The 950000-nt window shown below is 43.9% G+C and overlaps 5 protein-coding genes, 1 long non-coding RNA gene and 1 pseudogene across 11 annotated transcripts in view; 5 read left to right on the forward strand and 2 right to left on the reverse strand.

The window, feature by feature from the left end:
- Nucleotides 1–75311, forward strand: part of NEK6 (NIMA related kinase 6) — a 91288-nt gene extending 15977 nt beyond the window's left edge. Inside the window, exons 3-10 of the mRNA XM_088471087.1 lie at nt 17518–17658; nt 30283–30345; nt 34719–34829; nt 39589–39697; nt 43384–43491; nt 47475–47569; nt 55348–55461; nt 74077–75311. Of these exons, the coding sequence (XP_088327213.1) occupies nt 17518–17658; nt 30283–30345; nt 34719–34829; nt 39589–39697; nt 43384–43491; nt 47475–47569; nt 55348–55461; nt 74077–74187 (852 nt within the window). The 3' untranslated portion in view covers nt 74188–75311. The remainder of the gene's footprint in view (nt 1–17517; nt 17659–30282; nt 30346–34718; nt 34830–39588; nt 39698–43383; nt 43492–47474; nt 47570–55347; nt 55462–74076) is intronic.
- Nucleotides 75312–76020: 709 nt separating this feature from the next.
- Nucleotides 76021–124290, reverse strand: PSMB7 (proteasome 20S subunit beta 7). The gene is made up of 8 exons (XM_088471088.1): nt 124171–124290; nt 121734–121827; nt 118805–118902; nt 115090–115230; nt 111391–111506; nt 91727–91785; nt 76540–76691; nt 76021–76256 (listed from the first exon to the last, which is right to left on the reverse strand). Exons 1-8 carry the CDS (start codon nt 124230–124232, stop codon nt 76145–76147), a joined length of 834 nt encoding a protein of 277 aa, XP_088327214.1. The 5' UTR covers nt 124233–124290; the 3' UTR covers nt 76021–76144.
- Nucleotides 124291–160199: 35909 nt separating this feature from the next.
- LOC148525162 (kinesin-like protein KIF14) lies at nt 160200–256094 on the forward strand. Its single transcript, XM_088471089.1, has 30 exons — nt 160200–160302; nt 174148–174986; nt 181817–182071; nt 185044–185131; nt 185861–185956; nt 188183–188235; nt 200352–200382; nt 204982–205089; nt 206251–206367; nt 209121–209248; nt 210990–211162; nt 211299–211446; nt 217819–217882; nt 218009–218193; nt 218753–218855; nt 223732–223892; nt 228471–228618; nt 232444–232542; nt 234530–234650; nt 235711–235804; nt 236361–236496; nt 236568–236653; nt 244402–244451; nt 245992–246171; nt 247725–247909; nt 248419–248577; nt 252083–252217; nt 254105–254185; nt 254780–254927; nt 255526–256094. Exons 2-30 carry the CDS (start codon nt 174151–174153, stop codon nt 255927–255929), a joined length of 4572 nt encoding a protein of 1523 aa, XP_088327215.1. The 5' UTR covers nt 160200–160302; nt 174148–174150; the 3' UTR covers nt 255930–256094.
- A 13610-nt stretch (nt 256095–269704) lies between these two features.
- ADGRD2 (adhesion G protein-coupled receptor D2) lies at nt 269705–644067 on the forward strand. 6 transcript variants are annotated; one of them, XM_088471096.1, is made up of 27 exons: nt 269705–269950; nt 275198–275242; nt 337042–337108; nt 342783–342840; nt 351754–351945; nt 359431–360066; nt 364376–364474; nt 369237–369325; nt 375402–375674; nt 376862–376973; nt 377080–377199; nt 381929–382049; nt 391757–391871; nt 394335–394393; nt 396550–396676; nt 400024–400127; nt 401566–401668; nt 414030–414183; nt 417090–417223; nt 425757–425872; nt 430461–430581; nt 462182–462223; nt 466443–466496; nt 469962–470100; nt 474470–474528; nt 495717–495765; nt 640835–644067. In XM_088471096.1, exons 2-26 carry the CDS (start codon nt 275211–275213, stop codon nt 495720–495722), a joined length of 3132 nt encoding a protein of 1043 aa, XP_088327222.1. In that variant the 5' UTR covers nt 269705–269950; nt 275198–275210; the 3' UTR covers nt 495723–495765; nt 640835–644067. The 6 variants fall into 6 exon arrangements, with proteins under 6 accessions (XP_088327222.1, XP_088327219.1, XP_088327218.1 ...); XM_088471093.1 differs by lacking the exon at nt 495717–495765 and adding an exon at nt 535253–535283; XM_088471092.1 differs by lacking the exons at nt 495717–495765; nt 640835–644067 and adding exons at nt 535253–535283; nt 551175–551198.
- On the forward strand, nt 271836–271954 carry LOC148525164 (5S ribosomal RNA; annotated as a pseudogene).
- Nucleotides 644068–649900: 5833 nt separating the features above from the next.
- Nucleotides 649901–670328, forward strand: LOC148525165 (uncharacterized). Its single transcript, XR_015878300.1, has 6 exons — nt 649901–649964; nt 664068–664106; nt 665414–665473; nt 667792–667844; nt 668831–668979; nt 670005–670328. It is a non-coding gene; the product is annotated as an uncharacterized LOC148525165 (long non-coding RNA).
- A 97481-nt stretch (nt 670329–767809) lies between these two features.
- NR5A1 (nuclear receptor subfamily 5 group A member 1) overlaps nt 767810–950000 on the reverse strand; it is a 184826-nt gene continuing 2635 nt past the window's right edge. Inside the window, exons 3-7 of the mRNA XM_088471140.1 lie at nt 941393–941534; nt 916433–917079; nt 856464–856583; nt 815584–815731; nt 767810–768471 (exon numbers count right to left, since the gene is read on the reverse strand). Of these exons, the coding sequence (XP_088327266.1) occupies nt 768224–768471; nt 815584–815731; nt 856464–856583; nt 916433–917079; nt 941393–941534 (1305 nt within the window). The 3' untranslated portion in view covers nt 767810–768223. The remainder of the gene's footprint in view (nt 768472–815583; nt 815732–856463; nt 856584–916432; nt 917080–941392; nt 941535–950000) is intronic.

Genomic DNA, 950000 nt, shown 5'->3' on the forward strand with positions numbered 1-950000 from the left:
ACTCGGGGGTTGGCACTCTCTCACCACCGCTGCGGGGTGTCTGGACCTCCCAGCTCACCTTGCGTCTCTCTTATGAACTCCGGCAGGATCAGTATAATAGACAGTGCCGGTGTCATGCTATGTCTGCCCCCTGTTTGGGTCTGTTAATTAGGGAGTGTCCAGCTCGCCTGCTTTCTGGGGGCAGGTTATTGCGATCCAGGGAGAGTGGAGCTCTGACATATGCCCAGGTGATGGCAAAGGTCCTTTTTGTGGCACCTGCAGCCCCTTAAGCCCTTTTCCTCCCCCCGCAGCGTGGGTGCGTCAACAGTGCCTATATCGCCCCCAGATTTTACCTCATTGGCAGTACGTTACCTGTGCCCATTTCTACCTTTATGACTGCCATGGCTACTGCGGTGGCCCCTTTGTTAGCAGGATCCCAGATGGTGCCCTAGGTAGATTTGCAGCAGCTGGAGGCTCAGCTTGCCTTGCTTGCTGTGCAATTTATGCAGATTTTGGCATATGTTTTGGGGCCCCAGGGGGTGTCTCATCCCTACTGCAGATGCGGTTTTGGCTGTTCATGATGGGGGCCCTGGAGCTGCTTTGAGGGGACAGTGCAGGGTCTACAGTAACTGGTCCTGTTCCTCCATTGGTTTATGTTTCTCCATCAGATGCTGCGGTTCCAGAGACTGGCGTTCCAGCTGGGAATGGAGATGAGACTGTTGGGTCTGTAAATGGAGAGCAGATGGCCCGTTCTGGTGAGTCAGTGTCCACATCTGATACGGAGTGGGTTGTGGACATGGCGTCCTCCTATGGGGTCTTGTAGATCCAGGTTGGGGTCATCAGGTTCAGCATTGGTGGCCTCCAGTCACATGTCTGGGGAGGGGTTGTGAAGGCATAGGCATAAAAAGCGCAGCTCTGGAAAGGGTTGGAGAGGAGGGTTGCTCTCAGGCTTCCGGGAGTTGTCGTCTGTGTCATCAGTTGATGAACAGGTGGCCTCGAAGTGGCGCCGAAGGAGACTGTCTAGTAACCTTAGCTCTTTCCACTTGGAGGCCCCTGATGAGGCTGTGCATTGGGCTAACACTGCTGTCCTCAGGGGTCTCCGTCCTCGGATCAGGGAGTGAATTTGTGTTGGTCAATACGTAGATACGTAGATGTGTTTGCCTTATTGTCTAAAGCTGGCAAAGCATTAGCGGTGTCTAAAAAGGAAAGAGCTTGTAAATCTTACACGAACTGACTTAGCAGGTTTTGTGTGTTAATTTCGTGTTACGTGCATATGCGCCCGGATTAGAACATGAATATGTGCCTGATCCACAGCCTGTATTGGAAGGCTAAGGGTCATGTGTGGCGGATATACGAAGAGGAATTCATTGTAAGCGACACGGCTGGGCTGTTGTGAAATTCATCTCTAAAGTCGTGGAGATTTGGCTCGACATGACTCAGTCCCAATGGGTTGGTTCGGAGGCAGTTGGATGCTAAGCATGCACAACCGACGGGTCTTCCCTTGCGGAATCAAAGCTGTCATGGCCAAGATCGGTGTGGAGTACGCCTTTCGATTATTGCCATAGCATCCGGCCTATTTTCGTTGGCTTTCGGCTGGAGGACGCCATCCCATGGGTTGCTCGATCTCCTGTATTTTGAAAAATTCAGCACATTTTTCTACTGGTGTGTCATGGTTCAGATGTGGGAGTGGCCCATTATTTGGATGTTTTCTTTATGGTGTGTCCGCCTTACTCCTGACATTGTTCTTGCCTGTTAATGGGGGTCCTTTAATATTTGTGGAGCGGCAGGTTATTAAGCCGGCATGGAAGGGCTAGCTCATCAGTCCTTAGCTCTTGTGATCTTATCAGGCCACTTGGTTGGAACGGCAACATTTTGTGGCGTGCAGGGTGAAGACCAGTTGATAGCTTTTTCTTGCTTTTGTGTGGGGCTTGTATGAATCAGGCAGGTCCAGGTCTGTGCGTCAAAGATATTAGCAGGCTTGTCCCATTTTTTCAGGGTAAAGGACTTGGAGGACCTTTTCAAATATTTTTTTCATCAAGAATGATGGCCCCTGTTCCTCCTGACGCTCTGTATCCTATCAATTTGCGTCTTGCGCGATTTTTGCGGGTTTTGCCAGTGGTTAATTTTTTCGGGTTTTGAGGTTCAGTTGTTTGGTAATGGCCTCTGTGTTTTCTAGTTGGGAGCGCCTGTTAACCGTGGACTTTGATCAGATAAAGGCCATGGGCGGATGGAGGTCTAGTGCTTATAAAACTTACATTAGACTTTGGTAAATTGGTTTTGAGGAGTTTTGTTTTACCACCATTTTTTAACTTAGGCTGCATGTCCTCCTTGGATTGTGGAAAATTTTTCTGTTTTGGGCCGTCTGGTCCAGTTTTGCACATTGTTGGAATTTATTTCCGGTGTTGGAGCAAGTGAGATGGTTGGGAGTTCGAGGCATGCACTGGGATTCTCTCTTTGATTTGTTTAGATCGGTTAGATCCTTTTGTTTTCCCTTGGTCCTGGTGGGCTAACGACTTGATGGCCCGTATGACGTTGGATTTGAGGTTTTCCATTTCGGCTGATTTGGAGATGATCATGGCGCTATGGCCCTTTTGTAGGATTTTGAGGTCGGATATCATACCACAACTGGTTTGGAGAGATGGTTTTTCTCCTTGGGCTCTGGATGTAGCCAGAAGACTGATCAACTTGGTGATTTGTTGCAGTGTCCAGGGTTTTGGAGGTGTGGTCATATCACTTCCTTTGATTAGGTTCAGGGATTTTCATCTTTTCAGGACAGATGGTGTGCATTTTAATAGCGAGGGTTGCTTTATATTTATTGAAGATTTAGTTAGATTCAAAGTGTGGTAGATTAGTGTATGGCGGCGATGCGGTTCTTGGCTGAGAACCGCTGTTGATGGGAAATAAAGGTTACAGTCGCTATCTGTCTTTGAAGCTAGAGGTGCTCTCTCTTCCATCACATGGCTTAGGCTGATTCTACCCTACTGGGGTCAGCAGCACCACCGGTGCAGGTGGGCCTCATGTTGTGTTATTTGGGTGGGAGGTGGATACCTTGGGTATGCTAATGGGCGGGCAACTCGCCTCCTATTTAGAAGGTCTGCGTGAGTATGCAGATGATGATATTGCTTAGTGGGGCCGTTCTTTCTGCGCCACCATACTTTGTCTGTCCTTTTCATCTCCATTTATTTATTTAGTTTGGGAAAACTTAAATAGTAAAAAGTAGTTTAAAATGTAAATAAAGCTGACCTTCCTTTCCCCTAATACAAGTCTCTGTGTCGTTATTTCATTATGGTTAGAGGTTTTACCTTACACTGGTAGGAGGGGGCACGTATCAGGTGATGGGGAGTGTATAGGAAAATTCTGTTTGTTTTTTTCTTTTAACATACCTCCTGTCTTTAGATCAAGAGCCCTTTTTTCCAGATGTAATACAGTTTAAGATTAAAGGACTTGATAAATAAGAAAAAAGTTAGTTGGGCATTTTAAATAGCATAAAGTATCGCATCACAGCGATGTGATTAACTATTTTTAATTCAATTACTAATCAGTTATGCTGCATACACACGGGAAGATTTTCCTGAACGATAATGATATTGTTGAACGATACATCGTTCATATAGTTTATTTTTAGGCAGTGAACGATCGACCAACGATGCGCGTGGACAATAAAAATATCTTTCATCGTCCAAGCATGCGGGCCAACTTGGACGTTATTTGCCTATTCAGAGATGTGGCAGGATGACTCACTGAAAGATAACTTTGAAAGATCTTTGAACGATCTTTAAACAATGTCTATGAACGATATATTTGAAAGATATCTCTCAAGTCGTTGGTGGTACAGATCGTACCATGTGTATGCACCTTAATACACCCTTCCTGCGATATCCCCCGATAACTAAACTCCTCCCTCAAATCAGCCAGCCAGTGCAGTGTGTAAAATACCTTGATTGGTGACCAGCGATCCTGAGCATGCACAGGCAGTGTCTTGCGCACCAGCATCTGCTCAAATTACAGGGTGAACGCTGGACACAAGGGGTGGCCCAACGGGTGATGACGGACCAGAAGCAGTGAACATCACTGCTCTTCTTCTCCCAAAGAGGTATGTTTCAGGCCATAAACTCCATCTCCAGATGGCGAAATTAAATTGAGGGTGAAATGGAAACAAATCCTGACTATTGTATGGGGAAGCAAAAAATTGCAGCACTTGCAGAGGCCGCACTGCTCTTTGAATTGATCTATGCGGTGGAAAGCCCCTTCTATGACAGATCAAGAGGTTTTCACTACTTCATGAATGGAAACCGAATTCTGTTGACATTGCTCAAAGATGTTATAAGGCACTATGAATATCAACCAGTCAGACCTTTGCTTTCAATGTCTACCCCAGAGTAGTGCAAACTGTGGGTTGGGACCCTAAAAGGCATCCATTAAGTTGTTTTTTTGAGGGATCTCTTGATTGAGAATATGTTTTGAATGAAGCATATGTAAGTAACTTTGTTTTACTTTTACAATGTTTTGAAATAGGAACTGTATGCTGAATATCATTCTAATATGTACAAATTATGGACATATTTTCTATGGTGAATTGGGATCAAGATTTTATTAGACCGTTTTGGGGAATATTGGTTTTATTGCATTGTTTATGTTGCTTATGCATAAATGTCTCCTCATTGCCTCTTAGTACAAAAGGACAGTCATAAAATATCACATATATCAGAGGTTCCCAAACGCCGCCATAACAGCCCATCTTTTAAGGATGTCCATGCTTGAACCAAGATGATTAAATCAAATTGACTGAGGTGCTAATTAAGTCACCTGTGCTCAAGCATGAATATCCTTAAAACCTGCCATGTAACTATTGCAGAACTGCAGATTCATGGTTTTTAATATCATAATGTAAATGTTGGCCATCAATTACAACGGTCTGTTTTGTTTCTGTCTGGATTTCTTCACAGTGACAAGACTGATGTCACTAGGAGTTTCCTTATGGTTGGTAGACCTGCATCTTTTCTTGGGATAGTGGAATCAGTGTTCCTATGCAAGTTATTACTATTAGATGTTATGCTAACATGGATCTGACAGAAATTGCTATCATAGTTGTATCTATGTCTAGCTTGCAATGGTTATAGGCAGGGTTGTCTTAACAGCAGTGTGGGCCCTGGGCAAAGCGATGCACTCATTCACAGGAAAAAAATGTAAATGGTCAATAAAATTAAACCCTCCTGCATGCCCATCAGACCTCCCATACATGCAGAGAGACTCTGTCTGACTGGTCTGAAGCCGGTGGATGAAGTGAAACTGGGACTGAGGTGAGTACTCATCACCAGGGGGTTGGGGTGGGGGAGGCTAGATCAGAATACAGTGCACCCACGGCCAGCTTATAAAAATATCACAAATATACCAACTGGCCGCAGCTGCAGGGGGGCCCCTACAAGCTTCGGGGAAATGCCCAACAAGCCCAATGGAAGAGATGGCCCTCTCTTTCTCTCCCCCTCTCTCTCTCCCCTTCTCTCTCTCTCTCTCTCCTTCTCTCTCTCTCTCTCTCCTCTCTCTCTCTCCTTCTCTCTCTCTCCTCTCTCTCTCCTTCTCTCTCTCCTCTCTCTCTCTCCTTCTCTCTCTCTCCTCTCTCTCTCCTTCTCTCTCTCCTCTCTCCTCTCTCTCTCCTTCTCTCTCTCTCTCTCTCCTCTCTCTCTCCTTCTCTCTCTCTCCTCTCTCTCTCTCCTTCTCTCTCTCTCTCTCTCCTTCTCTCTCCTTCTCTCTCTCTCTCTCCTCTCTCTCTCTCTCCTTCTCTCTCTCTCCTTCTCTCTCTCTCTCTCTCTTTCCTTCTCTCTCCTCTCTCTCTCTCCTCGCGCTCTCTCTCTCCTCTCTCTCTCCTCGTGCTCTCTCTCTCTCCTCTCTCTCTCCTCGTGCTCTCTCTCTCCTCTCTCTCTCTCCTCGCTCTCCTCGCGCTCTCTCTCTCTCCCCTTCTCTCTCCCCCCCCCCCCTATTTGGCTCCTTTACTCAAGAGAACTAGACACACAGATCCAGGAACAAGTTTGCCAGGACATCCCCCCAACAATCTAGGCTAGACTTACGACTTCGCCAGCCAATCTGGAGCCTTCTGCATATATGCCTTCCTATTCGCGCTTACACCTTGTAACTAGAAGCCCGGACATGGGCTTCCAGTTCCACTTTCATAGAATTGAAATGGATAAGTAAAAACAAAACATGTATTTTTTTCTTTTAACTGTAACCTGCCAGCTGGGGGAGCTTGTTTAATAGGCAGAAGCCCTATCTCCAGCGAAAATACCCCTCTTCTCCAGGTGTAGTGCTTTTCTGCAGAACATAAATAGACCCCTAAGTTCTACAATATATTATTAAACATAACTTCAGAAGCTTGCTAATATAGAACTTTCCCGTTATTGCCTTATAACAGGGGTGGGCCATAAGCACCCATGAGTGTACAGATATTATGTTTGCGGTGCCTGTGTACCATGTACTACAAGCTGAAGTAGTCTGATACAAAACTTAAATGCGTCTATTTAAGATGTTTTTTTTGCGGTGTATTCTGGTTTTGAGTTCTGTTCTACCTGCTAAATTTATGTCATAAACCACTTCAGACTTTGTCCTATTTTACTTGTGTTTAAGTTCTTCAAGTCACATTTGACTGTATTTTTTCGCCTCTTTAGGTTCCGCCGTCGGGGGAAGGGAAATTATATGTGTAGAATATATTGTTTTAATCAAGTAGAAGGATGCTTGTTATAGCCTGACAAGCCATGAACATGCACAGGCCCTGTCTATGGCCCCTCATCCCCTCTTCCCACTTAAGGCTGTATGAAAGCCTCCATTACTTTAATTAGGTCTGATGGGTTGTGATAGCGAATGCTAATCTAGGTCATTGCATATGTAAATGTGCAGCTGTACTCTTGGAGCATGCCAAAGCATATCAGCTGAGGTGTCCAGTCATCACCAGGCATCAAGCCCAGCATAGCGGGGATAACTGCATATGATCAGCCCATCCTCAGGTCATTGGGCTCTCTAATAGTATCAGCAGTTTATATTGTCACACAGAGTTCTGCACTGGCCAGGGTTATACTTAACACCTACAGACTCCTAGTACACTGTATGGATTTTCTATATAGATCAGATAAAGGGATGATAGATATATGCACATTATTATTATTGGCACGTTCCCTTCTAGGCTGCTGTAATATGCAGAAGCTCCAAATTCGTGCGTCTTAACCTCTCTTTGCTTGGGACTCTTATTCTGGGAAAACAGTGCTTTAATGAATAATATTTAATTTGCAACACTTTACTAATGGCTGCACTAATTAGGGTAACTGGAGGAAAGTAAATTGGTTAATTGTCCAGAGTGGCTCTTTTCTTTGTATACAGAAATTGGCATAATAGTCTGCTTTATAAATCTAAATTCCTTTAGCATTGGGAGGGGGGGTCTTTACACAGCCCTCTGAAAAGGGTTAGCACCCACAGTAGTGCCATCTGCCCAGAGGGAAGACTTTCAGTTTAAAATATTTAAAAAGCTTACTAAGGTGGGCAGGTATTTTTTTTTTAATAGTTGGTAGGGAACAATAGTTTTGTAGTAGGAGGTTCATGGGTTTATGGCCCTCTAAAATCTCAGTAAATTCTAGTAGTTCTTAGTAAATAACTAATTCTTCTGTTTAATCTGTGTAACAAAAATCAATCTATATATTTCTAAAGGAGGAGCCAACTTTTTGGCAAATCGCCCCTTAACCTAATCGCCCCTAGTAGCAATTTCCCCTGTGAGAGGCCCATCAACTCTGTAGTGCAGCTGCAGCCCACAGGTAAGTATTACTGCCTGTCCAATCCTCATCAATGGTTTGTCGGAGTGTATCTTATAACAAAGTGGTGCCACTTGTCTTGATGGAAATGGAGATTTCAGGGTTGCCCTACCCTTATTTATTACACTGGGAAAAGGTAGATGTATTACAGGGGTTGGCCAAAGTATACAGCCCCCCTTTAACCCTCTACCCGAGACAGAATGTGTTAGTGAGAAATGCATTGTAATTATTGTACTTTGCATTGATGCACACATTTACAAGAGAAACGCGTGGGTGGAAAGCAATCTTTTTCGTTTGCCGCATCTGGGCATTAAATAGAATGTGTGCAGCTTCTTTCTTAAGCTGGGTACACACTAAATGATCTGTGTACCCAGTGTTGCGCCGGACGGGTGAAGGCGCCGACATATCAGGCGGCCGGTGCACATTAGACGATCCGGTGCCCGACCGCTCGATATATCTGAACCAGCCGCATTTCGCTGAATGCGGTTGTCAGTCGTATTGTCAGATTGAGCCGCATGTAGGGCCAACCTGACGATGCGACTGATGACCAATCGGGAGTCCGCATGGCCCGACATAGTGGGTACACATTAGGCGGTTTTGACGATATGTCGGGCTGATCCGATCAATAGCTGCAATTTGCAATATTATACTGTACTGTTAATTTTACATGTTCATAGTAACTTCAATGTTTGTGTGTTCATGTTAGTAAATTGACAAAGGGCCTGATTCAGTAAGAAACGCAGTTACTTATATTCACGCAATAGGCAGATTAATTAGTGCGTGTGCGTGAACAACACACAGTGATTGGGACTGCGATAGCAGAGGCTACGCACACCCGTGGCATGATTAACAGGAAGTGGCGTTTGTGGGTGGTGACGGGGGGGGGGGGTCGTGTGAACGCTGGCGTGCAAGTGAGACTCAACGTCGTTGCAGGGGCGTGCATAAATTAGCCACTGCGATACCAGACGCTGCCTGAGATCTCATAGCGTGCGCTGAAGTAAGCAATTCCTGGGTGAGGTCTGACCTGCACCAACTGTGCGTATGGGTCCGATGTTACCAATTGTTTCGCTATGTTGGCCAAGTATATGGATATGAGTAAGGGGAAGAGGGCGTCCTTATATCAGGTTGCGATCGCAATGCGAATGCAAATATTTACACATCACCGCTGATATTAGCAACTGTGTTGCGTGAGTATAAGCAGAATAGCGATTCACGCTGAATCAGGCCGTAAATCCAGTTCTTTACTAATGCAGTGCTTGTTTAAACCCCCCCCCCCCCTGCTTTAAATAATTAGTTTACCGCTAGGGCAAGTATCCAATTATCACCGATATTATGCCGGTGGCGAAAAACAGTGATTTTTCGCCGATAATCCACAATTTTCACCAATGTTTTTTTTTCCCCATATCCTCTTATTTCGAATGATAGAAATAGGATATTTCTCCCGAAAACACAAAGGATCCATGATAAGCTCACGGATCTATGTGTTTTCAGCAGTGATAAAACTGCACTTTTCGCGAATTATTTTTCGTGACACTTCAGGTCCCGAAAAAAATCCACGATAAGTGCCGGCGTCAGGCAGCACTTTGGGGCTAATTGGATCGCCCCGCAATGATCTATTACCAGCGATATTTTAGCGCTGTTAATTGGATACCGCCCAATGTTGGTTTTTACTGTACGTTGCAACTTGAGCTCCTTCAGGGGTTGATTCTAAGTCGCACACAAAGTGGCTGTAGTTACTGGCAGTCGCAAAGGCCAGATCTACTGTATTATGCTAATGCTAGATTCCGTGGGACTAATGCGAGGGAACGTGCGTCTGTTTTTATGCAAACCGCCACAACGTCATCATTGGTATCTGCACTTGTACCAGCCCCAATGCTACAGGTGCAAGAGATCTGTCAGTAATGCGCTTCCCTTCCCCGTACGCAGGAATCGCACAGAGCTTTTGATACACGAGCATGACACACCCACAAGTTGAGGCGTTTTCATGCGGTCTCATTGGTGCTGCACAGTTCACGTCCCCGAGACGCCCAAATTCACAGAAAGGCAGATCTGGTCAAGTTCTGTACGACGCAGAATATGTCAGACAAACGCAGAATATACGTAAATTCACATCTGCGCTTCTGCAAAAAACACCTGAGTGAGCAATAGACATCGGCTTTCTGAGCACCGGCTGCCGGTTAATGTCATCAACATCCTCACTACAGGTATCCTAAATACTTCCGTCGTCTTAGTATTTTGTTACAAAACTTTTATCTCAAGAAGATCCTTTAAGTTTGGCTCATCTCCACCACGTACATGCTTTAGTCATTTTGATGCAGTCACAAAATTGCAAGTAGATCATAAAGGAATGTTCTGAACATCCCCGATCCACCAATCACCCACAGCACAGTACCTAGAATAAGACCTTCGCCGTACGTCTTTCTGGCTCATAATAGTCATTCTCTCACTACTGTATTTTTCTGTTATGAACACGAAACCTGAAGAACTAGGATGCTTCTCCTGCGTGTCACATTCCTCTGGTAAAATACAAGATATCTTAGACAGCCCCCTAGTGATCAAGCGTCACAAGCACCGTTCTGCACAGCGGGTTCTCTCCTTTATTAAGTAGCAGATACATGTGGGTAGAAATGGAATCAAGCTGCGCAGTTTTAACCAGTTCAGTGTTTCACATTCAGCAGCCTTTACTAGTTGTGAATGTCTGTGGTTTTTTTTGGTCTTTTTGACTTTGTTTATAGGTACTGTACGGATCTAAATAGTTTTCTTAATTTATATTCTGGATAAGGTCTCCAGACTGGACCCTTGATTCGCTGAAATGCTGTCATCGTCATTCTACAAATCGCATCCTTTTATTTTACAAAGATCAGTCGCAGATCTTTAAGCTATTGTTGTGTCGTAGTGGAGTGTTAATGTTGTGTTTGGGCTGAATACCTGGGATCAGGGTAGGAAATATACCTCTAAAGGTGAGACAGGGACAGTTCTTTTTTTTTTTTGTCAGTGTTTTATTTTTATTTCAGTTCTGACTTAAATTTTTGTTGTAAGACTAATAAGGGCGTATTCTGTTGTATTGTCCTCTGATTTTATTTGGATTCTAAAATGCAGTTAGTTACATTGTATTTTAAATTCAAATATTCTGCATATTCACTTCCCTCCCCTATGAACTGTAAAGTGCATGATAAAAATAGAATAATAGAGCAAGTGCTAATTTTTTCTGCAGAGAGCAGGGCGCACAGTCTGGTTATTAGTGGCGCAGGGTGGTAGTGCCAATTGGGCTAGTATCAAGTAGTGTGAAGTCTTCCGCGGTAGTGAGAGTGATCTGTATCCCCACTGCGTCTGCCCTGGTTGGTCACTTGCAACAGGCTTGTGAAAAGGAGGAAAAGCCTGGAGATATGTGACTACATTCATTAGCGGACTGTGACAGATCTGTGTGACATTGTGACATTTTATTCTTGGCTGGAGCTGCTAATTATCCATATTTATAATTGTGTGTGCCACTTTTCAAAGATTACTCTAGTTTTTAATAGCCATTTAACCCTTTCACTTCACTTCAGGGGCCTGAAAAGCAATGCAGGCTTAATGTGAGGAAGTGATAATGAAACTCAGAAAAGCCTGGCCATCTCCAGCAGAAATTGTTTAAGGCATTCCCAGATCTCATTATAAAAGTCCTATATATTCCGGCTTTGGATTTATGTAAGCTCGCATTTACTATTGACCTATAAATACGTCTAAATTGTATTTTTATATGAATTAAATTATGTATTTACTTTATTTTACTTGTGTATTCACTTGTTATGGTTTATCAAAGGCTTTTCAACGTGTTCCCTAGTGTCAGGCTGGATCATATGATCATAACAACATTTCGGTATTTCGGGGATTGCCGTGAAGAAGTCTTATCTGCGATGCATATTGTATGTCCAGATTTAAACAATTCTAATCTACCGCTCAGTACATGGGTCTACAGCAGCAGACCTTACATGCAAATTTATGGCCAAACTAGAGAAAACACTAGAAGAAAAAAAAACATTAATAATGAACTTTTGGCTCATAGTCAAATGAAAGTACTTGTATATAGCAACACAGGTCACTTTTACACACAAGCTGGAGATCAAGGCGATATCTTGTAATATCTCCCAAAGAGCTTCCTACTTCTGAAGTTCCAATAAAACAGAAAATGTAATCTCTCATTTGTCTAAGGGTTTTTCAGCACACCTATTGTGGATGGAACGGATCCCCATGGAAGCTTGCATGAAATGGCTAGAAAAGTAGTCAACACTTTATAAGCGCATTATGAAACTCTTTACAGCAGTCCTAACATATGGGTCTATGGGCCTCATTGAGCTTGGATCGCAAGTCTGCAATCGCACGCACCCGCACGTTGCGAAAATATGCAAATGAATGCGATCGCAGCACTATACCAGGACGCCCACCACCTTATAAAGCCGCCCACTTCCCATTACATACATCCGCAAGTCAGCGTAAACATCAGTAACATCGGACCCATATGCACAGTTGTGGTTGAGCTTGACATGTCTCACAACCTGCAAAACTTTGTCGCCATGTAGACCTCTGACTGCGTATGCTGTTGCTGGGGCTTAATTATGCACGCCCCTGTAACGGCGTTCAAATATACAGGCACGCCTGTGTTCCTTCGACCACCTTCCCCCTCCACTCCCAAACAGCACTTCCTGTCAATCATTTCTCAGTGTCTCTGCGTGTCTGCTGCATTCGCGATCCCAGCGGCGGTTCTCGCACACGTACGCATGTGCAGAGTGCAAACATCGACCGGGTGTGTGCGAACGCAAACTTGCGAACCAAGCTGAATGAGGTCCTACAGGAAGCCGTGAAGAGAGATAGCAAGTACCAACCAATCGGCTCCTAACTGTCACATTACATACAGGCTGTGTTTGAAGAATGCCAGGAGCTGATTGGTTGGTACTTTATCTCCTTCCAACATTCATATCATCCAGTGTGTATGCAGTGAATGATCAATGATGCACGCTCCCACGGGTCATTAACGATATCCCTAGTCGGCTGAACATGCAACTCAATCTGGGGATATCGGTAATGATGCCATGCTGCCGAATGCAGCATGGCCCTGCTCTCCCCATCGTTCATCGTGTATACACTTACCGATGTCTGCACCCCCGCCGAGCCCGCCGCGTCCAATATCGCTCATCACACATCGTCTAGTGTGTATGAGCCTTAAGCCCTAGAGAAATGCACATCATTATTTCTAAAAAGGTATCCCCACCCTGTACGCTCAACTCTTCTGTAACCTTAATGCTAGAAGTCTCCCATCCAGTGGCGGCTCCAGAGGTGGGACTGCAGCAATCCAAAATTCAAATGGTGGAGCCACACCAACTGCAAAGGAGTCCTGGCTGGTGGTGATTGGCAGCGTTTCTGATGGCTCCTCTGTTAGAATTTTGAACTGCGCTACACCCTACCTCTGGAGCCGCCACTGCTCCCATCCATATCTTGCTTCTGAAGAGGTAAAGCAGACGGACCAAATAGCCTATCTGCTTCCTTCTACAAGGTAGTACCCACAGGAGCTGATTGGTTGGTACTTTAGCTCTCTCCAAGGCTTAGTACATCTACCCCTAAAAGAGAAAGCATTTCACTATCATTGAGAAAGAGAACACACAGAATGGTGAAGGCAGGACATCCTGAACAGAGAAAGCACATAGGGGGAGATGTACTAAACCTTGGAGAGAGATAAAGGGGTCTATTTACTTAGCAGTGTTAGGAGACAGAGTGAAAAGTGATAAGAAAGTGATAAGGTACCAGTCAGTCAGCTCCCAACTGTCATTTTTCAAACACAGCCTGTGAGATGGCAGTTGGGAGCTGATTGGCTGGAACCTTATCACTTTCTTATCACTTTTCACTCTGTCTCCTAACACTGCTTAGTAAATAGACCCCATAGTACTAACCAATCATCTCCTAACTGTCACTTTACAGGCTGTGTTTGAAAAATGGCAGTAAGGAGCTGATTATAGTTGGTACTTTATCTCTCTCTACTTTATCTCTCCACGGCGTAGTACATCTTCCACAGAGACTAAAAAGATACCCAAGGGGTAGATGTACTAAGCCTTGGAGAGAGATAAAGTTCCAGCCAATCAGCTCCTAACTCACTTTACAGGCTGTTTGAAAAGTGACAGTTAGCAGCTAATTGGGTTGGTACTTTTTCTCTCCCCAAGGTTTAGTACATCTCCCTCTAAAGAAGAAATCACTGACGGGGGATTTGGTTTGATATACGTATTGACATTCTATACGTCAACATCAGAATGTCGGCAGCTAACATGTCAACTTTCACAATGTTGACAGGTTTTTTTTTTTTTTGCAGCCTAACCCTAATTACAACCTAACTTAAACCCTAAACTTAAGTGTATATGTCGACATTCCAACTGTTTACATTCACAATGTCGACGATGACGTCATCTTTCAACATTCTGAACATGTTGATATTCACAGTGCTGACATGTTGGTGTTGACACTTTGGTTGTTTACATTCTTAATGTCAACATACTGACTAGAACCCATGATAGGCAGTGGGGGGGATAAAATGTGAGAAAGGTAAAAGAATTTGAGAGAGTGAAATGGGTGCGAGACAGACACAGGGAAAGAGACCGGCTATCTACTTATCTACTTCATTACCAACCATCTGTGACGCAATAAAATCTTTAATATTTGAAATTAACATGTCTAACTCAGAGTTAATATAGCAGGCCATCGTCTGACTGACCGCATAGATTGCTAAGGTATTTCCTTGACCTCCAAACAATTAGATACCTGCATATCTTTTTTTATTATTATTATCCTTTATTTATATGGCGCCACAAGGGTTCCGCAGCGCCTCACAAAGTACTTTAACAAATGGGCAAACTCTTAAAACAGCGACTTACAGTACAAGACAATACAGAATAAGAACATGGTATATAAACATTGCTGAAGCGATCATAACACTCAAAAAAGCAGCAGGGCGTCAGCTACCAAGTGTTAAGTGCCCTTGTGGAGAGTTTTGAGTAGATGATCGTATGAGTGAGGGAATGAAAAGCATATGAGGGAAGAGGGCCCTGCTCATGAGAGCTTACATTCTATAGGGGGGTGGGGGGGAGACAACGGGGGTGACACAGATAGGGTAGACAGTCAGGAAGAAGCATGTGAGCAGCAGGTTAGGATGAAAGCTGGAAGTAGTGAGTCTTGAGAGAAATCCCTAGAATCTCCCTGGATATCTTACACTGCACTACTATTTTAATAAGTAGAGATGTGTGAAGATCCCACACCCCCCTGTGCTTTGATTTGTGGTTGTGTTTTTGTTTTGACAAAGTCACCCTCAACTGTTTTTGGTTTTGGATTTGGATTTCTTTAAAGAAAAATTGTGTAACCTGGACCTGTGTTTATTCCTATAGTAGTATTAACATCAATAACCATTCAATTATGACCACCTCACATCTCGTGAAATCACTAGGGAGGGACTTAAGAGATCCAGTGTTTAGATCCGAGTTCCGTACTTGACGCGAGGATCCGAGTCTGGACTCTGCTGTACTTGGAACACCAAAGTGATTCGAGCCGGGACTCTGTTTGACTCAGGACCCCAATTTGGGTGTGTTTGGATTTCAGCAAAACCAAACAGTTCATTACTAATAAAAAGTCTATTCTTAAAAACCAATCTAAAAAAAAATAATTCCCGACTGTCATATCCCGGCAAGGGTCTAAAGACAGGCGTCGATAAGGGACGCCGAGTGCCGATAGTTGTGGGGGGGGGGAGGGTTAGGTTTAGGGTTCCAGGGCGGGACCTAGGGTTAGGCACCCCCCCGGGAGGTTAGGTTCAGGCGGCGGGGAAGGGGGGGTTAGGTTTAGGCACTTAGAGGGGGGATTAGGGTTGGGCACTGGGGGTGGAAGGTTAGGGTTAGGCACCTCTAACGGAGGGTTAGGGGGTAGAATAGGTTAGAGAATACTTACCTTTGACGATCGGGATTTCCTCCTCTGCCGGGATGCCGCTGTCGGGATTCCAACCGCTTGGCATGGGTCCGGCGGTAAATCATACCGATTCTGTTGCAACTACTGTACTCGTAGTAAAACACAAATATATTAAAATTATCACATTTGGATGAACAACACAAATATGAAAATGCATCTAGCAGTCTATACTGGTGGAACTGCTATCAGTGATAGCGAAATAATCTATCTACTGTATCACCAACAAACAGATAAAGGAAGCTACCAGGTGCAAAACTGCTAGGGTGGGAAGAAGGGGAGCAAGGAGGGAGGCATTGGATGGGGACAAGGATGACAGACGATGGTCAAACATTCCAGGATGGAATGGCGGGCATATATTGCAGTACTAAGCCCATTCATCCCCAGAGGTGTAACATATTTTCCCCTGGGTCTTCCAAACATTGTAACCCAGAGGTTTTACACAAACCATGTACAATGATAGAAAAATGTGTGTCTTTTCATATTAGTGTGTTGTGACTGTTGTCTCCATTAATGGGTTTAGCGCTATCGCCCTTGGCTACAAAAACTTGGATGGTTACACTTTGCCAGCTGCCAGGTACTGCATGAAGTACAATCTTCCCACACATCACATCTGTTCAATGTGTTCTTGCACAGAGGGCCTCTCTCAGGACTAGACTGACTAACAAATATCTTCCGATCATAGATGTGTGGAACCTGCTGATTTTAGGCTACAGTCCAAATAAGTCACTGTCTTTGTCAAATTTGTGAACAAAACGTTAATGATTTTAATGGTTTAAAAGCGTGATATTCAGCTCTGCAGTCAGGGAATTAATGTGGATTAAAATGATTGAGGGGATGATTCAGCTTAGGACAGAATTGCAAACCTGCAGCTTTGCAATTCCGTCCTTGCTAATATGTAAATGCAGCAGGAGGTGTGTGACGCCCCCTGCTGCATTTGTGATCCCAGCAAAGTGACCGGGATCACCATCGCAACCATCGAGGCTAGGAAACTGCGTTTGTGGCCCCTGTCCTTGTCTCTCCAGGAAAACGGGGCGGGCATGCCCCCGTTTCCAGGAATGTCGGCCATCCCTGAGCCCTGCACCGCCCCTTAAGTGACTGTTAATCAGGCAGAGGCATAAAAGGGGCTGCATGCAATCACATTTGCAGAACGTGTCCTGCACAAGCGCAGATTCCCGATAATCGGGAATCTGCTTCAGCGTGCAATGCTGAATCAGATCCATAACTTTCCCTTTCCTTCCTTCTACTTTTTGGTTGTCGTAATTTTTAATTACTGTCAATTTACATTATGGTCATAAAAAAACACGTTCTTGATTTTTTTTTTTTTGCTTTTTAAGTTTAGCTTCTGCAATTTTGTAAAGCTAATACAATGTTAAGAATAAATGTATATGTGTGTGTATACGTGTGTCTGTGTGATATATATATATATTATATAGATAATGTGCCTATTTAGAATATCCAGTATATTGTATGATGGTTACTTAGTGCATGCTAAGCTGGATAACAAGTGGCAATTGAACAGAAGTCTACAATATGTAGGGAAGTGTACAGTGTGATGTATCGGTTGCATGCCCCTGGAGCTGGTCACCATATATTTGTATGGAAGTGTACCGTCTTCAGTTATGGCTATGTGCTTTGCTATAAATGCTAATTATATATGCTCACCTTTCCCCCATTGCAAGTAAGAACTTTTTGTATATGCACTTATGATATAATAAAATGTAATAAATTGGTTTTCAACCGACAGATTTAATTTACCACTTTATTCTGTGTACAGAGACACATGACTTCCTACCCCTACCGGTGCACATTGGCAGACTTTAAAATAGATAAGAAGATAGGACGGGGGCAATTCAGCGAAGTGTACAGAGCAAGCTGTCATCTGGACAGGAAGCCAGTTGCCCTGAAAAAAGTCCAGGTAAGAGTAAAATTAGGGGCATCCATCCCATAAGATATACTAGTATCCAACATGCTTTCTCACATTCAGACATGTGATAAGAATTCAAAGTTCTGGGACCTTATAATAATGTAAGATATATTGGATGTGAGTGTGTGTTGTTCCTGTGTGCGAAGCCTGTTGTTCCTGTGCTAAAATGAACACACCCCCTTCAAGTTGGTCATCTACTGGTGTAATATTGCATCCAAAGGCAAAGTATCTAATGACAGATATATTAGGTTCTATAATGATATGAAAACATTTATCTATAGAGAGTGATGTGTGTATTATTTTATTTACATTTTATTGCACGTATCTAGCAATGGCTACATATATACAAGTTGCTTTTAACTCATCTGTAGACATCTTTTATTTAAATATTTTGTACAGAAGTACTGGCAAGCTCATCTGCCCACGCCAAGCTCCTCTCCACAGTCCTAGGGCTAGATTTACTAAAATTTCTAAAAATGATAAGTGGAGGTGTTTCCCATAACAACCAATCATATTCTAGCCATCATTTCTCTATTGCGTTGTATAAAATGATGGACAGAATCTGGTTGCTATGGGTAACACCACCACCACGTGCTTATTTTAGAAGCTTTAGTAAATCTACCCCCTAGTCCTATTCTGTACATGCTGTACTGCATCGTATTACTACAGATGTGCCCACATAAATTTTAGCTCAAACTGTGCTAAATATCACTTTTTGGCACAACGCAAACTTTGCGACTTAGCCGCACCCAATGAAATAAAAGTACAATGTTTTACACAGACAAATGGGACTGGCATGTCACGTACATCTGTGTACATTTAACTAGGGATGAGCGGGTTCTGATTTCTTAAATCCCAACCCCTCCGAGCCCCCCCCCCCCGATCCGAGCCAGGTTCGAGTTTTCCCGCCTGACTCTGATCTGAAATCAAGGCAAAACGTAATCATCTCACTGTCTGATTCTCCGGGTTTTGGATTCAAGAAAAGGTCTCCGCGTCGGTGCCATTTTTCACTCCGGCTGTGGACAGTGAAGAGGGAGGGTGGGAGTTGTGCTGCTGTTGTCGTCCATAGGGGCTGTGTCCACTCCAAAGTCCATAGGGGCTGGCTGGGTTGTGTTGTGCAGTCTGTTGTCCATAGGCGCTGTGTCCACTCCAAAGTCCATACGGGCTGGCTGGGCTATGTTATGCAGTCTGTTGTCCATAGGGGCTTGCCTGGCTGTGTTGTGCGGTGTCCCATAAAGGCTGTAGTCCTAAAGGGGTGCTGTAGTGTTGTCCAGGGGGTGCTCTGTCCATCAGGGGTGCTCCCCCCAAGTGCACAAAAAAAATATTTTTCTGTTTGTGTGCGCTGTAGCCGCATGTGCATCAACAAAGTAGCGCCAAGCGTGCCCCTGTGTCATAACTAAAGGGCCAGCTGGCTCGTCTGTTGAAGGGTGGTGTAACCCCAAAGTGCGCTATAAAAAAAATATTTTTCTGAGTTTGTGTGCGCCTTAGCCGCACGTGCATCAATATCACATAAATGGAGGACAAAAATTTGTCCGATAAAAATAAAATTGGGAAAGGTCAAGAACCATTTCCTCCTAATGCTGAAACTGCTGCCACTAGTCATGACATAGACGATGAAATGCTGTCTGCCAAGGCCGATGCCCAATGTCATAGTAGAGGGCATATAATATCCCAAATGGCAAAGTTCAGGAAAATGACCTTCAAAAATGTATTCAAATCGTCTGAGGAGAAACGTAAACTTGCCAATATGCTATTTACGACACGGAGTGGCAAGGAACGGCTAAGGTCCTCCCCTATGTTCATGACTAGTGGTTCAGCTTCACATGACGATGGAAGCCCTCCTCCCGCTACAAAAATCAAACGCGTTAAGCTGGCAAAAGCACAGCAAAGAACTGCTTTCTATGCTTTATAATTCCAAGAAGAGATCACAAATCCCCATGGAGAGTCCAAGTGTGGTGACGGTTGCAATGCCTGACCTTCTCAACACTGGACGGGAAGAGGTGGCTCCTTCCACCATTTGCCTGCCCTCTGCAAGTGCTGGAAGGAGCACCCACAGTCCACTTGCTGATATTCAAATTTGAAGATGTCACTGTTGAAATACAACAGGATGAGAATATTGGTGTAACTGGTGCTGAGGACGAAGTTGACGAGGAGGATTCTGATGATGAGGTGATTTGTTTAATTCAGGCACCGGGGGAGACAGTTGTTGTCCGTGGGATGAAAAAGTCCATCACGGTCTTGGCTGGGCAGAAGACCAAACATTCCACCTCTTTGGTCTGGAAATATTTCTATCCAAATCCGGACAACAACTGTCCTGCCACATGTACCATATGTAGAGTGGAATAAGTAGGGGTAGGGACATTAACCACCTAGGAACATCCTCCCTTATACGTCAACTGCAGCGTGTTCATAGAAAGTTACTGGCTAAGACCGTAAGCAGTCCAGGGACACCCAAATCCCTTTGTCCTGTTGTATCCAAGCGCCTGCAAACCACACCGTCAGCTCCCTCCTCATCAATTTCCTCCTCAGTCAGGATCGGAAGTAGTCCTGCAGGCCATGTCACTGGCATGACTGACTCTTCTATCCGGGATTCCTCGGAAGGATCCTGCATTGCTACGCCTACTGCTGTTGCTGCTGGGAGTCGTTCATCATCCCAGAGAGGAAGTAGGAACACCACTACTTCTTTTACTAAGCAATTGACCCTCCAACAGTCCTTAGCGAGGAGGATGAAGTATGACAGCAGTCATCCTGAAGCAAAGCGGATAGCTGAGGCCTTGACAGCTATGTTGGACGTGCGTCCGGTATCCGCCATTAGTGCAGTGGGATTTAGACAATTGATGGAGGTAGTGTGTCCCCGGTACCAAATCCCATCTAGAATCCACTTCACTAGGCAGGTGATACCGAGAATGTACAGAGACATCAGAAAAAGTGTCCTCAGTGTCCTAAAAAATGCGGTTGTAACCAATGTCTACTTAACTACGGACATGTGGAACAGGGCAGACTAAGGACTATATGACTGTGACAGCCCACTGGGTAGATGTATCACCTTATGCAGCAACAACAGCAGCGTCACCAGTAGCAGCATCTCAGAAACGGCAGCTCGTTCCAAGGCAGGCTATGCTGTGTATCACCGGTTTCAGTAAGAGGCACACCGCCGACAATCTCTTAGAGAAACTGAGGGAAATCATCGCCCAATGGTTTACCCCACTTAAACTCTCCTGGGGATTTGTGATATCTGACAACGCTACCAATATTGTGCGGGCATTACATCTGGGCAAATTCCAGCATGTCCCATGTTTTGCTCACACAATAAATATGGTGGTGCAGAATTTTCTGAAAAACGACAGGGGTGTGCAGGAGACTCTTTGGGTGGCCCGAAAAATTTCTGCCCACTTTCGCCATTCAGCGACTGCGTGCCGAAGACTGGAGTGCCAGCAAACACTCTTGAACCTGCCCTGCCATCACCTGAAGCAAGAGGTTGTGACGCGGTGGAACTCAACCCTCTATTTGCTTCAGAGGATGGAGGAGCAGCAAAAGGCCATTCAAGCCTATACATCCACCTATGACATAGGCAAAGGAGGGGCTATGCACCTGACTCAAGCACAGTTGAGAATGATTTCCGTGTTGTGCAAGGATCTCTAGCCCTTGGAACTTGCCACAATTGAAGTCAGTTCAGACACTTCCAGCTTGAGGCAGGTCATTCAACTCATCAGGCTTTTGCAGAATCAGCTGGAGAAAGTGCAGGAGCTAAGAAGGGGCGATACCGCTCGGTATGTGGGACTTGCGGATTAATCCCTTCATTCGCTTTGCCAGGATTCGTAGGTGGTCAATCTGGTGAAATCAGACCACTACATTTTGGCCACCGTGCTCGATCCTAGGTTTAAAGCTTACGTGGTGTCTCTCTTTCCGGCCTACACAAGCCTGCAGAGGTGCAAAGACCTGCTCGTAAAAACACTGTCAGCTGATGCGGAACATGACACATCAACAGCTCCTTCATTTTCTCCCGCAACTGGGGCTGCCAGGAAACAACTTGGGTATCCTAAGCAACTCGCTGGCGGTGATGCAGGACAGACAGGACCAAGTTTTGACATCTGGTCCGGACTGAAGGACCTGGCAACAATTTCTGACATGTCTACTGTCACTGCATATGATACTGTCACCATTGACAGAATGGCGGAAGATTACATCGGTGACAGCATCCAAGTAGGCATGTCAGACAGTCTGTACCTGTACTGGCAGGAAAAAAAGGCAATTTGGAGGCCCCTGTACAAACTGGCTCTATTTTACCTAAGTTGCCCCCCTTCCAGTGTGTACTCCGAAAGAGTGTTTAGTGTAGCCGGGAACCTTGTCAGCGAAAGGTGTAGGAGGATGTTTCCACAAATGTGGAGAAGATGATGTTCATCAATTCTTCCAGGGAGACCAGCCTCCAGAAAGTACAGAGGGACCTGTGGTGGTGGATTCCAGCGGGGACAAATTAATACTCTGTGAGGATGAGTATGTACACAACACTGAAGAGGGTGAGGAATCGGAGGATGAGTAAGACATCTTGCCTCCGTAGAACCAGTTTGTGCAGGGACAGATTAATTGCCATCTTGTTTTGTGGAGGCCCAAACGAACCAATCATTTCAGCCACAGTCGTGTGGCAGACCCTGGCGCTGAAATGATTGGTTTGTTAAAGTGTGCATGTCCTGTTTATACAACATAAGGGTGGGTGGGAAGGACAATTCCATCTTGCACCTATTTTTTTTTTCTTTGCATTATGTACTGTTTGGGGCCTAGTTTTTCAAACTGCCATCCTGTCTGCCACTGCAGTGCCACTCCTAGATGGGCCATGGGTTTGTGCCGCCCACTTGTGTCGCTTAGCATAGTCATCCAGCTACCTCGGTGCAACCTTTTGGCCTAAAAACAATATTGTGAGGTAAAACAGCTAAAATCACAGAATAGACTGGAAATGATTGTAAATTAATGTTTATTGAATTAATAATAGCATAGGAACAGAAAAGCCCACAAATTATGTGATTTTAGCTGTTTTTATGCTTTTTTCCAAACAAAATACAGATCCAAAACCCAGAACCCAAAACACGGAAGGGTGGTTTTGGCAAAACCAATCCAGATCCAAAACACGAAGAAAGATCCAGATCCAAAACACAAAACAGGAATAGTGGCCGGTGCACACCCCTACATATAACGCTCATATCTGGGTAAAAAGGCAAAACACAGAATTACTATATGAGTGGCCGCGCTATGTCTCCCGCCACGTATCGTTATGCTTAATCTGCGGCATTATACACACTTTATTCCAATTCCTTTGGTACAAAAGTACTAATCCACAATGTACCCAGGGGCGTAATAAGAGAGGATGGGGGGGAACCTTGTGCAGTCTCCGTCCAGGGCCCCCTCCTCTCTACCTGGCGGCCAGCAGCGCCAGAGCCTACTGCACAGGTGACCTGGAAAATGGCGCTGCAGCCATTTACCCGTAGATTTCCCTACAGCGCATGCACGAAATGCTGGTAATTTGGCCGCCGCTCCATTTTACCAGTGATTTCTTCAGTGCTGCTACCACCGACGTGGGACTTCGGAGAGGTAAGTGTTGAAGAAATGGGGGCAGGCTGTGCGCTGTAGGCCTTGTGTGCACTGCACACCCTGCACCCATTTAATATCCGCCACTGAATATACCTGTCCTTGGTACATTGTGAGCGCCTCGTTATGCGGGGGAGCGCCTCTGTATGCGGGGGAGCGCCTCTGTACGCAGTCCTGATGCAAAAATCCCGGAAATGCTTCAGTGTTCAGTCTATAGCAAGAAGGCGTTTTTGGTGAATACCAAAGATAGATCTTTAAATTGTTAAATTCATTATAATATATTGTTACAATATTCACTATAATATATTGTTACAATATTCACTATAATATATTGTTACAATATTTATTTTAGTTCAATGGATACTTTCCTTGGTTAACCTAAAGATAACAAACAAAGCAGGGACTACAAATTTTCACTGGTTCATCCGATAATCCCATATGAGGAGTTTACAGGCTGTTTTCACCTCTTGATAGTGATTGTAAACTGAGATCTGGTTTAAAAGTGGTCTGCTGACCCCTGGTAAATGTGATCACATCTCCACTTGTAATAAGGTAGACTTTGTGAGGGGAAAAGGAGCCGTAGTGGTTCATTAAGTGAGGCCGGTTTTACAGAAAGCAAAGTTCCGCAGACAGAGTGAATGGTGCTGTTTAATGCCACTCCGTGACTAGTGAGAGACACTGAAAACACCACATTCATCTCAATGCAGCATGGCTAAAATGGCTTTCTCCTTACCAGACTTGTTTGTTACTTGGCTGCATAGGTAATTACAGATAAATGCAGGTTTTTTTTATAGTCCTTCAGTGAAAATTTTCTAGTAAGAAATTGTAAAACACAAATCCGTAATTCTAGAAATGATCATAAAACCATAAATTGCACCTTATTTAAACTTGGGAAAAGTCAAATAATCAAATATGCTGATTCTTCTGTGGTGTTAATTCGGAACAGATTTCCTCATTTATTCCATATGGAAATGTCAAATAGGTGAATTAACAGGTGTTTTGTTTTGGTTTATAAATATGAAAACCACCAACTTGGAAGTTGGTGGTATTCCTAACAAAGCAAAATAAAGAACACAGCTATGGGTGCTGCTAGCCATAGGGGCACATGCCCAAGGTCTCCAGCAGTGTCCCAAGTCAGGCCCGGAACAGTTCAGTGTTATTGTCTATTGACTACTCAGTGCAGAGTCTGTAAATGTTAAATAGTAGTAATATCATTACCTAGTAGAGTGCATATAAATATATAAATGGTAGAACTATAGCAAAATAATGTAATCATCAAACTTACCATTATGGTGAAAATAGACAGGATTTTGTCTGGCCGTACTGTATATTGACTGCTGTGCACAGCCAGCAGCCATGTAAAAAGCACAGCCTCTCTTCTCCAGCTTTAGACCACTTTCTCTTAACAGGTCAGCAGCACGGTAATCTACCATTTGCCGCAAACTATATTGTTTTTTATTATCCTGCACAATACATACATATCCAGAAAAAGACTGATAAGCTGTTTCTTAGAATGTTGGATATATATATATATATATATATACATATATATATATATATAAAATAATTGCCCGCGATGGCTTGTAGCTCTCGGATTAAGCGTCCAAGGCTATTCAATTGCAGCCTGCGGTGTCGCATATAAAATTAATCAGCACAGTCTCCATTGTGCTTCCTAGTCGCAAGGCGTTGCTGATGAAAGTGTATTTATGAAAATGTCCTGATGAAAATGTATTAAAAATAGGGGTGAGCGGGTTCGGATTTCTGAAATCCGAACCCCCCCGAGCCCCCCCGATCCGAGTCCGATCCGAATCAGGCTCGACTTTTCCCGCCTGACTCGGATCTGAAATCGAGGCAAAACGTCATCATCCCGCCTTCCGAGTCTCGCGGGTTTTGGATCCTATATAAGGTACCCACGTCGGCGCCATTTTCTCACTCGGCTGTGGACAGTGAAGAGGGAGGGTGGGAGTTAGGGCTGTGTAGTGTAGTGTAGTGTAGTGCTGCTGTTGTCCACTACTTCAAAGTCCATAGGGGCTGGCTGTGTTGTGCTGTGCTGCTGTTGTTAATAGGGGCTGTGTCCACTACTTCAAAGTCCATAGGGGCTGGCTGGACTGTGTTGTGCAGTCAGTTCTCCATAGGGGCTGTGTCCACTCCAAAGTCCTGTGCAGTGTCCCAGTCCTAAAGGAGTGCTGCAGTGTTGTCCAGGGGGTGCTCTGTCCATCAGGGGTGCTCCCCCCAAGTGCTAAAAAAATAATATATTTTCTGTGTTTGTGAATTGTGTGCGCAGTAGCCGCACGTGCATCAACAAAGTAGTGCCAAGCGTGCGCCTGTGTCATAAGTAAAGGGCCGGCTGGCTTGACCGTTAAGGGTGCTGTAACCCCCGAAAGTACACTCCAGTCCAAACCAAAAAAAAAATTATTTTCTGTGTTTGTGAATTGTGTGCGCAGTAGCCGCACGTGCATCAACAAAGTAGTGCCAAGCGTGCGCCTGTGTCATAAGTAAAGGGCCGGCTGGCTTGACCGTTAAGGGTGCTGTAACCCCCGAAAGTACACTCCAGTCCAGACCAAAAAAAAAATATTTTCTGTGTTTGTGAATTGTGTGCGCAGTAGCCGCACGTGCATCAACAAAGTAGTGCCAAGCGTGCGCCTGTGTCATAAGTAAAGGGCCGGCTGGCTTGACCGTTAAGGGTGCTGTAACCCCCGAAAGTACACTCCAGTCCAAACCAAAAAAAAAATTATTTTCTGTGTTTGTGAATTGTGTGCGCAGTAGCCGCACGTGCATCAACAAAGTAGTGCCAAGCGTGCGCCTGTGTCATAAGTAAAGGGCCGGCTGGCTTGACCGTTAAGGGTGCTGTAACCCCCGAAAGTACACTCCAGTCCAAACCAAAAAAAAAATTATTTTCTGTGTTTGTGAATTGTGTGCGCAGTAGCCGCACGTGCATCAACAAAGTAGTGCCAAGCGTGCGCCTGTGTCATAAGTAAAGGGCCGGCTGGCTTGACCGTTAAGGGTGCTGTAACCCCCGAAAGTACACTCCAGTCCAAACCAAAAAAAAAATTATTTTCTGTGTTTGTGAATTGTGTGCGCAGTAGCCGCACGTGCATCAACAAAGTAGTGCCAAGCGTGCGCCTGTGTCATAAGTAAAGGGCCGGCTGGCTTGACCGTTAAGGGTGCTGTAACCCCCGAAAGTACACTCCAGTCCAAACCAAAAAAAAAATTATTTTCTGTGTTTGTGAATTGTGTGCGCAGTAGCCGCACGTGCATCAACAAAGTAGTGCCAAGCGTGCGCCTGTGTCATAAGTAAAGGGCCGGCTGGCTTGACCGTTAAGGGTGCTGTAACCCCCGAAAGTACACTCCAGTCCAAACCAAAAAAAAAATTATTTTCTGTGTTTGTGAATTGTGTGCGCAGTAGCCGCACGTGCATCAACAAAGTAGTGCCAAGCGTGCGCCTGTGTCATAAGTAAAGGGCCGGCTGGCTTGACCGTTAAGGGTGCTGTAACCCCCGAAAGTACACTCCAGTCCAAACCAAAAAAAAATTTATTTTCTGTGTTTGTGAATTGTGTGCACTGTGGCTGCACGTGCATCAACAAAGGAGTAGCGCCAAGCGTGCGCCTGTGTCCCATAAGTAAAGAGCCGGCTGGCTCATTTCTTAAAGGGTGGTGTAACCCACAAAGTGCACTACTCTCCAGCAAAAATAAAATAATATTTTCTGTGTTTGTGTGCGCTTTAGTCGCACGTATATATATCAATATAACATAAATGGAGGACCAAACTTTCTCCGATAAAAATAAAATAGGGAAAGATCAAGAACCACTTCCTCCTAGTGCTGTTGCTGCTGCTGGGAGTTGTTCATCATCCCAGAGAGGAAGTAGGAACATCACTACTTTTACTAAACAATTGACCCTCCAACAGTCCCTAGCGATGAGGATGAAGTACGACAGCAGTCATCCTGAAGCAAAACGTATAACTGAGGCCTTGACTGCTATGTTGGTGTTAGACGTGCGTCCGGTATCCGACATTAGTGCAGTGGGATTTAGACAATTGATGGAGGTAGTGTGTCCTCGGTTCCAAATCCCGTCTAGATTCCACCTGCATCCTCAAAGCAGCAGCGACAAGCGTGCGTCTGTCTGTTAAAGGGTGGTGACACCCTCAAAGTGTGCTACACAAACAATTAAAATATTGTTCTTTTTTTTTCTGTCTTTGTGAATTGTGTGGGCTGTAGCCGCACCTGCATCCTTAAAGCAGCAGCAACAAGCGTGCGTCTGTCTGTTAAAGGGTGGTGACACCCTCAAAGTGTGCTACACAAACAATTAAAATATTGTTCTTTTTTTTTGGTCTTTGTGAAATGTGTGGGCTGTAGCCGCACCTGCATCCTTAAAGCAGCAGCGACAAGCGTGCGTCTGTCTGTTAAAGGGTGGTGACACCCTCAAAGTGTGCTACACAAACAATTAAAATATTGTTCTTTTTTTTTTGGTCTTTGTGAAATGTGTGGGCTGTAGCCGCACCTGCATCCTTAAAGCAGCAGCGACAAGCGTGCGTTTGTCTGTTAAAGGGTGGTGACACCCTCAAAGTGTTCTACACAAACAATTAAAATATTGTTCTTTTTTTTTCGGTCTTTGTGAAATGTGTGGGCTGTAGCCGCACCTGCATCCTTAAAGCAGCAGCGACAAGCGTGCGTCTGTCTGTTAAAGGGTGGTGACACCCTCAAAGTGTTCTACACAAACAATTAAAATATTGTTCTTTTTTTTTCTGTCTATGTGAATTGTGTGGGCTGTAGCCGCACCTGCATCCTTAAAGCAGCAGCGACAAGCGTGCGTCTGTCTGTTAAAGGGTGGTGACACCTCAAAGTGTTCTACACAAACAATTAAAATATTGTTCTTTTTTTTTTTGGTCTTTGTGAAATGTGTGGGCTGTAGCCGCACCTGCATCCTTAAAGCAGCAGCGACAAGCGTGCGTCTGTCTGTTAAAGGGTGGTGACACCTCAAAGTGTTCTACACAAACAATTAAAATATTCTTCTTCTTTTTTCTGTCTTTGTGAATTGTGTGGGCTGTAGCCGCACTTGCATCCTCAAAGCAGCAGCGACAAGCGTGCGTCTGTCTGTTAAAGGGTGGTGTAACCCTCAAAGTGTGCTCCACAAACAATAAAAATATTCTTTTTTTTTTCTGTCTTTGTGAATTGTGTGGGCTGTAGCCGCACTTGAATCCTCAAAGCAGCAGCGACAAGCGTGCGTCTGTCTGTTAAAGGATTACATCGGTGACAGCATCCAAGTAGGCATGTCAGACAGTCCGTACCTGTACTGGCAGGAAAAAGAAGCAATTTGGAGGTCCCTGTACAAACTGGCTCTATTTTACCTGAGTTGCCCCCCCTCCAGTGTGTACTCCGAAAGAGTGTTTAGTGCAGCCGGGAACCTTGTCAGCGAAAGGCGTAGGAGGTTGCTTCCACAAAATGTGGAGAAGATGATGTTCATAAAATGAATTATCAACTCTTCCAGGGAGACCAGCCTCCAGAACGTACAGAGGGACCTGTGGTTCCAGCAGGGACGAATTAATACTCTGTGAGGATGAGGATGTACACACTGAAGAGGGTGAGGAATCGGTGGATGAGGAGGATGAGGATGACATCTTGCCTCCGTAGAGCCAGTTTGTGCAGGGACAGATAAATTGCCAGCTTGTTTTGTGGGGGCCCAAACGAACCAATCATTTCAGCCACAGTTGTGTGGCAGACCCTGGCGCTGAAATGATTGGTTTGTTAAAGTGTGCATGTCCTGTTTATACAACATAAGGGTGGGTGGGAGGGCCCAAGGACAATTCCATCTTGCACCTCTTTTTTTTCTTTGCATTATGTACAGTTTGGGGCCTAGTTTTTCAATGCCATCCTGTCTGCCACTGCAGTTTCACGCCTAGATGGGTCACGTGTTTGTGCCGCCCACTTGTGTCGCTTAGCATAGTCATCCAGCTACCTCGGTGCAACCTTTTGGACATAAAAACACTATTGTGAGGTGTGAGGTATTCAGAATAGACTGGAAATGAGTGGAAATTAAGGTTATTGAGGTTAATAATAGCATAGGAGCAGAAAAACCTACAAATTCTGTGATTTTAGCTGTTTTTATGCTTTTTTTCAAAAAAATACAGATCCAAAACACGCAAGGGTGGTTTTGGCAAAACCAATCCAGATCCAAAACACGAAGAAAGATCCAGATCCAAAACCAAAACACAAAACACGAAAAGTGGCCGGTGCACACCCCTAATTAAAAACAGTGAAACGTTGACTCATAAGATGCCCCATGGAGTGGAATTGTTTGCCCAGAATGCCGCACCTATACATATATATATATATATATATAAGGAAGGCAGAATCAACCACCAACTATTGTTATTGATAATCGTGATATAGCACCCATCACACTGTGTAATAAAACAAAAATCCAAACACCATTGCTGATCAAAATATGTAAAATATTGATATTTGTTTTGAGGTATTTGCATGTTATGTCACCATGGTTGCAGTTTGTCCTATACCTTACAGTAAGTCAGATAGGAGACCACTCCCCCTCACCATTCCAATGTCGTGGTTGTCTTTCACCCATTACGGTACCACTTCTAAGAAGTGTCTTTCTCTTGTCCGTTGACAATTTCTGTACTTGACCTGCTGGTTATGTTATATATGTGAGTTAGCGGCCTGGGGCCTTAATAAGTTATGTCACAGTGGATATCTTTGCACATGGCTCAAATTAATGTGTTTACATTTTGACCTGTTGAGATAGGTTATTAAAATAGTTATAGTAGTATACCCATGTTTACTGTGGTAAATATAGACTCCTCTCTTTTTCTCATGTAGTCTATTCATCAACACAGATTGCATCAGCAGATTTTAGTTTTTTTTTTCAATTTATTTATCTGTGTGTGTGTGTGTGTGTGTGTGTGTGTGTGTGTGTGTGTGTGTGTATAGCTGCAAACTGCACAGGTCTGGAAATATCCTTCGTGTACATAAACTCCCTGCATTGTTTTTGTTGTCCAATAAAACCACTCTGGCCCTTACAGATATTTGAAATGATGGATGCCAAAGCCAGACAAGACTGTATTAAAGAAATTGATCTTTTAAAGGTAAGATATTGTATTCTGTGATGAACACCTGCAGATATTCACACATTATTTCCTGTAGTTTCTCCAGTACTTGTTATCTGACAATGGTATCTACACTTAACCCATAAATTGCAGCCTACAAACGAGGTTTGTACATGAGCATCTTTTATACCTGTAAATTTGTTTACAGTTTTAAAATGTATGGTTATTCAATACCAGCAGTGGACAAGAGGGGAGGCCCATACTGCACTGCAGTCCGGAGAGGTGGAGGAGGAGACAGTCTTGGGGTGGCCGGGCTCTGGCTCCTGCGCAATGGATCTGTCAGGCTCCGGGACTGCTCATGCACAAAACACCAGCTTCTAGGGACTGCATCTACTGTAGCCCCTAGAAGCCGGGTAGGGCTGCCCGAAAGCAGAGCAGTGGCTTCCTATTGGAAGTACTCTTTGTTAATCACAGCCTGGACTGGCAGTCCCTGTCCTGAGTGTGATTGGCTGGTAGCTCTTCCAATGGAGAGAAACTATCAGTGAAGGCTGTTTACGGACTCACTGGGGGTGGCGGATTTTTTTGATGGCATCCCCTAGGTAAAATCCGCCACTGTAAATATTATTTACAGCTAATTAAGTAATAATTGGTATATAAAATTCAATGGAGAAGTGCTGTATTCTTGTTTGTTAACTGCAGTTATAAAGCAATGCTTTCATTTGCAGACCGTAATTTAAACACCTTACTTTATAATATCAAAAGTAATTGGTCATCTTATTTAGTTACATTCATAGACTAGCATACCAAAGAGATTTTTCACAGGGTGGCATCCATCGCTGTTGCCTGCTCCCATGACACAGTGAAAGCAGCATGAAAAGTCTTAATTAATAGCCGAATGGGCTAAAAATGCTCTTTGACACTGTTTGAAATGCAGGAATAACCATGAACAGTGTGTATTGCTTCTGTGGCCTAGCCACACGCTCTGCAGTCAGCAGACAATGACAATATAGACGAGACGGTAAAATTTGACATTCTGGTGTCGACACTATGACTGTGTCGACACGTGCACCATGTCATCACACTTAAAATGTTGACATACGACATGTCTACATAGCCATAATGTTAGGGTTGAAAGTAGGTATCGAAAATCCAAACATGTTGAATTTGTCAAAGTCGACTTGTACTCTGTTAACATGCAGTACCAGTCTACAAAATGTAGTCGACAGTATGATTGTCGACGTTTTTAACATCAACAAATCATAATGGACCCGGCCACACTACTGTGCAATGGTAGCAGCAGTATGTGGAGTATTTATTTGAGTTGGTTCTCTCAATGGGGCTGAAGCATAGTCGAACACAAGTCGGCTGTAATTGCTCCTGTGTAAATGCTTATATTGCACCAATTTCTGCGGCCTTGCCACTCCTATACGTCCAATTGGTTTAATAGCCACCGTTATCAATGTGCCCTTGCACCAGCCCTATACTAGTTGCAAAATATCTGTCTAGAAATATTTACGCATACGCACAACTCTGCGCAACCCGCAATTTCATTTACATGCCCTCACCGAACGCCACATTACAGCCCAGTTCCTTGGTCACAAGTGGGGGTGCATATAGCTTGTATGCCACTCTGCCATCGCCCGTAGCTGCACAAGCTTGGTCCCAGAGCATGCGCAGAGCGAAAACACACAAGATGCGCTCCATAAAGACACTTGCGTTCAACTGTGCATCAGACCAGATGTGTGTTTGCTTTTATTAATTGTCATAAAATTCACCACAAAAACATCATTTTCCCAATGAGTCATGAGAAACAGCGACCGGAGCCTGGAAGTGGTGTTGTAGGTCTCCTAGCAGGCTATACTGAACTTCTAATATGTATTTGTGAACCTGTCAAACCCTTTGTTAGCCCAGTACTTTGTCACGGTGCTGGCCACGCCTCACCTGCACGTGGTTTTTGTGTGGTGATTTTGGTGTAGAGAATATATACTTCTCTCTAGCTCAGTGTGAGAAAGTTTCGTCATAAGCTCTTATTTGTTTTTAACTCCCATGGTTCTGGATAAAATCTGATATGCACTATGTGCATTTCTAGGATCCAGCTGGTTTAAAACACATTTGATATAATAGGCTGGAATTTCCCAAATCTTCCTAATATTTTATGGGCAATAATCTCACAAAGACGTTTAGCTGCCTGTGGGCATTGCTTTGCTGAATATATATATTTTTTAAACATTTCACACTTCAAAATTTGCAAGTATGCTCAAAGCCAGGATCCCTGCGGAGAGAAAAATTGCAGTTTAAACACTGAAATCACAGCATCAAACAGCTCGAAAATCTGGCGAGTCAGTCTGAGCAGTCACATTGCGTTGCGAATGAGCAGCGCGTGGCTCTGTTTTACTGCCTGTAGGGCATTCATTTCTAATATGTCCGCATTTATAAATTATGTCTGATACAAACCCAGAGCGCACGGAAGTCAGCTTACTCGTAGCTCAACAAATCAAAAGTAACAATAATGTAAGCTTTAAGTGCGTTCCCGAGAAACCGTTTAATGCAATACAAGGTCAGCAGTTTGTGGGAGAACAGAGCAGGTGGATGGCCCCTTGCTTCATGCTTTAACACATAATGGTTCAAGGTTTAATGATCTATATACTTGAGAGAAGGGGGGTGGTGAGAGCAGCTTCGGTGTATCTGTCAGCATCCCCGCTTAGTGCTTGAGAGAAAATAACTTGTCAAAGTGATATGTTCAGCTCCACTTCTGTTAATTGACGGATCCCATCTTGACTATTTTTTTTTTTTTTATTCAGCTTTATAGAGATGTTGACATGAACAAATGTGTTAAAAACCCCTATTTTATGAATGACGACTAATTAGCAAAAGGAATGGTTTTGTTTTGCGTTACATGAACAATAAAAAAAATGGTGATACACTTATAGTACAGGTATAGTATTAGCATTTTGCAATCAAGCTTCACTGCAAAGAATATGCAGATATAAAACAACCCACACGAAAAATGTTACCGAAAATAACAATGCTATGCAATAGTCAGATAATAGTAAGCTGTATAACATTCATTGGACAGAACCCTAATCGCGGGCTTACCGCAGGCGGTAACTGCATAGCTCCAGGTAGTAATTGAATAGCTCCAGCACTTAACCTGGGAGGTAAAACCCTGCAGTAAGTCCCGCAGCTATTTGATTCTGCCCCTATATATTACAGGCAGAGCCCCTATTTAATGCAAACCACGCATTGCAAAACGATAACCTCTGAGCCTCTAGACTTACTGAAGAATTTTACCATTAACAAAAAAAGTTCCAAATTCCAAGTTCATATGTGGTTGGAGGGCAGATAGAGCATAACTTGAACTCTCTGAGACCATTCTTAGACAAAATGTTATTAACCTGCAGCTTGGATGCTACCAACATTGTGCATTGAATGCCCCAAATTACTAGCTACATGTTACATGAAGTCCTCAGCTGCCTCCACCTTGTTGTCCAGACCTCCCTCGCTGGTCCTAAACAGAAGTAATGTAAGATACATCTGGGGCTCGTAGGCCACACTTGCTTTCAATGGCCTGCGTTCAGAACCCTTTTTTGTCCAATGAACAGAGTTGTTGTACCGACAGTCATTTCAGTCTGTGGTGTCATGTGGTTGGGACACTTAAGACCAAATTGCAAAACTTAACAGCCATATGTGGCATCATGGGTGTTTCTATTTGCAACTTGTTTTTTTTTTTAATTATTATTTAACCACTATAACTTTACTGTAGTTTTCAGTGGGATTGGGGATTGCTGTGAGAAACGCATTGTTTTGGTAAATCACAATTGAAAATGCACTATGCGCAAATGCTCTAGAAATCTCCAAGTGAATTATGCTGGCCACACACATGGCGATGTGCTCACGATCAGCCGATATGTACGATTTCCGTTGAAACTCTCCCCGGCAGCTCTGCACACGATTTGGTGTCCAATCTTTCACAGTGCATCGTGTCCTAGATTGTCAGATCTGCCCTACGGCACGGCAGATCTGACGATGCGATGTGCGACCAGTGGGGACGCACATCACATCGTGATCGTGAGTGGGGACTCACGATTTACTCAGGATTTGGCCATATTTTACACGATCTGTCGTTCCAATGTGTCGGAATCGGCCAGATCGGGTAAAATATCGCTGTGTGTGTGGCCAGCATAAGCCCTTTTAGTAGATATATACGTGCAGTATATACAGACACGCTGATAAATAGTAGCACTTTGTGCTTTAGAGCTAGTCATAATAAACTGAGAGATGAAATAGTAATACCGTTAGTCAGGAGTCATGCACAGTTCTCTCATACCATATCCCTGTAACGTTGTCTCTTGCCGTCATGTTCTGCTGCTCCTGTTCATCATCCGTCTCTGGGTTTGTGTTTTGTCCTGCAGCAATTGAACCACCCCAACGTTATTAAGTATCTGGACTCGTTTATTGAAAACAATGAGTTGAACATAGTCCTGGAGCTGGCAGATGCTGGAGATCTCTCTCAAATGATTAAAGTAAGGACCATAAGGCTGAGGTTTTTTTGTTTTTCTTTTACAGATGTGGAATTTGTGTTCTAAGTGTTCTATATGGGTTTATGACAAAGTATATAGATAAATAGAAAAGCACTTTTGTTAGTTTCCTACCTTTGTGTGAACTTAGAGGATAAAAGATGTAATCCCGACATATTCCACTGTACGATCATCATGTTGAAGAATTGCCTCAACTTGCACTTTAACAGTTGAGATACCATTCACTTAAAGACTGACAATAGGTACTTCTAGCTCGGCAGGGAAATTTGTTTTTAAGCATGAACATCCTGTTTTCAAGTGCTGATTCTAATGAACTGCAATTGCTCACATCTTTCCTGCATGCCTTGGAAGATGTGCAGATCTTACAGTGACTAATGGCAATGCTACCTGAGGCATAAGGAACGTGCTGTGATAGCAGAGAGCCTACTGTACTTTGTTGATAGATGTATTCAACCATTATGAGACCTTTAAGAACTAATCATGTTGCATTGCATATGGTAATATCGACTCAGAAATGCAGTCTGCAATGGATTCTAGTCCAGCGTACATACTGCCGGGATGGTAACTACATCCCCATATTTCTTATGAGTCCAATTCTGTATGTTTGACCTTGTAAACTAAAAGGAAAGCCTCATTGTCAGTGTGTGATTCTATGGTAAACGATCTGAACACACTCATGTGGCACACACTGCCATCTATTGCATATGATCCCTGCTGCCGCTACATCCTGGCCTCCCAAGCTTTATGTACGTTCCCCTGATTGCACAGATAACATGGCATCCTCCTTTAAGTGACATTTCTCACTCCAGCAGTCACTAGATTGAGGCACTTGTTCAGTCTAAAGGTGGCCATACACTGCACCGTTATCTAGCCCAATTATCCACTTATCGGGCCGATCATTGCACAGTGCATGGCCGCAGCCCAGCACCAATTATCGGTCTGTAGGGCATGAAAAAACTTTCAGCATGCCCGATAGTTGCGAAGATTTGGGCAAAGTCAGATAATTGGTCTGACTGCCTGATGGTGAGTTTGATCTGACAGTATATGGCCAGCATAAGATGTGAATGGCGAAAATACGTTTGGTTGATCACTTTTGTGGCGCATGGTACGAATTACCTGAAAGTATATACTCAATGCAACCCTAGAGTATGGATTTTTAATAAATGTACTTACATTCTGCATACCAGTAGTATGTCCTATTACGCTTGCCGTGACTTGGCCATGGTATTAATATAATGAAATCCACCCGTCCTTGAAAATTTTGAGTAACTATACAGTCAGGTGCATAAATATTGGGACATTGACAGAATTTTCATATTTTGGCCTCTATTCACCACCACAATGGCTTTGAAATGAAACAAACAAGATGTGCTTTAACTGCAGACTTTCAGATTTAATTTGAGGGTAATTACATCCAAATCAGGTGAACGGTGTAGGAATTACTACGATTTCTATATGTGCCTCCCACTTTTTAAGGGGCCAAAAGTAACGGGACAAACTAAACAATCCTAAATCTAACTTTCACTTTTTAATACTTTGTTGCAAATCCTTTGCAGGCAATTACAGCCTGAAGTCTGGAATGCATAGATATCACCAGACGCTGGGTTTCATCCATGGTGATGCTCTGCCAGGCCTCTACTGCAAATGTCTTCAGTTCCTGCTTGTTCTTGGGCATTTTCCCTTCAGTTTTGTCTTCATCAAGTGAAATGCATGCTCAATCGTATTCAGGTCAGGGGATTGACTTGGCCATTGCATAACATTCCACTTTTTAGCCTTAAAAATCTCTTTGGTTGCTATTGCAGAATGCCTCGGGTCATTGTCCATCTGCACTGTGAAGCGCCGTCCAATGAGTTCTGAAGCATTTGACTGAATATGAGTATATAATATTGCCCGAAACACTTCAGAACTCATTCTGCTGCTTTTGTCAGCAGTCACATCATCAATAAATACAAGGGAACCAGTTCCATTGGCAGCCATACATGCCCACACCATGACACTACCACCACCATGCTTCACTGATGAGGTGGTATGTTTTGGATCATGAGCAGTTCCTTTCCTTCTCCATACTCTTCTCTTCCCATCACTCTGGTACAAGTTGATCTTTGTCTCATCTGTCCATAGGATGTTGTTCCAGAACTGTAATGGCTTTTTTAGATGTTGTTTAGCAAACTCTAATATGGTCTTCCTGTTTTTGTGGCTCACCATGGTTTACATCTTGTGGTGAACCCTCTATATTCACTCTTGTGAAGTCTTCTCTTGATTGTTGACTTTGACACATATACACCTACCTCCTGGAGAGTGTTCTTGATTTGGCCAAATGTTATGAAGGGGTTTTTCTTCACCAGGGAAATAATTCTTCTGTCATCCACCACAGTTGTTTTCCGTGGTCTTCCGGGTCGTTTGGTGTTGCTGAGCTCTTCGGTGCATTCTTTCTTTTTAAGAATGTTCCAAACAGTTGATTTGGCCACACCTAATGTTTTTGCTTTCTCTCTGATGGGTTTGTTTTGATTTTTCAGCCTAATGATGGCTTGCTTCACTGATAGTGACAGCTCTTTGGATCTCATATTGAGAGTCGACAGCAACAGATTCCAAATGCAAATGTCACACCTAGAATCAACTCCAGACCTTTTACCTGCTTAATTGATAATGAAATAACGAGGGAATAGCCCACACCTGTCCATGAAATAGCTTTTGCGTTGATAGTCCCATTACTTTTGGCCCCTTAAAAAGTGGGAGGCACATATAGAAACCGTTGTAATTCCTACACCGTTCACCTGATTTGGATGTAATTACCCTCAAATTAAATCTGAAAGTCTGCAGTTAAAGCACATCTTGTTTGTTTCATTTCAAAGCCATTGTGGTGGTGAATAGAGTCCAAAATATGAAAATTCTGTCAATGTCCCAATATTTATGCACCTGACTGTATATAGATTAGTGTTCATTCTAGGTCCAGCAACGGGCAGGGCGCCAAACCTAGAAAGGAGTACTCATGGGGGCGTGGCCATGAGAACTCCTCACTCTTGGGGGTGTGCCTGGCACTTGCTGACATGCCAGGCTGCCCCCAAGCGCTCCTATCTCAGTGAATAGATGCCGGACGCATTCACCTGGCATCCATTCACCAGAGGGGATCGCTGCACTGCTATTTACCCACTCGCCGGGCACTGCGGCCTGCAGGTGTTGACGGCACCCGCAGGATGTTTTAGCGGGGCGCCGCCAAGAGGGGCAGGGCACATTCTGCACTTTAGAGAATCGGGCAGGACGCGGAGCCCCGCCAAAACAGCCTAGCAGGAACGCTATAGATTATGGGGCCCATACACCAGCAATCAGGAAAAAATTATTCAACAATTCTTTTTTTTTTTCCCCTTGAATACACTATTCCTCAATCCACTAATCTGCACCCATACCTTACAGATAGTTTCCAGTGATTTGCAGAACATTTTCACCAAAGAAAGGAATCTGCCAATCGAGAGAGGCTCCTCATCTTACTAGTAGAGGTCAGCTGATCATTACCTTATACTAAGGGGTAAATGTACTAAAGTGAGAGTTTCTGGAAGTTGAGATGTTGCCCATAGCACCCAATCATATTCTACTTAACAGTTAACTAGAACCTTCTAGAAGATATCTAGAATCTGATTGGTTGCTATGGGCAACATCTCCATTTCTAAAAACTCTTACTATAGTAAATTTACCCCCTAGCAATCCACAGCTCTGACAGGTCGGTGAAATCCAACACGTTGACCCTGATTTACTGATTCCAATCACTTTTTGAACAGAATCTGCAACTGGCGAACCCCATACGCACAGTGTCATCTGCACAATACTGAATTGCCCCAATCTATCTCAGATGTATGGGCCCCATCACTTCTCACTGCAGCAGATAACTCGTGTATGTATGTAGTGATACACAATAACTTGTGAAGTACAGAGAATACCTTTTCAGCAGCTCTAGCGAGCTCTTCCATTTCTATACAAGTTCAGAGTATGTTTAAAGAAGCTGTTCCAGAGTTTGCTTCAGGCAAATGCTCCATTTGTCACAGTTTGTGGTTCTGAGGCGTTAAATATGTTGTTCAAGGTAATTAAGACAAGAGATGTTCATTACAATGAGACGGAATCTCCACCTGTCAGACCCAGTTTTGTTCCGCAACATCAAATCAATGAGTGTGGGAAATGAGCTCCGCTACATCAGAACATAAAACTAAGGAATATTGATTGTCCCCTCCCCCCCTCCTCCTTTATTCTTCTGTATTCTGTGACTTTCCTTCATCTTTCCTTTGTATCCTGTCTCTTCTTAATCATTCATTTCTTTCCAATATGTATTTGCGGTCTTCCTTCTCTTTCTGTACTGCGCCCTACCTTATGTTCTTCCTACATTACTGGTGTCTGTATCTCCAGGTGTATTTAGGACCTCACACAATGAGTTTAAACATTACAAAACAATATGAATGGAATCCATATAAATCTTATTATCCATTATGCTTATTCACACCCTGTACAGTGTGAATGCTTTATACTCTTCCTGTCCTGTAATATTTATCCCTTCATTCATCTGTACACACCCAAACATGTTGCTACCTTTACAAAGCCCAACATTGCCTTGTTTTGTCCTCTAACATTTGCATAATTCCCTCTTTCACGCTGTATACCGGCTATATTGTGTTACTTTTCACATTTGCACCCCAAATTTCCACACACCCACCTCCCTCCCTCCTGGTAACATTGGTTTCTTTTTGTCTTCTCGTCACAGTACTTTAAGAAACAGAAGCGTTTAATACCAGAGAGGACGGTATGGAAGTACTTTGTGCAGTTGTGCAGTGCTGTGGAACATATGCATTCCCGCCGGATCATGCACAGAGGTAATCTTACCATCCAGCCATGGCCTGTGTGTCCCATAGGGTACATTCAGCGACCCTCCCCTGGTTACTGTATACAGCTGCTGATCACAAATCATATCAGAAGCTAATTTGACACAGATACATGTGTGCATATGGGATGAGTAAGTATGTTTTCAAGATTGTTTGGTTGGGAGTAAATGACATATTTATAGTAGATGATATAAGAGAGCTCTGGCAGACGTGCCGGAGAAGCAGAGGTTCTCTCTATTTCAGCGCTATATGGTCTGGGTCATAAAACTTAATCTACAACCAAATAAAGTTGCTGGGGCAGAATAAACTTGTTGATGCACATGGACGGTTTATTGTAGTGATTTTTGTTGCACAACAGTACAATAATGTCAGCACTCAGAACAGGGTCCCGTAATGCCGACCTGTTAATATTTTAACAGTGTAGAGTTTGCAACTTCAAACATGACTGAATAAGCATTATGTTTATAGTAATAAAGCAGGCATTGTTAAAATGCTTTAAATCTCATTATTAACAGGTCAGTGGTATGGACTCAATCGCCCACCGTCCCTGTTCTGAGTGTCAACATTTTGGCTGTGGAACTGGTAACTGCATTCCTCCCATTCTGCAAGCAGTTCTTCACTCATATTGGAAAGTCCAAAATCTACTGTTATTGCAGAAGTGTTTTCTGGTCATAGTATAGCGTGCGCTATAGTAGCTCTGTAGTCATCTCATATCTCTGTCCATCTGTCACCATGAAAAATTTTAATTTTGTACCCGGGTGACTGGAACACGTCCGCGCCTACCGGGATCACGTCTTTCCCTCTATGGTGGAAGAGGCTGTGCTTGAAAGCCTCCACTCCAGTGCTTTTCTTGGTGACATTTACTGCTGATTCCTTATGTACTGTTAAATTAGTGAGAGGGCATTGGCTGGCAGTGTGTGTGATGGGAGGGCACCGTCTGACAGTGTGTGATGGGAGGGCGCAGGCTGGCAATGTTTGTGGAGGGCAGGCTGGCTGTGTGGTGGAGGGCACAGGCTGGCAATGTGTGTGGTGAAGGGCACGGCCTGGCAATGTGTTTGATAGGCACAGGCTGGCAATGTGTGTGGTGAAGGGCACAGCCTGGCAATGTGTGTGGTGAAGGGCACAGGCTGACAATGTGTGTGATGGGAGGGCACAGTCTGGCAGTGTGTGCGATGGGAGGGCACAGTCTGGCAGTGTGTGTGGTGGGAGGGCGCAGGCTGGCAATGTGTGTGGAGGGTAGGCTGGCAATGTGTGTGGTGAAGGGCACAGGCTGGCAATGTGTGTGGTGAAGGGCACAGGCTGGCAATGTGTGTGGTGAAGGGCACAGGCTGGCAATGTGTGTGGTGAAGGACACAGGCTGGCAATGTGTGTGGTGAAGGGCACATCTAGTACACAATCAGGTATTTGCTTCTAGGGTGACATGCAGCTTTCTATTGTTCAAATTTATGAATTTTACCCCCTTGGCGCCTTCTGGACATGTTGGATGTCATATGACTATTCAGATCTATTCCTTACAGGAGGTCTGTCTGCAGGTGCTGCCTATTTTATTGTGATTATTGTGTATTCATACTTGTGTTTCAAAATGAGTGCAAAGAAAGTGTGTTATAGATAAATATACTTATTTGAGTCACGTTGAAACTAAAAAGTTTTATTCCCCCACCACCTTCTCCAATGCAAGATGAACTTCTAACCATCACAGTGTTTCATGATGCTTAGATCCCAAGCTGTAAACTAATGTACCATGTTGCACATTGACAGCACTGAGCTGGTTAAGCAATATCTTCCTCCGTGGTTTTTTTTCCTCTCCCTTACTCCTCATCCTGTTACCTCTGAACATTTTGTTTCATCCGTCCTTTGAAGCCTGGCTCTGATTGGACCTGATGAAACTGTCAGAGGGTGATGTTGTTTTGATTCTTTTATAAAAGTCTTGGCACATCACAGCTGTGAAGTGTTGAATACAAAGGCATCGATCAGAGTTTTTTTGTTTTGCTTGTGTTTAGGGCATTGGGACACATGGCTTCATGGAGATGTACGTGTTTTCTGTGAAAGTTATCTAAGCCAGCTTCTAATGTACAGGAACCAGAGTAATATAGTACCAAAAGTCTTCCCTTACAACAGTGGAGGGAAACAGGTGGTCTTCTCAACCGGTGCACTTTCCCTCCCTGTGGTCCTCTTCCTAGTAATTCTGATCTCAGCCATAGGTTTACGTATCTGGTTTGCATTAACACATCATTGCGCTGGTCACATAATGCGATCTGATGCTCCTCTGCACATTGCGTGCTGCACAGACCTCTACAGTCAGATATACATGTTACAGAAGAAGTAACCGTATCAATGTAAAGCAGAGGGGCCCCTATAAGTACAGTAGAAAAACATAAATGCTTAAAATTGGTGTAATTATAGAATCCAGGAATGTATGCTGGTTTACCCCTATTCTCTATTTTTGCTATGCAAAATATTTGTATGCAAAATATTTAACTGGTGTTCACAAATTCACAGTGACTACTAACATAGTGGTAATGCACGACTGTAACAGATTCACTGAATTTAGAACCCAGAAGGAATTCTAGTGTGAGTGTTATGGAATGAACCAGCATCCCATCACATGAATGTCATGAGTTTTCAGTTAACACGGAATGAGAGGAAAGCCTTATGCATGGGAAGCAGAGCTTTTCATATCACTCTGTGGGTCACGGTGAGGAGAAAATGCAGACACCTAAGTTGAGTGAATGGCCTGCAGTCTACTAGGTAAAAGAAATGCTGTGCACTGATTGGTGGATATGGGCAGGGAGGCTTGGCCAAGATGTCATTTTAGCGTATGAATGGGAGTAACCGATGTGCAGTGCCTTGGTGTGTGTTCTGTATCAGACGCATTTAAGCCAGTTGTGGGGCCAGACCGTTGGGGCCATCAAGCTTTCGTTCCAAACACAGTGCACTGAACTTAATGTTAGAAGACTGGCCATTGTTTGTACTTTTTGTTTGTTTTATTGCTTTAGCATAATGTGTCCATAATATGGACTCCATATAGTGTTGGACTGTGGAGGGCCAGTAATGGAACTGAAGCCACTGTGGTTTACAGTTGGCAGTTTGTGAGAAAAGAGCAAACGTGGTCATATTTTTAGCAGCAAACAAGTTGTGTTTGAGGATTTTTTTTATTTTTTTAGCGTTTAGTTGTTATTTAAGAAACTTTTTACATGACCTTTTGGAAGAGAAATGCCAAAAAGCTGACTGATGCAGATAACAGTATTAATGTATTTACTGTATTAAGATTGTCAGAAGTGTGTACTGAATCTATATATTCTGTTGAATCACGTGTCTTTAGAATGCAGAAGTTGCATTGTATATTGACATCTGTAACAGCGAGATCTGGTAGAACAGATAATTAACCATGAGACTAATCTAGTATTTTTATTCATATGTTGTTCCCGCTTATTTATGACCAACTTGTAGAGGGTTCCTCCCAAATTCTGTAGCGTCAGAAATGTAATTGCATAGCTACTAGTACGAGGAGATCTTCATGGTCTGCCTTCCGTTTGGCGCAGTAAGTCGCCTTTCCCCAGTATCTAGGCTACAGGCGCACATCTTGATCAGCCCAGTATGTGATGCTGTACATGATGCTAACCTTTGACAATTCATGCCTAAAGTAAAGTGTATAAATAGTATTTGTTCTTCCACAGATATAAAACCTGCAAATGTCTTTATAACGGCCACCGGAGTCGTGAAATTAGGAGACCTTGGCCTTGGCCGATTCTTCAGCTCCAAAACCACCGCGGCACATTCCTTGGGTACGGTATTTTGTCTTCTCTCTGCTTGTTTTGCAGAAATCTCATATGAAACCGGCTATACAGATCTCATAAGATGTAAAACCACTGAGGAACACTGGCTGGCTATCTAGATTAAAGATCAACATTGTCTAGATAGACACTCAATAGGTTGACAACAGACGGACGACAGTAACAAAAAGTCCCTGTTGACAGATAGTCGCCAGGGACAAATGGTTGATTGACAAATGGTAGACATATGTTTTTAACTTTTTTATGGTTGGGCACTTCCTGGGGGGTAAGGGCTAGGCTGCGGAAGGGGAGGGTTAGACACCAGGGGGAGGGTTAGGCACCAGGGGGAGGGTTAGGGTTAGGCACCAGGGGGAGGGTTAGGCACCCGGGGGGGGGAATCGGGAGGGTATAGGCACCAGCGGGAGGGTTAGGGTTAAGGCACTAGGGGGAGGGTTAGGCACCAGGGGGAGGGTTAGGCACTAGTGGGAGGGTTAGGCACCAGCGGGAGGGTTAGGGTTAAGGCACTAGGGGGAGGGTTAGGCACCAGGGGGAGGGTTAGGGTTAGGCACTAGTGGGAGGGTTAGGCACCAGCGGGAGGGTTAGGGTTAAGGCACCAGGGGGAGGGTTAGGCACCAGGGGGAGGGTTAGGCGCTAGTGGGAGGGTTAGGTTGAAGATTAGGTTTAAATAAAAAAAATAAAGTGTTGACATTTGTCCCTTTTCGACCTTTTTCCCTGTCGACCTATTGTCTGTCTACCATCTGTTGATGTATTGAGTGTCTATCTAGACACTGTCGATCTTCTATACCACACCCCACTGATATCCGCCTTACAGTACTGATTTTTGTATTGGCCATCTCTCCACCCACATAACTCATCAAGTATGTGGAGGATAGTATGCAGCTGGTGGACATTCATAATGTATTCCCTCATTCTTTGAATAGTCACAGCCCTGAAACAGTATACCATCTCACAAGGCACCCTAACAGTTCAGGTTTTAAGAATATCCATGCTTAAGCACAGGTGATGTAATACAGTAGCTCATTAATTTTGATTTAGATATCTGTGCTCAAACTTGGATATCCATAACACCTGGACTGTCAGGGTGCCTTGAGGACCGAGTTTGGGGACAGCTGTGCTACCCTAATCTTCTGTATGAGAGCAGGTAAAGTGTATCCTTAAGAATATTCCTCACTGGTTACAGGAAAATAATAATTTTCCCGTATTTCCGTATATATATACCGTACATGTATAAGTGTCTGACCGGAATATATGTCTGTCCAGCTGATCACTACTAAGCAGGTTTGACGTCTCAGTCCTCCAGTTTGTTAAATAAACTCTTTGCTGTCTCAGTTAACTAAATGAAACCAGCCCGAGAAAATGATTGACAAACTAATACACCCGTGTCAATGACCATTTCTCCAGATAACTGCATTTGGTTAGAATATTTAATTTACGTAATCTTATATTCACATTGTTACTTTTGTTGCCTGGGTCTGGTCTTACAAATAGCAGTATTATTAGGGTTAGAACGTGACTATATCTAGGTGATGCGTGGTCTTTTTTCTCTTTCTCAGTCAGTTCCTATTGTCTGTAGAGCTGTAGGTCACTCAATAATCACGCTTTTCACTAGAGGCATTGTTCTTCCAGCTTCTATATGTATATGTGTTTTTAGAGGCTTTCTTTTTGGATGTCGGTGCAGGTTTTGGATAAATATATCTATATATTTGTAAAAAAAAAAAACCCACATCAGGCCCTATTAAGATCATGTCAGGCAGAATGAGCCCAAAATATGATAGTGTCCACTTAATGATGAGATATTCTGCGACAGCTGCACTTATTATATTAATGAGGAAAAACTGGGATTCCACAAGTCACTGTCCTTGTATCCCAAGCATGTCAGTCAGAGGAGCAGGCCAGACCGATATATAAAAGGGTAACTCATTTGATGACAGCAACGCACATATTAAGCTGCATGTAGTTTTTCTTTTTTTTACTTTTTTTTCTTTTTAGAAAATGTGGTGCAGAAACACTTTAAGGTGTACATGCAATAATGACATTTACATCTCATCTTTCAGTGATATCACTGAAACACGAATCATAAAATATATATTATTCTTTTTTTTTCTTCATTTTTCGCAGACGCACACTGCAAGCAAAGATAATACCCGCTGTTGCATGTAGCACACACATACTGGGCAACTGTATTTTCACACTGCTTTTTAGAGTTATGCTAGGGAGTGCAGCCCTGACAAATGTAATGAGTCTATTTATCAGTAGAATTATATATTCTTATTGTCATTTTGTGTATATGTTTGTCTATGTGTATGTAATAAATTGTGATTGACTTCTTTTTGATATATTTGTGGTATTATACAAAACATTTTTTATAATTGAGAGCCAAGCGCTGTTGTATGTTTTTTCTTTGCTATTTATCATTGGTGGCAATGGAGGTCCTGAAAATAATATCATCATCCTCATCATAGCATTAAGGAATGATTTTTACCCCAGTTTTTAAATGAATTGTTTCTCATTGTTATTGGCTAACTCGCGTATTAATTTTCTCCTGACAAGAATCAAAGACTGTGCTTTCAATTTGTAGCGTTCATACAGCAAGTCTCAAATGTTGTCGGGGTCCGTGTGGTGTAACACAGAGCCGTAGTGTATTGAATACCTCACCAGTCCACGGGCAGGGTTAGGGGCAGCTTGTTGCTGCGCTATAGAATATACTGTAATAAAATAAGCAATGCAGAATTGTGCTTTCCTGATTTATCAGCCTTACTGGTAGTCTCCCTTTTGTTTTTGCGATTTGTACTATTAGGTTCCTGTTCCGGAGAGATCTGTTTTATAGGAGTCCTATATTTTATGAATACTTGTTAACTTCATTATCGGAGACTTTTTAATAGCTACAGATTGCCGTTTGGTTTAGATGCAATAACACAAAGCTCCTGAGCTTCCATGTTATCAACATCTAGTAGAAGCACATTCATCACTTAGTAAAAGGCAATAAGGCACTTCAGTATGTGGCTCATAGACCTTTAATTGCCCCAGGAAAGATCATAATGCCCCATAGGGAGTAATTAGTTGCTGGTAAACTGTGCGCCACTGCAAGGACATGGGGATATACGTGTTGTATCATCAGTGCAGTGTCGTCTGGTGGCATGTTCTGCAGCAGTAGCGTTCAGACATTTGTCCATCACATGTGCTAATCCCTCTCATAAATATGGATGTGATTGGACTGATCAGCCGGAGTCTGCTCAGAGTTTTCCCTGTCACCGATCCCACACACATTCCAGGAAGACTGGGATCAGTGACTGCAGAGTCCCCCTTTATATTCACCTCCCATGGGTTCTTGATCTCCCCAGACGTTCTCCTGCATGTCCTGTAAATAAGGCTTGTTCTGGTACAGCAGGCTGTATGCTTTGACCACTACAATTTGCCTGGTTACATTTACATGTAAGAACAGCCAATTTGTCTTTGTTTAAAATGTATGTTGCAGGAGGCCGAATAACAGTTCTTAGTTGACATAATATAAAGATACCCAAAATATATTCCATATAATGATTTACATTGGCTTAAGAGAGGAGCAGGATATGAAATATAATTAGATCATGTTCCTTAGTACAGCTCAGTGCTTAGAGTACAATAGTCCTTCCATTGTAGTATTTCTTTGTTAAGGTAATCCTCCAATATCTGTACCTGGTCTGTGACTGTACTTTATTTCTGCGTTACATAGACTTTATATGGCCGTGCTTTCACTGGTTATCTCTACACAGCCATCCACAGCATAGAAATGACCGTACTATAGAAAAAAGTGTGAAGAAATTATGCTTAAAGCTTAACATAGAAGTTGTGTATAAACTGTGTATTGCTCAGGTTTTCGACATCTACTGTTACTGCTTCACCCAGTAGTTGTATCAGTGATTGTCATTCCATGCAGTAGCAGATCGCAGGTAAATGTTTGTTGTTGTGTAGACTGATATCTGTCTTTGCTGCAGTGGGAACACCTTATTACATGTCCCCGGAGAGAATACACGAAAACGGCTACAATTTCAAGTCGGATATTTGGTCCTTGGGATGCCTGTTGTATGAAGTGAGTATTATTGACCTTATCATGGATTTGTTTCCTTAAAGGCTTCAAATGAAAATATTTTCCAAAGCCATTTTATCCTAATTACAACCCTGCGATACCAGCCTTGCCCTCTTATGCCCAATATTCTACCACTGTGCTGCAATGTCACCCGGACAGATATTTTTGTCTCTCGCTTTCCCCCCAGCCTCTTTTACCCTATATCTCTTGTATCCTGCATGATGACTGTACTCTGTGATATTATCAGCCTTTGTAGTAATGACAGTCAGCGTCAGCTTACAGTCACTGACACCTAGCATACAACCAGCATGAAATGACATGTACCACTACACCATAGGGGCCAGATACTGTAACAGAGCATATGCACACTTCTAATCCCTCTGTGTTGGCAGAGAGTTCCTATATTAGGCTGATAAATGCTATATGGCTGTAAGACAAATCCAGATGGCGGTACACAAGCCATACAGCTGTTACCCTTGTAGTATTAATTGCACATAACACATATCCTGATTAATCTGTTTGTATAACAAATAAGTCCCCACCTATGAAGAATTCTCATTCATCGCGAATGGGGAAGCAAAACGTGTGCTTTGCACGTACTCAGAGGCTGAATTAGTTATTGATGTTCTCTTATATGTATATTTGAATGCGCTTACGGAGAGGTTAAATGCTCGGACAATTCATGGCAAGCTAAGAGTGGTTTCATATGCCGGTCTCAGCAATTATTGTGAATTTAAATTCTTGTTCAGTAGTCGGGAGATGTTTTAGACCGTACGAATGGGGGGGAAGGGTGATACAAGACGGATTCGTTTGATATAAAAAAAAAAAGACAAAAAAACAAGGTCCTTGGTCTACAAGTATACAAGTACACTACTACTTTAAAGGCTTAACCCCAATGACTCTTCAGAAATTTCTCATCGTCTATAAAGAATCCTGCTTGTGAGTTTGATTTTTTTATCAGCATCTTTTATATTCCTTATATCGGTGGTTCCCAAACTCCTTCCTCAAAGCTCCCTAACTTTCCAGGTTTTATGGATACCCAGGCTTGAGCACAGGTGGCTTAATTAGTACTGCTTTTAATTTGATTTAACCACCGGTGCTCAAGCATGGATATGCTTAAAACCTGAATGTTAGGGTGCCTTGGGGGCTGAGGGCCTGATTCAGACACGCTCGCGAGCGCACAGCGCTCGCAAGCGGGTCGATGGTCATCCAGTGCGCATGTGCGGCGTGCGCGAGCCCCGGAGCGAGTGAGAACTTCACTCGCTCCAGGGCTAGCTACAAAACGGGGCGGCTGTCGATGTTGATCGACAGCTCGCCACGTTTTGTGGGAGGGGGGGTGGCTGGACAAACGGAGGCGTTCCCGAAGGTACACCTGCCGTTTGTGGGCGGCCCTACTGACATCGTTGGAGATGTCAGTAGTGAACTTCCTGCTCTATTAGAGCTGGAAGTTCACTCGGACTTGCGGGAACTGAGACCCTACCACAAGGGTCTCGTCGCAAGCCCGTTGGTCGTGATAATCGCAAGACCGCCTGCAAAAGCTTTTTAAAAATCCGCCCTGATTCAGAGCGTGCGTTCGCGAATAGCGAGCGCCTCTGAATCAGGCCCTGAGTTTGGGAACCACAGCCTTATATTATTTTAGACTAATTTTTTGTGGTAAAAGATGTTGCTGAAACCAATGTCCGTAATTGAGTTCACTTCTCAGGACAATATTTTGGTTTTCAGACTGCATTGATTGCAACTACAGGGTTAACTTCCATATCATCGTTAATGTCTGAGCCAAGCAATGTTTCCTTAGACGCTACTTCACTTTAATATACATTATTACATTTCCCTGTCATTTCCACAAACTCCACAGCCAGTCGCAAATTTTAATAGACCCCCCTCCTCCGCTTATATCTCTCTGTGGCATGACATGTTCGCTGAGATTTGGGGGAGTCTGTCATCTAGATGAATCAGAGGAGATAAAAATAAGTTTTCCCCTGTCTAGCTACAAGCAATGCCTTTATCGGCCTTAACAAGACGGGCAATTTAGGCAAAAACACAGCAATTCCCAATTTCCCTAAACCAGCCGGGCGAGTGGTGGGCCCATTTATGTAAGGGTATCTGGCCGTTCAGCTGTAATTGTTCTAATCAAAATGTCAAAATGTAGCTTAAACCCTGCATCAGAAACTCTTATTAGGGACCCACACAATGCCTGAAGTCTCTCTGCTCCGTTCCAAACTCTTGGTTATTCAAGTCAGAATTTATGAGGCTTTCTATTTGAGGTTTAGGTCACTACGTTCAGCCGTATCAAAGTAAATGTAATAAGGACTATTTGTGACTGGAGTTTGTCTTGCAGTCTTGTTAATGCAGTGCAAGCACAACAGCTGATAATGGGGTAATTGAGGTAGTTTCCATTTCAAGTTAGCTGATGTAATGCTACTTAACCCATAGGCTCCCAGAGTTAGGTCATTTATTTCTATTTGGGGAAAGACTGTGTTAGAAGGTCGGGGATGAAAGGCACAATTAGCAGAAATGAATGTGAGCTTTGTGTTTAGGGGCATATACTGGGTGCTGCTTGCACAGAGAACAGTGTTGGGCTGAGAAGAGATGACAGCCTATGTTGTGCCTCAGTCTCCCACATTAGTGAGCCCACAGACCTGCAAATAGACAATGAGATGGCATCTGGAAGCCGCATATCCCACCCAGTCCTGCCTGTTCCTACTTCTATCAATCTGTGTAGGCCTGTTAGGGTCAGATACTGTATACAGCTTAGCAGCGGTTAATTCCATTCTGTAAATGTCCATATTATGTTGAATAAAATCATGGTGTCGTTAAACCCCCCCCCCCCCAGAAAGATAGTGGGCCTGATTCAAAGGTGGCCGCAAATCCTGTCCCCCGATGCGATCTCGTACGCAGCGGTTGTGTGAAAATATGTGAATGTCACAGCTGCTGGGATTTGTATTGAGACTTTCACTAGCGGCTTCTCAAATCCTCCGCTTGCATACAAAGACGCACCATCGCTCCTCTGAGAAACCCGATGGTCGCCGCTCAGAATGTGCGTCAGAAGTAAGCCGCCAGAGCCTTTACAACTGCGTATGAATTGGCAGTCACAGACTGAGCTACGCCCCCAAAACGGTGGTGACACACCTGCGTTTGACTCGCCACCCACTGCTACCTCCCACCAATGATCACTGACTGTCAATCACTCTGCGTCCAAATCCTCACTGCGACTGCTATCTCTCAGCCATTGCGATACATGCACAGTATAGATACATCACTCAGCTGCACAAACATCAGCATTACGTCATCTGAATCAGGGCCAATGTATCCAAAAGTTACTGCTTGGTAGTTGTATAAAGTATTATGTAACTGTTCATGGTAATGTGGCAACCAATGTCACTGTTCCATTTGTGCCATTTATATATCCATATTTCACATTCATTGTCACTGCTAGCGGATATGGCAGATTGCGCTTAAAGTAACCAATGCAGTGAAGGACAGTGACAAGGAGCTCTCCAATCACATAGTGGTTTAATAAGCAGCTGGGACACAGATAAATATAGTACAGTTTGAGTCTCCCATATCCAAATATTCCAAAATACAGAATATTTTTAGCATGACTGAGAAAGTGAAACCTTTGCTTTCTGATGGTTCAGTGTACACAAACTTTGTTTTTAAAGCACAAAATTATCAAAATATAGTATAAAATAACCTTCAGGCTGTATATAAAACAAATGAATCTCATGTGTGTACACAAACTTTTATTGATGCACAAAATTATAAAAAAGTATTAGGCAGAATAATGTTTCCTGTGTGTTTTTACCTGGAAAGATGAAAGTGAACACTACTTGCGTTAGTGTCCATGTACTGTAGATGTTTTATAGACACAGCTAGGTCATGTTAATGTGGCTATGTTCATAAAAAGTATTAATGATAACATTTAAATGATCACCTCCATAGACCAGGGCCTGCTTGATTTTAAATTTATATAACAGTCCATACAATTTATTTAAAACATGCATACAGGTCATTTATCAAATCATAAGTCTATAAAGATAGTGTATTTTAATAGTCTATACTGGATCTTCTTCCAAAGCACTGTAGGGACAGTTTAGTGGAAGGACACTATATCGCCCTCTTATGTGTAAAGTTTGGTACTGCAACAGCTACAGTTTTGCTATCTGGACAGGCTGGAATTTGTTTGCAGTTGGACTTATGACATAAGCTGCATACACACACAACGATTTAGTTAATGAACGATTTTAATAAACGATTTTTTCCCTTGAAAAAATTAACTAAAATCGTTTACTAAAGTTGTTCATTTACTAAATGTAATGAACGATTTTTATGAACTACAAACGATTTTTGCATATTAACTTAATGAAAATCATTGAGTTGACAAGTCTGACTGAACTACAAACTACAAATGTGAACGCGCATGAACAATAATCGTTCATCGTTTGACTCAGAAAGTGAACGATTTTTTCAAACGATTATCGTTTAACGATAATCATTCAAAAAATCGTTGTGTGTGTGTATGCACCTATAGAATTAGTATTGGAGGCAATGGTCCAAATGTAATAATAGCCTGTGGGTTGCAGGAATCGGTGCTATTGCGTCAATTTAGCTTGTAGATTTAAAGCCGCAATCATTTAAAAGGATAAACCAGGTGGTTGTTTTTTTTGCCTTCTATCGTTGCTTTAAATCTGCGGGATAAATCATCGGATTTGCGTTGGGCCAATATTTCTTTCCTCCACCCGAACGATCACTGCTTTTGGGGCGAATTCTAATTTTTCCAGCAATTTAATTGTTGTATTGCATTAAAATGACCCAAATTTAAATCTTAACATTGCTCAAATGCGCTGAATGTTTTGTAGATTGTTAATAATTCAGTAGCCCATATAGTGACATTGCATTAAGCCAGTGCCACAAAGGGGGCAGAGACTGTTTTACTGACAGCGTTTCTGGTGGAGATCTTTTCTTTCTTTATTCTGCTGTTGTCACAATGGGGGTTTAATGTCTGTCATGGAAGGACAGTCATTCTACATTGGATCCCTGTCACAATGCATAGTAATGAACACAATATCTAACCTAAGGACGTAAGGGCAGAATAATTATCAAATAATCCCTTATTAAAATCCTAACGAGAAGCATTAAACATCAGCCAAGAAAAGGCCCCGAAACAAGCTGAGCAGCGCACGCTGCTCACAGCAAAACAGGATAATATCAACAATTACTCAGTATAAGCTCATTAAGAAGGGGCCTGAAAATGGCTCTGTGCTGGGGGGGTGACAGTGAAGGACAGTGACAAGGAGCTCTCCAATCACATAATGGTTTAATAAGCAGCTGGGACACAGTGAGGGGTTGTACACAGTGGGAACATGCTGCTGCTTACGGAACCTGGGGATTAACCCCTACAGTGCATTGGTGGTCAGGAAAGGAGACCACATAGATTATGCGGGCAAATGGGTTACTTCAATTTATATTATATACAATTCTACAGAATATATAACACTGCATTACTAGTGGTGGTTGCGGTAATTGTAAGATTTTGTGTTATTCAGTTGTAATATGTGGCGTGCGTAGCACAAAATGGTTGGAAATAAAATAACACTTGGATTTAATTAGATTACCGTGTGTATTTTATTCTGAACGCAGTTGGCAGAACGCTCATTGTTGGTAGATTCAGGAGCATCTCTAGCTTTTTTTTTTTTTTTGTCTTCCATAATAAAATGAAAGCTATTGCTGTGACTTCAGCTATCCTCCGATGCCTCTACAGTACATGCCTCATGTAATCAGACAGACTGTGGGCCTCATTTAGATTTAGGGGTACATTCAACTAGGGGGTGTCATTATGCACCCTGGAAAAAAACAAATTGTACTGCGAAGGTTGGGGCATTTTGTAATGTCAGGTTAGGGGGCACTTACATTTTTGGCGTTGTGCCTCCAGAAGAGTTGTAAAGGTGCTTAGCTTATTTTTCCTCCCTGCCCAAGGAGGTGCGCCGAAAAATTACTGTTCCTCACCGTAATGAGTGGTAGTGTGCGCAGCCGGACATACAGATGTGCCCCCATATTCCTGGCCTGAATACGCCATGCAGCGCGAGATTCCTGGAGCGAGTGAGCCGCCAGACCCAATGCGACTCGGCTTGTGCCGAGCGTCTTTTTCGTGTCTGATTCATTTAATATGCGACACTTGTATATCTGTCTGCATCTGCAAATGAAGCACGACGACACCTGGCGTGAAAAAAAGCCACGTCCGCTGCATTGTAGCACATTGTATACAGATTCAGACTCAGTCGCACACAGATATACAAGTGTCACATATTAAATTAATCCGTGCAGTCTCCTGGTGCGTCCTAGTCACATCACATTGCGACTAAGACGCATTTTCGGGCAAAACAGATGCTCGGCACAAGCATCGTCGCACGGGAGCTGGCACGCCGAGCAGGGCTGTGAAATGCGACTCCAGCGATGGTGTATGAGGACACATCTGTAATGGTGATCCCCAGCAGCATGTTGTGGAGATGTGAATCACCTCCTTATAGTGTAGAGAGGAGTTTCCTAGGTGAACTGTAAATCGCTGTATAAACATAAAGCTGCCCAGTATGTCTGTGCTGTATGTAAAGCAGCCAGTATTTATCTGCATAGAAAAAAATAAGTTAATAATTTTAATAATAATAATTACATTTGAACCACGTGCATTACAACATGGTTTAGTTGGATGTGGTCCTAATTTTAAACGCTGCTTCTGGTATTTTATACACACAGATATAATGCCCAAGTGTTTTTCTGACCAGTAGCATTTGTGTTCCCTGAGCAAATGAACAAATACACTTGATAGACCCCAAGATTGTTTAAAACTATGTACTAATCCTTGGAGAGAGATAAAGTGCACAGTGATAGTCATTTTTCAAACACAGCTTGTGATATGGCAGTTAGGAGCTGTTTGGTTGGGACTCCTTCCAAGGCTTAGTAAATAGACCCCTTTATCCTTAAACAGCTAGCTATGGAATGTTAGGAGCTGTAATCAAACTGTCGTTACCAGGCAGGTACAACCCCAGCTAGGGGAGATACTAATCCAGGATTTTTTGTTGTGTTGTTATGGGTATATCTTTAATTCTATAGTATAAAGACACAAAATAAGTTTAAGTAAGATTTATTAACTAGGGTTTTATTTTAAGCTTTAAGTAAAGCATGGAGACGCATGTTATTCAGCACTTATTTTTCTTTCGCCAGAATAAAGAATTAAAATATTTTAAAAAATAAAATAATAAAAGAGGGCCATCTGGTGGGCACATTATCATGAAGAATACTTACAGTACATTGCATTAGAAAGCAACAGCTTCCCGATCTAAAAAGAATTATTTGCATGATGATTCAAATAAATACACGACTGGTATGTATAGGGTACACGTTATTAAATCACGGCACCACACTACTACAACTTTTCTGTGACAGCCTAGTGCAGTTTACATTCATTTTAATGGGCCTGGATTTCAATATGGTATTGTCTAGTGAAAGTGCTACATGTAGCTATTCTACCAGCAAGGAGCAGATCCCATAGACTTTAGTGATCTGAATTAACAGCAGATACTGTACCTGCTGCTTATTACTGACAAATAAAACCCAGCTTCCAAGTGCAGGTGTGACACCAGCCTTACAGACTCATCACACACTTATTACTACTGAACACGATTTATTTTTTGGAGGGGTATTGTTATCACTTTACTTTTGTATCGTATAGTGTTCTTGCAAAGCTTTTATATGTTTTAATTAGAGTTTCACCTTACTTTGTGCAGATGGCAGCCCTTCAGAGTCCTTTCTATGGAGACAAAATGAACTTGTTTTCTCTGTGTCAGAAGATAGAACAGTGTGAATACCCTCCCCTGCCCACAGAACACTACTCAGAGAAGGTAAGTTAGTTCTCTCCTTTTATCACTGTGACTCTGGGCCTGACAGTCACACCTGGGTGTCAGTGTATGTGCTTTTGCGTCTATTGCTCATACGTGTAGTTGTAGCATTGTCTATGTATGCATGCCATGCATTTGGCTTTGAAATGAACGGTAAGGTAACGTAAAAGGGATGTGCCCGCTATACGGAAGCGTTCTGCAGCATAAAACAACACGGTGGACCCTTGGCGTTGGGTGCCCTAGTGAGTGAGACCCTTTCGCCTAATGTCTCATTGTAGGCACCTGTATTGCGATCAGTGTATGTTCAATTTGACAGCAGAACAGGTTGTAGTTATTGGAATAAGATATAATACATATTCCAATGGATATTTAAAACAAAAGGGCAATAATACATGTGCATGTATGTTTAAACCTACCTTCCCAAATGACACTATCTGTAGCTTTAAATATCTCTCTAGCATGCAGGGGATGTGTGTATGTGATGTGTTCTATGCTCCTGTGACACACAGCTCAGTATTTGCCTGTTGGCTTCTGGAATTAGTGTAAGTTGACAGATGTGTTTCCTGTCTGTACAATTACTGTCTGTCCACCTCCCTCTGGCAGTGCTAAAGAGCACATGTAAGTACAGTGATACAGCTGAGGGTGCGAAGGAGTCTTTAAGGCTCCAAAGCACCAGCTCGGGCAGAGCCAGGCTCCAGATGGTGTGCAGGCACTATTAGCACAGCGCCAGAGTGAGAGTGCGTAGGGCGAGCCCTTTGGCTCTGGTTTAGCTGTCTGTACATGCTGCTTCTGCCAGGAAAAGTAGCACGTTTTCTTTTTTTTTTCGGTAAGAGATTTGGTTCTGCGTGAGATAATCTTCTCTATAGAGAACACTGAGCAGCACGTAGATTACAACCCATAGCCAGATCCTAGCTGACCCTTCTACCTGCCGATCCTTGGCCTTAATTTATATTCTGTATTGTGCTATGTCTATCCAAAGCTCTCTCAGGGGGCTGCTCATGTATCCACCATGGTTTATGAACCATAATCCTTCTTGAAATTACCCCAGAGTGTGCTATGTTCCAGCTTTAAAAACGTAACCTCTTGCTGTGGCACATTGTACTGTACCGTATTGTGAATTTTTATCTGTGTACAACTGTGCATGAGCTAAATAAATATACAGTGTGTGTGTATATATATATATATATATATATATATATATATAGACAGATATATATAAGCACAAAGAGTCCAGCACTCCCTAAATTGAAACAATACTTGCCCGGGTGCCTGAATAGAATAACTCATGTAGAATATAAAGGCAATCGGCACTCCTGGTACAGATGACAAGGGTTAAACAGCGTATGTAGTCAGCGTTTCAAAGCCTTTATGGCTTTTTCATCAGGACTGATGAAAAAGCCATAAATAAATGCTTTGAAACGTTGACTACATACGCTGTTTAACCCTTGTCATCTGTACCAGGAGTGCCGATTGCCTTTGTTTTATATATATGTGTGTGTATGTATATATATATATATATATATATGTGTGTGTGTATATATATATATATATGTGTGTGTGTGTGTATATAGATATATATATATGATATTATAGATAGACAGACTATGCAGACTGACTGCTAAATAGGTATGATTACAGAGGGAAGATAATAGATTGTATATACTTGTTTTTTTTTTTGTTCAATTAAAGTGAAAAAAAACCCCACAGCACTACTGTAGTTGTATAATGCATAAACTGACATTATCACACAGCTGACTATAAATATCTTCTCAGAATTCAATGAAGACCAATAGGTTGTCAGTAAACAGTCTTTTAAAATGATATCCGGTCTATGTCCCTTTTCCATTCAGCATGGGCACAGGCGCCTGTGACTGCTCTGTACCCAGACAGCGTGTTTTCCTGTTCTTGGGCATCCAATAAACACAGTGCTCAGTCTGGATCTTGTTTCCCCATTGTCGGAATTGCACCACTTTAAATTCATTTTGGAGGTTGTGACGCATAGCAGGATGGCCTACCTACTGCCAAAGGGGGCACAATGGGTGCAGGAAAGACGTGACCCATGTTTTACAAATTATCTAAGAGATTATCTGTAGTTGGACAGGACTCTTAATAGGGTCCCCTTGTAACTCTCCTACTTACATGAGCCACATCCCACCTTACCCTGGTCTCCCTCCGTTCTGCTTTGGTTTTGGAACTACACACACAAACAAAAGTAGGCGTTGGGCTATATCCACCTCAGTGGACCAGGGGATAGATGAGGAGTGTACTGAGGAACAGGGGATTAATTAATATAAAGCAGCCGTCATAAAAGTGGAGGAATCTGGACCCTCCCAACAATTGCCAAAAAAAATCGAAAATACAGACTGACAGGCGCTAAAAATATTAATATTTAATAATTATGTAAGAAGACCACAATAATATGATTAAAATAAACACACAAAAAAAGGAACTTAAATTAAAATAAAAATAAAATATAAATAAGAGATCCTAAAACATTGTAAATAAATAATATAGAGAAATTAGATAAATGATGCTGAGACAGTAATGTAAATCAATATAAAATTGAAATGAGCAATTCTCAATCTAAATACATAAAATCTGTGCTAGGCAGAAAAGATGGACCTGCAAGATGTTTAGTGGAATAAGTAGCAATAAAGACAATTTACAATGGTATTTTTATATGCACAATCACAAATAACATTAAAAGTGATGACGTTGATACGTAGCTCTTAGGTGATCCGTGTATACATAAATATATACCAATGACTCTCGCACATCTGAGACTATAGGAGAGTGTTACTTAGTACACCATGGTAAAGGTATTCCAGCCTGTATGGCGCAATATGGATTTTAAAGGGGGACTGTCGATGTCCAGTATTATTCTGAATAGAATTACAGTATATAATATAGATTAAGCCCTTAGAACTGGGCTTGTTGATTGTTCATTTTGGAGCGTATGGCTGTTTCTAGCGTTTAGAGCCACTCCTGATACGTGTAGACCGCACAGCCGCAGATAACTCTGTTTAATGTATCAGAGAATTAATTAAAAAAAATTTTTTAAAAATGTGCACATTTAAGCATGCATGCTTTATAGCAGGGGTCTTCAAACTTGGCCCTCCAGATGCTGTGGAACTACACATCCCAGCATGCACTGCACATAGTTTTAGCATGCTGTTATATCAAAAAGGTGGCAGTGCATGCTGGGATGTGTAGTTCCACAGCAGCTGGAGGGCCAAGTTTGAAGACCCCTGCTTTATAGGGTTTGTCACTCACGATCCGGTTGTGACCATGTATTCCACCGTGATCCTCACTTAGCTCTCACGTGATCCTCACTTAGCTCTCACACGCAGTAGCCTCGCAGCAATCCAAGGAGGAGAAAAATCAGCTCCGGTGCAATCACCCGTCGGTGAGCAGCGTGCAGCGTTGTTGTTCGTCCTCCGTATACATTGGTCAGTGACTCACTCGCCCGGCTTGCGGTCTCACGTCCCGTCCTTCTCTCTACGCGTTTCTCCGCCTTATGGATATCGGCGGCTTCCTCCTGTGCTTCTGCCTAGCACAGATTTTATGTATTTAGATTGAGAATTGCTCATTTCAATTTTCTATTGATTTACATTACTGTCTCAGCATCATTTATCTAATTTCTCTATATTATTTATTGACAATGTTTTAGGATCTCTTATTTATATTTTATTTTAATTTAAGTTCCTTTGTTTTGTGTGTTTATTTTAATCATATTATTGTGGTCTTCTTACATCATTATTAAATATTAATATTTTTAGCGCCTGTCAGTCTGTATTTTCGATTTTGTGGTTTTGGAACTAGCTGGTGGGATAAATATCAAGAATTGTCAATGGTAGTGATTCCCAAACTCGGCCCTCAAGGTACCCTAGCGGTCCAGGTTTTAAGGATATCCATGGTTGAGCAACGATGGTTAAATTAAAAGCTTGAGGTACTTTATAAAGCTACCTGTGCTCAAGCATGGTCATCCTTAAAACCTGGACCTTTAGGGTGTCTTAAGGACCAGGTTTGGGAACCTCTGGACTAGGGGGTAAATTTACTAAAGGGCGATTTTGATATATTTTAAACAGGTCTAAATTTATGATGTGTTTCAGGGGCTAAATCGCACATTTACTAGTAGATGGTTTTTTATATTGATTTTTAAATGTTAGTAAATGTGCAATTTAACCCCTGAAACACAACATCGATTTAGATCGATTTAAAATCGCTCAAAATTTATCAAAATCGACATCTAGTAAATTTACCATAGGAGTCTATACTATAAAAACTATACTAATTTTTAAAGTGTTTCTGCATTAAAATGGCAAAGTGCAAAATAGTTATTTGCCGTGATAATTGGCAGCAATCTCAGAATCCTCGTGCCAAGCGCTAACGGAAATTCTAGGCTGACTGAGTTTTAACTCTGCCCAACGAGCTCACATGGCCCAGTATATACTTTGTGTAAATGTGCGCACATGACAAAACTGAGATGAAGGCCACTCAGAGCAATGATCTGACATACTCTATTCAGGTAAGTTTTGTGTACCTGCAGATGCGTCCTCATACACCATTGCTGCTGTCAGGCCAAACAGCCCTCTGCGCGCCAGGTCCCATGAGACTCCGCTTGCTGCAAGCATCTTTTTCGCTGAAACGTGCCTCTTAATTGCAAGGCGGTGAGACAAAACCGCTTCACGAGACTGCACCGATTAATGTGATATGTGACACTTGCATATCTGTGTGCGACTGAGTCCGATTCTCTATACGAAGTGTTGCAATGCAGCAGCCATAACTTTTTTTATGCCACGTTCCATTCTACAGATTCAACTCAGTTGCACACAGATATACAAGTGTTGTATACTATGGTAACTGAACATCTCTGATTTTCCTGCACACCTCTATGGGCTGCAAGGCAGAATCGTCTATGCCGTTGGCCACAATGTTCTGTTTTGGAACGCGTGTTGCGGCCATTGCATTGAATTGCCCCCTCGCAGTGTGTGAAGAATGCAGGTGGCACCACTGTTAAAAGTAACTGAGAATCTTAGCTGGGTTGAAAGCCCACAGTTGGTGTTTTGAAGTGTATATAGGAGTGCAGGACTGTATAGCGGCCAAACAGGACAATTGTGCTTTATCTTGGCACCTTACATGATTTATAGCATGTTTTCCAGGAACAATAAGTGTGGAGCTGACGGACAGGCCCTTTAAAAGTTTCCTAATAAAGGTGCAACAGAGAGGCTCCTAGAATAGTGTTGTTATCCTAAGCAGCCTTTCAGCCACCATTGATCGAAAATAGGACATTCGATACAAAGCGAAAATAAGAATTAGATTGTATAGATAAAAATAGGCCTATATGCAAAACGGGGATCTGATACAGAGTAGCTTTTTATAAGTCAGTACAATGTTTTATGTGCATTGCCATTGTATTTCTGTTTCCTGAATACTGAATCTGATTGTCAGCACGCCAGCCTGGTTGCACAGCTATATCGATCATAATAAAAATCATTGACGAGGGACTGAACCGTGTGCCCTTCGGATGTCCCCTTTCAACGCCAGGCTGCTTTGGCAGCCTTTTATAAGCCAACAACACATTCCACAGTAATTGACAGGGTTATTGAATGTCACCGAAACCTGTCCACATAAACTCTGCCCCACCATTCATCTCTCTGTTCCCTGTGTTCTAAATCTCTCCGAGCTGTGAATCGATATCTCAATCAATTATCAAACCATTGCTATCATGGGGCTCAATGGACGATGTTTTGTCCTGTAACAGACACCAACAATCCAGGGAAATATTATGTGTCTCAGCTTGTTTTTTTCCAGCTCACGGTGAATACATTCGATTGATCATGTTTGGATGTTGGTTTGTTTTTTTCCCTCATCTCTATCCATCCCCTTGAGAGAGCCGAGCAGAGCAGTGCGTTACTGATCAGCTCAGTCATTCCCCGGAGTCCTGATCCTGTGCAACCTCATAAAGATCCTGACTAAAGCGGCTTCTTTACTCCTGGCTCACTCCACCAGTGATTCTGTTCTCATGCACACCGATCATGTTCATTATGTGTAATGAAATATTAAATGCTGCCAGTGTACAAACTGGGGTACAACAGAATTAAATAGCTCTTTTAGCTGCGTAGTCATTTATTGGGCCCCTTTCTACAGAAATCAAGTGAAATAATAAAAGGCAGTAATCTTGGGGGAATAACTATGCTAGAGATGTGCGCCGACCCCTGTGTTTTTGTTTTGTATCTGGATTAACTTTATGGTGCATTCACACGGTCAGATTTTTCATCAGATTTGAACGATAACGATTTTAAAAATCGTTCAAATCTGATGGAAAAATCGTTCATGTGTACAAGCATGGACGATGAACGATGCGCGTTCACGTTTGTTAGAGAACGATATCTGACATGTTTGCAGTCAGATTTGTCAGATATCGTTCTTTTTCTTCAGATATCGTTCAAATCGTTGAGTAAATCGTTTGAAAAAAAAAATCGTTCAAATGATATCGTTCACAAGAAAAATCTGACCGTGTGTATGCTCCATTAGTGTTTTGGTTTTGATTCTGTTTTGCAAAACCGCCCTCACGTTTTTTTAATTGATAAAAACTGCTAAAACCACATAATTTGGCCCTTTTTTTGTTCCCAAATTAACCTCAATAACATTCATTTCCAGTAAATTTTGACAACCTCACAGCTCACAATATTGTTCACCAACATAGGACAAAGGCTGGCCGGCTAAACTAAGCAACAGAGCAGCACCACAAACACACGGCAGTTATTTATGTTTAAAAATGTTTTGCAAAGCAGTAATGTATTAGAAATAATAACCAATAAAACTAACTCGCAAGTACTTTCAATAGAACACAATACAACAATTTACTAAAAATCGTGCATGGAATATCCTTGCTGAAAACAAAATTAGTCATAGTTTAACAAGTAGCAAAAAAAAAAAACCTAAAGATGTGTATATAGCAACAGCAGATGTAAATGCCCCCTACACAAGTGCACATGCCCCCAGCACATGCCTATTCTCAGTGCCCAATCTGTATTTTCCTCCTGGGGGTGCTGGGCCACTGCTGACTGGCACTTTGTGCCCACGTAAAGCCCCATCAATCAGCCTTATTGTTAAGCAGTTCCCCAAAATCTCCCCAACCATAAAAACAGAGTTCCGTACCTGCGGGTCGGTTACAGTTTGGGTCAGATACAGTGCAGTTTATAGTGCAGGTCGGACACAGTTCGGGTTGGATACAGTGCAGGTCAGATACATTACAGGATACAGTGTGGGTTAAATACATTGTGCGTTGGATACAGTGCAGGTCAGATACATTACGGGATACAGTGTGGGTTAAATACATTGTGGGTTGGATACAGTGCAGGTCAGATACATTATGGGATACATTGTTGTTTGTCCAACCCACACTGTATCCACAGTGCGAGGGGGTTACTATGAGGGATACAGTGTTGGTCAGATACAGTGTTGGTTGGATACAGTGCAGGTCAGATACAGTGTGGGTTGGACACAGTGCGCGGCGGTTACTATGAGGGATACAGTGTGGGTTAAATACATTGTGGGTTGGATACAGTGCAGGTCAGATACATTACGGGATACAGTGTGGGTTAAATACATTGTGGGTTGGATACAGTGCAGGTCAGATACATTATGGGATACATTGTTGTTTGTCCAACCCACACTGTATCCACAGTGCGAGGGGGTTACTATGAGGGATACAGTGTGGGTCAGATACAGTGTTGGTTGGATACAGTGCAGGTCAGATACAGTGTGGGTTGGACACAGTGCGCGGCGGTTACTATGAGGGATACAGTGTGTGTTAAATACATTGTGGGTTGGATATAGTGCAGGTCAGATACATTACGGGATACAGTGTGGGTTAAATACATTGTGCGTTGGATACAGTGCAGGTCAGATACATTACGGGATACAGTGTGGGTTAAATACATTGTGGGTTGGATACAGTGCAGGTCAGATACATTACGGGATACATTGTTGATTGTCCAACCCACACTGTATCTGACCTGCACTGTATCCACAGTGCGAGGGGGTTACTATGAGGGATACAGTGTGGGTTAGATACAGTGTTGGTTGGATACAGTGCAGGTCAGATACAGTGTGGGTTGGACACAGTGCGCGGCGGTTACTATGAGGGATACAGTGTGGGTTAAATACATTGTGCGTTGGATACAGTGCAGGTCAGATACATTACGGGATACAGTGTGGGTTAAATACATTGTGGGTTGGATACAGTGCAGGTCAGATACATTACGGGATACATTGTTGATTGTCCAACCCACACTGTATCTGACCTGCACTGTATCCACAGTGCGAGGGGGTTACTATGAGGGATACAGTGTGGGTTTGATACAGTGTTGGTTGGATACAGTGCAGGTCAGATACAGTGTGGGTTGGACACAGTGCGCGGCGGTTACTATGAGGGATACAGTGTGGGTTAAATACATTGTGCGTTGGATACAGTGCAGGTCAGATACATTACGGGATAGAGTGTGGGTTAAATACATTGTGGGTTGGATACAGTGCAGGTCAGATACATTACGGGATACATTGTTGATTGTCCAACCCACACTGTATCTGACCTGCACTGTATCCACAGTGCGAGGGGGTTACTATGAGGGATACAGTGCAGGTCAGATACAGTGTGGGTTGGACACAGTGCGAGGCGGTTACTATGAGGGATACAGTGTGGGTTAAATACATTGTGCGTTGGATACAGTGCAGGTCAGATACATTACGGGATACAGTGTTGTTTGGATACAGTGCAGGTCAGATACAGTGTTGGTTGGATACAGTGCAGGTCAGATACAGTGTGGGTTGGACACTGCGAGGCGGTTACTATGAGGGATATAGTGTGGGTCAGATACAGTGCAGGTTTGATACAGTGTAGGTTGGATACAGTATAAGTGTGGGTTGGATACAGCAATAGTGCCGGCAAGTGTCCTCAGCTCGAGAGGTGCTTATTGGCTGAGAGCCGTGACAGACAGCTCTTTCAGTCAATCAGCAGCAAGCCCTTTGACTTCAATGGGACTTTGAAAATTGGCAGCCGACAGCGGGATCTCAAGGTTTTGCCTGGCATAGGGATCTGGGGCAGGCGGCTAGATCCAAGCTGTGTCTCAGATCCCACCTCCCTATCCTCTTTACTGACTTTCCAAACATTTGTTTTGATAAAGTTTGTTACAAAATAATAATATAAACAATACAAGATATATAGAAATACAGTATTGTGTTACAGGAACTGTAACTAATATAAGCACTACTAGAGGATGCTGTTATTTGATCGCATATAGACCCCATGGGAAGACCATCGGGGTATGTCCTATCTGCAATTAGCTGGCCTTATTTATATAGATCCACAATGCTGATTTGGTAACTTCATTACTTGTGTTTATGTCATAAGGACACACGAATATTCTGCCCATGTTGCCCAACTTAATAGTGCAAGATGCATCAATGTTATGTCGAGCAGTGTCCCAACAGCCATTCTAATCTTTCAACAGTTATGGAGTGTTACACAGCTTTGGGGTGGAGGGATGGGGGGGATGATCAGGCAATGTGTGCTGAATGCCCAGTTGCACCCTAAAGGTCATAGACCAGTGGTTCTCAACCCTCAGGTATCCCCGACAGGTCATGTTTTGAGGATTTCTGTCTATGGAAACAAGTGAGATAATTACTGAGCCAGCAAAATAGATTAACTCATCTGTGCATGATTGGATATATCCACAAAACATGACCTGTTGGTGGTACATGGGGACTGGAGCTGAGAACCACCGACATAGACCGTTACACAAGCCTAGACATTGGAATGTAATTTGGATAAGGATCTGTACATGGGGAAGTCTCTTCTATACCACCACCACTTCCACCATAGGGTATATATGGGAAATACAAGTATTTTGCTGTTATGTCACACCCCCCCTCCCCCCCCCCAGCCTCTGCAGCAAGCGTACGGGCTGTCAGCTGATCGCCCATACACACAACACGATGCCCCAATATACCTTCAGATATATTAGGCATCGGCTGTGCAGCACAGCCAACGCGATATGTCGGTGAACGATGACGTTCACAGACCTATATCGCTGGTACACACTGGCCGATGCACAAGAAATATTAGCCGATCAATTGACCGACCAATATACAGTACTGTGCAAAAGTTTTAGGCAGGTGTGGAATAAATGCTGCAATGTAAGAATGCTTTTAAAAATAGAAATGTTAATAGTTTATTTTTTATCAATTAACAAAATGCAAAGTGAATGAACAGAAGAGAAATCTAAATCAAATCAATATTTGGTGTGACCACCCTTTGCCTTCAAAACAGCATCAATTCTTCTAGGTACACTTGCAGAGTTTTTTGAAGGAACTCGGCAGTGAGGTTGTTCCAAACCTCTTGGAGAACACAACACAGATCTTCTGTGGATGTAGGCTTGCTCAAATTCTTCTGTCTCTTCATGTAATCCCACACAGACTCGATGATGTTGAGATCAGGGCTCTGTAGGGGCCATATATAATCACTTCCAGGACTCCTTGTTCTTCTTAACGTTGAAGAGAGCGTTCTTAATGACATTGGCTGTATATTTGGGGTCGTTGTCCTGCTGCAGAATAAATTTGGAGCCAGTCAGACGCCTCCCTGATCGTATTGCATGATGGATAAGTATCTGCCTATATTTCTCAGCATTGAGGACACCATTAATCCTGACCAAATCTCCAACTCCATTTGCTGAAATGCAGCCCCAAACTTGCAAGGAAACTCCACCATGCTTCACTTTTGCCTGCAGACACTCATTATTGTACCGCTCTCCAGCCCTTCGGCTCAGAACTGGCAGAAACCAGTGGGACCTAGGTACACCCATCTACTGTTCGGAGAAGTCTGGCCAAAAGTAGTCTTGATGGAAGAATTGTTGCCAAAAAAGCCATACCTTCTATGTGGAAACAAGGCCAAGCGACTCAACTATGCACGAAAACATAGGAACTGGGGTGCAGAAAAATGGCAGCAGGTGCTCTGGACTGATGAGTCCAAACTTTAAATATTTGGCTGTAACAGAAGGCAGCTTGTTCACCGAAGGGCTGGAGAGTTGTACAATAATGAGTGTCTGCAGGCAACAAATTGATTTGATTTAATTTCTCTTCTGTTCATTTACTTAGATGCATTTTGTTAATTGATAACAATAAACACTTCTATTTTTGAAAGCATTCTTACTTTGCAGATTTTTTTCCACACCTGCCTAAAACTTTTGCACAGTACTGGACCTGCCAGTGTGTACCCAGCATTAGAACGCTCCTTGCAACCACTGAAAGGGACATACTTCTGGATGAGCATAAAATTCTGTCCAGTGAAATTTCACACAGTCTATTCCTTTTTACACAATTTCAATGCTTTCTATTAGAAAATATCTGTTTACTTTCTCTTGTGTATAGTTATGAAGTTATGCTGGATACACAATGATGTGTGTACCCAGCGATGCGCCCCTCCCCATTTGGGCAAACATTTCGGGTAGACGTTCCGGTGCCCGACCACCCAATATATTTGCCTCTGCCGCATCACGCTGTATGGGGTCGTCAGACGCATGTAGGGCCAACATGACTATGTGGCTGACAACTCAATGGGAGCTCGCACCGGACGACACAAAGCGTACACACTAGACAATTTTGAACTATTTGCCATTCGGGCATATCGTTCTAAAAACAGTCTAGTGTGTACACACCCTTAGAGCAACTTTCCATTTTTCTATCCTTAGGATCCATCAGTGGCCCCTCCTTCTTCTAATAGGATAGTTGTCCTTATAAACAAGATGGTCACACCTGCATTCATTTTAGCCTCTGAATAACCCCTTTGAAGATTCCTCATCCTGTAATGACTACATAGGTTAGATCTGCCGTTTGTCCATGTGTTCGCATTCTTTAAAATTGAGAACAATTTTACAACTTGGGTATACGCTAAACACTCAGCTTTTTTTTCCCCTCTGCTGATACCTAAAGACAGGATCCTAGAGAAAAGCTTTTTCGTGCCACACTACTTCATGACCAATCTGCTTCCACAAGAATTCGGCCCAATTTGTGAGAATTTCGGCAAGTAATCTCTAAAGCACAAGTACCTTTCAACTCATCTTCAGCAAATCGTTCTCTTTATGAAATGATTGACTCGGTTTCCCAGCTATCCATCATCGTACCAGGATGTTTTTTTAAAAAATTTAGATTGCAGATAATCTGCACATATGCCTTCACTTTTCTCTGAGGTTGCGCTCTGACACCGTTTATTGTCTGGAATTACCTGGTAATCGTGAAGCATTTTGACTCCTAAAAGCAGACACGTGCCCCATAAGTGACGTTTGTCACTAAAGTTCACAGTAAAGAATTGGGTTCCAAACCGATCATTGAAAAATAATGAAGATTGGAAAAAAGATGGTTGGATGAATCTTATTTTCTATTCACACTGATTGGATGCCAAGTTATTGGACCATCCTGACTATTATCAGCTTGGGGTGGATGTGTTTTGGGGGTGTGGTATATTTTGTCAACATTGGTCATGGTGACAAAATATACCACAATTAGAATATTGACAAAACGTCCCTGGTGGTCTAGTTCTGACCAACCTCGTATGGCGGTGATGTCAAAATGAAGGCCAATGGATTGCGCGCGGCTTCCCTTGTGAGTATTCCTAATCCCTAACCAGGTCCATGCAGAATGTCAGCATTTCACGTCGTCATTGTCATAACTACATCCTGTGTTTTTGTGGTGCACATCGGATCTTTTGACACAAGTAGTGGTTGAATTCCACAGTAAATTCAAACAGATGTGTCCATAGTCACTTGATCCATTTTGATGATACTTAGATGTTGCAAGAGATGTATCGTATCGTCTTTCTTTAAATTTGACATTGCAGATGCAGGGAAACACCATTCAGTGCCCTAGAGACACTGAGTGCGACTTTAACCGCAGAGGAATTAGTTCTAAACATGTACAAAGTCGCAGATGAAGCACAACGGAACTTGGCTTGTGAAAAACCCGTGGCTGCTGCAGCATCGTAGCACTTGTACAGATTCAGACTCGCACACACCTGTACAAATTTTACAATGCAGTTTCAGAGTAGTCTTGTCGCTCCGTTTTATTTATGCAAATAAGATGCGCAACCAAGTTGCCTGGGACCTGGCGCTTAGATAAATTCTCCATGCCACAAGGAAAGATATATCCTGCAATGGTTCTAAGAACATGGGCCTAGTCACCAGGTTTCCATCTGCTCCTAATTTATTAGAGAGTTGGAATATATATAATTTTTTTTTTCTGAACATAGTGTAAAAGAAATTATGTAAAATTAATGTATTTGAGGTTACAGGTACCTAATATATGGGACAATATACCTTAGTGCAAATAACTAGCCACCTCATACAGGACCACCTTGTATGGTCATAGATCTTTTGAATGACTTGTAATACATTAATAATTTACCCTGGAGACCTGTTACATGTGAAATGACATTCCTATTTCTGCATTCAAAGAGCCACAAATTAGATTGCATTTATAGCCTGATGAAATTACTATTTTGTCCAATTTACTGGAATCCAGGCACAGAAGTGAATTACACAGTAATGCAAGAATAGGACATGCCTAAAAAACACTTGTGTACGAAGCATGAGTTGTCTCTTTTAAGATCTACCAGAGCTGTCATGAAGCATTTGAGATTACATGTATTTTTCTTTCTATTTATAATAGTTTTGGGCACTGTTCCGGCAGTATACTGTGTGTGCAAAGACCGCACGCTCTGTGTCCATTGTGTGTGTATATATATATATATATATATATATATATATATATATATAATATGTGTGTTACCGATGTGAGGATAGAGGATACAGCGTCTGATACAATATTATAGTATTCACTGTAACTGCTGTAGGTAACCTGTGGCCCTCCAGCTGCTGTGAAACTGCACAGCCCAAGATGCCCTGTCACAGTTTTGCTATTAGGACATGCTAAAAACTGTGGCAAGGCATGGTGGGAAGTGTAGTTTCACACCCCTGCTGTAGACAAAGTGAGGTTATGGAAGGAAGGAGATCAGTTTTATGGATGGTTGACTATACCAGCATAAGAAACGATCTAATGTATTTGAAAACAATGGGATATTCTTTTAGTGAGAAATAGTGACTGTGTTTTGAATTACAGCCCACATCACAGACCAATATATGCTGACAGTGTAAACCCATAGTCCTGCTTTATTGCATCGAATTTGGTTAAGATGCAGCATATTTACCAGACTCAAAATAGCAGATGTGATGTCCCATAAGCACGTCACATAACTACACCACTAGCAGTCTAATTTATGCTTTGTTCCCATTCCATGGCCAAGCATTGTCCTGTGAGACACGCACTAAGGGGGTGGGGGGGAATTTAACTAGAGGAGATAAGCAGTGTGTGTATAAGTGGTTATCGCCCAATTTTATTGTAGGTGACGTAACACCTGATAATTCTCCATAGCGATTAACGCATTTTATTTCTCACCACCTCCTGAGCGGGTGATAGGTTGGGGGAAAATCCCTATTTTAGGGTAAAAATGTCAGGACTTGGTTCAGAATCACCAAATGACTAAATAGGTACAATTAATCTTTTAATTAGCTTAATTTGGCTGATAACGTAATTTTTGGGGTGAAAATGTGCAAAGTATACGGAAAATGGGTTAATTGATGTGGGTGAGGTATATGGGGGCTGCATGAGTGGGCTAAATATATGGGGGGGGGCTGCATGAGTGGGCTAAATATATGGGGGGGCTGCATGAGTGGGATAAAGATATGGGGGGGGCTGCATGAGTGGGATAAATATATGGGGGGGCTGCATGAGTGGGATAAATATATGGGGGGGCTGCATGAGTGGGACAGGTGTTAAGATTGCAGGTGGGTGGTAGAAGTGTATTTTAGTTTTTTTTAAAGTGACACAAATATATATAGAAGCATTTTGATGCCCCCGTGTAATGTAAGTAGAGCATTATGATACAGAAAAACGCTTGTTTTCTATCATTTTTTCACTGTTTGAGAAAAATACATAACGGCATTTTGACACAGTTTAGGAACTCCAGATACTTTTATTATGGCCCTAATAAGACTTCTATACTGTTATACAATATTAGTTTCTTTTTTGGGGGTACAGACAGATTTCCCTATTTTCAAATATACTTAACCAGTGTATAACCAGCAAGAATGGTCAGGTGATCCTCTCATCAGCCATTTTCTAATTGGATTGCGCAATAAGTGAACTCCCGTATACATGTGTTAAGTGAAATGATCAGGTGATATGTAAAGTGTATGACTTTCATCTCTAATTGAATTCCCCTTAAATGTGCTCGCTCCAAAACCAACCACAGGTACCACAGCCAGTAAGTGATCAACCATATTTTATATAGATAAGTTTCATTTGTTTTCTTGAATAACCTTTTATTGTAGTAATAAGATAGGACTGGACTCGCACCTCTTATCATGATATCATCTATAGATAGGTGGGGAACCTTTATATATATATATATATAAAGCTGTAAGGGCAGTGGTGTGACAGTCTGAAGCGTCCTAAGGACACTATGCAGCAGTGCCGCCTGGAGATTCTGGCTGCAGGGTGCCATTTTAGGCACCCTGCTAGCCAGATGAGGTTAGCAGAAAAAGAGTTCAGAGGGCCCGACCAAATGTTCCTGCGGGCCTTATACGGCCCCCAGGCCTGAAGTTCCCCATCCCTGCTATAGATAATTGTTAGCTTGAGGCTGTGTCCCAAGACCTGACTGGGACATAGGGGGATTTAGGCACACATACGTCAGGAAAGCCAAATGAGAGCAGAGGTTTAGTGAACCTGTTAAAAAGTTCAACATTCACTTGTCATTTAATACATAGTAACTGGCACACTATAATATAGGTGTAATAGAGGATTCAGCAATGCCCCTATTCAGAGGAGCAGGCTGTCCACAAGCAAGAAGACTTGTTCTGCTTTAGTGGGCAGTGTGCCTTTACTTTCATACTCCTTCCACTTCTGTACAGCTTTGTGTCTCCACCTGTTTAGAATGGGTTTTTTGTGTGCAAATTTACAATTTCTGCATCAATACTAATTTCTTATACTGGGCATACACTGCCAGATAACATGTCTATCGATCTAACAGGCATGTTATCTGGCAACCTGACTCCCAGCAGATATCACGGACAGGCGGGTATCCACTACTAGATAAACAAACGAGAGCACGATTACGACATTGCAATTGTGCTCTCGTTTGTATATCTAGTGATGTGTCTAGAACTCGTTCAGTCCAGGCACATCCATCATCCCCGCACATGCTGAACCTGACGGGATTGTCAGGTTGACCAGCATGTACGGGCGTTGATAGATGTCGGAAGCAACCATCGTGCACGCGCATCGCTGGTGGCTCCTGAACAAAACATGCCCGGTTATCGTGCAATCGCTTGCTAAAATCGCCTCGTGGATACCCCCGTTAAGATATCTCAGTGTATTTTCTCAGAAATTAGTACTCTTCCCATAGAGAGGAGACATTTCCCTGTCCATCCCTGTGAAGGTACAGGGAAAATGTCTGCCAGTCAGATACGGCTGGGTATACACTGCCCAATGCGGCCGACTTAACCTATAAAATATTGCATCAGCCGGAAATTATGGATGATCTGGTATGCCTGACCGATCAATATTTTAGTATCAGTCGGCCACATACACAGTACATATGCAGATAATGGCCCGATAATTGTATAGTGTTTGCCCAGCATTAGTCAACACACTGTGTGACTTGAGGTAATGCTTTGTTCTTGTATACTTATTATTCTGAAAAGTACAAGGTGTATGAATACATTATTGACAAAACTTTGGAATGCATACAAAAACTTGTCACGGTCGTAATGTTAAAGTTTGTCGGCATTATAACTTTAAAGTTATAATGCAGACACTTAAAATGCTTTAAACAACATTACAACTGTGTCGACATTTGGACTGTCTTCAGCAGAGATTCCCAACCTCAGTCCTCAAGGCACACTAATGGGGGGTATCCACTTAGCGATTTAAACAAGCGATTGCACGATAACGATGTCGTTATCGTGCAATCACTTGCAAATCGCGCATGTATCGGGCATATGTTGGACGGAAGCGATCCGCGTGCCTGCGGGTCACATCAGACATCGCCCGTACATGCAGGTCAACCTGACAGTCTCATCAGGTTCTGCATGTGCGGGGATGAGGGATGTGCCGGGACTGAACGAATGAACGTTCAGTCTAGGCACATCACTAGCTATACAAATGCAATGTCGCAATTGTGCTCTTGTTTGTATATCGCTAAGTGGATACCCCCCATAACAGTCCTGGTTTTAGTGATATCCATGATTGTGCACAGATGGTTAAATCAAAATAACTGAGGTACTAATTAAGTCACTTGTGCTCAAGTATGGCTATCCCCAAAACCTGGACTGTTATACCCCTTTTACACCAGAGCAAAAACCTGGGTTTTTGCTGGGTCTACCCAGGTCGCAGGTCAGTGTAAATGGGTCCCTGAAAAATAACCTGGGTCAAGTGACCCTGCAATCCAACCCAGGTAGCTACCAGGGTTGGACCCAGGATGGACCCGGCTAATGGTGCAGGGTAAACGGTGCAACCCGGGTTATCTGACCTGGATCATGCCTAAAATGAGCTGATTGGTGGCTGTGGAGCAGTCACCTCCCACTTTTAATGACCTCACAGGTTTAGCAGGGCTGACCTGGGAGTAACCCAGATGAAAGGTGTAGTGTAAATGGGTCTGACCAGGGTTGGAACCATGTCCAAAAACCCAGGTCGCACCTGGGTTTTTGGTGGAAAAGAGGTATTAGTGTGCCTTGAGGACAGTGGTTGGGAACCCCTGGTCCTAGTCATTTATGACTACTTATACCCCTTTTAGACAGAGCTAAAAATCCACCAAGCTAAAAATGCCAGGTTGATGCGCATCAATCTGGGATTTTTGTCGGTGTAAAGGGATCCACCTGGGTGCAGGGTTGACAGTTCCCGTGCCACCTTGCAGTGTAAACTGGGTCACAATGACCCGGATTGTTCCGCATGCCGGCTTCAGTGGCGCTTGGAGATGATGTCATCTCCAAGCGTTCACTTCAACGCTGGAAGAGCCAGGTCACTGCAGGCACGGCTCCGGCGTGAACGGCGCAGACTCTGTAATATCCTGGTTTGGAGCCGGGGAAGTTCCGGGTCTGATCCGGATTGGAACTCTATTCCAACCTCCGAGTCAGACCCAGAACTTCGGTATAAAAACGGTATTAGTAACTATTACCTGTAACGTCAGTATATTTTTACTAATTTGTACAAATGCTTTGGAATATTTTATTTTAATTTGACATGGTGCCAGATCATTAGCGGATCAGTGCCGCCAAATTCAGTCTGTTTTAAAAATGAGACACTGGTAGCAAAATGTACTGGGGCTGAAGCATTTTTCAGTCTACGCATCTACTTCTAGATATTTGTATGCCATTATTTCCTTTATAATGCCACTTTGGTATGTGCTTAAAACTAGCGTTATATAGAGTACTATTGATAACATTTTAGCAATATAATGTATTGTTGAATTTCCCAGATTTTTTTTCTTCTCTCTCTCTCCTGTAGTTACGAGAATTGGTCAGCATGTGCATTTACCCAGATCCAGACCAAAGGCCGGATATTGGCTACGTCCATCAGATAGCAAAACAGATGCACGTGTGGACGTCTAGCACATGAAACAAATAGGGGCCCACCCCACCAAGGAAGACCCTATCTCTCAGCCTTACTTGAATACTTCTTCCAAGAAGCAGAGGCCCCCAGGAGTTTCAGCAAGAGCAGAGTCTTTTCCATACTGCGGCCTAGCTCTACAAGGATTTGTAGGCCATGTTTTCAGGTGACACTCCCGGGAGACAACACATTTTTAAACGGATTGCAGATATAAATCCTATCTAAGGAGTTGTGTGTGATTTAGGTTAGGACAGAATGAAAAGGGTGTATTCAAGGAATCACCGAATCGTAATTTTAATGTGAACATTGAAATAATTCCTCCAGTGAACTTGTTCTAGGGTTTATAGAAACCTTTTCTAGATTATGTAGTTTAAGATGCCCGTCCGCTGCAGCTCCCTGTCAGTAGCCGGGCTGACCTGCTTTACTTATAAATCTCTTCTTTCTGCAAAATATTCAGTGAATAACGTTAGCTGTAAATTTTTATGTGTTTGTGAAATTTTAAAAAAGAAAGAAAAAAAGCTTTTTATATATTTGTTTTGTGGGGGAAAAACGAAACCACAGAAGAGGAGATTGCTTATCTAACCATTGTGCCATTATTGATTTTCCATTGCATACCGGAGCACTGTGTCTAGATGTCACAAGAGCTCCGACTGCTTTTTATTTTTTTTAGGTAACTTTTGTTTATTGCTAAGAAACTTTTGATGGATATTTGTCAAACTTCAGTATGATACTAATAAAAGCAGTGTTATCCCTGCCGTAGGCACTCCAGTAGGAAATATAAATATATATATACTTTGACTGACGTAACTGTGAATGCACAATGTTCTGCAGTTTGAAGGCATCCCTCATACGTTTTTATAGTATGCTAAGAGGTCTCCAAACAAGGTCACGTTTATGCTATCAAGTGGTTGTTGAACTGCAACGCCCAGCGGGCATGACCAGCCAGCAGAGAATCACAGGCTACTTATCCCTGCTGCAGAACAAAGGACGCCATACTGGAAGGCTGCTATAGAGGCATGTAAAGACTGGCTGTTACATTATCTGCTCCAATGTTTATAACATAATGGCTCTCTCCAAAAGTTGTTTTGTGGTTGAAAAAAATAAAACCTTTGCTAATAAACCAATTAAATTCACCAGATTTGTAATTTTTTATTTTTTTTGTAAAGATTGATCAGAGCTATTATAAGGAGACAAATATACCTGGAAAAGCATCTACTAGACATGTTTAAACATTTGGACACTGATGACTAATGATCATATTGGTAGTGTGTTATTTGCTAGGCAATCAGGTTATCTATATTCGTAATGTGCTGCAATGAGCTAATCAGCTACAATGGTCAATTTAATTTAAGAATTGTGGATGAGCTGGATCTTCTGGTTGGTATCACATTACGAGCTAGTAAATATCTTATAAATGGAGCCATTTGAGTAGATGTATGAAGCCTTGGAGAGAGAAAATGACAGGAGCTAATTGGTTGGTTCTCTCTCTCCAAGGCTTAGTACATCTACCGCCCCCCCCCTAACTCCTTAACAGCCACCTCCCAAAATGGGGGTGACTAATATTTTCTATGAATGATGCTCTTTTAAAACATGTGCATGCTATAATAAGTGACATCTCTCTGATTTCCTGGCAAAATCCATATCACCAACAAGGAGTGAAGTGATGACTGTTCAAAAAGTTTCCATGCTTGAATGTTCCACTTCTAAGCTGGATACACAGTATGGGATTGGGGGCCGTACAGCCCCCGATGATTAAGTATCCACCTCTTTACATCATATAGTGTCTCCCCAGCTTAAGGCAACATATACTTTTACCTATAAACCACTCTACAAACACATTAATTCAAGTGAAAAGACGTCACATTTTATTCCTTTACGAATCAACTCAGCCAGGATAAAAGCTTAACACATGTTGAAATTTACTACAAATACAGAGATGCGGCAATACCACAGCAGGAGCAGAACATTAGGAAATGTCCATAGTTTGCACATTTTCTTCCATCACATCCAGGCTGAAATGGGTGATCTTTTCCGTCAGAACGCCTGTCGTACCTTTCTTGTACTTGTAGTTGCCGGTCCTGTAAAACAGAAGCCGTTGGGGTTGAGAGTGAACCGCTGCTAAATGTGTAGATATAAGACTTAGGGGCATATGTACCAAAGCTTGATGTGAGATATATATCACCAACCAATCAGCTTGTAACTTTCATTTCTTAAACACAGCCTGCAAAATGTTAGTTTGGAGCTGATTGGTTGGTGATATATATGTCACAATTTTATCTCACGTCAAGCTTGGATACATATGCCCCCAGGTGTCTGTAGCTTGCCTGGGGCAGGGCAGTAAGTAGGATTTAGTACACTCACCTCACTCCCTTCTTGTTGGCTACATCATGAGGACGGATGTAATCCACTTTGTTCTTTGTGATCACGCACAGATCGATGTTGCTTCCCGAGCCCAAGTCATTAAAGATCCCAGAAGCAATAGCATCGCGCACTAACTCTTTGGCTGCTTCCTCCTGCAAGTACAAAAACACACGTCTCCAGCTCACTGTCCGAGCACATCCCAGTACAGTGCCATTACTCTCTCAGGTCACTTGTTTAACCAATGACTGAACTATTGGGCAATGTTTAGCGGTTACTGATCTATTAGCGTCTGCATTCTCCATAATGTGCAATAACACAGAACAACCGACATCTCCCCCATACATCCTATAATAATTATGTTGCATATTTTAGGTGCCCTAATCGGTTATTTGTAGACAACAAACGTATGTGAATCATTCTTCAACTTATTTTGTGTAGCTACACGGTTGCAAAGTCTGGAGCGCCAGATGTGATCATTACTGTCAGGCGATGGTATTGATCCACTAGGAAGTAACATTACTCTTCATGAATTCTGTCGCTATGTGTATGAAACACTGCTGTGCTTTTATTATTGGAACACCATCCACCCTTTGAGAGAATTTATTTTGCTAGTGTCTGTAGTCGAAATTTATCTTTTAAATGTCACACACTTGGGAGGCGTTTCCTGTTTGTTACTTCCTGGTTCAAGAACATGGACTACCTTAAGGCGTATATCCACTAGGCGATTAAAATGAGCGATAACGTCATCGTTAACAAAATCGGGCATTAAAATGTCAACCGACCAGCAATGCGCGCTCCCGCTAGTCGTTTTCGACATCGATCATCGACTGAGCATGCTGGTCAATCTGCCGATAACGACAGATTGGGCAGGTTCAGAGATGATGGAGTGTGCCTGCACTGACTGACATGTCGTTCAGTGTAGGCACTACAGGGGATGAGGAACAACTGTACGATTACAATGTTGTAATCGTACGGTCGTTCCTCTATCGCCTAGTGGATACGCGGTATTAGTGTTACATTCCGTGCCATCACACCTAGAGTAAACATCGGCCACAGGTGGACAAGCCTTCTAAATGAGACATTTTATCTTTTAAACCACTGCACCCAATATATAAATGTACGTGGCTACTGAAAGCCTCAACAGAGCTGTCATTACCATATAGGCCAGGCATAGGTCTAAGCAGCGCTGTTCAAGCTGCAGTACTAGAGTTTAATTCCGTTTTTAAGGTTGCACAATTATTAACTTACTGCATAGTCGCTTCCAGCACCAATAGCAACATGACTTATAATATACAGTCGTTATATAAACAGCATATTTATCAAGATCATTTTTCTTTGGCATAAACTACATTTGATACAGTTGCAGAGGTTTGTTTTAAAAAAAATAAATAAATGAATTCTATCTGGCACCAGATTGTAGCGATATCTAGCCAGCGAGTCTATCTGCATACAGGTAAGGTTTGTGCACAAGTAAAAAGCTGCCGGCACATCGCTATTCCTCACCTTTTATAGACAAATGGCATGCATGTAACTAAAGAGAAGAAACTTTTGAAGAAAATAACTGGGCCTGTGAGTAGTTTACAGCTGCAAAGTCCAAAGTACCAGGGAATATGTCCCCCTTGGGTCTGTGCTGCTTCTTAAATGAGATTACAATAAGAGTGATGTACGGTAAGACGAGTCAGCTGTGACAAGCAGCTCTTTATAGAGCTATGTGTTTGCTTCCATCACTGCATCACACAATGTGTCCCTGGGCTCCTATGTGCGCAGCCATTTACCAGCCGATGACAAATGGCCGGCACTTGGAGGAGGCAGGAGAGAGGTCCAGATCAGTCACCGCAGCTGTGGCATGCGGCTGGTGGTGGCCCGAACAGCCCCAGAGTTCATTAAACTGACCGCTAATGGTTCTCTCAAGAAGTGCCAAAGGAGTACTCCGGTAAGGGCAAAAATAAACATGTCAGGCTGGATGGGCAATCCGAAATGGTGTTTGATAAATTATTTATAACGCACACAATTGTCTGCATTTAATATCGGAGCTGCTAGCCGCATCTTTAAAAGATGATTTATGTGCCGTAATGCTATTAAACTTTATATGGGCCCTCGGCTGGCCATAAAGTCTGCAGAGATTTAGAGAATGAGCTTTAAACTGTCGAGGCCTGCTTGATGGCAGACGTGGGGCTGTATTAAATCTTCGCTTTAAGCCGGCTGTCACGAGTGTTGGCGGTTTTGTGCAGGATCGGGTGCTGATGGATTACCTTGATGGGCCTTTTACGATTCAGCGATTGAAGGAGGGCTGTTGTGCTTCTAGCACAGGCAGGCTAGAAACATTTGCAGAGGCCAGTATATACTGGAGAACGCGGAGAATACCTTCTGCCAGGTGGCCGTGCAGTAATTCGGCAGCAGCATTCATCTTAAGCATGGTTTATATGATACAGAAAGACAGAAAATGTAAAAGTAAATAGAAACAAAAAAGTTTTGGTGGCCGACCTAGAGGGTTGACCACTTGGGTAGTCTGGAAGCTAAAGACCCCGATCATGGATTGCCACCTTATCCCTTCATAAAGATTATTTTATTACGTGGTACGTTGCAGGATTAAATATAGAGGAAATTAGGTACTTTGACTAATGTGACACTGATGCTGCTGAGAAAGACCCAGAATGAACTGCACAACGATGCAGTGAAGCGATTATATAACCAGAAAGGGGTTAATCAGCTTCTGTAGGTGTGCAGTAAGAAAATAAACTGCTTTTAGCAGACTGAAACCTGGTAATTATAACAGGGACCAAGTGACAGGACACAGGGCTATGTCAGGATGATAATAAATGGCTTGTGTTTGCCAAATGACCACTTACAGCTGCGGATCAGCTTGGTTTCTATCCGAGGGCAATTAAGTTTACACAGGGGGATGTGGAGAGCTGTGTTCTAGCTGACATGATACAGAAGGGAAGACATGTCCCTCCTATGTACTGGATGCCTTTAGTCTGCTCAATATTACATATTTTAAAGGGGGTCGGAGGACCCATGAAAAATGTTAATACATATAAATCACCGTAAACCAAAACAGAACACGATGCAACATAAATACAGCCAACCAAAGCATCTATAACCACAATACTGCACGACTGCAATCCGTCTGTTTACAGACTGTGGTTACAACTCCATGTGAGAGAGTGGGGATATCTCACTCCACGCAGGCAGACACCCACTTCCCCAAAAGCACCTCACACATCCAATGAAACATGTTAATATTTCACTGCGGCACAGAAGATGCCGGGGTATAAATTCAGCATCTGTTGTCTGCAGGGTGACGGCTCCCCGTAGAGAAGCGCTCACTTTGTAATTGAGTTCTATACTGAATTAATCAGCAGTTTATCTTTCCTAGTAAAAGAATGTAAATCCGGGTTAGTGTCGCAGACATTAACTATTCATTTATGCCAAATAACCTGCCAAGATAAAACATATAGGACTGTAAACTACTAGCTGGACTGAAAGCGGTGTGTAAGTTACTGGGCTCTCCCTGAGATGGGCAGGTGGTCACCCCCAGTCTCATCATCACCGCACTAGCTGCATTCGGAAAATAAATTGGCTCTTTCCAGGGATTCACTAAGAAATTCATGGGCTAGTGCAGCGTTAAACATACGCCTGTGTACAAAGCGTGTCTTCCGTGTTATCCCACAGTACACACGCAAGTCCTGTGTGCACACAAATACAGGAGATGCACTGCTGTGTTCATTTTAATCACATCCCCACTTATGCCTGGAGATGGGCAGCGGAGCATTCTCACGTACCGATGTGCCCTCGTACACTATCGCTGATGTTGCGCCAAACAGCCCTTCTCAGCCCACCTGACACTGCTTGCCCCCAGCGTCTTTTTCACCACTAAGGGCCGGATTCAATTATGTGCGATAAGTGGCTTTTTATTACGAAAAATTATTGCACCCACGAAAATGTAATAGTGAGAAACAGGTGAAAAGTTTTCACCACCTCAGACAATGTGGAAAAAATAAGAGCAAAATCCCTACTTTTGCCCAAAAATGTGGGGATTTCTTTCAGAACCCTTTACCAGTTTTTAAAAGTGCGCTTTTACAACAAGAAAATATACTTGCACCCATTTTAGCATACCCTCAATTCATGTGGAACAGTAATTTCACGTACGCAAAATACTACCAACCGCTGCAATTTAAGTACCCTAAATACTTTAATTACGGCCAATAATACACTTCTAAATTAATTTCCGATGTTAGTTGGCCATTTTTTGGGGGTACAGACATAATTTCCTGCATGTCCTGATTTTTTTTTTTTTTAACCTATTTTCGACTGTTTTTTTTTTTTTTTCTTTCAAAAACAGGAGCACGCATGCGAAAATCGGGCGACTTCACCAGCAAAATAGTCCTATTTTAATCGCCATCTATAAAATCGGGCAATCAGTCCCCCAAAGGTAAACGGTCAAAAAAAGTAATAAAAAAAAATCCATTAGAACACCCCCAAAAAGTACTTTCATTTTGGGGCAAAAAAGCGCAAAGTTGGGGAACAAACATAAAAACTAGCGAAATAAACTTCAGGGGGTCCCCAAGTATGCCCCAGGTGTTTTTTTTCTTTGCAGGTGTTTGCGGCAGGTGGTTTTTCCATGATTTTTAAAACTTCACTTTAGCAACTTTTAAATATGCTAGCCCCCATTTTCAGGTACCCCAAATTTGCTGAACAAATATTGCTAAATGCTATTCTTCGCCCCATATGCAAAAACGCTAAATAGTATCTATTGAGACCATTTAAGTAACCCAAATATCTTCAGCAGGGCTATTCAGGGGTATCCATAGTGAGCCCAGGGACTAAAATTAGACGTCTAAATCTCGAAGCCTCTCTTTAGCCCCACGCCGAAGTCCTGACGCCCGGCATCCTGAACGAAGGTAAGTGGTACGCTCTAGCTGTTGGCCGCCTTTGGGGGGGGGGGGGAAGGGGGGTTTACGGTTAGGCACCACTAAGGGAGAGTTAGGGAGGGGAGGTCAGGGTACATACCAGCCCCAGTCGGGATCTTCACTGTTCGGGCTTCTGGCGTCAGTATTTGGTCCGCCGGGAATAGATCCGGCGGCATTACATACAGATTTCGTATGTGGACGTGACAAGGTAACTGTAGGCTACGCTGAGTAAGTGTAGATGCACCAGTTTACAGGTCTATTTTTTCACCTAGCTGGTGCTAGTGTGCCATGCTGACTGGTAGAAAACCAACAGACGTGGGGGGCACCGCAAGCAGCATAAAACTCTGCGCGCAGGAGGGAGCTGCCATCCTGTCCAGCTAGAATGCAATATCTATTGTTCCCATTCCCATGGAAAATTGTAGAATACTTTCTAAGCTTTCACGCAACAGTATTTGCACTAAACAGAAGTTGGAACTGAAAGGACCAGAGGAACTCTCCAACATACTTCACCGTCCAAGCAATGCCCCCTTTCATTAGTATAGGAATGTATTAACATTTATTTATATATCACTGATATTCCATTACGCCTTACAATTGTGAAATTAATCTGCATCAGTCCATGAGAAATTTATTTTCAATATTTAATTAATTTATTTTTTTCTTTTAGAGGTTTTTTTTTTAAGCATTTAATTATTACCGTGAAGTTATTAGATAGTAATATTGCTGGATTTTTCATTAGCACAGTCCAGGCCCTGAACAAAATACAGCCAATGGTGCCAAGTCATTACCCACACATCATCACAGCAATATAAAATAAGATAGATAACTCTGTGCTCCTGCGACACTCCCCTAGATCATATAGCAACACCCTATGAATTCTGTTTCATTAAATATGGGAGGAATAAATGGGGCGTCATTGGTAACTACAAAATAGGACTATTCATATACACTATACACCAACATGATGCAGGCATAACAGGGACTTCCCAGTCAGAACTGGCTCAGTCTCGCAAACACACAGCACCAGCTCATGTACACCTTGTTACCCACGTACACTAGGAACGTGCATTCTGTGGCATTCAGGTTATAAACTCAAATAGCTATAACAAGGCTGTCTCAGTGACATCAGTAGCTCGTAATGAGTTTACGGTTAGTAGGTTATCGGTAACCCATATCAAGTAATGTTATGCTGTACTGTATAGCATCATTGCTCTAGGACAGTGGTTCTCAACCTAAGGTCCTAGGTACCCCCTTGGGCAGACCTGGCCAATCTGTGGCTCTCCAGCTGTGAAACTACAAGTCCCAGCATACCCTCCTACTGGTCGGCTGGTAAAGCATGCTGAGACTTGTAGGTTCACAGAAGCTGGAGAGCCGCAGGTTGGCCTGGCCTGCCCTAGGGGTAATTGGGATGCATCCTGGTAATAATTAGGGAATGTAGGCAGGATACTGGCAGCCAAATCCAGACACTAAAAGCCTGACATGGGACTAAAGATTGGCATCGTAATCCCGACAGGTTGTGTTAGCTTTAGGAACCCCCGGGGGGACAGGGTTAGGCACGCTCAGAGCGAGGTTAGGGTGCGGGAAGGGGTCTGGGGAGATTAGGTTTAGGCACCACTAAGGGAGGATTAGGGGGAAGGAAGGGGGTTAGGATACTTACCACCTCCTGTCAGGATTTTGAACCGGTGGTATTCAGCTGCTGGCATTAAATACTGATTGAAATAATTAGATATATAGGAAAATCAGTGGCCTAGGGATCTTCACCCCTATGCATCATCGTATGTTCTGATGACAAAAGTCTATCCCAGTAACAGAAAAGAAAGCATATGTAGACTATAGTTGTATTGTATTTTTATATATTGTAATGTGAGAAATATATATATTTTTAATTCATTCTATTCCTGTCTATTTTTTTATTTTATTTTTTTTATTAAACCTGGTTTATAGTACAATTGTTGCTTTTATATATCGCGTCTCCTACACATTCATTACAAATGTTTTGCTTTGCAAATTTTGGGGGAACAAAACGCAAACTGGCTTCCAGGGGTTACCCAGGTGAATAATGAGCCAGAGCCTCCATCTCTGACCAGCATATGATGGTGTTATATACATCTGCTAAGATGATGCATTTTGCCAGGAAGCCTAATTTTCCTAGAAACTTGGAAAAGGTTCCTGGAACTTGAAGAAAAATAGTCCGGCACCAAGTCCTCCACTGACAATTCCAAGCTGATAGCAAGAGTCGATATGAAGATGTACACCGGCTGCGCGCAGGCCGGGCTGGGAGTCTTTCCTCAGGTTAGATCTATAGCTGCCCACATGACAAATGAATGCAGCTCTGCAGTGGATGTCATGGCTTCAGAGGCTTTCAAAAAGACTGCAAGGCCTTCAGAACTGAAGCAGCGCCGGTCTTTGGCAATCCATAAGTGTTTCTCCAGAGGCTGCAGCTCGCTTCTCTGCGAAATATGACTCCATAAATCAGTCTGGAAAAGTGGCACTCGTGCACTTCGCCATCTATCATTGCAGTGAAAGCTTCCAGGCAGGGCCAATATAGAGGAAAGCTCGTCACATTTGGCATTGACAAAGTACGTGCTACTTACATATGAGATGTGCTAAAACTACAGAGCAAAAGAAAAGGTCTTAAAAGAAAAAAAAAAGAAAAACACTTCCTGCTGGTGTTAGCACGCTTCAGGCGGTGGCAGGAGCTGTAGCAGCTCATCTTCAAAAAGGCATAAAGCCAAAGCTTTTGCAACCTGCAGAAATTGGCTAAGCCCGTAGCCCTCAGCTCCTTTAAGTTGAAACATCTTCAAAGTCTTGCTATCTAACTGAGGGGCACAGCAGCTGCCACCCCATATTTCATTCCATCGGCTCTTGGCAGCTCTCTATTCTGGGAATATGAACAGAAAAGGAAGATGGAGAGAGCACAGGGGGAGAGCGCAAGTACACATGGAAAATAGAATGCACGACAGAGTTAGACAACTTGGGGGGGGGGGGGGTCTTAAATAATAAAAAAAAATACAAAGGCCTAAGAAAGAGCAATGAGAAAAGGCAAGCTAGTGACAGATGTATGAAAATGAATGAATAACAGAATTGGGATTGCACGTGGTGCTAAATGGAGAGGGATCTGCAGGAAAGCTAGCTTAGGACTGGGACAGGACAGGACAGGACGGACAAATTACAAGTGAGCGATGGGACGGTGAGAACCTGGGTAGGGGGGGAAGGTTAATAGGATACAAAAATGGCGCACATATGCGAGTAACAGGGAGGGGTGGGTGAATGATTAGATATATGGAGCTGTGTACAGTTTGTGGCACCATATAAGTAAAAGTAACAATATTTAAAAGTCAATATGTAAAAAACCAACATTGCGTACGAGTTACAAAAAAAAAAAAAGGGGGGGGGGTTGTATAGGTCTAGCGACTGTCTAGAAGTGTATATACGAGTGAGGAGCCCAAACCCCTACAAATAACTAAACAGAAGTACATATGTGCGATGGGAATTTGGAGTGAGAGGTGGGGGCTCGTACGACAACTAGTGAGAGCAGGTAAGTGCACAACGTGGCTATGGAGAGACAAAGATGAGCCAGAGAAGCGTAATACTACTACTGTAAAACATTGCCTAAAGCCCTGTAATATAACACTGCAGCTATGTATCCTTCCATTACATGCAAATATAAGACAGAATAAAAGAATAACAGCACTTCTATACAGGATACAAAGGTTGGCAGACCATGCATGTAAAAGAAAGCCCCTTGAAGTTCCCATACAGTTGTACGATGTAAATACTGACACTGTCCACGGTACTGTTCAGACAATGAAATATGTCAGTGATTAAAATACATATGTATATACCACAAAGGCACTGGGTGTGCAGCACAGGACTTATCACAGAGTGGGAAAATGATTGTCTTTTTTTTTTTTTTTTAATTCTTCAGCAGTATTCAAATGCTCCTTTCATTAAGCTTGTTTAATTAGAATCCAGCTGCTAATTTGCAAGTGGATACCAGAGGCTGCAGGACAGCTATCCTTTGAATACTGTCCCTGTGATCTACTGTGCGCACACACTGCCATTCTTCAGTAGCCTCCGCGAGCTTTTCTGACAATTAGTGCAGGAGAAGCTGTATTGATCTTGACAGGGAAAATATTAATCTTCTTCCCATTTTAATGAACCATACTCTTCAAGGGGGTTTAGTCTCTTCCTCGCTGTGGCAACTCACGACAATGGGTAATCTCGGCCACATGCCGCATAACAACCGAATGCAAATAGGGAACGCGTCTGTCTTAGAAGATACCACTTTGCCCTTCGTGGAGGATATCACAAAAAGATATACAAGTTACCCCTTGTGAAGAGCAGCAGCAGCAGCTATTCTTACGTGGTTTAGCAGCCTGACACAGGAGCAGTAAGGGTTTCATCGCATTCATATGCTGCTTCTGGATCAACACTTACATGAATCATCTTCATTACAGTTTTATTAGTCTCAATCAATTTGCTGAGGCTGACAGCGAAGCCCTGTTTAATTAAGCTGCTTCTCATTACTATTCCAATGCTGACATGTGACAGAGATATAGTTTAGGTTCAGTGTTTTGTTTTTATTTAAAGGCAGTTCTACAGAATAATAAATACCTTTCCGCTTTGGGCAACTGCATGTCCAAATGGAATCATAATTCCTGAGCATGTGACTGAAAGTGATGCAAGGCTTGTACAGAATGCTGTGAAACAGGGGTCTATTTACTAAGCAGTGTTAGGAGACAGAGGTGCCAGCCAATCAGCTCCCAACTGTCATCTCACAGGCTGTGTTTGAAAAATGACAGTTGAGAGCTGATTGGCTGACACCTCATCACTATTCACTCTGGCCCTGATTCAGAGCCGGACGCTCTGACAGAGCGCTCGCTTTGAATCAGGGCCGTCCTTCTGAATTTTTAGAGAGGCCTCCTGGCCGCTCGTATAGCTGTGGGTGACCACCCACAGCCATAGCGAGCGGCCAGGAAGATGGTTGCGATGGTCAAGACCATCGGGCTGGCGACGAGACCCTTGTGGTAGGGTCTCGTTGCCGCAAGCCCTGGAGTGATTTTGGCTCTATCAGAGCCGAAAGCACTCCCACTGACATGAGGTCAGTGGGGCCGGCCCAAGACGGTAGGGGTTCGCATGGGAACGCCTCCGTCTGGCCAGCCATGCCCCCGGCACGCCCACAAAAGGGCACCATCACCATCGACAACGCGCCCCCTTTGTAGCGATACCCATAGCGATGGCTTGCCCGTCGCTATCTGGGTTTCGTGCATGCGCACGACGGAGCCAGGTCCGTCGTGCGCATGTGCACAGGGCCAACATCGACCCGCTTGCGAGCAGGTCTGAATTAGGTCCTCTGTCTACTAACACTGCTTAGTAAATAGACCCCACAGTCTCTGTAAATTCACTTAAGTCAGCCATGTCAAGCACGGGTCCTCTCCGGGGCCACTTTAAGGATCATAAAAAGTTTAGAGGGCCACTCAGCATCCGTGTTTAGCCCTGTTTATCTCGTATACAAAGCAATATGTATGGGGAAGACTGCGCTAATGAAAGGCACCAAAGTTTACTGCCTTTAGGTTTAACGGCGGCTGGAAAATTAGCCAGCACTCTGGTGCAGAAATGACTGAATGCAGCAGAATGAGCTTATTTACCCATCCCCAAGTTCTTCTAGGTCTCTTCTAACTGGCAGCCAGCAAAACACCAGCGGTAGAAAAGGGAGGTGGGTAAGTGGGCAGAAGTTGAAAAAGGGGGAGGTGAGAAAAAAGTGCAGTGCAAGAGGAACAATACTGACAGCGGCATCCCGACAGATTTTGGGAAGTATTCTAACCTCGATCCTAACCATAGAGGATCTTTGAAACATGAAGTGGGCAGCACAGACTGTGTAATGGTTAGCATTACTGCCTCACAGCACAGAGGTTGTGGGTTCAATACCCACTACGGCCCTGTGTGGAGTTTGTATAGTCTCCCTGTGCTTGCATGGGTTTCCTCCCACACTCCGAAAATTATACTGGTAGGTTAATTGGCTCCCAACAAAAATTAACCCTCATGTGTATGTGTGTGAGCATGTGTGGCAGGGTATATAGACTGTAAGCTCTATTGGTGCAGGGACTGATGTAAATGGGCAAATATGCTCTGTAAAGCTCGGCGGAATATGTGTGCGCGATATAAATAACTGGTAATAAATAATAATAATGAAGTGGATGGGCTACAGGAAAAGACAACCACATCAGCTTCCAGCTCCTGTCAGCTAAGTACAGGAAACAAATGACAGGATCACAATCACTGGACAGATGAAGATTGTAAAACCATCACCTGGTCTGAGGAGTCTGGACATCTGCTGAGAAATGCATGTGGTAGAGTCAGAATTTATAGTAATCACCACAAATCCATGGATCCAGCCTGCCGTGAGTCAATGGATCAGACTGGTGGGGTTATGTTGGGGGGAAATATTTCTTGGCACACATTAGGCCCCTTAAAACAAATCAAACATTGTTTAAATGCCACAGCCTACGCAAGTATACTTGCGGACCATGGGTATCCCTTTATAGACAAAGTCTAACACATCCCCTAATGGCTACTTTCACATACAGATGTACACACACCTTACCTCCGTGCGTTACATAACGCGCGAGTGTCGTGCGACTCGGTAGCGCCAAGTTTCTTTTCATGCAACTTTTTACCTTCAAATGCACCTTATTAGCAAAGCGATGTGAACAGAACACATGAACGGCTTCTGCTGATTAAAATGATATGCTGTGTGCAACTGCGGGCGGGTGTGTCTGCATGCAAAACGCTACGTTACCGTGTCAGCGGCTGTGACACTAACGTAGAACTTCGTACAGTAGTTAAATGGCCCTCACCTAACATGAAGGCAGGATACCCAAGGTTGAGATACACAGCATGATATATTGCTTGCCAGACACAAATCCTGTCTCGCTAATTACACTGGAACTCCACTTATACATCCATCATGCTACTTTCTCCATCCTACTGCATGCAGACCGACAATCTGACATGAACGGTATTGTTTAATATATCATGCCGGTTACCAATACTAGCACTTTTCTCTGGCAAACAGCACAGCAGTATTACACACAGCTGTCCATTATATATTATATTGGTGCCAGCTGAAACCTGGACTGTGCCAACAGGGATCGAGTTATCAATATCAAGTGCTGAGCGGATGATGCGGACCGAATGCCCCACTTCCATACAAAAGAAAATGGAACGGCAGAGGAGCATAGCCTATATGCCAAGGGGCACTTATGCAATTATAACAGGAATGCCCGTCCAGTCCTAAGCCCCTATTCCTTTACAGAACCTTTCCATACACACACACGCCACTCAGACATCTAGGGGGTATATTACTAAAGGTAAATTTTACATTGATTGCAAATTGATCAATATCAATGTTGTGTTTTTGGGGCTAAATCACAAATTGACTAACAGACATTTTTTTTTTTTTAAGTGTTAGTAAATATGTGATTTAGCCCCAGCAATACAACAGCGATGTTGATTGATTTAGAATTAAAATCGACCTTTAGTAAATATACCCCCTAGCACCCCATGAACGTTCTACCATTGCATCATGCGCTTTCCATTCAGACCAGTAAATAGCAGGTGGTGTCACTGGTTCTCGTGTAGCCATGGGTTTTCGCAGTTAAAAATCATTTCTGATAGCACAAAGGGAAAGTGCCAGGCGACTTATTGCAGGATGCCTGTTTGAAGAGCTGCTCAATTGTGTTGTACAAGGCAAACACCTGAGAACTGGGTGCAGGAAAGAGAATATGTAGGAGCGCAGAGTCTTCAGAAATGAACAAGGCGATCCGCTGCCCATTACAGCTAAGTCCCCCTGCAACCTTCACACTGGAGGCATAACGCTATTGATTCGTATGGATTACTTCTAGTATGTGTGACAGCTTGTCTTCATGATGCGACTTAACTGAGCAGTAACCATGGCTCACAAGACTACTAATTTATGTGGTCAATAGAAGATGGGATCTCAGCGAGGCAGATATGCAATATCATTTCAATTCTCCGCTGGCATATCGAACAGGTTCTATTAATAATTTTACTAACCAAGGATCCAAGGATTGGATTTCTAAGGCAGAAATACTTTGCGTCACCCTTTCGCTGCCAGAAAACATTTTGTATTATGTTTTTCTGTACATGAACACACTGGCATTGTTCACTATTCACGCTCCTATAAATTGTGTCCAATTGCAGTACTAAGCCATTGGTATGATTACACTCAGACAGGACTCAAATACATGATCCATCACCCCTCAGTTTATTTTGGGATCACCAAAAAATGTGACCGGTTACTGTGACCAGCTTGAAACACCTCAGAGTAGACCCTAGTGTTCCCGCTAGGCTGTTTTAGCAGGGTGCTGCACCCTGCCCTCCTTCTGCAGGGCAAAAAGCGCCCTTACCCTCACCGTTCAGCGCCCCGCTAAGACAGCCTGTCAGCATTGCTTGGTGGCTGCCCGGCGTGTCCGTAAGTGCCGGGCATGCCCCCAAGAGCGACTGAAAAATGGGACGTGTCTATAAGACTCGTCTACGTTTTAATGACCACGCCCCCTTTTTGGGTGCACGCACGGAAGTGCCCTCTCTACCTCTAGTGCCCTGCCTGCCACCGGAGCTAGAGTGAACACTAGATCCACCTTATATGTAATATGTCTTTGCAAAACATTCATAATAAGGTCCAGCCTATCGCTAAAGGGAGAGTGATACAAACACTTAACTATTTATACATTTTGGTTGTACACAGTAATGTTGATTAACATGCATGAAAGACCACTACAATATAAAGTTTCTGTGAGGTCTGTAAATGTACATTGGGCCGGATTCAGCAAGGATCGCAATTGTAAAGCTGCACGCAGGCATTTATTATTATTACCAGTTATTTATATAGCATACACATATTCCATAGCGCTTTTACAGAGAATATTTGGCCATTCACATCAGTCCCTGCCCCAGTGGAGCTTACAATCTATATTCTCTATCACATGCGCGCACACATACACACTAGGGTTCTTTTGTGTTGGGAGCCAACTAACCTACCAGTATATTTTTGGAGTAAGGGAGGAAACCAGAGTACCCGGAGGAAACCCACACAAGCACAGGGAGAATATACAAACTCCGCACTGTTTAGGACGCGGTGGGAATCAAACCCACGTCCTCAGTGTGGTGAGGCTGTAATGCTAACCATTACACCATCTGTGCTGCCCATATACTGTAGTGCACACAGGCAGCTTTATCCTTGGAATCATGCAAATGCAGCAGGAGGTGTATGACGCCCCCTGCTGCATTTGCGATCCCAGCACTGCAACGGAGGTCGCAGGCTCTGATCACCATCGTGACCATCAGTGGTCGATGGTCGCGATGGTGGACGGCGGACAGCCGGACAGATGGGTAAGCCTCAGCTTACTCAGGCTGGCCGGCTTGCGAGCCCAGAAGGCTGCGTACGTCCATGCAGTCTCTGGGCTGGCCACTCCCTGAAAACTGGGCGGTCACACCCCGTTTCCGGGAACGCCGGCCGACCCCGCCCCTTAAATGCCTCTGCCTGTCAATCAAGCAGAGGAATTCAAGGGCTTGTCTGCATTTGAGCAGGACCCATTTCTGCACACTCACAGAATGGGTCCTGTGCACGTGCAGATTCCCGATAATCGGGAATCAAGTCCATTGTCTGTAGTAATGGGATCCTGATTCCTTCTTTTACATGAACTAATGCTATGTAAATGATTGGTATCATTCTTCTTCTAAGAATACTAGACCTCATCCTGTTACACTATTCATATATACTGTGTGTATTATATATATTAATATTACAATATATATACACACACACATATATACTTATACACACACGTACACATTCATATACAGCACTCACATTTTATATACACACACACATGTAACATATTATATACACACACATTACACTTATACATAAAGCAAGGAGTAATCCACTAGCTGTATATAAAGATGACCCAATATAAACTATATATACTATGCATTGGCGTTACCAGCTCTTGGCCTGATGTTGCGCATCTCTGTACTAAATATATAAATATGCAACCGCAGAACCCATGATAAAGCTGCTGCTACTCGTCAAAGTCAATCAAATGAAGGTGGTTAAGGTGCTAGTATTGATCCTGGTTTCAGTCAAGGTGACCTATTGATCCCAGAGACTGGACGAGTGTTCAAGAAAAAGAAATGACACATGCACTGAAATCAAATTCAAAATGATAAATACATATTCCTTCATGTACCTCCATGTCTGGTGTGTAGCGGTCTTCAAACACTGCCATTGCGGCCAGGGAGCCGGAGCCTGCAAAACATTTACACGGTCACTGACTGCATTACATGGCCAACACTTTCCACAAAGCTGCTCAAACATCTTACAGTAAACTCTCGCCGAGAAGGATTTCATCCTCATATCAGTGCCCTTTATCAGATCACACGATTTTCTGCACACAGAAGGACAATTAGCAAATTCTTTTATTGATTTTTGTTGCAAAAGTTGTAGTTTTCCATGTGAGCTTCTTGTGATGTTGGACAAGTTGGTCTTCCTTTGCCGCAGATCATTAACTCACTGGCGGTGGCAGAAACCAGTGTATGAGAAGAACATTAGACTCTATTAGAGGGAAATAGTGCATTAAACTGCATCATGCCAAAAAGACTTAATGCGTCAAGAGTTTGTAATTCACTACTTTAAGCTATAGGATTAAGGGGGAGCTGTATCAAACTCTGAGTGGAAAAGTTACCTATAGCTACCTATCATTTTAAAGAATGCATTTAATAAATGCTACCTAGAAGCCGATTGGTTTGCTATGGTAACTTCTCTACTTGTCCACATTCAGCAGATTTGATACATTCACCCCTTCGGGTAGTGGGCACTTCTCACACTACAGCTTTTCCAGCTTTTTGGGTCACTCGTACCTAATATTTATAGTATGTTATTGTGGCCAGAAAAGTGCTCACAGCTTATATTATGTGATGGGGTCTTCTGAGATATGGGAACTTTCATTGTAGACCGTTTCAATGATACTCTTAGCACCTATTCATAATGCTGCTTTCAGTGATATAAAACCCGCCCTGGCAATTAAAGCACTTGTGTAAATCTGGTATTTTATCTAGCAAGGACACCCTTTATAGATTTTACATTGGTTCAAACCCCCGCCCCACATTTCAAGGTCCTGTATCAAGGTAAATTTGGAGAAGATCTGTGCATCTCCCCTCCTGCACCTTCCTGGCCTGCTGAAGGCTGAATCGTGTGTAGGTGGAGCGACTGGGGGTGGAGTTGGGGCAAAGTAGAGGAGATTAATAATTTCCAAGAGTAGTGTGGTGCAGAACCCACCCCTGCTACCTGTACCGAAAACCTACATGACCTCCGCTTTTATGTAATAAAACCCAATTTTACATATATTGCTGCTCTGTGGGTTCTATGATGTTGAGACGATTTACCACTGGAGATCCAATCACTCAAATGCACCTGAGTTTTCCCCCACGTTTCCTGTGCATAAATATAAATGAACCATAACGGCAATACACAACACTATACAGCTACAGCTCTGACAATTAAATACAGGTTGAGTCTCCCATAACCGAATATTCCGAAATCCAGATTTCTTTTTAGCATGCCTGAGATAGTGACACCTTTGCATCTTGAGGGTTCAATGTACAGAAACTTTGTTTAGGGCACAAAATTATTGAAAATATTGTATAAAATGACCTGCAGGCTGTGTGTATAAGGTGTATATATAAAACAAATGCATTCTGTGGTTAGATTTGGGTCCTATTCCAATGACATTTCATTATAGTATGCAAATATTCCAAAATACGGAATAATTCAATATCCAGGCTGGCCGGCTTGCGAGCCCAACATCTTGGATATGGGAGACTCAACATGTAGTACAAAAACTGCTGCTTTTGCATACAACATCTCGCCAAACAGATATAATCACAGAATACAACAATGTACAGTAAACTTCCATAATATTGATGCGCCCTTTCAAAGATCTGCCCCGAACACACCGTTTCAACTTTATATGAACCGGTACCCAATTACTGTAGCATACTTGCCGCTTGTCCCAGGACAGGTTTGGGTTTTTGTTTCTTTTTTGTATAACCAAACCCTTTTCCCTCTACCTGCCAAATGCCAGTGCCATCAGTGTGTATACAAGGGAAGGGTGACCGTTAGCAGGCACTCTAACAATGTAAGGATCCCTAACTCTATGAAATATGAAAAGAAAGTTACAAGAAAAATGTAAATAGGTTATAACGTATTATCACTGTGGAATCTTGTGTGCATATTAATGTAGGTCACTTACTGTGTTTCACCTTTGCTTTCCAGGCATCTCAGCTCACCCCCTTTCATGCTCACATCCCACAATCACTGATTAAGGTGGGTCTGTCAGAGAGTGGTCACTTCTTACCAGACTCCATAATGTCCCTTCATATAACGTACAGCATGCACTCCTCACCCAGTACATCACCATATGATCTTTCGATATGCTGGCCTCTCCACCAATTACCAGCGAGCTCTGTCCTTCCTAAACATCTCTCATACGTGTGCGGCCAAGGAGAGAGCAAACGTGACTGGTGGAGAGATTCCCTTTGATATGAAGGAGGTGCTGTGTGACCACAGAATGCCTGACAGCTCTGACATGGACATAACCCAACAGGCCATTCCGTGGATTAACAGAAAGGTCCTAAATAAAAGTTAATAAAATTAAAGACAGGCAAAGCACGAAAGAGTAATTAAGCACAAACCATAATATACACACACTGTATATTACAGCCACAAACCTAGTGCTACGTACAAGTTCTTCCAGCTGATGTGTTATACTATCTTTATAGATTTGCTTTCAACAATGCTTAAAACCACTCATATGAACAACTAAGCCCATGATGGGTAAACGGCCAGCCCTCAAGTTTCAGCTGCTCCCTGTATACCTCGATTCCAAGAAGTGGTGCATTAAAGCATAGTGCATAAACACGATATAGTATACCCAAAATATATGGAGGCAAGAGACATCTGCAAGCCCAGAACTCAGAACGACCACCCAGGCTCAGGTAAACAAAGTACGTTGTGTGAGCACTTAGGACAGCGTGGCGAGACCATAATATGGAGGATATCCGTCACTTATAGATGTTACAGATATCACAAAGCCCATCTTTACATGTGATAATAGACTCTACCAAATGGAGCTATTGCATTATTTGGTTACCTTCCTGTCCAAACCTATACAGAAAGACTCAGAACTCTGAGCGATCGCTGTATAATTTATGCAAGATCATCAAGACTCAACAAAAATTGTACAACCCCAGCAAATCAATGGAAATTCTTATTTGAATTAAGCATTTCTCCAGAACAGGTGACAGGACTATTACTTAGGGGCTTTAAATGCCCATTAGTAGAAAATAAAAGTGTGAATATATTTTCCCCATGTGCGAGATTACAACAAGTAAAACGCAGAACGAGCGTTATCAACACAACCCCACCTTCAAAAAGCAAAAGAAATAAACATTTCTTATGTGTAAGCGAGAGCAGAAAAAAAAAAAATAAGCAATTCAGCACTATCAGATATTTCCAGCTTGCCTTGTTAATCCTTTTATACGAAGTGGGGGGGGGGGGAATAAGAAAACAATAAAAAATCATTTCAGACACGGTGGCAATGTGCCGGAATGCAGCTGCATTGGCGAGAAAATAAAGTTGCGTCTAATTTTTTATTCCAATTAAAAGATCCCTCTGGCATTTATTACTTTTTAACTTGTTTTGCATAGCTCTATCTATTTAGCTGGGTCACAGAGAGAGCTATATTTTCCATTTAGGATGATTTGTGTGCATCGCTTGACCACCTCAATGGTTTAACGCGAGGATAGAGGAGGCGATTAAACTGTTTCAAATGAGGAGTCCTGCTGATTCCATCAAATCTGCAGAATGTATAATGGGAGGAGAGAGGCTTGCCTGTGACAGCGCTCCGAGGATATACAGACTAGCCTGGTCTGAACCATTTAAGGAGGCCCAATTAGAGATCAAATTTAAAGGGTAGGGACTGCGGATTTACAGACACAAATCAATGAGCGTGGTAATCCCGATGAATATGACAGATACTGCCGTTACAGGATATCGCTGCGGTTTAGGATCATTACCCTTACATAGGCTCATACATCACCGCTTGAGCCAATGCCGGCTTTAACTGGGTACCAGGCGATGGCTTGTCCTACATGCAGTGGGCAATGAGAGTCTATTATAGGTGGTGTTATTTATTCTGTGCATGACTGAGGGAGGCTTTGGGGAATTTAAATGCAGGTCCAGCAAAATTTATATCAACAAACTACACTTAACTTCTTGTCTGCCAGAGGGCTGGAACAGATGCAGCCAAGGATTTGTCTATTCATTTTAGTGTACAGCTAATCAATGTACAAGGTAAAGGTTCGTTAATAATTCAGCGCGGTGTCCTAATTGATAAAAGGAATGTTGGTTTCCTTTCCTGTGTAAAGCTCCCCCTACTGGTCTGTTTACAGAATACTACAAGGAAAGAAAAAAAAGACATTAACCGTAGCGAATACCTGAATGCAATACCACATACCTGTGCGGACAACGCTGTGCGGTCGTTACATTGCCAGCGTTACAAATATAAAATGAATTTCACCCAACCTTCTCTTTCTAAGCCATTGAATCTCTGCTGCCTTGCATTTCTAGTAATGATTAGCACTTATTTCAGTATTTGCTGTGTATATTATCCTGCTGGCATATAATACTACCGGCCAGCAGTCCTGGTTTCCTCCAAAGCTAGCCACACAAATGGCAACTCATGAAGACATCATTACAATATGGGTAAGTTGGGAAGATGTAGCCTTAGATGTAACCTAAGGGTAATTCAATTGTTTGAGATCATCATCTCCAATCTTAAGTGAACGCATTCTCACACCTTAACGTACAGGAGTAGCCACGCTAAGCGGCTTCTCTCATGCCAAGTGATGGGCGCGTTGCAGTGAAGGCACTCCCGGCACTCGCGACCAGCCCCAAACCCTGTCTTTATGTGGATTTCTGCTCGTACCACAGGAGGGTGCAAGAAGGATTCCGCCGTAAGTACAGCCTCGGGGGTTGGTTGCCCAAAACAAGTGAATTAGCTCACGGCTGCATTAGACGGAAGCTAATTCTCTCAAACAATTCATCGTCCCCTTAGTGCCCATGTTACCTGCCAAACGTGACCACGCTAACAGCCCACTGTTCTTGTCGGCAGCCATGATTCTTACTGCAACAAATCAATTGCTTTAGAACAGGAGTTCCCAACTCCAGTATCATCACAGGTCATGTTTTGTGGAGGTCTTCAATCATAGGCGAGTGAATGTGTTTTGCTGGGTCAGAAATGATCCCACCGGCTTCCACAGATCGAAATCCTCAAAACGTGACCTGTTGGGAATACTTGAAGTTTGTGGGCGAGAACAATCTTGTTTTGATCTTCTAGGGCAATCATTTAGTAGGTCCATATGCGTTCCAATTGAGACAAGGGGTTTACGTAACAGGTCCTAATCTGCTGTAACCAGAGCAATTTCAGTGATATAGCAGCTAAATTTAAACCAACCTAGCTTTGCCTTAAAACAAATTGCAGCTTAAAAATTTAGTGGCTACACTGGTTCCAACATATTAGGATCTACCAAATATACCCTAAGATCTCTTAATGCATGTGAAAGACAAATTTAATAAATGGTCTACTCAGTATATTCTATATATGCCTCCAACATATGGGGTGGGAAACAAGAATGTAAGATCTTACGAGCAGGGCCCTCTACCCTCTTCTACTTCACTTTCATTTACTTCTTACTCCCCACTAGGGCACCTAACACTTGGTTGTTTAAGCTCTGCTACTTATGTGGGAGTTATGGTCGCTAATGTATATTATCCATGTCCTTGTATTGTATTGTATTGTACTGTACGAGCTATTTCACACACTCCGGTTTTGACCGGGCGGCAAAAAGCCGCCCGTTTTCAGCCTGGTGTAAAATCTAGTACATGCAGGAGTTCAGCGGGTTCTTTCACGCGGCAAGGCTACGGCACGGTCGCCGTGTTATAGCCGGAAAAAACTACTATGCAGGACCGTGCCTGCACGCCAGTAGTGTGAAGGAAACCATGTTTCCTTTCACACACGCTGGCTTATGCCGGCCGGGCTTGTGCAGCTTCTGCCCAATAGGATAAAAAGAATAAATAAATAAAAGCGGCTCACTGCTTGTGAAAGGCACAGAGTGCCTGAAAAACCCCGGCCAGCTACCGCCCGGTTCTTGCCTGGCCGGCCAGAACCGGAGTGTGTGACATAGCTCTATGTCTTTGGTCAACTATTTGTTTATGTACTTTGTAAGGCGCAGGGGAACACTTGTGGCGCCATATAAATAAATAATAATAGTCCTCCCATTGCAGGTGTAATCCGTGTGATATGACAGCAATAAAAGACAGATGTAGAGGATGCAGAAGTGACTGCAGTTACATAAACTCCAAGCACTGAGCAACACACAAGTCACCTGGTTTCTAATGCTGCCATACAATGCAAAATACTCCTTACACAGATTATTTCAAATATGCAGCAGTTTATCTTAGTTCATGAAGCCACACAGTGGGCGGTATTCAATTGTCTTCGCGGTCCGGATCTTCTGTCTAAAGTGACGGGAGATCGCGGGTGGCGCTATTCAATTGTTGGTGATTTTCGCACTGATTGCGCCCATAGTGGACGTGTTTAGCCACGTAAAACGGCTACCCCCGACGAAAGTGCTGGGCGCAATCGAGAAAAGTGCTGTTTTGGCGCCAAAACAGGTCACTTTTCGCCCATTTCAGCTCGCACCCCCCTGGGACTGCGAGCTGAAATGGTGCGCCGGCAGCTGATCGTGGCCGACAGGAGCAGCAATTGAATAGCTCCTATCAGGCGCCACTGGGAACAAGGCCACAGAAGTGCACTGATGGAAATAGATCTTAGATTACACATATACACTTCTCTCTATCCATCTATCGGCTATTTCTATCTCTACATACATCTAAACACTGCAGATAACAAAAATATTTATGCCATTTAATTATACATTTTTATTTAGGCCTATATACAGCATTTTGGATATAAAATCATGGCGACCCAATGTATGTGTTTTGTTAGAGGTTTGCTTCCACCCCTTGACCCATTACTTCTAATTACCCATTATAATACAGCACATTCATCAGATTCAGTAGCCAGAGCTGAGGGAACAGTGATATCTAGCGCTCGGCCCCTGAGCTGGGGATTTCTGTGTGTTACACTCTGTAGCACCAGGGACAATATAGTCGCACAGGCCACTTTACTTGCTCCTTGCACTAAATACAAGCTGAAATAAGCCACCCACTTGCTGAATGCAAGGATGGAGGCTGCAGAGGTTGTATGCAACACACATGCACCTCATAAGATTGCTAATTACCCATTATAACTAGCGTGTAGAACGCCACAACTAACATGGCCTCTCCGTGTACCGTTATAGTGATGCCTATCACGCTCAGTGATTAAGCCAATAAAGGTAGAAAGAGTAAAGTATCATTGGGGAGTTCCCTTTAAACTAAATACCTGCCGGAATGATCTACTCCACTGGGGACATTGGTGAGACTCCATATTATATATGAGCTATGGAACCTTCGGTCTCCAGATATAGTGGATGCATCCATTGTCAATGGTTCCTCGGTACAACCAGCTTGCTGATTTGAACAATGGGCTACTATACTTCATTATGTTGGTTGTTTGTTTAATGTATTCCATTTATTCAGTTTCTCTTGGGTTTACGTCTTTAGCTTTTGTTCTTCTCCTCCAGCCTGCATTTAGATTCACTTTTATTATGTACATGCCCTCCTTTATTGCATAAGACTGTCCAGGCTAACAATCTAGGATACCAGTCATTGAATGTATGCTGGGCTCGCTACATCCACAAAGGAACTATAAGTGCTTTACAAAGGGAACATTGTGCCTTTCACTATTATCTGACCATCATTTGGTGCTGTGGACTGTTCATGTCACCAGCGGAGCCACTGGAGCACTAAGGAACACAGACCAGATTTTTTATTTTACAAGTAGAAGGGCACACTATGCATAGGTTTTCACATATTTTTAAATGACACTAATGCTGGGTACACACTGTCAGATATATTGGCCGATCAATGTATTGGCCAATATATCTTGTGTGCGTCAGCCAGTGTGTACCAGCGATGTCTGAACAACGTTGTTCACAGACATATCGCACCGGCCGTGTTGCACAGCCGATGCCGAATATATCTGCAGCTGACCGCACTGTACACTTGCAGCGGAGGCCACGGGGAGGGGGGTACGACACGCCCCCCTGGCCAGAGGGACCCGTAGCCAGACGACAGATGGTTGTTCAGTGTGTATGTACAACCATCATCAGCAGATTATTCGATCTGCAGATATATCCGTTAGATGTGGACCTAGCTTAATGCTTTTCAGTCCAACAATATAACTGTTTTATGACCTGATCTGTTTCTTATGCTGGCCATACACGCTACAATTATCGGGACGATCCGCCCGATATCGTCGGATCGCCGCGATAATTGTAGCGTGTGGGGAGGGGGGCGACCAAGGCTTAAATATTTCTCGGTCGGGCATGATGGATTGTCCAGCATGCCCGTCCGATGCGATATTTCCCGGTAAACTGTCGGACGTATCGGGCAGTGTATGCCCAGCGCAGCCGACAGACAGACATTTCCTGTGTTCCTTCCTACAGAAGGAACAGGGAAATGTCTCCACCCCCAGGGGCGGAGCGCGGATATCTGCCGAATACACTGAGAGAAATCTCACAGTGTATGCCGGCGACTTCTGCGGCTGGCAGCCGGCCAGCTAAAATGTCTGTCGGTCTAACAGACATTTTATCTGGTAGTGTATGCCCAGCATAAGTTTATCTTTATTAAACATTGTTATTTTGATACAAAAGTTGGATTTTTGAATTACAGAACTGGTTAAGGCGCCACTCATTTTGCTTTACCAACTGGTGTCTTGAGGGACAAATATACCCAATATATTGTGGCAAGGCACTGCAATTCTGGCAGCTTTTTCTCCCTGCAGGACATTTTATTATTTGTAAAGCTCCTACTAAAGGAGGAGTGGTAGAAAAAAACCAAACAGTATGGAGCTGCAATGCCAACAGAATCCCGATCCCCCAGGAGATGCTTCCATTACCTTCGTACAGACAGCTTGCTAGTGCCCCTGCTGGCTAACGTGGGAGGTGGACATGCTAAGTTACCTCTCGGAGTTGGAGTGGTCTGATCTGGAAAGTAGTATTTTGGTTCCCCTCTTCTACTATACACAAAGTCATTAAGAATCTTAATAAATTGGAAAACAAAAAAAATATATATTTACTGCTAAAAATGAATGTGTGGTTAGCAAGCAAGTGGGGATCTCTGTGCTTTTCACATTTGGTGATGTCCACCATTTGGATAGTGGTCGTAGGCGATAGAATTGCACCGCAACCCTTAAAGAAACAAATAAGGCTTTCCTGTGCTTGCCCCCAGACACATTGCATGGGTTCCCTCAAAGGATATTGCCTTGATTATCATTAACTGGACTATTGGGAGGAGAGAACTCTCCGCATAGCAGAACGGAGGAGTATCTCATAGATCATGCATTTGGGTTTGCACTAGCTTGGTTACCTTGTACTAGATGTTAGGCCTTCTTCCCTGCTGTTGGAGCTGGTGAGTGGCTGTGTACCTGCATATACGCTTGTAAGGTTCCTCTCTAAGGCACAGATGGAGATGGTCTCTACACCCCTGTAATAATTCCCCATCCGCTTTCTTGTGTTATGTGTTTTGTTCAACTTTGACCCTCATCTTATCTCCATAATATATTTATGCATTTCAGCAACCTAACACATGCAACCTACTTTTAATTATCTGTTATTTAATAGTTACATTTTAAAACCTACTTTACTTCATACAAACGCTATTCCACAGCAGAATGCCATATAGTTATTTTCTGTCAGCTACAGTATTTATATCATTGTTATCCACATACTCGTCACCTATGCGATATTTGTACTTCCATCTAATTAGAAAATTCAATATTTTGGAAGAACTTACTGCTTGATACCGTAATAAACTAATACAAATCTAAAAAAAACAAAAACAAATACAAAATCTAAAAAAGCAAAAACAAACAAAAAAAAAAGATAAAAAAAGTGATTATCGCATTAGTCTCAGGAGAGGAACCTCTCTATTTTATGGTCTGATCTTAAATTTAAGGCAGAAGGCATTCTCATAGGCTTACACATGAAGGAAGATGTATAGTCCGCTGCCTAAAAGCCATCATTTTCTAGCAAGCAGGACCTCTTAGCCACAGTGCAGGGGGGGAGCTCCATCTCTGAACCCTCTCATCAGTCAGTGTCAGATCTCCTGACAAGGTGCTTATTCACAAACTCTCATTGCTATTCAATTTGCTGCTTTTTCCAGCAATAATTCCGGGAGCCCCCATCAAGTGGGATCATTTTTCACTTCTGTTCTTGGCTGCAAGGCCTGGTCTCCCGGTGCTCCTACCTACTCTGCGGGACCTGTGCTGCCAATGTCTGAAGAGCTGATTTATGAATATGAAACGGAGCTAGTGTCCGGGGAACGGCTGCAGTCGCTGGAGACTGACGGAACACATCCTCCAGTTGCACGCTCAAAGTGGCTTTAATTGTATGCATGCATTTCATTACGAGGCCAGGCCGGGCTGCTCCTGCAGACAGGCACAGCAATCACACAATCTTGCATCGTTTGCTCAAAATCCAAAATTTCTCCTTTGTCAGCACAAACAGTTTAATTTGATGTTTTCACTCCTGAGTAAGCACGGAGCACCTCTTAAACCCCTTGCGAGACGTAAGAAAGCTTTCCATCAGCAAATGGACTCTGGTGTCAGTTATTATTTCATAATAACATACAAAACTGTTTTTTTTTTTTTGCAAAACCTGCTCACTCACCATTCATTTTCTGGTCGGGTCTGTGGAGCGGGACCATCCTTTTGAAACAAGGCAGGCAAATCCATCAATTATTTACAGTGTATGTAAAAGGACTTAGAAGAGCAGTTTGAGATTGGCACTAATCCATGGTAGCAGGAATGCGCGCTATGAATATTAATGCTGCTAGAGCCTGGAGAGGCCTGCAATATTTCGCAGCGGACATGGCGGAGAAAAGGTTAAAGACTACAACCTGGAAATACTAAAAAAATAAAAAATCCTGCTCATTGGATTTTATTGTGCATTTGTAATGGTCTACCTGCTGCCCAAATATCACCATTTAATAGCTTTTAAGCAACTGACTTATTCCAAGGAAGAAGCAGATATTGTACCTGGTATATAGTAACCGATGAAAAAACTGGAAGACACAACACGACTAACAAATGCTTAAAAAGACAAAATAGGAAGATCAAATGCATGAAAGGGGTCCCTAGGATCAATTATAAACGAATATATGTTCTATAACTACAGCAAGCTCTTTTCTGGCTAAACACATCACAACTTTTAAAAAAGGTCTTATACGACCTTAGCTAAAATTCTGCAGTTAAAAGACAAAAAAAAGTAATGGAAGTACATAAGCCATTACAAACTGTACTGTCACATTGCCAAGTTAACATTACTGTGTATTTTGCATATTAATATTTCAGATGACAGCCGAGAAGTCTGCTGAACTGTAATGCAATAAATGCTCTTTTAGGTAGCGAATATTAAAGTGCAGTGATGACCCAAAAAAAAAAAAGTTAAAATAGTTCAAACATCTATTTTCCTCATACAATGGCTCCAGGAATGTTTGTGCTTCCTCATTAACAGAGCAGCAGCGCCTCCTCTGGTCACATCATGAAATGATCTTTAGGGTTACAGTAGAGACTGCAACTTACTAATACATGAAAGGTTCTGCTTACAGTAGCCTCAATGCGTAGTGTGTTTAATGAAAGTGATATAATGGAGTCATAACGCTGGGACGTCCAAGGTTCCTACTCAACTAATCACTAATTGTCAGTATTCTGTCAATATAAGGCACGCTAGCAAAATGTCAGCTGCTACCACAGTGAGTAAGCAACAAGTGCACTTTAATGTACATCTGGTGTGCTAGCTGTATTATGTAGGTATACCCAGTACAATAGATTAGGTTAATTTGTTGTGGAAAAAGGTAATTTTGTCCTTAAGTTCAGTGTAACCTAGGACACAGATTCATCAAGAAATGACATCCGAAAGCATGTAAGCTGTGGCCACATCACACTACACTACTTCTGTACAGGGATAGAGATTTATCAAAGTTTGAAGAGAGATAAAGTACCAGCCAACCAGTGGTCATTTTACAGGGTGTGCTTGAAAAATGTCAGTTAGTAGCTGATTGGTTGGTACTGTGAAGCTTTGATAAATCTCCCCCACAATGTAATGTTATACAATACATAAATGTTACACCAGAGGCTCCCAAACTCTGCCATTACAGTCCACGTTTTAAGGATATCCATGCTTGAACACAGGTGACTTAATTAGAATCTCAGTCAATTTGATTTAGCCATCTGGACTCAAGCATAGATGTCTTTAAACCAGGACTGTAATGACGGAGTGTGGGAACCTCTGTCATATACAATAAAAAGAAAAACCTTTGCCCAGGACTGTTACCAAATTCCTGCTTTCAACCAAGTTAACCATTTCAAATAAAAGTATAAATATTCCTTAGCGTGAGAAGTATTTATGGTCTTCTTCATTTCTTTAAGTGCCAGGCAGGGAACTGGTGAACTCACATTTTCTGATTTTATATATCTGGTGTATTTTACTGTATTCTGTTACTTTGTTATTTACCAAAGTTATTCTTATACTGTAATGAGAGTTACAGAAATACAGAGAGCAATCCTATCAACCTTTGAGCTTTTCAGACCTCACACCATGAGAAAATCTCTTAAAACTACGTAATAGCTATGCGCAAGAATAAAAACAACCCCGAAAACTGATGCTACGCTTTGGTGATAAGTGCAAATGTCGCATTAACACTGTCCAAGCAGCAATTCTGTGCACTAACCCATAGTCCCTGACAATGCACCAAGAACCATGGCCTTGTTAATATATTACCCCTAGCTGCCTCTGTAACGTCACTGGGTACTGTCGTGTGGATTGTACTCTAGAGGTGCGTATCCACTACCCAATTACACAGAGCTATTGAACAATAACGACATCGTTATCGTTCAGTCGCTCGTTAATCGGGCACAAATCGGGCAGCAAAATGTCTGCAACAACCAGCGATGCGCATTCACGTTGGTTGTTGCAGACATCGCTCATCGCCCGAACATGCTGGCCAACCGGACGATATCGTCATGTTGACCACGTTCAGGGATGAGGGAGGGTGTCTGCACTTACCGAAATATCGTTCAGTGTGGGCACTGCGCAGTGTAGTGAACGAATGGACGATAACGTTATCATTCGGTCTATTCACCGTCGGGTAGTGGATACCCGCCTTGAAGAATGCAGCTCAGACAACTAAATGGGCAACTTTACCATGTGGGGGTAACGGAAGTGCTATATAAAGTGAGATACTCCTTTCATGCATAGGATGGACCTGACCTTTTCTCTATTGATTAATCTATAGCTATCTCCACATGTATTATATATCGCACAGGTGGAGAATAAAAATGTACAGCTCTCTACTTTACCCTACGTAAAGCGCTGCTGCTCCAGTAATTACAGAAGCAGTTTGTGATAACTAACACTGGGCGACCTTAGACAACCAATAAACTGAGGTGTCTTAAAACAACCAATAAGAGGCAATAAACTGCTTATAAACTACCACAATACCCAAGATATTCCTAAATGTCCAGCATCACTGTTTCTTGGTGTATACGATCCTAATTACCTGCCACCCTTGCCTCAGCCAGCGCGCCTTCAGACTACAGGATCTTCGTTGACATATTCCGACAATACTGCAGATATTAGCAAATATTTTTCCGTCGAAGCAAACTTTATAATTGATCACAAAGATGGAGATAGAATCAGAGAAGTGCCAGGGTGCGGCGTGATTAAAAAAGCATCCAGAAAACTAATTAGAATTCCTAACTCATTAATGACGAGACACCTTGCTGTCATCAGCATTTTATAAGGTGCCATGTCCTTCCATCAGCTCAGCACCTTACACAGCAGATCTACTATGCCCACACAGCCTAATTATCTGTTTAACCAAGTTACAGCCTGGGAGAGACACTGTGTATTGCTGCATGGAACAGCCTCTATTCATGCCTCTGAAATCTGAGGGTTATGACACGAGACATTACAGGCATTGCGGCCTAGGATGACCACCACACTTCCAGTTAAAAACATCCATCTAATCTGCACAAAAATCAGTGGAAAAGTGTCGCTAAATTTCTGCTTGGAAACGTCAGAAGGAAAGTCAATTTATAAACGTTGTTCTTAAGCAATTTACAAATAAACTAATGCGGACAATTTGGGTACCTATACCAGAGATTGAGAGGTCTTCAAAAGCTATTTAGAGTGTTGTGATGAGGAGGGGGATAAGGAGAGGTAAACAAAATAATTAGGGTGGTAATAAAGAGGTGACAAACTGTAGAGCTGGAAATACAGAACAGCTTATTCATAATACTATAGAGGTAAAAGAGGATTATCAATTATGTTTGACAGTACATTGGATGTCTCCTGAGAGGACTACCCACACATTGAGCAATAAATAAAAGGAAAGAAAAAAATACAGCCTTTATATAATTAAGAGAAAATGATACACTTGAAAAAAATACAATGGGGGGAATTCAATTCAAAGTGAATTGAAGAGCGCCGGGAGGGAGCTCCCGGAGATATTAAATTCAGTGCGCGGTTATGTTGGAGAATACCGGGTCTCGCGACTTAACAAGGGTGTTAAGGCACGAGAACCGGCCTTCTCTGACTAAAGTGCCGGGCGAGCGGCTGTTAGCGCTGCGCTAAGCAGTAAATCATCTGTGCGCCCGGCACTTTTCTCGGATTTCTCCTCGCATCCCCAGGGGGGTGCGAGAAGAAATCCTTTGCCTGCCCAAACAGCGCGGTGTATTGTATAGCTGCGGGAGCTCCCTCCATTCAACATCGCGCTGAATTGAATTCACCTCATTGAATCTTATTCTGCTTCTTTACCTCCACTGTGGTGTAATACTACTTTGTATGGCAATTATCCTCCTCACTAACCATGTTCATTACTAGAAGGGATTTTGAATGTCAACCCCTCATTTACACACAAGAATGATGCCTATCAATTTATTAGGGACTAGTGAGGTATCAATGTCATCACCAGAATATACACTGGGGGCAGCCCATAAAATGACGGCTTTCAATATTATATCTATACACACACACACACACATATATATATATCTATACACACATATACGTTTGTCTCCACTCCAGGAGTCACAAGGCATGACCAATGTCAGTACGGCACGGATTCAATGCCCTCCTCCAACCGTTACAGAGGCACTAGTGAGGAGAGTACATGACTGGACGCTGGATCTTTGGTTGTTAGTTAAGAATATGGTACTACTGTAAATAGGTCTCTCAGTCACTGGCACATTCTAGGAGCAAAGCCATTTTTGGGGGGATTCAAATGATTGCACTCATCCTCCAATACAATAAATGAGGAAGGGGTTATTTCTAACATTACTGAGGAACAAAAGAATGCCATTCGCACAGTCAGTCACTAGGGTCTATGGCTAGAGAGGTCAGGTGCTTGGTGCTCAGGTTTTCAGAAAAGGGAAGATCAGCACAAAACGGTCACCTCTACACTTAGAGCTGCCAATCAGATACTGTCCTTAAATACCAGTGTCCCCGCTTTTATGAGAATGAACGAAGGGAATGAGTCATTTGAAGTTTAAAAGTTAAATAAAAGGAAGAAGAAAACTGCAACCTCTCCAAATATCAGTGTATGAAAGGAATGTTTCTTAAAAATTTAATTGTGCACAAGAGTGTAGGATGGGGGCTTTCACTGACGACACATCGCAGATACCATCAAACTAAAGTCTCACATCCACTAGGCGACTGTGAAACGAGAGCACGATTAGGACAGTCTGTGATGTGCCTACACTAAACGATCAGTCGTCGGTGTAGGCACATCAATCATCCCCGAAACATGGTCAACCTGACGACGTCGTCAGGTTGACCAGCATGTTCGGGCAATGATATATGTCATTGCACTGCCCGATTTGCGGCCGATTAACAAGCGATTGAACAATAAAGTTATCGTTTAATCCCGTAGTGGATACGATACATAAGGACTGGAAGAGGCAATACTATTAAATACAAGTCACAGCTGGTTTTGCATTTAATATTATTGCCGTGGCCCTTAGTAAATAAATCCCAAGAGCCTTGGCATATAAGGGCCATGCTTTCCAGAAGACTAAGGGCCAGATTCAATTAGCCGCGAAAAGTCACGTTTTGGCGAAGTGTTCGCAAATGCCAACTTTTCATACAACACTGCGTATCATGCAATCCTATTGCCAGAGTTTTCACATGAGCGAAAACTCCATAGACGAAAACTGGCAAACTGTTTTTACCATCTCAGAGCAGGTTAAAAACAATAAACATTTTTTTTATTATTTAACTTAATTCCCCCTAATAATGACATGTCATTTTTGGGGGTCGGAATGTAAAAAGTGTTTGAAAATGGGTTTAAAGTAGTGGGTCAGGTATTTGGGGGGCTGTGTGAATGGGAAATATGTTTTGAACATTGCAGGTGCCTCCACCAGGTGTATTTAATTTTGTTTTGCTTTTTTAAAGTGCACTTTTAAGACCCAAAAATATACTTGCACACATTCTAAATGTAACCCCAATTCAACTGCAGCAATTATTTTCTCCAAATATATTGCTTTTTATCATTTTTTCACACTTCTACAAACATTCATATAACAGCCATTTGACACAATTTAAAAACCCAAATACTTTTATTAGGTCCACTAATATACTTCTATATAGATTACCAACATCAGTTGGGGTACTGGCTGATTTCCCCAAAATGTGCTGTACATTTCGCTGGTTTCACCATGCACAGTTTTTGCACTAATGCGTTATCGCGTCTTTTGTAATAGGATAGTGTGAAATGCCCATGCAGACAAAAGACACAAAGATCGCACAAAAACACGCAAATTGTGCGAAAACTTCTCAGACGTTAAGTTTTCGTTTTTTCGCGGCTAATTGAATCCGGTTATGTAATAGGGTGCTTTCTAGTGCTGCTGCGGGAACTCCTGAGAGCCTTCCCATATTTTTAAAGCGGCAATCATTTTAAAGGCAAAACCAGTTTGCTTTTGCCTCTAAAATGATTGCCGCTTTAAAAATACAGGAAGACACTCAGGAATCCCTGCAGTGGCACCAGATCGCACTCTATCACATAAACTCCTAATACTTATATACATGTACTGGGAGAGACCTGGCTGGTGAGATGCAAGCAATTTGGAACTCCTTAAAACGTTGTTGCACTCACGGCACATATAATAAGGAAATATTTGTCACTGACCCCCCACCCCACCCCCACACAATCATACATGTGATTTCATCTAATTTCTTATCTAACAAAAGATTATGTCGCTTTATAAAGAACAAAAGGTAAACAGAAGTGACCTACTTTACTACCGTTAATTGCATCTGTCTTTTACAAAGTTGTGTTGTATTAGAATCATGCTTGTGCCATTAACCATATGTGTATGGGAACATTCCACAGGCAGCTATTACCCAGCAATAGGGCAGCGCTTGTTATGGGAGGGGCTTGACATTCATTCCCGTAATTAACTTGGACAATCAATGCAATGGCACTATGGAACCCTCCAACGGAAGCATTTCTGGAGCAATCAGCAAGCCTGATATATAGGTAGTTTTTATTTATTATTGACTCATAAAATGCCATCTTACACTGACAAGTAGGCTTGGAACATATGCCAACCTGTGCGCGCCACAAAGCAATGTCATAATAAACCAAATAAACCTCATCTAGACACTCGCTAATCGGCACCAATCATGTTAATCAGTGACAGGGATATTGTAAGAAAGCAATAATAATAATAATAAATACAAAGCTGCTATTAGTGGAAATATTTGTAAGTTGAAATAGAATATCACAATACATATTTAGGAAACAGTAATTAGAACACAACAACAAACTATAAGGACGTGCTATGCAGATATGTTGTGCAACTGCACCACCTAGTGGACAAATTATGCAATACAACAAAGTCAGAGCAACAATCCAATAAAGGAAAATGTAAATGCCTATAGCAGTTTAATGAACTACCATAATCGGAGCATTACTTGCTCACCTACTTATACACACAAAAACATCTCTCTATCTAATACATGACTATCTACAGCAGGGGCATCCATACTTTTTTCCTGGAGTGCAGTATTGAGGAAGAGACTTTGAATGAAGGGACACAAATGTTTTTCTCTCAGTTAGCCTCCCAGCAATTAGGTAAGGGTTATTTTCTGAGTAAATCTTATTGAAATAAACATTTCTCCATTTCTCATATTTAGATAGCAATTTTACTCACTGTGAGAATATGTTGTATTAATGTAAATGAGTTGTGACTGACTGTGAGCGAGAGTCCCTGGTCTAAAGTCTCCTCAGATACTGTTCCTCAGATAATGACAGTGGTCTATAATGGTATCTTTCCTTCTCAGATACAGTTCCTGGTCCCTATTCCCCTCAGATAATGCCCCTGGGCTTCTCTCTCTCCTTAGAGTATGCCTTCTGCCAACATCATCCAGGATCCTCTTCATATACAATCCACAGTGCCTGTCCTCCAACAGATAATTGCCCCAATGCCTATCTTGACTATCCTCCTCATGGCATGATCTCCATTCTCCTCAGATGTTGCCTCCAGTTCTTGTCCAGCCCGCGTCTGACTGCAGGTGGCTGGCAGGCCTGGGGACATCCTAAGGGCGGGAAACCTAGATAGGCGGCTGCTTCCACTCAGTGGCATCCCCTCAGCTCGGTCTACCTCTCAAGCAGGGTAGTCATAGCTCTCATCACTCACCGGGTGGAGGTGCCGAGGAGTAGTGGCGGAACCACGTTTCCAAACTGCGGTCCGTTTTTTGGGCCGGATTGGAGCAGAGGATGGGCCGAGTCAGTTGGGATGCTCCTGATCTACAGCCATCTACCAGTCTGTCTCATGGCCATCTATAGGTGTCAAAATACAGCTGCAGACACTCATGGGTCTCCTCCTCCTCCTCCCCCTCCCCTCCCCCCCATGAAGAGCAAGGTAGTGTTCAGAAATCTCTCTAATGTGACGTCACCCACTAACAACCCTTTGGCTGTGAAGAGTGACCGTAAACATCCCTGCCAGATTCGTGCCCCAGAATGCTGTGTGTACGGCACTCTGGGGCGCATGTGCCGATAGAAAGTGCGAGGAGGGGAACATAGTCCCCCTCTGAGGAACTCCCTGCCCAGTGCTCTGCCCTGCTAATTTGTGGGTGTGGAGCATCTTTTGGGCCTTGGGGAGGAGGGGGGATTATGCTGGCTAATAAAAAAAATTTTTGGCAGGGGGGTCGGGGTTATCTAAAAAGAAAATGTAACTTATATAGTGACATGGGGCGGGCAACTAAATTGGGCACCCACTGTCCCTGGAGGGAAGGGTGGGGGCTCTGCCACAGGTACCTATCATAACTAGGAGGGGGGGGGGGGGTTGTCTAATTATTTTTTTTAAGTACCTTTTAAACTTAATTACATTTTATTTTTTTAAATTACAATTTCTGTGCGGTTGTGACAAAAAAAAAAATAGTTAAGTGGTTAAAAGACAAACTTTTCTACAACACGACACAAGTGCTATAGACCATAGTATAGTCAATAAACCTGCTCCACCATAATCTGAATATGTAATAATTGTAAATTACCTCATATAATTACACATATGTGGTTTTAAAATGTATAAACTGTTGCCATTTGCACAAGGAGAACATCACTCACCCATGGTAACATACGGCAGCTTGTCTGTAGATCCGTGAGGATAAATGCTGTATAGATGTGGCCCAGTACAGTCAACGCCTCCTAGCACAAGCGCAGCGCCAATGTAACCTTGGTATCTGCGGGTAGCGGGAGAAACAGCAAAGGTAAGTAACGACATGGTGACCAACATTGTCATACTACATATTTCATGGTAAGAGACCCCCACCATTTGGAGATCCCCCTTCCCTCATGGTATTGTTAAATATCTTGTATAAGTTGGAAAAAGTTGCCCAATGCAAGAGTTAGCTTTATGCAAACACATAGAACCATAGCATCATTCAGGATAGATTTAGATCTAAACTTAAAATCTCAGTTTTGCAGATTGGTCCGTATTTCCCCAAATTAACACTACGGCCTTCGGCAGAAATGTTGACCCACTAACTAATTAAACTACAACCCCCCACAGGACTTACAGCTGAATCACTACAGGGAGAAACAACCTCTTACAACCATGAACAATTTTACTGAAACCCAACTAGCTCGCGCCTCCCCGCTGACAGCTGGAGCGTTAAACCGAGTATAAGGATGCACGCCGACAAGGAACTCGCTGACTAAATGAGACAGCAGCTTTATCTTCATAAAACCGATTCCTCATCTGTGTAAATGATACAAAGCTCCCTTTTATTTGACACCTTTTACAAACTTGCTAAAACCAAAGTAGTATCATGTAATTGATTTGCGAAAAAGTCTGACGCTTGACACTAAGCCAAAGGCAGATACCCAGATCTCCTTTCCTTAAAACTTTAAAATGATGTACACTCTCCTATTTGCTTTCACGCAGTGATGTATGGTGTCTGCCTAGAGCTGCTGAAAATTCCTTGCAGAATTAAACTGTTCCGCTGCTACGCTTGGTATAAATATTTCATGGTGGAGCTGCCATGCAGAGCCTCTCTCCTGCTTGCTTTTTTTCCTTGTCAGACAAATGAACACCGCGAGAAGCAATTCAATCTCAAACGCAGACAACTCTTCACATTCCTGTAAAGTAAAGCTTCAGAACAATGGCTGACGAGACGGAACCCAGAGAATTGGGAACGTTATGATTTGTCAACACAGTTTGAATATTGTCTTCTCTTCGGTGGGGTTTTAACTTTCTCCCCACTGACTGTCAACAAGCTGATTTATGTAGAGGTACGTGCACATTCGCTCAGTAGGCTGACATTATTAGGTACGGCTTGGCCCATGGAGTTTGCCGTTTAGCCGCCTGCTGTAAGGCACAACAGTCCTCTTGGATGTTGACCTGAGCAACAGATGACATTGGTTTTATTTCCAGACAAAAGTACCAAAAACTGTAAAAGAAAAACAGAGCAAGTGCCTAACTACACCAGACCAAGCCATTTTTCTTTTTTTTGCCCTCCAATTATTCATTTCAAAGTGGGGTTACAGTATTATCGGGGGAAGCGCATGAGTCCTTTTTTACCATATGGCCCCCGACTCTCGTCTTTTTCATACACTCTGAGCAGAGGCTCCGGATCAGGAGCAATGCTGGATTTTGTTCAATCGCTGAATTAAGGATTCTGAAAATGTGTCTGTTTCACTCCAATGCACCACACTCTGATTGGTGTAAGACATCACTACAGTAAACACCTATTTTTGCAAAAAAGGCAATTTAATTTTTCAATCCCAAGCTCTGCCATTACAGTCCAGGTTTTAAAAATATCCATGCTTGAGCCCAGCTGGTCAAATCCAGTGTTCTCCCCAGAAATTTTTTCCAGCCGGGTGGCATCCAAAAGTAGCCGGGTGGGGACCTTCGCAATTATGCGTGCGCTGGGAAAAGGGGTATCTCCCTTACCAATCCAGCCCAACATGTCTCAGGCTGCTCCCCCACTGGCTCTCAGTCAAAAGTGCCCATTATACAGTGCCCCCTGTAGTTTTTCCCCATTATGCATTGCCCCCTATAGTTTAACTTTGCCCTTATGCATTGCCCCCTGGCTGAAGTAGTGCCCCCATACTGGTCCCTTATGTAGTGCCCCCAGGCTTAAATAGTGCCCCCAGGTTTAATAGTGTCCCTTTATTCAGTGCCCCCAGGCTGGCCCCTTATGCAGTGCCCCCAGGTTTAATAGTGTCCCTTATTCAGTGCCCCCAGGCTGGCCCCTTATGCAATGCCCCCAGGTTTAATAGTGTCCCTTATGCAGTGCCCCCAGACTTAAATAGTGCCCAGACTGGTCCTGGCCCCAGCCCAGCACTTACCTTTACTTGCTGGCCTCTCCCACTGCCTCGCGATGACGGGATCTAACTAGATCCAGCAGGCATGCGCGGCAGGCTCATGTCGCGGGTAACGTCACCAGCACAGTGCATCACTGGGAACACTGGCCTCTAAAGCAATCTGAGGCTTCTTTAGCCTCCGGTCACATCAGAGGCCAGCGTTCCACAGCGGGAGTCGGCGGGGAAAAGTGCCGGGCGGGCTGTTTCTGCCGGGCGATGCGCCCACAGAAAACAGCCAGGGGAGAACACTGAAATCAATTTGATTGAGGTACTAATTAAGTCACCTGTGCGCAATCATGGATATCCTTAAAACCTGTACTGTAATGGCAGAGTTTCAGAACCTCTGCTATATACTTATATCACTTTAGACGGGAGATAGTATGCGATAAAACACTTAAATAGCTCCCTAATAAGGATATGATAAAGTTTTAACTCTCAGCAGCCATAACAGAGTTGATCAATGCTCCGGTACCAGGAACTTGGTATTTACACTGGCTTTTGTGTACACTGACTTAAATATGTATGTACCTAAAGTGTGCCATTAGCCGAAGCTTGTGATCAGTAGATCTGCCAAAGAAGGGCGATTCTCATGAAGGTGCTGGTGAGTAATACAAAGCTATCACATTAGGAGGTTTTGGACGGAAACCACAGAGATTTAATCGGGTGACAGACTTACACACACAGCTCCCCTCGCTAGCACAGTGACTGGTATGGGACTGGATGTTGAATACTTGGGTAAGGCCCCAACCAAAATAGAACTTTGTTTGGTGTAGCCTTCAACAGCAAACTTCCCAGGTCTCACAGACAAATGTATGGTTTATTACTCACCTCACAGCCAAAAGCCATATATACATTAAAAAAAAAAAAGTGAATCTTATTGAATTGTTGAATCAATTGTGTAGCATGCACACACTAATATACAATAAGCCATGTGCTAAAAGCACAAAGAGACCATCACAGGATTTTCTCTAGATCAGCTGTTGTAGTTTCACAAGTCCCAGCATGCCTTGCCAGAGTTTTAGCATTCCCTAATAGCAAAACTGTGGCAAGGCATGCTGGGACTTGTAGTTTCACAACAGCTGGAGAGCCACAGGTTAGCCAGGCCTGCTCTAGATGATTAGCAAGCAAGGGAGCTTGATAATGGTGATTTGGGATGACTGAAACATCCCAGTATTAGTTTATGACCAACAGAACATTCTGTGGGTGCCTTCTTGTCCGCTGTTAATTCAACACCACAAATTCCTATATCATGCGGTCCCCTACTCTAGACAAAGCCCTATTATGTTCCTGTTTCAAAATCATACAAAATACAAATATGAATCAACAATATAGATCTTGGAAACAAAAACAGCTCAAGCAAAGCCTGATCAAAAAGGGCATTAAGCCTTACCAAAGTCCATTTAAGTTATTAAACAAACAAAAACTAAATTGTCCCTCAGCACTTGAAAGCAATGTTACCTGAACAGCATCTGCTTCAGCATGCGGTTGGCAGTGGCTACTCTGGGCATCCGTCCCGTGGATAGAGAGTGCAGCTCCATGTTGGAAGAGATCATCTGGGTTGTCATTTCTGTGTCGGCAGCTGTTCCAGCACCGCAGCAACTATAGAACAAGTCCAGAACAGCAAAGAGTCAAAGAAAAGAGTAATATAATAAGTCCGTAGCACTAAGTACTGGAATTGAAACTCTGTAACCAATATAAAGTTACACTTTATTAAAAGCAATAGGAACATTCGCCTACTGTTTAAACAACATGGAGGTAGAACAAACAACGATGAGAGCGCAGCTTATTAGTGTATTAGAATCAAGAACAGTCCTGGCTAACCTGTGGCTCTCCAACTGTTGTGAAACTACAAGTTCCAGCATGCCGTGGCTCAGTTTTAGCATTCCCTAATAGCAAATCTGTGGCAGGGCATGCTGGGACATTTGCAGTTTTTCAACAACTGGTGAGCCACAGGTTGGCCAAGCCTCATCTAGAACATCACTGAGGAAGCAAGACATTTAATGGGAAAAAGGTTTATAAATAGCCAATTTATTCACTACAAACCAATGACATTACTGGTTCCTAACAGACACCTCAGCGCGGCAGGCTGGTCTATAGGCGCGTTTACAAACGGATAGAGTTTTTAGCGTTTACTGTATGCCAGGAGTGAGTATATTTTGCCATAATGCCAATGTGCGTCTGGAAGACTTTCTGTTGTACAACTATTTGCCCCACTATCATAGGTATGTGGCAATAAATGGATTAGGGCAGCTTGCCTTTTCCTCTGCCTGTGCCCTTGAAAGGGGTACATGTCAGCAGCTGGAATACTTGTTATTGTTAGAAAGTTTAGGCTTTAATAAGTGGCATGAGGGGTAAAAGGCATCCTCACATGATTGGGAATGCCAGGAGAGAGGCTGCTTAGTAGCATACCCAATGTGCTCAATAGTCAGCTGGCTAGCGCCATCTCCATGGATGCTAACGGATTCTGCCCTGTAAAAGTGGATGTAGTCAGTCTACCCGTGGCCGGAATCCAGACACTGAAAGCCCGACATGGGACTAAAGTTAGGGTGTTGAAATCCTGTCGCCCATCATTAGCCCCATGACGAAATCCCCGGCATACCGAACGAAGGCAAGCTGGGCATCTTAGGTTGTAGCCAAGGGGGTGGAGGTTACATTTAGAAACCCCCAGGGGAATTTAGGGTTAGGCACCACTAGGGAGAGGTCAGGATTAGGATTATCCCCCCCCTTCCCAGGAGGTTAGGCGTAGAGTGCGGGAAGGGGGTTTAGGCACCAACGGTGGGAGGTTAGGGTTAGGCACCACTAAGGGGGGGGGGTTGTTAGGGTAGGGAGGGTTAGGCTGCTTACCAGCCCCAGTCGGTATTTTGATCTGTCAGTCTTCCACTGTCGGTATTTGATCCGGCGGCTATTTAGCCACCAGGATTACATACCGATTCCCTGAAAAAGAACTGAGGGCTTATGCAGTAGCCTACAAGATGCTGGCACAGGCGTAATTTTGGCGAGTTAGTCTGTATTTTTAAATCCGCAATCATTTTAAAAGGCACCTTTCATCAGTGTTGGGGACATGCCCAGCACTGACAGAGATGCTGGGCTGCCCCCAAGCGCTCCCTGCATGCGCACAGCATCTCTCTTCACTCGCCGGTGATTGTTTCACGGGAACTCTTACCCAGCCTGCGAGACACTGCAGATGTTTCAGCGGGGCATTGCCATAAAGGCAGGGCGCATTTCAGCACTTCCAAATCGGGCAGGGCCCTGCTAAGACAGCCTGGCAGGAACACTACAAATAAGACATATGCAAAACACTGCTAAGCTTATTTTTATTTGGAAAAAATTCTCCCATAGCCTTATAAACTGCCTAAAGATATTAAACTCTCCGAGTGTGTGGTAGAGCTGGATTTACTTTGTCATCCACAGGCAAATTGTGTCATTTGTGGGTAGTAACTACCAAAGGTAACTCCCCACATTCATAAGGAGAAATTCTCAAATTACAAGTAACAATTAAACTAGGCTGTGCTCAGTGTAAGCACTGTTAATGCAGACAACATTTAGAGGAATGATCTGAACGATGTTCCCTAACACCTAAAAAACAAGACACTTGTTCCTAAACCAGGTGCTGTGGGGCCATGGGGTACCGCAGAGCACATGCCGGACTGCCGCAGGTCGGTGGTCCAGGTCCACATCAAATTATTTATGGTGAATCTGACAGGCAATACTAGTTCTGGAGACTGACAATCATAAAATATGTGGACAAACAGCAGCACAACCCTGTGCACCACCACATAACTGAACCGAAGGATGACATATAAGCACAATTTATTTAATTTAATATTCTTTTCTGAATTTCTCAATAAGAAACTTTTGGCCTAAAGGTGCTGTGAAAAAAAATGCTAAAACACTCCAGGGAACCGTGATTCAAAAAATTTGAGAACCGCTGCACTAAGATGTCGCAGTGCAATGTGTGTTTAATAGCATACTTAAAGCACTGAGATGTGATCAAGCACTGAGGTTATGATGGGCTTCTGTGTGTTATAAATTTACCATAATATGAATAATTCTGAATTAACCCCAAAAAAATGTCAAACTTCCAGGGCCAGAAGAATTGCAGACCAGGTAACATTTTTTACAGCAATGCAGTACAGTTGTGTAATTCAACAAACGTAACTGCAAACCTGTACTGTTAGTTTCTGATGCCACATGTTGCTCCTCAGTGCGGTAGTGCAAGTCTAGGAGTATCCTGTCTATTTTGTCAGTTTAACGTAAACTCATCAAACGTAAAACACCAAAAAACTATAAATCCCCTAATAAATTCCCAAATGTATTTAGATTTGCAGAATTCACACTATTTTCACAATGACAGCTTTTAATGACATCAATCAATAAAACCTACAACAATGACTAAGACTAAATGCTGGGTACACACCTGGGCAATGGATCGGACAACCAATTCAAAACGATTTGTTAAGTTGTATGCACAAACCATATTGTGCATGCACACTTACCAATACTCCGCCTGGTATGTCTGCCCACAGGAACTGGTAGTGATGTCATTGTCGGCGGTACATGGGACAGCATACCAGTTGATCAGTGGGTCGGCCGTGCAGCCAGCCAGATGATATGCAAGATATATCGGTATCGGCTGTGCTGCAGGGCCGATGTGATGTCTGAACGACGTTGTTCACAGACATATCTTCTGTACACATAAACAGATGCACTATGCGATGTGTCGTACGTTGGCTACTTGAACCTACCAATTGCCATAATCTGTTGCTGACCAAAATCTCACATTCATCTATCCAACATCTCTATTTTAAGGACATTTATTAGACATCAGGCAATAGAGTTGCCTGCTGACCCTTCCCATCAGGTCACACCATGACCTTCTCATCCACAGACTGCACACACTTCAATAAATACCACGGCTAAGCTCATTGTTTGCCCAATCACAGAGACTCCGGAGCCTCATTTACACAGACTCCAATAACCACCAAGGATAAAATTACGACGCTTATGCATTACTGTTGATGTGACCCATTTTAGATCGTAATATATAATGGAAGTTCATGTAAGACGATATCTGATTAATTCAGAGATGTGATCAATTTATCAGGACCCTCATCTATCTAGTAATAAACTACTTATTTCCACAACCTGTACCGAATATCATATGGATACTTACTAGACATTGGGGGAAATATAATGGATCTTGGAACAGTTCTTGTCAGCTACAATCATCCCTTCGGTGGCTCTTGTATCAGCACCAAGTATAACCCCATCCTAGGATAAACAGAAAAACTCATCAGAATAGCCCAAAACAGGTTCTGGTGATTCTCACATGAGGGCTGGGTGTACACACCTGGTGATTCTCACATGAGGGCTGGGTGTACACACCTGGTGATTCTCACATGAGGGCTGGGTGTACACACCTGGTGATTCTCACATGAGGGCTGGGTGTACACACCTGGTGATTCTCACATGAGGGCTGGGTGTACACACCTGGTGATTCTCACATGAGGGCTGGGTGTACACACCTGGTGATTCTCACATGAGGGCTGGGTGTACACACCTGGTGATTCTCACATGAGGGCTGGGTGTACACACCTGGTGATTCTCACATGAGGGCTGGGTGTACACACCTGGTGATTCTCACATGAGGGCTGGGTGTACACACCTGGTGATTCTCACATGAGGGCTGGGTGTACACACCTGGTGATTCTCACATGAGGGCTGGGTGTACACACCTGGTGATTCTCACATGAGGGCTGGGTGTACACACATGGTGATTCTCACATGAGGGCTGGGTGTACACACATGGTGATTCTCACATGAGGGCTGGGTGTACACATGGTGATTCTCTCATGAGGGCTGGGTGTACACATGGTGATTATCATGAGGGCTGGGTGTACACATGGTGATTATCACATGAGGGCTGGGTGTACACACATGGTGATTCTCACACGAGGGTCTGCATGTACACACATGGTGATTATCACATGAGGGCTGGGTGTACACATGGTGATTATCACACTGCAGTGCACAAAGCTTCAGTTGCTTAGACTGAACGTCAAATTGTCCTCTAAGAAGAATGAAGTATGTGTTTTCCTCCTTACTGTAAGGAGCCTTTGTAGAGATGGAGTCCCCAACGCTTAAATAGATAATAGTAAATTACCACTGCTAATTAGGGCTATCCAACTAACCCCAAGGGTCCAGCACTTATCGGGGATTCTTTTTTCAGTACCTGATGTCCCGAAAAGTGCAGTGTTTTGATCGGCGCAATGGCGAAAACACATAGGTCCATAAACTTATCATGGATCCTATGTGTTTTTGGCAGAATTATCCTATTTGTTAGCCTTAACAAATAGGATAGAGTGATGATAAAAAAAAAAAACAACCCACACCTCTAAATAAGAGAATAATCGGAATGCGGAAAGTTTTTCACCCCCAAAAATATATATCTGGGCTAATTGGATATCTGCATTATTTTATATAGCATATACACTAAACCTTTTTTCCAGTTGCACATGAACTACACGTTTTACATTGAGGTCTGTGAAGCTAAATCAGTTTACATGGGAGAATATTATTTTTTTTTTTTTTGAGTAGTATGTGACAGCCAATGTAATTATTACAGTGATGACTCAGGAATGAAGCTGGCCATGAACTGCACTATTAGCCTTCTAACTTGCCAACCAGACATCTAGGTGAAACAATAATCATGCAGTGTAAGGGTGCAAGTGATAATTGACTGCTAGTGTGAAAACCCCCAAAAAACTAGTGAAAAAGGTCAGATCAACTGGTTGGTTAAATAAAACAGGTTTGATTTAACTAACCCAACCAGCCGATTATCGTTCCAATTTAGGGAACAATTTGCAACGATTCTCAGCAGAAGTGAGCGTACGCTGGCCCTCATTCAGAGACGGTCGCAAGAAGCGATCACTTTCTCTGAATGAGGGCGGCCGCTTCACTTTTCAAGTGCGGCCTCCTGGTCGTTAGCTAAGCTGTGGGTTAACACCCACAGCTTTAGCGACCGACCAGGGTGATGGTCGCGATGGTCAAGACCATCGCGACCATCGGGGCTTGCGTCGAGACCCTAAGGTTGGGTCTCGGCAACCGCAAGCCCCAGGGAGCTTCCTGCTCTGATCGAGCAGGAAGCTCCCCACTGACATCACTGCTGATGTCAGTGGGGCCGCCCACAAAACGGCAGGCAAACGCCTCCGTTTGTGAAACCACCCCCCCGCCATACCTACAAAACAGGGCGAGCTGTCGATCGACCGACAGCCGCCCCTTTTGTAGAGAGCTCTGCAGCAAGAGAAATTCTCTCGCTCTAGGATTGCGCACGCGCCGTGCTGCCGCTGCGCGTGTGTAGAGTCAAAACATCGACCCGGTTGCGAGCACTCAGCGTTTGCGACTGGGTCTGAATGAGACCCACTGTCCTCTTACTGCTATATGTAGCAAAGAAAAGAGAAAAAACTGCATGGGAAAAAACTGTTGTGGGGTCCCCCTGATTTCAGTACAGGTTGAGTCTCCCATATCCAAAATGCTTGGGACCAGGGGTATTATGGATAACGGAATATTCTGTATTTTGGAATATTTGCATATCATAATGAAATATCTTGGGAAAGGGAGCCAAATCTAAACACGGAATGCATTTATGTGTTATATACACCCAGCCTGAAGGTAATTTTATACAATATTTTTAATAATTTGTGCCTTAGCCAAAGTTTGTGTACATTAAACCATCAAAAATCAAAAGGTTTCATTATCTCAGTCATGCCAAAATTATTCTGTATTTCAGAATATTTGGATATGGGAGACTCAACCTGTGTAACCATTCTGAGGTTGTAATCCGTATACCCTTTCCAAATCATCTCTCCTACTTTACTACCTGCAAATATGGATCATATTAATGTACTTCTACAATTTGATTTATTGTTATTTGGATACATTTCACATTATTTGCTTTTTGTTTTACCAATTTACAGCTGTATTATTAGTATATGTTATAAATTACTGTTGTTTATTATGTACATTGATCTTCTTATTGAGTAATGAGAGCTAAACTTATAAAAAGGAAACCTTTGAAAAGTACTAAAGACTCAGATACATACCTTGAACACAATTCCGACAATTGTGGTCCCTGTTTTGCGAGCAGCGGGGAGCGTACGTCCTTTCTGCACAAACTCTTTTTCCAGAAGTGCGTTCCTGTGGATTAATAAACACTATTAAAATGAGTAATATTTACAAAGCTTGGCATTATCTATAGATTCAAAGCATGACTACGCTGTATTTTGAATAAACAAAATAGTACAATACTCAATGTATACTCTTAAAACAGAAACAAAACTTGCACAGCTGTCACTTTATTACATTTTAAAATGTATTTTCTTGAAATAAAGCGGAAGTCCAGTGGCTGCTCCATGCAACCATTTCTCAGGGCTCCGGCGCCCATCTGAACGTTTGGACCGTGAGGCGCTATGCAGGAGGAAGTATCTGGCAGCATGAACTAAGACAAAGGGGGATATTTACTAAAGGTCGATTTTAATAGATTTAAAATTGATCAACATCGATGTGATTCTGGGGATAAATCACACATTTACTAACAGACAATTTTTGATTTAGTTTTTTTAAGTACTAGTAAATGTGTGATTTAGCCCCAGAAACAACATCAATGTTAATAGATTTAGATCGATTTTAAATCGATTAAAATCATCCTTTAGTACTAAATATACACCGAAGACTCAAGCTTGCAGATTCTTATTAGCCCTCCAGCTCACACCTATTTCACACCCATTCTAAAAAGATGAACGATATCAACACGTCTGAGTGTGCAGCATTCAGCAACCATATATTCTGAATCCTTTATGTAGTCGATTAGTCTAATTTGTTAGGAGTGTAGATCTTCCATCCAATGTTCTTAGAATTATAATTCTTTAGGCTTTTAACAATAAATTGACTTATGGCATTTATTTTCAATAAGGACTCAAAGACAATGGGCGACATTGACTTTCCAATAAAATCTATCGGAGGTTTCGGCATCACTTTAGGATCCGCCATATATATGAACAGGGGCCGCAGCCGATATCGGATATATACTGCGGTCCACATAGGTTTCTAAGGGGGTGCGATTTTGCAGGAAGTATCAAGCTCCAGAAAGCATAACTTTCTAGATGGTATTAGTCATTGTAGGCTATTGGTAACTCTTCGCTTTTTTTATTCCTTTGGATCCCTCTTCAGTAGATGCTGCTTGCACATGTGCAGACCCACGGCTGCGCATATGTAATACAACTGCCGGGTTTGGACATTGGGGAGCTGTCACGTATAATGAATTCCGATGGACACAAATGCTGGTAAGTATACGATCGTAGTTACAAATAAGTGTCCTCTATATGACTGCCACTGTCTACATTCACAAAGCGGCAAATCTCTTAGGGTGGGTGCTGGAGACCTGGATGGCCATGTGGAGAGGTTTGGGTGGTTTACACTTACATCCCTCTTGCACCCATGTTTCTATGAGGCAGATGTACTAAGCTCTGGAAAGTGATAAACTACAAACCAATCAGCTCCTGTCATTTTTCAAACACAGCCTGTAACATGAGTATTAGGTGCCAATTGATTGGTACATTATCACTTTCCATAGCTTAGTACATCTGCCCCATTGTGTTTATTTTATTTGCAACAAACACATTTGATACTAGTCATGATTTAAACCTCTAACCTCTACAGCTGAAATAATTTCCCTTGCGGTTTATGAAATGTTGCCAAATCAAGCACAATATAGCATAATAAATTCCCTTGCAACTTCAATGGAACGTTCTCAAACAGCCAATCACAAGTGGTTAACTAGTGCTGGCGACCGTCATCACCCGCTACTTGCAACTGACACCCCACTACCCACTAATTATATATAGGCATGTATATATGCTCACAAATTTGATCACATCCATTTGATTTACTCAGCAGACACAAGTGCTCCTACCCTGACTATCCAGGCTCAAGGAGGTGTAAGTGGCAGAATCTGCATGGGCGCATACATATGTGCCAGCTAGTTAGGGAATGCACAAAGTGAATTCACGCCATAATGGCGCGGTACTCACACTGCATCAGCTGCTTATATCCACAGAGTGCGCATTATTAAGGATGGACATTGGAATCAGATAGTTGGCGACCATCGATGGTCCTGATTCAGCGTTAATGTGTTTTCCATTCAATATGGGTGTACAATTCTTGCCAACATTGTAACAGAGCATCGTGCATGGTTATCCATCACCTAGTTCCCTAGCGATGGCTACTACATGCCACTATCCCATGGCCATCCCTATACAATATCATCAGGTTATCCTCACTATACAGGCTGCCCATTGAAGCATAACATTACTCCTGGCTGGCATCCTCTCCATCAGCACATAGTGATACAGCCTGTCCCTGGCACAAAGCTCGTATGGCTGAGTCACGCCGCCGCCCGGTCTCTCACCATGCATTGCCACCCTCACTACTACCCCTACTCACTGATACCCTCCCGCTGGCACCTCGCCCCTCTCATCTCACCTCCTGCAGTTCCCGAACCCAAACCCGCCGACAGGAGCAGAGCGCACAGTCACAGCTGCCATCTTTCCTGAGAACAGCAGAACTTCCGGCGCCGGGAGAGAAAGACCGGACAACTTCCGCCCCTACTGTGTCTCTATGTGTCAATAAAGTTATCGTAAATGCAAAGTCACATTAGGCGGATGTCTATCTGACATAGGACTACAACTACCATGATCCCCTGCGAACGCGTCATCGTCCACAATGCCCTATACGGCTCATCGGAATTGTAGTCACTATCACTACTACTCACTACTAGCTGATTGATGCAAATAGATAGATAGATAGATAGATAGATAGATAGATAGATAGATAGATAGATAGATAGATAGATAGATAGATAGATAGATAGATAGATAGGTAGGTAGGTAGATAGATAGATAGATAGATAGATCTCAGGGGGGGGGTCGTATGTATATATAACCCCCCTGCATGTGCAAATAAATATATATATAGTGTGTGTATACAGATGTATATATATATCTATATACTAGGGATGTGCGCCGGACCATTTTTGCCGGATTTGGATTTGGTTCTAATTCGTCGTCCGGCTTTGGATTTGGATTTGGATTTGCCAAACTGCGGTGACTGGCTTTGGATTTGGATTTGGATTTGGATTTTTTTACAAAAATTGACAAAAAAAGCTAAAATCACATAAATTGGTCTTTTTTTTCTTCCTAGAGTATTATTAACCTCAATAACATTAATTTCCAGTCAATTTAGACCATATCACAGCTTATAATATTGTTTTCAACATTATTGGCCAAAGGTTGCAGTGAGCTGACTGGTTACTAAGCGACAAAGCAGCGGCACAACGACACAGACACCACAGTATAAAGCACATCTATGACACATTGCCACACAGCAGTGGCAGAAATGAAAAGTAGTGCACCCACCCAGTGGGGTACGGCCAGCAGAGTCACAGTACTTGTTTACAAAGTGGGCTACGGCCCTAGGAGTCACAGTGCACAATCTTATTAGCATTACACCGCACATAGGGCCTGATTCACATTACACCATAAAGTAGTGTCTCTTATTTATGTTACGACACACAGTAGTGCCCCTTTTACACAATGCCCACAGTAGTGACCCTTTTACACAATGCCCACAGTAGCGGTGTCCCTTACACAATGTCCCCCAGCAGTGGTGCCCCCTATGCAGTCCCCTTAGTAGTACGGTCCACTATGCAGTGCCCCCAGTTGAATGCTCCCCAGTAGTATGCCCCCCATTAGCAGGCCCCCCCAGTAGTATGTCCCCCATTAGCAGGCCCCCCCAGTAGTATGCCCCCCATTAGCATGCCACCCAGTAGTATGCCCCCCCAGTAGTATGGCTCCCCCAGTAGTAGGCTGCCCCAGTAGCAGGCCCCCCCAGTAGTAGGCTGCTCCAGTAGTAGCCCCCCCTGTAGTATGGGCCCCCCCCCCTGTAGTATGGCCCCCCCTGTAGTAGGCCCCCCCAGTAGTATGGCCCCCCCAGTAGCAGGCCCCTCAGTAGTATGGCCCCCCCAGTAGCAGACCCCCCCCAGTAGTATAGCCCCCCCAGTAGCAGGCCCCTCTGTAGTATGGCCCCCCCAGTAGTATAGCCCTGCCCAGTAGCAGACCCCCCCAGTAGTGCAGACCCCCCCAGTAGTATAGCCCCCCCCCAGTAGCAGGCCCCTCTGTAGTATGGCCCCCCAATAGTGCAGATCCCCCCCAGTAGCAGACCCCCCCCCAGTAGTATAGCCCCCCCCAGTAGCAGGCCCCTCTGTAGTATGGCCCCCCCAGTAGTATTGCCTCCCCCAGTAGCAGACCCCCCCCAGTAGTGCAGACCCCCCCCCAGTAGTATAGCCCCCCCAGTAGCAGGCCCCTCTGTAGTATGGCCCCCCCAGTAGTATAGCCCCCCAGTAGTGCAGACCCCCCCCCCCCAGTAGCGCCCCCGGACCTTTGACAAGTAAAAAAATAAAAAAAATAAAACTTACCTGTATCCCCGCTCCCGCGCCGTCCGCTCTGTCACACGCTGAGGAGGGAGCCGGAAGATGGAGCTCATGTGTGAGCTCCAGCCGGCTCCCTCCGTGCAGCAGCCAATGAGAGTCTGTGTGACTCTCATTGGCTGCTGTAACAAACACACAGCTGCCGCTGGCGGCTGTGTGTCTGTGTCTGTGTAGGGCAGAGCGCTATCACTGCGCTCTGCCCTACACGCGAGGAGACCTGATGTCGGATTCTCTAGTGAGAATCCGACATCAGGCGGCCGCCGTTCGGCCCCGAACGGGGATCCGAGTCAGGCGGTGAACACCCGAACAGGGTTCGGGTGGACTCGGATCCCCAATGTTCGGAGCGGTTCGGATTCCACAGAATCCGAACCGCTCATCTCTACTATATACACACATACATAGATGCAAATACACAAACACGCTTATATACAAATACATATTCCATACACAAAAAAACCTTACGGTTTCACATGTCCCAATAAGGATTCTTAGACATGATCTGACATTTCATAAAACCTACTGAATTTCTGCCACTCAAAAGACGTGTTCCTTGCGCAATACAGATATGGTATGCCATCGCACCCTGTGGTTAACTGCAGATTCAGCACTCTAACAGAGTGAGATTGCTGTTACTCACAAAATGGTGGTGCTGCTAATTCACAGAATTGTGTGCTCATTTGAATACACACATGCAGTCTATGCAACTGAAGTCTGAGCAGAAGACAGAGCTGCGCAGATGAGACAAGAAGACAGAGCAGTTAACTACAGGGTGTGATGGCATACCATATCTGTACTGCGCAAGGAACACGTCCATTAAGACGGCAGCCAATTTCATTGCTTTTTTAAGTTTGAGTGGCAGAATTCAGTAGGTTTTGTGAAATGTCAGATCATGTCTAAGAAGCCTTAATGGGACATGTGAAACGATACGGTTTTCTGTCTATGGAATTTCATTATTGTTTTTTATTTATTAACCATCAGGGATGGGAGCAGCAAACCGGGCCACCTGCAGGGGAGAAGAACAACAAAATGGTACAATAGCGCTGGTGTTCGAGGGGAACAGCACACAGTAGGTGTTTCAGGGGTGCAGAGGGAGAGGCGACCGCGGGGGCAGGCGTGCGGGGCAGTGCACAGGGACAGCAGTGGGGGTGCGGAGCAGTGGCAGCAGCAGTGCAGAGGGATTCACTGCCGCTGATGGTCCCAGCCCTGAATTGCTTCTTAAGGCCCCTACACACGGAATGATGTGCTCACGATGCGATACTGTGAACGATTTCCCGTGAACTCTCCCAGGCAATCCAGGACATGATATGGTGCTTAAACAGCACATTTTGACATAAGAACTGTAGTTCTAAGTTCTAAAGATAGCTGACTGCATGCACTGATCAGTGAGATACGTGATGCAGGTATCTGTGTAAAATAAATTATTCAGAGATGCACGTACGGATCAGTGCGATCCGTGCCACTTGCATTTGAGATAAAAAAAATCAATAAGACACAGATGCATGGATGAATCAATGAGATACGTCCATGCATCTGTGTTAGAAAAAATTAAAACAAGTGAAATTTTTTTAAAAAAAATTTGTTTTCCCTCCCTAAAGCACAACCAGCCCCGGGATTTGCACAGCCGGTCCTGGTTGTGAAAATACAGGGAACAAACGACATAGGGGGTACCCTATATTTAGCACAACCAGCAACCGGCTTTCAGAACCAGTCCTGGTTGCCAAAATACCGTGGACAAAAGACATAGGGGTCCCTGAATTTAGCGCAACCAGCACTGGGCTCAGTTGAGATGGTCCTGGTTTTGGAAATAAAGGGGACAAAAAGTGTAGGGGTCCCTTGTATTACCATAACAGGCACCGGACAATTACTAGCCGGGGGTTAATGCCACAGCCAGGGGAACCCTTTCACTGGATCACCCGGCCAAAGCATTACCCCTGACCGCTAGTCAGCCCAGACCAGGGATCCCTGGTCTGGGCTGACTAGCCTCCCCAGGGCACCCCAGGCCGGGACTGATAGCCCAGGGCTATCCCCGGTACCCCTGCTCTGGTGGGTGCCGGGTTCATTATGTAGTGTAATAGTGATAATAGTAAAAAATTAGGGATGTGCACCGGAGCATTTTTGCTGGATTTGGATTTGGTTCTGATTCGTCGTCCGAATTTGGATTTGCCAAACCTGTTGTGTCTGGTTTTGGATTTGGATTTTTTTTTACAAAAAAAACTAAAATCAAATAATTTGGGCTTTTATTGTTCCTCAATAACATTAATTTCCAGTCATTTACAGTTAATTTAGACCACCTCACAGCTCAAAATATTGTTTTCACCATTATTAGCCAAAGGGTGCAGTGAGCTGGCTGGTTAGCGACAAAGCAGCGGCAAAGACACCGCAGTTTAAATCACATCTATGAAACATTGCCACTCACTGCCACTCACTACTGAGTCACAGTACCATACCTCCCAACATTTCAATGAATGAAGGAGGGACAGGGGGGTGCCCAGAAAGGGGGCGTGGCTTCCGGGGAAAGGTGCGGAATCAATTGAAAATGGGGCTGAGTCTCGTGGCTTCCCCCGTTTTCGTCACTTTGGGAGCGTGCCCAGCACTCTCCGAGACGCTGGGCAGCCCCCAGGCTCTCCCTACACGAGTGAACAGATGCCGTGCGCATGCGCACTGCATCTGGTCTCTTCCTGCACACCCGCTGCTCTGCTATGCAGGGCAGCGGTTTGTGTTTCCCCAACTCCCACCCCCCACCGCGGGACACTGCGGCCCGCGGGCGGGACAGCGAGACAGTCCCACAAGAATGGGAGGTATGCAGTACTTATGTGTTTTGGACACACAGATGGTTAAGGCCCAAGGAGTCATGGTGCTTGTATACACAGATTGCTATTGCCCAAGGAGTCACAGGTCACAGTGCTTATACACACAGAGGGCTATTGCCCAAGGAGTCATGGTGCTTATAGCCTTATACACACAGAGGGCTACTGCCCAAGGAGTCATGGTGCTCATACACAGAGAGGGCTATTGCCCAAGGAGTCACGGTGCTTATACACACAGAGGGCTATTGCTCAATTAAGTCACGGTGCTTATACACACAGAGGGCTATTGCTCAAGGTGTCACAGTGCTTATACACACAGAGGGCTATTGCTCAAGGTGTCACAGTGCTTATACACACAGAGGGCTATTGCCCAAGGAGAGACGGTGCTTATACACACAGAAGACTATTGCTCAAGGAGTCACGGTGCTTATAGCCTTATACACACAGCAGGCTACTGCCCAAGGAGTCACGGTGCATATACACACAGAGGGCTACTGCTCAAGGAGTCACGGTGCTGCTTATACACAGAGGCCTACTGCCCATTTAGTCACATTGCTTATACAGACAGAGGGCTATTGTTCAAGGAGTCACGGTGCTTATACACACAGAGGGCTACTGCTAATTATATAAAGCCTGGTGTTTAAACTCTTTAGTTACAATGCCACGATTAAAACTTTTTCACGTTTGCTGGATCATGATGTAAAGAGTTCTGTATTTGCCACTAATTTCTAATTGGAATAATTTGTTGAGTGGTGAGCTTCAGGCTTTAAAGAATCTGGCTTTATACTCTGATATAATAATTGTTATTCAAGACCTCACAGTCTATAAAGCTGAGATTGAACGCCAGTTACAGGATGTTAATGTGTAGAGATGTTTACCTGAAGATCCTACAGCAGCGTTTTTCAACCGCTGTGCCGCGGCACACTAGTGTGCCGCGAGCGGTTGTTAAGTGTGCCAAGCGGTCAGGTCTGACCGTCAGAGCTGTCGGTCAGATCTGCCGTACTGCAGACCGGGCAGCACTGAGCTCTTCTGGGAGTCTCAGGCGTGCCCGGGCCACCACTTACAGTATGCAGACGCAGCAGCGTGACATCGCATGTCACACATGCCGCATTTCCAGTCAGCCCACTCGCCCGTGTGACCTACACCAATGAAGTGCCAGCTTTACATATCCGAACCAACCAAATACCAAATGTCTGACTATGGCACATGTTTGAATCCCATGCAGGATGAGCTCTGTTGTATGTATGTTAATACAGAGCATTATGTATACTTGTATGTTGTTCTATTATTAATTATATGTGTAAAAGCATAGACTAAGAAGTGGGAGGAGTCAGGAATAGTAAGGGGAGGAGTCTATTCCAGGAGCCAGATTTTTATGCCAAGGTGGGCCTGTGTGTTCTTTAAATGCCAGGGCCTATTTTTAGTCCCAGTCCGGCCCTGGACAGAGGGCTACTGCTCAAGGAGTCACAGTGCTTATACACACAGAGGGCTACTGCCCAAGTAGTCACAGTGCTTATACACACAGAGGGCTACTGCCCAAGGAGTCACGGTGCTTATACACACAGCGGGCTATTGCCCAAGGAGTCACGGTGCTTATAGCCTTATACAAACAGATGGCTATTGCCCAAGGAGCCACGGTGCTTATACACATAGATGGCTATTGCCCAAGGAGTCACGGTGCTACTGCTTATACACAGAGAGGGCTATTGCCCAAGGAGTCACGGTAACAGTACACAGTAGGATACAGCACAAGATTTTTTGTTTTTACTTATATCAAATATTTTTCCTTTTTTTATACTTTTTAAAAAAAAATTATTATTATTTTTTTTTACACTGGAGCAGATGGGCAGTACTTTAATCAGCAGCATACATCAGCACAGCCAATGGAATCTGGACACAGGCTACAACAGCCACTTTAATTAGCAGAGTAGCGCAGTATACATCAGCGTGCAGTCTTCCCCCCACCCTACAGTCACTTAACAGCACAGCCAATGGAGTCTCTGGAGTGTTTTGATTACTTTGCAGAGCTCTGCGCAGCATGCGTGCAGACTAACAAATGGCGCCAAGTCCCGGGCGCGGCACTTTATATAGAGGCCGAACATCATCCAAGTCTTGCGAGAATCCGACGTCGGGAGGATGACATTCGGCCTCCAAGTGGGATCCGAGTCAGGCGGGAACACCTGAGCAGCTGGACTCGGATCCCTGCTGTTTGGAGCGGTTCGGATTCCACAGAATCCGAACCGCTCATCCCTAGTAAAAATATTGTCTTTTGCTGTGGAACTACAGGTCCCAGCAAGCCTCCCCCACATGCTGGTAGTTGGAGAACCACAAGTACCAGCATGTGGGGCATTATGGGCACACTGGTACCTGTAGTTCCACTGCATAAGATATATAAAAAAACATTACACACACACACCGTGAAAGTACATTTTTATTAACACATACATGCACACTCACTATCTAAAATACTCACCTAGTATCCCTGCATGCATCAAAACACAGATGACCGCATGGTTTAGTGAGATCCATGTGGCAAGCACCTGTGATAAAAGACACAGATACACGGAGTGAGATCCGTCCGTGCAGCTGTGTTAAAAAAAAAGAAAAAAAAACTATGCAATGCCCCCCCCACCCCTCCAGCTCAACCAGCCCCAGGCTTTGGAGACCCAGTACTGGTTGTGCTAAATACAGGGGACAAAAGATGTAGGGGCCCTTGTATTAAGCGCAACCAGCACTGGGCTCTGAGCCGGTCCTGGTTCTGGAAATACAGGGAAAAAATGTGTAGGAATCCCATGTATTTACCAGAACCAGCACCAGACCCTTTCTAGCGGTGGGGTAATGCCACAGCCAGGGGAGCCTTTCACTGGGTTCCTGAAATGTAGCATCACCCCGGACCACTAGTCAACCAAGGCCAGGGATTCCTGGGGAGCTGGGGACCGCCCCAAAAAGGGATCCCCCTCTCCAGGGCACCCCAGGCCCAGTGTGATAGTCCGGGGCTACCCCCGGCACCCCTGGCCGGTTGGTGTTTTTCAGTTGATTGTGTATAATGTGGTGCATATCAAAGTTTAAATATTGTCTTTTGCAGTAGGACTACAGGTCCCAGCAAGCCCCACCCGCATGCAAGTACTTGGAGAACCACAAGTACCAGCAAAAGGAGCATTAAGGGCCCTCTGGTACCTATAGTACCCCTGTAAAAGAAATATTGAAATAAAAAAAGAACACCATTTGTTTTAATAATTTATTTTCCATGGCTGCCACCTCCCCCCAGGAGTACTGTCCTTAGAGTCCGCTGGTCCGTGTACTGTTATTGCCAAGCCCAGGGATGTTACATGGAACGTAGAGGACCTGATCCACACACATAGGAGGAGGTGAGTATGGATTTTGGTGAGTATGGATTTTTTTATTACAGATACCATATGGATTATCTACTTGGACAAGTGGACGTGATGGCTTCAGGGTTACATAGGTGAGTATGTGAGATAGTGTGTGTGCACATGTGTGTACATGTTTTAATAACATTTTACTTTCAATGGTGTGTGTCTTGTGATTATTTGAATATTTATTTTGCTGTGGAACTACAGGTACCAGTGGGCCCATAATGCCCCACATGCTGGTACTTGTGGTTCTCCAAGTACCAGCATATGGGGGAGGCTTGCTGGGTCCTGCAGTTCCACAGCAAAAGACAATATTTTTACTATCAACAAATGCACCACACTATTTACAACCCGGCACCTACCGCCAGGGGTGTCCTGGTGAGGGGGGACCCCTTAATTGGGGGTCCCCAATTCCCCAGGGATCCCCAGCCTTGGCTGACTAGCGGTTAGGGTTGATGCTTTGGCTGGGGGACCCGTTGAAAGGGCTCCCCTGGCTGTGGCATTAGCGCCCCCAGCTAGAAAAAGTCCAGTGCTGGTTCTGGATAATACAGGGGACCCTACACATTTTTTTACCCTGTATTTCCAGAACCAGGACCGGCTCAGAGCCCAGTGCTGTTTGCACTGAATACGGGGGACCCCTACGTCGTTTGTCCCCGGTATTTTGGCAACCAAGACTGGTTCTGAATAACCCAGTGCTGGTTGTGCTTAATACGGGGGACCCCTACGTCATTTGTCCCATGCATTTAGCACCATCGGGACTGGGTCTGCAATTTTTTTTAATTTTACACTTTCATTTTTTTTAAGCACAGCAGCACAGACGGATCTCACTGAGGGCCTAATTCAGACCCGCTCGTGAGCGCTGAGCGCTCGCTAGCGGGTCGATGTTGCCCAAGTGCGCATGCACATGACGGAGGCTGCTCCGTCGTGCGCATGCGCGACATCTGAATAACGACTGCCAAGCTGTCGTTATGGGTCTTGCACCAAAGGGGGCGTGCTGTCGATGGTGATTGACAGCACGCCCCCTTTGGTGGGCGTGCCGGGGGCGTGGCTGCCCAGACGGAAGCGTTCCCATGGGAACGCCTACCGTCTGGGGCCGGCCCCACTGACATCACTAGTGATGTCAGTGGGAGTGCTTTTGGCTCTGATAGAGCCAAAAGCACTCCGGGGCTTGCGGCAGCAAGACCCTACCACAGGGGTCTCGTCGCAAGCCGATGGTCACGATGGTCTTGACCATTGTGACAATCATTGAGGCCGCTTCAAAAAAGAGCAGGGACGGCCCTGATTCAGAGCGAGCGCTCTGTCAGAGCATCCGGCTCTGAATCAGGGCCTGAGCTCATCTGTGTATTTGTGTTTATTTTTATCACACACAGATGCAGGCATCACGGATCTCCATGCATGCTGTATCTGTCTGCCGGATTCGCCCACTATCCCCCCCCCCCGGTCCTGGCTGCAGATAACGGTTGCTTCTTTCCCCCTTGTCCCACCGCTGCTACTGCCCGCACTGGCCAGCCATCTTGGTGCATCCAAGTGAAGCCACAGTGAGTACACCTGCTGAGGCTGCGCAACAAATTGAAGCTTCCTATTGCTATAATGGCGCAAATGTGAGGTAATAGTTTAAAAACTGTAACTTTTTTAATTACCTAAACCCCAAAAGGCCCTTCCCTGGAACAATAGATAACAAATAAAACAAACTATAAGTCTAAATTCGCCCCCTATCCTAAGTTATGCCTTCTCAAAAATCCCCCATAGAGAACAGCAGAAAAGTGGTCCTAACTGAGAGCGTCAGAAAAAACTGACAGTTGGAAGTTTAGATTACTCACAAATCCTCAATTTTTATTTATTTTTGCCCTTAGTTTTGTCATGCAGCACTGAGCAACAGTTCTACCCGCCCATGCCAAACTTCAGCTCTGTACCTCCAATAGCTTTTGAGGTGTAGCCCCTTAAACACCATGTCCCCTCTCCGGAATCCTCTAAGGAGAATTAATTTTTTTTCGATTCAGCCTTAATAAAAGAGCATGACTGTGCCCTTATAATACACACACATACAAATATATACACGTACAGGTACATATACACACATACTGTCGCAAACTCTCAGATGGATAGTGGACGCAACCCGTATTCAGGGAATTGACTAGACCCATTCCTGAGGCGCAGAGTCTAATGTGCCGGCGATATTCACCAGGGACCCTCGCAAGAAGGTATGGACTTAGCTGCGTCCGACACACAGGTCATGGCCCTCAGGTTAGGTTTCTCTGTACAGGTGATGGTGACTAGTAGAGTGTAGGGAACTTGTAGCGTAGTAGACTTGCCAGGTCAGAACCAAACAGACGAGATGGTACCAAGGAGCAGACATAAACGGGTCACAGGGAATAGCCGAGGCCAGAACCAAATATCAAACACAGAACCAGGGGTCAGGCAGAATCGGAGTCATGAACAGGCCAAGGTCAGAACCAATAGTCAGGATATACACAGGAATGCTGGAGTATGGTAATGGAGCCTATACTCTGGCACCGCAGTGCTCCCAGGAACTACCTTTTATAGGTCAGAGTTCAAACTAGCCCCAATCAGCGCTTCCTATTTTGAGTGCCTGTCACTTTAAATCTTTAGCAGAGCGGCGCGTGCGCTCCTAAGGAAGCCACGGCCGCCTGCACACAGCTGCCGGGGAAGGAGAGGAACAGCTGACAGCGGGTCCTGGGGATCTCCCGCCCGCTGTCCCACGCCAGCCAGGACTCCAGCGTTGCCAGACCAGGTAAGACCTGGATTCAGCGGCGCCGTGACACATACAGTCATGGCCAAAAGTTTTGAGAATGACACAAGTATTGGTTTTCACAAAATTTGCTGCTTCAATGTTTTTAGACCTTTTTGTCCAATGTTAATATGGTATACTGAAGGAAAATTACAAGCATTTCATAAGTGTCAAAGACTTTTATTGACAATTACATTAAGTTTATGCAAAGAGTCAATATTTGCAGTGTTGACTCTTCTTTTTCAAGACCTGGCATGCTGTCAATCAACTTCTGGGCCACATACTGACTGATGGCCACCTATTCTTGCCTAATCAATGCTTGGAGTTTGTCAGAATTTGTGGGTTTTGTTTGTCCATCCTCCTCTTGAGGATTGACCACAAGTTCTCAATGGGATTAAGGTCTGGGGAGTTTCCTGGCCATTGACCCAAAATTTCAATCTTTTGTTCCCTGAACCACTTAGTTACCAAAACATCCTCCAAGAGCAACTTCTCCCAACCATCCAAGGACAGTTTAGTGATGAACAATGCCTTTTCCAGCACAATGGAGCACCTTGCCATAAGGCATAAGTGATAACTAAGTGTCTCGGGGGAACACAGCATTGAAATTTTGGGAGACCACACAGCAGTAGAGATTGGGGAAGCTATAGCAGCCTGGAGGTGTATAGGGGAAGAAAGTGTACATGCATAGAAAGAGTATGATATATTTAGCAATTAGGGAGCTGAATGTGTATACTGAATAAGATGGATGTATGGAGAGAGGATGTTGGAACCCAGTGAGATTGTTGTGGTGATCCAATAGGAAGATTGTGGGCACTGAGTGGGATGTAGGAGCCGAATAACTGCTCAGACCTCCATTGCATAGACTGCATGTGTGTATTCCAATGAGCACACAATTCTGTGAATTAGCTGCACCACCATTTTGTGAGTGACAGCAATATCACTCTGTGAGAGTGCTGAATCTGCAGTTAACCACAGGGTGTGATGGCATACCATATCTGTATTTTGCAAGGAACACGTCCATTAAGGCATCAGCCTTAATGATCGGAATTTCATTGCTTTTTGAGTGGCAGAAATTCAGTAGGTTTTGTGATCGCACTCACAAATGGATTTGTATTGTAAAGTGATTGACAGGAAGGAATCGTTTGAGGGAGGTAGCAGAGTGGCAGCAAAAATGCAGGTGTGTCATGGCCGTTTTTGGGGCATGTATTTGTTGTCAGCTGCGATCGTGTAAGAAGTGAAAAATGGCACCTGCATCTGCAAAGCCATAGTGCTACCGTAGCATCAATGTTCCTCGTTCTTGCGCATAGTCTGTGTATGTGTACGCAGTTGCACATGAGTTTACAATGTCTCCGTTGGTCGTTTATCTTCTTTTCTAGGTGGCAGCTTCATCTGCTAAGATTTGCAGTTCCAAAGCCTATGAAATCGCAATTGCAAATGCAATTACGTTCAAATATAAATTAGGGCCAGAATACCATATTGCTAAACTTTTACATTTCTCCAAGGCTTGTTTCTGCAAGCAATTAAAAAAAAAGGTAAAAAGATGTTACACTTAATTTAATGTAAATGCCTACAAGTTACACCTACATTATCAAGGGGTATAATTCCTAAAGTGAGAGTTTGTAGAAGTGGAGATGTTGCCCATAGCAACCAATCAGATTCTAGCTATTAGGAATTAGGTCAAAGGGGCAATCCCAATCCCTTTGATGAGGTATGGTATCATGTTTGCTGAAAACATCAACAAAGTTTTTGAAGAGTATAGGAAGATGTTCGGGCTTTAGATCATTTGTGCAACAAAGTGGAATTACATGTTGAAGAAAGGACTTAAACAGGAAGGTCCCCAAGAGATGATCTGTGATGTTGACCAATCTAACTGAGGACTATGTTTCTGCAGCCACGGAAAGCCAAGGACTATGAAATGAGAGGCTTTGGGAAGAATTAAGAATTTCAAATGTTCTGAATGTAATGCTCCCACTTGAATTTTCAAAGGAAGGGTCTGATGTGTAATGACTCCATCCTGGATACGACTGCCATTGTATCGGTAGGCGAGTGTTATGACTCTACAGTGTGATGCAAGATAAACCCACAGAGTCACTAAGTGAGATCTTCCGCCTATAACACCAACCCATTGTTCCCTTAGTGACTGAATATGCACACCGATACTTAGGCTGCCGCCAGGACATGCTTTCGGCACAGTGTAGGCTTATCTTACTAATATCTGAAGGTCGGAGATGGTATGCAGTTGGGACATACCTGAGCTGGCAATCTCGATCTGGGTGGAGGCTGAATCTAAATACTGGACTTTGCGAGGACTGATACGCCAGCAGGTGGAAAACAAGTAAGGCAGTTCCCTGTTGTCAGTTTTGATGGTAATTCCGCAGATAGGATCGCACAAAACAGTGCGAGTGGACCACAGGAAGTGATGGAGATATGCTGTGGTAGGGATGCACTAGATTGTAAGAGTTACAGCTATGAATGGAAACTGTTAATTTGTACACAACTGAGCCATAGGAAGGAACAGCGGTTGGCTACAAATGGTGCAGCTGAACTGTAGACTGATGTGGATTATTTATAATGCGGCTAAGCTGCAGGCTGGCAACACAGCTGGGCCGCAGGCTAGTAATGCGGCTGGTCCGCAGGCTGGTAACACGATCACAGCAGACTGGGAGATACTCGACCAGGAACACAGATGAACTAGCACAGGTAAATGGTTCTGACAAGACAGGAGACTGGGACCAGGACGGGACCAAACAGACTGACACTAGGAATATACTGTCACCGGCAGGGAATGCTGGGACTGACTGCAATTTAACAGGAAGAGGAACCAATGCAAGCCAGATTCCTCGATTGGAGACTAATTTACAGCTGAGCTGCACATACACACTGAGAGCTTGATCACAGACTGGCTGCAGCTGAATGCTTGCACAATACTGACAGCTTCCCTGCTACCTAGCAACAGCCAGGACTGGAAACTGCTAAGGCTGTCAGAAATCCTGGCAACGGATTGTAACAGCGTAATAGATCATGACAAAGATTCTGTAGGTAGTTGAAACTTTTGAACATAATCAGAGGTAAAAATATTTCCGGCAGCTCCAGGGTATAATAGAGCAGTGAGGCATGCTTTTTGGGGCATGTTCTAAAATCACTGTGAGATTGCAATCAGATTTACGTAGAGAATCATGGACTGCTCCTAACTCAACTTCTCCAAAGGTTAGGATCAAATGTTTCCATGACATAAGGGCCAAGACTTTGCTGGTTGTCCAGGAGCTGCACCATAGAGACATACATTTTTTTGACGACTCCTCTGACCTTCTTAAGGAGTTAGTTGAGCGGTTTATTTGCATAGGTTCTACACTTGAAAGCAATTGCGGATGAGTATGAGTTACTGGATGAGGCCTGAAATAACCGTTCCTAGTTTTTTCCAGAGTACGCTCTCTATAGCATAAGTCTACCCTAGTGCAAAGTGAGATTACATCTTCAAGCTTTGTGGGAAGATCACGAGTGGCAAGGTCATCTTTAATTGTTTCAGACAGACCACTCAAGAAAGCAGCTACCAAGGCCCCTTCATTCAATTTAAATTCTGAAGCCAATTTTTTAAACTGTACCACGTATTGACCTACTGTACAGTTCTTGATCCCTGACGAAGCTGTAGGATATCAGCAGCATCAGAGGTTTTTCTACCATGCTCATCAAACATTCTGCGAAATGCGGAAATAAAGTCTGTGTAAAATTGCAATATTTTTACAATAAATACACTTTGGAGGGTCTGTGTGATTGTACTGTAAGTGTGTAAGGTGGGGGGTCAGATCAAAATAATCAAAATAAGTAATTTTCAAGACAGAGTGATCTGTTTTTAGCAATGTGCTAATAAAATTGGCATACACACAATTGTTTAAGGAGACTAGTAAAAAATAATTTACACGTCAGTTCCTCTATGTTTGCCAACATTAACTTTTTGATAGCATTTAGGGCCATAACTAGGGATGCGCGAGTGGTATAGTACAGTGTCGCTGCCCACAGCCCTTGCTTCTGGCTGTCAGGATGCCTGTTTCATCACCCTGAAGTGTGGATCGTTGCTGCAGTACAGTACGGAGCATCATTAGGACGCTCCAGAAATGCTCACTGCAGTCTTCACACACTCCGGGCTGTTACAAGATGCCAGTGCACCGTGTTACTTACTTGTACTCTGGGTGTCTCTCCTCTTGGTCGCCAGTCACTCTCCCAAAATCTTGCTCTTGGATAATGTACACGCCATACTGCGACGGCATCTTCAGTTGCTAGGGGATTGGAACGTTGGTCTGCGGCTCATGATACTGGATGACGCCTCCTTCTCACCTGTAGATTCCATTAATCACTTGCCTCGCATCCATTGATTCAGCACCTTTCTTAAGCCTATTGGTTCATCGCTGGCTCGCCGGTTATAGTGTGTTTGTATGTGTTCTTCTTGTTCCTGAAAGTTGTAGTCCTGCTCATCTGTGCTTGTTTTGCTGAGCTCGAGTACCCTATCCCACACTCTCACTCTGTCATTTAGAGTGTTCAATTGGTGCTGCCTGCGGTGTTCTGGAATGTGCTGCACCTGTGGTCTCATCACTCGTTATACTCAGCTATAACCATCTCAGCCTGTTACCATCTAGGTACTCATAGCCACATCCCGGCAATCAGATGCACCTCGGCCCACTAGGTCGCACCTCAGCCTGTTACCATCTAGGCTCTCAAAGCCACATACCGGCTGTCTAGCCGCACCTTACCCTACAAGGCCGAACCTTGCTCTGTCACCATCTTGGCTCTCTAAGCAGCATCCCAGCAATCTAGCCACACCTCGACCCACTATGCCGCAACTAAGTCTGTAACCATCTCGGCTCTCAAAGCCTCATCCCGGCTATCTAGCCGCACCTTGGCACACAAGGCTGCACCTCAGTCTGTTACCACCTCTGCTCTCAAAGCTGTATCCCGGCTGTCTAGCCACACCTCGGCCCACAAGGCTGCACCTCAGTCTGTTACCACCTCTGCTCTCAAAGCTGTATCCCGGCTGTCTAGCCGCACCTTGGCCCACTAGGCTGCAACTCAGGCCCTGATTCAGAGCCGGACGCTCTGACAGAGTGCTCGCTCTGTATCAGGACCGTCCCTCCTGGCCGCTCGCATAGCTGTGGGTGACCACCCACAGCTATAGCGAGCGGCCAAAATGATGGTCACTATGGTCAAGACCATCGCGACCATCGGGCTTGCGACGAGACCCTGCAGTAGGGCCTCGCTGCTGCAAGCCCCGGAGTGCTTTTGGCTCTATCAGAACCAAAAGCACTCCCACTGACATCACTAGTGATGTCAGTGGGGCCGGACCTAGACAGTAGGCGTTCCCATGGGAATGCCTCCGTCTGGGCAGCCACGCTCCCGGCACGCCCACCAAAGGGGGCATGCTGTCAATCACCATCGACAGCACACCCCCTTTGGTGCGAGACCCTTAACGACGGTTTGGGCGTCATTATTCGGGTCTCGCGCATGCGCACGACAGAGCCGCCTCCGTCATGCGCATGCGCACTTGGGCACCATCGACCCGCTTGCGAGCGTTCAGCGCTCGCGAGCGGGTCAGAATCAGGCCCTCAGTCTGTTACCATCTCGGCTCTCAAAGCCGCATCCCGGCTATCTAGCCGCACCTCATCCCACAAGGCCGCACCTCAGTCTGTTATCACCTCAGCTCTCATAGCCATATCCCGGCTGTCTAGCTGCACCTTGGCCTCTAAGGTCGCATCTTAGTCTGTACCACCACGGCTCTCAAAGCTGTATCGCCATCAGTCACATAACTTCTAGTGGCCCTAGGTTAGCCGTGCAAGCCTCTTCAATCTCGAGTTAAGTCCAGGCAGCCACCTAAGTACTGGTGAACGTTTCCAGTTCTATGGGAACAGGGCGCAGTACTGGCTAGTTACGCATTGGTAGCAAATAATACACAATTACTCCAATTCTGTAAACAAACTGCATAACTCAAAAAAATATACTGTGAGTCTGCAGGAACTGCCACAAACAACCTGTGCTATGGGCAAAATCTCCACTTCTAAAAACCCAGCACTTTAGTAAATATGCCTCTTAGTGTAGACCTATTAATTTGCACCCATCAGTATAAATTAGTGACTTTAGATGGAACACAAGTAAAGGAAGTCTGCTCATAGTAACAATGGTGAAATATGAAATATTGTTATATTGACATTGACAAATGGGCATATTGGCATCCAGTTGACCCACACAAATTGAAACCCATACAATTGAAGCAGGATTGATGTAGCACGCTTAAGTTATTTATTGCTTATCTTCCAGTAGTTTTAAAATAACATTTCGTAGTTTCCGTCTTACTGCAAGTGGGCTTTGATGTTAAACAGATTTTGTGTTTATCAAAACTGCAAAGTTGTACAAAGTTGTTCTAGAACACGTCCTTCACTATCTGCATCTGAAGGTTTCTGCTGCAACTTTTGCTGTCCACCGGTAGTTTAAGCTATCAGCAGCAAAGCTGTTCTCACAGCAATTGTCACAAAAGATTCTGTTATTCTGGTAGGTAGATCCCTTGAGAGTCCTTTAATGGTCCCTACTAAACTATTGCCTTTAGCAAGAAAACAGTAGCTACAAGCTCCCTGGTTTTCTGTGTGTGCAAATGCCATATTGTGACATTATACTTGCTCAGATTCTTTAGCTTTTTCTTTTTTTAACTTAAAGTTACAAGGTAAGGCCTTAATCACATCAATGTTTAAAAGTGTCATCTATTATATAAAGAGGTAAACTACAGATATGCTGTAATGTTGACTATTCCCAGCCAATGAAGGATAATTAAACTTTAATTTTAAGTAATAATTTAGTATGTATGTGAAAGCAAATAAGATATCCTGTATATTTTCTGTGTCACAGTCTGAGAATATGTATAAAGGTGCGTACACACTTGCTGATATTTTGAACTACTGAACGATATCGTTATCTTTCACTATATCAGCCAGTGTGTACACTAAAACAATAAACGATAACGTCGAACGACCAACGATGCACGCTCCCGCAGGTCGTTAGTCATTGTCGTTCATCGCCCCAACATGCAGGCCAACCTGACGATATTGGGGAGGGTGCCCGGCACTGAGCGATATCGTTCAGTGTGTTTGCTCAATGTCGTTAGCGACACTGAGCATACCCCTGCCGGGGACACACTAGACGATATCACTCATGGAGCGAATCGTCTAGTGTGTACACACCTTTAGTTATGCCTGCTTTTTACCATTTTTGTAATACATTGGAAATTGGGAGAGATATTTGTTTTGTATAGGTTCTGGCATTATTGCCTTTCTGAGCACTTGCCATATGTCAGTAAAGTTACTGACAGTAGGTAAAAAATTAAACCAACATTTTGTCATTTGTCCACCAGAACACACAGCATAACAGTAATTGGATCATTAGCAGGAGTGTGATTGTGAACCCCTTTTATCTCCCGATGACCCATTTTTTTTATTAACCCTAGTGCATCCTGTAGATGCTCAGATTCATGGATAGCCATGACAGATGAAGGTGGGACAAGTCAACGGACATAAAGTTTAAGAGAGGAGCCACGGAACTGTACACTGTGCATTGAGAAAATAATAATATAGGTATAATTATATAAAGTAGGTATCGACACAGTGAATGTGTCTTTTAATGGACTGTGCTTCTGTATTTCCTTAGACAACAGTGAGTAGCATTTAGCATTTAGCGGGGCGCGGCGCCCTGCCCTCCTTCTGGAGGGCAAAAAGCACCCTGCCCTCCAGGAGGAGGGCAAAAAGTGCCCTGTCCTCACAGCCTGCGGGTGCCGTCTTCACCCGTGGGACGCAGTGTCCCGCGGGTGGAGAAACGTGCGGTGACCCGGTCACCGCCAGAGAATAGACCCTGGGCATCTATTCTCCTTACTCTACCTTCATCTACTTCTTACTCTCTACTAGGGCACCTAACACTTGGTTGCTTTGCATTGTTGCTTATCTGGGTGTTATGGTCGCGAATGTAGCAATGTATATTATCCATTGCCCTGTAATGTATTGTATTGTATTGTATTGTACTGTAAGTCACTGTAAATCTATTTATGTACTTTGTAAGGCGCTGCGGAACACTTGTGGCGCCATATAAATAAACGATAATAATAATATTGGTGAAAGGGGCTATTTTCATGGGTGCAGTTGTCGGTTTCTTGTGTTCTTCATCTTCCTTTATGCATTCCATTTGGGTATTGTGCTAGTGCACAGACCCATAGCATCAAATAAACTCCTTCTGACACTAATAGAGATGATTTAAGTTTCGGGCCTCTCTGGATGGGGTAGCAGATTCTGTTACAAGAAGAGCTGCCTTTTATTAGACACCCCATGGAGTAGAGGGATATTTTCAGGTCCCTCCCTGCTGTTGCTGCTACTCCACCTACTGTCCTTCTCTATCCTCGTCTGGCTCACAACAAAGGAGGCTTTTGGCAGAGAGAATCCATTGAAGTGGACACCAGAATTGGACTGCAACAATACCATGTGCCCCTTATATTTGTATTTATAATTATATGTTAATATTTGTAATTTTATTTATATTAGTGGACACTTGCCTTTGCACGCATGCCTGAACTAAACTTGATGCATGCATACAATGCATCCGGAAAGTATTCACAGCGCTTCACTTTTTCCACATTTTGTTATGTTACAGCCTTATTCCAAAATGGAATAAATTAATTTTTGTCCTCAAAATTCTACACACAATACCCCATAATGACAACGTGTAAAAAGTTTTTTGAGATTTTTGCAAATTTAATAAAAAAAAAACTAAGAAATCACATGTACATACGTAAGTATTCACAGCCTTTGCTCAATACTTTGTTGATGCACCTTTGGCAGCAATTACAGCCTCAAGTCTTTTTGAATATGATGCCACAAGCTTGGCACACCTATCTTTGGGCAGTTTCGCCCATTCCTCTTTGCAGCACCTCTCAATTTCCATCCGTTTGGATGGAAAGCGTTGGTGCACAGCCATTTTCAGATCTCTCCAGAGATGTTCAATCGGATTCAAGTCTGGGCTCTGGCTGGGCCACTCAAGGACTTTCACAGAGTTGTCCTGAAGCCACTCCTTTGATATCTTGGCTGTGTACTTGGGGTCGTTGTCCTGCTGAAAGATGAACCGTCGCCCTAGTCTGAGGTCAAGAGCGCTCTGGAGCAGGATTTCATCCAGGATGTTCCTATACATTGCTGCATTCATCTTTCCCTCTATCCTGACTAGTCTCCCAGTTCCTACCGCTGAAAAACATCCCCACAGCTTGATGCTGCCACCAGCATGCTTCACTATAGGGATGGTATTGGCTTGGTGATGAGCAGTGCCTGGTTTCCTCCAAACATAACGCCTGACATAGACGCCAAAGAGTTCAATCTTTGTCTCATCAGACCAGAGAATTTTGTTTCTCATGGTCTGAGAGTCCTTCAGATGCATTTTGGCATACTCCAGGTGGGCTGCCATGTGCTTTTTACTAAGGAGTGGCTACCGTCTGGCCACTCTACCATACAGGCCTGATTGGTGGACTGCTGCAGAGATGGTTGTGCTTCTGGAAGGTTGTCGTCTCTCCACAGAGGAATGCTGTAGCTCTGACAGAGTGACCATCGGGTTCTTATTCTTAGTAACCTCCCTGACTAGGGCCCTTCTCCCCCGATCGCTCAGTTTAGATGACCGGCCAACTCTAGGAAGAGTCCTGGTGGTTCCGGACTTCTTCCATTTATGGATGATGGAGGCCACTGTGCTCATTGGGACCTTCAAAGCAGCAGATATTTTTCTGTACCCTTCCCCATATTTGTGCTTTGAGACAATCCTGTCTTGGAGGTCTACAGACAATTCCTTGGACTTCATGCTTGGTTTGTGCTCTGACATGCACTGTCAAGTGTGGGACCTTATATAGACAGGTGTATGCCTATCAAAATCATGTCAAATCAACTGAATTTACCACAGGTGGACTCCAAGTAAGCTGTAGGAGCATCTCTAGGATGATCAGTGGAAACAGGATGCATCTGAGCTCAATTTTGAGCTCATGGCAAAGGCTGTGAATACTTATGTGATTTCTTAGTTTTATTTGTTTTTTATTAAATTTGCAGAAATCTAAAAAAAAATTTACACGTTGTCATTATGGGGTATTGTGTGTAGAATTTTTGAGGACAAAAATGAATTTATTCCATTTTGGAATAAGGCTGTAACATAACAAAATGTGGAAAAAGTGAAGCGCTGTGAATACTTTCAGGATTCACTGTATACTGAGGAGTCTTTCTCACCTGAAAACAGGTGAGATGCATAAGGCAACTCAAAAGTACTTATTCGCTGGGATAGCAGGTTTTTGCAAGTACTGTCCCGACATTCTATCAATGATAAATAGCTACAAAAACTATTTTAATCTAGTTGGCTAAGGGCTCCCGTGCCCACTTTCACTCAGGTGTAGCAATTCCAGAATAAACACTCCAAATGCACCAATCTTTCTCTTTACAATTGTTTTATGGACCGGAGTGTATTCCTTCCTGCAGAAAACTGAGTTATTTTGCTTGACCTTGACGCATTTCAGCGCATAATGTGCTTTCATCAGAAATGTGTTTTTGAGAAGGACGATCCAAGATGTTGTATGTTTTATTCGTTATCATTTGTATTTAATTTGTTCTGTATCCTTTTTTTTCTGAAAATAAAAAATTAAAATAAATAATTGTCTTTAAAGCTATCACTATTCCAATTGTGCCTAATTTCAATGTTGCAACTGCACAAAAATATTTTTCTGTAGGAACTGTTTTTGACCAAATGTCTGGGTGGCTATTGCTATCTGTTGAATATTTTACAATTTGTGTGGATGGATAAATGTCTCTCATTCAGATCTATAGAACTGATGTTAATAAATAAGCTATGCTCACATGAATTTAATGTGAATTTTAGGGGAGTAAATAGAATATACTGTAATTCCCTTTATTTTATAATTGTTTTGCTATAGAGCTATCCCTAAATATACTTGCAGACGTCCATATTAACCACTCTACAAAAAATGAGATTGCAGTTTTCCTATTCAGAAATCAAGTCATTAACACATCACATTTCCCTGTAATAATTTGGACTCCTTCTGTCTGTAACAAGTTATCCACATTGCATTATCACCTTTGCATTGCACATAACCTAGGGATATGAATAAGGATCCTAAATGTATTTTGTCTATTTTCAATGACATATCACTGAAACCTCACATTGATCACTCTGTAGAGACTGCAAATTGCATTTCAAGAATCTTGCTATTGTTAAGACGCTTTTGTGTACTGCATGTCATGGCTCTTATATCACTGAATAAAGGATGGTACACACATTCAAGAACACAAGGTCTATTTGGCAGCTGGTAAATAGGTGTCCATGTTTTCTGCAGGGCCTGTGGCCTACTTTTTCTGCACTTCTGCAGATTTCAATGAAACTTTAGCTAGAAAGTAGTTGTTTCAAAGTTGCAACTAATGAAGTGGGACCATCTGTAATGCTGGCCATACACGCTACAATTATCGGGGCGATCCGTCTGATATCGACAGATCGCCCCGATAATTGTAGCGTGTGGGGGGGCGACCGAGGGTTGAAAATTGCTCCCCATGGGAACGCTTCCGTTTGGGCTGCCACCCCCACGGCCCGCCTTCCAAACGGGGCGAGCTGTCAATCAACATCGACAGCTCGCCCCCTTTGGAAAGAGACCCGCCACGACCGGCGCTGTCGGTCGTAGCGGGTCTCACGCATGCGCACAAAGGAACCAGCTCCCTCGTGCGCATGCGCACTGGACAAACATCGAGGCGGCCGTGCGGTCGTAGACCGTATGGCCGCCTCTGAATAAAGCCCATAATGTGTACCCACTGGTGAGCACACTGCTACATCTGATTTAAAGGATCATCCTCGCTCTGCACATAAGCTCTCTGTGTTGTCTTCCCGAAGCTCCGCTTTACATCGCTAGACCACTACACACTGTACAGCAAAGACAACTTCACTCTCCGTTCTAACCTTGGAGAATCATAATTTACTATCACCAGGACTCAAGTCCATACATCAGACTCCTGCCACTTGATAGGTGAGATACTTACACATCTGGGAGACTTTGTATTATTTTGCACAAAATCCGTGGAGTGACCTGTGTCCCGGAATCTACTTGGGATTACCTTAAATAAATTACCTTTTTATGCTGCTATTATTCAATCATCGTTTATTCAGGTTGGCAACTATTACAGCAAATTGGACCATATTGCAACAATCTTATTGTTTTGTTTTTAGCTTTTTATGTGTTTTCAATAAATTGTTATTATTTGTATATTGTCTATTAGTGCTATCTATTCTTTCTCTAGTGTACATTTTACAGCTGGTTGCAGTTCCCATTTAGTATAGCTGCTCAAATAGACAATAGAGTAACCCTGAACCCAGGGGCGCCGAGAGGGGGGGGAACGGATACTAATTACCCTGACCCGGGCTTGCTGGAGGGGCCCGGCGGGGGCCCGTCACCGCTCCCCCTTCTGCTGCTGTGTGCTGGGCTGAACTGGGAGACTGTTCGCGGCTGCTAAGAAGCAGCCACAGCAGTCTTCTATGCCTGTGGGGGGAGCGATGAAACTGATCGCGCCCTCCACTGGTTATGCGCCGGGCTGAGGGGGCTCACTGCGCCCCCCTCACCAGCGCTCAGTGCCGCAAAGAGCGGCGCTGCTAAACTTTTTTTTTACCTAAGGGGCGTGGCGACACCTCCCACAATTAGGCCACGCCCCCTTTTTATACCGGGCCCGACGCGGCTCTTGGCGGGCCAGCCTGAACCCAGATCTGTGCACCTGTTTCATTTTATTAATGTGTACCCAGCCTATGATTGCCCGTGATTATTCTCACTGAAAGTAGTGGCTAAGGGCCTGTTTCACTACCGATTGTATCTGCGATTGCAATAGCGATTACACACTCAGTTCAACTGCGATAGTATGCTAATCCATTGCGATCGCTATGCCGTCGCAGCTCAACATAAGGATGCCAACTTTACCATACACACATCCATAATGTTCAGCTAGACTGCAAAACCATTGGTACAATGGAGTACCTTCGCAGCCTCACGCACACTTGCACAAGCTCTGACCTTACTTAGGAATGGCTAACCTCATTGCACTCTATGAATACTTAAGCTGCGTAAGGCATTGCAGTGGATAATTTATGCACGCCCATGCAACGGCGTTGAAACGCACTGACACGCCTGCGTTTCACCGAACACCCCTTGGTCACCACCCACAAACGGCACTTCCTGTCAATCACTATGCGATCGGTCTGCGCAATCACTGCAATCGCAGTCCCGCTCGCAGAGGCCGGTTCGCGCATGCGCACTGCGATGCATATGCATGCACAGTACGCAACAATCGGCCAATTGTGGGCGTAATCGCAGTTGCGGTCTGTAGTGAATCAGGCCCTAAGTTCTCATTACAATCACCTCCAACATAGTGCAAAAGATCTGGCTATTTGGGGCGTCTAAGGGGTATATTTACTAAGCAGTGTTAGGAGACAGAGTTAAAAGTGATAAAGTGCCAGCCAATCAGCTTCCAACTGTCATCTCACAGGCTGTTTGAAAAATGACAGTTAGGAGCTGATTGGCTGGCACCTTATCACTTTCACTTTGTCTCCTAACTCAGCTTAGTAAATAGACCCCTAAATACCTTCCCACTAAACCAGGAACACCTTACAAATGATGTATTTTAAAATGCCATATATAGCACAAAATTATTTTGCATTGTGTCCATAATGAAGGTGCATTGTTGTGGTGCCCCTGTTCAACCGCACTGGCCGAACGCCCCAAGAGCCGGTCCTGTTGCACAAGGAGGGCTACAGGAACACACAGCAGAACCAGGAACTTAGGGTTGCAAAAACAGTAAAGCAGGAGCTCAGATAGCAGGGCCAGGAATTCAGGATAGCAAGAACAGGGTTAGGATTGAATCACAGGCAGGGCCGCCATCAGGGGGGGACAGTCGGGACTAGTCCCGGGCCCAGTCACTTCGACAGAAAAGGGGGGCCCGGCCCGCTCCTACCTCCCGCCCACCATCACTACTGCTAAATGGTGAAAGGTGCTTCCAGAGCCGGCCCTAGCCAAATTAGTGCCCTAGGCAAGATTTTGGGTGGTGCCCCCTTTCCCGTGCGATCCTGAAAAGGGGTGTGGCCTCATGGAAGGGGCTCTCACCCAGCACAGCAACCCCTTATCCCAGCAAGGCACGATATCAGCACCCACCTTCACTCACCACCCCTATCCCAGCAGAGCACCCCTCTCCCATCAGTGAGCACCACAGCACCTGGGCCCTTTCCCAGTTTTAAACTTACTTTACTTGATCGCAGCCTGCAGAGTTGTCCGACTAAAGGTAAAGCAAGCCGCTGGCGATGGACCGATTTTCCCCTTCTCAGGCTGGCAGGCCGCAGCTGTGTGTGATGATTGCTGGAGGCAGAGCCCAGAGCCATAAGGTGTGACTCACTACTCCGAGCTCCGCAAAGGCCCATGGTGCAGCAGCCCTCCCTTGACCATTACTCAAGGGCTTGAATAAGCCTCTACCCATGTGCAGAAGCTCATTCTGATTGTGTGACGCCTCAGAGCTGGCCCGGGGATAACCATTAGCCGCCGGCCAGGTGCTCTGACCCCTCAAAATGCCACCAGCTGCTCTGCCACTGCCCGCTCACTGTTTGCTGCTGCCAGGTTCGATCGGAGGTGTTAGCTGAGCTCCGATCATGGATGCTGTGCAGCGGCAGTAGCCACTGCCAGAGTCTCTGCCCAATCAATAGCAGGTGCCCCGGCCATGCCTGCACCAAACCTCCACCGGCCCTAGGCGGCTTGGATGCCTCTAGGCATTTGCTTAGTTTGTCTATGCCTAGGGCCGGCTCTGGGTGCTTCTACTATAATGTTAAAGGGGCCCTCCGTTTGCTGAGAGCTACTGCCTCGCCCTCGAGGTGAAAGGAGCCCGCTGTCAAAGAGGTTCTGTCCCTGCTGACTATCGCCGACTTCCCTCGCCCTCTGTCATGACGTCACCGGGCGCCACTGAAGGTGAAAGAGGAGCCCCGGCATGATCTGAGGAGCAGCAGTCAGGCACAGAAGAAGATGGGTAAGAAGATTCATAGGCAGAATGGGGCTGGAAACATCAGAGTGCTGGAGAGACAGAACATAACTTTATTACTCACATAGACCTATTAGAAACAATATACATCTACCAACAGCCTGTTTTACAGATATTCCTCATGTGCAGCAATCCCTCTATATCCCCCCTTTTCAGCTTTCACTTTAGTGTACAGGGCTGTCCCTGCTTTCATACATACTTGCAGAAGTTTTGATCAAATCTTGCCAGAGCACCAAATTCCTGTAACACCAACTACATTTCACCAGCTTGCTACTGAACATACAGTATATGGGCCCCAATGTAATAGCCTGCTATTTTCAGACACTGGTCTTCCTTTAAAATTAATTGTCACTTTTCATCTAGAAATTACTGCACGCCGCTAAAATAGCGCTGTTCCTGTATATCACTATATATATTGTATATATATATATATAATATATATATATATATATATATATATATATGTCCACAATCCGGCATTCACAGGAAAAAATCGTGTCCTCTGCCGGGTGCCCTCCAAAGTGAACCTATACCCTCCCCCCCGCGGCTGTCCGCTCGCGGCGCCCGGCATCACTACAATCGGAATGCCGGGCACCGGTCTCCCGGCGTCGGGGAAATGCGGGCATCTACATCTAGACGCCCGGCATTTCACCCTTGCCGGGATATGACAGTTGGGAAGCTGGCTGCCGGTATTTAGGCAGTCGGCTTCCCGATTGCATACCCACGCAATCAGTGCTATGGCTGCTTATGGCAAAACAGTGAATAAATTATGCACGCTCCTGCAACAGCGTTGCAATGCCCTGGCGCGCCTGCGTTTGCCTGACCACCCCCCCCGTCACCACACACAAATGCCACTTCCTGTCAATCACTCTGCTCTGGGTCTGCATAGCCTCTGCAATCTCAATTCCCTTTTCAACTTCTAGTTTGCGCACGTGCACTGAGATGTGTTCACATGCGCATAATGCAACGATCGACCAATTTTGTGCGTATTAGCAACTGCGTTCCGTAGTGAATCAGGCTCTCTGACAGGCAGGGCAGGACCCCTGATTTGACTGAATTTCCTATGAGAAAAGATCACACAAAAGTGCAGGGACTTCCTATGAAGAAACAGCTCTGTGCTGATATCCCTCAGGCTCACCCCCAACATCCCTGAAAGATTGGTGTTGGAGTAATATATGTAAAATGTTTCAAAATAGTATGTGGCACTACATTTCCCAGCACCCCCTGACAAGTATTAGCTACCTAATGGCTGCCAGAGCATACACAAGCACTTGTGGATCTGGCATCCAGTGCCTGCTAGCATCTCTAAAATGTGAGAAATGCACTGTGATTGCGTAATAGCGCACAGACCTGTGTGAGATATGAATTAACTTCATTTATACAGAAAATGGACTTGTACTGCCACAATATAGTTTATCTTCTGTTCTTAGGAAACAATGCAGATTGAAATGCTACATTATATGAGTTGGGCATTTTTACCTATGTTTAAAGAGTTACATATATATATATATATATATATATATATATATATTTATTCATCGATTTTTTAAAAAAAATTTTATTAGTGGAATTTTAAGTACAAATCAATTCCGCTGAGCATACTGTAAATATATCTACAGAGGTTGGCCCAGTGAAATTCTGCAGCAATATCAGATTTATTTTATAATTGTCTATTTATCATATTGTGCAGCACTGTACAGATAGATTTGTAGGTGCGATTGAGTATAGCAATACATTTACTTCGATAATACAATTTAAGGCACTTGTTAATTATGCGGACACCACTTGTCTTTGCCCATAGTCATTTCATTTAGCACCCATATAATTATCAAGGACTTAATTTAGGTACAATATTACTGTGAGAACAAGTGGAATAATTAATAGCCAAGTCAATTTGAAATTATTTATTAAAATAAAGTGCATAATTGCTGTAAACTATACCAGTGGTTCTCAAACTCGATCCTCAGGATCCCACACAGTTCACATTTTGCAGGTCGCCCAGCAGATGCACAGGTGTAATCATTACTCAATGACACATTTTAAAAGATCCACAGGTGGAGCTAATTATTTCTCTTGATTCAGTGTAGAGACATGGAACACATGCACTGTTTGGGGTCCTGAGGACCGAGTTTGAGAACCTGTGAACTATACCAACCAACAAACTAGAAAATGGTTACTATGAGTTACGACTAGGGGTGAGCGGGTTCGGATTTCTGAAATCCGAACCCCCCCGAGCCCCCCCGATCCGAGTCCGATCCGAGTCAGGCTCGACTTTTCCCGCCTGACTCGGATCTGACATCGAGGCAAAACGTCATCATCCCGCCTTCCGAGTCTCGCGGGTTTTGGATCCTATATAAGGTACCCGCGTCGGCGCCATTTTCTCACTCGGCTGTGGACAGTGAAGAGGGAGGGTGGGAGTTAGTGCTGTGTAGTGTAGTGTAGTGTAGTGCTGCTGTTGTCCACTACTTCAAAGTCCATAGGGGCTGGCTGTGTTGTGCTGTGCTGCTGTTGTTAATAGGGGCTGTGTCCACTACTTCAAAGTCCATAGGGGCTGGCTGGACTGTGTTGTGCAGTCAGTTCTCCATAGGGGCTGTGTCCACTCCAAAGTCCTGTGCAGTGTCCCAGTCCTAAAGGGGTGCTGTAGTGTTGTCCAGGGGGTGCTCTGTCCATCAGGGGTGCTCCCCCCAAGTGCTAAAAAAATAATATATTTTCTGTGTTTGTGAATTGTGTGCGCAGTAGCCGCACGTGCATCAACAAAGTAGTGCCAAGCGTGCGCCTGTGTCATAAGTAAAGGGCCGGCTGGCTTGACCGTTAAGGGTGCTGTAACCCCCGAAAGTACACTCCAGTCCAAACCAAAAAAAAAATTATTTTCTGTGTTTGTGAATTGTGTGCGCAGTAGCCGCACGTGCATCAACAAAGTAGTGCCAAGCGTGCGCCTGTGTCATAAGTAAAGGGCCGGCTGGCTTGACCGTTAAGGGTGCTGTAACCCCCGAAAGTACACTCCAGTCCAAACCAAAAAAAAAATTATTTTCTGTGTTTGTGAATTGTGTGCGCAGTAGCCGCACGTGCATCAACAAAGTAGTGCCAAGCGTGCGCCTGTGTCATAAGTAAAGGGCCGGCTGGCTTGACCGTTAAGGGTGCTGTAACCCCCGAAAGTACACTCCAGTCCAAACCTAAAAAAAATTTATTTTCTGTGTTTGTGAATTGTGTGCGCAGTAGCCGCACGTGCATCAACAAAGTAGTGCCAAGCGTGCGCCTGTGTCATAAGTAAAGGGCCGGCTGGCTTGACCGTTAAAGGGTGCTGTAACCCCCGAAAGTACACTCCAGTCCAAACCAAAAAAAAATTATTTTCTGTGTTTGTGAATTGTGTGCGCAGTAGCCGCACGTGCATCAACAAAGTAGTGCCAAGCGTGCGCCTGTGTCATAAGTAAAGGGCCGGCTGGCTTGACCGTTAAGGGTGCTGTAACCCCCGAAAGTACACTCCAGTCCAAACCTAAAAAAAAATTATTTTCTGTGTTTGTGAATTGTGTGCGCAGTAGCCGCACGTGCATCAACAAAGTAGTGCCAAGAGTGCCCCTGTGTCATAAGTAAAGGGCCGGCTGGCTTGACCGTTAAAGGGTGCTGTAACCCCCGAAAGTACACTCCAGTCCAAACCAAAAAAAAATTATTTTCTGTGTTTGTGAATTGTGTGCGCAGTAGCCGCACGTGCATCAACAAAGTAGTGCCAAGCGTGCGCCTGTGTCATAAGTAAAGGGCCGGCTGGCTTGACCGTTAAAGGGTGCTGTAACCCCTGAAAGTACACTCCAGTCCAAACCAAAAAAAAATTATTTTCTGTGTTTGTGAATTGTGTGCGCAGTAGCCGCACGTGCATCAACAAAGTAGTGTCAAGCGTTCGCCTGTGTCATAAGTAAAGGGCCGGCTGGCTTGACCGTTAAGGGTGCTGTAACCCCCGAAAGTACACTCCAGTCCAAACCAAAAAAAAAATTATTTTCTGTGTTTGTGAATTGTGTGCGCAGTAGCCGCACGTGCATCAACAAAGTAGTGCCAAGCGTGCGCCTGTGTCATAAGTAAAGGGCCGGCTGGCTTGACCGTTAAGGGTGCTGTAACCCCCGAAAGTACACTCCAGTCCAAACCAAAAAAAAAATTATTTTCTGTGTTTGTGAATTGTGTGCGCAGTAGCCGCACGTGCATCAACAAAGTAGTGCCAAGCGTGCGCCTGTGTCATAAGTAAAGGGCCGGCTGGCTTGACCGTTAAGGGTGCTGTAACCCCCGAAAGTACACTCCAGTCCAAACCTAAAAAAAAATTATTTTCTGTGTTTGTGAATTGTGTGCGCAGTAGCCGCACGTGCATCAACAAAGTAGTGCCAAGCGTGCGCCTGTGTCATAAGTAAAGGGCCGGCTGGCTTGACCGTTAAAGGGTGCTGTAACCCCCGAAAGTACACTCCAGTCCAAACCAAAAAAAAATTATTTTCTGTGTTTGTGAATTGTGTGCGCAGTAGCCGCACGTGCATCAACAAAGTAGTGCCAAGCGTGCGCCTGTGTCATAAGTAAAGGGCCGGCTGGCTTGACCGTTAAGGGTGCTGTAACCCCCGAAAGTACACTCCAGTCCAAACCTAAAAAAAAATTATTTTCTGTGTTTGTGAATTGTGTGCGCAGTAGCCGCACGTGCATCAACAAAGTAGTGCCAAGAGTGCGCCTGTGTCATAAGTAAAGGGCCGGCTGGCTTGACCGTTAAAGGGTGCTGTAACCCCTGAAAGTACACTCCAGTCCAAACCAAAAAAAAATTATTTTCTGTGTTTGTGAATTGTGTGCGCAGTAGCCGCACGTGCATCAACAAAGTAGTGTCAAGCGTGCGCCTGTGTCATAAGTAAAGGGCCGGCTGGCTTGACCGTTAAGGGTGCTGTAACCCCCGAAAGTACACTCCAGTCCAAACCAAAAAAAAAATTATTTTCTGTGTTTGTGAATTGTGTGCGCAGTAGCCGCACGTGCATCAACAAAGTAGTGCCAAGCGTGCGCCTGTGTCATAAGTAAAGGGCCGGCTGGCTTGACCGTTAAGGGTGCTGTAACCCCCGAAAGTACACTCCAGTCCAAACCAAAAAAAAAATTATTTTCTGTGTTTGTGAATTGTGTGCGCAGTAGCCGCACGTGCATCAACAAAGTAGTGCCAAGCGTGCGCCTGTGTCATAAGTAAAGGGCCGGCTGGCTTGACCGTTAAGGGTGCTGTAACCCCCGAAAGTACACTCCAGTCCAAACCTAAAAAAAAATTATTTTCTGTGTTTGTGAATTGTGTGCGCAGTAGCCGCACGTGCATCAACAAAGTAGTGCCAAGCGTGCGCCTGTGTCATAAGTAAAGGGCCGGCTGGCTTGACCGTTAAAGGGTGCTGTAACCCCCGAAAGTACACTCCAGTCCAAACCAAAAAAAAATTATTTTCTGTGTTTGTGAATTGTGTGCGCAGTAGCCGCACGTGCATCAACAAAGTAGTGCCAAGCGTGCGCCTGTGTCATAAGTAAAGGGCCGGCTGGCTTGACCGTTAAGGGTGCTGTAACCCCCGAAAGTACACTCCAGTCCAAACCAAAAAAAAATTATTTTCTGTGTTTGTGAATTGTGTGCGCAGTAGCCGCACGTGCATCAACAAAGTAGTGCCAAGCGTGCGCCTGTGTCATAAGTAAAGGGCCGGCTGGCTTGACCGTTAAAGGGTGCTGTAACCCCCAAAGTACACTCCAGTCCAAACCAAAAAAAAATTATTTTCTGTGTTTGTGAATTGTGTGCGCAGTAGCCGCACGTGCATCAACAAAGTAGTGCCAAGAGTGCGCCTGTGTCATAAGTAAAGGGCCGGCTGGCTTGACCGTTAAAGGGTGCTGTAACCCACAAAGTACACTCCAGTCCGAACCAAAAAAAAATTTATTTTCTGTGTTTAGCCGCACGTATATATCAAATCGATATAACATAAATGGAGGACCAAACTTTCTCCGATAAAAATAAAATAGAGAAAGATCAAGAACCACTTCCTCCTAGTGCTGAAGCTGCTGCCACTAGTCATGACATAGACGATAACATGCCATCAACGTCGTCTGCCAAGGCCGATGCCCAATGTCATAGTAGAGGGCACATACAATCCCAAATGGCAAAGTTCAGGAAAATGACCTTGAAAAAGACATTTAAATCAGCTGAAGAGAAACGTAAACTTGCCAATATGCCATTTACGACACGGAGTGGCAAGGAACGGCTAAGGTCGATCCCTAGTATGTTCATGACTAGTGGTTCAGCTTCACATGACGATGGAAGCACTCCTCCCACTAAAAAAATCAAAAGAGTTAAGCTGGCAAAAGCACAGCGAAGAACTGTGCTTTCTAAGAAGATATCACAAATCCCCAAAGAGAGTCCAAGTGTGGTGGTGGTTGCGATGCCTGACCTTCCCAGCACTGGACGGGAAGAGGTGGCTCTTTCCACCATTTGCACGCCCCCTGCAAGTGCTGAAAGGAGCACCCACAGTCCACTTGCTGATATGCAAATTGAAGATGTCACTGTTGAAGTACAACAGGATGAGGATACTGGTGTAGCTGGCGCTGAGGAGGAAGTTGGCGAGGAGGATTCTGATGGTGATGTGGTTTGTTTAAATCAGGCTCCGGGGGAGACAGTTGTTGTCCGTGGGATGAAAAAGCCCATCACGGTCATGCCTGGGCAGAAGACCAAACATTCCACCTCTTTGGTCTGGCAATATTTCTATCCAAATCCGGACAACAACTGTCTTGCCATATGTACCATATGTAAAGGTGAAATAAGTAGGGGTAGGGACGTCAACCACCTAGGAACATCCTCCCTTATACGGCACCTGCAGCGCGTTCATAAAAAGTTACTGTCAAGTTCAGAAACTTTGGCTCAGACCGTAAGCAGTCCAGGGACACCTAAATCCCGTTGTCCTGTTGTATCCAAGCGCCTGCAAACCACACCGTCAACTCCCTCCTCGTCAATTTCCTCCTTAGTCAGGATCGGAAGTAGTCCTGCAGGCCATATCACTGGCATGACTGACTCTCCTATCCGGGATTCCTCCGGAGGATCCTGCATTGCTACGCCTACTGCTGCCGCTGCTGCTGTTGCTGCTGCTGCTGGGAGTCGTTCATCATCCCAGAGAGGAAGTAGGAACACCACTACTTTTACTAAACAATTGACCCTCCAACAGTCCTTAGCGAGGAGGATGAAGTACGACAGCAGTCATCCTGAAGCAAAACGTATAACTGAGGCCTTGACTGCTATGTTGGTGTTAGACGTGCGTCCGGTATCCGCCATTAGTGCAGTGGGATTTAGACAATTGATGGAGGTAGTGTGTCCCCGGTTCCAAATCCCGTCTAGATTCCACTTCACTAGGCAGGCGATACCGAGACTGTACAGAAACGTCAGAAAAAGTGTCCTCAGTGTCCTGAAAAATGCCGTTGTACACAATGTCCACTTAACCACGGACATGTGGACAAGTGGAACAGGGCAGACTAAGGACTATATGACTGTGACAGCCCACTGGGTAGATGTATCACCTTACGCAGCAACAGCAGCAGCGTCACCAGTAGCAGCATCTCAGAAACGCCAGCTCGTTACAAGGCAGGCTACGCTGTGTATCACCGGTTTCAGTAAGAGGCACACCGCCGACAACCTCTTAGAGAAACTGAGGGAAATCATCGCCCAGTGGCTTACCCCACTTAGACTCTCCTGGGGATTTGTGATATCTGACAACGCCACCAATATTGTGCGGGCATTACATCTGGGCAAATTCCAGCACGTCCCATGTTTTGCTCACACAATAAACTTGGTGGTGCAGAATTTTCTGAAAAGCGACAGGGGCGTGCAGGAGACGCTTTGGGTGGCCCGAAAAATTTCTGGCCACTTTCGCCATTCAGCGACTGCGTGCCGAAGACTGGAGCGCCAGCAAACACTCTTGAACCTGCCCCGCCATCACCTGAAGCAAGAGGTTGTGACGCGGTGGAACTCAACCCTCTATATGCTTCAGAGGATGGAGGAGCAGCAAAAGGCCATACAAGCCTATACATCCACCTATGACATAGGCAAAGGAGGGGGTATGCACCTGACTCAAGCGCAGTGGAGAATGATTTCCGTGTTGTGCAAGGTTCTTCAGCCCTTCGAACTTGCCACACGTGAAGTCAGTTCAGACACTGCCAGCTTGAGTCAGGTCATTCCCCTCATCAGGCTTTTGCAGAAGCAGCTGGAGAAAGTGAAGGAGGAGCTAAGACGGAGCGATTCCGCTCGGCATGTGGGACTTGTGGATGAAGCCCTTCATTCGCTTTGCCAGGATTCCAGGGTGGTCAATCTGTTGAAATCAGACCACTACATTTTGGCCACCGTGCTCGATCCTAGGTTTAAAGCCTATGTGGTGTCTCTCTTTCCGGCCGACACAAGCCTGCAGAGGTGCAAAGACCTGCTGGTGAACACACTGTCAGCTGAAGCGGAACGTGACACGTCAACGGCTCCTTCTTCATTTTCTCCCGCAACTGGGGCTGCCAGGAAAAAACTTAGGTATCCTAAGCAACCCGCTGGCGGTGATGCAGGGCAGGCAGGACCAAGTTTGGACATCTGGTCCGGACTGAAGGACCTGGCAACAATTTCTGACATGTCTACTGTCACTGCATATGATACTGTCACCATTGACAGAATGGTGGAGGATTACATCGGTGACAGCATCCAAGTAGGCATGTCAGACAGTCCATACCTGTACTGGCAGGAAAAAGAGGCAATTTGGAGGCCCCTGTACAAACTGGCTCTATTTTACCTGAGTTGCCCCCCCTCCAGTGTGTACTCCGAAAGAGTGTTTAGTGCAGCCGGGAACCTTGTCAGCGAAAGGCGTAGGAGGTTGCTTCCACAGAATGTGGAGAAGATGATGTTCATCAAAATGAATTATCAGCTCTTCCAGGGAGACCAGCCTCCAGAAGGTACAGAGGGACCTGTGGTGGTGGATTCAAGTGGGGACGAGTTAATACTTTGTGAGGATGAGGATGTACACACTGAAGAGGGTGAGGAATCGGTGGATGAGGAGGATGAGGATGACATCTTGCCTCCGTAGAGCCAGTTTGTGCAGGGACACATTAATTGCCAGCTTGTTTTGTGGGGGCCCAAACGAACCAATCATTTCAGCCACAGTTGTGTGGCAGACCCTGGCGCTGAAATGATTGATTTGTTAAAGTGTGCATGTCCTGTTTATACAACATAAGGGTGGGTGGGAGGGCCCAAGGACAATTCCATCTTGCACCTCTTTTTTTCTTTGCATTATGTACAGTTTGGGGCCTAGTTTTTCTAACTGCCATCCTGCCTGCCACTGCAGTGTCACTCCTAGATGGGTCACGTGTTTGTGCCGCCCACTCGTGTCGCTTAGCATAGTCATCCAGCTACCTCGGTGCAACCTTTTGGACATAAAAACACTATTGTGAGGTGTGAGGTGTTCAGAATAGACTGGAAATGAGTGGAAATTAAGGTTATTGAGGTTAATAATAGCATAGGAGCAGAAAAACCTACAAATTCTGTGATTTTAGCTGTTTTTATGCTTTTTTTCAAAAAAATACAGATCCAAAACACAAAACCCAGAACCCAAAACACGGAAGGGTGGTTTTGGCAAAACCAATCCAGATCCAAAACACGAAGAAAGATCCAGATCCAAAACCAAAACACAAAACACGAAAAGTGGCCGGTGCACACCCCTAGTTACGACACACTAGTATTTTGCTAGTTAATAGCCCTGGTTTTATCTGTGCAGCGAGGGATGTGAGTTATTGAACATTCAGTCTATTGGACTTTTCACCCATAATAACTAACTGTAATAACCAACATCTCATGCGGCAATTTATTTAATGTGAGTGTGACTATATGAATATAAGATCAATTTGGCATCTTTGTTTTTGATTATGAGTGTTGGGGGTTAATGTCTCCTTAAATCAACATTAATTAAGACACTAATGAGAGGCACACTATCTCACTTGGGAGCTTATATAGGGTGGAATGGAAGATTTGGGACTAGTCTTTGTATGTAAAAGTATGTTGGTGGCTATTTTTCTTATGCTGGGTTTTACTGTTTAATAAACCTCTTGGTCATTAAAGGTAAGTCACCATTTATGTTTTATTACATGCTCTTATGGTGAATCTGACCGCAAAGCACAAGTAAAATAATGTAATGTAGAGGATGCATAGTATAGAATTAACTGACTTCCATCATAATACAAAGTATAGAGGATTTACCATCACTCATTAACAGATGATGTTTCGGTCAATCTGAATGGTCCGATTATATTGTTAAAATTGCCTAATGTATATCCTCTATGTTGAGCCATACGCGCTCCCGTTTGGTCGTCGGTTGCTTCGTCCGGTCGGCCCTGCATACAGCTCAAACTGACAATGTGCTTGACGACCCCATGCAGTGGGGTGAGACTGGTCCGGAGATTTTGGGTGGTCGAGCACCAGATCGTCTAATGTATACTGGCTGCTCAATATGTCAGCCTGTCGCATTACTGAGTACACATCGTCTGTGTACCCAGTTTTAGGTAGGAACAGACCCTTTTTACTCCTTTATGACTGCTGCAATGTGTTTAAGTGGACTGTGCGGTGTCCGCCATTAGGTCATATTATAAGGGATCATGGGGGAGATGTATTGAAGGCAAAAATGCGGTAAAACCCCCGAAAATGCAGTTTTCGGGGGATTTACCGCATTCCCCATATGTAGTAAGCAGCAGAATGCGCTCCATTCTGCTGCTTTGCGTCGCTAGGTAACGCCACCTTCAGATGGAGTTACCCAATAGAAGCCTATGGGTTTCTTAACGCGATATTCGGGGCTGGGAGGGATCCGACCGGATCCCTCCCATGAGCTCCCGCGGCATTCTGCGCATGCGCAGAAGGACTTCTGGGTGTTCAACCCGGAAGTCCCTCTGCCTGGCAACATCGCAAAGGACAGTTCTCATCGAGAGAGCTGTTCTTTGCGAAATCCTTGGTACATACTGCGGTAATGTACCGCGGTATGTACGCAAAGTCAAGGGGGATGTACTGCATCGGCGATGTCGCCGTTAATACATCTCCCCCCATGTTTTTTCATGCACAATCCATTTCACACTGCTTTCTGTCACCCAAGGATGTGTTTGATTTGGAGGTAATCATGACAGTTTAGAGTCCTAAATTATGTAGCATATTGTGTGATTAAACTTTAGTCCAAAATCAGTAGTCACAGAAGTGCTATTAGTGTTTAACGCCTATGAACTTGTCCCCACGATGAATGCTCACCCAGCGAGGTGAAGGTGTGCATCTCTTCCCATGTGACCTTTGCCGTTTGTCCCCGCTATCACTGATTTATACTGAGCCTTTTAGAAACTTTAAGTAAAGGTAGTTATTAGGTGCTTTCTGAGTGTTCGTGCAATTATGTATTGGCTTATAAAAAAATTTTTGTTACTGTTTAATTTTTATATATATTTGACTATTGAAAAAAGGAATCTATTTACTCTTGCGTCTGTGGGAAAATGATAAAGAGATCAGCTTTTTCTATGGTAAAATACTTCCTACTATACACTTAAAGGTCTTTTAAGGAAGGCTTTGCTGTCTAAGCTAGGAAGTCTTATCTTTTAATTAAATATTGTTTTTGTTTTTAAAGCACAATATGGTGCTTGTGTTTTTTTTTTGTTTTTTTTTATAAAACATAATCGGCCTAGGGGCAAATGTTAAGTATGAATCCTCAATACATTTCTACTGGCCCAGTGGGAATAGAAGAAGGTTAAAGGGACGATGTATTTCTAACTCTGTATCCCACTGAGGGCACTGGTGCAATCCTAATTTCCCAGGCTCCTTGCCATCACAGGGACTGTGGGAGTGCAAAGTCAACATGTAGCAGTCATTTCTGCAGCAAGATAGACATGTCTGGTGTGTCGCCACAGAGAGGTTTGCAAAGGAATTGCCCTGAGCTGGCGTGTGGCAAGGAGCATGGTGGACTATAATTAGAGGAAGGAGCTTTCTTTATTGGCCCTGCGCTCAGGTTCCTCCCTAGGTGATAACCCTCAGAGCACCTTGAACACTGCCTTCAGCGTAAGAGAGATTCATCCCACATGTTGTCTGCCAACACAATCAATGCTCTCCCCAAGAAATCTATTAAAAGTGACAAACGGACAGCAGCAAAGAGGGGAGAAGTCAGAGGGAACACAGCTGCTCTTATGATGTATTTTGTATAAGAATCCGCTACCTGTTTGCTTTTACTTGTCATATGCATTGGCTCTTTGGGAGTGCAGTTCATTGCATTTCATTTATTTATGAGGAAGACAAAGACTGAAATCAGAGCCGTATTCGAGAAGGATTTCAAAGTTGAAACAAATGTTCTCTAGCACACTGGCTAGAGTGGCTTTAATAAAGTCATAAATAGTGTAACTCACTCTAAAGGTTAGAGCACAGGTTTCCAAACCCAGTCTTCAAGGCACCTTAATGGTCCATGTTTTAAGGATAACCATGCTTGAGCACAGGTGACTCTGGGCTCTATTTATTAACATTATTTTTACTAAAATAAAGTGAAAAAGGGTGTTTTCACACCCTTTTCACATTATTTTAGTATCACCTGTAGTTATTACAGGGCAATTGGAGTAGAATTAGTACAATTCTACTCCAACCCCCAGTATCACTTATTTTTAGTAAAGCAGATCGCATTTCCCATAATTGTAATGGGAAATGTGATCCGACCAGTTACTAAAAATAAATTGTAAAAAAATACCGGGGGAAGCCCTGTGATAATAACGCCACCTTGAGGTGGCGTTATCCAGGGTCTCCCCCGGTTACCGGGCTCCCACTCTGCTCTAACGGGGAGAGCAGAGGCGGGAGCCAGTACCAGTAATCAGCTGTGTGGTCTAAGCAGACCGCAAGCTGATTGCTGTAAAAAAAAAAAAGAAAAAAATTAAACATTTTTTTTTTTACTTACCTGACTCCAGGGACCGGTGATCGGGCCTCCGGTGATGGCTCCTCTCCGGTCAGCTGGTCTCCCATAGTACACTGGGGCCCGGTCATCAGGTGATCGGGCCCCAGTGCAGTATGGGAGATCACCTGATCGAGAAGCCCGGAGAAGATCAACGGAGGCCAGGAGGATGCAGGCAAGTGTAATGAAGGGAGGGGGGGGCTGCAGGGGGGGGAGGGGTGGTCGCGGGGGCGGGGTTTAGCGCTGGGGGTGGGGCTTAGCGTCGGTGGGGGGGTAGTAGCGGTGGTCGGTCGGCGCATGCGCGGGCTCTTAGTCACGGTATTTTTTCCGAAAATACCGCGACTAGATTGCGGATGAGATCCGCAGGGACAAAGCTTTAGCGCAAGCTCTGTCCCTGCAAGGGATTTATAGTAAATCCCTGTGATATTGCCTGAATTTGCATTCAATATACGGATTGTAGTAAATAGAGCCCTTAGTACCACAGTCAATTTGATTTAAGTCTGTGCTCAGTCATGGATATCCTTAAAATCTGGACTGTTACGGTGCATACACACGGTCAGATTTTTCTTTCAGATCTGAACGATAACTATTTAAAAATTGTTCAGTCGTTCATATCTGATGGAAAATCTGACATATCTGACATGCCTGGACGATGGACACTGAACGATGCGCGTTCCCGTTTGTCAGATAACGACATCTGACATCTGATGTGTTTGCAGTCAGACTTGGACGATTCCATTCATTTTAATGCAGTCAAAAATCGTTCAATCGTTCACATCGTTCAAAACTTTGGTAAAATCGTTTAAATCGTTCATCTGACAAATCTGACCATGTGTATGCTCCATTAAACTGCATACAAATTATTTTCTGTCAGATTTTCTGTCGTGTAATGAACGATTTTTTTTTAACTACAAACGATTTTTGCATATTCCCTTAATGAAAATCGTTCAGTTGACAAGTCTGACTGAACTATAAACTACAAACGTGAACGCGCATGAACGATTATCGTTCATCGTTTGACTCAGAAAGTGAATGATTTTTTCTAACGATTATCGTTAAACGATATCGTTTAACGATAATCGTTCAAAAAATCGTTGTGTATATGCAGCTTTAGAATAACTTTAGGAATCAAATGGCTTATAGCAATGGTTCCCAAACTTTACGTTTACTGAGAAATTCTGAAATAAGCAAAATTTACTTAATTACTTTGTCATCCTAAGGTTCAGTTAAGGGGTGATGGACAGGGTTGGACTTTTGTTTGAAGGGATGCAGCGGGGGGGGGGGGGCGGTACTGGGGGCCCGGCACCGCCCCCCCTCCCTCTTAAATCAGAGCAGCCCAGCACACACTGCTGTGTGCTGGACTGCAGTGGGAGACTGCTAGCGGGGGGGGCGGCGCCCCCTCCTAGCTTTGCACCAGGGCATTTTTTTATCCTAAGGGGTGTGTCCACGCCTCCTGCAATTAGACAATGCTCCCTTGGCCCGGCCGGCCTCTGTACACGCCTTTGTTTGTGCACACATTTATTGACAGGCAAAACCAGTGCTTGTGGCTGCCAATTGCCATGATCGTAAATAATTTGATTTGGTCCCAGACCACCAACCCAAGGCATCTCTACGTGTGCTTTGAGGCTCCCCAGGGTGCCACGGCACCCAGTTTGGGAACCCCTGGGCTATAGTATTAGGCTTTGATCTTGATAAGTGTTTGGCCACTGACAAAAGAGTAATACGTGACTCGTTTAGGGGAATGTTTACTAAGCAGTGAATTTACGAAACCCTTGAGTTGCACATATTTTGTCTGCCAGATTAAAAAGGACAATAATGCTTAATGCAAAACAAGCCTGATTTTTGCATTTACTATTGCCCTTTTAAATGTGGGAAGCCGGTGGCCTGTTTTTGTTTTTTTTTTCTTTTGATTTTTAATTTTTTTTAAATTTATTTGCATGGGTGGGAGAGAGCTTGGCAGCGTGGCAGGGGAGGATGAGCAGGGAGTGAGCTGTCACTGTGAAGCAGTGTATTTTGAGGCTGCCTGACTCTGAATGGGGTCCTCCAATGCAGTGTGTTGTGGGAGTTGAGACAGGAAGTGTCTGATCTGAGGAGTGATGCTGCCGAATTGCACTGACTATCACAACTAAAGGTAAGTAAGGGGGGGAGACATGGAGGGGGGCAAATAGGGAGAGTCAGAGGGGTAATGGGTTAGAATAGTACAGGGTTTTTTTTTATTTTGACCCAACTACTTAAAAAATGGGGCTGCTCTGTAATTATATTTGCTTAGGGGTGCCTTTAAAACATTATGGAGATGCTAAGGGTGCCTTGAACTGAGTTTGGGAACCACTGACCTAAGTTATCTTTCTCCTTTGGGCAAACATATTTTACACCATCTTGTGCCTGACGTATGACTGTCCTGAACACTTAGTCAAGTATACAAAAAACTATAACACCATAATGTGGTGGTGCCAAAATAAAAATTCAACTGTTAATCCTTCTACCATGAAGAGACTGCTCTCTGACACGTGGGCTCTTTTGTGGAGTTAATAGATAATTTCTTCCATGGTTGCAAAGTCTCATTTTTATTTTGCTAAATGAATAGGGTAAGTGTGAGAGGTTTATTCCATCTTGTTGTGCATAGGCAGGTAACTAACTACCTGCGGCTAGAATGGTGCTAATGTTTTCCTAGAGATTTCTAGGTCTTGGGGGAGATATAATTTTACATAGACCCAAGGGTCCTTTACTACCAGATCTTAAAAAAGACTGTTCAGAATTGCCTGTACTTTTATGCCAAGCACAACCATTGGCACCACATATATAAACCATGGTGCCCCTGTGGTTGCAGTTATCATGCAATCGCTTACAAATCGCACATGCGATGTGCGTGCCCGCTGGTCTTTTCCGACATCAATCGTCGCCTGTACATGCTGATCAACCTGATGGGATCGTCCGGTTGACCAGCATGTGCGGGGATGATGGATGTGCCTCCACTGAACGACTGAACGTTGTTGTAATCATGCTGTTGTTTCCATGTCTACTAGTGGATACGCAGCTTTAGGTTTAGTACATAGACCCCAGAATGCTTTGAAAAAAGTATGTACCTTGAGTGAATGAAGTTTAACAAATCACTTCATAATGGCAATATCTAAAATAACAATGGTGGGTGTATTTGCTTAAAGCTTTTGGGAGTCACAGTATGCATCTTAAAGATCTGTGACTTCCCATGAGTATTTCGGTGTTCTATAGACCACAAGGAGAGGAGGGATTAAAGAACCTGATCTGAGTTGCAGGAAAAGTGATTTTTTTTCTTACTTGGGGGTAAATTTACCAAGATGGGAGTTCTATTTAATAAGTGATGTTGCCCATAGCAACAAATCAGATTCCAGGTATTCTCTTCTAGAAGATGCTAGATAAATGAGAAGTAGAATCTGGTTGCTATGGGCAACATCACTTCTTAAATAGAACTCCCATCTTGGTAAATTTACCCCTTGGTGTCTTTGGGGCATATTAAAAGTGAATGTGAAAAATATTTTCACTCAAATTCGCAATGTGAAAGTTTATATTTTCACACAAATTCGCTAAAATCCTGTTTGCCAAGAGGCAGGCTCCAATAAGGGCCGACTTGCCGAAGAGCAGGAAACGGCATAACGCAGTCGCATAGCTTCCTGATTTGGGTTCCCGGCAACCATGTATGGGCCTCGGACTCCCTCTGGAAAATATTGCGAATTAGTAGCCCATCGACTACCATAGTTGAACGCGCCTGCATTCTGGAGCTTGGTAAATCCGACAGCAAGGCAGCTCCCATCTATGGGCGCTACATTTGCCGACGAACATGTATGGACTACCGCATATATCGGAGATATCTATTGCGATCCCTCCATGACAGATACTTAAAATCTGACATACTTAAAATTTGCGCTTTCTCCCGCCCCCCCCCCCCCCCCAAAAAAAGCGTCTTTTTGGGGATATCCTGCAAATATTTAATGCTAAATAGGCCCCATTATGTGAGTGTGTAAAAAAGGTATTATAGCTATTGTCTATAATTAGTTTTGGCATCCCTCCCAACTGTCCCACCCATGAGCCGCAGTGTCCTGGGGTGGGGGGGGGTTGGGGGAAATGATCTCTGCTGAGCAGCGGGTGAATAGATGCTGTGTGTGGGTGCACAGCATCTATTCACTGTGTGGGGAGGGCCTGGGGGCAGCACAGCATCTCTAGGGATGCAGGGCTTGCCCCTGGAGTGATGAAAAGGGGAATGTACAGTTAGGCCACGCCCTTTCACTGCAAGGCCACGTCCCTTTTAGGACACCCCCCTATGGCATGCAGGAGTCCCGATCCTCATCTGTACAAAGGTGGGAGGTATGGTTTTGGTGCAGTGCTGGGAAGCACATCTTAGCTATTTTTATCTCTTGAAGTTAAATATTGGCCTTTTAGTAATAAGGGCTCATTGTTGAGAATGATCTATTTTTATATATACAGTGTATGACCATACATACATGATGAGTCTAGATATATTGAGGAGAAGCTATGTTGAATTACCCAGTCTAGTACTGTATGTCCCCAGAATCAAGAGGTCTGTGTGTGTTTGGAGCAATTTTGAATGGTTTTACTACCAGTCTTGATATGTAGTTTTTCTCCAGCATTGCCTGGTTTTACGTTGTTACGATGCAGTAAAGAAGTGAGCATAATGTATTGCATGCAGGGCAAAGTGGGCAAAAATGTTCTGATTTTAAAATGGTATTATGGTTGGTGAAACTTTAGTACCTTTTTTTTAATTTTTAAAAAAAATGGAAAATATATGCTCATTGTATTAATATGGATTTGATGTGGGTCTGTAGCTAATCAACAAGTTTGATAAATGCAGTGATTTTGATTACCTCTAGAAAAATTTAGCAAGTGTCACTGTAGCATTTAAAAAAAAAAAATTAAATCTGTATTTACCAAGAAAAGAAAATGGGTTTCAAAGTGAATGATGGTTCTACATTTGGTGCCTTGGCACATCCAGCCAATTGACCTTGATCAAACTCACATTTAAGACCGCTTAGAGCAGTGTTTCCCAACCTCTGTCCTCAAGGCTCACTAATGCCCCTTTTACACCTAAATTCCAGGTCTGACCCGGAGTTGGAACAAAGTTCCTATCCGGATCAGACCCGGAATTTTGCCGGCGCTGACTCGGGATATTCCCAAGTCAGCGCCGCTCACACCGCAGTCAGGTCTGCATAGACCCGGCTTTTGCGGAGTGAAAGTGGACGCTTGGAGATGACGTCATCTCCAAGCGCCACTGAAGCCGGGCCAATCGGCCGGCTAGCAGCGCACTCCAGGTCTTCGTGACCCGGAGTGCGCTGTTCCCATAGCAGGGTTTCATGGACTACGCCCGTGTTAAACACTGCTAGTTACCTGGGTTGGATTGCCGGGTCACTCGACCCGGCGATCCAACCCTCTCCCCTTTTACACCAGGGAGCTGCCCGGGTTAACCCTTCAAAAACCCGGGTTTTAGCTCCGGTGTAAAAGGGGTATAACAGTCCATGTTTTAGTGATATTCATGCTTGAGCGCAGATGGTTAAATCAAAATAACTGAAATGCTAATTGACACCTGTACTCAATATGACTAACCTTAACTGTTAGTGCGCCTTGAGGACCATGGTTGGAACCCATTGTTTAGAGAGTAGATGAGTCTAGAAATCAATGAACTTTGGTATTTGTACTGTTAGTGAGGAGGGTAGCATGGATAAAAACCATGCCTTTGATGGAATACATACCATATAGAGACTTTGGTCATCGTTATGGATGTGTAAAGTGTAAGAATCTACTGTGGGAGTAGTGGCAAAGTTGTGTCTTATGGGGAAGGCAGTAGGCTTAGTACTTGAATGTAAGAGTCCACAAATTGTGTATGCATTTGGAGAAATAATGACCCTGCAGTTGATATGACTGGACCAACAAATTTGTAGTTTGCATCTGTGTGTTATACAGGATGAGTGGCATTTACAAAAAACAGTTTAGTTTTTACTCAAATGCGAAGACCGCCATAACCAATGAGTTAATCCCGTTAGGCAGCTGAGCAGCGACTGGAAAAGAGACCCACCCATATAGGTATATTGGACCTTATTCAGAGTCTGTCGCAAGTGCTGATGCGCTCGTAACCGACTTGATGGTTTGTCCTGCGCACACGCAGTGGCCGCACTGCGCGTGCGCAAGCCCCGGAGCGACAGAGAAACTGACGCTCCGGAGCTTGCTACCAAAGGGGCGGCTGTTGATGTTGATTGACAGCTTGCCCCGTTTGGTAGGCGGGCCAGGGGGGTGGTTTCCAAAACAGAGGCGTTCCTTAACGAACGCCTATCATTTTGTGAGCGGCCGCACTGCCATCATGAGTGATGTCCATCAGAGCAGAAAGCTCCCTGGGGCTTAAGAGTGCCCAGACCCAACCTTAGGGTCTGGTCGTAAGTTGCGATGGTGATCACCATCGCGGCCATCAACCTGGTCGGTCATTAAGCTGTGGGTGGTAACCCACAGCTTAACGATCGACAAGGAGGTGGTCGTTCAGGATGCAAGCGGCCGCCCTGATTCAGAGCGACCGCTTGCAACTATCGACCGCCTCTGAATGAGGTCCATAGTGCGGTTCCTTCGCCTAGTGTCTTGTGGTCATTTTTTTCTTTTAGTTTTAATCAAGATTGCTGACCTGTTCCCAATGAGTGAGGAGGACTCCAGAAAAGCAGCTCCATGAGTGCAAGTAGAGACATCGGTCCTTGGGCATGTTAGTTAATTTCAGTAGCAAATGTGGAGTTGGAGACTTGGCTTTCCTTTACTATGTAAGGTCTGCAGGCTAAGCTGGTGCCACTGTGCACAACTACACACCCTGGATGTGGTCAGGGCAATGTTTGCCTACCTCTCCAGGATGTTTGGGTCAAGCTCTGTGTAGACTGCTGGTGAAACGGTGTACAGTGTATTAAGCTGCTGGAGGGAATGGATAATTTTAAAGCCTAACAAAGGATCCTGATTGTAACCCCAAAAGATGGAGAGACCCATTTATGGAAAGGATCTACCTAATGGGGCACATCCACTAGACGATCTACTCCCTGTCCAATCTCTAAACGATTTTCCTTTGATTTTTTTTCCCTTGAAACTTTATCTTTCAGTCTGAACGAATTACAAACTATTTGCAAACGATTTGCAGAAATTGACCTGCATGTTCAGTCGACTGACGAGACGATCAAACGACCAGTGGGAGCGTGCATCATTGATAGTTAATGACCAAACACTGCACGATTTATAAACTATTTTTAAACAATTGAACGATAACAACGTTATCGTTCAATTGCCTGCTAAAATCCTGTAGTGGATGCCCCTCACACAGGTGCTTTCTTAAGTGTTGTGTAGCGAATGCTTTTCCTTTTTGGTACACTTTCAGAGCTTGCTGAAGGAAAGAGCAGTTTGTCTCCTAATTGGGAGACAATTAGACCTAATATAAATTCTCATGTGGCACCTTGTGATTTTAGAGATCTATTTATCAAAATTTTATTGATCTATTTATCAAAAAACATTTATAAAAACAAATAATCTTGTGAAATTGGAAAGCTTTAGCAGGATTTGGGACTTCCGTCTATTTATCAAGGCCCACAGGTCTGATAAGTTGCCATGTAAAACACAGGGGTGCTTCATTTTAATTGAATCTGCACCTGAAAACCTAACACCAGGCTCCAGGTGCAAAGCACAGGTGACCCAACAATCCTGAGTCACATATGAGTATATGATAGTGGTGTGGCAAGCCACAGCTTACTGCTGCTGGCCTGCATCAACGTGGAGCTAAGCTATGTTTCTGCTCAATAGCCCCAACTAATGAAAAAAATCACAGCTGTACAGCTGTTCTGCAGTTTTAGAAGTAAATTAAATTTTGAAAGTTGATGCAAACCATTCCTACAAGTGTTCGAACGTCTATTGATTGCAAACCCCGTCTGTATAAAAGCAGTTCAGAGCGGTATTACACCCTCTAAAGCATTATTTGAACAATGCTGCACTGCAGTATGTTGTGATCATAATAGCTAGAAAAGGCAATTAACAAAGGGAGGTAGTACATTATAACCCTTACAAGTGTAGGTCTTTCCTTTAGAGAAATTGTTAAAAAAAAAAAAAAAAAAAAAGCCAAGGTGTCAGTAGTTTCCTACAACATCAAAATGCATTTGGAAAATGAGATGAAGAAACCCTGGCAGACCCAATGCTACAACAGCGGCTGAAGACATGTCCCTGTGTCAACAGCTGATGTGATAGGCAGCTCGCAGGACAAGATAATCAAGCACAGCTTAACACTGGTAAGCTAGTCTTAAGATGGGCACACGTTAGACGGTGTACCTAGCACGACCTCGCTGGCAACGGGACCCTGATGTGGCAAATACACACTTGCCAATGCCGGGTCAGACGGTGGGGAGGGACACGATATGCTGCATTCTGCAGCATGACGTCATTAGCAACATATCCCCGTCGGCCCTGCTGTAGTGCCGACGGGCAATGCCGCTAACGACCCGCGGGAGTGCGCATATAATGGGTACACACTAGACTATATACCAGAAGACTCAGGCTGCAGGGTAGACAGGTCAAGTGGCAGTAATATAGCCATGGGGCATATCTATAATGGGTGCAGGGTGTGTGGTGCACCTGGGTCCAGGAGAAGGCCCACACCGCACATCCTGCACCCATGTGTTTTAATATGTACCCTTCCGAAGTCCCACGTCGGGCTGTAGCGCTGGACAAAACACCTGAAAAATGGCTGCCTCTGTGAGAGGAGGGGGCCTGTGTGTATTCCCCATCCGGGGTCCTCTTTCTTCGGTAGCCGGCCGAGTAACTGCAGCAGTAAACTCTGGGCACTAGAGTGTGCCCAGAGTCTACTGGTCATGCATGTCTCTTAAGATTCCTCTGATATAGCCGTATACTAAAATGACAAAAAGAGGCTTGCTTGGGCTATGATGGACTGCCAGTGGACTACTGAAGACTGGGGTAAGGTCTTATGGACTAATGAATAAAAATTTAAAATCTTTGATTAATAAGCAGGGTTTTGTTCACTGTAAAGTGAAGGGATGGGTTCCTCAGTGTGTGCCACCAACTGTCAAAGAAGGAGGAGGTAGTGTAATGGTCTGGGACTCTTTTGCTTGATCCTGAGTGAGCGACTTGCACCCTGACTGAAAAGGAAAAACATTTTGGTGCACTAGGCACTGGTATCTATGCCTAATTGGTCAAGGGCTCATTTTACATCAAAACATTTAACAAAAACCTACCTCCAGGCTAGGTCAGACCTTTCTGGACCCAACCCCAACAAGTTGGTTTAGGATGAACTGGACAGAAGGGTTAGTAATCTACAAGTGCAGCACATTTCTGGGAACTTCAGCAAACGTGTTGAGTAAAACTTCCTGATCATTATTTGCCATAAGTGAGTTCAGCGGTTATATCTGCAAAAGGTGGCTACTTTGACTGAAATTTAGATTAAATTTTGTTAGTAAAAAAAAAAACATACTAGAACTATTTTTTTTTTATTTTTTTTTGTTTTATACTTATTTGGAGAGTACAATGAGACCTTCAACTGTGTAAATTTCAATACTAAATGGAAAAATAGGGATGTTCTGAAACTTTTGACTTGTAATGTACAAGGGGAACAGACATGGTGTGTCTGATATTCTAAGGACACATTCTGCAAGGGTGGTGGCAACCCTCATTAGTACATACCTTCAAGGGGGTTGTGTTTTCCCGTCACTACTTGGCGGGCTAAGTAGTTAACACATTAGTTATGGCTGCCATCTAGTATTTCAAGGAAACGATATGTAGAAATTATCTAACTTTGTCAATAATGGCAGAAGAAAATGAATTGATAAGAACTCAAATCAATTGTATTATATAAATGATCATGGGTTATTTGAGAATTTTAAACTGGCAGGACTAGAATTTGCACAGAGTTTGTAGTCAAATGTTCAGATGAAGTTGCGATCATCTTGGTGAATGAAGGTTTCATTCCCATTTGATTTTTCATTTTGTTTATGTGAATGTTTTCCACCTGTTATGCTGTTAGATTGTCAGACTCTGGTGTAGAATTGTACACATACATGTTATTTTTAGAACAGTCTGCTATGTTGCTTTCTTTATGACAATAGGGCTGAATGACTACTGTGCTTTTCTATGATAATATAAGCACTGTAAGGGCTGTTCCATTGTTCTGATTTTATATTGGTAAATATGTAGAGATTAGACTTTGTGCAGAACGACATAATCCAATATGTTACTAGTATATAGAAAATGCCTACTGGAATGTAAACAGCCTTTCTCTGGAAATCTCCCCCACCTAATGAACTAGGGTTTTGCCACATTGGCCCTTGCAAACCAGACACACATCTGCATATCGACAGCAAAAAAAGAATGCATACTAATAGTCACAAGCATTATGTGCACTTTAATTTGCTATTGAGAAATCTATAAATCTTACATGATGGTGTGGAACTGATAAAAATATAAAATTTTTACATAAGGATTATTTTTTAAATTACTCTTTAGGAAGTGGAGGTATTTTCTATAAATCTACTCGCTCAGGTTTTTATTGTGATCAGTGGTACGTACTGTTTCTTTATAAATTAAGAATAGTCTGGACAGGCCTGGCCAACCCGTAACACTCCAGCTGTTGTGAAACTACAAGGCCCAGCATGCTTGACCAGCTGGTAAATGTGGGAATGTATGCTGGAACTTCAGCTGGCGAGCGACAGGTTGGCCAGGCCTGGTATTTTTTTATAATCTTGGTGTATTCATTGCCGGGTCTAGTTGAGTAAGGCCATAATTATTTAATCTGCATAAAGCCAGATACTGATGGCTAATGTTGAGATACTGGTTTCAATGGTAAACTTAGTACTGTATGGGTCAAGTTTCATCGAAACAGGGCAAAGGACAATACGTTTATTTAGGACTGGAGGGTTCTTTCATATAGACAGTCCTACTTCAAATACAAACTTAAAGTACACTAGAATATTGTGATCTAAAATGTTTTCTCATTTCTTCTTTTTCCCTAGAAAATGTGCGACATTCCTTCTCCAATCCATGATGTGGGTGGTAACACCATATCTTTCATTCCAGAAACAGGCAAGACTTTCTCTGTTTGTTCATTCACCATGACACCCCTACATAGCTCCACCATATATGAAAAAGATCTGGAAACTAATTCTGCTAAAACCCTTACAAATACTGCCACCGAGGAAAATACTCAAACCAAGCTGCAAGCTCTTGGTGCAATGGTTTCAAAGGCATTTAATACTAGCCGGTGGAGAGGAATGGATGATGGTCATGGGATCCAAGACAATAAGCCTTCTATTTTGCAGGCAGGAAAGTCTGTACAGAAAAGGAACTCACCTTTTGATGTTAATACAAACTGTCCTGTCTCCCGCAAGCAGGAAAAGACATATCAAGGACAGGAAACTGCATTCCATGTAGTGGATACTGGGTCCAAACTGGGAAAAAGCAGATTGCCGCTTCTTAGAAAACACACAGACTCTCTACCTATTGAAGAGGACAGGTGTGTACAGGTGAGAAAAAGCATCACCAGAGATGCCAACAATGGCAGATCTTCTATGGATTGGGAAATTAACAGTCCGGAAATGCATTTAAAAGATGGTAAAAGTCCTAGAGTCCTAAAGCTTGAAGAACCCACCAGTAGGATTGGTTGCAAAATTCCTGCTCCTCGCTACAGCTGTGGAAGTACAGATGATACCTTTCCCAGTAACATGGGCGTTTTGTCAGAAACAAGCCGGTTGAAACCCAGAAAAAGCCTTGCAGTTGTGGATCAACTGGAAGATGGTGTCCAAGAGAATGCAGCTGTAACGGTGGCTATACGTGTCCGACCTCTAAATGAAAGGTAATATTTATGAGAACATAGCCAAACAAAAGTGGTAAGGCAAGTTATCACTATTTTTGGTAAGGGCCCAGGGAAAATATTATTTGGTTTTCTCATTAAAGCAAACAAACTATATTTCAGCACTGGGACAAATAATGAAAAAGAAATTTCCAGTTCTATTGTTTTCGAATGATGATGATGACTCGTTATGTCTACAGTTTTTGTAGACCAGCTATTGGACGCCACAAGTCAACACAAGAAGCACTACACCACAGGTTCTCAAACTCTGTCCTCAGGACCCCAAACAGTGCATGCTTTCCAGGTCTCCTCACTGATCACAAGTGAAATAATTATCTCCACCTGTGGATCTTTTAAAGTGTCAGTGAGTAATGATTACACATGTGCACCTGCTGGGTGACCTACAAAACGTGAACTGTGTAGGGTCCTGAGGACTGAGTTTGAGAACCTCTGCACTACACTGATATTAAGGGTCAAACTGGACCAATCTATGCTCATAATAGTGGTGGAAGCCTCCAATGTATTTTCCTCCTGAAGTATCAAAAATTAGTCTCTTATGAAGAGTAACTACAGTGACTGAAGTATGCATGGCCCTTGAAGGATACTAATGGGCCACTAACTAGCAGGCTGCGGGAGAGTTGTATGACCAGACTGTGAAAGGAGTAACCTAGTGCTTGACTAGTCACCCTCCATCCAACTCTCTCTAGCCAGAGAGTTAGATATATAAATATAAAAAATACAAGTTTTCATAGATATTGAGATAGTTTGTTCAAGTTATTGTTGGGTACAGATTCACTATCTTTTGGCCACAGGGGGCAGTGTTGAAATGTATGTAAGTAGTCCAGTCAAATTTGGGGTACTAGAAAATGGGTGCTAGCATATTTTTAAGTCTCTAAAGTGAACTTTTAAAAAAAAAAGTCACACACCTGCAGCATGCACCTGCAATCCTAAAAACACCTGTTCCATCCTTGCAGACACCCAAGAAGTCTATTTCGCTAGTTTTTATGCTTGTCCCCCATTTTTTACTTTTTTGCCCCAATCGAATACTTTTTTTGGGGGTGTTCTGAGGTAATTTTCTAAATTTTTTTTTTTTTTTTTTTTTTGGTTGATTTGTCCTTTAGGGGGCTGTCCCAAAGGTTCTGAGTAGTTTACCCATGTTTGCACCCCAAAATAACTATATTGCACTCCTTTTCTCCTGCTATTCATAGGAGAGACTTTTCTGCCTATGGCATTGAGTTTCTGTTTAGGTGAAATTGTCCTGGAATTGAATATGAAGATACTTTGAAAACAGGCAGAAAGTCCGATTTCGCTGAAACTTTTCGCCAAATGGCACTTTTAGCCTCTAATTGAATACGGCCCTTAGTTGTTTTCAGCTATGTCTTGGAGATCTCTTACCCATCTGTTGGAGAGATGGCATCCACTGACTTAGGCCTTATAAATATTTACAAGTGCAATACTTTTTGGTGTAATGGATAAATAACTTGGACCTTTCTCTGTCTCAACACTTATTACTATAACCCTATCAGAAAACCCAGATGCTCTCCTTATCCTTAAACACGGGGGGGAGACAAGGATGAGAGACATAGGACTACTCCTTGGTGAAGATGGTTGGCAAAAAAAAATTAGAAATAATGTTGCCACTTTAATAAAGAATAATCCTTGTAAGCTTATAACAAATGGTATTTTAGTACCTACTTGATCTAACAAAATGTTTATTTGTAGTATACTGGTGGACAGAGGGGATTTTTGTTTTTATCCTCATAGTTACTAACCACAAATCCTAAATGTATGTCAGAGTAGGTTCTTTATTCCTCATTGCCTTTATCCCTTTCCACATTATCTCCACATTCCTTTACATTTTCTAGTTGCTTTTCCATCTAATAGACCATTCATATCCCTGTTAGACTTGTTTGCATGTTTGAGCCCAATAAATAATTATTTAAATATATCTGGGAATTGTATTTATAATTTTGAACTAAGATTTGGTTTTTTGTTTAATTCTGTGGGTAGAAACAAAGATACCTTCAAACACTCTAATAAATTATACAGAAGGACTGTGTCACAGAAGACTTTCTGTGTAGGATACATCCAGGGGAATGGAGACTGGATTGAAGTTTTCATTAGATAGCCAAATCCCCAAATGGTGGTCAGAAGGGCAAATACAAAGGTAGCCTGATTCTTCACAAGGAAAAAAGTGAACAGGAGCTGAGGGTGTTTGTGCTGTGGGCTCTCGAAGCTCACAATGAACTGGCTGAAGGGTTATCTTTCTGGCCAATAATAGCCGTTTACTCAGTCCACTAAATATTGTGATAACATTTTCATTTTAGTTTCCCGTCTCTGACTAGTAGGGTTAATGGTTATTTTGTGACCCTTGTCTAGCATTTATTTGATGTAAGCTTGCAGATGGTTTTGTAATTAGGACAAGAGTATCTTGTTTTAATGTTTTTCAAATCTGTGCAGGGTGTTTAGTGACATGTGCAGATAGGTTGTTATTGGAGGTAAAAATGTCAATGAAGTGGTTCAAAAGACAGTGGCCTTGGCATATTTCTTTAATGTAAACACCCCAGTTAAAATGTAGTGTTCATGATTGAGGCAATACTGACCTCTATTCCTAATAAAAGCAGGGTAATAAGGTATTTTTTTCTGGGGAGATACCCCCGTCCCCCCCCTAATTTCAAGGTGATAAAAGGAATATTGGAGACACGCTAGCCCTTTGTGACTGAAGCCAATGTGGATAGATGGATCCACATGCTTCAAACTGGGTGATTTAAGACAAAAGGGATTCCCCAGGGATTGTTGAAGTTGAGGCATTGAATATATAAACTGTAGCTTAGTAAGTCTTTAATGTTTCTATGTACTGTATATACCTTATATACTTATACCTATATATCTTTTGTTTATTGATGAACTGTTTTTATACAATCTTTTAAACTGGATTCTGTGTCTTAAATCAGTTGCAACCTATTTTCAAGCATAGCAAGTAGGAACCCAGTGTTGTCAAAGATTCAACTTATTACACTGTCCAACATCTTTTAAAAAGTCGGGAAAGTCACTCATAACCCCTGAATCTGGGTATATGGAGGATGAAAGGGAAGAATTATAAAGAGTCTCTCAGACTTCATCACTGATACATTCCTAAAAGCTAGCAAGGCCAGCACCTCCATATGTTATAAAAGGATCTGGGAATGTTTTGTAGTCCTTTCTAGAGAGGAATATGCTCTAGATTAGCAGTTTAGGCATTAGAATATTTTTAGTTTATTTTACAAGATACTGGTATATCAGATATTGGCTTGGTGCTTATTTGAGGTTTCTCCACTATTTGTCCTTCCGAGAAGTGAAGCTGGCATGGGATATTTTATAGGTCAGAAGCTCTCTGACACAGGTGAACCAAGAATGACAAATATATACGTGTGTATATATAGTGTATGCTGCATAAAATAATGGATTTCATTTGTTAGGATTTTACTCTTCTAGGTGAGATTTCACAATTATGGATTAGCACTTTTCTCCAATGTGTTATATGTGAGATTTTTCAAATGTGGTTGAACACTACTTTCTAGTGTGAGATCCTGGTTATTATGCCAGCAATGAATAAACAGTATTCCATGGATTAATATTTAATTTCTCAATTTTAATTGTTCAAACAAGTTAAACAAATTGTAACTCTAAATAACCAGAGGAAACTAGTCCTGTGATTAAGTGGATTCCTTGCATAAACAAATTTCCAATTTTGGTTTCTCTGGTAATGGTAAAACAGCAAATTTTTGGTTTTGATGGAAAAAAAAATTCCAATAGAACCACTGTTTACGAGAGCTCTGCCCATGTCCTTTAGAAGAGTGCTAAATATTTGGAAATTCTCACAAATATATAGGATCTGCCAGTGTTACAGGAATGTGACTGCCTGTGTGATCTGCCACATCAGCTCTGTTCCATTTTGTTAAATGTATGTGACCCATGGTTCTTTGGTAGAGAATCCATCTGAAACACCACAGGACATTTTCCTTTGTGGACAAGCCTCTGCTTTTTCTGGTGCCAATCTAATAAACTAGCAAGATATGCTAGCTTCATGTCAAAAGACTTAAAATATTTAAGATTCATTTTATAGAAATTGGAACCATTTCCTTCTTACAGCCAGTGGTCAAAGTGGCCCAAAACAGGGCAGTACTGCGTTCCATCAGTTTTTTGGAGACTTAACCAGTTCCGCCTCCTCCAGTCCACTTTGCCCTGCGCCAAAGGGAGTTGCCGGTTGCCTGCTTCCCTACAGCTGGATGTTTAAAAGGGGTCATTACTCCTGTGGGCCATAACATGAATAAGGGACACTACTATGTGGTGTAATGTGAATTGGGGATACTATTGTGTGGCACATGCTGTCCCTTGTCATTAAGATAATGCCGAGGGTGGGGGACGAGCTCCACCATGTTCTTAGGACCACTTTAAGCACTGCCTACTGCAATTACAATGCACAACTCCCTTTCATACTTACTTTATCTTTTTAAGCTTCTGATATTTCCAAATATACCCACAAGCTGATAACATTGAAGTGCAACTGTCCAATAGCTTTATAATGGAAAAAACACAATTCCACTTTCCTTGCCCTCAATTATAAATAGAATTATGCAGATTGATCATTTAGAATTTCTCTAATAGTATTCATGATGCTCCAAATCAGTTCTCGTATGCTGTACTTGGAGCCCATGGAACGCCCTCCCTCTCTAAAATGGAGTTTAAACTACTCCTTAATATCCTCCCCTGGTCTTATGGTCTTTCACTCACCTCACATTCCCTTCCCTTACTTATCTTTACTGAACCCTTTTAATTTTCCCTTTATCTTTATAGGTGCTTTAAATGTTTTTCTTAAATACAGTAAATCCTTTGTTGCCCATTTGCTCCTCTATGTAGATTATTATTGTCTACCCTATGTGTTATACATTTTGTATTGTTTACTAGACATATTTATTAAATCTATTTCCCCTCTCACTTTCTTTTTGTACCTCCCATATTATTTTTTATTAATTTTGTACTATTTAAGCAAAAATGAGACCATGCCAATGAACAAGAGTATCCCATTTCAAAAAATAGCTTGTCTGTATATACTGTATCACTGGCTGTTCTATACCAAGCGTGTTAGATGTGGTTTCCTCCAGTTCTACAAGAGCCTTAAATGTTTAAAAACCGTTTTTATTAACTAAATTGCACTAATTGGAGTCACAGCGCTCCAGTGAAGCCACTATATGTATCCATATGAATGTCCTGCAATGTGGCTAGGGGTGGTTTTAGGTGAGGTCAGATTGCTCCTTTAGGGTGCCTCTTTCCGTACAGCATGGTCTACCTACGTCTTCTAAAACCAGATAGTCCCCTGTATGGTTGAACGTTCTGTATAAGTCAATGTCCTTCCTACACCTTGGTTGCAGGTTACAAAAGTAGACTTCTTTTTAGGGTGTCTCTTTCCGTATAGCACTTTGTGCCTACGTCTACCTTTTACCACTAGTGACAGCCTCACTGATATATGATTAAATAATGTCTCATAAGAATCCCCACTAATGCTGTAGTGAGCTGCTGGGAAATGGGTGAATGCAGGTACCGTCCCCCTTCCACTACAGTCCTGTTACTCCTCACAACGGCATGCTCTGCTTTTAATTCAGTGCAGGGTGTCTATCTGCCCTTGCTAAGGGGTGACCTACCGTATGTATAGCTGATATACTTCCCCCTCACTGTAATGCTTGGACAGTGGTGCAAGTGGGTATAGCGAATGCGCTGTAGCAGGGGTGGCGTCCTGTACTCCAATTTTTACTGGTTGGTGTCTTCTGACTTTGTGTCACACTTTGTCCCGTCTCCGACTGTGGCATCAAACTTCTCCACTCAGATTCCCTCAGGTCTGTCAGTGTGTGACAGTCAGAAAGCTTGCGTGTCCAGCAGCTTCCAACACGAAGGTAGGACTACTGAATTGCTAGTGTACTGGAATTCCAGAGAATCCACATTTAATGAAGCACATTGTTTGAATGCAGAATTTCTCCTCTTTCAAAAAAGGGTGCCCCATGTGTCTAGGGCACAATGTGCCCTCCCCTATATTTGGAAAATTATTTTTTTTCACAGGCAATAGCTAAGGGGCGATATCCTTTGAAATAAGACTTCCCTCTTTTAGGATTTATTGTTTGAGTATACAAAGTCAAGGGGAGCCAGCAGCCATGTACTCAGAGCCCACTCTTCAAAGGCCATAGCTTTCCCATGGGTAAAAATGGTTCCTTCAAGGTCAGAGAAACTATATGAAACAGCCATATATTCTTGATGAACACTGTATTTTTGACTGCTTTGACATGATCTTGATCTTTAAAAGCTGTAGTTATCCCATTCCAGGAGTGATTTAAGCAGCGTTGGCACTAGATGTAATTGGTTACTGCTGCCATTAGTTCCATTTCCACTAGTTCCTACACGGCACCTTACTTTCTGCACTGTTGTTCCTCTGTGGTGGTGGTGGTGGTTACTTTTTGGTGGTTTTTACAGTTGTGTTGGTGGCTGTTACTATTGCTTTTGTTACTGTTAGGCAAGTTTGATATATATATGTTGTGATGTGTAAGTCAGACACTGGAGGAAGGAGGGTGTACCTTATACACTTCAATTGCAAATGTCATTTTTGTCTAGCCTCTGCCAGCTTGTCCTTGTCGTTGCTATGGAGAGACCTAAGGGAATTGGTTAATTTTATTTATTGCAGGGGTGTATTATCTTTATAAAATATCAGTTTTAGATTTTACCTTTTAGAGTGTGAAAATGTAATACAAGGATTGTTTGGCATCGCTACTTTCTAAATTTATTTTAATTTTGTGCTTTCTCCATAGAGAAACAGCAAGTGGATACAAAAGTGTGGTGTCTGTTACAGGACAAACAGTACATGTTGTTCGTCCCCAGAGCAACCAAAAGTACTCCTTCCAGTATGACTTCTGCTTTTCAGTCTCGTGTCCTGAAGATGAAATATACTGTTCTCAAGAGGAGATTTACAAACAGCTGGCCCGGCCTCTGCTGGGCAGGGTCTTTCAAGGGTACAACACATGTCTGTTTGCATATGGTCAAACTGGATCTGGGAAGTCCTACACGTAAGCTCATCCCATGTTTAAAAAGTACTAGCAGGGAAGAATAATTTTGTACTGGGTATCGGACATAGTAATTTAATTTACTGTAGATTGTGGTGACTAGTATTGTCTGGTTGATGGAGTATAACGTTCAAGTTAGTGTGAAAGTGAATATTAATATCATGTTGCATCTCTTCCATGTACAGTACTTGGAATTCCAATATTTTAATGAGAATTCTGGACTTATACCCTAACTGTTTAACCACTTAACTGACATTTTTTTCCCGAAAGGTCAGAATTGTAATTTTTTTTAAAAAAATGTAAGAATGTATTTTTAAAAGTATATCTAAGATCCCCAGCAGTATCAACCCCACCCCCTAATGGTAACAGATCCCAGTTGCAGAGCCCCTATTCCCAGTCAATGGGCCTTCACTGTATTCATTGTAAACTTCCCCCTCCCCCCTCCCCCTCCCCTCATGTGTATTTTTTTTTATATGTTAAATATACCCCCCAGCCCAAAAAAAATGTAGCAAACTCCGTGGAGTCCAGTACTCTTCCTGATTGCCCCTTCCCCCATTATGTAGCGGTTATATACTTGGGGAGGGGGGAAAGAAATCTGAGAGATACTGTATACATTCTAATGGGATCATCAATGCTATTTCCCTGCATTGGTTATAAGGCACAATGATCCCTATGGCTGCAGGCATGTTCATATAAGTTTTTTTTTCTTTTGTAAAACACTGTACATGAGGAAGCCCTATGAAGTATCCGTGTATTTTAATTAATAAATAGATCTTACTGCTTTGGAGCTTGTTTACATTTGGATGGAAGCCCATTTTATGGCACGCCTCTCCGATGTAGCAGTACACGTCCACTTTGCTTTCACAATCTCCCTGAAATGCTTTTTCAAAAGTAGGCAAGTACGGTTTTCCGGGAAAGATTCCTGGACTGCACACCCTGAATATATATAATTGGAGGTGCTACCTGATGAGACTAATTGCAGGCACAGAAACAGACAAATCTCAGGTGCACAACTCCAAATTTTTGAGTATATATTATACATGCAATAAAATTTTGCAATCAATAGAGGTTTTTAGCATAATCATGGCCAAGGATATGGGCCTACCCACCATATCCAGGTAACCGCTTTAGGGTAGGTCCCTAACATACTAGGGTTCAAATCCGGAGCGCCGGACACCCCTAAATCAGCGCAGCCTAGCCACCCCAGGGCACCGCCATACTAAGAAAAGTGCAGTATAAAAGAGATGGTTAAGAGCAGCCGCAGCTGCATATAAAGAATGGAAATAAAGTGAAGTACATGTATAATAAACAAGTACGGTTTTCCCCCAGGTCCCAAATGAACAGCCCCCTCCTTATTGTAGAGCACAGTGGAGCATAGGCGCGGAGCATAGGAACTGATCAGTCTCCACTGCTACAGCTAATCTCTGCACACAGAGATCAGCACATTAGTGCTGGGAGAGGAACTACGGTCCACCCTTCCATGTTTGATTTGGGCACATGAGTCCCATTGCTGTTAGCACAACATTCTGGGGCTTAATATTACAACCTGCTGAATAACTGCTGGGGGGCTGGATCAGGAGGAGGTAATCCATTCTGCACATGTGCAGAACCATTTTCCTTATTACTAGCACTGAGGACGGCACGGTCGTATGGGTTACCTCATACTTGCCAACTCTCCCTGATTGCTACTATTTCAGGGAGTCTCCCTAACAATCTCCATTATTGTATCTTACCCTCAATAAACTGTATATAACATTCAAATGGGTTAATTAGTATAATTTATCTGCACTGGTTACAAGGTACAATGATCCCTATGGCTACTTGTTGATGAAAATACAAATTGCTTTGGGGCTCATTTAGATGCAAGTACATTTCATGACCCGCCTCTCAGATGTAGCAGCACACGCCCACTTTACCACTGTAGTCATAGGTGCTGCTTTTACAAGCTCACAGAAATGCTTTTTCAAAAGTAGGCAAGTATCTGTTACCTGGCTGCAGTGGTATCCTATATGACCACACCAGGTAAGCGGGTAAAGTGTGTTTATTTTTTTATTTATTTATGGCAGTATGGATTTATTATGAGTATGACGGATGGACGATTAAGCTCAAATATTGATGAGTGCAGCCATGGACAAGATTCCTATGCGCTGCAGCTAGTAATTATTACTGTACAACTGCTATCCAGTAGCATGTGTTTGCATGAATTTTAGTCCAGCCCACAAAATGGCTGACTCAGCATTGTATAGGTCACAGCTACGTCTGAAATTCTGTATTGTTACCATGACCAATTTTTATACCATAATGCACAATAAAAAATGAGGCAAGGGAAACTACTAGATAAATTTAAAATGCTCAGGGGTCTATTTACTAAGCAGTATTAGGAAAAGCGATAAGGTGCCAGCCAATCAGCTTCCAACTGTCATTTTTCAAACACAGCCTGTGAGATGGCAGTTAAGAGCTGATTGGCTGGCCCCTTATCACTTTTCACTCTTAACTTTTCACTTCTCCTAACACTGCTTAGTAAATAGACCCCTATATCATGTACAACATACAACTCTGCCCAGCTTCATTGTTGCTCATAACGCAGCGAATCGCGCTATGAGGGGTACGAGATGCCCTCCCGTGATCGGGGACGTGCAATAGCGTGTCTATTCAATCTTATGGAAATGCACTCCTGCGATTGAGGGCGCGCAATAGTCTTCATAGCATTGAATGGAAACTCACTCCCGCGAACGCGTCGTAGTGTGGCGCATAGCGACAATTTGCGGGTATGTTTGTGCTGCATTCGGCAACAATGAACCTGGGCGCAACTGTAAGTGGTCTTGGACGTATGTCGACAAGAATTATGGTAGCTTTGCAGTACCCATCACATCCATTGTGGACACCAAAGGTTGCATCCTTAATTTATTTCCGAATAGAATTATCTCAGGTAGACCTTTTTTAAGTGTTAACTCCTAAATTCTTCTATTGTCTAGGATGATGGGTTATAATACAGATGTTGGAATTATTCCAAGGTTTTGCCAGGAGCTTTTTCAGAACATAAACCTCATTGACCAGAAAGAGGTGAGCAAGTAAACCTTGCACTGTCGAAACTTTATTGTATACTCACCAGCAGGATTATAATATTTTTTTAAAACTTTTTTTTGTAAGTTTTTTTATTCATTCAAAATAATGACTCGTTTCACATCCAGAAAAAGTTAATACAATATTCCTATGAAGACACCAATTGTGTTGTGTTCTGTTTATATTTTGGTTACTGTATTGTAATGTAATGTTCTGTTCCCTTTACTGTATGTACGGCGCTGCAGACCACTTGTGGCGCCCTATAAATAAAATGTAATAGTGTATCAAAGGCAAATTCACAATAGAACATTAGATCAGAGTAAGTAAATGATTCAATAAACATGTGACTATAAATGTTTGCATATATGATTAATCGAATCACAATCAACAATCCCAAATGGCAAAAGAACAATGCAATTAAACATGTAATAGGCACTTAGGGGCTCATTTATCAACGAGTTTTATCGTAAAAAGTGTTAAAACTCATTGCGTACGATAATGGTGCTCCAGCCAATCAGCTCCTAACTGTTATCTGTTTGAAAAAATGACAGTTGGGAGCGGATTGGCTGGAGCACCATATTCCTACACAATGCGTATTAACACTGTGTACTGTATATGGTAAAACTTGTTGCTAAATGAGCCCCTTAGTATCAATTAGCAAAAAGTATTAATAAAGACCAGAAAATGGAACTTCATTTATCGATGTAATTTTTTTTTTTTTTTTTACAGGTTAACTATCATGTGGAAATTAGTTATTTTGAAATTTACAATGAGAAAATTCACGATTTGCTGACTTCACACAGGGACGTGGGTCCTAAGATAGCTGTAAGTGGCCCTTCTGAATTAATTTGTGAGCTGTCTTGCTTTACTGAAATTTGATATTTCTGTAAGATAATGGGATACAAACAGGAGTTAGCCTAACTCAGTGGTTCTCAAACTCTGTCCTCAAAACCCCACACAGTTCACTTTTTCCAGGTCACTGAGTAAGTGCACAGGTGTATTACTCCCTGACACATTTGAAAAGATCCACCGGTGGAGCTAATTATTTCACTTATGGTTCTGTGAGGAGACCTGGAAAACATGCACCGTTTGAGGACCAAGTTTGAGAACCTGTGGCCTAAAGCTGGCCACACACTAGACCGTTGGATGAAAGTTGGTCTAGTGTATGGCCAGCTTAACTCTTCTGCCTGAGACACCAAAGTGACACCTTTCTTATGCCTAAAAAGTAAACCATTTTTTGTTCTACAAGTAACCACTAAAAGGAATACTAACTATTTATCAAAGGGGGAAAAGCCCTATTGCTGGTGAAAAATTGGCTGTTTTAATTGCCGATTTATAAGTACTCGTACATGTACCACAGCAATACTTATTCTGTTTAGCAAATGGCAATTACAGAAAAAAAAATATATATATATATATTGTATCATTTTACCAGTGTCGGAAGATTTACATTTTTTTTCATACAATCTTTACTATTTATTACTGGAATGTGCATACATGAGTTGTATGTTCGTATACACATGTCCCCTGAGTCTGGCCCCGGTTCAGCTACCCTGGTAATATTTTGTTAAACTACATTATGTTAAGTGATTCTTTTATCGACACAATAGAAAACAAAATACTGCACATCTCTCCATTTTGTAAATGGCAGCATTTGTGGTGTTTAAATTTAAGACAACGAAAAATTTTTTTTTCTTTATATGGTCTGTATAGAATCTTTCAAAAGGATATCGCCACATAAAGATGTCTTTGGTAATACAATTTATATCTATGGTCCAAGATGTGGTCAGATACCGAATTAAGGTTTTGAGGGGCCTGGCATACCCATATGGTCCTAAAATATATTCTTAAACCCAGTGCTCATGTATGGAAGGTGCCCTCCTTTAATCCTGCCCTAGGCGATGTGGTATAAGTGTATCTGCTTACAATCTACCCCTGGATCAGTTTCTCTTGTGCTCGCTTGGTTCTCCCCCATCTCGGGCTCTGTTGAATTTAAAGTGAAGTGGTTCCCTTGGCATTCAGGATAATTGAATTACTGACACAGGTGTAGTAGCGCGTAGTAGTCAGTTAAGTAATGTGTGCTAGACTGTCTCTATTGAAGAAATAATGCTGCACATTATTACATCTGTGTCTCTCTCCTGCACATTTCTTTAAATGACACGTGGCAGTAGCACACAGTTCGTCTTAAGCAGACACTATTTGGCCTGTTTCTGCACCATTCAGTCAAAGTTGGTGTAAAGCTGCTATAGAAAAGTGATGTGGTCCCATTTACAGCTCTTCTGAGTACTTGCTGTAGTAATAAAACAAAATCGCATTTTATGTGGAGGGACCCTTTTAAGTGTGTGTGGAGTGGGACTCCAATTTTCTACATATATAAGCTTTATTGTACCAGAAACTGGACATTGCTCACTTAAGGGTAAATGTAATAGCCTCAGAGTTCACAGCATGTCTGACCAATGTTTTAAAGGGGCAATAATTTAAAAAACAAAACTGACCTGATTTTGCCTTTTTAAATGATTACCTCTTTAAAACATCGGGCAGACGCTCCGAGATCTTGGCAATGTCTACTCCTTGTATGTGATCTTGCACTAAATGCCAAAGAACCATGGCCCAGGTTTATCAACGAGTGATAATCTCGCTCTTTACTAATCTTAAATGGTGCTGCAACCAAACCGCTCCTAACTGTCATGTGTTTGACAGGAGCTGATTGGTTGGAGCATCATTTAAGATTAGTAACGAATGATGACCAGTATATCACTCGTTAATAAAATTGGGCCCATGTATTATACTGTAGCCATGAATTAAGAATAATTGGCTACAGTATTTGATCTATAATACAGAAGAATTTTGTATAATCAGTTATAGTGAAACATTTATGAAATCTTGTTTTCAATTACAAAAATTAGCTGTGAATGCTTACTATCAGGTTTTGTATTATAGCCTCTTGAATATTAGCTACATTGATATGCATTTATATAAAATAGGTTCTATAGTTTTGGCTTGTGAAGTGACAATTGAGTCCTCTTATTAATCGGGTCCATTTTTCTGCAGCTAAAAGTACGAGAACACCCTACATATGGGCCTTATGTGGATGGTCTTTCTACGTAAGTTTGCATCAGTGGAACCTGTATGTTTTATCTGCCAGTAGATCTTTGCCTTTGAGTTATTTCCTGCTCTCCTATGCTTCCGCTAACATCATGCTTCTTGCCCCGCTTCCACTCTTGCTCCAACCTCCGCTGCTTTAATAATAAATGTTTTCCCCTCCATAGAACTGTTGTAATGTCTAGGAAGGAGCTTTTTTTTTATTTTCTTTGGTTTCTTAAAAATACTTATTAATTTGGAAGCACAAATCTTGGTATGTCCTTCAATCTACTTTTACATCTTCATTAGACTACTTCTAAGTTGCCATTATCTTCCCTAAAGTAAACTCTAGCTCTTCCCACCCCTGTGTACTATCTATAACCCTTTTATTCTGAGTTTTTAATGAACCCTTTCTAGTCCTACGGATATTCTGAATTAATCTGCTCCATATTCAGGATATTATCAACTAGTGACTTGGGCGCCATTTCATGTGATGAAATGGGACATTTGGATACATTTTAAAATGAAGTCCCATTCCATGAATAAGGTTGAATAATTAATCTAGAAGTTTTTCTTTTATCCTAAATTGAAGCTTGAAGTTGATTCTAGTAAAATAAAAGTTAACTTGTTGCAAAAAAAAAAATTACAATGCACTTGTGATGGAATGGAACTCAAACAAAATCCTTCCGTGGTAATATAACACTAAACTTAGACCAAGCTGGGCTCTGATTTTTCCTGTGCAGGGTAAGCAGACCCAATGGCTTAAAAATATATTAATCTAAATATTTGCATTTGTTCTTCATGTAAAAAAAAATGTTTTGGTGACTGAGTGGAACATCCAGTGTGATAGAAAGGGACATGCATTTCTACTTCGGGTACCATAGAAGGTTCACAGGTAACCTTGGGGTATAGGTGATGCAGGGTTTGGTGCAAACAGCGCTGAAGTTCATTATATGCAGTAATGCAGACAGTCCAGTGGAAGTTCACACTACTGCTTCTTCACACAGCTGGTGCTGGGTCGCCGGTACTGATCCGTGCTTCGCAGCGGGCCTCTGAGGTTTTAGCTGGCAGATACCTCGGAGGTTCCCTAGACTGCGGCTGGACAATGGGGACGCAGGTAAGCGACACGCGCTGCAGTGGTGCGTGCCGATTCGGTCTTTTTTCTCCAGGGCTGCAGACTCCCTGGGGTTGACAGTAAGTGTGGCCAGGCACTGAATCCTGCGACCACACTAAGCCACCTGGGACAGTGGGCTCGAGTTTTCGGTTATACTCCAGCATCCTGGGGGTTAAACGCTGGTCAAGGGAGGTTGCTTTCCCTGTCTTACAGGCTGCTCCTCCCCGCTGTACAGAAAGTCTTTCCATTGTGGTCTGCCTAAAACTGTGACAGCTTCCTCCTTCCAGCACCACCCCTAACGAGTGCTTCTCCTTGTGTTGCAGATCTCAGAGGGCAGTGTGGAGCACGGGTCCCCCTCCATACAGTACCTCTCCTGTGGGTGGTTAGTGTATGTAGCACTTTGTCCTATTAGACGCATAAAAAAGTCTTTATAGATGACCAGTAAGTGATTTTTCTGCTATCCCTGTACTTTTTCCTATTTTGAGCCATAGGCACTGGTGTTGGGTGGATGTGGTTAGAATCACATGGGTGTGGCCCTTTTTCAATCACAACTATTGAGTGGTAATCCTCTTCACTATGTCTGGTAGTGAGTGATATATCAATTCGACTTCCTAATAGACTGCTGCGCAGGAAATGTGCAGCTTTGTCTGTGGCTTCTGAAGCACAGCATCCTCAGCCAGGGAACTATGAGGGACTAACTACTAGACTGCTTTGCAGGAAACGTGCAGCAGTTTTAAAGACGGGAGACAGAGGATCTCATTCAGAGTCGGTCGTTGCGGTCGTACGCCACCAATGTTCGCTAAACTGCACATGCGTAAAGTTCGCAATGCGCGTGCGCAAACTAGCTGCTACGATCAGAAATTTCTCTCCTTGGACACAGCCAGGTCAGTAGTTTGAGTGACAGAATGAGGCGTTTGTGGGTGGTAACAGGGGAAGGTGCTTGAAAACGGGGGAGTGGAGATCCGAACGCAGGAATGCCTAATTATGCGAACAGCGTTTTATGGGAGTGCATTATTAACAAAGTAGTGACATGGGTGGTTTGTACACTGACCAGATCGTAGAGCTTAAGAGAGGGTATGGTCAACCTTAAGCTCTACAGTTCCGATGGTTACCGATGGTCTCGATTAATCCTTATATGGCCGGAGATGACGTGTAATGCGTACGAGAAGGGGGCGTATTTTTTGTCTTACGGCCGCATCCTCCCCTTGGTCGGCCAGCTAACGATCCGATCTTAAGGACGCAACTTGCGAGTGCATCATTTGCATATCCGGCCCCTTTTCCCGTACGGCCGCAACGACCGACTCTGAATGAGGTCCAGAATCTCTGAGGAGGTATGTCTGCGGCGTTATGCACCCCCGGTTTTGTTGCGGCTTCTGACACACGGCAGCGGCAGCCAGGAAACTGTTTCAGGGGGGACAGACAACTAATAGACTGCTTTGCAAGAAATGTACAGCAGTTTTAAGAATAGGAGACCAAACCTCTGAATAGTTATGTATGCAATGTTATAACCCTCCAGCTTCCTCTGCAACTCTTGCCGCAAAACAGCCGCTACCAGGGGACTATGTTTCAGGCATACTGTCAAAGATGGCAGAACGTCTTTTGCCAGCCCAGGTCTTGCTGCAGATATGTACCCACACAGGTACTACACCCACAGTGGATTAATATAGTTCCTGCGGCATTACAAGGTACGACCAAGGTGTTGCAGGTTAACGCACCTAGCACTAGACGTAGGAAAAGGGTCAGGTGGCCCTCACAGGCCAATGTATATGAGGATGTAACATCAGATGAGTGTCTACTCCCTGATGATTCTGATGTTGAATCCCCCTCAGAAAGTGGAGGTCAAGTTTAAATATTGCTGGGTTAATACAGGCTGTTAAAGCAGTCCTGATTTGGTGGAGGATGAGCCTCCCACGCCTAAATCTAGACATGCATATTTTATGGAAGAAAAGACTATTGAACATGTATTCCTGTTGTCTGATCAACTAGTGAATCACTTTGAAAATGCGTGGAAGACACCAAGGAAGAGTTATCAGCCACAGAGGTATCTGGCCCTCAACGTACCCATTTGCTGACCATTATTTCTCCAAATGGGAAACTCCACCGGTTGTGAATTCGCATATTACACGCTTAGTAAAGAGCTCTTCTCTTCCGATACCTTCCATGTCGTCTCTAAAGGATCCTACAGATAAGAGAATAGAGATCTGCCTTAAATCTGCCTATTCCCTTTTGGAGGCTGCGTGCAGACCAGCTATGGCTATTTGCTGGGTGGCTCCAGCCATGGAGGTTTAGGCTAACTGTCTGGAAGAATCCTTAGCCTCTAATGCTACCAGGGAACAGCTGTATTTAGTGGGGAATCTTCGAGATTCCACTAAATATATAAATAAGGCAGCCTTAGACATTGGTTTGCTACAGGCCAGGGTTTCTACAGCAGCTCGACAATTCCTGTGGCTCCGTTCTTGTACAATGGATGCTGAATCCAAGAAGGGATTGAAGGGTTTACCTTATGATGGGAAGCTCTTGTTTGGCTCTGAGTTAGATAAAATTGTCAGTAACTTGGCTCCAGCCAGAACAGCTTGTCTACCTGTAGCTCCAACCACTTCAGGAACTTGGACTCAGTCTCTTAGAAACTTTCGGACGTCGGACAGAGCCAGGACTCAGACCTTTCCCAGGCCATCTAATACCAGAAGGGTGGCCGAAGCTGGTAGGCAAGCTCAGAGTGCCAAGTGTCCAGCTCCCAAGCCTGATGACAAGCCCTCTGCCTGACGGGGTTGGGCCTCATCCTGGGGGGTCCCAGGGTGGGAGGTGACCTTTTCTGTTCACCCAGGGCTACCATGCATGCCTGGGTGAGAGGTAGTGTCTCTGGGGAATGCCCTTTCTTTCCATAAAGATGGTTTCCTCATCATATTCTTTGTATAAAGACTTATAAGGCTGATACTTCACGGAGGGTCTGAAGTCAGTCAGACAACGCGATAACAGTGGCTTATCTAGCTAGTAACCCTAAGTCGAGTAGCAATGACAGAGGTGTCTTGCACTCTGACATAGGATCATCGACTAGGAAATTGGGGTGGAGTTCATACTAGGAGGCTGAATGGTTAGACTGATTCTTCAGCCATCAGAACATACATTCCGGTGAATAGTCTCTTCACCTGGTAGTGTTTCAGCTTCTAGTGGACAGGTAGGGTCTGCCAGAGGTGGACCTCATTTGTCTAGGATCATTATGGCCCTTTAGGGCTCTCCATTTGAACCACAGGATTAGTGGATTTCAAATGGCTTACTGACCGCGGGGACAGGGCAGTTTTGTAAACTTGCCCTGGGTTCCTTTCTAAGGTAGTCTTTAATTTTAATGCAGAAATTATTGTGACTAATTTGTTTTAGGATGTACCCCCCAGGATTCATGGGGATCGTATCAGTTCTCTCTCTGAAATTCAGACTTTTTTTTTTCTTTTTTAGTTTGCATAAGAGAGAATGGCCAGTTAAGCTACATTTAAGCCATACAGCTTGGTAAAGATGGCCACATGGTTTGTTATTCAGACCTCTGGTTTGCCACTCAGGATGCTCCCCTTGGGCGGTGGATTCTCTATGTACAGGAGTGTCCCTCACCCCTGTGGATAACTGCTTTGGAAATCCCCAAGGTTACCTGTGGACCTCCTATGGAACCCGAAGTAGAAAATAAGAGATAGTAAGAGCTTACCCTCGTTATGTCGATTTCTACCAGGTCCACAGGGCGCCCGCCCTGATGCACCTGTGCTTCACATGGGCTTCGCTCTGGTCACCGGTTTCTCCATCTCCTTCTGTGTGAGAATGTGTTCCAGACTTCCTTCCCCCTCTCTCCTCCTCCTGGCCCATGGCTTGTTACGTAACGAGGAGCTCCTGACCTGGGGGCGGGGTATAGGGAAGCCCCCAGTGCATTCTGGGAGAAGAATTTCACTGTGTGGTGCCCAGATGACCCTGCATCACCTATACCCCAAGGTTACCTATGGACCTCGTAGAATTAGAGATTACGAGGGTAACTTCTCCCCATATCTCCTGTTTTTTGTGGTCTAATGTAACATGACTAAGTTATTTACTTTAATACATTTACTAATATATATAAATTGTGTACAAAAAGCTAGTCATACATCTATTAATCTTCCTTTTGAAATACTGCTATTCACATGCACTTGTTTTCAATAGTAGCTATTTTCAGGATTGACGTATCCCTTCACCAGTTCAGGAGACTGATATTTTGTAGACCAAATTTACCTTGAAAACAGCGATTTTGCAAAAAAATTTCAGTTTGGTTTTACTTTCTATGGAATGGCCCTTGTATAATTTTTTTATAATGTGTATTTATTGTTTTCATGCATCACAGTCTATTTTTGCCTTTGCAGCTGCTACCTGGCACTGTGCATTTATTTCATTTTGGTTCTCCCAGATATATTCATTTCCATTCAAAAATAGTATAGTGTTAAAAAACACAATTAAGCACTGATGATCATTAAATGAGTAATATGTTTGTTTCAGACTCCTGGTTTCTGATGAAACCGGATGTTTGAAACCTGGAGAAACGCGTTAAGGGCTGTGGGACACTTGCCACTAGCTGTACTTTTCATCTATTGACTTCACTGTGCAACATCTTTGCATTTACACTAGGGATGTTCGCCGACCCCTGTGTTTTGGTTTTGGATCTAGATTTGGTTTTGAAAACCACCCTTAAGTGTTTTCGATCTGGATTTTTTAAATAAAAAAAAGTTTTATAAACCGCTAAAACATGTAATTTATGCAATCCAAAACCCGAAATTCGTATTTAAAATCCGAATTCAGAACAGTGACCCGGATCTCCTTAGGAGATTAGAACCGTGACTCAGATTTACCTGGAATCATGGAATTCGGATTTCTGGAGAAGTGAACCTCACATCTATAATTCACACACACCATTGATTGCAAACACCACTACGCTCACTAAGCTCAGATCAAGGGGTCTATGTACTAAGCCTTGGAGAGAGGTAATGTACCAACCAATCCGCTCCTACTGTAACTGTCAGTATACACGCTGTTAGAAAAAGGACCAACCAATCAGCTCATTTAATTTTTCAGACTACTTTTGCTCTCCAAGACTTTAGACCCCAAAAGGTGAGGTTCTATTGCTTGGGGGATTCTATCATAAGTTTTGGACATATATCCTTGGAGGGACACTTTGTCCTGGAATGAATTTTTGATTGTCCAAATTTTATTTTATCACCATATATTAACTGTTATAGGTATTTTAAATTATACATTGATGAAAAGGCTGTGGCAATAATAAAACAAATTTATATTGTATTTGTACATGTTTTTAAATGAACTTGTATATTAAGACCTCTTTTTACTCATTTACTATCAGGGGTTCATTGTTTTTTGTTAACCATTTCAGTGGTTGCAGTTCCCACTTTGTAAGCTGCTATATAGACAGTACTAACTCTGCAGCAGAGACCAGCGCACCAGTATATTTTCTATAGTTCTAATAACTGCTGCAACAATCAACATTTCGTTTCATATGTCCTGTTGGCTAGTTTACTACAGTGTATTTACTGTATCGTCTTAAGCTGGGTAAACCCTGAGCGATGTGTACCCAGCCGATAGTTCTGCCTGATGGGTTGACATCAGATCCTGGGTACACATCAGAACAAGGTAATGAAACGATACCTTGCACAGTCATTCGTTATCTGCAATGGGGCTGCTTGCGATATTCGGTTGGACGTGCAGCACGGCTGACTGGACGATGTCGCAAGCAGCCGCGGGAGCGTGCATATTGGCCGTAAACACTGAGCGATGCGTCCGATATGTAATTCCAATGGAAATTACATTGTGCCAACATCTGCGTGTATCCAGCTTAAGTCGATCTACTGCAAGCTGAGATTCTGTTTTAATTACTTTGCGTAGTGTGGTGTCATTAGTAACTTTCTATACTGATGACCGTGTAATGTTATAAAAAGGTCAAATAAAGATCGGTACCAATACTGACCTTTGCGGCACGCCACAGTAACTTTAGCCCAGTCTGATTCTCTTCGGTAAAACCTCTGCTGGCCATTACCAAAAGATAGGTATGATTTTCAGTCACCTGCGATATGCTGCAGCTTTCTGCTGATGTGTATGAACCCTCTTTCTTTTTGCCACTAACTTCATCTGATAATGGGTGAGATCACAGTACTGGAGGTGTGATAATTGTATGATGGAAGACTGCACCAGTCTATGTATTACAACCCCCCACTCCCTTTCCATCCTGTCTTGTCAGACCAGAGCATTACCTCGCAAAGTAAGTTGCTATTCTCTGTTTGTTCTATCTGAGTAAGCACAGCGCTAATGCACACATAGAAGACTTGGGTCACGGTTTCCGTACAAAGCACCACACTTTACCCAACTGTTCATCAACCAACTTTAAAAAGGCATATATTCAATCATACATTTGAGATTGACAGAAAGCAAAATGGTGATTTTCTGCCGTCACTGTATGTGATTGATGCAGCGGTGCTGGTTTTCTGTCTGATCCATCTTGTTAGAAAATATTCTAAGGACTTCTACAATGCAGCATGTTTCGATTAATGTTTCTTCTATTAAGGGGTCTATTCACTTATAATCGTGGTACTGCCGCGATTATTATCTATTTATCTCGCAGGGGATATTTTAATTTTTAATAAAATGATCTTCGTTATGTACCAAGGGGAACTTGCAGGGGGGAGAGATTGAAAGATCTCTCTCCTGCCCCTGGAGCCTCCATAGGCTTACAGCAGTTTACACTATCTGAGGATGGTTTAAACTACAGGGGATAAACTCTGAAAAGCTTTGCTTTTTGGAGTATAGTAAATAGGGCTGAGATCGTAACCCCCATTTGAGATTTCTGTGAAATCATCATTGTCTGATTATTATGAGGCGGTTGGCTGTGCTCACAGTAATAGAATACTAGGTACTCGGTAAGGGATTCAATTAGCGAGTGTTAATTAAGCAGATTCTTTTTTTGGGCACTTTTTTTTTTTTTGTACTTAAACAAATTGATGGTTTGGAATTTGTTTAAAACTTGCTCTCACCTCTTCAAAATACAGGGGTATCCAGACTACGTAGATAATAGATTTGCCCCTAAATAGTTTTTATTCAGGTACATATCAAAATATTAAACAATTAAAAGTAGAGCTAATTATATCCTATCAAGACCATTAATGTCTAACTGCAAAGTCTAAACTTTCGATCGCCCAGTACATCCACGCTCATTCACACCACTTATCTAAAGAAATAAAAACATGGACAACTGAGATTGCGGTGAAAATGGTTCAGTTTTTTATTGAAAGGATTTTCACCTAACGATTTAAACTCTAACTAAAGTATGGTGGTGGGGTAAAGAACAGCCTAGCTAATGCTAACTTTTAGCCATAACTTAACACAGGGCCAGCTGCCCTCAAGCAGGGATGCGACCTTCTGCCTCAAGCCGTGCCTGAACAACTCCCAAGGGAAGGACCAACTGACCAACCCCTGCAGGGACAATACCAGTGTTGTTTTTGCCATCTGCCCACATCATCCTTACCCAATTGAGAGCAGACCAACCACGGCAAAGACAAAGGGCCCACCAGGCCTAGTGGTAACCCTTGAACGAGCTGACATGCACGCCTAAGCTCCGCCATAATTGGACTTGCCCCCAGTAAAAACCAACCATAAAAACGCAAATAACATCCGTTCTGAACCGGCCACCAAGAAAACAAGCTGACACCCGAAAACTAAAAACCCTATAGAAGAAAACCACAGGCAGGGAGGGAGGGCAAATAAACAGGAACAAAGAGGCCTGAACCATAGACTAAACCCAAACTCAAAGCAAGCCCATCCATCATATTGGCTCCAGCCAATCCTGTAAAACATACCACTAGGACAAAAATCCCTCCCCCAAACAGCTTAACTCTTGCGTGTCCATGCTGAGTGCGGATGTACAGTCCTAGAGGTTTAATGTCGCTCCAGTGACATGCTTGACTTGCGTGTTTCTACTCTATAAAAAAAATATATAGGTGTGGGCAATGGAGAAATTTTAGTGCTTCATATTGTAAACCATCCAAAGCTATTAATATCAATCTGCACCAGGAAACGCTTGTTTTGTGCATAAATTCAACATTAATATCTTACAACCTCTCCATAAACGTCAATAATCTTGGCTAGCCTTTTAGTAATAAAATCACATGTACGAAGACTGATATTAGTCAGTAGATATCGCTGCCTTGACAACTGTGTTCTAATGAGAATAGACCACCAGTATAATAATCATACTTCACTATTTCCTGACAACTAGATGTCCTTCCCCTGAGCAATGTTCTACCTAAATACAGCAGTTTCCGAGCCCAAGGATGTCACCTGTTAGAAACAGCATGTCATGTCTTATGTAGGCCGCATCCTCAGGCTAAACTATTTCTACAGTCCAAACGAGAGCATCGGGGACAGCAGCAATTAGCTTTGCGTTGCTCTTAGCAGCAACAAAGATAACAGGTGATGGTGAGAAAGGACTTGATTAAACTGTCATTGTCATAAACTCAGTCATTCTGACTCTGTAAATGAGTATGTGCTATTTTGCCTAAATCTGGATCTACATATTAGGTTACTTTTGTACTTCAGAAAATGTATTGCTTGTGTTCTATATTATAACAGATACAGTATTTCAAATCGCTCCAGAGTTCTGTGACCTGTATAAAAACATGAGTATAGGTCATAGGCAAACGCAGGGTCTCAGTATCACGAATTAAATAATTAGCACCAACTGTAGATATTTTATCATGTTGGCCATTAATGAATAACACCTATGCACCAACTAAGAGATCTGGAAAACATGCACTGCTGTAGACCATCAATAGGGTTAATTAATACTGTACAATACACTATCCAGTGCATAGGGAGACCTGTGTATATATGTTAAGGGCAATGCTAGGTTCTTCTGCTGCACCCCCAGATTCCTGGACTTGCTCCAATGCTCTGAAATGGTGCCCACAAGTGAAAAAAAAAAAATACAGCTCAGGCAGGATGGCCATACTGGAACATCTAATGGCTTACTGTGATTGCTGGTCCTGTATAGGCTGGGATTATGACACACAATGCACTTTGTATGAAGCATATTAAAGCTGGATATGTGCTAATTATGCCCTCTTCATGGACTGCCCACACTCACTCTAAAATCAAGCATTTGGAAACCCCCCATCTAGAAATCCTGCGTTTGCCACTGCAGGTCATTAGTAACCTCTAATATTTGTCATTTACAGAAGGTACATTATGCCATATAAAGAGGACCAGGTATTAATAGCAGAACTGTCGCAATAAGGTTCCATATCGCGGTGGATATTTTCATTCTTAATGTAAATGTCCCTGCTATGTACAAAGGGAAACACTGTCCCTGCGAGTTATATTCCCAGCATTTTGTAGAAGTCTCACAGGGGTAAGCTGATACTGTGAATATGCACAGTGTCAGTCTCCGCCGGAGGCTGCTGGAGAGAGTTCGGAAGATCCATTTCCTGCCGGTAAGCCTCCATAGACTTAAAGCAGTTTATACCATCTGAAGATGGTACAATAACTAGGCCAAATTCTGAAAAGCTTTGCTATTTGGAGTTTGGTACATAGGTCTGCGATCGTAGTTCCCATTGATGATAATGGGGACTACGATCTGCAATGCTAATTAGCGCTCTGCTGGCAATTTCAGTGACCTTTCCTACACTGTGCTATTAGTAAATATCAATAATTCATAAAATTATGCAGAAACTGCAGTTTCTACATAATTTTATGAAAAAATAGCTTGATATATAGACCCCATAAATTTGTAAATGTCTAGATCAGTGGTTCCCAAACTTTTTCAAATCACAGTGCCCTAGAGTATATTGGCATTTATTCCACAGCACCCATAGGCCACAAGTTTAGGAAATTAAGCAAAAATTAAGTAAATTGTGCTTATGTCACCCTTAGGATCAGTTATGTTGTGGTTGACCGGATTGGACTTTGTTTTTTTTCCACATTTTTTGATTGGCAGCCATTAGCAGTGGTTTTGCATAAGTGACTAAAATTCCTCCTGAGGCACCCCTGGACATGCCCGGAGGCAGTTTGGGTACCACTAGTCTATATAATTGAGTTCTGCGGGTGTTTGAGTTGGGATGTTACCAGTTCAGTCCTTATTAGGAAAAATTTGTGTATTCAATTTCTAACAAATATATCGCCTTACACCCTTCGATGGTCACCGCTGCGGTGGGCAGCAGGCCAATCAAAAACAGGGGCGTGGCTTAGTGGGCACCAGGGGTGGGGCTAAGCTCCATCCTGTCCGGGAAAAGGAAAGGCTCCCACTTGTCCATCGATGGCAGAGAACCACTGGCTATCTGCCGTCAATGGAAAAAGTATTTGACATAAAGCATTGATTTCGAGTCATCGATAGTTGATGTGCCATCCCTACCATCTTACATTTTTGTCCTAAAGCACCTTGTCTGCAGGATGTCATGTTTGTGGAGCTCTGGTGACTTCTATTATCCATATAATAGTGGGGATGATATTAAGCCCTAGTATATTTGGTGTATAACAAAATACGTTTTAAATTGACACTTTGCAAGTGAATCTCAAAGGTAAAATAACTAGTTTCTCATTTAGTTAGGGACTCCTAATACCACTTATCACAGAAAGCTGTGATAAGGTGCCTTGTAATACAATGTTTTACATTGATATATGTTGGTGTTCTGTGCCTGTTCCTCCAGTTCACTCCACCTGATAAACACAATCTCCTCTTAACAGATGCTCTTTTTTTTTTTTTTTTTTCTTCTTGTAACACAGTTGTTTCTCTATACTTGATAAAGTTTAAAATAAACAGGTCCCGAGGTGGATTGCAGGCATTACAATTGGATTGGCATCTAAACAGTGGAGCAGTTGGTGCCTTGGCGCCAGGGGACAGAAAACAGCAGGTTTTTGCTGGAGGGGACAACTACGTTATTTCCCTCTTGGTCCGATACAACTAAGCAGATGTCCTAGAATTATTATTTTACCTTCTAGTAATTTTGCCTCTTATCCTCACAGGTATGTGATTGCTTCGTTCACAGATGTGAAGGTACGTTTGTCTGATCCTGTGTCACTAGCGCCATCTGCTGCTCATATACAATGCTGCGATTTTTCCCTAAAAATTTCTGCTGATTGCAATTGAAAGGCCCATCTAATGTCTCCTGTTCAGAAACAGATTTTTTTTTTTTATGCAACTCCATTTATATAGGGAATATAAATTACTTTTTCTTAATTATCCTAAAAAACCTATTACAGGTTAAACCTCAAGTACATTGTTCCTAAAGAGGGGTGAATGATATTGACTTATGGTGCATACACACGGTCAGATTTGTCAGATGAACGATTTGTTTAACTATTTGACCGATTTTAACGATTTGAACTATGAACGATTTTTTACTGCATTAAAATGACTGACATCGTCCAAAACTGACTGCAAACACATCAGATGTCAGCTATCGTTCTCTGACCATCGGGAACGCTCATCTTTCAAACATATCAGATATGTCAGAATTTTCTTCAGATATAAACTATTTTTAAAATAGTTATCGTTCAGCTCTGAAGAAAAATCTGACCATGTATGCACCATAAAACATTAAGGAAAGTGGTGACATACTTTGCTTGCAATATAATTGTGTAAATCTTGTGTGCTGGGTTCTGCCTCCCCCATTCATTTGAATGAAACAATAGGAATATGAATGCAAGGGATGTAGCTTAGCTGTATGTTAAATATGAATTATCCGTGGACTGTAATAGTGTGCTTTTAAGTTCACACTGGCATTCGCTTCAATGACCATTAAAATACCTCGTACTATAATAGTTAGGCATCTAGGGTCCTGAAATCCCTTTAAGCGAAACTTCTAGCATTAGTTTTGGCATAATCAGGGTTGTGCCCTAGTATCTCTGAAGCAGGACCGAGTTTGTCCTACTGATGACGTCTATGTACTTAAGCCTTGGAAAGAGGTGGATGGAGTTTGCTGATAACTGTCACTTTACAGGCTGTTTGAAAAATGAGTTAGGAGCTGATTGGTACTTTATCTCATCCACTTTATCTCTTTCCAAGGCTTAGTACATAGACCACTATTTCTGGACCGTTGGGAGTTATGCCTTAAGGCTGCAACTTGCCAGGCCAGCAGCCTGTTGTAGTACTGTGGAACATGGTACATCCCAAATGTTCACTTCTTGTTCAGTGAGTCTTCCAAATTTTATATTTTACTGGATATAAAAATAAGTTAGATGGATTTCCTAAAGATTTTAGTTTCACTCAAAATCATTCACAAGTCAGGATTCGGCTGTGACAAGTGCCTGTCTGTATAATGTTTTATGATTGTAGTAATCTTGGAAACCTTCTCAAGAGTCTCATTAAATCACATTTGAAGGTTGATGGTTCTGGGTTCACCTTTCAGTTTTTCAGCTTCTAAAATAGCTCTGCTACCCATCATTCTGCTCACAGGCCAGGCCCTCTCCTCTTTCAAACCTCCCCGTCTTGGCAGGCTTTTATATACCTACAAAATGTTACTGGGCAGGTGAACCCATGACTGGCATCAGCAGACTTTCTCTACACATGGCTTTTGAAAGACCTGATTGGAGGCACTGCCAACCAAAACCAAATCTGCCTTCACTAGTCCTTTAGCTAACAGTTAGTAGTGAGGAGAGTATCCCACAGGACACATGTTCACACTTTCACAGAACATAATTTTGAGGTTGCAGTATTGTAACTTTTTACTATATTATTAATTTAGGAATCATACAATGGCTTGTGCACATTTTTATTAAATTGTGTTGAATGAACAGGGTTTTGATTATCCTGTTACCAATCAAAAGTTCCCCTGCTCTTTTGTTGAACTTCACACTCTTCATTTTATGCTGAATGACAGCCACGAACCAGGACTCCCAAGTTACTAAAAAATGTAGCCACAGGCATCCCTACAGCAGCACCCCATAATGCATTGGACTGACCGTCACACACAGCTGCAGGGAGGAAGGAGGGTGAACTCTTTAAAAAGTTTCACAGCTAGGAGGAAAAAGCTTGTATGACAGGTCCCTGCGGCAACAAGTTTAACACCTTGTGTGCCAGGGAAGCTAAATATTCCTTCATCTGCAATGCTTCTTGTAAGATGCCTCCAGCCTTACTGAATCAGTAGGTCTCAATAATGTATATCCACTGGTGTATTTGTACTTTTTCTGTATAAATAGATAGCGCTGCAAAATTCTATTTCTCAAATGGCATAATACACTGCTATAAGGCCTTTAAGTCTGACATAGCTTTGCTATTTAGACTATTTTTAAAAAAAATAAATGAATAACAATATAGCTAAAAGCACAAATGTATTTCTTAGAAGTAATTGTTTTGTAAATTTAGCTGCCATGGTGTAATCACTGATATTACAGACCAGGTGTTATGGTAGTGCATTACTCGCAATGGAATATAGTCGTTCGTTATTCACAATGCCGACTGTTAATGTTAACATTGTGTTAACATTCTCAATATCAATATTTGAAATATTATCATTCTCAGAATGTCGACATTAGGGTTAAGCTGCAGATGGGTTGGTTAGGGTTATGCTGTGGCAGGGGGAGAGCGGTGGGGGGGTCGGGTTAAGCTGCTGGGAGACTGGTCACTTGAACAGTATACTGGTTTGTCTGATGCATTTTTCCAAAAACATTTTGGTTGGCACTGTCCCTGGTTACACTGTTCTGTATATTTACAAATATATGTGGATCCAAAAAGGTGCAGAATCTTTTGCACAAGACTACTTAGAAGGCAACCTTCTGTTGAAGTGTTTCATAACTGCTTTTTTTTTAAATTCAAATATGCGTTCCTTGCTGTAAATCCATTGGCTTGTGTTTCGGATATCTTCAGTAACACATTTTTGTCTTCCACAAGCTGTAAAGTATTCAAATCAGACTGTCATTGAATGAAACTTAATCATGAATTGTCAATTAAAATAAATGTGCGTTATCTCGGGTCCCAATAAAAACAAATATTCATATATAAATCTTATTAGAGATGGCCGATGTTTACACAATTGATCTGATAGCTGCTTTCACTGACGCAGCAGTGGATCTCAGAAGTCAACAGGAGGAGTCTATGTATTTACACGTTGCTTCTCCTGCGGCTTTATCATATTTTAACAACCCTTTTGTATCCAAAGACTCGGCAACAATGCTGAAAGCGTGTAACTCACAATCCGAGCTTATGGTTCTTGCTTAAATGTTAACTTTTGTTCCCCAACACAACTCTGTGACCTAATAAACACATTTTAGAACCATTACCATTTCCTTTCATAAAGAAGCCATGCTCCCACTCCTGTTATATTTAGCATTTTATGCTCTTTGAATCCTCACATGACATTCTGTACTCTGAAGTAATGATGGGGGAGATGCATCAAACCTAAAGTGGACAGATATTTGCAGTTGCCCTTAGCCATGGGCGCCGAGAGGGGGGGAGCGGGTACAGTTTGCCCGGGCTTGCTCGAGCAGCACGGTGGGGGCCCGGGTCCGGCGTCGCTCCCCCCTCCCCCACAGCAGCTCAGCACACAACTCGTGCTGGGCTGCTGTGAGACTGCTCGCGGCTGCTGCAGCAGCCGGAGAAGTCTCCTATGGCTGTGGGGGGGAGCAATCATACTGATCGCGCCCCCCCTGCTTAGCACCGGGCTGGGGGGGGGCTTACAGAAAGACTAACTAACAAATTATTTTTTTCAAGAGAGGGTGTGACCATGACTCCCGCAATTAGGCCATGCCCCCTCCATTACCCGGGCCCGGCCAGGCTCTCAACGGCCCTGCCCTTAGCAACCAATTATCTCCTACCTCTCAGTTTACAGACTGTACTAGATGAATTGGTTGCTATGGGCAACTTCTTGAATTGTCCTCTTTAAGAGGTTTGATACACCTCCCCCCATAGCCCCTTAAATCACTAATTCACAAACACAACTGTAGAAGCAGGACTAAATAAGATTGCGCAGTACACCCCATTACTGACCAGCTAAAGGTAACGACTGAATCAGCTCTTGGAGAACACCAACCACTAGTGGTGACTTTGACTAGAGCTGTGCAACACCGTTCTGTCCCCTCCCAAGCCATCAATCTAGTCTCTATCCACTTACTGAGAACATTTCTGTAACGAAGGGCATGACTCGCCTACACCATTGGACTAACCCGGCTGTGCAGTAACTTTGAATGAAATATAGACCTAAAATAAATAACGCCACATAAATTATGGGCTTCAGTCATTTTTATAGACTCGATAAAGGAAAGCTAGAAGCTGATTGTGAAAGCAAAATTCTGCTATTCCCCCCCCCCCCCCCACACACACTTCCCCTCTCCAAGTTTTGATACATCTCCCGTTGATGACTTACTAAGGCCTCCCTCTGGATGCACTTTTTCCAAAGAATATTTCTCAAAGAATAAATGTAATAAAACCTACAGTATGCAATTCTCTGCCACAGTTTACATAGTGATATGTACAAACATAAATTGCTTTAAACCTGGAAAGGCAAACTCATTCAAATGCCCAATGTGTGTGAATTGTGTTTTACCTGGTTTGTTTGTTTTTTAAGCGTTTTGACTTTATATTTGGACATTTTATACCGTGTTTGCTCCTCTTTATCATGAAAAAAACTAGTGTTGGATTTTTGTGCTGTACTTCCAGACGTGGCTAGAGTTCGGCAACAAACAAAGAGCCACGGCAGCCACAGGAATGAACGACAAGAGCTCACGGTCACATTCAGTGTTCATACTATCTGTAACCCAAACAATGGTAAGATCACATGTTAATGTTATCCTTTGGAGCAAGTAAGGCTTAATTCCATTTGCATTTCATTCCATGTTATCGCTAGTAAAGTGCATGCAAATGGGTCTTGCAATGGGACATGTGGTATCATTACCATATAACCATTGTTAAAAGCATTTGGTTGAATTGGCAATGCTGTTCTGTTTGTCTGTTTACGCAGTGGCGTAACTAGGGTTTTCGGAGCTCAGGGCTAGTTTAAGATTGGCGACCCCCCCCCCCACAATATAGCAAAACATATTTTGCGCGCCGAAGGCATGTGCCAAAAAAATGGGCATGGTCACATACCGGAAGGGTCATGGCTACTGAAAATGGGGTGTGCGAACATGACACGTCACCCATTTCTTGTCACTCTGGGAATTTTTCATTCCATATGCATCTTTCCTATACAGTGGTTTCTCACAATGTGGAACCTCTGAAGAAATATATCCTTCCCTGGGATGACTGTGGCTTCAGTCTGTATTCAATATTCATGTAGGTCACATCATCCGGAAGATGCCTGTTTGTTTAGGAATATTAACAAGGAACATCATATGACAGTGACACCATCGCCTCCCCCCCACCTCCTCTCTCTGCACACCATCATGGCCCCCCATGTGTCATCTCTCAGCACTCCACCTCCCCTGTGTCAACTCTCAGCCACACCATCATCCCCCCCTGCTTCAACTGTCATGCGATAAGCTCCCCCTGCATCTCTCAATCACATGATCAGCTCCCCCTGCCTTGTCTCAGCCACGCCATCGTTTTCCACGCCTTGTCTCTGAGCACACCATCACCGCCCCCTGCGTCTACTCTCAGCGCACACACACTGACAGATAGACATATATATATATTTATATATATATATATATACATACATATACATACACACACTGAAAGCCTATACACACACACACACACACACACACTCTCTAACTACTTTCACACAAATATAGCCAGCAGCCCTCCTCCCCTGGCACCACACATGAAAAATTACCCCCCCGTTCCCGAGACAGCTTAGCCATCCACCTCCCCTCCCGTGGCAGCTTTTATTTTGGACATTGGATTGTCTTTCTTTTATTGATTTATCAAACATGATCATATTACTTTTAATTTAAAAAAATTATAAATGGTTATGTGGATGTTTTCTAGACTGAACTTTTGGAAGGAGAAGTTCATGACCACACAAGAACTAGCAGAGTCAACTTGGTGGACTTGGCAGGAAGTGAACGCTGTAGCTCGGCACAGACCAGTGGCATTAGAATGAAAGTAAGTAGCAATTTTGTTTGCCAGCTTATCTGTGCTTAAACATCTAACCATTCTATTTTAAAAGCTATATATTAAAAGATGTGCGCTGACCCCTGTGTTTTGGATCGTGATCTACTTTCGTGTTGTGGTTTTGCAAAACTGCCCTCACATGTTTTGATCTGTACTATCTTAAAAAATTGCTAAAAACAGCTAAAATCAAATTTTTTATATTTTCCTACAGTACTATTAATCTCAATAGCATTCATTTCCAGTAATTTTTGTTCAGCTCAAAATATTGGTCACCAACATACGCCAAAGGCTGACTAAATTAAGTAACCAACAGCAGCGGCACAAACGCACAACAGTTATTTCTGATTACAAATGTTTAGCAAATTAGTAAAGTATTAGCAATAACTAATCAAACTAACTCGCAAGTACGTTCAATAGAAAACAATGCAACAAAGAAATTTACTGAATCGTTAGTAGAATATCCTTGCTCAAAACAAGGAGTCATAGCAAGCAGCAAACAAAAAAAATAAATAAATCTTGTGTAAATAGCAGCAGCAGACATGAATGCCCCCTACACAAGTCCACATGCCTATTCTCCATGCCCAATCTGTATTTCCCTCCTGGGGGTGCTGGGCCACTGATGACTGCCACTTTGTGCCCATGTAAAGCCCCATCAATCAGCCTTCTTGTTGAGCAGTTCCCCCAAAATCTCCCCAACCATAGAAAGTGTTCTGTACCTGCGGGCTAGATACAGTGCTAGTGCACTAAAGGTGGGTACACACCTGACAGATATATCTCCAGATGAAGGCCATTCAGTGTGTATGAATGACCATCATATGCTCTTGCCCTCGGGTCCCGGGGGGCATGTCAGGAGTGTCCTGCCCCCTCCTCGCGGCTGCAGCTGTGTGTGTGCGGGCGGTCTGCAGACTGACAGATATGTCCGTCTGCAGATATGGACAGATGTCTGCAGACATCTGTCCATCGGCTATGCAGCACAGCCAATGTGATATGTCTGTGAACGGCGACATTCGCCGACATATCACGGGCACACGCTGACAGACAGCAGATACATTGGCCGATTAATTTATTGCCCAATGTATCTGTCAGTGTGTACCCAGCATTACTGTGACGGGGTGTCACGGTAAGTAAAATGTAAACAAAATAAATGCAGAACTGAAAAAAAAGGTCCTGCTCATGAGAGTTTACAATCTAACTAAAGAGGGCACAGCTGAGGTAAAAGGAGAGGTGAGTTGTGGCCCCCATACATCAGCAAGTTTGTGGCAATTCTGCATTTTGCAGATGATTGTATAACAAAATCTGCAATGTATGAGGATCGCAGATTGCAACCAAAAAATTATTGGAATTGTAGTGTAAGTACTGATGGGGGATGTATGATATTCATGCATTAAACATGACCATTTTAGGTCAATGTGTGGAGTGCAGCTGAGTACATGAACGCAGGTCTTCGACGCATGTAATCATGAATGCGTAAAAAGCACTTAAAACAAGTTCATGTATAGTGCAGGACACCTGTTGCGTTGAGTGGTTAGTGGCTGCCTCCACAGATCTTCCCTCTGGGTATTTACTTTGTGGCAAATGTATCTAATTGAAGTAAAATGTAAGTACTTGGTGACAGCTGCATTTTAAATTGGAATCAAAACTTTTTTGCTCTTGGGGAGGATTTCACATTAAAACCTTAATTAAATTTAACAAAAGTAAATGGAATTGTATAGACAGCTCTGAAACCATCCTATTTTCAGAGGCTGCTCTTCCCTAGCTGTACATCCGGTTGTTTTCCCGGGTGCACAATTTAAATTTTTCTATCTAATTTAAGTGAAAGAGAAACATCTGTGACAAAAACATTAGGAAATAGACATATTTTTTTTCTATTATGTTAATCTGTAATTATTTTAATTTACTTAACTGTGAAATGTTTTGGCCTCTTGTGAATTTTTATGAACCTGTAAACACAGATATAGTTGCCGATTGCAGTAGATTTCAAGCTAGAATTACTTGTATGGAATTTAAAAAAGAAAGAAAAAAAATTAGTGTAAGGCTATCACTACTTAGTTATTGCCTAACATTCATACAGCACCAGCATATTGCGTAGCACATTACAATTAGGAACAGAGATAAGAGAACCCTGCTGGTAAGTTTACATTATATAAGGAGGCAGGTGTTTAATAGGAGGATAAAGGCATTGCACATTGTGTATAGGTCCTGCCAGATTACAAGGGTAATAGTGCTTGGTGGGCTGTATAATCCAGCCCCACTGCAAAATTGGTTTTGTCAGGTGTGTGTGTGTAGAAATTACACATGTGAACTGTTTACAGGCGTGCTAGTAGAATAGTTTAGTGAGTTTAAGTGGTTTTGTAATTTGATAAATCTGTCCGAAGAGGTGATTTTCCAGGGAACATTTGAAGGTTTAGAGGCAATATATAAGTTTAGTTGAGCAAGGAAGGGCTGTGTCGAACAGGTAGATATTTTGACATAATTGTGAGCAGAGCGCTAAGGACACTTCTCACTATAGCATTCCAGATCATAGACCTCCTACTGTGGTCTATAACTTCAGTGGATGAATCAAGGTATCATTCCGCTTTTGGTTTGTTTGTAGACCTTCTCATTCTTGTAGACTCTCTAGGCTGAGTATCAGGCTATGGACCCAAACACCTCTTGCTAATTCTGATAATCCAGAAATCTGAAAGAAATTAATTCTATTCCAAGCATCGCCATGAGAAGCTGATCTTTTCCAAACTGTCTTTCAGGAAGGTGCCAGCATCAATAAATCACTGCTTACTTTGGGGAAAGTGATATCTGCTCTTGCAGAGATTGCGGAGATATTGGACATCCAGAGGAGACATTTTATACCCTACAGAGAATCTCTGCTTACTTGGTATGTCACCTGTCACTCTTGCGCATGTACAATGTTTACTTGGGCCATACCTCAGAATTCATGGGTTCTCTTGGTAGTGAATAATTTTTTTTTTTTACATTTAAAGTACAGTAATTGGTTATCTCCAACATCTATTTCTGGTTCGCTCCTGCTGTACTAGTGAGCAGTTTGCAGGAGTTAGAAAGAATCCACAGTGGTTTAGGAGGAAGTCACGCTGTAAAGAAATCATTGGTTTATGCAGCAGTGGAATGCAGCCCATAAGGAGATTATGGTGCACCCCTCCTGAGATGACCTCTTGTAGCTCAGAAAAGCAGAGTGGGGGGCTAGGTTACCTAACATGGCTGTAGCTGTTGTGGTAGTTCCAGCAATCGGTTTGTGTATTTCAACCATTAGTTATGGGGGAAGGCAATCTGTCACAACATGCCCTGCCACAGTTTAAGCATGCCCTAACCGCAAAACTGTGGTAGGGCAGACTGGGAGGTGTAGTTACACAGCATCTAGAGTACCACAGAATGCCTAGCCCTGAGGCATAGCAATGTCCCTTTAAGCTGGGTACACACTGGACTGTTTTTTTTTTTTTTTTTTTGAGCGATTTTTGCCCCATTCCAACGGATTGGAAAGTCAAAGCCTCAAAATAGTCTAATGTGTACCCGCTATTTTTGGGTGGTGCGTGCTCCCGTGGGGTCGTCAACTGCATTGTCTGGTCGGCTCTACATTCAACTCAACCTGAAGATGTGGCTGGCCACATGCGGTGGGATGTGGCAGGTGCCGACATATTGGGTGGTCTTGCAATGGATCATCTAATTCAGTGGTTCACATACTGTCCTCAAGGCACCCTAATAGTCCAGGTTTTAAGTAAATTAAGGGGGGGGGATTGCTGGGTACACACAGTTCAGTGTGTACCCAGCTTTAAGTACTTACATGTAACCACTGACCCTTTTTTAATCTCATTTTCTTTTTTTAACATTGTTATATTGTACTTTAAATTATAATACAGTGCCTTTAAAAAAAATATATAAATAAATAAACTTCAGCTATATGCATTGATAGATATTCTGCTGTCTCACAATACCACCCAAAATATCTGATGCAAAACAGTGGAGTGATGGTGGTCACGGCATTTCATTTAATCTCCTCCATGTTCTTAGTTATAGGGGCATGACCAAGCAACCAAGTGCCACCAAAGGAATTGAGGCATACAGTGGGTGCAGGTTGCATACCAAGGGTCGTATAAGTCTTGCCTACATCAACTGGCCACCTGACCCTGTGCTCTGGTGAAAATTAAAAAACTGAGGGTGTGATAAGTGGCATGGGCGAGAACCCTTTAAGAACCAGCAGAGCAACAGTCCCAAAGATCCACCCAAAATGTAATTAAACGCCCATCCCTCTCAAATCCTAAGTGGAGAGCACCTTTCCTTATCTGCTGCACGTGACCTAACTCTCCAGACTGCCCCGTGGCTGCTTTTCTTAACTAGCCTATGTTACTAGTTTATAAGCTGTGCATGTTCCTCTAGCTCTCCCTTCTTGGGGATATTTCATCTTCCACCTTAACCATTGTGATTTCCCCTGCCTGTAGAACAACAAAAGGGGCCCTGTGACCGGTTCAGTTACTGCGGTCATGACTGACTCCTTAGTGATCTAATTACATACAATAAAAAATAAAATGGAAAATAAAAGTACACTGGAATTACTATTTGTGTTTCTAGAATTAAGTTTTTTGTTTTCCTTAATTTTTCTTAAGGCTGCTGAAGGAAAGCTTAGGTGGCAATTCCAAGACTGCCATGATTGCCACCATCAGCCCCTCGTCTGTGAACCTAGAGGAGAGTCTTAGTACTATGCGTTATGCCAGTCAGGCCCGGAACATAATCAATGTGGCCAGGGTAAATGAAGACTCAAATGCTGCTCTGATTAGAGGTACATGGTTGCTTTCAATTTAAATTGTACGTTTCTTGTTTTATTTTATTTTTTTGTCAGAATAATGGTTAATGTAACTATCCCCTTGTCATTCTATGTGGATACATACTGTTTTAATGCTCTTTACTATTTTCAGAGCTGAAATCTGAGATTGCGAAGCTGAAAGCCGCTCAGCAGTGTGTGCAGGGTGTGGACCAGGCCGTGTACGAGTCCAGCTTGCAGGAGATTTGCTGTTTGCGAGAACGACTTTTATCCCAGGAGAGGGTGCTGATGGAGACCCAGAAGTAAGCAAGAATAATACACTCGCACAAACCATTGGGATGTTTGGACAATTCAAAGGCTCAATTTCTACTTCAGGGTCCATAGGGTATCCACAGGATACCTTGGGGGTATAGGTGATGACGTCAGTCTTCAGGCACCACAGAGTTAGTTTTCAGCCTCCCAGGATGCATCTGGGTCCCTCTCCTATACCCCGCCCCCGGGCCAAGGCATCTGTTTAGTCGGTGCCTGGCCGGAGTCGGAGGCACTGTGCAGAGGGGGGCTATGAAGAGCCCCTGAAGTTTCTTTTAAAGGCAGCGCTGGCTGCACATCTGGGAGTACAGCATGGACAGTCAGTACTGACGTCCATGCTTTCTCCCCTACACCCCGCCGGTACCAGAACGCCGGTACTGATCTGGGGATGCTGGTAGACATCTGGGGTCATGGCTAGCGGTGCCCCCAGATGTCTTGGACCATGGCCGGATCCCAGGGGATAGCAGGTAAGCAGCGGGGTCCCGCGGTGGGTCCCCGCTGGTCACTTGGTCCTGAGTCCCCAGACAGGGGGCTACCTGGGGACTGGCTGCAGCGTGGAGCCAGGCGACCAACCTGCGCTTCCACTACCCCCTGGGACAGCGGGCAGCTGCTGAGCGGCATGTGCTGCGGTGTCCCAGGGGTTAAATGCATGCCAGGGGAGCACGTTTTCCCTGTCTCACAGCCGGCGCCTCCCCTGCTGCACACAGCCTCTCTGCTCTGTCTGATTGGCCATAGAGTGTCAGCGCTCCTCCCCCAGGCCGGCCTCCTTCATCCTCTGCTCCTCGGTGGCAATCTTTGAAGCATGGTGAACGCTGCTGGAAGCCTGTGAGCGGTGGCATTGCGGTCTGGGTCCCCCAGCATACCTCTCCTCTGTTTGTCACAGGTCAGTGTATGCAGCGCTAAGTCCTACCAGCCTGAGGACCAGTGCAGGGATTTTTCTTCTGCATTGTATGTGACTAATCTGCTAGCCTGCTGTCTGTACTTTCACTTTCTACTGTCAGCCTTATTACTGTCCCTGATCTTGCTCTGCTCAAAACCCTTGCGGTGTGCAGGGTGTTATTCACACTATACCAATACGTATAGGTGTGAGTGTCACATACTTACCATCATGTCTGAGACTGACTTTCCTCTCCAGCTCATGTGTACTAAATGTAAGGTACCAATAGCGGAGGGGGAGGGTAACGCAGAAGGGTTATGTCCCCAGTGCCTGGCACTGTCACGGCCGATTATGGTCACGGTCCCGGTACAGGAACCTCCCTGGGCTTGTTTCGCTAAGGCGCTTACAACCCTTGTGGGCCAGCTAGCTCCACCACCTGCGTTTACTCAGACGGGTTTGTCCCAGCGGTCAGTGGTGTAGTCACCCATGCGGGAGTTCCCGAGACAATTGATGGTACCCCACAGTCTCCCTCTCCCTTCCCAGGTTTCTTCTTAGCCTGCGTGGGTTAATACTCTACATCGGTTCAGCATTTGTCCGATGTTTACAGGGGGAGTCTGTTGCAGCCTCATAAACGGCCGGTGGCGTCTTTATCTGCTCCTTATGGGGATGACGATGAGACGTCAGAGGATGGGGAGATTCTGGATCTATCTGACCAAGAACCTCTCTGTACCAAAGAGTCGGAAGTCAAAGGTGTATATCCCTGGTCTTATTAGAGCGGTCCGCTCGGCTTTAGTTATTGAGGATATTGATCCTTCGGTGGCCACATTCATATATGCCTTTTTAAGGATATTAAGGGTGAGGCTACGATGTTCCCTCTTTCTGATCAATTAGTGGATCATTTAGAGGAGGCGTAGAAAAGTCCAGATAAACGGTTCAGCCCCAGAGGCGCTTAGCCGTGGCTTATCCGTTTGCGGTCAATTATTTTTCTAAGTGGGAATCCCCTATGCAAGTGTATTCACATGTCACACGCCTAGTCAAGTGCCACGCTGCCTATGCCTTTGATGTCATCCTTGAAGGATGTCACTGACCGCAAGGTGGAGATCTACCTCAAATCCATTTATTCCCTTACAGGGAAGCATCCAGACCGGCTCTGGCCGTGTTGGATAGCCAGAGCTATTGAGCGCTGGGCGGATAATTTGGAGGCGTCTTTGGACTCTGACTGTTCGGCTGAACAGACAGAGTTGGTGGGCAATCTCCGAGACTCGGCCACTTACATTAATGAAGCGGCATTAGATATTTGTATGCTCACCTCTAGGATCTCCTCTGCAGCCGTGGCTGCTCGTCGCACCTTATGGTTGCGTTCTTGGAAAGCGGACGCGGATTCCAAAAAGGGATTAGAAGGTCTGGACAGGTACTATTTGGTCCAGATCTGGACAAAATAGTAGCTACGTTGGCAGCAGCAAAATCTGCATGTCTTCCGTCTGCTACGATTCCTTCTAGTGCTGGTGGGTCATCCTTTCGGCCTCACAGGGCCCAAGGTAGGCCTAAAGTACAGTCCTTTCAATGGCAGGCTGGGACCAAGAAATTGTCCAAGCCCAAGAAACAGGTCTGGAGTACCAGGCGTCCGGTTCCTAGGTCAGATAACAAACCTGCGGCCTGACGGTCCAGGCCTCCCTTTGGGGGACCCCAAAGTGGGGGGCGCCTGCTTCAGTTCGCCCAGTGCTGGTCGAGGACTACGACAGACACTTGGGTTCAGGAGGTGGTCTCTCACGGGTATGCCCTCTCCTTTCGGCACAGGCCTTCATCCCGGTTCTTTACCACAGGCCTTCCGCTAGACCGAAGCAAAGCCTCGGAACTGCGGAAGGATTTGCACACTATGCTCCAGGCCGGAGTTTCAGTGCATGTTCCAATTTCCCAGAGGGGCCTGGGTTTCTATTACATTCTATTTTTGGTGTGGAAACCCAATGGGTCTTACCGTTCAATACTCCTAAAAGGCCCTCAAGTCCTTGAGGGTGCCTCTGTTTCAGATGGAGACCCTGCGGTCCATTATTCTGGCACTGGAACCTGGGGACTACATGGTGTCATTGGACATCCAGGATGCTTACCTGTATGTCCCTATTCTTTTGCGCCATCAGCAGTTCCTCAGATTGGCAATCTGCAACGAACATTTCCAGTTCCGGGCACTGCCTTTTGGCCTGGTGACTGCTCCACGGGTATTCACCAAGGTCATGGCGGCTCTCCTGCGGATGCAGGGAGTCCGACTGTTGCCTTATATGGACGACCTCCTGTTGATAGCGGGGTCTCCAGAGCTTCTTTTACACCATCTGGATCTGACAATTGCGGTACTGCAACGTCACGGCTGGTTGACAAACTGGCAGAGGTCCACTCTCACCCCGTCTCAGAGGATCCTGCACCTCGGGGTCTTATTGGACTCCAGGCAGCAGTGGATCTTTGTGACGGAGGAAAAGTTCCTTGCTTTGTAGTTGAGGGTGCGCAGTTGTCTGCGGTGTCGTCGAGAGTCGATACACTCGGCAATGAGGTTATTGGGCTCAATGGTGTCGGTATTCGACATGGTGGATTACGCCCAATTTCTCTCCAGACCTCTGCTGCTATTGATCCAGTCCTGATGGAATGGATTGCCTCAGTGTCTCAAGTCCCAGACGATGGGGCTCACTTCGGACGTTCGCCTGTCTCTAACCTGGTGTTTGCAGACGACCCACCTCAATCTCCCAGCATTATCAGCAGTGTTCATCCCGGGAGTCCTCAACTGGGAAGCGGATTTTCTCAGCAGGCAGGACGTGCATCTGGGGGAGAGTGGTTGTTACACCAGGACATCTTTCAGAGTCTGGTGGACAAGTGGGGTCTTCCAGAGATAGACCTCATGGCGTCCCGGCACAACAAGTTTCCGGTGTACGGGTCTGGAACAAGAGACGAAAAGGCGTCTCTGGTGTATGCCCTGTCCGTCCAGTAGACGTTCCAGTTTGCCTACCTTTTCTCTCTGTTTTCCCTTCTTCTGCGGGTAATACGGAAATTCAAATCCAGAAGGAGGTACGCTACTGTTGATAGCTCCCGAGTGGCCCAGATGGCACTGGTTCTCCGACCTCCAGAGTCTGTCAGTAGACGTTCCTCTGAGGTTACCATTACGACCGAATCTGCTGTCACAGGGTCCTTGTCTTCACCCGCACCTGACTCGGTGTGGCTGTTGAAACGGTCATGCTAAGGTCCAGAGGGTTTTTCTGGCTCCGTGGTGCAAACCATACTAAGAGCTCGTAAACCTTCCTCGGCAAGAATCTACCATCGTGTGGCATACTTTCTTCTGATGGTGTAGACCTAGAGGGTATTCCCTTAGGGAGTTCCGCCTCTCTAGGGTGTTTGCTTTCCTACTGGCTGGACTGGATCATGGGCTTCACCTGGCTTCTCTGAAAGTGCAGGTCAGTCTGGTTTCATCGTAGGATTGCTGTGCTCTGATGTGCACACCTTTATGCGAGGTGTTCTTCGCATTCAGCCACCTTTTGTTCCACCGGTGGCACCTTGGAATTGGACTGTGGTCCTGAGAGTTCTCCAGGGACTGCCGTTTGAACCACTGGACTCAGTGGACTTTAAATAGCTTACAGCTAAAACCATATTCCTTCTAGCCATTGCCTCGGCCAGAAGGGTTTCGGATTTAGGGGTTCTCTCTTGTAGACCCCCTTTTCTGATTTTTCATAGGAATAGAGTGGTGCTTCGCACTCGTCCGGGGTTCCTTCCCTAAGTGGTATCCAGTTTTCACATCAATGAAGAAATTGTTGTGCCGGCTTTCAATTCACCTGGACTTTCAGTGGGTGACGCCACTTGGGATGTTGTGCGGGCATTGAGAATTTATGTTGACCGCACTTCTTCTTTTAGGAAGTCGGACGCCTTGTTTGTCCTCTATGGCTTCCGTAAAAAGGGTTGGCCTGCTTCAAAGTAGACTTTGGCAGGCTGGATTCGTATGGCGATTTCAGAAGCTTACCTTCATGAAGGTCTTCCAGTTCCCTCCTTGGTGAGGGCTCATTCCACTAGGTCTCTGTGGGTCCTTCGTGGGCAGCTAGACGTGGTGCCTCTGCAGTTCAGTTCTGCAAGGCTGCTACGTAGTCTTCTGTCCATACCTTTGTGAGGTGTTACGCTTTTGACACCTTTGCCTCTCAGGATGCTTCCTTCGGGCGGCGGAGTCTCCTCTCAGCACAGGAGCGTCCCCACCCTTAAAGGATACTGCTTTGGGACGTCCCCAAGGTATCCTGTGGATACCCTATGGACCTTGAAGTAGAAAATGAGATATGGTAAGAATTTACCCTTGTTGTTTCTATTTCTACGGAGTCCATAGGGTTCCACAGGACTCCCGCCCTGTCGCACCTGTACTGCAGATGGGCTTTATTCTGGTCACCGATTTTTCCGTCTCCCTATGGTGAGAATGTGATCTTGTGAGTGTCCAGATTTTTTCTTCTCTCTTTCTTCTCCTCCTCCGGCCTATGGCTTGTGATGTAACTGAGATGCCTTGGGGCGGGGTATAGAAGAGGGACCCAGATGCATCCTGGGAGGCTGAAAACTTTAACTCTGTGGTGCCTGAAGACTGACGTCATCACCTATACCCCCAAGGTATCCTGTGGAACCCTATGGACTTCATAGAAATAGAGATAACAAGGGTAAGTTCTTACCATATCTCATATTTTTCTATGGCTTGCCACCAAGCAAGATCCATTTAGATAATTGGGAAGGTGCATCAGAAGAGCCTCAAAAGCGATGCTCTATTTTTAATTATTAAAAGCAGCAATTTCACCATCTCACTACCTTGGATGCTAAGGCATATTCTAGTGGATGTAGTAGATGAACAGAATCCCCTAAATTAAGAGCCGTTCAACCCGAAGTCTGATCATTTCTGGACAAGTGAACCTGCTTGAGGTATGAGGTCGGATATTACCAGTTATCATGGGCTACCAGTTACTATGGGCAATACTTTCTGTAGGCAATATGTTGCACATGTACGTTTTGCATTTGTTTTCTATGTGCACATGCATTTGCTTTGAGTTCTAGGACAGAGCAAGCTCAGGGATGACTAAAGACAGACTTCAATCTGTAGACAAGTGACACAGGCCACGTTTTGATGAACATACCACTAATACAGGCACCACTGATGCAGTGAAAATGAATGAAGCAGGTGTTAATGTGTGTGTGGTGCCCGGATCAGATCATATGTTGTCCATGATCTGTACCACTTACAATTATTTCCAATAAGTAAAGGGGATAAGTTGCTACAGCATTACTTGATGCCAACAGAGCAGGTTTATCCTTTGTTTTAAGACCGTTTAAGTATGTAGGATGGAATGGTCTCCACTCAACACTGACCATACATTGAGAGCTGAGGTTTTCTTTTGAGAACCAAAGATCACACCTGTAAGTACAATTAACCTGCAGCAGTAATGAGATCTTTTTCCTTGTAATGTCTGGCTGCAATTTTCACAATTGATTTTAGATCTTTGGAGGAAAAACTCAATCTTGCCCAACAACAAAAAATTGATGAAGCAAAGGAGCTGCAGGTATGTTTTTACCCTCGGTGTAAACTATACATATTCGGTTTAGGGAGCGTCACTAGTATTAGGTGTTTCCTTATGTTTTATGCTTTAATAGTTTATTTCTCTCCATCTCTCCTGCCTTGTACACAGAGAGCGGATGTCTGCTTTAAAGTTGACAACAAATTTCCCAATCTAGTCAATCTAAATGAGGACCCTCAGCTTTCTGAAGTGCTTATTTACCTAATAAAGGAGGGTCAGACCAAAGTGGGTAAGCAGCACCCAGGCTCGGACCATGAGATCCAGCTAACAGGAGCCCTCATAGCCATAGATCACTGGTATGTAGTGCAATACGCTTCAATTGGTTGCGGGTTTTCTGTATGTTCATATGATTGCATATATAGTGAAATATTTTAGTAAAAAAGGAACAAGAGTTCAGTATTTGGTAAAATAGTCTGTAGTTGTGTATTTTCCCATTAAATGAATACAATACTAATCAGACAGCCTTTATTACTATTAGTATTACTATTAGTACTATTATTAGTACTAATAGTATTAGTAGTATTAGTATTTTTATTTTAATTAAAATGTATTTTTAATTTAATATTTGTTCCTGTGAAATGAACAAGAGTTGCCAAATTTTCTCTGCAAACTGATGCAGAAGTCTTATTATTTGCAGCCTTTAATAGAGCAAAAGATCTTTGAAAAACCCCTTTGTGTTTAGAAAGCGCTTTTTGAACTCCATGGTGTTTAATGTTAATGACTATGCTCTAGGATGTGGTTGTATTTTTAGAACGGCCACACAAATAGGCAATGATACTTGTGTTTGACCATTTTTTTTTTTAAACTCCTTGTTTATATTATAAATGCTTATTTAGTGCCACTGTTCTCTCGCAGCGTTCTCATTAATAAATGCGGAAAAGTGACTCTAACTCCAGTGCCTGGAGCAAAGACGTTTGTTAATGGAAACCTGGTACAAGAATCGTTGGCTCTCTATCATGTAAGAACTTAATTATCTTCAAATTAGTCCTCCTAAATTTATTCTTCAGATTTTGTTGGTAAAAAGGATGTACAGTGAAGTATTGTTTAGTGTATAGCACCTTCCAAAAACACTGTACATCCCCAACATAAGCAGACCAAAATAATGTGGCAGGATGTATATTATGGGCATGTGACTGATATATTATGATGCCTAACTAACTGTTCTTGCCCTGACTCCATAAAACTGATACCACTACAAAGACAATGTGGGTGGTGCTGACATAGTACGTTCTACATTGACCATCCTTCCCACTGCTAAAAGTAACCTCTAAAAAGATGACCTAATTGAATGTAAATTCATGGTTAGTGCTAAGGTTACGGCTCTACAATAAAGAACACTAGCTCTGTTTATATATAAAAAGGGCCCTGTGTTCGGCTCCTGGAGAGAATATCTAGCAGTGTATTAAGCTGTGGTTGCTGAAAGCTTTGTGAAATGGCCCTAAGCTGTGCAACATTGTGGAACACTGAGTCAACAGGTCTGCTGTGATCAGTTTCTGAATCTGAAGCCTTTATGATGGGCACAATAGTTTAAGGCAGGGGTGGGGAACCTTTTTTCTGATATATATATAACATTATTCACGGGCCTGGTGCAGGCCACGCCCCTGTGTGATGTCACTGTAATAATCGCCGGTGATTACAGCAATGCCCGGAGCATCATGAGGATGATCCGGGGAGCTGTAAGGGCAGCGCTGTGACCGTCTGAAGCATCCTATGGACGCTACAGGCGGGCCTGCTGCATAGAATCTGGCTGCAGGGTGCCATTCTAGGCACCTTGCAAGCCAAATGAGGCTAGCAGAAAAAAGCTCTGAGGGCCAGACAAAATGATTCCGGGGGCCTTATACGGCCCCCAGGCCTGAGGTTCCCCATCCCTGGTTTAAGGAAACAAAGCTGGGAGACGTGAGCCTTTAGTATCAAAGGATCTTAATCTACAGAAAAGTAACCTACTGCATGATGGCACAAAGGATATAGTTCATTGTTTGTCATTGTTTTTGTGTTCGGTACATCCCTACTGAAAATGCAGAAATATGTTGGCAATGCATTGCATCTAATCGCAAAACCAAGGTAGTTAGGGCCAGCAAATGTTAACCTGCATAAGATGTATATTTTAGATACTGTAGAAACCTTATTTGTAATTAGGGAAGGGACCTCCTTTAGATGTAGCTACAGTACATGGTGGTCTTTCAGAAGCTATAAAATGTTGTGACCACAGACATGTTTATATAAGCAAGAAGCCTAGTCATGTCAACTATTTGACTGTAGAATCTGGGAAACTTAAAAGTACAACTAGCCGGTGATATGTCCTTCTGCAAACGTGTGACAACTCTTTGGTTTTCAAAACATTGTCTTGATTTGTGAGTGTCTTCCCTGGAAGTTTGTTGCTTTCAAGACAACATTTATTGTTATCGCTCTGGTGACTGATGTAGGACATCTTTTCCCCTATGTTTTGTAATGTCATATGTGCCCCATTAGTTACAGTAGCCCTTTCTTGGTTTCTTCACATTAGCAGAAGACTTGCATCATTGGCCAGGGCTCTGGATACACAATGTATTCTTTTTTTGTACCTACACCACTGTTACAGGCAACGTCAATGCCTGACGTCTTATCCTGTTAGACTTTTTAACCTTCTGTTGCTAATTTTGGGGTAGATGTACTAAGCCTTGGAGAGAGAAAGTGGACAGAGATAAAGTACCAACCAATCAGCTCCTGTCACTTTACAGGCTGTGTTTGAAAAATTACAGTTAGGAGCTGATTGGTACTGGAGAGGCCAATTGCGGGATCCCGGTATTTTGGCCTAAAATTGTCGTGATTACAATCTTGGGATTTCGGGACTAATGTTTGCATGAACTATTTAATATTTTTTGTATGCTGGGCAGTGCTGAGCACCTACAGCACTTACTCAGATGCTGCCCGAGCCCCCACTGCGCACACCATGACGTGATGTCAGAGGCCACCTTGCGCAGCCCACATGCCGGCCCGCCCCTTCAGCCATGCCCGCCTCATTAACTCTGACTCCTGGGATTGAGAGTTTTCAATCCCTAATCCTGGGATTGAAAAAAAACACACCTGAGATTGGCCTCCCTGGTTGGTACTTTATCTCTCTCAAAGGCTTAGTACATAGACCTCTATGCTACTTAAAGCAGTTCATTCCAGATTTCAAAATTCTCCAGTTTTTTTCAGACAGCCTGAATGCAAATACAATCAGTCACTGAGCAAAGTTCACAAATGTCACTCCCTTTCTTGAAGCCCACAAATGAAGACCTTGGCAGTAATAGAGGCATTCTTTGATTCAGATTGTGACTAATGTTCCCAGTCTGACTGAAGCCCCAATATTGTTGCCCACTCAGAGCAATGGCCTGAAGGAGTGGAGGGATCATGGAGTGGACATCTGGGATTGTCACAAGCTAGCTACTATGCCACTACAAAGTTGATTAAAGGGTATCTGAGGATGTCTGAGTTGCTAGCGGTGCAGATTTATTTGGCTAGAAATTTATAATGAAGTGTTCTTACTGACCTTTAGCACAAAACTGCAATTTATTCCATAGAATTCCTATATTGCATAAGCTTTCTTTATCCATCCAGCTTAATAGATTCATGATATCAATAGGATAAACCCCTGCAAGCAACAGTGAAGCCTAATATTTTGCATGCATGACCTGCTGCAATCTGCTGACGGGTAGTAGTCAGGGCCAGATTAACAACGGGGCTGATGGAGCTCCAGCTCCAGGCCTCCACATAAACATAGGCCCATCAACATGACATCATGATTACCAGCTGCTTAACTGGCCATAAATTGTAACTAAATAGTTTTTGTAGTCCACAAGAACACCCCCCCCCCCCCAAAAAAAAATGCAATTCTTCTATGTAGTTAGTGTTCATAGTGCAGGGGGTGTACACACCAAAGCTCACACAGCACCGATCACAGCTCTTCCCCTTCTCACTATGGGCCTTTGAACGTTTTTAGCTCCAGGTCCATGTGGGCCTTAATACGGCTCTGGTAGCAGTGACGTGTGCTGAGGTAAATGGCTGGGGAGGAACTGGTTACTTTCAGACCCAGATTTACAGATACATATATGAGCCCGAGAGTTCACGTGGGCATTATACGAATGTGCAGCAGTTAATAGTGCTGGAAATTTGGTGTCTTGATCAGTGCGGAAAAGGTAGACAGGGGAGGCAGTGTCTCACAGCCATACACTTCTTTTTACTCCAGAGTTTTGACTATAAAAATGATTAGAATAATACAAAGAGATTTAGAATATTTTCTTTCATTTTTTTCTTATTTGTATAATCAAAAATTTGGGAGTATACCCAAGTATGATAGGAAAGGCTCTGCTAACCTGCCTCACCTGACCACACATCACTGATGGGTAGATAATTGTTGGTCAAAGGGAGGGACAAGGGGCAAAAGCACAGTATGGGTCAGTGTTTGTATACACTTCTACTTGCTATATGAGGCACTGTATTTATGTGCTGCAGGGTTGCGAGTAATAGGAGTTGGTAATATGCATTAAGCGTGTGGCATGAATATATGTAAAAATGTCTTATATTAGGTGTGTCAGCAGGCAGTACAGTTTGGTGAAACTAGGCAGTTGCCCTAATGTCTCATCCAGTGTTAATGTCCCCACATAATGGCAGTCACTTCATCCATGTGAAGCCCTATGCTGCTAAACCTCAATGTTGATTATGGGCTGGAAAGTGGGACCAGGACTATGCTATTTTTTACCACTCTCCAGTCTGTCAATGTAAGAAGCTGTAAAGCTGCATACACACACGATTTTTGTAATGATTATCGTTAAACGATATCGTTTAACGATAATCGTTTGAAACAATCGTTCACTTTCTAACTCAAATGATGCGCGTTCACGTTTGTAGTTTGTAGTTTATTTATTTATTACCAGTTATTTATATAGCGCACACATATTCCGCTTTACAGAGAATATTTGGCCATTCACATCAGTCCCTGCCCCAGTGGAGCTTACACTCTATATTCCGTATCACACACACACACACACACACACACACACACACACATATACACACTAGGGGTAATTTTGCTAGGAGCCAATTAACCTACCAGTATATTTTTGGAGTGTGGGAGGAAACCGGAGTACCCGAAGGAAACCCACGCAAGCACAGGGAGAATATACAAACTCCACACAGTTAGGGCCGTAGTGGGTATCGAACCAACGACCTCAGTGCTGTGAAGCAGTAACGCTAACCATTACACAGTCTGTGCTGTAGTTCAGTCAGACTTGTCAACTGAACGATTTTCATTAAGGGAATATGCAAAAATCGTTTATAGTTCATAAAAATCGTTCATTACACTTTAGAAAATCTGACGGAAAATCGTTGTGTGTATGCAGCTTTAGAGATAGATAGGTGGGGCAATATAATTCTGAGTCCTGTAGCTGCCTTGAGCTTTTGTACAGACTCTAGACTCCTGATAACTTTGTCAGCATTTAGACACTATTACCATTATGCTGCAGGCTCTGTGTGGGTGGGAGTTCAGACCCTCAGCAACATGTGCTCAAATGTCAGTTTCTAGTATTGGTTTAAATATCCTTTTCATTAGAGATGTGAGGCTCGGTTTTACTCGGATATGTTCCGATCTCAAAAACAGCATCATATTGACTATCCGGCTGTCACGTGTTTTGGATAGCCAATAAGAGAAATCCGAACTTGGCGATAAGAACCGAATAAAACGGAACCCGCACAGCTCTACTTTTAAGCTGAGCCTTCAAATCATTAATTCTGGAATGTTTTCAGTTATAATTTGTGTTATGTGAAACATTACTTACCTTTTTTTTTTTTTTTTTTTAATTTATTTTATTTTTTAGGGTGATTCTGTAATTCTAGGTGGAAATCACTATTTCCGATTCAACAACCCTATTGAGGTTCAGAGCGATCGTCAGACTTTGTCTGTACCTGGTGTAGGCCAAGAAAGGCTCAAAGACTATGAGTTTGCAAAAAATGAGCTCATCGATGCCCAGAAGCAGAGGTAATGTTCCAAATGTAAAACAGAGCGAATATGTGCTCCGCAAAGCTCCTGCTAATATTTAATTTTTTTTAGATACTTGGTTTATTTACTAAGCCTTGGAAGGAGATAGTGAATGGAGATCACTTACCAGCCAACCAGCTCCTAACTGTCAGTTTACATGCTGTTTGAAAAATTACAGGAGCTGATTGGTTGGTCCTTTATCTCCTTCCACTTTATCTCTGTTCACTTTATCTCTATCCAAGACTTAGTACATAGACCCCAAAAGGTGAGATTCTACTGCTTTGGACATAAGTTTTGGACATATATCCTTGGGGGGACACTTTATCCTGGAATGAATTTGGGATTGTCCTGATTTTATTTAATCACCATATGATTAACTGTTACAGGCATTTTAAATTATACATTGATGAAAAGTTTGTGGCAAAAGCCAAAGCAGAATTGATGCTGCAGCAGCCATCCAATTAGAGCTCTTGACACAAGTGTCCTAGGGGTCTATGTACTAAGCAGTGAAAAGTGATAAGTCTGTGATAAGGTGCCAGCCAGTCAGTTTCCCAACTGTCATTTTTCAAACACAGCCTGTGAGATGGCAGTTGGGAGCTGATTGGCTGGCACCTTATCACTTATCACTTTTCACTCTTATCACTGCTTAGTACATAGACCCCCTAGTGTGATACTCTAATAGTGCCTATTGGTGTATCGGTATCACTTACTCTGAACAAGTGTTACGGTATCTGTCCCATTCACTCTACGGTCCGAGTAGGTTGAAGAGGTAAAGAAGTGGAACCAATTCGGAGGACTACTATGGCTTCAGTTATGATTCAATTTATTAGATCCAACAATTTGCAGTTCAGAAGTTAAAATTGAACTAGTAACAGGACATTCTGTAGTACATGCAATCTTAACTTACTATAGTATTACCCGTTAAATGCAAAAATAATTATTTATTGCACTGGAACTGGGTAGGAGAACTTTGATATCCCGGTAAACATCGAACACCTGTGAGACCAGGAATACATCCTCCTAGATCTGCAATTATCTCTACCAATTTCTGACTAAACGATAGTCCTATCTCTACTACCTTAGTTTGCATTACACACTAAACATGTTATACATAGATACTTATATAATACTAAATAATGCAAAGCAAGATAACACCCCTATAGCAAATACTTTACTCAGTCCCCTAGTATACATGCTACCAGCTACCAACAATGAATGTAGTTTGTTCTTTACAGATGGTGCACATAGGAGATGTTAATATGAAGCTCCTCCCTCTGTAGAAGTTACCCATGTGTGGATTCAATTGGTTAAAGGGACTTTCCTAAGAAGCTCCACTATTTAGTCCTCCTTACAGAGTAAGAGTATCTGCAGAGAATGGATTTCTGTAACTTTGTACTAGAATGACACTTGTATCACTGACGTTTCAATTTTCAGTCTCTGCAATCTACAATGTAGCTTTCATGACTTGTTAGAGAATTAAATGTCCTGGTCTCACTGTGCGCTGTGATCCCTGTAGGCTGTCTGAGATTTATATAACTCCTGCTGAATGAATTAAGACTGCGTTCTGGATTAGAAACTTATGACTAGGCTCACTGTAGTACATCAGTGAGGAATTTAGGGCTAGTCTCTGCTGACCACTGTTGCCCAGTGCTTCATTTCCTGACTATCCTGTGGATTGGAGTCTGATACCTCAACTAATAATTGTGATGGCCACTATGGTTGCCACCTGCATTGTTCACTTCCCCCTGCGATGTCTACTGCCTCAGTGTGGTGGATACTACTGTATGTAGTCTGTAATGCAGAATTGAATTACCAACCTCTCCAGACAATGGACTTTGCTGCCTCATGGGAGGGAAAAGATAACGTCCTTTTTATAATCAGATGGCGTCCAGCCTCCACTGGTGATGAGGTCAGTGTCAACTGCGCACAGGGCTGTATCTAGGGGTCTGAGCGCCCCAGGCAAAGTAATGGAATGGCGCCCCTTCCCCCCTATATTTTATGAATGACGTTCTGTATTTATAATGTTCCTCCCCGCCTTCTGTATCTCCAGCCCCTGCCCCCAAGCCCCCGGAGTTCACATATACTTGCCATGTCTTCTGGCTGCAACTGTGGCTGACGTCACGCATACCTTGTCTCAAAAAAAAGCAAATTTTATTAATTTGTTGCATCAGGCAGCCACCGGCAAGTGTCAGCGGCTACCCGGACCTTGACATCTACCATGGGTAGAAGCAGTGCCAGATTAAGGTCCACATGGACCTGGAGCTGACATTTAAGAAGGGCCTATTTTGTGCTGTCGAAGGAGGTGTAACTAGTGATGTGGGACTGGGGGTGTGTCTAGTGATGTGGGGGTCAATGCTATGGGGGTGTGGTCAGCACCATGGAGTGCATAGCTACCGCCTATCTTCAACAACTTCAATCTCCCTCCTCTCTTTGCTTATATGAAGCATACACCACCTGTTATATTATTGAGCAAAATAATTGAATACAAAAATATATATACAAAATGAACCCTTATATCGCATGTACACTGGTTCAGCTGCACCAATTAGGTGGACCTCTACTAGTAGAGGACCTAAAAATAGAAATGGAAGAGAAGGGGTACCTTTGGTGTGCTACAACTTTGAGTATTAATTGAACAGAAGAAATTTCCACCACTTAGGGGGATTTATTGCAATATTAGCTGTTGGTCAAACACAACCCTCTAGTCTTCAAATCACCATAAGTTTATCTTTTGGATATTGTTCATAAAATAAAAACCCTATGGTAGCCCATAATTCTTATACCTGAATATTTTATTCCTGGTATATCAACAGAGGTAAAAATATAAACAATTTACAATACAAATAAATACATAAATCGCATAAAACAACTTTTAGTAAACCTGCCCCAGTACAGAAGGATAGATGTTATCTGCCACCTACACCTTTACAGGTGTGAGCTCTTAGGTGGACTTCTTATGTGGTTGGTGCAGGTTTTTCAACGGGATGACCCTACGTGTTTCGTCCACCTACGGGACTTCATCAGGGGTAAACACAAAAATGGAACTGGTCTGAACAAACACTTGATATGGAACTGGTTAGAACACTCAGTAGTATAAGCTTATTTTCTGTCCCTTGATGGGGAGAAATTCCTAGAAAGGCTTATAAAAGCCAGACTCCTTAACAGCAATTTAAATATGAAGATGCATCATATACTCCCAGTGTGTAAAAATGATGAGACCCAGTGCCAAGCAAGTGGTAAAACACTATTCAGTCCAATGAAGTCTCTCTCTCTCTCTCTCTCTCTCTCTCTCTCTCTCTCTCTCTCTCTCTCTCTCTCTCATATATTTATATATATATATATATATATATATATATATATTCATATATATATATATAATCTCCTCAGCAGCATCCAGGCTGGCAGTCAGGAGGATGGACACTTCACCTCAGGAGGCCGCCTTCACGGATCTGCCTGCGTTTTGCTGTGCTGCTGCTCCTTTCGGGGCACAGTGATGGTGGGGTGGAATCTTAGCAATGTCACATGTCCTGACATCATGTGGGGCAGAGGAGGCGCCGGGTCACTGCGTGTGGGTGTGCAGCGCAGTGAGCGCTAGTGAAGCCTACCATTGCACCCCCATTTTTATCCAATTTAAGATCCACAGGTGCCATGGCTGGGGGCTGGGAGCGGGGGGTCGCGGCTGGGGGGCGGGGCCTGAAACATCCACTGAGGCTGCTGTAGCAGGATTTATTTTATCTGTGTACAGCAGCAGAAACATTAGAGCAGTTGCTGTGGGCCTATTCTGAAGGGAGGCCTGGAGCTGAAGCTCCATCCGCCACATGGTTAATCCGGCCCTGAGTAGAAGACAGGTGTAGTCCTGGAAGTCCTATCCTGGTTCTACACCCTGGCTGCGGGTGGAATTGCAGACGGCGGCCCTGGTGAGTGCCATCCTGGCCAAGGGGTACATACGCCCCTGGCTGCTCACCCTGGTTGCAGCGTCGGAGAGAGGCCAGTCTTTATCAGTAAGGCCACAGAATCTTCACCGTACGTCCGGCCTCCGATGTCTGAGGTTGACAGCTAGCCGCACCTTCAGTCGATCGCTGCTCTATGCATACCGCTATCAGCACAGTCCAAGGTCTCTTCACTCCACTGTAGCTCTGGGGGGTAATGGCGATCTCCCCCTCTTTGCAAAGGCTCTCCAACTGTCATTCTGCCCCTGTGGCTTTTCAACTGCAGACAGGACTCTCCTTATTTTAATCAAGTGGGAGACTCCTTGCCTAGTCCTTTTGTGTTTATATTGGTGGGGCCAAGCACCAAAGTCTGAACAAGGGGGGGGATGTGATGCACATACTTACAATTGTTTAACCATTTACTAATATATATATAGCACATCTCTACTGTACATTCACACCTTTATAGCTCATGCAATTACATTAACATAACGGTTATCAAGCCCTTAAGGTCACCATGCTTGATGTGGTACCCCCAGATTCTGGTGTACCACACTAGCAAATAGGGGCAGAAATGATTTCCATCACTGAGTTACTGGCTGTAGCTGAGGCAATGTCACATCTATTATCAATGAATTTTACTTTCCAGGATTGAAAGTGAGATTGAAGATGCAAGGCTGCAGGCACAGGTCGAAATGATGCAGGAACTGCAGGCAGCTAAAGCATTGGCTCAGTTGGAGCTGATTGAGCAGAAGAAGCTGTATGAGAATCAGATCAAACAGCTGGAGAGGAAGCAGGTTGGTGAATAGATTAATGCGTAACTATACGTTTCCATAAGCTGTAGCCAGTCACCACTCTACTTGTCATCAAAATTTCTTTTGGATTGACTTAGAATTCCATTTAAATATTTCTAGATAAATCTTACAATTTTGGTTACATTGAATGTAAGTGTTTGAGACTCTTTAGCTTCTGACACAGCAGGGCCCTAGTGTGTGTGTCTAGGGAGATTGGAATGAAGGGGTCCCATGTTCTCTATGAAGTGCTATGTAATATGTTGGTGCTATTCAAATGATAAATAGCCCTATGATCTCCTGGACGCCTATGTTTTTCCAAATTCAACCATGCACCAAATGGCAGTGGGGATGTTCTTATAGCTAACACAACTTGCTGTCTAGTTGGTACCTAATTATTGTATGTAAACTGCAGTGAGATAATCACGTCAGTGTCCCAATGTAAGAAAATTACGTTCACTTGGGAGCAGAATGTCCCAGTAGATGGAGCTAGTGGATAGCCAGTGTGTCTCAATCCTTCTACTGGTGACATCGTCCATTCACTAGTTTTAATTTTGTATTGTGAAATTATTTATCTCAAGAGACTTTTATTTAGGTATATTACTTGTGTTTCCTTTTAAGTTCATTTAAGCGTGATGCTGTTGCCTCCATCCCTCCTATGGATCAGTCCTTCCATGTTTGACTCATTGTTGAACAGGATACATTCATGTGTAGCCCTCGTTTGAAAAATGTTTCAACAGAACATCAGGCCTATGCAGCTTAATGGATACAAATTTTGAATTGAATATACACTTTATTTGCATTTGGTATATAAAGCAGACATAAGGAAATAACATTCAAGTGTATGGTGTCACAGCCCAGCAAAGCATATTACCCTATGAAGGCTTTATCAGTTATAATTTCTAGTATAATACAGGGCATATTGTTTACCATGTGACGTTCTACACTATGTACATGTACTGCACATTTTAGTTATACAATACTATATTTCCAAGAAAGATCATTGGGGTAGATGTATTATAGCAGCAGCCCGGAACTGGCAGTCACTGCAGGAGGGACAGTACTGTCCCTGCTGTGGTGATAGGGCAGAACGGTCAGTGGCACTGACCGTTCTTAAATAGCCCAGCACATTGGTGCTGCTATGTTGTAGATACCAGTGCCGATGATGAAGGGGTGACATGCACTGTCATTTGAAACCGAGCCCCACTTTAATACATGGAGGACAAGTGGTACCAGCGCACATAACATGCGCTTATACCACTCCTCCCATATCACAGGGTAATACATCTACCCCAATAGTTGTAATTGGAATAAGGAAAGTAGGTGTGGGGGGTTTACATGCCTGAAGCATTATTTAAAAACAGAAAGCTATGGGAAAAGGGTTTCATAATAATCTTCCTTAGAAATGTGTTAAACACTGTAGGACCCCGAGACCACATGTTGCCACAGTTCCACCCACTCTGGTGATGTGTGGGGGGCTCCTGGATGACCACCCCTTGCTGGCCTGTTCTAGCACTATCCCCATTACAGACAGGGATAGAGTAGTGCCTTTTTTTTACTTTGTAAATTAGTCTGTGACCATCTTTGAGGTATATCCTCTTTCTTTTCTGTATGACCTGATTCCTGGCAAACCACTGTGTGTTAAGAGTTCATAAGTTGCTGGTATGGGTGCAAGAAATAGTATATTAAGTACAGAGTGGTATGAAATGCTGTTCCTGGGCATGCTGCCTGTCATGTTTCAGTACCTACCATTATGTGCCTGCAGGGGAACTGGCCCAGAAGAGGTGCACCAGGCGCAGAGAGTCCCTGCTACCTGCACCGGTTACAAGAGTGCCTGAATGTCCTGAGACAGACACCCATTTTTAGCCATAGTCTGTATGTTTTAGCATTCTGCACTGCATGTTACGATCCTTTATGTAATGGAAGGACTTCCTGAGTATGGCAAGGCTAATCCTGCAGCTTGGAATGTCTCAGGTCTGGTCCAGATGAACAAACAGTCCAATGACTGTTTTCAGTAGGCTAGAACCTTGGTGCAGATCTTGAAGTCCACATTCAGACCGGAGATGAGATACCAATATCTAAGGTCACATTCTCTCCCCCTGCTGTCATAAAAGGTTGTAATTATTCGCTACCTCAGTAATAGAGGCACCCTGTCCTCCACCATTATTTTTATGCATCTCTAGCGGATCCAGGCGAATGGGCTCCTACGGGACTTCATAGAGCTCTGCTGGAAGGCTATTGATGCAGTGTGTCCTGCCTGGCCTAAGGGTCTGTACCCATTATAGATTATGCCTTTGGGTAGCTATAGTAGTTGCTGAAAACTCCCATGAAGCCCCATTTCCACTTCCTGGCAATGCTGGTCTCCTCACAGACTAGGGTGTGTGAACAGTGTGGAGTTTTATGAAAAAAGCTATATTTCTCAGCCGCCTTCAGCATCTGGATTCCTCCTGAAAGAGCCTTTTCTGGGCCTGTAGTCATCAGCACAGGAACCGCAGTTGTCCGTGCACCTTTTAGCACAACATATTCCCACCAGTCACTCTTATGTTGAAAATAACATTTGTCATTTTCCCATGTGATGTAAGCATCCTTCAGTTTATCAATTCTTCTCCCTTTCTGGAAAAGCACAGGTAAACTTCCATGAGTCCAGTTCAGGAGAGAGACCAGACATCGCCTTTCTACTATTGTGTTTTTTCTCTTTCTTCCTCCTGACAGTCCTTTAAGACTAAACATACTGGTATTATTCTGAAACTTTAAGCTCAATTACTGTAGTTAGTTTTTTGGGGGGTTGAAGTGTAATAATTTTTTTCTATTGTTTTCTAATAACAATAGAGGTAGCCCAGTTCATTCAGTTGGGCAGATAATCTCCAAACAGAAAGAGGCACAAAAGATACACAAGGCCTCTGAAAGACTTTACCACAAATAGTTTTACGCAATAAGCACAATTATATTGCACACTCTGTCTTGACAGTATTACATAGCATTTTCCCTGTCTGGTTACTGGTCACAGATATTGCAATGCTGGATTTTGGAAGACTTTACACAACTATACACCTACTTGTATCACACAAAGGAAGAACTTTGTATTCACAAATCAAAGATTTCTTACACAAACCTTTTTTGCATATTGATCAAGATGGGGTGTAGTTTCAACCCCGCCTGCGGGATGCCGATGGTCTTAATACCGGGGCTGAAATCCCGACAGTTGGCATCCCGAAGGTAAGTATCGTGGTGCAGGGGAAGGGTAGCGTTAGCTAGCAGGGGTTAGGGTTAGGCACTAGGGGGAGGGTTAGGGTTAGGCCCCGGGGACTGTTAGGATTAGGGTGCGGGGAGGTTAGGGTTAGGCATCGGGGACGGGGTGTTAGGTTTAGGTGGAGGGGGAGCTTAGGTTTAGGCACTAGGAAGGGTGGGTTAGGTTTAGGCACTGAGGAGGGTGGGTTAGGGTAAGGGATAGAGAAGTACTCACCCTTAGGTTCTATAAGTGTCGGGATGATATACCCAACCCGGTCAAGAAAGTAACTAAGGACAGTAAGACATCTAACAATCAATACTTCCAATTTATTGAGAGCATTGCATTAGGCATATTTAATCTGGAATTGATTACCTATGAGACAGTTACATATGATTTCGAACATATGTATATGGTAATTTTAATGCAATTATCCACATGCAGTACATCTAACATCTGAGTATTTTGTTTTTCATCTCTTGTAAACTGCCACATTTGGAGCCAATGGTTATACTAAAATGCAGGGTGAAAATGTTAGATGTACCTTTTAGGGCAACCATTCCTATGGAGGTCATTATGAAAACATGCTATGTTTTATTGAGCAGGAAGAAGAACTAGCTAAGAGGAGCAGCTTAAAGAGGTGCCACAAGGACAAAGCCACAAGCAATAGAGAGCATCTGCTTCCATTGAATTTATCTAGCCAGGTCTGTGTGTATTTTTGTGTGTATATATCCCATTTTCTGCTACTTAAGGGGCTGACTTAAACCTTTGAAACTGTAAAGACTATTCTCCAGCATTTAGGATTTAGAATGCTACGAATTGGTTTCTATATTTAAATGTGAATGCCACAACATTGCATGTAGTTGAATTATAATCATTGTCATATTTGTTCCTGAGTGTCTAGTGTTTAGCTTCTTCTTCACTATTGGTTGTGTGCTCAAACTACTAGGTTTTGGCTTTGCTTTTGATGATCCAGTAGTCATTTTCTTAGGTAGTGGGCCCTAACACCATTGTTTCCATAACTCTGACCAGTAATCTATTCATATGCCATCTTTACCCCTGCAAAAGTGAGGCGTTGTGTAATAGAACATGTCATTTTAGTATAATACCCCTCAAATCCATTGTTTAGTGATTGGTTATTATGACAGGTGGTTGCACTTGTCGTTAACATTGGATTACTTAAATTTATACTTTTTTTGTGGGCTGTAGTAAGGCTTGTGGGAGGATTGAAATTAATGCCTGCTCTGTCCAATGAGTGTTACTGTCAAATTTGGTCAAACATCTGACCAAACGTGGTGATTCTTGGTCCATGGGTGCTCTGGCCAAGCTTCCAGAATAGTTCTGGTTCCCCAACTGCCTGACTACACACAGGCCTTTGGTAGATGTAGCTTGGGTGGGTTAGAGTTCTTCTGACGTGGAAGTTACCAAGTGATGCATCTTATGGAGCCCATACTGTACATCAGAAATCTGATTTCATGATTCCCCAATCTACCAATATGCACCCATACGTGGCAGTTTTCAGTGATTTGCAGATAATTTTCAGTAAACAGATTTGCCAATTGTGTAAGGCTCATCATTTTACTAGTAATGGTCGGCAAATCGGCTGATCATTACCATACACTAGCAATATACAGCCCCGATCGGTCAGTCAAATCCAACCTGTTGGACAACCTGACTTACCGATTTCAAATCCATTTTGATAAGAATCAGCAATCTGTGAACACCATACATTGCAGATATTTTTACACAATCCTTTACAAAACAGAGAATTGCCCCAATTGACTGATGTATGGGCCCCATTACAGTAGGTATTGCATACTCCTGTATTTTTAGTAATTTGGGTTGTCTATAGCCAGAAATGCAGTGAATAAGTGGGTGTGTTATAATATGGGTTCATGAAAACTTGTTTGTTCTATAGCTCTAAAGTATAAGTTCCCAAATGTGGTCCAAGGCAACCCAACGGTTTAAGTTTTAATGATTTTCATGGTTGAGCACAGGTGACTTAATTGGTGCAGATGTGTCCTGCTACATATTTGCTACGTACACGGCAAATCACATGAGGCATGTGCCCGCAAGCGGATATGCACACTGCATTCACACCTGTGACTCCAAAGGATTGCATGGTGCGATCGTAGTGCATGCCATACATAGCATAGCATACGCTGTTGTGGGTAATCGCATGGTGCGATGCGTTCGCACTTCTGTAGAGTGATCAGCAAGGATGTAAGAAGACACATCAATTCCTCAGTTTGATTTAACCACTTGTGCTCAACCATGGATATCTCTAAAACCTGAACTGTTGTGTTGCCTTGAGGACCGCGTTTCGGAACCTCTGCTCTAAGGGACATAGATCTATAAGTAGCGGAAGCAAAATGTAGAGGGGAAAGAAGTGACTTCCCATGTTAGAATTCACATTTAGAGCATTTTCTATTTTAAAGGGGCAGTCAGACTAGGTTTTCCATTAGGAACACTTGAACTACAGTGTGTAAGAGAAACCTTGTTTTCCCTTTTATCAGCAGGGAATAATGGTTTAACTAATGCAAATTCAGGATACATATGTTTGGGGGAGCGAATGTGCATTGACAAATAGTTATGGACATTTGTTATATATAATTTTATTTGGCACCTCAATCCACAGAATATATAGGCAGATGGCTGATACTGAATGTCCCGTAATCTAAATTCTTGCAGAGTTGTGAAATGGGTATACCCCACAGTAAACTCATAAAGGTGCTGGAACTGGAGAAGGACAATCTCTCTAGACAGGTGGAAAATATACAACAAAGAGGAAAAAGAAGCATATCGGCAGAAAGTAAGTGACTAAGAAGATACACAAGGCATTTATATACCATCTGTAACTGCATTTATTTGGATGCAAAGGAACTAGAACTGTAGCAACACATATTGGTGTGGCAAGTCCTCCATGTGATCAGAGCCATCCGTTGGTGCACACACCGTAAGCTAGCTTTGTTCCAGGATGGTAACAAATGTTTGCGGTGACTTATTATTCTTGGTTGGCATAAAATAGATATGTTGACTATAAGGCTTGAAGAGAACTAATTTATCCATTTATACAATATCTATGGAACTTTGATTAGTTGAATAATCCACAGCTACATAATCCATCCTGATCGCAAACTCACCCTTGGAAGGAATCTTATTTTTTACGCTAAGTATTTAACACCATTCGCAGTGGGCTACTCTCCCTTGAGAGATTCAATGATACTCAATGGTGTCTACACCAATGGACAGCTCTGATCAGGAGTAAGGAGGTCTCCATGGCATGAGGTGCACGTAAGCAGAACCTAGGGACTCATCTGCAGGATGAGCAGCAGTAGGGAAATAATTTGGGGGGCTACCAGAGGGACCAGGAAGCTGATCTTCTGGCATGTAATAAGTACGTGCAGGGCAGCTCTCTCCGGCAGATCTGCCAGGTGCTGTTCCAGGCATCCTGCAAGCCAAATACAGGTGCCACAGGACAGTGACTGTGCCACCCCCTCAGCCTTGCACCCTGGGTGACTGGTTTGTTTGCACAACCCAAGTTACAGACCAGTTTGCAGCCCAGTGTCACATATTGACTTTACTGATAATATAATCTGGGTGGTATAATAGACTTTGCTAGCATACCATGTTACATCAGACCCCAGAAGTCCTTTTCAGTTTCGCTCTGTTTTACGTTTGGTTGTGATAAATAAATTAAATATATTATATATACACAAACACCACAAAGTATTTTATTACTTGTTGGTTTATAGCGCCCTACATTTTTCCCTAAGTTAAACTAGCCATTCAATAAATTGTGGTTACACAATTTTTGCTACTGACCCTATTGTGCACAGTGAAATTGCTTCTAAAACTCATTGTATCTTCAGAACAGGAACAGTGGACAGCTCTGCAACTTTCCATCACTTTGCAAGAAGCAAATACAATCAGTAAAAGCATGAACAAGCAGACTGCGTTTTCCAGGTGAGATCTTAACTTTGAAAACTCCTTTTATTCTTTGCAATGTCCCCTAAATGTGTCTAGAAAGCTTCCATTCATCTTCAAACTGGTAGACCCTATCATAGATCATTAACTTTCTGCTCTGCCTTGACAGTGTATGCATTACTGTAATAGTTGTGCACCATAAAAAATACATTCAGTTGTGTTATATATTGGATAATAATAGCTCTGGCTTTACAGATGTGTCCTCTTACATCTTTGCTGATCGTGCTACAAACGTGCGCACACATCACGCCATGTTATTACCGGCAGCAGCGTATGCTGCGCTATGGCACACACTACAATTGCACCATGCAATCCTATGGAGTTTCAGGTGCGAAAAGGTATTCGCAAAGGTTGGTTGAGTCCAATATCTGAGCAGGAGTTGCTGTGGTCCTTTTTAAGAGTACAAGACCAGGTTTAATGTCTCAAACTGGAAACCTCTTCTACAATAACCTCCTCATACAAGCTCCCACAATGGTTTCTGTGATTTTTTTTGTAGCGCTGTCTTCTGATTGAATATTGATAAATTGCTTCTCAGGTATGATCCACCAGCTCTGAATGGTGAGGAGAAAGCTGTGTACATCAAAGTCTCCAACACACACTTGGGTATAGCCACTTTGTGGAGTCTAGAAAAATTTGAAGAGAAACTGGCATGCATGAGGGAGCTCTACCAAGTAAGTTTGCTGGGTGGTGGTAAAAGTTTGCACTTGGCACAATGCAGATAACATGACACTTATATCCACAGGGCTGCTTTGACAACAGTGGAGATGAACTTTTTTATGACCCTACTGATACGTGGGAGGTAGAGTCCAAACAACCGTCTCCTAAAAGGCAAGTCTTCTATTTAATCACTGAACATCTGAGCATAAAGCTTTACTACATTACATCACACTACACACTGATTGTTTAGGAAAAAATCCTCAACCAAGGTTTTAGTTTTTAGATACTCAGTTTTATGTAAAAACTATTTCCTGTATTCCTAGTTGACCTTTGTAAGGGGCTCAGTAGTTTTGCATTTGAGTAGCATGCCACTGGTACTAAGGTACAACTTGTCTGCAAATTAGATAATGAAAACCGAATTTAAACAAATTAAAGTATCTCTATAAACAGAATAGCTTTACATGTAGGTAGTTAATAATATGCATGCTTGACTGTAATTTAAAAAGGAACTGATGAAACAAGAAGTCACATGCTTGGGGCAGCACAAATGGTGTAATGGTTAGCATTACTGCCTCGCAGCACTTAGGTCGTGGATTTAATTTCCAACACAGCCCTAACTGTACGGAGTTTGTATATTCTCCCTGTGCTTGCGTGGGTTTCCTCCGGGTGCTCATGTTTCCTCCCACACTTCAAAAATATACTGGTAGATTAATTGGCTTCCAACAAAAATTAAGCCTATTTTTTATTTGAGTGCGCATGTACATGTTGTAAGGAATATAGATTGCAAGCTCCACTGGGGCAGGGACTGATGTGATTGGCCAAATATGCTCTGTAAAGTGCTGCGGAATGTGCGCGCTATAAAAATAACTGGTAATAAATAAATAAGAAATAACATGAAAATCTTTTGCATAATCCAAATGTTTCTTTTGTAAATTTGTAGTTCTGACTGGTTTTATTGTAAATGCTATCCTTAACTTTTATACACAAGTCTCAACAGGTTTGATCGAGGTCACTTTGGCTTTTCCAGCAAGTGATGAAATGGCAAACCTCACAAGTTTATGCCCCATTATCTAGCACAGTAGGCTCTATTTGAGTGCTGTGTCTTTGTGATACTGGTGACACAATGCACCTGTCAGAGCATGCTATTAACCAGTGATTTGGGCAGTGTATAGAGGGCACAATGAGGACAGTCTGCAAGGGTGAGATTAGAGGTTATTGTAACGGTGGATGAGTCTGACTGTCTTCAGCTGACAATATAGAAACACTTCATATACTCAGAATATTACCGTGTGAAGTCAGATTTTCATTTTATATTGTGATTTGTCATTTTTTTTGTTTTTGTTTTAAATTAAACAGCCATTATTTAAAATTTTCAAAATGGCACACAGCATTTTGTTTTTTACATTGATAACCAGATTGCTTAGTGGAACTGGGGTCCACTTAGATTCCCTCTTGCATAAATATTGCTGTCAAAAGCAGGTGTGTACATGACATTAAGTTATGGATTTAACATAAAATATTCTCTAAAATATAGCAGTTACACACAATGGCAACTTACAATCCTGTTGCAGCTACACTTTTGTGACATATATCATAAACATAAAGATTATAAATTACTTTGTGTAAGAATGTGGAAACCAATCTAAAACAGAATATTAATCAAACTAAACCACAAGAATAAAATTCCTGTGTACTGTATGCCAGTTAAAGAATGCAGAGTAAGGCATTTAAAACTGAGACGTACAGTATGGCCAGTACACCTATATTATGATTACCTTGTAGATCAGCACTGTAACTGGGTGTAGCAGCGCCCTATGCCGGCCACGCCCCTGAGCGCATAACGCCATGCCAAGGGGGATGTGGCTGCCAGCACCCGGAAGAACAGCAGTGTGAGGAGCATCCTGATGATGCTCCAGGGGGCAATCTAGAGTGCAGTGACCATGTCTGGAGCATCCAAAGGGTGCAGGGACTGCGGGGCAGTGACAGTGCCACCCACAGGGTCCTGGGCTGTGTGGTGGCACTGCTCAGTAGCAGATGCTTACTAGGTAAATGTGAAACACAAAGAATGGAGTGGAATTATCTACTAGGCTACGAGGGCCAATGGATACTGTGGAACTAATGGGGTATCCAAGAGAAACAGTGTATCGAGGCAGACATTACAGCCAGGCCCGTCAAGAGCCGAGCCGGGCCCTGGTAAAAAAAAGGGGTCATGGCCTTATCGGGGGAGGCATGGCCACGCCCCCTTAGGTAAAAAATAAAATGAAAATTTGCAGCGCAGTGAGCCCCCTCAGCCAGGTGCTTAACCAGTGGGGAGCACAATCTGCTTGATTGCTCTCCCCACAGGCAAACTGTAGGAGACTGCTGTGGCTGCTGTGTGATGTAAGAGGGGGGAGCGGTGCTGGGCCCCTCCAGCAGGCACGGGTAATTTGTACCCGCTCCCCCCCTCCCTCCCCTCTCTGCACCCCTGATTACAGCTCTCCCTAAATCTTGAAAAGTCTGGCAAAGATGTACTGTCTTGGAAAAGAGACAAAGGCCCTGATTCAGAGCCGGACGCTCTGACCAGAGCGCTCGCTCTGAATCAGGGCCCACCTCCATTAATTTGGAGCGTCCTCCTGGACGGTCGTATAGCTGTGGGTCACCACCCACAGCATATACGAGCGTGCAGGATGATGGTCACGATGGTCTTGACCATCGCGACCATCGAAACTGTGAGCAAAAGCCTGCGGTTGAGTTTTTCAACCGCAAGGCCAGGAGTGATTTTGGCTCTCAGAGCCAAAATCACTCCCACTGACATCAGTAGTGATGTCAGTGGGGCCGGCTTCAGACGGTAGGTGTTCCCTTGGGAACGCCTCCGTCTGGCAGGCACGCCCCCGGCACGCCCACCAAAGGGGGCGTGCTGTCAGTCACCATCGACAGCACGCCCCCTTTGATGAGACACTCCGAGCGAAGGAAAGTCCTTCGCTCGTCGGGTCTCGAGCATGCGCACGACGGAGCTCCCTCCGTCGTGCGCATGCGCAGTGGGGACCATTGACCCACTTGCGAGCGGACAGCCGCTCGCGAGTGGGTCTGAATGAGGGCCAAAGTACCAACTAATCGGCTAACTGCCATTTTTCAAACTGTAAAGTAACAATTAGGGGCTGATTGGTTGGTACTTCGAGCCTTATTTATCAACGAGTTTTATCAAACGCAACAAGTGACGAAATTCATTGCTCATGATGGTGCTCCAGCCAATCAGCTCCCAACATTCATCTGTTTGAAAAAAGACAGTTGGGAGTTGATTGGCTGAAGCACCATATCATATGCAACGAGTTTGATCACTTGAGTTTGATTAAAACATGTTGCTAATTAAGGTTCTGTTTACACTTTATCACACTCCAAGCCTTAGTACATCTCCCCCATAGTCTGGATATTGCCTCTTTGGAGTGCAGGCTCCTTTTGGTAGGTGAATGGAGGTATTACAGCTATTAGTATTGTCAATGTCTTAAGTCAGTCTTTTAGAAAAGTCGCCATTTATTTAGGCCAGGATCACTTGCGTCTCAAAATGTTGCCCAAAATGCTCATACAACAGCTTCCCTCATTGCCTTACACCACAGGTTCTCAAACTGGGTCCTCGGGACCCCAAACAGTGCATGTTTTCCAGGTCTCCTCACAGAATCAAAAGTAATATAATTATGTCCACCTGTAGATCTTTTAAATGTTAGTGAGTAATGACTACACCTGTGCAGCTGCTGGGTAACCTGCAAAACGTGAACTGTGTGGGGTTCTGAGGACCGAGTTTGAGAACCTCTGCGTTATACAGATCAACTAAATAAATATGCAAACACTTCAGAGGCTGCGCCTTCCAATTATTACATATCATTGAACAATACCCACATGGACAGCTCATGTTTTACATATGATATCCTTATGTTTGTTACACAGCACCCAGGCAGACAGATGAGAATTCTACCTGAAACTGAAACCTTTCGTTGACCACATTCCTTGCTAACATCCTAAAGTAACCCTTTATAGTGTGATACGTGGCAATACAAAAGGCTCAGGGCGGCATGTATCCAGCATCACATATTGAATGCAATACATTCTGCCTCTTACTGCGTGCCTAGCGGCATTTATCAACATCGTATGCATGTAGATTAGTGATTTATTATGGGGTCTATGTACTGAGAGAGTCGATGGAGAAAGAACCAACCAATCAGCTCCTAACTGTAATTTTACAGGCTGTTTGGAAAATGACAGGAGCTGAAGATGTGCTGAAATTGCACAAAATAGGCAAATTTGCAACCCAAAGAAACCAGTCTCCAGGTCCCCATGGATCATGCACCCAATATCCTTAAGCTAAACCTCTTCCTGGATGCATGAATGAGGACTGTTCAACTAACATAGGGACTGTTCAGAAGTTTGTGCAAATGGATGTTTTACACCTATAGATTTAGCTTGTGCCTTTGTGTCATTATGTGGCTGAGCATAAGAATTTATCTACTAACAATCTTTATACCTATACTGCCACTGATTTCGGGGTGGCAGCATGTGGTGACTGGTACCTGCTACTAAGGACTTTAGAGAGGGGCAACCTTTATAAAATAAGTTACATTCCCTATATTTGTAAAGAGATCAAAACAAAGATATACTGTATCTTTATATAGTAAAAGGGTGTCTAGGCTAATATAGTTGGTATAAATAGATCCGAGATCCATAAAAAAACATTTGCCTCGGCCAGAAATTGGACTGTGAAAGGTGACAATGTATCCTTCCCGTTAGAACATTTCACCATCGCTCGTACTATATCCAAGGACAAGGTAGTGATGGATTATTCAAAATGGATCAGATGCCTTTTTTACAAAAATTTACAACTTTTTAAAATAAGATATAGGGCTAGAGATTTAATCAGATTTCTGGAGCATGATTTAATGGGATCTTGTTTTGCTTTAGTCTAGATCACAGGTTCTCAAACTCTGTCCTCAGGACCAAAACCACTTGTGACCAGGGTTGAAATGCTGGGTCACTCGACCCGGCTTATTCAACCCTGCCCTTTCACACAGCAAAATAACTTGGGTTGCTGGGCGCTCATGTGCAAAAACCTGGGTTATTGCTGGCAGTGGAAAAGGGGTAAAAGTGTTTCTTAAAATGGGGGGTGTATAACGAAGATGACCTTGTCTGGTTTCACTATGGATCACAGGTTCTCAAACTCTGTCCTCAGGACCCCAAACAGTGCATGTTTTCCAGGTCTCCTCACAGAATCACAAGTGAAATAATTAGCTCCACCTGTGGATCTTTTAAAATGTCAGTGAGTAATGAATACACCTGTGCACCTGCTGGGTGACCTGGAAAATGTGAACCGTGTGGGGTTCTGAGGACAGAGTTTGAGAACCACTGGTCTAGATCAACAATACTAGTCCATAAAAGAATAGTTTACACTTGATGGACTTTTTGGCAACCGCAGCCCTAATTTATGGTATGCTTCTAGGGCTGCCTCATAGACAGTACAGCACAGTGCACAGTATTTAACACTATGGACAAATGTGTAAAGATGGGTGTGAAAGGGTTACAGTAATTTTGGCTCCAGTGGGATGTTCAAGGTACAAGCGTAACTAATACGTGAACCATCAAACCTTAGCAACTATCATTTGATTTTTTTTTTTTTCATGTGTTGTAGGAAACTGTCCAAAATTTTATCTGTGCGCACTCAGCAAATTCACTCTACAGTATAGCCACAATTGTGTAAATATGATTAGGGGACTATACGCTGGGTGGTTGTTTCTGTCTTATTCCACTATTGTAGGTCTTTGTTTAACTACTAGATACAGCACTCTCATCTGCCAATGGATCCATCTTTCCCGTGGCTACTGGTTTTATGGTCTGATGACCCGAAAACTCTTCTTGGCAGAATTAAACTGCTGCTTTACATAGCACAAAGGGTTAGTAGGACAGAATTTGACAGTGGCGGGAACAGTCCTAGTAGGTGTATAGGAACTAAAGTCCTGAATGGTTACCAAAGTCTGCAGCACTTAGTGGTTGGCAGATGGATGAACCAATCGGAATGGAGTTTTCACATCTGTTCCCAAATACATTCTGTAATATATTTTGTAGCTTGTCCCTAAATTTTGATAAACTTCATATTAACGTCCTTTCCAGCTGTTTAGTAGAGTAAGTGACAAATTGACTTATACCCCTTTCACACTGCCAACCCGGGTTGCACCCGGGATTTTGTACACTGGTCCACCCCGGCTGAGACCCCTTTTTAGACTGAAAGCCCAACATTTTTTATTGCCCAGTAGATGACATCACCGCCATCACATGCTGTGCCCGTGCTTTGTAATGAGAGAATCTCTAAGCGGCAGCTCTTCCTATACTCTGAATGGGGCCCAGGTTGCATCGATCCGGGTTACCCGTTCAGTGCACTGTGAGCCAGGTTAAACTAGTGTTCAATGCTGCTATTTACCCGGACTGAAATGCTCGACCCGGGTTATATCAACTGGGTCCTTTCACACTGCACAATAACCCGGGTTGCTGCGCATTCACGTGCAGTAAGCTGGCTTATTGCTGCCAGTGTGAAAGGGGTATAAGTAGTGATTGTGGCAAGTTCTAAACAAACCACTTTCTCTCTCTCCATGGTTTAACACATCTTCCCCTAAAAGTGTAGTGCAATAAAGTACCAACCACTCTGCTGCTAACTGTCACTCTGGCTGTGTTTGAAAAAAATGACAGGAACCGAGTGGTTGCTACTTTATATTGTCCACTTTCTCCAGTGCTTAGTATATTGACTCCTTAAGCTGGATACACAGACTGTCTGCACCATATGTGGTTTCCGACTGAATCGTAATGACATATTGACTGCATCGCTCAGTGTGTATGGCCAATATGCGAGCTGTCACATGAGGTATTGCCCGGTCGGCCATGCTGCACGATATCGCATGCGGCCCCGTTGCTGGTAATTAAGGACAGAATGAGATTATTCAGTTATTCATGACCTTGTTCTAATGTGTACCTGAGGTACAACATGTCGGCCCGACATATAGTACTGGCACACATCGCTCAGTTTGTACCCGGTTTTAGTCTGTTGCCTAAGGTTGCCTGTCAGACTGCTAATAAAGTAGAAATAAACCCCAAGTGGTCTGAATTTTGTGTACAGTATATCTGCTTGACATTGTCCATTAGTACCTAGTGCAACTTGCCAACTGGATGAAAGGGCAAAATACTGCAACCTACAAGATTCTGTCTGCTCCCAGGTGGCATCAGCCGCTGATGGATTATGAACATGGGCCATGGAGGATAAAGAAAAAATCAAATGGGAAGTTATATTTACAATGCACATTTGTCTAAATCTTAATGTATTTAAAAATATGTGAATATATATATATATATATATATATATATATATATATATATATAATACACAGTCATACATACAGATTAGGCTGTTAAGCAGTTGAACATTAATGACTGCTGTCACTGTGAGTGGTTCATTTTGGAAAGAAAACTAGTTGAACAGTGAATTGTACTGGCAGGAAGTGATGCTTCTTCATGAGCTGGCCAGTCTACTCACTGTTTGCTGTGCTGGATTCTGAAGTGGCTACTAAGGTAAGTCCTGATCACTTATTTGAGGAGTGGTGTCAGGTCATTTTGAGTCATGAACTAATTTTGTCATTTCTTTAAATTTTTCTGCCAGAAATGTATATTTCTGTCAGCGAGGCAGTGATGTGCTGCTTTTCAGTGAGCAGTGTCTGAGAGATGTTATTGTTTACATTTATTGATAACAGCTGTGGCTTTGATGGGGTAAGGATAACAAAGGAAAACTAAACCAGGCATGAAGTGTGCGGTCATTGGGAAATAATGCACGTTCATGTGATGTAGGGTGTCCAATCATGTGGGTGTTTTTCTCAATAAACTACACCATTTAATCATTCTTATTTTCTTCCCAGAGGAAGGAGTTCACTTTCCAGACAGACTTCTGGGCTCCTAATAGGAAAAGGTATTTATCATTTATGTGCACTTAAAGCAACCCACTTTTAAAACCAAGGAGCCTGCGTTAATAAACCAGCAATGATTAGTAGAAATTAACACTGTAAAACAAATATATAAATTTGAGTTGACTCAGTTCAAAACAGCACCACTGTAATACAAGTTGATCGGGACCCGTACAGAGTCTCCTGGTGAGGAGGACAAGTCCTCCTAGGGTGCCAAAAAGGTGGGCGACTGCTCCGGAAGCAAAGTATACTTGGAAAATCCGAAGTGTCCCGTAAGTGTACTGCAAGGCTCCACAATAATCCGTGACTGTCATAACAGTATATTTAATCAGTGCAACTCTGACTGTATTATCTTAGAAGGGCTTGCATTAAATTTATAGACTATCTGGATGATTCTATTTAGGAACTAGTTATAGTGTAATACTGCATATACAGTATACTAATGAGATGCTTTCCATTTGTTAATATTATGAAATGTATGTATAGATTATTTTATAAAAAAATTATGCGAATACATAAAATATAGTACAAACTTTGAACTGCGTCAACTGAGATTTATAGATTTGTTTAACAGTGGTAATTTTTACTCATTTTATTTGGCGTGAATACCGGTTTGTGAGTGCAGACTCCATGGTTTCCATAGTTTTACATGAGATGACTTTGATCTCAAACTCGCTTGCTGCTTTAAACTTGTATATATGATTTGAACTTTATTTGAATTTATATTTGTGAGTGACCTAATTTAGTCTACTGCAAAAATCTATTCGTTTTTGGAGATTAATAGTTAGTGACTTCTATTTGTGTGATTGTGAATAGGTGATATTGCACCAAGGGGATATAAAACCTCTTTCTAAAACAAAAAACTGGAAACTGAAGGCCTGTCTCAGAGTTGCAGTTGAGTGATTAATGGCCAATCTGCACATTTGTCTAAGACACAATATGCATGCTTTAAGATTACCCATAATCACTTGCAGCGACTACAATATTTGTGTGATTGACCGATGGGCAGCATTTGGGGGAAGTGATTGAGTGGTGGCAAAGAACGCAGGTGTGTCACGACTGCTCCGGGGGCACATCATACTCTGCATCTGCGATCCTGTATGCCCGAAATATGGCTCCGGCGTCATTCCCATGGCCATTATGCGGGACCATGGGCTCACTCAGGACTGTGATAATTGAAGGATCTGTGATTGATGCCCTATCTTTGCACGCAGATGCTGCAACTTTTTACTCAGCCTCTTGGGTTTGCAAAGTTGCAAGTGGACGTCTCCATCAATCTCCCGGCATCTACATATATATTTGCACAGCAGCTGCATACAGACGCAGCAGTGGCGGCATTAGCGTACAACACTGAATCAGGCCTTGAGTCAACTTTCGTTTGCACAATCTGGGTGTCCTTGGTACGCTCTGCCTTGTCCACCTGCTTATCACTCCTCCTCTTTCTGAATGAAAGCTAAGCATGCCTACATAAGTCATAGAGCATGCCACTGAGAACCCTTACTGATACATTGTTCTACCAGTGTCCTTTTTGTTTTTGTCTTGCAGCTCCCACTGACACATTTGTCCCTAATACCATCTTTGCTTCAGTCTGCAAGCAACTGGTAACTTCTAAGATCGAGGTATTGGGCAAAGAGCAATGTTCTCCAGACTTCTTTCTTCAACTGCTAACTTACCTTCATGAAATCTCCACATCAAGCAACGTTATTCAAACCTATGAGCAGCCGGGTAAGCCAATGTTGCCATGAGGTTCTTATGTATGTACAGTATTCTGCAGTTGGGCAGAATGAATGCACCCTGGTTCCTACCGCTCTAATTTCAAATACTAAAATTCAGGGATCTGTTTGTCCAGTCAGCTACAATCATTCTCTGTATATTAGGCCAGTTTGATGTCAACAATTGAAACTTGCCATAATCACTTGGGCATTACATGAGTGGAGCTTAGGGTAGGGGGTAAATTTTGATTGGGACGGGGCATTCCCCTAACCATGGAGAGATCGGTCATTACACCATTGTGATTTGGAGAAAATTGAACCTGGGTGGTTTTTCTTAAATTATATAAATAGGTTTGTATTGATAAAAATAACAAATATACATCATAATTCCAAAATACAGTACAGTGACTACAATGCATGAAAACCATATTAAATTGATTCTAATGCTTGCTAAAGCATGCAATCTAAAAGGTGAAATGTGAGTAAAGTGTAAGTAACCTGCTAGCTACAGTAGATCAGACACTGGCAGATTGGGGACTTAACATGGTCGTGGAATAAGTTCTGAAAGCGGCCTCATATACTAGGAGTAAAGCCAGCTGTAGGTGGGGACAACATAAATGTAGACTGGGTTAGCACGTGTTTAGCCCTAGCCACATCTATCAACACACAGTGGTAGATGGATTCACAACAATGATATGCAGAGTCTGACAAGTAGATGGAGCGCTCTCACAATTTGACAAAGCATTCTCCAGCAGCATTGAATTCTTAAGTTTAGAGATGTGATCTCTTTACTGTACAACTCTATTAAACAAAATACAAAGCCATACATTGCGCACCCTCAGTGGACTCTTGTCATCTTCCTGTACTGGTGGAGTGTACGTACTATATAGCTGTCAAAGGGGTACTTTCTGTATTGTATGGTGGTTGCAGAGATGCTTTCTGTAATTGTCGGTGGCTGGGGTGCTTTTCAATATTATGTAGCAGTCCTAGGGTGCTCTCTATTGTAGGGACACTACTCTATACTGATGGACATTTTTATCATGGAATTTCCTGTTTCTTTTAGATGTGCACAAAATGCAACACTTATGACTAACAAGTTTGAAGTGCAAGGGAGATTAGACTAGTAGCAAAATCTCAGGTTATTGCACTTGAACGCTCAGCAACCTGGGATTTTGCTTAGTTCTGGAAAAAAAAAAAGTGCAGTGTAAATGGTTACCTTGGTCATGTGACAGCACAGGAAGAGATTTGGACAGATTAGGCATTTTTTTTTTTGTAAATTGATATCAGACTTTGACCTTGTGATCACCCTTAGTGGAGAGCCCACCCCCAACACCTGCCATTTAGGTAACCACATCGCTCTACCATGGTAGGATTAGAGTTCACACTCACTCTAATAAAAATAAGTTCAAGGATAACCAATGCACAGTACTTGAATAGAAAAGTATAACCATTAATAGTGTAGCCAGAGGATGGGTATGTAGGCCGCCAATGTTAATTTTGGTAAAATATTCTAAAGTCAACTAAATATTCCGTTCTGATTTCATGTCCTGTTTTTCTCTATTGAAGAATTTGGGGATGTGGGTATCCAGCATCATCTTATCTGCATATTCTCTGCTTTCAACCGTATGGCTGAATCTGTCCAGCTGCTTCATGTCTTCCTGAGTGCTCCAGAATCCCAGTCATCCTACCTCAAGCAGCAGCTGGTTGCTGAAGTAAAGAAACTGGGGGGCGGTGTGGCATTTCTGCTCCATGTAAGTCTCCTTCCACCCCCCCCCCCCTGTATTTGCAGGCGGCATCTGTGGGCAAAGTATTTTTGGTTTCCATGGCTCTGAAAGAAGTAGTTTGATAGCCAGTAATAAAACTAAAAGGACATTTAAGAAAAAAGCTCATAAACTTGACATGCTGTGAATTATAAATAAGCAGCATTTAGTTTTAACAAGCCTCACAGTGCGATGTTATAGCAACTTCAGTGTTTTCTTTTGCATTGTCTCAAGTTTGTAAAAATCTCACAATTCCGGGATTTACTATGGTGAGTCTCATTTGTCAAACATTGTAGGGTGTTGGCAAGCGGAACATATTGTACAGTTTTTAAGTATAATTAGATGTTATGTACATAGAACAGAGGGAGCGGTCATTAATATGGGCATTTTTGCGGGTTTTTTTTTTTTTTTTGCTTTTAATCATGAATGCCTCAGTTGCAGTCCGAATCAATTATAGATGTCGTCTAATTCTATGCCAACTATCCTTTTTGTTTGAACAGGGTTGTGAATGTGACATTACATCAATGTTGAAAAAGTCCAAGAAACAGATAGACCAATCTGTCACCGTCATTGCTGGTTTGCTGGGCCAAATCTCCATCACTAGGCAACCCAACTTCAATCAGATTTTGGAGGAAAAATTTGGCTTGGAGCAGGCAGAGGTAACGTAAATGGGGCACCAGTAAATCACAGAAGTTGTATACTATAGTTGGCAGTGTTTGATTTCAATTTGTAGGGCCAACTTACTGCTGGATGTGTCATGAGTGCAATAAGCAGACATATTTTGGGATGAAAACACAAAAAAAGGGGAAGAAAGAGTGCTAATAAAGTAAAGCTCTTTACTGAAATATAAAATGACAATTTTAATAACAATCATAAGGCAACATAAATCATTAGAGAAATGGCCAGTAGAGCATACATCAATAACTAAAAGTAATACCATACACCAGCTAGATGGCGATTGGAATAATAGCCAATGGAAAAAACATAGTCCGAATTAATAAGAAAAAATACTTCATAAGGAGTATATACTGTAGTTCCCACTCTTCAATAGTTAGATTATACTCCCATTTGTCATCGATCCAGATCAGGGAAAGATACAGTGGGAATTCAATGTTCCGGAGGTAAAGATTTTCCTTAGATTAATTATTAGTCACCGATTTACTCACTCAAACAGCTCAGTGATAGTGTTGGAAAGTACAAATCCGAGGAGACTGCTGGGAGAATTGGAGTTCCACTCCTCACCGGTTAGATCACCTTGCTTGCTCACAGCATCAGCCTAACAGCGGTGAACTGGACTGTGTAGCCGAAGTTTAATGGCTTGGCAGGTACTCACAGCTCACATACTGCCCAGATTTCTGTGTCTCACGGATGTATCAATCAACAGATTTCTCAATCAGCTGTTTAGAAGGCAAATTAGCCGGTATAGATGGTTGAGTCCTTAACGCGTTTCTCCGTTCTTTAGCAGTACTAACTGTTTCATCAGAAGGTATTTTGGGAATGACATGACCTCCAAACATTATCAATGCACTACTAACAAGAACAGGAATAAGTGTGGCATCATATGTACAGCAACATGGTCACTATCTATGACTAATATATAAGGTTACTCAGCAGTACATTAAAAGGAGTAAGTGACAAACTAATGCACGCTACCTCTGTTTGGACACTCTCCATGCTGCCATAAGTGGTTCTAAAGCAGAACCTTTCAGTACAGCCCTTTCCAAGATACTGATTCCAAATGCTACAAACTTTATTTTTCTACTGCAGTTACCTTTATTGAACTGATGTACTGTGAAACACTATTCTCGTCAATAAGTACATCACAGGTAACTTATATCATAAGGTGGAAGGTTCAAGAGCAGCACATGTTGCATGTGATTGAAGTGCCACATTAAAAGATCTGCTAAGCTGCAGCCCTTCTGATAATTTCTATAAATTACCGTATATATTAATAGGATTGAGACGTGCATATCAAAAGCATACATGTCACATAAAAAATGTTTTTTAATTTGTTTTAAATAGTTCTATAAAATGTACAACAATATTTCAGGGTTGATATGGGGTTTACAGAAATGGCAAAATTTTAAAATGCCACACAGTTAAAATTTTTGTCACACGATACCGATCAAATGAGCTGTGAATGTGTACAGTTGTGTAGAACTAGCAAGCATTAATTACACAGGTCTGCAATGAAAAGGCTTTTTTAACAAATTTATGATACTTATTTTCATGTTCAGAAGCCAAAAATCTGACTCCCAATTTTGCATATCACATTTTTTCTGCAAAACGTGTATTTATGAAGACGTCATTTTTTCATATTCTGTAAAGTCATGTATTCTGCTTACATTTATTATAAAATATGGTCTCATATAAATTCAGTCGGTAGTATAGAACGTTGCAATTCAGTTCTCGTCATAGAACTGCCCAGTGCCAGATTAAGGTCCACAAGGGCCTGGAGCTGAAATTCACAAAGGCCCTAAACCCCATACTGTCTAAAGGAACATTGCACACACAACTACTACAAGGTGAGCTGGCGAAGGTGGAACTAAATACAACAGATGCAAAGCAGTTTTGCCCTGTGCTGGCTCATTTTAGCCCCTGCTTAACACGCACGTACTATACATATACAGTACACACTACACGTACCACACACACAGTACAGTATACACTAATTGATGCTATTCATCAAGTAGCCATCATAAACTAAACTGCAGGAAGGCATTTTTACAGGCCCTGACATTAGAAAGTTAATAAAAGATGAACATTTCGGGCGTGTAATGAATATTGTGGAACTTTCGGTGTGGACATTGATTTTAACATTTTTAAATCACTTGTTTGAACAATGTCAGGGCAATGCTTAATAGTTGCAGAAACCTTGGCTGCAATAGGTAAATTTTTTGAATTTCCGTATTGAGCATTTCCCGAATAATCTTTGAGACTACAGTGAAGAACACTGAAAGGTTCCACCAAGACATTAAAGATATAAAAAGATACCAGGGTCGTTGGGACGTCAGCATGATGGCTGACTACTGTTGGATGATACAGACGACACAGAAAAATCTTATAAGCGAATAAAAGCAACAAAATGAACTTTGAAGACAAAATTAAGATATTAATGATTTTTTCAGTAATTATGGTTTTTTCTATTTGATTTTTATTATTTTATTATGTAATTAAGACAAAAATACAGTGATCTTATCTACACTTCTTCGTATTTCACAACAAATGTCAAAAACAATTAAACTTGTCTTTTCTTAAAATTATATATGTAACCCCCCTTATAGGTAAATGTAATGTGGTAATTTTTTTTAATAAACCATTTCTTGATGTACACCCAAGTATAATTAAGAATATAAAAGTGTTATTTTCACAGACCTTTGTTATAAGCTATTACACCTGTAACTGATGCTTTATTTATCTCCTTAATATTCCGGTTGGGGCAGGAGCAGTAAAGGTCTAATAATGTCAGAGCATATTTATCTACTCTTCCAGAATGGCTGGGAGGATCCTCAAAATCAGGTGGTATTCCCAGCCGCCCAGAAGAGTAGGAAAGTGCCTTTGTCGACACTGTATAGCGAGACTGGGCACGATGTGATCACGGTGCCTCACCCCCTTTAAGTTGATGCCATGCCACCTGCTGTGATGAGTTAGCAGACCTGGCTGCTCCATCCTGGTAGGGGCAATCAAAGTCTGCAAATATGTGTAAGGGTGAGCAAATATTTGGGAGTAATGAGACCTATGTGTAGATTAAAGCTCAAAATTAAGTGGTGTTGCCCATAGTAACCACATTCTAGCTATTACTCTGTTGCATCCTAGAAAATGATAAACCTAATCTGGTTACAGTAGTTGCTATGGGTAACACAGCCACTATTAATTTTTAGAAGGTTTATTAAATCTACCCCAAGGCAGAACGAGTTATTTAAAAGTACACGTAATTCCTGCAATGTTGGCCAAATTTCTAGTAGTCATGGACAAGAGTTTATTGTAGCGTCGTAGTCTTTCCCTTGAGTTATTTAAAATGTATTCTTAAAAATCAGGAAGTAAAGTAAATTTTTTTCATTGTAATGACTGTATATATTTTAAAGTAAAACCTAATAACTTTTTTAATCTTAAGTATGTGCTGCATATTTCTCCGATTTATTGTGGATCCATTTTGTTCACCAGTTTATCTCTCCCAACATAAAAGAGCGTTTTCTCTGGGAAACAGAAAATTCACTTCTAGCACAGATTGATTTCCTCCTAGATGAGGTGCAGAGTTTGGAGGGGCTGTACCAGAAAGCTTGGTTGGAGAGCCACAAGGTATTAAATCCTATTTTTGTGTCTTTCCATCTGTTTCATTGTTTACTGTAGATTGTTACAGGGGACAATTCTGTAGAGATTTGTATTAGATTATAAAATCATGATACGAAGTTAAAAATATAATTGTTATAAAGTGATCTTATCATATGTATTTGGCAGACTCAAAGGTTGAACATTTAATTTATGAATTCTATGTAACTGTTAAATTTTTACATTTCTTAATGGCCCTAGGCTCTTGGAAAAATAGCCGCACATAATTTAAAATATGAAATGAAAAAACCTAGCAACACTACTCCTTCTACCAAAACATTTAATTAGCAGTGAGTTGGGCAAAAATTGCTTAACCCTGGGTTAAAAACCTGTGGTCAACTTTTTGCTGTTCAGTTAAAAACCCACATTAGGTTAACACAGGTGTCAGTAGGAAATGATGCAGATTTTTTTTTGCAGCTCCAGACTAGGTAAAAAGTAGGAAAATTCTTTATTTTAATCCATGAATTTAGCATTACCGCATGGACAATAACTATACTGTATCTATGGTCATCCGTACATGCAGGCCAACTTGGATGATTTCATGACGATTTGCATATTAAGAGATGTGGCAGGATGACTTCACTGAAAGATATCTATCATAGATATTTTTCAGTGAGTACACCCAATATAGTTTGTCCTGTTCTACAGAAAAGTTCAAGGGAAATTGCTTGGCGATATAGTTGGTTGTGCAGATCGTACCGTGTGTATCCAGCTTAACAGTCTGCGTTTTAAGAATAAACATGGTTGAGCACAGATGGTTAAGCCAAATTTACTAAGGAGCTAATTAAATCACCTGTGCTCAAGCATGGATGGCATTAAAACCTGGACAAAGTTTGGAAAATGATGTGGAACATGAATGTTGAGGTGTTGTATTTACAGGCAAGAGGTTTTTGAACTTGCAGGTAGTTTTTTTTTACAAACTAGCATATACACACACTTAAATAGCACTATAGAGACCCTTTAATGTGCACTAAAATACTCGGTACTTGTGTATCTCTGCGGCCCCCTGGTTACACTACTTGCGTATCTTCACTATTCAGTGAAGATGCGTAAGTAGCGTTAACTTGAGGAAATACCATTCGGCCCCTTGCGGGCTCTCTTCGCTCATCACGCTGCGGGCACGGTGGCTCACTTCGCTCGCAACATGGATTTATTCCCCCTCCATGCCCACTTGGATGGTAGGGAATTATGGACATTAGCGGAAATATGAGCCAGTGTCCAACGTCGTTCCCTACTATCCAACTGGGCATGGAGGGGGAATCCATGTGGCGAGCGAAGCGAGCCACCATGCCAGCAGCGTGGCGAGCGCAGCATGCCTGCAAAGGGCCGAAAAGTATTTCCAGTGGGCCGCAAAGATACGGAAGTACCAAATACTCTAAACAACTGTTTTTGCTTAAATACAGTCGCTGGCTATCCCTTTTTAAATCAAGTTGTTAATCAACCATTTGACACCATGGAACTGCCTCTTATACTTTTGCTTAAGGCCACCTTACAGCCTTTTACATTATTGTGAAGGTTTATTTGCCACTTTTTGGGGTACAGGGTTATTTCCCCACTCTTTCATGTAGATCTCGCACTTTAGAGTTAAAGTGCTCAACTTGCCATTTTCTAATTGAATTGCAAGGGACCAAGGGAGTGCACTACCTGCAAAATGCGCGTAGTGTTAACCCATGAACACAGTGTGGGGAGAAGCAGAAGTTACAGGAACTTTTTGGTGCAGATCCATTGGGCGAGTGTTTTTTACATGTTAAATGATTTTTGTGTGAAATTAGCCTTCAGCTAATTTTTTTTAATTTGATTTATACACAACAATATGTTACAAACTGACCAAATTTTCTGTGCTGACTGTTTTGTTAGCTGGCAGAGGACGTGCGGAAATGCTTGCTTCCCGTTGGACAGTCTTTGCAGTGTTATCTGAACAAGTGCAGACAATTTTGGGTAAATATCTCCTACTTTGTATTGAATAGTGGAATGTCCATAAACACTACCTGTATTTAAGACTTGGTGCAAACAGCTATTTATTTGCTTTAGATCATAGTAGCCAACAACCTAACTTGCTAATATCAGTTACGGGCTGTAACCCATCGGAACATTCTTCTTCTTGGAATATTTTATTAAACAAGACCCTTAAAATGATTTAGGTCATCTCTACCTTTTGCAAATGTTCTGTTGTCGTGGTTCCCAACTTTCTTACTGTGGTGTTCTTGCTTATTTCTTTTTTTTTTTTCTTTTTTTTTTTTATGTGACTCAGACACAAGTTGAAATTAAGTAGCTACATTAGCACAGGATGGGGTGACTGTAATTCAATTATTTATGGAGTATTTTGTGTACCGAGGCTGTTCTGGACAACTAGTCTATACTGAATGATGTATTGGGCTTAAACTGGACTACTGTATGTAGGTACTGTATGTATCTCTATCTTTGAGTTGTAGTACTCATACCAATATTGACCTTGCTCTGTGTTTACACACTGTAGAGATATTAAGTCCTAATGAACATTTACTTCCACTTGGTTTATACAAACCTTTTCAGATACAATTCCAATCCAGCAGAGACCAAAAAACAAATTACTCCCAGGATCTCTCTCTCCATGAGTTTTACAAGAGGATCACCTGCCACCTCAGCTGCATGGTTATGGAGTGGAAGGACATCGCTGCCAAAAGTGTGCAATATATGACAGGTACTGTAGTTCGTGTCTCTCTTTCTGGCAATTACAGCATAGTCATTGAAGAAACCAATAGAATTAGTTGACTATTGCATAAAAAGTGTTTTTGGTTGCTGGCTTGCTGGAACATGTTGGATATTTGATCACATGTAATGGGCATGGAGTGTGTGTGGGACTGAAACTGTGGGTCCTTTATTGCTCTTCGCCCCATCTGTCCCTATTTGGGGAAATAGTATTATTGGACAACAGTTTTTGGATTATTCAATTACCTACAGACCTTTTTTATTGAAATTAAAACTTGGATATACTTTTTTGCCAGCATAACTAAAGAAAATATATTAACAATTGAACAGTGAATGAAGTGGATTCTCAGGTTTTAAATTTGTAGCTACAGTACACAGGTACCAGATCAAGAACATGTTCTATTGCTAGTGACTTTTAGGCTGTTCAGTTTGACCCAAAAACCTGGACAATTCTATGGGAAAAATGCAAAAAAAAATGTATTTTGGATAAAATATAGTATCTTTGGACACCATGTCACTCTGTGACTACTGGTGCAAGTGTTAAATCAGACACTTCCACCATATGAGAGTAACAAAGTTTTGGTTTGCAGATGGAGCAGTGGACTTTGCAACAGTGAAGCAAGATGTAGAGCGGCTTTTCAAAAGTGCCTCTCTATCGGCCAAAGCATTCTCCTCTCTGTGCAGTGAGACTGATCACCATCGTGCCTGTGACCTCTCACCAGTGACAAAGGATATTGAGGCAGCTGTCCCTGAACTGCATACTTCAGCAAAAGATTTATTACGGCTAATTAAAGTGCTGGGAGATGTTAATTGCCTTAATTCCGGGATGTTCCTCTCGCCCAACAATAGACCGTTGCCTGAGGGCCCCAGGGCTGACCTGGACTTCCACATATGGGGGAGAAGCAGAGACTCCGTCAGAGTGGCTATAGCCAAATGGAACTATGAAGCGCTGCTGAGGGAAAACAAGGGCCCTGATAGAAAAAGAACTGTGTAATTTATTGGAGCTTCATTTAACACTTATTTGACCTTCATGTTTTGGTATATTTATCTTCACTTAGAACCCCGTTGAGTTAAAGTATTTAAGATGTGTGCACTTTATTAAAGATCTTCATTCTATGTTGTAACAAAAGATAATGTACAAAATATTTTGATAATATTTAAGCATAAATACAAATAAACTTTAATATGATAAAAATTTCTCCTGTTTTTTTTTTTTTTATCTAAGAATGGGCAAGGGAGAAGAAAATATCAGAGGGAGGAATTGTTATAATGGAATGCTACACATTATAATACTGTGTTTTGAAAGGGAATCAGTGTTTCTCTTATGAGGTTGATTTGGATTAAATATTGTGTATTGGTTTTTGGTTATCTTTTATATGATGTCCAAGATGGATGGTATGTCTGCAAATATTGGAAGGATTGGAGTACCCCAAGATTGGGTAATGAACTGTCCTTGAAGCATTAAGGATCAGGTAACATAAGAGTTGTTTTGACTCTTATCTACTTTACTCTGTATTGTCAGTGTTCCGCAAAATGTTATTGCAACACATGAAAACTCATAATTCAAATTTCCACCATGAACGCCCCATAGGAAACTGGATTGAGAATCGATGTTAAAATTATTTTACATTTGGAATGAGGGCAGGACATTTCAAGACATTTTAATGGCATAAAACCATCTGCACATATAGGGTTTCCATTTAACTGAGACAAGGGAGACTTGTTTAATGTTATTTAGATAAATTTGAACAAAGCAAAGCGTTAGTTCTAATGACTAATGTTTCAGGTTCTTCATGTATACAAATTATGGTACTTGTGTACTTTACGGACTCATTGCAGAGAGAACCCAAGTGTTCTTCACTCCAATCATATTACTGTCTAAATCCCCTTTACGGAGAGGACCCTGACATCATCAGCCAGTGTCCAGCGTCATTTCCTACCATCCAATGGGCATAGAGGGGGAATATAACCTTGTAGCGAGCCACCGAGCCCAAAGCGTGGCGAGCACAGGTGGGGACAACTTTCAATACTAGTGTACGTAAAGTACACAAGTGCCTTTTAAAACATTCAGTGGGTTCTCTGCAATGAGTCTAAAGGACACAAGTACCAAAATTATTTGCATTTCATGAGGGAATTATAAAAATTTGATTGGCATACAAGTGTTTTGCAAAGAATGTTAAAAATCTGATTGTAGAAAAGGGGAGCAACTTGTTTGAAAAATTATCCATCTACAAGTAATATTTTCAAAACTTACTATAAGAGTTGTAAATCCCTAAAGTAAAAGCATTAAATCGTTTTTGGATCCTTGTTTATGCAAAAAGGTTAGTGAAAAGGTTTTGGAGCTCAGTTGACCTGTAATGTACAGGGAGTAATAAGGACCGGAATGGCTGTGTTTTGAGTAGTGGATTTGGGCCTTGGTCTGAGCTTTGGGGTATAGTAATGAATTGCTCAAATTATTAACTGAGAGCTAATTAATTTGTATTCTTTTGGAGTTTATTTTTCTGGGGTGGGGTTGATATGAATTTCACAAACCTCTAAATTTGGATCAGAATGACTGCACCAAGATGGGCTTGTAGGTCTGAAGCAGACAAACATGTCTGTTAAGGTGGCCATACAGGGTGAGATTCAAAAGTGGGTAAGATCAGTTGTACGATTTCACTGGAAATTATTCCCTTAAGATCCTGGACAATTTGTCTTGAAAATGCAACGACTTCACTGCCGACTTCACTGCCGACTTCACTGCCGACTTCACTGCCGACTTCACTGCCGACTTCACTGCCTGAGGTTTCTCTGCAAAACCATCTGATCTGCGATCCAACTAGACGGCGGGGACGCGCATCGGGGTCACAGAAGACTAAAAATACTACTATTTTCATAAGATTGGTCTGTATAACCTGTAAAAACAGCCCAAATTGTGTGATCAATAGTCCCGTGTATGGCCAGCAAAGCTGGACAAAGCTATGGCTTGTTTTTCCACAGTATGTTATTACAGAGCTTTTGAGCCATGTGAAAATATTAGGTCTGTGATTGTTTCATATGAGTAAATTATTTGTAGAGAATTGCACAAGTTTGCCTAAATATTTCATGCAATCAGAATTCCAAATTAAATGAAACCTTTAATTTATACGGAGAGTCTAGAGTGGAATGTTTTACTCATCTGGTCTAAAGGTGATATCATTCTACAGGTTGTGCAGTATGGCATTTATCACTGTTCTAGTGTTTTTGTTTCAGATTTAGATCTATATTAAACTATCAATGAGCTGGTCCACAGTGCTTTTTTTTGTGGGGTTTTTAATGTCTGTTTTTAGGAATGTCTGTGGATGATTGCATACCTGTGCAATAGCAACCACACCACAATTTAAGCTGGGCGCTAATTTAAAAAGAAAAATATCAAAATAATAGTACCTGTAGGTTTGTGTAGACCTACTAAAAAAAGACTACCCAAAGATAGTCATATTAAACTGTAATACACTTGGAGTGGTGTTGCGCTAATAATCAAATAGAATAAAAACTGTTTATATACCTTGACATGACAAATAAAAACAAAGACGCCAATTAGAATATGTTCAAAATACACTTTATATATAAAACACTAACAATATTACTATAATTCATATATTTATAAAATATTATAGTAATATATAATCATACATAAGATACAGTATAAAGACCACAAAAGAAATCCTTGTATAGCTGTATAAATAGAGCACTGAATCAACAGTGCAAGGGGTTTCCTCACAGGGCATCAATTTTAAGTTGAAATTTTGTATCAGTTATACTTCTCACTGGACTTGTATATAAAGTCTTTTAGTCCTCATAAATCAGACCTCTAGATCTGTAGGAGGCTCGCTATAAACAGCAGTGCTTGAGGTATATGCAATAGTAAGTCCCATTTTTAGGGCATAGATAGCCCAATGATCCCGGCTTCCGTGGCTTTGAAGGCAGAAATTAAGTCAGCTTGTGACAGTCTTTATCCAGCCGCCGTAGTGATCCAAATATTAAGGGTTTCGTCACCACATGTAGATGCACAGCTCCCGCTCCATAAAGTAAGACTTCAAACTAGAGTCAAATAGTCAGTCAAGGTAAATAGCAATATCAGTAACAGATATCTTCTGTTTTAGGGAGCTTTATCAAAGAGCATGGATACCTTTAGGCTTCAGGTCTCTCATTTATACCTGACTTCCCTAATTGTGTCTGGAAAAAGGATTAACACCTGTAACGACGGGTGTCTCAAATGGTCATTAATTTTTATAAGCATGAGTAGAATCAGCATTTTAAAACAACTTTAACATTATAAAACCTTAATATATTGGCTTCATGGTTAACAAACATAATGTATCTTCTAAATTACATATTCTAAATCAAGATATAGCCTGTAAAATATGCATAAATAATGATAATAGAACCTATATAAAAAATTATATCTATACTGGGATTTAAACCCCGGTCTTGGAAGGCTCAAATATCCAAAATCATGTCATTACCTCTATTCTATCTATCCCACTGGTGGTACTTAAGGAAAAAAAAATGTCCTATGAATATCACATCTAGATTACAAATCTGTTTTAATAGGTGTCTTCAACAAACTGTGGTGACTAATGGGTCTCCCTCCCTATACTGGATATTACTTACAATTATCATATATCAGATCATCAAATAGAGAACCTTAAAGAGACTAGATTGTAAATCTAACCACATTAGATATACAGATGAGTATAATAGATACAAAAATAAAGAATAAACAAAACAAATAAAACTAAATGAACAGATAATTCGAGGTTTAAACCCCCGTTTCTCAGAATGTAAATACCAGGAACCTCAGTATAACCTCTACACCAACCTTCCCACCGGTGATGGCAAACTAACCTTATTAAGCTTACTGCTCTAGATCACCCCAACCTCTAAACAACATGGGATACAGTTAAGGTGTGTAAATAGACTAATCTCTCGCCTAGATCTAGACCTAAAACTTCAGTTATGAGTCAGTCCACAGTGCTTTATTTGTGGGGTTTTTAATGTATGTTTTTAGGAATGTCTGTGGATGATTGCATACCTGGGAAATAGGTCTTAATATACTCTAGTCTTAAATACAAGTTAGGAAAGTATATCAATGACATCATTTTTTATAGTTAAACAGTGTATGGAATCTTTGGAAGAAGCAATTAGGGCAATCCTTAATTTCATAGATACTCCATAAAGTACATAATGAAAATACTAATGGGGATAAGAGACAGTCTTGGCAAGTGATATAATTACATAGAGGGATGTCCCTGACGGGTTGGTGCAAGGTAATGCTTCACCCTACTGCCCCTGCTCCCCCCAAAAATTTTTGCAGAGAGCAGTCGCAGGCCTGGGTACTGAGGGGGGCATTTCCAAAGCTGGGGAGACATAGCCAAGCACCCCTTAAAGTAATGCAGCACCGGCAGCAACACAGATGGTACCACCCTGTGCAAGGACATTTAGGGCCGTATTCAATTAGTTTCGCCTTGGTAAAGTTCTGCCTGCCCGACTTTTTGCCTACATCGCGTGCTTTGGACGCAAAAACTCATTGTGTGTGCGCATCCCTGCTTTGTGCCCTATTCAATTACTAACCAGGCAAGTGGCGAATGCAGAATAGGGGAAATCGGTCTGAAGCCCCCAAAAAGACTCCCTAACATTGGGGATCAATGTAGAAGTGTTCCAAAAGCCCTAATAAAACTATTTGGGGTACTGAAGTAGTTTAAAATCCTTGTTATTAGCGTCCTTGTAAAAGTGGTGAAGAATAGCATAGAGCAGTATTTGTGGGAGAAAAAAAGTAGTCTTGTCAAATTTGGGGTACTTGAAAATGGGTGCTAGCATCTTTTAAAGTCTCTAAAGTGAAAAACCACGCTCATTCCTAAAAACACCTGACCCATTCTTGCAGACCCCTTAGACTATTTTGCTAGTTTTTATGCTTGTCCCCCCAGTTTGTACATTTTCACCCCCAAAATGAAAGTACTTTTATGGGGTGTTGTTTTTCCCCGGATTTTTTGACAGTTGTCCTTTGGGGGGCTGTCCTTTCCCCACATTTGCACCCCAAAAATAAAATTTTTGCACTTTTCACCTGCTATTCTTAGGCGAATCTGTTTCGCATATTGCATTGACTTTCCGTGTAGGTAAAAACCCTCTGGAATTGAATTTGGACAGAAGTTCCGACCACGCGAAAAGCCGCGGTCTGCGATACTTTTCTGCGGAAAATGGCTTTTCGCTTCTAATCAAATATGTCCCTTAGCTGGGAACTGTGTATATTCTGTTAGCAAAGAACAAAGGAAACTTTAACATGTCCAGCCAATAAAACAAGGACTAGAGAAGGCTATAAAACTATGGCATTGGACTCACAAAAGTTTGAAGATGCTGAACGTTTGTTTCCCTAGCTTCAGCCATCAAAATCAATCATTTCCACCTTCTTTGATAGACTATGGGCACATAAGAAAAACTAAAGTCTGATCTCCAGTGTTTCAGATATGTCTGACCATCTTGGTGAAAAACCTTCAGCATAATGTGCCATATTGGATGGCCCAGCACATGATACCTCCTGGAGATGCCATTTGATGACTATACAAATTTGTCAACTAATACCCATTTTCCACTAGTTTTCCAGGTCACACCTGGGATGATGTTCACGCGCCCATCCCGCGGGAGCGACCCGGCAGAGACCCCCGTCAGACAGGCGACCCGGCACGAATGCCGGGTCGATGACTCCACCGGCATACCCGTTCACACTGCTTCATGAGCCGGGTTGAACCCGCGTTCAAAACCACTTGTGACCAGGGTTGAAATGCCGGGTCACTCGACCCGGCTTATTCAACCCTGCCCTTTCACACAGCAAAATAACTTGGGTTGCTGGGCGCTCATGTGCAAAAACCTGGGTTATTGCTGGCAGTGGAAAAGGGGTTAAAGTGTTTCTTAAAATGGGGGGTGTAGAACGAGATGACCTTGTCTGGTTTCACTATGGATCACGGGTTCTCAAACTCTGTCCTCAGGACCCCAAACGGTGCATGTTTTCCATGTCTCCACACTGAATCAAGTGAAATAATTAGCTCCACCTGTGGACCTTTTAAAATGTCAGTGAGTAATGATTACACCTGTGCACCTGCTGGGTGACCTGCAAAACGTGACCTGAGTGGGGTCCTGAGGACCGAGTTTGAGAACCACTGCTATAGAAAATGACAGTTTTGAAATGAGAGCATCAAAAGAAAAACAGTGGTCTGGTGAATAGGTAAAGTAAATAAAAAATATATATATTAAATTCTATTTGTCAAAACTATACAAAAATGGTGAAATATTTTTTAAATATAAAATGTCGGGGACTACTTAATGAGTAAAACAGAGGGGTCAGAAAAAATGGTGTCCTATGCCAGTCTTTGTATTTGTATGTACTTTAGCACTACACACCTTAATTCTGCTCTGTGTGTTCTATTCACATTATATTATGTACATACTGGCAACTGTTGCAAAACACTGCAAGACTTATATAATGTAGCAAAATCCTTATACCATTTTTCACTGTGTCCTTTCTAAAATGACACCTAGCTAGTATAAATCATATTACAACACCTCAGCCAATTAATTTAGCTTTACCTGTTCCTGTGCTATCTTTAAAACTACAAAAAGTGTGCGTAATTTCCTATACAGTTTGAATATAACTATATAATCAATATATGCGTATTCTGTGTCCTTTATTAAACATGTCTATATGTTGAAACCATTTCTAAAGTAATCACTTCTCGATCATTTTATTTACGGTATCCTGCTAAAATTCCATTTGTGCCAGTGACTTGTGTTAGTGACTGCTCCAGGTATATACCTGGTTTCAAGATGCAGTGATTATAACTGAGTTTTATGTATTTTATATCACAGACCGTTCACTGAATATAGGTATGACTGCTGGCATGTTTAAGCCTAAAAGTAAGCAGTATCGGATGTCCATTGATGAATTGTTTAAAGTTATGTTCCTTGCATTCACTAAATACTGACTAATATGTGTGTCCCAGAATAATCAGTCTCAGAAATCCGTTAGGTATGTATCATGATAGCTGCAATATTTTAATTGGCAGCAGCTTGGAAACGCATTTGTTGGTTTTGTATATTCAAACTCGTTATGGATGAGTACTTATGCCTAGAGTAGTGTGGGATGGCTATTGACAGAATTGTCTAAGGGTAAACCGCTCTAGAAATTATTATATTCAGAAATTCCTGCTGGCTGATACGAAGTCAGTATTTAGCGGCTTGAGTATAAATCGGAGACTAGAATGTTCAGAGGTGCTGGCAGAGGGTGAATAGTGTTTAGTAACACCAGTTCACAGAAACTGGAACTTTTCGGAAGGGGAGCATCCGCATACAGTGGTGTGGCAGGCTCAATGCAGGACTTAAAAGGGGGAGACACAAGGACACAGACATATGGAAGGATGAGACTAGAAAAAAAACACATGGGAAGCATAATGTAAGGAGAATATATTTTATGATGGTAATAGTATAGATCAGTGGTAGCCAACCCTGGTCCTCAAGAGCTACCAACAGTGCATGTTTTGCAGGTCTCCTCAGAGAATCACAAGTGATATAATTAGCGCCACCTGTGGATCTTTTCAAATGTGTTAGTAATGAATACACCTGTGCACCTGCTAGGTGATCTGGAAAACGTGAAATGTTGGTAGCTCACGAGGACTGAGGTTGGCTACCCCTGGTATAGATTAGATGCTATAAAAAAAAAAAATCTTCAAGAAAAATGGGGACTCCTAAACATTGACATACCAATGCAAATATAATTTATATTCTATTGGGATGTAGTCAAAAGGTTGGCAATGATAATGTTGACATTCATAATGTTGACATCAGTGTCGGCAGTTATAATGTTGACATGCAATTTGTTGACATTCTCTGTGCTGACCAATGAAAGGTTGACATTGTCAGAATGAATGAGGCTGCTGGGGCTGATTGGGAGGGGGGCGGGATAGGGATTGGGGAGAAATACTCTCTCAAATGCTAAAGGATCGGAGGTCTGACCTGGAAGCCTGTCACATGACTTCCGGGACCCAGAAGATGCCACAGCAGCCATTGAGAGCAGGCTGGATGAAACACAACGGAACATTGCATGAAAAAAACTGCTGCATCGTAGGATTTTGTATACAGATTAACAATATCATTCAAATCTGTCATTTAAATCATTCCTACCAACTCGACATCAACCAGTAATGCGCGGCCACGTATGGACAAAAACGATATTGTGCATTAGCCGTGCATGCCGGTCAACTTGCTCGATATCGAGCAAGTTACTATAGTGACTCGCGAACGTTGATCGCGGGTCACTATAGTCGTCGGTGAGTAGGTGGTGTGCTGGATGATTGCTACGTGTGTATGCACCATAAGACTCATTAGTACACAGATGAAATCAGTGTTGTATAATAAATTAAGCAGTGCAGTCTCGTTTTAGTGGTTTTGTTGCATTGCATTGTGACTCAGGCGCATATTCTAGCAGAAAAGATGCTCTGCACAAGCCAAGTCGCACGGCACAGAGAAGGGCTATGGTATCAGCAGTAGTTTATTAGGACACATCTGTATACAGTATATGCAGAAGAGCTTATACTGGCTCCCTTATTGTTCAGGTGAAGTTTGGTGAGAGTAAAGTAGCTGGCAAGAGAGGATCCGGCGCTTGGCAAGCTGAGGACCAACACTTACGTCTGCAGGGAAGGGATATTGCAGAGGGTACCACCAGGGGAGTAGCGAGGGTGGTTCCAGTAGAGCATGCGCTTCGGGCGCCAAAATGGACAGAGGGCGCCATCCAGGGTTCTGGAATTCATGAGTGCTACTCAGTATGACACATCCGAGGTAAAGTCCTAAACTTCAATTATAAGGTATGAGATTAAACATTATATGGTGGTCATTGTGATGCTCTGTGCATTATATGGCAGTCACTGTGACACACTGCATTATATGGAGATCACTGTGACACATTTTGCATTATATTGTAGTCCCTGCTATGCTCTCTGATTTATATGTAGTCCCTGCTATGATCTCTGCATTACATGCATTCCCTGCTATGCTATCTGGTGGTCACTGATGCTCCCTGAATTATATGTTGGTCATTACAATGCTCTGTGGGGTTGAGGTAGTGCAGTACAGGCAACAATACTTAGTCATTGAGTCTTGAGACAGTAGAGTCTGCAAGCTCCATTTAAAAGTATACCCCCGAACATATATATAAAATCACTGCGCTGGTGTACTCAATTCAGGTTAGTTTATGATAAATTTCACAGTAATGATGTGCTCCTGAAAAACAGAGTAAGGTTCAATTGTAGAATAATGCACAATTTATTAGTTGCAATAATAATACCCCTTTCAGACATATCAAAATCCTATTTTTTTGCCAGGGCTCGGTCAAACTACCCGGGACTTGCTTATGTCTGAAAGGTACCAACCCAGGATCATAGTCCTGGGTCTGCACCCCTGCTTTTGACCAGGGTCTTTTCCGTGACATTTGTCCCAGGTAGACAACCTGGGTAAAGTCTGGTGATTTTACTCCCAGGTCGCACCTAGAAGCCTCTGATTGGCCGTTCAGAGCTGCCCGGAGGGGGCGGGGTATCCTACTCCAGTAGCAAACTAAGTGACCGTGCTGGATCTTTCGAGAGAATCAGTGGTTTGACAGCCCTTATAAGAAGAGGTGAAGACATAGTACCTGATGGATTGGAAAGAGGTGTCCGGTCCGTACTGCAGTATGTAAGAGCAGCCAATGCCGAGGGGGGGGGCAGGTACTAATTACCTAGGCCCAGGCTTGTTGGAGGGGCCTGGTGGGTGCCTGAGTCCGACGCCGCCTCCCCCTCCCTCTTACCTGTCAGCAGCTGTATGCTGCGCTGCAGTGGGAGTCTCCTCTCCTCTGCCTGTGGGGGAAAACTATCACACTGATCGTGCCCCCCTCCCCCAGATTTGTGCCGGGCTGAGGGGCTCACAAAGCCCCCCTCCCCAGTGCGCAGTGCTGCTTCGTGGCGTTGCAAATAGTGCTTTTTTGTTTTTTCTAAGGGGACATCACCCCCTCCCCCCAGCATGGACTGGCGCACACTAGCTACAGAGAGACTGCCAGTTATTGTGAGGTCTGGTGGCTGGAGAAGGGGTGTGTGATTGCATAAGAGTGTGACGTGTGTATGACATGTACAGTATGTTTGTGTATGAGCATGACGTGAGAGCAGTCTGGCAGTCCTGGCTGAATGCCAGGGCAGACCCGGCTTATGTCTGAAAGAGGATTCCCAGTTGAAGTGTGAAAGTGGTGCTTGAGCAAAAGCCCGGGTTTTTGCTGAGGTGAAATACCAGGGTCTGAGCAGCAAAACTCCCGGGTCGTAGGTCTGAAAGTGGTATAGACAAATAGTACTACACCAGTGGTTCTCAAACTCTGTGCCTGATTCAGTACAGATCACAACTGCGATTGCAATAGCCATTACCCATGCAGTCCCACTGTGAAGATATGCTAATGTCTGCGATTGCAATGCCATAAGAACACCCACTTTACTTTACACATATTCATAATACTTAGCAAACAAAGAATAGAACATTCAGTGCTAAACCTTTTGTATATATGGTTTGCAACCATAGAATGATGGGATAATAGCAACAGACTGTGATAGTAAGTACAAATATAGTTTTATATAATAAGTGCTTAAAAACAGTACAATTTAGTTGCAGACATAAACTTAAACCACAACATTTGAAAACATGTACAGAAATTGGAACAGTGAGTGCTAATGTGTACTGTCAGGTTTTATATCAAAAACCATTGAATACACACACTAAGTCAATTGCACTGAATCCCTTGTTATGGAATATAATGATCATGTCAATGTTGGTGATAGAGCGTGGGGGGGGGGAGGGGGGAGAGAGAATAGCGGTGTCCCACTGTCTTACAGTGCATGCAATAAGGATGTTCATATTTAGCAAGCCTAGTATAGGTGGTGGCTTGTCCTTGTGTATTGCCGTTGGTGGCTGAAGATGTCTTCTGGTCAGGTAGGAGGAGACCACTCGGACTAGGGGTGTAGGGGCTTCGGACTGAGATTGTAATAGCTAAAAGCCTGAGTGAGCGATACGTCTAACTAAAAACTGTCCTGCACTCTGGCTAACGGCCTTACAGTCCCCTGTTTGGGGAGGGGAACCGCTGGTCGTGACTACTCACGCTCTCAGCCTGCTTCCCCCTCCATTACAGAGACTCGCCTGTCTTCCTGGCACTGTTTGTGGCTGGATTCCCCCTCCTTCCGTCTGTGTTCCGTGTCCTCTGGTCAGCGGATGCGGGTACTCTGCGACAGCGTCCTGGACTTCTGTTCCTTCTGGGTCATGGGATCGAGGCCGATCACGTGGTGCATCTGTATGAGATCTCAAACTGCAGTGCCTTAGTACGGGGACTAGCGGGGAGAAGATTGCAATGTTGACGTGGGTGTGCCGCCAACGCGTTTTGACCCACATAGGGTCTTCCTCTGGGAGTTGTGGTGGTAATACTTAGCAAGACTGCAAAACCATCAGTAACATCGAGTACAATCGCAGCCTCATGCACACTTGCAGAAGGTCTGACCTTGTTGCGTGTAGTTGCTGATTTATGCATGCCCCTGTAACGGCCTTCAAATGTACTGGCACATCTGCGTTGCTCTGGTCAGCCCTGTCACCACAAACAGTACTTCCTGTTAACCACTCTGTGATGGTCTGCATAGTTACTGCGATCGCTGTCCCGATTTGCAGTGGTGTTTCGCACACGCACTGTGATGCATGCGCAGTACGCAACAATTGGCCAATTGCATGCGTAATTGCAGTTGCGATCGCTACTGAATTAGGTCCCCACACCCGGTTCCAGAGAACCTAGCAGGTGCACATGTGTATTTATTATGCACTGACACATTTGGTGGAGCTAACTATTTCAGTTGTGGTTCTGTGACGAGACCTGGAAAACATGCATTGTTTGGGGTTCCGAGGACAGAGTGAGAACCTGTGTACTGCACAATTCATTTAAATAAAGTCAAAAACAAAACCTTAGATGTGCACTGATTATAAGTAGAGGGGGACTACCAGGACTGGAGTCCCGAGCCCGGACAGAGAGGGGGGCCCATCTGCCCGCCCATCGCCGTGCAATACAGATTTTTTTTGGGAGATCCAATGCCATGCCATTACACCACGTCACGTGAGGAGCTGGATTCTGAGCAACAAGAATAGGGTAAGTTTGGGGGCTGGCTGTGGCTGAAGATACGGGGGGGGGGGGGCTGGAGACACAAAAGGGATGTTGGCTGGAGACACAGAAGGGGGGTTGGCAGAGCAGACAGAAGGGGTGCTAGCTGAAACTGAAGAGACACTGCAGGGCTGGAGTTGCAGAAACATGTGGGGCTGCCTAATTTGTCAGTCTCGGGCAGGGGTGTAGAGAGCGCTGCTGGGCCCCCGGTAAAGGAGGTGTGGCCTAATTGAGGGAGGCATGGCCACGCCCCCTTGAAAAAACAACAAAAAACATACTTTTGCTGCGGGGAAGGGGCGCTGTGAGCCCCTCAGCCCGGCGCAAAGCCAGGGGGGCACGATCAGTGTGATCGCTCCCCCCCTCAGGCGTAGGAGATTGCTCGCGGCTGCTATGCAGCAGCCACCGCAATCTCTCACTGCATGCCAGCACACACGTGTGCTGGGCTACTGCAGAGGAAGGGAGGGGGGGCGGTGCCGGACCCAGGCACCTCTGGAAGCCCGGACCGGGCAAATTGTACCCGCTCCTTCCCCCCCTATCTGCGCCTCAGGTCTCGGGCCCCACAATTTCTGATGGCAGCCCTGATTATAAGTAATAGATGTCTGAGCAGGGGGTGGGGCTACACAGCACTGTACAATCAATGCCTGCCCTGCAGCATGGGTGAGAGGAGGAGACCTCACTATCCAGCAGCCAGCTTGTAATGGTAAGATAGCTCAGGGAAGGGGCGCTTATGTATTTAAAATAACTGTGATTATGTACAGTATGTGTGACTATATATGCATATATATGTGACTGTGTGCATGTGTGTGACTATGGATTTGTATAGTTGTGACTATGTATGTGTATGTGTTTGACTATATATGTATGAAAGTCTCTGTGTATTAGCGTGTGATTTTATGTATGTGGTTGCATTTATGAATGTGACTGTACGTCTGCATGCATGTGACTGTATGTATATGTGTGTGACCGCATGTGTATGACTGTGACTATGTATACTTATCCCGATTTTGGTGGCACAGTCCTGCTTTTCAAATCCTGCTGCCCCCCCCCTCCCCTTTCCTACTTGGGCTGCAATGTCCTGCGGAGAGGAAAGATATGGAGTAAACTTTCACCTGCTGTGCGCGCAAGGTAGGGGGCAGCCCAACGGCGAAGGAAGCGATATACACGCACCCAGCATTACATGAATTGGGGGTGTGATGTTTGATCATGCTCCCTTTCATGTACGTGCCAAAGCATTAATCTAGCTCTGGCTCAATCTGCGTAAATATCGGCATTGTGTTCTATCTCTGAATTGCGCCCATAGGTGATTGTGGTTACTGCATGAAAGTAAAGATTACTGTAAACCTATACAATAACTATGTATTTCAAAATGCTTCAAACTTTTGAACTGGATATTTCTTCTTCGGGGTCCATGGGGTCCACAGCCATTACGTTGGGGTATGAATCCCGGTCACCAAACAGTTAACACAAATGAGCTCTCTGCTCCCAGAATGCATCGGGGTTCCTCCTCATATACCCCACCCCCTGCCTCAGGTAGCCAGTTCTTCCTGTTTGGTGTGTTCACCACATAGACAGTGGGACTGCTGGAGCAGTCCTACAGACGAGTACAAAAAAAAGCGTTTTACTCTCTATCTCAGCGGGTGGTCTGAGCTGTCCTGGAAGCAGCCTCGTGCCTGATTGGAGGCGCACCGGCCACGCGCTGCAACTACCTCCTCGGGCGCCGCACCGCTAGCCTTGGCAGGTCCATGGCTAGGGCTTCGGCAGGGGCTCTCATGCCCTGGACCGCACCCGGATCAAGGGGATGGCAGGTAAGCAGGTGGTTGCGGCGGCCGCTGATGCCGGGACCACGTGGCGGTCCGGCCTCCGACAGTGAGACTGGTCGGAGGCACACTGCAGTCAGGTGGCATACGGCTTGTTTTCCTACACTAGACCGCCGGGATATGATGTTCCAGACCAGCCGGGCTTGTGGCGGCGGCCAGGTCAGTTTACCGGGCAGGTCCAAGCAGCATAGGGGAGGTACGCTTCCCCGGCGGCCCCTCCCCCAATCCACACGCTAGTTCAGTCCTCTGGCGCAGTGATTGTGGTTTGCTGCTCCCAGCCTCCATAGGGCAGCCAGAGTGTATGTCAGTTGCTCTCTGAATGCTGCTCCTGCAGGACGCTGGGCAGTCTCCCTGTATACCTTTCCTACTGCTGGTTCAGGTGTTTACAGGGCTCTATCCTACCTAAGCTTAGGCTGATTGTGGTAGTGAGAGCTTATATGCATATGACTCGCAGAGTGTTTATGCATGACATGTGATTGTTGTTTTTATGGATACTGTTTCTTATGTAAAAAGAACTGACTCCTGTAAACTATCACTGTCTTTTCCCTTAACCCTTTCCTATGGGTGTGTGGGTAGTTAGGGTGAAACAAAATCACACATGTACTCAGAACTTGTCATTATTATGTCTCAGAGTCTGAAGGACAGGCGGCTAAGGTCCCTGTGCTGGGGGGGTTTTCCCCACAGGATTTCATACAATCTGAATTATGTGGTTACTGTGTTAAGTAGACTAACCTTCCAGCTTCTGGATAGGAACTCCCTTGGGTTTCCTTTCCCAGATTATGGACCAAAATACCTTGCTTAGTGGCACATTGAACAGGCTCAAATATCCTACTAAGCTGGTGTGCTTTTTGATTAAGAGCCTATGGCAAATATACTGCTTAAATGCATTAAGTTTTGCTGAGTTATGTTGGCTTTGTTTCTGAAAAGACTGTGTGAAGATGAGTATATTACATTGGCCCCAGCTGTAGGCTATATGGGCTAAATTGTAATTCACATATACTGGTAGGGCTGGGTTGCCCATCCCCCCTCTCTCCTAATTAGGAACTCTCAGTTGAGTTGAGTACTGATTGGGGAGGGAAGTTGGCTATCCCTGAGTATGCCTTGTTCCCAGGAAAGTGCATAACATTGGAATCCTACCAACTGTTGTTGCTTGGACTCAGTACCGATTGATGCATATCTACAGGTAGATCTTGCAAAACTGGTCAGTTAGAAATGAATGTGCTACTGTTCAAAATTTTACTTTCCTTAAACCCCTAAACTGCGGTTAGGGGTTAGAGAGTGCTTCACATGTATGTTTCTGTAAACCAACGCTTGTTGTGGGTTACTTGCAAATGTTCTCAGGAGATTTGTTTCATCTTCCTGAGTGCCTCTCTGTGGATGGCCAGGTTATACAGAGCTTGATGTCCTACTTAGCCTTGTCGGCTGTTCGTAGTTGACTAAAAATTTGTTGCATGTACGTATATATGCCTCCACTGCGGTGATAAGGTCATACAGAGCACTGGGTCCTACCTGGCGTTTTGGTAGTCGGCCAGAGAGCTTAGTGTGTATGAACAGTGGATATGCGTGTGTATATATATATATAATCTATCTATCATGTGCATTACATGTGACTTATGGAATCTGCTGTATTATGCTGCCTTGTCAGCATAAGTCTATCACTGCTGTTTCTCCTCATGTAACCCGCTACAAAGATACGTGGGTGCATTGGATGTAAAATGATGGTCACATTAATACTAGACATTGGATAAACCTTGTATGTCCAATGAAAAGGTAAGACAGATGGCTGGAGCCCCCTGAGTTGGTGTCATGTGTGACCTGTAGCAGCAGCCCCTATGGTTATGCCCTCTATATTTCCATCATGAATGGACATTTGACCTACAGCCATACCACACTGGACATGCCCAATCTCATCTGACTTTGGAAGCTATGCCGTGTTGGTCCTGGTTAGTACTTCGATGGGAAACCACCTGGGAATACCAGGTGCTGTAGGCAGTGGTTGAGGCAGGGCATCATCTTTAGTAGCCATTCAACAATTACTACAGGCTGCTAGGTCTTTGCAGCCAAAGACCAGATGGTGTCGGCCCCTCACGCGGGCCAGGCCACAGAGAGGGGCGATGGGGGTGTTATCACTGGACTTAATATAAATGGGTTGTGGTGGTCACTGTTCTAAAGAGTCACCACAGTAGTCAAATCTACCAGATCATAGCGCAGGTTGTGGACAGGTTGGCGACTCCTGCGCCAACCCTGATATTAAGGTATCTTCAGCAGCTGCAACCTACCATGTTTAGGCTTCCTAGGCATCTGTCCTGTAGGGACATGTGTGCTCACTCGGGTTAAAAGGTGACTTCATCCATAGCAGTTTTACAGCAATTATGGCAAGCAGCTAGGCTAGTACAGCCAAAAGAATCAGAAGGCGGTCGGTCTCACACTCCGTCCAGCCCTCAGACTCTGGTACGTCTTCTGGTGTTTAGGGGGACACACGGGTCTCCTCCTAGGAGTCACTCTCAAGAGAGGAAGACCGTCTTCCAACAGTACGTCTCCTCCCTGATCAGAGGGGTCAAAGTTATGCTTCTGGAGCTGGTATAAGGAGAGGCTCCAGTGTTCTAATGTGTTCAGAGGTTGTAGGGAACGTAGTATGGAGTTTCTCCGGGCAGAAAAGTCCATATTACCAGAAAGGTTGAGGCCTTATATCCCTTTCCAGTACCATTGGCATTCGCCTTTAAATGTTCCACTGATAAGAGATTTGAAGCCGGTTTCAGGGCAGTCTTTCTCTGTGAGGAGCTGTTATTTGCCCGGCCAAGGTACGGCCGGGGTTCCAAATAAAAGCACAGACTATCTGTCTCTTGCCAGTAGAGTGACTATCCATTAAAGACGTTTGTCGCAACAAGGGTCGCCCGTTCTGGACCTGGATGATACCAGCCTCCGCGGGTGGGGAGCAGTGACAGGTCAACACACGTTTCAAGGAAAATGGAGGACAATGGAAAGCAGTCTCTCCGTAGAACGTCCTGGAATTAAGGGCAGTATTCAGGAGCACTTTTCAAGCTCAGGAAATACTAAAGGGGCAGGCTGGTCTAGGTGCAATCTAACAACGCCACCGCAGTAGACTGCCTCATCCATCAGGGGTCAGAATGTCATTTTCCAATGAGATCAGTTGTGTTTATACCAGGAGTCCTTAATTTGGAAGTGGACTTCCTAGGCCAGCAGGATATATGCGCCAGAGAGTGTGGGCTCTTCATCCACAGGTATTTCAGAGCCTTGTGGATGGATGGGTCTTCCAGAGGTAGACCTCATGGCCTTGAGTCACAAGCACAGGGTCCCCAGGTACGGGCACAGAGTTTGTGGATGCTCTGCAAGTAGAGTAGAACTTCAAACTAGCGTATTTGCTTCACCTGCTATCCCTCTCTCTAAGGGTTAACGGGAATATGCAACAGTAATACTGATAGCCCCCAGATGCTGCTGGTTCGCCAACCTGCAAAGTCACTCCATAGACACTCTGTGGCCTCTTCTGCTAAGGTCGGACCTGTTAATACAAGATCCCTTCCTGTATCTAGACCTGACTCGTCCATCTTGGACGGCATGGTTCTTCAGACCTCCATCTTGTAGAAAGGATGTTCTGTAATTCAGAGGACAAGAAACTTACTTCTGGCTGCATTTATTACAAAACTTTGTATGTTCTCCGGGGTGAACTGTGAAAATGTGGCCCTAGGGAGTTAGGTTTTCTCGAGAGTGTTCTTTTCGTCAGACTGGAGGGTCTCTGATCTAGCAGCACTTTCTTCCCGCTTCCCTGTTTTAATAAGTCATCGGGAGAGAGCGGTACTTCATACTATGGTGGAATACCTTCCAAGAGTGGTATTCTGGTTCTATATGAATGTAGAGATTGTGGTCCCAACTTTCAGACTACAAGCCTCTCAGTAGGTGAGGCTTCCTTGGATGTTGGCCGTGCGCTACATAATTATGTGGATCGCGCCAACAAGAATGAGGAAGTAGGTTTCCTTTTTGTACTGTGTGACAGTCATAAGGCTGGCCAGCCGATAAGCGGACGCTGGTCAGATGGATTCATATGACGATTTCTCAGGTATACACACAGACTAGTCTGGTGGTGCTAGACTCAGTTAAGGTACATCCACACGTTCAGTGGGGCCTTCGTGGGCGGCTTGCTGGGGTGCCTCTGCTGAATAGTTCTGCAGGGCAGCCACTTGGTCTTCCTTCCACACCTTTTTAAAATTTTTATGCCTTTGATAACTTTGCCTCTCAGGATGCCTCCTTCGGGCGTAGGGTTCTCCTCTCTTCCGAGAGTCAGGAGCGTCCCCACCTGTAGGTTTAGTGCTTTGGGATATACCCAACTTAATGGCTGTGGACCCCATGGACCCCGAAGAAGAAAATAAGTTATGGTATGACATACCTTTGTTAACTCTTTCTTCAAGGTCCATGGGGTCCACAGGATACCCACCCAGACTCACCTGTAGTTCTGGGGGAGGTTTCCGTAATTATTTTCTCTTTAAAGTCTGGACTCATGAGTATGGGTTTCTTTTTTCTTACCCTTTGTCTCCGCCTGCTTGAGCTTGATAACGAACTGGCTACCTGAGGCAGGGGGTGGGGTATATGAGGAGGAACCCCAGTGCATCCTGGGAGCAGAGAGCTCGTTTGTGTTAACTGTTTGGTGACCGGGATTCATATCCCAACGTAATGGCTGATGGACCTCGAAGAAAGAGTTAACAAAGGTATGTTATACCATAACTCTTATTTTTCCTGTGTGCACTCAAAGGTAGACTCTATATTGCATCTGCTATGCTATAACAGTTGCAGTTAAAAAGTGTAAATGCCTCCATTCATATTTGCTACTGCTACAAACCCTGTACTGTACATTTGATAGAGTAAAACAGATTCCTGCTTTAAAAAACAAAATACAATTCTTTTTAATTATACAAAAGTGGATATTAGTTCAACATTTAAGTGTGAAAACCCCTTTTGATGACCCCTGACCTGCATTGTGCAGCCTACTTTATCTTTGACACAGAGAGATGTCACATTTACAAGGGCAGGGTCTTGGTGGGAAGCAGACTGCTGCCTTTCATGCTCACTCTGTGCTGGCTGCTTACTGATCTGTAGAATTACTTCTATTTGCATCACAAATTACATGCTCAGAAGTCAGAGGGGAACTATAGCATACAGATGGCTGTCCACAGTTCTGCAGGATGCAGGGCACCTAGCTAACACTTTCATATCTTCTTTCAGTGTGATGGAATAAATGACAGTAACTTGCAATAACCAAGACCCAAGGTAAGTGTACTGTATCTTTGATATTATTTTGCAAAGTCTTAACCAGTTAGCAATTGTTGGTGATAAGATTCTACATGATGAGGTTTAATTGCTTTCTAGAGGTTTAGCAAACTGTACAATAGTTTACTTTAAGCAGTGACCCAGGAGTCTGCAGCATAGCGGATAACAAAACAAGCGTTACTTTCATTTCTGTTCTGAAATACTGTTCTGTGTGTGTATGTATGTATGTATGTATGTATGTGTATGTATGTGTGTATATATATATATATCTATATATATCTATCTTCATTTTGAGCTAAAAATCAGTGATGTGTTTTATATTTTCCCTGATGGAATGAGGAATGCTCCTGGTTTGTGATGCTTGTTGTGAATTATAGTATTTATATAGTTACTTGAATTTAGATAATTTCATGGTAATTTTACAGTAATACAATCTCTGCATACTTTGCATAACCTGTTTAGATCAGGATATTTATTTATTTTTTTTACTTAAAAGTACATTAATTAGCGTTTCCTAGCCTGACAAATCATAGCAGATCACCGCTAGAGGGGCCTCATTCAGATGACTACCTTACCATCAGAAATATGCAAAACACTATGTAGTTCTAATGCTGGGCATACACTATACAATTATCTGTCCAATCTGGCTGGTTGGAATGAAAACCTGGTAATGTATGGGAGCAAAGGACAATCGATCATTATCTCACAAACACTGGAAAACAGACAAAAATGGTCGTTCAGACAAATTGGTTAAAACACGCAAATTTCACCAATTTGAACAATTGTTTTTTTGTCCGTTTTCCAGTGTATAAAATAGGGGTGAGCGGGTTCGGATTTCTGAAATCCGAACCCCCCCGAGCCCCCCCGATCCGAGTCCGATCCGAGTCAGGCTCGACTTTTCCCGCCTGACTCGGATCTGAAATCGAGGCAAAACGTCATCATCCCGCCTTCCGAGTCTCGCGGGTTTTGGATCCTATATAAGGTACCCGCGTCGGCGCCATTTTCTCACTCGGCTGTGGACAGTGAAGAGGGAGGGTGGGAGTTAGGGCTGTGTAGTGTAGTGTAGTGTAGTGCTGCTGTTGTCCACTACTTCAAAGTCCATAGGGGCTGGCTGTGTTGTGCTGCTGTTGTTAATAGGGGCTGTGTCCACTACTTCAAAGTCCATAGGGGCTGGCTGGACTGTGTTGTGCAGTCAGTTCTCCATAGGGGCTGTGTCCACTCCAAAGTCCTGTGCAGTGTCCCAGTCCTAAAGGAGTGCTGTAGTGTTGTCCAGGGGGTGCTCTGTCCATCAGGGGTGCTCCCCCCAAGTGCTAAAAAAATAATATATTTTCTGTGTTTGTGAATTGTGTGCGCAGTAGCCGCACGTGCATCAACAAAGTAGTGCCAAGCGTGCGCCTGTGTCATAAGTAAAGGGCCGGCTGGCTTGACCGTTAAAGGGTGCTGTAACCCCCGAAAGTACACTCCAGTCCAAACCAAAAAAAAATTATTTTCTGTGTTTGTGAATTGTGTGCGCAGTAGCCGCACGTGCATCAACAAAGTAGTGCCAAGCGTGCGCCTGTGTCATAAGTAAAGGGCCGGCTGGCTTGACTGTTAAGGGTGCTGTAACCCCCGAAAGTACACTCCAGTCCAAACCAAAAAAAAAATTATTTTCTGTGTTTGTGAATTGTGTGCGCAGTAGCCGCACGTGCATCAACAAAGTAGTGCCAAGCGTGCGCCTGTGTCATAAGTAAAGGGCCGGCTGGCTTGACCGTTAAGGGTGCTGTAACCCCCGAAAGTACACTCCAGTCCAAACCAAAAAAAAAATTATTTTCTGTGTTTGTGAATTGTGTGCGCAGTAGCCGCACGTGCATCAACAAAGTAGTGCCAAGCGTGCACCTGTGTCATAAGTAAAGGGCCGGCTGGCTTGACCGTTAAGGGTGCTGTAACCCCCGAAAGTACACTCCAGTCCAAACCAAAAAAAAAATTATTTTCTGTGTTTGTGAATTGTGTGCGCAGTAGCCGCACGTGCATCAACAAAGTAGTGCCAAGCGTGCGCCTGTGTCATAAATAAAGGGCCGGCTGGCTGGACCGTTAAAGGGTGCTGTAACCCCCGAAAGTACACTCCAGTCCAAACCAAAAAAAAATTATTTTCTGTGTTTGTGAATTGTGTGCGCAGTAGCCGCACGTGCATCAACAAAGTAGTGCCAAGCGTGCGCCTGTGTCATAAGTAAAGGGCCGGCTGGCTTGACCGTTAAGGGTGCTGTAACCCCCGAAAGTACACTCCAGTCCAAACCAAAAAAAAAATTATTTTCTGTGTTTGTGAATTGTGTGCGCAGTAGCCGCACGTGCATCAACAAAGTAGTGCCAAGCGTGCGCCTGTGTCATAAGTAAAGGGCCGGCTGGCTTGACCATTAAAGGGTGCTGTAACCCCCAAAGTACACTCCAGTCCAAACCAAAAAAAAATTATTTTCTGTGTTTGTGAATTGTGTGCGCAGTAGCCGCACGTGCATCAACAAAGTAGTGCCAAGCGTGCGCCTGTGTCATAAGTAAAGGGCCGGCTGGCTTGACCGTTAAAGGGTGCTGTAACCCCCGAAAGTACACTCCAGTCCAAACCAAAAAAAAATTATTTTCTGTGTTTGTGAATTGTGTGCGCAGTAGCCGCACGTGCATCAACAAAGTAGTGCCAAGCGTGCACCTGTGTCATAAGTAAAGGGCCGGCTGGCTTGACCGTTAAGGGTGCTGTAACCCCCGAAAGTACACTCCAGTCCAAACCCAAAAAAAAATTATTTTCTGTGTTTGTGAATTGTGTGCGCAGTAGCCGCACGTGCATCAACAAAGTAGTGCCAAGCGTGCGCCTGTGTCATAAGTAAAGGGCCGGCTGGCTTGACCGTTAAAGGGTGCTGTAACCCCCGAAAGTACACTCCAGTCCAAACCAAAAAAAAATTATTTTCTGTGTTTGTGAATTGTGTGCGCAGTAGCCGCACGTGCATCAACAAAGTAGTGCCAAGCGTGCACCTGTGTCATAAGTAAAGGGCCGGCTGGCTTGACCGTTAAGGGTGCTGTAACCCCCGAAAGTACACTCCAGTCCAAACCAAAAAATAAATTATTTTCTGTGTTTGTGAATTGTGTGCGCAGTAGCCGCACGTGCATCAACAAAGTAGTGCCAAGCGTGCGCCTGTGTCATAAGTCAAGGGCCGGCTGGCTTGACCGTTAAAGGGTGCTGTAACCCCCGAAAGTACACTCCAGTCCAAACCAAAAAAAAAATTATTTTCTGTGTTTGTGAATTGTGTGCGCAGTAGCCGCACGTGCATCAACAAAGTAGTGCCAAGCGTGCACCTGTGTCATAAGTAAAGGGCCGGCTGGCTTGACCGTTAAGGGTGCTGTAACCCCCGAAAGTACACTCCAGTCCAAACCAAAAAAAAAATTATTTTCTGTGTTTGTGAATTGTGTGCGCAGTAGCCGCACGTGCATCAACAAAGTAGTGCCAAGCGTGCACCTGTGTCATAAGTAAAGGGCCGGCTGGCTTGACCGTTAAAGGGTGCTGTAACCCCCGAAAGTACACTCCAGTCCAAACCAAAAAAAAATTATTTTCTGTGTTTGTGAATTGTGTGCGCAGTAGCCGCACGTGCATCAACAAAGTAGTGCCAAGCGTGCACCTGTGTCATAAGTAAAGGGCCGGCTGGCTTGACCGTTAAGGGTGCTGTAACCCCCGAAAGTACACTCCAGTCCAAACCAAAAAAAAAATTATTTTCTGTGTTTGTGAATTGTGTGCGCAGTAGCCACACGTGCATCAACAAAGTAGTGCCAAGCGTGCGCCTGTGTCATAAGTAAAGGGCTGGCTGGCTTGACCATTAAAGGGTGCTGTAACCCCCGAAAGTACACTCCAGTCCAAACCAAAAAAAAATTATTTTCTGTGTTTGTGAATTGTGTGCGCAGTAGCCGCACGTGCATCAACAAAGTAGTGCCAAGCGTGCGCCTGTGTCATAAGTAAAGGGCCGGCTGGCTTGACCGTTAAAGGGTGCTGTAACCCACAAAGTACACTCCAGTCCAAACCAAAAAAAAAATTATTTTCTGTGTTTAGCCGCACGTATATATCAAATCGATATAACATAAATGGAGGACCAAACTTTCTCCGATAAAAATAAAATAGAGAAAGATCAAGAACCACTTCCTCCTAGTGCTGAAGCTGCTGCCACTAGTCATGACATAGACGATAACATGCCATCAACGTCGTCTGCCAAGGCCGATGCCCAATGTCATAGTAGAGGGCACATACAATCCCAAATGGCAAAGTTCAGGAAAATGACCTTGAAAAAGACATTTAAATCAGCTGAAGAGAAACGTAAACTTGCCAATATGCCATTTACGACACGGAGTGGCAAGGAACGGCTAAGGTCGATCCCTAGTATGTTCATGACTAGTGGTTCAGCTTCACATGACGATGGAAGCCCTCCTCCCACTAAAAAAATCAAAAGAGTTAAGCTGGCAAAAGCACAGCGAAGAACTGTGCTTTCTAAGAAGATATCACAAATCCCCAAGGAGAGTCCAAGTGTGGTGGTGGTTGCGATGCCTGACCTTCCCAGCACTGGACGGGAAGAGGTGGCTCTTTCCACCATTTGCACGCCCCCTGCAAGTGCTGAAAGGAGCACCCACAGTCCACTTGCTGATATGCAAATTGAAGATGTCACTGTTGAAGTACAACAGGATGAGGATACTGGTGTAGCTGGCGCTGAGGAGGAAGTTGGCGAGGAGGATTCTGATGGTGATGTGGTTTGTTTAAATCAGGCTCCGGGGGAGACAGTTGTTGTCCGTGGGATGAAAAAGCCCATCACGGTCATGCCTGGGCAGAAGACCAAACATTCCACCTCTTTGGTCTGGCAATATTTCTATCCAAATCCGGACAACAACTGTCTTGCCATATGTACCATATGTAAAGGTGAAATAAGTATGGGTAGGGACGTCAACCACCTAGGAACATCCTCCCTTATACGGCACCTGCAGCGCGTTCATAAAAAGTTACTGTCAAGTTCAGAAACTTTGGCTAAGACCGTAAGCAGTCCAGGGACACCTAAATCCCGTTGTCCTGTTGTATCCAAGCGCCTGCAAACCACACCGTCAACTCCCTCCTCGTCAATTTCCTCCTTAGTCAGGATCGGAAGTAGTCCTGCAGGCCATGTCACTGGCATGACTGACTCTCCTATCCGGGATTCCTCTGGAGGATCCTGCATTGCTACGCCTACTGCTGCCGCTGCTGCTGTTGCTGCTGCTGGGAGTCGTTCATCATCCCAGAGAGGAAGTAGGAACACCACTACTTTTACTAAACAATTGACCCTCCAACAGTCCTTAGCGAGGAGGATGAAGTACGACAGCAGTCATCCTGAAGCAAAACGTATAACTGAGGCCTTGACCGCTATGTTGGTGTTAGACGTGCGTCCGGTATCCGCCATTAGTGCAGTGGGATTTAGACAATTGATGGAGTTAGTGTGTCCCCGGTTCCAAATCCCGTCTAGATTCCACTTCACTAGGCAGGCGATACCGAGACTGTACAGAAACGTCAGAAAAAGTGTCCTCAGTGTCCTGAAAAATGCCGTTGTACACAATGTCCACTTAACCACGGACATGTGGACAAGTGGAACAGGGCAGACTAAGGACTATATGACTGTGACAGCCCACTGGGTAGATGTATCACCTTACGCAGCAACAGCAGCAGCGTCACCAGTAGCAGCATCTCAGAAATGCCAGCTCGTTACAAGGCAGGCTACGCTGTGTATCACCGGTTTCAGTAAGAGGCACACCGCCGACAACCTCTTAGAGAAACTGAGGGAAATCATCGCCCAGTGGCTTACCCCACTTAGACTCTCCTGGGGATTTGTGATATCTGACAACGCCACCAATATTGTGCGGGCATTACATCTGGGCAAATTCCAGCACGTCCCATGTTTTGCTCACACAATAAACTTGGTGGTGCAGAATTTTCTGAAAAGCGACAGGGGCGTGCAGGAGATGCTTTGGGTGGCCCGAAAAATTTCTGGCCACTTTCGCCATTCAGCGACTGCGTGCCGAAGACTGGAGCGCCAGCAAACACTCTTGAACCTGCCCCGCCATCACCTGAAGCAAGAGGTTGTGACGCGGTGGAACTCAACCCTCTATATGCTTCAGAGGATGGAGGAGCAGCAAAAGGCCATACAAGCCTATACATCCACCTATGACATAGGCAAAGGAGGGGGTATGCACCTGACTCAAGCGCAGTGGAGAATGATTTCCGTGTTGTGCAAGGTTCTCCAGCCCTTCGAACTTGCCACACGTGAAGTCAGTTCAGACACTGCCAGCTTGAGTCAGGTCATTCCCCTCATCAGGCTTTTGCAGAAGCAGCTGGAGAAAGTGAAGGAGGAGCTAAGACGGAGCGATTCCGCTCGGCATGTGGGACTTGTGGATGAAGCCCTTCATTCGCTTTGCCAGGATTCCAGGGTGGTCAATCTGTTGAAATCAGACCACTACGTTTTGGCCACCGTGCTCGATCCTAGGTTTAAAGCGTATGTGGTGTCTCTCTTTCCGGCCGACACAAGCCTGCAGAGGTGCAAAGACCTGCTGGTGAACACACTGTCAGCTGAAGCGGAACGTGACACGTCAACGGCTCCTTCTTCATTTTCTCCTGCAACTGGGGCTGCCAGGAAAAAACTTAGGTATCCTAAGCAACCCACTGGCGGTGATGCAGGGCAGGCAGGACCAAGTTTGGACATCTGGTCCGGACTGAAGGACCTGGCAACAATTTCTGACATGTCTACTGTCACTGCATATGATACTGTCACCATTGACAGAATGGTGGAGGATTACATCGGTGACAGCATCCAAGTAGGCATGGCAGACAGTCCATACCTGTACTGGCAGGAAAAAGAGGCAATTTGGAGGCCCCTGTACAAACTGGCTCTATTTTACCTGAGTTGCCCCCCCTCCAGTGTGTACTCCGAAAGAGTGTTTAGTGCAGCCGGGAACCTTGTCAGCGAAAGGCGTAGGAGGTTGCTTCCACAGAATGTGGAGAAGATGATGTTCATCAAAATGAATTATCAGCTCTTCCAGGGAGACCAGCCTCCAGAAGGTACAGAGGGACCTGTGGTGGTGGATTCAAGTGGGGACGAGTTAATACTTTGTGAGGATGAGGATGTACACACTGAAGAGGGTGAGGAATCGGTGGATGAGGAGGATGAGGATGACATCTTGCCTCCATAGAGCCAGTTTGTGCAGGGACACATTAATTGCCAGCTTGTTTTGTGGGGGCCCAAACGAACCAATCATTTCAGCCACAGTTGTGTGGCAGACCCTGGCGCTGAAATGATTGGTTTGTTAAAGTGTGCATGTCCTGTTTATACAACATAAGGGTGGGTGGGAGGGCCCAAGGACAATTCCATCTTGCACCTCTTTTTTTTCTTTGCATTATGTACAGTTTGGGGCCTAGTTTTTCAAACTGCCATCCTGTCTGCCACTGCAGTTTCACGCCTAGATGGGTCACGTGTTTGTGCCGCCCACTCGTGTCGCTTAGCATAGTCATCCAGCTACCTCGGTGCAACGTTTTGGACATAAAAACACTATTGTGAGGTGTGAGGTGTTCAGAATAGACTGGAAATGAGTGGAAATTAAGGTTATTGAGGTTAATAATAGCATAGGAGCAGAAAAACCTACAAATTCTGTGATTTTAGCTGTTTTTATGCTTTTTTAAAAAAAAATACAGATCCAAAACACAAAACCCAGAACCCAAAACACGGAAGGGTGGTTTTGGCAAAACCAATCCAGATCCAAAACACGAAGAAAGATCCAGATCCAAAACCAAAACACAAAACACGAAAAGTGGCCGGTGCACACCCCTAGTATAAAATCATATTATCGACTGTCATTTGCTCCCATACATTACCAGGTTTTCATTCCAACCAGCCAGATTGGACAGAGATCTGACACATAATTGTATAGTGTATGCCCAGCATAAGATGCAATATTCCAATAATCACTGTCCATCAATGGATTTAGGATTACTTTATACACTTGGTTAGTTATGAAAAAAAAAAGTAACAGTCTGTTCACAAATTCATATTTAATCCTGCGATAATTTTCACAATCATAATCTGGTTTTATCTTTCTAGGTTGTTTTATAATTTGCAACATTAGAAGGGGCGATTCAATGGTTTGAGAGATTTAGCTCCAGTCTAAACTTGTCAAATGTTTTTGGGGTCACCATTCCTGAGTCTGCACTTATCACGGATTTCTGCTTGAACCCTCCAGAGGTGCAAGCAGAAATCTGTGTAAAGGGTTTTGGGGGCGGTCGCAATTGCCAGCCTCGTCTTAACTGCAGCTCATCCGGCACTTAGCATGGAAGAAGTCGCTTGACGCGGCTAATCCTGTGCAATAGGGTGCAAGAATGTGACCATCGCAACAAACGCTGGACTGGTCACGCAAACAATTGAATTAGCTTCTGGCCACTATAAGTGGGTGTTAATTCTCTCAGACATTTGAATCGCCCCACTAAGTGTCCGTACTGTAGTTTATTATTAGAAACCAGGGCTTAGAATTTGATATTGAGAACCAAGGTCTCCTGCAAGTCTCTAAAGCAATGTCAATATTATTGATGGGTGCATTTAATCACTGATCCACCCCATCTTTACTACAATTTTGTCACATTAAGAAAAAAAATGCTGCAGTGTTAAGCGCTTGTCATGATGAACACGTTTTCATCTTTGCCATTTCATACAGTAGTGTTGCCTAGTGCTTTGTGTTGTTTGTACACCGTGCACTCAGTGTACCCGCATCTCGTGGGGTAGATGTACCAAGCCTTGGAGAGAGATAAAATGGAGAAGGATAAAGTACCAACCAATCAGCTCCGCTGTCATTTTACAGGCTGTTTGAAAAATGACAATTAGGAGCTGATTGGTTGGTACTTTGGACCTCATGGAGACCTGCTCGCTAGATGCGATCGCTCCATCCAGCGTATGCAAATTTGTCAAAGTGACGTCATGTGTATGCAGACACCCTTTAGCGAATGTTGAGACGCCCACTAGCGCACGTCATCTCCAGGAAGTGTATTAAAACATTGGTACATGGAGCACCATCGGTAGCCATCACAGCACTTGTGGTTGCCTTACCCTGCCTCAAGCACTGCGAGGACAGTGTAAAAAACAGGCATGTGACGTGTACTATGACTCAGCCTATTAATTATGCACGCCTTAAAAACAGCGTTGAAACACAGAGGCATGCCTGCGTTCACACCTCCACACCACCGTTATTAGTGTCCTGCCCCTGTTACCACCCACAAACGGCCTCTCCTGTCACTCATTTCACTGGGCTGTCTTTGCTGGGCGAGCGAGCGGGCTGCAATCGCACAGAGTAGTTCGCGCACGTGCAGAACGAAGCGTGCACCTGCGAGTTAGCAAACCATCGGGCTGCTTGCGAGCGCACAGCGCTAGCGAGCGGGTCTGAATGAGGTCCTTTATTTCTTTCTTTTCCCAAGGCTAAGTATATCTCCCCTATAATTGCTGGTATGTTATCTGCACCTACACCTGTAATAAAACCTATGTATAACTATATCATATGCACCACGAGTTGAACGTTTAAGAATCATGACTGTGCCCCAATTAGTGAAAGTGTGTATTATATTGCTCAGCAAAATAACAGTATCATTTTGGTCATCTCCTTTGTGAGGAAAGTGCTCATATTATCACTAGACTAGACCACATCTTTTGTTGCCCTGTAAAAGGAAAGGCATCTGGTTGCTGGGAGATAGGACTGTCCAGCAGAACATGCAGAATGACAGCAAGCGAAGATTTATTGAGCAACAGCCAGCGCGTTACGACATCTCTTACATGGCTGCAGATAATATGCCATAGTCTGATTGTGTTGCTTCTCCTATTTAACAATCAGTTCGTTATTAAATCTATTCTTTTAAATTGGGAAATATACCCAGTGGCGCACGCAGGGGGGTTCTGAGTACCCAGAAACCCCCTCTGATTGGCAACATTTTTGTTTTCCTGAGACACTTGTCTCTCTCTTCACTGCGGCATCCTGCAATCTGAGCCCTTCCCCGACGCTGCATTTTTAGGGATCTATGTGGAGGGGGCAAGGCCAGAATCATGTGACTTTATGAGATAAATCCGCAAATCATGGCATTATCCTATGAAGGGGTGCGGCTTGATGATGCAAAGTGCCTGGCTCCACCCCTATAAGTGACCTGCTGGCTGTTGTGTTGTTTCCCATGAATATCAGAAAGTATGGTGGTTGGGCGAGTGTGTTATTCACAGTGAACCTCCCATTACAAATCCTGTGTTTGCCACTGATACCCTGGTCGACAATAAAGTTAAATCAATATGTCAGGTGCAGTTTTGCACCTTTGTAAAGGTTTTACTACAGGGGAAGGGACAAATTTAAAATGCGTAGACAGATTCAGAGGAGAGAGGAGCAGCATCCTAGTTCTAATTAGGGGTGTGCACCGGCCACTTTTCGTGTTTTGGTTTTGGATCTGGATCTTTCTTCGTGTTTTGGATCTGGATTGGTTTTGCCAAAACCACCCTTCCGTGTTTTGGGTTCTGGGTTTTGTGTTTTGGATCTGTATTTTTTTTTAAAAAAAGCATAAAAACAGCTAAAATCACAGAATTTGTGTGTTTTTCTGCTCCTATGCTATTATTAACCTCAATAACCTTAATTTCCACTCATTTCAAGTCTATTCTGAACACCTCACACCTCACAATAGTGTTTTTATATCCAAAAGGTTGCACCGAGGTAGCTGGATGACTATGCTAAGAGATACGAGTGGGCGGCACAAACACGTGGTCCATCTAGGAGTGACACTGCAGTGGCATACAGGATGGCAGTTTGAAAAACTAGGCCCCAAACAGTACATAATGCAAAGAAAAAAAAGAGGTGCAAGATGGAATTGTCCTTGGGCCCTCCCACCCACCCTTATGTTGTATAAACAGGACATGCACACTTTAACAAACCAATCATTCAGCGCCAGGGTCTGCCACACGACTGTGGCTGAAATGATTGGTTCGTTTGGGCCCCCACAAAACAAGCTGGCAATTAATCTGTCCCTGCACAAACTGGCTCTACGGAGGCAAGATGTCGTCCTCATCCACCGATTCCTCACCCTCTTCAGTGTTGTGTACATCCTCATCCTCACAGAGTATTAATTCGTCCCTGCTGGAATCCACAACCACAGGTCCCTCTGTACGTTCTGGAGGCTGGTCTTCCTGGAAGAGTTGATAATTCATTTTATGAACATCATCTTCTCCACATTTTGTGGAAGCAACCTCCTACGCCTTTCGCTGACAAGGTTCCTGGCTGCACTGAACACTCTTTCGGAGTACACACTGGAGGGGGGGCAACTCAGATAAAATAGAGCCAGTTTGTACAGGGACCTCCAAATTGCTTCTTTTTCCTGCCAGTACAGGTACGGACTGTCTGACATGCCTACTTGGATGCTGTCACCGATGTAATCCTTTAACAGACAGACGCACGCTTGTCGCTGCTGCTTTAAGGATGCAGGTGCGGCTACAGCCCACACATTTCACAAAGAGAAAAAAAAAGAAGAATTTTTTTTATTGTTTGTGGAGCGCACTTTGAGGGTTACACCACCCTTTAACAGACAGACGCACGCTTGTCGCTGCTGCTTTGAGGACAGTATCATATGCAGTTACAGTAGACTTGTCAGAAATTGTTGGCACGTCCTTCAGTCCGGACCAGATGTCCAAACCGGCCCTTGACTTATGACACAGGCGCACGCTTGGCACTACTTTATTGATGCATGTGCGGCTACTGCGCACACAATTCACAAACACAGAAAATATTTTGTTATTTGGTTTGGAGTGTACTTTGGGGGTTACAGCACCCTTTAACGGTCAAGCCAGCCGGCCCTTTACTTATGACACAGGCACACGCTTGGCACTACTTTGTTGATGCACGTGCGGCTACTGCGCACACAATTCACAAACACAGAAAAAATATCTTTTTTTTTCAGCACTTAGGGGGAGCACCCCTGACGGACAGAGCACCCCCTGGACAACACTACAGCACCCCTTTAGGACTGGGACACTGCACAGGACTTTGGAGTGGACACAGACCCTATGGACAACTGACTGCACAACACAGTCCAGCCAGCCCCTATGGACTTTGAAGTAGTGGACACAGCCCCTATTAACAACAGCAGCACAGCACAACACAGCACAGTACCTATGGACTTTGAAGTAGTGGACACAGCCCCTATGGACAACAGCAGCACAGCGCAGCACAGCACAGCACAACACTACACTACACAGCCCAGCCAGCCCTAACTTCCACCCTCCCTCTTCACTGTCCACAGCCGAGTGAGAAAATGGCGCCGACGCGGGTACCTTTATATAGGATCCAAAACCTGCGAGACTCGGAAGGCGGGATGATGACGTTTTGCCTCGATTTCAGAATCCGAGTCAGGCGGGAAAAGTCGAGCCTGACTCGGATCTGCCTCGGATCGGGGGGGCTCGGGGGGGTTCGGATTTCTGAAATCCGAACCCGCTCACCCCTAGTTCTAATGTAAATCACATTGTACAAATAAAGTTAACCAATAGCAAAAGCAGCCAGCATTTTCCTTGCATGTTAAAAGAAAAAAAAAAAAAAAAAAAGTGCTTTGCCAATCTGCATCGCAACATGGTTTGTCTAGCTGGATTTGTTCCTAACTCTAAATCATAGTCGCCAACTTTTTTTTATTTTCTATATTCTTCCTTCAGGGAGAGTCCTTGGAAGAGTGATACGGGTGAGCACTATGATAGGCAGGGTGAATACCATGGCTTCGCCAAAATGGCGCAATGGTAGTCATTGTGGGATTATGCAAAGGGTCAGGGCTGTGATGACATGATTTACTGAGACTCTGGGGTATATTTACTAAGGTGCAGGTTTTTAGAAGTGGTTTTGTTGCCCATAGCAACCAATCAGATTCTACTTAACATTTATCTAGCACCTTCTATAAGGTAATAGCTAGAATCTGGTTGCTATGGGCAACAAAACCACTTCTAAAAACCCACACCTTAGTAAATATACCCCTTTGCATCATCACAACATCAAATATGTGGGTTGCTGGAGGGAAGTATGGTCTAAGTTATGTATACTATATTATATGTGTATGTAGCAATATAAATATTCTGATTAAGACAATTAAGTTTATGAACATCAAGTAGACTCAGGATTCTAATATTATACAAACACAAATGAGCAAAAATTCTTGTTTATAACCAAAATATCTTTTAGGAGTCAATTTAATATTTAACGGTTAGATTTAGTCATACTGTATATAGGGGGAATTCAATTAGCCGTGATAATGCAGTAATTTTTCCTGCACTAAGTTTTTGCACCCTTTGCGTGCCAATTCCTCTTATCTCATCTATGTGCACACCCATTTTTTTGCGCAATTCAATTTCAAAAGTCGCAAGGCGGCATTGGCTCGAAAATTATTCCTGGTTTTACTGGCAATAAGTATAGGTAAAAATGGTGAAATCTGCTTGTACCAGTGACATGCAGTGAGGTCAATGGCTGGGGAGGCACACATGTATAAAAACACAGTTTTTATATCAAAACTCAGAAGCATGACAGATAGTATGATAGGGGAGGGAGTATAACAGGGGAGGCTCAGCCTCCCTGGATTGTACCCCCCTAAAAAAGGCAAAGTGATATAGGATAACAATATAGAAGTTTTAGTGTCCCTAATAAAAGTATTTGGGGTCCTTAAATTGTGTGAAATAGTTGTTTTATGCATATTTAAAAAAGTCAAATAATGACAGAAAACAAGTGTTTCTTTTGTCAAAATGTGCTTTGGGATGCATAAAAATGCCTGCACTACTGGGCAATGGCTGTGACACTGTAACCTAGAATTTCACATGCAGATACACCCGCAGTCGCACACAGAACATAGGCATACTGCATATCGTTTTAATCAGCAGAAGCTGCTTGTTCTACTTATTAACATCGCTGTGCGAATAAGATGCATTTGAAGGTAAAAAGTCACACAAAAAGACTTTAGGCGCTACCGAGTCACGCAATGGTATGGCACGACTAGAAGGGCTGTTTCACATGCAAGGAGGCTAGATGTACAATTAGCTCGATTAGTACGAATTCACATGATAAGCTGCTTTTCTCAAAAAATCGGTGGCTAATTGAATTCCCCCCACAAACTATTGACAGAGCATGACGGGATTAATGATAATTGAATATAGTATTTTATTAATCAATTATCAAAGGAAAGAATGATTAATAAACCTCTGCACGTGATCCATATTGTCTCATAGTTCAACAACAAAGTGGTAGCACAGTCCAAATAAGATGTATTGATAGAAGTTGCTCCTTTAATTATTTCCAATTCGAAATATAGTTAACAAATATTTTCCATCTCAATCAATTCTATTTAAAATAACTAATTGAATGGCAAAAAATAATCCAAAACGGTTTTATGTAATGTCACTGACTGTCCAAAACGGGTAGGGAACAGATAAACTTCACTACATGACAAACAAAATAGTGGTGGATGATGCACTATAACAAGCAGAAACTACAACAGTGACAATATAAGACACAGTCACCTAGGGGTAAATTTACTAAAGTTCGATTAGAGATTCATTCGATTAGAGATTCATTTTTATGAATCCTAAAAGCTCCTGAGATTGAATTGAACTTGAACAGCAAAATCCGTCAGCAAATCTCAAATTTACTAATAATGGATTTTACTTTTGATTTTCAACTCAAATTCGATCTTGTTCCAAATTGAACAGCAAATCCCACTTCAAAACAAACTTCAAAGCCCCAAATGAATCGAACGGCTTAATGCTTTCATTTTCAGCATGAGCAGTTAGTTGTGACAAAGATACATGCATACATCAGTGAGATGCATGCATGTATCTTACTGTAACAAGCTTGTAACGAGTTACTGTTAAAAAAAAAAGTGATGTGGGGGTTTTCCCCTAAATACACAACCAGCCCCGGACTTTGCATAGCCAGTCCTGGTTGTGTAGGTACGGAAAGAAAATTGCATAGGGTTCCCCCTGTACTTAGCACAACCAGTACCAGGCTCTGATCCAGTCCTGGTTCTGGAATTACAGGGGAAAAAATATCTAGGGTTCCCCTCTAATTTCTACAACCAGCACTGGACCCTTTCTAGTGGGGGGGTAATATCACAGCCAGGGAATCCCTATCACTGGGTTCCCCAGTCGAAACATTACCCCTGACCGCTAGTCAGCACAGGCCGGGGATCCCCCTCTCCAGGGCACCCCAGGCCTGACTGATAGCCCGAGGCTATCCCCACCACCACTGGGCGGTGGGTGGCAGGTTGATAGTGTAAGTGTAGTGTAAAAATAGATAAGTGTAAACATTGTCTTTACAGTAGAACTGCAGGTCCCAACAAGCCTCCCCCGCATGCTGGTACTTGGAGAACCACAATTCCAGCATGTGGGGCATTAAGGGCCCGCTGCTACCTGTAGTTCACCTGTAAAGAAATGTTTAAATCCAATCTGATCCCTTCCAGCTTCCCCAGTGGCACATGTGTCCTTTTGCGGATGCGCAGAAGGAAGCTAGAGGTACCAAACCTGGAAGTCCCTCTATCCGAGGTTATTGCAAAGGACAGCTCTTATCAGAAGAGCTGGAGTAATTAACCACGGTATGTACCTGATAAGAGGCGGGTTGTACCGCATTGCGGATGCGATGCTTAGTACATCCCGCCCAAAATCTTATAAGCTGTTGCAAACATGGGAAGCAGGGAAGGCATATGTTACTGTTCACACATTAATAGAACTAAATAGTTCTCTTTAAGGGGCCTGTTCATTAAGTATTACTCTCGCTGTGAGGGATACTTAAGTATCCAAATTGCAGCGGGGGATAGTTTGCACACGGAGCAATTAATCTTTGCTCTAGTTCGGGGACAGCTGCTCTGAAAAGCAGCTGTCCCCTCGGTTAGTTTCGCAGCTACAGATGTAGCTGCGTTACTTACCTCCACCCCGTTGACCCAGGGAATCATTGAGAAGGCGGCGGAGGAATCGGCTCGGATCCCTCTTCGCATTCCCGGAACTCCTTCCCATAGGAAGGAGCGGGGCTACGAGAGCAAGCGCCATCTGAAGATGGTGCTTGTTCTAGTGAGCAAACTCCATAAACTTTCAGTTTTCGGAGTTTGCTGAATATCGGGTCCCTGACGATGAATGTCCCGGTAACTAAAATATGCGGAAACTAGTGTTTCCACATGGTTACCGGGCCATTTATCAATGTTAAATAGGTTCCGATAATTAACATTCTAACTCGTCGCGGATTACGGAGCAATTCATCATTGCTCCAGCACGGTGACAGCTGATCCAAAAATCAGCTGTCTCGCGAGTGGCTTCACTGCTTCTTTCGAAGCAGTGAATCTTCTCCGATGTCCGGTGGAATGAGCCGGACAGGGGCACAGAGATCCGAAAGGATCCCTCTTCGCGACCCGAGACTCCTTCCCGTAGGGAAGGAGCGGGTATCAAGAGCATTTGCCATCTGAAGATGGGGAATGTTCCCGCACTCAAGCTCCGAAAATATAATATTTTCGGAGCTTGATGAATTCTGTCCCCATAGAAGTGTATGGGGACAGCGGGCCATTCCGCGAGAGGAAGGTAAGAAGGATATATCTGTGATATCTCCTGCATTACCTTCGTGATGAATGGCCCGATAACTTACATTTTTACAATTGCAGGTGAAAATGTTAATTTTCACCTGCTTTCGTTATAATGAAGTGATGATGAATAGGCCCCTTAGAGGGCTTGTACAGGTGACCATAGAGATTACAGTAGTATGTAAACTTATTATGTAAACAGCCTCTCTTGGTGCGCCAGTTCCTATATGACTTGAGCCAAGTGTCTTGCATCTTTTCTGCCCGAAAATGTGTCTTAGTTGCAATGCGATGTGACTAAGAGCTTAATTCAGGAAGGAACACAGTTGCGTATACGCACGCAATCGGTCGATTAATTCGCACTGCGTATGTATCGCAGTGCTTGTGGGTGAACTAGCAATTGCGATGGGAACTGCATCTGCAGAGGCTACACAGACCCAGAGCAGAGCAATTGACGAAGTGCCGTTTGTGGGGGGTGGCCGGGCGAACGCAGGCGTGCCAGTGCATTTGAACGCTGTTGCATATATTACCCACTGTGTTATCTGACGCTTCCTGAGGTCTCATAGCGTGCGCAGAAGTTAACAATTCCTGACTGAGGTCTGGACTTTCTTGACTGTGCCCTTGGGTCCTATGTTACTCGATGTTACCGATTGTTTCGCTATGTTGCCCTAGTATACAGATGTCGGTAGGGGGAAGTGGGCGTCCTTATGTCAGGCTGCGTACGCAATGTGAATGCACAAATTTAAATAGCACCGCAGATATTCACAATGCAGTTGCGTGCGTTTAAGCAGAATTGCGATCCTTGCTGAATCTGGCGACACACCAGGAGACTGCACTGATTAATTTGATATAGGGCACTTGTATATCTATGTGCAACTGAGTCTGAATCTGTAATGATGCAGGTTTATTTCCACGCCAAGTTCCATTGTGCTTCAAAACACACCTGGTTTTGCACTTAATAGTACTGTTGTTTTATATTCTGTCGGCATAACGCAGATAATCGGCAGCTTTGAAAGAAAGGGTCTGCTCATAAGAGAGCTTACATTGTAATTGGAAGTGGCACAGAAAAAGTAGGAGTGAGTATGGCTCAGCGGTATAGGTTGGAGTAGGGTTAGCTCCAATAAAGAGAGAGGTTTTCAGAGAGATTTTACATGTTTGAAAGCCATGGAAGAGTCAATTGGGTATGGTGGGTATTGGGAATATCCTTACGGGAGAAGTGATGTAGGTGAGGTGCATGTCAGTAGTAAAGGGAGAGTATCTTGAGTTGAGATTTTAGGTGTCTGAAGGAATGGTGGTGGCCAGGGCTTTCTAAGTGTGGGTGAGAAATGTCAGTGGATTCTAGAGAACATGTGCAGAGATTTCAAAAGTGGTGTTATATGAGACTGAGGGGTCTAGTTACTAAGCAATGTTAGGAGACAGAGTGAAAGGTGATAAGAAAGCTCCCAACTGTCATCTCACAGGCTGTGTTTGAAAAATGACAGTTGGGAGCTGATTGGCTGGCACCTTATCACAGACTTATCACTTTTCACTCTGTCACCTAACACTGCTTAGTAAATAGACCCCTAAAGGCCGAAGTAGCAAATTCGTTCCCCAAGTGATGAGATGTGCACTGAGAAACAGAGCCAACACCAGATAGTAGGATTGGAGGAGTAAATTTGCCAGTGGTACAGACTGGTTTGAAATGAAGGAAGAGAAACTAGGATTTAACTGTCATAAAGGTCAATATATTAGAATAGAATAGTATTTCCTGTAGAGGGGGTGTGATGGTAGTGAAGCAATGTCTCTAAATTTGTTAGAATGTGCTTCACCAACTTATATCATTTAAACATATGATTAAAAAATGTTTTATATACAGAGTACATCGTGTGTGAATATACTGCCCAAGTCCTGTATGATATGTTTCTCATATAATATAAATATAAATACAGATGTGTCCTCACTCATCTTTGCTGCAGTCACGTCAAACAGCCCCTCTCTGCGAGATTGGTCGCAGGAGCCTCTGCTAGCTCCAGGCATCTTTTTGCTCCGAAAATGCGTCTGTCACACTGCCATGTGACTAGGACGCACCAGGAGACTGTGATGATTAGTTTGATATGTGACGCTTGTATATCCATGTGCGACTTGAGGCCGTATTCAATTTGAGGCGAAAAAGTCCGGATTCGCGATACTTTTTTGCCAGTGACGTCATTTTCACCTGTTTTGAGTTTCCTCCATATTCAATTTGGAAGACTTTTCGCCTAGGCAGAAAGTCAATGCTATGTAATAGGCGAAAAAGTTTCGCCTATGAATAGCAGGCGAAAAAAAGTGCAGAATTGTGGTGTTTGGGTACAGCATTGCGAGAACCCCCGTGCAGCCTTAAGACAGTCCCCTAAAGGTAAACTGCTTCAAAAAAAGTTTAAAAATATTCGGGACACCCCAAAAAAATTGTTTTAATTTTGAGGGTAAAAAAAAAAAAACCGGAACAAAGTGCCAAACTATTTAAATTAATTCAGGTCGGGTCCCCATGTATGCAGCAGGTGTTTTCTTCACTGCGGGGACAAGCGGCAGGTGCAATTTTGCAGATTTGCAAAAATAACTTTAAGGACTACCCCCATTTTCATGTACCCCGAATTTGATAGGTTATTTGATAGTGCTATTCTTTACCACTTCTTCATAGCCACAAAATTGCACCTTGCGCGGCTATTACAAACCCCGACTTCCCTTCAGCAGGCAAAAATGGGGGTACCCATGTCTGGACATCTTTAGGGGGGTCCCAGACATATTACCCGAAAATTCCCGTATTTTTTCGTAAATGGGGTGAAAGGTCATTTAAACAAAACAGGGATAATTTTTTAATTACATATAGCAGGTGAAAAAAAGTGCAGATTTGGGGTTTAGGGGTGCAGGCTTAAAAAAAATAGCCTGCACCCTTGGGAATGCCCCCTTAAAATGAAATGTGCCCAAAAAAAAAAAAATTGGGACACCCCAAAAAATTATTTTACATTTTGTGGTGAAAAAAAAAAAAGCCAAACTAACGAAATTAATTCTAGTGGGGTCCCCAAGTGGCAGGTGTTTTTTTCATTGCGCATAGAAGCAGCAGGTGTATTTTTGAAGAATTTTAAACATTACCTTTAGGGTCTTAATAATATGCTTACCCCCATTTTCATGTACCCCAAATTTGATGGGACCACTTTAAAAAAAAAAAAAAACCTAAGTGCTCTTCTGCATCACTTCTTCAATGTTGGGAAAAATAACCACCTGCTGCATCTATTTAAAAAGCCGACTTTTTCTGCAGGCAAAAACGGGGTACCCATAGTGATCCAGAGGTCTGGACATCTTTAGGGGGGTCCTACAATTATTTCCCGAAAATTCCTGTATTTCTTCGACCGATCCAAGTTTCGCCTGTTCCCTATTTCGCATACATTGGAATTGAATACGGGGAATAGCGGGCACGCGCGCGATACTTTTCCGCCTGGAAAACAGGCGAAGGAGGCGAAAAGTCCTGCAACTTTTCGCCTCAAATTGAATACGGGCCTTAGTATCTCAATCAGCATGCTAAGTGCTATTCAGCAGCGGCCACAGCTTTTTTTCACGCCAAGTGCCATTTACATTCTCAGTCGCACACATATATACAAGTGGAGATATATATATGTAGAAGAAAAACAGTGGCACTCACTGGGCTTAAAATCTAGAAGACTCGTTACACACCTGTTCCACGTTTCAGTCGGTGAAGACTTTTATCTAGATAAGTCTTCACCGACTGAAACGTCGAACAAGTACACTGGTGTCGTCTTGATTTCAAGCCCCGTGAGTGCCACTGTTTTTCTTCCATGCACGTAAGGTTACGTACATGGAAGGCACCAGGGCAAGTATGTGTTAAACCGTGGAGTGCCGGTTGAATTTGACATATATATATATATATATATATATATATATATATATAATTAATGTGTGTGTATATACTGTATATGTGTGTAAATAAATAGCATGTGGTTGTGGAATGCTTTGCTGCAGTGTTATAGTGGTAGGAATTGCTGTAGTCTAATAATGGCATGCATTAGTGGTAGGTATTGCTATAGTGTAGTAATGGCATGCAGTAGTGGTATTTATTGTTGTAGTGTAATAATGGCATGTATTAGTGGTAGGTATTGCTATAGTGTAGTAATGGCATGCAGAAGTGGTAGCTATTGCTGTAGTGTAATAATGGCATGCATTAGTGGCAGCTATTGCTGTAGTGTAATAATGGCATGCAGTAGTGATAGCTATTGCTGTAGTGTAGTAATGGCATGCAGTAGTGATAGCTAATGCTGTAGTGTAGTAATGGTCTGCAGTAGTGATAGCTATTGCTGTAGTGTAGTAATGGCATGTAGTGTAGTGATAGCTATTGCCAGGGCCGGACTGGCCATCTGGCTATTCTGGCAAATGCCAGAAGGGCCGATGGCCACATGGGCCGGTGTGGCCGAGCGCACGCTCACCCATCAGCGCCTTCTGGGTGGCGCCATGCTCGGCGGGTGGTTTTGTTTGGCCGCACCATGATGTCACAACGTGCCGTGTATGAGAAATGCAGTGGGATGGGGGGAATCCCGACGGATGTCATTCTGAATGCTGCTTTGCGCTAGAGTGCAGGGCTGCCCAGCAGCACCGCCTCCTAGACGGCACTGTGCTCAGGTTGGGGTCATGTGCAGCAGCATCATGATGTGATGACGCGGCCCGATGGTCTGGTATGGGAAGCGTGGTAAGGGAGGAGTGGCGCATAGCTACCTGGCAGCACTGAGGTATCTTTGGATCTTCTAGCTCTCCCAGTGTGGGTGGCATCAAGCACGAACAGGGCCCGGGCTGGAAGCAGGTAAATTGCCTGGGGGGGGGGCATTGTGTTTTTATTGGTTAATACAGTGGTCAATACTGTGTGGCAATGTTTTTGGGGCATTACTGTCTGTGATTACTCTTTGGCATGATGTCTTACTGGGAGGGGGGGGGGGGTTATTTACTTTTTGGCATGATGTCTTCTGGGAGGCATTGTATTGCATGATGTCTTCTGGGGGCATCACAGTGTGGCATGATGTCTTCTAAGAGGCATTTCTGCATTTCATAACATGAATTAGGGGCAATACTACTGTGTGGTGTAATTTGCATTTGGGGTACTATTGTGTGGTCGTGCCCCTTCTCAGCGAGACCACATGTTTTTCTCAGTGCGAGCTTACCCTGCTTAGGGCAGGGTTGCCTACCTTTAATATTCTCTTCCTGGGAGAAGTCCGGGTAAGAGAAGCAGCAGGGGGCCGACGGGGCGGGGCTTGACTATTTGCGTCATTAAGCCCCGCCCCCTCACGGTAAAATTGCCACGATTGGGCACAATTTACATAGGGGGCGGGGCCAAATGCTGTGATTCATGCAGAATCACAGCTTAAGCCCCGCCCCCTTCACGGAGACCCGCGATTGCCGCGGGTATTCTCCTAATTCTGCCCACTTCACTAGGAAGTGGGCAGAATGCGGGAGAAATGCCTACCCTTCTGGGGGTGCGGGGGGTTACCCGAAAAATCGTGAGCCTCCCCGCGAAAACCGGGAGGGTAGGCATGTATGGCTTAGGGTCTGGGGGGCAGTACTTCGTGCTATGATGTCTTCTCAGGGGCATTACTGCATTTCATAATGTGAATTAGGGGCATTACTACTGTGTGGCATAATTTGCATTCGGGGTACTATTGTGTGGTCGTGCCCCTTCCCAGCGAGACCACATGCTTTTTTTCGGGTGCGCGCCTCAGTTGCTCGCTCTCCCTTCTTTGCTTGTGGATGGGGGCACCAATGCTCTTTATGTACACATGGCACAACAATGTGGTGACAGCTCTCATTTGGTGTGCACGGATGTGTCCTCCTCTGCGTTCAGTACCCTACCCTAAAAAAATCCTACTGTGAACACTATCTAATCCTCAACAATTTCTAAGCTAGGGCTTGGTCAATTGGTGCCTTTTCTTTGTGTGTGTGACCTTGACCATTGTAGTGCCAGGTTTACCTGACAGAACCAACCAAATACCAAATGTCTGATTATGGCACATGCATCAATCCCCTACAGGATGAGCTCTGTAGTGTGAGTATTTTAATACAGAGAATGATGTACACTTTTTTGTTCTAAGATTATATTTGTATAGACTAAAGTCTGAGGAGTCAGAAATAGTAAGGGGAGGAGTCTGTGCCTGGAGCCAGGTGTTGACGCGAGGTGGGCCTGTGTGCTGTAAATGCCAGGGCCTATTTTTAGTCTCAGTCCGGCCCTGGCTATTGCTGTAGTATGTAGTAATAGTATGCAGTAGTAATAGCTATTGCTGTAGTGTAGTAATGGTATGCAGTAGTGATAGCTATTGCTGTAGTGTAGTAATGGTATACAGTAGTGATAGCTATTGCTGTAATGTAGTAATGGCATGCAGTAGTGATAGGTATTGCTGTAGTGTAGTAATGGTATACAGTAGTGATAGCTATTGCTGTAGTGTAGTAATGGTATGCAGTAGTAATAGCTATTGCTGTAGTGTAGTAATGGTATACAGTAGTGATAGCTATTGCTGTAGTGTAGTAATGGTATGCAGTAGTGATAGCTATTGCTGTAGTGTAGTAATGGTATGCAGTAGTAATAGCTATTGCTGTAGTGTAGTAATGGTATGCAGTAGTGATAGCTATTGCTGTAGTGTAGTAATGGTATGCAGTAGTAATAGCTATTGCTGTAGTGTAGTAATGGTATGCAGTAGTAATAGCTATTGCTGTAGTGTAGTAATGGTATATACAGTAGTGATAGCTATTGCTGTAGTGTAGTAATGGTATATACAGTAGTGATAGCTATTGCTGTAGTGTAGTAATGGTATACAGTAGTGATAGCTATTGCTGTAGTGTAGTAATGGTATGCAGTAGTGATAGCTATTGCTGTAGTGTAGTAATGGTATGCAGTAGTGATAGCTATTGCTGTAGTGTAGTAATGGTATGCAGTAGTGATAGCTATTGCTGTAGTGTAGTAATGGTATGCAGTAGTGGTAGCTATTGCTGTAGTGTAGTAATGGTATGCAGTAGTGGTAGGTATTGCTGTAGTATAGTAATGGTATGCAGTAGTAGTAGCTATTGCTGTAGTGTAGTAATGGTATGCAGTAGTAGTAGCTATTGCTGTAGTGTAGTAATGGTATGCAGTAGTGGTAGGTATTGCTGTAGTGTAGTAATGGTATGCAGTAGTAGCTATTGCTGTAGTGTAGTAATGGTATGCAGTAGTGGTAGCTATTGCTGTAGTGTAGTAATGGTATGCAGTAGTAGTAGCTATTGCTGTAGTGTAGTAATGGTATGCAGTAGTGGTAGGTATTGCTGTAGTGTAGTAATGGTATGCAGTAGTGGTAGGTATTGCTGTAGTGTAGTAATGGTATGCAGTAGTGGTAGCTATTGCTGTAGTGTAGTAATGGTATGCAGTAGTGGTAGCTATTGCTGTAGTGTAGTAATGGTATGCAGTAGTGGTAGGTATTGCTGTAGTATAGTAATGGTATGCAGTAGTAGTAGCTATTGCTGTAGTGTAGTAATGGTATGCAGTAGTGGTAGGTATTGCTGTAGTATAGTAATGGTATGCAGTAGTGGTAGGTATTGCTGTAGTATAGTAATGGTATGCAGTAGTGGTAGGTATTGCTGTAGTATAGTAATGGTATGCAGTAGTAGTAGCTATTGCTGTAGTGTAGTAATGGTATGCAGTAGTGGTAGGTATTGCTGTAGTGTAGTAATGGTATGCAGTAGTGTTAGGTATTGCTGTAGTGTAGTAATGGTATGCAGTAGTGGTAGCTATTGCTGTAGTGTAGTAATGGCATGCAGTAGTGATAGCTATTGCTGTATTATAGTAATGGCATGGAGTAGTGATAATTATTGCTGTAGTGTAGTAATGGTATGCAGTAGGTGATAGGTATTGCTGTAGTGTAGTAATGGTATGCATATGCAGTAGTGATAGCTATTGCTGTAGTGTAGTAATGGTATGCAGTAGTGGTAGCTATTGCTGTAGTGTAGTAATGGTATGCAGTAGTGATAGATATTGCTGTAATGTAATAATGGTATGCAGTAGTGATAGCTATTGCTGTAGTGTAGTAATGGTATGCACTATGCAGTAGTGATAGGTATTGCTGTAGTGTAGTAATGGTCTGCTGTAGTGATAGCTATTGCTGTAGTGTAGTAATGGCATGGAGTAGTGATAATTATTGCTGTAGTGTAGTAATGGTATGCAGTAGTGATAGGTATTGCTGTAGTGTAGTAATGGTATGCAACTATGCAGTAGTGATAGCTATTGCTGTAGTGTAGTAATGGTATGCAGTAGTGATAGGTATTGCTGTAGTATAGTAATGGTATGCAGTGGTATTGCTGTAATGTAATGGTATGCTGTAGTGGAGTAATGGAATGTAGTAGTGATAGGTATTGCTGTAGTGTAGTAATGGAATGACATGCTGCAGTAGTGGTAGGTATTGCTGTAGTGTAGCAACGGCATGCAGTAGTATTGCTGTACTGTAATTTTATGCTGTAGTGGAGTAATGGAATGTAGTAGTGATAGGTATTGCTGTAGTGTAGTAATGGAATGGCATGCTGCAGTAGTGGTAGGTATTGCTGTAGTGTAGTAGTAAGTGATAGAAGCAAGATTACTTTCATCTGCGAGATAGAGGTCAATTTCTGGAAGACATTTCTGTTACTCATCATGTGACTTGTTATTCTGTAACCTATGCACCAGCAATGGGACAGATGAACTTCTGTTACTTTAAAAGTTCCACCCCACAGATTAGTGTATTTGTCATTGAAGGAGAGATGTATCAAGCCTTGGAGAGAGTTAAAGTGAAGTTGGCTAAACTAACCAATTAGCGTCTAAGTGTCATTTATCTAGCACAGGCTACCAAATGACACAAATGACAAATAGGAGTTGATGGTTGCTATGGGCAACTTCTCCAGTTTGTCTCTCTTTGATACACCTCCCCCTGTGTGTGGTTTAAAACTACTGCGTGGACGCTTTCACTGTTTCTTTGCTTTTCATACTGAACAATCATTCTTGGGTGTTTCTTGCATTTAAAACATGCTTGTTTCCTTATTGTGTGTATATCCTCGACCAGTGGCGTAACTATAAATTTTGCTCCCCCCTGCCAAAAATGTTTCTGCCACCCCCCCAAAGAAAACGTTTTTCTGCATCTGATACGTGCACTCCCGAAAAAGGTGTGTGGTTTCGAGATACAATAATACCCCTTATACATTATACCACATCGTAATGCCCTTAAAACACATTATGCCACACCGTAATGCTCCTATAACACATTATACCACACAGTAATGCCCCTTACAACACATTATGGCACACCATAATGCCTCTTACAATACAGTATGCCAAACAGTAATGCTCCTTATAATACATTATGCCACACAGTAATAACCCTTACACATTATGCCACACAATGATGCCCCTTATAACACATTTTGCTAAATAGTAATGCCCTTTATAACACATTATGCCACACTAAGTAATACCCCTTATAGCACATTGTGCCACACAGTAATACCCCTTACATATTATTACACATAGTAATGCCCATTACATCCCACCCTGAAAGATCTACCACACCAACCATCCTCTCCAATCCTGCCAGTCTGTCACCTCAGTTCATGACAGGTTGCACAATTTCTATGTCCGTGTTGCACCAGATTATTGGGAGTATAGGCTATAACCTGTAAACTCTGCGTGTATCAGGTTAGTGCCCATTTTGCAGTGCCCCCTGCAGTTGTGCCCCTGATACCCCTTTCACACTGAAAATTAAAATCCTGGGTAATTGACTTTTACCCGGTAATTTGTTAAACAACCCAGGTGTTTCCCTTTGTGAAAAGGGTGATCTCGGGACTAAATTCCCGGGTCTCCAACCCTGGTTTTTTGCAGGATCGTAGACCCGGGAATTAAGTCCCGAGTTGACCCTTTCGCACAGGGAAAAATCCTGAGTTGTTCTGCAAATTACCTGGTAAAAGTGAATTACCCAGGATTTTCATTTTCCTTTGTGAAAGGGGTATCAGATAGAAAATGGCAAAAAACCTGGCACGCAAAATGCTAGGTAAAAGCTGGGTTTTTTGCCATTTTCTGTCTGAAAGTGGTATTATCCAGTGCTTCTTGTAGTAGTGTCTTAAACCTTCTATCGGATGAGGTGTTGTCATGTGTGCAAACCACTTATCATACTAAGATAAAATAAAGACACTGAGACGTGGATTTGGCAGATAACTTGATGGCGATTTATTGGAGCAATAATAATTATTATTTATTTATTATTTATTTAAGGATGTATGGTGGCAAAGAAAGGACGGCCAGAAATCAGCCAGATCTGCTATGCCCACACACAAACAACAAAAGGCATAGCAGGCGTAGATCGCCCAGAGTGCATACACATAACCATGTAAATCATGTCAACAACAAAAGTTAACGCTCACCCCCATCTTGACTTCCCACCCGTTTAGGTGGTGATACTGCCCCCCGTTAGGTTGGTACAGCCAACTACCAGTCAACGAAGGTAGCGCCCTTAAATCATAATTGCACCCGGACTGGCGACCTGCCGTTCTTTCCCGCCACCCAAAACCAAACCCACCACATACAAAATTTATAGGGGAGGGAGGGTGGGGAATCTGGAACAAAGAGGCTTTGGCCCACACTTTTAGCCGACTATATAATGTTCCTGTTACAAACCCGCCCCTGCTTGCCATAGGCTAACTCCCACAAGTAATTTGCAAACATGCCTGCCCCCATCCTAGAGGTTTAAAACACCTCTTTTCTTATGCAATCTTTCGGTTTCTCTAAACCTTCTATCGGATGAGGTGTTGTCATGTGTGCAAACCACTTATCATACTAAGATAAAATAAAGACACTGAGACGTGGATTTGGCAGATAACTTGATGGCGATTTATTGGAGCAATAATAATTATTATTTATTTATTATTTATTTAAGGATGTATGGTGGCAAAGAAAGGACGGCCAGAAATCAGCCAGATCTGCTATGCCCACACACAAACAACAAAAGGCATAGCAGGCGTAGATCGCCCAGAGTGCATACACATAACCATGTAAATCATGTCAACAACAAAAGGTAACGCTCACCCCCATCTTGACTTCCCACCCGTTTAGGTGGTGATACTGCCCCCCGTTAGGTTGGTACAGCCAACTACCAGTCAACGAAGGTAGCGCCCTTAAATCATAATTGCACCCGGACTGGCGACCTGCCGTTCTTTCCCGCCACAGCAAGGTTCTGCTTATAGAACCGCCGCACCGCCACCATACCAAGTACTACCCCAATAACGCCAACTCCTCAAAAAGATCCCCAATAAACAATGACAAACCCTCCTCTGTTAAATGAACTCCATCAGGTCTATACATATAACTAAATCTACCCCACCAAATCATTGACAATATCAACTCGTAATTCTACAGTAGACCTCTGCCCTAAGTCGTTGCCTCTTAAATAAGCCACCAAAATACGTGGCCTACCAAAAAGCCTTGCATAGTCTAACAGTTTAGGACAAAAGGAATGCCATCTCATACCTCTGGAAACTATCCAATGGACCCTAGCTGAATATTCAAAAATTTGAGCTTGATCTGAACTCATAAACCTAGCAGCCCAAAAATATATGAGTGGCCTATCACCCAAATGTCCTGCGTGTCAAAGAGCAATCCTAAAGGTGGAGGAAAGCAGTAAATAAAAAATTAGTAATTGTCATAAAACAATAAAATTTTATGGTGTATTAGTGGGATCTGATAGAACATAAGTGAGTATCTGCCAAAAAGAAAAATTTCTATTGGTCGCCGACTTTACTATTTAAAGTGGCTTTGACAAACAGAAGACACAAAGGGGAAGAATGGGTGGGGGGGAATTGGGAAAAAACAGGTGAACTCGGCAAGAGGTAAAATAAAAACCTGCTGAGGGATGGACTATGGCCTAATTAAATGATTGAGAATAGCCGAATTGAATCCGTCAGTTCAGGTAAAAATTGTAAAATCCCTCAAGACTCCCATTGCCAGCAATGGCGAGTAGCTAATCCCGAGTAGGACGGACAGGGGTAACAGACAAGACAGGACAGTACATGAGACAAGACAAAAACCAGGCAAGCATAAAATATAAACGTAACCGGAACAGACTGTGAAATGACTTTAAAACAAAGGGCCTTCACGCCTAGGTCGAATGTAACCTTTATAACTATCCGATTTCCAACTTCCTAGGGCCTTAATTTCTGATGCCGAGAAACCCGCAGCTGCCGCCGAAGTTGCGGCTCCGATCAGAAACGAGTGTGTACCAAAATCTTGAGGCGGGAGGCCTAAAACTGATACACACCTCTTCAAAAACCAACCAAACTGGTATTTGGTAAGCGGAGTCCTGTCCATATGCATGAGTCATGAACCAGGAACATCCGGCCGCAATAACTCATACCGCATAGCTAGTGCCACGGGGCAGATCTGTTCGTACCTAGATGGACCCAACGAGATCCACCCACCCCTACCAGTCTGGTCGGTCTTTGACCGCCGAATCCTACAGAGAACAGACCTCTCACTGACCAGGATATCCGAGAGGAGCATGGCGGCATCAACCCATTTGGATGATGCCACCAGCTCCGATACCCTCAAGGTGCCGTGAAAAGCCTCTGAAAACACCACTTGAATCAGGACCGCCTCATACGCAGTAAGAGCCACTCCGAGAACCGCCCCTAATACTGCCGGAAGCAGATGAGCGTCCACAGGTCTCCTAAGGTCAGCTACTGGCCGGGAGACCCGTGCCCAACCCTTTAAAGCCTTCACAATCAGAAAACTTTTAGTAAAGTCAGGTTGGCCCTTCAATTTACAATAAAATGCAATGCCCCCCAAAGAGCGCGCAACAGAAGCCCTGGATCTGCCAGCCAAATGGAGACTCCAAATAAAAGAAAGCATCGAACGATGCTGACTCTTACCTGCCTGTTTGCTGCTACGGGAATAATCTTCCCATTCATTCCATGCCTGCCGATATGCTCGCAACGTGGAGGGGGCTAAAGACTGTTCTGCTAAGCCCTCCATGCCGGCTCGATCACCTGCCAAACATAAGAGGGGCAAAGCACAACGTCAGCACCAGGGGCCACAGATCGGGACCTAGCCCACTGGAAACGTGATAACGCATCGTCTATCTCATTCTCCACCCCAGGAACGTGTCTTGCCTTAAACATGATGTTACAGCGCAAACATGTGAGCACAGCTGCGCTAGCAAGCGCAAAACCAGCAGGGAAGCCGCATGTTGCTGATTGTATCGCATGGACCACGCCCAGGTTGTCACACCTGATAATGATGCTGCGATTGCGTAACCATTCCCCCCAGATTTCCAAGGAAACCATTATGGGAAAGAGTTTGAGAAGGAGTAAGTCCTTAGTCAAACCCTTTCCCACCCATTCTTCCAGCCAACGGCCAACGCACCAGGAGCCATCAAGGTAACATCCGAACCCTGTGGTGCCTGCTGCGTCGGTGAACAGCTGCAGCTGCAAATTGTCAGCGGCTGGAGACATCCACAACCGAACGCCATTAAAATCCCGAAGAAACGAGACCCAGACAGAGAGGTCCTGCTTAATCTCTGAGGATAAACGTAGCAAATGTCTCGGTTAGTGACACCGGCCGTGGCCCTTTCCAATTTACGTGAAAAAGCTCTGCCCATTGGAATTACTTTACAGGCCCAGGAGGGATTGCGCCTGCCGCAGGGTAATTCTACTGGAAGCCGTGCATTCCGCTATGGCATTACGCAACTTGACAGGCTTATCGAGAGGAATGCGACAAGAACCCGCTGAGGTACAGATCTCGATACCCAGGAATGACAAGGGGAAGGGCCCTCCGTTTTGTCCGCAGCAACGGGAACTCCAAATGAAAAAACAGCGCTCGTAAAGAAAACAAAAGATAACTGCATCTGCCTGAACCGGAAGGGCCGACACACAGAAAGTCATCGAGATAGTGGGCTATTCCATGACTACCGCAAAAATTAAATAAATAAATTCCGCGCACCAGTGTAGGAAGGTGCTAAAATGCTCGAAAAACGCACAGGACACAGAACACCCCATAGGCAAGCATTTGTCTATGCAATATCCGTTGTCCAAGCTAAAAACCCATAAACTGGAATGACTCTGGGTGCAAAGGAAGTAGACGAAAAGCTGACTCAACATCTATCTTAGCCATCAGTGCGCCCGGACCATAACACCTAATGACATCCAAAGCATCGTCAAAAGACTGGTACACCACCGAGGAAACCTCAACTGGTATGGCAAAATTTACTGACGAGCCTGGCGGATAAGACAGATGTTGCATGAGCCTGTATTTTCCTGGAATTTTCTTGGGAACCACTCCCACCGGGGAATTCACAAGATCCCTAATGGGGGTTCTGCAAAAGACCCTGCAATGCGCCTGACGCTAACCTCGCCAGCCACTTTTTCCCTAAGAATGTGAGGCAATTCAAAGGCAGACTTCAAATTTCTAGGCGAATATGTGTCGACATCCCTGCAAATAGGTAAACGAAAACCAAAACTGAAGCCTTTTAACGAAAATTCTGCGTCCTGCAGAACCGGGTACCAACTCAACCATTTTGCTATCGCTGTGACACGGACAGGGGATGGAACTTTACTTAGCACTTGTGCCTTTTGCTGGCTGTGCAGGCTGCTGCTGGGCACCCCCCTTGAAACACTTGGCAACTGGGTGATTGCCACCACATCGCAAGCAGAGGTGACGAAAATGACATTTTCGTCCCTGCGTACAGGTGGAATTATTAAAGGCGAAGCATTTTCCCCAGACGCCTGCTGTTAGCCCTGACGAACTGAACTAGCTGCTTTGCTCGCGTTGTACCCCTCATAGGTAGGACGCGAAGGCTGCGTGACCTCCAGCAATGTATATTTGTCGAAGTAGGAGCATAGCTGAGAATGGAGCTTCCCGGTGATAGCTGCTTGGGGCAGTGATTGCAATAATAAGCTGTGCACCCTGTAGAAATTCACTGTAGCACATGTATTCTGTCTATTTTGTAAGTTAAATGCTCAGAATACAGTATATAATACAATCTCCTCTATTGACTGATAATATGATTCAAAGGAGATAAAAGCTAGATCTAAGGTGCCATACATAAATAAAGCAGTGTCAAAGCCATTACCCCTTACTGTCAGATAACGCATCACTAAAGCATTCTATTCCCCCAATGATACCTCAATGCCCAGCATAATACTGACACTGTTTGCTGCAACTGTTTTCTACCATTAAGAGGGCATAATCAGCACAGACCAGCTATAAAATACATCATACGAATGTACTGAATGATATAATTCTGGCATATACAGGACCAGCAAACACAGTAAGCAATTATATGTAGAAGTAGAGCCATCCTGTCTGAGCTGAATCTTTTTATTTCATGTGCAGGCTCCTTTACAGATCATATGAGCAAGTTGGGGAATCTGGGAGAGGGCAGAAAAAGAAACCATGCACTGTCCTGGACATAGATGCACAGATTGGTCCCCCTATGTACTGGATGGTGTATTATCCAGTATTAATAATTGATCCAATAGGTGATCCATATCAGTGCACCCCGTACAGTGCATGTTTTCCAGATCTAGTTGGTGCACAACAATATTCATTACTGGCTTTTAACTTTTTCTACTGGCTGACACATTTAAAAGATCAACAGGGACTGTAGTGCTAGTTATTTCATTTGTGACACTGAGGGGATCCTAAAAAACATGCAACTTTAGTATTATATGCTATTTCTATTGTAGTCATCATGGTGTGTGCTGAGGGGGGGTTCAGGCAAGGCACTCATAAACCCCTCCTGCATTTGCCTATGGTGCTGGCCACTGCAGCCACAAAGATGATATTGACCAGGGGCATTAAGGACTGAAGGGAAGCACCCCTCCCCCGCACTGGCACACCTTCCACAAAGCTGCTGCAGCAGCCTGAGGGGGGATAGAACTATCAATAGGGGAACCACACCTGCAGCTCCTAATAACATGGGGGCACTGTGGAGCCAGGGACCAGGGTCTGGGGAGGCTCATTACTAGGCAGGACATAGCTACACCCACCCCCAGCAGAACAAGAAATCAGAAAAGACAGTGATTGAGGACAGAAAGGAAAAGTAAAAGCAATGATATGAAGTAAATGAAAAGAATGACTAAATACAATAAGGAAAAGGAGGAGAGAAGAAGGAGAAGCACTAAGAGAGTTTTATTAAGGAAAATGACAACTGACAAAATGCACTTCCCTGTCCTGGAGGAATCTGGAACAAAGAGGCTTTGGCCCACACTTTTAGCCGACTATATAATGTTCCTGTTACAAACCCGCCCCTGCTTGCCATAGGCTAACTCCCACAAGTAATTTGCAAACATGCCTGCCCCCATCCTAGAGGTTTAAAACACCTCTTTTCTTATGCAATCTTTCGGTTTCTCTTTTAGCAGTGACCCCTGTAGTTGTGCCCCTTTTGCAGTGCTTCCTGTAGAAGTGCCCCTTATGCAGTGCCCTATGTAGTATTGCCCCTTATGCAGTGCCCTATGTAGTATTGCCCCTTATGCAGTGCCCCCTGTAGTAGTGCCCCTTATGCAGTGCCCCCTGTAGTAGTGCCCATTATGCAGTGTCCCCTGTAGTTGTGCCCCTTATAGTAGTGCTTTTTATGCAGTGCTTCCAGTACTAGTGCCAGCCCCCAGTGGGCCCCCACACCCCTTTGCAGTACTTACCTTATCACGCTGGGCACCGCTGGCTCCACGCTGCCAGGGCTCCCACTGTCGCTGACGCTGACTGGATCTAACTGGATGAAAATCAGCTGTCTCCCCAAATCTTTTCATTGCTCCTTTCAGGGCACTGAAACTAGTGCGAATGCGTGACCTAGAGTTCATACAGGCACACAAAAGCCCCGGCATCCGTCGGGAGAAACCGGACCTGGGCGCAGGGATCCGAAGGGATCCCTCTTTGCAATCCGGGACTCCTTCCCATATGGAAAGAGCGGGTTTGCGAGAGCATATGCCATCTGAAGATGGCAAATGCTCTCGCAGTAAAGCTCAGAAAATATAGTATTTTCCTCGCTTGATGAAGTCCTGTCCCCTGTCAGGGCTCTGCCAGGGATCAGCGCAGCCTTACCTCCTCGCCGGCTTCCTTTGATCTCCCGGGCGGTCGGGCATCTGGTGCGGCGGCTGAGAGGACGCTGAGCATTCTCCCCGTGCGTAGGGGACTGCGGGCGGTCCGGTGTCTGGACTCGTGGTTCCCGGCATGGGCGCCGCCATGTCAGTCGGCCCATGTGACTGTACTTCTGGCCTGGGATAGGTGAGCGTCAGCTGATCGCTGTGCACCTATCAAAGGGTTCTGTGCTTCCACCTTTCTGCAAACTGCCTGAACAACGGTTGTCTCCTAGTCCCTAGTTGAGTTCCGGTCCAGGTTCCTGGCGTTCTATTTCCTCTACAGTGTGTTCCATCTCTGCCTGTGTGCCAAGACGTTACTGTGATCCCTGTGCAACAGTGAGTTACCATCTGCCTGTGTGCTAAACGTGTCTCTAGTGAACTTCTTGCAACAGTGTATTACCATCTGCCTGTGTGCTAAACGTGTCTCTAGTGAACCTTGTGCAACAGTGAATTACCATCTGCCTGTGTGCTAAAACGTGTCTCTAGTGAACCTTGTGCAACAGTGAATTACCATCTGCCTGTGTGCTAAACGTGTCTCTAGTGAACTTCATGCAACAGTGTATTACCATCTGCCTGTGTGCTAAACGTGTCTCTAGTGAACCTTGTGCAACAGTGAATTACCATCTGCCTGTGTGCTAAAACGTGTCTCTAGTGAACCTTGTGCAACAGTGAATTACTATCTGCCCGTGTGCTAAACGTGTCTCTAGTGAACTTCATGCAACAGTGTATTACCATCTGCCTGTGTGCTAAACAAGTCTCTAGTGAACCAGGTGCAACAGTTAATTACCAGCTGCCTGTGTGCTAATGAGCCTCTAGTGAACTTCATACAACAGTGAATTACCATATCTGCCTGTGTGTTAAACGTGTCACTAGTGAACTTTGTGCTACAGTATTGCCAGACTTCTTTACGTTGTTTGTGGATCACTCCACAGTGCCTTAAACCTTAGGCATCTCTTATTAGGGCCACGGTTATTTGTGTCTCCAATTCCCACTGAGCTCGGGTACCTGGTCAAAGGACCGCCACCTGCTCACAGGGTGCAGCTAAGCCCAAATCCCGATTGGAGGGGTCACTGGCGAACACCATCCTGTGGGTTAGACTCCGCACCATTGCCTAGGTCTCGTCAACACTCGAGAGCTGTGGATGAGGAGAACATATATCCAGGCCCCTCGCCTTCGTTTCCTCCCGCAACCCGGACCCAGAGTTTCCACTCCCCCAGCGCCAAGCGTGACATCCCCATATTAATGTATAGGGACAACGGGCCATTTAGGGAGAGAAAGGTAAGCTGGAGATATCTGTGATATCTCCTACATTACTTTTTTGTTGAATGGCACGAAAACTTAATGTCTACAAAAGCTGGTGATGTTCATTTTCACCTGCTTTTGTAGAAATTAAGTGATAATTAATAGAGCCCAAAGTGTGGTATTAATTTCATTTCTGGTTTGTTTCCAGGGTGTTTATCAGAGTACTGTGGTAGACTAGCACGTGGTTACACTTTACACAGTCAGACTGGGGCATGAAGTTCCCACCAGAGGAATGTAAAGGTAGGGGCCCATTGGCAGTGTGGTGGTGCACCATGGGATATCATGGCAAGTCACATACAGGTGTGTGCCCATCTGCCAGAGGTGTGGAAAGAAATAAAAATAACTGCCCTGATCACATCAGAATGGGATTGAAATTCCGGCGGCTCAAATCCCGACAGTGACAGGCCGACAGGTGAAGATCCCGACAACCGGTGGTAAGTATGCCCCCCCTAACCCTCGCTTAGTGGCACCTAACCCTAACCTCCCTCCCTACTGCCTAACCCTAACCTCCCCCCATGGGTGCCTAAATCTAACCCTCCCCCCGCACCCTAAACCTAACCCTCCCGGGGGGTGAGGGGTGCCTAACAGTGTATAAAATAATAAAAAGCTAATAATAGAATTGATAAAAAAATATATTTTTTTGTGCTGTACCCCAGTGTACTATATTATAATTTTTTACTGTGACACTGCTGGTTAGATCGCAGTGTAATATTCATACACATATTGTTTGTGACACTGTTAGTGGTAGCGCAGTGTATAATAAATATTGTCACACTGTAAGTGGAAAACGCAGTGTATTCATTAAAAATATTGTGACACTGTAAGTGGAAATCAGTGTATTCGTAAAAAATATTGACACTGTTAGTGGAAACAGTGTATTTGTAAATAATATTGTGTCACTTGGTGGAAACGCAATGTATTCGTTAAAAGTATTGTGACACTGTGTGGGAAAATAGTGTATTCGTAAAAAATATTGACACTGTTAATGGAAACACAGTGTATTCGTTAAAAATATTGTGACACTAAGTGGAAAACAGTGTATTCATAAAAAGTATTGTGACACTGCTAGTGGAAATGCAGTGTATTTGTAAAAAATATTGTGACACTGTTAGTAGAAACGCAGTGTATTCGTAAAAATATTGTGACCACTTTTAGTGGAAAACAGTGTAGTCTTAAAAAATATTGTCACACTGTTAGTGGAAATGCAGTGTATTCATACAAAATATTGTCACACTGTAAGTGGAAAATGCAGTGTATTCATTAAAAATATTATGACACTAAGTGGAAATCAGTGTATTTGCAAAAAATATTGACACTGTTAGTGGAAACGCAGTGTATTCGTAAATAATATTGTGTCACTTGGAGGAAACGCAGTGTATTTGTTAAAAGTATTGTGACACTGTAAGTGGAAAACAGTGTATTCGTAAAAAATATTGTGACACTGTTAATGGAAACACAGTGTATTCGTTAAAAATATTGTGACACTAAGTGGAAAACACAGTGTATTCATAAAAAGTATTATGACACTGTTAGTGGAAATGCAGTGTATTTGTAAATATTATTGTGACACTGTTAATGGAAACACAGTGTATTCATTAAAAATATTGTGACACTGTAAGTGGAAAACAGTGTATTTATAAAAAGTATTGTGACACTGTTAGTGGAAAACACAGTGTATTCATAAAAAATATTATGACCACTGTTAGTGGAAAACAGTGTATTCTTAAAAAATATTGTCACACTGTTAGTGGAAATGCAGTGTATTCATAAAAAGTATTGTGACACTGTTAGTGGAAACGCAGTGTATTCGTAAAAAATATTGTGACACTAAGTGGAAAATGTAGTGTATTCGTTAAAAATATTGTGACACTAAGTGGTAGCACAGTGTGTTATTCTTATTCATAAATAATCTTGTGACACTGTACAGTAATTGGCTGCGCAGTGTTATTCTTTTCTTATTCATAAAAAAATCTTGTGACAGTGTAGGTCATTGATACGGCAGTGTAATATTTAAAATTGGTACAAATTGACGTGTGTGCTGTACCCACTTCATTCGTGTTTGTTGACATGGAGAACAATCAGTTGAGAGGAGAGAAGGAATCACATACTAGTGCTGGAGCTGCTGCCAGTGCCATCAGTTATGACCATACCAGTCCATCTACATCATGGGTCTTCAACCTTTGGCACTCCAGTTGCTGTGGAACTACACATCCCAGCATGCCTTGCCACCATTTTGATATAACAGCATGCTAAAACTGTGGCAGGGCATCCTGGGATCTGTAGTTCCACTGCAGTTTTACAGTGGTAAAGAAAAAAACATCAAAGGGAAAGTTAGCTGCAGAAAGACATACAATTGGCAATATGTCTTTCACCACATGAAGTGGTGAGGAAAGGTTAAGGCCTTGGCCTTTATTTATGACTGGTGGTTCTGCCTCTTATGATGATGTAAGCACAAGCGAACATGCTGAAATAGAAATTGAGGCTGCTTCTGTGGAAGTGCATCAGGATGAGCAGGATATTTGTGTAGCTGACACTAATAAGGATGTTGTTGATAAGGATGTTGTTTGCGTTTATCAGGCACCAGTGTAAGAAACAGATATTACCCATGATGAGGAAAAGCCCATTTTCATGCCTGGGCACAAGACAAAAAAATCCACTTCTTGAGTGTGGAATTATTTCTACCCAAATCCAGACAACAATTGTCAATCATCTGTACCCTTTGTAAAGCCAGAGTAAGTAGAGGTAGGAACCTTAACCATCTAGGAATCTCTTCTCTGTTATGTCATTTGCAGCGCATCCATCCAAAAAGTTTTTTTGGAAATTTACCAGTGGGTATTTTGGGAAAGTTTATTTTTTTCTCGGCAGATGCACTTGCTGGAGAAACTGAAGGAGAAGCCATCGCTGCATAACGTGCCACTTGAGCTGACAATTTGCTTACCAACAGTTCTTTGCATCTCTTCAGATCTGTGTCCGTTAGGAAGAAAGACACAATGTCTGACTTAAACCTTGTATCTTAAATCTTGTGTTTACTCTGTTCCATTTGTCCACATACAGTATCTGTGGTTAAGTGGACAGTGGGTACAATGGCATTTTGGAGGCCAATAATTACATTTTTTTTAATGTCCCTGTACAGGTTGGGAGTTGCTTTTCTAGTGAAGTGGAATCATGATGGGATTTGGTAGCAGGGACACAGGACCTCAATTAACTGTCTAAAACCCACTGAATTATTGGTGGATATTGGATGCACATCTAATACCAGCATAGATGTTATCGCTTCAGTGATCTGCTATACAATTGGGTAAATGCTGTCATACTTGCTCCCCCTTACAAAGGATTGTTTAACAGTCAATTGTATTTTAAAGTTCTACTAGTAGTCTTCCTGGTCCCCTTCTGGGATTAAAATCCACTCCCAGCAGCAGCAGCAGGCATAGCACTCAAGGTTTCTTCTGGGGCCAGGACTGAAGCGAATGATTTAAATATTTTTTGTAAATGCCTCCCCTCCTCCCTCATAAATTTGCTTTGGAATAAAAAATAAAAATTAAATTTACTACTAATCAAATCTTCCTTTCCCTGCCTTTAACTACATACATACTCCAACTCCCTCAGGCCACTTGAATAATAAAAACATTAGTTTCCTTTTCTGATGTGCAATGTTGGAACTGGAAGTTGAACTGCCACTGCTGCTGCAATCTTTCACATGCAGTTGCTGAATGCCAAAAATGTCCAGAAATGTTTATGGCCACAGTTAGCATCTCCTGCATGCCCCTTTAATTTTAAAAAAATATTCTGAACCACCAAGTTGATTTTGTGAGCAAAACATGGGACATATTGTTCACCCATGCTCTCCCCTCCTCCCTCATAAATTAGCTTCGGAATCCAAAAATTAATTTCAATTTACTACCAATCAACCCTTCCTGTCCCTGCCTTCAACTACATACATACGCCAACTCCCTCAGGCCTCTTGATTAATGAAAAAAAATTATTATTTATTTATTACCAGTTATTTATATAGCGCACACATATTAAGCAGCGCTGTACATAGAATATTCGGCCATTCACATTAGTCCCTGCCCCAGTGGAGCTTACACATCGCATCGCATCGATTCCTACCTATCTATACACCCTAAATGTCGCTATTTAGCGTTATAAGTCGCACAAGAAATAATTGGTTTCCAGACTTTGATTGTGTTACCAAAGCACGAAAACATATTATTCACCAAAAAGCAGATAGTTACACGCTGTGATCTAAATACAGTTAGCGCAAAAGATTATACATAAACAACCACATGCTCACATACACACATGCTCACATACACACACATACATACTAGGGGTAATTTTTGTTAGGAGCCAATTAACCTACCAGTATATTTTTGGAGTGTGGGAGGAAACCGGAGCACCCGGAGGAAACCCACGCAAGCACAGGGAGAATATACAAACTCTACACAGTTAGGGCCGTAGTGGGTATCGAACCAACGACCTCAGTGCTGTGAGGCAGTAATGCTAACCATTACACCTTATGTGCCATGTTGGAAGTTTAACTGCCACGTGTTTGTGCCACCCACTGCTGCCATTTAGCTTAGTCAGCCAGCTAGCTTGGTGCAATTTTTGGGCTTATACCGGATGAAAACAATATTGTGAGGTGGTCAAAATTTACCGGAAATGAGTGGAAATTAATGCTATTGAGGTTAATATACTGTAGGAACAAAAAAAACTCCAAATGATGTGATTTTAGCAGTTATTAAAAAAAAAAATTCAGAACCAAAACACGCAAGGGGCGGTTTTGGCAAAACCAAATCCAGATCCAAAACACGAGGAGATACAGATCCATAACCAAAACCAAAACACAGGGGTTGGTGCACATACCTATTTAAAACCAATGTAAAACCCCACTCTACCAAGCCACTGTTACTTCCTCATCTTTCTGTCCCTTTAAAGCTACATGTAATATCCCCACACCTCATAGGCCAGTATAATCGGTGGCATCACTGGGGTCAGTTTGGCGTGCGCCCTCGAAAGAGGAGCTTGGTCTCGCTGGGAAGGGATGTGGCCTCACTGCACACCCCCGGATTGATCACTCTTGTGGTGTGCTCAGCTCTCCTGGAGATGTCGGGCTGCCCATACTATCCACGGGGCAGCTCACGGTCACTGAGGAGGAACCTGCATTTTGGTATCACCCAAACTGAGGGTGACACCCAGTTTGTTCTGCACCCACCACACTCCTCTAGTGACACCATTGAGTATTATGTCCATGCCCTGAGGCCACTATAATATCACTAACTACCAAAAAGATACTATTTCAAAATATGTCAGCCTGCAAATAATATAATATTTTATTAATACTGAGCATCACTCTGATTCACTCTAGTCTGCCCTCCATCCTTTACAGTTCTCACTGCGTAATTTGTCACTTCCTTTGCTGTATTTAGGGTCCTCTGAAATATAGGGGTTTTCCTAAATGAAGCAGCAAAATTAACGGAACAAATAACAAACTAGATGTTTTTGCTTTACCGATAGATATTGTATAATGTAAATTGACTTCCAGTGTGGCAAGGGCTCCACTATATTTGTAGTATCCATTGTCTTCTATGTTTCTTTAGTTATTTTTCTCATACCTGCATTCCCTTACCTCATGGTTACACTCTAATCTTTCCCCTCCCCTGTGCACTTCAACCAAGCCTTCCCTGCTCTCTTACATCCTACATCCTGCCCCACATTATCTCTTCTGTACAGTGGCCCTTCCCTCATATGTGCCCATCCTTTGTCTCCCCTGCTCCAATGTCTCCTACGTATATGTCTTCTCTGTGAACTACAGTACCCCATTACCAGTCTTAAGTCTCAAAATTTTCTTTATAGTCTGTTTTGTTTAATCTATTCCATTCCATATATTATGTTTCTATCTCCCCATTACACATGATAACAATAGGAGTCTGCCCTTCTTTTCGGGCTAGATCATTCTAATGCTGTTGGAATCAGATTTTTATTGCTATTTATCTCTAATAACTACCACAAAATAATGCACAGCTAGCTCTACATTGATGTCATTCCTCTTCCTGTAACTTAAACTGTCTCAAGCCAGTAAGACATCTATCACATGTTACTAGCTATATCGGGACAGGACTAACCTATGCCAGGTCTGTCTCCAGGGGCAGATTGAGATGGAAAGCCAGACCGGGAAATTTTTGAAGCAGCCCTAAATGTGGGAGGTGAAGTCTGTGGAGGGGGCTGGATCTGCTGGCATATCTAGATGGGTCTGATATTATATAAGAGGCAGGTGGAAGAGTATGATGGCATATAAGGTAGGCATGAGCGGGTCCGGTTCCCTGAGAATCGCATCGATTCCTACCTATCTATACACCCTAAATGTCGCTATTTAGCGTTATAAGTCGCACAAGAAATAATTGGTTTCCAGACTTTGATTGTGTTACCAAAGCACGAAAACATATTATTCACCAAAAAGCAGATAGTTACACGCTGTGATCTAAAAACAGTTAGCGCAAAAGATTATACATAAACAAGGTACAGTCAATACATTACGCAGGCGCTCTGGATCCAGATTTCCGGCATCAAAGGTGAAGCCTCCGTCAACAGAAAGAATATGATGACTAACTAACAGGTCCAGGGTGCTTGCATATAAACCCTTGCAGAGATTAGGCTATACAATAGAAATGAGTTGGCATAATCCTATTGGTTCTTCTTCTTGGTTCTTCTGTCATAGGTCAGTTGGTACAATGGTAGTTCAGCCCTCCAATGGCTCTTTGTGTGTGTTTTAACTAATCAATAGACACTATATACAAAGTACATTCTGACACACAATTCTATATAATCCATAACTTGCAGGCGCATGTTGCAATCTCCTTGCCAATGGAACCAGAGATCTGCAAAAAAAATGTGGTTTAGAATAGCACCAAGCACGATGTGGCTACTACATACTAAACCTTAGATATCAAATACATGTGTTTTATAACATTATACAATAACGAAAAAACCTTCTAATTAGGGGTGAGCGGGTTCGGATTTCTGAAATCCGAACCCCCCCGAGCCCCCCCGATCCGAGTCCGATCCGAGTCAGGCTCGACTTTTCCCGCCTGACTCGGATCTGACATCGAGGCAAAACGTCATCATCCCGCCTTCCGAGTCTCGCGGGTTTTGGATCCTATATAAGGTACCCGCGTCGGCGCCATTTTCTCACTCGGCTGTGGACAGTGAAGAGGGAGGGTGGGAGTTAGTGCTGTGTAGTGTAGTGTAGTGTAGTGCTGCTGTTGTCCACTACTTCAAAGTCCATAGGGGCTGGCTGTGTTGTGCTGTGCTGCTGTTGTTAATAGGGGCTGTGTCCACTACTTCAAAGTCCATAGGGGCTGGCTGGACTGTGTTGTGCAGTCAGTTCCAAAGTCCTGTGCAGTGTCCCAGTCCTAAAGGGGTGCTGTAGTGTTGTCCAGGGGGTGCTCTGTCCATCAGGGGTGCTCCCCCCAAGTGCTAAAAAAATAATATATTTTCTGTGTTTGTGAATTGTGTGCGCAGTAGCCGCACGTGCATCAACAAAGTAGTGCCAAGCGTGCGCCTGTGTCATAAGTAAAGGGCCGGCTGGCTTGACCGTTAAGGGTGCTGTAACCCCCGAAAGTACACTCCAGTCCAAACCTAAAAAAAAATTATTTTCTGTGTTTGTGAATTGTGTGCGCAGTAGCCGCACGTGCATCAACAAAGTAGTGCCAAGCGTGCGCCTGTGTCATAAGTAAAGGGCCGGCTGGCTTGACCGTTAAAGGGTGCTGTAACCCCCGAAAGTACACTCCAGTCCAAACCAAAAAAAAATTATTTTCTGTGTTTGTGAATTGTGTGCGCAGTAGCCGCACGTGCATCAACAAAGTAGTGCCAAGCCTGCGCCTGTGTCATAAGTAAAGGGCCGGCTGGCTTGACCGTTAAAGGGTGCTGTAACCCCTGAAAGTACACTCCAGTCCAAACCAAAAAAAAATTATTTTCTGTGTTTGTGAATTGTGTGCGCAGTAGCCGCACGTGCATCAACAAAGTAGTGCCAAGCGTGCGCCTGTGTCATAAGTAAAGGGCCGGCTGGCTTGACCGTTAAGGGTGCTGTAACTCCCGAAAGTACACTCCAGTCCAAACCAAAAAAAAAATTATTTTCTGTGTTTGTGAATTGTGTGCGCAGTAGCCGCACGTGCATCAACAAAGTAGTGCCAAGCGTGCGCCTGTGTCATAAGTAAAGGGCCGGCTGGCTTGACCATTAAGGGTGCTGTAACCCCCGAAAGTACACTCCAGTCCAAACCTAAAAAAAAATTATTTTCTGTGTTTGTGAATTGTGTGCGCAGTAGCCGCACGTGCATCAACAAAGTAGTGCCAAGCGTGCGCCTGTGTCATAAGTAAAGGGCCGGCTGGCTTGACCGTTAAAGGGTGCTGTAACCCCCGAAAGTACACTCCAGTCCAAACCAAAAAAAAATTATTTTCTGTGTTTGTGAATTGTGTGCGCAGTAGCCGCACGTGCATCAACAAAGTAGTGCCAAGCGTGCGCCTGTGTCATAAGTAAAGGGCCGGCTGGCTTGACCGTTAAAGGGTGCTGTAACCCCCAAAGTACACTCCAGTCCAAACCAAAAAAAAATTATTTTCTGTGTTTAGCCGCACGTATATATCAAATCGATATAACATAAATGGAGGACCAAACTTTCTCCGATAAAAATAAAATAGAGAAAGATCAAGAACCACTTCCTCCTAGTGCTGAAGCTGCTGCCACTAGTCATGACATAGACGATAACATGCCATCAACGTCGTCTGCCAAGGCCGATGCCCAATGTCATAGTAGAGGGCACATACAATCCCAAATGGCAAAGTTCAGGAAAATGACCTTGAAAAAGACATTTAAATCAGCTGAAGAGAAACGTAAACTTGCCAATATGCCATTTACGACACGGAGTGGCAAGGAACGGCTAAGGTCGATCCCTAGTATGTTCATGACTAGTGGTTCAGCTTCACATGACGATGGAAGCCCTCCTCCCACTAAAAAAATCAAAAGAGTTAAGCTGGCAAAAGCACAGCGAAGAACTGTGCTTTCTAAGAAGATATCACAAATCCCCAAGGAGAGTCCAAGTGTGGTGGTGGTTGCGATGCCTGACCTTCCCAGCACTGGACGGGAAGAGGTGGCTCTTTCCACCATTTGCACGCCCCCTGCAAGTGCTGAAAGGAGCACCCACAGTCCACTTGCTGATATGCAAATTGAAGATGTCACTGTTGAAGTACAACAGGATGAGGATACTGGTGTAGCTGGCGCTGAGGAGGAAGTTGGCGAGGAGGATTCTGATGGTGATGTGGTTTGTTTAAATCAGGCTCCGGGGGAGACAGTTGTTGTCCGTGGGATGAAAAAGCCCATCACGGTCATGCCTGGGCAGAAGACCAAACATTCCACCTCTTTGGTCTGGCAATATTTCTATCCAAATCTGGACAACAACTGTCTTGCCATATGTACCATATGTAAAGGTGAAATAAGTAGGGGTAGGGACGTCAACCACCTAGGAACATCCTCCCTTATACGGCACCTGCAGCGCGTTCATAAAAAGTTACTGTCAAGTTCAGAAACTTTGGCTAAGACCGTAAGCAGTCCAGGGACACCTAAATCCCGTTGTCCTGTTGTATCCAAGCGCCTGCAAACCACACCGTCAACTCCCTCCTCGTCAATTTCCTCCTTAGTCAGGATCGGAAGTAGTCCTGCAGGCCATGTCACTGGCATGACTGACTCTCCTATCCGGGATTCCTCTGGAGGATCCTGCATTGCTACACCTACTGCTGCCGCTGCTGCTGTTGCTGCTGCTGGGAGTCGTTCATCATCCCAGAGAGGAAGTAGGAACACCACTACTTTTACTAAACAATTGACCCTCCAACAGTCCTTAGCGAGGAGGATGAAGTACGACAGCAGTCATCCTGAAGCAAAACGTATAACTGAGGCCTTGACTGCTATGTTGGTGTTAGACGTGCGTCCGGTATCCGCCATTAGTGCAGTGGGATTTAGACAATTGATGGAGGTAGTGTGTCCCTGGTTCCAAATCCCGTCTAGATTCCACTTCACTAGGCAGGCGATACCGAGACTGTACAGAAACGTCAGAAAAAGTGTCCTCAGTGTCCTGAAAAATGCCGTTGTACACAATGTCCACTTAACCACGGACATGTGGACAAGTGGAACAGGGCAGACTAAGGACTATATGACTGTGACAGCCCACTGGGTAGATGTATCACCTTACGCAGCAACAGCAGCAGCGTCACCAGTAGCAGCATCTCAGAAATGCCAGCTCGTTACAAGGCAGGCTACGCTGTGTATCACCGGTTTCAGTAAGAGGCACACCGCCGACAACCTCTTAGAGAAACTGAGGGAAATCATCGCCCAGTGGCTTACCCCACTTAGACTCTCCTGGGGATTTGTGATATCTGACAACGCCACCAATATTGTGCGGGCATTACATCTGGGCAAATTCCAGCACGTCCCATGTTTTGCTCACACAATAAACTTGGTGGTGCAGAATTTTCTGAAAAGCGACAGGGGCGTGCAGGAGACTCTTTGGGTGGCCCGAAAAATTTCTGGCCACTTTTGCCATTCAGCGACTGCGTGCCGAAGACTGGAGCGCCAGCAAACACTCTTGAACCTGCCCCGCCATCACCTGAAGCAAGAGGTTGTGACGCGGTGGAACTCAACCCTCTATATGCTTCAGAGGATGGAGGAGCAGCAAAAGGCCATACAAGCCTATACATCCACCTATGACATAGGCAAAGGAAGGGGTATGCACCTGACTCAAGCGCAGTGGAGAATGATTTCCGTGTTGTGCAAGGTTCTCCAGCCCTTCGAACTTGCCACACGTGAAGTCAGTTCAGACACAGCCAGCTTGAGTCAGGTCATTCCCCTCATCAGGCTTTTGCAGAAGCAGCTGGAGAAAGTGAAGGAGGAGCTAAGACGGAGCGATTCCGCTCGGCATGTGGGACTTGTGGATGAAGCCCTTCATTCGCTTTGCCAGGATTCCAGGGTGGTCAATCTGTTGAAATCAGACCACTACATTTTGGCCACCGTGCTTGATCCTAGGTTTAAAGCCTATGTGGTGTCTCTCTTTCCGGCCGACACAAGCCTGCAGAGGTGCAAAGACCTGCTGGTGAACACACTGTCAGCTGAAGCGGAACGTGACACGTCAACGGCTCCTTCTTCATTTTCTCCCGCAACTGGGGCTGCCAGGAAAAAACTTAGGTATCCTAAGCAACCCGCTGGCGGTGATGCAGGGCAGGCAGGACCAAGTTTGGACATCTGGTCCGGACTGAAGGACCTGGCAACAATTTCTGACATGTCTACTGTCACTGCATATGATACTGTCACCATTGACAGAATGGTGGAGGATTACATCGGTGACAGCATCCAAGTAGGCATGTCAGACAGTCCATACCTGTACTGGCAGGAAAAAGAGGCAATTTGGAGGCCCCTGTACAAGCTGGCTCTATTTTACCTGAGTTGCCCCCCCTCCAGTGTGTACTCCGAAAGAGTGTTTAGTGCAGCCGGGAACCTTGTCAGCGAAAGGCGTAGGAGGTTGCTTCCACAGAATGTGGAGAAGATGATGTTCATCAAAATGAATTATCAGCTCTTCCAGGGAGACCAGCCTCCAGAAGGTACAGAGGGACCTGTGGTGGTGGATTCAAGTGGGGACGAGTTAATACTTTGTGAGGATGAGGATGTACACACTGAAGAGGGTGAGGAATCGGTGGATGAGGAGGATGAGGATGACATCTTGCCTCCGTAGAGCCAGTTTGTGCAGGGACACATTAATTGCCAGCTTGTTTTGTGGGGGCCCAAACGAACCAATCATTTCAGCCACAGTTGTGTGGCAGACCCTGGCGCTGAAATGATTGATTTGTTAAAGTGTGCATGTCCTGTTTATACAACATAAGGGTGGGTGGGAGGGCCCAAGGACAATTCCATCTTGCACTTCTTTTTTTTCTTTGCATTATGTACAGTTTGGGGCCTAGTTTTTCTAACTGCCATCCTGTCTGCCACTGCAGTGTCACTCCTAGATGGGTCACGTGTTTGTGCCGCCCACTCGTGTCGCTTAGCATAGTCATCCAGCTACCTCGGTGCAACCTTTTGGACATGAAAACACTATTGTGAGGTGTGAGGTGTTCAGAATAGACTGGAAATGAGTGGAAATTAAGGTTATTGAGGTTAATAATAGCATAGGAGCAGAGAAACCAACAAATTCTGTGATTTTAGCTGTTTTTATGCTTTTTAAAAAAAAAATACAGATCCAAAACACAAAACCCAGAACCCAAAACACGGAAGGGTGGTTTTGGCAAAACCAATCCAGATCCAAAACACGAAGAAAGATCCAGATCCAAAACCAAAACACAAAACACGAAAAGTGGCCGGTGCACACCCCTACTTCTAATATTATCCTTTATACTAAGGAACCTTTTAGGAAATTTGTGTAAGTGTAAGAGAATCTTGCGTAAAAGTTGCTAATATGCATGGTGCCTTTATGGGTAGAGTGCTTGTGATAAACAGCGCAACTGTGCGTAATGTGCAGTGTTTATGCATGTAAGTCTATGTGTGTGTTTTATGCATGTAAGTCTGTGTGTTATGCAATTCAGTGTATTTATGATGGATTTAATAAATATATATATATATATTATATATATATATATATATATATATATATATATATATAATCCCTTTCTAACATATTTTAAAACTACAGTGCAAGGTGTTACAAGCAGTGAGGTTCACTTTCAAGCAGGGTGGAGACCCCAGCTGACTGCCGTTGCCACTTCCTCTGATAGCTAATTCAAAGGTTTTCCTCTGCCTACTTAGAATACACTTGTCAGTACTTCTTAAGCAATCCTCCGACCATTGTTTCTAACTTCTCATTCAGACAAATTCAATTGTGCATATCAGTGTCTGGGTTATATTTCAATTGCCACAGACATACTTGTCTGTATTCAGGGCTTCTCAATTTATATGTAAAACACACAGTATCCTGGTGTATATATTTTTTAATTACTTTTCTCAGACATGTATACAGAAGCTGTTTCTCATTACTAACTAAACCCTGCAAAAATATTGTGTTTGTCAGTGTGAGAGTGTTGTATATTATTCGCTATTTAATGTTGTGCAAATGTGTGGATACGTGCGTACGCAATGGTGCGTCATGGATTGTACCAACATAAATCGGACAGTGGACAACCAAATTGTCCGATAACAGTTGAATTGCGGACGCATGCAATTATTCAACTTTGACAACCGGACCCACCCGAACTTCGGGTCCGTAGTGATCCAAGGCGCCCCTCGGATCTCTCCTCATGCCCCGGGATCGCTAATTGAGGCAAAACCTTGCAATCCTCTTGTTGGATTGCAAAGTTTTGCCTTGAGCGGCCATTTTTAAAAATGCCTTTGCCTTCAATGGGCAAAGCACTGATTGACTGTAACGGCACTCAGCCAATAAGCGTTATGGTGACCCATCTGTGCTGCCGCTATAAAAAAAATAAATAACCTGTGTAAAAAAAAAAGAGAAAAATGGTGTGCCACCTCCCCCATTCCCCCCCCAATAGAGCAACCAGTCCCGGGCTTTAGTGACCCAGTGCTGGGTGTGCTTAAATACAGGGGACAAACTACGTAGGGGTCCCCTGTACTATTAAGCACAACCAGCACCAGGCTAGTCAGAACCAGCCCTGGTTGCCAAAATATGGTCCACAAACGACGTAGGGGTCCCCCGTATTCTGGGCAACCAGCACTGGGCTCTGATGTGGTCCTGGTTCTGGAAATACAGGGGAAAAAATGAGTAGGGTTCCTCAGTATCTTCCAGAAGCAGCACCAAACTTTTTCTAATGGGGGGCTGATGCCACAGCCAGGGGAGCCCTTTCAACAGGCCCCCCAGCCACAGCATCAGCCCTGACCACTAGTCAGCCCAGGCCAGGGATCTCTGGGGAGCTCCCCTGACTGTGGCATCAGCCCCCTGCTAGAAAAAGTTTGGTGCTGGTTCTGGAAAATACAGGGGAACCCTACTCATTTTTTCTCTTGTATTTCCAGAACCAGGACCAGATCAATGCACAGTGCTGGTTGCACAGAATACGAGGGACCCTACGTCGTTTGTGGGCCGTATTTTGGCAACCAGGGCCGGTTCTGACTAGCCCGGTGCTGGTTGTGCTTAAGTACGGGGGACCCCTACGTAGTTTGTCCCCTGTATTTAAGCACACCCAGCACTGGGTCACTAAAGCCCGCGGCTGGTTGTTCTTTTTTGGGGGTGGCTTGCCATTTTTGTATTTTTTTTTACACAGGTATTTTTTTTTACAGCGGCAGCACAGACTGGTCTCACGGACCCATCAGTGCTCTGTGTCAATGACACAGATGCAAGTAGCATGTATCTCCTGGTCTTTGCGTGCATCTGTGTCATTGAAATACACAGCAGCACAGACGGGTCTCACTGACCCGTCTATGCTCTGTGTCAATCACACAGATGCATGTAGCATGGATCTCCCGGGTCCGTGCTACATTCAAATGGGCACCATAATGCTGATTGGCTTCCTGTCTGCCACTGCAGTGCCACTGCTAGATGGGCCACGTGTTTGTGCCACCCACTTGTGTCGCTTAGCATAGTCATCCAGCTACCTCGGTGCAACCGTTTGGCCTAAAAATAATATTGTGAGGTGTTCAGAATAGACAGGAAATGGGTGGAAATGAATGTTATTGAGGGTTAATAATAGCGTAGGAACAAAAATATCCAACAAATTCTGTGATTTTAGCTATTTTTATGCTTTTTTCCCAAAAAATACAAATCCAAAATCAAAACACAAAACCCAGAAGGGTGGTTTTGGCAAAACCGATCCAGATCCAAAACCAAAACACACAACACGAAAAGTTCACACCTCTAATATAGGCTCCATCCTCTTCTTCATCACCTTTCTCCTTCCCTCACACCCTGGCTCCATCCTCTCTTCCCTCACCCTCCTCCTTCACACACAGCCCGTCCTATCCTCTCCTCCCTCACCATTTTCCTTCGCACACAGCCTGTCCATATCCTATCCTCCATCACTCTCACTCTTCCCTCACACCCCATCTTCTCGTTCATCATCCTTCTCCATCCTATTCTATCCTATGTATCACTACAAAAACAAATGTTTTTTTATAAAGTGTTCTGGCATTTACTGTGCTTTTAGAAAAACATTTGTCACTTATGTCTACATGCACAACAGCATAATGGATATATTATGAATTGCATTCCACCTAAACACCACCGAGCAGACTATTGCTTTCTTTCCCATCAAAGGGAAGTCCTCACTTATTAAAGGTAGCACTAAACAGTTTGTTTACATAATAAATATAAATAAAGGGCCACAATTTAGTGTACAGTATTTATTAGGGGTGTGCACCGGCCACTTTTCGTGTTTTGGTTTTGGATCTGGATCTTTCTTCGTGTTTTGGATCTGGATTGGTTTTGCCAAAACCACCCTTCCGTGTTTTGGGTTCTGGGTTTTGTGTTTTGGATCTGTATTTTTTTGAAAAAAAGCATAAAAACAGCTAAAATCACAGAATTTGTAGGTTTTTCTGCTCCTATGCTATTATTAACCTCAATAACCTTAATTTCCACTCATTTCCAGTCTATTCTGAATATCTCAAACCTCACAATAGTGTTTTTATGTCCAAAAGGTTGCACCGAGGTAGCTGGATGACTATGCTAAGCGACACGAGTGGGCGGCACAAACACGTGACCCATCTAGGCGTGAAACTGCAGTGGCAGACAGGATGGCATTGAAAAACTAGGCCCCAAACTGTACATAATGCAAAGAAAAAAAAGAGGTGCAAGATGGAATTGTCCTTGGGCCCTCCCACCCACCCTTATGTTGTATAAACCGGACATGCACACTTTAACAAACCAATCATTTCAGCGCCAGGGTCTGCCACATAACTGTGGCTGAAATGATTGGTTCGTTTGGGCCCCCACAAAACAAGCTGGCAATTTATCTGTCCCTGCACAAACTGGCTCTACGGAGGCAAGATGTCATCCTCATCCTCCTCATCCACCGATTCCTCACCCTCTTCAGTGTGTACATCCTCATCCTCACAGAGTATTAATTCGTCCCTGCTGGAACCACAGGTCCCTCTGTACGTTCTGGAGGCTGGTCTCCCTGGAAGAGTTGATAATTCATTTTATGAATATCATCTTCTCCACATTTTGTGGAAGCAACCTCCTACGCCTTTCGCTGACAAGGTTCCCGGCTGCACTAAACACTCTTTCGGAGTACACACTGGAGGGGTGGCAACTCAGGTAAAATAGAGCCAGTTTGTACAGGGACCTCCAAATTGCTTCTTTTTCCTGCCAGTACAGGTACGGACTGTCTGACATGCCTACTTGGATGCTGTCACCGATGTAATCCTTTAACAGACAGACGCACGCTTGTCGCGCTGCTTTGAGGATGCAAGTGCGGCTACAGCCCACACAATTCACAAAGACAGAAAAAAGAAGAAGAATATTTTTATTGTTTGTGTAGCACACTTTGAGGGTGTCACCACCCTTTAACAGACAGACGCACGCTTGTCGCTGCTGCTTTGAGGATGCAAGTGCGGCTACATCGCACACAAGTCACAAACACATTAAAAAAATAGTTTTTTATTTTTTGGAGCACTTTGAGAGTTACACCACCCTTTAAAAGACAGACGCACGCTTGTCGCTGCTGCTTTAAGGATGCAGGTGCGGCTACAGCCCACACATTTCACAAAGACAGAAAAAAGAAGAAGAATATTTTTATTGTTTGTGTAGCACACTTTGAGGGTGTCACCACCCTTTAACAGACAGACGCACGCTTGTCGCTGCTGCTTTAAGGATGCAGGTGCGGCTACAGCCCACACAATTCACATAGACAGAAAAAAGAAGAAGAATATTTTTATTGTTTGTGTAGCACACTTTGAGGGTGTCACCACCCTTTAACAGACAGACGCACGCTTGTCGCTGCTGCTTTAAGGATGCAGGTGCGGCTACAGCCCACACAATTCACAAAGACAGAAAAAAGAACAATATTTTTATTGTTTGTGTAGCACACTTTGAGGGTGTCACCACCCTTTAACAGACAGACGCACGCTTGTCGCTGCTGCTTTGAGGATGCAGGTGGAATCTAGACGGGATTTGGAACCGAGGACACACTACCGCCATCAATTGTCTAAATCCCACTGCACTAATGTCGGATACCGGACGCACGTCTAACACCAACATAGCAGTCAAGGCCTCAGTTATACGTTTTGCTTCAGGATGACTGCTGTCGTACTTCATCCTCATCGCTAGGGACTGTTGGAGGGTCAATTGTTTAGTAAAAGTAGTGATGTTCCTACTTCCTCTCTGGGATGATGAACAACTCCCAGCAGCAGCAACAGCACTAGGAGGAAGTGGTTCTTGATCTTTCCCTATTTTATTTTTATCGGAGAAAGTTTGGTCCTCCATTTATGTTATATTGATATATATACGTGCGGCTAAAGCGCACACAAACACAGAAAATATTTTTTTATTTTTGCTGGAGAGTAGTGCACTTTGTGGGTTACACCACCCTTTAAGAAATGAGCCAGCCAGCTCTTTACTTATGGGACACAGGTGCACGCTTGGCGCTGCTCCTTTGTTGATGCACGTGCAGCCACAGTGCACACAAGTCACAAACACAGAAAATATATATTTTTTTGGTTTGGAGTGTACTTTGGGGGTTACAGAACCCTTTAACGGTCAAGCCAGCCGGCCCTTTACTTATGACACAGGCGCACGCTTGGCACTACTTTGTTGATGCACGTGCGGCTACTGCGCACACAATTCACAAACACAGAAAATAATTTTTTTTTTGGTTTGGACTGGAGAGTACTTTCGGGGGTTACAGCACCCTTTAACGGTCTAGCCAGCCGGCCCTTTACTTATGACACAGGCGCACGCTTGGCACTACTTTGTTGATGCACGTGCGGCTACTGCGCACACAATTCACAAACACAGAAAATAATTTTTTTTTTGGTTTGGACTGGAGTGTACTTTGGGGGTTACAGCACCCTTTAACGGTCAAGCCAGCCGGCCCTTTACTTATGACACAGGCGCACGCTTGGCACTACTTTGTTGATGCACATGCGGCTACTGCGCACACAATTCACAAACACAGAAAATAATTTTTTTTTTGGTTTGCACTGGAGTGTACTTTGGGGGTTACAGCACCCTTTAACGGTCAAGCCAGCCGGCCCTTTACTTATGACACAGGCGCACGCTTGGCACTACTTTGTTGATGCACGTGCGGCTACTGCGCACACAATTCACAAACACAGAAAATAATTTTTTTTTTGTTTGGACTGGAGTGTACTTTCGGGGGTTACAGCACCCTTAACGGTCAAGCCAGTCGGCCCTTTACTTATGACACAGGCGCTCGCTTGGCACTACTTTGTTGATGCACGTGCGGCTACTGCGCACACAATTCACAAACACAGAAAATTATTTTTTTTTTGGTTTGGACTGGAGTGTACTTTGGGGGTTACAGCACCCTTTAACGGTCAAGCCAGCCGGCCCTTTACTTATGACACAGGCGCACGCTTGGCACTACTTTGTTGATGCACGTGCGGCTACTGCGCACACAATTCACAAACACAGAAAATTATTTTTTTTTTGGTTTGGACTGGAGTGTACTTTCGGGGGTTACAGCACCCTTAACGGTCAAGCCAGCCGGCCCTTTACTTATGACACAGGCGCACGCTTGGCACTACTTTGTTGATGCACGTGCGGCTACTGCGCACACAATTCACAAACACAGAAAATAATTTTTTTTTTGGTTTGGACTGGAGTGTACTTTCGGGGGTTACAGCACCCTTAACGGTCAAGCCAGCTGGCCCTTTACTTATGACACAGGCCCCACGCTTGGCACTACTTTGTTGATGCACGTGCGGCTACTGCGCACACAATTCACAAACACAGAAAATAATTTTTTTTTTGGTTTGGACTGGAGTGTACTTTCGGGGGTTACAGCACCCTTAACGGTCAAGCCAGCTGGCCCTTTACTTATGACACAGGCGCACGCTTGGCACTACTTTGTTGATGCACGTGCGGCTACTGCGCACACAATTCACAAACACAGAAAATATATTATTTTTTTAGCACTTGGGGGGAGCACCCCTGATGGACAGAGCACCCCCTGGACAACACTACAGCACCCCTTTAGGACTGGGACACTGCACAGGACTTTGGAGTGGACACAGCCCCTATGGAGAACTGACTGCACAACACAGTCCAGCCAGCCCCTATGGACTTTGAAGTAGTGGACACAGCCCCTATTAACAACAGCAGCACAGCACAACACAGCCAGCCCCTATGGACTTTGAAGTAGTGGACAACAGCAGCACTACACTACACTACACTACACAGCCCTAACTCCCACCCTCCCTCTTCACTGTCCACAGCCGAGTGAGAAAATGGCGCCGACGCGGGTACCTTATATAGGATCCAAAACCCGCGAGACTCGGAAGGCGGGATGATGACGTTTTGCCTCGATTTCAGATCCGAGTCAGGCGGGAAAAGTCGAGCCTGATTCGGATCGGACTCGGATCGGGGGGGTTCGGATTTCAGAAATCCGAACCCGCTCACCCCTAGTATTTATACCATCAGGCAGAGCTTATTGCCATTAACCTGTGATACAACACAGGTCACATGTGTTCCCTTTGCCAGATATAACTTTATCCAAATAACAGCAAACACCTGAATAAATCCAATTGCTACAAAAACATCTCAGAAGGCATTAGATATACCTATCAATGTGGTACAGTAAAGCCAAAAGGTTTCACTGGATTCCCAGCAGGTTAAAACACTGACTTGTGCACAGTTCACTGTAACATCGTGCCTGCAGCATCTCAAATGTGTGGGGAGGTTTTCACCAGGGCTCCCAGAGCCCCTCATTGATAAATAGCAGCACTAGAGCATATATAGTTGTCATGTGTCAACTACTTTTGTAGTTAATCAATAAATCTAAAAATAATATGTTGTTTTTCTTGGTTCTGCACCTTATACGAGGGTCAGCTCAGCAGTGTACATATCTAGCCTGAATCGAGACAAGCAGCAGTGAGCTCCAGCCAGGTTTGTAACTGGTCTCTGTAGACTCCGCCTCGACCGAACACACTTTTGCAGCCATAGTTCCTGCTGCTGCTGCTGCTCTGGAATCCACTCAGTGGCTGACCCACTTCCAGCTGGACTGCAGTGCTACTACTGTACTTCCTGAAGGTGGTCACCTCTCTTATCCCAGCCTAGGGATGGCCATCGTTGTGGTTACCATCGATGGTGATATAGCAAGTGGTCATTGATGGATACTAACTATGCAATTGATGATCATCGATGGTTTCACTAACTGATTGTCATTCCTGTTCTTTGACTGACTGGCCTGTGGGCCTATCAGAACCTGGGGGCAGGGCTTCGCGGGTGCCGAGGTGGAGCTTTGCTCTGTATCCTGGCACTTTGTAAAAAAAACAAAAAACATTTGGTTATGCTGTGCCATCGATGGAGAGAAACCTTTTGGTTCTCCCCCATCGATGGTAAAAGCATTCGAAATCTGCCATAAACCATCAAAGATTATGAGTTATTGATGGTCGATGGCCTTCCCTATCCCAGCGGCCAGCCCCACAATCTAAAGTGCCAAGCGGTATGTATACTGCCGGAATATCGGCCACTCTGCCATCTGTCCGCTGCTGCGCAGGAGAATTGCCTACTTTCTCGTTAGTGTAACATTCCAGGAGGGTAAGCAACTCGGTCGCAGCTGGCTGCTGGTGAAAGAGAGAGGGACCGGCCCAGCGGAAAGTGGCCTGATCTCCCTGTGACCCCTGTCTGTCTCCATCCTTCTTCTTGACCCTCCTGCAGAGTTCTGATTAGCTCTGCCGCTGGATGAGACAGATTCTGAAGAAAACACTGAGGTTCTTCCACGTTCCACTTCCAGAGTACGGCCATGCATGCTGGTGTGTGCGTGCGTGTGCAGCAGGCAGACAGATTATCTGTCACAGATATCGTCAAGGTACCACAGTTTAGGGTGGGTTTTGAGTCAGTGGGACCCACCGGGGTTTTGCCCTGGCCCACTGCTGGGCCAGGGCAGGACCCTGCGTTCTCACACAATTACTGCAATTATGCTACTACAATGTCTCTAAAATGAAGAATCTCAGTATCCATCTAATTTACTTAGCGTTCTGAAAAGATGACCACAGCCAACATCTCCCCTGGTGCTTTTATTTCCAAGCAATCTTTTGAAATACTAAAACTAATGCAGAAGTCCTGTAACCATGTGAAGGAGCTTATAGTGTGTGTGTATTTCTCCATATGGTTGTGCTGCTCCATCATACAGATACAGTGTCGTAAATTCATCCCAGACGCCCAGAGGCAAGTTATAATTTGGTGCCCCCCTATCACAGCCGCTGACATTGTAATGCTGTACGTGTCACACTGACATATTCTGAGGAGCAGTGACACCAATGAGTAGGGACAGGCTATAGATAGACAGAGGCGGCAGCTGATGGTCTGACATGGAGCTCTCCACTAGTGTATGGTGGCTTCTCAGGTGCCGGGAAGAGGTGCCATGTCTTGGGCGGCTGTGACGGTACACTCCGGGTACATAGTGACAGCCCTAAGTGGGGTGAATATATTGTGGACAATGGAGGAGGTGCCCCTTCAGTGCTGGTGCCCGGCGGCAGGCGCCTCCATTGTCTTCCATAGTTCTGCCCCTGTACAGATATGTCTTCATACACCTAACATCACTACGCCATTTTAAACAAGTACAAAGTTGCAGATGAAGCACAACAGAACTTGGCGTGAGAAAAAGCTGCGGTCGCTGCATAGCACCACAGATTCAGACTCCGTAACACACAGGTATATAAACGTTGCACATCAAAAACTTGATCGGTGCAAATTAGAATTCATGCCAGAGCCGTAACTAGGTGTCACGTCTGAGGCTGGAATATGAGACGTGGTGGGCCTAGGTTGTGGGAGGAAGTGGAGACGAGGGGTCTGGATATATGTTCTCCTCATCCACAGGTCTTGAGTGTTGGCGAGACCTGGGCAAAGGTGCGGAATCTAACCCACAGGATGGTGTACACTGCTGCACGGATTTTCACCAGAGACGGGAGGCACACAGGTAGAGATAGTATACACTGCTGCATGGATATTCCCCAGAGACGAGAGGCACACAGGTAGAGATGGTATACACTGTTGCACGGATATTCACCAGAGACGGGAGGCACACAGGTAGAGATGGTATACACTGCTGCACGGATATTCACCAGAGACGGGAGGCACACAGGTGGAGATGGTTTACACTGCTGCACGGATATTCACCTGAGACAAGAGGCACACAGGTAGAGAATGGTATACACTGCTGCACGGATATTCACCAGAGATGGGAGGCACACAGATAGAGATAGTAACACGGCTGCTGTAAGGAAGGTTAGGAACCTGGACCGGGAACTCAACTAAGGCACGCTAGGAGACAACCGTTGTTCAGGCAACTTCCTGTAACCTGTGGAACAGTTATATACCCAGGGAAACCCTTTGATAGATGCATAGCGTCAGCTGATCACTCACCTATCCTGGGAAGGAGATACTGTCACATGGGCCGACTGTCATGGCGGCGCCCATGTCCGGAATTGCGATGCCAGACACAAGCCCAACAGGAAGCCACTGCATGCGGGGAGAATGCTCAGCTTTTCCCCCGCCGCCATGCCAGCTGCCCGACCACCCAGGATGACAGCGGAAGCCGGCGGCGCGGTAAGCGGAAGCCGATCCCCGGCTGAGCCCTGACAGTACCCCCCCCTTTCAGGGTGGGCACTGAACACCCATCAGTCTTATCTGGAAATCTCCTATGAAAACTGGATTAGTCCCAGAGCGTGCACATCAGAGGCTTTGATCCAGGCCCTTTCCTCGGGGCCGTAGCCCTTCCAATCAATGAGATATTGAAGGGTGTTAAATCTGTGCCGGGAATCTAGGATCCTCTCCACCTCAAATTCAGTGCCTTGTAACGTCTTAACTTGAGGTAATTTAGGAGGACAACTCTGAAAACGATTGAGCACCAGAGGTTGTAAGAGAGAAATGTGAAAAGTGTTTGTAATCTTCATTTGAGGGGGAAGTTCCAATTTATAAGTTACTGGACTGATTACCTTGAGGACACGATATGGGCCAATAAAACATGGGGCGAGTTTCATAGACTGTACTCTTAACCGAATATTCTTGGAGGACAACGATACCCTGTCCCCAACTCTCAAAAGTGGAACAGCCAAACGTCTCCTGTCCGCAAATTTCTTGTAATTTTTTGAAGATTGCTTTAATGATTTATGAATTTTACTCCACAAAAGTGAAAAAGATTGGATATCTTGGTTTACAGCCGGAACATCCATAGATGGGAGCTCTTGGAAATCTGGAACTCGTGGGTGTCTTCCAAAAACCGTAAAAAAAGGAGTGGATTTAGAGGAAGAATGGTACTTATAATTATGAGAAAACTCTGCCCAGGGTAGGAGGTCCACCCAATCATCCTGGGAGGATGACACAAAGAGCCTAATGAAGGTCTCCAGTTCTTGATTGACCCTTTCCGTTTGACCATTCGACTGTGGGTGGTAGGCCGAGGAAAACTTCAATTTGATTCCACATGTATTACATAGGGCTCTCCAGAACTTGGCTATAAATTGAACACCTCGATCAGAGACTATTTCCTTTGGGAGACCGTGTAATCTGAAGATGTCTCGAATAAAAATTTTTGCTAATTGAGGGGCTGAAGGAAGGCCAACCAGCGGGATAAAGTGTGCCATTTTAGAAAAGCGATCCACGACCACCCATACCGTGTTATGCCCCTTGCACCGAGGTATTTCAGAAATAAAATCCATTGAGATGTGGGTCCATTGAGCAGCTGGGATTGATAAGGGACGTAGAGGACCAACCATCTTTCTACGTGGAGTCTTATGTTGGGCGCATTTAATACAGGACAGGACAAACTCCCTGACATCCTTCTGCATGGTAGGCCACCAGTAAGATTGAAGTAAGAACTGGTAGGTCTTGGTGATTCCAGTGTGACCTGCGAACAAGGATGCATGAGCCCAAACCAGTAGTTTTTTGCGTAAATTAGGAGGTACAACATTTTTTCCAGGTGGTAGAGACACTACTTGAGTAGGAGCAAACACAATTGGGTCCAAAATGGAACGAACTTGAGAACACTCCTCCTCCTCCAACTTAGTCATAAAAGAGTGAGATAATGCATCAGCTTTTTTGTTCAACACACCTGGACGAAACTGAAGTTTTAAATTAAACCTAGAAAAAAAAAGTGACCATCGTGCCTGCCTGGCGTTCAACCGGTGTGCAGTTTGAAGATAGATCAGATTCTTATGGTCTGTAATAATCGTGACAGGAAATTTAGCCCCTTCAAGAAGATACCGCCATTAGAATTAAAATAGATAGTGAAACCTGTTAAGGATATTATATCCCCATGAAATATGAAAACCAGGTCATCAATATAACAGCCATAGAGGACGATCTGCCTGCTGCGTTCGTGATCCCAAATGTGTGCATCTTCATATGCGTCCATGTAGAGATTCGCAAAACTCGGCTCAAATTTCGTCCCCATGGCCGTTCCAAGAGTCTGGAGAAAGAAACCGTGATTGAATATAAAGTAATTATGTTATAGGATGAATTGCATAGTTTCCAAGATAGACATGCAGACTCTGAGATCTCCGTAGAATTCATCAAGTGTTGTTTAATCACACGTACACCCTTTTCATGTGGGATGTTTGAGTATAAAGAATATACATCACATGTCACAATTTTATTTTATCTTTCCATTGAATCCTATCAATCATATTACGGAAAGCTGTAGTATAATGATGTGAGATCTTTATTGCTACATGGATTGGTTGTATTAACAGCTGCTGTTACAATGTTTCATGAATCGCACTTGTCTTCAGCCAGTATGTTTTTGATTGGTTTATAATTAAATTTTGTATGCCTTAGATTAACGATTAATACTCCCTTTTATCTTGGTAGAAGCATCTTACTACTAATTGCTCCCAAGCGCCGCCTGTTTATATTTTTTTCTAATGAGAAGTAGAATCTGATTGGTTGCTATGGGCAACAGCTCCATCCTAAAAACCCGCATTTTAGTAAATATACACTTAAGAGTGGAGGGGAGGATGTGCAAGAGGTACAGGTACTAAAGGAGCAGTTCGATAATAGGAAGAAAGTTAACCAAGAAATAATTGTGACATGAAGGTTTGTGGAGTATAATAGAAAAAACTGCTTTGTAATAGAGTTAAGTGATGCCTCAGAAATTGTGAGGCTATGGTGTCTATTTACTAAAGTGCAGGTTTTTAAAAGTGGAGATGTTGCCCATAGCAACCAACCAGATTCTAGCTATTATCTTCTAGAAGGTTCTAAATAAATAAGTAGAATCTGATTGGTTGCTATGAGCAACAATTCCACTTCTAAAAATCTGCACATTAAGTACAGTAAATATACCTCTGTCTCCATAAACTGCAAATGCAACTTATTGTGCAATACTGTCAACTGTTTGGTCCCTTTACATTTTTCTTAAAAATAGGCTGACATTACTTTTCTTTGCTTCATCACCTCTAGTACACGTGTGTGCGCGCGCCATACCTCCCTATATTCCAGATTTCATGGGGACAGTTCCTATTCGAAGGCGCTATTGCATTGTCATGATTTGCACTGAATTGTCATGATTGCTGGGGTGGTGGTGGTGGTGGGGGTATGCACGTTCACTGCTTCTCTGTATTAGGTTGTAAATGTATTTGAACTGAAGTTCATGTCCCACAAACATAGGCTCACTTCTACTATAGTTCAGTGTTATAATACATATTGCACACATCCAGAAATGCCATACAGATGAAAAAAAACACCGATGGTAAGTACTAGGTTTAGGGGGAGCGTTAGGTTTAGGGTTAGCGTTAGGCATTAGGTGGAGGAATAGGGTGCGGGTTAGGGTTAGGCTGCAGAGGGGAGAGGGTTAGGTTTCGGCTGCGGGGGGGAGGGATGGGTTTAGGGGTAGAGTTAGTGTTGGGATACTTATCTGCAGGTGTCTGCATTCTCACCTAGGGGTATATTTACTAAAGTGTGGGTTTTAAGAAGTGGAGATGTTGCCCATAGCAACCAATCAGAGTCTAGGTATTATCTTCTCGAAGGTGCTAGATAAATGTTAAGTAGAATCTGATTGGTTGTTATTGCAACATCTCCACTCTAATAAATATACCCCATAGTCGGGATTCCGACAGTGGGATCCTGAATGCTGGCATGCCATACCCAACACAGAGAGCATTGATGGGACCTTTTATATGTACTGGTGCTAATGTAAGGCGCCTCCAGTGCATTGTAAATAAAGTCCCCTATGACAGAGAGATTGCTTCTATGTACTGTTTTTGTAGCATCTTTCTATGCATGGTAAAAGAGCATCCAGAGCGGACCCTGGCTTTCCGTGGGCCTTTCTGGGAGGTAACAGGGGTATGGTTAGGCAGACTCAGGCATGTCGCTGACCACACCTCGCAGGCTGATTACATATCCCCTCAGTTTTACTATGTTCAGTTTTTCATGCCGGCAAATTGCATGAAATCCAGTTGGAGGTGTGATTTTTTTATTTTTTTTTCGTTTGGAAAGGCCGGATAATAATAATGTTCATGAAGCAGTTCAGTGAATCTGTAAAGACCAGTACTGTATATACTTTTTATGAGCGGTAAGCAACTATATTACTTCTAGCTCTCATAACACTTTTCTATTTTGTTTCCTTCAAGTATGAGATCACGAAGCTTAACTGGTACCATTTTCACCATTGTGGAGACTCTACTCAACATATTGCTGGTAAGTTAGAATCGTCACATTTTTTGTACAAAGAAACAATGGTGGAATATAATGTCCATCATCCGGCTCCACCCCCAATGTGACAAAAATCTCCGGACACGCCCCCGCTGTTAGCTGACAATCAGCTCCCTCCGGAAGAAGTCAGATCATTGCTTACTGGTCTATAGAAACTTTCAACCTGATTCAGAGTTCCACGTAAGTCAGGAAGCTCGAACTAGTGTTGTGAATCTCACTGTGTGGATAATGATAGCCACTCAGCAGAACCTAGGGTGCAGGGTTATTCACCAATAGAAGCCTCCTTTCCTTTAATTACAATTGTTCACTGGTACATAGATGCCCAGTGGTCTTAGATCCCAGTAGTGCAGAGTTGCTAACCAATCCGTGAGATATGGGACGTGTGACACACTAACACAATGGAGCAACACACAGGGGGAGATGTACTAAGCCTTGGAGAGAGAGAGTGGAGCGAGATAAAGTACCAACCACTCAGCTCCTAACTGTCATCTTTCAAACACAGCCTGTAAAGTGATAGTTAGGAGCTGATTGACTGGTACTTTCTCTCTCTCCACTTTCTCTTTTCAAGGCTTCGTACATCTCCCTCACTGACTGGAATGGTCGGGGACGGGCCGGATCACTGGGCAAAAGAAGGCAGCAAGGTCAGGATTCAGGCACTGGGTCTTGGCAGGTAGATATTCAAAAAGGTCCAAGACATGGACAGAGGTCATACATAGCAAAGAAGCATGGCATGGCACACCTAACTGGGAGGAAAACCTAACACCAGCAAAGCTGAGTGTATTTATGTAGGCTTTACCTGATCAGCTGCAGGGGTAGAGTCGGGTGATCATCTACATGAAAACCGTGCGCGATTGATCAGCAGTGAAGCAGATACCATGAGACCTGTTAAATCAGGGCAGGTGCTCCCTAATTAATGGCTAAGAACTGCTGAGCTGTAGAAACCAGGGCAGTTCCCTTGCAAGCTCATTACACAGAAAAGAAAAATATTGGAAAAAGGCAGATTCAGAACCGCAAAACATAACATTGGTGTCAAAATACAACTGTGTGATGACATCATATGATGTCATGAATAAGTAAATGTTGAAAAACAGGTTATCGACACAGTGAATTAAAATAAGTGAAGACAAAGACACAGTAGACTCATTCCCAGGGCTGCCATCAGAAATTGTGGGGCCCGGTACTAACAAAACAGGCAGGGTCCCCCCCTGGGGTATGGGGCAGAGGTAGGTGGAGCTGTCGATGTGGGTGGAGGGACAGGGAGGGCTTGACCTATTGGGGTCACAGGGATGACTAGATGTGGGGGGTGGCACAGGGGGTGCAGGAAAAGCTGGACAAGGGGGCAAGGGTACTGGGCTGGACTAGGAGGGCGCAGGGAAGGCTGGTATATTATTATTATTATGTCATTAATTTTTTTTTTTTTTTAGTCATATTTGAGATCTGCAGAAATAGGAAAAAAAAAAATACTTTCAAGCACTGTGTTATCTAACTGACCTTCTAAATGTTGGTAGACACCGGCAGCCAGAGAGAGAGAGCATGGGCTGCATTTCCGGAGCGAGGTAGCAGAGGTGTGGAATGCAGTGATGTGCAGTACCGTAGCCAGAGAAGAAGAGAAGAGTTTCGGTGGCATTTAAAACATGGAGCCGTCCGCGAGCCAATCACAGCTCACAGAACGGCAGCCAATCAGCAGTTGGCGCTGCTGATTGGCAGGCTGCTGTTCCACGAGCTGTGATTGGCTCGCATCCGGCTCCATATTCTAAACAAAGTTCCGTATTGAACACAATGTATTAGTGGATAGTTGAACAATGAACAAAACTGTAGGTAGCACGACCATTACAGCAACACTCGGTTACTACGGTAACAACATAAATAGTAATGAAATGTATAGCGCAAGCAAGGCATGAACCACAATTACAGTAAATCCTGTTAGAATCTAAAGGGATTATTAGATCATTCACTAAGAGACACCACATCTGGCAACTTTCTAGGAGGAAACAAACAAGGCAAGTTGTTTTATATGCATCATATGTTTAACCCATCAGTCTATGATGCATCATAGACACAAACGTCCCTTCCACATCAAATATTGTCTATGGCTGCATTTTATAGTATCAGGGTGGTTTAATAAGGGATACTGCAGCACATAGAGGCCCTGATTCATTACTGTTCGCAACTGTGATTACGCACGCATTGGTCCGTTTGTTGCGTTCTGCGCATGCGTATGCATCGCAGTGCGTGAGCCGGGCACCTGCGATCGCAGTGACTATTCAGACCCATCGCAGACTGATTGACAGGCAGTGCTGTTTGTGGGTGGTGACGAGGGGGTGGTCAGGGAAACGCAGGCATGCCAGTGCGTTTGAACGCCATTGCAGGGGTGTGCATAAATTAGCCACTGCGATGCCTGAGGCCTGATAGCGTGTGATGATGATAGCAATTTCTGAGTAAGGTCAGAGCCTGTGCAAGTGTGCGTGAGGCTGTGATGGTACTCGATTGTACCGATGGTTTCGCAGTCTTGCTAAACTTTACGGATGTGTGTAAGGTAAAGTGGGCGTCTTTGTGTAGTGTTGCGGCGGCATGGTGATCACAATGAATTAGCATATTATCGCCCTGAATTACTATTGCACTGCGTGCATAATCGCTATTGCATTCGCAGCTGCGATCGGTAGTGAATCAGGCCCAGAGATATCTGCGGATACTGCAAAAGTGGGCAATTTTTCAGGCTCTGAAAACCTTAGTTTTTTGGAACTTAACCCTGAAAGTTAATTCAATCTTCAGATGACATTAGCTGTTGTAGACTATAGATTATAGTGTTGCAAATTTTTGCTGCGAGTGGTCAATCAGATCTCTCTGCACCAGCCTATACTTCCATGTGAGCAGCTGGGTGAGGTGATCCATTGTGGATCATAATAAATCAGGCCAAAAAACTTACATTGTACATTCTGGTACATGCCTAGGCTTTGATAAGATGGAACCGAGGTTTGGTGGTAGGGGGTTCAATCTAAATTACGTTCCTCATGAAGGTGGCTATGGAGAGGAAGGGCTTCGTCTAGCAGAGTGTTTAGAATGCTTGCTGGTGTGATTGGTTCACTACTACTGCTCAGATAGACTCCCAATAGGATAGGGCAGTGGTTCCCAAACTTTCTCAGTTCAAGGCGCCCTTAGGGTCTTCAAGGCACCCCTACGCCAAAATAATTACTGGGCAGTCCTGTTTTTTAAGTAGTTGGGTCAAAATAACGTAATAAGTTTTTAAAAAAGAAAGAGGAAAACTGTGCTATTCTTATCTATTGCCCCTCCATCTCTCTCCCATTGCCTCCTCCATCTCTCTCCCATTGCCTCCTCCATCTCTCTTCCATTACTTCCTCCATCTCTCTCCCATTGTCCCCTCCATCTCTCTCCCATTGTCCCCTCCATCTCTCTCCCATTGTCCCCTCCATCTCTCTTCCATTGCCTCCTCCATCTCTCTCCCATTGCCTCCTCCATCTCTCTCCCATTGCCTCCTCCATCTCTCTCCCATTGCCTCCTCCATCTCTCTCCCATTGCCCCCTTCATCTCTCTCCCATTGCCCCCTTCATCTCTCTCCCATTGCCCTCTTCATCTCTCTCCCATTGCCCCCTTCATCTCTCTCCCATTGCCCCCTTCATCTCTCTTCCATTGCCCCCTCCATCTCTCTTCCATTGCCTCCTCCATCTCTCTCCCATTGCCTCCTCCATCTCTCTCCCATTGCTTCCTTCATCTCTCTCCCATTGCCCCCTCCATCTCTCTCCCATTGCCCCCTCCATCTCTCTTCCATTGCCTCCTCCATCTCTCTCCCATTGCCTCCTCCATCTCTCTCCCATTGCCTCCTCCATCTCTCTCCCATTGCCTCCTCCATCTCTCTCCCATTGCCTCCTCCATCTCTCTTCCATTACTTCCTCCATCTCTCTTCCATTACTTCCTCCATCTCTCTCCCATTGCCCCCTTCATCTCTCTCCCATTGTCCCCTCCATCTCTCTCCCATTGTCCCCTCCATCTCTCTCCCATTGTCCCCTCCATCTCTCTTCCATTGCCTCCTCCATCTCTCTCCCATTGCCTCCTCCATCTCTCTCCCATTGCCTCCTCCATCTCTCTCCCATTGCCTCCTCCATCTCTCTCCCATTGCCCCCTTCATCTCTCTTCCATTGCCCCCTCCATCTCTCTTCCATTGCTCCCTCCATCTCTCTTCCATTGCCCCCTCCATCTCTCTCCCATTGCCTCCTCCATCTCTCTCCCATTGCCTCCTCCATCTCTCTCCCATTGCCTCCTCCATCTCTCTCCCATTGCCCCCTCCATCTCTCTCCCATTGCCCCCTCCATCTCTCTTCCATTGCCCCCTCCATCTCTCTTCCATTGCCTCCTCCATCTCTCTCCCATTGCCTCCTCCATCTCTCTCCCATTGCCTCCTCCATCTCTCTCCCATTGCCTCCTCCATCTCTCTCCCATTGCCTCCTCCATCTCTCTCCCATTACTTCCTCCATCTCTCTCCCATTGCCTCCTCCATCTCTCTTCCATTACTTCCTCCATCTCTCTCCCATTGCCCCCTCCATCTCTCTCCCATTGCCCCCTCCATCTCTCTCCCATTGTCCCCTCCATCTCTCTCCCATTGCCTCCTCCATCTCTCTCCCATTGCCTCCTCCATCTCTCTCCCATTGCCTCCTCCATCTCTCTCCCATTGCCCCCTTCATCTCTCTTCCATTGCCCCCTCCATCTCTCTTCCATTGCTCCCTCCATCTCTCTTCCATTGCCCCCTCCATCTCTCTCCCATTGCCCCCTCCATCTCTCTCCCATTGCCTCCTCCATCTCTCTCCCATTGCCTCCTCCATCTCTCTCCCATTGCCTCCTCCATCTCTCTCCCATTGCCCCCTTCATCTCTCTTCCATTGCCCCCTCCATCTCTCTTCCATTGCTCCCTCCATCTCTCTTCCATTGCCCCCTCCATCTCTCTCCCATTGCTCCCTCCATCTCTCTTCCATTGCCCCCTCCATCTCTCTTCCATTGCCCCCTCCATCTCTCTTCCATTGCTCCCTCCATCTCTCTTCCATTGCCCCCTCCATGTCTCTCCCTTTGATCCCTCCATGTCTCTCCCTTTGATCCCTCCATGTCTCTCCCTTTGATCCCTCCATGTCTCTCCCTTTGATCCCTCCATGTCTCTCCCTTTGATCCCTCCATGTCTCTCCCTTTGCCCATCTCCATGTCCCCCCTTACTTATCTTTAGTTGTGATCATTCTGTAGCATCACTCCTCACGTCAGAAACTTCCTGTCTGATCACCCACAATGCACTGTGTTGTAGGACCCCATTCAGCAACAGGCAGCCTCAGGATTCACTGCTTCACAGTGACAGCTTTCTCCCTGCTCATCGCAACCCCCACTCTGCTCTACTCCACGCCACAAACTCCTCTCCCACCTCAGCCACCTGGCCACCACCCACGCTGCGGCGTACAGTTTGGGAACCACTGGGATAGAGTATTATTTTTGTTTTCTAACACTAAAATATGGCATGCTCCCATGTATGTTTGGTTAGTACTTTTACATATCCTGTGGGAGTCATTCAATTTACTGGTGACTGGTTGTTCCTTACCGGCAAAAATGATATACCACATTGTATTGAGTCAAATAATGATTGAAGTCTATGCTCTTTGTTTGCTGCAGGTGTGTGGTGTATGCAGCTGCTGGAGAAAGCCCGAGACAAGTCAGGTGCATCTAATAGGTAGGTAATAATTACTAGAGATAAATGAGTCTTCACATTCATACAGACTTCAGTAGGGATAACGCTACTCAATACCCTATTACTTTCATAGTGCCCATGCATCCAGTGTCCGTGCTCAGACAGTCACAGTTGTGACTTAGACGCACAGTCTCAGAAATGTCTTGAAAATGTATTTGGCGTTCCTGGGCAGTGACTGGGAGGTGAGAGGAAGGTGGTTATGAGGATGCAAGGAGATGGTCCGTCTTATGGGGCTGGTGCAGGACGGCGCCACCATCAGGCAGACTTAGGCAGCTGCGCTGCCTATTGGCACCGGCAACTAGGGGCAACGCAGCCTGTTGCTGATTCTGTTTTGCAAAGTGGCTGATGTTTTGCCTATGGTGTCAGGAAACCTTACAACATTCTCAAAGTGGGCATCTGTCCTTGTACACCAGGGAGGGGCTTATAGCAGTGTTTGCATATAGTCACAGATGTGCAAAAGCGCAGACAGGGACGCCACTTTGTGCGACATAGAATCAGGCCCATTGTGAGGAGTCCAGGACTTGCTGCTTACTGATTGCTGCAATAATACCTATGTGACCTGATAATAGGTATCTTGGAGTTGCAGATGTGCATCTGATCAGTGGTGTCCCTCCCCGCGGTGACACCCGGTGCGGGGAGGGATGACGCCAAAAAAGGGGGCGTGGCCTTGCGGCCTGAATATTAATTCTTAAAACCTCAAAATTCCAGCATATTTGAATATGAAGGATAAGCAAAATGCACAAATAACTAAGTGTGGCAGACAGATGTTGGTGTCTCCAAATGCACTGTGTACTCAGGCAGGTATCGCAGTTTTCACTCCCCCACTCCAGCAGATGAGATGTACCTGCGTCACCTCGGTAAAGAGGCGAAGCAGGAAGAATTATAGGGTTACGATCCGTGCCACTATAATACATTAACCCCAGAGGGCTTTGTGGGAAATAAATGCTAGAAGAGAGTCGATAGCAGTTTTTGTTATTGACTGTTTTCCCTTTGGATGTATATCATACATACTTGGTAGGCTCCTTCAGTGTAATATGTAGTTAATATGAGAAACAAAAAAAAAACAAATACAACTGAGCACTATTCTTAATAGACAATGAATTGTTTGAAATGGAAAAACTTCAGAATGAAGGAGCTGCTATGTATAGGAACTAGCACTGTTTGACCAGATCAAATGTTTTATAAATGAGCATTAAAATTATTAATTTTATATGCACTTAAAAACCATATACAGCATATAATAATACATAAAAATACTGTATATATAAAATCTCACAAAAATATTAACTATAACCGCATAATGGTATTATAATAATGTCCATTAATAATGCATTAAACTCACTAACGTGTATTCTCGTGTTACCATATAACAACCTTCTTAAATACAATGTAACTTAACTTCTAAAAATAAAGACACAGACAACTGTGTTGGCGTTTAAATATTTTTTAAAATTTATTTTTGACAAGTCATAAAATTTTAGACTATAAGTTAATTCTAATAATGGTGACGACACAAAAGGAACGCACAGGACTATAACAACCAAACAGCTAAAAAAAAACACACACACAAGCCAAGCATTGGTGATCAACTCTCCTTTACCTTCAACCACCGGTCCAGGTGGTATAGCCATTTCCCATCCAGGACAATTGGCTGTCGCCTTACTCCGCTTTAATGAGAGCGCACACACTAAGCCTAACTATTAACATAAAGTAACTCCAAGTGTCGTTCTTTTCCGCCAAGCAAGGCCTAAACCGATGCGCCGCCACCACAACTCAACCCTGTAACAAGAAGCACCTAAACCAGCAGAAAAATTAGCCAATCCTGCAGGACTAAAAATGTACGCCATCTCCACGAAACAAATGTGCATTGCGGAACTGAAGAAACACCTGCTCTACTATACCACCACCATTCTCCACTACACCACCACCATTCTCCAACATGTACCTCACCACTGCAGTATTTACCTTCCTCCTAGCAACATCCAACCAGGCACGAAAACCAGAACACCACCAAACACTCCTGTAGACAATGAAAGACCACAACACTGGCAGGAAGGCAGAGCTTCTGCTATCAACTGGAGCTAATGACAATAGAGCGCCAATCCAATGTAGTTCGCTGACCTAAATCATTCCCAATATGGGTAGAGAGGGAAAGAGTTGTCTGCAATGGATGCACAGAATTAAAATAGAAGTATTATTCTTTAAAATATGTATATCATGATATAGTCCATGAAATATTAAGAGAAAGAAATTAAAGTGTTATATAGGTAAGAAAAAAATGTAATTGAGATAGATTCTCGCTACCAATACAGGTGTGTTTTTAATGTTTTCTGACATATATGGTAGTATCCTAGATATCTATATATTATTTATTTAACCTATTGCAATAAAAATTATGTAAACCAAATGCCATTCTGTCAGTATTATTTCAAACATTAATTATAGCACTGCGTTAAATGGAGTACATATATGTCCACATATCACAACATAAGTAGATATGTTCATTCACACACAGATGCAGCACCTATAATACGGAGAGAAAAAACACAAACCAAGCAGTTGAACCACAGACACACGACAACAGCAAGGCATGGAAACTTCAACAAAGAGGGGGGAAGGGGAAGAACGTAGCTAACCCGACTTGAGGCAAAAAACCTAAAAAAAACCCTGGAGTAAACCAACAGTCACGCCATATCATATAATTCAGAAGCCAATTGGGCCCCCGGGGGAAAATAAAAAAATCCTCATAGACTCCCGCAGTAGGTCAGTGAGTGGTTAGGCCTCCGTTGAGCTACGTTGGAGCAAAATAGCTAAACCCCGATGAATATAACGTCGGAACGCCACCGACCAAAGGATTGCATATCTCCATCGGATAAGCCAGCAGAAGCTGCAGATGAAGCAGCTCCTGTTCTAAATGAGTGAGTACCGAACTAGCCCGGCTTGAGCTCTGAAAAAAGCCATACAATGCTGCAAAAAAATGACAAAACTGGTATTTCGTAACCGGGAGAAATCCTCGTGCATCAACCATGCCCCATTCCATCACCATGCATCTGCTCAAAGGCACGCCAGCGCCCCCGGACATACTGCAGGAATGGGATATGGTTGTAGTGAAGCCAGCGCCTTCTACCAGCCTGGTCCGCACTGGAGCGCTGTATAAGGCCTAGCATTGCTTCCAGGCATACAAATTACGTCCCCAGTAGTGAGTGGTCGGTCAGCCCTTTTAAAGGAGAGGGGCAACTAATTCACAGACCCAAAATACGCCACATGAATCGTCATGGTAAAAACCTAATTGAAACAGCAAGCATTCAAAGCTGAAAATAAAAACAAACTGAAGGGACCGCAGCGAGCAAGTAAAGCAACATGGACATATCAGTGGGACACCTGCAGTTAATTGCTTTTAGGGGTCGACCTGGACCAACCCCCGCAGGCCCTCAAAATTATCAAGGACTTGCAGGGGCCGGGCCCATCATACAACACAAAGAAAATAGACATGACTGCTAAAATATGCCGTACCACAGCGAGCAAGCGCCCTGGCGAATACAGATCCCAAATAAATGTCAGCATGACTCTCTGCAAGCTCTTAAGTGCCCGAGCCACCGAAACCAGATATAATGTTCCCATTCCAGCCAACCCACCTGCTAACAGTGCAAAGTCTTGGGGACAGTGCATCCGCAATCCCAATCTGTGTATCCGGCACATGCCTGGCAACAAATGGACATTAAGCAGCAGGCAACACAGAACAATTCATCCTAGCAAACGAACAACCGGAAGAGAGGACGAACTCTGAGGTCAAGCGCATGCAACGCACCCAGGATGTCACAACAAAATCATACTCATGTTACCCAAGTGGTCCCCCAAGAGTTCTAGAGCAACCACAGTGGGGGACAGCTCAAGCAACAGCATGTTCTCAGTGAACCCCTACGCAACCCACGTCAACGGCCAAGGTAAAGCGGACCAAGGAGTACTCAGCCACCTCCCTATGGGGATATAGCTGTAGCCATCGCCACATATGACCAAGGTGTATAGGGGATGCAGACTTAAGGAGATCCGCCGTTGTCAGCTGGACGGCTGGGGGCGATACCAGATTCGGCATGGAAGCAAGCCTTTTTTGGGTGACGCCCCAAAGTTCCTGAGGACAGGTTTCAGGGGAGCACGCTGCATATATATTGAAAAAAAACACCTGCCAATTAATGTAGGAGCAATAGGCCTACTCACCCGTGCCCCCCAGCACAGCAAGCGCTGGCCAGCCTGACTGATCAATTGATGGCCCAGGCGTGGAAGACTGGGATGCTAGCAAAGGGGTCAAAAACGTTGGCCTGGGATGACCGCATATGGAGGGAGGCCATAGCAGCAGCTGGATTAGAGGGGGGGCGCCACGGGAGACAGTGTAACAAAACCAGGGGAGTAGCGAGGGTGGTTCCAGTGGAGAATGAAATGGACAGAGGGCGTCATACAGAGTTCCAGAATTCATGGGGTGCTACATAGTATAAGGGCTGCCTGTTATTTATTTATTTTTATTTTATTTTTTTGGTTAGTTTCCACTATAACCTAAGGAAGTTACAGATATTTATTTATTGTCATTTATTATTTATTTATTAGGAGACCTGAAATAATAATAATGATGGTAGACAGAACATGACATGGTTAGTAGTACTCACATTAATATAATGCAATGTATATTTGCGAAGTAGGAGCATAGCTGAGAACGGAGCTTCCCATAGGTATTCCAACTACAGTGGAAGCTGCTTGGGGCAGTAATTGCAGTCATAAGCTGTGCACCCTGTGGAATTTCTCTGTTTCACTGTAGCACATGTATTCTGTCAATTTAAATTAAATGCCCAGAATAAATAATACAACCTCCTCTATCAATGATTCAAAGGGATCACATTTAGATCCCAGGTGCTATACTTAAATAAGGCAGTGTCAAAGCAGCTACCCCTTAATGTCAGATATTGCATCACTAAAGCATTCTATTCCACCAATAGGACCTCAATGCCCAGCAGAGAAAACTGCCACTGTTTGCTGTTTTTACTCCTCACTCCAGTATTCCCCCACAGGCTGGCCATACACCACTAGCTCAGTTCAGTACAGAGAGTGTGTGTGTTGGGGGGGGGGCTGCGCTAAGACATACACTTTCTCCGGGCGCCATTGTCCCACATCCGGTAATAACTGACGCAGCGTTGGGCAGCCGACCAGGCGGAGCCAGGATTGCCTAGCTCTATGCATGGGAGACTAAATAACTGCTGGCGTAACTGCGTACTGCGGTAGTGGAGAGCCCACCGCTACTGGACACACACGTGACCTCTGCGATATATAGGAGGGGTCTGCCTGTGCCTCTCGCTTGGGCAATCCTAACAACCCTTGTTGTAAAGGGGACAGGGCTCAGTGACAAATGTGGAATTTCTACAGAGGGGTTCCCAAATGCTTGATTTTAACATGTTACCATTAAGAGGGCATAATCAGCACATGAACAGGAAGGGACATGCTCAGCAGCAAGATTATAAAACAAAGGGGGGGGGGGAAGGTTAAAGTAAGAAAGGAAGGAAGAGAAAAGAAAAAACGGAGTGAATGAAGATGAAGGACAGATAAGGGGGGGGGGGCGAGGAGCTATAAGAATGAAAGATAAAGTAAGAAAGCTGCAAATATGAGAATTACAGCTGCATGTACTTCTCTGACCTGAAAAACTTGAACAAAGAGGCATTACTCTTCATTGGCTGCATAAGACCAGCTAAACTTAAAGGGGCAATATCCAACATGTTATTAAACTGGCAACACTCAAAACACTTGTGGTTTAATGTCCCTCATGTTTACATGTCATCCTTCAGGCTTACATATGGCTGTAATCCTTGGATTGCCAGAAATATATTTATCAGTTGTTCGTATAATAATAGGTGTTAAAAGAATCCATAGTTTTTAGTGCTGGTTAGTAAGTCCAACATTTAAACAGTTAGTAAACAATCAATTAGCAATAAATATTTGAATCCAAATAGGTAATTAGTTGTTAATAGATCCAGTTAATTTCTATATGCACTTAGCATCTTATTCGGAGGCGGCCGTACGGTCTACGACCGCACGGCCGCCTCGATGTTTTGCCAGTGCGCATGCGCACGAGGAAGCCGGCTCCCTCGTGCGCATGCGTGAGACCCTCTACGACCGACAGTGCTGGTCGTAGCGGGTCTCTTTCCAAAGGGGGCGAGCTGTCGATGTTGATTGACAGCTCGCCCCGTTTGGAAGGCGGGCCGGGGGGGTGGCAGCCCAAACGGAGGCGTTCCCATGGGAACGCCTGCCATTTGGGGGAGGCCCCACTGACATCACTAGTGATGTCAGTGGAGAGCTTCCGGCTCTGACAAAGCCAGAAGCTCTCCGGGGCTTACGACAAGTGAGACCCTACCCTATGGTCTCGTCGTAAGCCCCGATGGTCGCCATGGTCTCTGACCATGGCGACCATCACCCGAGCGGTCATTAGAGCTGTGGGTGTTAACCCACAGCCTAACGACTGCAACAGAGGCGGGTGGTCAGGATGCAAGTGGCCGCCCAGTTTCTGAGCGACTACTTGCATCCTCCGACCGCCTCTAAATGAGGCCCTTAATCTGCTTCACTTTGCTACATGCCAGTCCAGCTTCACATAAGCGGATTTAATATTATTTAAGTCCTCTTACTTCCCGGCTGCTGGTTAGCCCTATTTTGCAGCTCAATTAGGAAGAATATGGATCCTGTTTGTCGAAGCTGGTTTAGTGGCTGAGACAGAATCAGTGTAAAATTAGCTTGGAGCAACGCCATCTTGTGAATGGCAACCAGACTCCATCTTAAAAATAAGAATCTGCAAGACACCATTTTGCGTCTGATCTCCCGGTGCCATTTTAAGTTACAACTCACGAGCTAAGTACAGATAGCAGTGTTTTTGGTACTGGGGACAACCTTGCATAGAAAAAATATCAAAACAACTAGAAAAACAGAAAAGTAATTAAAAAAGACAATACACCAGGAACTGTGGGTGTTTTTGCATGTAAATGGAGAGACCCCACATGTGGACTGGTGTAGCTGTGGCAATTGTAATATGGCCCAGACACTTGAATTTGACTGAATAAACAATGGTAAGAAATCTGCATGAAAAGAACTGTTTAAATTCAGTGTCAGACAATATGGCACAGCAATTGGCCTGGGGGTCTCCACCCTGTTTAAGAGTGATTCTCATTACTAATACCACATTGCATTGCAGTTTAAAAATGTTAGTAAGGAATGATATATATATATATATATATATATATTTAAATCCATCATAAATAGACTCCCATGCATAAACACAACACATTATGCACAGTTGCGCTGTTAACATAACGCACATTAGCGAATGCATAAGATCCTGTATGAAAACGCTGTTTATTAGCTTAGTGCGCACGCATCTGCCCCAAGTTAACTAGCGTCTTTTCTCAGACCCCGAATACTTACACACTGCACATACACATAAAAGGTTCCATAGCTTTAAAGCATAAGATTCAAGTTTTATTCATTTATTATAAATGCTGTGAAATAAAGGCTATTTGGTATCTAAGATTTAATACGTGATAAGTAAGCCATGTTTGGTATTGTACTGATCTGCTCTTTCTCAGCAGCTTTCCGGTATCATCGGTGTGAAGATCGCAACATGCATTCTCAACTTATGGACCGTAGAGAGTTAAAACACCAAAATGTACTTTGTAAAATTAACAGCCTAGATTTGCATGCAGGGGGAAAATGGAGGCAAAGGCTGTTGGAGGCTGGTCTGTGTCCATTTGAATCAACCTGTTAAATGCCCTGTAACAGAACCACCGTGATGGGGAACCAATGGGATCGCAACGAGCCTCTCTGTTGTGTAGCCTATTTCTGTGGGGGTATAAATATGTGTGTTCTGACCCCAGTCTTCAGTCTTCAGTCTTCATGCTGATGCCGTTGATGGAGGTTTCTTGCTGATGCTGCAATCTGGTCCCAGAGCGCGTGCGTATGTATAACTGTATCTTGGGTCTGTATAATTTCTTTGCACTAAATTGTACTTAGATCACAGCGTGTAACTGACTGTACTTTACTTGAATAGTACTTTGTGCTTTGGAAACACATGTCTAAGGTCTGAAGTCTTTATTTTACTGTATTACTGCATATGCAAATAGCGTGAATTTTAGAAGGTATAGACAGGTTTTTAGAAGGTATAGGTAGGAGCATACAGAGGTTTAAATTCAATATCCTTATGTTGAATAGTAACAAAAAAATAGTAACAAAAATCCGCAAAAAAAAATTGCCCAGAGGCTGTGGGTAAAAGAGAATGGGAGAGATATGATGCACACAGAAATAGGCAACTTTCAGGACAACAGTGCAAGCCCACCGCTTGTACTGTGTGTGCTCCTGCACATATTCAAGTCGTCTTGTTCTCCAGTGAGGCTTCTTGCCCTGTTCCAAGATGGCTGGCGTGATCATGTGCAGAGGCCATATTGTCTTTACTGTGTAGAGTGACATTTTAGGAGACAGAAGTCTTCTACTTAGCTCCTAAAATGAACCTGGTTCATACCTGCATTTAAAAATGTTCCAGCATCCTGGCACTGCTACACATTTGAAGCATACACTCAGTCTGGTGAGCTGTATAGCACTTCACTTCATCACCAATATACAAGTAACAGTGAGTACAGCTGTTTCAATAAACCAACACCACTGGTTAAGTAACTGAGCTATTTATTGTTTCAATCATCTGCTGGTGCACATTAGTTCCAACATAATTATGGATGGGTTTTTTACCAAACCCATTTTACCAAGATGTTTATATTTGTTGTATCAAGATCTTGATACCTTTAGGAACCTTCAGCTTTGTTGTTTGCGGTATTCACCTTGCAAATTGTTATTTACAAATCACATATATATGTTTCTCAGGTTCCTATAACTTCACTGAAACCCATCACGGTGGCTATGAGTATGTTAGCAAGCCTACTACCCATCAGCAAGCTGAAAAGTACTGCAGGTATAAGTTTGCATCTCTATTCACTGGCATAAGAGGAATCCAGAATCTGCAAAGAGGTTTTATACAATACCCCATTTGGCTAAATGAGGAAACCACTAATACAAGTAAGTTCTCAATGACCGATAAATTTTCACATGTAAAAAAAGTCACAAGTAAGATCACTCGTCTTTACATACTAACAGCAGAGCAGTTATCAAATAGGAGACCAGAATGTCAATTGAGATGCTTGCTGGGGGGATTCTAAACCGTTGATGATGTGAATGGATAATTAGTATAATTATCATCTAAACCACCAGATTTAGAGAAAATATATTTTTTTTTAATTCTTCAAACGGCTAATGGGCAATTCTTTTTCCTGAATCTGAAAGAGGGTTAATGCTTGAGCATTGCCAAGAATCACCCAAACTCTTCAATCATTTGTACAGCAAGAAAAGGAAAATGTCACAGAAGAAACACGTCAGTGTGTTCATAGCAACCTCTTATCAGTGGTAATGAATGTTCCCTGCTTAGTACAAGGTTGGTGCACTGAAGTGTCTAGATTTGGTGAGTAAGACAAAAACAAGATTTCATTGTTTGGAGTGATATTAATGTAAGAAGATAAAGGGTAGGTACATAAACATTTCTACTCGGTTACAGGACTTTGCCCAAGAAGAGTATAACACACTAAAATGTACTACATGTTATGAAGACAGAGGCAATTTCCCATAATACCTCTTTCAGACCGACGGACCAGTAAGTACACAGGTCTGGTTCAAAGCAGGATCGCGGACTCGGGACTCCGACCCGGGTCGGCCCCTTTCGCACATAGGGCATGATTCTGAGCAATTGTTTACCATCACACATGCGTATAAGCCGCACTGCACGTGCGCAGCATTCGCATTGCGATTACGGACGTACAAAGGAATCTATCGCAAAGTGATTATCAAGTGGATAGCATTTACCGGTGGTAACAGAGAGGTGGTCAGAAAAATGCAGGTGGGTTTTAGCGTTTAAACGCCTTTACATGGACGTGCATAAATTAGCCTTTGTGATCACCTACGCGGCATGAAAGCCCTCTGTGTGTCAGGAGAGCAGCCGAGTCTGCAGCAAGTCAGACCTGCCAAAAGGGCAAAATGGCAGCTCACTGTGCATCGATGCTACCGATATATACACAGGTAAGCGACATCATATGCATGTAAGAAGGCAGCAGTGGGCGTCCTTATTGCGGCCGTGCTTTAGCATGCATTCGCATATGCAGTTGAGTATGAAACTGCAGCTGAGATCGCATTAGCGGCGTCCTTTCTGAATCAGGCCCATAGTCTAGGCCTGGGTCGGTGCGCATGCACAGGCAAAAACCCAAGTATTTAGGCTATGTGTGAAAGGGGCATAATTCTCATGGTTTTCTTTTAAATCAGAAAAGGGACTAAAATTACCAGTATTAGGATTAAACTAGAAAGTCTTACTTCAAGAAAGGATGGTTGGAAAATGATAGGAGGTTGAACTTTTGATATGTTTATATACTTTTGCCCACGGCACCTCAATATTTGACTTTATAAGGTGTGCGGATCATGGTTTCTCCCAAGAATAAGGAGTAGGTCCGCACCTTGAAGGCGACACCGTAAAATCAAGATGTTTTAAATTTGTAGGCGGCATACACTTTAAAAAGCCAAATCATCATGAGTAATAGATGATCTGTCCATTTAGGCAATTGGTTGTACTGTGGGCCTGATTCAGAGCCGGACGCCATTTGCGGACGGTCGTTCCAAAAAAGGGGCCGGCTATTTAAATTGAGCGCTCGCTCTTTGCGGATTGATGACGCCTCTATGTCTGAGCCTGCGAACGAAAAATGCGCTCGCTGTTTTGTAAAGACGCCCCTTTGCCATTCGCATCACACTTCATCTCCGGTATTTATTAGATTAATCGGGTACATCGAAAGGTATCTGAACTGCTCGCAGTGCTTGTGGTAGGTTTTTCTTACCGCAATCACTGCGAGCAGTTCAGGCTAAAAGACAACCAAGTGAGGTGGTCGATGACGCTCCTTTACTAATTATGCACTCCCATTAAACGCCCTTTTGACCGTTTGGCACGCCTGCGTTCGGATCTCCACTGCCCTGTTTTCAAGCACCTTCCCCTGTTACCACCCACAAACGGTACATTCTGTCAATCAAATTAGCAGCCCCTCGCTGTTATGCGAGCGCACGATTTCCGACCGCAATGACTGGTTTGCACATGCGCATTATGACCCATACGCATGCGCAGTTGTGCGAACATCGCTCAGAGCGAACGAGCGGCCGCTTAAGAGCGGCTCTGAATCAGGCCCTGTGTCTGAACTCAGAATCATGTTGCACTTATTATCAGGGGCTGGCTGGCAACTTTTAGCCTGGGGGGCAAATGCATGCAGGCGGCCCTGGCAGAGGAGTAGCGTGTAGCCAGGGTGCCCGAAAAACGTGCGTGCTACGGCGCCGCCCCCCCTCCCCTCATGTGTTCCAGGGAGGGGGCGGGTCCATATGGGACTAATGTAAGGCAAAAATAAAGATTAGGGGCAGCCCCCTGTCGTAGTGCCCATATGCAGTGCCCCCGTGTGCCACAGGAGAGAACACCCTTATGCAGGCCTACAGTGCCCCCCAGTAGTGATCCCCACTATGCCCCTTATATAGTGCCCCCGGTAGTGGTCCCCCCTGTGCAGTGCCCCTTGTGCCCCCAGTAGTAAGCCCCTTATATAGTGCCCCCAATAGTGGTACCCCCTATGCAGTGCCCCTTATATAGTGCCCCCAGTAGCAGTCCACCCCCCATGCAGTGCCCCCAATAGTGGTAACCCTTATGCAATGCCCCTTAAATAGTGGCCCCAGTTGTAGTCTCCCCCCTATGCAGTACCCCCAGTATTGCCCTTTAATAGAGCCCCCAGCAGTGGTCCCTCGATGCAGTGCCCCCAGGCGTAGTCCCCTCCCCCTATGCAGTGCCCCTAGTAGTAGTCCCCTCCCTCCTATGAAGTACCCCTAGTAGTTGTCCCCTCCCCCCTATGCAGTGCCCCTAGTAGTAGTCCCCTCACCTTGTAGTGCCCCCAGTAGTAGTAGTCCCCCCTTGTAGTGCCCCCAGTAGTAGTAGTACATCCCTTGTAGTTCCCCCAGTAGTAGTAGTCCCCCACCCCCCTTGTAGTGCCCCCAGTAGTAGTATCCCCCCCCTTGTAGTGCCCCCAGTAGTAGTCCCCCCCCTTGTAGGGCCCCCAGAAGTAGTAGTCCCCCACCCCCCTTGTAGTGCCCCCAGTAGTAGTAGTCCCCCCCTTTGTAGTGCCCCCAGTAGAGGTCTCCTCATTGTAGTGCCAGACCCCTCCCCCCAGTAGACACATGTAATATAAAAAACAAAATAAAAAAAACCACTTACCTGAATCCCTGCTCCCGCCGCCGCCTGCTCCTCTGTCTGTCCTCCCGGGCCGGGCCGCTCTGCATTATGGGAGAGACGTCATATGACAATGACGCCTCTCCCATTGCCCACTGTGGGAGCCGGAAGATGGAGCGGCTCCTGCGCTGGGGGCAGCAGCAGCTAATGAGAGTCTGTCTGACTCTCATCAGCTGATCAAAACAAACACACAGCTGCCGGAGCCGGCGGCTGTGAGTTTGTCACTTGTGTAGCGCTGACCGAACTCCGTCCGGTCAGCGCTATACACGCGGTGCAGTCTGTGTCACAGTGACACAGACTGCCCGCGGCCCGCATGACGCTGCGGCCCGGGGGGCACATGGCACCCTGCCACCCGGCCCAGCCCGCCACTGCTTATTATTGTACTTTTTAAACAGCAGCACCAGTGCTTAAAGTGGTCCTAGAGAAGTGGTAGAACTCACCGCCCCCCCTTGGTGCTTTTTCAATAAAGAGACAGCGCGCACCTGCGGCGCATGCTGAAAGAAAGGGCGTGATCTCAAGAGAAAGGGGCGTGGTCACACAATAGTATTTCCAATTCAAAGTATGCCACACAGTAGCAAAATCTTGATTCACATTGCACCATATAGTAGTGTCTCTTATTCATGAATGACACACAGCAGTGCCCCTTTTACACAATGCCCACATTTGTGCACCTTATACACAATGCCCACAGTAGTAGTGCCTCTTATACAATGCCCACAGCAGTAGTGCCCCTTACACATAATGCCCACTGTAGTGGTGCCACTTATGCAGTGCCCACAGTGGTAGTGCTCCTTATTCAGTGCCCCCAGTAGTGGTATTCTGCCTTATTTAGTGCCCCCAGTAGTGGTAGTGCCCCTTATTCAGTGCCTCAGTAGTGGTAGTGCCCCTGCAGTGCCCACAGTGGCAGTGCCCCTTATGCAGAGCCCACAGTAGTGGTGCCCCTAATGCAGTGCCTCCATTAGTAATCCTCCTGTAATAGTGCCCCCAATAGTAGTGCAACTAGTAGTAATGCTCCCTGTAGTAGTGCCCCAAGTAGTAGTGCCCCAAGTAGTAATGCCCCCAAGAGTAATGCCAGCTATCAGTAATGCCCCCAATAGTAGTGCCCCCTGAATAATGACCCCCAATAGTAATGCCCCCAGTAATAGTGCCCCCTGAGTAATGCCCCAATAGTAATGCCCCCAGTAGTAATGCCCCCTGACTAATGCCCCCAGTAGTAGTCCCCCTGAGTAATGCCCCCAGTAGTAGTGCCCCCTGAGTAATGCCCGCAATAGTACTGCCCCCTGAATAATGCCCCCAATAGTAATGCCTCCAGTAATAGTACCCCCTGAGTAATGCCCTCAGTAGTAGTGACCCCTGAATAATGCCCCCAATAGTAATGCCCCCAGTAGTAATGCCCCCTGAGTAATGCCTCCAGTAGTAGTGACCCCTGAATAATGCCCCCAATAGTAATTCCCCCAGTAGTAGTGCCCCCTGAGTAGTTTCCCCAGTAGTAATGCCCTCTATAATGAAGCCGCTTAATTAAAAAAGAAAAAAAACCTAATACTCATCTTAAGCCCCGCTCCCGCATCCGTTTGGCTGCTCCTCTAACTATGGGAGAGACGTCATGACTTCTCTCCCATAGTGCACTGCAGGAGCCGGAAGCCGGAGCTCAGGGGTGAGCTCCAGCCTTCGGCTGGTGCTGGGGGAAGGGAGCCGGGCGCCCGGCAAATGGAGCCTCCATGCTGCGGTGGGCTAAGGTGGGTCAGAGGAGGCGGAACTGGTTTCGTCTCCAAATAGAAGTGATGGAACACAGTTCCGCCCCGTTCCGGCCCACTTTAACCCCTGAGCAGCACAATGTTGAGTGTAATATAAATGGCGGCTACAGAGGTGTGGCTGCAGAGCCAGTGGCATATCTATAATGGGTGCAGTGGGGCACCGCACACACTGCACCCATATTATTTTAAACTTACCGTGGTCCCGCGTCGGGTGTCAGTGCTGCGGCCATTTTTCCGGTGTTCTGCGCATGCGCAGTAGACTCCGGGTACACTCCAGGAGTCTACTAAGGCTCTGGTGGCTGGCTAGTCGCGTCAGTTGGCTGCTGGCCTCCGGGGTGAGAGGAGGGGGCCCCACATGGGGAGTACACACGCACCCCCTCCTCAGAGCAGTCCAAAATTCAAATAAGGGAGTCACACCAACTGCCCTTCCAAACATTGTCGGCCAGGACTCACTGGCAGTTGGTGTGGCTCCCCTAATTTGAATTTTTGACTGCGCTGCAGCCCCACCTCTGGAGCCGCCACTGCATATGATGTATCACTGAAAACGAATGATTTCCCTAAAATGGACATGTCTGTTTCTAATGTTTAACTGATAAAGGGGTCTACTTGATAAGCCTTGGATGGAGATAAAGTGAACGAAGATAAAGTACCAGCCAATCAGCTACTAAGGGCCATGTCACATCCTGTGTTTGAAAAATGACAGTTTGGAGCTGGTTGGTTGGTACTTTATCTCCATTCACTTTATCTCCATCCAAGGCTTAGTACATAGACCCCTATTTCTGACAAATGATGCGTGTTATTGTAATGTTTGAGCCTGAGAATTGGTGATGTCATAAAACACAGTATAACCAAGATCACTTGGGGGAAATGTACTAAGAGAGCGGAGTGAGATAAAGTACCAACCAATCGTCTCCTAACTGTCATGTTACAGGCTGTGCTTGAGAAATGACAGTTAGGAGTTGATTGGTTGATACTTTATCTCTCTACACTTTATCTCTCTCCAAGGCTTAGTACATCTACCCCCAAGTTCCTTACTCGCTCTCCATTGACTTTCTGCTGTTGGCATCACTTCAGTTTGTGTTTTATTGATGTTTGTTATTAGAACCATCATTTGCTTCTCGAGCTCAGGGGCGTATCGCTAATGGGTGCGGGGAACACGGGCCCCTGGGTCCATGGGGGCCCCGCACCGCACACCCTGCAGCCATAATATTACTTACCTCTCCGGAGTCCCACGTCAGCACGGGCATCCGGTTCTGTAAAACGACTGGAAAATGGCATTTTCCCATCCTTTGCGCATGCGCAGTACAGGTAAAATGGCCGTCGCGGCCATTTTCCTGGTGGTCTGTGCATACACTATAGACTCTGGGCACACTCTAGTGCCCAGAGTCTATAACTCCAGCGCTGGCAGTGCACAGCTCAGTGCGCTGCCAGTCACCGGGCGAAGAGGAGGGGGCCCGTGTCGGAGACTGCACACAGGCCCCCTCCTCTCTAGAAACGCCCCTGCTCGAGCTCATTTCTGTATCCCATTCATCAAGAACAGATCTAAGTGGTCTTGAAAGCCTGCAACTAGTACAAATTACAAATAATGGCTATCACCGTAAGTACCTTTTCTTTCCCCGCATGTGTGAATGATTTTCATGGTACATTGCTTTGATGCTTAAAGCAGCAATTCCATGTAGGTTTTTTCTTTGACCCCTTTTCTGTTGAGGAGTTTCTATCCCCTATGCTGAGTCTATTCTGTCAATTTTTGGATACCCATGTATCTCTAGGTGCCATGATGGGAAATATCTGACCATTTAGTGTTTCTCCCATCCACTGGCTCTTCAGATATTTCAGTAGTGTAGGGGACTGAGCACAGTGTGGTGCGATTAATATGTTATCATTCTCTGACCCTTCCCCTGGCATGCCTGGCAAGACATAATTATTATTTTTACATAGCACCTCAGGAGTGCAAGCAGGGCTACATATGGAAGTTGAGTTCCACTAGACATTAGCACTGAATGGTTTAATTGTCAAGATAATACTTTTAAGCCTTTTTCCTTTGCTGTCCTTCTATAAATCATTATTTCCTTTTAAAAACATCTTGAAAGGTTGCAAAATACTGTATGTCTGTCATTTATACTGGCATGTGAATACTTTTATTGTTCACAGACCAGACAGAACTCAGAGGGACATTTCAAAGCCCCTCCTCTCTACTGTCAATAATATTAAATGCAAAACCAGGCATGTTATGATTTTAATATTATTGTGGTTTTACATATTAAGGTCAAACCCACTGAGAATCGGCCTATTACAAATGCTTCTGCATAGTAAATTTAGCCCCTGGTCTAAGACAGAGTTTTATTTTCATACTTCCATTTTAAAGTCTTTATTGTATGGATCTATTACAGTATATAACTATATTTACATTAGTCTTTATAATCACACTAAGGACATTTGTTTTTTTCAATCTACCTTTAGAGTTCCAGCCACTCACTGTTTTGGTTTTTGAGGACAAAACGGACACTAAATATGCAAAATTAATGACACACTTCCCATCAATGGCAGAAGTTACAGTCTGTGCACATATCCAGTGGGACAATACAAATACAGACTGTGCAACAGTTTTTTCTTATGCCGTGCCAAACTTTATTAATGAATTTCAGCTGCGGGGAATGAGCGATAAAAATGGCTTTGTCAAGTTTGCCATTGTGGTCCACGGCAAGCATTCAGGGTTCTCTCCCGTGTTTCCCAATGACGAACAGTGGCATCATGTCTGTGTAACCTGGCAAAAGTGGAACAGAACCATGACTTTCTATGCTGATGGCAAATGGAAAGACTCCTCTGAACTCTCTGCATCTGAAGATATTATCATGGATGGAATCTTTATCATTGGGCAAGATCAGGACTCCTATGGAGGTACATTCAAAAAGAAGGAGTCATTTAGTGGTAATATCACAGACTTGAACATGTGGACAAAAGTTCTCAGTCAAGACCAGATAAAACGAGTTGCCATGTGCAGTACACTGGAAAAGGATGTTGCGTTTAGATGGGGGATCCACCATCTGGAGATTGAGCCTACGGTGAAAAGAATGAAGGTGGAGTCTGTCTGTTCAGGTAAAATTTTCAACAACTAAGTTACTGGGTAAAGAGATACAGAGGAGTCTTCATACACCTGGCCTCAATACCCCTTGTGCTAAACGCCTGACGCGAATGAGCCGCGTGGAGCAGTTTTGCGGCTTATCCGCCCAAGTGTGCGACAAATCCGCTTCACACGACTGCACTGATCACTTTGATATGTGACAAATGTATATCTGTGTGCGACTGAGTCTGAATCTGTACAACGGAACTTCACACGAATTAAAGCTGCGTCCGCTCCATCGTAGCACTTTGTATATCGGTTCAGACTCGCAAATAAATATGCAACTGTAGCATTAATCTGTGTAGTCTTGTGAAACGATTTGTTGCATCATATTGCGACTAAGATGCACATTCGAGCAAAAACCGCTCGACGCGTAGTCAAGTTGCACGGGACCTGGCGAGCTGAGAAGGGCGAGACTGCGGCAATAGTGTACGAGGACACATCTGTAGATGAAAAACTTTTTTTTTAGGAATTTTGGGGCTTCAAATGAAATGATGGCTGCAGAAATTGGATCTGGTTTGATTTTCTTTGACCCCCACCCAGAGGCTGTGGAGATACCGAACATCAATCTACACAGAAAATCAGTGGGTAGGACACTGACTCAATGGGGTATATATACTAAAGTGAGAGTTTTTAGAAGAGGAGATGTTGCCCATAGTAACCAATCAAATTCTACTTAACATTTAACTAGCACCTTCTAGAAGATAATAGCTAGAATCTGATTGGTTGCTATAGGCAACATCTCCACTTCTAAAAATTCTCAATTTAGTAAATATACCCAGTGTGTTAAAATGTAAATGGTATTACCCAGAATCCTAATTTCTTCTTTTTAGTGAGACATACCCACCGATTTTCGGGAGCCACCCGGCTGTTCCGGGAGAGTAGGGAGGTATGAATGAGAGTTATTCACACATATACAACCAGATTGAAAAATAAATGTACAGTACATCTGCTGACAGAAGTATTGTGCTTATAGCTAGCGCTCTGAGGTAGTGCAGAGCTGCCCTAAATTAGAAAAACACAATGTGCAGGAATAAGTGGTAAAGTGGTATGTACCTTAGCCCTATTTGTTATTCTTTTTGTGCTAAAAAAAAATGTGAAAAATTGTGTTTTCACACCCTTTTCACATTATTTTAGTATCACAAAAATGTATTAAAGGTCTTTTGGAGCAGTTTTCATAAAAACTACTCCAAGCCCTTCAATTCATTTATTTTTAGTAAGCAAATCACATTTCTCATACTTGCAATGGGAAATGTGATCTGCTCAGATTTACTAAAAATGAATTGTAAAAAAATACAGTGGAGAGTCCTGTGATAATAATGCTAGACGGCATTATGCAGGCTTTCCCCCGTTTCCCCGAATCTCTTGATCTGCTCTAACAGGAAGAGCAGAGCTGGGAGACTGCCCCTGAGATCAGCTTTTTGTGTCTAAATAGACAAGCCGATCACTTAAAAAAAAAAATAGTTAAAAAACCCCAACACCACTTACCTGCAACCAGGGGCTGGCGATCAGTGATCCGGGGAGTTCCTCTGAGAATTCCGGTCAGCTGGTCTCCGGGCTCCTGCACTGTGGCCCCAATCAGCTGCTCTGTGCCGGCTTCTCAGTTTACAGCATAGAGTAGCATGCTTAGTAAATTATCTCCATTGAAAACTGGTTTAGATTTCTTTTACCAGTGATTAAATTAGTTCCTTAATGTGGGCTCTATTCAGCAATAGTGTCGATATAACTGAGAAATGGATCTATAAGATATATATTTATATTGAATCAGTATGTTTACCTGCCAGTTCAAATCCCGACATGAGAAGCCCGACAGCAGGAGATCCCGACATCGGCTGGTAAGTGCCCTGGTAAGCAACCCTCCCTTAGGGGTGTCTAACCCTAAAACTCCCAGGGTGGTGCCTAACCCTAAGTCCCTCTACCGGGGTTGCCTAAACTTAACCCCCTCCCCACATCCTAAACTTAACCTTTCCGGGGGGGGGGGGGAGTTCCTAACCTACTCCCGGGGGTGCCTAACCCTAACCTTCCCCCCAAAACCTAACCCTGCTACACTCCCTAAACCTAACCCCCCCCACTGCGGCTAACGCTATGGACACTCCATGACTTACCTCCTTCGGGCTGTCGTAATTTGGCATTCCGGTGTCGGGATTCAGATAGGTAATAGTATTTTGACTCCTTTCTGAAGTCTCGTGTCGGGATATTGACCGGCGACATTTAGTCCGCCGGTCTATAAATTGCATCCCATTTATATCAACACATTTATTACAATAAATAAATAAATAAATATAATAAAAATGAAACTATTCCATAATGACATAAAAGGATCTCAATACATAGTCCAGTATTACAAATCAACTGCTAGGAGGACTCCTGGATATGTTTGTAACAATAAGCGATAATTAGGACTTGCTCTCAAGAAAGTCACTTAATTTCATAAGCAGCAAATATTTACCAAGTGGTTTTAGTAGAAAGAAACGTTAGCGAGGAATCTGCAGATGATAGGGCTGAGTAGGCAATCCACTTGTAGCTGTATGTTGAAATCAAATAAAGCAATGACACATAAATTAAAAGTCCCCAATAGTGCAGGAGTCACATACAATGTTATGCAGTGATGGTAAATAAGTACAAACCGCTTAACGCGTTTCACTGGATAAAAGAAGCTGTATGTGTTTTATCCAGCAAAACCGCTTATTGTTACAAACGTATCCAGGAGTCGTCCTAGCAATTGATTTGTAATACTGTATTGAGTTTCTTTTATGTCATTATAAAATAGTTTCATTTTTCTTATATTTATTTTTTTATTGTAATAAATGTGTTGATATATACATATATCTTATACATCCGTTTCTCAGTTATTAAGTAATTATATCATACTTGCCTACTATTTTGGGGGGGTTTAAGTCAAACAGAGTCCCGATCCGGTTCTGCAGTTAGTTCGGATGTCAGATTTAAAAGAAGAACTCGGGTTTTGAAATGCATGTAAACAAGTGGAAACATATCCAAATTACATGATTGTAGCTGTTTTTTTAAAATCACAGATCCAAAACCAAAACACGAAGATGAATCTGGATCCAAAACTAAAACACGGGGGTTGGTGCACATTTCTAGTATATAGACAATGGTGATGAAAGAAGAAATGTAGATTTTTAAATCCTGAATTTTCAGGTAGCCTCCCTCTCCCGGTAGAGTAGGCACTCCTACCGCATCCTGCCCACTTCCTAGTGAAGTGGCCAGAATGGGGAAAATCTTACCATGATCCATCGGGAGGGGCGGGACTTAATGAGGCTTTTCTATGATAATTTTGTCATTTGGCTCCGCCCCATATTCAAATGTCCGTGATTCCCAGCATTTTAGGGTGCAGGGTCTAACGACTCAATAGTCTGGCCCCACCCCATCACTGCCCACCTGCATCTAGGGTTCAAGCAGGGGCGTATCTATAATGGGTGCAGGGTGTGCGGTACGCACCGCACACCCTGCACCCATATTATCTAATACTTACCTTTCTGAGGTCCGGCGTTAGATGTCTCAGCCCTACCCCTTCTCTCTTAATACGCCTCTGGGATGGAGTCTTCTCCCGGAGAGCAGACTTCATATGTCAGTAAGTATGGGAAAAGTAGAAGCCCTGTCTCCAGTCAAAACAATAACTGTAGGTAGGGTTGTCACTCCGCACCTTCGGCACCCTACTTCCCCACTGTCTGCACTTAATTACAGTAACCACGGGGCTCTGGGCCGCAAGGCCACGCCCCTTTCCTGTGTGTATCCGCCCCCTGCCCACGAGGCCACGCCCCCTTTAAGACTACGCAAAGCATCCCTCCCTGCACCAGGTGACACCGCAGGGAGGGACGCCACTGACTTTGTGCATACACTATATGTAACGCATTGCGCCGTAAGGGTTTTCAGCACTTTTCCCGCATGCGCAATGGCAAATAATCACTTAACTGCATGAATATTGCCATTGTTTAGAATTGCATGCACTTCTGAAACAGGCCCATAACCTGCTTGATAGTTAAATCAATCAATAATATGTTACCAAACACTGATGTACTTTGGATCAAATTAATATTTTATAATGGCTTTCATTTATCATTGTTGTCTACAGTACTTGCAGCTATTTGGGAAGCTTTTGTACTGATAACTGTATTTGGATTGTGCTGTACAGTGACACCCTGCTTGTGATAAAGTCCCTCATGTTGCGCTCACTGTTTTGAGCAGATTTTAATTCGTTTTTTTTCTTGTCATCTTACTCACAATTTTTTTATTATTATATTTTTGTTTTGCTTTCTTTAGGCCATTCTGAAAAATGTCAATTTCTGCAAAACAGTGATGGCGAGATGAACTACACGCGTTGCTCAGCTGAATTACCTTTTGTTTGCTACTACACACAAGGTAAAATGACAACCTGCATAAAATGCATTTTTGATGCCATTTAAACCACTTTGATTACTGGGTGTTAAAAAATTAATTCATTGACCAGTGCTAGCTTAAAGTACTGCCTTTCTTAGCAGCGTGCGGTCTGTGTTTAGTGCGGACTAAACAATGGTTACTGAAATTTGAAACATGTAGTGTTCATTCCATACTTGCCGACATTCAGCTCCCTCCTTCCGGGAGGGGGCTGAATGTGAGCTCACAGCGGGGGGCGTGGCCGCACTATAACGCCGTTGCGGGGGCGTGGCCAGTGCGGGCCGGGGGTGTGGCCGCGAGATCGCGTCATCGTGGCTCCGCCCCCTCATCACAATTCCGGAGTAAATGGCATTGTAAAGCGGGGCGGGGCCACGATGACGCGATTCAGCGCGAATCGCGTCACCGTGCCTCCTGCTGTGGGGGTTTCCCTAGTAACTCTGCAGGGGGGTAGGGAGGAATGGTGGCTTGCGGGAGGCTTGCCTGCCATCCCGGGGAGCCGGGAGCGGCACCCGAAAATCGGGAGGCTCCTGGCCAAATCGGGAGGGTAGGCAAGCCTGGTTTGTTCTAGCACCCTGCATCTGTCACAACCTGTACAGTTCCTCTTTCCTGTCGGGTGGGGGGCGCTCTCCGCTCTGGTGCTTCTAGCACACTCAGCTGATGCAACAAACTGCTGAGATACAGACCAGTGTGTGCTAGAAGCACGAGAGCTAAGAGCGTGCTAGAATGTACTAAACATGTTTTACATGACAAGTGCCAAATGTTTCTATCCAATCAGCTTTGCCTACCAGATGCACTGCAATGATCATGAAGCGATGTAACTTCTTCATAGTGTCATGCCACAGAAAAGGAGATTATAGTGATTCCTCAGAAACTGAAAGGGACCCTGAACATGGAACCCTATAGTTCTACTACTTTTTAGGAGTGTTGATCCTTAATAAAATTTTTTTTAAATAAGCTGGGGTATAGTGAAACCTGGAAAGAGCTGTACTCAGTTTATGCATTAATTATTTATAATATACAAGTGATGGCAATATATGTATAATATCTTTGAAATAATGTATATATAATTACTGTAGTTCTCATGACATCCCTTATACAGGGTACATTTCTAATGTCAGGTCTTCAATTTGCATTAGAAAGAAATGTGTGTTGCAGTACAAGGAATAATTGCTCACTAGTGTAAATTATTACATACATTAGAGAAATCAAGCTCATGCTGGGTACACGCTGGGTGATATATAGGCCGATCAATCAAACGGCCGATTTATCACTTTGCGTCAGCTGGTGTGTACTCCCAATATGTCTGTGAACCGCGTCGTTCACAGACATATCTCGTCGGCTGTGCAGCACTGCCGATGGCCGATATATCTGCAGATATGTACGTGTGTGGGGGCGATTCAAATGCGAATTCAAATGCCCTTGACATTGCAACGACATATTGAGTGGTCCATCGGCAAGGGTGTATACTTACCTGAATTCACCGCTCTGTCACCGCGACGGCCAGTCAGTTGTCAAGTCGACCTAGTGTGTAGTGTACCCAGCTTAACACTCTTCTACACTCTATAAATGGTCACAAAACTTCTCAGCGACTTCTAATAAGTTTTAATGTAAAGTATGGGATACCTTATCGGGATATGTAGTATTCTCTTATATTGCTCCTATATCGTCTATATACTGCAGTGAGTAGCACTGTGTTTTCTATGCTTGCATACTTACCTACTCAATGCCACACACTTCCTATTGAAATGGCAGGGATGAGGAGGAGCATAATGTTGTGAATTGCAGGTCCATCTGGAGGGGATGAGTACTGTCTCCCCCTCCCCACATTAATTTCCATCAGCATCTTCCCCCCAGGCTCCTTCATTCAGGATGGGAAGACACTAAAGCTGGGTACACACGTAAAGATTTTCTGTCCAACCATCCAACTAGTTGATTGGTTGGAATGAAAATCTGATAAGGGATGAAAGCAAATGACAATCAGCAGTTGGCTCCCAAACGCCGGAAAATGGACAAAAACTGTTGTTTGAACAAATTGTTTAGAGCAAACATTTACAAACTTGTCTGACGACCATTTTCATCTGTCTTCTGGCATTTAGGAGCAAATTGCTGATCATCAGTTACTCCCATGCGTTACCAGATTTTCATTCCAACCAATCAACTAGTTGGATGGTGTTGGACAGAAAATCTTTACATGTGTACCCAGCTTTAGGCAGTTGTTCCCAAACTTGGCCCTCAAGGCAAACAGTCCAGGTTTTCAAGATATCCATGCTTAAGCACAGGTGACTTAATAAGAACCTCAGTCAGTTTGTTAGGGTGCAAGTTTTTGAACCCCTGCACTAAGGGGACTATCTATCACTATGGCCCAAAAATTTAAGATAATATATCAATGAAAAAGCACCACCAGTACTTGTACCCCTTGGCAAATGGAACAGCTATCATTGTGTCAGGACCAGGATAGTCAGGCTGCAACAGAGGTCCCGGTCAGCTGCGCTCCACATATCTAAATTCAGGTGCACTCTCCGGCATGCCCACTCTCCTCGCAACTGTGAGCGGCATCTGCCACATGGAACCATCTAACACTGCCAGACAGTCTAGCGTCCAGTCCTGCTACCCAGTGGTTCTCACTCACCTGCTGTGGCGCTGCTCCGCTGTATCCATGAGGGCTTCTCCGGTCCATGGACGCGACCATCTTGGTTTGATCATGTGTTCCTGCAATTGCCAAATCCTGTTCACTCCTGGGATCAGCTGTTAGTGTGTGGTCAACCATCAGCAGGCACAGGGTATATATTATAAACCTTCCTGGACACTCAGTCAGTGTCTGTGCATCGTCTCCTAAAGGTTTCCTTTTGGCTCCTGCCAGATCTACGTTTGTTCCTAACTCAGTACACTTACTAGCGCTAAGAACTTTTGCTATTTACTGAGCATAGCTCAGCACCGTGCTCCAAGAACTTTTGCTATTTACTGAGCACAGTTCAGCACCTGGCTCCAAGAACTCTTGCTAATTACTGAGCATAGCTCAGCACTTTGCTCCTAGAACTCTGGACCACATTCAGACCCGGTCGCAAGCGCTGAGCGCTCGCAACCAGGTCAATGTTAAGGCCCTCCGGAGCTCACTACAAAAGGGCCGGCTGTCGTTGTTGGTCGACAGCTAGGCCCATTTTGTAGGTGGGGCGGGGTGGTGGTTTTCACAAATGGAGGCATTTTGTGGGCGGCCGCACTGACATCAACAGTGATGTCAGTGGGGAGGTTCCTGCTTGATCAGGAAGCTCCCTGGGGCTTGGGGCTGCCGAGATCCAACCTTAGGGTCTCATCGCAAGCACTGATGGTCAAGACCATCGCGACCATCACCCTGGTCGGTCGCTAAGCTGTGGGTGGTAATCCACAGCTTAGCTAGCAACCAGGAGGCCGCACTAAAAAAAAGAAGCGGCTGCCCTCATTCAGAGAGAGCAATCGCTTCTTGCGACCGCCTCTGAATGAGGGCCTCTGTCTTTTACCTGAGCTCAACCCAATGCTTCAGCATACAGTCTTCAGTCTCCAAGAATCATTCACGGATCGGTTCAAGCATCTGTCTAGTGGAATATTACTACGTATTACCAAGACTGGTTGTGTGCTTATACCACTGTTTCCTCCAACCATTCTTGTTATCATTAAAGTTCTATTCTTCTGATCAGCTCGTGTCCAGTGCCAGCTTCTATACAGTTCTCCCAGTCTTGTGCTGTCATATGAGGAAAACATATCTAAGGCCACCTCAGTTTGTGCTGCTGGTATCACTGCCTGCAAAGCCTGTTCCATCATTGGAGGCCAATTTCCCCAGAGCCGTGGCACACTGAAGAAGGATAACACTGGCTGTGTCGGACTAAGGCATGAAGGGTCCACCAGGAAATGTAGTGGATCCAGAGAGACTTGGCCAATCATTACAGAGGACATGCAAAGGACGTGTGTCAGGACCACCTACTTTGATTGGCAGGAGGGCTAATCTTGGTGTAGTTTCATAGATATAAACAAAGGGGTTTATGTATCAAGCAGGGAAAAGCGTGGAGAAGTGGACCAGTGGAGAAGTTGCCCATCGCAATCAATCAGCTCCTTCCTATTATTTTATAGACTGCACTTGATAAATGCTACCTCAAAGCAGATTGGTTGCTATGGGCAACTTCTCCACTGGTCCACTTCTCCATGCTTTTCACTGCTTGATACATAAACCCTCTAGCACCTAAGTTCATCCATGATCCTGCTCCACCCCTAGAGGAAGTGAGTGGGGCCCACCGGGGATTTCCCCAGTACACCTCTGGGCCATTCCGACCCTTAACACTGGTGAATCTTTCACCACAAGAAAAAAGACAAGATTTTGATTCAGTGCACTGAGTAGCTCAGGACTGCTCCTTCAAGTTTTCTTCTCTGTAGTAATATAAAAATTAACTTTTATTTATATATATTTAAAATGTAGTGTTCAGAAGGTAAGGTGAAATATAGAATAAAATCATAGAAAAAGTGTGTTTGTTTTGTGTATCGAATAAGTGATTAAACCTTCTTCCAGCAAATTATATCTTGCCTACAGCCACCACCACTGATAGCCTTTGGTGAATAGTGAATAGCCCTTTCTCAATCACCAGTGATAGGGTTTTTAAGTACTTGATAAATAGGCCGCTATAAGTTTAGATGATATAGGCAGTTCATAAATCTCTTTAAATAAGAAATGTGGTACCCTTTAATGTTATTTGTACTATTATTGATTTTGTATTATTTTCAGAGGTCTATCAGAAATTGAAATATATCGAAACAATGAATCGAGATCGAACATTTTCTGACATAGTCAACATGATGGCAAATCGTACTTTGGTGAGTTCCAATGTTTTTTTGGCAAGCATCACAACCCAACAACCCAACTTTCTAATATTCCTTCCCTGCACCTTGCCTCTCGGGGAACTAAATGGACACCGCGTGCATAAACGCGGAATCCATTCACGGGATGATGGGACAGTGCCTGAAAAGCTGGACTGTCCTGACAAAATTGGGACAATTGGGGGGGGTGGTTGTAGTGGTGAGTTTTATTCTGTGGTTTCTTCAGTTCTGTTAAAATGATTTAACAAAATATTGATATAAATATTATGGTATCTGGTCATTAGAGCTACATTGTCTAGATCAGGGGTCTTCAACCTTGGCCCTCCATCTGCTGTGGAACGACACATCCCAGCATGCACTGCCACCTTTTTGATATAACAGCATGCTAAAACTATGGCAGTGCATGCTGGGATTTATAGTTCCACAGCAGCTGGAGGGCCAAGGTTGAAGACCCCTGGTCTAGATAGACAATGTTTGGGTAGACAATGGAAGATAGACAGACAATAGGTCGACAGGGACTGACGGTCGACACACTAAAGGTTGACTAGTAACAAGGTCGACAGGTACTGAAGGTCGACAGGTACTGAAGGTCGACATGGTCATTAGGTCGACTGTCAAATGGTCGACACATGTTGTTGTTTTTTTTGTCAGGGTTAGGCACTTACCCCGACGGTTAGGGTTAGGCGCTTACCCTGACGGGTAGGCGCTTACTCTGCTGTTGTCGGCCCACCAAGCCACATGGAGCCTACCCCCCCTCCCCCTCCACACGAAGCCTACCCCTACCTCTCCTGATTACTTACCTTCTGGCTCTGTGTTGTGAATACAGCAGCACAGTCAGCGTTGCTGCATAGAGCACAGAGCGGCTCCTAAAGTCCGTCATCAGTGATCAGCGTCACGGACATGATGTGTCACGTGATGCTGATGAGGGGACTCGGGAGCCGCTCTGCGCTCTATGCAGCAGCGCTGACTGTGCTGCTGCATTCAGAACACAGATCAGCGGCAGCTCAGCTCCCATCCGGGAACAGGGTCCACATACACATACTGTATATACACATAAACACATGCATATATATATATATATATATATATATATACACAAAAACACATATATAAACAATATATATACACAAAAACACATAAACACAAACACATACATACATACATACACATAAACACATACATACACATAAACACAAACACATACATACACATATATACACAACATGTATACACATAAACACATACATACACATATATAAACAATAAAACAGTACACATTCACTTACATTTTATGCTGCTGCTGTTCCCTTCATTAGGCTCCACCCCCTCGTGCCTTAGTCCCGCAATTCGCGGATCATGTGGGCAGGGTTTACTGTATTGGTTCCGACCCCACTTCGGCCATGATAGCAGCACTGCTGCAGCAGGGGAAGTTGCTCCGTCAGCGTGAGCTAGTGGTGGGGGCCCTCTGTGTGTGGGGGCCCCTGGACGACCGCCCCTGTCGCCCCCCCCTTAATCCGGCCCTGTATGTAGGACAAACTAGAAGAAAAGTAGGTTTACAGAACACAAGAGTATAATAAGAAAATATAGGAGTATAAAAGTAAGGGTAAATATGAAATTTGAGGACTGTGGGGTTTATTTACGAAGAGTCCGGTTCTAAAACCCAGTGCTTTCGGTTGTGTTTATGCCTGGAATTGAAAAGGGCAATGATTTTACTAGGATTATTTTGTTAGTAAAATCATTGCCCTTTTAAATTTTGGCATTAACACGATTGGAAGTGCTAGGTTTTAGAACCAATGCTTAGTAACAAACCCTTGTACAAATAATTCAAGTGAAGGGAAACCTTTAAGAGGAGGAGGTACAAATAAATTTCTAACAGCATGTGGCATAATGGATTCATACTTTACAAACATTATTTAGAGATGTCAGCAGATCAATGTGTTTTGGTTCTAAATTTTCATCGTGTTTTTAAATTTTGCAAAATTACTCTCAAATGTTTTTGGATTTCTTTAAAAATGTACAAAAATAGCTACAGTCATGAAATTTGGACCTGTTTTTGTTCCTACAGTATTATTAATAACATTAATATCTGGTCATTTTCAGTCAATTTTGACCACTTTACATGTCATAATATAGTTTTCACCAATATTGGCCAAAAGCTGTAGCGAGGTGGCTGGCTAAAGTAAGCAGCAGAACAGCTGCACAAACACATGGCAGTGTAAAAAATATATATAGCACATCTATGAAACATGGTGGCATAGCTGTGGATGACAGGATAGAAGTTTAATCTATACTGTACATACAGCAAAAGAAGTTTGTTGTTTGTTTGTTGGTGAATATCTTCCACAGCTCTCAAGGTAAAGCTGCCAAATCTTATATAGTTTATTTAGTATCAACAAAGTAAGCTATTAGACCGCATAGTAACAAAGTGACAGAGCGACAAATCTTGTATATAAAATGTATTGGTCTGTTTGCTTGTTTGTATGTCTGGTTATGCATTCGGACACCCCTACACCAAAAAACCAACGTGAGGTATTCCAGTTGGATCCTAGCCATGCTTTAGGGGGATTAGGGGCCCGGCCGGACCTCCCGTTGGTATATGCTGGGCAGAACTATTACTCGGGGAGCCTGTTCTGAGTCTTCCATTGGATGGATTTGGACAAAAACTTCACAGAGTGGTAACATTGGATCCCATAAGACATACTAGGGGGTTGAGGTCCCAGTCACACCTCCCGTTGGTGTACGCTGGGCAGAACTTTGACCCGGTGAGACTGCTCTGGGCCTTCCGCTGGATGGATTTGGAATAACACTTCACAGAGGAGTGGCAATTGGTCTGGGATGCCTAAGGAGGGGTTGGGGTCCTGATCGGACCTCAAGGCGGAGTGCACCGGGCAGAACTTAGACCCAGGGACCCTGTTCTGGGCCTTCCACTGGTTGGATTTGGATGACATCACATAATAAAACTTAACTTGAAGATTGAAACCCGGGCACCGCAAGGTACTTCAGCTAGTAAACTATACAACCCTATAGAATGTTTTAATTAATCAAGAATTAGATCAGAGGCCTAAGGCCAGCACAAGTAAATGAAGGTGGAGTTTTTTGTGGAAGCCAGGTAAAGTTTTGAAACAAGATTCAAAAATCCAATGAGATTTTTAAAATGGAAACTGAATCCAAACAGCAAATCACAGGCCTGAGGAGAATACAAGAGATTCAAAGCAGAGTACCAGCCTAATTGAAGTTAATAACTATATGATTTGATAATGCTACTCTGTATCTGTGGAGAAGCTCCTGCAGTGATCGCGCTGAGCAGCAAAATATGTGGGTCCCAGGGACCCACCACTTAAAAAAAAAATTGGGTCCTACCTAACCATTTCTAGGTCCCATTATAATTTATGCTTTAGAGCTTCCCATATACCCCTCAGACCACCCACATGCCACCATACCCCCAATATCATCAGTTTTGACAATAATGGGGACTGCAGTCTTCTGTAAAATCTTGTGCATTAGACTGTACTTACATAATGGTGACACATAAAAGTATGCAGAAACTGTAGTTTCTGCATAATTTTTTGAAAATCCACGAACTGATAGATACATTTTAAAAACATACTAAAAAGATTTTGTTCTCTTACCTTTCGAAACAGAAATGTTCAAATAATTATATGCTTCTAGCTGTATACTCTTCTGTCCTTTTATTCTGCGTGAGCTAGATGGGGGGCGACTGCGCTCATGCTGCAGGTCCTTATGGCTCCTCATCATCTTAATATGTGGGAGGCGGAGTTGGGGAGAGGAGGAGTAGGAGGCAGGAAGCTGGAGACAGTTGTATGAGGTGGGGAGTCGGGAACAGGAGTAGGAGGTGGGGAGCCGGGAACATGAGTAGGAGGTGGGGAGCTGGAAACAGAAGAATTCGGGGAGTTAGAGATTATAGGTGAGGAGAGCTGGGGACAGGAGGAGTAGGCAGGGACAGAAGAGGCTGAATGCCAGGTATTAGATGTGGAGGAAAGCCATGTACAGGAGGAGGAGAGGGGTAGCTAGGGACAGGAGGAGTAGGCAGGGAAAGGAGAAGGGTCTGGGTGCCACCGGGTATTAGAGGGAGAGAGGAGCTGCAGACAGGAAGAGGTGGAGCGGTAGGCATTGACAGGAGAAGGGGCTGGGTGCCACTGGGTGTTAGAGGGGGAGAACAGCCACTGACAGGATGAGGTGGAGGGGAGCTGGGGACGAGTAAGCAGGGATAGGGGCTGGTTGCTACCAGGTATCAGAGGTGGAGGGGAGGCAGGGATTAGAGGCAGAATGCTGGGGACTGCTGGGGCCAGGTGCACTGCTGTTCTCTACTTCCAGAAACTGACTGAATTAATGGCCATGGCTGTGCTGTTCTCAGAAAGCAGGCACTTCTAGCTGGACAGCAGCAGACCAGCCAGCGGTACTCATCCCCCCCCCCCAGCCCACACCACACCAAGCCCCCCACAGCGCTACCTGCTTTAGGGTGTTGTCTTCAAGCCGTGGCCGGGCCGCAGTCTTCTTTATGCCGGGGGAGGGCCACAGTCTTCACGCTGGTGGAAGGGGGGCAGTCTGCAGTCTTTTTCATGCCGGGGGAGGAGGGGTGGTCCGCAGTCGTCTTCATGCCGGGATAGGGGGGGCTGCAGTCTTCTTCACGCCGGGGCAGTCCATTGACTGCTGAGTAAACTGCAGCATCAAGGGGTGTGTAACAGCTGACCCTACCTCCTTTTTGATGTCTTCCCTGCAGCCGGGCCAGGGGAGACATCAATAATGTAACCAGGAGCCAGAAATTGTCCGGCAGCAGAGCGCTTCCCAGGGGACCCACCCATTTTGAAAAAGTGAGTCCCCGGTCCTCATTTATGGGTAAAATACACATTATAGCGTTTATTTGCGATCACTGTCCTGGATGAAATGCTGGTTATGGATGAAATTGCAAGATACAAAAGAACATGAATGCCCCAGTATAGAACAGTAATATACAACAATGGCTTCAGTAGATTGCATAAAACCAAGAAAATTCTAAACTGTGTTGGACTGTGCAGTGTGACCCTTTTCTAATGTTTGACTATGGAGATTGCATGGATGTATGCATACTCTTGTTAGCAATGGGTGTGGCTGAAATGGTCAAATTATTAGAAGGGGTGTCCATATACTTTTGGCCATGTAGTGTATTTAAGCTTTACATACTTTCGTCTACAATCTGAACACAATATTCAATCTACAACAGTTTTCTTTAGCATAATTATATAGTAAGGACTATTCAGAATTGTTTAGCTTTTATCCAGCAGCGGCTCCTCCTGCATGAGAAAACATCTCCCACTGGGACTGCCTGTACTGTGTGGGACTGGCAGGTAGCGCTTCCAATGGGAAGTCACTGCCAGTCACAGTGTAGCCAGTGCAGTCACAAACTGCAACTGCCTGACTGAAGTGGCAGATAAAGCATGATTCAGATTCATTTTGGGAAGGGTAATGTTGCTGATATGTTTACTAGTGTGGACTTTAACAGATGTACAACATTTTTATATTTGTCTTTTCTTTTAATGGGCTCCATGCAATTTGGGTACTTATGTACACTTTCCAGCCATTGTGTTTTTGCCCATGTTTTATACTCTCACAAGTGAAGCCACTTGTCATATTCCCGGTGCATCTGCTCCCGCTATTTGCAGGGGGAGGTAGGAGCATTTGCTAACTGTGCACAGTTGGGTCACATCTCACGTTTGCAGCCAACTCTGCATACAGTAGGTAGCAAAAGGCAAAGTTTTTCCCGAGAACATTTTACGTTTGTGCTTAGACGCTAATTGCAGCATCCGATCAGCTTCGGTAATGTAGACTGTGCTTGAATGATAGCTTGGAGCTAATTGGTTGACTTCTCTACTTTATCTATCTGAAAAAGGTAAACATCTTCCCTTGTATGAGGGTCCTATATTTTCAAAGTAACAACATATAACCATGTATAATTGCAATCATCACAACCATATTTTGCAAGATAACATCATATTTAGCTTTTTATATAATAATAATAATAATAATAATATTAATAAATAATAATATGCAAATTATATGTTCGATTTTGTTGTAGATTTCTGACAACCCTCTTGCTATTGGATTCAACCAGCTTAGTCCATCGGAGGTTGTGACGTGCCTACAGGCCTTTGAGAAGGGGTTGGAGATAGAGGAACATCCTGTAGACTCTGTAGATGTTCTTGGTGTCATCCGGTTTCTGAAAGAAGTGGCTGACATGGATTTAAACAACAGCAGTGAGACGTTAGAAGAACTGAGTCACCATTTTGTTTACGTCACAGGAGAACTTCTTGAACAAAATGACCCAGACATGTGGTCTGAAGTTAATCCGGTATATACTGTTTTTTTTGGGACCGTGTGGATGCTGTTTAAACCCATTTACCAATGTATGACAACAATTAAAACAACAATTGGCCAAAATTATGGGGGAGATTTATTAAACTGTTTTCGTTCAGGTGGTTTGAAAACCGTACAATTTGCTAAAGGTCAGTCTGCTGGGAAGTTTCCATCAGAGTGACCTTTAGCAAATCGTACTGTTTTCAAAACTTCCCGTTTTACAAAACACAACTTTTAAAATCGCCACCGTCTTTTTTTATTCACAAAATAGCCAGAAATAGGGGGGCGGAGCAATGTGTGAGTGTTTGTGGGGGAGGTGGAGGGGGGCGGGGCGCTGAGGCGACTCTACATATGCTGGGTTCATTACACTAGTTTATTAATAGTATATTAATATAGAATACATTAGTGCTGCCCCATAAGATAATTATTAATGATTTTTGCTTCCATAATCAATACTTACTGATTTCCCTAATAATAAGCGTATCGTACTGCCTCATGTGCACATTGGCCAGATAGTTTTTCTGTGGTGATTCTTCTGGAGTTTTGTTGCATTTTTTATTCCTAGCAATTTTACCTAACCCTCTGGTGGTTTTGCCATTTAAAAACCGTTGCTCATCGCCAGTGGTTTAAGTATCACCCTCTAAATTTCTGAATTGTAAATTCAGCGGCTTTGAGGTGAAGACCACCAGCAATGTGTGGCAGTTTCAGAAAGCTGCACAAATTGATTTTACATAAATCTCCCCTTGCCATTATAACTAGAGATGTGCGGGTTCAGTTTTATTCGATTCTTATCACCAAATTATCACAAGTTCGGATTTCTCTTATTGGCTATCCGAAACACGTGACAGATGGATAGCCAGTATGATGCCGTTTTTGAGATCCAAACATATCCGAGTAAAACCAAACCGCACATCTCTAATTATTACTTCAATTAAGACATTGAAATTAGAACTAAAATACTTTCAGCTGACAAAACAAAATGTACAATTTGATGCAAACTCGGTCCTCAGGACCCCAAGCAGCTCATGTTTTCCAGATCACGTGTGGATCTTTAAAATGTGACAGTTGGTAATACACCTGTACACATGCTAGGTGATTTGGAAAATGTGAACGGTTAGTGGTCCTAAGAACTGGGGCCGAGAAACACTGGAGACTAGACCTATTTTTTCTTTTTTGCCTTAGATTATCAAAGGACCTATGACAATCATTCAGACAGTGGAGAAAATGGCTTCTAACCTTGTCCAGCTTCTGTCTGATGAGAGAGATGACCTCTTCATCCATCACAAGAACATTGGTTAGTGCATACTATAAATGAAACCAGATTGGGAATATGAATGACTTGGTTGGGCACACTCAATATTTGTAACATTCATAAAAGTAAGCATAATTCTCTTTCTTAGAAATTGGTGTCAGTCAAGTGGATGTAAATGACGACCGACACATTTACAAAGTGCAGAGCACCAATAGGGTGGATGAAATTGAAGTTCCTGGTCCTGACCTCAAGAGAATTATAGAGGAAGGTAAGGCCCACAATTCTCTGGAAAGAGAAGTGGTAACGGCAGTCTCATCATAGCCAAGTCCTTTAGCATGCAGTACATAGTTTTCCACCAATGTTTTATTATTTATGTGTATATATATATATATATATATATATATAATATGTAAAAATGTTACATTTCTTCCTAAGCTCCATTACTATAGACTGAATGGCTCTCTAGTAAAATGCAATGACCGATCGATAATTGGTTCAAATAGACGGGGCTGAATTTTTTTAAAACAAAAATCAAGTTGCAGCCCTAATGTGGCCTTGTGCTGGGGGATTTTATCATGAATTGCCCTTGTGCATTGGGGCCTGCCTAACAAAATAACAACTAGCCTAGTGCTGGGGCCCCAACTCTAGGGGTAATGTATCAAGCAGTGAAAAGAGTGGAAGATTGGACCAGTGGAGAAGTTGCTCATTCATTTCCAATCAGTTTCTGACTATCATTTTATAAAATGTACTTGATGAATGCTACTTGAAGCTAATTGGTTGCTGTGGTCAATTTCACCATGGGTCCACTTCACTCTTTTCACAATTTGATACATCATCCCTTCTGTCTCCATCTCGAGTGGTGTGTGGTTAGAGTGATAACAAGGCTTTATTATGTCCATTATCGCTGCAATCACATGTTGCTGTGCCCACTCATACCAGTCTTACTTTCTCCTATGGGCCGTATTCAATTAGCGTCGAAAATGGACGTTTTCTTTAAAAAAAAAAAAAAGACTGCTAAATTTCTGCAAAAATAAATGAAAATGGCAAACAGGCGAAAATGGAGAAAAAAAACTGGAGAAAAGTTTTCTTCATCCCAGACCAGGAGAAAAAAAAATTTAAATCCCTATTTTTGGCTAAAAATGTGGGGATTTCTTTCAGAACTCTTTGGACACCCCCCTAATGATAAATTAGTCCCATTTTTTGGAAAAACAACCGCGCAAATTTTGGGTGAAAAAAAAATTAGTTGAAAATGGTTTTAACATATTGGGTATGATTTTTTTTTGGGGGGGGGGGGCAGTTTCAGATTCAGGAGAGTTTGTAATTAATAACAATTTATATGGAAGATGCAACTTTTGCATTTATTACCGGTAATAATGATCAGGACACATTCTCTCTGTGTATTGAACACTTCATTACATTATCATGTTATGTACAAATAGAGTAATATAACTACAGCCTTTACTACTAACAGTCATGTAGTATTTCTAGGCTATTATAAGTCATAAGTATTCACACCTGGTGCAAATATAATGGAGGGAACATGACCTAAAGGGTGAGATACCTAATACCTGAACTGTCCCATGGGCCTAATGCCTAACCATCAGTGGCGTAACTAGGGCAGGGCGAGCAGGCTGCTTGCCCTGGGCGCCGTGGAACCGGCGGCGTGGGGGGGCGCCGCCGGCCACGGTACCGGCCCGCCCGCCCTAGTTAGCCAGTGTAGCGCCGACCGCAATGAGTGCGGTCAGCGCTACACATTTACACAGGACCGGCGCTAGGCTTCCAGCGCCGGTCCTGTGCTGCACACCTGAGCCCGTTCCCTCCCCCTGAGCGCTTGCCCAATAGCGCCAGGAGGCGGGCTCAGGCTGTGCATAACACACGCATCGCCGCCAGTGCTGGCGGCGATCCGTGTGTCAAACAGCAGCCAATGAGAGTCAGATAGACTCTCATTGACTGCTGCAGCACCCACTGCAAGAGCCGGACTTCAGTCCGGCTCCTGCAGTGGGTAATGGGACAGACGTCATGACGTCTGTCCCATTATGCTGAGCGCGCCAGCCCGGGAGGACTGGCGGGCGGCGGCGGTGGGAGCGGCATCGCGGACTGGAGGAGCAACAGCAGCAGCAGCGTGGATTCAGGTAAGTAAGTTTTTATATATGTATTTTTAAATACCTGTCAGCACAACGGGGGTGGCTACCACTGGGGGGATCTCTACTGGGGTGTGGGCACAATGGGGGGGTGGTGGCTACTACTGGGGGCACCATTATTAGGAGGACCTCTACTGGGGGGGGCTATTACTGGGTGCACCATTATTGGGAGGACCTCTACTGGTGGAAGGGGCTATTACTGGGGGCACCATTATTAGGAGGACCTCTACTGGGGGGGGCTATTACTGGGGGCACCATTATTAGGAGGACCTCTACTGGGGGGGGGGCTATTACTGGGGGCACCATTATTAGGAGGACCTCTACTGGGGGGGCTATTACTGGGGGCACCATTATTGGGAGGACCTCTACTGGGGGGGGGCTATTACAGGGGGCACTTAATCGGGAGGGGGAACCTCTGCTGGGGACCACTACTTGGGGGGGGGGAACTACTACTGGGGGCATTATAAAAGGGGCCTACTGCTAGGGGCACTGCACTGGGGGGACCACAACTGGGGGCAATAACAGGAAGGACCACTACAGGGACCACTGGATAGGGGGGGGTCACTACTGGGAGCCTGCATCACCACTACTGGGGGCACTGCATGGGAGGGGGGGGACTACTGCTGGAGGCACTATATAAGGGGCTTATTGCTAGGGGCACTGCGGGGACCACTACAGAGGGCACTAGATAGGGGGGATCACTACTGGGTGTCTGCATAAGGGGGACCACTACTGGAAAATCTGCATGGGGGGGACTACTGCTGGGGGCACTATATAAAGGGCACTGCATACGGGGGGGACTACTACTGGGGGCACTATATAAAGGGCACTGCATAAGGGAATACCACTACTGGGTGCACTGCATTGTGGGGACTGCTACTGGGGGCACTGCATAAGGGGGAACACTGCATAGGGCACTGCATTTGGGGGGACCACTACTGGGGGCACTGAGTAAGGGGAACTAATTGGGGGCTGTATAAGGGGGACCACTACTGGGGATACTGTATAAGGGGCACTACTATGGGCCTGCATAGGAGGGACCACAACTGCATACTGGGGGTACTGTATAAGGGGTACTACTGGAGTTAAGGTGCATATGGATAGGAATGTTCAGCGCAAAAATAAAGGGGTGTGTCATGTTGACACGCCCCATTTTTAAGTGACCACGCCCATTTTTTGGCGTGCGCACATATCGTGTTTGGGGGGGGCTCCATTTTCAAATTTGCCCTGGGCTCCAAATACCCTAGTTACGCCACTGCTGACCATAACTCCTAGGACACTCCAGGCTAGAGCCTGAATTCTGTAGGGTACCAATCTACTGTCTGAGTGAGATCTGGAGCCACAGTGCTGAGATCAGGAATGAAACTGGAGGCCAAGGCCAGTGCCAGGCAATAAAGTGTGCCATAGGCCCAGTGCACAACTATTTAGTGGATCATTAGCTTAGTGTCTCGCAATCTGGTGGCCGCGGGCAAAGTGCCCGATAAACACAGAGGGACCTACCTTGTCCGGGCACTGTCCTGCTCCAAGTGTTAGACTGTCAAACACAGGGAAAAAAGTGATATAGCTCTTTTTCTCCTGTGGTGCTTCACCAGCCAGTCCTTAACTTAATTGCAGCATCTTTCTTTATTTGTGGCATCTTCTTATCTGGAACTCTTTATCTCTTGATGTCTGCCGTTGGATGGAGTCAACCCTTTTGTGACAGCCAATATAAGGGAGCTGTCATTCATACTGTCCGTGGTAAGCTTCTATTGACTTGCCACGACAGCCTCTGATTGGACTATTACAAACCTCCTTAGATTCACTTAGGCCAGAAGAATGGATTCACTAAATATTCACCTGACACCAGGGAACTTTCCACACAAAACCACTTTTTTTCAGTTTACATTTTGAGATACATTTGACTGAACAATACATAAGTTGACTTCTTCTGCGTATGATCAGAGTGCAAATGCGTCTAAAGGAGCATACACACTAGATGATATGCTCCCTGAGCGATATCGTCTAGTGTGTCCCTGGCAGGGTGTGCTCAATGTCGTTCATGACATTGAGCACACCCGCTGAACGATATCATTAACGATATCGTTCAGTGCCGGGCTCTCTTCCCCCATTCACCAACATGCAGCAACCTGACAATATCGTCAGGTTGGCCTGCATGTCTGCCCGAATAACGATAAAGACGAACGACCTGCGGGAACGCGCATCGTTCGTCGTTCATCGTTATCGTTCATCATTTAGGTAAAAAAATGGACGATAAAGTGAACGACAACGATATCGTTATCGTTTAGTTGTCCACTTTAATCGTCCAGTGTGTATGCACCTTAACTGTGTGCAATTTTGTATTGTATTTTTCATGCAATAGCTAGCAATCAGAAGGCAGCTAGAGACAGCTGCTTTTTAGATCAGCTCTGCATCCGATCTACCACATAATCATTTTCTTAAAATTATAAAACAGTTACAAAATGTTTGACGGTAGAGTGAAATCACAGAGTGGTGACAGTGAGCCAAGGATGTTTTGAAGATCTACTAAAATACAGCTGCCGGATCCTGTAAATCCAGTTGTCACTGCTGTTGTCGTGTCTTCTCACAGTTTGATGAGCTCTGTGGCCAGAACCATAACGAGGGGTATGTGACCGATGCCTCCAGTCATGGTGGATGGTGACTCGCAAGCCACAGTCAAGAGCCATTAACACAGCTCCACCTACAGAACCGAAGAACCCCAGGAGAAATGGCTGAATGTAGCAGCCACTGGGGCTTTGTCTGTGGAGAGGTCACTTTAGGAAATTACTTTCCTAGCTGGGAGTGCAGCCTTGGGAGTGTTTGATTTGTTTCCATTAAAATTGTGTTTCTTTGCTTCAGGTCACTCAGAAGTCGCCGTGGTGAACACGTGGTTCAGTTCAAACTCCTTTGACCATTTATTGGGTGGCAGCAATCAGAACTTTGTACACAGAGAGGCAGCCATTTCAGATGGAGGATACAAGTGAGTTTTTAATAAATTATGTGATTGTGAGAAGTCTTCAATGGTCCTTGAAATGTAATGTCCTGCAAAGCTAGCATGGGAATATGATGTTGTATCTCTCAATTGACCAGCAGATCTAATTACGAGGCACAAACACAATTTTTATATCAGTAACTTTGTTGAATAGAATAATTAGTTCTACTGTCTTACAAATACAGCTACACAAACCTTCTACCTTATGTTTAAAAAACAAAACAAAAAAACAAACAAAAAAAACACCCTGCCTCACCCTCTTTCTTTCCACTCCTATGGTTGGTTGAGGACTAGTGCATCATAGAACACAGGGAGTAATTCAGTTGCTGTTAGGATAGTACAATGGACACTGATTGGTCCACTTCCACAACCAATTATGTGCTGTCTGCATTGAAATGCCTGATTCTTGAAGTTCATCCCACTCTGCTGATGGTCTTGCATCTCGAAGGTTGTAAAAGTCTGCAATGCAATGTGTTTATTAAAATGTGTCAGAACAAAAGCAAGAAAGCGGTTGCAAGTAACTGCAAAACAAAGCACAAAGCAGGTAAATATGCAAGCCCCTCCCCTGCCCAATACTTTACCTTCAATTTGTACTTGCAGAGCACGGATGACCAGAGCATCAATGGGGAGGCAGTATTGTAAATGCCCCCTTGGATAATCAGGATTATGGTGTAATCAGGACAATTAGGAAAATAATATACAAATGTTGTCATGAAACCTCCCAAAGATACGTCGTCATGTCTCCCAAAGATTTGAGTTATTTTAAATAATGTTTAATCACAAGAATGTATCACATATTGCGTAAAGGGACAGAGCTTGAGAGAAAGCTCTGTCCCTATGAATCTTCTCCACACAGTTTTCAGGGCATTTGTCGCAAAAAATAGCCAGAGAGTGTGACCGCGCATGTGCTGCTCTATACTGTATACTGAGATGCCGATATAGAGAAGCTGATCCGGGATCACAGTGCAGGAGCCCGGAGACCCACTGACCAAAGTCCCAGAGGACCTCACCGGAGCACTGATCACTGATCCCTTTTTTTGTGGTCTGTTTAGATACACAAAGCTGATCACACGGGCCAACCCCCCAGCTCTGCTCTGCCTTATTACCACAGGGCTTTCCCCAGTATTTTTTTTTTATTCATTTTTAGTAAATCTGAGCAGATTACATATCCCATTTCAAGTATGGGGAATGTGATATGCTTACTAAAAATAAGCAAATTGAAGGGCTTAGAGACTCAGTGAAGGCTCCAGAGGTGGGGCTGCAGTGCAGTCCAAAATTCAAATAGGGGAGCCTCATCAACTGCCACCCCAAACGCTGCCAAACATCGCAAGCCAGGACTCACTGACAGTTGGTGTGACTCACCTATTTGAATTTTGGACTGTGCTGCAGCCCCACCTCTGGAGCCGCCACTGCATGGAGGTGGTTTTTAATGAAAACTGCTCCAAAAGCCCTTTATTACATTTAAATGAGACTAAAATAATGTAAACACATCCTTTTTCAAATGTAAAAAAAAGACAAATAGGGCTGTTCTGTCTATTCGATTCATGAATGGAAAAGTATCCCCTGTCGCTGGGAGTTCAATTCAATCCTTGTATTGGAGGCATTCATCATGCCTCCTCTACTAATCACTTCCGAAAAGCTGCTCCTTTTACCGAGACAGCTTTTTGGAAAAAGAGGACATTTCTCCTGCTTCACTGTCTCTTTGCAGCCTGTCTTGAAGACAGGCTGCGAAGAGACAGCGAAGCAGCAGGGGAGAAGCCGGAGGAGTCCAGCCCCCCTCCCCCACTCGCTCCGGTGCACCTCCCAGCCAACCCCACTGATGGTGTCCCCTGACCCCCCCACTGCCGCAGAGCTGCAGCCGCCGCAGGAGTCTGTGACTCCCGCTGAGATATTACACACCCGCGGTGCCAGTCCCCCGCTGCCGTTGCTGTGTTGTCTCCCACCCCAGCTCAGTGGAGGAGAACTCTGGGATCTGGGAGGGGGCGTCAGGCAGGTTGAGAACACAGCAGGGAGGGATCTTTTCAGATGCCTCTGCTGTATCGGATACTGTACGCCATCTCAGGGTGGTGTACAGTATCACTGTCGAGATCCGAAAAATATGCTTTTTTAGAACTTGATGAAATTCATAATTACCACATCCCATTACTATAGTATGGGGACTGTGCAAACTATCGGGGGACAATTGTAACCAGGAGATATCAGGGATTTCTCCTGCGTTACATGAATGATGAATTACCCTGGCACTTAATTTTTACAAAAGTCGGTGAAATTTAAGATTTTCACTTGTTTTTGTAGAAATTTAGTGATGATGAATAGGCCCCTTAGTGTGAGAGAGTTATAGAGATTTTAGTCATTTTTAGACTGATGTGAATTGTTTACTTATTGGCTGTGTAGAAATGTACAGAGAAATGGTAAATATTAAACAGTAAAAGCTGACTAGTAAATGATATGGAACAGAAGATATTGGCTGTGTGTAAGCCAGCACAGAGATGTGGAAAGGCTAAATAAACCAGCAGAATAGAGCATCTTATTTGTAGGGGTAACAGCCTGCATCTGGTTTCATTGCATCCTGACATGTTTTAATATGTACTTGACAAAGATTAATGCACCTTTTTATGCACCTTAGTGTTATAATTCTTCATCTTCTGCACATCTTTGGGCACCAAGTTTTCAGTTCAGTGGTGGACAGAACACCATTTAGCCAATCAGATCATTAAGATTCTCACAGTGATACAGAGTATTTCAGGAGATAATGTGTTTTGCTGTTGTGGGCCTCTCAGGGATCTGTCCAGGCATGTACTTGTGTAATGGCAGGACTGCATGTGGCAATGTGGGGACTGGGGCTTTGTTAACGGCAGAGCCGTAACTAGACATTTTGATGGCCTGTGCCAGAAAGAGCATTGTTGCCTCCCCTCCCCATATTTTAAAAGGGACAGCTCGCACCCAAAAAAGGGGCATGGTCTTGTGGGAAAGGGGCGTGGTCTCACAATAGTACCCCCAGTTCAAATTAGCCATACAGTAGTGCAACCTTATTCACATGACACCGCACAGTAGTGTCCCTTATTCTCATTACACCATAAAATAGAGCCTCTTATACACATTATGCCATAGAGTTGTGCCCCTTATATATTATACCACACATTACTAGTGCCCTTAAACACATTATGCCACACATTAGTAGTGCCCTTATACATATTATGCCACAGTAATGCCCCTTACACATCATGCCACACAGTAATGCCCCTTACACATTATTCCACACAGTAATGCCCTTTACACATTATGCCACAAATGATCACTTCCCCAATCCCCTCCCTATGCCCCTATTAACTCATGATTTCATTCATTCCAGCCCAGTCCCCACTGTCACTTCCAGTTCCAGCCCCCAGTGGCACATCCAGCCCCAGCGTCTCTTCTAGCCCCAGCCCAGTGTTGGTGTCTCTTCCAGCCCGCATCACTTACCTTCCTCTGGCTACCAGTCTGACGGTACGTGGCTCCTCTGCTGGAGAGATTTAACGTCATGATGTCACTCCCTGCAGACACTGCGGGAGACAAAGTGCAGAAGACAGTCACTGCTCGCTCCAATGTATTTTAATAGTGGTGCACCCAGCAGTGAAGAAGCTAGGCGCACTGCTACTAATATGCAATGCAGCGGGCGTTAGGCAGTTTTGGCACTTACAGATAACGATGGTGGCGGTCAGCTCCGCCCACGGGGCATCTGCGCTCTGTGCGGCAGCACCAGCTGCACCACCCTAGTTACGGCCCTGGTGAACGGTATGCTAATGCACAACCCCCTCTGCTGTGTTTGTAAGAGCAGCCGTCATCACTATCATCGGCACTTGACCTACCCCATACTACCGTAGATGTAGCAGATCCCTCTGAATGTAGCATCCATGATGCATATGAATTATTCAGAATAGTAACTGTGGCTACACATTCACGACACATCCTGACACGCCTATGAAACCATTCTCTTGCGCGCACTTGCATTGTCGATAAACAGTTGTCACCCAAAAACACCCATTTAGCAGCTACAGAGAAACTGGGTACACACTGGAGTGATATCGGCTCAATAGGTAGTTTCCGGCCGGATTGAAACAACATATCGTCCGGATTGTTCAGTGTGTGTAGGGCAATCTGCGCGCTCCCGTGGTCATTAGCGATATCTTCCCGTCGGCCATGCAGTACGGCCAACTGGATGATATCGCATGCGGCACCGTGCAAGGTAATGAAGGATGGAAGTGGGATCGTTCTGTCCTTCATGACATCGTTCTGATGTGTACCGCGGATACGGTATGTTGGCCACCACTTCGCTCCAGTGTGTACCCAACTTAAGTTTGAGCAAGGCAACCAGGTTAATATGTATAAGCTTAACTAGAAACATTGCAGAACAAGCACTACTGTATGCTGTTTCTATTAACTATGCTTTTGCTCCAATTAATTGTGCTGTTCTGCTGCTTTGTAATCAACTCTGTAGAGAGTTCAGTCAGTGGTTCCCAAACTGGGTGCCACGGTTTGGTGGTCCAGGACAGAATCAAATTATTTATTGTCAATGTGATAGGCAAAATCCAGTTCTGGTGGCTGCCAATCATAAAATATGTGGTCAAACAGAAGCACAGCCCTGTCCACAACCACATAACTTACCCTAAGGATGATAAGTAAGCACAATATATTTCATTTAATATTTATTTTCTGAATTTCAATAATAACATTTTGGCCATGAAAAAAACCGCTAATACTCTAGGGCAGAGGTTCCCAAACGCGGTCCTCAAGGCTCCCCAACAGTTCAGGTTTTAGAGAGATCCATGGTTTAGCACAGGTGACATAATTAGTACCTCAGTCAATTTGATTTAACCACCTGTGCTCAATCATGGATATCTCTAAAACCTGAACTGTTGGGGAGCCTTGAGGACTTAGTTTGGGAACTTCTGCTATAGGGTGCTGTGAGTCAAGAAAGTTTGGCAACCACTGGTCTAAGTGACATTACCATGCAGATTGTTCACTCTGTGTAATATACACTATGAACACTGGGGGGCACTATGACTCCACATGTTATACAAAACTGGCCTATTTACAGATTAGATATGCGATCTCAGCCATGTTTTATCTTAAAAGTGTTATATGTTGTGCTGTGAGCAGATCAATTCTACAACAATGCAGGAGGAAATACATCCAGGTTAACAACCTCTAAATACTTTTTCGTGTTATGAAAAAAAAAAATTCTTTCTACAAACTGAATGAAATAAGGTCACAGTAAGAGCTGTTATTGATCCATAAATCAATAGTGTACTTCAGCTACCTGTTGTTTTTCTTTATACCATTTTCTGAATATGAAAAGTGCTGTATCATGTATCATGCCATTTATAGAGCATGCTGCCAGTAAGGTCAGCAATTATTTTTATAGCAGTATAGCTGCACTGTGGCACAGAGGTTAGCAATGCAGTCTCACAACTCTGGGGTCATAGGTTCGATTCCAAACAGTGCACTTTTTGTCTGGAGCAAGGTCGAAACAGGTCTTTTTGCCCCCTAAAACCGTGAAGTCGTGACATCACGCTGAGGGGGAAGGCAGACGGCTCTAAGGAATAAGAACACTGCCGCACTCTGGGCAGCTCGTCAGCAGGGGCGCCGAGAGAGGGGTGGAGAGGGTACTAATTACCCAAGCCCATGTTTGTTGGAAAGGCCCGGTGTGGGCCCGGCTCTGAAGCCGCCCCCCCTCCCTCATACCTGTCAGCAGCCCAGCACACGGTGCTGTGTGCTGGGCTTCAGTGGGAGTCCAGGGAGACTGCTGGCAGTGCTGAGCAGCAGTCTTCTCTCCTCTGCCTGTGGGGGGTAGCAGGCACACTGATTGTGCCCCCTCCTGGATTTGCACCGGATTGAGGGGCAGGGTCCCTTGGATGCTTCGGGAGGCACTGCAGCAGTGCTACTTACAGCAGGTTGCCATGTATGTGTGGTAGGGAATATTGATTATAAGCTACAGGAACTGATGTCAATGATCAAATCTCTATAATTTGAAGGTGCTGTATTAAAAAGATTTGCCCAATCGCTCTGTGGAGCCCAGAATACCAGCTACCAGCCTGTGCAGAATTGCTTGATTCTGGCATTTACAAACACTAAAAATATTAATGTAGCCAAATGAACATGCACACCAGCGTACAGGGCCATAACTAGGGCAGTACGAGTAGCGCCACAGCCCAGAGCGCCAGGGTGCCTGGAGTGGCACTCTGCAGCTTGCAAATCCACCCAACAGTAACCATGCACATCCTTAGAATATGTTGGAAGCTTAGCTTTTTGGACTTAGTGGCAGCCTCGGTCCCTCTTCCTAATGTCATGACAGCACAAGCCCCTCCACATGCTCCTTATGTGCCTGCAGATACTGTACCTCCACATATCGCTTCCCTTTTATGCCACCAGACAACTCCACATGCCCCTTTTATGCTGTCAGACCCCACTGCATGTTCCTTTATGCCATCAGCTCCTCCTCATGCTCCTTATATGCCAGCAAATGCCTTAACATATCTCTTATATCAGACCCATCCATATGCCCTTTTTATGCCCTCAGACCCCTCCATATGCCCATATATATGTTATCATACCCATCCACATGCACCTTATATGCCATCAATTCCCTCCATGTGTCCATATGTACCTTATATGGCATCAGACCCATCCTCATGTCCTTTATATGCCATGTGTCCCCTTCTCATGACTCTTATATGCCATCATTCCACCCCCACATGCACCTTAAATACCATAAGATATCCTACAAATATATGCCATTATACCCTCACATGCCCTTTTTTTGCTATAATACTCCTCCATATGCCCATATAATGTCATCAAACTTCTCCACATGCACCGTATATGCCATATGACACCTATGCATGACTATTAAATGCCATCAGGTAGCCCACATATTCCCTTATATATCAGAGAGGTAGTACAACGCACTTTTCTCCTCTGGCTTTCACTAGAATGCAGTGACTGTGACCTCCTCGCGTTGTGCAGAGGAAGCGCTCACATCATGTGCCCACAGGTCACCAGAGCAAGTGGAATTGGTTAAGGTGACCAGGTGGCAGCGGCTGTTCAGCATGACACTTACAACTATTCCACTTGTTTAGCAATTTCTATCACTGGCCTGCATACGCAACTGAGAGCAAATATGGACCATCCAGAGCCTCACACATCTCAGATGCAACTCCACATGTGGCTGTAACTGGGCGCTCACATGTAGGATAAGCATGCTGTAAGCATGCAGACGGAATTGTGGGCTACTCAGTGTTGTGCGTAGGCAGAGATTTGTCTGATTTCAGAGCTTGCACAAGGGACAGGGCTGGTACAAGTTGGCACTGATAGTGATGACAGATACATTTATGAGGTGATGTATGGGGGTGGTACAGAGGCACAGATCTGGCTAACTGATTACAGCAACATATTGGCATTAATTTCTCATCACGTAATGCGGCCAATCTGAATCAGAGCCATTGTGCTTTCTTTACTTGTTCCTGTTTCTCACATGATAACTGGCGTCTCTTCACAGGAAGCCTGTCCTCGCTAATATATACTCCTAAATTGGGATGTAGTCAGGACACTGGTGGCCGCTATCCCGGCCGCCGAAATCCCGACACTGGAAGCCTGACAAGGGACTAAAGATAGCCGTCAAAATCCTGACGCCTATAATTAGCCCCACAACGAAATGCCAACACCCGGCATACCGAACGAAGGTTAGCCGGGTGTCTTAGGTTCTAGCCACAGTGGGGAAGATTAACTTTAGGAACCCCCAGGGGGACTTAGGGTTAGGCACCACCCGAGTGGGTTAGGTTAGGGTGTGGGAAGGGGAGGAAAGCTTTAGGCACCAACCGGGGATGGTTAGGGTTAGGCACTAAGGGGGGAGAATAGGGTTAGGCACCACTAAGGGAGGGTTACGGTAGGGTGAGGGGAGGGTTAGGGTACATAGGGCCGTAGCTAGGATAGTGCGGCCGGTGCCATCGCACAGGGCACTACAGGTCAGGGGGCGTTGATTGGGCCTGTCAAATTTCTGTTTATTATCATTCTCACTTGTAGCTTCCTCTTATTTCATCCCCAGCATCTCCTGGCCTCTCCTATCTCTTCCCTGGTCCTTCCCCATGAGGCCATTCCCCTTTTTTGGGTGCATCATGTCCCTTTGAAAAATGAGGGGGGCGCCAATGCTCTTTCTGGCACAGGGCACCAAAAAGTCTAGTTACGGCTCTGAGGGTACTTACCACACCCAGTCAGGATTTCGAACCATCGGTATTTGAACCGAATAGCTGCCGGCATTACATAGCGATTCCCCTAAATGACCATTAATATATTTGCAAAGTAAGTATCATGGGACACAGCCTAAACGATGAGATTAGATTGTTTTTCCAGGATGACTTTACTTGCTCATAGTAAGTTGCCATAATTCTGTCATATACTTTACACCATCCCTAGTCACTGGATAAATAAATTGCTTGATTGCAGCAATATGAAGCACTATACACAATACAAATGTTTATTTTATCTCTTTTACCTGTATATAAAGTATATATCATTGGACAACAAATTTAATTTGAATGGAATTGAAGCATTCCTGTAAACATGAAATTAGTTTGGTGTTATTGCCTTCTGGCACTTAAATTGCCCCATTATCTGCATGTTCCTAGGTATTTGTGCGCCTGGCATTCCTCCTACCCACCAATGTTCAGGCGGCAATATTGCCTATTGGAACTCAAGCTATTCTATATAGAGAGCTCAAGAAAATCTGCATCATAAAAATGTGTTACAAAGATTAGATACAGTAAGCGGGTGATTACAGGCCATTCAGCTCAGCTGATGATCAGTGCTATGGCCTGCGGATTGGGCGAACCAGTGCGATTTTGACGCTATAGCCGATAGGTTTAAAGAGGTAATTAGTTTTAAGGAAAAACCAACCTGTTGCCTGTAGATTGCAGGCTATTACATTTGGGCCTATGAAGTAGATGTACTAAGACCGAGATGTACTAAAGGAAAAATGCGGTAAAAACCCAGTTTTCGGGGTTTTTACCGAATTTCCATATGTACTAAGGCCCGGCCGCACTTTTATTGGTGCAGAGGGTAATGCCAGAAAAACCTGGCGTTACCCTATAGAAGCCTATGGGCTTCTTACCGCACTCTGCTCCCAACGATTCGCCGCCACCCTGCCGTTGCCCTGTGCTAGCCCCCACTCACCTGCTGTCCATGGTTGCCAGCCCGCGCTGCTCCTGGTACCTCCGCCACCACCTCCTCCTAATCTTCTTCCGGGTGCAGGGAGGAAGAGGAGCCCGGGGCTTCCTGCACATGTGACCAGCAGGAAGCTCCCGGGGCTCGGAGGGGGCGGTGTCCCAAGGAGACCCCATCACCCGGCGTGGGCTGCTTCGCAAAGGGCAGCTCTTATCGCAAGAGCTGCCCTTTGCGATACTAATCGCATATGTTAGTACATATGTGTTCAGTAAGGTTGCGGTGACTGGCGGACTGGTCACTGAAACCTTAGTACATCCCGGCCTAAGACTAGAAAAGAGATAAGGTGCCAACCGATCAGCTCCTGTAATTTTTCAAAGACAGCCTGTAAAAATGACAGATAAAAGCTGAACGTTCTCTCTATCCACTTTATTTCCAAGTTTTGATAACTCTCCCTCTGTGCATTTATTTATCAGATCTATATCATTTTTGTCTTGTAGTAGGTACGTGGGCACCTACCTGGGATCAGCTGTTATATCTTCTACCTTATTAGGTGGGGAGAAAGAAATCAGCACATCTGTGCAATATAATCTGTGGCACAAAAATGCTATACAAGTGAGTATTAATGCACAGGTTATAACATAGCACAAATGTGTTGTACATGCCATGCGTTCTTTAAACAAGTTGGTCGCTAACCCTTTTGCTGTATGAATTGGTACCTAAAGGAAGGCCAGTACTATATAACATGGGTGAAGCAGTAGCAAGACAACAGGGGTTAGGATTTTTATGCGTCACTTTTATTAAAGGCAAAACAATTCTCCAATTTTGACAAATCGCAGCTCATTAAATAAACCCTGGTAGCCGTCTAAACCAGGGATGGGCAATAAACAGCCCTCCAGTTGCTGTGGAACTACATATCCCAGCATGCCCTGCCACAGTTTTGCTGTCAGGGCATGCTAAAACTGTGGCAAGGCATGCTGGGATCTGTAGTTGCCTACCCCTGCTCTAAACACGTACTGGTTTATTTCTTTTCTTTTCTTCAAATTGACGTAAAATATTAGTTTAATGTAAAACAAACACAGTACCCAGCGTACAATTTGCTACACTACATATCCCTCCACCCATCCACTTTTATCGTTCTTCTGGATTCTATACTACCTTACACAAACATTATCTTCTCTATAGTTCATTGATGCTTTAACTATTCAATGTATTTGCCACCTTAGTCCTGCTGCCACAGCCTGTTTTATTATGATGTAGGAACTTTCTTTGTCTCCTAACTATGGGGGTCATTCAGACCCACTCACGAGCGGCAGTACGCTCGCAAGTGGGTCGATGGTCCCCACTGCGCATGCGCACGACGGAGGGAGCTCCGTCCTGCACATGCGCGAGACCCGACGAGCGAAGGACTTTCCTTCGCTCGGAGTGTCTCATCAAAGGGGGCGTGCTGTCGATGGTGACTGACAGCACGCCCCCTTTGGTGGGCGTGCCGAGGGCGTGCCTGCCAGACGGAGGCGTTCCCAAGGGAACGCTTACCGTCTGAAGCCGGCCCCACTGACATCACTAGTGATGTCAGTGGGAGTGATTTTGGCTCTGATAGAGCCAAAATCACTCCTGGCCTTGCGGTTGAGAAACCCAACCGCAGGCTTTTACTCGCAGTTCCGATGGTCGCGATGGTCAAGACCATCGCGACCATCATTTTGCACGCTCGTATATGCTGTGGGTGGTGACCCACAGCTATACGAGCGTCCAGGAGGACGCTCCATATTAATGGAGGTGGGCCCTGATTCAGAGCGAGCGCTCCGGTCAGAGCGTCCGGCTCTGAATCAGGGTCTATATATTCTGAAACGTTGTTTGTGAACAATTTTTCCTTGCGAATGCAATAGCGATTAAACATGCAGTTCAACTGCGATAGTATGCTAATTCATTGTATCGCTATGCCTCCGCAGCACTGCATAAGGACGCCCAGTTTATTTTACACACATCTGTAATGTTTAGCAAGACTGCGAAACCATCGGGACAATCGAGTACCATCACAGCCTCGCGCACAAGCTCTGACTTTACTCAGAAATTGCTAACTTCAGCGCACGCTATGTTTCCTCAGGCTGCATAGGGCATCGCAGTGGATAATTTATGCACGCCCCTGCAACAACGTTGAAAAGAACTGGCATGCCTGCGTTCAGTCTACCCCCCCCCCACCCCGTCACCACTTCCTGCCAATCACTCTGCGATGGGTCTGCGTAGTCACTGCGATCGCAGTCCCAATCGCAATGGTGAGTTCGCGCACGCGTGCTGCAATCCATACAATCCATACGCATGCACAGTATGCAACAATCAGCCGATTGTGGGGGTCATTCAGACCCGTTCGCGAGCAAAGGACGCTCGCAAACGGGTCGATGTTGCCCCACTGCGCATGCGCACGACGGAGGGAGCTCCGTCGTGCGCATGCGCGAGACCCGGATAGCGATTGTCTCTCCGTCGCTCCGTGTCTCGCACCAAAGGGGGCGTGCTGTCGATGTTGATTGACAGCACGCCCCCTTTGGTGGGCGTGCCGGGGGCGTGACTGCCAGACGGAGGCGTTCCCATGGGAACGCCTACCGTCTGAGTCTGGCCCCACTGACATCAGTAATGATGTCAGTGGGAGTGATTTTGGCTCTGATAGAGCCAAAATCACTCCCGGGCTTGCGGAAGCGAGACCCTACCGCAGGGTCTCTTCGCAAGCCCGATGGTTGCGATGGTCTTTGACCATCGCGACCATCTTTTTGGCCGCTCGCATAAGCTGTGGGTGGTCACCCACAGCTATGCGAGCGGCCAGGAGGCCGCTCCAAATGTAGCTGGGACGGCCCTGATTCAGAGCGTTCTGCTCTGAATCAGGCCCTGTGTGTGTACAGTATTAGCAACTGCGTTCCTTGCTGAATCAAACCCATTGTCCTCAGCAGATTTCACAAAAATTTGTATTTTGTTTCTTTAAATAGCTTGTGTAATGCGGGATTTCATGGTTTTATTATATGATGGCAACAGTTTGGTATTTGAATGTCAGTATTAAGGTAACTAATTCCTCTCTATGTTGCTTGGCAGCATGAATCAGACAAGCTCGAACACATTCCAGTCTGTGTCTTTTGGGATCTCAGCATCAGGTGAGTGAAATACTACTTACTGAAGCTTCAGTTGTTACTGTCAGGGCACTTTGGACCTCATTCAGAGTCGATCGCTTGCTGCAAGCGATCGCTCTGAATGAGGGCGGCCACTTACTTTTTTAAGTGCCGCCTTCTGGTCAATCGCTAGGCTGTGGGTTACCACCCTCAGCTCTAGCGACCGACCAGGGTGATGGTCGCGATGGTAATCACCATCGCGACCATCGGGGCTTACGACCAGACCCTAAGGTTGGGCTCTCGTAAGCCCCAGGGAACTTCCTGCTCTGTTTGAGTAGGAAGTTCCCCACTGACATCATCAATGATGTCAGTGGGGCCGCCCACAAACGGCAAGCCCCTGGCCCGCCCAGCAAACGGGGCCAGCTGTCACTCAACATCGACAGCTCGCCCCGTCTGCTACGAGACCCCTAGCAATGGAGCGCCCGTCGCTAGCCGGGTCTCGCGCATGCACACGACAGAGCCGGCTCCGTCGTGCGCATGCTCTGTGGGGACCATCGACCCGGTTGCGAGTGCATCGGCGCTTGTGACAGAGTCTGAATGAGACCCTTTGTTATTAATGTGTTATCATTTTAATTATAACTATCATTTTTATATTTTAATTGATGGTTTATGCATTCATACAAATATGGGTTGTGCAAAAGGCACCTGTCAGGATTCAGCCTGGGATCGGCCGTTACTCACCGTGGCGCCTGGCTTCCCTTGACTAGCCACGAGGTCAGACGCCAGGTGCGGCTGAGTATTATCCCCAGGGCCCTGTTGACTTCCACACAATTCTCCATATCGGAGTTCCCACGGCGGCGGTCCATATTGTCTGTCTCACCTGACGGACCCTCCACCAATGGTACCCAGGCCATCTCTCAGCTGACTCTCTCGTCCAATGGACAGCTACCTAAGGGTATAAAGATGGACTCCAGGAAACAGGAAGTTGCCTAAACAACTTCTCTTCTCCAATAGCTGCTAGTTTTGGATCGCTGTTCCAGGTTCCACGCTGTTGTTTCCTCAGTGCACCCCACCAGTCTCTCTGATATTCTCCATTGTTATTCAGCATCAGTCACTAATGATATTCTTCAGTGATATTTAACATCAGTCACTCAGTGATATTCAACATCAGTCAATACCGATATTCTCCAGTGATTTTCAGCATCAGTCACTATCGATATTCAACATCAGTCACTATCGATATTCTCCAGTGATATTCAACATTGGTCACTACCGATATACTCCAGTGATACTCATCATGGGGTACTATCGATATACCCTAATGATAATATCCAACCACTCCGTTGTCTTCCTTACCTACCTGTCAGTTGCCAATTCCTGGGTCCCTGTCCAGGGGGCCGCTACCTGATCTTCGGGCGCAGATAAACCCGCAGCCCATTTGGAGGGGTCACTGGTGAAAACACCAATGAGTTAGTCTCCGTGCCTCTGGTCAGGTCTTGTCAACACCCAAAATTAGCCGATGAGGAAATCGTATTTGCTTCCTCCTCGTCTACTGCTGCCTCCCCACCTAGTCACCCCGACTCCCAGTCCTCTAACTGGAAACCTCAAGGGCCAGGTTATGACTTCACCCCTTTAACTATACTGGGAGCTTACAATCTAAACATGTTCATTTGTGCCTCAAAGGAATAGGGCCGCTGTCAGTGGGTGTCTGAGTAGGCCGAGAATCCATTGTGGCTTCCAAGCCTGCATATGACTCCAAGGGGTCTAGTTACTAAGCAGTGTTAGGAGACAGAATGAAAAGTGATAAGTCTGTGATAAGGTGCCAGCCAATCAGCTCCCAACTGTCATTTTTCAAACACAGCCTGTGAGATGACAGTTGGGAGCTGATTGGCTGGCACCTTATCACAGACTTATCACTTTTCACTCTGTCTCCTAACACTGCTTAGTAACTAGACCCCCAAGTGTGCATATTCTTCATCATACTTGCCTACTCCCCCAGAACAGCAGCTCCCGAAAATCGGATGGCACCCGGAAATGTGGTCAAATCTCCCTGTGTGTACATTTTTTAACACATGCATGTCCAACTCCACCTGAGCCCCTTTGTTTTCAAAATTATTCTATATATATAGTATTGCATAATTTTTGGAATGAATTCAAAGCCCTTCTGCATTCTATAAATAATACTGTACTGTATTTTCTAGGCCAGAAAATGGAGGCAGCTGGTCTACTGCCGGATGTTACATGAAGAATGCCCTCAATGATGCAACCGTTTGTTTCTGTAATCACACCACCACTTTTGCTGTCCTATTGCAAGTTTATGATGTCCAGGTAATGAAGGTTACGCTGAGTAAAAATATACTGAATTCATAAATAGGATATCATTTAAAAAAAAAATAATTGACAGCATAAAAATATGTAGGCATACATTATTCTCCCCAGAACAGCAAATTGATTTTTATTAAAGGGCAACAATGGCAAAACTATTTGTATCTAAACATTGTAATATTGCCCAAATGGTGCATCATTGTAAACGGACGAATGCTCCCGCAGTCAAGGTCTGAAAATATTGTATTTTTGGAGCTTGACGAATTTCTTTCCCCATACTAGTATATGGGGGCAGCGGGCCACATTGGGAAAGAAGGGTAAGCAGCTTTACCTTTTTGATGAAAGGCCAGAAAACGTAATTACTACAAAAGCAGGTGAAAATGCAAATTTTCACCTGCTTTTGTAGAAATTAAGTAATAATGAATAGACTGAGAGTTATCAATGGCAGCTTGCATGTAATCAAATCCTGCACTCGAAATACATAGCAGTGCAGCGGTACTCTCCCCTTCACTTTGTGCCTTAATTATCCCCACTCCTCGGTAGGGATGTGTGCCGACCCCCGTGTTTTGGTTTTGGATCTGTATCTTTTTCGTGTTTTGGATCTGGATTTGGTTTTGCTAAAACTGCCCTTGCGTGTTTTGGTTTTGGGGCTGTATTTTTTTTCAAAAATGTATCAAATCTGATAAAATCACATCATTTGGGCATTTGTTTTGTTCCTACAGTATTATTAACCTTAATAACATTTATTTCCACTTGTTTCCAGTCAATTTTGACCACCTCACAGGTCTCAGTATTGTTTTCATCTGGTTTAGGCCCAAAATTTGCACCAAGCTAGCTGGCTGACTAAGCTAAGCGGCAGCAGTGGGCGGCACAAACATGTGGCAGTTCAACTTCCAATATGGCACATAAGAAAACATATGTTTTCATTAAGCAAGAGGCCTGAGGAAGATGGAGTATGTATGTAGTGGAAGGCAGGGAAATGAAGGGTTGATTGGTAGTAAATTTTATAAAAAAAAATTTTCTCGAAGCAAATTTGTGACGGAGGAGGGAAGAGATTTACAAAAAATATTTAAATCATTCACACCAGTCCTTGCCCAAGAAGAATCCTTGAGTGCTATGCCTGCTGTTGCTGGGAGTGGATTTTCATCCCAGAAGGGGACCAGGAAGACTACTAGTAGTACTTTAAAAAACAATTGACTGTTAAACAATCCTTTGCAAGGGGGAGCAAGTATGACAGCAGTCACCCAGTTGCACCAAATCCCATCTAGATTCCACTTCACTAGAAAAGCAATTTCCAACCTAGATTCCACTTCACTAGAAAAGCAATTCCCAACCTGGCAGCAGTCCCTTGATGAACAACACAGCACCCATTTATGGACAACAAAGCACCCCTGTGGCATGCGGATGGACCACCTGCAGAGTCACAAATACGTGGATGATAAACTGCGGTCTGGCCAGCAGTGTCACCAGACAATAATAGTGTAGCTACTAGCTGCAGTAGCACACACACAAAAAAAGCAAAACAGATCTTTTTTTTTGTGGAATGATTTTATTTAACTTAAATTTTTTTAACACTGGAGAAGAGCACCCCTGGATTGACAGAACACCCCTTTATGTTCTGTAGCCCTAGCCCCTTGATGGACAGATCAACACAGCAGCACCCCTTTATGTACTGCAGGCCCAGCCCCTGTATGGACAACACAGCAGCACCCCTTTATGTACTGCATCCCCAGCCAGACAACACTGCACCTCTGAACAACAGCAGCACAGACCTCCAGCCCGACAACACTGCACCCTTGAACAACAGCAGCACAGACCCCCAGCCCAACAACACTGCACCCTTGAACAACAGCAACACAGACAGATCACGTCTGTTCTGCACGCTCTCTAAAGCCGGAGTGAAAACAGCAATGATCACCGGGACCTTTATAGAATTCAAAACTCGCGAGAATCCGACAGCCTTGTTTTAGTCTTGGATCTGACTCTGAATTGCAAAGTTCGGGTGGGTCTGCGTCTCGGGAAACCGGACTTGCTCATCTCTACTCCTCAGGGGAACTGAGAACAGAGCATTTAAATGAGTTTTACATGTACCATATAAAATACACCACACAGCAGAGGTTTCCAAACGCGGTCCTCAGGGCTCCCCAACAAACTGACTACAGGTGCGTACACACGGTGCGATATCTATGAACGATATGAATGATAACTCGTTCATATTGCTCATTTTTATGCAGCAAACGACCAACGAACGCCCAATGATGCGCGTTCCCGCATGGACGATAACGATATCTATGGTCGTCCGTACATGCAGGCCAACTTGGACGATTTCATCACGATTTGCATGTTCAGAGATGTGGCAGGATGACTTCACTGAAAGATATCTATCATAGATATCTGTCAGTGTGTACACCCAATATAGTTTGTCCTGCACTACAGAAAGTTCAAGGGAAATTGTTCAGCGATATCGTTGGTTGTGCAGATCGTACCGTGTGTACCCAGCTTAAGGTACTAATTAAGTCACCTATGCTCAGTCATGGATTTCTCTAAAACCTGAACTGTTGGGGAGCCTTGAGGACCGCGTTTGGGAACCTCTGCCCTACAGTGTTTGTCTCTGTAAATGGGGCTAGGATGCAGCCCATGGCACTAGGCAGCTACCTTATTACAGAGTGGATGGATTTATGCTGTACATGTATGTTTTTATAATAAATAAATTGTCAAAAATACATACAATATATAAAAGTATATAGCTTGGTGCTTCAGAACTATAATTCCAAAGAATATTATCTGTAATTGGTAGAGACCCCGGTAAACGTTAGTGGTGTAGTATTTTAAAAGCACATATTTTAATATACAAAGCTAAATACATACAATATTCTGAATAGAACTTGTCATGATTGGTTTGAGAATGATCCAGCAGAACAGGCATTCAATTTCAGAGACTTGGATAAATGGAGACGATAGCTGCTCCCTAGCCGGTGTCTGATGTCACCTCTGTTCAGTTTAGGGAAGTCATATCTTTGTGTATTGTACTGTATGTCTCTGTACCTTGTTCCTTTATTCTGTGAATAAAATGTATACCCAAAAGCAACAATTGATCTATCAACCTCTTGCAAGCAATGTATTGTTAGAAAGAATGGAATATCAATCTACCATGACAAATATATAAAAATATATATCCATATAGTAAGGCTAGTTGTATTGTTAAAGAAACTGCTGTTCTATTCTCCAATGCACATATTGTACTTTTACTGAACAATGCATTGGCGTGATCTGAGAAGAGTTGTGGATTGTTTACAGTTAGGTTTTTCTGAAGCCTCGGACGTGCTGTTAAACATTTTATTTCTGTGCAGAGAACTATGGAAGAAGAGTGGATGCTGAGAACCTTGACGTTTATCGGCTGTGGAGTATCACTGTGCGCCCTCGTTGTCACTTTTATTCTCTTCCTCGTTGTTGGGTAAGTACTCACTTTGTTGCAGCTCTAATAATATTGTGATCATTGTACCAGTACATCAGACTTGTACAATGTTATGTGACAAAACAAAAGGAACTAAAGCACAATGGTGGCTCTAATAAGGATGATGTGTACGGAGGCTGCCGGAGATCCATCCTATTCCATTACAACGTTTTAGGGTACTGATGCAGAGTTGGCAGCCATTCCACCCATGTCACAGGCATAAATTGTATTAATTAAAAAAAGTTGCAATTGTTTGTGTAAAATTGCAAAGTTGCAACTATATTGGTAAACTATGCACCCAGCTTACGTCAGACATATGTTACATACTCTTCCGCTCCCATGAAGTTTACGATTTGTTTTGCTTATGAATTACACCTTGCCTATTGTGCTTAAATTATAGTCCAAAAACCACTCTAGTACAGCAGGTTCCATTCTTCATCGAAAAAACAAGATGTGTGTTGATAAAACAAGCACACAGAAAAACTAATATATGCACGAACAACAAAGAAAGCATCTATCCGCGACAACGGTGCATTTGTAATGAGCAAAATCAGAGGTTTTCAAACTCTGCCATTGCAGTCCAGGTTTTAAGGATATCCATGATTGAGCATAGGTGACTTAATTAGTACCTCAGTCAATTTGAATTAACCATCTGGACTTGACCATGAATATTCTTAAAACCTGGACTGTAATTACGGAGTTTGGGAAACTTTAAATTAGTAGTGGTTCCTAGAGCCAGTGATCTACATTAGTGTTACCATCATGATTGTGCATTTGCACTCGCCCTCAACCAACCACAAATATTATGCAGCCACCCTCCCCAACCCGCCTACAAAACGGGACGAGCTGTCGATCAACATCGACACCCATCCCGTTTTGCTGCGAGTCCCGAGCAAATGAAGTGCCCGGCCATCGACCCGCTTGCGAGTGCTGTGCAATCGCGAGTGGGTCTGAATCAGGCCCTTAGTCTTAATTCTAGCACCCTGCACCTTACTTCAGAACCCATGCAGTTCCTCTACCCTGCCCTGGGGTGTCACTCTCTGCTGTGGTGCTTCTAGCACAATCAGCTAATGCAACAACCTGCTGAGATACAGACCACAGTGTGCTAGAATCACCAGAGTAGAGAGCGACACCCCAGGCAGGATAGAGCAACTGCACAGGTTTTAACAGGTGCAGGGTGCTAGAATGAACACTAAGATTCAAAATTAAGTCCTGTTTGTACAGCTCTCTATAACATGTTGTTGATATATAAATAGTAATAATAATAATAATAATAATAATAATAATCTTTATACACATATTCTGCTGGCTATGAAAAAGAATATATACATTACTATGTTTTTGACTACGATTATTCGCCTGATTGCTGTATGTGTTTCCTATGTTTGTTTTCTTTATTTTTTTCTTTTAATTGCCTCCAAATCTTCTTTTATTTCAGTGTTCCCAAATCAGAGAGGACAACTGTTCACAAGAACCTAATATTTGCTCTGGCCGCGGCTGAGGCTTTGCTCATGTTCAGTGAATTGGCGAAAACAAATGAGGTTAGCTCCTGGTTAGGAAATTAGAAAAATAGGGTTCTGACACTGATAACACCTTTCTTGCCTATAATATATATTATAAATACTGTATGTACATATAGAGGAGCCATTAAAATCTCTGTAATTAACTCCAAATTTTTCCCAAGAAGTCCCGACATCTGTTGATTTGGGGCATCTCAGGGTCCAGGCTCTTTGTCATGGGAGGGCTGGATGTCACCTAATAATGGAAGGATTCCATACAGTGATGTTCTGTTTAAACTAAGCTCCGGTTTATTGAACAATTACAGTATAGATTTCAAGATGGCAAAAAATATGACACTGTCTTATCTCTCAAACTCTATGTAGTGACTCCCAAAGGGGTTCAGGCCCACGCTAATAAGAAAAGCAGAGGAAGCGCCATTTTTATATGTAAAGGATTACCCAGCAATGTTACCACATGGTATCTGAATACACTAGCCACTAGCCAGAAGACTAATCTGGGCCAACATAGGAGCTATGCATGAGCTCCAATTTGTTTGATATCGCCACCATCACAGTCCATCACCTTGATGCACTTTGTTTTTGGTCTTCTTGATTAATAGATGTGAATCATTCGAGGAAAAAGTGAAAGTACTTTATGCCAGCAGTGGATCCATCAAGTGTTCCTGCCTATAGAACAATTAGGCTGGCCTGTAGTTTAGGGCTATGTGAGAACTCTTATGATATCATAGCCATGGTGAGCTCCATCTGACCAAAATGCCCTTATAGAAGAATAGAATGTGACTCAGATCATCAGCAAATAGAGATTCTCAGCAGCATCAATTTTAGGCTTAGCTGAGAACTGGCATTAGCGAGGAGGCAGAGATAACAGAGACCGAGGTTGATCTTGAGGAATCGGAGCTGTCTGTATCAAAGCAAGGACAGATCTGTTTACTTTAAGGTCTACTCTCTGTTATATATAAGATGTAGCCAAGATGATGTGATCTGACATATTGGTGTCTACATGGAATGTGGGATATCTGGAAATACTTGAGTAGCAAGGGCTGTGGATTGGGTCAGATGCTCCGATCTGGAACTGAAAGTTTATACACTGTGCATATTCTGGCTCTGAAATCTGTGTAGCTGGTTCACCAGCATCTTCAGACCCACCTCACCACTGGAACCCAAAGCAGCTATATAAGCTTCAACCACTGCATTGGCTATATTTGGAGATGGTGCTGTTTCAGCAACATTTTGTGTCACACGAAGAGGCCAGTTATTTACACTGTCTTGAAAGATAACTATAACCAATACTTGGTCACTACTTTCAGTAAGAAGTTTTGCACAGTTTTGTTGCATTTTGTAGACAAAGTGCATTAATATTGCATTAATATTTGATAAATCAATGTAATAGAAAATGGAATATTTAAAATGTGTTATACTTAACCACACTGGTGAAGTCCCTGGATTTTATGAATTACTGTACACAACATACACATGGAACATTGGAACTTTACAGTATTTTAGGAGAATAATGGTGCATGCACACGGTCAGATTTGCTAGATCAACGATGAACGATTTTACCAATGATCTCATGAACGATGAACGATTTCTGACAGTATTTAAATGAATGATATCGTCTGCAAACACAGTCGATTTCAGATATCATTATCGTGCCGAGCATCGTTCGTCGATGCATGCCAACGATCTAACGATTTTTATAATTGTTATCGTTCATATCTTCCGGAAAATCTGACCGTATGTACCCTCCATAAAAGTTCCCATTATTTCAATATTTGTTATTGAAACGGGATGTGGTGTGCGGGTGTGTAGTTGTGCCACCAGGGGGCCTAGTTGAATCATATTTATATCACGACTACTGAGGGTGCACTTGTTGCCTCTTATGTTCTAAACTGCTCACAACCTCCTCCTCCCCTTTGAAAATAATACCCCTTCATTGCTGCACACACCAGTGGCAGGTGGGTGCAGCACCCTCTCATTGCTGCTCTGCTGTGAGTGGATCATTCCTCCCAGCGGTCTGGACAAACATCCTGGTACAGTACACTGTGTGCACATTTATGTTTTATTTAATGTTGCAAAGGTCTCCTTATCTGCCTGCTAAAATGTTTCATTATTACACATCTTCAGAGATCACAAGAAAGATCTGACATGTGCTATCAATTGATGCCTTTTTTCAACCTCCAAGGGCTTTAATTAGACACAATTTAACTTCATGAAAGCATTCAAACATACAATAGTTACACGTTTAGTAAATACAGTACATATGTCAGGGATGGATTCAGTATGATATACCGCCGGCCGCATGGCAGCAGCATCCCGGCAGGAGCGAAGATCCCGACGTCCTAAGGTAAGTATAAACTAACCTAATCCCTCCCCCCCCTAACCCTTCCTTAGGGGTGCCTAACCATAACCTTCCCCCCAAGTGCCTAACCCTGATCCCCCCACTAAGTGGCTAAACCTAACCCCCCCTTTCCTGCCGCCTTAACCTAAGTCCCCCTGGGGGTGCCTAACCCTAACCCCCCCTTCCCCTGGCCTAACCCCTAAGTCCCCCCCTGGAGCCCTAAACATAACCCCCCCCCCCCCGCGATCGGGATGCCAGGCACCGGTCTCCCGGCGTAGGTAAAATGGCAGGAGTCCTCCATCTGCTGTGGAACTACATATCCCCAGCATGCCTTGCCACAGTTTGTGCATGCCCTAATAGCAAAACTGTGGCAGGGCATGCTGCAATTTGTAGTTCCATAGCTGCTGGTGGGCCATTAGTTGAATATTCCTGCCCTATATCCTCCCTTATGATTAATAAAACATACACACTTCTGGGGTTTGCAGCATTTTGCAGAAGGGCCCAGGGGGCAGAGCTGTAATGATGTAATTCCCCATGAATCATGGCATAATGCCCCACCATTTCAATGGAGAAATGGGCAGGATTTGGTCCTGCTTTCCTAGAACTTCCCTGAAATTCATAGGCAAATATGTACTAATAAAGGCAAGCAGAGTAAATGGGTCTCTTACTAGCGTTTTTTTTAAATCAAATAAAAAGGAAAAGTTGAATTAATTTGTTAGATGGTCTTACAGCAGAGACTTATCTATAATGGGTGCAGGGTGTGCCCCAGGGTCCAGGGGGGGCCTGCACCTCACGCCCTGCACCCATATTACCCAAAACTTACCTCTCCGAGGTCCTGCATCGGGTGTCTCAGCGCTACTCATTTTCCAGCATTTTGCACATGCGCTGTGAGGTAATTGCTGAGAAAATGGCGGCCGCTTCATTTCCCCGGCAATCTGCACATGCGCAGTAGACTCTCGGCACACTCTAGTGCCCAGAATCTACTGATGCTGCGGTGGCCGGCCAGCTGCATCAGTGTGCTGCCGGCCGCCGGCGAGAGAGGACGGGGGCCCCGGACTGGGAATGCACACGGGCCCCTTCCTCTCTTAAGATGCCCCTGTTTTACAGTATCATTATGCCGGGCTTTCAAGTGATATATTATTTTTCTACAGATGTGTTCTCTTCCATCTTTGCCGCTTTCATGGCAAACGTGCGCACGCATCGCGCCATTCGATTTTCCACGCACATGTGTATGCCACTGTACTCCAGGTCGCGGCATCGTTCACACCATGCAATCCCATGGATCCCAGGTGCAAATGCACCCCGCGCACCCGGTTGTTGGTGCGCGACCCGCGCCATATGTTGCACGATTTGCCGCATCAGCTATATACAAGAGGACACGCCTGTATAACCATTATGTGCATTTCCTTTTGGACCTGCGATCTAACAACTAATGGTTTTCATGAGGCAGTCCCATAATCTGGATGGTGAGTGTTGCCCATTCTATGCCCAAGGATTATAAGTAGGTGCATATGTAATGCTAGGTGCATTTTGCCCCCTCCCCCCCCCCCCAGTTCATATAGAGCCTCTCTGAGTTTTCTATATGCCTTACTTACTCTCTGAAAGATGAGGTTGTAGAAGTAGGTGCATGTAAATGTATGACACATAAACACTCCTGCTGTAGGTCAGAGCTGCAGGTGTAAATGATACATAAAACAAGAACAGTTTGGTTCCTCAGAAGCTGCTATTATACAGAGACTCCCAGCTGGCTATTGGAGAGCAGCTTATTTCATAAAGCATAAAACATAACCTTTCCTAAGACCTGTTCCTGTTGTGTATTTGTTGATCTCTCATCTCATTCAGCATGTGAACGTTTTTTTCATCTCAATTGCTGTTCTCTCGGCTTTATCTGCTGTGACAAATATAATGTGACATATTGAGGAAGGTCTTTTTAAATGTTCCGCAAATGAAACTGTGAACTAAAATTTGTTACAGTTCACGAAACTTAGCTAGCTACCTTTGCATTACCGTTGTCCGGTGACAATAGGAAAACCATATAGGAGATGATGTGTTGCATAAGAGTAACTGATTGAGTTATAATAGTTCTTCCATTAATGGTTTGTTTTTTCCAAAATGTATTCTACAGTTTGACATACAAATTAATACAGAAATGTCAAGGTTATAGCATAAGAATGCACTGCACTTTATTTAATGTCATTAAATTTCTGCTTAATGTGAGATATTGGGGAAGGTCTTTTTAAATGTTCTGCAAATTAAATTGGGAACTAAATTTTATTAGAGTTCACGAAATGTAGCTACTTTTGCATTCCGGTTCTCCGGTGACAATAGGAAAATCATATTGGAGATGATGTTTTGCATAAGAGTAACTGATTGAGTTACAATAGTTCTTCCATTAATGGTTTGTTTTTTCCAAAATGTATTCTACAGTTTGATATACAAATGAATTCAGAAATGTCAAGGTTATTGCATAAGAATGTACTGTACTTTATTTATATATTTAATGTCATTAAATTTATGCTTTAAACGATAAACAAATCCCAAATCAAATCTTTGGGACATATTTATAAAAAATATTCCCCGCCTGTTTAAGAACAGAACTAAGGACCTGTTTAAAGGTAGACACAATGGCAATGTTTGTGCACTTGAGCTTTTTTGCTACTGAAATGTCTTGAAAGGCCTTACTCCGCTCGCATGAACCAAGATGTAGAATGGCAAATGCAGCTGCGTACAACATCGCTATTACTTGAGACGGCACCTGCGTTCCCTGGGCATTTCAGGGAGCAGACTGGGTGGAGACCTAAAGTCATCTCAGAAAGAGGAGGCTTCAATGGTGTGTGATGGGCGTATTATGGGAGTATCATGGGCGTATGATGGGAGTGTCATGTGCGTGTTTCGGCAAGGGGCTGCAGGGCCGCAAAGAGCAGCATGTGCTGAGCTGGGGAGACACAGGCTGCTGCCGCTGACAGAGAGGGGAGCGGACAGTGGGCCCCTCCATCAAGCCTGAGCCCATGTAATTAGTACCTGCTCCTCCCCCGTCTCAGTGCCCCTGTGCAGCTGTGTTCTCTTTCATGCACCACAGCCTCAGTGGTCATATTTTAAGAAAATTTTAAGGGAGACTCTGCACCAGACAGGGGCTGCTCAAGTAGTTCTTGTTGTGACCAATGGTGCGTCGATGGTGGAGAGATTAGAACCACCAGTGCACGTATTTCAGTATTACTCAGATATGCTAGGTGGGCATCGCAGGGTTTGCTTGGTCTGGCGCACGGAAGAACAGAAGATAAATGCTTAAACTGGCATTTGCATATTTTCTCACTTGAAATTCCGTAAGATATCGCATCCGCGCACGACCTGCATGCGCCTCTGCATCAAGCCCTAAGTTTCACTAGTATTTAACAAGTTAAGTTGGAGATATCTCCTGCTGAGTGATCACTCATAGGATAATGACGTCAGCATTAAATGAGCTATGTATCAAGCTCTAAAATGGTTAGCTTTTTGGAAATTTTCTGTGTTGGCTAATGCCCTCTTCAGGTGACATTTCCCCACTCGCCTCGCTGGAGCTGATCACTGTGCACATCGCAACTTTTTTGCACTGTTGCACGGCTTGTTCCCACAATGATTGTGACTGAAGGATGATAAAATATTACCTATTGCTGCAATATTGCAATTCATTAAATAAATTTGAAAGGTAACATTTACAAATAGATATATAAAATCTTTAGGACCCTCTAAGAACTGGCAATATTGTAAGTAAAATTGTGGCTATTTTTCTATGCACAGCCAATTTTCTGACAGTAATTTTGCCACCTTTTAAAGAAAATGTCTGATAGGTTTGTGATAATATGCATATGAGTGCAATTTGGTGCTTGTTCTTCTATCAGTTATTATTAGAACTTATATTGACAAGATCTTCAACCTATAGCAATCTCTGTTCCCATGGAACCCAATATGTTCACCGGTACTTGGTTGTCCCCAAGAGTAGTGATAACTTAACAGTTGAAGGTTGGCTCGATGGAATCCTGGGTTGAATGATAGACTGAATTGAAGGTACCTCTCCAAGGTCCCATGACATGGGCACATTAAATATTGCCAAGAGAATCCTGGCAGTATTTTTAAGGTAGAAGAGACAGTTGAGAATGGGAAGAAGTAGATGTGGGTGTCACAAGCCTAGAGAAGGGGTTAAAAAGGATGAATGAACAAATTAGTTTGCCAAGAGAAGAGTGATACAGTGAGAAATAGACACGAAGAGTCTTGGCAACCCCACCAGATCGTGGGAGTGCATAAGACAGTGTGAATAGTAGCAGAAGTAGAGGGAATAAGGGGGCAGTTTGGAAGGTGGGTAGTGATCCAAGAAAGAACCATGTCAAAAAGGCCAGTGAAATGAAGGGTGTGCAGGGAAGAGGGTGATAAACAGTGTAGAAAGCAGCAGATAGATCCAGCATGATGTGTATAGAGAAATACATTTTAGACTTTGCTTTTGGTAGATCATTGATTACTTTTTGGAGTGCAGTCTCAGTTGAGTGTTGGGCACGGAAGACTCATTGCAGAAGTCACAAATGAAGTGAGAGGGGAAAGCGTGAGATAGGTGTTTGTACACAAGTTGCTCAAGTAGATTGGGGGCAAAGGAGAGGAGAGAAATGGAGTAGTAGTTGGAGAGAGAGGCTGGGTTAAGAGATGGCTTTTTTGGAATTGGTGATATAAGTGCATGTTTAACGGAGGATGGAAAAGAGCCAATGTTGAGAGGCAGAATGAAGAGGTGAGCTAGAGGTGGGCAGGCAGTTAAGGAGATGAGGCGGAGAAGCTGGGAATGAACAGGGTCAAGGAGGCAGATTGTAGGGAGAGATGGTGAGATGAGTACAGAGACTTTGGCTTTGGTTGCTTGGAAAATGTACTGAAGGTTGACTGAGGACTATAGGAGAAGCGATGGAGTGTGTTGGCTTTGTCTATGTAATGAGTTGTTTTATACTCTTACTTTTCTGTGTGAGTCAATACGACATGACGCAGCTCATTTCCTTTATGTTCTCAACTGATTTTCTACTCAGTGCAGCAACATTGTTATTTCTTATCTGTGGCTCCATCTAACAGAAGCCATTTTCACAAACAGAAAAAAAATGGGACCTGATTCCGAGACGGACACAAAGGCGAATATGCAATAGAATAATTGCTTGCCATGGCACATGCCTGTAAGCCGCACTGCACATGTGCAGCAATCCCACTGCGATTACAAATGCACGTAGGGATCCATCACAAAGTGAGTGACAGGTAGTCAGCGTTTGGGGGTGGTAACAGCGAGTGGTCAGAAAGACGCAGGAGTACCTGTCCATTTCTACGCTGTTACATGGGCATGCATAAATTAGCCACTGTGAGTGCATATGCAGCTCTGCATGTCAGAAGAGCTTCCAAGGCTGCGGCAGGTCAGACCTGCTGCAAGGGTAAGATGGGCGCCGATGTGCGTTAATGTTACCGATATTTACACAGGTATGTGTCATCACACGCAGGTAAGAAGCAGTGGGCGTCTTTATGCTCATGTGATCTTTGCAAACATTAGCATATTTTCGCAGCTGCAATCATAATCGCACCATGTCTCAGAATCAGGCTCATTGCCTGTACATTCTCCTTCCCCCAAATAAATGTATTAGTGCTAAATGTATCTCGTAAAAACATGACCTACATGGACATAGGAGGAATTCATATCATTTCCGATATGGTGCAAGTTTTCAACTTAAACTTAATGCCATTGCCTGTCTAATGTGAGACCTTTGCGTCTCATTCACTTATTAATGAACTTGAAATGTCATACATGTAGCTCTTTAGTAAATATAATTTTGAGCAGTGGCGGTTCCAGAGGTGGGGCTGCAGCGCAGTCCAAATTTCAAATAGGGGAGTCACACCAACTGCCATTCCAAATACTGACAAACATCACCAGCCAGGACTCACTGGCAGTTGGTGTGGCTCCCCGATTTGAATTTTGGACTGTGCTGCAGCCCAACCTCTGGAGCAGCCACTGGTTACACTGGGGAACAGTCAATCTGTTGCCAGGGATTTAAGAGTGGATTTTGATTAATTTTGTGCTCCTGATCATGAATATGCCATGCTTATTTTTCATTTGGCTCTAGTTTTTGAGATATGCATTAATATTTATGAAAAATGTAATTAAACATAGTTAAAAAGATTTTTTATTTTTTATTCTGATTAAATGTGATTCGTAAAATGTTATAAAAAGACACAGGATAATTACATACATAAGTGTTAGGAAGCTATGAGAACCGTTTTTTGTAGGATTTTCTTTTGTATTCTTTTTGCAGGCAGTCCCTCTGCAGACTCCAACAGTAATCGTCCATCATCTGACGATCCCACCTTCCTTGATATCTTTCTTCCATTACCTGAATATCCTGATGGAACCATTCACCCTGTTCTTCGCTTAAATCTCCTATATTGGACGGGAAGTGATCTAAATGGCTGTACAAAAAAATTACTTTAATACTCATGTTGGCACCTACTTTCTCGAACCATTTTAGCATGTTGTGGACTAATTCATGATAGTTGTCTGCCTTGTGATTGCCTAAAAATCACATAACTCAGCCATGCTTCAGATTCAGTTTTCAGGCAAAATTTGGATCCTTCACCAGTTTCCGTATCTGTGGGCCGTCAAAAATTCCTGCCTTTTAATTTTTCAATACTAAGAGATGGAAATGTTCGACAAATATACGTGAAACAATCACCTGACTTGTCCAATGCTTTTACAAATGGTTTCATTAAACCCAGTTTGATATGGAGTGGTGGCAGTATGAGTTTTTTCCTGTCAATTAAGGGCTCATGAATGATGTTGGCTTCTCCTACAGTTATAACTTCTTTTGGAGGCCATACGGTTTGCTGCCAGTGCTTTTGTTTTGCTCGACTATACCATAAGCATACTGTATGTGACAAGGATACTTAGTATATCCACTTTGCTGCCCAAGAAGAAAGTTTACCATTTTTAAATCAACACAAACAGACCACTGATGCTGAGAATAAGCAATTTTTTCTAAGACTAACTTGATATTTTGATACTGTTCTTTAAGTTTTGTTGATTGACCAATAGGAATCGATGCAAATTTAGGGCCTGATTCAGAGCCACTCGTAAGCGGCCGCTCGTTCGTTCCGAGCGATGTTCGCACAACTGCGCATGCGTACGGATTTTAATACGCATGCGCGAACCAGTCAGTGCGCCCGAAAATCGTGTGCTCGCTAAATAGCGAATGCCTGCTATTTTGAGTGACAGGAGGAGGCGTATGTGGGTGGTAACAGGGGAAGGTGCATTAAAACGGGGAGTGGAGATCCGAACGCAGGCGTGCCAAACGGTCAAAACGGGCGTTTTAAGGGTGTGCATAATTACTAAAGCAGCGTCATCGACCACATCACTTGGTTGTTTTATATTCAGAACTGCTCGCATGATTGCGGTAGGAAAAACCAACCACAAGAATAGCGAGCAGTTCATACGCCGTCCGATGTACTCGATTAATCTAATAAATAGCGGACATGACGTATGATGCGAGCGGCCAGGGGGCGTTTTTTTCAAAATTACATTCGCATGTTTTGTTCGCTCATTCATACATAGAGGCGTGAACAGACCGCAAAGAGCGAACAGGTAATTTAAATAGCCAGCCCCTTTTTCTGGACGAGCGAGCGCAAATAGCGTCCGGCTCTGAATCAGGCCCTTATTCCCATTGTGCAGTAATACGCATTTTAAGCTCCTTTTAAAACTATCCTAAAAGAGCCACCAGTCTTCTGTTCGATATTCTGGTAAACTCATCATCTAGAGAAGTTCTGGAATATTGTTGCAATACACGATTGTTATCTTGGCTAAAGAACGGCAGTATGACTTGCTCTCTATTTTGATATGATGTTATAGTAACATCCGGCTCAAGACAGTGCTTTTCTTGAAGCCTGGATGATAAAAGCTCAGCTCCTTTTTTCAATAAATTCAAGTCACAAATTAAATCGTTTAGTTCCTTTTGAGAAAATTTGTTTGGAGTAGAGGAACTTTCTTCAAACTCACTTTCATCTGTGTTGTCACTTGCACTGGATGAAATGAACATTTCCTCATCATCACATTCAACTTCGCACAAAGAACTGAATGATGGTACAGGTAAATCTTTGCTTTGCGGTATCGGTCGTTTTGCAGAATTCATACATGGGTATTCCCATTTGCGTTTCTTAAATTGATTCATACCCTTCATATTTACAGCACAAAAATAGCAGTCAGTCAAGTGATCTTTTGGCTCACACCACATCATAGGTTTGCCGAAATTAAGTCCTTTTCGACCATCTTTAGTCCAATTGCGGAGTGATTCCACGCAGGTTTTACAAACTTCGTGAGGCACCCAAATCTTGTCTTGATGGCCTATGTGACGTCCAAAATAAGCCTGATTTGCTTGTTTTACGAATACAGTTATATTTTTTCTTTCTTTTGCAATACTATACTTGACACAAATATAACAAAAAACATCATGGTTGTTAGTACACCATCTCCAAGAAGGACTAATTTTTACGACAAAAATGTTTTGTTTCACACATTCAGTGCTAACTCCCAACAAAAGCAGAGGACGTACTGAACAAAACAAGCCCAAATGGCGGGAAATTGGTTGTGGGTGGGACAGAGAGAGGGCACAGGAGGTGTGCTAACTGCGTCACTCGGTCCTCTCCGTTGCTCCTCTCTGTATGCTGGGAGGAGGCGTGGCTGTGGTCTGAGGATGTCCTAGCAGGCAAAGCAGTGCACTCCCACGCCTCCTCCCAGCATTAGTGAGGAGATATGAATGTGTTATATGTTGCTCCTCCCTGTATGCTGGGAGGAGGCGTGGCTGTGGTCTGAGGATGTCCTAGCAGGCAAAGCAGTGCACTCCCACGCCTCCTCCCAGCATTAGTGAGGAGATATGAATGTGTTATATGTTGCTCCTCCCTGTATGCTGGGAGGAGGCGTGGCTGTGGTCTGAGGATGTCCTAGCAGGCAAAGCAGTGCACTGCCACGCCTCCTCCCAGCTTTAGTGAGGAGATATGAATGTGTTATGTGTTGCTCCTCTCTGTATGCTGGGAGGAGGCGTGGCTGTGGTCTGAGGATGGCCTAGCAGGCCCAGCAGTGCACTGCCACGCCTCCTCCCAGCATTAGTGAGGAGATATGAATGTGTTATATGTTGCTCCTCCCTGTATGCTGGGAGGAGGCGTGGCTGTGGTCTGAGGATGTCCTAGCAGGCAAAGCAGTGCACTCCCACGCCTCCTCCCAGCATTAGTGAGGAGATATGAATGTGTTATGTGTTGCTCCTCCCTGTATGCTGGGAGGAGGCGTGGCTGTGGTGTGAGGATGTCCCAGCAGGCAAAGCAGTGCACTGCCACGCCTCCTCCCAGCATTAGCGAGGAGATATGAATGTGTTATGTGTTGCTCCTCCCTGTATGCTGGGAGGAGGCGTGGCTGTGGTCTGAGGATGGCCTAGCAGGCCCAGCAGTGCACTGCCACGCCTCCTCCCAGCATTAGCGAGGAGATATGAATGTGTTATATGTTGCTCCTCCTTGTATGCTGGGAGGAGGTGTGGCTGTGGTCTGAGGATGTCCCAGCAGGCTCAGCAGTGCACTGCCACACCTCCTCCCAGCGTTAGTGAGAAGATTTGAATGTGTTATGAACGTGACTACTAGCTACATTATCACAAATAAAAAAATTCTTGTTATTGTTGAAAGAGGGTAGTTGTTAAAAAAGCAACACTAAGTCGATTCTGTTAAGTAAAGCAGGCCTAGACTAGTAAGGTACTTCAAATGGAGAAAATAATTGAATTTTATAATTTTTCATTAATTTGAAAACTGGAGCCAATTCAGCTATAGCGAATATCTAATGTGAAAATAGGACCTGTGAGTACTCTCAAACCGATCTTAAATCCATGGCAAAAAAAATAAATATTTTTTTGTTCCCCAGTGTTATGAGGAAATGCTGTGTTATGGGATAGAAGATTAGTAAGCTAACACCTTCCTATGTGATATTTTTTATGTTCTTATAGGTGTTTCCCTAATGTCTTTATTAGGTTGTCTGCATCACAGTCACAGCTTGTCTCCATCTCTTCTTCATGGCGGCCTTTGCATGGATGTTGGTGGAAGGCTTACTGTTGTGGAGCAAAGTTGTTGCAGTCAACATGAGCGAGGATAGAAGAATGAAATTTTATTACATTACTGGATGGGGTGAGTGGGTGCTACTTTACCTTGGGCAGAGGCAAATTTGTTTGAAGTCATATGAGAGATCTGTAAAATCTTGAAGAGAGTTAATGTACCATCCAATTATTCCAACTATCACTTTCTTAGCACAGTGTAAAATGACAGAAGCTGATTGGTTGGTACTTAGGGGGAGAGAGATAAAGTGCCAACCAATAAGCTTCTAATTGTTATTTTCGACCACAGTGTGTAAATTGACTGTTAGGGGCGGCTTGCAGTGGCGTAACTAGGGTATTTGGAGCCAAGGGCAAATTGTCCTATATGTGCTGCAAAAAATGGGTGTGGTCACTTAAAAATGGGGCATGTCAACATGATACACACCCCTTTATCGTAACTCTGAACATTCCTTTCCATATGCACCTTAACCCCAGTAGTGCCCCTTATACAGTACCCCCAGTATGCAATGTCCCCAGTTGTGGTCCCTCTTATACAGTACCCCCAGTAGTGGTCCCCCTTATGCAGCCCCTCATTAGTTCACCTTATTTAGTGCCCCCAGTAGTGGTCTCCCTTATGCAGTGCCCCATGTAGTGGTCCCCTTATGAAGTGCCCCCAGTAGTGGTCCCACTTATAAAGGGTCCCAGTAGTGGTCCCTCTTATATAGTACCCTCAGTAGCAGTCCCCACAATGCAGTGCCCCCAGTAATGGTACCCCCTTATGAAGTGCCCCATGTAGTGGTCCCCTCTATGAAGTGCCGCCAGTAGTGGTCCCCCTTATAAAGGGCCCCAGTAGTGGTCCCCCTTATATAGTGCCCCCAGTAGCAGTCCCCCCAGTAGTGGTACCCCCTTATGCAGTGCCCTTTATATAGTGCCCCCAGTAGTAGTTCCCCCTATGCAGTGGCCCCAGTAGTGGTACCCCCTATGCAGTGACCTTTATATAGTGCCCCCAGCAGTAGTCCCTGCCATGCAGTGCCCCCAGTAGTGGTCCCCCTTATGCAGGCCCCCAGCAGGGATCCCCCCTATCCAGTGCACCCTTATACAGTGCCCCCTGTAATGGTCCTCCCTATATAGTGCCCCCAGTAGTGGTCCCCTTAGTGCAGTGCCCCTAGTAGTTATCCCCTTATATAGTGCCCACAGCAGTAGTCTTCCCCCCCCCCATGCAGTGCCTCCAGTAGAGGTGCCCCTTATGCAGGCCCTCAGTAGTGATCTCCCCTCTCCAGTGCCCCCTGTAGTTGTCCTCCCTCTTTAGTGCCCCCAGTAGTGGTCCCCTAGTAGCAAGCCCCTTATATAGTGTCCCTAGTAGCAGTTTCCCTTGTGCCCCTAGTAGTAAGCCCCTTACTGTAAGCCCCCCCTAGTTGTAGTCCCCAGTAGTGCCCAACCCCCAGTTGTAGTCCCCAGTAGTGCAGACACACAAGTAAAAAAAAAAAAAAAAAACCTTAATCCACGCTCCGGCCACTGCTCCTGCCGCTGCATGTCAGTCCTCCTGGGCTGGCGCACTCTGAATTATGGGAGAGACGTCATGATGTCTCTCCCATTACCCACTGCAAGAGCCGGAAGGCAGAGCTCATGAGTGAGCTCCAGCCCGGCTCTTGCAGTGGGCGCTGCAGCAGTCAATGAGAGTCTGTCTGACTCTCATTGGCTGCTGGCTAACACACACATCACCGCCACGCTGGCGTTGATGTGTGTGCAGCAGCCAATGAGTCTGTCTGACTCTCATTGGCTGCTGGTTAACACACACTCGCTGGCGGCGATGTGTGTGTTAAACTGCACAGCCAGAGCCTGCCTCCTGGCGCTATTGGGTAAGTGCTCAGGGGGAGGGAAGGGACTCGGCTGTGCAGCACAGGACCGGCCCTGGGCGCAGAGAAGCTTAGCGCTGGTCCTGTGTAAATGTGTAGCGCTGACCGCACACACTGCTGTCGGCGCTACACTACCTAATATACCATGCGGGTTCAGCCCTGTTAAGTTTTACATGAGTTAGCTTGTTCACAAAGGGGTTAATGAAGAGTCGTATAGCCTGTAAGTCAGCCACAAATGCACCTGGGTTGAGGGCATGGATAAAAATCAGCATTTTTGCCCATATGCAGAGTTATACGCATCTATGCGACCGCTCTGCCCTATCCATACGCTTAGTTTCATAGTCATCATCGTTACCAGTGTGTACTTGCACTAGCCCTATCCTTTGTAAAAGAGGTCCATCTGAGAACAGACGGATCCATACTTGCCTACTCTCCCAGAACGTCAGTGAGGCTTCCGAATCTCGGGTGGCTCTCCAGGATAACTAGCAGAATAGTCTCCCGGAGCCGGCCTGTGGCCACCCTCTTCCTGAGTGGAGTGAGTGGTCCGGGGGCAGCAGATGATGCATTTCACACTGAATTGTATCATTGTGGCCTACTCCCTGTCTTACAATGCCTATAATCGCATTGTATAGTGGGGGCGGAGCCATGATGATGCAATCATGCCATCATGCACCCACTCCGCCCACTTCTGCTGCACAACATCCCCTACCTTGCCAACATGGCTGCCCCATCAATGCAGACCAGTAGTTGGCAAGTATGGACGGGTCTCTGAAGTCGCACAACTCTAAATAGCCCGCAATTCCATTACCACGCCCTAGCTAAACTAAAAGTGAGTGCACACTGGGCGATTAAAGTGGACGACTGAACGATAACGATATCGTTATCGTTCAGTCGTCCATTTTATCGTCCATTTTTAACACCAAAACAATGAATGATAACGATGATGCGCTTTGCTGCGGGTCGTTACTTATTATCGTCCATAGGGTAAACATGCAGGCCAACCTGACGATATTGTCAGGTTGCTGCATGTCAGGGAATGGGGGAGAGAGCCCGGCGCTGAACGATATCGTTAATGATAATGAAAATAGTAAATACAGAGGGACATTTCTGTATGTTACTGTTAAATCTGTCATTTCTTTCTCAGGCCTGCCTATCATTATTGTAAGCGTGACCTTGGCAACCTCTTTTAATAATTACGTGGCAGATGGTCACTGTTGGCTGAATGTTCACACTGACATAATCTGGGCGTTTGTGGGGCCTGTTCTCTTCATACTAACGGTACGTAATTGCTATTCAACATCTACTAGTCAATAAGTATACAATTTATGTCCAAGCACTGATTTACAATAAAAGTTTTTATTATTGGGACCTAGTGAGTTGATGCAGAGCTCGCAATGAAGCGATTGCTCGTAGCTGACCGATATTTGCAATCTGCGCATGCGTATGTATCCCAATTGCCTTGTGCGAACCACTGCGAAAGATCGGGAAGTGTTCGCTCGCTCAGCATAGACAGGCCCAGCTGCATGAGTGACAGGAGAGGCCGTTTGTGGGTGGTAACAGGGGCAGGCCACTAGAAACGGGGGCGTGGAGGTGCGAACGCAGGCGTGCCTGAGTGTTTCAACGCCGTTTCAGAGGCATGCATAATTAACAGGCAGCGTCATTGTACACGTCACCTGGTTGTATTTCACACTGAAGTGATCGCAGTGCTTGCGGCAAGGTATAGTCTACCTCAAGCGCTGCAAGCACATCCGATGGTGCGCGATGTAACAATGGTTTCATGCACTTCCAGGAGATGACGTGCGCAAGCGGGCGTCTTATAAATGGCTGGTGGGCATCTGCATACACAAAGTGATCGCATGCCAAGGCATAGTGGGCATGCTATTGCCTTGCCATGCTATCGTCTGCCTTGCTGGGCGTGCGCTGGATTTGCATACGCTGGGAGCGAGTGAACGCATCTAGCGATCAGGTCTGAATGAGCTCCATAGTCCACAAAACCTTATCCATAACCTCAAATAGCTTTGGACTGCAAGCATAGTTTTTTTCATCTATTTTTGTTACTTAGGCACAATTTGCTGTAAATATCATTAGCGCTTCCATATTGTGGCTATTTACTTCTTATTTTTGGATGTGCAATTCAGCCTCTATTGGTGCAGCAAATTTTATTATTTCTGTTTTTTAGAGGTTTTGCATGCTAGTAATATGATTAATATAACAAATAACACTTGAAGAAGCAATGCAAAATATAGAGCAGGAGCTCATACTGTACCTTTCATTGACACTCACTGTGTCGATAGTGAATAAGTTCAAAGCAGAATGCCGGCAGCATCTTGATTAAAGTCATAAAGCAAACAGTTGAAATGATTAAGCTATCATTACATCTAGAGATGTGCGCTGCCCCCCATGTGTTGTTTTTGGAATTTTTTTTTTAATTGATAAAAAGTTTTTAAAAACAACTAAAATCATGTAATTTTTGCAATCCAAAACCTGAAATTCTACTTTTGACATGTTCACTGTCGACAAAGTGACGGTATATCATAGAGCATTCACTTATAAGGAATGAGTTATTCATTAAAAGAGTGTTACATAGCAGAGGTACCTAGATTTTTAAACACAATTTCTTCCCTTTTCAGAGTCTTTACAAATGTTTTATCTGTATTGCTGGCACAAGAATTTATTGCAGTGCTTTTTTTAAATCAAATTAATAAATGTCAAATTGATCAATTTATCAAAAAGATTTGCGCCCCATTCAAGATGAGTCTCGACTTTGGCTCTTTTGTGTAATCTATACAAATTATAGAGATTATTTATGGTGGCATCCGCGGGACCTTGTTTAAACTCCAGTTCACAAAATCTGATAATATATAATTGAGTCAGGGAGGAGAAAATAATTTCATATAATTATTTAGTGAATAAGTGATTTTTTATTTGAAAAGCTTGTTAGAAAGGCATGTAGTCATAAGGTCGACATTAACAATGTCGGCACTGTAATGTCGACAAGTATGATGTTGACATTTATTAAAATGTCAATAGGCAACATGCGTACATTCTCAGAATGGCGGCATTAGGGTTAGCCTGTGGGAAGGGAGGGTTGGGCACTAGGGAGAGGTTAGGGTTAGGCAATAAGGAGAGGCTAGGGTTAGGCTATGGGGGGGTGTAGAGTTAGGCACTAGAGGGAGAGTTAGGGGTAGATATTAGAGGTAGGCAAAGGGGGAGAACAGTTACCAGAATGCCACTCTATCAGATGACTGCATCTGAAGTCACACTCACATGATTAGCCTTTCCCCCATTACCAGCCCCAAGAGTAAACCAATAGGTTTCACATATAATATATAGACTAGCTCATATCAATCATCTCTTACATGAAACTACTGTATTAGTATATAATTGAACCTCTTTAGTGATGAGAATATTTCTAAAGTGCTAAGGACGAGTCCCACTCATCCTCATCACTGAGTAAATAAAAGCAATAAAAAAACATACTTACAAATTCCTCCCGCGGTAGGTTCTACCAGTGGGGGCAGTGAGGAAGTAATCACACACAGCTACATAGAACCAGGGCATGGTGGATGGGCAATAAAAGTACCCAACATTTCCCATCCTGTCACCTACACATTTAGCTGCACCCTTGTTTGAAAGCGGGGATCCACTATTTCAAATGTGGTGCCTCCTTAGTAGTTATTGTCTGGTGATTGTCAGACAATTACACACTTCACCACAAAATACTAGGAGGGCCCAGGAATGGGTAAGGGCACCTGCACACTTTTTCAAATGAAGTGCCAATGTGGTAGTTGTTTTCTGGTGATCACCAGACATTAATATTCTACACTATAGAAAGTGTTAATAAGTTCAAAGATGATGGGGGCTTATAATGCCCAAATATCTTCATACTGGCTTCATTATACTCTGTGGTCTTCTAATTTGTTACAATAGTTTGTCTAGTTTTAAAGATGGGCATGCCTTGTTGGGCTACCATATTATTCCTACATATTATGCATATAATTTAAGTCCATGTAAATTATATGTTTCTTCTTTGGGTTTCATAGGGTCCACAGGGATACCATGGGGTATGTAGTTGGAGTAATCCATTGCACCAAACAGCTTTCAAGCTCCCAGCATGCACAGGACCTCCTCCCTATATACCCCGCCCCCAGCCACAGGCATTCAGTTTTTTTGTTTGGTGCTCGGCAAGTATCCAGATGCATCGGTTATAACAGTGGGACTGGGTTTTTTTTTGGATGGGGGTTAAGCTACTTCTACCTCCGCTGATGTCAAAACACCAGTAACGTTATATGCTCTGGGGATTTCGGCTGGGTCACAGCGAAGCTTAGCTAGCAGCGATGCTAGGGCCCGGACTGCAATCTGATTCAAGGAGATGGTAAGGTAAGGCGACTCCTCGTTTTCAGGGAATCGTGTGCTGCAGTCCTGGCTTCCGGTGTAGGAGACGCGCCGGAGGCTGCTGCTAGTGAGGGCCCATGAGCCGCGTCCTCACTAAGACCACCGGGGCCTTATCGTCTGACGATGGGTAGTAGACACACTAGCAGCGCACTAGTAGTGTCTACTACTGTGAATCCAGCATAACTGTGCCGTTAAGAAGCTTAGAGGAGATAAGTACCCCCCCGCTGCTCCTCCCCCAACCCAGACACAAATTCCTGTGTGGGTTCCCGCGTCTGTTTTTTTATTTCTGACCACCTCGTGTAGTGAGACACTCACAGTCCACCTATGGTGCTCTTCTGAAAGTGGTTGGTTCTGCCCCTCTATCTATCTATCTAATTTCTATCTATCGCTCTATGTATTTATCTATCTATCTATCTATCTATCTATCTATCTATCTATCTATCTATCTATCGCTCTATCATCAGGTGTGTTTCTAGAGAGGAGGGGGCCCTTGTGCAGTCCACGACACAGGCCCCCTCCTCTCTGTCCTGTCCTGTCATATATCTATCTATCTATCGCTCTGTCTGTCATCTATCTATCTATCATATATAATTATATATCTATCGCTCTATCATCTATCTATCTATCTATCTATCTATCTATCTATCTATCTATCTATCTATCTATCTATCATATATCTATCTATCATATATCTATTTAATCTCTATCGCTATATCTATCTATCGCTCTATCTATCTAATCTCTATCTATCGCTCTATCTGTCTATCTATTTATCTAATCTCTATCTATTGCTCTATCTAATCTCTATCGCTCTATCTATCTCTCTATCGCTCTGTCTATCATCAGGGGTGTTTCTAGAGAGGAGGGGGCCCTTGTGCAGTCTCTGACACAGCCCCCCTCCTCTCTGTCCTGTCCTGTCATATATCTATCTATCTATCTGTTCTCTATCGCTCTGTCATCTATCTATCTATCATATATAATTATATATCTATCTATCGCTCTTTCTCTCTCTATCATCAATCTATCTATCTATCTATCTATCTATCATATATCTATCTAATCTCTATCATATATCTATCTAATCTCTAAATATCTATCTATCTATCTACTGTATCTATCTATTTATCTATCTATCTATTGCTCTATCTATCATCAGGTGCGTTTCTAGAAAGCAGGGAGCCCTTGTGAAGTCTCCGACACAGGCCCCCTCCTCTCTGTCCGGCGGCCGGCAGCGCACTGAGCTGTGCGCGGCCAGTGCTGGAGATATAGAGCACCAGACTGCACCCAGAGTCTATAGAGTGTGTGCAGGTCACCGGGAAAATGGCTACGGTGGCCATTTCCCCTGTAGTGCGCATGCACAAATGACGAGAAAATGGGCACGGCGTCCATTTTTCAGTCGTTTTTACAGCGCTGTACCCCCGCACTGATGGTGGGACTCCTGAGAGGTAAGTAATAATATGGGTGCAGGGTGTGCGGGGCCCCCCTGGACCAAGGGGCCCATGTGCCCCACACACCCTGCATCCATTATAGATAACCCCCTGTCTATCATATATCTATATATCTATCTATCATATATCTATCTATCTATACTGTAGCTCTATCTATCATATATCTATCTATCTGGAATGGGTATGAAATACCGCCGGCCTCATGGGTATCTACTAACCTAACCTAACCCCCCTAACCCTCCTTAGGGGTGCCTAACCCTAACCACCCCTTCCCCGCTGCCTAAACCTAAGTCCCCCAGGGGGGGTGCCTAGCCCTAAGTCCCCCCCGGGAGCCCTAAACCTAACCTTCCCCCCCCCCCCGCGGCTGTCCGCTCGCGGTGCCCGGCATCACTACGATCGGGATGCCGGGCGCCGGTCTCCCGGCGTCGGGGAAATGCGGGCGTCTACATCTAGACGCCCGGCATTTCACCCTTGCCGGGATATGACAGTCGGGAAGCCGGCTGCCGGTATTTAGGCAGTCGGCTTCCCGATTGCATACCATCTATCTATCTATCGCTCTATCTATCATATAGCTATCTATCTATCGCTCTATCATATATCTATCTATCTATTTATCTTTCACTCTATCTATCATAAATCTATATCTATATTTCTATCTATCCTATCGCTCTATCTATCATATAGCTATCTATGTATCGCTCTATCTATCCTATATCTATCTATCATATATCTATCGCTCTATCTATACTGTAGCTCTATCTATCATATATCTATCTATCATATAGCTATCTATCTATCTATCGCTCTATCACTCTATCATATATCTATCTATATATCTATCTATCATATAGCTATCTATGTATCGCTCTATCTATCATATATCTATCTATCATATATTTATCGCTCGATCTATCATATATCTATCTTTCGCTCTATCATATATATCTATCATATATCTATCTCTATCTATCTATCTATCTATCTATCTATCTATCTATCTTTCTATCTATCTGTCATATACAGTCAGGTGCATAAATATTGGGACATTGACAGAATTTTCATATTTTGGCCTCTTTTCACCACCACAATGGCTTTGAAATGAAACAAACAAGATGCACTTTAACTGAAGACTTTCAGATTTAATTTGAGGGTAATTACATCCAAATCAGGTGAACGGTGTAGGAATTACAACGGTTTCTATATGTGCCTCCCACTTTTTAAGGGGCCAAAAGTAATGGGACCATCAACTCAAAAGCTATTTCATGGACAGGTGTGGGCTATTCCCTCATTATTTCATTATCAATTAAGCAGGTAAAAGGTCTGGAGTTGATTCTAGGTGTGACATTTGCATTTGGAATCAGTTGCTGTCGACTCTCAATATGAGATCCAAAGAGCTGTCACTATCAGTGAAGCAAGCTATCATTAGGCTGAAAAATCAAAACAAACCCATCAGAGAGATAGCAAAAACATTAGGTGTGGCCAAATCAACTGTTTGGAACATTCTTAAAAAGAAAGAACACACCGGAGAGCTCAGTAACACCAAAAGACCCGGAAGCCCATGGAAAACAACTGTGGTGGATGACCGGAGAATTATTTCCCTGGTGAAGAAAAACCCCTTCACAACAGTTGGCCAAATCAAGAACAGTCTCCAGGAGGTAGGTGTATATTTGTCAAAGTCAAGAATCAAGAGAAGACTTCACAAGAGTGAATATAGAGGGTTCACCACAAGATGTAAACCATTGGTGAGCCACAAAAACAGGAAGACCAGATTAGAGTTTGCCAAACCAAATCTAAAAAAGTCATTTCAGCTCTGGAACAACATCCTATGGACAGATGAGACAAAGATCAACTTGTACCAGAGTGATGGGAAGAGAAGAGTATGGAGAAGGAAAGGAACTGCTCATGATCCAAAACATACCACCTCATCAGTGAAGCATGGTGGTGATAGTGTCATGGCGTGGGCATGTATGGCTGCCAATGGAACTGGTTCCCTTGTATTTATTGATGATGTGACTGCTGACAAAAGCAGCAGAATGAATTCTGAAGTGCTTCGGGCAATATTATATGCTCATATTCAGTCAAATGCTTCAGAACTCATTGGACGGTGCTTCACAGTGCAGATGGACAATGACCCAAAGCATACTGCAAAAGCAACCAAAGAGTTTTTTAAGGCTAAAAAGTGGAATGTTATGCAATGGCCAAGTCAATCCCCTGACCTGAATCCGATTGAGCATGCATTTCACTTGATGAAGACAAAACTGAAGGGAAAATGCCCCAAGAACAAGCAGGAACTGAAGACATTTGCAGTAGAGGCCTGGCAGAGCATCACCAGGGATGAAATCCAGCGTCTGGTGATGTCTATGCATTCCAGACTTCAGGCTGTATTTGCCTGCAAAGGATTTGCAACAAAGTATTAAAAAGTGAAAGTTAGATTTAGGATTGTTTAGTTTGTCCCATTACTTTTGGCCCCTTAAAAAGTGGGAGGCACATATAGAAATTGTAATTCCTACACCATTCTCTTGATTTGGATGTAATTACCCTCAAATTAAATCTGAAAGTCTGCAGTTAAAGCACATCTTGTTTCTTTCATTTCAAAGCCATTGTGGTGGTGAAAAGAGGCCAAAATATGAAAATTCTATCAATGTCCCAATATTTATGCACCTGACTGTATCTATCTATCTATCTATCTATCATATATCTATCTATTGCTATATCATATATCTATCTATTGCTCTATCATATATCTATCATCTATCTATCGCTCTATCATATATCTATCATATATCTATCGCTCTAACGATCATATATCTATCTATTGTTCTATCTATCGCTCTATCGATCATATATCTATCTATCGCTCTATCATATATCTATATATCATATATCTATCTACCTATCTATCGCTCTATCATATATATCTATATATCTATCTATCGCTCTATCATATATCTATCTATCGCTCTATTATCTATCTATCTATCTATCTATCTATCTTTCTTACATATTCTTAGAGCATATAATATTTGATTAAATTATTATATTTAGGGAACAACAGACAAAATGGGAAGAAAAGATGTATCAGTGATTCTTCCAATAGCTGCTGGTAATTGATAGAAGTTGGTAGAAGTTCAGATTACTTCACCTATTAAATTAAATCTTGTTTGAAAATAAATTTCAATTCAGTTGGTGTCATTTATTTTAAAATACATAAAATTCTGCCTGTCCACATGTTCTTTGCTCCAGCTGACCTCCAGTTCAACCTCATCTCTGCTTAGCTACACTATATAGTCAGTCTTGCCTGCATAGAACCCATTCTTTTATGGTACAACAGTGTGTTGTGATCACCATGCAGTTCACATACTGTTATGTCTACAATGCTTTGTGTGTCTGATGATTACTGGTTGGTGTCAGTACATTGCTTGTTTGACAGCACAAAGCTGTGGACTAGAGCATATGTATCCTTGACCCTGAAGTATGATGTGACCTAATTTTATCTGTTGCACGGATTCCTGCACCTTTATTTTCTGCAGTAGTAAATACAGAGCCATCATTATACTAGTTATTAACATAAAACAGGTTTTACACAGTGGGTTTAGTTTGGTGTTATAGTTAATGTCCAAGCGAAATGATGAAAGGTTTCTGGGCATTTCTTCAACGAAGACTCTAATACATATGGTTGATATGTACTAAGCCTTGGAAAGTGATAAAGTGGAGAGAGAGAGAAAGTACCAACCAGTCAGCTCCTAACTGTCATTTTATTGGCTGTGTTTCAGAAAATGCCAGTTAGGATCTGATCGGTTGGTACTTTATCTGCCTCCATGATACGCACATCATGGGCTTGTATCAAAGTAAAGTGCACTGCAAATGTGTATACTGGGACCTTGCTTTCCTAAAATAATCCAGTGATTAAGGTTGAATGTACAAAAAACTTACAAAGTCTAATTTGCTCACTTACTTCTTTCTTATAGGTGAACACATTTGTCCTATTTCGAGTAGTGATGGTCACAATCTCTAGCGCCCGCAGACGCTCCAAAATGCTGACGCCCAACTGTAGCTTAGAAAAGCAGATTGGCGTCCAGGTCTGGTAAGTCGTTATACTTCAAAGAAAATGATAACAGTGAAGCTAAATATCAGGGAGCATATTTCTGGGTAACATGAAAATGCATCTCAGGCATAACGCAGAAATTTTGTTGAAAAGTATGTTTGCAATTGCCAGTTTATCATATTCATCTAATACGTACATGTATGTAATAAGTTATCTATGGGCCTGATTCAGAGCTGCTCGCTAGATGCGATCTCTCGCACGATGTGTATGCAAATTGCGTAAGCAGTGCTGTCACACAGCAATGCATTAGCACGCCCAGTATTTCTTAGGGAGCGATCACATAGTGTATGCAGACACCCACCAGCCTGTTTTAAGACGCCCGCTTGTGCACGTCATGTCCAGGAAGTGTATGCATCCATCTGTACATCGGGTAACATCGGATGCTATCGCAGTGACCATACCCTGCTGCAAACACTGTGAGCACTTCAGTGTAAAAACAAGCCAGGTGACGTGTACTATGATGCTGTATTTTAATTATGCACACCACTAAAACGCCATTGAGATGCTCAGGCACGCCTGCATTTGCACCTCCATTCCCCTGTAATTAATGGCCAGCCCCTGTTACCACCTACACACGGCCTCCCCTGTCACTCACTCTGCTGGGCTATCTATGCACAGCGAGCGAACGCATTGTGAACTTTTGCTAAGGTATGCACATGCGCACTGCGATGCATACACATGCGCACAATGCATACACATGCGCACAACGCATACCATCAGCAGCCATAAGAGTATGCATCTTAGCGAGCAGGTCTGAATGAGCTCCTAGGATCATAAAGACATTTTAGAAAAAATATTCTGCTAGCCTAGGGGCTGATTGTGAGTGTCGCGGATCTCTCTTCACTGATGCAAATGGCGAGTTTTTGCACATAGCGCATACACAGAATTTTTGCGTATATCCGTTCTGTTCTGGGCTAGACACAACTTTAACGCATTTGAAATTGGGCATTTCGGAGTACGAAGTGGGTGGTGGCACAGCGATCACATGGAACCATCCTGACGTGGGCATGTATCAAAAGCTCTGTGCAACGGGGTAGGGAAGTCAGCTTCTGATGAATCTCTTGCTCCTAGCATGGGGCTGGTGCAAATGTTGATTTTAATGACGACGGTTGTGGCCACCGGCGTAAAATCAATTAATGTGTCGGCACAGGTTTCTGCTTGCACACACACAAACAACCACATTAGTTGAACAGATACTTGCATTAGCATAATGTAACAAAACAGGGTTCCGCGGCTGGCTGCAACTACAGCCACTTCACATGCCCCCTAGTGGCAAAATATTAATGAAGAGGCGAGTAGATGAAGGTGTAACAATTTTCTAAAAAATTACTTGTTTTTAATGGATGAAGGTGTTATGACTTAGGGATCATAATAACAATGTTATTTTAAACTAGCTGGGATACTCGGCGTTGCCCGGTTTGAAGACTGGACCAAAGTACACCTGTAGCCTTTTTTTACATTGTCCCTCATCCATTAATCCCATTCCATTGATCCTGAAAAGGACCCCACTGTTTGCTAACATGCATGCAAACAGTGGCATAACTACCGTGTCTGTACATGTCTGCCAGTGCCTGTTGGTGTGCCAGCTGTAATTAGCTGGTGGCCTAGCCCCAAATCCACACCTGCTGTCTGCTGATGGCACACAGGTGAGGTGAGAGGCTGCTGGAGGGACATGGGGAAGTGAATTGCTAGGGGGGCATAATGTGTAAAGGGCACTACTATTGTGTGGAATAATGTGTTATATGGGGCCCTACTACTATGTGGCATAATCTGTAAAGGGCATTACTGTGTGGCATACTGCACTACTACTGTGTGGCATAATGTGTATAAGGGGTACTACCGTGTGGCATAACCTGAATGGGGTCTGTGTTTGGAAAATGTATTTGTTTTTTTTTACCTCTGGGGGGCCCTTTTGAAATTTTGATATGTGGCCCACAAAGTTCTGATACGCCCTTGCATGGAAACACAGAGGCTCTGGATTTAAAATGAACTTGCATGAGTCCTCAAGTTTGCTCTGACTAAGGTTAAAAGGATACTTTTGTAGTTTTCTCACAGGTTTTTGGAAGACTGCAAATTGCCACTGGAACCAGCTCTGAAACCTGTGGAATTTAGGGGTGTCCCCATTTTTAGGGATTATGTGACAGTTTGTGGCTCTGATGAAGTTCAAACCTAGGCAAAAACCTCATCTTTGTCAAACTTCACCCCAATGGCAAATTTGGTGGAGCAAGGTCCAAAACTCTGGCCATGCATAAAGGACAAAAAGATGGACAGGCAGATAGACAGATACGCTTTCTCGCTTATTATATTGATGTTGGTAGTCTATTTACTGATATATATTGTGGATAAAAGTTATGTCCAATTTGTGTCAAATGTATGTATGTACAGTATAGCTGTAAATATCTGTTTCTTCTAAATGTAACATAACAACTTCATCCACTCGCCTCTTCAAATAATTCAAATCTGGAGTAAGTCAATTCCAAAATGTAGATAGTGCTATGATGTTAATGTAAGTCAACATGAGTTTGTCCATTTTAATTTGTGGGGTAGATGGTACTAAGCCTTGGAGAGCGCTAAATTTGAGAGAGATAAAGTACCAACCAATCAGCTCCTAACTGCCATTTTTCAAACACAGCCTGTAAAGTGAGTTAGGAGCTGATTGGTTGGTACTTTATCTCTCTCCACTTTATTACTCTCCAAGGTTTAGTACATTTCCCTCTGAATAATTTACATCTTATCAACTCTTCTATGTATATAACAAAGCTGCTATCTAGACTTGGGAAATATTATCATGTTCTGTCTTACTTTGCCTGTCAAGTTCATTAAATCTGAGTAGATACAGTATATTATTCTTTGTAGCAGGATAGTAGGACATTAACTTGACATAAGTCCAGAAGTGCCACTTCTTGGTTAGAAGCATAAACATAGGATTGGCAACAACTATGAAACAGAAAAAAATAGAATTCCAGCCGTCAACTGCTATCATCAAAAATGTATATAATCAAACCAGGGGCAGTTTAAGGGAGGAGGGCCCATGTCCAGCTTCCGTGCTGGTCCCCTCCTCTCCGGCGGTGCAATAGACACCACATTATAGAGACGCCATACATCACTCTACCCATCCCCCTCCTAACCCCAAACACATAGGTATCCTGTTTCCACAGCATGAAACTTACTGTACAGTAAGTTCCTGCAGACACAAATGGAGGCTGGACTGGATGGGTGGGTGCGCGCTGTTCACTTCAGGCCACATCTGCATCCGCTAGATGACAGTGCGGTGCGTAGTGGTGGTAATTGATGAAGAACAGCACCGGGCCCATGGAGGAGATGGGTTACTGTGTACAATGCATGGATACCCTGGACACTGGTGCTGGCATTGCATGCAGTAGCTGTGCAGGGCTGCAATCAGAAATTTTGGGGCCCGGCACTAAAAAAATAGGCCCCTACCGCCTGGCTCCCAGCTCACTCTATCCTACGCGCTTAGACCAAACACTCCCACTCCAGTACTAGCCAGGCAGTCTGCACTCTGGGCATCTGCTTGACGTGCTGTAGACTTACCTCATTGAAGGAGGCTCCTTCTTCTCCCAGGACGGTAGGCTGGCGTGGCATGCCGACCATAAAAAAAAAAAAACCATTACTCCTTGTCAGTTGTCCCCTGTAAATCAATCAGGGCTGACGCGGCGCGCCAGTCAGAGAGAGTGCACATTTCACTCAAGGAGGCAGTGTAGTAGGTGGTAGGAGCAGATGGACCCCCTCCTTTCTGACAAGTGTCTGAGCCTGGGACTATAGTCCCAGCAGGGGGCTGAGGCTGAACTCCGCTGCGCAGCATAAACTTTTTTTCTTAATATATTTTTTATGGAGTGTGGCCATGCCTATTGACATTAAGCTAAATGACTGGGGCCTGGCAAGACTCACTATGGCACTGGCTGTATACCGCCCAAGTGTGATAAACTCAAGACTGCAATTGAATGGGATGTAATATTGCAAGTTGTGCATATTATGAAGCAAGTGAAAGATTTGTTAATATTCGTGAAATGCAAGGTGGTGTGATTAGTTAGTTCTTATAGCTGTATTATATAGTTTGTATACATTTTTTGTTTGATACATTTATTTTACTAAAATGATTCTAATATTACCTGGGAGATATTGTCAGTGCATCCTGTTGCTTTTCTCTTCTATTTACTCTTTGCCATGTGGTATTGTTGCCATTAAACGCCCCTTTGTTTTTTTGTTTGTTTCTTTTTGTGTTCAATAAATTTGAGCTGTTTTTTTTTTTCTTTTAATGTTTTTAATATTCAAAGAAAGCATATAAAGCAATATTTGTAACTTTCTTAGCTGCATTATGTTATACATAGCTGAATACTGTGAATATTTTGTCTGTTTTTTGTATGATATTGGTTTAAGAAAAACTAGAAGCACATTGCGAAAAAAGAAAATATGTAAAATTTGGAATTAAATATTTAGTTCGTCATAAAATTAGTCTGTCACCAAATTACTTGTGATCCTTATAGGTTTAAACTATTGGATAGTCCATTGCACTTACTTAAACTATTTACCTGTGTGCTTTTTGCAGGGCCACTGCAAAACCTATCATCGTTCTCCTCCCTGTTCTGGGACTGACCTGGCTGTGTGGTGTTTTGGTGCATTTAAGTGTCATCTGGGCATACACTTTCATTTTTCTAAATGCGTTCCAGGTATGATCTACAACATCTAACATATTTGGCTTTTATTTATGAGGCTGATTTATTTTATTTTAATAGTCAATGATATTAATGCTCCAAAGAAATTTTGAGTATAAAATAGTAACCCTCACTGAGGATGACCTCTAGTAAATTTGGAATGCTACAATAAACAGAGAATATAATTAATATAGCTAATGTCAAATGTAGAATGTATAAAAAAACATTATTATAGAACTAATGCTGCGTATAAAATAGTTGCTTCACCAACTGCTATTTTTGCATTAGATGATTGCACATGACTTATAGTGCACTTGTTGCCAACACAGGGCCTAATTCAGACTTGGAGATTGAGTAAGTAAGAGAAGGTAACTATGGGGTCTATGTACTAATCCTTGGCGAGAGGTAAAGTAGCAACCAATCAGCTCCTAACTGTCATTTTTCAAACAGTCTTTAACATGACAGAGCTGATTGGTACTTTATCTCCATCCAGTTTATCTCTCTCCAAGTCCTAGTACATAGACAACTATGTATCTGGACAAACCATGTTTAAAAGCAAATATACCTCCCAACTGTCCCGCATTCAACGGGACAGTACAGTTCTTCTGGGACTGTCCCACTGTCCCACCCGCGGGCTGCAGTGTCCGGTGGTGGGGGGAAAGTTGGGGGGAGCACATACCGCTGCTCTGCATAGCAGAGCAGCGGGTAAGCAGAAGGAGAACAGATGCTGTGCACGGCATCTGTTCACCAGTGTACGGAGAGCTTGGGGGCTGCCCAGCATCTCAGAGAGTGCTGGGCATGCCCCCTATAGTGACATAAATGGGAGGAGCTGTGATGCACCGCCCTGTTTCAAGAGGCCCCGCCCATTTCCCCACGAAGTCCCACTCCCTTTTCGGAGAACCTAAAAGTTGGGAGGTATGTGCAAGGGGTTCAAATTCATACCTTTTATGCATGTTGGGTAAATACTGGCTGCTTTTGGATGTAGCCCATAAATACTGCACAGCTTTATTTCTACACTGCAATTTAGATTTCAGTTTGGACACACTCCTCCCAAATCTAAAGCTATCTGCACATTGTACATCTGCCCCACCTGCAGTGCAACATGGTTTTACTAAGATGCACAGTTACTTGCTCTATCTTACTCTATTCCTAAACCTGAATCAGGCCCATAGACAGTAAAGGTCAGTTCCGAAAATGCTAAATATGTGGAGAGCTTCACTGTTAACGCACCTACAGATGTGTCCTCTTACATCTAGCCCAATACGACACGCAGTGCAGTCTGCTGGTGCGTCCTTGTATCATCGCATTGCGAGACAGATGCATTTTTGGCAAAGAACTACTCGGGTTATCCAACCTGTAACTCAGTAAACACTGCTGATTGGATGTTCCTGGGTCTCACTTGATGATGTCAGCAGCCAGAGCCCAAGACACACTGCAGACAACAGCAGAGGCAGCATTCCGGCAGTCTGAAGGGGGTTAATACCACTACAGTTACTCAGCGCCGGATTAAGACCCACATGGCCCTGGAGCTGAAAATGTTCAAGGGCCTATACTGTGATAGGTGCTGTGTGGGTGTAGTCAGTCACCCTGGTTTATACACCCCCTAAACTATGAACCCAATTTCTCCCTAACTACATAGAAATAGAAAAATTGCATAATTTATTTATTTTTGGAAGGAGGGGGGGGACTAGAAAAACTATTTAAATACTTAAAATGTATGGCCAGTTAGGCAGCTGGTAATCATGCTGTCATGTTGATGGGCCTATTTTTGTGTGAAGGCCTGGAGCTGTATCTCCATCCGCCCCATTGTTAATCTGACCCTGCAGTTACTACAGTGATGGCTAATTGTAGTGATGAAGTAGTGAACTGTAGACTATGCTGCCAGAAGCTGCATCATGCTCTCACTGGCTGAATCCAAGAGCAGTAAAGCACAAACACTCATGAGCTAAGGGCTACACAGTGGTGATCCGTTGGCCATGATTGCTGCAATGCTGTGAGCAGTCCCCATCACTCTCTTTTGTTCCCTTTTGTGACCTCATCTTTGTGAGCCTCAAAAAGTCATTTTTTAATGACATCCATAGGGTTTTACAGGGCTGACTCTGTGTTAGTGTGAATGGGGCCAACCCAGGAATAAACGGGGTTGAATGTGCAGTGTGAAAGGGGTCTGACCCGGGTAGCAGCCAAGTTGGACCCATGTCCAAAATCCCAGGTCTGACCCGGGTTTGTGATGTGAAAGCGGTTTTACAGGGAACATCCACAAAGCGCTTTTATCACCCCTTCATACATTACTGAACGGCTGATTTTTCAATATTGAAAATAAATACAATAATTTAATAGAAAGAGAATTCTCACCCACAATGTGACCATGTAATTATAACAGACGCATAGAGCCCACATTATATGAAATTACATGAAAATTGTTCTCCTCCTGCAGTATGGTCAGAGTTTTCCCTAGAACGTGTGTTCTAGAAAAAAAACAAAACCATAAATAAATAAGTATATACTGTATATAGTTATTATTATTTTTTTTTTTGTCGGGCAACTCCCCTGCCAGATGCCCAGCAGCTGTGACTCCCCTTCCCTTAATGTCCTACATCGTGGAGAACTTGGCAGATATTCCAGAAAAGAGCAGTGTGGGAGTGACTAGTGTTTCTTTTGAAGGACTGGGCTTTTTGCAGTTCTGAATATTACTCTGCATGCCTACTAGGAAGGGCACCGTGTAGTGTTGATGAGATGCATTGCTTTCTGAGGTACAGCTGATTTATTTGGCAAGGAGAGTAAAAAGGTACATTGTAAATCAGGCAGAGAGGAGAGACAGTTTGCCTTTCAAAATATAATTAATCTGTGATGCATGGCCGAGTTCTGACCTGAGCAGGCCTTTGTGTGTGCCCTCCTCCTCAGACTAATTTTCTCTTAGTTTTAAGCAGCTGTTAGCCAAATATTTGTTCAGATAAACAATTCAAATCGTCTGTGTGAAAATGAATTAACAAGGCGCAGTAGAGTTGGCCAGTCTGTGCCTTCTTCATACGTTGCAGTTATTTTTGCATTTGCGTCAGCAAAGTTCCTAAACTTCAAAATAATTGTGATTATTATTATTTTACACAGGCTCCCTTCACTATTGTAACTTACATCATACTTACCTACGCTTCCGGAACATCCGTGAGACTCCAAAATCTTGGAGGGTACTCCTGGACACCCGGAAAAGTAGGCAAGTCATACACAGGCCCTTTAGTGCATCCTGCTACGGCCCACTTACCGGGTCACTCCTTAGAAATGAACGAGGAAGCGTTGATTGGCTGAAAGCGTGGGAGCTGCCACTCTCAGCCAATCAGCACTTCCACATTCATTTCTATGGAATGATCGGTAGTAACTGGTGACAGTGTGGGTTTTCTTGTTTAGAAAAGAATCATGGATGCTACATGGTTCGAAGAGAACGTGACCCCTTCAGTTTGTAAGTAATAGAGTGGTGAAACAGGGTGTGTGTAGGAGTGTTTTTTTATATAAATATATACAACATGCGGTGTGTGTGTCTCTTGTGTGTATTTTATTTTTTTTAAAGGCGGACTACAAGCTCCAGCAGGATTTTAATGTCCTGGCATGCTGGTACTTGTTGTACTACAAGTGCCATCATTCCAGGGCAGGCTTGCTGGGACCTGTAGTCTGCCTGTAAAGAACAATATTATTAACTATTTTTTTTTACCGTTAACTCTGCACCCACTACCCAGGGAATAGCCCTGGGCTTTCAGGTCAGAGTTGGTTGTTCCTAATGAGGGTGCCCCATTTTATCTTTGGGATCCCAATGTCATGAGGAATTATTGGCTTGGGCTGACCAGTTTGGGGCTGGTTGCCTTTATGACAGGGGGACCCCACTCTGTTTGTCTCCCTGCTATAGTGTCAGCCCCCCGACTGATGCAGCCTGTTGCTGGTTATTGGAAAAACAGGATTTTGGTACTTACCGTTAAATCCATTTATCCGATTCCACAGAGGACACTGGAGCTTCATGACAGTTGGGTATAGACAGTGGGTTGAGTTGAGCCTGGCAGTTTAATAATCTAAAAGTGTGACTGGCTCCTCCTCCTCTATGCCCCATCAGCCCCAGTTTTAAGAACTGAGCCCGAGAGGAGATGTAGAACAGACAGAACATCAGAGAAGGAGAGCAGGAAAAAGAATCTCAGTCCAACACACTGACACACTGCAGGAACACAACAGGCTGCAGAAATAAAACACAACTAGAACCAGCGGCGGATTGGGCCGCCGGGACGCCGGGCTAGTTCCCGCTGAGCCGGTCACCTTGGTGGCCGCCGGCCACCCGGCTTGCACCCTTTAATGACCCAGCTCCGGTACTCCCATATCGCGCTGCGTGATCACTTCCGATTGGGCAGCTGGACTTCAACATGGCGGCCGCCCGGCCCTTCCACATTCTAACCCCGGCCCCACATCCCGTGCAGACTCCTCTCCCCAGCCGTCTTGCTGCCGCGATCGGAGTTCAGTTCCGATCGGGCAGCTAAACAGCACAGTGGCCTCCCGGCCCTGTCTAACCACACCTACCACGCAGTCACTCCTTCACCTTCTGTCCCGCTGCCGCGATCGGAGCTAGGCTCCGATCGGGCAGCTGCACTGTGCACCTTCTGCGCAAGTGCAGAAGCCTTCAAGCCAGTGTGACTGGCTTTTGCAAAAAAAAAAATATATATGGCCGACGGGGGAGCTGCTGCGCATGCCCAGCCGCAGCAGCTCCTCCCATAAGCCTTTGCGGACCCCGGGGACGTCAGTCAATTCTGTCGGCCCCACCTCCAGCCACAAGGAGTCAGGGACACAGGCAGCAGACGCAGCTGCTGCACAAAAGCAGGCGAGGAGGTGGTGGCGACTGGGCTGGGCTGGAACTAATTGAGCTTCGTCACCAGCAGGAAAAGAATATTTTTTAAAGTAAGTTTATATTTTAGATTCACGATATACTGTGTGTGTGTGTGTGTATATATATATATATATATATATATATATATATATATATACACGATTGTTCTCACCTTTTGTTTTCTATATATATATATATATATATATATATATGTGTGTGTGTGTGTGTGTGTGTGTGTGTGTATGTATATATATATATATATATATATATATATATATATATATATATATACACATTTATATATATATATATATACATATATAAGATCCAATCCAAAGATTCCTGACGACGGTTGAAATATACCGAAACGTTGAAACAGATTGGGCTGTTGTCCTCATTACTTTAAAACCGTGAGTGCCGCCGATACTTGGCTCATATATATATATATATATATATATATATATATTCAGAACGGAACCGAGTAGAACCGAATCCGCTCACCCTATATATATATATATATATATATATATATATATATATATAGTATATATACACACACACACACATACATATACATGTCTGTCTATCTGTCTATATATATATATATATATATATATATTATATATGATAACTATATATGATATTAATATCTATATAGAGTCTGAGATATATATATATATATATATATATACAATCTCAGATATAACACATATATATCTATATATATATATATATATATATATATAAATAGTTATATATATATATGAAAAGTAATATATAATCTGTCATATATATATATATATTACACACATACACACACACACTGTACAGGGGCGGATTGGGCCGCCCGGAAACCGGGCTGGCTCCCACTGGGCTGGCGGCCAGCCAGCACTTGCCCACCCCCCGCTGCCGCAGCTACAATCGGGCAACGATATAGTTCTTCAACACATGCACAAACGCTGCTGAGCTGATGGGGAAGGGGGGGTAAGGCTGACTGGGGAGCTGCTGTACAGCCGCAGCAACTCCTCCCACAAGCCTTTGCGGAGCCTGTCAGTCACCACTGACGGCTCCTCCTCCGTTCAGCCCTTTTGCGGCCCGGCTCCCCACCTCCAAGCAGCAGCCTGCACAGCAGCACAGTGACGCCGTGCGACTGAGTCAAGCTGCCGGCAGACATAGGAGCTGTCTGTAAGTAAGTGGCGGTGGTGGCTGAATGGGGGAATGGGGTGGGGGCAAGGTTAAGAGAATACTGGGGTTGTTGGGAATGAGCCTGACACATGGGCTGGGGCACACAGGGACTGCTGAGACACACATGGGCTGGGGGGAATGAGACTGAGACACACTGGGGCTGACACACACACACTGAGGCTGGGTGGAATGGGACTGAGACACACACATAGGGGATGGGGGAAATAAGGCTGACACACTGCGGATGAGACCAACACTGGGGCTGAGACACACACATAGGGGCTGGGGGAAATAAGGCTGACACACTGGGGCTGAGACGCACACTGGGGCTGAGACACACACAGGGGCTGGGGGAAATAAGGCTGACACACTGGGGCTGAGACGCACACTGGGGCTGAGACACACACAGGGGCTGGGGGAAATAAGGCTGACACACTGGGGCTGAGACACACACATAGGGGCTGGGGGAAATAAGGCTGACACACTCAGGCTGAGACGCACACTGGGACTGAGACGCACGGGCTGCGGGGAATGAGGCTGAGAGCTACAGGTGGGCCTGGGTATGGGGAGGCGCAGGGGTCCTGAGAGACATATGGGGTCCTGGAGAGAGACATGGAGGCCTAGAGATGGAGAGACACATGGGGCCTGAGGATGGAGAGACGTAAGGGGGTCTGGAGTAACACTGGGGCCTGGAAAGACACAAATTGTTTGATCAGGGAAATTCATGTTTTTCCCTGCACAAGAACTTCTGTTACTATACATTATCTGGTTATGATGATGACATTGGTTAAATGTCTATGTAAACAGGCATCTTCCAGACAGTGTGATCTACATGAATAGTGAATACCGGCTGAAGACGCTGCCCAGAGAGGCTCAATTTCGTCAGAGTTTCCCAGTTGCAGAGAAACCACAATATAGGTAAGAAAAGAGACTTCCAAACTGATTGGCCTGTACCTAGTTCAGAGGGATGGGGGTCCCCAAAAAGAATGCATCATTCACCAAGATTTCTGTTGCCGACCCTGCAACCCTCAGTGGCATGCAAAAGCCCCTCCAGGCCCTAAGATCCTGCCCTCCTCCAAAGACACCGCCCCCTCGACAGACCCGCCCCCATAAGGGCTGCTTCCAGAAATTTCCCGGGCTGATTTTCCATCCCAATCTTCCCCTGACTAGAACAGACCAAAACTGCAACAGAACTGAAGCAGAACAAGGATCTGGTAAGCAGGCAAGAAGCACTGGGCAGGCGTCCAGTGTCTCCTGTGGAATCTGAGCAATGGATTTAACGGTAAGTACCAAAATCCTGTTTTCTCCTCCATCCACTAGGGGGCACTGGAGCTTCATGACAGTGGGGATGTTCCAAAGCCACCCTCCTGGGGGGGAGAGCGCTGAACGCCTTGCAAGACACTGTGACCAAAACTCGAAGCAGAAGCCGCAAGTGTGTCAAATCTGTAGAAACGTACAAAAGTATGTACCGAAGACCACGGAGTTGCTCTGCAAAGCTGCGAAGCTGAGGCACCCCTACATGCTGCCCAAGAAGTACCCACAGAGCACGTAGAATGTGCAGAGATGGATACAGGCGGAGGTCGAGCAGAAGCAACATATGCCTGACGAATAGTCAGACGAATCCACCTGGCCAAAGTCTGCTTAGATGCAGGCCAGCCACGCCGATTGGCGTCATAAAGGATGAACATAGCCTCTGATTTACATAGTCCTTCAGTACGGGCCACATAAATTCGAAGTGCCCGAACAACATCCAAGGAGTGAGAAACCCCGGAAGAGTCCGACAAGGCTGGCACCACAATCGGCTGGTTCAGGTGAAAAGCAGAGACCACCTTGGGCAAAAAGGTAGGGCGGGTACGTAGTTCTGTCCGATCATCGTGAAAAATGAAGTAAGGGGAACAGCAGGACAAAGCTCCAAGTTCTGACACTTACCTAACCGAAGCCAGGGTCAATAAAAGGATCATCTTCCAAGTTAAATACTTCAATTCCACGTCCTGCAAAGGCTCGAACGTGGACGACTGTCAGGAGAGGTGTGCATACTCACGTGCTGTTGCGGCCAGAGTGCTGGGCAGGGAGGGGGGAGCGGGGACCCGGACACAAGCCAGTTTCAACTGTGGCGCGCTGAGTCTGTGGACTCAGACTTGGACTGGGCTGCCGGGGATTCGGGGAAATCCCCGGTGGGCCCCGATGATTTGTGGCCACGCCCTCTATTTCGGGAAGGCGTGACCTAGCCACTGTAACCTGTACCCTTGCACATGAGGTGGCCGGCTTCTTCTCACACCACTGATTCCGGAAAAAGGAATCAGCGGTGACGCCATGGGGGAGGAGTTTACCACAGGCTCCTCGCTACTGTAGACGCTCACTTCAAAAGATCTGCTGTACTTGTGACTGTCCTGGCTGGGGGAATGGCATTGATGCGATTGGGCAGGCAGCGAGCTTCACATTAACAAACTGGTGTACAGCAGCAGCTGCAGTACACTGTTCCAGCGCCGCGTTGACGTCATCGGGGGGCGGGGCTGAGAGGAGTGGGCTGACCTCAAGTGATAGAGAGCAGCTGCTGCACATTACACTAATCCCAGCGTGGCGACAGCGGGGGGAGGAACCCACACACAGAGGAGCCTGGAAAAGAACATGGATTCATCGAGCCTCATCATCTGCACCCGGCAGCCTGAATAGCCTTAAGCCAATAAGGTAAGTGATTATGGGAATAAAGAATGGACTCAGGAGGAAATATTTGATTTTAAATTTATTTGGCTAGTTACAAAAATGAAAAGGCAGTGGCTGCCTTAACGGTCTGTGCCCTCTCATCTAGTCTTCTCCCTCTCATCCAGTCTACCCCTCTCATTCCAGCCTGTCACCTCTCATTCCAGCATGCCCCCTTTCATTCCAGCATGCCCCCTTTCATTCCAGCCTGCCCCCTCTCATTCCAGCCTGCCCCCTCTCATTCCAGCCTGCCCCCTCTCATTCCAGCCTGCCCCCCTCTCATTCCAGCCTGCCCCCCTCTCATTCCAGCCTGCCCCCCTCTCAATCCAGCCTGCCCCCTCTCAATCCAGCCTGCCCCCCTCTCATCCAGTCTTCTCCCTCTCATTCCAGCCTGCCACCTCTCATTCCAGCCTGCCCCCTCTCATTCCAGCCTGCCCCCTCTCATTCCAGCCTGCCCCCTCTCATTCCAGCCTGCCACCTCTCATTCCAGCCTGCCACCTCTCATTCCAGCCTGCCACCTCTCATTCCAGCCTGCCACCTCTCATTCCAGCATGCCCCCTCTCATTCAGTCTGCCCCCTCTACTTGTGCAACACATCCTCACTACTTGTTTAGTCCACTCCCACTCTTCATCCAGCAGCCCCCACTTGGCAAAATATACATTACAGCTAGCACTGTCCTGTGTATATTTGAAAGTATGTTTCATGTTAATGGGAGGCACCGACAACATGTTAAAATTGTGTGCTATAAATGTGCACTTGCAGGGGGACCCAGAGAACAGGGTCTGTGCTTTCTGTGTCCGTCTCTTATACTGGGTACACACCTAGTGATGTGTACCTGGACAAAATATATATATCATACCGCAGATAATAAACTGTGCAGGACGGCCGACCAGACAATATCGCATGTGACCACAGGAGCGAGCAGCTAGTATGTACACACTGGACGATCCAGCCAATATGTTGTTCTGATTCGGCCAGAAACAACATATCGGGCCGACATCGTCCTAGTGTGTACCCAGCCTAAATCTGGCTCTTGGTCTGTTGATATCGTAAGTAAACGGCTCTTCTCTATTTGCACATTAATAACAATAAATAGATGATTGTGATAAGATTATTTTCTAGAAATATGAAGGGCCATCTGAAGCGTGACTGCAACTTAGGAGCGTCTTAAGAGAGGAGGGGGCCCGTGTATACTCCCCGTGCGGGGCCCACTCCTCTCTACCCCCCGGTGGCCGGCAGCCGACTGATGCAGCTGGCCAGCTACCGGAGCATTAGTAGCCTCCGGGTACTAGAATGTGCCCGGAGTCTACTGCGCATGCGCAGAACGCCGAAAAAATGGCAGCTGCACCCATTTTCCGGCGTTCTGTGCATGTGCAGTAGACTCCGGGCACACTCTAGTGCCCGGAGTCTACTAATGCTCCGGTGGCTGGCCACCCGCGTCAGTTGGCGGCGTTCTGAGCAGTGTTCTGAGCAGCGCTGACACCAGACGCAGGACCACGGACAGGTGAGTTTAAAATAATATGGGTGCAGGGTGTGCGGTGCGGGGCCCCCCTGGACCCATTATAGATACGCCACTGCTGCAACTGTATAAAAATATATTCTGCACCAGCCAGGTTACGGAATACAAACTGTTATCAGTGAAACTGAAGGGTTTGGGGCCGTTACAGTGCTAGAAGTTAAGAGGCCTCTGGAAAAGTCGCTGTCCCCAAGCCCACCCCCAAGGTCGCCACTACCCCTGTGTCTTCATCATTGCTTTGTGACCTGACTGTGACAATACTGTTCTGCCCATGCACACTGTGTATCCCCACACTGTTGGGGATAGAGATAAGAGGAATTATGTAATCTATATAAGTGCTGAACGCATTATGTCAGAGCTTGTGCGTGTATGTTAGACCTAACATGCAGATGGCCTGATTCAGCGTTTTACGCTATGCTTATGTTTTCGCAAATGCAGTGATTTTTTTTTGCAACTGTTCATGCGTCTTAGTGGTACTGTTTATGCGTCTGTGTGGTACTGTTCATGCGTCTTAGTGGTACTGTTTATGCGTCTGTGTGGTACTGTTCATGCGTCTGTGTGGTACTGTTTATGCGTCTGTGTGGTACTGTTTATGCGTCTGTGTGGTACTGTTCATGCGTCTGTGTGGTACTGTTCATGCGTCTGCGTGGTACTGTTCATGCGTCTGTGTGGTACTGTGCATGCGTTTGAGTGGTACTGTTTATGCTTTATGCGTCTGTGTGGTACTGTTCATGCGTCTGAGTGGTACTGTTTATGCGTCTGATTGGTAATGTTTATGCGTCTGAGTGGTAATGTTTATGCGTCGGAATGGTACTGTTTATGCGTCTGTGTGGTACTGTTTATGCGTCTGTGTGGTACTGTTCATGCGTCTGTGTGGTACTGTTTATGCGTCTGTGTGGTACTGTTTATGCGTCTGTGTGGTACTGTTCATGCGTCTGTGTGGTACTGTTCATGCGTCTGCGTGGTACTGTTCATGCGTCTGTGTGGTACTGTGCATGCGTTTGAGTGGTACTGTTTATGCTTTATGCGTCTGTGTGGTACTGTTCATGCGTCTGAGTGGTACTGTTTATGCGTCTGATTGGTAATGTTTATGCGTCTGAGTGGTAATGTTTATGCGTCGGAATGGTACTGTTTATGCGTCTGTGTGGTACTGTTTATGCGTCTGTGTGGTACTGTTTATGCGTCTGTGTGGTACTGTTCATGCGTCTGTGTGGTACTGTTTATGCGTCTGTGTGGTACTGTTCATGCGTCTGAGTGGTACTGTTTATGCGTCTGAATGGTCATGTTTATGCGTCGGAATGGTAATGTTTATGCGTCGGAATGGTACTGTTCATGCGCCTGAGTGGCACTGTGCATGTGCCTGAGTGGCACTGTGCATGCGTCGCACACGGTGAGTATTTATCTGCAATGTGAGTGACAGGCAGGAAGCTTTTGGGGGAGGCAACGCGTAGTGTCAGATAAAAACGAAGGCGTGTCTTGACCATTTCAGGGGCATCACCATAGACTTACTGGACTGGAGGAGTCAATGTTTGCATTATCTGCGTCCGATATGTGTACGTAGTTGAAGACAGACTGCCATGACTCAATTGGGCTTCTCAGTACAAGTCCCAGCCCCTGTTGCATTTGCATATCTACAGCTACGAAAATTGCAGCAGCAATAGCGTACAACTCTGAATCAGGCCCCTGGTGCGAACTCGCCTATATACTGTAGGATCCAGACTCCAGTAAAAAAAAGAAATACAAAATGCTTCCTTGCTCCTATACTGCTCAAACCAGTGAGTCTCTCCTACAAGCCCCTGACCAAGTTATCCATTGAGGGGCAGGGGAGACTGTCAGAGAAAGTTGCAGAAAAAGGTTGAAAAACATGGAGATGGGGGGCTTATGTTATAGGTTGTGAAGTGCAGCTGCTTCGGAACTCCTGCGAGTTTTCCCGTATTATAAAAGCGGCAATCATTTTAAGTGCACGATCAGCTTGGTTTTGTCTTTAAAAGGATTTCCGCTTTAAAAATATGGGAAGACTCGCAGGAGAAGAGAAAGGGAGACACTGGAGAGAGGAGGAGGGAGAATAAAAGGAAAGACAGAGGGGACAAAAAGCCAGAAACCACCTTTAGTTTCTTTATATTTGTGACTCAACAATTTATAGAGATATTATGTTGGACAGAACGGACATGTAATAAGAGGAAATGGATGCCTTCATTTCAGTTCATGTAATGTGCTAGTGGCAGGGAAAATAGATTGTAATCTCTACTGGGTTAGGAAATGATGTGTCTGAATTATGACACTCAATGAAATTTTAAAAATGAGCAGTACAAATAGCTGACCAGGACCATGTATTGTGTTGCAGCTGATTAAAAGGCCACAAATCAAGTGGCTACATTTTTATTTTTGAGCTCCCGTCAAAGGCCATAATATTGTAAAGGAAGTATAGTGAAAACAGAGAAAGGCAGAACAGTCCAGACAGGCTCAGGTCTGCCCACCGGGTTACCAGCGGGTCCTCTCGCATATGGGCAGGGTCAGACTAACACAGAGATGTACAAAGGAAATTCTGTGTGGGACTCACACTCTCGTTTAGTGATCAGGTTCCAGATTGTGCACTTAATTTATACATTGTCACTCTGTTAGATGGGTAGGTACCTGGTGGAGCCTGCAAATGAAAGTCGGGGATTTAAACAGCTGCGGCAGGTGCTTTTTTCCCGACATTGAAAAAGTGTTGCAGAAGAGCACTTAGGTTATTTTTTTCGTTTTTTTTAAGTGGTCCCATCAAATTTGGGGTACATGAAAATGGGTACTAGCATATTTTGATGTCCCTAAAGTAAGTTTTTAAAAATTCTGCATTTGTGCACCTGCCGCTAATAATCTATTCTAGAAAACACCTGCTGCATACATGCAGAATAGCCCTGAACCTATTTCCCTAGTTTTAAACAATTTTTTCCCATTTTTTTTTTTTTACCCCAGTTTTTAAATAAATTGTTTGGGGTGTCCCTATTTTTTTCCCCACTTTTTTTGACACAGTTATTTTTTAAATGTCACTCCCAGGGGTGCAGGCTATTTTTTTTAAGCCTGCACCCCTAAACCCCAATTCTGCACTTTTTTTCGATACCTATTCAATGGTGAAAAGTTATCCCCGTTTTTTATCAAAGACTTTTCAAACCTGCGAAAAGTCTTTGAAATTGAAAACTAAAACCTGCGATAATGACGTCATAGGTGCGAAATTAACGCAAAAACTTTTTTTCGCTCCATATTGAATTCCCCTATATGAATGAAGGTGTAAAAACAACACATTCATCCTAGTAGTAATAACTTCAATTGTTAAACCATTGTATACTGACATGTATTTGGCCTTTACTAATGCAGTTCTTATTGAGTTTTAGACACTGGCTGGTGCAGAGCCGTAACTAGACTCTTTGGTGCCCTGTGCCAGAAAGAGCATTGGTGCCCCGCTCATTTTTCAAAGGGACATAATGCACCCAAAAAAGGGCCATGGCTTCATGGGGAAGGGCCATGGCTTCATGGGGAAGGGATAGGGGAGGCCAGGAGATGCTGGGGAAGAAATAAGAGTAAGCTGCAAGCAAGAATGATAATAAACAGAAATTTGACAGGCCCAAACAGCGCCCCCTGACCTGTGGTGCCCTGTGCGATGGCACTGGCCGCACTACCCTAGCTACGGCCCTGGGCTGGTGTATACGATGGTCTCCTGTAATATATAGTGTGTGTTAATGTGGTATATATAGAGAGGATTACCAGCACAAGCTTTATTATTATACATATTTTACATTATACAGCTTTCCCAGGACTATGGTATATTTACGCTAGTGCATAATCTGGTACATTATCATGCATACACTATCAGTATTTACTACATATATTTATAAATGGGGCCTAGACCATGCACTGTAGTATTCATGTTGTCTGTAGGCTTTGTCCTTTCTAATGGTTGGCAAGGCTCTGTAGTGATTGGCCACACCCCCTGCGGTGGCTGGCCATACCCGATAATGTTGGGCCCCTACCACTGCATTCCCTGGTGGGCCCTTAATGCCCCAGTCCGACACTGTGTGGACTCTTTGTAGGGAACCCCTCCATAGGGTGACCGGACACAGGCTGCAGTAGGGGTGGTTGTTCCCTCCCTGGCGGCTCACACGATACAGGCAGACTGTCACAGCCAACATTCTGCCTGTCCTCAATCTTTATATTTCTTTTAATTATCTTTTTTACTATTATTAGGGCTGGAGAAAGCCCCATGTGCCCTGGCTCTACTCGGGCACATTCTAAAAACTGGGGCTGATGGGGCATAGAGAAGAAGGAGCCAGTCACACTTTTAGATTTTTAAGGTGCCAGGCTCAACTTAACCCACCATTTATACCCCACTATCATGAAGCTCTAGTGTCCCCTAGTGGATTAATGAGAAATAGGGGGAACCCCACACCCCCCTACCTATTTTCCAATACCAGTTCAGGCTCAGAGGTTCAGGTATGGTTATTGTTTAGGGGGATCCCATGCTTTTTTTTTTTAAATGTAACTTTTTTTTATTTTGCTGCTACTAGGAATGTGCACTGACCCCCGTGTTTTGGTTTTGAGCAAATACAAGATTTAAGATATAAGTCATATGTGGTGTCTTTCTTCCCAATGGACACAGATCTGAAGAGATGCAAAGAGCTGTTGGTAAGCAAATTGTCAGCTCAAGTGGCACGTGTTGCAGCGATGACTTCTCCCTCAATTTCTCCAACAAGTGCATTTGCTGAGAAAAAAGTTAACTGTCCCAAAAGACCTACTAGTGATGCAGATGAGTAAACCCAAAACACAAAAACTTTTTGGATGGATGCGCTGCAGATGACGTTACAGGGAGGAGATTCCTAGATGGTTAAGGTTCCTACCTCTACTTACTCTGGCTTTACAAAGGGTACAGATGACTTGACAATTGTTGTCCTGATTTGGGTAGAAATAATTCCACACATAAGAAGTGGATTTTTTTGTCTTGTGCCTAGGCATGAAAATGGGCTTTTCCTTATCATGAGCAAATACCTGTTTCTTCAACTGGTGCCTGATTTGCACAAACAACATCCTCATCAACAACATCCTTATTAGCGTCAGCTACACAAATATCCTGCTCATCCTGGTGCAATTCCCCAGAAGCATCCTCGATTTCTATGTCAGTAGTTCACTTGTTCTTACATCAGTGGTGTAACTATAAATTTTGCTCCCCCCTGCCAAAAATATTGCTGACACCCCCCCCCCATGACATTTTGGTAAAATAATTACAGGGCCATTTATACGCAATTTAGCTCCCAGTGCAAAAGTTACAAATGTGCCCCATATCCCTAGACAGTTTGCAGTATTTTTTCTCCTTGTAGTAATGCCCCTTATACATTATATCACACACCATAATGCCCCCATTATGCCGCACAATGGAATGCCTATTACCAAAGTGCCACTTACATATTTGCCCCCTGACACCATTTTATACCCCACAGTAAGACTTCTAATTACTTTTAAAATACCTGCTCATTGTCAGGGGTCTTATACAGTGCCCCCAGTAGTGGCCCCCCTATGCAGTGCCCCTTATATAGTGCCCCAGGTAGTGGTCCCCCTATGCAGTACCCCTTATATAATTCCCCCAGTAGTAGTCCCACCAGTGCAGTGCCCCCAGTAGTAGTCCCACCAGTGCAGTACCCCCAGTAGTAGCCCCCCCAGCAATGCCCCCAGTAGTAGTCCCCCCAGCAGTGCCCCCAGGAGCAGTCCCCCCCAGCAGTGCACCCAGTAGTAGTCCCCCCAGCAGTACCCCTAGTAGCAGTCCCACCCAGCAGTGCACCCAGTAGTAGTCCTCCCAGCTGTACTCCTAGCGGCAGTCCCACCCAGCAGTGCCCCCAGTAGTCCCCCCCAGCAGTGCCTCCCAGTAGTAATCCCCTCTCAGCAGTACCAGTAACCCCCCCAGCAGTACCCATAGTAGTAACCCCCCCAGAAATGCCCCCAGTAGTCCCTCCCAGCAGTATCAGTAGTAGTAACCCCCCCAGCAATGCCCCCAGTAGTCCCTCCCGGCAGTACCAGTAGCAGTAACCCCCCCAGCAATGCCCCCCAGTAGTCCCCCTCAGCAGTACCAGTAGTAGTAACCCCCTCAGCAATGCCCCCCAGTAGTCCCCCCCAGCAGTACCAGTAGTAGTAACCCCCCCAGCAATGCCCCCAGTAGTCCCTCCCAGCAGTATCAGTAGTAGTAACCCCCCCAGCAATGCCCCCAGTAGTCCCTCCCAGCAGTACCAGTAGCAGTAACCCCCCCAGCAATGCCCCCCAGTAGTCCCCCTCAGCAGTACCAGTAGTAGTAACCCCCCCAGCAATGCCCCCAAGTAGTCCCCCCCAGCAGTACCAGTAGTAGTAACCCCCCCAGCAATGCCCCCAGTAGTCCCTCCCAGCAGTATCAGTAGTAGTAACCCCCCCAGCAATGCCCCCCAGTAGTCCCCCTCAGCAGCACCAGTAGTAGTAACCCCCCCAGCAATGCCCCCCAGTAGTCCCCCCCAGCAGTACCAGTAGTAGTAACCCCCCCAGCAATGCCCCCAGTAGTCCCCCCAGCAATGCCCCCCAGTAGTCCCCACCAGCAGTGCCAGTAGTAGTAACCGCCGCAGCAATGCCCCCGGTAGTCCTCCCCAGCAGTATCAGTAGTAGTAACCCCCCCCAGCAATACCCCCAGTAGTCCTCCCCAGCAGTACAAGACCATTGCGACCATCAGGCTTGCAACGAGACCCTTGTGGTAGGGTCTCGTGGCCGCAAGCCCCAGAGAGATTTCAGCTCTAACAGAGATGGAATCTCTCCACTGACATCACTCGTGTCACTCAACATCGACAGCTCGTCCCCTTTGGTGCGAGATCCGGAGCGACGGATTGCCCGTCGCTAGCCGGGTCTCGCGCATGCGCACGACGGAGCCGACTCCATCGTGCACATGCGCTGTGGGCCACCATCGACCCGGTTGCGAGCGCTCAGTGCTTGCAACCGGGTCTGAATCAGGCCCTTAGTGTCACAAGATTATTTATGAATAAGAATAACACACTGCGATACCACTTACAGTGTTACAAGATTTTTTCTGAATAAGAAAAGAATAACACACTGCGCTGCCACTTACAGTGATGTCATTATGTATTATATATACAGTAATGTTATTTAGCATTTTGTTGTGGTCTTGTAGTCGGCGTGTAGACTAATCATTTATTCACGATTGATGAAAGAAGTGAAAAGTTGAATATTAGACTGCGCTACCACTTAGTGTCACAAGATTTTTTATTAGTAAAACCCTGCGCTGCCACTTAGTGTCACAATATTTTTATGAATAAGAATAACACACTGCGCTATGACTTATAGTGTCACAATACGTGGACAATAAACTGCGGTCTGGCCGGCAGTGTCACCAAACAATAATAGCGCAGCTAAGTTGCTAATGCACACACACAAATCTAAAAATTAAAAAAGTACTTTTATTTTTTATTACACTGGGGAAGAGCACCCCTAATTTTCAGAGCACCCCCCTGGACAATGCAGCACCCCTTTATGTACTGCAGCCCTAGCCTGATGGACAGGACAACAACACAGCAGCAGCCACAGTTAATTGACAGGACAAGTGACACAGCAGCTGCAGCACCCACTGAAGGAGGCCCCCTTTATATACTGCTGCCTAAGCCCCTTTATGGACAACCCAGCAGCAGCCTTCAGCCCAAGACCCCGACTGGACACACACACTGAGTGACTGACAGTGACTGACTACATGTCTGCTAGCTTCTCTCTCCACAGCCGGAGTGAAAATGGTGCCGATCGTGGGAACCTTTATATAATCCAAAACCCATGAGAATCCGACAGCGGGAGGATGATGTTTTGCCTCGTTTAGAGATCCGAGTCACGCGAGAAACCACGAGCCATGTTCGGACCTCTGTCAGATCTCAAAGTTCGGGTGGGTCCGGTTCTTGGAGAACCGGACCCGCTCATCTCTAGCTGCTACCAGTAGCATCTAAACTAGCAGTTTTGGAGAAGTGTCTTGGTAATACATTTTCTACTAGGCTTTTAGGGTTAGCTCATCTCTACTGTAGTTCTGAGTTGAATTGAGTCCTGGCTCGGATCACTTTTGGAGTTCCGAAATCAGATTTAAAAAACAAATCTTGGTTTTGAATTGCATGTAGACAGGTCCAAATTACATGATTTTAGCTGTTTTTTATCAATTTTAAAGACATCCAAAACCGTATCTAAACCAAAACTCTTCAGGATGGTTTTTTCTAAAGCCACAACATTTGAGGGTAGTTTTGCTAAAACCAACACACGGGGGTCATGCACATCTCTAATTAGTTCTTGACTAATGAAGACATTCTATAGGGTCATATAGTTTATTAAATTGCCATCCTGTGTGCCACTGCTGTGCGACTATGTTTCATAGATGTGCTGTATTCTTTTAAACTACCATGAGTTTGTGCCGTGGTTCTGTTGCTTAACCTGGATACACACCATTGAATGGGCGATATATCTGTAGTGCATAAGCGGGTGTGTACACCCGATATGTCTTTGAACTACGTCATTCACAGACATATCTGATCAGCCCGGCAGCAGAGCAGATGACAACATATCTAGCAGATATATATCGTTTCATCTGGCTGCCTGTATGGCCAATCTGCCGACAGCCCAACATTTCTGCAGCAGAAGACATTGAAAATTACATCACCAGTGGACAGTCCTATTCAAACAGCTCTGCTGGCAGACATATCTCCCGAAAAGATTGGTAAATGTATATGCACTTAACAGTCATTAGATAGGTTGGCGAGTGTGTACCCAGCTTTAATGAAAGGAAATTAATGTTATTGATGGTAAGAATTCTGTAGAGGATGATGTGCAGGAATTGTCACTCAATTTACTATAGCTTGTTTGTAATATAGCTGATCCTCCTATAACCCCTTCATGCAATAGCTACACTTTTATTTTCCAACAAAGCCCTAAAGATCGCCAGAAAGATAGGACTAAAAGAAAGAATCATACAGTCGGGATGCAGTCAGAAAGCCGATGGTTGAAATGCCGACTGCCGGTTTTCGGACTGTGCAATCATGACAGGGGACTAATGACAGGTTTTGAAATCCCGACGCCTGTCATTAGACCTACACCAGGAGCCCCACATCCGGCATACCGAACGAATGTAAGCCGGGCACCAGGTGCGGACAGCTGCTCGGGGGAGGGCTAGGTTAAGGGCTCCTGGGGGGGACTTAGGGTTAGGCACCCCCCAGGGAGGGTTAGGGTTAGGCTAGGGGAAGGGGGGGTTTGGGTTAGGCACCCCCGGGGGGAAGGTTAGGGTTAGGCTGCGGGAAAGGGGGGGTTAGGTTTAGGCACTTACAGGGGGGGTTAGGGTTAGGCACTTACAGGGGGAGGTTAGAGTTAGGCATCCCTAAGGGATGGTTAGGGTTACCGTGGGGAATACGGTTAGTAATACTTAAAAAACTCACCTGTCGGGATCTTCTCTTGCCGGTCTTCCAGCATCGGGATCTTCTCTTGGCGTGCGTCCGGCGGTATTTCATACCGATCCCAAACAGTCATACATTAACATTAAAGGTAAACACGAAGGCAAAAAGAGTGGGAATGCAGTTTCACCAAATGGATTTAGAGAAAAGTAGTAGTCTTATAGATCAAGTAGTTGTGCATTGATAATTAACTGACAGTGATGTAGTCCTGTCTGGACACAAGCTGCCAAAAGCCATCAATAACGGAAAGCCGAAGTTTGACCAAGCAACCTTAAACCTAGAACAACTGGAGAGATTTTAACTTAGTAACACTTTGCTATCCAAGCAATGATGAAAAGCAGATCCATCAACCTTCTCCTCTTGTTGAAGAGCCATCATGGAGGACAGACCAAAAGGAATTCCTCTAAGAAGATTACAAAAGGTTCAAAGAAGAGCTAGAGTTCATGACAGATCCCGGATATAGCAGTGGAATAAAACTGATCAGAAAATAAGTCTTCAGCCGTTGCCAAGACCATAAGTAAAAGAAGGCTCAGCAATGAACCTAGATTCTACATATCCTGGGTTTCAGGAAAAACTGATCTACATTACCAACCCTGAGATTCGCAATTAGAGAAAAATCTGCAATGGGACAGGAAGGATGCAGATCCCACCTGAAATAAGATGTTTCCTAATTTGTTGTAAACCCATGATCACAAGGTCTTTAGAGTACTCAAGTATACTCGCTCTCAACCAAATTCCTTATCATGCTGTTCACCAGTAAAGTAGCATCTGGAGCAAGAATGAGGTAAATTAGAAAGGGAGAGCAAGAAGAGCCTACAGCCCGGCCAGACTCCCAATATTACACAAATCCATAATTAGGCTGCTAAGTCAGAGCTCTCTACTATCTTTATTATTTAACATTCTCCATACGACAACCATATTTCCCATCCAGATATGACCTTGAGAAACTTAAGGAAAGAAATAGTTTCTTAAATCTTGAAAAACTTGTCAAGTTGTATGGAAATCCCTATAATTGCCAATAACTTTCTATTAAAGGAAGACTGTCTGGTCCTTTAAAACCATCTGAAGGGAATATAAGGCTCAAAACCATGGTGATAAATACAACTCAACCTAACCCAGTCTAGACTTGAAATGGAAAACTTAGGGTCAGAGTCACTTAGATTCAGTCCTGGAGAGACTCTGATCCTATCAGGTTTTGCACCACCTAGGCTCTGACCACCGCTGGGTAGAAAGTGACTCCTGATGAGGATACACATCTGTGGGAAGGATAACAATAAATCTGTTGCTTACTTCCCTAGAACATGTAACTATCTGTGCCTACTAACTTGGGATGATAAGGCAACATCAGCCTCCTAGTGCAACTGAATTTAGCAGGGTGTTCCTTCCAGGGGCTTACGTCGTCCAGCTGACAATGTAGCCCTAAATAAGGGTGACAAAAAAATAGCTGTGGAACATAAGAAGTGAATGTATAGAGATTGAGATGCATTTATTAAGTTATCTATAGAGTGCACACATATTACCCAGCGCTTTACAGAGAATATTTCAATGATTCACATTAGTCCCTACCCTAGTGGAGTTTACAGTCTATGGGGCTAACTCAGCATTGCACGCATGCGCACCACCCATTCTGCGAATGTCCCTGATTGACAGGTAGAGGCATTTAAGAAGCCGTGCTGGGGCGGGGTCAGCTGGCGTGTCTGCCCCGTTTTCCAGGAGTGGCAAGGCCAGGGGCTGCGTCCACGGATGCAGTTCCCTGGCCTTGCAAGATGGCTGAGGCTTACCCAGCTGGCCGATGGTTGCGATGGTTATCCCAGCCTGCGACCACGGTCACAGTGCAGGGGTCGCAAATGCAGCAGGGGGGTGTCCAACACCTCCTGCTGCATCTGCATATTTACAAGGACGGTAACTGCTTGCGTGCAGCTTTGCAATTCCGTCCCAAGCTGAATCACCCCCTGTATTCCCTACCACATGTACACACACACATACACACAATGGATAGATTTTGTTGTGACTGCAAATTGAACTCATGACCTCAGTGCTGTGATGCAGTAATGCTAACCACTACACCAGCCGTGACGTGAATGATAATATTGAGAAATTATGAACTTGCTCTGTACAGCGCTGCATAATATGTATGCGCTATATAAATAACATCTAATAAATAATAAATATCAATTGCATTAAGTATAGGGTATAGTGTGGTATGTTAAATCAACAGTTATCATGTCAAAATGAGAATGTCGGCATGGTCAAAATGTTTCCATACAGCATGTCAACAGCGACCATGTCGGCATTCATCATGCCTACACGGATGACATGTCAACACGATAGCATGTCGACATAACTTACCTAGTGGGTCATTTAGCTGGTACCAATGGCTGCAGCACCTCCAGCATCATCTTCCAGTTTCTGGTGGTCATGTGACCGTCGCTTCCTGTGCAGACGTCTGATGGAACGGCAGTTTTGGGGAGTATTTTCTGCCTATGCCTAATCACTACAAGTAACCCTAGTGCCAACCCCCCCCCCCACCCCCACACACACAACCTAACCTAGTGCATAACCCTAACCCTCCCATCGGCGCCTAAACCTAACCGTTGGCATTCTTGAGATTGTCGACATGTCACACGGCAAGTCGGCAACATTTCAGATGTTGACATTGTGAACATATCGGCATTCTGAGGATGTTGACATGGTGCCTGTTGACATGTTCAACCAGGGCCGTAACTAGGGTAGTGCGACCAGTGCCATGGCACAGGGCACCACAGGGCAGGGGGCGCTGTTTGTGCCTGTCAATTTTTATTATCATTCTCACTTGTAGCTTCCTCTTCTCTTATCCCCAGCATCTCCTGTCCTCCCCTGTCTCTTCTCTGGCCCTTCCCCATGAAGCCATAGCCTCCTTTCAGGTGCACTATCTTATGTCTCTATTTAAAATATGGGGGGTTTTGGATCTGGATTTGGTTTTGCAAACCACTTTCAAGTGTTTTGGATCTGGATTTTTAAATAAAAAAATATAATAAAAAAAAAAAATCATGTAATTTATGCAATCCAAAACTCGATATTCTAATTTAAAATCCAAATTCACAGCAAAAAGATCAGAGCCCGGAAATTAAATCTCCTCAGGAGATTAGAACCGTGACTCCGATTTACCCAGATTCACGAAATTCGGGTGGATTCGGATTTCTGGAGAACCGAACATCTCTAATTTTCTGTACCTGCATTAAAATTCTTGTTATCCGACCATAATACATTCTTTTAATACAGGATCATACAGTATTAGGTAGTTTTGTTCTAATTTATTATAGGGATGAGCGGGTTCGGTTCCCTGAGAACCGAACCCACCCGAACTTCGGGGATCCGGGGCGATCCGAGCCCAAGCTCGGATCTCCCTGTCTGCCCCGGATCCCTCTCCCGAGGCAAAACCTCGAGATCTGCTGTCGGATCTCGAGGTTTTGCCTCGAGCGCCATTTAAAAAAAAATGCCTTTGCCTTTAATGGGCAAAGTGCTGATTGGCTGACAGAGCCGTCTGTCACGGCTCTCAGCCAATCAGCATTATGGTGCTCATTTGCATGTAGCACGGACTCGTGAGATCCGTGCTACATGCATCTGTGTGATTGACAGTGACACAGAGCACAGATGGGTCAGTGAGACCCGTCTGTGCTGCTGTGTATTTCAATGACACAGATGCACGCACGGACCAGGAGATCCGTGCTACTTGCATCTGTGTCATTGACACAGAGCACTAACGGGTCCGTGAGACCCGTCTGTGCTGCTGTGGTAAATAAAAAAAAAAAAACCTGTGTAAAAAGAGAAAAAAATGGCGTCCCCCCCCCCAAAAAAAGAGCAACCAGCCCCGGGCATTAGTGACCCAGTGCTGGGTGTGCTTAAATACAGGGGACAAACGACATAGGGGTCCCCTGTACTTAAACACAACCAGCACCGGGCTAGTCAGAACCAGAGCTGGTTGCCAAAATACGGGGGACAAACGACGTAGGGGTCCCCCGTATTCTGCGCAACCAGCTCTGGGCTCTGATCCGGTCCTGGTTCTGGAAATACAGGGGAAAAAAATGAGTAGGGTTCCCCTGTATGTTCCAGAACCAGCACTGGACTTTTTCTAGCGGGGGGCTGATGCCACAGCCAGGGGAGCCCTTTCACCGGGCCCCCCAGCCGCAGCATCAGCCCTGACCGCTAGTCAGCCCAGGCCGGGGATCCCTGGAGAGCTGGGGACCCCCCCAATAAAGGGGTCACCCTCTCCAGGGCACCCCAGGCCCAGGCTGATAGCCCGGGGCTATCCCCGCCACCCCTGGTGGCGGTGGGTGGCGGGTTGATTGTGTGGTGTGGTGTAAATAAAGAATATCAAACATTGTCTTTACAAGTAGAACTGCAAGTCCCAGCAAGCCTGCCCCGCATGCTGGTACTTGGAGAACCACAAGTACCAGCATGCAGGGCATTAAGGGCCCACTAGTACCTGTAGTTCACCTGTAAAAAAATGTTTAAAAAAAACACAGGACACACACACCGTGACAGTATAAGTTTATTAAACATACATACACACACACACACACACACACACACATGTACACATACTCACCTATGTAACCCTGTAGCATCGGTCCACTTGTCCGGTAAAGTATCCATAGGGGACCTGTGAAAAAAAACATACTCACCATCTCCTATGCGAGGTTCTGTCCTCTTCGTTCCAAAGTAGGCATCCCCGGACTTGGCAAAAAAAAAAAAACGAAAACGCGATCCACGAACTTAGTACCGTTCTATAGAACGGTACTTCCCGAATGAGAGCTTAGCGGCGGGGTATCACCATGGAAACCCCGCTGCTAAGCGTTCATTGGCTGAGAGAGGCCATCTCCCGTCTCTCTCAGCCAATGAACGGCTCCCTCCATTGTAGTCAATGCTGGGAGCCGCAAGGTTATTAAAGTTTACCCTGCGGTTCCCACCATTGACTACAATGGAGGGAGCCGTTCATTGGCTGAGAGACGGGAGATGACCTCTCTCAGCCAATGAACGCTTAGCAGCGGGGTTTCCATGGTGATACCCCGCCGCTAAGCTCTCATTCGGGAAGTACCGTTCTATAGAACGGTACTAAGTTCGTGGATCGCGTTTTCGTTTTTTTTTTTTTGCCAAGTCCGGGGATGACTACTTTGGAACGAAGAGGACAGAACCTCGCATAGGAGATGGTGAGTATGTTTTTTTTCACAGGTCCCCTAGGGATACTTTACCGGACAAGTGGACCGATGCTACAGGTTACATAGGTGAGTATGTGTACATGTGTGTGTGTGTATGTATGTTTAATAAACTTATACTGTCACGGTGTGTGTGTCCTGTGTTTTTTTAAACATTTTTTTTACAGGTGAACTACAGGTACTAGTGGGCCCTTAATGCCCTGCATGCTGGTACTTGTGGTTCTCCAAGTACCAGCATGCGGGGCAGGCTAGCTGGGACTTGCAGTTCTACTTGTAAAGACAATGTTTGATATTCTTTATTTACACCACACCACACAATCAACCCGCCACCCACCGCCACCAGGGGTGGCGGGGATAGCCCCGGGCTATCAGCCTGGGCCTGGGGTGCCCTGGAGAGGGTGACCCCTTTATTGGGGGGGTCCCCAGCTCTCCAGGGATCCCCGGCCTGGGCTGACTAGCGGTCAGGGTTGATGCTGCGGCTGGGGGGCCCGGTGAAAGGGCTCCCCTGGCTGTGGCATCAGCCCCCCGCTAGAAAAAGTCCAGTGCTGGTTCTGGAACATACAGGGGAACCCTACTCATTTTTTGTCCCCTATATTTCCAGAACCAGGACCGGATCAGAGCCCAGAGCTGGTTGCGCAGAATACAGGGGACCCCTACGTCGTTTGTCCCCCGTATTTTGGCAACCAGCGCTGGTTCTGACTAGCCCGGTGCTGGTTGTGCTTAAGTACAGGGGACCCCTACGTCGTTTGTCCCCTGTATTTAAGCACACCCAGCACTGGGTTACTAATGCCCGGGGCTGGTTGCTCTTTTTTGGGGGGGTGCACGCCATTTTTTTCTTTTTTTACACAGGTTTTTTTTTTTTTTTTTACCACAGCAGCACAGACGGGTCTCACGGACCTGTCATTGCTCTGTGCCAATCACACAGATGCATGTAGCACGGATCTCCCGGGTTCGTGCTACATGCAAATGGGCACCATAACGCTGATTGGCTTCCTGTCTGCCACTGCAGTGCCACTCCTAGATGGGCCACGTGTTTGTGCCGCCCCCTTGTGTCGCTTAGCATAGTCATCCAGCTTCCTCGGTACAACCTTTTGGCCTAAAAACAATATTGTGAGGTGTGAGGTGTTCAGAATAGAGTGGAAATGAGTGGAAATTAATGTTATTGGGGTTATTAATAGCGTAGGAACAAAAAAAGGCCCATTTATGTGATTTTAGCGGGTTTTTTTTATTTTTTAAGAAAAAATCCAGATCCAAAACACAAAACCCAGAACCCAAAACACGGAAGGGTGGTTTTGGCAAAACCAATCCAGATCCAAAACACGAAGAAAGATCCAGATCCAAAACCAAAACACAAAACACGAAAAGTGTCCGGTGCACACCCCTAATTTATTATTGAGTCACCAAAAATGTGCTCCAAATGAAGATGATAACTCTTCATACTCATTTGGATGCCCAATACTGTTACAAAACAACGCAAACTAAAAACAAAAGGTCAAAAAACAGAGCAACCATCTACTTTAAACATCGCATTAAACAATCTGCTTCTAAAATAAATCCGCATAAAAAAGGTCAACCCACATAGTTCTAAGCAGAGAGCGACAAACCAAAGCTTGAAGTAAAAAACGAAATAGAGAGAGGTTATTTCTGAAATGAATGTAAAAGCTCGCAATATTCATTAACCTCTAACTTCACCAGTTTTTGGAGTAGATACAATAATGAACACAAAAACAGCGTGTTGTTTATATATTTCTTCTGATTGGCAGATTATATATTATAAACATGAAAATATATTTTCTTATCTGCACTTTGCTCATAAAATGCATAGCACAAGAGCAAGATTGTCGAGAGTACTTGAGATTGATAAAAAGATGATAGGTGAATGTTTAAGGTCAATTGCATTAGCTATATTTCTGTAAACTGTTTTAATTTATATTGCTGCTTTGTATTGCATTAGTCAATGCTGCCTGAGAATTTTTCTAAAAGAGGCCTTGATATGTGAAACACTACATGGCTATTAAAAAGCGAGGTCTTCGTACAGTCTGCGGGAAGGTGTCTGAAGAACTGAGGGCTGCAAAAAAACATTGGAGGGCCACATGGTGTTACTTCAGTTGGATAGATCTGGAGTCATTATTCTTATTTCTGTCTCTGATTATCTTAAAGCCGGTTTCCCACTGTCGTTAAAAAGTATGCTTTTCCTAGTACTTTTCAGTCAGCAAAAACTGTTAGGCCCAATGATCTGATACCGACTTCCACCAGAGACAAGGGGCAGTGGCTGCATGCAGGCCCGATGAGAGCATCGGCGGGCCCGGGTAAAAGGGGGCGTGGCATAATCGAGGGAGGCGTGGCCACGCCCCCTTCCCGGAAAAGGAAAAGAAATGCGCTGGGGAGGGTTGCGCTCTGTGCCCACCTCAGCCCTGCTCAAAGCCAGGGGGGGGCGCGATCAGTGTGATCGCTCCCCCCCACAGGCATAGGAGACTGCTGTGGCTGCTGCTCAGCAGCCACGAGCAGTCTCCACTGCAGCTCAGCACACACTGTGTGCTGGGCTGCTGTGAGGGAGGGGGAGCGTCGCCGGACCCGGGTCCCCCGCCGGGACCCTCAGGAAACCCGGGCCCCGGTAATCTGTACCCGCTCCCCCCCCTCTCGGCGCCCCTGGCTGCATGGCAGCAACTTTTGGATCCCTAATATTCACTGCAAGGAAACCCCTAATGCCCCACCAAGTTATGGGGGTAGCACTTGTTGCTCACACACTTCAAATGCAATCCTGTGTGATGTCACAGTGCTTTTCCTGAGAAGGTACCACCCTTAGCTGCTAAAGATGTTTTTTTTTTTTTCCAGAAAGCAAAAATCAGACAGGCAGATTATGTTCATAAGATGCAGTTTCTGTCATGGACTTTCTCTGTGGTGTGTGCTTGTGGAGTGGAGAACTTACTGCCTATCAATCTTGTTGTGTAACCTTTTTTTTATAGTTATTTTTCACAAACTTGTTAGTTGGACCCATTAGTGTAAAAATTAGAATTGTGCAGGTGGACCATGGTTGTGAAGATGTGATTTACACACCCTGCCACTGGTACTGTCTAGTGCAGGGGTTCCCAACCACGGTCCTCAAGGCACACTAACAGTCCAGGTTTTAGGGATAGCCATACTTGAAGACAAGTGACTTAATTGGTAGCTCAGTTACTTTGATTTAACCATCTGTGCAAAATCATGGATATAACTAAAACCAGAACTGTTAGTGTGCCTTGAGGACCGAGGTTGGGAATCACTGGTCTAGTGGGTATGGTGACATTAAAAACAATGGCCCTGATTCAGACCCACTCGCAAGTGGCTGTCCGCTCGCAAGTGGGTCGATGTTGTGCACTGCGCATGCGCACGACGACGGGAGCTCCGTCGTGCGCATGCGCCAGACGCGACGAGCGAAGGACTTTCCTTCGCTCGTTGTGCCTGATCAAAGGGGGCGTGCTGTCGATGTTGATTGACAGCACGCCCCCTTTGGTGGGCGTACCGGGGGCGTGCCTCCCTGATGGGGGCGTTCCCAAGGGAACGCCTACCGTCAGAAGCCGGCCCACTGACATCACTAGTGATGTCAGTGGGAGTGATTTTGGCTCTGATAGAGCCAAAATCACTCCGGGCCTTGTGGTTGAAAACCTCAACCGCAGGCTCCGGCTCGCAGTGTCGATGGTCGCGATGGTCAAGACCATGGCGGCCATCAAACTGCACGCTCGTATAGGCTGTGGGTGGTGACCCACAGCTATACGAGCGTCCAGGAGGACGCTCCATAATTATGGAGGGCGGCCCTCATTCAGAGCGTGCGCTCTGCTCAGAGCGTACGGCTCTGAATGAGGGCCAATATTTCTTAATGTCAAGTCCGTTTACTGCTTGACCTAGCACTAAAAATTATAGCAAAATCCATGTAAAATAATTTGCTCATTGGCTGGGTCATAAAAAAGTGAAACACCTCTAGACATTGCAAATCGAGATATATACACGTTTTATACTTTAGTTGTGACTGTTGAACTATCTTGACTGACAAAGACCAGCAGAAAGCAGCAGATCATATTATTATAGTCAGCAAGGAGGTGAATGAAGACTTTTCATGCATGATATTATCTAGTGTTGCCAACCTCGACCCTCAACTTCACTGTAATAAACAAGTAAAGGAATCTGGATATCATATTTTATGACGTGTCAGAAAAAGTTTACCTATTCACGTAATGCGAGTGCCTCTTTTGAACTCAGGACCTGATTCAAACACGCTCGCTAGATGCGTTCGCAAGGCATTAGCACGCTCACTATGTCTTAGCGTGCGATTGCATTTTGTATGCAGAAGCCCACCAGCCTGTCTTAAGACGTCCACTTGCGCACGTCATGTCCAGGAAGTGTATGCAACCATCGGTAACATTGAGTACCATCGGATGCGATCGCAGCACTTGTGGTTGACCATACCCTGCCCCAAGCACTGCGAGTGCTTCAGTGGGAAATACAACCAGGTGACGTGTACTATGATGCTGCCTCTTAATTATGCACGCCTCTGAAACGGCATTAAGACGCTCAGGCACGCCTGTATTCGCATCTCCGCTCCCCAGTTTCTAGCGGCCAGCCCCTGTCACCACCCACAAATGGCCTCTCCTGTCACTCATTCTGCCGGGCAGTCTATGCGCAGTGAGCGAAAGCTTCCCGATCGCTCGCACTGGTTCACACGTGCATTGCGATGCGTGCGCATGCACAGAATGCCAACAATCGGCTGTGTGCGAACACATCCGAGCGAGCGGGTCTGAATCAGGCCTCAAGCTCCTATAGCCTCCTCCTAAAATATATTACAATGGCTAAATCTTACTTTCCAGGGTTACATAAAGCATTACCTATATATAATATAATGATAACCAAAGTCCTTTCATTCTACTGGTGACACTATGGAGGAGCTTTCAGTAATGATGGGAAAGTTACTACTACCACTGTAGACTTAAGCTGGCCACACACTAGACCAACTTACATCCAACCAGCCAACTTGTTGATTGGTTGGAATGAAAATCTGGTAAGGAATGGGAGTAACTGATGATCAGCAATTTGCTCCTAAATACCAGAAAACAGATGAAAATGGTCGTCAGACAAGTTTGTTAAATGTTTGATCTAAACTATTTGTTCAAACAACAGTTTTGGTCCATTTTCCAGCATTTGGGAGCAAATTGCTGATTGTATGCCTTACCAGATTTTCATTCCAACCAGGCAACTAGTTGGCTGGTTGGACAGATAATCTTTAGATGTGTGGCCAGCTTTAGAGAAATAAATTAAATGGTGTACATACTGTAGTTTATTTTTCTTCTTAAATGGCGTTCTAGTTGATATATATTTTTCACACCTATTTTAAACCTCTCTACTAGAATTACGGTTGCCCCCTACCCCAAGACACTGGTCAGTCGGGATCTACTCAACGCCCAGCATTGTCCTCAACTAACAGCCTGACAAATTTTCAAATGGGGGTGAAGCTGAGGCAGGGTGACAACCGATGAGACAATCTAACAGGTGTCTAATTAGTTCTCGTCAAAACCCTGAGTCAGCCCTGCAGATAGGAGGGATGAGTGTCTGGTAAAATTCTCTTCTCTGAAGAGCTTGGGTGGATATTCTGGTTCGTTGTAATAAAGGAAGGAGAGTTATTAGATCTATGTGGGCACTATAGCAACATTTTGTAAAGGCTTCATGTAATGTTCCACCTAGTGGTGAAAAAGTTACCTACTGTAATGTATACACATTTTTGCTGGGAATGCAAAAACAATAGCTGGATATTTTAGGATCAGGCACCGCTGACTGTCTTTTCCATTATACCCCCAGCCCACGGGTCTCTCCAGCAGCTTCCTCCGCCTATCATCACCTACATGGGTTCTCAGTACTTTACTTACCCTTGGGCTTCTCTCAGATTTTGTTCTTCTGTGTGATTCTCTTCTGGCTCCTCTACACTGACAGTGTCTCAACATCAGTAGTTCGTATCAGTGATTCTTTTACAGTAGTTTGACATCTTTCTGCATTGTTTCGGCACTGTTTGGGAATATGTGCCACTAAATGTATATTTTGGAGGATGTGCCAATGGCAAACAACTGTGTCGCCCCATCAGCATTGCTCATTATTTTAACTTTTATTACTTTCAGTTACTTATATAGCGTCAGCATATTCCATTGTGCTTTACAATAGGGAACAAGCAGTAATAGAACAAGGCTGGGTAATAACAGACAGACATTGAGGTACGAGGGCCCTGCTCGTAAGCTTACATTCTGTAGGGAAATAGGCATTCATACACAATTATAGGTGCTACCTATTGCATACTGGCCCAGCCAGATTGCAGAGGTTCTTGATGGGCTGTATGATCCAGTCACTAATGCCCTGCATCTGTACTCCATGCTACTATGGTAGCTGAACCTTTGAGTCCTTGGTATAACAGCAATTATGGTTTATTGATTTTTATTTCAATTTAAAACGTATTCAAAAAAATATCCAGATGTTTTTACGCAAGACAAATAAGATTCAGGTTTTGCCAGACTTGATCCAACTTTATGACCAATAATTCTGTTGGGCTTTTAAATAATGATCTGCATGTTACTATACTTGGCATAACGCAAAGGCCACTAACATAAGCAGTTTATAATTTTACATGTAAGGAATTCTTGGTAAAAAAATGTATCTAAAGTAATGTTTTTTTTCTCTCTTGCAGGGTCTTTATATATTCTTAATCTATGCCATTTATAATACAGAGGTGAGAAATTTATGATCAATACATTTATTGTTGATTTCTGGTATGAAGTTTTTTTGAAACGTGAGTGCCTTTGGGAGGTGAATCATTCAAACAATAAGTATAACAAAACATAAGCATAGTAATAACTCTTATAACCCGCAGAGCTCATAGTGAGATCCAGGTCGGAGAGAGCCAGGGGCGTATCTATAATGGGTGCATAGTGGGGCCCACACCGCACACCCTGCACCCATATTTTTAATACGTATGACTCCGCCGCTGGAGTCCCATGTCTGCGCTGGTTTCAGCGCTGTCTAAATAGCCTGGAAAATGGCCACCGCATTTACCCGGTGTTTTGCGCATGCACAGTAGGGAAAACGCTGGGAAAATGGCCGCAGCGCCATTTTCCTGGTGACCGGCGCATGCACTGTAGAATCTAGGCATACTCCAGTGCGTAGCTGGCTGCCAGAGAGAGAAGAGGGGGCCCCCGGGCAGAGACTTCACATGGGCCCCCTCCTCTCTTGACATGCCCCTGGAGAGAGCTCCAGATGTTGCTTTAAAAAAATGATCTTTAGTAAATATATGACCTGACTCAGAGATGTACGTTCATCTGATGATGAACGTACATCCCCGATGGTTAGGGGTCTGAGCCTGCGCATGTGCAGAACGGGTCCAGCAATTATGCTTGAAGATTCCCCCAAGCTGCAGCATGATTCACATGATGCAGCATTTGGGGGGGTGGAGTGGGGTCGTGGCTGGTCACTGTTCCTGGAAACAGGGGCAGCTCCCGCAGCCTGACCAAAGGAGCAGCCAGTCGCTGGCAAATGCAGCAAGGAGGTGCCTGACATCTCCTTCTACATGTGCATTAAAATAGATGGAATTGCAAAGCTGCTTGTACAATTCCGTCCATCCCTGCATCAAGTCCATAGCCCCAAGGTCCAATAATCACCAGACCACTGGATCTTCCTGCTTTTAAATTTGTTAAAACAATTAACTCTCATGATTTATGATATTACCCAAATAATTTATCAGGTTTTTATAAAAAATTTTCAATTCCAGATAAAAAATAAATCTCAATTTATAATATACTGCCATCTCCATTGTATAAGACAATTAATGAAATCAATTTATGGATAAAACAAATTGACAAATTTTTGAAAAAATGTTTACATTTTTTTAAAATATTTTTTGTATATAAGTGAATTATAGTGCAAAATCATAATTTTTTCACAAATTCCTGTAAACATAAATGTCTTAAAATATAATTTTTTTGAGATCCTAACTTGAAACTTGGCATATACAATCTTAAAACATCAAGGAATAAACACAAGGTTTTTGAAAATTTTGAACCATACAGTATGTTTTTGGAAATCTAATATTAAATTATTTAGTCTGTGACTACTTAAACCTACTCATGTGGTGTAGCAAATTAAAGCCTGTTATGTCCTGTTTTTCTTGTAAATGATTAATCTAGGCCTGAGAAAATTAGGTTTAAGATGCCAAAATGTGTAGGTTTTTGGGTATGCGGTCATAATGTCGACAACAACATTGCAGACAATGGGGCTAAGGGTTGGTTACGGGATGCCGGCGCTCAGGATCCCGACGGTCAGGATCCCGGTACCAGCATCCCGACAGGGTTAGGGTATTGATACCTGTCTAACTATCCTAACCCTCCCTCCCTGCACCCTAAACCTAACCTCCCCCCTAGTGCCTAAATCTAAACCTCCCCCCTAGTGCCTTACACTGATTCCACAATGGACACCATAAGCACAGCAGGAGCAGATCTTGCCTAGGTGGTGTGAGTTTGGGTAAGGGAAGAAAAACTTGAGGGAAGGAGCAGGTCAAAGGAGAGATTCAGACCATCAACAGAGCTTTGCACAATAGACTGTGGGAAAACAGTAGGCACTTAAACCAAACAATAAAATATAAATAATGAAAACTTAATATCTATATACTGTATATAAAATCAAATTTCCTGACTACTGACTCATCAATGCCCAGCCCAAACCCCTGGATCTAGAAACATGAAAATCGGGGAGTATACGATTTCCATGACGTAAATGCCCACTAAGAAGGGATTTCTCGAAATTTGACTTCTAAGGAGGTGAAAAATACTAAAATGTTTGCTCCCTCTGTGCAATGTCCTGCCTGACTGACACATCGTGGCTGTAGCACAGTTCAAAATTCAAACACCAGCTGTTATCCCAAGTGCTGCTAAACATCACTGGCAGTTGGTGTGGCTCCCATATTGGAATAGTGAGGGAAGGGAATGTGTTACTACAGAGGTGAGAGAGGGAAATGTGTTAATACACAGATGAGGGAGGGGAATGTGTTACTATAGAGATTAGGGAAGGGAATATGTTTAATATACAGGTATGGGAGGGGAATGTTTTACTACACAACTAAATGAGGGGAATGTGTTTATTACACAGGTGAGGGAGGGGAATGTGTTACTATGCAGATGAGGGAGGGGATTTCCAAATGTCTTACCAAAGTGCGATGGAGGGCAACGTGTTACTACAGGGGTTAGCGGGGTAATGTGTTACTACAGAAGTGAGGAAGGGGAATGTGTTACTACTGAGGTGAGAGGGATTAATGTTCTACTACAGAGGTGAGGGAAAATAATGTGTTACTCTAGAGGTGAGGGAGGGATAGTATTTCTACACAGGTGAGGGAGGGGAATGTCGAGTGTGTTACAACACAGGTGAGGGAGGAAAATGTGTTACTACAGGGGTGATCAAGAATAATGTGTTACTTTAGAGGTGAGGGAGTGGAATGCGTTAGTACACAGGTGAGGGAGGGTAATGTCTTACTATAGCAGTGATGCATTACTATAGAGGTGAAGGATTAATGTGTTACTGGAGTGGTGAGATGGAAATGGAAACTGTAAATATCTAAGGTCTGTCCTGGTGAAAATGGTTACGTCATCGCCATTCCTTGACAAAGAGCCCAGTATGCTTGAAATGCATTGGTTAAAACAGTGCTGGGGAGGATCTTGAAGCCAGCTACCCACTACCAGAGGAAGGGAGGAAAGAGGAGGCATACTGAGCCTCCATCTTCACCTATTACTACACTAATTAACATCTGAACTGTGGTAGATGGCTGGACTATCCATACACCCCATATTGTATAGTTTGTCCTAGAACTGTGAATGTTGATAAAGTGTGTAAACTTTTAAGTTATCATACTATCATTCTTCATTCTTTCATAATTTTATGTATGAAAATATATATGAGTAGCATTCCCACTTAAGGAGAAAAGAAGTATCCATTCCTGATTCAAGACTCTCTCATTCAGGGTCCCAAGGGAAGTACCTTGTTCACGATTTATATTTATTTATTTATTTTTTGTTTGGTTTAAGAGCCTACTGTTTTCCCACAATTTATTGTGTTCAGTACTATTTTGATTGTAGGTGTAAAACCAGGGTTAACTTTGGTTGCTATAACCTTGAATTGCTTGTTGTCAGTTACATCAAATCAGAGCTTTGCACAATTATTCAGTCGATCAGAGTGCCAAGGGAAGAGGGATCTAAGAATGGGTGCTGCCCAGCTCCCAGATCTTAGAAGAACGATGTAACAGAATGGTTAATGATACACGTGGTGTATCCAAATTGATGTTGGGAGCTTATGTTAAGTTCCGATCAGCTGCTAGCTGGCCAATGGCAACCAGTGTAATGTGACATATCCATTTGTTCTGGGGTTGAGACACTGTCGGTAACAAGAGTATATTTTACTAATGTTTTTTCATAGCAAGTAAAATCATGTAGCATGCACTTAGGTATAGAAGTGGAACCAATTAGTTCCAGATACCACATTCCTAGTAGCTTTTGTACCGGCCGTTGGAAGCTTTTGCATTGTGTCACCGTTCTCTGAATACTGCATGTTACATTTATTCAAATTCACTGCAAGTGAATGTACTGGGGGTAAACGGCATGGAGCCAACCTCAAGTGCTTCTTACCGCTTCTTGTCAAATGTGATTGTGTTCAGCATGTTACTGTATGTCACTGTCATTGGATTAGCAGCCTAGAATGTGCTGCCATTATTAATCTCTATCATACATTGCAGGAATAAATTAACTGCCGTTATACACTTGAATACTAATGAGAAATAATGAGAAATAGAAATAGAACAATGCCATAAGAGAAGGAGAATTGTAACAATGCAATAAGAGAGGGAGAATTGAATAAGAGACATATACCTTCAATGAACACATAGTTATATCATTATATTTTTCTGCTTCTAGGTGAGAAGTGCCATTCAGAGGATGAAGGAGAAGAAAAAGGCTCTTTCGTTCACAGTGAGTCGTGATAAAAAAATTTGAAGTAACATCTAATATTACTTGTACTATTGAGATAAGAATTTCCACATGAGTAACAGGAATAACTAATATTTCAATGTAAATTATACAGAGTGGTTGTGGGAGAAGGGGGTGTGGTATGTTAGGTCGAGAGTTATCATATTGACAGACATGCATTTGGTCGACATGAGAATGTCGACTTGGTTGCAATGTGGACATGCAGCTTATCGACAGTCATCGTGTTAATATTCAGCATATCAACATGATAGAATGTCAACCTAATGTTCATGGTGGCTCAGTGGTCACTTACCTGATCCCGGCAGCTGCATTGGCTCCAGTGCCTTCTTCCGGGATCCTGGTGATCATGTGCCTATTACTTCCATCATAGACCTCTGTCACTACCCCTAAACCCCTAAATCTCCCCCTGGTGCCTAACCCTAACCACGCCCCCCCACCCACCCACATGCAGTTTAATCCCAAACAGCATTCTGTGTCAACATTTATCCACATTATGTCAACATTTCACATGGCGATATTTCAGATGTCGACATTGCGGACATGTCGATATTCTGAGGGCGTCGACCTGGTGCCTGTCGGCATGTTAAGCCATGTTGACATACTAATGTCTTAATTATGATTGTCGACATGGTAGTTGTTGAAAATGTAACTGGATCCTCAGGAAGTAAATAGATTTCATTACTTTGTTACAGATATGCAATAGAAGTACAATAAGTATTGCTTATGCAGAACTTTGTAAGATTATTAGTGTATCTTCCCTCAAAGGGACAACATCTTATGTAAGGAAATTGATCAGGTGTATCTTGTTAGTTTCACTGTGGAAACAGTGGGCCCGATTCAGACCCACTCGCTAGATGCGTTCACACGGCAAGGCAGTAGCATGCCCACTATGTCTTGGCGTGTGATCGCGGTGTGTATGCAGATGCCCACCAGCCTGTCTTAAGATGCCCACTTATGCATGTCATCTCCAGGATGTGTATGCAACCATCAGTAACATTGGGTACCATTGGAAGCGAACGCAGCACTTGTGGTTGACCATACCCTACCATAAGCACTGCGAGTGCTTCAGTGTGTAAAACAACCATGTGACGTGTACTATGACGCTGCGTCTTACTTATGCACGCCTCTGAAATGGCGTTAAGATGCTCTGGCACGCCTGCATTTGCACCACCACTCCCCCGTTTCCAGCGACAAACCCCTGTCACCACCCACAAACGGCTTCTTCTGTCACTCATTTTAGCGAGGTGGCTATGCGCAGCGAGCGAGCACCGCGTTCACATGGACTGGTTCGTGCACTACGATGCGTACGCATGTGCAGAATGCAAACATCGGCAGGCTGCATGCGAACGCATCCTAGTGAGCAGGTCTGAATCGGGCCCAGTGGTCGAAGGGGAAATTTAGAAGTGGGGGTTATGAAAAATTTAGAACACATTAGCCAGGACAATAATAAAACACACATTAGTTTCCCCAGACCACCAGAAAAGACTGGCAGTAGTGGACGTGTCACAACACGTTTCATCCTTTCTAAGAACGTTTTAAGGGGTTGTGTATAGTAGTGGGGTGCTACCTGTAGTTATCAGCTTGTGGATGGTCCAGGGAAATATCCAGCTCTCCAGCAGATACCATTGCTCGCAGTACCCATAGGCAGTAGCTGCTGCTAGAGGCCAATCTGTACTCTCTTGCTGCAGTCTCAATGAACATGTGTGCCGATTGCCCGTAGGTATGGTACTGTAAGTCTGTGCTGGTGGTGATCTAATTGTATGCTAGCAGTGATTTGATTAGTGCCATCCATACCTCTGCTGCTATGCAGTGGCCATGTTTTAGGGGTGGTGGGGATCCTGAATATGGGTTATAGTCGGGCGACGGTTATCTTTTTAATTTTGATGTGTATGGCCATTTTGTTGGTGGCTGCAGCCATTTTTATTGGTTTGTAAACTGGTGGTGTGGCTAACAGCAGAAGTTGTGTTCAAGGTACTGCAAGGACAGTGGAAATGCTGGTACAGTATATCATACCATCTCATACTGATACACTTAGACCACTGTGTGGAAACAGATCAAATTAAACCCACCTATAAATTTGTAATGGTGGTAACAGACCACTTGACCTACATCTGTCTTAGGGTATTGAAAGTACGTTTGCTTTACGGAGCATATCTCATATGTTTTCGAATTCCCCTGGCACCATGGGTATGTAAGTATGGGCAATGTAGAGTCACTCATCTCAAGTGCATCTCTGCTTGCAGCTGAATGGGAGTAACTGTGATGTAATGGAGTTTTCACAACTAGGCAATGTTGAGACAGGGCGTGTTGACAGAATTGCAAGCTATGCCGAGTTATCTGGAATCATAGACATGCCTGGTGTCAGTTGGATCTTTAAAATCAAGGATGGGGCTGGTGCAAATGCGCCCTGACGATGACGATGATGATGATGACTATCAAACCAATTGTATAAATACCTTCCATCTGCCCACAAAGATTTATAAAACTACAACTGACTTTTATTGATCTCTGCCTCGGCCCCTTAGTGTTTGAGAGCACAGTGTCAGTATTGGTCTAAATTATAGTATGCCTTTCAATTTATTATCAAAAAGTGATTAGAAGTGCCCTACATAATTGTTAATGTATTTTATGGCTTGTTCTTCCATATGTACTCCATTATTTTTAGTATACATTATATTACTTTAATTACTTAAAATGTTTTACCTTAAATCTACTATGTATTCCCCAGTAATGGGAACAGGGCATCTGAGAAATGCCTCATTGCTAGAGAATTGAGCATGGCATGGCATGGAGGTATGGCCACAACCACTCAGATAGAGTTCAATGCAATATGGGGGGGGGGGGGGGGCATTTCTCTGCTACCATGGCTAGCCTGGGCTATCCAAATGAGCTTGTACCCGGGTAATTAGTACCCACTCATCACCTCTATCGGCACCTCTGATGGGAACATTACTATTTGTACACATTTCACTTGATTTGTCTCAAGTTTTAATATATCTAACATATTTAATTATATTAGAACTTTTTTTTTCCCTTGCTACTACATTTATAGCACATTTGGCCTACCAAGTTAAAAATGTGTGAAACAGATCTCATTGATTATTGAATGTTCCTCTTTTGATCTTAGAAAACTCCTTATATTTGAAAAGAAAAACAACATTTAAATAAAACAAAACAGAATTTAAATAAACTAAAAAGTGTTAGAAAAAAAAAAATAAGATATGGACAGTTTTTTTGTAAAAAAAATTGTCAGAGGATGATATAAAGTGAAAGAAGTGTCTAAACAGTAAAATACAAAAATGTGAAATACCTACAGAAAGATCTACTATTGTCTGATTAAATATATTTCATATTTGTAAGGCATTTGTTCCTGTAACATACAAGACCCCACCAGCATTTTATTAGGGTACTAAAGATGTCATGTAACAATGTTTTTTTTTGTTTCAGAACTGCTCCCAACCAACAAACTACTTATCAAGCCCGAGGAATACGACATGGGACATTAATAAACCAAGTCTCACCCCACCTAAAGGGAATTTCTCAGAAGCACCTTTGAAGAACGTCATTAACAAGGATAAGATTGTTGGTGAGGGTTTTTTTTTTTGTGATCATGTAAATAACTGTAAATGAATCGGTCACTTTGCAGAATTTTGAAGGGATATTTTCTTTAACCCTAAACAGTATCAATGCAAGAGACATATGGCATTTACCAACATGACAGATTTTGTTAATATAGAGTAAGTCTAAGTTAGGGTCACAAGGAATCAGAAGGATTAATCAGCTTTTTGGGGGGAGGGGCGGGGGGGGGGGGCTGTGTTGCTGGGCTACATGTATTTGCTAATTTAGGATCAGAAGTAAAACCAACTAGAAGGTGCAATTTTGCATGTTAGAAAAACAAAAACATTTTGTGCTGCAAGGGAGGAGAACATTTTACTTCTTTTAATAAACTTTATTCTTCATCTTAAAACAAGTATGCTTTTAAACATTCTTTTGGGTACAATATTTCTCATTTCAACTATTTGTTTCAAAAACATTTTCAAAAGCATTTTCAGACATATATATATATATATATATATATATATTTTTTTTTTTTAAAGCACTTTCAAGAGTATGGTCGTCACCCTTAACAGGCTTTAAGGAATACAATCTATGCATCATCAGTTTGAACCTCATCCAACATTGATTTCGTTTCGTACCACTGTGTAGTGTGGGTAGCATTTATATATCTTATTTTTCATATCATCAGAAAGTGATTCAGTAAACCCATCCCATATTGAAAATACATTTTCTGTTAGTTTCTCCTTATATATAGATGCCTCCATCCAATCCATATGGAAGGCATAATATAATTTAGCCAGAAACAAGGTAAATGTTGGGTGCTCATCTTTCTTCCACATCTGTAGAATACATTTCCAGGCCACCAATGAAATAATCATCAGCATTTTTATACTATTTTTTGTTAGTTTACTATCTCTGGGAGTAATCCCCAAAACTGCCCATTCAGGAGAAAGTGGTAAATAATAAAAAATATATGTCATAGAGAATCTTTGAACCTGACGCCAAAAATATAGTATAGCAGGACAATACCACATACAGGACCTCATTCAGAGCCGCTCACAAAATGCGAGCGCTCGCTCTGAATGAGGGCGGCCGCTTCTATGTACAGAGCCGACCTCCTGGCCGCTTCCTAGGCTGTGGGTGACCACCCACAGCTTTAGCGAGTGGCCGGTTGAATGTCGCGATGATCACGACCATCGCTACCATCGGGGCTTGCGGCGAGACCCATGTGGTAGGGTCTCGTCTGCTTCAAGCCCCAGTGAGCTTTCGGCTCTATTAGAGACGGAAGCTCACCACTGACATCACGAGTGATGTCAGTGGGGCTGCCCCCAAACTGCAGGCATTCCGTCGGGAATGCCTCCGTTTGTGTAGCCACCCCCCCACCCCGCCTACAAAATGGGGCGAGTTGTCGATCACCATCGACAGCCGCCCCTTTTGTAGTGAGTCCCGGGGCGAGAGAATTTCTCTCTGGCTCCGGGGCTTGCGCAGTGCAGCCGCTGCAGGTGCGCAGGGCCTCAACATCGACGTGATTGCGAGCGCATAGGCGCTTGTGAGCGGGTCTGAATGAGCCCCACAGTGCATAAAATTTGCTTCCTGTATTCCACATCTTCTACATAATCCTGAATCTATTAATCCCATCTGAAAACTTCTATAAGGTGAAAAATATCCATTGTGAAAAATCTAATAATACATTTCTCTATACATTGAGGAAGACATAACGTGTTGAATATTCAAATGTGTCTAATATTGTGTTAATAGACACGTGAGGAAAAATTTGTGTACATGTAGATATCCCTCTTATATTTTTCATCAACTCTAAAGGGGTGTGTAAAACTTTATAGTGGAGTGAAATAGCTTTTTTTCCCTATCATAGGGCTTGTTAATACTCTAAAGGGTTGTCCCATTCATTTAAAGAAAATGTTTTAACTACTGTATAAACATAATTTTGTGCTTGATATACTGCAAAATTTGTGATTGTGGTATGGAATATTTTTCTAATATTTTTTGTATACTTAAGACAGTTCTTCGTGGTATGTCCACCATTGTTTTTATATTTGTGATACCTTTAGTATGCCAGGTTTGAAAAGGCTCTCTAGCTTTACCATTTTGAAAATCCAATTTTTTAATAAATGGAATTAATAATGACTGTTGGCTGTTTTAAATGTGCCGGCATGCTCACAGTTGTGAGATGAGGACATCCTAGTTCAACTCTAAATCACAGTACAAGATAAATATGCCCAGTATTACTTTCTCTGCTTGCAAAAATAGTTGCAATCTTACAAGTGTTGTAACAGGAGCTCTGAGCGCCCTATGCCGATCCCAACACTTTTGTGCATGACATTATGACGTTGAGTATAGGGGGGCGTGGCTGCTGGCACTCGGAACTGCAGCAGTGCCTGGAGTGTCTAGAAGACACTCCGGGTAGATGTAATTATGGCAGCTTGCCTGTCTGTAGCATCCAAAGGCTGCTACAGGTGTGATTGCCACAGCGATACCTGCTGCATGGTGTCATTCCAGGCACCCTGTTTACCAGAAGCAAGGCCCATAGGGCAGTGACGGTGCCGCCCCACAGAGCCCTGTGGTCTGTCTGGCTGCACCCATCGCACACCCATAGTTACAGAATTATACCCCTTTTATGGCAACATTGTAAGCCCCACTGGGGAAGAGACTGACATGCAGGACCTTAGATTTGATTTATTCACATATAGGGCCTGATTCAGAGGTGGATGCTAATGTAGCTGCGCCTGTGTCTTTTTCAGCAGCGTGACTGCGTTTTTATGCTAATAAAATAAGTAGGTTTGATTGGCACCAGAGGTTATCCTATTACTGCAGCCTAAAGAGAAATCAGGGTTTCCCAGACCCTTAAGGGTAGATATAAAATGGAGGATTCTCCGGGGCGCTGGAAGAGGGTAAAGTCCAAATATTTAACTTTAAATTAATCGTGTCTATGACACTATACTGTGATTAGACCTACAGTTACCCACCCATATATTGAGAGCTATTGGGAGAGGTTAAAGTAATTACCAGAGCTAATTGGGTAACACATTAAAACTATTAATAAAGCATTAATTCAATAATGGATGGATATCCCTTTAGGTTCAAATAACAATTATTATACATTTATAAGTGGCATTAAAAGTACAAAAAAGTTTCTATCATGGACAAACAAAATCTTAAAACATATAAAACTGTTTTGCTATTTACAGACAGTAAATTGATAATAAAAAATAAATGAATATTTTAAATATATTTTACAAATAATATTTAAAAATACATAATAAATTAATATTTACAAAATGCATGGGAAATTAATATAAAAATATTTTTAAAATATTAACATTTAAATTAAAATATTTTGATCTTATCCTCTTCCAGCACCGCAGAATCCTTCTTTTTATGTCTTTATGCTAATGCCACAGCCAATGGAATTGGTGCAGAGACTGCAACCGGCTGTGGCGCTAATCTGCCACTTTGCATAAGACGCACCATCAGCCGCACATCGGTCACACCATCGAACATTGCTCCAGCCTTATGGAGGCTCAGAATGTCCGTCTGAACATGGTCGCCGAAATCGGTGCAACTGTGGCAAAAGCTACAGTCACTGACTGCGACACTCCTGCATCTGGCTAACTAACCCTGTCACCATCCAGGAACACCCACGGAAATTATGCCTCTCCTACTGGCCTCTGATAGTGCCGGGGAAGTCCTGGAGTGCTCTACCATTAGAGCAGAGCTGGCAAATAACCCATGTCTGCTACCTTGTTTCAGACAAATTTCAGCCTGGTAGTGTTAAATATATGCATTGAAGGTAACCATTGTACCGGCATTGTTGGATGAAGAGCAGGTACTGGTTACTGGTCTGGCTAACACTAGACTGTAGAAGGGACACCCATAGCATTTCAGTTATTCCTGTTGGCTGACCTCTTTCCAGGGAAGAGTTGAATATCCTACTACTTACAGCATGGAATAACCTGTCCTGTCTGATTCACTGATTCATCAATCTGTCAGCCTAATGAAGGATCTTTTTTCTTTCTTTTTTTTTTTATAAGTTGTTTTCCATCTATTTGACTTAATTGCATTCCTCTGGCATGCTCTTCATGCCCTGACACAGGGGAAAACGTATAAAACCCTTCTAAAGAGTGGAGATGTGCTCTAAAACAATCGATCATCTTCTAGCTAGCATTTATCAAGTACATTCTATATAATGATTTGTAGAAGCTGATTGATTGCTATAGGCAATCTCTTCACTTGTCCGCTTCTGAACTCTTTATAAGCTTTGATACCTCTCCCCCTAATTCACTTGGCATTCTACCTTGGCAAATGAAACCTAACTGACAGACTCAAGAGCAGAGAACATATGTAGATCATTGATTTTTATGTCATCTTATATTTTTCAGGAAACGTAGTGGCCAAGCACCCTGTAAATATATATTCTATATTTCCAACGGACAACACAGTGAGTAGTTAATCTTTAATAATTGAATTCTTAGTTTATTATGTGATGCCACATAGCTGATGCCAGGGCCTATTAATAATTACATGGCAGCACTTTGCTACCTTTACAAGGATGTTACATATTGGTGAGTTGCTTGTTTAGAAAACAATAAGGTTGTCCGTGTATGCAGCATATGAGGGCTATCATTCTGACTGTGGGCCTGATTCAGAGCCGGGCGCGCTGACCAGAGCGCTAGCTCTGAATCAGGGCCCTCCTACCTAAACTTAGAGCGGCCTCTTGGACGCTCGCATAGCTGTGGGTTACCACCCACAGCTTATGCGAGCGTCCATGATGATGGTCGCGATGGTCAAGACCATTGCGACCATCGGGCTTGCGACGAGACCCTGCGGTAGGGTCTCGCTGCCGCAAGGCCAGGAGTGATTTTGGCTCTATCAGAGCCAAAATCACTCCCACTGACATCACTAGTGATGTCAGTGGGGCCGGACCCAGACGGTAGGCGTTCCCATGGGAACGCCTCCGGCACGCCCACCAAAGGTGGCGTGCTGTCACTCACCATCGACAGCACGCCCCCTTTGGTGCGAGACCCGGAGCGACAGCTTGGCTGTCGCTATCTGGGTCTCGCGCATGCGCACGACGGAGCTCCCTCCGTCGCGCGCATGCGCATTTGGGTACCATCGACCCGCTTGCGAGCGTCCTGCGCTCGCGAGCGGGTCTGAATGAGACCCAGTGCTCTATCACTGCTCTGATAGCACATACAACTCCATGAATTTGTATACTAATAGGGCACAGTAATACCCATTTGTATTTCATTTGTGGTCAATAGTGTTGTCCAAATTTCTTATTTGTGTGCAATACAATGAAGGTCGTTTTCAAAGTGCAGCCAATCCACACTATAAAATAAACTAATTCTGCTCTAATTCATGTGGATAGTCTGTGAGTTGATGTCGAGTTGCACAGCTACCCTCTGCTATCAGGGGATTTATTACTATATGTGCTATAGCTGCTACGTACTGGATTTTACTGTGCATGGCCAATATGCATTTAATTGTGTTAAGTAGCCAGTAGCCAGATTATCTGTGTGTTTGTCTAGTCCCACTATTAGTAGAAAGAGAAGTTAGGGTCAAAATGTAGAGTTTCTGGGAAAAGTCAACTATACATGGGGTAATTAACCTTCTTTTCAACCAACTCTACAACAGGGAGGCGCTGAGGGTCAAACCGTATTCCTTGTTTAATTTAGTGGGTTTCAGGGACCACATATAATAGGCTATACCTTTAAGACTTTACTTTTACGTGTGGGGAAATTCTCTAAAGGTTTTCCATGAGTTTTCCCTTGGCGACTTACCAAAGTCCGCCTCCCAGCTAGTCTCATCTTTCAGAATTGAGGGTTCTTTTGCTATCAGTAATGGATTAGAAAGGCTACATATCATATTTCTCATTTGAGGTAGAAAAACAATCTAAACAATGTCAATGATCTTGTGATGTCAAAAATTTGGAAGGGATTTGATAAATCTACCCCGGAGATATTCAAAATCTTTAGCCTTTGTAAGGTTACAGTGTGCTAAGTAATGAGCATGAGTATTCTTATATGACATCTACCACCATTTGGCACCCTTAATAAACCAGGTTAGAAAGTTTGTCAGGGAATGTCTAGATGGAAATCCAGAATTGAAAAAAGGGATGAAGGAAAAGTATAATTCTTGAATTAGTTTGCTGTAATCCCAGACATGAGTAATGATAACTAAATGTTATATGGGATAAAAAAGGTCTATTTTTAGAGGCATTACCAAGTATTCAAGATCAAGGGGTCTATGTGCTAAGCCTTGGAGAGAGAGAAAGTGGATGGATATAAAGTACCAACCAATCAGCTCCTGTCATTTTACAGGCTGTGTTTGAAAAATGACAAGGAGGAGATGATTGGTTTGCACTTTATCTCTATCCACTTTCTCTCTCTCCAAGGCTTAGTACATAAGAGAACATTTAACGAAAGGTTGTATGTGTCTATTGACAAACTGAGTTACCACCTGATTCAAGTCATATGCCAATAATATAGTCTGACATTTAGGAAGTATGTAAATGAGCCGATGTTGATTCAGGCACACCTCCTGGCAAGTAGAGAAATTGCAGCAGCAGATTCACTTTGATTGCTACAATCCAACCTAAACTAAGATAGGTCGACAGGTACAAAAGGTTGACACGGTGAAAAGGTCGACATGGTCAAAAGGTCGACACATTTTTATTTATTTTTTTGCGTTAGGCTCTAGAAGTGACAGTTAGGGTTAGGCACTTGGAGGGATGGTTAGGGTTAGGCACCAGGAGAGAGGATTAGGGTTAGAAAAAAACATGTGTCTATCATTTGTGTGTTGAACTTTTGTACCTGTCACCCTTTTGTACCTGTTGACCTATTGCCCGTCTACCAGTTGGGGTCTACCTAGACACTGTCGATCTTATTACTTTAGATCTTTAAATCCACCCCCTGTGGGGAAACAAAGGACCACTGTTTTGGATTAAATAGCCTGCCATCTGTCAAAATAATTTTATGTAGGTTTGACAGCAAATTATGGGGGGAGACTAATGTGGACAGGATATCATCAGCAAACAAAAAAAGCATGTTGAGATCCTAGGTTTCTTTGCCAACATGCCTGCCATAGGAAGGTAATTTTTTGGGGCAGTAGTGTGGCAGCTCTGTGGCTGGTGCAAAGCCAGCTGCTCAGTAAATCCGGGCCTACTATAATTTTAATGGGAAAAAATCAGTATAGTAATTTTTCCTCTAAACTATGCTTTCACTGCAGTTTTTGGCCTTAGTAAGCAATTATATCAAGGGGACCAAAATATGGGCAGGGAAATTATAGACTTATAAACCTGACATCAATTGTGAGTCAAATATCTGAGAATATTCTAAGGAGTGTATCGATTCCTACCTATCTATACACTCTAAAATTGTCGCTATTTAGCATTATGAGTCGCACAATAGAAATAATTATCAGACTTTGATTGTGGTTCCAAAGCACAAAAAGTTATTATTCAACATAAAACAGATGGTTACACGCTGTGATCTAAATACAATTAGCGCAAATAAATTATACAGACCCAAGGTACAGTCGTTACATACGCATTCACTCTGGATCCAGATCCCGGCATCAAAGATGAAACCTCCGTCAACAGCAAAGCAAGAAGACTGAGATCCAGTTTCAGAGAGCCCACATATATACCCTTACAGAGATAGGCAATACAATAGAACAGGTTAGCATGATTCCATTGGTTCTTCTTCCTGGTTCTTCTGTTACAGTATAGTTCATAGGTCAGTTTGTATGGTCACAATCCAGCCTCCAACAGCTCTTTGTGTCCATTTTCCAGCTGCATAATAAATCTCAGCTGGCTACATTACAGAGTACATTTTAATGTTTAACTCTCTATGATCTATAGTTTGCAGACACATGTTGCGATCTCCTCACCGATGATACCGGAAATCTGCAAAGACACAATGGTTTAGAATGACACCAAACACGGTCTGCTTACCATGTACTAAACCTTAGATATCAAATAACATTTATTTCACAACATTACTAATACTGAATAAACCTTGAATATTACACTTTAATGCTAGGGAACCTTTTTATGTAAGTGTGCAGTGTGTAAGTATTGGGGTATTGGGAAAAGACGCTAGTTAGCGTTGTGTGACTACGTGTTTGTGGAGTTCACCATGGTACGTGTTTTGCAGGGTTGATTATTTTATATGTTTTAGTGACTGTCTATATTTATTTAATGAGGACTGCGTGGGAATCGCACAACGCTAAATTATAGCATCGCCATATGTACTTATGTGTGAGATTCGCTAAAATGGAGTTGGACGGCCAGTCGCTAAACGGCGTCTCAATGCCATTCGCAAAATGGCGTCGTGCAGATTTAATTTTAAACCGATTCTGTCTCAGCCAATTATCCGGCTTCGACAAGTGTTATTCAGAAATATGTAATTTATAACAAACTCAAAACACAATGTCAGCATAAATTAAAGAGGGTCTGACTGTGACTGACCAATCTGAATAGTTTTTTGAGGAGGCTATTTGTAGACTGGTAATGCAGAGGATGTGATATAAGGCATTTGGTCTGTCTCATATAACAGATTACAATGTTTAGAGATAGGACTTCCTTAGTGAGATTGATGTACAGTATTTGTAGACAACTAGTTTCTGAATAGAACATAGAGCCGTGTATTGTTATAAATGGGACATATTCAGACTGACTTAGTTATTAGTGATGTGCCAAAAGGCTCATTTTGGGGCTCTGTCCGATTTATATTTTTGTAAATGACCTTGTTAGATGGCCTAGAATTTAGGGTGTCTGTGGGCCTGATTAGATATGGACACAATATCGATATTTACGTAATTGAGTGACTATCGGTCAACTGCGCACGCATCACAGACGCATTGCACAGGCACCAAGGTACCTTTGGGATGCAGCTCGTAGTAAGAATGTAATCGCAAAGTTATTGACATTCTGGGATTGTTTGGGGGCAGTTAATGGCGGCAAAAGTGCAAGCATGTCATGATTGCTTTCGGGGCGTGTATATGGTTATATCTGCAATCTCGTACGAGGAAAATATGGCACCAGCATCTCGGCTCCCTCGGCTATGCTGCACAACCATAGGGTTACTCAGATGGGCGATTGAACGATTTGCAACCGCCTCGCATATTTGTACGCAGTTGCTTGGATCTGCAGCGCCGCCAGTGGGAGTCTCAGTACACTTCCATGTGACTACAGCATTAGCATATTTCCGCACAGCAGTTCCGTTTGGGATCACAGCTGTGATTGCATTAGTGTCCACATCTGAATCACGCTTTGTGTTCGCAGAGGACAGGGCCAGTCCTGGGGCTGAAAATGAGCAAGGGCCTATTGTGAGAAGTGGAGGAGGTGCGGCCAGTGCTGTGTGGGTGTGGCCTGTGCCATATGGGCATGTACACCCCCTACACTATCATCCCCAATGTCTCCCTAAATATATAAAAGTTGGAAAATTGCATAATTTTGTGAGAAAATACTTACATTCTTTAATACTTATATTATATCGCTGGGTGGCTGGTCGTTATGATGTTAGGACTATTTTTATGTGGAGCCCTGGAGCTGGCTAGTTTGTAGCTCGGGATGTCCTAAATTGACTGTGTCTTGATTTTATTAACTAGACTTGCAGTCCAATAGTGTTCATTCTAGCACCCTGCACCTGTCACAAAAGCAGAGTGTGCTAGAAGTACCAGAGCAGAGAGCGACACCTCCAGGCAGGAAAGGTGTGGGGTACTAGAATAAACACTAGTCCGATTTTGAGTCGTTGCACAGACAGGGCTTTCTGAACAAGTTGTGGCCACTGTATGTGGGTTTTTATTTTCACTACCCATTGGATTACGGTGACATGTATAGTTAGCATTTGTCAACAAATTACTTTCATCACAGTCATGGGGGTATATTTACTATAGTGCAGATTTTTAGAAGTGGAGATGTTGCCCATAGCAACCAATCAGATTCTAGCTATTATCTTCTAGAAGGTGTTATGGTGCATACACACAGGGCCGGCGCTACCATTAGGCAGCTTTAGACAGCTGCCTGTGGGCGCCGGCCACTAGAGGGCGCCACTGAATCAGCCTACCACTAGAATGAAAAATGTCTCTGATCGAGACATCCTCCATCTATCTACAGTACATCATGCTGATAGAAACTGCTCTCCCCTGTCTCACTAGGCTGGGCTGCCAGGCTGCCTGTCACTCTTCACACAGACAGCGGCAGCCAGACATTGTACAGCACAGCTCCTGTCCCCTGCAGTTTTCTCCCCTTCCCTCACTAACAGGCAGCCAGGCACAGAGTAGCTCTGCCCCCTAAAAGAGACAGACTGAGACGACGAGGAGCCTGTGCTGGGATGAGAGCTGCAATCGTTATCGTTCATATCTGATAAGAAATCTGACCGTGTGTATGCAGCATTAGATAAATGTTAAATAGAATCTGATTGGTTGCTATGGGCAACATCTCCACTTCTAAAAACCTGCACTTAAGTAAATATACCCCTAGGACTGTCTATCATGTATAAATGGGTATCAGCCAACAACCAGTTAAGCATGTGGCTTCTATTGGCTGTATCAGCTCTTGGAAGAACCTTGAAGGTTAGAATTATCATTTATTTATTTTTTTACTTTAATAAAACATTTTCTTTATTTGGCCCATTTGAAAATAAGTATAACGATGATATTCAGGAAGACCAAGGTTCTGTCTGACAAACACATTTAGTTGTTAGGGCCTTGGTCTTCCGTAGTAAGTGTGTTCTTTCTGATTACACAAAAGAAAAAAATTTGTTTTTTTTTATTAATTCAAAGTCTTAAAGATTCTTGAGTGAGTTGATACAGCTAACAGATAACTTAACACCGCATAGATTAATTCTCCCAAACTACAGCTTCATTTCATATAGGTGTTGTGGGCAGGGCCGGCGCAAGGTTTCTTGGCACCCTAGGCATAGCTTCAACCTAGTGCCCCCCCCATTTCCTCGGATAGCTACACAAGCCCTTATACAGTGCCCACAGTAGTGGTCCCCCCTAAGCAGTGCTCCCAGTAGTGGTCCCCCTATGCAGTGCACCCAGTAGTGGTCCCCTTATACAGTGTGCCTTATACAGTGCCCCCAGTAGTGGTCCCCCCTATGCAGTGCCCCAGTAGTGGTCCTTAAGCCGTGCCCCCAGTAGTGGTCCCCCTTATGCAGTGCCCCCAGAAGTGCCCCTTAAACAGTATCCCCATTTGCACCCCTTCTATAGTGCCCCTTATACAGTGTCCCCAGCAGTGGTCCCCCCTATGCAGTGCCCCTTATACAGTGCCCCCAGTAGTGGTCTCCCCTATGCAGTGCCCCTTATGCATTGCCCCCCAGTAGTGGTCCCCCCTATGCAGTGCCCCAGTAGTGGTCTCCCCTATGCAGTGCCCCTTATACAGTACCCCCAGTAGTGGTCTCCCCTATGCAGTGTCCCCATTAGTGGTCCCCCCTATGCAATGCCCCTTATACAGTGCCCCCAGTAGTGGTCTCCACTTTGCAGTGCCTCCAGTAGTGGTCTCCCCTTTGCAGTGCCCCAGTAGTGGTCTCCCCTATGCAGTGCCCCTTACACACAGACAACAACAAACGATACATAACTTACCTGAATCCCGGCTCCTGTGCCTGCCGCTGTCCACTCCTCCATCCTCCCTCTCGGCACTACGGGAGAGACGTCATGACGTCTCTCACATCACCCACTGCGGGAGCCAGAAGACAGAGCTCATGAGTGAGCTCCAGCCCGTCTCCACTAGTGGGTGCAGCAGCCAATGAGAGTCTGTCTGACTTTCAATTGGCTGCTAAAACAAACACACCGCCGCTGGGTAGTACGAGTGTACTATGCAGCGCCGGTGTTTGTTACTGTGTAGTGCAGACCACATCTACACTGACTGGGACCCAGCAGTGCCCTCCAGTGGCCGGTGCTGTAGGCAGCTGCCTAATGGTAGCGTCGGCCCTGGTTGTGGGGATTTCTTAAAATATTGGCGATCAGGGAATCAAGTCATATTTCTACTTCCTTTCTTGTTTTCCCTCTGTTAGCTCCATCGAATATCTAATTATTAAAATATATAATTATTTTTATATATTTGCATGTCCCTTGTGTTTATATTGGTGTATATATTATTTATACTGGTGTATATTATTTATATTGGTGTATATTACATTTATTGTTATTCTAATGTTTTGTAATACTTGTTTTTCAGTTCTTTCCTTTTCATTTGTTACGGATTACCTTCTATTTTTACGTTTGTTTTATTGCTCATTTTTATTTCTATTTTCTAATGCTTTATATATTAACTAACACAGATATATATTACCTTTATTTATTTATTTATTTAACGTTTTGGTGTCCATTTAAGTTGAAGTTCAAAGTGTAGATAAATCTGACCAGTTGTTACACCTGAATCATACTTCTAATTAGAGGGTCTTTATAATCTGCAACTTTGTAACTAGCGGCATATGTCTCTGACGAAGCCGTGGGTGGAGCCAGGCACTGCCGCTCAGTCTATGAACATCGCAAGAGTTACCACATCATCACTTTTGCCGCTGGACACGGAGCTCACTGTCGGCTTGCCTGTTTGGTGACCGCACTCCAATACTTTCCTTTGCTGGATACGAAGCTCATTGCGGACATACACTACCCGGTGACCACGCACACTGATTTTATACCGTGGGCCACGTCCGGATCATTGTCTACCAACTGTGCTGCTATTCTGTTGTAGCTGATCGCTGGCGTGCACATCCACTGGATTGCTTCAGCTGAACATACCAATACAGCCGCTTGGAGATTTTCAGCTTCTTTCACCCTTCGGGGCTCACAACCCATGGCGAGAGCTCTATTAAGAGCAACAATACATATATCTAATGCATCTCCTATGAGACATTGTGGCTTTTTTCATCATTTTACCAGCTCACTAAATTGGGACTTGTCCTATATTATTCAAGCTTAATAGGAGACCTTCTTTACGGGGGGCAATACAAACAATCTCCAGCTTTACTCAGGACTGATCCCTTCACCCGTCCTGGTTACCTAACTGCAATTTAGTGTGTCCTTTTTTGCGGCTTCAGCTTCATTTATGTGATTTAACTATATTGCTGTTCATATGTTTTACATGTGTTTTTACTAATAGGGTTATAATAAATATATATACATTTCTAATCAGAATCATTAGTACAGATATTGATTTTTTTATATTTTTTGCGCTGTGTACTATTATATATTTCTCTTATTTAGTATTTGATATACTTTTAGGAGGTTTGACAACCTCCTACACAGCTGCGATATATTTATTCTTAATCATTAATTATCATTAGCGCCTATTGAAGGCAATTTTTGTCATATTTCTACTTCCGGCTGATATCTTAATGAGGTATACAAAAATCCAATATCCTTCTCTAAAGACATAGAATAAAGCTTTTTTTGGGGTAACTCAATTAACAGTGTGACCATGAGTGCCAAGGGGGGGTTGGGATACAAAGAATTCTCTGAGAGAAGATTGGGCCTCCATGCCCCTCTTGTGCAGTGGTCACTTGTGCAGAGGGCAACTGATGGTATATGGCCACACCCCCACACAGTCATGCCCCTAATTCCAAGGCCTAACAAATCTTTTGCCAATCCTGAGTATGAGGTTTGCTCAAATTTATTTTTGATATTTGTTGATTTCAGTAAACTGAGCATATAGTACCTTTAAGGTGACTACATGCTTCTTTACTTTTGCTTCAAGCAGGTGTCATGCTAGAGTCTAGTGAACACTAGATTAGCCATCAAAGAAACCTTAGTACTTAGTCAAATAAGATTATGACTAATATAAATAATGAGAGAAAATTAAAGTAAGCAGAACATTAACAGCAACAAAAATGAATCAACAAACTGTTTATGTATTACTCAATGGGAATCAGGGCCTAATTCAGACCCGCTCATGAGTGCTCGCAAGCGGGTCGATGGTGCCCTAATGCGCATGTGCACGACGGAGGGAGCCACGCCGCCGGGTCTCGCACCAAAGGGGGCATGCTGTCGATGGTGACTGACAGCACGCCCCCTTTGGTGGGCATGCCGGGGGCGTGGCTGCCAGACGGAGGCGTTCCCATGGGAACGCCTACCGTCTGGGTCCGGCCCCACTGACATCACTAGTGATGTCAGTGGGAGTGATTTTGGCTCTGATAGAGCCAAAATCACTCCAGGGCTTGCGGCCACGAGACCCTACCACAGGGTCCATCATCATGGACGCTCATGGACCATCATCATGGACGCTCGCATAAGCTGTGGGTGGTAACCCACAGCTATGCGAGCGTCCATGAGGCCGCTCCATTTTTAGGTAGGAGGGCCCTGATTCAGAACGAGCACTCTGGTCAGAGCATCCGGCTCTGAATCAGACCCTCATTTCACTTGTTTTGCCACTAGCAGTAACTTCCTTGGTGGGTTCAATGAGCATGAATGGATGGGATGTGTATAGTGAGAAAATCCTGTCATATTAATTATTATTACTATTATGAGATTATGGCAGTCATAAAGTAATAGTGAAAATCTCATGTAATAAGGGTGAGAATTAAGAAGATGCCAATAACACAATTGGAGTAGCTGTGAAATAAAAATAGAAGTAAATATAATAGGAAACAAAGAAACAGAAAAAAAACAGAAGATTTAATATATAAATAGAAGTGAAAATAATTATCTAAAAATAAAAATGTAATAAAATGAAAGGTTGAAATAGAAAATAATATTGATATAATTTAAAAAACAGAATATAAATAATTATAAAAATAAAATTGAAATAATAATAATAATAAAAGAAAAGATACAAATAATAATAATGTCAATAATTTTAGGAATGGATGTTATTTGTTGATAAAAACTCCAAAAGTCTAAGTCTGTGGTTAGACCATTGTTGAGCATTTTAAGTTTGTTGAACCACTTTTGTTTGAATGCCACTTGATTAAGCAGTTGATAGTGTCTATTCCTATGATGTTGATATTGTTAATGTTGATATTGTTAATGTTGATTTTGTTAATTGAGTTTTTTTAAATGTTCAACTGGGTTTGCATCAAGTTTTTGTTTTTGCATAGTGCATTCTTCTATTTAGTGGTCCTATAATGTAGTGTCCAGGGGCAGGTAAAAACTATTCAACAAAATGTAAAAAAAGCTCTTCATCTGGCATATGAACATGTGTTTTTGCCTAATTTAGTGATGCTGAATTCAGTGGAAAAAATAGATTTTCTCTATCTCGTCACATTTATTAGATACACACAAATAACAAAAGTGGTAATAGCTATTTCTGAAAAAGTAAAATATGTAACAATTTCAATTATTCTCTACAGAATTTAAATATTTTCATTATACTAATTTAAAAAATACTAATAAAATTACAGAAATGCTTAAAATCTGCAGAAACTAAACTTCAGAAACTCGTAACAATTCAAATTAACCATAATGTAATATATTAGATATGTGTACCGACCACCGTGTTTTGGCTTATGGCTCTAACTCATTGTTGGGTTTTGGTTTTGCTAAAACCACCCTCGCGTGTTTTAGATCTGCAATTTTTGTTAAAACATTTATAAAACAGCTAAAATCACATAATTTGGGCCTATTTTTGTTCCTACAGTATTATTAACCTTAATAACATTCCTTTCCAGTCATTTCCAGTCAATTTTGACCATCTCACAATATTGTTTTCACTTTTCACCAATAAAGGCCAAAGGCTGCAGCGACCTGGCTGGCTAAACTAAGTGACAGATCAGCGGCACAAACGCACGGCAGTTTTAAAGAATATAGGACATCTATGAAGTGTTGATGAACCATTGCGCAGCTTCGGGAAACAAGTTAAAAAAAAAAAAGGACTTGTGAGCTGTTTGGATTACTGACCTCCAGAATTTATCCCATCAAAGCACCCTAACTGGCTACAGTTATTGGACCATTAAGCGGATATACCACTTAGAGACCTGCTGACACTAAGGCTGGCTTATAGCAGGTGAGAGCCGTGAATACTACACTTACACGAGCTGCCACTGCATTTGGCTGACAGCAAAAGTGAATTACAGCCAGATAAAACAGACATTCAGCAAACACAAACTCAGCATATAGCGTGTGCTCCTGCTGGATGTACCATACTGTATATTGGATGTTTTGACCAAGATTATTGGCCTCTGGCAGCTGAGAGCTGCATAGGATTGCCATGAGACTGTAAATTATGTCTGCATTCAGTAAGCAGGAGCTGTATAATACCACTGAGAGCAGATTTGGCTATTAATGAGTGCAAGTCCACTGACTGAAAAAAATCACCAGACTGGCAGTTTGTAAATCAGTCTGCTAGACCCAGTACAGATATATGGGAATTAGGGATAGTAAAAGAGGCAGTAATTTAGGGCCTAATTCAGCTGTGCACGTTAGTGCACTGCTGAACACAGATTCACAATGTTCTGGAATCTGAGCTGGTGCCAGACCTCTTCTGCACATGTACAGAACAGGTCTGCGAGCCCGCACGTAAACTGGCAGCAGACTGTCAGTGATTGACAGTCTGCTGCCGTTTGGTGGCGGGGAAGGGGCGGCGATGGCCTTTGTTTTCTGAAACGGAGGCACGTCATCGCCATTGGGGGGGGGGAGAGAAGAGGCCAGTATCTCCGTCGGCTGACGGAGATTTCCTGACCTCTTTCTCGCAGCTGTGATACCTGGCTGCATGACTCCATGGGTCACCATAGCCGGCCGATGGTCTGCAGAGTATATGATGCTGCGTGATGCCTCCTGCTGCATTACCATATCGGCACAGACGGAATAGCTAAGCTGCTTGCGAGCTATTCTGTCTGAAGCTGAATCAGGCCCTTAATCCTTTCATGAAATCTGATATTTAAGTCTGGATCCTATTTTAAACCAGAATCTACAGAAATACTGGTATCTGACCAGCTGGACTATACTAATATATCCTAATAACTCGCAGGAAGAATAAAACATTTTATTAACTCAGAAGATGCATTATGAAAAGTACTGATGGTGATTCTGTATAATTATGCAAGCTTGTTAGTTACTTTAATGTTGTAGAAGTTTGTACTGTATGTAAACAATAAATGTTTTTAATTTTATCCATTTGACTCCATAAATCTTATAGTGGCTGGCTTGCGCTACCTGACTTTCTGTTTTTTTGTTCTATTGGTTTTTTTGGCGGTGCCACAGACACCTCCTAGTTGGGAGTGCTGCAAACCTACCTCTGATAATTATTTAGAATATTTGTATGGGATTGGCGCTTATTGATCTAATTTTTATCTGTAGGGACTGCCACTTGTGGCTGAAGTGATTGGTTTGTTTGGGTTGCTACAAAACAAGCTACCAATTGGCAGCTAGAATTGCTGGCAATGATCTGTAGAGATTGGCTCTACAGAGGAAAGATGTAATCGCCATTATCATTCTCACCCTCACCAGTGTGTACTGTACATTGTCTTCACACAATATAAAATTTTCCCCGCTGGACCCACCATTACAGGTGCCTCTGTACTTTGACATAATTGCCGGTAAAGTTCTTCCTGGTGGAATTTGTAGTTCATTTTGATACTACTCTGATTACTCACAAGATTCCTGGTTGTGCTGAAAATGCTTTCTGAGTACACATTGGAGGGTGGGCATCTTAAGTAAAGCAAAGCCAGCATGTACAAGGGCCTCCAAATTGCCTTTTTTTCCTGCCAGTAGTCAAAGGGACTGTTTGACATGCCTATTTGGATGCTGTCATTAAAATAATCCTCCACCCTTCTTTGGATGGTGACCATATCAGATAGAGTTGAAGTAGAGGTGTCACTAATTTTAGGCAATTATTTTAGACCTGACCAAATGTCAAAATGTTTTGTTGACTCATCTGCATCACCAGTGAGTCTCTTGGTAAAGCTGATTTTTTTCCAGGCAGCCGCAATTGCCTGAGAAACTGAAGGAGGAGACGTTGTGTCATGTGCCGCTTGAGCTGACAACTTGTTCTCTTAAGATCTGTATCCATTGGAAAGAAAGACACAACATGCAACTTAAACCAAGGATCAAGCACAGTTACCAAAATGTATTGATCTGGTTTCATGATGCTGACAATCCTTGGATCATGGCGAAGTGAATAAAGGACAAGTCCAACATACTTAGCAGATTCTTTTCATTTCATCTCCCCTTTTAGTTTCTCGGCTTGTTTTTCCAAAAGTCTAATTAGGGGAATCACTTGACTCAAGCTGGCAGTGTCTGAATTCACTTCACAGGTGACTACTTCGAAGGGTTTCAGCACCTTGCACAACATGGAAAGTATTTTCCACTGCACAGGAGTAAGGTATATTATCTCTGTCATGACTCATATACAGTAGAGTTGGATGGAACAACATTTCTCAGCCAACGGACAGCATTTCCTGCACACCCATGTGATTTTAAAAAAAATTGTGTACCTCCAAATTGATTGTGTGAGCAAAACATGGGACATGTTCTAAATCTCCCACTGTATTGCTCTCGCAATATTTGTGGCTTTATCAGAAATCACAAATCCCGAGGAGAGTCCCAGCGGGGCAAGCCATTTTGCAATGACATCCCTGAGTTTGTCTAAGAGGTTGACACTGGTGTGCCTCTTTGTGAAGCCGGTGATACAGAGAGTAGCCTTCCTCTGAATGAGTTGGCATTTGAATGATTCTACTGCTGTTCATGCTGCTAAAGGCACTACACCCAGCCAGTAGGCTGTCATAGTCATGTCATCTTTAGTTTGTCCTGTTCTGCTTGTCCACATATCTGTGGTTAAGTTGACAGTGGGTACAATGGCATTTTGTTGGCCAATAATTACATTTTTTTTAACATCCATGTATAAGCAGGGAATTGCTTTTCCAGTAAAATGGAATCTAGATGGTATTTGGTAGTGAGGACACAGGACCTCAATTAACTGATTAAAACCCACTGCATTAATATCGGATATTGGATGCATATCAAATAGTAGCATAGCCGTCACGGCGTCAGTGATTCACTGTGCAACTGGGTGACAGCTGTCATACGTGCTTCCTCTAGCAAAAGATTGTTTAACAGTCAATTGTTTTTTGAGACTACTACTAGAAGTTTTCTCTGTCCCCTTCAGGGATGAAGATCCACCCCCAGCAGAAGCAGTAGGCCTAGCACTCAAGGAGAATCCTGGATAGAGGTGCAGTTAGTTAGCTTTATCAAACTGGATGCAGGACTACTTATGATCATTATTGGGGATATTGATGATGAAGGTGTTGGTGGTGGAGATTGCAGGTGCTTTGATCTAGCAGAGAGAAGGGAGATAACTGATGCTGGACTGCTTGTTGTTACTTTTTTAGCATGTTTCTTGCTGCAAATGATGTAACAGGGGGGAGGATCCTAGATGGTTACAGAACCCTACCTCTACTTACGTTTGGCTTTACAAATGCTACAGATGGCAAGACAATTGTTGCCAGGATATGGGTAAAAATAATTCCACACATAAGAGGTGGATTTTTTTTTCATCTTATGCCCAGACATGTCAATGGCCCTCTTCTTAAGATGGATATGTACTGCTTAAACTGGTGTCTCACTTACAAACAACATCCTTTTCATCAACATCCTCATTAGCACCGGCTTTAGCTACACAATTTAGCAATTGTAGAACCACCACCCATAAACACAGGTCAAGGCCTTTCCTTGTCGCTGCTTGTGGTGTATGTCATGTTGGCAATTTTATGATTTTCTGCAGGAAACTTTCCCATTATTAAGTGTTTTTTTTTTTCTTTAGCAATATACATTTTAATTTTTTGGATGCCTCTTTTTATTCTTGAGCATTGGCTTTAGCACATGACATTGAAGCGGTATCATCATGACTGGTGATGGCAAAGGCTGCAGCGCTAGTGCTTGGTTGCTGCTACTGCTGTTGTACTGATTGATTGTTGTGTTCTATATCGACGCCTGAAGTTTTTTCAACCAGAAAAAACACTTTTTTTTTTTTTACAAAAAAATCCTAAAACAAATTGCCCACCAACTGCGACACACTGCGCAGATAATATTAAGGCAGTGGCCCTTGACCTACTGACCATTACTGTTAATATCACAATATTTAAGTTTTTTTAACAATAAATAACACTTTTTTAAACCACACACAACTGTAATTATTTTATTACTATAATTACTATTACTATAATGATGTTCCTGCACTATAAAAAACAATGATTTGCTGACTGCCTATTCATAAAACTATCTCGATCAGTATTACCTAGGGGACTGATGTTGGTGGCACTGCCCATCAAAGACAGTGTCACTGAACATGAACTGTCTCTGTCTAACTTTCTTCAGTCTCCTAACTAACTAACCTAAGCTCATTCCCCTCTGGCATTCCTGAGACAAATGATGTCGAATCACCACCATGTCCCATATATCAGATGAAACACACAAGATATATATACAGTATTCGCACCCCTTGCATTGCAACATGATTTGTCCAGGTGTACAATTTCTCCTTTTGGTTTTTTTGCATTGAATAAGCCTCTACATATCCTTCATACAGTTCATCTTTAATTCATATGTTTGTCAGGTTTGATATTTATTATTTACTTTACACTGTTCATAGCGGATCCATAGAGATGATATTTTTGCAAGTACTGTATAGTTGGCATGTCCATGTTTCCATTATATTTTCTAAATAGATTATCTTCTAAACTGCAGGAAAAAAAATTTGAATATTGTTTTATAGTTATAGATAAAATATTAAATGGCCACAAATTATTTTGTGAGATACTAGTTTCAAGATAAAGACATATAAACAACTGGTGCAAACTAGAAGTGAGGAAAAGATGTCCTACTAACCTGGCCCATCCATAGTACAAGGGAAAGTTGCACAGTGAAAGGTGGGTGGGTCAAATAAGTAAATAAGTATTTTAATTGATTTGTAGCAACTTAATATTTAAACTGTTGCATACATCAACAACCAGTTTAGCAATAAGAAATTTTTTTTTTTCTTTTATAAGTGTAACTGTGTGTGAGAATTGTAGGAAATATTACAAATGTGATAAACTTAGTTGTGGTGTTGTCTTTTGCCTTTTGACATTCTAGTCATTTCCATGATAGCAAATTATCTAAGAAATTGTGATTTTAAAATATTCAAATATGGAGAATAATGTGCAAAAACTAACGTGAAAATATCTATATCTAGATATTAAAGTACTTTTACAATCTTGCCTTTTAGTGACTGTCACTTATAGTTTACATTTTATACAGTATGTGTAGTAGGTGACTGCATTCAATTTTCAGTGAACTCATTAGGATTAAGAAACAATAAAGTTCTTGATATAAATTGATTAGAGGGATTTTAAACAGAGCTTCTGTACATGATTATTTTAATCTCCTCTGATCCATTCCTGCCACCTACTGCTAACTTACTCGCACTGAACATTTGAGAGTGACTTAAGAGCTTACAAGAAGACCAATGTTTTATAGAGTTAACAATCTCTAAAATATAAAACTCCGCCTGTTCAAATGCCAAGGACGCTGATTTTCCTGGTAAGATGAAGATAAAACTAAAAGAGTCATTGGCTTCAAAATGCATTATTTATATCTTTACTGCTTACAATAATTGTATTGAAATCTTATCAAAAGCCATTGAAATGGTAAAAAAAATATGGTGTGGAAAAGAATAGGTAATGAGAAAATGATACAACACTTTTTCCTTTAAAACAGTATGCCGTGAATTTCATTATTTATATACTCAATTAACTGTTAAAAAGTTCAATTTACTTAGAAATATAAACATGTTTTATAAATTGTTATTGATGTACAATTATCAAAAACTATTGTAGTCACATGAAAGCTGTCTGTTCTGCTTATTATGAGGTTGGCTGCACTTAAAAAGTAAGATTTACTTAACCATATTGAAGCTGATGCAGAAGATTACTTATTCCCTTGAAATTCTTTGTAGTGTCCATGACATCTGAGTATCTTTGGATGAATTTAAGTGCTGTCATTGATTCATCATAGTATGTCATTACAAGCAAGAGGGTGATGTACTATTGAATACAAGGTTTTCATGTAACCTTTTATGCATTTTTTTACAAGTATACAGCATATACTTACTGTACTTTGCTTAAACAGATTAGTGCACTGGATTCAAAAAATTAGTTTAGTCTCCCAAAGGGTTTTCTATGAAATTAAACTCAAGGGAAAATGGAATTAAAAAGATTTCTCTATCTAAGAATTACACCATGTTCTAGAAAAAGAATAATGATTTATTAGTTGGCATTTAATAAAATCGGTGGTTATCAGAAACTTTAAAAATCATTTCCAGTCTGGGCATGGCCACGATGACAATGGAGTAGATTGCTACACACTGGAGCTCTCTAGTCCACTAACCTGCTAATCTATCCTGTGCCTTGGGAACAGGCATCCCAGCGGCGGTGAGGCTTTTCTACCTTGCGCTGCTCCTCCTGAGCAATTGGAAAATAGATACAGGTGTGTGGTGAGTCTGGATGGCGCCTTTCTTTTCTCCCCTGTGAGGGACTGGTACTCGATGCTGCTTGACCCGGACAACTGCCTGGTGAGGCTCAGTTACTTTCTATAGTGGAGGTCTGCTTCCTCCTTTCTGCCATTCTGCTCCTGGCTGTCTAGGCTGCTAGAATATATCATGTGGAAATCTGGCCACGTTGCTGCAGCAGTTCAGTTGGAACACTTTGTCTGCTCCTTTACCCCGCAACTACCCTATGGATGTGCTGCACAAGATGCTCCTTTACCTCCTGCCTCTACTTCACCTCCCTCTTCCAGTACCTCTTGGCTGCATGTTCCACCTGAGGTTGCCCTGAAGCTAGTCCTGGAGTCTGTCACATCCAGTGGAAATAGGCTTTCTGATAAGCTGGAGAAGGTGCAGATGGATCTGTCCCTAATACATGAAGAAGGGTTCCTATCATCACCCTTATCCTGGTATTTTACCGTGGACTTCATGGGGTACACTGCTGCTGATATTGAATTGGGAGGACATACCAGCCTCTTATCTACACAGGCTGTGACGGAGGATGACCCCTTGAGTTTCCCTGATTCATTAGTGTTGAAGGTTCCCATTATCCCTGAGGGGTCGTGTACTTCAACAAAGGTGACCCTGCAGCAAGTGCTCGAGCCTGTGAATCATAGTAAAGAATGGGTCATGGAAAACCTAGAGATAATATCATCTGCTCTGGCCCTTTTGCATTGTGATTCGCCTCGGATCCAAGTATTGGTTGTCCCAATGTCCTTGTGTCTGGTCAAGCAAAATATTCGTAACCAGGGGGAAGATAATGCAGCAGTTGTTCTTCATCTACATGTATCCACTACAGATGATGTAGTTCTTGCACATTCTTTCCTATCTACTGGTTCTGCTTCCCTGATGTCGGCTGGTCTGCGGGGTCTTTCGGATGCCGAACAGTCTGCTCCAAAGCTTATTGAGAACAGAGCTTATTACCCTCCTATCCATAGACTTCCACCAGACGGGAATTTAATGGCATCTATGGTGCTATTCCCCTCCCTTAAAGAGCCTGCTGCTGTTTTGCCCCTTAAAAAACTTGAGAATTTCGTTCTCTATAGAAGACTTCCGCGGCTGCGTGATTTGCTGTCTCTTCGTGGCATGGTGTTCCCGACCTTGCTGTGTGTGGAGCCTGGAGGCCACATTCATCTTTCTGATACACTCCGCGCGATTGCTATCTGGTGGGGCTATATGATTCCCTGGGGGACTCATTGTCCTGATTGTCTTTGGAATTTGTGTATATCGATATGGCCTCTCTAATTGCTGATGTTAGTGCTGTATATTATTTTTGCTATGTGTTTTAGGTTATTTGTGTACCGTGTTCTTATATTTTTAGTCCAATTTTTCCTAAATATACGATTATTTTACTTGGATTTATCTCCTATATTCTAATAATCATTTATCCAGTTATTTGTGTTGCTCTATGCACAGTAGTTGCCTTGATATATCCTGATCTGCCTATATAGGCCTGCTTAGTCCTGCTGCTCTGTTACTTTTTCTTTAAGGTATATTGTATTACTGTCCCGGCTGGGCTTGGTGATACTTGTCTGGGAACTCTGACTTTCTGATTTTCTGTTGTATGGTCTAACACTTTTATTTTTAGGTCAATTGCTTTTATTGGGTTCCTGTATAGCAGGAGGATCCCTTATTATACTGCATGTCCGGTGGAAATACTTCTATTTGCATTACCCTTTCTGAAAGTGTCCTTTGTTTATAGTTTTCCTTTAGTTCTATTTTTTTATATGTATGTGTTTTAGTTGTTAGAGGGGGGGTTAGGAGTGGTTTGTGGATGGATTTGCCAAGGTAGAGAAGAGAGGTTGGCTGTTTAGGGATTGTAATGTATGCCACAGTTGGGTATAGGTATACAGGATGGGGATGGGTTTACCTCGGTTGTTATGTATGTCTTTTCTATATTTGGTTTATTTATTTATTTTTATGGTACAGCATTTGTACTGGGTGTATTAGTGTTTAGGTTGTCATATGTAGTGTACCCTGAGGTTGGATGTTTGTCTCAGATATTGCTTCCTTTCTTTTGGTGGGTTATCAGACCTTTCCCTCATGTTCTTGGAGGTACTTTGGGGTATAACTTCTAGTTATAATTGTAGGACAGACAAATGGTTAGCATTGCTGCCTCACAGCACTGAGATCGTGGGTTTCGATTCCCACCATGGCCCTAACTGTGTGGAGTTTGTATATTCTCCCTGTGCTTGCGTGGGTTTCTTCCGGGTACTCCTGTTTCCTCCCACAATCCAAAAAATATACTGGTAGGTTATTTGGCTCCCAACAAATTAACCCTAGTGTGTATTTGTGTGAGCATGTGGTAGGGAACATAGATTGTACACTCCACTGGGGCAGGGACTGATGTGAATGGCCAAATATTCTCTGTAAAGTGCTGTGGAATATGAGTGCGCTATATAAATAACTGATAATAAATAATAGTTCTGATGTGATCCTCCTGTGTGCTGCTAATATTTTTGGATGTATCCTAGACCCAGTTTGAGTGGCGTGGGCTAGAATGGCGGCTTCGGGCCCTCACCTTAATACTCATAATTCTCTGCTTTGTTAGTGCCGCTGGTCATGGGTGTTTGCACACTTTTTCAGATATATTTTTTCTGCTCTTGTTTTATAGATGTATGTTGGTCTCTGTATTAGCCACTAGAGTGTCCAACATTGGGTAGTATATCTCTTCAATGCATGTTGATGACATTAATGTTTATTGCTATTATAATAGTTTTGTTTGTGTATATTATGTGATTTTATACTGTCATAAGTGCTGTGCATTTTTATAATTTTATATGTATGTGTTGTGAGTAAAAATTTGAATTCAATAAATAACACTCTAACCATAAGGTTATTTGTGTAACATGTGTTCTTATAGTTTTAATCCAATTTTTCGTAAAAATAGGATTATTTTACTTGGATCTATCTCCTATGTACTATGTTCTAGTGTTAATTTATCCGGTTATTTGTGTTGCTCTATGCACAGTAGTTGCCTTAATATATGCCGTGGGTCATGGGTGTTTGCACGCTTTTCCAGTCAATGTTCGAAAAATTTAGCGATTTTAGTGAAAGCATATTTTTTGTGGAGATTAACTTTAAAACGTCATAATTTTTTTGTGTTTTTTTTATTTTTGCATTTGTTGGCTGGGTGGGTATACTAAACATAAAATTCTTCTTTTCAGACATGACCTGGGAGAAACAGAATTCTGAAAAACAACACAAAGATCAACAGTTAAATCAATTAAAAAACTTTTAAAACTGATTTATCATTTTTCTTTTATAATTTAGTTTTTTTGTCCTTTTGCTTCAAAAATATTCTCTGCACATTTTCTTTCATCTTTTTACATTTTGTACTAGAAAAAAAACTGGAAACACCATTTCACTCTGGGATATACTGTATATAGATTTTGTACCTCTGCTCTGATAACTCAGTTGTCCATTTGCAAAATTTACAGTGGGATGGAAGATGTAAGACTATCTTTGCAACTCATTTGTATATGGGCATGTAGCTCATTCTTTAAAGGAAGGGAAATTATAAAATCAATATTACAACAAAATCTCTGTATACCATACCCTCAGTTCACCCAAACCTTAATCTACCCAAACATTTTCATGTTTTTGTATATCTTGGTAGTTACAGGCTAGGTGATTGTCGTAGATACCATTTGATTACCACCATTTGTCACCTGCATACAGTATTGTTAGAACCTGTGTCTCTCCATTTTAATAATTCTTGGGTCTATTCAGAGCAGGGATGCAAGTAGGATGAGGCAGACAGGCATGTGCCATGAGTGAGGGGGTGTTTCACAGGGGATCCAGAGTTGCAGCCATGCCCTTGTCTCCTTGTCCCCTTCCCCTCCTCAGTGTGATCATCCTTTAATGGGACCTCCCTGACAGGCTGCAGCTTCCCTGAACGCTGCTCTGTGGCTGCACCAGGAGAAATAGGTGACATCACCGACTGGTAAGTTACAATGTAGAGGGAGAAGGGAACATATAGTTTATGGTAGGTAATACTGATATTAAGAGTAATGGAGCGTACACACGGTCAGATTTGTCAGACTTGTCAGATTTGTCAGATGAACGACTGAACGACTAAACGATGTGAACGATTTGAACGATTTGACCAAAGTTTTGAACGATTTGAACGATTGAACGATTTTTGACTGCATTAAAATGAATGGAATCGTCCAAGTCTGACAGCAAACCCATCAGATGTCAGATATCGTTATCTGACAAACGGGAAGGCGCATCATTGATCGTCCATCGTTCAGGCATGTCAGATATGAACGATTTTCCTTCAGATATGAACGACTGAACGATTTTTAAATCGTTATCGTCCATATCTGAAGAAAAAATCTGATCGTGTGTATGCACCATAAGGGGTAAGAGGGTAATGCTTTAATGTTTTTTTTTCTATGATACATTTTTTTAATGAGACTTAGGGATTATGCGGTTCATTTTCATAAATGTAATTATTTGATGAAGCTGGGGTTAATGAAGGGGTAATTATTGTAAATTGGTTATGAAGGTAATTATTGGAAATGGGTTTATTATATTAATTACATTGAATGGGATTGTTATGATGATACTGAAGTAGTTAATATTTTATTTTTGAAGAATGGTTAATCATTGATGAGTGAATTATATTGTAAGACGATCAAAAATATTCTTTGTATTTTATGGTGGTCAAACTTCTCTTTATTACATGTTTGCTAAAACCCTATGTATTATATGGTAGTCACTTATGCTCTCTGCATTATATGGTGGTCACTGATGCTCTTTGTGTTTGGCTGTCACTGTTGCTCTCTGTATTATATGGTGGCTACTGTTATGTTCTCTTAATTACATGGCCATCACTGTGATGTTCTTTACATTATATTGTGGTCACGGCAATGTTCTATATATTGTATGGTGGTCACTGTGATGTTCTCTGTATTATATGCCAGTCTTATAGATAGATGGTGACTACTCTCTACTGGGGAAAGGGGATTGGGCACTGAGATGAGTCTTGCCCTGTGTGACAGAAAGCCCCATTCCACCCCTGGCAGGAAAGGTTCTATAGCTGACTGCAAATGAAAGACAATTGCTGCATGGCAATACATTTTAATGTTGAAACCCCTTTTAAACCAGGACACATTGTCAAGTACAAAAATGAGATTGTGGAATTTAGGAATTTTTTTAGTAAGAAAATGTCTTGTGTTAGTTTTATGCTATCATATATCCATTAATTGTTTCTCAAGTGAAGTAAAAAAACAAACTAATCCAGTGGTTCCCAAACGGTGTGCAGTGGCACCCTGGGGTGCCTCAGGACACTTGCAGGGGTGCCTCATGTTGGTGGTCCAGCAACAAATCAAATTTTTATCTGTTTAAGTACAAGCTCTAAGTCCTATGGAGAAAATAAAAAACAAACACAGGAGAGAGCTCCTGATACTACTCATAAACACAACAAACAATAGCCATAAAACATTTGAATAATGATAATTATTCTGGAATTAACTTGCTTAGTCATTGAGATTTTACTACTACTAAAAGAGTTTAGCAAGACCAGAATCACCTTTTCATAATCTCTTGCCTTTAGTAGGTAACACCCCATTTATACAAACTCTGAGGTAGAGATATCTTTAAGGACATAAACCTGCACCTTTAATAATATGAGGATGCACCCGAATTCCTGTCAATATTTAATAATATATAAATCAAGTATATGTCTGGTATTCCAAAGAGTTGAATAATTTCCTTATTAATTAACACCATTAAGATCATTGACCCCTTCACCATCATAATGAAACCCAATCATCATTACTTATTACTAACCAGGGCCTAAGTATTCATAAGGCTGACTAGGCTGAAGCCTAGTGACCCCGCAAGCAGAAGTTGCAAGGCACACTCTGTCAGCTGAAGTTTGCTTTGAGACAATGGGGGGGAGGGGGGCAAGACAGTGGATCTGTAGTGCACTGACATCAGGGTTGTTACACCTCCATGAGAGGACACATGACCAATGTTGTCACCTCTGCTACCTGGAGGAAGTTCTCTCTTCTCCAGACCTCATACACAGGGACAGGAGATTCTACAGGACTTGCAGGGATTCTAGATGCCCACTAGAGAACCACTACTGAGTACAGAGCAAGGATACCACAGCATTGGGGTTGAGCCAACTGGATTGAAGAGATGGAGTGCACACACCAGGACCGACGCTGCAGCCTACTGGTACTGTAAGTGCGGGACACCACCATGACGCAAACACAAAAACATCCACACTAAAAACTCTGATGATCACCTTCAGGGTGAGGGAGACATATTGGTAGAGCCCGCCCCCAGCAGCTGTCATCTTGCACATCTCATTCCCACAGTAGACGCTACACTGCAGACATGCCACAGGGAGATATCACAACTATTTGGAATATGTACAGTGGAACACTCTAAAGGGGCCAGCTTATCTCTAATACAACATTATTGATAATTTAATGTACATTTTATTGGAATTGTCTGGAGCGCGGTGTCTCCATTTTTAGCAATCTAATAAACAGAAACTCACTCTATACTGAATCAAATCACTTCATTATTGCCTGAGATACCATACACACGATTTACCTATGTAGTACTTGCCATACCAGAGTCAGACTGTCAGTTGTAGTGGGGTGACAGATTGAAGTGCCGGAGGGGGCCCAAAATACCTAAAAGACTAGGGGCCCGGCCATGGGTTAATACTGCCCTGATATTAACTTTACGAAATTATAACCATTGCTCCCTCCTTCCCTACTCACCTGTTTGATGATCTAATCTTTCTCTCTGAGCTGCATCAATACAATAGGCTACTTTGGAGTAAGTTGTTACTGTCTCAACGTGGGAGGAAAGTGGCTTTCAGAGAGGAGGCAATAGGCAACAGGGCCCCTACAAAGGGAGGGATGGATTACTTTAACTGACTTACCCAATTTGCTGTAAAGTAATTATGGGCTTGATTCAAACCGATGGTTTACGTACATCTCCAGTGCTGCCTGTGAAAATTTGAGTTTCCAATTTTAGAAGTTGGGACACAAGTTTTGGTTGTCAGATTGGGGAGGGAATCTATTTACTTTTTCTATTTTATCCTTTAAATAATTTTATGCCTTTCAATTATGCTAGTGATTGACAAAAACAATTACATTCAGTACTTGAATTTTTACTCACCAAGTTGGTTTTAAATAGGAATGTGAGCTGATATTTAATTCAAAATATATGTTTTAGATATTGTGACACACAAGCAGTATGATTTCCAGTGCACTCTTTGTAAAAACAAAAAACATTTTATTTAATCATGATAACCAGAAGGATTTCATCAGTGAATCTTTTGATGATTCAGTTAATCTCACCAGATCCATTCATTCCCTTTATTGCTCTGCTACAAATAGTGAAGATGTGAAATGGCATTAAAGGCTTAAAAAAAGTCCAATGCATTGCAGAGTTTGAAATCCCTAAAATATAGAGTTCTGGCCATGTAAATGCCAAGGACAACATTTATCATGGTAGCATGGAGACCAAAAAAAAAAATATATATTTTGAATTTTCCTTATTTCTACATTTCATAATACACAAAAGGTAAAAAAAAATTGTTTAGATTCTTGTGTGTTGCACACATAGGATAAAATGTTAGTACTTTCTAAATTCTGCATATTAATAAAATAATAATAATATATTATTATTATTATTATTATTATTATTATTATTATGATCACAGGAAATAGAGGGATAGCATATGTGACATAAATATAGAGGTTGTAAAGACTGATTCAGTAATAATAGAAATTATATAATGTTACATAAAAATAAAAACAGAAAATGTAATTAAAATGTATCATATAATGTTACTTGTGTAACTTATTAAAATATGTAATCAGTTCAATGTATCAAGTGGCAGTTCGCAACATACAGAGAAAATTATGCAAATTTTTTAGATGTGGCTCTCATTGGAGACATTGTTTAAATTTAATACATTTTAATCATGGTGCCTATACAATGGTGCAAAAGATATCCGCAGAAATACATTTAGATGCACATATTGTGATATGCAGAACTTGTAAGCGGCCGCTCGTTCGTTCCGACCGATGTTCGCACAACTGCGCATGCGTACGGATTTTAATACGCATGCGCGAACCAGTCAGTGCGGACGAAAATCGTTTGTTCGCTAAATAGCGAATGCCTGCTTTTTTGAGTGACAGGAGGAGGCGTATGTGGGTGGTAACAGGGGAAGGTGCTTGAAAACTGGGAGTGGAAATCAGAACGCAGGCGTGCTTAAAGGTCAAAATGGGCGTTTTATGGGTGTGCATAATTAATACAGGAGCTTCATTAACCACGTCACTTGGTTGATTTGTAGTCAGAACTGCTCGCAAGATTGTGGTAGGAAAAACCAACCACAAGAATAGCGAGCAGTTCATACGCTGTTCGATGTACTCAATTAATCTCTTAAATAGCGGACATGACGTATGGTGCGAGCGGCCAGGGGGCGTCTTTTTCAAAATTACGACCGCAAGTTTTGTTCGTTCGTTAAGACATAGAGGCGTGAACAGACCGCAAAGTGCGAACGATTCATTTGAATAGCCACCCCTTTTTAATGAACGAGCGAGCGCAAAAAGCGTCCGTCTCTGAATCAGGCCCTTAGGCCTAACCTAGATGAAAAACACAATATCATGAGTTGTGAGGTGGTCAAAATTGACTGCAAATGACTGGGAATAAATGTTATTAATGTTAATAATACTGTAGGAACAAAAACAGGCCCTAATTATGTGGTTTTACCTGTTTTTATAATTTTTTGAAAAAAGATCCAAAACCAAAACACGCAAGGGTGGTTTTGCAAAACAAGATCCAGATCCAAAACACGAAGGAGATACAGATCCAAAACCAAAACACGGGGGTTGGCGCACATCCCTAATGATTACAATGCCGTAATCGTGCAGTATTTTGCCTGTCCTCTAGTGGATGGACAAATTCACTCTACAACATATGTCACAAGTTGCCCAGCGTGACTGAGACAATCTGAGAGGTGTATCGTGCCGCAAATCACCACTTAAAGTGTACTAGAAACTCTGGGCATATGACTTTAACCACTCAGGAATGAAACGCATACAAAGTCGCAGATGAAGCACAATGAAACTTGGTGTGAGATAAAGCCATGGTCGCTGCATCGTAGCACTTCATACACAGATTCAGATTCACAAGCACAAATGTTGCACATAAAAATGATCAGTGCAATCTAGCAAACTCGTTTTGTCGCTGCCAGATGTTCACAATGTGCATCTTCTTTGCATAACTAAAACAAGAGAGATGTCACCCAGGTGGCTGAGTCATCCAGAACCTGGTGTGCCCAAAGGGGCTGTTTGGCACGGCTGAGGACATGTATGAGGACAAATCTGTACTTCAAAGTTGACTACTGACCGATAAACCTATACAGACCCGATGAAGAGGATATGGGGAGATAGTTGAGACTCAAGTCATCATAGGAAGTGCTTAGGGGCTGAGAAGGGTGCGGGTGCCACCTGTAACTGAAAAATGTGAGGATCGTTTGCATTCCGAAGATAGGTGGAAGAGCAACATCAACACTGACAACTGTACATACATTTACATTTTCACTTCAGCACTTAGCTAAAGGTCGTTAATTAGCACGAAGAGATTCCACTGTTAATCAGCCTTTGGAAGACCCTTATTCTTACTTTGTAAAATTGGAATTGAATTTCTCTGTTGTTGCTTCAGAGAGTCTAGTCTTGTTTGACAGTTTGTTGACTTCATCTTTGTCTCTCAGGATTCCAACTGCTCCAACCCATTGGCTGCTTGTGATGTGTCTACATAACCTAAACAAGCCTAGTGTCTCTCCCAGGACAGTGACATATTGCTCATCTTAGCTGATTGCTTCCAGATGCCTATGCAGCTAGGGGGAGTTTTTTGCAGAGAACAAGGGCACTTTCTTCACGTTGCTTTCTGTTATTTAAACTGTCCGATAACCTCTCTCTTGGGCGACTTGCTCTGAGACCTTCTTGGTTTCTGGAACTTTCAATGATTTGGACTCCTTCTGCAAGGTTAAATTACCCTGGGTTCTGAAGCTCAATCTGATGGATATAGTCACTATCCCGGCTGTCCCAATAACTATTATCACACAATTTTTCAGCACAAATCTAGAATTGGAGAAGCTCTCCAATGTGCTCTATTGGCTGGTGTCCAGAGGGATAAAGCCAAACCAAAATTTCAAGGGGTTCAGCAACTAGACAGTTTAGCTGAAAATTCTCAATTGCTAGTCTTATTCAGGATCAATTTATACAGAGCTGGTTCTAGCAACGTCAAGGCCGATGCACTCTCCTAATAGTACTCTACTGAATAATCCATCATGGTGAACTAAGCCATTATTGCTCCAATCTTGATTCCAGGAGCAACTACTGTACCTCTTCAGAGTTGCTGCTCCTCTTGAATACACTCAAATGCATACTGAGATCACAGTAAATACACAGTACTGTAAATGTACGGTATGTGCAAAGAATGTGATGCATTCCTTATGTCTCCTCAAAAGAAAATCATATATGCTTAAACTTAACCTGAATAAAACAAAGTTGCATGCATTTAGCCTTAAGCTGGCCACACATCTAAAGATTATCTGTCCAACCAGTCAACTAGTTGATTGGTTGGAATGAAAATCTGGTAACGTATGGGAGTAAATGATGATCAGCAATTTGCTCCTAAATGCCAGAAAACAGATGAAAATGGTCGTTAGACAAGTTTGTTAAATGTTTGATCTAAACAATTTGTTCTAACAACAGTTTTTTGTCCATTTTCCGGCATTTGGGAGCAAATTGCTGATTGTCATTTGCTTTCATTCCTTACCAGATTTTCATTCCAACCAAACAACTAGTTGGACAGATAATCTTTAGATGTGTGGTCAGCTTTAGGTTTTAACCCGAGCTATTATTGTTTTGACATTTGATGGTACCCACACCCAATGTACTTTGAACAGAAAGTGGATCTGATTTAGAGACGGCTGCAAATATGCAAACAAAACAAAACATAGGTGTAAACTAATTGTTTTAACTTTTTTTTTTTTTAGTTGCATGTATCTAAAACACATACAACTTAATATACTGCATATAGATGTGGCTGGATCTAAGATACAATTTGGCATATAGATGTGACCAAAGTAAAGATACAGCCACCAACTTAATGATACTACCTGCTGTATTGTTATTGTTTTAAAATGTATATAAATATACTGTATATATACTTTAAAATGGATTTTAGCACCTCCCCCCCTCCCCAACACCAGATATGAATAACCAGAAAAAATTAATTGCTACTCATGAAAAGTAGTACAATGTGGCCTTAGAACTGATTGTAAACAGTGTTCATGTAGTCAATTTAGATATTAAATAATGGTAAAGTATTACAGCTGCAATCTTATACTGTTAGAGGGTTTCAATCACGTGATGCGGTGATCCAGAGATGCCGGGTCAGCGGTTCGGTGAAATCCAACATATTATCGTGATTGGTGAAATTTAACATGTAGAATTACACCGATCCTGCGACGGATCGCGGAACATCGATGTCCGCCAGTCGGCATTTCCGACCGATCACAGTAATCCATCTCTGATGTATAGGGGCCTTTACTCACACCAATCAGCTCAGATTTGTTCTCCTGCACCCTTGTCTTCAGTCTGTAGGATAGAGAGGGCATTACTAAGCTGATGTCTGCAGTATTTCCTACATTTGAAAAGAAAATAGAAAATCTAGAATTTACTACAAAGCTGACTAATGTCATTGATAAATGGGTTGGGGAAACAGCTGTAAAAACAATAGTGGGACTGAAACAGCTTTGTATGAATGTCTTCTTTGAATATTATACCCAGGATGTAAGAGAATAAATATTGATAGATACCCACAAACAGCCAATTTGGCGTCAGTTTTATCCTGAAATTTGATTAATCTATCAAGAAGAGTAAGGTATCCAGGTTAAAAAAAATCCCAATTCCCCCCCCCAAAAAAATGTAACAAATAAAATAGCAGTATGGCTTACTGTATGTTTGCCAAGTCGCCACTGAACAAAACACAAGGCTTCAGGTATAATGTCCTCTGGACACACAGGCTTTAAATAGAGTGCACATCACTGTTTAATGAAAAAATAACATTATATGTTATAAGTCACTGATACCAACTGTCAAGCTCAGTAGCAGAGATATGATGGTTTTGCATATTTTTGTAGCCATAGGATTGCTACCGTATATCTGAAATTGTATGAGTGCACCATGTACTCAGAACTGTTGTATGAAAGAATCTCACATACAGTGCAGAACTGATTTCCTGCTGCTGGCCCAGCCCCCTGGTAGTGATGTAGCAGTCTGTAACCACCGACATCACTGCCAGGTTTGCGCCCCAGAATGCCCCGGACATAAAGTTAAAATTAGAGACGAGCGGGTTCTAATTTTCCCGACAAATTCATATTTTTCCCGCCAAAAATCGGGTCTCAGAAAGAGGCAAAACGTCATCTTTCATGGTCAAACATCATCATTCCTGGACAAAAGTCCAGGAATAATGATGTTTGTCCATGAAAGATGACGTTTTGGCGGGAAAAATCCAAATTTGGCGGGAAAATCCAAACTAATCTGAACCCGCTCATCTCTAGTTAAAATATGTTGCCAAAGAGGGAACTGAGCTTGCAAAAATACAATTTAAAATTAATTATAATAAAAGTATTTAATAAGCTGATCTCTGTACTCTGACTGGTGACGTATTCATTCCGGGATGTAGCTAATTCCCGATGGCTGAAGCCTGACAAGGGACTTCACATAGGCATCAAAATACTGATGCCTATCTTAATCCTGACGCCGAAAGACAGAAGGATGCCTCTAAGTAGGTCTGGGACATCCTTAGTGTTAGCCGTGGTGGGGAGGGTTAAGTTTAGGTTACATAGCGGGATTAGCGTTAGGTTTTTGGGGGAGGGGGGGTTAGGGTTAGGCACCACTGGGGGAGGGTTAGGTTTAGGCACGAAGGAGGGAGACTTGGGTTTAGGCACGAACAGGGAGGGTTAGGGTGCGGAGTGGGGAGGGTTAGGGTTAGGCTACAAGAAGGGACTGTTAGTGGGGGAAGGGGGGAGCTTAAGTATACTTACCTGTCCTCTGTCGGGATACCAACCATTATGATGCTGCTGTCGGTATTGTGACAGGAGGCATCCCGACAGCCAGCATTACATACCGATTCCCTCATTCCACTGTGCTATGCATGAGGCAAGGGGTTAGTACACTGTAGAAGCGCATCTATATCCACAGGGGATCAATAGTCACTGGGGTGATTGATGGTTAATGCCCCAAGGCGGTTTATTGCGACAGGGAGAGTGGGGGGTTCTATTGAAATGGGAGTTCCAGCTACTGGCTACACTAAGGGAGTGTGGGCAAAGCCACTGTGGGATCTTTTGCCTTTGGGAATATATTGCAACTCAGGGGGTTGGGAGTATTGTTGCAATGGGAACCTATGGACACTGGGAAGGGTGCTAAATCAACCTCCCCTAGGTGTATGATCCCTAAAATATTTAAATATGCTTTTGAAAAGATGTTATTAACATAAGTAAATAAACAAATATAATTTTGTCATTTTTAAAAAAAAAACATAATTGTAAGTTAAGTGGTTACTCATAACCATGTTATTTATCACATCTCCACACATGATAACCTTCACTAGAATTTCCCACACAACCACAGTCTTATTTCATGCCCCAACCTTACTGTTTATCTCTCCTCCCATCTCTCATCATCTCTCCTATCCTTCTTTAACCCCGTATCACTCTCCATTCCTCCTAAACTTCACTTACCTTAATCACACATTGGGAATGGTGGTTAGAAGAAGCCTCTTCCTTTTCTCCTCTTTGGATACGTTAATCGGTCCACGCTGTCCCGTCCCCTCCCTGCCACTGTGGAAGAGCTGGATCCTTTCTTTACTTTTAGTGCTCGACACAGATCCTGTCATTATAAATCTCTTCCTCCTCCTATAGGTAAACAATATATTGTGACTCTTTATCCAATTTGTTTCTTTGTTCTTCATCAACTTTATCACTTCACCCATAAAGTTCACTTGGACATATTCCTCAGATTTCTAAATTGTTCAGAAAATTGACAGGCACAAAATGAAGTACACTTACTTTGTTAAATGAATTAACACAAGCAACTGTTCTTACCATAACAATGGTCTATCTCCTGTTCTCTAACGTGGACATGGTATCGTTCGTGGCAAGAGAATATGAGAACAATACTTTTATTAGAGATTAATGACCTCACACAAGCAAATGTTCCTGTCATAACAATGGTCTTTCTCCTCTTCTCTACCATGGACAAATTACTGTTAGTGGCAAGAATATACGAGAACAATATTTTGTATTAGAGATTAAAGACCTCTTGCAATAGTGTAGTTCACTCCAAACAAACTGATATAGTGAAGAGCCTATTTTTCTGCAATACTCGATCTCCTTATACTGCAATTATTCTACTGTTGAATTTTTTATAAGTGTACAAGTCAGGAAGTAAAAATCCTTGAACATATCAATAGCAGTTTTGTACGGCCTACCTGATAGACATTGACTATCATTTAATGTTGTCTAGGGTTCATTTCAATAATGAGAATATAAGTATTTATTCATTCTTTTGTGGCTTCAAATTTGCTTAAGCATGACATTCATCTGGTATGTACAGAAGCAGAAGAATAATGTTTCTACTAAAGTGTTTGAACATTTCATAGTTCCAGCATTAGTTCAAAAACACTGTTTTTGTTACTGCTAGAATAAATCATTATTATCAGATGCCCTTGATGAAAAATAATCACCTCTACATATCTTGAAAAGAAAACAATTAGGCATATATTATATATAAATTCTATTTACAAAGTCAAACTGGCATAGATTATATATAGAGTATATGAGAAAATCAATTTAATTGTGATTTCTGGAAAATTACTGTACATCCAACATTGTTTGCAGAAGTACGTAAAATGTCATATACAGTATGTTTTATAATTTCATGTCAAGGTTATTTTTTTTGTTCATTTAAAATGTCAAGTGGGCTATATATTATAGGTTTGTAACTTTGTATAAGTTTAATAAAATATAAAGTCATATGAGTTTTGGCCCTTAGAGGAAAAATTTTGTTACTCTATCTCCTCAGGTTCTTTTTAACCTTGGGGGAGGGGGGAGGGGCGGCGAGAGCAAAGCACAGGCCCATTGACAGCCCATTCTTTAATAAAACAGCTCTATACCTAAAACCACTTTAAAGAGAAAAAAAGCCTTTTTAGTGTAGAGATGTGCGCCGACCCTCGTGTTTTGGTTTTGGATCTGAATCTGGTTTGGGATTTTTTTCCTTGGTGTTTTTTTTTCGTGTTTTGGTTTTGGATCTGGATTTTTCTCTTAAAAAAATAAAAAAAACAGCTAAAATCACATAAAATGTGCCTTTTTTGTTCCTACAGTATTAATAGCCTCAATAACATTTATTTCCACTCGTTTCCAGTCAATTTTGGTTACCTCACAGCTCACAATATTGGTTTTTTTTTCATCTAGTTAAAGGGCCAAATGGTCGCATCCAGCTTGCTTGCTCAAAACTGATTGATATAATTATTAATAGAGTTGAGGACTGTGCAAAGATGATGGTTGGGATACCCTTGAGGATTGAAGACATGGGCCTTCATAGAGGACAAGGAAGTTGGCGACCTTGCATTATCATGATGACTGCTGGCGGCAGCTACAACATGTGGTTCTTGGCCTTGCTCTCCTGTCATGCGACAGCCCTCCATATTTTCTGCGGTCTTGAAGCAGTGTCACAAGCACCAAGAGTGTAGCCAAGGTGCGGCTACAAAATTCACACACGTGCAGTCGTGTGCACACAGAAAACAAATATACAAAAGACACTTTTTTTTTTCGGGTCCAGAACTTGGGCCCAGAGCACAGATTGGCGACGACTGGAGTCGGACAGCACTAGGTTGCGTTGCTGTATCTTTTGTGGCTAAGCCTAACACACACACACACAGAAATTAAATAGACAAAAGACACTATTTTTTGTTTTGTGGGGGGTGGGTTCGGGTCCAGAACTTGGGCCCAGAGCACAGATTGATGACGACTGGAGTCGGGCAACACTAGGTTGTTTTGCCGACTTGCTACATCTTGTGCGGCTAAGCCTAACACGCACAGACACACAGACAATTCATAGAAGAAAAGACAATTGATTTTTTTTTTATGCTCCAGAACTTGGACCCAGAGCAAGTGGTGTTGGTGTGTCCCGCTGCTGCAGTAGCGGGGCACACTAGTCTGAATCCGACGCGCGTTTCGCCTGTCTCTGGCTTGGTCACGGAGATCAGCAGGTTCAGTAACACCGTTCACCCCCCCTCTAATTGCACACACGGAGCTGGCATCAGGGAAACCCCTATTAGGTGCCCGGCAAACATTGGTTGTGGGACACCTGAGCGTCAGACCATACGGCGCTGCTTACCTTTCATGTTCCACATGCGGACATTATTTTGGATAGTTACTTAGTGCTACCATTCAAATTGCAGTCATAGATTTTGGATCTAGGTGCCCCGCGACTGTACGGTGCGAAACGCCCTGATGTGAGGTCTATCTGCATCATTTATGAGTTACGTCTGACCTATGGAACTTACATTGTTATAGTCTTCTTATGTTATCCTATTTTTAAGGTGTTCCTGACTGACTCTAATCTACATCTATCATTATTTGACAAGGAATTTCACATTTTTGTGAAATGATTGTAATGTATAACACTTTCTAATTCACACGTCTAAGTAATATATCTTTCTCTAAGTAATTAACTGATGTCACATATGTTCCTCATGTGCTAATTACGTAATTCTTATTTTTATCTATGTTACCTGCGTTTTCATTATATTGATAATTTATATATTGATGGAGATATAATGACTGGTTACCCAGTTATGAATTGATGGTCGCTATTCACTTGCATTACATTGACTGTTTATACAACGATGGAGATATAATGACTGTTTATCCAATTATGAATTGATGGTCGCTATTTCCTTGCAAAAGGGTTAATTCTCATAGTGTTACAAAACCTTCCCTTAAAGTGACCGTCTTCTTCTTTTTTCTTTCTTAGCTTCCTTTTTGTCAACAATGAATCACATTTCTTGCAGCTAATTTATCCTGTTACTTAAAACTAACGCTCCTTATATTATCCAATTAAGAGCTCCTGGATATATATAACTTCAGATATTTCCTCACACAGAGGATGCGAGTGTTATTCTTGTATTTATTGATTAACCTATTCTGTATAATCTTTTGCAGATGAACCATACTTTATCTGCTGTCTTTATATTTAATTTTTTCCTCTTTTTTCTAAATGGCGCCATATTGACCCCATAAAACCTCCCTGTTACTGTCCAATACCATTTGGCAAGACGTTAATAGGTAGAGATTTTGGTCTATATAGCTAACCACTGTTTATATAAATATTTTTTCAATGGAATAACTGTACATGGGAGATCTCTCACTTCTTCTCCTCTACAGTACATGAGAGGAAGCAGCAGAGCCTGTGTTTGAGAATCTTCATTCCAGACTTTTGTCTATATCTCTTCAGAAATCTCTGATTCTCACAAACTAATCTTTTTCCCAGGAACTCGCATACCGAGCTTATGATCCTCTCATTGGTCATCCAATGCATACTGTATAATAACCAACAGCAGAGATTGGGTTTGATGTAGTGGTTCACTGTTGACTTTTTTCAAAGGATGCTCGCACTGGCAGATCTCTCATTCTCTCTCCTCTACACTGTATGAGAGAAGATAGTAGAGCCCAGTTGCAGATTCGGATACATCCCACTTACCATTGCTTTCTCTCTTTAATTCTCACTTTTTTCCAATTCACGCAGATATAATAGTGACGGTGGTCTTCATTTGTCTTACAAAGAGGACTAATTATTTAATCTTTCTGTACCTTGTGCTTTTTACAGTATATTTTTAGATTCCTTATGAGATTTTCCTTACTCTTTAATGAAGTTTATATATTTCGCCTATTATGTATCCATAATGACTGAAGTGATTTTCATAACTTCAGCTTCCATTCTGTATAGGTGTATATAGTATTTGTTTTGTGTGTCTGTGAGTCCTTTTTATTATGTAATACTTGACACCCATTAAAGGTTAAATTTTATAAAGGTGAGGTATTGCAGATTTGAGTGCTCTCATTATAGAGTCCATTTGTGGATGACTAGATCATCCACTACTTTCTTTTCTCATGTTATTTTACTCTGAGAAGCACCTCCACAGCAGAATATATACCCTTACGGGTTTAATGCTCTAGATAGTGGTTATAGCAATACTTCTACACCATTTTTTCTTTTATTGATTCATTCATACAATAGGTAATATTTAAACCTGTGCGGTGATACCCCATTCTTCCCCATTCTTCCCTTCCCTAAGGACACAGCACTAGCCCTGATGTATCTACAGTTCTGCACCAGCCCAGATGGAAACAGCAGACATGAAAAACACCAGCCCAGGACACAGCAGACAGCACAGACAGCCCAGATGGATCAGCAACAGCCCAGATGGACACAGTGACAGCTCTCACAGGCACCAGTCCAGAATGGATAAGCAGTCATCAGCCCAGGACACAGCAGACAGCACCAGCATATCTCCCAGCCCTACACTACCCACCCTCCCTGTTCAGTCTGCACAGCCGGAGTGACATGGCATCCGTCGCGTGGTCCCTTATATACTACATTGATCATAGAGACGAAAGCTCGCGAAATGCGAGATTTCGTCTCTGTGGTTTTGCCTCGATTTGATAGATCCGAGTAAGGCGGGAACATCCGAGCCTGCTGGGATCCGACTCTGTTTTGCTAAATTCGGGTGGGTTCGGATCTCTGGAAACCTTACCCGCTCATCTCTAGTTTTTACCAGCAAAATAATTTTTCATTGTACATTGGTGCTATTATGCTTGTAAACCCTTTAGAATCTTTTGAATTTCTGCATAAATGTGACCTTTAAATGTGTTCAGGTCTTCATTTAAGTCATAAAAAGAGATACTGTAAATGAAACCTGATGAATTAAATAGCGCACACGAGAATGTACATATTTACTTTTTCATTCATTTATTGATTAAAATGACCTAACATCAAATTAAAAACAGACAGAGAGCAGGAGAGAACAGTGAAAGGCAAAGAAAAACAGAATTAAATTTACATTCACTTTCAAACAGGGTAATTGGATGTCCAGTATTATTATTATTATTATTATTATTATTATTATTATTATTATGATGATGATGACTATAACTACTACTATTATAAAAATTTGCCTTTTTGGTTTTTATAACTTAAATATATATTTTTTAATTTTAAACTAAATGTATGATTGTAAGCTTGCGAGCAGGGCCTTCCTACCTATATATCTGTTTGTTATTACCCAGTTTTGTTCTGTTAATGTTCCAATTGTAAAGCGCAACGGAATATGCTGCGCTATATAAGAAACTGTTAATAAATAAATAAATGTTTATTTTTTCTTTAATTAGAAGAACACCCTTGTAGCTCATCAGCAGCCCATCTTTCACTAGAATCTTATTTATAAATAGTACTGCAAGAAACAAATGCTTCATTCCAATAATGAATAATTATTTTGAATGCTTCAGTCCAGGCAACAATTTCAGATTATGGCATTAACAGAACATAGGGTGTAGTGCTTTGATGATAGATAAATAGGGTTACACAACAGGGGTTCTCACCAGCGTTAACCCTATCAAAATATACAGTAGAGATGAGCAGTTCAGATTTTTAGAGAACCAAATACACCTGAACTTTGGGTTTTCAAGAGGAACCGAGTAGTCCTGGCTCAGGTCTTCCCACCAAGTTCAGATCTCAGAACGAGGCAAAACGTCATTTTCCCAGAAATGTTTTGGATTGCCAGAGCCGGCCCTAGCCAATTTGGTGCCCTAGGCAAAATTTTGACTGGTGCCCCCTAGCAGATAATCCCAACACCAATTTTATGGCCGGTACACAGTAAACAATGTCATGTGTGTCCCGACCTTGTTATCGACGGGACCTGACTGGGTGCCGGCATCGGCAAGTGCATGCACACTTGCCGATGCCAACAGTGATATAGTGACGGTGAGGGCCATACTGCATTCGGCAGCATAGCTCTTGCTAACGATGTCGCCCATCAGACCTGCATGCAGGTCCAAGGAGCGATGTCGCTGACAACGAGCAGGATATTGAGTATAATATAGTCTTGGCTATAGCGCTCTCATTATCATTCTTCACAGCAGTGGGGTGCACAACAGCTATAACACACACATACATATCTATAAAAATTTACATATATACTGTGTGTATGTATATATATATATATATATATATATATGTGTATACACACACAGCATTTTTGTGTAATGTCTCCTCAATGTGCGAGCCCCAATGGCTCCAACTGTGAGAGAGACGGGACAGCCTTTAGAGAGGAAGACTGGCCACCAGGGTAAGTATAGGAGTGGTGGGTTGAAAGGGGGTGTTGAGATGGAGCCATGATGGGGTGGTGGTCAGGATGTGGCTGCCAGGGGGGGGCTGTGAAGGACGAGGACAGCAGGGAGAAGGTGGGATTAGCCAGAGGAAGGGTAGAGCAGAGCAGGGGGGGGAGGGTCAGAGACTGAGGTGACATGCAGTTAAACTATATATACAGTGTGTGTGTGTGTGTGTGTGTGTATATATATATATATATATATATATATATATATACACCTTCCAGCCCCGTCACTCCAGCCCCCTCTTCACCCTCCAATCCCACATTATTCCAGCCACCAGACCCGTCATTCCAACCTTCAGACCTCTGTGTCCCCTCCAGCCACCTGTCATTCCAGCCTCCTGTCCCCTCCAGCCTCTCATCATTCCAGCTTTCAGCCCCCTTTGTCCCCTCCAGCCACCTGTCATTCCAGCCTTCAGCCCAGTATCCCCTCAACATTCCAGCCTGTCTCCCCTCCAGCTCCCTGTCATTCCAGCCTTCAGCCCCGTGTCCCCTCCAGCCCCCCAATATTCCAGCCTCCTGTCTCCCCTCCTTGCCCCTGTCATTCCAGCCTCCAGCCCCCTGAGTAACCTCAACAACCAACCAACTCCCTGAGCTCCTCTCCAATGTACCTTTTTTTTTGGCAACCGGACTGCTCCTTTTTCATCCTGCTGCTCCAGCCATGGCCTGCCTGCTCCTCAGGCTTTTCGGCTCTTCCTCCTGAGCACCTGACACATACCACATGTCTCTGTGTAGAGACCGGCTGTGTAGAGGGGGCGTGGCCTATTCGCGGGCGACGTGGCCACGCCCCCTTATGGAAAAACCCTTTTTGCACTCCTGTTACGGATCCGGATGTGTTTTACCTGCGGCCGAATGGACCCCGCCAGGGTTTAACTGGACGAGGCATTGGAGCAAGGCAGGCTGTGTAGCAGGAAAGAAAATATTCCTGACTACTGCATTACCAGGGAGCTTCACGGAGGGGAGGCAGTGACAGAGCCCTGGAATGCCCCTAGGCAATTTGCTTAGATTGCCTATGCCTAGGGCCGGCTCTGTGGATTGCATACAACATTATAAGGTGCCATTTCACACAGGAGAGGGTATGAGCTTTAGGTGCTCTTAAAAAAAGAAATGCCACTATGAGGGCAAAGAGAGTTGTTGTAGGTAGATGGGGAGTAGGTGGAAATGGTGACTGGCTGCGGCAAGGCACACATGCAACAGCTGCAATACAGTGCACTGCAGTGCAAACAGACTACTGTGTGTTTATCAGACATTGTAGCTCCTGCAATTTAGTGCTGCAAAACACGCTTTGCTGGTGTCAAACATATTCAAGTACTTTTATTATAATTCATTTAAAATTGTATTTTTGCAAAAGTGTATTTCATAGATGCAGCATGGAAGTGATGGGTGCTGTATACTAGCAGATAAGTATGCACTGGGTAAAGCATAGCTAAGAAAATGGCCCAATACACTTGAGCCACAATTCCCCATTCTGAGCTCTGCCAGCCCTTTCTGTCAATTGGCGACTAAAACTGCTGATCTGTAGACATCAACTGTCGGCAGCAATTGGTTTGTGAGATGCTGCTGGCAGTGATTGGTTGCTGCAGACATAGCACACGCACACATGGCGTCCTGCAGACCCGCTCTCTCAACCAATTTCTGTCAGAAGCATCTCTCAACCAATTGCCGCTGGCAGCGTCTCATCCAACTGCCACCGATCGGAGACCACCAACTTCCCTCTCTGCCCACCAGCATATTTAGTCAATCCATTGGCGCCGCAGATCCTCCTTGGCTGCAGCAGTGCTGCCTGTGCTTTATCCCAACTCTCTACATGTATACAGGAGAAAGGAGGTGCCCACTGCCCCAACTGCTGTCTATTCTTACACCCTTCCCTACCCCCAGTACTGCCCCAGCTGCTATCCTGACCCCCTCTGTACCTCCAGCACTGCCACCAGTATTGCCTGCCCCTAACCCTCATCTTTCCCCCCAGTACTACCCTAGCAGCATAAAATTATCTACCCTTACCCCTCCCTAGCCTTAGTTCTGCTTGCCCATAGCCTCTTCCTTTTCCCCAGTACTGTCCCAGCTGTTATCCACCCATACCCCCTCCCTACCCTCAGTACTGCTTGCCCCATCCTCCTCCTTGCCCCAGTACTGTCCCAGCTGCTATCTACATTTGCCTCCTCCCTACTCCCCAGTACTGCATGCCCCTAACCCCCTCCTTGCCCCCAAGTACTGTGCCATCTGCTATATACCCTTGCCCCCTCCCAACTCCCAGCACTGCCTGCCCATACCTCCCTCCTTGCCCCCCCAGCACTGTCACAACTGCTGTCTTCACTTACCTCTCCCTATATGTGCCACTGCCTGCCCTTACTCCCCTCTACCCACAGCTCTACCTCAATTGCTGCTTGCCCTTAAACCCCACTACCCCAAATGCTACCTGCCCCCAGCATTGTCCCAACTGCTGCCTGCCCTCACCTCCCATAATATGTGATGGGACGCAGAAACTGTGGAGTAGGAACCCAATTTTTTAAAGCCAGGGGTCCTTGGGGCCCACAATTTTTTTTGCTCAGTGCAATCACTGCTGTAGATATGTCCTTGTCAGCTACAGTCCAAAATAAATAAGTGGGAAAAATATTTTTTTTTGCCAGTGTTAATAAAAACATTTCAAGTGTTTTATTATTTAATTAATATTGTATTTTTGCAAGATGGTTTCTTTCATAGAGACAGCATATGTCACTGAATTTAGTGGGTTAGATGTGTCTCTATCAGCAGCAGTCCAAAAATAAATAAATGGAAAAACGAAATATTTTGCCGGTGTTAAAAAATCATTTCAAGTCTTCAATTGAAATTGTATTTTTGCAAGAGTGTATTTCGTAGAGGCAGCATATATAACTGTACTTAGAGGGTATAGACATGTCACTGTCAGCTGCATTCCAAAAATAAATAAGTGGTTAAAAGGCATTTTATGTTTTTCTGGTGTCAGCAAAATTCTCCAGTCTTTTAATAAAATTGCATAGTAAAGGTAACATTCCCTCATTTCCATATCTCATTGTATGTTCACTTGGTGTCATGGCAGTTCAACTACAGTACCTTTACCCCTGTCCTGGTGTAAAAAATAAAATTAACCATGGATCAGTTGTGGCAGCAGCAACCCAGTACTCGTGCAAAAATTTTTTGGGGATTTTTCTTCAAATTTAATATTTCTCATTTATTTTGTAATTCGTTTTTTCTGTGTTTCTGATAGAATATGGAGAGGTCAGAGGGACATGAGGCAAGTGTGATAGTGCTGCGGTGCTGATTGTCAAGTAAATGATGTTTTGATAATTTCACGGTTTTCTGATGGTTGGAGTACTGCCCATGAGTCAGAGACAGTGTGCATGTCCCTCCATAGAGATGCGACATCGGTCGCAATGCCCCGTAAGCCACAGCTTGATTGACATGCTACTGGTGTTTGGATGCGGTTGAAGGGTAGCATTTAAAAAAACAGGCCTGTCGGCTCCATTTCCTGGGTGTGTGCTAGTGACTGCATCCTTGGATGCAGTTTCACAGGCCCCAGCAGCGTAGTTTTGCCAGACATGTATGCGATGGTGTGTGCGGTTATATCCACCCCAAAACAATTCACAAGTGTAAAAAAAATAATTTTGGTGTCAAAAATAAAACCAGTTATGGATCAGTCGATTGTAGAGCAGGAGCAGCAACCTAATACTAATGCTACAGCTGCTGCCAGTCATAGTACTTCTAAATCTACTAAAGGTGGTCAAAGGGAAAAAAGGTTTAAGGGCACCTGAAATCTAAACAATACTTCACAATGTTAAATAGAAAAACACTTCTAACAAAAAAGGGAAATCTTTTTGCCAAACATGTAAATTTGCCAATATGCCATATTCCACATGTAGTGACAAGGGAAGGCTCAGACCATGACCTTCCTTTGCAAGTCTTGGTCCTGCTACTGCTGTTTCATGCCCTAGAATGCCTATTGTGGAAGCAGTGGCCAAACACAGTCAGGCATCTTCTGTAACCTTACATGCAACACCTTCTCGCTCTGAGTCTAGAGGTGTTAAATTTCAAATAGGCAAATCAGAGCACATCAAAGCTCTAAGGTTGAAGAACAATTTGTGTTTGCAAACTTCACAGATCCCTGAGGAAAGTCTAAGGGTGTTGACAAGTGCTATATTGACAAAGGATGAGCTAGATATTGTAGCAATTACAGAGTCATGGTGTAATGAAAATCATGACTGGGACATAGCTATACCAGGGCTATGCTCTATTTACAAAGGACAGAATTGGGAGGTTTGGAGGAGGTGTAGCTATGTATGTGAAAAACAGCATAAATGCTAGAATAATACAAAATATTGAAACAACAACACAACAACTGAGGCCCTTTGGATGACCATAGAAACGAGGGACAAGAACATAATTCACACTTGGGTGATCTATAGACTACCAGGAAAGGGACAGGAACTGGATAGGTACCTGTTGCAGGATATTACTGGAATGGCTTTAAAAGGAGAGGTCATAATCATGGGAGACTTTAATTTACCTGATGTAAACTGGGAGGTGTCTGCTGCAAGTTCCTCTAGAAGTGGCGACTTTCTAAATTCCCTTCAGGGAGCATCTCTCAAACAATTGGTGAGGGAGCCTACTCGCAAAAATTATTTCCTGGACTTGATACTCACAAATTATGACAGAATATCGGATGTAAATGTGGGTGAGAACCTAGGATCCAGTGATCACCAAGCAGTATGGTTTATTATAAAGCCAGGATCCAATTCATGCCATCCAAAAACAAAAGTGTTAGATTTTAGGAAGGCTGACTTTGCAGAGATGGAGAGACGTGTTACTGAGTCAGTGGCAGATTGGAGGAACTTGGAAGGAGTGCAGGAGAGGTGGGAAAAAATAAAAAATGCAATACTAAAGGCTACAGACCTATGTATTAATGTGGTTTACAAAAGAGGTATCAACTAGTGTGAAATTAAAAAAAGATGGCTTTTAGGAAACATAAGCAGACTCAAAATAATAACGACAAAGAGGTGTATCTTGCCAAAAGGAAGTAGGCTAAGAAGCATGGTTGCCAACTTTCTGGCTGCCCCTTGCGGGAGAAGACAGATCAGCAGGGCAGGGGACATGGCTGGCAGAAGGGAACGTGGCCGGACAGATGACGGCCATTTGTGGGGGGGCGGGGCCACATGATTGTGTCATTTTGGCCAGGCCCCCGTTACATTGTGAAGCAGGGGGTGGGGCCAAAATGATGCAATTCAGCATGAATCGAGTCACCGATCCGAATAGGGGGTCAGCCGCTGGGAGGCTTGCCTGCCTTTTTCGGGGGGCCGGGAGCTGCACTCGATTTTCGGAAGGGTAGGAAAGTATGCGAAGAAGGAGATTAGGCGTGCAAAGGCAGAAGCTGAGGAGAAAATGGACCAGTCAGTAGATAAAGAGAGCAAAACTTTTTTAAGTATATAAGTGAAAGGAGGAAGTCAAATGTAGGAATAATAAGACTTAAGACAGAGAGTACATGATCGAGGGAGACAATGAAACAGCAGGTCATCTAATTATTTTTGTTCTGTATTCACTACAGAAAAAGAGGGGAAGGGGCCACAGTTAAGTTGCAGAGGCTTTCATAAAAATTAGGTACATGAAATTTAATTAACAGAGGAGAGGGTCCTAAAAGAACTCTCGAAACTGAAAGTGGATAAATCACTGGGACTGGATGGAAAACATCTAAGGATACTAAAAGACCTTAAAGGGGTCCTGGTAACATCATTAACAGAATTATTCAACCAGTCGCTAGTATCAGGAGTGATTCCAGAGGACTGGAAAACAGCAAATGTAATATCACTGTACAAAAGTGGAAGCAAAGAAGAAGCAAGTAACTACAAACCAGTGAGCCTTACATCAGTAGTGGGAAAAATAATGGAAACCCTATTAAAAAAAAGAGTGGTGGGATATCTCAAATCTAACAATTTACAGGATCCCAAACAGCATGGATTTACTCAGGGGAGATCATGCCAAACAAATCTTATTGACTTTTTTGACTGGGTGACAGAAGTAATAGATCAAAGGGGGGGCCGTAGATGTAGCTTATCTAGACTTTAGTAAGGCTTTTGACATGGTCCCGCATTGCAGAATGATAAACAAACTGGAAAGCTTGGGATTGGATTCTATGACTGTTGAATGGATAAGATCTTGGTTGCAGGATAGGAAACAGAGAGTTGTAGTAAATGGAATGTATTCACAGGAGGGAAAGGTTACCAGTGGAGTACCCCAAGGATCTGTACTTTGGCCAGTGCTTTTTAATATCTATGTTGGTGATATTGCAAATGGTATTGAAGGAAAACTATGCCTTTTTGCAGATGAGGGGTAAAACAAATGACTGAGGGTCTAGAGGAATGGGCAAGAACATGGCAACAACAGTTTAATGTAAAAAAATGCAAAATCATGCACTTGGGTCTCAATAACTTAAAGGCTAAATATAGTATCAAGGACACTATAATGGAAAATACAGAGGAGGAAAGGGATTTAGGAGTCACCATTTCAGATGACTTGAAGGCAGGCATGCACCAAAGCATTGAGGAAGGCAAGTCCGATGCTTGGTTGTATAAAGAGAGGAATCAGTAGCAGGAAAAAATAAGTAATAATGCCACTGTATAGGTCCTTGGTATGGCCTCATCTAGAATACTGTGTTCAGTTCTGGAGGCCATATCTCCAGAAGGATATAGACACATTAGAGACTGTACAAAGAAGGGCAACTAAAATGGTGCATGGTCTACAGCACAGAACTTACCCTTAAAGAATAAAAGATTTTAATATGTATAGTTTGGAATAGAGAAGAGAAAGGGGGGACATGATAGAAATTTTCAAATACATGAAGGGTTTCAACAAGGTATAAGAGGGAAGCATTCTTCAAAGGAAGAGATGTACAAGAACATGAGAACATTCAATGAAACTAGAGGTAGGCTCAGAAGAAATTTGAGTAAAAATTACTTCATCAGATGTGGTTGAAGCTAAGACGGTGGAACTATTTAAACACAGTTGGGATAGGCATAAGAATATCCTTAAGAGAGGCGTAAGGAGCAAATAGGGTTGAAGTTGCCAAAAGGATAAATGAAAAAAGGCAGACCAGATGGGCCAAGTGTTTCTTATCTGCCATCAAATTCTATGTTTCTATGTCTGAGTCTGACATTTCTGAAACTGCAATAGAGAAGCATCCTTCCACCATTTCTGCACTCTGCAAATGTGAGGATGAGTAGCAGTGAAAGTAATGATGGTGACATAGAAATTGAGGATGGCAGTGCAACAGAATGAGGGAGATATTTGTGTATCTGACCCTAATGAGGATGTTGATGATGAATGTGTTGGACAAGAATAAGTTGATAAAATTCAGGAGGAAGATGTTGATTGTGTCAAAGTAAGTCGGCCACCAGTGGCAGTAGTTCTTGCCAGTGATGATAAGGCCATTGTTATGCCTGGGCATAAGACCAAACAAGCCATCTCTTTCATGTGAAAATAGTTTTACCCAAATCCTGACATTTGTCAAGCCATCTGTACCATTTGTGAGTTAAAGTAAGTAAAGGTAGGGACGTTAACCATCTAGGAATTTCCTCCTTGTTACGTCATTTGCAGGGAATTTCATTCTAATTCCTGTATTTGATAAATTCTCAAAAATCCTGTAAAATAATAACAAGCAGTCCAGCATCATCTAGCAGCATCATGGATAGATCCCAGGAAATGCAATCTCCACTGCCAACAACTGTATCATTAAATCTGAGGTAGTCCTCTTGCTTCCAGTTTGCGAAGGCTGACTCCTCCCCTATCCTGGATTCTTATGAAGAATCCTTGCATGCTTGGGCTGCTGCTGCTGGGGGTAAATCTTCATCACAGAAGGGGATCAAGAAGACTAGTAGTTTCAAACTATTGACTGTGAAACAATCATTTATAAGAGGAAGCATGTATGAAAGCAGCCATCCAGATTCAAAACAGATCATATAAAGCCATGATAGCTATGTGCTCGCATTAGATCTGCATCCAATATCCACCATCAATGCATCTGGTTTTAGAGAGATAATTGAGGTCCTGTGTCCCCCGATAACAAACTCCATTTTGATTCCAATTTAGTAGAACAGCAATTTGTCGCCAGTACTGGGAATTTAAAAAAACCTTATTCTTGGCCTAGAAAATGCCATTGAGTTGAGTATCCACATAACTGCAGATATGTGGATAAGCGGTACTGGTCAAATTAAAGATTACATGACTATGACTTCAGCTATTTTCTGTATCTCTGACTTCACTAAGAGGCATACCGGTGTCAACTTGTTGGAAAACCTCAGGGATGTGATAGCAGAATGGCTTGCCCTGCTAAGACTCTCCTCAGGATTTGTCATTATACGAGCATTACAACTGAGTGAATTTGAACAGGTACCATGTTTTGTACACAATAAACTTTGTTGTTCCAAAGTTACAAAAAAAAAATTACAGGTGCATGCTGGATATGCTGTCTGTGGCCTGTGAAATTTCTGGCCATGTTTTGGCATTCAGCAACTGCATGTAGAAGGTTGCAGCAGCTGGGGGGGCATTGTATCTCACTCCAGCACAGTGGAAAATACTCTGTTTTATGCAAGATAATAAAACCATTTGAAATAGTAACCAATAAAATGAGTTCTGTCACTGCCAGTCTGAGTCAGGTGATTCCGTAAGTTAAACTATTAGAAAAGCAGCTAGAGAAACTTGAGGAGATGAAACAAAATGATTCTCCTAAGTATGTTGGACTTATAGATCAAGTTCTTTATTCCCTTCACCAGGACCAAAGGATTTGCAACATCTTGCAATTGGATCACTACATTTTGGCAACATGCTTCATCCTAGGTATAAGTCCTATGTAATGTCTTTCTTTCCAACTTACACAGATCCTAAGAGATGCAAAGAGCTCTTTGCGAGCAACTTATCAGCTCAAGTGGCACATGACATATTGACATCTCCTGCTGCAGTATTTACTGCAAATGCTGCTGCCAGGAAAAAACTGACCTTTCCTAATAAACCCACTGGTGATGAGGATGAGTCAACACAGGTGCACTAGAGTGAAACACCATCTAGTCAGGCTTAAAAGAATTGGGCAAAATTATTGACATCTCTAGCATGACTCAATCTGATACAGTAAGCATCAATAGAATTGTGGAGGATTATTTTAATGGGGCTGTAGTAGGCATCCCAGTGCGCACAATGCAGGCAGTAAAAATCCAGATGCCGGAATCATGACAGCAGTCACAATCCTGGCTCCAGAATCCTGACAACTGCAATCCCAGCAGTAAGTATTAGGGTTAGGTTTAGAAGTTTGTCTGAGGTAGGTGAGGGTTAGAGTCAGGCTGTGGGGGTCAGAGATAGGGTTAGGCTGCAAGAGTGGATGGTTAGGGCTAGGCTGCAGGAAAGGCGGGTTAGGGAAAGGGTTAGGATACTTACGTACATGCATCAAGATTTCTATCATTAAGATTACACAGCTGGGATTCTGAATGCCAGGAATTATCAGCATCGGGATTGTTTACCCAACCCTTTTAATGATAATGTACAAATTAGCATATCACACAGTCTGAATATTGTGAGGAAAGAAAAGAAATTTGATTGACATCATGTCAGGGCGAATTGCACAGGTCTTGAAAAAGAAGGGTCAAATTTTAACTCTTCTTTGCATAAACTTAATGTAATTGTCAATAAAAGCCTTTGACACTTATGAAATGCTTGTAATTTTACTTCAGTATACCATAGTAGCATATAACAAAAAGGTTTAAAAACACTGAAGCTGCATACTTTGTGAAAATCAATAATTGTGTCATTCTCAAAACTTTTGGCCATGTCTGTACAGTATAACAAATCATGAACCATAGTGTACCTATGGCACAGTCTCACTCTGGAGACACGCAGGGTCATGTTCTAATCCTATGGAGGACAGAGAGGAAGACGCGCAGTTAAGTCGAGCATGCACAGTGGCACATTAGATCGAAAGTCACGCACGTTTTGCCAGCACTCCTCCATCACTCTGGGGACCCTGCAGCAGCATCAGCAGTAGTAATGAGGAGATGGCGCAGAAAAGCTTTTCTCAACAGTATTTTGCTATTTCATTATGGAGAAGTTGTCAATAGCAACCCATCAGCTTCTAACTACAACAATTCCCCCTATGACAGGAGGAGCTCACAGGTTTCTCTGTGATAGTGTAACCAGCCCAGCCTGGCATAGACTGGTAAAGGGTCCCCAAACTCTTAGGGCTTAGCGTCGGTGGGGGGGTAGTAGCGGTGGTTGGTCGGTGCATGCGCGGGCTCTTAGTCGCGGTATTTTTTCCGAAAATACCGTGACTAGAGTGCGGATGGGATCCGCAGGGACAGAGCTTTATCGCAAGCTCTGTCCCTGCAAGGGATTTATAGTAAATCCCTGTGATATTGCCTGAATTCGCAATGCGAATTCACTCGGTAATATCACACTACAATCCGCATTCAATATGCGGATTGTAGTAAATAGAGCCCTATGTCCCTTCTGTAAGTAATTTGCATAGCCTTAAAGGGCACATCCACTAGACTATCTACTCCCTGTCCAATCTCTAAACGATTTTCCCTTGATTTTTTCCCTTGAAATTTTATCTTTAAGTCTGAACGATTTGCAAACGATCTTTAATAGATAAAGTGAAATTGACTTGCATGTTTGGTCGACTGACAAGACGATCAAACGACCAGCGGGAGCGCGTATCGTTGATCGTTAACGACCAAACACTGCATGATTTATAAACAATTTTTAAACGATTGAACGATAACGACATCGTTATCGTTCAATCGCTGGCTAAAAATGTGTAGTGGATGTCCCCCATTAGTCTGCCTCACCAAGTATATGTGAGTAATACTCTCACTGGGGCAGATGTACTAAACTCTGGAAAAGTGATAAATTGGAGAGTGATAAACTACCAACCAATCAGCTCCTAACTGTAATTTTTCAAACACAGCCTGTAACATGACAGTTAGGAGCAGAGTGGTTGGTAGTTTATCACTTTCCAATTTATCACTTTCCAGAGCTTAGTACATCTCCCATATGTGTAATCCAAATTAGTTGTACTAACATTGTCTTGCATATGAGGCCTTTTGTCCATTTTGAGAATCGTAAAGTGCAACAACTGAAGGACAATAGCACTCCAAATTACAGGCATAAATTCCATTCAGTAAAATGCCAGAATGTTATTGGTAAATGGGCACTGTAGTGTGGCATAATTTAACTGGGCACTGTAATGTGGCATAATCTGAACTGGAGGGCACTCTAATGTGGCATCTAATGTGGCATAATCTGAACTGCTTATTATAATGTGGTATAATATGAACTGGAGGACACTATAATGTGGCATAAAATGAACTGGGGCACTGTAATGTGGCATGATTTGACACGCAGGGAACTGTAATGTAGCACAATATGAACTGGAGGCACTGTCATGTGGCATAATACGAACGGGGCATTGTAATGTGCCATAATATGAACTGGGAACACTATGTCATAATGTGAATTGGGAGTTTTGTGTGTCATAATGTGTACTTGGTAGCCCTACAATGTTACATAATATGAACTAGGGCAGTACCTTGGTTCATAAAATTAACAATGGCACTACTGTGGGGCATAACATTAAGTAAGGCACTGCTAAGGGCCTGTTCTAGACCAAGTGCAACCCAGGGCGAAAATTTCCTATAGCGCTCCCCATACAAAAAATTAACTTATCTCAGTTTAAGCATAACGATACGTGCAAAGCATGACATGAGTCACTCGTATCAGACCTCTGACCTGTGCCTTTTTTTAGCTGCTACTGCAAAATTATGCTAATGCCGCAGGAGTGATTAACGCTCAGGTTACTCAGGTTGACTGTGAAATTCATGCTTCTGGGGCCAGTGAAGCTGCATTAAAAGATGCAGGCACTGGCTTCCGCACGCTGCAAAAACGGTTTCAGGCGCTGCTCATTCCTCGCCCCAGCATATCAATCTTAGCATATCAGATGTAAAGCATTGAGTGTTCGAGCAACCAAATGATTGGAGTGTTTGTCTACACTTTATGCTTGTCTGCAAGATTTAGGTGTATGTAGTGTAATAGTGGTTCTTTATGTGCAGTAAATACTTTCTTAATAGGCTGTGAATATTATATACACCCACCAGCCAACATTAAAACCACTGACAGGTGAAGTGAATAACATTGATTATCTCGTTACAGTGGCACCTGTCAAGGGGTGGGATATTTTAGGCAGCAACTGAACACTCAGGGCCTGATTCAGAGCCGGACGCTATGCGAGCGGCCTCCAGGCCGCTCGCATAGCTGTGGGTGACCATAGCTGTGGATTTAGACTCGCGAGCGGGTCTAAATCAGGCCCTCAGTTCTTGAAGTTGATGTGTTGAAAGCAGGAAAAATGGGCAAGCATAAGGATCTGAGCGACTTTGACAAAGAGCCAAATTGTGATGGCTAGATGACTGGGTCAGAGTATCTCCAAAATGGCAGTACTTGTGGGGGTAGTCCCAGTATTTAGTAGTGTTTAGTACCTAATAAAAGTGGTTGAAATGAAGGACAGCCGGTGAACCGGCGATATGGTCATGGGCACCCAAGGCTCATTGATGCTTGTGGGTAGCGAAGGCTAGCCCGCCTGGTCCTATCCACAGAAGAGCTACTGTAGCACAGATTGCTGAAATAGATAATACAGGCAATGACAGGTGTCAGAACACAGTACATCGCAGCTTGCTGCATAGCCGCAGACTGGTCAGAGTGCCCATGATGATCCCTATCCACCACCGAAAAAGCACCTACAATGGGCGCAGAACTGGAACATGGAGCAATGGAAGAAGGTGGCCTGGTCTGGTGAATCATATTTCCTTTTACATCATGTGAACGGTCAGATGCGTGTGTGGTGTTTACCTGGGGAAGAGGTGGCACCAGGATGCAATATAGGAATAAGGCAAGCCTGCAGAGGCAGTGGGAAGCTCTGGGTAATGTTTTGCTTGGGTTCCCTTATTAATGTGAATGTTACTTTGTCATGTACCACCTAGCTAAATATAGTTTTAGACCACGTACAGTCTTTCATGGCAATGGTATTCCCTGGTGGCAGTGGCCTCTTTCAGCAGGATAATGCGCCCTGCTATACTGCAAAAAGGAATGATTGGAGGAACATGACACAAGGTTCAAGGTGTGGATTTGGCCTCCCAATTCCCCAGTTCTTATTCCAGTTGAGCATCTGTGGGATGTGCTGGATGGACAAGCCCGGGCCATGGAGGCTCCACCTCACAGTTTACAGGACTTAAAGCAGGGGGTCTTCAACCTTGGCCCTCCAGCTGCTGTGGAACTACACATCCCAGCATTCACTGCCACCTTTTTGATATAACAGCATGCTAAAACTATGGCAGTGCATGCTGGGATGTGTAGTTCCACAGCAGCTGGAGGGCCAAGGTTGAAAACCCCTGACTTAGCAGAAGATTCGTAAATGTCTTGGTGCCAGATACCACAGGACACCTACAGAGGTTTTGTGGAGTCCATGAAAGAAAATAACCGCAGCGCTAAAACACTTTAAGACAATGTAGTGGTATGCCTAAACTTAAAAGTAATCAATGCTGGAAGATAACATATCAAATAGTTTATTGTCCATACAACATATAATAGACAATATGGGAGGGAAGTATGAGGAAGAAAATAAAAATACATTTTCATTCTCTTCCTCATCCTTCCCTTCCTCTATTGTCTATTATATGTAGTGGTGTGCACGGGTCACTTTTCGTGTTTTGGATCTGGATCTTTCTTCATGTTTTGGATCTGGATTGGTTTTGCCAAAACCACCCTTCCGTGTTTTAGGTTCTGGGTTTTGTGTTTTGGATCTGTATTTTTTTGGGAAAAAAGCATAAAAACAGCTAAAATCACAGAAATTGTGGGTTTTTCTGCTCCTATGCTATTATTAACCTCAATAACATTAATTTCCACTCATTTCCAGTCTATTCTGAAAACCTCCCAATATTGTTTGTAGTCCAAAAGGTTGCATCGAGGTAGCTGGATGACTATGCTAAGCGGCACGAGTGGGCGGCACAAACACGTGGCCCATCTAGGAGTGACACTGCAGTGGCAGACAGGATGGCAGTTTGAAAAACTAGGCCCCAAACAGTACATAATGCAAAGAAAAAAAAGAGGTGCAAAATGGAATTGTCCTTGGGCCCTGTCACCCACCCTTATGTTGTATAAACAGGACATGCACACTTTAACAAACCAATAATTTCAGCGCCAGGGTCTGCCACACGACTGTGGCTGAAATGATTGGTTCATTTGGGCCTCCACAAAACAAGCTGGCAATTAATCTGTCCCTGCACAAACTGGCTCTACGGAAGCAAGATGTCGTCCTCATCCTCCTCATCCACCGATTCTTCACCCTCTTCAGTGTTGTGTACATCCTCATCCACACAGAGTATTATTTTGTCCCTGCTGGAATCCACCACCACAGGTCCCTCTGTACTTTCTGGAGGGTGGTCTCCCTGGAAGAATTGATAATTAATTTTGATGAACATCATCTTCTCCACTTTTTGTGGAAGCAACCTCCTACGCCTTTCGCTGACAAGGTTCCCGGCTGCACTAAACACTCTTTCGGAGTACACACTGGAGGGGGGACAACTTAGGTAAAATAGAGCCAGTTTGTACAGGGGCCTCCAAATTGCCTCTTTTTCCTGCCAGTACAGGTACGGACTGTCTGACATGCCTACTTGGATGCTGTCATCGATGTAATCCTCCACCATTCTGTCAGAGGTGACAGTATCATATGCAGTGACAGTAGACATGTCTGAAATTGTTGGCATGTCCTTCAGTCCAGACCAGATGTTCAAACTGGCCCTTGACTTATGACACAGGTGCAGGCTTGGCGCTGCTACTGTGTTGATGCACGTGTGGCTACAGCGCACACAAGTCACAAACACAGAAAAAAATAAATTGTATTTTTTATTCAGGCACTTTGGGGGTCACACCACCCTTCAACAGAAGAGCCAGCCAGCCCTTAATTTATGACACAGGCGCACGCTTGGCGCTGCTCCTTTGTTGATGCACGTGCAGCTACAACACCACTATTCACAACACAGAAAAGTAGAATTTGTAATGTTTTTTTGGAGTGCACTTTGGGGGTTACACCACCCTTTAACAGACTTATGACACAGGCGCATGCTTGGCGCTGCTCCTTTGTTGATGCACGTGCGGCTACAGTGCACACAATTCACAACACAGAAAAGAAGAATTTTTTTATTTTTTTTGAAGTGCACTTTGGGGGTTACACCACCCTCTAAGAGATGAGCCAGCCGGCCCTTTACTTATGACATAGGCGCATGCTTGGCGCTGCACCTTTGTTGATGCACGTGCAGCTACAGTGCACACAATTCACAAACACAGTAATGTTTTTGGACAGATCACCCCCTGGACAACACTACAGCACCCCTTTAGGACTACAGCCTTTATGAGACACTGCACAACACAGCCCAGCCAGCCCCTATAGACTTTTGGAGTGGACACAGCCCCTATGGACAACTGACTGCACAACACAGCCCAGCCAGCCCCTATGGACAACAGCAGCACAACACAGCCCAGCCAGCCCCTATGGACAACAGCAGCACAACACAGCCCAGTCAGACCCTATGGACATTGGAGGAGTGGACACAGCCCCTATGGACAACAACAGCACAACACAACACAGCTTAGCCAGCCCTAACTCCCTCCCTCCCTCTTCAGTGTCCACAACCGGAGTGAGAAATGGCGCCGACGCGGGGACCTTTTATAGATTCCATAACCCACGAGATCCGGATGGCTGGATGATGACGTTTTGCCTCGATTTCAGTTCCGAGTCAGGTGAGAAAACCCGAGCCGGACTCTGTTCCTGGCTCGAATCGGGGGTTGCTGGGGGGGGGGGGGTTCGGATTTCAGAATTATATGTATAGATTTTGTCATACAAAGTTTTGATATTGTAAGTGTAATGTACATATGTGTTTTTTTTTTTATAATAAACTGTTGATATATGTTATCTTCTGGCATTAGTCACTTTTATTTATACGCTTACTACTACATTGTCTTATAGTGTTTTATCGCTGCAGTTATTTCCCTTCTGTTTTCCTATATTCACGTGGTTGCAGGCCCCTCACAGTAGCTGCTTTGACACTATTACTAATTTCCCTCCTTCCCCCAGATATCCCCCTTCCCTCTCCCCTGACTATGGGGAATCTGCGTTCAGCAGTTCAGCAGTGCAGCTGAATAAGGCCCTTAGAGCGCCAACCATTTTACAAAAGAGGCAGCCATTTTGGGCACACTACAGTCATTAGAGTGGGTGAATATAAACTATGCAATACAAAGTACAGGGTACTCTCAGAATGATTTGGTTCATGACTTGTTCATCCTACCCAAGAAAGTACCATGAGAGTCAGTCATCCTAGGTGCAATACATAGGTTGCAATGAGTGGGATAAGCAATATGTGGTGATATGACAACACTTTGGGGAGAGACAAAGGGTCCGGTTTAGAGATGTACGCTAATGCCACCATAGCTGTGAGTTTGTACGCAGCGGCTGTGTGAAAATATGCCAATGTCGCAGCCGCCGGATTTATATTTGGACGCCCATTGGCGGCTTTGTAAATCCAAGCGACTACATACAAAGACACAACATCGGACGTAGATCAGTCGATAATCGGCCTTCCGAGTAACCCCCTGGGCACGCAGAATGGCTGTGGGAATTAAGAAGTCAGAGCCATTTAGACTGCGTTACAGGATCGCCCCAAAAATGGTCACGATATGACCGCGTTTGAGTCGCCACCTCCGCATTGCACCCCCACACACAGGACCTCATTCAGAGTCGGTCGTTGTGGCCGCATGGTCATATGCCACCGATGTTCGCTAAACTGCGCATGCGTAAAGTTCGCAATGCGCGTGCGCAAACTAGCTGCTACGATCAGAAATTTCTCTCTCCTTGAACACAGCCAGGTCGGTAGTTTGAGTGACAGAATGAGGCGTTTGTGGGTGGTAACAGGGGAAGGTGCTTGAAAACGGGGGACTGGAGATCCGAACGCAGGCGTGCCTAATTATGCGAACAGCGTTTTATGGGAGTGCATAATTAACAAAGTAGTGTCATGGCACACGTGACATGGGTGGTTTGTACACTGACCTGATCGTAGTGCTTAAGAGAGGGTATGGTCAACCTTAAGCTCTACGACCAGCTCCGATGGTTAACGATGGTCTCGATTAATCCTTATATGGCCGGAGATGACGTGTAATGCGTACGAAAAGGGGGCGTTTTTTTTGTCTTACGGCCACATCCTCCCCTTGGTCGGCCAGCTAACGATCCGATCTTAAGGACGCAACTTGCGAGTGCATCATTTGTATATCCGGCCCCTTTTCCCTTACGACCCTGCGGCCGCAACGACCGACTCTGAATGAGGTCCACAGTGTTTGCCTGTCAATCACTTTGTATAAAATACATGTAACTTTGACAAGGAAGATGTGCACCCCTCAGTTCTAGGCCCCTTAGCAGCTTCACCATACTTGCCAACATTTGATTTTTCCTCCCCAAGAGAAGCAGGTGGGAGGTGTTGGGGGTGGGGCATCATTAAGCCCCACCCCCTCATGATAATTTGCATAAAATTACACATTTTAAATAAGGGGGCAGGGCCAAATGACACGATTCTCATAGAAACGCTTCATTAAGTCACGTCCCCTACTCGCGGACCCGAGTGGGTAGAATGCGGGAAAAGTGCCTACCCTTCCGGGGTTCGGGGTGTTACCGGAAAAATCGGGAGCTGCTCATTGCATCTATGGTAGATACTAGGGGTGTGCACCGGCCACTTTTCGTGTTTTGGATCTGGATCTTTCTTCGTGTTTTGGATCTGGATTGGTTTTGCCAAAACCACCCTTCCGTGTTTTGGGTTCTGGGTTTTGTGTTTTGGATCTGTATTTTTTTGAAAAAAAGCATAAAAACAGCTAAAATCACAGAATTTGTAGGTTTTTCTGTTCCTATGCTATTATTAACCTCAATAACCTTAATTTCCACTCATTTCCAGTCTATTCTGAACACCTCACAATAGTGTTTTTATGTCCAAAAGGTTGCACCGAGGTAGCTGGATGACTATGCTAAGCGACACGAGTGGGCGGCACAAACACGTGACCCATCTAGGTGTGAAACTGCAGTGGCAGACAGGATGGCAGTTTGAAAAACTAGGCCCCAAACTGTACATAATGCAAAGAAAAAAAAGAGGTGCAAGATGGAATTGTCCTTGGGCCCTCCCACCCACCCTTATGTTGTATAAACAGGACATGCACACTTTAACAAACCAATCATTTCAGCGCCAGGGTCTGCCACACAACTGTGGCTGAAATGTTTGGTTCGTTTGGGCCCCCACAAAACAAGCTGGCAATTAATCTGTCCCTGCACAAACTGGCTCTACGGAGGCAAGATGTCACCCTCATCCTCCTCATCCACCGATTCCTCACCCTCTTCAGTGTGTACATCCTCATCCTTACAGAGTATTAATTCGTCCCCGCTGGAACCACAGGTCCCTCTGTACGTTCTGGAGGCTGGTCTCCCTGGAAGAGTTGATAATTCATTTTATGAACATCATCTTCTCCACATTTTGTGGAAGCAACCTCCTACGCCTTTCGCTGACAAGGTTCCCGGCTGCACTAAACACTCTTTCGGAGTACACACTGGAGGGGGGGCAACTCAGGTAAAATAGAGCCAGTTTGTACAGGGACCTCCAAATTGCTTCTTTTTCCTGCCAGTACAGGTACGGACTGTCTGACATGCCTACTTGGATGCTGTCACCGATGTAATCCTTTAACAGACAGACGCACGCTTGTCACTGCTGCTTTGAGGATGCAAGTGCGGCTACAGCCCACACAATTCACAAAGACAGAAAAAAGAAGAAGAATATTTTTATTGTTTGTGTAGCACACTTTGAGGGTGTCACCACCCTTTAACAGACAGACAAACGCATGCTTGTCGCTGCTGCTTTGAGGATGCAAGTGCGGCTACAGCCCACACAATTCACAAAGACAGAAAAAAAAAGAACAATATTTTTATTGTTTGTGTAGCACACTTTGAGCGTGTCACCACCCTTTAACAGACAGACGCACACTTGTCGCTGCTGCTTTAAGGATGCAGGTGCGGCTACAGCCCACACATTTCACAAAGACCGAAAAAAAAAGAACAATATTTTTATTGTTTGTGTAGCACACTTTGAGGGTGTCACCACCCTTTAACAGACAGATGCACGCTTGTCGCTGCTTTGAGGACAGTATCATATGCAGTGACAGTAGACTTGTCAGAAATTGTTGGCACGTCCTTCAGTCCGGACCAGATGTCCAAACCAGCCCTTGACTTATGACACAGGTGCACGCTTGGCGCTGCTACTATGTTGATGCACGTGCGGCTTCATCGCACACAAGTCACAAACACATTAAAAAAATAGTTTTTATTTTTTGGAGCACTTTGAGGGTTACACCACCCTTTAACAGACAGACGCACGCTTGTCGCTGCTGCTTTAAGGATGCAGGTGCGGCTACAGCCCACACATTTCACAAAGACAGAAAAAAAAAGAACAATATTTTAATTGTTTGTGTAGCACACTTTGAGGGTGTCACCACCCTTTAACAGACAGATGCACGCTTGTCGCTGCTGCTTTAAGGATGCAGGTGCGGCTACAGCTCACACATTTTACAAAGACCGAAAAAAAAGAACAATATTTTTATTGTTTGTGTAGCACACTTTGAGGGTGTCACCATCCTTTAACAGACAGACGCACGCTTGTCGCTGCTGCTTTGAGGATGCAGGTGGAATCTAGACGGGATTTGGAACCGGGGACACACTACCTCCATCAATTGTCTAAATCCCACTGCACTAATGGCGGATACCGGACACACGTCTAACACCAACATAGCAGTCAAGGCCTCAGTTATACGTTTTACTTCAGGATGACTGCTGTCGTACTTCATCCTCATCGCTAGGGACTGTTGGAGGGTCAATTGTTTAGTAAAAGTAGTTATGTTCCTACTTCCTCTCTGGGATGATGAACAACTCCCAGCAGCAGCAATAGCACTAGGAGGAAGTGGTTCTTGATCTTTCCCTATTTTATTTTTATCGGAGAAAGTTTGGTCCTCCATTTATGTTATATTGATATATACGTGTGGCTAAAGCGCACACAAACACAGAAAATATTTTTTTATTTTTGCTGGAGAGTAGTGCACTTTGTGGGTTACACCACCCTTTAAGAAATGAGCCAGCCGGCTCTTTACTTATGGGACACAGGCGCACGCTTGGCGCTGCTCCTTTGTTGATGCACGTGCAGCCACAGTGCACACAAGTCACAAACACAGAAAATATTTTTTTTTTGGTTTGGAGTGTACTTTGGGGGTTACAGCACCCAGCCAGCCGGCCCTTTACTTATGACACAGGCGCACGCTTTGCACTACTTTGTTGATGCACGTGCGGCTACTGCGCACACAATTCACAAACAGAAAATATATAATTTTTTGGTTTGGACTGGAGTGTACTTTGGGGGTTACAGCACCCTTTAATGGTCAAGCCAGCCGGCCCTTTACTTATGACACAGGCGCACGCTTGGCACTACTTTGTTGATGCACGTGCGGCTACTGCGCACACAATTCACAAACACAGAAAATATATTATTTTTTTAGCACTTGGGGGGAGCACCCCTGATGGACAGAGCACCCCCTGGACAACACTACAGCACCCCTTTAGGACTGGGACACTGCACAGGACTTTGGAGTGGACACAGCCCCTATGGAGAACTGACTGCACAACACAGTCCAGCCAGCCCCTATGGACTTTGAAGTAGTGGACACAGCCCCTATTAACAACAGCAGCACAGCACAACACAGCCAGCCCCTATGGACTTTGAAGTAGTGGACAACAGCAGCACAGCGCAGCACAGCACAGCACAACACTACTCTGCACTACACTACACTATACTACACAGCCCAGCCAGCCCTAACTCCCACCCTCCCTCTTCACTGTCCACAGCCGAGTGAGAAAATGGCGCCGACGCGGGTACCTTATATAGGATCCAAAACCCGCGAGACTCGGAAGGCAGGATGATGACGTTTTGCCTCGATTTCAGATCCGAGTCAGGCGGGAAAAGTCGAGCCTGACTCGGATCTGCCTCGGATCGGGGGGGCTCGGGGGGGTTCGGATTTCAGAAATCCGAACCCGCTCACCCCTAGTAGATACACCCATGTCTACTAATGGTTCCTATCACTCCATACTGTGCCAACCACAGTTGCTGGAGAAATATGGTTCTTCATGCTCATTCCCATAAACAACATTTACTGTATTTGGAGGTGGATTGCTGGCAGTATCATTGTTATTTACCCAGGTTAAGAGTCTGATTTACAAATAATTTATTTAAGGCACTTATACATAACATTTTAATAAATTTGACTATTTGTGCTATAAACGCCATGTGATGATATAAAAACAATCTGAGTAATATTTACCATTTAAGATATTAAGGGGTCTATTTACTAAGCAGTGTTAGAAGAAGTAAAAAGTGAAGAGTGAAAAGTGATAAGGTGCCAGCCAATTAGCTCCTGACTGCCATCTCACAGGCTGTGTTTGAAAAATGACAGTTGAGAGCTGATTGGCTGGCACCTTATCACTTTTCACTCTTCACTTTTCACTTCTCCTAACATTGCTTAGTAAATAGACCCTTAAATCATGATTACATTGAAAAAAAGTGTTATGTGCTGTAATAAAGAAACATTTAGACATTCTTTTACATTTTCATGATATTGCTCTTTACAGTTTATGTAACAGAAGTATTTATAAGTTTTGTGGTTTTGTCATCTCTTTTACCTATTACAATCTAAAACAAAGGATTTCCGTAGATTTTTTTCCTTGCTAGATGTATATAAAGCAGCTTATTTTGCTTTGAGAATAATCACAAAGCAGGCCCTAGCCAGTAATAGTTAACACTGTAGAACTTATAGATGTCAGTGTGTGTTATGTCAACCTTCTAATTCTTCCATAGGTTGAATAAAGATTTTCCACATTGAATATTTGGTTTTATTGTCTGAGTCTATTTCCAACTGAAAACAAAAAACATATGTACTATGGTAATAACTGTAGAAGTAACTTGTGTAGAGTTTCTCTCTTTACAAGAAAACATTCTGTGTTGACTATTGAAATGTGTTTTTCTTTTTGCTTTTCTCGCAGGCTGTAGAACTCACCTCGTTCAAAACATCAGGTACTGTCTGTTTCTTTTCAATCTGGACAATGTTGGTTTCATTGCAATGTACAATTTACCATACTAAGTAACAGATAAGTCTGTGATGGCTTTTATCATCTAGGTCTGACCCTTTAAAAATTACAATTTGGGCCAAAAATAGTGTGGTTTATTAAATGACACTGCTTGCAATGGATTTTTCACGATACCGTATTACAGGAATTATTCACCATTATTTGTGAAAGGTCAATTGAATGCAATTAATGATATTGACAAACATGATGCTAAAATGCAGTAAAGGATAGGACAAGTGTGAGAGAGAGGAAAGCCTTGTGCGCAGGGCCGGACTGCTCATCTGGCACTTCTGGCAAATGTCAGAATGGCAGATGGCCAGATGGGCCGGTCCGGCGTCAAAACCCGGCCTAGCAGCTCCACCCCCCGGCACTGCTCGGTCGGGGATACTGAAAGACGGGGGCGTACCACGAGGTCAGGCTCCTATGATTCGCAGCATGCCCCCCGTGAGGTGAGGCTGAACCCTTCTGAGGCGGATAGCTAAATAATTGAATAAAATTTAATAAAATATTAAGAATAAAAGACTTACAAACATACCTGCCTTGCTACTCTACCGGGAATCGCCGCGAGGCTCCCGAAAATCGGGTGGTGTTTTCAGCCACTCACGACAGTGGGCAAGTCTCCCAGCCACAGTTGCCCTCTCACCAAGTGGGTGGTCCAGGTGGCCAATGACCCGATGGGCACTGAATTACATTATTGAAGCATTATTAATTAGGGGTTGGGGCCAAGTTAATGCAATCACATCATCACGCTCACCGACCCATCCACTTTGCCCCCCACTTAGCCAACTGGAAAGTATGCTTACAAACCAAGAGATATATGGCAGCTTCATGATTAGAGCACCTTAAAAATACAAACTCTCACTAAGGGGCCTATTTATAAGTGCTTTTTTTTACCCCTGAAAATCATGTGCCAGTGGCAGATCCCGCATGAATTAAGTATACCTGCTATCTTTCAAAAGCTGAATGCAAGAGATACTGTATCAGATATATATTCTGTGTTCAACTAAATAACTCATTACATGTTGCAGTCCTCCCACTGTGATCTTGGGCAGAAAGCTTACAGGACTAGGCCCCAATTGGTAACGCAATCTGCAGATGACTTTAGCCGCTGTAGACTAAGAGCCACAGTTTTGCCAGAAGGACTTTGGGATGAATGCACAAATGCCCAGTACAGACATTTCTTTCACCACTGTAATAAGGAAGCAGTGAATTAGTTTTTTAATGGGGCAAAGTAATTGCAGAGACAGTCTTCTATCACATGTGCTGTCCTGGCATGACTTAAGTGATAGATGATTAATGAATTTGTTATCACTGTGAATAGTAGCGATAACAGATGTCAATTAATTTTGCTAAAATATGTAGTTTTGTCACGACCAGGGTCTCTCGGCATGGTAGTCGACGGTTAATACCTGTGAGGACACTATGGCGAGGGGCGTCTGGCGGTGGCGGTGGTGCCTGGCGAAGAGCATTGGCTGTGCGTGGTTCTGTGGGGGCATACTGTCACTCTGGTCTGGTTAGGCCTGGGGGTGCTTCCGTTCCGTTCTGGCATGGGCGCCGCCATCTTATCTCTGGTCAGGTGACCTAGTTGCCCTATCCTGTTGTGTCACATGCTCCTCTCTGACCATTCACAGCTGAGCACTGGGGATTTAAGGGAGTTCAGAGCTCCCTTGCATTGCCAGTGCAACGTGTTTCTCTGCGAGAGCTGAGAGAGAGTGTTCCTGTGCTTAAACCTGTCTATTGGATTCATTGCCTAAGCCTGCTTTTCCTAACCTGCTCCAAACCCTGCTGGATTCCCCTACCTCCTCCATATACCTTCCTACCTGCCTGAGTACCTGAACCTGCTGTTTCTCTGCATCTTGTTTCATTTCATTCCTAGCTGGACTTCACTACCTCTGTCTGCATCAGCTACAACTCACCAAACCTGCATTCACTTACAGCTCATCAAGCCTGCATTCTGTTTTAGCTCACCATACTTATACTGGACTGTTCTGCCTGTCACTACCTGGACATTTGTTCATTAACCTTCACAACAGTTATCAAGTGCACTTTAGTGCTATACCTGGACTTTTGTTTGCCACTCCCATGTCTTCTCAGTCCCTTATTAAAAACCCCACTTTTTCATTTAAGTCTGCTCCTGTGTCTGCTTCTATCACCACCCCGGGTCCACAACAAATTCAGAACCTCACAAGTTTAATATATTGGATTATTATGAAATGGAGCCAATCTACATGCAGACCTCTGTAGGAGCTGAACATGGGGAAAAGATTAAGGAGTATTTCAGTAGGGGCCACTCCAAAATATTGCAATGGGACCCATAAATCTGGCTATGCCCCTGACCCGCTAGTACTATCCTAGTTAATGGTATGCCCCATAGTAGTGCCCCAGTTCATTCTATGCCCCGTAGTAGTTTCCTAGTTCACAATATGCCACATTGTAGTCCTACCAGTACACATTATGCCACACAGTGCCCCTAATTCACATTATGCCATACAGTGTCCCCTATACATATTATATCACATTAAAGTGTTCTCAGTTTATAATGCCACAATGCAGTGCCTCCAGATCATATTATGTCACATTGTAGTGCCCCCATTTCATGTTATGCCACACTGTAGTGCTCACAGTTCACACAGTGCAGCAATTCAGTGCCCCAATTTATATTATGCAACATCAGTGCCCACAGTTCATAATATGTCATACTATATTGCCTCCAGTTCATATTGTGCCACATTACAGTGCCACAGTTCATACTATATAACATTTCAATACCCTCCAGTTCATATTATACCACATTAAAATGCCTAGTTCAGATTATGCAACCTTACAGGCCCCTCTTACCATTATAGCATACACTATACACACCATTCACTGAAAATGGAATGTCACTCCATTTAGGCCTGGCAACAGGTCAGACCCAGTTACTTAGCAGGGAATTCTGGGAACTTAGTGGACAACTATATGATCTGTGTCTTCGAGGACCCCTACGCCTCTGGGACCCATAGCAATGGGACTCCCTGCACCCACTATAGCTACTCTCATACATTGGTATATATATATATATTTCATAGCATTTTCTCATAGCATTATGACTAAAATAAATTACATTTTAAAACTATCCCAATCTTTCCTCACTCTGACCTGGCATTCTCATGTCAAAAAATTATTACAATACTTATCACAGTGGATATAGTGGGACATACTTGACGACGTCTGTATGCAATATATTGTTACTAAACTGCAGCAGTTGTTTACTTTTTATTTTTTGGGATTTTGGAGCATTCTTGAAAAACTGTTTTTGGATAATCGGTGGCATAAATGTTTTTATTTCTAAATTAATGTAGGGTGTGTATATCGACTCTCCATTCCATATTATGTACATTATAAATCACATCACGCCTTGCTATCAAACAGCAAAAGGCTGCTTAAGTGTAGGAAAAAAGCTGAAATATCGAAGCAGAGCATTCTTTATTAGAAAATGTAAAAGTTTTTTTTCAAGCTCCTGTTATCATGCCTTTGAATTTGTTGCCACTATTTCTGTTATCTCTGCTACTGCAAGTCAAACACTCAGATAAAGTGCACACTGTAGTGCCCCTAGTTCACGTTATGCCACATAGTACCCAGTTCACATAATGCCACCCAGTACCCATTTCACATTGCCATTGTTCCCTACAGTTCACATTATGCCACACAGTGACCAAGCTCACATTATGCATCTCCACTGCTACTCGTTTCCCTGTGATCTCAGAGCTTGGAACCTGCTAGCTGCAGCAAGATCCTCTTTGCCCCTCCCACTCAGGTCCTACCTGGACATGATGATAATGTTGCCTGTTATGACATCATTTGTTGTAACCTGCGCCCTGTTCCATCATGGGTCACCCCATTGTTAATCCGGTATTGGTAATTGGATGCCATTATCCATTATTCCAATACACTTTGGTCATAGGTAGGGATGGATTAAGAGGTGAGGGGGTCCGTTCATTCTCCATGCTCCCCTTCTCTTGTCTGCACATGTTCCAGAGTCTTCTGATCTCTAAGATGTCACAATGTCAACATGGTCAAAATGTCAACAGTGAACATGTCAACATTCACAAGAAAATTTTATGTTGACATGCCAAATGTGAACTTGCACAGTGTTTGCATTATGACCATGTCGACATTGTGCATGTCAAAACGTTGACGTTCTGAACGTTGACATCACACCCCTCATGCTACCATGGTACTCAATAAATACTAAAAGAGGTAATAAATGTAAAGTTTCAATTCATGAGATAACATTCCGTTTAGAGAAGAGCAATGAAATACTGTTGCTGCAACTGTTGCCACCAGTCCTTCAATGTCATCTACTAAAGGTGATGCTCAAGGACATAGAGGGTCTAAGCCAGGGCATCTAAAATCAAATAAACAATATACAGTGCTAAAGAAAAAACATCTAATAAAGGGAAAGTGTGGTGCAGAAAAACAGAATTGCCAACATACCATTCACCACATGCAGTGGCAAGGAAATGCTTATTTATGAGTGGTGGTTCTGCAAGTGTCAGTGAGGCATCTTCCTCTGACGATGCAAGACCTTATCACTCAGAGTGTAGAAGCAGTGTAAAAAATCCCCCAGAAATTTCACAAATCCCTGAGGAGAGTCTAAGGGCCTCATTCAGAGGTGGTCGGAGGATGCAAGCGGTCGCTCAGAAACTAGGGTAGGGTCTCACTTGTTGTAAGCCCCGGAGAGCTTGTGGCTCTGTCAGAGCCGGAAGCTCTCCACTGACATCACTACTGATGTCAGTGGGGCCACCCCCAAACGGTAGGCGTTCCCATGGGAATGCCTCCGTTTGGACTGCCACCCCCCCGGCCCGCCTTCCAAACGGGGCGAGCTGTCAATCAACATCGACAGCTCGCCCCCTTTGGAAAGAGACCTGCTACGACCAGCGCTGTCGGTCGTAACGGGTCTCATGCATGTGCATGAGGGAGCCGGCTCCCTCGTGCGCATGCGCACTGGCAAAACATCGAGGCAGTCGTAGACCGTATGGCCGCCTCTGAATAAGGTCCTAAGTGTGTTCATGAGTGTGATGTGTGAGCCTGACCTTTCTGATACTGTTGAACTCACAGAGAAGCCGCCTTCCACCAATTCTGCTCCCTCTGCAAATGTTGAGACGAGCAGCACAAATATAGCTTTTGACATAGAAATTGAGGATGTCATCGAGGAAGTGCAAGAGGATGAGGGGGATATTTGTGGAGCTGACGCCTGTGCTAATGATGTTGATGATTGAGGATGTTGCTTTTGTAAGTCAGGCACCAGTGGAAGCAGCTCTTGATAAGAGGAAGACCAAAGTCATGCCTGGGCATAGGACCAACAAATGCACCTCTTATGTGTGGAATTATTTTTACCCAAATCCTGACAACAATTGACAAACCATCTGTGGCATTTGTAAAACCATGATAAGTAGAGGTAGGGACGTTAACCATCTAGGAACCTCCTTCCTGTTACGTAATTTGCAGCGAACTCATGAAAAGTTTTCGACAACATCAGAAACTGGTGCTAAAAAAATAAGACCAAGCAGTCCAGCATCAGTTAGCTACCTTCTCTCAAGTTCAACTAGATTCCTGCACCTGCAATCTCTACCATCAACACCTTCATCCTCAATATCCACAGTATTGATCAGAGGTAGTCCTGCATCCAGATTATTAAGACTAGGTGACTCCTTCCCTATTCAGGATTCCTCAGAAGAATCCTTCAGCACTAGGCCTGCTGCTGTTGAGGATGGATCCTCATCCCAGAAAGGGACCAAGAAGACTACTATTTTAAAAAAACAACTGACTGTGAAACAATCCTTTACAAAGGGAAGCAAGTATGACAGCTCTCACCGAGTCACAAATTTGAATATTGAAAACAATATTGTGAGCTGTGAGGTGATCAAAATTACTGGAAATTTATGTTATTGAGGTTAATAATACTTTAGGAACAAAAAAGGCAAAAATTATGTGATTTTTGCTTTTTTTTGGAAAAAAATCCAAAACCAAAACCAGTCCCGGCGTTTTGGCAAAACCAAAAGAGCCCAATGAATTAGAACCAGAACCAGCAAAAATGGTCTGGCACACATCTCTAGATGATACAAATTTATATGTTTGTAATCCATTATTTTAGGAGATCTTGTAAATTCCTTGATTTTATAATTACAATCTGTATTCAGTAAATAAAAAATAACCACTGTTGAGCTATATAGCCTTATAATATTGGTAGCTTCAGTAGCCCATAAGTAATTTGAATCTATTATTATTGTTATTTTTTATTTAAAAGGTGACACAATGTGTCAAGGGGGTAACATAAAAACATTCCAAAATAAAGTAACAGAGCAAAAGTATAATAAATAACAGTGATTTATAGAATAGGTAACGAGCGCACTGAAAAAGTACATGAGAAACGCAATGGCGAAGAGACTGCATAGCACACTTCATTCTGTTGCCTGATGGGCACCATGCTGGAAGAGCAGCTTAGGGACAGGTAGGGTAAGCGTCAGCTTCCTGGACTGTTCCCGATTATAACGGCAAACACCAATACTCATAAAGGAGCTTTAACATTATCAATCTTCTTCCCTATTTCTCTTCCCCTTTTTTCTTCCATTCTTTCTGCAACTCTATCTGACTGCAATCTATTCTACTTATGTTACCTGTATACTATTTATCTGTGTATATTGTTTTTTTGCTTTTGTTTTCATTTAATTATACTTTTATTTTTACTTTCATTTTATTTTACATTAACCCATTATTCGCATCTAATGTGTACATTCATATACTGTTCTCTTCACCCATAGTATAATTTACGTAGTTTGCTTGTTCTGTATTCTATATATCTCTACACAATATTTTGAACTGAACTGCAGTATAACACAATTCAGGTGCAAAGGTTTCTTTATACATACCATAACAAATAACAGGTAACCAATGGGTAGGGTAACTCAGTGCTGCTGGAAGGATCATGCAGTTGTGAGTTCATGGGCGGAAGGGGGTCAGTTTAGCATGTATCTAACATATGGAGGAGCAAACAGTGCCACTGACAGGTTAAAAGGAGACAAAAGGACACTGGTGTCACTAGGGGGTGCGGGCCGCACTGGCTGACACCATCCGAGGGAGTGACCAAAATAGCAGAGCTGCTCTGCTATTTTTGTGTTACCCCGTCGGATGGTGTCATCGTGAAGCCAGCAGAGAGGCAGGGGAAAGACTGTGGGCTGCCCTGTGCCGAGAACGGGGGGCGGTAATGCTCCCAAAATTGGAGCACATAAGGGACTTTGGCTTTGCGGGTCGATGCCACGCCCCTTCCCATGAAGCCATGCCCTTCCCACAAAGAACTCAATTCAGCCACACCGGGTGTCACCCAGCTGATGCCTCTGCAAAAGGACAGAGCCCTGGTGACGAGGATAGTGCCAGGGTGAGGGTAAAAGGGAAGGAAGGCCCTGCTTATGGGATGCTTTCATACTACTAGGAAGTAGTGAACAGTTGGACAGTGAACTTGGAAGGATACATAGTGGAGGGGTTGAAGAGATGTCTGGCAAGTTTTGAGTGTCTTAAGGAGGTGATTAAAACTGAGAAGACTGGTTTAAAGTTTGTCTAGGCAGGGGAGCGCGTTCCAGAGGAGTGGTTTACAGTGGGAAAAATCGTGGATGCGAGCGTGAGAGGAAGTGACCAGGATGGTTATAGGAGTAGTGGAAAGAGCGGGAGGGAGTGTGGAAGGAGCTGAGGTTGGAGGTCTGTGTTGTTCAGTCTTCTTAGCACTCTCTGTATTCGTGTCTTTCAAAACATTCTCAAGAATCATTAATAATTACTAATATGCTAGTTTACTGGACCAGGGTCACCACTGGATGCCCCCCCCCCACCTGCTCGGTCTCGCTCCGTCCCGAACCACCCAATGTTACTTCGTCTTACTCCCTCCCCACTCCCATACTTATCATACAGTAATAGCTAGGTCACCTCAGTCTCTGCCCCTCACCAGGGTAGGATTAAGGCTTGTGGGGGCCCTGGGGCAACTAAATTGTGGGGGCCCCCACCAAGCCACATGCAGCCTACCCCTACCCCCCCACGTGTGTGTTAAACACGCACACACACATATATATATATATATATAATATATATGTAGCAAATGTATATATTCATACCTCCCAACAGTCCTGCATTCAGCGGGACAGTCACGTTTTTCTGGGACTGTCCCGCTGTCCCACCCGCGGGCCGCAGTGTACCGCAGTGGGGAAGGAGTTGGGGAGAGCATATACTGTATCGATGCTCTGCATAGCAGAGCAGCGGGTGTGCCGAAGGTGAACAGATGCCGGGCACATGTGCACGGCATCTCTGCACCAGTGACATTAAAAGGGGGTTGCTGCGAGACTCCACCCCATTTTCATTAAGCCCCACACATTTCAGATAAGCCCACCCCCTTTCTTCAGCAATCTCAAAAGCTGGGAGGTATGTATATTATATATAATATATTAGGGGTGAGCGGGTTCGGATTTCTGAAATCCGAGCCCCCCCGATCCGAGGCAGATCCAAGTCAGGCTCGACTTTTCCCGCCTGACTCGGATCTGAAATAGAGGCAAAACGTCATCATCCCGCCTTCCGAGTCTCGCGGGTTTTGGAGCCTATATAAGCTACCCGCGTTGGCGCCATTTTTTCACTCGGCTGTGGACAGTGAAGAGGGAGGGTGGGAGTTAGGGCTGGCTGGGCTGTGTAGTGTAGTGCAGAGTAGTGTTGTGCTGTGCTGTGCTGCTGTTGTCCACTACTTCAAAGTCCATAGGGGCTGGCTGTGTTGTGCTGTGCTGCTGTTGTTAATAGGGGCTGTGTCCACTACTTCAAAGTCCATAGGGGCTGGCTGGACTGTGTTGTGCAGTCAGTTCTCCATAGGGGCTGTGTCCACTCCAAAGTCCTGTGCAGTGTCCCAGTCCTAAAGGGGTGCTGTAGTGTTGTCCAGGGGGTGCCCTGTCCATCAGGGGTGCTCCCCCCAAGTGCTAAAAAAAATTATATTTTTTGTGTGTTTGTGAATTGTGTGCGCAGTAGCCGCACGTGCATCAACAAAGTAGTGCCAAGCGTGCGCCTGTGTCATAAGTAAAGGGCCGGCTGGCTTGACCGTTAAAGGTTGCTGTAACCCCCAAAGTACACTCCAGTCCAAACCAAAAAAAAAATTATTTTCTGTGTTTGTGAATTGTGTGCGCAGTAGCCGCACGTGCATCAACAAAGTAGTGCCAAGCGTGCCCCTGTGTCATAAGTAAAGGGCCGGCTGGCTTGACCGTTAAAGGTTGCTGTAACCCCCAAAGTACACTCCAGTCCAAACCAAAAAAAAATTTATTTTCTGTGTTTGTGAATTGTGTGCGCAGTAGCCGCATGTGCATCAACAAAGTAGTGCCAAGCGTGCGCCTGTGTCATAAGTAAAGGGCCGGCTGGCTTGACCGTTAAAGGGTGCTGTAACCCCCAAAGTACACTCCAGTCCAAACCAAAAAAATATATATTTTCTGTGTTTGTGAATTGTGTGCGCAGTAGCCGCACGTGCATCAACAAAGTAGTGCCAAGCGTGCGCCTGTGTCATAAGTAAAGGGCCGGCTGGCTTGACCGTTAAAGGGTGCTGTAACCCCCAAAGTACACTCCAGTCCAAACCAAAAAAATATATATTTTCTGTTTGTGAATTGTGTGCGCAGTAGCCGCACGTGCATCAACAAAGTAGTGCCAAACGTGCGCCTGTGTCATAAGTAAAGGGCCGGCTGGCTTGACCGTTAATGGTTGCTGTAACCCCCAAAGTACACTCCAGTCCAAACCAAAAAAAAATTATTTTCTGTGTTTGTGAATTGTGTGCGCAGTAGCCGCACGTGCATCAACAAAGGAGCAGCGCCAAGCGTGCGCCTGTGTCCCATAAGTAAAGAGCCAGCTGGCTCATTTCTTAAAGGCTGGTGTAACCCAGAAAGTGCACTACTCTCCAGCAAAAATAAAAAAATATTTTCTGTGTTTAGCCGCACGTATATATCAAATCGATATAACATAAATGGAGGACCAAACTTTCTCCGATAAAAATAAAATAGAGAAAGATCAAGAACCACTTCCTCCTAGTGCTGAAGCTGCTGCCACTAGTCATGACATAGACGATAACATGCCATCAATGTCGTCTGCCAAGGCCGATGCCCAATGTCATAATAGAGGGCACATACAATCCCAAATGACAAAGTTCAGGAAAATGACCTTGAAAAAACATTTAAATCAGCTGAAGAGAAACGTAAACTTGCCAATATGCCATTTACGACACGGAGTGGCAAGGAACGGCTAAGGTCGATCCCTAGTATGTTCATGACTAGTGGTTCAGCTTCACATGACGATGGAAGCCCTCCTCCCACTAAAAAAATCAAAAGAGTTAAGCTGGCAAAAGCACAGCGAAGAACTGTGCTTTCTAAGAAGATATCACAAATCCCCAAGGAGAGTCCAAGTGTGGTGGTGGTTGCGATGCCTGACCTTCCCAGCAATGGACGGGAAGAGGTGGCTCTTTCCACCATTTGCACGCCCCCTGCAAGTGCTGAAAGGAGCACCCACAGTCCACTTGCTGATATGCAAATTGAAGATGTCACTGTTGAAGTACAACAGGATGAGGATACTGGTGTAGCTGGCGCTGAGGAGGAAGTTGGCGAGGAGGATTCTGATGGTGATGTGGTTTGTTTAAATCAGGCTCCGGGGGAGACAGTTGTTATCCGTGGGATGAAAAAGCCCATCACGGTCATGCCTGGGCAGAAGACCAAACATTCCACCTCTTTGGTCTGGCAATATTTCTATCCAAATCCGGACAACAACTGTCTTGCCATATGTACCTTATGTAAAGGTGGAATAAGTAGGGGTAGGTACGTTAACCACCTAGGAACATCCTCCCTTATACGGCACCTGCAGCGCGTTCATAATAAGTTACTGTCAAGTTCAGAAACTTTGGCTAAGACCGTAAGCAGTCCAGGGACACCTAAATCCCGTTGTCCTGTTGTATCCAAGCGCCTGCAAACCACACCGTCAACTCCCTCCTCGTCAATTTCCTCCTTAGTCAGGATCGGAAGTAGTCCTGCAGGCCATGTCACTGGCATGACTGACTCTCCTATCGGGGATTCCTCCGGAGGATCCTGCATTGCTACGCCTCCTGCTGCCGCTGCTGCTGTTGCTGCTGCTGGGAGTCGTTCATCATCCCAGAGAGGAAGTAGGAACACCACTACTTTTACTAAACAATTGACCCTCCAACAGTCCTTAGCGAGGAGGATGAAGTACGACAGCAGTCATCCTGAAGCAAAACGTATAACTGAGGCCTTGACTGCTATGTTGGTGTTAGACGTGCGTCCGGTATCCGCCATTAGTGCAGTGGGATTTAGACAATTGATGGAGGTAGTGTGTCCCCGGTTCCAAATCCCGTCTAGATTCCACTTCACTAGGCAGGCGATACCGAGACTGTACAGAAACATCAGAAAAAGTGTCCTCAGTGTCCTGAAAAATGCCGTTGTACCCAATGTCCACTTAACCACGGACATGTGGACAAGTGGAACAGGGCAGACTAAGGACTATATGACTGTGACAGCCCACTGGGTAGATGTATCACCTTACGCAGCAACAGCAGCAGCGTCACCAGTCGCAGCATCTCAGAAACGCCAGCTCGTTCCAAGGGGCAGGCTACGCTGTGTATCACCGGTTTCAGTAAGAGGCACACCACCGACAACCTCTTAGAGAAACTGAGGGAAATCATCGCCCAGTGGCTTACCCCACTTAGACTCTCCTGGGGATTTGTGATATCTGACAATGCCACCAATATTGTGTGGGCATTACATCTGGGCAAATTCCAGCACGTCCCATGTTTTGCTCACACAATAAACTTGGTGGTGCAGAATTTTCTGAAAAGCGACAGGGGCGTGCAGGAGACGCTTTGGATGGCCCGAAAAATTTCTGCCCACTTTCGCCATTCAGCGACTGCGTGCCGAAGACTGGAGCGCCAGCAAACACTCTTGAACCTGCCCCGCCATCACCTGAAGCAAGAGGTTGTGACGCGGTGGAACTCAACCCTCTATATGCTTCAGAGGATGGAGGAGCAGCAAAAGGCCATTCAAGCCTATACATCCACCTATGACATAAGCAAAGGAGGGGGTATGCACCTGACTCAAGCGCAGTGGAGAATGATTTCCGTGTTGTGCAAGGTTCTCCAGCTCTTCGAACTTGCCACACGTGAAGTCAGTTCAGACACTGCCAGCTTGAGTCAGGTCATTCCCCTCATCAGGCTTTTGCAGAAGCAGCTGGAGAAAGTGAAGGAGGAGCTAAGATGGAGCGATTCCGCTCGGCATGTGGGACTTGTGGATGAAGCCCTTCATTCGCTTTGCCAGGATTCCAAGGTGGTCAATCTGTTGAAATCAGACCACTACATTTTGGCCACCGTGCTCGATCCTAGGTTTAAAGCCTATGTGGTGTCTCTCTTTCCGGCCGACACAAGCCTGCAGAGGTGCAAAGACCTGCTGGTGAACACACTGTCAGCTGAAGCGGAACGTGACACGTCAACGGCTCCTTCTTCATTTTCTCCCGCAACTGGCGCTGCCAGGAAAAAACTTAGGTATCCTAAGCAACCCGCTGGCGGTGATGCAGAGCAGGCAGGACCAAGTTTGGACATCTGGTCCGGACTGAAGGACCTGGCAACAATTTCTGACATGTCTACTGTCACTGCATATGATACTGTCACCATTGACAGAATGGTGGAGGATTACATCGGTGACAGCATCCAAGTAGGCATGTCAGACAGTCCATACCTGTACTGGCAGGAAAAAGAGGCAATTTGGAGGCCCCTGTACAAACTGGCTCTATTTTACCTGAGTTGCCCCCCCTCCAGTGTGTACTCCGAAAGAGTGTTTAGTGCAGCCGGGAACCTTGTCAGCGAAAGGCGTAGGAGGTTGCTTCCACAGAATGTGGAGAAGATGATGTTCATCAAAATGAATTATCAGCTCTTCCAGGGAGACCAGCCTCCAGAACGTACAGAGGGACCTGTGGTGGTGGATTCAAGTGGGGACGAGTTAATACTTTGTTAGGATGAGGATGTACACACTGAAGAGGGTGAGGAATCGGTGGATGAGGAGGATGAGGATGACATCTTGCCTCCGTAGAGCCAGTTTGTGCAGGGACAGATTAATTGCCAGCTTGTTTTGTGGGGGCCCAAACGAACCAATCATTTCAGCCACTGTTGTGTGGCAGACCCTGGCGCTGAAATGATTGGTTTGTTAAAGTGTGCATGTCCTGTTTATACAACATAAGGGTGGGTGGGAGGGCCCAAGGACAATTCCATCTTGCACCTCTTTTTTTTCTTTGCATTATGTACAGTTTGGGGCCTAGTTTTTCAAACTGCCATCCTGTCTGCCACTGCAGTATCACGCCTAGATGGGTCACGTGTATGTGCCGCCCACTCGTGTCGCTTAGCATAGTCATCCAGCTACCTCGGTGCAACCTTTTGGACATAAAAACACTATTGTGAGGTGTTCAGAATAGACTGGAAATTAGTGGAAATTAAGGTTATTGAGGTTAATAATAGCATAGGAGCAGAAAAACCTACAAATTCTGTGATTTTAGCTGTTTTTATGCTTTTTTTCAAAAAAATACAGTTCTAAAACACAAAACCCAGAACCCAAAACACGGAAGGGTGGTTTTGGCAAAACCAATCCAGATCCAAAACATGAAGAAAGATCCAGATCCAAAACCAAAACACAAAACACGAAAAGTGGCCGGTGCACACCCCTATAATATATATGTATATATATATATGTATATTCAGTACTAACACACACATATACAGTATACACACACATAAATACATACAAACACACTAACACATATACATACACAGTATACACACACACATACATACACATACATGCACACAGTATACACACTAACACATACATAGTATACACACTAACTGTATATACAAAAGCACATACAGTATATACACACAAACACATATATGCACAATAGAACAGTACACAGTCACACTTACATTTGTATGCAGCAGCTGCAGGTTGCTAATGTGGACGGGCACCTCACATCATTAGGCCCCGCCTACTGGTGTCCTAATGCCGCAATTCGTGGTTGATATGGGGCGGGGCTTGTCATATTGACCCGCCCCATTATGGCCGGTGAATGGTGAATTGGTCCATCAAGGTGGGGGTATAGGTACACCCCCCCCCCCCCCCAGTTAATCTGGCCCAGTTCCTCACCGCATTCGGCCCAGCCCTGCTCTCTGGCTAACACACACATTCCCTTTCCATTGCAGCTTCGTCACACATAGCTTTATCCAGCCCCCCATCACCTGCTACTTACCCCGCGCGGTCCTTCTCTCCGAAACCCATGCCGTCTCCCTCACAGTGGGAGCTGTCGTGGCACACGCCCAGGCTTCCACTGCTTGCGCACTGAGGGGATGGGACAGACCCTCTACAATTATTACATGGATTATCTACATAACCGTAATCTAAAATGTTATTTTAATTTCCTTTACCGTGCTGCACACTACAATTGTCATTGAGAATGAGAAACTTAAGTCCTTGAAGACATTGGGCCTGATTCAGCATGCACTGCTGAACGCAGATTCTTGGTGATCGGGTATCTGCACAGGCGACTGACCCATTCTGCGTATGTGCAGAACGAGTCTGCAATCCCGCACGCAGACTGGCAGCAGACTGCCATTGATTGACAGTCGGCTGCTGGTAGTGGGCGGGGAGGGGGCGGTGATGGCCTCAGTTTCCCAAAACGGACTGTGTCGCCGCCGTTGGAGGAGGGGGGGTGGGTAATCTCCATCGCCCGACAGATTTCCTGGCCTCTTTCTTTCATCTGCGGCGGATGACTTGCGTGACCCCATGGGTCACTTGGCCGGCCGATGTTCCCGCAAATTATCCGATGCTGCGTTGTACATCGCAGTGCGGATAAGTATTGCATGCAGGAGGCGTGATGCCTCCTGCCGCATTACCATAATTGCAAAGACAAAACTGTCCTAAGCTGAATCAGGCCTATTGTTTGAAATCTCAAAGCAGGGTATTTCTAGGATTGTGTAAAAAAAATTCACTTTCACCAAACGATATTTATAAATAGTTTTAATTGGTATATTCATAGTATTGATATGCAGCAGTATGGGCAGTTATTCAAAGTCTCTGTATGAGAAAAATATTGTTCACAAAATGTTACCAGTGGTACTAGTAAAATGGACATGGGCAGGCCCGCCAAGAGCTGCGCCTGGGTAAAAAGGGGGCATGTCCTAATCACGGGAGGAGTGGCCACGTCCCCTTAGGTAAAAAAAATAAAGAAGAAAAGTTTGCTGTGCGCTGGCGAGGGGGGCACAGTGAGCCCCCTCAGCCGGCACATAGCCAGTGGGGGGCGTGATCAGCTTGATCGCTCCGCCCACAGGCATAGGAGACTGCTGTGGCTGCTTCTTAGAGCAGTCTTCCAGTGCAGCCCAGCACACAGCAGCGTGGGCTGCTGTGATGTAGGAGGGGGGGTGCCGGTTCCCGCTCCCCCCCCTATCGGCGCCCTTGGACATGGGTCTCCAAGTTATACACACGATGAAAAGAACACTTCCTCAATATTTAAAATAAAGTCTCACAATCTGCCAACATGGGACTCTTGTTGGCGATTTTTACACCTATGCCCACGTTCCATATGGGCAAATGCGGGATGAGGCAAATGTTCTGCAGAACAGTTTTTAAAATTTTCTTTCTATTTTGTTTTGCGGTTGTTGTATTCCACAATTTCAGCATTTTGTCTAAATAAATTAGAGCATACCCTCCTAATCATATAATTTTTTTTTTTTTTTTTTTTTTAATAATTACAAAAACAGCTAAAATCATGTAATTTGGACATGTTTGCATGCAATCCAAAACCCGACTTCGGTTTTTAAATCCGAGCCGGAGCTCGGTTCAACTTGGAAAGCCAAAGTGATTCCGAACTCTTGTTTCGACTTGGAACCCCTAAATTCGTTTGTTGTTGTCGGTTCTCCGGGATCTGGACCTGCATATCTCTAAAAATAATATGAGCCAAGAACAGAGTGATTAATCTGCACATGTCCGGTACTGCTGGATAAGAATCATACCTGCAACTACTGATCCAAGGGATGTAAATATAGTATATACCATTGTAGTATTGTATATATTTTATGGTGAGGTGTACTACGGTTAGCCCTTTTTAAAGCGCTGCCCTTTTTAAAGCGCCAAACACTTGTTGAATGTCATCTTATTTGTATCTTATTGGTTAAAACAAGGTGGTTGTTTTTTTGACATTTTTAGTGATAGGCTGCTGTATTTGCTCATAGAAAGGTATTATAATTGTTTTCTGTGATTTAAGCATTACTAGTTAAGCTACCGTACAAAACAATAGCACATTCACTGCTGACTAAAATATAAAAATGTGTAGTATGCATACCTGAAAAATATAACCTCAAAATAATTATTTAGAGGCCCATTGAAGAGGCAGATATTGAATATGTCATAATTTGAAATATAATCATGGAATGAAAGAACACAAGCAGAAAGAAATATATATATATTTTAAATATTGCAGATGGAACAAAAGGTACATCACATCTAACATCTAACATCTAACAAACTACACTCTGCTTTCTGCTTCCTGAACCCCTTGATGAAATTCCACTCTGAATAGAAAATGTTTTTCAATGTATTCATCATAATCAGAATTGTATTATTGTGTTTCTGAAAGTTTTCAATTAGTTCATTCCCATAGAAATTTTACATACTGTGAGCATCATTAGCAGATGCAGGTATTTTTCCCCACAAGTAGTGTTTCAGTCAACACTTCCAGTGTGAAATTTCAATATATAATATATCTGGATGTCACCACTTTCTTAATGTTCTCAGATTCAAAATGGAGCTGGCACCTGCATGAAGAAAAGCGATATATACAAAAACATATGTTGAATTTGTTGTTTGCTAGTCTAGATTTAGCATTGCTGCCCAGGTTAGTCAAAGGTTGGGTGATATACTATATTCAGCAATGGAACGACCGGAGAAGCTATAGAATGTATAGTAATCATATGATGTAATGGTTTGTGCACCTGTAGGCTCCAATTATGTAAATGCATTCCTGTTTGTTACATATATTATTCACCTATGTGTGTGTGTGTGTATATATATATATATATATATATATATATATATATATATATATATATATATATATATATATATATACACAGTACTGTGCAAAGGTTTTAGGCAGGTGTGGAAAAAATGCTGCAAAGTAAGAATGCTTTCAAACATAGAAGTGTTAATAGTTTATTTTTATCAATTAACAAAATGCAAAGTGAATAAACAGAAGAGAAATGTAAATGCAATTAATATTTGGTGTGACCACCCTTTGCCTTCAAAACAGCATAATTTCTTCTAGGTGCACTTGCACACAGTTTTTGAAGGAACTCGGCAGGGAGGTCGTTCTGAACATCTTGGAGAACTAACCACAGATTTTCTGTGGATGTAGTATTGCTCATATCCTTCTGTCTCTTCATGTAATCCCAGTTAGACTCGATGATATTGAGATCAGGGCTCTGTGGAGGCCATATCATCACTTCCAGGACTCCTTGTTCTTCTTTATGATGAAGATAGTTCTTCATGACATTGGCTGTATGTTTGGGGTCGTTGTCCCTCTGCAGAATACATTTGGAGCCAATCAGACTCCTCCCTGATGGTATTGCATGATGGATATGTACCTGCCTGTATTTTTCAGCATTGAGGGCACCATTAATCCTGAACAAATTCCCAATCATTTGTTGAAATACAGCCACAAACTTGCAAGGAGCCTCCACCATGCTTCACTGTTTTCTGCAGACACTCATTATTGTATCGCTCTTCAGCCCTTTGACGAACAGACTGCCTTCTGTTTCAACCAAATATTTAACATTTCGACTCATCATTCCAGAACACCTGCTGCCATTTTCCTACACCCCAGTTCCTATGTTCTCATGCATAGTTGTGTCGCTTGGCCTTGTTTCCACATCACAGGTATGGCTTTTCCGCCACAATTCTTCCATGAAGCCCACTTCTGGCCAGCCTTCTCCGAACAGTAGATGGGTGTACCTGCATCCCACTGGTTTCTGCCAGTTCTGAGCTGGACATCTTCCGACTTAGAAGGGAAGTAAGCATGATGTGTTTTTTATTTGATGCACTAAGTTTCCTTGGCCGACCACTGCATCTGTGGTCCTCAACATTGCCCGTTTCTTTATGCTTCTTCAAAAGAGCTTGAACAGTACATCTTGAAACCCCAGTCTGCTTTGAAATCTTTGCCTGGGAGAGACCTTCCTGATGCAGCATAACTACCTTGTGTCTTGTTGCTGTGCTCAGTCTTGCCATGGTGTATGATGTGTGAGATGAAACTGTCTTTCACAAGCTCTCCTTTGTAGCGGAGTTTTGCTGTCCCTCAGCCAGTTTTAAGGCTCCTACTGTACACAGCTGTTTCTGTTTCAGTTAAGTACTGTGTTTCAAACTACATATGAAAATAATGATCAATATCATCTGGCTGGTATGATTGGTTAATCATACACCTGACTATAATCCGACAAAATCCCTGATTTTGCGCAAATGTACCTAGAAGTATTGATGCTGTTTTGAAAGCAAAGGGTGGTAACACCAAATATTGATTTGATTTAGATTTGTCTCCTGTTCATTCACTTTGCATATTGTTAACTAAAAAAAATAAATATTAACACTTCAATTTTTTAAAGCATTCTTACTTTGCAGCAGTTTTTCCACACCTGCCTAAAATGTTTTCACAGTACTGTATGTATGTATGTGTGTATATATATATATATATATCTACTATATAAAAGCATAAATTTGTCCTTCTGTCTTTCTATACAAATCCACAGTTTACATAAAATTTTACATACGAGCGTATTAGCACACGGCGGAGGCAACTAAAAAAATTTTAAATCGAAATTAATTACTGTTAATTTTTAATTAATTAAAAAACACAATTTTGGCATAGCATTCGCCCTCTACAGGTCAGGTCCGTAATTACAAAAGGATATAGCTTAGCTACTATTTTTAATTTTTAATTAATTAAAAAACACAATTTTTGCTGTACGCTCATTGTGGGGCCTCAAGGCATATGGGTAGGGCCTCAGAGCAAGCGTTTTGTGTTGTCATGTTTTGTTATGATCTTAATGTTTATTATTGAAGAGAGCTTTAGCAGGCTTTGCCAGAATTCTCAGCTCTCTGACTATACCAAATTACGCAACAACATTGACTTCTTTCTTCGAACTGTGTCAAAATGATGACTCTGCAAGGACCCTGCTGTACTGTGAGCTGCCAAAATATTACACATGGAATGCTTCTTGAAATGCTTCGCAGAAAACAGGGAGTCGCTGTACATGGCCATCCTGGTATCAGAGCAACAGAAGCTCTTGGCCGTGTTTACACTGTACATTCGACAAATTTTAAATGCTTCTATTTCCGAAGTTTGCTTTACACCGTTACAGGTCCTACTTCCTTTAAAGACATTAGGACTGTTAATGGGGAAGTTTGTCACACTTTTTGTGAGGCCTGCCTAAGGAGAGGTTTGCTGGAGGATGATGTGTAAACAAACATTCTTAAAATCCTGGGCAACGCCAGGTACTCCAGCTAGTGTGTATGTGTGTGTGTGTATATATATATATATATATATATATATATATATATTATCACCCTGGGAAAAGAAGCCAGATTGGTGTATCATTGTTGATGAGATACTAAGTGTACACAGAGCCGTGTCCAGGAACTAGAACCAGAAGTACTGAGGCCGATTATTGTGAATTTAAAAGTGGTGTATTCCACTCTATAAGGTACACTCCCATTCACATAAAGGGTGACCATATTTGGTGGAGGTTACTCTTATATAACAATATTGCACTAGAAGGCGCTCTCTCTCCACCTTTTTGTCTTTTTTATATATATATATATATATATATATATATACATATATCTTAGGGGTGTGCACCGGCCACTTTTCATATTTTGGATCTGGATCCTTGTTCGTGTTTTGGATCTGGATTGGTTTTGCAAAACTACCCTTCCGTGTTTTGGACCTTATTCAGAGTCTCTCGCTAGCGCTATGCGCTCACAAGCGACCCAATGGCTTGCGTACGCTTCATTCTGCATGTGCGCAAAATACTCTGTGCGATCGCAGGCCGCACACTCGCCCAGCAAAGACAGCCCAGTGAAATGAGTGACAGGAGAGGCCGTTTGTGGGTGGTAACAGGGGCAGGACACTAATAATGGGGGTGTGGAGGTGCGAACGCAGGCGTGCCTGAGTGCTTCAACGCCGCTTTAGAGGCGTGCATAATTAAAACGCAGCGTCATAGTACACGTCACATGCCTGTTTTTTACACTGAAGTCCTCGCAGTGCTTGCGGTAGGGTAAGGCAACCACAAGTGCTGCGATCGCTTCAGATTGTCCTCAGTGTACTGTACCAATATTTTAATACACTTCCTGGATATGATGTGTGCTGTTGGGCTGCTCTGCCTGTGCGATTGGGCGTACGCTGGCCGCTCGCTAAGACATGGTGGGCGTGCTTATGCCTTGGCGAGCGATCGCTTCCCGTGGCGTCACTTTGACAAATTTGCATACGCTGGGGGTGAGCGATCGCATCTAGCGAGAGACTCTGAATGAGGTCCTTTGTGTTTTGGATCTGTATTTTTTGGGAAAAAAGCATAAAAACAGCTAAAATCACAGAATTTGGTTTATTTTTTGTTCCTACGCTATTATTAACCTCAGTAACATTCATTTCCACTCATTTCTAGTCTATTCTAAACATCTCACAATATTGTTTTTAGGCCAAAAGGTTGCATCGGGGTAGCTGGATGACTATGCTAAGCGACACGAGTGGGCAGCACAAACACGTGGCCCATCTAGGAGTGGCACTGCAGTGGCAGACAGGATGGCAATTTGAAAAACTAGGCCCCAAAGAAAGAGGTGCAAGATGGAATTGTCCTTGGGCACTCCCACCCATCCTTATGTTGTATAAACAGGACATGCACACTTTAACAAACCAATCATGTTTTTTTTTTTCTGTGCAGCTATGCCGATGACAGTGACAGGTGTTTTTTTTTTCTGCGCAGCTACCCGGTGACAGTGACAGCTACGCCGGTGACAGCGACAGCTATGCCGGTGACCGTGACAGTAACGCCGATGACAGTGACAGGTGTATTTTATATATATTTGACTCCTTGAGAGACAGCAGCACAGGAACCCTGCGCAGCTACACCGATGACAGTGACAAGTGTGTTTTTTTTTTTTTCGGGGCAGCAGCCCTTGACAGACAGCAGCACAACACTGGACACCAGTAGCCAACCAGCCCCTATGGTCAGTGTCAGCAGCAACCAACAAATCCCAGCTCCCTCCCTGTGCACACTCCACAGCCGGAATGAAAAATGGCGGCGATCGCGGGACCTTTTATAGAATCCAAAACCCGCGAGAATCCGAGAGCGGGATGATGATGTTTTGCCTCGATTTCAGATCCGAGCCAGGCGGGAAACCCTGAGACGGTTTCGATCTGTACTCGGATCGGGGGAATTCTTATTTCGGAAATCCGAACCCGCTCATACCTAATAAATATATATAATGTGTATATATTAGGGGTGAGCGGGTTCGGATTTCTGAAATCCGAACCCCCCCGATGCGAGGCTGATCAGAGTCAGGCTCGACTTTTCCCGCCTGACTCGGATCTGAAATCGAGGCAAAACGTCATCATCCCGCTTTCCGGGTCTCGCGGGTTTTGGATTCTATATAAGGTACCCGCGTCGGCGCCATTTTCTCACTCGGCTGTGGACAGTGAAGAGGGAGGGTGGGAGTTAGGGCTGGCTGTGTAGTGTAGTGTAGTGTTGTGCTGTGCTGCGCTGTGCTGCTGTTGTCCATAGGGGCTGTGTCCACTCCTCCAAAGTCCATAGGGGCTGGCTGTGTTGTGCTGTGCTGCTGTTGTCCATAGGGGCTGTGTCCACTCCTCCAAAGTCCATAGGGGCTGGCTGGACTGTGTTGTGCAGTCAGTTGTCCATAGTGGCTGTGTCCACTCCAAAGTCCTGTGTAGTGTCCCAGTCCTAAAGGGGTGCTGTAGTGTTGTCCAGGGGGTGCTCTGTCCATCAGGGGTGCTCCCACCAAGTGCAAAAAAATAAATATTTTTTTTGTGTTTGTGAATTGTGTGCACAGTAGCCCCAAAGTACACTCCAAACAAAATAAAAAAATATTTTCTGTGTTTGTGAATTGTGTGCCCTGTGGCTGCATGTGCATCAACAAAGGAGCAGCACCAAGCGTGCGCCTGTGTCCCATAAGTAAAGGGACGGCTGGCTTGTCCGTTAAAGGGTGCTGTAACCCCCAAAGTACACTCCAAACAAAAAAAATATATATTTTCTGTGTTTGTGAATTGTGTGCACTGTGGCTGCACGTGCATCAACAAAGGAGCAGCGCCAAGCGTGCGCCTGCAATGTCCTGTACGCAGTTTGCATGGGGGAGTGGTTTCCAACTAAGCAGAGATGGCGACTTGTCCAAAAGTGATGGATTCCGAATAGGTGGAGTTCGGGAACATTCAAGGAGTCACAGTAGGGAATCTTCCAGACTTTATGGTGATTAATTCAGACATGTAGTGGTCTTCTCATTACAGATTGAGTTTCCCATATCCAAAATGCTTGGGACCAGGGGTATTTTGGATAATGGAATATTCCGTATTTTGGAATGATTGCATACCATAAAGAAATATCTTGGGAATGGGACCCAGATCTAAACACAGAATGCATTTATGTGTTATATACAACTTATACACACAGCCTGCAGGTCATTTTTGAGTCTCAAACAAAGTTTGTGTACATACCAGTGCTCGAAGTGGGAATTTAGAGGTGGGGGTATGGAATTTTGAATCACCCCCCCCCATAATAAATAGGTCATCCATTAGTGATAACCAAAATCAGTAAGCAGGCTGATAGGTGGTAAATAAAATCATAAGTCAGTCACAAAACATTTATACACAGGGAGGATCAATGGTACTCTCTCCATTCTGGTTTTAGATATGTATCAAAGATCCATTTGCATATCTGTAACTTCCCCTATAGGGATGCAGCACAGTAACATCTGTGGCATCCACTACACAACTTAATTGACCTGCTAATTATTGTGTCAATATTAAGGACTCATATGCTATATGGTCCAACTCAAGAGCATGTGATAGCAGTTGGGCATGTGTCAGCCAGAGTGGTAACCCGTGTACTGCATAACATACTCACCCTGCCTAGTAATGTCCCTGCTGCCTTGGTCACTATGGGGGATGATCGGGCACACTGCTGTGAGCTGAACGCTGACGCCGGCTGCTCAGTACTCGAAGTAGCACTCGTGAATGATTTACAGACGAGTGCAGTGGAGAGAGATGGCTGCTCCCGCAGACAGGGCGGCATTTTAAATCCTGCGCGGACCGCAAGCCAATGAGAAGCTGCCGCTTGGCAGCTTCTCATTGGCTTGTGTTCCGTGAGTCAATCATGCCGCTGCTAACTGCAGTCACCATCCCTAGTGCAGCGTACCTCCAGTCTCCATCCCTCCCAGCGCAGCAGCCGAATCAGATATGTCCCCAGCGGGATGCATCTCCATGCACTGCTGTTGCTGTTCCAGCGCTGGGATCCCATACGCGATCCCAGCGCTGGTACAATCTCTAATGTGGCAAAACTAAGTGGCGGCGGGAAGTGGCGGTATGTCATACCGCCGTATACCGCCCCACTTCGAGCACTGGTACATACATGAAATTCATTTATGTTTCATATACACCTTATACACACACAGCGAAAGGTAATTTTATACAATATTTTTAATAATTTTGTGCCTTAAACAAAGTTTGTGTACACTGAACCATCAAAAAGCAAATGTTTTACTATCTCGGATATGCTAAAAAAATTCTGCATTTCGGAATATTCCGTATTTCGGACTGTTTGAGTAGGCAACTTTATTTGAATCTCTGTGTCTGGAAGACAGAGCCAATGGCCATCGAGATGAACAAGCATGGCCAGGAGATAGCATGGGAATGACAACACAGGCTAGTTACACAGGCTGGGTGAGAAGAGGGTCTCCGAAGAATATATAAATCCACCTACATCAGATTCAATATGTCTTCCTCATTTAAGAAGACTTAAAATGGGGCAGCATTCAATAAAGAGGAAAATTATACTGTGTATATAAATAATTAAATGAAAAAGAGAGATCAGTACTGACCCGCAAGGATTACTAAAATATATACAAAAAGTAGACTGCGCTAGCTGAGCCAGCTGGAATTGTACTTATATTCAATAAAACAGTCACAATAAATTAGTCTAATATGATATCTACAAACAATAGACTTGATTCAGACCCGTTCGCTAGATGCGCTCGCTCGCTCCCAGCGCATGCAAATTCGGCTAAGTCATGTCAAGGCAGGTGATCGCAAGGCAAGTCATAAGCACGCCCACTATATCTTGGCGAGCAATCACTTTGTGTATGTAGATGCCCACCAGCCTGTCTTAAGACGCCCACTTGCGCACGTCATCGCCAGGAAGTGAATGCAAACATCGGTACATCGGGTACCATCGGATGCGATCGCAGCGCTTGTGACAGACCATACCCTACTGCAAGCACTTCAGTGTAAAAACCAGCCAGGCTGTTAATTATGCATGCCTCTGAAACAGCGTTAAGATTTTCAGGCACACTGAGAACCACTGGCACACTGGGAACCACTTCCACTCCCCCGTTTCCAGTGGCCTGCCCCTGTTACCACCCACAAATGGCCCTTCCTGTCAATCAACTATCAGGAGTCACTTCCTGCTCACAGTCCGTACGAGCAACTGAAAATCTGCTCGCAATGACTCGGTCGCACATGCGCATAATGGACCATACGCATGCGCGGTCGCATAACATCGGTCGCGTACGAGCGAGCGGCCTCTTGTGAGAGGGTCTGAATCAGGCCCAGTATCACTGCAGCCGTTCGAAAATCAGTGGTTGTCTGATGGTGAAATGCAGAGCCGTAACTAGACTTTTTAAGCAGGGTTACTGGTTATGGCTATGCCGGTAAGACGGCCATTCTGAGTAGCTTTTGGTCACGATGATGATCCGATGCTGTCAGAGATATCTGCTGCGATCCTTCCATAATACATTTTGGTGAAACTAAATATTTGCACATAATCCTCCAAAATGGGTGTTTTTGGGGAGGAATCAGTATGATTTACCGTCGGCCACATGGCTGGCGGTTGGAATCCCGACAGCAGATGCCCGTCAGGGGTGAAGATCTCGAATGTCCATAGGTAAGTATTATCTAACCTAATTCGATCCCCTAACCCTAACCCTCCTTTAGGGGTGCCTAACCTCCCCCCCCCCAAGTGCCTAACCCTAAGCCCCCTCTAAGTGCCTAAACCCAACCCCACCTTCCCCGCAGCCTAACCCTAAGTCTCCCAGGGGGTTCCTAACCCAAACCTCTCCCCGGAGGTGCCTAACCCTAACCCCCCTTCCCCTAGCCTAACCCTAACCTTCCGGGGGAGTGCCTAACTCTAAGTCCCCCCCGGGAGCCCCTAACCTAAGCCTCCCCACGCGGCTGCCCGGCGAAGGCTTACCTTCGATCGGTTAGCCCGGTGTCAGGCTCCCGGCGGAGGTCTAATGACAGGCTTCGAGATTTTGACGCCTGTCATTTGTACCTTACCGGGATTAGACAGTCGGGAAGCCAGCGGTCGGCATTGCGACCGCCTGCTTCCTGACTGCATCCCTTTGGGGACTATGCTGCAAAATTGTAGTGATAACTGGGCCCCTATGTGGCTGTGGAGGTCTTGGATATTCCTGGGCTGTTCCCCTGCTGCACCCACCCTGCTGATTATGTCACCTCCGGCCAGCAGTGAGTGTTGCTACACATTTATATAGGAGCATGGGCTGTTGTTACTGTGGGACACTCGGGCCACATCTGATCCCCACAGGATGATGGAACCTGAAGGAAAGACTGCATGGGATGCCCGCACAGTTCAGTCGGGCCCCCGTGGAGAACCGCTGGTCCTAGTACCCGGCAGCTATGGTAAGAAGAGGCAGCACAGAGCACGCCTCCAACAGCCTGGTCCCCGGGAATCTAATCACTGCCCACCTCTCATCAACCCAAGGAACGGCCCTAAAGCACTTAAAATGGTCACGCTGCATCCCCAAGCACATCTGAGCCGGCCCAGCTGGAAGTATCTCTTATTCCCAGTGTCCCTACAAGCACCGCAAGTACTATGTACCACCATTGCTTACATAAGGGGTTATAGCACCACTAAACACCAGGGTGTATGTCATCTTATTGCCCAGCATGCTGCAAAATCCAGCAATACCCTTGCGCTCTAAGTTGCACCATATAGTGAATATACCAGTTATATTCCTGTGTCTCTATACTACCTGTCACTCTACCTGGTTAAATAAATCTTAGACCTTGTTATGCTGTACTATATTTTGACTTCCTGCCACCAGCACCAATCTACTGCGCAACACACTTATCCTACACACTTTGGCCAAGTGTATTGTCTTCTGACTGGATAAATGTTATTAACACCCAGTGTCCTCAACAGACACATTCTGCTAATAGGTTATGAACTGCGGACGTGGGGCCTGATTCAGTAAGGATCGCTATTGCGATCACAATAGCGATTACGCACGCATTCTCACTGTGAACATATGCTAATGACTTCAATTGCAATGCCATTCACAGCCTAACATAAGGACGCCCCCTTACCTTACACATATCCGTAATACTTAGCAAGTCTTCGAAACCATCGGTAACATTGAGTACAATCGTAGCCTCATACACACTTGCACAAGGTCTGACATTACTCAGAAATTGGTAACTTCAGCACGCAGTTAAAGCCCACATCGGCTCATCAATTTACACCAGGTCTGACCAGCTGCAGAAACTCAAGCTGCATATGGCATCGCAGTGGCTAATTTATGCATGCCCCTGCAACGGTGTTCAAACGCACTGACACGCCTGCGTTTCGCAGACCACCCCCTCGTCACCACCACCAAACGATACTTCTTGTCAATCACTCTGTGATGGGTCTGCGTATTCACTGCGATCGGTCCCGATCGCAGAGGAGTGCTCGCGCGCGCGCACTGTGATGCATACGCATGTGCAGAATGGAACAGTCGCCCTTTTGTATGTGTAATCGCAATAGCGATCCTTGCTGAATAAGGCCTATGGTCCAGCAGCCTCAAGCAAATACCCTAGTGGGGAGTAAGAAGTAATGTAAGGAGAAACACAAGAGGGTAGAGGGCCCTGCCCGTAAGAGCTTACATTCTAAGAGGGAGGGGCAGACAAACAGGTGTGACACAGATGGGGTAGACGGGGAGGAAGGAAGACGTAGCAGCAAGTAAGGATGAGAGCTGGAAGGCATTAATGAAGTAGTGGGTCTTGGGAGCCCATTTCAATGATTGTACAGAGGTGAAGAGGAGGGCAGCACGGGCAAAATCTTGGAGGCGGGAGTGGGAGTAAGTAACAGTTGGCATGAAAAGGCGGTGTGCATTTGTTGAACGAAGAGGGTGGACAGGAGAGTGAAGGGAGATGAGATCTTTGGTGCAAGGTAGTATTGGAGACTGAAGTACAGTAACAAATGAAGGTGTGTGCACTTGTTGATGTGTGTACGATTTGGAGGTGGAATGCAGGTTATAATAGCAAGTTGCAACACCAGCGGAGTTTAGATGCACTAGACAATGCATCTAAACAGACAATGGCAATTGTGGTGCCCACATCTGAAATAAAAACATTCTGGCCATACTGGCGCATATAATGGCATACTGTGGTCACTGGTTCTATATATGTCAGAATTATTGCATACACTATACTTCGCAGGGTGTATATTATAGCTGATTAAGTGTTAATAATGCCCGTCTCCACAAACGCTGTCACTGCTCCTTTCAGAGCAGTGACTTAGCACTGCAGAGTCTGACAAAGCCCCAGCATCCGGTGGAAGGAGCCGGACAGTGGCGGAGGCATCCGAAAGGATCCTTCTTCGCAACCCGGGATCCCTTAGGGAAGGAGCGGGTTGCAGGAGCAGACACCATCTGAAGATGGCAAATATCCCCCAGTCAAGCCCTGAAAATATTGAATTTTCGAAGCTTGACGAATTAATAGTGTATGGGGACAGTGGGCCACATCAGGAGAGAAAGGTAAGCAGGAGATATCTGTGATAGTAGTGTATGGGGACAGCGGGCTACATCAGGAGAGAAAGGTAAGCAGGAGATATCTGTGATACTAGTGTATGGCGACAGCGGGGCCACATCGGGAGAGAAAGGTAAGCAGGAGATATCTGTGATAGTAGTGTATGGGGACAGTGGGCCACATCAGGAGAGAAAGGTAAGCAGGAGATATCTGTGATAGTAGTGTATGGGGACAGCGGGCCACATCGTGAGAGAAAGGTAAGGAGGAGATCTCTGTGATACTAGTGTATGGCGACAGCGGGCCACATCGGGAGAGAAAGGTAAGGAGGAGATATCTGTGATAGTAGTGTATGGGGACAGCGGGCTACATCGGGAGGGAAAGGTAAGCAGGAGATATCTGTGATACTAGTGTATGGCGACAGCGGGCCACATCGGGAGAGAAAGGTAAGGAGGAGATATCTGTGATAGTAGTGTATGGGGACAGCGGGCCACATCGTGAGAGAAAGGTAAGGAGGAGATCTCTGTGATAATAGTGTATGGGGACAGCGGGCCACATCGGGAGAGAAAGGTAAGCAGGAGATATCTGTGATACTAGTGTATGGGGACAGCGGGCCACATTGGGAGAGAAAGGTAAGCAGGAGATATCTGTGATACTAGTGTATGGCGACAGCGGGCCACATCGGGAGAGAAAGGTAAGGAGGAGATATCTGTGATAGTAGTGTATGGGGACAGCGGGCCACATCGTGAGAGAAAGGTAAGGAGGAGATCTCTGTGATAGTAGTCTATGGGGACAGCGGGCCACATCGGGAGAGAAAGGTAAGGAGGAGATCTCTGTGATAATAGTGTATGGGGACAGCGGGCCACATTGGGAGAGAAAGGTAAGCAGGAGATATCTGTGATATTTCCTGCATTACCACCTTTTTGATGAATGGCCCCAAAACTTCATTCCTACAATAGCAGGTGAAAATGTTAATTTTCACCTGTTTTTGTAGAAATTAAGTGATAATGAATTGACCCCTAAAGTAAGTGGTTAACTTTTTACAACCCAAGAATCAGTCTGTGCTTAGCTTTGTAGATACCTTTTAAAAATGTGCTGGTATGGAAACAGTGAAACATTACTTCAATGTCCATCCGATTATCACTTCGTTATTCATTTAAACTTCTCAAGTTTTCTCCTTCAGTAAAAAGAATCACAAGAATAAGGAGGCGTTGTCACTTTATCTATTCTATATGTTGCTTTTTGTGTGTTTGCAGCTTTTTATTACATTGCTTGAAGAACCTCTTGAGCTGTACTTTCCTGCAGAACTGCACTTGGAAGGTGCAAAGCGCATCTCATTAAAAGTATAAAATGAGACCTGAACTTATACTTCGCCATGGCCAGGGGCGGATTGGGAATTGAAAGTGGCCCTGGAAACATTTCCGAAAATGGCCCAACGTTGGCTTACTGAAAGAGCAATTTACGGACTTTCGCCCACGAAAAAAGGGGCGTGTCCTTGTGAGAAGGGTGTGTCATGTGAAATACCGTGGCTGCAAGACACTCCCTTTGTTTTCATCCCACTTGGGGCATGCCCAGCGCTCCAGGAGCTGATGGGCATGTGCCCAGTTTCTCTCTCTCCAGTGAATAGAAACCCTGTGTATGTGCACAGTATCTATTCAGTAGGTGAGAGGGGGCTTCCCAGCCTCTCCCTCACCGCAAGGATGGTCTCATTTTGCAATGTTAAGAGATCCTACATGGCCACTCTGCTTGCTATGACAGATGTCAGTACGCTGCCTGTCATGCAACTGTGTCACTACTTGTAGGGATGGGCCTAGACCAAGTAGAGCCAAAGGTGGAATGTTTTGTTTAAAAAAATCTACTGTATATTATTTTTTATGTGTACTAAATAAAAATACACCTTATCTATATTGTGTTTCTCTGCAACGGGGAACCTCTAAAGAAATTGACCCTTCCTGGATAGGCAGTTTCAGTATGCACTATTTATGTAGGAGATCACATGGCCTGGAAGCCATCTGATTGCCTAGTAAAATAAAGTCAAAGTCACCACCATGCAATAGAGGTACAGCAAGATAATACATAGTAACAGAAGTTTTGGGACAGGGCAAAATGTGAGTTTCTCTGATCTAACAATTTTATATTAATAAAATATATTTACTAATTTAGTACCATTTGTATCAATAATATGGTTTCTAGAATTGGTGTGTTACTGAAGATTGTTGTCCCCCAGCCTTTTCTTCTAATCCTACCAGTTGTCAGGGATGCGGGCATAATACCGACCGCTGGCATTCCGGTGGTCAGAATGCTGGCGCCGGAATCCTGACACCTGTCAGAATCCCGGTGCCGGCATCCCAGCCGCCGGAATCCTGAAGGTAAGTAGTAGGGTTATTTTTAAGCATTAGAGGGAGGGTTAGTCACTAAGGGGGTAGGGTTAGGAATAGGGTGTGGGGAGAGGGAGGGGGAGGTAAGGTTTAGGCACTAGGAGGGAGGTTAGGTTTAGGCACTAGGGGGAGGGTTAGTCACAATGGGGGGAGGGTTAGATATAGGGTGTGGGGAGGGGGAGGTAAGGTTTAGGCACTAGGGGGAGGGTTAGTCACAATGGGGGGGAGGATTAGATATAGGGGGTGGGGAGGGGGAGGTAAGGTTTAGGCACTAGGGGGAGGGTTAGTCACGAAGGGGGGAGGGGGAGGTAAGGTTTAGTCACTAGGATGGAGGTTAGGCTTAGGCACTAGGGGGGAGGGTTAGTCACTAAGGGCGGAGGGTTAGATATAGGGTGTGGGGAGGTAAGGTTTAGGCACTAGGGGGAGGGTTAGTCACTAAGGGAGAGGGGGAGGTAAGGTTTAGGCACTAGGAGGGAGGTTATGTTTAGGCACCATGAACGGAGGGTTAGGGGTAGAGAAAAGGGGGGGGTTGGGTTAGGATGTGTCGGTATCTTAACCCTGTCGGGATGCTGGCATCAGGATTTTGACCGCCGGAGGGAAGTTGGAGACAGTGGGATGGGGTAGGGGGTCAGTGATATGGTGGGGGTTTGGGGGACACTGGGCTGAAGATGGGGGAGACACAAGGATTGGAGAACTTACCTGAGGTTGTTGATGTTCCATGCCCGGCTTGCCTGTAACCCGCACACTTCCAAAGCCGCAGCAGCCTCCAGAGCAGCAGCACTTCAGCTCTGGCTGCTGCTGGAATCTGGGAGGCAGGAACTGAGGTCCAGGAACCAGGTTGAGAGTGGCGTGGTGTGGCGGTGCGGCCCGGCCGGGTGGGATTCCGGGCCGCCAGTCTCAGGCAGCCGCCACCACTGAAAAAAAAGAAAGACTTCAGTGGTCCCAACATGGTGCGGCTCACCGGGGAAAGTCCCGGAGAAGTCTACGTCCAAACCGCCCCTGGCCATGGCAGTGGAAAACAAAGCCCTTCTGCAATAATGCGTGATGATGCAAAGTAGGCACGCTCATGTGCCTAGTCCATACTCCGCAAGCCCCATAAACAGATCCACCCAACTCTTGCAATTCCATTTGGCAAGTGCTACGGTTGGTTTGCATCAAAGCAAATTTATTCTCTTCTCTGTAAAAACTGTGTGCAATGGACCTGCTTCAGAGTTGTATACTATTGCATTCACAGCTGCGATCGCGCACGCAGTTTATGTGCCAAAATATGCTAATGCCTGCTAACAGATGCCCTGCCTGAAACTGTGTGCGACGGACTGAGCAAATGTTGCTACACCCCCTATGGATGCAACATCGGCTGCACATCAATCCCTCGAGTAAGTCCTAGGCTGCGCAGCTTAAGAATGGCCTCTGAGACTGTGGCTCTGTGATTGGGAACACAGCCGCGATTGTAGATACACCCCGGGAACTCCCAAAACACACCAACGGACTAGCCTCCTTTTGCGAACATTTTCGGTCACCTCCACGACTCAGAGACGCCCATGCATCGCAGTAGTCTTCTCAAGACTTTGCGATCACCGAGACATTGCGAATGTCGTGTAAAGCTACAGCTTGCGTGTGCGCCATGACTTTCCTCTGCATTTTGCGTATGCACAATAGCAAAAAATCATTCAACTGAGCGGACACAGACATAGGGCCTGATTCAGAGCCGCTCGTAAGCGGCAGTACGCTCGTTCCGAGCGATGTTCGCACTTCTGCGCATGCGTATGGATCGTAATACGCATGCGCGAACCAGTCAGTGCAGCCAAAAAATGTTTGTTCGCTATATAGCGAATGCCTGCTACTTTGAGTGACAGGATGAGGCGTATGTGGGTGGTAACAGGGGAAGGTGCTTGAAAACGGGGAGTGGAGATCAGAACGCAGGCATGCTTAAAGGTCAAAACGGGTGTTTTATGGGTGTGCATAATTAATACAGCAGCGTCATTGACCACGTCACTGGGTTATTTTATAGTCAGAACTGCTCGCAAGATTGTGGTAGGAAAAACCAACCACAAGAATAGCGAGCAGTTCATACGCTGGTCGATGTACTCGATGAATCTAATAAATAGCGGACATGACGTAGGATGCGAACGGCCAGGGGGCGTAGTTATCCAAAAAACGACCGCAAGATTTGTTCGCTCATTCAGACATGGAGGCGTGAACAGACCGCAAAGAGCGAATGGTTCATTTGAATAGCCACCCCCTTTTCCTGAACGACCGTCCGCAAATAGCGTCCGGCTCTGAATCAGGCCCATAGTGTACAAATCTTAATCAGGCTTAATGTACACAACACAGCATTTGCACTGCAGTTTGCAGTTTTACAATTTGATAATGGCTCTTAATAGTTGTATTCGCAAAAGGAGACAGCTGGTTGATCATTATATAGATTACTTTTGATGTTTGTTGTAACAGTAGATTAGAATACAGTACACACCCAAATGGTAACATCACTGATGGCATAACTACACCAATTGATGTTATGATAATGGAAGACATTGCTAATGACTTCAGCACAGGCTCAGGGCGCCTTTAGGGGGATTTCCTGGTGCCCAGAAACCCTCCCTGATTGCTGAAAAGTTAAAACTAGGGGTGTGCACCGGCCACTTTTCGTGTTTTGTGTTTTGGATCTGGATCTTTCTTCGTGTTTTGGATCTGAATTGGCTTTGCCAAAACCACCCTTCCGTGTTTTGGGTTCTGAGTTTTGTGTTTTGGATCTGTATTTTTTTAAAAAAAGAATAAAAACAGCTAAAATCACAGAAATTGTGGGTTTTTCTGCTCCTATGCTATTATTAACCTCAATAACGTTAATTTCCACTCATTTCCAGTCTATTCTGAACACCTCACAATAGTGTTTTTAGTCCAAAACCTTGCACCGAGGTAGCTGGATGACTATGCTAAGCAACACAAGTGGGTGGAACAAACACGTGGCCCATCTAGGAGTGACACTGCAGTGGCAGACAGGATGGCAGTTTGAAAAACTAGGCCCCAAACAGTACATAATGCAAAGAAAAAAAAGAGGTGCAAGATGGAATTATCCTTGGGCCCTCCCACCCACCCTTATGTTGTATAAACAGGACATGCACACTTTAACAAACCAATAATTTCAGTACCAGGGTCTGCCACACGACTGTGTCTGAAATGATTGGTTCGTTTGGGCCCCCACAAAACAAGCTGGCAATTAATCTGTCCCTGCACAAACTGGCTCTACGTAGGCAAGATGTTGTCCTCATCCACCGATTCTTCACCCTGTTCAGTGTTGTGTACATCCTCATCCTCACAGAGGGCTCTATTTACTACAATCCGAATATTGAATGCGGATTGTAGTGTGATATTACCGAGTGAATTCGCATTGCGAATTCAGGCAATATCACAGGGATTTACTATAAATCCCTTGCAGGGACAGAGCTTGTGATAAAGCTCTGTCCCTGCGGATGCCATCCGCACTCTAGTTGCGGTATTTTCGGAAAAAATACCGTGACTAAGAGCCCGCGCATGCGCCGACCCACCGTCGCTGCTACCCCCACCAACGTTAAGCCCAGCCCCCCGCGATCACGGCCCCCCGCGATCCCCCCCTCCCTTCATTACACTTACCTGCATCCTCCTGGCCTCCGGTGATCTTCTCCGGGCTTCCCGATCAGGTGATCTCCCATACTGCATTGGGACCCAATCACCTGATGACCGGGCCGCAGTGCACTATGGGAGACCAGCTGACCGGAGAGGAGCCATCACCGGAGGCCTGATCACCGGTCCCTGGATTCCGGTAAGTAAAAAAAAAATGTTCAATTTTTTTTTTCTTTTTCTTACAGCAATCAGCTTGCGGTCCATTTAGACCACATAGCTGATTACTGGTACCGGCTGCAGGCTCTGCTCTCCCCGTTAGAGCAGAGTGGGAGCCCGGTAAGCGGGGGAGACCCTGGATAACGCCACCTCCAGGTGGCGTTATTATCACAGGGCTTCCCCTGGTATTTTTTTACAATTTATTTTTAGTAACTCTGGTCGGATCACATTTCCCATTACAATTATGGGAAATGCGATCTGCTTTACTAAAAATAAGTGATACTAGGGGTTGGAGTAGAATTTTACTAATTCTACTCCAATTGCCCTGTAATAACTACAGGTGAAACTAAAATAATGTGAAAAGGGTGTGAAAACACCCTTTTTCACTTTATTTTAGTAAAAATAATGTTAATAAATAGAGCCCAGAGTATTCATTCGTCCCCGCTGGTATCCACCACCACAGGTCCCTCTGTACGTTCTGGAGGCTGGTCTGCCTGGAAGAGTTGATAATTAATTTTTATGAACATCATCTTCTCCGCATTTTGTGGAAGCAGCCTCCTATGCCTTTCGCTGACAAGGTTCCCGGCTGCACTAAACACTCTTTCGGAGTACACACTGGAGGGGGGGCAACTCTGGTGAAATAGAGCCAGTTTGTACAGGGGCCTCCAAATTGCCTCTTTTTCCTGCCAGGACAGGTACGGACTGTCTGACATGCCTACTTGGATGCTGTCACCAATGTAATCCTCCAACATTCTGTCAGTGGTGACAGTATCATATGCAGTGACAATAGACATGTCAGAAATTGTTGGCACGTCCTTCAGTCCGGACCAGATGTCCAAACCGGTCCTTGACTTATGACACAGGTGCACACTTGGCGCTGCTACTGTGTTGATGCACATGCAGCTACAGCGCACACAATTCACAAACACAGAAGAAAAATGTTTTTTAATTTTTGGAGCACTTTGGGGGTTACACCACCCTTTAACAGACTTATGGGACACAGGCGCACGCTTGGCACTGCTCCTTTGTTGATGCACGTGCAGCTACAGTGCACATAATTCACAAAGACAGAAAAAAAAAGAATAATTTTTTATTTTTTGTGGAGTGCACTTTGGGGGTTACACCACCCTTTAACAGGCTTATGGGACACAGGCGCATGCTTGGTGCTGCTCCTTTGTTGATGCATGTGCGGCTACTGCGCATACATTTCACACACAAACACAGCAAGAAAAGAATTGTTTATTTTTTGTGGAGTGCACTTTGGGGGTTATACCACCCTTTAACAGACTTATGGGACACAGGCGCACGCTTGGCACTGCTCCTTTGTTGATGCACGTGCAGCTACAGTGTCTTTTTCACAAAGACAGAAAAAAAAGAATTTTTTATTTTATGTGGAGCGCACTTTGGGGGTTACACCACCCTTTAACAGACAGACGCACGCTTGGCGCTTCTGCTTTGAGGATGCACATACAGTGCACACAAACACAGAAGAAAATGTTTTATTTTTGTTGGAGTGAACTTAGGGGGTTACACCACCCTTTAACAGACAGACGCACACTTGGCGCTGCTGCTTTGAGGATGCACGTACAGTGCACACAATTCACAAACACAGGAGAAAATGTTTTATTTTTGTTAGTGCGCACTTTGGGGGTTACACCACCCTTTAACAGACAGACAGACGGACGCTTGGCGCTGCTGCTTTGAGGATGCACGTATAGTGCACAAAATTCACAAACACAGAAGAAAATGTTTTATTTTGTTTGGAGTGTACTTTGGGGGTTACACCACCCTTTAACAGACAGACGCACGCTTGGCGCTGCTGCTTTGAGGATGCACATACAGTGCAGACAATTCACAAACACAGAAGAAAATGTTTTATTTTTGTTGGAGTGCACTTTGGGGGTTACAGCACCCTTTAACGGTCAAGCCAGCCGGCCCTTTACTTATGACACAGGCGCACGCTTTGCGCTGCTTTGTTGATGCACATGCGGCCACAGTGCACACAATTCACAAACACAGAAAATTATTTTTTATTTTGTTTGGAGTGCACTGTGGGGGTTACAGCGCCCTTTAACGGACAAGCCAGCCGGCCCTTTACTTATAGGACACATGCGCATGCTTGGCGCTACTTTGTTGATGCACGTGCGGCTACTGCGCACACAATTCACAAACACAGAAAAAAATAAAAAAAATTTGGAGTGCACTTTGGGGGAGCACCCCTGATGCACAGATCATCCCTTGGACAACACTACAGCACCCCTCTAGGACTACAGCCTTTATGGAACACTGCACAACACAGTCCAGCCAGCCCTTATAGACTTTGGAGTGGACACAGCCCCTATGGACAAGTGACTGCACAACACAGCCCAGCCAGCCACTATGACAGCAGCACAACACAGCCCAGCCAGCCCCTATGGACAACAGCAGCACAACACAGCCCAGTCAGCCCCTATGGACTGAGTGGACACAGCCCCTATAGGCAACAGCAGCACAACACAGCCCAGCCAGCCCTAGCTCCCACCCTCCTCCTTCGCTGTCCACAGTGAGAAATTGCGCCGACACGGGGAATTTTATAGAATCCACAACCCGCGAGTTCCGGAAGGCGGGATGATGATGTTTTGCCTCGATTTCAGATCTGAGTCAGGCGGGAAAAGTCGAGCCTGACTCGGATACGACTCGGATAGGGGGGGGGGGGGGTGGATTTCAGAAATCCAAACCCGCTCATCCCTAGTTAAAACATGTACATAACTTCTTTTTCATACAAGAACTCGAGTCATTGCAGTGGCTGTGAGCAGGGGACTTGTTCTGGAAAAGCACTGCACACAGCTCCAAGCGAGATGCACTTCTCATGTCCCAATGGTTAGGTTACTGCCGAGGGACGCATATCAAAATTGCAAGGAGATCCATGGGGCTAATGGCGGCAGGCATCCCTGTGTCAGGGACTGCATCTAAAGTGACACTGGTGGCCATAGACCCATGGACATTCTGTTCCCAAGATTTAAAAAAATAAAAATGCATTTAGGGCATCACAGATGACATTACATTGTATAGCTATAATGGCTCTTGAAGGAGATTAATGGGTATATTTACTAAAGTGCGGGTTTTAAGAAGTACAGATGTTGCCCATAGCAACCAATCAGATTCTAGCTATTATCTTCTAGAAGGTGCTAGATCATACTTGCCAACTCTTCCTGATTGTCAGGGAGACTTCCTGAAGAGTCTAGCAATCTCCCTGATTGAACCTTACCCCATTATGAAGCTGTTAAGGGGGCTATCCATTTGCCGACTTTCTGCACGATGCGACCAAAACCAGGAAATTTTGGTTGGAACGTGCAGAAAGTCTGCTAGTGGATAGTCGGCAAGGACCAGCGATGCGCGTGCACGCTGGGTCCTTGCTGACAGGGGTGTATCTAGCGGTCTGAGCGCCCCTGGCAAAATAAGGGACTGGCGCCCCCCCCCCCTACCATATATATATATATATATATATATATTAGGGGTGAGCGGGTTCGGATTTCTGAAATCCGAACCCCCCCGAGCCCCCCCGATCCGAGTCCGATCCGAATCAGGCTCGACTTTTCCCGCCTGACTCGGATCTGAAATCGAGGCAAAACGTCATCATCCCGCCTTCCGAGTCTCGCGGGTTTTGGATCCTATATAAGGTACCCACGTCGGCGCCATTTTCTCACTCGGCTGTGGACAGTGAAGAGGGAGGGTGGGAGTTAGGGCTGTGTAGTGTAGTGCTGCTGTTGTCCACTACTTCAAAGTCCATAGGGGCTGGCTGTGTTGTGCTGTGCTGCTGTTGTTAATAGGGGCTGTGTCCACTACTTCAAACTCAAAGTCCATAGGGGTTGGCTGGACTGTGTTGTGCAGTCAGTTCTCCATAGGGGCTGTGTCCACTCCAAAGTCCTGTGCAGTGTCCCAGTCCTAAAGGAGTGCTGCAGTGTTGTCCAGGGGGTGCTCTGTCCATCAGGGGTGCTCCCCCCAAGTGCTAAAAAAATAATATATTTTCTGTGTTTGTGAATTGTGTGCGCAGTAGCCGCACGTGCATCAACAAAGTAGTGCCAAGCGTGCGCCTGTGTCATAAGTAAAGGGCCGGCTGGCTTGACCGTTAAGGGTGCTGTAACCCCCGAAAGTACACTCCAGTCCAAACCAAAAAAAAAATTATTTTCTGTGTTTGTGAATTGTGTGCGCAGTAGCCGCACGTGCATCAACAAAGTAGTGCCAAGCGTGCGCCTGTGTCATAAGTAAAGGGCCGGCTGGCTTGACCGTTAAGGGTGCTGTAACCCCCGAAAGTACACTCCAGTCCAAACCAAAAAAAAAATTATTTTCTGTGTTTGTGAATTGTGTGCGCAGTAGCCGCACGTGCATCAACAAAGTAGTGCCAAGCGTGCGCCTGTGTCATAAGTAAAGGGCCGGCTGGCTTGACCGTTAAGGGTGCTGTAACCCCCGAAAGTACACTCCAGTCCAAACCAAAAAAAAAATTATTTTCTGTGTTTGTGAATTGTGTGCGCAGTAGCCGCACGTGCATCAACAAAGTAGTGCCAAGCGTGCGCCTGTGTCATAAGTAAAGGGCCGGCTGGCTTGACCGTTAAGGGTGCTGTAACCCCCGAAAGTACACTCCAGTCCAAATCAAAAAAAAAATTATTTTCTGTGTTTGTGAATTGTGTGCGAAGTAGCCGCACGTGCATCAACAAAGTAGTGCCAAGCGTGCGCCTGTGTCATAAGTAAAGGGCCGGCTGGCTTGACCGTTAAGGGTGCTGTAACCCCCGAAAGTACACTCCAGTCCAAACCAAAAAAAAAATTATTTTCTGTGTTTGTGAATTGTGTGCGCAGTAGCCGCACGTGCATCAACAAAGTAGTGCCAAGCGTGCGCCTGTGTCATAAGTAAAGGGCCGGCTGGCTTGACCGTTAAGGGTGCTGTAACCCCCGAAAGTACACTCCAGTCCAAACCAAAAAAAAAATTATTTTCTGTGTTTGTGAATTGTGTGCGCAGTAGCCGCACGTGCATCAACAAAGTAGTGCCAAGCGTGCGCCTGTGTCATAAGTAAAGGGCCGGCTGGCTTGACCGTTAAGGGTGCTGTAACCCCCGAAAGTACACTCCAGTCCAAACCAAAAAAAAATTATTTTCTGTGTTTGTGAATTGTGTGCGCAGTAGCCGCACGTGCATCAACAAAGTAGTGCCAAGCGTGCGCCTGTGTCATAAGTAAAGGGCCGGCTGGCTTGACCGTTAAGGGTGCTGTAACCCCCGAAAGTACACTCCAGTCCAAACCAAAAAAAAAATTATTTTCTGTGTTTGTGAATTGTGTGCGCAGTAGCCGCACGTGCATCAACAAAGTAGTGCCAAGCGTGCGCCTGTGTCATAAGTAAAGGGCCGGCTGGCTTGACCGTTAAGGGTGCTGTAACCCCCGAAAGTACACTCCAGTCCAAACCAAAAAAAAAATTATTTTCTGTGTTTGTGAATTGTGTGCGCAGTAGCCGCACGTGCATCAACAAAGTAGTGCCAAGCGTGCGCCTGTGTCATAAGTAAAGGGCCGGCTGGCTTGACCGTTAAGGGTGCTGTAACCCCCGAAAGTACACTCCAGTCCAAACCAAAAAAAAAATTATTTTCTGTGTTTGTGAATTGTGTGCGCAGTAGCCGCACGTGCATCAACAAAGTAGTGCCAAGCGTGCGCCTGTGTCATAAGTAAAGGGCCGGCTGGCTTGACCGTTAAGGGTGCTGTAACCCCCGAAAGTACACTCCAGTCCAAACCAAAAAAAAAAATTATTTTCTGTGTTTGTGAATTGTGTGCGCAGTAGCCGCACGTGCATCAACAAAGTAGTGCCAAGCGTGCGCCTGTGTCATAAGTAAAGGGCCGGCTGGCTTGACCGTTAAGGGTGCTGTAACCCCCGAAAGTACACTCCAGTCCAAACCAAAAAAAAAATTATTTTCTGTGTTTGTGAATTGTGTGCACTGTGGCTGCACGTGCATCAACAAAGGAGCAGCGCCAAGCGTGCGCCTGTGTCCCATAAGTAAAGAGCCGGCTGGCTCATTTCTTAAAGGGTGGTGTAACCCACAAAGTGCACTACTCTCCAGCAAAAATAAAATAATATTTTCTGTGTTTGTGTGCGCTTTAGCCGCACGTATATATATCAATATAACATAAATGGAGGACCAAACTTTCTTCGATAAAAATAAAATAGGGAAAGATCAAGAACCACTTCCTCCTAGTGCTGTTGCTGCTGCTGGGAGTTGTTCATCATCCCAGAGAGGAAGTAGGAACATCACTACTTTTACTAAACAATTGACCCTCCAACAGTCCCTAGCGATGAGGATGAAGTACGACAGCAGTCATCCTGAAGCAAAACGTATAACTGAGGCCTTGACTGCTATGTTGGTGTTAGACGTGCGTCCGGTATCCGACATTAGTGCAGTGGGATTTAGACAATTGATGGAGGTAGTGTGTCCTCGGTTCCAAATCCCGTCTAGATTCCACCTGTATCCTCAAAGCAGCAGCGACAAGCGTGCGTCTGTCTGTTAAAGGGTGGTGACACCCTCAAAGTGTGCTACACAAACAATTAAAATATTGTTCTTTTTTTTTGGTCTTTGTGAAATGTGTGGGCTGTAGCCGCACCTGCATCCTTAAAGCAGCAGCGACAAGCGTGCGTCTGTCTGTTAAAGGGTGGTGACACCCTCAAAGTGTTCTACACAAACAATTAAAATATTGTTCTTTTTTTTTCGGTCTTTGTGAAATGTGTGGGCTGTAGCCGCACCTGCATCCTTAAAGCAGCAGCGACAAGCGTGCGTCTGTCTGTTAAAGGGTGGTGACACCCTCAAAGTGTTCTACACAAACAATTAAAATATTGTTCTTTTTTTTTCGGTCTTTGTGAAATGTGTGGGCTGTAGCCGCACCTGCATCCTTAAAGCAGCAGCGACAAGCGTGCGTCTGTCTGTTAAAGGGTGGTGTAACTCTCAAAGTGTTCCAAAAAATAAAAAACTATTTTTTTAATGTGTTTGTGACTTGTGTGCGATGTAGCCACACTTGCATCCTCAAAGCAGCAGCGACAAGCGTGCGTCTGTCTGTTAAAGGGTGGTGACACCCTCAAAGTGTGCTACACAAACAATTAAAATATTGTTCTTTTTTTTTCTGTCTATGTGAATTGTGTGGGCTGTAGCCGCACCTGCATCCTTAAAGCAGCAGCGACAAGCGTGCGTCTGTCTGTTAAACGGTGGTGACACCTCAAAGTGTTCTACACAAACAATTAAAATATTGTTCTTTTTTTTTTTGTCTTTGTGAAATGTGTGGGCTGTAGCCGCACCTGCATCCTTAAAGCAGCAGCGACAAGCGTGCGTCTGTCTGTTAAAGGGTGGTGACACCTCAAAGTGTTCTACACAAACAATTAAAATATTCTTCTTTTTTCTGTCTTTGTGAATTGTGTGGGCTGTAGCCGCACTTGCATCCTCAAAGCAGCAGCGACAAGCGTGCGTCTGTCTGTTAAAGGGTGGTGTAACCCTCAAAGTGTGCTCCACAAACAATAAAAATATTCTTCTTTTTTCTGTCTTTGTGAATTGTGTGGGCTGTAGCCGCACTTGCATCCTCAAAGCAGCAGCGACAAGCGTGCGTCTGTCTGTTAAAGGGTGGTGACACCTCAAAGTGTTCTACACAAACAATTAAAATATTCTTCTTTTTTCTGTCTTTGTGAATTGTGTGGGCTGTAGCCGCACTTGAATCCTCAAAGCAGCAGCGACAAGCGTGCGTCTGTCTGTTAAAGGGTGGTGACACCTCAAAGTGTTCTACACAAACAATTAAAATATTCTTCTTTTTTCTGTCTTTGTGAATTGTGTGGGCTGTAGCCGCACTTGCATCCTCAAAGCAGCAGCGACAAGCGTGCGTCTGTCTGTTAAAGGGTGGTGTAACCCTCAAAGTGTGCTCCACAAACAATAAAAATATTCTTCTTTTTTCTGTCTTTGTGAATTGTGTGGGCTGTAGCCGCACTTGCATCCTCAAAGCAGCAGCGACAAGCGTGCGTCTGTCTGTTAAAGGGTGGTGACACCTCAAAGTGTTCTACACAAACAATTAAAATATTCTTCTTTTTTCTGTCTTTGTGAATTGTGTGGGCTGTAGCCGCACTTGAATCCTCAAAGCAGCAGCGACAAGCGTGCGTCTGTCTGTTAAAGGATTACATCGGTGACAGCATCCAAGTAGGCATGTCAGACAGTCCGTACCTGTACTGGCAGGAAAAAGAAGCAATTTGGAGGTCCCTGTACAAACTGGCTCTATTTTACCTGAGTTGCCTCCCCTCCAGTGTGTACTCCGAAAGAGTGTTTAGTGCAGCCGGGAACCTTGTCAGCGAAAGGCGTAGGAGGTTGCTTCCACAAAATGTGGAGAAGATGATGTTCATAAAATGAATTATCAACTCTTCCAGGGAGACCAGCCTCCAGAACGTACAGAGGGACCTGTGGTTCCAGCAGGGACGAATTAATACTCTGTGAGGATGAGGATGTACACACTGAAGAGGGTGAGGAATCGGTGGATGAGGAGGATGAGGATGACATCTTGCCTCCGTAGAGCCAGTTTGTGCAGGGACAGATAAATTGCCAGCTTGTTTTGTGGGGGCCCAAACGAACCAATCATTTCAGCCACAGTTGTGTGGCAGACCCTGGCGCTGAAATGATTGGTTTGTTAAAGTGTGCATGTCCTGTTTATACAACATAAGGGTGGGTGGGAGGGCCCAAGGACAATTCCATCTTGCACCTCTTTTTTTTCTTTGCATTATGTACAGTTTGGGGCCTAGTTTTTCAATGCCATCCTGTCTGCCACTGCAGTTTCACGCCTAGATGGGTCACGTGTTTGTGCAGCCCACTTGTGTCGCTTAGCATAGTCATCCAGCTACCTCGGTGCAACCTTTTGGACATAGAAACACTATTGTGAGGTGTGAGGTATTCAGAATAGACTGGAAATGAGTGGAAATTAAGGTTATTGAGGTTAATAATAGCATAGGAGCAGAAAAACCTACAAATTCTGTGATTTTAGCTGTTTTTATGCTTTTTTTCAAAAAAATACAGATCCAAAACACAAAACCCAGAACCCAAAACACGCAAGGGTGGTTTTGGCAAAACCAATCCAGATCCAAAACACGAAGAAAGATCCAGATCCAAAACCAAAACACAAAACACGAAAAGTGGCCGGTGCACACCCCTAATATATATATATATATATATATATATATATATATATATATATATAAGACAGGTACAGAGAACTGCGGGGGTTTTTTGTTTAGCAATCTACACAATTTTTTTTCAGTAAAACTTACCCAAAGGTGCCATCTGTCCACTTATGCTGGGTCTTGTTGCTGCACCTGTCATGGGCAGAAGATCAATGTGCATGGGGTGGGGTTCGAGGGGGCTGGTCACTGCTGCGGGGTGGACGGGGCCAGCTACAGCAGCAGCTCATACCGGGGGGGCTCTACTGCTGTCGAGAGAAGGGGGCTGGCTAGGCTACAGCAGCAGCTCACACTGCGGGAGGGGGTGGTTGCAACAGTGCAGCAGCTCACACTGCTGTGGGGTGAAGGGGGCTGACTACAGCAGCAGCGCTGAGGCTGCACAGAGGCAGAGCACACATCACGTGGGTGGAGCCGGAGCTTGATAGAGGCAAGAAGTAGGATTAGAAATGAAGCCGTGCTGCAGTTCCTACTGAAAACAGGCACTGCTGTTATTAGACAGACGGCTGTATGGGCTTCATAGAGGTGAGCAGCAGGATTGCAAATTTAACCACGCTGCAGTTCCTAACTAATCAGGGCACTGCACTGCTGTTACTAAACTGAAGGCTGTACAGGCGGCGATCGCTCCCCCCACTCCACTCCCCTCATCTTCAACTGCTGATGGTGACTGAGAGAACAACAGCAGCACTTTTGACAGGCAGTACTATTGGCCGTGGGTAGCACTGCCAGGTGGCGCCGGCACCCCCCCCTCAGCCGGCGCCCCTGGCGAGTGCCATCCTGGCCAATAGGAAGATACGCCCTTGCTTGCTGACCCCGACTATCTAACGAACATGCTGGTCAACCTGACGACGGTCGTCAGGTTCGGCATGTTAATAAGATACTGAGGTTGGGCTCCTGCACTGAAGACGTTCAGTGAACGTCTTTCAGTGCGGTGCCCGCACCTCAGCGGCATGAAAGTCTGAACGCTGGACGTTCAGACTTTCATGTCGTTAAATGGGTAGGCCCCTTTACACTTGAATGTAAATCAATTTTATGACACGCCTCTCAGATGTAGCAGTACACGCCCTCTATACCGCCACGCTCATAGGTTATGCTTATACAAAATCCTTGAACTGCTTTTTCAATGGGATGCTGACGCCAATATCCCGATGCACATCAGGATACTGGCATCGGCATCTCAACCGCCGGAATCCCGAACGTCCAGACGACTGGTAAGTATGAAGGTATGGGGGTGGTTAGTGTTAGGCACTCCCGGGGGGACTTAGGGTTAGGGAGTGTTAGTGTGCGGGGAGGGGGGGTTAGGGTTAGGCACCCCTGGGGGAAGGTTAGTGTTAGACACCCACTGGGAGACTTGGGTTTAGGTTGCCGGAAGGGGGGTTAGGGTTAGGCACCACTGGGGGGACTTAGGTTTAGGCAACCCCCCAGAAGGTTAGGTTTAGGCACCACTAAGGGTGGGTGAGGGTTAGGGGGGCAGAGTAGCCTTAGATTACTTACCTAGTCGGGTCGGGATCTCCTGCTGTTAGGCTTCCGCAGGTGGTATTTGAACCGGCGGCTAAAGAGCCGTCTGTATTTCAATATTATTCCTTTTCAACAGTAGTCAAGCATGTGCTAGATAAATGTTAAGTAGAATGTGATTGGCTGCTGTGGGCAACATTTCTACTTGTAAAAACCCGCCCGTTAGTAAATATACCTCTGAGAGTCTAATTCTGAAGTGCACACAGTTCATGTGTGACTGCGATTTCTCATGGATTAACAAGTGGGTAAAAATGCAAATATTAGCTTCAACATTCCTCTTGTGTACTTCCGTGCGACGGACAAACCCTGCGAAGCCCAGTTTGCATATTGGATCACTCCACAATCGATGCACCATCGGTCTCAACATCCTTTCCTCGAGCAGCCCTTTCCGGGTGCGCAGCCTTCCATGTACAGTAGCTTTCCGAAAACATGGCCACTGTGGCTGCGGTGCTGTGAAAGAGAATGCAGCCCCATTCCGAAAACACGCCAATGACACTCCCATAACACGCCCATGCTGCCTCCTCTTTTTACGGACACTTTTGGTCACCCGCAGTCTCCACCCTGAAACATCCATGATTTACAGACAATGGGCCTGATTCAGACCCGATCGCAAGTGCTATGCGCTCGCAAGCAGGTCGATGGTTGTTCATTGCACACACGCGGCGTGTGCAAGCCCCATAGCGAGAGAGAAATTCTCTAGCTCCGGGGCGGCTGTCAATGTTGATCGACAGCTCACCCCATTTTGTAGGCGGGGTGGCTGGACAAACAGAGGCGTTCCTGAAGGAACACCTGCCATTTGTGGGCGGCCCTACTGATATCACGAGTGATGTCAGTAGTGAGCTTCCGGCTCTGTTAGAGCCGGAAGCTCACTGGAGTTTGCAGCAGTTGAGACCCTACCACAAGGGTCTCGTCGCAAGCCCGATGGACCATCACGACCATCACCTGGCCACTCGCAAAAGCTGTGGGTGGTCACCCACAGCTTAGTGAGCGGCCAGGAGGCCGGGTTTTTAAAACAAAGCTGTCATCCTGATTCAGAGCGAGCACTCGCTTTGTGCGAGCGGCTCTGAATCAGGCCCAATGTCTCAACTCACAGTGATGTCTTACACAAATGCGTACACGATCACACAACTTGGATTGTGCATCCGCAGTATTCAACTGCGCAAACATTGGTACTGCATGCACCTCTGAATGAGGCCCTAATGTTGGGATTATACAGGAGAGGATCCCAGGGTCCAGGGGAATAGCAACACCTGAGACAGCAGAGGTCAGTAAAATAGATGTCTATTTGCTAAGCCTTTTTCAAATGCAGCCTGTGACATTTCAGTTAGGAGCTGATTGGTTTGGACTTTCTCTCCATTCACTTTATCTCCATCCAAGGCTTAGTAAATAGACCCCATAGTTCTTTGGGGCTGTAGGCCAAACCTGTAGGATAGCAATACTGTTAGAAAGTTAGAAATCACCAACAAGAGCAGAGGGAGGCCAAAGTTGAATATCGGGGTGCAGGACCAAGTATTAATCTTGAGATTAGAAAAGAGTCAAAGACCAACGTTAATTACTGGTAAGTAAAACAGGAACTGGGTTAGGAACTGGACTAGTAGCAAGGTAGCACAATAACCTGTCAACATGTCCATGTCAGTGGCAATATTAAACAGTGCCTCCATATCTCATTGGAAAAGGAATCTCTATATGACCACCTTACTGGCCATGCTGAATGTCACCGGCCTCACTAAAGTGGGCCAACTTGAGGAATGTATTTGACCATCAGTTCTTTATACAGCAAGTTTACATTTATGATGTGCAGAAGTCACTGGAAGGTGATCAGATGTATGTTATATGTACAGTGCCTGACAGTAACATGACTGACATATTATGTTATTGGCTTACTCATCAAAACAGTCACATACTGTAGCAAACAACATAAGGGGGGTATTCAATTAGGTGTGAGAATAGAAAAAATCCCGCACCTGTGGGGTTTTTCCTTCCGGGAGCATGACTTTTTCTATTCAATTAGGTGGGGAGGCGTTTCATTTTTTGAGCACCTCCAGAGCCTGACCAGTTTTTCCTATAATTTTTAGGAAAAATGGTCGGGAATTGCTCGGGGACCCCTGCGGAAACCCCCTTAATGACTAATCAAGCAATTGGAAGTTTCCAATTAGCTTAATTAGTCAGTAATTACCTTCCGAAGCGGTGTCTTCTCCCTCCAGCATCGGGACCCGGTCTCCTGCAGCAGCGGTATGTGTATGTTTTGTGAGTGAGTGTCTGTGTGATCCCCATGTGTGTACTAAGCCTTGGATGGCGATACAGTGAACGGAGATAAAGTACCAGCCAACCAGCTCCTAACTGTCATTTTTCAAACACAGTCTGTGACATGGCAGTTAGGAGCTGATTGGCTGGTACCTTATCTCCGTTCACTTTATCGCTATCCAGGGCTTAGTAAATACCCCTAAAAGTGGTGCCTCTCCCTGCAGCTCAGCCTCTGGATCTTGCTTCTCTCCTGGGTTCACCTCCTGCATGGCTATCCAGTACTGTGGTGAGTTTGATTGTCATACTGAGATACCTGACTCTGGCTCTGCTACCCCACTCATCCTAACATGTTTGGAGGCTATTAAACTGTTCACTCTATTCTCGTCCCCTGCTACCTATTTTCCCAGCAGTCTCCTAATTGCTTAATGTTCATTCTGTATGGGCATTGAGGGACTCTCTCAAGCCTCCTACCTGGAACTTTGCTCTCATTCCTCCAGTTAGTTTATCCATAGAGGTCCTCCAACAGCATTTTTTTTCTGTATTGATTCTGTTTCACCACCAGATGCCCTCGTTGACTCACATTTGCTGAACCCAGATTTTTACTGCAAGTAGTTTGATGTAGCACTTATGTTAAACTAACCTGTGGGCTCTTGATGAGAAACAGCTCTCCTTGTGATGGTATCCTCTCCTCAGTTTTTTTTCCCCTCTTTTAGCTAGCCGATTGCATTTTAAATATATAACATGTCTCACAAGCCTAAAAAGCCCATTCAAGATTCTGTATCCACCTTTTTGCATGCACCTTTTTGAGATGGGAAATCCAAATCTACTACACCATTTGATCCCGCTGACTCTCCCACCTTGGCATCCACTCTGGGGATTGGTCCTGCGATCAAAACAGTTCTGTATAATCTGGTGGATGGCATTAAAATCACATTCCAGCAATAATTAAAAAAGGCTGTGGAGGACTTATATCATCACCTCGTTAGAAGTCTGCACAGATTTTCAGGAGTCTAAAACTGATCAACTCTGCCACTCTCAGCGGTTGATATATAGGGAATTTATGGTTTTGAGATCCCAGTTTAAAAAGTTGAGAGATAAACAAAAGGACCATGAAAACCAGTCCAGATGCAGCAACCTTCATCTCCATCATATATGCGAGGCCGATCTGTTTCCTTCTTTCCAGCCTTCCAGAACGACCTCTTCATCCATCTGGTTCCGGGTCATTGCGCTGAGGACTGTGTACTGGACAGTGCACATAGAGACCTTACAGCTAAACCACCTTATGGCCAGAATCCCAGGGATGTTATTTTTTGTTTCCATGATTTTCGTTGAAAAGAAAAACTGTCCACACTGACAGAGACACGACTATAATTGACTTTTGCAACATGCACATCCAGTTATTCCAGGATCTAGCTCTGTCTACAATCAGAAATGTCAGAATCTTTAGCAGTTACAAGGATCTTACGTAATCACAATTACAAATATGGTTGGTGCTTCCTCTTTTAACTTCAAGTTCTTAAGGATGGTTTGGTACTCACGAATAAACTAGAGGATGGTCAATCTCTACTGGAAAAGTTGGACATCCTCCCAGAGTCACAGATTGTTACTGATTCCCACCCCTCTCCAAAGCCACAACGTCCTAGGCCGTCTGCTCTTGAGTGGTCCCGTGTGAGACGTCCAGATGCCAATGATCTACTTCCTTGACAGCTAAGACTTTTTTTTTTGCTTGTTATCTCCCCTATATTATAATTTCTCCACATTTGTCCCATTTGCAGTTTCGTGGTGCCTCGTTACATACCATACTGTATATTGTATCTTACTACTGTCATTTATTTTCTCTTTGCCTTTTCTTTGTCTTATTGTCTCATCTTCTTTTCTATTATTCCCTGTTTTCTTTTTTTTTTCTCCTTCTCACCCTTTTTTTCTCCCCTCCCTTTCTCTATTTCCTGATCTGTCTTATCCCCTTCAATGCTCCCCCTTTTGGTTCACTTGTTTTAATTATTGCGCACAGTCAGTGATGTCGCTATGGGTGTGGTGACACCAAAATGTCCGCTCCTCTTCAGTGACAGGAGCTGGGTGCAGCACTCTGCTCCTGTCACAGAGGAGCCGACAACAGGGGCAGAACTATTGGAGACAATGGAAGCACTTGCCGTCGAGCTCCAGCTCTGAAGGGGCACCTCCTCCATTGTCCACAACATATTCAGCTGTAACTATGCACCTGGAGTGTACCGTCACGGCCGCCCAATACATGGCACCCCTTCCCAGCACCTGAGAAACCACCACACACTAGTGGAGAGCTCAATGTCAGACATCAGCTGCCACCTTTGTCTATCTATAGTCTGTCTGCATGCAATTTGCTTCATTACAGTATCAGCGGCTGTGATGGGGGGGCACCATATTATGGCTTGCCTCCGAACATCTGGGATGAATTTATGCCACTGGCCGACAGTGCAGGAACTAGTTTCCGGGGCATCCTAGCATCTTCGGGGATGCTGGGCAGGCCCCCATAGTGATGTAATCAGAATTTTCTGAGACGCCATGCACCTTTATATTAGGCCACGCCCCCATTCAAGGGCACGCGGCTCAGCCGCACAAGGAGATATGAAGTGTGCATCGGGTGTTACCAGACCCGGGGGCCTATTCATCATACCTTAAAATTCTCTGGAGGTAATTAGGTTTAGAACTTGCATGGAGTTCTACCTAATTACTGGAGGAATTCATCATTCCTCCTCTCCATAACTATCTCTTCCGAAAAGCTGTCATTTTTGCAATGCTTTTTGGTAAATATAGTTTCCCTATCTACACTAACTTACCGCAACTGGAATCTATGCTGCACATGCACTGTTACATTTGTAAAAGCAGAGCATGCGCAGCACTGCCTACACCTCTAGTTATTTTGGTGTCAATATATGTGGGGTAAATACTGGCTGCTTTTGCATATAGCCCACAAATACTGCACAGCTTTATTATTACTCTACAATTTAGATGTCAGTTTGAAAACACTCCTCCCAAATCTAAATCTCTCTGCACATTTAAATCTGCCCCACCTGCAGTGCAGCATGGTTTCCCCAAGATGATCAGTTGAGAGAGATCTCTCTCTCTATTCCCAAGTCTGAATCAGGCCCTGTGTCCGAGGAGGAACCAGAGCGCCGGAGGAAGACTGCGGGGGACCTCACCAGCTGGAAGCAGGTAAGTGTCACCTTCTATTCGCCACCTCACAGGGGCGAATAGTAACTCCATCAAATTCCCAAAATACATAATTTTCGGAATTTGATGAATACCATCATTTCCACATCCCCATACTAATGTATGGGGAGTGTAGGAATTAACGCAGGGGGACTTAACCAGGAGATATCAGTGATATCTCCTGTGTTAAGATACTTCATGAATACTAAAATAACGGTATTTAAGGAAAACGTCCTTAAAAACGTTATTTTCGTGTTGATGAATAGGCATGTGCACAGTTTAGTATAATAGTCACTCTCTCATGAGATGTTTTTCTTTTACTTGTAATGCATTATGTTACCCCTGATTTGACCCTTGTCTTTCCCATCTACAATACATCTTTATTTCCATCAAGAAAACAAAACTTAATTGGCAACAAAATATCTCCCTCCCCTCCCGCCTTTTCCACATTTACAATAATGACATCATTGTTCGCTATGATGTTTTATGTTTGTTTCTCTCTTTCATATTTTTTTATATTTATTTAATATCATAGGGTTTTTTTTTTTTTGCCCTTACAATCCCGCAGGATGCACAGGTTTTGTCTTTAGGCCTATATGTCCCCCAAGCACCCTTCCATTCCTTTGGGATTACCTCCCCATTTGTTTGTATTATAGAGACCCCCCTTCCCCAGTTCCTTCCTTTGCCCCTTCCCTACTGTCACATCTTCCTCTGCCCCCCTTCTTTTACCCTTCTCCTAGATCCAGACGGAAGACTTTCTCTTTTTTTCTCAGGCATGGATTTTTAACCCGACTTTTCATTTATTACAAAAATGATCCTGAAAATCGGACCAAACTACTGCACATCGCTTTTTGGTTTTGGGGACAAGAGACTCATTTCACTGGTGATCACTCCAAACTCCATGGTAAACAAAACAATTTTTTCAGACTTTCTGCCTCAGCCTAAGCCTCAGCTTACTGGAAAAAATGGGGTGTTGCTATACTTATTCAAAGAGCCATAACAGGGCTTAAATGAGCCCTGTGTTGGCCGGCCCCCCTAGTATCCGACGCTATTCAGATGGGCCACACACACACTACCTGCATCATGTTTCTGATGGGGATGGGCACTTCACTTCATTAGACCCCTCCCCTACCCATACACCTGCGAATAGCAGCATTATGTCAGCAAGGGCTTTCATCATCAGCCACAGTCAGGCCACTCATTGTAGAGAAGTAGACAAAGCTGTCTCCATCTCAGAAGTGGCCCGGCCTATTCTGGGCAATGTTTGCGACAGTGTGGAGGGCCCTGGGCTACCGCCCTGTCCTTGTCGCCTATAATCCGGTACTGCATATACTAGAATACTTCATCTGTTCTGCTGCATCACTACCAATGGGATGTCACGACCAGGGTTTCACGACGTGGAGGTTTGCGGTCCTTACGGGTGAGGGCGCTGTGGCGCGGTCCTTCTGTCGGGGGAGCTGGCATGTGGAGACTGGCATTGGCTGTACGCAGAGGTCTGCATCTCTGCATCACAAGTGTATGGGTGCCACGATGTTGTCTTTGTCAATGTGACATGGCAGGCCAATCGTCTGTAGGTCACCTGCTCTCTCTGGCCTATCACGTTCCGCTACTGGGTACTTAAGGGTGTTTGGAGCTCCCTGTAGTTGCCAGTGCAACGTTTTTATAACGTAGCTGTGAGTGTGAGTTCTCTGCGCTCCTGAAACCTAGACCTAGCTCCTTGTCGGCCTCTGGCTCCCTGCAACCGCTCTGCCTTGCCTTGCTCACTGCTGACATCAGCCCTGCACCTTCCGCCAGACCCACTCCTGCCTGAACCGGTCTCCTCAGTTAACCCACTCCTGCCTGAACCGGTTTCCTCAGTTAACCATCACAGCATTTCCGGATTTCCATTTCAGCCAGCATCCCAGCATTACTGGATATCCCCTTCATCCACTATTCAGCAAACCAGGATTTCCACTTCACTCTCAGAGTTTATCTGGATTCATCTCTGTCACTGATCTGGACATTTGTTACTCCCATTCACTACAGCTCTCTTCAGCCACATATATCAATTTGTTTATTACTGGACATTAGTTTATCTTATTATTCATGTCTACGAACAGTCACATTAAACAACCCACCTTTCAGTTTAAACCTGTGTCTGCTCCTGTTTCCACCCCGGGTCCACAACTAATACAGACTCTGACATGGGAACCATATAATTGGGCATGCATATTGTAAATACGTTTGCAGACGAGTTGTAAGTTTCACGTTGGCAGGGACTGATGTGAATTACCAAATATTGGGGTAGATGTATGAAGCCCAGAAACGGTATCAGCGCACGTTAAGTGCGCTGATACTGTTTCTCCCCGATGTATGATCGGGGGTCTGGGCGGTAAATGACAGGGGCGCTATGCGCCCCTGTCATTATCGGCGCTGCTATCTACAAGATACAGCAGGGACAGCGCTGTCCCTGCTGTGGCGGCTACCGGCTCTAGGGCTGCACGCGGGGATCTCGCGATACTTGCGAGATCCCGCGCATGCTCATTGGAGCCGGCCGGGCCTGACACACATCGCATCAGCACTAGGCTGATGCGATGTGGTCTGTAGCGGGTAGCGCCAGAGGGGGGAGTTAACGCTCCCCCTCTCCGGCCGGTGAGATGTTCACACATCTCACCGGTAGTGCTTCCTGCTTCGCCTCGGTAAAGAGGCGAAGCAGGAAGCGTTATAGCGGCACTTAACGTGCCACTATAATACATCTACCCCATTCTCTATAAAGCGCTGCGGCATATGTGCGCACTATATAAATATCTCTTAATAAATAATATAAATAACTCAATGACCATTGATACAATTCTCCCTGCTGCGTATTGGGTACACTTGAGTGACATCCCTAGTGGTGGGTGTCGAGTGTGGTGTGGATCGTACCTGTTCTCAGAAGGCTCTTTTAACTCTTCTCCCTGTCACGACAAGGCAGAAAAACATAGAACCCCCAAATCACAGATATAAGGCAGACACCAAGAAATAAAGTGACGTTTAGATTAATTAAGCTGGAACACTACGTTACTGTAGATCCGTTTAAATGTAAAAGGATCAGCAACTGGTGTAATATAAAATGAGCTTTCAATTACTGTAAGCAATATAAATATCAGTTACCATAATACTACCATATAGTACACTGAACCTTGACCGTTGCTATTAGCAACAATATAGGGCCTTAACTTCATTTTAAACTGTGCAAAAATGCAGTTTCAATAGTACAATATACAAATATTGTACACTTCACCGTGAGTAATCTTGATACTGGACACTTGTAATAATTGCCACAAGACTGAAAGGCCCTACAGCAACAAACACTGTGGCCGTAATACACTGATGCCTTTAATATAGGCAATCGCATAAAAGGCCTGATAATGCAGTAACTGAGGTGCAGTCAATAAACAGCATAAATAACATTCAGTATAAACAAGGTAATGCAAGGCAACAAACGTCTCAATAATTCTAGAAGTGTAAGACGTCCTGTAAGTATACTAACCTTAACACAATGAATCCTGGCAAATAATGGGTTAACCTCTTAATCTTCACTGACCAGCTCTTCCTTCGATGCACATGAAATGAGGCAATTGGATTTTAGGGTGCTCAGTGTTGACGGCGTGTCTCTGTCACAATGAGGCCGCTCACTGACTGGTGTGCTGGCTGCATGCACTTAACATAGAAAGTACCTAATGACAGTGTAGTTTCTACTGTAGCAACAAGGATACTGCCCTTTTCCACTTAGACTTTCAGCACTATAGTAAGAGTGAACTTAGAACTGTATAACAGCTGGGTAAGTGGCTTGTGCTTGGTCCACAATCAGCAATCAAATAAGCATAAGTTATCAGGGTGGCTCCAAACTGTAAATGCTGCATTGTATGTTGTAGTGTTGCAAAATGTCCCTCTTGTGGATACATGCTAGATAGTTGCCTTAGTGAGCAGGAATAAGGTAGTGCAAGTACAAGGCACCTGTGCATGTCTCTGGACTTTTGGTCTCAGTGAACACCTGTACTATTGTATGGGGACTCCAGGCTATATCAGCACTGAAAGGTAATCAGGAGATATCCAAGACATCTCCTGCATTACCTTTATAATAATAGCTCTATTACTTAATTTCTATAAAAAATGCAAATTTTCACCTACTTTTGTATAAGTTAAGGGATAATGAATAGGCTCCGATGTCCATTATTGTAAACAAGTAATCTAAACTACAATAATAATACTTTTACACCAGAGCAAAATCCCGGGTTATTGCAGGGTTAACCCGGGTAGACCCTTGGTGTAAAAGGGGACTGGGTTGGATTGCCGGGTCGAGTGACCCGTCAATCCAACCCAGGTAACATGCAGGGTTTTACATAGGAATAACCCATGAAAACCTGCAGCGTAAACGCTGCGATCCGGGTCAGGGTGACCTGGATCGTGCCGCTTGCCTGCCGATTGGCCGGCTACAGTGGTGCTTGGAGATGACATCATCTCCAAGCGTCCACTTCAACGCCGGAAAAGCCGGGTCTCTGCGGACCCAGCTCCGGTGTGAACAGCACCGACTCGGGAATATCCTGGGTCGGCGCTGGCTAAATTCCGGGTCTCATCCAGATTGGAACCCTGTTCCAACCTCCAGGTCAGACCCAGAATTTAGGTGTAAAAGCTGTATAAGCTACATTATAGCACAGTAGACATGACATACAAGCTTCTGCTTAACTACAGTAGCAGCAGGGGGTAGCAGTTGCTACAGGGCCCTTTAAGGTGCATACACACTAGAGAATGTGCTCACGATGCGATATAGTGCGCAATTTCCTTTGAACTCTCCCCGGCAGTCCAGGACACGATATGGTGCTAAAAACTGTCCAATCTGACTAAAGATCTACCGTGCACAAAATCTATGTATTGCACAAAATCGTGTACGAGATTGGCAACTCTTGTCTGCAGTAGGAAAGATCTGAAGATGTGATGTACGATGAGTGGGTACGCGCATAGGCATCATGATCATGAGTGGACACTCATGATTTGGACATATTTTACACGATTTGTCGCTCCGATGCGTCAAAATCGGTCAAATTGTGTAAAATATTGTCTAGTATGTAGGCACCTTAAGCTGTTGAGCTCTATGCACCTGCCACACATAATGCTCCAAAGCATTAGCCCCTTCTGCATTGGGTGCAGTTACTGCGAGGATTTGGAATTCTCTGCATACAATTTGGCAATCTACAGTAGGGTTCCCAATCTACATTCTGCTCAGAGGAGAGGAGAACTCTGGTGTTCCCTTTCTCTCTGAACAGTAACTAAGGAACAGACAGAAACAGAGGACAAAGTGGTGATGGGAGAGTGGGGTGTCCTTTCTAGACACCTTTGAGGCCCCAAAAATTCTAATCACACCTGGGGGTAAATATACTAAAGTTCGATCAGAGATTCATTTTTATCAATCAATGAAATCTCCTGAGATTGAATTGAACTTGAACAGCATAATTAATCCCTCTGCAAATCTCAAATTTACTAAGAATGGATTTTGATTTTCAACTCAAATTCGATCTTGTTTCAGTATAAAAAGGGATTTGCTGTTCGATTTTGCATGTTCATGTCCAAATTGAACAGCAAATCCAACTCCAAAATGAACTTCAAAGCCCCAAATGAATCGAACTGCTTCATGCTTTCATTTTCAGCATGAGCAGTTTGACACAGATACATGCATACATCAGTGAGATGCATGCATGCATGCAGAGCCGTAACTAGACTTTTTGGTGCCCTGTGCCAGAAAGAGCATTGGCGCCCCCCTCAGTTTTCAAAGGGACATAATGCATCCAAAAAAGGGCCATGGCTTCATGGGGAAGGGCCAGGGAAGAGATAGGAGAGGCCAGGAGATGCTGGGGATGAAATAAGAGGAAGCTACAAGCAAGAATAATAATAAACAGAAATTTGACAGGACCAAACAGCGCCCCCTACCCTGTGGTGACCTGTGTGATGGCATCGGCAGCACTACCCTAGCTACGGCCCTGCATGCATGTATCTTAATGTAAAAAGCTTGTGAAGAGTTAATGGTTTTTTTTTTTTTAATTACTTGGGGTCCCCCACTAAAACACAACCAGCCCCGGACTTTTCATAGCCAGTCCTGGTTGTGTATTGGCCTCTATGGGAAAACATCGATGTTTTTCAGAATTCGATTTCATTTGAAATGAATTTATCTGTTCGATTTGACATTCGATTTTGCCTTCAGTAAATCTCTTCATAAAAAAATCGAACAAAAAACAAAACCGAACCTTTGTAAATATACCCCCTGATGTGTAATAGATAGAAGAAGTACTATAGTTATCGCTTTTGCTTTATGTTTCCTTCATTATTTCTGATCACTGCAGTTTGTGGTCCTGGGGTCATTGCTCTTTGTTATGTGGATTGGACCTCTGTAACATGAGAAAACATCAGGACAATTCATGACCTAAACAAAGCAAATTAGAATGTAAAATGCTACTACGTATGGAATTAGGAATGAGTGGGTTTGGTTCTCAGCGAACTGAACCCACCCGAATTTTGGGGATTCGGGATGATCCGAGCCAAGCTCAGATCTCCCTGCCTGCCCTGGATCCCTCATCCAAGGCAAAACCTTGTGATCCCGCTGTCGGGTCGCCAGGTTTTGTATTGAGCAGGCATAACGCTGATTGGCTGAGAAAGCCATCTGTCACAGCTCTCAGCCAATCAGCGTTAAGCCCATTATGCACACAGTCAGGAAGCAAAAGAAGATGGTGCCTGCCATCCCCCGTTGCCTGACACCGCCCGCCATCCCCCGCTGCCTGACACCGCCCGCCATCCCCCGCTGCCTGACACCGCCGGCACCCTCCACTGCAGGCACCCCCACTGACAGCATTCACTGCTGCCGACACTGCCGGCATCCCTGCACTGAAGACACCACCAGCACCCCTGCACTGCCGACACTGTCAGCATACATGCAACTGAGGACACCGCTGGCACCTCCGCTCTGCCAACACCACCGACACCCTGCTTTGAGAACTCCCCTGCACTGCCAACACAGTCAGCAAACCTGCACTAAACACACCACTGGCACTGCCGACATCACCGGTACCCTTCACTGAGGACACTGCCAGCACCGTAGCACTGCCATTCCATGTACTGAGGACACCGTCAGCAACCTCTGCACTGCTGACACAGCCAGCAAACCTGCACTGAAGACACCGCTGGCACCCCTGCTCTGCTAACACCGGCGATACCCTGCACATGGACTGAGGACACCGTCAGCAATCCCGCTCTGCTGACACTGCTGTCACAGTAAGTGCACTATTGGTGTATCCAACCCACACTGTATAACACACTGTATCTGTGTTGGAAATTGGAAGCTGAACTGTCACATGTTAGTGCCGCCTACTGTGTCACTTAGCTTAGTCAGCCAGCTAGCTGGATGCAACCTTTTGGCCTTAACTAGATGAAAAAAATAATATTGTGAGGTGGTCAAAATTGATTGGAAATGACTGGAAATAAATGTTATTGAGGTTATTAATACTGTAGGAACAAAAAAGGCCCATTTTATGTGATTTTAGCTATTTTGTTTATTTTTTAAGTAAAAATCCAGATCCAAAACCAAAACCCAAAAACAAAACACGGAGGTGAGGTTTTGGCAAAACCAATACAGATCTAAAACCAGGGGAGATCCAGATCCAAAACCAATACCAAAACACGGGGGTGGGTGCACATTCCTATTAATGGAATATGTCAATATTTGTTTGCACCCCATAAAATGTTACACTAGAGCTTGGTGCTTTAATATGGGTCATTGTAAATGCATTACAGTCAATGAACATGAGTTATATTTTTTTCTATATCACTAATAAATTACATGCGTTACATTTCATTAAATGCCTTCTGCATTACAGCACAGCGTTAAATATAATTATCGTTCTGATACTGTCTGAACAAAAGAGGTCGCTCATCTTCTATTGGAGAGGAATATTTTCCAACATAACTTATTTAATTATCAACAATTCACTTCTTGCTGAAAAGAAAGCTTAAATAACTGGCCTCTTCTAACACACATGGGGTGATAAACACTTCCCAGAGTTCCATCAACATACAGGTAATTGTGCTTCCACCACAAAGGACCCACTTCTCCACCTGCTCCCAGCTCCCCATTATTCACAGCCTGGCTTTCTCCAACATGTCGTCTGCTAAAACAAAAGCAAGTCAACATACACAACTATTGTATGCTGAAATCGCAGGCCTTATATGTTTCGTCTTTATCCTGGCAGAATGCTCATCACATTGTGCACCGAGTCTTCCTTCTGTTATGGGTTCTATTTTACTGCAAGTTAATGGGATAAGACAGAAAAATCTCAAGATAGACATTTTCCTAAAGAGAACATGCCAGCAGCGTTTTCCTTTTGTATGAACTGTGAAGAGTGTAATAATCATGTTTCATTTCTTCATTTCTTACCATTTGTGCACCATTTTCACATTACATTTAAATACTGATTTTCACTTTATAATATAATATTCCAATTCTGCTCAACAGATTCGGCATTATGAAGTATGTAAATTTCTGCCACCCCCAGTGCATTTACTATGTGAAGTACTGTCAGTTCTTGGCAGGTTCCTAGATACTAATTATACATCTGGTGCAATAATGTGTCCATAGTAGGGGTGTGCACCGGCCACTTTTCGTGTTTTGTGTTTTGGTTTTGGATCTGGATCTTTCTTCGTGTTTTGGATCTGGATTGGTTTTGCCAAAACCACCCTTCCGTGTTTTGGGTTCTGGGTTTTGTGTTTTGGATCTGTATTTTTTTGAAAAAAAGCATAAAAACAGCTAAAATCACAGAATTTGTAGGTTTTTCTGCTCCTATGCTATTATTAACCTCAATAACCTTAATTTCCACTCATTTCCAGTCTATTCTGAACACCTCACACCTCACAATAGTGTTTTTATGTCCAAAAGGTTGCACCGAGGTAGCTGGATGACTATGCTAAGCGACACGAGTGGGCGGCACAAACACGTGACCCATCTAGGAGTGACACTGCAGTGGCAGACAGGATGGCAGTTAGAAAAACTAGGCCCCAAACTGTACATAATGCAAAGAAAAAAAGAGGTGCAAGATGGAATTGTCCTTGGGCCCTCCCACCCACCCTTATGTTGTATAAACAGGACATGCACACTTTAACAAATCAATCATTTCAGCGCCAGGGTCTGCCACACAACTGTGGCTGAAATGATTGGTTCGTTTGGGCCCCCACAAAACAAGCTGGCAATTAATGTGTCCCTGCACAAACTGGCTCTACGGAGGCAAGATGTCATCCTCATCCTCCTCATCCACCGATTCCTCACCCTCTTCAGTGTGTACATCCTCATCCTCACAAAGTATTAACTCGTCCCCACTTGAATCCACCACCACAGGTCCCTCTGTACGTTCTGGAGGCTGGTCTCCCTGGAAGAGCTGATAATTCATTTTGATGAACATCATCTTCTCCACATTCTGTGGAAGCAACCTCCTACGCCTTTCGCTGACAAGGTTCCCGGCTGCACTAAACACTCTTTCGGAGTACACACTGGAGGGGGGGCAACTCAGGTAAAATAGAGCCAGTTTGTACAGGGGCCTCCAAATTGCCTCTTTTTCCTGCCAGTACAGGTATGGACTGTCTGACATGCCTACTTGGATGCTGTCACCGATGTAATCCTCCACCATTCTGTCAATGGTGACAGTATCATATGCAGTGACAGTAGACATGTCAGAAATTGTTGCCAGGTCCTTCAGTCCGGACCAGATGTCCAAACTTGGTCCTGCCTGCCCTGCATCACCGCCAGCGGGTTGCTTAGGATACCTAAGTTTTTTCCTGGCAGCCCCAGTTGCGGGAGAAAATGAAGAAGGAGCCGTTGACGTGTCACGTTCCGCTTCAGCTGACAGTGTGTTCACCAGCAGGTCTTTGCACCTCTGCAGGCTTGTGTCGGCCGGAAAGAGAGACACCACATAGGCTTTAAACCTAGGATCGAGCACGGTGGCCAAAATGTAGTGGTCTGATTTCAACAGATTGACCACCCTGGAATCCTGGCAAAGCGAATGAAGGGCTTCATCCACAAGTCCCACATGCCGAGCGGAATCGCTCCGTCTTAGCTCCTCCTTCACTTTCTCCAGCTGCTTCTGCAAAAGCCTGATGAGGGGAATGACCTGACTCAAGCTGGCAGTGTCTGAACTGACTTCACGTGTGGCAAGTTCGAAGGGCTGAAGAACCTTGCACAACACGGAAATCATTCTCCACTGCGCTTGAGTCAGGTGCATACCCCCTCCTTTGCCTATGTCATAGGTGGATGTATAGGCTTGTATGGCCTTTTGCTGCTCCTCCATCCTCTGAAGCATATAGAGGGTTGAGTTCCACCGCGTCACAACCTCTTGCTTCAGGTGATGGCGGGGCAGGTTCAAGAGTGTTTGCTGGCGCTCCAGTCTTCGGCACGCAGTCGCTGAATGGCGAAAGTGGCCAGAAATTTTTCGGGCCACCCAAAGCGTCTCCTGCACGCCCCTGTCGCTTTTCAGAAAATTCTGCACCACCAAGTTTATTGTGTGAGCAAAACATGGGACGTGCTGGAATTTGCCCAGATGTAATGCCCGCACAATATTGGTGGCGTTGTCAGATATCACAAATCCCCAGGAGAGTCTAAGTGGGGTAAGCCACTGGGCGATGATTTCCCTCAGTTTCTCTAAGAGGTTGTCGGCGGTGTGCCTCTTACTGAAACCGGTGATACACAGCGTAGCCTGCCTTGTAACGAGCTGGCGTTTCTGAGATGCTGCTACTGGTGACGCTGCTGCTGTTGCTGCGTAAGGTGATACATCTACCCAGTGGGCTGTCACAGTCATATAGTCCTTAGTCTGCCCTGTTCCACTTGTCCACATGTCCGTGGTTAAGTGGACATTGTGTACAACGGCATTTTTCAGGACACTGAGGACACTTTTTCTGACGTTTCTGTACAGTCTCGGTATCGCCTGCCTAGTGAAGTGGAATCTAGACGGGATTTGGAACCGGGGACACACTACCTCCATCAATTGTCTAAATCCCACTGCACTAATGGCGGATACCGGACGCACGTCTAACACCAACATAGCAGTCAAGGCCTCAGTTATACGTTTTGCTTCAGGATGACTGCTGTCGTACTTCATCCTCCTCGCTAAGGACTGTTGGAGGGTCAATTGTTTAGTAAAAGTAGTGGTGTTCCTACTTCCTCTCTGGGATGATGAACGACTCCCAGCAGCAGCAGCAACAGCAGCAGCGGCAGCAGTAGGCGTAGCAATGCAGGATCCTCCGGAGGAATCCCGGATAGGAGAGTCAGTCATGCCAGTGATATGGCCTGCAGGACTACTTCCGATCCTGACTAAGGAGGAAATTGACGAGGAGGGAGTTGACGGTGTGGTTTGCAGGCGCTTGGATACAACAGGACAACGGGATTTAGGTGTCCCTGGACTGCTTACGGTCTGAGCCAAAGTTTCTGAACTTGACAGTAACTTTTTATGAACGCGCTGCAGGTGCCGTATAAGGGAGGATGTTCCTAGGTGGTTGACGTCCCTACCCCTACTTATTTCACCTTTACATATGGTACATATGGCAAGACAGTTGTTGTCCGGATTTGGATAGAAATATTGCCAGACCAAAGAGGTGGAATGTTTGGTCTTCTGCCCAGGCATGACCGTGATGGGCTTTTTCATCCCACGGACAACAACTGTCTCCCCCGGAGCCTGATTTAAACAAACCACATCACCATCAGAATCCTCCTCGCCAACTTCCTCCTCAGCGCCAGCTACACCAGTATCCTCATCCTGTTGTACTTCAACAGTGACATCTTCAATTTGCATATCAGCAAGTGGACTGTGGGTGCTCCTTTCAGCACTTGCAGGGGGCGTGCAAATGGTGGAAAGAGCCACCTCTTCCCGTCCAGTGCTGGGAAGGTCAGGCATCGCAACCACCACCACACTTGGACTCTCCTTGGGGATTTGTGATATCTTCTTAGAAAGCACAGTTCTTCGCTGTGCTTTTGCCAGCTTAACTCTTTTGATTTTTTTAGTGGGAGGAGTGCTTCCATCGTCATGTGAAGCTGAACCACTAGTCATGAACATACTAGGGATCGACCTTAGCCGTTCCTTGCCACTCCGTGTCGTAAATGGCATATTGGCAAGTTTACGTTTCTCTTCAGCTGATTTAAATGTCTTTTTCAAGGTCATTTTCCTGAACTTTGCCATTTGGGATTGTATGTGCCCTCTACTATGACATTGGGCATCGGCCTTGGCAGACGACGTTGATGGCATGTTATCGTCTATGTCATGACTAGTGGCAGCAGCTTCAGCACTAGGAGGAAGTGGTTCTTGATCTTTCTCTATTTTATTTTTATCGGAGAAAGTTTGGTCCTCCATTTATGTTATATCGATTTGATATATACGTGCGGCTAAACACAGAAAATAATTTTTTTTTTGGTTTGGACTGGAGTGTAGTTTGTGGGTTACAGCACCCTTTAACGGTCAAGCCAGCCGGCCCTTTACTTATGACACAGGCGCACTCTTGGCACTACTTTGTTGATGCACGTGCGGCTACTGCGCACACAATTCACAAACACAGAAAATAATTTTTTTTTGGTTTGGACTGGAGTGTACTTTGGGGGGTTACAGCACCCTTTAACGGTCAAGCCAGCCGGCCCTTTACTTATGACACAGGCGCACGCTTGGCACTACTTTGTTGATGCACGTGCGGCTACTGCGCACACAATTCACAAACACAGAAAATAATTTTTTTTTGGTTTGGACTGGAGTGTACTTTCGGGGGTTACAGCACCCTTTAACGGTCAAGCCAGCCGGCCCTTTACTTATGACACAGGCGCACGCTTGGCACTACTTTGTTGATGCACGTGCGGCTACTGCGCACACAATTCACAAACACAGAAAATAATTTTTTTTTAGGTTTGGACTGGAGTGTACTTTCGGGGGTTACAGCACCCTTAACGGTCAAGCCAGCCGGCCCTTTACTTATGACACAGGCGCACGCTTGGCACTACTTTGTTGATGCACGTGCGGCTACTGCGCACACAATTCACAAACACAGAAAATAATTTTTTTTTGGTTTGGACTGGAGTGTACTTTCGGGGGTTACAGCACCCTTTAACGGTCAAGCCAGCCGGCCCTTTACTTATGACACAGGCGCACGCTTGGCACTACTTTGTTGATGCACATGCGGCTACTGCGCACACAATTCACAAACACAGAAAATAATTTTTTTTTAGGTTTGGACTGGAGTGTACTTTCGGGGGTTACAGCACCCTTAACGGTCAAGCCAGCCGGCCCTTTACTTATGACACAGGCGCACGCTTGGCACTACTTTGTTGATGCACGTGCGGCTACTGCGCACACAATTCACAAACACAGAAAATAATTTTTTTTTTGGTTTGGACTGGAGTGTACTTTCGAGGGTTACAGCACCCTTAACGGTCAAGCCAGCCGGCCCTTTACTTATGACACAGGCGCACGCTTGGCACTACTTTGTTGATGCACGTGCGGCTACTGCGAACACAATTCACAAACACAGAAAATAATTTTTTTTTGGGTTTGGACTGGAGTGTACTTTCGGGGGTTACAGCACCCTTAACGGTCAAGCCAGCCGGCCCTTTACTTATGACACAGGCGCACGTTTGGCACTACTTTGTTGATGCACGTGCGGCTACTGCGCACACAATTCACAAACACAGAAAATAATTTTTTTTTTGGTTTGGACTGGAGTGTACTTTCGGGGGTTACAGCACCCTTAACGGTCAAGCCAGCCGGCCCTTTACTTATGACACAGGCGCACGCTTGGCACTACTTTGTTGATGCACGTGCGACTACTGCGCACACAATTCACAAACACAGAAAATAATATTTTTTTTGGTTTGGACTGGAGTGTACTTTCGGGGGTTACAGCACCCTTAACGGTCAAGCCAGCCGGCCCTTTACTTATGACACAGGCGCACGCTTGGCACTACTTTGTTGATGCACGTGCGGCTACTGCGCACACAATTCACAAACACAGAAAATAATTTTTTTTTGGTTTGGACTGGAGTGTACTTTCGGGGGTTACAGCACCCTTAACGGTCAAGCCAGCCGGCCCTTTACTTATGACACAGGCGCACGCTTGGCACTACTTTGTTGATGCACGTGCGACTACTGCGCACACAATTCACAAACACAGAAAATAATATTTTTTTTGGTTTGGACTGGAGTGTACTTTCGGGGGTTACAGCACCCTTAACGGTCAAGCCAGCCGGCCCTTTACTTATGACACAGGCGCACGCTTGGCACTACTTTGTTGATGCACGTGCGGCTACTGCGCACACAATTCACAAACACAGAAAATAATTTTTTTTTTGGTTTGGACTGGAGTGTACTTTCGGGGGTTACAGCACCCTTAACGGTCAAGCCAGCCGGCCCTTTACTTATGACACAGGCGCACGCTTGGCACTACTTTGTTGATGCACGTGCGGCTACTGCGCACACAATTCACAAACACAGAAAATAATTTTTTTTTGGTTAGGACTGGAGTGTACTTTCGGGGGTTACAGCACCCTTTAACGGTCAAGCCAGCCGGCCCTTTACTTATGACACAGGCGCACGCTTGGCACTACTTTGTTGATGCACGTGCGGCTACTGCGCACACAATTCACAAACACAGAAAATAATTTTTTTTTTGGTTTGGACTGGAGTGTACTTTCGGGGGTTACAGCACCCTTAACGGTCAAGCCAGCCGGCCCTTTACTTATGACACAGGCGCACGCTTGGCACTACTTTGTTGATGCACGTGCGGCTACTGCGCACACAATTCACAAACACAGAAAATAATTTTTTTTTTGGTTTGGACTGGAGTGTACTTGGGGGTTACAGCACCCTTTAACGGTCAAGCCAGCCGGCCCTTTACTTATGACACAGGCGCACACTTGGCACTACTTTGTTGATGCACGTGCGACTACTGCGCACACAATTCACAAACACAGAAAATAATATTTTTTTTGGTTTGGACTGGAGTGTACTTTCGGGGGTTACAGCACCCTTAACGGTCAAGCCAGCCGGCCCTTTACTTATGACACAGGCGCACGCTTGGCACTACTTTGTTGATGCACGTGCGACTACTGCGCACACAATTCACAAACACAGAAAATAATATTTTTTTTGGTTTGGACTGGAGTGTACTTTCGGGGGTTACAGCACCCTTAACGGTCAAGCCAGCCGGCCCTTTACTTATGACACAGGCGCACGCTTGGCACTACTTTGTTGATGCACGTGCGGCTACTGCGCACACAATTCACAAACACAGAAAATAATTTTTTTTTTGGTTTGGACTGGAGTGTACTTTCGGGGGTTACAGCACCCTTAACGGTCAAGCCAGCCGGCCCTTTACTTATGACACAGGCGCACGCTTGGCACTACTTTGTTGATGCACGTGCGGCTACTGCGCACACAATTCACAAACACAGAAAATAATTTTTTTTTTGGTTTGGACTGGAGTGTACTTTCGGGGGTTACAGCACCCTTAACGGTCAAGCCAGCCGGCCCTTTACTTATGACACAGGCGCACGCTTGGCACTACTTTGTTGATGCACGTGCGGCTACTGCGCACACAATTCACAAACACAGAAAATATATTATTTTTTTAGCACTTGGGGGGAGCACCCCTGATGGACAGAGCACCCCCTGGATAACACTACAGCACTCCTTTAGGACTGGGACACTGCACAGGACTTTGGAGTGGACACAGCCCCTATGGAGAACTGACTGCACAACACAGTCCAGCCAGCCCCTATGGACTTTGAAGTAGTGGACACAGCCCCTATTAACAACAGCAGCACAGCACAACACAGCCAGCCCCTATGGACTTTGAAGTAGTGGACAACAGCAGCACTACACTACACTACACTACACAGCCCTAACTCCCACCCTCCCTCTTCACTGTCCACAGCCGAGTGAGAAAATGGCGCCGACGTGTGTACCTTATATAGGATCCAAAACCCGCGAGACTCGGAAGGCGGGAAGATGACGTTTTGCCTCGATTTCAGATCCGAGTCAGGCGGGAAAAGTCGAGCCTGACTCGGATCGGACTCGGATCGGGGGGGCTCGGGGGGGTTCGGATTTCAGAAATCCGAACCCGCTCACCCCTAGTCCATAGTAGTCCAGGTATTGGATTGTGCATGGGTCCATGTGTGGCCACATTGTGACCAATGGGCCCACCATTCTACGTTCCTCCTACATAGTTTGAGCAAGGCTACAGCTAATCGATTCTTAAATGAAAACATCCTAATTAGAGTTATTTTATTGAAGCAAAACAGACATACAGGGTGTGATCTTAAAAAGCTCAGACATTTTTGGGTTAAAAAAATAACCTTTTTCACAAGCAAGTGGATTTTTGAGCCCCAAAATGTCTACTTCTTTTAAGATGTTGCTTTGTGTGCCTGTTTGCTTCAGTAAAATAGCTCTAATCAGTGGTTTCTAGAGGGGGGGTTTCCAAATGCTTGATTTTAGAGCGAGTGTGACCAGTCACTGAAAAATTAGTACTTAACCAGCTTTAATATGAATCATACAAAGTGTATTGTGTGTCATAATTCCAGCATATACAGGATCAGTGATCACAGTAAGCCATTTCATGCAGCCATAGGGCCATCCTGTCTGAGCTGAATGTTTTTATTTAGCAATGGGCACCACTCCAGACTATTGGAGCAAGTCCAGGAGCTTGGAGGAGCAGCAGGAGAACCTAGCACTTCCCTACATATTAGGCTCTATGGCAGTACATTCCTAACAGTGCATGTTTTCCATATCTCCTAGTTGGTGCATAGTTTATTTATTACTGGCTGAACATTCAGCACTAGTAAAATTCTATTATATTACTATTTCTACTGTGGTCATGGTGTGTGGTGGGAAGGGTTTCCAGGCAGCCGGAACCACCCCCCCCCCCCTGCGTTTGCCTAAGTTAATGAGCATGTTTTTACTCAAGAATCTATTGACGTTTTACTGATTCTACAGATTGTATTTGAATTTGAGATCTGTTTAGTGAACATTGTTTGCTTCAGATGGTCCATGTTTTGCCATTGATGGTAGAGGTCCCATGTATCTCTGGCATCAATGGCAGAGTTCCGATGATGATGCATTTCCCCCCCCCATTGCTCCTTTAGCTTCACCTTCCTATCATCCGTCCCTCAGTGCCCCTCTCCTCCCAAACTATCAGTGTTTTTCCTTCAATGATTTTCTGCCATCAATGGAAAATAATAATGGAACCATTAATGGAGGCCATCGATGGTGAACCATTTGATGTCCATTCCTTTTATAGGGGCCCTTGCACTTGGCATGGCCAAATGGAAGCATCAGGCCTTCCAGGAAATGCTATGTAACTACAGTATTGGGGGTATGGCTATACCTCTTGCCTAACCCGGGCTCCCAGACAGTTCTGAGTCTATTAACTTTATGTCCACCCCCTCTCCGCATCCCTACTAACTAAGGGTAACCTAGCTGTGTTGAAAATGTTTGTGGTTGGTGTCAGGCTGCGGTATCCTATTTTTGAAGATACTACCAAAGACAACATTGTGCATCATCAGTAATGTGCAAACCTTAAATGTATCTACTTTGACATTGATGATTAGCCAGCTAGAAGGAGCTATTGCAGCCTAACAATATGGAATCTCCTTCTCATACATTTAAGTGCAAATATGCATTTCTACTGATATAAATAGTTTAGTTTGGTATTACTGTCTATTGTTGAAAAAAAATAAATGTTATACAAGTGGGTCATGTTTCTATTACAGAGCACCTATAAATTCTCTTTAAGTTCTGCTAAATGGATGTACATTTCTGTCATGCAATCATGGAACTGTAGCATATTGGAAAATAAATACATTTGCATAAGTGACATGCATATATATTTACATCTGTATGCACATGGCACAATGCCCTCTATTTCATTTTTATGTATTGCTGGTTGCCATTCCAAAATGCTACAAGGAGATAAAGCAGCAGATTGAATAGATGGTTTACATTAGCATAGACTAGTGGATGTAAAAGCTAAAATTGTAGAGCAGTGATGGTTTTATTGCAGTATGTTGCATTTATAAATGTATGGTCACTAGGATAGCCTGCTACACCTTTTGTCGGGGCTTTTTAAGGCATAACAGAAGGTTTGGTTTTATTTTTCCTAATGGCAGAAGAGTAACCCTTAAGTGACCATTGTGTGTCTTATGTTATCTCATTAGAATTAGTTATTTTCCATGTGTACGTTGATATACTGTATGTGCAAGTTCATGCAATCAGCTACCTTATATCGTCTGCAGTTGATTCTTCCCACTCTGACACATTTTCTAGAGTAGGTGTAAGCAGGGCCAGCTTAACAATGGGGCAGATGGAGCTACAGCTCCAGGCCTCCACATAAAAATAGGTCCATCATCATGACAGCATGATGTTGACTGGTCATCTGCTGTCCACAAGGTCAGCCATAAATCATAAGTAGTAAAATTGTATTTCTAGTTACCTCACAAAATGAAGCTTTTTTTTTTTCTTTTACATATTTAGGGAGACATTGGGGCTGATAGTGTAGGGTGTATACACACCCACATGGCACTGGCCACACCTACACATTATTGGTCACACCTCCTCTGTTTCTCATAATAGGCCCTTGATCATTTTAAGCTCCAGGGCCATGTGACCCTCAATCCGGCCCTGGGTGTAAGGACGGGTTCAGTACCTGATGCCGGCACCCAGGATCCCGACGACGGCATCCAGACAAGGATAAGATGCCGACACCGGTCGGTAAATACCCTTCCCCTAACCCTCCCTCCTTGCAGTCTAAACTTAGCCCTCCCCCCTTAATGTCTAAACCCAACCCCCCCCCTCCCGTAGCCTAAACCTCACACTCTGACTTAGTGCCTAATCCTAACCCACCTCCTAGTGCCTAACTCCTACCTCGACCCCTAACCCCAGTACTTAACGTTGAGATGCTGGCATCGGGATTCTGAGCACCATCATCCCAACAGCTGGAATACTGACTACATCCAGTAAGGACCTAAGGAACTACCCACAGAATTTACCACAGCATAATGTCCAACAAAATGAATGGCTTTGGGTCTGGTTCTGAGATGTACGCCAATGCCACCGCTAGTGTGAATTTGTATCTAGCGGCTGTGCGGATATATTCAAAAGTCGCAGCCACCTGGATATGCATTGATTGGCCCCACCGCCAGCTTCGCAAATCCAAACGACCGTGTATAAAGAATCAGCATCGGTCGCAGATCAATTATTGGAGTTTTGAATAACCCTATGGTTGCTCGGAATGGGCGCTGGAACTGAGGCACCAGAGCCATTTTTCTGCGTACGGGGTCGCTGTCGCAGGCTGAGACATTCCCCACAAAACGCCTGTATTTCAGTCGCCACCCGCTCATAGCCACCGGTCCCTGCCTGTCAATCACTTTGCAAATAAATCCTCACTAAGGTGTAAATTTACTAAGATGGGAGTTCTACTTAAGAAGTGATGTTGCCCATAGCAATCAATCAGATTCCAGGTATCATCTTCCAGAAGGTGCTAGATAAATGAGGAGCAGAATCTGATTGTTTGCTATGGGCAACATCACTTCTTAAGTAGAACTCCCATCTTAGTAAATTTACCCCTTAGAGTGACAACGGTAATTAAACTTTAATGAAACATGTCCATTAGTTGTGCTGACATAATAATCTGCCTTGAGATGTTTCAGGCTGATTAACCCATTGAGGAGGTGGCCACAGATAATTAGGGCATCAGGGGTCTAAATATTACAACGGCTGCACCATGTAATGATATTGACCTGACATAGTTTCTGTATGTCTATATATTTAATAGGTGCGGCATCAGAATATAATATTAAGGGAGCGGGTGAAGTTGTCCTGTATATAATGTGACAGATTGCCTGTTGCGGATATCGGCTCAGATAAGTAGTGAGATATTTCAAATATTATACAAAGGTGAGGAATAAATATCACTGATGTTCTTCAAATAAAAGTATTATTGTGTTACCACTTGTTTTTTGTAGCTGTGCTGATCAACGCTACTGCTACCACGTATAGATCTGAGTGTTGGGATATTCTTCATTATACAAATGTGCTGAGTAGTATTATTGTCTAAGACATGATACTGTATGTGATATAAACAAGCTAAGCAACATAATTTTCGAGGTTGATGGCATCTTTATTGCTTGCTATGTACAAGGGTGGTGCAATAAATAAGGTAACAAGACCTCTCTGTGTAAATGTATTCAATTGCTATATATACGTATGATCAATAGTATGGCCTTGCTACATAATGATTTTCCTTATAGTCCCCATACTTGTCTAAGCATTTGTTCCAACGGTGCACCAAGGCATCTATCATAGATGAAATCAGTGTCAAGTGCCTGAAGCCAGGACATGACGTCTTGCCGAACTTCACCGTCGGTTGCAAATCGCCTTCCACTCAGGTGCTTCTTCAATGGTCCAAAGAGATGGAAATCACTCTGTGCCAGGTCAGGGCTGTAGGGAGGATGGTCCAGTACCTCCCAATGGTAGCGCCGTAATGTTATGAAAGGCAGTGCACCAAACCCAAACCTGTTTCCGTGACATGACGTTATCACGTTACACCTTGACAAGCTGGCGATGAATTTCAGCTGCTGATGTGCCCTTTTAGATGCAGAAATCTGATCACACTACGCACCTCAATGTTTGACCATGTTTCTGCCAGCCCCGCCATCTTACAGCTGATGTTGGGACAGTATGACTGATATGAGGCGCAGTCTAATGGCCGTGAGGGGAAGCAGAGGTCTACCTGCTCTGGCCTGGTGAGAAATTAGAATGAAATAGAGAACATTACACACATGAGATGTCTTGTTACCTTACTTATTGACTCACCCTCGTATATGTTATATATGTTAAGAGATACAATGTCACTTGCATAAAAATGTTAAGACATATGTGTTACTAAATTGCTAGGAAAGAACATACACATGCACCCTATTAGGTGAACATGCCAAGTTACTTGCCATAATTCTAATATTCATTATTTTTGATGCAGCTCTAATACTGCTTGCAAAAATATAGTTGCTTTCTTTCCATATACAGCACACTCTTGGTATATGAGGGTAAGCACACCACCATCTTCCCCTGGATCTATCTTATTCCCAGGAAAAAACAACCAACAGTTGGGACTGCTAACACCAGGAGCTCCCCCAGAAATCAATATATTTAACCCAGTTAGGGCAAGTCTACATACATATTATACTATATGATTGTTGTAGCTCCAATAATATTTCTCTCTTTTACAAAACCTGTGAGAGTTATATGATAGGAGATGCACTAAGCCCTGGAGATTGATAAATTGGAGAGTGATAAAGTACCAACCAATCAGCTCTTAACTGTCATTTTTCAAAAACAGCCTGTAAACTGACAGGAGCTGATTGGTTGGTACTTTATCACTCTTCACTTTATCACTCTCCATGACTTAGTTCATCTCCTTTTCATTTTCTTTCGATCACTTTGACTGTTTATATCCCTGGTGATCGGAGGACGGTCCCCCTGTCCACAATACCCTGTATGATTTATGATTGTCAATTTGGGATCTAATGAGGGTTAGGGTTAGGCTAGGGGACGGGTGGGTTAGGGTTAGCCCGCCCCTCCTGGGAGGGTTTGGTCTAGGCTGTGGAAAGGGGGGGGTTATGGATGGCACCACTAAGGGGGGGGGGAGAGGGGATGGCATTAACCCCCATGCACCAGCAGCTGTATAGGCAATGTATGTGATATTCCTTGCCATCCTGCAAACCACAACTCCTAATCTAATCTATTTTTGCACTAATGCAAAATTGGCTGGGTATTTAAAGTATGTGTATAATTTTGTACATTTCTGTAATTGGTTTTGTTTAAATATATGGGAATCTTTTATGACTTGCTAGCAATAGTCAGGGGTGTATCTACCCATTGGCAAGGATGGCACTCGCCAGGGGCGCCGGCCAAGGGGGGGGCGCCATCCGGGGTGCCTCCCGTGGCCAGGGGTAGAATCAAGACAAGGCCGCTAGGACTGCAGTCCCGGGTATGCCCCTGGGACAGCAGCGATGAGGCGCACATGACTTCATGCGAGCCTTGTTAAAAATAAAAAAAAATAGCTTTATTTATTCTATGTACAAGGCAGCCGCCGGCAAGCGATGGCGGCTGCCCGCACCTTGACATCTAGGACCTTCCTAGATGTCAAGGTCTGGGCAGCCACTATCGCATACCGGTGGCTGCCTGGTAGGTACATAGAATAAATAAAGGCTTGCGTGATGTCATGACATCATGTGCGCCTCACGCTGCTGCTGCACTGAGGAGCCGCCGAGTCACATGCTGAAGTTGGTAAGTATTTGTGGGCTATGGGGGGCCGGTGGCTGGATGGTGGGGGCCAGGGACTGGAGCCGTGGGCTGGATGCGTGGAGCCAGGGACTGGAGCAGAGGGGACAGGGACTGGAGCCCCACATTACAGGCAGGCTAATGGCTGGGGAGACAGGAGGGGGGTGACTGGGGAGACAGAAGTAGGATGGTGGGGCTGGGGAGACAGGAGGGTGATGACTGGGGAGACAGGAGAGTGATGGCTGGGGAGACAGGAGAGTGATGGTGGGGCTGGGGAGACAGAAGAGGGATGGCTGGGGAGACAGGAGGGGGATGTTGGGGCTGGGGAGACAGGATGGGGATGCTGGGGAGACCAAAAGGGGGCTGTCTGAAGAAACAGAATGGGGTGCTGGCTGATAAAACAGGGGTTGGTTGGGGTTACAGAAGGAGGATTGGCTGTAGAGACATTATAAGTACAGAGTGATTATTCAGAAAATATGGGGGGAGGGAGCGCCAGTCCATTACTTTGCCAGGGGCGCTCGGACCCCTAGATACACCCCTGGCAATAGTCATTACCTGTGTTTGGATGGGGATCACTGAAGCATAGTTTATAGTGTCATACTGCCTGTTTTCTTAAACTTTGAGCATTGTATGTCCACTGATCAATTTGCATTTCAATCAACTGACCAATTGGCTCAGATGAGGCTAGTGTCTTAATCAGCCATACTATTTCTGAACATTCAGTCCTAGGGCAGCTTGATGAGGGCAGCTTGGTGTGGTTATGCATTAAGTGTGCTTTCTGAACAGTTAAAAAAGCAGTTGAAAAACATTGAACAACATCTAATACCAGGTAATTACAAACCCATTACTTAACAATTTTGATTGGACTAATATAAAAAACATAATGTATCAAAAACTTCTATTTCTTATCTCACTACATGGAATCATCTCTAAGGCTACTATATCTTTTACTCTCCCTGCAGCTCATCCTTCTGTACATATTGCTGCCTCATTAATCCATTCTCTTCTTACAAACACACATGAGCTTTTATCTTATCTATACACATTGACAATGACATCCACAACCTGTCGCCAAAAACATCTATCATACAAATCCCGCCAATATATTTATATCTCTCTCCTTCTGCTTCTATTAGCTGGTGACATATCACCAAATCCAGGCCCAACACACATTCCACACCCAAAACGAGCTATAAATCCAGCTAACCTTATAAACATTGCGTGCCTCCCCTCACCCTCCAAGTCACTAAAATGTGCCTTATGGAACGCACGCTCTGTCTGCAACAAACTAACATCCATCCATGACCTCTTTATTTCAACTAACCTCAACCTTCTGGCGATAACAGAAATATGGCTCACGCAATCAGACACTGTCTCCCCTGCTGCACTTTCATATGGTAACCTACACTTCTCACACACCTCCAGGCCTGGTAATTGTAAAGGAGGTGGGGTAGGACTATTACTCTCCCAATCTTTTACATACACAGTTCTCCCACAGGTACCTTCACTCACATTTACATCATTTGAAGTACATTCTATCAGGACTTTCACCCTTTTCTCTCTGCGAGTTGCTGTTATCTATCGCCCACCTGGGCCACCTCAACAATTTCTGGAACATTTTTCTGCCTGGCTCCCTCACTTCCTATCCTCTGACATCTCCACCATCATTATGGGTGATTTCAATATTCCCATTGACAGTCCACAATCTCCTCATGCCTCCAAACTACTCTCTCTAACCTCCTCTCTTGGCCTCTCCCAATGGACTGACTCCGCTACTCATAAGGAGGGCCACTGCCTTGATCTTGTATTCACCCGACTATGCTCAGTCTCTGATTTCACTAATGCTCCTCTCCCTCTCTCAGATCACAACCTTATCACCTGCACACTCTCCTCAATTACATCAACCTCAACGTCAGTGAAATCAACCAAACCTCCTAAAACCCGCAGAAATATTAATGCTATTAACTTTCATCAACTATCTACCTCTCTACAACAACAACTCTCACCAATTTCTACATTCACTTCTCCTGAGACTGCTGCATCACACCTAAACCAGATTCTAGAAAAAGCCCTCGATGAAGTAGCTCCAGCTACCCATCACACACCACGTAAACTTAGACGTCAACCGTGGCATTCTAACTTTACAAGGCATCTACAAAAACTCTCACGTAAAGTAGAACGTCAGTGGCGAAAGTCTCATACTCCAAGTGACTTCCTCACATATGACTATCTACAACTCTTATCGTACTGCTCTGGACACTGCCAAACAAACATATTTCCAATCTCTTATCTCTGCTCAAGCCTCTAACCCCAAGCGACTTTTTAATACATTTAAACTGCTTCTTACCCCTCCCTCACCCAAACCACCTGCTACTATCTGTGCACAAGATTTTGCTTCCTATTTTAGGGACAAGATTGATGAGATCCGAAATGAAATGGTATGCTCTTCCTCAGCTAGTGACCTGCTCAATTCGCTACCTGTATCCTCTGGCACATTCTCTTCATTTGATCTCACAAATGAAGATGAAGTATCTACACTCTTCTCATCCTCCTACTCTATTACCTCTCCTCTAGATCCTATACCCTCACAAATCTGTAAAGCTCTGTCTCCTGTGCTTATCCCAACCCTAACTAAAATTTGTAATCTCTCTCTCTCTACTGGCATCTTTCCATCACTGTTCAAGCATGCAGTGATTACTCCTATTCTGAAAAAACAAAACTCTGACCCCAACACTCTCTCAAATTACCGTCCTATCTCCCAGCTCCCATGCCCCTCCAAGCTACTTGAGAGACTTGTCTACACCCGCCTCACACACTTTCTTAACTCACACAACCTATTGGACCCACTTCAGTCCGGCTTCCGTTCCCAACACTCCACAGAGACAGCACTGACTAAGGTAGTAAATGATCTGGTCACTGCCAAGGCTAAAGGCCATTACTCACTCCTAATTCTTCTAGATCTCTCTGCTGCTTTTGACACTGTTGACCACTCTCTTCTCAAACAAACACTACAAACCCTTGGTTTTAAGGACGCTGCTCTTTCTTGGTTCTCTTCCTACCTATCTGATCGCTCTTTCACTGTTCGTTTTTCTGATTCTGCCTCCTCTTCGCTACCTCTATCAGTTGGAGTACCTCAAGGCTCTGTGTTAGGGCCTCTGTTATTCTCAATCTATACCTCCTCTCTTGGCAAACTAATCAGCTCTTTTGGATTTCAGTACCATCTGTATGCGGATGATACTCAAATCTACCTATCTTCCCCAGATTTATCACCAACTGTACTGGTCCGTGTCACTGAATGTCTTTCTGCCATTTCATCTTGGATGTCATCTCGCCACCTGAAACTTAATATTTCTAAAACAGAATTAATTATATTTCCACCAGCCAACAACAGTTACCAACCTGATCTCTCTATCGCAGTTGATAAGTCGACAATCCACCCTGCCCCACAAGGTCGCTGCCTTGGTGTCATCCTTGACTCTGAACTGTCCTTTGTTCCCCACATTCAATCTGTCTCTAAATCATGTTACATACATCTAAAAAACATATCCAAAATTCGACCATATCTCACACAAGACACTGCAAAAACTGTAATCCATGCACTTATTATTTCCCGCCTTGACTATTGCAATAGTCTCTTTACTGGTCTTCCCAAAAACAGGCTATCGCCATTACAATCAATTATGAATGCAGCTGCAAGGCTTATCTTCCTTGCCAAACATTCCTCGTCTGCTGCCCTGCTCTGTCAGTCCCTCCATTGGTTGCCGGTTTTCTACCGTATTCAATACAAAATACTCTTACTTACACATAAGGCTATTAACCAAACCACACCAACATACATCTCTTCACTCATCTCAAAATATCGCCCTACCCAACCTCTCCGCTCAGCACAAGATCTGCGTCTCTCATCCCTATGCATTACTTGCTCCCACTCACGGTTACAGGACTTTCTTCGGGCTGCACCCACTCTATGGAATGCCTTACCACGCACAATATGACTTTCCTATAGTCTCCAATCCTTCAAGCGATCCCTGAAAACTCACCTCTTCAGGCAAGCTTATCAGATCCCAGAACCGCCCACACAACCTTCATAGTTTCCATATCGAATTACATCCCCTTTTACAGTCCACACACAACCTCACACATTGTCTTTCTCTCACATCCTCATGACATTTGGCCAACATTCCTGTGTGACTGGATCATGCAGCCAACCAAGAAACTGTGCATTGTGGCTGGACCAAGATGCAATATATAGCACCTATCCTTGTGTATTACTGCCTATTTCCCTATAGATTGTAAGCTTGCAAGCAGGGTCTTCCTACCTATATATCTGTCTGTTATTACCCAGTTTTGTTCTATCAATGTTGACAATTGTAAAGCGCAACAGAATATGCTGCACTATATAAGAAACTGTTAATAAATAAATAAAATACTTACCAGCCCCAGTAGGGATCTCAACTGTTCGGGCTACCTGCCAGGGGCGTATCTATAGTAAGTGCAGCGTGTGCGGGGCACACGTGCCCCCGGGTCCAGAGGGCCCCGCAACACACACCCTGCACCCATATTATTTTAAACTTACCTGTCCGTGGTCCCGCGTCTGGTGTCAGCGCTGCTCAGAACACCAGAAAATGCCCGCCGCTGCCATTTTTCCGGTGTTCTGTGCATGCGCAGTAGACTCCGGGCACGCTCTAGTGCCTGCAGTCTACTAATGCTACGGTGGCTGGACAGCCATGTCAGTCGGCTGCCGGCCACCGGGGAGAGAGGAGGAAGCCCCGCACGGGGAGTACACATGGGCCCCCTCCTCTCTTAAGATGCCCCTGCTACTGGCGTCGGTATTACATCCATCGGGAACACATCTGGCGGCATTACATATTGATTCCTGTATAGCATATATGAGGGAAAGTAAAGATGATCTGTATATCAAATGTATTTAGTTCAGGAGCCCGGAAGACTAAAAAGCATTAAAATAAATGTGTTTTTTACAGATCAGATGGTGTGCCAACTAATCAACTGACATCACAGCAAACTGTTAAACCAGGTTTTTTTTTTTAGAAAGAAATACGCTCTCATTCAGAGGCGGTCGCAAGAAGCGATCGCTCTCTCTGAATGAGGGCGGCCGCTTCTTTTTTTTTTTTAGTGCGGCCTGCTGGTCGCTAGCTAAGCTGTGGGTTACCACCCACAGCTTAGCGACCGACCAGGTTGAGGGTTGCGATGGTCAAGACCATCGCGACCATCGGGGCTTGCAACGAGACCCTATGGTTGGGTCTCGGCAACCGCAAGCCACAGGGAGCTTCCTGCTCTGATCGAGCAGGAAGCTCCCCACTGACATCACTGCTGATGCCAGTGCGGCCGCCCACAAAATGGCAGGCGTTCGCTTGGGAACGCCTCCGTTTGTGTAGCCACCCGCCTGCCCTGCCTACAAAACGGGGCAAGCTGTCGATCAACATCGACAGCCGCCCCTTTTGTAGTGAGCTCCAGAGTGAGAGAAATTCTCTCTCGCTCCGGGGCTTGCGCACACGCAGTGCAGCCGCTGCTCGTGTGCAGGGCCTTAACATCGACCCGGTTGCGAGCGCTCAGCGCTTGCGACCGGGTCTGAATGAGGTCCATAGTCTCCTAACAGTTGAATTCACGAATGCATAAGGCAGAGGTTCCCAAAGTCCGCCATTACAGTCCACGTTTTAGGGATATCCATGCTTGAGCACAGGTGACTTAATTAGTACCTCAATCCATTTGATTTAACCATCTGGACTCAAGCTTGGATATCCCTAAAACGTGGACTGTAATGGCAGACTTTGGGAACCTCTGGCATAAGGAATATATACAGTTATTTTTATATAACATAAATTTTGAACAGACGGAGAGGCACAAAACTTGTAGTCTAGACCTATGGACTTTTGTCTGCCATTGAATTTCACATTTCTACAACATTAATACACAGTGTATGGTGGTGCTAGAATGTTTGATAACCCTGCATAAATAACCTTAATTGTGCTAAAATATATTATATAAAAATGTCTAAAGAGAACCCAATAACTGCACAAAAGCATATTCTTATTCATAAATGTTTTGATCAAATTGATCCAGCATTAAGGCCCTGATTCAGAGCTGGACGCTCTGACCAGAGTGCTCGCTCTGAATCAGGGCCCACCTCCATTAAAATGGAGCGTCCTCCTGGACGCTCGTATAGCTGTGGGTCACCACCCACAGCATATACGAGCGTGCAAAAAGATGGTCGCGATGGTCTTGACCATCGCGACCATCGGAATTGCGAGTGAAAGCCTGCGGTTGGGTTTCCCAACCGCAAGGCCAGGAGTGATTTTGGCTCTATCAGAGCCAAAATCACTCCCACTGACATCACTAGTGATGTCAGTGGGGCCGGCTTCAGACGGTAGGCATTCCCTTGGGAACGCCTCCGTCTGGCAGGCACGCCCCCGGCATGCCCACCAAAGGGGGCGTGCTGTCAGTCACCATCGACAGCACGCCCCCTTTCATGAGACACTCCGAGCGAAGGAAAGTCCTTCGCTTGCCGGGTCTCTCGCATGCGCACGACGGAGCTCCCTCCATCGTGCGCATGCGCAGTGGGGATCATCGACCCACTTGCGAGCGTACTGCCACTCGCGAGTGGGTCTGAATGACCCCCTAAGTCCCAAATTCAATTAGCTGTGGGTCAGAAATCCACAGCCGCGACTTTTTCCTATTCATTTAGAAATCTGCCTCAAGTTAACATAGATTTTAGTAGGTGCAAAAGTAGGAAAAAATACCTATTTTATTTTTATGCTAAAAATGTCAGGATTTGGTTAAGAAACTCTGATACACCACCCCCTAATGATTAATAAGGCATTTAGAAGTTTTTATAAAGTCATATCTGGCCAATAAAGACATATCATTTCTTAATTGGTTTTCTACAAAAAGCTGTATAATAGGTTTAATGATGGAGGCAGGTAAGTGGGAGAGTTGTATAGATGAGACATGAGATTTGGAACTTGCAGCTGGGAGTTACATGTGTTTTTTAGCAATTTTTTTTTTAAAGAGACAGAAAAATCACCTTACAGACGTTTTAATGTAGCCAAAATTTTATTAGAGACTTTAATTTGCGGAAAACCCTTTATGTAATATAATTTTTCCACTGTTTATAGAAGATGCAAATAATCACCCATAAGACACTTCCACACTTTTGAAGAGCCCCAAATAGTTTGCTTATGAGCACTAATAGCCTTCCATACTACCCAGTCATCTTATTAATGACTTTTTACTGAATAGCGAGGGTCACGCTGAAAATAGTCCGCAAGCTGTCCAGTAATATTACTGTATCTACAGTAAAATCTATGCTTAATGCAGCTAAATGTAATTGGTCCCTAAATATATTTTAATGTTCGTTACCTGGTATAACACTCTTGATAAGCAATGAATACAATCAATGAATTATGGTAATTGCTGATTAGTCCCACACATTGACCTATTCCTGCTTCATCTCAGGGATGTTCATATCTGTTTTACATGAACATTATTCTTCCGATTCTGTCACAATATTTTTTTTTTCAAAATGTTTTTATTGATTCTGAAGCATATCAAAAAGGTACATCAAACAATGCAGTATATATTGGACAGGAAATAGAATGGGTCATTCAGTGAATTAAATATATCCAGTGAACATAAAATACAGTGACAACAAATAAGGGTGTGAAGGTCATGTTGTGCGAATGAAGAGGATAGTTAATTAAGCAATGGGGGGATCATCGTCAACCAGCCTCATTAAGGTACTATGAGGTAGATGAGAAACATTGAGTGAGCAGTTGTTGCATCTGTGTAGGGAGTATAGAAATATAGGTCTCCCAAACCTCAAAAAAACTAGCTACTCTGGATTCCTTAGCCAAGGAGACTTCCAACCAGTCCATTTTGAATAGCTCAAATATTTTTCGTGAAATAGAGAAAAAGGGGGTTATCCTGACTTTATCCAGAATTGTAAAATGTTTTTTAGCAGCTGCACTCATTAAAAGTTTACGACATCCACTGGACACCCACTGACTTTGCGGCAAAACCCTCATTATGACCCATGCGGGATCTCTGCCACAATATTGTATTAGATTAAGGTCTGGGCTTTGACTTGACCATTTCAAAGTGCTACATTTATTTAACATCAGCTATTTTTTTTGTAAATTAATTTATATGTTTAGGGTCACCGTTTTGCTGCAAGACCCACCTACTATTGAGCATCAGTTTATAGTTGGATACCCTGATATTATCCTGCTAAATTTGCTGCTACAATCCAGTATTCATAGAACCACCAATTGTGACCAGCTGTCTTGATCCTATGCCAGAAAAACAACCCCAAACCATGATAAGGCACTACCGTGTTTCATGGCTTGGTTGAACATCTAATATTTGAATACAGTGTTATGTTTTCTCCAAACGTAATGTTTTTCAATGAAGCCAAAAACCCATTTTAGGCTCATTCATCCACTGATCATTCTTTCAGTAGACTTTTGGGTCATCCAGGTGGTCTTAGCAAGCACATGGGCTAGTGTCCTTGGAAAGTACTGTAGTAGCTTGTTCTTTGCTATCCTGCCATGCAAACTATTTTTGTTCCATTTTTGACTGATGTTAGACTTATGAGCACTGACATTGTACAGTGGAAAAGAAGCCTACAGATCTTTTGACATTACCCTGGGGTTTCTTGTGATCTAATGGTCTTGGAGCGGTTTTGTTGGACGATAACTTATTAGGAGCGATAATTATTTTTAATTTTCTCAATTTGTATACTATCTGTCTGACATTGTGTATTGGTGAAGGCAATAACAATTGTTTTGTGACATTTTCCAGCCCATCGAGCATCAACAGTTCTTTTTGAAAGGTCCTCAGGAATCTCCTTTGATCGAGGAATGCATGCGTTAAAGACCAAACTTTGGTAGCAAAGACCAAAGTTTGGTCTTTACTACCAAACTTTGGTAATATAATTTTTTTAATGGGACGAAGCCACCCAGATTCACACGGGGTTGTCTTTTCATTGATTAACACTCCTTTTTCAGAAAAAATACAGATGTGTCTTTATTCTTCTGGCTGGAGATTTGTGTGGCTATGCTTGATATGCTAGAGAGAGAAAAACATCTTGTGATAAGTTGTTGTAACAAGTTAGTAGAGTACATTGGAGTTCCACAGAATGCTAGCTTGAGACATCTTATGTCTTTTTTTATTAGCATGTCACTCAGATATAGAGATATTGGTGCTATTAAACCCAAACTGTATAATTTCCAGACAGAAGTCTCATTTAGAGATGAGCGGTTTGGTTTTGTTGAATACCAAACACACCCTAACTTTGGGGTTCAGAGCCGAACCGAGTCCTAGCTCAGATCACTTTGGGGTTCCAAGTAAAACCGGATCTAGACTCGAGGTTTCTTGGCAAGTTTGGAACTTGGATCTTAAAACCCTTCCTAGTGATATCAGATGCCATTTAACACAGGAGAGTGTATGGAGAGGGTGTGGGCTGTAGTTCATGCTCTCTCTAGTCGCCGTTAGAAACAGTTGTAGGTAGATAGAGAGGATGGAAAGTATGTAAAAGACTGCAGGCATCTTTGTCACTGTGTATGTTTGTCAGACACTTGCTAGCACCTGCAATCTAGTGCAGACAGGCTCTTGTGTATGTTTGCTAGCGGTGAACTTGAAGTGAGCTGTACATATAGTTGTTTTTCATAGAGATGCTATATTCTTTTAAACTGCCATGTGCTTGTGTCACTGCTCTGTCGTTTAATTTAGCCAGTCAGCTCGCTGCAGCCGTTGGCAGATATTGGCGAAAACAATATTGTGAGCTGTTGTTATTGTTAATAATACTATAGGAATAAGAAACTGTACAAGTTACATGATTCTAGCTGTTTTTGTAATTTTTTACAAATTTTTTAAAAATCTAGATTTAAAAGCAAAATCGAATCCAAAACATTTGAGGGTGGTTTTGACAAAACCAAATAAGACAATGATTTAGAACCAAAACCGGAGGTTCTGCACACATTTACCAATCTCAATAACTGCAGATGACAGAAGTATCTCTGTGACCTAATCTCAGTCAGTCGCATCTTCAAATCTCGAGCTGCAATTCCTTCCCCTTGTTGTACCTAACTAAGATGAGACTGGATTATGACTGGCGGCATGACTTCATGGAGAGTACAGAATATGCTAAAAATCACAGCACACAATGGAAATATAGTGAATTTAATGGCTGGACTGTGCAGTTAATATGTACCCAAGTGGCTTGGATAACCTGAATTTCTTCATGAAGCAGGCTTAGCGTGAGCCTCCCGATTTTTAATATAGCATCCCACAGCCCCGCAAATTATAACTGATCTCCCAGTTTCTGAAACTGGAAATGCCGGGGGCAGGGCATGCATGTGATGTCATGTAACGTAAAAGCTGGCCACCCCGGGGATGTAGGTAGCGGTGGGCCTACTTGCAATTCACAGAGGCACACATATGTTGGCAGCATTGGTGGTGGGGACGGCGGCCATGGGTCATGGCTGCAGGCCAGGGAATCAGAAGTGCAGTGCTAGGGCCCGGAGATGCCTCCCAGGACCGCCTCCTCCTGCACCCAGCTCACGCACCAGCCAGTTGCAGACTGCTGGGAGAGTGATTACAGGATTACAGAGGACTAACGGAGGAGCCGACACCGGAGCTGCATGACACTGAGAGTGTTGTTCAGAGCTCACTCTAGTAGCTCCTGATAAATGTATTGATTGCAATGCCGCGGGAGAGGAGGGGAATATCTTTTCGTGTGAATGTGTGTGTGGGATCTATTCTTGTGTAAGTGGGGTGGGGATCTATTCTTGTGAAAGCAGGGAGAAGATCTATACTATACTTTTGTTTGTCTGCATATTTTAAGACTGGCAGCCACCAGCACTGATTTTGCCTATTACATTGGCCATAAATAATTTCATTTGGTACAGGACACACCCGAGTGGCAGTGTATACGCCCATAGGTGGAGCTAGACATGCCCCTTGGGTGGAGGGGCCATGCCTCCACGCCACGCGCGGCGCATTCTAGTGCCATCTAAAATCTCCCTGAAACTAGTTTTCAAAAGTAGGCAAGTATGCCATGAAGCAGACACAATATAATTTATTTTACTATTTCAACACATAAATTTATAGAGAAAAATGTATAAATTTATGTACAGGTCTCCCTCAGCTACCAACTCGAGGTACAGCAAGCCGCAGGCCATGGATCCACATTTCCCAGCTCAGGCTGAAAGGCAGCTGTGTGTGATAGTTCCTGGAAGTGGAGCCCGAAGCCATGAGGTGTGACTCACTACTCCGAGCTCTACAAAGGCCCATGGGAGGAGCTGCTGCCGGCACAGGAGCCCTCCCGCAGCCATTTACTTATAGTTCAGAATGAGCCTCTGCTCATGCGCAGAAGCTTATTCTGATCGTCGCCAACCCGGTGCATGCCGTCCCAATCCTCCAGAGTCGACTCTAGGATGCCCCTAGGCATTTGCCTATTATGTCTATGTCCGGCTCTGGGCTCCATCATCCACAGTTCTGCATTAATCTTCCTTTCTTCACCTGAGTCAGAGCTAACACAAGTCAGACCCTATCAGGTGGCTGACTTGGAGACATGTTTGTCTAACCTTGAAACTACTCACCCACTGCAGATGCATTCAAGGCTACGTCCCACCATTACAGATGCAGAGAGTCGCAAGTTAGACTTGAGAAAAAAAAAGATGTGGATTGTGAAAAGACGTGCATGCACAGTTTCAAATACTCAAAAGTTGAGACTTACACTTGTGACACTATGAATAAGTCCCTTTGTCTGTTTTAAAATGTCCACCATCTCCAATGGAATCATTATTCAACAAAAGACACGCCCCTAATGAAATCCCCCTGATGAAATCTTGGTGAAAAAATGCGTAAGGTGACCACGAACATTGAGTTACTGTCTTGTCCCAGATTTTGTTGGAGAATTCACGGTTCCATTACAAATACTATATGGTATATATAATAGTTGTAACACCTGCTCACCTGTAGGTAGACGAGTGATAGTTACTGCCACTCCTTATTTATCTGAATATTTCTTCTCTTGGAAGTGCCTCTAAGCAAGTCTTTGTCTTCTTGCTAATAGAGGGGAGTACACCAGGAATTATCTTGGGTAAACCCCTATGACCTAGTTAGGGGCGTTTTAAGAGAGGAGGGGGCCCATGTGCAGCCTCCATTTGGGCCCCCTCCTCTCTGTCAGTTTCAGTAGATTCTGGTTTCATGCTAGAATCTACTGCGCATGCGTGGGTCTCCGGGAAAATGACACCCACATCTTTTCCTGGGGACATGTTTTCTGTGCATGCGCAAGTCACCATTTTCCCTGCAATTTTTTGCTGCTCTCCAGTGCCGGTCTGGCGCTGCAGAGCAGGATACTGGAATCTGCGGAAAGGTAAGTATACCTAACTATGGGTGCACAGTGTGGACCCCCTTGGACCCTGGGGGCCCATGTGCACTGCACACCCTACAGCCATTATAAATACGCCCCTGGATCTAGTATATATAGGTATGATGTACTGTGCTCCAACCCTTCCCAATAACTTACCACCAGCACAATGAAGGAAAAATGAACATCCCTTTTAGGATAATTTTTCTTGTTTTAACAGGTTAGATTGAGATATATGCAATATTGGGATCAGTGCCACTACTAATTAGCACAATATTTGATAACAGTACAGGAAATGTACCCCTAAGAATTGTGGCTAAAAATTTTTTTTAATTAAGTATCTCACTAGCTTTTTTAGATACACTAGAAAGAATGTGCCTTGGTTGCATTCAGAAATATGCCTTTGTTAGTAATGCGCAGGCAATTTGCATGAAGTTAAATTTGCATGAAGAAACTTCAATTAGATTATCTTACTGTATGTAAAGTACTACCAGTTCTAAAACACTGTAGAAGGATCGCAAACAAAAATTATGGTGGTCGCTCACATCAGCTTAATGACATTGCACAGGTGCTTGTAAAGGGCGGGGTTTACACTGAACTACAGAAAAAAAAGGGGGGAAAAGGGGGGGGAAAGGGGAAAAAAAGGGGGGGGGGGAGATCCCCAATAGGAATATACCCTCCACCTATGTCAACCTTGCTATTCCCTAAATAAAATATAAAACCACTTATACTAGACCCCTAACCCTCATTCACCATGTTCAACATACTCTTACAGCAACAACTGAACTATGACAGTTATGTCACATGGAACACTTTTCTAGGTAAAATATTGTTAAAGAATTCTGGCCATAGTTATGTTGGTGCACATGTGAAAAAGTTAGTTGGACCTGTCTAGAATGGCTCTGCAGATGTCTATGGATAGCCTCTTGAATTACACTGATGCTACAGTTTCAATTCCTATCTAGTAATGCCAAATGCCTCCTGGTGATGTACAGTACCTAATAAATTAAACGTCGCTAAGGTATTGCAGCAGGTGATATATATCACAGTCTATCTCACTTAATGTGTGCTGAACAAACTAAATAGTTGCCTCACTGATTAGTCTTTAAAGTATTGCAACATGCAATATGTACAAGGTACCCATGTACTTCACTGACTGGCGCCACACCTGTTCATTGGGATCATTCCTTCTTTCTCTTTCCCAGCTGCTTAGATTGCCACAACTCCTTTGTCCATATATTTTTCTACACCATTGAGAGCGGGGACAGCTCCAGGCGGAGGAGTGCCCTGTTCCTTTATTCTTTGGGAGCCCCGTGCCCCAGATCGCAGCTGAAATATGGGTGTTGCCTTCCTTTCATAGACCGCGCCACCTAGATGACAATGGCACTCCTCCCGTTTTACGTCATGCTGTAGGCAAAGCCAGCACTACTGTATGTCAGCAGCTGGGCTGCCCCCAGCCGTCTCCCTGCACTGAATGGACGCAGCATCCAATCAGCTTCCCCGGTACCGCTGCTCTCTGCATAGCAAAGCAGAGCTGCGGCGATGCGTGTTTCCAATCTCCTGAAGTGTCCCGTGGGAGGAACAGCGGGACAGTGCCTGAAAAACGGGACTGTCCCGCTGTAATCGGGATGGTTGGGAGGACTATGCCTCTTTGGGGTGGTGCCCCTGTTTGACCACACTGGTCGAATACCTTTAGAGCCGGCCCTGATACGTAACTTGCTATATTTATATTCACAGTGGTGTAAAACACAACGCTTTTCCACTCACAGCTGAAGCCCTTCAATCTCCCGTTCACGTTTCCTCTAAACTCTGCATAACGTCCGGTCTCCTTAGCAACCCAGCAATCTTCACTGAGCCAAGCACTAATGTAATTTTACATTAACCCTGTCACTGCCATTCTGCTCGTGGCAGCACTAATGGGAGTTTGAGGGTTATTGATTATTATTATTATTATTATTATCCTTTATTTATATGGTTTATAAAGGTTCCGCAGCACCTTACACAGTACAAAATTGAGCACACAAGAAAAACCGTTAATAGTAATACAAAACAATGCAGGACAAGGACATGGTTTAGAAACATAGCTGTGCCAATTGAGGAGTTAGCAGTAAGTGATAATATAAGTAGGGGAAGGAGAAGCACGAGAGGGATGAGGGCCCTGCTCTTGAGAGCTTACATTCTAAAGGGGAGGGACAGATAGACAGGGGTGACACAGATGGGGCAGATCGTGAGGAAGGAGCATGGAGCAGCAGGTTAGGATATGTGCTGTGGAATGTGTGTGTTTAATATGACCTGTTGTAATGTCAAAATTAAGTCCTTCATTCATCTATCTCTACATCTATCTCTACAACAAAAAATTGATTTTGTTTGTGTTATTTACATGAGATATGTACAAAATTACAAAGTTGCAATTTAATTTTTCTGTTACATTTTAGCATCTAAATACTGTACATCCAGCTAAAAATTTAGCTATTATGGGACTGTCCCACCATCCTAATAGTGAATACTTTAGTTCCAGTTGCTGGGTGCTATGCCATGCTCCTGTAAGTAGGTGCTTCTCACATGCTAGACCCAGGGCCGCCAAGAGCCAAGGCGGGCCCCAGTAATAGGGGGCATGGACTAATTTCGGGAGACGTGGCCACGCCCCCTTGCTGGAAAAAAAATAAATAAAAAAGATTTGGAAGCGCCGGGGAGAGGGGCGCTCTGAGCCCCCTCAGCCCGGCGCAAAGCCAGGGGGGGTGCGGTCAGTGTGATCGCTCCCCCGCACAGGCATAGGAGACTGCTGTGGCTGCTGCTCTGCAGCCACGAGCAGTCTCCAACTGCAGCTCAGCACACTCTGTGTGCTGGGCTGCTGTGAGGGAGGGGGGGGCGGCGTCAGACCTGGGCCCCCGCCGGGCCCCTGCGGAAGCCCAGGCCCGGATAATCTGTACCCGCTCCCCCCCCTCTCGGCGCCCCTGGCTCGACCCACCCACAAATGGGTGCAGCCGTACCAAACATGCTGTGGTCCGATAATGACATTTACTACAAGCAATCTTGTACACTACCTGTGCATTATCTTGGGGCATATTTATACACAGGGGTATATTGAGAGAAGGGGGCCCATGTTCACTCCCTCTCTGGCTGCCGTCAGCGAACTGACAGCAGAAGTAGACTAGGCAGCCATTCTCCCGGTGATTTCCTACTGCGCATAACGCCGGGAAAATGGCTGCGGTGGCCATTTTCCAGGCGTTTTGTGTAGCACTACTCCGTGGGACTTCGGAGAGGTGAGTATAAATAAATAAAGTATGCGTGCAGGGTGTGCGGTGCGGACCCCTGCTGGAGCCAGGGCCCCGTGTGCATCGCACACCCTGCACACATTATAAATACGCCTCTGGGTATACACACCTATATGCATGAAGTATAACTGGTACAAATGGTACTATATTACAGCTGCAGCTTGAGATTATGATTGCACATCATACAGTGCTGTACAGAGAATAGAGATGTGCTTGCATGCATTTACCTTCAGGGCTGTCAGACGCAGATGCAGCAGCTTGTTTTGCCACAGTTGCCTCTGTTAATGGTGCTACAAAGTCCTTCCCTAGTGTACAGCCGTGTATCCGAATGTGCAAAGATTAAGATGCCCACTCTCAGCATCTGTAGATGCTGAAATATAGCCTAGTGCATCTTTAGACTCGCCATTGGAAGCGCCATTGAAACTTGCTCCAGCCCTATAGCAGGTGCAGCTTCCCTGTTGGTGTATGGCCTCCTATGTGACCGGTTCAGCGTCTTTGAACACAAGTGCTTTTAGTGACACGACTGCGACACTCACATAAGCAGCAACAACTCCGGGCGTCTTTTTAGCCACCCTCTGTTACTGGCCAATCACCGTCCAGAAACGCCCCTTACATTTCTGCTACCGTTTGTCTAAATTTAATCTGCGACTTTATATGAACAGATCGGGGCGCATGCATGGTGCAACTCAGACTTCGGCTATTTGTATGAATATTGGCATATCGTGTGACTCTGAATCAGGCCCAGTATGTTCAGATTGTTTTAGCTGTTTTACAGCACACAGCAGCTTTTTTGGGGTAGCAAATTTTTATGTTTATTTTTATAATGGCTTATGGGTAACTATTCAAATCCCCTGCATCTTTGACGGTTTCGCACCCTGGATTTAAAGAGGCAATAATATTGAATTCAAATCCAGGCATGTTTAGTATTTATTATTATTGCCCCTTTAAATCCAGTGGGCAAAAAAGGCAAAGTTGTGGCGGCTTTGAAAATTAATGCTTCGTAAATTTGTCCCTTGAAGAGGTACCATTACAGTTTCCGCCTCTGCCTATGCGGGCACCCAATAAACAGCTGAGCATGTTGTTGGGCCTTTCTTCCACACACCAGTCTTCCATTATTTTACAGAGGCATACAATAATGTAACTGGGGGTGGATGTACTTAGCCTTGGAGAGACATAAAGTACCAACCAAACAGCTCCTAATTATAATTTTTCAAACACAGCCTGTAAAGTGATAGTTACAGTAGGAGCTGATTGGTTGCCCCATTTATTAACGTAACTTATTACTAGTGGCATATTTTGTATAGTATCACAGTGAAAGCAAAGAATATGCTTAACCCTCTAGAGAGGTCCAGAGATGATCTCCCTCCTCAGAGGCGTCTCTCTTCTGTTGCTGGCAGCCTGTCAGTGCCAGCGCCGGGTTTCTGTGTCATTCGCTTGACACTTACCCGGTGGGGCCCCGGCAGTGCCTGGAAGGCTCTGCTGAAGCCGGAAAGGCTGCTGCTGGATCCCCATTACCGGCAATGGGGACGGCATTACTCTCGCCATCTAAAGATGCTAAAAGGTTATGTATAATTGATAAATGGGACCCTTTATCTCTCTCGACTTTATCTCTCTCTGAAGCTTAGGACATCTTCACCTTAGGCTTTGACGTAAATTAAGGAGCCGATTGACATGGCGGGGTAAAAGTCCAACCGGTACACTCAGGAACCTATTCATCATCGGAGGCCGATGATTAAGTATTGTTCTCGCTGCAAGGGATACTTAAGCATCCAACTCGCAGCGGGGGATAGTTTACAGTTGAGCAATTCATCATTGCTCTGGTACGGGGACAGCTGCTCCAAAAAGCAGCTGTCCCCTCGGTTAGTATGGCAGCTACAGATGTAGCTGCATTACTGTCCATCTAACTGTCGGCAGAGGTCACGCATGCGCACAGCTGCCGGGGAGTCCGTGAGAAGGCGGCGGAGGGATCCGCTTGGATCCCTCTGCGCATCCCCAAAACTTCTTCCCATAGGAAGGAGCGGGGCTACGAGAGCAAGCACCATCTGAAGGTGGCGATTGTTCTCGGAAGCAAACTCCAAAAACTTTCAGTCGGACCCCTGATGATGAATGGGCCAGTAACTAAAATATGTGGAAACTAGTGTTTCCACATGGTTACCGGGCCATTTATCGATGATGAATAGACCCCTCATGCAGAGAGCTCTTCATATTTTGTGAAAGCCAAATTTCTTCAAAGGTCCCCTCCATCTCAGTCAAGAGGATGTAAGCATTATAATGATATGAATATAGTTTTTTAAGATTGTTTCCTAAAGACAAGAGTCATATTTTTGTGTAGTAGTGTTTGTCAGGGTTCCTCCTGAAATCCATGTTCTTCATATTTTTCATGATGTGTGAGAGACTCTTTCAGTATGCTCTCCCAAATCACTTACTATAGGTTGCTCAGGGGAGTATTTATAATGGGTGTAGGGTGTGCGGGGCACACGAGCGCCTGGGTCCAGGGGGTGCCCGCACCGCACACCCTTCACCCATATTATACTTACCTCTCCGGAGTCCCACATCGGCGCCGGTGTCTGCGCTGTAAAAAACGGCTGGAAAATGGCCGCAACGGCCATTTTCTCTTCGCATTCTCAGTACAGGGAAAATGGGCGCCGCTGCCATTTTCCCAGTGACCTGCGAATGTACTATAGACTCTGGGCACACTCTAGTGCCCAGAGTCTATAAGTGCGGCTTTGGCCGCACAACGGTCAGTGTGCTGCCGGACGGAGAGGAGAGGACCCGTGACAGAGACTGCACACGGGTTCCCTCCTCTCTAGATAAACGCCCCTGAGGTTGCTTCATACAAAATTTTTTTAATATCGATTCAATTGGACCTGCCGTGGTTTCTGAGTAAGACATCTGCTCATTCATCTCAAAATATAAACTCTTTTATCACAGCTTTCTCCACAGAAAATTAATATTTTATCTCTGTCCTTCTTCAGGGCATGAAGCTATTTTTCCTGAAAAATTCTAATTATTGTTGTCATTATGTGCATCTTCAGGTTAAAAGATATGAATGTACTTTCAAGTGAGAAACATAAATGTGCAAACTCAGCCATTTTCTCTTTGCATGCTCAGTACAGGGAAAATGGCCGCCGCTGCCATTTTCCCGGTGACCTGCGAATGCACTATAGACTCTGGGCACACTCTAGTGCCCAGAGTCTATAAATGTGGCTTTGGTCGCACAACGCTCAGTGTGCTGCCGGCCACCGGACAGAGAGGAGGGGACCCGTGACAGAAACTGCACACGGGCCCCCTCCTCTCTAGAAATGCCCCTGAGGTTGCTTCATACAAAAATGTTTTATTGTTGATTCAATTGGACCTGCCATGGTTTCTGAGTAAGACATCTGCTCATTCATCTCAAAATATAAACAGTTTTATGAACAGCTTTTAGCTTTCTCCACAGAAAATTTATATTTTATCTCTGTCCTTCTTTAGGGCATGAAGCTATTTTTCCTGAAAAATTCTAATTACTGTTGTCATTATGTGCATCTTCAAGTTAAAAGATATGAATGCACTTTCAAGGGAGAAACATAAATGTGCAAACTCAGGTTAGGTCAACTCAGCAGCAGAACTTGTATTAATGGTATCTAGAATGAACAATACAGTATGAATAGCTTGTAGTTCGATTGCGTTCCTGTGACTTGAGACTTACAATAAAGTTAATACAGGTGCAACACTTTGATTTGTAAAGTGAATAGATATACAAGGTCTAAGGATTGGTGACAGCTTGAGGAATGCTTCTGCTTTTTTCTTTCTACCACACATGAATAATCATTTTATGTAGGTTGTTATGAGTTATGACACACAAAGGCCTATGGACATTACAGTATTTTTTATTCTTATTATTATTATAGAAATCCCTAAATAATACAGGAAATATTTTTGAAATTCAAATAATTGGTTTACGGAAAGTTGCCAAGAATTCATGGTTAAAAAAGTAATTCTTGTCTGTCCTTGACAGAGAAGGTGGACAGAAATAAAGAATAGCTGTTCTGGCTACTTGAGCTGCGAAATCTAGTGAATGGAGACTCGAGGACAAATAAATAACTAATAGAAAATGATTTAAAAAAAATTATATATAAAGTATGTGTGTGTATATATATGTATATATATTAGGGGTGTGCACCGGCCACTTTTCGTGTTTTGGTTTTGGATCTGGATCTTTCTTCGTGTTTTGGATCTGGATTGGTTTTGCCAAAACCACCCTTCCGTGTTTTGGGTTCTGGGTTTTGTGTTTTGGATCTGTATTTTTTTGAAAAAAAGCATAAAAACAGCTAAAATCACAGAATTTGTAGGTTTTTCTGCTCCTATGCTATTATTAACCTCAATAACCTTAATTTCCACTCATTTCCAGTCTATTCTGAACACCTCACACCTCACAATAGTGTTTTTATGTCCAAAAGGTTGCACCGAGGTAGCTGGATGACTATGCTAAGCGACACGAGTGGGCGACACAAACACGTGACCCATCTAGGCGTGATACTGCAGTCCCACACAGGATGGCAGTTTGAAAAACTAGGCCCCAAACTGTACATAATGCAAAGAAAAAAAAGAGGTGCAAGATGGAATTGTCCTTGGGCCCTCCCACCCACCCTTATGTTGTATAAACAGGACATGCACACTTTAACAAACCAATCATTTCAGCGCCAGGGTCTGCCACACGACTGTGGCTGAAATGATTGGTTCATTTGGGCCCCCACAAAACAAGCTGGCAATTAATCTGTCCCTGCACAAACTGGCTCTACGGAGGCAAGATGTCATCCTCATCCTCCTCATCCACCGATTCCTCACCCTCTTCAGTGTGTACATCCTCATCCTCACAGAGTATTAATTCGTCCCTGCTGGAACCACAGGTCCCTCTGTACGTTCTGGAGGCTGGTCTCCCTGGAAGAGTTGATAATTCATTTTATGAACATCATCTTCTCCACATTTTGTGGAAGCAACCACCTACGCATTTCGCTGACAAGGTTCCCGGCTGCACTAAACACTCTTTCGGAGTACACACTGGAGGGGGGGCAACTCAGGTAAAATAGAGCCAGTTTGTACAGGGACCTCCAAATTGCTTCTTTTTCCTGCCAGTACAGGTACGGACTGTCTGACATGCCTACTTGGATGCTGTCACCGATGTAATCCTTTAACAGACAGACGCACGCTTGTCGCTGCTGCTTTGAGGATGCAAGTGCGGCTACAGCCCACACAATTCACAAAGACAGAAAAAAAATTAACAATATTTTAATTGTTTGTGTAGCACACTTTGAGGGTGTCACCACCCTTTAACAGACAGACGCACGCTTGTCGCTGCTGCTTTAAGGATGCAGGTGGAATCTAGACGGGATTTGGAACCGAGGACACACTACCTCCATCAATTGTCTAAATCCCTCTGCACCAATGGCGGATACCGGACGCACGTCTAACACCAACATAGCAGTCAAGGCCTCAGTTAGACGTTTTGCTTCAGGATGACTGCTGTCGTACTTCATCCTCATCGCTAGGGACTGTTGGAGGGTCAATTGTTTAGTAAAAGTAGTGATGTTCCTACTTCCTCTCTGGGATGATGAACAACTCCCAGCAGCAGCAACAGCACTAGGAGGAAGTGGTTCTTGATCTTTCCCTATTTTATTTTTATCGGAGAAAGTTTGGTCCTCCATTTATGTTATATTGATATATACGTGCGGCTAAAGCGCACACAAACACAGAAAATATTTTTTTATTTTTGCTGGAGAGTAGTGCACTTTGTGGGTTACACCACCCTTTAAGAAATGAGCCAGCCGGCTCTTTACTTATGGGACACAGGCGCACGCTTGGCGCTGCTCCTTTGTTGATGCACGTGCAGCCACAGTGCACACAAGTCACAAACACAGAAAATATATATTTTTTTGTTTTGGAGTGTACTTTGGGGGTTACAGAACCCTTTAACGGTCAAGCCAGCCGGCCCTTTACTTATGACACAGGCGCACGCTTGGCACTACTTTGTTGATGCACGTGCGGCTACTGCGCACACAATTCACAAACACAGAAAATATTTTTTTTTTTGGTTTGGACTGGAGTGTACTTTCGGGGGTTACAGCACCCTTAACGGTCAAGCCAGCCGGCCCTTTACTTATGACACAGGCGCACGCTTGGCACTACTTTGCTGATGCACGTGCGGCTACTGCGCACACAATTCACAAACACAGAAAATAATTTTTTTTTTGGTTTGGACTGGAGTGTACTTTCGGGGGTTACAGCACCCTTAACGGTCAAGCCAGCCGGCCCTTTACTTATGACACAGGCGCACGTTTGGCACTACTTTGTTGATGCACGTGCGGCTACTGCGCACACAATTCACAAACACAGAAAATAATTTTTTTTTTCGGTTTGGACTGGAGTGTACTTTGGGGGTTACAGCACCCTTTAACGGTCAAGCCAGCCGGCCCTTTACTTATGACACAGGCGCACGCTTGGCACTACTTTGTTGATGCACGTGCGGCTACTGCGCACACAATTCACAAACACAGAAAATATATATTTTTTTGGTTTGGACTGGAGTGTACTTTGGGGGTTACAGCACCCTTTAACGGTCAAGCCAGCCGGCCCTTTACTTATGACACAGGCGCACGCTTGGCACTACTTTGTTGATGCACGCGCGGCTACTGCGCACACAATTCACAAACACAGAAAATAATTTTTTTTTGGTTTGGACTGGAGTGTACTTTGGGGGTTACAGCACCCTTTAACGGTCAAGCCAGCCGGCCCTTTACTTATGACACAGGCGCACGCTTGGCACTACTTTGTTGATGCACGTGCGGCTACTGCGCACACAATTCACAAACACAGAAAATATTTTTTAATTTGGTTTGGAGTGTACTTTGGGGGTTACAGCACCCTTTAACGGTCAAGCCAGCAGGCCCTTTACTTATGACACAGGCGCACGCTTGGCACTACTTTGTTGATGCACGTGCGGCTACTGGGCACACAATTCACAAACACAGAAAAAATATTTATTTTTTTTGCACTTGGGGGGAGCACACCTGATGGACAGAGCACCCCCTGGACAACACTACAGCACCCCTTTAGGACTGGGACACTGCACAGGACTTTGGAGTGGACACAGCCCCTATGGAGAACTGACTGCACAACACAGTCCAGCCAGCCCCTATGGACTTTGAAGTAGTGGACACAGCCCCTATTAACAACAGCAGCACAGCACAACACAGCCAGCCCCTATGGACTTTGAAGTAGTGGACAACAGCAGCACTACACTACACTACACAGCCCTAACTCCCACCCTCCCTCTTCACTGTCCACAGCTGAGTGAGAAAATGGCGCCGACGCGGGTACCTTATATAGGATCCAAAACCCGCGAGACTCGGAAGGCGGGATGATGATGTTTTGCCTCGATTTCAGATCCGAGTCAGGCGGGAAAAGTCGAGCCTGACTCGGATCGGACTCGGATCGGGGGGGCTCGGGGGGGTTCGGATTTCAGACATCCGAACCCGCTCACCCCTAATATATATATATATATATATATATATATATGTGCAGCAGAAGATCACAGCGCCAGTTGGGTGCAAATCCCTCAATGTGGTATTTTATCAGTTGTGTGTCTATTGTCTCACACTAAAATTTGTAATAATGTGACACTATTATAATGCACCCCCAAAAATGTGTGTGTGTCAGCTCAACCAGCAAAATAATGTAACAGTGGTGATCTATTACATATACAAACAAATAGAAAATACAAGGACTGGTATAGAGCGCCTACTGTGCTTATATAGCTTATTATAAAGTGCTAACAATATAAAGTGATATCGTGCAATAAAAGTGCTAATGCAAGGATAGTAATATCAAATTATCATTATCCTCAAATATTTATGCAATTTGTTATATATAGAGTATAACTTATAAAATAACAACGGTCTATATGACTAAAGTGCTATTGCAGAGATCCTTCAAGGACCATAAACTGAATTAACAATCATAACATTCCATAAACGTGTGCAAAAAATGTATAAATAATTTAAAATGTGAATCAATAAAAGTGCAAAAATTCATTTAAAATAACATAAATTAATTTTAATCAGACACAACAATAGATATCCTCCTACATGAAGGATAAATGACATAAAAACACATAAAACCATGGACAAAAATGTGTATATATAAAAAAGGACTATAAATTTATCAGAATAAATAGGAATAAAAATCGTAGCTTATCTGATAAAAATGGCAAGTTCATGAATGGAAAGATAATAGCAGCCTCCAACGCGTTTCGTCCGTATCCTGGACTTCTTCAAGGGATATTTTAGCTCCTGTGGGGTATCCAATATTTATACCCCCTCTAATAATGACAAACAAGAATTGACAGAGCGGAAAACCGGAAGTGATGTCACTAAGGAGCTCTGTCAATTCTTGTTTGTCATTATTAGAGGGGCTATTATGGTGAGTGCAGAGCCCCTGTGATTTCTATTTAAACAATGTGGTCACATACCATGTTGCACCCCAAAACTAGGAATGGTGAGTGCCGTGGATTAGTGCTTTTTGTTTATTATGATTCATTTTTATAATTAATCATTTTTGTGATCACATTTTCTCATGCACCCCTATTTACTAGTTATCTAACTTGTGTCAGCTGTTTTCCTAGGTGCTTTGCAACAGGTGTGCTTGGTAACTGTCTCACATTTAAAAGCAAAGTTGCTGTGAGCTTTAAACCTTGATAGCATACCCTGAGTTCAACATTAATGTGATGGCTATGTCCATGTTATAATTCTGAGCAATAGATTAGGGACTTGCAGTAAAGTGGGGTCCCGTGACGATGGGCTGCAAGCTTAAATGCATTGATCAATTCATGAACCAAAACGCCACTGTTTATTATTATTATTATTAGTTATTATGGTGAGTGCAGAGCCCCTGTGATTTCTATTTAAAGAATGTGGTCACAGTCGGGATAAGGGTCCCTCTCCTGGGGTACACACACAGCAGCCGGAGAAACAGGACACAGTTCTGGGGTTCTCGTGCAAGCTGGATGGAGCCAGTCTTTATTGTACTAGACACATAAACAAAATAAAACATAAACAAAATCCTAGCCCGTCTGCGCTCTAACTAGACAGTAGGTTCCCTCACTATCAGAACACTAAACAAGTTCACATCCACAGTACTTACAGGTTTGTATCAAACAGTGTCTCGGAGCAAGCTAGCCTGCGAGCCTGCTCTCCCAAGTGTGAGACACTCAGCCACAACTAAACCCAGCTTATATCAGCCATTTCCAGGTGCAAGCCCTAATGAGCCAGCTACCAGGCTGAAAGGCCCAACGCCTGGAGTGGCCTGTGGATGGAGCCCTCCCTCTCCTCACATCCACACCCCCAGAACCCATTCTGGCTTTTCACCAAAGCCGACGTTTCTATTCTGTTTTTTCAAACAGACTTCTCCTGGGCGTTTCAAAACACATAGGACAGGAATCTGGGACACACATAGAAGCCATTCCATCTATTCCAGTGCTTCTATCACAATATATATATATATATATATCTATATATATATATATATATATATACAGTATGTGTGTATATATTTATATATATATATATATATATATATATATATACAGTATGTGTGTATATATATATTCTAGAGATGTGCAGTTTGGTTCTCCAGAAATCCGAATCCACCCAAATTTCGTGAATCCAGGTAAATCCGAATTGCGGTTCTAATCTCCTGAGGAGATCCGGGTAAATCCGGGTCGCGGTTCTAATCTCTTTGCGGTTCGGAATTCAGATTTTAAATACGAATTTCCGGTTTTGGATTGCATAAAGTACTTGATTTTAGTTGTTTTTAAAACTTTTTATCTATTTTTTATTTAAAAAATCCAGATCCAAAACCAAAATGCTTGAGGGTGGTTTGCGAAACCAAATCCAGATCCAAAACCTCGAAGGAGATACAGATCCAATACCAAAACCAAAACACGGAGATCGGCGCACATCCCTATTATATTCCATAGATAGTCTGCAGTCACTGCCACTGTCATCACATCAAAGACCCAACAGTCCACTTGTATATAGCAAAATTGAAGGGCACTTACCAGGTTTGATACAAACTGTATGGGCAGGGCCGTCAACAGAAATCTTGGGGCCCGGTACACTCATGTTTTTGGGGCCCCCTATACCCTCTCCTAGTCCTTATCCAAGCCCTTCACACACACCCCTCTTCGCAGCCGCTCAGGGCCGGATTAATAATGGGGCTGATGGAGCTACAGCTCCAGGCCCACCATCACAATAGGCCCACACAGAAGGATCTTCTGTGTGTGCTGCTATAACAAGATTTTTTTTTTCCCCCTTCCACAGCAGCCTGCCAGTTGCCGTCTGAGGCCCCGCCCCCCGGCCGTGCATCCACCTCCCTCCCACCCGCAGCGCTGGTAGTGGCTCAAAGCCAAAAGTAAAAACATGATGGCGGCATATAGAAGGCTTTAGTTGCCCTCCAAGCCACTACGCACCCTCAGTCACTCGGCAGTGGCGCCGCCTCCGTGCCACGTGACGCACTGCGAGCGACGTCACATGTAGGTGCCGCCCGCCACCACCGCACGAGCAGGCTGAAGGAGGCAAGCAGCCCAGCAATGTCCAGTCCACCAGCACGGGCAGGCACAGCAGCTCCTTGTGTAGACGGCCTGGCAGCATCAGTCCTGAGGTGAGGTGTTGCTTGTCATTACTGCTGGCCAGACTGCATGGCTGCTGCTGTATTATAGTGTACATTATATACATAATGCAGAGTCAGTTATGAACGTTTAAGAATTATATATAAATACATATTTTAAGTATACTCCAAATATTTATAATATATACACACATTTATACTTTATATATGTATATACACTGTATGGATATGTGTGTGTGTGTGTGTGTATATATATATATATATATATATATATATATACACACAGTATAATATATATATACTGTGTGTGATATATATATATATATACTGTGTATATATATATATATATATATATATGCACACACACAGTGTATGTATATATATTCACTGTGTGTGCATATATATGTAGTGTGTGTGTATATATAGTACATATGTATATATGTATTTTTATTAGGGGTGAGCGGGTTCGGATTTCTGAAATCCCGACATCCCCGACCCCCCCGATCCCAGGCCGATCAGAGTCAGGCTCGACTTTTCCCGCCTGACTCGGATCTGAAATCGAGGCAAAACGTCATCATCCTGCCTTCCGGGTCTCGCGGGTTTTGGATCCTATATAAGGTACCCGCGTCGGCGCCATTTTCTCACTTGGCTGTGGACAGTGAAGAGGGATGGTGGGAGTTAGGGCTGGCTGGGCTGTGTAGTGTAGTGTAGTGTTGTAGTGTTGTGCTGTGCTGTGCTGCGCTGTGCTGCTGTTGTCCATAGGGGCTGTGTCCACTACTTCAAAGTCCATAGGGGCTGACTGGACTGTGTTGTGCAGTCAGTTGTCCATAGGGGCTGTGTCCACTCCAAAGTCCTGTGCAGTGTCCCAGTCCTAAAGGGGTGCTGTAGTGTTGTCCAGGGGGTGCTCTGTCCATCAGGTGTGCTCCCCCCAAGTGCAAAAAAAATAAATATTTTTTCTGTGTTTGTGAATTGTGTGCCCAGTAGCCGCACGTGCATCAACAAAGTAGTGCCAAGCGTGCGCCTGTGTCATAAGTAAAGGGCCTGCTGGCTTGACCGTTAAAGGGTGCTGTAACCCCCAAAGTACACTCCAAACCAAATTAAAAAATATTTTCTGTGTTTGTGAATTGTGTGCGCAGTAGCCGCACGTGCATCAACAAAGTAGTGCCAAGCGTGCGCCTGTGTCATAAGTAAAGGGCCGGCTGGCTTGACCGTTAAAGGGTGCTGTAACCCCCAAAGTACACTCCAAACCAAATAAAAAAATATTTTCTGTGTTTGTGAATTGTGTGCGCAGTAGCCGCACGTGCATCAACAAAGTAGTGCCAAGCGTGCGCCTGTGTCATAAGTAAAGGGCCAGCTGGCTTGACCGTTAAAGGGTGCTGTAACCCCCAAAGTACACTCCAAACAAAATAAAAAAATATTTTCTGTGTCTGTGAATTGTGTGCACTGTGGCTGCACGTGCATCAACAAAGGAGCAGCTCCAAGCGTGCGCCTGTGTCCCATAAGTAAAGAACCAGCTGGCTCATTTCTTAAAGGGTGGTGTAACCCACAAAGTGCACTACTCTCCAGCAAAAATAAAAAAATATTTTCTGTGTTTGTGTGCGCCTTAGCCGCACGTATATATCAATATAACATAAATGGAGGACCAAACTTTCTCCGATAAAAATAAAATAGGGAAAGATCAAGAACCACTTCCTCCTAGTGCTGTTGCTGCTGCTGGGAGTTGTTCATCATCCCAGAGAGGAAGTAGGAACACCACTACTTTTACTAAACAATTGACCCTCCAACAGTCCCTAGCGATGAGGATGAAGTACGACAGCAGTCATCCTGAAGCAAAACGTATCACTAAGGCCTTGACTGCTATGTTGGTGTTAGACGTGCGTCCGGTATCCGCCATTAGTGCAGTGGGATTTAGGCAATTGATGGAGGTAGTGTGTCCCCGGTTCCAAATCCCGTCTAGATTCCACCTGCATCCTCAAAGCAGCAGCGACAAGCGTGCATCTGTCTGTTAAAGGGTGGTGTAACCCTCAAAGTGCGCTCCACAAACAATAAAAAAATTCTTTTTTTTCCTGTCTTTGTGAATTGTGTGGGCTGTAGCCGCACCTGCATCCTTAAAGCAGCAGCGACAAGCGCGCGTCTGTCTGTTAAAGGGTGGTGTAACCCTCAAAGTGCGCTCCACAAACAATAAAAAAATTCTTTTTTTTCCTGTCTTTGTGAATTGTGTGGGCTGTAGCCGCACCTGCATCCTCAAAGCAGCAGCGACAAGCGTGCGTCTGTCTGTTAAAGGGTGGTGTAACCCTCAAAGTGCGCTCCACAAACAATAAAAAAATTCTTTTTTTTCCTGTCTTTGTGAATTGTGTGGGCTGTAGCCGCACCTGCATCCTTAAAGCAGCAGCGACAAGCGTGCATCTGTCTGTTAAAGGGTGGTGTAACCCTCAAAGTGCGCTCCACAAACAATAAAAAAATTCTTATTTTTTCTGTCTTTGTGAATTGTGTGGGCTGTAGCCGCACCTGCATCCTTAAAGCAGCAGCGACAAGCGCGCGTCTGTCTGTTAAAGGGTGGTGTAACCCTCAAAGTGCGCTCCACAAACAATAAAAAAATTCTTTTTTTTCCTGTCTTTGTGAATTGTGTGGGCTGTAGCCGCACCTGCATCCTCAAAGCAGCAGCGACAAGCGTGCGTCTGTCTGTTAAAGGATTACATCGGTGACAGCATCCAAGTAGGCATGTCAGACAGTCCGTACATGTACTGGCAGGAAAAAGAGGCAATTTGGAGGCCCCTGTACAAACTGGCTCTATTTTACCTGAGTTGCCCCCCCTCCAGTGTGCACTCCGAAAGAGTGTTTAGTGCAGCCAGGAACCTTGTCAGCAAAAGGCGTAGGAGGTTGCTTCCACAAAATGTGGAGAAGATGATGTTCATAAAAATGAATTATCAACTTTTCCAGGGAGACCAGCCTCCAGAACGTACAGAGGGACCTGTGGTGTTGGATTCCAGCGGGGACGAATTAATACTCTGTGAGGATGAGGATGTACACAACACTGAAGAGGTTGAGGAAGCGGTGAATGAGGAGGATGAGGACGACATCTTGCCTCCGTAGAGCCAGTTTGTGCAGGGACAGATTAATTGCCAGCTTGTTTTGTGGGGGCCCAAACGAACCAATCATTTCAGCCACAGTCGTGTGGCAGACCCTGTCGCTGAAATGAGTGGTTTGTTAAAGTGTGCATGTCCTGTTTTTACAACATAAGGGTGGGTGGGAGGGCCCAAGGACAATTCCATCTTGCACCTCTTTTTTTTCTTTGCATTATGTACTGTTTGGGGCCTAGTTTTTCAAACTGCCATCCTGTCTGCCACTGCAGTGTCACTCCTAGATGGGCCACGTGTTTGTGCCGCCCACTCGTGTCGCTTAGCATAGTCATCCATCTACCTCGGTGCAACCTTTTGGACAAAAAAACACTATTGTGAGGTGTTCAGAATAAACTGGAAATGAGTGGAAATTAAGGTTTTTGAGGTTAATAATAGTATAGGAGCAGAAAATCAACACATTCTGTGATTTTAGCTGTTTTTATGCTTTTTAAAAAAAAAATACAGGTCCAAAACACAAAACCCAGAACCCAAAACAAGGAAGGGTGGTTTTGGCAAAACCAATCCAGATCCAAAACACGAAGAAAGATCCAGATCCAAAACCAAAACACAAAACACGAAAAGTGGCCGGTGCACACCCCTAGTGTGTATGCAGCTGAAGACTATCACTGTATCGCTATCTTTAGATGGTGAGAGTGATACATTGCCGGCAATGGGTATCCTGTAGCAGCCTTTCTGGCTTCAGTGAAGCCGTCCAGACACTGCCGGTCCCAGCCAGGTGAAGCAGTCATGTACATGTGCAGACTGACCATCGCACATGCACATGTCATAGAAGTCCATCGCTGGCAGTGGTAGGCTGACAGCAGATAAGGAGGACACCGTCGACGAGGGGGATGTTGCTAGACCTCATCAGTGAGGTCCAGTGGCATATTCGTTTGTATCACTACAATTCTAAACAAAATACTGTATGCTTCTGGTATTAAGGCTCGTTGATAAATGGGGCCCCATGATAGATGCCAAATGTACTTGAACCCTTGTTTACAAAATACTTTTCAATGTAGGTTTCAAGCTCTTGTCATAACTGAAAATAGGAAATAAGACTTAAGAGTTTTCTGTGTTACAAATTTGTCCTACAGTACCTACTATTCTTATTCTATTTAATACATAGGATTAGCCATTTGGAGCTGCTTGGCAAATATTGTACATTATACAATATCTGTTTTTATATATTTGTAAATTTTGTGTTTAAAAAAATTTAAACAAATGTTTTATTTCATTATATGGTTATTTAGATTAAAAAAACAGAAGCACAATTGCAAACGTATTCATAGCCTGTAATAAAACAGTTTACATGTACAGTACTATCCCTTGTGTAATTGTTTTTCCAAGTGAGCCACAGGACTGATATCTCTATTGAAAGTGGGGATACAAAACACGCATACCCTCCCAAAGGCTATCACATGCATTCTGAAAAGCAATGGTGACCTTATTAGGCTGTGAGTTTAGAGTAATGAATAACAGAACTGTAACTAGACTTTTTAGTGCCCTGTCCCAGAGAGAACATTGACGGCCCCCCACACACACATTTTTTTAAAACAGGGATATAAAATAGTGCACCTGAATAAAAGCCATGGCCTCATGGGGAAGGGCCAGGAGATAGGGGAGACCAGGAGATGCTGGGGATAAAAGAAGAGAAAGCTACAAGTGAGCAGGATAATAAACAGGAAAATTGACAGGCCCAAACAGCGCCCCCTGCCCTGCGGTGCCCTGTGCCATGGCACCGGCCGCACTACCCTAGTTACGGCCCTGATGAATAATATTGGGAGCAGAGTGCCAGCTCTCTTACCTTGGTGGTCCCAGTATAATGGACCTGGCCCCTTAATACTGTACCCAACAAGTGAAAAACAAAAAAGGTAAAACACATCATTGGAAAATTTACGTTTTCTAAAAAAAAATATATAAAAAACAACAGATTCCCCAAACCTTAGTTCAACATTTTATTAAAAATAAATAACATTGCTTTTTCCCCCATACTGGGACTAGAGAGCTCCTGATCTTGTTAATTACCCTGTCCACTACAGCACATATGGGTTAGGGGAGCCCTAATACTTTTCACTACAGTGCTGAGAACCTCCAGGAGGGGCAGGAGGTATTGTTTGGTCAGACTTGACTTACATGCTGCATGACTGCTCGATGTCACCGATGTTTACCCTGGTGCACGTCATCAGATGTATATGAAGGCAGTAGTGGGCGCCTCTATGTTCGGCTATGCTTTGGAAGGCACCAGCATATTTTCGCAGCTGCCTTCCATGCTAAATCGCAGATGCGATTGCTTTAGCGTACATTTCTGAAATAGGCCCTGTAGGCCATAACTACTGGGGACAAACTTTGGAATATTTAGCATTTTTAGGAGGTTAGTAAATTTGACATGTTAGCAGAGGGTCATTCCATGTCAAGTGGAGCAGGGATCCCCACATGACCATCTCCAATTTTGATAACAATTTACATGAAGGTTGGCATATATATCAAGCTAACTTTGGGGAAGTTTTAGTTCACAATATGCAATAGTAGCAAAACTATGGCCCTCAACGTGGGGGTGGGTGCAACTGTCACGACTCCGCAGCAAACAATCAGCAGATGGAGATGACCTTCAAAATTGGTCCACTTGACATGGAATGACCCCAGACTGTCATAGAAACTATGAGGGCCGCCTTAGCTACAGAAAATAGGGGACCTCAGCAGATATCGTTGATATCTGCTGTAGTTCTCCCTAGTTACATAATGGGGATCCTTAATATCTGCATTTACCCCATTGAAATGGTGTGTTTGGGGTACAGCCTTCAATTATTTTTTTTTGGGGGGGGGGTACATCCTGCTATTTTTTTATTATGCCCCAAAGTGTGATCTTTTGTAGCAAAAACTAGTATTCCCACCAAATGACCCTTCCAGTCAACTCATGCCAGAAACCATCAGGAGCCCTATTGCACTATGACTCCACAATGCAGTTTCAATCTATCCAATTAAGTATTACTGCAAAGGACTGGATTGGTTGCTCCCTCTGCACTGTAAGCTTACAGCACAATACAGTTCCCAGCAGTTTTCATTCTTAGGCAATGTGATAGGTGTCAGGGATACAACCTAAAACTATTAACTATTTGGGCACAGGGAAATGGTCATTAAAATGGAGATGTTTGCCCAATAGTAAATTCATTTATTGCCTGTCTGATTATTTTTATTTGTCTTCCGTAGGTTGCTGAATCATTCCACAGTGCAAATATCTGGACTAGCAACAGTCATTATTATGGTGGAGAAGCCAATGTATGGAAATTGCCTTTGGAAGAAATATAAAGCACCTCTGTGTTATTATTACAGTATATTACAGTGACGTTATCACTTATGATATTGTGGAGTAGAGATCCAGTTTAATCCGCTTTCGTAATCAGCACGGAAAAGTGAAAAGAATGGTTGCAACCATGAACATGCTACATTGTACCAAGACCCATTAGGCAGACCGCATTCACATAGGACCGCATGTGAATTGTAGTGGGTGGAATCGGTATAAAAGGATCTGGTACATACTCCCCAGGCTGACCTGTGTCAAATTGCATCTTTTTACCTGAATCATTAGACTGGGTCCACAGCTTGGTGACATCTTTAATACGATGAAAATGAATAATGAAATAATTCATTTTCACACTCACGTTAATTTGGGAAAAATCTATGCTAACGCTTATGGGCTCATACAAGGGATATCCAACTCTAATTACAATCAGTTCAGAAATCATCACACAAGGATACTGAGTTATGTACTACGAAAGGGTGATTAATTTTAAGAAATGTCTAGGACGATGTAATGTTCGCCATCTTCTATCTTGGCCATTTAATTAAATTTTTCTAGAAGCCAACTTGTACTCTGCATTTTGCTCTTGGCTATTAGTTTAACTAGGGCATGGTATCACAATAACTAAAGATGCGCGTTGACCCCCGTGTTTTGGTTTTGGATCTGTATTCACCTTCGTGTTTTGATTTCAAAACCACTCTCAAGTGTTTTGGTTTTGGATCTGGGTTTTTTTTTTTTTTTTTTCCAAATTGAAAATAAGGTTTTGAAATCGGCTAAAATCATGTAACTTTTGCAATCCAAAGCCCAAAATTCGGATTTAAAATCCCAATTTCAAAATGCAGGAAGATCAGAACCACGACTCAGATTTATCCGGATCTTCTCAGGAGATCAGAACAGTGACTCGGATCTGTCCGGATTCATGAAATTCGGATGGATTCGTAAATTCTGGAGAACTGAACCGCACATCTCTAAAAATAAAATATGTTTGTATATTACTGTATTCATAAAAGATAAAATACAAAATGTTATTTGTTCCATCATAAAGGTATTCATGGTGCAGTTTTGACCTCATACAGTCCAGTTCACTAGTATTGAATGCCAGGAAAAGTTTGTACTGATTAATTGTATGCACTGTAACTCACCGGGGCTTTATCACCTACAATTGAACCACTGCCTGGTTGAAGTCAGTAAATAAATGACAACGTCCCCACACAGTTTGGGAATGAGCAATGGCTCTGCTGTCGATGCTGTAACTTTATGGTGTGACTGGGTCATTCACTGTACCATGACAGGTGTGTAGCTCCACTACTGGTCAGCATCTGGACTTGCTAATGCCAAATACACTGGTGTGCAGGTGTGCTGGAAAGGTACAGTACAGTCTGATAGCATACGCCTGACAGGTCGTTGTGTAAGGCTGGCCATACACGGTAAGATTTTTTATACGATGTGTACGATTTCGATCGATAGTAATGAGCATTGGATAGTATCATCGTATGAAAAATTGTATACCTTTTGAACACATCGTATGAAAAATTGAAACGGAAATCCTATAAGACATATTGTACGTCTTTTTATCGCACCGTGTATGGCCTGCATAAGTCCCCAGTTACTGGACTAGAAGACCAACAGAAACATCTGTGTTCTAAATTGTAGAGTGTTCTGCATTAAAGCAGTTCAAGTAGCAACCATATACAGTAATTAACAAGTATCTAAATGTCTTATTTTCGTAGCACATAAAAAGTATGTTACTTCTAATGAATGTAAGTCAATAGGTGACACAATTTGTTAAAAAGAAATTTACTTTACACCCTATATATCATCACCCTTTATCTGTAATTATTTCATGAAGATCACTCAGTCATGTCATTTATAGGGCCACTTACCAAATTGCACATTATAGCCATGAACCAGAGGTGGGTGCAAGCGGACAATCTTTGCAGACTGCGCATATATCCCGATGTTTCCTGCTGAACGCCGCAGAAACGAATTTGGGCGCAGAGGGAGGCAATTTCATTGGGTGTTCCTGAGTAGTAGCAGGGGGAGGGGAAGTGGATATCCAGATGAATGAGTGTTGTGGTTATCAACCGCAGTTGCACTGATTTTGGCGGCCATGTTCAGACAGACATTCTGCTCCTCCATAAAGCTGGTTCAATGTTCAGTGCTGCAACCAATGTGCGGCCGATGGTGTTTATTAAAATGCAATACGGCAGATTAGTGCCGCAGCCAACTGGCGGCTCTGTACAAATCCCGTTGCTGCAGCATTAGCATAAAGACGCAGTCACACTGCGGAAGAAGACAGTCACAGCTGCATAAGTGCCCACCTCTGAATCAGGCCGTATGTTGTAAGAGCTATTAGTACAGTCATACTTTTATTATGGAAATGTTCTGGTTGTTTGAGGTAAGGCTGTGCGTATACAATAACTTCTCCTCCTTTACACCCATTAATGAATACACATAGCGCCTTTCTGTAAAATGTTCATTTATATGCTCTGCAAAGAGTTTTTTGGTACCGCTAGAAAAATATGAAGCAAAGACATATTTCAAGATAGAGTTCCATACATTGCACTGTTTTTGCTGGTTAGACAGTAGAATGTATATATGTAGTAAAATATATGAATCAGGCCGTATGTTGTAAGAGCTATTAGTACAGTCATACTTTTATTATGGAAATGTTCTGGTTGTTTGAGGTAAGGCTGTGCGTATACAATAACATCTCCTCCTTTACACCCATTAATGAATACATAGCGCCTTTCTGTAAAATGTTCATTTATATGCTCTGCAAAGAGTTTTTTGGTACCGCTAGAAAAATATGAAGCAAAGACATATTTCAAGATAGAGTTCCATACATTGCACTGTTTTTGCTGGTTAGACAGTAGAATGTATATATGTAGTAAAATATATGATGATGTACAGTATTTCCTTAGAGTTTTTACTACCAGCTATGTAAATGACAAATTTTTACTTTGTTTTTGTAATTATTTGCTTTATTAGTGACAAAATGTAAACATCATATAATGTTTTCTTTTTTAGCTATTGTTCTAAGTAACCTATATGTAACCTTAAGGTCAACTGCTGAAATGTGTCACTATTTGGCAAGTCAGCTTTTGACTTCATATTAGTAAAATAAAGTGTAATAAATATAAAAATCCTACTACTAAGGTGCTCTTGACTATTATATTTTATTATTATACATACAGTATATGCCAACTATTATGGTCCCCTCCAGGAGTCCCAGAAGGGGTGTACGGCCGAGGTGGGGGACGAGGTGCTGAGAATTATGACATCATGGCCCCTACCATGATTGTCAGCATTGTGCAGCAGTAGTGTGGAGTCACAATGATTCAATTTCAATCCACCCATTGAGTCTGTAGACCAACTTCTTCATTGGGAAAGTGGGTGGGATCCAGGAGGCTAGTTTCCTCTCCCAGAAGTCCAGATGAGCTTCCCAAAATTTGGAAGTCATCCAGAAATTCCTTGAGTGTAGGCAAGTACCGTATGTGCATTTTAAACTTTTGTTTGTAAAGTGCCGACTTATTGTTTAGCGCTGCCTGTAAGGGAATAAACAACAACACTGAGGTACTTATATAAATGTCCAATGATAATAAGAGGAAAGAGGAAAATGGGTCACCAAAACAGAGAGGCCCCCATTAGCCTTCTTAGTAGGGGAGCCTAAACCATAAATATCCTAGAAGAGCTTATGTTCCAGTTCTCTGATGTCTTAAGCGAACATACAGAAAATCTCATTCAAGTTAACTTGCTTGATCTAACCTCAACTCTAACACCATACAGTAGTCAAGAGTCTTGGGGCCGTACTCAGAGGTGGACGCAGTCCGGGTCGGTGCTGCGTCTTCTGTAGCAGCGGATCTAAGAATTTATTGCAAATGCGGCAGAGAAGCTGACAGTTGGCATCTTTTGTAAAATGATGCCCACTGCCAGCTTCTCTGATTTGCTGCCTTCACCCACAGATCATTGCGACCATCGGACATATGAGCAACCCCAAGGTTTTTTAAAAATGTCCAACCCAACTAAGCTGCTGGGACCAGTGTTTCTGCATCCAAAGATGTCGTCTCTGGCTTCGGAATGCCCCAAAAACGGCCCAGTAGATAACCACCCCAGAATGCCGACAGCCTGTCAATCAGTTTGCTGCTAACACCACACTGCGACCGGAGTTGCAGCACCATCATGGCACATGTGTACTGCGGCTCTTACAAATGTGCCGACAACAAAAAATCTTGCAGTGTATGCGCTACCGCAGCCTGACATTTCCCCTGTACCTTCACAAGGGAAGATGAGTGAAATATCTCCTTCCCAAGGGAGTAACCCAGATATCATGGCCACACACTGGCCATGAATATCTGCTGCTTTCAGACTGACGGACATTTTATCTGACAATGTATGCCCGGCATTAGCAATATCTTTTCAAGCATACAAATCGCTAAGAGGTCCTTAGGAGTGTTTGATTTGCAGATGAACACAGGAGTAGAAATGAGCTGTCCTTTATTAGCATTCATTTGGTAGATGAGAAGCAGGGGACATCAATTAGTCAAGTACTGAGTGTACAAATGCTGAGGTTTATGTGTTTGCAAACTGGCACCATGGTAAAAAAAAAAGATTTTCTGTGTAAATAAATAATAAAAAAAAGACTGATTAAGACCTTGACAGTAAACACATTTCTGTGAAGAGTCATTGTATAAGGAGTAAAAGAGTCAGCTGGATTGATGAACGAGAAACAATAAGCAATTCAAATCATCAAAAGAGTTTCCGAGACTGCGCCTTTTGCTGTCTCATTATTAATCTAAGCCGTTCAGGTTTTTTATTGGTTTATGATATTGAGGTTTTGTGTGTTTCCGGAACTTCATTTTCTACTAAGAACAATTATTGTTATTCCTATAGCATTAATTATATAAAACATAATGCAATCCCCACAGTCATAAGCTACCCAAAAGTTGTATGACCATATGATGGTATAAAGGTGCTTTAATATAGCAAAAATAAGCTACAAAATGACCTTTTATTTTTACCCCTATTCCCTTTATATGTCCCTTTGTATGCCCCCCGGATTATAAACCAAAATAGAGATGTGACCACCATATTTTGGTTTTGGATCTGGATTAATCTCTGTGTTTTGGTTTTGCATTTCCACCCTAACGTGTTTTGGATCTGGATTTTTTTTAAACATTTATAAAAAGTTAAGAGCATGTAATTTGGGCCTGTTTTTGTTCCCACGGTATTATTAACCTCAATAACATTAATTTGCAGTCATTTCCAGTCAATTTTGACCACCTTACAGTTCACAATATTGTTCACCATTATTGTCCAAAGGTTGGCTGGCTAAACTAAATAACAGACCTCCTGTCAATCACTTTGCAATGGGTCTGCGTAGTCACTGCGATTGCAGTTCTGATCGCAGTGGCTGTTTCGCGCAACTGGACTGCGATGTATACACATGCGCAGAACGCAACAATGCACTGAATCAGGCCCACAGTCCTTAGTGAAGCAGCCCACAGTCATTCACAGCCTGGCACAGTCACAGCAGTAGTGCCACAGTAGTGCTTGCACCCCACAAATAAAGCTGCTAGAATGGCCCAGCCAATCAACTAAATTGAATCCAATTGAAAATCAGTGGAAAGAACTGATTCAGAACCGGACGCTATTTGCAGACGGTCGTTCTGAAAAAGGGGCCGGATATTTAAATTAAGCGCTCGCTCTTTGCGGTCTGTTGACGCCTCTATGTCTGAACTAGCGAACGAAACATGCGCTCGCTATTTTGTAAAAACGCCCCCTGGCCGCTCGCATCATACGTCATCTCTGCTATTTATTAGATTAATCGAGTACATCGAACGGCGTATGAACTGCTCGCTATTCTTGTGGTAGCATTTTCCTACCGCAATCATGCGAGCAGTTCAGGCTAAAAGACAACCAAGTGACGTGGTCGATGACGCTGCTTTGTTAATTATGCACACCCTTAATTTGACCGTTTGGCACGCCTGCGTTCGGATCTCCACTCCCCGTTTTCAAACACCTTCCCCTGTTACCACCCACGAACGCCTCATCCTGTCACTCATATTAGCAGGCATTCGCTATTTTGTGAGCACACGATTTCCGACCGCACTAACTGGTTGGCGCATGCGCATTACAACCCATACGCATGCGCAGATGTGCGAACATCGCTCGGAACGAACGAGCGGCCGCTTACGAGCGGCTCTGAATCAGGCCCAGAGGGCCTGATTCAGACCCGGTTGCAAAGCTGCGTTTGCATGCAGCCTGCCGATGTTTGCAATCTGCGCAAGCGTACAAGATGAAGTGGGCGTGCGCGAGCTAGTCCATGCGATCGGGAAGTGAACACAGGCGTGTCTGTGCGTCTGAACACCGTTTCAGGGGCGTGCATAATTAAGATGCATCATCAGCATACATGTCACATGGCTGAATTAAACACAGCAGCACTTGCAGTGGTATGATCAACCACAAGTGGTGCGTATGGGTCCGATGTCAGCCGATGTTACCGATTGTTACATACACTTCCTGGAGATGACATATGTTACTAAGGGAAAGTGGGCATCTTGTGTCAGACTGGTGGGTGTCTAAATACATACCACGATTGCACGGCAAAATATAGTGGGCGTGCTAATGTCTTACTAGCGATCACGGGATTTGCATACTTTGGATACGGACAGCTGCGTGCAAACACAGCCTTGCGACCGGGTCTGAATCAGGTCCAGAGTTCATAGAAGAGGCCCACGGAGCCTTCAGCCTTCAAGATTTGAAGACTGTTTGTGTGGAAGAATGGGCCAAAATCACACCTGAGCAATACATGCAACTAGTTTCTCAGGAGGCGTCTTGAAGCTGTCATTACCAACAAAGGCTTTTGGAGCTCATTCAGACCCACTTGCTAGATGTGTACGCTCGCTCCCAGCATATGCAAAGGTGGCTAAGTGACGGCATGGCAGGCGATCGCATGGCAAGGCATAAGCACACCCACTATGTCTTGGCGGGCGATCGCTTTGTGTATGTAGACGCCCACCAGCCATTCATACAATGCCCACTTGCGCACGTCATCTCCTGGAAGTGCTTGTAAGCATTGGTACATCGAGCACCATCGGATGCGATCGCAGCGCTTAAGGTTGCCTTTACCATGCCGCAAGCACAGCGATCACTTCAGAGTGAAATCCCACCAAGTGACATGTCCTGTGACGCTGCCTTTTAATTATGCACGCCTCTGCAACTGCGTTGTGGCAGTCAGGCACGCCTGCGTTCGCATGTCCACTCCCCCGTTTCCAGGGGTCAGCCCATGTCACCACCCACACACGGCCTCTCCTGTCACTCACTCTACTGGGCAGTCTATGTGCAGCGTGCGAACGCATCCCCATCTCTCGATTTGGTTCGTGCACGCGCATTGCGATGTTTACGCATGCGCAGATGGCGATTATTGGCCAGCAACGAGTGTTCACATCATAGCGAGTGGGTCTGAATCAGGCCCTTTGTACGAAGTATTAAATAAATTTCAGTAAGCGTGTTCAATACTTTTTCCCTGTGTCATTTCACATAATTACACGTAATGTCCTTTATGGACATCTATGGTTTGATTTCTTTGCATGTGCGGATTGCATGGGTTGTTGCTGACATTTGGTGAAAATTTCATTACAATAGCCCCATTACAAATATATTTACTGAGAAAAATGTTGATGTGTTCAATACTTATTTTACCCACTGTATATACTGTATATATATCTATATATAAATAAATACAATACACTCTGTATGGACAAAAGTATTTGGATATACCTGTTAATTATTGCATTGAGGTGTTTCAATCAGGCCCGTTTCCACAGGTGTATAACATCAAGCACCTAGCCATGCAGTTCCATTTGAAAACATTTGTGTTACAAAATGGGTTGTTTCACTTGTGGTACTGTGATAGGATGTCACTTTTGCAATAAGACAGTTCGTGAATTTTCATCCCTGCTGGATATTCCACGGTCAACTGTAAGTGATATTATTAGAAGGTGTTTCTAAGCTTTTAGAAACAACAGCAACTCAGCCACAAAGCAGAAGACCACGTAAAATCACAGAGCAGGGTCAACGACTGCTAAGGCGCATGGTGCATAGGGCTCTGCTAATTCCATAGCTGAAGAGTTCCAAACTTCCACTGGCATTAATGTAAGCAAAAAAAACTGTGCGACAGGAGCTTAATGGAATGAGTTTCAATGGCCGAGCAGCTGCATGCAAGCCTCACATCACCAAGTCCAATGCCAAGCATCGGATGGAGTGGTGTAAAGCACACTGATACTGGACTGTGGAGCGGTGGAAATATGTTCTGTGGAGTGACAAATCACTCTTCCCAATTTGGCAGTCAGATGGGCGAGTCTGGGTTTGGAGGATGCCGGGAGAACGTTACCAGCCTGACTGCATTGTGAAGATTGGTGGATGAGCGATAATGGTATGGGGCTGTTTTTCAATGTTTGGGCTAGACCCCTTATCTCCAGTGAAGGGCAATCTTAATGTGTCAGCATACCAAGACATTTTGGACAATGCTATGGTTCCAACTTTGTGGCAGCAGTTTGGGGAAGGCCCTTTTCTACTCCAACATGACTGTGCCCCAGTGCGCAAAGCAAGGACTATAAAGACATGGTTTGATAAGTTCGGTGTGGAAGAACTTGCCTGGCCCACTGTTATGAATGTACCTGCACTATTTGCATGAGGCCCCTAGGCCGGCGGTCGGCATTTAGACCGTCAGCTTCCAGACTACATCCCCCCCCTAGAGCTCGCAGATGGGGCTCATGCAATAGGCAGGGATCCACAGAAAATAATGTACCTGGAGTAAAGCAGCAAGCAAGGTAGGGGTTAATAGCTGATGTAAGTGTGTGCTGGAGATTGTTGCTGGAAGTAATCAACTGGCACAGGTGGATATGCACAAAATCAGTTAGGATGCAGATATGGACTTGTAGCAGGCCAACTTTACAAGATGCAGGCTGGAACAATGTCAAAGCAGCAATGCTGGATTTGGGCTTGGTTGTGGCAGGCCAGCTACTCAGGATGCAGGTAGGAATAATGTTGTACCTGTAATGCCAGGGGCAGATTGGGCCGTCAGATTAGTTCCCGCTGGGCCCCCAGTCCCTCCCTACCCCTCTCTCTGCCGCGGGAGCTGACTCTGGACTGTTGGAATCAGGCAGCATTCAGAGCTTCTGCACATGAGCAGAAGCACATTACAGCAGGCAGGGCTGAATTAGAATATCCGACGGTGCAGCTGGTCACCTGTGCCGCCCGCAAACTAATCATGCATAACTGCAGCAGCCAGGACAGCACACACATTAGGCCGTCTGACACAGTGCCTTCCTGGCCCCATTGGCGCCGAGAGGGGGGGGGGGGGTACAGTTTACCCGGGCTTGCTAGAGGGGCCTGGCGGGGCACGGGTCCAGCGTCATCCCCCACCCCCCTCCCTCCCTCCCTCACAGCAGCTCAGCACACAGCTTGTGCTGGGCTGCTGTGTGAGACTGCTCGTGGCTGCTGCAGCAGCTGGAGCAGTCTCCTATGGCTGTGGGGGGGAGCGATCACACTGATCGCACCCCCCTCCTGCTTAGCACTGGGCTGGGGGGCTTACAGTGCCCCCTTCCCCTGCGCGCAGCGGCGCTGAAAAAGTCATGATTGTTAGTTTTTTTCAAGGGGGTGGGGCCACACCTCTCTCGATTAGGCCACGTCCCCTCCATTACCCAGGCTCTCAACGGCCTTGCCTGGCCCCTCCCCCCCTCTCTGAGATGTGTATCAGCCCCGACCTCCTCTTCCTGTTCCTGCTCCTCTCAGGCTCGCATAAAGTTGAACTGTGTCTGGGCAACCTGTGTCTGTGCTTCCTTCACTCATCACACTGTCCTGGCTCCCTGCTGCTGCTCTGTACTGGAAGAAATGCAGCTACCATGGGGGTTTGTGCATAGTGAGGAGTAGTATAGGGGGTTTGTGTATAGTGAGGGGTAGTATAGGGGGTTGTGTATACAGAGGGGTAATATGGGGGGCTGTGTATTCTGAGAGTATGGAGGGCTTTGTATACTGAGGGGTAGTATGGGGGGGCTGTATACTGAGTGGTAGTATTGGGGGCTGTGTATATAGAGGTTAGTATGGGGGGGCTATGTATACTGATGGTTAGTATGGGGGCCTGTGTATTCGGAGAGTTAGTATGGGGGCTGTGTATACTGAGGGGTAGTATGGGGGCTGTGTATACTGAGGAGTAGTATGGGGTCTGTGTGTACTGAGGAGTAGTATGGGGGCTGTGTATACTGAGGAGTAGTATGGGGGCTGCTGTGTGTACTGAGGGATAGTATAGGAAGGCTGTGTATACTACAATGTAATATGGGGGTTGCTGTGTGTGTACTGAGGGATAGTATAGGAGGGCTGTGTATACTACAATGTAATATGGGGGTTGCTGTGTGTACTGAGGGGTAGTATAGGAGGGCTGTGTATACTACATTGTAATATGGGGCTGCTGTGTGTACTGAGGGGTAGTATGGGGGGCTGTGTATACTGCAATGTAATATGTAACTGACAGTGGTTGCAGTGAGGCCTTAGTTGCAGGGTGATTGATAGACGGGGCACTTGTGGGAGGTAACGGGGGATGGCGAGTAAGCCTAGGCATGTTATGACTGTTTGGGGGACGTGTCTCAGCTATTTTCTATTTATTGCACCTCCTGAGCGTTTTTATAGTCCACAGATAGAAAGGGATTGGCATTATGTAACTATACATGTTATATAGCAAGCGCCGCTGTGGCATAGTATATAACACTATGGGCCTTATTCTGAGTCAGAAACAGTGGAGTGATGTTTTCATCTGGGCATGTGTCTGAGTTGCACCGCACATACATGCTGTTGGTGTTCGTACAGAGGCCCTCATTCAGAGCCGTACGCTCTGAGCAGAGCGCACGCTCTGAATGAGGGCCGGGCTCCATTTTCATGGAGCGTCCTCCTGGACGCTCGTATAGCTGTGGGTCACCACCCACAGGCTATACGAGCGTGCATTGTGATGGCCGCGATGGTCAAGACCATCGCGACCTTCGAAATTGCGAGTCGGAGCCTGCGGTTGAGGTTTTCAACCGCAAGCTCCGGAGTGATTTTGGCTCTATCAGAGCCAAAATCACTCCCACTGACATCACTAGTGATGTCAGTGGGCCGGCTTCTGACGGGAGGCGTTCCCGTGGGAACGCCCCCGTCAGGGAGGCACGCCCCCCGGCACACCCACCAAAGGGGGCGTGCTGTCAATCAACATTGACAGCACGCCCCCTTTGATCGGACACAACGAGCGAAGGACTTTCCTTCGCTCGTCGCGTCTGGCGCATGCGCACGACGGAGCTCCCTCCGTCGTGCGCATGCTCAGTCCATAACATCGACCCACTTGCGAGCGGACAGCCGCTCGCGAGTGGGTCTGAATCAGGCCCAGAGTCGCAGTACATATTTAGTGTATTATAAATGTGCTGGGCATTCCTGGGAGGTTACAGGGGATTGGCTAGCCAAATATAGCATAGTATGGGCATGTATTTGGAGTGACACGGGCGGGTTGCTGAAAGTGGTTATGTATAGAGAAGCTGAATCACTCACGTTGGAGGCTAAACTCAGTTGTATAATGTGCACCTTGTAGCATAGGGCTTGTGCAAGTTTCAATGGTATGACTGATGGTGGAGTATAAATACGCATAAAGCATGATTGCAGCGTCTGTAGAGTCTGATAGTGGGCGCCACAGTCCTTGCACATTGGAATGTACACCAGGGAAGAGCATTGTAGTATCATTAGCATAAAGTCGCAGGAGCAAATACAGAAAAAGACACGAGGAAGGCCACGACTGCCTCCGACTCACAATCAGGCCCTATGAGAAGACAGCATCCCACCCCCTCCACAGACCCCGCCCCCTCAATAGACCCACCCATTGAGGGCTGCTTTCAATAATTTCCCGGGCTGGTTTTCCATCCCAATCCGCCCCTGATGTTAGGTATGTATGTACCGGTATATATGTAAGGTAGGTATGTATCTATGTAAGCAGAGGAGTAGCGTGGAACCATGGCGCCCGGAGAAAGTGCATGTCGTAGCGCCCCCCCCCTCCCTGTACTCAACTGTGCCAGTGGGGTATGGCCTGCCTGCGGGGGGAATACTGAAATGAAGAGAAAAACAGCAAACAGTGACAGTATTACGCTGGGCATTGAGGTCCCATTGGGGGAATAGAATGCTTCGGTGATACACTATCTTACATTAAGGGGTATTTCCTTTGGCACTGCTTTATTTATGTATAGCACCTAGGATCTAGCTTTTATTTCATTTGAATCATTGTTATTAGTCAATAGAGCAGATTGTATTATATATTCTGATCATTTAATTTAAACTGACAGAATACATGTGCCAGAGTGAGATTCCACAGAGTGCACAGCTTATTACTGTAATTACTGCCCCGAGCAGCTATCACTGGAGTGGGAACACCTATAGGAAGCTCCTTTCCCAGCTATACTCCTACCTCGCAAATATACATTGCACCTGTATTAAGGTGATTACTAGTAACCATGTCATGTTCTGTCTACCACCATTATTATAATATCAGGTCTCCTAATACAGTATTTTTAAAAAGACCTTTCAAATAACACTGTGTGGTCATGCCTAGGAACACCTCATTACTTTATATAGCAAAGCAGTGACTTTTTTTTTTTAACACATACCTACCAATAAGAAAGGGAGAGGAGATTGGTAGTGACAGAAGCCAATAAGAAAGGTAGAGGAGAGGGACAAAGAGTTGATCAGAGAACGGTGGTGACAGAAGCCAAAAAGAAATGAGTGGAAGAACAAGGGGCCGATCCCATGGTATATAGGGGAGGGAATTAAAGAGGTGAGAAGTGAATGTAATCATCTGACAGGGAAGGGGAGGTGACAGAAGATGATCACAGAGGAGGGAGGGACGGAGGGGAGACAATCTGGGAAGCTTGAGGGAGCATGAAATGTAGACAAGGTTGTCAAGGAGACTCCCTGAAATAGTAGCAATCTCCCGGAAGTGTCTAGCACCCTCCCTGATTGCACATTACCCACATTATGAAGCTGTTAAAACTTTAAAATGTGCTCATAGGTGCTGCTTTCATAATCTCCCTGAAATGCTTTTTCAAAAGTAGGCAAGTATGGTATGAATGTAAGGTATGGTATGTATGAATGTAAGGTATGTATGTACGGTATGTATTAGGGGTGTGCACCGGCCACTTTTCGTGTTTTGTGTTTTGGATCTGGATCTTTCTTCGTGTTTTGGATCTGGATTGGTTTTGCCAAAACCACCCTTCCGTGTTTTGGGTTCTGGGTTTTGTGTTTTGGATCTGTATTTTTTTGAAAAAAAGCATAAAAACAGCTAAAATCACAGAATTTGTGGGTTTCTCTGCTCCTATGCTATTATTAACCTCAATAACCTTAATTTCCACTCATTTCCAGTCTATTCTGAACACCTCACACCTCACAATAGTGTTTTTATGTCCAAAAGGTTGCACCGAGGTAGCTGGATGACTATGCTAAGCGACACGAGTGGGCGGCACAAACACGTGACCCATCTAGGAGTGACACTGCAGTGGCAGACAGGATGGCAGTTAGAAAAACTAGGCCCCAAACTACATAATGCAAAGAGAAAAAAGAAGTGCAAGATGGAATTGTCCTTGGGCCCTCCCACCCACCCTTATGTTGTATAAACAGGACATGCACACTTTAACAAATCAATCATTTCAGCGCCAGGGTCTGCCACACAACTGTGGCTGAAATGATTGGTTCGTTTGGGCCCCCACAAAACAAGCTGGCAATTAATGTGTCCCTGCACAAACTGGCTCTACGGAGGCAAGATGTCATCCTCATCCTCCTCATCCACCGATTCCTCACCCTCTTCAGTGTGTACATCCTCATCCTCACAAAGTATTAACTCGTCCCCACTTGAATCCACCACCACAGGTCCCTCTGTACCTTCTGGAGGCTGGTCTCCCTGGAAGAGCTGATAATTCATTTTGATGAACATCATCTTCTCCACATTCTGTGGAAGCAACCTCCTACGCCTTTCGCTGACAAGGTTCCCGGCTGCACTAAACACTCTTTCGGAGTACACACTGGAGGGGGGGGCAACTCAGGTAAAATAGAGCCAGCTTGTACAGGGGCCTCCAAATTGCCTCTTTTTCCTGCCAGTACAGGTATGGACTGTCTGACATGCCTACTTGGATGCTGTCACCGATGTAATCCTCCACCATTCTGTCAATGGTGACAGTATCATATGCAGTGACAGTAGACATGTCAGAAATTGTTGCCAGGTCCTTCAGTCCGGACCAGATGTCCAAACTTGGTCCTGCCTGCCCTGCATCACCGCCAGCGGGTTGCTTAGGATACCTAAGTTTTTTCCTGGCAGCCCCAGTTGCGGGAGAAAATGAAGAAGGAGCCGTTGACGTGTCACGTTCCGCTTCAGCTGACAGTGTGTTCACCAGCAGGTCTTTGCACCTCTGCAGGCTTGTGTCGGCCGGAAAGAGAGACACCACATAGGCTTTAAACCTAGGATCAAGCACGGTGGCCAAAATGTAGTGGTCTGATTTCAACAGATTGACCACCCTGGAATCCTGGCAAAGCGAATGAAGGGCTTCATCCACAAGTCCCACATGCCGAGCGGAATCGCTCCGTCTTAGCTCCTCCTTCACTTTCTCCAGCTGCTTCTGCAAAAGCCTGATGAGGGGAATGACCTGACTCAAGCTGGCTGTGTCTGAACTGACTTCACGTGTGGCAAGTTCGAAGAGCTGGAGAACCTTGCACAACACGGAAATCATTCTCCACTGCGCTTGAGTCAGGTGCATACCCCCTCCTTTGCCTATGTCATAGGTGGATGTATAGGCTTGTATGGCCTTTTGCTGCTCCTCCATCCTCTGAAGCATATAGAGGGTTGAGTTCCACCGCGTCACAACCTCTTGCTTCAGGTGATGGCGGGGCAGGTTCAAGAGTGTTTGCTGGCGCTCCAGTCTTCGGCACGCAGTCGCTGAATGGCGAAAGTGGGCAGAAATTTTTCGGGCCACCCAAAGCGTCTCCTGCACGCCCCTGTCGCTTTTCAGAAAATTCTGCACCACCAAGTTTATTGTGTGAGCAAAACATGGGACGTGCTGGAATTTGCCCAGATGTAATGCCCGCACAATATTGGTGGCGTTGTCAGATATCACAAATCCCCAGGAGAGTCTAAGTGGGGTAAGCCACTGGGCAATGATTTCCCTCAGTTTCTCTAAGAGGTTGTCGGCGGTGTGCCTCTTACTGAAACCGGTGATACACAGCGTAGCCTGCCTTGTAACGAGCTGGCGTTTCTGAGATGCTGCTACTGGTGACGCTGCTGCTGTTGCTGCGTAAGGTGATACATCTACCCAGTGGGCTGTCACAGTCATATAGTCCTTAGTCTGCCCTGTTCCACTTGTCCACATGTCCGTGGTTAAGTGGACATTGTGTACAACGGCATTTTTCAGGACACTGAGGACACTTTTTCTGACGTTTCTGTACAGTCTCGGTATCGCCTGCCTAGTGAAGTGGAATCTAGACGGGATTTGGAACCGGGGACACACTACCTCCATCAATTGTCTAAATCCCACTGCACTAATGGCGGATACCGGACGCACGTCTAACACCAACATAGCAGTCAAGGCCTCAGTTATACGTTTTGCTTCAGGATGACTGCTGTCGTACTTCATCCTCCTCGCTAAGGACTGTTGGAGGGTCAATTGTTTAGTAAAAGTAGTGGTGTTTCTACTTCCTCTCTGGGATGATGAACGACTCCCAGCAGCAGCAACAGCAGCAGCGGCAGCAGTAGGCGTAGCAATGCAGGATCCTCCAGAGGAATCCCGGATAGGAGAGTCAGTCATGCCAGTGACATGGCCTGCAGGACTACTTCCGATCCTGACTAAGGAGGAAATTGACGAGGAGGGAGTTGACGGTGTGGTTTGCAGGCGCTTGGATACAACAGGACAACGGGATTTAGGTGTCCCTGGACTGCTTACGGTCTTAGCCAAAGTTTCTGAACTTGACAGTAACTTTTTATGAACGCGCTGCAGGTGCCGTATAAGGGAGGATGTTCCTAGGTGGTTGACGTCCCTACCCCTACTTATTTCACCTTTACATATGGTACATATGGCAAGACAGTTGTTGTCCGGATTTGGATAGAAATATTGCCAGACCAAAGAGGTGGAATATTTGGTCTTCTGCCCAGGCATGACCGTGATGGGCTTTTTCATCCCACGGACAACAACTGTCTCCCCCGGAGCCTGATTTAAACAAACCACATCACCATCAGAATCCTCCTCGCCAACTTCCTCCTCAGCGCCAGCTACACCAGTATCCTCATCCTGTTGTACTTCAACAGTGACATCTTCAATTTGCATATCAGCAAGTGGACTGTGGGTGCTCCTTTCAGCACTTGCAGGGGGCGTGCAAATGGTGGAAAGAGCCACCTCTTCCCGTCCAGTGCTGGGAAGGTCAGGCATCGCAACCACCACCACACTTGGACTCTCCTTGGGGATTTGTGATATCTTCTTAGAAAGCACAGTTCTTCGCTGTGCTTTTGCCAGCTTAACTCTTTTGATTTTTTTAGTGGGAGGAGGGCTTCCATCGTCATGTGAAGCTGAACCACTAGTCATGAACATACTAGGGATCGACCTTAGCCGTTCCTTGCCACTCCGTGTCGTAAATGGCATATTGGCAAGTTTACGTTTCTCTTCAGCTGATTTAAATGTCTTTTTCAAGGTCATTTTTCTGAACTTTGCCATTTGGGATTGTATGTGCCCTCTACTATGACATTGGGCATCGGCCTTGGCAGACGACGTTGATGGCATGTTATCGTCTATGTCATGACTAGTGGCAGCAGCTTCAGCACTAGGAGGAAGTGGTTCTTGATCTTTCTCTATTTTATTTTTATCGGAGAAAGTTTGGTCCTCCATTTATGTTATATCGATTTGATATATACGTGCGGCAAAACACAGTAAATAATTTTTTTTTTGGTTTGGACTGGAGTGTACTTTCGGGGGTTACAGCACCCTTAACGGTCAAGCCAGCCGGCCCTTTACTTATGACACAGGCGCACGCTTGGCACTACTTTGTTGATGCACGTGCGGCTACTGCGCACACAATTCACAAACACAGAAAATAATTTTTTTTTTGGTTTGGACTGGAGTGTACTTTCGGGGGTTACAGCACCCTTAACGGTCAAGCCAGCCGGCCCTTTACTTATGACACAGGCGCACGCTTGGCACTACTTTGTTGATGCACGTGCGGCTACTGCGCACACAATTCACAAACACAGAAAATAATTTTTTTTTTGGTTTGGACTGGAGTGTACTTTCGGGGGTTACAGCACCCTTAACGGTCAAGCCAGCCGGCCCTTTACTTATGACACAGGCGCACGCTTGGCACTACTTTGTTGATGCACGTGCGGCTACTGCGCACACAATTCACAAACACAGAAAATAATTTTTTTTTTGGTTTGGACTGGAGTGTACTTTCGGGGGTTACAGCACCCTTAACGGTCAAGCCAGCCGGCCCTTTACTTATGACACAGGCGCACGCTTGGCACTACTTTGTTGATGCACGTGCGGCTACTGCGCACACAATTCACAAACACAGAAAATAATTTTTTTTTTGGTTTGGACTGGAGTGTACTTTCGGGGGTTACAGCACCCTTAACGGTCAAGCCAGCCGGCCCTTTACTTATGACACAGGCGCACGCTTGGCACTACTTTGTTGATGCACGTGCGGCTACTGCGCACACAATTCACAAACACAGAAAATAATTTTTTTTTTGGTTTGGACTGGAGTGTACTTTCGGGGGTTACAGCACCCTTAACGGTCAAGCCAGCCGGCCCTTTACTTATGACACAGGCGCACGCTTGGCACTACTTTGTTGATGCACGTGCGGCTACTGCGCACACAATTCACAAACACAGAAAATATTTTTTTTTTTGGTTTGGACTGGAGTGTACTTTCGGGGGTTACAGCACCCTTAACGGTCAAGCCAGCCGGCCCTTTACTTATGACACAGGCGCACGCTTGGCACTACTTTGTTGATGCACGTGCGGCTACTGCGCACACAATTCACAAACACAGAAAATATATTATTTTTTTAGCACTTGGGGGGAGCACCCCTGATGGACAGAGCACCCCCTGGACAACACTTCAGCACCCCTTTAGGACTGGGACACTGCACAGGACTTTGGAGTGGACACAGCCCCTATGGAGAACTGACTGCACAACACAGTCCAGCCAGCCCCTATGGACTTTGAAGTAGTGGACACAGCCCCTATTAACAACAGCAGCACAGCACAACACAGCCAGCCCCTATGGACTTTGAAGTAGTGGACAACAGCAGCACTACACTACACTACACTACACAGCCCTAACTCCCACCCTCCCTCTTCACTGTCCACAGCCGAGTGAGAAAATGGCGCCGACGTGTGTACCTTATATAGGATCCAAAACCCGCGAGACTCGGAAGGCGGGAAGATGACGTTTTGCCTCGATTTCAGATCCGAGTCAGGCGGGAAAAGTCGAGCCTGACTCGGATCGGACTCGGATCGGGGGGGCTCGGGGGGGTTCGGATTTCAGAAATCCGAACCCGCTCACCCCTAGTATGTATGTTATGTATGTACTGTATGTATGGGGTATTTATCTATGGGATGCCTTATGAAACATAAATGATCACTTTGTGTATAAATTAGTCTCTGTGTATGGGGTATGTATTAGGGATGAGCGGGTTCGGTTCCCTGAGAACCGAACCCACCCGAACTTCGGGGATCCGGGGCGATCCGAGTCCAAGCTCGGATCTCCCTGTCTGCCCCGGATCCCTCTCCCGAGGCAAAACCTCGAGATCTGCTGTCGGATCTCGAGGTTTTGCCTCGAGCGGCCATTTAAAAAAAAATGCCTTTGCCTTTAATGGGCAAAGTGCTGATTGGCTGACAGAGCCGTCTGTCACGGCTCTCAGCCAATCAGCATTATGGTGCTCATTTGCATGTAGCACGGACTCGTGAGATCCGTGCTACATGCATCTGTGTGACTGACAGTGACACAGAGCACAGATGGGTCAGTGAGACCCGTCTGTGCTGCTGTGTATTTCAATGACACAGATGCACGCACGGACCAGGAAATCCATGCTACTTGCATCTGTGTCATTGACACAGAGCACTGACGGGTCCGTGAGACCCGTCTGTGCTGCTGTGGTAAAAAAAAAAAAAACCTGTGTAAAAAAAGAAAAAAATGGCGTGCCCCCCCCCCCCCAAAAAAGAGCAACCAGCCCCGGGCATTAGTGACCCAGTGCTGGGTGTGCTTAAATACAGGGGACAAACAATTATAGGGGTCCCCTGTACTTAAGCACAACCAGCACCGGGCTAGTCAGAACCAGCGCTGGTTGCCAAAATACGGGGGACAAACGACGTAGGGGTCCCCCGTTTTCTGCGCAACCAGCTCTGGGCTCTGATCCGGTCCTGGTTCTGGAAATACAGGGGAAAAAAATGAGTAGTGTTCCCCTGCATGTTCCAGAACCAGCACTGGACTTTTTCTAGCGGGGGGGGCTGATGCCACAGCCAGGGGAGCCCTTTCACCGGGCCCCCCAGCCGCAGCATCAGCCCTGACCGCTAGTCAGCCCAGGCCGGGGATCCCTGGAGAGCTGGGGACCCCCCCAATAAAGGGGTCACCCTCTCCAGGGCACCCCAGGCCCAGGCTGATAGCCCGGGGCTATCCCCGCTACCCCTGGTGGCGGTGGGTGGCGGGTTGATTGTGTGGTGTGGTGTAAATAAAGAATATCAAACATTGGCCCTCATTCAGAGCCGTACGCTCTGAGCAGAGCGCACGCTCTGAATGAGGGCCGGCCTCCATGAAAATGGAGCGTCCTCCTGGATGCTCGTATAGCTGTGGGTCACCACCCACAGGCTATACGAGCGTGCAGTTTGATGGCCGCGATGGTCTTGACCATCGCGACCATCGAAACTACGAGCCGGAGCCTGCGGTTGAGGTTTTCAACCGCAAGCTCCGGAGTGATTTTGGCTCTATCAGAGCCAAAATCACTCCCACTGACATCACTAGTGATGTCAGTGGGCCGGCTTCTGACGGGAGGCGTTCCCGTGGGAACGCCCCTGTCAGGGAGGCACGCCCCCGGCACGCCCACCAAAGGGGGCGTGCTGTCAGTCATCATCGACAGCACGCCCCCTTTGAAGAGACACTACGAGCGAAGGAAAATCCTTCGCTCGACGCGTCTGGCGCATGCGCACGACGGAGCTCCCTCCGTCGTGCGCATGCTCAGTCCAGAACATCGACCCACTTGCGAGCGGACAGCCGCTCGCGAGTGGGTCTGAATCAGGCCCATTGTCTTTACAAGTAGAACTGCAAGTCCCAGCTAGCCTGCCCCGCATGCTGGTACTTGGAGAACCACAAGTACCAGCATGCAGGGCATTAAGGGCCCACTAGTACCTGTAGTTCACCTGTAAAAAAAATGTTTAAAAAAACATAGGACACACACCGTGACAGTGTAAGTTTATTAAACATACATACACACACACACACACACACATGTACACATACTCACCTATTTAACATCGTCCACTTGTCCGGTAAAGTATCCATAGGGGACCTGTGAAAAAAAACATACTCACCATCTCCTATGCGAGGTTCTGTCCTCTTCGTTCCAAAGAAGGCATCCCCGGACTTGGCAAAAAAACTAAACGAAAACGCGATCCACGAACTTAGTACCGTTCTATAGAACGGTACTTCCCGAATGAGAGCTTAGCGGCGGGGTATCACCATGGAAACCCCGCTGCTAAGTGTTCATTGGCTGAGAGAGGTCATCTCCCGTCTCTCAGCCAATGAACGGCTCCCTCCATTGTAGTCAATGGTGGGAGCCGCAAGGTTATTAAAGTTTACCCTGCGGTTCCCACCAAAACACAAAACCCAGAACCCAAAACACGGAAGGGTGGTTTTGGCAAAACCAATCCAGATCCAAAACACGAAGAAAGATCCAGATCCAAAACCAAAACACAAAACACGAAAAGTGGCCGGTGCACACCCCTAGTATGTATGAGAGAACCCCGTGCTTGTCCTGTGTTCTTGTAATAGTCATATAATCTCTTAATGCATCTCATACATTGGGCGTCCTTTAACCACTTAACTGACACATTTTTTTTTCTCCAAAAAATGCTCCAAAATTGTTGTCTTTTTTTATGAGTGCATTAGGTGAGGAACATCCATTTTAGCTTACCCAAAATGGTTTCATTAAAAAAAAAAAAAGATTTTTTTTTTAAGATTTGTTAAAAAAAACATATATTTTCAAATATCAAAACATCAGAACCACCATCGGAAACATCGCGACCATCGCTACGTTCAGTTTGAACCAGGTATGTCAGGGGCGTGAGGGGGGCGGTTAACTTACTTTTCCCCAGTGGCTGCTCTGTTCTGCAGGTGCTGGGTAGGGGGTCCTGCTTTGCGGACTGATCAGCAGTGATCGGCAGCACTACAGACAGAGGAGGAGAGGGTGCTGGCAAGCAGAGGGACAGGAAGGTCCCTCTGAGAGCAGCAGCTGCGGGAAGATTCTCTTACTTCAGCCGCCATCATGTTTATCTGATTGGACTAAATTTTACATCCAGAACAGATAAAGAACTGCCTGGTGTGGTCAGAAAATTACAACCATGCCAGGCAAGTGGTTAATATTGTCGTATATGGAAGATTAGGACATTGGGCATACACTATACTAGGCCTTAGAAATCATCCATCTAATATCAGTAATAATGCCCTCCTCTCCGTCTCATACCCCCCCCAGGAGTGGTGGGAATAAATAGGGAGATAGGGATTGAGGGCCAGATGTACTAAGCTCTGAAAACTGATAAACAGGAGTGATAAACCACCAGCCAATCAGCTCCCAACTGTCATTTTTTCAAACACAAAATTTGTACAAAGAGGAGAGAAAGCAGACTTTTTTTTTATTTTTGTTTTTTTATGGGGCACTCATTGATTTGTATGATTGTATAATTCAAACACAGCCTGTAACATTTGGTAGCTGAGTGGCTTATGACATCACAGACCTGTGATATGAGACAGTGATGGGGACCTGTGGCCTCACTCTCAGATTAGTGAGGGATAGCGACAGAGTGATTGGAAAATGCGCATTGTTATTTGCTTGATTTGCCTATTCGGCATATTATCGCAAGGTAAGTAACAATTATATGAATTTATTTTAGTAAAGGGTTCTAAATCAATTTATTTAGAATTATTATTAAGTGCAAAGAGCCCTTTTACCTTCATAAACAGCTCTTCCTGTCACACAAAGGGCTCTTTGCTTTCTATTTCTGTAATTATTAAAGTGGTGAAAGCATATGTTAAAAAATTAAGTAAAAAATGTAAACTATTTAAGATATTTATTATACATATTGTTGATTATGGGCCTTAACTAAGTCAATCTGAAAGGCAATTTGACATCAGAACTTGACTTGAGACTTCAGCTTAGGATGGAATTGCACAGTTGCACGCACGCCATCACTCCTCCTGCACACATTAATGATCCGACCTGTGTCCACGGACGCAGCATTAGATTATCAGCGTACAGTACTCCCTGGCCAGCTAAGTGAGGGAAAGAGGCCAGTAAATCTCCATCAGCCAACGCAGATCCTGGCCTCTTCCCTCATCCCCCAACTGCGGCGGCTCGCCTCCAATTTGGGAAACGATGTTAATTGCTGCCCCCCACCCTGCCCCCAAACGGCAGCAGACTGTAAGTTACTGTCGCTCTGTGTGTGGACAATCAGGGCCCGTACTGCACATGAGGGGCCCATACTGCAAAGGCCCTGTGTTCGATTTGGGGGCAGAGACCTGACCTGGCTTGGAAGGGTCACAGCAGGAGCTGAGTGGCTGGTAGTTATCACTCTCCAATTTATCACTTTCCAGAGCTTAGTACATCCCCCCCACAGCCTGTAAATTGACAGGTAGGAGCTGATTGGTTGGTACTTTATCTCCAACCACTTTATCTCTCTCCAAGGCTTTGTACATGGACCCTTATGTCCCTCTCTGTTATTTCTATACTTTATTTTAACAATTTCCTTTCTTAAATAATGTAACTGAACAGCCAAATATGGGTGTCAGACAATGTTACAATTCTATATATATTTTTTTTGTCTGCAGACACAACCCCGGAAATGCCGGCATACATGAAATTACATGGTGAGTTTTATTTATCAAATACGTTTTTCCAATCTCTATAAAGAAAAATATTGATTGCTGATAAAAATGATGTCATCACATTGGCAGGTACCTCCCACCAGTGTCACAGGAAATAGTGAGGGGGCGGTGATAGAGAGAGACAGTGTAGGGAGGGAGGAGAGGTGGGGAAGAGGGAGAGAGAGAGGAAGGGGGGACAGAGAAAAAAAAAAAAAAAAAAAAAAAAAAAAAAATATATATATATATATATATATATATATATATATGAGCCAGACTACACCGGGCATTACAGCTAGTTTGTTATACATAGCACTAAAATGGTTTACAATTATGTCTCACAAATTGTTCCAGGAAAATTGGCACTTACTAAATTAAATTTATCCTACATTTCTTATTTTATGTGTTATTGTGGTGGCCAGCACTATGATTGGCACAGTGGTCAGCATTGCTGTTGAAAAGGAGGGACTGCGGCAGATATGGAGAAATTTGCTGCGGTTCCTCCTTCATACATACAGGTGATACTTAATACGTATTTTTGTTTATCCCCCAAAAATGGGGATTTTCTGCAACTGTATTTGATAAATAGGTCTCTATGTGGTAGATGTTTAGTCCGGGAGAGGGCAGCCAGATCGGCAAAATCGGGGGCTTGACCGGCAGTTGTGTGCAGAGCAGGGGGCGTGGCCATGCAGTTGCATTGTTTTGGCCCTACCCCCGTTACACAATGCCGATAACCCCGGCATTGTGAAGCAGGAGGCGGGGCCAAAATTATGCGATACAGTGGAGATTCTAATGTAATTAGGGGGGGAGACCGGAGGGGTCAGCAGTTGCTGGAAGGCCATCCCGGGAGACCAGGAGCGGCACCCGATTTTCAGGAGGTTCCCAACCAAATCGGGAGGGTAGGCAAGTATGTGTTTCATGTGTTTGGGATATGGTAGGGGTTTAGTCAGAAGTATAGTTCACTAGCCCGATGCTGGACAATACATGACTATCTGTCCAATCTGGATGGTTGGAATGAAAACCTGGTAAAGTATGGAAGCAAATGACTATCGATTTATATGGTTTTAAACACTGGAAAACAGACCAAAAATGATTGTTCAAATTGGTTAAATTTGTTTTATTTAACCAATTTGGCTAAGCATCCATTTTTGTATGTTTTCCAGGGTTTGTGAACAAATGTTCTATTGTCATTTGCGCCCATACATTACCAGATTTTCATTCCAACCAGCCAGATTGGACAGATGTCTGACACATAATTGTACAGTGTATGCCCAGCATTATAGTGTTTGTAATCAATTTCTTTTTCTTTGCAGAGAAGTATACCAGCCCGGAGGCATATGAGGCTTATCTCATGATGGAGATGGGAGAAAAGGGTAAGTATATATTTGTTAGACATGTTTTTAATATAAATAACACAGATAGTCCCTGGCTTGCATGGCAAACACTTGTGCATGTAGATCATTTGCGTTATGTGTATATAAATGGGTATTATTTTCTTATTATGTCTCTGTACATTGATGTCATTGTACTATGTGAGTATATTATGTGTAGTGTAGTGTAAAGCGAGAGTTTACAAAGACACACAGCAGTAATGGGGGGGCAGAGAAACAATTGTTAAGCACAAGTCCCACCTTCTGCGGCTGACAACAGCCATAGCCGGCCTGGCCCACCAAGGGGTCCAGGTGCAACAATATTATTTTGCCGCCACCCCCCCCCTCCATGCAAATTAGGGAATTTTTGCACGTGATGAAAATGTGCGTCCACAAAAAAAGGGGTGTGATCTCATGGGGAAGAGGTGTGGCCTCACAGCACACAGGGTATCATTAGTGCCATATAATGCAGAGAGCATTGCAGTGACCACCATATAATACAGCCAATCGGTACCGTATCGTATAATGCAGAGAACATCGCAGTGAGCGTTATATAATGCAGGAAGCTTCCCAGTGACCACCATATAATGCAGAGAACATCGCAGTAACCGCCATATGTTATAGAGAACATCATAATGCCCGCCATATAATGCAGAGAGTGTCGCAGGGACTGCTATATCATGCAGAGAGTATCGCAGTGACTGCCATATAATGCATAATATATTACAGTGCCGTCACTCATGCGCATGACATAAAAATACATTGCTGGCAGCGATAGGCTGCCAGCAGGTGAGTGGAGGACCCCGGCGATGAGGAGGACGTTGCTGGACTTCCCGGAGGAGTCAGTAATGATGAATACCAGTGGTATATTTGTATTACTGCAATACAAAAATATGCCGCTGGTATTTAGGTTTGTTAATAAATGGGGCCCTAATGCCGGATACACACTAGACAATATGTTGTGCTATCCAGCGGGTCGGATAACTCATCACCTACATCGGGCAGTATGTACCAGCTATTTTGCTGATAATGCGTGCTCACATGGCTCAGTGTGTACGCCCGATGGTTTGTTATCGATGGTCATTCATCACATTGTCCTTTCTGCTGTTCATATGATGTTACATGCAGCATGTAACAATGCATTGCGTCATCGTACACGGGATTGTGCAGTTTGTAATTTCTGGTGTGTCAGTGCAAAACAGTTATACACATTTTATCTACCACATTCAGGACCTCATTCAGAGTCTGTCGTTGCGGCCGCTCGGTCATACGCCACCGATGTTTGCTAAACTGCGCATGCGTAAAATTCGCCATGCGCGTGTGCAAACTAGCTATTATGATAAGAAATTGTTCTCTCCTTGAACACAGCCAGGTCGTTAGCTTGAGTGACAGGATGAGGCGTTTGTGGGTGGACACAGGAGAAGGTGCTTGTGAACGGGGGAGTAGAGATCCGAACGTAGGCGTGCCTGACTATGCAAACGGCGTTTTATGGGAGTGCATAATTAACTAAGTAGTGTCATGGCACATGTGACATGGGAGGTTTTTACACTGACTAGATCGTAGTGCTTAAGAGAGGGTATGGTCAACCTTAAGCTCTATGAGCAGCTCCGATGGTTCCCGATGGTCTCGATTAATCCTTATATGCCCGGAGATGACGTGTAATGCGAACGAGAAAGGGGCGTATTTTAGTCTTACGGCCGCATCCTCCCCTTGGTCGTCCAGCTAACGATCCCATCTTAACGACGCCACTTGCGAGCGCTTCATTTGCATATCCGGCCCTTTTTACCTTACTACCGTGCGGCCGCAACGACCGACTCTGAATGAGGTCTTCAGTGCCTTGGATCACATTTGGATATAGCAACAAGTGGTTACATTTCTCAAAGTTCCATCCATGAGACTCTATGACACATTGTATCCATCATTGTCTGTGTTTTTTTTAAATCAGTTCTTTTAGTGTAATTACCATTTTAAATGTCTTTTTTACTTCTATAAGGATCTGATACTTGGCATCTAGAGCTGCTTATTCTTTTTGGCATCAAATTTGATTTTATTTGTATGTGTTCTATATTCATATTTTATTATTGTTTGTTTATTTCTGAACGGGACTCCTACAGTTTAAACATTCATTATCAATTTATTATTAAACAACCTTTTTACACATATATTGTCAGTTGCACTGCGCTTCTTTCCTTTCTCCTTTCCTATTTATCCCTGTTATCCCCATACCCTGAGAGATACATAAATACTTATTCTGGTGTAATACTAATGCCATTTTCCTCATTAATAAGAACATATGTATATATTTCTGTTTATTTTTAAAGGACCTGGCATATTTCACCAGATAAAGCAGCATATGAAGACCTTGTGGCTCCTGGTAATTTACTTGTTCTATGTATTGTCCAATTGTCCTGATAGAAAAGCCTCAATTAATGGTCTTAATGGCTTAAATTACTGTATTTCTCTGTTATATTTAGTGAGAGTGCCCGCCCGCTGTATAGTTAGTGAGATTGCCCACACGCTGTATAGTTAGTGAGAGTGCCCGCACGCTGTATAGTTAGTGAGAGTGCCCGCACGCTGTATAGTTAGTGAGATTGCCAGTACGCTGTATAGTTAGTGAGAGTGCCCGCACGCTGTATAATTAGTGAGAGTGCCGGGACGCAGTATGGGTAATGAGGTTATTGGCACGCTGTATGGGTAATGAGGTTATTGGCACGCTGTATAGTCAGTGAGAGTTCTGGCACCCTAAACGGGTAATGAGATTGCTGGCACACTGTATAGTTAGTGAGATTGCTGGCCCTCTGTATAGTTGCCCTCTTGGGCAGCACAGACGGTGTAATGGTTAGCGTTACTGCCTCACAGCACTGAGGTCATGGGTTCAATTCCCACCATGGCCCTACCTGTGTGGAGTTTGTATATTCTCCCTGTGCTTGCGTGGGTTTCCTCCGGGTGCTCCGGTTTCCTCCCACACTCCAAAAAATATATACTGCTAGGTTAATTGGCTCCCAACACAAATTAACCCTAGTGTGTATGTGTGTACGTGATAGGGAACATAGATTGTAAGCTCCACTGGGGCAGGGACTGATGTGAATGGCCAAATATTCTCTGTAAAGCGCTGCGGAATATGTGTGCGCTATATAAATAACTGATAATAAATAAATAAAAATAAAATAGTTAGTTAGATTGCCAGCACTCAGTAGTTAGTGAGATTGCTGGCACATTATATAGTTAGGGAAATTGCTGGCACATGATAGTGAAGAAGGAAAAGGGATATATATATATATATATATATATACGAAGTTGTGACTCCTCCTCACTCTTTGGCTAAATGTAGTTTTCTGCTTATTCCTTCTCCTCTGCCAGGCATACAACCCAGCCATGCCCTGTATATCCCAGCAGATATGGTACCCAGACCGGTATGGGGCCATCATGTGCGGTCTCCAGCTGCTGCACACCCTCCTCACCCACCTGCTATTCTAGGTGTAGCTGGAGGCCAGTGCTTATGACATCAGGTCTGTATAACATCCTATATGAACATTCCACTGTTAATGCCATGTGTTTTATACTTGGTAATGGGAAGTGTATGTGTAATATCAACTTTAAGTTTTATGTCAAATCAGTATTTTTTCCAAACAAATTGTATTGTATTCTCGGCCTGATTCAGAGATATGGGATAAGGTAATTGCAGCTGCGATTCCGTACGCAACCGTTGTGCGAAAATATACAAATGTCGCAGACAGCCAGTAATGTATTCAGATGCTCCCCTACGGCTTTGCAAATCCAAGCATCCGCATACACAGAAGCAGATCTTTTAAATATCGGTCCTCTGAGTCTCCCTGTGGTCGTGCAGAATGGGTGCGCTCCCTAAGATGCCGGAGACCTTCTTCTTCCATACATGATCGCAGGTTTAGGATTTGACACACCCACAAAACAATCGCGACATGCCTGCATTTTTTGTCAACCCTCCCTGTTACCTGCCATAAAGTAGGAGTATCAACCAATCAGCTCCTAATGTCACTTTACAGGCTGTGTTTGAAAAATCACAATTAGGAGCTGATTGGTTTGTACTTTATTTCTCTCTCCATGGCTTATTACATCTACCTCTTATTGCTTTAGAGTAGGGGTGGGCAATAAGCGGCCCCCAGATGTTGTAAAACTACACATCCCAGCATGCCTTGCAACAGTTTTGCTATATGGCCATGCTAAAACTGTTGCAAGGCATGCTGGGATTTGTAGCTCAACACCTGTAGGGACGCTTATTGCCCACCCCTGCCAGATTCATCTATTGACATACAGAACAACAGTGTTATTGGAGAATTAGCAGCGTTGCATTAGAAGGGGAGTGTGTGATGCATCTGGAGTATTATATTACTACATTGTGGTAGGTGCACATTCACAGTTTGGGGAAAGTGGGCACTAAGACCTAGCACCTTATTGGGACTAATACGCTGCGCCATCCTTGCCCCACATGCAAGATGCCATATTGTTTAAAACACGACACCAAAAATGAAAAATAATCATGTATTATATTTCACAGAACATGCCGTCAGGGGCCACAGTGGAGGATGCGGCTCTGGCAACATCTTATGAAGCTGAACATTGACAACGCGGCTGGTGACTGCAGCAGACACTGATGGACAGCGTGATCTTGCGAGACTGTGGTACCCGGAAGACCAGTAGGACACCAGTCACTCCCGAGCAGGTTCCGAGCCTTCTCCAGAGTGTAAACGCACTACGGTCAGCCCTTAGCATTAGGGACAGAATCAGGAGTGCAAGACAACATCAAGATACTGCTCACCAAGAGGGGAATGCACAGCAAGACACAAATGGAAGGCACGGGACGCCGCCCCACCAGAGCAGACTGGGGATATATATATACAAGGATATATGTCAAACAATTGTAATATGAATCAAAGTCATAGATCCCCTAAACTGACTAATAAAACAAAGTATGAAACAGTATTATCATTCTACTCTTGTACAAAGACAATGGTAGTGGCTCTGGTCGGTCAGTGGTGCTCCCCAGAGTTGCATTAGTCAATCATGTACAAATAGAAAAGAAAAGAAAAAAATGCTGTGTGGGGGCACACTTGAAGGGGGTTGACTTGTTAAGACTTAACTTTTATTAAATATACATATAAAAAATATAGCGTAGAGAGATGGAGCCAGGAAAATCATCCTCCTCAAAAGATTTATCTGGGGCCTCCTAGGGAGGGCCATTGACCATCAATTTTTAGGAATCATAGATCGCCAGTCAATGTCGAATACTTTTACCATTGATGGCAGAGAACCAGATGGTTTCCCGCCATTGATGATAGCCGTGGGCCCGATGGTTCCCATCCTTGACAATGCTACATGGTGTGTAAGTTCCGGAGCTGGGGGCGGTGCAGGGCTGCTGACTGACAGCTGAGCCTGTCATGTCAGCTATAGAGCAAGGTGGACCATCAGCATCTTAGCATGCTGTATGTGCGAGACAAGGACTCCGGATTCCCGATGGACCGCCTCGCTTTATAGCTGACATGACAGGCTCAGCAGCCCTGCACCACCCCCAGCTCCAGCTGTTACATGCAGTGTGCCAGATCATGATACCAATTGAGACTCCTCCTTCAGGCCCCACTCCCATCTCAGAAGTTGACCTGTCGCTGCGCATGTGCAAAGGATACTGCCCAGGTAGTCTCTTCTGCGCATGTGCGAATCTTAAATAGTCTAAACCACAGGTTCTCAAACTCGGTCCTCAGGACCCCAAACAGAGCATGTTTTTCAGCTCTCCACACAGAATCACAAGTTAAATAATTAGCTCCACCTGTGGATCTTTTAAATGTGTTAGTGAATAATGACTACACCTGTGCACCTGCTGGGTGACCTGGAAAACATGACCTGTGTGGGGTCCCGAGGACCGAGTTTGAGAACCACGGGTCTAAACCATTGATGGTTCTGAACAAAATAGTTTTACTATTGATGGTTCATGCCACCATACCTATTTGTGTCAATTTCACCGATGGTCAACCCTAGGGCCGCCTCCTCCAGTCACACATGGATTCTCCTCCTCCTTCCACCACAGGAGATGGAGTTGGGGCCTCCTCCTTCTCACAAGATATAACTGGAACCTCCTCCATCACAGGAGATAGAGCTGGGAAATCCTATTCCTCATAAAAGATATAGCTGAGGCCTCCTCCTCCTCATAAGATATAGCTGGGGCCTCCTCCTCTTCACAAGATATAGCTGGGGCCTCTATCTTCAAGGTGGTGTGTATAAGCAGCTGCTAGACCCTGTAGGGTACCCTCCCCTACAAATTGCACCAGTGAATAAAGGGGGGGATGGGTCTGCGCTATTGATTATTATTAAGGAGATATGCAATCTTAACACTTATTGAATCACATACAAATAGAAAAGAAAAACAACTCTGTGTGGGGGCACACTTGAAGGGGATTGACTTGTTAAGACTTAACTTTTATTAAATATACATATAAAAAATATAGCGTAGAGCAAAAACATTTTTTTAAAAGCAAATGGTAATATCCGTTGGAATTAATAAGCTATTACTTTAACCAAAGAACAAAATATCAATCTTAATGAAAGAATATGAACAGTATTCTACTGTAATCTGTGGCCGGCAATAGACTTATGCTCATCTATACCAAATTTGCCGGGTATATTCCCTTATAGGTGAGCACAGAGGTAATATATACATATGTGTTTCAGCATACTCAGTCTTTTAACACATCCTAAGCACAACTGGTGTCATCAAATATTACAATAGTAGCCCTCAGGCTTATATGTTGACACCACGGATAAAGCCAACGTTTTCTTGGTATAACTTTCCCATTCACAGTAATCAATTCCTACACATGATAAATAGGATAACTCTCCTATAGACAGCAAGCCTGAGAGTGGAAAAAGGAGTAGACCAAGATAAAACACTCCTATCCAGAAGGTCTGGTTCCCCAATCAAATACTTGTGTCCAGAAAGCAAAATACATTCAGCACTTAGATAATAATACAAAATAATACATTTTTGTCCTCAGAACAGTTGTTAATACAATACTTGATATACAAAACAACAAATGTGTATAGTATTAAAGATATTAACAACTAAATATGTATAGTTCCATGCAAAGTATTATGAGCATTCACAAATCTTAAACAAAAGGAATAATGCTCCTAGGGTCATGTACTTACTCAGAGCAGTGAAATATGGTATAGATGATTAATACCAGCAACCTTCAAATCGTCACTTTTGAATTAGTGTATATAAATAATATCCAGAATAGTGGATATAAATCCTTAATACATATGGAAACCTACTCCAATACATGTTAATGTATTAGTTAAAAATGATCCAAAAATACAGTGCAATAACCCCTATTTCATCCAAAGTGTATTGTGTATAATCACGTATTTAAATTTATGATTTCAAGAGAGTCCCCAAATTCATAGTGTTCTATACCAAAATGAATCATAAAATTACAAAACGTTCCAAAAGACAAATAAAGATGAAATTAAAAACATAGGTGATAAAGAATGATGAGTGATAACTATAGACACACACAAGTGAAATCCATGTGTTGCATGGAGAGCTAATATATTACATTTGCCTCCATATGAAATGAGATTATAATGCAATACTACTTATTGCCACATATAATACTGTATATAGCTATTTCTTACTACATATCAAAACAGTTAGCACAATATTATAATCACTTAACAAATATGACTGAAAAAGATAGTATAAGGCATAAGTTTGTCATATAATTGAAGAAAATAAATAATATAATATTTGGAAGTTGTTTAGGATGATCGAAAAGCTCCATAATTGATATGTTCATTCATGCCCATGGGGGCTAATGCTCCTAATCTGAATGTCCACTCTCTCTTTTTAGAAGTGTATTCATTATATCACCCCCTCTTATGCCTAGTCTCACTTTCTCTAGGCCACAAACACTCAGGTCTTTCCAAGAGCTTTAATGGTGAAGATAAAAGTGGCATTCCAAATTGAACCAATGTGTTCAAATGTTCGTTGTTTTAAGGACCTAGAGGTCATTCCCACATATTTGTAATCACAACTGCACATTATGCAGTATATGACTCCTTCAGTTTACAATTAAAATAGTCTCTAATCTTGACTATGTGGTCAAATTTATCCTTTATTGTATCCATTCTCACGATGTGCTTGCACATTTTGCAGGTGCCACATGGGAAGGTACCAGATGTGCTATCTATTGTGGATGTCTATTTTATATAATGGCTGTGTACCAATTGATCCCTCAGATTTGTAGATCTGCGCCAGCTCATGGAGACCCAGTATTTTTGTATAGCATCTCTCAGCTCTCTCCATTCGTGACAGAAATTACCCACAAATCTAACTTTTTGTTCTTGTTGTTTGCATTTACCTTTTCCATAAATCAAATGTTCTCTTTCAGCCTGATTTGCCACTCTCATGGCTTTATTGATGTCTTACTATAGCCCCTTTCTCTGAGTCTTTCTGAGAGGTCTTTGCTTTGTTACAAGAAGTTATCATCTGAACAATTTCTCTGCAATCTCAGGTATTCTTCCTTGGGCACATTCTCAATTGTAGGTGGGAAATGTGAGCTTGTCTGATGTAATAGACTATTCATAGATGTTTCTTAAAGGTTTGTGGTGATCATGTTCTCTTGATTTTTGTGGATCATTAAATTTTCTTGGCTAATGTCATATGTGAGATGGATATTGAGATCATTTGTATTCAGGGTTTCAATGAATAATAATAGTTGTATATCTCCTTCCCAAATTAAGAAGATGTCATCTATATATCTTATCCACATATTAATGTGGAATGTCAAATGCTAATTTTCTGCATGGAAGACTTTTTCTCTCTTCCACCATCCTAGAAAAATATTAGCATATGTGGGGGCACAAGCCGCCCCCATTGCTGTGCCTCTTGTCTGTAGAAAAAATGTATCATCAAAATTCAATAACTCCAAGAGAAACTCATGAAAGTCTTCATATCCTTCCATCATCATGAAGAATTTGACTGCCTCAACACCTTTCTCATGGCTGTTACTGGTATACAGTGCTTCAACATCCAATGTAACCAAGAACTGGTTGTGTTCCAATTTGATATTGTCCAGTTTATGAAGAACATCTGAAGTGTCCTGGATATAGGAGGGTAAGCTTAATACATGATGTCTTAGATGCAGATCCAAAAACATCCTTGCCCTTTCTGTCAACCCTCCTATACCAGACACTATTGTTCTACCAGGTGGTGTATGCAAATTCTTATGTATCTTAGGTAGCATGAAGTATGTTGGTATTCTGGGGTTTTCAGTTTTAAGATATCTATATTCCTGTGGAGTTATTGTCACACTTTTCAGAGCCCGATCAATGATTCTTTGATATAATGTCTTGAAATTGTCACTGGGGTTCAAGTAGAGCCTTTTATAACAGTTTTTATCCAATAATTGTCTATAGGCTTCTTTAAGATACATTTCTTTTGGCCACAGAACAACATTTCCGCCCTTATCTAAGGGCTTTATTAAAATGTCTTGCTATTTCTGGATCTCCTTCAGAACTTTTCTTTCATTCTGTGTCCTATTACCATCATGTGGATTTCTTTGTAGATTCTTTTGATGGATTTTATCAAATTCATCTGATACCATTTTCATATATACTTTAATTTCTGGACAAATATTCTCAGGGGGGAAAAAGTTGATTTATTCTTACATATTGGTCTTTGTCTTGCATCCCCTGTAGATGAGTTGGGTCTGTTAGACTCCTCCTCCAGATCTTCCAATGCCTCCAAGTGCTTCAAGTTCCATGTTGGTATGTAATGGGGAATCCAATGGATCCAGGATAGGTGTTTCTGTATCTGTTAAAGTCTGTATTTTTGTCAGATTTTCTTCTTTATTAGCATACAATTTGGTTAGTAGCAGTTTTCTGCCAAATAGGCGAAGATCTCTCTCCCAATTCAAAATGATTAAATTGTCTGGTGGGGGAAAAAGATGAGCCCTTACTCAGGACTGACTCTTGAATTTCTGTCAAACTGTATGATGAAAGGTTTATGATCTTCAATTTTGTAGTAGATGTTAATGTCAAAGCAGTGTGTTCCATTTTTGAAATCTTCTTTCTCTTTTTGAGGCTCCTCCTTATTTTTCTGTTTGTCTTCCTCTGGTTCCCCGTAAATCCCCTAAAAAAAGGAGACTGTCGTTTGAGGTTTCTCCTCTCTGATTGAATGTCTGAGAGTTTGATGATGAATATTCCAGAGGATCCTCAGTTCCAGAGTATTCCGCTTCTGAAGAAAAGTATTGATATTGGTCTGGTTGTCTACTAGAATTTCTATTGCGCGGGTTTTGTTCCATTTAAAGATTTTCCCCATGGCAAAATCCTTTTTGTCTCTTGAGAAATTATTTCTTTTGCGGTCAATAATGGTTTGTTCGTAAGTGACTAAGGCCCTCATTAAGAGCCGTATGCTCTGAGCAGAGCGCACGCTCTGAATGAGGGCCGTCCTCCATAACTATGGAGCGTCCTCCTGGACGCTCGTATAGCTGTGGGTCACCACCCACAGCCTATACAAGTGTGCAGTTTGATGGCCGCGATGGTCGTGACCATCGCGACCATCGAAACTGCGTACAAAAGCCTGTGGTTGAGTTTTTCAACCACAAGGCTCGGAGTGATTTTGGCTCTATCAGAGCCAAAATCACTCCCACTGACATCACTAGTGATGTCAGTGGGCCGGCTTCTGACGGGAGGCGTTCCCGTGGGAACGCCCCCGTCAGGGAGGCACGCCCCCGGCACGCCCACCAAAGGGGGCGTGCTGTCAGTCAACATCGACAGCACGCCCCCTTTGAAGAGACACTACGAGCGAAGGAAAATCCTTCACTCGTCGCGTCTGGCACATGCGCACGACGGAGCTCCCTCCGTCGTGCGCATGCTCAGTGCAGAACATCGACCCACTTGCGAGCGGACAGCCGCTCGCGAGTGGGTCTGAATCAGGCCCTAAATCCTCTTTAGTCTTTACAAAGCACCGCTGGAATTGTGTGTTGCCCTCCCATTTCTCTCATTTTTTACCTAGGGCATCAATGTCCTTTTCACATTCTTCCAAGACAAGATGGTTATGCTTGACCAATATACTCATAAGCTCCTGTGAGCATTTGCTCAGACTTGTTTCCCAATCTTTTTTAAAATTCTCACTTGCTAATTCAAAAGCCGGGAACACCCTTGGTCTAAGGCCCCTCGTGATATCCAGAAAGTGACGATTTGAAGGTTGTTGGTATTAATCATCTATACCATATTTCACTGCACTGAATTAAGGACCAATCATTAAGTACATGACTTTAGGAGCATTACTCCTTATATTTAAGATTTGTGAATGCTCATAATACTGTGCTTGGAACTATACATATTTATTTGTGAATACCTATAATACTGTACACATTTGTTGTTTTGTATATCAAGTATTGTATTAACAACTGTTTTGTGGCCAAAAATGTATTGATTATTTTGTATTATTATCTAAGTGCTGAATGTATTTTGCTTTCTGGACACAAGTATTTGATTGGCGAACCAGACCTTCTGGATAGGAGTGTTTTATCTTGGTCTACTCCTTTTTCCACTCTCAGGCTTGTTGTCTATAGGAGAGTTATCCTATTTATCATGTGTAGAAATTGATTACTGTGAATGGGAAAGTTATACCAAGAAAACGTTGGCTTTATCCATGGTGTCAACATATAAGCCTGAGGGCTACTATTGTAATATTTGATGACACCAGTTGTGCTTAGGATGTGTTAAAAGACTGAGTATGCTGAAACACATATGTATATATTACCTCTGTGCTCACTTATAAGGGAATACACCCGGCAAATTTGGTATAGATGAGCATAAGTCTATTGCCGGCCACAGATTACAGTATAATACTGTTCATATTCTTTCATTAAGATTGATATTTCGCTCTTTTGTTAAAGTAATAGCCTATTAATGCCAACGGATATTACCATTTGCTTTTAAAAAAATGTTTTTGCTCTATGCTATATTTTTTTATATGTATATTTAATAAAAGTTAAGTCATAACAAGTCAATCCCCTTCAAGTGTGCCCCCACACATTGTTTTTTTCTTTTCTTTTCTATTTGTATGTGATTCAATAAGTGTTAAGATTGCATATCTCCTTAACAATAATCAATAGCGCAGACCCATCCCCCCTTTTATTCACTGGTGCAATATGTAGGGGAGGGTACCCTACAGGGTCTAGCAACTGCTTATACACACCACCTTGAAGATAGTGCAGCACTAGTCACTGCATATATTATAATATCTTTTGAGGAGGAGGATTTCCCAGCTCCATCTCCTGTGGAGGAGGAGGATCCATATCTAGCTGGAGGAGGAGGCCCCTGCTATATCTTGTGAGGAGTAGGTCCCAGCTCCATCTCCTGTGGAGGAGGTGGATCCATATCTAGCTGGAGGAGGAGGCCCCAGCTATATCTTGTGAGGAGGAGAAGGCCCCAGCTATATATTGTGAGGAGGAGGAGGCCCCAGCTATATCTTGTGAGGAGGAAGAGGTCCCAGCAATATTGTGAGGAGGAGGAGGCCCCAGCTATAACTTATGAGGAGGAGGCCTCAGCTATATTTTGTGAGGAATAGGATTTCCCAGCTCTTTCTCCTGTAAAGGAGGAAGATCCATGTCTCGCTAGTGGAGGAGGTCCCAGCTATATCTTGTGAGAAGGAGGATGCCCCAGCTCCATCTCCTATGGTTAGTAACAAACTATTTTGTTCGGAACCATCGATGGTTTAGACCATTGAAGATTCGCACATGCGCAGAAGAGACTACCTGTGCAGCTGGGCAGTGTCCTTTGCACATGCGCAGCGACAGGTCAACTTCTGAGATGGGAGTGGGGCCTGAGGGAGGAGTCTCGATTAACATCATGATTCAGCACACTGCATGTAACAGCTGGAGCTGGGGGTGGTGCACGGCTGCTGAGCTTGTCATGGCAGCTATAAAGTGAGGTGGGCCATCGGGAATCTGGAGTCCTTGTCTCACACATACAGCATGCTAAGATGCTGATGGTCCAACTTGCTCTATAGCTGACATGACAGGCTCAGCTGTCAGTCAGCAGCCCTGCACCGCCCCCAGCTCCGGCACTTACACACAATGCAGCATTGTCAAGGATAGGAACCATCGGGCCCACGGCTATCATCAATGGTGGGAAACTATCTGGTTCTCTGCCATCAATGGTAAAACTATTCGACATCGACTGGTGGTCATCGAAGATTTCTAAAAATTGATGGTCGATGGCCATCCCTAGGAGGCCCCAGATAAATCTTTTGAGGAGGAGGATTTTCCTGGCTCCATCTCCTGTGGAGGAGGAGGATCCATGTCGGGCTGGAGGAGAGGCTCCAGCCCTGACTTTAGACCAGTAGGAAAAAGAGAAGGAACTCCACAGAGTTGTTCCCATCAAGGAGGAGGAGGACCCTCATCAATGCAAACATTCTACATTTCATTTGAATCCCTGATTCAAGTGAATCCGAGTGGTGGCTCGGGTGTACCCATCAGATTGCAAATCGAGGCAAAACATAATTTTCGTGGTTTTGAATTCTATATAAGTCCCTCCCGCGGTGATTCAGGCACCATTTCACATTGACACCAATCTAGGCTAATGTGTCCAATGGCTGCTGTGCTGTATCCATCTTCTCCACCTCTAGTGGCTGCTCCTGTGCTGCATCCACTCCAATCCCTGTGGCCAGAGGCTGCTGCTGTGTACATCCACTCCTTGTGTCCAGTGGCTGCTGTGCTGTTTTCTCTCTAGTCCCCTTAGTGTTAAACACTGTTAATATTGGCTGAGCTAGATTAACAGTAGATGCAGATAGCAAATAATTTATTATTTTTATAGTGCAGGAATTAAATATTTTATAGGCTGTCGATCAAGATCTGCACAGAATTCGTAACATCGCATCCCTCCAGCTTCAGCAGCCTGGGCTTTACTTCCAGCACAGGACACTTCTGCTGTGAATTCTATAATGGTGGACCAGCACCTGTTGCCTCTATATCAGTTCTCCCCCTGGACACTCGCTAAGTTGCGCTCGCTTGCTCTGAGCGATTTTCGCCCATCTGCGCATGTGTATAATTCGCAATGCGCGTGCGCAAGCCAGTCTTTGTGGTCTGTTATTGGTTGCTCGTAAGCCACTATAAGGTTGCTACTTTGAGTGACAGATAGTGCCGTTTTTGGGGGTGGTAACTGGGGAGGGTGCTTGTAAATGGAGGAGTGGTGTTGTGGACGCAGGCATGACAGGCCGCCAAAACGCTGTTTAAAGGGCGTGCATAATTAGCAAAGTAGCATCATTGTACACATCACCTGCATGTATTTAAGCCCGCAATGATTGCTGCGCTTGCGGCGAGTTAAGGCAACCTCAAGGGCTGCGAGCAGCTCCGATGGCTCTCGATGGTCCCGATTAATCTTACATTTCCACGAGATGACGTGTGTTGCGAGTGGCAAGGGGGCACTTGCGAGCTATTGTGCGTACACTTGCGAGCGCACTTTGCCGTAGCTCGCTAAAACATATTGGGCATCTTTATGCAACGCAGTGCGAGCACTTCATTTAAATATCCGGCCCCTTTTTGCCAGCGAGCGGCCGCAACTTGCGAGCAGGTCTGAATGAGCTGCACCATGCAGGTACTGGAACGTGTAATAATTGAGCTCGTCATTCCTAAAGAACTAAGGGCCTGATTCAGACCCGCTTGCAAGCTCATATCGCTCGCAAGAGGGTCGATGGTGGGGTACTCACTACAAAAGGGGCGGCTGTCGATGTTGATCGACAGCTCGCCCCATTTTGAAAGGCAGGGCGGGGGGTGATTACACAAATGGAGGTGTTCCCAAAGTAATGCCTGCCGTTTGTGGGAGGCACCACTGACATCACCAGTGATGTCAGTGCAGAGTTGATCATTGTGTTGATCATTTTCATGTCAAACTTTTGACCCTGTCGACCTTTTGTACCTGTCAAACTTTTTACATGTCTAACTTTAGTGTGTCTGACTTTTGTCTGTGCCGAACTTTATTCCCTGTCTAACTATTGACTGTCTAACATCTGGTATCTATCTAGACATTGTCTAACTAATTACTGTCTATCTCTTATACCACACCACCCCCTCAGCTCTGGGCCCCATAGCAGTTGCACCCCTTACACCTATGGTAGTTATGCCCATGGCTATGGGTAACTTCCCCACTGGTCTGCTTCTTCACTCTTTACAAGGTTTGTTCCATCTCTCCAGTAGACATTCAGATAAAACTGGTCAACATTTTGCCATGAAGTGATTATAGAATCCTGGGAACGACAGGGGTGACCATTTTATCTGTCTGTGGGAGAGATGGATCAAACCTTGTAAAGAGTGGTACAATGGGGCCCTAGTGATGATGTCACCTCCCGTCCGGCTCCACTGGGCATGTGGGAGTTCTCGCTAGCATCGTGAGATATCCCATACAGCCCAGCAGTCGCTGCAGCCAAAGACAGTGCTGTCACTGCTGTGGGGGGGGCAACAACTACTGCAGCTGGCAAAATCGATAGCTGCAGCTGTCTGAATGGTTAGAGCCAATGACCGTTCATACATTGGGTTGTACATCAGCCTGCTATCTTGTAGACAGCAGCGCCCTAATGATGGGGGTGCATAGCGCCCCTATCGTTTACCACCCAACCCCAAGCGGGAGAAGTAGTATCAGCGCACATTACATGCTCTTATACCACTAAACCCCCATTTCACTGGTTCATACCTCTCCCCCACTGTTACTTATTTATTTAATAACAGTTATCTATATAGTGCACACATATTCCGCAGCACTTTACAGTCCCTGCCCCTGTGGGGCTTGTAATCTGTATTCATACCACATGTGCACACACACACACACACCATACATGCCTACCCTCCCGGTTTTCGCGGGAAGCTCCAGATTTTTCAGGTAACCTCCCCGCACCCCCATGAAAGGTAGGCACTTTCTGCATGAATCACGTCATTTAGCTCCATCCCTTATTTAAATTTGCACCAATTTGTGTCAGTGACATCAGGTCCCACCCCCCATAGCAACCCAATCTTTCTCCTCCCCGGGTTCTCCCGGCAAGGAGATAAAAAATTTAGGCAAGTATGAAGCCAGGGCCGGCGCCACCATTAAGCAGCTTTAGGCAGCTGCCTTGGGACACCGGCCACTGGAGGGTATCACTCACCGCCCATAATGACAGGCAGTGTTTATAGCCCCAGTGTAAAGTGCGCATAAGCCGCGGCACTTGTAAAGCCGCTCAATCTGTGACTGAGACAGTGTGCAGCGATAGTGCTGCACACTGTCTCCTCACTCTCCGCCTCCCATAGCCGCAGCGTCTGCCCTGTGTCCGCCGGGTTTAGTCTCAGGCTGCTGATGGGTCTTCTCCCGTCTCACGGTGAGGGGAATAGAGGCGGGTGGAGTTCACTGGTTCTGGCGGCGGGGCTTTGATGCATCAGTAAGTGTCTTCTTCATTGGCCCAGCAGTCTCCCGCATCACCGAGTCACAGTTGCTCGTGTGCAGGGGCTCCAACAGGCAGCAATCCTGTTCGGTCGCAGCATTTTAGCTTATCCATAGACACAGATCCAGTCCCAGTCATAGCAGCCGACCCCTCCTCTTTAGTGTGGGTTCTTCTGTTATATGCTTCGCCCTGACTTTGGCCGCCCTCCGCAGCTCCTGGCTCATTGCTCGGGGGCCCCTAGTGAAGAACCGCTTCAGAATCATCTGCCTGGTCCCCCAGGCCACCAATGAGAGAGGGGAAACTTGTTGCTGGCCTAAAAATAAATTCTCCCTATGGCTGCGCAGGCTTAGAAGTGACCAGAGGCAGTGGGGTCAGACAAAGTTCACCAGCCCTGCAACACAGGGCTGTACTGTATGTTACATTACACCCATACAGTAGCTGTGGGGGCAGTCCGTTATATATATATATATATATATCTATATATAAAAATTACATTGGGGTAGCAATGTTGTGTATGTGTGACAGTAAGTGTAATGGCGCTGTAGCCAGTATATAGTATACTGTCTACAGCGCCATTACACTTACTGACACACAACACACAATGGGGGAGCGCAATAGTCTGAAGTTTTGCCGAGGGCACCTGGAAACCTTGCACCAGCCCTGCTTCTGCCCCCAGCCCCTGTCACCTTCTTCCTCCAGCCCCCGTCACCTTCTTCTGCCCCAACCCATGTCACCATCTTCCTCCAGCCCCTATCCGTTTCCTATGCCCTCTTCATCTTCTGCCGTATCCAGGTTCCATTCCATCATCTTCCCCTTCCACGGCCTTCCACTGCAGCTTGCCTGCCATACGGCGACGTGACCTATGACGTTACGCCCCTGTGTTACTTAAAGGTCAGGCCTGAGCCACAGCTGGACAGACCCAGGCTACAGGGGATTTGGAGCTGGGGCTGGGCAGCCGCTATGGCATCAGCTGCCCGCAGCCCCGGTTTGTGTCCGTCTGGTCCTCGGGACCTCTCTGGACCTTGGGAGGTTACAGGGGATTGGCTAGCCAGATATAGCATAGTATGGACATGTATTTGCAGTGACACGGGTGGGTTGCTGAAAGTGGTTGCGTATAGAGATGCTGAAACGCTCACATTGGAGGCTAAACTCAGATGGATAATCTGCACCTTGTAGCATAGGTTTTGTGCAAGTTTCAATGGTGCGACCGATGGTGGAGTATAAATACGCATAAAGCATGATTGCAGCATCTGTAGAGTCTGATAGTGGCCGCCACAGTACTTGCACATTGGAATGTACACCAGGGAAGAGCATTGTAGTATCATTAGCATAAAGTCGCAGGAGCAAATGCAGAAAAAGACACAAGGAAGGCCACGACTGCCTCCGAGTCAGAATCAGGCCCTATGAGAAGACAGTATTCTGCCCCTCCACAGACCCCGCCCCCTCAATAGACCCACCCCGTTGAGGGCTGCTTTCAATAATTTCCCGGGCTGCTTTTCCATCCCAATCCGCCCCTGTGTAATGCTGTATATGAACTTGGTTGTGGCAGGCCAGCTATCAGGATGCAGGTGGGAATACTGTTGAACCTGCAATGCTGGAAATGGATTTGATTGTAACAGAACCAGTACTTGATATGGTTAAACTGACAGGTGGATGCAAGTCTGTACTTGAAATGGTTGAACTGGGGGCGTGTCCTGGCAGGCAAGGGAAGCAGCCACGTTTCTAAGAGGCTCCAGACCACCGGAGAAAAAAAAAGCCTCAATATTCCTGGCTACCATACCCAGTGGTGACCAATTTTATGCCCTAGGCTCCCTCAAGTCACTCTCACTAACGGGGTTGGTTGTGGAGCCGGAATGCATTTATTAATGCGTTTGCAGGTTGTGCCCTAACCACCCTGCAGCAGCCGGAGACTCACGCTGGAGCCGCAAATGGAAGTGTGCCCAGACATACCGTACCGTCCCTGCCAACTCGGAGGCACCGCAGAGACCCGTGGACTGTGCTATCTGTGAGCGCTGAGACTGGCCAGACTCCCAGGTGGGGTGTAGCGACTGAGTGCTTCTTCTTCCTCCCGGCGTGGAGAGCGCACATGGGGCAGTTTGCTCGTAGATATGCGGCCCGGTCTCCCTATACATCCTAGGCCTTAATTTTCTATAAAGCCCGGCGACACCTCATGGTTCACGTGAACCGCTACACGTGGTACCGCGAATACTTCTCAGACCATAGGCGCTCCTTACCACTCAGCCCTACAGCCCTTTCATTCAGAATCCAGTTCTGTTCTGGGCTGCGGATAACTGTTCCCTAGAGATCTCCTAGATAACCATCTATATAAGCAAGCCCTAAGACATTACGGAGATGCACTGAATTTCTGGATGTCCCCAGATACAAAATTGCCTCCCTGTGTCTATCTGGTTGTTTTACTGTTTGGGAGATATATGTTGGTGAGTCCCATAATACCACCTGAACACGGCAGATAGCATCTGATTGATACTCTGCTGATCCTTCTTTGGGGAGTTATAGCAATCAACAATCTTTATGTAGATCAACTGGGAGACCACATGGCTGCCCTATGCTTTGATACTTAATGTTACTTAATGTCAATGTAATGCCAGGCCACAGGGAATCACCGTATGCAGGATCTCTACCTGTGTAACATGTCAGCAACCTGATTTCGCTTACTGTGACCTACGCAACTATTTACTGATCTTTTTTTTTATGCTACATTATGGTCAAAAATAAAAAACCACCTCAAAGAGGCAACACACCTTTATCGAAAGGGCACTAATCTCAGCAGATCTGAGATCATTTCTTCATACCAATCCTACCAAGGCTACAGTAGATCCAATAACATCCAGCTCCATCTCCTCATCCTCATCAACTCCTGCAATGTCCCTGTTCCAGGAAGACCAAGCCCATGTGTCCTCTGAAAAGGACACAGACCTCCAGGACATTATGGACCTCATTCAGAGGCGGTTGCACAGAGCGATTGAACGTAGCGAGTGATGTTTTTTTTAACTGCGCATGCATGTACCTGGCAGTGCACGTGCGCAAGCCTGTCTTCCCGAATGCAATCCTCTTGCTCGCTAGTGACTACGAGGTCGTAGCTGTGATTGACATTTCGTACCGTTTGTGGGTGGTTACAGGGGAAGGTGCTTGTGAACGGGGGTGTGGTGGTGCACACGCAGACGTGGTTGACCTTAAAAAGGGCGTTTTAAGGGCGTGCATATATTACTGAGCGAGTCATCACACATGTCATCTTGTTGCAATAACGACGCTACTGCTCGCAGAGCTAAGGGTAGCCCAGGGTCTACCTTAAGCATTGCGAGTGCTGACGATGGTTACTGCCTCAATCGATGTTTGTAGGCAATTAACAATGTAACAGGTGTTAATCGTGCTGACGTAGGTTGCCACCTGCGACCGACTCTGAATTAGGCCATAGAGATGGGAAGTGTGCTTTCATTGTTGTGGGTGTTTCCGCGCTTACGATGTGCTTTGCGACTGAGCGCTCATTTTGCATATTCTCGGTCACTTTGGGTGCGACTGATCGCTCCCGAGCGACCGCCTCTGAATGAGGTCCTATGTCCTTCATGAAGACCTTACCCACAAAACAGGATCTTCAAGATACCATTCGACAGGAACTTACTATTGTCCGGAAAGACATATCGCAGATATCAGATCGTGTCACTTCTCTAGAAAACTTTCAAGAATCCACAGATGCATATTTGACATCCTTGAAAGATGTAATTTCTGCCCAAACAAAAGAAATGTGTGTGATCAACCTGAGGATGACAGATCTCGACAATAGAGGACGGAGTAACAACGTTCGTATTAGAGGTCTACCAGTAGAAGTCCCTCAATCTGGTTTGATAGACGCACTTACAAAGATATTCAATGAAATCCTGGGAAATGAACCAAATGAGCTTATCACCTTTGATAGAGCTCACCGAGCCCTAAAACCAAGAGGTCTTCAAGCTGATCGCCCCCGTGATGTCATATGTCTATACTACTGTTAACAGAAAGATGAACTTATGCGCAAAGCACGGCAATTAGACGGAATTGACTTCAATGGGGCAGTGATCCAAATATTCCAAGATTTATCCTGGCATACGCTCCAACAGCGTAAATCCCTTAAACCTATCACAGATGAACTTCGTAAGCGCCAAATGAAATACAGATGGGGCTTTCCCTTTAACCTTCAAGTATCCTCGGCTGGGAAAACACATTCTTTAACCTTGTACGCCGATCTGCCTTCATTCTGCTCTGGACTTGATATACCAAAGCTTAACGTTCCCAATTGGGAATTCGATCTGCCTGAACTGCAACTACCTCAAAGACCCGAGAATTATCCTCCTTGGCAAGAAGTTCGTAGCTCCAGGAGAAGACCTCACGCTTCGTCACCTTCACTGGCTGAAGGTGCCACCTGAACGGACTTATCTGCTCTTGATCTGAGGTTTCCCTCCGTCGGGAGAGGGTGAGATCCATCTATTTGTTGATTTTATTGTGTGCCAACTGTTTGCCTTATCCACCAACCTGGTCTTTTGTTTATTTCAAGTAATGGATGGTTGAGATTTTTCCAATGATCCACTAGGATGTCATTTTAAATATCTTTGAAATAGGTGTGTTCTCTCTCTTTTTTTGTATATAATTCATTAAATAATGTTAGACATTTATATATTATGTTTCGATGCTACATTACTATATGTTTTTCAAATAGGTTCTGTGCGGTGATTCCCTAACCCCATACCCGCCCTCGGCTTATATGCCTATTGGGTTTCTCAGAGTGCCAGATTCTCCACTGCGGGTTTAACCCTGTTCTTGCAATTCCTTCTCCCCTCATGTCTCACTTTATATTTTTTCTAGATGTAATTGTTTTTATTTGGTTTCTTTCCATTTTTTTATTTGACCATTTTGAGGATTGATGTATGTTTGGTATTTCTACAAATAACATGATCTCCCCAAGTACAATTAAGATACACTTGATTAACGCCCGGGGCCTCAATATACCTGAAAAAAGATCTACCCTGTTGAGATCCCTATGGGCTGATAGAGTAGATGTTGCACTGATACAGGAGAGTCATTTTAAAATTTCGTCCCGCAGCCCTTCCCTAACTAACCACCGATACCCACTCGCATACTACTGCAACACCCCAGAAAGCAAATCCAAGGGAGTTGCAGGCTTATTTTCAAAAAATCTACAAATTTCTATAACTTCGGTTCACAAGCCAGTTCCGGGTAGGATACTCCTAATAAATTGTAAAATATATAACCAACCCTATACTTTTATTGCAGTCTACACCCCTAATCAGGACCAAACCTCCTTTTTTCAATCTCACCTTACGAAGCTTGAATCTCTATGCTCCGGGATTATAGTTCTGGGGGGAGACCTTAATTGGACTCTGGATCCAACTATTGATATCTCGACCAAAGCACCCAGTATTCCCAACAGAAATATGGTAGGGTCAGGAAATTGTTTCACGACCTTCAGCTGGCAGATACATGGAGGGCCTCTCACCCATTAGGCCATGATTATTAATTTTATTCTCATCCCCACAAAACATATACACGATTAGATTATTTGTTTCTAAGTCATAAACATCTTCCACTCCTTTTAGATGCCTTGATTGGCTCAATTACTTGGTCAGACCACACCCACATATCGATAACTCTGTCGGCTTGGCATCAGTCTCCTAGTCAGTGGACTTGGCACCTTAATGAATCTTTATTAGAGGATATTACTTGTAGAGATGAAATCAACAAAACCCTGATTGATTATTTTTCCATTAACGATACTGAAGATATTTCTAAAATGACCTTATGGGAAGCTCATAAGTGCGTACTGCGAGGCAAGATTATCCAGCTTGGCTGCCATATGAAAAAGCAAAAAATGCAATGCGTGGCGAGTCTATTGCAGCTGACTCATTCTTTAGAGTCCTCACACAAGTCCACGTTGTCTGGGCCAAAATATGCCGAGCTGATAGAGGCTAGAACCCAGTTGAAGAGGCTGCTCTCTGACAATGCCCAACTTTCTCTCCATAGATGTAAACGTAGATATTATCAATGGGGTAACAAACCAGGACGCTTGCTTGCTCAAGCGCTCCGGTCTCAGAGAGTGAATTCATTTATTAGCTCCATGAAAGATGAAACTGGTTATCTTCATTTTAAGACCCCTGACATAGCATCCTGTTTTAAAAAATATTATACAACTTAATATAATTTAAATAAAGCCCCTAAAACAGCAGACCCTGTCTCCTGCTTATTAAATACTAAAGAATATTTGGCAAATGTCACATACCCCACTCTTTCGCTTGCTGACCGCGATACACTTGAAAAACCTTTTACCCTTTAAGAACTGGAATATGCCATCTCATCTATGCCATCGGGCAAGAGCCCTGGCCCAGATGGATACACCATAATTTATTATAAAACATTCAAAGATATTTTGGTTCCTAGACTCCTTCAAGCTTTCAATTGTATATCAGCAGACACTCACTTTTCCCCCCAGTCCTTGGAAGCTCACATAACTGTGATCCCTAAGCAGGGTAAAGACCCCTCGGTATGCTCCAGTTACAGACCTATTGCCCTCTTAAACGTGGATCTAAAATTATTTGCAAAACTATTGGCAAATAGACTGAATAACCTGCTCCCCTCACTGATACACAGCGATCAGGTGGGATTTGTCCTGGGCCAAGAGGCGAAGGACAACACCACTAAAGTACTCAACTTAATCCACTTAGCTTCCAGAAGTCAGATTCCTACTGTTTTGCTTTCCACCGATGCCGAGAAGGCATTTGATAGGGTGAATTGGCATTTTATGAGGCCTGTGTTGGAGCATATCGGGCTGGGTTCTCAAGCAGTGCATAGGATCTTGGCTCTATACAATATGCCCACTGCTAGGGCTCATGTCAACGGCTCTCTTTCAGATCCTTTTTCAATAAGTAATGGGACGAGAGAGACATGGTTGCCCACTGTCCCCACTAATTTTTGTCCTTTGTATAGAAGCTCTAGCTAGATCAATTAGTGCCAATAGACATATATCAGGCCTTCAGGTGGGCGATGAGGAGTATAAATTAGCTATGTTTGCAGATGATGTTCTGGCGTTGGTCTCACATCCTGAAGTATCCCTGCCTCATCTGATGAAGGAATTTGATTTATATAGTACACTCTCTCAAATTTAAAAATTAATATGTCCAAATCATGCGCCCTTAATATATCAACATCTCCCTTACATATGGTAGGGCTGAAACACTCCTTCCCTTTTCAGTGGCAAACTTCACATATCACTTACTTGGGTATCAAACTGCCTTGAAATTTATCCCTATTAGTCTCATTAAATTACACTCTGCTCCTTAAAGTATTACGAGCAGACTTTAGCAGATGGCACTTTAAACAACTCTCGTGGCTAGGAAGGATAGGAGTCATCAAAATGAACACCCTCCCTAAGTTGCTGTATGTCCTCCAGACATTGCCGATAGGCGTTCCCGATTCCTGGTTCAGCTCCATACAGCTTTTGATTCAACAATTCATCTGGTCCCGTAAAAGACCCAGGCTTAAACGATTAATTATGACGCGATCCACCCGCAGGGGAGGGTTCCAACTTCCAGACATTAAAAATTACTATTATGCGATTCATTTAAATAGGGTGTTGGACTAGACCAGAAGCCGGGAAGTTAAGCAGTGGGTGGAGATGGAGGGGATATGCAGTATCCCGAAATTTTCCCATGGCTCCCGGCACTGCCGAGGCTTCCTTATTCCCACCCGACTGTTACTATGACCCTTTCGGTTTGGAGAACTCTATGCCGTACACCCGACATCTCTTCAGTATTCGGCCCCCTAATTTCATTTCTAGCTAATGTTGATTTCCTTCCTGGCATGACTCTATCATACTTTGCGGGCTGGGCGGTTGAGGGGCTTTTTAGGGTCGGACAGCTAGTGACTTCCAGCAGTGTAAAACAGTTTTCAGATATTAAGACTAAATGGAATATCCCACAAAAAGATTTCTGGAAGTTTTTACAGATCAGACATTATCTCCAATCGGGGTCTAGGCTCACATTGTCTTCTAGGGAGTTGACACAATTTGAGATGATTTGTGTGGCCCCTTTAAATCCTACGCATACAATATCCAAAATACATACATTATTACAACATCAAGGATCCCAGACTTCTCCTCATTTCACCTTAGCCTGGGAAAGAGACCTTAATTTAAAGCTAACAGAAAAAGATTAGGAAAACATATTCCTTAAAGCCCATAGTAGCTCTGTATGTGTTCAAACCAGAGAGACCCAGTATAAGATACTAATGCGCTGGTATAGACATCCTTTGTTATTACACACAATGTTCCCTTCAATATCAGCTAAATGTTGGAGATGCCTTGATGCAGTAGGATCTCTGCTACATATATGGTGGTCTTGTCCTCTCATTAAGCCCTTCTGGAAAGATGTCATCTTTACCTCCAATGATATTCTTGCGATACCTGTACCTACATCCTGTATCCAGCCTTTTGGTTGATAAATCATTCTCCCACCCCACAGTCACAATATAAAAAATCATTGTTACACCATTTTAGTAACGCTGCTCGAGCATCGATTCCTATTCTTTGGAAATCATCTGTCCCCCCTACTCGTAAGACATGGTTTGTCAGATTGGAGTATTATATTTCAGTGGAGGACCTCCTTCTATCTTCTATAGATAAACGGTCTGTTTTTATATCCACCTGGCACCCTTGGTTTGATTATAAATCAACGAATACATATACCAATTATATTTCCACATGTACCGATGCAAAGTGATTTATTAGGGTCAAATATTTTTGTTTTTATTTTTTCTCTTCACCCTCCCCCTACCCTTTTTCTGATCCCCTTTTGTTTTTTAGTTTAGAAATTTGATGTGTTTATTGTTTTGTATGTCTCTTCATCTGTATATTGTTATGTGTAGCAATGTTAAGTTTTCTCGCTGTGTCGAGACTTGAAACAAAGTTTTGTAAAACAAAATGCTTTTTCATCAAGACTGAATGGAAATTGTTTTACTTTATTATTCTAATAAAAAACAGACAAAAAAAAAAAGAAATGGTGGAACTGGCAGGCAGATGCAGGTTTGAGTTTGTAGCAGAATCTGTACTTGATGTAGTTGAACAGGCAGGATGAATCCACAGGTACACGCTGGACTAGACACAAACCGGAGGTGACAGAAAAGGTAAACTGGAGAGTCTTGGTAAGCCACAAACACGTAGCAAGAATGGACACTGGAACAGGCAGAATCCAGCAGGACACAGGATTAGCACTGGCAGGGACCGGACACCGAGGACAGAGTCTATGAGCAAGGGTATTCAATAGAAGGATACTGGACACAGGAACAAAAGTTAAGGAACAAGGAACTGCACAGCATGCAGCGACCACATGAGCCTCCACTAGGTGCAGAAACTGGTAATATCATCCCTGGCAGGCAGGAACTGAATTGAATCCCTAATGAAGGGAGAGGTCTCTTGTGATTGGTCCATCAGGCTGGGGTCAGGTAACGAGACTACCAACAGGTGAATAACTGCACGGAGCAGCCAGAGTCTAGGTAGTTAGGATAACCACTGAGAGCCAATCAGGCAGAGAGCCACAGCAGCACATGTAACAGTATGCCCCCCTTGAGGGTGGACTCCGGACACCCCAACAGGACTAAGAGGAACTGCAAACAAGAAAACAAACGGACAAGGCAGACTCCAAATTTATGTCAAGATGACTTCTTCTTTCTGGAAGATTGTTGAGGTCTGAGTATGGTAAGTCCAAAAATATTGTTAGAACTTCAAAGGAATTTCTTCAGCTTCAGAGTTGTAATCAGAGACAGAATCCACTTCCAAAGGAAGGATTACGGTGTTCTTCTCAGAGACAGATGATACCGGAGAAGAAACATGATGCCCTTTCTGGGGCTTTAGGACTTGACACAATCATATACCCCTCCAGGGGCTACAGGACTAGATTTGATGACAGATGCCCTTTCAGGGGCTACAGGACTAGACTTGAGGACACAGAATCAGATGTCCCTGCTGGGGTAGACAGACCCGATATTGTTCCTGGAACTGGAGACTTAGATACCCCCTCAAGGAACCGGACATTATCCCCAATATGTGGGGTTGGTATTTCAGACTCCCCTTCTGGAATCGGCACCTCAGGCAAGGCAGACATAGTTGGATCCTCTGGGACCTCTGGCAAGGCAGACACCTCTGGCAACGCAGACACCTCTCAGACCTCTGACAACGCAGACACCTCTCGGACCTCTGGCAAGTTAGACACCTCTTGGACCTCTGGAAGGCAGACACCTCTGGCAAGGCAGACACCTCTGGCAAGGCAGACACCTCTGGGACCTCTGGCAAGGCAGACACCTCTCGGACCTCTGGCACTCTTTCTGGATTCTGTACATTGGGTACTCCTCCTGGAGATTGGTCACTGGCTAGGACCTCTCCAGAGGTTGTTGACAAATGAAATGCCCCACTCAGAGCAGTAGAACTAATTGGCCCTCCAAGAATGGTTGCATTAGATGTATCTACTAGGGCTATGGGATCAGAGGATTTCCCTGGGAATGGGAGATTTGCATTTCCTCATTTGGTTCCCATATCTTAACTTGGGGCTTCGGGTCAGAGGACCCCAGTTATAGACCTGATCCCCTTCATGGGAACTTTTGGCACCATTATTGGAAGTTTGGGAGTCTGGAATGACCACTTGAGGTGACCAGGCAGTCTGTACCTCGAGATGTTGAGCGTCACTTTTTCTTGAGCTGCGGAAGGAGCAGTCTTTAATGAAATTACTTGTGCTTCCACAATACATGCAAAGAAGGTCATTCTTTCGTCGCTGGCATTCAGCCTCGGAAAGTTTGGGATGCCAAAAACTTTGGAATCTCCTTTCTGACAGCACAGAAGGAGTCACCCCTAGACTAGGGGAACCAGAATCTGTGGTCTTTTCTGCCTCAGTATAAAGGGAAGCGACTTTTGTGGCATCCTAAGAACTTCCAAATAATTCAGAAACTTTCTGACTTTTTTCAGGGAGTGATGTCATCAACTGCTGCACAGAAGCCTAAAAGATCCTCAGTTGTTCAGGACTCCCATTACTGGTAGACTGAGGGGGCAGAGAACAGTCATTTTGAAAGGTGCCAAAAAGTCTTTGTCCACATGATTGACAAAGTTTAGAATTGTCAGCAAAATTTTTATGTGCAGAAATCTGTTGCTGCAGAGCATCTACACGGATGAATAGCCCTAGGAAAACTTGTGATGTAAGAGTTTGCATGTTTTCACAGATTTTCAATCTGCTGATCAGAACCGGAACTGGATCCTCATCCAGATTCAGACGTGAGGTGACCTGTCTTGAGGGTGAAGACTGGACCGGATTTTGCAGAGCTGGACTCATCTTGCTATACTCCAGTAAAGGGCCGGTGATAATGTTATGAATGTAACTGCACTATTTGCATGAGACCCCTAGAGCTCGCAGATGGGACTCATGCAATAGGCAAGGATCCACAGAAAATAATGTACCTGGAGTAAAGCAGCAAGCAAGGTAAGGGCTAATAGCTGATGCAAGTGTATCCTGGAGACTGCTGCTGGAAGTAATCAACTGGCACAGGTGGATATGCACAAAATCAGTTAGGATGCAGATCTGGACCTGTAGCAAACCAACTTTACAAGATGCAGGCTGGAACAATGTCAAAGTAGCAATGCTTGGTTGTGGCAGGCCAGCTACTCAGGATGCAGTTAGGAATAATGTTGCACCTGAACTTGGTTGTGGCAGGCCAGCTACTCAGGAAGCAGGTGTGAATAAAGTTGTACCTGTAATGCTGTATATGAACTTGGTTGTGGCAGGACAGCTACTCAGGATGCAGGTGGGAATACTGTTGAACCTGCAATGCTGGAAATGGATTTGATTGTAACAGAACCAGTACATGATATGGTTAACTGACAGGTGAATGCAAGTTGGAGTTTCTAGCAGAATCTCTACTTGATGTAGTTGAACAGGCAGGATGAATCCACAGGTACACGCTGGAGTAGCCACAAACCGGAGGTGACAGAAAAGGTAAGCTGGAGAGTCTTGGTAAGGCACAAACATGTAGCAGGAATGGACACGGGAACAGGCAGAATCCAGCAGGACACAGGAGTAGGACTGGCAGGGACAGGACACCGAGGACAGAGTCTATGAGCAAGGGTATTCAATACAGGCTTGCCTACCCTCCCCATTTGGCCGGGAGCCTCACGATTTTCGGGTGCAGCTCCCGGCCCCCCAGAAAGGCAGGCAAGCCTCCCGATATTCCCCAACCCTCCCGACCTCCCCCCAGAATACATTGGATATCCCCACAGTGGGGGGGCTGGTGACGTGATTCGCGCTAAATCACGTCATCATGGCCCTGCCCCCTGCTTCACAGTGCCGAAAATAACGGCATTGTGAAGAGGGGGCGGGGCCATGAAGACGCGTTTGCGTGGCCCCACCCTGACACCACCCCCAACATGTCACAGATATTCAGACACGCCCCCGCTGTTAGCCGACAATTAGCTCCCTCTCGGAAGGAGGGAGCTGATTGTCGGCAAGTATGATTCAATAGCAGGATACTAGACACAGGAACAAAGGTTAAGGAGCAAGGAACTGCATAGCATGCAGCGACCATGTGAGCCACAGGAACTGGTAATATCACCGGCAGGCAGGAACTGACTTGAATCCCTAATGAAGGGAGAGGTCTCTTGTGATTGGTCCATCAGACTGAGGTCAGGTAACGAGACTACCAACAGGTGAATAACTGCACGTAGCAGCCAGAGTCCAGGTAGTTAGGATAATCACTGAGAGCCAATCAGGCAGAGAGCTGCAGCGGCACATGTAACACCCGCACAGAGCCCTGACCTCAACCCCATCGAGCACCTTAGGGATGAACTAGAATTGAGATTGCAAGCCAGACCTTCTCATCCAACATCAGTGCCTGACCTCATAAATGCTCTACAGAATGATCGGGCACAAATTCCCACAGAAACACTGCAAAATCTTGTGGAATGCCTTCCATTAAGAGTGGAAGCTGTTATAGTTGCAAAAGCCAACTCCATATTAAAGTATATGAATTTGAATACAATGTCATTACAGGATGTAGTTAAAATGCAGACCATCGCATGCTCGGTGACAAAAGCCCGGCGCCGGAATCCCGACCGGGGACAAGACACTGGAGCCAGAATCCTGACATAAGGTGAGATGCCTACACTGGGATCACGACAGCCAGCAAGCTGATGGTAAGTACAGCAGGAGCCCTTAGGTCTTAGATGCGGGGGGGGGGAGGGTTAGGCTTAGGCACCCCAAGGAGTTTAGGGTTAGGCTATGGGAGAGGGGAGGTTAGGGTTACGCTACGGACATGGGGGGTTAGGTTTAGGGCTGATTGAAAAGTAATGAGACTGATTTTTTTATTCAGAATCACATGACTCCACAAGTCCTGAAATTTTTTCTTTTTCAAAGTAGCGTCCTTCACATTCAATAAATTTTTTGCAGCGTTCCAATAATTATTCAAAGACGTGCAGTGGACTGCTTTGTGACATCGGGTTTGCATAGTAGTCGCCATTAATTGTCCACGGGGAACCCAGTGCTGTAGGATCATATCATGCACATCAAAGAACAGCAGAAGCATGACTTTACATGCCAAAAAAATAACACAGAATTTGTGGGCGGAGGTGAATTTGTGTGTTTCCTTACACTGGACTGTTGTTTGGATTCTGGATCATAATGACAAATCCACGATTCATCACACATCACAATCGATGTCCGGAAATCGGGTATCCTCTCCGACATTCAAACAGTGTTCGTGTACGCTTTAACTCGTCGCATCTGCTCTTCTGTGAGATTTCTGGGTACCCACCTGACACACACACAAGGCATTTTCAGTTCCTTTGTCACAATATGCTGAACCCGTTAGAATGAGATGCCAAGTGAAGCCGAATGTTTGCGTAAAGTTATCCTTCTGTCATTTTGCAATATCTTGGCAGCTTGGGCAATGTTGACATCTGTAACCGCGGTGGATGGTCTCCCAGAATGCGCTTCATCAGTCACTCTCATATTACCCTCTTTGAAGTGCTTCCCCACTAAAATACTGCAGCACGGATAATTGTTTCTCCACCATATGCTTGCTGTAACATTTCATGAGTTTCATTTCCACTCTTTCCAAGTTTAACACAAAATTCAATCACACATCTCTGACGTAATCTCACAGACACATCTTCCTCATCGGCCATGACGAAACGTACGAAGATCTTCCACTCACTGTGACCAAACAAAGAAGACTACGACAGTCCAACCATAGGTTCAGACACATCGATTTATAAGCTTCACAATAACCAGTATAGCGTTACCATGTCTACCTATGGGATAGAATAACAGAAGCAGTCGCATTAATTTTCAATCAGCCCTCCTATGTAATATATATATATTATGGGATGTGTATCTCATTCAAGGTTTTGTATCTGGATTTGGTTTTACAAAACCACCATTGCGTGTTTTGGATCTGTGTTTTTTTCTAAACAAAAGCATAAAAACATCTGAAATCATATAATTTGGGCTTGTTCTTGTTCCTACGTTATTATTAACCTCAATAACACTTACTTCCAGTAATTTCCAGTCAATTTTGACAGCTGACAATATTGATTTTATCCGGTTTAGGCCAAAAGGTTGCATCGAGCTAACTGGCTGACTAAGCCAAGCAACAGCAGTGGGTGGCACTAACATGTGGCAGTTCAGCTTCCAACATGGCACAGAGTGGCACTGCAGTGGCAGACAGGCAGGGCCGGCTCTTGGGGTGTTCGACCGGTGTGGTTGAACAGGGGCGCCACCCCATAGAGGGTGCACCCCTCCCCAACATCCCGATTTCAGCGGGACAGCCCTGTTCCGCTGTTCCACCCATGGGCTGGGTACCCCACCCGTGGGCTGGGTACCCCTACCGCTGCAGCTGTGCGGCGGTGCCAGACCCTGGAGGCTAAATGGATTCTGCGCACATGCACACGGCATCCATTCAGTGCCGGGAGAGGGCTGGGGGAAGCCCAGCTAGTGATGAGTGTTGGGCTTCCCCCAGCCTGATGTTACACGGGAGGCGTGCCATGTGGGCACGCCCCCAAATAACGTCACATAAGGGTGCATGACCTCTAGTAATTAGGCGAAACCCCCATTTTCATTCGTACACGACTAACTCTGGAGCTGGCTTTGCAGACAGGATGGCAGTTTAATAAACTGTAAAATTAAAAATGTCAGGCAGCAATGCCCCAAACAGCACATGATGCAAAGAAAAGAGGTGCAAGATGGAATTGTCCTTGGGCCCTTCCACCCACCCTTATGTTGTATATAGTAAACAGGACATGCACAGTTTAACAAATCAATCACTTCAGCGACAGGGACTGCCAATTGTGGCTGATGCGATTGGTTTGTTTGGGCCCCCACAAAACAAGCTACCAACGGGCAGCTGACATTGCTGGCAATGATCTCTCCATGCACAAACTGGCTTTACAGAGGCAAGATGTTGTCGTCATTATCATCCAATTCCTCACCCTCATTAGTGTATACATCATCTTCATACAATATTAATTTTTCCAAACTGGAATCCACCATTACAGCCTCAGGTGCCTCTGTATATTTTGGATGTAATTGGCGGTAAAGGTCTTCCTCATGAAATTTGTAGAACATAATCTTTTCCACATTTTAATGAAGTAGCCTCCTACGCCACTCACACTGGAGGGTGGGCATCTCAAGTAAAGCAAAGCCAGCTTGTGCAAGGGCTTCCAAAATGCCTTTTTTTTCCTGCCAGTAGTGAAATGGACTGTGTGACATGCCTATTTGAACGATGGCAGTGTCTGAACTCAGGGCCTAATTCAGACCCGCTCGCGAGTGCTGAGCGCTCGCAAGCGGGTCGATGTTGTCCAAGTGTGCATGCGAACGACGGAGGCGGCTCCGTCGTGCGCACGCGTGAGACCTGAATAACGACGGCCAAGCCGTCGTTATGGGTCTCGCACCAAATGGAGCGTGCTGTCAATGGTGATTGACAGCACGCCCCCTTTGGTGGGCATGCCAGGGGCGTGGCTGCCCAGACAGAGGCGTTCCCATGGGAACGCCTACCGTCTGGGGCCAGCCCCACAGACATCACTAGTGATGTCAGTGGGAGTGCTTTTGGCTCTGATAGAGCCAAAAGCACTCCAGGGCTTCTGGCAGCGAGAACCTACCACAAGGGTCTCGTCGCAAGCCCGATGGTCGCGATGGTCTTGACCATCGCGACCATCATTTTGGCCACTCGCTATAGCTGTGGGTGGACACCCACAGCTATGCGAGCGGCCAGGAGGCCGCTCCAAAAAGGAGGGGGGACGGCCCTGATTCAGAGCGAGCGCTCTGTCAGAGCGTACGGCTCTGAATCAGGGCCTCACTTCACAGGTGACTACTTAAAACTTTTCAGGAATTTTCACAACATGGAAAGTATTTTCCACAGAGCTTGAATAAGATACATTCCCCCTCCTCTTTCTATGTCATACTTCGTTGTGTAGCTTTGGATGGCTTTTTGCTATTCCTCCATCCGTTCAAGCATATAAAGGGTGGAGTTCCACCTTGTAACTACCTCTTGCTTCAGCTGGTGACAGGACAAATTCAATATTCTTGCAGGTGCTGGAATCTTCTACATGCACCTGCTGAATGTAGAAAATTTCCAGAAATTTTGCATGCCACAGAGAGCATCTCCTGCACGCCCCTGTCATTTAAAAAAAATAAAATAAATTGCACCACCAAGTTGATTGTGTGAGCAAATCATGGGACGTGTTGGAATTTACCCTGCTGTAATGTTCTCACAATATTGGTGGCATTGTCAGAAATCACAAATCCTGAGGAGAGTCCAATCGGGGAAAGCCATTTAGCAATGATTTCCCTGAATTTTTCTAAGAGGTTGTCACCGGTATGCCTCTTAGTGAAACTGGTGATACACAGAGTAGTCTGCCTTTGAATGAGCTGCTATTTCTTATATGCTGCGGCTACTGTTGGTGCCGCTGAAGGCGATTCTCCCACTTGTGGGCTGTTACAGTCATGCAATCTTGCATTTGCCCTGTTTCACTTGTCCACATATCTGTGTTTAAGTGGACAGTGGGTTCAAAGGCATTTTGGAGGACACTAATTAAGTTTTTTTTAACGTCCCTGTACAGGCTGGGAATTGCTTTTCTAGTGAAGTGGGACCTTGATGGGATTTGTTAGCGGGGACACATGACCTTAATTAACTGTCTAAACCCACTGCACTAATGGCCGATATTGGATGCACATCTAATACCAGCATAGATGTTATAGTGTCAGTGATTCGCTGTGCAGCTGGGTGACTGCTGTCATACTTGCTTCCCCTTGCAAAGGATTGTTTAACAGTCAATTGTTTTTTCTTTTAAATATTACTAGTAGTGTTCCTGGTCCCCTTCCGGGATGAAGATCCACTCCAGTAGTAGTAGTAGTAGTAGTAGTGTAGCGCTCAATTGACTGTTAATCCTTTGCAAATCTTCCACATGAAAAGCATTTCCCAACCTGTACAGCGACATTAAAAAAAACATAGTTAGTTAGTGGCCTTCCAACTGCCATTGTACCCACTGTACACTTAACCAGAGCAGATATGTGGACAAGCGGAACAGAGCAGCAAATGCAACATTTCAGGTTTAAGTCTTACGTTGTATCTTTTTTTAAGAATCCTTGAGCACTATGCCTGTGCTGGGAGTGTATATTCATCCCAGAAGGGATGGAGACATTGTTTTGTCTTCCCAACAGACACAGATCTGAAGAGATGTAAAGAACTACTGGCACAAAAAAGAGGCAATTTGGAGGCCCTTACACAAACTGCCTTTGCTTTACTTGAGCTGTCCACCTTCCACTGTGTACTCAGAAAGTTTTCAGCACAGCCGGGAACCTTGTCAATGATTGGCCTGAGACTATTTCCCCAAAATGTGGAAAAGATGCTGTCCATCAAAATGAACTACAAATTCTACGATAAAGACCTTTACAGATAATTACATGCAAAAATTACAGAGGCACCTGTAATGGTGGTGTCCAGCGGGGACAAATTATTATTGTGTAATTTATACATCACCCCAGATTATACCATCACCCAAGCCTATATCGCCATCCCATCCTGTGTTATGTTTAAATTATTGCTGCGCTCCCTGTTAGATTGGGGATTCATTGTCCACTTTAGTGGATGTGAGCTCCAATTTAGTCCATATCACCACACCCCCTACACATCTTCTGACCTGGGCTACAGGAGGAGCAGCTGCACTCTGGAATACAGTTGCATGGAGTTGCCCCTCTGACTCACTGAAATTCAGGTAGAGGGGCCATGGGTAGGGAGTAAGGACACTATAATCAGAGAACACAGTTTTAGCTGCTTTATTCCATTATTTTTAAACCATATCCTCTATTTTCACATTTTGAAAATGTTTATGTGAAGCTCAACTGAGGCGTTTGTGATGTAATTATGTTTAATATATAATGCACGTTATTTAGCATTTTGTTGTGGTCTTGTAGTCGGCGTGTAGAGTAGACTAATCATTTATTCATGATTGAGGAAAGAAGTGAAAAGTTGCAGTTTTTTATTCCTAACTTTGTGTTATTAATTGTGAAGTTTTCACTTAGTGTCTCAAGATTTTTTTATGAATAAGAAAAGAATAACACACTGTGCTACCACTTACAGTATGACTTTTTTTTTACGAATACACAGCCTTTTCCACGTAGTGTGACAATATTATTTACGAATACACTGCGTATCCACTAACCGTGTCAAAATTTTTTACGAATAGTAATACTGTTACACCCTTGCCCCTGGATGGACACAGCACCCCCTGCCCTAGATGAACACAACAACCCCTGGATGGACACAGCAGCCACTGCCCCTGGTTTGACACAGCAGCCCCTTGATAAATGCCACAGGCAGCACCCCTGCGCAGCTACGTTGTTGATAAGTGTGGCTAACGCGTGCACACACACAGGTATAAAAACACTTAATGATTATTTGATTTATTAATTTTTTTTTTGCCACTTGGGGGTGGGAGAGCACCCCTGAACGAGGCAGCAGCCCCTTGATAAACGACACATGCAGCACCCCTGCACAGCTATGTTGCTGATATGATGTGTGGCTAACACGTACACACAGTAAAAAAAAAACTTTATTGATTATTTGATTTATTAATTTTGTGGGGGGCACTTGGGGGGGAGAGCACCCCTGATAAATGAAACAGGCAGCACCCCAGCGCAGCTATGTTGCTGACAAGTGTGGCTAACATGCGCACACACACAGAAAAGAAAAGACATTTATTAATTTTTTTTTTTTACACTGGGGGGAGAGCACCCCTGAACAAGGCAGCAGCCCCTGCGCAGTTACGCTGATACATGCCTACTCTCCCGATTTAGCCTGGAGCCTCCCAAAAATCGGGTGCCGCTCCCGACCCCTGGAAAAGTAGGCAGGCCTCCCGACTTTTCCGGTCCCCCTGCAATGTACTGCTAAACCCCCGCTGCGGAGGGACTGATGATGCGATTCGCGCTGAATCGCGTCATCATAACCCCGCCCCCCGCATAGCAATGCCGGAAATATCGTCATTGTGTAGTGGAGGCGGAGCCTAAATGACGCAATCACGTGGATCCGCCCACCAGTCCCGCCCCTAAATGCTGGTAATGTGTCTGGCCATGCCCCTCTGTACAGGCCCTGCCCCCCTGCTACACCGACCTGGCTGCTTCCTCCCGGAGGAAGCAGCCAGGATGTAGGCAAATATGTGATAAGTGTGGCTAACGCGTGCACACACACACTGGGGGTGAAGAGCACCCCTGATAGACGGAGCACCCCTTGGACAACACAGCAGCACCCATTTATGGACTGCAGTGACACAGGAGCCACTGAAGCCCCCATCTTCTGTCTGCAGCACAGCTCCTAGTATGAGTCAATACAGCCCTTCTGGGCAACAGGCACAGCACAGCCCATCACAGCAGCCAGCCCCTATGGACATTGGCCAACAGCCAGCCAGCCCCTATGACAAGTTGACAACCACAATGCACAGCCAGCCAGCCCCTATGTACAGCAGCAGCACAGCCCCTCACTTGCCTCTACTTCACTCAGTCTCAGCTGGAATGAAAATAGCGGCGAGTGCGGGGAACCTTTATACAATACAAAGCCCGCGAGAATCCGACATGTGGGATCATGTTGCTTTGCCTCGCTTTGAGGGCCTGATTCAGAGCCAGACGCTATTTGCGGACGGTCGTTCCAAAAAGGGGCCGGCAATTTAAATTGAGCGCTCGCTCTTTGCGGTTTGTTGACGCCTCTATGTCTGTGCGAGCGAACGAAAAATGCGCTCGCTATTTTGTAAAGATGCCCCTTTGCCGTTCGCATCACACGTCATCTCCGGTATTTATTAGATTAATCGGGTACATCGAACGGCATCTGAACTGCTCGCGGTGCTTGTGGTAGGTTTTTCTTGCCACTATCACTGCGAGCAGTTCAGGCTAAAAGACAACCAAGTGACGTGGTCAATGACGCTCCTTTACTAATTATGCCCTTTTGACCGTTAGGCACGCCTGCGTTCGGATCTCCACTCCCCCGTTTTTAAGCACCTTCCCCTGTTACCACCCACAAACGGTACATTCTGTCAATCAAATTAGCAGCCCCTCGCTGTTTTGCGAGCGCACGATTTCAACCGCAATGACTGGTTTGCGCATGCGCATTATGACCCATACGCATGCGCAGTTGTGCAAACATCGCTCAGAGCGAACGAGCGGCTCTGAATCAGGCCCAGAGATCCGAGTCAGGCGGAAAAACCCGAGCCGACTCGGATCTCGGCTCGGATCACTAAGTTCGGGTGGGTTCGGATCTCTGATATCCGAACCCGCTCATCTCTATTATAAATACGCCCCTGATTGAATGCTTTTATTCCATGTGTCAGTTAATATTTGAATATATTGTATTATTTTCTTTTCTAGATAACAATGACAAATGAGTGCTAGATAGGAAAATGTTATTAGCTGGTAACAGACATTATCTGCACATATATATTTATATATATATATATATATATATATATATAGCATATCACGAAGAAAAGGGTAGTACTATCTCAGCAGTAAAATAAGCAGAACTGGTATATTTAAACAGATTAATAAAGCATAGAGAAATAATAATACAAAATAAATAGTAATGACTGCAGTCATCAATTGTATAAATAATAGTACATTCTATTACCACAATAAGGGCAAATTGGATCTTATATAATAATGTAAAACTGCATTAAAAAGCCGAATGTATGATAAATTACTCAATTAATAATATAGAATCCACTTAGAATTCAAAGAGAATTCTGTATGTCATAAACAATGCAGCAGATAGATAGTATTATCATATCACTGGTTATTAACAGTGAAATACCTCTAGCTGAATGACACAAATAGCTGCCATCTGTTAGAAAAAAGCAATAGTGATAGTCATTCATCATGTATAAACAATATACAATTAAGATATAGAGGGCACTCGCTATATCCTCCTTCCAATATTTAACAAACAAAGATGGTGAGAGCGATACGGTCCCCATTACTGGCAAAGGGGACCCAGCGCCAGTGGCGTCACAAGAAGGGTGCGGGGGGTACGGGCCGCACCCTGGTGTCACCTGCCGAGGGGTAACACCAAGGTGTACACACCCCCTCGGTGACAGGAGTCTGGCGCCGCACTGTAAAATTAAGTGCATCACTCAGCTCCTGACACTGTGAGGGAGCCAGCTGGCACTGCATGCGCCTCCGGCACCGACACCCCACCCCCATGCATCCCAGTGATAACAGGTCCAAGGGGGTTCGGCCGCAAGGCAACGTCCCATTACCGTGATGCCATGCCCCTTCCCACAAGGTCCCACCCCCTTATGATGCCACGCAGCTTTGCTGCGCAACACACCGTCTCTCCCCACACTAGGTGACACCTTGGGGAGGGACACCACTGCCCAGCGCAGCCTTTATGGGCTTCAGTGAAGCCTTCCAGGTACCGCTGGGTCCCCACTGGGTAAATGTCATGCACATGGGCAGACTGATCGCCACGCGTGCGCATGACACAGAAGCTGACAGCAGCTGGGCGGAGAATGCTGCCAATGAGGGGAATGTCGCTGACTTTCGCCGGCGAGGTAAGTAATGTTGAATATCAGTGGCATAATTGTTAGCATCACTGCAATACTAAAAGAAATATGACGCTGGTATTAACATTTGTTGATAAATGAGGCCCATATTGTTGAGTTCAATCGAGTGGTAAAACTCGTCGCATATGATAAACTGTCATTTTTCAAACAGATGACAGGAGCTGATTGGCTGGATCACCATTATCTTACGCAATGAGTTTTATCACTCATTGTAAGTGATAAAACTTGTTGATAAATAAGGCCTAGTGTGTCTGAAAAGTCTCACACCAAGAGGGCTTTCACATGATATGAAGCTCAGATCATACTGTACAGTATTTGATTTCTATGGTACAGTAGTGTAAATGCCCAATAAATATGCCAATAGATGGGGCTTCGCGGGTGTTGGGGGGCGGAGCTATGCTTTGTGTCCCTGGATGGCGGCACTGGTGGCGCATGCACAGAACCACTGAAGATCAGACAAGCAGCACTAAGGAACAGGGCCGTAGCTATGGTAGTATGGCTGGTGCCATCGCACAGGGCACCACAGGGCAGGGGGCGCTGTTTGGGCCTCTCAAATTTCTATTTTTTATCATTCTTGTAGTTTCCTCGTATTTCATCCCCGCATCTCCTGGCCTCCCCTATCTCTTCCCTGGCCCTTCCCCATGAAGCCATGGCCCTTTTTTGGGTGCATTATGTCCCTTTGAAAAATAAGGGGGGCGCCAATGCTCTTTCTGGCACAGGGCACCAAAAAAGTCTAGTTACGGCTTTGCTTAGGAATACAAAAAGCATAACTTATGGAGGATTGCAGCGCTGCCCAGTAAGGTGAAAGTTTGCAAGGAGTGTTAGAAAGTCATTCACTGTCACCAATGTACATGAATAGACCCCTTGGTTTCACAGTTAATTAAAAATTTTAAACTGTAACTCCATAAATGTGTGATTCAAAGTCAGATCTGTAGAAGCCCATTGTATTTGGCAATCACATGTTTCCCTGTATTAGATCTCTACCACCTATCTTAGTTTGCACCAAAGAAAGTAAGAGCTACTGCATTTTTAATATTATTAGCCTTCCTGAAGATCCCATTCAGTTGTATATCTACTGTAATTCAAGTTTAAGAATGGATCCAACTACTGTATATAATAGGAAATTTCTTTTGATTATACTCTTATCTTTGGCAGAAGCAATGTTAAATATGGAAAAATAAAACATAGATCCATCAAATCTGTGATTTCTCTTCTCCTTTGTGGCCATTTTATTTATTATTATTATTATTATTATTATTATTATTATTCTTTATATGGCGCCACAAGTGTTCGGCAGTGCCTTACAAAGTACATAAACAAATAAGTGAACAAGAAACCAGTGACTTACAGTACAATACAGTGCAGGACAAAGACATGGTTTATACACCTTGCTGCATTAGCGATTAAAATACTCAAAATAAGCAGCCGGGAGTCAGCAACCAAGTGTTAGGTTCTCTTGTGGGGAGAAAGGAGTGGAAGAGAGTATAAGAAAAAGCACATGAGGGAAGACGACCCTGCTTGTGAGAGCTTACATTCTAAAAGGGAGGGGCAACCAAACCGACATGACACAGATGGGGTAGACAGGGAGGACATAGCATGCAGTGGGTTAGGATGAGAGATGAAGTATTGAGTTTTTAGAGCCCGTTTGAAGATTTGTAGAGAGGTGGAGAGTTTGATAGGGAGAGGGAGAGAGTTCCAGTGGTAGGGAGCAGCATGGGCCAAATCTTGGAGGCGGGAGTGGGAGGAAGTAATTAGTTGGCAGGAGACGGCGTGCATTTTTGAGCGAAGTGGATAGGGCGGGAATGTGAAGGGAGATGAGTGGTACAAACTCGAACTTTGGGGTTCCAAGTCAAACCGAGTCCCGGCTTGGATCACTTTGCTGTGCCGAGTAGAACCGAGTGCCGTCAGGGTCACAATTGACTGGAAATTACTGGAAATTAATGTTATTGATGTGTTAATAGTATTATAGGAACAAAAGCAGGTCCAAGTTACATGATTTTAACTGTACTTATCAATTTTTAAAGAAATCCAAAACTGAAACCAAACCACTTGAGGGTGGTTTTGCCAAAACCATAACACGACTATGATTTGGAACCAAAACCATAACACAGGGGTCTGCACACATGTCATTGTAAAGTTTCCCTGTCCAATTCCAGAACTCTTGAATAGGTCTCCCTAAGTCAGGGCCCAATATAAATCATTTTATTAAAAATATTCATTCAGATACCTGATCAATGAATTTACTTTCGAAGTACAGATGTGTCTGATATATCGGACCTGACGTTCAAGAATATTTTTCAACCATTTTTATATTTCTTGCTATTATACTCCAAACAGATGTTTGTGTCTCCCTCTTTATGGCAGGTGGATGTATGGATAGAATCGTCAATGAGTATATACAAAAAATTTGATGGTCCCTGGTTGAAAGGTAAAGGTAAGATTGAAATGATTGTGATTTCAGTGCTTAGCAGAATTATAGAAGACTTATCCCCATCTCAAATAAACAAAACAGATAATCAATATACTGTCGGTTTTAGAACCGTGATAATTGCCCTTTGTAATAGTTGGTAAACTTTTGGGAAAACCTGTTCTCTATCGTTGTGCCCTGGATCTGTAGATAGAAAATCACACTGAATGCATTGAACAGCTACAGATATTTCACTGCTAATCTTCAGGTTGTGTGCTTTGGTTCCCTGTATAAAGCAGTACTTTACTTGTGTGGATCTGCTATTTTGAAAAACTGTCCAGTAGTATGCCTCTGAAAGATATTGACTTATTTCCCGCAAGATTAAACAGATGGTTACTTATCGGTAGGTGCAGGTTGATGCGGATCTTCTGAAACCTTTTATATTCATCTCCGATTACTTTAAAAAGTGGCCTGATGTAGAAAAACTCACTTTTTACTTTTAGGGGTAAATTTACTAAACTGAGAGTTTTTAGAAGTGAGTTTTAGAAGAGATGTTGCCCATAGCAACCAATCAGATTCTAGCTGTTATCTTCTAGAAGGTGCTAGTTAAATGTTAAGTAGAATCTGATTGGTTGTTATGGGCAACATCTCTTCTAAGACTCACTTCTAAAAACTCTCACTTTAGTAAATTTACCCCTTAGAGTGAACCTGCTGCTGCACACCATGCTTCTATATTGTCTGACTCTATGTTGACCCCGTTCCTTGAATATAAGCTTCTGTCTGCTCCTCTATCAGTGTTAAGCTATCCACATTTGTTTCAGAGCAACCACTTCTGCCTAAGCCATTAACCTAATTGCTACCTTTTACTGAACTTGGATTGATTATTGACTATTCTGCTGGCAATACCTCCGCTGCTTGCTACTTGTGTACCAAACTTGGCTATGTTCATTACTACTCTGAACCCTTTCGCTGCGGAGGATGAGTGTGGCAATTCATCCACATGCACCTTAAAACTGTCGAGTTCCACTTGTCATCTGCCGCTAACTGCCCTGGGTTACTTACCTTCTCCCTACCGGCATTAATAACCATTTTGGAGTCCGGAGGATCACCGCGGTCGTTACTGGAGTAGTGACGTTAGCACGCATACTTAAAAAAAAAAAAAAAACTTTAAAAATATTTTCCCCATCCTGGCATCCATGAAATCAGGGGCACCCATTTTAGAGAGAGGGGGTCCCTTTAGTACTTATTGTGTGGTGATCACCTATGATCACCAGACAATGTTACACTGTGCTACAGAAAACCTGCCCTATCAGCCCCATAATGACACAGTGGGAACTCATATTTGAAAGAGGGGTGTCCGCTCTTTCAAATTATGTGGCCCACTAGTTGTTGTTGTATGGTAAACGCCTGCAATCAGCAAACAATATTACCCTGTGCTACAGAAAATAGACATTTTTCGTATATGGGTTGGAGGGCACTATGTGCCTTATCACGCCCATAATTAGTAATTACACCTGTACATGTGGGTTCATTTACGTATGAAAGAGGAAAGTCCCCTCTTTCAATTTATGTGGCCCAGTAGTCACTATTGTCTGGTGATCATTTGTGACCGTTAGAAACTGAGGGGTCTATTTACGAAGCTGTGTTAGGAGATAAAGTGAACGGAGATAAGGTACCAGCCAATCAGCTTCTAACTGCCATGTCACAGGCTGTGTTTGAATAATGGCAGTTGGGAGCTGATTGGCTGGTACCTTACCACTGTTTACTTTATCTCCTAACAAAGTTTAGTAAATATAGACTCCTTAATCTCCTGGAAAAACAGCAGGTGTCTACCTCAATTGTTTCTTAGCAGCTAAAGATCCAGAGGATGACAGAATCCTATACATATCTGCAGACACCTTGGAACCTCTGGCCACAAGGGATAGAAGAGTCATTTACCTCTGCCTGACAATCTACCTGCCTTGTAAGTTCTGCAATGGCTTAAGCCATGGACCTAGCCCATTCTGGGATCATCGACTCATTCGTCAAACTTCCTGACGGCTGGTTTTATGAACATGCATAAAATAATGCAGCAGAAGAGCTAAGGTTTGGAAGTCTTTTCTGCTTTCCCTGCCATGTTGCTACACAACTATGAGACATAGAAAATAAGCAAGTAAGCAAAAGGCACAAAAAGACCTGCCTAAATATCCTTTAGCTAAAGGAGTAGTGCAGGTAGAAAGGGTAGATCTAACCAAGCCACTAATACCTGCCTAAATTGGAATAGAAAAAGTGCATGAGAAGCACGCAGTCAAGACTAATACAATAAAAATGGTGTAGCAATGTACAGACAGTGTGCAAACAGTCAGCAGCAGTTTAACCAGTAGATAGTAAGGTTAGCGCTGCATACATACTGCAGATAAGTGGGGTTAAACTAATAAATAACAGTTTTTAATCCCCACAACAGTAAGCAGTAGATAATCAGTAGTATTAACACCGTAGGTGCCGTAACATTTGAAGGGCGCCACTGTGCAGCGGTGGCTGCAATTAATTAATTAATGTAATGCCCCATAGCTGTGCACTAATTAATGTTATGCCCCATAGTAGTGCCCTAGTTGATGCTATGACCCAGTTGATGCTATGCCCCATAGTAATGCCCTAGTTAATGTTATGCTCCATAGTAGTGTCCTAGTTAATGTTATGCCCTAACAGTAGTGCCCTAATTAATGTTATACCCCATAGTAGTGCCCCAGTTGATGCTATGACCCAGTTGATGCTATGCCCCATAGTAATGCCCTAGTTAATGTTATGCTCCATAGTAGTGTCCTAGTTAATGTTATGCCCTAACAGTAGTGCCCTAATTAATGTTATGCCCCATAGTAGTGCCCTAGTTAATGCTATGCCCAATAGTAGTGCCCAAGTTAATGTTATGCACCATAGTAGTGCCCTAGTTAATGCTATGCCTCATTGTACTGTCCTAGTTAATGTTATGCCCTCACAGTAGTGCCCTAATTAATGTTATGCCCCATAATAGTGCCCTAGTTGATGCTATGCCCCATAGTAGTGTTCTAGTTAATGTTATGCCCCATAGTAGTGTCCTAGTTAATGTTATGCCCCATAGTAGTGCCCTAGTTGATGCTATGCCCCATAATAGTGCCCTAGTTGATGCTATGCCCTAGTTGATGCTATGCCCCATAGTAGTGTCCTAGTTAATGTGAATGCTCTCACAGTAGTACCCTAATTAATGTTATGCCCCCAGAGTAGTGCCCTAGTTAATGTTATGCCACTTAGTAATGTCCTTTGTGATACAAAGCCCCACAGTAGTGCCCTAGTTGATGCTATGCCCCATAGTAGTGCCCTTCTTAATGGTATGCCCCATAGTAGGGTCCTAGTTAATGCTATGCCCTCACAGTAGAGCCCTAATTAATGTTATGCCCCATAGTAGTGCTCTAGTTGATGCTATGCTCCATTGTAGTAGCCTAGTTAATGTTATGCCCCCAGAGTAGTGCCCTAGTTAATGTTATGCCTCATAGTAATGTCTTAGTTAATGTTATGCCCTCACAGTAGTACAATAATTAATTTTATGCCCCATAGTAGTGCCTAGTTAATGTTATGCCCTATAGTAGTGCCCTAGTTGATGCTATGCCTGAGTTGATGCTATGCCCCACAGTAATGCTCTAGTTGATGCTATGCCCCATAGTAGTGCCCTAGTTACTGTTATGCCCCATAGTAATGTGCTAGTTAATGTTATGCTCCATAGTAATGTCTTAATTAATGTTATGCCCAATAGCAGTACCCTAATTAATGTTATACCCCATAGTAGTGCCGCTAGTTGATGCTATGCCCCATAGTCATACCCTAGTTGATGCTATACCCCATAGTAGTGTCCTAGTTAATGTTATGCCCCATAGTAGTGCCCTAGTTAATGTTATGCTACATAGTAAAGTAGTGTCCTAGTTAATGTTATGCCCCATAGTAGTGCTCTAGTTAATGTTATGCTACATAGTAATGTCCTAATTAGTATTATGCCCCATAGCAGTGCCATAATTAATGTTATACCCCATAGTAGTGCCCTAGTTGATGCTATGCCCCAGTTGATGCTATGAACCATAGTAATACCCTAGTTAATGTTATGCCCCATAGTAATGTTCTAGTTAATATTATTCCCTCACAGTAATGCTCTAGTTGATGCTATGCCCCATAGTAGTGCCCTAGTTAATGTTATGCCCCATAGTAATGTGCTAGTTAATGTTATGCTCCATAGTAATGTCTTAATTAATGTTATGCCCAATAGCAGTACCCTAATTAATGTTATACCCCATAGTAGTGCCCTAGTTGATGCTATGCCCCATAGTCATACCCTAGTTAATGCTATACCCCATAGTAGTGTCCTAGTTAATGTTATGCCCCATAGTAGTGCCCTAGTTAATGTTATGCTACATAGTAATGTCCTAATTAGTATTATGCCCCCTAGCAGTGCCATAATTAATGTTATACCCCATAGTAGTGCCCTAGTTGATGCTATGCCCCAGTTGATGCTATGAACCATAGTAATGCCCTAGTTAATATTATGCCCCATAGTAATGTCCTAGTTAATATTATTCCCTCACAGTAATGCTCTAGTTGATGCTATGCCCCATAGTAGTGCCCTAGTTACTGTTATGCCCCATAGTAATGTGCTAGTTAATGTTATGCTCCATAGTAATGTCTTAATTAATGTTATGCCCAATAGCAGTACCCTAATTAATGTTATTCCCCATAGTAGTGCCGCTAGTTGATGCTATGCCCCATAGTCATACCCTAGTTGATGCTATACCCCATAGTAGTGTCCTAGTTAATGTTATGCCCCATAGTAGTGCCCTAGTTAATGTTATGCTACATAGTAAAGTAGTGTCCTAGTTAATGTTATGCCCCATAGTAGTGCTCTAGTTAATGTTATGCTACATAGTAATGTCCTAATTAGTATTATGCCCCATAGCAGTGCCATAATTAATGTTATACCCCATAGTAGTGCCCTAGTTGATGCTATGCCCCAGTTGATGCTATGAACCATAGTAATACCCTAGTTAATGTTATGCCCCATAGTAATGTTCTAGTTAATATTATTCCCTCACAGTAATGCTCTAGTTGATGCTATGCCCCATAGTAGTGCCCTAGTTAATGTTATGCCCCATAGTAATGTGCTAGTTAATGTTATGCTCCATAGTAATGTCTTAATTAATGTTATGCCCAATAGCAGTACCCTAATTAATGTTATACCCCATAGTAGTGCCCTAGTTGATGCTATGCCCCATAGTCATACCCTAGTTGATGCTATACCCCATAGTAGTGTCCTAGTTAATGTTATGCCCCATAGTAGTGCCCTAGTTAATGTTATGCTACATAGTAATGTCCTAATTAGTATTATGCCCCCTAGCAGTGCCATAATTAATGTTATGCCCCATAGTAGTGCCCTAGTTGATGCTTTGCCCCAGTTGATGCTATGAACCATAGTAATGCCCTAGTTAATGTTATGCCCCATAGTAATGTCCTAGTTAATATTATTCCCACAGTAGTGCCCTAATTAATGTTATGCCCTCACAGCAGTGCCCTAATTAATGTTATGCCCCATAGTAGTGCCCTAGTTAATGCTATGTCCCGTAGTAGTGCCCTAGTTAATGATATGACCCATAGTAGTGCCCTGGTTAATGTTATGCCACTAAGTAATGTCCTTTGTGATACTAAGCCCCACAGTATTGCCCTAGTTAATGCTATGTCCCATAGTAATGTGCTAGTAAATGTTATGCTCCATAGTAATGTCCTAATTAATGTTATGACCCATAGCAGTGCCCTAATTAATGTTATGCCCCATAGTAGTGCCCTAGTTGATGCTATGCCTTACAGTTAAACCCTAGTTAACGTTATGCCCCAAAGTAGTGTCCTAGTTGATGCTATACCCCATAGTAGTGCCCTAGTTAATGTTAAGCACTTAGTAATGTCCTTTGTGACACTAAACCCCACAGTAGAGCCCTAGTTAATGCTATGCCCCATATTAGTGTCCTAGTTAATGTATGCCCCCACAGTAGTGCCCTCGTTAATGCTACGCCTCATATTAGTGTTCTTGTGAATGTTATGCCACATAAGAGTGACCTAGTTACTGGATAAAAAATGGAATGAGGCACTAGGGACAAAATAATATGCAGCCACTTGTATAAATAAGGACCACTAAATCATAAACAAAATCAAATGACATAAAAATACAAATATACTGTTCTTAGTAGTGTTCCAAGTATCAGTCAGTTTATTCCAACAGATCTCCTGAATCTTTTGGTTAATTCTAAATCTTAATCTTTTTCCAAATTGAACGATGATAGAAACAATATCAATGTTCGCATGCAAAGAAAAATATATAACAACATCATAGTGTAACCTGCAACTGATAGCATTCACCCCAAAAGTGCATTGAAGAGATAGGGTGATGAAGGACCCATGGTCAGAAAGAAAATCTTAAAAAAAAAAAAAAAAATAGTTGAAACCTTGCTTAATAGTAATCGTAGTTCTAAATGGACTACAAATAACATAACAAAACAGTGGGACCCCATCCCTTCAGTTATCTGATTTCTACTTACTGGATTGAAATACAGCTCAGGTCAGATGCTTTTTTTTTTTTCTTACCAATGTCACAATCTCTCCAGAATCCCAGACAGCCATGTTTTCTCATAACAAAATGCATAAACACATACATAGTGCAGTATGTTTAAAACATTAAAACATTTTATAAACCAACATTGGTCAATACACAATAATATATATATATATATTAGGGGTGAGCGGGTTCGGATTTCTGAAATCCGAACCCGCCCGAGCCCCCACGATCCGAGGCAGGCGGGAAAAGTCGAGCCTGACTCGGATTTGAAATCGAGGCAAAACGTCATCATCCCGCCTTCCGGGTCTCGCAGGTTTTGGATCCTATATAAGGTACCTGCATCGGCGCCATTTTCTCACTCGGCTGTGGACAGTGAAGAGGGAGGGTGGGAGTTAGGGCTGGCTGGGCTGTGTAGTGTAGTGTAGTGCAGTGCAGAGTAGTGTTGTGCTGTGCTGCGCTGTGCTGCTGTTGTCCATAAGGGCTGTGTCCACTCCTCCAAAGTCCATAGGGGCTGGCTGTGTTGTGCTGTGCTGCTGTTGTCCATAAGGGCTGTGTCCACTCCTCCAAAGTCCATAGGGGCTGGCTGTGTTGTGCTGTGCTGCTGTTGTCCATAGGGGCTGTGTCCACTCCTCCAAAGTCCATAGGGGCTGGCTGTGTTGTGCTGTGCTGTTGTTGTCCATAGGGGCTGTGTCCACTCCTCCAAAGTCCATAGGGGCTGGCTGTGTTGTGCTGTGCTGCTGTTGTCCATAGGGGCTGTGTCCACTCCTCCAAAATCCATAGGGACTGGCTGGACTGTGTTGTGTAGTCAGTTGTCCATAGGGGCTGTGTCCACTCTAAAGTCCTGTGCAGAGTCCCAGTCCTAAAGGGGTGCTGTAGTGTTGTCCAAGAGTTGCTCTGTCCATCAGAGGTGCTCCCCCCAAGTGCAAAAAGAAATAAAATATTTTCTGTGTTTGTGAATTGTGTGCGCAGTAGCCGCACGTGCATCAACAAAGTAGTGCCAAGCGTGCGCCTGTGTCATAAGTAAAGGGCCGGCTGGCTTGACCGTTAAAGGGTGCTGTAACCCCCAAAGTACACTCCAAACAAAATAAAAAAATATTCTCTGTGTTTGTGAATTGTGTGTGCAGTAGCCGCACGTGCATCAACAAAGTAGTGCCAAGCGTGCGCCTGTGTCATAAGTAAAGGGCCGGCTGGCTTGTCCGTTAAAGGGTGCTGTAACCCCAAATGTACACTCCAAACAAAATAAAAAAATATTTTCTGTGTTTGTGAATTGTGTGCGCAGTAGCCGCACGTGCATCAACAAAGTAGTGCCAAGCGTGCGGCTGTGTCATAAGTAAAGGGCCGGCTGGCTTGACCGTTAAAGGGTGCTGTAACCCCCAAAGTACACTCCAAACCAAATAAAAAAATATTTTCTGTGTTTGTGAATTGTGTGCGCAGTAGCCGCACGTGCATCAACAAAGTAGTGCCAAGCGTGCGCCTGTGTCCCATAAATAAAGGACCGGCTGGATTGACCGCTAAAGGGTGCTGTAACCCCCAAAGGGCACTCCAAACAAAATAAAAAAATATTTTTTCTGTGTTTGTGAATTGTGTGCACAGTAGCCGCACGTGCATCAACAAAGTAGTGCCAAGCGTGCGCCTGTGTCCCATAAATAAAGGCCCGGCGGGATTGACCACTAAAGGGTGCTGTAACCCCCAAAGGGCACTCCAAACCAAATAAAAAAATATTTTCTGTGTTTGTGAATTGTGTGCACTGTGGCTGCACGTGCATCAACAAAGGAGCAGTGCCAAGCGTGCGCCTGTGTCCCATAAGTAAAGAGCCGGCTGGCTTGTCTGTTAAAGGGTGCTGTAACCCCCAAAGTGCACTCCAAAAAAAATTAAAAAATATATTTTTTTGTGTTTGGGAATTGTGTGCGCAGTAGCCGCACGTGCATCAACAAAGTAGCACCAAGCGTGTGCCTGTGTCATAAGTAAAGGGCCGGCTGGCTTGACCGTTAAAGGGTGCTGTAACCCCCAAAGTGCACTCCAAACCAAATAAAAAAACATTTTCTGTGTTTGTGAATTGTGTGCACTGTGGCTGCACGTGCATCAACGAAGGAGCAGCGCCAAGCGTGCGCCTGTGTCCCATAAGTAAAAGGCCAGCTGGCTTGTCCGTTAAAGGGTGCTATAACCCCCAAAGGGCACTCCAAACAAAATAAATAAATATATTTTTTTGTGTTTGTGAATTGTGTGCACAGTAGCAGCACGTGCATCAACAAAGTAGTGCCAAGCGTGCGCCTGTGACCCATAAATAAAGGGCCGGCTGGATTGACCGCTAAAGGGTGCTGTAACCCCCAAAGGGCACTCCAAACAAAATTAAAAAAAAAATTCTGTGTTTGTGAATTGAGTGCACTGTGGCTGCACGTGCATCAACGAAGGAGCAGCACCAAGCGTGCGCCTGTGTCCCATAAGTAAAGGGCCGGCTGGCTCATTTCTTAAAGGGTGGTGTAACCCACAAAGTGCACTAGTCTCCAACAAAAATAAAAAATTATTTTCTGTGTTTGTGTGTGCCTTAGCCGCACGTATATATCAATATAACATAAATGGGGGACCAAACTTTCTCCGATAAAAATAAAATAGGGAAAGATCAAGAAACACTTCCTCTTAGTGCTGAAGCTGCTGCCACTAGTCATGACATAGACGATAACATGCCATCAACGTCGTTTGCCAAGGCCGATGCCCAATGTCATTGTAGAGGCCACATACAATCCCAAATGACAAAGTTCAGGAAAATGACCTTGAAAAAAACATTTAAATCATCTGAAGAGAAACGTAAACTTGCCAATATGCCATTTATGACACGGAGTGGCAAGGAACGGCTAAGGTCTTTCCCTATGTTCATGACTAGTGGTTCAGCTTCACATGACGATGGAAGCCCTCCTCCCGCTAAAAAAATCAAACGAGTTAAGCTGGCAAAAGCACAGCAAAGAACTGTGCGTTCTAAGAAGATATCACAAATCCCCAAGGAGAGTCCAAGTGTGGTGGCGGTTGCGATGCCTGACCTTCTCAGCACTGGATGGGAAGAGGTGGCTCTTCCACCATTTGCACGCCCCCTGCAAGTGCTGAAAGGAGCACCCACAGTCCACTTGCTGATATCAAATTGAAGATGTCACTGTTGAAGTACAACAGGATGAGGATACTGGTGTAGCTGGCACTGAGGAGGAAGTTGGCGAGGAGGATTCTGATGGTGATGTGGTTTGTTTAAATCAGGCTCCGGGGGAGACAGTTGTTGTCCGTGGGATGAAAAAGCCCATCACGGTCATGCCTGGGCAGAAGACCAAACATTCCACCTCTTTGGTCTGGAATATTTCTATCCAAATCCGGACAATAACTGTCTTGCCATATGTACCATATGTAAAGGTGAAATAAGTAGAGGTAGGGACGTTAACCACCTAGGAACATCCTCCCTTATACGGCACCTGCAGCGCGTTCATAAAAAGTTACTGCCAAGTTCAGAAACTTTGGCTAAGACCGTAAGCAGTCCAGGGACACCTAAATCCCTTTTTCCTGTTTTATCCAAGGAATCGGTGGATGAGGAGGATGAGGACGACATCTTGCCTCCGTAGAGCCAGTTTGTGCAGGGACACATTAATTGCCAGCTTGTTTTGTGGGGGCCCAAACGAACCAATCATTTCAGCCACAGTCATGTGGCAGACCCTGGCGCTGAAATGATTGGTTTGTTAAAGTGTGCATGTCCTATTTATACAACATAAGGGTGGGTGGGAGGGCCCAAGGACAATTCCATCTTGCACCTCTTTTTTTTCTTTGCAGTATGTACTGTTTGGGGCCTAGTTTTTCAAACTGCCATCCTGTCTGCCACTGCAGTGTCACTCCTAGATGGGCCACTTGTTTGTGCCGCCCACTCGTGTCGCTTAGCATAGTCATCCAGCTACCTCGGTGCAATCTTTTGGCCATAAAAACAATATTGTGAGGTGTGAGGTGTTCAGAATAGACTGGAAATGAGTGGAAATTAAGGTTATTGAGGTTAATAATTGCATAGCAGCAGAAAAACCCACAAATTCTGTGATTTAAGCTGTTTTTATGCTTTTTTTTAAAAAAATACAGATCCAAAACACAAAACCCAGAACCCAAAACACGGAAGGGTGGTTTTGGCAAAACCAATCCAGATCCAAAACACGAAGAAAGATCCAGATCCAAAACCAAAACACAAAACACGAAAAGTGGCCGGTGCACACCCCTAATATATATATACACACACCAATAAAAACAGAGGGAGTCACTTACTACCAAATTTTTATGGTAACAGGTGCATATCACAACAACCATAGCTGACTTTGATGGAACCCAGTTATAAGTCGCTCTGTGATGCTGCAGTATACGTCCAAGGTAGGTGCAGCTCCTCCACCCACTCAATCAACCCATTTCGACTGTGAAGTAGTCCTTTTCAATATGAACCTAATAAGAATAAATACCTTATATAAGTGAGCCTCCATCCTCTGCCACCCGTTGGAACCCGAAAGCAAGCTTATAGTATACAATAGGCCTGATTTAGAGTCTTAAATGATAAATAATAAGAGGGCCACTTCCGTCTTCTGTGATCCGATGCTGAGTCCGGAGATACAGCCATCGGAATTACTGAGTGATCATCTGTGTAATCCTCAGAATACTCAGGATATCCAGGTAAATCACGCTTCCGGGGATAGTGAAGCTGCACACAAGGATGTAGCCACTGGCTTCAGCACGCCCAGAAAACGTGGCCAACATGCCCCCTTTTTATGGGACGCTCCATATCACCATCCCTTCACTGCCCTCAAATGGCTGCAGAATGTCAATAATCTTATGGCTTACGTTTCACTGCGACCATCATTGCAGACATGGATCTGCACTTGCACTGTACAAATACTGTTCATGTACAGATCGCCAAACATCGAAGTTGTGCGTAAACCAGCGTCCATATGCATCATACCAGCACAGACGGTGTAATGATTAGCATTACTGCCTCACCACACTGAGGTTGTGGGTTCGATTCCCACTACGGCCATAGCTGTGTGTTTGTATATTCCCCCTGTGTTTGCATGGGTTTCCTCCGGGTACTCCAGTTTCCTCCCACACTCCAAACAAAAAAACTGTCAGGCTAATTGTCTCCCAGCAAAATTAACCCTCATGTATATGTGTGTATACATGTGGTAGGGAATATAGATTGTAAGCTCCACTGGGGCAGGGACTGATGTGAATGGACAAATATTCTCTGTAAAGGCGCTGCGGAATATGTGTGCGCTATATAAATAACTGGTACTAAATAAATAAATACCATGCTAAAATGCTGAAGAAAAGTAATTTTTTTGTTTATTGGAAAGAGGGCCTGATTCAGAGCCAGACGCTATTTGCGGACGCTCGTTCAGAAAAAGGGGCTGGCTATTTAAATTGAGCGCTCGCTCTTTGCGGTCTGTTGACGCCTCTATGTCTGAACGAGCGTCCGAAACATGCGCTCGCTATTTTGTAAAGACACCCCTTGGCCGCTCGCTTCATACGCCATCTCCGCTATTTATTAGATTAATCGAGTACATCGAAAGGCGTATGAACTGCTCGCTATTCTTGTGGTAGCATTTTCCTACCACAATCATGCTAGCAGTTCAGGCTAAAAGACAACCAAGTGACGTGGTCGATGACGCTGCTTTGTTAATTATGCACACCCTTAAAACGCCCGTTTTGACCGTTTGGCACGCCTGCGTTCGGATCTCCACTCCCCGTTTTCAAGCACCTTCCCGTTACCACCCACAAACGCCTCATCCTGTCAATCAAATTAGCAGGCATTCGCTATTTTGCGAGCACACGATTTCCGACCGCACTGACTTGTTGATGCATGCGCATTACAACCCATACGCATGCGCAGATGTGCGAACATCGCTCGGAGCGAACGAGCGGCCGCTTACGAGCGGCTCTGAATCAGGCCCAGACTGTTTATAAAAGATGATATATAATTCTCCATGACCAATAACAACAAATTGTTATATGAGTCGCTGTCCAGCACTTAGGGGTCTATTTACTAAGCTGTGTTAGGAGATAAAGTGAACGGTGAAAAGGTACCAGCCAATCAGCTCCTAACTGCCATTTTTCAAACACAGCCTGTAACATGGCAGTTAGGAGTTGGTTGGCTACTACATTATCACCGTTCACTTTATCTCCTAACACAGCTTAGTAAATAGACCCCTAAGCTCTTTAGCATGCAGTCTACATAGAAAATGGGTGATCTCTTTGTTCTGATCACAATAGTCAATAAAAAAGCAGGGATTCAAATCTGTAATGATACAGTGTATATAGAACAGCCAAATTAAGAATGATATTATTTGCATCCAATGTAAAGCTGTTTATGTTCTTATCCAGAGATCTTTACCACCCCATTGATTGACTGGATCTTATATAGTTGCAAATTATTATAAGTGTATAAAATAACAAAGCAAAAGCTACCGCCGCATAAAGACAATCTGCTAATTTAAAACAATGAGGACTACTTGACTTTTCACACAAATGGAGAAACATTGATTGAATTCCAGTTGTATTTGATGCTCACAATAGGGAAGGAATAGAGATGTTAGAAACATTAATAGATGACAATAGAGTCTAAAAAATAATCTGAAATGGATGTTTTTGACATCTATAAATTAAAAAAGTTTTGAAAAGATAAATTTGATTTTTATTCATTACAACACAAAAGTGTATTCATTGAAAGCTTCTGTCAAACCACTCTTGAAGATTTCAGACATCTATGTATAAAAAGCTGATTTTTTTTTTATTAAAGCACTCTCTAACTTTCAAAAAGAGCAGGAAGCTCTTAAGCATCCAATGTTTGACGAAACAATATTAATGAAGCCTGCTGATACAGAAGGGAATGTGATTGTTCCCTATCCACTTGTAAGGTACAGACATTCAAATAATTAACAATTTTATGTAAACTCCCATTAATTTCGACTTGGGAGATCCAGATGGAAAATAAAAAAAGTTTTATAGTGCCACTTATGAGGGCGCTATATCGAGGCTATTTTTGTTTGAATCACATCCCGTCACACCCGCTTATTAATATTTGCTAAGAAATTATAAGGCACTTATTAAGCCACCAGGATGTTCAAATATTTTGAGTGTGGGGTCAATCATTTAAAACCTCACTGTTGATTTATTTATTTTTAAACAGTAGTGTTTATTGTAAAAACATATGTCCAATCAGCAACCAAATACAATGATTATTTTTTAAAGAATCATTTCATGTCTCTCTGATGATATATCAAAGATATTACTCAGTTTCTTCATTTAATGACAATGATGTTGATTATTTTTTAAAGAATCATTTCATGTCTCTCTGATGATATATCAAAGATATTACTCAGTTTCTTCATTTAATGACACCTATTGTTTGAAAACAGTTATTTTTTTCTTAGTTGTGACCAGTGGCGGATTTTACCTAGGTCCCCAGTAAGATCCACCAACTTAGTGACTCAGTGCAGTCTGTGACTGGCAGTGACTTCCCATTGGAAGCGCTCCCTGCCAGTCACGCACAGGACATACAGCCCCAGGGGGAGATGTTTTCTCCCCCTGGGACTGCCAGTCCTGGCTGCGATTAGCAGTGGTAGCTGCTGCTCTGCCTACACAGCGTCTAGAGTGTCTTGAATTTGAATCTGTGTTAACAAATAAAATTTACAAGATACAGTTTATTGAATTGTCAGTTCAGGTTTGTGATTTATTTCCTCAGTTGTAAGTGGAGACTACGATACTGTATGTAGGTCGCACTAATTGCACTTTTAATATACGTTTCCTTGAATATAGTTGTAGCATTTTTAAACAAATTCATAATATGTCTAGACACTGCTTTATGGCAATATGAGATGATAAAATAAAATTATTATATAAATGGAAGCTTATCCAAATATTTTTTTATTAAGATCCAAATCACCAGGGTCTGAATGAAAGTCTTGAATTGAATCATATCTGATTATATTTAGGATAATTTTTCTATTATTTATTATGGACTATATATTAACATTATGTTATGGGTATTGTAAAATGTGAAGTTACATTTTTCCTTTATATATAAAGGTTCAATATTTTCCTAGGGTTTGGTTTTATGCATATTTGCTCAGTTATTTAATAAGACTTTGGAGTTCTGTTTATCTACAGAGAAATTTGTAGCTTCTGGATTGAAATGTTGACATTATATACACATGCCATTGAGAGGTCTATAGAGAGGACAGGACAGAGAGGATTATCTTAGAAAAGGACTCTTGGGAACCTAATTCAGTCATTGGTAAATTACCGCTGCTAATGGATCCCCCGGGGCTATCCAATCAGCCCCGAAGTCTGGCCCAATGCCGGAACTCATCATGGTTTTTATTTATGAGAGCTGATGAAATAATAATCCCCAAAAAGTGCAGTGTTTTCACAGGCGCAATTGCGAAAAAACAGGTCGGTGAACGTATCAAGGATCCTATGTGTTTTCGGACGAATTATCCTATTTGTAGGATAGGGTGTTAAAAAAAAATCTGCAAAAATAGGGGATTATTGAAGAAAAATACAAGTTTTTCGTCCCCTAAAATTTTTCAGGGCTAATCGGATACCGACCATTGCCTCTTCATCTCTTCTCACTTCCATGACTGGCACCCAGAGCAGCCTACACAACAGAGTCTGAAAGCCACTTGTTCAGATGGACATATTGCCATGACACTGCACTCATTAAAATAAAGATTAGCTTTCAGTTGTCCCTGAGAATGATCAGTGTGTATTTCTTCAGTTGCCAGTTTAGTAAGTCTCTGAGCATGCTCACTCTTCTCACCACTCTCCAGGGCCTCCGATTATCCTTAAAAGGGTCCTTTTGCTATAGAACTATGCAAAGTCACTACGGACAGACTAATGTGGGGTACACACTAGAATGCCTGAGTGTCAGACCAATTGACCGACCAATGTGAAGATTTTGGTAAACATGCACAAAACAATATTGTACATATACACTTACTAATCGGCCACACAATATGTCTGGCCAGAAGAACCAGTTGTGATGTCATTTGATTACTCTTGCAGGGATGTACTGTAGTTGACACCCCGGCACGCAAAAAAAAGGTGCTCACAAGCCCTGCACAAGGGTCATCACAACCCCAACAAGGGTCAGGATCCCAGCTGCTGAATCCTGGTGGCTGATATACAGATGATAAGTATTAGTTTTAAGGATGTGGAATGGGGGTGGGGGGTTAGGGATAGGCTTCGGGGGGGAAGGGGGGTTAGGATTAGGCTGAAGGACAGGAGGGATAGGGTTTTAGGCTGCTGGGAAGGATGGTTAGGGTTAGGGGAAGAGTTAGGCATAGGGTTACTTTACTTATCTGCAGGCATCTGCATTTCGATGGTATTCCGGAATTGGTAAGTGAAACAGTCTTGACGCGCGTTCGTTCTTTGCTGCCACTCCCGTTACGCTCCCTGGCTGTCAATCACACTGAGAGTAAATTGTTACTGCAAGTGACTATGGCAATGTACCTGTGCCACTAAAGCTGGGTACACACTTACCGATGTGTGTACCCAGCGATGCGATGCCTGACATATCGGGTGGTCAGTACACATTACACGATTCTGTGCCCGACTGCCTCATATATCGGGCACTGGCTCCATTCACCTGCCTGGCATCAGCTGCTGGGTTGTTCCCTATATGCAGGCCGATGGAATGACCCCAGATGGACAACCTGCAGGAGCGTGCATGGTCGCGCATAGTGGGTACACATTTGCCGATGTGGATCTGCTGGATCTGGTGACATATCTTTTAATGTGTACCCACCATTAGACTCATGTCTAATTTTTTATTTTAAAGAAAAAAGTAAAAAGTAAAAAAACACACTTGAAAAAGTAAAGAAAAAAAAAAAAGAATAAGGTAAAAAAATTGTTGTTTTTTTGTGCTGTACCCCAGTGTATCCATATAAGTACTGTGATGCTGCTGGCCATACTCCAGTGTATCCATGCAGGTACTGTGACTCTGCAGGCCATATCCCAGTTTATCCAGATTCCATACAAGTACTGTGATGCTGCTGGCCATATCCCAGTGTATCCATATGAGTACTGTGACGCTACTGGCCATACCTCATTGTATACAGATTCCATATAAGTACTGTGACGCTGCAGGCTGTACCCCAGTGTATCCAGATTCCATATAAGTACTGTGACACTGCTGGCCATACCCCAGTGTATCCACACAAGTACTGTGATGCTCCAGGCCATACCCCAGTGTATCTATACAAGTACTGTGATGCTGCAGGCCATACCCCAGTGTATCCATACAAGTACTGTGATGCTACTGAGGAAACTGTGGGTCATTCCACAGCAAAACGCATTAGCACCCCATTGTTTTCGGTTATCCAACCACTGAGACCTCCATCTAATACTTTTCTGGACCAGCATCACCCACTATACATCCTTGGCTTTTAACATCTACACGCCATTGCAGCACCATCTCTGCATGTTATCTTCACCACAAGCGAGCCTGGTAAATATTATACAAGCTTGATATTCACCCGGATTACTACACTGAAGCCAGTGACTGTGTTGTATTTAATGCCGATTTTGATCTCCAAAAGAGACTTTTTAACAGACATTTGTTACATCAATTATCTATTTATTTTAAATTTTTTATCATCTGAACATTATCATTTAATACTTAATGAATTTTGTATGTATCGTGACGCTGCTGACCATACCCCAGTGTATCCAGATTCCATATAAGTACTGTGACACTGCAGGCCATCCCCAGTGTATACAGATTCCATATAAGTACTGTGACACTGCAGGCTATCCGCAGTGTATACAGATTCCACATAATTGACAATAAGCCATTCACCAGACGAAGTGGCAAGGAAAGGCTAAAGCCTTGGCCTATATTTATGAGTGTCAGTTCTGCAACATCTTTTGCCTCTCATGACGATATAAACCCTTTTCACTCTAGAAGAGGTGTCAACAAAATGAAAACCATTAAGGCAGAGGACCAACTGTGTGCACAGAAACATCACAAATCCCTGAGGAGAGTCTAAGTGTGTCCTCGGGTGCAATGTGTGAGCCGGACCTTTCCAATACAGTACTCAAAGAGGAGTGTCAGGTTGCGGCCTAGGATCGGTCATTACCTCAGCGCCGGCTTCCCCTGACCTCTCGAGTAGTCAGATGCAGGTGCGGCGGCGAGTGATGCAATGAGGACTATGCCTGGGGTCTGCTAGGACATCCATGTGCTGCTCCGTGATTTGGTTTCTGCGGTTACCAACATAGACACAGTCTACATCACCTGATTAGCCCTTTACCCAAAGGTAGCATTGGTTGCTGTCAGCTGACACTGCCCTACAATGGACTGCTATCGGGCTCTGGACAACAGGAAGTTGTCTGTACAATGCCGGTACTTCCAGTGTACACTTGTTGTTGCAGCATTCCAGACTTCAAGCTCCGTTCAGCTAGTGATATCCTCCTAGTGTTATCTGCAGTGTGTATACTCAGTACATCATCTGAGTACCTTCTCATAGTGTCATCCTCCTGTGCCAGTTCTGCACCTGGATCCACAGTGTGTGTACTCAGTACATCATCTGAGTACCATCTCATAAGTGTCATTCTCCTGTGCCAGTTCTGTGTCTGGAACCACAGTGTGCATACTTAGTACACCATCCAAGTACCATCTCATAAGTGTCATTCTCCTGTGCCAGTTCCGCGTCTGGATTCACAGTGTATGTAAGCAGTACATCACCCAAGTGCAAACTCCCCGCATCATTCTCCTGTGCTTTCCCTGCGATTGTGTTCTTCCATTTCCCACTTGTGCCGGATACCTTACCAAAGGTCCACAACCTGCTTACTGGGTGCAGCTTAAACCCAAATTTCAATTGGAGGGGTCACTGGTGAACACCTTCCAGTAAGTTAGACTTTGCACCTTTGATCAGGTTTCACCAACATTCAGTACTTGTGGATGAGGAAGGCCCCTCACCTCCAGTTCCTCTCCCACCCTGGGACCCAGACTTGGCAGGGGATCTCCATAGCCCAAATGTGACAAGGAGCCTCCTTTCACCATTTGTACACCATCTGCAAATGTGGGGATGAGCAGCACATGTCAACATGCTGAGGTAGAAATTGAGGATGCTAGTGTGGAAGTGCACCAGGATGAAGGGGATATTTATGTAGCTGACACTGGTGTTAATAAGGATATGGATGAAGATGTTGTTAATGAGGTTGTTGGTGTAATTCAGGGACCAGTGGAAACAGTTGTTGCCCATAATAGGAAAAAGCTCATTGTCATGCCTGGGCATAAGATGAAAAAATCCACCTCTTATGTGTGGAATTATTTTTACCCAAATCCAGACAACAATTGTCAAGCCATTTGAAGCATTTGCAAAGCCACAGTAAACAGAGGTAGGGGCCATTTTAGGAAAATCAGAAACTAGTGCTAAAAAAATAACAACAGACAGTCCAGCATCAGTTAGCTCCCTTTCCTTAGCTAGATCCTAGCACCTGCAATCTCCACCACCAACACCTTCACCATCAATATCTTCACTAATGATCAGAGGTATATCTTCATCCAGGATAAGGCTAGGTGACTCCTCCCTTATCCAGTATTCCTCAGAAGAATCCTTGAGCACTAGGCCTGCTGCTGCTGCTGGGGGTGGATCTTCATCCCAGAAAGGGACCAAGAAGAGTACTACTAGTAGTAGTTTAAAAAAAATGACTGTTAAACAATCCTGTGGTAGAGGAAGCAAGTATGACAGTTGTCGCCCAGTTGCACAGCGGTTCACTGACGCCATGGTGGCTGTGCTAGTATTAGATGGTGAAATAATAGAAATTGAGGATGATAGTGTGGAGGAAGTACAAAAGGAGGATGAGGGGGATATTTGTGTCCTATCTGACACTACTGAGGATGTTGATGATGAGGATGTTTGTGTAAATCAGCCAACAGTGTCAGCAGTTCTTGCTTGTGATATAAAGTAAGCCATTGTTGTGCCTGGGCATAAGACCAGAAAAGCAACATCTTGGGAGTGGGGTTATTTTAACCAGTGGCGTAACTAGGGTATTTTTAGCCCAGGGCAAATGTAAAAATGAAGTTTCCCCCCTATGTGCATGCATGGTAAAAAATGGGAGTGGTCACAGTGGGTGTGGTCACTTAAAAATGGGGCATGTCAACATGACACACACCCCTTTGTTATCAGTCTGAACATTCCTTTCCATATGCACCTTAACCCCAGTAGTGTCCCTTATATAGTGCCCCGAGTATGCAATGTCCCCAGTTGTGGTCCCTCTTAGGCAGCCCCCCATTGGTTCCCCTTATACAGTGCCCCCAGTAGTGGTCCCCCTATGCAGTGCCCCATGTAGTGGTCCCCCCTATGCAGTGCCCCCAGTAGTGGTCCCCCTTATGCAGTGCCCCTTATATAGTGCCACCAGTAGTAGTCCCCCCATGCAGTGCCCCCAGTAGTGGTCCCCCAGTAGTGATCCCCCCTAACCAGTGCCCCTTATACAGTACCCCCTGTAGTGGTCCTCTCTATTTAGTGCCCCCAGTAGTGGCCCCCCAGTGCAGTGCTCCTTGTGCATCTAGTAGTAAGTCCCTTATATAGTGCCCCCAGTAGTTGTCCCCAGTGGAGGTCCACACTCCCAATGCAGTGCCCCCAGTAGTAGCCCCCAGTAGTAGTCCCCAGTAGGGGTCCCCCCAGTAGTGCCCCCAGTAGAGGCCCCCAGAAGTGGTGCCTCCAGTAGAGGTCCCCCCCAGTAGTGCCCACAGTAGAGGTCCCCCCAGTAGTGCCCCCAGTAGTGGTCCCCCCCAGTAGTAGTACCCAGTAGATGTCCCCCCAGTAGTGGTTCCCCCCAGTAGAGGTCCCCCCTGTAGTGCCCCCAGTAGTGCCCCCCCATAGTGCCCCCAATAGTGCCCCCATCTGATGCAGTGCATACAGGTACAAGTAAAAAAAAGAAAAAAATACACTGAATCCACGCTCTGACTACGACCACTGCTCCCACCACTGCCGCACGTCAGTCCACCTGGGGCTGGCGCGCTCTGCATTATGGGAGAGACGTCATGACGTCTCTCCCATTACCCGCTGCAGGAGCCAGAAGGCGAAGCTCATGACTGAGCTCTAGCCCAGCTTCTGCAGTGGGTGCAGCAGCCAATGAGAGTCTGTCTGACTCTCATTGGCAGCTGATTAGCACACACATCGCCGCCGCACGACGGCGATGTGTGTGCAGCAGCAGCCAATAAAAGTCTGTCTGACTCTCATTGGCTGGTGGTTAACCAGTGGCGTAACTAGGGTATTTGGAGCCCAGAGCAAATTTGAAAAGGGAGCCCCCCCCTCCTCCCGATGTGCGAGCGCCGAAGGTGCGCACGGCAAAAAAATGGGCGTGGTCACTTAAAAATGGGGCGTGTCAACATGACACACCCCTATATTTTCGCACTGAACATTCCTATCCATATGCACCTTAACCCCAGTAGTACCCCTTATACAGTACCCCCAGTATGCAGTTGTGGTCCCTTGTATCCAGGCCCATAGTAGTGCCCCTTATACAGTATCCCCAGTAGTGGTCCCCCTTATACAGCCCCCAATTAGTTCCCCTTACTCAGTACCCCCAGTAGTGGCCCCCCAAATGCAGTGCCCCATGTAGTGTTCCCCCTTATGCAGTGCCCCCAGTAGCAGTCCCCACAATGCAGTGCGCCCAGTAGCAGTATCCCCTTATGCAATGCCCTTTATATGGTGCCCCCAGTAGTAGTCCCCCCCTATGCAGTGCCCTTTATATAGTGCCCCCAGCAGTAGTCCCCCCATGCAGTTTTCCCAGTAGTGGCCCCCTTATGCAGTCACCCAGTAGTGATCCCCCCTATCCAGTGCTCCCTGTAGTGGCCCTTCCTATTATTGTCCCCAGTAGTGGTCCCCCGAGTGCAGTGCCTCTAGTAGTAGGCCCCTTTTGTAATGCCCCCAGTGGTAGTTCCCCCCCCAAGTAGTAGTCCCCAGTAGAGGTTCCCCCTCCCGATTAAGTGCCCCCAGTAGTAGCCCCCCCCCAGTAGAGGTCCTCCCAATAATGGTGCCCCCAGTAGTAGCCACCCCTCCCCTGTTGTGCCCCCACCCCCAGTAGAGGTCCCCCCAGTAGTAGCCACCCCCTCCCCCTTTGTGCCCCCAGTAGTGCAGATAGGTTAAAATATATATATATAAAAATATACTTACCTGAATCCACGCTGCCGCCGCCCGCCAGTCCTCCTGGGCTGGCGCGCTCAGCATTATGGGACAGACATCATGACGTCTGTCCCATTACCCACTGCAGGAGCCGGACGGAAGCCCGGCTCTTGCAGTGGGTGCTGCAGCAGTCAATGAGAGTCTATCTGATTCTCATTGGCTGCTGTTTAACACACGCATCGCCGGCAGCGCTGGCGGCGATGCGTGTGTTATGCACAGCCTGAGCCCGCCTCCTAGCGCTATTGGGCAAGCGCTCAGGGGGAGGGAACGGGCTCAGGTGTGCAGCACAGGACCGGCGCTGGAAGCCTAGCGCCGGTCCTGTGTAAATGTGTAGCGCTGACCGCACTCATTGCGGTCGGCGCTACACTGGCTAACTAGGGCAGGCGGGCCGGTACCGTGGCCAACGTGGTACCTTTTCGCTCCGTCGAAAAGTCTTTGGAATTGAATACGGGAATAAGTTTCCACCTGGCGAAATGACGTCATCCGCGGAAACTCTTTGCCGGAAACGGCTTATCGCAGCTAATTGAATACGGCCCAAGTCTCTCTCCCAGTCACTATCGTAAAATGACCATATCACCCACTTTTCTTAATCAGGTTGCAGTAGTGAAGGATGTATAACTAGTTTAACCTGCTTCTATAATTGGGCCTGATTCAAAGATGTATTTAAAGTAAATTTTACGCAGATCGAGTGACTGTTTACCATTGCGCATGCGTGTCAGCTGCACTGCACACGCGCAGCGGTTGTTTTGCAATTATGCCCGCACAGAGTATACATTCGCAAGGAAGTCACTGTTTTGGGGAGGTAACAGGGGGGGGGGGGTTTAGAAAAATGCAAGTGTGTCTTACCATTTAAATGCCGTTACATGGGTGTGCAGAAAGTATCCATTGTGATCCGCTATGCAGCATGAGAGCCCTCTCTTTACCTAGAGAAGAATGGGATCTGCAGATTTACGGTGTTAATGCCAACCAAAAACCATCGGCAAAATGTCAGGAGACTTGCCCAAACAATGGACCTGTCCGTGGCAGGTGTGTTTGGGAGAAGCACTGCACAGATCACTATGTGATCTGTGCAGGCTTCTTAGGTGTAATAAGTTACAAATAGTTAAAAGGTAATAAAGGGCCTGATTCAGAGTTGTACGCAATGACAATGTTTTTGCAAATGGAGCTATTTTTTTTGCCACTGTGCATGTGTCAGAGTCGCACAGCACATGTGTCATTACCGTAGTTGCTTGCTGGGAGTCTTTATTCACAATGTGATTGGAGGTGGTAATGGGGAGTGCTGGCTGAAAACGCAGACATGTCTCAACTGTTTCAGAGACGCGTCACATCATATATCTGTGATCCCAAACACAGGAAACAGGGCTCCGGCATCTCAATTACAGCGGCCATTCTGAGTGACCATGGACTCACACAAGGAGTCGATGTTTGCATGATCTGCGTCTGATACGGAGAATGTGGACAGCTGCGATGGCTCCAGTGGGTGTCTCAGTAAAAGTCCTGGCAGCTGTTCCATTAGAATATTTTCGCAAATCCTCTGCTGAATAAAATCGCAGCTGCAGCAGCAATAGCATAGATCTCTGAGTCTGTGAGCTTGTGCCTCAATGTATACAATGTATAACTTTGGCTTTTCATATTGATTTGGATGTTACAATGTTCAATTCACAGATATTTTTGGTCCGTAGACATTTAGGGCTCTATTTATTAACATTATTTTTACTAAAATAAAGTGAAAAAGGGTGTTTTCACACCCTTTTCACATTATTTTAGTTTCACCTGTAGTTATTACAGGGCAATTGGAGTAGAATTAGTAAAATTCTACTCCAACCCCCAGTATCACTTATTTTTAGTAAAGCAGATCGCATTTCCCATAATTGTAATGGGAAATGTGATCTGTGTGCAAGTTACTAAAAATAAATTGTAAAAAAATACCAGGGGAAGCCCTGTGATAATAACGCCACCTGGAGGTGGCGTTATCCAGGGTCTCCCCCGGTTACCGGGCTCCTACTCTGCTCTAACGGGGAGAGCAGAGGCGGGAGCCGGTACCAGTAATCAGCTATGTGGTCTAAGCAGACCGCCAGCTGATTGCTGTAAAAAAAAGAAAAAAAAAATTAAACATTTTTTTTTTTACTTACCTGAATCCAGGGACCGGTGATCGGGCCTCCGGTGATGGCTCCTCTCCGGTCAGCTGGTCTCCCACAGTGCACTGGGGCCCGGTCATCAGGTGATCGGGCCCCAGTACAGTATGGGAGATCACCTGATCGGGAAGCTCGGAGAAGATCACCGGAGGCCAGGAGGATGCAGGTAAGTGTAACGAAGGGAGGGGGGTCGCGGGGGGGGGAGGGGGGGTCGCGGGGGTCCACGATTGCGGGGGGCGGGGCTTAGCACCGGGGGGTGGGGCTTAGCATCGGTGGTGGGGTAGTAGCAGTGGTCAGTCGGCGCATGCGCGGGCTCTTAGTCGCGGTATTTTTTCCGAAAATACAGCGACTAGAGTGCGGATGGGATCCGCAGGGACAGAGCTTTATCGCAAGCTCTGTCCCTGCAAGGGATTTATAGTAAATCCCTGTGATATTGCCTGAATTCGCAATGCGAATTCACTCGGTAATATCACACTACAATCCGCATTCAATATGCGGATTGTAGTAAATAGAGCCCTAAGGGTTACTAAATATGCTGAAAATTTGATACATTATACAGAAAGTCATATTTGTGAGCTTGCAACTCATCTGGAATACGGAGGTGAATCTGTTCTTAAGAAATAATCTTGACAATTGGTAACACATATTTGCACTAATGATATATACTGCTAATTTAAAGTACAACCGATTGGCAATACAAGTATATGGAAGAGTTTCTGACGTCTACACACACACCGTGAAAATAAAGATTTATTACATCCATACACACTCACCTGCTGCCAGATGTTCACGTCCCCTTCTCAACGTAAAGTATCCAATGGAAGTACCTGTAAAAAAAGATCCAACACTCTCCTTTTGTTCCACGATGTTATCCGCAGTAATCCAAATAGGGCCCCGGACACACTGTATCAACATGCTACAGCATGTTATACAGTATACGCTAATGACAGCTCAAGGTTTGAGCAGTCATTAATACCGGGCCGCGAGCCAAGGAGCGGTGGCTTAACATTAGCGGCCGCTCATTGGCTGGGACCCACGTGGGCTTAGCCAAATGCATACGAATACTTAATTAAGTTTGAGGATAGATAAGCACCCTATTTGATATTTAAAATTTGTTAGTTAGTTAAGGGTTAAGGCTGGGTAAGGTGTGGTTAGGTAGTGGTCAGTTGATGTGATAAGCCTATCATAGGATTTGTGGGAGGTTACAAATTACCCATATATATTCCTTGGTAAGAGGAGCCATTTTCCTCTTTTCCAGTTTCTTCAAACCAGGCTGGCTAAGTGACCCATAGTATCTGCATAGCTGTATATCTTTGTTTAAATTCTTTCTCTTTTATTTCACATCCTACCTATCTCTTTTATTCCCATCTTTCTCTCACCCCTTTCCTTCCAGCTCCTTCTATCCAGCCCCCCCCTTTTTTGTGTTTAACATCCCATCCACCTGCTGTTTCCAGCCCCCCCCTCCCTCTGTCCTCTGATTTTACTGCCCCCCCCCTCATTCCTGTTTCATAATGCCCAGACCCCGCCGCTCAGCGCCCCTCTCCCCGCCGATTGATGGAGGCTTCCAGGCCCCTCCCGCCGGCTCCCGCTCCCTCACCTCCCCCGCTGCTTCTCTGCAATTGATGGCCGCCTGGCTCTCCGGCGGCGCCGCGAGCAGCACGGGCGGCCGTAGCCCAGCGCCTCTCCCCACACTTGCCTCGGCCAGCCCGCGCCCTGCGCCCTCAGTTGGCCCCGCCCACAGGGCCGCGGTGGCCATTTTAAGCCAGGATCCAGCACAGGGGGCCCTATGCATTTCGGCATCCTCCCCTTCAGCCCCCTCTACCCCTGGAGCGAGGGGGCCCCCTCCTCCTCAGCCCTCACCTCTATTATTCAGCCACCAGGGTTCCCCCTGCAGCGTGGCATCAGTTGCAGGGTCCATCAGGACTGGTACCCTAAGTGCCCCCCCAGCTTGTTATTGCCCATCGCCACCCCCGCACCTATGGGTGGCGGTTACAACATGCAGCAACCCCCCCTTGCACTCAACCCTTTACCAGCGCAGCAGCCCAGCTGGTCACCATATTTCACCGGCCCCTACGGCCCACCCCATTTTTCAAATGCAGCACCTTACTTTTCTGCCCCCATCGGGCTCCACCAGGCCCTGCCCCCCACTATGTTCCAGTACGCCCTTCCTGCGTTAACCCCCGGGCCCGCCCCCCTTCCGCAAGGGTTCAGCCCGTATTACCATGCCCTGCCGCCACCTTTCGCCCTTCCTCCGGCCACTTCTGCAGCATATGCCCAGCCCATGCATATCCCACCCCCCTTCCCACCCCGCCCCCCCCTCCCCCTCAGCCACCTGCAGCTGTCCATGCGCCCCTGCCGCCCCCCCATGCCCCCCTTTCCACGGGGGGAGTTGATGTGCAGTCTGAGTCACCTGTGATTACGTCAAGTCCTCAGGTTGCAGTTGGGGAGCATTCCAATCGGGCAGCTGAGATTCAGCGGACGGACAGCGAGATGGCATCGGCGAGTCAAGTCGTGGTGGGTGCACCGCGCAACGAGGGACTTTTGGTGAACACTCTGGACGAAGTGGCTGGTCCTTCGACGGCAGTTTCTGGTGAGCATGCTGTTTCCACATTGCACAGCACACACTCATCTTCCACTGACTCTAGCGATTCTGCAAGTTCATCAGAGAGGCCACGTAAGCTTACGCGATACTTAGCGCACAAGATTAAAGGGAAACGGGGGAGTCCCAAAAAGACCAGCACAGTGTCAGCAGCTAAGGTCCCAGATGCTACGGGGGGTATGGTGCATTGCGCAAACACGGCCATTCTTAGGGGTTTGAGGTCTAAGGTTAGGGAAAGGATCAGGAAGGGGAAATTCGTGGACATGTTTTCCATTACAGCGGATGCTAAAAAGGCTTTAGATCGGGCAAAATCAGCTGGTGCAGGCACGGAAGAAAGCTTCCGTTCATTCCAGAATTGGGAAGCAGGGATGTTCATTTTCGCAGCTTCATACCTTGAGTCACGCCCGACTGAGTACATGTTCTCAAGTATATGCATAAGGCAAAGGTACAGCTTGGCGGAAATATGATGAGACATTCCGGAGAAAACAAGAGGGGCAGGCGAATTTTCAGTTTGGCTTCAAGGACGTAGAGGTGTGGCTGGAAGTCAACTAACTGCCTCGCGCTTCTGCGTATTCCTTGGTAGTGCGTAAACAGCCCTTTCCGGCCCGCCCAGGCGGTGCAGGAGCCGGCAGAGGAAAATGCTACGCATATAATAATGCGCAATCTAATAGAGGGTCGGGCTGTCGGTATAGACACATATGCATGCTCTGCGGGAGCGGGCACCCGGCTAAAGAGTGCGGGCGTACCGGCGGTGGAAGGACAAATCGAGGTGATCAAGGTTTGTGCATATCGCCTTTAGGGGTCATACCAAAAAAGGAACCGGGTAAGTTTAGGTTGATACAGCATCTTTCTTACCCCGAGGGAGGGTCGGTCAACGACGCGCTAGATCCATCGGATTGTCGGGTCGTTTACCAATCATTTGAGCAGGCTCTAGATATAGTACAGAGTTTTGGGAGAAGGGCGTTATTAGCCAAGGTGGATATCGAGTCTGCTTTTCGGCTGTTGCCCCTTCACCCCGAATCTTTTAAGTACATGGGTTTTAGAGTTGCGGGGCTCTATTATGTAGATAGATGCTTGCCGATGGGATGTTCCATCTCATGTTCCTTTTTTGAATGTTTTAGCTCCTTTTTGCAATGGTGCTTACAGGCGGGCACAGGGCAAGCGGGGGTTACCCACTACCTAGATGATTTTCTGTTGGTGGGGCCAGCGGATACCCAGGTTTGTGAGGAATTGCTTTTTTCCTTGCAGGCCCTGTTCACAGTGGTAGGCGTTCCTGTTGCCAGGGACAAGACGGAGGGTCCGGTTACACGTTTGACGTATTTGGGCATAGAAATAGATACTGTGCTAGGGTTATGCCGTTTGCCGATTGAAAAGGTGCGACGTTTGGGGGAGTTGCTTGAAGCGTTTGTTTTGTGAAAAAGGAAGTCTCGCTGAAGCAGATGCAGTCGTTGCTAGGGCTCCTTAACTTTACTTGTAGAGTCATTCCCATGGGTCGGGTTTTTTGTAGGCGGCTCGAAAGAGCCACGGCGGGTATCAAGAAGCCCCATCACCTCGTTCGAATATCCCAAGATTTGAGGGAAGACCTTCGAGTTGGGTTGCTTTTCCTGCGCGAGTTTAACGGTGTTCGGATATGGCTCCGGGCCCCAGTAGATAATTCAGAGCTTCAGCTATTTACTGACGCGTCCGGTTCCATCGGTTTCGGCGCCTTTTTTGAAGGAGATTGGTGTGCGGAGCCTTGGCCAGAAGTTTGGGGAGTTTTGGGCCTTACGAAGAACATACTGCTCTTAGAACTTTTCCCCATCGTAGTGGCAGTTGAGTTATGGGCTTACAGGCTTTCTAATAGGAGGATCCTTTTTTGGTGCGATAATTTGGGTGTTGTTCAGGCAGTAAATAATCAGAGGGCGGAGTCTCCGTTGGCTTTGAAGTTGTTGAGGCACTTGACGCTTCTTTGCTTACGGAGGAACATTGAGTTTAGGGCGCAGCATGTTCCGGGAGTGTCTAATGAGATAGCAGACGCCTTATCTCGTTTGCAGTGGGACAGGTTTCGTTCTCTCGCTCCTTACGCTTCTATTCATGGTTTAAACTGCCCCTCCCATGTATGGCAGATTGTCGTGCCGGCATCAAAGGCCTTGCAATGAAGTCTCTGGCCCCTAGCACGTTAAGGACCTACATGGCAGCTTGGGACAATTGGCAGGGTTTCTTGGCTTCCACACGTGAGGGAGGTAAGATGGTTGACGACCGTATGGCAGAGTTTGTTTGGAACTGGCATGAAAGGGGTAGTTCTAAGGCTGCTATGTCTGCGGCGCTGTCTGGTATCGCTTACTTTTCTAAACTACATGGCGTTGAAGATCCCACAAAATCGTTTCTGCTATCCAAAGCGATGAAGGGGTGGGCGAAGGAACACCCTAGCATAGGCGACACGCGTAGACCAATTGACCCGGCTTTGCTTAAAGATCTGATTGTGGCTGTATCAGGGGTTGCTTTAGGCGAGTACGAATCGGCCCTTTTTAGTTTAGCTTTTTCATTGGCATATTTCGGGGCGTTTAGAATCGGCGAGCTTGTAGCGTCTAGTAAGAGTTCCGCGACTTCGGGTTTATTGTTTAAACACGTGGTAGTTAAGAAGGAATTGATATTGTGTAAAATTCATAGGTCCAAGACTGACCAACTTGGCAGGGGTCGTTGGATTTCTATAAAAGAACACTCAGATGCTGTTATCTGCCCAGTTGCCTTGGCGCAGCGTTTTAATGCTCTTTGCCCTCCAAGTGGCGCGCAGTGGCTTGTACATGTTAATCTTACACCTTTATCTAAGTTTCAGTTCATAAAGCTGTTTCAAAATTGCCTTATAGCCTTAGGCCTGCCCACAGACCAGTTCGGGACACATTAATTTAGGATAGGGGCAGCAACCTGCGCAGCGGTTGATGGTGCTTCGGTCGACACCTTACAAAAGTTGGGTCGATGGAAGTCATCAGCTTATAAACTTATTTAAGGGAGGATAAGTTGCTTAAGTAGCTGCGCTCCTTGCGAGTTTGTTGGGAAACCCAGGGGCCTTATGCCTACTGCCGCTTTGGAGTTTGAGGGGCTTTTCAGTTTTGCCCTCAAAGAGGTTTTATGTTTTTCACCTTCAGCTGGGTCACCCAACTATTGTTTTCCCTTCCTTAAGATGCATTTATTTGTTATATTGTGATTCAGTTTCTGACTAGGTAACTTTTCTTGCAGGGTTACCCAGGAATGCTAACGGTCGGGTGTGGTTTGTAGGACACTCATTTATATTTTGGGCTGGTCGGCACCCCTTAGCTTTGCAGGCCCCCCTTTTGTTAGGTGCAGATGACGTCCGTTGGTTAGGTTTCCGCGGTATGCGCTGGAAGCGACTACTGGAAGCCTTATGGACGGCAGAGGATAAGTTCGGGGCCCCGGACTGGGTGGTTATTCACTTAGGGGGGAACGATTTGGGCACTTGCAAAGGCATCGAGCTAATACATGCTGTTAGGAATGACTTGCAAGTGCTAGTTAACCGTTGGCCCAATGTGTGCATCGCTTGGTCGGACATTGTTCCACGGCGAGTTTGGCGAGGACCCCAGGGTGGTAAGGCATTAGACGGAGTTCGTCGTAAGGTCAATATGGCAGTTTGTCCTCAGTGTGGGTGGCCGCGTCATACGGCATCCACGTTTACGTTACGAAGAAGAGAGCTTCTATAGGCCTGATGGGGTACACCTAACGGGAGTAGGGTTAGAGCTGTTTATCAGTGACTTATGTAGTTTCCTTTAGGTATTGGAGGGTCACAGTTTGGTGGCGGGCCTGGTTCTATGAACCGGGCTTTGGCGGGAAGCAGTGCTCCTGGGCGGCCTATTATTTAGCGCAGGAGTGCCTGGGTAGCATCTTTCCTTTGAGAGCGGCAAGTTGGTCACCGCCCATAAGGGGGGACCTGGTCCCTGTCCAAGGGAAGGGCCGAAGGCTGTGCCAATTAAGGGGGGATGGTACTACCTCAGGCCAGTCTGCGCGGGGCGGGAATCCGCTTCCGTTTATTTATTATTGTTTCCAGCAAGGCTGTGGCCTCGGAGCACTGCTTTTGTCCTGCCACCCATTACCAATTCAAATTCGATCAATAAATTATGGCTGTGACCTCTTTAATTGCATTTCATGTGTCAGTGTGTTCATTTCTAGGCTTAGGTTAAGATAAGTTAACAAATAGAATGATAAAACGAATGGGTGACTTAATGCATACGAATACTTAATTAAGTTTGAGGATAGATAAGCACCCTGTTTGATATTTAAAATTTGTTAGTTAGTTAAGGGTTAAGGCTGGGTAAGGTGTGGTTAGGTAGTGGTCAGTTGATGTGATAAGCCTATCATAGGATTTGTGGGAGGTTACAAATTACCCATATATATTCCTTGGTAAGAGGAGCCATTTTCCTCTTTTCCAGTTTGTTCAAACCACCCACCCGACTAAGCTGGTTGGTATGCTTTTTTGTTTCGTTGGATTGTGCATTTCTGTGTTTTCTTCCAACAGGTAGAAGTTCAGCCTGGCGGGAAGCAGTGCTCCTGGGCGGCCTATTATTTAGCGCAGCAGTGCCTGGGTAGCATCTTTCCTTTGAGAGCAACAAGTTGGTCACCGCCCATAAGGGGGGACCTGGTCCCTGTCCAAGGGAAGGGCCGAAGGCTGTGCCAATTAAGGGGGGATGGTACTACCTCAGGCCAGTCTGCGCGGGGCGGGAATCCGCTTCCGTTTATTTATTATTGTTTCCAGCAAGGCTGTGGCCTCGGAGCACTGCTTTTGACCTGCCACCCATTACAAATTCAAATTCGATCAATAAATTATGGCTGTGACCTCTTTAATTGCATTTCATGTGTCAGTGTGTTCATTTCTAGGCTTAGGTTAAGATAAGTTAACAAATAGAATGATAAAACGAATGGGTGACTTATGAGCGGCCGCTAATGTTAAGCCCACGTGGGTCCCAGCCAATGAGCGGCCGCTAATGTGAAGCCGCCGCTGATTGGCTTGCAGCCCGATAACGAGTGACTGCTCAAACCCATGAGCTTTCATTAGCGTACTGTGGGCCTGGTTCAGACCCGCTCGTGAGCACTGAGCACTCGCAAGCGGGTCGATGGTGCCCTAGTGCGCATGTGCACGACGGAGGGAGCTCCGTCGTGCGCATGCGCGAGACCCGAATAACGATGGGGTAGCCGTCGTTATGGGTCTCGCACCAAAGGGGGCATGCTGTCGATGGTGAGTAACTTTGGTGGGCGTGCCGGGGGCGTGGCTGCCAGACGGAGGCGTTCTGATAGAGCCAAAATCACTCCAGGGCTTGCGGTTACCGAGACCCTACCGCAAGGTCTCGTCGCAAGCCCGATGGTCGCGATGGTCTTGTCCATCGCGACCATCATCATGGACGCTCGCATAAGCTGTGGGTGGTAACCCACAGCTATGCGAGTATCCAAAAGGCCGCTTTGAAAAACAAAAAAAACACGCCCTGATTCAGAGCAGGCGCTCGTTCAGAGCGTCCGGCTCTGAATTAGGCCCTGTATCCACATGCTGTAACATTTTGATACAGTGTGTCCGAGGCCCTATTTGGATTACTGTGGAGAACATCGTGGGACAAAAAGTGAGTATTGGATCTTTTTTTTACAGGTACTTCCATTGGATACTTTACGTTGAGAAGGGGACGTGAACATCTGGCAGCAGGTGAGTATGTGAGAGTGTGAATGAATGTAATAAATCTTTATTTTCACGGTGTGTGTGTCTTTTTTACACATCTCTTTACAGGTGAACTACAGGTACCAGTGGGCCCTTAATGCCCTGCATGCTGGTACTTGTTGTTCTCCAAGTACCAGCATGCAGGGGAGGCTTGCTGGAACCTGCAGTTCCACTTTAAAGACAATGTTGATAATTCTATTTTTAACACTACACACACTATCAACCCGCCACCCACCGCCCAGTGGTGGTGGGGATAGCCCTGGGCTATCAGCCTAGGCCAGGGGTGCCCTGCAGAGGGGTACCCCTTTATTGGAGGGGTCCCCTACTCCCCAGGGATCCCTGGCCTGGGCTGACTAGCGGTCAGGGCTGATGCTGCGGCTGGGGGGCCAAGTGAATGGGCACACCTGGCTGTGGCATCAGCCCTCCACTAGAAACGGTCCAGGGCTGGTTTTAAATATACAGGGAACCTCACGCCTATTTTTTTCTCCGTATATTTAAAACCAGCTCTGTCCCTGCTGCCTGGTGCTGGTTCTTAAATTACAGTGGAACCCTACACATTTTGATCCCTGTAATTTTAGGAACCAGGACTGGCTGGCAAGTCTGGGGCTGTTTAGTCTTTTGGGGGGAGACCTCACATCATTTTTTTTTTTAAATCCGTTTTTTTACAGGTACAACACCAGCTTACACATATCTCACTGATATGTGCAGGGCTCGGGAGACAGTTGCAGAGAGAAAACACTGCAATCTCGGGTGAGTAATCTCATCTTCACTTGAAAATCGGGGGAGATATCTCAATCTGCATCACCATCGGCAATCTCACTTTCAGCTAAACTCACGTCTTAGTAAATTTGCGAGTAGAAAAACGGGAAAATCACCCGAGATTCGGCGATGCAAATCGAGATTAAAAAAACTAAACTTGACCATTCTCGATTCTTAGTAAATATACCCCTATATGTGGATATACTTGTAGTATTTTCGCCGTTTAGTATCTTTTTATGTCTATATAGAAATCCTCTGAGTACTGTACGTGTAAATAAGTTGATTCTTAACAAACAAAGGATTTTGATGTCACATTTTTTCAGGGGCAGACTTAACGTGGACAAAAGTCTGATTACTCCATTATATTAAGGATAGTAATAAAAGGTACATTTTAATGTTATTCATATTGTTTTTCTCATCACTGTTTTTCATATATATTAAATTGATAAATGAGTGCCCCATCAAAGGGAATCTCGACTTCTTTGTTTAGCTTTCACACTGAAATACCGGCTTTTACCCAGCATTTGAGTGCCGGGTGGGTTTGCCGGTTCAAGCCTTATACCCCTTTCACACAGAAAATCAAATTACCGGGTAAAGCACTTTTACCTGGTAATTTGCAAATCAACACAGTTTTATTTTTCTGTGTGAAAGGGTCAACCCAGGTCGATATTGCCAAATCTGTCCCAAAGTTATCAGTGAGATTCATGTTCACCATTTTTAATGCACACACTGGTGTTAAGGGGGTATATTTACTAAATGTCAATTTTAATCGATTTAAAATTAATTAAAATCGATCAACATCGATGTTGTGTTCATGGGGCAAAATCACACATTTACTAACAGACAATTTTTTTAATTATTAATAAATGTGTGATATAGCCCCTGAAACACAACATCGATGTTGAGCTATTTTAATTGATTAAAATTGACCTTTAGTAAATATATCCCTACTGTAAGTCTGACTTTATTTTAGCATTTAAGTGGGTTACAGTTCTGCTCCAATGATTTGATCATGTCTCTTTTCTTTGTTGCTCTGCTTTCCATACTGAGCAATCTTTTTTTCAGGTGTTCCTTTTTGTAATATTATGTGAATTAGCTCCTCATATTCAACTGAAGAGATAATGGTTCCTCCTTGCTGTCATTATTGTTCTTATCCCATGTTTGGTTATTAACCTCTGGTCTGTGTAATAATTCCCGCATTTTTTTCTCTTTACTGGAACATCTCAACCTTAATTTCCTGTAGCTGGAAGTTGTCAGCTAATTCATGTTAGCCTGTGCTAGTTTAAGCTTTGTGCTGCCATTTTCTCTTGTTTGTTATTTACTGCCTTTGAAATACAATGCTGAATTTCTGACATGCCCTCTGTAGATTTCACTGAGAGATTGCTTTTATTCTTCTGCTTTGCTGTTGGCCCATGACCTGTTGCAGAATATGCTTCTGTGTACAAGCATCAGCAAACAGAGAAACATTGTGGGATAAACTTATTATGATCAGAACAGGCAAAACTTCATAACATAAAATGGAGGCTTTAACAGAATGCAGATATAAAGAAATACACCTGCGCAATACAGAGAGCACTACACAGTGATAGCTTATGATACAATGCCACCTACGGTCCATTCAGTAATAGCTTCAAGTTATACTCAGACTGCGGTTGTTAGGTGTTGCTGAGGGATTTGTAGATAAGGGTTAGCATTACTGCCTCACAGCACTGAGGTTATGGGTTCGATTCCCACCACAACCCTAACTGTGTGGAGTTTGTATATTCTCCCTGTGCTTGCGTGGGTTTCCTCCGGGTACTCCGGTTTCCTCCCACACTCCAAAAATATACTGATAGGCTAATTGGCTCCCAACACAAATTAACCCTAGTGTGTATGTGTGTGATAGGGAATATAGAGTGTAAGCTCCACTGGGGCAGGGACTGATGTGAATGGACAAATATTCTCTGTAAAGCGCTGTGGAATATGTGTGTGCTATATAAATAACTGATACTAAATAAGGGTGAGCCATTTAAATTGTATTCAGTAGAACAGAAGGACTCTGATACAGAGATGGGCGCTAATATGATCGCAGTTGCAATTTCGCATGGAAAAGCAGCTGTGAAAATATGCTAATAGTTCCAAAGCTCACCCGAGCATAGGACGCCCACTGCTGCCTTCTCATCTGCATCATACGTTGCGTACAAGTGTAAAAAACTGTTACATTGATGCACATCAACCAGCCATGCAGCCCTTGCGGCAGGTCTGACCTGTCTCAATGGATAATTTATGCACGCCCATGTAACGGCATTTAAATGGTAAGACACACTTGCATTTTTCTAAACCCCCCCCATCCCCCGTTACCTCCCCTAAACAGTGACTTCCTGTCACTCACTTGCGAATGGATCCTCTGTGCGGGCATAATTGCAAAACAATCGCTGCGGGTGTGCAGTGCGGCTGACACGCATGCGCCATGGTAAACAATCACTCAATCTGCGTAAAATTGACTTTGCGTACATCTCTGAATCAGTCCCAATGATCGGATAGAAGCAGGTTAAACTAGTTAAGCATTCTTCACTACTGCAACCTGATTAAGAAAAGTGGGTGATAAGGTCATTGTACAATGGTGACTGGGAGACAGACCTGGGGCCGTATTCAATTAGCCGTGATAAGCCAAAACTTATCCCAGAATTCAATTCCACAGACTTTTCGCCGGAGCGAAAAGTCTGCACCTTGTAACCAGTGGAAAAGATTCGCCCTCTGAATGGAGGCGGAAAAAAGTGCAGAATTGGGGGTTTGGGGTGCACAGTTGCGGGAACACACCAGCAGGCTTCGGATAGAGCTCTATGGTGCATGTGATAGCTTTGAAATTCATATACACCCCTATCTTCATTAGTTCCTGTCAACAATGAGATCCCAGAAATATTTTGAAAGCTCTTTGCGGACTGTGGCTATCCAAGGAGGATGCAGCCAAGAGAACTGCAAGGAAATCCTGCAGGAACAGCTAATCTTTATTTAGAGGTTAAACAAGCCACACCAGCAGGCTTGGGACAGTACCCCAAAGGTAAACTGCATAAAAAAAAATAAAAAAAATACTTTAGATCACCCCAAAAAAATACTTTTTGTTTTGGGGGTAAAAAAACCCAAAGGTGGGGGACAAACTTAAAAACTAGCGAAATAGACTCCAAGGGGTCCCCCATGTATGCCCCAGATGTTTTTTGGGTTGCAGGTGTTTGCATAAGGTTTTTTTAAAACTTCACTTTAGCGATTTTAACCATGCTTGCACCCATTTTCATGTACCCCAAATTTGCTGGAATTGCTTATTTTAGCAAAAAAAATGTTAAATGCTATTCTTCACCAGTTGTGCAAAGACGCAAATTATCAGCAATTGAGAGCATTTCAGCACCCCAAATACCTTTAGCAGGGCTATTCGGGGGTATCTACAGTGATCCCCCATGTTAAGTGCCTCTTTGGGGGGGTGTCAGGCTGATTTCCCCAAATCTGACAGCACTTTTCGCCTGTTTGAGTTTTGCTGGGATGAGATTTCGCGTCCTTTGCAATTGAATAGGGCAAAAAGCGGGGACAGGCGCGATACTTTTCCGGAGGCAAAACCAGCAATGACGGTGGAAAGTCGGGCAATTGAATACGGGCCTTGGTTTGAGGAATAAAGCAGATGGCAAAGTCAAGTTTAACACCAAGGGATATATTTACTAAATGGGTTTTTAGAAGTGAAGATGTTGCCCATAGCAACCAGATTCTAGCTATTATCTTCTAGAAGGTGCTGTATAAATGTTAAGTAGAATCTGATTGGTTGCTATGGGCAACATCTCCACTTCTACAAACCCGCATTTTAGTAAATATACCTCCAAGACAGCAGGTGTGAGAGACTGAGAAAACTGTTGTGGTAATGACGGTGAAGGCAATTTGAGTAGAGTGGTAACTTTGGGAGGAGGTAAGATGATATGATTTGTTTTAGACATGATGAGCTTTAGGTAGCACAGGCCAAGTGAGTCAAGGAGAATGATCAACAGTGTCAAAAGCAGAAGAGTATTCCACACGGATAAGCATAGAGAAGTGACCCATGGGGCCAAATGTAATAGGGTGAGAGTTTAGAAAATGTGAGAGTTTAGCAGTAAACTCTCACATTGGTTGAGTTTTATCTTCAAAATGGGAAAACATCTGGATGAGAGTTTAAATCGTGAGAGTTTTTTTGGTCTAAAGACATGTGAGTTTGCATGTTCCTGGACTCTATTAACAGTGGTCGAGTTTAAAAAGTGTGAGAGTTTACTGCTAAACGCTCACATTTTCTAAACTCTCACCCTATTACATTTGGCCCATAGACAGGGCCGCCACTAGGGGGGCTAAGGGGGCATGTGACCCGGGTTCCGGACTTGAGGGGGTGCCGGGGAGAGGCTGCCGGGAGGCTAGGTTGCTGCTTCTGTGGGTTTGGAGCCGCATCCCGGCCTTGAGAAGCACAGAGCCCCCGTCAGTCTAATATAGTGCCGGTCACAAGCCAATCAGTGCTCGGTCCGTGAGCTCCAATTTGTTCATGAGCGGCACCACATTACAATGATGGCAGTACTGACAGTTCCCCAGCATGTAGCAGCCCCATCCCGCTCCACCCAGAGCTCACCCACCGCACAGCCTTGGCAGGTAAGAGAAGGGAGATGGGGCCTTACTGTGGCATAATGTAAAAGAGGCCTTACTGTGGCATAATGTGTAAGGGACCTTACTGTGGCATAATGTAAAAGAGACCTTACTGTGGCATAATGTAAAAGAGGCCTTACTATGGCATAATGTGTAAGGAAGCTTACTGTGGCATAATGTGTAAGGGACCTTACTGTGGCATAATGTAAAAGAGGCCTTACTGTGGCATAATGTGTAAGGGGCCTTACTGTGGCATAATGTAAAGGGGGCCTTACTGTGGCATAATGTAAAGGGGGCCTTACTGTGGCATTATGTATATGGGGCATTACTGTGGAATAATGTATATGGGACATTACTGTGGCATAATGTAAAAGAGGCCTTACTGTGGCATAATGTGTAAGGAACCTTAACGTGGCATAATGTAAAAGAGGCCTTACTGTGGCATAATGTGTAAGGGGCCTTACTGTGGCATAATGTAAAGGGGGCCTTACTGTGGCATTATGTATATGGGACATTACTGTGGCATAAATGTATAAGGGGCATTACTGTGGCATAATGTATAAGGGGCATTCCTGTGGCTTAATGAATAAGGGGCATTACTGTGGCTTAATGTATAAGGGGCATTATTGTGGCATAATGTGTTGTAAGGGGCATTGCTGTGTTGCATAATGTGTTGTAAGGGTCATTAATGTGTCACAAAACCACACACCCTTTTCGTCCTCTATTTTGTTGGGGGGGCGCCAAATTATGGCCTTTCGCAGGTGACAAAAATCCTAGTTTCAGCCCTGCCATAGATTTTGCTGTAAGTAGATCAATGATCACTTTTGTGAGTGCAGTCTCAGTGGAACGTTTGGGACAAAAGCCCAATTGCTGAAAGTTAAGAATGGAAACTAGAGATATTGATATAGGCAGTTATACTGTACAAAGGTTATTAAGTAGTTTTGAGGCGAGGAGGAGTGGAGAAGTGTAGAGTGGTAGATGAAGAGAGACTGGATTCTTTAGGATTGCTGGGATAAGCATGTGTTTGGAGGAGAATAGAAATGTGCCAGCAGAGGGAGACATGTTGAGATGAGCTAAAGCAATGGAAAGGAAATGGAGAAGTTGTGAGGGATTAGAATTGAGAAGCCAGGTTGCAGGATGAGATGAACGCAGTTCCAGAGAGTGACTTGAGACTGGCTTGGGATGTGCAGGAGAAGGTATGTGGGATGCTTGGGATTTGACATGAAGGGATTCAGGTTCTGATCCAGATTTGTACGCAAATCCGTTGGGTTACGTACAAATCCGATATTTTGGGATCCGCGCATGCAAAGGACCCGGTGTGCGCATGTGCAGAACAGGTCCTGCATGATCACTCGCAGTCCCCCCTTAGCCGCATCATGATTGGCATGATGCAGCATTTGGGGGGGGAAGAGCAGGGAATGTAATTAATATGCACAAAAAAAAGAAGTACAGGTGCTCAACTCCAAATTAACTGATTATATATAAATAAATACATTTTTGCAATGAATAGAGGCTTTTGGCATAATCTTGGCCAAGGTTATGGGCCTACCCACCGCATCCGGGTAACCTCTGTCGGGTAGGTCCCTAACATACTAGGATTCAGATCCAGAGCGCAGGACACCCCCAAACTGGCCCAGACAAGCCGCCCCAGGGCACCGCCATAGTAAGAAAAGTGCAGTGTAAAAGAGATAGTTAAGAGCAGCCAGGCACAATATAGGTAAGTCCTGCAAATGTTTAGACTTGCAAAAATTTATTTATTTATATATAATCAGTTAATTTGGAGTTGAGCACCTGTACTTCTTTTTTTGTGCATATATCAATTGTCTCCACAGGTAGCACCTCCAATTATATATATATATATTAGGGGTGAGCGGGTTCGGATTTCTGAAATCCGAACCCCCCCGAGCCCCCCCGATCCGAGTCCGATCCGAGTCAGGCTCGACTTTTCCCGCCTGACTCGGATCTGAAATCGAGGCAAAACGTCATCATCCCGCCTTCCGAGTCTCGCGGGTTTTGGATCCTATATAAGGTACACACGTCGGCGCCATTTTCTCACTCGGCTGTGGACAGTGAAGAGGGAGGGTGGGAGTTAGGGCTGTGTAGTGTAGTGTAGTGTAGTGCTGCTGTTGTCCACTACTTCAAAGTCCATAGGGGCTGGCTGTGTTGTGCTGTGCTGCTGTTGTTAATAGGGGCTGTGTCCACTACTTCAAAGTCCATAGGGGCTGGCTGGACTGTGTTGTGCAGTCAGTTCTCCATAGGGGCTGTGTCCACTCCAAAGTCCTGTGCAGTGTCCCAGTCCTAAAGGAGTGCTGTAGTGTTGTCCAGGGGGTGCTCTGTCCATCAGGGGTGCTCCCCCCAAGTGCTAAAAAAATAATATATTTTCTGTGTTTGTGAATTGTGTGCGCAGTAGCCGCACGTGCATCAACAAAGTAGTGCCAAGCGTGCGCCTGTGTCATAAGTAAAGGGCCGGCTGGCTTGACCGTTAAGGGTGCTGTAACCCCCGAAAGTACACTCCAGTCCAAACCAAAAAAAAAATTATTTTCTGTGTTTGTGAATTGTGTGCGCAGTAGCCGCACGTGCATCAACAAAGTAGTGCCAAGCGTGCGCCTGTGTCATAAGTAAAGGGCCGGCTGGCTTGACCGTTAAGGGTGCTGTAACCCCCGAAAGTACACTCCAGTCCAAACCCCAAAAAAAATTATTTTCTGTGTTTGTGAATTGTGTGCGCAGTAGCCGCACGTGCATCAACAAAGTAGTGCCAAGCGTGCGCCTGTGTCATAAGTAAAGGGCCGGCTGGCTTGACCGTTAAGGGTGCTGTAACCCCCGAAAGTACACTCCAGTCCAAACCAAAAAAAATATTATTTTCTGTGTTTGTGAATTGTGTGCGCAGTAGTCGCACGTGCATCAACAAAGTAGTGCCAAGCGTGCGCCTGTGTCATAAGTAAAGGGCCGGCTGGCTTGACCGTTAAAGGGTGCTGTAACCCCCAAAGTACACTCCAGTCCAAACCAAAAAAAAAATTATTTTCTGTGTTTGTGAATTGTGTGCGCAGTAGCCGCACGTGCATCAACAAAGTAGTGCCAAGCGTGCGCCTGTGTCATAAGTAAAGGGCCGGCTGGCTTGACCGTTAAGGGTGCTGTAACCCCCGAAAGTACACTCCAGTCCAAACCAAAAAAAAAATTATTTTCTGTGTTTGTGAATTGTGTGCGCAGTAGCCGCACGTGCATCAACAAAGTAGTGCCAAGCGTGCGCCTGTGTCATAAGTAAAGGGCCGGCTGGCTTGACCGTTAAAGGGTGCTGTAACCCCCGAAAGTACACTCCAGTCCTAACCAAAAAAAAATTATTTTCTGTGTTTGTGAATTGTGTGCGCAGTAGCCGCACGTGCATCAACAAAGTAGTGCCAAGAGTGCGCCTGTGTCATAAGTAAAGGGCCGGCTGGCTTGACCGTTAAGGGTGCTGTAACCCCCGAAAGTACACTCCAGTCCAAACCAAAAAAAAAATTATTTTCTGTGTTTGTGAATTGTGTGCGCAGTAGCCGCACGTGCATCAACAAAGTAGTGCCAAGCGTGCGCCTGTGTCATAAGTAAAGGGCCGGCTGGCTTGACCGTTAAGGGTGCTGTAACCCCCGAAAGTACACTCCAGTCCAAACCAAAAAAAAAATTATTTTCTGTGTTTGTGAATTGTGTGCGCAGTAGCCGCACGTGCATCAACAAAGTAGTGCCAAGCGTGCGCCTGTGTCATAAGTAAAGGGCCGGCTGGCTTGACCGTTAAGGGTGCTGTAACCCCCGAAAGTACACTCCAGTCCAAACCAAAAAAAAAATTATTTTCTGTGTTTGTGAATTGTGTGCGCAGTAGCCACACGTGCATCAACAAAGTAGTGCCAAGCGTGCGCCTGTGTCATAAGTAAAGGGCCGGCTGGCTTGACCGTTAAGGGTGCTGTAACCCCCGAAAGTACACTCCAGTCCAAACCAAAAAAAAAATTATTTTCTGTGTTTGTGAATTGTGTGCGCAGTAGCCGCACGTGCATCAACAAAGTAGTGCCAAGCGTGCGCCTGTGTCATAAGTAAAGGGCCGGCTGGCTTGACCGTTAAAGGGTGCTGTAACCCCCGAAAGTACACTCCAGTCCAAACCAAAAAAAAATTATTTTCTGTGTTTGTGAATTGTGTGCGCAGTAGCCGCACGTGCATCAACAAAGTAGTGCCAAGCGTGCGCCTGTGTCATAAGTAAAGGGCCGGCTGGCTTGACCGTTAAGGGTGCTGTAACCCCCGAAAGTACACTCCAGTCCAAACCAAAAAAAAAATTATTTTCTGTGTTTGTGAATTGTGTGCGCAGTAGCCGCACGTGCATCAACAAAGTAGTGCCAAGCGTGCGCCTGTGTCATAAGTAAAGGGCCGGCTGGCTTGACCGTTAAGGGTGCTGTAACCCCCGAAAGTACACTCCAGTCCAAACCAAAAAAAAAATTATTTTCTGTGTTTGTGAATTGTGTGCGCAGTAGCCACACGTGCATCAACAAAGTAGTGCCAAGCGTGCGCCTGTGTCATAAGTAAAGGGCCGGCTGGCTTGACCGTTAAGGGTGCTGTAACCCCCGAAAGTACACTCCAGTCCAAACCAAAAAAAAAATTATTTTCTGTGTTTGAGAATTGTGTGCGCAGTAGCCGCACGTGCATCAACAAAGTAGTGCCAAGCGTGCGCCTGTGTCATAAGTAAAGGGCCGGCTGGCTTGACCGTTAAGGGTGCTGTAACCCCCGAAAGTACACTCCAGTCCAAACCAAAAAAAAAATTATTTTCTGTGTTTGTGAATTGTGTGCGCAGTAGCCACACGTGCATCAACAAAGTAGTGCCAAGCGTGCGCCTGTGTCATAAGTAAAGGGCCGGCTGGCTTGACCGTTAAAGGGTGCTGTAACCCCCGAAAGTACACTCCAGTCCAAACCAAAAAAAAATTATTTTCTGTGTTTGTGAATTGTGTGCGCAGTAGCCGCACGTGCATCAACAAAGTAGTGCCAAGAGTGCGCCTGTGTCATAAGTAAAGGGCCGGCTGGCTTGACCGTTAAAGGGTGCTGTAACCCCCGAAAGTACACTCCAGGCCAAACCAAAAAAAAATTATTTTCTGTGTTTGTGAATTGTGTGCGCAGTAGCCGCACGTGCATCAACAAAGTAGTGCCAAGAGTGCGCCTGTGTCATAAGTAAAGGGCCGGCTGGCTTGACCGTTAAAGGGTGCTGTAACCCACAAAGTACACTCCAGTCCAAACCAAAAAAAAAATTATTTTCTGTGTTTAGCCGCACGTATATATCAAATCGATATAACATAAATGGAGGACCAAACTTTCTCCGATAAAAATAAAATAGAGAAAGATCAAGAACCACTTCCTCCTAGTGCTGAAGCTGCTGCCACTAGTCATGACATAGATGATAACATGCCATCAACGTCGTCTGCCAAGGCCGATGCCCAATGTCATAGTAGAGGGCACATACAATCCCAAATGGCAAAGTTCAGGAAAATGACCTTGAAAAAGACATTTAAATCAGCTGAAGAGAAACGTAAACTTGCCAATATGCCATTTACGACACGGAGTGGCAAGGAACGGCTAAGGTCGATCCATAGTATGTTCATGACTAGTGGTTCAGCTTCACATGACGATGGAAGCCCTCCTCCCACTAAAAAAATCAAAAGAGTTAAGCTGGCAAAAGCACAGCGAAGAACTGTGCTTTCTAAGAAGATATCACAAATCCCCAAAGAGAGTCCAAGTGTGGTGGTGGTTGCGATGCCTGACCTTCCCAGCACTGGACGGGAAGAGGTGGCTCTTTCCACCATTTGCACGCCCCCTGCAAGTGCTGAAAGGAGCACCCACAGTCCACTTGCTGATATGCAAATTGAAGATGTCACTGTTGAAGTACAACAGGATGAGGATACTGGTGTAGCTGGCGCTGAGGAGGAAGTTGGCGAGGAGGATTCTGATGGTGATGTGGTTTGTTTAAATCAGGCTCCGGGGGAGACAGTTGTTGTCCGTGGGATGAAAAAGCCCATCACGGTCATGCCTGGGCAGAAGACCAAACATTCCACCTCTTTGGTCTGGCAATATTTCTATCCAAATCCGGACAACAACTGTCTTGCCATATGTACCATATGTAAAGGTGAAATAAGTAGGGGTAGGGACGTCAACCACCTAGGAACATCCTCCCTTATACGGCACCTGCAGCGCGTTCATAAAAAGTTACTGTCAAGTTCAGAAACTTTGGCTCAGACCGTAAGCAGTCCAGGGACACCTAAATCCCGTTGTCCTGTTGTATCCAAGCGCCTGCAAACCACACCGTCAACTCCCTCCTCGTCAATTTCCTCCTTAGTCAGGATCGGAAGTAGTCCTGCAGGCCATATCACTGGCATGACTGACTCTCCTATCCGGGATTCCTCCGGAGGATCCTGCATTGCTACGCCTACTGCTGCCGCTGCTGCTGTTGCTGCTGCTGCTGGGAGTCGTTCATCATCCCAGAGAGGAAGTAGGAACACCACTACTTTTACTAAACAATTGACCCTCCAACAGTCCTTAGCGAGGAGGATGAAGTACGACAGCAGTCATCCTGAAGCAAAACGTATAACTGAGGCCTTGACTGCTATGTTGGTGTTAGACGTGCGTCCGGTATCCGCCATTAGTGCAGTGGGATTTAGACAATTGATGGAGGTAGTGTGTCCCCGGTTCCAAATCCCGTCTAGATTCCACTTCACTAGGCAGGCGATACCGAGACTGTACAGAAACGTCAGAAAAAGTGTCCTCAGTGTCCTGAAAAATGCCGTTGTACACAATGTCCACTTAACCACGGACATGTGGACAAGTGGAACAGGGCAGACTAAGGACTATATGACTGTGACAGCCCACTGGGTAGATGTATCACCTTACGCAGCAACAGCAGCAGCATCACCAGTAGCAGCATCTCAGAAACGCCAGCTCGTTACAAGGCAGGCTACGCTGTGTATCACCGGTTTCAGTAAGAGGCACACCGCCGACAACCTCTTAGAGAAACTGAGGGAAATCATCGCCCAGTGGCTTACCCCACTTAGACTCTCCTGGGGATTTGTGATATCTGACAACGCCACCAATATTGTGCGGGCATTACATCTGGGCAAATTCCAGCACGTCCCATGTTTTGCTCACACAATAAACTTGGTGGTGCAGAATTTTCTGAAAAGCGACAGGGGCGTGCAGGAGACGCTTTGGGTGGCCCGAAAAATTTCTGGCCACTTTCGCCATTCAGCGACTGCGTGCCGAAGACTGGAGCGCCAGCAAACACTCTTGAACCTGCCCCGCCATCACCTGAAGCAAGAGGTTGTGACGCGGTGGAACTCAACCCTCTATATGCTTCAGAGGATGGAGGAGCAGCAAAAGGCCATACAAGCCTATACATCCACCTATGACATAGGCAAAGGAGGGGGTATGCACCTGACTCAAGCGCAGTGGAGAATGATTTCCGTGTTGTGCAAGGTTCTTCAGCCCTTCGAACTTGCCACACGTGAAGTCAGTTCAGACACTGCCAGCTTGAGTCAGGTCATTCCCCTCATCAGGCTTTTGCAGAAGCAGCTGGAGAAAGTGAAGGAGGAGCTAAGACGGAGCGATTCCGCTCGGCATGTGGGACTTGTGGATGAAGCCCTTCATTCGCTTTGCCAGGATTCCAGGGTGGTCAATCTGTTGAAATCAGACCACTACATTTTGGCCACCGTGCTCGATCCTAGGTTTAAAGCCTATGTGGTGTCTCTCTTTCCGGCCGACACAAGCCTGCAGAGGTGCAAAGACCTGCTGGTGAACACACTGTCAGCTGAAGCGGAACGTGACACGTCAACGGCTCCTTCTTCATTTTCTCCCGCAACTGGGGCTGCCAGGAAAAAACTTAGGTATCCTAAGCAACCCGCTGGCGGTGATGCAGGGCAGGCAGGACCAAGTTTGGACATCTGGTCCGGACTGAAGGACCTGGCAACAATTTCTGACATGTCTACTGTCACTGCATATGATACTGTCACCATTGACAGAATGGTGGAGGATTACATCGGTGACAGCATCCAAGTAGGCATGTCAGACAGTCCATACCTGTACTGGCAGGAAAAAGAGGCAATTTGGAGGCCCCTGTACAAACTGGCTCTATTTTACCTGAGTTGCCCCCCCTCCAGTGTGTACTCCGAAAGAGTGTTTAGTGCAGCCGGGAACCTTGTCAGCGAAAGGCGTAGGAGGTTGCTTCCACAGAATGTGGAGAAGATGATGTTCATCAAAATGAATTATCAGCTCTTCCAGGGAGACCAGCCTCCAGAAGGTACAGAGGGACCTGTGGTGGTGGATTCAAGTGGGGACGAGTTAATACTTTGTGAGGATGAGGATGTACACACTGAAGAGGGTGAGGAATCGGTGGATGAGGAGGATGAGGATGACATCTTGCCTCCGTAGAGCCAGTTTGTGCAGGGACACATTAATTGCCAGCTTGTTTTGTGGGGGCCCAAACGAACCAATCATTTCAGCCACAGTTGTGTGGCAGACCCTGGCGCTGAAATGATTGATTTGTTAAAGTGTGCATGTCCTGTTTATACAACATAAGGGTGGGTGGGAGGGCCCAAGGACAATTCCATCTTGCACCTCTTTTTTTCTTTGCATTATGTACAGTTTGGGGCCTAGTTTTTCTAACTGCCATCCTGCCTGCCACTGCAGTGTCACTCCTAGATGGGTCACGTGTTTGTGCCGCCCACTCGTGTCGCTTAGCATAGTCATCCAGCTACCTCGGTGCAACCTTTTGGACATAAAAACACTATTGTGAGGTGTGAGGTGTTCAGAATAGACTGGAAATGAGTGGAAATTAAGGTTATTGAGGTTAATAATAGCATAGGAGCAGAAAAACCTACAAATTCTGTGATTTTAGCTGTTTTTATGCTTTTTTTCAAAAAAATACAGATCCAAAACACAAAACCCAGAACCCAAAACACGGAAGGGTGGTTTTGGCAAAACCAATCCAGATCCAAAACACGAAGAAAGATCCAGATCCAAAACCAAAACACAAAACACGAAAAGTGGCCGGTGCACACCCCTAATATATATATATATATATATATATATATATATATATGTTCAAGGTGTGCAGTCTGAGGCCCACTTCCTATATAATGTGCCAGCAGATGGGATGCCGGCAATCAATATACCGACGCCATAGGCAAACGCAGGGGGGTTTCCGTCTGCCTGGAAACCCCCTCCCCAGCCCAAACCATTACCACAATAGAAATAGTAATCTAATAGATTGTTACTAGGGCTGCATGTTCTTCTCAGTATCACAAATGAAATAATTAGCACCACCTGTGGATCTTTTAACATGTATCAGCCAGTAATAAATAACCTGTGCACCAACTAGAAGATATGGAAAACATGCACTGTTAGAGATGCACTGCTATAGAGCCCAATATGTACATATACAGTATGTCCAGGGCAGTGCTAGGTTCTTCTGCTGCTCCTCCAGGCACCCAGACTTGTTCCAATAGTCTGGAATGGTGCCCACATCTAAAATAAATATGTTCAGCTCAGGCAGGATGGCCTACTGGCGCATCTAATGGCTTACTGTGATCACTGATCCTGTATATGCTGTAATTAATACACACAATACACTTTGTATGATGCTTATTAAAGCTGGTTAAGTACTAATTCTGCCCTCTTCATTGACAGGCCACACTCTCTGTAATATTAAGCCTTTGGAATCCCCCCTCTGGAAATCCTGCGTTTGCCACTAGACGCCAGAATCCCACCACCCGGCAAAATGCCAATGCTGCTATCCTGACTGGGATCAGGATACTGGCATTGGCATCCCTACCGCTGGAATCCCGAATGTAGGATCCGGGTAAGTATTCACATCAGCCCTGCGAAGGGCAGCTAAGGTTTAGGGACACCGGGGGGGAAATTAGGGTTAGGCACCCCTTGGGAAGGGTTAGGGTTAGGCTGCAGGGAGGAGTGGTTAGGGTTAGGCACCACCGGGGGAGGTTAGGGTTAGGAACCCCCCCCGGGAGACTTAGGTTTAGGGTGCGGGAAGGGGGGGTTATGGTTAGGCACCAACGGGGGGAGGTTAGGGTTAGGCACCACTAAAGGAGGGTTAGGGTAGCGAGAGGGGGGGGGATAGGTTACTTACCATCACCTGTCGGGATTCTGCACCATCGGACTTGCAGTGTCGGGATTTCATACCCAACCACAGAGTGGGGGTGGAGAGCAGGACCATTCTACAAAATGGGGCGTCATCCCCATTTTGTAGGTGTGCCAAGACCAGGGTCTGCATCACTGAACACAGACTTCATGGACCCAGCTGACCAGTTGCGATGACCAGAATGACTAAGCTTCAGTTTACGCTGACTGGCTGAAGGCAGCGTCCATCGTGATCAGTCGCAATGGTAATCCGATGCTGTGTCCTCGGATGCAGCACACTGATCGCAGATGAATGCAGGAGACGTCTATTTCCTACAGATGCCTCCTGCTGCATTTGAATTTTATTTGTACATTATGGCACATTCGCTTCCCTGAGGCTGCGAAATACCACCCACATGAGCATCAGGCCCACTGTATCTTGTTAATGGTGTACAGTAAGTCTCTTTAAAATTGGTGTCAAAATCAAAAACTTTGAGAAAGGAAGTGGGAGTAGGTGTAAGTGGGCAGAGAAATTAGTTGAACTTGACATGGAGGCACTGAGGTAGAAGACTGGCTGGAAATTAGAGACGTGAAGTATGTTTGGTTGGCATGTTAAAGGATAGTGCTCCCTACCTCTGGAATTCTTTCCCACCCTATCAGACTCTCCACCTCTATACAAAACTTCAAATTAACTCTCAAGACCCACTTCTTCATCAAAGCTATCCAGCTCTCATCCTAACCCACTGCTTCCTGCTCCATCCTCACTCACTACCCTATCTGTGTCACCTGTCTATTTGCCCCTCTCCTTTATAATGTAAGGTCCCTCTCCCTCATGTGCTTCTCCTTTCCCTTACTTATACTATCATATGCTCCCTAAAGTGGCACCTAACCCTTGGTTGCTGCCGCCCTGGTGCTTATTTGAGTGTTATGATCACGGACGCAGAAATGTTTATAAATAAAATATTTGTAAGGCGCTGCAGAACCCTTGTGGTGCCATAGAAAATAAAGCATAATATTAATAGTGCTATGAAATGAAAGGATAAATGTATAGAGTAGAAAGGCAGCTTTGGAGTGAGATTTCTCTCAGTGGTGTGTCTGGTGTGTCTGTTTGGTGTGTCATAGTTCAGGTTTGGATTGTTGGAGACCACAAGCCTGATGCAGACTTGAACGCAGGTCGGTGTAATCGCTCCTGCATTGAGTGCACAGAACTAAATGCATATATTTACCCATATGCAAAACTGTACCAATCTCTGTGTCCAGATCAACCATATCACTACACTTGTTTCATAACCATCAACATTATCAATGCCCACTTTCGCCAACACTTTACTTTGTGCAAAAGATCCATCTGAAAGCACATATTTTCGCATATTCACAACTGTGCATTACCCACAATTCCTTTAGCTCACCCTTTCTGAACTTTGTCTATGTGAAAATGTCAAATAACAGTCCGATACACCCCTTCAGATATGAGTGGAGATATGTTTGATCTTTGTATGACTTTGCATTGCCAGTAAATGCATATGTAAGATATGCTCCATGGGCTTGCATTCAACTCTGCATGAGTCTCTATATGTGGTAGCTTGAGCTTGTCACGGCTTGGCGTGCGCTTGGACCCGGAGTGGAGTCGGATGAGGAATGAGGACTTGTTTGCTGGTACTTGAAGGCAGCCGGCCTTAGGGGAGTATGACTCATGAAGCAGTGGCACGCGACGGGATCAGAACCAGGCTGCGAGACACTGGCGGAACTTAGAGACCCGGGGTAGGCTGGGTATAGCAGGTAGATGGGATCAGGAGACAGGTAGTAACAGGAGCAAACTGCACCAAGGCTGAGAGGGGAGTCTGCAGAAACACACTGGTACTGACACTTAAAATGAGCAAAGGAGCACAGAGAACTAGCTCACAGCATACGCTGTGATAGACGTTGCACTGGCAACTAAAGAGCCTCTGGACAGCCCTTTAGTACCCTCAGGTAGTGCAGGATTGGTTGCTAGCCTCCCCAGCCCAGACTGAACCTGATTGGCCAGAAACGACATGTGACCCAAAACCAAGATGGCCGCGCCCAGTGGTCACAGCATGGAAGCTCTGCCAGTCTCAGCCCCTCTCACCTGCCTCCAGATGGAAGCCCTTGGTCTGCGGAGACTCACAGCACCCAGCGCTATTCTCCAGGAACCTGCACCTCTGCTGTAAACACCATGCCACAGCGCCCGGAGTGGTAAGCGCCGCGATCTCAGCAGCCTGTCACCCCTGGTTGTGACAGTACCCCCTCCTTTAGGAGTGGCCTCTGGACACTTCTTGGGTTTACCAGGATTCTCAGAGTGAAACTTAAGCACTAGGCGAGGAGCGTAGACATCCTCAGCTTTCACCCAGCAACGTTCTTCGGGACCGTAACCTTTCCAATCCAGTAGATATTGGAGTTGCCCATAACGAAAACGAGAGTCCAGGACCTGTTTGATCTCGAACTCTACACCCCTCTCAGTCAAGACTTTGGGGGAGCGTGGCAGAGTCTTGCGAAAGCGATTCAGGATGAGAGGTTTCAGCAGGGAAATATGAAAGGAATTTGGTATTTTGAGGTAGGACGGAAGTTTTAATTTATAGGCTACTGGATTGATCACTTGAACGATGGGAAAAGGACCAATGAAACGAGGAGCAAATTTCATAGACGGCACTTTAAGGCGAAGATTACGAGTGGATAGCCATACTAAGTCACCTGTTTTTAGGTTGGGCACCGCTCTCCTTTTTTTTGTCCGCTGTTAATTTATATCGAAGAGAGGCTTTTTGTAAGGAGGATTGGACCTGAGTCCAAATCTGAGAGAATTTCTGTAGGGTGGAGGTCACTGCTGGTACATCGAAGACTGGCAATTCTTGAAACTCTGGTACTCTGGGATACAGTCCAAAAACTACAAAGAATGGGGTTTGCCCCGTAGATGAATGATAGGAGCTGTTATGGGCAAATTCGGCCCAGGGTAAGGTGTCCGCCCAGTTGTCTTGTGATGAAGACATGTGAATTCTTAAGAAAGTCTCAAGGTCTTGATTGACCCTCTCTGTAGACCCGTTAGACGGAGGATGGTAAGCTGTTGAAAAATTCAGTTTGATTTGAAAGATAGAACATATAGCTCTCCAAAATCTGGCTACGAACTGTACCCCTCTATCAGAAACAATCTCAGTTGGAAGTCCATGGAGACGGAAGATGTTGTCAACGAATAACTGAGCCAACTCTGGAACAGACGGCAACTTCTTGAGGGGAACGAAATTAACCATTTTGGAGAAACGATCCACTACTACCCAGATGGTGGTAAACCCATTAGAAACAGGTAGATCCGTTACAAAGTCCATGGAAAGGTGTGTCCAAGGATGGGTTGGTACTGACAGAGGTAGGAGTGTGCCGGCAGGAACCTGTCTGGATGTTTTATGTTGAGCACACTGTGGACAGGAGGCGATAAAAGCTTCAATTTCCGACTTCATAGCAGGCCACCAATATGATCGTTGCAGGAATTCCAAGGTCTTGCGTATGCCCAGGTGTCCGGCAAAACGAGAGGTATGAGCCCACTTCAAAAGCTGCTTGCGCATATCTGAGGCCACAAATGTCTTCCCGGGAGGAGGTTGAATGCAAGTGGTAGTGAATACTCTGGAGTCTAGAACTGGAGTTTCCTTATGACTTTCGGAAGATGCGTCGGAGGAGAGTGATCGAGAGAGGGCATCTGCTTTTTGATTTAGTGAGCCTGGGCGAAAAGTTAAAGTAAAATTGAAACGAGAAAAGAATATTGACCATCGAGCCAGGCGGGAACTCAGGCACTGAATATTTTTTAGGTATAGGAGATTCCGATGATCTGTATAAACAGTGATGGGATACATCGTGCCCTCAAGAAGATAACGCCACTCTTCAAAAGCTAGTTTCACAGCCAATAATTCCTGCTTTCCAATGGGATAATTCTTTTCTGCTTGGGAAAATTTCTTTGAGAAGAAGCCACAGGGATGAAACTTGCTATCCTCGAGTTTCTGGGATAGTACCGCCCCCACCACTTCAGAAGAGGCGTCTACCTCAAGAAAGAATGGGTAATTAATGTTGGGTTGTCTCAGCACGGGGGCGGAAATGAAGGCTTGCTTTAAGAGTTGAAAGGCAGTTTCAGCCTCTGGAGGCCATCGGGATGGATTTGTCCCCTTGCAAGTTAGGGCGGAAATGGGTGCCATGAGAGTGGAAAATCCTTTGATAAACCTTCGATAATAATTTGCGAAGCCCAAAAATCTTTGTACTGCCTTCAAAGAATTCGGACGAGGCCAGTCCAATATTGCCTGAACTTTCTGGGGATCCATTTCAAGGCCGGCACCTGAAACGATGTAACCTAAAAAGGGAACTGAGGGAACTTCAAATACGCATTTTTCAGCTTTGCAGTACAGGTGGTTCTTTCGTAGGTGAGTTAACACCTCCTTGACTTGGGATCGATGTCTGACAATGTTGGAGGAGAATATCAGAATATCGTCGAGGTATACTACCACAGAGATATATAGTAAGTCCCGAAAGATCTCATTCACAAAGTTTTGGAACACAGCAGGAGCTTTACAGAGACCAAAAGGCATTACCAGGTATTCAAAATGCCCGTCTCGAGTATTGAATGCTGTTTTCCATTCGTCCCCGGCTCGTATCCTAATGAGATTGTAGGCCCCTCTTAAATCCAGCTTGGTAAAAATAGTAGCACCTTTTACTTGATCGAAAAGTTCGGTAATGAGGGGTATCGGGAAGCGATTTTTGATGGTTATATCGTTTAAGCCCCTGTAATCGATGCAAGGACGCAGGCCTCCATCCTTCTTAGACACAAAAAAGAATCCTGCCCCTGCCGGTGAGGAGGATGGTCGAATGAACCCCTTTTGCAGGTTCTCCTGGATGTATGCTGACATGTCTTCAGTCTCGGGTAGGGAAAGTGGGTAAGTACGACCTCGCGGAGGAGTTTTGCAAGGAATCAACTCAATAGGACAGTCCCACTCCCGATGAGGAGGCAGAATATTGGCTCCGGTCTTACAGAAGACATCAGAGAAGGAGCGATACTGGTAGGGAATTGGAGTAGTGGTTGCAATGTAACTACCTTTGACGGGTTTGATTTGAGGAAGGCAGGATACTTGACAAGTTTCTCCCCAGGACAAGATCTGCATGGTGCCCCAATCAGTATTGGGGGAGTGCTTGCGTAGCCAGGGGTATCCAAGGATGACCTCATGGGAGGCTTTGGGAATTACTAGGAATCGGATAGCTTCAGTGTGGAGAGCTCCGATACGAACTGGCACAGGAAGGGTACGTTGAGAGACGATTCCGTTGGTAATCTGAGTGCCATCTACAGCATATAGAGTGATGGTGTGGTCGAGAGAGGAGACAGGCAGCCGGAGCCTCTGGACAAGTTCAGCGGTGATAAAATTTTCAGCGGCCCCTGAATCGAGGAGAGAAAGAACAGTTTTAGAACCAGTGGAGATCTCAAAAGTAATGGAGAGGGTAGATTCATTTTTTGACGGAGACATCACTCCTAACCTGGTGTCTCCAGCACAGATTAGGATCAGGAGTTTCCCGGATGACGTGGGCAGGCTGCAACCATATGACCGGTCTCCCCGCAGTACATGCATAGATTTTCTCGTCGGCGTCTTTGCCGTTCTTCTACCGTGAGGCGGGCCCGGTTAATCTGCATGGGTTCATCACCCGCAGGTTCAGATGGAGGGAGGGTTGGAGTAGTGGTCGGCCGGAACCTAAAGCGATCTCCCCTAGTTTTTTCACTCTGGCGTTCTCTGTACCGCAAATCCACTTTATTGCAAAGGGAGATAAGCTCATTGAGGGTAGCCGGCGGATCACAAGTGGTGAGGTCATCTTTTATGCGATCTGTCAATCCATTCCATTTTAGTTCCGAAGCCAGCGTTTGAAATTGAATGATATACTGATTGACTGGTCGGTTCCCTTGGCGAAGTCGCAGGATTTCCGTCGCCGCGGAGGTTGTTCTGCCGGGCTCGTCGAAAATCCTCCGGAAGGACGTGAGGAATCCAGAGTAGTTGTCTAGTAACGGGTCTGACCTCTCCCAGAGAGGCAAAACCCAGTCCAGGGCAGAACCAGTCAGTAGAGACACTATATATGCCACTTTGGATTTTGGAGATGGAAAGTTCGCAGGCTGTAGTGTGAAGTGGACGTCACACTGGTTGAGGAACCCTCGGCACAACTTGGGGTTCCCGTCAAACTTATTGGGAGTCGGAAGGTGCAAATGAGATGGTGCAGGTGGAACAGGGACAGCTGGAGCTGCTGGCTGGTTGGTGGTGGCAGGCAAATTAACAGTAACCAGGTAAGCTTGCAGCGTATCCTGACGAAGAGACATTTCCTGCAGGAACTGAGCCATTTGGCGCTGAGACGCCTCTAGTCCCTCTAGGCGACTGGCGATACCCTGGAGCAAGTCGGCCCTCAGATCCTGTCCACTGGCCGAATCCATCTGGCCAGTGCAAACTGTCACGGCTTGGCGTGCGCTTGGACCCGGAGTGGAGTCGGATGAGGAATGAGGACTTGTTTGCTGGTACTTGAAGGCAGCCGGCCTTAGGGGAGTATGACTCATGAAGCAGTGGCACGCGACGGGATCAGAACCAGGCTGCAAGACACTGGCGGAACTTAGAGACCCGGGGTAGGCTGGGTATAGCAGGTAGATGGGATCAGGAGACAGGTAGTAACAGGAGCAAACTGCACCAAGGCTGAGAGGGGAGTCTGCAGAAACACACTGGTACTGACACTTAAAATGAGCAAAGGAGCACAGAGAACTAGCTCACAGCATACGCTGTGATAGACGTTGCACTGGCAACTAAAGAGCCTCTGGACAGCCCTTTAGTACCCTCAGGTAGTGCAGGATTGGTTGCTAGCCTCCCCAGCCCAGACTGAACCTGATTGGCCAGAAACGACATGTGACCCAAATCCAAGATGGCCACGCCCAGTGGTCACAGCATGGAAGCTCTGCCAGTCTCAGCCCCTCTCACCTGCCTCCAGATGGAAGCCCTTGGTCTGCGGAGACTCACAGCACCCAGCGCTATTCTCCAGGAACCTGCACCCCTGCTGGAAACACCATGCCACAGCGCCTGGAGCGGTAAGAGCCGCGATCTCAGCAGCCTGTCACCCCTGGTCGTGACAGAGCTGTCATGTCTAGGACTGAACTGGGGCAAACCCGGGATTGAACTGGGGCAAACCCGGGTAAGGGGGGACTGGGGCTGATCACTGCAATCTTACTGTACCTGTCCACTTGTTACCTGTCCACTACCACTGGCAGCATGAGCAGGGCTGGTGAGGGAGCCTGGGGCACTGAGCAGTCCCCATTCTCTCCCCACATGATGTGCAGCTGCGCTGCTGTAAGTAGTGTTACAAGGGGAGGCGATTGCACTGATCATGACCCCTTTATCCCAGATCTGCCCCTGGGGATGAAGTTAGTGTTTTGCTGTAGAAAAAGGGGGCTATGGAACTATTGGAGTTGACCCTCCTGGGGTCCCAATTTATATCCCCAACAGATGTACTGGTTCAGACATATTTATGGTCTCCTGATGAAGTAAAGACCACCCAAATCAATCTATGGCTCGAGATGCTTGTGGCTTTTGGATGGGGTTATTGGGCCAATATACTTTCTTTTAGTTTACACAGTGTGTTGTGAGCCCCGTGGTCCAATGATGCCTTACCTTGTTCGGCTGGTCCAGCGACTCTAGCGGTGTCTTCCAGGTCCAGCGAATGATGACTACCAGCATCCAGCAATGAGTAATGCTCCTGACCCTAATTCTAACCCTTCTCCTAGTGCCTAAACCTAACCATCCCCCTAGTGCCTAACCCTAACCATTTGTTCCTGCAACCTAACCCTAATGACGGCACTCTGCAGAATGTCAACATTTCACATATCCACATTTCACATGTCGATATCTTGAACATGTTGACATTCTGCAGATATCGACATGTTCCATGTCGACATACCAACAATGTTGATATCATTACTGTTATCATTGTGTTGTTGACATTATGGGTGTTGACATTGGGATTGTCGATATTGTGGTTGCATTCCCTGAGGGGCCACCTATGAAACTCCTTGCCTCATTTTAACAGCCACTACCTACAATCCTTCAATTGCTCCCTCATAACCCACTCTTTATTCTCACCTACCCTACCACCTCCTACATCCTCGCCTGCCACATTCATTCTGTCCATTTTGTCCAAATGTCTCTTATTGCCCCCTCCCCCCTCTAGGATGCAATATGTTATGTACCTGAATTTCAGTGGGTGCTCTAAAGTTTTTGTTTGTTTGTCTGTATCTGTCACAACAGATATCATTGTGAAGTCCTTATCAGCAGTAGGCTACTCTCCATTGAACATGGAGTTACATTCCCCCCCCAGGGATGTAGTTAGGGTGGACAGTGCATGTGCCCGGGATGAGGGGCACCAGCTGGGGAGCCATCCCCACTTGTGATTTGATTAATTCTTGCTGTTTTCTACTCTGGAAGCAGCTGCCAGTGTCTGCTCTGCTTTGAGGATGGCTGAAGTACCGAGCTCCTCCTTCCCCCTTCCCTCCTCTCCTCAAACCTGACTGTCTTTTTCTTTACTCCCTCCTATTGCTGTATGAAACCCCACCCCCTCAGCCTAAGTCACCATCTCTTCCTCTCCTGTATGACCTTTCTCTCTATTCATCTACTCTACTCCTTCCTGAGCTCTACATAGATCAGAGACATCCTCCTTCCAGTTAAGTATCAGTAAGGGTGAAGGCAGTGGTGTCACTAAGCGGGTATGGGGAGGGTGGGCCAAAATAGAGCTTTTCTGCTATTTTGGTGTCACTTCCTCGGATGTTGTCACTGAACAGGCGAACAGCCCTGCAGCGGGGTAATGGATGAGATGTGCATGCACACATCATCCACATTTTGTTGGGAAAGACTGAGGGCTTCCCAGAAGCTCCCGGAGAGCTGGGCAAGCCCCCAGCATGACTAGGACAGGAGCGTGGCTTGCACTCACTCCCCTACAATAAAACTTATCAGGTGGAAAGGCCACGTGTGCATGAGGCCATGACCCTTTTTGCATGCATGCACCTTTGGCAGGCTCGAGGTTTAGGTAAGTGTTGCACCTGGTGTCACCACACCTAGTGACACCTCTGGATGAGAGGGGTGTATTTGTTTTGTCTGGGTGGTGGTGTGTGTATTAATATTCTCTGTGGATGGGGTAATTAAAGTTGTGTTTGGAAGTATATTAAAATTGTCTGAGGAGGTGTATTAATATTATCTGTTATATGGTGGTCACTGATGCTCACTGTATTTTATGGTGATCAATACTACTCTTTGTATCTCTGAATTATATTTCGGTCACTGATGATCATTGTATTATATGGTGGTCACTGTTTTGGTCTCTGTATTATATACTCCAAAAATATATTGGTAGGTTAATTGGCTCCCAACAAAATTAACACTAGGGTGTAAGTGTGTGTGAGTATGTGGTAGGGAATATAGATTGTAAGCTTCACTGGGGCAGGGACTGAGGTGAATGGCCAAATATTCTCTGTAAAGCTCTGCGGAATATGTGTGCGCTATATAAATAACTGGTAATAATAATAATAATAATAATAATAATAATATGGTAGTTACTGATGCTCTCTGTATTATATGGTGGTCAATATGATGGTATCTGTATGATATGGGAGTTACTGATTTTATCTGTACTATATGGTGGTCACTAATACTCCCTGCAGTCACTATAATGTCATCTGCATAATATGATATATATATATATATATATATATATATTATGGCAGTCACTGAGATCCTTTCAGCATTATATGGCAATCACTGAAACTATATCTGTATTGTTTGGTAGTCAGTGCAATGCTCTGTGGAGGGTAAGGTAGTGTAGTACAGCCAGCAATACATAACCATTGGATATTGAGACAGTGGAGCCTGCATACATTATTCAAAACTGAATATATCCCAGAACCTAGGTGTAGATGCAATAGATGCTGACACCTTAATGTAACAAAATGTAACAAAATAAAGATGGGTTTTACCCTTACCCTAAATACATTTCAGTCTTTACAATGTTGATAGCTGTATCCCAGCAAGCGAGGTTGCCTATTATCTACGGGGGGAGCACCGAGCCGAGTCTTTGACCCAGGTTACAGAAAACCTTGCTTCACCCCTGCCCACAGCACCCTGACTTATTGTCCTCAAAATTGACAAATAGTTACCTAACTCTAACCTAATCAGTCTGGCCTATTTTATAATTTTTCATTATTTCATGATGTTTATTGCAGTCTGTCTTAAATTTTTTGCATTTTGAAGGCCTGAAAAAAAAGGTTTTTATTTTTCCACCATCTTATTGAATCTCTTTTAATAATTAGTTTCATCTGAAGATTTTTTTTTTTTGCCTTTTCTTGCACAGCATTTTCGTTAAGTAGCAATGGTTTAAAAGATACCTTTAATATACTTCTCTATAAGAATAAGAAAATGTTTTGTAATACTTAATCAGCCACTTACTTTAGGCTTAATGATTTGGGGCGCCGCACAGGGACCTGCTATTGTATGGAGTTGTAAAGGCATTAGGATGGAGGTGATGAGGTTGGAGCAAATCGGTGAGAGAGATGATCTTAATATCTGTTCTGAGCTGGCCCCATGACTTTTAATGGCTACCCCAGACGATTTATGTTACTGCAACTAAAGTTTTTTGTTTACTGATTATTTTAAATATAAGCAAGTAGTTTTAGTTTTCTTTATTTATACAGTTGCTTTGTTATCTGCTGGGGTGGCGGTATGTACTAAGCATGAAAATGTGTCTAAAACTCAGAAAATGCAGTTTTTAGAGTTTTGACTGTATTTCCATATGTACCAAGCTCCGGACTGCAATACATTTTTGGAACTTGGACTCAATAGATTGCATTACCCAACAGACACCTATGGGTTTCTTACCACATTTCTTCTGGGAACGATCCAATCAGATCCCTCTCGATGTCCCCTTGGCAGTGCGCGCCATTCTCCACTTGCGCAGAGGAACATCTGGGTATTAAACCCGGAAGTTCCTATATTGCAAAGGACATCTCTTATCGGCAGAGCTGTACTTTGCAATTTTAAATGCTTTTCTAAGTACATAACGGCATAATTAATGCCAGTATGTACTCGATAAGTAGAAGGATGTGTCGCATTGTGGATACAATGCTTTGTACATACCGCCCTGGAAGAGCTACTCAGCTAAAATAAAATAGAAGTGTATGCCCTCATTAATAATAGCCTGGGCTTTTTATGCTGCCAAGCTGTATGTGACCACATGGATCAATCAGAAAGACCAGGGCTGTAACTAGGGTAGTGCGACCTGTGCCATGGCACAGGGCACTACAGGGCAGGGGGCACTGTTTGGGCCTGTCAATTTTCCTGTTTATTATCAGTCTCAATTGTAGCTTCCTCTTCTTTTATCCCCAGCATCTCCTGGCTGCCCCAGGAGTAGCCCTCTCTTTTCCCTGGCCCTTCCCTATGAGGCCATGGCCCTTTTTCAGGTGCACTATCTTATGTCCCTATTTAAAAAATTGGGGAGGGGGGTGCCAATGCTCTCTCTGGCACAGGGTACCAAAAAGTCTAGTTACGGCTCTGAGAAAGACTAGCAGGGAGCTTGCAACTTAGTATTTGTCCTCCTACTCATACCCACTCTCAGCAGCCATATTAATATGTCAATCAAGCAACACTCCCATGAAAATCCTGACGTGTTGCTTTAAATAATATATATTAAGGAAAAATATTTAATGCATAAACTCTTCCCCAACACAGCCATGGCCATAAGGATGTGTTGCAACTCAATCAGATGTGTACATATACTGTACATACTGCACACAGATAAATCTTTAAGGAGCTGTCCCTCTTGCTGGTGCTGAAGTTCTGGTGTAAAGATAATGATCACATATCAGTAGCACTACCTAGCCTAGGATTGACCTCTAGCTAGTTCTTCATTAGTATCACGGTTATATTTGATCTATTAATTGAATTCATTAACTCCCGTCTAATTGTATTACTTAGTTGTCTTTTCTATATGAACTGATGTGGGAAATTTCCATTTATTTGTTTAAAGCGGTGGCTCCCAAATTGTGCGCCGTGGCACCCTGGGGTGTCTTCTGACACTTGCAGGGGTACCTCAGGTTGCTGGTCCACCAAATCAAATTATTTATGGTCAATGTAATGTAAATGTGTGAACAAACTGAAGTGCAAACCTGTCTAGCACCACATAACTTAACCTAAGGTTGACAGGTAAGCACAATTTACTCACTTTACTATGTTTCTGAATTTCTCAATAATAAACTTAAACTTAGGGGTGCCGTGAAAACAATGCTGATACTCTAGAGTGCCATGGTTCAAAAAAGTTTGGGAACCACTGGTTTAAACGAATAAACAACAGATGTGGAGGTGTTTTATTTAAATGGTTAAATATGGTTAATGAGACTTTTGTTTTTATTAAAACAACATTCTCTCTTGTTTATACGACTGCAATACCCTACTTCTACACAAAATAATAACGTTTAAAACATTAATGATCATATTATTAGATTGTGTACATACAGGGTAATACCACTCCTTCATTGAGTATTGACATGTATGCAATTATACATCCAGCATCTATTAGAGTTGTTCACTTGGCAAGATTTGTCTAACTCTATATATGCACTCAGGACCTGATACAGAGATGGAGGCTTTGCAGGGCGTATCTATAATGGATACAGGGTGTGCGATGCACATGAGCCCCTGGGTCCAGGGAGGCCCACACCACACACCCTGCACCCATATAGTCTTTATACTGGCCTGTCTGTTGACTCCAGAGTGCTGATCTACAGCACAGGGCTGGCGCTGCAGAGTAGCAAAAATCACTGGGAAAATGGCCGGTGGGCATCTCAATACAAATCCCGGAACCTGCAACATTTTTAGATTTTTGCACAGTCACTGCTTACAAAGACTCAGTCACTAAGGGATTTGCGTCTGTCTCTGAATAAGGCCCTCAGTACACCCGTACAGTGTGTCTTTTCCTACATGCATGCTTCCATTCCTATATGGCTACAGGGTCACACATATTCATTCTCTTGCCCCCTACAACAGAAGAGTGACTAGATACCGAGGCACCAGTAAGGTTTCAGTATACTGACCATCTGGTCCAGTGAGTATCTACCGAGTTTCTCTACATTGTTTCATGGGGGTATATTTACTAAAGTGCTGGTTTTTAGAAGTGGAGATGTTGCCCATAGCAACCAATCACATTCTACTTAACATTTATCTAGCAACTTCTAGAAGATAATAACTAGATTCCGATTGGTTGCTATGGGCAACAACTCCACTTCTGAAAACCCACCCCTTAGTAAATATACCCCATGATGTCTATTGCCTAACACGTGCTAACTCTCTTTTTTTTTTTTTACCCAATTGCAAAACATCAATTTTAAACAAATGAAGAGTATAACAAAAAAACAAACAAAAAAAGTAGTCAGACTTACAGAATAATACAATAGTTTAATTTATTTGTTGGAAACTTTAAAATATGTGCTGTAAAGCTATAGAGCTGAACTATACACACTTCCACAAAATATCTGAGTAAAATTAATTCAACAACCTTATACTAGCCATATAAGATCATACAAGTATGGCTTAAATTTGGACTGCTGTTAAAAAAAAAAAATAATATTATATGACTATTTTAAATAAACATACCCACAGGTCACCCACTCATGTAGTTGCTTTTTTATTTTTTATTTTTTTTTGCTTTTTGAATTTTTCACATAAATGTTAAGAAGCATTGAAATTGTAATGGACCAAAACACAAGAAGTAATGTTATATTAAAAAGCCATTAAATATATAATAACACTCAGTAAAGAGCCACAATTATATTAAAATAAATCTGAAACTTTCCAATACTATAGGTTAAATACATCACCAAAGATTTTCTTTTCTGAACAGGCAGCATTAATAAAAATGATTTCACTCTTTGCATAGTCTCTTGTTGGCTTGGAGCAATCTCTTGAAGGCTGTAAAATAGAGTCACTTCTTGAAGAGGCTACTCAGGCCCGCTTTGCATGGAGCATTTCAATTAATAAGTTGTTGCATGGGACTTCCCCACTGAGGTGCTTGTGGTAGAGGTACTCTTCTGCCTGCATGCTAATGGACCGTATTTCAGCTAACCGCAGCAGAAGCAGGCGATACTTGTCCGTACAATGAGGATAGTGGCACATTGTGTATTCTAGGAGGGCAGAGTTGACCTTCTCTTGAGCACTCTTTGCTAAACTTTGGTTTTCCAGGAACTTTTCATCTGTCAAACAGCAAACAGAATAATTAGTCATCAATAAATCAGAAATCATTGTTGAATCTCATTATATCAGCAAATTATATATAAAAATATTGTAGCACTCAAAGGGGCTGATTCTGAGTCAGAAGGATCTCTCTTCATGGAGGCAAACGGCGAGTTTTTGCATACTGCACATGAGTTGATACAGATTTATGCATTTTACGTATGTCAATCCTATACTGGGTGATATGGAATTTAGTCGGTTCTGTCTATCCATGAAATTGGTGGGTTAGGGCAGGAACTGGGTTGTGACAATGCGACTGCACTGAATTGTGGGAGTGTCTTGGGAGTATTGTGGGTGTGTATGTAAAGCTTGTGCATACTGGGAAGGAAAACCTATTTCTGATGGATGATGGATGCCTTGCATCTGGCATGGGGCTGGTGCAAGTGTCGATACTACTAATGCTGATGATCTCTGCAGTTTGCCTAAAATCAATGGGCTTATGGCTTTAATTTGCCAACACATGAACCCCTCTGCATTTGTCCTATGGATTCTAGCATTAGCATAAGGTAGGAAATCAGGCTTCCTTGGCTGCCTGCAACCAGGGGTTCTGAGATGGGGGGAAGTGGGTACTCTTTACCTGGGTTTGGGCCTGTTGGAGGGGCTCGGTGGGTTCTGGGTCCTGCAGCCACCCCACCCCTGTAATAGGATGATGCGGTACATTTGGCAGAGAAAGAGAGGACTCACTGCTTCTGCAGCAGCTTCTCTCCCCAGCTCAGCACACATAGCTCTCGTCACCCCCCTGAATACCGGCGCCCCCCTGTATTTCTTTTTTTCTAAGGAGGGGGTCTGGCCACATCTGCCACTGTCTATACAACACCTCCAGAACGGACACTGTTCGTGGACTGTAAAGTCTAAAGGAGGTACAATATTTAAATACCGGCATCTGTGAAGACGTAATAGCCTAATTTGTTTTGTATATACTATATCTCTAAATGGTGGTGCGGTGATATAAAAGGCGCATGGTGACAATCGCACTGCAGTGTTTACTGAAAAGCAAGGATCTCTGAAAAACCACTTTTAATACGGATGCACACAAAGATTGCACCGGCTGGCAGGTAGATATACCTGTGTGATCACGCTTATTGTTTTCCTTAGTGGATTGTGTTAAGGATATTCCGTGAAGTGGACTCCACTATTTTCCTTCTGTAGCCAGACGCAGCTGTTTTGGTTTGCAATTTATTTGATATAAGTTTAACACACAGCCACAGCACCTTTAAACACTCAATTTGAGCTGTGATCACTTCAGGAAGAAAAGCAACTGTTGTGCAACAAAACAAAAGGGACAATTTGCAACTTAATTATTTACATTTTTATGTGTGAATTACTGATACAATGTTTTATACATATAGGTATACTATATTCGCTGTGTTGTAGGTGTTCAGATGAGCATGAATTAATATGAAACGAACAGATATTTTTTACTTTTTACATTTATTCTACTTATTTTTTTAATTTATGGAACAAATTAAATTTGACTGTTTATTAGATACATCCATAGCGTGGTTATCTTCATCTCTTTGGTCTGGCCACACCTCTCCGACTTGGCCATGCCTACTCCCAGTGCCGGGACCCGGCAGAGCTGTCAGCAGCCCTGCCTGCAACTACGTAAACCCAGTTTGCATATAACTCAGAATTATATCTTTGGAATTGAGCAATAGTATGGGTGGCCATCAGTTTTCCACTTTATTGTTTGGTACCAGTAGTTTTAGAAAAAGTATTTTTAGTTTTGTACTTGATATATTTTATTTGTAATTTTTTCATACATAATTCTTTATAATGTAGAAAAATATTATTTGAAAAGGATTCTTACATGAGATAGACTCTGGTTTATATATAGATTAGTCATATTAGTATAATCATTGTTAAAACGTTGTGATCTGAATGTTTTGTTCAGATCTCTCTCCTGGTTGAACAAATGCCGTGCTATCAAGAGAATTTTCTCTGAAATACAGTTGTTAATTAAAAATTGGTTGTAAAGCTTTTACTGTTGTAGTAAACAAAGAAAAAAACATGTATTTTGAGATGTGCTCTCATAGCATTATAATAGACACTGTATACGTGCTTGTCTTTGGAAGATTAGCAACACAGGGATAGAGTGGCAATGGCACAGACATTTGAATACATATATTTTTGCTATTTATTATCAGTAAGAAATCCTAATCTACCCGATTTCCGTGAAACCTGGACAGATCCGAGTTCTAATCTCCTGGGGAGATCCAGATAAATCTGAGTCATGGTTCTAACCTTCCAGAGATTCAGAATTCAGATTTTAAATCTGAATTTGGGGTTTTAAATTGTAGAAAATTACACGATTTTAATTATTTTTTAAAGCTTTTTATAATTTACAAAAAAATAAAAAATCCAGATCCAAAACCAAAACAGTTGGGGGGTTGCAAAACTAAATCCAAAACACGAAGATGAATCCACATCCAAAACTAAAACAAAAACACGGGTGTCAGAGCACATCTCTATTAATAACGAGTTCTTAGTACCTGGAGCAAAGGATCGGTGCAGCTTAGTATAGCAAAAACAAAGTTGTAGCGAAGATCTACCAAATAACATCTATGTTCAGCTCTTAGACCCAGTGACTTAACTGTCATTGTTTCCAAGGGTATACGGTTAGCATGCCGCCAGTTCTAATACCACTGCACACAATACCGACATTGTAAACAGGACAGATGATATCCCGATCAGAATGAAATACAGACAATAACAATACCGAACGTTATGGTATCCTGACAATAACAATACAAAGACCAAACACCGACAAATGAAAATACCGAAAACTTAGAAAAATACCGATTACTGAAATACCGACACCATTTAACAGATGACTGACAATACCGACAGCAATGAATTCCCGATTAATGAAAATACCAACTGAAATATATTACCTCCACATGAAAATCCTGAACACCTATACACATATACCAAGTCCAGGATGTAGTCACCAAACAGCCAGATGATATACCACCGGACATAATACCGAAGGCTAAAAAAATCCAGGTATCTAAATCCAGACGTCTAAATCCTGACACCTAACATGTAGCACGGACCTGGGAGATCCGAGCTACATGCATCTGTGTGATTGACACACAGCACGAACACGTCAGTGAGACCCGTCTATGCTGCTGTGTATTTCAATAACACACAGCACTCACGGACCAGCAGGTCCGTGCTACTAACATCTGTGTCATTGACACAGAGCACGGACAGGGCCATGAGATCCGTCTGTGCTACTGCGGTAAAAAAAAAAAACCTGTTTAAAAAAAGAAAAGAAAAAAAGTCGCCGGTATTATGTCCGGTGGTATGGTGACTACTGTCGGGATTAAGTATGTCGGTATTACATACAGCGGTATACTGACTATATTATTACACTGGATTTCTTATTGCCGGTATATTATATAGTTGGTAATAGAATGTCTAGTTTTAAATAATAGGTATGTTAGTTGTCGGTATATTGTTCTTGTCGGTATTAAACCAAATCCGGTATTATATACTTTCGGTATTTCAACAGTAACGGTATAATAATATGTAGGGATAACAAACATTTCGGCATTTTAATTTGTTGGTATCCTATATTTCGATATTTCACATTAATTGGTATTTTAAACTGTTCAGTAAATGAAATGTCTGGATAAAATGTGACGGTATATTATACCCTTCGGTATTTTAAATGTCGGTGTTTAAAATGGATCGCTATTATAGTGACGGGCTAAACGTTGTTGGGATGCTCTTTGTCGGCAAATAGTGTTTCCATCTTTGCTCCTTCTTTAGTTATCTCAAATACCTCCTTGGTAACAGCCGCCGGCATTGACCATAGGAATCAACTCTCCCAACTCATTTCAGCAGCCAGCTTACTACATACAGTATACTGCAGTTATTCCATATGTACAGACAGCTACAAGAATGCCTATGCAGCACAAAAGCAATTGCCTCCCCTAGAGGAAAGACAGAGGAAAGACATTGAGTTCTGATAAATGGAGAAGGAAGTTAATGGTTGTTAATGGTTACCAGACGCAGTTATCAGATTTCTACAGTGACTGGTTCATGTCTTGTGTCTTTGCCTTCTCCTTGTTTTAATCATACCATACAAATGGTAGTTACACAGAAATACCAGACACCAATGACTGCTTTATTATTATTACTATTATTATTATTACTATTATTATTATTGGAAGCTAATAATGCTGATGACTAACAACACCCACCTGCATTTTCCCCAGCAATTGAAATTCCACTTCCATCTCTACTGTATAATGTGTATAATGTGTATAATGTGTAAGCTCATCTGAGCAGGTCATATTTACTTTGTTTCGTGTCATTGTAATTGTTTTGTGTCATTTCATGAGCCTCTTAATGTACAGTGCAGAGGAATACAGCACGACAGCACTTTATTAATAAAAAGATAATAATAATAGTGATTACGCAGGAAGGAAAAGCACAGTTTACGCTTCTGTGTTGTACTTACATTCAACTATACATAAGTCCTATGTCGTAATGAGAAAGTCAGAGATTACATTCAATGATTGCCAACAATAATAGGTGAGTGAATGTTTTTCACACAGTATAATTGCTATATACCACTTATTGATGCGCATTGGTGCCTCTTATGTTGAAGCTGCAACTACTATATATATATATATATATATATGTATATATCTATATATATATATATATATATACATACTATATATATATACATGGTGCATGATTCATAAATGGACGTTATTGCAGATCCGCACACGAGCGGCTGTGCAATTCTATCCATCTAAAATGTGATCCCAGCGCTGTGAACAGGTCGCAGCCTGGGATGACCATTGTATCCATCGGCCTGACCAGGTCCTGGTCACTTGCGAGCCCAGGAAATCTGCATACACTGACGCACACCCTGGTCTCATCACTCCAAGAAAATGGTGGCGACACTATCCCGTTTCCAGGAATGTGGCCAGCCACGCCGCCCGCTCCACCCCCAAATGCTGCAGCATGTCAATCATGCTGCAGCTTGGGGGGTGATCTGCGAGTGAGGACCCGTTCTGCACATGCGCAGACCCCAAAACATCGGAGATGTGCGCTAACTATCGAATCAGGCCCAATATGTGCAGCATCCATTGTCATTTCTCTGTTATATCAATGTTTGTAAATTGAGAATATACTACACACATTGATGTATGCCACATTCGTATAAGAGGCGGAGAGCTTTCTAAACTGATCTACGTGACCACACACATTTGAATTGATTGCCGGTTTTATCATTTTAAAACATGGAGATAAAATGTGAGTCACATTTGTGGGACCCTGATATTTGGCCAGAGAGGGACCTGCATTTCCTCTGATAATACTCCGTTCCTTCTTACCCTATATGTACAGTACACTTCCTAATCAACTACTGTGCTATTAACAGTGAATACACTCTGTCTCACCTAATACTGTATATTATTTATAGGCATAAGGAGATCTTCTTGAATTAATATGTTATGGGAATTTTTTGTGACAATGTAGAGATTATAGGTATGTTAGGGCATATTGTAAGTTATTTTATGTTGATGTATGGTTAAAATTCTGCCCATACATGTAAATAGGAGTTATTCACACTCAGAAAACTATAGGGAGCTGGTGTAGTTTCATTAAAATGTACATCCCTTATGGTATTCTGTTAGCAGGAAAAAGCAATTACCTAGATAGGACATTTATGAACACAGCCTTTGGCTATGTCTGCAGATGGATCACTTGAGGATGCATAGTTGGTACCAAGAACAGTAGATGTATGCAAACAGCAGTCTGCTCACTAGGTGTGATTAGGCAGAGATCAAAAGCCTTACGATATGTTATCTATTTTTAACTAAAAAATTATATTTCCACAAGAGTTAGGCGTTCCTAAAATCATTGAAATATAGCTAATGTCTGTATTCAGAGCTCATATGATTTGAGGGCACCTAGTTCATATGGTTTGGGAGAAATTAGGCACCTAACCAATCGCACATACAAGAGCAGTCTTGTTTACACTCATTTTATGACAAAAATAATAGAGAATACTGTGAACATAATATATTTCATGGGGCTACTACAAAAATGATGTAGTTAATTGCACTTAAGTTAAAAGTTATATGGGTGGTTCTGGTATGTTTCCTTGGTTAATTAAATAGCCAGCTAGTCATCAGAGACTGGGCCGTGTCATCACTATGGAGGGGGAAGGTGATAAAAGGTCTGGGAGTATTTTGTTCTGTGTCAGACTTGGGGGATCAAGTCTAAGTTTTGCTGCAGTGCCCCTTGGCCCAGAATAAGCCAAGTTTAACTCTGTGTAAGTTTTTTCCAGTTTATTTCTACAACTAAGCATTGTACTCCCTTTGTAAATAAAGTGTTTATTAGTCTATTTTCATACACGCTCCAGAACCCAGTTTCAAAGAAGCTATTAGATGGCTACCTCTAGCCTATAACTATTATTGATTGCTAGTAGCATGGGGAGACAACTAACCGAGTGCTAGTTTGTGTGGCAAAGACTGCGCAACTGTTATAGAGTGTTAGGGTTCCTTTGTATTTTCCACAATTGGTGGCAGTAAAGAGGTGTATGGTATAATAGACAGCAATAGAATATTAATTGTAAATATTAATTAGGCTCTGCCCTCACTAAACCAGGACTTGGGGATCTGTGCAATTGCAGACCTGACACTAGTTCTGGTCAGGGTGATACAGTTAGTGGTTCTGACCCAGCTAGTGCCAAATCAAAGATCCTCCTCCATCTTACAATTGATGTTCCCCAGCTGATATGACATGCAGTCTAAAGGCCGTGAGGGGAAGCAGTGGTCTGCCTACTGTGGCAGGAAATAAGAATAAAATCGAGAATATTACACATGTAAGAGCAGGGGCATAACTAGACCTAGGGGGTCTCCACAGCAAAATTTTCACGGGCCCCCATAGGTCCCTAGGTCCCCAGCTCCCCTACAGTCCGTACCCTCCTCACTCCTCTCTCCTCGACTTCTCTGTGGTTGCACTGCGCAGGGTAGGCACACCTCTTCTCCTGGTCGGCTCCATCTCTTCTCACTGACTGTAGATGGGAGGAGGTGGCCACGCCTCCTCCCAGTATCAGTCAATGAGGAGAGCCGGAGGCTGAGCCGACCGGGAGGATGCAACTACGGGGGAGGGGGGGGAGCTGTGACCAGAGAACAGGTAAGTCGAGGAGAGGGGAGTGAGGAGGGTGCGGGGGCAGGAGTGCAGTGGGAAAGGCATGGACCAAGGCCTGCACTGTATGTGCAAGGGGAGGGTCAGGCCACTGTGTAAGGTCTTGTTGTCTTACTTATTGAACCACCCACATATATATACAGAAATAAAAGTATTGGGCATGCCTTATTTGATGTGACCACATAATAATTGGTTATCATGAACCATGAGCACGATCAAATTACACATTTGATAATGGTTCTAACTAGGGGTGAGCGGGTTCGGATTTCTGAAATCCGAACCCCCCCGAGCACCCCCGATCCGAGGCTGATCCGAGTCAGGCTCGACTTTTCCCGCCTGACTCGGATCTGAAATCGAGGCAAAACGTCATCATCCCGCCTTCCGGGTCTCGCGGGTTTTGGATCCTATATAAGGTACCCGCGTCTGCGCCATTTTCTCACTCGGCTGTGGACAGTGAAGAGGGAGGGTGGGAGTTAGGGCTGGCTGGGCTGTGTAGTGTAGTGTAGTGTAGTTCAGAGTAGTGTTGTGCTGCGCTGTGCTGCTGTTGTCCATAGGGGCTGTGTCCACTACTTCAAAGTCCATAGGGGCTGGCTGGACTGTGTTGTGCAGTCAGTTGTCCATAGGGGCTGTGTCCATTCCAAAGTCCTGTGCAGTGTCCCAGTCTTAAAGGGGTGCTGTAGTGTTGTCCAGGGGGTGCTCTGTCCGTCAGGGGTGCTCCCCCCAAGTGCTAAAAAAAAAAATGTTTTTTCTGTGTTTGTGAATTGTGTGCGCAGTAGCCGCACGTGCATCAACAAAGTAGTGTCAAGCGTTCGCCTGTGTCATAAGTAAAGGGCCGGCTGGCTTGACCGTTAAAGGGTGCTGTAACCCCCAAAGTACACTCCAAACCAAATACAAAAATATTTTCTGTGTTTGTGAATTGTGTGCGCAGTAGCCGCACGTGCATCAACAAAGTAGTGCCAAGCGTGCGCCTGTGTCATAAGTAAAGGGCCGGCTGGCTTGACCGTTAAAGGGTGATGTAACCCCCAAAGTACACTCCAAACCAAATAAAAAAATATTTTCTGTGTTTGTGAATTGTGTGCGCAGTAGCCGCACGTGCATCAACAAAGTAGTGCCAAGCGTGCGCCTGTGTCATAAGTAAAAGGCCGGCTGGCTTGACCGTTAAAGGGTGCTGTAACCCCCAAAGTACACTCCAAACCAAATAAAAAAATATTTTCTGTGTTTGTGAATTGTGTGCACTGTGGCTGCACGTGCATCAACAAAGAAGCAGCGCCAATCGTGTGCCTGTGTCCCATAAGTAAAGAGCCGGCTGGCTCATTTCTTAAAGGGTGGTGTAACCCACAAAGTGCACTACTCTCCAGCAAAAATAAAAAAATATTTTCTGTGTTTGTGTGCGCCTTAGCCGCACGTATATATCAATATAACATAAATGGAGGACCAAACTTTCTCCGATAAAAATAAAATAGGGAAAGATCAAGAACCACTTCCTCCTAGTGCTGTTGCTGCTGCTGGGAGTTGTTCATCATCCCAGAGAGGAAGTAGGAACATCACTACTTTTACTAAACAATTGACCCTCCAACAGTCCCTAGTGGTGAGGATGAAGTACGACAGCAGTCATCCTGAAGCAAAACGTATAACTGAGGCCTTGACTGCTATGTTGGTGTTAGACGTGCGTCCGGTATCCGCCATTAGTGCAGTGGGATTTAGACAATTGATGGAGGTAGTGTGTCCCCGGTTCCAAATCCCGTCTAGATTCCACCTGCATCCTCAAAGCAGCAGCGACAAGCGTGCGTCTGTCTGTTAAAGGGTGGTGTAACCCTCAAAGTACACTCCACAAACAATAAAAATATTCTTTTTTTTCTGTCTTTGTGAAATGTGTGGGCTGTAGCCGCACCTGCATCCTTAAAGCAGCAGCGACAAGCGTGCGTCTGTCTGTTAAAGGGTGGTGACACCCTCAAAGTGTGCTCCACAAACAATAAAAATATTCTTCTTTTTTTTTCTGTCTTTGTGAATTGTGTGGGCTGTAGCCGCACTTGCATCCTCAAAGCAGCAGCGACAAGCGTGCGTCTGTCTGTTAAAGGGTGGTGTAACCCTCAAAGTGCTCCAAAAAATAAAACACTATTTTATTTATATGTTTGTGACTTGTGTGCGATGTAGCCGCACGTGCATCAACACAGTAGCAGCGCCAAGCGTGCGCCTGTGTCATAAGTCAAGGGCCGGTTTGGACATCTGGTCCGGACTGAAGGACGTGCCAACAATTTCTGACAAGTCTACTGTCACTGCATATGATACTGTCCTCAAAGCAGCAGCGACAAGCGTGCGTCTGTCTGTTAAAGGGTGGTGTAACCCTCAAAGTGCGCTCCACAAACAATAAAAATATTCTTTCTTTTTTTTCTGTCTTTGTGAAATGTGTGGGCTGTAGCCGCACCTGCATCCTTAAAGCAGCAGCGACAAGCGTGCGTCTGTCAAAGGGTGGTGACACCCTCAAAGTGTGCTCCACAAACAATAAAAAAATTCTTTTTTTTTCTGTCTTTGTGAATTGTGTGCGCTGTAGCCGCACTTGCATCCTCAAAGCAGCAGCGACAAGCGTGCGTCTGTCTGTTAAAGGGTGGTGTAACCCTCAAAGTGCGCTCCACAAACAATAAAAAAATTCTTCTTTTTTTTTATGTCTTTGTGAAATGTGTGGGCTGTAGCCGCACCTGCATCCTTAAAGCAGCAGCGACAAGCGTGCGTCTGTCTGTTAAAGGATTACATCGGTGACAGCATTAAAGTAGGCATGTCAGACAGTCCGTACCTGTACTGGCAGGAAAAAGAAGCAATTTGGAGGTCCCTGTACAAACTGGCTCTATTTTACCTGATTTGCCCCCCCTCCAGTGTGTACTCCGAAAGAGTGTTTAATGCAGCCGGGAACCTTGTCAGCGAAAGGCGTAGGAGGTTGCTTCCACAAAATGTGGAGAAGATGATGTTCATAAAATGAATTATCAACTCTTCCAGGGAGACCAGCCTCCAGAACGTACAGAGGGACCTGTGGTTGTGGATTCCAGCGGGGACGAATTAATACTCTGTGAGGATGAGGATGTACACAACACTGAAGAGGGTGAGGAATCGGTGGATGAGGAGGATGAGGACGACATCTTGCCTCCGTAGAGCCAGTTTGTGCAGGGCCAGATTAATTGCCAGCTTGTTTTGTGGGGGCCCAAACGAACCAATCATTTCAGCCACAGTCGTGTGGCAGACCCTGGCGCTGAAATGTTTAGTTTGTTAAAGTGTGCATGTCCTGTTTATACAACATAAGGGTGGGTGGGAGGGCCCAAGGACAATTCCATCTTGCACCTCTTTTTTTCCGTTGAATTATGTACTGTTTGGGGCCTAGTTTTTCAAACTGCCATCCTGTCTGCCACTGCAGTGTCACTCCTAGATGGACCACGTGTTTGTGCCACCCACTCGTATCTCTTAGCATAGTCATCCAGCTACCTCGGTGCAACCTTTTGGATATAAAAACACTATTGTGAGGTGTGAGGTGTTCAGAATAGACTGGAAATGAGTGGAAATTAAGGTTATTGAGGTTAATAATAGCATAGGAGCAGAAAAACCCACAAATTCTGTGATTTTAGCTGTTTTTATGCTTTTTTAAAAAAAAAATACAGATCCAAAACACAAAACCCAGAACCCAAAACACGGAAGGGTGGTTTTGGCAAAACCAATCCAGATCCAAAACACGAAGAAAGATCCAGATCCAAAACCAAAACCCAAAACACAAAACACGAAAAGTGGCCGGTGCACACCCCTAGTTCTAACACAATGCTGAGTACATATGAGGCACCATTAGCAATGCACCTTAATACCAGCGGCATATTTTGTTTAGTTTTGCAATGACCCTAAGAAACATGCCATTGGTATTTACTTACCTCTCAGACGAGGTCCAGCAATGTCTCCCTCCTCAGCGACATCTCCTGCTCTGATGCTGGCAGCCTATCTCTGCTAGTGACAGGCTGCTGTAGCATGCTCATGCACTACGCCAAGCCTGCACATGTGCCTGACAAGTTCACCCAGCGGGGACATAGCAAAACCTGGAAGACTTCGCTGAAGCCGGAAAGGCTGTTGCTGGGTACTCATTGCCATCAATGGAGACCGCATCGCTCTCGCGTAAGATGGTGTAATTGGTACAGTGACTAAAAGCTGTAATCTTAGTATACCGATATTTGTTAAATACTGAGAGGAGGACATAACCCCTTTATGGTACTCTGGTAGCATAAAGACAAAGGGCATGATTCAGAGCTGGGAATAGAGAGCGAGATAGCACTTAACTCTGTACATGGGCAAACCATGTTGCAATGCAAGGGCTGTAAATACATAATTTTTTTTTCATGTAGTGTAAATACTGGCTGCTTTTGCATGTAACTCACAAATACTGCACAGCTTTATTATTACACTGCACTTTAGATGTCAGTTTGGACATGTCCCTCCCAAATCTAAATCTCTCTGCACATTTTAAATCTGCCCCACCTGCAGTGCAGCATGGTTTCACCAAGATGATCAGTTGAGAGAGATATCTCACTCTAGTCTATTCCCAACTCTGAATCAGGCCCAAAGATCTTAGCATATACAGGCTGAAGTCACATCCCCTCCTAACCGGGCTACACAGTATATGCAATTCCCTTTGTCAAATGAAAATGAAATACAAAGCCTACACATGGATGGTGACTAAGACAAGCTGAACAAAATACACACAATGTCAAGGTAGCTGAAAGGGCAAAGTACTGGACAATAATACAAGCAAACATAACCTGAAATTATGTAAGAACCATCGTACAAAAAGAAAAGTGGAAATGTGCTATTGATGGCAACATTGCCTTTTAGGCAAAACTAATTTTTTCCCAAATCAAAACCATTGTGCTTTCTATTCACAATATAATGCATTAATGTTTATAGGTCCATAAACGGAGGTGTTTTTTTTTGTATTATTCTTTATTTTGAATGATTAAACATAATAGAAATAAAACACAAAAACAAGGGACAACAAAGGCCCAATACAAACCAAATGTTAAATACAGCAACAAGCAAAATAACAATAAGGAAGTCAGGTGACTAATGTAAGAGAGGGGGAGAAGAGGGAAGTTAGGGCATGAGAAGGGGGGGAGGGGCACTAAACCGTATAATAAACACAAATACACAAAAAGCATCCAAAAAATGGAAAGTTACAGCAGAATAAGACAGTGGAAACAGAAAAGTAAAGTATTAAGAAGAACATGTTATTAGCTGCCTATGAGTCCACTCGTGCAGTTAACACTAAAAAAAAATGAGGACGTGGGTCTACGTTCAGCAAGCAGATGAAGATCTTAAACTTGGGTAAAAACATGTCCTCGATCATGGAGGTAATGAGTTATCTCCTCAATGGCCACAACATGTCAAATCTGGGATTTAAGAGCAGAGAGTGGAGGGGGAAAAGTCTTTTTCCAATTTATAGCAATCAAGGATTTTGCTGCCACCAAAATGTGTGCGGCTAATTTTCTGCAAAATTGCCAAGGCCTGGAGGGGAAGGGGAGGGGGGGGGGCAATAGCTCAACAGAACTATCATGGGGTATTTTGGTATCAGAACCACCAGGAGGGAATTTAAGAGGCCCAAAAGGGGACAATATTCAGACAAATCCACCAAATATGTATCATAGTATCCCTGCAGCCACAACCCCGCCATCAATTGGATGAGGAGGATAGAAACATTTTGTTAATACCAGCAATAATACATTTTGTATGCTGTCTCCTTTATTTTAGTTACAATAGAGTTCTGGGCTATCCCCAGTCTCATATCGTCCCAGGACTTCATCATCTGGAGGAGGTCCGAGGTCTTGTTCCCAAGCAGTTTACGGGGGTGTATTTTTACAATGGATAGATGCCTTACCATAGGTTGCCCTATATAATCAGTAGTTTATAGGCTACATTAGTGTATACAGTAGTTATCTATTTGTACAGGTTGATTTTATTGTTTAACATTTATCAGAACAATTGCTGTAATACATCACTTTGATGACAAGCCAAATAATAAATATCTGCAACCTTCAAATAAAACAATAGTGGTCTACCCTGGGTACTCCTAGCATTTGCAAAACTACCAGTACCAATGGTGGCACCTATGCCATGTTTATCAAAATGTCCTATGGATCGCTATGATGAATGAAGTTTTGGAACTCTTGGCTTCATACACTAGACCCTGGATAGACTTGTATATCTGTTCTGTTGAGAGCACATTCCTCATATTGAGTAGACTATGTTTTATGGTTTGCTAATGTTACATTTTACAACCAATCATTATGTGACTTTAAACTGGAACTACAGCCTCTAAAATGTTATGCAGACACCCTCCTCTCCAGTAGTTAATGATTGGAAGACCCTTCCCTCACAGCAAGTCATCGAGGGTTGGGAAGCTTTGTAGAGAACTGTTGACTATAAGTTCCCTGCAAAAATATGAAATACTAGTACCATATATTGAACCAGGCATATGTTGGGTCACCTCAGTCTACGCCCCACCCTTCTCTCTGTTCGGCACTGCCCCCCTCTGTGCTGTCCTCCCCCCTGCTCTATCACAACTCCATCCCCGCCACTCTGTCCCAATTTTTCCCCCAGCCCCCAACTCAGCCAATTCCTGGTGGCCAGTCCTCCACTCCTAGGCCTGTCCCATCTTCCTCATAGTGGGAGCCTTTGGGGTACACACCCAGGCTCCCACTGCATGCACAATGAGATGGGAGAGACCTTCTAAACTTATTATATAGATGACCTGTATTTTTGAAATACCTTTCCACATTGATGCTATTGTTTCCATTAAATTTTGGAGTTTTTCTGAGCATCAGTCAGCTGCCTGACATTTTTTTATTGATAAACTGGCTAGAAAAAAAGAAATAGGAATGACCTATGTGTGGACTCACACATGTGTCAAAGGTGGGACTGCGCTCTGTGGATAGTATACAAATCTCAGCATTTGTCAATGAATGAATCAGAGACACTCTAATAATCCTATCATGTGATATGTTTATTAATACTGTTAATCACAAGTATATGTGATGAGTGTGAGTAGAGAAATGGGGGAACGGAACACGATATGAGGGGGGTGGGGAATAGTGTAATGGACTGGTATGGATGAAATAAAAATCAATACTGGAAATTGATAGTTAATAGACCGTTCAGTAACTGGCATGTATAGGGTAACAGAGGGAGGGCGTCCCACACCCCACTGTACCTAACAAATCAAACAAAGTCAGAAAAAGTCCCCACCCCCCTCATATCGTGTTCCCCCATTTCTCTACTCACACTCATCACATATACTTGTGATTAACAGTACTAATAAACATATCACATGATAGGATTATTACAGTGTCTCAGACTCATTCATTGACAAACGCTGAGATTTGTATACTATCCACGGAGCGCAGTCCCACCTTTGTGAGTCCACACATAGGTCATTCCTATTTCTAGATTAACATTGTTAGACCTTGGGAAGTCTAATTTTGGGATCTGCAGCACCCTTGTTCCCTCACATTCCCCCTATAAGAGGAGCGAGCGCCGATCATAATTAATTAATATACTGGCTAGAAAAAAAGAATTATTTTGCAGCAACAGAAATGTTGATTTTCAGGCCATATTAATAAATAGGCCCTTCTATCCTCAAGACTCAGAGTAAGACAGATGTTCCATATTGAACAGCAAATCCCACTAGCTGAACAGGGAGCTAGTCCTATATAAGCCCCACTAAACTATAAAAAAAAATGCTACAGAGCTACACAGACAAATCCTGTAATGGAGACAGCAATTATTCCTTCGGTCTCAGATGTGGACAATCAGATTATTTAACATGTCAGTCTAAGCAGATTACCAATGAATGGAGTGAGGACATGTGCAAACCTTCATTAAAAAAATAAATAGATTCAGAAACTAGAACGGATGTGAAATAACACCTGGGTGCTAGGCCACCCGTAAGCTGGGTACACACTAGACGATATGTCGCCAGATCTGGCGGATCAGGCTGACATATCATCCACATCGGCCAGTGTGTACCCTTTATGTCGCTGACGAGGCCTCTCTGGCAAAGGGTTCAAAATTATTTACTTTTTCTTTGATGAGCGTTATTGTGTTGATGTTGTTAGTCCTGAGTCTCGCACCTTTTGTAGCTGTATACTACCCATATGTGAAGGCATCGGGCAAAACTGTTTGTTGGTATCGGTGAGTGCCGAATCTGCATATCTGATCACCCCCCTTTCCTCCGTGAATCTGTCCATGAATGAGGGGCACTTGGTGCCCCCCTGTACAGAGCGTGTGGGCCACGCCTACACTATTTGTCCACGTCCCCAGTACATGGATCCGTACCCAATCTCTACTGCTCTGGCTTTTGCTGTAACAGCTACGGTACTATTATTGATTCTGTGATTACTTAACCTAGTGGTTCTCAAACTTGGTCCTCAAGGCACTCTAATAGTCCAGGTTTTAAGGACTGCAGTCCAGTCCGCAGGTGAATTAATTAGTATCTCTGTCAATTTGATTTAACTGTGCTAAACCAAGGATATCTCTAAAACTTGAACTGTTGGGTTGCATTGAGGACCGCATTTGGGAACCTCGGACTTAACCTAAGAGCCTTGCAATGGTTACATGCTGTTCCTTACCATACAATTTTGTTAATTTGAGGAACAGACACTATTATGTGCTATTATAAATATTTGTAAATAAAATTGTGATGACTCAGTCTTTCATTCTTTTTATTTTTTTTTTTCCATTTTCTAAATACCATTTTCTGTACCTACTGCCTACTTATAGCTAGTTCAAATTACATGCCAAGAATTTATTTTTCTAACAAGCTCTGACATTCAACTTAAATATGCATTCAACCCGAATGCAGCAAAATTATTTCTATCTTCTATACATGGGTTGAGTTGCATCTGCTCACAGTTCTTCAGGGCAAGTACTCTACAAGCAACACAATAAGAACTCAGGGCCTGATTCAGACCCGGGCGCAAGCCAGCTCCATCGTGCGCATGCGCGAGACCCGGCTAGCGACGGGCAATCCGTCGCTCGAGGGTCTCACACCAAAGGGAGCGAGTTGCCGATGTTGAGTGACAGCTCGCCCCGTTTGGTGGGCGGGCTGGGGGGGTGACTGCCCAAACGGAGGCATTCCCGAGGGAACGCTTGCCATTTGGGGGCGGCCCCACTGACATCACGAGTGATGTCAGTGGAGAGCTTCCGGCTTTGTTAGAGCCAAAAGCTCTCTGGGGCTTGCGATGAACGAGACCCTACCACAAGGGTCTCATCGCAAGCCTGATGGTCGCGATGGTCTTGACCATTGCGACCATCATCATGGCCGCTCGCTATAGCTGTGGGTGGTCACCCACAGCTATGCGGGCGGCCAGCAGGCCGCTCCAAAAAAAAAAAAGCCCTGATTCTTTCAGAGCGTCCGGCTCTGAATCAGGCCCTCACTCACAAATTCCATTTTTAACAAAAATAGTTCTATAATCCAACAAACAAGCAGAAGTGTAGGTTGTATGGCATGACCACAATTGATCATTGTCTTGCTCATTGGCCATATTGTCTTTTACAAATGATTTTAATGTATATAGTGGGGTAGAACAGTCAGGTATTAGTTCACCGATAGTTATAGGTTATGTCACCAGTAATAGATACCATTCACAGGCATTTCCCACTAGCCTAATCAAGTACTAATGAGTGCCAAAGTGACCGTAAACTGAATTTAAAGGACAGTACACTTGGGACAATTGTTAATGCCCGCTAACAGACTTCTCAGCATCTACACACTGTGATGTGCCTGATTCATCAATTGGCCATCTCCAGTGGTTAAGAACTACTTTCATACTCTGTAAATGATGTATAACATTGAGTGAAAGAGCCTAATTTAGTCACCAAAAGGATAATTATTAGTGACATGTTCTGTACAAAAGAGCTGCAGATGCTTTAATGGGTATATCAAATATGTTTTGCTTAAAGGCTTTCAATGAGATAAAATCCAGCCTTGATCCCATATTGTTGCCATCGCACATTATATAACATACCTTTTCACACAGAGTGAATAATTCACATCACACTTGTCAACCACTTAATAATAACAAATGTAAATCTCCAAGCTAGTGACAGGACAACATGAAAAGACCAACTCTTCAAGGTGATATTGGGCAATGATCTTCCAGAGGCAGTTTGTGTGTAGTAGTTTTATAATAACAATGCTTAGTAGATAGAGTCAATTGTCATTTTGCAGCCAACGGTAGCTAGATGAACGGGTTAAAAGTTATTTTTATCTACTACATTTACAGATCACACTTCCTATAATCTGTATGAAATCTGAGGCTGCTATTTTTTAATAACAAACTCATGTCACACTCTATATAAAAAAAATGTCCTCTTTTTTTTTACTAGATTGGAGCATTTTGCTAAATAAAAGCCACACATCTCCATATTACTGAGGTTAGTTTATAATAACTAGAAAGACACTGCATTGATGAATGTCAAAATAAAACCTAAGGCTTAAACGACTGTCGTTGTCTAACTCACCTGATTCTCAGAGAGGCCCTATTCAACATTTAATTGAATATCTGAATAATCTTTTCATTCCGCCAAGCCACAAAGAATGTTGGCTAAATAATGTTGACTCACTTCATACGAAAGCAGCAAGCAGTTGGTCGTAGCACAATGGAACTCATCACATATACAGACATGCCTCTGATTATTTCTATGCCCTCAAGTGTTCCCCTCATTCAGAACTGCTTTTGTTTAGCAGAAGCTGTTGATAACTTGGAAATGGTTATGGGAATGTGCTGGCTTATAAAAAGCCCTTTCCCCCCTTCTACTGTGACTGCTCCATGAATGCAAGACATGAAATCGAATGACAGGTCAACCCATTAAGGCTCTATTAAGTCCTTCTGCAGAATGGATGCTTACCTGAGAGAACTTCATAAATATTGCTGTTTTGAGAAGCTTCAATATTAATTAAAACACTTTACCTGCTCAGGAAAGAAATCTATTTAGCGGCACAAATAGAAGCCTCTCCAGTCAATGCCTTCGCTTTGATTGTGTGGGAAATGTGGAAATTCTCTTGATCAAAGCAATTGCTTCGTGAATGTGAGATGAAACTCAGCTCTGTACAGCTGAGCCTGCAACAGCAATGAATGTGCAGAGGTGAGGAAAAGAGCGTTAGAAACAGATTATCAACATTAGTGAGGAACGTTACCAAACACGGCATTTGTGTCTATTGTTCAGTAAAGCATTTATAGATGTGCGTGATGGACACAACCAGCAAAGGTAATTTGTGGATCTTACTGGAAATAGTAGCATGACTGGAGTGATACAAGTTGAAAAGGCTTGCAGAATAAAAATGGGATATATTATATACAATATGCAGGTTCAACACTCACTGATATCAACAAACAGCTTTACCCAGAGCCTTCACACATGGGCTGTATACAGCTATAAAAGGTGGGGACTCAGGACTAATATCATCAACACTATAAAGCTCACCAAAAAAAAGATAATAATTTTGAAGCCTTTGCCAGAGAGACCTTGTGAAAGCTATCACCCCATATCACTGCCATGGGGCTTTCATTATATATATATATATATATATATATATATATATATATATAGCTAGCAACTGTAATATAGTGCAAACTTCAAACAGGCTACTGTCACTAGTAGCATCTGCAATCCAGTGCAAACAGGCTCTTGTGTAAGATGTTAGAAGTGAACTTTAAGTGAGTGGACTTACAATTGTGTCCCACAAGGATATCTTGCTACATTGTAGTATGTATATTTTCACTTGTGTATGAGAGCAGAGACAGTGCGATTTGAAGCATAGCTGTCCAAAAATACTGTGCTGTGTCTGAGCGAGCTGCACCACAAAGAAGATATATTTTTCTGTTTAAAAAAAAAACCCTCAAGTCTTGTATAATTCAATTTAAATCAAATTTCAAGGAATATTGCATGTTTTTGAGAGGCAGTGTATATTACTGTACTTTCTGGGTGTGGTGTTCCCACCTGCTGCACCTCAAAATGATTAAAGGGGAAAAAAAAAAAAAATATCTGGTGTCAAACAACATTTCAAGTCTTGTATAATTCAATTGAAATTATATCTGTACAGTGTGTGTTTTGGAGAGGCATCATATATTACTGTACTTCCTGGGTGCCTCCATCAGCTAAACCATAAAAATAATAAGTGCCAAAAAAGAATTTTTTTCTGGGAACAAAAAACCCCATCTCAAGTATTTTAATAAAACTGCATGGTAAAGGTAACAGTGCTTCATTTCCCTATTTCATTGTAAGTTCAATTGGTGTGGTGACAGTTAAGTTCAACTATAGTAGCTTTACTTCTGTCCTGGTGTAAAACTAATCATGAATCAGTTAATAGAAGAGCAGGAGCAACCCAGTACTAGTGATGGCAATTGTACTTCTTCAACATCTACTTTTAAAGAAGGTCAAGGGTTATGAGGAAGGTGCAAGAAAGAGCACTCCAAATCTAAACAATGTTTGACAATCTTTAAAAAAAACATCACCTCTAACTATGAAGGGAAAACTTGCTGCCAAAAACTGTCAAATTGCCAACATGCCATACAACATTGTGCCAAGAAAAAGGCTTAGACCATGGCTTTTCTTTTTTTTATGAGTTGTGGTCCTGCTACTACTCTTTCTTGTATTAGAATGTCTATTGCGAACACAAGGGCCAAACACAATCAGGCTTCTTCTGTAACCTCAAAAGAGAAGGAGGAGTGAGTCTGCACTAGTAATGTATAGGGCAGCTATATAAAAAAGCTTGTGATAATGAGATCATTGAGAAAACCAACGTAGTAGTTTATCACTTGGACAATCCTGGATAACTTTTGATTGGTAGTGCACCCATAGACTTTGTGCAGTACACATGAGAAGGTATTTTTGCTCTAGGCAAAAAGGAGAAAAGACAAATTATGTCTATATTGGGGCACCCTTTGATATAATCAATTAAAGATGATGTAGATATAATGGAAAAAATAATACAACTTAACTTTTAATAATGAACCTTAAAAAAGCAAAGGGGATTTGAATTCATTCTAAATATTGATAGTAGATTCGCTAATCACAAAAAAAGAATAAGTTACACATTGAGATGTACAACGTAGAATAAATGATATACCCATGAGAAAGACATACACATAAAAATCAACCCACTCGGGATAGTAGTGATCAATAAGGTGAACGCTAACACAGACAGAGTTAATCATGAGGTGAGATACTTACACATATATAATAACTCTGTTGCATGAATATTAAATATCGGTTAGTTATTCACAGATAAAGTTTAGGTCAATCAAGGTGAACGTTAGTACAGACAGAGTTAATCATGGGGTGAAATACTTGCACATATAATAACTCTGTTGTATGAATATTAAATATTGATTGGTTATTCACAGATAAGGTATAAGTCAATCATAGAGATGTGCTACGTTGAATAAATGACATACACATGAGAGGGACATATATAAAAATCAATCCACTTGGGATAGTAATGATCAGTGAGGTGATAATTAGCACAAACAGAGTAGTTTATAAATGTGAAATTCACTGCGAATTATGAGAAATTTAAAGAATTCTAATCAGAGAAAAGCATCAATTATTGCACAGGGGATGAGAGAGTGAATGAGACGTAGGTCCCTGGTGAAGAGTAAGGCGACGCTTCTGCTTTCTGGGATATCAGATGCATCTCTCCTCTAATACAGTTTGCATTGCATGGGAAGTAACAGTAAGAGACCCAGATGAGAGAGCTTGATGGAGGGATAGAAAAGAGATAAGATAAGAATGTCAATTAAATCATAAATTTAACCTTGACAAATATTAGCATAGAGTAATAGAGTGGTACCTGGGCGGCAAAGCTATGTACCATAAATCACAGGCTGTAATCAATGCTGCGATATATAACAGTAATGGATGGAAAATGCATGGGGAAGAATGCTGTATGGTGACAATGTCGAAACTGTATTATTGGCTGAGACAAGATCAGTTTAAAATTGAATCGCAGCGACGCCATTTTGCGAAATGGCCACCTAACCGCCATTTTAGATAAACTTACACTTTAGTACATGTGGCGATAATACTATTAACATCGTGCGAATGCATCTGTGACCATCGCCATAAGTTACAGCGATTCGCCAAAAGCCTATTTCATGACTTTACATACTATAAAGGATATATTTCAGAAATGGCTTTACAGTATGTCAAAATTGGATTGCATTAGATGAATAGAGCAAATGGCCACGTGATAACTAGCTTGTGTAGATAAGCTTCCTGGATAGTGTCTGTTCTGACTACAGGTGGCCTGGCTCGAATACACACCTTACATTAGCAAGCTTCCTGCAATGAAATGACTTCAAAGACTAGAGTGTTATCTTAGGTCTGTCTCTTGTAGCTGGGCTATTTGCATTCACACAAGAGACTGGGAGAATAAAGAGTTTTTCTTTTGAAGCCTGGGACAGGTGGGGGCTGCTGACAGAGGGGGCATGTGGAACTATCAGGTTCAGCATGTCACACTGCTAGATGTTCACTTAGTGAGATTTAAGTGCATCATTCCTCATACACACATTAATATGCACAATTACGCTGTTAACTAGTCGCATATTAGCGAATGCATAGGACTTTGTAGAAACCGCTATTTTATTAGCTTTATGCGCACGCATCTGCCCCAAGTTAACTAGCGTCCTTATATCAAACCCCGCATACTCACACATTACATATTCACACATAAGGTTTAATAAGCTTTAAAGTATAAGATTTAAGTTGGTCCAGTTAGTATAAATGCTGTGAAATAAAGATATTTGATAACTAAGGTTTTATACATGCTAAGAAAGCCGTGTTTGGTTTCGTACTGATGCGTACTCTTTCAACAGAATTCCGGTACTATCGGTGTGGAGATCGCATCATGCATTCCCAACTTATGGACAGCAGAGACTACAAGCAACAAAATGTATATTTTATGAACAACTGTTAGGATGTAGCATGGGGGCGGGAGGGAAAAGACCCCCAGTTGTTAGAGGCTGGGTGAGTCTATTTGAACCAGCCTGTTAAATGCACTGTTACAGATGCTTTTCCCCTGGGAACCAATGATATCAGCAACAAACTTCTCTATTGTCCTGTCTATTCTGGGGGGGTATAAACATGTGTGCTCAAACACTGGGTCTTAGTCTTCTTGCTGAATGCTGACGGACGAGGGGTTTCTTGCTGATACCTAACATCTTGACCAGAGGCGCTGCGTATGTATACTGTACTTGGGTCTGTATAATTCCTTTGCGCTAAATTGTACACAGATCATAGCATGTAACTGACTGTACTTTTACTTGAATAATACTTTGTGCTTCAGCACCACATGTTCTGAGTCTGGAGTCTCTATTTATAGTATGACTGCATACGCAAATTAGCGTCATCCTTAGAGGTTTATAGGAAAGATTTTAGAAGGTACAGGCAGGGGTATATAGAGGTTCAAATATAGATTCCTTAACAAGTATGAGAGGAAAAAAGTTAGCCCTGTGATCCAGGTGACCAAGCCTCTGGTGAAACGCGCGTCCTCCGCTACATTGTAGCCTGCATGCCGCCCTCTACAAACACCTGCAACACACTACCTTCTGGACCACAGGTACTTCACTTTTCCTCCACCACGCTCCTGCATCTGAGTACACCGGCTTGTGACTCCCTCTGCAATACCAGCTGGTAACGGGTGAGCTACAGCCGACATTTCAGATTACATCAGCATTTTTTTTTCTTTCTCTTGTGACCCACGCGGTCATCCCTCCCTTCATCCGCTGTTTGATCTAGACGGGGAGAGAGAGGGAGCTCTGCGAACTTGGATCACAGGGCTAACTTCTTTCCTCTCATACTTGTCACCAGACAGCATTCTTCTCCATGCATTTTCCATCCATGTGTGCTCTTTCCTGTTATATATTGATTACATTGATTACAGCCTGTGATTTATGGTACATAGTTTTGCCGCCCAGGTACCACTCTATTACTCTATGCTAATATTTGTCATGGTCACATTTATGATTTAATTGACATTCCAGGTCCACACTGGCTTTATTACAGCACACATTCTTACCTTATCTCTTTTCTATCCCTCCATCAAGCTCTCTCATCTGGGTCTCTTACTGTAACTTCCCATGCAATGCAAACTGTATCAGAGGAGAGATGCACCTGGTATCCCAGAAAGCAGAAGCGTTGCCTTCCTCTTCACCAGGGAACCTACGTATCATTCACACTCTCATCCCCGGTTTGATTTAGACAGGCGACAGCAGAGGTGCGTGTGCACAATTATATCTCAGACCTTACTTCCTTCTGTAGATCCAGACTATTAGTAGTTATCTACGAACTCATCCACTCCATTTCCTAAATCAGCACAACTGATTCAGACTTTTGTCAGTAATACAATACCATACCAAACTAATGATATGTTGGGTTATCATTTTTTACTCTGATTCTTTCCTCACTGACAAGATTTTGGATGACTCTTTTTTGTGTGTTGCATTTTTCTAATAACATTTGTGATCATTAGACACATCTTTTTAGGTAGTACGGTGTTGCATCAGAATATATATTTTCGCCATATGATTGAAATGGATAATTGTCCTGCAACAGAGTTATTATATGTGCAATATTTGATGCTTTTCTCTGATTAGAATTCTTTAAATTTCTCATAATTCACAGTGAATTTCACATTTATGAACAACTTTGTTTATGCTAATTATCAGCTCATTGATCATTACTATCCCAAGTGGATTGATTTTTATATATGTCCCTCTCATGTGTATGTCATTTATTCAACGTAGCACATCTCTACAGTATGATTGACTTATACCTTATCCGTGAATAACCAATCAATATTTAATATTCATACAACAGTTATTATATGTGCAAGTATTTAACCCCATGATTATCTCTGTCTGTACTAGTGTTCACCTTGATTGACCTAAACTTTATCTGTCAATAACTAATCGATATTTAATATTTATGCAACAGAGTTATTATATATGTGTAAGTATCTCACCTCATGATTAACTCTACCTGTGTTAGTGTTCACCTTATTGATCACTACTATCCCGAATGGGTTGATTTTTATGTGTATGTCTTTCTCATGGGTATATCATTTATTCTACATTGTACATCTCAATGTTTGACCTATACTTTTTTGTGATTAGCGAATCAACTATCAATATTTAGAGTGGATTCAAATCCCCTTTCCCCTTTCCTTTTTTAAGGTTCATTATTAAAAGTTAAGTTTTATTATTTTTTTCCATCATATCTACATCATCTTTAATTGATTATTTATATCAAAGGGTGCCCTAATATAGACATAATTTGTCTTTTCTCCTTTTTGCCTAGAGAATACCTTTGCCTTCTCAACTTCTGTAACCTCGCATGCACCACCTTCTCTTTCTGAGTCTAGATGTTTCACCTTTAAAACAGGCAAATCAGTGCACAAAAAGAAAATTAAGGCTAAAGAACAACCTTGCATATTGGTGTCCACAAGTGCTATATGAGTATGACATTGCTGATTCTGACACTGTAATTGTAGAGAAGCCTCCTTGCACCATTTCTGAACCCTCTTCAATCATGAGGAGTAGTAAAAGTAATGAAGACGATGGTTGAAACATAGAAAATGAGGATGCTACTGTGGAAGTGCAAAAAGATAAGGGGGATAATCGTGTATATGACACTAACAAGGATGTTGAAGATGAATATGTTGGACAAGAAAAAGTTGATAACATTCAGGAGGATTGTGTTGCTTGTATCAAAGTAAGTCAGCCAATAGTGGCAGCAGTTCTTGCCAGTGATAAGAAGAAGCACATTGTCATACCTGGACATAAGACCAAAAAAGACACCTTTTCCTTGTGAAATTATATTTATCCAAATCCTGACAATATTTATTAAGGCATCTGTGCCATTGTATTGCCAAAGTGAGTAGAGGTAGGGATGTTAACCATTTACTCACATCCTCCCTGTTACAGTACAGCATTAGCAATGAGTTCATTAAAATTTTTCATCAAAATCTGGAAAATCATGTAAAATGGGTTTGGTATAAAAGATCTATAGTAATAAGATAGATAATGTCTAGATAGACTCCAAAAGGTAGAGAGTCAATAGGTAGAAAGGGACAAAAGGTCGATACAAAAAAAAGTCAATATGGATGAATATAGGTACAAAAGGTTGGCAGGGTCAAAAGGTTGACATTGAAAAAAAACATTTTGGAGTCCCTTGTACAAGCTATCTATGGTTGGCCACTCTCCAGTGTGTACTCGGGAAAGAGTGTTTAGCCCAGCCAGGAACCTTTTGAGCGATTGGAGTATGAGACTACTTCCAAAACATGTGGAAAAACCTATATCCATAAAAATGAGCTACAAATTCTATGAGGAAGACCTTTGCTGCCAATTACACCAAACAGAGACTTCTGGTGGATTCTAATGGGGATGAGCTAATATTGTGTGACCATGATATTAACAGTGATGACAGTGATGATGAGGATGATAACATCTTCCAACTGTGACAATGATTAACAACACCGTCAGCCACCTTAAGCTCATTAGTAGCATGGTTTGTGGGGGCCCAAACAAATCAAGCACTTCAGCAACAAAGTGACAGTCACTGTCACTAAAATGCTTGTTTGTTAAACTGTTCATGTCCTTTTCAATATGCAACATAAGGGAGGGTGGCAGGGGGCACACAGATATACAAGTGTTACACATCAAATTATTCAGTGCAGCTTCTTGATGCATCTTAGTCACATCTCATTGCAACCAAGATGCATTTTTGAGTGAAAAAGAAGCAAAAAAGAAGCTAGCCACAAGTAGAGTCGTACGGTCTTGGCACATAGAGAGGGGCTGTTTGGCGTGACTGCAGCAATAGTGTATGAGGGCACATATGTATGTAGACGTATACTGTATATATATATTATATATATTTATTAATATATATATATATATATATACTGTGTACTGTGATAGATACTGTGTATATATATATATATATATATATATATATATATATACTGTATATATCCACCAAGATGTGTCCTCAGGTTAAAGGTCATTTCCATACAATTTGAGAGAGAGAATAACTTGTCAATCTTCCTTTGAACCAGTGACTTAGTAAACAGTATTTTCCCACGCACATGATGCACTGAATGCAGTGAGTCCTATTCTTAACTGAATCATTGTATTCTCGCAAAATGATCTTTTGTCATCTTACCTGTGAAACATTTCAAACATTTCCTGCTACAGAGCCCAAAGGTGAGTGTGGGACATTACGATTAGAAGTTAGATTTAAAACATTGCAGACAGGTCAGGTGGTTTGTTTTAGATTAACCCTTGCACACTCACCTGAGTCTGAGCTGTGACAGTTACATTGGGAGTTTGTCTGCTGTAGCTGGTGACAGAGTATCACAGATCCATGTGCTGTATACAGTGAATAGTAGGGCACTATTTACAGTATGTTGGCAATCACGTTTCTTTATTGTACTGACACTGCTGATCTTCCTGCATATTTCTCATATTATACTAGATTCTCTAACATTAAAAGTACCCTAGGTGTGCTGTAGCTGCACACACAGCCAGGAAACAATAGGAAGCAATTAGTTCACAGACCACAATCCCATCCACCATACTAACCCCCGTAACTTGTACCCACCCCATCCGCTATGCATCAGTATGACTAATAAGATTGATTGTAAATGAGTGCAAGTAAATTTGCTTATGATAATATTGGCTGCACATTGTTAATTTATCATAGGCTCATGCATCAACTTTCCAAAGAAACTGCCTTACATCTCCTATACTCATTTATTCTTTGTGAAAACAAATATTGGAGAATCAATTACACTTGGCTAGTGTTTTCAGTTAACAGTAACTATCTAAGGGCCTGATTTATTACTGATCGCAACTGCAATTACGCACGCAATCGGGCAATTGTTGCGTTTTGTGCAATCATATGCATTGTGCGTGCGCGAACTAGCCACTGTGATCGCAGTAACTACATAAACCCATCACAGAGTGATTGACAGGAAGTGCCATTTGTGAGAGGTGACGGGAGGTGGTCGGCGAAACGCAGGCATGCCAGTGCGTTTGAACGCCGTTGCAGGGGCGTGCATAAATTATCCACTGCAATGCCGAACGCAGCTTGAGGACTCATAGCGTGTGATGAAGTTAGCAATTCCTGAGTAAGGTCTGAGCTTGTGCAAGTGTGCGTGAGGCTGTGATGGTACTCGATAGTACCGATGGTTTCACAGTCTTGCTAAACATTATGGATGTGTGTGAAGTAAAGTGGGCATCCGTATATAGTGCTGCGACGGCATAGCAATCGCAATGGATTAGCATACTATCGCAGTGAGACTGCGTGCGTAATCGCTATTACAATCGCAGTTGTGATCCATAATGAATCAGGTACTAAAGCTGGCATTACATGGTGCGATATGCCCCCGTGCAACGCAATGGGGGATCCAACGTCCGACATATCGCGCGGTCCCGACACACAGTGTGATCAGGTGGCCGACCGCCCAATATGCCGGCTCCCCCCTCTCCCACGCGCACAGCGCTACATCGGATCGCACATAGCATCCCCAGATCTACTGAACCTGCAGTATGATCTGGGAGTGCGATGTAAGACCCCAAGGGTGCACGCTCTGTCCGATATCAGGCCCAAACACGGTACGATATAGCAGCCAAATCGTACCAATCCGTCAGATCGGCTGCTTTATCCCACCGTGTATGGGCACCTTAAGTCATGATTGAGCTGTACATTTTTGTCCCTGGCACTAATAGAGCAGATCGTAGCACATGAAATCTTTGTGTTTTTTTTTACCTAATTAGAAATAATCTGCAAGACAGAATGACCGAGAAATTCTCAGATATACTGACGACTTTGTTATCAGAAATCAAGTGACTGAGATAACCATTCCATAAACAGATATGTTTTGTACTCTGCAATTTAACTAAATGCAACAAACGTATTTATAAGCCAAGTTTATTTGTAATTGATTTTACTATATATTTTTCTGTATAGCATAAGTGTACCCCATTCTGGGCAGTGAGCCATATTTCATGCCTTACAGTATGTCAACATTTTTCTAGTAACAACAGCTGCTTTGCATGGTTTGCAGAGATAACATGCTATAGAGCCATCACAGAAACAATGCCATAAAGGGGCAAAATATAATAAAAATAATATAAAACATGTTTTTGCCGTTAGTATGTAACATTGATTTCTGTATTATCCACCGTATGGGAAGATCCTCTTATAAAGTAGAAAATCAACATTTTTTTTGTTGCATAATCCTTTTGTAAGTAGTGATCTACAGTAATGAGTTATAAGCACAAAGACCTTTAAAAGGTTTAAAAGGATATGATAAACAAAAACACTCACTGCACATCTGCGTCCGCTATTCTTTATGGCAGTGGAAGCCTACTTACTATCTTAAGCTAATGCAAGTATTCTCACATGTATGTTGAACATCCAAGCGTATGCATGTAGACACTTGGAGTATTTAAGTTGGCTTAAATACTCAGAACACTCCCATGATGCTCCCACAAGACAGAACAGTTCTGCGAGTCCGCCTTGTCACCGGCCAGAGACACCATGGAAACAGCGGTCCAATCAAGTAGTCGGTATTTGCGATCTTTGTTCTTGTGCGTATGTCTGGTCCGGCGCATGCGCTATTTTTCCGGCGTTGTGTGCATGCACACTAGGGAAACACTCTAGTGCCCAAAGTTTACTTCTGCAGTGATGCGGCCAGCTGCCCGCCCAAGAGAGAGGAGGGGGCCCTGGACGGGGGATTGCACACGGGCCACCTCCTCTAAGAGACGCCTCTGGTAGGAGCACTGCTTACAAATCGTAGGGATAAGATCAATCATTTCATAATGCCGCGAACAGCAGCAATAAGAAATTATAATTATTGAGTCTAGGACTTGCTAATTGATAAATATGCCCCACAGGCATATTTACAATAATAATAATAATAATAATACATAATACAAAATACAATAAATATTTTACATTCTAAGCAATGACATTTTGAACATTGTAAAAAGTGAGGACTTGTAATAAGACTGTATCGACCTCCTAATTTTAGGTCTGCACCTAATAAATATGTCCTACACCATACAATGTATTGGACGCAAAGTTAATCTGAAGTAGGAACTACTAATGATGAACTGACTATCCATTCGGCATTAGTAAAAACATATATGGGAGCTGATTCAGTGGTGGGGAACATCAGGCCTAGAGGCCGTATAAGGCCCTTGGAATCATTTGGTCTGGCCCCCAAAGCTTTTTTCTGCTAGCCTCATCTGGCTCGCAAGGTGCCTAGAAGGGCACCCTGCAGCCAGAATCTATGCAGCAGTGCCTCCTTGAGCGTCCTTAGGACGCTTCAGATGGTCACACTACTGCCCCTACAGCTCCCCGGAGCATACTCCGGGTGCTCCGGGCATTGCTGTGATCACCGGCGATTGTGTCCCCGCCCTGTGTAACGTCATGCGGAGGGGGCATGGGCTGCACCGGGCCCGCAAATAATGTAATATATTTATCAAAATGGCCCTCGGCAGAAAAAAGGTTCCCCACCCCTGCCATGATGATCTGCACCTAGCACAGTTTTAATGGCGCGACCGATTGTACGTCTAAAGGTGCACCAATCATTATTACAGCATTTACGGCCACTCCGTCCACCTCTAAATCAGGCCCATGGGCTTTTTCAATCTGACATAATCACAGGAACTTTTCACTTACACAAAAGTACTATACCTTTTCACACCTAAAGTTTTTGTATTCTCACACTATTTTTCACCCAATTCTTTGGAATTTTCTGCTTCCCAGAACTTTAGCAAAATGAGCACAGTTTGACAATCCGGAAGGCTGGATGTCAAACTTTTAGCAGCGCTGATTCATTAGCATTTCTGAATCTGACTTTTGAGGAACTACATGTTCCAGCATGCATTGGCAGCCATTGACTAGAAGGCCATGATTATTTTTGAATAAAATGTTTTTTTAAACCATGCTTCACCACTTGATTATGAAAAAAAAAAATCTCGCTTTATTCTTCTTTGTACTATAACAGAACATACAGAATCAGTATGTTTGACCGCCGGATGTGAGCCCAGCGGTTCAAATCCTGACGCCAGCAGCCCTATGGAGGAGATCCTGAAGGTGGAGGTAAGTTTACTATTCCTAACCCCTTCCCTTCCCTCCCCTAACCCTAACCCTCCTTTAGGGGTGCCTAACCCTAACTTCCCCCCATTAGTGCCTAAACCTAACCCCCCTATCCCCACAGCCTAAACCAAACCCCCCCTTCCCCTAGCCTAACCCTAACCTTCCCAGGGGGGGCGGGGTGCCTAACCCTAAGTCCCCCGGGAGTCCCTAAACCTAACCCCCCCATCCCCGGCTACATGGATACTTGCCCCCGGCATTGGACGATCGATCTGGAGTCCTGGCGGAGTTCCGTCATCGGGATTAACATGGGCATCGGTATTTCAATGCCTATGTTAGATCCCTTGCCGGGATTACACTGTCAGTATGCCATGCAGCAGCCATGCGTCCGCCAGTCTCATAACTACATACCAAACATACCTCTGTCTCTGTAAACCAAGAGAAAATGTGAAAAAAATTAGAGATAAAAGCCTTATAACAGCCAACATAACTGCTTGTTACTAACGATTCACTGGTTCCCTGTTATAGTCGGAACCAGTCTAGTCTGTGTTTTTTTTTTTTTTTTTTGTTTTTTTTTTTTTATTTATTTGCTCTCTGAACTTCTCCAATGCATTTTAATGCTCCATTTATTTCAGTATTGGTTATGTCAACCAACTGGGCTGTTGAAATGAATGGGAAAAGCTCCGTGCCACTGGCATCTGAATGCATTGGGAAACCAATAAAGCAAAAAAACAAATAACCTGGCAATAAATAACCTGATAGCAGTGTTCATAGCAAGCGGTTTTAGAGTTTTTGTTTTTAAATAAAATCTGTAAAAGTTGTTCTCCCTCTTTTACTGGTTCGCATGGGGAGAAGGGGAGAAGTTGGTAGAAGAGGTGGAAAAGGAGTGAAAGCTGCCAGGTCTTCAATTCCTCCTGAGTAGTCCATAGAATAAAAAATAATGGTATTATTTTGTTTTGTATTAAAGGTGTTTTAGTAAAACTAGCGTGAAATTCAAAAAATTTTTAAATTAGTGAAATTCAAGCATATTTGTGCTGTCATTTTGCTGTTTCTGAATCATTTTGCCAATGTGTGGCAAGTACTGTAAGATCATGTGATAATTTCCATCATGTGACTGAAATAACAGAAGAAAGAGAATTTGAGTTTTTCACACAGTATTTGCTTACTGTATATGGGAAATGACATAGGAGTGAAAAGTCCCATTTTGGTCACAATAGTGCAAAAACATGACATAGAATGGCATGAAGCTTTTCACATTGAAGCACTATCTTGCAGGAAAACTGGAAATTGTCAGGTCTATTTACTGTAACCAGGTTAAAGGGGTAGAGACAACGGTTGCATTAATAATTGAGGTAATCTATTAATAATTAATTTCTTAGTCTATAGTAAAAATATGTATGTATAGCAATTCATGATTTCTATATATGAAATGGTTACTTTGAGGTAAAATGAATGTCCAATTTATGGGAAAAAAGCATATATGTTTTATGTATTTATATGACAGTTTATGTGGTACTCTTTTCTCTGTGGTGGGGATGTGCCCAAGTGTGTGGGATGCACATACACAGGAGAAGAAGGGGTGGAGTGATATGGCTGGGAGTGGTTGGGTTCCTGTCAGAAAAAGAAGGGCAGGTACAGATACAGGGATATAACAGCTGTCAGCAGCTGCTGACAGTCTGGCATTCCCCTCCTTGAGTGCCCAACTCCCTGTGGCCCAGGCAGCAGAGTCGCTGTGAGCTGCTGGGAGCAGGGGGGTGGAGCCAGTGATGAGGCATTAGTAGCGGCTGTCAGGCTTATCGCTGACACGCAGGTGAATCGGCAATGGTCCAGACGGCAGAGCCTAGTGGCCACTACGGAGGCTGCAGTACCAGCAGTATAGCCATGCAGAGGTCCCGGGGAAGGAGCAGCAGTGGTGGGCCCAGCGGCTGCTGAGTGCCAGGCAGGGACGGAGGAAACAGAGCAGCCACCAATCAGCACAGTTATGGGGCTGTGTTGGTGGAGAGGGGACATGCCGAGCTATCTGTGGAGACAGAGACCAGGAGAGAGAGAGTCTGGTGGGAGGTTCGTGGTAAGCAGACAGGGGTAGAGTCGAGGCACATCTCCTAAACTGAGAGGCGGCGTTTCAGTGAAGGGGCTGGTGTGTCTATCAGTTTCCACTGGTCCTTGTCATCACTATAGTTTGCCTGCCTTCAGGAGGGGGAGAGCGATGATCAAAGTACCTCCGATACCGTGAGCTAGGATTATATTCCTGTGTCTCATAGACCATACGCATCTTAGACAGCTGGAGAAGTATTAAATACGGTAATGGCTATAAAACATTGCAGTCACAGTGACTAAGACTTTAACTGAATGGGTTAATTTGATAGGACAAAGCCTGGCAGACTACAAACCCTGAAAGAGAAGTATCACAAAGACTAGCTATATTTCGCTAGATACAGTATCTTGTGAGACTGTGGATATTTAAAGTGAACTATTTGTCATGTAACACTACCTGAACAATACATACATAGTTAGTAGAGTGTATTAGCAACCTATGAGTCTTAGGGGCCTATTCATGATGTTAATTATCGGAGTCCGAACGGATATCAATAATTAACAACATGACTTGCTGCGGCTCCCGGAGCAATCCATCATTGCTCTGGCGTGGTGACAGCTGATGCGATATCAGCTGTCCCCGTGAGCCACTTCACTGCTCCTTTTTGGAGCAGTGAATCTTTTCACTGCTACTGTCGGAACAGTGACCGGAGTGTACTTGCGCACAAGAGCCCCAACGTCCGGGACAGGGGCGGAGGGATCCAAAAAGATCCCTCATCTCAACCTGGACCTCCTTCCCATAGGGAAGGAGCAGGTTGCGATGCCGGAGCAGGAGCTATTTGCAGATGGCGAATGCTCCCGCAGCCAAGCTCCGAAAATATTATATTTTCGGAGCTTGATGAATTCTGTCCCCATACTAGTGTATGGGGACAGCGGGCCATTCTGCAAAAGGAAGGTGAGTAGGAGATATCTGTAATATCTCCTGCTTTACCTTCTTAATGAATAGCCCGATAACTTAATTTTTACAAATGCAGGTGAAAATTTAAATTTTCATCTGCTTTTGTGAAAATTAAGTGATGATGAATAGGCCCCACAGTCAGATATAAATATATTGTTTGTGTGTGTTTTAACTCTTAAGTATAGATATACAAGGCCTGTTGAGGTGATAATAAATGGTATACAGAAAAGAATAGTAGGAAACAGATCCACATTCAAGCCAAGCGGCTTATAGAATAGTAAGTAAACCTAGGTCAGGGCAGGTTGCATACAACAATAAATGGTTATGGTCAAAAGTCAAGGCAGATGGCAGACAAGAATAACCAGAAATTTAGCAGAAGTCAAGGCAGAAGGGCAGATTAGTGAAAACAAATATGGTCAGTAAAAAGCAGGATAACGAAGAAATGACAGAACAAACCAGGCACATAAACGGAATAACAGGCAATGAGTAAGTGCAGCGGAAAGACTTGAAATTCATCTAAGACCAATGCGGAGCACCTTTTCACTAATGAAAGTCAGTAAACATGTCAAGACAACCACTAAAGAATCTACTCTATGGGGCCTATTCATCAACACTAAAATAACGTTTTTAAGGACATTTTCCTTAAATAACGTTATTTTGGTATGCATGAACAGACTTAACACAGGAGATATCACAGATATCTCCTTGCTAAGTTCCCCTGCGTTAATTTCCACACTCCCCATACATTAGTATGGGGATGTGGAAATTATGGTATTCATCAAATTCCGAAAATTACAAATTTTCGGAATTTGATGCAGTTACTATTCGCCACTGTGAGGTGGCGAATAGCAGAATCCACTTACCTGTATCCGCGTGTGCAGGTCCCCCGACGAGTCCCTCCGGCGCTCTGCTCCGTCCTCAGGCTCCGGAGGCTGGTCTGTCATGTGTGCTCCCCAGCAGAGCACAAGAAAGTTTAGAAAAAGAAAAAAAAAATTTCTTTTTTCAAATCTGTCATGTGGTCTGCTGGGAAACCACATGACAGACCAGCAGGACGGAGCCGGAGGCTGCTGCGCGGACAGGTAAGTCGGGGGGGGGGGGGGAAGGTGAGCGGAGGGGGGTTGGGGGGTGTCGGGAGGGGGTACGAAACTTAACGCATCTGTAGGCAGTGCTGCGCATGCGCTGGTTTTACAGATGTAACAGCGCATGCGCAGCACTGTTTCCAGATGCGATAAGGTAGTGTAGGCAGGGAAAAGTATCTATTTCCCGAAAAGCTGTCATCGCAAAAATGACAGCTTTTCGGAATAGATACTTATGGAGAGGTGGAATGATGAATTCCACCTATAATTAGCTAGAACTCCATGAGAGTTCTAAAGTTAATTATCTCCATTTAATTTTTACGTTTAATGACTAGGCCCCTATGTCCTTATATGTACAACAATGAAAGTAGTGAGAGCATCATAGGAAATATAGTTCAGCAACTGTTGAAGACTCATTTCCATGACATCATTCTCCACATTAGTAGCATTATGTCTATCCTATTTTATTAACAAGCAGGTTTATGTAAGCAAGGGATCATCAGGGTTAGGAAGTAGTATAACTTGTTGTACATAGTGCTTTGAAACTCAAACTGTATAATTTCCAAACAGAAAAACAGCTGAACAGTAAAATATATTTTGCTGATTAAAATGAGATGATTTAAGGACAGAACATATTGTATTTATTAGAACTGTAGAAAAAAATCCATTCTTCACCCTTACACCACTTGCCCTGGTTTCTACCTCAGTTTATTTTGTCTAAGTGACAAACACAAGTGTGAAATAGTCTAAGCAGGATTGGTCAGAGACTCTGCGGCGATGAGAAATCTCTTGTTCCCGTGGAGTGACAGGATTAATAGAACCCGTGTGACGTACATTCTGCAGGCTATCTGCTAATAATTCCAAGACGAGTGTCAACATTGATGTTGTGCCGACACCATATCTGTGGTTCCCTTCCATTATCAGATTTGGACGGGGTGTTGCAAACATGGTCTATTTTGGAACAAATGTTCACATCCATAAACAGTGCACCACAAATACCACTACCAAATATTTAGCTTGAAGGCACACCTGTGTCTGAGACAAAATGTGCCATTTAACTCTTCTATACAGGAGCGGGGAAACAAGGAGCCCAATGAAAAAAATATGGGAACATGTAAACAGACATTTTGAATAATAATGAGTACAGAACAATATAAGCAGTGATGGACAATTACACAGAACAGATACTGAAAATTATTCCCAAAACAAAGAAAATAGAAGTAAACGTTTATGTCCATACATACAGATTCAGATCATTTGCCAACGCAAAAAGATAATTGGTCCAGAGCTGAAATAACAGATTTCATCACCTAGAGCAGTTGTTCTCAACTACAGTCATCAAGTACCCCCAACATTTCATGTTTTCTGGATTCTTTAATCATGCACAGGTGAGTTGCTCTACTTTGCTGGGTCACAGACAGAAATCCTAAAAACATGACCTGTTTGGACATACTTGTGGACTGGAGTTGAGAGCCACTGCCCTAGAGCAATGTTTTCCAACTCCAGTCCTCAGAGACCCCTAACAATGCATGTTTTACAGATATCCTTAGTTTCACAAGTGAAATAATTGACGCCACCTGCGAATCTTTTAAAATGTGTCAGCTAGTAATGAATGTACATGTGCACCAGCTGGGAGATCTGAAAAACATGCACTGTTAGGGGTCTCTGAAGACTGGAGTTGGGAAACACTGCCCTAGACAACAAACTGGATGTGAAAACTCAATAAATTAGATGGGATTTAAATACCAGATTTCCCTATGCCTCCATATTGTTTCTACTTAATATTATCTATTGCTATGACACAGCACCTTGCTTCTGTGACTGCTAAATACAGCTCACTCAATTGAGACTAATGACGGCCACAATATGCACAGCATAATATATCCATATTGCCCAGAACATTACATCCAGGAGTGTCCAGCATAGCATAAAGTACATGGCACTGCCCTGCATAATTTAACGAAACATGCCCAGCTAACAATGACTTTTTTTGTGCATAGTAGAAAAGTGATAACTCAATGGGGGCTATTCTATAAACGACTTAAGGCACACATCCACTAAAAGACCTCAAAACGACTGCACGATTACGGCATTGTAATTGTGCAGTCATTTGTCAGTCTGTGATGTAGGCACATCAATCATCTGCAAACATGTTGAACCTGACGTTATCGTCAGGTTGTACAACATATTTGTACGATGATAGATGTCTAAACGACCAGCAGGAGCGCGCATCGCTTGTCGTTTTAGAATTTTTTTTTACCGATATGGAAACGATTTTCAAATGATTGAAAGATAACGATATCGTTATTGTTCAATCCCTCAATTTAAACGTCTAGTGCACAGGTTCTCAAACTTGGTCCTAAGGACCCCAAACAGTGCATGTTTTCCAGGTCTCCTCACAGATTCGCAAGTGAAATAATTAGCTCCACCTGTGGATCTTTTAAATTCGCAAGTGAAATAATTAGCTCCACCTGTGGATCTTTTAAAATGTGTCACAGTGAATAATGAGTACACCTGTGCACCTGCTGGGTGACTTGGAAAATGTGAACTGCGTGGGGTCCATAGGACCGAGTTTGAGAACCACTGGTCTAGTGGATGTGTGCCTGTAGACCAAATATGAAATGAAAGTGACTTAGGGCGAAATATACAGTAACAAGCCTTGGAGAAAGGTAAAATGGAAAAGCTGCCCAAACCAACCAATTAGCTTCTAAGTCACTTATCTAGCACAGTCTATGAAATGACAGTTGGAAGCTAATTGGTTGGTATAGGCAACATCTCCACTTTACCTCTCTCCAAGGCTTGAGGCATCTCCCCTTTAGGGAGAGAGTTACTAAACTGCAATTTTGACAAACCACAGGTTTTCCTGCACTTTCATTTGTAGTTTGTAATCTGCACACTAGCGCGTGAATGAAAAATGATGGATGATCTAAGATTGGGATGTAATCACCATTTTGGTGCAGGCACTGCCGGTGAACTTGATCCCGGTGCCGGAATCCCAACAGCAGTCAGAATCCCAACAGCGGTGATCCCAACAGTGAGAATTAGGGTTAGGGGTTAGGGTCAGGCACTAGGGGCAGGGTTAGGGCTAGGCTGCGGGAGAGGAGAGCTAGAGTCAGGCTTCAGGGAGGGATAGTTAGGGTTAGGCTGCGGGAGGGGAGGGTTGGGGTTAGGCTACTGGAAAGGTGGGTTAGGGGTAGAGTTAGGAGAAGGGTTAGAATACTTACCTGCAATTGTCAGGATTTCCACCATTGGGATAACACTGCCGGGATTCTGACCGCTGGCGTTATTAGCCTTGGGATCGTGTACCCAACCCCTGAGATTGGCTTCACAGTGCAAGAGATTGCTTCTGAATGACTGTAGCTTAATGCATTTTGCATTGCACGCTCCTTGACAGCAGTCCATATAGCATTTGTTTTGTTGTTTTCCATTTCTCCTCAAGGATTACAGTAATCCCAATGAATTAAGGCAGAACAAGAAAGAAATAAAGAAAGAAAGAAAGAAAGAAAGAGAAAGAAGATGATTTTAGATTATTGATTACTCAGGCAACATGTTCTTATAAATTATGGGGGACAATAATAATTTATCATAATTTATTTATTAATGAAGATCTACTATTTTATTATTTTGTACCAAGGACTACACTATTTATTTAATTAATATCAAAGGCAATACTTTTATTTTGTTACTATTGGGGGCACTATTATTTGTTATTACTACTGGGGGCCCAATTATGTATTTTATAAACACAGCACGCATTATTATTTTCTAATATCTGGGTATCTAGGACAATATTATTTTATTTATTAATACTGGTGGTGCACCATTATTTATCTTATTAATACCAATGGCACTATTTATTTTATTAATATCAAAGACACCAATTATTTATTCTATTTCCAATTGGTGTACTTCTTATTTTACACCACAGGCACTACTATTTAATGTATTATGGGACCATTAAGATTTTTATTATGATGGAGCACCAGTTATTTTATCATGATGGGGATATGCTTACAGTTGTTTTGCATGCTGGTACTTCAAATAGAAAAGGAACTGCAGTAAAGCAGAGCAGGAAAAACAGCACAAGGGAGACAGCAATCTAATAGGTGGGAGTAGGGAGAATTAAGGATCAGAGATGTGAAACCAGAAGCCAGGATAAGAATGGAGGTGGGGACTATTTTATTTAAATTTTTGGCTGGACTTTAGTGCCTTTTAGCAAATCGAATACTTTGATAGCATTTGAATAATAAAAAAAGAATAATACCTGTACTATAATACTATAAAATAGTATTTTATGTTTCCACTGCCATGGCACAACTTAGTAATCATATGTAGTGTCAACTGGAGCTTTGTATAACAAATCATTTGCCATAAAGTTTTAACACTTCTGGCTACTGGTAATGACAGGGACATGTGTGGAAACTATATAGTTAAAATGGACAAATGGCAATGATTCATTTATTTGCTTTTGAGTCAATGTAATCATATTCTTAATTATTTTCTGTTGTTTTTATGTTCTTGATAAAATTACATAGTGGATGCCCCAGGACTTTGTTCGTTCTAATTAACATTTAGTGAGTGAGCTATGGCACACTGTCTGCAGACTCAGTTTAGACTTCTCTGTGTAATCAGCTCTCTGTCCTCCCACAGCACTTTTGGTGATAAATCCTGAGGGGTTTTTTTTCTTTTTTTTTCATAATGCTTGGTGTTCTTGCACAGAAAAGTCACTTTGCTGGTTTAGCATGTCTGCATTTCGGATAGCAAATATAAAATTTGATGTAAGGAAAAGAACAATAAGTAGGCATAATGTCCTTGCAACATACAGTACTGTATGTAGTTTCTTTTGTTTGTGGATATTGTTGAATTCCTTAAGGGTGTATAGAATTGAACAGTATAAGACGCAAGCTATACACTATAAAATTATCTGTCCACTCTAGCTGGTTGGAACAAAAATCTGGTAATGTATAGGAGCAAATGACCATTGACCATTTGTATCCAAACAGTGGAAAACAGATACAAATGGTAATTTAGACAAATTTGTTAAATCCATAGCTTTAACGATCATGTTATAGTGCAAGCTCAATCAACGTGTTCTGTATTGACTATATATTTTAGACTATATAAGTCAGATGCTGACTAATGCTAAGTGGCATATTTATCAATGTGTTTTTGCGATAAAATGCAATTTTCAAGTTTTTATCACATTTAGATTTTTTCGCATAAATATTATATGAGTTACAGTATCATATTTGCCTGCATGTAATAATGCAGAACAGTTCCAGAACAGTAGAAATAAAATTATTTGCGATAATTTTCATATGTATCAAAGTTTCACCTCTGATTTCTTTCATCTCATGGGTTTTAGAATAATTGTCATGATCTGAATGTGTATTTAGAACAGAAGTGATTTTTTATAACTTTTATCAGTATTGTTAATGTAATTATTAATTTAAAAAAAAAATCTAATATTGTTAAATATATTTTGTATTATTGAAATTTGCATTTAATAAACTTTTTGTGGTATTTTTTACTTTTTGTAAACTTATTTTTTTATTTAATTTTTCCTCCATAATCTGTATTGGGGGAAAGAAAGTGTGTGTGTGTGTGCGTGCGTGCGTGCGTGCGTGTGTGTGTGTGTGTGTAGAAAAAACTGTATCAACGTGTCAAAAATAATCAATCAATCCAACATAAGGAGGAGCTGAAATGGAGTGATTCCACTAAGTATGTCTGATTTGTAGATAAAGCCCTTCATTTGCTTTGCCAGGATCTAAGGGTCATCAATCTCTTAAAAAAGAGATCACTATATTTTGGCAACTATACTTGATCCTAGGTTTAAGTCATATGCTGTGTCTTTCTTTCCGATGGACACAAATCTGAAGAGAGCAAAAATTGGTCAGCTCAAGCGGCCTGTGACACGGCAGCATCTCCTTCTTCAGTTTCTGCAGGTGTCAGAAAAAAAAAATTCCTAAGAGACTCACTGCTGGTGGTGATGCAGATCAGTCAGCAAAACCTAATGACATCTGCCTACAATTAGTGGCATGTCTACCATGACTTTGTCTGATACTGTCACCATTCAGAGAATGGTGGATGATTATTTTAGGGATAGCATCCAAATAGGCATGTCAGACAGTCCGTTTCACTACTGGCAGGAAAAAGGCAATTTGGAGTCCCTTACACAAACTGGCTTTGCTTTACTTAAGTTGCCCACCCTCCAGTGTGTACTCTGAAAGAGTTTTCAGCGCAACTGGGAACTTGGTCAGTGATCGGCGTAGGAGGTTACTTACCCAAAATGTGGAAAAGATGATGTTCATCAATGAGGAAGACCTTTACCAACAATTAAGTAAAAAAAATACAGAAACGTCTGTAATGGTGGATTCCAGCGGGGACGAATTAATATTGTGTGAAGAAGAGGATGTACACACTGATGGGGATGACGATGACGACATCTGATCTTACCTATGTTGTGAAGCCAGTTTGGGATGCGATGTATGGGATCATTGCCACCAATGTCCACTGCGCATTGGCAGCTTGTTTGGACCCCCACAAAACAAACCAATCATTTCAGCCACAAGTGTCAGTCCCTGTCGCTGAAGTGATTGGGTGAATGTCCTGTTTCATATATACAACATAAGGATGGGTGGGAGGCCCAAGGACAATTCCATCTTGCACCTCTTTTCTTTGCATTATATGCTGTTTGGAGCATTGCTGCCTGAAATTTTTAATTTTATAGTTTATGAATTACCAGAAATTGTAATGGCCACTCTCAGCATCTCCTGCATGTCCCTTTCATTTGTTTAAAAAAAATTCTGAATCACCAAGTTGATGGGGTGGGCAAATATGAGCAGCAGCACAGAGCATCTTCCTGCCAGGATGTGTGCAATAAAGTGCAAATACGTTTAATACAAAAATTAGTTGTGTATATTAGTCACATACATACTTATTTACATGGTACATACAGTGCGTAAAGCAGGCTGAGGTAACCTGATGCAGGACAAATAACTTCCAGTAGGCCCAGCAATCACTACAGATGCTGGGAGTTCTAGATCTGCCGGAGAACTACAGGCTGCTTTCCTCTGATATAAACAGCAAGTCTTGGTCCCATTTTCCCTAACAACCTCCCTGAGTACAAAGTAAACATCTGTTTACAGTATGTTCTAGCAACACCTCCACAAGCAAGGCCACCTCATTTCTATCAGATGTATAAAAATTAAAAAACCTAGTCCAGATCAAAGATGTATTTTAAGAACTGAAGAACTTGATCCTACATTGATCTTCCCTCATAAAATTTCTGAAGAATCACAACATTAAAATAAAAAATAAATTAAAAACTAATGAATCCTTCCATCCTTTCCCTGTCTTCAGCCCATAAACATATTCCAATTCCCTCGGGTCTCTGACCTAGTTTTTGATTAATGAAAACAATCTTGGTTTTTAAACTTCCTAGGGGTTGTATAGTTTATTAAACTACCATCCTGTCTGCCACTGCAGTGCCACTCTGTGCCATGTTGCAAGCTGAACTGCCACATGTTAGTGCCGCCCACTGCTGTCGCTTAGCATAGTCAACCAGCTAGCTGGATACAACCTTTTGGCCTAATCTAGATGAAATCAATATTGTGAGCTGTGAGGTGGTGAAAATTGACTGGAAATGACTGGAAATAAATGTTATTGAGGTTAATAGTACTGCAGGAACAAAACACAGGCCCAAATTATATGATTTTAGCTGTTTTCATGACTATTTAGAAAAAAATACAGATCCAAAACCAAAACACGCAAGGGCGATTTTACCAAAACCAAATCCAGATCCAAAACACGAAGGAGATACAGATCTAAAACCAAAACACTGGGGTCGGCACACATCACATATATATATATATATATATATATATATATATACACACACATATATACACACACACATATATATTGTATACAGGGAGGACCGCATACTGCTTAAATGACTACTGCCAAGCTTAGCACGTGTGCAGAAATTACACTGTTATTGCATTTGCCTAAAGTCAGATGCATTAAAAATCCCCCAAAAATGTGATACAAATGCAAAAAGTACAGGAAAAGTAGAAAAATCTTTATTTCATTGCATTTTCATTTAAGCCAGCTCAATATTGATACGTATGGCGAAAAAAAATCAAATTCAGAGACTGCAAATTATAGGTCTCTTTTCCGATACATATAGATGCATCAGAAATGTTATTGCTATGGAAAATCTAAATGTAAAAAAATATATGCAAGCATACAGGTACCTCTAAAGATGCGTACACACATAACTATTTTTTTAACAATTTAACTATAACGACGTCGTTATCGTTAAATAGTTTGTAAATTCGTTCATCTTTTTAAGCTGAACGATGAACGATAATCGTTCATGCGCGCTCACATTTGTAGTTTGTAATTCATCGTCCAACAAACAATTTTCGTTCAGAAAATCATTTATGTTGTGCAGAATGGACGATAAATGATGAACGATTTCCAATTACTGTATGCATGATTAAAAAATCGTTCATCGTTCATTGTATATGAAAATCGTTGATTATTTTAGTAACCAACGATATTTAGTGAACGATTTTCATTCACTTTTTCAAGGGAAAATCTGAACGAAAATCGTTCACTAAAATTGTTGGTTACTAACATCGTTGTGTGTGTATGCAGCTTTATTCCTTTTACCATCTCTAAAAAATACAGGGTGCTGAAATGGAGAAATACTGAAAAAGCACCTCCAAGATAGCATGACCATTCCCTGTTCAGCATGTCAAGACAGCACCCGTATTCACAATGGGGTGGCTACATGCTTGGCCATGCCCATACGCGCACGCAGGGGGGGTTCCGTGTACCTAGAAACCCCCCCTGCCCACCGCTCCATTACCGTGCAGCGTGCCTAAACAACATATATATATTTTTTGTAGAGAAATGAGCCGGAGCTCAGGCTGTTCCTGGCTTGGCTAGCTGTAGGGGGAGCTGCAGTGGTAGTGCGCTGCTCCTCCCCAGCAGTTCCCATGGGGGCACCGGCATTGTAGGGAGGCTGAGAGCTGCCACTGAGTGAAAGTGCCTGTAATCCCGGCGCTCTCTCCCTGAGCCGCACCGCAGGCTCTGGGAGAGAGTCCATTACTGTGCAACGTTTCAGATGCATTGACGAAAGATGTAATAAATGCATCTGAAACGTTGCACAGTAATGGATTAACAAGATTGGATTATCGAGTACCCGAGGAGTGCTGCCAGTATGTGGTTACATTTTTTTGTCATTGGTTTAGTAACCAAGTTTTGGAAACCCCCCTTTCAAAATATTGCGTTTGCCACTGATGCCCACCTTGTACCAGAGTCCAATAGAGTCCAATAGATCGCCCAGGGTAAGAGGAATTGGCTAGCTTCCGCTCTGCAACATCAAATAGCTGATACCTGTACATTCAGTGATGTACAATTGCCTAGTATAGATGTCTTAGAATGGATTTGTTTATTTTGTAATCTACATACTGTACATAAAAGAAGGCAGCTTTAAAACTGTTTTTTGTAACATCTATGGGCCTTGTACTATGCAAGCCAACAACACAGTTTAAAGAAGCACCACCGTTCCTTAAAATTCTCCCCCACCGCCTTGCTTGTTTTCAGCTAAGTACTTCAATGTCAGGGGCAGCACTTAAAATGTTCTTAACATGACTCCACCAATGTCAAAACCCACACCGTCTGCATTCTCCATCCGGTGCACTTTCTATAAACACCAGACACAATTTTAATATTTACAATATGCTTTTAAATAGGTATATTCATATCATTAGTTTTTAATACAAATAGTATATATCTTTCTGACAGATTTGCAAGGCAAGAAGTGTTATCCAACTTAAAGATAGAATACAGTTTTCAAAAACTTTTTCTTGCCCTAATATTTATTTATATGATGCGCCGTTTTTCTCATCAAAACTTTGACAGAACCCTGGAATAACCAAGTGAAGGCCACAGTGAAACAAATAGTTGGTTTCTCTAAACAAAGATATATCCTTTAAATGTGAATTATAATACTTTATTGATGTTAGAGTCTATTATTACAGTATGCACTCATTATCAGTGTCATAACTAGGGGTGGTTGAGTGGGGCTCGTGCCCTGGGTGCCATCGGACCGGAGGCGCGGGGGCGTCCCCCCCACCGCCAACTGCTGTCCAGGACACTGGTAGTCAGTGTAGTGTGGACTGCACAGAGTGCAGTCCGCACTACACAGTAACAAACACAGCTGCTGGCTAGTACACTCGTACCACCTGGCGGCAGTGTGGTTGTTTTGGCAGCCAGCGAATGAGAGTCAGACAGACTGTCATTGGTTGGTGCGCTGCGGCCACAGCCGGAGCCGGGCTGGAGCTCACTCATGAGCTCCATCTTCAGGCTCCTGCAGTGGGTGATGGCGTCTCTCCAATAATGCAGAGCGGAACAGTCCGGGAGGATGGAGGAGCGGAAGACGGCAGCGGACGCAGAGCAGGAGTGGGGATTCAGGTAAGTGGGTTTTTTTTGTTTTTTTTACATGTTTGTCTGGCACTGCTGGGGGGGCTACTACTGGGGGGACTATATAAGGGGCACTGCATTGTGGGGACCACTACTGGGGGCACTGCATAGGGGGACTACTACTTGGGTCACTATATGAAAGGCACTACTGGGGGCACTGCATAGGGGGGACTACTACTGGGGGCACTGCATAGGGGGGACTACTACTGAGGGCACTGTATAAGGGGCACTGCAAAGGGGCACTGTATAAGGTGCACTACTGGGAGCACTGCATAGGGGGGACCACTACTGGGGGCACTGCATAGGGGGGACCACTACTGGGGGCACTGTATAAGGGGCACTACTGGGAGCCCTGTATAAGGACGACCACTACTGGGGGCCCTGTATAAGGTGCACTACTGGGAGCACTGCACAGGGGGGACCACTACTGGGGGCACTGTATATGGGGCACTACTGGGAGCACTGCATAGGGGGAACCACTACTGGGGGCACTGCATAGAGGGGACTACTACTGGGGCACTGTATAAGGGGCACTGCATAGGGGGCACCATTACTGGGGGCACTGTATAAGGGCCACTACTGGGGGCACTGCATATGGGGACCACTACTAGCGGGACTGTATAAGGGGCACTGTATAAGTGGTACTACTGGGGGCACTATAAGTGGCACTACTGGGGGCACTGCATAAGGGTGCATTACTGGGGTAACTGTATAAGGGCGCACTACTTTGGGCACTGTATAGGGGGATTACTACAGGGGGCACTGCATAAGGGACATTAAGGTGCATATGCAATAGAAAGGAATGTTCCCAGAGTGACGAGAAACAGTGGTGTGTCATGTCGCCGCGCCCCAATTTCCAAGTGGCCACGCCCCTTGTGACATGTGGCCACTCTCACTTTTTCGACACGCGCCTTAGGCGCACACCCCAGCCTGTGGGGGGGGCTCCATTTTTTAAATTGCCCTGGGCTCCAAATACCCTAGTTACGACACTGCTCATTATTCAAAACTAGGGAACACTGACAAGCAGTAGATTAAATGTCTGATTCAGAGTTAGGAGCAAATCAAAAAGGATAAAAAAAACCTGAAGGTATTTGCACCTTGGTAAAACCATGCTGCACTGCAGGTGGGGCAGAATTATAATATACAGATTTATAGTTGGGAAGGAGGATGTCCTAAATGAAATTTAAATTTCAGTTCAAAACATAGCTGCCCAGTATGTGCGAGCTACATGCAGAAGCAGATAGTATTTATCCTGCATGCAAATAAAAATGCATTTGCATCCCCTGCATTGCAACATGGTTTGTTCCAGGAGCAAATTGCTCCAATTTTGCTCCTTTTTTTCATTTGCTCTAAACTCTGAATCAGGCCCAATGTAAGTGAGCTTAACACATCCTGTAATGAAAGCATGACAATACTGGCTGACTTTTGCATGCTCATGTTTAAACAAGCGGAAAGTGCTAGGGTAACTGTAATGGTGCATACACACGGTACGATCAGTCAGCGATAACGATATCACTGACTGATCGACCTGCACCTTCCTGCAGTGCTGAATGATATCGATCATCCACCACACCACCAACCCACCAACGAAGGCCAGCGTCCCGTGATCAACGATATATAGTAACCTGGTCGATATTGACCGGGTTGGCCTGCATGCATGGTCGATGGACGATATCTTTGTTGTCCATATGTGCCCGCGCATCGCAAGTCATTGGTGAGTTGGAGGCACCGAAAAATGCCCGATATGAACGATAAGGAAATGTGAAAACAATGTTCTTTTAAATGCATCGCCATAGGCTCATTCAGAGTTTGGCAACAAACAACTCAAAAGTCATTAAGACCACATTTGTGACTTTGGCAAGTCTCTCTCCAGGAGGTGTGTGGAGAGGGAGGTGGAGGAGGGCAGGATGGGGTGCCAATAATCACATCATTGTAGCCCTGCCTCCATGCCATTTTGCCGTGATCCCTGGCTTTGCCATGCTGGGGTCGGAGCCGCAATGATGCGATTCATTCTGTGATAATACATTTCTGAAAAAGCAGTACATGAAAAGAGGTTCATACATCCAAATTGTGATCTTCTCTCTCCTTTCTGGATTGCTTTTCCCCTTCCCTAGCAATAAAGTAATGTACTTTTCTCTACTCACCAAGGCTGAAGAGAATAAGAAATTTGAGACACACGAACTCCTGTCGGTCCACCTGAAGTGAATGGAGGAGAATAACCAGCTCTTGTGCTCTGAGAACCAAGTTATTCAGTGTGGATCCCGCCTGGGTTGAGATGGATGACATTTCAATCTGAAAAAACACATGAATTGATCTTATACTGAGCCTTCCATTATAGTTGTCTGCATCACAACAGAGTGAGAGAGAATACTGGCGGTAATTTACATTTACATTATTGCCGCTGAGAGCTTGCAAGTTTCACACCTACTAATCATTCTAAATAAAAGCCTCATAATCAAATGTAGAGATTTGAAACCAAGTGGAATCTCATATTGGGGGAGATGTATCAAACTTCTGAGAGAGAAAGAGTGAGAGAGGGATAAAGTCATACTTGCCGACATTCAGCTCCCTCCTTCCAGGAAGGAGCTGAATGCCTGCACACAGTGGGGGGTGTGGCCGGGCAATGGGTACATTTGGGGGCGTGGCCGCATGATCGCGTCATCGTGGCCCCGCCCCTCCTCACAATGCCGAAAATAAAGGCATTGTGAAGCAGGGGGCGAAGCCACGATGACGCAATTCAGCGCAAATCGCGTCATTGGGCCCCCCACTGCGGGGGTTTCTAGTAGGTAGTCGGGAGGGCAGGCGGCTTGCCTGCCTTTCTGGGGGGTCGGGAGTGCCATCCGATATTCGGGAGGCTCCCAACCAAATCAGGAGGGTAGGCAAGCCTGGACAAAGTATCAACCAGTTAGCTTCTATTATTTTCAAACACAGCCTGTAAAATCACAGTTAGAAGCTGATTGGTTGATACTTTATCACTTTCCGCTTTATCTCTCTCCAAGGTTTGATTAATCTCCCCCTGTGTCTCTTGAGAAAATTCTACTTATCAATTCACTGAACAATCAGTGATTTTGGGCCGAAAGGTTTGTTTTTCTCAATCCATTATAGTTTTATGTTTAAACGGGAAAAGCAGTTGATTAAAAATTAATGATTTTTTTAAGATTATTTGAAATTTATTCTGATATTATTCTCTATCATTGAGAGCCAGAGCTGGAAAAACAACAGGGTAGACGGGGCGCTCACCCAGGGTCCCACACACACTGGGGAGCCCCCTCACATAGTTACATCACCAGCTTGGGGCACTGTGGCATAATTTGAACTGGGATTTCTGTGCGGCATAATGTGAACTGGTGGCACTACAGTGTGTTTAACTCATTTACATATTTACACATTATTCTTTTTAATAACATCACCACAACCTTAGTCCGGCCCTGTTGGGAACACTTTTCATCACGTTCTTTATCACATATTCCAGCATTTTCTTATGCCAAAAGGTAAATATAAGCTTGCATATTAACTGAGTAATATTTATAAGCTTATGTGCATTACATTTTTTGTATTTGTATTATGAAATCCATTAATGACCTAATGGCAAAGGCAAAGCATTTGCTCGGAGAAGGGCATCCCTGCATCACAGTAACATAACTGTCAGTAAATTTTTTTTTTACTAATGTATGAAATAAAAATATTGTTATATAGTTAGAGCTTAGAGGTAATATTGAAGAAACAACATCAGATGCACAGGAAGCTACAGTAAATGTCACTTAGAATTCCGATTCACATACATAATAGTGTAGGCGGCATTTTATGTGGCATGGGTATGAAATGTATATTTTATGTTTCACATCTGGAATTAATACACCCTTTTCACCTATAGTCATTTAGTTTACTAAAATTCACTGAGCAATGTCTATCAAATGAGTATTAGTGTATAAAAATGTTTCCATATATATATATATATATTAAAAAAAAAGTTTTCATAAATGTAGAAAATAAGATGTTAAATAGACTAAGGGGTCTATGTACTAAACCTTGGATAAAAATAAAGAAATAAAGTACCAACCAATCAGCTCCTAGCTGTTACTTTACAGGCTGTGTTTAAAAAATGGTAGTTAGGAGCTGATTGGTTGGTACTTTATCTCCATCCACTTTATCTCTCTCCAACGCTTAGTACATAGATCCCTAAATGTGGAAAGGTTTGAATTTTCACCATCATTATGGCACACTCAAAATTTGTTTACCGCTAGGTTCTCAGTAAAGCACAGCATCCAGAAAGGGGGTTGAGTAAAGGGAAAATTAAAGTTTAGGCTATACATGTACAACAGTATTAATTAACACTATTAAATGAGTCGCTAGTATGGCCTCTTGTGCAACTTTAATTAAATACGTTTTTTCTTTATTGTTTCCTTCTGTGCCTTGCAGGTAGTAGTTTTATTTAATCAGACAGAAGGGGAGACTTACTAATACCACTTTTATATCAAAGTTCCGGATCTGACACGGGGGTTGGAACAGGGTTCCATTCCGGACCCCTTTCAAACTGAAGCGCCGTTCACACCGGAGCTGGGTCTGCAGTGACCTGGCTCTTCCGGCGTTTGCAGTAGACGCTTGGAGATGATGGCATCTCCAAGCGCCACTGAAGCCCGCCAATCAGGCAGCATGCAGCACGATACGGGTCATTGTGACCCGGTTCGCTCCGTTTACACTGCAAAGTACCCAAGTTGGATCCCCGGGTCCTTGTACCCGGGTGGATCCATTTACACAGACAAAATTCCCGGGTTGATGCGCATCAACCCAGGATTTTTAGGTCGGTGTAAAAGGGGTATAACCTGCAGATTGATCAAGCTGCAGGTTTTCCTGTGCTCTGGTGTGTGAACTGATAAACCAAGCAATTTAATAAACACTAACCTGCTTATGAAAAAATAGGATTCTAAATACAAATGTAAAAACTGTCAAGTGCATAAGAAGAAATACGTAGTTAATATTGCCCCCTTTATATAAATAATTACTATTGTTCCCTTTATATAAAATAAATTATTATGGACTCCTTTTATACACAGAAATAATTAATATAAGATAAATATTATTGCTCCCGTAAGATAATTAATTAATATGGCAAACAGTGACCCTGCCTATAGAGTTCAGGTTGTTTGTCCAACTGAGAATTCTGGAAGTTATTGCATGATCAAAATCTATTGTCCCACATATGATGATCCACAGCAAGGGAGGAATTATACGGTGTCCAAAAAGTGTGACAATGGAGCCAAGAGTCATAGGAAGCTCTTCATTGGCGGTATTCCCCCCATACCAACCAGTGTATAACAATCCAACTGGTTAAGCAACTGGGCTATCTGTGATAAGGCATCCGCTGGTTTGTACATAACTTTGCCATACCAGAGCACCTCTACACACATATTCCCAACAAATACAACATACAGTATAAAATATAGCTAAAGGACAAAAGAATAAAGAGGAATATTCTTTATCATAAAGGAAATATAAAAATGTTAATTATAATCCTAAAAAATAATGCTAAGCATGAATGATTGGCAGGATTCATGAACAGAATAATTGCTGTCATTTCAATAAAATTTTTTAATTGTTTTAAATTAATTAGGTAACAATAAAATATAAAAACTAATTAACAAAGCCTAAAACTGTACAAGATGTGACTATAAACATCATAATAACAGTCACTTGTGTAACAAAAAGCCAGCTTATACCAGTTTTCACAGAACTTAGGGGCTAATTCAGCAGTGCACGCAAGTTCAGCAGTGAACGCAAATTCCCGATTAACAGGAATCTGCGCATGCGCAGTACCCATTCTGCAAGTGTGCAGAATTGGTCCTGCTAACACGCATGCTAGCCCTTGAATGTCTCTGCCTGATTGACTGGCAGATGCATATAAGGGGCGATGCCGGGACAGAAACGGGCCAGCCCAGAGACTGAGCGAATGTATGCAGTATCCTGGGCTCGCAAGCCAGATAGCCTGAGTAAGCTGAGGCTTCCTGGGAACGCAAATGCAGCACAGATCGCAAATGCAACAGGGGGTGCCATACACCTCCTGCTGCATTTGCATGATTGCAAGGATCGCATTGCAAAGCTGCCTATGTGCAGCTTTGCAATTATGATCCTTGCTGAATCAGACCTTAAAGGGGGGTATCCACTTAGCGATTTAACCAAGCGATTGCACGATAACGTCGTTGTGCATTCGCTTGCAAATTGCTCATGCATCGTGCATGCATTGGACATGTTTTGGTCGGAAACGACCAGCGATGCGCATACCCGCTGGTCGTTTCCGACATCTATCATCGCCTGTACATGCTGGTCAACCTGACGTTCCCATCAGGTTCAGCAATGTGCGGGGATGATGGATGTGCCTAGACTGAATGAGTGAACGTTCAGTCTAGGCACATCACTAGATCTACAAACTAGAGCACGATTGCAATGTTGTAATCGTGCTGTCGTTTCCATGTCTATTAGTGGATACGCGGCTTTAGTTTGGTCTCATCATGGGGGGTTGTTAGTAAAATGCAGACGTGTCTGACCATTTAAACATGCTGCCATACATTACCAGATTTTCACTCCAATCAGCCAGATTGGACAGATATCTGACAGATTATTGTATAGTATTAATTACATGATTGTTCTTAACTGGATATGCACATATGTATTACACCTTTCCATGTTTGTGTAGCTTGGGATACATTAATAAATCAGGAATTGTCAAGATTTTAAAAATACTCTGCTTATCCCTTTTCGGAATTAATGACTACATATATAAGAAACTTTACCCATTATTTGTGCTATTATATGACAGGAATAGATGGTATTATAAATATTGTGAAAACAAAGGCATTATCAGACTCATGCTTCTATCTAGGCCTTATTCAGAGATGGACACAAATAGCTCCTCCATTTTGGGAAACAGATCCTGGCTCCACACGGACCCCTGCAGCCTATTGGTCTGCCACGTCCAGCGCACAGTAAGTGACGTTGCAAGATGAGATATGTGCAGTGTGGCTTCTGTGCATGTGCAGCTCTCAACCATCGGAGATGTATGTGAGCATCGGAGTTCCATTCATCTCTGATTTAGTCTCTCAGTCATCACAATGTCCCTATGGAATCGGTATGTAATGCCGGCGGCTGTTTAGCCACCGGATCAAATACCGACAGCGGCAGCCAGACGGGTCGGAATCCCAACAGCATCAGCATCTACATCATCATCTACCACCCCCTAACCCTCCCTTAGGGGTGCCTAACCCTAACCTCCCCCGTTAGTGCCTAAACCAAGCCCCCCTTCCCCAGCACCCTAAACCGAACCCTGCCGGGGGGTGCCTAACCCTAAACCCCCCTAGTGGTGCCTACCCCTAACCCTCCCTTTCCCAAACCTAACCCTAACCCTCCCTGGGGGGTGCCTAAACCTAAGTCCCCCCGGCGGTCCCTAATGCTAATCCTCCCCACCCGTGGCTACACGCTAAGACACCCGGCTTACCTTCGTTCGGTAAGCCGGGTGTCGGGATTTAGTAGTGGGGCTAATGATGGGCATCGGGACTTTGACGCCTATCTTTAGTCCTGTGTTGGGATGTGGCTGTTGGGATATCGCCGCGCAGGATAGCGCCCACCGGTATCCTGACTACATACCTGTCCCTACCCTTCAGTACTGACGTACAGTATACGATATTCTGATTTTACGTCATACGTGGAACGAGAATATTCACAGAATTTGTCTGTTACTACATTTCTAGATCTGCGGTTGTGCCTTGTGACAGATTGTACCCGAAAAAGCACATTGATTGAAAACATCTGGTTGACAATAAATTTAACATAATTTTTTGGTTCAAAGTTATGGGACCCCTGTTGCAGCCTGAAATACACATACGTCAGATATATAATGTAACAACATGAGGGTATGTGCGACAATGAATGTTCTGATTTTGAAGGGATGGTGAGAAAAGGGCAAAGAATGTTAATTAAGAAACAACAAGCACGCACAGTTATTATGTGAGCTGATCCCCCATTTTTAAACCTAAGAAATGACCTATAAGTAGAAATTGGCGTTAGTAGCCTATTACTTTCAGCAGCTTGTTCTCACAGCTCCTTCTGTAAATACAGATGGGGGATGTGTCTCTACTCCTGAGAAATATGCTGCTCCTCACCACACTGTCCCCCTATTGAGGGCTGGTGAAAGCCGTGACAATGCCCTCCCTGCCTGTGTTTGTGAATACTTTGTATCTCTCTGCGAGATCATTGTTTGTCCCTTTTGTGCAACAACAATTCTGGAACCCAGCAAAAAAATAAACTAAACAAGAGGCATCTGCTTGTGTCTGGACTGTGTATCCCCAGCATGCACCCTGTCTAACATGAGAACCGCAAGTTATAACTCATCTATCAGCCCTCTTGTGCCAGAGTGCCACTTAGTCATTAAACAAGCAATTAAAAGTTGTGTATACATGTATCTCTATCAGTGTCAACATGCCTGCAGTTTGTCAGAACAAATGGAAGTTACTCCCTATATTCAATGTATTGCAATGTATTGCATTGCCAATTGCTGTATCGTATAAAGGGGAAATATGGTAAGTGTTTAAATTACGTTTAGTCCTGCATAATGATATGTTTGTAAATAATGTTTATGCATCTGTATTACACAATCTACTTACTGTACTTTACCGAATTTTATTTACCTGTAAACTAGGGGAGTAATTATGTATGTAAGAGAGATGGCCTATGAGAAATAGGCAGAGATGAATCAAACATTCTAAAGAGGGCTAATAGAGATGTTCGCCATAGCAACCAATCAGCTTCTGACTATCATTTACCAAGTACATTCTGCAAAATGGTAACTAATTGCCGATTGGCTGCTACAGACAACTTTTACACCTGTCCTTTTTAGACGGTTTAATATATCTCCCCATAATGATAGAAAAAAATTAAATACTAGAAAAATGGTGCTTACAAGTCCTTTTTCATCCTGCATACTATTTATTTTGTCACTCCACCACCCTAAATAGAACACTACTCCATATCTGTCAATGGGAAGGATTCAAATTTTTATGAAAATCATTTACTGTCTAGGTCACCCAGATGTTCTGAAGTTCAGTTTTAAACCAATCTATAAGCATGCATATTCTTATTTAATATTTATAATGTATATTAATTTATAATCAATAATAAGTTGAAAATATTATTATTTGTTTTAAAAAGAGTGTTATATTATTATTTTTAAGTGTACAGTGGACACATATATAATTTAATTATTTACAGGGGCACATATATAATTTAAAAAATTATTAGAAGGGTACATACATTATTTTAAATAAGTATGGGACACAGATATAATTTTAAATAATTACTGTTGCACATAAATTAATTAAAATTAGGGGCATGTATTTTGTATTTTAAGTATAAGGGAGCACATACAGTCAGGTGCATAAATATTGGGACATTGACAGAATTTTCAGATTTTGGCCTCTATTCACCACCACAATGGCTTTGAAATGAAACAAATAAGATGTGCTTTAACTGCAGACTTTCAGATTAATTTGAGGGTAATTACATCCAAATCAGGTGAACGGTGTAGGAATTACAACGGTTTCTATATGTGCCTTCCACTTTTTAAGGGGCCATAAGTAATGGGACAAACTAAACAACCCAAATCTAACTTTCACTTTTTAATACTTTGTTGCAAATCCTTTGCAGGTAATTACAGCCTGAAGTCTGGAACGCATAGATATCACCAGACGCTGGGTTTCATCCCTGGTGATGCTCTGCCAGGCCTCTACTGCAAATGTCTTCAGTTCCTGCTTGTTCTTGGGGCATTTTCTCTTCAGTTTTGTCTTTATCAAGTGAAATGCATGCTCAATCGGATTCAGGTCAGGGGATTGACTTGGCCATTGCATAACATTCCACTTTTTAGCCTTAAAAAACTCTTTGATTGCTTTTGCAGTATGCTTTGGGTCAATGTCCATCTGCACTGCGAAGTGCCGTCCAATGAGTTCTGAAGCATTTGACTGAATATGAGCATATAATATTGCCCGAAACACTTCAGAATTGATTCTGCTGCTTTTGTCAGCAGTCACATCATCAATCAACTGACTTTCTCCTTATGCTCATTGACTTTCTCCCTAAGCTCATTGTCTTCCTCTCTATGCTCCTTGTCTTTCTCCCTAAGCTCATGGGACCTCATTCAGAGGCAGTTGTTAGATGCAAGCGGTCGCTCTAAATGAGGGCGGCCGCTTGCATCTTGTATTGCCGCCTCTTGGTCGATCGCTAAGCTTTGGGTTACCACCCACAGCTCTAGCGACTGACCAGGGTGATGGTCGCGATTGTCAAGACCATCGCGAACATCGGGTCTTGCGACGAGACCCTAAGGTTGGGTCTCAGCACTTGCAAGCCCCAGGGAGCTTCCTGCTCTGATCGAGCAGGAAGCTCCCCACTGACATCACTGCTGATGTCAGTGGGGCCGCCCCCAAATGGCAAGCATTCCTTCGAAAACACCTCCGTTTGGCCGGCCACGCCCCCTGCCCGCCATCCAAACGGGGCAAGCTGTCACTCACCATCGACAGCTCACCCCCTTTGGTGCGAGACCCGAAGTGACGGAGCACCCGTCGCTAGCCGGGTCTCGCGCATGCGCACGTCAGAGCCGGCTCCAATGTGCGCATGCCCAGTGGGGGAACATCGACCTGGCTGCGAGCGCTCAGCGCTTGCGACAAGGTCTGAATGAACCCCCTTGTCTTTCTTCCTGTGCTCATTGTATTTCTCCCTATGCTGCTTGTCTTTCACCCTAAGATCATTGTCTTTCTCCCTAAGCTCATTGTCTTTCTCCCTATGCTGCTTGTTTTTCTCCCTATGCTCATTGTCTTTCTCCCTATGCTGCTTGTCTTTCTCCTTAAACTCATTGTCTTTCTCCCTATGCTCTTTGTCTATCTCCCTATGCTCCTTGTCTTTCTCCCTAAGCTCATTGGCCCTCATTCAAAGGCGATCTCAGGAAGCGATCTCTCTCTCTGAATGTGGGCGGCCGCTTCTTTTTTTTAGTTCGGTCTCCTGGTCATTAGCTAAGCTGCCGGTTACCATCGGGGCTTGCGACGAAACCGTAAGGTTGGGTCTCGGCAACCGCAAGCCTCAGGGAGCTTCCTGCTCTGATCGAGAAGGAAGCTCCCCACTGACATTACTGCTGATGTCAGTGCGGCCGCCTACCAAAACGGTAAGCATTCCATTAGGAACGCCTCCGTTTGTGTAGCCACCCCCCCCAGCCCTGCCTACAAAGCGGACCGAGCTGTCGAACTACATCGACAGCCGCCCCTTTTGTAGTGAGCTCCGGAGCGAGAGAGTTTCTCTCTCACTCCGGGGCTTGCGCACACGCAGAATGGCTTCTGCGCGTGCACAGGGCCTAAACATCGATCCGGTTGCGAGCGCTTAGAGCTTGCGACTGGGTCTGAATGAGGTCCCTATGCTCATTGACTTTCTCCCTATGCTCCTTGTCTTTCTTCTTATGTTGCTTGTCTTTCTCCCTATGCTAATTGTTTTTATCCCTATGCTCATTGTCTTTCTCACTAGGCTCATTGACTTTCTCCCTATGCTCATTGACTTTCTCCCTATGCTCATTGACTTTCTCCCTATGCTGCTTGTCTTTCTCCCTATGCTGCTTGTCTTTCTCCCTATGGTGCTTGTCTTTCTCCCTATGCCCATTGTGTTTCTCTCTATGCTGCTAGTTTTTCTCCCTAAGATCATTGCTTTTCTCCCTATGCCCATTGTTTTTTCTCTAAGCTCATTTTCTGTTTCCCTATGCTCATTGTTTTCTCCCTATGCTCATTGACTTTCTCCCTAAACTCATTGGCTTTCTCCCTAAGCTCATTGTCTTTTTCCCTATGCTAATAGTTTTTCTCCCTATGTTGCTTGTTTTTCTCCCTATACTCATTGACTTTCTCCCTAAGCTTATTGTCTTTCTCCCTATGCTGCTTGTTTTTCTCCCTATGCTGCTTGTTTTTCACCCTAGGCTCCTTGTTTTTCTACCTATGTTCATTGACTATCTCCCTAAACTCATTGACTTTCTCCCTATGCTCCTTGTCTTTCTCCCTAAACCTATGATCTTTCTCCCTATGCTCTTTGTCTTTCTCCCTAAAATCATTGTCTAACTCCGTAAGCTCATTGTCTTTCTCCCTATGCTCATTGTCTTTCTCATTATGCTACTTGATTTTCTCCCTATGCTCATTGTCTTTCTCCCTATGCTAATCGACTTTTTCCCTATTCTCATTGACTTTCTCTCCATGCTGCTTGTTTTTCTCCATATGCTCATTAACTTTCTCCCTAAGCTCATTGTCTTTCTCCCTATGCTGCTTTTCTTTCTCCCTAAGCTCACTGTCTTTCTCCCTATACTGCTTGTTTTCTCCCTATGCTCATTGTCTTTCTACATATGCTCATTCATTTTCTTCCTAAGCTCTTTGGCTTTCTCCATATGCTTATTGTCTTTCTCCCTATGCTGCTTGTTTTTCTCCCTATACTCATTGACCTTCTCCCTATGCCCATTGTCTTTTCTCTACGCTCATTTTCTGTCTCCTTATGCTCATTGTCTTTCTTCTTAGGCTGCTTCTTTTTCTCCCTATGCTCATTGTCTTTCTCCCTATGCTCATTGTCTTTCTCCCTATGCTCATTGTCTTTCTCCCTAAGCTCATTGACTTTCTCCCTATGCTCAGTGTCTTTCTCCCTATGCTCTTTGTCTTTCTCCCTATGCTCCTTGTCTTTCTCCCTAAGCTCATTGGCCCTCATTTAAATGCGATCTCAGGAAGCGATCTCTCTCTCTGAATGTGGGTGGTCGCTTGTTTTTTTTAGTTCGGCCTCCTGGTCATTAGCTAAGCTGTCGGTTACCATCGGGGCTTGCGACGAAACCGTAAGGTTGGGTCTCGGCAACTACAAGCCTCAGGGAGCTTCCTGCTCTGATCGAGAAGGAAGATCCCCACTGACATTACTGCTGATGTCAGTGCGGCCGCCTACCAAAACGGTAAGCATTCCATTAGGAACACCTCCGTTTGTGTAGCCACCCCCCCGCCCTGCCTACAAAGCGGACCGAGCTGTCGAACTACATCGACAGCCGCCCCTTTTGTAGTGAGCTCCGGAGCGAGAGAGTTTCTATCTCACTCCGGGATTTGCGCACTCGCAGAATGGTTTCTGCGCATGCACAGGGCCTAAACATCGACCCGGTTGCGAGCACTTAGCGCTTCCGACTGGGTCTGAATGAGGTCCCTATGCTCATTGACTTTCTCCCTATGCTCCTTGTCTTTCTTCTTATGTTGCTTGTCTTTCTCCCTATGCTAATTGTTTTTATCCCTATGCTCATTGTCTTTCTCACTAGGCTCATTGACTTTCTCCCTATGCTCATTGACTTTCTCCCTATGCTGCTTGTCTTTCTCCCTATGCTGCTTGTCTTTCTCCCTATGGTGCTTGTCTTTCTCCCTATGCCCATTTTGTTTCTCTCTATGCTGCTAGTTTTTCTCCCTATGCCCATTGTTTTTTCTCTAAGCTCATTTTCTGTTTCCCTATGCTCATTGTTTTCTCCCTATGCTCATTGACTTTCTCCCTAAACTCATTGGCTTTCTCCCTAAGCTCATTGTCTTTTTCCCTATGCTGCTTGTTTTTCTCCCTATGCTGCTTGTTTTTCACCCTAGGCTCCTTGTTTTTCTACCTATGTTCATTGACTATCTCCCTAAACTCATTGACTTTCTCCCTATGCTCCTTGTCTTTCTCCCTAAACTTATGATCTTTCTCACTATGCTCTTTGTCTTTCTCCCTAAAATCATTGTCTAACTCCGTAAGCTCATTGTCTTTCTCCCTATGCTCATTGTCTTTCTCATTATGCTACTTGATTTTCTCCCTATGCTCATTGTCTTTCTCCCTATGCTAATCGACTTTTTCCCTATTCTCATTGACTTTCTCTCCATGCTGCTTGTTTTTCTCCATATGCTCATTAACTTTCTCCCTAAGCTCATTGTCTTTCTCCCTATGCTGCTTTTCTTTCTCCCTAAGCTCACTGTCTTTCTCCCTATACTGCTTGTTTTCTCCCTGTGCTCATTGTCTTTCTACATATGCTCATTCATTTTCTTCCTAAGCTCTTTGGCTTTCTCCATATGCTTATTGTCTTTCTCCCTATGCTGCTTGTTTTTCTCCCTATACTCATTGACCTTCTCCCTATGCCCATTGTCTTTTCTCTACGCTCATTTTCTGTCTCCTTATGCTCATTGTCTTTCTTCTTAGGCTGCTTCTTTTTCTCCCTATGCTCACTGTGTTTCTGACTATGCTGCTTGTCTTTCTCCCTAAGCTCATTGTCTTTCTCACTTTGCTCATTGACTTTCTCCGTTTGCTCATTGACTTTCTCCCTATGCTCATTGTCATTCTTCCTATGCTCATTGTCTTTCTCCCTATGCTCATTGACTCTCTCCCTAAGCTTATTTTCTTTCTCCTTGTGCTCATTGACTTTCTCCCTATGCTGTTTGTCTTTCTCCCTAAGCTCATTGTCTTTCTCCTTAGGCTGCTTATTTTTCTTCCTATGCTCATTGACTTTCTCCCTAAGCTCATTGTCTTTCTCCCTAAGATCATTGTTTTTCTCCCTATGTGGCTTGTCTTTGTCCCTAAGCTCATAGGACCTCATTCAGAGGCAGTCGCAAGAAGCGATCGCTCTCTCTGAATGAATGCGGGCGCTTATTTTTTTTAGTGCGGCCTCCTGATCGCAAGCTAAGCAGTGGGTTAGCTGTGATCACCATCGCGACCATCGGGGCTTGCGACAAGACCCTAAGGTTAGGTCTGGGCACTCGCAAGCCCCAGGAAGCACCCAGCTTACATCAGTGATGTCAGTGCAGCCGTCCTCAAAATGGTAGGCATTCCTTAAGGAACACCTCCATTCTGGAAACCACCTTCCACGGCCCACCTTCAAAAAGGGGCAAGCTGTCGATCAATATCAACAGCCGCCCCTTTTGTAGCGAGCTCCGGAGTGAGAGAGCTTCTCTCTCGATCCAGGGCTTGCGCATGCGCAGGACTGCACATTGACCAGGTTGAGAGCACATCGGAGCTTGTGACCGGGTATTCATGACCCCCATTATCTTTCTCCCTAAGCCCATTGTCTTTCTCCCTATGCTCATTGAATTTCTCCATAAGCTCATTGACTTTCTCCCTATGCTCATTGACTTTCTTCCTATGCTCTTTGTTTTTCTCCCTATGCTCCTTGTATTTCTCCCTATGCTCATTGTCTTTCTCCCTATGCTCATTGACTTTCTCCCTATGCTGCTTGTCTTTCTCCCTATGCTCCTTGTCTTTCTCCCAATGCTCATTGTTTTTCTCCCTAAGCTCATTGTTTTTCTCCTTAGGCTGCTTCTTTTTCTTCCTATGTTCTTTGTGTTTCTGACTATGCTGCTTGTCTTTCTCCCTATTCTCATTGGCTTTCACCCTATGCTCCTTGTCTTTCTTCCTATGTTGCTTGTCTTTCTTCCTATGCTGCTTGTCTTTCTCCCTATGCTGCTTGTCTTTCTCCATATGCTTATTGACTTTCTCCCATTGCTGCTTATCTTTCTCTCTATGCTGCTTGTCTTTCTCCCTATGCTCCTTCTCATTCTCCCTATGCTCATTGACTTTCTACCTATGCTCATTGTCTTTCTCCCTATTCTCCTTGTCTTTCTTCCTATGATCATTGTCTTTCTCCCTATGCTCCTTGACTTTCTCCCTATGTTCATTGTCTTTCTCCCTAAGATCATTGTTTTTCTCCCTATGCCCATTGCTTTTCTCCCTATGCTGCTAGTCTTTCCCGCTAAGCTCATTGACTTTCTCTCTATGCTGCTTGTCTTTCTCCCTATGCTCATTGACTTTCTCCCTTTGCTGCTTATCTTTCTCTCTATGCTCCTTGTCTTTCTCCCTATGCTCCTTGTCTTTCTCCCTATGCTCATTGTCTTTCTCCCTATGCTCATTGTCTTTCTCCCTTTGCTGCTTATCTTTCTCTCTATGCTTCTTGTCTTTCTCCCTATGCTCATTGACTTTCTCTCTATGCTCATTGTCTTTCTCCCTATGCTACTTGTCTTTCTCCCTTTGTTGCTTATCTTTCTCTCTATGCTCCTTGTCTTTCTCCCTATGCTCATTGACTTTCTCCCTATGCTGCTTGTTTTTCTCCCTATGCTCATTGTCTTTCTCCCTATGCTCATTGTCTCTCTCCCTATTCTCATTGTCTTTCTCCGTATGCTCATTGTCTTTCTCCCTATGCTCATTGTCTTTCTCCCTAATCTCATTTACTTTCTCCCTTAGCTCATTGTTTTCCTCCTTAGGCTGTTTCTTTTTCACCCTATACTGATTGTGTTTCTGACTATGCTGCTTGTCTTTCTCCCTAAGGTGATTGACTTCCTCCCTAAACTCATTGTCTTTCTCCCTATACTCATTGTCTTTCTCCCTATGCTCATTGTCTTTCCCCCTATGCTGCTTGTCTTTCTCCCTATGCCCCTTGTCTATCTCCCTGTGCTCATTGTCTTTCTCCCTATTCTCATTTACTTTCTCCCAAAGCTCATTTACTTTCTCCCTTAGCTCATTGTTTTCCTCCTTAGGCTGCTTCTTTTTCTCCCTATGCTCATTGTCATTCTCCCTGTGCTCAATGTCTTTCTCCCTTTTCTCATTTACTTTCTCCCTAAGCTCATTGTTTTTCTCCTTAGGCTGCTTCTTTTTCTCCCTATGCTCATTGTATTTCTGACTATGCTGCTTGTCTTTCTCCCTTTGCTCATTGATTATCTCTCTTTGCTCATTGACTTTCTCCCTATGCTCATTGACTCTCTCCCTAAGCTCATTGTCTTTCTCCTTGTGCTCATTGTCTTTGTCACTATGCTGCTTGTCTTTCTCTTTTTGCTCATTGATTATCTCTCTTTGCTCATTGGCTTTCTCCCTAAGCTCATTGTCTTTCTCCTTGTGCTCATTGACATTATCCCTATGCTGTTTCTCTTTCTCCCTAAGCTCATTGTTTTTCTCCCTATGCTGCTTGTTTTTCTCCCTATGCTCATTGTCTTTCTCACTATGCTCATTGTCTCTCTCCCTATTCTCATTGTCTTTCTCACTATGGTCATTTACTTTCTCCGTAAGTGCATTGTCTTTCTCCCTAAACTCATTGTCTTTCTCCATATACTCATTGTCTTTCTCCTTATTCTCATTTACTTTCTCCCTAAGCTCATTTACTTTCTCCATTAGCTCTTTGTTTTCCTCCTTAGGCTGCTTCTTTTTCTCCCTATGCTTATTGTGTTTCTGACTATGCTTCTTGTCTTTCTCCCATTGCTCATTGACTTTCTCCCTATGTTGCTTATCTTTCTCCCTATGCTCCTTGTTTTTCTCCCTATGCTCATTGTCTTTCTCCCTATGCTGCTTATCTTTCTCCCTACGCTCCTTGTTTTTCTCCCTATGCTCATTGTCTTTCTCCCTATGCTCATTGTCTTTCTCCCTATGCTGCTTATCTTTCGCCCTATGCTCCTTGTTTTTCTCCCTATGCTCATTGTCCTTCTCCCTATGTTCATTGTCTTTCTCCCTAAGATCATTGTTTTTCTCCCTATGCCCATTGTTTTTCTCCCTATGCCCTTTGTCTTTCTCCCTATGCTCATTGACTTTCTCCCTATGCTCATTGACTTTCTACCTATGCTCCTTGACTTTCTACCTATGCTTATTGACTTGCTCCCTTTGCTGCTTATCTTTATCTCTATTCTCATTGTCTTTCTACCTATGCTCATTGACTCTTTCCCTAAGCTCATTGTCTTTCTCCCTGTGGTCATTGTCTTTGTCCCTCTGCTCATTGTCTTTCTCTCTATGCTCATTGTCTTTCTCCCTAAGATCAATGTCTTTCTCCCTATGCTGCTTGTTTTTCACCCTATGCTCATTGTCTTTCTCCCTATGCTCATTGACTCTCTCCCTAAGCTCATTGTCTTTCTCCCTAAGATCAATGTCTTTCGCCCTATGCTCCTTGTCTTTCTCCCTCTGCTCATTGTCTTTCGCTCTATGCTCATTGTCTTTCTCCCTATGCTGCTTGTTTTTCTCCCTATGCTCATTGTCTTTCTCCCTATGCTCATTGACTCTCTCCCTAAGCTCCTTGTCTTTCTCCCTGTGCTCATTTACTTTCTCCCTTAGTTTTCCTCCTTAGGCTGATTCTTTTTCTCCCTATGCTCCTTTTATTTCTCCTTACGCTCATTGACTTTCTCCCTATGCTCATTGTCTTTCTCCCTATGCTCATTGTCTTTCTCCCTGTGCTCATTTACTTTCTCCTTATGCCCATTGTCTTTTTCCCTATGCTGCTTGTCTTTCTGACCAATGCTCATTGACTTTCTCCCTATGCTCATTGTCTTTCTCCCTGTGCTCATTTACTTTCTCCTTATGCCCATTGTCTTTTTCCCTATGCTGCTTGTCTTTCTGACCAATGCTCATTGACTTTCTCCCTATGCTCATTGTCTTTCTTCCTATGCTGCTTATCTTTCTCTCTATGCTCATTGACTTTCTCCCTATGCTGCTTGTCTTTCTCCCTATGCTCATTGACTTTCTCCCTATGCTCATTGTCTTTTTACCTATGCTGTTTGTCTTTCTCCATATGCTCCTTGTTTTTCTCCCTATGCTCATTGTCTTTCTTTCTATGCTCATTGTCCTTCTCCCTATGCTCATTGACTTTCTCCCTGTGCTCATTGACTTTCTCCCTATGCTCATTGACTGTCTCCCTAAGATCATTATTTTTCTCCCTATGCTCATTGTCTTTCTCCTTAGGCTGCTCCTTTTTCTCCCTATGCTCATTGTCTTTCTCCCTATGCTCATTGACTTTCTCCCTAAGCTCATTGTCTTTCTCCCTAAGATCAATGTCTTTCTCCCTATGCTCCTTGTCTTTCTCCCTGTGCTCATTTACTTTCTCCCTTAGCTTATTGCTTTCCTCCTTAGGCTGCTTCTTTTTCTCCCTATGCTCATTGTGTTTCTGACTATGCTCCTTTTCTTTCTCCCTATGCTCATTGTCTTTCTCCCTGTGGTCATTGTCTTTGTCCCTATGCTGCTTGTCTTTCTCCCTATGCTCATTGACTTTCTCCCTATGCTGTTTGTCTTTCTCCCTAAGCTCATTGTCTTTCTCCTTAGGCTGCTTCCTTTTCTCCCTAAGCTCATTGTCTTTCTCCTTAAGATCAATGTCTTTCTCCCTACGCTCATTGTCTTTCTCCCTATGCTCATTGTTTTCCTCCTTAGGCTGCTTCTTTTTCTCCCTATGCTCATTGTGTTTCTGACTATGCTCCTTTTATTTCTCCCTATGCTCATTGTCTTTCTCCTTATGCTCATTGACTTTCTCCTTATGCTCATTGACTTTCTCCCTATGCTCATTGTCTTTCTTCCTATGCTGCTTATCTTTCTCTCTATGCTCATTGTCTTTCTCTCTATGCTCATTGACTTTCTCCCTATGCTGCTTGTCTTTCTCCCTATGCTCATTGACTTTCTCCCTATGCTCATTGTCTTTCTCCCTAAGATCATTGTCTTTTTCCCTATGCTCATTGACTTTCTCCTTAGGCTGTTTATTTTTCTCCCTATGCTCATTGTCTTTCTCCCTATGCTCATTGTCTTTCTCCCTATTCTCATTTACTTTCTCCCTAAGCTCATTGTTTTCCTCCTTAGGCTGCTTCTTTTTCTCCCTATGCTCACTGTGTTTCTGACTATGCTGCTTATTTTCTTTCTCCTTGTGCTCATTGACTTTCTCCCTATGCTGTTTGTCTTTCTCCCTAAGCTCATTGTCTTTCTCCTTAGGCTGCTTATTTTTCTTCCTATGCTCATTGACTTTCTCCCTAAGCTCATTGTCTTTCTCCCTAAGATCATTGTTTTTCTCCCTATGCGGCTTGTCTTTGTCCCTAAGCTCATAGGACCTCATTCAGAGGCAGTCGCAAGAAGCGATCGCTTTCTCTGAATGAATGCGGGAGCTTATTTTTTTTAGTGCGGCCTTCTGATCGCAAGCTAAGCAGTGGGTTAGCTGTGATCACCATCGCGACCATCGGGGTTTGCGACAAGACCCTAAGGTTAGGTCTGGGCACTCGCAAGCCCCAGGAAGCTCCCAGCTTACATCAATGATGTCAGTGCAGCCGCCCTCAAAATGGTAGGCATTCCTTAAGGAACGCCTCCATTCTGGAAACCACCTTCTCCGGCCCACCTTCAAAAAGGGGCAAGCTGTCGATCAATATCAACAGCCGCCCCTTTTGTAGCGAGCTCCGGAGTGAGAGAGCTTCTCTCTCGATCCAGGGCTTGCGCAAGCGCAGTGCGTGCGCAGGGCTACACACTGACCAGGTTGAGAGCACATCGGAGCTTGTGACCGGGTCTTCATGACCCCCATTATCTTTCTCCCTAAGCCCATTGTCTTTCTCCCTATGCTCATTGTCTTTCTCCCTATGCTCATTGTCTTTCTCCCTATGCTCCTTGTCTTTCTCCCAATACTCATTGTCTTTCTCCCTATGCTCATTGTCTTTCTCCATATGCTCATTGTCTTTCTCCCTGTGCTCATTTACTTTCTCCCTAAGCTCATTCTTTTTCTCCTTAGGCTGCTTCTTTTTCTCCCTATGCTCATTGTGTTTCTGACTATGCTGCTTGTCTTTCTCCCGATTCTCATTGGCTTTCTCCCTATGCTCCTTGTCTTTCTTCCTATGCTGCTTGTCTTTCTCCATATGCTTACTGACTTTCTCCCTTTGCTGCTTATCTTTCTCTCTATGCTGCTTGTCTTTCTCCCTATGCTCCTTCTCTTTCTCCCTATGCTCATTGACTTTGTACCTATGCTCATTGTCTTTCTCCCTATTCTGCTTGTCTTTCTTCCTTTGATCATTGTCTTTCTCCCTATGCTCCTTGTCTTTCTCCCTATGTTCATTGTCTTTCTCCCTAAGATCATTGACTTTCTCTCTATGCTGCTTGTCTTTCTCCCTATGCTCATTGACTTTCTCCCTTTGCTGCTTATCTTTCTCTCTATGCTCATTGACTTTCTCCCTCTGCACATTGTCTTTCTCTCTATGCTCATTGTCTTTCTCCCTCTGCTCATTGTCTTTCTCCCTATGCTCATTGACTTTCTCCCTCTGCTCATTGTCTTTCTCTCTATGCTCATTGTCTTTCTCCCTAAGATCAATGTCTTTCTCCCTATGCTGCTTCTTTTTCACCCTATGCTCATTGTCTTTCTCCCTATGCTCATTGACTCTCTCCCTAAGCTCATTGTCTTTCTCCCTAAGATCAATGTCTTTCTCCCTATGCTCCTTGTCTTTCTCCCTCTGCTCATTGTCTTTCGCTCTATGCTCATTGTCTTTCTCCCTATGCTGCTTGTTTTTCTCCCTATGCTCATTGTCTTTCTCCCTATGCTCATTGACTCTCTCCCTAAGCTCCTTGTCTTTCTCCCTGTGCTCATTTACTTTCTCCCTTAGTTTTCCTCCTTAGGCTGATTCTTTTTCTCCCTATGCTCCTTTTATTTCTCCCTACGCTCATTGACTTTCTCCCTATGCTCATTGTCTTTCTCCCTATGCTCATTGTCTTTCTCCCTGTGCTCATTTACTTTCTCCTTATGCCCATTGTCTTTTTCCCTATGCTGCTTGTCTTTCTGACCAATGCTCATTGACTTTCTCCCTATGCTCATTGTCTTTCTTCCTATGCTGCTTATCTTTCTCTCTATGCTCATTGACTTTCTCCCTATGCTGCTTGTCTTTCTCCCTATGCTCATTGACTTTCTCCCTATGCTCATTGTCTTTTTACCTATGCTGTTTGTCTTTCTCCATATGCTCCTTGTTTTTCTCCCTATGCTCATTGTCTTTCTTTCTATACTCATTGTCCTTCTCCCTATGCTCATTGTCCTTCTCCCTATGCTCATTGACTTTCTCCCTGTGCTCATTGACTTTCTCCCTATGCTCATTGACTGTCTCCCTAAGATCATTATTTTTCTCCCTATGCTCATTGTCTTTCTCCTTAGGCTGCTCCTTTTTCTCCCTATGCTCATTGACTTTCTCCCTAAGCTCATTGTCTTTCTCCCTAAGATCAATGTCTTTCTCCCTATGCTCCTTGTCTTTCTCCCTGTGCTCATTTACTTTCTCCCTTAGCTTATTGCTTTCCTCCTTAGGCTGCTTCTTTTTCTCCCTATGCTCATTGTGTTTCTGACTATGCTCCTTTTCTTTCTCCCTATGCTCATTGTCTTTCTCCCTGTGGTCATTGTCTTTGTCCCTATGCTGCTTGTCTTTCTCCCTATGCTCTTTGACTTTCTCCCTATGCTGTTTGTCTTTCTCCCTAAGCTCATTGTCTTTCTCCTTAGGCTGCTTCCTTTTCTCCCTAAGCTCATTGTCTTTCTCCTTAAGATCAATGTCTTTCTCCCTACGCTCATTGTCTTTCTCCCTATGCTCATTGTTTTTCTCCTTAGGCTGCTTCTTTTTCTCCCTATGCTCATTGTGTTTCTGACTATGCTCCTTTTATTTCTCCCTATGCTCATTGTCTTTCTCCTTATGCTCATTGACTTTCTCCTTATGCTCATTGACTTTCTCCCTATGCTCATTGTCTTTCTTCCTATGCTGCTTATCTTTCTCTCTATGCTCATTGTCTTTCTCTCTATGCTCATTGACTTTCTCCCTATGCTGCTTGTCTTTCTCCCTATGCTCATTGACTTTCTCCCTATGCTCATTGTCTTTCTCTCTATGCTCATTGTCTTTTTCCCTATGCTCATTGACTTTCTCCCTAAGATCATTGTTTTTTTCCCTATGCTCATTGTCTTTCTCCTTAGGCTGTTTATTTTTCTCCCTATGCTCATTGTCTTTCTCCCTATGCTCATTGTCTTTCTCCCTATTCTCATTTACTTTCTCCCTAAGCTCATTGTTTTCCTCCTTAGGCTGCTTCTTTTTCTCCCTATGCGCACTGTGTTTCTGACTATGCTGCTTATTTTCTTTCTCCTTGTGCTCATTGACTTTCTCCCTATGCTGTTTGTCTTTCTCCCTAAGCTCATTGTCTTTCTCCTTAGGCTGCTTATTTTTCTTCCTATGCTCATTGACTTTCTCCCTAAGCTCATTGTCTTTCTCCCTAAGATCATTGTTTTTCTCCCTATGCGGCTTGTCTTTGTCCCTAAGCTCATAGGACCTCATTCAGAGGCAGTCGCAAGAAGCGATCGCTTTCTCTGAATGAATGCGGGCGCTTATTTTTTTTAGTGCGGCCTCCTGATCGCAAACTAAGCAGTGGGTTAGCTGTGATCACCATCGCGACCATCGGGGCTTGCGACAAGACCCTCAGGTTAGGTCTGGGCACTCGCAAGCCCCAGGAAGCTCCCAGCTTACATCAATGATGTCAGTGCAGCCGCCCTCAAAATGGTAGGCATTCCTTAAGGAACGCCTCCATTCTGGAAACCACCTTCTCCGGCCCACCTTCAAAAAGGGGCAAGCTGTCGATCAATATCAGCAGCCGCCCCTTTTGTAGCGAGCACCGGAGTGAGAGAGTTTCTCTCTCGATCCAGGGCTTGCGCAAGCGCAGTGCGTGCGCAGGGCTACACACTGACCAGGTTGAGAGCACATCGGAGCTTGTGACCGGGTCTTCATGACCCCCATTATCTTTCTCCCTAAGCCCATTGTCTTTCTCCCTATGCTCATTGTCTTTCTCCCTATGCTCATTGTCTTTCTCCCTATGCTCCTTGTCTTTCTCCCAATGCTCATTGTCTTTCTCCCTGTGCTCATTTACTTTCTCCCTAAGCTCATTCTTTTTCTCCTTAGGCTGCTTCTTTTTCTCCCTATGCTCATTGTGTTTCTGACTATGCTGCTTGTCTTTCTCCCGATTCTCATTGGCTTTCTCCCTATGCTCCTTGTCTTTCTTCCTATGCTGCTTGTCTTTCTCCATATGCTTACTGACTTTCTCCCTTTGCTGCTTATCTTTCTCTCTATGCTGCTTGTCTTTCTCCCTATGCTCCTTCTCTTTCTCCCTATGCTCATTGACTTTGTACCTATGCTCATTGTCTTTCTCCCTATTCTGCTTGTCTTTCTTCATTTGATCATTGTCTTTCTCCCTATGCTCCTTGTCTTTCTCCCTATGTTCATTGTCTTTCTCCCTAAGATCATTGTTTTTCTCCCTATGCCCATTGATTTTCTCCCTATGCTGCTTGTCTTTCTCCCTAAGCTCATTGACTTTCTCTCTATGCTGCTTGTCTTTCTCCCTATGCTCATTGACTTTCTCCCTTTGCTGCTTATCTTTCTCTCTATGCTCCTTGTCTTTCTCCCTATGCTCCTTGTCTTTCTCCCTATGCTCATTGTCTTTCTCCCTATGCTTATTGTATTTCTCCCTTTGCTGCTTATCTTTCTCTCTATGCTTCTTGTCTTTCTCCCTATGCTCAGTGACTTTCTCCCTTTGCTGCTTATCTTTCTCTCTATGCTCATTGTCTTTCTCCCTATGCTACTTGTCTTTCTCCATTTGTTGCTTATCTTTCTCTCTATGCTCCTTGTCTTTCTCCCTATGCTCATTGACTTTCTCCCTAAGCTCATTGTCTTTCTCCTTGTGCTCATTGACATTATCCCTATGCTGTTTCTCTTTCTCCCTAACCTCATTGTTTTTCTCCCTATGCTGCTTGTTTTTCTCCCTATGCTCATTGTCTTTCTCACTATGCTCATTGTCTCTCTCCCTATTCTCATTGTCTTTCTCACTATGGTCATTTACTTTCTCCGTAAGTGCATTGTCTTTCTCCCTAAACTCATTGTCTTTCTCCATATACTCATTGTCTTTCTCCTTATTCTCATTTACTTTCTCCCTAAGCTCATTTACTTTCTCCATTAGCTCTTTGTTTTCCTCCTTAGGCTGCTTCTTTTTCTCCCTATGCTTATTGTGTTTCTGACTATGCTTCTTGTCTTTCTCCCTTTGCTCATTGACTTTCTCCCTATGCTGCTTATCTTTCTCCCTATGCTCCTTGTTTTTCTCCCTATGCTCATTGTCTTTCTCCCTATGCTGCTTATCTTTCTCCCTACGCTCCTTGTTTTTCTCCCTATGCTCATTGTCTTTCTCCCTATGCTCATTGTCTTTCTCCCTATGCTGCTTATCTTTCGCCCTATGCTCCTTGTTTTTCTCCCTATGCTCATTGTCCTTCTCCCTATGTTCATTGTCTTTCTCCCTAAGATCATTGTTTTTCTCCCTATGCCCATTGTTTTTCTCCCTATGCCCTTTGTCTTTCTCCCTATGCTCATTGACTTTCTCCCTATGCTCATTGACTTTCTACCTATGCTCCTTGACTTTCTACCTATGCTTATTGACTTGCTCCCTTTGCTGCTTATCTTTATCTCTATTCTCATTGTCTTTCTACCTATGCTCATTGACTCTTTCCCTAAGCTCATTGTCTTTCTCCCTGTGGTCATTGTCTTTGTCCCTATGCTGCTTGTCTTTCTCCCTATGCTCATTGACTTTCTCCCTCTGCACATTGTCTTTCTCTCTATGCTCATTGACTTTCTCCCTCTGCTCATTGTCTTTCTCCCTATGCTCATTGACTTTCTCCCTCTGCTCATTGTCTTTCTCTCTATGCTCATTGTCTTTCTCCCTAAGATCAATGTCTTTCTCCCTATGCTGCTTGTTTTTCACCCTATGCTCATTGTCTTTCTCCCTATGCTCATTGACTCTCTCCCTAAGCTCATTGTCTTTCTCCCTAAGATCAATGTCTTTCTCCCTATGCTCCTTGTCTTTCTCCCTCTGCTCATTGTCTTTCGCTCTATGCTCATTGTCTTTCTCCCTATGCTGCTTGTTTTTCTCCCTATGCTCATTGTCTTTCTCCCTATGCTCATTGACTCTCTCCCTAAGCTCCTTGTCTTTCTCCCTGTGCTCATTTACTTTCTCCCTTAGTTTTCCTCCTTAGGCTGATTCTTTTTCTCCCTATGCTCCTTTTATTTCTCCTTACGCTCATTGACTTTCTCCCTATGCTCATTGTCTTTCTCCCTATGCTCATTGTCTTTCTCCCTGTGCTCATTTACTTTCTCCTTATGCCCATTGTCTTTTTCCCTATGCTGCTTGTCTTTCTGACCAATGCTCATTGACTTTCTCCCTATGCTCATTGTCTTTCTTCCTATGCTGCTTATCTTTCTCTCTATGCTCATTGACTTTCTCCCTATGCTGCTTGTCTTTCTCCCTATGCTCATTGACTTTCTCCCTATGCTCATTGTCTTTTTACCTATGCTGTTTGTCTTTCTCCATATGCTCCTTGTTTTTCTCCCTATGCTCATTGTCTTTCTTTCTATGCTCATTGTCCTTCTCCCCATTCTCATTGACTTTCTCCCTATGCTCATTGTCTTTCTCCCTATGCTCATTGTCTTTCTCCCTGTGCTCATTTACTTTCTCCTTATGCCCATTGTCTTTTTCCCTATGCTGCTTGTCTTTCTGACCAATGCTCATTGTCTTTCTCCCTATGCTCATTGTTTTCCTCCTTAGGCTGCTTCTTTTTCTCCCTATGCTCATTGTGTTTCTGACTATGCTCCTTTTATTTCTCCCTATGCTCATTGTCTTTCTCCTTATGCTCATTGACTTTCTCCTTATGCTCATTGACTTTCTCCCTATGCTCATTGTCTTTCTTCCTATGCTGCTTATCTTTCTCTCTATGCTCATTGTCTTTCTCTCTATGCTCATTGACTTTCTCCCTATGCTGCTTGTCTTTCTCCCTATGCTCATTGACTTTCTCCCTATGCTCATTGTCTTTCTCTCTATGCTCATTGTCTTTTTCCCTATGCTCATTGACTTTCTCCCTAAGATCATTGTTTTTTTCCCTATGCTCATTGTCTTTCTCCTTAGGCTGTTTATTTTTCTCCCTATGCTCATTGTCTTTCTCCCTATGCTCATTGTCTTTCTCCCTATTCTCATTTACTTTCTCCCTAAGCTCATTGTTTTCCTCCTTAGGCTGCTTCTTTTTCTCCCTATGCTCACTGTGTTTCTGACTATGCTGCTTATTTTCTTTCTCCTTGTGCTCATTGACTTTCTCCCTATGCTGTTTGTCTTTCTCCCTAAGCTCATTGTCTTTCTCCTTAGGCTGCTTATTTTTCTTCCTATGCTCATTGACTTTCTCCCTAAGCTCATTGTCTTTCTCCCTAAGATCATTGTTTTTCTCCCTATGCGGCTTGTCTTTGTCCCTAAGCTCATAGGACCTCATTCAGAGGCAGTCGCAAGAAGCGATCGCTTTCTCTGAATGAATGCGGGTGCTTATTTTTTTTAGTGCGGCCTTCTGATCGCAAGCTAAGCAGTGGGTTAGCTGTGATCACCATCGCGACAATCGGGGCTTGCGACAAGACCCTAAGGTTAGGTCTGGGCACTCGCAAGCCCCAGGAAGCTCCCAGCTTACATCAATGATGTCAATGCAGCCGCCCTCAAAATGGTAGGCATTCCTTAAGGAACGCCTCCATTCTGGAAACCACCTTCTCCGGCCCACCTTCAAAAAGGGGCAAGCTGTCGATCAATATCAACAGCCGCCCCTTTTGTAGCGAGCACCGGAGTGAGAGAGTTTCTCTCTCGATCCAGGGCTTGCGCAAGCGCAGTGCGTGCGCAGGGCTACACACTGACCAGGTTGAGAGCACATCGGAGCTTGTGACCGGGTCTTCATGACCCCCATTATCTTTCTCCCTAAGCCCATTGTCTTTCTCCCTATGCTCATTGTCTTTCTCCCTATGCTCATTGTCTTTCTCCCTATGCTCCTTGTCTTTCTCCCAATGCTCATTGTCTTTCTCCCTATGCTCATTGTCTTTCTCCATATGCTCCTTGTCTTTCTCCCTATGCTCATTGTGTTTCTGACTATGCTGCTTGTCTTTCTCCCGATTCTCATTGGCTTTCTCCCTATGCTCCTTGTCTTTCTTCCTATGCTGCTTGTCTTTCTCCATATGCTTACTGACGTTCTCCCTTTGCTGCTTATCTTTCTCTCTATGCTGCTTGTCTTTCTCCCTATGCTCCTTCTCTTTCTCCCTATGCTCATTGACTTTGTACCTATGCTCATTGTCTTTCTCCCTATTCTGCTTGTCTTTCTTCCTTTGATCATTGTCTTTCTCCCTATGCTCCTTGTCTTTCTCCCTATGTTCATTGTCTTTCTCCTTAAGATCATTGTTTTTCTCGCTATGCCCATTGATTTTCTCCCTATGCTGCTTGTCTTTCTCCCTAAGCTCATTGACTTTCTCTATGCTGCTAGTCTTTCTCCCTATGCTCATTGACTTTCTCCCTTTACTGCTTATCTTTCTCTCTATGCTCATTTACTTTCTCCCTCTGCACATTGTCTTTCTCTCTATGCTCATTGACTTTCTCCCTCTGCTCATTGTCTTTCTCCCTATGCTCATTGACTTTCTCCCTCTGCTCATTGTCTTTCTCTCTATGCTCATTGTCTTTCTCCCTAAGATCAATGTCTTTCTCCCTATGCTGCTTGTTTTTCACCCTATGCTCATTGTCTTTCTCCCTATGCTCATTGACTCTCTCCCTAAGCTCATTGTCTTTCTCCCTAAGATCAATGTCTTTCTCCCTATGCTCCTTGTCTTTCTCCCTCTGCTCATTGTCTTTCGCTCTATGCTCATTGTCTTTCTCCCTATGCTGCTTGTTTTTCTCCCTATGCTCATTGTATTTCTCCCTATGCTCATTGACTCTCTCCCTAAGCTCCTTGTCTTTCTCCCTGTGCTCATTTACTTTCTCCCTTAGTTTTCCTCCTTAGGCTGATTCTTTTTCTCCCTATGCTCCTTTTATTGCTCCCTACGCTCATTGACTTTCTCCCTATGCTCATTGTCTTTCTCCCTATGCTCATTGTCTTTCTCCCTGTGCTCATTTACTTTCTCCTTATGCCCATTGTCTTTTTCCCTATGCTGCTTGTCTTTCTGACCAATGCTCATTGACTTTCTCCCTATGCTCATTGTCTTTCTTCCTATGCTGCTTATCTTTCTCTCTATGCTCATTGACTTTCTCCCTATGCTGCTTGTCTTTCTCCCTATGCTCATTGACTTTCTCCCTATGCTCATTGTCTTTTTACCTATGCTGTTTGTCTTTCTCCATATGCTCCTTGTTTTTCTCCCTATGCTCATTGTCTTTCTTTCTAAGCTCATTGTCCTTCTCCCTATGCTCATTGTCCTTCTCCCTATGCTCATTGACTTTCTCCCTGTGCTCATTGACTCTCTCCCTATGCTCATTGACTGTCTCCCTAAGATCATTATTTTTCTCCCTATGCTCATTGTCTTTCTCCTTAGGCTGCTCCTTTTTCTCCCTATGCTCATTGTCTTTCTCCCTATGCTCATTGACTTTCTCCCTAAGCTCATTGTCTTTCTCCCTAAGATCAATGTCTTTCTCCCTATGCTCCTTGTCTTTCTCCCTGTGCTCATTTACTTTCTCCCTTAGCTTATTGCTTTCCTCCTTAGGCTGCTTCTTTTTCTCCCTATGCTCATTGTGTTTCTGACTATGCTCCTTTTCTTTCTCCCTATGCTCATTGTCTTTCTCCCTGTGGTCATTGTCTTTGTCCCTATGCTGCTTGTCTTTCTCCCTATGCTCATTGACTTTCTCCCTATGCTGTTTGTCTTTCTTCCTAAGCTCATTGTCTTTCTCCTTAGGCTGCTTCCTTTTCTCCCTAAGCTCATTGTCTTTCTCCTTAAGATCAATGTCTTTCTCCCTACGCTCATTGTCTTTCTCCCTATGCTCATTGTTTTCCTCCTTAGGCTGCTTCTTTTTCTCCCTATGCTCATTGTGTTTCTGACTATGCTCCTTTTATTTCTCCCTATGCTCATTGTCTTTCTCCTTATGCTCATTGACTTTCTCCTTATGCTCATTGACTTTCTCCCTATGCTCATTGTCTTTCTTCCTATGCTGCTTATCTTTCTCTCTATGCTCATTGTCTTTCTCTCTATGCTCATTGACTTTCTCCCTATGCTGCTTGTCTTTCTCCCTATGCTCATTGACTTTCTCCCTATGCTCATTGTCTTTCTCTCTATGCTCATTGTCTTTTTCCCTATGCTCATTGACTTTCTCCCTAAGATCATTGTTTTTTTCCCTATGCTCATTGTCTTTCTCCTTAGGCTGTTTATTTTTCTCCCTATGCTCATTGTCTTTCTCCCTATGCTCATTGTCTTTCTCCCTATTCTCATTTACTTTCTCCCTAAGCTCATTGTTTTCCTCCTTAGGCTGCTTCTTTTTCTCCCTATGCTCACTGTGTTTCTGACTATGCTGCTTATTTTCTTTCTCCTTGTGCTCATTGACTTTCTCCCTATGCTGTTTGTCTTTCTCCCTAAGCTCATTGTCTTTCTCCTTAGGCTGCTTATTTTTCTTCCTATGCTCATTGACTTTCTCCCTAAGCTCATTGTCTTTCTCCCTAAGATCATTGTTTTTCTCCCTATGCGGCTTGTCTTTGTCCCTAAGCTCATAGGACCTCATTCAGAGGCAGTCGCAAGAAGCGATCGCTTTCTCTGAATGAATGCGGGCGCTTATTTTTTTTAGTGCGGCCTCCTGATCGCAAGCTAAGCAGTGGGTTAGCTGTGATCACCATCGCGACCATCGGGGCTTGCGACAAGACCCTAAGGTTAGGTCTGGGCACTCGCAAGCCCCAGGAAGCTCCCAGCTTACATCAATGATGTCAGTGCAGCCGCCCTCAAAATGGTAGGCATTCCTTAAGGAACGCCTCCATTCTGGAAACCACCTTCTCCGGCCCACCTTCAAAAAGGGGCAAGCTGTCGATCAATATCAACAGCCGCCCCTTTTGTAGCGAGCACCGGAGTGAGAGAGTTTCTCTCTCGATCCAGGGCTTGCGCAAGCGCAGTGCGTGCGCAGGGCTACACACTGACCAGGTTGAGAGCACATCGGAGCTTGTGACCGAACTTCATGACCCCCATTATCTTTCTCCCTAAGCCCATTGTCTTTCTCCCTATGCTCATTGTCTTTCTCCCTATGCTCATTGTCTTTCTCCCTATGCTCCTTGTCTTTCTCCAAATGCTCATTGTCTTTCTCCCTATGCTCATTGTCTTTCTCCATATGCTCATTGTCTTTCTCCCTGTGCTCATTTACTTTCTCCCTAAGCTCATTCTTTTTCTCCTTAGGCTGCTTCTTTTTCTCCCTATGCTCATTGTGTTTCTGACTATGCTGCTTGTCTTTCTCCCGATTCTCATTGGCTTTCTCCCTATGCTCCTTGTCTTTCTTCCTATGCTGCTTGTCTTTCTCCATATGCTTACTGACTTTCTCCCTTTGCTGCTTATCTTTCTCTCTATGCTGCTTGTCTTTCTCCCTAAGCTCCTTCTCTTTCTCCCTATGCTCATTGACTTTGTACCTATGCTCATTGTCTTTCTCCCTATTCTGCTTGTCTTTCTTCCTTTGATCATTGTCTTTCTCCCTATGCTCCTTGTCTTTCTCCCTATGTTCATTGTCTTTCTCCCTAAGATCATTGTCTTTCTCCCTATGCCCATTGATTTTCTCCCTATGCTGCTTGTCTTTCTCCCTAAGCTCATTGACTTTCTCTCTATGCTGCTTGTCTTTCTCCCTATGCTCATTGACTTTCTCCCTTTGCTGCTTATCTTTCTCTCTATGCTCCTTGTCTTTCTCCCTATGCTCCTTGTCTTTCTCCCTATGCTCATTGTCTTTCTCCCTATGCTTATTGTATTTCTCCCTTTGCTGCTTATCTTTCTCTCTATGCTTCTTGTCTTTCTCCCTATGCTCATTGACTTTCTCCCTTTGCTGCTTATCTTTCTCTCTATGCTCATTGTCTTTCTCCCTATGCTACTTGTCTTTCTCCATTTGTTGCTTATCTTTCTCTCTATGCTCCTTGTCTTTCTCCCTATGCTCATTGACTTTCTCCCTATGCTGCTTGTTTTTCTCCCTATGCTCATAATCTTTCTCTCTATGCTCATTGTCTTTCTCCCTATGCTCATTGTCTCTCTCCCTATTCTCATTGTATTTCTCCCTATGCTCATTATCTTTCTCTCTATGCTCATTGTCTTTCTCCCTATGCTCATTGTCTCTCTCCCTATTCTCATTGTATTTCTCCCTATGCTCATTATCTTTCTCTTTATGCTCTTTGACTTTCTCCCTATGCTCATTGTCTTACTTCCTATGCTGCTTTTCTGTCTTCCTATGCTGCTTGTCTTTCTCCCTATGCCCCTTGTCTTTCTATCTGTGCTCATTGTCTTTCTCCCTATTCTCATTTACTTTCTCCCTAAGCTCATTTACTTTCTCCCTAAGCTCATTGTTTTCCTCCTTAGGCTGCTTCTTTTTCTCCCTATGCTCATTATGTTTCTGACTATGCTGCTTGTCTTTCTCTCTTTGCTCATTGATTATCTCTCTTTGCTCATTGGCTTTCTCCCTATGCTCATAGACTCTCTCCATAAGCTCATTGTATTTCTCCTTGTGCTCATTGACTTTATCCCTATGATGTTTCTCTTTCTCCCTAAGCTCATTGTCTTTCTCCCTAAAATCATTGTTTTTCTCGCTATGCTGCTTGTTTTTCTCCCTATGCTCATTGTCTTTCTCCCTATGCTCATTGTCTCTCTCCCTATTCTCATTGTCTTTCTCACTATGCTCGTTTACTTTCTCCGTAAGTGCATTATCTTTCTCCCTAAACTCATTGTCTTTCTCCATATACTCATTGTCTTTCTCCCTATTCTCATTTACTTTCTCCCTAAGCTCATTTACTTTCACCCTTAGCTCTTTGTTTTCCTCCTTAGGCTGCTTCTTTTTCTCCCTATGCTCATTGTGTTTCTGACTATGCTGCTTGTCTTGCTCCCTTTGCTCATTGACTTTCTCTCTATGCTGCTTATCTTTCTCCCTATGCTCCTTGTTTTTCTCCCTATGCTCATTGTCTTTCTCCCTATGCTGCTTATCTTTCTCCCTATGCTCCTTGTTTTTCTCCCTAAGCTCATTGTCTTTCTCCCTATGCTCATCGTCTTTCTCCCTATGCTGCTTATCTTTCTCCCTATGCTCCTTGTTTTTCTCCCTATGCTCATTGTCCTTCTCCCTATGTTCATTGTCTTTCTCCCTATGCTCTTTGACTTTCTCCCTATGCTCATTGACTTTCTACCTATGCTCCTTGACTTTCTACCTATGCTTATTGACTTGCTCCTTTTGCTGCTTATCTTTATCTCTATTCTCATTGTCTTTCTACCTATGCTCATTGACTCTTTCCCTAAGCTCATTGTCTTTCTCCCTGTGGTCATTGTCTTTGTCCGTATGCTGCTTGTCTTTCTCCCTATGCTCATTATCTTTCTCCCTATGCTCATTGACTTTCTCCCTATGCTTTTTGTCTATCTTCCTAAGCTCATTGTGTTTCTTCATAGGCTGCTTCCTTTTCTCCCTATGCTCATTGTCTTTCTCCCTATGTTCATTGACTCTCCCCCTAAGCTCATTGTCTTTCTCCTTAAGATCAATGTCTTTCTCCCTATGCTCATTGTCTTTCTCCCTATGATCATTGTTTTCCTCCTTAGGCTGCTTCATTTTCTCCCTATGCTCATTGTGTTTCTGACTATGCTCATTGACTTTCTCCCTATGCTCATTGTGTTTCTGACTATGCTCCTTTTATTTCTCCCTATGCTCATTATCTTTCTCCCTGTGCTCATTGACTTTCTCCTTATGCTCATTGACTTTCTCCCTATGCTCATTGTCTTTTTCCCTATGCTGCTTGTCTTTCTGACCAATGCTCATTGACATTCTCCCTATGCTCATTGTCTTTCTTCCTATGCTGCTTATCTTTCTCTCTATACTCATTGTCTTTCTCTCTATGCTGCTTGTCTTTCTCCCTATGCTCATTGACTTTCTCCCTATGCTCATTGTCTTTCTCTCTATGCTCATTGTCTTTTTCCCTATGCTCATTGTCTTTTTCCCTATGCTGCTTGTCTTTCTCTCTATGCTGCTTGTCTTTCTCCCTATGCTCCCTTTTTTCTCCCTATGCTCATTGTCTTTCTCCCTAAGATCATTGTTTTTCTCCCTATGCTCATTGACTTTCTCCCTATGCTCATTGACTTTCTCCCAAAGATCATTGTTTTTCTCCCTATGCTCATTGTCTTTCTCCTTAGGCTGTTTATTTTTCTCCCTATGCTCATTGTCTTTCTCCCTATGCTCATTGACTTTCTCCCTATGCTCATTGACATTCTCACTAAGATCATTGTTTTTCTCCCTATGCTCTTTGTCTTTCTCCTTAGGCTGTTTATTTTTCTCCCTATGCTCATTGTCTTTCTCCCTATGCTCCTTGTCTTTCTCCCTATTCTCATTTACTTTCTCCCTAAGCTCATTGTTTTCCTCCTTAGGCTGCTTCTTTTTCCTCCCTAAACTCACTGTGTTTCTGACTATGCTGCTTGTCTTTCTCCCTGTGCTCATTGACTTTCTCCCTATGCTGTTTGTCTTTCTCCCTAAGCTCATTGTCTTTCTCCTTAGGCTACTTATTTTTCTTCCTATGCTTATAGACTTTCTCCCTAAGCTCATTGTCTTTCTCCCTAAGATCATTGTTTTTCTCCCTATGCTGCTTGTTTTTTCCCTATGCTAATTGTCTTTCTCTCTATGCTCATTGTCTTTCTCCATATGCTCATTGTCTCTCTCCCTATTCTCATTGTCTTACTCCCTATGCTCGTTTACTTTCTCCTTAGGCTGCTTCTTTTTCTGCCTATGCTCATTGTCTTTCTCTCTATGCTCATTATCTTTCTCCCTAAACTCATTGTCTTTCTCCCTGTGCTCATTGTCTTTCTCTCTATGCTCATTGTCTTTCTCCCTAAACTCATTGTCTTTCTCCCTGTGCTCATTGACTTTCTCCCTATGCTCATTGTCTTTTTCCCTATGCTGCTTGTCTTTCTGACCAATGCTCATTGACTTTCTCCCTATGCTCATTGTCTTTCTTCCTATGCTGCTTATCTTTCTCTCTATGCTCATTGTCTTTCTCTCTATGCTGCTTGTCTTTATCCCTATGCTCATTGACTTTCTCCCTATGCTCATTGTCTTTCTCTCTATGCTCATTGTCTTTTTCCCTATGCTCATTGTCTTTTTCCCTATGCTGCTTGTCTTTCTCTCTATGCTGCTTGTCTTTCTCCCTATGCTCATTTTTTTCTCCCTATGCTCATTGTCTTTCTCCCTATGCTCATTGTCTTTCTCCCTATGCTCATTGACTTTCGCCCTGTGCTCATTGCCTTTCTCCCTAAGATCATTGTTTTTCTCCCTATGCTCATTGTCTTTCTCCTTAGGCTGTTTATTTTTCTCCCAATGCTCATTGTCTTTCTCCCTATGCTCATTGTCTTTCTCCCTATTATCATTTACTTTCTCCCTAAGCTCATTGTTTTCTTTCTTAGGCTGCTTCTTTTTCTCCCTATGCTCACTGTGTTTCTGACTATGCTGCTTGTCTTTCTCCCTGTGCTCATTGACTTTCTCCCTATGCTGTTTGTCTTTCTCCCTAAGCTCATTGTCTTTCTCCTTAGGCTACTTATTTTTCTTCCTATGCTATTAGACTTTCTCCCTAAGCTCATTGTCTTTCTCCCTAAGATCATTGTTTTTCTCCCTATGCTGCTTGTTTTTTTCCCTATGCTAATTGTCTTTCTCTCTATGCTCATTGTCTTTCTCCATATGCTCATTGTCTCTCTCCCTATTCTCATTGTCTTACTCCCTATGCTCGTTTACTTTCTCTTTAGGCTGCTTCTTTTTCTCCCTATGCTCATTGACTTTCTACCTAAGCTCATTGTCTTTCTCCCTAAGATCATTGTTTTTCTACCTATGCTGCTTGTTTTTCTCCCTGTGGTCATTGACTTTCTTCTTATGCCCATTGTCTTTCTCCCTGTGCTCATTGTCTTTTTCCCTATGCTGCTTGTCTTTCTGACCAATGCTCATTGACTTTATCCCTATGCTCATTGTCTTTCTTCCTATGCTGCTTATCTTTCTCTCTATACTCATTGACTTTCTCCCTATGCTCACTGTCTTTCTCTCTATGCTCATTGACTTTCTCCCTATGCTGCTTGTCTTTTTCCCTATGCTCATTGACTTTCTCCCTATGCTCATTGTCTTTCTCTCTATGCTCATTGTCTTTTTCCCTATGCTGCTTGTCTTTCTCCCTTTGCTCCTTGTTTTTCTCCCTATGCTCATTGTCTTTCTCTCTATGCTCATTATGTTTCTCCCTGTGCTCATTGACTTTCTCCCTATGCTCATTGACTTTCTCCCTAAGATCATTATTTTTCTCCCTATGCTCATTGTCTTTCTCCTTAGGCTGCTTCTTTTTCTCCCTATGCTCATTGACTCTCTCCCTAAGCTCATTGTCTTTCTTCCTAAGATCAATGTCTTTCTCCCTGTGCTCATTTACTTTCTCCCTTAGCTCATTGTTTTCCTCCTTAGGCTGCTTCTTTTTCTCCCTATGCTCATTGTGTTTCTTACTATGCTCCTTTTCTTTCTCCCTATGCTCATTATCTTTCTCCCTATGCTCATTGACTTTCTCCCTATGCTTTTTGTCTATCTTCCTAAGCTCATTGTGTTTCTCCATAGGCTGCTTCCTTTTCTCCCTATGCTCATTGTCTTTCTCCCTATGTTCATTGACTCTCCCCCTAAGCTCATTGTCTTTCTCCTTAAGATCAATGTCTTTCTCCCTATGCTCATTGTCTTTCTCCCTATGATCATTGTTTTCCTCCTTAGGGTGCTTCTTTTTCTCCCTATGCTCATTGTGTATCTGACTATGCTCATTGACTTTCTCCCTATGCTCATTGTGTTTCTGACTATGCTCCTTTTATTTCTCCCTATGCTCATTATCTTTCTCCCTGTGCTCATTGACTTTCTCCTTATGCTCATTGACTTTCTCCCTATGCTCATTGTCTTTTTCCCTATGCTGCTTGTCTTTCTGACCAATGCTCATTGACTTTCTCCCTATGCTCATTGTCTTTCTTCCTATGCTGCTTATCTTTCTCTCTATGCTCATTGTCTTTCTCTCTATGCTGCTTGTCTTTCTCCCTATGCTCATTGACTTTCTCCCTATGCTCATTGTCTTTCTCTCTATGCTCATTGTCTTTTTCCCTATGCTCATTGTCTTTTTCCCTATGCTGCTTGTCTTTCTCTCTATGCTGCTTGTCTTTCTCCCTATGCTCCCTTTTTTCTCCCTATGCTCATTGTCTTTCTCCCTAAGATCATTGTTTTTCTCCCTATGCTCATTGACTTTCTCCCTATGCTCATTGACTTTCTCCCAAAGATCATTGTTTTTCTCCCTATGCTCATTGTCTTTCTCCTTAGGCTTTTTATTTTTCTCCCTATGCTCATTGTCTTTCTCCCTATGCTCATTGACTTTCTCCCTATGCTCATTGACTTTCTCCCTATGCTCATTGACTTTCTCACTAAGATCATTGTTTTTCTCCCTATGCTCTTTGTCTTTCTCCTTAGGCTGTTTATTTTTCTCCCTATGCTCATTGTCTTTCTCCCTATGCTCATTGTCTTTCTCCCTATTCTCATTTATTTTCTCCCTAAGCTCATTGTTTTCCTCCTTAGGCTGCTTCTTTTTCTCCCTATGCTCACTGTGTTTCTGACTATGCTGCTTGTCTTTCTCCCTGTGCTCATTGACTTTCTCCCTATGCTGTTTGTCTTTCTCCCTAAGCTCATTGTCTTTCTCCTTAGGCTACTTATTTTTCTTCCTATGCTTATAGACTTTCTCCCTAAGCTCATTGTCTTTCTCCCTAAGATCATTGTTTTTCTCCCTATGCTGATTGTTTTTTCCCTATGCTAATTGTCTTTCTCCCTATTCTCATTGTCTTACTCCCTATGCTCGTTTACTTTCTCCTTAGGCTGCTTCTTTTTCTGCCTATGCTCATTGTCTTTCTCTCTATGCTCATTATCTTTCTCCCTAAACTCATTGTCTTTCTCCCTGTGCTCATTGTCTTTCTCTCTATGCTCATTGTCTTTCTCCCTAAACTCATTGTCTTTCTCCCTGTGCTCATTGACTTTCTCCCTATGCTCATTGTCTTTTTCCCTATGCTGCTTGTCTTTCAGACCAATGCTCATTGACTTTCTCCCTATGCTCATTGTCTTTCTTCCTATGCTGCTTATCTTTCTCTCTATGCTCATTGTCTTTCTCTCTATGCTGCTTGTCTTTATCCCTATGCTCATTGACTTTCTCCCTATGCTCATTGTCTTTCTCTCTATGCTCATTGTCTTTTTCCCTATGCTCATTGTCTTTTTCCCTATGCTGCTTGTCTTTCTCTCTATGCTGCTTGTCTTTCTCCCTATGCTCCTTTTTTTCTCCCTATGCTCATTGTCTTTCTCCCTAAAATCATTGTTTTTCTCCCTATGCTCATTGACTTTCTCCCTATGCTCATTGACTTTCTCCCTAAGATCATTGTTTTTCTCCCTATGCTCATTGTCTTTCTCCTTAGGCTGTTTATTTTTCTCCCTATGCTCATTGTCTTTCTCCCTATGCTCATTGTCTTTCTCCCTATGCTCATTGACTTTCGCCCTGTGCTCATTGCCTTTCTCCCTAAGATCATTGTTTTTCTCCCTATGCTCATTGTCTTTCTCCTTAGGCTGTTTATTTTTCTCCCAATGCTCATTGTCTTTCTCCCTATGCTCATTGTCTTTCTCCCTATTATCATTTACTTTCTCCCTAAGCTCATTGTTTTCCTCCTTAGGCTGCTTCTTTTTCTCCCTATGCTCACTGTGTTTCTGACTATGCTGCTTGTCTTTCTCCCTGTGCTCATTGACTTTCTCCCTATGCTGTTTGTCTTTCTCCCTAATCTCATTGTCTTTCTCCTTAGGCTACTTATTTTTCTTCCTATGCTTATAGACTTTCTCCCTAAGCTCATTGTCTTTCTCCCTAAGATCATTGTTTTTCTCCCTATGCTGCTTGTTTTTTTCCCTATGCTAATTGTCTTTCTCTCTATGCTCATTGTCTTTCTCCATATGCTCATTGTCTCTCTCCCTATTCTCATTGTCTTACTCCCTATGCTCGTTTACTTTCTCCTTAGGCTGCTTCTTTTTCTCCCTATGCTCATTGACTTTCTACCTAAGCTCATTGTCTTTCTCCCTAAGATCATTGTTTTTCTCCCTATGCTGCTTGTTTTTCTCCCAATGGTTTTTTTTTTCTGCCTATGCTCATTGTCTTTCTCTCTATGCTCATTGTCTTTCTCCCTGTGCTCATTGTCTTTCTCTCTATGCTCATTGTCTTTCTCCCTAAACTCATTGTCTTTCTCCCTGTGCTCATTGTCTTTCTCACTAAGATAATTGTCTTTCTCCCTGTGTTCATTGTTTTTGTCCCTATGCTGTTTGTCTTTCTCCCTAAGCTCATTGTCTTTCTCCCTATGCTCATTGTCTTTCTCCCTTTGCTGCTTATCTTTCTCTCTATGCTCCTTATCTTTCTCCCTATGCTCATTGTCTTTCTTCCTATGCTGCTTTTCTTTCTCCCTATGCTCATTGACTCTTTCCCTAAGCTCATTGTCTTACTCACTAAGATAATTGTCTTCCTCCCTATGCTCATTGACTTTCTCTCTATGCTGTATGTCTTTCTCCCTAAGCTTATTGTCTTACTCACTAAGATAATTGTCTTTCTCCCTATGCTCATTGACTTTCTCCCTATGCTGTATGTCTTTCTCCCTAAACTCATTGTCTTTCTCCTTAGGCTGCTTCCTTTTCTCCCCATGCTCATTGTCTTTCTCCCTAAGATCATTGTCTTTCTCCCTATGCTCATTGTCTTTCTCCCTATGCTGCTTTTCTTTCTCCCTATGCTCATTGTCTCTTTCCCTAAGCTCATTGTCTTACTCACTAAGATAATTGTCTTTCTCCCTATGCTCATTGACTTTCTCCCTATGCTGTATGTCTTTCTCCCTAAGCTCATTGTCTTTCTCCTTAGGCTGCTTCCATTTCTCCCCATGCTCATTGTCTTTCTCCCTAAGATCATTGTCTTTCTCCCTGTGCTCATTGTCTTTCTCCCTATGCTCATTGTCTTTCTCCCTATGTTCATTGACTCTCTCCCTAAGCTCATTGTCTTTCTCCCTAAGATCATTGTCTTTCTCCCTATGTTCACTGACTCTCTCCCTATGCTCATTGTCTTTCTCCCTATGTTCATTGACTCTCTCCCTAAGCTCATTGTCTTTCTCCCTAAGATCATTGTCTTTCTCCCTATGCTCATTGTCTTTCTCCCTATGCTCATTGTCTTTCTCCCTAAGCTCATTGTCTTTCTCCCTTATCTCATTGTTTTCCTCCTTAGGCTGCTTGTTTTTCTCCTTATGCTGCTTGTCTTTCTCCCTAAGATCATTGTCTTTCTCCCTATGCTCATTGTCTTTCTCCCTATTGACTCTCTCCCTATGCTCATTGTCTTTCTCCCTAAGATCATTGTCTTTCTCCCTGTGCTCATTGTCTTTCTCCCTATGCTGCTTGTTTTTACCCCTATGCTCATTGTCTTTCCACCTATGCTCATTGTCTTTCTCCCTATGCTCATTGTCTTTTTCCCTATGCTACTTGTCTTTCTGACCAATGCTCATTGATTATCTCCGTATGCTTATTGTCTTTCTCCCTAATCTTATTGTCTTTCTCTCTATACTCATTATCTTTCTCCCTATGCTTATTGTCTTTCTCCCTATGCGCATTTACTTTCTCCCTATGCTCATTGACTTTCTCTCTATGCTCATTGTCTTTCTCCCTATGCTCATTGACTTTCTCCCTATGCGCATTTACTTTCTCCCTATGCTCATTGACTTTCTCCCTATGCTGATTGTCTTTCTCCCTATGCTCATTGACTTTCTCCCTATGCGCATTTACTTTCTCCCTATGCACACTTACTTTCTCTCTATGCTCATTGTCTTTCTCCCTATGCTCATTGTCTTTCTCCCTATTGACTCTCTCCCTATGCTCATTGTCTTTCTCCCTATGCTCATTGTCTTTCTACCTATGCTCATTGTCTTTCTCCCTATGCTCATTGTCTTTTTCCCTATGCTACTTGTCTTTCTGACCAATGCTCATTGACTATCTCCGTATGCTTATTGTCTTTCTCCCTAAACTTATTGTCTTTCTCTCTATACTCATTATCTTTCTCCCTATGCTTATTGTCTTTCTCCCTATGCGCATTTACTTTCTCCCTATGCTCATTGACTTTCTCTCTATGCTCATTGTCTTTCTCCCTATGCTCATTGACTTTCTCCCTATGCTCATTGACTTTCTCCCTATGCGCATTTACTTTCTCCCTATGCACATTTACTTTCTCTCTATGCTCATTGTCTTTCTCCCTAAGCTCATTGTCTTTTTCCCTATGCTGCTTGTTTTTCTCTCTATGCTGCTTGTTTTTCTCTCTATGCTGCTTGTCTTTCTCCCTACACTCATTGTCTTTCTCCCTAAGCTCATTGTCTTTTTCCCTATGCTGCTTGTTTTTCTCTCTATGCTGCTTGTCTTTCTCCCTACACTCATTGTCTTTCTCCCTAAGCTCATTGTCTTTTTCCCTATGCTGCTTGTTTTTCTCTCTATGCTGCTTGTCTTTCTCTCTATACTGCTTGTCTTTCTCTCTATGCTGCTTTTCTTTCTCCCTATGCAGGTCCAATGCTGTGTAAGTGATTTAAGTGTGGTGGATGTTTGTTATATTTAAAATTCAATCTAATCTAATTGAATTAGCCCCTGAAATTAAAGTGTGCTAATTGAATGCTGGCTGCTATACAATTAGCCCCACTTATTGGGAATGTTTTTTTTTAGTCTACTGAGACCCGAAAATAAATCTGCCCTTACTCTGCAGTTATCGGGTGATAAAAGCTAGTTAACGGACTAATCTGCGTTCTTTTCATGGATTCTGTGTGTTGATGCCCGTTAACATACATTTAACGAGCATTAACACGTTAACATTGGGTAAATTTGGGAGGCTAATTGAATAGTCCCGGATGTTACAGCCGGTGGCTTCTTCCTGTTATTACCCACGGACGTAATCACACTGATCTATGCAGTGCTTTTGCAGAACACGCTGCTGTGGAGGTGGTCTATTTGAGTCTTCTATTTTGGCCTGAGTTTGGTGCTTGTTTGATTGTTTTTGCAAACACGATTCTTAGCAAATCCCCATGTTGTATTCCTCTCTAAGGAATGTAATTGCGAGGTGAGTCGTTGGTCTATTGACTTCTATTTGTGTGTTTGGCTGTGTTTTACAGAGAGAATTGTGTTTTTACACCCATGTTTGCCTTTATCAAAACGCTGTGTTTGAAAATCAGGGGACACTTGCACAAGAATGCAATCTGAGCCAGCCACAATTCTTAGTAAATATAACCTCTGGATTCATATTTATAAAGGAGCAGAGAAACCTTGGAGACAATGTGGAGCTGTCCATGGGCCAGAGTATGAAGTCCTCCCATGGAATTAGATCTGAGAGCTTCTTCAGATAACACGGACTGGCAACCATGTCAACTCTTCAGCCTGCCACCCTGAGTGGCTCTGTCAGTATGACCGTTTCATTTGTGCAGTGATGTGCAATCATCTTTGGTGGGTGAAGTCCATGAAGTAACTACTTATAGAGTAAGTATTGTTCCCGATGAAAGCTGGTGGAGTTACACATTTTGCACTTTGCACCACTTACAGTATGTGCACTAACTATAAACTAAATAAGCCCTTATGCTCCCATGGGATATTCTGTCCTACTTGAGCTCCGTTAGGACACAGATTTAGGGGTATACAGTATTTACTAAAGTGCAGGTAGAAGTGGAGATGTTGCCCATAGCAACCAAACACATGCTAGCTATTATTTTCTAGAAGGTGCTAGATAAATGTTAAGTAGAATCTGATTGGTTGCTATGGGCAATATCTCCACTTGTAAAAACCCACACTTTAGTAAATATAGCCCTTAGTGTATACTGCAGTCACATTCTCTAAAGGCTATTCTCCTCGAAGAGAAGATTCTATAGTGCTGCACAAAAAGTTTACACTTTATAGCTATAAATAAAAATAAATAGCTGACCAAAACAGGTCATAATAAACACTTAAAGTAGAACATTATTTTCTTTTGAATTGGGGTTTAATGTTTTTATGTTTTTTTTTGTTCCCCTCGAAAGTTTATGGAGTATTTTATTCAATTAAAGTTTATTGTAAATTGTGTGGTTTTATACCAGCGCTCACAAGCACAGGGAAATGATACTGTACATCTATACAGTATCCATGTAGCATGTAAAATATAGCTTACCTCCTGTCCAGTCACTAGTAAGATGCTGTTCTCTTTGCTGTGTGGCATTTGTCTATAGATATGATCAAACACCAACAGTTCACTCCAGCAATTCTGCAGCAATATCATTTGGTCACTGACCTGGGAAAGAAATATATAAATAATGAATATTCATGCAATTTTTCATATCATAGCAAAATGTGTTTTTTTTAATTATTTGCAATTTTTCGGCTATTTCATTACCATATAATCAGGACTACAATGATTATAGCTATAATTTGAATGTTACAATAAAATAATATATAATATGATAAGAACATTGTGTCTGGGGGCGTGGCTTGGCTGCTGAACCAGCAGGACATGTTTGGGGGGAGCTCCTGTATCGGACCCTCTTCTGCCGGTCTGGGTCCCTCCCTGCTACCACCTTCTACAGAATTTGGTCTAGTAGGTGACCCTCCGTGACTTGGGGCATAGATCACTCCTGACCTCGGCCTCACCGGACATGTCTGTGATCCTGGGACTACCAACCAGCCGGAGCCGCGACCTCAATTACCGGAGCACACCGAACGACTGACACCACAAAATCACTTGGATCTGCCAACTACCTACACCGATGTTGCCTTTGGAGGCGGTGTCTGACAGGTACTCCCGTCCGACCTCCCAGCTCCGAATCGGCCCCATCAGCTCCCGCCGCAGGCTGTCGGGTCCATGCGGCTTGACTGCTGCAACGCCGGTCTCCTATATTCAGACCCCTCCGGTGCAAACTACCTGAATCTTCAGGGCAGCACTCACCTCCACTGGAAGAAGTCTGCAGATTAGATAAAAGCATCACATGTCTTCACGGAATCGGTATGTAATGCCGCCGGATGTCTTCCCAGCAGACGTAATACTGATGCCGGAATCCCAAACAGTGGGGATCCCAACTGGGGCTGGTATTTTGTTCTCCACCGGTTGTCTCTAGCCTCCAGTGTTTCTTCCTTCAAATGACCGTCACTATCCTATTCTGTTTAATATTATCTCACAGCCATGCCTCCTACCGAAAGGAGTGTCTAAATGACACCTATCCTTTCCTATTTGGTCGCTTTCCCTTGTTCAATGCTAATGGCCTCAATTCACCTACCAAAAGAGCTATGGCCATTCAATTTTTTAACTGTCGCAAACCGGACATCATAATGCTGCAAACACTACTCCCATGTTTTCTATTCTAATATGTTAGCCAAATGCAGAGGCACAGAAATCATGTTACATAGAGATCCTCCTATTACTATTCATGGTCGCTTCATTATTCTCTCAGGCATTTATAACCAGACCCGACTATACTCGCCTCAGTATATGCCCCCCGTTTTGCATCAGGGTTCCCTTTTTTCCACCTTTTTTAATCAACTCTCCCAACTCCCTCGCTATTTCAATATTATAGGGGTTGACTTTAATGCTACCTTAGACCCTACACTTGATAGATCCCACCCAGGTCTTGCTTTCTCTAACCATGTTGAATCATCTAAGCTCTTACAATCATATATGCCTCATAACGATCTATATGATGTATGGAGAACTTTATATCCTTCAGCAAGAGGCTACGCTCATTACTCTCCACCCCACGATCTCCACATGCATCTTGATTATGTGTTTGTTGACCGTGCTACTACACAAAAACTCCTTGTGGCTCAGACGGTCCCCATCACCTAGTCAGATCACCTAGCTATAGAACTTGAACTCTCCACTTCAGATCATATACTCCTCCTTCAACCTGCAACTGATCCCTTCTCTTAAAAAATATAACGTGGCTGAAATCACTAAAGCCCTGATCGATTGTTATGCGACCAATGCCACAACTGACGTAACCCCTTCTATACTATGGGAAGCTCATAAAGCCACTCTTTGAGGCTTTTTTATTAACCTCTCATCATTTAAGAAAAAAGCTGAGGCTAAATGCATATCTGACCTAAGAGCTACACTTACTTCCCTAACTTAACAACATCACCGATACCCCAAAAAATGTACTCAAAAATTATTGCTATTAAGGGCCAACTCTCACAGATCTTTTCTAAAAAAAAAAAAAAAAAGGTGCTCGGGCTCTTTTATGGGTTCGACAGAGATTTTATGAAAAATCTAACAAAGCTGACACACTACTTGCTCGTAGAGTACAGGCTAAGCATACACGGAATCGCATTATGTCTTTGAGATGCTCTGACGGCTCCATCACCCATGACCCCCAAGAAATGACCAACCAGTTCAGATATTTTTATTCGTCTTTATACAACCTTATGCCCAATACCACAAATAATCCTCAAAATATAGACTCTATTCCCCAACACTTGGCTTCTGTTCCCTACCCAAACTCTCAGCATCCCACACTGAGTCCCTCAATGCTCCTATTACTGAAGAGGAAATTACAGCAGCCATAACGCAGCTTCGCCGTTCAGCTGCTCCCGGTCCCGATGACTTTACTGCCCTCTATTATAAGAAATTTTCAGAACCCCTGCTCCCTATGCTCCGAATACTCTGTAATTCACTCCTAGAAGGCAATTCTCCACTACCAGGGTCGTTATAATCGTCATCCCAAAGCCAGACCACGACCCCCTCGAAATGAAGAATTATAGGCCAATCTCACTTTTAAATGTTGATTTAAATCTCTTCGCTAAAATATTAGCTAACCATTTAGCTCCTGTTTTATCACTATTAGTGCATCTTGATCAAGTTGGCAAGCTGCTGAAAATACTAGATGACTCATTAATCTAATCCATCTCACGCAAGAAAGATTCCTGTCAACCAAGGTGGTGGCTCTCGATGCAGAAAAGGCATGTGACAGGGTGGCATGGCCTTTCATCCAACAAACCCTTTACAATATGGGAATGAAAGGGGCCTGTCTCTTCACTTTACTGTAACCCTTCTGTCTCCGTTCTGATTAAAGGCCCCTCCTCTAATTCCTTTCCCATAAGGAACGGTACCCTTCAGGGTTGCCCCGTTTCCCCACTTTTATTTGCCCTGGTGATGGAGCCGTTAGCTGCAAGGATTAGAATTAACTGCAACATTTCGGGTATCCCTGTTGGACATATAGGTCATAAAATTGCACTATATGCAGATGATGTGATCTTGACCCTAACCAACCCCCATATCTCACTCTTTAACTTATTTGAAGAAATGCATACTTATAGCCAACTTTCTAGTTATAAAATGAATACTGACAAAACTGAAATATTAGATCTCCACGTCCCATCCTCAGAACTCCGTCTCCTTCAAATCTCATATCCATTTAGATGGCAAACTGATCGACTTAAATATCTAGGAGTTTATCTAACTAAATGTTACTCCAAAACTTACTCTGCCGACTTCCCGAGACTCTCCTCAATAAAGTCAGACCTCTCAGTGTGGGATAAATTACTACTATCCTGGATAGGACATATGGCTGCTGTAAAAATGACTATATTGCCTCACCTATTATATCTATGGCAAACTCGTCCAATTCATATTTCCACCAAAATAATGAGAGATCTTCAAATAGAGATCTCTCACTTAATATGGGCAGGAAAAATGCCTAGAGTTAAAATCGTTTTGCTAGAAGAGCATTGCACCTCAGGTGGCATAGGAATCACTGATCTCATTAAATACTATTGCGTTGCCCTACTGACTTCCTGTGTTCTCTTGCACGCTCCTTCAAATTTTAGGATGTGGACAGCGATAGAGGTGGGCACCCTATTAATTTATTCCCTCTCTAGTCTTCTTTGATGCACACCACAAAACCGTTCTAACACCTCCTCGCTCTTATGTTTTACGCTTTCCATATGGGACTTCTGTACTCGGACCTATCAACTTCGCTCATTTCATCCTCTTTTAGTTTCCCTGTGGAACAACTCAGAATTTCCCCCAGGTGCAAATCACCGTTCATTCTATCACTAGACTCCTCATAATATCCTCTTTCCTTTAGATATTGCTCCACTTTGCACCTTCCCTGATTTTGCTGATTTGGAATCCCACTTCTCTCTTCCTCATAAAGTATTTTATAAATTTTTACAATTATGACATTTTTATCATTCCCTTAACAAACCATCCTCTGTCATGAGTAGAACACCCATAAAGTCAATATGTCAGCATCATCAATCAACTAGAGGACTTATTTCCACCATATACAAAATACTTCTTTCTCACAACCAACCCCAAAAGGAGGCGCATGAGGTGGTATAGGAACATGATGTGGGTGAGACCCTGACCCCCCATTATCAGGGCAGAAATTGCTCAAATCTCAATCTTGGTACACATTAAATAAAATTCTTACAAAATCTACTATAATTGGTACTTTGTACCCACTCGTCTCCATTCAATATATCCCTCGTCTTCCGAACTATGTTGGAAAATGTGTGGTCAACGGGGAACCCTGCTGCATATCTGGTAGTCATGCCCTTATATTCGACAATACTGGTCAGAAGTTCACAAATTAATTAAAGACATAGGGCTTGTTTCAGAGGCGCACACTGTTTGCGTGCACTCGCTCTGAATCAGGGCGTTTTTTTTTTTTATCCAGGCCACTCGTACAGCTGTGGGTGTCCAACGTTTCAGTCCGGAGACTTTTATCAAGAACACGATATATAGATAGATAGATAGATAGATAGATAGATAGATAGATAGATAGATAGATAGATAGATAGATAGATAGATAGATAGTTGGGATAACCTATAATGCTGTTCAGTACTTCACCTCTAAGTTAGTGTGTCACATATATATATGTATATATATATATATAATGTATTGTATTATCACAGAGCCAGCACATCATGCTGAGGCTTATGGTCTCCTGCAAGTCATCCTGGGACTTATGATCCCCTCACACCCCCTTTCACATCATGCTGGGACTTATGTTCCTCTCACACCCCCTGGCACATCATGATCATGCTGGGACTTATGGTACCACAACTCCTGAATGGTAGCCATCCCAGAAATGTGCCTGAACCCTCTCCTCAGCAGACAGTCTCCCCACATTACACAGAGCAGAGGACTCAGGGTCACTCACTTGTAGGTGAGTCTGTCTCCTGAAGAGCTGCTGTGCTGAAAGGCATCATCCGGGACACAGCAGTTTCCCCCGCTCATCAGGTCAAAGATAATCTGCCATTGTGCCCCAGAAGCTGGGTTGAGCTGCGGCACCACAAGTCTCCTTCCTCCCCCGGCGGCTGCTGCTGTAACGCCCCTGCGGCGGTAACAGAGAGGCATTGGCACCCGGACCGGAGTGTCTTTTCTTTACACTCAGCGAGTCCTGAGCGCCGCCCATTGGTCGCTCCATCATCCAACACTGCTCGCAGCACGTGTGTGGCGTGCTACCCACAGTATGTGTCCGGAGCTTTTCTGTGCCTCTGGTCGCCGGCGCTGTATGTTTTGCATGTCCTGTGCAGCGCGACAGAGCTCACCTGCGTAACCCAGACTGAAGCTCCCCAGCGGCTGCTGTAGGGGAACAACTGAGCAGCCGTCGAGAAGAACCGGAGCGTAAGTGCTGTGCTCTGTGTTTTTTTTTTTACTAGTTGTGGGGCCCCGGGATGATCACCCCTTCCGCCCCGCCTATAATCCGGCCCTTGGGGTGAGCTGTCAATCAACATCGACAGCCGCCCCGTCTTGTAGTGAGCCCCGGAGCGACGGAGCAGCCGTCGCTCGCTGGGGCTCGCGCATGCGTACGCCGGAGGCGGCGCATGCGTAGGGGCCAAACATCAACCCGCTTGCGAGCGCTATGTGCTCGCGAGTGGGTCTGAATCAGACCCATAGTTAGCACACAACTCCCAAATTCTCCCTTCTATACTCGCACCATTCCTAACATCTTGCACTGCAAAAGAAACTGATCAAACACATCCTAGATACAGCTAAATGCCAAATTGCAGCACGATGAAAATTAACATCACCTTCATTGATCGCTACTATTAATACTATATATAGAGTATATAATACTATTAATACTATATGGTCCACTTATAGACTAGAACGTTATTCAATTCACGATACTCCAGACCATTTTGTCAGAGTATGGACCCCATGGACAACCCACTGAGGCTGAAACCTCTCTAACAACTATATAGCTTCATTTGCTCTATTTTCAATTCTACTGAAGTTAGTGCCTCTCTTTGGTTGGTCCCCCTCCCCCTTATCCTCTCAAACTGCTTCCCTCTCCCCTTCTCTTTTCTCCCCCCTTTAGTGTTTTCGTTAATTGATGTTTATCCATTTCTACTAGGTTGACATAAAGCCTGGCATACAATGAATTTTTTTGTTGTACTGACTGCTCGAGCTGTATGGCTTCAACACCTTGATCTTCTGATGTGTCATTGTTCACCTGATAATAGATGCAGTTATGCTTGCCCAAACTCTTTTAGTAGTAATTAATTTTCAACCTTTGCAGATTTGTTATATTATTTCCTGTAATGTAAAATACCAAATAAAATGATTTCCCCCCCCCCCAAAAAAGGACATTGTGTCTGTTTGTATCAAGTTTTCGCAAAAACTACTGAATCAGGGGCGTTTTAAGAGAGGAGGGGGCCCGTGTGCAGCCTCTGTTTGGGCCCCCTCCTCTCGGCCGGCGGCTCAGCGGCACTGAGCTCTGTAGATTCTGGCTTAATGCCAGAATCTACAGCGCATGCGCGGGTCTCCGGGAAAAGGGCACCCGTGCCTACTTTCCCGGGGCCATTTTCCCAGTGAGTGCTTGCTGCTCTACAGCGCCGATCTGGCACTGCGGAGCAGGACTTCGGGAATCGGCGGAGAGGTAAGTATAAGTGCCTATGGGTGCAGGGTGTGCGGTGTCTGCCCCCCTGGCCCTGGGGGACCGTGTGCCCACACACCCTGCACCCATTATAGATACGTCCCTGTACTGAACCGATTTTCATGAAAACTGCATCATTGTGTAGTGGAAACTCCTGGAAATAACCTGCACATCTTGATCCGTCAAGTTAAAGCTGGGCAATAACAAAAACAAAATGTACTGACATCATCAATGCAAGAGAGGTTGTGGCACCATGTGAACGGCCAGTAAGGGGTGGAGCAAACCCACCGACTTTGAATAAATCATCTCTGGGAAAGCTGCTGCTGGCCGGTTCGGGGGGCGGGGCGGAGCCGGGCTGTAGACATAATTAGGCCCTGCCCCTTTGGGTCGCGATCATTTGAATAGGATAGGCTACATAGCAGTCTGTGCACAGGGCACACAGTGACATTGGTGTGAGTGGTGGGTGGGCCACTCCCGCTACAGGGCTTCTATGCAAAGCAATAAAACTAAAACACCTCAAATAAAAAAAAATGTTGGCAGAAGCGATTTCATCGTGGGCAAAGCCCCTGGTAACAGCTGGTATGTTATATATACTTAATCTACTGCATGCAGAGAATTCTCAGCGGAACAACAAAATACTTGTATAAAACGACAATGGACAGAAAAAGTATTAAATGGCAAAGATCCAACTGCAATCACTGCTGTAGAGTTTTCTGGTTTACCATTTGAAAAAAATAAATAATGATAATATTATAAGCTGACGGGTCTATATAATGCATTGCAAACTGCATTTGCTGATATACTGTATGTCATAATAAAGGCTTCCATTAAATCATTTTACATCAATTCTAATTGTTAATTAATTAATGAATCAAATTTAAAACAAAATATTTATAAAAACTGCATTAAACACTTTAGCAACAGCATGTTCTGATAATTTCTTTTAAGAAATTATTCTTAAATGACTGTTTGAACCTATGAGTAAAGTTGAGTGTGAGATTGGGAATGCCGTTGGTCAGAATACCGACGGCGGCATCCCGACAGTAACCCTAACCCATAAGGACATCTAACCCTCCCTCCCCAGTGCCTAACCCTAACCTCCCCCCTAGTGCATAAACCTAACCTCCCCCTCCCTGCGCCCTAAACCTAACACTCCCTCCCCGGTGCCTAAACCTAACTCCCCCAGTGACTAAACCTAACCTCTCCCTCCCTGCACCCTAAACCTAACCCTCCCCCCTAGTGCCTAACCTTAATCCTCCCCCTAATGCCTAACCCCTAACCCTATCCCTCCCCCTAACGCCCAATAATTACCTTCAGGGTGCCCGCAGTTGGGATTCTGGTGCTGGGATCCCGACGCTGTCGGGATTTTGGCGCCGGTATTTTGCCTGTTGGCATCTCGCACATGCTGACTACATCCCAGTAAAGATGTGCCAAAACTGATCATGTAAGTGCATACATTCCACTTAATCAGTTAAGTATTACAGTATCTACATATAATAATAAAACAAACTAATAAAATAAAGCTACAGCACTATCCTGTGAGGGTTAGTTACTAACTTAGGCCCAGATTTATCAACTAGTGATATTCTTGTTATCACTTGTTGCTAATCTTACATGGTGCTACAACCAATCAGCCCCTAATTGTCATGTGTTTAAAAAATGACAGGAACTGATTGGTTGGAGCACCATTTAAGATTAGTAAATAAATCTTAGACTTAGCTTCAAATCTGCACTTAGGGGGAGGTGTTTCATACCTTCAAAAGTGGACAAGTGTAGAAGTAGCCCAAAGCAACCAATCAGCTTGTAGCTATTATTTAATAGAATGTATTAGATAAATGAATGCTACTATCTGATTGGTTGCTATGGGCAACTTCTCCACTAGTCCACTTTAGAAAGTTTGATACATCCCCCTTATCTTAACAACTCATTTACACAACAGCTTTCACCAGAGGAGTATTCAGAAAGAAGGGGGCCTGTGTGAAACCCCCTCTTCCCTAGCTGGCGGCACAAGTGAGTAGACTCTAGATGTGCCAGAGTCTACTGTGCATGCGCAGGTCTCTGGAAAATTGGTACTGTTGCCATCTCCCCTGCAATTTTTCTACAGCTCATGCGCACATTGCCAGGAAAATGGCCACCATACATAGGTGTCTTTATAATGGGTGCAAGGTGTGCAGTGCACACGGGCCCCTGGGTCCAAGGGGGCCCACACCACACACCCTGCACCCATATTTAATAAATACTTACCTCTCCGCAGACTCTAGTGCACCATACACCCTGCACCCATTGTAGATGTGCCACTGGCTTTCACTAGGAATCATCTATCATTGGTTAGCAGAGCAACTAATCAGCAGTTTGTAAACATCTCTCTAGTGCAAATTAAACAATATTAATGTTTAATTGGCTGCTACATATGGTGTACTGCAAAATGTGCTCCTAAATGCAATGTTAGTTAGTGAACTCTAACATGCAATTGGGGGAATAAAAACTAAGGGACTGATGAAGAATAGTTGGGGCGTATGTGTTCAAAAACTAATCTCTAAATAACCATACAAAAAAATAGCATATTTATCCTGAGGCACAGTTCTACGTCAGTAGCATGGGCACCAGGTTTGCGCCAAGCATGCACCAATACACGCAGGTCATGAACACAAGAAAAGTTGGTTAACATTTGGTTTGATTGCAAAACTAGAACCTTAATACGGCAATTACCATATATATTTTTTGTATCCCCAAAAAATTAAAAAAAAAAATTGTAATGAGACATTATGTCATTTCAATCCTCGTTATTCTTGATTGCTATGTCCTCCTGTTGTTTAGCTAAATTACAATACTGCTTTGTATCATATTACCTCCTTGCATTTGCTAAGTTTCTAACCTTGTAATTCAAAAATAGAACTACTGAACAATATGGCAAAGTGACTGTATATGTAGCTATTACAATAAACCTTGTTATCCAGTGAATAGACTTCTGTCCTTTGCCACAAGGTTCCCAACACACTACTAACTTAACAAAACAGCACAGTTTTGTTAAACAGTAATAAATTCAGAATTCTGTCTATTCTACTTAACCTCAAACATTTATATGAAAAGCAATAAAATTGAAACTGAATATTATGAGGTTCTAACAAAGAAATATAAGGCTTAATGTAGGTGTATAATAGAAAATATTGTGCATGGTGCAAAGAGAAATAGTATACATGACATAGGCAAGAAGCACCTGCTCACATTCCATAATCTATCTGTCTGTCATTACGCACACAAAAAAATGACCCGTTATTATAGGTGTGGGATCCAGAAAATTATAAAATTAAAGGATTGCTTTTGATTGGTTATGATGTCATAATTATTAGCTTGATCACTGAGCATTTCATACCTCACTACATTCACGCAGATGGAATCGAGACCAAAAAGTCCCCCCACCCCAAAAAGAAAAAAAAAATGTAAGCCCTGCCACTATCCAATTACAAATGCCAGAGCCGTAACTAGACTTTTTGGTGCCCTGTGCCAGAAAGAGCATTGACGCCCCCCCCATTTTTCAAAGGGACATAATGCACCCAAAAAATGGCCATGGCTTCATGGGGAAGGGCCAGGGAATATATAAGAGAGGCCAGGAGATGCTGGGGTGAAATAAGAGGAAGCTACAAGCAAGAATGATAATAAACAGAAATTTGACAGCCCAAACAGCACCCCCTGACCTGTGGTGCCCTGTGCGATGGCACCGACCGCACTACCCTAGCTACGGCCCTGACAAATGCCCCCTTTTGGACAAGACTCTTCCAGTTCGTGGGCCACAAAGAAGCAATGTCCCGGCCACATCTGAATCTTCTGAATAAAAACATCTAACTTTTGTAGAATGGAAAACATACATTAAAGGGCCTTATTTAGATGTGGATGCTATTTTGATACTCACGCAGTTTAGTGATTATCGGTGGACTACAATGCACATGCGCGGTGATTGAATTGCGATCAAATCCAACTATGGTTGTAGTGAGGATTTATACACAAGTGATTGACAGACAGGGGCCATTTTGTCGGAGGTAACAGAGTGGCGGCAAAAATGTGGGCGCATCGTGTCTGTTTTCGGGTGTGTTTCTGCCTAAATCTGTGATCCCATATGCATAAAATATGGCTTTTCCTCTTTCATATTATAAATATGTAATTTAAGTTTTCTTAAGCAACAAGAGTTTATGTTGCATGCTTCTTACCAGTACTTGCCTTATATAACATTAGCTGTTATTGTAGCTTTGCTGCCTTTCTATGTTCCACCTAACTTTGAAGTGTTATTGTGGATTTCATATTATTCTGCATGTTCCTGGAAGATCTATTTTTTATATTTACACTTGTCCACTAGCATTCTAACACAACTTACTGATCGCATTAAACTCTGAGTAATACTGCTAATCATAGTTTATCTACTTGAGCCAATCCACTCTTAGGCCCTGATTCAGAGCCGGACGCTCTGACCAGAGCGCTCGCTCTGAATCAGGGCCCACCTCCATAATTATGGAGCGTCCTCCTGGACGCTCATATAGCTGTGGGTCACCACCCACAGCATATACAAACGTGCAGGTTGATGGTCGCGATGGTCTTGACCATCGCGACCATCGCCACTGCGAGCTGAAGCCTTCGGTTGAGTTTCTTAACCGCAAGGCCCGGAGTGATTTTGGCTCTATCAGAGCCAAAATCAATCCCACTGACATCACTAGTGATGTCAGTGGGCCGGCTTCAGACGGTAGGCGTTCCCTTGGGAACGCCCCCGTCTGGGAGGCACGCCCCCGGCACACCCACCAAAGGGGGCGTGCTGTCAATCAACATCGACAGCACGCCCCCTTTGATCAGACACAACGAGCGAAGGAAAGTCCTTTGCTCGTCGCATCTCATGCATGCGCACGACGGAGCTCCCTCCGTCGTGCGCATGCGTAGTGCACACCATCGACCCACTTGCGAGCGGACAGCCGCTCGCGAGTGGGTCTGAATCAGGCCCTTTATACCTTCTGCAAAACAGGAACATTTTATTCAGAGACAATAATGATATATTCTTCTGACTGCTGTGTGTTATCGTGGTGAGAATCTTTGGTAAGCACATAATATAAAGCCGCCCGCTGGAGCAGTGGGGTGTGCTGCCCCTTTCAACTATGGCCCTCATTCAGAGCCGCTCGCTAGCGGCTGTAAGCTCGTTCCGAGCGATGTTCGCACATCTGCGCATGCGTACGGTTTTTAGTACGCATGCGCGAACCAGTCAGTGCGGCCGAAAATCGTTTGTACGCTATATAGCGAGTGCCTGCTATTTTGAGTGACAGAATGAGGCGTATGTGGGTGGTAACAGGGGAAGGTGCTTGAAAACGGGGGAGTGGAATTCGAACACAGGCGTGCTTAAAGGTCAAAACGGGCGTTTTAAGGGAGTGCATAATTAATACAGCAGCGTCATTGACCACGTCACTTGGTTTTTTTTAACTCAGAACTTCTCGCAAAATAGCGGTTGAAAAAACCAACCACAAGAATAGCAAGCAGTTCATACGCTGGTCGATGTACTCGATTAATCTAATAAATAGCGGACATGACGTATGGTGCGAGCGGCCAGGGGGCGTTTTTAACAAATAAACGAGCGTATGTTTTGCATGCTCGTTCAGACTTAGAGGTGTGAACAGACTGCAATTTGCGAACGGATCATTTGAATAGCCACCCCTTGTTTTTGAACGAACGACCGCAAATAGCGAACGGCTCTGAATCAGGCCCTATATCTTTATACTCTTGTACGAAAGTGTGCCCTGTAGAGATCTACATAGAAACATATCTTAGAAGCATTTTATACTTGTACCTCAACTAACATCCTCGATTGCATAGTAAAAAAAGATACAGTGATATTGAATTATACCAGAAAAATAGAAAGAATAGGACTTGAAAACAGTTGCAAATATATAAACTCAGTGCCTGAAGCAGGGTTTTATCTTCTATAATGGCAGAAGATTTTTTACTGTTTTTATTTTGATTTTACTTACTAAGGATGTGTCCTCACTCGTCTTTGCTGTAGTCACACCAAACAGTTCCTCCCGGAGTGCCTGATCCTGTGAGACTCTGCTAGTGCAGAGAGTCTTTTTTTGCGGAAAATACATCTAAGATGCAATGACTTGGATGCACCAGGAGACTGCGCTGATTTATTTGATATGTGACACTTGTATATCTGTGTACGACTGAGTCTCTGAATCAGCATGCAAAGTGCTATGATGCAGCAGCCACAGCTTTTCACGGAATACATACGAATTACAGCCGGACACAAGTCCGGCGGTTCAAACCCCGACAGCGACAGGCCGATACGGCTGAAAATCCCGATCGTCCCCAGGTAAGTATCAACTAACCTAACCCTCCTTAGGAGTGCCTAACCCTAATCCCCCCTCTAAGTGCCTAAACCTAACCCCCCCTTCCCCGTTTCCTAAACCTAAGTCCCCCGGGGGGTGCCTAACCCTAACCCTCCCTCCCCTAGTCTAACCCTAACCTCCTGGGGGGATGCCTAACCCCAAATCCCCCCCCGGGAGCCCTAAACCTATCCCTCCCCCCCCCCGCAGCTGTCCGCAGCGGCGCCCGGCATCACTTTGATCGATATGCTGGGCGCCAGTCTCCCGGCGTGGGTAAAATTACAGGCGTCTTGAATTAGATGCCTGTTAATTAACCCTCGCCAGGATAAAGCAGTCGGGAAGCCGGCTGTCGGGCTTATGTTCGCCAGCTTCCCGATTGCATACCCTTTTCACCATGTCAAGTTCCATTTACAGACAGTCGCACACAGATAACAAGTGTTGCATATCAAATTAATCAGCACAGTCTCCTGGTGCATCCTAGTTGTAGCACATTGCAACTTAGATGCAATTTTGGGGAAAAAAAGCTTAGACGCCTGATGCTAGCAAAGTTGTATGGTACCTGGCTGCTCACTCACGCCAGGCATATTGCGCTGCATGGCGTGTTGAGGCCAGAGGAGCAAAGACACATCTGTGGCTCTGTTTATTGCTGCTTGGTTTAGCAACCACCTGTTGCTCTCAGTACAATGAGTTGAGTAAGGGACATAGGCATGTGGAGGGATCCGTCCTTTATTTAGAATATAGGGTGAGATGTATCAAACCTTAAGAGGACAGATGGAGAATTGGCCAAAGCAGCCAATCAGCTACGAGCTATGATTTTATAGAATGTAGTTGAAAAATTGTAAATAGAAGCTGATTGGTTGCAATGGCTGACATCTCCACTCGTTCTCTTTAGACATTTTGACACTGTAACCCCACCCCCCTACCCATAATCTCATACTTGGTTCGCCCACAAAATGTCCTAGAGACTCCTCAATTTCAGGATTCTGGAAGAGAAGTCAACAATCCATTCTGCAATGAAGTGGGAATGGCAGGGCCATTATGATGTAATTCTCTGCCAATCGCATTATTATGTCACCTCTAGCCGCAAATCAAATTTTTGAAAACAGCCCCCCAGGCCTATCGGAGATGAGTCCCACTATGACAGTGCCTAAGACAATACCATTTCAATAGAGGCTTTGACAAAACAAGCATTTTTACAGTACTGTGATAAGTGGCTAGCATTTTATCTGTGTGAGGAATTAATTTCAGAGATCAGGTACAAAGAAAGTAGGACATAGTCGTTAGAGACAGTGTGACTGGGCTGTTCATTCTTGATTTGTAATATAATTTGAATAACACATTAGTGTTAGAAACATCCAGTGACCTTTAATCCTTGCCACAATGTATAACACCTAAAACATTTGATTGACATCTTGCACAAAAATATATTAAAATAAGTAATGTGGCCAATAATCACTGTGAATAGGTGACTTTAAACCTACTATAAACCTACTATATACTAAGATGGAACATATGAATAAATGACACAGAACAAATGCTTATTTGAGACAAAGTACTACAGTTGTCGCATAATGTGGAAAAATTATCATATAGGAAGCCTTCATGATTAAACAAGGTATGGTATTGCAGGTGACACAACTACCACATAGATTCTTCATTCCCATGATAGATGATCACTGATACATGGCAGAGGGAGCTTGGCTTCCTCATTCTGAATAAAACAATAAATTGCAGGACACCCTGTCACCTGTGAGAACCACAGGTTGGACAGAGGTCTAAGCACTGGAGCAGATTAATGGCAGTAGGAAAACAGTTTGTATCAGAGATGTTGAGTAAAATGACATTCAATTCATTCAAACGTCAGTGGAACCATTCAGACTGATTCATTCCCATTCTCATGAATACAGTGATAGGGAATAATATGGAAATCCAGCCCTTGAGAAACTAGCTTACTCTGGGAGGCAGTGAACAGTACTGTGATCAATGGTTCATTGAACGGTGCAGTGATCGATGGGTTAAACCTCCACACTTATATCCACAGAGAGGCAGCTGGCATGTAAGGTTAAAATAAAATATATGAAGTCTAACATAAAATAATTATGCTTCATAAAGGTAGTGACATCTTCCATCATTGCGTTGAAGCTGTCTCAAGACAAAACAGACCCCACACTGTTCTGTTTAGCAGTATGTGTATGTGAATAGATAGATAGATTCAGCACCATGGACAGCTCAAAGGAGAAATGAGAAAATGACAGTTTAAAGTGGAGGCAAGAAAGAAACATATTTGCCACAAGTTTGTAACTTACAATATTTCTATCAAGCTTCCTCTGTTTCAATCATTTGCTGTTTTCTAAACCATTTTCACTAGGTAGTTAGGTGTATGTGATAATCATGTAATTAATTACATATTTTTATTATGTTCTATTTCACTCCTGTGCAGCAGGTCGATTTATCAAGCAGGGGAGGCTTCTCTAACTAAACTTGCACAAATGACTGCTAGTTAGACTGTCTGCCGAAATGTACTGTGTGATATACGAGTAGTTGATTCAAGCAAGGTGGGGGCAGTGATGTAACATGGGCTCAGTCTCAGCCTTTCACCCTCAAATTCACAGAACTCTGCTGAATTTAACTGTGCTTCAAACAGGCTCTCAAATGCCACTTCTTCATTCAAAGCCATCCAGCTCTTATCCTAAGCCATTGCTCTATGTTACTTGCTCACTGTCTACCCCATCTGTGTCACCCCTGTCTTTCTGCCCCTCCCCTTTAGATTGTAAGCTCTTCACTCATGTGGTTTTTCTTCCCTTACTTATACTATATCTACTTCATAATCCCTGCCATGGTAACTAACCCTTGGTTTCTGATGCCCTGCTGCTTACTTGGGTATTGTGATCACTAATGCAGAAATGTTTATAAAACATGTCCTTGTACTGCAATGTACTGTAAGTCACTGCTTTCTTGTTAGCTCATTCTTTTTCTGTTTATGTAATGTGTTAGGTGCTGCAGAAACCTTGTGGTGCCATTTAAATAAAGGATAATAATAATAATAATAATAATAATAATAATAATAATAATAATAATAATAATAATTCCAAACCCTGTTCTCCTTGTAAGAAATATTTTTTTTAAATAATCTGTAGCTGGACTCCAGATGAAACTGCAAATTCTGTCAAATTAATTGTTCCACGATCTATAAGCAATTTCTAAAATTAATTTAGTGAACATTAATTAGTGGCAATGAGTAAAATGGTCTTAAATTACTGTATTATAAAGTTGTTTTTAACCATCAAATTCTATAAAAAGAATGGTAAGAATAGCAAAAATGTTTAATAAAATGTTCTAAATAAAAGATTTTTTGCTGACCTCCAAACATTTCTGCAAATTAGTTTTTTGTTATTTTCTACCAGAGATATAGTATAACTGGCCAAACATTGCAAAGAAAGATGGCCTATCTCTAATCTATGTAACTATGGGGCTGCTTCAGTGATTTACGTTGAATCGATATTCCCGCAAATCTCAATTTTTTTAGATCCTGTCGATTTGCACCAGTGCACCTCAATTACACACAGTGCGCTGTAATGTGCACACCTACTTTCCTTACTTCTCAGATCAGAAGTGAAGTGAGTTTTATATGAATATATTTGTTCAGGGACACCAACAGCAGGCCCCTACTATGCTCTCTCTTAAAAAGGACTTCACGGTGCATTCCCTGAGCCCTACACATGAAGAGAAGAGCAATGTTGGAGCCTCGGAAGGGTAGATTGCCTATTCACCAGAGCCCTCCTGTCATGCCTACCATCTGGTGCCTGCCCTGGCCAACACAATAATTTGCAGTTTTGTCAAACATATACATTACACCCTTTCATACCTTTACCATACTTATGATTTAATTCTTGTACAAATAGGGAACCATTCTCAGTGACACACAGTGGCGGACACTTCCCCTGCTTAAACTAACATCTACTCCCAACCGCCTACAAAGGCACCATATTGCCTATTTGAGTATTATGATTGCTAATACAGCAGTGTTTATATAAGTGTGTTCTTTGCCAAGCTCAAACACATTTCCACTGCACAGTTTCCATGCCAATTTAAATTTGTTGCAGTTTATAGTTGATGGAACTTGTGTCCATGCCCTGCAATGTTCTCTACTATAAGTCACTTTTTTATTGTCTTGTTTATACTGTTTCTATCTATGTACTTTGTAAGGAGCTGCAGAACCCTTGTGGTGTCCTATAAATAAAGGATAGTAATAAATTATATTAATGAGAGAAACCACATATGTATAGTAAAAATCCATGTGACTGCATGTGGAAGCCTATAACACCCACCGTTCTTACGTCTGCTGCTGCAGCCATCATCAGTAAAATCAGGACTTACACCAGCCCCATGTTGGGTACAAAGGATCCGACTGAAACAGACGTCCGATCTCTGTCCACATGCTGTGAACGAGTGCAGAAGTAAGTCGATGTGCCCACAAGATAAAAGGGTTAGATGTGAACGCATACTCACTGTCCAGTTACCACCCCCAAATGCCCATCTTACAGATCATGTGATTGTCGATGGACACATTAGTTCTTACGTTACGCACTAGTGATCTCCATCCATGTGCAGTTTTTTTCTTTGGTACATTCGCAGTATGCAAATATCCACATGCTCTATGCACAATGCTACTTGCGTGTGACTCACAATAGGCCCCATAGACAGCAACAGCCTTTTAGTTTTATACCATAAGAGACTATAATTAGTTTATAGCTTATGTTAATCGTGCGAGTGTGGGCACATAAAGATGGTCTTTCTAACAGGTAACACTCTTGTGTATATGTAGCTTTACATTACAATGCTTGGAATGCACCAGAAAATACACTTTTATGGGTGGTGGTACCACAAAACAGTTTCTTTAAAATTATAGAAAGAGACACAATTTCCATCAACTATAAACTGCAACAAATTTAAATTGGCATGGAAACTGTGCAGTGGAAATGTGTTTGAGCTTGGCGAGGAACATACTTAAAATTCACCCTCTCCATACCCTTATGGTTAGGTCTAGAATGAGGTGATGTACTGGACCTCTGATGTTACAAGTGCGTGACCCTCAGCAAAAGGGGGAGGGGCAAGGTTCAGAATGGTGGCCAAAAGTGTCCCCTCGCTGACTCGCTTAGCTCGCCGCGCTTTGGGCAGGTTTGTGTTCCCCCTCTATGCCCACATGGATGGTAACACTGGTAGCGGTCCGGCCCTGCTGCAGCGGTCATGTGGTTGTGACATCAGAGGTCCTTTCTCCAACTTGGATCTAGCAACAACCATCGTACTGATCTGCGTCTGATCTGCTTCAGTAGATAAGCATCCACTCCATGTACTTCCTCCCTCTACCTGCACAGTCTTACACTGCTCTACAAAATACAGTCATTACTAAAAGAAATCAAGGTGTGCTCCGCGTTTCAACAAATGCAGATGCATTTCAGATCCAATGCTGCATTTGCACTATGGTACGTCTATTTGGCACTTGTAAATGACCTCAATTTTCTTTTAGCTTTTAGCTCACAATATAATCACAGTGCTGTGGGTATTATGCATCTGTATTTAACAATAAAATACGATTTTGAATCAAAAAGTTCAGATGCGGTCACTAAGTACCTCTTGAGGTAACCATGTAAAAGTGTCACTCTAATTATACGGTGTCTGATGTCAGTGTTGCTTGGGTGGCAGATGAGAGACAAAGTGCGGGTTGTACTGCTAATAGAAACCTAGAGACCTTTCAGTGTTAATAGCTTCAGTCAGATTAAATACAGACTATTGAAAGTGATAAAGTGACAGTGCTAAGTAATAGGTCTGTAAAAGAAAGGCATTGTTTAGAAAAGGCACATTTTCCCCCAAACCTGCCCTCTCTGATATGCAAGGACTTGTACAACACACAACTTAAAGACAAACAATATCAATTTAATTAAATACAAGTCTAAAATGTAAAACAAAAAGTGTAGAGAGACCAATTATCATTATTTATAGATTTTAATGTTGGAAAAATAATAAATCAAAGCATAAAATGATTTGTACATAACACTCTGTGCCACCTGCCTTTTAAAGACTGTTAGAAGATTCAACACTTTAATAAAGCAAAGCATTTAAATCACTATGAATTATAATTTTGAATACAATAGTATATTCAAGGTGATGTAATGCTGTAATCTAAGTACCTCACACCTTCACAATTCTCATTTCAGTAGATGGGCCTGGGTACCGGGAGGGTAGGTGTGTGTTTGCGGGGGGGGTTATAGGGGGGGGGCTGGGCTTGGATTTAGCTGAGATGCACAGTTTTGTAAAGTTTAGTACAACTATCAAAATGTGATATGCCCCTGGTTCAAGAATCTTTTTAGAGCCTGATTCATTACAGATCGCAACTGCGATTGCAATAGCGATTATGCACGCAGTCTCACTGCGATAGTCTGCTAATCCATTGCGATTTCTATGCCATCACAGCACAACACAAGGATGCCCATCTTACATTACACACATCTGTAATCCTTAGCAAGACTAAGAAACCATCGGTAACATCGAGTACCATCTCAGCCTCACGCACACTTGCACAAGCTCTGACCTTACTCAGGAATTGCTAACCTCGTCGCACGCTATGAGTGCACCAGCTGCGTAAGGCATCGCAGTGGATAATTTATGCATGCCCATGCAACGGCGTTCAAATACACTGGCATGCCTACTTTTCGCTGACCAATCCCCCACGTTACCCCCACAAACGGCACTTCCTGTCAATCACTCTGCGATGGGTCTGCCTAGTCACTGCTATCACAGTCCTGATCACAGTGGCCGGTTCGCACATGTGAACTGCAATGCGTGCTCAGAATGCAACAATCGGCCAATTGCGTGCATAATCGCTGTTGCGATTGGAAGTGAATCAGGCCCTTAGTTATTTCCCCTTGTGCATTTCTTCTATAATTCCAGTTATCCCAATAATGAGAGGGTTAAGACAGAAACTCTGCCCACCATATGGATACGGATAGATGTTTTTAAAACAGTTCTTGTTTTTGAACAAATATACATATGTTATTATTATTATTAGTTACTTATATACTGTAGTGCTAGTATATTCCATTGACTCAGACAGACAAAGAGGTAAAATCCTTTCTTAATGTGTTACATGTTTAAATGACCCCAGGTTAGTTTAACATGGTGGCAACAATTCCATCTTAGAAGCATATCACGACATACAGAGCATGAAATCTCTTATCCTATCTTAGGGGCTTTAATACCCTATATAATAGTAACTATGTGCATGAATGTCACTCCTGAGTGAATCTATGGCATCAGATGAAAGCCTACTAATGTATAAAGAAGATTTATTCAGCAGCAGCACTCATAGCCCAGCCAAGCAGGTAGCTAAGAACAAGCGGAGGAGAAGACAGATGGAATGGGTGTCAAGGTCTAGAAAAAAACTTTGTGTTTAACAATACTGTACATGCTTCTCCTTTGTCTGCTGACTGTCTTCATACCTGTCCTCCTTTATCTGTCTCATATGCCACTATAGCTCCTGTCTGTTCCCCTTTGTCTCCCCAGATTGTCTGTTGTTGACCCTACCAATGCCAAAGCCTGTATAGTCCGGGCATTGATATGACCATGGACATAGGATGGATGGGGCAGGAGAAGGTCTCACTTGCACACTAAAGTAGGGGTTCAGAGATATGTTGGGAAGTGTAATTAGATAAGTAGGTGCAAGTATTAAAGGTAGAAGCATTTAGGGAATGGGGAGTAAAGGGAAAGGAATGCAGAGGCAGATAAGAGGGTAGTAATGCTTGTGCCAACTGTCAGATGTACAGGCAGGGACCTAGAACAGGTCATCAGAGGTGCAAAGATTATTTATTTATATTTCAGTTCGAATTGAAGTGTTTTTTAACATAGAATAACTATTTTGTATATCATGTTTGCACTTTATATTTATCCTATCGCTGAATTACCTCATCTATTTATGTTTAAGTCTAAGTTTTATATATTGTATTTTAATCTATGATATGTATCTATCTTTTATGTCTTATATGATTGGACATTTAATGTAGACTTGATAATTCCCTGCTGCTATTATTTATGTGAAATTACTGGAAAACAATATTGGATACATCATCCACCATGATCTATGGTGGCCAGGTGGAACGCACAGCCACTTGCAGAGTCGGGAGAGTGACTTCCAGGGTCTGTGGAATGTATGGCCATCTTACTTCCGGGATCACGGACATGATGCGCATGTGCAAACAGTAATCAACACCGAGTAGCAGCAAGTGTTCTCAGCTGTGTACTGTTTAGGTAGGCTTATGGATGGACATCGGAAGCCCACCATCATATGATGGCAGTGCTTCCACCATTGAATCTTTTGATGCGATGGTAACTAACCATCGCATCAAAAGCATTTAATGGTGAAAACTATTCATATGAATAGTAAAGGGGCGGGGTTAGGGGAGGGGCTCAGACACAAAGTAACAAAAAAAACAGGCAAGGCAGGCAGAGCTGACTAGGATGAGGAGGAGGAGAATGATAAACACTGCAATGCTGCTGCTGTGGACACTTAAAGCAACTAGAAAAGTGAAGTGTAAAAAAACATGTATAAAATATACTTATGACACACAGAAACGGAACCTCTTACAGCACCAGCAGAGAAATCACTCCCCATCTCTGCTGTGAAAACGTTTTTAGCTGTCCCTCTGTGTGTGTGTCTGTGAGTGACAGCAGCTGCAGGGCCAGGGCTGCACACTGATTGGCTCTCACTGTCTCAGGGAGCCAATCAGAGCTAGCAGAGAGGGGTGGGAGGGCCAGGTCTGAGGCAGTGAGAGACGGCCTCCAACGATCCCAGCAACATGAGCCAGAAAGGTTATCAGAGGCAGGAGACACAGGGCCTGATTCAGACCCGCTCGCGAGCGCTGAGCGCTCGCAAGCGTGTCAATGTTGCCCAAGTGCACATGCGCACGACGGAGGCGGCTCCGTCGTGCGCATGCATGCGCGAGACCCGAATAACGACGGCGAAGCTGTCGTTATGGGTCTCGCACCAAAGGGGGCGTGCTGTCGATGGTGATTGACAGCATGCCCCCTTTGGTGGTTGTGCCGGGGGCGTGGCTGCCCAGATGGAGGCGTTCCCATGGGAACACCTACCATCTGGGGCCGGCCCCACTGACATCACTAGTGATGTCAGTGGGAGTGCTTTTGGCTCTGACAGAGCCAAAAGCACTCCAGGGCTTGCGGCAGCGAGACCCTACCGCAAGGGTCTCGTCACAAGCCCGATGGTCGCGATGGTCTTGACCATCACGACCATCATTTTGGCTGCTCGCTATAGCTGTGGGTGGTCACCCACAGCTATGTGAGCGGCCAGGAGGCCGCTCCTAAAGGTAGGAGGGACGGCCCTGATTCAGAGCGAGTGCTCTGTCAGAGCGTCCAGCTCTGAATCAGGGCCACAGCACACAGCAGCCAGGGGAGGCAGAGCTTTTAGTTTTTAAAGAAAAGAAGCCACCATCGCAACATCATTGAATGATTACCATTCGATGGCAGCAAACATCGGAATGCTGCCATCAAATGGTAAAAACACTAACATTGGAAGAAAAACATTGATGGTCGGCAAACATCGGCCATCGATGTCCATCCCTAGGTAAACTTAGTGGGGGTGGGCCGCGCTTCTAGTTGTGGTGATGTGATAGGGTCCTATGTGTTAGGGAAAGGAGTGGGGGTTTGGTCCGTAGGTGTCGCGCGGGACGCGGGCAACTGTTAAGACCCCCTATTTACACCGACTCTACCACACCCCGGTTGCCCTACGTCTGTCGACCAAAGGTCCAGCAGGGGGACATGCAGGAGTGAGGACCGCATGACAAAGGAGCACCCTAAAAGGGTACACCCACCCCCCAACCATGGGCTACATCGAGACTATTACCACCATCCACTATATATGGATCCACCTACGGAACAACCTTGGGAGCATTGTGTCTACCAAATAAATAGGTTTGAATCCTACACCTCTTGTCAGTTTTTCTTCCATCCACCCACCTACATATCACCTCATCCTCTCCACACCTCTCTTCCCTCCCCCCCCCCTCGTCCACCATCCCACACCCATGACCACATTCCCTCATACCTAGGAGCGCACGTATATATCTGGAGAGCCCTCTAATACGCTTCTGATGAAGGACTAACAGTCTGAAACGCGTTAAGCGTGGGCTTTGAGGATGGCATCCGTTACTAGGTGGTGGAGTACCCTTTGAACTTGCTTAGTCTTGTGGTGAATCCTGGTGTCCGGAGCTGGTTGATTGCCTTCCATTACCATATAGGAACACAGGGATAAAAGTTCATGAGAGTGCTGCGGCTGTGCCACTATGTATGCATTTTAAACACTTGATTTTCACTACACTTTGTAAGTGCAATTTGTCATTAAAAATATATGTGTCTAGTTTGATCTACACTATGTTTTGTATTTTTTTCTGTATCCTCCTACACCTATGTTGCCTTCATCATCACCTATGTTGCCTATGTAACCTCCTACACCTATGCACATAAAGAGGGATGATATAAAATTCTATTATAGATTCCATCAAGGATTGCAAGGTGTTCTATATGGATGTAATTGGATGACCCATTAAACAGTGGAGTCTGTATTTCTATGGTGATTATATTTTTCATGATATTATTCATCTCTCACTTGTGTGAACTTGTTATTGGGAGAGCGCTAGAAGGTGATATACATCAATCTATTATGTCATTTTTACTATAAAGTATCTCTAATCCTGATGTTAAAACTAAAATAAATTTAATACAATAGGAAATCATATTAATTTTAAGTTTCTGTTCTATTTTTTAAAGATATTGGTATCTTTTGAAGCTCTGTTCTAGGTTAGTGTCCAAATAAATAAAACGGCTTCAATAGTTCCAATTAATGTTGATATTTATGAGCAGCTCCCCTGACCTTTAAACTGCTCGCCAGCTCACTCCAACCCTCTGTGTCACCTTATCAGAAAGCAGGTCCCCTTTGTTACAGCACTGCCATTATTCTTGACAACAAGGTCTGTCATAATCTATTAGGTGGCCAATGCTAAAAATCAGCGTTGTGTCCCTGTAGTCTATCGCTTTTCCCTGTCAGCTACACAATGACAGCCGTAGTAGAGTTTAAATGAAACGATATATCTGGCAAGTTCAATCTGTTACAGCCTCAATGTAGCATTCCCAGTTATAGACCCTGGACATTCTCACAAACTCACCAAATAGATGTAATAGCACAATTACGGAAGGTGCCTTTCATTGCCAGTTGCTGCACTTATTCTATAAAATAGCAGCTTAATAACATGCAGACCTAATTGCAATAAAAACAGATCTGTTATTTTTCTTTCATACAAATGCCTGCTAGTGTTTAAAGTGAACATCTTTTTCTTCACAGAGAAAAAATGGTAAACGATCTCACTTGCGCTCCAAATTTTTTCAACCACGAATAGAGATGACAGTTGTTTTTCTTCAATAATGGGACCATTCATATATGTGAATAAAAACAACAGAGAATGCCACAATGGTGTAATATTGTTACCACATTTAAAAGTTCCAGTTGTGATAGTTGAAAGGAAATAGGTGCAAAAAGTCCTCTCCAAGAAATCACGCTTCGGAGACCCCAATAGGTCATACTTTCAAAATCCCAATCGAAACGCAGAATTTGTGAAGAACAATAGGCATTGTGGGTTCTTACATGAATGCTTACTTCAAAGCTGGTGCAAGGTACATAAAGGTTTCTTTGGTCCCCAATGGTCAACCAGGGGGACGACTGTTTCCAATAAATCTCCGATAATATAGAATATAAAAATATACAATTGTAGTATATAATGTAAAAATGTATTACTAAAAACAAAGGTTATGAGTAGCCGTACCATATAGATGAAATATACTGAAGATGGAAACTACAGTCAGGTGCATAAATATTAACACATTGACAGAATTTTCATATTTTGGCCTCTATTCACCACCACAATGGCTTTGAAATGAAACAAACAAGATGTGCTTTAACGGCAGACTTTCAGATTTAATTTGAGGGTAATTACATCCAAATCAGGTGAACGGTGTAGGAATTACAACGGTTTCTATATGTGCCTCCCAGTTTTTAAGGGGCCAAAAGTAACAGGACAAACTAAACAATCCTAAATCTAACTTTCACTTTTTAATACTTTGTTGCAAATCCTTTACAGGCAATTACAGCCTGAAGTCTGGAACGCATAGACATCACCAGACGCTGGGTTTCATCCCTGGTGATGCTCTGCCAGGCCTCTACTGCAAATGTCTTCAGTTCCTGTTTGTTCTTGGGGCGTTTTCCTTTCAGTTTTGTCTTCATCAAGTGAAATGCATGCTCATTCGGATTCAGGTCAGGGGATTGGCTTGGCCATTGCATAACATTCCACTTTTTAGCCTTAAAAAACTCTTTGGTTGCTTTTGCAGTATGCTTCGGGTCATTGTCCATCTGCACTGTGAAGCGCCGTCCAATGAGTTCTGAAGCATTTGAAGCATCTGAATATGAGCATATATTATTCCCCAAAACACTTCAGAATTCATTCTGCTGCTTTTGTCAGCAGTCACATCATCAATAAATACAAGGGAACCAGTTCCATTGGCAGCCATACATGCCCACGCCATGACACTACCACCACCATGCTTCACTGATGAGGTGCTATGTTTTGGATCATGAGCAGTTCCTTTCCTTCTCCATAATCTTCTCTTCCCATCACTCTGGTACAAGTTGATCTTTGTCTCATCTGGTCATAGGATGTTGTTCCAGAACTGTAATGGCTTTTTTAGATGTTGTTTGGCAAACTCTAATCTGGTCTTCCTGTTTTTGTGGCTCACTAATGGTTTACATCTTGTGGTGAACCCTTTATATTCACTCTTGCGAAGTCTTCTCTTGATTGTTGACTTTGACACATATACACTTACCTCCTGGAGAGTGTTCTTGATTTGGCCAACTGTTGTGAAGGGGTTTTTATTCACCAGGGAAATAATTCTTCTGTCATCCACCACAGTTGTTTTCCGTGGTCTTCCAGGTCTTTTGGTGTTGCTGAGCTCTCCGGTGCGTTCTTTCTTTTTAAGAATGTTCCAAACAGTTGATTTGGCCACACCTAATGTTTTTGCTATCTCTCTGATGGGTTTGTTTTGATTTTTCAGCCTAATGATGGCTTGCTTCACTGATAGTGAGAGCTCTTTGGATCTCATATTGAGAGTCGACAGCAACTGATTCCAAATGCAAATGTCACACTTAGAATCAACTCCAGACCTTTTACCTGCTTAATTGATAATGAAATAATGAGGGAATAGCCCACACCTGTCCATGAAATAGCTTTTGAGTTGATAGTCCCATTACTTTTGGCCCCTTAAAAAGTGGGAGGCACATATAGAAACCGTTGTAATTCCTACACCGTTCACCTGATTTGGATGTAATTACCCTTGAATTAAATCTGAAAGTCTGCAGTTAAAGCACATCTTGTTTGTTTCATTTCAAAGCCATTGTGGTGGTGAATATAGGCCAAAATATGAAAATTCTGTCAATGTCCCAATATTTATGCACCTGACTGTAGGTATATTCAGTAAAAAGCTTCCTTAAACCAATGTAAGACACTCTTTTCTTTCTACGCATTTCGATGCACTGTGGCGTCTTTTTCAAGTTGAGTGTCACTATAAATAGGCACTCTTTACAACAAAAATCCTGGACTGCTATATTCAGATTCCAACCATTATGCTGATCTGTGAGAGACACTGAACATCTTTTCCTTACCTACAGTAGTTACGCCTCTTCGGTTGTAATGATCGTTGATCCCAAATTGTGTATGATTCTACGTAAAGCAGTCTCATTTGTATGTGCTCTTTTTCTAAGTACAGAAAGCACAGAATGAGTACACGAAACATACGCAGCTCAAAAGGTCCTTAAGTTCAACTCTGCATTAGCCCATATTTTTGTAGGAGATGGATCCACACTAAAGGCCTAATTAATAGATGGCTGTGCAATTCCGTCCATCTAAAATGCTGCTGCAGGAGGAGATGGTTGCTCGTTTGGCCAGGCTGCGGAGGCTGAAGCTTGCGCATACTCTGGCCGCTAAACATCGGAGAACGCTAACCATAAGAATTTTGTCAGAAGCTGTCCTTTAAAAAAAATTGTTTAAAAAACTATTAACAGTTCATGGATTATATAATTTAAAGCAGAGTTGTGTGCCAACCCTCGTGTTTTGGTTTTGGATCCGGTTTTTTCTTCGTGTTTTGGTTTTGGATCTGTATTTAAAAAAAAAAAAACAGCTAGAATGACATCAGTTTGACCTATTTACATGCAATACAAAACCTGAGTTTGGTTATTAAATCTGATTTCCGAACTGCGGGAAAATCCCACCCGGGACTCAGTTCGACTCGGTACGCCAAAATAGTTCTGAATTTGGTGCCGGTTCGACTTGGACCCCTTAAGTTGGCTGTTGTCGGTTCTCTGAGAACCGGACCTGCACATCTCTAATATAAAGAAATAACATTAGAGGGTAAAGGGGGCCAAAATATTTTGTGACTGATTCATATAAGACAACATACTTATGGACTGATACTACAAATCCCAGCATGCCTTTCCTTTCCTGCTAGTATGTCCAACCAAATAGTATACCATATAGCCCTAATAAAGGTGGCATTCAAAATCCATATTTTATTGGCATTCAGATGAGAGAAATCACTGTATCGCTCCCTGCAATTACCTCTTTCCTGCCATCATGTACTAAAAATAGTCAGCTCTTCCATGCAGTGTATTTATAATGGGCGCATTAAATATTGAAAAACATAAAATATTTTAAAATAAAATATATAATAAAATACATTTAGGAAATAAGGAAATGGCCCATAGAATACCCTGATTTCCTCCAATATTTGATTAAACCAGTGTTTATTTTAACTGCACGCATTTAAAGCTTAGCAGCTGTCAAGGGCCACGTGGCATGCATGTGACCTAACACCTTGTCACAATGTTCCTCTTCCTGTATTTCACAGATTAGCAAGGGCGAGTTTGAATGTTCCAACATTAAACACACTAATGAATAGCACTTGTGACCAGGTCCCAGCATTAACCCCTATTGCAGCAGTGGTAACTGAAGCATTCTGTTCTCAGACTCTCTAGCCATATGGTCATCTGATATAAGTGTTTGCCATCTGCTTCATACACAGGGAAAGGTGTCAAGTGGTCCACACAGAGTGAACTCTTTAGTTTTCATGTGTACTTTACCACTGCACATTTAAGATTTAATTATATAGTGTGCTTGCAGACCTTCTTTTCATGCCATGTAGGACTAGTGCTTAGTTCATTGCTCATATAACGGTTTGTTGATCGGTTTTCAGCATATTTTGCCCAGCATCTTACAATTCCCCAGATACCGAATTATGCAACCAATGTTTCCAATACATAAGCTTTCAAAATAAAAATAATAATAAATCGAGTGAAAGAGTATTTAAAACACAGGTCCAGCTATAACTGTTTTTGAAGTTACATAAATTCAAAACCTACTACTGTGATGCTGTTCTGTAAGCAACCTGTTAGCAGAAATTAACCACATGTACAAAGCTAATTTATGAATAAAAACACAATATTTCAGAAAACAAAATATAGATTGTGATATGTAAACAGCACATAACAAATACAAAGATGACAGACTATAGTCAACATTTAGCTACCAGCCTTTGCAGAACCACAAATGCAACCGCTCTATGCTACAGGGTTACAACTAGAGATGAGCGGGTTCGGATCTAAGAGATCTGAACCCACCCGAATTTAGGGGATCCAGGGTGATCCGAGCATAGCCCCGGATCCCTCACCCGAGGCAAAACCTGGCGACCCCTTTGCCGGGTCGCGAGGTTTTGTTTTGAGGGGGCTTAACGCTGATTGGCTGTCACGGCTCTCAACCAATCAGCGTTAGTTAAGCCCATTGAAAATGCATACAGAGAGGGAAAAAGATGGCGCCCGCCATCCTCCACCTGACACCGCTGGCATCCCCTGCTGCCGACACCGCCGGCACCCCCACTGGCAGCATCCCCCGCTTCCGACACCAACGCTGCCGACACTCCTGCACTGCAAACCCACGTACTGAGGGCCTGATTCAGAGCCGGACGCTATTTGCGCTCGCTCGTTCAGAAAAAGGGGCCGGCTATTTAAATTGAGCGCTCGCTCTTTGCGGTCTGTTGACGCCTCTATGTCTGAGCAAGCGAACGAAACATGCGCTCGCTGTTTTGTAAAGACGCCCCCTGGCCGCTCGCATCCTACGTCATCTCCGCTATTTATTTGATTAATCGAGTACATCGAAAGGCGTCTGAACTGCTCGCAGTGCTTGTGGTAGCATTTTCCTACCGCAATCATGCGAACAGTTCAGGCTAAGAAACAACCAAGTGACGTGGTCGATGACGCTGCTTTGTTAATTATGCACACCCTTAAAACGCCCTTTTTGACCTTTTGGCACGCCTGCGTTCGGATCTCCACTCCCCGTTTTCAAGCACTTTCCCCTGTTACCACCCACAAACGCCTCATTCTGTCACTCAAATTAGCAGGCACTCGCTATTTTGCGAGCGCTCGATTTCCGACCGCACTGACTGGTTGGCGCATGCGCATTATGACCCATATGCATGCGCAGATGTGCGAACATCGCTCGGAGCGAACGAGCGGCCGCTTACGAGTGGCTCTGAATCATGCCCTGAGGACACCGTCAGCGACTCCGACACTCCCACACTGAGGACACCACCTGCACCCCTGCACTGCCGGCACTGTCAGCACTCATGCACTGAGGACACCACTGGCACCCCTGCTCTGCCAACACCGTCGGCACTCTACATTGAGAACACCCCTGCACTGCCAACACAGTCAACAAACCTGCACTGAGGACACCGCTGGCACCCCCGCTCTGCCGACACCGCCGGTACCCTTCCCTGAGAACACTGCCAGCACCACAGTACTGTCATTCCATGTACTGAGGACACCACCAGCAAACCCCGCACTGCCGACACAGCCAGCAAACCCCGCACTATAGACAACGCTGGCACCCCCGCACTGCCGACACAGCCCGCAAACCTGCACTAAAGACACCGCGGGCACCCCAGCACTGCCGAAATCACCGATACCCTTCACTGAGAACACTGCCAGCACCACAGCACTGCCATTCCATGTACTGAGGACACTGTCAGCAATCCCGCTCTGCTGACACTGTTAAGTGCACAGTAAGTGCACTATTGGTGTATCCAACCCACACTACACACTGTGGACCTCATTCAGAGTCGGTCGTTGCGGCCGCACGGTCGTAAGGGAAAAGGGGCCGGATATGCAAATGATGCACTCGCAAGTTGCGTCCTTAAGATCGGATCATTAGCTGGCCGACCAAGGGGAGGATACGGCCGTAAGACAAAAAATACGCCCCCTTCTCATACGCATTACACGTCATCTCCGGCCATATAAGGAGACCATCGGTAACCATCGGAACTGGTCGTAGAGCTTAAGGTTGACCATACCCTCTCTTAAGCACTACGATCAGGTCAGTGTACAAACCACCCATGTCACATGTGCCATGACACTACTTTGTTAATTATGCACTCCAATAAAACGCCGTTCGCATAATTAGGCACGCCTGCGTTCAGATCTCCACTCCCCCGTTTTCAAGCACCTTCTCCTGTTACCACCCACAAACGCCTCATTCTGTCACTCAAACTACCAACCTAGCTGTGTTCAAGGAGAGAGAAATTTCTGATCGTAGCAGCTAGTTTGCGCATGCACATTGCGAACTTTACGCATGCGCAGTTTAGCGAACATCGGTGGCGTACGACTGTGCGGCCACAACGACCGACTCTGAATGAGGTCATGTATCCATGTTGGAAATTAGAAACTGAACTGCCACATGTTAGTGCCGCCCACTGTGTCACTTAGCTTAGTTAGCCAGCTGGCTGGATGCAACCTTTTGGCCTTAACTAGATGAAGCAAATAACATTGTGAGGTGGTCAAAATTGATTGGAAATTACTGGAAATAAATGTTATTGAGGTTAATAATACTGTAGTAACAAAAACAGGCCCATTTTATGTAATTTTAGCTGTTTTTATGATTTTTTAAGAAAATCTCCAGATCCAAAACCAAAACACGAAAACAAAACACGTAGGTGTGGTTTTGGCAAAACCACTCCAGTTCCAAAACCAGGGGAGATCCAGATCCAAAACCGAAACCAAAACACGAGGGTCAGCGCACATCTCTAGTTACAACCCATGTTGGGATTTCTAGTTCTTCACCAGTTGAAGCACTGCAGATTGTATATATTTTATAGAAAGAGTATATGTTCAATAGAAATGGTTAGAGTTGTAATGGCATAGCAGAGAGAGAAAGAGAGGTGAAATTTGTATCTCCTACTCTACATTATAATATAATTCTACAATATATAACCTTGAATACTAAAATGATTTTAAAAACACTATCAGGTACAGTAGCAGTACATCCATGCTTATAATTCAGCGGTTGCACCATGTTCTTAACAGTTAAAATATATATCGCTAATCAACAGTTACATAACAATAGTCATGATTAAGTTACTAAGTACCACAAGTGTAATATAATACTATATTCAGGGGCGTATCTACAATGGGTAAAGGGTGTGCGGGGAACAAGGGCCCCTGGGTCCATGGGGGCCCCACACCGCACACCCTGCACCCATAATGTTACTTACCTCTCCGGAGTCCCACGTCGGAGCGGGGTTCCAGTGCTATAAAATGACTGGTAAATGGCCGCGGCGGCCATTTTCCCGTCATTTGCGCATGCGCAGTACAGGGAAAATGGCTGCCGCGGCCATTATCCCGGTGCCCTGTGCATACACTATAGAATCTGGGCACACTCTAATGCCCAGAGTCTATAACTCCGGTGCCGCTGGCCGCGCACAGCTCAGTGCGCTGCTCCCGGCTGCCGGGTGGAGAGGAGGGTTAGGTCTAGACTATAGAGCGCTGATGGACCTGTGATGTCACACCCACGTGACCCGGCCAGAAAGGGCGAGGGGCGGGGATGCTAACGGGAAACCAAAAGTGTCCTCTCGCGGGCTTGCTGCGCTCGCCACACATCGGGCACGGTGGCTCGCTGCGCTTGCCAAAAATAGATGAAGCAAATAATATTGTGAGGTGGTCAAAATTGATTGGAAATTACTGGAAATAAATGTTATTGAGGTTAATTATACTGTAGGAACAAAAACAGGCCCATTTTATGTGATTTTAGCTGTTTTTATGATTTTTTAAGAAAAAATCCAGATCCAAAACCAAAACCAAAACACGAAAACAAAACACGTAGGTAAGGTTTTGGCAAAACCACTCCAGATCCAAAACCAGGGGAGATCCAGATCCAAAACCAAAACCAAAACACGAGGGTCGGCGCACATCTCTAGTTACAACCCATGTTGGGATTTGTAGTTCTTCACCAGTTGAAGCACTGCAGAATGTACATATTTTATAGAAAGAGTATATGTTCAATAGAAATGGTTAGAGTTGTAATGGCATAGCAGAGAGAGAAAGAGAGATGAAATTTGTATCCCCTACTCTACATTATAATATAATTCTACAATATATAACCTTGAATACCAAGGGTTAGGTCTAGACTATAGAGCACTGATGGACCTGTGACGTCACACCCACGTGACCCGGCCAGAAAGGGCGAGGGGCGGGGATGCTAACGGGGGACCAAAAGTGTCCCCTCACGGGCTCGCTGCGCTCACCACACATCGGGCACGGTGGCTTGCTGTGCTTGTCAAAAATATTTATTTCCCCTCTATGCCCTAGTGGATGGTAACGCAGGAGCGGTCCAGCCTCCTGCAGCGGTCACGTGGTGGATACGTCACAGAGGTCCTTTAGCCACATAGGAAATAGCAGCAACCCGGAGAGGAGGGGGCCCTTTTCAGGGCCCCCTCCTCTCTAGAAACACCCCGACTAGATTGTTTAAAAACTTATTTTTAAAATCATACATTATGTCTCCCCATAGCATAAAACATAATGCCCAAAATATGGTATTTAATGAAAATTATACTGTTCAAATATATTTGTTCAAAAGTAATCTGTTACTTACAAACTGTTCAGGTATAATAAAAACACATATTTATTCGCAAATTGCTGCCAGAGTTTTTTTTGAGTGTCACAAGAAATTACCACCATAACTTATTAAATGTTATTAGGTATACACACTCTGCTAGAGAATATGGGGTCAATGCGAGTGGGCCAAAGTGCCGTTGCAGCGGCATGAAACTGCTGGGAACTGGCACCTCATCTCACCCACTTCTTACGCCCATCTCACCCTGTTCTTGCAGGTTTTTGTATGCAGCCCTTTGGGGCTGTGAATGAAAATCAGTGAGTCTGGGACAACCAAAAGTGCAGCATACGCGTGCACTTACTAGCAGGGGCAAGCCAACTCACCCCTACTAAATTCAACCCCTATATCTAACTAATGGTTGGAAATTTGCCATTTGGGTGCATTTTGTACATTTGATTGTCCGTCACCCCAAAACGTCTCCAAAGACAGACTTATCCTTTAATAGTAATTTAGCGGTAGTGCACTTTAATCATAGCAGGGACTGCAGCATTAATTAAGTACTGAACTATGAGTCAAAAAATGTTAGAACCCCAGGATCTACTAAGCTATCTCTCGAGATTGTGAACAAGTCGACATTCTACATATGTGGAAAGGTTGCATATCGGCATTTCTGCCATGTCAACATAAAAAGTGTCGACATTGTAGTGTCGACATTATGAATGTCAACATTGTAAATGTTGCGATGATAACTCCTTCTCAGGTTTAGCTGATACGGTATATGCTTTAGTCGCAGGGATGGGCAATAAACAGCCCTCCTGCTGCTGGCAAACTACACTTCCCAGCATGCCCTGCAATAGTTTTAGCATGGCCAAATAGCAAAACTGTGGCAACGGCATGCTCGAGGGCCGCTTATTGCTAGAGCAATATGTTTAATGTTCAAAATAAAAATACTGTTTATCTATTTCAATTATTATTGGACGCACCATAATTTTACACTATGTCACCACAATAAAACAACTTTTTAATTACACTGCAACAAATGTTGTAGTAAATGTCAATATAAGAAATAATTGTTGCATTTCATGACAAGTATGGAGGCATATATGCATAAGCATTGCTGTTTCTATTTATCTAATCTTCAGGTAATGATTTCTCCTGTTACTGTGCTCTTTCCATTGTGATCGGGGCAGGACAATATTTGTTTCGCATGGCTTGCAATGAATCCCTCAGCAGTTGGGAACCTGGATGGCCCCAGGATGCTCTCTTGTGTGGAGTGTTTGCACTTGCAGCTGTCACTCATCGCTCCTGCGTACAGACAGAAGCTCTTCAAGTGCGTGGAACACACAGAATAAACTTCTGTCACTATCTGTCTGATACGATGATGAGAAAGGCTCTATTCAAAGTGCAAAGCCAGAAGACAAGTGTGCGATGCATCCTGTTCTCTATAGTAACTACGTTTACAAATAAAATCTAATTGGCTTGTCCATTTGGCTTGTTTCTATGAAACATCAAAGAGTGGTTTAACATTTTCCAGTTTCCATTTAATGTACCTATTACAGTTTAGACTGTCTTTTGCAATATAAAGTAAAAAAAAAAAAATTGTTCGGTTAATTTAAGTTAAAAAATGAATTATTTATACGTACAGTTAATTTCACCTCAATTTCTATAAATGTTTATAAAAACATAATTTATGAGAAAGAATCATTATAATGCTGTATGGGCCATTGCAAAATGATAAAATAATATAGGTACGAAAATGAATGTGGCAAGTCCATCATACTGAAACAGATCAGAATATATATATATATATATTTATGTGTGTGTATACTGTATATCAAGCTAACCCGGCACTACTGTGTCTTAGTGTGGCTGGTAATTGCTCTGGTTCCTTTGTTTTTGGAGAAAGAACCCCCGCATGTGCAGCAGTCGAAGACGGCAACACTCAAAGTAAAAACAATATATACAGTATATATGTATATATCATTAAAGGCTAACACTGCTCCTCACCTCTATGGAGAGAATTCAAGTGTGTTGCTCGCCGGTGTGCACTAGATGGCGCCCGTCAAAGCAATTCAATTGTTGTTCTATTTGGGTGCGCATAGCAGCCGGTGCTGACATTTCTACTCGCAGTGCCTCGAGCTTCCGAGTAGAAATTACCGAAAAGTGACCCGTTTGGTACAAACACGACTTTTAGTGGGTGAGACAATGTACTGTAAGTTTGATGGGCTGCTTACTAATATATATATATATATATATATATATATTTAGGGATAAAAGCACAGGGAAAGTTGTAATGTAAATGGGAGCTATGTGTGTCCCAGATTCCTGGCTTCTTTCTGGTGGAAGAAGTTAACTAGCAGCATGGATTGTCAAAGCACCTGTGAGAGGCTGATATATGGTCTGTCAGATGCTAATCTTGTCTCTCATATTCTGGTGGAACAGGCAACAGGCCTGTTGAAGGACACTGTGAGTGCTGGCTGTAAGTACTATGCTATCACTGTTTTGTGAGATGGATGTGCTGAGAAAGGTAATCATTTGTTTAGATAGAGCCAAATAGGCCAGGCTTTTCTAGACAGATATACAAGTTCTGCATATAAAGAGATTAAAATACATTTTGTTGCAAGTGTCTCACTGGCATACAGTAGTGGAATTTTGGAACAATTAAGGGTCATGTTGTGCCATTTTGGGATGAGTTGGTATGCTAAGATTATCTTGGGGCTGTTTGTTCATTCTTCAAATTATGGGTAATATGCCGCCTTTTTGGAGGTTGGAAGACCACAGCTAGGAGGTAGTTGAAATCCTGACTGTCGGGATGCCGATGCTCAGAATTAGGGTTAGGGGTTAGGGTTAGGCACTAGGGGGAGGGTTAGGTTTAGGCACTAGGGGGGAGGTTAGGTTAAGGGTGCGAGGAGGGAGGGTTAGGTTTAGGTATAGGGGTAGGGTTAGGATACTTACCGACAGGTGTCGGTATCCTAACCCCGTCAGGATACCAGTGTTGGGATTCTGGCTAACGGGATCCCCGAACGCCAGCATCCCATACATAACCCCCACAGATTCATCATGTCAGGATGCACATCAGTATATTAGATGGTAGGGCAAATAATTAATGCTCTGAAACTCTGCAGAATTGTATTTAAGTGGTATTAAAAAGAAACTGTAAGGTTATGGTGAGTACAAGATTACGTGATTATTTATAATAACATGTAGAGTAGATGTTAAATTATTATGATTATTGTTATTAATAATAATAATAATAATAATATTTTATATAACAATTATGCAAGGTCTGCATAATAATAATATGATTATTGTTATTAATAATACTAATAATAATATTAATAATTTATATAACAATTATGCAAGGTCTGCCAAACCTAGCACCAGAGAAGAGGAGGACTCGCCATGGCACTGGGAAAATGGGGGTAAGTATAGGGGCGGGGTGGGGCGGACAAACTGAGGGAACCAGTGGCCTGTCCCTTAACTAGTAATAACAACATCAATATTGTTAATAATTATCATTACATAATATAGTCTCACTTACAATTACTTGTATCCTTGTACATAATATGCAATTTATAGCATTGTTTATGTCACGAAGGACACATTTTACTGCAGATCCATAAAAACATTGATGACATTCAGAGAAAAACTGAACACACCACAATGTAACTTCATGGTGGCCTTCTGTAAAAGACATTTATATTAACAACAACTATTTGCACAATTGTTCTTTTATAAATACCAAAAGTGCATCTGTATATTTATGTATCCAACTATTGCTTTGTGATACATATTCAGTTTTATGTATGTCTGTGATATAAAAAGAAAATTACATTAAAGTAGTTGTTGAAGCGCAGATGCTGTATGACAGAACGTTTTGTAATATTTGCAACAAATATATTAAAAGAAGTATAAATGTAATACAGAACATGACAAATGGAAAAATTAAATTACAGTTTATCAAATAGCTATAAAAAGGAATAGCTCCTACTTATATCTATGAAACGTATTCAGTTAATATATTGTATTAAAAATCAGATCTGTAGTTGCATACATGCAGGCAAGTAGGAAAGTTAATTTGTAGTTTTAACAATGTAGTGTTAAATTAATCCGATTTTCATATTGTATTTCTTAGGTTATCAAAATTAAATGTAATTTTTTACAATTTTATTTTTCTGACAGCTTTAGTGCTGTCTTTTTTGTGGCATTTTATCTTATTTTAAAAAAAAATACACTTTTCCAATATTATACTCATGATTATTTTCTAGACACTTTATTCTTAAAATGTTAGTGACATGACTTCGGAGGGTAATCCCAGATATTTTGTATAACAGCATCTTCAACAGTGAGTCTTTGGGTAAAATAACAGCTTCCGATTTCGCGAAGGTGACGATTATTGAGGTAATTTTGTTTGGAGTTTTAAGCAGTGATTGTTTATTATAAGCAAAACCAGGTTGCTTTTGCCTTTAAAAAAGTTCAGCTGTAAGTCACGATGTGAAAGATCCAACTGGGATATCAATGTATTATCTGAAACTGACCTCCTGGGGAAACTTTTCCTAAGCAGTGGATTGCAGCATTTTCCCGGAGCCGGCCCTAGGCATAGGCATTCTAAACAAATGCCTAGGGACTCTGCCACTGCCCCCCCCAACCTCCACGATGCTGCCCCCCAGGGCACGGATTCAGGGGGGGAGCGCTGGGGGTAAATATCCGGGGCCCCCCACTCTATTACTGACCCGATCTACAGCACTGCGCCGTCAGAGCCGGCCCTAGGCATAGGCATTATAAGCAAATGCCTAGGGGCGACTCGGCAGCTGGAATGCCTTAGGGGCATTCCAAGGCTCTGTCATTGCGGCTGCCCCTGTCCAGGCCCGGCGACAGGGGGGTACAAAAGTACCCCGGTCCCGGACCCCGAGGTTCAGCAGGGCCCCAAGGGGCCGTGGTTGCTGAACTTAATTATTAAGGACGAGAGGATGCACCGCTCGTCCAGGTCGACGCGACGCAAATAGACAATGGAGCCGGATCCCATCCCTGGGCTGGAGACGAGTGCTGCGCACTGCGCATGCGCTACTGTAAAGAAGGACGATGTCACGTCATTACGTATGACATTGCGCCTGCACTGCGCTGTCCCGGCCTTCTATCCCTGCTGCAGCAGCAGCCTCCTATGAAGAGCTGGAGGTAGATTGCAATCACACTCCGCTCCAGTGATATTGGCTACAGGCACCTTCCCCAGCCCAGTGGCAGCCGCAGTATTTTATCAAGATTTGGGGTCAGTGGATTTTTTTTTCCTTATTTTTATTTAATTTCTGTTGTAATGAAATCCATATATATGTATATATATATATCTGTGTATGTATATGTATATATATATATATGTGTATGCATATGTATATATATATATATATATGTGTGTGTGTATGTATATATATATATATATATATGTGTATATGTATGTGTATGTATATATATATATATTTATATATATATATATGTGTGTAGGTGCGCATATATATATATATATATATATATACAGTATGTGTGTATATATATATATATATATATATATATAAAATACACACACTCACTCACTAAGGGGCACCAGACAAAACTTTGCCTAGGGCACCAAAATGGCTAGGGCCGGCTCCGTGCGCCGTCACAGCCACTGGCACTGCACAGAAATGCTGGGCAGCTGAGCGACGGCTCAGCCTTCCAATAGCTTGTGAAGCTGCAGCCTGCGGCTCAGTGACTGGCTGGTGCGCAGGCTGTATGGAAGGAGGAGGCGGGAGGAAGAGAGGGCACAGCCACAGCTCGGCCCATAAGCATGGAGGTTGACATGATATTTGTTCTCTGATAAGAGGAACGTGCAGCGGGATTCCGGTGTCAGCAATATAACTACATGCGCATATAAACACTTAGATTGCTGCTAGGGGGTACCAGTCAAAATTTTGCCTAGGGCACCAAATTGGCTAGGGCCACCTCTGCACTTTCCTGTTCAAAAGTTCTGCAAAATAACATTGTAGAAATAAAAACAGCACCTCAATTTTCCCCATTACAAGTGTAGAAACCGGCAGATTTACTGACATTCAAGTTTTCAAACCACCGCAAAATTGCTGAAAGAATACACACAGTTTTTATTTTGTTTTATTTATATTTGAAAAATGGAAATATTTAATAAATAAAATATATGGAGTCCACCCAAAATTTAAACCAGGACTAGGCCTTTAAGATTAAGCTTGCAGTAGAAAAATCAGGGGGACAAAAATAGTGGTGGGGCAACCCCAAAATTTCCACTCCTTTTATTTTCATTTTTCTATTTTTAAAAATAATAAAATTTTTGAAATGTAGTTAAATGGTTAAACGCTACAAGCTGTCTTTTACAGTAACTGTGTTTGATCCATCAGCCACAACATCACATGTCTATAGTGCATGATATGTCCCAATTAGACTGCAGGTGCAAAACTTGTTTACTTGGCTCTATAAAAGGGTCTGCATGTGCCCAAGTCTGTCACTGTGCAATTTGAGCATCACAGTGCTGTACGGTTGTACAGTACTTAGCCCAAGAGAGATTGATACCTTGTCATATTGACTGCTGTTATCTTCCATCACCTATATCCTATTATCTTCAATAAAACATACTTTAGTTTGGAATCAATGTGTGGACTAACCTCCTTACTGACATCAACTACATACTGTACTTAACAACTTGTAGGATCTGCCAATAAAAATGACATGATTTTGCTGCAGCGTTGTGGCATGATCAGGATTTTGAAAGCAATGGGGATCGATGGCATGTACAAACAGTGGAGCTAAGGCAGAGTTGGTGGCACAACGAGTGTACAATACATTGCTTAAAAGAAACCTGCTTGGAAAAATTGTGTATTACTATTTTTGCACAGATGAAGATGCGCATCAATGTGTACTTACATGTGCCCTATATTAGATGCATAAGAGACAGTGTCTAAAAGACGTACAGTATATACATTTACTGTATTTGTCTGTCTGCATGAAAACACTTTGTTGATATAACACCCCTTTCCACCCCCATTCCGTTTCTACAGTTCTTAGTGTAGATACGTTTGAAATGGGTGTGGTAAGATATGTCGACAGTAATATTGTCAACATTCATCATGTCGATGTAAGATTGTCGACATTTTCATAACTCAATGTGGACCATCTCGGCATTCATCATGTAGACGGTGATAAAATGTCAACCTGTTAGAAAGTTGACAAATCATCCCTGGTGGTCCAAGGCTGCAGCATGTCCAGCGCGGCTTTCGGCTCCTGATGGTCATGATTGCCGATACATACTGCACAACTTAAAGAACAATGGAAGATCGCTTGTTTCATCCTTCATTAATATGTATGGCGCCACATGAGATATATCATGCGATTGGCTCTGCAGCACGGCCAATCACACGATATCGCATGCGACCGCAGGGAGCGCGCAAATCGGGCGTACACACTGCACGATATGCCCGATTAATCGTTCCGATTGTCTAACTCGGCAAAATTGGGCCGATATCGCGCAGGCTCTGAGCTCTGCTCTGTTTGTCAGCATGCAGGAAGGGCAGAGCAGGAATAGGGGAAATGGAAGGAAACCTAATGCCATCTTAAGATGGCTTTACTTTCATAAGGCTCCCAGAGAAATTATTTTACAATTTCCCTTCAGTAAATCTGAAGCAGATTGCATTTCTCATTACAGGTATGGGAAATGCAATCTGCATACTAAAAATATGCAAATTTGAAGGCATGGAGGAGAATTTTGCGAGTTCTCCTCCGAAAGCCCTTTGACACATTCATGTGATATTAAAATAACGTGAAAAGGGTATGAAAGCACACGTTTTCACATTATTTTAGTAAAACAAATATTGATAAATATGTTCCTAAATGTGAGAATTATGCTCTCTTATGCCATTGAAGTAAAACAGCCATACATGTACCTTATCAAAATTCCTATAAATAAATCAATGTCAATCTTTTTTTACTAATCGTTGTGTAACTGCTACATTAGGTTTATTACATTAATACCCCTTTTCCACCTAAATTCCGGGTCTGACCCGGAGTTGGAACAAAGTTCCTATCCGGATCAGACCCGGAATTTTGCCGGCGCCGACTCGGGATATTCCCGAGTCAGCGCTGCTCACACTGCAGTCGGGTCTGCATAGACCTGGCTTTTGTGGAGTGAAAGTGGTCGCTTGAAGATGACGTCATCTCCAAGCGCCACTGAAGCCGGACCAACCGGCCGGCTTGCGGCGCACTGCAGGTCATCGTGACCCGGAGTGCGCTGTTCTCACAGCAGGGTTTCACGGGCTACGCCCATGTTAAACCCTGCTAGTTACCTGGGTTGGATTGCCGGGTCACTCGACCCGGCGATCCAACTCTCTCCCCTTTTACACCAGGGAGCTGCCCGGGTTAACCCTTCAAAAACCCGGGTTTTAGCTCCGGTGTAAAAGGCGTATTAATGACATTTGTTGAGGCAAATTTGCTGGTTCAACAAACTTTATTGCTTAGTCTGGATGCATTTGTTTTGCACAAGTCTTTGTTGGGGTGAAAGATGTGGCAGATTAACTAAATGAAGAATTGATGGCTCAGCCATTAAAACACAATGCTGTAAATCTGTGTACACTTTACAGAAAGGAAAATCAACCATAAAACGAAAAGATCGACTGGGTAATTCCCTAACGTCCTCCCAAATGTGCCTGTACATGACCGATATTGATTGTTTGTGGATGGAATAGTCTCATCCGCAATTTCTCAATGTTCCATCTTTCAATTATATCTCCTGGGTGACACAAGGAGCTCAGAAGACTAGTTATTGCTTTAACACCTGGACCCTGATAGTGATAATAAATACTAAATCATTACCTCCAACCAGACATGCTGAATTGTTTTGTCACCTTACTTGTGTCGTGCCACTTTATCAGTTTCTGTCTATACCGACTTAGCTCTGTTTCTCAATATGAATCAGTTTTAAAAGCTGAATTACATGGCCTATGCCCTGCTTTAATGCTGGGGACAAGCAATTTACACCTTGGATTGAGAGCTTCATGTCTACCTGTCTAGATGGGAAAGATTTGTTTATCAATTTGGAATGAGCCTGCCTAAAACCAGAAATCTGTGTTCTCCCTGTTGTTCTGTAGTTGTTTATCTGTGTTCAAAGTATGTTCCAAGTGTACAAATGTTTTCCTAAATGCTGCATATTGTCTTGTAAGGATTACGGAAGTTTGTGTTAGGCTTGCACAACACTGAGTATGATTAACAGATGTACCGCTTAGCCCAGAGGTTTCCAAACTCGGTCCTCAAGGCATCCTAATGGTCAAGGTTTTAAGGATAGCCATGGTTGAGCACAGATGGCTAAATCCAAAGACTGAAGTACTAATTAAGTTGTTTGTGCCCAAGCATGGTTATCCTTAAAACCTGGACCGTTAGGGTGCATTGAGAACTGAGTTTGGGAACCTCTGTCTTAGGCGCTAATACAGTTTTTATCAACTCCACTCCTCAGGAAACTCTTACAGTACATGTTTTCCAGGTCTCACAAGAGACCTGAGAATCACAAGTAATATAATTTGTACCACCATCTGTCAGTCAGTAATGAATGCACCTGTGTGCTCCTTCATAAGACATGAAAAACATGCCCTGGTAGGGGTCCCAAAGGACTGGAGCTGAGAAACACTGCACTAATGTAACTAGAAATGTATATTATACGAGGTCAATCACAAAAACAACTTGAAATTATGACTGATCTGTCTGTTGTTAAAAGTGATTCTTTGAAGCAGTTGTCTGTAAATATATGTAGCTTCCTGCTTTATATGCTAGTAACTCTAATGGTATCTTATTGGAACATTAGCCATGATATTGGGTCCTGTTTTTCTTTCTACATTAGTCAACAGATTAGTGGCCTGATTCATTAATGAATGTAACTGCGAATGCAATAGCGATTACGCACGCAGTCTCACTGCAATGATATGCTAATCCTCTGCGATTGCTATGCAGTCGCAGCACTACATAAGGATGCCCACATTTAACTTACACACATCCGTAATACTTAGCAAGTCTGTAAAACCATCGGTAACATCGAATACCTTCGCAGCCTCACACACACTTGCACAAGCTCTGACCTTACTCAGGATTTGCTAACCTCATCGCACGATGTGAGTACACAGACTGCAAATGGCATCGCAGTGGATAATTTATGCACGCCCATGCAACGGAGTTCAAACGCCCTGGCACACATGTGTTTCACTGAGCACCACGTCACCTCCCTCAAATGGTACTTCCTGTCAATCACTCTGCAATAGGTCTGCGTAGTCTCTGCGATTGAAGTTCCAATCACAGTGGCTGGTTTGTGCTTGCGCACTGCGATGAATGCACAAAACGCAACAATCGGCCAATTGCATGTGTAATTGCAGTTGCAATCCTTCCTGAATCAGGCCCTAGGTTCATATATCTATACAAGCGACCCTCCCCAGCTTCGCACGGGAACAATTTCACCTCGCCACAGCCCCCTGCATCTTATTACAACCTACGCCATATCACCACAGACCCTGCATCTCACCACAGCCCCCTGCATCTCACAACAGCCTCCTGCTTCTTACTCCTGCCCCTTGCACCTCACAACAGCCTCCTGCTTCTCATTACTGCCCCCTGCATTTCACCAAAGCATCCTATATTTCACAGCAGCCCCTTACATCTCACCAAGGTTGATGGTGTTCCTGATAGCTATGCTTCCTTCCTGACTACTGTATCTGCATCAGGGCATCTCCATGGGTTCATTGGAGGCTGTCTCTCACTCTCTGTATGCCTCATATATGACCCTGCTCAGTCCTTGACTCCCTCCCCTCTCTAGGCTGCTGCTAAGCAACAGGTCACATTGTTATCTCTGATTGGCTCTCACTCTCTCAGAAAGCCAACCACAGTGCAGCCCTCGACTCTGCAGCAGCAACAATCAGTCACCCACACAGCACAACAATTTTTTCTGTGACTTCCTTCATTCAAAGCCTCAGATGCTCTCTTGCTGTTTCAGCACCCTGGCCAGCTCCTATACAGCAACTTGGGGCCTGATTCAGACCCACTCGCGAGCGGCTGTCCGCTCGCAAGTGGGTCGATGTTATGGACTGAGCATGCGCATGATGGAGGGAGCTCCGTCGTGCGCATGCGCCAGACGCGACGAGCGAAGGAAAGTCCTTCGCTCGTTGTGTCCGATCAAAGGGGGCGTGCTGTCAATGTTGATTGACAGCACGCCCCCTTTGGTGGGCATGCCCGGGGCGTGCCTCCCTGATGGGGGCGTTCCCACGGGAACGCCTCCCGTCAGTAGCCGGCCCATTGACATCACTAGTGATGTCAGTGGGAGTGATTTTGGCTCTGATAGAGCCAAAATCACTCCGGAGCTTGCGGTTGAAAACCTCAACCGCAGGCTCCGGCTCGCAAATTCGATGGTCGCGATGGTCTCGACCATCGCGACCATCACAATGCACGCTCGTATAGCCTGTGGGTGGTGACCCACAGCTATACGAGCGTCCAGGAGGACGCTCCATGAAAATGGAGCCCGGCCCTCATTCAGAGCGTGCGCTCTGCTCAGAGCGTACGGCTCTGAATGAGGGCCTTGGTGCAATATTTTTTCTGTCACTTGTTTCACTAAAATCGTCACTGCTCGGCTCCCTTTTGTCACAGTTGAATGGTTTATACACCTAAACTTTACTTGACCAATGCTGTATAGGAAAGTGAACACACCATCAAAATCCGTTCAGTAGTTCAAGAGATTAGCCTGAACAATCAGGCAGACCCCTATTTTATATATTTACTAGCAACCCGCCCCAGTTTCGCACGGGAGCAAATTAATCTTGCCACAGCATCCTGTATGTCATAACAACCTACGCATTGTCATCACAGTCCCTTGCATCTCACCACAGCACCCTGAATCTCACAACAGCCTCCTGCTTCTTACTTCAGAACCTGGATTGCACAACAGCCTCCTGCTTTTCACTACTGCCTCCTGCATTTCACCATAGCATTCTATATTTTGCCCCTGCTTCTCACTCATGCTTCTTACCACCATCTCACCAGTGTCACCCCAACCCCCACTGCTGCTGCTCTGCAGCTGGCTGGGGCCTGGCCACAGGAATGTGCTGGGAAGAGCAGGAGGATCACGGATGAGAGATTTGTATTGCAGCTACTGTAAGCATTATCAGCAGCATGTCCCCACCTGTGCATATTCCGCAGCCTCCATGTGCACCCCTCCTCAGCTGATGAACATGGCGATGAGCAATGTCCTCTATGCACAATGGCCCTGATTCAGACCTGCTCGCGAGCGCTGAGCACTCGCAAGCGGGTTGATGTTGACCCAGTGTGCATGCCCACGATGGAGCCGGCTCTTTCGTGCGCATGCGGGAGACCTGGATAGCGACTGGCAAGCCATCGCTCCCGGTCTCGTACCAAAGGGGGCGTGCTGTCGATGGTGAGTGACAGCACGCCCCCTTTGGTGGGTGTGGCTCCCCAGATGGAGGCGTTCCCTACCATCTGGGGCCGGCCCCACTGACATCACAAGTGATGTCAGTGGGAGTGCCTTCAGCTCTGATAGAGCCGAAAGCACTCCAGGGCTTGCGGCAATGAGACCCTACCACACGGGTCTCATCACAAGCCCGATGGTCGTGATGCTCTTGACCATCGCGACCATCTTCCTGGCCGCTTGCTATAGCTGTGGGTGGTCACCCACAGCTATACGAGCGGCCAGGAGGCCGCTCTAAAAATGAAGTAGACGGCCCTGATTCAGAGCGAGCGCTCTGTCAGAGCGTCCGGCTCTGAATCAGGGCCAAGGTACACTATTTTTCCAGGGCTTCCTGTTGAGCTTTCTCACCATGGTGCCCCTGTCCGAGAACAGCACTGACTTCCATGGGAGGTGCCTGCTGTTCACCAAGGGCGTGTGTCAGGGCAAGAACATCATGCTGGATAGCGAGCACTTTCATAGTGGACTTCGGAACCCTATGGTTACTAACCATCGATGATTTTGTTCTGATGGTAGCGTTTGTACCATTTGATGGTGGCGGTCTGAAGTTTGCCACCATCAAATGGAAATCATTTGATGGCGTTCCGATGGTTGTTTAGTTTTACTAAATACCTAATAGCTATGCCTCCCCTGGCTCCATCCTGGCTACTGTATCTGCATCAGGGCATCTTCATGGGTTCTTTGGAGGCTCTCTCACTCTCTGTCTGCCTCGGACATGATCCTGCTTACTACGTGGCTCCCTCCCCTCTCTAGGCTGTTACTAAGCAACAGGGCACATTGCTTTCTCTGATTGGCTCTAACTTTGCTTGTTGCAGCACCATGGGCAGCTACTCTGCTTCAGCTTTGATTGACAGGAGGGTTAAACTTGGTGTAGTTTCCATAGAAATGAACTAAGCTCCAAAGTTCATCCATGGTCCTACTCCACCAAGATACCTAAGCTAACCATCTATAATAATAATAATAATAATAATAATAATAATAATAATAATAATAATAATAATAATAATAATGTAACAATGTATAATTTGAGTGCATAGTAGGAAACCTGACCCCTAGAGGAGGGGATGGATTTCCACTGTACACCTGTGGGCCAGTCTGACCCTGAGGCTAGGCCCAGCTTTATATACTAGTCACAACATTAGAGTCTGCTTTTTGTCAGGGTTACCATACTGGGCTTAGTTTTGCACACTTGTCAGCAGACTGTGCTCTCCACTGTAATCTAGCCACCAGCTTATGTTCAGTTTTGTATGCTAGTCATTACATGGGGGTCAACTATCGATAATAATCAACAAATCAAATATTGTCTTTGGTCTTGTGATAGTTGTTGGTTTACACTAGGGATGTGCAGGCTCGGATAGGTTCGAGTTTGCACGTGGAGTTCGGATTTTTCCCTCCAAAAAAACGGAACTCAGAAAGAGGCAAAACGTCATCTTGCATGGACGAACATCATCATTCCTGGACAAAAGTCCAGGAATGATGATGTTCGTCCGTGCAAGATGACGTTTTGCCTCTTTCTGAGTTCCGTTTTTTTGGAGGGAAAAATCCGAACTCCACGTGCAAACTCGAACCTATCCGAGCCTGCACATCCCTAGTTTACACCATCGCTAATATTAGACTATTATTAAAACGTCTTAATAGATAATAAATTAAATAAGTGACTGTGACAATCTCACCAGTTCGGAGAAATCAGAACCTTTTACAGAGACACCAATATCTATAGGGAGAAAAACAGGTAAAGCATGTAAAGGAAATAACATCTTCTCACAATGAAGCTTTAGGAGGAATTTACAGTTTTTTAAGTTTGTGGGGCCTATTCATCATTACTAAAAATTTAATGGAGGTAATTAGGCTTAGAATTCACATGGAGTTCTACCTAACTATCGCAGGAATTCATCATTCCTCCTCCCCATAACTATCTATTCCAGAAAAGCTGTCATTTTTGCGATGACAGCTTTTCAGGAAATAGATAGTTATCCCTCGCTACACTAACTTACCACAGATGTAATCAGTGCTGCGCATGCGCTGTTACATCCGTAAAACTAGCACATGCGCAGCACTACCTACAGCTGAGGTAATTCTGTGGTAAACTTTTTTCAAAAAAACTTTACTGTGTTCTGCCTGGAGAACACGTATTAGAGCAGTCACCGGAGCCAGAGGAGAGACCAGGGAGCGCAGGAAGGAGCTGAGGAGGACCTGCCCAGCTGACAGCAGGTACGTGTATCCCGTGTATAGTAATTTAGTAACACCATCAAATTCTGAAAATACATAATTTTCGGAATTTGATGAATAGCATAATTTCCATATCCCCTTACTAATGTATGGGGAGTGTGGAAATTAACGCAGGCGGACTTAACCAGGAGATATCAGTGATATCTCCTGTGTTAAGTGTCAGCATGAATACTAAAATAACAGTAATTAAGGAAAATGGCCCTGATTCAGAGCCGGTCGCTATTTGCGCTCGCTCGTCCAGAAAATAGGGGTGGCTATTCAAATGAACCGTTCGCTGTTTGCGGTCTGTTCACGCCTCTAGGTCTGAACGAGCGAACAAAACTTGCGGTCATTTTTTGGGAAACTACGCCCCCTGGCCGCTCGCATCCGACGTCATGTCCGCTATTTATTAGATTAATCGAGTACATCGAACAGGGTATGAACTGCTCGCTATTCTTGTGGTTGGTTTTTGCTACCACAATTTTGCGAGCAGTTCTGGCTAAAAAAAACCCAGTGACGTGGTCAATGACGCTGCTGTTTTAAATATGCACACCCATAAAACGCCCGTTTTGACCTTTAAGCACGCCTGCGTTCTGATTTCCACTCCCCGTTTTCAAGCACCATCCCCTGTTACCACCCACATACGCCTCATCCTGTCACTCAAATTAGCAGGCATTCGCTATTTTGCGAGCACATGAATTTCGGCCGCACTGACTGGTTTGCGCATGCGTATAACAATCCGTACGCATGCGCAGTTTGGCAAACATCGCTTGGAGCAAACGAGCTGCTGCTTACGAGTGGCTCTGAATGAGGGCCCATGTCCTTAAAAACTTTATTTTAGTGTTGATGAATAGGCCCTTGTGTGACAGCCAGTGGAATAGGAAATATTGGCCCTCATTCAGAGCCACTCGTAAGCAGCAGCTCGTTCGCTCCGAGCGATGTTTGCCAAACTGCGCATGCGTAAGGATTGTTATACGCATGCGCGAACCAGTCAGTGCGGCCGAAATTCATGTGCTCGCAAAATAGCGAATGCCTGCTAATTTGAGTGACAGGATGAGGCGTATGTGGGTGGTAACAGGGGATGGTGCTTGAAAACGGGGAGTAGAAATCAGAACGCAGGCGTGCTTAAAGGTCAAAACGGGCGTTTTATGGGTGTGCATATTTAAAACAGCAGCGTCATTGACCACGTCACTGGTTTTTTTTTAGCCAGAACTGCTCGCAAAATTGTAGTAGCAAAAACCAACCACAAGAATAGCGAGCAGTTCATACCCTGTTCGATGTACTCGATTAATCTAATAAATAGCGGACATGACGTCGGATGCGAGCGGCCAGGGGGCGTAGTTTCCCAAAAAATTACCGCAAGTTTTGTTCGCTCGTTCAGACCTAGAGGCGTGAACAGACCACAAACAGCGAACGGTTCATTTGAATAGCCACCCCTATTTTCTGGACGAGCGAGCGCAAATAGCGACTGGCTCTGAATCAGGGCCATTGTCTGTCTGGAAGGAAGAACGGACTCAACCCAGTTTCAGCAAATCCTCAGCTGCATACACACGCAACGATTTTGTTACCAACGATTTTATGAACGATTTTCTGTCAGATTACCTGTCAGATTTTTTAAAGTGTAATGAACGATTTTTTGAACTACAAACGATTTTTGTAACTTCCCTTAATGAAAATCATTCAGTTGGTCAGTCAGAATGAACTACAAACTACAAACGGGAACGCGCATGAACGATAATCGTTCATCATTATAACTCAAAAACTGAACGATTTTTTCAACGATTGAACGATAACGACGTCGTTATAGTTAAATCGCTAAAAAAATTGTTACGTGTGTATGCACCTTAAGAGCTAATGTCCCAAAACCATTAAAGAAATTGAAGATGAAAAGAGATTGGATAGTGCAGCAAGACACCGTTTCAAAACATTTCTCAAGAAGTACTCACAGGAACAAAAAATGAATGTTTAGGAATGGCCTTCACAGTTCCCAGGCTTGGATATGATTGACAATCTGTGGGAAGATCTGAAACATGCAGTGCATGCTAGATGACCTAAGGGTGTTTCCTAGCTCGAAGATTTCTGCTGGAGTGAGAAAATATATTTAAATGAAGAGAAAGACTGGCATATTTACTAAAGTGCAGGTTTTTAGAAGTAGAGATGCTGCCCTTAGCAACCAATCAGATTCTACTTAAAATGTATCTAGCACTTTCAAGAAGATAATAGCTAAAATCTGATTGGCTGCTAAGGGCAACATCTCCTTTTAGTAATATACCCCTTAGCTGGCTAGAAGAAATGAGTGGGAGCTGTGGTTTCTGCCAAAGGTGGTGTTATTATGCTCTGACTGACAGGGTGACCTAACTTCTGCAATGCCACATTCATGGTTTTATAGGTTTGTATCTGTTAAAGTTATCAAACAAATATTTTTTGTACGCTAGAATGTACAGAAATATATCAATGGTTAAACAAATTATTATTTTTATTTTTTTGTACATGGAAAAATACCCTTTGATTTGGTGCTGCTTTATCATGGGATGAAAAATTATATATGAGATAATTAGCAACCGTGATTTGCCTGGTTAAATCATCGTTAATGAGTCCACTATGTTTCTCGTTTTAATATTACTATAATGAATTAATTTAATTGAAAATATACAAATATTGAATGATCTGCCTATTATATATATATTTCTCAGTCAGATCAATATACTTTCTTATATTCTTATGTTTCCTACCAACTCTACTCCTCCTGGACAAAAAAAAACAAAAGCTGCTTAATAGAGGAGGGGGCCTATTTACAGTCTAAGTGCAGGCCCCCTGTTCTCTAACCAGTGCATTTGCCTAGTAGATGCTGGCACATGGGAACATGGTACCCGCCGGAGAGGTAAGTATATTGTATGGAATCATGATGTGTGGAGTGGGGTCTCCTGGACCCAGGGCACATCCTGCACTCTTTATAGATAACAGAAAGGGATATATGGGCGCTTCTATAGTTTAGGTCCAGGGGGGCCCCACACGGCACATCCTGCACCCATATTATTTGAAACTTACCTGTCTGTGGTCCCGCAGCGGGTGTTAGCGCTGCTAAGAACACCGGAAAATGGCCGCTGCGGCCATTTCTCCAGTGTTCTGCACATGCACAGTAGACTCCGGGCACACTCTTGTGCCCGATGTCTAGTAATGCTCCGGTGGCTGGCCAACCACATCAGTCGGCTGCCGGCCACCGGGAAGAGAGGAGGGAGCCCCGCATGGGGAGCGCACACAAGCCCCCTCCTCTCTTAAGACGCCCCTGACCATAAGCAAGAAAACTAGGAGCGCTATGTTTAGTTCGATTATACAGCTAAACAAATCCTATACAGCATATCTTTTTTTTATTATACATCTAAGCGCTGGTTTTTATTCTACTGACCTATACAGGACTATATATAGGCAGTGATTGTTTTAGCTGTTGGTTTTTTTTCGTAATATTGCTGTGGCCACAGTCATCTTTGAATTTGCATTAAAATGTGACCACTAATTTATGACATATTGTCACTTATCTATTGATGCACCTTAGATATACATATATGTCACATTATTTAGATTATTGTATTCAATTTATGTGATTTTTTACTCATAGCGCTCCTAGTTTTCATTATAGATAAGCCTAAAATATCATTCAACAGGACATCAAATTAACGTACACAGGGCCTGATTCAGAGCCGAACGCTCTGACCAGAGCGCTCGCTCTGAATCAGGGCCTCCTCCATGAAAATGGAGCGGCCTCCTGGCTGCTTGCATAGCTGTGGGTGACCACCCACAGCATATGCGAGCGCCCATGATGATGGTTGCGATGGTCTTGACCATCGCGACCATCGGGCTTGCGACGGAGACCCTGCGGTAGGGTCTCGCTGCCGCAAGCCCAGGAGTGATTTTGGCTCTATCAGAGCCAAAATCACTCCCACTGACATCACTAGTGATGTCAGTGGGGCCAGCTTCAGACGGTAGGCGTTCCCATGGGAACGCCTCCGTCTGGCAGGCACGCCCACCAAAGGTCAATCAACATCGACAGCACGCCCCCTTTGGTGCGAGACCCGGAGCGATGGAGAGCCCGTCGCTCGCCGGGTCTCGCGCATGCGCAAGACGGAGCTCCCTCCATCGTGCGCATGCACAGTGTTGGAACATCGACCCGCTTGCGAGCGTCCTGCGCTCGCGAGCGGGTCTGAATGACCCCCACAGCTCTCAACAGTAAAGAACAACAAAGTATTTGATACTGTTTCACACAAAACATTCATTCAAACTGACTATACTACGATGTAACTCCAAGATAGTGAAATTGATAAAGGTTTGGATTGTTGACAAGAGATAGGATGTTGCAGGTTTCCAATGGCAGTCAATTGTGTAAGCTTGGCCAAAGGACTGGTTACCAATTGAGGACCTCGCGGCTCAGTCCTGGGTCTTGTGTTGTTTTACAGTATGTATTCATTTTTACATGTGGTCTGCAATAGAATGTAAGGCTTTTTGCAAATGATTGAAAGAGATCTGTGCCGGTCATAGTGGATCGCAGCCAGGCTAATAAGGGGCAAGCGTTTTATTATAGACCCCGCTACAAATCACTACAACGATAGCATTACCTTTTTAGTTTTTTTATTTATATACATTTGCTACTAATAGTTTTTGTGAACTTCAATGAACGTCTATAAAGTTTCTCTTTATCAGTTCCGAGTCCATTTAATGCTGCCAACATTCTTTTTGCAACTAACAGCTTATATTTCTGAACTCAGGTCCTGATTCACAGCCTGATGCTCTGACAGAGCACTCACTCTGAATCAGGGCTGGTCTATTTTTTTTTTAGTACGGCCTCCTGGCTGCTCCCATAGCTGTGGGTGACCACCCAGAGCTATAGCGAGCGGCCATGATGATGGTGGTAGGGTCTTGTGGCCGCAAGCCCCAGAGAGCTTTCGGCTCAAACAGAGCCGAAAGCTCTCCCACTGACATCACTTGTGATGTCAGTGGGGCCGCTCCCAGATGGTAGGCGTTCTCATGGGAATGTCTCCGTCTGGGCAGCCACCCCCCCGGCCTGCCCACCAAAGGGGGCGTGCTGTCACTCAACATCGACTGCATGTCCCCTTTGGGACGAGACCCGGAGCAACGGATTGCCCTTCGCTATCCGGGTTTCGCACATGCGCATGACGGAGCCGGCTCCCTCGTGCGCATGCGCTCTGGGCCACCATCAGCCCAGTTGCGAGCGCTCAGCGCTTGCGACCGGGTCTGAATCAACAAAACTAACAATATTAGCATCTTATATCATCGGGATACTAACTATGGGACTAATTCAGATGTGGACGCAATTCCGATATTTACGCAGTTGATCAATTATCGTCCGACTGTGCTTGAATCGCGGTCGCACTGCGTACGTGCAAAGATACCTTAGCAATGCTGTTTGCAGTGAGGATTTCTTTGCAAAGTGATTGACATTCAGGGACCGTTTGTGGGCGGTTCCGAGGTGAAGCTGCAAAATCGAGGTGTCGCTGCTGTTTTTTGGGGCGTGTCTCAGCATACTACTGCAATTCCTTATGTAGAAAACTTGGTGCCAGAGTCCCAGTTCCCTCGGCCATTCTGTGTGACCGTAGGATTACTCAGATGGCTGATATTTGCGACCATTGCTGTGTGTTTGTACATTTCCAGGTGGCTGCATGCATAAGCTTATTTTTGCACAGCAGCTTTGATTGCATTATTGTACGTCTCTCATTCAGGCCCTATGGGGTATTATTTACTAAAGGTCGATTTTAATCGATTTAAAATCGATCAACATCGATGTTGTGTTTCTGCTGCTATATCACACATTTACTAATACTTAAAAAATAAATAAAAAATTGACTCTTAGTAAATGTGTGATTTTGCCTCAAGAACACAACATCTAATTTGATCAATTTGAATCGATTTTAAATTGAGCAATATCGATTAAAATCGACCTTTAGTAAATATACCCCTATGTGTCTATGAATTTCCAGATATTTTTGCACAGGACAGTTATTATTTTTATTATTAATACTATTATTATTGGTACTGTTTTGACAATTTTATGTATTGTTGTTCATGTCCTATAATATAATAAATATACAATTGCAGTTGAAAGCCTCCTTTAGTTTTTTTTTTAGATCATTTTTATTACAGATTTTCAGCAAGAAAATATAGAGAATGTGCAGAACAGTAATAAAGCTTCACAGTAACATAAGAGGTATGGAGAAAACTAGTTCCCAAATAAGAACAGACAAGAGTGAATGGTAAAACCTCCTAAAAATGTAGCGCTAATAGACAGAAGCTATTACACAATGCCTTTAGTATCGACTGATCAGTAAAAGAACTTTGAGCGAGTTTGGTTGGAAGGGGGAACATATTCAAAGAAGAGAAGAAAGAGAAGACAGAAGCAAGAGAAGGAGGTTGGGTATGAGGGAGCGTCACTGCGCCATGACTAGGGATAAGCGCCAACCCCCGTGTTTTGGTTTTGGATCTGTATCACCTTCAAGTTTTTGGATCTGGATGTGTTTTGGTTTTGATTTTTTAAATAAATAATAAATAAAAAGTTTTAAAAACAGCTAAAATCATGAAATTTATGAATCCAAAACCCGAAATTCGGATTTAAAATCCGAATTTCGAACCGCAAAAAAATCATAACCGCGACCCGGATCTCCTCAGGAGATTAGAACCACGACTCGGATTTACCCAGATTCACTAAATTCGGGTGGATTCGGATTTCTGGAGAACCGAACCGCACATCTCTAGCCATGACACACATCCACTAAATTGGGCACAAATTAGCCGGTGTGTCGAGGTGGCTTAGATCAAAGTGGTCAGTCCATGGTGAACAGGTTTTATTAAAGTGGTCGGGTATATCATGAAGAGTAACCGTAATGCGCTTCTAGCATTGCATTGACCAGATTGCATGGATCGTAGCTGATCAAGAGGGCGAAGTAGTGTTTTTCCAATGGAGAGCAATCTGACATTTAATGCCATTAAGAATATGTTTGATAAATTTCAAGTGTGTTTAGGGATCTGTGGGATAGGACGACACATTTTAAAAAATCAACATGTGGAGTTAATTATTTAACTCATGAATGTGTGTGGAGACCTGTAACACATTCACTGTTTGGGGTCCTGAGGACCGAGTTTGAGAACCTGTGGTATAGACAGATTTCTGAGAAATCACAATGTGCAATTGAAAGTTCTCACACCAAGACATATTATTATTGTTAATTTTTATGGCGCCATTATTTAGTGCATCGCTTTACAGAGAATCTTTGTCATTCCCAATCCAATATGAGGAAAACGTACAAACTCCACACCAATACGGACCTGGTAGAGAATTGGACACATGACACCAATGCCAACTATAGTGCAACTGAGCTGTGCAGTGTATCTAAATAGAATAGGTTCCAACATCCAAATGTAATGTCACAGTAAATTATCTATTTCTCAGCAGGAGGCCCACCATCTACGGCGCCTTGGAGCCATATCAAAAGGAAGTACAGTCCCCCCAAGATGGAAGAGAGCCCAGTATTGCATGCATTTATCCAATTTAATTGCAACAGTTAAATGTCTATACTAGCCATGTATTTTCTTTGTCTTTGTGATGACTGAAAGGAATGATTAGTTCTGATTTAAAAGACTATGCAGAGGCGAACGTGGATTAGATGAGCCTTCTGGGAACAGTTTAAAGTGTACACATTGTACTCAAAATAAACCACATTGTTCTGCATAGCATAGCACAAGACTTAATAATAAGAAAAACTGGAAACACCGCCATAAAAATCATTTACAGGATACATCCTGCATATGGTTGTCGCAGTTTTTTTTTTAGCCTTATTATATTGATGATGGGGCTTATGTAATAGGTTGCCGCTTTAAAAATACAGGAAGACTCGCAAAGAGTTCCCGCAGCTGCTGCAGTCCGCAACCTATTACATATGCCCCGATATATTCGTTACTTTTATACTGCTTAAAACATATACTTTGTTTTATGTTTTGTAAAAATAAATAATTACAAAAAAACCAGATACATTTATAGATTGTCTGCATATAATAAATAATATGCATTTAACTGTAAGAAGCATCAACAAAAGAATGATAGCATTATTTATCTGTTGTATATTTGCAGAGCTTCTATTTATCTCAGTAAAAGCCAGCCAGCAGCTACACTTTCATATCCTGCCTCACTCATTCCTCTCATTCACTACAACAGATTTGACAGCACCTGGAACTACTGAAACAAAGGTTTGCCTTCAGGAAACATCATTTGGTTTGATTCTGAACACATGAAAAATGCATGATAAGAGCGAATAAAATATTGAATTGGATTGATAGGATAGTGCCTGCTCTGAAGCAAAGGGACTAATTCTGAGTCTGAAGCAAGTCCAAATGTAGACAAATCCAGCGCATATCTGTAATCTGCGCACGCGCCAGAGAAAGTAATTGCAGCCAGAGCATGGCCCGCACCAGTGACGTGTGGTGAGGTCAGGGCCGGCTCCAGTGGTCTGAGCACCCTGTGCCGGCCCGCTAAACAGCGCCCTGCGACCGAAATTTGGTGTGTGGCCTCATTACCATAGGCCACACCCCCTAAATTATGTTATTTGGAGGCGCCTCCAAATAACATCAGGCTGGGGGTAAAGCCCAACCCTCTGTCACTGGCTGGGCTTACCCCAGCCCTCTCCCGTCAGTGAATGAATGCCACGCGCAGTGGGGGTCCCCAACCTCCCGATTTGACCACCCACGGGCAACTTCGGCCCACGGGTGGAACAGCGGGACAGGATAGTCCCGCTGAAATCGGGATTTTGGGGAGGGATGCGCCCTCTATGGGTGGCGCCCCTGTGCGACCGCACTGGTCGAACACCCCTAGAGCCGGCCCTGGGTGAGGTCAATGGCTGTGGAGGCACATATGGAGATGGGTTTGAGTGTTGGGAGCCTGTCTCACCCCCTACTCACTGTAACTCTCCCCTCACTACACTAAGCTTCAGTGTCCATTGATTCTCCTACCTACAACACTGTCTACTTTTGCTGCTACTGACTAAGCTCCAATCTCTAAACACTGTGGTGCACTTCCTGGTCACATGACACATCCAAGGTGTCCATCAGTGCTCAATGCACGCCCCCATACTGAGTGGCATGCCTCTATCAGCTCTCTTTCTGTGCAGTTTACTGCCCATGATGTGGCCTCGCTCCCAGCTATGCAAGAGGGTTGAGTCCTGTAATGTACCAGTAGCATCCTTGATTTCCTCATCTGATATTGCACACTATGCTATCAGGAAAATAATGGGATTAGCGTTGATGCAAGTTATTAATGCTACTTTAGCAGGGCTTCTAACTTCCAGCCATGTGTATTGGAAAGAGGATCAACAAAACCATTTCCTGTTTGAACCAGGCAACTGTAGGAAGTATTTAGGAGAGCAACATTGGACCAGTGAATGCTACAGGATCTCCAGCAGGCTCAAAGAACAGCTTTTCTCAGATGCGTAAAGTTTTTCATCATAATACACGGGAAAGCTCCCAATTACAAAATAAAAAATTATTTCAATATACAATGTTATTAACAGTATGTTAACCTAGACTTACCATACTATCCCTTCAAACCGGGACACTCATGAATTACACAGGTTCTGTGGCTAATTAAAACCAGGTGGAATGCTTTTTAAGCAGTGGTGTAACTAGGGTATTTGAAGCCCAGGGCAAGATGAAAAATGGAGCCCCCCCATATGTGCGCATCTAAGGTGCATGTGGTGAAAAGTGGGCGTGGCCACATGCTGCAAGGGGCATGGCCACATAAAATCGGGGCGTGTCAACATGACACACCACCGTTTCTCGTCACTCTGGGTACATTCCTTTCCATTCCATTCCATATGCACCTTAATGCTCCCAGTAGTAGTGCCCCTTATGCAATGTCCCCAGTAGCAGTGCCCCTTATGCAGTGCCCCATGTAGTAGTGCTAGTGCCCCTTATATTGCTCCCAGTAGTGCCTCTTGTAAAGTGCCCTCAGTAGTGCCCATTATACAGTGCTCCCAGTAGTGCCCCTTATACAATGCCCCCAGTAGTGGTCCCCCCCTATGCAGTGCCCCAGTAGTGGTCCCCTTATGCAGTGCCCCAGTATTGCCCCTTATACAATGCCCCCAGTAGTGCCCCTTAAACAGTACCCCCAGTAGCACCCCTTACATACTGACCCCAGTAGTGCCCCTTATACAGTGCCCAGTAGTGCCCCTTATACAGTGCCCCCCTAGTGGTCCCCCTATGCAATGCCCCCAGTAGTGCCCAAGTAGTGTTCCATATACAGTGCCCCCAGCAGTGGTCCCCCCTATGCAGTGCCCCTTATACAGTGCCCCCCAGTAGTGCCACTTATACAGTGCTCTCAGTAGTGGACCTTATACAGTGCCCCCAGTAGTGCCCCTTATGCAGTGCCCCCCTATGCAGTGCCCCCAGTAGTGGTCCCCCTCTGCAGTGCCCCCAGTAGTGGTCTTATTTCTCTGAGGTCAATCATTACAACACTATTTTTCTTTATATTACATTTGGGATATTTCCTGTGACTCCCCACCCCCATATACTCTGATGTCCCTGTAACCTTCATAGGAACATGCAGCTGTGTTGCTGATAGGGACAGGAAAAGTTACCATCCAGCATGCACCAGGAACATCTCATGCCTTGCTATCCCACTAATTTCAGTCCATAGCACCACAAAACATTACAATTAATCATATACTGTATCCAGCATTTTTTGTAATCTGTGTGCACTGCAAAGATACAAATATCACATTGCTGACCCATCAACTACTCATGGCTCCTTCAGCCTACCGATCCAATAAGAACTAATGACATCACGGACGAACGCCCCACAAAGTGTATACTCCTTATCTCTATAAAAATGCAATAGTTCAGAGGACCCAATTTAATATTACAAAGTTCCTCAATCTTTGATGATGACCCTAGTTTCTAGTGAACTGATCAGCTATAGACTGAGGGCCTGATACAGAGATGGACGCTAATGCCGCTGCAGTCGCAAATTTGTACGTAGCGGCTGTGCGAAGATATGCAAACATCGCAGCCGCTGAGATTTGTATTGAAGAGCCCACCAGCGGCTTCGCATAGCCGAGCAACTGCGCACAAAGACTCAGGGCCTTCTTCAGCTTTGGAAATAGAGTGAGATCTCTCTCTCAACTGATCATCTTGGTGAAACCATGCTGCACTGCAGGTGGGGCAGATGTGATATGTGCAGAGAGATTTAGATTTGGGAGGGACGTGTCCAAACTGATATCTAAATTGTAGAGTAATAATAAAGCTGTGCAGTATTTGTGGGCTACATTCAAAAGCAGCCAGTATTTACCCCACATGCAAAAAATGTATGTATTTACACCCCTTGCATTGCAATATGGTTTGTCCAGGTTCACAGTTAAGTGCTATTTCTCACTCTATTCCCAAAGCTGAATCAGGCCCTCAGCTCGGCCGCAGATCAGTCTGTTATTGGACTTCTGAGCAACCCTATGGTCACGCAGATTGGCAGCAGGAACTGAGACGCCATTTTTACTGCGTAAGGGATCGCAATTGCAGGCAAAGACATGCCCCAAAAATGGTTGCAGCACATCTGCATTTGAGTCACCACTTCCCTATTGCCAGTGGCTTCCCTCCCCGCGGTGTCACCAGGTGCGGGGAGGGACGATGTGCGCGTGGCTCAGCCCGAAAAGGGGTGTCGCCATATGAGAAAGGGTTGTGGCTATGTGGGAAGGGGGCGTGGCCATGCGTCTCGATCCCCCGTGTCTATTACTTGGGGGAAAGGGGGGTTGCAGGAGGTCCTTGTGTGGAGTGCCAGTCGGCTCCCTCAGTGACAGAAGCCAAGTGCTGCACCTAATGCTACAGCGCAGCACCAACTCCTGTCAGTGAGGGGGAGTCTGCACCTCGGACGCCACTGTCCGTTACTGCCCACAAATTGTCCCTGTCTACCAATTACTTTGTGACTAAATCCTCACAGCGAGCGATATCTGTAATGCATGCGCAGACCACAGATAATCACTCAATTGTGAAAACATCAGCATTGTGTCCATTTTTGAATTGGTCCCTCAACCATCCTAAAAAAGTTGCTGCCTCCATTACATGTTGGTGATATGTCAAGTTTCATTCAAGCTGCTTAGATGAAAAAAAAAATTACCTCAAGCTCTTTAAAGTATATGCAACTCCGTGCCCACTCTACTATGGAGAAGAGAGTCTGGTCAGCCATCTTGCACATCAAACCAAACATGCTGAGCTTCTCATGCCGACTCTTGCTCTGTTCCTGCTGTAGGCAAGATAATATCCTTGCCTTCACTTGGGGTTCATCTGGCTCCAGCTGCAACAACTTAAGGATCACTTCAGGTATGTCTGGTGGAGAACTGTTGGTGTACTGATCAGGATACAGATAAGGTCCTGCAGGGACTGGTTCATGTATATTTGCGTAGTGTTCTGGGTATTCAGATTTGATAGCTCGACTCTGGAATGAAGAATAGTGGTAACCAGACAACGGAGCATGGTTGGGCATAGTCATTTCCAGTTGTGGAGGTCCATAAGGGCTTCGATCATATTCAACTGGTGTCATGGGAGCTGGATTTGAAGGCAAGTTCTTGCATGCAGGATGAATAGTATGAATGTTGCTGGCAATTGTGTAGTCACTTTGAGCTGGAGACACAATCTGTGGAGCAGTCTCCAGTTTAATGCCATTTGCACGGATCAAGGCTTTTTTCTGCTGCTTTAAGGCACGATCTCGTTTGTACATAGGCCCAAACTTGTTGCGCCCCCCTCGCATTCGGTCAGCACGCACAGCTATACAAAAAAAAGCACAAGATTTAGTGTTACGCAAGTTTAAAAGAATGTAAATGCCCTATAATGTAAATGCATTTTTTTTTTATTGCTTAACAGAAGGCTTCTAATTAACCATTCAGATATATCAACATTTGTGAATGGATCACTTCTGGTTTGAGCCCTTTGATACTGTGGAAATGATAACATAAAAACTGCAAACTGTGGTCCTGATTCAGATTTGTACGCTATTCTGATGTTCACGCAGTTGAGCGATTATCGGTGGTCTGTGCATGCGTCACAGCTACAATGTGCATGCGAGGCGAATGTTTGGCGATTACGGTTGCAATGAGGATTCATTCACAAGTGATTGACAGGAAGCTAATGTTTTGTGTGGGGGGGGCTGTTAACGGAAAGTGAAGGCTAAAACTGAGGTGTGTTCCAGCCTTTTTTGGAGTGTGTCCAGCAGTGTCTGTGATCCTGTACGCAGATAACATGGCTCCAGGGACTCAGGTACGGCAGCAATGCTGCACGACCATAGACTCACTGAAGGAGTCGATGTTTGCCTGACCTGCCTCCGATGCACGTTTGTGTAAGCAGTTTCGGACAGCCACGAAGGCTCCTGTGAATGTCTCAATACAAGTTTCTGCGGATGTAGTATTAGCACACCTCTCAGCTGCGGCAGCATCAGCGTACAACCAGGGGCGTTTTAAGAGAGGAGGGGGCCGTGTGAAACCTCCATTTGGTCCCCCTCCTCTCTGTCAGCGAAGTAGATTCTGGCTTCATGCCAGAATCTACCGCGCATGCGTGTATCTCCGGTAAAATGGCACCCGTTCCGGCACTGCAAAGCAGGAAACCGGAATCTGCGGAAAGGTAAGTATAAGTGCCTATGAGTGCAGGGTGTGCGGTCTGGGCCCCCCTGGACCCAGGGGCCCATGTGCACCACCACCTTGCACCCATTATAAAGACGCCCCTGCGCAGAACTCTGTGTACACCTTTTCTCCAAGCAGGGGTGTATTAAAAGAGGAGTGAACTGACAGCAGCAGTAGACTACGGGCACTAGAGTGTGCCCGGAGTCTACTGCATAGGTCATCGGGAAAATGGCACGGCAGCCAATTTCCCAGTGATTTCCTACTGCGCATCTGCAAAACGCCGGGAAAATGCTTGCGGTGGCCATTTTATAAGCATTTTGTGTACCGCTACTCCATGGGACTTGGGAGAGGTAAGTATTAAAAAAGTATGTGTGCAGGGTGTGTGGTGCAGGCCCCCCTGGATCCAGGGGCCCGTGTGCTCCCTGCATCCATTATAAATACGCCCCTGACTCCAAGGATGGCTGATGACCTCACAACCCCACTGAACAAGTTTTCTTACCACTGTTTTTTCTGTCAGCTGGGTTATGTGAGATCCATCAACCATGTTGGGTTAACTAGTAATTGGTAAATGTGTGACCAGCTTTAGAGTTGGTAACTGTAGGGTAACTGAAGGCTTCATATTGGCCTCAGGCAATTCTTGACATTTTTATCACATGTGGTCATGTCTCCATAGAATTGCTTACAAATCTAAAACCATATATACAGTATTGCAACCAATATTTAAAAAAAAAAAAATGGCGTCTAAATTTTTTATTTAAAAGGCTGACTTCTACATAATACCTTGGTCAGAGGTTCTCAAACACGGTCCTCAAGGCTCCCAAACAGTTCAGGTTTTAGAGATATCCATGGATGAGCACAGGTTGCTTAATTAGTACCTCAGTCAATTTGATTTAACCACCTGTGCTCAACCATAGATATCTTTAAAACCTGAATTGTTGGGGAGCCTTGAGGACCGTGCTGGGGATCCTCTGACCTAGGTTAAACCTTTGCCGTTTTCTGAATTTTGTGCAATTAATTGCCATCTGTTTAACTTAATTTTAGAACATGTTTGAAAGAACATATATCATGGCTGAGTCGGTTAATATTCAGTGGCCGAGATGGTTAATCTTCCCAAACTCTGCTACCTCTACAGGGCTTTGACGAGGATTTTATATGACTTCCCTTGAGGCAACAGGAAAGCTTAGAGCTCCCAGAAATGTCTTCTACTGTCTTTTTCTCATTTGGATTCCCATACTTAGGGCCTCATTTATCACTGAATGGTAGTCTTGTTATCGCTCGTTACTAATCTTAAACGATGCTCCATCCAATGTGTTTGAAAATTACAGTTAGGAGCTATTTGGTTGGAGCACCATGTAAGATTAGTAACAAGTGATAACCAGAATACCACTCGTTAATAGATGAGGCCCTCAGATTTCTATCACTTGGCTGGACGTAGTACTCAAACTAGACTTTAGAATGTGGATCTTTTTTGGATCACTAGGTCCAATTTGAAGGGTCTTTCTCTTTAAAAAAAAACTAATGGGACAAATTCAAGATGAAATGTAACCACAAATCGCCCTGCTCCACACAACCATTGTATCATAATCTTGAATTCTCCCCTGGGCTTATAGCTAATACTTTTCACTAATAGTAGGGGCACAGTTTATTGAGAGTCTTGGATCAGTGGAGTGCTTACCAATGTACTGTCCAGCCACATTTTACAACCATAACCGAATGTATCCTCCATCTTCTCTGATAGTAGGCTTTGAGTCTCACTGCCATTATAATCCAAAATGAAAGCAAACATTTCATTCTGTTATAACCAATTTTGCCAGGTCAGCTGTTAAGGGCCTGATTCACATATTGACGCCGTTGCAGAGGTTTTTTTATTTGATATTTTAATGTAGGTGTATGAGGATATGAGGAGGTAGGAGATATAATGTAAAACAAGCTATTCATTTCATGGTAGGGTCAGTGTGTAGGCTGATTAGTAAAGTGATGGAGGGGACTATGGGCCAAATGTAATAGGGTGAGAGTTTAGAAAATGTGAGAGTTTAGCAGTAAACTCTCACATTGGTTGAGTTTTATCTTCAAAATGGGAAAACATCTGAATAAGATTTTAAATCGTGAGAGTTTTTTAAGTCTAAAAAAACATGCAAGTTCGCTCTGTTACTTTGTTTTTGGACTCTAATACATTGGCAAAGTTTGAAAAGTGTCAGAAACTCTCACTTTTCTAAACTCTCACCCTATTACATTTGGCCCTATATGTTTGATGTAGGGCATTTATTCATGTAACAGTAAGATTATGGAGGGGCCTATTAATTTAAGTTTGAGCGATTCATTTAAGTTTGAACAATGGGACTTTTGGATGGGTGTTTTGGAGTCTATTGTATTAACTTGTATGTAGGGCTAAGTTTGAGAAAAGGGATCACTTTTTATTAAACATGAATACAAATAATTTAATATTTGGGATAAATAAGGTTTATTTAATAAATTTCAGTACTTTTTATTTAATGTGGGGCTGGTTAGGGAGATATAGGTAAATTTATTTCATGTGAATGCTTTTAATTTAATGTCAGGGCTGGTTGGGGAGAAATAAGTGTATTTATTAAATGTGAATGCTTTTAATTTAATGACAGGGCTGGTTGCAGGGAGGGGGGGTCTGCTTATTAGGCCTCAATGTTTTTGATTTAATGTTGGGACTGGTTAGAGGGATTTGGGCATTACCAGTGTTTTTGAAGGGGTTGGACCCGGCACTGTCGAAAATAATGGCCATACTGGTTACATGCTGGTCATGCCCACTCTAGAGGCATGGGAACCCCTTTTAGAAATCTTGTGTTGGTACTGGTACTGGTACTGGTACTGGTACTTTAATGAAGTGTAGGAAAACATAATAATAATTGAATAAAGTGTAACAATGGAATTCATAGTCCACACTCTGACCTATCAGAGTAAAGTCACTTCACTGGGAGCATTTTGTCATCGTTCAGAGGGGTTGTTTTTTCCAAGTGGATTTCAAGTTGAAAGACAGAAGAGCATTGTCCCTCAATTTAGGTGAGCAAGTTCTAACTAGGGGTAATGTAATGTATTGAATATTTTTCACAGTGTCTGTGTGTAATGTTTTTGAACATGCACTCAGGGGCAACAACAGAGGGGAGGAGTTACTAATTACCCGGACCCGGCCTTGCCCATGCCCCCCTTCCTCCACCATAACACTTCTTACTTGTCAGCAGCAGCAGCCTCTCTCCCCAGCCCAGTGCTGGGCTGCAGAGGGTTCGGGGAGTTTGCCCTGCAGTCTTTCTCTGACTGCATGATGTGCAGGGTCAGGGGGGGAGTGATTGCACTGATCGCCCCCCTCGATCTGCCCCTGGCTGAGGGAAAGCGCAGCACCGCCCTGTGGGGTGCCTCGTGTAGTGTTTTTTTCATATTATTTGTTGTAGGGGGCGTGGCCACACCTCCACAATTTGGACACGCCCCAATACCCATACCCGCCCCCACTCTCTACGGCCCTGGGAGCACGACAGGTCCTAATAAGTCCTGGATGCTAGGACAGAGCCATAGAAGCGTGCTACTCCAGCACCACATGGTCTTGGCACCAGTGACGTCTTGCTATGCCATCTCCTTGTCCTTGTGTCCCGGGAGGCGGCACTGGTCACATTTAGGCCTGTGCTATATCTATTATTATAGATTCATTACTGTAGTACCTACTGCACAGGACCATTGGCAGGGGTCCTGATGCTTTTAACATGAGACTCTTTTCTTCTTAGGGAAGTACATTTTTTTCTTGGCCTTATTCTTTTTGCCGAATAGGTTTCTTTTTTATAGTGTTATCAGCCCAGTCTGTCATAGCCTATGCGTTTTTGAGTGGACCCCAGGTGATGATGAATGGAATTTCAACAAAATGATGATACCTTCAATAGCAAATCTTCATGTTTTAAGTATTACCCCACAAAAATAGGTTGATTCAACATATATAAATAGTTACATGTTTTTGTGTGGGATAATTACATTTGGGCCAGTATGTTTAACACTCCATCTGTTTTACCCCAGCTTCTTCTAACTGCCCATTTATGCAGTGTTTCTGTCACGCAAAATGATCATTGGTAATAAAATGCTGATTGTCAGGTTCACTAGTATAATAGGATTCAGTGTCTTCCCACATTAGGAATAACCCAGAGGCAAATAGTCTAAAAGGGGAATCGGTATGTAATACCGACAGACGGGATCTAGACGATCAGAATCCCGATGCCTGGAACCCAACAGAGTTAACATACCGACTCTTGGTGGTCAGTATGCTAACCCTCCCCCTTTACCTTTCCTAACCATTAACCCTCCTTCCCTGGTGCCTGATCCTAACCTTCCCCCTAGTACCTAAACCTAACCTTCCCCTCCCCGCACCCTAAACCTAACCCTCCCCCTTAGTGCCTAACCCTTTCCCTAGTGCCTAACCCTAACCCCTAAACCTAACCATCCCCCCCCACCCCGCTACTTACCTTAGTCATCACGGTGGTCGGGATGCCGGCGCCAGTAAGGTAAGCATCGGCATCCAGACCGACGGGATGATGAACGCATGCCTAACAGGGTACTGGTATTCACCAGGGATTCTTGCAAATGAATTTGGGCTTCACTGCAGTGTTTCCACAGGTTTTCAGTCCCCTGGGCAGAACCCAGGTGCAACAAGCAGGGATCGTGGCACTGGAAATAACAGAAGCTTGTAATTGGATGCTGCATCTGAAAATAATAATAATACTTAGGAAGTCTCTCTAGGAATCAGCTGGAAGGAACACACTGGCAGAGAGAGGGAGACTAAGGGGCTTTTTTTATATAAAATTATATAGAAACTGCAGTTTCTGTATAATTGTATGTATTGTACCTATGTACTAATGGCACAATGCAGGAGACTTCACAGAAATGGGGACTACGATCGAACATACATGTGTATGTACCAAACTCCAAAAAACAAACCATTGTGGAGTTTGGCCCCGGTAGAAACTGATTGGTTGCTCGCAGGATCCTCTCCACTTGTCCTCCTTAGAAGGTTTGATACCTCTCCCCATTATGACTATTATTGACTTCCATTGTTTTGCAACTAGACTTCTTAGCTGAGTAACTTTAAGGACCTGATTCTGAGCCGGATACAGTCGAAATATTGTATGCCCAACTGCGACTTCGCAGTCACTACAAAGCTCTTCACTTGTGTACCTTCATCCTGATGCCTGTCATTAGACCTACGCCGAGAGCCCGACACCCGGCTTACCAATTGAAGGTAAGCCAGGCGCGGACAGCTGCGGGGAGGTTAGGGTTAGGCTAGGGGAAGGAGGGGTTAGGGTTAGGCACCCCCGGGAGGAGGTTAGGGTTAGGCCCCCCCGGGAGACTTAGGTTTAGGCAGCGGGGAAGGGGGGGTTAGGTTTAGGCACTTGGAGGGGAGGTTAGGGTTAGGCACCCCTAAGGGAGGATTAGGGTTAAGGGGTAAAAAAAGGTTAGCGATACTTACCTTTTGTAGCTTCAGGATTTTCACCCCTGCTGGGCTTCTGCTGTCGGGATTTGAACCGCCAGCGGTAAATCGTACTGATCCCCTGGAGAAGGCAGTATGGCACTTTTGTGTATGTATGTATGTGAGTTTATGCTTTATCAATGCATCTCAAAACCACACCAGAGCATTATGTACTATTTACAATGATTGTTACATAGGGGGAGATGTACCAAACCTTCTAAAAAGTGTAGTAGTGGACAAGTGGAAAAGTTTCCCATAGCAAACCATCAGCTTCAGCCTATCATTTTATAGAATATACTTGATAATGGTTAACTGGGAGCTGATTGTTTTTATTGTTGTGTTATTTATGGGTAACCTCCACTTTTACACTCTTTACAAGGTTCGATACATTTTCCCCACAGTGCTTTTGGAACATTGTATTTCATGAAGAATTACTGTTTATGAACGCAGTTCACACAATGCAATGCAAAGCGAACGATTGTTAGAAACTGTGTGTGCACAGGTCAATTCACTGACATTTCTTTGAGCCCTGGTATCGGTGAGAGTTTGCTAGGCTTTGTTAACATGCATTAAATGTTTGTTAAATATATAATTCAAAGCCGTATGTTCAAGCTCTTAGACACAGCAGTAAATCTACAGTACTTGGATCAGAGAGTGCTGCCTATTATCTAGAATCTACCTTTACTGAACTGGAGTATTAACATACCAGGACTTTGCTCTAGAGGACATTTTCTTAGAGAAAGGTAATGGAAGGTTGTAAAAAAATGATATTTAATAATTACTTAATTATTAAAGTTAGCCAATCATATAACCATTTTGAGGACTGAAACAATATACATGAGGTTACAGTCTGTCAATTACGAAGTACTGTTGTACCGTCAGTGAGGTATAGTATGTGGTGCATGAGGCTTGGTTGCAGAGTGGGAGGTACGCCTGTTTGCGGCGCATATTTCATCTTTTTTTGCACTGCGCATGTGTCAAAACTGATCAATGCAGAGTCATGCGCATTTTAGGTCTGATTCAGCAAGGATCGCTGATGCGATCAAGGCAGCAAGCGAGTACGGAGTTCTGCTCCGAAATTATGCAAATGACTACAACATAAACACGCCCACTTCCCTTTTCTCACATATGTAATACCTTGCAAGTCTGTGAAACATTGGTACCATCGAGTACCATCAGAGCCTCACGCACAATTAAGGCAGGTCAGACCTTACCCAGAAATTGCTAGACTTCCTGTACACAGCTAGAGCTCATGCTGCGTATGCCGACGCTGTGGCTAATTTATGCACGCTCCTGTAACGGCGTTGAAACGCACTGGCATGCATGCATTTCTCCGACCACCTTCCCGTCACCACCCCGAAACGGTACTTCCTGTCAATCACTCTGCGATGGGTCTGCGTAGTCACTGCGATCGCAGTCCTAATCACAGTGGCCGGTTCGCGCATGCATGGAAGGCAACAATCGACCGGGTGCATGCATTTTTGCACTTACGATCCTTGCTGAATCAGGCCCTTTGTTTGCTGCTCCACTTGCAACTGAAGATTAATCACTGGGCTATAACGGGGCATGCTCATGTAGGAAAACTTCAATTAGGCCATGCAATACAGTTTTGGATTTAAGTGTAAACACGCCTACTTTCAGACGGTATGTAGTTATCAGACCGATGGTCGCAATGCCGCCGGTCTCAATCCCGATGCTGAAAGTCGGACATGGGATTTAAGATAGGCAGCGAAATACTGACACCTACTGTATCTTAAACCCAATGCCGGAACACAGAAGGACGGCTGGCCGAACGAGGTAAGTCCGGGGCACCCTTAGTGTTAGCCGCGAAGGGGGAGTGTTAGGTTTAGATAGCATAGCGGGGTTAACGTTAGGTTTTTTGGGGGGAGGTTAGGGTTAGGCACCCCTAGGAGGGAGCGTTAGGGTTAGGCACCACTCGGGGGATTAGGGTTAGGCACTAAGGGAGGAGGGTTAGGTTTAGGTACGAAAGGGGGAGACAATTTTAGGCACTAACAGGAAGGGTTAGGTTGCGGAGTGGAGAGGGTTAGGGTTAGGCTACAAGAAGGGAGGGTCAGGGTTAGGGGGAGAAGGGGGTGGGTACCCCCTTACCCGACCCCTGTTGGGATACCAAATATCAGGATGCCGCTGTCGGTATTTTGACAGGAGGCATCCCGACACCCATTACATACCGATCCCTTTCAGACATATCTCTATCAACTAGTATAGAGTTATTGCAAGTGTGCATTGGTGATGGTGACTAATATCAATCCAAAGGTACCGATGTTGGCCGGGCACACCGCAGCTGCAAAGAACTCTGCATACAGGTGTGCATACATAGATATTATATTTTTATTCCATACATGCAATGCAGTAGCCTATATGTCCAATTTCCATCCAACTTTGCATCAGGAATAAAATGTACAATTTTTTTGTTGCTTTGGCAGACAAAATGCAAACAAGAAACCAGCTAACATACACATACAGAGTTGGGTTCTCAGTACTCTACTTCTCTTTCTTTCTCTCACTACACGTAATCCCTTCATGATCTCATCAACTCATTTGATCTAAAGTACCACCTTTATGCTGATGATAAACTAATCTACTTCTCCTCCCCTGACCTGTGTCCCTCCATCCTCTCTCATATTTCCAACTGTCTCTCTACCATCTCTTCCTAGTAGTCCCAGCGCTTTCCTAAACTCAGCATGTCTAAAACTGTGCTTTTTGTCTTGGACCCTTCTCTGGTCCCTTGTCCTTCGTACCTTCCTGTTTCCCTTGCTACCTCTATCCTCACTCCTGTCCCTCAAGTCCATTGTCTGGCTGTCATCTTTGACACGTTCATGCCATCTCTCAATCCCAATCCTGTTTATTTCACCTCCACAATATCTCCAAGATTCAACCCTTAGTTACCCTCAAGGCTATTAAATCTCTTGTTCATGCCTTTGCTACCTCCCACATGGACTACTGCAACCACCTACTCACTAGTCTTCCTTTCTCCAGCCTCTCCTCTTAAATCTATACCCAGTGCTGCTGCTCATATCATTGTCCTGCCTCATCACTCTGATTCTACCTCTCCTCTTCTTCAACTCCTTCATTGCCTCCCCTGCCCCTACAGAATACTGGTTAAGCTTATCACCTTCATATCCAAGGCACTCAATTGTTCTACTCTCCTCCTAATTGTCCATCCTCATCTCAGTTCACACTCCCTCTGGCTCTCTTCCTCTGACTGCTGCCTAGCCTCCCTGCCGATTATCTCCTTCCATTCCTGCATCCAAGACTCTGGACCACCTGCCAGCCTGCATTGTTTCAAACGTAGCCACTTCACACTCTCAACCCACACCCTTGTCCCCGCTCCTCATATCTTCCTAGTTCACCTACCTATTACGCCATTCCCCTCAAGCACTCCCCTAGACTGTAAGCTCTCATGAGCAGGGCCCCCCACCCTCTTGATTCTCACCTTCAATATCCACAAACCGAGTGCTCTGCCACTCAGCCAGCTACTCTGATTCTTTCTGTCCACCCTTCGCAGAGCATTAGGTCATTGAGTGCTATTGTTAATAGCTGTCACTCTCTTAGTTGTCTGGATATCTCACTGCTTATTTTGCTCTTGTACTGTCTTTTATCCAGGTTACATTGAATTCATTGAGTGCATTTTTGACATTTTCCCTATACGGGGTTATGGACACTTAGTGACACTATATAAAGAAAAGATAAAAATAACACTGTTAAAGGTGATGATTATCATCATGAAAATTCATTAAAAAGATAAAATATATTTTTTCAAAATGTCTTAACATTACTAACCAGATGAATATGTTGTGTGTTGTAGATCAAGGGTGCTGCAGTCCTCAGGAAAGGCTGCTATAATGTACCTTGGGCCTGATTCAGAGCCGCTCGTAAGCGGCCGCTCGTTCGCTCCGAGCTATGTTCGCACATCTGCGCATGCGTATGGGTTGTAATGCACATGCGCCAACCAGTCAGTGCGGTCGGAAATCGTGTGCTCTCAAAATAGCGAAGGCCTGCTAATCTGAGTGACAGGATGAGGCATTTGTGGGTGGTAACAGGGGAAGGTGCTTGAAAACGGGGAGTGGAGATCCGAACGCAGGCGTGCCAAACGGTCAAAACGGCCTTTTAATGGGTGTGCATAATTAACAAAGCAGCGTCATCGACCACGTCACTTGGTTGTCTTTTAGCCTGAACTGCTCGCATGATTGCGGTAGGAAAATGCTACCACAAGAATAGCGAGCAGTTCATACTCCTTTCGATGTACTCGATTAATCTAATAAATAGCGGAGATGCGAGCGGCCAAGGGGCGTCTTTACAAAATAGCGAGCGCATGTTTCTTTCGCTCGCTCAGACATAGAGGCGTCAACAGACCGCAAAGAGCGAGCGCTCAATTTAAATAGCCAGCCCCTTTTTCTGAACGAGCGCAAATAGCGTCCGGCTCTGAATCAGGCCCCTTGTCCTGTTCTCAGTCTCCCCCACTCCACCACCCCAAACTAAGTGGGGACTGCGAGCGATCACTCAGGACCCGTTCTGCACATGCACAGACCCCAAAACATCGGATTTGTACTGAAACCATTGCCTTTGCATACGAATTTGAATCAGGCCTATAGGCATTGTAGCATTTTGTTCAATGTATTCCATGTGATGAAAGATTAACAGAAGAATTTTAACTATTTCATCTTAAGAATGGGACAGCTGGTTTGGGCTCCTACATGTAGATTCAAGAATGTGTCATCATGTGCGGGAGTATAACATTGCTCTGCCAAGTTTTGCAAAATTAATTTCCCTATGTCTCTTAGTTCCCGAAGTGGAGGAAGTTTGGTTGGATCACAGAGGCCTATTCTAGGACAACCACACAGGAAGGGGAGAGACCTCTGAGCAAAGGAAGGATTTCAATAACATTCAGGCTGTCATAAAAATGAAAGAACACTATTAACAAGTTTCAGATCCTAGGATATGTTTCAGTTCAGATCCTGTAATCTGTAAAATATACACGTTTCTAAATGTAATGCGAAGCTATTTTAAAAAAGATGGGCTCCTTTATTAACTTGGAGACTAATTCAGAGTTGCACGCAGTCCCCTATTGGTTGCAACTGTCCAATGGTTTTGGGACTGCGCATGTGCCGAGGCTGCAGTGCTCATGTGCTGCAACGGTGGCAACGCAGTCAGGCCCTCCAAGAGCCACGCCGGGCCCGGGTAAAATGGGCGTGGCATAATCGCAAGAGGCGTGGCCACACCCCCTAAGGTAAAAAAAAGTTCTGCAGTGGCACTGCGCGTTGGCGAGGAGGGGGGCGCTGTGAGCCCTCTCAGCCCAGTGCATAACCAGTGGGGAGCGCGATCAGCTTGATTGCTCCCCCCACAGGCATAGGAGACTGCAGCGGCTGCTTCTTAGCAGTGCAGCCTAGCACACAGCAGCATGTGCTGGGCTGCTGTGATGTAAGAGGGGGGGAGCGGTGTCAGACTCGGACCCCGCCGGGCCCCCGCCAGCAAGCCCGAGCCATTAGTACTCGCTCCCCTTCCTCTCTGCACCACTGGACGCAGCCTAATTGACAGGCTGTGGCCGATTGAGTTCCGGGAATGTGCGGTAACAGGGATCATTCCCCAATTTTGTGGGAGTGCCGAGGCCAAGGCCAAATTTCCTAGCACCAGCTGAGGAGTTCTGTCACCCTTTCTGAATAGGCTTAGACTTAGAACAAAGAATTCAGGTGCACACTCTATGTTAATTGTACAGAATATCAGGATTATTTTGACTATCGTTGTTCTTAGCACTTAGAGTGTGCACCTGCATTCTTTGCTCCCTGCATTGTACTACAAGTCTCAGCATAGTAGCACCTCTTATTATGTTTAAAATTAAGATGTGCAGTCCATGGCCCCTCCCCTTAAGCTTAGATTTACTTAGATGGAGCGGTGGTTACAGACATCGCGACCAATGGATCCGATGCTGCACCTTCGTCGCAGCTCTTGGATCTGCGATGCCGACTGAAAGGGGTCTTGTTTCTACAGATGCCTCCTGCAGCATTAGCATAGTTTAGCATTGCTGCGATGCTATTAGCGTACAACTCTGAATCAAGCCCTTGGCAATTAAGAACAGAATTTGCATTCAACCATAATAACAAATCAGACACTGCAAGACACACTAGATGCAAATGGTAAACTGGTTTGGTTTTGCACTGTAGAGCCTATCTGGACTGCCGAGAATACATAAAACTGCACATCTTACCATGTCTGGTGCTTGCTATGGACACTGAGAACCCCTCTGATAGGATTGATTGGTCCTTTATGACCGAAACACTATTGAAATTTGGGTTTCAAGGTAAATTTTTTACAAGTCATCAAAGCACTTTATCATAATATCAGTCCTTGCTGGTAGGCAGCTATCTGTGATCAATTTAGTATAACTAACCAGACAGGGCTGTCCCGTCTCTCCCCTCATCTTCACCTTAGTCACTGAGCCGCTAAATTGCTAAATCTGATCCAATCCAGACATCTGTGGCACAAACGTAAACAATTCCCAATATAGATTATTCCTTTTTGCAAATGATGTCTTCCAGACAATGACCAAACCCCTTGTATCCCACCCTAATTTTTTCTAAGAACTAAATTATTTTGGCAGGTTATCTGGCTACAAATTTAACCATACTAAATCAGAAGCTCTTCTGCCATCAGACCCCCTTAAAAAGCTTCTCAAGCTCAATTTTGATCTACAATGGAAATCAATCAAATATCTTGCCATTAACATTAACAAGACAATGGACCAGATGTATGGTGTGAACTACCCTCCCCTCCTCACCAAAATTTAACAAGATTTATTTCATGACATAAGCACCGTATTTCTTGGATAGGATGAATCAACACAATTAAAATGAACATATTACCCAAAATACTCTATCTCCATTTGTGTCACCCAAACACTTCAAACCTCCTGTTCCAAGTTTATGTGGAACCATAAAGAACCTTGTCTCCACAAACACCTGCTATAAAGATCAACATTGAGTGGGTTTAGAAGTCTCTATATTTCTTAGGTAATATAACACTACATGTCAGTCAAACTTTGGCATGGCAATCAAAACCACACACTAAGTAATGAGTTTATTTGGAGAGCAATCTGGTTGGGACAGGCCCGATCTCACTAAAAGCTAAATACCAGTCTCGCTCTGGCCTGTTGGTTCCATCTGTTCCCATAAAATTATCTAACTGGGATAAGGTTAATTCAGGCCAAAGACTGTCAGATAATCCCTCTGCCTTGACCCTTAATGTAATTATCCTATTTTTTCCTCCAGACCAACAACCTGATATGGATCTAATGTAGTCTTCAGCTGGCATTACCTATTTCACAACAAAATAGGCCCATTTTCCAAACTCAGATTTGAGGATGTCCAAGAAATTTTTGATATATCACATATAAAATTTTACCAGTGCTTCAAAATCTGCCATTTTGTTAGTTCCTTACTTCATGTTGCTCCTAGCAGGGTCCTACCCTCATTGAACACTACTGTATGTACCATCCTACTGACAAAGACTATTTTCCATCTATATCACATTATTCCAACTCCACAACCTCCCCTGCTCTTTCCTCATGAACTTGTTTGGAATCTTTGGATAGCTGATTTGGGTCACTTCTTGGGGTCAGACACTTGGGATTAGAGATGAGCGGTTCAGTTTAGGCTCGGATATGTCCACCAAGTTTTGGATCTCAGAACGAGGCAAAATGTCATCTTTTACAGATAAAGATAGCATTTTATCTGTGAAAGATAACGTTTTGTCACGTTGTGAGAACAGAACTTGGTATACAAGCCGTTACTCAATTTTTTTTGCCCTTCCTTTCCCTGTACTTTGTTATCTTCTTATGTTCTGTCTTTTCTTTCTATGATTTTTAATGCTTATCATGCACTTATATAGTTTTTCTCTGTTAGATGTGTTCTATTTTCCAATGATTTGCACTTGTGTGTATATGTACAATGTTTGTGGTCATTGGTGCTGTTCCCACATATTGTACTACACCAGGGGTGGGGAACCTTTTTTCTGCCGAGGGCCATTTTGATACATATAACATTATTTGCGGGCCTGGTGCAGACCACGCCCCCTCTCCGTATTACGTCACAAGGGGTGGGCCACAATCACCGGTGATTACAGCAATGCCCGGAGCATCCTGAGGATGCTCCAGGGAGCTGTAAGGGCAGCGGTGTGACCATCTGAAGCGTCCTAAAGACGATACAAGTGGCACTGCTGCATAGATTCTGGCTGCAGGGTGCCATTCTGGGCACCCTGCTAGCCATGTGGGCTATCAGAAAAAAGCTCAGAGGGCCAGTCCAAATGATTCTGAGGGCCTTATACGGCCCCCGGGCCTGAGGTTCCCCATCCCTGTACTACACCCTGGTGTAAGTGTAATGTGTGATAATGAAAATGTTTGTGATTGTGATGCTTGTGATTGGTTAAACACAGTGAAAACACACATTTATGCAAAGCCCCTACAACTACTGCCATACTGATTTAAAAGTGGTTTTACACCACAGAGCACACTTGTGTATACACAAATAAAGAATGTTTCAATGTTGTTATAAAATAAAATAAAATTTCCTATTTGAGCTTACTGTGCTTCAGATTTACAGGCTCTAATCTACTTGGGTTCTTTTTATCTGCTTTATCCGGCCATTACTGTAACTGTAATGTGTTTCGATTATGCAGTGCAATTTTGAACTCAGGATGAAATCACGCCCCCAGTCAGAATCCAGTTGCAACAGAGCCAGATATAACAAGAGCCAGAGCCGAAGTCAAGGGAAGGGAGTCAAAGCTTGAGACTTGTGTTTGCTACTGACTCTGAATAGGTTTCAAAGATGCAAATTTTTTGTTGCGGACACATTTTGCCAGGTCGTATGTCTCTGTCTTCTAATAATACCCTAGATGTGTACCCAGCTTTGTTGTCAAGCAGAAAAATCCAGGGAGTAACACCCTGCAAGGGACACATTAAAGTCTAGCTTGTTATTCTATTTATTTCAAGGAAGATATAAAAATAATTTTCGTTAGACTGGTAATCTCTGCAACAGGTAACAGTATAAGCAATAATTATAAAATTATGCAAAACAACAGGTGCTAACACGATATTAAATGGGTTACATAAACAACTTGCATAAATGCTGATTGCTGGCATTCAAAGTGAAATAGTGTATGGGATTTTAAAGTGAGTGAGTGGGCGTTCGGTGTCATAGAGGAGGCCATGTGATCGCTCGTAAGCAGCTCACAATCAATCGGATGTTCTATGGCACTAAATTAACCTCACATCTTGCAAACCTGTAAAACCATATGGTGTCAAAACAAATAGTCTGCATTTACATAATAACGGTTTTGCACAACCTTCTTAATCATAATAAAGAATTTATGCCCATGTATGTAAAACTATGAAACGATTTAATAGAAATATATAGAAAATAAGATGAGCTTTAACAACTGCTAATTCTGACAGGTAAATTTACTAAAGTGTAGCTTTACAAGTGTGGAGGTGTTGCTTTTAGCAACCCGTAATTTTGTACTGTTGATATCATTTTATAGAATATACAAGATTATAACTGGTTGCAATGTGTAACACCTTTCTTTTGCAAAACTATACTTTAGTGAAAGAAGAAGTACTGTATGCGACTGAAATGCATAAAATAAACAACGGTAACCCAACTTTTCTTTACAGTGCGACAACACATTTGTTTATTGGCCTTCAAAACAAACCAACAATCTCCAGCCAATGACCAAAATACCAAATGGTCTCTATAATTAATGAAATAGGGCAGTATCGTGCATGATATGTTAGCCTCCTTCAGTTTTGGTTATTCTCTTCCAGCCTTGCAATAAGATCACTAACATTGCAAATACAATATATATGACCACCAATCTGTACAAAGCATTTTCACTATCTACAAGCCGGCAAGCCAATTGCTCAATTTTACCATCCAGTCATTGCCCATTTCAAAATGACGTAAAAGAGAAGTCTATAAACCTGGAATACTGAAACGTCTTCCTCTCTGGTATCTCCTAATCCCACCTCTCTTCACTCCTGTCCATCTTTAATGGTGCTGCTCAGCTTATTTTTCTCTACAACTTCTCTGTAACTCTCTCCCTTCTCCATCAGGTCTTTCACTAGCTCCCCTAAAGAGTGCAATTAAAACTCCTCACACTCTATAAACCAAATTGTCTACACCTCTCTGACCTCATCCCCCAACCAAGCTCATGACATTTTTAAATTAAAGGCCAGCCGGAGTACAATGTTGCAATGTGCAATCCCGTGTAAATAGCAACGGCCGGATGAGTGGGGGCGGGCCGGATGAGTGGGGTGGGCCGGATGATGATTGAGGATGAGCTGAACAATAAGTTTGGGTGAGCCAGATGATGAGCAGGGGCGGTTCTGAAAAGAGGGGGAGGGATAGAGTAGTTGGGATGGATCTCCATGTCCTAAGTGCCCTGTCCCCCCACTACCTCCACCCCTCTAAAGGCTTAATCCTACTCTGCACTTACAACTACTCTCCCTTCACTGTTTACAGATGTGCTTCTCAGGAAGTAATTTAAACATTAAAGGAATGATTATAAGTGCCATCCCATTCCTGGGATGTAGTCGGCATCCCGGCATGTGGGATGCCAACGGCCAGAAGACCGGCACCGAAATCCCGACAGGTTGGGATCCAGGCACCAGTATCCTGACCGCCGGCATCCCGAAGGTAAGTATAGGGGTGTTATGGGGAGGTTAGGGTCAGGTAGTGGGGTTAGGGTTAGGCATAAGGGGGAGGGTTAGGATTAGGTACTGGGGAGGTAGTGTTAGGATTAGGGTGTGGGGAGGGGGGCTAGGTTTAGGCACTAGGGGGGAGATTAGGTTTCGGCACGAGGGAGAGTGTTAGGTTTAAGGTGCGGGGAGGGTGAGATTAGTTTTAGGCACTAGGGGGGGAGGTTAGGGTTAGGCAACGGGCAGGGTGGCTTAAGGTAAGGGTTAGGGTAGGGAATAGATAAATACTTACCGCTGTTTTCTATGGATGTCGGGATTCCGGTTGTTGGGACGCTGCTGCCTGTATTCTGACCAGCGGCATCCCGACAGCTGGGATTTCATACCCAACCCCCTATTCCCTTATTTCTCTCCAAAATGGTCTGGGGTTTCAAACACTGGTAATAAAAGCTTTGCATAGAGTAGTGGTTCCCAAACTTTGTTGAATCACGACACCCTGGAGTATCAGCACATTTTTCACGGCAGACCTAGGCCGAAAGTTCTTTATTGAGAAATTCAGCTAATTGATTAAATTGAGTAAATTATGCTTCTATGTCAGTTATGTGGTGGTGGGCAGGGTTGTGCTTCTGTTTGTCCACAGATTTTATATTTGGCAGCCACAAGCACTGATTTTATCTCACCAATAATTTGATTTGGTTTTGGACTACCAACCCATGGTACCCCTGCAAGTGCCATGAGGCACCCAGTTTGGGAACCACTGGCATAGATTGTTTGAAACTCCCAATGTTTTCATTTAAATTAATTGTTTTTGGTGCAGACACGCACATTCATTCCTTTATTGTTAAAATGGTTCACTTTGACGTGAATCTGTAAACTATAGTATTTACCCTTATAGTCTATATTTTTGTGATAGTGGTGGGGGTGGTAGTGGGTGTTAAAGTGATCCAGACCAGTGACTTAAGCGTGACATCCACATATGTTTTAAATATAAAAAAATTATTGAAATTAATTTTGTTGTACCCAAAGCACACACTCCTCTCTTGTGCTGCAGGAAGATAGGGGCAGATGGGACTTTGTTATAAGTCCGGCAATATCCAGTGGAGATAGGGGAAGGGTGTGAAAGCACATTCTCCTTCCCTTGCTCTGCTGATTGGCCCGAGCTCATCCTGGAGCAGGGGAGAGCAGGAAAGGATACTCTCCTCCCCTTTCTCTGCTGGTCGGCCTCAACGTATCCAGCGGGACCTTGACTTTTTTTTCTCACCACACTGTCATGCATGACACATCACACCTTGGTGTCACGACACACAGTTTGAGAAGCACTGGTCTAGACAAGCCTTCCTTTACAGTGTGCACAATCACAGGGGTAGGTTGCTTATAAAAGGCTGTCTACCCATCCCTACTTTACTGAACTTACATATATCTTCCCCAGAGCCAGTTGTTTTTGCACAAGTAATTGTAAACTAAAGATGCTTCCTCGCTCATCTTTGCCGCCGATGCGGCAAACGTGCACACGTAATGCAAGTTACCGCGCATGCGTACGCCACAGTACGCCAAACCATGGTAGCATTCACACCATGCAATCCTATGAATCGCGGGAGTGAACAAGACGCACATGCCCATTCATGGGTGCAAGATCACGGCATAAGTGCCGCGGCAAGGTGCAGCGGCGGCAAAGATGACCGAAGACACATCTGTATATAGAAATATCAGAGGTGTGAATAGAAATATCTAAGCCCATTGCAAATAACTTAGTAATTACAACTTTATTATAGTACATTCCTTTTTACCATGACATGACTCTCTGTCACAATGCTTTGCTGCTCATGGTTATTATCATTATGGTAAAATATTACAAGTAATCCACAGCGCTGACACTATTTAAGCTAAATGTCTCTATAAATCGAAATATAAAATATCTTTGCTTGTCAAAAAAACAATACTTACAGCACATTTATTAAAATATAGAATATCTCAGTTTATAAACATCAGCCTCTTATAATACTTCCAATATATTAGAAATATATTAGATATATTAAAAAATTCAAGGAATATTCAGAAAATAGGCATCAGGTTAATATTGATGTTAATAGCTGAAAATTACATGGAGTTTAGCCCCTTTAGTTTACACTATATTCAGATGGTGGAAACTACTGTAAGCCTATGCGGGCTCCAGGGGTAGGAGAGAGATCTTTCGATCTCTCCCCCGCAGCACCCAGCCAGATCTGGAAGCTGACACTGTGCGCACAGGCAGTGTCAGCTTTCCCTGGGGAAGTCCTTCATTTCTGTGAAAGAATTTTCCTAAATGCCAGGGATATAACTCACAGGGACAGTGGTTACCATAACCGCTGTCCCTGCGAGTTCCCCGTAGTACATAGCCGAGATAATTTTATTAAAAATTAAAATATCCCTGGTGATTTAGGTACATAATAATCGTTGCTGGTCCATAATTATTAGTACATAGACCCCATAGTATTTAAGCAACTTGTGGAATGATTTGTATATGTAAGTTCCACATGTTCAATCATTGCAAACTCATATTCCTCATCAAGCAATCAAGCAGGAGTGGAGGCAAGTGCATTCTATTTACAACAAGATGTAGAAATTTCAGAGGGGAGCCAAAAATTTATTTTGGATGGAATCTTATTTATTTTGATGCACAACTACTTTTTATTTGAAACTAGATTTTATTTACAATCATGGGGGACAGCCATGGGGATCAGGTTCACACAGAGTTTTGCGAATCTCTATATGGGCTGTTTTGAAGAAGAATATATATGTAATGGCCCATTTAGAGATCACCTGGTAATCTATGGCTATTTTATTAATGACTTATGTATTATTTGGAAAGGGGGTTTAATTGTAGATTACTGATATACAAACACTTTTAGTCTGGTATTCACCAACACATTTGATTTTTCACAAATACACTTTCTGGACATAAACTTCTACAATGACAATAATAGAGTTATTTCAAATAACTATATGAAATTAGTAAATGCTAATAATTATTTATATTCAACTAGTGGATATCATCATCCATGGATTAACATTCCTAAAAGTAATTAAGTAATTTAAGTCGTACAAGATATAGCAATTATATGGAACAAAATTATCTCATGGTTCCGAATTTTAGAAATCAGGGTTAACCAGAATCTCTATTGAAAGAAGTTGTAGTTCATGCCAATGGTTTTGTAAGAATGGGAATCATGGAAGGAAAAATATCATCAAAGAAAAAAAAATATTTAATAATGAAAAGAAAGAGATTACTCCCATTGTGTCAAAATTCAATCAAATTCTTATGAAATTAGACAAATCATCAACAATAATTTAATTTTACAGTATTACAACAAGATACAATTCTCACTAAGGGGTTAATTTACTAATATTCGTGTTGGTCCCGATTTGTCCCGTTTTTTAATTTGGATAGGATCGATCAAAAACGGCCATTTTTTTCACTTCAAAAATCGGGAATTTACCAAGATCCCGGTTTTTACAGGTTCATTTTGTTTGATGGTGTATTTGATCGATCCTGTTCGTGTTGAAGCCCCGAGTTCCCTGCCCGACTTTCTCTCCCAAACAAGAAGCCTGCACATCTCAGTGAAATATGTGCAGGCTGCTTGCTTTTTATTTTTTATTTTAAAGGCTAATTTTAATAAAAAAAATTATTTGGGGTCCCCCCCAAACGGCTAACCAGCACCGGACTGGTCAGCCAGTCCTGGTTCCTAAAATTACGGGGAACAAAACGAGTAGGGTTCCATCATAATTTAAGCAACAGCACCTGGCTGCAGGGCCAGTGGTGGTTTTAAATATAGGGGGGGATGTGTAGTGGTCCCCCTATATTTAAAATCAGCACCGGACCCAAAACGGCCGGGGTGTAATGCCACAGCCAGGAGACCCTGTTACCGGGTCTCCATGGCCTTATGGATTTCTACATTGAGCCAATGGTGAATTCATTTCTAGTGGAAAAAAACGGCTGAATTTGCGGCATTAACTCACCCAATTTCAACCCCAAAAGATGAACAAATCACTTGACTTTAATGATAGTAAATTCCCGATTAGCAAAAAAGTTATATTTTCACCCGAGATAGCAATCTCGGATCAACACGAATCTTAGTAAATTTACCCCTAAATGTATTGCTTCTAAACCTCTGGTTACTTTTAAGAAAAACATGAATTTAGGTAACCATGTAGTGCAGAGTGATCTTAAGACTACAGAAAAGAGTAAAGTTATTTCTTGGCTTCCTGTTAAACCTTTAGGATATTTTCGATGTAATAGATCCACCTGAGTAACTTGTGGTTTCATCACCAACAATCAATCGAGCATCAAATACAATACAATGGGAGAACCTTAGCCTATTAAACAGTTTGTTAACTGCAAATTCAATTATTGTGTTTATGTGTTAGAATATCCTTGTTCTTAACAATATGTTGACTGAACAATTGGATTATTTAAAACTAGGTTTAGAGAGCATAAAATCAACATCCTGGAAAAAAAATGTCTACCCATAGCGTGTCTAGGCACTTTGCAAAATATCATGGGGGAAAAGTAGAGGATTTATCCATCACTACAGTGCAGTGGTTCCCAAACTGGGTGCCATGGCACCCTGAGGTGCCGCGGGTCACTTGCAGGAGTTCCACGGTTATTGATCAAGTATCAAATCAAATTATTTATGGTCATTGTGATACAAAAAAACCAGTGCTGGCGGCTGTCAATAATATGTGGATACGCAGAAGTGCAAACCTATCCACCATCACATAGCGTAAAAGGATGACAGGTAAGCAAAATGTACTTAATTTAGTCATTTTTTCAAACTTCTCTGCCCATACTGACTATATAAATGGACTCAAGCAGGACTTAACTGGGCTCAAGCAGGACTTAATACATGTCTTGAAAAAATTGTCATGGGACAACGACACGCGTTGATGGTACAGTCCTGCCTCTCATCCGATCTTACTAGTGCTTGGAACTAAAAACTCAAACGGAACCTTCATTCTAGTCAGGGTATCACTCTACCAGCCAATATCTAATCACAAGAGATGGGCAGAGTCACATGAACTGTAGCATGAGTCTGTCTTCTTCATTGGAACATGAACAATGTTGATATTCTAGCAATGTTGACATCATGTCAGTGTCGACCTTGTGAACACCGACATAACACCCATGTTGATGTTCTGATCATATCCATATTCTGGTGTTGGCATTCTGAATGTTGACATTTTTTACCACACCCTCTCCAACTTGCTTTGCCTTCATACAGTAATCATATTGTTGCTGCTGCCTATCCCAATTACCCCACTGGATGATATGTGTCTTGTGTTGAGAAGACTGCTTGAAGTGTTCTATATTTAGTCTAAATACATTGCCCCTTACAAAGTATTACATCACGCTTGGCTTGTAGGTTATTCTTCCACTCGCCTCTCTCTAGAGTTGCCAGATACTTAGGGGTATATTTACTAAAGCGCTGGTTTATAGAAGTAGAGATGTTGTCCATAGCAACCAATCAGATTCTACTTATTTATCTAGCACCTTCTACAAGACAATAGCTAGAATCTGATTGGTTGCTATTGGCAACATCTCCACTTCTATAAACCCGCACTCTAGTAAATAAACCCCTTAATGGGAGGCTGATCATATAGTGAATTATTTAAAATTGGGTATGTATTTATGAAGATGTTTTCTATGTACAGTGGAGCGCAATGTATTGCTTTGACTTAATTTTATTTTTATATTAAAATGAGTTGGTGAATTATAACAGACTTGTGGTGATATTGTATTATAATTATAGAATGTTAGCAGTGCACATAGTTGAGATGCTTATAACAGTCTAGGTTTTGTCATGGTATCTCAGCCCATTATACATACTGTAAAGTACATAACTAAATACATATATAGTTATTATTCACACTGCTCATGTTCGCTTTTCCCTGCATTGTCCTCTATATCAGAAAAGGCTAACCTTCTCCACTTGCTGCATGCTCTCCAGCACAAGTACTGAACTGTGACCTTAAGACACGTCTGTCAGTCATGACTGTAAGATACTGGGGTCTCCGCACACGGTCAGTGGGTGTATTTCTGCCAGTGGCTTTCCCTGGTTTACTTTACTAATGACTTTACGTGCAGTTTGAAAATCGCCAGATTTACTAAGGGGCCAAACCGCACATATAATAGAATGCTTTAAAAATGCATCATTTCATACAATCATGCTGTTTTTTTTTTATTAATTTAACTGTTAAATATTGCTTCCTATGGAAGAGCACTCTGTTATCACAATCTAGACTAGCATTTCCAGGTGGAAAAAAACCCTCCCCCCAGTATTACCTGTCCATCGTATGATTTGGCTGAGCAATGTAAGAGACCGGTACAGATCAGCTCCCAGACAAGGAAATAGCTGGGCTCATTGGATTTGGCATTATGAAGATATCATGTGCGGTTTGTCTATATATTTTTTATTTTAGTTTTATTTTCATATAGATAGCATCAGACCAAGAAACAAGAGTTCAGTTAAGTGTTTATTAGGGACATCCTTGCAAAAAATAATTATAGGGTCAATATTAACTTGAGTAATTATGCAGCAACTTTATTTCTGTTATTAACAAAAAAGGGGCAACATTATTTTATTCATTTTTTAAATGTGGCATAATGTAATATTTATTATTAAGTTCACTGAATAGGGCAATACTATTTATGAATTTTCCTAAAGGGGACAATAATATTAAATTACTGTATGTAACTAAGGGGGGGGCAATATTAAATAATTATTTCTATAAATGGGGTACAAATAATTTTATATATAGATATATAAATGGTGGAGACTACAAAATAATATTTATAAAGTCCATGTGCCTTAAGAATAAATAAATAGATGGATAGCAACACAGTGGCACCTTTTGCGCATGCAATAAATAATCCAAGTTTGATTTTGCAAAAGGCAACATTTCGGGAAGACAGGATTCTTTCTTAGCTATGTTACTACAAGTAAATGATCAAACAAAGGTAAAATGGTAGTTATTGCATCATCCTGATGTCATTATGCAAATAAACAAATCCCACATAATGAAGACACAGCCAAGAAATGAAATAAAGTAGCGCAAATACAAGTATGACATGTTATTAGTACATAAGGGACTATATATGCATATAACAGTGCCACAAAAGCATGCACTATGTTGTAACATTTGGACCCTGGAGCCCACTAGACAGTGGTACCAGGAGGGGATAAGTGCAGTGCAGTAATACAATAATAATATTATAAAGTCTAATTTAAAATTGCAAAATAAAAATCTATTTACCTTCCAACCTCATTCCTACGCTCAGACACTTCTGGAAACGACAGTACGGGCATCTTTTCCTCTGAGTTTTATCTATTTTACAGCTCTGGTTCTCTGTGCAGGTGTAACGCTTGTTATTCTGGACTGTCCTCTTGAAGAATCCCTGGATTATATGGAAAACAACCCAGGAACATGTTATATAGCAAAAGAGAAAATTAACAAAATAAAGTTACACTATACAAAATACAATGTAAAAAGAAGGGAATCTTAGAGCATAGTCATCAAACTCCAGTATTAAATCATGTTACTCACATGAGGTCTGTGCGAAACACAAAAACATTTCCAACTTTGCACCTGGAACAAACCATGCTGCAATGCAAGGGGTACCAGGGGCGCCGAGAGGGGGTGGGTGGGTACTAATTACACAGGCCTGGGCTTGCTGGAGGGGCCCAGAGGGGGGGGGCAGGGTCCGGATATGTGCTGGGCTGAGGGGATTACAGCGCCCCCCTCCCCATAGCTGCAACAAGGTTTTATTTTATTTTTTTTTCTTAAGTGGTGTGGCCACGCCTCCCGTGATTAGACCATGCCTCCTTCACTTAGGCCTGGCCCGGTTCTTGGCAGCCCTGAGGGGTGCAAATAGGCTTTATTATTATTATTTTTTTGTGTACAGGGTAAATCCTGGCTGCTTTTGTATGTAACCCACAAATGCTTTATTTTTACAATGCAATTTAGAATTGAGTTTGGAGTCCAAATTCAATTCTAAATTGCATTGTAAAAATAAAGCATTTGTGGGCTACATGCAAAAGCAACCGTTGGACATGCCCCCCTCAAATCTAAATCTTTCTAAACATTTTAAATGTACCCCACCTGCAGAGCAGCATGGTTTCGCCCAGGCGTGTTGACCCGATTGCAGAGCTCCGCCCACTTGCTGATTCCTTTCCTCAGACCTCTCAGACAGGCAGGTGACAAAGTTGACAAATATGATCGCAACCCTGAATTATCCCATAGTTTTGTGGCAACTGTGATGGCAGGTCTTGGTCTATTTACACTGCAGAATGCTGCTCTGGTCAGCTGTAAACATGACAGTGACTTCAACAGAACCAGGGTTGTTATCCCAGCATGACCTCTCTGAAAATCTTCTCTCAATGAAATCAACTGTGAGTGTATATCGTACGCTTCCATACTTCAAGATTCAGTCATGTTAGTGCAACTAAAATGAGCAAACAACAACAGACTTGTAAAAACTAAAGAGCATACAAAATATAGGCTTGTGTCTTGGCTGGCTGGGATGGAGGGATGTACTTGTGCATCAGTGCTGGTTTGCCCTCCCCCCACGTGTGCACAAATTAACAAGCTGGCCGCCTTCTGGTTAGTGCATAGGCTGCAGCCCCTAGAAGCTGGTAAGGGCTTCCGTAATAACCAGGGAGTGGCTCCCTATGGGAAGTGCTCTCTGCTATCACAGTCCGTATTGCCAGTCCCAGGGATAGAAAACACCTCCCCGGGAACTGCCTGTGCATCATGTGATTAGCAGGAAGTCACTGCCACTGCTCTGCAGTCACTGCGGGTGGCAGATTTGAATGATTTTATATCTATATATAGACATACTAGCTGATGTACACGATTTTACTAGGGTTTCCATTTCCACCTCACCACTTCAGTAACACATTAATCATTCACCTCTATAGTAATGCTATAGTAAAGAAGCCTACACGCGGTATGATTTGCAAAAAATCCAATCCCGTTTGCGTTCTCCCTTGAACTCTCCCTGGCAGCTCCAGTGAACGATGTGCAGCAAAAGCTGAACGATGTACACCAGATCCATGGTGCACAATCTAATGATTTGCATATTCATTAGAGATCGTGTGTGATAGCAGAGAGATGTATGCATGGATCAGGGAGATCCTTGATACATGCATCTGTTTGTAAAAAAAAATAAACACAGATGCACGAACGGGATCAATGAGAACCATCTGTGCTGATGTGTTTAAAAAAAATTAAAACCTGTGTAAAATGAAAAAAAAAAAACGGAATGTCCCCCCTCCAAAAGAACAACCAGCACGCTAAATACAGGGAACAAATTATATAGGGGCCCCCTGAATTAAGCACAACCAGCACCGGGCTAATCAAAGTCAGTCCTGGTTGCCAAAATACAGGGGACAATCGATGTAGGCTTCCTCTGTATTTAGCGCAACCAGCACTGGGCTCTGATCCGGTCCTGGTTCTGAAAATACAGGGGAAAAAATGCATAGGGTTCCCCTGTAAATTCCAGAACCAGCGGGGGGGGGGTAATTCCACAGCCAGGGGTACAATTTCACTGGGTCCCGCAGCTGAAGCATTACCCCTGCTAGTCAGCCAAGGCCAGGGATCCCTGGGGAGCCGGGGACCCCCAATAATGGGGTCCCCCTCTCCAGGGCATCCCAGGCCTAGGCTGATAGCCCGGGGCTGTCCCCAGTACCCCTGGAGCGGTGGGTGCCGTGTTGATAGTGTATAGTGTTGTGCAAGTAAAGAGTTAAAAATATTGTCTTTTGCTATGGAACTACAGGTCCCAGCAAGCCTCCCCCACATGCTGGTACTTGGAAACCACAAGTACCAGCATACGGGGCATTACGGGTCCGCTGGTACCTGTAGTTACACAGCAAAAGCAATATTAAATAACCACAAAACACACACTTTAGAAAGAAAAGTTTATTAGTAATGCTTTGGCTGGGGGACCCAGTGAAATGGCTCTCCTGCCTGTGGCATTACCCCCCACTAGCAAAAGTTTGGTGCTGGTTCTGGAATTTACAGGGGAACCCTACGTATTTTTTACCCTATATTTCCAGAACCAGGACCGGCTCAGAGCCCTGTGCTGGTTGCTCTAAATACAGTGGACCCTTACAGGTTGTCCCCTGTATTTAGCACAACCAGCACTGAATCACTAAAAGCCCGGGACTGGTTGTTTTTTTTTTTTTGTGGGTTGGGGCATGCCATTTTTTTTCTATTTTTTTTTAACAGGTTTAATTTTTTTTTTAACACAGACAGACAGTCGATTCTCACTGATCCCGTCCGTGCTTCTGTGTCAATGATACACACAGATGCATGTACTGTAGCATAGATCTCCCTGATCCGTGTCTGCATCTGTGTCATTGACACACAGATGTATGTAGCACGGATATCCTTGATCCATGCTACATGCATTTCATCTGTGTTGGCCATCACATCATTCAGTGTGCATACACATGGAATGATGTGTGGCATATCGTGAACAACAGGACGGGATCTTTCTGCATGTAAGAAAGATGAACGACCATGATGAACGACCTGCGTGAGCGCGCATCATCCCCACACAGGGCACTTTTTAAACGATTGGTCGTTCCAATTGATCGAAAATGGACAAATCGTGTAAAAAATCATACCGTGTGTGGGGGCCTTTAGACATTGCCCTCCCTCACCTGTGTACTAACACATTCCACTCTCTCACTTCTGTAGTAACACCTTCAACATTCCCCTCCCTCACCTGTGTAGAAATACAATCCCTCCCTCACACCTGTAGTAACACATTATCCTCACTTACACTTGTAGTAACTTATTCCCCTCCCTCACCTCAAGAGTAACAAATGCCACCCCCTCACCTCTGTAGTAACACATTCCCCTCCCTCTTCTTCTTTAGTAACACATTACCCTTGCTAACACTTAAAGTAACACATTCCCCTCCCTTGCCCCATAGTAACACATCTTACATGCCCCTCCCTAACCTGTGTAGTAACACATTCCCCTCCTTCACTTGTGTAGTAACACGTTCCCCTCCCATACCTGTGTAGTAACACATTCCCCTCCTTCACTTGTGAAGTAACACGTTCCCCTCCCATACCTGTGTAGTAACACATTCCCCTCCCTCACCTCTGTAGTAACACATTACCCTCACTAACCCCTATAGTAACACATTCCTCTCCCTTGCCCCATAGTAACACATCTGACAAGCCCCTCCCTCACCTGTGTAGTAACTCATTCTCCTCCCTCACTTGTGTAGTAACACATTCCCCTCCCATACTTCTGTAGTATCACATTATCTTCCCTCACCTCTATGGCAACACATTTCCCTCCCTCAACTGTGTATTAACATATTCCTCTCCCTCACTTCTATAGTAACACATTCCACTCCCTCACCTCTGTAGTAACACATTCCATTCCCTCACTATTCAAATAGGTGAGCCACACCAACTGCCAGTGATATTTGGCAGCACTTCGGACGACAGTTGGTGTTTGAATTCTGAACTCTGCTGCAGCCAGTTGTTGAAAAGCATGTAGAGCATCGTAAGGAGGTTGAGGCACAGAGTACCCCTGCAGAGGTTTTAGCACCAATGAATAGACAGGTGAGGTTTTGAGGCCATGGAGCTTTTCAGGAAGTCTGTCCACCACAAGGAAACCCATATAGGGACACATTGAGCCCGAAAGTCATTAACTAAATGACATTGAATGAATGTATACTGTTCCTATGAGTTATTAAATGAGGTAGTAAGTATGTTCAGCACAACTGCATAGGGTTGGGCATGTGCAGAATTATTTAACAGCAGTGCGTGGTATGCATTATATACATGTATGTGATCAGAGCTACAGAAACTTTATGTAGATAGTAAATTAACCTACACAGTGCTCAGCAAGCCTCCTAATACACCATATTTCGGCAGGGCTATCCTGATTTGCAGATCCCATTGAGATAATCTGGCTGGATCTTGGCATGTTCCAGTTAGATTGGGATATGCCAAAGTATCGAGTCATCTGACACCTCTATTGTGGTTATACAGGCCATTTAAAATCAAAGTTCAGCAATTTGCTGTACAGTGTATCATTCACTGTTGATGGATGTCTGTACTGTAAACATTAATGCCTTGAGAGGGGTATTTTTTGCCACTTTTCTCCCTTAAAAGCTTGCACGTTGATAGGTGAATTTATGAAAGCTGATTCACATTCGGGGTCTGATTTGGATGGATGTTTCTGCACGAGCACAAATGGTGAGATTTTGCACATAGTGCATGCGCAGCTGTGAATTTATTAATTTTTGCGTATCTCCGTCCTATTCTGGGATGGATGGAACTCGGTCAGATCTGACCTTTTGAGAAATTGGAGGTTTTGGGGCAGCAACTGGGTGGCAACAATACCAACGCATGTAACTGCCCTGACAAGTGGGACGGTCATAGGTGAGTCGTGAGAGTGTTGTGGGCATGTAGCTAAAGCACCATGCGATTTTAAGTTGCAGGCATGGTGAGGGGAAGACTGATTATAACAGATCTCTTGCAGCTAGCATGGGGCTGTTGGAGGTGCTAATATTAAGGATGTTTTTGCAGCAGGAGCAGGCATAAAATCATTGGGTACATAATCACCTGCATTAGTCCTATGGAATCTCACATTAGCATAAACTAGTAAATCTAGCTTCCGCGATTGCCCATAAATACAGCCACTTTGCATGTGACTCAGAATCAGTGCATGAATATGTGAAATCAATCCTATTCTCTCTTTTTCTAATGCAATTAAAAAAATTGAAGCACAACAAATTTTTCGCTATCGGTCACAGTACCGTTTTGGCACAGTGACCTGTGCAATAGTTTTCATATCTGTGCCCAAGTACACAGAGAATCCTATTAGTTTGTGTTCTGCCTAGAGATGTGCACGGACCCCGTATTTTGGTTTTGGATCTGGATTCATCTTATTGTTTTGGTTTTGCAAAACCATCCTCAAGTGTTTTGGTTTTAGATTCGGACAAACATTGATAAAAATCGATTAAAAATAGATAAAAATCGATAAAAAGAGCTAACTTGTCCGAATCCAAAACCTGTGTTCGGTTTTTAAATCTGAGTTCTGAACAGATCCGAACCGGAACACAAAAGTGAATCTGAACCTTGACCCGGGTACTGTTCGGAACCCCCAAATTCGGCACATTTCTAGTACTGTCCTTTTATAAAAATTTGCGTTGTATTCATAAAAATCAGCTCTGTGTAAAGTTAAACAAAATTTACAATTAAAAATAGCATCCTGTATTTATTGTTGCTGCATGTATGCAGAGTTTTGACACCAAAACATTTAATTTTCTTGTGTTATGTTACCCACTGTGTATGCGGCCATTGTACGCTTGAAAATATAGTTATGTGTGCCTATTGGTTCTGCAGAATAAACATTGAAACAAAGTAATTAGAATCAATCTAGTGATACAAATTCTTTGCAGCCTCCGATATCTACAGTGTTTGTTATAAAAAAAATGTGTTGTACAAACAATAACTTTCTTTGTGTGTTGTGACATGGCATAGTTCCTCCTTAGATGTGTAGCAAGTTTGAAACGCTGTGTATTCCTAAAGGATGCATATTTGGACTACACTGGTACAGGAACACATTCAAAGCTTCAAGTGTTATTATCTCAAAAGTCATTACCTACAGAAAGCGAGATTATGTCATACCATAAAATGGTTTGTGCATTTATGGGTAATATGTCATATATCAAGGACAAGTTAACATCTAGAGGTCAATTCAATTAGATGCGAGGGGGGGAGGATTAATTGTATGTGTTTCATAAGTATGTTTAGTACAGTGAAAAACAAACAATTTTGATACGATTCAAAAACACCATTGTCATTGTGATATACAGGTTCCAACGTGTTGAATCCTTTTATATCTTATAGCACTCTGTTTTGGTATTTAGAATAGAAAAAAAATGCAACATTCAGATATTATTATTATTATTATTTTAATTTTTTTTTAGTGAATTGAGGGGGGTAGATTAGATATTTATCAGAGTTTTTTTGTAAAAATAAATAATAAAAAATATAAATGAATGAATCAAACAATAGCATTGGGGCGACTTGTGTGCATAATATCAGTAGAATTTTAAGTAATTACTAGTGTAGTAATGTTTGTTCATCAAATTACAGCGAAAGTAAAGCATATCATTGAAGCTGACTTGAAAACGTATTTCTGACAGTATAATTCACAGTGATCAAATGTATAGTATATGTTTACATGTTTTGAGGCAACATAATGAAATATGTGTTAAGCCGGCCAATCAGCATGTCAGTTATACTGTCTGTGGCAGTGGAGTTACGTGATGGGTTACGATAATCAGCATATGATGATGTGCTTTTATTTTATTTAGATAGATAGATAGATAGATAGATAGATAGATAGATAGATAGATAGATAGATAGATATATTTACATATATATGGGGGTGAAGAGAAAACAAGCTCCAAATACTGTTGTATATTAAGCAAGAGTTGATGTATCATAAGCCTTTATAGAATTATATGCATACCAAGAGTACGCTTAATAAAGCATATCTGTGGAGAATGGGTTCATTTTACACAATACCCTCAATAGGTTAGTAAATTTGTATTTATATATACAGATTTCTATCTATCTATCTACACACATATTTATGATAGTAGAAATATATATACACATACACACACACACACATATATATCTATAATAGTAGAAATTATACAATAGAATAACGGTATAAGGATATTGACTTATTATTCCTATGAAATTTCTCCTGTTGTTAAGGTTTACTCCACATTAAGTTTTACTAAGAGCTAAAATCAATGTTGGCCTCTTGTGAGTAAGCTGGATGACCTCCTAAAGTAGTTCACATGTACAATACACACACAGTTACACAATATACAATTTATACAATACACAGAGTTTATATTCATGGCAACAGTCCTGCAAGACTTCAGTGTGCGAGGACCTGGACATTATAATATTCAAAAAAATTTATCAGACATCTGCCTTGCTTTTAATTGACTTATTAGGGGGAGATGTATCAAAGCTTGGAGAGAGATAAAGTGAAGAGAGATAAAGTACCAACCAATCAGCTTCTATCTGCCATTTTATTATTATTATTATTATTATTACCAGTTATTTATATAGCGCACACATATTCCGCAGCGCTTTACAGAGAATATTCGGCCATTCACATCCGTCCCTGCCCCAGTGGAGCTTACAATCTATATTCCCTACCACATGCGCACATACACACACTAGGGGTAATTTTGTTAGGAGCCAATTAACCTACCAGTATATTTTACAGGCTGTGTTTAAAAATGACAATTAGGAGCTAATTAGTTGCTACTTTATCTCCATCCACTTTATCTCTCTCCAAGATTTGATACATCTCCCCCATATATAATGAGTACACTCTATAGTCAAAGGAGCCAACTCTGTGGGTATTGAGCACTGGAAATGTTGGTGTTTTCAGAGTCAATAAAAAAATGTCTGTGTTCATCTCTTTGCATTGATACAAATACATGTTGTGATTATTATATATGTGATCCTTTACATTTTCTCCTCCATGTTATGAAAGATAGCATCTCCCTTCTGATGGTTACTATGTTACATTACATTACATTCTAGTATGCATAACACTGTAGACTAATATGTACATGGTTATTATTTCAACAACAAAATATGACTATAATAATAATATAAATAGATGTACAGAGAGAGGATACTGATAAGCCAGAGCTGCAACAGAGATTTATCAAGCCCTAAGACTAAACCTCATGAGAGCAGAAACTTAAGGAAACACAATGCGACTTTAATAAGGAAAAAAAAGAAAAGAAAAGTAAGCATATGTTCTATATTTTACCGCATAACGGAAG

Source organism: Taudactylus pleione, unplaced genomic scaffold, assembly GCF_031769625.1.
Source record: "Taudactylus pleione unplaced genomic scaffold, aTauple2 ptg000110l, whole genome shotgun sequence".
Taxonomy (NCBI): Eukaryota; Metazoa; Chordata; class Amphibia; order Anura; family Myobatrachidae; genus Taudactylus; species Taudactylus pleione.

Bases quoted from the DNA above. Each gene is read 5' to 3' on its own strand.
- PSMB7 (XM_088471088.1), bottom strand. From the start codon at position 124,232: ATGGCAGCTGTGACTGTGCGCTCTGCTCCTGTCGGCGGGTTTGGGTTC. The intron at 121,828-124,170 runs GTGAGATGAGAG...ATTAATCCACAG, and splicing joins GGGTTCGGGAACTGCAGGAG to GAACGCACTTCTGGAAAAAG. The intron at 118,903-121,733 runs GTATGTATCTGA...TGTTTATCCTAG, and splicing joins TTGTCGGAATTGTGTTCAAG to GATGGGGTTATACTTGGTGC.
- LOC148525162 (XM_088471089.1), top strand. From the start codon at position 174,151: ATGTGCGACATTCCTTCTCCAATCCATGATGTGGGTGGTAACACCATA. The intron at 218,856-223,731 runs GTAAGAACTTAA...TTTATTTTTTAG, and splicing joins AATCGTTGGCTCTCTATCAT to GGTGATTCTGTAATTCTAGG. The intron at 228,619-232,443 runs GTTGGTGAATAG...TTTATTGAGCAG, and splicing joins AACAGCTGGAGAGGAAGCAG to GAAGAAGAACTAGCTAAGAG.
- ADGRD2 (XM_088471090.1), top strand. From the start codon at position 275,211: ATGACAGTAACTTGCAATAACCAAGACCCAAG. The intron at 375,675-376,861 runs GTATATACTGTT...TTTTTGCCTTAG, and splicing joins TGTGGTCTGAAGTTAATCCG to ATTATCAAAGGACCTATGAC. The intron at 417,224-425,756 runs GTACGTAATTGC...TCTTTCTTATAG, and splicing joins CTGTTCTCTTCATACTAACG to GTGAACACATTTGTCCTATT.